The following is a 1029997-nucleotide window of genomic DNA, read 5'->3' on the forward strand; positions in this document are numbered from 1 at the left end:
GAGAACTGGATGTTCACAGGTGGTGTAAAGGACAGTGAAGAAATACTCAAAGATAATGGACTTACTCCATCTCGAGAGGTCCACGGAGAGAAGTCGTGCAGAATACCCTTAGGAGTTCGCGCTTGGGGTGGAGCTGTGGACATCTGTGCTGCATCCACGTGATTCTCTGCCTAGTGTGATGTTCTGACACACCCTTCCTGGCTAGAGAAGCTGCCCACCCGCTGGGGCTTCCCAGTCCTAAGAGATGGGTCCCCGGCCTGTGACATGCCATCCCACCCATCCAGAGCCACACCGACTAAAGTGGCTGAGATGCCCTCCAATAGTGGCCTGTCGGCTGGAGGCTGAGGTCACTAGGTGGTTTGATTCTGCCAAGTGGGAAGGCCTGAGAACCAGGGCAGCTGACCGTGTGGACCCCAGTCCACAGGCAGGAGATGATGAGATGGGGTGCCCCAGCCCTAACAGTGAGGCAGGAAAAGGGGAATAATTCCTCCCTGTCTGCTGTTCTGTTCAGGCCATCAAGGGACTGGGTGACACCCACCCACGAAGGGGAAGGCATCTGCTTTATGGAGTCCACTGAATCAAATGCTCACCTCACCCAGAAGCACCCTCAAACAAACCCATCCACACTGTAATCCGGGCACTAGGGACCCATGCTCCGTCGGTGACAGCCAAGCTCACTTGAGCAGGCCCTCCCATGAGAACAGGTGGAGCATACCGGCACACACACATGTACACATGTACCCATGTACACAGTTTCTTTTCTGAATCAGAAAAAGTAACAATTAGATTCTATTAAGTTTATACACAGTAGACATGACTTGAAATATTCTACTCTTAACAGAGCACAGGAGGAAAAATTAATACTCATTACACTAAATTTTTAACAGTTTCTGAGAAGAAATCATTAAAACAAGAACTTTAGCTCATTTTGCAAAACTGTCCGAGAAGCAGATGCACTAGATGGACAGCAGAGCTCCACCCCCATCTCTTAATGGTCAGTGTGACCTTTCAGTTCCCAGGGTGGTTCCCTCAGAGTCCCTGCAGCCACCAAGACTGGCACAGCCGGCTCAGTCCATCACAGGACCCTCAGGTGACCCTCCTGGGGCGGCCTCTGTGCCAAGGTGTCCAAATGCAGGGGGCCAGCAGGTGGGGACATGGGGTCACACTGGGGCCACCTGCACGGTAAGCCCCGATCCCCACCCCTGCAGGCGCAGCAAGGAGGAGACACAAGCCTCCGAACAGAGCCAGTGAACCTGAGGCCCTCAGGGTCTCTTCTGAGCTGGTGCACTTTAGAGGTCAGACTTTCCAAGGCCAGAGAAGGACAGCCATTTTGTTCCAAGTAAAGAACAAGGCGCACTATATTAAGGTAAAAAAAAACCTGATTTAATAGTCTTTTAAGTCACTGTAGCCACTTCCAAGCTATATGAACATCAAACCCTGGGACTAACCACTCCACGCAGCCCCCAAGGGGCACACAGGAGCCCCTCAAGTGGCCCATCCAGCGCAGACCCCCTGCCCGCCCGCCTGAGGCCCGCAGGGAGCTCTCCCTGATGGTCCAGCCGAGTCTGTGTCCCCAAACGGGAGCGCGGGTGTGGAGGAGGCGCTGGGAGTAGGAAGTGTGACGTGCACCATGGGGGTCTGTGGGCAGCCCCGCGCATCCCAGAACCTTCCAGCAATGTGCTGGAACCAGCCAGGGGTACACGCAGGCACACGGCCTCGCTAAGTCACTGCCATTTCCTCTACCGCACACTCCACAGACACCAGGGCACTCCTCGCGGACCCCTGGGTGCCGATTCTCAGGCTGCCTCGGCTTTGCTTTTGAACGACTCTCCGGGGTTGGACAGTAAGTATCTCCTGCGGGGGATCAACATGAGCAGCAGCCACTTCCCACCAATGATCCACGCGGAAGCAGCAGGAGGGAGAGAAACAAACCACCCACCGTTGAGAACAAGATTCCCCCACTGCAGCCACCGCTAAGCGGGGGCCCTCTCCTCCACCCACACAGATGAGGGCTCAGAGCCGTGGCTTTATTCTGATTCCTTCACACACGTGACACAGAAAAGCCCATGAAAGGTGGTGAGAGATGTTTACTGAAGATGATCCTTTCTGGCCGCTCACTAAATTCCGTAACCCTGGTTTCCCCACCCATGAACCAGATAAGGGCTGTCCTCCACATCCCAACAGCTCCATGGAGCCATCAGAGAAGGCGGATCTGCTGTACTGACCCACCCCAGGCGCGGGCAGCTTCTACCCGGGCAGAGCAAACCCAGCTCCGCAAGCTATTTGCAGACTCATTTCCTGCAGCAGCTGGGATATAAAATGGAAATTTTAATAGGAGTGACTGCCTGTGAGCAAGTGAAACCATCAGGATGCTGCCACGGACTGCCACGGACGCACTCGTTACTCCCACTCATAAGCTGGGCATCTGCACCAGACGCCCTCCGGCTCCGCACTGCCTGCCCTGCAGCCCACATGTACCCACCCCTCCCGGCCGGCCTGCCCCTGCCCCCCACTCCCTCTGAGCTCTGCCAAGCCAAGCATGACTTACTATCCCTCTTAAATCCTCACACCAGCAGGAGGTGAATCCCAAGCAGAAACGCCATAAATAATTACTGAACAGAAATACACTAAAATTTTAAGTCATGGGCTCGAAAAACAAGCGATTTGATGTGTCATGTTAAATCTTTCAAATATTTGATGCTTTGTTAACAGTGTACAGTGAAAACAGTGACTATAAATCTAACTGACCACTAAGCAACCTAGCTACATGAGAAATGAACTTTATGCTTTCAAAATTTTATGTGCCCATGATTTAACCAAATTCCATTTTCAATGCCTGTTTCTTAACCATAATAATTTAAATGTTGCCCTACTCATAATTTAAAGTTATCCTATCCTTATTAGGCACAAATATCTCAAAACTGGTCTCATGAAAATAATTCTTAATAAATTACAACTGAGTCTAAATTGTCAGACACCATTACAAGAGACAGTTCTTTAATACTTGGTTAAGTTTGACAGCAGCAAATCCTGGAACCTCACCATAAAACATGGGCATAGATTATAACCTGCTTTCAAATACACCAGCTTTCAAATACACCACTATTCTCCAGTTTCATTAAAATATTAGCCTATTTTCTCTGTTGCGAAGATTTTTCAGTCTGGTTAGAAGGATTTTCCTTACTGACAATGACACTGGCCGTGAATCGCGCATGTTATGACGGTGCCCCCTCCCCACGGATGCTGGAGTGATGAAGTCCGTTGAGCAGCAGAGCAGGGTAAGGCAACGGTTCAGGCACGACACCATAAAACACAATTCCTCATCATGTTTTGGGGATGAAAGCATGCCCTAAAACATTTACGTATCAAGAATAAAATCACTTTTATTTTACCTTGACTGAGCTCATCTGAGCAGCCCCAGCAACTGGGGTGGTTTAATGGTGTTTTGGCATAAAAATTATCTCCTAGTGGCACCAAATAGAGCAAATAGAAAAGGTCATCAGATATGAACACAAATGCCTTTTTAAAAGTCCTTAAGTCAGCAGAATTCTAGAGACAAGGAATCTGTGCCCACTTTGTGCCAAGGCCCTGTCTCCATTGCTGGCCACCCCCCCACAACATGCCTTATCGCAAGCCAGGGAGGAGGACATACACTGAGCTCGGATTCCTTACAATAAAGTTTGCTGCATTATCTTGAAAGGTAAGGTCAAGGGTCCTTTTCTTGACACTATCATAGTAATTATAGCTTTATTTTCAAGCTTTCACCGAGTGACATTTTAAAAAATTACTTCAGATGGCACTGGGAAAGTGCCTTTGCTGCTTATGACCTGACAGCTACAATCGATTTACTTGTTTCCCTACTCATAGCACAGAGCTATTTCTGGGGCTGAGGTGATCCCCAGATGCATATGCAGAAGACAGGAACTCTGTTGCAGCTGGGCTGGTCTTCTCTTTTAAAATTAGGTCTGATAGCTTAATCTTGAGTAAGAAAATCAAAACCCACTTTTAAAAAATGAAGATATAAAAACAATGACAAATGCTTCTCATGGAATAAAAATGACTAGTGGAAAATTAGCAGACCTGTCTTTTAACATATTACTTTAAATGCTAATTTCAGAATGAATTGGCTTCATGTCTCCGTAATTAAGATAATGTAAGTAAAGCATTTAGAAAGCTTCTGGCATGAAGTAGGGACCTCATAAGACTGTATATTACACATATATTTGTCTATATATCATGAATTTTACATTCAGCTACATTTATGGGAAGAATTAAGTAGCACTTTTATGCAGTATAAAAATTATTATGAAATATAATAAAACAGTATTATTTCAAATAAAATTTCTGAATTTAAAGTCCTAAATATGATTATTTGTATAATAAATGTGTATTCCTTGGTCACAGTAATTCGGTAAAGCTCCATAATGGAAATAAGGTGCACCTTGACTAGGTCCCTTCGACTGTTGGCTTTAGAAGAATGCCTTGTGTAAAGCAACACAGCTGAGTCTGTCCTGTGCAAAGCTTGTCTCGGGCAGAGCCCGTCTATGGGGCGCAGGGTTACAGGGACCCTTGCCATCACTGGCATGCTTCCTGCACCTGCTCACATAGATGGAGGTCTGGGGTAACCTCCGCTAAGTGGGCCTTGGAGGACTAGGCAGCAATATGAAATTCTCGTAAGAGAACATTAGCTAACAAATAGCAGCTGCTAAGTGGTATGTAAACTATAACTGTGATCATCACAAACTCTCTAAAGCTACAAGGAAAAGGCTGACGAGAAACAGGCAGAGAGCACCCAGTTACTGGATCAGGGGTCGGAAAGCCCAGTGAAGGGCCGGAGTTCTCGCCACACCCTCCTCCCGAGAAGCCCGTGCAGTCAAACGCGGACCTGGCAGCTCTGAGCCTCCACTCAGGTCCAGCCTAAGCTGGTTAGGGAATGAGCATCTGCCCGTAAAGTTCACTTCCTAGCAGCAGGGTCCTTAAAATAGGAGTAAACTAGACTTACTAGAGCAGAGTCCTGAGAATGTTGCTCCTTTGAAAGAGAGTGTCTGATAGGTGGCAATGAATATTTCCATTTCCGTAACAAAAATATATTTCCTAAATTGGCTAATCGCGGTCACTAAATAATCTGAAACTATGATTAAATGGTTAACATAGCTGGCCCATGAGCACAAACGAGGCATGGAAGGAAATGGGGGACATGTGGGCTCCAAGGTCATGTATGAGAGACTCAAGGTGACACACCCAACAGTCCGGCCCCACAAGTGAGGGTGCTGAGGCCACACAGTGCAACTGATTTCCCTGAATGACCTAGCTTAGTCATGGCAGTATGAGAGCTGGACTGGATCTTGGGATTTACAGTTCAGCGCTCTTTTTCATAAGCCAAACTCTTCTTTAAACCATCCATCAGTAGTTGAAAACAAAAGGATCAATCAATTCAGGCTGGAAAGCGATCATTTCTGGCATCTGTGGATTCAACATCAAAAAATGAAAAAACAGGCAGCTCTGTATGAGTCGGGGTTCTCCAGAGAAACGAATCAGTAGGATACAGATAGGAATACGGCAGAGGAGACAGGAGCTGGTTCACATGCTCAGAGAGCCCGGGGTTCACCACCATCTGCCGTCTGCAGCTACAGACCCAGGGAAGTGGGGTTGTAGCCAATTTGAGGTCAAAGGTTGAGAGCCAGGAGCATGGATGTGGGAAGGAGGAGATGGAGATCTCTGCTCAAGAAGAGATGGAATCCTCCCTTCCTCCACCTTTCTGTCCCATTTGGGGCCCCCAACAATCGGAGGAACCCCTCAAACTGGGGAGGCAGAGCTTTGCTCTGTCCAGTGATTCAGATGCTGATCCCGTCCAGAATCCCTTCACAGACGGCCCCAGAAATGACATCTTTCCCCCACTGCAGGCCTCCCTTATCCCTGTCAAGTTGACACTATCATACACTTGAAGAAAAAAGTTAATACGTGAAACAGCAGATGCATGACTCAACAGCACAGATGATGGATCAACGAGAAGACAAGCATAAAGTCCTGAACCTAAATCTTCAAACACACAGCATGGAGAATTCTGGACTTAAATGCAGTATACAGCAATTATGAAAAACGGCTTAGAAGTATATTTTAGGTCATTTCAAGTTCAACATGAATAAATCATGCAAATTCCCTTCTAAAATGCATTTCAGTCTCAGGCCAAGTCATCAGAAGCCTGAATATGCTGCTCTGCTTTAGAATACCGACTCCGGTTCGGCACATGGTCACGGGTAGTGCTGACTACAGGCCTCTTCCTCCAGGCGACACCAGCTGGCCAGGGCACTTCCCACTCATACCACCCCGGAGGTGGATGGAGTATCAAGGGTGGTCAGTTGTGACTCCGCTGGGCCAAAGCTCACACTCTGAGTCACACTGCTGGTCTCTCAATGCACACAACCCAAGGTTGGAGAAAATGTTACGACTTTACTATTGCTTTTAAAATACTAGCTCATTTAAAAATGTATCTTTCAAATGCATAGTATATTTATAGAGTAGTTTCAAGCATATTTATAGATAAAACTATACAGTTTGACTCCTCAGAATATTAACTGATAAACCAGATTTTCACCACATCCCCATAAACTTCACTGTGACCAGAAAAGGCCTTACATGATCCACTGAAATTTTTATGGCATTTTTAGAGGGTAAGCAGATACATGGAGAAGTTTCCACTGTGGAAATGAGCTCTAGTCAAGGTGCGTAAGTGCTGCACAGTACAGCTGCCGACGCCTGCAAAGGCCCTTAGAAAACACCTCTGCAGGCTCCCTGAGCTGCTGAGTCTAAAGAATGGGAAGCTGTCCGTGTCCCCCTTTCAGGCTTACACCATGTACAGCATGGTGTTGCTGAATATGAGCTACAGAATTCCAATAATGAAATCTGCCACTAGTTGACAGACAATGTGAGCATCATCCATCAACTTCCTTGTAACATCCATCAAATTCCATGTGACACATTCATGATGACATATAAAATCAACATATGATTTCAAATATGACCTCCACCCCATGTTCTGAATGATTCATGTGCTGACAGTTCAGCTTAGCTTCCCAGATTTTAGGACTCACATTTCAAACACCTCCAGCCCTCCCATAACGAAAATAAGGCAGAGCCCTGCAGGGAAGTATGTTCTATGCCAGTTCCTGGATCGACCCCAACCCCACCCCTCCTGGTACTCAGTGGCCCCACTTGTTGCAATTTGTCCTCGCTTTTCCCATTTTCCCATAGAATTGCTATACCTCCTTGTCCATCCTAGGCCCCTCAAGCCCTGAAGTAAGTTTCCTAAACTCATCTTGGACCCACTGCTGCCACAAGTTTCTATAACCTTAGTAGGTAACATCTGTTTTCCTGCAAAAGGATGACCATCTAATGCAAATCCAGAAGGACCTTGCAAAATCTCTGGAAGCTGTCCCCACTAGCACCTAGTACCACTGGTCACTCTTCAAAGACAGGTTCTCCTATCCATCAGTAGTTGCAGAAGGCACAGCTACTCATAGTGCATAAGTGGGCAGCTGGTGGCTGATAACAGGAGCAATTTCTTAAATGCCAAGTTGTAGGATTTTGCATGCAGAGCTTACAACCAAGTCTTCAAACATGACTAACCCAAATTTCACAGTGCTACTAACCCAGTAAAAACATATTGTGCAGGCAGAGGATTAAAGATGGTGGTGTGAGAGGTGAGACACAGGCCTCCTCCCAAAACCACATATAATACGAAAATATAATTAATACGATTAATCCTGAAAGAGCAGCCAGAAAGAAGGCTGCTCCAGACTGCACACACCTGGAGAATAGAAAAGACCTCAGGGAACAGGGTCACATACCAAACCCGTGATCTGGTGGGACCCAAGCCCTCCCCCCACCCCCAGCTCACCAGCAGGAGGAAGAGAAACACAGCTGGAGGGAGTGGAGGCCTGGGACTGCTGAACACCCAGCCCTGGAGGTCTGCTCTGGGAGCACAACCCTACAGTGCATTATGCTCTGGAGATTAGTGGGATTGGAAGGCTACAACAGGCAGAATACCTGGAAAAACTGAGATTCCAGCCACTTGTGGAAAGACAGATGAAAATCCTGCTGCTCTGGGAAAAAAGAAATGCGGGCAGTTTGAGAGACTTCCTAACAGCGACAGGGCTGCTAAAGGGGCAAGGACAGCACAGAGTTTACTGCTTAGGATAAAGGACAGGGGACAAAACTGTCCAGATGCACTCTGCCAGCAGGTTGGGAGCTTTGAGGAGCTTCGGGCGCTCCGTCCCCCTGGACGGCTATGCAGCTCCAAGGCCCTGTACCATGATACGCAGCCTTCCGCACCTTCCTCCCAGCTGGCCTGCACCTGGCTCACAAACAGGCATCCCCTGCCCTGGTGTCAGGCCAACCAGAGGGAAGCCCCACTGAAAGCAGCTATAAACACAAGCATAGAGGCTTAGACCTGTGTGCTCAGCCCACTGGTTCTGGCACTGGAGACAGGAATAGCGGCCGGGAAGCAGGAAACAGCTCTCTCCTGCCCCCAGGCACCAGTGCAGCTCCCCTGCGACCTCCGACATAGCTCCAGGGGCTGAGCAGCTCCAGAGAGCAGAGCTTTTGAGCACTAGAGGGCGCCACATACAAATAAGAAATGCCAAAGCAACTTGGTTCAAACCAAAACCCCACAAACACGAGAAAAAGGGCCAAGTGAAACTGAAAGTCATCAATCTTACTGAAAAAATTTTCAAAATAAAAATCACAAACATGCTCATGGAGGTACAGAAAAATATTCAACAACTCAGGGAAGAATTACAGAGACTCAATAAGTATGGAATACAGTATCAGAAATGAAACATATAAAGGATGTATTTAAAAGCAGATTAGATACAGTGGAGGAGCCAGTAAATGGAATAGAAATTAAAGAAGAGGAATACAAAGAAGCTGAGGCACAGAGAGAAAAAAGGATCTCTAGGAATGAAAGAATATTGAGAGAACTGTGTGACCAATCCAAATGGAACAATATTTGCATTATAGGGATACCAGAAGAAGAAGAGAGATAAAAAGGAATAGAAAGTCTCTTTGAGGAGGTTAAATACTGAAAACATCCCCAATCTGGGGAAGGTGATAGTCTCTCAGGCCATGGAGGTGCACAGATCTCCCAATACAAGGCACCCAAGGAAAACAACACCAAGACATATAATAATTAAAATGGCAAAGATCAAGGATAAGGGCAGACTTTAACAGCATCCAGAGAGAAATAAGATCACCTACAAAGGAAAACCCATTAGGCTATTATCAGACTTCTCAAGAGAAACCCTACGGGCCAGAAGGGAGTGGCATAATATATTTAATGCAATGAAGCAGAAGGGTCTCAAACCAAAAATGCTCTACCTGCCAAGATTATCATTTAAATTTGAAGGGGGGATTAAATAATTTCCAGATAAGCAAAAGCTGAGAGAATTTGCCTCCCACAAACCATCTCTACATTGTATTTTGGAGGGACTGCTATAGACGGAAGTGTTCCTAAGGCTAAATAGCTGTGACACAGGAAATAAAACCACAGTAAAGAAAGTAGAACAATTAATTACTGAGGAGATACAAAATTAAATCAACTACCCCCGAAGTCAGTCAAGAGATAGACAGAGTACAGAATATGATATGTAATATATAAAGAATGGAGGAGAAAGAAAAAGGAGGGAAAAAAAATCCTTTAGATTGTGTTGGTAATAGCATGCTAAGTGAGTTAAGTTAGACAATTAGAAAGTAAGGAAGTTATCCTTGAACCTTTGGTAACCATGAATCTAAAGCCTGCAATGGCAATAAATACATACCTACTGAAAATCTCCCTAAATGTAAACAGTCTGAAGGCACCAATCAAAACACAGAGAGTCACTGAATGGATATAAAAAACAAGACTATATGCTGCCTACAAGAGACTCACTTCAAACCCAATGACCTACACAGACTAAAAGTGAAGGGATGGAAAAAGATATTTCATGCAAATAACGGGGAGGAAAAAGCAGGAGTTGCAGTACTTTCATCATCAGACAAAAAAGATTTCAAAACAAAGAAAGTCACGAGAGACAAAGAAGGACATTGCATAATGATAAAGGGGTCAGTCCAACAAGAGGATGTAACACTTACAAATATCTATGCACCCAACACAGGAGGACATACATATATGAAACAAATACTAATAGAATTGAAGGGGGAAATAGAATACAATGCATTCATTTTAGGAGACTTCAACACTCCTCTAACTCCAAAAGACAGATCCACCAGACAGAAAATAAGTAAGGACACAGAGGCACTGAACAACACATTAGAACAGATGGACCTAACAGACATCTACAGAACTCTACACCCAAAAGCAGCAGAATACACATTCTTCTCAAGTGCACATGGAACATTTTCAAGAACAGATCATATACTAGGCCACAAAAAGAGTCTCAATAAATTCAAAGACTGAAATTGTACCAACCAGCTTCTCAGAACACAAAGATGTGAAACTAGAAATAAATAACGCAAAGAAAATGAAAAATCCACAAACACATGGAGGATTAACAACATGCTCCTAAATAACCAATGGATCAATGACCAAATAAAAACAGAGACCAAGCAATATATGGAGAAAAATGACAATAATTCAACACCACAAAATCTGTGGGATGCAGCAAAGGCAGTGCTAAGATGGAAGTATACTGCAATACTGGCTTACCTCAGGAAAGAAAAACAATCCCATATGAACAGTCTAAACTCACAATAAATGAAACTAGAAGAACAAATGAGACCCAAAGTCAGTAGAAGGAGGGACATAATAAAGATGAGAGCAGAAATAAATAAAATCAAGAATGAAATAACAGAAAGAATCAATGAAGCCAGGAGCTGGTTCTTCGAGAAAATAAAATAGATAACCCCCTAGCCAGACGTATCAAGAGAAAAAGAGAGTCTACACACACAAACAGAATCGGAAATGAGAAAGGAAAAATCATTACGGACACCACAGAAATACAAAAAATTATTAGAGAATACTATGAGAAATTATATGCTAACAAACTGGATAACCTAGAAGAAATGGACAACTTTCTAGAAAAATACAACCTTCCAAGGCTCAACCAGGAAGAAACAGAAAATCTGAACAGACCAATTACCAGCAACAAAATTGAATTGGTAATCAAAAAAACTCCCAAGAACAAAACCCATGGATCAGATGCTTTCACTGCTGAATTTTATCAAACATTTAGTGAAAACCTCATACCCATCCTCCTTAAAGTTTTCTAAAAAGTAGAAAGGAGGGAATACTCCCAAACTCATTCTACGAGGCCAGCATCACTATAATACCAAAACGAGGCAAAGACAACACACACAAAAAAAATTACAGACCAAATATATCTGATGAACATAGATGCAAAAATACTCAACAAAATAGTAGCAAACAAAATTCAAAAATACATCAAAAAGATCATCATGATCAAGTGGGACTTATTCCAGGGATGCAAGAATGGCACAATATTAGAAAATCCATCATCATCATCTATGAAGCCAACAATATATCAATTACCCAAATCCCCCTTTTTTTTTTAATAGAGAATTCCAGCAATTTCATTCAACATTTCACAATGATTTGACATAGATATCTTCAAGAAATCAGGTTCCTTCTAACTAAGGAGATAATGCCAGCTTTCATGTAAGACCCATTCTTCATGAGCAAACTAACCTAAAACGTCACTCAGCTCGTGAGTCCCTTTTCCAAGATAAAGGTAATCCCAGGACCCCTTTGTACCTGTCTGTCCGCGGCCATTCTTCTTTTTCCATTTGACAATGTATTTCCCATATGATTTAATATTAAGCATTGTTTAAGCTGGCAGGAATATTTAAAAAGAAATTTGATGGATTATCTTGCCTTCTCTGGTAAGGCAATTCGGTCATCTTAATTCAGTCCAAGAAAAATGCGAAAAAATTCCCCATCTTAGAATTGCTTTACTTACTTTTATGTTTCTCTTTTGTATGGAGCCCAGATAAAAGCTGTTCCTTCCTCAAGGCCATCTTGCAAACTTACATGGTACTAAACACTCAGCAAAAATGCACTGATTTGATTTTCTTTGTTTCCTATGTTCCCAGGAGGCCCAAGACTTCAGGGCACCTGCAGCACTGGCCAGAGGCCCGTCTCTGCCCCTGAGGCCTGGGTTTGGAAGTCGGGGTGATGAGCCCCCATGACCGCAAGAGGCCCCCTGGCCACCAGCCAAGGACGTGCCGCGGGAACATGAGGGGCCGGGGCCTGGAGGGCCTGCAGCCTGTTGGGCACCAGCGAGCCAGCGAGCCGTGGGGCCAGGCAGGAGGCAAGTGTGGCAGATACTAACTTTCTGAGATGTATTTCCCTTGCATATAAAATGGCTCCTACTTAATTGTCAAGGGTGAAATTTGAACACAGTTCTGCCAATTCTGACTCAAACACCTTTCCCACTACAGCTCACTACTGAACACCTTGTCGATGATATTATATATGTGTGTGACATACATATTTACAGATTACACATAAAAAAGAAATGCACATGTATATTTGTGTGTGTGTATATATATATAGACACAATATAAAACAAAAGCCTGGAAGAGGGTTTGCAAGGGGAGTACTACCCATGAAAAATCAGTCCATACTCCTTAATAGACTCATTTTCACCTTATCCTTAATAAATCTGTTATAATCTTAAAGGGTATTAGAATGTTGGCTAAGGGAAAAATAGAGATGAATGAACATCTTTCCCCCTTTCAAAATCTCTAATGCACAATGTAACTGATTAGTAATTATAAATATTTATGTTTTCTGAGATATGAAATAGCTGAATACAGTAAGTAATGAGTGAAAACAAGTATTAGGGTCCCTGAGTGCATGTGTTAATAAATTGTGGAATTTTTAGCTACTGTTAATTGAAAAAATGAACCTGAATCAACCATGCATACATTTATGTTACATGGGAAAACCAAAAGTCCTGACCACTCATCAGTCGATGCCTCCAAGCTATAATTACAATTCAGCGAAAAAAGACACAGTGTAATTTAAGCCATTTTCTTAATATATTGATCCACTTTGTTTTTAAAAGCCAAAAAACCATGACCTCCTCAGCATATGTATGAGGAGTGAAATAGAAAACATCTAGTGAACTTACCTCGCAAGCACCCCAAAAGTAATACAGAGAGAAATTTAAATAAAGTACTTAGGGTGTGGAGGAACCCAAGAAAGTCACATTTATTAATAAAGATGAAGAACAAGGGTCATTTGACAAGAAAAAGTCGTAGAACAAAATGGAACAAAACGTTTAGCTGTAAATAAGCAGCCAGGAGAAGAGAGAGGATCAGAGTCTATGAAATGAGAAAAGCCTGCAAACTAAAGTGTCTCTAAGCCCCTCCTACCAACAATAACAAAGTCAAGTTCAGGATTTTGAAAGGGACATTTTAGGACAGAAAAAATGATCACCTCACATAAATAATGCTTCAGTTGTGATTCTTGTATTAATTCATAGGTGTATAATTATTTCTTGTTTTCACAAATATTTGGTTCAAATTTTAAATTTTAGTTTACTGGAACTGTGGTGTTTAGAAGTCTTCAAAATATGAATATATTAATAATGCCACATTACACAGCCTTTCCATCAAAAAATTAATGACACAGGGATGTATTAAAATTTTGCTAATTAATATTCATGCTATAAATCGGCAGGTTCCCAATGGTGGGCCCAGATTTGGGACGTCCATGTACTTATTTCACCCAGCAGCATCACTGGGTGACTGTGAGGTGCCACAAACCAGCACAATACGGCGTGGAAAGGCTGGTCATGTGCGGCTGTGAAAACAATGGGACGAAGCCCGGCAGGTGGAGTGACAGGGGACACAGAGCACTTCAGCAGAGCCAGTGAGCCTGAGCATAGCGGGGCCCAGAGCCGCAGACCTGGGAAACGGGCGGCAAAGGTGAGCACGCCAGTTTACACTGAGGTGTCACACAGGTGAAGGGGTCCCCCCACGGAGGACAGAGGCACACCCCAATTCCTGCTGGAGCCTGTATGACTTGGGTTTTGTCTGTCTCTGCTTTTAAAACATAGTGTGACAGAAGAGATTTTGTTAGTCCATAAGCATGTATGTGTTTATGTGTGGTAGGATCACATACACGTACATGTAATTCTAATCTATACGAACAAGTACCAATCTCAGTGACTGACTGAAAGCACACGCCCTTTTATACTATTTCATCAAGCCTCTTCCAAAATTCACTGATGATATAATCAACCTACACGTATAATAAAAAAAGTAAAATCAATATAACTACCTAATGTAACAGGGAAAAAAAGAAAAAAGGACAATTTACCATGGACCTGATACATGTTTCCCTCGTGACACAGTAAACAATGAGATGGTCACGTGTGTGTAGCTACATGTGGGGTCCTCATGAACGCAACAGAAACGCAGCCTGACAGGAGTATGTTCACTGACAGAATACTACAGCACAGTTGAAATTGAGACATCATTTCCAAAAAATAGATTAGCAGCATGTGCTGAAGTTCTCACTGAGACAATGTGTAATATTTTCTCAGAGTACATGGCTGTTTATTGTTTTAGCCATTTAAAATTTATTTATTGTACATGGAAAAAACGAAGTGGAGTTCTGGGCTCAGGTGTCTGTGCGGCTTCCTGTGTCCCCACCTACGGAGGGAGTCAGGAGCTCGGGGACGCGGCTTGGCTGTGTGGTGGTTGTGAGACTTCCTATCAGGCAGCACACCCCGGAGAGGGCAGGCAGTGACTCTGAGAACAGGACCTCGCTACGCTAGAAGACAGCGACCGCCAGCAGGAGCGGACTTGGTGATGTGGGCAAATGTGGAACCCACAATGTTGTTCATGTAAAACCTTCATAAGATTGTACATCAATAACTTAAAAAAAAAAGGTGGCTTCCTATCTACGGAGGGAGTCAGGAGCTCGGGCACACGGCCTGTGTTTGCAGGTTCATCTCCTGTTCTGGGCAAGTGTGCTTCCTCCACCTTCCAAAGGTGGGAATGTGACTCGGCCCTAACACCCCGCAGGGTGCAGGCGAGCCTCCCTTAAGAGCCACTGCTCTGGGGAGGTCACGTCCCTTTTAATCACTATCTCCGCATGGGTAGGTGTCTGCACACTGGTAACCCTGGAAGTCCAACAGCATGGCAGGGACTCTTTCTCACACCCACGCTCCCACCCAACCTGGAAACCCTAACAGAGAGCCCGTCCTCTGGCTGTTACACATCAATCGGTCACACGCATCCCAGGAAGTCTGTCCCAGCCCGCTGGGGTCCCATGCGCTGTGGGGGTCTGCGCTTCACACCCCTGTCTAGACTTCAAGCTCTGCGTCTGCTCTGCTCGTCGTTTTAGTCTAGGCTCTTCAGGTGAACTGTTAGCTCCTGAAGACAAGGACAGAGTTGTGTGTCACCCACTGTGAGTACACGACATGAGAGGGGTTCTGGTGTTTGTCTCCACTGACAGCACCGTCTCGCCACTCACACCAGACCTGGTGTCACACTGGCCACCATCAGACAGAGCACGTGCCTCGCCAGTGCCCATGCCCAGCGGATTTGAAAAGAGGAAGTAAATGGCACTGATGAAGAGGTAGGAAAGTCATGGAAGCCTTCATTTTCAGATCAGAAATAATGTAGCTAAGAAGCAATGGACTCAAGAAGCAATTAGATTCAAGGGCTTCAGAATGATTCATACACTTAATTAAAGGCTTATAGGAACTCATTAAGAAGTTACATAAATTGTCTTTATTTCTTACTCTGGATTATTTACACATACAAACACATTTATGGAAGAAAATGGACATATTCTATCACATTTTCAAATACAATCAAATAGATGGTTGGAAGCTTGCTGATATGTAAATTATACTTTTATTTCTCAGTTAATTCTAGGAAATCAATCATTTGTTTTCCATTTATGCATTACTTTTTTACCAGAAATGTGTTATGATTCATAGTATGGTTCTCAAAGGATAGAAATTTTATTCACTGAAGGTGATTGCTATAGATAAAATGTTTGTGTCCCCTCAAACTTCATTTGCTAAATCCTAACGCCCAAGGTGATGGCACAGGACAGAGCCCTCGTGAAGGACCAGCACCCCCGTAAGAGACACAGACAGCTCCCTGCTCCTTCCATGTGGGAGGGCGCCACAAGAAGACACCACCTGTGAACCAAGCAGCAGGCCCTCTCCAGACACAGAAACTGCCGGCACCCTGATCGTGGCGTCCAGGTCCAGAGCTGTGGGTAGCGAGTCTCTTCTCAGGGGGTCTGCGGTGTTGGGCCACAGCAGCCCAAGCAGACAGAGACAGTGGTCAGTCATCACACTTGACGCCTGAGTGACACCCACCCACATCTGGCACTCTCAGCTCCCAGAAAGTCGCCCTTCCTTCTCACTTGGCAAACCACCCCATGGTGTGGGTCACCGACGCCCAAGCTCTGCGGCAGGACAAGCGCCCACAGCCAGCAGCATGACACTGCACGCTTACAGGCTGGTAGGAAGGTGGAGCTCACACTGGCACTGTCACACACCGACCCAGAGGGACACGACCACCTCTGGGGAGCAAGGGCTACATCTGTTACCCTGACTGAGGTGACAGCACCACAGGGTATGCCTGTATCCAAACTCATCAGAATGTGTACATTAACTGTGTGCAATACTTATATACTGAATATGCATCAGTAAAGCTGAGAGAAAAAAGAAAAACCAAATGAAAACTACAACTGGATCTCTTCTTTCTTTTCACACTTTGAATTATAGATCTCTTTTCCATTTAGAAACTAACACAAAGAAGAGCATCGTTCAAGCGGCACTTGTACATTCTGCACAACATCTCCAAGTTCCAAGTTAAGTCACTCACGGACATGTGCACAGAGCTCTTTCCATTCTGTAGGAAGCGCTCACCCACAAAATCGGCTAATTATTATATTCATTAATTTTCCTCCAGAAGCCAATTAACATTCTTGTGTTAATGGGAAATCGCATTAACATAAGCTTAATTTCTGCATATACGCAGGAGTCCCTCCTGTGTCAGACTGAACACAGCTCTAAAAAGTTCTCGGACGCAAAGCTATGGCACTGACTCACCTTCACTCTGGGCTTTGCATAAATGGATGTTTGCAAATTCCTGAGCTACAGGAATGCTCTGTGATGCTGAACTTCCTATCCAAATACATTTTCTATTTAATGCAGTCACATGAACCAGCATCAGATCTAAGGATCAAACCACTGAAGAAACTTAATATTGGTTTGAAATGGAGAAGAAAGCATCAACGCAGATCGCCACACCACGTGGCGCGCGTGTGCATGTGCACAAACCATAAAAGCAGTGTTTACATTTTTCCCTTAGTAAACACATATACACCTCCATGTAATTTTAATCTCTACTGAAAATACATGAACATGGGAAGCAATGAAATGAAAATTCAGTTACTTTTTATACATTCAGGAGAATTTATTTTTCAACCTTCAGAAGCTAAGACACACTGTCATGGAAGGCAAGGGACAAGCTTATCCCACAGGACTGAAGCCTCCACATGGAAAGCGAGGTGGAAGTTTTGCTGTCACTTAAATAATTGAGTAATTCGTAGTAAATTCAAGCCTCATAGTAAAATCTAGCATGAGTTAATAAAAGTAACCTCCTTTTCATTTTCATGGGTCTCCTACCAGTACTAGGGTTTATAGGCATGTGAGGATCATAACCCAGTAAGGATCCACCAAGTGCCTGGGCTTTCTGTTCATGGTGTGAAAGGAGCTGGGGTTACCCACCAGTGAAGCCATGTTGACTTTATCTGGACAATTCCATGGCCTGGCTCAGCTGTTAGTCACTAGTGTCACTTACGGGAAAAATAATGTAATGAAGTGTGTTGGTATCTCGAGCACAGCCATTCCCGTCAGGAGGGAAAGGAGGGAAACAGGAGTCTGACATGGTTTTGGATTCTGTTTCCAAAGGACGCATGTGACTATGGTAACAGGTGGCAGTCCTGTGAGAGCCTGAGGGAGGCTGGTGCCAGGGGTGGGGCGATGTCTGCACAGCAGAGCCGGAGCCAGGCTCCTGCTCCAGGACTGGAGGGTCACGGCTCCAGCTCCCCATGTGGAACCCCAGACACCTGGCGAGCCTCCCAGGGCCTCTGGCAGAAGCTCCTCACTCACCCAGGGGCCAGAGCCGATCTGTCAGCTCTGGCCCCTCCACCTTCAGCAGGGCAGTATCAGGAACAGAGCCTGCCTCCTGGTGGGAGCAGAAGCTCTGCCGGCAGGCCTGCTACTGAAGATGTGGAGTGAACACAAAATATGCGGACCCTGCTGCCGGCTGGCTGCTGTGCAGGCCCTGGAGTGGTGGGTAATCACAGTGCCAGCCACCAGAGTCAGAGGGGTTGCCCCCCGCCTCCACAGAACGGAGTGTCCTCGTGGTGGCTACAGGAAGGGCCGTTTCATGCTACTGCCTTAATGCTGACTTCAAGTACATGGGGAAGGCAAAATTCTCCATATATGCTAATGTTTCCAAGTGTGACCGTTTTTAACCATTGACAATTGAAAAACTGACCGTGTTCTAAAAGGAGGCTTTTAACTCACACACTAGGATACAGATATAGGTGTAGTTTTATATTTTAGCAATGGAACACGTCCTGGTACATCACATTTTAAAATACATGCCTACAACCAAAAGCTCTGTGCCGTGGGCAGGAGGAGGCCCGACACCACAGTGGTGCACATAGCCCCCTTCCCGAGGGGGCACAGTGCTCCACCTGGAGGCAAGCTCGGCCCAGCTGTGGGTCATGTTCCAGAGAAACCCTGAACCCACCACGACCGACCTTTGCAAGGATGTGCAGGAAGAACGGTCAAATGCAAAAAGGCCTTCTACACAGACCCCTCGGAACCACTCAGCCATTACTCTTCCTACAGATCGCCCATCTGTGAAGGCACCTCGTGCCATCAGCGCATCGGCTCCAGGCAAGCGTGCAGCTACCACACCGCACTCGGAGTCCCACGGGACAGCACTCTGTCACTGCACGGACGCAACGCCCACGGTGACATGTAAAAGCAAATGACAGTCAGCAGTAGGGCCAACTGCATTGCAAAAGGAGCATGTGCCCCCAGACGCAGCCAGGGACCACCCTGCTTCCTTGATTCCTTCACACCTGAGGCTGTTGAGACCCGCCCGCCCCCAGGCTGCCCTGTGCTCGGACGCAGGAAGGGGAGGGCGTGGGCCTCCTGTTGCCAGTGAGCCCCGTGAGCCACAGGACAGGGTGTGAAGAGTGCACCTGGGAGGCTTTGGGGTTCTGTCCCTATCATGTGTGGGATCCATGAGCGTGACATTTTACAAGGAAATAAAGCATCAAGATTGCCCTGGTGAGCAGAAATGTGGACTTCTGGGAAGTGAGGCGTGATGCTGTCTACAGAGGACAGACCGATTCACTTACCTATGAGCTTCTCTGTTCCTGAACTCCCAGAATGTCATCCAAAGGACGGCAGGCATATTAAAGGGCCGAAGTCGTGCAAGTTCCCAACCGAAGGGGATGAGAGAAGCCTCTGAAGCAATAACCACAGAGAATCCCCCAAGATTGAAGTCACACTCCAAACCGCAGACCCAGGAAGCCAAGTCAACATTGACAGGATAAAACCCCAGATCTACACGGACACACAGCATACAAATGACAGAAAACCAAAGACGGAGAGAACCCGTCACAAAATCAGAGGGAAAAGTATCTTTTCTACAGAGGAAAAAGGATAAACTTATTTTGGACTTCTCTTTAGAAACCATGCAAGTGAGGAGAGTACAGCAAAATATTTACAGTGGTGAAGGAAAAATCATCAACTAAGAAACTTTTACCTAGCACAATTATCACTTACATGAGAGAGAAATGAAAAGTTTCGCCCCAAAATGGGGAATTTGTCAACAGAAGACCTGCCTTGCAAGCAATGTTAAAAGAAATTCTCCAGAAATAAAGAAATGATACAGGTCAGAAACTAAAGAAGAGGGTGGGATGCTAATTGTAAGGGAAGCTGGGGAGGCAGTAAATGGGTTTATGGGAATTCTCTACTTTCTGCCTCATTTTTCTGTAAATCTAAAATTACTTAAAAAAAAGTCTATTAACTTTAAAAAATATGTAACCCTTTTATCTCTCTGGAAGATTTTTTTTCTCACATAAGATATTCTTGGTATATTTTATAAACTTGAAAGCTGTTCCATAAATACACTTCTATGACTGAATTTCTTTTTAAGTAGAAATAAAGATTTTCTGATGTACTCTTTTGTGAAACCACTGGATCTTAAATATATAAAGTTCAACTGATCTATAAGTCTACATTTATGAAACTGGGTAGAAAAATCACCCTTAGAAAGAGTAAATGGAGTCTGAGGGTTAATGTAAAAGCCTCAAGTTATCACTCACCCACATGTCACACATACAACATATGCACTCTGAGAAACAGATGTAAAGGGTCTATTATGTCACATCCATGCATCTTAAATATATTACAAAAGATAGTTATAATTGAGAATTGAAAAAGCATATTATCACCAAACTTAGAAATCAAATATCACATATTAAATGACAAAGTGATCTGTACAGCTACTAAGCCCACAAAGAGCGGCAGCGCCATACTGTTTCCCTTGGCGGTGACACACACACTGTGCTAAAAGCCACACACGGGCAAGGACAGCAGATGCTCGAGAGTTCCCGTTTCCATTCACACCTGAATCTTACAGGAGTCACATAATATAAATGCAAGGTAGAAGGCATGTTGGAATTCTGTGTACGAAGGATTCCTGATTGGGGGTCAGACTTGGCATTCGCTCACTAACCCCTTAGAAATATACCATCAGTGTCGTGGGGGAAATCCTCCTTTTGCTCTAAAAATGCTGAAGCCTGCTTATTCTGGAAATATGGCCAGCTTGACCCCTGGCCCACCCCTCCTGATGCAATCACCTACAAACCTCAGATGAGACCCAACCCACGTCTCCTCAACTGCACAGGCTGCTGGCAAGAGAGGAAGAGATTCTTGACACTCTGAGAGGGTGAGGCTATGACAAAGTTAAACAGACCACTGACACTGCCCTTCTTCTCAGGGGACAACTTGGGGGTGAGTGTTCACTGCCTCACCAGGCGTGACCCACCCACCCCCGCCCAACCCACTCAGTGTGGGAGTCTAACCGGAGATCTGGTACTGGGAATCAAAACACTGTTCCCACAGTCTAATACAGACCAGAAATCATCCCATTCACCCCAACACTGGAACCCTACTGCAAGGGCAACGCAATGTCTGAGACCAGTGTTGAGGGGGACATTGCCGCGGAGCATGTACGTGGACAGTCAGTCCACTTGCCAGCTTGAACCTGACTTCAAGTCGAGAATTCAGAGTGAGCCCGAACCACGGAGGCCCAGCCGCTGACAGAGGCAAAGCTTTACCTCTGCCAACTTCCCTGGGGAGCCTCGCCTTCTGCACGGGAGGAAGTAAGTTCCAGTGATACAAGCGGCCTGTCCATGGTGCTCCGGTGTGTTTAAGAGAGAAAATGCTGTAGCAGGTTCCGGTGGCCCCGAGAGAGAGTCTGTGTCAGCAGGTCATAAATACACTAAGGGAAGGTGCTGGTACCTTGGGTAAGATGTGTACGGTGTGGGATGGAGGCAGGGAGCATTGGCCGTTTACCACAAGTACCAGATCTCATTCCAGGGCTTCTCCAGGACGCACACAAAGGGGACCCATGCTGAGGATATGGTGACATGGGAAAGCTACGCGTTTCTAATACTTCCACTCACAGTTTGAGTCTTGTTCACCACTGAGGTCTTTCCCAAACTATATATCTGAACCGATTTCCATTCTAGCCTTGGTGGTGTAGTCATCTGTTTTTGTTCTATTTATTGCTCAATGGAAATTGCCACTGAACCATATTTTTTTTCATGTGAAAAAACACAATAATTACATGTTAAATGAGGTCTTTTAAATAATTACATGTTAAATGAGGTCTTTTAAATATCAAATACCATACTGACAGTATGATGGTATTTTAGAAAATTACATCCCCATTTTTCTCCTAAAATAGTATCGAGTGTCTCTAAGTATTTCGGAAGCAGATCTGATTTTTGCATATGATGCATAGGATACACTTTTGAAGGCAACCTCATTGTGATAGCCTACCATATCCATTCTAAGAATATATATATTCTATAGTTTTTGTCACTCTAACCAAAAAGGTATTTGCAACTGAACCAGAGCATTAAGTGACATATTAATAAGCAGGACCTGTCACGTTACCATCAAGATTAAACACACTGATGCAAGAGCTCAGCAGCCACGCCTGTGCTGTCAGAGCGAGTCAGGACACAGGAGCCACAACATCGAAGTCATTTTGAAAGACTTAGGAAAAAGGAAGAGAACCAAGAGAACCGTCTGACTCTGGGGAACGACTACTTAACACAGGTACGGAGCACGCAATGCAAGAAGCAAAGACTGGGCACCAGCTGGGTTTGGGCGCGCCCGGCGCTGGGCAAGCAGGGAACGAGACCCACAGGCCAAATCACATCTCTTGAAGACTTCAGTTGATCCTTCACTCCCACAACAACTGGCTTTAAAATTCAGTTTTGAATGTAGATGACCAAGGAAACATTGAATGGAGTAAGTTTATTAAGATTCCATTTCAGTGTCTTCCTCTAATAAATAATCGCGAGTTACTACCACCTCCTCCCTAGAAATGATCTGTTCCATCAGTTTGACGGGAATAACACCAGTCTCCCTGGTGTTGGCGTTGAAAGATGAGACGCCAGGCACGTCCCAAGCCTCTGACAGGCGCTCTGGGACAGGGCTGCACAGAGTGCTGGGGGCTGACACTGATGCGGGCTGGCTCAGCGTTCACGTGGCCGTTCGGCTCTGCCAGGGAAACCACACACTGGCTGGTCTCTCCCAACAGGGAATTAGTGACATGCTTTCTCCTAAAATTGTCCACAAATCTCTGTCTAGGCTTCTTTCCTAGCACCGTCGCTGTTATTTACTAAGTGTCTGAGCGGAGCTGAGCTTGAGAATATGTGAGGTCCTAGTAACCAGGTCACCACCCTAACATCTAACAAAACTTGGTGCATGTAGTGAAAGAAGAGTGACAGCTGATGCAAATAGAATCTGCTCTTGAAATAAATGAGCTTTAGTTAAAAAAAACTGAATAGGTTTCTTGGCAAACATCGACTTAGAAAATGCAGTAATACAAAGACAACTTGGATCAGATTGGATTTTTCTGCTTTATATGGAAATTTGTGTTCCTTTATGAATATGTCAATGCAGACTTCTTAAAATATTAAATTTTACTTCATAAAATAAGAAAATGGGGAAAGACCACAGGTCATTTAGCTTAGTCCTTTACTCTGGTTAAGAAATGAATCACATAAAACACCTTTTACAGAAAAAAATAAGTCTAATTCATTCTGATTACCCTGTCACAAAACCAGATCAGCCAGCTACTAAAATATCGTTTTTATACCCACTTTTACCCTCAGGCATCCCTGGGAAGGGGCAGGGAAGGAAGACAGAGGGCCAGCGGGGGACACACAGGCGGTGAGCTCATGGATCTTCACACGTCCCTCACGGCCACACGGGTTTCCCACTGGCTTGCTGGGACTCTCTCCTAATGTTTTCTCCACACTCACCGCGCTCTGAAAGACTGCATTCGTGCCGTGAGTCTGGGTGTTAGTCGTCCCCTACTACTCTGTTTCATTCCGTTGCTGTGACTGGTAAGATGTACAGTCTCATTATTTTGTTGTTGAAAGAATCAATGACAGATACTGTGTGGAACAGGAGATTCTGTAGTTCCACATTAGTGTTTTCACCATTTTTTTGAGCTACAGAATCACAGTGATCGTCAAGCTGATACGTGAGAAAACGGAGGGTTGCAGACATTGCACCTTTTCAAGATCAGAGAACAGACATGGGAGTGGCACCCAAAGCTCCAGACCCACACCCCACAGCTCTGTCCACTGTTCCCCTTGATTCTGCAGCTATTTGCTGGACCCACATAACGTGGCATTATACGCCAGTAAAGGTCACCTCATTCCTAACCTAGCTGACAAGTTCTTTTAGATCATTCAATGATCACTTGTCAAAATGTAAGTATTTATTTCAAGTCATATAACCTGAACCCAACACCTGCACTGAATTCCATGTGCTTTCTAAAATGTTTAGAGGATTTCTGTGTCATTTTCAAACTATCAGTAAATGACCATGGAAGACAGTGTGTGCACATGTGCATTTAGAAAATCTCCCTTTTATAGAACAATTCCCTTTGGTGTCTGGCACATAGCAATAAACTAAATAGATGTTTGTTAAATGAAAACATAAATCAAGGAATGAAAGGAGCCTTAGCCACGGAACTTTCAATATATGAATCAACTTTACCCATGAGAACCACCCCAGGGTGGGAGATGCAAGGCTTTTCATATAGGGTTTAAGTTCTGCCTATACGGCCTTGGGCAAATAACTAAAGCTCTTTGAAATTCAGATCCCTTATTCATAAGATTTGGTAAACCTATACATTTTGCAAGTCTGAAATTAAGATTAGTGATAGCTGGCCACATACTCTGCTGTCCTTGTTTAAAAACTTCTAACATCTACCCTAAGTTTTAAAAAAACTCATTTTGAAGTATTGTTAACAAAGGAAGTAAAGCAAAGTATTAAAAATGAAAAAGAGACGCGGGTTTAGAGTTTGGTGAATGGAGATCATGGCATTCACAGGAATGTGCAGACACAAAGTGTTCCTCCAGGACTGAGGCCTGGGCCATGGATGGACCCCAGAATAGCCAAAGGAAAGAAAATAGTTATTATTCTCTATACATATAGAGAATAACTAAAAATAACTATATATTTTGTAAATCTTGGAGGGTGTTAGGGGCTGAACTGTGTTCCATGTAAAAGTTTGTATGTTGAAGTCCTAACTCCCAGGATCTCAGAATGTGACTGTATTTGGACAGTCATGTTTAATGAGGTAACTAAGTTAAAATGGGGTCATTAGGGAGGGCCCCAGTGCGATCTAACTGGTGTCCCTATAAAAGAGATCAGGACACAGACACGCACAGAGGGACAACCATGTGAGGTCAGAGAGAGAAGACAGCGTCTACACACCTAGAAGAGGCTTGGAGGAACCAGTCAGCCCACACCTGGACCCCTGACTTCCAGCCCCCAGCCCCAGGAAGCATACATCTCTGTGGTTTCAGCCCTTGGCTCGTGTCAGCTGAAGCTGGCCAGCACAGAGGGCCTAGGATGACCTTGTATTCCACAGCCCTGAGGGGTCAGTCACTTCCTGAACAAGACCCTAGCTGCCATCCAGTCTCCTCCTTGACACTCGGATTTTAGCAGAGTCTGCTTCCACTATTTCATGTGAACCTTGCATAAATACAAAACAAACAGTGTCTGATTTTCCCAACCCTCCCCTACTTGCAGGATACACTGGCCTGTGACTAAGGGACAGGGCGTACACTGAATGCCATCAGCACATGCTCCCTTGACGGGTTCGGTTCTAAAGCAGACATTGTGCCCATGTCAAGTTTATGAAAACCATCCATCACTACGTCTCCCGGCACACACACTCCATAAAATGCCTATGGCAAAAGCCACCGATGTAACCACGATCCCGCGTAGCACTGTGCACACAGCAGACAGACTTGCTGGACACTGAAAGCTGACCCCCAACGGAGAAGGCAGCTAGAGCACACACCGCAGGAGCTTTTTCGGGGATACCTGGGGCGAGACACCGAGCGTGGGGAAGGAGCACTAATCCCAGCATCCTGTCCACCGTGCGAGACGGCAGCAGCTCCAGATGGGTCCCTCTCTTTCCCCAATGCTCGAGGGTACCTGTCGTCCTTCGCTCTGTGAGCTGTGCACCACCCCCCAGACAGGGGGAGGCTGGGAGAGAAGGTGGCAACCACACCCACCTCCCGCTGCACACACAGCCTTTGATTGTCCCCCTCCCTGGCTCTTCAATGTGCCCACATCCTTTCCACACTTTTCCATCTTCCAACTCTTGTCACTTCTTTCCTTATCTTCAGCCATGCTCATCAACACTAACTTAAAGCAAACCCACATTCCAGCAATGTATGTTTCATAGGCAAATAATCCCTGGGGGAAAATCTTTTTAAAAACCTCTAATCACTTAATAAAAAGGTGGAATAATTTCAAACCCCCACTGGAGACCCTGAGATGATGTCCATGGAACTAGTCTGGGAAGCCCTGCTCCAGAAGGCTTAAGAACATCCTGACAGACAACTACTTTTTCAACAAGTAAATGAGGACCCGAAAGCCTACAGCAGAGATAGTCACACCCCCAAGCACGTGGGAATAGCACATCTCAGAGATGAAAATTTAAGTCTGTGGGAAAGCAGAATTCCCCAGCTGCCTTCTCATAGCGTGCTTACGGGGACAGCCCGGGAAGGGCAGGGGGCAGCGCATATGGGCGTCACAGCCTGACCCCCAGGCCTGACCACCCCTTGGGCTCCCGGAGGGGGCGCTCCGCAGGCCTGGGCAGGTGCCAGGACCATACCTCACCGCCCTCCCAGTCCCTCCTCCTGGCCTTCCAGCAAGGATCTCGGCTGACCACCAGGGAGGGCAAACACTCAGGGGCCCAGGGGTTGTCCACACTGCCCTCGTTCCAGGGCCATAGCTTGTCAGGGCCTGGAAGGGAGGGCTGGGACCCACGCCCACCTCCCTGGACTTAGCACCATGGCCCACCCCACCATGTCTGCAGCCCTGCATGTGCAGATGGGACAGGTACTACCAGCAACTGGCAGAATGCCACGCCACCTGCTGACCTGTGAGGGCCACATGGTCCCTGTGAAACTCAGAACCAGAGCAGCAGACACAGGCGGGGCTGCAGCGGCCAGGCCACCAGGGGCTCTCAGTGGCAGGGACTGCAACTCCTGCTGGATGACAGCACACGGTCGCCCCTGAAGGAGACCCGTGCATCCTGGAGGGATTCGGGGGATTCCGCGATCCCTGACCTCAGCTGCTGCTGTACTTCCAGTCTCCTCTTTGCCAAAGCGATTCAGCATATCACGTGCCACATGCTGCCAAGCCACCGACGAGCAAGCACATTCTTCTACCCAATGAGCAGACAGAAGTGACACACACCACCTTTTCTCGCTTAGCGAGGACAGCCTGCTCCTCTAGGGCATGGGATTTTTCAGCATGAATTTTAGGGCCTTCAAAATCTGAGCTACTGTAAGCCTAGACTGAATATAACCAGACTAATTATATCATGGTCTCTAAAGGCCTGTAACATGTCTTATTATCTCATCACAACTGACAGCAACTTTTCAAATAAAGGTCAAAGCATAACAAGTGCCTAGAATTTATAGCAACGCCTACAACATGGAGTGTTTCTGTAAGGCCAGTGGTCTAATTACCTTAAAATTTCTGCTCGGATAGATGCAAATAGTGACAGCTTCTCTCTAGTTTCTGTCTAGCATACAAATTATGTGAGGAGTGTTTTCCATTAGTTCCAAAAAAGAGGAAAAATGTTGGATTTTCAACAGGGTAGGTTTCTAATTATGTTTTTGATCAGTAACATCATCATGCCTGAGATGAAAATATTATATCCAAACTGCTTATAATTTACCTAATAGCCTCTGAAAAAGCTATATTGGTAACATTTTTGGAACTAGATATATAGAATCATTTTTTTCTCCCTAAAGCAAAGCATTACTGTTACGGGCTTAATATTTTTTTTTGCAGAGTAATCAATTTCTGACCCTAAAACCTTTGTACCCTGAAGCCCCAAGGCTTGCAGAGGCTGCAAACCTGCCAAGTGGCTGTGGACGCCAGGCCCCATATTAAATCTAAGGAACACCCCACCGACCATGGGAAGTCTGTCTGCCGTGCACAGGAATGACAAATTCTCCATGGGTAATGATCTCAGCAGGTTTCAGTCACTTTGTTGTTGACAATCATTTCTCAAAGGGAAAGGAAATAGATTACTTTGGAGTAAGATCTGTCTTCTAAGAGAAGTACTGATTAACCCAGCAACCACAGCTGCTGTGTGTAAATCAAAAGCTCTCTAAAAACTAGAGACTCAGAGATTACATTCACCCAGTATTCATTACACTGAATGGACTCTCCACTTCATGGACCATAATCGATAATAAACCATATTACTTATTTATAAACTCACAGTTTGATATTTCAGACTTCATGTATGTTTTATGGAAGCACCTGAGAAATGGCCTGTTTGTAGATTATGAAAAGACTACTTTAATGGGTACAGTTCCATGTGAATATGGAATATTTGTCCAATAAAATTAAGATTTTTAAAAATCCTAGTAATAATATCCTAATATAGCCAAATCTGCTTTGAGGATAATACTGTTGGTTTGTTTGGCCAATGATTATTAAAACACCTACAACTGGCCAGACACTATATATTGGCTATCCAAAAAATTAGTAAGCCACGGTTCCTTAACTGTGGACTAATTAGGGAAGGAAAAAGTAAATGATGACAACTGTATTACAGGAGGTTTTTGGAAAAACATAGAAAAGAGACTGTAGGAACAGCCGGCAACTCAGAGATGACGAAGACGCAGCGCAGGAGCCAAAGGGCAGGTGTGACGTGGGTCGGCGGCTCTGAGGCAGGAGAGCCTCAGTGTAAGAACCGGAAGTTACCCACACTCGTACCTGCCTCTTCCCCACCTCTTCTCCTACACACCCCCCACTGAAAACTATTAGCTTCAGTTTTTTGCAACATTTATTTTTCCTGTGTGATTAATGGCATACTCCTTGAATTAAGCTCCATGGTTTACTCATCTGTGGTCCTCAGTAATTAACCACCGCATATTTTTTTCTCAAAATCCAAGTACTCCTGTATCAAGGAGGCTCTCCAAATACCAATTCAGAGACCCAGCTCTGTCCATCGCGTGGTTTTCTCTTTTTTGACATGTGGTTCCTGACATAATAATAATGGGGTCTGCTTTAACACCTGCCAATCAAGAGAAAAGAGCACGATGGTTGGTCCATCGGAGGTTGCTGATCACCAGGCTTGGCTTCGGCATGAGTCCGTTCCCCTGCATCGCGAGGCTATGGCATCACCCAGGGCACAGGGATGAGCAGCCAGTCCTGGACATAGCCCTGCATTTGGGGTGTGGAACACAACCCTACTGTAAACATCAGCCTCTCTGCCCTCATCTGGGTCTCTTTCCACGTGTTGTTTCATTTGTTTTGCTAATATTTTCATTCAGGTTTTCTTAAGGTTGTAGATTGGCCAAGAATTTTGTTCAGATTTCCCAATAATGTATATTATACAAAGGGACTACAGAAGTCAAAACAAATTTGAAAAAGAAGAATAAAATGGGAGAGGACCCAGCTCTCTGAGTCCCCGTCTCACTGCCTGGCTACAATGGCCCACGGTGGTGCTGGCGAAGGAAGAGGGCACACAGATCCGTGGGAGGGGCGCCTCACAGGCACACAGGGCCGACTCCGCCGCGGTGAGGCAGCTACCGAGTGGAGGGAAGACGCATTCTCAGTGAATGCTGCCAGAGCAGCAGGACTCCGAGTCTCACACTTTCAGTTAAAATTAACTCAGTATGGATCACAGGTTTAAATGCAAAATTCTATACTATAAAACTTTTAGAAAAAGAAAGAAATCTTCAGGATCTAAGATTAGGTAAATCAGTTTTTAGACTTGACACCAAAAGCCCAGTCCATAAAAGAGAAAAATGCTTCGCTGAACTTCATCAAATTTCTCTACGAAAGAGCCTGTTGCAAGGATGAAACAGGTGACAGAGTGGGAGGCATTGTCTGCAGGCCGCAGGCCGACCAGGAACCAGCACACAGAGGACAGCAGCTCGGACTCCAACCGCAGGAAAACCACCACTGTGGACACAGATGTTCCCAGACACAGTCATCATTTTCTACGATATGTAAAATCAATGTGTAAAAACAAGCTTTTTCACTAGAAATAAAAGCCCTGGCACTTAAGAGATGTATACTGTCAGCCTTAACCTTATAGTAAGACTGTTTTAAGGCATCTACTTTAGATCTGTGCTTTTATTCTGTGTACCACATGCCACAATAAAATACTGAATAAAAATCTGCTTCATTGTTTCTACTCTGGAAAATCTACTAAAACCTACCCTGCCTGCCACACAGGGACCCTCAGATGGCAGCACTGGACAGGTCCACCCTTGCACTCCTGAGCACCCAGGACAGCAGCTCTGTGACAAGTGGGGGTGTGGGTAAGACCCATGCAGGGATGAGGAGACACAAACTTCAAGTCATAGAACAGTCGTCACAGGGACGCAGTCTGGCCGGAGAGTGCGCATGGATATCTGGTAGGGTGGGAGGGCAGCCACACTGGCTGTGGTGAGCACTGGGTCAATGTGGTGTATTCCTGAAGCCTATACAATACTGTATATCCATTATATCCCAATAAAAAACAAGAAGTGGATTCAGGCACTGGAGAAAAAAAAAAAGTCTTCTGATTAGATGGAAGATTATTTTGTGGAAAGCACATGAAACAGCATATCCTAGTAACTCATAATATTCTTGTGCAACATTTTAGCCTGAGGGACATGTGAAAATAAATTTCTTAAGGATAACATTTCAAGACAAAACAGTGCAATCATATCACATTTCATACAAAAATGGGGAAAATAATGATTAACCCTTCCTAAGGGGAAAGCCCATGCACGATGACAAAAGGATGCTCGGTCAGGCTTCTGTTAGGACTCCTGCTCCGACACGATGGAATCAGGGGCCAAAGAGCAGCCTCGGTGAGTCCCTGTCCACACTAGGTCTAAAAGCCACATCCATCACTTCCAGAAGAAATCGGCACTGTGTTGCCATTTGCCCAGAGGGGACGGCTTGTGTGCAGTCCACAGGGCTCAGATTACATTATTGCTGGCCTTCTTTTATTCAGAAAGCACATGAGCTGTGTGGACAGCTCACACTTCAGGCTATCTGTACACAGAAGTAGGATGAAGTCACGGCAGCCCCCCTACCAGCCATTCTCTGGTCCACATGGTGCGGCCACCCACCCGGCAGTGGAGGGCCCAGGGTAAGCCCAGACACCACAGGGCCTTCTGCTCCTCAGTGGGGGACGCACGCCCACAGCCACCCACCCGCTCACCCCCGACCTGCACGACCAGCCCTCAGACATGCGCTTACCGCAGACACCTCGCCTGCCAAGGATTCTGTCCTCACCCTGAGCCTCCTCCAAGCAAAGCCTTCTGCAGACCGCCATTGCTGTCACATTCATTAAGTAAAAGACACACACTGAGGCACACAATATTTAACGCAATGTGACCCGTGCTTTCGGGGCAGACACTCCCAGAAGCATTAGATAAACTCAGTAAATTATTGTTGAAATAGTTGCATCAAAGATACACTGTCGATCCCATCATGAGAACTGATATAAAGATAATAAAGAATAGCATATGCAAACAATTTACACTTCTGTCCAACATTTCCTCACAATCCTGAATGGGGTTTTTTCATAAGTGCCTTCAACCCTTATGTTCTCATAAAATCAATATTGAAATATTTACATTTAAATTTGTAATAGAAATGTAGGTACTTTGAGTGCCTATATTAGTACTTTGAGCACTAGTAATAATGTAATTTCTCTAAAGAAAATATCATGTATTTTCCTATACATACACACATAACCATAAAACATTTCTGATAAACTCATGCAAATATCCATGTCTTGAGTGCATACATGAGCATGATGTATCCTATACTCTCACAGAGACAAAGACCATGGAATTTAATGGTACAAAACATTCTGGAGGCATGAGGTCTGGAGCTGAATCACAGTTCCACTGTTTACTAGTGATATAACCTTTCTGAGTATCATTTGCCATCTGAAAAAAAGTGGGCACATAATTTACTGTCTATCTAACAATACTGTGAAAATAATTTTAAAGATAACATAGGCAAGTGTTTTTGGTAAGTTATTCACCTGGCATCACATTATATTGTCACTATATTTATTGGTAAATGAAACTCCTTTTCAAACTTTATCCAATTGTTCACTTATACTTAATTCTAACTCAACTGCAGTGATTTTATGCTCCAGTCACATAAATGATTCAATCTTTCTTTGACTTTGAATAATCTTATGAGTCATTTAGCCAAACATTTGTAAAGCTGGTTACTAGCTCTTAAGTAACTTCTGGCTCCTGTTCCTTTTGTGCACTCACTATTTATAGACAATATGAAACATTACAGGCCAATTCAGCACTTATTAAATAACCCAGTGCCTCATCATCAACCCTGAATGAGCATGGTGCAACCTTCTCTATAGAAATGCTAGAAACATCTAGACCCATTGTTCTCATTACTGGCTTATTAGTAGGCTTGGGGAAACAGCTGCCTTAAAGAGTCTTATTACTGGACTGATTGTTCGTTAACATTAGGAGTGCACTGCGGATTTTACCAGCCATGACAAGCAAGATAAAGGAATGGAAAGAATATTTTTAAGGACTTGTAGTATTTAAAATTGGATTTTAGAAAAAGTACCTGTGGAAAGTCATGTTTCTACTTTTCCCTTAGGATGTGTCCTTACCCATGTGATGTCATAATTGCATATTTCAACAAAAAGACTATTTTGCTTAGGGCTGCACAGCTAAAATGTTTGGGAAAGTGCGGGATCAGTTGCCCACAGAACTGTCAACTAGGGTCAGCATGCAGAATCCGTGCCGCTAGTGTTGAAATCTGGGAGAAGAACACAGCTTGAGTTTTAGGGGAAGGAAATCCCTGAATTTATAAGCTAATCTTTGGAATCAAATTCAAGTTCAGTACATGAATGCATTTGCCGAGTGAATGCATATTGCACGTGAATACACTCAGCATGTAGTTACGTTTCCTGATCCTCTACCTGTTGAGGTAAGACAACCTCCATTTCAGTGTTGGGTAGTCAGTCAGCAACCACTTGACGTTGCTACTGGGACATCACAGGGCCATATCAAATACATGACCCAAACTTGATTAGTTTGCCTTTACGTCTGTCCAAAATTCCTCTCTGGTTTTCCCCCTTTTCAGTTTTGTGTCTCCATGTGCTCCAACATGCACAAGAAACGGGGGACTAGTCAGTGCATGTGCTCCTCAGGCACGCCTGATCCACCATCAGACACACACCGCTTGGTCCCTTCGCCCCCCACCCTGCCATCTCCCATCCAGGTTATTGCAATTTCCTGCTGGGCCTCATGAGAGCCTCTCCTCACTTTATGCCTCAACTCTGAGACTTCTCCTGGGGAGCCCCCTTCCCTAATGGCCTGATCATTTAAAGAAAGTAATCCTTGTAGCCTGACGTACTTCCTGCCCTTAATTTCGGTTCACTGACTCTCCAGTAAACATGGGACAACTCCAAGCCCCTGACCCAGTTCCAGCCCTCCCACTGACTCTGGAACTGACTCCCCTAAACCCAGTAACAGCCCAGACCCAGGTCAGTCACTGCCTCTATCCAGAATCCCATGTACTCGGCATGCTGACCCTCCCAGCACCACCAGCACCGCCTCGCCCTGCTTGTGTTCCTCCGGTGTGAAGATGTTTATTTTACCCTATTCTAGTATGATGTCAACAACACTCCAAACCCCACTTCCTTACCCTTCACTGACTTAGGGGCCGACTTAGGGAATATGTCGTCTGCTTATCCTCGAGGCACTGCGGCCGTCATGCTCACTGCCCGGTGCGTGAGCCTCTGGCCCCGGGCCCCTGGCGCAGCCCCCGCTCCCGAGGATATTAATTACGGTCGTGGTGTGCTCACTGCACCCTGAGAGCCCCGGCTGTGCTTCCCTGTTCACTTCTCTCTCTCTCTCTTTCTCTCTCTGGGTCACAACTGTGTGCTTGCCCTCTGTGCGGTGGAGGTGGGTGACTCACTGATAATGTCATCCAAAGCTCTGTGGGCTTCGGGCTGCTGGACTCACTTGTCGGGTAAGCTGGGTCCTGTTAGGGACTCTCTGTGTCAACACAGTAGGGCATTTTTCTCTCTCACCCACTTTTTCCCGGCAGCATCCTTCTGGCCCTGACCTGGGCGCCTGGGCTCACCATGGAAGGGCTGGCAGAAGCCTTGCTGATGCCATCCTACTGCGCGTGCAGCCCCCACCAGCAGCTGCCCAGCTCCCTCCCTCCACCGCGAGTGGCCTCAGGCTTGTTCTGCCTTCGGAAGACTAACCGCCGCCTCTCCCATGTCCCATCGATGGGGCAGGTGTTTGGAAAAGGTGCCTCATGGCCTGAGACGGGGGGCAGCTGGGCTCCCATCGCCCTGCCAGCTCCTTCCTGCAGGCTTGGGCCACCTGGTAACGCCCAAAGCAGGACTGGGAGTCACGGCTCAGCTCAATCAGCTCACAGGCCTCCATCCTTTTCTAATCTTTTGGAAACAGATTCTTTTTTTTTCTCTGCTGTAATGTTTTCTCCAAGTCAGGCAAGAATTGATGTACAGCCTGGAGTCTGAAACCTCCCGGGTAGCAGGCCTGAAGCTTAGGCGAGTTTTCCAGTTTGTGATCTGGAGGCAGAATTCCCTCTTCAGGAGACCTCTTGTCTTCGCTCTCAATGCCCTCAACTGATTGGATGAGGCCCACCACGGCTTAAATGTCAGTCACCTTCTTAGGAAAAAACCTTCACAGCAATATGTAGACTGGCATTTGGCCAAACCACCAGGCTGACGGGACCCACAGGATTCACCACCACACCTCTGAGGAGCCACGTCTGCTGCCGGCTGAGGTGGTTCTCAGGCTCCCACAAGGCACACGTCTGTCCTCCTCATGACCGCACGGGCCCCCGGATCACATGAGACTGCAGCTTCTTCCAGTCTCACACTTGATAAGTGAAACACACTCCAGATATTGTGTGGCAAGTTAGAGTTCTTATTTTAACTTGGCTCATGGGTCTACCTTAGAGTAGATGAACTTACTATTAAATTATCATTCCCCCAGGACACACAAAGAAAGAAAAATAGAAAAATAAATCAGAGATTAACAAGAGAACAGGATGGCTTCTGGTTTCAGGAGAACATTTCTGGCTTTAGGTCCCTGCAGACAACCAACCTCCTAGAAGGGTTTTGAAACTCACATTCTGCATGGTCAGGTCACATGATCTGCTCCTAGCTCAGATCCCTAAGCATAGAAAATAGCTTAATTTCTTTTCTTGCCAAACTCCCAAGTATGCATAGAGAAATCCTCTAACAACTTCAAAGATCCTGGAACAAGACGGAAAGGATAGGCAATGAGATGGTAAGCCCCTTCAGAAGTCCCCATCCATGATGTTGATTGGCACCATGCACACAGAGGAAAGAATCATGTCCTTAGTACAAAGCAGCGTATTTTATGGCTCCTTGTCCAGTGTAAAGGAATTAGATTTTGACTCGGCTATCAGAGAAATACACAAAAAAATGCTCCTTACTTAAGCATGTTCAGGAATGAATAGGATTTAGTTCCTTTGAAATCTATATTTGATTATTTTAAATTTATGTATCTTCGTTTCCACATTTTAATGGACTGCTTTTTCGGTTATATTTTTATAGGTTTGTTGCTTCATGGTGGGAACAGGATTACAGCTGTCAGCCCCAAAAGGGAAAGTGTCCATTTGTATCACTTTTGAAGAGAATGGTATAGAGTTGATATTTTCAGTTTATTCTATTAAAATATATTTTTATTTACCATCTAAGATTTCAAATTACATTAATAGTTGGTATTATTTAACAGTTCATATTATTTATGATATCTTGGGAAATCTGGAGTACAATTCAGTGCCACGTAAGGCATGCCTTTCATTCATTTATTGTTAATGGCTTCTTCCTTAAAAAGATATTTTTTAAAGTGATGTTTAATTTTTCATTTGGAAAATACTAAAAGGAAATAAAAAAGCAGAAATTTTGAAGTTATAACCATTTTCGTCTCATTTTATCTCAACAATGTTCTGTTATGAAAAGATTAACAAATTATTTTTACAAAGGTACTAACTAGAAAGATTTCAAACAAGGCATGTCAACAAAAAAGATAGCCATTTCATAATATTTTTATTTCATGATGAAAAGGTTGTTTTAAATTTCACAAAATTTTTCACCCAAGGTCACACAGCCAGGAAGGGATGGTTCGGGTTCCTGCCCTGAAGTTGCCCCCGAGGGTGCGCGCTGAACACAACACAACTCCGCTCCACCTGCTGTGTCTCTAGTTTCATAAATGAACAGCATAGGATCACTTCTACAGAAAGTGATTTTTAATAGACGTCCTGCCAAACCAGCTTAGTAGTAACTATACTTTTCTGGAAACAAGTCTGAACCTAATTTTGATAATTCGACAAACTTGGTATTTTCTCCTCTTATTGCTCATTCTGCATTCTTTAACTTGTCCTAGTTGCTCCCTAGAGATTGCCGCATGCATCCTTTGCTCACCAAGTCCTCCATGACACAAAGAAGCTGGAAACTCGGCGCATCTTCCTCCACTTACCCTCCCCCTGCACTTCCTTAGCCCTGCACTGCTATTCTACATATGGTCTAATAGCATAGGGAATTATTATTATTGTTTTCACAGCTGGTATTCATTTAAAATAAACCAACAAGTTTATTTTTCAATTGTCCATTATTTTCTGAATGTTTATGTTCCCATCTAGGACAATGTTCTTTCTTTTCTTTATTGAATATATTTGAGATATAATATTGTGTAAATCTAGGGCATATACACATTACTGCAACACGTCATGCACTGTAACGATGGCCCTCACGGCTCTATTTGCCACATCCCGTCACGAAGGGACAGGACTGTGGTCCGGACCCGTCACGCCGTGCCTGGGCTCACCAGGGCTGGTCTACTACTCACTGGAGGCCTGTCCCTCTAGGCGCCGTCTGCCCACTCTCCTTGTGCCGGAGGGGTGCTCCTCAGTGACCCGCAAGTGCAGTTCTGCCAATGAATGTGTTTACCTCCCTGTTTTCTTTACTGCCTGAAAGCCTTTTATTTTGCCCTTCTTGGGAGATCTCACTGGGTGTTTGGAAGCCCAAGCCAGCAGTTGCTTTCCTGTTACAGAAACCACCTCTGCAGCAGGGTGCACTGTTCCCCAGGGCCCACAAGGTCAACGACAATACGTCACAGTGAAAGCTACGTGAGATGGCTTCTGTAAACATATGATTCCATTTCTTGTCTGTCCTGTCTGTGGAGATGTCACGTCCCTTAGAAAGAACATGGATGAACTGTCAAGTGGGACTTAATTCTGGTATTGTCCTTCCTCTCTGCCCCAATAATGCTTTGGCTCACAAGTGTATTTTGTATAAAATTAATAAAAGTAGCCCCACTTTCTTTTGGTTAATCTGATCTCCACACTTTTTACTCTGTTTCTATTTCTAACATGCACTGTGCTTCTGTCTCATAGCTGATTAACTTTTAAAATTTTTCCAAGATAAAATGTAAGTATAAAATTAAAAAGATCAAATTCCCCACTCGTTAACAATAGAAGAATCTAAGAACACCTTAACTTGTCTATCTCCATACTTATATGCTTTGCTGTCAAATATATCATTTTATCACTTTTTCTAAACAATCCATAAATTATTCAGTGTTATTAGTATTATGTTTTTCAAAGGCTGGATTTCCACAGATGATAGCCACTCCCCTCGCTATTTTCCTTGAATCTCCCTTCTGGAGTCACTGTCCTTCTGTTAGATGAAGTAGATCCTCTAGAAATTCCTTCCAGACACCCCGAGGCCCGAGTCCGGACAGGCCACTGCTCCCGGCTTCCACCGTCACGATGCTCACCCCTCGCTTCCGGCTCCCGCTCAGACCCGCCTCACTCCAGCTCCCATGTTTTTAAGAGTGGGATCCTTTGATAGCTCTCCTAGTTCTCATGAAATTATCAGTGTCTCAGCATGTCGTGTCCAGGATCTAATTGTCCTGCCGTGGGAGCGTCCCCCAGAGCTCTGACAGCACTGACAGAGGAATACAAGTCAGATTTGTGGCTCTTGGCCGCATACTTCTTTATCATATTTCTGCTTTGTTATGCTTCTTTTTTACGCATCTGTTGCCTCCTTGAGGAGGTAGGGCCCTTGAAGTTGGGCACGGCACACTCCACCTCTGGCAGCCCCGCCTTTACCCGTGAATGGTAAGTGGCTGCTCGTGCACGGCCGCCTGCGGCAAAGCTTCAGGCCGGGCGGTTGGCATGCCCTTCCTCCTCACATAGACTTGAAAGACGAGAAACTGGAGAAAACATGGCAACTCTTTCAAATGGCTGAACTCCCATGACTGATGACCCTCTGGCTTGTCAGGTTAGGTGAACGCAGGGGGTGCAAACAGCGAGCTTTACTCACAGCACTTCCCCTCAGGTTTGCTGAATGGATTCAGGGCAAACTAACATCTAAATTCAGTCTTTCGTACCACTGAACACTTGTAACCTCACTCAAATCAGCCTGGCCCCAGTGCCCACCCTGCCTCTGCAGCAGCCTCCTGGCTGGAGGGCGCACGTCAAGGGGAGAGGAGCATGGGCAGAAGACAGTGTTGTCTATCCATGGTTGTCGGGGGAGGTCTCCTCCCATGGGGGGCTTGCACAGATCCTAGAGCGCACCTGGGGAGGTCGTGTGTGTGCGGACCATGCGGTCGGTTCTGCACGCTCACCTGCTGCACATGGGGCCCCTGTAGCCCTTAGCTCCATTTATCCTCAGCCCCAGTAGGAAGCTCTGTGGGGAAGACAGTATTTCAAGGCGGAGGACCGAGCCTTCAGGAGGCAGTAAACGGCCTTGCCCGAGCTCCACATACAGGAAATACAATACCAGCAGGCCAGAGACACGGATTTCATCCCTACTTCCTGTGTGACTCTGAATAAGCTATTGTCCCCCCCACCTCGTACGTAAGCAAGCAGGAATAAATTTCAACCCGAGAGATCCCAGAGATCATTCCTAGGTTCTGCTGACCACAGCCCTTACTTCTAAAGATCAAAAGGCCCTGGGCACCCTTAAGAATGTGTCTGTACTTCCCCAATATGTGCAGCAGACACAAGAGAGAATTTTCATTAATTCACTTACACTCTAACCCACTCACACACACAGTTATTCTTAGGAGAGCAAAAGCTATCCAGCAGTCCAACACAGTGAACTGGTCATCGCGTCACGGGACAATCAGAACTGGAAGGAAAATCAGAACCCGCCCAGTTTAAGGGGTTCACTACCCACACTCTCTGGCTCGTAACGCCCAGCTCTGATGTCTTCTTCCAAGTACAGTGTTCGCAGGGATGTGATGTGGCAGAACAAGGTAATGAAAATGTGACCATCACTAATTATACCTCTAAGTTCCCACTATACTTTTTACTTAACTGTTGCACAGAAAATTTAAGTTATATTTTAACTTAATTGGTTATAATTAAGTAGACATATTGGTTACGCTGGTCTACATATCTATCTCTAGAAAATGGAATGCTAACTTCTTAGGGACAGAATCACGTTTCTCAGAGACTGGTACTCATGGGTCTTAAGATTTGTATAGGAATTGTGTATTTCTATTGTGGCTCAGAGCAGGCACTCAAGTATTGGCAGACTCTGTATTTGTAATGAGTTTGCACAAACTCATGCAAGAGAAATCAGATTGATTTGTTTGGTTCTGGAGGCACAAAAATATATAAATACCACTTAGAAAATGGAGTTTTTTCATTTTATGTACTTTGGAATGATATACTCATTGCAGTGTGCACTAGGATGAATGAAAATCATACCAGCATTTAAATTCAAGCATCAAACCAGTCCTTCTTTCTGCAGAGCCCAAGTTCAGCACATAAGTCAAGCATCATAATATTATCAAGAGAAGTGAGGTGGACCTCCCCGGGGGTGTTGCTGAATTAGCTAACTGCTGACTGAAGGATTTGGCAGCGGAAGTTCTGCATTACTGGCAATCACTGAGACGATCGTAGGCCAGGGCAGCCCTCATGCTCTGTGAACAAAGGGCCAGAAGGGGAATCCGCTCTATGACGTAGCGAACAAAACAGGTGTGAAAGGATGGAATGATACAGCATCTGCAGTAGCTGAACACTGGTCAGGAAGTTGCTTCTGTTTAGTGTTGCGGCTAATGGCATCAGAGCAGCCAAAGCATGAGCACCTCTGTGGCCCAGAGACGCCTCCTCGCGCTGAAACTGTGGCTTCGCGCAGAGCACACTGCTCTCAGCATAGCACAGGATCAGCACGGGCTGCCAGAAGCTCGGACAATACAGGCACTCCGGAAAGATGAGTGTGACAAGATGACAAGGAAAAAGACCCTGCAGTCAGAAGTGCCATTCCCAAGGTGTTCTTTTTCCTGGCCCAAATTTTAAAAAAGAGAAAGAGGCACACAGATTGTCACTGTGAGTGAATCCGGGTCATCCTGTGTTACCTGCCACAGAGGGAGGTTTTCTCGTCTGCGGGTGCTCTGAGGCCTGATGTCTGAAGGGGATGCAGATGGGGACCAACATGGGGAGTCCAAGCACAACCTAAAACCGCCTGGGACCCCGCCAGACCCAAGGGGCAGAACTGGTGGTCAGAGCTGTGGCTGGAGCCGCAGGTGGATCTCCCTGTGGCCTGGTGTCAACAGGCTGAGCCCCACCCTGCCAAGCAGAGCTGCAGGCCGGAGGGACGCAGCCGGACGACACTCAGCTTCCTCTGCTCCCAGCGTTCTACCATCCGGCGGTTTTCAGGAGCCTCCCAGAAGATAGTAAAACACATCAATCCGAATACACCTCCTCCACCTTGTGGTCAGTTAAGGAGCCACAAGATGGGCAAAGGGCAGCAGACACGAGAACTCCAGGGAGAAGGCTTGTGGGGACGTGAGTCACAAGACTGACGGGCTGACTGATCCTTGAGCTGTGACAGGCAAGCCTCCTGTCGGCCACACTGCCTCCTGCCGCCCCACCGGCTGTCCCACCCTCACGGAGAGAGAGACAGAGGGCACTGCAATTCTGCAAGTGACATTCTACCGTTTCTTGTACAGACAATCGCCGTGCAATAACCAATTCCATGACGGTGCTTTTCAAACTGACCTGTGCAGGTGAAAACACACAGAGACTGCGGTTCTGCCTGCCTGCCTGGAGCGGGGTCAGATTCCAAGTTTTGTGCCCCTTCATGGCCACAGGAGCCAGAACGTAAGTGCCACGTGCTCCCAGCCCATCTGGGTTCCCTGCACTGTGCACACGTGTTCATGTGGCGGGCACATGGGGGAGCAGGCCCCTAGCAACGCGAGGGGCTCTCAGAGCTGCAGGCATTTCCATTTGTACAAACGGAGTCCTGGCTCAGCCCCAGACACAGAGCGGTTCGTGAGCAGACGGACTATTCCTGCCTGGGTACAGTTCACAGGAGACACCCTCGAGCCTTACCAGGGGCAGTGACTCATTCTGCCCCGACAGAACAGTCACAGCACATCTCCCAGCGACTGGATGAAGACAGGGCTTTTGGCATGATCACTCCTGTGTGCCACCACGTGCATACAGCCTCAGGGCATGTTCACCAGGATTTGGGGAACCCCACCACATATCCAACACAGCCTGAAAGGACAGGAACACTAGGTGGCCACGGGTGGTTCTCCAGCCCTCACCATTCTGTGGCATCCTGGTCCTGAGAGATGGGGCACTCACCTGCTCGCACTGTGCACAGCACGTGGGTGTAGCAGACACACGTGATCATGCTTGGTATTCTTATCTACAACAGACTACAACTGCATTCCTTTACATTTTCACACAGACCTCAGCACTGTATAACCACTTTAGTAAGTTTTCTGTTACAAGACATACATTTAACCAAAGAATAGATTATTTTTAAAAGTGCCCAAGAGATGTCTAGTTAAATCATTTCATATGCCAAAAATGGGAACCAATGTTAAAAATACATTTCAGTCACTTGAAGCTTTTATAAGTAGTATTTATAATGATCTGAAAGCCAAGTTCCTACCCCTAATTTGACTGTGTTTGTGAGTTTATAACTTAAGGAAAATAACGTTTTTTTCTATGCCTAAAATCATAGCTAATGGATGACATTCACCATGCTGTCACCAGTCATCCAAAGCATGACCAGCTGAAGCAGGTCCTCTGTTAGCTTATTTAATTTTTCTAGGTTTGGGGTGTAAGTGACAAAAAGGTGTGCATCTAGGCCACACATCATGATGGTCTGTTTCTGCAAACCGTGCAGCAGGAGGTGACTTCAAGCACACGTTCACTGTGACCCACTGCCATCATTGAGGTCACCTCACAGGGCTGCTTCCTGCAGGTGTGGAGAATGTCATGCTGTGTGTGAGTCCCTGCCATGAGCTCCCGGTCTGACCCCACCCCACCACGCTCTCTCTCATGGCCCGGCACAGAGCTCCTTAAGGGACACTCAGCCCCGGCTGAGGGGCCTGTCCACAGCCTGGCACGTGATGGGGTGCCTCTCTGCAAATGACCGTTGGCGCTGCTCTGGGCCATCCCACCTCGCAGGAGTTCCCTGTGACGTGCCCTGGCCAGCAGACCAGACTCTCAGTGGGGCCGCTAGGCAACCAGCTGGTGCACACACTCCAAACCAAAGCCATGCTTTCCACACGCCTCTGCAAAGGCTCTAAGAATGGCGATCGTCATTCTTCCAAAGCAGAGTCTGACTGTCTCACACTTTTGGGGCAACACATCCCATTGTTTCTATGATTCCTGGCCTTTGGATAGTGAGCCTAAGAATTAAGACTGATATCTACTTCTGTGGCACCCCAGCCTGTACAACTGAAATACCTTAAATGACAGGGCTTCAAAGACTAATGAAATAAGGCAGAATTACAAAGAAAAATTTTATTTGTTATGGAAGGCAGGCTTTGTTCTGTCCATCAACAGCCTCACAGTGCCACCTAGTGGAAACAAAACATATGTACATTCTTAAAAATTAAGATGGAGATTACTTTTTCTCCATTTTTATGCTTTTTTAAAGCAAATTATGATGCATATGTTTCAAATTATTCTAATTTGAATTGATTAAAGAATGTATGTGGAAGTCATCCACATATTATTTCAAATCACCAAGAAAATAAAGATGAAAAAGATTTTTCTTGCTGTTTTATAAAACAAATATACAACTTAACATTTTTCTTCAGATCTTAAAAAGACTAGAAATGTGACTTCTGGTATTTTAAAAGCTACTTTAGGGAATATCACAAGTTAGCATTAAGTGGCATAGTCACACACAGTTTTAAGTAACTTTTAAAGAACTGTATTTGCACAGACGTTGCCACAGCTTCAGAATGAGTCTGGGGAAGCCTTTCCTTGGGTTGCCATGCAGGTGACGATCGTCAGGTGGGTGCTGTGGGCCGTCAGCAGACAGATTCTTAGGAAGCCTGACACAATGCCTCTACATTGCTAACCCGTTCTGAACTTCCACGTGGCCCGTGTGACTGTGAATAAAATACTTTGGGTCATGTTATTTGTGATTTCACGCCATTTCCTTGTCACTTCAGCAGAAAGTTCCTGATTGCCTTTGATATTCAAGTAATTGTTAATGTAACTGTTCAAATGTCTCTCTTATTCTTCTGTCCCTGTTCTAGGACAAGGATTGTGTCACCTCTTTTTATATGCCTGGACGTTCTGCAGGTACAAGATGCTCTATAATCACCATGAGATGCTCTCTTCACCGAGACACGTCACGGGGCATCTTGGGTCCATAAGCAAGGCACCTTCAGGGGGTGCTAAACACTTACTCCCGACGTGGCTGAACCTTAGGATGCAGTCTCTGTTAGACTGCCGCTGCTCTCACTAAAGTGTCAACGCATTTACTCTTTCTATTGCTATATTTAAAAACCTCATATCCTACTCTAGTATCTAAACTCATTTATTCATTAGCTCACTCAACAAATTCACTTATCATTACAATGCAGAGATAAAATAACATGCATTCAAGTTCAAAACAGAATGGCAGAAACACTGAAATTGCAAAAGAAGTGTGATTATGTTAATTGTGTAACTATGAAAACTTTCTGTGACAGCAAACGTAAAGGTTTCCTAGACTGTGATAACGTGCCCAGCTGGTAGGAAGATAGTAGTAAATTGGGGCACTTTGTAATGACTTCTGGGGCAGGTTGAACTAATTAGTAAAGTTGGTCAAATCACGTCAGACGTAAGGATGAGATACTCACTGCCGATGAGCTTGTTGCCACGACTTTCAACAAGATGGTTTAAGTATACCTTTAGCCCTCTTTTGATGTTATTCCTTCCCATTTCATGAAAAATGACATTCCTTCGCTAAAGGATGTATGTAAAATGAGGTGCAAGACCATGAAGACAGTATCCAAAACTTATTTGTGTAACATCACAATGAACATCAGTGATAGAATGTTTCTGAAAAACATACTGTCCGTATGTTGAAAATGTGTGTGTGAATCTCAGTTAAACACACCTTTCTGAGAAGCAAAGACCACTGTAATAATCTCGAAGACACTGAGGAATTTGGGAAACCAAATAAAAATATAAGCAAAAGCACAGGAAGAGTTCCATGTCTGGAAAAAATGTACAATGTGCTTCTAGATGGTTTCTGCTAATAGAACAAAGATTTAAAATACACTCTGCTTTCAACATCTCAAGTACACGAGGGCCACCACACTGAATAAACTGACCACAAAGAGATCCTAAGGAGTATTTCACACAAAGAAAATTTAAATCACAAAATTGAAAGAGCCTCAAGAGAGAAGCGAACTTCTGGGGTAGGCTGGGTGGTTGGGAGACGTTTCCCACTGACCTAAGACCCTGGGCTTCAGAGTCTTTGAAGATGACTGGGTCAGGTGAACCCTTGCTGCACCGATGCAGTTATTTTTCAAAGAGCTGGAGACATGGTCTCTCAACTCACTCTCCATAGGCTCAGGGTCTGCATGGACGACCATGCTTGCAGGAGCCACGTCCAACATTTGCTTAAAACCAGCAGGCCTGATTTTCCAAGTGATGGTGTGGAGAAGGTAGTAACGGGCGCCTCTGTGCTCCTGCTGGGAACACCTACAGAAGGTGGTCTCTGAAGACAGCCAGAGCACCCAGCCACATGAAGGACCGATTCTGTATGCTACAGGTTTATGGAAAAATCTCTGGAAATAAATGTTTGGTTTTCAGAAATAGTTATAACAAAAATATCCCAATTCTATAATTTATTGCCACAAATATTTTGTGATCACTTAGTATGTCAATGCTTTTGACATCAGATCGTTCATTCTGAGTTTTGTTTAAAATAAAATACATGAAAGCAGACAGAAGGAATGTGTTGTATCTGCTGATACCTGCAAGCCTAGTTCTCCATTTGTTAAACCACACAAGAAATGTCTTGCTATTCAGTTTTTACCTTTCCTCTCAACACTAATTGATCGTTTTTGTCAGATTCCTCACAAACTCTCAGTTCCACTTTAATATCCTGAGCCCCATGAGCCACCCCACTGCTCTTGCAGCAAAGTGTGTTCTTTTCCATAGTTACAACGTCATTATTTACTTATGTTTTGAAAATAGCATTAACAATTGGATCTTTAAAAATATCAGCATTGTACTTCTAATTCAATTATGGTGGGTACTTCATGTTAAATGGGCAAATGTTTCAGATTCTCCAGAATTAGTGTTGGGCTTCAAAGCAGAGTTCAGAGATCAATCAGTAAAAAAACCTCCTGAGAACTGCCGCAGCCTTGGAAAAGGCAACACTGTGGCCACACCAGGACCCAAGTGCAGAGCGCCGTCACGTCTACGCTCACGTCCGCGAAGCCAGAGGCCCAAAGGCTCAAAGAAATGCCAGGGTCCCCTGTGTCCCACTGCAGTAATCACTGAGAAGACAACTCCATTAGGGCGATGCCCCTTGTGAAATTACCCAGAGACGGTAAATTAAAGCAGAAGAGGCCTTCAAAACTATGGTGACTCTCAGACAAGTAGCTGGGGTGTTGCCAAAGGCCTGAGGGAGCCAGGGAATTCCACTGGCCTTGACAGGACTGGTCCTCTCGGCCCCTCCGGTGGGAATATTCCTTGTGACCTGGTCACAGATCACTGTGCCAGGCGGACCTGGAAGTCTGCCAGTGAGGGTTTGTTTGTTTACTGTGGTAAAACATGCAGAGCACAAAACGTGCCACCGTCACCATTTTTAGGCGTCCAGAGTCCAGTGGCATTAGGCACATCCACACTGACATGCAGCCACCCAGCCACCCATCCATGTGACTCTTGGTCCTGCAATAGCCACGCTCTGCCCCCATGACACACGTGCTCCCCACCCTCTGCCAGCCCTTGGAGCCCCCATTCTGTTTCCTGCCTCTATGAACATGACAGTCTTGGGACCTCATGAGAGCAGAACCATAAAGAATCTGTCCTTCTGCGATGGGCTTCTCTCACTCAGCATCGTGTCCTCACGGTGCATCCCCACTACAGCCTGACTCCGAAAGCCCTTCCTTTTCAGGCGTGAATAACATTCCAGCGCACGCACACACTCGGTTTTGCCAGTCCGCTCACTCCTCTGTGGATGGACACTTCGATTGCTTTCACATTTTTAGCTGCTGTCAACAGTGCTGCCGTGAATAAGCTGGGGTTTATAAGCCAGCTGGGGTCTGTTCCACGCCTGCATGCCCAGTGATCACTGCACAGACACAGGAACAAGAAAGCATGAGCATACACGGATGTGCAAGGACATTTCTAATCAAACCCCCATGTCCTTGGGGTTCCACAAGGGGAAGAGGACAGGACACCCAGAAGACAGGCACAGAGCATGCGGGAGCAGCTGGCCTCATTCGGGGCCTGCATGAGCAGCACTGATGTCACGCCAGCAGGGTGTCAACGTGGAGCCTCCTATCGCCTTGAGGATAAGCCCCCTGCAGTGAGGGTACAGGATGACCTGTGCCTCTCACCTCAGAAAATTAACAATCTGATGAGACAAAGCAGGTGTGTGAGTCACGCTTGCTGTGGTAGTGGGCTGTGAGCTCCCGGGCGCCCACCGGCCCCAATAAGAACCACTTCCTGGAGGAAGTGCTGTTCTGAGGCTCAACTTGGATGAGCAGGAGCTGCCAGAAGAAAAGACAGCCGACTCATTTCACACAGAAGAGGAAGGCTCACGGCTCCGACCACAAAGCAGAGCGCAGCAAATTTAAGAAACTGCAAGGTAAGTATGGCCAGTGCAGAAGCGCAGAGTGGAGAAGGAGGGCGCTGAGAGAGAGCAAGCAGGGGGAGGCCGCCAGAGGGAGCTCAAGCCATTGGGGCGATGCCCCAGCCTGGGGGCAGGGGGTGCGGCTCAAGGGTTTTAAGCACAGAATGTTATAATGATTTAAAATTTAGAAATGACATTCTGTCTCCAGTGAAGAGAATTGCTTACAGTTTGCAGAACTGTGGGCAGGGCAGAGCAGAGACCAGGGATGGGACGGAGGCCAGCGATGAGAGGCTGGCCTGGCAGCGGGGGGAAGGCAGGCGTGTGGGGTCGTGCTCAGGGATCTCAGCACCGCGGTCGGGTTCATAAAGAGGGTGAAGAGGGGGGCTGCAAGGGCTCTGGTTTCTGGATGGAGGAAGCAGGCCTTCAGGAGCAAGTAATGATGTCGTTCGTTAGACAGAGAACACCAGGCGGTCAGCCAGAGGTGATGACATTTCCAGAATGCACTCAGGCAGGCAAAAAGTGCTGGGAGAGGGTGGATGAGATTAAATAGCTGCTAATTTATTGGACAATGATCGGTTATCTCCCAAGAAAACAGGGCATCAGCGTTAAAGAGAAAAGATTTCCTAGTTCCGCAGAGCGGCCCTCACAGCCACACCCCACCTCCAGGAGCCACGGTCCCGAAAGGACCTGAGCACCTTCTCGGCCCGCAGCACAGAGGTGAGATGCATTTGGCCATGTCTTCCAAAGTGACATGATTTCTGAAACTACAGGTTTTAAAGTCATTCTTTCTAAAAATGTTATAATGAAAAATCAAACCTTTTTTCCCTTTAGTAGTTTATGTTCAACGTCATTTTCAGTTACTCTAAGTTTTGCTGTAAAAAGTATTCTCATTAAATTAAGGGATATCTCCTTTGTCTCCCTCCAGTTTAATTAAGCAAACCACAGAGGTACAGGGCTTTTTTTCTCCAGAGAGGTTTTGGGGTTTGAGGACACCGATCATGAAATATGCATGCAAATGCAAAATCCCATGCTGAAAATTTTAACTAAATTGGATACAAAGTAATTGAGAAAAAAAAAACAGAACATTGCAAACCACAGAGGTTTCCAGGTGGGCTTCTGGGGCCCATAAATCAGTTCTAAAAATGCACTCTCTGCTACAGCTTGGCACTCAGGGTCAAAAATTCTAAGCAACCTCTTTACCAAATGTGAACAAATGCAGCCCAGTTTTAAGTTAGAGAAGGGAAGAAAAAGAACTTACCACTTCGATATGCTTTTTGGTTCAGTTATAATTTAAAACCAGCTCAACAATTAAACTCACTCTTTTCCTAGCATAGCTTGTAGCTCAGTCTTCAAATCTTCAGTTTTTTTGTACGAAAGCCACAAAAATGGTCATCTCTTACTGTAAATACTTACACTACTTTGTGTCCATATGAGTGATGTCTGCCTGCTTTAAAACTAAACCCTATAGCAAACCACTTTTCATGAAGGCTGACGCTGGCTAGCTCTGCAGAAGGGTTTTCACTGCCTGACGTGTGCAGTGTGTCAGGGTACTGTCGCCAAGGACCTCCTGGGGCACCTCTGCTGCAGGTGCCCTCAACCTCCAGAAACATGATGTCTACATGTGGCGGGTTCCACACCCAGCCAACTGAATCCAAATTCTGTGTGAGCAGCTGAAGAGCCACATGTTTCAAAAGCATCCATTTCTATCATGCAGTGAGATTTGCAAACCCCAGCTCGAGCAAGTAATTTTTTAAATCACGATTGGAGACAGAGCCAGTACTTCACTGAGAAGCGTAAAGCAAATGAATAAATGAAGCTGCAATAATACAGGGGGCCTTATGCTAAGTTTAATCCTTCAGACGTCTTAGCTCAATTCTTCTTGCTGGACGAGCCTGCCCAGAGCCCATCTGTGCCTGTGGCCCTCTGCTCCATAACCACACTGCCCGTCTCCCTCCTCCGCCGCACAGGCTGCAGACACGCACGTTCCCCGAACACCCCTGACGGCGCCCTCTCACCAGCACCGCTCCTCCTGCCGCACGGGGGCCTGTCCACACTTCCTCAGCTGCTCCTGGGCAGGTTTCTGCCCCCAGAAAGACACATCAAGTCCTCCCGCCTCCGCCAAGGCCTTGTGAACCCTCCCTATGAGCCGGGTCCTCCTCCGAGTTCTGAGTGTGTTCCCACAGATACAGCCAAGCCAGCTGCTGGCCCCATGTGACTCTTCTGTCCTGGGGGAGAGAGGCAGACAGACAGACAGACAGACAGACAGACAGAGGCAGACAGGCAGAGGGAGACACAGAGGGCAGAAGGGAGAGAGGCAGAGGGAGAGACAGATGAAGCAAAGGAGAGGCAACTCTAGCTGAAGGCCACTGAGGGGGGCCCTCCAAGCCCTGGGCGTGGGCACAGGAGCCTCTCTGCCCTGAAGGGACCCAGAACATGTCACCTCACAATGTGTATCTTTGACATAAAATTTGAGCTGAAGGCCTTTTAAAAAGCAGCAGGTACAAGATGGGCGCTCTGACCCTCTCCTCTTTCTCGCATGAGGGAGAGATCAGCCCCTCAAAGACATGCTCCCATTCCAGAAGGGAAGGGATGTTCTCACCATCCAGGATGGGAGCCAGGCCGTGAAGCTGCACAGAGGAACTGCCAGGCCTCCCCAGCCTCACGCTCCACCCGATACACAGCGTCTGGTGCTGCCGCTCTCTGGGCCTTCACTTCTTAAGGAGGGCTGCCTGTCACAGGGAACCTGGGCCACACACTCGGTGTGCTCTCCCTGCTGACTGCCCTGTGCCGACTGGATCCTCAGGCCAGCAGGGGCCCGATGACATGACGGGGACGTTTTGCCTCCCCTGCAGGGGGAGCGAAGCCACCGCCTCTCCTTGACCCCAGGCTCTCAGAGGGACCTGAGCATCCTGGGCCACAGACTGCAAAGAACAGACAGAAGCAGCCTGGTGAGCCTAGACCCTGAGCTCACAGCCGTGTGCACTTGTTTTCTCCTGTGCTCTGTTCTGCATGAAACCCCCTCTGGGCTTGCTCAGGACCCCACAAGAGGAAGGCGGCACGTTCTCTCCTGTTAGGCAACATATTCAACTTTGATATGTTGTTTGTATAATTAACTAAAATTATCAAAGTTGCTATTTATAAATTTTAAAAAAAGAAAGATGCTGAAAGAACAAAAAAAAATACCAAGAGGTGTTTACTGCAGCGGCAGGGACAGACTCCCAGAGGAAGCGCTGGGGGGAAGACCTGAGTGAGGAGCAGGGCACCGTGGGGAACTGTGTTCTAGGCCAAGGGAACAGCACAGGTGAAAAACAGAGGACAAATGCTCAGCACGGGCCTCAATTAGGACAGCTGGGTGCTAAGAAAGGCTTAGGGCTAAAGTGAACTTGGTGTCAGCCCTGAAAGCAGAAAGGGTAGGCTAGCTGAGCAGGCGCTGCTGCGAGGGCCCCCGTGAAGTCAGCAGGGCCGAGTCCTACCCTGTCTCCTAAGGGAGCTCTCTACCAGAGCCAGGCCTTCAGGGTAGCGCAGGGGCAAACAGAGCTGGCCTTGCATTCCCAAAGTTCCAGCCAATGGAAATCCCCCCTCCATCCCGGGAGCTCCCACAGAAGTCTCAGGGGGCGCTCCGGTGCGGGCGGCCGACTATCCCTCTGAGTCCATCAGGGTGTTCACTGTCTCGGGCCTGGGTCACAGTCTGGATTTGCCAAGCCAGGGACGGAGCCCTGTCCAGCCAGATGGAGCAGGGGTGGGCCCCCAAGTCCTAACAGGGCAAATGCTTGGAGAAAGGATTCTAGATGTTTCTGCAAGAAGGTCTGGCGTGCTGTGGCGTGAGCCAGTGGCCCCGCAGGCCTGCAGAGTCTGCAGGAGACGGGAGGCTGTGGTCGTGGCTGGCATGCATCCTAGAGCTCTCCAGGGCCAGTGGAACGTCCAGGTTTACTTTCTGCTCAATCCGCTGCAGTGATCACAGGCAAAGGTCAGGGACCAAAATGTACCAGTGACATTCATGCCGTCATGGCTCCGGTTACTAGGTAGATACTTCCTATGTTACAGATTCATAAGCTACTTTTTTTTACATAAATTAAGCAACTAATTTGCCCAATCTGTGTGGAAACTACATGTGTCCCCAGTTCTCCCCAGGTGCTGCACTCCAGGCAGAAAGGAAGGCATGAGAACAAAGCAGTTAAGCGTTAATAGTGGGGTAGCGGAATCTTCTTCCAAAGGCCCCAAAAGGCACTCTCGCAGCCAACGGGCTGACTCTTAAGTAATCTAATCTTTTCAAACCACCAAGCAGGCTTTTACAATATCATCGATTGTGTTAATACATTTCCACTATCCTAATAAATCCACCAGATATACAAATTTTAACTGAAGATAATTAAGTATACCTAGTTTTCCTAGACATGTTTGTTTTGCTTTACAAACCTCTGCAGTCTATTTCATATACCCTAAGAAAATATTTGAGCCATCCTCCAGTGGGTGCCAACAAAGGAAATCGCTCATGCTGTTCTTACTAAAGTATGGCAGAAATACCAGATTTTATATATTCATGTATGTGTGCAATTACATAAATACGTATTTTATATTACATTTAAAGTATGCATACATGTTTTCTTTTTTTCTTTCAGGGGACTCAGAGTTACTTTATCAAAATTTTGTATATTCTTGGGAAACAGGATTTCAGTCAAGTATATGGGTACAGATAAATCTACTGATACATAAAAATCTACAGAGCATATAAAGAATTAAACAATTTCCTCTAGTTAGTTTGAAAATATACCTAGATTCACATTTTTTTAAAGAAATGAGTTTATGTCCCCACATAGGTTAGGATTTCTTCTTTTGAATAAAGAGATGATTATGTATTTTAGCAACTATTACAAATCTGTGGAGTTTTGAGTTACAAAGTTCAAGTTGTGAGTTACTTAAGGATAATCTTATATCTTAAGCAATTCTATCAATGTACCTGCTAATACCTTATATATTAATATGCAATATACACCTTATATATATGTGATCTTATAAGATACATGTCATATCTTAAGCAACTCTATTAATATATATGATACATAAGATCTTACATAAGATATAACACCGTGATATCTTACATTTTAAGCAAAGCAATTAATAGCAACATATACAATGTGTATATCTGAAATCCATACTGGCTGTCCTGGTGCACGTCTCTGCTGGAGATTTTATCAATCTGTAGCCCTGGAGTAAACAGCTACAAAGCCTCTACTCTGCACCAGAGGCACTGTCTATGCCCGACTCCACTTGCCCACCCGTCACAATGCTGTGGGATGCTGTGCACACGTGAAGCGGCCTCCTGTGCCGCGGCGCAACCACCCTGTGCAGCCAACCAGCAGCAGGCACACGTGTCCTGCCTCCGCCTCTCAAAGGTGCTGCAGTGAGGGCTTTGACTGTCACCTCTTCTGTGACAGTTGGGCACACATACACACGTCCCAAGTGTGGCAGCTCTTCTGAGGAGGGGTCAGTGGCACACCGGCATCACATCGCTGTCACACTGCCCTCCAGAACCATGCCATCACTTGAGAGGAAACATTCATTCTCCTGGCTGCTCCCCTTTGGACACTGGAGCCCAAACTCTTAGTGTTTGTGAACAAGCAACACTCTCAGGTGGCCAATAGTGTAGTGCACAGACCTGGGTTCGAGGGCAGTGTGACCTTGCCTGCATTTTTCAACTTCTTTACTCAGCCTGTGGGCGCTAAAGCTATCTCCCACTAGAGAGGTGCCATGGATAAACGAGGCAATGCACGAAGTGCTGCTAACAGAGCAGCAGGCTATTTATAAGCATGACAAGGTGACTGCACTGTGCATAGTCACTGCATCGTCCACCTGCTGGCCAATAGCAAATGCCCTTGAGGTCCACATGAATATGTAGGGTCATCTAAATACTCTTGCCACATTGAAATAGTTGATAAATTTTCACATTCAGGGATTTTCCTGTTGGCTTGGGAGTTGGGAGGATCCACAAAATCCTAAATTCAAACAACTATTTCATAATTTACAATGAGAATTTTAACTATATTAGAAAGTTTCTGACTCACTTTTTGGAGAAACTTCAGGGAAGAAAAATACAACAAAATGAGCAATTACAAAGGGCAGCTAACTAACATCAAGGATAACAACTGTCTTTGTGGAAGTTAAATGGCTATTTCTAAGTAATGCACATTCACAGTGCCTACTTAGGCCCAGAGAACACAGGCATGGCCACCCGCTGCGAGCGCCCACATGCAGCCGCGCTTCCCATCAGATGACCAAGGGACTTGGCACATTTCTTCCTGGCTGCAGTGACGCCAGACACTGGGCCTTTTATGGCTCTGGAACCACTTTCATTGAAATGACAAGTTCAATTACCTTGTGATTTTAATTAGTGCAAAACTAACCTACTTTTTAACAAGAAGAAATCAATTTCACAACAAAATTGGTCAGGTACATTTGAAAACACAGCACAATGAGTAAACTGTAGAAAATATCGCCTTGCATGGTGCCAGGCCCATGAGGGGCTTAATGAACACTGTCTGAGCGGATGCTGATCGGAGGAGCTTTGTAAGGCACACAAAGAATGTAGAGGTAGTGTCGCCATCTGACTCTGATGGATACCCATTATCTCTCTGCTTTCCCAGAAACTCAGCACTGAGCTGAGGAACTTGCGGTACAAATGATAGTAAGAGATCCTAGAGACTGAGCTTGATAGGTTGTGTTAGTTTTTGTTGAATATGGCAAGAGAGACCTGGATTTCTTCCCTGAACTCATATTTAGAATCCCATGAGACTCCTGACAAAGGAGCCCTTGGCAGAGACAGCTCCAGAGAAGAGAATCCTGTGCACATCGCATCCTCTGGACCCCGTAGGCGCACATCGCCCACATTACCAAAGAAGCACCAGGACAGGGCGCCACCCTTTTGTCAGGGTCTGGTCTATGCATTGAGGTGGTCTTCGGGCTGCAATTACTAACACATGAAATTCAATCAAGCTCACTGTCAATTGTGTAGCAATATATTACCAAGCAAAAGTCACTCACATACGCAACTATGAAGTGCTTTTCCTATGAAGGTCAATCTGTGTGGTGTTTACCCACTCTGAATCTGAGGCCACATCCAGGAAGCCATTAGTAGCAGGTCTTTGTTGAGCTGCTGAGATGGAATTCCCCTTTAAGGATAAGCAAGTGTGATAAATGTCCCCAATTCCTACCCAGGCTATCACACCAGGCACAGGAAAAGAGCAGACAAAGGCTGGCCTCCGCCCGGCAGGATGTTCTCAACTCTTCATGCTCAGTGCGAGGCTGTGAACTATCCCAGACACACAGCTGAGTTCAAGGGCATCTTGTCCTCCCCGCAGTATTTTACAAAAGCACGAGGACACTTCTAAATAATTGGTTCTTTTCCAAAGGGTATTAAGGCCAGAGAATGCGAGGTCTCAAGAAAGCTCAGCCCGGTGGGGGCTGGCGGGCTGGGCCATTCTGCGAGCGTCTCAGAGGCTGGAGTGGTTTCCACATTAAGTGGAAAGGAAGTTCCAAGTACTAAGGGCTCTCTTGTCTGCTGTAATCAGGGCAGGCTGAAGCGCTTCATTATCAGACACTCACGCCTTCACTGTTTCATTTGGGAATTAGCCCAAAGGGAATCTGGCTTCTCAGAATCTCTTTTGGGAATTTCTTGACAAAGTTGTCTTAATAGGTAACAATGGATTGGAAACCACCATAAATTTCTCTTAAACATCCTGAACAAACGTGGCTTTGGGGAGGTCCTCCTGAAACTTAGGTGGCAGCCTATGTCCTTGATCCTGAAAGCCGGCGTGGGGGCCTGGTGGCCACAGAACCTCCGAGGCAGACAGGCAGAGAGGGTGGCCTTGGGACGCACCTGGCTCGTTTCCCAGGGACAGAGGAGTTGCACCAACTATCAGATAAGGAAATGCAGGCGAAGACATGGAGATGAGGGAGAGAAGAGGTGACTGGAGACCGAATGGGAGCATTTTTTGTCCCCCAGGATTCGGTTTAGTGAAAATATGTTTAGGACAGAGGTTCCCTGAGCATGTCTCTGTGTGAAGTACTTTCCTGTATCTTACCGCACTGAGCCCCGCCTCCCAGCCTTCTGAGGGTGAAGTCAGTGTGACCCTTTTACCGGGACCCGAGGAAGGTCAAGTCCAAGGTCCCGGAGCCTGTGAGTGACAGGTCTGTGGGTTCATTCCTGGTGTTTTACCTCAAACCTTAGGACACAATGATTTCAGCAGGATGTTTCTAGGTGGCAATTCGGCCATTTTCAGCCACAAGCACAACTCAGCCGGCCCTTTCATGCGCTTCCAACAGAGAGTCACCCCAGGGACCCCAGAGAAACGCTCGTGGTCACGGCAAAATCTAAGTGGGCACATTCATCAGAGCACTATTTTCCATAGCAAAAAGCTAGTTAAAACATTTAAGTAGCAAAACTGTGAAAAAGGCACAAGCATAATTAATGTGGAGCACTATGAATATACTCAGAGCAGGGAGGGAGCACACAGCAGCCTGCGCAGAGGCCATGCGGTCTTGGAGCTGTCTGTCCAGCAGGACTCTCGCTGTGGCAGCAGATCAGCTCTGCCAAGAGTAGCCATGACTGGAATCCTTTTGGATAGACCAGAATCTCACCACCTGAGTGTTGTGTGTTGGTCTCCTACTGGTGCAGTGAACACGTCACAAAGGTCTTTAAGTCATGTTCTAAGTGGCACCACGCAGTCTGGATGGCTGCAATGATTTTCCATGACAAAGAGTTCCATCGGTTAACCCAAGCTAAGGGGAAGGGCGCTACCACTGGCAAACTGCAAGCTCAGGTCTCCCGGCTGCCCACTGTGACCAGGGAGTCACCTGAGGGCTCCTCCAGCTAGAGCAGGCATGGCTGCTCCAACACCCCCGGAGATGGAGCCAGGAAGGGAACTCGGCCCCTGGCCCCTGCCCAGGATCCCACAGCTCCCTACTGGCCTGCCAGTCAGCAAAGAGACCCGCCCCAAGCAGCTCAGCCGCAGCGCCATCACGATGTGCTTCCTAAGTCCCTGGGCCCCACAGCCAGCCTTGTGTCTGATGCCGCGCCCGCTCCGGCACTCAGGCCACTTGATCGGGGGTGAGGCCAGTACACTGCGCAGCTCCTCATTCTGAACAAACTGTGGCTGCCACTTGTTTTTGTCTCTCCTCCCTCCCAGAAGCCCAGGGCAGGAGTTCTCATTAGGGCTGCACCCACTGGGCGGCCACACCACTGGCACGTTGTAGACTTCTGTGAGCGCCTTGATCACAGAGCAGGCCTGCTTCTCCCAGCAGACCCGAGTGACCATTCTTAAAACCCAACCAAACAAGTGATCTTTGAAAATTCATGCCTGAGGTGGGACAGTACACGCCTGCCTGGAGGCGCTCGGGCAGGATAGGAATGAAAATCGAGTTGCGTTGAGAGGATGGTTAACATCTATAGGAGCAGACTCCAGAGTTTCAACTTGGGAAAAGAGACACCTGATTTCTTACTCTGAGTGAGGGCAGTCGGGATGAAAATGACAATGTAAGTCCAGAGCAAAAGTGAGCATAATGAAGGGCTTAACTTTTGTAGATGTCCTCATCGTGTTTCATAAACTCTCCAAAGCTGGACAGGAGACCTCCAGTGAAGTCTCCTGGACACAAAGGGCATCCGCACAGACCCCCAGAGGTAGGTGGGAGGTGGGAGGCGGCAAGCCGCAGCAGCCCTGGGGAGGGCGCGGAGGGTCCTCGCCCCTCTGGGTCCCGGCCTCCTCCAGGCCTGGCCTCAGCTACACTGGAGGAGCCTGGCCACAGGAAGGTGCCCAGTTCAGTCAGGGCCTCGTTCCTGCAGAGGTTCCATCCCACCACTCCATGGCACAGCTCCAGTTGCACCTCCTTAGCCTGCAGCTTCTCTCCCATCTATGAAATGGGTATAAGGAGCCTTCACTGCTTCCCTTGTAAGGTTTTTGCTTTAGGCTTTTTTTTTTTTTTGCTTTTGGTTTGGTTTTGTTTTTATCAAATGAGGCAATGTGGGAGAGAAGTCTTTACATTTTCTAAAAATTTGAACCAATCTAAAGTATGAATGTAAGTACATTCTGAATACATTTCTGAATTGTGTTCTTAAAGTCTCAGTTGCAAAGGGAGAGCAAGAATGAAAAGGCCCCTGCGACTTTCTTCTCCATGAGGGCTCCTTCAGGGTGAGCTCTCAAGCACGGTGCTCAAGTGTGTCTTCAGGGGCTTCTGGGCTCACAGCTCGGGCTAGACGGGAATCCATCAGAACTCACTGAAAGAGTGCATTTTTTTTTTAGTAAAATAAAGACCTAGAGTATTTAATGCTTATGAGAAAGGAGGAACGTGGTACCTCTGAGTTTTGCCTCAGAGCAAAGCTGATGTACTAAATATTGGGAAAGACATGGAGCTGGCAGGTCATCATCTGAAAGAAAATCCTGGTGTTCTGCAGTTGTGCATCGGAAAGTTAAGAGCAAGCTCAACGAGAGGACCAGGCCAGCAGCATCATCCTTGTGCCAGGAAAGAGCAACTCCAAGCCCTGCTGTTTCAGCAACGTGCCATTTAAGGGCTGTGATGGGCAGCGCTGCGCCAGCCTTATGGAGCTGAGGACACCCGGAAAGCTGGGGAAACAGCACGTCTAGGTGTGTCTGAGAAGGTGTCTCTGGAAGAGGGGAACATCTGAATCAGAGGACTGAGCACATAAGCCCTCCCTGGTGTGGGGAGGGCAACACCCAGCCCCCAAGGGCCTGCACAGGACTAAGGGCCCAAGAAGGGAGGACTCTGCCCCCTCCAAGGACAAGAGGTGGAGGAGGGGAGGACCCCTCTCTTCCTGTGCCAGTACGTCCCTCTTCTCCTGCCCCTGGACATTGAGCTTCTGGCTCTCGGACCTTCAAACAGAACTATGCCACCAGCTCTCCTGGGTCCAAACTTGCCAGTCCCTGTAAGTAATCTCTTTCTATGTACCTATTTTCTATCTGTATCTATATACCTACCATATTGGTTCTGTTTCTCGGGAGAACTCTACAGGACCTCTGGAGAAAGACTACTGTCTGAAGATATTTTGTTGACACCTGTAAAATCAAGACTTCAGGATGGTGCCCACGCATTACAAAACGCTGCCGTTTCAGGACCCTGGACAGCACACAACCTCGCCGGTGGAAAATTGGGCGTTAATGAGTGACTTAGGGTTCAGTAAAGGCAGTTACTGTGAATGAATTTTAGGAATACCTTAACCAGTTTATCACATACATTTGTACACAGCTGATGCCTGAACAACATGGGTCTGAACTGTGCAGGGTCTGTGACAATTCAAAAACATATTTTCTTTTCTCTAGCTTACTTTATTATAAAAATACACTAGATAATACAGATATATAATATATGTGCTACTCAACAGTTTATTGGTAAGGCTTCTGGTCAACAGTAGCCTCTCAGCAGTTAAGATTTTGGGGAGTGAAACATTACACCTGGATTTTCAATTGCATAGGGGATTGGCACCCCAAGACCCTCATTTTTCAAGGGTCAGCTGCATTCACATATACATGTAAAGAGCTATGTAGATTAAAATCTATATCTAAGTAGGCCATAAGAACTCTTTAAAATGTATAAATTATAACTTCTAAAGATAAGGAAGCACTGGGTCATAATTTTATTAGCAGAATTTTGTTGCTTAGTAATGCATAAACTAGTGATATATTTCATTATCAATGGCATTTAGATAATGAAATGAAGTATGGCTTCTGGGGTTGAATCATTCCTACATTGAGAAAGTGTTACATTTAGGATAATCTTCATTAATTGTAGCCTAAATTACCTCTGTAGAATTTTAAGAAGGTTTCAGACTGTGTTTTCATCTCAATTAAAATAAATTGTATCTATCTTCAGTTTTCAAAGAATTGCTAGTCAAAATTAAATTTGCATTGTAGACAGATTCAGGGGGGGCATATTTTAAATGCCTTAAGGATAGTATGTTTTTTTACTATATTTTACAAATAGATAATATAGGGCTAAGAAGACAGTCTATACTCAATTAGTGTTTGTGATTGACCAAACCAGAAATTCATTACATATTTTTAATTAATTCTGTAAATATTAAATAATAAATTTGACAAACTTGGTAGAGATAAAGAAACCAAATTTTCTTTTTGTCTACTTTTCTACAAGTTCTGTTGGCAAATGTAACTTTGCATTTTCTCTAAGTTACCTTTGAGAAGGGGTGATTTTCATCCTGAGCCCCACCACGGGTGTCCCACGGGATGGGTCAACTCTTCCATCATAGAGGGGACATCACAGAGCACTGTGCAGAAGTGGCTGGGGCCAGGTATACTCTGTGCAACCTGTTCATGAATCCGAAGTGACCCACGTCAGATACCCACAGGGCCAAATCCAAAAGATGAATCAAGCAAACGGCAAGAGCATGCAACAAGGGTGACCCAGCGGCCTAGGCCACAACCGGCCATTTCTGGCCTGACCCTCAGCCTGCCCCGGAGCCCAGGCCATCAGGACCAACAGGCTGTGTGAGCCCCACCTCTTGCCACCTGCCCCCATGCAGGTCAGGGAGCGATCAGGCACATCCCCCCAGGAAAAAGCGGGAAAGCTTAGCCCTCTTAGGCTGAGTTGCAATGGCCCTGGGAGCTTCACCGCAGGGGCATCTCCCACAGGCCAGCCTGGGTAAGTCAAGTACCTCCCACCGGCTGGCTTGGATAAGTCAAGCATTAATTGGGGGCAAAAGCTGTAACATTTCAAGAATAAATTAATGCTTGTTTGCTGGGTTTATTGAGTCTCTGAAAAAATAAACCCTAAACAAATCCCACTTCAGAAAAAGTGGACACAACTCTTTTATGGATTGAGCTCTTCCACTTCTAATGTCAGTTTTTTCAAACACCATGGATGCCAACCTTTTGGGAAGATAAATATGTATAGTTTGTCTCCTACTTCACTCTGATAAAGTCCTAGTCATATCAGGGTGATTTGTGAAGATAAGTTTTAAATGCTCTTTGGGGTATTAGGACTATTGACTCAGAATTTCTGGTAAGACAGGAATCACCTTATAAATATATATATAAGAATTATCATATCCAGGAATTAAATGAACCCACTGATAAATAATAACTTATTGATATCCACCTACTAAAACAGAGTCATTCAGGAACCCTTCTTGTTGACGCAGATAGACAGAAATAGAGGCAGAAATTTTTTGAAGTTCCTATTAGCCAAAATATTGTGCTTTGTGAAAAAGGGGAAAACCTGCTTTTAAACTTAACATTTTATGATTTACAAATAAACGCTTGCCAAAATTCTCTCTCCTATTTCTTTAAATATCTGATTCATGCTTTAAGATTATAAATTAAATATCTGAGATTCTTCTTCAGATTATTTTGCATGTGGCATAATCCATGGGAAAAACTTTTTAATTACTGCTTCACATAAAATTTCAATAACTTAATCCAGCTCTGAACAAAACTGCCTAAATGAAAATATCTCTCTGGTATCATGACTCTGTCCCCTGTCCTTTAATAGGCAATGCTGGCTGCGTGAGACCCTCAACCCACTAACCCCCGACCCCACACAACCGCATGGTATCTTTGCACTGTGCCTTCCCACACATGCCGACTTGTGACCACTTGTCAGAAGCTGCTCTCTTGTGTTCCCCCGTCCCCACCTGCATTCCGGTAGTTACCAGTTGGCTGACCCAGGCCAGTGGCTTCACTTGTACTAACGCGTGCATTTCTCCTCCCATGTTGCGTGTATATATTTACATGAGCCTCCAAGATGTGTAGTGTATGTTTACATGCACCTTTGGAAAACACACATCTCACATGGCCTCTACATTTTCACAAATCTTCACATCAAACTACGTAGGGCTTAGCCTACCCTAAACTCTTTGGAAATGAATGAGAATTTTTCAATCATTCAAAATTCCAAGTCTAATTCGCTCTAGTATCAGGCTTTTCTGATTTCTAAGGTCACACTTTTCCTGAACATGCTGCACATCCACACACGCAGATGGCAAATGTTTTCTGCCTCTGAAACAGATCCACCAGAAATGCTAACCATCCCGGCCCACCGTGAGCTTGTGAGATGGAATAGTACATGACAATCTATACCACGTGTCAAAAATGGGCTCCTGTAACTTGGTGGGGATGCAAAATGGTGCAGCCATTATATAAAAGACGTTCCTTAAAAAACTAAAAACAGTACTAATGCCGTAAGATCCCGTGAGCTCGTTTCTGAGTATTCACTCACAAGTCAAGCAGGATCATGAAGCCAAGTTGGTACAACCACGTTCACAGCAGCAACACTCACAACAGCCAGGCATGGAAGCTACTCAGATGTCTGCTGACAGATGAATGGATAAAGAACAAGTGGAATATGCATGTGACAAAATATTATGCATCCTTAAAGAGAGAGGGAAGTCCTGTCACATGGTGAACCCCCAGGAAATCACACTCAGTGAAGTGAGCCAGAAACAACAGGGCAATCTCGTGTGATTCCACCTGCACGAGGTCCCCGGGGCAGGCAAATCCATAAAGATGGAAAGCAGGCCGCTGAGTACCAGGGGCTGGGCGAGAAGAAAGGAGAGCCTGTCCTTGGCGGGTGTGGAGTTTCAGTGCTTTGAGAAGAGAAAGTTCTGGGGGTCAGTTGCACAGTGTACATACTCAACATCACTGACCTCTACACTAAATACGGCCAAAATGGCAACATCATTGCATGTTTTCCACCACAATAAAAGAAGTGTGCTACTGTCATCTTACCTATGAATGCCAGCACTGAACCTTAGAGAGAAATGTAGGTGGTTGTGGTCAGTCTCTGATTTATTAAAGAGCTGGAAGTCTGAAATAGCTGAAGGCTTACCAGAGCCTCTATTTAAAAGTACGCCCATAAAGTGTCATTCTTTATAGGACCTTTTTTTTATTCCCCTTAAACATGGCCTTGAAATTTGGTGTGTGTGCGAATATATGAATATTGAATGAAAGATGCATTGCGGACATGTTTTATGAAGATTCCCTACAACCTAACTATTAAGTACCACCAGGAAAAAAAGGATTACTTTTATTCTGCTTGACACAAAATCATGCAACAGAGCACTCAGTTAAAACTGATGTTAAGAAACTTGACAATTTCAGGCCAATGTCTCCTCCTGCTTTCACAACTTACAAAGATATTGCTTTACAAGGCACAGTACAGGTGAATCTTTCAAATGATCAACTGAGCAACCCGTAATTTAAAATTATGAACATAGAATCATACTGTCATAGCCACTGGGCTTGGCAAAAGAGAGACTCAACACATGAACACTCATAAGCACAAAATATTTACAGAAATGCAAGAGATCAGAGCGCCCCTCGAGTCTTGATTGGCTCCAAATTGCTCAAAACTGCTTGGCAATTCTGATGGGTCATCCACACAAGTATGTGTATAAGCATGTGGGTACCCAGAAGCAGGGAGGAGTGGTCCCTGCCATCACCCGGCTCACAGAGGGCTGGTGCACACAGGCACTCAGCACATGGGCAATGACACTGAGAGGAGAACCCTGTGAAGACCATGCAGTGGGAGAAGCTGGTGTGCTAGCAGCAGAGAGCTGCCCTACTCACCTCTGCTCTCTTCCCACTAGACCCATAGGCACGTGTCTTCCCAAATGCACCCTAAACGTCCAGGCGTCTCTCTGTGGGCTTCGCGTCCAGGCTTGCTGCACCCACACCCACGCCCGGCCCCTCCAGTGATTCCTAACTTCCTACTGTGCGCCACCACATTCCCATGGAGGGAAAGGTGCTGCGTGTTAAAGGCACTGGAACTTACAAGCTTTGGTGTTAGCTACCCATGTACTGCATTGCTGGGGTGCAAAGAGCCGTGTGGTGGGCAACCCAGAGCCCATTCCTCACAGCCATTCAAGCCATCATTACAACCTTGCTTTTGTTCCAAGGGAACATGGGAGGCCAGTTCTCAGTTCTGTCTCCCGCTTGAGCGGATGGACCCCATCCCTGCCAGCAAGCGGGCTTTCTCAGCAGATGGACCCATCTGTAAATAACAGAGGTGGTGACTGCCTTCCTCACTCCAAATTCAATCACTGAGTCAAGGAAACACACAGCTCTACCTGCAGAGAATCTGGCAAAGTGCATTCCCTGAACGGTCATTAATCATCACTTTTTAAATTAACCCCAGCAGTTGTGAGCGGGCCCGTGACCCCAGAGCCCCAGAGCACTTGTGGTCCCAGCTGGAATGACCTGTCACCTCGCTCCTGTTCAGGAACACCGCAAACAGCTCACCCTGTTGATGAATGTCCTTGTGTCAAAAATAACTGCCAAGTGCAGAAGGAGCGCCTGGGAGGCAATGAGGCCCATGTTCCATTGTCAAGACCCCCACGGCCCACAGTCCCGGCATGCCAGGGAGAGTCTTCATGTGTGGAGACGATCCTGGCGTGACAAGGAAGCAGGGGCCCTAAGGCTTCCTCCTGCGGACACCCTCAACCTGGCTCTCAGAGACAGAGAAGGGCGGCTCCCTCCACCCGCCGTGATTTCTGAAGGCACGCATCACGTGGCCAAGGGTTCACAGGCAGTAGAGTCATTTGCTTTCCGAAGCAAATACTGGCTTGCTTAGGTGCAGTAATTGATCAGCCTTTCCAGCAGGCACAGCCCACGCCTTTCCCTCAAGGACATTACTCAGTCGCTGGCAGCTACCAGCTCAATGGGCAGCAGGGAGTTGCCAAACACCTACAGGCTTCCACAGGCCACGCCCCATGGAGCTACTCAGCTGTGCAAGGAATTCAGCTCTTCCTGCTGAACCATATTTCTTCACATCTTTCACACAGTTCTACTCCATTCAGGGTTGAAAGAGCAAATTAGGAAATTCCATGTCTCTCCAGTTGCATCCCTGAGTAAAGGCATGTATGTTCTCGCAAGCATTCATTGTTCCTTCCTGAGCCATCACACCAGCCATACTCCACGACACGTGTGTATCCTGCCCATGGCCCCCTGGCCAGCAGCCCCTCCAGGCCATGGGTGCTGGTCACCCTTCCTTCCTCCAGCACACTCCCTGAGGAAGCAGCTCTTTCATGTGCACACCAGGGTCTGGAGCACATGAGACACTTGCGTGTGGGTGTATGTGTGCTTGTACATGCATGTGAGCCTGTGTGTGGTGCATGCAGAAGCCTGTGTGTGTACGTGCACGTGTACTGAATGGTCGGCCGCCTTCCCATCTGTCCTACCTGGCCCCTGCCCACCTGTCCAAGGCCACCCAGTGACTGTTGTGAGTCACCCTTGAGGCCTGGCCGTGTGATGTGCACCTGCCATCCCAGCAATCTTGTGTAGTACACGTGTCACGGTGACAGCAGCCATCACAGAGTCCCTGTACATGGCTGCCTCCAGGAGCTGCAGACCTACCAGCTCACACAAGCTCACTCACCCAGAGAGGAAGCGCCCTCTCTGCCCTCCTTCACTTACAAGCAGCTCAGTTCACATGTCCAGGATCTCGCGGCAGAACTGGACCCTCCGGGGAATGGCCTGGCAGTCTCTCAATAGAGGGCAGGGCCGTCATGGCCACACTGTGCCACTCACGGATAAGGCAGGGCTGGAAGCCCACCTCTGCCTCTTCCTGGTGCCTCAGTTTCCCCATCGGCACAGTGGAGATAATGTGCTCACGCTCACAGGGCTGCCTGAGTTGTATGAGGAGTGGGATCTGAAACCTGTGCAGGGAAGTTATCACTGCACCGCACCTGGCAAAGACCCTTAGTTATCAGCAGCCAGTTCCCCAGATGCACGCATGATTCCCTTGAGAGTTAAAATGTCAGCAGCATTAAAGAACAAATAAGTCCCTTTATTCATCCAAAAGAAACAGAATCAGTGTATCAAAGAGAGACCTGCACCCCCAAGCTCACTGCAGCATTATCCGCCCAGCCGCTGCACGGAACCAGCCTCAGGTCCACCACAGATGAACGGATGAGGAAGGTGTGTATGTATGCAATGCATGTCACCCAACAGAGAAAGGAGGGAAGTCTCACTATCTGTGACTACACGGATGGGCCTGGACAGCACTGTGCTCAGTCAAGTGAGTCAGAGAAGGACAGATGCCCTGGATGCCACATCTGCGTAGAGTGGGAAGAAGCCAGATTCACAAAAGCAGAGGGTAGACTGGTGGAAACAGGATGGGAAATGCAGAGACAGTGGTCAAAGGCACAAACTCCCAGTTAGGCAGAACGAATTAGTGTGTGGCCCCCACTGTGCAGCCTAGTGACTAGTCACACTGCACCGTATGCATACAACCTGCTGAGAGAGCGGGCTCTAAGTGTGTGCAGTGGTGGATAAGCTGACTAGCCTGACTGAGGCTCATTTACAGGCACACTCACACGGAAGGAGTGCACTGCGCACTTTAAATACATGCAGTTTACTGTCAAGTGCACCCCAACAAAGCTGGAATAAATCCAAAATTTTTAAAAATTAAAAACAATATGGCTAAAAAATTTTTAAAAGCTTTATAAACGTTTGTGTATTAAAACATGGCAATAAAATGGATTATTTATAGAAATGTTAATAAACTGCTCTTTTCTGTAAAAAAGTAAGAGGTCCCTTTATCAGCTGACAAGAATTTCTATAGCTGAAATGGCTTAAAAGAGACAGAATATTCTAAGTGAGAGACGCATCCTGCTTGGGGACATCTCCCCAGAACTCCTGGACCCTGACTAAGGAGACACAAAGTTTATGCCACAGGGATCAGCCAACGTGGTTGGACCCCAGAAGATGGTCAGAAAGGTGGTGCCCAACGGCCTATTTCTATGCCAGGAGAACTACAACTCCTTGCGGAGGTGGAGGGGAAGAGGTTCAAGCCTTCAAATCACAGGCCTGGGGAAAGCAGATCAGCTGCCTGGTCTGACCTACAGGTGCTTTTTCCAAGAAAGCCGAAAACCGCACTGCATGGGTGTTTGGGGAAAGCATGTCACACGCTTTTCTGTGTAGATGAAGTGGGGTGGACAGCACCTCTGATCTCTCCCAAAACACACTCAGGACTCAGCAGCCCACGGGCTCCTGCTGCCAATCAGTCCCGCACCTCCCGCTGCAGGCCTCCCCCGGCCAGCCACCCCGAGCTTAGCCCCCCCACTTCCTCCAGCTCAGTGCCCTTGGTGGCTGCAGCCACTTTGTTTTCAGCTTGACGTCTGAGAAACACGACATCTCAAAAATCTATGTGATGAGTCTGACACAGGATCAACCACAAAGTACAAAACCGAGCACCTGAGTGATTCACTCAGTGCAGGAGGTAAACGGGGCTGAGAACTGACAGCACACTGGGTAGCCGGGAGTCCCACTCTGCCTCCTCCGGATGCAGCAGCAGCTTTCTAATGGGTTCCCAGGCAGCAGACGATGGGCAGGATGCTCTCAGGGCCACCCTTCCCACCAGAGAGGCTGACAGAGGGGCAGCAGAGCTCCTGGGCTGTGGGAGAGGACAGTCTGCCACCAGCTGCTTCTCCTCCACGTGCCTGCTTGAGGGGCGGGCCAGGGCCGTGCTGGGAGAGGACATGGACGTGGGCGAGGCCCCCCTGCTCCAGGAGGCTACAGCCTATGAGCTGAATGTTGATGTCATCCCCCAAGAGCCCGGCTTCATGTTCAACATTTTCTGGGCTAAGTAAGCTTATGACTGCAATTTGGACAATCAACTTGGTAAACAGCATGTGAATATAGTTTATAACACTGTCTCACTGTTCTTGAATTTCATGTTATTCATCTATTTATCTACTTATATTTGTAAGAGACCAAACCTTACAAATTCAATCCAGAAACACCTGCTAAACTCCATCTAGGAGACACATGCTCCTGCCCTGACCAGCTCCGTAACTAACTGTGTACCCTCAGCCCGAGCTACTTTGTTCACAGAGGACAGGGTGAACCGCCTTAATTTGTCCCAAAACCTAACAAAATCCATTCATTCAGACACCTGGCTGGGAGGGTGCAGCAGAGAAAGGTGGTATATTGTTCATCCACAGCCTTTCAGATGAAAATGCTTTAAAAAATCACTTCACAAGGCAAGTTGATGTTTTCAGAGTATTTCTTTGTAAAGTAATTTTAAACCTGTTAGAATTACTACACATGCACTGTTATTTCCATTTTGTTAAACAGAGAGGCAGTTGTGCACCGCAGCGATGAGCCATAACACCCACAATCAAGTGGAGACTCTGAAGCTTCTAGTACGCCTGGTCTCTGTCCCCTCAGGTAACATACTCAGCCAGCCAGGTGAACACAGTTAGTCTAGAGAAAGGTGGCAAGCGTGGATTTCTTGCAAGTGGGATGGGTGACCCCTCAGTGACCCTACATCTGCAGTAGGTCAGGGGCAACGACAAGAGGCAGGAGCCTGCTCCTGGTTGCAAGGCTGCTGGACAGAAGGCCCTGTTTCCAGGAATACACCAAGTATCAGCTTCCGTGTTGTTCTGAAGACACTCAGGTACTAAGCCACCCAAATTCACCTTGTTGGTGCGGGGACTGCTGTAAGCTGATTATCCTGAGACACAGAGACAGGAGAAGCTCCCAGGCAAGAGTAGAAGTTGCTCTTTTGTAGGGAAATCTACAGTTAAAAAGGCAAATCCATCAAAGGTGTGTGCACTGATCCAGGAAGGTAAGACGACTCTAAATCCTGGAAAACTTAGTGAGGAGGCCCGACGTAAATCTGCACAGCAAACCCTGCGCTCACCAGGCTCTGGCTGGTCACCCCAGCCCCACCTCCCCACACACCTTTCTTTCTCACCTTTAGCTAATATGGCATTTAAGCTGGCAGCTTAGGTTAACTCAGGGTGATTCTCATTTTCCCTGGTATCTCCCATGTACACATAAGGTATATGTGTTAATAAATTTGTTTTTCTCTTATAAATCCATCTTTTATTACAGGGGGGTTTCAGCCAAGAACTCAGAAGGGTGGAGGGAAAATGATTTCCCCCACACACACAGGTCTGTTTCCCAAAAAACCCTTCCCCTAGAATTGAGAAAATGGATGTTTTTAGAATGATTCCACAGGCATCTAATGCACTCCCATTTAGGAAAAGCAAATGGATAAGAGATAAATACAAACGGTTCTCTCTACCGATGAGCCAAAACCAAGTCCAATATAATTACTCCATCACAGCATCTTTCACAGTCAGACAAGTGTACACTCATCGGGACGCAGTGGGAATCACGCAGTACCAGACACATACACCCCACTCCGGCACGTCCAAACACACTGAAGCAGGAAATGGGTCCCTGCCAGGGCAGGACACAGAGGACGACTGTGTGGCTGGACACGTGAGCCTGAGTTTGATGTTTGCTATTCTTAGTTAATCTGGATGGAGATGATCCAGTCTTTTTAAGTCACCACATTAGTGGAACGGCGACCATCCAAACCCTCAATGGGAAAAGACTGCTCTCTGGTAATGTGAATCTTACAGCGTACTTGAATATGCGCCGTATTAAACGGTCCAGGAATCTGAATTCCACATGACCAGCTCTGCATTCATCTGTTCAGTCACCTTCCAATTCTGTGTCATCTGGAAATACTGGGTAAAAGCTAATGCATAAAAACACTTTGAAATGATACCATTCATAACTTATCAAGAACAATAAATCCGCAGTGGATTAGATATCATGTGTCTCAGGTTCCACACCAGCATCCTCACTAAGAGGTGGTAGAGGAAGTCTTTGAAGTCACTGGGGCCCCTGCTCCTCCCAGAGCCTTGCAGAGATGGGCACCATCAACTCCACTCTGCATGTCTGCATCTCCCGTTGGACGAGCACTAGATGCAGGCGGCTCTTCTTGCCTATTTCTTACAAAAAGGCCACGGTACCCCATGGAATGGGGCTTCGGAAGCGTGACTTAATGGAATACTGGCACGTATCTCGACATGACACAGCAAGGCAGCTGGTGAGACAGCTGATAGAAACGCAGCTGAACCCCTCCCAGCAGGGCCAGCTTCACAGGTATGAGACCTACAGCCTGCATCATAAACGCTACATAAATGGGCATTCACCACTATTATTATTACTATTATTATTATTATTATTATTATTATTATTTTAGAAATTCAGGAAGAAACACATAATCAACTTGGCAGCTACTGGTGAGGTGCATGGAAGGCCCTTCCCTGCTGTAACTCTGGGGTTTTGCACAGCACCCATAAAAAGCTCTTTATTTGCAGACTGGCAACAGCATTCAGACTTCCAGAGAAGGCTGCACCCCCACAAGCAGTGCTGAGCACCACTGAGCTGGAGCTGAGCAGGCTTTCTGCTGACCTTGAGCCACAGGGAGACGCACTCTTCCTACGGTGCCACAGCACAGGGCCCCGGGAAACAGCACCCATCTGCATGCAGCCTGCCACATGACAGCATCAAGACCAGCACCGCCTGCTCAACCAGCGCGCCATGTGCCAGTGCACTGCCTCTTGCAGCTTGAAAACCATGCTCCAGACAACTGCTTAGGTGGAAGGCACAGGGAGAATTCTGCAAGAGCCTAGGGACCCCCAGCTTCATTCCTGCGGTCCTGCCACCCTCGGCAGTGACCGGCTGAGGACGTTTTCTCTCTGAGGACTTAGTGGTGTGTCCAGGAAAAGGACCAAGAGGGTCCCTGTGGCTCACACATCTCAGGAGGAAGGCAGCTGCTGCCCCAGTACCAGGGCCTCAGTGTTGGCATGACTCACCAGCCTTTGGGGTTTGCTCCCTCAGGGGGCCTGGGGGACTGCATGTGCTCAACTCGGCCCTGCAATTGGCTATGTCAGTGACCTGTCAACGGAGCCCCGCGAATCAGTCCTTGAGAATGGCCTTCCCAGATCCCACCCAGCTGCAGGTGACACACACCATGTGTCAGGTAGGGGAGGCCCCAACACCAGGGTCCCTGAGTTGGCAGGTGTGGGCAGAGTCCTGCCAACCTCCACATGAGTGGGAGATCACGGGACCTGTGTGTGAGTATACGCTGCCACGCACAACCCGGTCTCTCTGGACGGGTACACACCACTGTCCCAAAGAGAAAAGCACGTCTGCTGGTGTGAACATGGGGGCACTGTGGGCAGGATGCTCCATCCTGCTCCAAAGGGTGGATCTTGACCAGGTGATCCCATAACTTAGGCAGAAAGAGTCTACTAACTTTATTAAAACTTACCCATAGGATGGTTTTTCGGTGAGCCAAGCAACTTAGAGTACATTTACTGAAGGAATGATGGAAAAATAACTTTGAGTAATAAAACAGTCACCATTCCATTTTATCTGCTGATAACTCTGGCAACCTTACATCTTCAGGAAATACTGAATTGACAGCCTTCTATCTGTTGCCTCACAAAAGTGAAAGAACTGTGGGTTAAGAGTTTAACCTTTCTGACTGAGGAGTTAATAGCAACAGAATAAAACCATGCTTTTCCCCAAGGCTCTAAAGTTGGTAACACATAATACTGTTTATAAGACAATGGACTCCTTTGAGATGAGCATGGAAATCTCTGAAGCATCTATTTGCACACACCTTAAAACCCTTAATTTCGCTTAAATCTTATCAAAGAAAGAGGGTTTTTTAAATCAAAGACCTAACTAAATAAATTAAGAGGAGAAAATTTTTATTACTTACTATGCAGGAAGCAAAAATGTACTACATTCCTCTCCTTCCCAAATACTGATCCTTCAGATTAAATAAACCCATTTGAGAGTGGGCACAGTCAGTGTCTCACTCGGCCTCCCTGGACCGAGCTGCATGTGTCAAAAATAATACACATGATTCAAGCATAAATCTCAAGAACACCCTTAGATCCTGCAGACAAAGCCCCCACACCCAATCAGCACCGCCACGAAATGCAGAGCGCGAGTACCACCTGGTGGCTGGATCAGCAGTGGCCGTGGCTGTGTACGGGGGGCAGGGGGTGGGTGGGTGGCTGCCTCCCCTGTCTCAGATTTTTCTCTTTCACAGGTCCTAAGGCCCAAGGCACAGCCAAGATGGTACCCTAGGCCACCCACGCACGCAGGGCACAGGCTCTGGAGCCCTGGCCCGGCTGAATGGTTTCCAGTCACGCTCTGTAAAATCATGTTCCTGATTCTTATGCTACAACTTATTATTTTAATACCCTTAATTCAAATGGCAAGAAACTATTTGCATTGCAGTAACTTCCCTTTGTTTACAGAAAATGGAATGCCTCATTAGAGAGCTTAGCATTGCTAAAAGACATCCCGTATCCACGAATCCTCCTCCAGTTACTTTCATGAGTTATTTTTTAGTCCCCACAGCGTACCCCAGAGAATGCAAACCCCAGGCCAGCAGGACTAATTATAAAATTCTACAGAAATACTTCAATATACTGTCTGATAATGTGAAGAATGGTGTTTTGTGTTATTTTTAAAACAAAGTAGAAAAATACCAATCTAATGTTGTTTTGTAAATTTTGTGTTAGAAAGTATGCATGATAATTGTATTTTCTGGCCTTTTATTACGGTGGCAGAGCCTCAGGAAATAAAATTTACTCTTCCACTTTACCGTATTTGTTGCGAACAAAAATACCTTGTTCCCCAGAATCATCAGTATGAGTGTGGAGCGGCAGCGCCACCGCCTGGTGGGTGTGGGCCGCACAGAGCAGGGCTCAGCTCAGTGACCTACGGGAGAGTGGCTTTCCCACGCTGCAGGCCATCTCCAGCCTTGTCTGGGAACCTGCCCAGAGATACGAGCCTTCTTAGAGGCCTGCTGACCCTGGCGCCTGGGGTTGGGCCGCTAGCGACTGGTGGAGTGCCAGACACCTCCTGCTCTTAGCCAGTCTCCACAGGACAGGCACCCCTCTGCACCCTGGCTTCTGCTCGCTGCTCAGACCTCTGCATGCAAACTCTGAAAACTTCTCTGCAGAATTCATGTCCTTGCTTCTGCAGTTTAGCCCCCCTCGCCCCCAGAGGTCTATCCCACCTAGCTGTTTTCAGGTAATGTAGGGACACAGTGCATCCACTCAGTTGCATCCTTTCTGTGCTTCAACAAATGCAGGTGTGTGCACACGTGCTCTCGTGTTTGTGCACACAGATGTACCTGTGTGCACACAAGTCTGAGTTAGAAAACACATGTGCTACATATAACATGACTAGTGGCCTAGCTGTACAGATAGTGGCAATACTATCCTGGGCGCTGTATACATGATTTTCTCTGTTTCTTCCCTCCAAGATCAGAGGATGACTGAAATGCAGAATCCAAGCTCCCCCGCAGTTGCCTACCCCTCCGACAACCGGCCCTCCTTCTGCTCTTCCGCAGAATGGAAACAACTATCCCGGCTCCGTTCTCTCAGTGGCTGTGAGGGTTGACAGACCCTGTGCACTGAAGCAGTCTGCATTGTGGAAGAAACCACAGCATAAGCCATTCTTAGAATCATCACATGCAGATCCTTTGCAGACGCCTCTCCCTCCCTTCCTGCTGATGAACTGAGCTCATGTTTTCCACTGACCAGGATACAACTTCTCTTCTGTCACTTGAACCTACAAAGCCAGCTCCTTAACGTCTCTCTATTGACTGCAAGATGCCCTCACCATTTCTTCTTCCTTTTCACAGCCCAAATCTATGGGGTGCCTCCTTTGTGCCACCTGCCCTTTACTGATAAATGCTGAGTGCCAAGCGCTACATGGAGCAGCCTGAGCTGAGCAAGAGAACCCAAAGCAGAGTCGCTGAAATACGCATAACTGATGAGGTAATGAAAGGGTGCCTCCACTCACCATTTGTAAGACTTGGATAATCTGTAACAAGCTGATTGTTCACACTTACAGACTGATCAGCAAAAACATTTCCTTACTTTAACTCAAGCAAGAACTTGTTAGAAAAATACAATTTTAATTATACAAAATTATTTTTAAAAGTAAAAATACAGTAACATTGAATTGTAATGACTTTAAGAAAGTTTTCTGGTTAATTCTCCACTTACCTTCTTTATAAGCTTATTTTTCTCACTAATGATCAGAAATTAACATTCCATTTTATGCTGATATTTCACTTCTTGACATTAGTTTGAATAAGATGAGACCTTTCTCTTTACATACTCACATTCATTTCAGACGTTAATACATAAACCCTGGTGCATCAATGTGTTCCCTGACTCAGAAAAATCACCAATTTCTCTTCAAATACTGTAACAGCTGTTTACTGTCATGTAACAAATCACTCCAAAACGTAGTGACATAAAACACAACTCACGTATCAGGAAGTCTGCGGGTCAGCCAGTCTGCCGGGTTCTGCTGATCTCAGCTGTGGTCGTTTATGTGTCGGCAGTCAGCTGGCAGGTCGCCCTGGGACTGCGTGTTCAGGACGACCTCATATGCCAGGCAGGTGGCTTATGCTCAGCAGGGGCAAGGGGATGACCTGCCGGGACTCATCCTCCAGCGAAGTGAACTACCTCGGCCTTGGTCACACGGCCACTGCAGCCTGAGAGAGAGATGACACAAAAGCCTTAAGGCCTCGACTTAGGGCACAGGCCCCCTCTACCTCACTCCACAGGCCTACGCAGGGCACAGGCCAGCCTTGCCTCAAGGACTGCAAAATCAGACTCCAGCCCTTGACAGCAAAACTGCAGGCTGAGGGTAAAAACATGGGGTATTTTTGCAGCTGGAACCTGTCCACATGCTGATCAACACTACCCGCATTTCTCCCCCTGCCAAGTCCACTTGCATCTCCGCTCACTCACAGAGCTCTTCCTGTTAAAACTTCTGACTCCAAGTCCAGGAAGTGATGACATACGTCAGGCCCACAAGGGCTCCTCCTGTTTTGGAGAATTTCGGATCAGAAAGAGAGGTGTCTGCTTCCACAGGAAAGCATAGAAGGGTATTCACTGGACCTTCATGACAGGCAAGTACTTTTGACATAATAAAAATCTCTAAGCAATAAAAAAATTATAAAAGGGACTTCATTAATAACTTCTGTTCATCAAAAGGCCCATTTAGAAAAAAATAAGGCAGCAAGCCACAGACTGGAAAAATGCCAACACATGCTACTGCACAAAGCCACATCTCCAGGACATAAAAGGCTCCCACCAATCGGTGGAAGCCGAGTCTTCTTGATGGACAGAATATTTTAACAGAAGCTTCAAAAATGGAAACATGTGAACAGAAAATAAGCACATGAAAGAGAATCAACCTCATTGTCATCGGGAAATGCAAATCCCAGGCACATGGACATCACGTCCTAGGACAACTAGACTCAGAGACTGACAACAGGACAGTGTTCCTCTGCCAGAGGAAGTGTGAATGGCACAGACACTTTGTTAAAGCATCTGATGGGCTCTCATGAAGTCAAAAACTCACCTTCCCAGTGAGTGGCAATTCCACTCCACCGTATTTACACAACAGAAAGAAAAACTTTTGTCTATACTGAGACTTGGAAAAAAATGTTTATAAGAGCCAAGCTTGGAAAAAACGTCCATTTCATATTTTAAAAAATTAGAAAACCAGGCACATAGCAAAGTCTAGTGCATATATACACACAGCAGAATATGCTCATCAAAAAAGAACAAAAACTATTAATATAAATTAACAACAGAGAGAAATCTCAGAAAGAAGATGAAAAGAGTAAATGATGTGTGAATCCATTACACAAAGTTAAGGACAGGGAAATCTAATCTTTGGTGATGCAAATCAAAACAATGACTATTAGGGGTGAGGGAGACAGAGTGTAAGGTGACAGGATAGATCTTTCTGGAACAAGGATAACTATTTTATTGTGGACACTCCAGAATGGACACTGTCCAAACTCATCCAATTTACACTTAATTCCTCTGCATTTCATTCTGCATGAAGTGTATCCCAATTAAAACTATAAGTCTCTGCAGGCTTTTTGTAGGAATTGAGAAGATGATTACAAAATTCGGAAATGAAAAGGATTTAGAATATTAACAACATTGAAGAGAAAAAATTGAAGATTTGTCTCTTTTCAAGGCTTGATACAAAACTACGGAAATCAAAACAATGTGGTATTGATAAAAGGACAAACAGATCACAAACTCATAGATTCATGGTTAACTAACTGACTTCTGTTAAGGTAAAAAGGCAATGTGAAGTGGAACGCAGCCTTACAAGTACACCATAACATTTCTAGAAGAAAACAAAGTGGAATATCTTCATAACCTTGGCACAGACAGATTTCATATATGGGACAAAAAGAAACAATAAAGCATTTAGAAAAAAAGGGAAAAAATGATAAAGGGGATTTCATCAAAATTAAATATTTCTTCCTGTCATAAAAACGCTCTTCATAAAATGAAGTGAGCCAAGGAATGGAGAAAATATTTACATGTATCAGCCAAAGACACTTACCCTGAATAGATTTAAAAAACGCAGATCAATCCAATAAAAAATTAGCTAAAGACCTAAATGGATGGCTCACAAAGAACATACAGATGGCAAACAAGTGTGTGAACAAGGCAGGCAGCACCAGTAGCCAAAAGGTGATGCAAGTTAGCAGCTCGATCATATCACTGCAAACCGTGGAACGGCTAAAATTAGCAGGACTGTTAGTACCAGACATTGCCGAACATTGCCAGGAACTGTCTGTCAAGCAGTGGAAACTCAATACATTGCTAGTGGGAATCTAAAATTACACACCTGTTTTGGAAAACACTTTTAAATTCCCTATAAAATTAAATGTATGTCCAGCCCCCTTGACCCAATAATTCTACTCCTATTTACCCAAAAGAAATGTAAATAAATATTTACAAAATGATCTGTTCAAAATCTTCGTAAGAACTTTTTGAAAAATAGCTCAGATTTTGAAACATCTCATAGGAAATAACTCAAATGCAGCAAAGTGGAAAAGCAAATAATGGTATGCCTATAAAGGAAACTGTTCCTTAGCAATGGAAAGGAATGAACATCTGATTCTTGCAGGAACCCAGCTAAATCTCAAAAATATTACGGTAAGTGCAAGCATCTAGACACAGAATAGTATCCACTTCTTTGAAGTTTAAGGACAAGCAAAACTGACAACAGAGACTCAACAAGAGCGGTTGCTTCAAAGGCAAGGAGAGTAATTATGGACAGGAAACCAGAGAAAATTCTGGACTATCAAAAATGTTATGTCTCTGGATTAGGGAGGTGATTTAAAATGCATAATATCTGTCAAAATGTATCAAGCTGCACATTTCTAACCTACACATTTTATTGTATAAAAATCATGCCTTAATTTTTTTAAAAAGGTGGTGGTGGCTGTCTTTATTTCCTTGGAATCCACTGGACAAAGACCACACCTACAAACATTTTCTTAAATGCCTTTAATTCTAGATTTTTCAGTTACTCCACACACTTCAGGTGGCTCTAGGATAGCACCTTATGATCTCCAGAAGCTCTTTGTCTGAGGGCTCCCCCGGCACTGGCTGACTCACTGTGAGTTCCTAAACCACGGACTTGCAGCCACATGCTGGATTTGATTCCCCCACCTACTTTCTCTTACAACCCAGCAAGTCGGCTGCCTCTGTGCCCGCCTCACTTGGGCTTGCCAGTGAAGCCCTTCTCTCTAGCTGTAGCTTGTCATACGCCTCTAAAAGTACTCACCGAAATGACAACATCTGTTTGGAGCTGGCCTTTGCCAGATAAAGTTCCCAGGTCCACATCTGCCCTCCCAGAACAGCAGGTAACACTCCCGTGTTTGGGGGCGTGCACACAACTACGCTTCCTCAGGCCCCTATGGTGGCTTTTCTAATGTTTGCCGACAGCTTGCTTACCGCCTTTTCTGCTGCCTCCTACTGCTGTCCCAAAGCCAATCAATGCCACCGTCCTCAGGCTTGGTTATGATGGTAACCTGCCTCAACATGCCCATTTCTCTACCAGATGTGTACTGCAGCTACTCTCACCACTGAGAGTACTTACTTCCATGCTGACTAACAGCTAAACAAGGACAGGAGACGTGACTGCTTTCCACCCGCCTGCAGCCCCACGACCTACCAAGATATGCAACATATGGTAATACCAATAAATACTCTATGAATGTTGTATCAGTGAACGATTTATGGTCAGAAACATTGAAATAAGCCTTGAGTAACATTTGCAGAATCAGCAGGTTCTACACTGTAATGCAGATTGGCAAATGTTTTGTGAAATGAAAGTCAGAAACAAATTCTTGTTCTGAAAGTCCAATTTTTTCCTCCGATATGCTGAGCTATTAGCATGTATTGTGACCAAAACAGGTGGACTTCTGATCAAGTGTTTCCTACTGATTTTTCTAACCTTAAAAAAAGGAACACACATCATTTACATGTTACCTCTGCCAGTCCTGTCTTAAAAAATAAAACTTCAAATAAATATTTGAGAAGGAGCAAAAATAAACTCTCTGAAAATAAAGTTATCCAGGAAAGTACTCAGAGAATTACGCACATGTGTTTACGTGTGTAGGGGGAGCTGAAGGCAGGAGATGTGACTTAGGAATCTGTCCTCTATACTAGGAAGCACTAATCAATGATTCAACCAACCAAATAGATCCTACTTTATGTAAGTTTATCTCAGCAAATGTTAAGCAAACTCCAATTTTAAGTTGGCACTAAAATTTTTGAATGTATTTTTTTTAAAAAACACATTCTACATTTAATCAGGCTCACAAATGTTCTACACCAGCCGGTATTAGAGAGAAAAGGGTCAGAGCAGGCACAGTGAGGCTGTGGGCTGTGCTGCCGCCCAGGGACCAGGTGAGAGTGTGGCTGGAACGACACGATCAGAGATAAACCGTTTCCAAATTCATGATTCTCTCTTCATAGCTTGATTTTGAAGGATAATTATTTAGTAACTATAACCATGGCATTCTTTAAGCTAGAAGTTATTACACTAGAAAATAATAAAAAACATTACTGAGACTCTTTATGCAGAAATATAAGAATTTCTAACTTTCTGCAAGTCTGCCATTGACATTCATAAACAACTGTAGAAATTGCTAACAATCTGTTTTTGTTTAAAAATACAGAACAGACAGTAGAAATATACACAAAGCACATTTCAAGAGTCTGCTCTGCTAACCCAGCATGCAGTCCAGCTGTCAGTGTGGACACAGACACGTCGCCCCTCCTGATGATGCAGTCTGCACTGTAAATTCATGGTCTCCTAAACATCCATCAGAAATAGAATGAAATACACCTGAAGACATATGTTTTTGTTAGTAAGTTATGCCATGACAACACATTATAAAATCAGAATATTTTCATTTAAATAATTTGAGAAATTCTGTCTCACAAATACTCTTCCTGTTTTAACAACTATACTGAGGCAAATGTTTTTATCCCCTTTTAATGAATAAATATACATTTAAAGATCTGTTAGAACAGTGCACCATATTTAAACTCCACATTTGCATATGCCTGTGCAGGGTCTGCAATGTTGATCAGAATGGTGAGTGACTATCAAGTGCCACAATGTTTGCCTGGGGTAAAATTTATTTTCATAAGAAATATAACATTTCTATTCAAATGGGCCATCTGTTCCAAACTTCTCACAAGATTAAAAGTTGAACATGGTGCCCTGTCATTTCCTCTCTGCCCTTCATATTCCCTCTCAGGCTAGACAGGAACACATGAAAAGTATTGACTTCATAGTCATAAATTAACTACACAGTTGCATTGATAATCAGAATTAAACTCAGGAAAATGGCACAGAAATACTTTTTTAAATGAATCTTGATCCTTCTGGATCTGACCCTTGGTGTAGCTGGTGATACCACCAATAAACCATATGTGAGAAATCTAAGAGAAGCATTAATCTTATCATATTGCAAAAGACTCCTGGGCCCCCAGACTTATTTTTAAGTCACTGAGACTAAGTCTGGGGGTCCAGGTATGCTTTGCAATATGATAAGACTAATGCTTCTCTTGGATCAAGACTGATGATAAAACTTGGTGATAAACACTTGGCTTCAGCTATCTTGGTCAAGGAAGGTACTCTTATTCCTGGACTAAAAGTACAGGATAAATACAGGTAAAGAGAAGCAAAGGTGGGGAGGACCCCATATCTCTGATGAGGAGGACTCCCAAAGGACCAGAGCTCATGCACTGTACCAAAGGGCACTTAGAGAAATCATAAAGACACCAAACAGCAGTGGGATAGTGGTGCAACGGCCACTCAGTCTCACCAATATGTAGGGCATTTCAATCCCCTATGACTACAACAGGGGCGCCTGCTGTTGCAGGGCAGATGCGCATCAGTGCAGGGACCCTGAGGTCTCACATGGATTATGCAGACAGGCGTGGGGAACAGGGAGGCATCACAGGGCAGCAGAGCACAGGATGCTCGAGACATCCTGAGCAGTTCTTTCAACCCCGTGAGCCCTTCCAAATGTTTCCTGATTCTACCCTGGGGAAACCCATGCAGGAGGCAGCACTGCGCCCACTATCCCTCCTCCCACGCCATCAAGATCCCACCCGGGGCCAGAGCCCATGCCGCACCCCTTCTGCCCAGGTGCCCCTGCACGTCCCATCCTAGAGGAAATGCCCCCCAAAATGTCCTATTGGGAAGTACTAAACAGTTGGCTTCCAGAAGTCCAGGACTTCTAAAGAAAATCATGACGGCATGGGTACTGCTGGGAAGGCTTCCCACCTTTAAGGAACAGCAGTGACCTCTCTGCTCACTGGAGACCCACGTAGTATGATCACCTGCCTCTCTAGTTCACACCCTGTATTAAGTCACACATGACTGCAGACAACACCTGCCTCAGATACGCCTTCTCATCACCACGCACACTTCAGTATTGACTCTTTAAGGACTGATCTCAAGTATTCTGTGAAGGTGTTCAAGATCTGCTTTTTTTGTTGTTGTTGCCCTTTGGTTTGAGGTAAACAGAGAACACACTGAGGGTACAATACAGTTCAGCTGGTAACAGGCTTTCAATGCTGGTTCTGCCACTGACTAGTTATTTTTCTTGGGCAAAATACTTAATCTGTTTATGGCTTAATTTCCCACTCAGAAAACTAGGGTGCTATTAGCACTACTTCATACAAGAAGTCCTTGTTCACAGAACAAAATCAGCTAATACAGTGAAATGTCTGACACAGACACGTACTAATTTAATGTCACACGTGATTTCACAGAGGATCAAGTGGACATCTTCATACTAAGGGCAAAAGTTGAAAAAGATTTTCTCCTTATCACTGTTTTGTGAGTCCACTTAGATTCTCCCGGGGCCTTCCTACTGTCTGTATGCACCTTTACAAGTTTTAAACAGGTTTTTAGAACATAGTAAAAACAAAATGGGATTATGATAAAATTCATTACAAAAATACATTATAAAACTGCATCAAATTGGTTTTTATTTAAAAATTTACAGAAACATGAAAAATGACTCCCAGACAGGGAGTAAATTCTGTCCGAATAAAATAAGATTTGAACAACAAATTATAAAACTTCCTATTGGGAAGATGGCAAATGGTTCCTAACATGGACGCAGGTGCACGCACACACACACACACACACACATGTGCCTGTGCACACTGCACACAGCCCTATAAAAGCTAACGTTTGTAAACACCTGCTCATGTAACCTTAGATGCAACAAAAGATGGCAATTCCCTAGGATTAGAGAAATATAGTCTGACACTGACTTATCATTTTCTCTCTTAAACCACTTAATAATGAATGCAACCTCCTTCATTTCTGAACTTTGGTATTTCCATAGGTTGGACATAAAGGTAAAGAGATTTTTTCAGGAGTGCTTTATATCCTTATTAACAGCCAGTTCAGAAGACTGAACCCATCTTTGATCTGCCAGAATATTTTGATATTTTTTGTCTGGTGAACCTCATTAAGCCTCTAAACAACCTAAATTTAAAGTGAAAAGATGAATTCATAAAGTAGTTCCTATTATTTAAAATTGGGTGCTGTGATCATCTTGCGCCATTTCATTCAGTGATGCTGAGACCATTCCTGAAGAATGCATCCCACTTCTCAGCAGGCTTACTGCTCAAAACACAGCGTGTGCACACACACACATGTACTTACACATGCACACAAACACACACAAGTACTGTCACACCACTGAGACCATGGGGCATGTCTCCCACCCCCCTGCCCTGCATTCATTTTAGTGGCAGATGCAATGAGCTTCCGCATTGTCACCTGGAAAATTCTGTCAGCTATTCTTACCTGCTCTACTCATATCAAAGCTGAGATGGTCTGGTATGACAACTTCGAGATAACTTCTTATTTAAAAATTTGAGATTTAAAAAAAATGTATAGAATATATTATATATTAACATGCCTTTTTTATGTAAATGTATAGAATATATTGTATTTTAACACATCTCACTTTGTGTATTCATTATTATAAGCCTGTGACACATGAACTCTATTTCAAAGATAAGGATTCTAACAGGTTAGGTGACAGAATTAAGATTTGATAATGAGTAAGAGCCACTGGAGTTATTTCCTGATTGTAAAGCCTCTTCTAAAAATCTGGTGATAAATGAGCTTTCTGGCTCAAGCACAACCATTATGATTTAGTTACACTGCCTTTTCACATGTTTGTAGACAGATACGGGAATAAATAATTTTCTTATTCAGAACATGGTCACACAGACATTAGCACAAATGCATTAGTATAATGAGTTAATTATACAAAGGACTACTCCAAAGCCTATTTATTATATTTATGATACAGTATATGTTAACCTGTCTTCAATTTTAACATCTTATCACACATGACATTTTTAATGGATGATAAAGGGATGTGATTGGATTTGTCCTCACACTGCAGTTTTTAAGCCATTCCCAATGTCTAAGCCTTGACATCTGTAATCTGCTCATACACGTCATATTCTCATGGGCCACTGTGGGGACCAGGTAGTTAATGCTCACCCCTTTCTGTACAGTCTACCTCCAGATTACATTCTGTCTTGGGGACTGGCTCCATTCAACCATTCTTTTAAAATCATGCTAATCAAACATCTCTTAGGTGCTGGGCACTTTACCAGGTGCTGCAGACATACAGATCTAACTGCCGGTACAAACAGAAACAATCACTCGCCCCCTGGGCCTGCGGTCTAAAAAGACACAAATGTATTTACCACAATGTCTGTAACAGATGTCACAAGCCCCCACCCGATCGACGGTCACACTCTAAGGGCACTGTAAGAAGTGGGCACAAACAGAGAAGAAATGAGCATCAAGGGGGTTGCAGGTCAGGGACAGATAGGAGGAGAAAAGGTGTTTATGCAGAAGCATTCATAATGTAATTATATGAGCACAAATCCCTACTGGCTCCGGGAAGGTGCGTCACGGAGAGCAGCTCAGGCCATGAATCACAGGGCAGCGTGGGCTGCAGGGGACAAGGCACAAAGGCTGACTTTGACTGGGTTCCCGCACGAGATGGGCAGTGCGGCTGCACACGGAAGGCTGGTGCACGGAACAGGCCGGTGAGGCCTCTCCCACTTGTGTAAATGGCAATCACGCTTGAGAAGTTGACACTCCACAGGAGTGTCACAGGCGCCGCCTAGAGATTTAAAAAACTGTCTCCAGAACTATTTTTCCTCTTGTCTGTGATATTTATTCTTGAAATACTGAGACTCCAGGTTTAAATAGTGTTAGCTAACTAATAAGTTTAGAATCAGAAAACATTACCCCCTCTCCAGGTATGAGCGGACCTCCATGTAAGGAACACTGTTGTCCCTTTGTCCCAGATGTGGGAACCACCATTCTCCTCCCTGCTTCCAGGGGTCTATTTTGTACACTGCATATGTCGGGAAGCATGCAACAGCTGTCCTATGGCTGGTTTCCTTGAGCATTGTGCCTTCAAGGTCATCCATATTGCATATTATGTGTCAGAATTTCCCTCCTTCTTTAAGGCTCAGAACATCCCAGTGTATGTACAGACCACATTTTGTTTATCCATCCATCCGCTGAAGCACCTTGTGCTGCTTCTGCCTCTTGGCTACTGAGGATAATGCTGCTGTGAAACATGAGTGTGCAAATCTGTCTTCAAGATGCTGACCTCCATGCTTTTAGATGATGACCCAGAAGCAGGACTGCTAGATTATATGGCAATTCTACTTTTAATTTTTTAAGGAAACCCCATATTGTTTTCTAGTGGTTACACCATATTACATTCATGCCTAATGCACAAGGGTTTTAATTTCTCCATATCCTTGCCAACAGTTGTCTTTTTATTTTGATAGTGACCACTCTAACAGGTTTGGGGGCGCCTCATTGTGGTTTTGATTTGCATTTCCCTGGCGATTATTGATGCTGAGTATCTTGCATATACCTGTCAGCTCCATGTAGGCCTTCCTTGGCATAAGCGTTTTAAGTCTGTTGCTCATTTTTAAACAGGTTATTGTTTCGCTACTGAGAGGCTTTGGGAGATGCTTTCGGTGTCCAAGGTGAAGGTGCAGATAAGTATCCACGTTTCCCTTCCAGGCCAGCTGGTGGAAGTTTCCTAGCCCTGTGGGTGGACATTTCCATCCGACAGTCACAGACTCCAGTTCTAGCCCTCAGGGTTCCATCTGGTATCAAACCCCAGTTTGGACCTCAAAGCCTTCAGCCCCTACTAACTGTCCCAACTGCCAATTCTCTCTTCACACCCAGCACTCTGGAATTTCCTTTCCTATGTCTTGGGTTGAGATCAGTATTTTTAAATTCTCATTGCATCCAGCATCTGTGTGCCTGTAGCAGGAAGCAGCCATTCTGCATACACTCACCTCAGATCACTTCACGTATATGCAAGTAACTGTTCACCTTGACAAAATCAGACTTGATGGGCAGAATGTGTGCTTCACTCCACATTTTTACAACACAGCCTGACAAAGCACACCGAGAAAACACCAGCTGGCCTCCTAGGTGCTTAGTGTAGGGCCTACATAACAAACCAGCTCAGGCTGGTAGGTCCTCAGTCAGAGTCTAAAGTGGATCACGTATCTAAAACCGCAGGAAGATACAGTGAGGGGGAACTGTAATCGAGGTTTTTAAGAAAGCATAACTTGCTTACACATTCCCATTTCAGAAGAGCACCAAAGATGAATTTTAAGTGGTAATCAGATATTCCTCATCAGGAATCCTGGAGGCCCTTGAGCCTATGATGACTTGTGATAATTTACATATGTGCTATTTTCCATTTTTTCTACAACCTGAAGGCTATTCTTATTACAACCCTGCTTGGCAAGGACTGCCATTTTGCTCAGTAACTGTCAACGCCTGGTGAGGGCAGCGTGAGTGTCCGTTTGCTTACTCCCCACTTAGTTGCCAGTGGTATGATGTTACTTCTTCCCCAACAGCCCCTGCGCTCTTACCACCCAGGCTGCCTTTCATGGTGATGCTTGATTGCTCATTTGGGATGAACAGATCCGAAATGCTGCAAATGTCCAACTGAGCACACATCTGCATAACCAGGGAGAAAGGAACCAGCTTTGGCTCGGCCCATTTCACAAATGTAGCCAGGCTACAGGGCAGTTCCTCACTCCTGAAGCCCCACCCCACGCTGTCAGAGGCTGTGCCGGGCCTGCAGTCCTCTCTGCACGCACTCCACCGTCTGGCCTCACCCCGCTCTGTTCGGCTCCCTAGAGCCATGTCAGGCTGTGATGACACCTCTCCTGCAGCCAGGCTCTCCACAGTAAGCCACTGTAAGGGGACATTCCCCCAAGTTTTCTTGTGGAAATGTCCCTGCACACAGAAATGTTAGAATGCAACACGTATATACCATCCCCTAGGTTCAACAATTAAACATTTACTGTATTTGTTATACATGACCATTCATGGACACACGCTCACACAGTACAGGTACACGTGTGTGTGTATGCGTGAGTACATATGTACACTGTATACACACACAGTACATATGCATGTGTGTGCATATGTGTATATGTACACACACACACACACCAAGTTTTGTTGTTACAGAACCTCTGAAAATAAGCTCTGCCACCATGATTGACCACCAACTATTCCAGCACATGGCTCCTAAGAGTAAGGACGCTTCCTACATGACCGCTTCTGGATCCAGTCAGGCCCTACTTGACACCAGTTTTCGTTAACACAGAGAGTGCTGGATGGATTCTGAGAGGCCCGGTGTGAACACGGGGGCATGCAGGTGCACAGAAGTAGGCACAGCTGCCCCCAGACTTGGGGGCAACGAGAGGAGCCTGGGTTCATGGCTGTGACTGTGGGCACGGAGGCCGGCAGAGCTGGGTCCAGCCTGTGAGGTGGTGGCGCTGGGCTGCTTGGGGCTGGGCCCTTACACACAGGATGGGTTCTGATGTGTCAAAGCTTCCGAGTGGAACCAGCCTCCTCGCAGAGGAAGGACCGCTACTGTGCAGCGCTGACAAGAACAGTCGGCCTCCTCCTTTTCCCTCCTGGTCTCCCCGTAGCCTTGCACACAGGGTGGGTGCACAAGCCTCCACAAGGAGTGAGTGCTCAGTTCCACACAGGCATAAACAAGGAAGCAACCGAGACGCAGCTGTGATGCCCTCCATGTCTTTCCTTGCCTGAGCGAGGTCACAGGGACAGCATCCCTCCACCTAGCAGGACACAGCCTTGTACAAAGTACAAAGCAGCTTTTACCCTCCACAAAGGACAGAGACACCAGGTCCCATCAGGCTGCAAAGGTGGCTGTGGTGCCCGTCCACAGCCCAGGTGAGTGAGCAGGCAGGATGCATCTGCATGGCTGCGGTGACCGTCCAGGGCCCAGATAAGTGACCAGTGAGGACCCATCTGCATATCTTTAGCTACAGAATAACTGGTAAAGTCAGCCAACATCAGTAACCATTTACAAAACAGCAAAGAGAAGGTAGAGAGAGAGGACGGCAGGCTCTGCACACGTGTAAACACATACAGACATGACAAGAGAGGAAGCAGGTTTATATTTATTTTTGAGTCTGTAAAAAATCTACATCTCACAATTCAAAACTACATAAAAAGTTATAAGCAGAGAGTCCTGTTCCCATTCCTGCCAACTTGAATTTCTTGTTTTATTTAACAGACCTAAGCAGGTATTATATGTATGTATATAGACAGATGCATACATACACTTACATATATATACAGTCTGTAAGTTGCTTTCTTCACTTCATAATTAAACCTAAAATCATATCAATCCATGCAAATGTTCTTCATTAGTTTTTATAAATCCACAGTGCTCTAATTTTAGGAAATATCATTATTTATTCAAACAGTACCTTGCTGATATAAATCTAGATTTGAGTCATTCAGAAAACCCATTTTTTATTACAAATAAATCCTCCAGTGTAGGATGTGTGCTTATTCTTTTCATATAGTTGGACTTATTTTTCAGACTGGATTCCTAGAGCTGAAATTCTTGGGCCCAACAGTAAATACACATGTCAATATTTTTGATATTGCATTTTACACTCCCACCAGCAATGTCCCAGAGACTGTAGCTAACTCTTTAAAAGGCTGTTTCACTGCTCGCTAACATGGACTTTCAAATGCCCACTGGTGAAGAGAAATAAATTGTCCCTGATTTCATTCACAGGTTAACAGGATAACCAATTCCAATTTCCCCTATTTTTTCTGACAATGGCACCTGCTCTCAATTCAATTTGCTTAGAGCGCTTGGTTGCTAGCAACATAAATTGAATCTAGCTGTATTAAGAAAGATAATTCTTGTTTGCAAACTGAACACCCAGCAGGGTCCACAGGAAATGCGGCAAGACCCACAGCACAGTCATGCTGCACCACGGTCAGTGTGAGACCCCACCACTGGGTCTCCTGCACAGCAATTTGAGTCTCCCAAGCTTTAGACTAGCCTTGTGACAGCGAATTACTCCAAAACTTTCATTTCCTGAGTGACGCCAACCAAAAGGCTGAGCAAAGCTCAAATACTCATGCAAAGGCTCATGGCAAAGTGCAAGACAGGGAGAAAATGATCTCTTAGACTTGTGCAGTAGGTGTGAGGCACCCTCAAGTTCCAACTAAATTAGATTACAAGGCAAGAAAAAAGTCCTTAAAACACATGACACTGAGAAGAACAAAGCTGACTTCAGACATTGCAGCAATCAAGACGGCATGTTTTGAGAAAGGAACACACACAGGCTGATGGAGCAGAATAGAGAGCCCCAAAGTAGATACACAGCCAGCTGATCTTTGACACAGGAACAAAGGCAATTCAATGGAAAAAAGACAGTCTCTGCAGTGAGTGGCGCCGGACATACTGGATGGTGACTCGCAAAAAAATGAACTGAAAAGCACAGACCTGACTCTTTACCCAGAAATTAACTCAGAGTGCATCACAGACCTCATTCAAAGAAAGGGCTGGCCCCCTGCCCAGCTCCAGGGAGGTCACCCCAGAGCCCCTGGAAGGCCCTGCCTCATACAAGTGGCTGCTTCCCTGAGGGCCCAGGGCCCTACCAGATGTTCCATACTGACCAGAGGTGTAGGTGGGGCCTGAGGCGGAGGGAGTGGAGGCTGAGGTCAGCCACGTGGGTGGTGAGACATGTTTTCAGGGCCACCCCAGTCAAGCTCTGGACACTAGGCTCAGGTGAGCATCCCTGGTCGGCAATGCCCACAGTCACACACAGTTGCCTGGAAGAGGCGGGTGCCATCCACATGGCTCCAGGGAGGGGACGGCTGGGCTCCCCTTTCCCACGGCTCGTACCTGCACCACAGCCCTGAGTGTGCCAGCCTCATGACCCAGTACACATCAAGTATACTCCTGAGCCTGAGGGTGGTCTTGGGGACCCCTGAACTGGCAGACAGAAAGGTGAATGGAACACAACAAAACTTCCAGAAGAAAACAGGAGAAAACCTAGGGTGCTTCGGGAGTGGTGACAAGTGTCAAATACAACGGCAAAAGCACATGAAAGGAAACGGGTGAGCCGGGTTTATCAGGATTAAAGCCTGCTGCTCTGCAAGAGACTCTGTGAAGAACAGGGCGAGCATGGGCTGCGAGGAAACATTCATGAAACAGATGGATGAGGGATTTGTATCCAAAAAGCACACAAACTCCTCCTAAAATTTAACTATAAGAAAATACACAACCTAGTTAAAAAATGGACAGAATACCTTAACAGACACCTCACCAAAGATAGATGACCACTAAGAACACGAAGATGCTCCGCATATCATCAAGGAAATGCAAACTATAACAAAAGAGACTCCACTACGCGCCTATTAGAACGGCCAACATCTGTGACAGGGCAACACCAACGGCTGCCAAGGGCATGGAAAACAGCAGCTCTTGCTCACTGCTGGTGGGAACAGAACAAGGGGTGGACTTTAGGTAATAGGACGCACTGGGTCCGTGGCTATGGCAAATGTACTGCATTAATTAAGATACTAATAATGGGAAACTAAGTTGGGGAATATGAGAATTCTCAATACCTGGGCAAATTTTCTATAAATCTACAATTAGTCCAAAATATGTCTACTTAAAAATGAATTGGTGTCAACAATCCTAGAACTCTTATGTATTTGTGAGAGGGAAAGAGCAGCAAGCCAGACCGTAGGGATGTGTCACCCCTGCCTGCTGTGGTGGGAAGTCCCTGCTGCATCCATCACAGGACTCACCGAATGCCTTATCCTTGGTTCCCTAACTGCTTCTCCACAGTCCAAGACCACACGGCTCAGCCATGAGCTGTAGCCCGCACATCCTTGGGGAGCCTTATATGAGTCCATCTCTCCTTCCACAAGAGGCTGGCAGACGTGCACAAAGGAATGACTGGCAGGTGACACCACAGGGCAGCAGGCAATACACTTGGGGAATGAGAGAAGATGCTGGTGCCTCCGGAATCTTCTCCAGCATGGCCCACATGACCCTCCCCAGGCCTGGTGTCCTGCTGGGCTGCTGAAGTTACTGCCTCGGTTGGTAACAACCAGCTCATGTTTTTCTAGAATAAAACTCAAGGCCTAGATTGCACAGGCAGGACACTTTCTACTGTTATGAACTAGAAAGTTCTTTTTGGGGGAAAAAAGAACTAAAGAACCTCATTCTCATCAAGATACGATTTGATACGATCTTTCTATAGCTGTTAGGTCTTTGTGACAGCTTATGACAAGGAGAAGTCCCAGCATACATGCTGCCAGTAGCCTGCTCTCCAAAGCTCTCTGGAGTCAGATGCGTTCAGCCATCCCTGTGCATGAGGCGACATCTATGGAGGCAGGTGCCTCTGTAGCGACCACTGCCCAAGCCCAGCCAAGCCGGTATACAGGGGACCAGGAGCCTTGCCTTGCATGCTGACGCTCTGAGACTGGGTGCCCACATTCCCAGCCTGGCACCTTAAGCGTATCATGTTTAAGCCCTGCAAAAGAACATCCCTGTCCAGAAGGTAAGAAGAATGACAGCGGTAGGGCCTTCCTCACAGAGGCTCCTGCTCTGGAGTCAAACAAAACGACTTAGGCCAGTACACCTGGAACCTGGAATGGGTGACTGCAACTCGGAATTACCATTTCACTGAGCTGAAATTTTTGACAAGTATTGTGATGAACTACTTTGGGAAAAAATCCCTGTAAATCTTCATTTTTATCTAGATTTTTAAACAATACTTTAGAACAAAAATGTACACCCAAGTTAAGGTGACATGAGAAATCTGTATGCAGATATCCACTCTGTGGATCTTAACACGATCACTCCCACGCAGGTCCCGACAGAAACTGGGTCACGGATAAGCACGGGCCTTGCTCAGGGAGGCACGTGCCTGCCTCACACAGGACTGCGGCAGAGCCTGGGGACCTGGGAGAGCCGCTCTCTTGAAGGCTTCCCTGGTTTCCTGAAGTCAGCAACTTCTCAGCCATGTGGCCTCTGAGAGCTAGTGGTTGGCCTCTGGCATAATCAAGGAAAAACAACAAGAGACAGAGCATGGAAAAGTGTATTATAAATTGGGAAGTGGTTATGAGATTTAAAGAGAAAAGATATGAGGTCTTAAATATATTAGGTACCCACTCTAGACCAGGAATCTCAAGAGTCATCAAACTCACAAACAATGATGTTCAGAGAATGTGCCACAAAACTGATCAAAATAAACACTTCACATGAAGAAGCTTTTTATGAAAACCCTTAAATCTATGTTCATTCTGTCGTCCATACATACATACATAAAAATTCAAAGCAGACTCTCTTGACCTATTCCATGATTAGATGATAATGATAGAAAAAGTCCCTCTGGCCTCTGTACTTTTCTGACAATTTAATATTTTACTATTTATTTCAGAGACAAGCTTTTTTAAACTGCAGCTTACCTAATGGGCATGCCTAGTTGTTAAGGTTTTATTTTTCTTTATTGCTTCAGAAGACAACTGGTTTGCATTTTCACTTGATGAATGAGGCTGAGTATATGTCTGTGTTTTTAAGTCTCACTTTTTTTGTTAATTGTTCCTATCTTAAACTAGCTTTTTTATATGATTTGTAAATATGTCACCCATTTGTTATTGTCCATGAAGAACTGTTGTTTTGGTGTTACATATTTTTGTTAGCATCATTATTTAGATGAATTTATCAGGCTTTATTTTACAGCTTCAAAATTCTGATAGAAAAACTTTCCCACCCCAATATTATAAATGACATTCCTCTGGTTTTTCATGGCACTTTTGTTTTTCCTGTGTTTTACACCAAAACCACAAATCTACTAGCAATTCTACTCCCCATGTGAAGGCAGGCTTCGGCTCCTTTCCCACGGCTGCCGAAGTCCTCCTACACGCCTCTGCTTCCCGTCCCACAGAGAAGCAAGGGCTGGGCCTCGGCCTGCTGCAAGCAGCAAACGGCAGAAGGGCCTTAGACAGCAGCACTGCCTATGTCGCTGTGCAAAGGTCATGGCACCTCCTCACAACTATTGCAGGAGGACTGTTTCACCAAATTCTCTCTCATGGACACACAGATACTATACAGCCAGAGAAGAACACTGGAAATCCTTTATGGAAATGTGGAAAAATATTTAAAATAAGTTGTTAGTAAGTCTTTGAAGTACAGTGCAGAACAGTGTGTTTATTATGGCACAAATTTTTATCATTTCCTTTAGAGACAAGCTTTTAAAAACTATAGATTATTATTTTTAAAAGGGGGATTTTTGTAAAAAATATACATATTACATTTAGATAGACACATAATAGTCTGAAATTAGCCTGGGTTCAAAGTCCAAGTTTGTCCCTGACTAGCGGTGTGACCTTAAGTGTGGCACATAAATTCTGTGTTCAATTTGCTTCTGTGTAGAATAAACTTTCACAAGCCCAAGATTGCTTACTCACAGTTCTGAAATTCAGAAAGTTCTAAAAGCGAAACATGACTTTTTTGACCAGCTGGTGACAAACCTGGCCTTTATGACATGAAGCAGTTTACATCTTTCTTTACTCTAGTGACTGATCATTGTCACTCATTTTGCTGCAAAAATATTCATGTACTGAACCATGAGCGCTACCTGCGGTCGCTGGCGTACTATCTGGCCAATTCTCCCCTAGGGTTTGCATAAGGGAAGATGGGACCCTGGGCATCAGCACAGGCTGAGCACGGCTTAAAAACACTGCACTTAGCGAATGAAATCCTGTGTGGGACGAGCATGCAGGACACGGCAGACTCATGGAGCCGGGCTCAGTGTAAACTCCGATACCCAGCTGATGCCAGGATCCCCACTAGGGAGGTGGGGTGACGTCCCTACATGGCACAGAGGCTGCATGGTGGAGCCGGAGCCAAGCACAGAGAGAGGAGCACAAACAGCATGTCTGAACACACACTGTGTCCTTTCCCCATCTGAATTTTAGTATTAGTAACTATAAAATAGTGGAACCAATAAATTATTAAGTTTGAATTACTGCACAGCATTAGCCTTCTGTTCTTGACAGCAGCTAAGCTGGTTGAAAGAAAAACTAGTGGATATAATCAATCAGTGTGGTGTTAATAGGGTTACCCATTTAATTAAATGATTTTCTACTCATGTCGACTTCCTGACTACTGTGAATAATTTTGTTTCAGAATGAACAGAGGGGATAGTATGCACAGACGTGGCAGAGCCAGGATTAGAGCAATTTACCAATTCATTATTAAACCCTCTGAAATTTGTAGTCCAAATAATGATCAACACAAAAACAATACCCCAAATTGTGCTCACTGATACTATAATAATCATAAAGGAAAACAGTGGTGCGTGTGTGTCTGGTTGTTTAATTTGGAAGCACGAGTACTGGCTCAAGAAACAATGCCTGTGGATATCAGATTTATGACACGGTTCAGCAGAGGAGCTAGAATGCACAAGGGGACACCTGACGTCCCTGAGGAATTTAATCTGGCTGCGTATCTCTGAATTTAATTTAAAAGAGGGGCTGGTTCTGTCTTTCCATCAATTTTGCTTTCCTTGTCTTCAAAACGCGAACTTTCTTCCTGCTTCTGCTGTTGGCTGTATCCCCAAGAATCCTCATGCCATGGAGTTCAGCGTGACATGTTATCCTGCTTCAGTCTGACCGTCCCGGGAGAAATAAGGGCTGCTTTCCCAGTGCTGTATCTAGCTTTGCTCTTCCCGTGTCGCTTCTGCCCATTTATTCATGTAATTCAAAGCTTACTTCCTGCCTCTCCAACTGCCACGGAGCAGGGAGGAACTTCATGCAGAAGGAGAGCAGACCATCCACACGGATAATTTACATAATTTTCTGTCTACATTCCATTCATAAAGCCCTACATTCAATTCATCATGAGGAAACTGCACAAGATCTAGAAAAAAAGGCATGCATTTTCATCTAAATGAAAATCACTTCAGAAAACTGAAGGTGAAGCAAAGATGCTTAAGTGCACATCCAGCTAATTCACAATCTACTATGCTCTCTCAGAAGTTGTCTCCTGAGCGCCTGCGCGGCTGAAAACATACTCCTCCCCTTCATCCCCCGACAGCCGTGCACACAACACATGCACCATATGCACAGAAGTACACATACACACACAGGCACGCACACCACCCAGAAGCACGGAGCAATTCCTACCCCCTCCCCTGTCCTGAGAACGTGCGCGCATGGTCTTGGGAACTGGAGTCGGGAAACAGACCGAATGCCTAGCTGCAAAAGACATGAAAATACCACCACAGTCGCCAAGGACGGCAAAACATCCCCATTAAGTGTCACCTTGGGGTAACTTTTATAAATGTGTATTAAACAGTTTACAATTAAAACGGATCTGAGGCAATTAACTGGTCTGGCAGTTTCACCGACTTCGCTTCTGCATCGAAATTATGCTTTAATTACGGTAGCCTGAGGAACCTATCAGGCTCTTCTCGAGCTAGGCTCCCATCTGCCCTGGGGAGGGAGCGAGGCGAGGCGGAAACCCAAGGGGACGCCTCCGCGGCTCTGCCTCCCCAGCTTTGGCGACGGCAGGCTGTCAGGGGTGCCCAACTCGCCCGGAAGACGGTACGAACCGGCGGGGCACGTCTCTGGACCAAACCGTCGGGCGCCGGGAACGCCCGAGGTGCCTGCGGGTCCCGGGGCCACGGGAGTTGGAGGAAGGAGCGGCGCGCGCGCCCGCCCAGGCTCCCCACCGCGACCTGGGGCTGGGATGCAGGGGGACGCCTGCGCGGGGACGGCGTGCGGAGGGGCGCCGGCTCGGGGCCGGGAAGCAGCCCCCGGGGGAGGCTGTGGCGCAGGCGTGGGCGCCGCGCCCCTCGGACACCGCCCTCGCGGGCCCGGGGCCCTTTGCCCTGCCCCCGACGGTCCTGGGGACGAGGCGCGCGCGTCCGGGCGCTGGTCCCCGGCCCGCGCCGCCCGCAGGCGCCCCACAGCCGCACCTGGGCCCCGGCCCCGGCCCCTCGGAGGCCCGGCCGCCCGCCCGGCGCAGGCCCCTCACCCCGGAGCGGCGCCGGGCTGCCGCGGCCGAGTGGGGCCCCAGGGCCTCGCTCCCCGCGGACGCCAGCCCGCGAGCCCCGGCCCCGGGCCCCTCAGGGCGCGGACTCACCGAACCCTCGCCACGCCGGACGACGAAGGCCGCGTGGAGACAGGACGTGAGATGACGCGGGCTGACGCAGCGCCGGGACGTCACGCCGCACTGCGTCAGGACCTGGCGTCTGGGCTTCCCGCGCGGTTATGGACGCGGAAGGCAAAGCCGCGGCCGCGCGGTTCCTGCGCTCGCGGACTCAGCTGCCTTCAGACTCGCGAGATCTCCCGAAACGCCCCGAGCGCCACGGGCCAGTCGGGCACGGGGCCTCTTCCAGGCCAGGCCGTCAAGCGGGCCCTGGTCCCTCGGAAGCGGGGGCTGGGGGCACGTTAAAGGAGTCGGGGTGAGCCGCCTCCCCATGGCGGAGGCTCCTCAGGGAGCTTGCAGCAGCGTTTTTTGGGACAAAAACCTAGGGATTTGGTCATAACCGCATTGGCGGTAGGAGTTGTGTCTCCTTTGTGCCTGTTTTAGAAAACTAGCCGAACTCCTCTTGGGCCCCACCAGAGTGCACACAGGCCTCTCTGCAAGGCACGTCTGCATATTCCAAAAGGAATTTGGATGTGAGTTTATATTGTGGAATAATTTTTTATTAAAAATAAAACCTGTCTCTTTCATGCCCTCAACATATTAAAGACATTGCCTGCTTTATCAACCAAAGGATTCAGTCATCACCAATTAATATGAAACCTAGAAAACAGGTTTTAGAAGACCAATAAGGAAAGGGAAATTAAAGAAAATGCATAAAAATAAACACTCAAAAATACTTAGCTCAAATATAACAGGTTAGTTTCCTTATATAATTGCCGGAGTAACTCCTTTTTTAATAAACACAGGAACTATGCCTTAGACATCATATAGCTAATTGTTGTAACTGAGTCATTCTTAAATAGCCAAATAATTAATGCAGTGCTTCTCTTTCAACTGTTCCCTATGCAGAAGATTTTTTTCAGACTGCACAGTGGAACAATAACAACTTGCTGCTAAAAGTCAAGGATTAAATGATGTGTAGATGGATAACATTTAACAGTCAGGCAATGCTCACCCAACTGAAAGGTAGAAGCCTCATTAAAATGTAATGTAAGCCTCAGTGATTGTCATTATCCTCTCCTTCCCATCAGAAATTGGTACTAAACTGCACATTTACAATATTTTAAGGGACCCAATATGTAGGGCTTTCCTACTAAAAATTACAGTAGAAATGCTAAGTGATGTAAGAGTCAAGAACCTAAATTTTTAGAGATAGTGTGGCCTAAAAAATAAAATGATTTTTCTAATTTATAATCCTGCCCAAACTGGAATCAGGAGCTCACAGTGTGGAACACTTGAAAGACAATTAGTGGACTTTGAAGATTTTTAATATGTAAAAAAGGATCATTTGGAAACTCAGTTAACAGAAATATAAGATGGCAGAAGCAACGATTAAACTTCCCATTCAAGAGAACAAACTATTTCCAAATACTTTCATTTTAAAGTTCTGGTTTGCATAAAAGCAATTAATAAGTGTATTATAAACAAATCCCACATATTTATTAACCTTATACACATTTAACCTACTTCAACTTTATGTGTGTAGCAAAATCTATAAAACTTCAGCTTTGTACTCCTCCATATCCTGACTAGTACTCCTAATGAGGCAAACAAGAGGGCTAGTCCTAACATTAGTTCAGGGCAGCCGGCTGGGCACCAGGCACTCTGTCAGGCACCCTATTAGAGCTTATGGGGTCTTTCATTCAATAAATTGTCATCCTGACTGTTCTAAGTACTGGTGACAAAACAGTGACCTGAACAGATGCTCTCCTGGGGCTAAAGCACCAGCAGGTCAGAAGGAAGATATGCACCCAAGTAAATATATAAAGGACGCAGAATAGTAAGTGTGTGAGGCGGGTATACCTTTATAAGCAACGTAGAGTAGCATGTCCAGTTTGTGAAGGAGGGACCAAGGATTCAAGTAACTTATTCCAGGATAGAGTTAACAATGCACAGATGCAGGATTGAATCCCCCGCCTGTCAACTACACAGCGCAAACTCTGAATCACTGCACTATATTGCTTACCCAGGGCTTGTGCAAGGTAAAAAATACTTATCTGGGTTTCCTCCCCACTGATCAGGATTGCCTACTAATCAACTCATTCTAAGACATGTATCGAGCACCTACCTACCTTGGGTCAGACACTGCAAATTCAGACAGAAATCGATCCATATGGGAGTGGCCTTTTAAGGACTCATATCCAGTAGACTTCAGAGTCAAAAAAAAAAAAGAAAGAAAGAAAACAAATTTTCCTACTGCGTGGTTATCTCCCTGAGAGGATATAAACCCAGACAAGAATGATGGTCCTGAAGCAATGCCCGGTACTGCTCTGCTTTTTACCAAAATTGTCTCATTCAATCACCACAATTATTTAAGCATCCCATCAGCACACTGGAGCAGTTTTTTTACAAGAATAAATAAAAGAAACATTGGCCAATTATAAAAGCACACTATAGGCACAGAACAAGCTCTGAATCATAACTTGACCCTTGAGTAAGAACATGACCCAGAAATACCACCTCCTCTCTTCATTTTGGCCAGACGCCTCTGGCTGTCCCATGTACAAAGTCAGCACTTAAAAATATGCATATATTCACTTTTGACATTTCAGTCATGTCCTCTTCCCATGGGAGCCCCCAAGAACATAGAGTTGTTTTCAAGTCTGTCTAAAGATTTTTATCAACTCTCCTTTGTCCTTTCAGCCTGATTGCCTGCTAATAAGTATCTTTAAAAAGAAAAGAGGAGAAAATAGTTTACGAACACACTTTAAATTCCCCATCATGCCTGTGAGTTTTAATCAATCCTCGCAGGCCTCTGCAGCTCAGTGCCACATGCTTAAAGCAGAGAACATCCTTCTTATTTTAATCTCCCTTCTTCCCAGTTCTTCACTTGCTGTTGGGATAAATAACTTCAACTTGGAGAGGATGATCAACATGGATCAAAACAACAAAGGAAGCAAATTACTTCCCACCTACATTGCCGCATAATAGAACTAATAATCTCCAAAGACAGCCACCTGATTTACAGGTGCAAAGAAATGCCTGCCTCAGGAGGTGTTTACTTCCTGAATGTGCACTGGGAACACTGAGCATAAAAGAAATTAACTAGGTGTCTAATTTTTCAATAATGTCATTTAAAATACAGCCTGCTCCAGGCAGGAGGGGTGGCAAAGTTGAGGGTGACCTGGGAGTGACAGATGAGATCTCAGAATCACACAGGCTTGGGTGGAGTCTGGACTGGGCAGTGTAGCAAGCAGACGCCACTGACAACCGAGCAACCGGCCAACCGGCCCAGACCATGGTCGGTTCTTAAGGAGATCCATTAGATGACGTGCCCACTTTTCTGTAACCTGGTTCTGGGCAATAATGTTTGAATATTAAAATGGCTTATGTCCTTTTCCCCAAGTGTCCCTACATCACCTTCCTTCTTGTCTTCAGAACAGCTGACACAAGCTTGGCAGCCCAGAGCCGACACGACAGTCTTGCACAGGGAGATCTCTGGGCCAGCCGGGCCTAGATCAGTGCGCCCTCCACCCCTGCCGACCAGACCCCTGCCAAACCCCCCTGCCAGCCTCCTCCCGCCCATGGCTGCAGCCTCCACCTCTTCCAGCTCCGCCCAGGAAGCTGCCTTATTTTGTCTCTTCCTCCCTTCAGACCACGGCCACTTCTATTACCTCAATTAATTCTGTTCCCTAAAGAAAGAGAAAGCATTACATGAAGAAGCTGTAAATAAACGCCAACTAAGAGATATTTTTAATGAAAAATGACATTGTAATTACTTGAGATACTCTGGCTCTGCCTCTGAAGAAAGCGTCATTTCAGAAGTCTCTGTGCGAGGAAAGTAAATGCCTTTCCTGATGGAATGGGAATTTTGTGGCAAACGCCTTTCTGAGGAGGGGGCACATGGATCTAGGCTCTGCTGCACTCCTGCCAGTCAGAACCCGAGGGGCTCACAGACCCTCCGAATTCAACGGCGCGGGAGTCTCAGACTCACTGGCGGGTACCGCACCCCCTGCGGCTTTTTCATGGCTGTCCCGAGTGCAGCCAGGAGGGTGCTCCACTCCAGGACAGAAGGGTTTCTACCACTGCTGGGGCCAAGAGACCTGAAAGGGTGCCCACCTTTAGAGGAATCACTAACCCTCGTGGACAAGGCGGGGCTGCCCTTTAAGAAGTTACTGAGGAGCGACAAAGGAAGCTCCCTTCACCCATGCTCAGTGACGGCAGCAGGAGCTCACTTGGGATGAACTCGTACACAGTGACCACCGGAAGGACCAATCCCGCAGCCCCACAAGGTGGGCGATGAGACCGTCTCTCCTTGATGTTTCTGCCTGTCGGTCTTGGAAAGCTGTCATCTGTGGTCTGTGGTCTGGACCAATTTCAGGGCTGGCCATAAGCCTGGCTCGTCGTGTGCTTAGAACGTCATCTGTCACCACAGTAACACAGCATCACAGACAGGGCTCAACGCACAGATGTTTCTTGTCGCCCAGTCATGGAGATTGGAGGTCCAGAGTCAGGCATGGGCAGGCTGTTACTCCTGAGGCCTCTGTCCTCGGCACGTATACAGTGTCCTTGCCCCGTATCCCCCGTGGCTGTCCTCCTGTGTGAGTGAGTCCCTGGTGTCTCTGCCTCTTCCTGTGAGGACACCAGTCCTGTTGGACTGGGCTCATCCTGATGACCTCATTTACCTTAATGACCCCCTCACAGTCTCTTTCTCGAAATGTGGTCACATTGAGGGGTCACACACATGTGAATTTTGGGGGCCACAATCCAGTCCGTAACAGGAGGGGAATGGAAAGAGGATGTATGCATTGCAAAGATGCCACACACTAACGCCATACAAAGTCATCAGTGTGTATGTTGATACATGTATATAATTTCAAAAGTCTGTGTATTTGACTATATAATTCTTTGAGTTAATGAAATCTTTTGCTTCTTAAAAACCAATTGCTTCTTAGACTGGAAATTATGTATCCAGTAAGAGGGATAATAGATCTTGTTACACAAGACTAATTAGTTAGAAAGTGAGATGCTGGGTTTTGTCTGAATTCTGTATTTCAAAAGAAACTGATATACCAAGAAAATTTGCAGAACACAGCAAAGTTGGGTAAAGTTCCAGAACCGGTGTCCACAGGCCCCAGTGAAATGCCGGGAGGCCACCAGCCTGCAGAAAATGTGATGGAGATGGCAGGGATGTGCAAAGGGCTCCCATGTGAAAAGTGGACTCCCTGTCAAAGAATTTCTTGACAAAATTGGAAGGTCCATTCTATTTGAATTCTGCTCTAAATTTTAGGAGTTTCACAACAGTAAATGCACAAGCTGGGGTCTGACATCTGGCTGGGAGGATGTGGGCACCACCGGTCATTTTCAGAGAGAATAAATGAACCTGATGTGCATTTCAGCACCAAGGACCCTGAGCTTATGGCCACATCCAAGCGCTGCCATGTCTGCACACCTCGGTTTGCACACCCATAACACGACCGTCCCTGGTCTACCTAAGGACCAACGCGTCTTCTGCTTGCAGACATACTCTGCAACACAGACGCTGCTCTGCGACAGAAGGCGCTGTTCCTGTGACTCATGTCAGGTGGGACAGTGAGAGAGTGAAGGAGAGAGGATGGGAGCGACAGCAAGGAGGAGCGGGCGTGGCCAGAGCTCAGCACACAGTCCCTGAGGCACAGGTTAAGACCCGAGGGCCTGTGCCAGACCCTTCCCACTGTCTGTTTCTCAAAATTGTTTCATTTTAGCCTCTAGGAAGCAGGGCAGATGTGGTATTGTACAGTCAGAATGTACCGAGGCTCGGCTGACAGCTGCCTCCCATATACAGACCTCCTAGAGCTCTGGCTTTGACCACATGGCCCAAGCACGGATGAGTTCTTTTTCAATAACGGGAACCTGTTACAAAAGCAGAAGCCTGTTATATATAACAGGAGGTGGCATGGTATGTATGCATAAATATACTGTCTGCTATGGTAACACATGCCCGTCTATAACTTATTTAATAGGATCGATCATATTATAGAATAGGACATAATAGGAACCTGTGATTTTCTGTCTTCACTGGATTGTAAGGAGTTGTGGTATTGCCTCAACATAATAATGAAACATTTACATACCACACAGAGTAAAGCTATTTTCATATAATTTGAAAGTAAAGGAGATGTCATGATAATGCCATTTGGTGCAGTTCTCAATTATTAAACTGCATTTCAAATATGGAAATGTCAGAGCTGGATAATGTGTCCCCATATACTCCTACCTGGCGAAGCTCCACTCTGAGAACCACCTTGAAGAACTCCAGAGGACTGCGAGGCGGCGGAAGGCCAGACGAGGCCAGCCTCTGCCCCGGCGCTGCTTCCTTGAGGCCCCAAGTCCAGAAGGAGGGCCAGGGACGCCTGCGCACTCAGGGCTTAAGGAGAGAGGCCTCAGGCTCAGAGATCCTCCAAATTTTATAACGGGCAGGAAGCCCGCCTGATCTTTACTCCTGGGGGAGGTGTAACCTTCCGTAAGGCAGATGGTGAGCGGCTCTGGCCCTTGCTCCAGGGGCGCCTCCGAGGCTGTTTGCCGTATAAACATCTTTCAAAAGATAGTTTAGAATAAAAGCTATCAATGCTCTCAATGCCTTGCCTGCAAAAAATGCATAAAAGCATGAGAACCATGAAGAACCGTCTCCCAGGAGTCACAAAAAAACACAACCCAGTTTCAATACCCGAGCATAAAAATACTCATTTATTGTTTCCTATGAGTCAGGAAAAGTAAGGAACACTTTTAAAAATTAAGTCACTTGCTCATTGTAACATCATGAGGTAGTAACTATTATGATCGCCTAGTTCCCAGTGACAAAAACAAGGCTCAAAAGCCATAAAATACCCTGTCCAGGGTGCGCCAGCAGGGCCAAGCCGAGATTTGAACATACACAGATTAAACTCCAAAGCCCATATGCTAGTGTCCCCAAACAAAAATAACACTTAAGCAAAAACCATGCTTTCTGTACAGCAGAAAGTCATTAAGAACCTATTTGTGTAAACATTCATTCCCACCATAGTTTGGGAGTGAATCAACTGGAAAAGCCAGAACGATACAAGCCAACTTAATTAAATGTGCTATTTTCAGAGAAAACAGCAGACATAGATAAGGAAATGATTTTCTGGAGACAAATAACAGTGACTCCTCATCTGTAAACCTCCAGACACATATTTTGGTTATAATTTATAACAAGTACTATTAAAGAAATCAGTTAAAGTCTATCCCCTTATCTTAAAAACAGTCTTTGAAATTCGGTGTGACAATGCATGATGCTCACGGAGCCAAACGAACCCCAGTGTCGACAGCTATCCTCGTGTGGAGCAATCATCCACTCACCCAATCAAGATTTATTGGTATTTACAGATCACCTACCATACAGCAGGCACTGTTCCGGAAACTGCCGGTAATTGTCCAGTTAATTAAATAGACTAACTTCTTGCCCTCCTAGAGTGTGTATCTGAGTGCAGGATAGGGGAATAAAAGAAACATAATAGACTTTATAAGATGCCACAAGATGCTGTGGGTTATAAACACTGAGCAGTCACCCAGGAAGGCCCCACTGGGACAGTCACTGGGGGCTGAGTCTGGGCTGAGCCATGTGGCTCTCTGGGAAAGGGCGGCCCTGAGGCAGGGCGGCGGGCTCGGGGGCAGGCCGAGGGCTGCGGAGATGAAAGGGGAGCAGCCAGAGGTGGACAGGTGAGCTCTGAAGGCCCACAACCAGAACTTGCTCCCCAGCCAGAATGGACGCGTAAAGGCCGTGAGGCCACGCAGGGGCTGGGGACATAAATCGGCCTTGTTGGGGATGAAGCACATGTGTATCCAGGGATTTTTACGTATGACCAAGTATTGACTTCAAGACAAAGCCTCTCATTTCTAGAGCTCCTGTTCAAGCATTTTGTTTTACTCCTAAATATACCTTCAAGGCATTAGGGCAGGAATTTGCTGGGTGATGGGAAACCAGCATACTGCCTGTTTCAGGGAGACTGGAGACTTGATTTGTGGAGATTTTACAAGGACGTTCTCCTAGCAGGCCCTGCAGGCACATGGTCAGATTTGATTAGCTCGAATCCCTATCAGGAGCATGAAAAGAAGATACAATTAATCTGTTTACAGAAGAAGAAACTGTTCTCCACATAGAGGAGGAGTGACTTCCCCCTGAGGGGACACAGGCACTGGTGCCCTGGAGATGGGGGAGCCCTGGAAATGGGGCCCTTCTTGCACCTAATGGACTGGTGGACGCAGCCCCTGGCTTAGAGGTTCTGCCCCGTGTGCACTCAGTGGCCACCTCACATGATCTGCCTGTGACTTGAAGCAGACGGTGTGGCCGGCGGGTCAGCATGGGAGGGAAAGGGCATGGGGTCTGTGGGGGGGGGGACAGGACGCCCACTGCCACACACCCGCATCCGCCCTCACGTCCAGGGCCCTTTATTATGAATCTGCGAATCCTTCTTTTCAAATTCGAAAAGTGCCTAATCAGAATCCATAAGGACAAGGGAAGCAGAGAGAAGTGCAGGATGACAAAGAAGGGCGCTGTGCAGAGGGAATGGGCTGACAAGCCGACGACAGCGGATTCATTTACCCCAATAAAAAGGGAAGTAAGCTGAACAACAGGGAAAAATACAGCGGCTTTGCACAGAAGCAACAATGTTAGAAAATGAACTGGAAGATGGGCTGTGCATGAATATTCAAGTACGCGTTACGGCCACATGGAAGCTTTGTGGGAGATAATGTCCGAAGGAAGGCATTCACATCAGTGAGACAGATCGCCTTACGCCGGCAAAGTCTTGGCAAATCCCTAGACATTGAAACGGGGCATTTTGGAATGAGCCTGGGGGTCTGAGCTGATGAATCAGAGGATGCCGAGGAATCAGAGCAAAGCCTAGCATTTGGGGGAGTGCGCAGTGCACCCCAGGAGCTCACAAGGGGACATGGGCCCAGGAGCTGTGGGAGTCTGGGTGGGACCAAGATGCCCGGCAGCTTACATGGCACGTCCTCTCAGAGAAGCTGCAATTCTCAGAGCGGCCTCACTGTCCCCAGTGATCAGCCCTGGGCAGCACACCAGGCCCCCCAATTCACCAGCGGCAGCCAGAAGCTCACCCTCTGCCCACACTCTGAGCCCATGCCCCAGGCCTGGTCAACAAGCCTTTCGTGTCCAGGGAAAGCGGAGCGCAGAGAGGCTGCACCCCGCCAGTGCAGGGGGGGCAACGTGCGAGCAAGCGCAATGCCTCCTTTTGGAAAACAGTTGAGGGGTGCCCCTTTGTGCAAATTATAACACTGAACTAATTTGTTTCTCTGCCGAAGTATTTGCCCTATCATTACGTCCTTATCATTACCCATATCCTTATCATGTAAAATGCACAGGGGACAGTTCCCTCCCAGAAGTTTCAGGGCTAGACAAGGAGCCGGAGTGGCAGCCACCTCTGACTCCTGGTGGGGGACATGGATCCCTGGGGAGGGCATGGCATCCACCTGTGGAAATGCCACGCAAATGTGCCCACTGTGCCCACTCAGCCCGCCCACCACACAGGCCAGCACGCGGCTCCTTCGTCCCTAACCGCCCCCTCCTCCGCCGGAGCCCAGCTCTCCCTTCTCCAGGGCCCCACCCAGCCTAGCCGCCTGGCCTCGCGGACAGCACAGGGGTCCCAGAGATTCTGACTTTCCTGATTTCCTGAACTCTGTAGTCTTTGCTTTTTTAAAAATTCTTTATCCACTTTTACTTGCATATATTCCTCCACCATGCATAGCAAGGTGCACTGAAGAATCAGAAAATCAGCATGAAAGTAAGTTTTGAGTTTGTGGAATACACACCTTAATATAAAACACACTCTCTAAGATATCTTGCAGGACCACATTACGGAAGTTAGTTATTTCTCTGTTCCTGTCAGAGCTAGGTTTTCACCTTACCAAGGTAATACTGTGATGCATTTTAAAGTCAAATGTGACTGTCTCATTAACAGTAACAAACACCACAAAAAAGCCCCTTCCCACTTAAAAAGATCCTCGGAAGCACACGTCCTCACCTCTCTGACCTGTAATAAGGCATAAAAACATCCATCCTCCTCACCCACCTGTGACTGTCTCCATATCTTGGAGCCTGACGGGCCGCCCCAGCCCACCTGCTCCCCTCACCTGCACTGGAATCTTCTTGGCCACCCATGTTTCTTCCTTTTTTAAAAAAATTTGTTAAAAATAACCTTTTTAGAGCAGTTTAGGCTCACACAAAAACTGAGAGGAAGGTACCGACAATTCCCTTATACACCCTTATATAGATGCCCCCCAACACTCTATCCTCCGTTATCCACGTCCCTCCAGATGGGACGCTTGTCACAGTGACGGGCCTGCCTGGACACGTCCCCGTCACCCAGAGCCCCCCCACCTATGTCAGGGTCCCTTGGTGGTGCACACCCTGGGGGCTCAGACAGATGTGTGATGACGTGTGTCCCCATCAGGGTCACACAGAGCAGCCTGACTGCCCCAAAACCCTCTGGGCCCTCCTGTGCCCCTGCTGACCCCTGACTTGCTGTCCCCATAGTTGGGCCTCTTCCAGGATGTCACAGAGCTGGCATCACACAGCGTGTGGCCCCTTCACGCTGGCTGCTGTCACTCAGTGATGTGCATTTAAGGCTCCCCCGCGTCCTTCATGGCCTGACAGCTCATTTCTTTTCAGCCCTGATACTGTTTCATTGAGTCCCGTCACCCACTGAAGGGCATCTGCATTTGATTCCAAATTTTGGCAGTTATGAATTTCAAGGTTATACCCATGTACAGGTTTGTGTGGACATGTTTCCAGCTCCCCTGAGTAAATGCCGAGGAGCATGACTGCGGGATGGTAGGTACAAGCGTGCCGAGTCCTATGGGAACCACCTCACTGTCCCCCAAAGAGGCGGTGCCGCCCGCATCCCCAGCAGCAGGAGGGACGGTCCCTGCTGCCCTCGGGCTCGCCGGCCCTGGGTGCTGTCCGGGCCTGGATGTGGGCCATCCTAATAGGTATGCGATGGCATCTGTACTTCTTTATAAGGAACTTCCTAAGAAAGTTCCTTCCTCACGGTCTCTTCCTTTCAATCCTCTTGACTGACTCATTAGGGGGTTTACCTACAGGCCTAATTCTCTTCCACCTGGAAAATGCATTTAAAGTCATCCTTAAACTCTGGTTTCACCCTCATGTTTCCTGTTTTTCTTATGACATTTGAATGTGAAGGAAAAAGGTAACGGTGGGTAAGAGCCTTTGTGAAGGTGGGCACACAGTGTTTACACCAGGCCGCACCAAAGGGCAAGGATGAAAATACAAAAATTTTAAGACAAAATCCATTTCGGGTTCAAATTTTAAAAGGAAGAAGAGTATACACAAATGTGTGTGGAAGCACAGGCATAAGAAATTATTAGAGGGGAGAGACATTAAAAGCCCAATGTCTGATGGAACAGGGAGTCAGTTGATGGAGACACTGGTGCTGAGACATGACCAGCTTTGGACAATGTGTTTGCCACGTATTTTCTGGTAAGAATAGTTATGAGCAGGTTCTCTCTTTATCCCAAACCACCCCCAATCCCAGCACCTTCCGGTGCAAAACTTCCTAATAGGTTTAAATCCATCTCGCACATGTGCTGTAGGATGGCAATTACGTACGGATGGACGCTCCGGCCGAGGATGGTCCGTACACCTTGCCTGTCTTCTTCCTTCAGTTCGTGACTCGGCTGCCCACTGACCAGGTCCCAGAGGGTGGAGAGAAGTTGGGATCTGAGCGGGCCGCCTGCGCTGCTGGTCAGTGGAGCTTGTTAAATGCTTGCTGGGTGGACACGTTGAAGTCTATGGGGAAAAGGCTTCTGAGGCACATGGATTTCGTTTTCTCACGTCATCCCTGCTGCCAACAGCATGGATAACTGAGGGTGGCTGTGTTTGTTCCCACGTAATCAATAATCTACAGGGAAATAAGAATTTGATCCCTGTGTGTCTCTCTATTTACACACTTAAGAAAGAATATCCTCAGAAGCATTACTTTGCTTGATTCTGAGCAAACTGGAGGGGGGTGTGCAGGACCGACGAAGGGGTGAGTTGGTTTGTCCTGGGGAAAGGCGCAGTTACCCAGAATTGAAAGCAGGCGGCTTTCCGGACCTCAGGGAGACCCCAGGAGAAAGCAGAGTATCTGCCCTCTAACTAAAGACACATTAAAAGTGTTAAGTATGAGATACCTGTACAACCCAATCAATAACATGTAGTATGTTAAGGACCCAATTCTCCCACCTACCAGGAACCGTGTGGAGACGGTCAGCACAGCGTGTCAGAGAGCGTGGCACCTGAGACGGTCTCTGTGAGTTCAGACTGTGCCTGAGGAAGCACCCTGAACCGCCCAGGGCAGGACCACTGCCCAGACTTGGAGCCGTGAAAGCCGCACTCCCGTCTCAGGGCTGGTGGTAACCAGCGTGGGGACCTTGAAGACACTGGCCTCCAGGGGTCAGGCCGCCTCTGAGGCATCAGGGAGACTCCTGACGTCCCTGTATGGCCAGTAACGCACCTGACCTCCAGAGGAGAAAACCTGCTTCCTTCCCAGAGCCCTATGCCAGAATAAAATGATGGACCGTCCTTCCCCTGGGGCACTCCCCAGGTCCGTCCCTGTGTGTGCAGGAGCGTGGCGCCCGGCTGGGCCGCCAGAACACAGACGGCGTACTTGGCCGCCCTGAAATCGGCGATCAGGGATGGGTATTTCCCGCCAACAGAAAAAGGAGAAACAGACAAAATGGCGAGACTCACACAACTCCTATTACAGCCCCTCAGAGCCCCATCACCCCAGATAAGTCTATGGGTTCATGAATAACACCATGTGAGACGGGCACACACACACACACATATGCAGAAATCATCTCTATTCAAATGCTTCACTACTCAAGATAATAAGAGTGGTTTTAAAACAGACCAATTGTGGCGATGCTATCTGGGGGGCCAGGAAAGGCTGGTGAGGTGATGCCTTCTCCTAGGCATCCTGGGCCTACTGCCCCCGGCCCCTGGCCAGGCTCTGCCCCCTGCCCTGCTAACCAGAACCTCTAACCAAGGCACCGCCGCCACGGGGCTGCCCACCTGCTCACGCTCAGCGGGCCCGGCTTTGTGCGCAGACCCCACAGCAGCCCTCTGGACCCCTGCTCCCAGCCTACAGGCAGAGGGGCCGCCCCAGGAGGGGATGAGGAAGCCTGGAGTTTGAGAACCCAGGTCCAAGCTCCGTCATGTAAACAAGCTACCTCTGCTCGTCACCCACAGATGGTGACAACAGGCTCTGCCTTGCACATGGTTGTGTGAGATTCTAAAGAGGGGGAAAAAGGGGCGGAAAAAACACAAATCGCACATTTAGCATTCATATTGTTGAACCGACTCATCCAGAAGCGTCTCCCCACATCCTTTCATTCTAACCATGCATCACAACGCGCTTCTCTGCATCAGGCCACAGAGACTTCGGGACCAGGCACGTCGATCTGTGTCTCCCCAGCTCAGCCCAGGCCACGGGGGGCATCAGATCCGTGGGCTGAATGAATGCAGGAGGCTCTCTGATGTGTGTGCACTTTGTCCACAGAACAAACTGTGCCTGAGCCTTGACTTCCCACTGTGTTCAGAAGGCTCCTGGGACATGCGACTCAGCCTGACTGGGGACGTGAGCCCAAATCCGGCAGAAACAGCTGTCTGGCCCCGAGTTCCTGCCCCTCCCGAAGGGGTGACAGACCGACCGTTTCATAGGAAGAGGGCTGACACACGTCCGGCCAGTCTGTGCCCCAGGCTCACCACCCTCCTGGGGCTGTGCCCCACGGGATGAAGGGAGAACACCCTGGAAACTGAGTTAATGGCATCCTGTTCTTCGGGTTTAAGGGGTGTGCTGGTCTGTGTTCACACTCTGAGCATTCTCCGCCTTCCTCTCTGCAGTATTGTAAGAAAAATGCTGCTTGGTCTTCCTCCCCAGCTCCCCACAAGCCCCACACCCCAGGAACCTGAGCCCTGTGCTCAGGGGCATCCATGTCATTCCTGACGAGCCTGTCAGGAATTCCTGGCCAAGGCTGCGCTGGGGGTGGGGGGCACTCCTGCTGGGCCCTACAGAGCCTCCGATGGGCTGCTGGCCGGGGAACCAGCCATGGGGCCCAGGGGGCCAGCCCCACCCTGACCTCTGAGAGGGGCAGAGGCTGGACAGCAAGTCCATCACCAAACAGCCAGTGATTTAATCATCATGCGTCCATGACACCCCCACCAAACCCCAATGGAACGGCACAGAAGCCCCCAGTGAGGGCTCTGAGGGCTTCCGGTGGGCAAGCACGGAGGTGCTGGGGTGTGACACCCCCTTGCTCCCCACGCCTCCCTCGCCGCACCCCTCCATCGGGCTGCTCCCAGGTTGTGTCCTTTATGACGCACTTGTAAACCTAAGTAAGGGGCTGTCCTGGTTCTGGGATCCAGTCTAGCAAATCAGCAAATTCCAGGAGGGGTTCGTGGGGGCTCCCAGGCAGAAACGGAGTCCTGGGCCAGCGATGGGCCCCTGAGGCACGGGGCAGTGTTGTGGGACCAGGCCCCTGACCTGGGAGTCTGCGCCGACCCCAGGCAATCAGTCAGAACTGGGCAAGGCCGCAGGACGCCTAGCCAGTGCCCCTGAGAATGGAGAAACACCCACACATCTGGTGTCAACAGCGTCATGAGTAGAGGAAACACATTTCCTCTTTCACCCCACTTCTCTGCAGATGGTATTGGGATGGGACTCACGCAGGCGCACATGGGTGAGGAACAGGCCCCTTGCCCCACCTCACCCCATCCCAGGTGCGTGATGGGGAAGGGGGGACGACAAAGTCCGCACAATTTATGCGGTGGTGGCAGATGGCCGCACCCTTCCTCTGCTGGGCCCACCTGTCCATGCGCCGTGTACGACTGAGTCCACAGCAAGACAGGACAGGGCCCGCGGGCTGCCCTGGGGCCTCGGCCCTTCCCCACAGTGTGAGCCCCTCCAGACACTCAGAGCCCCCCTGGACAAGGGCGAGGACAGTCAGGGCAAAGGAAGGCGGAGCTGTCCCCACAAGGACGAGATCGTCATCCACTTGTGCAAACCCGCAGAGCCAACGGCACCGAGCGAGACCCAATGGGAACTGTGCACGCTGGGTGAGGGTGGCACGTCAGTGCAGGCTCACCTGCTGTAGCCAGTGTCCTGCCTGGTGGGGACACTGACCGGGGTGGGCTCGGGCTTCGGCGGGGTCTACGGGAATCTCTGTATTCCTGCTTACCATCACCATGAACCTAAAACTGATCTAAAAAACAAAGTCTTTTTTAAAAAGAGGCTAAATTGCACATGTAGAATTTCACCCCACCACCTGCTGAGGCACCCCAGCTTTTATTTTAATCAGTGTGACAGACCACAGACGTGGCCACTTCAGCCACACAGCCCCTCGAGGCAGGTGGGAGCCGCCATCATCTCCTAGGAACCTGTGCGTCGGTTTATGCCACACTTTGCTTTCAAAGCAGAGCACAGGGGAGTGGAGATGAAGGGGCTTGCCTGACATCTGACATGATGACGGGGGAGAGGCGGCAGGCGCTGCCTGGGGAACGGCACCATTCTGAGGATGATTCTCTCTGTAGGATTTTTTTTAATCCTATGAATAGGCTCTAATGAGAAATGCATCGTTTTTAACTTCTGACTTCTTTAAACCTCATTTGAAAGGACTAACAGAAAAAGATCAAGTCCTTTCAAGTTGTCTGTGTCTGTCTGATTTTGCTGTGCCTTAATTACAACATGCAAGGGTGTCAGAACTGAAAAATGCAGATCAATGCTTTCTGTGCCTTAACTTTTTTTTATCTATGAATGTTTTAATTTCCATAATTAATCAATTTACTCATTAATCTCACATTAAATAATGCCTTCTTGTTGATTTGTTCAGAAAACTTTGAAAATCAAGCCTAAGCCGCGTGTGCAATGCCCACACCAGTAAAGTTCTCAAACAGTGCCTCATAGTCATACATTTTTATCCAGAAGGCACTCTGGGAATATTTCAATTTCCTTAACAGATTGGTTTATTGATTAATCTCAAATTAAATAAATGCTTCCTAATTGATTTGTAACAAATTCAGAAAAACCAACCAGCAAGAGTGACCTGGAATCAACCAAGTACTAAGATCATGCTTAGTATCCATAGAAACATCGCGTGGAGTCACAGAGCCTCTGAGCTCGGAGCCTTCGCATCCACTACACTTACCCAAGCGTTTAGTAAGAGCCCTGACCACGCGGGTTCTTGCCTGGGTGAGCTCGCTTAGTCGTCATGGCAACGCTGACGGGAAGGGCACGGCGAACAGGCACCCCAGTCCTGCCACCCACAGCTTTGGGGACTCGGGGCCTTCTTCCCACACCACGCAGAAAGTGACACCTACCTCACAAGGCTGCGTGGAGGATGACGTGAAATACAGCTGCCCCACCAGGCTCTAAACGTGCGGAAACAGCACAAACAAAATGAGTAGAAAACCAATGAGATGCACACATGCCTGAGTACGCAGGATTGCCTATGTGCATACATGACACATGACACTATTATGCTGGTAACACCACAAATATACAGAGTGAGCACAGGTCTGTACAAAAAGACTAAGGTTACAAAGTCATATGTAAAATATATGCCAAAGGACATTCGCTTCTGCATTTTTAGGATAAAAACACCAAGAATTTTCCTAATGCCCAAGAGGAGCGAGATGGTTAAGAATTATGCATATTTTATCCAAAGGAAGAAATAATATTATGCCACTCAAATTGGTACTCCTGAGGATCACCGATAACTTATAAAAACTATCACAACACGGAACAGTAAGAGAATAGAAAAGAAAGGACAGCGTCTCTCTGATTCTGGCCTGTATACACGCATCTCCACACAGGAAAGACTTCAAGTATGTCAACTCTTCTTATTTGCTTTCAAAATGTTAATAAACTAAACATCTGTTTTTTCTAAAAGGTGATTTAGGAGGACCAAGGATAACAGTGAACATATATAAATCTAGGTAATCATTTTTATGTTCACCAAAATAGACTAATCTTGGCTTCACACAAAACAAGGGAATATGCCACATGATGAATCATAACAAGGAATACTGGGCCCATAAAATTATGTTTCCTTTTTCATCTCCTGCACATTAAAAACATTTAAGGTTTTTCTCTCTTGGGGAATCAGCACAATGGTTTAAAATATGCTCTGCGATGGGCTGTGCGCTGAGGAAAACAGCGGCAAGGAGCCCACAGGCCTGCGGCAGGCCCAGTGAGGCAGCTCTGGGAAGGACGGAGGTCCAAGGGCCGCCGGCTGCCGGGAGGGCGCACGGTGCCTGACTGTGCCGACTTCCACTGTACCAGGCAGACAAATTCCAAACACACAGAGGTTTTACCTGAAGTTCTAGAAGGGGAGAGACTCACTTGCACAGCATCTCACAAGGGAGTTCAGCGATCAATCGTGGCGGGCGTCATCTCCACCCTACTTGATTCTCGAGATGACAGGACCATGTAGGGCCAAAGGCTCAACCATCCCACTTTATACAATGCTAGCAAAATCAACTGGGCATCTGTATTATTTAAAAATTATTATTTAAATTGGGAAAAGCTACCCCTAACTGTAACATCATAATATTTGTAACATATTCTCTGGGAGATCTCTTTTGTACTGTTAAGTATGCTCACTTCCAGCTGAATTTTAAAGGGATTCCAATGTTATTCTCTGATGCTTTCATTAAAAATGTTTAAACAGCTTGCTGCTTCTCTGGAATCTGGAGTCTCAATCATAAGGAACTAGATAGCAGAGATCCTCACAGATTCAGGACATGAAAGATAAAATCTGCCATCTTTTAAAAAAATGATGTGATCTCATTATCGAGTCAGCGTTTGGCCGCAGGGAGTCACGGCGGCCCCTTCTCCTCTGCACCCTGGCCCTGCAGGCGCAGTGGGGCCCCGAGGTGCGGGCCCGGTGCTTGGCACCTCTCGACTGAGTCCGACAGACGGTGACGTGGGATCACGCAGCCGGGTGGGCCGCTTGTCTGCCTGGCCAAGAGGCCTGTCTGCTCTGAAAGCTGTCCCCGCAATTAGTCCTCAGTTGCACCTTAACCAGATTTAGAACCTTTTCAAATCTATCAGTGTAGGGTTGGATATTTTCACCATGTGATTTTTTTCTTACTTAATATTGAGGTTACTTACTGGCTAAGCAAAAGAGTTATTATTGATGAAAGGCTCTTGTAGTGCATCAGCTTGAGTCTGTCAGCTCAATCAATAATTATGCCCAAGGGCCAAATGAAAAGAGAAATTTTCGAGTTTTTATGGACTATCAAGCTCCAAACTGTCAGCCACTCCTGATATAAATCTATTTTAATTTCAGTTTCTTCTGAGTCACTTAGCTTCCAAACTGCTGTACTTAAAGTAAAAAGGGGGCTGTAATAGTGCATATTGATGAAATACACTGTAAACAGCCCCAAAACTTGGGGGATTACAGTCACGCTCACTGGTATGGTAGATGCTCCCTCTACATTCTCAGCAGATGACCTCCTTCCCCACTGCCTGGGGTGCATTTCTGTTTCCTACAGTAAACTGTGCATTAAGTAATCATGATGCTGCCATGTGAAAACAGGTGTTTGTTGTATTTGGTCAGTTAGAGAGCAATGCGAGCTAGAAGCTGTAGGTTGGGTTCTGGGCAACAAGACCCATTTCCGCTGTTCCCGTGCAGAGACAGAGCTCACCTCTCCCGGCCAATCCCAGGATTGACACCCCTCCCGTCAGGGGAGGCCCCAGCGGCCCCAGCTCATCCTCTCCTCATGGGCGGCAACCTGACAGGCACGTCCTGGGCTCTCCCATTCCCGGTGGCTGTGCTCAAAGTCCACGCAAACGCTGCACTCGTGAATTCTGAGTCGCAGCTCCCAGGGGGCTACAGGGTTAGGTTTTGGGGAACATCTGGTCACATTTTCAATGACTGACCAAAACATACGTTGTTTGTCATGCTCTTGTTTAAAGCCACCTTATTTAATATATGCTGTTGACTTGTCAAACTGGACTCACAAGCAACAGCACTCGAAGGAGGCCCGAACGAAGGAGACTCATCTGACACAGGTATTCTCCCTACAGTCTGCTTGCCCTGGGAACACTCAGCACTGGGCTTGGGGCCATTTTAAACAGCGGAATCACCAGCAGAAAGCACAAAAATGCACAGAGCGTGGCACTAGGGAGACCAGGAAAAGGACAGGTATTTACAAGGTGAGCTCCGTGGGAAGGCAGAGCACGGAGTGAACAGCCTCACGCCTGCAGCCAAGGAGACACACTCACTCCTGCCGCCCTGGGCAGGTCGCTGAATGCCCGAGATGCACTGTGAGTACCAGTTTGGGGTTACAAATAAGTGTTAGCAAGTAGGCTGACATGGAAAAGAGGAAACTGCAAACAGTGAGCACCCACTGTACATAATAAGGAAGTCGAGACACGCTCTCAAAGATGCCACATGAGCCAAGATGAAACGCTGGCAAAGTCACGCTTCTCGATGGTCCTCCCGAATCAAAACCTATGTCTGACTCTAAAGCATATGGTGCATTTCATCATCATAAACAGAACATAGAATCAAACAGGCATTTTCTTTGAGTCAAATGCCTTGGGCCTCCTTCTAAATGGATCTGCGGCCTTTAAACAAAAGAGAATTCAAAGTAGACAGTTTAGATCCCCAACAGTGCAGAGCCCGTGTGAGAGACGCAGAGGACGTGGAAACCACGAGGAGCCCAGCCACAGACTGCCACGCACACCACAGCCCATCCCCACTGGTGCCTGGTGGGTGTTTCAGAAGGGAATTAGGTGGTGGTGATCTTCAAGCATCAGAGAGCTGTATGCTTATGGTAGCGGTGGAGATATGGGCTACATGTCCACGCACTGGGCAAGTTGGCCATCATCGCCACTCACACATGAACAGGTTGGCACGATTCCCTCCAGCACTGGCACATGTGTGGCTGGGGATCCCAGCAGGTGCAAAAGTCTGTTTCCCCACAAGGGTTCAGATACCATCAGGAACTTCCGAAATGCCTGGGAGAGACCCATGCCCTCCAAGCCCCCGGTGAGGCCGATGAAGCAGCCATGACATCCAGGGACAGGTACTCTGCTCCTTGGAGGAATAACCCTTTCCACTGCGTCCCCCCCGGAGGAAGAGACCCCAGTAGGTATGAAGAAGTCTGGTTCTCCTCAGGGTCGTCTTGGCCACCTGGGGACGCCGGGCTGCGCTGAGTAGGGCACGGAGGGAGCAGACCCTCAGGGGAGCTCACTGGGAGGCTCAGGAAAGGCAGCCCAGATGACAGGGATGCCGCCAATCACTGCCCAGGTGTGCCGCGGCGCTGCTCGCTCTGAGCCCTGCGACACTCCATCGCCGCCTGGGGCACCTGCATCCTCTGCCTGGGTCACCTAAGCAAACCCACTCAGACGCTCTACCTGAAGATTCCGTACCTCCACCCGTCACAGGGACGGAGACAGCTCTTCCCAGGCATGCAATGTAAATACCACCGCTGGTTCTTCTTTACTGTTTGGCACTGTACAATAATGAATCTAGGACACAGCGATGATCTTAAATAATAAACGTGTACCCATATACAACTCAAATATAAAAAGCTCTCAGCACATCCTGAAAGATATTTTCAATATAATTTTATACCCTCACAAGCAAGGAAGACATTATGCCAAATGTCTTCAGAGGAAGCATTACATCATCCCAGGAGGAAAGTCGGTTTGGTCCCTATGGATTCTGAATCTAAGAATGATTGCATGTTGTGGTAGAACAAAAAAGATCTCACCGTAAAAATCTAACCTCACATGACTGAAAAAATTGAGTTAAGAATGTGAGCAATGAACTTAGGAATCCTCTGGCCCATTCATGTCTCACAGCAGCAATTAGCGGGCCACGTGACTCTCAAGATTACCCAGGTAGACAGGCGAGGACACGCCCCCCCTTTCTCCTCAAACTTTACGCTGCATTCACTCCTTCTCCTTAAAATAACCACCCAAAGCTACAACTGTCATTTAAGAGCACTTTTAAAAATAAAAGTACAGCGTTGTACAGAAGAATGGCATTAATTAGCTCTCACTGTACCATTTATACCCGCGTGGTATTTTATATATCGCAATGCACGCTCATGTATTTTCTTGTTTGACTTCCACACAAATCCAGTGAGACTTGTAAGCTATACGTGATTATTTGCACCGTGCAGCAGACACAAGTCCCAAGAATGCCGTGGTAAGGTCGGACCCATACACGGAGTCAGTGATGAAGACCTGAGCAGGCGCCTGGACTCTGGCCCCACCATCTCCCAACTAGGCAGAGCTGGCTGAGGAACTCCCAAGCAGGTATTAAAAAAAGCCACCATTACAAGGATCATTAGGCACCAAGTGCCCACCCATGAGAAACACATATTCAGATTATGTGGACGCTGATTGTTCTAAGGTGATCTGATTACTATTTTCACTAGGAAGCAGCCGGCAACATGAAATAATAAATTCTCAAGGATCCTTTCCATTTTGACAAGCAGATTGTTCCCAGAAGGCCTAAGGGACGGAGCCAGAGAGAAAGGACAGACATTCAACTCTGTCCCCAGAACCAGCTGTGCCCCAGGCCTGCCAAGGCCAGGGTGGGGACAGGCACCTGCACAGGGACACTGCAGGAGGGGCAGGCAGGCAGGAGCCCCAGCTGGGCAGTGGTGCCTAAGTTCTGGGCCTCCCAGCGACAGCGCTGGCAGCTGGGACTAAGAGAACGTCCATCTCGGCATCCGGGCTTCCGGACCCTCAGTCCAGCTTCACCCAGGAGCTGCTGGCCGTGGCATCGTGCTTTCATCCCTGTGGGACCAAGGGCATCAGGCCACCTCTGGCCTTCCCAGCAAGACCTGCTCGCAGAAGCAAGGCACAGCACCAAAGGCAGGGACAGGAAGGCCCCATTTCTGTGACTCGCTGGGCCTGAGGGCCACACCCAGACCTGTCATACTCAGCTAGAACCAGCGTCCCCTCTCCACAAGCCCTGGCCCAGTGCAGCCACCAGCCCACAGGGCATGCAGCCTGCCTCCTCTCTGGCCCCCACACCTCCCTGCACCCCTCATCCTGGCCCACAGCTGTCGTCTGCCTCTCCTTTGAGGCCGAAGGTGTTTTCATATCATCAGAGTCAGGACACAAGGTCTTGAGCAGACAGGCGCCGGAAGTCTGATGTGGTCTCCTGGCTTTGATGCCGTCGCTGCCCTCTTGACTGACGTGTACCTACCTGGGAGTTTGTGCTGGAGTATGTGTGCACGGGGCTCGAGGCCCGGGCTCTGTGACTCCCACGTGGCCCTGACATCACCATGCTCAGCCCCAGGGGTGCCCGGGGAAGCACCCCTCCAGCTGCCTCTGGCCCTGCCCATCCTCCTGAACCGTGGGCTGTGATGATGCAGCCCCCATTCGACGAGGCAGCCGCATGTCCCTGTGGAAACAAACACAGGCTGTGGCCGTATTTCTAGGCCACAGGGGAACTGCATGGCCTGACGCCAAACTTGCTGTTCACATTGATGTGTATTAATTCAATGCTGGGATATATAATGATAGATGAAATTTGTGACTCCAGAGAGGCTCAGATCAAAATAACCTAATCTGCCAAATGTGGGCCTGGGGAGACCCCCAAATAATTGCCTATCTCAGTGAAGTTTTAAAAAATCTGCATAGCAAACCTCAGCCCACTGTCTCCCCGCCACATGTTTATCAGCATGAAGCAGACTTTCATCTTCCTTCACAGCCAGAAGCGATCCAAGCCCGTAGGTCACTAGAATGTCCACATTCTAAGCCTACTGAGGTCATTATCTTCCGCCGGTTTTGCATTCAGCTCCGGCCCCGTCAGGAAAAGGGTCCGTGTCAGATGGGCCACCAATATTTGCAACAAGGGAAAACCTCACATCAAGCTATGTGAACTGATGCCTTAGTTGGAAAGACACCCATGGATTTAAAACAGCACGTGTATTAACTAGATGCCTCCTACTCAGAAAGCCCAAGGGGCGGGCTAGTGAACCCAGCCCGCAGCTGAAGGGCCACATCCTTTTTCAGAGGCATCCTCTCCCTCCCTGTAAAAACCAGAAGGGCAGAGCTCCAAGGTGTTCCCAGTTGTCGGGCCCCGATTCTATAACTAGCCCCTGGCAGACCCCTAATCTGGGTCCAGATCCAATCCACGGAGCAGGGGACGCCCCTGCAGCAGAGAGGGTCCTTGGCTGACACGGAGTGTGGGCTGTGGCATTCGTACAAAAGCACCTTCATTTCATGAACACAAAGTTCTTCTTAAGAAATCACTCCACAGCCCTCCTCCCACGCCACACACTTTCCCCCAACTCTGCACGGCACCCCAGGGTCCTGCTGTGCAAGGCCACCCCACCAGGCACCATGTCAGTCATGGATTTGGGGGTTTTGAACAAGAGTGCCTGGCCACCGGTGGGACATGGAGAGTGAAGATTGGTGCTCTCAGGGGACAGACACCTGGCTGGACCAGGTGCAGGTCAGGGTGCAGAAAGCCAGCCTTCCACACCTGCGGCTGACCTCACCTGGAGTCAGCCCACAGTGACAGCCCGTTCGCATGCACTACGTGAGGGGCAAGTGGAAACAGACCATTTCCTGAGGTGCTGCTAGGCTTCAAAGCAAGCTCTACAAGTCCCTTCACTGTCACAGGGCACAGAACCTGTCAGCTTGGAGTTATTTTAATGGCTCAAAGGGCCATTTGAAAGGATCCACTAAATGTGCTGACCTTTCCTCACCATGTCAGGAATTCCTTCTGCTAACAAGAACTGTATCAGAGACCCAGATCCTAGGGTCTCTGTGGTTAGGGTCAGGGTTAAATTAGCTGAATAGCCACCTTTATCACTCAACATTGTTTCAGTTTAAACGTAGGAAGAAATACATCTGTTCATAGTAACATTACTGACCTAATATATGAGAAGAGAGTTTTCAGAAGATGCTGAGGACCAGGGAGTAAAGGCTTAACGTGAGTATTCAGTGCAGGGTCTGGCCAGCCCTCCTCACGGTGGATGCCTAAGACTGTTATTACAGGAATGACGGTCAGGCTGGTGAAACGCCCCTGCACACTCCCCGTCCAGCTTCCCTGGGAAAGGGGACCGTGCCACGGCCCTGTTCTGCTGGCTAAGGCAGCCTGACTGCCAAAGCAACGCCACATCTCCGTGAGGCAGGGAGACACAGCACTGGACCGCAGCCCCCAGCCCAGGTCGGCGTGCAGGAGCATTCCATGACAACGCCCACCTCTGAGTAGACATGATTACCTGGAAATTGGGGTCACACCTGCTGAAACTGCCAGTCGGTGTTCAGCCTGCGAGAACTGACATTACAGCAGCGAGACGACATGAAAGCTGGTAACACGATTTATGTTCCGGCTGGATGCGTGAGCAGAGCCAGGGAGCCCCCTCCTCCTGCCTCAGGGCAGAAAACTTGACGCTCATGCTGGAGCAAAGCCATGCCTCCTTTGAGATCTTTGTTTTTGAGAACAAGTGTTACAGGCCAATGCTGTCTCTTCTCTAGCTCATGGCACAGGCATTGCAGGGAGGTGGCAACCCTCCCCTCTCTCTCTGCAGTGCCTTCTGGAAACTTCCCTGATGAATTTAAAACCCCAGAGAGGCTCAACATAAACAGATCACCTCCCCACTTTGTGCAGTCACTTCACTGTGCATCATCACCCCGGGAGCTCAGGAGGCCTCTGTCCCTGTCATGCCCAGAAGCCCCATAGCAGCCCGGCCACAGATCCGCGTGAGCAGATCGTTCCGAGTGCGGCTCAGACCTGCTGCCCACTATTAGGCCACACGCAAGGTGCCACTGGTGGCCGGGTTCCGCCCCCGACACTGCCATCCCGCCCAGGACCCAGCTGCTCCCCCCACCCACAGGATGCTCGGTCTGGGGACCGCAGGTCCCATCGTGACCTCTGACCTGCAGAGTGCACCACCGCCCACTACAGGAGGAGGCCCGCACAGACTGGGTCATCAGTACACACGCCCCGTCCTTACCCCACGAAACCCCGTTCTATTAAGCACCTACTGTGTGCAAAGAATAACTATACCAAGCCCTTTGTGCTATAAAAATAAGCAGGCTCTCCACTGAGAAGCAAGAGACTGAAAGAGGAAGGGAGATTGGCAGCTGTGGGGTCAGGTATGTGTGGTCGGCCCTAAAACCCGAAGACTATTCAGATAACCAGGGGAGAGCAGAGAGGCCAGGACGGCTCAGAAGGCCAAAGAACAGACCACCCCGAGGGGAGACCAGGAAGGCTGTCTCTCCCCCGTGCTCAGGAGAAAGGGCGTCTGGGGCCAGGTGCAGGTGCCGCTGGCCGTGTCCGTGACAGACAGGCCCAGGCCCGGGGCAGGGGTGCTCCCTTCCTCCCGGGGCCACGCGCTGCTTCGGCTCTCGGAGGTCCTGAGGGGGCCCAGGCACTGGTGGGGCATCAGGGGACTCGAGGGCCATGTGCATGCGAACTCCTCATCATCTTGACACATTTTCCGTAAATCTAAAGCTATTCTAAAAAGTGAAGCTTTACTCATAGGAAAAACCACTAACATAAAAATAGAAAGACCCAAGTACAGATGAACTCCAGTATTGTGAGAAATTACTTTTGATGGGAAACTAATTGATAGTTAAAAATATGTCATGTGGTTATTATTTTGTAATTATGTATGAATTTATTTATCTACCTTAGATGTTCTAACTGTAAACATGTCATCAGGTAGCCGCAAGAAGATCTCTTTCTAAGTTTATAAAACGGTGGAGCACATGTCCCCTTCTGCCCCCGAAAGAGCCCAAGGTCCAGCCCACGTGCAGCTCTGGCCCGTGTGGCAGACACAGCAGGCAGGTACCTGGGATCACGGTGGGTGGAATACAAGTAACAGCCCAAACGTCTGGTCATCTGGAGGTAGGAGGCACGGGCACAGTGCTGAAGGCCCCTGGAGATTTCCGAATACTTTATCATGAACATCCACACTCACCCTTTCCTTCTATAATTATGAGCTGGATTTCCGAGGTCTTTGAATGCGACCAAGCCCAGAGGCAAAATTGCGAGAAACAGAAAACCCAAAGAGAGACTGAGATATGAAAGTGAAAGTTATAAATGAGGTACATTGAATTCAGTCAACAAAACCACTTTTAACTATTGAGAAAGTCGTATTTATGAAGCATTAGAAATAGGCAACATCATCACATACAAATGAATTCCTCTCCTTATATGTGCAGGTGGGTAGATGGGTATAGGCAGTGTCTATCACAGACCACTGCCAGTAAATTTTAAAATGGTATTTTTACAAAGAGCCATTTTATGGAGGTGTGATGAAATATATAAAGTCCTGCATAGTCAGTGTATACGGTTGAGCTTGGGGATGAGTATGGGCCGGAACACCGTCACCACCATCGAGATCACAGACACACCCACTGCCTCCCGAAGTTTCATCCTGTCCTCTGTTTCTGTTAAATCACATTATCATGTCATTTTATTCTGCAGACCAAACAAATAAGGGTAGATTCCCTTTGGCATTACATCCCAGAAGAACATCGAGCTTCCAGCTAGAGTCTGGTACCCGAACGTGTCTCCCCACGTGAATATGGTGAATCCACCATGCCCTGAAAAGCACATCACCAATTTCTATGAAAAACCAGACGAGTGGGGAGGTGGGGAGCCATACTCCTTAACGTCTCACTTCTGCCATTCAGAAAGTCCATCATTCTCACGTAAAGAGAATTCCCCTTTTCCCTCAGAGCCTGGTGAGGCCCCGTGGCAGATGGAAGGGCCAGGTCAGCAGAGACGGGGTGCCCACTGGGGGCCTCCCCTTCCGGGAGGTGGGCAGAGTGTCACCCCAGCACAGACGGCCGCTCCTGAGGCTGCAGGTGAAGGCCCACCGTGAAAAGCGGGGTGCTCTCGGGGGAAAGCCCATGACGTCAGGGACAGCAATCTCCCCAAGGCAGAGGTTGTGCCCCCTGAAAGGGGGTGGGGGCGGAGATGGCATTTTGGACAACATGTCGATACACTCCACGCCTAGAATGTGCCGGAAACCACAGCCCCACAGCTTGGCTTCAGAAACAGCATCAGCAGCGACTGTACGGGCAGATAGGGTGAGACATTACCTGCTTAGAGGCACAGCCCCAGCACTCGAGGACTGGGGTGCGGGACACCAGGACCCGGTCTCTGTGCCTGACCCCAATCCCCATGAGCAATGCCTCCCTCACAGAGGAGCAGGCGGAGCCGTCTGGACACCCACCTCCCCTGGAACCAAGGCTTCATGTAAAGAAGAGGCACCGTGAGCACAACGGGGCCAAGGTGTGTGGGGACCCCTGAGATCATGTCTGAGAGATGACGTCCCCCAGGCATGACGTGGCCATAGCTACTGCAGCAGAAGGGAGCTTCCGAGAGCCTGGCCTTCATCTTCCCTCCGCCCCCGACACAGAGAGATGGCCTTACCTTTCTGAATCTGAGCAGTGGAGACTGTGCAGTCACCTTAAGTCCCATCCCAAAGAACCTCACGATCTTAACTGGGAGAACAGTGTGCATCTTAAGCGCATTCCTGCAGCATGTGGCACGAAAGCTAACACACAGTAGGGACTCAATCCAATTTCATTCCATTGAATTCAGGAAAAAAATCTTTTCCTCCATCAACCTAGCTTCTCAGCACTACTACTTCAATATCTCATTGCAAAAATAGCCTATAAATATGAAGAGAAATGGGGCCATGGAGAATGTCAAAAAAATCTTGAGAGGTAATTCATGTTTTTTTCTGTAAATAACAGATGTGAGACTGTTCAAATCTGGCTGAAATTATGGCACTGGGATCGTGGGTGTGATTTGTGTGGCAATAATCTGTCCCACCTTTGAATCATGCAGCATGATTTCTCCTGCAGATTGTCCTCAGCTCTGGCTCAAAAAAATGAGCACAAATCTCAAAGGAGAAGCTACACGTAAGCAAACTCGGTGTGCTTGAGGAGAAACAGATGCATAATCATGAAAGAAATGGGTAAGCAGAAGAGGGCGGACAGATGAACACATGGATAAAAGACGCAGGGTGCACCGAGCTGATCTGGGCGTCAATGCAGTGGTGACTTTGCACAGAGGAGGCCCTTGAAGCAGCATTGTGCTTTTTACTTAATAATCTTCCTCTTCTCCTCTCCTTTGTTTGCACTCTGGAAAACTGTTATGCTAAATAATTCCTGCAGGATGGATCAGGGTGATGAGTCATAACTAATCCTTATGACATCAAACCTGAGATAGAAACAGATCACTTTTTCAAATGCAAGCAGGCATATGGGTTTTGTTCCTTTGTTTATTTTTAACAAAACCCACTCATATACATACGTTCTATAGCAAGTCTGTTTTCCTTTTAACAGGGTAACAGACAATCTTTGCATTCTATCCCCAAGTTCCTTGCACACCCACGTATGCACAAGCACAATTTTACATGGGTGGATTCCTAACACACGCTGTTTTCTTGGTGCACTTCCTCTGCTGGCCTGCTCTGCCCCCACCCCTGCATCCCAGGCATTCACCGTTAGAGCCCATTGTGTTCACACCAGCCCCTCCAGTAAAATCAGGTAACAGTCTGGCATGTGCCATGTTCATCCGAAAGCTTCTCCGCACTCCTACAGGTATGTCCACTCCTATCCCCCTATGTGCGTGCATATACCTTTGTGTGTAACATGTATGAAGTGTTACTGGAAAATGTTTTCTTGCAAAAATGGGATTATTCTGTCCCTACCTGTCTTCATCGTAGTCAGTCCACACCACTCTGTAATCACCCTCTACGTTAACTGGCAGAGATCACGGGCACGTGTTACGGCTGCGTGTTGTCACAAGATGTATGCCCGCCCGGTGTACTCCACGCCTGTGAAACTGCTCCTGTGAACATCCCGCTTCATGTGGCCTCTCCCAAAGCCTGTGTGTCTGTGGGATACAGTCTCAGATGTGGGTTGCTAGGTAACAGGGCATAGGTAGAGTTAATTAGGATAGAATATGGTAACTCAGTCTAAAAAAAGGTTGAGACGATTTACATTTCTGCAACAATGTATGTAGGGGCCCTTTTCCCTGTATTTCTGGCAGTAATAAGTATATTGCTGTTCAGAATCTTTGCCAGTTTGGTTCACCATGTAAAAACTTGTTCGTTATGCTTCAGAAGATTGGAGACTGTTGAGAATTAGGCTTGGGGTTGATTAATGATTGTGCATTGAGTCCCTTATACAGAATTTTATTGTTGTTAACAACCATATGATCAATAAATATGAGAGATGCCCTCTCAAAAAAAAAGCAAAATAGGATATTAACAGAAACTCCACCATGGGGTGGCCTGAGGACCAAGTGTATTAATATTTGCAAATGTTGAAAACAATGTTATATAAATGTCAGCCATTATTATTATCTTATCAGGTGTGAGGATTAAAGTAAATGAGATAACCCTTGTGAAGCTCTTGGTACAGTGCTTGGCACATAGAAAATACTGAATAAATGTTGATCATCATGATAAACAACAACAAAATCTTTGCCAGTTTGACGGGCATTAAATGATCGATGGTGTTCAAGCGGAGTTTTCCTGCCTCCTTGTGGTCTTGGACATGAGTGCTCGTGTTTGATGGGCATTTGCGTGTCTCCTCTGTGACCTGCTAATTCAGACCTTTTGTTTTTCTGTTTTGTGACTGTCATTTTCTTTGAATTTGTAAGAACTCCTTGAATGTAACATACATTCACCCTTTGCTTATCATCTTTGTGCAAATATCTTTCCATAGCTGCATTTCTTTTTTTTTTTTTACTTTACGGACCGGATTTTTGCCACACTTGCACATTACTTTCCATACCCCTGGGAGTCTGCTATTGTCTATGACGGTATCTCAAAACTGGATACTAATGTTGGGAATCTTTTTTCAATTTTAGGAGCACAAATCTGACTATAATCCTCAATTCATGAAAGATTCTGAGCTTTGCTCTACGAGCGATCCTCTTACCCTTATTTCCTTAGGTATTTAGTTAAGTGTTTCCATCCCTTTACCAAGCCAGTGTCCCCACAGAGGCAGCTCACCTTTGACAAGCAGCTACGTCTTGGCCCTGCCCTGCCCTCCTTACCTGAAGCAACCGCCATTCTGAAACCTGTTCCCTCACCGGCTTCCCTTTTTAAACTCTCAGTTGCTTCTTTTCCTGGTTGAACTCTGGCCCCCAAAATTCAGGTGCTGAAGCCCTAAGGCCATGTGACTGTAGGTGGAGCTGGGCCTCTAGGACGGTGGTAACGGTCGGTCGAAGGAGGTCCTCCGGTGGGACCCTAATCGCCCAGGGCCGTCCTTATGGGAGCCGAGAGAGCCCCCAGGAGCAGGAGCGCACACGTGCGGTCCTGGGGGAAGGGGGCCGACGGCAGGCTCGGGGGACACCGGCTCTCGGAAGAGGCACCGTATTGGATTACCTGTCCTTCAAAGCTACCAGTGCCGGAACATCCAACTCCGGAGATTTGACAGAGGCAACCACAGGTCACTTTTCCTAGCTCTGAAGTGATACACGGTCTGTTCAAGATTTCTTCAATTTTGATACTCTGTTCTGCAGAGGAATCATTTTCTTTAGGTTTTTAATGTGTTCCGGCAGAGCTACAAATACTGTCCATGTTTTCCGTTTCATACTTTACCCGATGCTATTTCTTCTCATTCCTAATCTTACATACATTTTTGTTCATTATCTTTCCTTAATAAGCCCTAAAAAAGCTTTTCTAATTCCATAATGTGCAATGATAGGAAATTACCATTTCTACTGTTTTCTTAATTTCATTAAGTTGAGCTTTTTCATTTGTAAGTCCCTCTTCCTAATTTTTCCATTACTTTGTTATTTTTTTTGATGTACAGAGATTAATATTAATTCTACCAATGCAGGCTTTTTCTTTACCACTGGTGCTATTGTAGGGGTGCATTTTCCTCTGAGTACAGTTTTTGCTGATCCACACCGGAATTGTTATGAAGTATGCTTCATAAATAGTATGAAATTTCAGTTTTGGTTTTTCTATGGTCCAGGCGTTGTCTAGCACCACACGCCTTAATGTACGATTCACAAAGCCTTCGTACACGATCATCTCAAGTGAGCCTCCGGGCAGCTCTGAGAGCTCCTATCAATCACCCACGGCTGCTTCTACAAAGAGTGGGGAGGCTGCTTCTCCCGGGAGCTCTTCTGGTGAAGAGCAGAATCGGGATTTGACACCCAAGTACACTCGCCGTGGCCAGCCCCTCGGTGGCACCAGGAAATATTCTCCTGAGACAGCAAGTCAGAGAACCCCTCACTGAACATGTGTGCATAACTGTGGCATCAACACTGTGGGGTATGTGAACCCCCAGGTATTTTATGACAGGAGAACAGATGTTCTCGCTAGGATGGCTACTTTCAAGAGAACAGAATCACAAGCGCTGGTGAGGACGCAGAGAAAAGGGAGCCACGTGCACTGCTGGTGGGAGTTTAACTGGTGCAGCTGCTACGCAAACAGCACACAGGTTCCTCAAGAAACCACAGGTAGGGAGACCATATGGTCCAGCAGTCCCACTTCTGGGTATACACCCCAAGGAAGTGAAATCAGGATCTCAAGAGGTGTTTGCGCCCCTAATCCCAGCATTACTCACAACAGCCAACCTCAGGAGCAGCCCAGATGCCCAGCAGAGGGGGAAGGCATGGAGAAAAGGTGCCATGTACATACCGTGCAATAGCTGCAGCTTTAAAGAAGAGGGAAACCCTACCATCCACACCCCTTGGGAACTGGATGAGCCTGGGGGACACGATGCTGGGGGAGGTCAGCCAGACACAGGACGGACCCTGCAAGCTGCCCCTACCCAGCCCGAAGTGGTTAGAGCTGCTGGAAGGTGGCTACCAAGGATGGGGGGCAGGGCGGAAGACAGGGTGCTCGGTGGGCACAGAGCTTCAGTGCTTTGAGATGCATGAGTTCTAGATAAAAACCTGTGGCACAACAATGCGAACACACGTAACACTGCTGAACTGCACCTTAAAACGGTGAAGATGGTAAATACCATGCTATGTATGTTCCACCACAGTGCAAATGAAATGTGCTACTGAGATCCAAAACACAGCCTCCATTATGAAGGGCAGGAGGTTTCATGTTAGAGGTATTTTATAAACACACGTAAGTACATGATAAAGCTAAGACAATTACACATATTAAAGAAATGTCCTGAACCAACAAATGTGGCTGTGCTGATTCCCTGGTGTCTCCACTCAAATCAGAAAGCTGTCAGAGTTAGAAAAACCGGGCCACGAAAATCCACGGCAGCTTCTCAACACACATTAGCATCAGCAGCCAGTACAATGTGCCAGGCCTCGTGCCAAGCGTCTCTGTGCTATTTTAATTTGGCACTAATTAAATTAAGTGGGGTTTTATGTGTGTTTCAATTGGTTTTATTTTTTAATTCCCCTCAGTGAAGACTTCATGTTGGCAAAAATCACACAAAAAAACCCATATTGTTTGAAAGGCATATGGGGTCTTTGTTTAGGTTAAGCCCAGAATAACAGGGCAACAATGTGTGCCCCAGGGAGGCAGAGAGCCGCTGATTCTAAGGCGAGCAAACGCACCCTCTGGGAAAATCGCTTGTCTTTAAGAAGTTACTTAGCATAGCTCAGCCAGCACACTAGGGTGACGTGTAGTGAGTGGCCTTTCAGGGCGACAGGTGACACCTGAGGTGAACTGGGCTGCCCCCCACCTGCTGACGGTCGTGGAAACGGGACAGTCAGGCAGCAGGGAAAACGCGCCAAGCCAGGTGGGCCAGGAGGGTGCCCCCAGGCCCCCTGGAGGATGTCGCCGGGGTGTCCTGCTGAGGCACGTGCCCGGGCCCTGGGCACACTGCACGCGCACACCCCACCATCTCACACTCCTCCTTTGCCCTCTGCGTGCTTCCTGGACACCTGCCCTCAGCACCCCCGGGCCCCAGTCACCGTGCCAGCGAGAGGGGTGCCCTCAGCCATAAGCTCACCGCGCTCTGCAGGGGGATGGCCCGGGCCAAGTGCAACAGGTGGAGAGTCGCCCGGGGCTGGTGCGGGGAGTCCCCAGGGGCCCAAAGAAGAAAACGGGCTTTCAGACCAGAGCCCTGAGGGCACCCCGTCACTCCAGGAAAGGCCCCCAGCCCCGAGAAGGGGCACATGTGAAGGTGAAGAACCCGCTCACTGCCGCTGGCCTCACCCGAGAATGGGGGCCAAGACATGGGGCGCCCAGGTTGGTGGGGCCCCCGAAGCCCTGGTCCGCGGGGCCCCAGTACGTTTGCCCCAGGCCACGTACTGCTCCTGGGGCCTGGTGACACCCCAGCTCTCCACCCCCACACCATCCCCACTGCACATCTGGAAGAGTAAGAGGCTGTACTATATGACCTATGGTTCTCCAGGAATCTGGGGTGCTCTGTCCTGCTTGGATACTGCTCAAAGGTCACCCCACTGTCATGAAAAGCATGAGGCCTGACCAATAAGACGCCCGTCCTTCGAGAGAATCCAGGCATCCCACCCTTGCTGCATGACTCTCTGGTGGCAATGAAAGGCCACACTACAAACCCTCGGGTGCGGTATAGTCCTCCGGGAACGCCGTGGGGGTGACGCCTTTCTGCTTGCGGTGACCTCGGAGCAGAGCCATGTTCTGCCCGAAGCTGCTCTTCCACTACGCTTCTTACCTTTCACGGTCTTTTTAAAATACCACGATGTGGAACGCATCTACCAGTGTACACATATAACTCAAGGTTTAATTGGAGTGAGACTAATTATTCCCACTTGGTGAAGACAATGTACTGTGTCTGCTGCCCTTTCTCAGAACCAAAGATTTATACATCATTTTAATGGTGTTTTAATCATTTCGTTCTGATTTTAATTCAGCGTATTAATGTGCAGAGACATACTGGCAGCATTAAAGTCTCCACAAACTTAGAGGGAAACATAAAGCAGGCACTTCAGTTATTCATCCGGTCGGGCAAGGGGCTGGGAAGCCGAGCTGGGTGTGGGGCAGCTCCTATGGAAGAGCCCACAGCTGCGACCGCCATCGCCAAACCAGCAGCTGGGTGGGGACACCGACCCCAAAGGAGGGGGGCCGGTGAGCCTCCTGCTTCTTGCTCCCGGTGCCCTAGCGCCCACGGGGCAGCTGTGCGGGTGTGCGGGGTGCGTGTGGATTTTGCAGGAATATGATCTGAGTGCTGAGAAATGACACACAAGCAAAGCCAATCACAACCGAGGAGGTGCCGGGGCCAGAAGATGACTCCTCAGGGTGCCTGTGGCCACGGTCAGCTCCCGGGCAGACCAGCCACCTGGGGCAGACGCTGGGTGATGCCCAGGAGGGAGCCCAGTGGGCAGTCACAGAGTGAAGCGTCTGAGCCTCCCCCCCGGGGGTGCTCATCTAGACATGAGGGTGCCTCCTCCCTGAGTACCTGAGGAGGTCCCAGGGAAGGAGGCGGAGGCGCAGGGAACCCACAGAGGTGCCCGGCCCACCGCACCACGAGGGTGCCACCAGGGGCCGGGGCAGGGGGCCAGAGGCAGGGAAGGGCTGCCCCATGGGATGGGCACCTGACAGGTATAGTCAGCTCCCCCCGCCTTCTAGCAAACAGATCCCAAATCCACGTGGGAACACAAGTCACCTCACCTTTCCTGTGTTGGAGTTTGATGAACAACACTTCGTATTCGTGCTCTGACAGGGTCAGCAGGGCCACCACGTGCCGCATGGGACAATACTACTGATGGAAACGCCCCTCTGGATGGAGGGAGGTCATTTCAATTCAAGACCAAAGTGCGTAAATAAACACTATTGGAGGGAAACCCTTATCAGCAAAATAAACGCACGACAATTCTTGAGACGGAGACAAGGAGGGTTGGACCCGGAGAAGCCCACCTGTCTGCAGGCCACCCGAGACACCGAGTGCGGGAGGGCCAACAGGTGCCAGCTTTGGTGGCAGTTCTGTCCTTCTTACAGATTCAAAAGCATTTCCTGGATGTTTTGGGTACAGATAATATAAAATCTATGAACTACCTTCTGCTTATGCTGTTTTATGTGGCATTCTATTATATCCCATTCCATATCTTAAAACACACCCTTAATTATGGAAAAAACACTCTATTTGATTTTGAGTTTCTAGTTTTCTTTTTTCTAAGATCACTTCCTTTTCTAAGATCACATGGGGAATCTTTATACCTTCCTCTCAATTTTGCTGTAAAATTGCAAAATCAATTTTGCCTAAAACCGCTCTAAAAAAATTAAGTCTTTTTTTAAAAATTATAATCTTGAGGTTTATGGAAGATGGGAGACAGCCCCTCCTCTCCCCTGATGCTAAACCCCTTTCACAGATCACTTGAAATAAGATATCAACCCGATATCTTATTTTCCATATGGAAGCTGCATGAGGTCAGAAAACTATATATATTCCACCTCTCTAAAAGGTTGAAAACTTAAAATATTTCATTACTTCACCCCAAAAGAAGGAAATGAGTGAAGCTAAAAGCATGCCCTAAGGACACAGCCTGTGCCAACACCTTTTTCCACCTCTCAGGCATCCCACATCCAGCCCTGCTGACCAGCTTCTCACCAACCACAACCACATCTGACGCAGATGCCCTGTCAGACCCCGGCCGCCTGCGCCACATGCCTCTGCCTCCGCCTCTTGGTAAGAGGCCTAAGGGCTTGAACTTCCTGCTAGAAATGCAGCAAAGAGACATAGACAGGAATACAGATCATATATGAGATACTCAGCGCTGATCCACATCACGTTTCCGTCACAGAATGCCAGCTCTCCATGCCGGAAGCTGTCTAAGCTGAAGGAAGAGAAGTCCCATTCAGGGATGGTGTTCATCGACACCGAAGTAAAATATTACGCGAAAAACTAGTAAGTGAAATCACCTAGTTAAACAGCATGAGGTTTGGTGAGATAAGAATAAGCTCTGGAGAAAAACACTGGTGTTAAAGAAAGCTCATGGCAGGCCTTCCTACAAGAAATCACGTTTGTAGCCTAGACGATGATCTAAAATTAACTGGACGGCCACAAACATGCAGCCCATGCTAGGGTATCCTTAGGTATAGCGAACAACCACTGATTTAGCCATGGTTAATTCAAAACACAGTTTTAAGCATCTTTCTTACATAAAGCTCCTACAGCTTCCCATTATATAAACATGGCAGGTGAGGGTAAGATACAAAAATTCCTCCTACAAACACCTAGAAATGCTGTTACTACACTTTTTATATATATTTTTATGGGACTGTGAGGTCCCTGGAGGCCGGAGCAGAGAAGCTGTCAGAGCAGGGCAGTAAAGGTCGGCTGGGCAGGCTCCCCAGGCCTGCAAAGGTGGCTGAGATGTGCAGACAGTAAACATGGGGTCTTAGGGCCCAAAGGGACAGGGTCAAAGCTGTAGGGCAGTACCACCAGCCCTTACAGAGTGGCCAGAATCCAGGCCCGGACACCACTGAGGGCCGGCGAGGCTGAGGGCAGCAGGGACTGTCCCTCCTGCTGCTGGGGACACAGATGGCACAGCCACTTCAGGGGACGGTGTGGTGGCTTCCACAGGACTCAGCACGCTCGTACCCACCATCCCACAATCATGCTCCTCAGTATTTACCCAGAGCAGCTGGAAACATGTCCCCACAAAACCTGCACATGGGTTTGATAATTTTCTTCACAATTGTCCATGCTTAGAAGCAGCCCACATGCCCCTCAGTGAGTGATGGATAAATAAGCTGTGGTCCATCCACACAAGGAATATTATTCAGGGCTGAAAAGAAATGAGCTGTTAGGCCACAAGGAGACATGGAGGAACCTTAAATGCCAATCACCAAGCGAAATAAGCCAGTGTGAAGAGGCCACACGCTGTGTGACGCCAGTTCTGTGATATCCTGTAAGAGGCCCAACAGTAAGAAAGGGGTCAGCAGGGGCCCGGGGGGGGCCCAGGGGGTGTCGGAGCAGTGAGCCTGCTCTGTGTGACACTGATGGGGACACACGTCATTACACATCTGTCCAAACCCCCAGGGTGTGCACCATCGAGTGACCCTGATGTAGGGGGTGGGCTCTGGGCGACGGGGACGTGCCCGGGCAGGTTCGTCACTGTGAACATCCCGTCTGGGGGGACGTGGATAATGGGGGAGGCTGAGCATGTGGACAATGGGGCACATGGGGAATCTTTATACCTTCCTCTCAATTTTGCTGTAAAATTGCAAAATCAATTTTGCCTAAAACCGCTCTAAAAAAATTAAGTCTTTTTTTAAAAATTATAATCTTGAGGTTTATGGAAGATGGGAGACAGCCCCTCCTCTCCCCTGATGCTAAACCCCTTTCACAGATCAGGAAACGGAAGCACAGGACGATGAATGAGACATGCCCCAGGCTGGGCAGCCGGCTGCTGACGGAGCCAGGACTGAAGCCTGATTCTGGCTTCTTCCCACCATGCTCTGCATTAATCACATTTTTATAGTGCAATATTCAAAGAAACAAAAGAAATGATGTTTGTGCCCCTGGAGCAGTAGGCAGACGTCTTTAATAAGGCCGAAGCAGGTACGATCCGCGGGAGAGGAGGCGGGCAGAAGAGGGAGACAGAAGGGCAAACGGGACGTGGCCACGAAGCCGAGCTGACTAGTTTAGTCTCATTTTTCATACACCCTTTTAATGTATGTGCCCCCCTGTGTAAAAAATAGCATCATGATTCCACAGGTAAAGTGATGTTTAAGTGGAATTTAATCCTCGTTTAAGCCAGTGAAAAATGAGACCATTCCACCTGCTCTTCCATTCCATCCATCATCTCATGGTACCGCCCAGGGGCAATTAAAATAAAAATACAGCGACTACAAAGTTAACCACATTTGCTCACCAGAAAACCAAGGGAGCTGGGACCCGGGACGCCTGCGCCACTCTGCTCCCAGATGCCTTTATATTTAAGATATTTAAGGAGAAGTCTTTTAAAAATCGAGAAGCAGAACCACTGAGAAAACACCCAAGGGCAAACAGGACACCTGGGTGAACACCAGCCCCCGAGGACGGGCAGCCCCTCCGGGCCGGTCCCAGCCCCGCACAGCACCCTCGGCATCCAGGGGTTACAGGGAAGAGCCCCAGAACTTGCCTTGAAGAATGAGGGAGGTTTGCCGCATCTGCTGTGCCTCTCTGAAGTGGGATACGGGAAATTCAAACCCCAATGTTACCGTATAGATAGATCACATATTTTTATGACTTCCCTGATGTAACAAGAGCCTTAATATCTCACAAGGTGTTCACTGCTTCCACTGGGTATCATGTGAAGATTAAGAGGCTGTATTACTGCCTTCAAAATGACCTGCTATTTCCTGGCAGCAGTAATTGCCGGGCCTGTCCTTCTCACTGGGTGTGCAGAACGCCCTGAACGACGCTCATTCACTAAGAGGAGCTTGCACGGCAGGACGGGCCGGGTTCGGATGCAGCAGAGGCTCAGTCCCTGTTCTCTGAGCGCCACCTAGAGGTTTCCCAGGGCGCTGACGAGCCAGGAAGCCCACAGGCCCACTGTTCTGCACTCCCCACCCGAGTGCCAAGAATTCTTCAACCGCTGAGACCCAAGGCCCCCAGGGGCCTGCTGACCACGTCCCCCCAGGCGGGATCCGGGATCTGGACTGGGCAGCAGTGCTCGGGAACGGGTGGAGCCTGGGTCTGGGGCTCACAGACACACAGCCACCCCCGGGCCCACGGTCAGAGCCCCTAGGCGGGCCGGCAGCCTGTGCTCTCACTGCGGAGAAGCCACGGGGACAGGGAGCACTGGTGGCTTCAGCTGAAGAGATGGCAGGCCGGGCACCGAACATGGTGCCTGCGCTGCGGCAGGCTAGCCCCAGGCGCCGGGCAATGCAACCCTGGGGTGGCTGCCTGCTCCACGCCGGAGTCACGGCTGCTCCCGGCAGTGTGGTGGAACACGCGGCGGAGATGCGGCGAGACTAGTCTTACTTTTCAACTGCTGCCCCTGGTGCATCTACGGTGCGACTTCCCACTGCCAGGGCGACGAAGCACGAGTCTGAAAGGAGCGAGGTGCCATCCCGCCTCCCCAGCAGCCTTATTTCTGAAAGGGACCGTCTAGAGTGACTGTAAGGCCAGGAAGAGGCTGCCCCTTGGCAGCTCTGAGCCTCCACACAGGTGGTGGCAAAGGAAGCGGACAGAGGCTCTGAGTCCACATGAAATAAGTGGGAAAGAATGGCCAGAAATGGTACATGAAATCACAGAAAAGATGGTTGGGAAGCAACCTTGTGGATGAGGCCAAGGAGGGGGCTACAGAGGAGAGGCATCTGGGTCAAACCCGACCTTGCGCTGGCACTAGGGTGGGGGCCACGAGCACGCAGACACCGGCTGGGCCCCAGCAGCTCACCTGCACCCTCCCCCCCAGGTCACGTGTGGGGCCCTGTGGGTGGGCCCTTCGGCCCCAGATGAGGAGGCACCCAGATGCGCGTGACCATCCCTGGTCCCCTTTCAACTGCAGAGCCAGCACCTGGGCCCTCGGCAGCCCTGCCCGGGTGTGGGGCTGGGGCAGGAGGCAGGGACAAGGCGTACCATGGGGGGGACAGAGGAACGGTGGGAGGAGGGGCGGCAGAAGAGGAGGGACCCTTATTACTGGAGGAATAAAGCAGCTCCCCTGGGCCACACGGACACTCTGTGCTCTGAGCCTCCCACAGACACGGCAGCCGGCGTCTGCTTTCCAGTGGGGACGCTGCAGAGGGACGGCGCCCGGGTTCCTGAGAACGACACGCCGGCTTCTACAACAGGCGGGAGGCCAGGAGAAGCTGCACACACACCCCGGGGTCGGCCAGAGGCTAGAGCCGGGAGGAAGCCCATCGAAAGCCTGATGGAGCCAAGGCCAACACTGACTCCTGGACAGTCTAGAAATCCCCCAACAGCTTGAAGACACTCCGAGCGGGCGGGACCCCTGCAGCCAGGAGCAGTGGTGCTGGAACAGAACGTGGCTGGTTTTGGAACCTTCCTCTGGACGCCGCCTGACAGTCCGCTCGGGACCGGCACCCCCGTCTCAAAGCTGAGCTGAGGTGGGCCCTGGACGGCCCCTGCAGCCCCGTACCCCCGGGAACAGGCAGGGAAGCCGCCCTGGCCAACGGGTCACGGATGACTCCATTTCCCTGAGGACCGAGAACACGGCAACAGCCACCCAGCCCCCCGGGGACGAGACTCCGGGGAGAGCCGTGACCGTCACATCGCACACGCTCCCCCTAAACCTGCTGGAAACCCACGCCTCCTGGGCCCCAGCTCGAACCCCAGACCTTCCGTGAAGGAGGAAGCAAGCATGAGCCCTTGGGCTGCGGGGCTCTCCACCAACAGGCACACAAACCAACCTTCAACAAGTTAAAAAACAATTTCAATCGATTCTTCAAAAAATCCTTTTATACCAAACATACATGTGCTGATGAAACATCCCCAATGCCTGATCATAAATACGCCTCTGCCTGTGTGCTAAATGCCATCATTGTGCGTGGGCTCTTTACGAATCTAATTTCTAAATCTATTTATGGTTTTTAATTTTTTAAGTCATTAGTGTCCACACGAGAAAAAACATACAGGTTTCACTGAAGCAGCACACTTCCCACCCGACGAGGCGGGTGTATCAGGTTCAGGCTCTGCAGCGGCCTGTTTACCCTCCCACCCCCCAGTGAGAGCCCAGAATGGGCCCCGTCCCCAAACACAGGTGCCGCTGGGAGGCAGCAGGAGGGGCACCACACTGACGAGTAACTGAAGAGGGCTTGTGCCACCCGAGTTCTTTCACAGAGTGGGTGGGTTCCCGTTCACCGCCAGGCATCACTGCTCAGGATCCATCGGCCATACGGTAAGGTGCTGACTACAGGGTCTGCGGGGCCTCCCGCTCTGGACAGCGTGCCTGTAGGACATCTTGCTTTCAGCACCCCAGCGTGGCAAAAAGACAGAGCCCCGACTCTGGCCAGGCTGGAGTGCACATTGTGGAAAATCCACACAGTGGAAAATCTACTTTTCCTTAGAAATAGGATATAGGCCATCTTTTCCACTTTTAGATGAGCAATCCTTGTATTTCCCACACATGCTGAACGTGATTCCCCCGGCTGGCTGAGGTATTCCTGACACATGACACTGTATGAGTAAGGCCGCAAGGTGTTGATGTGATGCAGCCATATGGCTGCCCGGTCACCACGGCGCCACACCCCCAGTCACCACTCACTAGTGGTGAGAACACTTAGGATCTACTCTTAGCAATGTGCAAGACTACTGTCCAATACCATGAGCTACAGTCACCGTTACACCCCTAGAACTCACTCATCTTCTAACGGAGTTTACGCCCTTTGACCAACATCTCCCCAGTCCCCCACACCCCCAGCCCCTGGGAACCCCTTTCTCCTCTGTGTTTGGCTTTTTCCGATTCCAAGTATAAGTGAGAGTATGCAGCATTTTTGTCCTTCTGTGCCTGGCTTATTTCACTTAGTGTAATACACACTCCAGGGTCATCTATGCTGTCACACCGGCAGGATTTCCTCCTTTATGGCTGAGCGATATTCCATGTCTCCTGAGGCACAGCACAGCCCCTTCATCCTTTCATCCACAAACAGACACTCACGTTGTTTCCATGTCTTGGCTATTGTAAATAATGCTGCAGTGACCATGTGACGCGGGTATCTCTTCAAGAGGGTGACATCTTCTCCTTTACATAAACACCCAGAAGCACTCTTTGAGAGATAAGCAGCTAGTAGGAATGTTTAAGTTGCAAAAACAAGTACTTAGTTCTTCTCAGCCTGCCTTCCAGGGAGTAACTGGAACTCTAAGGGCACCGCCTGTATCATGAGAGGGTGAGGGTGTGTGATGAAATAGCATCCGATGACCCCAGCACCCAGACGCTGGTGTCTAGGTCCCCTTCTGCGATGAAAGGAGCTGGGGTTCCTCAGAGAAACGGCGGCACAGGGGTGGGGTGGAGGAATGCAAGGCGAGCTGGGGGCCTGGGAGTGCCCGCAGGGGAGGCTGTGCTCAAACCAGACACCACAGGACAGAGCCCAAGAGGTGCAGTGGCTGAAGCTGGGGCGACCTGGGCAACAAATCAGGGCAGAACTGGATTACGGCCCGGAGTAGAATCAGGCCACACATTTATGCTGGTTACATCAGTGACTGAATAAAGAAGAAGGCGGGGAAGGGTCACACCTCTCCCAGAGGAATCCCGGACCATCTACAGGTGTGAAGCTGCTCTCCAAGAGCAGGGGCTCGACCCCACACCCTTGCTGCAGCGCGAGCGCACCACGGGGCCGGGATCCAGGGATCTGACCCCAAAGGGGAGAACCCACCCACGGGAGAACCCACCCACCCTTCACCAGAGGCTGAGGGGAACGCTGCCAGGGACACGAGGCTGCTGATAGCCCCTGACGGGACGGGACTAGAGGCCTCCCACAGGGTCTTCCTGAAGCCAGCCGCCCCAGGCTCCCCTCAGAGCTCTCTCCCCATCAGACAAACTCCAACTGGACTGGGGAACACTCTACGGGAGACCCAGCCCATCGCCCCGAAACCATCAAGCCTTGAAGAGCAAGGGACACAGAGCTGTGTCACATTCCAGACACCAGGGAGAAGGGACAGCAAAGGCGACCTGGGGTGCGGAGAAGTGCCGAGGGGAAGCTGAGGACATCCTAGGCCATCTGGAGCTCACCGTGAACACACTGTTGTACTTTGGACCAATATGCCATCGAAACGTAAAATGCAAACAACGGGAGGATGGCCTGAGCAGCACACGGGAAATCTGCACGGTCCTGCCACGCTCCAGTGCATGTAAGACCGCTGAAAATAAAAGGCTTAGTGAGAAAGTACTGTAAATCAAAGCTATGGGGACTGTAAGTCAGGGGTCGGCAGGGGCCCAGTGGGGGCCCAGAGGGTGTCGGGGCAGTGAGCCTGCTCTGTGTGACACTGATGGGGGACACACGTCATCACACATCTGTCCGAACCCCCACGATGTGCACCACCGAGGGACCCTGATGTAGGCAGTGGCTCTGGGCGACGGAGACGTGTCCGGGCAGGCCCGTCACTGTGACAGACGTCCCGTCTGGGGGGACGTGGAAAATGGGGGAGCTGGTGGCTGTGTGGAGGCAGGGGGTGTATGGCAACTCTCTGTAATTCCCCTCAATTTTGCTATGAACCTAAAATTGCTGTAAAAACAGAGTCTACTAAGAAAAATTATGTGCCTTTAAGAAATTCTCAACCATTTAATTCTTTCCCATAAACTGCAGTTGCTAAACAAAAATAACTATTTAAACTAAATAGCTGAGTTCTGTTTAACGAAATGAAATACAGAAAAATCTGCCTGCGCCTATGCTTGCCAAGTAAGACTTTGGAAATACTGCCCCACTCTGCAATAATAACAAATTTGGCTGAAGCTCACCTGTGTGACGGAGGCGGCAAAAATCATTCTCCAATTCTTGCTGACACTCACTACACCTGCTACAGACCCCGCTCAGCTGGCTGGTGTTATTAGGGACATATTTAAATTTCAGGATTTCTTTTACTGCCTTGGGAGACTATAAAAGTCTCATAGAGCTTGGCTTGGCCTTGATGATACAGAGAGAGAAAATATTCTGAACTATCAAAGCTTTTCCTGGTATAAAGCAACAGGTTTTCTATAAAACTAAAATACTGAGATAGGACTTCTGTGCTAGAGGAATTTCAGGCCCTTTTCCAAAAGACACTAAAAAAGTTCAAAGAAAGGATGTGTGCATCCTACACATTTTGTTTAACTTCATCAAGAGACCTGCAGTCGGTCAGAAGCTCCTTTTTGCTCCGTGGCGGCGACTGTGAGCCTTTCAAATGAGCGTCTTCTTTCTTTTGAAATCCCTTACTCGTTAATCAGCACACGAGAAAAGAACAGAGCCATCTACCCATTTTGTTCTTCCCTACAGAGACTTCTAGATCCACAATGTGATAACCAGTTAGCGTTTACAAGCCTGCAGGAGATGCCCACTTTGGACTTAGGACTGCGTAGGCGCTGCTCCTGGCCAGGCCCCAGAGCCCTGAAGGGAAGCTCTGCAGGAGCGAGTGTAAAGCCGCCCGGCTCTCCAGATGGCAGGCGCGCTGCTGGCATGCCGCCACAATCAAACAGGCCAGGGGAGTGCGCGGCGTCAGCACGATTTGGTACGGAGGCCACAACAAGTTGCTTTTAAAGTTTTATTCATGTCAAGCAAGAGAAGAGAGGGTAACCTGGCAACACATGATTTTAAGGCTCCACAACCAGGATTCCTGAGCTGCAGAATCTAAACAACGAGCAGGTGGCTGTGCACGGAACCACCTGGCACCACCGCCAACAAAACTGTGAGCTGTCACCTGCCGACCCAGCCTGTCGAGTATCTGCACACACACATTATTTTGGCCTTGTGGAAAACAGCAGCTTTTCCCCTTAAAGGGAAATAAAAGAATAAGAGCCAAATGCAAAATTAAAAGTGTAACGCAGGATCACTCTGGCCACGCTCAACACCACGCAGTCACTCATGGGGTGGGCACACCACACTCCTGTGGCCAGGCATCTCTCCAGCTCCCGGCGGCCACTCCTCAATTGGCCGGAGCAGAGGCGGAGGCTGGTAAGAGCTTCGGCTTGGCCTCCTGGGGCAGCACCGCCTCAGGAATCTTCTCCCCATGTTTGTACACGCTGACGGTGACGTCGATCTTCTCGCCTCCGTATTTGTTCTTGACGCTGATGCTGTACTTGCCCGAGTCCTCGGAGGTCACGCCCTTGATGGTCATGCTGACGTATTTGGCCTGCTCCACCTTGACGGAGAAGTGTTCGCTGATCTCGATGTTCTTGTCATTCTTGAACCACACCACTTCAGGGTCTGGGTTTCCAGACACCGTGCATGTCAGATTCAAGGTCTTCAGGAGGGCAGGGCGGGCAGAGAAGGGAGAGTTAGAATCAGAAGTCATACTGCCTCTCTGAACAGGGTCAACTCGCCGACATGCTCAGCTGTATTTACATCCTTCACGTCATTCAGTCAGCATGCTCTTTATATATGGAAGCACCATGCCAGACACAAGGGACCCAAAAAAGAGCAGGGTGCAAAGAAGCTTGCGGTTTCACGGGGCAACTCGCGGAAAAAAGTAATGGTAATTTTTCTATTTATTCCCAGTTTTAATCTGTGGCCTAAGTTGATTAAAGAATCTGAAGGTAATTAAGCTCTACATTTTACAATATATGTATTTAGCCGGTTTCTCAATCTCCTTTATATTCCGATACGGATCCATCTTACCAATGTCCCTGGCATATCCAGAGAATATACCATCTTATAACAAGGAAACAGGACCCAGCAAATGTGTTGTTGATGCTTAGTTATTAAAACAGCCTATGATGGTGCTTTCAGCCTACGCTGAGGTAAGGCTGCTGCTAATTCCTCAACACATGCGTGTTACGGGATCCACGATCATTCAGTCCAGGGATGCTCTGGGCTTTCTTCTGCTGCTAAAGAAAAGGCCTGTAAATATTTGTATTTAGTCTAATCAAATTCTCTCAAGCGTCTATGTCCCTGTGACACGGAGCTGGGATCACTGGAGCACCAAGAAAACGCCAGTGAGACATGAGAAACCGCGACAGGCCACAGATTAAAGCCCCAGAAATGGTGCTGCCACACAGTCCAAAATGGCCTTGAAGCTGCAGCAGAGCCTTTTTTTTTATTGACACTTGAAGAGGCCGGTTTCCACCTTCGCAGAGGCAGGCGGGCCGCGTAGTGTAGGTGTGGCTGCCTGCCCCTCGTCCAGGTGCCCCTGGATGGCCCGGGACCAGGGGCATCAGAGCCACAGGCAGGGAGGCGGGAGCGGAAGGTCTGGTCTCTGCAGGCCAAGCAGCACACAGCCCACCCCGCCCCTGCACCTGCCCCTGGTGGGGGCGCGCCCGCTGTCCTCGCGGCCAGCCGCCCGCTCTTACCTTGCCCTCCATTATGGTCACCACATCAGGCAGGCCGCCCATGAACTTGCCACGATCTGTAACAGGAAGGCGGCCCCGGTGAGACAGCCGTCAGCAGGGCTTCCCCTGCAGCGCAGGCCCCCGGCTGAGCCCCATGTCAGCACAGCATGAGCACAGGAAGCGGCCCCGGCACACACGCAGAGCACAGGCCAGACCACTCGCGGGCCGTGGGGGAGCAAGGCCGTCAGACGCAGGGAGGCTGGGGTGCGAGCAGGGCTTCGAGGATGAGGAATCCTTCAGCAGAGGGACCACACACACACACGTCTGCGATTCAGCCCCAAAGAGAAGGGCTCCCGTCTGTCTGGAGAGCGGGATTTGTCAAGGGGGTGTGCAGGACAGAAATTTCCATTTTCTGTAGATGGTGATGCTTCGATATCCTAAAACCCTTCCTGTCTGGGAGACCCTGCCCTCCTTGGGTGGCCAGTTCTCAGAAAGCAAAGGGCGCAGCAGACGTCCGGCCTGTGATGTGCCCAGAGCCCGCCGGGAGCCACACCTGCGCTCTCTGCCTGCGCCCTGGGGCTGTCCTCTGCCTGATCAGCCAGCGTCAGGAGCCGCAGGGCCACCCTGGGGCCCTGAAGCCCAGTGACACAGTTCCAACTAGGCAGCCCCAGCCAACCCAGCCCTCTGTGCCTTCCCCAGGAAACCCCCGTGAGGGTCGAGGCCTAAAATCCTCCCAGCTCCCGTCACCTGCCCCAACACGCTGGCACCCCTGCCCAGCACGCTCCTCTCTCTCTGGGACCCGTGAGAACAATGACCAGTTTCTCCCTGTCCCTCTGCCCGGCCTCCTCTGTGGCCGCGCTGACAGACCATCTCCTAAGGGAACCCGGAATCGAGCGGCAGGGGAGGGGAGGGGTCACGAGGTGCCAAAGTGAAACGGAGGCTGACGGGTTAGCAGGGTTAGGGGTCCAGGCGTTCAGAGTTATGGAGGGTTTCTGATCGGTGTGAGGTTTGCTGCTTATATTTAATACACAAAATTAGTACCCCGGCACGGGCCCTTTGCCCACCCCTAATAAGAAGCCGTGTTTGCTATGATCTGACAAGTACTCACTCTTCTCTGCAAAAGCAGCTGCCCTGAGAGGGAAAGGGGGCAGCAGGGAAAGAAGAGAGTCGTGAGAAGTTCTGTGAACCCAAACACCACACACCGCAGAGCTTCGCTACGGACGAAAGCAAAAGGCGGATGGAAATACATCCACTGTCCTCGGAAGAGCACATCCAGGTCACGAGAAACCCTGCGACTTTTCCTGGTGTCTCTGCTGCCTGTTCTGGAAGGGGGTGCCCTGTCTTCCAGCTGCTAAAACCTCCAGAAGCTTAGCATTCAAACTCACAGGTTGGAGGGGTTTCTTTCTCACCAAAACCACCAGATTGCACTGGTGATTTTTAGATATTTTTGAAAATGTTGGTTTCTGATCTTACTCACTCCTTCATCTGCTCAGCAGATATTTACTGAACCACCTAGTACGGACCAATGCAGTTCTCGGTTTGGGGTACTCGGAAACTCAGACACACACTTGAAAATCCCAAGGCATTCTTTAAAAAGTTGCGGTGAACAATGGAATATTATTCAGGGCTGAAAAGAAATGAGCTGACAGGCCAGGAAGGACGTGGAGGAGCCTTAAATGCACATCACTGAGTGACAGCAGCCAGGGTGAAGGGGCCACACGCTGTGTGACGCCAGCTCTGTGACATCCTGGAAGAGGCCCGACTATGGGGACAGTAAGTGAGGGGTCGGCAGGGGCCCAGGTGGAGCCCAGAGGGTGTTGGGGCAGTGAGCCCGCTCTGTGTGATGCTGATGGGGGACACATGTCATCACACATCTGTCTGAGCCCCCAGGGTGTGCAGCACCAAGGGACCCTGACATAGGCGGGGGGGCTCTGGGCGACAGGGACGTGTCCGGGCAGGCCCATCACTGTGACAACGCCTGTCTGGGGGAACGTGGATAATGGGGGAGGCTGCTCATGGGGTGGTGACAGGGCACATAGGGAATCTCTGTACCTGCCTCTCAGTTTTGCTATGAATGTAAAACTGCTCTAAAAATAACATCTTAGAAAAAAGCTAAATATATAACATTAAACAAATGGTTCTATATGATATAGTGCCATAATGACAAATATTTCAGAGATTCGTCATTTTGATCATTGAAAACAACCCGGGGTTATGATGAGTCTAGAAAGTTAACTATACATACTTTCACAGCTGACAAAAATGCTTGCCTTCTACATGCTGAATTGCTTACACTGACACTTTTATCTTGGCTCCTAGGATCACGACACGTCTGGGGTTCCCTAGGCACCCACAGACATCCCCCCTCAGCCGAAATGACTCCCAGCCCCCTGTGCCCCTGGACGACGGGGTGACAAATGAGAAAACATGCAAGTCTTACTTGAGTTGCTGGAAATCTGCAAGAGCTTCATCAAAGGCTGTGAGGAAACATTGGGCACGTGAGTAACGGCTCCAGTGTATTTAGCTTTTATTCAGTCGTCAGATGCTCTACTGGTAAACGTGCGTAATGAAAACTGACAGAACGCCCAGTGAATATTCTCCAAATGAAAATCGTGAAATCAGACTATTTGCCTTCCAGCATTCTAAATGCATCACAAAATCCCAAATTAGGAGATGCTAAATAACAGAGATCTTACCTTGCCCAGACAGGTCAAGTGAGCGCTGGTGTTTATCTTTGCCATCAAAAATCTCAAACGTGTATTTCCCTTTGTCCTTCTCTGTGGGTTCGCAGATCTGCAGCCAGGCCGTCTGTTCGCTCCCTCCGGTCCTCATGTGCTCACTAGAGGCAATCTTAGCATCTCTTTAAAAAACAAAAAGGTGACAGCAACACATTCCAGTTAGAACCTCATAGTATGTACAAGATACCTATGGGACAATACACGCATTTTGGTGTCTTAACTTGTTAGCATTAATGTCCCAAAAGATTTTTCTGGGTGTTATAAATTTATTGACAACATCAGTAGCTCAGGTCTGAAGACCTTCTAAAATTAAATCTGATGCTTCACTTGCAAAGATACATTCTTATTATATATATGCTTGTTGGCCACAACACACTGGACTTTAAAATCCTTTATATGGTACAGCGTATTTTTCCTCAAAAACTTTTTTTAATCGCCGTCTGATCCGGCAATTGTACATATGGATACACGGCCAACAGGATGGAAATCAGAGACTCAGACAGACCCCCACACACCCGAGCTCAGCAGCGGGATGACACCAGGCAGGAGGCGGAGCGGCCCAGGCGTCCACAGGGCTGAGTGGGTGCAGGCCACGTGGTGTCACATTCCATGGAATGTCATTCGGCCCTAAAACGGGAGGAGATCCGACCCAGGGGACACCAGTGGTGGACCCTGAGGACATGGCACTACAGTGGAATAAGCCAGTCACAAAAACACTGTGTGATTCCACCCGGGGCACCAAGCGCAGTTGGAGTCACTGAGACAGGGGCAAACGGCGGCGGCCGGGGGCCAGGGCTGGAGCGTTCGTGCCAAGTGGGGTCAGTGATCATTACAGCTGAAAAAGCTCCGGGTGGGGGTGGGGGTGGCTGCACATCAGTGGGGATGCTCTTCATGCCACCGACCTGTGTACTTAAAAATGGTTAAAATGGCAAATTTTATGTGTTGTATCTTTTACCACAACTTAGGAAATATGAAATTAAAGTAAAGCGTTCACTTCCTGCTTCTACTGCAACCTGAGCTCGACACCACAAGCGCAGCAGGGAACACGGGCAGGTCAGTGAGCAGCTTCCTAAGGCTCTCCTGAGGGGAGGGGGCTGCGAAAGCTTCGTGGAACTGCCGCCATGGGCGAACGGGGCGGCCAGAAGCCGGAACGTGGACCTGCATCTCGTGCACCGGCTCAGAGGGGTGAGTCTCAGTAGAGTGGGCTGAGCTGGCCTCCGACAGAAAACTGCCCTCACGGCTTCTATACTGCCTGACCTTGCCCGTAGCCACGTGTCCCTGGGTTACGCTGCGAAAAGGGAGTCCCCTACCCTCCTCACCAGAAGAGCCTTTTACTCTCATTCTTTCATTCACCAGAACGCTGTCAAGCCCATCGTGAAGGCACATTCCCATGGGCTGTGAGGGCTCCGCGTGGCCGGCACTTGTGGGCTCAGCACGGGCTGCCCCATGTGCTCAGAGAACGTCACTAGCGTTAAGGTGGCGGGCGGGCCAGTCTGGCACTCAGGTCTCCCCATTCCCATACACAGAGAAAACTCAACTTACATAGCGATCCTCAGCTCTGCAGAGAAAAGCACTCTTCCAAAGAAAATGTGCTCTGCTATGGACTAGCCAGAAATCCGAAACCCCGAAATGCTAACAGTGAGGAACCCAAGGTGCAAACACCCAAACAGGCATCCCCACAATGAAGAACTTGTAGCTTGGCGGGGGGCGCTGCCTTGTCCCCCGTGCACACGGACAAGGGGTACGCGGATAGACTGACCGGCAGACGGGGACTGCTGAGGCTGGAGAAAGAGATCCCGATCCTGCCATGCTCACGCTGAGGTCTCCGAGAGGTGGTGCCATGTACTGTGGTCCCTCTGGTGGCATCACGCCACACGCCCCAGGGGCGCTGGACACGCGGTGTCCATCATCTCCAGTATCCGGAAACCCACAGAGCAAAATTATGTGCCCAACCCACTGTGCTCTAGGCAGACATTCAAGCCTCTGCCATGTGTGCATGTGGCAGAGACAAGACAGACACGGAGCTGAGATGCCCCAGGGGGCACACCGAGGGCCCGAAACCCGAAGCCATCAGGCCGGGGAGAAAAGCCGAGCGTTTCCGCATCGCAGCCCCACGTGCACAGCTCTCCCAGCACACAAGGCTCACCCAGCCCCACGTCACCGCACACGCACTCCAGGAGGCGGGGACAATTTCAGCCTTTGAGGAGTCTATGTTCTACTGAAGTAAGTCCCATTCTGACATCGGGTCTCACAAAATTAGTGATTTGCTTGCAGGAAACAACGATGATATGGTTTTCTTTTATTCTGGACACACATGATGGGAAGAAGTGAGCATACCCTCCAGCGTTCCCAGGAGAGCCGTAAGCAGTGCCAGGTCCCCTGGCCTTGAGGTAGCTGCACACCACTTGCCCCTCAGGAAAGACGGACACCCTGCAGGACACCCTACAACCCCCCGCTGGCCCCACGTGGCCTGCTGCAACCCGCTGTGGCCCACAGAGCCATTCATCACTCAAGGTTGACCTGGAGCCTCATTCCACCGCCATGAGAGTATCTTTGCTGGAAACCATCTGTGTCCACGCAGCCCCCCACTCAGCCTCCACCCCTGCTTCGGACAAGGGGCCCCACAGAGCACCTACAGATGCACTCCTCGGGCCCACATGCTCAAGGCCAAGCTGCTGCACACCCAGCCCCAGGCTGAGCCGCTGCAGGCTCCTGGGGCCAGCAATGGATGCCCCAGCTCAGCAGCCGGAGGTCCTGCCCAACCCCGAGCTCCAGCCCAGAAAGAAGCCACTTGCCTTAGGATCGGGAACATGCTAATGCCAGGCTCAAGCTGGCCAGCACAGAGTGATGACCCAGCTCCCCCAGGGCCCTACCCTTCTCCTGGACTGGATACTATTCTGTTCCCAGACACAGGAAGCCACATGCACTCGGACAGCCAGAAGCAGAGGCTTGAGTGCCAACCCACCCCTGCCCCATACTGGCTCAGACCTCCCCGCTTCCTGGCCGCCCACCGGGCACCGAGTCCCGTCTCCAGGCTCCCTGCCCTGAGTCACCAGCCTCCCCCTGCTGCACCCCTCCAGGGTCCCCACAGAATTAGTCAGCTTATAAGACCAAACAGACGTAGCGATCAAACACAGCTGCTCGGTGCTCTGAGTGTCTCTCCACTGCATTTTTGCTTGTTACTCCTGCCCTGCAGACACAATGACGCCGGCTCACAGGGTTATCTGTTTACTACGGTTTGGGGACTGGAATGCGCCAACCCCGCAAAACCTCTTCCTTGGTTTTGTTTAATCAGCAAAAGTGACTGAATCCCTTCACCAGGCAGAATGTGAAATGCCCTATGTTAGTGTATGAAAGGAGAGGGTACGAGAAGGCGGGCGTGCACCTGCTCGCTCACGCAGAGGGAGCAGAAGAGGCGACGGCTGGCACTGCGGGCGGGAAAGGGGCGGACTCCGGGAGGCGGGACCAGGTGGCAGGCGCCGCTGCGGCTCCTCTACCCCAGCCACACTGTTGATAAACCCCAAAATACAGAACCACAACCTGGCAGAACGCGAGGGGAACCCAGAACAGAATACCCTCGAGTCACTTAACTCTGGTGTGAGAGAACTGCACACCACCTGGAGAGGCTAAGGAGGCCAAGAAATAACTCAAGCAACTTGGGGAAGGAAAGTTTTGCCCAAAGAATGTAAAGATAAAGCCAAAACGAACTGTACAAAACACCGAGAGTGCTGTCCAGAACACCAGGCTTTGGTGTGTGCCTCTGCTCCGCGTGGGGATTTGAGCCAGTGGTTCTGGAACTCCTGGGCACGAGCACTAGGACTGACAAGCACAAGCACTTCATGGGCCAGGGCCAGGTTCCTCCACGGGGAGGGACACAGACCACCCCATGCGCTGCTGGATCAAAGACCTCACCCTGGCCAGACAGTGACGCACAGGAGGGGGGCTGCATGTGCAGGCGCAACTTGGTGTGTGTGACCCACGCCCAGTCCCGCGTGCTCAGAGGCCGTTGAGAGCTGACAGCCCACAGGGACAGCTCAGCCAGGGCCCCGGGCCCGGCATCTCCCGCCAGCCCCCAACACGAGGGACAGGCTTCCCGGAGAAGGTGGCTACTCCAGGCCATTGCCGGAGTACAGGGGTCAGAACACCCTGCAGACACAGGAAGCAAGAAACTGCTCCCAGAAGGAGAAGGCCAGGGCTGCTGGACGGACCCCCGAGAGCCAAGCTGGGCCAACATGGGCAAAATGGCTGTGACAATATGGGATCAGAGCCCAAGGAATAAAGTAAGTATCCATGAGCCCACAGTGACGTGACTAAACCACCGCACAAATAAACACGAGGGCGGAAGCAGCACCTCCTCAACAGAGGGGCTCCAGAACACGGGGGACGCCGTGAGACCCAGGACACGGGGGGGTGCCGCAATTTGCAGGAGAGCTGGGGAAACGTGACACTGTCAGTGCCAACATGGCACGCTTCTGCCCACAAACATGTGCAGGTGGGGGTTGGGGGTGGGCATGTGTTCATGTGGGTGGTTGGGGGTGTGTTTAATCTGCGCCCCAGTGCCTGGCACAGAGTGGGCCACTCACTGGAGACAAAGCGAAGGAAGGAGCAGCCACTCCTGGGATGGGACACGGATCAGACACAACTCGTGCAAGACAGGGTCCCGTATGTGACAAAGAAGCATAGGGAAGGAAGTGATTAACTCTCCTTTCCCAGGGAGGTTTGGTTCAGCTGGAAGCACAGTTTCACTCATTTGTCTTAAAAAATAAACCTTTATAAACAATTATATCACAAAAACACACCAGCGTGTCTGTCTTTAAAGCTCTAATTCCTAGAATCCGGGCCCTGACCCCAACCCCTCTCTTCATGCACCCCTCCACAGGGCGTCTGCAATGACCCCGAATCCCACACTCCCCAAAACACAGAAACACAAGATGCCACACGCACACGCCCTGAGAGCCCACCTGCCTCCCGCTGTGTGGCTCTGACGGGACACCCACAGAAGCAGAGCAAGTAACGACCCCAAGGACACTCCTCTCAGCGCCTAGATTCACTCATGAACAGATTCGTCTGGACAAACTAATGCTTTTAAAAGTGTAACAGCTGCAACCACAGAGTTTGCGTTTTTAGCTGCAAGGGAAACACCGGGTCCAAATGCACATGCGGGGTACAGCTTACGAAGAGCAGGACGACTGATGTCCTCCCGTGAGAGCAGAGGGGACAGAGGCGTGGGCCCTGCCCCCCGCCTGAAGCCCCTCGCCGCCCTCATGCCCAAGGAGATGGAAACCACCGGGGACCTGTTTTCTCCGAGATGTGCAGCTTCAACCAGCTACTTAGACACAAGTTCAGTGCGTGCTCGACAGAGCCAGACACGAGCGCCCGGGGCACAGGGACTCAGCGTGCTGTGACTGCCACAGAAATCCCAGTGCTTCCACAGTGGACGTCACCCACCCGGAGACACGGCGGAGCAGCGAGCACGAGACACAGACACCCGCTGTTCCCGTGGGGCTTGAGCTCATTCTTTCTTCTTCGTTTTAACTCTCAGGCTTTGATCCCTCACTTTTTAATCAAGTTAGCAGGAACCAGCAGACTAGAAATGTGCAGGGTGACCTCTGAGTATTATTTTTCTGCCAGCCTGTCTGCTGGTGCCAGACACAATGTACATCGCAAAGAGAGCCCCCTTTGGCAAACCCAGACATGGGAGAATTTGTTTCGGGCACCTTCAGGGGTGACTTTCCTTTCTCCTTCCAGAAGGAACTCCCCGTGGCCACGACGGCCCTGTCCAAGCCTGAGGCACCATTATTTCTCCAAACCACAAACTGTCAAGAGGACAGGTGTGGCCCTCGCATGCAGCGTGGCCCCAGTTTGCTGCACTTACACTTACTTGTGATACCAGTTCGCTTTCATTTCCTCAGTAAAATATTTCATGAAGCACTGAAGTCTTATGCCCTCTGGGGTGCAGAGTATCTTTAGTGGAGATGCAGATGCTCCTGCAGAAGATAAAACATGCTCAGATCCAGGAAGAGCGGTATGTGCTGCGTCAGAGGCAAAGGCGCTGTTACTGGGACCTGCCACACCCAGCTGCAAACGTGTTCTCACGGTCCTGCATTCGCAGGACGGTCAGCCAGTGTCTCAGCATCTCTCCCCAGCCACATGCACTCATTCCACAAGCCCCGGCCGTGCCAGCTCTACTGGGGAATCTCTCTGCTGAATTCATTTTAAAAGAAGAATCAACATCTGCCCCTTGGCAGCTTAGTGTAAGAAGAGGAAGAAAAATTATGCAAATAACACTATAACACAGTAAATGCTGCCTTAATGGATCTGGAACTTGAGTATTATAGAAAATAAGCAAAAGAGAGCTGACAAGTTAGCAGGAATGGACCAGGAATGAGGCAGGGAGATGTAGGACAAGGCTTCATCCTCTGAGATGAGCAAAGACTGACCGAGAAGGAATGAGGCGGAGAGGCGAAAGGCGGAGGCCATCGGGAGCACCTAGGACATGGGGACCTCGGCAGCGCGTCTGGAACAGCAAGGCAGACTAATGGGGTTGGGGAGGTGCTCTGGGGAGGCCAGAGGTGGAGACGGGGATCAGGAAGCAGCCTGTTACGCCAGAGCTCTGGAACTCACGCGGGGGCCACTATCGGTACGTGACTTCAGAGAATCTAGAGAAACTCATGATACTAGAAGACAGTATTATATACTCAGCAAAATAAAAGAAAATGGTTATCCTCACGACGTGCTGATGACGGTGCTACGGAGAAGAGACCCAAGTACTCGTCCATTTTGGTAAGCAAACAGAAAACTGAACCTGTGACTCCTAAAATGCTCATAGTATTGTCCACAGTCACGGTGCCTCTGGAACCCACAGAAAATATTCCGGGACGCTGGAAAAACACCCTCTTTGCCCAAAGACATGCAATAGTTATTTATCATAATGAAACACGTTTGGTATCCCTACAGGGAAGAGTTTAAGCCACAGCATAGTAACTCCATGAAATACTGTGTAATTAGAAATGGCTGATATAAAATCTATATAAAACAAAATTATCACAAAATACATGGGGGGAGGGAAATAAACAGATTGTGTTTATGACTCTATATAAAGAAAAAGAGACCTAAATAAAATGGTCACCTCTGTGGTGGCCCTTATTTTTCAATTACTCTCGAATGTGTGTAGAGAACAAACATCTAACAAGAAAACAGTTATCATGAGAATTAATGATCCTGTCCAGGCACCTCTTACACCGGCACTGTGCCCCTGTCGCCGTGTGCATGCGGAGGCCTCTGCTCCCTCCTAAACCGACCAGACGGAGGGACAGTGATGTCCGATGGCCCATGGGTGAGGCTCCAGGAGGCAGAGAGCAGCGCGAGAGAGGCCCAGAGCGATGCAGAGAGCCAGGCAGAGTGGGAGCCAGACGGGAGCACCCTGGGGCACGGGGCTGCCACAGGGGCACGTGCACCCCCCTGAAGGTGTAGACACCCACCCCCTCCACCTCTCCCCAACCCGGAGACCAGAGGTGCAGCCCTGGGAGACAGCCAGCGGCCCCCGCCACTCCTGCTCGCCTCAGTGACACCCTCTCCGTTCGCCAGGAAACCCGGATGGGCCCTGGCAGAGGCAACCACACAGCCTGCCTGCTCCAGACGCGCAGCCCACAGCTCTGACCGCCTCTCTCACTGCCTGGGCTTAAACAGGGCTGCGCTCAGGAACAGCAGAAGCTGCGAAGTCACTGAGGTGACCGAGATGGCAAGCAGGAGCGAAGCTGGAAGAGGCGTGCTGGCCAAGCCACAGGGGCCTGGGAGGATGGGGACCCCGCGGCAGCAGGAAGGCACGAGGCGGCTACCAAGAGGGACCCCTGCGGGCTGGTGTGAAGGAGGGCGGCTGTGGAGGCGGACCAGGTCAGGAGCAGACAGAAGAGGGTCCAGGGCTCTGAAGGGCATCCAGCCAGTGGTCTCCAGCACATAGCCCAGGAGTGGGATTCTAGTCCACACACCATTTACACAGATTCACCAGGAAGCGCTTCGTAGGATCGAGCACCTGGGGTGCCATTCCATCCAGGAGGAAGTTATGTTCATGAATGCCAAGGAGGAGATGCGAGATGTCTGAGTGGCCCTGAGGACAGGGCGGTTGCGGGAAGGCCTTCAGTCCCAGAAGCTGGCAGCATCTCACTTATGGGCTGTCACATGCAATGATGAGCTGACAGAAATGGTCAATGACGTGAGGCGTCCCCTTAAGGAACATTTTCTTGGTACAATGTCCTTAACGACTGGTAATGACGTGAAAGTGAACAGGTGCATATTTTTTTAACAAATACACATTCCTTATTGTTCAAAACAATAAGGCGAAGGTAAGGTTGGACTCCAGGAAGTCAAGGGCTCGCTCAGCGTCAGCCCCAGTAGCCCAGGCACCTGAGGCCGGAATGCCCAGCTCGCAGGGCGTGGCAGAAGATGGATGGATTTCCAGGAGGTTTTCCAGAGAAAGAGCAATGCTCAAAAATTTCTCAGCTCGAACGTGAGGACCAGCCTGGCAGTTCCCCTGACACTGGAAATTGAGCCCTGCGTAGGGAATTCAGACACACCCTGCAGAGCCACAGGGGCCTCATTCCAGCTGGCAAACCAATGGATATTTACCTTTACCAACCACAGGGTGGAAAGGACCCCAGGATACATGTTCCAAGTAACCAGATCACGGGAGGCTGATTTCCAAGAACGACACCAAGAAGGGCAAACAACGACAAGGAGGCTGTTCCCCTATTTTCTAATTTTACATCAGCTGCATCATTATCAGGCCTTTGTTTTGATGTTTTAAGAAGCATTTATATTTATTACACACAATCTAACCAGATTTGTGCAATTCACCTCTGCCACTGGTATTTCTGTCTCACCAATTTATTTTTTAAGTTATCTGATGAGACATTTCAGTATTCTATAAATATTAAAAATAAGGCATACACAAGGTTGGTTCCCTTTAGATAGTTTATAAAAGTGAATGATCTTTAAGAATCATGAGGGTGATGTCTTAGAAATACGTATCCTTAACGCACAGACCCTCCAAAGTGTGTTGGAAGGAACTGAGGGCTCCCCATCCAGGAACCCGGGGATGGGCTCTTGCATCCGCTCCGCCGGCCCTCAGCCGAGTGGCCATCAGCCGAGTGACACAGCCCCTCAGTGACCGAGCTCCCATTGAACTGGTCTGGTCTCCTCTGGGATTCTGTGAAAATAAACAGCTCCCTCGGTGCCTTTTGTGAGAAACAGTGTTTCAGAAGATGCCAAACCTTAACTCGGGAGCCTGATGCTTCGATTCTGCCTTCCCCACCTCAAAGGCAGGCATGGAAAAGTGCAGGGGTGTTGAAGGTACCCCCACCCGTATATGGACACGTGTAAGAACAAGGGTGTGTGTGCATTGCATCACCACACAGACACCTGCACCTGGGCTTGCATTTGCATAATGGGTTTACTTGCAGCCATGGAGTCACAGACTTCAAATCTAGATGAGCACCTGGATGTCATTAATCCAGACTCCCCATCAGCAGGAGGGGAGGCTGAGGGACCCCAACCACGCCCACATCTGGATTCACGCACAGATTCGCTTTATGCCTAAGCACACCCTCTAGTCGTCAGAACGCGAAGAACATACTGCTTTGTTTTGGGGCTGCTAGCTGAGCAGCCGGGAAAGCAGGTGTGCTCCGTGCTTCCCTGGGAGCTGGGGGTTCTCTGGGCAGGGTCGTGAGTCCAGAGGGTGGAAGCCCACGAGGCTGACAGGGTCCAAGTGTTATCCAAGGCCTCTACGTGGCCCCGACATCCAAACAAAATCTGGGGGGCCCAGAACAGCAATCGATCGCTTCCAAAGATGCAAAACCCAAAAGGCTGTTTGGCTTAGAAGCTACCAGAACGCTATCTCCCACCCCCACCAAACTACAAAGGGAAATTTGGTTTAAAAGCCAATAATATAAAAAGGGATGTGCTCCTGGGCTCCCGAGTCACAGGAGTCCTGTTGACAGCCATCTCTGCACGTCCTCTCAGAGGTCATGTCGCGCACCCGGGGTCACACCTGCACCTGCTCCCTGCAGCTCCGCACAGCGGCCTTGCCCTCCCCTACAGCAGTCCTGAGCTCCTTGCGGGCCGCGGGTGACCCATCGGAACCTACAGGTCAGCACGGCCCCAGACCATACTCTGGGCATCGCAGGAAACAGTGCAGTTATGTCTGTTGCGGTCAGACCGAAACGGGAGTCCCTTTAGTCCTATAAAGCCGCTGAGCAGCGATGACAGGAGCCCGCCTAAAACCAAAACGGAGCCGACTGCAGTGCTGACGGCATGAGGACACTGCCAGGTAGACTCTGTTCACTATAATGAAGAGGCGGAAGGTGGCGGCCCTTCCCCAGCACGCCCCAGGGAGGGAGGGAACCGGCAAGCCTGTGACGAGGACAGCAGCACGTCCCCTGAAAAGGGACTCGAGGCGGCAAACGGGCGGGTGAGGGAGTGTGTGTCACTTTCCTGCAGACATTTACATTTCCCGGGTGCCATCAGGGCATTCCCAGGGTGTCCCTTTAGTGTGTGGTGTATTTTAATACAACGGGATTCCATGGGGCCGAAGAGTGAAGCCGCCTTTCAAACGGCCTGATGTGTGCTCGCAAAATGGCTCCCACATGCACCAAGGAGGACTCGGTCCATTAAGAATCACCAAGAGTGAGATTCACTTAAAATGTGGTCATGTATCTGACCAAACAAATGCAAGAAGGAGTAAGACCCACCTTGCAGAGCCGTCTTGAGAAAGCAATGGAAAAGGAATACAAGATTTTTAGGAGAATGCCCGAAAAAAACAGGTGAGACAGCAGTTAAGCTTGGGATGGAGAGGCCCATTCACTCCTAGTTAGCGCCCTGGTTAGCTGGCAGAATGCCTGGGGTTAAAGCTAGCGCACTGCCAGGCCTTGGTTACCGGTCTGAAGGTAGGAACGAGGTCATCTCTAGGCGGCCACGGCAGTAACACTCCTTAGCATAAAGCACTACACGAAGAGAAGCTATTGCTATGAATCAATAATCAATGTCTCCATTCTCACTGTTTCCACCACGGGAAATGGAGGGCAAGAGTTCATGTGCAAAGCTAAAGAAGGGGTTTAATACAGATGACACAAAGCCAGAGGTTTATCGTCACCATTGCTATTCGACCTTTGTAAGAGAGATGCTGACGGCAAAATGACGGGCAGGGACGTCACCCAGATGTGCCTAAGACAGAGAGTGGCCAATCAGGAAGGCCAAGCTGGTGGGCAGCGGGTGTTTTCACGGGATTGCTGACTGGTCGCCGAAGCGGTCAGGTAACTGCCCTGCCACCTAACACAGGTCCTCTGCAGCTGCCCCTCTGCTGTGGGGCCCACCCACCTCGGGGAATAGTGATTTTAGCACCCAAAGTAACTTATAAGAAATTAGAAGGCATTTACTCACCACAGACTCTACTCATTGCCAGGACCATGTCATCATACACTATAAGAGAGAAGGGAAATGTACCATTACAACATATAATTTTATCAAAATGCAGCATTTTCATGTTTAATTAAATTGGTACAGGAAATCGTGATGTTCATTTGAAAAATGGAACACTAAAACGGCAGTATTTATCCATAAAGGGCTTATGTGTGTAATAAATCCTTCTAACCTAGGCACTTCTTAAACAAGGAACAAGAACGCTTTACTCCACATAAATCCAACTACACATTTAATTGAATCACTTCATCACTGTTTCAATCATTTTAACTACATCAGCAATGGGATAGAACTTGGCTCACGGTGAGGAGCTAAAACGACATTTCACACAAACCCAAAGTAATATACGTTCTTCTAAAACATGGAACCAGCTGTGAGTGCAACCGCAGTGCCAGTCCACCTTCCCGTTTGGTGTTACCGTGTAGCGTGGACTCCGGCACCTGCGTCTGAGGGGACAGGTGAATGTGCCTCCGTAACACACCTCATCCCATGAGCCCCGTGGATTTCTTTTCCATAGAACAAAGCAGGTGTTATTTTACCTTTGCCAGCAACCTCCAGGACAGACACATCATGGCCTCGGTCGTCTTTCAGCGTCGCCTTATATTCGCCGCAGTCCTTCTTGGACAACTACAAGGGAAGCACACAACCATCTGCGTAAAACCAGAGCCGTGCCCAGGGCATTACCGGAGTGTCACAGATCGCAGGCAATGCTCATAGATCATTCTTTGCAAGCCGTGGAAGTTCAGGGTGCGATTGGGAGATGATGCAGGATGGGAAAGTCCGTTCAGATTCTAAAATCACAATTACCCACACAGCTGTGCTCTGGGCCTCTCTACCCACATAGCAGTCCTCTGTCCCTCTGTCCTCAGTGCTGCCACCACTCCAGCCTCTACTCTGCTCTCCTGCAGCCTTGCAGCAGGAGTTACCTGACACACCCGGCTTTGCTTCGCTACCGTGTGCGGTACCTTCGGTATGAGCAGCTCGCAGATCCCCCTCTCCAGGTCAGGCATCTTCTCAGTTTCATACAGAACATCATCCTTGAGCCATTTGAAAACTGTTTCCTTCTTGGTGTTTGCAACCTATGAGACAGAAACCTTAGGCTGAGTATGTGAATCGCTCAGGCTCCTAAGAAAAAAGTCCATTCAGATTCTAAAATCACAACTTTTTTTTTAAATATCAGTTTTTATTATAGACAGTATCAGACAGAGGCTCATGGAAAAGCTGTCAGTGGTAATCAAGGCAAATACATTTCTCAATCCCAGCTTCTAAAACCAAGAGGCCTTCCCAGTTGCCCACAAAGGGCAAATGGTCCCTCATTGTTCTAGCCCATGAAATTAGACAGCATAAGGATCTAATTCATATTGTGTGTATGAAGTGCCAGTAATAAAGACAAGTTGTAGGTGATGGGTTTTAAGTTTATAAATAATGTAAAATATTCTTAGAGGTCTACAGAAGTGTTTAGTGGCTGCCTTTCTGGCAGTTTGATGTTTCAAATGATATTATTATGTAAATTAAGGTAAAAACTATGTAGACCCAAGGTTCATGGAATCATAGGATTGACAGGGATACGAGCATGCAAATTAAATTGCAAAATACTCAAACCTCAAGTGATATATATTTAGTTTCTCCAATAACTGTGCTGAAAGATTTATGAATCACCTTGGTTGGGAACTTAAAATACTATCAAATATTTATAGAACGGTATATATTGCTAAGATGTTATCAGAGCATGTGGGGAAGCAGAATTCCTTCTTTTTCCCACCGCCGTTTTAAGTCTGTACTTAATACCGTATGGTCAGAAAAAGGAGGAAGCCCCCTATAAAAAGCCACATGGCATATCTGGTGTCCAGATTGCTGATTATCTGAAACAACTGATTTTTGCCAGGGCTCACATGTAAACATGTGAAGATACGTTCCTTTTTGCCCATGACAATCATTTGAGAAGATTCTGATACAGGTGCATGTTGTGAAGTGACCACAGTCAGGTGAGCCATCACCTCCGCCCCCTCATGGGAGCACCTGGCATGTGTGTGTACCTGGCGTGTGTGTGTGTGGCAGGAACACAATTTTGCTCTCTCAGCAGCTTCCGGCACACAGGGCAGCCGTGACCACAGTCACCACGCTGCATAAGCTTCCCTGGACTCGCATCTCCCGGAAGCTTGTGCCTTGACTGGTACCTCCCTGGGCCCTGCTGTCTGTTCAGGAAGCTGGGCTGCCACTCACGGCCCCGAGACACCGGGGCTGCTCCCGCCTCCAGGCGGTGTGTGTGTGCAGCTGCTATGAGCACAGGTGCACACCTGTTGGGGCCCCGCTTTCAGTCCCTGTGTTGACTCTGCTAACTTCCTAGCTGCTGCCCTGCTGTCTTCCAGCAACCAGCCTTGGAATTTGCACCCTAAAAACCCAGTCACTGCCGCCCACGGTGACGCCGCCGCTTAGCCTCCCTGCTGGTGCCTGTAGCCCTCCCAGTGCATCCTCCCAACCTCCAGGCCCCATGCCATCTGCATCGGCTCCAGCACGGCTCAGGACTCATCCCTGGTTGAAATTATGTTTACTTTTCTCCCCCTCACTAGCCCACAGGTAGCCTGGGGAAACATGCCTCTTCCCTGGGGCCCATCGCTAAGCTAACCTGTGTTCCCCAGATACAGATATTCCTGTCTAGTAGTAACTAAGGCTTTATTTTATTACTGAATTATTTAAAAAAAATCTAAGAAGCATCTTATTCCCCAGGCATACCTTATACTTCTCAGAAATCCTATGAAGAGCATGGAAATTACCAGATAAACAAATCACAGGACACTTGCTCATAACCTCCCTAGGAAGCTCTCACGTAAACCTCTTTAACCCCTGCCCGAGTCGCCCCGTGCGCCCCCACGCTGCCGTCTTTTCATGAAGAACGACACAAACACAGAAGTCCTGAACTGCACACGAGACCCCCGCAGTGCACTGCCTGCCTGCCCGTCACCGCATGGCTGACCCGCCTCCCCGGCGGGCCTGACGGGCACGGGCGCAGGCCTCCCGCTCTGACCTCTCACCTTACACATGAGCCGCACGTCACACTCCTCTGTGACGTCCCAGCGCAGGTACTCTGCAAAATGAGGGCCTGGGGGGGAAGACAGGGGAGGAAAGTTTAATAAGGAAAAAAGCAGCAGAAACACACACACTTACACACGTGTATATGTCTGTCTGTCTGTCTATCTGTGTATACTTGTATAAGTGGATGCATTTTTTAGTGGGAGAAAAAAGCAACGGCCTGGTATGAAGCCCAGATAACCCGTTTTCAGGGCTCTGAAACTCCGCGGAGACCTGTATGTCCGAGTGGGAACATTCTGCTGGCCTCTCCCTGCTGACACCTGATACCCGTTGCTCTTTAGGAAAAAGAATACGGAAACCATACTTCTTCCCCACACACGTGTCTAACTGAATAATACCCAAAGGCAAAGTGCACAAAACCTTTAAAATGGGAGAATAGAGGTAAGACCAGAAAAGACAGCCTGACCTAGCAGTTTTATAAATGCATATTTTATGTATTCAGCATCAGAAGTCAAAGATGGATTTCTATATTTTTCCATAAACGTCATTTCATTTAAAAATAAATGGAGAAGTAAATCATGTACTAATTACACATTAGCCCACCGATAGGAAAACACAGAGCAGATTTAGAAAGTATTTATTGATTTCTTTCACATAAATACATTCTATGAAGTTGGCTAAAAAAATTCATAATGTAGAAATGAGCAAAAAAAATTTTCTGACTACCAAAAAGAAAGAATATGTTGATTTTATATTTTATGACCCATATTCTCATTTTTTCCGAGGGACACAGAAATCCCATGTAAAATATATTCTTTAAATAAACCTTTGGGTTATGTTTCAGATTCTAAAATTTATCCATTTGCGTTTGTACCTAGTTAATATGCATTTTTTAAAACAACATATTTTAAGTATATGTTATTTGTACTTGAATACTTAAAACATTTGATAGTTAAAAAGTTCACACAATTTTAGGTAAAGCAACAAGTTCCTGGCATTCGGAGTCGCTTCTATGACCCTCCCTACATTTCAGAGCCCAAGGATGCCCTCAACTCACCCACCCCCATTCTCTTCTTTTTTTGTGTCAGAATCGCTGGACTCCATCAAAGCTGTAAAGGGCAAAGAACAGAAAAGTGCCCACATTGCTACAGATAAGTGGTCCAACTTCCTGATAACTTGGAATAGGCATCGAGTCATCTGGCCTTGTGCGGGAAGCACTGTGAACAGACACCCGAATCCTAAGTGTGTTCTACTCCACTGGTGGGGACTAAGTCAGTACCTACCTTGCTTTCTGAGAAACTCTTTTCTTTGAAATTCAGCCTTATCCAGGATAGCCTTGAACGCTAAATTCAATATTTAAGGAGAAAAAAGAAATGACATATGTTTGCTTCTGTCTGGCCACAAGGGTTTTCCTTGAATTTTGTTTTGTGAGCACGTGATGGCATTCGCGATCGCATACCATCGCCGATGAGCACCAGGGAAGACTGGTTTTTGGCTTTTCCGTCATTAATCTGCACCGTGTACGTGCCTTCGTTTTCAATAGTGAAACGATCCATCACCATCTCAATAAGGCCCGTTGATCTGTCGCATTTAATTCTGTGTTTCTGGGAGCAAGAAGGGGGAGAGAATTCCACAGTGAAACTCCATCTTCCAGTTTTATCTCTGACACTTGATAGTTGGATCAACCATTATATCCTAAGGGACTGTGACATGCGCAAAAAACACAGAATGGAATTTATCCACTAAGCCTCCCGGTGAAACTGAACACGGCCGTTCATTCGGGGACGGAGCCCTTGTTCTGCGTAGGAGCGACATACAGCAGAGGCTGAGCACGAACTGCAGGCCCAGAGGCCGAGCGCCTGATGCAAGATAGCTTGTCCCGGGAGGAGGGGCCGTGCGCCCTACGAACCCCGGTGGAGCTGGCACAACCACGCGCTCGCCAGCCCCGGAGATGCAGGGCCAGGGCCAACGGCTGCCACAGGTCGGCAAGGGGGCACTTCAGGCCCTCGCAGTCACAGCCCCTCCGCTCCCACTCATTCCCAAGCCCTCACCCCACGGGCACTTTAGGAACAACGGAAGCGGATCAGGCGCCAAATCAATCTGAGCTCAGCAGCAAGAAAGCCGAATTCCCACGAGGACTCCGTCAACCCTTTAAAAACCACACTCCTGTAAACCTCACCTTCAAATACGAGAAAGAATTTCTAGCTGTAGTAAAAACAGAAGGCCTGCAGGTGCAGCCAGAAAAGCAGTGTGCAGCCTGGCCCATCATGGCCACATTAGACACACTCTTCCCTCTGGAAGGCTGCTTATGTTTTCGTATTTCCAGCGCCAGCATCGCAAGGGAGTTGAGCAAAATACAAATTCCATCAGCCTCTAGCTTCACTCCCCTTGGCCTGGGGCATCGTTTCTAAGTTCTTCGGCCTGACAGTGAAGGCCTCTATCTCATGGCCGCTTCTGCTTCACCAGCCACGATTCCCAGACCACCAGAACTGCCCCCTGGCCTCCCGCCCACCCATGCCCGGGGCAGGCTGCCCTCCTGCCCATCCAGATTCTTCCTGCCTCAGGCTCAACTCTGCTGCTCTTAAGACCCCTGCTCCGCGCCCCGGCCTTGTGAATCTCTGCTCCCACCTAATTCAGACGTGCTGGCTGCGCGGCTCTGACGCCCCTCGTCTGAGCTCTTTTCCGTACCACTAACTGAAGTTTGTTCCTTCGCCTCCATGACCACCCCCAGGGAAAAGGTCACGTCTCACTCTCTGTCTGCTGTTGGTTAGCTGTGGAGACAACCGAAATGACTGGCAGAGTTTATGCCACCAGGCACTGGAAAAGAAGGTGGCTCTCCACATTCCCAGGATCAACCACCATGCTGGGGGCTCTGCTTAGTCTGATGTGGCCTTAAGGTTTTAAGTGAATGAAGCCCACCCCCACCCTCTACCCCACAAAGCCTTGACTTTTCCTCCTTCATAATGAGAAATTCCAGCATTACTTCAAACATGTAAAGCACACACTACGTACTTGTATAAGATCATTTAGATTTTTTCCTAAGTGGGAAATGGGAACAGGACATTGGTATATATAAAAAGATAGAAGTGAATGAGAAAGCATGACCTCAGGTCACTTTTTGAGAGCGAGGTCATTTTAAGAAATAGGATTGATGACAAGCATGGACGCTGTCTCCACCCCCGGAGACCCGAGTACTGGGTCATGGAGGGCGAGGAGCAGGGGCCAGTGCATGGCAGCTGCCCCGGACGGCCCCTCGCCACGCCCCTGGAGTCCCTCTGCGCGCTGAGTGTTTCCTTTTGAGCAGAGCAGGGACAGCAAATTCAAGATGACCAGACAGGTGCTCGGTCCTCACTCACATGCGCATCCGCTCACGCCCAGCACCTGCGGTAGGAAGCCGCAGGAAGCCACTCTAATTGGGCCCGAGAGGCAGGAAGGCAGCTCTCCCCAACCAGTTCCCAGCCGTGCAGCAGCCCTTTTCGGTTTCTCGGCCCTTGCACCGCAGGATCTGGGCAGGCTTTGGAAATTAATTAGGCTCATTCCCATTGCCATTATGCAGCCAGATGAAGTTCAATGATTTTATGCGGGTCACAAATACAGGCTTTTATGCGACTTCCACGAAACAGTGTCCATCCTCGGGTGGAGGTCACCTGGGGACTGCTAACTGAAGAAGCAAGATAGCACAGCCACATTCCACTAGAGGAGCCATGGGGCAGTGGCATCCGGCTTTAAAGCAGGCTCTAGACAGCAGGGAGGAAGCGTTAATCAAAAGATGTTCTGCAAATGAAGTGAAATTACACTAAATTGTGTTTCATTTCATAGCACGATCTCTGCTCAGAGAAAACTTCTCCATTTACCCTGCTCACACGGGGCGCGCCCACCACCAGTGACCACACTGTCGGTTTTTTCGCAGCCAGGAAGAAAACACATGCTTTCTACGTATTCGCCAACTCTCCCGCTTCTAGGATTCTTAGAGTATGTCATTATTCTCACGGCAAAGACTGACTGAATGAGAAAGATCATGTGAATCTTTGTCCATGTATGCTTTCTGCCCAGTCAATGTTCATCTAACCAGCTCAGCTTTGCTAAGTACCCGAGAGACGCAAAGGCTGGGCTCAGGATGAGAAGTCCAGCTCACAGGAATACCAAGTGGGCTGCCTGCAGGGCGTGAGGGATTCCTGCACCCCAGGCTGTGCGTTAGTACAGGGCTAATGCAGGAGGCATCGAGGACCACGGAGGAGAGCGGACTATACCAGGGGCACTGCACAGCAGGTACCGAGGGAAGGACAGCAGAGAGGGTACAAACAGCGGGATCTGCGAGACCCCCTGAACTCTCCACTGAACAATAACAGCCCCACCCAGTGCCCCGTGCTCCGCCTGGGTCTCCAGGTGTGCTACGATCAGACAAGAGGAAATACGTGGAGATGCAAGCCGTGTCCCACAAAGAGCACCTGTGGTGACTGTCAGATTCCCACAGTGAAAAGCAGGAGAGCAGGGTGTGTGTGTGGCACTCTGCATTTCTGACCGCTCTCCTGCTCTTTGCCCATGGGTGCCGCACCAAGAGAGCACCTGAATGGTCGGAGAAGGTGCAGAAACGCTGCCCAGGAGACACCTTCCATGGGGAGCTCTGTGGGCAACAGAGCAAAATCACACACCTTCAGGACTACTGCCAAAGGTAAACAAACTGATCCATCAGGATCCACCCCCCATGAAACCTGAACCTTTTCATAAAACCAAACTGAGCATCTCTGAAACACAGTGCGTCGTTTTTTAATTTCAACAGGTTTGGACTTAAAGGACTCCTGGTCTCTTATCTCACCCAGACCACATCTCTGAACACAGCAAGGATCAGCCAGCTCTTGTTCATCTTTTCAACCCCGGACACTCGATTCCTACAGCTCAGAAAGGATGAAAACAAACGCAAGACACCGACTCCACGTAGCTGACCCGCCTGACCCCCCAAAGCCAGCGGCTGCTCGCGCGCACACTCACCTCGCCATCCGAGACCTCCCGGTCATTAATGATAAACCGGTAGCTGGCGCTTGCTGACAATGGCTCAGCCTGGAGCCAGAAGCGCACCTGGCCCTTATCAAAGATCTCATAAGCTAATTCTGATTTCAGAGGAACCGCTATAGGAAGAAAGAAATCAAAAGTCAATAATGCACAAGTCTCTGTAAGAAAGAACAGCACGGATGCAGGAAAACATCAAGCCTACTTATTAAATGTTTTGAGAAAGTGAAACCCCAGAGTAGTAAATCAGACCATGAAAACCGAACACGGAAAATAAAGCCCTCGTCAGCCTGTGGCTGCACGTAAAGCCGCACATCAAGGGAGCCCTGGGCGGGTGCCCGGCCAGCCCAGCTCCCAGATGCATCCGGGGGCTGCCGGTGTAGATATTCCTTCTGCAGCCAGTTTTGCGATTCCAGGCTGCAGCTTCCATCTGGTGGGCATCTCACGTGGATTAGGAACAGCTATGCTAGACCCCAAACTCAAAACACCCTCTGTGCAAAGAAAACTCCCCATTACAATATAAGCTGATGTTTGTTTTGAACAAACAGGTGACGGTCCAGCAGGCTGGGAGCGTGAAATGAGGCCATTCTCCCCCAGGGCCCTTGGGGAGCCCCACACATTACGAACATGGCCCTAGCCGGCCAGCAATCGGGCTTTCAGGCTTCCAAGGTTACTTACTGGGATTTTTTATTTCGTTGCTCAGCGCCATCAAGCGTTCAAGCTCTACAATGAAAAAAAACATAATCACTGATTTTGACCTCTACATTCAGAAGTTTGTAAACAGCTGTAAAGCCAAACAAGAGCAGAGACCTGACATCACCAAGATCTAATGTGAGGATGTGAAGGAAAGCACCTACGGGACGGGCAGCCTCTGCACGCGGTCATCGCAGAGCAGTGCTCCCCGGACCTGAGACCCTCACCCCCTAAACCTCCCTGTCACTCAGCGGTCGGGGCGGGGCTGGGGTGGGCAGGTCAGCTCCCGGGATGCAGTGGGGGCCTCAGAGGCCCTGTGCTGGTCCTCTCACTCCACATGAGCTCCATGCAGAGCTGGTCTGGCCGAGACTGTGCCGGGGGGCTGTGATCTTCCTCCCGCTGCCCGGGGCTGCTCCGAGGGTTTTACCAGCGGTCAAAACCAAAAGCAAAAGACAGAGGAGCGACACATCCTGACCAGCCTCAACAGCAAGCTGAGAAGGTTCTAAGGCCCTTCTTCAGTTCTTCCCTCTTTCCTTCTCAGAATCAGAACCTACAAGTGAGACCGTGCTCAGGAAGGTACGTATGAAGTCAGACTTCTGGCCGGAGGTGAACAGGTCGGATGATGGGCTGGGCACTCCCGGCTCCACCTCACGGCAGGAATTTCTGTAAATCAGGGTAGCTGACCCTGTGGCGCCGTGCCAAGGTTTTGTCTAAGATACATTTAAAGTCCGTATACAATAAAAAATATGCTTGAAATTTCATCCTTTGCAACTATTTAAAATTAAGGTCAAGTGTCACCTGAAAAGTTTAAAATGGTGCCGAGGAGTACACGGCTTTCAGAACTCATGAGGAGAAGACTGCAGCCCCCAGGTGAGGGTCAGGAAGGGCAGCCGGAAGTGTCCGTGAGTGGCCTTGGAAGCGCCTCTTTCCGCCGCCAGCTCGCACACCGAGGACCCCGGAGAGGCCAGCGGGACCCAACACTGTCTGCTGCTGCATGGGGCCCCCCACGCTATCCCAGCCTCTGAGCCCGGCCTCCGATGCCAGAAGTTCCTAAAGCCGCCTGTCCCCCAGGCACGTGCCTCCTCCTGGCTGGGCCTCTCCAACCGGTCGCCCCAAACCACATGGCACTTCGTGAACAAAGGGGTGCATTTGCCAGGCTTACAGCGGCCAGGACCCTACATCCCAACAGCAGGCTCACACCCAGTGGCCCCCAAACCCCAATAAAGCAGCCCAGTGCCACGCGGGTCACTGCACACCATGGTGGACCCACTTTAAACCTAAGGCTGCCCCTGACGGGTGGGGGGATGAGGGTCGGACACAAGGAAAGGTGGTCCCAGGCAGCTGAGGAACTCGCCTCTTGAGACCCGCTCCCTACTCAGTGAATGCAGGCCGGGGACCCCAACACAGAGGAACCACCGCTGTCGCCCAGTCTGAAACACAGTCCTCCCCTCCCTCCTGCCTGCTGCCTTCCACTTGAAGAGAGCAAGAGGTCTGACTTCGGCAATTAAATATTATTTCACATACATAGAAAAAATATATATGTTTTCTTGCACCATCACAGTCATTAACTGCGGGAGACAAGAGAGGGGCCTTCCCTCCGGGTGTCCCTCTAGGCTTAGGGAGCATTTGCCGACACGCTGCTTCCTGCCTGCCACACGGAAATGGACGTAAAACCCGTCAGAAGCACAGGTGCAGGTTGCATAAGCAACATTCCCAGACCAGTGACTTCTGGGCGGATAAAGCACTAATCCTAGAGCTCAATTTCTTGAGTCATCTCTTTTTATACCAGGACCCCCCAACCCGGGCCTCCCCGAGCACACGCCCTTTCTCTAAGCAGCTAAGTCTTCTCTCCATTAGTGTCAATCCGTCAAAGTGCCCAAAGCCAGGAAAAGCAGGCCTGGGCCATGCAGACGTCACCTTCTGCATCCAGGACGAAGCTGGAAGACACGCCGTCCGTGTCGCTCACGGACACAGAGTAGGTGCCCACATCCTCCTTCCCCGGATTCTTGAGGACCAGCTTCGAGCTAGAAGGGGAGGGGGAGCATGTCACCGGCCAGCATCTGGGGGAGCCTCTAGGCCCGGCACCGGCCTCACCCTGACTTACTGGTCCCCCGCAGTTTCCACGCGGAACCTCCCGTCATCGGCAATGTCCTCGTAGGATTTGCACCAGGTGAAGTGAGAGGCATCCGTCATTTCCTGGCACTCGAAGCCCAGGTAGATGTTACCCTGTTCGTCCACCCCAGCGCTAACCTCCTTCGTGCCTGCGCAGCAAGGACACACATGAGCATCCCGGGAACATGCATGCTCTGGATTCTCTTTCTGGGGTGGGGGCGGTGGGGACAGGTGGCCTAGGCAGAGAGCTTGTTTTACATCAAATCATCATTTTTACCCGACGTCGATGTGGAGGAGGATCGGGACAGCCCCCCAGGGGCACAGAGAGCCTCGGGGTCTTGTCAACACATAACCAATGTTCCTTTCCTACTCCCAGTGCAGCGGCCCATGGGCCACAGAAACCCCCCACCCCACCCCACAATGGAACCCAGCTGCCCCCAGGGACCACCTAAGCACATGGCCCATCTATACCCCAGATCCTTTTCCCCATGTTTCCCTTTGGGGACAGAAGCTGGGGGCTTATTTATTTATTACTTTTGGCAAGTGGACACCTGCCCACCGCAGTCCAGCTAGCATCCACCCCAGAGGATCGGGGTGGGAGGAGACCAGCAGCCTCGCCAGAAAGCCAGGTGGCAGGACAGGCCACTCCCCAGAGCCCAGGAGACAGGTGGTGTGAGTCGTGGCCCCGGCCCTTGGTTTGGAGGAAGACACTCCTCCACGCACACTGGGGCTTCACCTCCTGCCCCTAGGACGTGCCAGTGTCCTCACCACAACAAGGCCTTCATTACTCACAACCAGGAAAGCCACCAACGGCTTCACCACTTCCTGAGCAGAGCTCAGCAGTGCCGTGGAGGCCACCATCACCCCCGGCTGCTGCCTCGCTGCCTCGCTGCCCCAGGGATGGTGCCCATCCGCGCCAGGTACTAGTGACACCCGCCTGCCCTGCGAAGTCAGCTGCTTTCAAAGCAGGACAGGGTGTCCATCCTCCCATCCACACACCACCTGGGCATGCACGCCCTCCAAATCCCAGTCGCTCTGAGTCCTGTGCTGTCTGACCATAAGCAGGCCCCTCTTACCTGGCCTGGCCTCCATGAGCACCGGCTGAGATGTGTCCGAGGGCTTCCCCACCCCGCTTGCGTTTACAGCGCGGACCCTGAAGACATAGGTGCCACCCTGGTGCAGGTCACAGACCTTGACGAGACGGAGAAAACATCACAGGGGAATAATAAATGGAAATGGCTGTATTAGCCATTGCGTGAATTAGGTAGCTGGACTGTGGGGCTTGAAGTGGAGAGACATTGCAGTAAGCATCGTGGGGAAAGCATGCAGCCTGTGAACGCACACTGACACATGCAGAGAAACCCAGACATGCCTAGACATCCCCACAGCCAGCACGGCAGCTTCCTGTAAGAGGAGGGCCTGCAGAGGTGGGGGCCTGCTCGGATGCCCCCTTCGCAGCCACAGCCGTGGTGCCCACATGCCTGGGCAGGTCCACAGGGGGCGTCAGGCTGGTCTGCCAGGGGACCAGAGCTATGTCCTCCCACAGAAAACAGAAACGAAGGAATGTGGTCACCTTTAAATAACGGTTTGCAGTCGGTGCCTCATTTATGGTGATCCATTCCCCAGAATCTTCTTCCCTGTAGTCCACAAAATACCCAGACACGGGGCTGCTGCCGGAATACATGGGGGCTTTCCACAGCATGACCAGCGACGTGTTCCTGACCTCGCAGAACGTCAGGTCATAGGCAGGACCTGAGAAGTCAAATGTGATGTGTGCACCTGCCCCCTTGCACCTGAGGGCGCACAGCCTCCCAGGGAGGGGCCCACCCCGTGGACACTGGACGGCTCCTCATTGCCTGTGGGCCGCCTCCCTGCTGGAGCACGTGGGGGCAGTGCGGCGCGTCACTGGGTGGCCTCAGCAGGAAGCACTGGGGACAGCTCAGTGACTGGACCAGTCCGGGAGCCCACGGCCTGCAGGAGTGCCTCCCAGAGAGAAAAGGTGGGCAGGAAATGGCACTTGTGTCGCCCACCCACACGCAGGGAGCCTGGCGGTCACGCAGCGCTCACTCAGAGCCTGACCGCCCCACTGACCGGCGCGCCTGGCGTGCAGCCTCGCCCCCTCCACCCTGCCTGCAGACCCGCGGCCGTTCCTCGGGCCCACGAGCTCTAAGCACCCAAGGGCAGGTGCAGGCCCGTCTCAGCCGAACTCCCTGCATCCCTCCAGAGCCACGGCACCGCTGCCTGGTGAGCCCCAGGAAGGTCTGGGACCTGTAACTGCTTCTGCTCCCTTTGGCTCTTGTAGGGGCGACAAATGATTTCATTAAATAGAAAAGGAGAGGCCACAAAAGGTGGGAAGTAGTCTGCATTTCCGGGCTCTGCGGCTTCACCTTCAGGTTTGCTGTTTGGGGTTGTATGTTTTGTTTCGTTCCCTGGATGCATTCATGCTCCCGATGGATTCAGTATGAGGGAAGGCTGAGGTCTTGAGAATTTGTGAAAACAGTTTTAAAATGTGGAAACCAAAATAGATGCAGATGCGTGACAACCCCACATTTTAGAACTAGGGGCCCCCAAGATCACCAAGCCACCTGGGGGTAGAGCTGAACCTAACATGTAATGGGGCCCCAACAGCCCGCTGTCTCGGCTGGGGGCCTGCATCTGTCCCCTGCCTGCTGGGGCCTGTCCTCCGTCCACCCCGTGGGGGACGTCAGCCTGCGCCACGTGCCCCCCCAGGTCTGGCTGCCCTGTCAGCTGTGGGAAGTGCACCCACACTGTGCAGCCCAGGAGGCATCCCTGCTACATGCTCCCCTCCTGCCTGACACTCAGCACGAGCTTCCCTACACCTGTCACCTGCTCACCTGCAGGCACACTGCCCAGGCGGCAGGGACTCGCCACTCTAACTGCAACCATGCCCAGTGCCTCGCACTGTGATATATGCCAAGTAACCAAACGCCTAGCTGTGCAGGCCAGCGGTGGCTGGGTATAGACCTCAGGCAGTGCCACGGGAAGCCACAGCTCAGGCCACCCCTTGCACCAGTACGTGGGAGGACAGAGACATCTTACCAGGCTCGGCCATGGTCCAGGCCTCACACTTGAAGAGCTGGCTGGGGTCCGAGGGCTGCCCGATTCCGGCCACGTTGGCGGCAGCAATTCTGAATTCGTATGATGAGCCTTCTGTCAAGCCGTCCACCTATTTAGAGTTTGTTCACATTAATCCACAAAACAAAGGCTGCATTCCAATCCAGCAGGAGGAGTGTTTGTGGGCACCCTGGGGATGGCACAGGGGCCTGACCTTGTTGGGGAAGCACCCATACCCCCTCCAGGCTGCAGCTACCACCTGAAACCATTGCTGCAGGGATGACGTGACAACCCCCTTTAGGCAGACAGGGAAACTGAGGCTGAGAAATGAAAGCCACAAGGAGGAGGCAGAGAAGAGACGAGGGCCCGCTGGCCAGGCCTGCCCCTCCCCTGCGAACGCCACACCATGGATGTTATGGGCCAGGCCAGCCATCGCCTGGCTGTGTGACGCCAGGCAGCTTGTCCCCCAGGTGTGGCAGCTGCATGGGGGCCCACACACCTGGTTTCCACCACACGTGCCATGGTGAGGCCTCTCACCTGACCTGCTAGCAACCTGGCAGCAGGGTTGAGGCACTAATGTGTATCCAGGGAATGTGCTGAAAATGCAGGTGCACTTGGAGTTGAGTGGCTTTATTCCCTGCGTGACGGAGTGCATGCACCTTCTCTGGGAAGGAGCTGGCATCCAGAACTAAGAGGGCGTCCTCTTGGGAGCCCTGAAACGCCTTGGGACTTGGAGACGATGTGAACGAGCAGGGAAGTGTCACAGCACACGCGAATGCTGGCCACACAGACTGCGGTGTGCGGGCAAAGAGCTCACGGACGCACCGTCACACAGCCTGCACCACACAGCCTGCACCACACAGCCTACACCACACAGCAGGGTCTGCTATCCAGACTAGACCTCAGCGACTCCCTCCAAAAACCCCTGTTTTTACCACCTGTGTGGCTTATGCAAAGTACACGTGTCCTGCCGCAGCAGCCCACGGGCTACAGAACCCTGTCCTCAGTGGCCCCTATCATGCACACCCTGGGGCAGGTCTCATCCTTGCGCTCCCGGAGGCACGAAGGCCCAGAGAGGCCAGGAGAGCCAGGCCGCTGAGGGTTTTCGCACACGGACTCGACTCCACCACAACTTCCTCACTCCAGCCCGTGTTCTGTCTACTCTCCCCGGGCATGATGGGTATTTCTGCAGGTGACTTACTCAGAGGCCAGATGTGCAGGCCTTCCTCCGGAAAACAGGCAGACAGGCCTTCTTTTGGGCTCTGCTCCGGCTCCACGCTCCACTCCAAGCGTGAGAACACCTGTCCCCAGGGGCTCACAGCTTCACAAAAAGGGGGCCTGGGTGCTTCACCACAGGGGCAGTGGCTGTCAGACCCCTACTTCCTTGGCTCTCTGCTGCCTCTTTGCCTCTCCAGAAAAACTGCTCCCTAGGATCCAGTTCTGGGATCCATGATCCAGGATGCTCCCTAAGATCTAGTTCTGGGGATCCTTGATCCCGGATGCTCCCTAGGATGCAGTTCTGGGGATCCTTGATCCCGGATGCTGTGAAATTTTCTAAATGCACTTGTTTTTGTGTCAGGCTATCTAACACACTTCAACCCTAAAGCGCTGAACGAGGGGCTCTGCCCCAAATGTGAAACCAAACCACCCAGCCAGATGGCTGCTCAGACCCACCGTCAGGACCCGCTCTTTGAAGGGTGAGGAACTGACTTCATGCCAGTTTTCGTGCTGAGCCTCACGCTTGTCTACATAATAGCCAAGGATGGCCGACCCGCCGCTGTACTTGGGCACCTTCCAGCCGAGCGTCATGGAGCGGCCGTCACAGTTCAGAAGCGTGATCCCGTAAGGGTGGGACGGGACGGCTGCAAGCAGACACAGCGAGCGGTTAGCAGGACCTTAGCTCAGGGCTCTGAGCCCGCACCCAGCCGGCAGCAGTACCGTGCAGAGGCACGGTGAGGGGCTCAGCCTGAGTCCCCATCCCCGCTCCCCTTTCCCATCACCTCTCACCGTCTTGCGTGGTCTTAGCTTTCCTTTTAAAGAGTTAAGTGGAAAAAATCCTCTCTCATTTCTGTTTACTGCTACCTCTAATACGCCTTCCAATAATACACACATACATCTCCCAGTATGTCGATAACACAAGCAGGATGAATTACCTGAATCTGGCTGGGACATCAAAGTAACGGATTCTCCCGCCTCATCTAAGGACAACCTTCAGGAGGAAGGGTCCCACCCAACCGCACCACCACCACCAGGGATGTGAGCGGCACTCAGGCCCGCGTCTCTGCCTCCTGCGTGGCCACAGAACCTTCACACTGCCAGCGAGCGTCAATCCCTACACGCCTCTGAGATCATATTCGGAAATGCACCACCCCTTCCAAACACTGAGAAGAACGCCTCTGCTTTTCAGTGACCTGCACCCAGCCATCCTCTGTCACCTGAGATCCAGGGAGCTGAGGACGAACTACTCTTATTGAAGAATAAAAATGCGAATGACTGCTGTCCATTTAGTAGGAATGGTTTGAACAGGCAGATGGTGCCTGACACTCTTTCCTGGCAAAAATCTCATAGATTAGAATAATGACCTTAAAACCAAAGATTTCTTTTTTTTGCTATATTACCCACATAAGTATTATCAGATTTGACATTCCCTGGAAATTCCAGTAACATGATTCTACTTGTTGTTAGGAAGAGAAATCTTAATTCCTGAAATATTTTAAAATCTAGTTGAAGATAAAAATAGAGAGCAAAACCTTTCTCTCAAAACTAAAAAGATAATACTATGCTTCAAGATGTGTAGTATGTGACATCCATGTTTCAGACTGACCCTGAAGATGTGTAAGCCTCGTGGTAACACAGCAATGATGACACACCACAGAGCTGTAGAGACCAAACTTTCCAGGGCCCATCACTGAAATTTAGGACCGAATTATTAAGTCTGATCAAAATAATAATTTTTCAAGATCACTATTTATGGACAAAGCCACAGAGTTACGTAGAATTTGACATTTGAAATTCTCTGGAATGACCTATTAAAGTTCATTGAACTGAGAACAGCTAAAAAGGCCATTGATGTTTTTCTGTTCTAGCATATATTTTGAAAAGAGAAATTCAGACCCTATAGCACAGAGTTTAGTGTGGGTACATGCGCCTGGAAACTAACGTGAACTCTAATGATATTGTCTATTTCCAATTTGCATCTCATTAGCATAGTGTCATTCCTCTCTCACACTGGCATTTGCAAGACGAGAAGCCAACCAATGAGAGGTCTCCCCAGAATTGCATGTTCTCTGTCCAACAATTTACATTCACTTTTTTCCTCCACTAATATTCCAAATGGCATCATAAATGTTTATTCATGCAGAAATTAAAAGGTACTGGAGAACCGGAAATTGGAGCAGAATGGCCCTGAATCACTTACTGAGGGCGGCCTGGACTTTTATGATGTCAGACTCCTGCGAATTTTCACTCGTCCCCACGGGGTTAACAGCTTTAACTCGGAAGACGTACTGCTCGCCGGTCGTTAAGCCGTGCACGACAAACCTGAGAAATAAAGAACTGGGGCCTGACCACGAGGCTCGGTCCTCTTTTTCTCCGACAGCAGAAGTGAAAATCATTTGGAACAGGCTGAAAGGTTTTTCTCTAGGACCAAAAGGAAGTCCACCCCTCTGAGTGCCTTCTAAGTGCCTAACACACATCCATTTCATCTTCAACCCCAGCTATTAATTCACATCAATAAGTTCAAAAGGAGGCATCGACCTCCACTTGTACCAGGAGCTGTGCAGACACAGGTCTGGGTTCTCGGGATGCGAGACCCTCACAAGTCCCTGACTCGGTACCAAAGTTTCTTGCTCTACTTTCATTCCCACGCTTCTGGGTGTTGTCTGTTGTTAAGACAGTATTCAATGGCTTACCTAAAACTACCCCATGTGGGGAAAGTTAGTGAGGAACAGTTACCCTACAGGGCTACAGGGTAAGACTTTGCAGGGACCCCAGGCAGACTCGGGGCCCTCAGTCAGGCCACTGCACCTCCATCAGCCGTTATCACGTCTGTAAAACGGGACGGCAGTGGCTACCTGTGCAGTTAAAAGCATTAAACAGGAAAACTGTGGAGAGCACAGCATGGTTGCCTTCCCCGTAGAAGTGCTCAGTAATTGTTCATTTGCTCAGTAAATTACTCTTTACCTTATAGGGTCCACATTTATTAACCATTTGCAAGATTCCTGCACTAGAATATTTTAAGTTTTGGGTCTGAGGGATCTCACTGCATTTGCTGGCCAAGGACTGTGAGTCACATCCAACCATCAGGCCAATCACATCCCTTCTTCTCCAGCCATGGCTTTTCCCAATTTATTTTTTAAAAATAAAGATGGCTCAGTCATACTGGACTGCCGCCTCTCTTTTCCTGCCAAGAAGTGCGTTCTGGAGAAAGCCGAATAAACTCAGACAACCCTGCACACTCAGCATGAAGCAGGAATGAATCAATGCGGGAGGAAAGGTGTGCACATTCCAGGGCAGAGGCCGACGTCTCCCCTGCCCGAGATGCCAGGCCCCCTGGCTCTATCTCACTGCATGGCTAGAGAAGACGGCTGTCAGTCACGTGAACAAAGCAATTTTAAAGTTCGCAAATCAATATGGGAAAATAAAACACTTCTCGCACTGTAGTTGCAATTTTAACTTTCCTACTCAGATTCGTCCTAAATGCTGATGATGTCAGCAGAGCCACGGTCTCAGCCAAGAGTGGCTTTAAACCCCGTACCCCCCGGCGTGTGAGGGTGCAACAGGCTTTGGTGTAGGAGACCTCCCGGCTGTGTTTCCACCATGGCAAGTGCCCCTCTGTGTGCTGGGGGGTTCCTATCTGGCTCTGCCTCTGGCACGTCGTTCCCTGGCAGTGCTCCCAGGACCAGGGTGGCACCTGTTGTAACCGATGGGCTTGTGGTTACACGGCTCCCAGACGTTGGACCCCGCCACAGCGCAGTCCACGTAGTAGCCCAGCAGGTCCTCCTCATGCTTCGGCGGGTCCCACTGCACCACCACCGACGTCTTGGTGTTCCTCGACGCGAGCACCCGGCCAGGGGCCGACGGCTTGGCTGTGCAGAGACACAGTGAGAACCACGGACGGCGTCAGAGCCTGGCTCGCCGCAGCCGGCAGCCCTCGGCCACAGGGAACGGCCACGGGTGTTGGGACTTTAGGCGAAATTTGGGCAAAGAGGACAGGGAAAGGACAGGCGGCCTAAGAACAGGAGGGGCCTGGGGGCCAAGTCTGCTTTGTCGTCCCGCAGAAAGGAATCGCCATCATGAAGCTTCCTTCACCTCCACCGAACTCTGAGCCGTGGTCCAGGGCACACCTGCGCGGGCTAGCTGGGTAGCGACCGCCTTAGGAATGCAGAACTGCTGATTGTAAGAAGTAAGACATTTCGGGGACTCGAAATCCAATCCCAGATGTTTGCACCCAGGGCAATTCGGAGTCTCCATCACTCATGTTAGACATCTTCGGAGAGGGAACTTCAAGCCATATGGGCAAGAAACTCCAGTGCATTTAGGGTCGGGATTTTTTTTTAAAGTGGCCATTGCCTAAAATTATTTCTAACCCATTTATCAGCTTCATGAAAAAGGGTGGAACTTTGGAGAAATGTTGACAACTGGCCAAAACATGGCGGGGAGAGCTTCTTCTCCTGTAAAGTGGAATTTTAAGACAACTTGAATTTCAGCTCACATGCAACATGAATGTCTTTCTCGGCGCAATAGAATGGCTATCTGACGACACCTGATTGGAGGCCTGTCCTAAGTTTTGGCCACTTGCTGTGACGACTCACCGATTGTATCCTGCGCCTGAATGGGGGGCGTGATTTCAGACGGGTCACTTATGCCATGCTTATTTGCTGACAAAACTCGGAATACATATGGCTTCCCCTCCGCAAGGTCGAAGACGGCGTACCGAGGGGACCTCACGGCCGTCTGGGCGTTGACCCGCTGCCAGGTCCCACTCCCCACTATGGACTATGGAGAGAAGCAGAAACACCCTGCATTAGCTCACCCTATTACACCTTCAGGAGGGCCACCACGCACTGCACGTACTGGTCCATCTATAAATTGTTTCTGAATTTTATTAAAATGGAAGCAAGCCAATTTAGAGAATTAAGTAAGGTATTACCCAAATTTGGAAATGCTTACCAATAAAAGTTTTTATACAAAAGAAAATACATCATAGAATAGTTAAGGGAATCAATACATAATTTGTAGTTTCAGTAAGCAGAATGAACTATAAATAATTAAAGATAACTAAGGGGTATATTCATAAAATTCCAACATAACCCAAGTGTTCACTTGTCAGTTTAAAACTTTGTTTTGCAGCTATTGTAACAGTAATAAAGTGATAGCAATCTAAATAACTCAGCAAGAAGGGAGATACATTATGATACATCTGTACATTTAAACATGTAGCCATTTAAGTTACTGTATAGAGCTTTAATCAGACTAGAGGAATCATATCATTTTGTTAAATGTAGCATGGGATACAAGTTGTATCTAGGATGTATCAAACATCTAAAAACCTATAAAGAAAAAGACTATAAATATACGTGCCATGTGTTAATGATGACTATTTCATATGATGGCTTTACTGGTGATTTCCATTTTATTCTATATAGTGTCTGCATTGTCTGCATTTTCTATATTGCATGTTTCACTTTTACCATTGATAATTACTTTTAAAACATCAGTTCAGGTTTGATTTTTCCCTATACTGATAAAACCCCTTTTGGAAGGGAAGAGGAGAGAGCAGAACTTGGGTGCAGAGTGGCCCTGCTAATAATGAGCACTGGGAAAACCCGCCAGTGACTGGGGCTTCGAGAAATTAGGCTTGCATGTAAAGAAGTGTTCTCTCACTTTGGGAAAAGTGAAGTCACTTTCTTGGCGCTACACAGGCATCTGAGGTAAGAGGCCCGTGAGCCCATCGTAGCCCACCTGGGGAGCCGGGCAGAGAGCAAAGGGCCTGCAAATCCTGCACAGGAGGAAGGCGCTGGGGAGGGAGAAGGGAGGGAGGAAGACCTGCCAGGGTCTTCTGCCAATTTTCTAGGAGCTTGAGGAGAGCTGGGAGCCCACTGGGGCAGGAGCTCCTGGGGTCTGCAGGGCTGGAGGGAGGCATGCAGGCCCGGTGCTCTGGGGGGCCATGCACACACCCCACGAGACTGCAGGAGGCACTGGACGCCAGCACCCTGCCTCCAGATCTAAGCAGTCTTCAAACCAGTGATTCTAATGTGGCTCCGTCTCGTGCGACGTCCTGTACAAGAGCGCCACCAAGCGGCCGTGCAGCGTGGACACCGGCACAGAGCAGAGGCAAACGGTCCCTCCGGGGCCAGCAGGGCATGGGGCCTCCACAGGGACAGGACCTTCGCTCACATGAAGGTGGCAGCGCCAGCCTGGGGCTCGATCCCCCGACACCCACCTCCCTGCTTGCCTGTATCCACAGCCCAGCCTGGCCGTCAGCTTCCCAGTGTGTGACAGTGTGAGGTCCGTGATGACTGACCGGATAGCTGCTCATCTCCAGAGCACACGAAATTCCACAAGGTGGAATCCTACAGAGATTTGCTATTTCAGGAAACAAGCGCACAGAGTACCTTCTCGATGAAATACGAGAGCGGCTCCTTGCCACGGGGAGCAGGTGGGTCCCAGCTGAGGACAACATGTGTTCTGCTGATCTCCGAGGCGTGTACATTGGTGGGAGGTGCTGGAATCTGAACCTCGCCTGCAGGAGTATAAACCCAGTGAGGCTGGACGGACCCCGGCCGGCCCGCTGTGCCCAGCTACGAGCAGCGGCCCATGTCCGTTACCGGCATTGAGAGCTGCATGCCGGTGTTGGCCTTCACGGCACCTCTATCTTCGGGAAGGATGCTAACCATGAGGACCCTTTTTCAGAGCCAAACAGTGGCGCATCAGCAAAGACCTTCCAGCTACTTCTGTTTCTGATATAAGCCAGTTCATTAAAAAATCTGATCCCAAAGTCTTCTGAGTTTCATCTTAAAGAGGGGAAGGATCTCCCCAGGAGAAACAGGGCATGTAAGCCGAAGTGGGGCTGTCCGGGGAATCTCTGCAGACCAGGCGTCAGCAGGCCGCCGGCCGTGGGGAGCCACTGTGGGTGCGACCGCACTTGGTCTGACGGCCTCTCTGGTTATTTTCCTCAAACGCCTGCCCGCAAAGCACTCAAACTATATGCCGACCTGAAAAAGCCCACTGCTTTTCCCTCCCTGGGCAGACCTGTGCCCACCAGGAGCTCTGGACTCTATACCGATGTATTTGAATTAAATCCCAGAGAGGCACCAACAAGACTTTTGGAGATCACTGTGACAGAGTGCGTGAGGTCAGAGATGCGCTCTGCGTGCCTCCCGACACACGTCCTTCTAGCGCGACATCAGGTCAGGCACTGTGTCTGGGCATGAGAGCTTTTCAGAAGGGTGGAACTTCTCCAGACCCGCGGCCTTGTAATTGCGATACAAAATATGAGCTTCCAGGTAGATTAGCACATAATTAAAATGGTTCAAAATGGCCCCAGGACATCTCTGACCCTTCTCAAGATCCAACTGCTCCCTCAGGCCTCTGTGGCCAGCAAGAAATTGAACAGCCATGTGGAAATGGCACAAACAAGACTGGGTTTCATTTCATGGGAGTCCAGTTACAGAGCTCATCACATTTTCCAGGCCACACGGGCACAGATGTGGGGCCACGGCCTCACTCAGGAGCATGCCAGCGGGTGGGTCGGGTTTCAAGCAAGGAGTCAGGGTGTCTCCAGGCAGGTGGCAGGTGCCAGGGAGACCAGGTGGAGCACCAGGGCTGAAGGACACCGAGCTGGGGCCCCACCTATGCGATCCGAAGAATGGCACCAAGAGCCAACACAGGGACCCACTCGGAGATTACGCCCTACCTCCAAGGCTGCTCGTGGCCACGGAGGTGCTGGGGGGACCGGGAGGCATGCCACGCACGAGATAAGAAGGAAAGCAGTGAGGTAGCAGGAAACACAGAGAACGTGGGCACGAGGAGGCAAAACCATCTTCTTCGCTGGCACGTCTCTGTGTTTAGACCTGGCCCGTAGCTTGTGGGCCCAGAGAAAACAGAATGAGAAGCATTTTACTGACGCCTCTGTCAGCAGGGACTCCCCAACAGGGGCGAGATACTAAGGCTGCCCTGACTTCAGGCTGCGTCCAGGGGGCCCTGCAGTAGGACAGGCAGAGAGTCTGACTGAGAAGACTCAGAACAGCCCCGGGGCTGAGGCGAGGGCCACCAAGGGCCCTGACCTCTGTCACCACTGCCCGCGGCTGAGCGCACGCTGAGGGCAGGTGAGCGAGGAAAACAGAGCAGCATGAGCAGAGCCAACAAATGCCCTCAGGGGGCCCAAGCCTCCAGGTCCAGAGCCGCTGGCCACAGGCTGTCCCGGGCCTCGGCCCCCACAGCGGCAGGCCTCCCGGGGCCTGTTCCAAGGAGTCTCAGCGATCCTGGGTGAAAATGGAAATGTGCAGTGACGCGGAGCTCAGATTAGGGCTCAGGCAAACGTGTGCTGCCCCAGACCACTCGCTCCGAGGGGCTGACCAGGGCCCGGCAGAGGTCTCCCTGCACAGCCCGCCTGCCGCGGTCAATGCCGGGAAATCACTGCCTCCACAGCCTCCCGGCAGATGCCCTGTGTCAACCAAGCACGACGTTTGCTTGGCATCTGCAGGCTCCCCAGGGTGACAGGGCCCAGAAGCACTACTCACAACGGCCAGCAAGGAGCACCACCTCCAGGGTACAGGAGCACGCCGACACCGGCTGCCAGGTTCCCCACCTGCCACATGGCACCCGGCGCGTGGGTGCACAACTCAACAAAAACAGCCTCCTCATATTCTGCAAGACGCTATCTGGCCTTTCCAAGAATAGAGCATCCCCTCAATGCAGCAACTCAAGAAAGACTAGAAAAGTTGGGTGATACCAGGGAAGGGCACTGACGGGATTAAAATGTTTGCAGAAAGACACCAACGAAGATCAAAGTGATTAGAAAAACTGCAGAAAAACCTAAAACAGCAGAGGAACAATTTTTTGAGCCAAAAATAGTAATGCTTCTTTTTCTTAAAACAAATGGCATTTTCTTTGCTCACCGAAACAACACTAAAAGAACAGGATCGGCTTAGCAGAAGAAAAGCGAGACAGGGAGAAAAGAGAACTGTCTAAGAGGCCTTTTTTTTTTTTGCTATCATTAATGTACAATTACATGAAGAACATTATGGTTACTAGACTCCCCCTATTATCAAGGCCCTCCCCCTGCACCCCATTGCAGTCACCGTCCATCAGCGTAGTAAGATGCTACAGAGTCACTACTTGTCTTCTCAGTGTTATACTGTGATACGCCTTTTTTTTTAACCCAGAAATGATCTGCTTGGAAACATCTTGGGGCCTGTTCCTCTCACAAGACTTTTTTAATTAGAAGACGTATTCGTTGTTTGTTTAAAATGAGTCAAGTACACACATGAACTTGCAAACCCGTCTGTCTGTGTACAGGAATTTTATGTCGTACAGGTTTGTGGGAGACCCTGGGCTTCCCGCTCGCGGTGCCCAAGCCTCACCCCAGAGGCCCTAGGCCCACACAGCTGAACCCCGGGGCCACATCAACGCCCCAAAGCGCACCGTGTCCCATCCGCCATCCTCCCCCTGCGTTCATGACGAGATGCAGGAACAGAGCCTCAGGACGGCTCCCCGAGTGTGGACGCAGCACGGCCACCTTCCTGGACACAGCAAATAAAATGAGGCCCAGGACCTGGGCACCTGGAAACCGCCTTCTCAGAAGAGGGGAACGAAAGAGGAAAACATCTTTTCTTCAAACGTCAACATTTTAATCAGTTACTTAGAAAGTCATAATAAGTCAACCTTTCCCAAATTTTGTTCTCGTTACTTATTTACTGGCCATCTTACCCAGTTTCTGGGTTTTTCTGGAAACAGAGGTTTAACTATGACTTAAACGTTACTGCGGGATTAACCAGAAATCTTAAAAGATGTTCCTCTGGGAAGCATGTGTTCTTTTTGAGATGCTACAGAAAAATCTTCATGGGGCAGAAGATAAGCTGTTTGGACACCATTTGGGGGACGATATGGAAATCAACCATGAACTTCTGAGCCTGCAGCTCTCGAGACAGAACGTGCGGGCCTCTGGCAACACTAGGCACTCAGGGCACAGCTGCCCTCGGCCCTCCTTGGGCTGGGGCTCCACGATAATCCTTTTTTTTTTTTTTAAGTTTTCAATCATTGTCCTCTATAAACTCTAAGTCCAGTTAAAATCTTTGGATTTCTGATTAATATTGCTAGATTCTCCTTCTTAGTAAATTGGTCTTCTCAGCTATCTCTAGGAAGAATATTCATAAAATAAAATACAAATAAGGGAAATGCAAACTTTCAAAGCAGGAACACTATTTGGTAGGAAAGACTCAATCCATTTCACTTAAAATGTGGAAATAAAATTCTCACCTAAGAAAATAATCGTAAAATACCCTCCCACGAATGGAGCTGGAGAGAAGGTCCCCAGCCCCAGCCAGTAACACAGACCCAGAAGCCATCTGGCCTCGTCTCCAGCCTCCAGTCCCCAAGTGAAGGCATCAGTGAGCCCCAGGGAAGGTGGGGAGGGGTCTGCCGCACACCCACCCCCTGCTCCTCCGCAGCCGCCTTACTCTCTTAAACCCCCGCAGGCTCCAGCCTGCAGGCTGGCCCGGCTCTCTTACCATGTCCCTCACCTCTGGTCACAACCCCAGCCCTGGGGCACGAGCAATTGAGAGCAGAGAGCCCCTTACCTTCCTGCTCATCCTGAGAGATCACGATGCCTTTATGTCCCTCCAGATGGGCATCTGCAGAGAGAAACATGGACGGCATTTCATATCCAAGGACTTCCTAAAGACAGACTGGCTTCCCTGTCTGGTTCCCATCACCAGTGCGTTAGGGGACAATGTGCTCAGTGCACTGACATCCGCAGAGTAGATGTTTGGGGAGTCCTCTTAACATGCAGTGCCTCTCAGCTCTTTGTGTTGGACTCAAAAGACCACGCGGGTCAGGAAAATTATTGCTTTGCTTAAAACCATAATTACGGGCTCAAACCCACTAACAATCTGTATCATGTGAAGTTAAACTTCGAAATAGCGGAGCTTGGTTTCAATGTGTCCTCTGTGTCATTATACGTTGCAATGGCACCATCAACAGACGAAGGACAGTCTAGTTCTGAACCAGTACAGCTGGATTTCAGTGAAGAGCATTAGGGAGATGAAGAACATTCCTGTCAAAGCACGAATGTCAGCCTGGCTGTGCGCTCTCCTCACGTGACCTCGAGGGGAACATGGGAGACCCTGAAATTGCCACACCAGGCTGGGCCTTAGAGCTGTTCCTGACGCTCGAAGACAGTAGCGGGTACGAGAGAGAGCAAACCACACACCCAGCCCCAAGTTCCCATCACAGCTGGAACCTGGCATGTTCACGACCTACCTTGTAACCTTTCAAGGTCAATGGGGTCAAGGGCAGCCACAGCTTCAGACACTCGAGAGGGCCTGCTGATGCCTGCGTTATTGACCGCCCTCACGCGGAACGTGTAAGACCTCCCTTCGTGGAGTCCGGTCACGGGGTACTGGCAGACCTTCACAGGGGCGTCATTGCACTGAACCCAACTGTTGGTTCCCACCTCACAGCTTCAAGGGGAGGGTAGAGGATACAAGTGCATCAGTCTAATAAGTACATACAGGTGTATGTGTGATTATACATATATCCTGTTATGATACACATAATCATGCATATACCATGAACAGGAAAATATCTCATATTGGTAAAAACCAATGCTCTTAAAATTACTTATACAAGTACTATAAATGAACTTTAAAAGACAGCTGTTCAGGAAATGTTCTGTACATACACACATTGCCCTAAGCCTTTATAATTTATAGCTTGAACATCAGTTCCTGCCTTCAACCACATTTTTAGGCAAAATCTCCTCCAGAAATCACTTCAGAGCCATTCTCGACGGTTCTGTTTCCCATCTACACCACAGCTGCCCCCGAGCTCCTCAGCACACCCAGTGCCGAGGCTCAGGAAATGCAATGGCCCCTCACTCCACACAGTGCTGGACTGTACGATGCTGGCTCGCCACCTACACCAGTAATGGTGACCTTCTTGTGAGCACGCTTCTCATGCGGGATTTGAAAGTCTTGTAAAAATATGATTAAATCCCAACCAGAAACCTGAAAATGTAGAAAAGATTAACCTCCATTTTTCATAGGTTGAGAAATTTTAGTACCCATGACTCATGTCAAATTCCCAGGAGAAAATAGCAAGTTCAGAAAATTCATCTTTAGGAGCCGTTCCGTGTCAGGTCAGGGTTGCGGATTTACTGAGAAAGAGTCGACTCTCTTTCCTCCTAACCTTTCGGGACTTTGAACCCAAGTCCTCTGACCATGTACCGACCTGCCTCACCAGAGTACGACATGTCCTCGCTGAGGGTCTGGCAGGAAAACTCAGCCGGCCAGCCCCTGGCAAGTCTCAGGACAGGAGGAGGGCAGGAAAGGCACACAGCCCAGCCCCCACGCCCACCCAGAAGGCTCTGCCGCCGTCATCTTTCCTGGTGATGGACTGGGAAAAGGGGCTTCCAGCTGAGAAGGTGCGTGAAACCGATTTTGACAAATGGTCGAAAAAAATTACCATATGTCACAGGAGAATAGACAATAGCTTTTGTTTTGTTTTGTTTTTCTGTTTTTTTAACTCAAGGTAAACCCTGAAAAATGCACTCTGCGTATCAAAACATTACCCTGTGAATATTCTACCTAAACAAGTAGCTTTTGGGGGCTGGAGAGGAGAATTCCGTCAACAGGACACCCACACCCTGAGCTGGCTGGCTGCTCTCTGAAATGACCGTCTCGTGTCACCATGTTCCGTGCATATGAAACCCCGAGCTGCTCCCCAGACCCGCCCGCTCGGGACCCCATGGCCCTGACCCTACCGTCCTTCTATATTCATTTTCTCCGACTACAGTATCTCTCGGTGATTGAAATGTGCCTTTGACGCATAAACTGCATATCCAAGAAATTGTCCGGCTCTGCTGGGTTTCCTTCCAGGCGCCACACTAAGGAGAGGGACGTGGGGGTTCACACCCCCAGGGGCTCGTGATGATGTGCGTTGTATCATTGACTTGAACATAAATTCCAGTAATTTCTACTTTGCACATCAGTATCCTTTGCTCAGAAATAAGAAGAAACCCTTGTTTAATAGGGAATAGGACTGGGCACGGACGAGCCGCATCCTTAGCCAGAGCTGACCATGCCCAGTCTTGCTCCGAGAGGGGCAGGGGGAGCCCTCCCGTAGAACTGCAACAGCAGGGCCACAGGCACCAGGAAAGCAGGCTGGGGCTCAATGCCGGGCACGGGGCGGGTAAGCAGAGCTCCGATTACAGCACGAGGCGATCGAACGTGGTCACGCCAGGCCTGCCTAGTTGGCACCATTTTTTAGTAACCCGCTCAGGAACATTAAGCAACCAAATAGCAAGGTACCTGGACCCCATGAGGAACGGGGCCACAAGCCTGAGTTTAGAGCAGGGCCCAGCTGCTGCCCACAGGAATATGCACAGTTCCATCCCTGGAAAACACAGTGGGCACTCACCGGTCGATGAAATAGCCGATGACGGGACTCTCGGTGGTGGTGTTGGGAGGCTTCCACGTCACAATGACATAATCACGGTTTGCATCGTGGCACCTCAGGTCCATGGGTGCACCAGGAGCCCCTGTGACCAGCGGGTCCGCATCTGTCAGGAGGAGAGGACGCGCGGTTGGGAGCAGCCAGAGGGGCCCTGGGAAGCCCACTGGCAGGGGCTCCGGTCTCAGAGTTCCCACTGCTTGGTGTGACCTACGGCTCAGTCCTCAGGTCCACGCGCCCAGCCATGCCGGGACGATGACGGAGCAGGGATGAGAGGTGGAAATGCAGTTAGGAGCTCACACTCACGGCTTCCTGTAACACACTCCAGGCTACGCGTTTCCACAACCAGACCCAACCTAGTTCACCTGACATTCGCCGTCTCTCGGTGGCTTCTTCGCACATAATTGTTGCCAGATCGATGAAACGGTAATAATAACGTGGCCTTTTTAACACTTGAGAAATGCTAGTTTAGACACTTCTATTTTCTAAAATGCTTAGATTGGAGGATTTAAACATTTTTTTCCTGCAGGTGGTGATCAAGTGCCTGGGTCCACACTTCACTCTACGATCACAGTGCAGCTAGGGCTTGTTTTCAGATTTTAACACAGGGGCACTGAAGGCCAACAGCCTATTTAGAAAGTTAATATGCTGAGCATTTCATTTCCTCACCTACAATGCCTATTCACTCAGCAGTGTGGCTGCCACACACCCATCCACAGGAGCATCATGGTTCCTTGCTCACATCTCCTCAGCATATTAAAAGCCAAGGATTTCTTGACACTGAGTCAAATATATCCCCTCACACTAGAAATCCTCAGAAAGTAATCAGAATTGTTAAACTCCCCCCACGTGCACTGTTTTTTTCTGCTGTCAGTGCTGAATAAGCACAGCAATTACAGCCACGTTGTATTTATTGCATTTTTACGGGGTGAAACATCTTGCCAGAAGGCAGACATAGAGAACAGGAGGTGTGCTTTGATGCCCACCTAGTAAAACTGGTCAGACTCTGCAGAAGTGTCTAAAAGCTCAGCCTTGCCAGTTCATGGCATCTTATGGGGTGGGGAGGGTGAGTGTGCTTCCAATCTGTTTGTGGTTTTCCTCTGTAAGCTGAAATGTTCCCTGGTGGTGTGACACTTCTTTCGTGCTGTGGCCTAACAGATCCAGGGGGAAAAGCTAATACGCTGATAAGAGTGTTCTGGGCACCCAAAACCTGGAGCTGGAGGTGGGAATGAAGGTGCAGAAACAGTGAGCGGGCAGCAGGTAAGGCTGGGCAGGTCGGAATGTAGGGCAGAGCGGCCAGCTGGGCGTCAGGACCAGGACGGCTGCCCCTGGCCAGCTGGCAATCAGTGTATGGATTCCACAGCGGTTCACAGGGGTCTGGTCAGGGTTAGCTGGGCAGGGTGTGGAGAAGAACTGAGGACCCAGCTCTGCAAGGGCCCCTGGGGCCCTGAGCCTCCACCCCAGGAACCCACCCTAGGCGAGCCTCTGGGGCCCTGAGCCTGCACCCCAGGAACCCACCCAAGGTGAGCCCCCGGGGCCCTGAGCTTGCACCCCAGGAACCCACCCTAGGTGATCCCCTCTAGAGCCTCCAACATCTGCCCTTGAACAAAACTGTTATGAGAATTTTAGATCATATACACAGTGTGTGTATACACACATATACTTATATGTACACGCACACATATACATGTATGTACATTATATACACGAATACATAACTTACCCACTTACCCTCTGACCCCTCGGGAATTAATAATGCAGGCATGTCCCTCTCGGTTTTATAAAGAGTGATGCTGATCTGCTCCCACCGTGTGTGCTTACGTCATAGGCCTGCTGTAGGATGTGGCCTCATGTGCGCCCAGGACACACCACCTCACCGCCAGGATGTTTCTGAGGAGTGGGGTCACTTCTGCCCAGCCCAGGCCCCCACTCCCTGAGCCCCACCTCTGAGCTGACACTTCCTCCCAGAGCCGCATACCCCTGACAAACAGGAAGGCGCTGTGCTCGCTGACGCCCCCTCGGGACAGGATCCTCAGCGTGTAGAGGCCCTCGTCGTCCTTGTTCAGGTGGCTGAAGGACAGGCAGGCCTGGCCCTCTCCGAAGAACATCTCGGTCCACTTAGACTCTTTGACCAGCACGCCTGCAAGAGCGTTCAAATGCAAGGTGGCTTCAGAAACATCAAAGAGATCAAGGAGAATGTAAGAGGACCGATGGCGGTCACATGGGGACACAGGGATCGAGGCCTCGCCTCACAGAAATCTGGGAGCCTCACACACAGAGCACGCACACCGGTGAAGGACAGAGAGTGAAAAAGATTTTGCAGGAGGACAACGGTCAGTGTCTGGACTGTGCGCAGACGTGTCCTGAGGTGCACGGCTCTGCCTTCGGGCAGGCCGACCGCAGCTCCAGCCTCCAGCTGAGGGTCCCTGCCTCGGCTGGCTCCCTCTGCACCGCCCCCTGCCGCCCACAGACCTCCTCACTGGCAAATGCTCTCGTGTGTGGGAGGCTGCACGGTGCACGTCCTCCGTCAGCATTACTCAGAAACAAACAAGAAAAGTACCAACAGAACACTGGTCAAGGGGCAGTGATAGGTGGCCACAAAATGCAGGTGATCAATAAGCACAACCGGAAGTCTAGGAAACTCAAATAAAAGTGGGGAAATTATTTCCCATGTCCTGACTCAGCAAGCGTGAGAAAGGGCGGCCTCACACCTGGGAAGAGGCAGGAGCCACCCAGCCAGCAGTGTCAGGGTGACACTGCCACAGGACGTAGGTTCGGCATTTGGTAAGTGAAAAAAAATTGATTTCAAATTGAATACATTTTTTCTGCTTAAAAAATTACCTACGATTCAGAGATAAAACATATGACAAAGTGGTAACTGTAAATTTTTGGTGGGAGAGATTATAACTCAGGAGATTCTTTGCAATCAACATACGCTGTACGTATGTTACAAGAAAAAGGAGCCATTTTTTTATTTTTATTTTTTAAAATCTGGTGCGTATCCAACTTGACCGTGCAGCTCAGGAGAGCCCAGCATGGCACACACAGTATGCATAGAAGGGCCAAGTTCCCCTTGGGCACCACCATGAATAGAAATGGCAAAAGGGTCATAAGAATAGATGTTCTAAGGTGTTTTATCCATTTTCCCCTCCTTCCCAGGGGAAGCAGCACAAAACCGCATACACAGTAAGTACAGTAAAAATACAATACAAGCAATGTATGCAAAGTGCAACTTAAAATGCAAAATTCGGCCAAGGACTGGGGAGGCGGGGCCATGAGGTGAACACGCAGACGGTAGGCTCCCTGGTCTGCAAGATGGGAATCGGCTCTCACCAGGCATAGAATCAGCCGGGCCTGACCTGGGACCCCCGCCTCCAGACCCTGACAGGTCGGCTGCAGTTCACGCCCAAGAGATGGAGGTATTTTTGTTACGGCAGCTGAACAGACTTTAAGACACCAGGTACTCAGAGATGACCACCTGGCACAGCTCCAGAGAACCTGTGTCCCTGGCAGAGCCCTTCACACACTGAAGGACAAACCCTACCCACAACTAAACATGCAGCAAATACAGACGCACAGACACTTGTGATCATCAGCTACCAGGCAGGCCCTCCAGGCAGCGTCCTGCTCTCTAAGCAGGTGCCCAGCTGGAGCCCGTCCCCAATGGGCCCTAAGTCACTGTGATTCACCAAACCGGTGCAAACTGCACCCCACAGGAGTCTCATTTCATGGTGAGTAGCCGGCAGCTCGTCTCTGAGGTGGAGAGTTCTAATCTATCTTTGGGGGCCCCCAGTTCCCCATTTCCTGTTTGCTCAGTACACCTCCCGGGTGTGAGCCAGGTAGTCACTCTATTGAGTGAGATCACCTGGGGGGCTCACAGCTCATAAATTTGAAAGAATGAAAAACTGTGTCCTTGCATTTTAACGTCTAAACCTAAGCCACCGAGAACCCTCTGCGGCTCTCCTTGGAATAATAAAGCCGGCCAAGATTGATGGCAGCTGTTCACACAGAGCAAGCTGTGCAGCTATTCCCGACCGCCCCGGGGTCTAAGGCCAGGAGGCTGCAGACAGGCTCTGAAGCTGCAGATCCTGGTCCCCAGCTGGTGTGGGTGGGTGAACGCAGGCACCTCCGGGTCACCAGAAGCGGCTCTAGAGTTGACCCTCCAGCCCCCCCCCGGAAAGCCTCCCCGGTCCCTTCCGAGCACTGTCCCTCCTCCAAACCCACTCCAGTGGCTCAACTTTGCACTTTGCCCGGTCAGGTCCATGTATTTGGTGAATCCTCACACCCAGATCTGGGACATTGCTTACACTTTGCAAGACAGCACTTCACGATTTTATGTATTCTCTCCAACTAGACCATCAATAGCTGTGGGCGGGTGGGGTCTGTCTCTCTGCAACGTCTGCAGCGTGTAGCTCCTGAGTGAGTGCAGGCAGGACACTGAATCCACAGAGAACGAGGTGCAGACACCTCCTTCCCCAGGGCAGACACAGCCCCCGACCAGGCCGTGCCGGCAGGTGGTCTGGGCCAAACGGCCGGAGCCACACCCCCGCTCTGCCACTTCCCCGGGGACGCGCCCCCTTCTGTAACGGAGTTATCAGCACCACCCATCTCAGAGACTGTGTGAAAATTAAGTGAATTATCACACTCAGAACAGAGGCCAACCACACAATGGGCTACAGCAAACGTCAGCTATTGTTTTAGCCAATAGAAAACACAGACACCTCACTTTTCTTTAGACTCAAATACAGACGCTCTTCAGGCAGTTCTGAAATCTCTGATGACTCCTCTAAATTCAGGCACTCCGTTAACCTCCCTGTCCCCAGTGAAGGTCAAGGTCACCGACAGCCCCCAGGGTCCAGGCAATGTCCAGCCTGCTTGGCCACCAGCTGCTGTCCAGTAGGGGAGAAGGACGCTAAGTCAACGTCCCAGCATCACATCTACCCTAATGAGGCCAGGTCAGCAGGCGGATGTGTGCGGGGAGACCCGGCTGGGTCACACTCACCATCGTGGTACCACTCGGCACGTGGCTGTACCCTCTTCAGGTCCGGCGTCACCAGGAGTGTGCACTTGAGGGTGACGGTCTCACCTTCTCTTCGGAAGGTGACCCCAAACTTCTCCAAAAACTGGACGTCAAAGTGCATGTACGGGATCACGGACGGTAAGGGCACTGCAGAGCAGAAGGGACACGTTACAGCGGGAGGCGCGGGCAAGCACCAACAAGGGGCACAGACCGCGTATTACAGGGCCCTGCAGAGCGCGAGGGACATGCCACCTTCAGGAGAGCCCCAGGGTGCTCAGAATGCACCCCAACTCACATGTCGAAGTTCATACCTGACCCCAGTGGAAGGTGTCAGGACGGGGCCCCTGGGAAGGCACAGAGCCAGAGGAGCTGGTGAGGGGGCCCCCTGGGAGGACCAGTGCCCCAGTGAGATGAGATGAGGGAGACACAGGAGCCCCTTCTCTCCTCCACGTGAGGAAGAAACCCTCTCCCCACCCTCCGTGACGAGTAAATGTCTGCAGCTGCAGCCGCCCAGGTGTTTGCCTGCAGCCCAAGCAGACACGGGCTTGGAGAACAAGAAAACAGCCCTGAGTCCTGTCCTGTCATCTGAGCCCTGGACGACACAAGGACGGGCGGGGAGGCGGCCTGGACCCTGAGCCACGTTTATAGGAAAGGGTGTGAACCACCATCAGCCCCAAGGTGTGTGGCACCAACTCTGAGTCACACAGCCCCCTCGTCTTCAAAACGAACTGTGGTGCGTCCCCCCAGAATGTCGCGTAGGTGGCAGGCTAACTGAATTAACTTGACCCAGAGGCGTCACCTCATTACTCTCAAAAGTATAATGTCTGGGGCAGGGGACTACATTTCAGAAGAATATCTACAGTGAATTTTTAAAACAAAAAGACCCCCAATGATTTGCAAATACAATCATGCAGGAAAACTTTTTAAATAGCCGCAAACTTCCCAACAATGGTTTGTTAGAAAGAAGGTCTAAAACAGGCAAGGGAAGGAATGGGGTATGGATTCTGTCATCTGTGATCCTTGTAGTTCCTAAAGGTAACTGAGTTTTGCCTTGTGTCAGTTTGACTTCAATTAAAAAAAGTAACTGAAGCTAAAGTGGCAGAATATTCACACTTCTTAAATACTGGTGATGGGTACATGGCCTCTGTTACATTGTGATCTATAGCTCTTGATACACTGTGAATACTTCAAAGTTTTTCCTTAGAAGGATCAAATGTTAGTAAACAGAAGAAACCACGGACGGTGGAGACACTGCCCTGCCGCTCCCAGTGGAACAAGCCTCGCCCCTGGAAGCCGGAGGCACCGTCACATGTGCCCCCACACGTGCCAGACCCACCTGCCCCCACACCTGTCCAGGCCTTGACCGTGTCCCGCTTGCCTGTGATGGTCCTGGATGCCCCCAAAGTGTGGGACATGAGCCCATCCACTGACACTCACACATCAGGGACCACAGGTGACCACACACATATCCCGTGGCCACACACAGGCTGACCACAGCCATTGTCCTGACAGTTCCTCACTCAGCGACACTAGATCTGTGACCTCAAGTTGTGATGAACCCAGGGCCGCCCAGGGAATGCGGCAGTGACTCCTTAGGGAGGTCAGACAAGTCCTAAATCTCATTCCCAAACCGTGAAAATGCCACAGTGCAGGTCCACCACGCCACAGTCCCTGGAAGACAGTGCAGCTGCCTCCTCCACCCTCACCAGCCTCAGGTCAACACGGCCCCTCAGGCCTCTGGCCGGGAGCCAGCGCTGGGACTCAGGCTCATTACGGGGCACGGAAGGGCACCCTGGACATGCAGTCTGGAAGGGGCGCCCACGGTCTGTCAGCACTGGCAGGAGCTGACAGCACGTACATTTCCGGAATGCGCAGGAGGGACCCGTCAGCCGCGGGCAACCAAGAGGGCAGGACACAGTCACACAGGCCAAGGGATGTGTGAGACACGTCAGGAGACCTGGGAGCCACCAACAGCAGGCCAGCAGCCAGTCCAAGTGAAGGCAGCCACTCGCCCTTATCTGGGTCCGAGGCTGCTGTTTGTCAAACATGAGCACAACTTTGGGGGGAAAAAAACTGTAGAAGTAGTCTGTGCTCTAGTGAAGCATTTGGGTTCATTTCCTACTACCCCCCAATTCAGAAATGTCAAGTCTCTCAAGGTGACAGTGTCTACAGGGTCTAAAAATCCCACCCAGCCACAGACTTGATGGGAACAGACGGCCAGTGCGCTAACGCCGGCCAGGAAAGCGTGGAGGAGTCTTTCGAAATATTACTTAAAAAAAAAAAAAGGTTTGACCGTTACAAAATATTTTTTTTAATTATATGTATGTCACTATACATTGTTGTGCACAAAACAGAAAGTGATTGACTTACGTCCGACTGGGAGTCCCACGGAACGGAAGGGCTCCTGGTCTCCCCGGAACCCTGCAAGGCAGAAGTGTGAGCGGGGCAGAGAGAGAGAGAGAGGGGCAGGAAGGGCGCCCAGGGAGGCACTCACTTCTCACCACCACCGCAGCGTTGGTCGACACCTGTCCGAGCCCGTTCGTGGCCACCGCTGAATAGGTCGCCGTGTCGTCAAAGTTTGCCCTTGGGGAGAAACAGCAAGAGGGTGTCCTAAACGTGCCATGGGCTGCTCCACGGAAGTCGTAACCCAAATCTGAATACAAACACTCCTCGAAAGCAACACACATGACCCAGATCCTTTGTCATGAATGATTTGTTCAAGAGCAGTGCCAGCTCTGTCCCTGGACAAGGGATTAATCACAGACACAACAAGGTCGGATCCAGCATACGGCTCAGCTCTGGCTTCAAGGGGGAAAAGAACATGCTGGTACCTCTAAAAACCCTTCATCTCATTCTCAAGAGTCTATGTTCTCTTCTGGTTGCATTTTTCTGCCTCGAAGGTTCTGTGGCCTTACCTCAGCAATGGGCGGCCCCAGTGGCCAGTTTCCAGGAGAACTGACTCCCCCTCAATGCCCCGCAGGGGTCCCCCTGTGGATGGGAGATCGTGCCCAGAGCCCCAAGGCAATGAGAGCTCCCAGAGACACCCACTCGGGGGTGTGCTGAAGGCGGCTGAGGCCCCATCCTGGGGCAGTTACAGGGGGTACAAGCTCACCAGAAAGAGCAAGGACCAGGGAGCCCCAGGCCCCAGTTCCCCAAGCACACAGACCTTCTCCCCACCCCATCCATCTTGCCAAAGCTCGAAGACTGTTTTCTTGGCTAGGAGGTGTCTTCCCCACCAGCTGCTGCGGAAAACTCTCCTGGGACAGAGAGTTGTAAGGAGGAAGAGATGCTATTTGTTAAGCTTATTCAAAATGCCAGGCACTCTGCCACTTTACAATGGCCACACGGCTCTAAAATCTGCACTTTCTGCAGGCTTCTGCCCCTCCCAAAGTGGGCATCAGGAGCATTATGTTAATCCATGAAGGAAAACCACACAAAAAACCCACTTGCACGAAAAAAAAAGAAGTTGACTCACACCTCTCTTCTAAAACGCAGTAAGGAACCACCTCCCCAGAGCCAGGCCCGTTCTTGGGAGGGCATGAGTCATCTGATTTTCTTCTCTATTCCACTTGGAGATGAAAATATTTTCTTTGACCAAAAAATGCAGTGTTGCCGTAAGTAAGGGGAAGTGTGTCAGAGGCCGGTGCTAGGAGGTCCATCCCTTCCTCCCTGGAGCTGCTCAAGGCCACAGGCAGCGCCAGGTTCGCGGAGATGGTCCCACGGGGGGTCTCATGTTCAGGCTCACCTTGGAGGCATATGAGCCAAACCCTCCACAAAGCTACAGTCCTAGCCGGAGCTTGGCAGCAGCTTCTTTGCTCTGCAAGTGCAAGTTCCACACACCACAGGTGCTGAGGATCCCGGGGCAGAGCACAAAACACCTAAGACCCCATGGTGGAGACGCCCCGGCATCGCCGAGCATCAACATTCCGTGCTGCTCTACCTGAATAATGCCTCGTGCACACGTCCACCCCACGCACAGGCTGCGTGGCTCCTCTCTGGCGCCCTGGGGCAGGGTTTTCTGATATACTTAGGCACTGCCTGAATTTGTTTTTACCTTGAACCTGTGTTATTTCCTCTGAACAATGCCACCATGGTATTTTCATAAAAGCATTCTGCACAGGACAGCGTCCTTTCCGGATCGGCCCACACCTTTCTCCGCAAGGCCGCGGCCCCACCAGCAGTGCACCACAGGTGACAGCCTAAGAGCCATGCATGCTGCGGGGCAGCTGGGGTGCCAGCGGGGCAGTGCAAGGAGCAACGCACTCTGAAGATGCTGCTTCATCACGTCTCCCGACTGGAGCACGGCCTGGAGACGGGGACTCGGAGGTGCAGGCGGAGCAAAGAGGCAGACACAGGCAGGCACATGAGGCCAGGCAAGCGGGCCGGCCATACAGGCAGCGGCCCTCCCGTTCCTGGGCAAGCAGCAGCGACACGCACATGCGGCGGGTCCCCACAGGAGAGTGCAGGCACCCTGGCAAGTTCAGTTGGCTCCCACGAATCTTTTTATTACCTTCTTGAACAGAGGCCTGTCAAAAACCATCCTGGATGTTACGCGGTATCAGTGGTTTTCAAACTGAAGCTGCCAAATGTGCTGCCAATTTATTCTTCAACATGCATTTTGGTTGTTTTTAAAACTGCAGCGGAAAGCGGCACAAAGCGTGCGTGCAATGGTCGCATGTGGAACCTGGCCACGCGCTTCGAGCAGGGCGTAACCTCTGTACCCTCACCAGAGCTACACTTACTTTCTCTGCTAATCGAATCACACTGTGAGACTGCAAAGGAAAATGCATGTGGAGCCACTATCTTTGTGTATCAGGGATTTTTCCAGTGTGGTGCCATCAGAATAAAAAGCGGGGACAAACAGTTCTGAGAGGGTTGGGAGGCTGCAGTCAGGCCCGAGTTCCGAGTCAGGCCTGTGCCCTCATCATGTGTACTTGGCTGGTCTCCTCTGCTAACTTTATAACAAATAAATAATAGACATTTTCAACTTCCCAAATACACACGTTGTGCACCTACACTTTGCTCCAGTCACTCTCACGACTAAATGAAACCATGTATCTGAAAACACTTTGTAATTGTATAGCACATATTCGCCCTGTGTGTTATGAACGAACATATATCAGCGGAATTCCCGGACCACAGTCCGAAGACGGCTGCCTTCCTCCCACTGACCCAGCTCTCTGCGCCACCTCCGTGTCCCAGCAGGGCGGCATGCACGTCCCGGTACTGTGAGGACCGCCATTAATTGCGCCTCACCGTCCCTCGGCTGGGCACAGCCGGAAGGGACATGAGAAGGGAACGCGGCTTGGGACCGAACAGCTGGAGACCATGGCGTGCACAGCTAGCAGCGGGAGGGTCCCGCCTGAGGCCCACCTGGGGAACTGCTCCTCCTGTGGGATTTCAAGCTGCCTCTCCATCCAAGCCCTGCACAAAGGTCCCGGCGAGAACCACCTGACACGTTAGCACCAGCGGGCTTGTCGAGAAACCAGTGAGCACTTAGGGCTCAGCACGAGGGCCGGGCCGGCCGTGATCCCTGCGCTTGGAACCTTCCGCAAGGATGCGCAGAATGTGTGTGTGATGCTCACACGCGTGTGTCCAGATAGAATATCCAGTGCTCATCTATTTGTGAAGCCACCCCCAAATAGGTGGAGCCCCTGACTCACGGCGCCAGCCCCCAAGGTTGGAGTGTGAGACACCCGCCCGCTGGACGTGAGGAAGGGGGGGCACTTCCAGTTCAGTTTAGGGCTATCCCGGCTTTCTGCGTTTCTCTTCTGTAAAGGTTTTCTATGTGTAAAATATGTGGGAACACACACAGCAGACAGACAGCCACTGGTGCCTGTGGGGCGAGCAGAGCACTGGCGGGCGCACGGCAGCGGGGTGGGCAGGCAGGCCTGGAGGAGACACGCCCGGCTTAGTCCCATCCACGGGCAGTCGCCACATGCCAGGGGACTCTGCTTCCCGAGGCTACACTGAGACACAGCATTTAGCCGGCCCTCTGTCTAATTCCAGCCTTTAATTCATGTGTGGAAAACTGCAAGCAAGCGATCAGGGGCAGAGCATTTTATTTTCTGTTTGGACAGGTTCCCAGAATAGACAGAATTGCCCCTGGTCTCAAGTTTTTACAAACTTCCATGGCACCCTGGCATCCTGACGTCCCTATATGAGGTGCCCCCCAAACCACACCATGGCAGAAATGCACGAACCCCATCTATGTGAAGGAGGGGCAGACATGTTCAGGGCCACACCGAGTTCTCCTGGGGCGTGAGGTCCCACGTCCTCAACTACAAGTGGTGTTGAAGCTGGACTTTGAGTTTAACTCCACTTAGAATTTGAATATCAAAGTCTAAAAATAAAGTACAAGAAGAGGTCGGGGCTAAAGTTATTCGGAAGGACTGGGCACTGGTGGCCCTGCAAACAAAATACAAGACAGATTGCTCTAAACACTTCTACACAACCATGAGAACATTAAAACTATTTGAAGAAATAGAACTCACATCAGAAGTCCCAAGAGAAAATCTTGTGAGTGTATAAAATTGTGTCAATTACAGTTTAGATTCAAACAGTACCAAAGGGTCATAAGCTTCCTTTTTGGCACTTCAAGAATTTGGAGACAGTGGCCAAAGAATATTCATAGGAGTAAATGTCACCCTGTAACAGAAGGAAACGCTCATTCCCGAGCCAGTGCGGGGCGGGGCCGGCACATTCCTCATCCCCGAACTGGACTCGGGTCACATGGCGGTAACTCAGCAGTTTGACATGAGCAGCTGGGAAGGGCTGTGACTCGTGGGCATCCCCACTGCCCTTTTTCTGAAGAATATTCACTTTGCATCTATGGAAAATGTCCTAATACAGATCAAAATGTTGAGAGAAAAGTCTCTTGAATTTCCTCTTCCCAAATGCCTTGAATATTTGCACATTTACACCAGACGTAAGCTTGTCCAAGGAGACCTGGGTCCGCGACCCAGGTCGTGTGCTCATGGTACCCCAGGCCTTTGCTATGTATGAGTCCCTGCGGTCCAGAGCCTATGTTATCCCCAACCCCATGTGACCACGACTTTTCTGTAACTTGAGAAAGGGAGACGGCTTTTCTTTTTCAGACAATTATTAAAGTACAGCCTGGAAACAAGGGAGTTGCTGACTCAAACTGTCCTAACCAGTCCCCAGGCACCCTGATCAGGAAACACGCCCCTGAAAATAAATGTTTTCTCCAAAATGAAAGTAGATGTCCTCCTCCTCCTGGAAACTATGGCTTACGGTCTATTAACATTTCCACAAACTTGGGAAACAAAGGAGAGAAAATTACTCTCTGCAAACTGCAATAAGGGGCCAGGAGACTCCACGCTCCGCACGCACTGGGCAGGCCCCGCCGGCCTCCCTCACCCCGCCTGGCACATGGGCCCAGGACTTGGGGACTGTGCTTGCCACCTAGTTCCCACCGACACTGAGTCGATCCATCAGCCAGTCCTACTGGTCTCTCTCCAGACTCGGCAGGACCCACGCCCCTCTCCGCACCCGACTGCTCCCACCCACGTCCAAGCCCGTCACATTCCTGGGTTTCAGCAAAGCTCCCAGCAGCTGCCCCACCTCCGCCCCTAATCAGAGTCACGCCTTGAAATGTCTCTCCTCTGAAGGCCCCTCTGCCTGAGTAAAAGCCAACGTCCTTGAGACACCTACAGGGTCTGACACGACCCAAACAGGCTTCAGACCCTCAGCCCGGAGCCTCCCACCAACGGGTCCAGCCCCAGGGCCGGAGGCTCCCTCCGGGGCCTCCGTGACAGCCGACCCCTCAGTTCCCCGCTCTTCATCCATCTCCTGCAAGTCTAAATCATCAGACATCTCAGCAGAGGCCCACCTGGCCCCCCAGTGGCACAGCACAGCACCCCAGCCCTGCACAGGCACCCCCCAGGCCCCGCACATCCTGCCTCCCGGTTACTCTACAATTCACGTGCTGTTCGCCAGAAAAGGTGCTATGATCTTTCTGTAAAAAATAAAACCCATGTATATAGAGAAAAAGAACAGCAAATCTCAGGTTTGTAAAAAAAAAAAAAAAAAGAAATTACCTATGTTTACGTGTGTGTGTTCTGCAGGACCAAGGGAGGCTCCACAGACTGACACACGGACGCCAGATGTCGGGACTGACCAGGTCTCCTCTTACTAGCCTGCATTCTGCCTTTTTCTCAACTCATGAGAAAAAACAAAGGCTACATTTCTGTGAAGAGGCTGCCTGCAGGGGCTGCCAGTCAAGCCTGGCATGGGGTGCGGCCCCTACACAGGCATGGACGCGATTCTCACAGCTGGACGCCCTCCCCCTTCCTTAGCCCATTTACCCCCCATTCCCAGCCGGGAGCCTGGACTGAGCTTCTGCACCTGCGCCCCTCTGCCCCACACAAAAAATAATCAAGGGCAGCTTCTATCACCAATTAAGTCACCACAGAAATACCATAAAGCCACATGCAGCGCACACAGGGACCTGCCCTGTCTAAGCTGGACTTCTGCGTCTGGGACGTGACTATGCACGGAGGCCCCGCCGTGCCCCCAGGGCCTCACCTGTTGATCTCCAGAGTGTGCACGCCGTACTTGCTCTCGATTCTGGACCTGCCCGGCTCGGCTGCTTGGCAGATCAAACTGCCATCTTTATACCTGCACGAGGGAAACACTCATTTTAGGGCAAAGAAGGACAGGTTCTGCATTTTGTCCCAGCTTTCTCTGCCCTCCCTGAGCTCCTGCAAGGGCCTCCTCCTGGCATCACGGGCTGGTGGGCGGCTGGGGAGAAGCTATGGAAAGGCCCAGGGCCCACACCTGCAGTGCAGGAGAGAAGCTCCCGCAGAAGTCAGACCACCCGGGCAACCCCCACCTGTGACAGTGTGTGCCCAAAGCCAGAACCTTTGTTAGGGGTTCAGGACATTTCATTCCATGAGGGAAAACACATTACCAGTGTTAGTCGGGTCCCCAACCATCCCATCTGGGCCACCATGTAGCTGGGGTGGTCAGGGCACGTCCTGCAGGGTCTGGTCGCACGGGAGCCTGCCCGGAGGAATCGTCCGATCCCCACCCCAGGTCCCCCCCGCCCCCACCCCGCAGTGCACAGCAGGTGGACCTCGGCCTCCCAGGTCAGCCTTGTGAACAGCCCCAGTGCAGGGCCACCGTTTTCTGACATGCTGCCGAGAGCCCCAGTCCAGGTCACAAGGAAAATGCTTACACCTTTTGTAGAAGCCACAAACCTAGGAGACTTTATGACAACTTCCAGCAAATAGGAAAACAAATGAACCTACGTATGCAACAGATGTCGAAACAGGTCCGTGGGGCTCGGTGACTTGATCCTGTGACACTACAAGGTTCAATTACCCACAGCACCAAGCCTAGTGCCTCGGTGCTCAGAGCTCCACGTGTAAGTCTTCACATAACTAGAAACAGAGCCGCTCACATAAACATGGGGTCATTTCAGGGAACTCTTAAGAAAAACCCTCTGGACAGTCAGCTGAGTTAATTTCACTGAAATACAAATGCCAGCATTGCATTTACGGTGGACAGTCTATGAGTTTTTGTAAGTGTATTCCCAAGCTCGGTGGCCTATGGAACAGGCCGGGTGCATGTGGGTCTGTCTTCCTGCGTGCACGGGGCCAGCTGTTGCCAGGTCCCAGAAGAATGTGCAGTACGGCCCCCCCCGGTCCCGGGGACAGACCCCACTCACCACTGCACCACAGGCGTGGGGAAGCCCTGCACCGTGAAGCAAAGCTTCACAGACATTTTCTCCCAGACGGTGTGGGACCTCAGGCGCACCAGGATCTCGGGGGCTCTGCTCATGCGCTCCTCCTTGAACGAGTACCTCTCCCAGGCCAGCCTGTCCGCCACCTGTCCCGGGAGCAAGGACGAGTCAGCGCGGGGCACAGGGCACGCTTCACGGGCAAGCAAGGCTCCCGCCCTCGGGCCACGTCGTGCTAACCCACACGCCCCGTGCCGCCTGTCATGGAGACAGGAGGCCCTCCTACCATGTGCTGGACAGCGTGCTTGTCCAGCTGGCCCTGGGCGTGGGAGCGCGCCAGGTGCACGTCCTCCTCCAGCTGCGCCAGCTCGCGGAGGAAACGCTGCCGCTTGGCTTCCCCGTACGAAGCCACCACGGACTGGTACCTGCAGTGGGGAGAGTGGCACCGTTCTTGAGGCAGACACGCTGGAGGGCTGAGGACGGGACGCGCTCCCCGGGAGCTCCTCACGGGCGAGGCAACAAGAACGAAGAAATGCCATTTCTGCTTATTTTTATCTTTCTTTCAAGACTACCTACAGGCGAGTGAGGTAACGCCCCACATGAAGCAGTGTGAAGAGCGCAGGTGTGTGGCTTACGAATAAAATACAGGCAGGCTCCGGCTTGGCCTCCCCCGGGGGCTGGCGGTGACACCTGCCCGGGCCTGGCCCAGTGCTGCTCAGAGGAGCCACACGCTGTCTTCACTTCTGCCCGGGAAACACCAGAAGTGCCCCTCATGTGCGGGCGCAGAGACAACAAACAGGGCCAGAGATCAGAGAGCCTGAGAGGCCCTAGAAACTGCGACGGGTCACCCAGTACACAGGGCGAGCCCCACGCAGCAGAGCCCTGCGAGAACCCTGCAGGGGCGAGCAAACTGCAGCCTTTCTAGGACACAGGCCCCGTTCGCACGTGAGTCCTGCTGCCTCCAGGGCCCCGAGACCCAGTGGCTGGGAGCCTCTGGGCGAAGGCCTGTTTGAAGCTGGCTCCAGTATTAAAAAGCGTGGGGAAGCCGAGCCCTGTGTGTGAGCCTTCTGCACAGCAGCACGGAAACAAGCCTCTTTTGGGGGTGTGGGGGGCTGCTTCTGAGTGTATTTAAGACCGAGTTGGAGCCTCTGAATTAGCAGATATAGATAAGAAAGAAGTCTGTGTTCCAGGGAAATGACAAGGCTCAAACCACAATGCAGTTTCCTCCCCCAGAGAGACAGAGGGGGCAGGCCCTGCCCCACCCACGGCCCGGAGGCCATGCTTTTGGGCCTTTCACAGACCCCTCCTGCCGGGATGCCCTCTCATCTGGGTGCCCTCTCCCCTGGGTGCTCTGTCCACCTAAGTGCCCTCACCTGGATGCCCCTTACCTAGGTGCCCTCTCATTTAGTACCCTCTCACCTAAATGCCTCTCACCTGCATGCCCTCTTACCTGGGTGCCCTCTCACCTGGATGCACTGTCCACTTGAGTGCCCTCTCACCTAGGTGTCCTGTCACTTGGGTGCCCTTTCCACTGGGGTGCCCTCTCATCTGGATGCCCTCTCACATGCATGCCCTCTCACCTGAGTGCCCTGCCCACCCAGCCCTCCCCAAGGCCCCCAGGCCAGGACACCTGCTGGCCCGTTCACCCACTGACTGCCTGATGCATACGGGTGAGTCCCCTACCCCATCTGCTTCTGTCCTTCTTTCAAGCCCATCCCAAAAGCCACCTCTCCCTGCTGCCATTCCTGATTCCCACTTCTGTCTGAACCCGAAACTCTCTGTAGGCCTCTCACAGCCTGGATCGTGATAATCTGTTCCTGTTTCAGGCTACCTGAGGCCCCACGGCCTGTGGGAACACAGGTTCCCTGAGACACAGGGTTGGCTACGTCTCTCTGGGTTCCTCAGATTACTGTACACAGCAAGCGCCTACTAAGTGTCCAGTACCCTAAACCAGGGAGAGGTGAGCTGGTGAGTAGGGGGACCAGGAAGCGCAAGCACTGCTGGGAAGGGACAGAGGCCTGCAGGAAAACAACCCGACCAACAGCCACAGGCAGCATCCCTGCCGCAAGGGCAGGCGTCAGACTAACCACGTGGCCACCAAGGTGCAGGCCCGGGCCAGTCCCCAGGCCCCTTCCCAGGACCCCACAACACCCGCGATGGGGCGGTAGTTCACACAGCAGATATCTAAGGCCTGGTGGTAGGCATTCAGGGCGTTTCAGTTTGATGCAGAATTCCAGAAAATTCTGCAGCCTCCTCCTACAGAAACATGGAGAGAGGTACACCTGAGGCAGGTGCTGGCTGGCCTTCCTCTGCACCCGCCCAAGGGTGCTCACACCTGAAGAGGAATGAATGAGCGCCTCCCAGGGACCAGATGGCACCAAAGTCATTTTGGCCGAGACCATGTGAATTAGGGTAACACACTCCCTGGCCGCTCGAATCAATACAAGGCGACTCTCCCCTCTCACCCCTGGGGAGCTTGAGGGACAGGAAGTTTATGCGACGTGTTCGAGGTCAGGCTAAGATATAGTTGATAAAAATAAATAAAAATAAAATGATAAAGCCCAGCTTTCTCAATTCCCAGCCCAAAACCTTAAACATAGGTGGAACCCTTTGTTAAATGATCCAATACATAAAAATCCAGATTTTTATAGCATATTCATTGTAAAGTGATTATTTTACGCGAGAAGTCTTCATTCTACAATATACCATCCATTCACCGGACAAAACTCCCGTAAGGCGCTTCCAACACAAGTTTTTGAAAGTAGTGCCTCATCTTTTTGACTGTTTTTAACTAAACAGATTCCTGAGCTTTCGTGCCCCTTTCAGAATGAGTCATGTTTACCCAGATCGCCTTATTCCTTAGCTTGTAAGTGTTTTAGAGCAAAAGAGAAAATTTTCCAGGAACCGCAGGAGGAGACGCGCGGGACACAGGTGCAAAGGAGGCGGCCACGGAGGATGCTCGTGCTGCCCCTGTAGCCCGGGGCCCCGGCCTAGGCGGCTGGGGGTCACGTGGGGCCGGCGCTGCTCCGCAGGGAGGGGGCAGGACTCGGGGGCAGGCGCCCGGGCCGGCGGCCGCGGGGACTCAGCCCCCCGCGCGCGTGCGCCGCGCCCCAGCCGCGTCCCCGCCACCCCGGCGCCCGCCTACCTTCGTTGGCGCTCTTGCTCCTCCTCCTCCTGCAACGCCGCGCCCACCCTCTTGGCGCAGAGCCTGCAGACGGTGCCCCCGACGGCCGGGCCGGACGCCGCGCGGGACGACTGCCTGACGGAAGCGCTCCCGGAAGACGCCTGCGTAGACGCGCGCCTGAGGCGGGGACCGGGCGGGGGAAGAGAGCACGCGGTTGCCGGGACAACCACGCTCCCTCCGCCCGCCGGCCTCCCTTGAACACGCGGCGCACACAAACCAGCCGCGCGTGCACGTGCGGTCCCGGGGCGGGGGGGGGGGGCGCCCTCGGGGGCGGTGGGGCTGCCCGGCCCTGCACCCGCGCCCCCGGCCCTGGGCGGACACCCCCATCGCACGTACGGGGACGGGCCTGACCGCCCCACAGCTGCTGGTAGGCCCCGTGGCTGTGTGGCTGTTTGTCACAGGAATGGCAACGAAATACAAGGACCCTGCGCTGGGGACAGGTGCGAGCCCCGGGGTCACCCGGGCCACGCCAGCACTCCCCTCCTCCCTGGTGGGCCCAGCACTGCTCCTGAGGCCGCTGAACCTCCCAAGGGCGCCGCGGAGACGGCTGACACCACGCACTGGGCACGAGGAAACCATTCTTGCCGCATTTATTACTACTGCGACAACAGCTTCCACCTGGTCTTCACCTTGCCACCCGACAACCTCCCTCCCACTGACACCCTGCCCACTGGCTTCCTCCTGATCGCCCGCCCTTCCCTTCTGGCCCTTTTGAGGCAAATTCTGGAAGATGTATGAAGAGTGCAGCTAATGAGCATTACACAAAAGTCCCTATCTTCATGACCTACGCCGGGGGCTCAGAGCCAGTCCAGCAGGACCTACTGGGACCTACCAGAACCCAGTGGGACCTACCAGGATTCACCGGGACCCACGGGGACCCACCAGGATGCCAGGCAGCTCCCGCATGCAGTTTGCCCCACAGCCAGGACAACCACCTCTCTCCTGTGGTGCTGGACACGGGCATCGGGGGCATTGCCATCCCTGACCCGCTCCAGGTCATCTCCAGGTTCCAGGGGACTCAATAAAGCTTCCTGCTTTTACACATCAGACACCCATAATCCAAGCTCTGTGTCCACTTACCTTTTCGCTGCATATTCGTCCAGAAGGTACCGGGTGTGAATGTTGCGGTAGGACTGGTCGAAGTGTTTGTGCTGCTTTTGGTAGTAGGGCACAGCGACAAGAGACATGTCTGTACACCTGCGAAGGGACAGCAACCAGGCACTGAGTCCAAGCAAAGCGGTCTCGCGCCTGCAGTGATGACCTGAACAGCGTACATTGTTCTCAAGAGGAAAATCAACCCCAATTAATAAAATGCCTGGGAGAAGGGCAGGTAGAGCAAAGGAAAGGTCAAAGGTGAAAACGATGTTGGGCTTGGAGTCAGGACGCCTACTAAGCTGATTTCATTTCTTCTTTGCTTCCATAAAAATGAGAAGACTGGGCCATATGTCCATTCAATGAGCTCAACATGTATTTACAGAAAACCTCACAGGGCGGTGGAGGCACAGTGAGCCATGAGGGCAGAAGCAGCCACAGCAGGCTAGGGAGGTCGGCAGACCCTGGAAGCCCAAGGGTGGGCAGAGGTGCAGCTCCGGGGGCACACCTAATGGGCACGCATGGAGGGGCACATGGGACAGGGGCCCAAGGGATGGACTCACGGAACAGGCCACATGGGCACACAGGATGGGGCATGCAGAATGCAGCACACACAGGATGGGCACACGGAACAGCCCCACATACAGAGAGCCACACAGAAGGGGACGCACGGGATAGGCCACGCACATGGAGGGGCACATGGAAGGGCACATGCACGGGTGGGATGGGCAGGGAGCCGAGGTGAACCCAGCATGAAGCCTGGCAATGTAGGGAAGTGGGCATATTTCGGTTGAATTCTCCCAAAACAAGGGAGTGTGGAGACGGTCCCACGGCCTGCCATCTGGAGTGTGATGCACGGCAGGCACTGGACATGGCCATTTGCTGCATAATTGCCCCAAAATAAATAAAATGCCAGCTTACTGGGCTACTCGAGTCCCTCTAAGAAGGGTAAACAGTATTCCTAAGTCTCTGATTAGTAACATCCCAAATAAAGGTGCAAAAGAACTCCAAATCTGAACTCCATTTCTGTTGTTTGTGTTTACATTAGAATAATCTGCCCCAATTTAAAGAAAGAACTCATAGGCAAGGCCTGGCACCAGGAGACAGCGGGATGGAGACCAGGGCGGAAGATGCCCAGGCCCTGCTCGGAGACGAGACAGCTGCCGCCCTCACTGCCCACCACTGTTCAGATCCTCGGGTAGATGTCAGAAGACCTACCAAATACATAATCTGCCCAAGCATAGTCTTCATGATCGATTCTCCTCACACTGTAATTTCCTAGAATCTCAGAATTAAAGAGTTTGGGGAGATCCTTAGGGATAGTCCAAACCCCTATTCTACAAAGGAGGGTGCGGGTCGCAGTGGCCAGAGAGGAGAATGATTCCCCCCAAAGCAAAGGGCTGACCCACCGAAGGTCATCAGACTTCCGTTTCTAGGCCTTTTGTACATAGTTACACTAACTTATCCCAATATTTCCTCTTAAAAATCCACTAGTCAAGTGGCCACTGCAGGTCCACTAGGGTCTGGCTTGTGTTCTGCAGCATGGCCGTTTATAAATTGATTATAAACACAAAATGAGATGGAACACGGTGAAAACATAGCTCCTCCACCCCACCGAGCCTTTGAAGGAGGGATTACGTGTATGTATATAATACAGGAGGCTCAGCACACAGATTCTGGCATCTGATAGACCTGGGGTCAAGTTCTGACTCCAGCACCTTGATGAGGCTAACTTTTCATCTCCCTGACTCTGGAATTTTCCATGAATCTGCACAATGATTGGCACTGCTTGGGATGGAGCAGCGACGGCCCAAACTGGCAGTGGCCCCGTCACACTACTGGGTGTTGTTGTCAGGCTGAATCCCATCTGCAGGAAAAGGGCCCTGGAAAAAATGCATTCATCACTTGAACACTGGAAATATCCCACCCTTCACCTCCATGGTCGACGGTATTTCCGATGAGTTAATCAAGGGCAGGGTGAAGACAAGCTCCCTGCCCAGAATTGCGTGCATTCTACTTGCTGGCTCTGGGGTCCACCCATGCACTGGGAGGCTCCCTGAAGTCAGACCCCACTGGGGTGCACACTCCACCTCTCAGCCAGTGTCCTCTCAAGACGTCCCTGATGCACCTGCACTCACATAGAAAGACTGTGCAGCACAAACCCAGAGCACGCCCCACAGGTGCTCCTGCGCCAGGTGGCCACGGCCCAAGCGGGCACACACTCCTGTCTAAGTGGAGTCACCTTCAGATCCGCTTGTATCTCTTGGCCAAGGGAAGAGTCCCAAAATGGCCTACTGATAAGAGGATGAGCTATCACGAGATGCTTATACTGGCAGCTGGCCCCCCAGAGGGGGCAGGCCGCGCCTGATGGGAGCGCTGGTTCTGAACGGGCCCGGCTGGGAGGGCGCGTGCCACGCAGAGCCTGGTGACCTGGCCCTCCAAAGGGTCTCTCGCGGGCCTGGCACCCAGTGTGTGAGCACCTGCTGTGGCGGTTCTGGGGTTCCATGCCCTGTCTCCTGAGCTTTCTGTAGCTACTCCCCCCAAGACACCCTCAGACTTCAGCAGGAATCCAGGAACCCATTACTGGCTGCTTTTGTACCCACAAGTGTCCTCTGTCTCGGGGCGCAACACAGAGCTGACAGCACTCAGAATGAGGTGGTTCCAAGCAAATGCCATCGACCAGGCTCTACCTGATTCTCACTCCAGACATCTGCAGCTGCTGATGCGTGCCAGCCGGGCCTGAATGGAGGACCACTGCCCAGAAGGAAGGAGCCTCTCAGGGCCTCTGCTCAGGCGATGGCAGCAAGCACCCACCCTCCTGCAGCCGACCCCCGCACTTCTGCCTCGCTGCTGCCCAGGGAAGATGGGCACCAGGGTCACCCCCAGCCCACACCACTCTGGCCATGTGAGCTGTGCACGGTTCTGGCCCTTCCCTCCCCACTGGTCTGGGATGTCAGAACTTCCCGTCCCAGGAGCCCCCAGCCCGGGACGTCCTGGAAGCATGTTCCCTGCAGGACCAGCACGTACTCTCAGCAAGGCATCTCCGAGAAGCCGTGGCGAGAAGGCAGCTGAGGCCGCCACGCTGCACAGGACACCGGGCCGAGGGGCGTCACGGCCGGGCAGCCTGGCTCCCCACCCCACTCCACAGAGTCACCCTCCCTTCCAGGAAGCCGCCTCTGCTGCGTGACCCATGTCCTGCCTGCTCCCCGCTCTGGGGAAACTGCTGTTCCCCCACACGGTTTTGATGCGAGCGCGCTGGTGGAAGGGGCGAGGGGACATTGGACTCGGGCAGCGAGCTTGAGCAGCCTGTCCACTACCCGGGGCCTCAATTTGCTTCACTGAAAATGAGGGGTGGGTGGCAACCCACATTCCCTCAAGTGCGTGACTGTGACTGTGTGAAGTATGGGAGGCTGTAGCAATGATGGGACGACACAGAGCAGGGGACACTCTATGCACACATTTGGGTTTTCTCAACAAATTAGGGCTGAATTTGCATACAACGTGACAGGTCTGATCTCACCTGTCCTGCTCACATCTTGCCCTTACCTCCTCAGAAACTGGGTTCAGGTGGCAAAATAGGGCACCCAGTTTGTCTGGGCAGAGCCAGCACTGTGCCCTGGGCTCGGCCTCTGCACGCAGCCCACTCCCCCCCACACCCCTGGCGTGCCCCTGACATGCTGGGCAATTGTGACGCCGAAGTGAAACTCGAGCCTGTCCCCAAGCACAGGAGACCGTGCGTCTGGGACACGCTCAGTCCTAATTGTTTCCTTAGAAGAATGTCTGTAAACCACCCTTTGTGTCACCAAGAAGGGTTTTCATTTGTGGGAACATTTGAACTACAGCACATTTGCCTCCATTTAATGAAAGAAATTGTCCCTGTGCAGCTAAAACTGTCAAAGCAATGGACATGCCAAATTAAAGCTTTTCCAGCAGGACGAAAAGGATTAGCGGGCACATCACGTTGCCTGTGCCCCTGAGGAACTAAGCCCTCGCTCCCAAGACAGGCGTCGCCCAAGCTCATTCACACTGGGAACTGGTTTCCCCAGAGCTGTGCAGAAACCCCTCGGCACCAAAAGTAAAGTTAATGATCACAGAGTAATTCGTAAAATCATCAGTGATCCAGCCTATAAGGTGCCACGTCTCATTTCCGGCATCTTGATTTCTCAGTCGTTCCTCCTGCTAACCCTTCACAGCCACGACGTGACCGGCAGGGGTTTCTCTGGCCGGCCCGCTGCCCTCGCAGCCCCAGAGCTCTCTGACCCCAGGGAGCCCGATTCGCTCCCCCCTGAGCTCCAGCAGGATCAAATTAGGCTGCAGAGCCAGATAATGCGCAGCCTCCTGGACAGGACAGCTCCCAGCAGGCCGGGCCGTTGCCATGGCTTTTCCAAACTGAGAGAACTGAAAAGAAATCAACAGTGATAAGAAGAGGCCATGTTATAAAACTGCAGCCGCTGATTCTTGCTTTTCTGAAGAATCAGGACGCAGGTGAGGGTGTCTGATTCGATATGAGTTTCCTGCAAATGCAGGCCAGACTCAGTCCAGGAGAAGCGCCTTTAAGTTACCACGTTTCCCTTGCTCTCCAGTGCGTGTTCGGCTCCTCCTCCGGGAGCCGGCTGGGGATGGTAAGGGTCCCTCAGGGCGCTCTGTACCTTCGGGATGCAGGGACCCAGCTGCTCTGCCCAGCTGGGCAGGCACGGCCTCCAGGGCGAGAGCTCAGAAAGCTCAGGCTCCCGGTGCAACTGGCTGCAGGGTCACAGTGCGCTTCGAGACACAAGGGTGAAAGCCGCTGCGAGAGGACCGTCCTTCCGAGGTGAGACCTTGCAAATGCTGACAAGAAGCCCTGTGTCCTTTCGCACCCCTCGGATGCTGGAGCCCGCAGCTGGGCTCCGTGACCCTCACGACTTTATTTTCCTTTGGAAAATACCCAGTTTTATTTTCCACCTTTCAAATCTGCATGCGCCCCTCAGACCCCTCCATTTATGAGACTTTTGTGAAAACTGCAGACATCAGTCAACGGCCTTGGGGATCTGACAGGACACGTCACCAAACTCAGGGCTGAGACGCAAGTGGTCTGGAGGAATTTAGGGCTTGATGACAGCAAAGCTCACGACGGTATTAAAATCCAGTCCAAGAAGTCCAGACCTCAGATCTAATATTTGCTGTTTCTTTCTGCATATAATGGGGACTAGGGGTTAACATCTCTTTCCCCTGAAATAAGTCCACTTAGGAAATCTGAGCGCAACCAGATTTTCTCCAAGTTATGTTTCCTTCCTCCAAAGCCTCCAATTGTAAAAGGAAAGAAGGGGAACTTACCAGAGAAAAGGGAAATGGCAAAGAGGAGAACACCGTTCCGTGCCCACTCACCAGCGTCCAGCTCTGGCTGAGGACAGCAAGGCTAATTTCTCCCTCCAAACGCCTGTCCTCCCTCCCATTTATGGCCTGAGGAGCTGCTATATATAGACGGGTGGCACTGCCTCGCCCAGACTGACAGCCTGTGCCATGAATCAACAGTCTGATCGCGGGAGGGAGAACGGTCTTCTTTGAGTTAGAAAAAAATCAGAATTGAAAAGTGGAAAGTGTCCATCCTGAGTCACAAAATGCCCAGGGATGGGAGCGTGACGGTCCAGGCACTGACCCAGTGGAAGAGGAGGACAGGGCACTGGCACTCGATCCCACTGGCCCCTCGGACTCCTCTTGACTGTTTGACACACCCTCACACTTGCATCTTCAGTACTTCTGGGCCTCGGGTTCCCTGGCCCATGAACGGACATTCCAGGGAGTCCTCAGTGACTTCCTGACTTCAGTAAGCGATTCACCATCTGTGAGCCAGGCCACCCAGCTTCGGAGCGCTGTCAGCCGCGCACGAAGGGAAGGTGGCCCCTGTGGTTTTATGGGTGTTTTGTTTTGTTCTTTGACTTCAGAAATGACTCGAGCTTTCACTTGGTTTCTTCTGGGGCTAATTTAGCAGGAACTGCCTACCTAAAAGGGGGACCATACCTAGTCAGCAAGTTATATCTTATTAATAGTCCTCACCACAGTCATACATGGCATCTAAATAAGCGGATAATTGCAGGGTGTCCACCTTTTTGTACCACATGTGTCCGAATATAAATGACATGAGAGGCGCGGCCGTGGGCTGTGACCTGGAGAGCTTCCCCACCAGGGGCCGTGGGATGGTCCTGCCCTCGGAATCCCGCTGGGGGGCCTCACCGGGTGGAGGGGGGGTGCTGTCTGGGGCTCTGTTTTCCCCACCTGTAACACGTGTGTAATGTAGGTCTTTGCAAAAAAAAATTAGAGAAAATAAGATATGGGAAATGTCCGGGAGCCTTGAAATCTCCACGCCCCACATCTGGTTTATCAGGAACGTGGCGACAGACCAGGAAGACAGGCTCTGAGCACGTGAATCAGAAACCACAAAGACAGGAGAAGCCATTCACAGTGCTCATCCGAGGACCCCGGACACAGTGAACTAGGGACAATGCACTCCAGCTCCGTGCCTCATATCCCTTCAGTCTTCCTGCACCCTAGCATCCCATTTCATAAATGTCTGTTGCAAGGACAGTAAATAAACACAGGCACGACCTGTTATTTCTGTTTATCTGCATCCCTTCCTCAAGGAGCCAACCTGCCCTCTCCCAGCCCGTCCAGGTACTCTGCTGCCCGCCCACGAGTGCACAGAGGCAACGATGACGGTGCCCCATCTCCTAGCAAATGGCATCTGCACCGTCCGAGTCCTGGCCTCCGTGAGCAGCGCCCTGGGGACCCGGAGGCCTGCCAGCCCCTCGCTCTTGTTTCAGTTTCCAAGTTGCTCCGTTGCCTCCTGCGTCACAGAGCGCTCGCTGCGTGGAGGGACCCTGACTGTCTCCACCAGGCTGCTGGGAAAGAGCAGGTCCCTGATGGGAAGAGAGGTGGCCCATGGTGAGGCCACCCCCGAGCTCTGTGTAGGGCCCTGCTCTCCCAGCCCAGCCATTCACCAGGCCCCCTATGATCATGCCGACGGTACTGCGAACGGGAGGTGAGCCTGCGTGTTCTGGACTCGGGCGCTGTGATCAGACACACGGCCTGGCCACTCTCCACCGGACCCCCTTCCTTCATTGCTGAAGCTACTTGGAGTTGGGTGTCTATCATGTGCAACCAGGAGTCCTCACTGATGCAAAGATAAGGACCAGGGATTTCATTTCCTGATCCACAGCTGGGATTTGCAACATGAAGGGAAAAAACATCAACACCAATGAGGAATGTCAGGTGACATGGACAAGGAGAAGGAAAGCTAAGCACTGCATCAGAAACTTCTTTAACCGTGGAACCCTCTGGGCATGGACAGTCTGTGGGACAGAGCAAAGCCCTAAGGACGTCGTGAAGCTACAGCACAGGACGGCCTGAATCGATGTTCAATGCAGGACACTCTACTTGCATACCTGGCAACAGCGAAATTATCCTTAAAACATGCTGCTAACTTCTATTTAGTCTGCCGCAGAAAACTACAAAGAGGTCTGAGGTGTCTCAGAAAATTGCTATCCAGCTGGCCAGATATTCACAACCATCTTACGTAAGAAAGAATGAAGACTCACTGAAGAGAAGCTTCAAGGTTTTGGGGAGAGCGGGGAGACAGAGAGTGCGTCACGGTGGGGACAGTGCCACAGGGGAGGTTCACGCCCTCGGCCAGGCTGAAGTAGGAAGGGAAATAGAGAGCCCTGCTCAGAAGCAGAGGGGGCAGCAGAGCCCAAGCAGGTCACGGGGTGGGAGATAAACATCGGCGTCTGCAGCAGACAGTGCCTCCAGGGTGCGGGCAGCCGGGACCCAGGAGAGATGGGCAGCCCAGAGACCTGAGCCCTTTCTCAGCACGGGGCTCCCCTCGAAGCGAACAGAAAGCAGGGGTGCTACTGAGGGGGTCTTGGGGTGCAGGGCCACAGGAACAGCCTCCTCCCTAAAGGAACCACCCGCCTGGCACAGGGCCTCCTAGCCCCCCACCCCCTCGGTACACATGCAGGTCCTATGGCTGGGAGGCCCCGCTGGTCACCTGTCCTGGGAGGCCAAATCCCTCACACAGCACGTCTGTGGTCCGGGCTACGGGTTCACCCATCCAAGCAAACGTGCTAATAAGCAGGACGGCTCACCTCCGGTGAGTGTTGTTCAGATCGTCACAAACACAGCAGCTTTAAACAGCCAGCATTCGGTCCCTCTGCGTTTCGGGGACCCGCAGTCAGAAATCAGAGCGCCAACCGCACTGTGCTCCCTCGGGGCTCCCAGTGGGTCCTGCCACTCAGCGGCTGTGGCTGCACCACTGCATGGCCGACTCCCATGCACCGGCTCTGCTGCATCCTCCTCCGTCCGCCATCGGGGCACTCCTGGGACTCGGGGCGATCTCAGCACAACCCTCCAGTGCTTGCGTCTGCAAAGACCCCTTTCCAAACAAGGCCACATCCTGAGGTCCTGGGGGCCGTGGCTGTGGGGAGGACCCTCCAACCCACAGGGAAGACCGACAGTATAAAAAGATGTCAGATTTCCAAGCTGTTGGGAGTTATCATATGCATTTTAAAATATCTGTGGTTATTATGTTCAAGGAAAAAGATTCCAAGATGGAGAATTTCATGAGAACTGGAAATTTTTTTAATAACATATATGTTTTTTGTAATTTATTCCTTATTCTTTTTAAGAAACACACTTTAGTTGTTTAAATCAGTTTTATTTTCACAAAAAAACTGAGTGGAAAGTACAGAGTTCTCATACACTTGCTCTCCCCCCACATGCACAGCTATTATCCACATCCCCCCAGATGGACGTTTGTCACAGTGACAGGCCTGCCCAGACACGTCCCCATCGCCCAGAGCCCACCGCCTATATCAGGGCCACTCGGTGGTGCACATTCTGTGGGTTCGGACAGATGTGTGATGACATGTGTCACCCCCCCTTCAGGGTCACACAGAGCAGGCTCACTGCCCCGACACCCTCTGGGTCCCCCCCGGGTCCCTGCCGACCCCTGACTTCCTGTCCCCACAGTTGGGCCTTTTCCAGGATGTCACAGAGTTGGTGTCACACAGTGTGTGGCCCCTTCACACTGGCTGCTGTCACTCACTGATGTGCATTTAAGGTTCCCCCGCGTCCTTCATGGCCTGACAGCTCATGTCTTTGTAGTGCTGACTAATATTCCCTTGTGTGGATGGACCACAGCTTATTTATCCATCATGTGGCATGTGGGCTGCTTCAAGTCCCGGCAGTTCCGAATAAGGCTGCTGTAAACATCGCGTGCAGGTTTTGTGTGGATGTGTTTCCAGCTCTTCTGGGTAAATACCCAGGAGCGTGACTGCAGAACGGCAGGTACGAGCGTGTTTAGTCCTGTGGAAGCCACCTCACTGTCCTCCACAGTGGCCATGCCATCCACGTCCCCAGCAGCAGGAGGGACAGTCCCTGCTGCCCACAGCCTCACCAGCCCTGGGTGGAGTTGAGCCTCTTTTCATAGGCTTATTTCCCATCTTTGGATTGTTTCTGGTGAAGTGTCTGTTCAAGTCTTTTGCTCATTTTTTTTACCAGGTTTCCATTTTCTTACTGTTGAATTTTAAGAGTTCTTTGTCTGTTTTGGATAGCAGTCCCTTCTCAGGTGCGTCGCCGACAAATGTTTCTCCCGGACTGTGACTTGTCTGCTCCTTCTCTTGACATTGTTCTCATGGAGCAGAGGTTTTTAATTTTCATGAAATCCAGATGATGAACTTTTTTTCATGGATCACGTCTATCAGAGCTGTGTCTAAAAAGTCATCACCATACTCAAAGTCATCTAGATTCTCTCTTAGAGTTTTTTTAAAAGAACAAAATGAAAATTCCATGACTGAAAAATACAACTAATGAAATGAGAAATTTATTAAAAAGCTGTGACCCCCTTCCCTTCTCTCCTCTCCACAGGCCCTTCTGTGCTGTGGGGCCCATTCTCTTGTGTGGGACGACCCCCAGAGTTCACACAGGGTCTGGAATATTTCGTGTGCCCAACGGCCAGGAAGGAAGCCCTCATAGTTCATGGGACATCTGACAATGACTCACAAGGGCAGTGACTCAGAGTGGGTCAAGGGCAGCCCTGAGGTCAGGCTGCTCTCACCTCTCCATGAGCTCAAGAAGGTGGAGTGGACCGAACACTCTAAATAAAGACACAGAACACAAAGAGATCCGAGTCAAACTTGAGACACAAAACTTCAGTCTGAGATTTATTTTTGTAATACACCAATGAGATTAACAGCATTATTTCAGAAGAAAAGATCAGTGACTTTATGGAAGATATAACCAGAGAAATATACAAAATAAAATACTAAGAGAAAAAAAAGATGGCAAAAAATGGAAAGCACATCAGAGCTGTAAGACGACGTGAAACAGACCAACATTTAGGTGATCAGCGGCCCCAAAGGAGGGGGTGGGCAGGAGAAAGCATCTGAAGAAACAATCGCCAAATTTTTTCTAAACGTGATGAAACTATAGGCCAACAGACTTAATTTCAACAAATGTGAATAGAACTACACCAAGTCACATCATAACCAAATTGCTTAAAGCCAGGATTCAGAGGAACGCTTAAAGAAAGAAGAGAAAAAAGACAAGATAGAGGAACAAAGGTAAGAATGACAGCAGACTCCTCACCAGAAACAATGCAAACCAGGAGACAGCATCCACACAGAAAACTATACCCAAAATGAAAGAAAAATCTTTCAAACTGAAGGTCCACAGCCAGGGTGATGTGCGTGCACTCTGGCAGGGAGCTAGCTCAGGAGGCACCTCCCACACACACCCCCAGCAGCCCCACCTGGCTGCGCCCCCTTTACATCTGCCAGCGTGGAGTCAGAGAAGGCCTGTCACACACACGCGGCAAATGAGACTCAGCCTCTTGGTGCCCAGGTGCCAATCTACGCCACAAACTTGTCTCCTGCCTCACCGAGACCCCTGCAGTCACAGCCCTGCTCAGCTCTCATAATCAGAGCCTGTGCCTGCTCCCCTGCGCCTTCTCCTCAGGGCTTGCCTTCCTGTCCTGAGGGTCCCATTCCTGCAAAGGCCTCAGCCCCCAACCCACGCACTACACTGCTGCCTCCCAGCCTCCCCACGGGGTCCTTGCCCACTGTTATCCCACATTCTTCAAATGTCCTAAACTTAGAACCAAACACAGAAACTCCTTTCCCTGCCCCATGTTCCACTCTAGCCACTGCACCTCCCTCCCCGCCAGACCTTGGAAAGTCATGCATAAGTCACATTTTTCCATTTATCCACTTTCCATTCACCCTCTGGCCCAGCCAACCTGCCTTCCACTCGGATCACATCGCTCACCAAAATAGCCCTACATCACCAATGACCTCCGTGTCATGGCATCCAAAGGACACGTCCTGCTCTCAGGTTACTCGACCTCCCACTGTCTCCTGACCCAGCTGACCTCCCATCCTCTGAGATGCACCCCTCAGCCCCGGTGCTCTGTTCCCCCTCTTTAGTCCCTGGCCCATCCTCGGCCCTCGGCCGGCTCGTCCCCACAGCCCACCCCCAGGCCCTGGTGCTCCTCACCAGCTCCACGCAGAGCCCTCCACCCTTCTCCTTCCACAGGCCCCACTCTGCGGAGGCCCCCAGCCAAGCAGATGGCTCCAGAAGGGGGCCGGGCTCTCACACGGAGCTGCTCCCACCTCCTCTCTGGGGCCGGACGCTCAACTCGACGTATCGGAGATCAGACCCGGCCTCTCTCCACCTGGTCTCTGCCCAGCGCTCCCCCCACCAGGGCACGGCCAGAAACGGCGGACGCCTGCCTCAGACCCCACACAGTTCCCAACACCCCTCCTCCTGGATCCCCGCATCTGCCCACTTCTGCCCCACTCCACACCCTCACTCCAGCCCCAGCCGGGGCAGGGACGGCGTGTCTCCTGCAGCAGCAGCCCCTCCCCACAAACTAGCTCCTCCGCGATGCATCCTCCAAACCGAGCCCCAGCGAGCTCCTGGGGCGCAGGTCTGAGTGCAGCCCGCAGCCCCGAACGCCACTGTGTCCTCAAAGACCCGCGGGCTGCATGCTGAAGTCCTGCCCTCCGCGCTCCAGCAGAAGCCCCGGGTGGGCGCGCCCCCTGCACCGGGGGTCTCTCATCTCACTCCGCGAGCCCCCTTTCCAGACACCTCTTCTGACCCCAGTTGAAGCCATCCCATGTGTGTTCCCCAGAGCCACATTCTCTCCTCCGGAGCCCTTGTGCCAACCTGTAGCCTCGTGTTCACACAGCGACTGTCTGGCTTGCCTGCTGCCAGCCGGACTGTGAGCCCTGGGCATTTCACTGACCTTGAAGTCCAGGGACACAGCTCAAACCCTAGCATACTCTCCACAAATATTTACTTACTAATGAATAAACCAAATAAATTAGCTAATGTGCCCCTCCTTTCATATTAGCGAGAAATGGGGTGGCAATAAAACTGGTATTCTTTGCAAACATCAAAGCTGCTAGATTGCTTCGTGTTCGGGCATTCGTTACTCAATGTCTCTGTGACGGAGCCCGAAGTTTTTCCATATTTTGTACATCAGAACATATCCTAGGAAACCTGGCAGCGGAGCTCAGCTATGGACCTGGCGGGTATCACACATACATGCTGTGTGGCATGGGCCCCACGGTATTCAGCAACACGACGGGGTCCTGGCAGCCACACACAGGGACACGGGCACGGGGGGCCTCGCTAGCACAGGAGTCATAAGTCTCCACTGTGATCAGCAAGGTTCGTCCAGACCGGGGAGAGAATACAAATTTTCATGGCAGATAGGAAACCAAAAGGGGATACAAAGACCCACATATGTTGGTGAAAGGCAGCAAATGGGTCATTTACAGTTTCTGTAGGTGCCCACAGATCTCTGTATCCCGATAAAGGTGAAGGTGAGAATGAAATGCAAGGTCCATGCCTATGCTGTGAGGCCATGAGAACTGCCATCCGACGGGGCTGCCCCGTACAGTCGCATGCCTTCCTCTGAACCCAGGGACTCAGGACCAGAGGCGTGTCCAGAGATGGCGCTGGCTGAACCTGCACCTTCACTTTGGTGGCACAGAGCCTGAACACCAAAGAAACTCAATAAATACCTTTCTTTCTGAATGCAGAGCATGGCTTTCATTCCCTAGATGCTATTTACAGCCTTCTATTTACAGATATGGCCTTCAATTAATGGGAAGTCTATCTCTACAATGTCATTAAATAATCACAAGCCAGGGCAGCTACAATCAGCCAAAGGGCCCTGAGCTGGTTGTCAAGGGCACTGGCTCCAGGCCTGGTTTGCCAGCTTGTTAATCTGCTGTTGAAGCTGCCAGGCAGTCTCTTCACCCGCCCTGGCCTTGGCGTCCCCATTTGTAAAGTGAGAGTTGGAGTGGACGATCCCTGTTTAAGCCCCAGTGCACTATGATTTCAATCCCGAACGCCCATGCCCCAGGAAGGGAGAGCCACCGCACAGACGGGGCGCCAGCTGCCCGGCTCAGGACAGGATCCAGGGAACAGGGGCCAGAGCACAGCCCGTGCCAGGAGGATTACATTCTGAAAGCCCCCTGTGCCTTAACTATGACTAACAGTGCAGCCCGGCTGTGCGCTTGTAAGAACAGATGGTTGCAATAAAATAAAAATGGACGGAGGGCATGTGAGTGCATTCAGCTGGCAGCGGTGGCCCGTCCTGTGCACAGCAGGAGACACCATGCACTGGGCCCAGGAGACGGTGGGGGTGGGGGGCATGGGGACCCAATGGGATGGAGACCGACAGCAGGACCCTCAGAACTGCACAGAGCACTGGCTGCCATCCACCCGGCCCCTCACGTCACCCCACAAATGCAGAAATGGAAGCCCAGAGAGGTAAAGAAGAGAAAAACTGGCCAGGGTCACCCAGCTATGCAGTGAGTTTGAACTAAAACTCGAGTCTTGATTTCTAGGATGCAGTGATATAGCCTCAGGGAGGGCTGGGGCCCACGGGGGGCAGGAAGGCAGATGGAGGCCAAGGGGAAGGGCGTGACCCCAGTCAGCACATGCCTCCAGCCAAGCGCCCCCGCGGGGCCAAGCCGGGGCGATCATGGGGGAGTTCACACGTAGAGCAGGTCTGGTGAGACGGGGGCCTGACGGGGTGCATCTGAAAGGGCCCGACGGATAGTCTTTTAAGTGCAGGGAAGTCAGCAGTGCTCACCGGAATCGAGCGTAGCTGGATTCACATCCCTGGTCACAGTCTGTCTTCGGCTCCTCACTCCCAAGAGCAGGGAAGCAGCAGGCACTGGGGGACGGGGACAGGCTTTGGGGCCTCTGAACAGGCCCAGAGGCAGTTCTGGGATGACGGGACACCAGGAGCGTCCCTGTGTCTGTCCTCCTCAGCTTCCTGGAAGCTCGAGTCACTGCTGGTCCTCGACAGCCTTGCAGCTGTGCCATCAGCAGGGGCCCCAAATCCTCCGGCCATAACAAGGACCTTGGCCTTCTCAGCCACCATGAAGTCGCACGCCGAGGGAGTCTTCTTCTCAGGGTGAACACAGCACTCCCCTGCCAGCCTCCCACAGCTAAGCTCTGAACCCCTCCGGCTTAGAACAGGCCAGCCCTGTGCCCTTCTGACTGGCTCAGAGCGGCGGGAACCTGCTACCCCGGGGACTTTCTCCCCCGAGGATGCCGTGGCGACTGGCATCAGCACCCAGCCAGCCATTACGGGCCACTGCATCGCTCCAAGTCACCTATTACTTGTGGGCAAACTGACTACAAAAGTCAGGTAATAATCCCAGGTCAATGGACATATGTTCAGTATAGGACTGGCATTTAAGGCTTGCACGCTGGAGACTGTCACTCATGGGCTCTGACATCGGCCAGGCCCAGACGCAGTTTCCTAATAAGTTACAGGGCGTGAAAACGAAGTAGTTGAACTAAGGGGTCCCTGAGCTCTACCTCACCAGCCGATGTCAGGGATTCTGTCATAACTGGGGGACCAAACACCTTATTCACCAAGCAGAAACCACGCGAAGAGTGGAATTCGAAACACAGCAACGAACCTTCACAGGCTGGCAATCGGCGCCGCCCTCTGCATGGACCTGTTCCCCAGGCGTGATTTCCTAACATCAGGTGCTGGACATTTGGAAAATGACAGTTCACTGAGCTAGGCGGTCTTCCAAATCCCATCCTCTAGCAGCAAAACCTCTCTTTGCTAAAAGAGCCACTGGCCTCAGTACCCTGAGAATGATGTCAAGCCCGAGACTCCCGGAGAGACGGCACAGATGGCCAAGTGCCTCCTCAGCATCTTTGAGGCTCCGCCCTCTGGCCAACTGAGCATTCAGCTCGCGTCCACTAGAGGGAGCACCGAGCCGCCCGAGCAGCCCTTGTCCTAAGGGGAAAACCTAAAATTCCTTTAAGAGGAAATTCAAAAGCGTTTTATAGGAGAGAGGAAAAACATAAACAGATTTCCATGATCTGTGTGCCAATAATCTTCAGCAATTTTGAAAAAAATATTCCTGACTAGGCTCCAACTGGTCATAGTAATAATAATGGTATCAAACGGAAAACATCCAAGTTGAATGATGACAGGATGTGACAACTCGTACACTGGTAAGTTCTAGAAATTGTCAAGCTGTGTGTGTGTGTGTGTGTGTGTGTGTACGTATGCGCAGTGTGAGGGTTAATTTTATGTCACCTCGGCTATTCCATGCCACCCACACGCTTGGCTGAATACCAGCTAGAAGCTGCTGTGAAACATTCTTTGGTGGGATCAACACTTAAATCAGCAGGCTGTGTAGGCAGATGGGCCTCGTGAGGTGGGTGGGCCACCGCAGCAGAGAAAGACCGACCTCCCAGCAGACCAGCCCAGACTCCAGCCTGCACCCCAGCCTGCAGATCGTGGTCCTGCCGAGAGCCAATTCCTTACAGTAAACCTCTCTAGGCCTGCCCTGTCTGCCTGGTTTTATGTTTCATACCCCTTTTGTTCTGTTTCTCTGGAGAACCCTGACCTTCACACACACCTGACAAGGAATTTCACAACGAATACCAGCCTGAAACAGAAGGGAATGGTGAAATCCTGCAGGGTGAATATGGACATAAACTATATTTTCCTTGACGGGCTTTGCTAAGCACGAAATACCTTTCACTGGCCAGCCTCACTCAGGACGGCAGAAGAGAAAATCCAAGGCTGAGCACAGGTGAGGAATCCAGAGGGCAGCCTCCCCAGGGGCGCTGGAGAGGGGCTCCCTCAGGGTGGGCACAGGGTGGGGGGCAGGACGGCCTGCACTGCCCAGGCCCATCAAGAGAACTGGAAGCCCTCAGCCAGTTTCAGAGGAGGCCCAGCCTTACAAGCCCCGCCCGCCCCCCCAATGCCTGGAAAAGGGACCTCATGGGCAGGGAGGAATCAGTCCCGCCAATAACTTCTCAAATACAATAAGTAAGTCATCGTCAAAGATAAGACTCCATACGTGAAGTCCGCTCAATGCACGAGAAACGACAGATGCAGCAGACAGCAAAGCAGATCCATGGAGACGTCTGTTCTTGCCGACATCAGGCAAGCGGTGGAACAGAGATGCTCATGACGAGCCACCAGGGAAACGCTGATCAAAACCACAGTGCGATACCTGGTCACACCACTGTGTGGCGACACTCAGATCAGCGGCTAATAACAGGCACTGGGGAGGGCCCCGGCCCCTCGCACACTGCTGGGGGACCTCAGACGCTGTGCCCACTCTGGAGAACGACCGGTCTGGCAGCTCGTTAACATTAAACATAGAATCATCTCGGGACCCGTGAATTCCCCTCCTGGGTAAACATCCAGGAGAAATGGAAACAGGTGTCCACAGGAATTCATGTCCGCAAACATCCGTAGAAGCCCTATGCATCCGAAAAGTGGAAACAATTAAATGTCCAACTGATCAGTGGACAAAACAAGACGTAGTTTATCTGGTCATGAAGAGCACGGTAGGACTCCACATACGAGATGCCCAGAATCGGCAAATCCATAGAGGGTGGGACCAACCCGGCCCGGAACCTGTTTCTGCAAACAGCCCTTAAGCCAAAATGGCTTTGAAATTTTTAAAGGATTGTAAAAATGACATCAAATAAAAACAAAGAATATGTGATGAAGACCAGCAGACGAAGCAAACCTAAACTGACAAAGCAGATACCCGACAAAGCAAATTCTGGCCCTTTACAGGAAAAGTCTGCTGACCACTGGTCTAGACTATCTGAATTATAAGTGGAGTTTTCTCCTCTTTTCTGTTGTAGATGCAAGTTTTTTTTTAATTAAAAGAACGGCTTATTTTCCTCGGGCAAAGAAAATGTGTAATGATGGGAATATGTGGTGGGAGTTGACTTACAAATTAAAACCCGAGGAGCAATGCTCGTTTGTCATGTGAAAAGTGACTGGACGGGACACTCCTTGCTTACAAAGCCGCCTCGGCTCTGGGAAGCTCCCAGCCCGTCAGCTCAGCAGCCCCCTAATGCCAGGCTGCTCTGCAAGCCCTCTAAGGCTTTCCTGAACTCCTGCTTATACACACACACACACACACACACACACACACACACACACACACATACATACATACACACATACATACATACACACATACATACATACTTTGTGAACAAATGCAGGAGCATCACTTTTCAAGTGACAGGCGAGCATGAGCTCTGGGAGTTTGCAGCCCCTACCACCCCTCCCATCATCACCCGTCCCCCCTGCCCGAGGAGAACCATACATACCAGGCCCGACAGGGAGAAGAACACCTGCTTGTCAGGCGACCCCGGCGCAAAGACGGTGCTTTGGTATAAATCCAACAGGCTCCCTTCCTCAGAGCTGGCTGAACCGAGAGCCGTCCTCCTCGCGGACTGCTGGCTTCTTATGCTCTGAGTACTGGAGATAATTTTCCTGGTCGGTCTGTAACTCTGGGATGATACCTGGGATTTTCCAAAAGGCTGTAAGCCCCCACTGATCAGAGGACCTCTTCCTGGTCCCTGGTTACAGTGGCTCAGGGTACACTGCAGCCAGCACATGTGAAAGGTGCGATGTGTGCTGTTATTAACACAGCGTGTGTCCCTGCGGGGCTTGGTTCCTCCCACAGCACACATAACCTCTGGAAGTGAGAGCTCCATTCTTTAGTTAGCAAGCATTGGTTACATGATGCTGATTAAGTAATATTAAATGTACATAAAAGTGTTTTCAAAATGCCTCATGTTCCCTGATTTATAGCAGCTACAATGTTGTTTGAAATACTTCGGAGTCCCCTGATTCAAGGTCCTGAGTATTTTCTCCACATGTGGCCCAAAAGCGCCATGTTTAGGCTCCCCAGCAGACGGCGGTATTGGCCGTCGCGCTGTATTCACCGGCCTCGCATGCGCGTCCCCGGGCCTGGCGGGAGCTGAGAGACCAGCAGGAGTCGTTTCAGAGGGGGGCCCGTTTCGGAGCAGGCATTCCGTCCGACCCCTGGATGCACAGAGTGGAACTGGGCTCGGGGCAGGCAAGCCAGGGCCAGATCAGAGGAAAACAGCAAGTAAGTCCTCTGTCAGCCACTCAGAATCAGGTGCCAGGGACGTGCAGGTTCACAGGGAGGCCTCACACGGGGTGTAAAAGGAAGAAGACGTGAAGTGCTCCTAGACCGGAATGGCGGCCCCGCGTGAAGCCCGGGTGTGGAGGGCTCACCACCACGCAGGCTCGCCGGGTCACCAGGCCACCTTGGGGGCGCTTGGACAGCTGAGAGCGTTTGCCCCAGTGAGGGTGCCTGTCACATGTCACTGTGACTGGGCCACAGGGTCTCTGACACCCACTCAAGCTTCACTTTGGGAGAACGGGTGGGGGGCTGTGGAGCTGGGGGTGAGGGTGTCTGGAGCCTCCCCCGGGCTGGTCTCTGCCAGGGGCCTGGAGCAGGAGGCAGACCGGCCTCTCAGCCTCTCCTGCAAACCTCTGTGGAAATGTGCCAGGGCCCAGCTGGGGACTGTGTCTCGGTGGGACCCTGGCACACACCTCTGTCCTCACTAACTAGAAAAACTGCCTCTGAGGTGCCCAGCGCAGCAGGAGCAGTAGACGGGAAGGCAGGGCATGCGAAGGGCAGAAGCCTTCGCCGCAGCAGATGTCCAGACTGCGTGGACAACCTCACATGTCCCTCCGCCCTTGCTCCAGACACAGCTGGTGGCCACGGTGCCAGCCGCTCCTCCCAGGGATGCTGGGTCCAGGGCACAGCGAGCCGAAAGGGAGTCCCCATAAGGGGGACGTCTGCGCCTTCCTCCACCCCCCTTGCAACTGACTCCAGAGACACATGGCTCACAGCCTGACTTTGCTGTGACAAGAATCCTCTGACCAATATCAAAGAAACTCCTTTAGTTGCTAATGAAACTCATGAGGAAGGACAAGGGAATGTCTCTGCATCTGCCCCGGTGGCCTCTGCAAGCAGCAGGGGCCACCGAGCTGCCCCTGTTCTCCCTGGACACCCTCGGGCTGGCGCCCGGAGCCGGGCACTGCGAGGAGACATGGAGGGGCCGGCGACAGAAGGCCTTTGTCTGCAGCGGCCCGGTTCCCACGCTCACTTTCACACACACACACAAAGGAGCACAATAGTCCCTTATCCGCTCTGCTTTTCTTTTCTCGGTATTTACAGAGGGTAGCTGAACACAAGATGGAGGGAAAAGCTTTTTGTGCCCAAAACACTGCCCGGGAATTCAGTGATGTCATTTATAAAAATCCTTCCAAGAAAAAGGAAGGGGGAGACAGAGCAGCAGACGTGCACACAAACCCAACGGGACGGCCAAGGCGAGTGTATGCATGCCCCCGAAGGGCCGCTGCTCTGGGCCAGTGCTGTGCCAGCTGCCTGCAAATGCCGGCACACACTCTCTCTGCTCCCATCCCGCACTGACGGCATGTCCGGGACATCGCTCGTGGCCTCTCGGGGACGGGCAGCCCTCCCTCCTGCCCCGCGAGGGGATGGCTGTGTAAACAATGACGCCACCTTACGGTTCGTTTCACAGGCAGGAAAGAAAGCTGATTTTAGGGCAGCAGATGTGGCCACGTCATCCCTAAATCCAACTAAGTCACCACTTGAATCACAAAATCACGTAACCTTTTTAAGAGTGAACACTTTCCGAGCAGCGATGGCTGTCGGGAAGCTCTTCAGCTAGGAACAGAGCCTGACTCTCGGCCTCATGATTCTCATAAAAGTGCTCTTTCATAGAAGGAAAAGAGCATCTTCAACTTAACAGACTTTACATCAAGTCACACATTCATCCAGAGGGGCCTGCTGTCTAAAATCTAAGAGAAGATGTGGCAGTCCGTTTGGGCATATGCCATATATTTAGATGATGATGTGATGCTGAAATTGTGGAAGGACATGATGCATATTTTTTGATGTATTAAATTTTTTCTTAGATTATATACTGTAAGCCCAAGTATACCATTACTGCTCAAACATTACGGTCTCCAAGTTATGCCGTGGATGCCAAAGATGAGGTTTTTAGACTGCATTGAAACAGACACCATCAAATTTGCAGGAAAACAAGTAGATTCAGGTTTTAATCTCCCTGGTCTTAGGGTATCTCCCACTCCATGTGCCTGAGACCTGCAGAAACCTCTGTGCAAACCCGGCCCCAGGACAACACACTCGAGCTGCTGGGGCAGCAGGTAGCCCCCGAGGGCTCTCCTGGGGGAGCCCCAGACCCCATCCAAACAACTGCCCGGGGAAGCTCTCTGCTGCCTGGAAACCACCAGTCCAGCCAACACCTGATGGAAATCCCTGTTCTTTCTCAGGACATCCCATTCCTTCTGAAGGACCGACAACCGTGAAGCTCCCTTGGGTGCCTCCTGCCGTCAAGGACCCGAGAGTCCTTCCTTTCAAAGGGAACTGTTGGGAAGGGCAGGGCCTGTCTCCCCGGCGTGGGAATGTGGGGTCCTAACTCAGATCGCTGCCAGCTGGGGACAAGCCCACCTCTGCCCATCTACACCGACGGATCCTTTGTGATTTCCCACCTGGGCCCCCATCCCTACTCCCTGACTCTCCCATTGAGTCCCCAGGCACCTCGGCACAAGTGGGGGTGGAGCTCTACCCTCTCCCTGCTGCCAGGGCTCACTATGAAATCTGTCATACCCCCTCCCCTGACGTCGGGCTGGCTGTTTGCTCTGACAGCTCAGGCCAGGGGACTCGGGTGCTCACACCCACGCCTTCAATGTGGTGGGAGGGACGGCAGCAGCGGTCGGTGTGTCTGAGTGCTTTTTACGCATGTGGCACCAGCTGCGCGGAGCTGATGTGAAACGTGAGCAGCTGCTGCACGTCTGGGAGCCGGGGGTCTCAGGCCGAGGCTTACCTGCGCAATGGGCCATGCCCCCTCTGCGACAGAACGTTTTTGTGCGTCATTAGGAATAACTGAAATATGAGAAAACATCACGAGTTACACACAAGCACAGAGAGGAGGGCAGGGAGGCGCCACAGGGCCGTCTGTACACTTCCCAGCGGACAGCACGAGACTGACTGTGAAGTTCCCAGCGACAGGTAGGGGGACACAGAGGGACGCCACCGGGTGTCGAGTCCAATCAGCTGGCTGGAGGAACGCAGGCACTCCGGGTGCAGGAAGCCGGCACGGTCCGAGGAGCTGTGTCGGCAGAGGCCTGTATCACAGAAGCGACAGGAGTTGAGGCTGCGTCCTGCCCCCAGAGAAGCCACCACCAATGACCAGTGTCCCCTACTGTGGCACAACACGTCAAACACTGCATCCATTTGAACAACCACCGTTCAGAACTAAATTGCCGGAACACCCCACAAACTCTCACACACAGCACAACACAGGCGGATCTCAAGGACAGTCTGCTGAGCCACAGAAGGGACACCCGAAAGCCAATTCAGTGGGTCAGACCAACCCACGGCGACACGGCCAGTCGGGGATTGCCAGGGCCAGGAGGGGGGCCTCAGGGCAAAGGAACTGAAGCGAAGTCTGGGGGTAAAATGTTGTTCTGTGTTTTGACTGTGGTGAGATTCCATGGACTTCTGTACCCATCGACGTGCGTATTTTGTCAGAAATCACTGAGCCATATACTGAAAATGAGCATGTTTTACTGTGAGTTTATCTTAATAAAGTTAATCTTAAAATAATACATAAATGGAAAACCTATGTCCATTCACAAAGAGAATTGAGCTGTCAGGCCGTGAAGGACGCGGGGGAGCCTTAAATGCACATCACTGAGTGACAGCAGCCAGGGTGAAGGGGCCACACGCTGTGTGATGCCAGCTCTGTGACATCCTGGAAGAGGCCCAACTATGGGGACAGCAAGTCAGGGGTCGGCAGGGGCACAGGGGGGCCCAGAGGGTTTTCGGGGCAGTGAGCCTGCTCTGTGTGACACTGATGGGGGATACACATCATCACATCTGTCTGAACCCACAGAATGTGCACCACCGAGTGGCCCTGATGTAGGCGGTGGGCTCTGGGTGGCAGGGACGTGTCCGGGCAGGTCCATCATTGTGACAAATGCCCCATCCGGTGGGGACCTTGACACTGGGAGAGGCCATGCATGTGTTGGGGGAGAGGGTAAGGATTACTCAGTTACCTGCTATCTCCTTGGCCAGAAGCGCCCCCACACCACACAGATGGGGACAGTTCACTGCTGCCCTCAGTTTGAGGTCCTGGTTTCTGAACCCATGTGACTGGGTGTGGACACTGCGAGTCTTGGGAGCTGTGCGGATCCCCTTACTGTGGGCTGTAATATCAGCTCTACCCAACTGCCTTCTTTCTCCTGCAGGGGACTTGTGACAAACACAGTCTCTTTGGGACAGTCCAAGTTAAGTGAGCACAGGTGACAGTGGCAGGACACGGGGTTGGCCAGTGGGCACGTCAGCAGCGAGAGCCGGCTGGCCCTCCACCACCTGTCGTCCCAGGTGCCATCCCAGGTGCCCTCCCAGGCGCAGGCTGTCCAGGGGTCTTCGCTGTGTGGCCATGTAAACTACCTGTGGTTGTTGCTAAAATGCAAATTCCTGGCTCCACCTTGGTCACAGTGAACGGGACTCTCTCAAGTTGACACCCAGGAATTCATAGTTACGTTTTAAGCAGTTTCCAAGTGATTCTCCCGGACTCCAAGGCAGGCGCCTGACCTCACAAACACTCTGAAGGGTGTTACAAGCCTTGTTTTACAAGTAAGGAAGCGTGACGGCGGATGAAGCCAAGCACTTTCTCCCGGGCTGTCCGGGCAGGCGGAGACAGGGCTGCAGTCCACAGGGGCCGCCCCACGGAGGGGCTTCCTCCCGCTGTGTCACCGCCCTCAGCAGAACAGCTCTGCAGAGCGGAAGTCACCAAGGACGATGATTAGGAGCGACTCCCACCGTCCCAAACACTCTGACAATGGGAGACACCATTGCTTCTTTGGGAAACGACTGTGGGTTCAACTGCTTCGTCTCTGTTGCTGGAATGTTTAGGGGTGTCTTCTAAGACCCCTAAGGCCTGCAGGGCAGTGGTCAGGCACCCACCCGCTAGTGGACAGGTCATTCTAGTGTCCGCACCACGGGGGCGGCAGGGTCTCCAGCCACCAGCAAAATGAGGAAGATGCTTACAGGGCTCCAGTTATGTTCCCTAAGGAGCCGAGCACAGCGAACTCCTCTCTGCAAAAACGGACATCATTCCATTTGTCTTAAGGGGTTACAGCCCTGTTCCCACTGGGTGAGAATATTAGGCTTGGGTGAATTTTCCCCACATCCTTCCTCGGACCCAGGTTCTAAGATTCATCACCTCAGCCTTAAAGTCCCCGTGTCTGTGGCATCACATCTCATTTTAAAGATGCTGAAGGCCAAGGAAAGCATTCTGACGTATGGTCAAAATCCACAACTCGGCAGGGAAAGAAGCTGAGGCTGGGGGAAGGTTCAGATTTAATTCTGTCTTTGCAGAAGGTAGTGCTGTGAAGGAGACTGCAGACAACAGGCTCAAGGCCATGGGCTTCCATCTCCACCCTTGCTTAAGAATATTCTTTGAGCAGCATTCCTGCCCCAGCCCAAGAAATAATAAAGATTTTTAAGAAGAAAATAAATACAATTTTAAGAACCCTTACAAATTAACAATAATGCCTGGGCTCATGCTCCTGTTGAGCGCAAACTATAAAAAGAAATGTCTGGGTATACATATTTTTTCTCCAACTTTTTATTCATAGGAGATGGAGCATGAAGACTCCAAAGGTGTACCGGTCTCAGAAACTATGAGGTGCCCCCACCTGCTGGCCAAGGGGACAGGTAAGGGAGGGTGGAGGCGGTGAACTATACCTTGCAAGTATTGAAAGACCCCCCCCTTAGAACTCGTGCTGAGAAAGACCCCCAGGAGTCATCAGACTCATTTACAGGTGGGGAGACTCAACCCTGGGCTGGCAGGTAGGGCTAGAATCTGCCAGCCCCAGGGGAGCACCTCTCTCTGGAGAGCACACCTCATCTGGAGCTCTGCTGTGCAGACAGAAAAAGGCGAGGAACCACCACACAGATTTCAGGAGCACTAGCATTTTCCAATGATTTATTTCATCCCAGCATAAATGGACATATATATACAAGCTTGTACAGTATCTGTGCCCAGAAGTCAAAAACCAAAGCATAAATAAATACGTGAACTGCACGTACATCAGTGGGCCTGACCTGTGCCTTGAACAGGTAGATGTGTCTGTAATAGATGCAACATTGCAATACTGTTGAGAGCTCTTTAAAAAGCTCTGGAGGAGCAGTAATCTCACAATAGAACACATCCAGCCTTTATTCCAACTCATTTCCAACCGATTCACCAAGCGCGTAGGAAGCACCTGCCATTGCCAGCTCTGGTGCCCTCCAGGTGTCAAGGTGTAGAGGACACAGCAGTGACACAAATCCAGATGCAGCTCGAACATTCACACATTTCCACTTTTAGCTCTTACTATCTTCTCATGAATAAAATTGCAGAGGAAAGGGGAATATAAGAACACCGATTTTTTTAACACCAAAATAAAACATTTTATAAGGTAGAAAAGCATCTAAAATAAGACAAAACACAAAATAGTACTTTTGTTTTCATTCACCCCAAGGAAGTGTTACAATAGATTATGTCCTGAAACTATCTTCACATTAAGAAAAGGCAAAAAAACTCAGAAATGTTCCATTTCAAAATCATTTACAGGAAGTTACCCAAGAGACCAGCAGATTAAATAGCTGCTGCCAGAAATTACTTAAGCAACACCAGAATTTAACAGAAGCACATAATTTGTCTTAAGTATCTATAACAAAACTGATATATCTAAGAGTTTTAACTAAGCAGCAAACGCATCTGCACGGCATTCACTCTCCTAGAGGAGAAGAGGGAGCCACCACAGACTCGGAAACCAAAACGCCAAGCTCGGAATCGAGCCCCACGAAGCTGCCAAGAGCCAGGGCTAGCGCTGGAGCCCATCCCCAGACCAGGAATGAAAACAGAAAGAGGAGCAAGATGTCTTAAGCCCATTTCTTTGGGTTCCAAATGACCCCTGATGGACAATAGCAAAGGCATTGCTTGCCAACTAAGAAGGCAAACATACACATTTTCCCCTGAAAATACCACGGGGAAACCTCTGTGTGCATGGGTGCCTTAACTGAGTGAGAATTATGGATGGACCTAAGAAATGCATTAGCGTCATTTGACTCTTACTAAGGAGATCAGCAATATTTCTGCAACAACTGTTTTTCTAAACTGTGTTGGACAGAGCTTTAGAATACCATGCCGAATATGCCTAGATACTTCCGTGGGACATGAGCCTTCCCCAGGCAAGTCCCAGCCCCACCACCGAACCCCCAGTCCTACAAATCAACCACCTCCAAGGCTGTGGCTTTTTTGTGTCATTGGTGCAAAACCTTGGGTCTCCACACCCAAGAACCAAAGGTTTTTGGCCTCCAAAAGCACAAGAACCTCCCAGCATGGCAGGTCCTCTGGGATGTGTTTTCATGCGGCTTTACATGGACCGTGGTCCTTAATATTCTATATCCTCTCACCCTCAGGTGTCCAGTGTACTGCATCATGACAGCCCCCTGGGACTCTAAGGCCAGTACCCAGAGGAAGTGGTGCTATGTCTAGGACAGGCATTCCTTTATTAAGTTACATGATAAAGTAATACACAAAATCTCCAGTTGGGTATCTCCTGTGGCTGCTCACATCCCCTTCTGGGAACAACTTTATTCTGGCAGCCCACCTTCAGCATTTGGTTTTAATCAGTAAACATCAAAGGAATGATTTCTCAAGTAAAATCACAGTGATAATATTTTATGAACTTGATATTTAAGGAATGAAAATATTAGCCCGGTTCCATTTCATATAAAAAGTTTAAGTGTAAGTAAGAAACTTCTAGAGAAAATGAACTACAGTATGAGATTACATTTCTTTAAAGAACACTATCTGTTTCTTTTTCTACCTGTTCTCCATTCTACTCCTACAAAAGGCTGATGAAGTCAAGTCAGGCAAGACAAAGTCTGTTTAGATTCCTTCCTAAGATAATTAACTAGGTTTCCAAAATACCCTCTCCATGCATGAGCAAACATACAAGTCACAAGAATATATAATCATAAATTCCATTCCTCTGGCACATGCATAGGTTCTGAGCTGATCATTTCTAAACATACTTAACTGGTAGCTTTCATAACCACAGACTCTTCACAGAGCACAGCCTATTTCCCAATACCCCACTGATTGCTACAGAGATGTGAACTCCCCTCACTGGGTCAACATGCAAGTAACAGCACAGTATGCATTTCACCTGACTGCCTACCAGTCAACTCTGTGTGTACTTGTCCTGTTACAATAGAAAATAAAAAATGGGAGTGGAATCAGAATACAAGTCAGTTTGCCTCTGCTGGTGAGCCTTTATTTTATCCTTAAGTTCTTAATAAGTAGGAAGCCCTATACATATTCGGAAAGTACAATGTTATAACAGATGAGGAGTAATCGATTGACTTGTTTTTAATCTTTGCATCCAGTCAGTACTGAGTTTCTTGTTGATTCTACTGGAGAGTTTTGTAATTTAAAATTAGAAAAATGTAGTTTACTTGCTAAGCTAGATTGTAAACACACGTTATTTGCCCCCACGAATATGCTCATTGTCCCTCTGCCATATTTTCTTAAAATGATGCTTGTAAAAGTTAGTCTCCCTCAGCAGAATTACATTATACATATTGAAAAGCATACGCAGTGATTTCAAGATGAGCCTGCATGTCTGTCTTTAGAACTGTCAGAAAGAAACGACTTTACCCCTGTCTCGGAGTGGGGGGCAGGAATAATGCCCTCTTTGAGGCCATTATAAAACAGGAAAGTGGCCGAGCACAGACAGCGGCTCCCAAAGGGCCCTTTTAAAACAGACAACCTTCCCTGTCAGCTGCTTTTTCCCAAGTCATGGTCATGCCCTTTGTCACCATTCAGTCACCAAAGAATTAAAACCCGAAGAGTAAATCATCGCTGTGTCGCTGGCCATATCACTAAGCATCCAGCCCACAGCTCAGTGGGGCAGTGCCAGGGCGCCGCCCTTGAGGGCTGTGTGCGCCCCGTGGCCCCGCCACCTGGACGGGGCCCGCACTGGTCGTGGTCGCTCACCCCGAGGCTCCTTCACGCGGCAGTGAAACGGACCAGCTTTGAACATACGTTGGCATGAGCTTTTACGTTAAATTAGGAAAGTCTCAAGAACTTTGCTCATCTGCAATCATTTCACACCTGAAGCCAAAGAGCGCGGCCTTCTCGTCCCCCCGACGCGGCGCGCAGAACCGGCCCGGCGCCGCGCCTCTCCGCCCGGGGCCGCACCACGGCGCCCCCGGCCCTCCGGGGCACGGCCCTCTCCCGCAGGTGTCCCGCGCCCTAGGCGAGGTTGGCACCGCACACAGCCTACACCTTACGCCAAAACCCGGAAAGCAAAGCGAAGCGGAAAGGAACGCAGAACGGGGCGCGGGCCTGAAAGCACCGCCGCAAGAAGTCCCAGGCCGCCAGGGCGCGCCCCGCCCCGGCGCCCCCCACCCTACGCGGCGCCCTCCTCGCCTCGCTCCGGCCTCTCCGGCAGGTTGAGCACGAACGGGAAGAGCAGGCCTCGGGCGTCCCAGGGGGCGCGCAGCGCCTGGGGCTCGAAGCTGCCGCCGGGGTCCGCGTCGCCGCCGCGCTCGGCGTCCGCGGGCGGCACGAAGCGCCACGTGCCCGCGCGGCTGACGCAGTAGATGGCGCCGTCCAGCGCGGCGCAGCGGAAGGGCGGCAGCGCCGCCGGCGCGCCCCCACCCGGGGGAGGCAGGGGCGCGGCGCAGCGGCCCCAGCGCTTGGCCAGGCAGTGGTAGCGCAGCACGCTGACCCCGCCGGCCGGCGCGTCGCCGCGCGCCGCGCACAGGTCGAAGCGGTAGATGAAGCCGTCCAGGGCCACCATGTCGGCCGAGCGCTCGCGGCTGCTGCTGCACGGGCACTCCTGCCACTCGTCGCGCCGCGGGTCGTACTTGAGCAGGCGGTAGAAGAGCGAGCCCCCGGACACGTAGATCTCGCCGTTGCAGGTGGTGGCCTCGTGCGCCACGGCGAAGGCGCCCCGGGGCAGCGGCGCCACGTCGGCCCAGCGGTCGGCGCGCGGGTCGTAGCGCTCCACGCTGAGCAGGCACTCGCCGCCCACGGCGTACAGGTGGCCGTCCAGGGCCAGCAGCTGCAGCTGCGAGCGCGCCTGGCGCAGCGGCCGCACGGGGCTCCAGCGGCCGGTGGCCGGGTTGTAGCAGAAGACCTGGTCCGAGGGGCGCGCGCGGCCGTCGGGCCCCGCGGGCGCCACGCCGCCCGCCACGAAGAGGTAGTTGTAGAGCACGCACAGGCCGCAGCCCCGCGCCGGCGCGCCCTCGGGCAGCCGCGTCAGCTCGCGCCACTCGCCGGCCGCCGCGTGCAGGCAGTAGACGGCCGCGTCCCCGCGCGCCTCCGCGTCCCCCGACGGGCTCTGCGGGCGGCTGCCCGCGCGCTCCCCGGCCGGCCCGAGCGCGGCGGCCAACAGGCGGGCCCGGCCGGCGCGCAGGCGGCGGCGCAGCAGCAGGTCGCGCTCGGCGCCCGTCAGGCGCCCGAAGACGGCAGGCTCCCGCAGCACCTCCAGGTAGTGGTCGCTCATGAAGCGGTAGGCGGCGTCGCGCAGCTCGGCCAGCCGCTGCCGCTTGGCCGCGCTCAGCACCTCGTAGCAGTTGGCCAGGCTCAGCTGCGGCCCGACGGCGTCGGTGGCGCGCTGCGCGGCGCACGGCAGCTGCAGGCGGCGCGCGCCGGCCACCACCTCGGCCACGTTGTCGGGGCGCACGCCCGCCATGCGCCCGCTGTACGCGTAGGCCAGCAGCAGCCGCAGGGCCGCCCAGCCCACGCCCTGCACCCGCAGCACGTCCCGCGACACGCGCGCGCGGAAGTAGTCGCTGCGCGCCGCCAGCACCGCCTTGTGCGCCCGCAGCCGGCGGCCCGACACCTCGATGACCAGGTCGGGCTCCCCGTGCGCGGGTCCGACGCCAGGGGGCACAGGCGTGGTGTCCCCGGGCTCTTCCGGGGACACGGGATCCTCAGGGGACAGAAGCTCCTCGGCGGACACGGGCTCTTCCGGGGACAGATCTTCGGAGGACGAGGGCTCCTGAGGGTCCCCGCGCTCCTGGGAGGACGCGGCGCCCGCGCTGCTGGCCCCCCACTGCTTCTGCACCACCCGCGGGCCGCTGCGGCGCGAGGGCGGGGAGGCCGCTGCGCCCTCCGCGGCGGAGACGCGAGACTGCGGCGGCGAGTCGTCCCCGGAGCTGAAGCACAGCGACGCGCTGAGACTGCAGGGTGTCTGCGCCGGGGACGCGGCGCCCGCCCCCCCGGCCGCATCCGGCGGCTGCAGGCTGCCCTCTCCCGGAGCCTCGGCGCCGGCCGCTCCGCGCGCAAAGACGCCGCCGGGCTGGGCCCCGCGGCCGCGGCCGGCCCCCGGGAAGGGGACGCAGGGGGGCACCGGGCTCTCCATGGAGCGTTTCCCCGCTCAGCAGCCCACCATGACTTCACGCGGCTCCGGCTGCCCAAGGTCGCCCTTCCTCCGGAGCGCTGGTTCCCGGGCTTTTGGTGGCAGAGATCAGATTTCACCAACGCGTCCGCTGTTTCTTTGCTCCCCGCCGCTCCCGTCTCCCGGGAAGGGGTGTGTGTCCACGGCAGACGTAGACCTTCTGACCCGTGGGGCCGTGCGCCCGGGGGTTGGTGGGGGGCCTTCCTGCCGGCGCGCAGCTGCTGGGACCAGCATACAGGGTGGCCCTGCAGCCACAGCGCCAGGCTCGGGGGCCCCTTCCCTGCAGAGTCTGGTCACATCACTGCCGCCCAGGCCTCCAGACCTGAGGCGTGCGGCATCAAAACCTCAGCACCCAGATCTAACTCCGTTTCTGTAGACAGCCTCCCCAGGGGCCTTTTTCCTGGACTCCCATCTGCGGTTCCAGTTTATGAACGGTCAGCCAGGGGGTGGGTGTCTGTCTTGCATCCTGGCATCTGCAGCTCTGTGTCCACACTGTTCACCTGGGGCCAGTGGGCAATTCACTTGCCAGGTGGGCGTCAGGAAAACACAGGACTTCCTCTGCTGGCAGTGTTTCCATAGCATCGTCCCACATACTCTTGTTCCTGTTGAAAGGAGACAGAAAGAGGATGTTTGCATGTGAATTTTTCAGGAGGGTTTTGTGTCGATGGGGCCTTCCACACTTCCCTCCACGACCTTCAGGTTACACAATCAGGTTTGGTGGGAAATGGGGTTACGTCCTTTCTGCTGGACAGTTTTTGAATAGGATGCACAAGACAATTTAGGGATTTTAAGTGCCCATTTGCTGTTTCTCCCCTGATTTTCAGGCCTAGAAAGGAAAATCAGATACAGGCAACCGGTCTTCAATTCATGGGGTTGAATTGTACAAAACTGCTTGTTTCGTGGGTCAAAAGCAATCATATAGCAACAATTTCCTATTTTCAACCTAATGAGACATGTATGTAAAATAAAGAGCTTTTTGTGACAAAGCATGGCTGGCCTGTGTAATCTTGTTTATATGTGTAATCTGTGTAATAAAATGTTAAACATTTTATTAAGGTGTGACAGTCCCTACAGTCCCTTCCAGGAGATGACTTCAAATTCAGTTACAACCAGTACAGGAGGAAGGTGCTGGGGACGTCCCTGGAGTTGGCCTCAGATGCTCCAGCTCTGCGGTCCGCTGGCACTGCTTGTTCTGGGATAACATCTCTGAAGGACCTGGCAGAAGCGATTCTCCCAACAGCTCAGTGCAACAAAAGAAAGGCCAGAGCAAAAAATAAATAAATAAATAAAAAGGAAATACTTAGAAGGCAGGTGTGAACACCTGCAGACAAATGATAAATAATAAAATATCTTTCCTGATAGTAAAGCCTTCATTGAGACTCCGTAGCCTGACAGGGTATTGCTGATCTCAGAGGAAACATAATGGGACAGAAAGGTTGTGTCCTAACTTTGTATAGAGGAGGATTTGGGCAAGTTAAATACGGCCCAGGCTTAGCGTTTTGCATATGGGAATGAGGTGGGGTTATTTACCTCTTCCCTGCACTGTCTTCTGATTTCCTACTTATCCTACTCAAAACTGTTACTGATCCCTGTAAACACTCAGGGTGAGCACATGTACCTGCTCTCCTGCTCTTCCTGTTACTATTACTAAAAAAGTGGTGCCATTATTCTCAGAAAGGCATCTTAGAGTTGGAGTTCAAGACATTCAGTGGTCTCTCTCCCCTTGTCCTCTTTTCCAGGTATCCTCAACCATAACTCACTCCCAGCAAGGCACTGTCCCAGGACACATGTGCCAGGACATGCGGAGTGAACAGAAACCCTGCCGCGCCACGGGGTCCTGGCCACGCAGCACGACGCGCCTGCGTGTTTACTCAGCTGTGCCCGGCCGGGAGAGGCCCCCCTCTGCCTCCCATCCGGCTCCCGAGTAGTGATCTGTCCAGTGAGATGGAAAAGTGCTCTGGCCCTCCAGAAACAGGAATGTGATGACAAACTGGAAACCTGCAAAGGCTGTCCCATCCGGGGTCGCTGGCCTCGTCCCAGGGACGCCAGCTGCTTTCTCAGTAGCTGAGTCATTCAAGGGAAAGTTCAACGAAAACCAAGGCACATGTACAGATCTTACTCAAATACACAAGGACTCAGAGAACAGACTTGGGGGGGGGGGCCAGAGGCAGTCAGTGGGAGGGAGAAACGGGTGAAGGCGGCCAGAAGGGGGAAAAAATCATATCCATACAAATACACACATGAACCTGATGTTTGAAATAAAGTCAGAGAACAGGCTCTTATTGGGCTCATTCTCTACATTGCAGAAGGCAGACACCAAGAAGCTCATAGAGTAGTTTTTCCCCCTTTTTTGGCCTAGAAAAGGGTCCCAGAAACTCCTGGTTCTTTCTCTGCTGGACCTCACTGGAACGTGCAGAGGTGGAGCCCTGAGGGTCCTCAGTGCGTCATCACAGCACCAAGGAAAGACATGGGGCAGGACACAGCCTAAAAAGGCTCCCGTTTGAACGGTGCGCTGGAAAAGCCCCACTGCATCCGTGGGGAGCCTGGAAGAATCGTGCTGGCGAGCGTGTATTTTGCTGCGCCTACAGTGGAGCGCGACAGCCAGCACCATCTAAAGGGCCAGTGACCCGGCCACCCAAGTGGTCCATGGCTGGGAGAGGCCGGCCTGGGTCTCACTGCAGCTGCTAGAAGAGCGAGACTCAATCCCTCCCAAAGTGGCGCCTCTAGAGTTCTAGTAACCATGTCACACAGTTATTCCCCAACCCAGGCACAGGGGAAGTTAGGAAACTGCATCCTTTCGAGGACGATTTCCAGCAGAGGCATGGTTTTACAGGACGTCGTGGGCACGGCCCTGGGCTCACTGGGGTCCCTGATGGGACTAAAGGGGTGGCCAGAGCCGGGATCGCGGCTGGGGGCAGGGAGAGCCCTTACCAAACACTCCCCACAGGCCGGCTCCATCCCCACCCACAGCCAGGACAGCAGGGACAGGGGGGTGTGGGGTCCAGATGGCCATCTAGTGACACGGATGCTGATTCCTGGTGCTCAGAGGCCAGCCCACCCAGCAGCCCCTCTGTGAGGAAGCCGCTGGGCAGAATCGGATCAGATTCCACAGAGAAAAGAGGAAATGCGCGGTAGGGCCATTTCCTTTTTCAAATGGTGTTAAATTAAAGAAACTCAACTGTAACACTGCATCTTTTCCTTTCCCCAGAATGAACCAGCACTATGATTCGCCTTGAAACAGATGGAGAAGTCGGCATTCTGCACCCCCCAGCCCGAGACATCGACTCTGCCAAGACTCACGTGTTTGGGATTGGAAGTCGGGTTTACACAGGGCTTGTTCCCGTTTTGTGGTCTGCTTTAAAATCAGAGGCCCACTCAGGAGGCTCCTCGGGGGTCCTGTGCACATGCCCAGCTGGGTCACCAGGCAGCAGCTGAAGTGCCCCCGCCACTGAGGCACCGGGAGGGTTTCTCTCCCGAGCCTCGTTTGCCTGAGCACCTCGTGGGGACTCTTACAACAGGTGATGAAGGGAATCTTCATATTAGTGGCCAGGGTGCGTCAGGGTGGACATATGTGGTGCACCAATTCCCTTCCTGACTGTAGTTAGAAATACATTAGTAGGAACACATTTTATTTCAGTATGATTTGTGTAGCATTTCCCCCTGTAGGGTATCAGTTTCTTGACTTGATAAATATCTAAACAATTTTTTAAATTTTTCTATTAATTCCTTCACTGTTAATATGAATTTAGAAAATAAGATTGTGTAGGAATGCCTCATGTGGGCTTTAATTATGTATTTAATGTGGATATTCATTTAAAATGAAATATGCTTCATTATAACACGGGTTGCTAAAAAGAATCTCCCTTACAAATAAGTATAGTCAGCTTAATTTTTTGAAATGTGTGTTAACAGAGTTGGAAGCTTATCTGAACTTCTGTGCTGTGCATCGCCTCTCACCAACCCCGCCAGTGTCTCCCAGGTGCGGTCCATCTCGGTTTTGCACATTCATCCCCAGCCCGGTGGATCGGAGGCCCTGGGAACCGCGCCTGGGCCATGCCACCATGTGCCTTCCCAACGCCGGACAGCTGCTGTTCATGCGGCATACAGCTAACACACCGCGAGGTTAATTAACAAAGAAAATCATAAGTATCAGAAAAATCAGAGTCTCAGAAGCATGTGGGGGACCTCAGGATTTCTGTTTGATTATGAAATGGGTTGATTTGCCTCAGCCATTCATGCCAGTATTTTTTCAAGATTATTACTTCTTTGGGCCCCAGTAAAAATGAGCTGGCAATTATGGGCACACGTGGCTGCTGGTGGGCAGAGGGGCCACGGAGAAGCAGCCCAGGCCACAGGCTGGTGACTGCAGGCATCCCACAAGCTGGTCTGCACTCTAACCCCAGCACCATTTTCTCAGTCCTCTTCACAGCACCAAACATGGTGTTAGGACCATCGAAATGGCATGCGCAGAAGCACATGGTCCAAAGCTGCCCACACGGAAGCATTGTTCACAAAAGCTTTTCATTTCAATGCGTCCCATGAGCTCTGCCTGGCTGCACAGAGCAGGTGTGGCATGGGGGCTGGAAGACCTGAGAAGTGGTGTGGCCTCGGTGTCTGTCTGCAAGAGGTCTGCAGCTGCTTCCTGCAGGGAGATGCCACATGACCAGTGTGACCTGAAATGTAGGCAGCATATTCGGTGTGGCTTAGAAATGGACAATGTACACGGCATGCTTTGTTGAATGATTAAATCAACAAGTAGACGCCCTCCTTCAATAGACCAACTGCATTAATTAGAGTCTATGTCACCAGACCACAAGCCATACTTTTTAACTTACTTTTTACAGAGGGTATCCCTAAGAGACTAGATGGGCTGTAACGTGACCTGAGCGGCACTAATGATAATGAAAGTATGACAGCAAGTGTCTGTTCTCCTGCGTGATGCTTCATGTGACCATGTGGAACCACTCTGTGAGGTCCTGGTTGTCACCAGCCCCTTTTACAGAAGAAATGAGAAGTGAGGCAATTTCACCAACAGCATAGTTAATCAGCCAGATGGTATGTGGTGGACAGAGATGGGGCCAGAGCCCAGCTCTGCGCCGTGCTGGGAAGTACCAGGTCCGGAGCTGTCCCTTACCAGTCCTGACCACAAAGAGTTGATTTCTGCTGCACCCATGTGTTGGGTCGACCACAGCCTCCAAGGTACCCTGATGTCTAGTCTGTTGCCCAATGCATCCTGTCAACAGGATCCTGTAACTGGATGCTCCCCCAGTTCTGGGACAACAGGTGGAGGTGGTGGGGAAATGCACCTGCTCAGCACACCCTTGTGGGAATTATTTAGGGGAATAGCAGTGGATTGAATCTCTGCAGGACTTAATTGGAAAGAAGGAAATTTATTGAGAATTTCCCACAGAAAAGCTTTATGTAATAAATAGCTGGTCTTAAAGTCCAATCTCAGGCTGTAAAGATGCCACCACACCACCTGTTCCTGTCACCTCCGCGCTCGGTCACTAACCTGTCGGAAATGCCTCTCCATCCTCCGCCAGAGCACTGGGGATGGCCTGGTGCCCCCGGTGAACAGATACACAGCTTGTGCGACTGCACCTCAGAGCCATTGCCAATGCCACACTGCCACTCTGGCATCCCCCCACCTCTGTCCCCTCAGGGCCGGAATCCCTGCCCACTCCCGCACTCCAGCTCCGGGGGCCCCTCTCTGACGGGCGTGCCTTCCGCATGTCCACACTGCTCAGTTCGCACAGAATGACCCATGTTAGGACCACATGATGTCATGTTCTAGGCCTGTGTGTCTTCCTTCCTGTGGGAACATGGGATTCACAACAGGAAGATCCCCCAGCCATTCCATCCTGAGCACAGTGAAGGTCAGACTGGTGACATGATTGAGTGAGTGAATGATGTTAAGCAGGGAAACTAGAAAAAACACCTCAGCAAACATCCAGATGAAAACATAGAAGAGCGAGTTCTTACACTGTACCCCAGGTGACGCGCACTAGGGTATCGTCAGTGAAATATGATCTCTCTCACCACAAAAGTTATTTAAAGGGGACTGGTGGTCACCTCTGGATGTTGAACTAGAGACAGGTTTTATCATCTTCAATGTAACTATGCCAAGTTTCTCGATTTTCTAAAATAAATATATACTGCCTTTACAATCATGAAAAGGTATAGATTTTGAATCATAGGGCTGCCCCAGCCCAGCGCAGCCAAACACCTGGATCTCCTGGCCTGGCCGTGCTACGGTGACACAGAGCCTCTGGGGTGATGTGGAGAAAGGGCCTCACCAGCTGGTGCTGCCAAATGTCAGGAGCCTCTCCTTTGGTAGGAAACAGAGCCCACACGCGGAGCAAGAGCCGAGGCAGTGGGCACGGCGCCCCAGCCAACTGCACTCCCGAGGGGTGGGAGCTGATAAACCCTGTTTCCAGCAAAAGCTGATGCGACTGGGATTCATGGCCCTGGAAACTGCAGTGATCCTGACTAGGGACACGAAGCTGCTCACGGGGTCCCAGTACAAAGGGATGGTTGCAAAGGCCCCGGCCAGAGGCACACCCAGCAGGAGCCCAACACGGGCGATGGTCCAGGAGTGGCACGGGGCAGGGAGCACGGGCCACCACCCGCCCCAGGCCCCCGTGAGGACAGGTGGAGGTCACTGCCGTCACGGTTCAGTGAGGGGGAAAATGCTCACTGCCTGGAAACGTCCAGCCCCCGTCTCGACAGACCAAACAAAACGAGCGGCAGACCCGCACCGAAGTGGTGTCCCCCCTTCCTGCCTCTGGAGCACCTAGCACGGGGCTCAGGAGGCAGGCCTGAGTCCCTTGGCACACAGAGCCAGCGCCCCTCGCCATTCTCGGGGGAAATCCTGCGGCCAGAATGCAAGGAGCCGCTGGAGCCTGGGATTCTGGCCCGAGGACAATTCCTCACACTTTGAGGATGTGTGGTGGCAATGAGGAGGGTCTCTGCACCTTAGCCCCCCAGTTACAAGCTGTTTGGAGGACACTCAGCTGCAGTGTAGAGACGTGCATAATTCCAGGGGGCCAGCCAGGTCATGGACACTTACTGTTCTGCTTTCTTCTCAGATCATGGATTTCCTTTTAACACAAGAGTTCTGAGATGCCGGCAGTGTTAGAGCTTCCTGACCCACAAGACGGTCCCTTGTTGGTGATGTGAGACTGCTCCTGAGCCGCCATGCTTGACGGAGAGAGGGCCCTCAGAGCCACTGCGGGGGGGCAGGGGCAAGCTGGGCACTGAGACTCCGCCCAGCAGACCAGACGGTGAGGACATGGGTTCACTGCAGTCAGACTTCAAGAACTGCAAGAAAAGCGGATGAGAACAAACCCGGGCATTCATTCAAAAGAGCATCTCCCAGTTAAATGGGTGCTTTGTGGAAGTGCCTTGGGGTACAAACCTAGAATATTCTGAAATATTCGCCTGTCCCTGCAGCTCAAGATTCAAGAATCATTGACTTGACCAAACATACAGTGTGAGCACAGAGTTCATAAGGAGAATCGCTGAGACTCTGGGAAGAGGTACATGAATTGTTGAAATCTCCTGAAATGTCTAGGAATAAGATCCAATTCTGAGCAGCATGTAAAATAAATCTGTTTCGTGCCTCCTCTGACATCAAAGCTGAGTGTCATAGCAGTGATAGAAAGCTGAAGTCAGAAATGAGGTCACCCGTGCTGAGTAAGTGCCCATTTTTCACAATTGCTCACCGATCCCTCCATGTTGATAAGTAACAGCATCTCTCATTTGCTCAGTTATCGAGCGGGTATCAGAAAGCCGCAAGGCCAGGCTGGGCCCACCCACGGGGCTCAGGGTCTCCGGAGGGGGGAGGAGGGCAGGCATTAGGGTGATGTACAGACCCTAATGGAATTACAAGCCACAGGGAGCGCCGTGGGGGAAACAAGAATCTGAGCTGATGATGGCGGGCCCGGCTCCCACTCTGGGACCAGGTAGGACTCCCCTGGGGACAGGAAGTGCCTGCGGGAACCTGGGAGGAAGCGTCAGTCGGCCAGGTAACAGGCAGGAGGAAGAGACAGCAGGGGGGTCCTTCCGAGGAATCGAGCTGGATCTGTTCTGGAAACCCAGAGGGGCTGCACCCTGGAGCCCCATGAGGCCAGCAGGACAGGGGCCACACCTGGGGTCCTGTCCTCCTAATCCCTCCGTGGCTGGAAGGAAGTGACAGGGCAGAAATGGGATCAGCTTGAGTTTTATAAAAACCGCTGTGTGCCCTTTTGTACAAAATAGAATTGATTATACTACTTGTAGACTGAGTGTCACTGGAAGAATTACGTGTATAAATGAATGGACCAGACCTACATGTGTCAATGTGGACACATTTCAAAAAGGCAATTTTGAATCTGTGAAGTCCTACAGTCTGCAGAAAGGATACACTGTAAACCACTTACATACATTTCACATATGAAAAGCATCCTATGCCTTGTTTAACGAAAGTGCGGGAAGGTTGGCGTGACCCCGGCACAGAGGAAGCTTCTGCAGGGAGTGGGGGGACCCTGGTCCACCAGCTCCGTGCCTCAGATTCTTAGATTTAAAGTGTAAACAAAGGGATGATATGTATTGAATCCTATGGGGAGACACGAATATTTCTTTTTGTTACATTGCTGATAGCATTTTAAGTATCTTACCATTAACAATTTAGAACGTTACTCTGCCTACTTAAATGGCTACTAGTACTTGGTTAATCTGGCCCACTACTGAAAACTAATGGAAGCCATACAATCTTAAACATAAACACATAATCACGAGCTGATAATTCCTAGGTTTCTTTACTCTTAGTGCTGTGTAGCTGAGGAGCTTAGAACGCTGAAAGTTCCAGTCAAATTGAAATGGGGGGTGATTAAACAGAAACTCACATTTGTCATTTTTAAAGTTCTAAGCTCTTGGTTTTACAAGAGAGCCTCTTCCGGGATCACACACCATCACGGATTTGAGGAGACGTCAGCCCCATCTTTCTTAGTAATCTCCCGCGTCGATTTACCGCTGCCGGTATAAACTGCACCCCGTAGAAGCCCTTCTCTCCAGCTTCCGTTCTGCTGTGGTTTGGCTGAGACGTAATGAACAGAGTCCCATCTTCCCCCTCCACACTGCACCTGTGTCGTCAAAACAGCAGCACAGCCCTCAAAAATGGGCTCGTATTCAACTCCTGCCCCCTCTCCAGGTTTAGCAGTGGCTGAGCCGTGACAATCCCTGGTCTGGTTCACATGAGTCGCAGCCGTGTCCAGACAGAAGGCGCCTGGCAGAGAGGAGAAGCTGGCAGAGATCACAGAGAAGGCAGTGGAATTTACCCAAGTCCAGCTCAGGACGGGCTGTTCTCAAAAACCAGTGAGGTGGCTGAGGAGGCGGCAAGAGGAGACAACGTGCTGACTGGCCTGTTAGAGTTCTTGATATTCAGCCTGTTTCTGAAGAGAACTCAAGACAGATGGTCTGACAATTGAGGCCCCATGTGTGACACACCATTTCATGCCAGGGTGGCACTGAAACAGCCAGGCCTGGGTATGGAGGCGGAAACTAAACGCGTACACTTCTACCTTGACGCGGACTCTGAGCAACTTTGTGTCATCCGCAGTCTCTATACTCTTTTACCATCTAAATATGGTTTACAGAGGAAGGTCACCAACATCTTGACTTTTACCACATTGTTTCCTAAAATGTGGGTGGAGGTTAATGGCTGTGGTGAGCGCAGGTGACAGGACGATAAAGCCTCAGGACGGTGATGAGTCTGGAGCACAACACGCTCCCGCCTGGGCACGAGCCCGGGAGTCACCCCCTCAGCCTCCGGGAGGCTGCGAGGCAGCAGACCGCATCTCCCCGCAGGCCGTCTGCTGCCGGAACGCCACACGGAGGTGGGGCTGCTGTGAGCGCACAGGCAGCTTCGGGGCCGTCCAACCAGGAGCAAGGGGCCTCTGCAGGGCCGGCCCCCACCTGCACAGAACCACAACCCAGCCCCTTCTGTCATCCGAGGGGCTGCTGAGAGCACCTTCTCACCTGGGTGCCCCACCCGGGGGGCAAGGCCACACCACGATGTGCATGCCGCAAATGCTCAGCCTTCGCATCACCCTGCAGTCTACGCTTAGCAGTCGGCCCTTCTCTTTGGGGGTCTCTGGTGAGTGGCCCAGCCCTGGGCAACAGGAGCCCCTTATAAAAGGGCTTTGTGCATTTACAGAAGTGTCCACAGACACCAGGCCATTCCTGGATGCCTCTCAGAGCAGGAGAACGCAGCACACTATCAAACCACCAGCCCAGCCGAATTCAAAGGCATGTAACCTCTAACAGCGGAGACAGGGCCGTGAACACGCCCGCCGGCCGGGAGCCGCACGCTCAGATGACATGCTGATTGGATGATCTGACCACCGTGCCCAAATCCAGTACCACCCAGCAGGTACAACAAGATCTCCACCACTCAGACAAAAACTCCACTTCTGGAGAACCAGAGATGCCCCAGGGATGTAGGCACAATGGTACTGTCAGAGCATTCTTATCTGCAAAATGTTGGAATGAGCAGCAAGGAATCTAATCAGTAAGTTACACTATATTCTTGGGCAGCAGTTGAAAACCCCATTCTCTCTGTTGCTAAAAATCTGTGAATATAAAGGTCAGGTCACAAAACAGCATGTGCCAATCAAGAAAAAGAATGTGCAGGTGTATGTCTGTGTGTGTGTGTACATGTGCACACGTGCATGCACATGGGAAAACACTGCACAAAAGGCAGTGAGGAAACAAAATGCTTTAAAGGCCTAATGATCATAGATCACGAGAGGCTTCTCTTTTCAGTTCTCAGCATCTTCAAATTGTCAACAATCAACATGTTGTCCTTTCAGAATCAAGTGAACTCGTGTATGTACACCCACACCTGTGTATATATGTGTACATACTCATGCACATGATGTGTGCTTACATGTGTGTCTGTGTGTAACATACGATTCACGTTTTAGTCAGGCTCCAGAGAAGAGGCCTGCCCGGTGGGAGACTGGGGAAGCCGAGGCAGGCCCTCAGCCCCAGGCCTTTGGACCTAGAGCCCCAGAATGAAGCATCAATTTGAAAAATCAAACTCTGCTAAATCCTGAGCCTGAGTTAGGGTGTAAGTTTGAAGGAAAAAGCCTAACACTGAAAACCCGCTGTATCAGAAACCCCCTTGGTCGACACTGGCCAGTCCTAGACTCCTTCGTGAACTCGGAGTGTCACAGGGAGAGACCCACACACGCCCACCTCCAGAAGCATTGAGACCAGAAGACGTTGAGACCTGGACCGGGGACTCGACCTGCTGCAGGTCACGTGGCTAGTTATTAGGTGCTAAATTTGAGTCGAGACCCTGGTGGCTCTTTGCACTACACTGTGCTGTCCACGAAGAGCCGGCCTAGGACCCAGAGGTATCTGAGTATTCCCAGAAAGCCCAGGAGGCTGGGAGGCCATGACACACTGGCAGACGCAGTGTCACGGTCAGCTGAGCAGGTGCCAACGTGGCACTGAAACCCCTCCAACGCTCACCCGCTGGTACCATGCCTCCGAACCCCCTCCCGGTACCCCTGAATGCCCACTCTGGTTGTTAGTGACAAGTGTCCATCACCTCACACAGACTGTGTGACAAGGCCCCAAGGCCACCACAGACCCACAGCCTGGGCCACGTCGGGCAGCGTGAGATGGCTGGACTGCCGTCTCCCCAAGAAGCCTCAGAGCAGCCTGTAATGCTGAGCGAGAGGCCATCAGTGCCTCTGCTTCATTTAAGAAGCTCCATGTTGGACTTTCACATCGTTTGCTTCAGGACATAGACCAGGCCAATCTCTGCTGTGTCTCCCCAAAACATCAAATCCTTAGACAAGGGTTTACACTAATACAATACACAGCAAGATCGTTTGTGGTAAGAGTCGCAGTGCTGTGTGACATAAAGATAATTGTTCTTTGTTTTCTATCTTGACTTCTCTATCAAAATGATTAAAACATGGCTACAAATAGTTCACCTTACTTCCTTCTCTACCCAGAGCGATACGCACCAGCTCTCGGAGGAGCAGCGGTGTGCACAGCCGAGTGACTTCGGCAAAGTGAAGGATTAACAAACAGCAAAGCCGTGATTTACCCTATGAGCAAAGCCACTATCTCATCCCGTCGCATGTTCCCCGGTCTCCCTGGGCCACGATTCTCCCCTGAGGTTCTGTCCTCCCGGCCGGCGCAGCAGGGAAGATGAGACCTCCCTATACCCCGACATCTGTCCCCACTTAGGGTGCAGCAGCACTGGGCCTCCTGGCAGACACACCCTTAGAGCTGGGCTGCCCGTGCTGTCGACAGCAGGAGGCATTTCCCTTCACTGATGTATTCACCCAACCAACCAACTTACAGGAAGAGCCTACCAATGCCAGGCACACTTGTAGGCCAAGGAGACTTGGTGTGTAGGACACGGTGGGTGGCAGTCCCGGCTCCCATTCAGTGTGGTCGCCTGTGTCGGTAGGAAGTTCTCCTAACACACTAGCCACCCAGCCCCACGAGGGCCACCAGGGCCCATGCCAGCCACGGAGACACCATGCGCATGAGTCAGGTGGAGGGCAGGTGGACAGACCTCAGCCGCTACCAGTGGTGAGTGACAATCCCAGACGTGCAATGTGCCAAGAGGCGATGGTGGGGGGACGGGGAGGCATCCCCTGCGAGTCACAGAAAGCTCCCCAAAGGGAGTGAGGTGTATGTGGGACGATGGGAGCGGCAGGGAGGAGGGCAGGGCAGCAGGAGGGCCAAGGTGCCCATGCTGGGAGGTGCACGCAGTGGTGCCTGGCGACAGACAGCAGGAGCAGAGGGGCCCAGACCCCCGCATGCTCTCCTCCCGAGGCGGGGCTGACCCCCGAGCCGCGGAGCACGTGGTCCTCCTGAGCTGGGGCAGCCATGGCTACGGGAAAGCAAGGCTGTGCTGAAAGCGGCATCACTTCCCCTTGGCTTCCCTCCTCCAGGCACCTCGGGTTCCCTGTGACAGCAGCTGGAGAGGCCACGGAGACCAGGAGCAGTGATGCCCTCAACTGCCAGCTCAGGTTTCAGGGGTGCGGCCCAGGCTGCAGATTTATGACCAAAATAACCTTTGTTGCATTAGGACAGTACATCTTGGAATGCTGGTATCCACCTGCAGCCCACAGAAGGGCTCTGGCTGGGCAGGGGACCTGCAGGAGTCAGAGAGCTGCTGAGTGGCTCTCCAGCTGCCGTCAGGAGGCGCAGTGGACAGCAAGGTTCCCAGACCCCGAGTGGGGTGGCAGAGCTCAGTCAGCTGCTGCAATTTCACTGAAACAGCAAATGCACTCGATGAATGGGATCTGGTGGTGACCTCCAGGCAGCGTCTGGCTCAGCTTGCCAGTGACTTGATAAAATGAGAAGAGGGAAGATGTGAAGAAGACATGGTTCAGTTGTCAAGTGAGATTTGGAGCAAATGTAAGAACCCTGCCTTGCTGGGTTCAAAAAAAAAGCCAGTATATCAACTATACTTCAATAAAAAAGTTTTAAAAGAACACAAACAACAGGGGACTAAACTATAGCATATCAAAGGAAAAAACTTTGAAAAATAAAACAAAACTGGTTCTTTCCTAGCCTCTTCAAGACTGTTAAATAGAGAAAGGGGTTCAGAGCAAAGATCTGAAACATCACATCGTTTCCAGATCTCATAAAAATACCTAAGGGGTGCCGCAGAGAACCACTAGACAACAGGCCCACCAAGGACTTTAGGGGTGCACCCCACAGATGCACTCAATGAACAATAGTGCTTTTAGGTATTTTAAGGACATTTTTCACAGCAGTGTGCAGGAAGTCTTGGCAGAGGAGGGAGTTAGGTCAATGAAATTTGTGGGTGTAGCTCTTGTCTGATGGCATAAATCCCAGCAGATCCACAGAAAACCCACACAGCTTTTAAGATAATTATACAGGAAGAAACACGGCCAGCTGGGACTAAGCTGACAGATAAAAAAAAAAAAGGAAAACAGGAAACAGGCTGAGAAAACCACTCAGTTGCGAGCACCAGGCCTTCCTTATGGAAAAGGAAAGATGACTCAGAGCGCAGAGCCAGGAACCCCAAAGGCCAAGCCAAGAGTGGTGAAGAACCGTTCCCAGGGATTAGAAGGGGGCCCTGCTGCACTGCCGGGGTGCCGCGGGCCAGAAGACTTCTCAGCAGGGACGACAGTGATGCGCAGAGCAGGACGGAGGCAAGCGATGCCGGCACACAGGCAAGGGAGCAGATTTGGAGTTCGGACACCGAAAGGTACCCAGGGTTCTTAGCATTGCTAATAAAATAGTAATAACAGCATCTAACGCTGGCACAGTTGTTATCAGCTTATGAAACACTTTGTCTACATCATTCATGCAGCAATTTCCATTATGATTCAGTAGATCACAGTTCTATAAAAGTAATCCATGTCCTACTCCATCAAGCCCTAACATGGAAAGTCCCATCAGTTTACATAAAGTTAATATCACTGTTAATTTAGTAATGAAGTTGTATTAAGTTACAAATTATGACACTCTGCTCTCAATGCTCCTCCCAGGCATTCTTCAGTTTTCCCTGCCCCCTATTCCTGGCCACAGGACCTTTGCACATCACTCCCCCTGGGACTTCCCCACCCTGTCCTCCTCTGCCACTCCTGAGCCTTTGAGTCTCAACTTAAGATTTGTTACATGAATTCATCATTTTTGCCCTTCCTTCAGAGCATGTGCCTTGGTTTGTTATTACACATGAACTAACATGCCTGTGCATTTAGTGCCTTTTACCTCATTAGAGCCTAGGCCGCACAGGGTAGGGGACTGAGACTACTTCACTCGCCATCCTATTCCCAGCACCTGGAACTATGCCTGACCCTCGGTAGACATTCACTAAGTATTTCTGAAAAAAGGAAATTAATTTTTAATCCACCAAACACAAGACGTGCAATGGCTTCAACTTCCAAGGCACTCCTTACGTTGTTTCAATATCCCCCCTAGCAGGAGCTGGGCTGCTGAGGAAAAGTAAACTCCTGGACATTCTTATTTTATTCCAAAAATGACGACTCATTGTTATGTATATACTTTACAAATATATGTTAGGTACCAATGCTATAATTTTAGCATAATTACTATAATTGCAAGAGAAAAAACAAAATCAAGGCCACAATGGAGACAATTACCCTTTGAACTCTAGAGAAGAGCAGACACCACCATGAGTCCCAGGGCAAGAGGTGCAAATTGGCACACTGGTTTCTGCTCTGCAGACCCATGGCCTCCCCAGACACCTCTGAAGCCCCCTCCAGCAGGGGACCTCTCAGCCACAGAGCCCTGGATGTAGGGAGACTGAGGGTATTACAGCTGCCTAAGTAATTCCAGAGCCCTGCAAAGCTGTTATTACTGACCGATTTATGCTGCTGGTATTTAGGAAACAACCGAAATACAATTCCAGATGGAGGCATTCGGCGCTTGAAGAGCCCTGTGCTTCAGCATAGGAAGAACAAAGACACCACAGAACTATGTTTTAAGCTAAAAAGAGACTTTCTGCTTTTCCCTGGCCAGCATTGCTTCCTATATTGGAACAAATGGCAATGAAATCAGAAGCCATGGTGGGGACTGTCTGCAGAGATGGTCAGAGATGAAGAGATGGCCTCCCTGCCTGCCCAGATTTGGTGACAGGCCAAGTGCTCTGAGGGTACAGTGGGTACAGTAGGGCCATCCCTGTGTGGATGCCCAACACTGGGAAGGCAGGATGAAGGTAGGCCATGCTGGACATCACAACCTGTAACTCATTTTTTTCTGTCCTTCCAAGATTGCCTTAAATACGGCAAGCAAAGCCTTGTAACTGCTTTAACTCTGTATATTCTAATTATATTTGCAGCAATGCCTGTGCAGTTCAGTTGACCCCAAACTCAAAAGACTATGGTAATTAAATTTTTGCCTAGTTGTCCCCAGAAGGGGGAGGTATGATGCCCGTCACCACACACGTGCAGCCCCTGGTTGTCCCTGGTGCAAATCTGATGGCAGTTGTCGGGGGTAGGGGGGAGCAGGCAGGACTGTTCTGATAATAGACTCCGATAAAGGGCCCAAGGGCAACGCTGACAGCCGACTGGGGCTCCCAATTAGCGTCGGAGTGACGGCTGTTTAGTAAGCGCGGAGGCCTGTGGACAGATGGGAACAGACTGAACGTGCCCTCTTGGGGCTTGAGCGGGTGCGCAGGGGGTACATCCGAGGGAAACGTGCCTTCAGATTTGAGTGGAAATGAGGCTTCTGATCACGTAATTCTGTTGTTTTTCTTTTCCTGCTACAACAACACATGTGGGGGTGGGGCGAATGGATTATATGGTTTTGCAAACCTAAGGATGGTGGAATTTTTTAAAAACCTTTCCTTATTTAATGTGTGGGCAACAGTCACTCCTTCGCGGAGGGACCCTGGGCACGAGGAGAGGGTGGGTTTAGACTGCGCTCCAGACGGCTTCAGGCCGACGGTGAGTCGCCGCGTGCGGCCCATCGAGATGCCAGGCACGTTCAGACGCGGCAACAGGCTGCCAGGGGGCCGAGGCTCCGGGGGAGAGAGGGCCCGGCGGTGGCAGCTCAGGCCCACCCCGAGCAAGGGCAACCCGGGCAGCGGGGCCCCTGGGGTCCGTGGGTGGAGGAGGAAGGCGGGGCGCCCGTGGACACGGAGCCCGGTTTTGCCCGACCTCCCGCAGGATACCCCGAGGCCCCACCCCGGGTCCCAGGTCCGGGAGGACCTCCAGCCCTCTGGGGGCCCTGCGCTGTCCATCTGCGAGGCGGCCGGGGCAGCTCCGAGCCGCGCAGGGCAGGCACAGGCCCCGCCTGCCCCTTGGAAGGAGGAGCCCGCGGCCCCAAACGCGGCCGGGACGCCCAGGCGCCTCCCCAGGGCACACTCGCCCGGGCGGCGACGAGGGGACAGGGGTCGGCGGGCGGCTGGTGGCCGCGGCGCCCAGGGCTGCCGGGGGCGGTCGTTTCGGAAGGGCCCCCAGGGCGCAGCGCAGCAGCCCGCCGCCCCCTCGCAGGCCCCGGGAGTCCCTGAAGGTCCGCCCGGCCCCCACGTGGGCGTCCGGTGCAGGACGGGGCCCCAGCCCACCGCCCGCAGGCTTCCCCCCGGGCCCCGCCCCGCCCCGAGGCTCGGCCCTACCTCGCCGCTCCGCGCCTCGCCTCCGCCCGGAGCCCGCCCGAGCCCGGGCCGCGCAGCCCGCCGGGGTGCCTCCAGCGCGCGTGCCTCTTCCCGCGCACCTGTGGGAGCGCGCGGGGCTGGGGGCGCCCTCCGCGCACCTGTGCGAGCCCGCGAGGCCCCGGCTGCTCCCGCGCGCCTGGAGCCCCCGCCCCGGGCCCGCACTCACCGCGTCCTGGCGGCCCCGCCGCCGCGAGGAGCGCGCCCCGGAGCGAGGGACCTGGAGCCGGAGCGCGCGGCCGGGTCCCCGGGGCAGCCAGGCCCCAGCGGCCCGCGGAGGGGTGCCCGGCGCAGCGCCTCAGAGCCCAGCCTGCTCGGCCCCGGATCCCCGCCGGTGGGGGCGCAGGCGCGGCGCGGGCACGCACGGCGGCCGCGGGAGGGGCGCCCCGGAGCCTGCGCCCGGGAGGGAGCGAGCCCCCGGCCGCGCCCCCCCGCTCCGGGGAAGGGCACCGCGGGGGACACAGTCCGTGGCGCACAGCCTGTGGCCGGGCTCCCGGTGGGCCGGAACGAGACCCGTTCAGAGCGCCAACTGGCCGGAGCCCTGAGACCTGCGGGTCCTGGAGCGGGGCCGGCGCGCAGGGAGACCCCGGCTAGGACCCTCCCCCGGCCGCAGCCGCTCGGGCCCCCGCGCCTGCTCCCTGCCGTCAGGTCTAGGGGACGCGCCCCGCGGTGAGTGCTAGAGGTTTTGTGCAAAACAATGGTGGTTAGATTCCACAGGCACAGGGATCCCGAGCCGTTCCTTTTTTCTGTTTCAAGTTTTGCTTTCACAGTCTTTGCCAGTAAATATGCTGTGAACCTTTCCGATTTCGGGACTCAAGCTAATACCCTGGGAACACGCTTAGGAAAACCTCGTTCGTTGCCAAGTAGGATACCTTACATCAGGATTGGAGGCAGATACTACGGGATATAATTTCCAAAAAAGTATCTGCCAACTCCAGCAGAAACTTGGGAGCTGAAATAATTCCCATCATGCTCCACTTTTATTGTGTTCAGTTGACTCCAGAAATATTCCTAGTCTACTGGGATCTTTTGTTTACCTTCACACAGAGACTGCTCTTACCTGGTTCACCCCACACCACCCGCTAAAAGACGCCCGGAGTGCAGCTCACACTCACCTCTCTGCAGTGCTTCCACTCAGCCCCCCATTCAAGAGAAGCTTTAGGCTGACCCAGGCTTCATAGCCTCATGGGGCCCCTGCCCACCTTTGTGGATAAGCCTCCCGTGGCCAGAAGCTTTCCCAAATTGGAACTGTTGACCTGGAAGCCCTGGCCTGTCTTCTTTACTGTTCTGCAAGCTTCCAGAGATTGAGGTCGTATTTCATACCAAACTTTTCTTCCCACTGGATTTTACAATGCTTGGCATACACCAGGTTCTCAGTGTTTGGTGAATGAATGAAAAAAATGAATTAACTTAGGGGATAAAGGGAATAAGGGGCCTTATGATTAGCACACATAATGTAGGGGAGGCATGGGGAAAGCAGTATAGCACAGAGAAGACAAGCAGTGACTCTATAGCATCTTACTACATTGATGGACAGTGACTGTAATGGGGTGTGTGGCGGGGACTTGATAATGGGGGGAATCTAGTAACCACATTGTTGCTCATGTGATTGTATATTAATGATAACAAAATGTTAAAAATGAATTAACTTAAAATATTCAAACCATACACCATCTAATAGATGAGAATGAAGAACCCATCTTTCCAGCCTTTAGATGTTTTATCTTAAAAAATGTACTATGGCCCCAATATGATCAGTGGATAATGCAGAGGAACATTCCACATGTTTGGTGAGTTTATTTGAACTAACGGAACCTCTAGAGTTCCTGAAATGGAGCCTGGGTTATAATAATGTTAAGGAGGACCTACCTTTAATATTAAATAACATCCATTTCAATAATAATACTTTGCTATTTAAGTGTGGCACCACTCAGAACCACCTAAATCACACATGGGGGACTTGAAGAGGTACACCAGTACATCACCGTGTAACACACCCGAAAGATATAAATGAAACTCACAGACTGTCCAGGGTGTGCTGATTTACGGCCTCCTGAAGGCTGAGTCCAGTGACCTGGTTCCGAGCTAGCGGGAGCTCCGAACTCCACCTGGAATCTGCATGGAGCGGTGGGGGTCCCCAGCTTTGCAGCTTGGATGGGATTTCCAACACCAGCTTCACCCTTTGCAAGTCTGGTAATTTTGGACAAGGCCCTCACGCTCTCTGGGCCGCATGGTCCTCTCCTGTGAAATGGGGATGTGTCTGTCCCTCCCTCATGGATTGGTGAGGGGATGTGCAGTAGGCAGGGCTGCTCACACCTGCCACTTGCAATGTGAGCACTGAGCCTCTGGGGGACTTGGGGTCTGGGGATATTTGTACCCCCCCCAGTTCTGTGTGCCCCGGGAGTATTGTCATTGTGCACAGCCACTACTTAGACAAGAACAGGTCAGTCACTTGTTAGGAGCCCTGCTAGGATGCGGGCTGCGTTCCTGCATGTGCTAATACCAGGTAACAGATCACTTCCCCGCAGCTTTTTCTAGCCCATCAGAGTTCATGCACTCCCCACCTTCCAAAAAAAAGCAGTTAAATTTCAGAAGCTGTCAGGAACTGTTCCAATCGCTACAAAGTACTTTGAGCCTCTTGGCATGCAAAATTAATTAGGGTATCTGTGTGTGGGTGTGGAAACAATATTCCATTTCATTTAAGAATTCTAGCCACATTGTAGACAGGAGAGCATTTTCCCCAGAGCACCCTCTCAAATGCACCGGCCCCAACCTGAACTCCTCAGCTCTGAGAACTCCGGGGCATTTGCATTCCTCTGTAAGCTGCTGCTTAGAATGGCGAAGCTGTGAAGCTCCTTTCCTGCAGTCTGTGTTTTCCCAAGTATCATATGAGCCAGAGCCTAAGAACGTTATGCCCAGAAAGGAGTATGTCCCTGCCACTCTGAATGGCCGCTGACTAGGGCCTCTTAGTCATGCACACATACTGGCCGCGGTCCTGACTCCCCTTTGCCCCTGCTGGGGCCAGCACTGTGTGGTGCAGGGCTCAGGACGTGCTTCTCGGACTGGACGTCGGTCTCCTCTGGTTCTCCAGAGGAGAGTGTGGGTGCTGTGTGTATTTTCCTCCAAGAGAATACAAGCTACCAGGAGGCAATAAATTCTTGCCAGGTGAGTAAATATTGCAATCACTAAATGGCCATTAAGTTTGTTAGTGTCGATTCTAGTAAAACCTTCTCTCTGGAAAAGGAATAAAAATTCATTTTTAAGTATTTTCAAGGTATGTGTTCATAATGTTGGGGCAGGTTATCAGCAATTAAATATGATTTCACATAAATTTGTCATGTATCTCTGTTAAGTGTGTGTATAGTTTTGTAAAAGATAAAGGCAGATACATGCCTAAGGGTGACTCTGGGGTATGGAGACTGTCCCCACTTTACAGTTGAGGATACCTAATCTCAGAGTTTAAGGTCACTTTCCTTTGGCCTGACGTGGAGCTGGAATCCTAAACACACAGCCCTTGTTCGTGTTCACAGCAAAACAGACTTCCCGAAGGAATGAATGACTCCGTGCTTCAGTGTGAGAGCAAGAGGCTCAGGAGCATAAAGCCCCTATTTCATATACAACTGGAGTCAGTGTGTTGAAAGTGAGATTGGAGTCCTCGTACCTCTTGACAGCTTCATCTCACTGACCCCACCGTGAAACTATTTTATGGTATGATTTAAAGACCTAAGTTCTGAGCTTAAGTTGCCCAGTGCGCCGTGCATCTCTTGACGGTTTGTGCCCCACTAAATCAGCGCGGGCGTCGCTGTGGGACGAGTCCTGTCCTGAAACATCACTGCTCAAGACCCCTGCTGCAGACGGTGGGCCCAGGCAAGCTTCCCTACAGGAACCTCATGGCCTCGCCGGGGGCTCCAGGACGCAGCAGGAGGGGCACGGCTGCTGCTGCTACATGGGGGGCCCCGGAGCCAGGCTCGCCTTGTCAACAAAGTCTGTTCTCAATCACATCGCTGCCACCAAGTAAAGAGTATCATCAATGGCTTTGATGACGCGCAAGGTGAAACAAGACAAAACTCCAAACCAAACTGTGCCTGGCGTTACCGACCTCACCGCTGATGTGTGTGGCGGCAAAAGGTTTTCAATCTTTCAAGTCATCTTTACATAGTAAAGGTCTAAATAGTAATTCCCAAAAGTATAAACCAAGTAAGAATGCTTTATCTGGTAGTATATTTTGGTTAACCCCAATGTAACGGTTCTGGTTGGTTGAAATGGGTCCCCCTACCTTCCCCCCAAAAAAAGATATGATGGAGTCCTAACCCCAGGACCTGAGAATGTGACCTTATGTGGAGATGGGTCCTTATGAAGGTCTCCAAGTTAAAGTGAGGCCACTGAGGGGGCCCTAACACAATACGACCAGTGTCCTTATAGGAAGAGGGGATTCAGGTACAGACACACATGCACGGAAACCACATGCAGTGCAGACAGACGGGAGGGGTGTGGCCACAAGCCCAGGACCGCCGTGGACGCAGGCACACCCCAGCAGCTGGAAGGGGCAGGCAGGACCCTCCCCGCCCCCAGCCTTCAAGGAGCATGGCCCTGACCCACCTGCATCTCCGGACTTCTGGCTGCCAGAGCTGGGAGAGCATAAATGTCTGTCATCAAAGCCCCAAGTGTGCATTCTGCCACGGCCACCCTGGGAACAGACACAGAGGTTTTGTGTGTTCTCTACAAGGAGCACTTTTCAAACTGTCTGTTGTCATCAATCAGTTCATTTTTTAAAAATTTCAATCCATTATGGACTGACCTTTTCAAGATACTGTAAAACTGAATTGCTAGAGAAAGAACATTTTTAAATGACATATAAAATTCAAAAGCCATCTCCTTAGTGGTAACCCGGCATAAACCAGTCTGTCAACCTGCTACGCGGTTTCGCATGCTGCTCAGTCAGGACTGGCTGGAGGTCTGTGGAGGGCAGTGGCCCACAGGCTCCTGGAGCTGACCGTGCGGCTGGCCTGTCCTCGAGAAGGCCACAGCGCCCGGTGGGTGCAGGCGGGCCCTCCCCGGCCCCTGCGTTTCCAGACCAGGTAGGACTGTGGAATTAGGCAATGCATTTGTGAAAAATTAGTCTGGGAGAGGGGGCGAAATGTCTGAAAACGCACTGAACTATTCCCAATAAATACACGGGGAGATGTCAGCTGCCAGGAGAACCTTTTTGTCTCTACCAGACGCATCTGTCCTGCTGCGCTCTGGGACTCGGGAGTGCCAGGAAGGCGCGTTTGGAGACACTACATCCCCCGTGATGGCCTCCGTATTGAGCCCAGCCATCGGGGAGGGGGTGGTGCTCCTGACCTCGTGTTTACAGCGGTGCTGGGCCACTCCCAGGGTGCGGGTGGGCAGTGCCCCTGGCTGGTATTTGCGCCGCACCCTGCCTTAGCTCAGGCTGCCCTGGGGAAGCTCCACAGATACCTTCCCTCTTCCTCAGGGTTCTGGAGGCCAGGAGGCCCGTGATCTGGGTGCCTGTCTGGCTGCGTCCCGGTTGGAGGGCTCTTCCTGGCCTGTGGTCGGCACCTGCCCACTGCACCCACACAGGCAGAGCAGCTCAAGCCTCTGCCCACCAGGCCTGGGGGCCATCTCGGGGGCCATCACTGCCCCAAGGCCCCACCCGCAAACACCACCCCCAGGGGCTGGGCTTCAACCCATGGATTCGGGCCATGCATGCCTGGGAAACGAGAGGCAGCCACCGCTACCTCATTGTTCTCTTTGTGGTGCCTTTTCTTTATTTCCCCTTGAAAGTAGATTGTCTTGCATTTGTAACTGGAAGGAAAAAGTACACATGATCGCTCTGGACAAGTGTGTGCGAAGCAACTGCGTGTGCCGCCTCCTGCGGTCGCCCCTGCCCACAGCTGCCTCTCCACCCACCTGGCCGCTCCTGGAGGTGGTCTGTCCCTGTGGGCGTAAGAGGTCGCTTTTCACTCCAGGTCTGTCGTTCTGTGCTGCTGGGACGAACCGCCCTAAATCAGAGCTTAAAGCAGCACAGACTCACTGCAGTTCTGTAGGTCAGAGTCCAGCACTGAGCTAAACTCTGGTGTCGGCAGGGCCGGTCCCTTCTGGAGGTTCCAGGGAGACCCCCTGGCCTTGCTTTCCCCGCTCCTGGGGGTGCTCCTGGCTTGCTGCTGTCCTCCATCACAGAGCCAGCAGTATGGCACCTTCAGCCCCCTCCCACCCTCCGTCTCCCTTTCTGACCTGTTTCTATCCTCACGTCTCCACCTCTGTCCCTGCTACTTCGTCTTACAAGGGCCCCTGTGGTGACACTGGCCGGCCCAGACAGTCCAGGGTCATCTTCCATCTCAAGACCCCTAACGAGTGACACCTGCAAAGTCCCTTTTCCGTCATAAGGTGACGTCTTCCCACACCCGGGAACTGGGGCGTGGACCACTTGGGGCCACCATTCAGTGCCCGCAGAGTCACTGAGGCCACTGCCTTCCTCCAGTCTGTGCCTCCACCACCCAGACAGACCTGGACCCGCAAGCACATGACACATGTTTGTCCAAAGAGCACAAATATCTGAGTAAGAACTGAGAAAATCACAGGATAGCAGAATAATCTTGGACGGCAGCCCACATGACAGGTCCAGAGGGAAGCTGTTAATAACCTGCTGAATGTGGACAGGACAGGCGGCCACCACCACCCGTGCTGGGCCTGTGTCCCCAGCCCCTCTCCCGGGTTTCCGAACGGAACTGTTCAGACTGCAGACTTGGACTCCCCACCCCAGGAGGGCAGCTGAGAACGGTGCTCTGGCCACCAACTTCCAGCAGCGAGATTTGTCCCGGGCTCAGCACCTCCTGGAGGCTCACAGACGGCCAGCCATGTCCCTGGGGTCCACGAAATCGAGCTAGCAGGCCTCTGTCCTTTGAGGAATTGACCCATGGAGTCCACTGTGCATCTTTGTGCAGAAGACCATTTGTGTGCGTCTGGATGTGCGTACATGGAACTTGCCTAAAATAAGGTGTTAGGATGTCCCTGGCCAGCAGGAGTTCCTCTCTCTGCTGAGATGAATCCAAATCCTCTCTAGGCTATAAATCAACCATTATATATTATCTTGCCCAAAGATAAATATAATGGTGTCTGAATATTGGCTGATTGCCACTGTGCAAACTTGTTGGTCCATACAAAAGGCTCCATTTCATGACCTGAACAAAGTATTTTTATATTCAAATTAGAATAGCAGTGCTAAACCAGACAGACGGACATCCGTGCAGGACACCTGAGAACAGAGCAGGAGAAACATGTGTTGACACCAAGAAAGAAGTCATGCAGCTGATTTTCAGTGGAGTAGAATGGAATGAAATGAACTGGTTCTCTAATAGGAACCTGGGTGTCCAGCTGTCGCTCCTGCGGGTGTCTAGCTGTCCTAGCTGCGTCCCTGGCCCCCACACCCTCCACACTCCCCACATGACAGTGTCTCCAGAGGTTGCCAAATATCCCTGGCAGGAGAGCAAATCACCCCTGGATGAGAACCACTGAACTAGGGACAGAACAGTAATCCCGTAAGTTAGGCACCAAAAAAGAGGCAAGCACTTATTTTTTGATGAGCAGAAAAAAATTAAAATGATTCCTCCGTTACTTACTTAGCCGGAGCCACACACGGTGCTGCCTCTGCAGCTCCTCGCCGTCCATGGCTGGGGGCGGCTCACACTGCTGCGTCCTCTTCCCCGGTTACCCTGAGCTCTGTGTTCAAATGTTGTATCCCAGGCGACTTACCCAAGCAGGGCTGGCGGGGACCCAGGTCACGCGACCGAAAGCACACGCCTTCCGCCCCTGCATCTCAGGTGGGCCGAGTCCCCGCTCCCCTCGGGCCCTGGGCTTTTGCCATCAGCCCGGGTGGCATTCTAGAACATGAAACACAGCGTCACCCACGGTCAGCAGCTCTACAGGGCTCAGCTGCAGACCCTCCAGACAGGGCGGTCTGTGTGAGCCAGGGCTTGTGGAAACTCTGCAGACCTTACGTGGTGGCAGCCCACAGGGCCCTGTCACTGGCAATGTGCCACCGTCACTGTGGAAAAGCTTGTGGACAGCACGAACTCACCGGCTCTGCGTGGTGTCCACGTCCAGGCCTCTGTTTGCTTGATGCCCTGGCCGGGTCCAGAGGCGCCGTTACACATGCCAGCCACGCCTCGCCTCCCTCCACCCCTGTGGTTCCCACCCATCACCCTGACTCTGGTGGCTCCTGGCTGTGGGCTGGCACCACATGAGGGCTCAGCGCACCTGACAGCCGGCCTCACTGCCCCCCACCCTGGCTGAGTCACCTGTGTCAAGGTCCCTTGACTCCGAGCCACAGCGTCCTCACCCGCAGAACGGGAGGCCAGCCACCACCATGGTTGTCTTAAAAGACCTCGCGGCTGGCACCCCAGCAGCCTTCAGGCCTGGACCCTGCAGTGTGGGTGAGGAGACCCCTCCAGCGGCCAGTGGCCCCCAGGGGTTGCCAGCTCCTGGGCTTTGGGGGCTTGGCAGTGGCAGGCTCTCAGCCCTCGGGGCAGAGGAAGGGACGCCAGTGCCAATTCCCGCCTCGGCTCTGCCATCGGCTGACTCAGCTGCAGACTCGGCACATCCTGGGCAGAAACAAGACAGTGAGGGGGAGCCGCGACCCCGTGGCAGGGACCGACGTGGTGTCTGGGCCCAGGGGGGCTGCAGGAGGTCCCTTCTCCCCCAGAGCTCTCAGACACCACAAATTCCCCAACTGCTCCCCAGAGGCAGTTCTTTCCCAGGCTCCTTGGAGAGCACAGGAGAGCAGAGGGTGGCCAGACCCAGGCCCAGGGGCTGCCAGCTGCCACCACATGGTGGACACAGAACGGACAGGCTGAACAGCCCCGCTGGCTAGTGTTGGGGGCAGTGTGTACGTGGGGCCAGATGCCCGATGGGAGAGGAGATGGTGGGGCACGCCTGGGTGGGGCTGATGGCAAGAGACACATGCACATTCACGCTCACACACATGTACATGCACCCTCCCCGCTCTGAGCCAATCACCTCCCAACACTGTCACTTCAGGAGTTAGGATTCCAATATGGATGGGCTCACGTGTCATCCACCGTGCTGGCCAAAACTCACCCAGCCTGTGGTTTGGTGTCTGTACCAGGAAGCTCCAGGATGCCCAGTGCCAACCCCAGGTCAAGGCACGTGGACCCGCCAGCTCAGGCCAGGGCCCTGGAACCGGGAGTGAGGGTGTGGAGCTTGGCCTCCCAGCCCGCCAGGCAGACCCTCAGCAGGGCCGGGCCCGGGAATTACTCCCCTACTAGGAGGGCCAGCGGCCACTGAACAGCTGGTTAGAGCCCAGCAGGGCCGCGCTCACTCCTGCAGGGCCTGGGAAGTCACCCCATGCAAGCACATCTGTGGCCTCTAAGTGCAGCTGCCTGCAGGGCCTTGACGATGCTGATGTCCCTCCTTCTGCTGCAGGTCTGTGTCCCAGGAACCTGGGGTGTGGATGAGTGGCTACTCCTGCCCCCAGCCTCCCCACCAAGAGTCCGTCCTGCTCCCACAGAGCCCAGGCCTCCCAGGGGCTGGACGTACTGGGTGGCTGCAGCAGCCCCAAGCAGCCCCTCAGCTCTCACCAGCTGCAGCCCGGCCACTGCCCTCAGGTCCCAGCAAACGAGGCATCCATCTGCTCTGACCACCCGACCCCTGCAGGTTTCTTAAATTCAAGGCCTTCTTTTCCTTACATCGCTACCACCTCCGGAATGAGGCCAACTCCCAAAGCAGACAGTGGAGCTGAACTTGACAGGCCCCATCAGACATCCCCCTACCCTCCGGAGCCACTGCCCCCTACTCGTAATACTGTGTTTAAATAAAAATACTTTATTTATGAAATATGAGGGCAGCTAACAGTTTAAGAAAGCATGGGGAGGTAGGACTCACCCGGGGCTGGGATATCTATGCAGCTTGGAAAACATTTGGCTAAATCATAAAATTAGCAGTTTTAGTCATTTATAAAGTGCTGAAAAATGTATTTCCGGTGAATGCCTGCATCAGGTTTTTGCTTTTATCCAGCCAGTGAGTAGAACATCGAAACATGAACACACTGGTCATGACAGGAGGCACGGATGACTCGCACAGCTGGCTCTATGCATCAGAGTACAAGCTTGCAAGTTTGCAGAAGACACGGCTGAGTGACAGGTTGTGCCGGTCCTGTGTCACCTCCCTTGGCCTGTGTCCCCCTACCAGCAATGGGGCACCCACACTGCGGAGCACCAGGAGTCGTTTGGAAGGCATGTCAAAAACAGTGCTCTGGTCAGACAGCGCTCCGGAAGATACTGATGGAAGAATCCACCAAGACACTTTCTGTGCCGTCCCTACAAAGCTGAAGCATACACATTCCTGACACAGACATTAAGGCTACTTACTCTGAGAAGGGAAGATATTTTGGCCTTGACACTTGAGTGTAAATATTCACAGGTATTGAGCATTTTGGTTCAAAGCAAACATTATTTGTGAAATGTTACAAGTAATATATTGACTAAAACATTAACTGTTAATGTTTTAATAGAAAAAGGCCATATAAAAATACTACCTTGTTAAAATATACACTACACACATTATACCACTTTGGAAAACCCAGATGCACTTCAGAAAGCAAATACCACCACCTGGACTGGTATGTTTACCTGGCTTTCTTCATTGTTACAATTTCTATCCTGGAATTAAAAGATATACAATATAAATAGAAGCAGTGAGTCTGAATCAAGTAAAATTGTTTTAAGAATCATTAATAAATTTCCTACACTACTGAATATGACCTATTTTTTCTCACAAATTCTTAGTCTGCAGATTCTCAGCAAGCGGTACAGGAGCGTGCCCACGGCACGCCCGTTCACGCAGATGGCAACGGAGGTCGCAGAGAGCTTCAAGCCCGGGGCTTCAGGCCCCGCCAACGTGCTTCCATATCACGCCCTCCCCGGAGCATGTGTCCCCTACTGTGCTCAGGACAGAAGGAGCCGAATGGTAGGAGCACGCACCGCTGCGACATTGCACGTTTCTTCCCCAAACACGGTTTTGGACTTTTCCCGAACTGTGTAGACGCGGCCTGAATCGCTCAGGTCGGCCGAGGGACTCATACGTTCAGCAGCGGGATCTGCCAGACCATGATGGAGGAGGCCAGCTCCTCCGGGCGCTGCGGCCTGGCCTTCCTGCTCACCCGCCGGTGGCCCTGGCCCCCGCACGCCACCAGCACAGAGCTGGCCTTCGCCCTGCGGGCTCGCCGGCCCCTGCCTGGCGGGACATCAGGGTGCCGCAGGAGGTCGTGGGTGGCGCTCCCCTCCGACCTGGGCTCCAGGGAGCTGGAGCCCTGCACTGGTATCAGGGACCCCGATGAGGACGAGCCCTGTGAGCCCCTGAGCTGGGTGGCGGGGCCCCCCTGACTCGCGCAGGGCCCGGCTCCCTCACGGGGGAGCGCCGCCTTATCGTCTCCATCCGGGGGGTCTGCGCCGGGCGCTGGGCTGTCCCTGGGCTTGTCCTGGTCGGTCCTGAGGATGGCTGTGGCTGTGACCAGGAACTTGACAGGCCCGTGGTGCGCGTGGTAGGAGACCATGCCTCTTCCTGGAAGGAACCGCCCGGAAGCCTGTCAGTGGACGTGCCCGGTGGGCACCCCGTGGTGCCCAGCGCCTCCCGCCTCCCACAGGACGGGACCGCAGACAAAGCTCCCACACGAGCGACAGGGAAGTGAGAACTGCTCCATGATCGCAGCCTCACGGGCTTTTAGTTAATTCCAAGAAAGCTTAGGAAACGACGGGCTGACATGTGACCCCAGGTCCTCATCGGCAGCACCTCGGCTCTAAGAGGCCCACCATACTTGTAAAGTATTAAAATGGCTCTTTTCCTGTTCTCTGCTTAAATGCATTCTCACGGGCTCTTAGGAAATATATTAATTTTCCTAAATCTTGATTCAAAAAGTTGAATGCCTGAAAGATGTTTAGTTTGGGAACAAGATGCCTAAACTGCCAGTGGCTTCCCACCATTTTTCATTACAAAGGAGCTCTGTGGTTTAGAATGAATTAGTTTGTGGTTTTAATTAACGTGGCAACTTACTTTTCAGTAAAGTGATGTGAATTGAGTTTTAAAATCATCCCCTGACCCATGAGCACATGGGAGAAACTACCTTTGGGTCTTTATAAAACCCAGGTGCCCCAGAATGCCCGGACCCCGATGTCGGGTCACAGGGAGCCCCAGAATGCCTGGACCCCGATGTCGGGTCACAGGGGTGTGGCGTGGCTGTGGGAAGCATGCGCCCTCCTCACAAACGCTCTGGGGCTGAACAAGGCCCTGCGCTCACCTTCCCACTTTGGCCAAAGCAAACTACATTACAGGATTCTCTGGCCACGGCGAGAGGCCCTGCTGCCAGAGGTGCTGCTGGTCAGGGGCAGGCGCGGCTGTGGAGGGGAGATCAGCCCCACAGTCCGGGAAGACACGGCAGCATCGCCGGGGAGGGCGGACCTGTGTGCCTCCCACACACCAGAGATGCGCCCCCTGGACACACCCCCAGAGGGGCTGGCGCCGCTGGGGAGGGAAGAGCGCCTGAAGATGTGGGCAGGTATTCTGTGCCGACATCAGGAAGCAGGTGCAGAGACAGAAGGTCTACAGACATTTCGGTGGGTTTCCCACAAATCCTTTCCTCTCAGAGTTCTTGCCCCATGTAGCTGGTATCATGGAATCAGTAAGATCTCAGTTCACTTAACTTACGGACGTAACAGTGCTCCGTACTAGTCAGAGTTCTCCATGAACATCACTGCTACTGGCTGCATTATATTCCAAAATGGCAATAAGACCATTTTCTCAAACATTTCCCTACCCTTAATTTTGAACATTTGTTTCCCGCTTTGTGCTACTGAAACCTGAATGCCACGAAAATATCATTCTGTACTGTGCTTTCTTCACAGGTGTGGCTGCCTCCCACAGCCAGATCCTGAAATGGAAATGCTGATTCCGGGCACATAAGCACGTTCAGGCTCAAGGTCCATAAGGCCAAACCTCTTTCTGAAAAGGCCACGCCACCTTAACTCGTGCCAACAGTGCAGAAAAGCCCAGGGGGGCCTTTTCAGGTGCCAGGCTTCCCACTTTGCTATATAAAGTATTAAAAACATCCACTTTCATTGAGCAAAATTATCTAAGGACAGAAACTAATAGGGAACAATAATGGTAACATAAAACACGTTTTGGGGTAAGACTCTCCCTGGGCCACTAACATAAGCAGCAAGAAAACAAAAGCATGAATGGGTGGTTCAAATTAGCAGGCACCGTCTGTGTGGTACACTAAGAAAAGAAAAACCCTCCACACAGTTCAAGCAGGTCCTGGGATGGTGATGCATGACAGAGCTCGGCGGGCTCACAGGACTGGCAGGGCCCAGGCACAGGCCCGCAGGGTGGGGGGTGGACTCACCAGTCACCTTGGGGACGCCCTGCAGGCGGGGCACAGGCAGGGCCACCACAACGCCCAGGCTGGTGCCAACCATCAGCAGGCCATGGCAGACGAGCAGGCTGGTCACACAGAGCCGCTGGTGCCCTGGGCAGAGAGAGAGAGGTGGCCTTGCACGGTGCCACGCTGGCTGGGCTCAGACCTGCCAGACTGCACAGCGGGTCCTGCCGTCACCTGTGACCCCGCATCTGCCCAGGTTGGGATATTCTGTGTGGGGCACCGGCCACATCTTCCAGGAGAACATGACTGGAGCCCCGCAGTCTCTGGGCTGCTGTGCCCATGCCAAGGGCCCTCCCCGCCATGTCCACGGGGGCAGGACAGACATGGGGACAAAGGGCACAGGTAGCTCCAGGCTTTAAATGGGGTAGGAACACTTAGAGGGACCATCCCCGCCTCGGCCGCTGCCCAGTGCTGCCCCCAGACCACAGGAAGGCCAGCTCTGGTCAGCAGTGCGGCCCCAGGGCTGAGACATATCAAGGAAAGGCCCCCAGCTTTACACAAGTATCTGCCAAAAACACAACAGAGGGAGTGGGTGAAGGGCACACCAGCCTTCAAAGTGTGGTGGGGACCCTACACAGGAGGCGCCTCTGCTTGCCCCAGAGCAGACGCGACCAAAGGAGGTGGGCAAGGCCGGTGCTGGGTGCCCCGGGACCCAGGATGGCGGCCGGAGCCGGGGGGCACGAGACCCACCCCCTGCTCTTGCTGCTTCCATGTAAGTGATCTCGGGTCCGGTGTCACTGGCCGAACTCCCTCCCCATGTGGTCAGTGGTATCTACAAGTGACACCGAGTTTTTAAAAACCCAAACTTCGCCTATTTGTTTTGGCTCCCGGGAGGTGATGCATTCACTCAGCGAGACACAGAAAGGCCACTTAGCCTCAAGTCTGAGCTGCTTCCTGTCAAAATCCCTGCCTGTGAAAGCTCGGCACCGAGCAGAGAACGGGACGCGCCCAGCGTGGGGCCAGAGGCCCGCCGGGAGAACGCGGCCTGGAGGGGCTCCTATGACCCTGCAGCCGAACATCAGCCCCGCGTGGCCGAGGCGCCCGACTGGCGGCTCTGCGGTGTGTGCCGGGGAAAGGCCTCCCGGGCCCGGCTGCGGGGGACAGTGTGCCAAGGGCTCAGAGAGGCGGACAGACTCAGGTTTCACTGACTCAACAATAAAGGTGTGAGTCACAGTATGATGGTTTTTTGTTCTGTTCTGTTCTTTCTGTTTTTGGAAGTCCCCATCCCTCGGCCCTGCTGGGATCCGATGTGCCAGTGACAGCACACGGGGGCGATCCACGCATTACTGCCACACCACACCACAAGACCCTCCTGGGAGCCGCCGCGAGCACATGCTGAATGGCGGTCCCGTCGCCAGCGAGCACGGTGCTGCGGCCTCCAGGGAGGTGCTGGCTGGCCCCGAGGGAAGTGTCCAGTGGGCGACCCCGGCCCACACCCTCCCATTCAGTGTGCCCACATGCAGTGTGAACATGCAGAAGACAGCGAAGTGACGCTGATCAACAAGCCTCCGGCCTGCGGATTCGGGAACAATGGGAAGAAAGGACTCTTTGGCCTTCCTGTCCTCTAAATCCCAAAATGCCAAGGAAGTCAAACTGATTTCAGATTTCACTTTTCCAGGGATGGTATTCGAGGACCACTGTCCGAGAGGACCTGAATTCTACTCTAAATTTCCCAGCCTTCTCCTAGCCCACCAAGCCATGGGGGCAAAGACCTGCAGGTAAGCACAGAATGCCCCCAAGTATTGGTGAACTTAGATGCATTTCAAATGTGATACCCATGTGCAAGAGGGCACAGGCCGACTGAAGGCACCCCGCCCACTCTGCATGGGACTCAGGGCTTGCTCTCCCTGGAAAAGAGGCCCAGTAATTTGCACAGGAATAAAGTCAAGACAGAGGCCTGTGGGGGAGGGGCAGAGGGAGTGAGGCCGGCAGAGATAGGCCCCGGCGGGTGCGGGCATCAGGCCCCTGTGCCAGGTGCCACAGCCCCCCTCTCTGCAGAGAGCCCACGTGGATCTGTGGTCACCAACCATGCACAAGGAACAAACAACGGGGTGCTAACTGGAGGCTGTCAAAGCAGCCAGGAAGGCCGCCACCAGCAATGTGGGGAGGGCCTCCCGCAAGGCCTTTAGAGGCAGGAAGAAGGGCGGCAGCATCGCCACTGGGGGCCGAGGGTCCCGGTCCCTTGGCACTGCTGGGGCTGGCCTGTGAGGACTCAGGAACCACCTTGGGGCGGGCGGCCTGGGGGCAGCAGGGCTGGGGCCCACCGCAGCTCCATCACCTCCCCTCCTGGATGGACTTGTGAGTGTGCAGCCACACACTGGCAGGAGGGGTGTGCACACTGGGCCTGGCCTCTTCCCAACCACCACGACAGATCACGGCTGCAAAGGTGTCCACCAGCACCAGCAACAGAGGACACAAGTCCCCCGAGGGCGTGGACACGGGAGGCCCAAACCACAGTGGTTTCCTGAAGGTAAGTGTCTACGTCAGGGAAGGCTCTGTGCTCCCGCAGACAGAACCACCGTACAGCGTTGCAGGCGTGCTCTGTGCCGTGAGCCCCAGAGTCCCCTCCACACACACACACACACACACACATGTGCGCTCACGGTGACCAGGAGGTGGTAGGGGTGTCATCCGGCCTGACCGTGGTGGACCCTTCACCATGTATGTGTTATCAAACTCTATATATGTATTAAATACAGACATTTACACATCAGTGATATCTCAGTAAAGATGTTAAAAAATAAAACAGAAGAACAGCTGTCACTCACCTTCCCAGATACAGGGGTCCTCAGTCACCCGGTGCCCCCGGGCTGGGCCTGGGCCGCTGGCCTCTGCTCCCCTCTCCCTCCCTCCCTGCCCACTTCACCCCCTCCCAGGACCAGTGTCTTCCCTGTCAAAGGCCAGCCCCTCTAGGACTCCCGAGCCTCAGCGTGCCATCAACGGTGAGCCTTCCTCCGGCACCTTCTGTGTGAGCTACAGACACCTGCACCAGTGCCGCCGGCCGCCAGCTAGCGCCCAGCCACCAGAACAAGCACCTCCCACCTGCCCCACCTGGGTCCCACGACCTTTGAAGAATGGTTAAAAATAAATAAACAAATGTATGCCAGGTCCCCATCCAAATGTAATTTGTGTTGAACTTGTAAAGGATTTTGATGAGCTCATCTCACTGCTACACTGGCCCGGCTACTTCCTAAGGTTCCCCGCCTCACTGACCCGCAGGACACAAGCACTGTCAAGCGTATGAAGTCAGCAAACGGGCATCAGCTCTGGGCGCCTGGTCTCGCTCAGCCTTCGCTACTAACTCTCCCTGAGTGAAGAGCTCGCCCTCCACTTCCCGGTGCCCCCTGGCCCCAAAATACTGTGGGCAGGCTGCGCCCTCCTTCGCCAGCCCTGTTACCTGGCAGCAGGTGGTGCACAAGGGTGGCGATGTTGATGTCCTGGAGATGCCTCAGTGTCTCCGTGTGAAACAGGCGGAGCATGGACCCTGAGGTGAAGGCGATCCACACGCCCACGCCAGCAATGGCCATGTGTGAGACCACCATGCCTTCCTCCTGGTGGGCCTCCAGCTGGTTCTGGGAAGAAGGAGAGTGCGGTGTGTGGAGCATGGCATGTGCCAGGCTGCAGTCGTCAGGAGCGGCTCCCCGCCCGCATGCTGGGACCAGGCTGTGTGATCGTCCTGCCTGCAGAGGGCCACCTGCAGCCCCCGGAGTCCCTCACGGCACCCTTGCTGGCCTCTACTCCAAACCACGACACGCCGGGTAGGGGAGAAACATCCTAGCGGGAGGTAGCTCTATCCCTGCCTACACGCCAGGTGCCCAGAGGAGGAGCATGCTATAGTGAGCATGGAGCAGGTGGGCTCTGGAGACACCCCAGTGCTGACAGGGAGGCTGGGACAGGGTCGGGCTCCGGGTCACGCTGGCCCTGGTCCATTTCCGGCCCCTCCCACTCCCCGGTCTCGGCTCCATGGGAAGGGGGGCCCAAGGGCATGCCTGCCACACTGCCCAGCACCCTTGGGCCTGCACCAGCATGTCCCCCCACTTTGGGGCCCTGCCCCATTCAGCCCCAGAACATGGACAAGCCTCCTCACCCAGAGCTAAAAGGAAAAGGTTGGCGGGAGGAGGGGCTCTCAGCCAAGCTCTCACCAGCCCCTCTCCCCAGTCTGCAGGCTGCCCGGGCCCTGGTCTCGAGGCCCTACCGGCTTCCCCACCGCCTCTCCTGCAGAGGCCCCAGGGATCCCCTGACTGCCAGACCCAAAGGACACCCGTTTTCTCTGGAAGGTCTAGCAGGGCAAAGAGCTGGGGCTGACAGAAGGTCTGTCCCCGAGACGGCAGCCAGGCCCCAGCGTCCTTCAACGCACAACCAGTGTGCCGTCCTGACTTGAAATGCCACCTCGAACACAGGCTGATTTTCCAAGTGTCTTTGAAGACTGGCTGTAATGCTCACAGAGAATTTATTTCTTGAAGTGATGTCTGTTATTAATGAGCAGGTAAACTGTGAATGATCATTCCATGAAAAAGCGTCCTGCCACCTAGGTGGTGAGCTGAATTTTCTAGTAAATCTCATCTCTCTAAACTGAATCCAGAAGGCAGGGCTCTGTCTGGGTTCCCGCTGTGGAAGGTCATGGGGACCGGCTCTGAAATGCGCCTTTACGCACTGTGTAGCCGCCCACAGCACCCACCTCTACAGCATGAGTCTCCACACTGATGGCGAACGCCTGGCCTCCGGAGGCTGCCCACAACGTTTCTTCCGTCATCAGGAGGCTTCTCACGGGCAGGACGCCTAATTTGATGACTTTATGAGGTTCAGAATTCCAGGATCCATCTTAAAATAAAGTATTTCTTTTTATTTCCTTCAAATTCAGTCATCTGAGCACAGGGACTGGGGAAAGGACCACATATCACTTTAAATAAGACAACCAGATGTCACCTGTAATTTCAATGGTTACACTTGAGCCTGGTCTCTTCCCAGAAGCAGCACCATTTCCACAAGGCAACCTAACACAGTGACCGAGCGTGGAGCACCTCGGCCAGCAGGCTCTGTGCTGACCCCAGCTCAGCCGCGGGCACCTGTCCTGCACGCACAACACACCCTCATAAGGATGCACGTAGGGCACGGCTCAGAGCCTGGCAGACAGGTGCTCACATAAAGTGACCCAGTCGTCAACCATAGGACCTGCACCCTGAAGAGCTGGGCAAATGCTTAAGTCTCCCCTTCATCTGCTTTTGCTTAGGAATAGCCCTTGATAACTCTGAGAAGACACTGTAAGTTCACTGAATTTACAAAAATAAACACAAATTGAGGTAAAAGGCTTCTCTCTCTTTTGATGAACTTGCCCCATTCCTGAAGCATAGAGAGGGATAAAATATTTCAGTTTGAAAATATTTTCAGTAATCCACTGTTGAGGTTTATCACACTGCATATAAAGTGTGAGTCAACAGACAACTCGGGTGGCAATAAAAAATTGTTTAACGCAATATTTAATGCACATTTTAAAGTGACTGTTGTAATTACCCAGTGAGTAATTCAATCCTTCAGTTTTCAAAGGCAGCATGAATTAGGCCATGCAGCCTCCAAGCATGAGTGTGTGGGTCCATCAAGGCCCCGAACGGCTGGGCCCCAGGAGGAGGCAGGCTCTGGGGTCTGCACGGCGCCCTGCTCCTCGGCTCTGGCTGCAGGCACTGGGCCTTCTGATCCAAAAGCCACTTACAAGTGGCTGTCTCCTGCCGAGGTGCTCGGTCACTAGGTGACCAGGCAAGTTCTGAGTTTTGTGGCATCCTTTTAAGTTATAACCCAGATTCAATGGAAACTTTCTGTTGCTAAGAGGCTAACAGACACTGCAGGACTACAGCCCAGGGGACAGTGACCCGCTCGTCACTGGTAAGACCTGCCCTGGAGCCAGTGCACCACAGTGTGGCTAAACACCCACGCACACACACACTCACAGAGGCACACGTGTGTACACATGCATGCACACATACACAGGCACACACACATGTGCACACACAAGCTCATGCTCACGTGTGCAGACGTTCTCATAGAAACTCACAACACCTGACCCTCGGATCTCCACTGTGATGGGAACAGGGGCTCAGCGTGGGTGCACGCCCACCACCCCAGGGTCCACACAGGATTGGGGGGGCAGGTTTCTGAGTCCTGGACCACCTGATGCCACCTGCCCAGGACTCGGGCCCTGGGCACCTATGATGCTGACGCTGCTGTTTCCTCTGAGAAGAACTCAAAGATCAAAGATGGACCCGCTTCAGACACTGACTTCGGTTAAGGATTAACTTCCAGTAGTTTGTTTTCTGAGCACCTAGGTCGCTCTTTCTACAGATCCTATGCCCCACACCCTCCCACAGAACCCTCCAGAAGGTGGGGGCCCCGGCCACTGGGACGTGTGCACCAGCTGAAGTCGATGAGCAGCCCCTCTCATGATAACTTCTTGGGGTTTCCACTCCCGGGCTGAGTTCTCAGGCTGCGTACACCAGAGCCACGCAACACATGCCAATTCACTTTGATATAACACTTAAAAATCTCGAAACTTCCCACAGAATTCCAGATTTCCGACTGCCTAAAAAGTCAAAGACTTGCTGTAGTGCGTGGCTGAGAAGCAGCATTTCTCTCTTTGGAAGGTCTGCAGCCAAGTCCTCCCACCTCCGAGGACAAAACAGCAGTGAAGGGACACCATTCCAAAGACACACAGGTGCCCAGAGGCACACGAAAAGGTGCTCCATGCCGCTGCTCATCAGGGGAACGCAAGTCAAAACCAGAGAGATACCACCTCACACCCGTCAGAATGGCCGCCACCCAAAAGATAAGAAATAACAAGTGCTGGCAAGGATGTGGAGAAAAGGGAGCCTCCCACACTGCTGGTGGGAATGTGAACTGGTGCAGCCACTGGGGAAGATGGTAGGCAAATTCCTCCAAAAACAAAAAACAGGAATACCATAGAACCCAGCAATTCCACTTCTGGGTTTTTATACAAAAATGAAAACACTAACTCAAAAAGATATATGCACCCCTATGTTCACTGCACCATCATTTACAATAACCAAGACATGGGGGAAAGCTGAGGCCCACTGACGGGTGAGTGGGTAGAGGAGATGTGGCACCTGAATGCTGTGGCTAATGTGCAGCCCTGGCAAAGGAAATGCTGCCACCTGAAGCAATGGGGAGGGACCAAGAGGGCAAGTCGCCACAGACACCGTGATCTCACCTCTCTATGGGACCCAGGAGGGCCAAAGCCACAGAAACGTGGTGGGACGGGTTCCCAGTGGCTGGGGACGAGGGCGGGGGGTGGCTTTGTGGGCACGGACTGCAACGAGAAGCCATGTCCTGGGACCTAATGCACAGCACAGTGGCATATATTTCTAAGTGGTAAGTACACCTTAACTGTTCTCACCCCAAGAAGTGAATGACTATGTGACTCATGGGAACACTAGCTGACAGCATGGCGAACACCCCACAATACACGCATTTACTGAATCAACACGGGCTACACTCTAAACTTACGCAGCGTGATATGTCAGTCCTATCTCCATGAAGCGGGGGGGAAAAAGGCTCAGCCACTCCAAATTAAATGAATAAAAATAAACCCTGAATAGGTTCATAGCACTGGAAGAAATGGACAAAATATTCCAAATCAACTCAGGAAATTTGCCAGACCAAACTGAAATTACTGTAGTTTTTCAAACTTCAAATTGCTAATAAATCCCATGATATTTCATGCTCCCGGAGCAGCAGGAAAACCACCGGAAGCGAGTGGATCTGGGCTGCCCAGGCTGGCCGAGGTGGCAGAGGAGGGGCACACGCCACACGGCATGACCGTCGGAACGCAAACTGACCGGCCTGGACCAGAGACCCAGACGCGCCACGGTGCCCGAGCCTGACCCGCGGCTGGCGCGCACGAGTGCCCTGTTTCGCACACTACACGTGCCTCGGGCCAGGGGACACATGCTGACCCGCCAGGACCGTTACCTTGCGCCTTGCTGTAGACGGCCACCGCCCCGCTGACGAGGCCGGCATACAGGCGGCGGGGCGTGCAGGCCAGGCTCATGACCGTGCGCCGCTCGGGGGTGAAGAAGTGCTGCAGCCGCGCCTTCTTGGAGCCGTGGCTGCTCTTGTAGACGGAGATGCTGCAAGAGGAAGGCAGCCTGCTAGGCTGGGGCGGGCGGGGCCGCTCCTCACGCCTGCCGCCGCCCTGCCTGCCACCCCCACCCCGCCGCGTGCTGCCCTGTGGATGGCGGCCACTTCCATCTGTCCTTCGCATTCAGAGAGAAATTCTGGGTCACAAGCGAGCTTCCGCACTTCCCGTGCACCCTGAGGTCCTGCGCACGGCGGCCTTCACTTTCCCTTGGGCTCAGTCAGCGCACAGGGTGGCCCTGCAGGTTCTGAAGCCAAGGGGCACAGGACTGCCACAGGCCCGGCAAGAGCCCAGCTTCCACTCGCCTCTGCCAGCTCCCGAACGGTTTCCCTGCTGTCCACCATAGCAACCCTAGGATCCCGTGTGGGCCTGAGGGGAGCACCCTTCCCTCGCTGCTGGCTCCCCGCCCCCAGTGACACCAGTGAAGTGTGGGGCCTCACCTGCCCTCCTCGGTCCCCAGGCAGATGGTGGGCACGCCCCGCGCCCTCATGGCTGCAGCTGTGGGCTCCGAGGGGGCGCCGGGCTCGCCGGGGCTCAGCTCCGACGGCACGTGCACCATGCACAGGATACGAGACTCCACGTTGAAGCACTCGATGACTTTGGGGTTGCCACTTTGAAATGAGACGATGGAGATCTGACCCATCTGACTGGTACAACTTCCGATCTGCATCAGAGTCACAGAGTTAGGGAAACGGACCCGCTGCTGCATGGGGTACATGGGAACCCGGCAGTCACGGGAAAGACAGATTCGACTCTCACGGGAGGACCCACACGCTTAAAGGGCCGAACAACGCGTTGACTAGCTGCCCACGTGGCCCCTCTCCCTTCCAGCCTGTGACTGGGTTATCTCTTCTTCTAATGCTAATAACAAGAACTTAGTTTTGGTTTTCTTAGGAATCATGTTTTTATCCTTTAAAAACCCCGAACCTGGCACTACTCAATGGGAAAGGCCTATTCATACACAGAATCTAAAAAAAGCAGACTAATACCCATTTTAAATGACCTAGCATCATGTCTAACAGGCTGCCCCTAAGACAGCAGAGAATGAGGCGGTACGGAAGCTGCGCATCCACTGTGTGACGTGGCAAGTGCTGGCTTTGTGCTGACAGTATCTGTGAGCCTCTATTAGCTGGTCACTCAGTGACGCTCAGCAAAGGTCACGTCCCAACTGACACTTGCATTAACTGAGTCCTGGGGAGGGCCTGACTGGCTGATATGAAGGGCATGCAGCCCCTGGGAAAGCTCGGCTTGGTTGGGGTGGCCATGGTCGCAGGTTCTTTCTCCTCCCACCAGTTCTGGAAATGCTGTGACGCTCCTTATCCTGACTGCTTTTTTCCACATTACAAATAAGCATCCTGCTCTGCCAGCCTTTCAGGGGAAGGACCCCAACTGCCCAGCTGGCGCTGGCCTCTGAAGAGGGGTGTGGCCGGGAGGGGCGGCCAGTCCGGCCGGCTGACGGGAACTCTCCCGGGCTGGGAAGCCCCGGGGAGCCGCCTGCCCCTCCGCAGCTCTTGGCCTGAGCAGACCGTCTGCCATGTCCCCCAGCTCGGGGGCAGCGGCCAGGGCTGGAGACGGCTGGGGCATGCCAGGAGGGTCCTGGGGTTCCCAGGACGGGGCGCAAGAAGCCCCATGGCTGCGTGACAGTGAGCTCCACTTGGCACGAACCAGAAATATCCACTGCAGTTGCAGCACAAATATTTCATTTGGAACTGATTCGTTTTAACTGCTAAGTTCCCCATGTAAAAAGCCAGCAATAGAAGGAAAAACAGCTCATGCAATTCAAGGGCCAAAATTGAAGAAATACTTAGATTCTCACATTAGTTGCTAGTTGTCTTGGGACTGGATTTGGTCTGGTATAGTTTTATATGAAAAAGAAAAGATGTGTTTTATTTCGTAGGACGGCACATCTTTTCCACAGTGCCCAGGGCCCTGACCCGTTTCATGACCTCCGTGTCTGCAAGCACGACCCCGGGCACGCCGGCAGCTAACAGCGACATTTACCCTGTAACTTCTCGTCACGTTAACTGTGGATATTGATTCTTCTTGAACTTGCATTGAAAACAAAGACGTCTTACCCACAGGAAACCGTGAGCCGTGGACAATGAATCTGGCTGAGTCTCATCATTCAGGTAAGGTTCAGGATTGTAAGCAGCACATTCAATCTAGTGGGAGAAAATCAAGCACCCACATTCAAATGGGGCAGGAGGTGTGCACACGTACCTCCTTCAATGGACAAGCTCTGGCATTCAGCTGCACAAACTCCAGGTTATTACTTATTAGAATGACAACAGGAAAAGGGGAAGGTCCAAGGACACCCTCTAGATCAGATGTTTGCAGGAAGCCCCTAAGCAAGCCGTTTCCACATCCAGTACTTTACCCCCAGACCCCGGCACTGGCCAGAAACAGGTGTCACAGAGCAGGGGTGCCGGATGCGGTGTGGCTCCCTGGGTGGAGGCAGGTGAGCCAGGGTGGTGCTGCCCACTTGGCCCCCTTGTCTGTCCACCCACCTCTCCCGGGGCTGGGTTCCCCCAGGGAAGCCTGGGCTGCAGGTCTGAGTGTTGGCCAGAGGCCAGCAATGAGGGGGAGGAGTCTTTCCTTGTTTCGCACACACCCACATGTCCCTGAAGCCCCAGGGGCCCTGCCAGAGACCCCGAGGTGACAGTTCAGGGACACGAACAGACCTTGGCCCTGCGATGGGTTTGCTGCAGCCACAGTGGGCACTTTACTCAAGTTCAGCCTCTGCCTGTGACCCACACAGACGCTGAAGGATGGAGGCGGCGGGTGCAAGGGGAGGCCTGCAGAGCACCCCCAAGACAACCCCTGGGGCGGCCTGACGCACTGGCCTGAGGCAGGCAGGGGCCCAGGGACAACCCGCCGCCTGCCGGGCAGCCTCCGACTGGACAGGATGCTGCCGTCCCACACAAGGTGGCCCCCTGTCACTGTCACCTTGAGCTCCTGCTGCTTGGCCACTGTCACTGGCACGTGTCCCACGAGAAGAGGGTGTCGCTCCCTTCGGATCTCGTTCCCGTCGTCCTCCACGCAGAACCAGCCCATGTGGTTCTCCTCCCCTGCGGCCACAGGCGAGGGGCAAGAGTGAGCGACTACATGGGAAGGGTGCCCACCACGGCGGTGGGCTGTGACCGGGCACTGCTCCGCTCTGCGGGCACCGGAGCTGCAGGCCCAGCTCCCGGGGAGCAGCACAGCCCTGCCCCTAGGCTCGGCTGCTGGCCCGCCCTCCCGGGGGAGGCACTCTGCCCGTGTCCCAGCGACTGCATCTCCCTCCCGCCCACACCCCCCTACAGGCTGACCGTCACTCGTAACCTACCCATGTCTATGCTTCATCTCCTAAAAATGTTTTCAAAGTAACAGATGTTTAGACTCAGCGGAGGTACAGGGAGAAGTTTAATACAATATAATGCCACGGGGTGCAGAAGCGCAGGGAGTGAAGAGAGACTTCATGGGCAAAGCCTACTGTCACTCAGCCCTGAGCATGTAACGCACCCAGAGGTGAAGGGGGCTCACAGGCTCAGCCTATCCGCTGCAAGGTGGGCCCCCTCCCCGTCTGCTGAGACACTCTGAACCTGCTGTGACGAAACCACCACAATGCCCAGGCAGGTGGGCGCTCCCCTCCCCGGGTGCAGGCTATTGGGAGGGCGTCCCCAAGGGGCTCGGGCCCTTCCAGTCACACGACATGACACCCCAGTGTGTTCTGAGTGACAGATCTGCGTGTGTGAGCTGCACACAGGCACGTATTTCCTACACAGGTCGCAAGACTGCAAGGCTAACGGGGCAGAGCCACAGTGACCCTAGCTTCACCCCCCTCCCCTGACAGAGCCACAGGACTCGTTTTCCACTCCAACCTTATTCTATTCCACAGGGAGGGGTGATGACATGGCCGAGGTGAGCCACACGGAGCCAGGCCCATGTGGGACCAGGGCTGGGGCCTCCACCTCCAGCCACAGACCCGGGGGCTTCCCCCACATGGGCGGACAGTCTCAGCTGATATGGAAGTTTTGTTAAAATAAAAGCAGGGCTTTTTTTCTCTACAACCCCTAAATTATAATATAAACAACTTAAAAACCAATGGGTGAATTTTTCCCATTTAAAACAGCCCTTTCATTTGAGTGGGTGAATCGGTCGGTATGACTTTATCCTCTGAGGTCCACCTGCCATCACAGCCCAGGAGACACTGGGGCTGTAGAAATGTGCACGGTCCCTCATCTGAGTGTGCCTCATGCAGCTCTTGGTGCCAGCTGGTGGCCGGTCTTACCGAGGGCGAGCTTGGCCATCTGCAGGGTGCTGATCCAGGACTCCTTGATGGCAGGGGTGAACGTACTGAACACAGCCGTGAAGAACGTGGGCCGCCCAGACCTGCCGGGAGAGGAGAGCGTCACTTTACCGCGCGGGCCCCGCCCTGTGAGTCCCCACATGCCCTCACGGTGACGAGCCATTTCCCTGGCGCTGTGCTGGGGTAAGGTCTCTACCTACTTGTCCTGTTTCCCCGGCAGCTGTAACTGAATTCGGCAGCAGTCGGCGGCTCTGATTTCCTCTTCTTTCTTCAAAATAAGTCTCTGCAAACCCGATGTCCAGTCGTGGGCTACTGCCTGGTTTAAATTCTACAAAGGAAATATGTAAGCACATCTTAAAGTGTCAATAAGCCAGGACCGTCCCAAGGACGGAAGAGCAGGAGACACAGCGATGCCCGTGTCCCATCACAAGGACGCGGCCCTGGGGGACAGGCTGCTGGGCTCGGCCAGGGCGCTTCTGATGCAGCAGCTCGGGTCTGCCCACAAGAGGGAAGTGACACTGAGGTGTCCCGCCTCACTCGACACCAGGGAGAACACACATCAGACCTAGTCTTAGCCGTGTCATTTCTCACTTGCAGTAGAACGTGGAAGCACCCACGTGCCCACAATGACTGGGGAATTCCACCCCGAGGGGCCTGGGCTGTTACCTGGTAGTTCCCTCTCAGGGTCCCGATCAGCTGTGCCATCTGGCCAACCACATTTAAGTCGTGCAGCAGGTTCTGTAAGTCCTGGTACAGCTGCCCGGGCCCCATGTAGGCTCTGCCTGCAAACGAGCAAATGGAGGCGCACTGGCCTGAAGTTGTGTTCGCTCCCAGCTGCTTATGGGTAGGAAACACTAAAATAAATTCTAGTTGACTGGTAATCTTTAAAAAGTAGATGTTTTCAAGCATTTAGTAGTTTTTGCTTTCCTAACCTCTAATTTGAAATGATCTTGGGCTTACAAAACTAGCACAGAGCTGCCTCCTGCATACCTCCTTTGGCCCGGGTTCGGGAAGCGGAAACCTGGGGAACCACGGCACTGTCCCTGCAGGGGCTGCCGGGCCTAGCTGTCCACGGAGATGCACAGGTGGGAGATGCAGTGGGAAAGGGAACAGGCTGGGGAGGGCAGGGGCTGCGCCCCGGGGGGGTGGCAGAGGAGCCCCACACTGGCTGGAGCGAGTTCCCGGCACCGGCACAGCCTGGGGTGAGGCCTTCTGCAGGCGCCTGCAGCGTCGGCCAGGGGATGGTGATGAGGACCAGGCCCAGCGCTCCGGCCCTACTGCTCCTGAGGGGAGCGGACAGTGGTGCAGCCCCTGGAAGCAGAGCGCTGGGTTTCCTGCTGGGCCTCTACCTCAGGAGGGTCAGCTGGGCCTTGCGCCTACTTGCTGGCACCTCTCGGCCAAGCGCCCGTTCCCCTAGAACCTCAGACACCCTCCTTCCACACAGATGCCTGCCTTGGGGTCATTCTTTGGGCTTTGTTTTGTGTTTAGCTGTGTCAATTCTGGCCCGAACCTCCCTCCACATCCTGCCCTTGGCCGAGGACCCGGACCTGCTGTCCCCGCCGACCCCGCCATCTCCCTCCTGGACCCTCCTCAGGACTTAAGGATATGCACATCTCATCCTGCTTATTACCTTTATCAGGACAACTACCATCTCCTGTGCCATGTCCCCAAGCCACTGCCACAGCCCTCCCCCCAGAGCCACACACAGGAGCAGCTCCAGACATTGTCACGAGACTTCAGCATGAGGGGCACCCGGCAAGCACCTGGGGACGGAGGGGACCAGGCCAGACCAGCTGACTGGCTGGCCTTCACGCTCTCTACACACCCCCGTTCTCTCCCCGCGTGTGCGCCCCCTGGGCCCATCGAGGGCGGCTGCTCTGGCGCCCACAGGCCGTGGTTGCTAGGCAGTGACACCCACACTCTGCCTTTAATGCTGAATAACAGGCCAATCTTACCAATACTGAATTTCAGAACAGTCATTCAAACAGCAGAAGAGTCATATGAGCATCGACTGAGCACAAGAATTCTAACGCTTCTCAAAATCATTCAAGGATGACAAATGCAGGAGACTCAGGAGGAAGGAAAGCACGTAGGCTGAATCTGGAGCCACTCATGAACAGCAAGACTGCTGGGCAGCCCAGCCAAACAGCGACCCACGGGAGGCACAGTCCCACTGCCTTGGCAGTAACAGACTCGCCAGCTGCAGCCCGGCGCTCATGAGAGCGATATTAAGGACACGACGCCACCGAGACCAGCTCAGCGCCTGTCCCTAACAGACGATCCACCATCCTGATGGACCGGACAGAGCAGGACAGCTCCTGGGCCCGTCCAACTGGGCCGTGAGGGTGTCCTGAGCGTCAGGACTCTGCATGCAGGACGGCACACTCCACCCCCAGGGAGACTCGCCCCAGGGCACTCGGACTGCATTCAGTCTTCCCACACACACAGAATTAGCAAATGTTAGTTTGCTCAAAGAAGTTACTTTAATCCAGAAGGCATTTTTCAGGCCACTGACTCCACATCCCTCTTCCCTCTGAGCTGAAATGTGGACCCACTCTGTGGACAGGGAAGCCAAGGAGCTGAGGTCCACACAGGTGCACCCCCAGGCCACCTGCTCCCACTGCCCTGTGTGCTCGGGACCCCAGGTCAGCCCTCAGCACTGTCCGCCCACTGGCATGCCCAAGGTAACACCACTGTCACGTAAAATGGGCAGGCTGCATTTCATGGGACTGCCATAGTAAAAACAAACACTTAAAAAATAACATGCCCATCACAGTACGGAGGTTACTGAATGATACTTCTAGGCACTTGACCACCAGGATGGGCAGAGACCCCGCAAAGTGCCCTTCAGGGGACACATGGCCTGAGAACACAACCCCATCCCCACCCGGAGCCCAGTCAGGACAGCGCCCACCCCTCCCTCCTGCCACCACAACCTGCTGATGGGATGACGAGGCAGGCGGCATGTCCCCTGGCGAGGCTGCACCACCCCCCAGGCACCTTCACTCTGCCCTCTTTATTCCCAGAGACAGAGGGCTCCCTGAGAGGACCAATGCCCGCCTCCTTCCCCTGGCCTCAGGCACCCACCTCCTGCGTTACCGACACCACAGGGTAAGGGGGTCACAGGAATGAGGCCCCACGGTCTCTGAAGCGCCTTCTCAGGTTCTCGAGTCTGCACGGCATGTCTCCCAGGCAGCCCGGTCTCTCCTCTGGACTCAGAAGTCCTGTCAGCCACACAGCCAGGGCAGAGCAGTTCACTTCTCACAGTGGTTACCCGGCAGCCTCTCCAGTCTCACATTCCTGGCGTGGAGCCGGTTCCCGTGGAGACACAGCCACGGGACCCCCAGACCTGGAGGCACAGCCACAGGCTGTGGAGGCTCCAGGTTCTGTACACTCACATGCTCGTCACCCCTGGACGCACACACTCCCTTCTGTGTCCCCAGCGAGGTGTCAGGTAAGTATCCCTGAATGAATGAGTGAATCAATTGACCTATCTATGTACCCCAACTCTACATCCAGTGAACTCCTCCTCCTTTAAACCCACTTCAAAGGCACCTGCTTTGCGGGAGTCACCCCCTGCTGGTCTCCCAAAGCGCCTGCCTTGTCCTACCAGGGTGCACTGACCCTGGTGCCCTACTGCCCTGGGCCTTGGGCACCTCAGGCCGCCTTCATCTGGGAATCCCAGGACACGGTGTTTGGCCTGGGACAGGCCTTCGACCAGCAGGAGGTAGGAAGACGTGGTTTAATTAGACATTTAACAGGGACTGGTGATTCCATTTTCCTTTCCTTTTCATTCACTCACAAACACTTCTTGAGCACCTGTGCATGCCCGGCTATAGAGCTGTACTGGAAACGACGAAGGTTACAAGATTCACAAAGCAGGAATGAACCCATTTCAGAAAGAGCTGATTTTAGATAAAGTTCCTCACATACTCATTAAGTTACCGGTATTTTAATATCTTAAAATAAAGTTATTATAATAATCACACTGAAAGGCACACACACCTCCGTCAAAGGCAGGGACAGGTGGAGAATGGATGGTCTGCCTAAGGTTTGAGCTCCATCCAGAAAAGGGAGAAGAAATTTCTATTGATGGCAGAACAAGTCTGTCACTTACACTCTCTGCCCACCACAACATGCAAAAGGCTGCTCCCCAAAACCCTGCCTCCACGGTGGCCATGGCCTTGCTGCTTACAGAGACGTGAGGCGAGGTCTTGGCCGGTCTGCAGAATACGATCATGTGTGTTTCGGCTATTATCCAATGTCTCTGGAACTTAGGAACCAACAACGAAGTTCTTAAAGTCAGCACGGAGAAAAAGTGAGTGTTACTCCCATAGCGATGCGCGTCCTGTCATTGGTGACCAGAGCTATGTACCCACCAGCCGAGGCTGGGGAGCCCACAGTGGCACGGAGAGCGCCAGGACACCCACCGGGCTCTGCCTTCCACGTGGCCGCTCAGGCCGGGCCATCCCCTTCACGCGTTTTGATATCGCCGACTGCTCTGCACCTCGTCCCAAGTCAGCTCAGCAGTAAGTCGTGAACAGAAAGGTGAGCAAGGCAGCGTGGTGCCGCCTATCGGACGTGGTGCCGCCACGCAGAGCCGGCTTTAGCAGGCTTGACCGCAAGGACGCAGTCTGGCCGCAGACACATTTTAAGATTGGCTACCGTTACAGAATGCACACAGGCATTTTTTTGGTTCACAAAACCAACACTTAGGTATGATCTGCAATAATTTCTGCTGGATAATTTAAGTTGCATCTTTAATAACTTCCAAGAAGCAAGTCATTCACATTGAGTAAAATCTATATGACCTGCATCAGAGACCACTGCACCCTGCTCTCCTCTCCACACCACACCTCCGGGGGACCCTCCTCAAAAATATGGACCCAGTGTGGTATTTTGATAATTAGTGGGGACTGTACATTACATTAACAAGGGGTGTGAGTCAGTCATCAACTCAAGGGTAAGATCGATAGTAACATGCTGGACGGACGAGTTTACTAGGCAGCGGGCCAAACGGGATGACCACAAACATTACACAAATGAGAATAAACGATCTTATGGCAGATTAGACCTAAGATTATGTCATGTTCTTGTATATCCAAATGTATTTATATATTCAGTTGGAAATGTAAAAGGCTTTAAAAGATGCCTTCTTCTGAATGTGTCAGAAACAAAATAATCTTAAGGGTTACTGAGTATATTTACATCATTATGAATATTTAATATACAGGCACATCATGTATAAAAAGATCTACTGACAGTTCCCACGCACTGTATTTACATGGTCCACAACTCAGGGGCACAGGCCAGAGAGCAAATGCACTCAGCCAGGCTTTATGTGGATTTAAAAAGAAGGAAAAGAAGAGAGAGGCTAATGATGATCACTCATTATAACCTGTAGTCTGAGGATGCTTAGTAATACCCGTAAACATCACGCAGCTGTTGATGCATTCCCAAAGCCCCTGACCCCTACTCTCTTTTTAGCTGTGGGGCCTGCAGCAGGAGGGCGCTGTGAGCTGGCTGGCGGCACAGAGGACCCTGTCCACATGCTCTGCAAAGAGGAGCGGTGCCCAGTGCTCTGGAAATGAGGGGCAGAAGTCAGAGCCGGGGCCCTGCATACGTGTGGGGGACTGGGAGCTGCCCACACTGCCACCATGGGGCCAGCTTGGAGATCGGCAACCAGTGTGGTGTGTCAGCCTCTGTCTGCCAGCCAGCGTGGGACAGACTCCGAGCCTGGCCATCCCACAGATGCACCATTTGGCTGGGATCCTTCTGGTGTTACAGGCAGAGGAATGAGCCAGGGGCCGGCGTGGACACATTAGTAGAACTGTCACTTACTTGGCTTGGCCAGGCTCTCAGCGAGGTGCACAGGGGGACACCTACTGCTCTCTCCCGCGCCCTCGTTGCTGCTGTATTCTATCACTTCTACGTGTCCAAGAGGAACACTCCACTTTAACAAATACCTCTGGCAGGTTGACGTCAGAGCACCGCTGTCATGTGTGGAGCTGAAACAAGCAAAAACTGTTACTTCAAGAACAATTACATGTCGTCTGCCCAGAGAGCAGGGGTGCCTGCCCCACAGGTCCTCCAGATGCCCAGGAAGCAGGGGTGCCCACCCCTCAGGTCCTCTGGGTGCCTGGGAAGCAGGGGTACCCGCACCCCGAAGCTTTTCCTCAATATTAACTTTTTAGAAACAAAGCGTGGACAGGAATAACATAAAGCTGGGTGCTGTGCCTAAAGCTGAAAACCTGACTTACAGAGCCAATTCACTCCCGAACCACCCAAGTCCCTCTGATACGGGTGTCACACTTGAGCTTCCAGAGCACGTGGGCAGGGATGGAGGCAGTGACAGGTGCATCTCGAGTGGCCTACACTTTGGGGTGTGCTTTCCGTCGGAAAGGGGGTGCCCAGGAACTCGCACCAAAAACCTCTGGCCCATTTGAACCCAAAGTCATCATTCCTACAGAGCGCTGGGACCCTGACGTCCTCAGAGGCCTCAAAGGCGTCCAAGGGGGCTGCTCGGACATTTCGGCCTGACCCCAGGGGCCCTCGCTGCGGCCCCAGAAGGGCCACTGACAGCGTGCACGCGGGACACAAAGTGTCTGTCATCATGCACGTCACGTGCTGGACGGGGATCCGGGGATCTGGGCCTCGCCAGGCCGTTACTCTAAGAACCACACGGGGGGTGAGCACAGCAATATCGGTCCAACTAATGCACACACGATTCATCCTGAAAGTACGTCATTTCTGCCAGTCTGAAAAACTGAACCCTAAGTAAAATTTCAAAAGAACCAAATCACAAGGCTGGGCCTCCACCGGGCCCCCTGGCGGAGTGCGTATCTGGGCCACCTGCCTGGATGCTGAGGCAACTTAAGCAGAGGCCATGTCCCGCTTCACTAGGATGAAGGCCCATCATGAACAAGAAAGCCCTGGACAAGGGATGCCCACGTGTGCGTGAGACCGAGCAGTCTACAGAGCTTCACACCCACAACCCTATCCTTCATGCCCACATGTCCACAGGGACAACTACAGGTGTCACCTGGAAAGGGGGCGCCTGGACACCACCTGGCTACCCACACCAGTCTGCACCCCACAGCACCTTCCTCATGACACGGGACGGCAGGCGCAGGAAGGCCTGGCAGCACTTGCCCTAAACCCTCTGTGGCCCGTCACACCCCTAACAGGACAACTAGGCTGGCCCAGCACCCACGTGACTGGCAAGGCCCCACCGCTCAGCGACCACCAGTGCACGGCTGCCCCGGGCTCAGAGGGCGACCGCACCCCGGGAGGAGGCCAGGCTACCGATGTGACCCACACACGGGGCTCTGCACAGGGGGTCGGCAAACTGGGTGCATTCTCCAGGCTTCATCACAGGCAGTGCATGACCCCCAGGCACTGGGCTGCAGGCCCCACCTTGCAGGGGGTCCTTGCGGAGCTGTCACAGTCCCATTGTGACCTGAGGCGGTGGGGCCTGAGGCCAGCGAGACTGGTTTCCCATGTCCCGGTAAGGGGAGCTGGCTCGGCTCCAACTACCCTGGCCCAGGTGAGCCCTGCCTCTCACCCCCACACCTGCGGGGGCCGCACCCCAGTACAGAGGCTGGTGAGCGGGGACGCTGGTGCAGACACAAGAGTTCCCCAAACGCCCGAGCTTTAGTGGTTGACACAGCCAGCCGGCAGCCCCTGGCACTACAGGACACAGCTCAACCTGCCACAGTGCCCCAGAGGCCTTCTGCTCCACAGGGTATCACCATGCTCACAGGGCCGCTCCAGGGAATCAATCGTGGGCTCACCGAGCGCTGACCGTGGCGCACACGAGCACGTCATTTAACATGAAGAGCCGGCGTTCTTTGGTCTTGACAATTTCTCCTCTGTCATTGTAAACGGTTTCTATCATGTCATCAGATCGCACGAGGTGTCGATTGCCGCTGCTGAGAAGCTGGACATTCAAAGTCACATTGACACAGTTGCCACAACCGAGTTGACCAAAAACAGAGAAAGTGTGAGGAGAGACTCTCGCAAATTATACACACAGAGCACCAAGGCTTTACAGACGTTCTCCCTTTAAAGAGAATCCATGTTCTCATACCCCTCTGCACGTGAGCACCGTACACAGTTCAGAAAGTGGCTTTTATGAAATGTTTTACAGACACTGTTTGCAGTTACTGTAAACAGTGAAGGAACCCTGCTTCCCCTTGTAAGCACATTGCCCATGGCCGAGGCTGATTCAGGGAGTGAGGGCTGCTCCGTGCGTGCCTGCTGCTTGACCTACAGCCTCTCTGAATAAATGCTCCCGACACTCATCACACAGCGGGCCACCAACCCACTTCATAAACCGTCCCAACCAGAATGTGTATTAAGTGAGAGTGATGAATTTCACTTTTCCCAAAGGATGGCATAATTAAGAAAACATCTTAACTTCTGTGGCCTGCCTTACTTTATTTCACAAGGTATACAAATACCTTGGTTCTTTGGAAAGATGCTTTGTGTTATCAGTAAAACAGTGTAAGTCATATAGAAGTCAGACTTGTAACAATTTAGCCCAAGAGAAAATCTGGAATCCTTAGCCCCGATGATCCCTGCCACCTTCTAGCCCCAAACCTACAGTGGCTAGCTCATTCCACTGCCCACTTTCCTGACGCCGCAGGAACGCAGGCTGCATGCAGTGACACTAACAGCAAGTGATGCGCGACCGCCTCTCGGTACGCCTCTGAGCTTGCTCTGCGCTGCCCGGGTTTTCAAAGATTCAAATGCCACAGGAAGCATGATTTTCAACATAAACTATCACTGAATAGAACTTTCTACTTATAAAATTATCTAAATAAAAATTTCTATATGAACCATGTGGGGAATCAGGGAAAACGTTGCTTAAAATGTGTTATAATGAAGTTCTTGTAGTTAAATTGCTGAATGTCACTGCGCAGTACAAAATGACCCCTACTGACAAAAACAAAAGGGAAGCCGAGCAAAAATGAGTTTATATGTAATCATTTAACACAGCTCAAGTCAATTAACCTCTTCCTGTGACCTGGGCCATAAACAAACATGGTAAAGTCTACACAAAAACAGGTTATTGCCGCAGGAAGATGGCTTTGTAAGTATAAAGCTGAAATACAGCTTTGCAAAGAGCTGCTTTCAAAATGCATTTTTCATCACTTTTTCCATAAGCACAGCTGATCCCCGCACACATGGGCACAGATAAACATGTAGATAGATACCTTATGTTTTCATCATGACTATCTAACGTGAAATGCTTCATTTTGAAAGTAAAATGAGCTGAAAGAGTTGCTCTTACCCTCTTTAGAGCCCCGGACCCACACGGAGGTCTAATGCACCTGTAACCCCTCTCCTGAGCAAATGCACACAGACCATGAAGCTTCTGTAGCCCCCGGGATCAGTGACCCTCCCGCGTAAGAACCCTGGGCCCAGGGAACCATTCCAAAGGTCCCAAAAGGTGAGGGTAAGCGGCAGAACGACGGAGGCAGACTGGCACAGAGAGCAAACACGGCTTCGGCCCGAGCAGGAAACACCCCCTCCACCTTGTTCAGGTATCTCTCGTTGGCGGCCTTTGCTATCTGCTTGACCTCGCAGCGCTGGTCAGCAGCTCGCTTCCTCTCATTAAGCTTCTCCGCTAAGGTCTCAAGCTCGGTCAGCGCCATCTGGAGAGGCAGCCGGTCAGGATGTCCTTTGGACGTGTTCCGCAACATGTCCTTTTGGGGAGACAAGGTACAATGGGAGACGCGTGACTTCCCGTGTCGGGAAAGGAGGCGGTTAGCACGTGCAGGCCTCCCTCCACACCTGCTGCTCATACGTGGGCAGCTGATGGATGGCGGTGCACTGCCACCTCCGGGGAGGACTAAAACCAGCCCGTGGGGAAGGATGACACTCTGAGTGAGTCACAATTTGGCTGAACATTTCAACAGCTCACTTGCAACACCAAAATTGAGCTATTAAACAGCCCTGCTATGGAAAAAATAGCATTTTCCGATAAAGGACACTGTAAATATGAACATGCCACAATCTTAGATGCATTCTGCTCTCTGTAAGTATGTTCAAAATAATGAGACTGTTTTTCTCTATTTGAATTGGACCAACAGACCCAAGATGGGTCCGGCGGATGGGTTCCAAATACGAGCTGTGCCATGTGGTGGCCCTGCCGGCCGCTATGCCCACGGCTCTGCATCACGCAGCAGGGTCTCTACGGTGACTGTGCCCCCACACTGAGAGGGACTGGACCCCTCTCTGCCCCCCACAATAGGTCAGAGGAGTGAGGAGCTGGGAGGGAGGCGGCATGGCATGTGGCTATGACATGGTCCCCAGTAAAACAGCATCGCATGTCAGACACAGAGGGAGCCTTTGAGGGTGGCACCCAAGTGATATCAGCACCTTTTGCCAGGGGCTTGTGCTGTTCTACCAGCTCACATGGACAGCAGACAGATGTTTGTTTAAGTTGCAAATGTGGCTGCTAAGACCCCACAGACCAGCGGGCCCACCTGCCTCACGCCTCCCATGCCTGCTGCACTAAGGCTGCTCAGCTTCGGTAACTGCCCTGGCATTTCTGACCTGCTGCTCTTGATCAGAGAAAGACACAGTACAAACTATGAAACAGTTTCAGTTTGTATAAGTAACACAGACTATTTTAAACACTTTTTCCCTATGGATCACAACAAATCCCATCAAGGCAAAACAAATCATCTTCAGATGAATTTTGGTGCTGACACCATGTCCTTAGTGCCATGCAGGGCACCACCACACACCCGGAAGCCAGGCAGGCAGGCAGAGCGCAGGAGGCACCACCAGCTGCCAGAACGGACCGTGGAAGGAACACAGGGAAGGACTTGTTCTGGTGCAACGCAGTGAGAAACAGTGGCTGGGATGCAGAAAGACCGGGTTTCCGGGGGACCACGTGTTAGACACGAGCAGGCCCAGGACAGCCAGGGGCACCTCGGCTTTACTTTAGGTTCTGGGATGGCTGTAGGGTCAAAGCAGCTACAGGTACCAGGACCCTGGGGCGGCTCAGGGGGACCAGGAGAGGCAGGGGTGGATGTGCACATGGGTCCTCTGCCCGCCCTCCCCACACACGGACGCAGCACAGCTCAGGGGTCAGGCCAGCGCCAGCCCTGCCCTCCAGCTTGTCCCTCCCCCTAGTGGCTCCAGGAGCATCTTCACGGGGCAGGCGGGCTCCTTGGGCACATCCACACAATTATCCCAGGCGCAGAAACTGCGGGTGTCTGACTCCAGCTGGGTGTTCCCTAGTGACCTGGACCTGTGCTGGCTGAGCCTCCCCAGTGGCTGCAGGCAGCCAAAGCATGCGGAGGTCCGAAGGCCCTGAGGGTGACACCCGCTCACACATCTGCTGGCAGCTCGGGTCCAGGGCTCCATTGCGGGCCAAGGTGAAGGCTGTTTTCTGCTGCAGGGGAACGATGCACCCGTGTGGAAATTCTCGGGAGTCTCGGGGGTCCCCAGCAGGTGGCAGGCAGTGGCCTGAACGGACCTCAGCGACCCCAAGAGAGGCAGTGTGGAGGGCACGCAGCAGCCATGTCTCCTTGGGCGGGAGTCTTCCACCATGGCTCGAGTCTAGTGTTTGACTGGAATCCTGAGTTTAAGAGTTTTTATCTATTCCTGCTCAGTGAATTTAAGTGTGAGAGCAGAAGTAAGAAAAAATAAATAAGTAAGTGTGAAGTTCTTACAAGAACCAAATATTATAAATCTGGGGTAATGCTGGGGCAGGCAGCCCTCGGCATCCTGTGCTCACTGTCCCCAGCAGCGGCTGCTCTGTCCCGGGGCCCCCTGCACCCTCTGTGTTGGGACAAGCCGGAGACCACGGGGCCGGTCAGAGCTGCTCTCTGGCTGCACCACCTCCAAGGACGGTGACCGGCTCCCAGAAGCCTGACACCCCCCTCATACTACAAGGAGTGACAAGCCCCGCATGGGCCGGCAGGGCCAGAATCGAGGAGACCCACGTGCCGTGAAGAGGGTGAGCCCATCTTCTGACCCTGGGGACGCACGGAGGGGCCTGAGGCTCTGCCCCCACCCAGCCTCCCTTAGCTCTGTTCCCAAAGGCCCTGACCATCCCTTCTATTTAACAATGTATTTTGGGGAAAACCTGGGCCATTGTAACATTTAACCAAACACTGCCATGCTGATTGGAAGTACATCCAGTTTTGATAAACTGGAAGTAAGGAACGATTCAGGTAAGTCACAGAAACCCAGCGTCAGCTGTGGTCTTACCCCCGGTTCCTGGAGGGGACACGGGACCAGGGACGGGCGAAGCATGCTGACCAGTCCCTGACGGCGCCAGCATTCGAGCCTGAGCCCACGCCGTGGCTCACGGGCAAATCGTGTCCCTCTTCCAAGGAAGAAGTGTCACAGCGCACAGCGGCCCCGGGGAGCCTGCCCTGCACGCCGACAGCAGGCTGCCTCCCGGCCCTTGCCTCTGCGGAACTACAGCCTCCGCGGCCCAGGAAGGCGTCCTTCCTGCCGGGGTGTGCCGGCAGGACCTGGGGGTGCCTCGCACACACTCAGCAGGGCAGATACTTGTCAACTGGAGGAATAAAGGGCATTTCCCGGATATTTTCATTTTCGGGAAAAAAGCAGCTTTTGTTATTAATACTCCCATACAAGTTAACTGGACGCACATCAGAACATATAAGTGAAAAAAGAGAAAACTGACCTCAAGGACTCACCATGGAAATGACAATATTACTATTTGAATGTGTGTACTTTTTCCTATTTTGAGACTATTTTTAACTAAAAGGTACACGTTTCTCACAGATGCGCTGCTTACTAAAGATACAAATCTCCAGGGAAGGGGACTCTGCAGTGTTTCCCACATGAAGGCGATTTCCAGGGACAACTTCACTACTGATGGTGAGGCAGGCGGGCAAGCCAAGCCCAGTCCTCTGATTTCTCTAGGAAAGGAAGCAGGTGGCACTGAGAGGCCAGTGTGGGCTCCCCCAAAACAAAGGGCAGGCGGTTCACTCAAGGAAGGTAAGTGCCAAATGTGCACAATGGAGGGGCCTTCCGGAGCGGACTTCACATCCGCCCTGAAAACCTGCTTTGCTGTTCAAAACAAATGTATCGAACTGAGAATTCTTCCCGCTGGGAAGTCCCTTCTTCATGCTCTGCCCCATCCCTGGGGCGGCCTGCTGACCGTGAACGACTGGTGCCATCTGTCTAAGCCTGAGCAGAGGGTCTCAGAGGGGTGGACACAGAGGGGGCACATGTGCCGCTGAGGTGGGACCTGCCCCTGGCCATGGGAGGAGGTGGCAGGCATCTGCCTGCCCTGGAGTCCGTGTCCAGGAGCCCCCCAGGCACCGCAGCACTGGTGCTGTAAGACAGGAACACACTTGGCCTTTGCCCCACTCTGGTTATAGGCACAGCTTCAAAACCTGGGAACCTGGGCATCCATATCACTGCTGACCAGTCCCTCTACCGGCCGAGGCTACGCTGGGGGGCGGATTCCTGCTGGGCCCTGCAGAGCCTCTGAGGGGCTGCTGCCCAGGGGGCCGGCCATGGGGTCCAGTGGGAGACCTTCAGCCCCACTCTGACCTCTCAGGGGGGCAGAGGCTGGACAGCAAGTCCATCACCAAACAGCCAGTGATTGAATCATTATGTCTCCACGACACCCCCACCAAACCCCAATGGAACAGCACAGAAGCCCCTAGTGAGGGCTCCGAGGGCTTCCCGCAGGTGGGCCAGGAGGTGCTGGGGTGGGGCCGCTCACCACACCTCCCCCTGCACCCCTCCATCAGGCTGCTCCTGGGCTGTGTCCTTTATACACACCCAGTGAAGGAAGTGACCGCCTTCCTGGGCTCTGTGTGCTGTTCCAGCAAATCACTGAACCCAGGAAGGGTTGGGGAACCACAACACGGTCTCCCGCTGGGCAGGAGTGGGGTGACCGAGGACCACCACTTGCGGGGCGTCAGAGGCGCCGGGCCGGCTGCAGGGCCTGCACAGGGAGGGGGTCGGGGCCGAGCTGCGGGGCTGCCTTCATGCCCCGCGGGAGGGCAGGACGGACGGGCTCACCTGGAGCAGCAGGATGAACTGCGGGAACCTCTGGATGGGCTTCATCATCAGGCCGTAGAGCGTGACACGGTCCGGGCTCGACTCCGCGCACTGCTGCGGGGAAGCGGGGCTCGCTCACATTTCGGGGCAGGGGACCCCCTCCAGGCGCTACTCACCCCGTAGACGTTCAGGAAGGGCCGACAGGCTGGCCAGCACGTCACCCCTGGCTCTACCCTCCACTGACGCCCACCGGATGCACTGCCACACCTCACACCTCAACGCCACGCCCTCCCCACTGACGTCCACGGCAGGCTGCGGCTGGTGTCTGATTCGAAGTCGTGAATTTCTTTTACTCGCTATTTTAAGAACCACCTCTGCCGGGCTGCACTTGTGCACTTATGAATTAAGTCTATTCCTCTAAGGATTGAGTTCCTTCTGAGAATCGAAACCATGTAACAAGTACAGCTGCAAAATGTCGGAGAAGCAGAGCGCACGAGGCCCTTCCAGGCGGCCGCCCGGCACAGCTGGGCTGAGTCCCTGCGGAGACTGCGCTCAATGGGGGGGTGGGGGGGGCGGGGACACCGGCGTTTCCGCTGCCTGTTCTGGCCGAGTCCCAGCAGAGGCCACGGCAGGACATCTGGGTGAGGGCTCCGTCCTGCAGGCAGACACCGCCTGGCCTCCCAGGCCGCCTTCCTGCGCCCCGTAGGAGCCGCGCCATCAGGCTGGGTCACTTACAGCCTGGGGTGGGGTCTCCAGCCTCCCGACACCGGGGTCCTGGGATAGGAGGGGGACGGCATGGCCTCCCCCAGCCCCCCAGGCAGGTGGTGACCTTGCTGGGGGCAGCCGTCACCTCTGCTGACGGCTCTGGTTTCTGCAGTGCCCGCAGGACCACAAAAAAACCGAGAAGTGAATTTTTAAATCATCCTGTGTCTTCTTTCCCCTGAGAGAAAGAAACATGGCGATGTGGAAAGGCCACAGAGTGTGACAGCTCCCAAAGACGGGGTGCACCTAAGCGGCCAGCACACTGGGCAGGAGAAGGGGGCAGTGTCTGGACCTAAGCGGCAGCGCCGCTGGGAAGATTCTCCCGGGCTCGCGCACACGGGCGGCAGGAGCTGCCCAGGCACAGATCGGGGCTTGGCTCAAAGTCTCACAAGGCCCGTGGGGGCCTCCTGCGATCGAGGCTCGGGTCCGAGGCGGCCACAGCGTCTGGGGGAAGCTCGTCGTGGTCCGGGGAGCAGTGCGTGCTCCTGCTTATCTACACCACACTCCGTGAGATGCCCTCCCTGGCTGGGCACCTGGGGGTCCCCTCCCCGCAGACAGAGGAGGAACAGAGCCGCTGCCCCCCACCGTGGGGAGGCACCTGCCACCTGCCACCCATCCTACCACCAGGACGCCAACCAGCTAGCTCTACACGCCCCGCCCTGTTCTCCCTAATGTCAGGCCGAAGGACAGGCAGCAAAAAGCACCAGCGTTGGGGGCCTGATCTCAGCTCTCCCGTCTGTCCCGCACACACTTAAGGATAAGTCAGGAAACAAAGGTTAGAATTAAACATTAAAAATTAAGGTTATTTTCAGAAAGCTGGAACCACTAAAAAACCACCTCTGTTTCTAGCATCAACCCAGCATGCAGGGCACTGTTGGTACTAAGATCTTCATAATAAATTACCACACAGTGAGAGGCAAGACTTGGTGAAATTTCAGTAGCAAGTATTCTGACCTGGGACCTATTAGCAGAGGGTGTTAAAATTCCAAATGAGGAGGAGAAAAAACTGCTTACCTTTAAAAATTCCAGGAAAGCAGGCTTCGTAGCACACGTTTTCTTGAGGATTGCCACAGCTGTGCTAAAATTATTCACATATTCACTGTAAGCATCCAGCACCATGGATTTAGAAAACTGAAACAGAGGAGAAAATTGAGAAACCTCAGTAATGCCTGAAGCCCAAATGCTCCCTTTCCCAGGAGACGGTCAAGGATAGAAACCCGCCCTACGATCTCTCAGTCCCTGTCATGCTTCCACAGCACAAACTTTGTTACAACCATGTGCGATTTCCTTTCCACAGGCAAACGTGAGGAACTGCACACGGGGCTGGCTGGGCTTATTCCTGATCCCTGCACCTTCAGGCGTCGCTGCTCAGCACCATGGCAGGTAGGCTTCAGTTAGGAAGACAGGGCGGCAGACACCTGCTTTAAACTGCCCATCCCCACCCTGCAGCCCGCCTCCAGGGAACAGTGTCCTGCAGCCCGACTGTGGAGGCTGCCCCACCCTGACCCCTGGGAGGGCTCACGGAGGAGGAAATTGGCCCATCCTGCCTCCCCAGACCTGGGGGTCACCGTCCTGTTTTCCCAAAAGCACAAAGGTTTCAAGAGGCAAACATGTGCCCCTCGGCTGGTGTCCAATCCCACGTATTCTCCAGGAGGGGCCACAAGACCCATAAGCACACATCTGGTGTGATGCCCACAGAGGAATGCTTTCATCTAAGCTATGTATTTGTTTAAAGAGGGTTTTTTCCATTTAAATTAATGTTCCCAAGTTAAATATTTAAGAGGAGGGATAGAGTAAATGTTGACAGTAACACATAAAATAGAAAATGCAGCTATAAAGTATATGTCCAAAATTTCTTGTTTGTTTTCCATAAAGATCCTTGAAGGGGATTGTGCAAATATCTTAGTAAGAACTTTGTTTCCATGTTATGTTCAAAGCACCCTATAATTTATATACTTCATCAAGGCACAGTGGGAATTACACAGAAAAAGGGAAAAGGTTTCCTCCATCATTACAACATTCACTTAAGCATATGAAACTTTCATGTTTGCATCCCCTTTGGTATCGCCTTAAATTACTGTCTTAAATCAACTAAAGAATTCATTCTGTTTTATCCATGATCTTCCACATCTAGATAGGAAATTAACGGATACAAAGATGTCGGATCAAAGATAAAAGGACTCAGAACTGCCCACGGGAAATGCAGCTGACAGTTTCCGAGGAGCGACCACCCTTCTGCCTGCATCCCCCACATCCCGTGTCACAGCGGGGCCGGCAGACGGCATGTGCACAAGGCCTCGGTCAGCGTACAAGTTTGAGGAACACACTGGAGATCTCCCACCAGGCGCCGCCTGCTGTCCCCAGGCAGGGACGGTGCAGTGCGGAGGTGGCGGCCCCGGGGCAGGAGGGCGAAGGGGGAAGGCCTGCAGTGCTGCCAGCAAAACGCCTCCCCAGACAGCCCGGCCTCCACGGCCCTGGAGGGCTTGAGGTTTGAAACGTGTCAGACACTCCCTGCGCCTCTGGGGGTTTCTCCAGGTCTTCCTGGCAACATCCCCCTGTGCTTTCCCTGTGGGCCCACAGTGTGGGCACCGGGTGCCAGGCATCCCAACCCCAGAGGGTGGGTCAGCAGCACGGCCTCCAGGAAGGCACCACTGCCCATGTGCCGTTACCGAGGCCACGAAGACGTCTCCGATCATCTCCACGGAGTCCCACTCGGCCACGCGGCTGGCCAGTGCCATCTGGAAGAGGCAGTGGCACTGCAGGACCTCCTTGATGCGGTAGAACACCAGCCTGAGCTTCCTCTTGCTCAGCACCCGCGGCTCCATCTCCCACAGCGGCCTCTCGTATTGCTGACAAAGAAACAGGGAGACGGCACAGGCTGTCCTCAGGGAAGACAGAAGAGCACGCACAAATCAGGAAACTTCTGATGACAATCTCACATAATACCTGGATCTTGCAAATGAGCATTTTATGGTTCATTCACACATGAACATATATATGTAACCAGAGAATATACAGAGAAAAGACTAATATAATATGTACATAGCCCATAACATGACACCAGGTACCTCCAAAATCCTCTGCAGGGCATCTACATAGCTTTTCTCACTGTCCACGATGGAACCCAGGATGTATCTTCTCACGACCTGTGGGGAGTTTGGAAATACACAGGTAGGAAACATAACATAAAGCTTACCTCATTGCTGGTAAATAACAGATAAACTTTACTTTGTTACTAAGTTGAAAAATAAATGTCTTTTATTTTGAAAATAGTAGGTAAATGATCCAAAGGCCTCTAAAACATTTTCAGTGGTGCTCTGAGCTAACTAGCATTAGGCACAAAACACACTCCCCCTGCTACAATGTTCTTATTTTTTAAACCTCAAACTATATAGTGTAACTACCGAGAACAAGTCAAACTATAACAAGTAACACACTTTTAACCGCTACCGCCAGGGTCTCATGCTGAGTTACATGAGATTTCACATAAGATTTAAGAAACAGTTCCAGTCTGTTTAAGACTATTTAAAACTGTTTAAGAAACAGTTTAAAGGAAGCTACTAGCAACACTTACGTGGTAACAGTATCATCCCAGAGTTTCAGAGAAAAGCTTTGGAAAGGAGGCAGAATAGTTTTAATTACTGTTTGGCTTGGGGGTGGGGACGGCTGGGGGGAGACAAACACACCCACAAGGCTGACAACAGTGCATTTACACACTGACATAATTTTCTGGGTTTTTCTTTACAACTGGAGTTCGTGCAATACAAACTTCTGGCCCTAAGATGCCTATTACAGGCCAATGACAATTCTCGGCACTCTCGTCAAGGCTAAACATATTTTGGCAAGTCATTTTTGTCAATAAATGGAAAATGAAGAATAAAATTTCAGCAAGGGTGCCTCTAACCCACTCACACCCCTCTTCCAGGAGACCCCAGCAGAGGGACCACTGGTCACAAAGGCCACGATGCCACCTAGTGGGAAAAGACGGCATCTCCCACAGAGGACTTTCCTCCCATTAAATTCAGGGCAGCCAGGATTCCCAAGACATTGACAAGCATGTTCTCTTTGCAAACAGGACGCCTCAGTTCACAGAACTAAGACAAAAGGCAGCACCTCCAGGACACTCAAAGTGATGCAGTTTTTTCCTTAAAAAAGGCACAGATGTGCCTGGGATGAAAATACAAGCACAGAGGCCAGCCGTGTGGAGGCCCTGGCACCCTTGCCCAGGCTGACTCCCCAGACACAGACCCTTCATCCCAGAAAGCGACTGAGACCCCGAGGACCAGCCACTCCCTACACTGGCTAATGGTCAAATCTAGGCCATCCTTCTTCCCAAGATTCAGATTCTCAGACACTTCTTCCTGGGTCAGAATGTTTGGGGTCAAACCTAGGAGTTATGCATGTATTTTAAAGCCCTGAGATGACTCACATATCATGTCAAATGACCTGGAACTGGTGTAAGACAATTTAAAAATACAAAAATTAACTAAACACATCTTTATAGCCTCCGCCTGTCAGTTACATTCAACAAAAGGGCCAGCCTGCCTGGTGCAGGCTGGGGGCAGGAGGTTCCCGGTGGTCACCCCTTGAGAACCCCGGGGTCCAAGTGGCAGAGGACAGTGCAACCCGAAACAGTCTTTCCTGGCAAAGCTGAGCAAGCAGCCAGAAGGGCCGCCGAGCCCAGCAGATTCCTCTGCGGCAGGACCAGGACAGCCTCCAGGGCAGAACAGTGCCCCAGGGCAGATGCCAGGTGTGGGGTGGGGCGCCCGGCCCTTCAGCACCACAGGCGCTTCTCAAGCAACACAAGGAATATGGGGCTGCCTGCTTCTTCCCCCAGATGGGGCGGGAGGGAAATGCCTGACAGGCAGCATCTCTGGCTACAGCTATGGGGCCTTATTTCAACTTTGTAAGAAAGAATTACGGAGCTTTGATACCCCGGTTTCACCTTTGACAAGAAACCCACGGAGAACACACAGCTGCCCGTGGGAAAGGTGAGCCTTGTCAATCGCAGTGCTAAGGAAGAGAGAGCCAGGCGGGGGACACAGAAACCCTAAGTATGATACCTGTCTGCAGTCAGGGCCCAGCAGCCCCTCTGGGCTCTGACCACACATTGCCACAGGACATGAGCGCACGCAGGACCCCCAGTGCCCTGGGAAGTAACGTGGTGCACAAAGACATTGCCGCTCACTCACCCAGAGCCCCCCGCTGGCCCCAGCTGAGGGCTGGGGTTTGGAACCAGGCTTGCTGATACCTTCCCGGGGCTCTTTCCACATTACAGACCATACCTCGTGGTCACCACCCAGTCCCCTGTGGCCACAACAGACTGGCAGGTGTGTGCCCCTTAAGGCCCTCCAGACTGAAAGCACCTGTCCACTCTTGTATCTTAATGGGCCCCCAAAACCCCCTCACTGCCAAGTCTTGGCCTGGACAGCAAAGCCCCTCAGCCACCCTGCTTCCAGCCTACCACCCCTGCACCCACGGCCTCTCTCCTGTGCTGGCCACTTGCCTCAGAGGCTCTGCTATCACACCTCACCACCAGGATGTCAGCTCTGCAGAGAAGAGGTGCCACACCTTGGTCACACTGCCTCCCCAGGGATAAGCTGAGCCCGAACAGCAAAGGAACGGGTCCCCTTTAACTGCTGGAGACGGCAGGGCAGGGTCCCAGGGGACGCAGCAGCCAGGACTGGGGGCACCAGCTCGTGAGCAGCCACGTGGCCATTCAAGGAGCTTTCTGCCCGCAGAGCTGCCCTGCGCAGCTGGCCTCAGCTTACCTGCTGCTGGGACAAACCTTCTGGCATCGGGGTCAGGACAGCTTCTGGGTGCCTGCAGTCAACGTCGATAAACAAACTCTGCTCTTCCTCAAGACAGGATCTGTGGTCTTAAAAACAGTCAGGATGCACTAGTCGGCGTGGAAACAACATGCCGGGCGTCACAGCACAGCAGAGCTGGTGCTCGGGGTCTGTGCTCTATTCCCCTTGTCTCTTTACTGCCCAGGAATGACTCAGTGGAAATGTCGACAGACCCAGGAGGGAATCCTATGCACAGGGGAGCACAGCGCTTCTCGTATTTGGAATTCTCAACACTAGGAAGTCTGGAAAGGCAGGTGTCCTTTGAAGCCTGGACGGCAAAGCAGCAACAGGGTCTATTCATTCCTCATCAGCAGAGGGTTCGTAAGATCCCTTCTTAGCTTAAGTCTGCGGTCCTTGGGGGTCCACAAACGCCTGGGAGACCTAATGCCCTGTGCCTGCAGCCCCTATCACTGCTCACTAAGAAGGCAGACCACGGGGCTTGGGGAGGGAGGACAGAGGAGGGGGCACCCAGGCTGGGGCGCCGAGCCACGTGCACAGGGGAGGGAAGCCATTAGCTGTAAGGGAGAAAACAATTCCTTTATTTTCTGCAGCTGCATGTGCGGCCCTGGAGAGCCCCACGGCCAGGTGTGAGCCTGCAGCAGGAAGGCAGGCTGTCCCGCTGCGGCAGGCCCAGGCCACCCGGACCCCCGTGAGTGGGTGACACCCACGGAGGGCCACCGCGCCCTGCCACCCCTGCCATGACAGACCCCACAGGGCACGGCCATCTGCGTGCACACCTGGGCACCGACCTGCAGACACAAAGGACTTGGTCCGAATGAAGGAGCGGCCCCTCTTCACAGCCGCCGAGGCCCGCTCGAGCCCGTCCTTGGTGCCCTCCTTTGCGGCCCTGACGAGCTTCTGCACCTGCCAAGACGGGGCAGGCATGAGGCACGGTCCCACACTGCGTGCCGCTCCCGCTCTAAAGGCCACTATCAGGTCACTGGGCCCCACAGGGTCCCGATGGGGGAGGCCGTCCTCAGCTGCTGTGCATGCGTGTGGTTACGGCTGTGGGGGATTCGGTTCTTAAAAGGGAAAAACACACTAAAACAGTCTTCCTGGGCCTGGGAAGGAGCCTCCAGTGGCACTTCATCAGTCCTTATTTCAGACCCAAGGAGCTTAGTACAGGGGGGGCAGACACTGCAGCCCACCTGCCTGGAAGCTGCCCCCAGCTTAGAGGGCAGGTCCCAGGAGGCAGTGCACCACCTCCCCCTCCCCACGCAGCCACTGACACTCCAGTGCAGGGCTGTGGGGGCCCCTCTGCCAGGCAGACCTCTGTCCTCCACAGAGGGTAAGGGTCAGAAACCCCTCTGTCCGCTGGCATGGAGCCAGTCTAGCCACTCACCCTGGCCTCTGGTGCTCGGAGCCCCCAGTGACCCTGTGATCCTTGACAATCCTTGTCCTCTGAGAAGCTGGTGCCTGAGAGGCTGACCACCAAGAACCAAGAGAAACCCAGATGGCCTCTCAGGGACAGACTGGTGTTCTTCCAGAGGGCCTCACCTCACCACCTGCTGGTGCCTCTCAGCGGCCTGGCCCTGGGAACACAGCCTGACTCAGACCCCCGGCGACTGCGAGCTTATCCCAGCCCTCGGGTGCTGCCCCAGGCTGCCCACCGGGACTGCCGCTCAGCAACGAGGACCAGTCTGCCCTGCCCCCCGCCAGGACGCGACACCGGTTCCCCAGGGCTGCAGTACCATTCCGCCTGGGCTGGCTCCACTGACTGCCGTCAGCCACCAGCACCCTGCCAGCATGGCCTCTGGCCCCACTCTGCGCTTGTTAAGCACGGCCTCCGGAGCCCAAGCCTTGCCCAGGCTGCACAGCTGCTCATGGGTCTTCAGCCCGGGCCCGTTCAGGACCCTCCAATGAGCTTGGAGGACTGTGACCACACAGACCCACAGGGAGCCGGCCTGGCTGCAAAGCCCATCTCCCGGGGAAGCCAGAGCACTGGGGCCCCAGACGGGCGGGCCGAGCTCCTGCAGCCAGGCACCTGGCCCTGGATCCCGGCCCAACTACGCCTGCTGCTTCCCAGCATGTGCCCTTCGCCCGCTGCTCCTGCTGTCTGGCTGATCACAGCATCCCTGAGCTGGCCTCCTCCACACATCCTCCCCGATGGCCAAGCTCTGGGTGGCCCCATGCAGCCTGCTGCCTCAGGCTGCCAGCACCATGCCCTGCAAGGGAACCAGCCGGATGCCGAGCTTGGAATAACGATGGGACTCTTAGGGCCTTGCTGCTGCTCTGGAAAACCCGGAGCCCAGAACCCTCAGGAATAAAGCAGGGGACCATCACGGAAGACATTTCTAAGTGAACACTTAAGTGCCTTCGACCCATAAGAACAGATCGGAAAACCTCAGACTGCAGCCGCGGTACTTGACAGCCCTTTTAAAACACACCCCAAAGAGCCAGCCACAACTGTGCTCAAATCCAGCAGTTCTCAAACACTGTCATCTCAGGGGCCCTTTTCGCTGGGAAACATCCTCGGAACCCCAGAAGCCGTCTGCCTGGGTTTTACTGACCTACATTTACTGTATGAGGAGTCAACACTGAGAAAAATTTTGAATATGTTTACCAGTATTCACTGAAGAAAATAATAAACCTACTATGTGTTATCTTAGATAACATATTTACAAAAAATTGCATTTTGCAAAACAAAACAAAAATAGGTGGCATCTTGTGTTTTTGGAAATCTCTTTTGCGCCTGGCTTAGATGCAGCCGGACCCCCACCCAGTCGGCTGTGCTGCCACACGTGATGGAGCCTCTGAAGATCCCTCTGCAGGCCTGAGAGGGCGGTAGGAGGTGGTGGGTGATGGCTCAGCATGAACGTGCCCGAGCCCCCCTGGACCTCATTTGAGAACCGCTGTTCTGGTAGAAAGGCCACTTAGTGGCCTTTACTGTTTCTTTTTAAAGTCTGGTCTGTTCTGAATGAGCGTTCTCCGCGTAGCTGGGCAAAGTGAGACACTACCTTCCGGTCGTGTCTCTGCTTTAGCTGCTGAATCTCTACAGCTCCGGCCGCGCTTGCCACCAAGCCCTTCATCTTTTTCTCGTAGCGCTCCTTGAAACGGGCTAGGTCACGCGAGAGCTACAGCATAAAGAGACACAATCTTCTCACAAAAGCACTCCTTTTTGTTCTCTGGGACAGTCTTACATCGGAACCGCTCAGTGTCTGCGGCCCACACGCTGGGGGACCCAGAAGCAGCCCGCCAGCTCCACAGCTGAGCACACAGGGTGATGGCCACCGAGGACAGATGTGACCTTAGAGGGGCCAGGCCGGACACTTGGGGCAAATAAACGCAAAAAGGAACCTGTGCACAATCACCGCTTTACATTGTGATGAAGTTGAAATGCCCAAATACATGAAGCATGTGTGAAATTATTCTCTGTGTTGGCAGCAGAGCAAAGGCCGCTGGAGCTCAAGGCTGAGTGGGGGGTGGCGCGGGCCGGAGGTGGGCAGCACGGGCTGTAAGTCTCACGTGGGCACAGCGGTCCCCCGCCTGTGTGGAGGGGGGGACCTGGTAAATCACTGTTTCCGTGGTCACAAGAGGCCCAGCTATGCACATGAAGACCAGAGACCCACTAGTGTTTCCCAGGTCACCTAAGATGGGGACACTTTTAGCAATTTTTGATAAAAATTTGAGACTTTTTTGAGGACTGTCCCACGACTTAAGGTGTTATTCTGGCGGCTTTTAAAGTACAACTTCTAAAACCAGAAACCGTGGGCCTTCCCACCCCGCAAACACCCAGGGTCCCATCCCCTCAGCACAGGGTGGTGCGGAGGGAGGCAGGCACGAGCTTGAGGCCTCGTGACTGCCCTGCACCCAGGAGCCGACTCCCGCCGGCCTTTCATCTGCTCCACGTCCCGGGAAAGGCCACTGCGCCAGCTGGCACGCTCACCGGGCTTTCCAGGCACTCTGTCTGGGAGTCTGCGTCCCCGGAGATGGAAGGGAGGCAGCCTCTGTTCAGGGACCAGGCTCACAGCTCACCGCGGACCACCGGAATGAGGCCGGCTCATGCTGTAACCGGACAGGCCCACAGAAACGCGACCAGGCAGCGCTCAGCCACCATCCCGGCACCCCTGGCACCCCTCCCACTGACTCGGGCCTCAGCACCCTCCTTTCACCACTGTAAGCCCAGCATCAGGCGCGGCCGTGGGGAGTCCCAGGACTGGGGCATGGCCCCTCAGCTTGGTCTCCGCTCCAACAGTCCTGGTGATGGCAGAGACCTGAGCTCCCGGGAAAAGCCTGTCATGACCCTGGCAGTCAGCCACCGACCACAAATGGGAAATTCTTCTTGATCTCATGAAGTGTACAGAATACAGGAACTCTAAGCAAGCCAGGAAAACTCACAGGCCACACATGCACGGAGGCCACAGCCCAAGACCAGCAGCGGGGCACTGGGTGCAGGTGGGGCGGGCTGAGCATTTCCGGGTCTGTCCTCATGCTGAGGTGTTAATGAGGTCACAGTCAGCATCAGTAAGGGTGTCGGGCTGGCAGGCTCCATCTGTGTGGCCTGCATCTTGGCCTCACACAGAAGGTGAATCACGTAGCCACAGCTGCAGACACAGGGCAAATCAACCCTTCTGCAAACAGCCAAGACCCAACAAGGGCGTGTGGCACAGCCAGCCGACACTGAGAACTGGAAACCTCATTGGCATGATTTGCCTCAACAAACAGCCCCTGGGTCCCACATCTGACAGCCACCTATGTGACAATCCATGCTTCTGGTCTCTGAGGTTTCTGCCTGGACCCTCATCTCAGGATGTCTCACACACTCCCCCGAGGATGGAAAGCCAAAGGCGGTGTAAAGCTGATGTCCTTCCACACCGTTCGGCAGCACATTCTACCTACAGATCTCCCTGTTCATGCAGAGAACGCTGAAGTTCAGAACACCCCTCAGAGGAAAGCAGGGTGTGCTGAGTGAGGTAGACCTCGTGCATAAGGCGCACAGTCACCATGCATAAACAAGCAATCAGGGAATAGTTGCTAACTCCCTTAGAACATTCAGGAGTGCGAGCTAGCTGAAGACTCAAGTGATTTCGTTCATAAAAGCACCCTTTCCCACCCCTCGCAGTCACGCCCACCATGAGCAGAAGGGTGCCTTCCCTTTGGCCAACATGTTATGCTTCCCTTGAACTATGTGCCAACATCTTAAGCCACAATTATATGAGTATTATATGAATGAAACTGTACTTTAGCACAAGATAGCCCCCCTTAACAGACCGACGGGACATACTTGCTTTTTATGGCTGCTGCGCAAGAAGGGCCTGGGGACCCCACCCCCGCACTCTGCGTCACTCTGTTCTTCATAGCTCTCGAACTCACTGGAGCTCCACCCGCACTCCAACGAGCTGTTTCCGCCCTCTTCTCCGTTCTCCACGTCGTCATAGATCATTTCATCTGAATGCACGAATGCCAATATGAAATTAAAACACAGGACTCACTAGCTGTGTGTCGTGCATGTTTGCCATTTGACCGTGTCATCGAGAGCTGGGGGCTGCGGGCACAAGGCATGCTGGGAGGAGCACCGGGTGCCCCGGCCGCCGGGCAAAGCCTCCGAGTTTGGGCAGAGCCATGCGAGGCCGAAGAGTTCTTACAAGCCCCCAGCCCCACCCACATCATGAGGACCACGGGTCTGTGAGATCCACCACAATCATACCAGACAATCCGTCGGCCACAGAGAACTTTGAGGAAGGAGAATTTCTCTTTAGATAAATGTGATATGAATAGATCAGACAGACGGATGAATAGGTGGACAGACAGATGAAACAGATATTCCAATACGAATACAAGTAAAGCTCAATGTAAACAACTGTGCATTTTGCTTTTGGGCTAAAAACAGCTTAATAAAAGTTATAATCAATTAGTGTATCTAAATGGCTTCATCACATTAGCCATTTCATAATTAGGGAAGAACACGTTTGTTTATGCCACTAAATACAGTGACAAAGGATCTGCAATTTCCGAGTCATTAGTTCCTGGTCCGTGTTCTCTAACAGGGAAGTAAATGGGGCTCACAGGCACTCCCCTGGCACGCAAAGGACAACGCTAAAACAGGTTAATGTTCTTTTTTCCAAATACATTCAAAGGCCTCCCATCCAGGAGGAGTAATCTGTGATATGCCCTGACTGATGTAAGAACATATGGTAAAGCAAGAAAATACAGATGGATTTTCTATTTTCAATGCTGAGTTGCCGGCAATAAGACTTTTAGAAAATGAAAATGTCATTCTTTAAGCTCCTAAAATATTAGTGTCAGATTTCTATTATTTATTGAACTTGTGAGCATAAGCTGTTCATCTTAGCTGGAGTTTCTCGGGGGTCAATGAGTTGCTAAGAATTTCTGCTTAAACGTTCACTGAAAGGGCTGTGTGGGTAAAGATGCACTTTGGTCCACAAATACATCTTGTTTCTCTGTTAAGTTCATTCCATACACAACCTCAGCTGCTCACTGTAACAACACTGAGCCTTAAACATCTTAAATAATTAAGAATTGATCAAATATATTGTTTAGGAAAAAGAGCGAGCTTTGTATGTTTAAGATGATTTAAGGCAAACATTTGCTTTTGCTGGAAATGAGAAATTAGATGAGAACCTGTTGCTTTTAAAATACCTAATATTTAAAATTACCCTTGTACATCTCCACTGAATTCAGATTAATCCTTATAAAACAAGTTCTCCAAACGTTTGGCTAAATGCTCTGAAAAGAAAATGCTGTCTGGGTAAAACCGTGAAATGCTGGGAAATGAGCTCCCTCCCAGAAGCTGTGGGGTCCCGTCCAGTGTGCCACCAGGAGCCCACCACCACCACCTTGGCCATGGGATCCGGCCTGGCTCGGTGAGCAGGGGGCAGACCCGGCAGCAGCCCAGGGGTCAGGGCCAAGCTCCGTCCTGCTGACTCGGCCTGGTGTCCCGGGAGACCCTGGTGGCTCCACGCGGCTTGTAGTTCAGAAGGGCACCCTACATGCTGCCACATGCCCCCGGCAGGCTTCACAGGCCCCACGGCTGGCTACCAGACCAACCACCTCCCCGCTCTGGGGACCCCTCTGTGCCCGGGCCCCTGCCGCTCCCACAGACCGAGGTGGTGCTCCACTCCCACGTCACTCAATCCCGGGCCAGCCCGCGGGCACCACACAGCAGGCTGCCAATGCTCAGCACGGCGGCCTGGCAGGTTCTCAGGAACACAGCAAGGGGACGGCAGGTGTGTGAACCCCAGTCTGGGGTGTGTCTGTTGGGGGAAGAAGGGCCAGAACCCCCTCCACACACCCACGTGCCTTTACCCAGAACATGTGACAACAGACCTTCTCATGTCTTGGGGGGCACTGCTGTTCAGGCCCCACAGGAAGCGTGACACGAGGACTGGGAGGCAGTGTGATAGCTGCTGCAGACGGCCAGTGACTGCCTGCACCGGTATCAGGTGCTGTCTCCCTCTGCTCGCGCCCCCACTCAGGTCCCCCCAAGGCCAGTGCGAGGGCACAAGGGACCCCCTCCTTCTAGGCCGCAGCCCTGCAGCCCACCCTCAGCCACGACAGACCCGAACGCAGCACCACATGGTGGAGCCCGCACAAAAGGCCATCCGACCACATGCTCTGAAATGGGCAGGATGGTCAATTTTACTCAACGTGCACCTTACCACAATAACAAAATGGGAAAAGGGACACAGGTGCACAGAGCAATATTCACCCCATGGTATCAATGAGACGCTGTGAGCCACGAATATACCCCAGGCCGTGCGTGCAGGGCCTTCTGACATGCAGAGGGAACGTGGCTGACAGCCTCCTAAACTCGACAGCAGGTGAAATCCAACCTGGTTCGGAGTCTGAATTTTCTTTTGGCACATCGTCATAAATGGCTTCCTCGGGATCTGGAATGAGAGGGGGGAACTTTAAGAACCGAGCAGGACCAGCAGAACGCCTTTCCGCCCACAGGCCCCAGCCCCCCAGGACTCGCAGGGGCAGCTGGTGAGGGTGGACCGTGGTGCCCCCCCAGAGCAGAGGCCTTATTTCTATCACAGGACATTTCCTCGGAAGTGAAGGTCAGCAGGCCACCTGTGAAATACGTCCGACAGGGCATCTCACTGTCCCCAGGCCCGTCAGTGCCTTAGTCTGTGTTCAGCTACGGAGCTCTGCACGGCTCTTCCAGAAAGGTTTTTAGGCATTTAAGTTAATATGTTCCGATATGAAAAAATTAGAGAGGTGCGTACAGAGTCTCAGAACTAAAGGGGCAGCTCCACTGGTGAGCTGGTAAAGTGAGCCGATGACTATGTGGTTTGTGCCACTGGACGTGCAAGTGGGTGCCCACAAGTGTAAAAATGCTGACTTTTCAGGACGACGTCTCCCAGACTATATAATGTGGAACCTGTGTCCTATGTACCTGTACCAAGTGTCCTTACAAACGAAGTGGGGGTCCTCCACGGGGAAAGACCCTGGGGAACATACACTGTACTAGGCGGGCATCAGGGGACCGGCAGGGAAACTCGACGTTCATTTAAGCATTTGGAAGAGCTGATGGCTCGTCTACGGAAGTACAGTGTCTTTCCATACTGAAAACCAGAGGCCACTGGTTACTCGGCGACACAGTGAGAGATGCGTGAACACAGCTGGACTCTTCCAACCCGGGCCACTGTGCCCGGTTCCCGTGTGCAGGGCAAGTGTGGGGAGAGCCCTCACGTTCCAGCTGCCATCCGGCCCCCACATCCCAGATGCTGGCTTTCTCGTAGTAACATTTGCAAGGACGACCACAGGAAGTGCTTCTGCTCCTGGTGGCATGAGGGGCTGCAGTGCACAGAGCCTACTTTCAAACACAGCTGCTCTGTTTCCTGCCACCCACGTAGCAAGTGAGCAATGGCAGAAACTCAGGCAACTTTTACTTTGGAATCAAAGTCCTGTCATGAACCTGACTTAACAGCCCCCTAGAGAACTGCACAGTCACACTGAGTTCTCTGCAGGGTCACAGTCAAACCAGAATGAACATTCCAGAAGGTGATGTAATGATGAGATAGCCAAGAAAGTCAATCCTAGAAAACCACACAGAACCGCCTGGGTAACATGGGGTGATCAGAGATGTCATCTTTACTTCCCCTTTAAAAATAAAGAAGAGATATGCATCTACCTACCACTTCAGCATTTTATTAAAGATGATAATAATAATAATAATAATAATAATAATAATAAGGGAGAAACGTGGGATTCACATATAAATCAAGTATAAAAATCAAACTAATATTCATATTTGACCTGATTGTTTATAGTTCATAATGCGTGATCAAAACCGAAAGTTTCTGTGATGACTGCCCTTGTACTGTTCACCATGTAAGAACTTATTCACTATGTAAGAATTCGTTCACCATGTAAGAACTTGTTCGTTATGCTTCAGAAGATTGGAGACTGTTGAGAGTTAGGCTTGGGGTTGATTAATGATTGTGCATTGAGTCCCCTATACAGAATTTTTTATTGTTGTTAACAACCATTTGATTAATAAATATGAGAGATGCCCTCTCAAAAATAAATAAATAAATAAATAAAGGAGATAGATGGACCTAAGACAGTCCAGCTTTCTGACTGTGTGGGTGCGTCTGCTTGGATGGTCAGCTTAACCCGCTGCCCAGACCCTTCACCGGGGTGCCCAGGAAGGCATCTCTGGGTGACGGAGCTGTGAGAAAGGACGCACTGTGGCCAACCCAGGGCACCCTGTTGACTGTGGGCTGGGGTCAAAGTATCAGCCCCCAGATCTGCAGTCACAGCAACAGCTGAAACTTGTCCTGGGAAGAAACCACCCGGGAGCAACCCCGGGCGGAGGCTGAGATGCGCCCGCAGGAAGTGGAGTCGGGGCTTCAGGAGCCAGAGAAATCGCCCTGGCGAGCACCTCAGGCCAGTGAACACACTTCACCAGTCCGAGACAGGACTTGGGGTCGGAGAGCTCAGGGCCAGTCTCTGGGGGGCAGCACGTGGCGTCAGCCCCCTGGGGCACATGTACTCACTCTCCATCCACGCGGTGTTGGCCGGATCCGCAACCCACCGGGCCAGGGCACTGTCCTCTTCATGGACTCCATCTTCACTTCAAGAAAACACACATGAAGTCAGACCCACAGGGCCCCCAAAACACAGGCTACAGTGCATGCGAACCTCTCCCAGGGGCTGCGGCCAGACAGCCTGCGACAAGAGCAGCTTCCGCTGTTTGGAGCTGCTCTGAGCATCCAAGCTGACACCTGGAAGAGGATGGGTTTAGGGTCCCTGCCATCCCTTCCCTCTTCGCTCCCCTGGGCACCTCTGGTGCCACCCCAACCAGCCTGCAGTGGGATGCTGCCTTGCATCCTGCCTGCTGGTTGGAACCCGGGGGTGCATGTGTCAGATCCACTGCTTTAGGCAGAGCGAGCCTGGGGGCCTCACATGCCCAGAGCAGAAGCCCCTGCTGACCCATGTGGGCAGCGGTTACCCTCCGCCAGAAGGCCTTGATCTGCACATTCTCGTCGATGCACCAGCTCCAACACGTAGCCAAGTTCAGTATTCACTCAGAGCTACATGCAACACAAACGTGAGGTGCAGCTCGCGCTCCAAAGGCCTGCACCACCTGCCATTCAAACCGGACCTCACTGCAGGTCCATAATGAGCACATGCACGGCCAGGTGCAGAGATGTCTGGGAGACCTGCCTTCACAGGCTCCAAACAGGCCAGCAGGAAAGAGACATGAGACACCCCCAACAGAGCACACAGAGCTCTCAGCGGCAAGGCCTCCATCTCGGCAGGACGGTCCTGGGGCCGGCAGTCTCCGCAGCAGCCAGATGCTGTCCCACACACAGGGGGCATCTGAATGCTCAGAGTGTGAGGTCAGATCAATACAATATCTGCAGTGTCACCTCTGAGAGGCACAGCCGTGACGAACCGCACATGGACGGGTGGGGGTCTCTTGTGGCAGGTGGGCTGGGGTGCATATGCAGGGGCAGAGGCTGGATCTAGGGGAAGCCCTAGCAGTAAACGAGATGCCCAGAAACGTCCCTGTGGAGGGTCACTGATTTGGGCTGCATGGTGATGCCACGCCACAGGCCAGAGCCAGCCACAGGTGCAGTGGGCGGCCTCTTTTACTGTCAGCATTATTTTTTGCCAAAAGTCCTAATGAGCTATGGTATCTGTGAGACTTCAGGGGTCAAGAGCAAAAGTCTTGAAAACCTCCAGATAAAGGGTCCACCACGGACACACTCCACACTTGTGCCTGTGCACAAAACCAGCTCAGTGGGTCCCCACCCTGAGCCCAGGTGCTCATCAGGCTAAAAAAGGAGTATTTTGCACTTTCTGGTTCTAAAAGTTAATCAAACTGAAAAGCCACCCACTTAGGAGGGATACCCTCCCTCTGCAAGGTGACAGGGCCACCACCTCTGCCTGCAGCTCACACACACGATCCCACTTGTGAGGCGGGATGAGGGGTGTGCTCTCAACTACCGACGGGTGGCAGGTGACAGGCGAGGGAGGGGACATCTGCACAGACAGAAGAGCCTCAGCAAAGAACGTTCCGGGCAGGGAGGCAAGCCAGGAGGGAGGGGGAGACCGAGGAGAGTGGCACAAAACAGGGTGACATGTCAGATCCGCCTTCTAGGGAAACACACTCACTCAGCGCTTATTCCTGAGCAACTGAAATGACTCCATCCTTCAGCCAAGGGCAGGTCTTGTCGCAGGCGCTCACGGAGCCCTGCTTCCCCCACTGGGTATCAATCTGTGTGCTTCTGGGCACAGGGCGACGCCCTCTGCCCCACACGCCTGCCATGCCAGGGGGCAGATAGTCTCACACTTGCTAAAACCTGGCCACAAAAAACAGGCTTTGACTCAAAAAAAGGAGACAAAGGACAAAGGAGGATATTATACAGTCACCAAAGGTTCAGGACAGTAGGAAGATGTGACAAATATACCTATACAGACAACTCGCACAGGGCCCAAAACATAGGAGGCGAGGCGGACAGACTGGGAGGACAGACGGGTTTTACGATGACAGGTGAGAATTCAGTACAGTGCTTTCCACACGGGTAAACAACCAGGCGGAAGATGGGGAGGAGACGGGGGTCGGGGCGCCAGACGCGCTCATGCCAGGACACCGCACCGCCCGGAGCTGAACCGTGGGGCTCTTAGAAGAAAACAGCAAGACAGCCTCGTGACGTGGGGGGTGCCCATGATTCACTGGGGAAACACAGGCAATAAAAGAAAAAAACATAAACTGGACTTCATCAGAATTAAAGGAATTGTACATCAGAGGTGACTGTCAAAAGAGCGAAAAGAAACTCTGGGAACGGGAGGAAATGCCGGAAAGTGGCCCCTGCCGAGGGACTGCCCCGCTCGCCACCCGAAAACCCCGTGCAGACCGGGTGGAGGCCTCGGGACCACCTCCGCAGAGACAGACACAGACCGCAGTCAGCAGGAGGCCACATGGCACGCTCACTCGGATAGGACTTTAAAAAGGGGGAAATGAGCGTGGTGAGCTTGTGGGGGCACCAGAACCCGTGCGCCGCAGTCCAAAGGCAACCGGAGGGGCCCGCATGCAAAACTGCCCCAAGGAGGGATGTTGAGCGCGGCCGCCACACCAGGGAGCAGGTCCCGTCTTGGTGCGCAGCCAAGGCGACAGGGCCGGGAGGGGGGCCCGCCTGCGAACGTCCCAGCGGCATCATTGGGGTGGCGAGCCCCATGCCGGGAACACACGCACAATGGACAAAATGCGGTGCAACATGCAAGGGAAGGCCTGGCACTACAGCATGAAGGGGACCTGGCAGCACAACTCAGGTGGCATAAGCCAGGCACAAAGGGACAGACGCTGTGCAGCTGCAGTTACACGGTGGCTGCTGCCGGCAACTCCCACACAGGACGTGGGCAAGGCTGCCGGGTAGCGGGAGGGACCCCCACACAAGGCAGAGCATCTGCTTGGGACGAGGAGATGCTCTCAAAGGGGACAGTGAGGTGGCTGCCTAACACTGTAAACATATTTAATGCCACTGGATTCTTCATTGAAGGATTCAAACAGCAAATTCTACATTATTTTTGTCACAATTTTAAAGTGAGTAACATGATATATACCAAAAGCCCTGGGCATAGGTGGAATGTGCGATATGTGAGCTGTATCTCAATAAGGCTATTTGAGAGCAAAAAATAAACACATCTGCCATGCTAGGCGGTATATGTTCCGAGACCTGGTCAAACCTGGCCTTTGCCTTTGAAGAATCCTCTTTCCGGCAGCAGAAAGGGACACAGGTAATTACAGTGAGAACACAGAGCAATGAATGATGGCACAGGTGTGCATACAGCTCTGCAAGCACAGAGGAAGGAACTTCATGAAATGGAGCATTTAAGTGGGGCTTTGAAGGATAAGTAGGAGTTGCCTGGTGGGGTGCGATGTTCTGGGCATTCCAAGCAGATGAAAAAGCACTATGAAGACAGGTGGCTGGAAAGAAAGGCCTTTCATCAAATCAGTTTGGGGGATTCTGAATGAAAGCTGGGTGAGACAAAATTAAAAATAACTTCTCCCCCAGCGAAGGACTTGAGAACCCTCTCTGTGCTGAGGGTCACTGAGGTCCCCAAGTAGGAGGTGGGGGGGGGGGGCCATGTCTGCTGCGCTGTCCTTGCAGGCTCACACAGAACAACACTGACACCCTGCTGTCCTGGAGTCAGAGGCCAATCGGGGGCGGCTGGAGGGCAGTGTGTGTGGAAGACGGAGAGGCCTGTGGGGACAGAGGCACTGGACAGGGGTGGGCAGGGGGCGCCTGGGCACCGCTGTGCCAGCAGAGGGAGGCTGTCACATAAAATCAGTAAAGGTACCTGTGTGCTGGAGCCTCAGAACCTACGGGGTCCCGCAGGCCATCCTCTGCCGCCTCCGGCATCTCTGTTAGGAGAAAGAGGCCCCACTGTTCCAAGCTGATGAACATGACCAGGATGCTGACCCTGCCCTCGAGCAGCCTGTTTCCTTCCTTATGAAGGACAGGCTTCCCTGAGATGATTCACGGATTGAGAGACCCCACAGGTGCACCACCCTCCCTGTGGCTCCCCAGAGAACTCAGATGCACCGCCGCGTGTCCGGAAGACCAGCCTTTGATGGGGAGAGGTCAGGAGGGAGGCCCCACCCCAGCCTCAGGAACGGCCGCACTGTCTGGGAGGAGCCGGAAGCTCTCTGGCCACCAGAGGACCATGGTGAGCACACTCAGACGTCACAGTCCTTTCCAGAACCATGAGTGCGGCTGCTCCTGGTCCAGGGTCGTGTTTCCGGCGGAGCCTGGGCCAGGGCGTGTGCTTTGGGGCGGCCTGCAGCCCTGGAGGAGACCCCAGCACAGCCCGGGCTCAGACCTCCTCAGCGAAGGGGCGGTGCACTGCTTCTCTTTAGAGGGTCCGAAGACAGACATGGACCCACTTGCTCCTGGGGTGTCTGAGGGCTTAGCATTTATCCCTACAGGGCTTACTGATGGCTCTAGGCAGCGCAAAACATCCTAATGGTCTTAAAAGAATTCTTACCGATTTTAAATTAAGAATGTTCAGTTATTTTAAAAAGCCAAATTATATGAATATAAGCTAATTGCTTTAAAATTAGTATGTTTTCCATAAGCACAAAATCTCCATAACCTACAAGCCCTTATTTTCAGATTGCTCTTCCTCTTTACGGTCACAAAATACAAACAGCATTGTTCACCAGGGCCCACTTCCAGATGACTGCAGATTACGGCAGGAAAACGCACGGGAAATCACAGGCCCTGAAAACCTTCCGTGCTTTCCAAACATAACTCGGGATTTTCCGTAAAGAGCTATCCTCACTTGTTACTAATGGGGAAGGAAAGAGCCATCACTGACATCTCGCTGACATCTACATTCGAGGGGCCCGTGAGCCTCTGACCGGGCCGTGCCCGTGGGGTGTCCCAGACGGCGGGCGGAGATGCGTCAGGTGGGAGAGGAAAGGAAGCACTCAGTCGGTGTCGGCCTGGGCCCGTCTGAGAGCTGCCTCCCCCGGCTCAGTTTTGGTCTCCTCCCCACCATGGACAGCTCAGTGCCCGCGCCCCAGCTGGGACCTTGAGAACTTGCCGTCTTGTCTCAGCCCTTCCAGTCCTCAGGCAAGGGCCCGGGCTGGGCTGGCAAACCACGACACCAAGTGCTCACAGCCAGGCCAGCGGCTGCAGGGTCACCACCTGGGGAGGCTGATGCTGTTTGTGGACGGCCCCCCGGCCACGCCCTCATGTGAGGGTAGGCAGGAGGCTCTGGGGTCTCTTGCAAGGCCCTCAGTCCCATTCACTCCCTCCCCAGGCCCCCAACACCACCACACTGGGGTTAGGCTTTACCGCATGAGTCTGGGGACGCACGCGACCAGGCCACAGCCCTCTCCTCTCCACCCAACACCCTACAGACCCCAGAAGCAGCAGAGGCCTGACCAACAGGCTCCGAGAGGCCGAGGCCACTACCTTCCTCGTCCAGGGATGCAGCACGGACGATGATCGGGCTGGAGTAGGCGGGCAGCAGGACTGGCAAGCTGGATGGCACGGCATAGCCGCAGGGCACGGGAATCGAGTACCCGCTGGGTATGTGCAGGCTCGTGCCCCCGTCCTCAGCCTCTGGGTCCGGGGACGGCGGCTGCTCCTCCCGGAAGGGGGTGATGTCAATGACAGAGTAGGGGTTGACCCTCGTGGGCACCAACACGGCGGCCGGATCCAGTGACACCATGCTGTCATCCCCCAACCCGTCCTCACCTCCTGGGAAAAACACAGCCATCAGGGGGCCCGGCCCACACGCTCCCTGGATGGAGGCGGAAGGACACGGTGAGCCACGAGCCACCCGACACCCCGGCGCCTGGGGCTCCCAGATGTGGTGGCTCTGAGGCAGCGTGCAGGGGGCTCCCGGCTCGGGGCAGCCCCGGGGACAGTGGCGCACACAGCCTGGCAGCTCCCAGGACAGCTTCTCCGACTACATGAGCACGTTAGAAAACAGCCATGCCTCTCCACCCAAAATATCAACAGGAAGGTTGATGGCCACACTGAAACGTGTGGAAAATAGTGAGTACAAGAATCCAGCCAAATTTAGGTTCAGCCACTTCAGGTCTCGCAGCATCACAGACACACGGCCAGTCTCTGATCATGGACATGCACCTGCCCCAGGTGTCCACCCCGCAGCAAGAAGGGCAGGAGGTGAGCCTCACCTGAGCTGCGGGCAGCACCTGCTGGCTGGGTGCCTGGCTGGGTGCTGGCCATGGGGGTGCCAGGGGCTGGTCTGTCTGCTTCTGGGGCGTCATCTCCACTGTCGAATTCGAACTGCTCCCCTTCCTCCTCCTCAGTGCCCGTGTGGCATTTTACTTCACTGTCTGAAGGTTAAGATATTGTAAATAATGGCATTAACATCCCTCACCCGCAAAATGGTGCTGCATTCCTGAACAAAGAGACCAAAACAGGGCGCAGCAAATGCAGCCAGGGATCCTGGCAGCAAGTCCTTTGCCTGGGAGACACACCAGTGTGGAGAGAAGGGAAGGAAGAGCGGGTGCTTCCATGTGTTAAGGGCTCAGAACATGGACTCGGATCCATACAGGATGAGTCAGCTGCCCGGAGAGGAGCGGGCAGGGCCCGGGGGTGCCCACACACCCTGTGATGGCCCTCCAGGCAGGCTGCACCCCAGTGGGGCTACGAGGCAGCCGGGTCACTGAGAATTATTCCCAGGACGGCTTTTTTTGGGGAGGAAGAGGATTCACAGATAGGCTGAGAAAAGGCTTTTACGTCACACACGAGATTTCTCATGGAGGCTTTTTAAGAAAAGTCAGGTGGATTCACTGTCCAAGGCCCAGAGTCCAAGGTCATTCCCTATGACCCCAAGTTGCCAGAGGGTGGCTTCCCTTAGCAAGTTTGTGCAGGAAAAAAACAATGCAGACACCAGAATGAAAATGCCATGAAATGGCATTAAAATCTTCGGTGTCTGCCTGTGGTGTGTGCGTGTTATGTATAAGAATATGACATCAATTATGAATGTCTTGTGGGTAAGAAACGAGACCAGGGCAGGGCAAAGGGTCAAATGGAGCAACGCCCAGCTGTGAGGTCGGGAGCCCCGGGATGTCATGGCAACAGGATGGCTAGTAAACGACGGTCCCGGTTTCCGCAGCCCGGTTCCCCTGCACGTGGGTAACGGCACAGATGTGACCACATCCCGTGACATCTGTGGGGCGTCCCCACCTGGGGACACGCCCTCTCAGGAGTCCCCATTAACCAAGACCTGGAACCCTTCCCTGGCTCACTTCTGGGGCCAGAGCATGGGGTGGCCACGACAGAACGAAAGGAGAGAAAAGGTAAAGCCCCTGGGGCCCCATCACGCGGTCCACCCACTCCCTCCCCTCAGCCTACAGCCCCCATGCCCTGCCCTGTATCCAAGGGCTCTGAGAGGTGGGCTTCCCAGGGGGCTCAGGCCTGCATCCCCAGGGCATTGGGACCTCCCATGAACTGTGGACCTGCAGGGCAACCTCCCTGAGAAGGAAGAGCAATTCCTGCTCGGTGTCCTCGGGGAGGCAGCGGGCAGCAAGGGGCAGGGTCTGTGCAGCGGGGGCCCTCTGGGGGCCGGCCAGAGCCCAGAGCTGAGCAGCACTGTGTGTGGGACACCCCCACCCCGGTCAACAGTCCCACACCTCCCACTAGTGCAACGGGACCAGGGCCCAATGGCATTGCTGCCAGGAGGCGCCAGGTGCCGAGCTTTGATACAGCACGTTTACTGGGCCCTCAATGCTGGGCCTGGGCCCCGGCCCCCGGCCGCTGGACGTCCCCGTAGGACCTTCCAGGCTACAGAGGCCGGGCAAGGCCTCAGGGAGAGCAACGTAGGGTCGTCTAGGGAACACTTCAATGTTGGGGCCTTGTGTTCAGCTCCCACCCCAGCTGTGAGGGCCCGAACTGTCCCCCCAGTTCCTATGTCCCCAGTACTGCAGTCTGGGATGCTGTGGGTGATTCTCCACTGCCGGTGTGACCAGGTGACATGGGGCCATGCGGGTGGCATGGCCCCTAGTCTGGCCTGACGTGTTCTGAAGAGAAGCAAAGGTCACACACAAAGGCCAGATGACGCTCCCAGGCCCACGTCAGCAGCACTAGGGGACACACCACACCGTCCGCAGCTCGGGAAGGCTGCTCCGGTCCCTCACTGCCTGTGGGTCAGGGGGTGGGGCCAGGGCTCAGGGACAGAGGGGAAGGGAAGGCGCCCACGTCCTCTATGAGCAGACAACTGCCCGATGGCCGAAAACCCACTGACGGCCTTTAAAGACAATGGGATTAACTAACTCATTGAAAAAAGTTAAGAACATTCATCTTGAAGTTCAGAGATAAAGGCAGCACATTTCGTTCCTGGGCTTGTAGGACCAGCGTTGATCACCACACGAAAGCTTAACTCAGGACGCCATGCTTCTTTTCTTTGTAATGGGGGGTGCCTGTCATTGTTAGAAAAGGGCTCCTGCTTCAGAAAAGCAGTGGGCCGGGGGGCCCCGGGACAGCGCCACCCTCTGCCCGCCCCACTCCCGCTCGCTGGGCCGCGTCCGAGCCCACTGCCGGTCACCGGGCTTCTGAATCCACACCAACGCGGCACCGCACGCAATTCCTTCTCCCCACCAGGACCCACGCTGGAGTCCGGCTGTTACTGCAGACAGTGCTTAGCCGGCGGTGTGCCTTTGAAGCATCAGCCTCCGGGGTGCATATTCTGAAATGTCCCAGAGCGAGTGTCTAGCCCTCACATAGGATGTAGCCTGGGACCCCAAAACCCATCCACCCACACAAGGGGGACACCTGTAGTGCGGATGTGCCCCAGAGCCTCCCTCAAACCCTGCACACTGCGGCCCGGGAGCCAAGGGCCTCCAGAAGGTGCCCGCACCGCAGAGCAGACCGGCGTGGAGCCAGCCTCCTGATTCCTGGGCTGAGCTCTGCAGCACGCCCTGGGTCTGACGGCACCAGAACGCGCCCCACGGTGGACGCTGGCACCCCATTCCACCTGCAGCCTACCCTCCCTTCTGATTCGCCTTCTGTAGGAAACGGCGTCTCCGTCCTGGACTTACCTGAGGAAGGGCCCCACCTGCAGGCCGCCCTCCTCCTGCTGCACATATAACCCCTGAGCCCAGAGCCCCACTGAGCGGGCAGAGCACGGCACGGCTGCAGGCGGAGGCCATGCGTGCCGAGAATGGGCCATCCACAGACCTGTGGCTTCCTCACTCTCGTGGCTCTGCCCTCCTGTGTGCAAGGGACGCGGGTGTGACTGCATAAGCGAGGCCCCGCACCGTCCTCGGGCTGTGTGCCCAGGCCGCTCTGTGCCCCCACCCGCCCTGGTCTCTCGAGCACAACTTATTTTAGCTCTAGTGACATGACAAGACAGGGAACCTTTAATTTGGGTGTGTCCCTGGGACCATTGTATCTGGAGAGCTGGCCAAAGGGCTGTGCTTCCCATCCAAGCCAGTGCGGAAGAAGGAGGCTGCCCTCCAGCCCAACCCGTAGCTGCCGGGGAGCCGCGGGGCCAGGGTGCCAGCCAGCTGGGGCCCCCAGCCCTGACCACCCCAGGCAGGTTTCTGGTGCACCGATCGGGTGGGGTTCCAGGGCTGGTGGGAGCACACGCAGAGCCACGCGCCTCAGCAACTGCAGTCAGACCCTCCTCCCAAGGGGCACCCCCAAGGCCCAGGTGGTCCCCAGCCCTGCTGGTCCAAGAGCACGGAGCCCTCGGAAGGAGCCCAGGCCATGGCTCTGGGGACCCGTTACCTCCTGCAGTGGAAGCGGACGGCTCCAGCTGGTCCATGCCGCCGCTGCAGAAGCTGTGCTCCCAGGGCCCCTGGGGGAGACAACCGCAGTCAGGTGGACGGGCCGCCCTCAGCCCCACAGGCTGCTCTCCGGGTGGCAGAGGCCAATCTTCGCACCAAGCTGCAATCAGAGGGCCGCACGTCAGTGCAGGATCTGCGTGCCCCCGAGACCATGCTCGGGAAAGCCGGGCTTCTGCAGCTGGGATTCACTTCCAGCCTGACACCCCCTCCATGCAGCTCTGCTTAATTTCACGTCACATTCTAAGGAGAAATGAGCATGTGTGTCTTCCTTCAACTGAAGCTTTGAGTTTCAGCGAAGCCTTGACAGCTCAGGAAGCTGCATTTTCTGAAGCCCTTGAGCGAGTGTGCACCAAACTCAGGTCTGAGCCTGATCTCTGCACACGGTGTCCTATTTTTCTCTCTTCAGCATTTGTTTCCCTATTGGTTGTTACAGGGTAAGTGTGGCCCCAGCCCTCAGGAGATGGTTCGGCCCGCTCCTGAGGAGGCCACCATGGGGTTCAGACCTGCCACGGCTTCTACCAGGATCAAACGTGCAGGCTCATCTGCGTGGAGGAAGAGCACGCACGTCAGTGGGCCGCTGACGGCAGCCTGGTGCTCACGTGCCACAAGCCTGCCTTCACCCGGAGCCCCGTGGCTCGGCACTCCACGCAGGATGAGGACACGGCTGAAAGGACCAGCACGTGCCGGCGGGCAGGGCTCCGGTTCTCCTGAGGTGTACCCCCTCTCGTTTCCCCGGGCCCCACATGTGCACAGCTCATAGGTCTCAGGCACAGCTGTAGGAGTGCCATGCTGCAGGCATGCTGGGCGCTGCCTCACCTGCCACCAAGGGGTGGTCTCTCTTATTTTCAAGTGAAGAAACAGAGACTGGGGTTTAAGAGACCCACCAGGGTGCACCCACCATTGTCTGTGGGAGCAGCTGAGGCCGGCACTAGGGCACCACTGCAGTGGAGTCTGCATCTCTGCACCGGGCTGTGCCTAATCCCCTCACCTGGGCCAGGCAATGGCGCCTGTGCCAGGGTGGCTGCAGGCAGTCCAACACAGGTGACTGGGGCCAAGCACCCAGCGAGGCTCAGTAAATGCCCTCCACCAGTGCAGGGAGTTCACACAAGACATTCGGCAGCATCAACAGAGGGAACAGATATCTGCCAGGTGGACAGAAAGCTGCAGCGTAGCTTCCAGGCCCTGTGGACATGCGTGTGGACTGCAGTGGTCACAGGAGGAAGCAAGGTGGGCGGGACAAGCCTACAGAGAAGGCGCCCAGCCCCAGGCAGGCAGCCTCAGCGCACTCGGCAATCTGCTAACGGGAGGGCTGCTAACAGGGGCACTCTGGGAAAGCCACCAGAACACACAGCCCAGGTCCCACTTCAGGTCTTGACATGGGCGGCCAGAGACTGCAGTCCTGCAGCCATAGAGGAGGGGCGCGGGAAGGCCACGTGGGACAGGACGTGGGGGCCAGGCCAGCAGGGGCCCCGGCGCCTGGGACGTGCATGGGGCTTTCTGCTGCCAGGTCACCTCCGCAGGAAGTAAGTCCAAAATGCCAGAACCATATCTGCCTAGCCCACATGCCCATGGAGCCACCTGTGATGAGACGTCACCAAGGACACCGGGCACATGGGCAACACCAGAGGGGCCAGGCACTGCCTGGTGGTGAGGTGGGGGTGGGGGGCGCCATCAGGGTGCGCAGGGCAGGGAGACCGGATGCGTCTGCAGGAAGAGGGGACAATGGGCCTCCACAGGCGGCACAGGAAGGACAAGAAAGGAAGCGGGCTTTCCGGCCATCTCGCTCCCCAAGGTGGGGGGCGGCATTCCTGCGGCCTGACTGCCCCCCACCACGCGCACAGTGACGCCGCAGAGAACACATGCATTCACTCCACTGGTGCGCAGATGGACGTCAAGGTGACCGGCTGGCAGGAACCCCAGAGGGACCCCTGGCTCCAGTGCCTGGTGCCTCCACAGGACCCACGCGTCTACCCTCCTGCGAGCAGGGCCAGCCTGGGGCTCGGCTGACACGCCTCCTGTGGGCAGGCTGGGCTCCTGCCCCCGTCCCCCGGGCCCTCAGATGCACCAGCTCTGTGTCCGAGCCACAGGGCCTCCTGGGTCCCAGAAGAATTCTGTTTTCTCCATTATACTGTTCACTTACTTGCAAGCCTTTTTTTAAACCCCACTGCACAAATCTCATTAATGCTCATCATGTCTGCTTATGATGCATGAAAACAGAGGAAAACTGACGCCTCTCTGGTGACACCGGGGGCGGGATAAGGGAGGAGCGCTTCGAGGTCTCCCCGCTCCAGTGTGCGTCTTACTGCAGCCCTCCCAGAGGACCTGCCATGCTGGGCCCACTGTTAACACCACCTAGTCCCCAGCTTGTCCCCACCTTCATGTGAGGAGGCCCACAGGGCTCCCGGCAGCTCGAGGCTTGGCCTGGGACCAGGGTCGGCAGCAGGGTCCATGTGTGGGACCTCATTTCATGGGCAGGTCACAATGCGCCAGGGCCGTGTGCTGGCCATATGTGAAGGCCAGGAGATCAGGATGCTCTGGGGCCGTGTTTTTCAAAGTCAGTGTCCATGGGACACCGCACGCCCGAGAAGCCCATGCCCTGGAAGGCTGACCCGCAAAATCGTGACTCTGCGTCTGGACTTGAGAGGCCGTTGTGTCCGGCTCCACGCTCTGCACCATACGAGCTCACCCTTTAACTGCCTGCTCACACCCCTGCTCCGAGGCCACAGGTTCAGAACCTGGCTCCTGCATGCCACCTTCCAGCAGGTGTGCAGACAGCAGCTTCCGGAGCGGGGCTGGGCTGGACTCGGGAACCAAGGGCAAGACTCGTCCTTGGGAAACAAGCAGCAGGAGGTGATCCCGGGCTGGGCCGGGGGTGTCTGCACCACTTGCCACTTGACAATTTCGGCATCCTGATTAAGTAAGAGGGCTCACCGTGCATTTACACTGCAGCTTTAAACAAAAGGTTGTCCAGCCGAAGCAGTGGCCGGGGCCGTATGGCTCCACTTCATAGCTGCCACAGGCACACAGTTTCCCATGGCACCACGGGCCAGGACCCAGCGTCCACTGCAGCAATGTGTCAGCATCTTACAGCACCTACGTGGGCTGCCAGGAGGCCCAGCAGGCATGCACAGCAGAGGGCACAGGCGGCGACCACAGGAGTGTGCTGAGCTCTGTGCCCACACCGGGAAGTAGCAGGAAGACAGCCGGCACCCGGAGAGGGCTCGGAGCAGACTGGGAGCCCTGCTCTGGCTGACCTCTCCCAGCCGGACGAGGCCCCGCCGCCATGACACCCAGGGCAGGAGAGCACCCCAGGCCTGATGGCAGGTGGAAGAGGCGGCATCTACGGCCAGGAGGGGACAGGCTCTTCTTCTTCCACAGCTCAGGTCTGCGGAGCCCACGACATCTCACGCACAGCGGGAGCTGGATTGGCCCCCAACTTCCAGCAGCGGCTCCACACTGTCTAGGTCTCACAAGGCGGGGAGGCAGCAGGCAGGGCACGATCTGGACCATCCAAGCCCAGCCCCAGAGACTGCGCCAGGACCACAGCCACAGACACAAGACTGGGTCCAGGGAGTCCGTGTGGATCGCCACTGAGCCCAGGGCCCTCGGGCCACTTCCCTTCAGGCTCCTGAGGGGGTGACCGGAGGGGAACAGAGCCAGATGCCAAGCAGTCGTGTGAGCTGGGGAACCCTGGGGGGTTAGGGCACCCAGGACGGGGCGCTCAGGACTGTCTCACGTCAGCAAGGGTCCCTGCCAACACGGACACGCGTGATGGGGTATGTACAATCTAGGGGCGAGGAAGCAACCTAATTTAACCAACCAGGCAAGCTCCAGGCAAACCAAACTCCTCAACCCTTTTTACCCAGCGTTTCCATAGGTTTGTAGGTAAATGTAATGCTCACAAAGGCCAGAAACCAAAAGGGGGAGGAAAGCGCAGGTCTCTGGAAGCTGGGGCTTGGCTGCCACGCATCCACTCTGCAAGCACTGGACTGTCCTGAGGACACAGGGTGGCCAGGGAGTCACCACGGCCATGTGACTCCAAGCACACAATCCGCTGTTCATGCCACACTGAGGCCATTTCCATAAGGCCGCCACCCCCAGAAGGGAGAAAGTCAGAACAGAAGCACACGTATCCCCTGGAACAAGGGCCACTATAAAACATGCAGGTGACAGCTGCAAACCAGCTCTTCCCACGGAGCCTGGGGCACCAGGGATCAGGCACTTACAACCCAGAGGCCTGGCGAGGCTGGGCTGGCAGCGGCTGCCCCAGCTGTGATGCCCCTGTGGCCGCCGCAAACCTGTGTGGGCCCCTTCCTCAGCCCCCTGCTCCGCAGCTGCTCCAAGTCCTCTGTCCGTTTGACTGTCTCTGCACCCCTCCCCCCGCATCCCTGCCTTCTGCTCCAGCCTTAAGGGCCACAGGAGCGGACACACCTCTCCCTCGGGAGCCTGTCCCTGCGGAGAACAGCCGTTCAGCCCTCGTGGGCAAAGCCCCACACCCCAAATAGAAACAAGCCTGATTCACAGCCCGACAAGGGGTGAGGAGGTGGCATGGAGGCACCCTGGGGTTGAGGGACACAGACGGGGTGGGGGCCATGGGCTGGAGTGGCAGAGGACAGCCAGCCCAGGGGGACTTTGCTGACTGGCAGTCTGAGGACGCAGAGCTGTGGCTGAGCAGGCAGGGAGCTGTGGACGGGACAGGCAGAGTGTCAGGCCCATGTCCAACCCGCCCCCTCAGCCTGGCCCTGCAGTTCACCCAGCTCGCCCCCCAGGGCCTCTGCACCCACCCCGAGATGACTTCATCTGTGCGCCTGCTTGTCCTGGCTCTGCCCCTCCTGGCACCCTCCCAAACTACTCCCCAGGAGGACAGGAGCCACGCCCAGCCTCCCACAGCCTGCCCTGCCCACCCCCAGGGAGGAAGGGCGGCCCAGGATGGGATGCACCCTGGGGGCCTCCCAGACATGCTCGCAGACGCTGCGTGCTGCTACAGGCCAGTCCACAGAACAGATGTGCGGAAGCCTGGGCTAATGCCCGAGCCAGGGGCTGCACATGCACAAAGTGAGAAGCGTGTTCAGTCATTTATTTAGGGCCAACTAATACGAAACATACCCCAGAAATATACCTGATATGTGGTCCACTTTCAAAAAACACCTGTGGGAGGGGGAGGAGGAGGGGGGTAGCAGGAGGCCCCCCCACCTACAGAACCAGGTGGGCTGCGGGCTAGTCTGCACCACTCCCCACACAGAGGTGGCACAGGGCAGGTCCACCTGTCCGGGTGTGGGGTCCATACCAGCCTGCATGCAGGCACCCTGAGCCTGGGCTCCGGGTCAGGGCACTACCCCAAGGCCCCGAGGACCAGTCTCCCAAGACTAGGCACAGGGGGCAAAGGCTTCGCCACCCAGCACCACACCCCGGGGCCCCCGGGAGGTCCCAGCACACATGCGCTCCCAATGCAGTCAAACACACAGGCGAACCTCCAGGGCCCGATGCCACACGGACGGAACTACACCTGCTTCAGGCTACCAAAACTTACCACGGAGTAAGTTAAGTCTGTATTCACGTGGCGTGTCTTGAGAACTGTTTCCGTGAAATGGGATAGCATATTCATTAAACAGAAGAGCAGAGGGTTACGGTGGGAGGCAGTAACCGCTAGCCCGGCCCGCACCCAGCGGGTGACGCGCTGGCCAGCACTGGCCTGCTGCAGGCACGTCTCTCCCTCGGGTCACTCCTGGGCTGGACCCTGTCCTTGCTCTGTGCCGTCTCCCTGTGCCTTCCCACTCCGAGGACAGGCACAGAGCACGCCGGGTGGGTCACCTCTCAGGGGACATACCAGAGCAATCAGCCCAGCCCCAGAAATCAAAGGGAGGAGGGAGATAGGATGGCTGGGATGGGGCGCACGGGCCCAGCCACCTCATGCAAAGGGAGCCCGATCTTGAGAGGTGGTCCTCACAGACCGGGTGTCAGCCTCAGGAACAAAGTGTGCTGGGAAAGCCCCAGGCCTGGCGCCTGTCCCTGCGGGGGAACCCGCTCTGCCCTGGGTCAAGGCATCCCAATCGGGGGTGGCCGTGAGGGCTGGTCTGGGACTCCCACTGCAGCAGGGGGACGAATGAGGGCTCTGATGGAGGAGGAGGGGCACGGAGTGACTGCACCCCCAGGACACCACCCCGACTCGCCTCCTCGCCTCTGCTGGCCTCTTCCTTCCTCCCACAGAACATCCTGGGGGTGAGGCCGCTCTCCAGCACCAGCAAAAGACATTCCCCAGGCCAAATCCTGGCTGCCCGCAGTCACTGCCCAGCTCACAGTCTCCTCGCCCCTGGGCTCCCAGCGTTCTCACCGCCCAGCGGGGGCCGCATGCTTCCCTCTGTCCTCTGAGATCACCTGGAGCGAAGCATGTCTGAATGCTTCTCCAGGCGTGCATGCCCGCAGCACCCAGCTGCCCAGGATCTGCCCAGGAGCTCCCACTCCAGACCCCGTCTGCACGGTGTCCGCAGAACCATGTCCGGGGCAGTCCATGCCAGCCGATGGCATGGTTCGGATTTCAGTTCCAGCCGGGAAGGGGCCGACTCTGCACACACAGGACAAGAAGGCACAGAGGGGGATTCCTCTGCAGGGAGGCACTGAAGGGGCTCCTACTGGCTCAACTCACAGCACCCACACACACGGCACCAGGCTGCCTGGTGCGGCGACAGGTTGTACCCAGTCAGTACTGCCTGAGGGCCGCTTCCTACTACCCTGCTGAGTCAAGCCCTGCGAACAAGAAGTGAATCAACTTTTTTATCACTTCTGCAGCAAAGGGCCAGCAGGGCTGGCGGTGAGCCCGGGAGGGGGGACAAGCTGGCCTGCCAGTGCAGAGCCGCAGCCCACAGGGCAGCCCCACAGCTGCTGCCCCGGCTGACCCGGCCAGGCTCACCCCAGCACACACACCGAGTCAGACCGTGGATTCTTTCCACCAGAGCTCAATGCTTGCACACATACATACTCCACCTTCCTTAACCCTGGCATTCCTGGGGCGTGTCTACACACAGGGATCCAATCCACCCTGCTCAGCAAAAGCCCCGCCATTTCAAACCACTTTCAAGCTGCTGTTGGAGAAGGCAGAGCCTGGCCAGAAGAGGGAGGCCAGCCAAGCAGCTCCATGCCCTCGAGACTCCAGCCACATCCTTCCCAAGACCGAGGGCCTTCCAGCCCCAGCCCACGACATTCAGCAGGCGCTGAGTCAGCATAGACACTGCTCTCCCAACCCACTTTCTCACCTTCCTTAAAATCAGAACCAAGCTAAAGTCACCACTCGGTTTTCCCTGCAGAGAAATAAGGCGAAGAATAAAAAGAAGCAGTGAGTGTCGACGGCACACTTTTGCCAAAATGTGATCCCTGGGCCTTTTTTGTATGGTCGCGTCTTAATTATCCACAGCAAAGAGAGAACAGACATTCAAAGATCATGCGAGGACTGGAGTCTGAATGTCCACATTGCTTTCTAGAAAACCTGACATCCAAGTAAGGGTGTGGTTCCCCCCCAGCAGACACCATGCCTGGGAACGAAGAGCACCCTCAGTCCCTGATGGGAAGCCCATCCCTGCCTTCCAGGAACCTGGCCTGCGGGCAAAGTGCCTCGGCTACATTGGTCATCGGCGTGCAGAATGCTCGGGTGGCCTCAGCCTTTCATCTCCTTCATAAAATCCCCAGTTTAAGAGTCCCACGTGACTCACTGAGTCAAAATTTAGGGCCGCCAGCTAACCACCCCCTTGTGCAAAGCTAACTCAGCCGGCTCACTTCCACAGGAGTGTGAGGTGTACCACGCCAGCTCGTAAACAACAATGTCACAGCAGCCCCCATCTGCAGGGCACACTGTCCCAGACCCAGAGAGGCCCAAAGCCATGGAGAGTACTGAACCCTATGCATATGGTGTTCTCCTGGACACACACACCTATGACAACATTTAATTCATGAAGTAGGCCAGCCAGAGATGAACAACAGTAACTAGTACCAGTGTAGATCAGCTGTAACCATGCATGGTACACAGTAACGATAACATGGTACATACATGGTAACTACGGGGCACACGGTAAGGAAGGTTTTGTGCATGTGCCGGCTCCCTCTCTGATACCTCACTGCACGGTCCCCGCCTGCCTGTGACCATGTGAGATGAAACACCTACGTGGAGATGAGGTGAGCGGGGTGACACAGGCATGTGACACAGGTCACATTACCATGGACTTTGACGGTACATCAGCGTCCGTTCGGGGCCCCTGCTCACCGCAGGGAACTGGCACCCAGGAAGCAGTGCGCCCCGCACGCCTTCTCTGTTTCTCGATTTCACAAAGGCCTCTGTGCAGCTCTTACAGCTTTGATGCTTCATTTTACTTTAAAAAACAATTTCTAGTATCAGAAAGTGACTCATGGAAAAGAAAAGCTTTAAGTTAATATTTAAATAAGTAAATAAACAATTTCAAATGACTAATATTTTCTCCACTCCTGAAAGAATCTTTTCAACATCACTGAATAAAAACATCAAACACCCACAACCCACAGCCATTTCCACCAGCAGGTACCAGTTACCTGGGCGATACAAAGAGTAGGAAATGCAAGGGGGGCCCTCGGCTCAGCAGTCCTGAGAGTTCCCAGGAGCCAGGCCTGCCCACTCTGCAGCCAGGAGCCTTGACCCCACGACCCCTATCCCCAGGGACGGGGCGCATCCCTGTTGTTGGGGGGCTGTTCTCCACGGTCCCTGCATTGCCTGTGCCCGCCGTGGGGACAGGGGGACAGGGGTGACCCCTGGAGTTGGAGGCGGCACCTGGCCCGTTCCCTGCACCGCCTGTGCCCGGGACGGGGGACAGCGGACACCCCGAGCCATCCGCAGCTCGCGGCCCTGTCGGGTCTGCCTGCCTCGGGGCAGCTGGGCAGAAGTACAACTTTCAAAGGTAAAAGAAACTCCTCGGAGTCTCCGCAGTGGACGCGCCGCTCCAGGACCCTCCCGCCGCGCCCAGCCGCCCACCGGGACCCCCGCCCGCCCCACACTCACCCAGAGCGGACCCGGGCCGCAGACCCTCCAGGCGCCCCTCTCCCCACCCCGCGTCCACCGCCCCGGGATGCTCCCTGACCCCGCCCCGGGAGGCCGCTCCACCCCCACGCCGTGATTGGTCTGCCCTGGCAGATCTAGCTGCTCACTGGCTACGGCGCCTGCCCGTAGTCGGCTGCTCTCCGCCCCCGCGCCCGAGCATTCCTATGAAGCCACGTGGCCCCCGGACCCTCCTCCCTCCGCCCAACGCCTGGCAGGGCTGCGCACGCGTAGGCAGGGGACCCGGGCCGACCATCCCCCGGCCCCCTGCCCTTCCCGGGGACCCCCGCGCTGCAGACCACCCCCAGGGCGCCCTGCCCTTCCCGGGGACCCACGCACTGCAGGCCGAACCCCGGGGCACCGCCCCCTCCCCTTGGGGAACTGGTCCTGTCAGCGGGCGGGGCCCTGGCTCCGCAGAAGGTCATCTGCCCTCAGACCCGCCAAGTCTGGGGCGTTCGGAAATGAGCGATTTCACATATTTCCTGGCTTTTTAAAAGCTTGCCTCTCACCGGGTAGCACTCGTTTTTCCCGGGTTCCTGACCAGTGAACACGGATTCTAGAATTCCATGCCTATGTTAACAGCCACGTAGTAACTCTGGGAGAAGCAAGAGCTTGGCCCTGAGACCCCTGCCGCGGAGAGCGCTGCGCGGGCCGCTTGGGGCGGAGAATCCCTGCACGTGCTGGGTTCGCTGGAAGCCCCCTAGGATGGGCAAGAATGTCGCCCTTCTTTGCCTTGGGGTTGTTTGCCAGCAGCGTTTATTTTACAGTTTAGGAGACAAACTATTCTTATAAGTACTACTCAAGGGAGAAACCCCGGAGAAAAAGCATCTTTAACAAGAATCCAAGACAGAAAAGTGACTCCGGAGCAGTGCTGCCTGGTACGAAGTCACGGCAGCAAACAGGTGTGTTGGCAGAGGCTAGACTCCTCCGGCCCCTCTGCCAGATCCCTGAGCCACAGAGGCGACTTAAAGGCGGAATTCAGGAACCGCTCTGCTTCCATTCACCGGGCTTACGGAAGAGATGCAGAGCAGCTAAATGTCACAAAATAATTTAAACATTACGTGCCTCTGAAGTTCACATGCTCTGCAAAAGTTCTTTGCCTGCAAATTTTGACTAGTGTAAATCATAGTTAACATGTAAAGACTACAATGGTTGGGAAATAAATGCTGGTAGGTAAGATAATATTTTTGCAGTGTTTATTGTCAGCACTTGCTAATCTTATGGAAAGAGCTGAGCTATTTCTAAATATAATTTCAGACCTATCTTGCAGGACACTGAAGATACTAGAGCATGTATCAGCTGAAAAGATATTTCTTCTCAGTGGCTTTAATACCAGAAAAATGTATAAGTCTCTATTCTCGGGTTCTTTGAGTGCCTTTCTCACGGGTCTTCCAGACAATTATCTTAATGCCACGGTGACAGAGGTGAACACCACTGAATTAGCTCTAGTTTGCCATGCAAAAAGTCCGGACACTGTGATGTTTCCTAGTCAGGCAGAGCAGGGGCGAGAGGAATAGGGCTGTGTGGGGCTTAAACAAGGGGTGTGGGGTCAGTCTGGGTCCTGCTGTGGTTTCTGACCCATATAAAATCGTGTGATTATATCAGTCTTTGAGCTTCAGTCTAACCACCTAGAAAGTGTGACTAATGATACCTACTTCATAGGTAAGAAGTTTGAGAGAGAAAACTAAGAACCCAGGGGGAAGTCTGGCCAGAGCAGGTACTCAGGAAGCTATATCAATTATTTTGGTCCATCTATTTTTTTTTCCTGGAAGGGATAAATAAACCACATTGAATCAATATTTCTAAAAGATGGCTCGCAAGTTTGTTTTCAAAATCTTAAGGAAGACAGAGAAGCTGCTATTGTGTCTTCATTTTCCACTCAGAAACTGTGTTTTTGGATCCAAGGAGATAATACAGCAACACCCTCACAACCAGAAGTACAGAGCAGACTGTCCGCATTCCCACAGCAGCTGAACTGACCCCCTGAGCTCAGGCCCCCAGAAAGGGCATCAGGGTGGGGCTCCCAGGGCTGCTGGGTGGGGCTGGGTGAGAAGGAAATCAGATGTGGGGCTCAAATTCTGTCTGTTTATCCCAGTGCCATTTTCTGTAAGCCCTGATGAGAAAAAGGCTGGGAACTTCCATTTTGATTCCCTCTTTGAACCATGGGATATTTAGAAGTTAGTTTTAATTTTCAAACATTTAGGGACTTTCTAGTTTTCATGATTACTGCTTAATTCTTCTGTAGCCTAAGAAGATAAATTTATATGATTTTAGTCCTTTAAAATTTGTGGAGACTTGTTTCAAGACCTCTTGTTTCATACACTCTCTTTTGGGTAAATGTTCTATGAACACTTGAATGTGTTCTGCACCTGTAGATGTAATGTTCTGTGTGTATCAAAGTGGATCGTATTTGTTGCCAATTTTTTTTGTCTGCTTGTTTTATCAATTCTGAGAAGGGTGTCTTCAAGTCTTCAAATATCACTTTTCTACCCAATGTTGTACTAGAGCATCTAACCAGTGTTATACAGCAAGAAAAGCAAAAACTGTTAAGGACTGAGGGAAAAAAATGGATTGTTCACAAGCAATATGATTGCATACACAGAAAATCCAAAGTAAACTACAAATTATTAGAATTTAAAGTGTAATTTAGTCATCATCAGTCTCAGGGTAGGACACAAAATGCACTGACCACTTAAAGTGATTAACCTGAACTTCATTAAAATGTACCATTTCTTATCTCACGACAACATTTAGGAAATGAAAAGGCGGGCCACAGCCTGGTAGTGAACACTAGCAATACCTGTATTTGACAAAAGACTTGTGAATATGTAACTCCTACAAATCAACCCTAAAAAGTCCACTTTTAGAACAAAGGACCTAAGCCAATACTTCATAAAGATGTTCTGACAATGACTAAGAACAAGAAAGGGGGCTCAACAGTACTATTTTCAGAAAAATCCAAATTAAAACTGCTATGAGTTTCCACTAGGCCCTCAAGTGTACAGGTGTTGGTAAGGGCGTGGTGCCCAGGGACCACTGCCGGGAGCCACGGGGCTCTCCGTGGGGGAACAACAGGAGGGAGACGGCCAGACGGCCAGAGACGTCTCAGGAGGAACTGGCTCCCACCGCCGGCCATGGGGCCCAGGACAGCCGGGCGGTACTGCGGCGCGAGGAGAGGCGGAGGTGCCCGGCTCAGGCGGAGGAAAGAAGGACTGAGTCCCCCCCCGCTCCCGCCCGGTTCAGGCCCTCTGTGTACTGCGTGGCGTCCGCCACCGTCCGGTTCCCCGGGTCCACCGACGCGGATGCTCAGGACGCGGGAGGAACGAGCGGCACAAAACCAGCCACGCGCCTGCCCGCCGTGCACGGAGCGCGAGCGCAGGGCGCCGCCGCCGCTCACCGACAGGCGAAGGCTGCCAGGCTGCCCGGCTGGCCCCGGGGCTGCGCCTGTGTCCTCGGGAACAGCGGCGGTCAGCGCCCCGGGAGGAAGGCGCTCCTGGGCGGGGGGGGGGGGGGGGGGGCCGGCCCTGCGCCCGGGGCTGGCCTGCAGCGCGGCTGGCGGCCGGCACCGGAACCGGCGCAGAGCGGGCGTGGAGGTGCGCCGGAGGCCCCGGGGTGCCGGTGGGCACACACGGGCCTGGCGCGCTGCCCGGAGCTCGGAACGTCTGTTCGCTGCGGGCGATGTCATGAGCCAAGTGACAGTCAACGTGGTGTGAGGAGAGCACAGCTGGCTAGGGGACCTCAGCGGGGCCGGGCGCAGGGGTCCCGAGTTAGGTCTGGGGCGCAGACCCCGCTGCAGGGGAGTCACGGGGGCGTTTGGGGCCGCAGGAGCGGGGCACACGCCCGGGCAGCCGCTCCTCTGGGCAACAGGCGGTAGCGCCCCTCGGACGCCCTTGGGTCACCCCTGTTCTGCGTGTCCGGCTCTTCCTTCGCCAGGCTCTCAGCCTGGGGTCCGCCAGCTCCACCCAGGCCTCCCTGGGGCTGAACACAGGGCCGACACCCCCACCGCGGCTTGTCTTCCTTGCCCTGCCCCTGCCCAGGCCCCTGTGCCCACAGCCAGCTGCTCGCCTCAGTCCCTCTCCTCCAGCAGGGTTTCCTGACAGCCTGCCCTGCCGGGTTGTGGTACCCCCAAGGTCTCCTGGAGCCACCAGTGCTTCCCACTGTGTGCCAGCTGCCCACACGTGCCCAGACCCTTGCTTCCCAAGCCTGGCCCGGTGAGCGTGCGGCACTTCCCAGGGGTTCGGCCTGGAGTGGGTCACCAGGGGACACACGTGGCCGAAGAGAAGGGGCTGCAGACGGATCTGGCACAGCCGCCCACGGTGAACATCCCTCTAAGGACAGAGCTGGGCTGCACTTCGCACACCACCCAACTCATCTTGATGAGTAGTACTTCACCCTTAGCTGATCTCACTTTACATTTCTAAAATAAAGAAACAAAATAAGGAGCTATGTTAAGGAACACTATCCAAGAGTCAGGTGGCTGGTCCTGGGCAGGGAGGGGTGGGGGGGCGCCCTCCGGACTGTGCATTTCCGGTGTGTGCAGACACCCAGGAGTGCCAGAATGCTCCTGTGAGGGGCGGTGCACGGTGTGGCGGTGACACCCCAGCAGAGCTGCTAAAACAAGCACAGGAGCTGGGGGCCCAAACCTTCGGTGAGCAGCCTGGGTGGGGTCCACACAGAACACAGGCCGCTTCTCTTCGTGCTCAGGCCTGCACACCCGGGAAGGCCGGTTCACAGGCAGACACGCGAGACAGCTGAGGTTTTAGAGCCAGGTGGTTCCAACAGCTTCCACCTGTGTGGCGTCTCCGGGGACGCCGGCCTGCAGTGCAGGGGGTGCCTGAATGCTTGCCTTGGGGCCTCCACTGAGAATCCCTGGATCGCACACCACCAAGCACCCTGAGCCCCCACTTGCTAGATACCCCATTCCCCGCCGAGCACCGAAGTCCTCGCCAGCGGGGCCTAGATTCCTTGTAGAGGAACTTTCTCCTGCCTTTGCAAAGGGAAGAGCCTCCTGGCCACTGTGATTTTTCCAGCCTTCTCGAGCTGACACTGCATTTCTGTGGCCTCTGGAACCCGTCTGCGAAAATCCCCACTGGAGAAAACAGTGGAAAGGTATCACCAGAAAAACAGATGCAAAGAAGCAGATAAGAGATGATGAGCCACGCCCCTGATGGAGCGTGGCCCTGCCACTCCTGGCTAGGGGATGGGCCAGGCCCTGTGAGGGGCCCGCAGTGCTGGTGACTACGGGCCTGCCATTGCCTTCCTACACAGACACCTTGTCCCCACACATGTGACCCATGGCCCAGGGGCCCGCTGCTGAGCTTGAAGCACTGTGCATGGCTGACGGTCGCTGGGAAAGATGGGAGAGAGTCAGGCCCCGCTCTCCTCGCGGGCGCTCCTGTTGCTACCCTGGAACATTCCCCCAGCCCCCTTTCACGGAGGGCAGGCCAGAGGCATGGGTGGGGGTGGGAGGGTGCAGACGGAGTCAGAGCGGAGGCTGCAGGGGCCTGGGAAGGCAAGGCATGCCACTGTGGCCCCCTGCGCGGCTGGCGGGGAGAAGGGGGCATTGTGCAGGCAGCAACAGGGACGTTTTTGTTCCCTGAGCACCAGGAACAATTCTGAGCTGTTCTCCCATTTGCTCCATCCCCACTGGGCGGGGAGGTGAAGGGGGAGGCGCGGAGAAAGCACCCCTGGAGGGTCAGTGCCAGGGCACAGGAGGTGGGATGGATCAGCCCCCCTCCACTGGAGTACAGGCGCTTGGCATGTGGGCCACTGAGGCTCAGAAGGTCGGGGGCTGTTGGGAGGTAGTGTCCCTTCCCACAGACATGGCTCCCACCTCCTTCTCTCTCCCTCCCTCTCCTCTCTGTACCAAATCTGTGGTAGAGCAGCTCAAAGTTTGGGTAGCTGGAGCTAGATGGAATGCTAAAGTGCCTTACAGATCTAGAAGGTTCTTTCCTGCTCCAAGGACCTGGTTCTGTCTCCAGAAGCTGTAGTTCTGAGGGCTGGTGTGCTAGGGGGTGCCAATGCCTACTAAGACACACGAGTCAGGGAGGCGCTGGGATTCAAGGACAACAGAGGATAAGGTAACTTCTCTCCATTAGCACTGGTTGGGCACCCAGACAACTGGGAGAGATGTAAGGGGCTGCACGGTGCACCAGTCAGCAGGTCCAGCCCATGTGCTGGTGCTCATCTGGGACCACCAGCAACAGCTCAAGGGCAGGGATTAGTGGGGAGGGCCAGGGAGGTCCAAGGAAGTCCAGGGAGGAGCAGGGAGGACCAGAGAAGTGGGGAGAGAGGGCTGCTTCCTGCTCAGACAGGACCACGCACCCCAGCTGCAGGATTCAGCCGTGCCTTTCCCCCACCCAGGCTCCCTCCTGCCCGCTGGAAGCCTTGGGACCCTGTGCCTGTGTTATCCTGTGTCTGTTTCCTTTTTCAATGTTAGCCTCAAGTCCGGCCCAGGCTGTCCACTCCCACTGACTTGCGGGTGAGTATGGGCGAAAATCCCTGCAGGGGCCGTCTGGGGCTCCCAGGGGGTTGGGGCAGGGACACGCTGTGTATCTTGGTTAGGGACCAGTTACGTGGCATTTTCTCAACTCCTGTGACTGTACACTTCAATCGGGCACATCCCTTTTAGAGATGTAAACTATGCCTCCATTTAATTTTTTTTATTAAGGTATCATTGACATACAATCTTACGAAGGTTCCACATGAGCAACATTGTGGTTCCAACATTCACCCATATTATTCAGTGTCCCCCTCCCCGCCATTGCAGCCACTGTCGGTCAGTGTAGTAAGATGCTAAACAATCATTACTTGTCTTCTCAGTGCTGGACTGCCTTCCCGGTGATCTACCTACATTGTGATTGTGAATTATAGTGCCCCCTAATCCCCTTCTCCCTCCCCACCTGCCCTCCGCCACCCCCTCCCCTTGGTAACCGCTAGTCTCTTCTTAGAGTCCATGTGTGCTGCTGCTTTGTTCCTTCTGTTTTGCTTTGTCCAAAGGTTAATTTTTAACATGACTTTGGACATCAGGTAAAGAGAAAGAGAGAGAATTTGAAGTGAGTTTCAATGTGATGAACACCCTGAATTTGGAGTTCCAATCGTCTCTGCTTCCCCTTTTCAAGCCTATCTCCTTCATGCTGATATAATGTATGTACTTCCTTTGGGGCATCAACATTTAATACACATTTTAAATAATTTCATGCTTAATTATATTATCTTCTTTCATTTTCCTCTCCAGTTTACTTACAAACACAGACACATCAATGTTTCATAGCCCTGACAATTCCAAATGCTTGCTGGTGGAGCTCCGTCCAGACTTGCACACTTGCCTGGGCAGAAACACCTTCTTGGACGCCGACTTCACACAAACGTGAAGCTGTGGCTGTGACACAGGACGTCCAGAACACCAGAAACCTTCTGAAGCTGCTGCCGTATCTAGCACGCTGGTGGTGTCCACATACCCAGCGTCCTGATCTATACTGCAGCAAACATTTTAACTTTTGACGGCACTAGACTTTGTTAGGTTTCGCCTGCTTGTCTCCAAGCTTACTTCTGATTGGACTAAAGTCTTTAACAAGCAGACGATGACCCAGAAGCCATTCTGAAAAACACGAAGCCCTGCCTCTCCTGTTTCTAAAACATCAGCCCTGCCTGGGTGGACCTAGCCAAGATCTGAGGTGTGTGTAGAAGCGCTGAATCAGTGGATGCTCACAGGCTTGCTTAAATCCCTTTTCCCATTTCCTTCCTAAGCTAGACTCAGACAGACTGTAACGTTGTGGAAGATGAATGTTAACACAGTAATTTGAGGTGGGAACGGCACTAGTTTCTAAAAATCTAGGCATTTCCTCTTCTGCAGACAGACTTGGGCACCTTACTTGAGTAATTAACTAGTATTCATCAGCAGCAGCGGTGGTACTAAGTGAGCATTTGGCTGGAAATAAAAAGATATGTGTCTCCACCTTCACTGTGCTTTAGCCGACTGGGTGACTGCACAAAGTATTTAACTTCTCAGGGTGCGAGCTGGGAGATGTCGGAGAGGCCATGTGCCCTTGGAAGGCGCATTACAGGGTATTCTTCTCACGAGGGTGTCCTTGTTTGATGCGGGGCCGTGCGGACCACCTCACCCAGGCTCTCCCCTACATCAGCACTTGACAAGCCTTATGACCTCTTCTACACATACAAGGTATCATACATAGCACATGGAAGGAAGTGAAGAATACAGTGGACACCCCTCACCTACCACCAGGTTTAAGACAGGATGGCAGTGGGGGTATCCACACGCGGCTAGGTGGACCCGGGGAGGACGTCTGGTCCCTTGTGTACAGTCCCCTCCCCATTTCTCATGGTCAGAACTGCATGCTCTCGGTGCTGTAGTAACTGGTGTCCTGCTGCGTGCATTTCTCTGACACTTTGCTGTGCCACATCAGGTTCACTCATTGTCACTCCTGTTCACCTCTGGACATACCAAGGTCATTTATACCGTCTCCAGGACATTTAGGTCACTTCTGGGCTGAGGCCATTATAAGCCACACTTATGTGAACATTCACATGTTTCATGAGGCACCTGAGCTTTGCTCCCTGGGTGTCTAGCCTGTCAGGCTATGCACATCTTCAGTGTCACTGCAGCACACCCCCTTCCCAACCGCTGGGACATTTAAACTTCAGTGTGTAGCATTCAGTTAACTTTCTGCTTGAGATGCGTGTAAATACATTTATCAGATGAAGGAAGTTCTCTTCCATTTCCAACCAGCTGCGAAGGAGGCTGTATTGTTAATGTGGTTTAAATTCTGCCAAAACTTTTGCCACAGCTATTGATGGATGTGTACTTTTCCTGCTTTAGATGATTATGTGGGGATTCAAAAGTAATAGATCTTCTGAATTAAATAATCCTAGCTTGCTAGGATGTATTACCCTTTTAAAGAATTGCTGAATTGGATCGTCTGATTTTTGAAGGTTTTTTTTTCACCTACGTTCATGAGATTGTTTGCAATTTCCTTTTCTCACGCTGTTCTTATCAAGTTTAAACTAACCTCATCAAATATGCTGAATGCTCTTTACTCTCTGGGAGAATTTGTTTAAAATTTAAATTCTCTCTTCCTTGAAGTTTTAGTGGAACCCAAAAAACCACCTGAATCTTCTATTTTCTTGCTGGAAATTTGCATTTACTTCAATTTTATTCCGGGTACTAGATGTTCAGGTCTCCCGTGTTTTCTTCAGTCAGTATTGGTAAGTTAGATTTTTCTATGAATTTATCTACTGATCCTAAGATTTCAAATGTATTCCCCTGGAGCTGCTCATGACATGATCACACTACAGCTTTAATCATGGCTGCACATGTAGATTAGACCCCCTCACGCCTGCATGATTTTTCAAGAGGTTCGGCAACAAATTGCCACACACTCAGCCTGAAAACAACACAATTTATTACCTTGTTCTGCGGGTCACAGTTCAGCACAGGTCTCACTGGGCCAAACCAAGGTGTTGGCAGCAGTGTCCCTTTCTGGAGACTCCGGCGAAAGTCTCCTCCCAGCGGTGCAGCTTCACAGGCGGTCCCGGGCTTGGGGGCCCTCCCTCCATTTTTAGAGCCCATGAGGGTGGACGGTGGGCAGAGTCCTTGTCACATCATCTGCCTCCCTCTCTCACTTTAATGACCACTTGAAAAACCCAGGATCATTCCTCCATCTCCATCCTCGCCTTGATCGTACCTACTAATCTGCCATTCGAGGTCATGGATTCCCAGGTTCTGGGGTTTAGGACGTGGATGCTTTGGGGGACCATTACTCTGCTGCTACAGTGGCTGTTATTTATGCCTTCTCTCTCTGTGTGTCTCTTTTCCTTTCAGTTTTGCCAGAGATTCTCAATTTTTTTCTTTGCAGAATCGTTCTTGTCTGTGTGGCATTACAATTTCCCACTTGATTAATTTCTGCCCTTACCATACATACTTTCTCCTTTTTACTTTTGGTTTGTCCTCTTATTCTATGTCTAATTTCTTAAGGTATAGACAAATTATTTTGGGACATTTCTATTTTAATTATAGCACTGAAAGCAATAAATATCCCTTTAAGTACTGTCTTAGCCACATTTCACAACTTTTTAAATTAGCTTTCACTGCTAAGTATAATCTAATTTCAAAGATTGGTATTCTTTGACTTTAATATATTTTAAATTTTTCTTTAAGTGCTTTTTAAATTACCTTTATTTCTAAGTTAATTGAGTCACACTTAGAGAATATGTTGTTATAAAACATTTTCTTTGATATTTGCTTTATGGTAATTATGTCAACAGTTGTTTAAGATGCTTTTAAAGTCTTGCATTTTCAGAAACAGAAATAAAGAAAGCAAATTTAGAACTGCATCAAAAAGAATACCTAGGAATAAATTTAACCAAGAAAGTCAAAAACCTGTACTCTGAAAACTATCTCATTGATGAAATAAGCTGAAAAAGATGCACATAAAAAAATATTCCATGCTCACAAATTGGAAGAACGCTGTTAAAATGTCCATAGTACTCAAAGCCATCTATAGATTCAAAGCAACCCCTGTCAAATCCCGATAATATACTCCACAGAAACAGAAAAACCACCCTAAAATTTATACAAAAGACTACTAACAGCCAAAGCAATCTTTTGAAAGAACAACAAAGCTGGAGCCATCATACTCCCTGATCTCAAATTATACTACAAATCTAGTCATCAAAATGGCACAGTATTGACATAAAAACAGACATATAGTTCCATGGAACTGAACAGTGCCCAGAAATAAGCCCATGAATGTATGATCAATTCATTTACAACAAAGGACCAAGAACCAAGAATATTCAGTGGGGAAAAGACAGCCTCTTCAGTAACTGGTGTTGGGAAAACTGGACAGCTACATGCAAGGGAGTGAAACCGGGCGACTTTCTTACACCATACACAAAGATCAACTCAAAATGGATTAAAAAAACTGAAGCCATAGCTATCCTAGAAGAAAACATATTGGTAAACTCCATGACATCACTCTTGGCAGTGATTTTTGAGTTTGACACCAAAAACAAAGGCAACAAAAGCCAAAGTAAGCAGGTGGGATGACATCAAACTAAGAAGCTTCTGCACAGCAGAGGCCACCACCACCATGAACAGGCAGCCTACGGAACGTGAAAACAGTGTTCACAAAGCATGCACGGGGTAAGGGACCAATCCCCAAACTATGTGAAGAACTCATACAACTCGAGAGAACAGAACAATACCACTAAAAATGGGCATTTTTCTAAGGAAGACATGCAGATGGCCAACAGTCAATAAAAAGATGCTCCCCTCACTGATCACCAGGGAAATGCCGATCAAAACCGCGAGGAGACACCACCACCCACCTTTCCAGCTACTGATAACTGTTGGTGAGGATGTGGAGAAAAGGGAACCCTCATATGCTGGTGGGAATGTCTGTGGAAGACAGTACGGAGGCTCCTCAGAACACTACAAATTATTTACAACCCAACAATTCCACTTCTGGAGATTTACCTGAAAGAAAGAAAATCTGGATCTTGAAGAGACACCCCTGTGTCCACTGCAGCGTTATTCACAAGAGCCAGGACAGTCGCACAGTGGAGTACTGCTCTGCCAGAGAAAAGGAGATCCTGCCATTCTCCACACCGTGGACACCCCCAGAGGGTGTCATGCTACACGACACGGGTCAGACAGAGATGATGTATGAGCTCACTGTGTGCGGAACCTAAAACCCCACAGATACAGAGGATAGACTGGCGGTTACCAGAGGAGGGAGAATTGGAGTATGGGGGTCAGAAGGTACAAACCTCAGTTATAAAATAAATAACTCCTGGGATGTTCTGTACAGTGTGGCAACTACAGGAAACAAGGCCGTGTGGCCACGCTGACACTGGCTAAGAGTACATCCTAAACATTCCCATCACAAGGGAAACATCTCTTTCTCACTGTCTGAGGGATGGATGCCCACGTCAGGTCACTGTGTAAACTCGCGGCATCGTGTGTCAACACAGCTCTGTAAAACTGGGAAACAATAAAGCCTTCCCTTTTCTCACTCCTATGTGGATGACTGGGTACGGGGGAGCCTCTGCTTGGCGGGCTCTCTCCAAGGGCTCCCCGAATCTTCTGACATTCAGTTCCGAGGCACGGCCGGGCTGACCGCTCAGGGCGGGCGGCTGCCTGTGGTGCTGGCTGGAAACACCGCTACCGGTTAATGAGCACTCGCTGGAGGTAGAGCACGAGGCCATTCCACGGTGAAGAGGGGGTTCGGGGCGGCTCTGTTTGCGGTGAGGCGAACCAGTTCCAGAGCGGCCAGGCCAGCTGCAAGTTCCAGCCCGGGGAGCATCACCCCCTCTGGGGGCCCCCCAGCCTGCTGCGCCCAGCCAGGCCCCCTGGGCAGCCGAGGCTGAGCCTGCGGATCCCGGGGATGCCTGGAGCAACCGCCAGCCCCGCAAGCCACACCCGCCGAGGGGTTCCACCCGCCCTCGGCCCCACAAGAGGCCCCGGGGAGCCAACACTGCCAGGTCCTGGGGCTGAGGTCCGGCGGGGCGTGGGCCGGGCCCTGGGATCAGGTGCGAGGTGGGCCTGGAGTCCAGCGGGGAGGAGGACGGGGCCTGGAGTCCAGCGGGAGGTGGGCTGGGGCCTGGGGTCAGGTGGGAGGTGGGCCTGGAGTCCAGCGGGGAGGAGGACGGGGCCTGGGGTCAGGTGGGAGGTGGGCCTGGAGTCCAGCGGGAGGTGGGCTGGGGCCTGGGGTCAGGTGGGAGGTGGGCCTGGAGTCCAGCGGGGAGGGGGACGGGGCCTGGAGTCCAGCGGGAGGTGGGCTGGGGCCTGGGGTCAGGTGGGAGGTGGGCCTGGAGTCCAGCGGGGAGGAGGACGGGGCCTGGGGTCAGGTGGGAGGTGGGCCTGGAGTCCAGCGGGAGGTGGGCTGGGGCCTGGAGTCCAGCGGGAGGTGGGCTGGGGCCTGGGGTCAGGTGGGAGGTGGGCCTGGAGTCCAGCGGGGAGGGGGACGGGGCCTGGAGTCCAGCGGGAGGTGGGCTGGGGCCTGGGGTCAGGTGGGAGGCGGGCCTGGGGCCAGGGCAGGTCTCCCCTCGCCGCCGGCTTCGCGCCGCCGCCCCGCCCGGCCTACCGTGCCTCCGCAGCGCCTCCACTCAGGCGCCGTGCCCCCCGCGGGGGTGATGGCAGCTCAGGGGCGCTTCCGGATCCGCCCCTAGGCCCGCCCACAGCGGCAGATGGGCCCAGTCGATCCGCTGCATGCCGATCAGCCGAGTCCCGGCTCAGGATTGGCTCTCTCGGGGACGTGGGCGTGGCGGACGGCGTGGCTGACGGAGCTAGGGCCCCAAGCTTGCTCAGTGGCGACCCTGGGCTGCGCAGAGCTTCGCGGAGACGGGGTCCTGGGACGGCGGGCGGGTGGGGGGCTCTCAGCAGTGTGGTCCTGGGAGGGGTCAGTGGGCGGGGCCAGCGGGAGGAGGCGGTGCAGCCGTGCGGCTCCGTGACCCCCGCGGTGTCACCGGGCCCCAGCACCGCCCCTCAGGGTGCCTGTTCTGCAGGGATGGGAGCAGTGCCCACCTGGGACCAGGTGTGCTAAGGTGCCCGGGGGTTGGGATGGAAAGCCGAAAGTGGAAGAAACGGAAGGAAATGGAGTGTGGGGTGTCAGGGAGGCCTCCGGGGGGTTCTGTCTGCTTCGCTCCCGTGCTGAAGACAAGGTGGGCACTCGGTACCTTTTGGCCTTCTGTGCATGAATTAACCAGGGCATCTCAAAGGAGGTGGAAGGATGGGGACAAATACGGAGAGGAGGGAAGCAAAGTTTAAAATAAAAATACTGATCTAGAGCCCGTTTTTATAAATTTCTGGGAATTTAGTTGTTATTCTATTTCCTGTTCCTTTAAAATTTTTGGATAGTAGTAAACTCAAGGCAAATGATAAGTCCTATCATCTGTTTTAATATTATTTCTAATCGTGGTAAAATACACGTAACAGAATGTACTGTCTGAGCCATTTCTCAGTGCCCAGCTCAGGGGCTCTGAGCACACTCTCGCTGCTGTGGGGCCATTCCCACCACCGTCACCTCATAATGCTGGCACTCCAGCCCCACTGACACCAGCTCCCTGTCCCCGGCAGCCGCAGGCACCCACCTTCCACCTCCTGTCTCTGTGACTGGGACAGCTCTTGGGACTTGCGTGGCTGGAGGCACACAGTGTTTGTCTCTTGGCAACTATTTATCTCGGCACAACATCCTCAAGTCTCATCCTTGCTGTAGCGCACATCAGGATCCCCTTTTGCAGGGCTGGAGAAGAGTCCGTTAAGCAAATGCACCACTTTATCCATTCGTCCACCGTGGGCACTTAGGGTGCCGTTACCCCTGACTACTGTGAATAGTTCTGTTGTGAGCACGGGGTGCAGACATCTCTTCCAGATCCTGGTTGTATTTTCTTTGGATAAATACCCAGAACGGGATTGCTGGATCCCATGGTGGCTCTATTTCTGATTTTCCTAAGTCCCCACACTGGTTCCCACAGTAGCTGCATCAGTTTGCTTTTCCAACAACGTGTGCAAAGGTTCCAGTTTCCACACAGATTTTCAATTTCTTTTTATATCAGCCCAGTTCACAGAGTTGCCTGTGCCAAGAACAATAGAGAAGCGACAGGTCACCCGGCACAGTGCCTGGCAAACCCAAGCCACACAGCTGGCTGTGCCTGGCAAGGGCAGCATGCAAGGGGGTGGGGCCTGGGAAGGGCCCAGAGGACTGAGGGTGCCAGTGGGCGCCGTCCTCCAGTCCACAGCCTGCCCTGCCACACTTGACTCAGCCTCCTTGGCCTGTTTTGTGTCCCACGGGTACAGAGAAGCAATTCTCTATCAGAAGGGAAAGCACAGTGCCGAGGGTGGCCAGCAACAGGTCAAGCTGACAGCCCATGTACTCGCTGAAGGCAGAGCTGATTTCCACCCCAAGTGGTCAGGAGGGTCAAGGCCAGTGTTGCTGACCTTCCTGTACTCGGGGCATCCTCCCCGCTGAGTGCCTGCTCTGTCTCAGCAGATAATGGGGCACACAGGCTGTGGGGCACACTCTGCTCTGTACCTTCACCCACTCCCGTGGGTGAAGAGCCTGGGAAGTGTCCTACGATCCAGGAGGCATTACCAGTCTCTAGATGATAAAGACCCATGGGTGCTGGATCACAGGGGCTCCAAAAGCCCTTTCTGCCTAGACATACCCGCCTGCGCCTTCCTCACTAGAGCCCCATGAGAACAGTGCTGGTGTGTGGTGCATTCTACACACTTATGGCTTTTTGCATTCAAAATACATCTTTACAGAGGGTGTAAGTGGTAAACCGGGAAGGTCAAAGTCCTAGTGAAGGGAAGATAAAAAAATTAAGCTAAATATTTCAAACTTTAAACTGAGGTTTGAACACATTAAGATTTATCATCACTTGCATCCTATAAAACATTCACAGTGACATGAACAGCACTGAGACAAGAACTGGCATTCTTCTGGATCTGTAAACATCAGTTACTTTATTAAATTTCTGCTCACCTGGAAAACCCCTGACCTCTGCTTCCACAAGGAAGGGTGTGTGGGCGCAGGCAGTCAGTGAGCAGTCTTCCTAGCAGGGACATGATTTGCTGGGTATCTTTAAGGTTTGCATCACTTCTTAAGAGGTATTATGTATCTTTACCTAAACATAGTGAAGTCAGAGCTCTGTTATCACAATACGCCACGGGCTCCTTGCTACATAAGCAGTCACGTGATTTTCACGACCAGTAAACTCCTGTTTTTCACAAAAACTTCCAAGGTGCTTTGGATAAGAACGAACTTCTAGTTTTAAGTGCACACTCATGTCAAGAATAAAATGCATATGCAGGTCCCCCTGCTATGCAAACTGGCCAAGTCGGGGTAAGGTGGGGTCCTCAGGGAGAACCTCCCAGGACTGCTCTCTGCTCATGGAGACAGGAACTGATGTAGGTCTTCTGTGAGAGGGAAGTGATATGCTGCAGGCTCCTGGGAGGTGGGTATTCCTGCACAGCTGCCAACAGACTGGCTGCTTGCCTACAGACTACCTGGGCCCAACTCAGGGCTGCCACCGGGCGGGGGAGGACGGGCAGCAGGCTGCAGGGGTGCCTCCGCGAACAACTGTGCATCTCCGAGGACAGCTCGTCGGGAAACTCGGTCATCACCTGGTCTTGGAATCTACTGAAAAACACCCATCAGGGAATGATGGTCTAGTTGTGGCAACTATAAGCAACTCAACTAAAAATGAATCCAAAATCCAGACAAGTCTGCTTACCCAATATCTACCTTATTTGTCAATTGAGCAATAAAATATGAACACAAATTCTTGTTCTAATATAGAGAGTCCTTGGCGGTAAAACAGTGCACAGGGTTCAGCCAGCACCGCTCGGCTCCACCGTGCCTTTTGGCCGCCTGGCCGCCGGCGGGGATGGGGGTGGGAAGGGGGGCACTGCACGCAGCCTTCCATCCGGCCCGAGATCCCCGCTGGCCCCGGCGCCCTGCGGCCCTCTCGCCGTGTCGGCGACACCTGGGCCGTGGGCAGATGGGGGTCTTGGAAACAGTGCGGCTGCGCACCTATTGCACCTTTTTGGGGAGCCGTGGGCCGCTGGCCCCGGTGTCCGGTGGCGCGAAGTTCCAGTCCACGGGGCTGAGCAGCTGCTGGGTCTTCTTGTGGGTCCAGTAGGGGTTGAGGACAAGTGTGAGCAGGCTCAGCCCCGCCAGGAAGAGCGCGAAGTGGGGCCGGTACAGGCTGCGTGCCAGGCCGTCCCAGTGCCAGAAGCACACCCACCACATGTGGTAGGTCAGGACCATGCGGCAGTGGAACATGTGGATCATCAGCCACTGGTTCAGCTTCCACAGCAGGGAGTCGGACCAGCCGGCCTGCGGGCGAGCGGAGGCAGGTGTCAGTGCCCCATAGCCACCCCCGCTCCCTGGGGCTGCCACAGCGGGCTCGAGGGCTCTGCCCCAGCCACTGGACGGCTGACCCCGGCCCCCCCTTCTCCGCTTCCTCCCGCTCTCCTAGATGCTCTGCTCCCTGGAGCAAAAGTCAATCTTGTTTTCAATGCCACTTCAGTCTTTCTGTTTAACCCTGAATCTGTACATTTGGGGTGAATTGGTAATGCTTGCTTAGCACCAGAAGATACCGTCTAGCCAGACCAGCTCCCACACCAGGCCTGGGAGAAAACTGCCTCCGAGAGGGAGTCCAGGATGAGATATCCCCGACCCGCTGGGCTGGTATCTGGCCACTCTCCACCCAGTGGCTCTTGGATTCAAACGTAAAGGGAGTCACCTTAAAATCATTCTCAATTTACATTAAACCCAGCTTCCAAGTGTTATAGCCAAAACTGAGCAGGGAACCTGGCGATGGTACACATCAGACTGGGCACAAAGGCTGGCCCCAGGGCAGCGGGCCCCAGGCCCTGGCATACAGAGTGGGCCAGGGGTCCAGAAGGCAAAGAAGCAGGAAAAGGCCTATTTCACTCCTTTGTTTAAAGTGGAGCACACATTTTACCCACACCTCTTTGCAGAGCCCATAATGTCTTGTGTTTCTGTCGTGAGATATAATTAGTTTCCAGCGCCCAACACAAAGATCCCACATTTGTGTACGTGGTGAGACGCAGTACGTCTAACTCCATCACCACAGTCACGCTTTTTCTTGCAATGAAACCTTGTACGTCATATCACTTAAATCATGTGAGTCATTACTTATTTTGTAGCTGAAGTTTGTGCCTTTTCGCCCTCCTTATGCCTCTGGCTCACCCCCAGCCCCCGGCTTCAGCCAACAACCCATCTGTTCCCTGCATCTGGTGGGTTTTGTTTTTGTTTTTGTTTTTTTAATTCTACATAACAAGTGAGATCATTCATGATTTGTCTTGGTCTGGAATCCTACGGTGCTCACACTTTTGTGTCTGACTTCGCTTATGTGAAGAGCAAGTGTGCCAACGACTGACGGGTCCATCCAGTGAATGGATTATGTACACGATAGAAAATGGTTGATGTGGAAAAGAGAAGCAAATTCTTCAATATGCAACAACTTGGACCAAGTGGACCCCCTGCAGACATGATGCTCATTGAAACAGTCCAGTAAGAGAGACACAAGTCTGCTCGCCTACCCTCGTACAACAGCTAAACTCACAGAAGCACACTGGACCAGTGCCGGGGGCTGCAAGGGGGGAAACAGCAGGTCACTACTCAACAGGCAAGCAAACGATATGCGCACGTTCTTGGGCTCTGCCGTGCAATGTTGTGCAGAGAGCCAATAACGTATTGCGCACTTAAAAATTTGTGAAGAGGTTAGATTTCATGTTACATGTAAAATAACATGAAATGAAGAAACGTTAAAGATATGTGTGTATACATATATATCACTTGAATTTTTTTTACAAGCATTTGGAAGAAAAATCATGTTTTCTAGGGCTTCTAAATACTCCCTCCCGAGTCATAGGTCCAGCGAGTCTCCTTTTGTTATGGAGCTGGGAGCCTAAAGGTTTCTTTAAAACTATACGTAATGAATAAATAAAACGGAATTCAATGGGAAGGAGTCTACTGCTGACTTTGTATGCTGCAGTTAGGCTGCTGCTAACTAGCATGGCCCCCTGCACACCCGCGGTACAGGCTCGGCATGGGCAGGTGCTCCGCTTAGCTCACCCGCTCTGCTGCTGGGCCCAGGACTGCCGGGGAGCCTGCACCTCCCAGGCGCCACTTACCTTCAGGAGCATCCAGGACACGCAGGTGAAGGGCGTGCTCATCTCCAGAAGCAGCGTGGCCATGGCGAGATAGTGGCCTGCTTGGAGGTTGACCGCTGAGCCGAGAAACCCGAGGAAGGCAAAGAGGTGGTGGGTCACTAAGAACAGGTCGAACGTCCAGAAGAGTGCATTGGACAGGTGGACCGCCACGTTCTCGAAGAAAAAGAAGCCAGTTGCTGTGGCCACTTGAAACCAGCACCAGTTCTGCTGGCCACGCACCTTATCAGCCTGAAGTACGGGGTCCGCCAGCAGAGCCCACAGGCCCGCCGCGGTGCTCTGCACACCAAACACGGCCCGGGTGGCCGCCAGGTTCCAGAACACTTTCTCCTTGGCCACCAGGGAGCGGTAAGTGGCGTTCAGGGAGGACGACAGCTGGTGGCAGATGACAAAGACGCCCAGGTAAAAGGCAAACCCTGTGGCCACCAGTGCCCAGCGAGTTTCCCATGAGGTGTAGTCCAGGTCGAAGACGCCCTCTGGTGTCCCGCCATCACTCACAAGACACATCGTCCTCAGTTTTATTTCAAAGGCACCCAAGAGCCAACATAGGGCTGTGAGGCCCCACACAGCGTCTCATCCGAGAGACTGAGTCAGCACACCTGTCCCCAGGTCTGCGTGCAGCTGTCCAGTCTGCAGAGGGAAAGAGGAGTTATTCCATGTTGACCGCACACAGCGAGGACCCAGTTCCCCAGAACATGGCAATAGAAAGTACTCTTTTCCGTCTAATGCGGGCGTGAAGATAGCACAGCAGAACTGGCAGCACAGGAGGGCGAGGGGAAAGCCAGCTAGAGCCGCGGTGCATGTGGCGCTGTCCCTGTGCGCCAGTCTGCAGCGTGGTTCATGGATCCCACAGGGCAGCTCGTGGCCATGGCCGTGCTGGCTGCCCCGTACTCAAAACAGCACTGCTGCGGCGCTGCTGAGCTCCCAGGGATGTCCTGGGCATCCCACCACATTTCAGCCAGTTCCCGGACCACAGGCTGGGTGTGCCAGGGTCAAATCCATGGGGTGACACGTGTTGGCCTCAGACGGCCCCTACGGCAAGCACCACTGTGAGCACAGGAGAGGTGACGACATACAGGGATGAGGACAGAGTGTGGCACAGAGCAGGCAGCCACCTGGCTCAGTATAAGCTGTCATCACTGACTGCCACCCAGGCGTCCCCATACAGCAGGAAGAAATCAGTCCTCTGTTCTAGTCTGTTACCTCGTAAATGGTGTGGACTCTGCCCTCGGTGCCCCGTCCGAAGTGGGTGCCCTGGACCATGACTGAGAATGGGTGTGCCCACCTCCAGGCAGTGAGGCAGGGCCCATGGGCCCCTCAGACCCACTGGGCACCTTCTGCCCATGTGGTTCCACACAGCTTGCCAGCTACCCTTAGTCCCTGCCAGAGGACACCCTTCTCCCACTCCTGGACCGGAGCATCCTGACGCCTCCTCCAGCCGGCCAAATCTAGGTGGTAATTCTCACTCTAACCATGAAAACCGCCCCCTAAACTAAGTACACAAATGATGATTTAACCTTGGGCCACAGGTATAGTTTATCAGTACCCTGCCTCAAAAGTTCATTTTTTCCAACTAACAGTGGCTGCCTACAGGCAGGCAGGGACAATACTGTGAACATATTTACCTATTCAGAAAAGTAAGTTCAATTGAAGTAGGTCCATAGCTTTTCTCTGTAATGATGTAAAAACAAAAGTTCATTCTTTCACTGCCTAGAAACATAAAATAGTTGTGCTCTTCACAACCAACCCATTTCTTATTCCAACTTTGATGCTGCCGAAACCTGGAGATCACATAAAACAGACTTCAAGTTATATTCCTGATAAATTTAAGAACTCTCCTGCCCCCACACTGAAGACTGCTGTCTGATCTCGCACCAGTCAGCACTAAGGGTGTCCTGTAGTTCCCACACAAGGTTTCACGTATTTTCTTGTTAAAATCTGAACTCCGAGCTCTCAGGATCCAACACTTCCCACCTTCTGGGGTTCAGCTGGCACCATCCCCTGCATGCCGCTCCGTGCTCCCGCCAGACTGCACCCTTAGTCCTGGGCCTCTGTCTCTGGGGCTCCACCAGCTGGGCCCTCACTCAGCCGCTGCCCACTCAGCCCCTTACTCTCAGATCCTGGTGACAGGGTCGTTTCCTCCAGGAGCGTCCCCGGGCGGGGCAGCGCCAGGGCCAGATCCTGGGCCTGTGCACCTGTGCTCAGGCTCCCACTGCGCCCACCTCCACAGCACAGCACGGGCACCATGTGGCTCCGGTCACCCTGGCCCCACGGGGCCACTCCCTCTGCCCAGTGCCTGGCACCCAGTGTTGCTAAAAGTAGGACGCATTTCAAACTATGCTCCAGCAGGCAGACTTACATACATTTGGACTTGCTTTCTTTGTGAAACTGCAAACACTTAAATTGCAGTTTCAAAACAGGAAGGAACCCACGGTGCAGGACGGGGACCCCAGAGTCAGCTACTGACAAAGAGCCCTCAGGAGCCTGGCCTCCAGCACCCCCATGCCTTCGACACACCACAGGGCCTCCCAGGGAGGGGATGGCCTCTCCCACCCACACCCCATGGTAGCACTGCCATCATGCAGCTACAACTCTCAGTCCTGGGGATGGTGCCCACTCTACCTCAACTCCTCCTGCGAGCCCAGGGCCCGGAGCAGCAGCGGTAAGCGAGCTGTCAATCTGGGGTGTCCCACGAACAGCAGTAAAATAACCAGGCAGCTGCTCTGAGACCACAGAACATACTGGCTGATGTAGCACAAGTTGGAGAGGAGTCACTCCTAACTGAACACTCGGATTTGAGAGTGGTCACAAAATCCAAGACACAAGCATCTGCTTTCCTCAGCTGCCCAGGACCAGTCTAGCTCTGTGAGTCTCATTCAGGGGAGAAATGCCCACATACATTCGTGCGTGCATTTTCCGCCTACCAGTCCGAGTCCTGTCCCACCGCACGCAGAGGGCTCCGTGTTCACAGCACTTGTGCTGTGGAGGGCTGCCCTGAGACCTGCCCACATTCCCTCTCCTGCTAGGCCACGACTCCAGTTTATTTACACACCTCAGAACACACTTAACTGTTACTCTGTACACATATCAAGTTTAACACTCCATTGAGGGCTGGCAAGGGCACTCAGCTCTGGGTATCTGTGTAGAGTGAGTATGTGTGTATTTTTTTCGTGTATTGCTTGGACATTGAAGCCCCTTCCTGCCTGGGGAGAGACCCCCCACCACCACCCAAAGCAGGCATGGGATGTGCCATCCAGTCCACCTGCAGCTACGCCACCTCTATGCAGCTACGCTATGCATGCTGGGATGGACATCTGCCTGAATCATCCCGGGCCAGGTGCCAGGACAACTAGGGGCCACCCTACTGCCCAAGGCCCAGCAACTTATCCCAGCCTGTTCACCCCACCCGGACCGCTCGTCCTGGGAACCCGAGCCTCCTCCCTCCTGACACCCTGAGCTCCCGCACATGCCTCCAGGACCCATGAGAATAAAGTTTCTCCCTGACCCTCTGCCCAGGCTCCTCTTGTGGTCACACTGACGGACCATCGCGTAAGAGTACCTGGAACTGCTGGGTTCTGCAGGAACGTCACCTTCTAAGCCCCCGGGGGTGGGAACGACGGAGCTGACCTACAGCCAATGAGATCCACATGCAGTGAGGTAGACGCCGGGAGGGCATACAGATTTTCAACACTGGCGAGTCACCAGGAGAGAACATGCCAGGCGGTGGGTGGTGGGGACCTGCAGGGGCCTAGTCAGGGAAAGCTCACGGGCACGGGTAACCATGACACCCTGCACAGAACTACTACTCTGTGAACACACGGACTTCTCATTTCTCCTCGTGATTTCCCCCAAGTCTACCACGAGGTTCGGCCCACAGTTCCCATTTTGCCATGACTGCATCAGTGAGCTCTCTGCCTTGACTTGACCTGGGAGGCTCCCTGTGGCTCTGGGGGGTGCTGACCTGGTGGAAGGGGTCAGGACCACAGCTGTCAGGAGGCATGCCAGGCACTCAGGCCAGAGGAACAAGAAGGGCCTCGCTCAGGGGCCCTGGTCATCTTGGTCCTGCCACTTAGGAACTAAGAAAACAAGTCTCTTAGCTCTGTTGTCACTCAGCGTCCGACTACAGGAATAAAGAGTATGAATAAAGGACAACAGGATATTGGTCACGCATATGAGGCACCTGTGATGCATCAGGCGTTCACTCCGTAGGAGGCAGGAAACGGCCTGCCTTCAACTTACAATGGAATTGACACAGGGAGCCAGGGAGCCGGGCACCAGTGCTGGCCTCAAACTGGCTAGTCCATGGGTGGTGCCACCCACCCCGGCCCCTGGCAGGCAGTGCTGTGGTCCCTGCGTTTCAGTACCAGCGGAGCATTGGCCCACCTCCGCAGCACTGCCCAGGCTCCCTGAGGCTGTAAACTCCCAGCTGAGCTGGTGGCTCGGCGTCTTCCTTCCCCACACCAGCCTAGGGTAACTAAAGACCGCACAATGGCCCTCCTGTGTGCTCCAGGTGGTACTCCACGGGAGCCCAACACCAAGAAAAACCAAACCTGATTATCCTGGAGAGAAGCCCTGAACACAGGCCAGCACCACAAGGAAGGTGGGTCCTGGGGTGGCGCACCGGCCTGGGAGGGGCGGCCGAAGGTGCTCCTGGGGGCCACCACACTTGGGGAAACACGAAGTGGGGCTGCAAGATGCGGAGCACACCCATCCTCGGCCCCCAGCACTCGGGCAGTGGCCGGGGCACAGACCCTCACTGGGTGTGCGTCTGTCTGAAGCCCAGGCCTGGCTACGTGAGGCGGGGCTGGGAAGCTCAGGGCAGCCAGACAACAAGCATGGTGCAAAGCACTCTAGGTGGGCAGCGAGGAGCTGGCTCCTGACTCCACGGAAAAACACTATCCTTTAAAATATATGCCCAGGAAAGGCTGAGACTGGCTTCCAGGTCTTCAAGCCTTCCAGACAGTCTTTTTGGAGACAGTATCATATGTACAGAAACAACAGTGGGCAAGTGAGGGTCAGACACTGGAGCCAATCAACAGCAGAGCCAGAGCCGAGACAGGGCAAGCTCTTGGTGCCAGGGCGAACTGTAAAAATGGGACGACTTGCTATAAACCCTGCTGCCCCTCCAAGTCCCACGTCCACTCTCCTGCTCCAAGCCTCCCTGAGAACCTGCAAACACGTTCCCCAGCAAGCTGTGCCGGCCTGGCCTGACCTGTCCCCGTGGGCCTCCCAGGCCTGTCCAGCACCAGTCTGCACCCCCAGCCAGATGTACAACCGAGGCAAGCCACCAGGAGGGAACATGCCACGCGGTGGGTGGTGGGGACCTGCAGGGGCCCAGTCAGGGTGGCCAGTCGGCCTTCCCCAAGCCCTTGGAGGCACTACTGCCCCTTCCCCGATGTCACGGATGCACAGGACATGGGCACAGCTGTGTCGGACTGGCCCTGCTCCGGGAGGGCCCCAGACAGGCTGGGGAGAGCTGGGCTCTCCTGCCCCTGACCACATCCCTCTCTCGATGGCACAGGGCACCAGGTTGCACAGCCTCACTGCTGCATCCAAGCCCCACTTAAGAGAACCGCGGATTTTGTTTGTTGATGTGGTGGCTGAAGCTGACTTACTGCACTGGACCAGACATAAAAAAAATCTAGTGAGCCTCAGTCCCATCGCCACAGTGCTGACCAGGCAGTGCCACCAGGGGGGCTTGCCAGCCAGGACCCTTTCAGCGGGCCCTCACTCACTGAGCTGCTGGATACCTGCATCTCTATGTGGCTAACTGACCCCAGCCTTGGAAATGGCGTCAAGAGCAGGAAAAGAGGTCACGTGCTCGTATTTCAGCCGGGATTACTGCTCGGTCAGCCCCCTGGGGATCACCTGACTTTCCAGGGCGATCGCTGAAAGCCAGTTTACAGGACTGCCGCAGGCACCTCACAGAGGTGAAGCTGAGGTGGAGCAGGTCCGGGGGGGCACACCGCGAGGGGGATCCCAGAGGCGGACCCCGCTCCGGGTGTCGGTGCCCGGCACTCCCCTCCAGCCCCTTGGTCACCCTGCTGCCCCTCATCAAGGAGGTGCATGCGGCCAACATGTGCTGTTTGCACAAGAATTCACGTTTCTAACATTTCCAGAATTATACTCTGACAGTGTGTAAAACGATTTCTTCCAGATAAGAAAAATGAAAACAAAATAAGAATGTTATTTCTTACCGACTTCTGCGCTGCGCCCTCGGTGAGCACCTCTAAGGGCCTAGGGGGGTCTCCCCTGGACTTCCAGACAAGGGGGCGCCGCGGGGGATGGGGGCGGCGGCGGCGGGGCGCTCCCTCCGTACGGCCGCTGCCCCGGCCTCCCCTGCTCCACCGCCCCTGCCGGGACTCTCCTGCCCGGAGTTCGCGGGGTGCCCCCGCCCATACGCCCCGACCCCCTGTCCTGCCCCCGCCGCGCCCCCAGTCCCGCGCACCTAAAGCCCGAAGCCCCCATCTCGCGCCTCCCCTCTCGCCCCCGCCCTCACCGGCTGCCGGCACCGTCACGACGCGTCGCAAACGCAGCTGCGCATGCGTACCTCGGAGGCGGCGGGGTTGCTCAGTGCGGCGGCCGGGCGAACCCACGGGCTGGGCGAGCGGGGCGGGGCGGAGCCTCGGTCGGAGGTGGGGGCAGTGGGCGGGGCAGTGGGCGGGGCACGAGGGGCAGAGGCTGTCTCGGTCGGAGGAGGGGGCGCTGGGCGGAGCCACGGGCAGGGCAAGCGGGGCGGGCCGGAGCCTCGGTCGGAGGTGGGGGCAATGGGCGGGGCAGTGGGCGGTGCACGAGGGGCAGAGGCTGTCTCGGTCGGAGGGGCGCTGGGCGGAGTCACGGGCGGGGCACGCGGGGCGGAGGCGGAGCCTCGGTCGGAGGAGGGGGCGCTGGGCGGAACCGCGGTCTCGGGTGGGGGGCCTCCCGCGCGGAGCTACAGTCCAGGAAGGCAGGGGCGGAGCCACGATCGCGGGGTTGGGGAGTGGGCCTGGCAGAGGCGCGGCTGTCGGAGACCGGGCGGAGCTGCGGTGGGACCCTCGGGCTGCAGCTGACTGGGGTCGTCGTCGGGCGGCGTCCTGCCGCGGGGAGGCCCGGGGCGGGCCCTTGCCCCCCGGGAACGCGGTGCCCTTGCCAACCCGACGCTGCGGCAGATGAAGGTCCGGGCCGCCCCTGCCTCTCAGCACTGGGCTGCCCCCGCCGCGCACTCCGAGCGGTGCTCCCGCCGGCTGCGGGGTTGGGGTCTGGGCCCTGGAAAGACGGGTGATCCTCCTCGGTCACATGGGCAGAAAAGTCCTCTTGATGTAAATACTCAGGATTCTCTTTCCCCTCTGGCGTCTCTACGGTGATAAAAGCAATTTTTTTTTAAATTACAGGTGACACACAGCCGGTGGAACTGGGAAGCTTCTGGACGAAATGCCGCCCGACGTGCTGCTGTTGGAGGGAGCCAGCCTCACCCTGAGACGGGGGCCGCAGGTGTAGTCAGCAGAGCGAGGGCCTCTGGAAAACGACCCCTACGAAAACTCCATATTAAACAATTCAGCAAAGTCGGAGTCACATTAATTCTCTAAAGTAAAATACCATACCAGGAGTATAAACATTCTTCCGTGAAGATTAGTTAAAACTAAAAAGCCAGGAGTCACTGGCCTGGAATGTTTGAACATCCCCCAGATAATAAAATACCTCAGCATGGCCCATGTCTTCATTGTGTCAATTAAATGAGGCTCTATTGTAAAATTTACTTTAGCCTGATGCTAAAAGGCCCAGCTTGTCTTTAACTTTGGCCAGATGCTGCTTCTCCTCCTCCAGCCCCTAATCAAGTCATATATAACCTGGGCAGTTAATAGAGCAGGCAGGCCCAGCCCTAGACAACATAGTGAAGGGCAGGAAGGATTCCACCTTAAAGATAAGATTGCATTTTAACACCCAGGAAGTTAAGAAGTAAGATTCCTAATTATTAAGTAAACACAGTAACCCAGCCCACCTTGGGGGCGGGACAGGCAGCCTTGATTGATGTGCTCCCAAACCAAGAAGCTGCTATCCTGGGAAAGAACCAGAGCAGTAAATTTCTTAGGTTAACTGCAAAATAATCCAGAAAACTGATAAGAAACTTAGTGTCACTTCAAAGATAAACCTTTAGAGACCATTTGGCGGGTCTGCATCCCTACCCTTTGTCTCTCAACCGCCTATAAATCCCCCAGACAACGGGTTAACCCCAGATGGTGGTCCTTTCCGTGGCCACGGGCCCCCACCCCCATAGCACGGTGACCAGCCTGCCGGTGAGGCGGCCTGTGCGCAGCGCTTCCCCAGCGCTTCATGCCAACTTCGCGCTGTCCGGCCCGTTTCGGGCACCATACCCTATTTTTCAGGGAAGAAAACCAAGGTTCAGTGTGGGTAAGGTCAAGTAACTTGTCCAGCTGCCCACAGCTGTAAAAGATGAAGCTGCATTTAGAAAAACCACACCCGGAGGCAGCTGACCGTCGAGATGGGCTTCCTAGAGGCTGCGGCCAGGGACATTTTGAACATAACCCTTTTTTCGTGATCTGCTAAGCAATACATGCTCAATGTTCAATGAAGAAAAATAAATTTCTAGAAGCCGTTAGCAGAGGGGCAGTGAGATTTCTTTTCTGCCTGTTTCTTTCTAAGAACTAAGGGGAACGACTGAGTTCTCGGAAGCAGAGGGAGGTGAGAATTTCCTGTTTTAAATCTGCACGTTAGCGGAGAGCATCTCTGGGGAAGTTCCACTGGCCATGCTTCCAAATGGTGTCTTAAAGCTTTGGACTGCACGTGATGGTCGGGAACAAAGTGAGACAGGGACTGTGGGTGCAGTCAGAGTGGGGTGAGGGCCTCCAGAGTAAAGCAGGGCAGGATACTTACAGTCAAAGCACTGTAACAAGGTAAAGTCCCTATCGAAACTCTGTGCTCAGCATTATGCAAAGTCAAGCTCACACTAATTCTCTAGGGTAAAGATACCAGACTAGGAATATCGACATCTTCAGTGAGATTCAGTTAAAGGTCAAAAGGTCAGGAGCTACTTGGCTTGGAATGTTTGAGTGTTCTGCAAGGGTATCTCAGCATAACCCGTGACTTCACTGTAAACAGCCCTGGCAAACAGACAACAAGCAGCCCACCTTGAGGGCAGGGCAGGTGGCACAAGTCCACACCTCAGTTCCCCCAAATCCTCAACTGGCTATAAATCCCCTAGACAATGCACCACCCCGGGCTCTCTTGTCCCCTCCTGGCATGAGCCAGGAGCTCTGTCCTCTCACTTTATTTCTAAATAAAAGCCTCTGCCCTGGCTCTTCTGCCTTGGGTGTTTGCTAAGTTCATTCTTCGACTCCGCAAACAAGAACCCCGGCATCGAAAGCATGGCTTTCTTCTGGATTTCTGTGATCCACAGGTCAGGCTCTCAGCCTGACTCGATCCCAGCCGGCGGACGGTGCCCTGGGACACTGGCCTTGGGCTCTGACCTCACACATGTAGTCCTGTTTTAGCAAAAACCCCGCCCTTGATGTCGCTACCTTGGCCCTCCTTCTGCAAGAATCCTCTCAGGCTGGTCTAGCAAGAACACCCCACCTTGGATGCTCCTCCTGGCAGTTCCCCATCCACAGCCCCCCAGCGCACACCTTGTCCTTGGCTATGAACCCCGCTTTTCCTTGTGGTGGTCAGGGTTGAGCCCAATCTCTCCCCTGTGCAAAACCTACCACAGTGGTGCTATATGCATTGCAACCATCCTCCAAATAAAGTTTGTGATTCTGTCCCTCACCCGGTTTAACAAATAGTATTTTCTACATATGGTTGTTAAAACTATGGCAAAATGAAAGCTTTTTAGAAAAAAAAATTGTCATAGGAAAATGTACCTGCTTATGAGTACACATTGTGTCCAATTCTTCTCCTGTAAAGTATGTTTTTGAACCGCAAACCATGTGTGTGTCTTGGATCTGGAGTCTCAGAATGCAGCAAAGGGCTCCGAACCTGGGTCCCGACCCGTTCTTTCCAGGGATTTTCTTCCACTGGCACCGTGACCTCAGGGGGGTTGATTAACCTCTGTGAGCCACATGTGTAACAAGATGAGATTGTTCTGAAGTCCACTCCGGAGCCAAGTCTTCTGCTGGAAGTGTCAGAAAGCCAGGGCAGGGTTCTGGGAGGGATGACCTTGAAGCTAAAGGCTGTAATTATCTTTGACACAAAGAATCCTTACATCTCAGCTGGCCTAACAGCGCTGTAACAACCCGTGTTTTAATGCCTTGATAAGATGATGCAAGCCCTCTGCTCCCTGGGGGTCATGTGGTCAGGTCTGGATGCTGGTGAGGGGGCGGACGTGCTCCTACTGCGCATGGGCTGGAGAAGCAGCTGCAGCCCTGCGCTGCCCGGAGCGGTGCTCACAGCAAAGAAAGGGCTAGAGTGCTGAGGCCCAGGAGCCGTCCAGCAGCAGTAAGTTCCTGGACGACACACTCAGACTATGCAGAGAAGCACCTGTGCCCGGCTGGGCCTTCCCCACCCAGAGCAGGCCTGACCGGCTCTGTGCCCTGCAATGTGCCCGCTGGAACTGGGTGGCCCCAAGGGTCCGAGCACTTATCTCATATTGTAAGTCCGGGCAGAGGAAATCCCAGCGCAAAATACCTCTAAAAACTGTGATCAGTCAAAGGGAGAAATAAAGTTTAAAACCCGTTTATTGCTTACAAAACTGCAGTCCGGGCCATCTCTCTCCAGCTCAGACAGCAGCAAAAGCGGCCCTCCCCCTCACCTCCCAGGTACAGCCAAGCCCTCCACTGCCCGGTAATGGCCCAGTGATATGGAGACACGCAAATCCACTACAGCCACACTTCTCTCCACCCTTGAGCTCCTGCTGATATGCACGTGTACTAAAGCCAAGCGAGGTACTCCGGAAATGTCACAATTTCACCCACGCGTATCCTCAGGGATATAGCCTCCCTTGGAGTTTTCACCTCAGGTACTATTTTAGGGGCAAATTTATAGGCTTGTAACCCGCTCCCCCAACACAAAGCGTAATGTGATGTATCAGGCAAATACATGGGCGTTTAAAAGAAAATGACAGTGTTTTTAAAATGTCAGGTAGGATGTTTGTCACATGGTAGGCAGATGACACATGACACTACATCGGTGAGATTGCCCAACGATGAAGCCTGACCTGAGGGTTCTCTTTCCGGTTTTCCTCCCTGGGACTGGGGTCTGGACAGGAAGACAGGGGAGCCTCGGGCTCAGCCGGCCACAGAGATGGGCCTCACGTAGGAAGCGCACCTCGTCCCCATTCTCTCCCCTTCAGGGCAGGGCAGTCAGGATGTGGCAGGGAGCTAGGCTCTCCCACCGCCCACGGATTGCAGGTCAGCAGGAACAAGACCATCACTCACCTCCTTGGGACACCAGAATCTCTGGAAGAGCCGGCAGAGTTTGGCAGAGTTACTCTGATGTCAATAATTACTTGGCAGGCATGGAGCACATTGCAAATGAGGTCACTGAATGTGACGGGAGGGTGTGGCAGCCGTGGGCTCCTCTGGGGAATCCTCATCACCAAGCCGCAGGCCTGTTCCTGTAGGGGCGGCCGGGGGAGCCCCAGGGCTGTGGGGAAGCCTGCCCCAGGTCTGACCCAGCAGGCCTGGCCGGGAGGTCGGCCACACGGCTGTGCGCGGCGTCTCACTGCTCAGTACTTCACACCCTGTTTCTCGGGCAGAAGTGCAGGCAGGGTAGCTTCTTCTCAGCACATCGACACGGCTTTCTGTTCTTTTCTACCAGTAAATATTAACCATGAAAATCAATTAGCTTCTACCTTCCAGGCATCTAGGAGTTCTAGTTAGTAGACAATTTACTTGAAGAAAACAGTTTGTGCTGTGTTTACAAATTCCAAGAGAAGAGACAGAGATTAGTCTCGGGGTAGTTATTACACTATGGAAAATAATATTACTCATGCATGTAATTCTTTAGTTTATAAAGGATGTTTCATAAATATCATTTCACTTGAGTGTGTGCTAACATTAAATTAATTAAATGAATAAACGTGGCTGGCTGAGTTAACCCCAACACACTCCAGAAGGAGCAGAGACATGGCACAATATTTATCAACAGCAGACGTAAGTCTAGGTTGAAAGCATTATGTGTATGTTACGTTTGTGTATGAACCCTGCTTTCTATTTTCTGTATTTTATGCCACTCTGATGAGTTGGGGCCTCACTGACCAGAGTGGGGCCTGCTGGCCTCCCCAGGGCTGGCAGATAAGGCCGACGACCCGAGCCCCCACCCCCCACAGCCCCTGCTTTACCTGCTCTCTCCTGGGAGACATGAGCCCCCCACCCGAACCCCCAGCCAGGCAGCAGACAGCTTGGGGCGCCTGACTCCAGAGCCCGACATCCGCACGGTCAGCCCGCCCCATCCTTTGAAAACCACAGAGGCCTCCCCACGCCCTCCTTCCAGCCGGTGGCCATTTGCACATTCACAGTGGGCTGCCTCTGTGTGCAACGTCCTGTGACTGTGAACTTCCTTCTCCAGGACATGTCCCACGTCAGCTTCCTAACCACACCAGCTTAAAACACACCCCAGAGGCATTTTAAAACCAGTTGCTCAAGTTCATACCTATGTTCTCAGGGCAGGGGCACAGAACAAGCATTCCGGTGACTTCCTGCCTGGGATGAAAGCACCGAGATGTAGTAGTAGGAACAGAAGGGCTCCACCTGGAGACTAAGATTCCATTTCAAAAATAAGGGACTTAGGAGGTAAGATTCCTAACATACTTTATGTGAATCAGCCAATAACTGACCGTACCTTAAGGCAGGGCAAACAGTCCTAACTGACATTTTCCCAGTGCCTGAGGGTCACCACTATCTTGGAGAAGAACAGGATCAATAAATTCCTTGTGTTAAGTTCATCTTACAGAATATCTAGAGGACAGGCTATGGATGGTGCCATCATGTCTCTCACCGGAGACAGATACCGTGCGAGCACATGGCAAACCTATGTGCCCCCTCTCCTGGCCCTTTGCCCCATTCTTGAAAGCCTTAAAAGACAGACTCCTAAGCCCTTAAGGGCACCTGCTCTCTGAGGCCGCCTGACTCTCCGTGCTTCCAATGTGTACTTTGCCTTAAAATAAAGACTTCTTGCTGTTCAACTTGCTGAGGTTTGTCTCTGTGCTCTTCCAGTGGTAAGCGTTTTTATAATTCAATTTTCCAGACTTAAGCACAGGTCTTCACTCTGTTCTCCTTGGGACAAGTAGGGAGGGGCTGCCGAGAGCTCTGATCTGGGCCTGAAAGTTCCCGTCGCCTGGGTCACCTGAGACAGGACTGCAGCGGCACCATCACGCTCCTTAGTAGGCTGCCCAAAAAATCTCCTTTCTTTGCTCTGGGAAGTTCTCAGAACACCGTCTCACTCCATCCAGGGCTCTGAGGGTCCCCTAGATCCTGGGGTGGGCGGGGGCTCAGCTCCCCCGCATTGCAGATCCCAGCAGACACTGGACACCAGGTGGCCCCGACTTTCGGAGTCGGCAGGAGTCCCGGGAGCCTCCCTTTCCCCCCTCTGCTCCCCCAGCGGCCTGCCGGCTGTGCGCATTTGCTGCCACTCTCGTTTTAATCAATTCCTTCCTTCCTTGCACTTGTGCAACCTGCTTGAGAATTCTATCTCATTCATAGTTATGGGTAAAATTGTAACATTTCCAGAATATCTCGCCTGGCTTTGGTACGTCTGCATATCAATAGGCGTTCAGAGGTGGAGAGAAGTACGGCTTCAGTTCATTTGCATCCTTCCTTAGGGGTGGAAGTTCATCTCCATATCAGTGGGTAATTACCTGGGCAAGGAGGGCTTATCTGTACCCGAGAGGGGAGGGGAGGGCTGGTTTTTGTTTCTGCTGGAGCAGGAAAGAGGAGAAAGACGTTCGGGGACTGCAGTTTGTGAGCAATGAATGGATTTTAAACTTTATTTCTCCCTTTGACTGATCTCAGTGTTTAGAGGTATTTTGCCCCGGGATTTCCTTTCCCCGGACTTACAATAGTCAAGAACCCTCCCCGTCCACACTGAGATTCCTCCTAGAGCCTCTTCACCTAGTGCGCCGGGAGAGACTCCCCAGACGCAGCTGGCCGGCAACAGAGGGACAAATGGTTCTTTCAACCCTGTTAAAATCTAACAAATCAAAAAACATAGACCACCAAGTCCCAAAAAACAAAGCCAAGCCAAGAGCAAGAACGAAGCACCCTCTGTGTCAGACCCTTGCACACAGGGGGATGCAGAGAAGGGCAGGTGCTGCTCGAGGCGCCCACGGCACGGTTTACAGGAGTCATTTTCTCCGATGAATGTATTTCTGAGGTCAGACATCTCCGCAGGAACCTGCTGACAAGCAAGACAACAGCCATCCACAGGGACAACCTCCCGCCTTGCCCCGGCTGCTGCACGGTGGGGGGAGAAGTGGAGGCCTGGGACCATGCCCTGCAAGTCCTGGGGGCCCCAGGCGAGGCGGTGCACAGGAAAATGGTGGCAGAGATGGGGTGCCCACGGTGTCTGCACCTTGCTCCCTGGCTGGCACCCCTGAGCACAAGCCACTTGTAGGCCCCCACAGCTGTCTCTGTCCACACAGACCCTGACATTCTGGGAGGTCTGCCTCACTCTGCAGAGTTCTGAGAGCAGCCCGCCTGGCGGCCTGGCAGCAGTGGGAAGGGCTCCTCGTGGGGCAGGCCTGGAAAAGGGGCCAACCCCATCCACCCACTCAGGTCGCTCCGCCAGAGGGTGGGCCGGGGGCCTGCCTGGCCATGCAGGTCGGCTCTGACCTTGTGGGGCAACTCCCAGCAGAAGCCACAACGCCCAAACCTCGGCATGGGCTCTTCCATTAGAAAGCGGGCTGAGTTCTGGGGCCAGAACCAGCACTTTTGGGGAAGTTTAACTTGCTTTCCCTGCCTGAGCCGACTCTGTCACCACCATCCCCTGACTTGATGCCCAGCTTCAGCTGGTGCAGCTGTGATTCTGGGAGGCTGCGTGGCTTCTGCGTTTCGGGTCCTCTTCTTCCAAACCGATTAGTACTGGCGGTGGGCGAGGAGCTAATTCCTGGCTCTGCCCCCGTGACCCAGTAATCAAAGCTGTCCTGGTGGCTATCTATTCGAGTATTTTCCATCTATGTAGTAGGGGTCTCACGGGAATCCATCAAGTCACCACAGTGATGAGGCGAGTCCCAGGACCCTGCTGCTGCCTGATAAGCCCTCCGCGGCGTTTGCTCCTGTTAGTCAGCCTTTTATTTTAGAGAAGATTGGGTGGCAATCTTCATTTGTTTATGGTAAAAGAGTAGGCTGAAGGTTAATGTTGAAGTGATTAAGTTCTCAACTGAAGTGCATAATTAAAATTAATCGGAAGGAAGACTAGATGAGGTCATGTCTTTCGAGCCTTGTGCTAACATGCAGTGTGTGGGTTCGGTCCTGCCAGCTTGTTAGTGCTGGAGAAGGTACACGGCCAGGCGGCAGCAGGGAGAGGGAGGGGCTCCACAGGTGCCCAATGACTCCCACACCCTCTGCAGGAGCTGTGGCCGGGGCACGGGGAGGGAGGCTGTAGGTAACAGGCCAGCCCAACTGGCTGGTTCCAACGTGCACCTCCACGTGAATTACACACTCAGCAACACAGTGAAATCCACGCCTTCCCCGGTGGGCACCAAACAGAGCCGAAACCTCCATGCCCAGTGTGAGGGTGGAGCAAGCGGACTGCAGGGAGACGCCCCCTGCTCCCTTTGGGGCCTGGCCGCGGTGAGGGGTCCTCTGCCGTCACTGAGGGGGACTCCGGTCATTCCCTCTGAGCGACTTCCTCTGGGTCACACCCAGCTCTCGGGCGGGTACCTGTCTTGCTCTAAAATCTCATTTTCCAAAATAAACTCTGAATGCTCACTGGCTTTTAGCCTCCGTTCTTGAATTCTTTCCCACAGCGAGATGCCTCAAAGCTGCTGATTCCCAACTTCAAACCAGGCACTTCACTTGGCTTCCTCACGATTCTGGCAGGAACCACAGCTGCCCTGGAACTGGGGTGCAGCTGGGTGAGATCACATGTCCAGTTTGTGTGTCTCGGGGACCCTGCGGTCAGGGAGGGGGGTGGCACGGTCCTGCGGCGAGGACTCCTCCTCTTCCGGGCTGGTCAGTGTGGACTCAGGCCTGTAGGAACCGCCGGAGAACTTAAACCTGAAGCCCCAAGTCCTCCTGCACATGAAACCTTGGGGCCGGGGACCCACCTCTGGGGGCTGCCACCCCTCTGCCCTGTGCTGGGCTTGCTCAGGCCGGAGGCCGGGAGCCCCGTGAGGGCTCAGGTGTGTGCACGGAGCTTGGCCTCATGCGTGCGGTGAACCCGTGCTCACGGGGTGTCCATGGGCGCTGGTGCCACAGCATCTCCGGGTGGAAACACGCTGAGACGCGCAGCTTCCTGCTGCCCCTGGGGCTCCATCCAGTAGGAAGAGAAGAGCGCTCCCTCCCTGTGCACTCCCAGGCTGTCTCCGATGTCCCCCCAAACTGCATGTGGAAGCCTACCCCCACAGTGGTGGCATCAAGCCTGGGCCCTTGGGGGGCGAGGAGGTCGTGCGGGTGGGGCCCCAGGATGGGCCTGGTGCCCTGAGGATGGCATGAGGGGATGTGGGGAGAAGATGCGTCTGCAAACCAGCAAGGGGCCTCTCCGGACAGTAGACTCCCAGCCTCAGAACCCAGAAAAGTCAAGTGCCTATTTAAGGACGTCTGTGGCCGTTTTTAGAGCAGCCCAGGGGGTGAGGGACTGAGTCACAGGCGCACAGCCATGGTGGACCTGTTCATTTCACATATAAGGAAATCTGTGCGCACATGGCTGAGTGTGGGACTGCGTGTGTGCTAAGCTGGACCGCGGCCGTTTGCAGGGTCAGGGGCAGTTCCTGGGGTCCCAGATGAGGTGGCCTGGGGCAGAAACCTGCCTGCTCATCGTCGGGGGGGCCACAGTCCTGGCTGGGGGCCCGGCAGGGCGGCGCGCCCACGCAGGCGCTGGCAAGGATCCGCTCCCCCTCGCTGACAGCCCTGGAGCCCGGACCCGCCTCCGGCCCTCCTGGCGTGGCCTTCCCGCCGGCTGTGACCAGAGCCCTCCCGTGAGGACCCCTGCTGGGACCCACCCTAATTGCCTTATTCAACTTGCTCAGCTCTGTGAGGACCCTATTTGTAAATACAGTCACTTCTGCGGTGTGGGGGTGAGGGCCCGACGGATGCACTCGCGGGCACAGTTCAAGGCAGAGCAGGGACCCCCAGAATCCGCAGCCGGCTCTCAAGGCCCAGTTCCACGCACTGGCCGCTGGAGGGCGCCAGAGCCGGGGTTTCTCGTCCGGACGCGCGCTTGCGCCGGAATTTTCCTCTGCACACGCTCAGGAAGCCTTAGCATCGCTGTTTCCACTTTATGATTTTACCTCTGAGGAACGGAAATTCTGCACCGTACCCCTGGGTAGGTAGAGTTCATGCAAATGTACGTAAATCCCAAGTGTCCTGGGAGCTTAGTTTACATAAAGTCATTTATAAATCAACGCGTGAGGTTTCTTTGTGGATGTACATTGAAACAACGAGGGTGCCCGGCCCCTGGCAGGTCTCGGCGGCGGCTCCCAGGAGGCCCAGTAAGCGGCTGTCCAGGACACCGAGGTCCGCAGACAGGCTGACTCCCAGGTCTCAAGCCGCGTGGGACCGAGGCATGGGCACTTGCTGCTGGCCAGGCTCCGGCAGGGCGCCCTTCCCCCAGGTCCGGGAGAGAAGAGACACAGACGGCCTCCCGGCCGCCTCGGGCGGGCGCTGGGGGCAGTGGGGTCCCCGCCCTCCTTTCCTTCACCTCCGTAGCCTTTGCTGACATTTGTCTTCATTTGGGTGGAGCAAGGGGTAAAAGGCTGGCGTGGAAGCAAAAGCAGGAACAGGGCTTCAGGGAGACGTGTGCCTCTGGGAGCTGGTGCCCGGACGCCCCCAAGGAAGCAAGTGGTCTGCTCAGGGCAGGGAGCCGCCGGCCGGGCCAGCAGGGAGCTCAGGGTGCCACGGCGCTGTGGTCAGGCCCGCCGCCTGCGGGCGGGACTCAGACTTCATCCTGCTGGGCCTCTGGTGCCGGACAATTCCGGGGCCCGGTGGAAACCTGGGGCGCTCTTAGGACAGGAAGCCCCACACACGTGGCGAGCGGTGAGTGGTCAGGCCCCAGGGTGGGGACAAGCCAGCACTGACAGTGCCCGTCGCCCTTGCACACTGGGATGCGGGGAGTCAGGCTGACCTCGTTTCTGTTTTGCAGGGGGCACCGGCTGGAGGGCGTTTGCAATGCTTCTCATTACAGAACGCAAACCATCGGGGACTCGGGATTTAAACGTCAGCACAACCCACAACCGAAGGAGAAGCAGCCGCCGGAGGCCGCACGTGTGGAGGGAAAACACCGGGATTCAGAATCGGGGCCCAGCCTCCAGTCATACAGCCTGTCGGCCCCAGGGGGGCGCTCACAGCACGCCAGGGAGCTGCAAGCCGAGTTGGAGCTGGCGGGTGAACAGGGAAGGACGTGCCCTCAGGGAAACAAAACCCAGGGCCTCGGAGGCCGACTTTCCATAAACGCATGAATTACAGAAAATGGGTGATACTGGAGTTTTCTTAAATGACCCAGGGTGGGTTGGCCTAAAAAAATAAGCTGGACTGAGCTTGGCTCCTGTGACTGGCCTGCTCTGGGAATTTTCAAGCCTGGTCTCTTTGTCCCTTATTTTAACAGACTCTACCTGTGCCCACCCCTCTGGACGCCCCCCTGCCCCTGCCCCTCGGGCCGCCTGGAACAGGTGTCCTGTTGCCCCAGTGAGCTCATCTTAGTGACCATGCTGAGCTGAGCATGAGGCTGTTTATTTCTTCATCAGGTGCACACTGACCATCGCTGACCAGACTCCGTCCTATTCTTGAAAGTTGCTAAGAGCACAAGAGAAAGCTCTCAGTTTAAGAGAAGAATTCAGGAGAATTCCTTCCACCACATGAATTCCTTAACAGCGGCGCATCCGTGGGGCTGAATCTCTACCTAAGCCGACTGAAGGATCAGGACCAGTGGCTGAACGAGCACCCATTGCCTCCTGCCCATCCCAGAATGGGTGTATACGTGGGAAACACTTCTGCATCCTGGGAGAGGGGGGTGGGCGGGCTCGCTTCCTGCCCTTCGGCTGGACGGTGTCACCGAGAGCCTGTGTGTGCCATGCTCAGTGCCACAGGAGCCGCCGGGCTTTCCCCGAGGTGTTCTCTCCTGACACGTCACAGGGTGCTTTTCAGGCTCACAGGTCACCCCCGCACACTGCTTCTTTTGTGCAGGGCTCTGCATCAGATGCTGAGGAGAGCAAGCAGTCATCCTTGGTGCACAATGGGATGCTCACAGTGTCTGTGTGGCCCTACACCGGGCTCTCCGCATGCCCATCCTGGTCCCAGAGCCTTTGATGGGTGAGCTTTGCAGGCCACGGTCAGGGTGGCGTTGGTGCAGAGCAGGAGAAGCCATGAAAACAGTGAGGAATAGGACAGGGCTGGGGCCACAGCAGGTGCATAGCCTGCATAGTAGTGTCCTGCCTGGCGGCACTTCTCCCACCACAGGATCCTCCACTTCTCTGCTGTGTAGGTGGGGCTGCTCGCCAGCCCGGGGTGGTTGGGGAGGCCACGGAGGCTTGGATCCCTGGTGGCCGCGCACGTCTCACCCTCTCCAGCCACCATCTCCATCGTCTGTACTTCTCAGGCAGGCACCCACCACCCAACCGTGTTCACCAGGGCCGTCTCCCAACACCACATCGCTTTCCTCTCTTCCAGCCAGCACCACGGTTGGTTCCAGAGTCCCGGGGTCTGGGATGCCTCTGGTCAGCAGTGACATGGCACGCATCAGCCTCGGTGTGTTCTTGCTGTGATAGAGCACACCACGTGTGACCCACCATCTTCACCGCTTTGAAGGGCACAGCTCCGGGGCACTGAGCACGTTCTCACTGGAGCAGCCGTCTCCACCATCCACCTCCTGAACTTCCTCATCTTCCCAGCTGGCACTGTCCCCACGGGACACCATCTCCCAGCCCCTCCCCAGCCCAGTAACCATGAAAGCTCAGCACGTTTCTGCTCCTTCTCCTGCAGGGAACCAACTGCCAGACAAGCCCCCTCCCCCACTCGCTCAGCCAGAAGCACCCTGAGAAACGGCCGGGCACTGCCCCCCCAGGGGGAAGGCAGTGGGAAGGGACACCCTGAAGACAGCCACTGCCCTGCAGGCCCACCTGCCTGCTCTCCTGGAGGCACCGTGCTGCCTCCCGACTCCAGACGGAGGGCTGGGAGGCTGCTCTGGGCCAGCCCCCCAGCCAGGCAGGACCAGCAGGAAGAGGGCCTGGGGGAGGGGGATGCACATAGGGGGAGTCCCCCAAGGTGCCCCACCTTCCAGGGATCCTGCTGAGACCGCTGTCCTTCCCACTGCCGTCCCCTGAAGGGACCTGCTGTCCATCCGCCCTCGTCTGCCCCCCACACACATGTCCCTTTGGCCTGCACGCAGGCTCCTGTCCCTGCAAACTCCCCTGCCCCACGTCCCCTCCTCACCCCCTCACCTGCTCCTGCCGCCTCCTCTGACGTTGCTAGGCTTCTCCTCTGCAGCCCTTACCCTTGATCTCAGGTATGTTTTCGTGGTGGTGACTGTCAGCCTCCGAGGCTCCACGGATCCGCCTCTATCACCCATCTTTATCTCTTAGGCTTGGTGATTTTTTTCCTGTATGGTCTTTGCCAGATGACTTCTGGTTGAATGTTGGTCATCGTGGGTGAGAAGCTGTGCCATCAGCTGCACGCGCAGGGGGAGGCAGCCTGTGGGTGGAGCAAACTGTCTTAAGCCACGGGAGGTGGTCGGGCTGCAGTCAGCTTGCTGCATTCCTTGGGAACCCACTACTGAAACAGACGGTGAACACGTTTTGCGTTTAGAATCATGAATTAGAAGTTACTTCGTGCAGCGTGGCTCAACCTGACCAGAGAAATGCAAGCCTAACACTCCCACTGTGTGGCAGCAGTGGGTTGGGTGCGCACGAACCCCCTCTGCCGTCGTGGGCCAGCGGTGGCCTTGGGGTGCAGGAGGACTGGGGCTGGGAGCAGGCTGAGCCTGCAGGGCGCTGCTTTGTCCCAGGCCCAGCCCCAGTCCGGAGTGCGTCTTCTCCATTTACAAGAAGGAAGTGACCGAGTCAGAATGGGGAATTCCTTTCTGAATCTGCTTAGCCTGGAGTGTGGTTTGTGGGGACAAGGGGGAACCGGTTCATTTTCTCACCTTGTACACAGCCCCTGCACAGAGGGGCCCACTCTGTTCCCCTGATGTGAATGATTAGAACCTTGGACTCATGAAAGTAGACTCAAAATAATGGAATACTTTATGAGTTAAAACCAGAATGAAGCCTGCAAATTATACAGCCCAGCAGCTCGTGTGGAAGGCCCCGGCTGGACCTGGTCAGCGTCGGGGCCACCTGCACTGTGGCCCAGTTCGACAAGTCTTGTCCCCAGCTGGGCGCTGGGCAGCAGCCTCGGTGGGGGCCCCACGGATGCAGACGTGTGTCTGTGGGGCTGTTGGCGAGTATCAGCACGTGAGAAATGGCTGGATGGAGGGCACAGCCCTTGGCTGATGCAGACTAAGGAGGGAAACAGAAGGCTTGTCACTCCCTACTCTTTGCTTCACCCTGATTTTCTTAGTCCCTCCGGAGTCACGTCCTGTGGGTCACAGAGCCACCCGCAGGGCGTGAGTGCCGCGCGGGACTCACTTGGCGGAGCTGCTATCAGACTGCTCATATTTTTATAATAAGTGTCGTTGTACCCATCGGTTTATTCCCTATCCTGGAACAAGAATCGGTATGTAAAAATGACATTGACTCCATGTGACTTTTAACCTAAAAAGCAGCACAATGAAGTATTTATGGAGGCGGGGCCTGGAAGCCGCTGGGGCCTCCGAGTGCTAAGACTGCTGTCCTTGGGCGGGAGGCCTCGGCACTGCGGCTCTGACGGAGCCCGATCAGCAGCATCTAACTCCATCTGCCCGGAAAAGAAACACCCTTGGCGACTGTAATAAGGTTTGCTTTACTTTACAAACCAAGTCTTTCTGACGCCTGCAAGCCAGATTAACCCATAAACCCCAGAGGCGGGTTTGCTGGGCTATGCTTACCTCGTTCCCAGGACGGCTCCCTGGCCTGGCTCCACACAGTCACGGCGGTGAAAGCTGGCTGGCAAGAGGGCAGGACGTGCCGGGGACAGCAGACGGGGCCGGGTCCACATCTCCCCTCTGACGGCTCCTCCTCTTCAAGCGGAGAGTGAGGGCACCGGTGGGGGAGCCGCTCACGCCCTCTTTGGGTCACAGCGTTGCCAGCCCACTACCCAGGACGCACACTGTTCAGCAAGTACTTAGCCGGTGAGAACGTGGAGGGACACGGCGGCACTGGGTCCATTCACGCGTCCGGCTGCCACCATCAGCCTAAGAATATCACGAGCGTCACGTGCTCTCTTGGGAGCCAGAGATGTTGACGAGGGATCCGATGTATTTCTTGGGCTCAAGAAGCTCACAGTCTCATTCCAAACCTGTCAGCAAATACGTTCTGCTTGCATGATGCGTGATGATAGATGTAAGGCTGAGCGTTGTTCTGGGGGGAGACTTGAGCATGGAAGGGGGTTCAGAGGAGGACGCGGCCTGTGGATGCTCTGAGGACCCACCAGTGTTTAATCAGGAGCAGCCACTTGGGGTCCAAGCCATGGACACAGCATTTTGGCAGTGACGGGGTCAGCGCAGTGGAAGTCTGTGTTTTGTGAGGGTGCTGGAGGGCTAAGTGGCTGGTGTGACAAGGGGAGAGGAAGGGGCCTGGTCACCCTGCCGGCAGGTCCTGGCCCAGGGGAGGCACAGCAGGCCAGGGCAGCGCCAGGTGGCCGCCGATGGAGGCTGTCCGGAGGCTGAGGAGCCCAGGACAGCCCAGGACACACAAACACGCCTGTTAGGAGCATGGTCTGTGTCGTCACAGAATCTTGGTTTTGTAATGTAACCGTTGAATTTTTCACACTCTAAATTGTAAAAGACTACAGTGGTGAAACGAGATCATTTGGTGAGATTTCACTGGCATCGGACTCTAATTATTCAGGGAAAACCCATCTCATTCAACCACAGAAAGGTGTGCGGCACCACCAGGAGCCGAAGCCGCACGTGTGTGCCCAGTGTTCACCTCGGGCAGAAAGCAAGTGGGTTTCTGAACCTGCTGATGCTGACTGAAGAGCTCACAAAATAAAATAAATGAAAATGAGGAGCAGAAATCTTCCCAGTGGCCTGATTTTCAAAAAGCTATTCATTTAAATTTTTAATAATGGGAAGCAAGCTGGAAGCATGGAGATTCTTAGCTCTGACTTTTCCTACTTGTTTTTAATTCAGGAGTATTTTGGGGGAGCATCTGACTACAGAAAGGCTGAGCGGAAAGTATCGCTCCCGAGTTCCTCTGAACCCCCCATCCCACTGCCTGGGTTGTCAGGATCCCATCGCTGTGGGACTTTGGTTGCAGGTGATGCACCTGGCTGGCACGTCTGAAACGAATGCCCTGTCACTCTCCTTGCACTGTCACTGACCTCAGGGAAAACCGTGTTGAACCAAACGTGGAGAAAAGTATAAAGTTTTCAATAAAATGCCAAGAAAATTAGAACTCTAACTGAAAGATTATGAATTAAAAAATATATATATAAAGCTTTTACTTCTAGTTGTTATAGAAAGAAATAGGGTATGTGGAAGACTAAAATATTAGATATGTGTTCTCAATTTATTTGGAAATGGTTTCTCTTAATGCAAACATTTACAAGTCATGATCAATTAAAGTGACATAAATGGAAAGAACTCGAAATGGATGCAGACTCCTGAGCGGCTGTTTTATCCCGAGACTCGTGAACCAGCTGCTTGGAACTCCCTGGGGGAAACCGAACCTTGGCCCACCCGTCCTGACACTCACCGTAGGCCCTTTCTTCACTGGCCACCTGCCTCCACTCACCTCAGGCCCCGTGACAGCCAGAGCAGGATGGAGACTGAGAGACACCAGCGTGCTGAGAACGTGGGCCAGCTGCTGGCGAGTCCGGAGACCTCTTTTCACGCTCCTTTGGGGCCTGGAAGGAGGGACTCAAAAAGGAGCCGCCTGTGATGACCTTGGGGAGAGCTTCTGGACCGGCAGGAAGCAGGCAGCAGAGGCCAGGAGAAACTCCCAGCAGGGGGCGAGGCTGGCTGGCCACAGGCCGGTGGAGGGACAGCAGTTGGTAGGAGGGGACACCGCCTGGCAAGGAGGGACAGCCAGGCCCAGCCAGGGGACCAGTGTCGTGCCACGGCCCTGGCTGGGGGGAGCCGCTCCTCCAGCTCAGACCACATGCAGCCGCCTCCCCCGAGCCAGGGACGACCATCTGGCACACAGCTCTTCTCACTGCAACTCAAGAGTCTAAAATGACCATTAGCTAAGTACTGCGGTATTTATTAACTTTAAACTCATTTTAATCTGTGCCATTTTTGCAAACATATGAAATCTGTAGCCTTAATAAAAGTCCATTTCTTCTTAGTAGATAGAGAAACTGAGGCTATGTCAACAACAAAACATGTCATGAGAAAGGGTGCAGTTTTCTGGATAAAACTCTTTGGTCTGTATAATTTTTCTGACCTTAAAATAACACAAGAATTCACTCCAATACAAAACTAAATGCTAGTTTTCTCAAAAAATTTAATTGCAGAACTATTTATAGGAGGTGAACATTAGCAATACAGAAATCAAATGAGGGAGGTGTCAGGAGAGTCATGAGGAAAGAACTCAGAGAACGCAATCTTTAAATGCCTTAAAGCGATGACCAGCATCCTGGTCGAAGTTATTGACAAGAAGCAAGAAACCATGGTGATGGATAGTTTCGTGCACACTCAGAGCAGGGATCCTGCATGCTACTAAATAGAATTTATCAAAAGAACCATAAAAGCATGAGAAAGAGAATTACATAAAATAGTTTAATTCCAGTGAAATATAACTTTGTACAGATTTTTGATATTTGGCACTCTGCTCACCCTCACTGTCCATATGATTTCATATGTATATATATTTATATATATATATATATATATATATATATATATATTTATGAACTCTTTTTTAAAACTTTAACTAACAGCTAGTTTCCTGGTTCTAACATTCCTTGACTTCTAGGAGGCATTTGATTCGGTCCTTAGGCCACACCTCGGTTTTGGCACGTACTGTGGGGGTGGGTGTACGAACTCGTCTCTCTGCAGGATACATCTATGCAAGGGGGAGGTGGCTTAGCATTTGGAAATAAAAGTTCAAAAGCAGCTGGGAGTCAGGACTCTGGGGGGAACCTTTTTGAATTTAGCAAACCAGTTACAAAGTGGGAGGAGAGACACACTCCTGCTGAGTCCTTTCAGAGTGACAGGGTCCTAGGGGGAAGGTGCGTCAGCTGGGGGGGAATTGGAGGCGGGGCGAGCAGCATTCAGGTGCAGCCACCAATGGCTACGGAGCGTCCTCGGGACCCTCAGCAGGGGAGCATGATACGCTCTCCCAGAAGATGACTGTCCGCTCAGCAGAGGTTCCTCTGAACGACACCTGCCGCGAGTCTCTCTTTCGTGCCTCTCCCCGTGAATATGCACAGCCTGGCCTCCCAAGACTGTCAGGTTTGGAATAAGCACCCGTGAGAAGGAGTCGCATAAAATCTAAGAAAGTAGGTGGTAAACCTTTGTTACCCTAGTTTGTGTATATAAAATCTTTTAAAAAGTAGTTTCATAGTAGGTAACTAACATTTCCTCTGCAAAGAACTTATCTGCCAAGTGTTCAGATTGAGACTTGAAATAATTCCATTTAACACTGGACAAAACACCACGGTTAGGACAGCAGTTCACAAAATTATGGAACTTTCACGGCGTTGCAAGGACGAGGAGGTGGTTGTCTCTGGAGCGTTCTCTGGAGGGTGCGCTGGGGTCTTGACCGAGAGCAGGCATCAGGGAAGACATCCCGGCCTCCGGCACTGGGTCTGGTTCCATCCCTGGTGCTCCCCACAGGCTCAGCTTCTCTGCTTGCAAATAATTTTTTCTTCATCACTTTCATGTTTAGTTTTGTCTAAGTTGCTGCTGGGCTCAAGTAATGATGAACACATCACTTAATTATGGTTCTTGCTCCTGGAAGAGCTAGAAACACTTCAAATCAAAGCCAGCGGTGGAGAGGGCCCCATGTTGGTCCTCGACTTCTAAAGCTTCCGGAAGCCCAGGGGCGGGCTCCTGCCTTGCCGGGACGGCCTCCAAAGGACCACTGCCCAGCAGTCCCGATTCTGTGGGCCGCAGATGATCGGACTTGGCTTTTGCAAGCATCCCACACATTTGAGGAGAGAGCCATGACCCCTCATGTTTAACCAGCCTATGCTTTGCCCCATTCCCAGGGAGCTCACAGGGTTTTAGAGGCAAGATGCCGTGTGTCTGTGAGGGAGTCAAGCCCGGGAGAAAACAGACCTGATGGAGAGCTGTCGGCCTGCGTGTGAACAGACGCCAGGCTGTGTAAGCAGCCAGCGAGGGACCTCTGGTTCCCATTCTTTCCGGAGCATTCTGCAGCCACTCTGTGCTAATGGGCCTTTAGCTTACTATGGAAAAGGCGCCTTTCCTCCTGCATTTTATTCACTGCCCACAATTTATTGCAACTGTCAGCATAGTACAGGTGACAAGATGGACTCCTCGTCGTGAAGGCACAGGCGCTGGTGTGACCTGCATGACATGGCTCAGGACAAAGGGTGCCGGGAGCTGAGGGAAGGCCCCTGAGCTCCAGTCTGCGTGGGCAAATAGGCCCTACGCATCAGCAGAACCTTCCGAGGGACAGAAGGCCTTGATCTCTTAGTCTGTGGCTTCCTATTTCAGTTTCAAGTATCCAGCCAAACTGTCAAGCAAGAATAAACAAATGAGCAGATGAAGACAGAACAGAGCCCTGGGAATTCTGGGGATGGGGACTGAAAACCACTATCTTCAGCCACTGATGAGAGTGGCGTGTCTGCAGTGGAATGTGAAAAACTGGGAGTTCAGGCTTGGAGAGAAAGGAGCTGTTGGGGAAATGAGACATGAAATATCACAAATAGAGAATTCAGCCATCCGGGCCCATTTCTGGGAGACGCGGTTCCATGCCTGTTGGCAGGACCGTTCCAGTTTCAGGCGTGCAGACCAAATGCAGTGTCTTGGTGACCTGGACTGACACCGTTTGGGGCGACAGCTTTGCCTGGGCAGCGGGATGAACCGTGATAGCCCATCTTCTGCTCTCCCGTCCCCAGATTCACGGGGGGGGCTCCACGGTCACACACACAGTGGCTCTGCGGCTCTGGCCCCTTGGGGATGCGCACCTCCCCAAGCTGATCCCAGACATGGTGCCTGGGGCCTTCTGTCCCTCGGAAGGTTCTGGGAACCTGTGGGAACTCTGGACAAGGCTGATTGCCCCTCTGAGCAAAGACCAGCTCAGGCACTGGCTGCATCTCCCTTCAATGCTCCACTGGCCTCTGAGTCCCTTGGGCCACGTGAGGTTCTGGCTGGCTTGATGGAGAGACTGCCAACAGAGACCTTCTGGTGTCACCCCTCCCCTGCCCCACTCACCACCAAAAGGCTTGGTCCAAACCAGGGAGCTACTCTGAAGCACACATGTGTGGCGCCCCAGGCATCTTGAACAGGTGTCCGCATGCCTGTACTTCTATGTGCTGGAGCAGGGTGGGCGGGGTGCCCACGGGCCTGGCAGGATGACACAGGGCAGCTCAATAATGCTACCAAGAAAGGCGGAACCAAGACAGGGCAAAGGGGGACAGGGACCCAAAACGACCTCCACCCAGCTGTTGTGCGCTGGGCAGCTGTGCTGTCTTCTAGCCATTGGCACAGGAGCCGGCTGGGACATGCCCTCCCCTGATTCTGTGGCTACATATTTTTAAAAGGAGGAACCTTGAATGTGATTTCCCCCCCAATGATACCCTTCCTATTTAACACTGGAAGTCTTGAGGTGAAAACATCAACATTACCTTTTAACAAAAATGTGATTTTTTTTGGTGTCATACAACAGTCTGATTTTTACACACCACCCAGCGATGGTCATATAAATTTGCCAGGAAAAGCATGGTAACACTTCCACTGACCACAGCTCCTTTCACGCTAAACACGGTACTGGAGCATGAAGATGTGCTGATGAACCACATTGACAGCGCTCTTGTGAACAGGTGGCATTCGCCTTTTGGCCTCTGTTAGACGCTAGCGCCCTGTTATACTTGTGTTGGATTCTGAAAGTCAACTAAAGCCCGGCAGTAGCGACCTGTTGGCCCTGAGGAGAATGATTTCTGAAGAAACACTTGGGTTTCAACAGTTGTTGGCCGTCTTGTCAGGGAACACGGACCAGCGAGAGCTCTGGCTGCAGGCACACACTGCACTTTCACGATGAACTTCATAGAATGTGGGCATTATTTTCAAATGCATTCTCAAATTTAATACTCTCTTATTAAAATTGTATCCGTAACCGGGAATGATGGATCCGTATTATGTATCTGGTAGAAAGGACTGAAATAAGTTAGCTTGATTGACAAGCACAAGTATCAGAAACAGTTTTATTTCTCTTTACATGTACACACGCAAACACAGCTTATTTTCTGCATTTCCTGGAGGACTGTCACCTGTCTGGGAACTGAACGTACGGCACTCAGTCACGTGGCACCAACAGCTGGCTTCTCGTCAGCGCCACCGTTACAGGACGCTCTTTGGAACTTGGTGGACTGCTCAGCAGTTCACATGTGTCCCCCACCTTGGCTGCTGTCAAATTTGGTTGCAGGTTGAACTGCTCCCCTAAGGATGGTTTAGGCCAAGACTTTTGGGGGCTTTAAGATAAAAACTAGTATTGAAAACAAAAAACGAATCAAATCCAGTGAACACTTTTGTTCAAGTCAGGAAAGGAGAATCTGGGATCTAGAATAAATAATCATTGTCTAATTTTATAATTTGTTGTTATATGTTTCATACAAGTTCAAGGAAGTGGGCTGAAATGCATCGGCTGCCAGTAGGTAAACCTGCAAGTGGGCAGGCGTGCACACGTGCATTTCACACTTCCTCTTCCAAGGTGGACACACCGACTTTGCTTCTCTCTGGTTATTTCTAAAGAGCAGCTCATTTGCAATAATGCATCGTTTTTTAAGTCTGAAATGCCAATACTTGCACATACATTTGTTTTTAACATAGTCTAGTGAATGTAGAAGCGTCATTGGTATACACTACTCAGGATTTAGGTAGAAAAAATGCTTTGAACACTCCGGGGAAATAGGATCATTTATAGAAGAATATTTCAGGGAAATTTTTTTTTTTTTGCATTTTTCAAGGTTATACATTCGTACTGATTTTTGCTTCCAAATATATTTTAAGGCTGTTTGGTAAAATATATACCAGTTATGAGGCTCAATTTACAGGGTTTTGTTTTTACAGGGAATTCTTAACTACTCAGCTTTAAAAAAGTAAAACTCTGAAGCTAAACATGCTTTATATCAACTGTGCTCCGATGAACCCATGCTCGGTGGGATGTAGACATGAAGAGAGGAGCTGCGGGTTTAATGAGCGTCCCGGCCGTGGGCCGCCTCGCTGAGGCTCCGGTCGGGCCATCAGGTTGCAGAGGGAGCCGGGCGCATTTTAAAGTGCGATTCAAGTTGAGAAAACAAAGTGCTGGAGAAGGGTGACGTGACGGGAAGGGGCCCTGCCCGCGTCTGAGTGCCTGGGACTCCCCGGAGTAGCGGGAGGGGAGGTGGGCATGGGTTGGTGTTGTCTGTCTTCATTTGCAAGCCTGCTTTTACCTTGAGTTACAGTGAGAACTCTGTGTATGGGACCAGCTGGGTGGATCTGAGCGGCTCTTCCTTTGAAGACGAGGCTCAACAGTGATGCGCCCCGGAATCGGACACGGTCGCCGCACCACATTGAACTCCACACATGGAGAGCCTTCTCACGCGAGTCTTTCCTGCTTTTCTCTGGTGCCAATCAGAATCCCGAAACAATTTACTTTTCTTAAAGTCCTTAGCTGGAAGCCACAATGTGTGACTTTTTTTTTCCCTTGGCATAAAACAGGCAAGAAATATATTCTTGACTTTAGCAACACTGCATAGGACAAAAGAATTCTGGAAAAATACAAATGTAAACTACATTTCTTCTTTACCATTTAAACTGAGATATGCTGACCCCTCATATTCATATTTCCTAAGCTTTTTACATCATCACAACTGTCATATTAAACAAGCAAACTTTTTAAGGATATCCTGGAAAGTTAACTGATAGAGCAGTTTGAGGACATATATATATACATCTTTTAAAAAATTCACATGTAGCATAAATGGTGAAACATAAAGACAGAACCAGGTGTGATATTTTAAGTTACAAAGGAATAAAAAATATGACTCCTTCACCGGAGTGAGGCCACACTTCTCTCTTTATGGTTCTGCCAGCCTTTCTTAGGACTCCCGATTTCTCGTCATCCGTCACTGCCTTGTGCGAATGAACATTCAGCTTATTTTTTGATTGTGTAGGTGCCTTGCTGGGTGTTTTTAGTGGGTTCAGACTTGTGATCCCCTGGGTCTGAGAAACACGCGGTCGGGCGTTTGGTGGCTGGAGAGACCTGGTCCCCACATGGATGTGGCATGAGGAGCCTTGGGGCAGAGGGACTCGGGGAAAAGCCGCCCAGGCTGGGGGCCGGGGGTCCTTCTTTCCTGCCCTTCCAGCTGTAGCACCTTCCGCTGGGGTATCTAATGCCTCGAGTGAGTGGTGAGATGCACCCATTTATAGTTATTTGTTATTCTTGCCTCTATTGTCACACGATTTATAAAAATATAAATAACAAAATTAAGCTGGGTTCCATCTCAAGAGGTGTTTCTTGTTATCTTCTGAGAACAGAGTGCGTAGCCGGGCGCCCCACTTATCCCTCAGAGCTGAGTGTCCGTCAGGCCATCCAGTAGAAAAGGTCTTGTCCCTGCCGTGAGCTCGGCAAACTGCGAGGCGACAGCCTCCCCGCGTGTCCACGGCACGAGGACCGCGACGGCGGGGCGTGTTCGGGGAGCGGCGACACGGAGGAGACCGGGCAGTGAGCATCTGTACAGGGGTCTGTCCCGACGGAGGGAGGGAGACGCGTGGCGCTGGGCGCCTAGAGCCGCGTCTGGGCCTCGGGGATGTAGATCTCGATGCTGTCCGCGCGCTCCGAGGCCGCGTTCTGCCGGAAGGAGGCCGCCCGCTTGGCCGCCAGGAGCCGCCGCCGGGCCTCCTGGCGCTGTCTGTCGGGCAGGTCCAGGGACTTCTCCCTCGTGATCGGGAACTTCCCTTTGGGGGGCTTCTTTGGTATTGGAGGGGGGACCTTTCTTTCATCCTGAAAAGCACCACAGGTCAGAATTGGGGAGAGTCAGAGGGCTCACCCCAGGCACAGACATGGTCAGAGCAGGGCCCTCGGCCGCACGCTGCACGCACGCCACTGAGCACCGTGGGCCCTGCTCGGCCACGATGGCCTGGCCTCCAGCGTGGGACGTACTTTCTGTAACTTTCCTCAGATTCTTCATATACTAAGGAAATAAATATAATTTACTCCCTCACACAATAAGGAAAAATAAGGAAACAAATCCTGCATGTAACGTTTAACACTTGCCTCGTCTGCAATTTATTTTGATGTTGCTGACAGATTAATGCTCACCTGTCTGAGCTCCCAACTCGAGCATCCCGGGCATTGGGATGCCACCTGCCGCCCTGTCACAGGCTGCCATCCTCCCGACAGACTATGACCCCCAGGGACGTTCCTGAAGGCTATGTGGGTGTCATTTTCCATTCTGGGCCTAAAATCCTTGGCATGAGTCATACACATGCATAGATATACAATATGATGTAAGATAGATACAGGAGATATATAAATATAGTAATATAAAATTTTATAAAATATAAATATATATATATGAAAGTATTAAATGTATATAAGAGATTTTTCCACTTACATGGTGAAAAGATGCAAATAACTATTTCTGAGCCCAGCTCACATGATCAAATGTCACACTAGAATGTGTGTGTGTGTGTGTGTGTGTGTGTGTGTGTGTGTGTGTCAGAAAGGTGAACAGCGAAGGCCCCCTGTGATGCACCGGTGTGTTTCACGTGGACCCTCACTATCAGAGTCGGGCCAGCTGCTGACCGTGTCCTAGGGGGTCGGGGCAGAAGCCCTGCATGGCCCGTTGTCTCCTTCCCGAAAGGGCTGCCTGAGGACAAACTGAGCCCCCTCTTTCTCCAGGCAGACGCCTCACTGTTGGGGGAGACCGCAGGCTGTGTCCAGGGGCCGGTGTGACTGGGCTCTGGGGACAGGCAGCAGCCGCTGCAAGCATGGGTGGAAAGTTCTGGTGGCTGAAAGTCTGTTCCCACACTTGTTCTAAATGATGTGGGCCAGAAACAGGGGCCTCTTCCTGACTCTTCAGCATGCTTCCACAATGATGAGGTGCTACTGCGCTAAATTTTTCAGCTATTTTGGAGTCTCATGACCATATTTATCTCTCCCCTTCCCTGTGCAGCCTCTGAGCTGTGGGACGTCAGAAACACATCAGCAGTTCTCTGAGCATCTCCCCGTGGAAGGGGCATCCTGGGTGGGCAGAGGGCGGGTCAGGGGGCCTTGCAGACCTCAGGCAGCCCCGGGAGCCTCGGTGTGACCAGAGCAGTGTGTTTCCCGCCCGTGGGCACTGCAGCCCAGGCCCGGGATGCGTTTGAGGACCACTCTCTCCTAGAGCTTAGGTCCAGGGCTTATCTTAGGCGTTAGTTACTGAAGAATGAAAACCAGGAAGGCCACTGCCCATCTTTGGGCTCGACTGTCTGAAGACTATCTTTACTAGTTTAGTAAGTTTTGTACTCAGTATTTTATTAGAATAACCTTCTTACTCGGAATCACTACACATGGCCTCCTTTGCTTCAAAATGGACCACAGGTTACCTGACCTGCTTATGTACCCCCACCGGCTCACACACGACTTGAGCACTTGCATGCCCTCTACCCATTACCCGTGGGCAAGAGGGGGTGCCCGCATCTGCCGGGACACAGCCTGAGACACGCTGTGATGACCCAGGGTCCCTCTGGGACCCAGTGTGTGGTGACAGCTCTGCTCCATCTAGATCTACATCCTACTCTATATACTGAGCACCACCATCCCTAAGTATGTTGGGATAATTTTTTTATCATTTTATTTCAATTGAAAATGTCTGTATAGAAAAATCAAATGATTACTCGGAACTTCTCTAAGGTGTGGTGGGAAATCAGGGCCCTCACTGCTGACTCAGGCCTGCCCGTGACCCTGAGCCGAGGGGCCTTTGGAAGTGACGTCACAGGGCTCGGATTCAGTGGGGTTTCCAGCCGCTAAGGGCCGAGGCTAACATATGTGCAGGAGGCTGTGGTCACACCGTCACGTGCGGACACGCGGCTGGGCAGCTGCCTCAAGCAGGGGTGGTCGTGGTCAGCAGGTCTGGGCTCTCCCCATGGGAAGCCTTCCCAGCACAGGGCAGATGGGGGCTCGGTGGGAGGCCGAGGACAGGCCCCGGGGGCAGCAAGACTAGGGTCGCCCGGGCCTTTGCTCGGCGTCGTCCTGACCTGCCCGGGCCAGAACAAAGCTACTATTTACTGCACATGGTGGACGACCCGCCTCCAGCCCAGTTATGCTCACGCGCAGATGCGTCTGTGGAAGTCTGCTCCTGCGTTTCTACCCAGAGGCGGGGAAGTGCGGCTCGCGGTGCATCTGCAGCAGACCGTGTTGGTGAGGCCGCGGGCACCGGGGGGGCCAGGGACGGCGGTGGCGGGGGGCGCCGCAGGGCGCACACGCTCACCTTTCTCTCAGGAGACTCCATGATCTTCCAGCCGTTGAGCTTCAGCTGGTGCAGCTCATCGAACTTCATGCCCACGTCCTCAACGGAGAGCTGCAGCATGTCCCAGTACCCCGCCAGGTCCTGCGAGGTCGGTCTGGGCATGGCGCCGGGGTCCTGCGGACACACGCACACACTGCAGCTGGGGTCTCCGGCCGGCCAAGGGCGGGCGGGGCTGCCTCTTCCCAGCTGCGCCCTTTAAGGCTCGGATCAGGGCGAAGCCCAGCCCACATCTAACCCGAACACTGGACAGGGCCCGTGATGACCCAAACGGGTCACACACCCATCTGCTGGCGGCTCACAGACATGAAGAGGCCACACACTGTGTGATGCCGGCTGTGCGACATCCTGGGGAGGGCACAACTGCGGGGAGGTTAAGTCAGGGAGGGGTCGGCAGGGGCCCACGTGGGGCCCAGAGGGTTTAGGGGCAGCGAGACTGGAGACCGGCTACGTCCTGGAGACCAGCTAGCTCCTGGAGACTACTTACCTCCTGGAGACTAGTTATCTAGATGAAGACTAGCAACCTCGTGGGGACTAGTTACCTCCTGGAGACTAGTTATCTAGCTGAGGACCAGCTACCTCCTGGAGACTAGTTACCTCCTGGAGACTAGTTATCTAGCTGAACACCAGCTACCTCCTGGAGACTAGTTACCTCCTGGAGACTAGTTATGTAGCTGAAGACCAGCTACCTCCTGGAGACTAGTTACCTCCTAGAGACTAGTTATCTAGCTGAGGACTAGCTACCTCCTGGAGACTAGTTATCTAGCTGAAGACCAGCTACCTCCTGGAGACTAGTTACCTCCTGGAGACTAGTTATCTAGCTGAGGACTAGCTACCTCCTGGAGACCAGCTACCTCCTGGAGACTAGTTATCTAGCTGAGGACCAGCTACCTCCTGGAGACTAGTTACCTACTGGAGACTAGTTATCTAGCTGAAGACCAGCTACCTCCTGGAGACTAGTTATCTAGCTGAAGACCAGCTACCTCCTGGAGACTAGTTACCTCCTGGAGACTAGTTATCTAGCTGAAGACCAGTTACCTCCTGGAGACTAGTTACCTCCTGGAGACTAGTTATGTAGCTGAAGACCAGCTACCTCCTGGAGACTAGTTATCTAGCTGAACACCAGCTACCTCCTGGAGACTAGTTACCTCCTGGAGACTAGTTATGTAGCTGAAGACCAGCTACCTCCTGGAGACTAGTTACCTCCTAGAGACTAGTTATCTAGCTGAGGACTAGCTACCTCCTGGAGACTAGTTATCTAGCTGAAGACCAGCTACCTCCTGGAGACTAGTTACCTCCTGGAGACTAGTTATCTAGCTGAAGACCAGCTACCTCCTGGAGACTAGTTACCTCCTAGAGACTAGTTATCTAGCTGAGGACTAGCTACCTCCTGGAGACTAGTTATCTAGCTGAAGACCAGCTACCTCCTGGAGACTAGTTACCTCCTAGAGACTAGTTATCTAGCTGAAGACCAGCTACCTCCTGGAGACTAGTTACCTCCTGGAGACTAGTTATCTAGCTGAAGACCAGTTACCTCCTGGAGACTAGTTACCTCCTGGAGACTAGTTATCTAGCTGAAGACCAGTTACCTCCTGGAGACTAGTTACCTCCTGGAGACTAGTTATCTAGCTGAGGACTAGCTACCTCCTGGAGACTAGTTATCTAGCTGAAGACCAGCTACGTCCTGGAGACTAGTTACCTCCTGGAGACTAGTTATCTAGCTGAGGACCAGCTACCTCCTAGAGACTAGTTATCTAGCTGAAGACCAGCTACCTCCTGGAAACTAGTTACCTCCTGGAGACTAGTTATCTAGCTGAAGACCAGTTACCTCCTGGAGACTAGTTATCTAACTGAGGACTAGCAACCTCCTGGAGACCAGCTACCTCCTGGAGACTAGTTATCTAGCTGAGGACTAGCTACCTCCTGGAGATTAGTTACCTCCTGGAGACTAGTTATCTAGCTGAAGACCAGTTACCTCCTGGAGATTAGTTACCTCCTGGAGACTAGTTATGTAGCTGAAGACCAGTTACCTCCTGGAGACTAGTTACCTCCTGGAGACTAGTCATCTAGCTGAAGACTAGCAACCTCCTGGAGACTAGTTATATAGCTGAGGACTGACTACCTCCTGGAGACCAGTGACCTCCTGGAGACTAGTTACCTCCTGGGCACTAGTTATCTAGCTGAGGACAAGCTACATCCTGGAGACCAGCTACCTCTTGGAGACTAGTTACCTCCTGGAGACTAGTTATCTAGCTGAAGACTAGAAACCTCCTGGAGACTAGTTACCTCCTAGAGACTAGTTATCTAGCTGAGGACTAGCTACCTCCTGGAGACCAGCTACCTCCTGGAGACTAGTTATCTAGCTGAAGACTAGCTACCACCTGAAGATTAGTTATCTGGCTGAAGACTAGTTACCTAGCTGAAGCAGCTAGCAATGCTGCTTTTCGCTCTGGTCAGTCTGGCTTTGACGAGTGAGGCGTCTGCTTGTATTCTCGGTGCCTCTCCTGCCAGGCCTGCCTTAGGAGCGCCCCCAACCCCCAGCGAAGGCCTCAAAGGCAGATAGAGGTCCACAGAGGAGGAAGCAGGCACACCAGAGAGTCGGACTCAAAAGGGTTTTTTTCAGGTGAACACAGAGGGTGACCTGAGTGTGTGAGACATGTCAGAGTATTAGGACGGGAGTCTGTAAGTCTGCTGCCAGCTGCTTCTGGTGGGGAGATGCAGGCACTTCCTAAGTGCTATGCTACACGTAGGGTGTTCCAGACAAGGAGTCCCTGAAGACAGCAACCGCCTGTGCTTTCCCGACTCGGGGCGATGCGGCACAGAACTCTTTCAACTCCTTTAAAGGCAGTCAGACAGGTATGGTGGAGACGGTAAGAGCCTGCCTGGTAGACATGAATGGGTGTCTCTACGGCCTTCGGTTTCTTTCAAGGACTCTAAACCTTCCTGCTCTCCTTTTTAAGTGTAGGTTGTGACTTCATGTCATAGACGGCATGGTAGTCACTGAATTTCATGATGAACTTTAATGAGTTTATTGAAAAATACTAGAGAGAATGTACTTTTAATGATCCTGATTACAAGGCATGAGTTGGGAACTCTGTCGTGCTATGTGCGTGCCCTTGGATGTGCAAGGACAGTCTATCAACTCCCATGTCTCCCTGCAAATTAAAAAACAAAACGAAACCAGATCACCTGGCACCACTGCTACAAGAGGCCTTGCGAAGGCCTATTTGCATTTTATGGAAACATTTGGTCTGAAAGAAATCAATGTATGGATTATATCATCTTATAAAGTAATGTGGATATGATTTAGCCATTTCTCCAAATAATATTAAGTGAATAATTTCTTAAGTCAGGTAAGGAAAAGTGTGTGTGTGCATGTAGACACACACACAGATATATTTACGTGCATATATACACACATATTCACTTGCATGTATACAGAGATCAGACATATTCACATGCATGCATACACACATGCAGATGTATTTACATGAATGTATAATATGTATTTACACACACAGAGGAAGTACACGTGTGTGCAAGTATATGTAAACATAGAGAGATGGTTTCTTTCCCTTTGGTCCTCAGGAAGCTTAGAATCAAGTTTAATGCCAAGCTTAAATATTAGCTAAACAGTTCATGGTATGTTTACTTCCCTCCTGACTATAAAATATAAAACCCAAAGTATTTCTAAAACCTCCCCTTAATCTCTCCAAATGTAGTTTACGTGTTTCCATCAAGTCGCACACGTTGTTGCCTTCTCTGTGACGTTCACCCTGGTGGTGCTTTGCTCTCCACCCTCTCTCCGGAGGCCCTCAGGCAGGACACCTGATGCATGGCCACCTTGCACCTGGGGCACATTTCTGCCTTCCTGCCCCCACCCGTTCCCGCCTGCAGCTGCTCTGCCTGGATTGCACGTTTACACGGCCCTCAAAGCTGGGAAGTGTCCTCCGGTCACTCACAGTCAGCCAGCTTAGGTGTCTTAAGGAACAGGGAAGCTGCGAGGGCACAGACAAGGCACAGTCAGCGCGACCACGAGGAGCCGCAGCGCTCTGAGTGTTTGCTCACCATATTCTGCTGGCAAAGCCAATAAAACTGCTGGAATTTCTGGGACATCAGAAGCTGGGCACTCCCAACGGCACTCCTGATTTTACCAAGAACTGTGGAAAAGAAAAACAGGTTTGAAATTGGGTCAATTAAAAAACAAAAGGAGAAGCATTATACCAAGGGCATAAATTTCAAAGTGAGTGGGCCATAGTCTCTTTTATTGAGATTAAAAGTTTGAATTTATTGTGCAGAACACGTCCGCTGACCGATCTTTTCCAATCTGCTCCATTTCTGATTCTCGAGGGAAATTCAACGAGGCGCAAACAGCGACTACTAGCACGGTCCTCCCGGGGGCCGGTCGGTCTGGGAAGGGGGTCTGTCTGCAGGGCCGCGTCCTGGTTTCGCGCATCCAGGCTCCTGTCATGCTGCTGTTCAGATGGGCTGGCAGACGGGAAGCAGGCATGAGGAAAAACACCTCACCTCACACTTTCTACTCCATAACCTGGGAGAGAACTCCGTGAAGAAGTAATTTCTTAACTTTAAGGAAATCACTTTGACGCCTATTATTTCATTTCATCCGACCAAATAGTTTTGAGTGAACCGCGGGCTCCTGTCTCAGGAAGGCCGCCAGGTACGCCTGCAGAGATGGGGTCGGCAGGTCGCCATGCTGAGGATGGCCTGGTCCTCGCCTCTGCCGCTCCATGCCCCTACTGAGTCCCTGAGGGCCTTGTCATGATACGTGTTCCGGTTCAGTGGGGTGGGGTGGGGCCTGAGGCTGCGCTGCATGCAGGGATGAGGCCCTGGCACGGCGCACACCCCACCGTGGAAGCCAGGACTGTCCACAGACGTGGTAGCTGGGCTCCAGAGGCGAGACACAGTCCTGCTAGCTTTCTCCCACAATTTCCCTGAACACCAGTAATTCCAACAGGCAGTCTCCAGACCCATACATTGTGAGGCCCACTCCCCCTGCACTGGGAACCTGTCACAGACCCTGACATCCTGACACAAGCCACCTGCTGTGGCTCCTTTTCCTGGCCGGGGTCCAGGGGAAAACACTCAGAGACAGCTGCGGGAAGGGTCTTAGTGCCTGCACAGCGAACACCAGGCTATCACACCAGTGTCTCAGACATATGCCCACTGTCAGGAAACAGTGCCTAGGACAAGCTGTAAGGTGAAAGAAGTCGATTACATGGTGATGCAGACAGCCCAGCACTCATTTTTAAGAACGAGGACCCAGCATCATACAACATATTCCCAAAAATGAGTTTGTCCTGGGTAAGATAATGGGCTTGGACACTTGTTAATTTGCCTGCCTCTTTTTATTTGTCTGTAATGAGCCTAGTTTCCCGTAGTCATGAAAATTTCACACACGTAGAACACGCCACAGGAAGTATAATGTGTGCCTCCATCTCCATCACCTAGAATCAGAATGCTGATTTTCTGAACCACCCCGCGAGCTATAGCCACACTTCACCTGCCATCACCCCGAACAGCCACAGGGCATTACCATTCCTAAGGAGTTAGTGTTTCCCCATCTCTTCTAACTCTAGTCTGCTTCTAGCTACTACTGGAGAGCTTAAAGAAGGTAGCTTTTAATAAAAGGGAATCATTTGGGTAACGCTGGGCCCCCTTTCGGACTCGAAGAGAAGAGAACGGCTCATCATCACCCATCCTGATGGGGTTCGGGGTCCACAGCAGGAGGGGCTTGTGCCCCCAGCCCACCAGGCCCAGCTCCTCCACCTGACTTGCCAGCAGCCTGGCTGAGGGGAGGGAGTGGGAGCCCCAGGGCAGGGCCTGGGGTGCAGGACTGGGAGTGTGGGGTTCAGTACCTCATACTCCTCGCACTTGGTGCCCCAAATGGTGCCCCGGCTGCTGCTCCTTGCAGAGGAGCTATTGTGGGTCCAGAAGTGCTGACTCCCCGCTCTGAGGCCCTGCAGCCTGCCAGGCCGATGGGAACACTGAAGACATCATTCATTCTAACCATTGCTGCTGAGGAATATACGGAGTGATAAGGCTAATTAAGAAGTCGATCCGTTTTATACAACTTGAAGTTTTAAACTCTGAAGTTTATATTCCTCTTAAAAGTAATTTAATGGAAGTATTAATGCAAAGTACTTCAATTATAATCTTTAGCACAATGTGGAGAGGCGGGCTATATCTTGGTGTTGCCCTCATGCAGTGATGGTTCCTGTAAAGGGCACAAATCAGTCATTGCCAGGGACAGGGAACGGCAGGACGGCTCTTGGCAGGAGAATCTTGCTGCTCAGTGAGTGGGGATGATTCTGACACCTATAATGGAAATGGCTTTTATAATTGCAGGGAATTTGACATGATAATTCAATTTATTTTTTCCCACTGTATTTCTCTAGTTCTGTCATAGTGTAGACACTTTTTCTTTCAAGGGCTGCAGATAAGGACCGATGCTCATCAGGCGCGAACTTACCAAGAGCCTGATACGCATGGGCCTTTGATGTACAAATAAATCTGATTGACCCACTTGCTCTTTTAATTTACTTTTCATGCACCTTCTGTAATTTCCAATTCTATCTAAATTTGCTGCCAAGTGCCAGGATAACATTTACACTATTCCTTTCTTTCAAAATTTGAAGTGCATTTTTGTAGAATTTGCCAATGGTTGGCAACAGTCATTTGAATGTTTAAGACCTCTCTGATCTCCTGGGACTCGCTCGTGACTGACCGCAGTGCTGGCGGGGGACCTCGCTGCCGTCGCCTGCTCAAGGCGTCCATACTCGAGGAGCACACCTGTTATGTTGCGGTGGCTGAGCTGTGCAGGGACATCACAGGGCGCTCACCTCGTGCTCGGCAAGCCCCTGGACATGGTCCCTGGGGTCTGCCCTGTCGCAGTCTGGGAGCGAGTCCGCTCCACCTGGAGGGCAGGTTAGATCCGAAGCGGCCACCGTGCAAACAGCACGTCTGAGCAGGACCATCACCCTCCTTTTCGATGCCTCGATTTGCTGCCTTCTCTGTTGATCTGAGACCTCCAGGACAAACTTCAGGCCCCTGTGCGTGTCCTCCCCATCCTCCTGCCTTTGGGACGTGGCCTTGCCTCCGTGGTGTCACTCTGAGACGTGTGCCGTCTGCCATTCAGCACAGCCTGCCCAGTGAGGTTTCTCCTCCAGATACCCTGGCATCTCAGCATGGAAGAAGGGGGGAGACCTGCTGCCATACACACACCCTAGGATCTGCATTAGCAGGACCTGTGGGCCTGCAGGTCCCTGCTAACACCCAGGAAGAGGAGACGTCACCAGAGCCCCTGCCCAGCTCTGCCGAGTCTGTGGATCTCTGCATACGCCCAGGGGATGTTCAGATTATTAGCTATTTTGGAAACACTTGCTTTGGGGCAATACAACTTCCCAACCCCTTTCAAGAGGTCCCTGCTGGTGAGTTCCCCATGTGATTCACATCCCTAGGGACCCATGAGTAAGGCTTTCCCAGCTTTGGAACAATTTCTTTTATGTTTCAGAAAACATCCTGTTGTTTGTTTCACTTTGTCCATTTACCCATTTGGTTTAACATAGTTAACACAAAAATCCCTAAACACTAGTCTAGCAATGGTTTACAATCCCTCCCGAATATATCTGTTCATGTATTAACAACAGGAAGACTGCATTAATATGACTTAACTTAAACCAGGATTTATCTAGGCTCCCCATAGCTTTTATTGACCACAAAGGACTGAATGAATCTAAATTCATTCAAACAGTTCAGTGAACTGTGAACATAAAACTACGGTTTGGAGAAAAATTTTCTCTTGTAATAGAAATTTCAATATTCAGAGCTCAAGTTTTGGTTTTACTTTTTAAAAGTGTTATAACCAATAACCCTGTATCTATTCTTAAAATTAGAGCTAGAATCAGAAGTTACCAACCTTTGAACATTTTTAGGGAAATACTACACTGGTTTAATATGATGCTAGTTTTATCTGCAAAGCATGCAGATGAGATATGCAATGACGCTCTTTCCACCTTTGCCCACAGGAAGATCAAGATATCTGGGCAACTGGAGAAAAGAAATTAATAAAATCACAAGTACCAAGTGGGTCTAGCCTCTGCTCGTGTCCAGGCTGATGGCAATGTGATTGTCCTCAGTTATTAAACAGTCGTGGGAAACCCCACACGGAATCAGAACTACTTCGAACCAGGAGCACATGGCACAGTCCGCAGCCCTGGACGGTGACGAGGCTTCGCCGGGACTGGGATGCTGCGCCTTCTTGGATGGGGAGGGAACGCGAATGCCCCTGTTTACTGAGGCCCTGCCTGTGCCTACTGTCTCTGTGTCTGCCAGGCAGCGCATCTGATGCCTGCCCTGGAAGAGCGGAGCTCTCCAGAGGCAGCGGGGAGGCTGCCCCATCCTCCTGAGACACTCTTGTCCCAGGGGTGTGGAGGGGGAGGAGCCAGGACTCCGAGGCCACCTGTGGCACCCAGGCAGGTCCGAGGAGGTCTCCAAGTGGTGTGAGGGGGGCTCTTGTCCTTTGACGCCCCTACCCCGAGGCAAACCTAGGTCCCTGCCAGGCCAGTGCAATGCCATCTTCCCCACGAAGCCCTCTCTGAGTGTCCCCATTGAGTGTCTCTCTCAGAACTCTGAGACCTACAGCACTTTTGCTGCACTTCTCTGATTCTCTCTCCTAATGTTTCCCACTCACTGCCCACGGGCCCACGCAGCTCTGACTCCTCTCGCCCAGGGTCGCCCTGTCGGCTCCTGTACAGTCTTGTTCATTCTGCACCAGCCTACAGTCTATTGGGCAGTGGCTGGCTCTTGGCACATATTCAATAAATACCTGCTGGGTGTTTACAGTAATGAAAGGGTCCAGAAGAAGATCCCCAAGGTTCAAAAAGGTTTTCAAAACTTCCTTAAGGAAATGCAGTGGGGCAGCAGAAATTCACTTTCCACACTTACTGATGGAAATGCGTTCTGCAGATGCTCCATGATAAGTCACCAGGACTTTGCATGCCGTGTATCCCGAGATGATGGAATCTGTTGTTGATGTGGGTCACTGTGACCATCAAGTTGAATTTCATACACAGTCCATTCAGGGCACGATTCCCAGAATGTTCCTGAATGCCCCCAGTGACGAGAAAATCATGACTTGTCACAACAGTGCTTCAGCACCGAAGCCGTTCAGCTGTAGATCTTTCACACCTGTTTGAGGGACTTGCCCCCTTCTGCACACAGAGAATGTGGGGCACATCTCTTGGGGTGTCCAACGGCTGAGGCGGGGACCTGCGTATGTCTCCCAGCTCAGGTGCCCTCCAGGCCACACGTAGGTGTCACAGCTCCAGTGGGTCAGGAGGAAGTGAATGTCTGGGAACAGCCGCCTGCCCTTTCTATAGTAGCAGAAGGTGGCGCATGAGGGTGCGGGGTGGAGGGAAGCAGGTCAGAGCAGGCACCCAAAGGCTGCGTTCTGCTTTAATAACTGTGGCAGCACAGTGGGGACCCCAGCCTCCCACAACAGGCAGCTATCGATTCCTAATCCCCTCAGTACAGTCTGTGAAATTTGGGGCAAGATATTAACCTCCTGAGCCTTAGTTTATTTTTATAATGGTGACAATGTGGCCTGTGGCCCACATGATGGTGAAGAGTTCAGGAGGTACGTAAAGCAGTCAGCACCTGACTCGGCAGCTGATAAGTGTTCAGTATGTGCTGGCTTAGAGATTTCTTTTTTCTTTTAAAAACTCTAAAAATCCTCTAAAAATAATGACTAGATCAAAAGTAAATATTACATGTGGGAATTATGATGAGCCAAGTACTGCTCTGTGTTATCCTACAAACTCAGGAATGTCTCCCTTTCTCCCACACACAAAGGTGGCCAGAACTTTTTGGATTTGTCCTAAATGGTGTAAATTCAAAGGATCACAGAATAACATTTTATAGATGTATTTTGGGGCTAAGACTCGACAGCTCTTACTTCTTGCTGAACTTCTTTCCAGCTGCTCCGATGTGAAGTGTGTTTCATTGAGGGGCCCAGGATGTAGAAGACGCACGTCCCAAGCCCCAGGAGAGTGTGTGTCAAGCCCGCCACACACAGCAGCACGCACGCACCTGTGGCTGGCAGTTCAGCTCTACTTTCAGGTCAACCTAGGCTATCTGGTTTTTCTGTGCTCTAGCTTTGTGACAAAGGTGATAAACCCCTGCTACAATGAAAACAACTCTGCCAAGCAGAAGTGTGGTCTGACAAGTAGGAAAACACTGCAGGCAGTGAGTCACTCTGACAGGTCAGGGCTGTGAGCAGCCACTCCGTGAGGTGCACCCTGACCAGCTGACGGATTCAGACAGAAGCACGTGAGCCACGGGAAGCTGCTCACTGACGTCGGTCAGCCACCGCACAGCACAGGTACCGCCTGCTGGGGGGACAGGCTGACGCTGCACCTGGCAACCCTTCCTCCCAGATGCCCAGTGTCCAATACCAAGTGAGGCCAAGCAGATGTGGACTTCGATGGCGAGGAGAAATGTGGGAGCACAGAACTAGAATTTGAGGCTCACTCTCCCTTCTTCATGAGGTCTGACAACCGAAGACCAACACACCATTTCCTCAAACTCTGAGATTCCGGGGCTTTGGGTCCTGTAAGCCACAGGCCATGCCACCTCACCCCAAGTGCTTCACCTCTAGGGTGACTGATGCCCTCTGTTACAGAGGCCCCATGTAAGAGCAGTGCCAGGGCACAGTCCTGGGGAATGAGCTGCCCTTGTGGTGACCTCGCAAATGTACACAGGAGTTCACGGAGGGAGAAAGAATAGAGCATGACATTCAAAGTGGCCTGTGAAGCCGTGTTTGGTAGACTCACTCAGCTTTACACGCCCCGCAGTCACCCTCATGGTGGTCTTGGTCTGTAAGTCAGGGCGGCAGGGTTTGTGGGGGTCACACCCAGCGGCTCATATGGGAGGGAAACTGCTTCTGGACAGCCCCGGAGGTAGTTCTTCAGGTGGGGGGTGCGGTGCTGTCCCCCCACACCCATCTGAGCCGCAGGGCCTGGAGCAGCTCTGCACTGCTGGCAGCCGCCTGGGAAGTCACGTTCCCCCTCGGCCGTGTCAGCGGGCCACCGGGCCTCCCCTCGGGGCTGGCCGGCTACATCCTCTGCTCACCTCCCACTTCTCTTTGTCATAAAGCCAGAGCAATTTCTTACAAAACAATAATGAGTCTAGAAAATGGTCAAAATGCTCCAAATCGAGTTCCTGCAGAGTGCGAGAACTGGCACGTGGAACGAGGTGCCCAGGCGGCACCCTCTACCTCATCGAGTAACAGGGCAAACGGAAGGATCCCTGCGGGAGCTCAGCTGTCGCTTCTGTTCTCCGACTTATTTCCTCCCTTGAGACTGAGTGGGACACATCTACCCTGATTTACCCACGTCAAAGGAACTTTCCCTGCGCATGCTGCCATGGGGGGTTGTACATGGAGGCCTGGGGGCCTGGCTCTTACTTTCTTCCAGGAGGTCGTTGTCTTCAGCTTCTCGCTCCATCTCTGCGCACCAGCCCTCCATCCTCTTGGTCTCCGTGTGCAGCAGCTTCAGGAACCAGGAGCCGTCCCTGCGGCACGGGGACATCCTGCCTGTCTCCACCGTCTCCGCGGCCGGCTCCAGCCAGGGCTCTGCCGGCGGCAGGCTCGCTGGGCCTGCTGGGGCCCTGTGGTCCTCCCGGTAACTGAACAGTCCCTGGGTCCGCACAGTCCTCAGCGCCCCGTACTGGGTGGGGGTGCTGGGCTCCGAGTGCCGCTGGAGGGAGGGGCCGAACTGCAGGCCTTTGTCCTCCATGGTGATGTGTGTCGGGAAGCCCTCCAGCTCCAGGTCTGCCTGCACAGCCGCCGTCACGCTGTTCGAGCGCTTGAAACGTCCGTGCCTGCGAAGGAGGGAAAGGTGACAAATGGGAGCCTTCTTGAGATTATGCAGTGACCGTAGGCCCTCAGCAACCCCTGCCCAACGAGAGCAGGAATGCTTGCATCTTTATTACCAACAGTTTGGAGTTCCCTCTGTGAAAGAACATTTGATTTAGCAAACAGTCACCCTCTAAATCCTCCTAAGTCCCAACGTCTAAACAGCACCCAGTTAAGGTTTAAGTTTAGTGCCAGAAACAGTGAGGTTCTGTGTCCCAGGAAACTACTCTCTTGGGACGGGTGCCTTCCTTTTGGGAATATGCCTCAAGTTTGCACAGCCCTCAGATGCTGCACAGACGTAAAACGAAGCTGAGAGTCGCTTCTTTTATGTAAGTAACATCTGCATCCTCCTGATTTTGGTAACACATGTCAAGGCATGAGTTTCTTCTGTCTGAATAACTTAGTATCACCCCCACTAAGGCTTTTATGCAAAAAATGAATCCAAAATCTGACTTGGTTGGTGTTTCAAAAACATCTCCATCTTATTTATGTATTTGAATGTCAACTCACTTCCACATGGCCAATTACTGAATGACAGGCAGGCACGAGCTTACCACTGGATCTAGACCCTGGTGAGGGCTCTGTGCGTGGGGCTGTGTGCACATGCGAACTTCACCTCCCTGCCTGCTGCACCTGCAGACGGCACGCAGCTGTGAGAGCTGCTTGGTGAGCCTGCCGCTTGTCTCCGCTGAAGGCAGAGGACAGGAGGACGGCCGGAAGGGGCGGAAGGCAGCAGGCCCAGATCCTCAGGGGTAGGACGGCCCGGTTCTGACCGGCTGCGGGGAGCAGAAGGGTCCTAAAACCCTCCACTGCGACCACTGTGAGCAAGGCCACCCAGGACTTAACCACCTAGATGCCAACTGAAGTTCAAGAGGTAATGGGCTCGTTAAAATTAGTTTTGATGAAACTTAACAAGATGCGCTATTCAAACATAAGATAAAATATTACCCTGCTCTTGTTACAAAAAGGCCGTCTGTATTTTATAGTTGGAGGTCAAGAGCAGCTACTCTCTCTGTCCTTTTCACTTTTAACATAAGGCGAGAGAACATGCCTCTGCTTTGCCCTCTGCCTGTTTCCTGCCTGTGGATCAGGGGCTCTGGGAGCTGCCAGCCACTCTGCTTCCGTAGGCGGTAAATCACTTTGGAAAGAATTGTTCCCCTGCCTCTTCAAAAACAAGACTCAGGCAGATGTTGATTCATAGTTGAGGGATATAAATTGAAAAGTGTAAATATATGGCAAGAATCACTGACAGTCAGCATGATGGAGGAGCTGCCGTCTGGTTTTTAACAAGCGGTTCTCCCTTGGGAAACGCATGCATCTTGGAGGGGCTGCCTCACCGTTTCTTGTCCTCCACCTGCACACCGACAGAGTGGTACTCCCGCAGGCCTCGGCTCTCCGTGTCAGAGTCCGTTCCTGTTTCCACCTAGTGCAACACAAAACATCTCATTTTAGAGCTGGGACATGGGACCTGGCCCAGGCACTATCTGTGTGTGTGTTAGCTTGTTGCAACTAATTATTTGTTTGTTGGACTGATGGCCTGGGGGGCATGGGAGGGGAGATGCGTGCATATCGCTGCAGTGGGTCGCTGCTGTGTCTCACACCTCTTACAAAACCACGTGAGCTCAGTGCTGGCTTAAATCTTTTACATGTATGCAAACAGATCTGCTTAGCTCAGCTCAGGCAAAAAAATTGGCCTTGTTGGCCTGCATGATTGTAAGACGCCCTGCTGTGAGGGGAGGACAGCACGAGCCAGGCGGAGCTGACAACACGTGAGCAACTTAATAGAATTATACTGACGGCTGCATACACACACAGAAAACACACGGGAAGAAATTCAAGCCTTTATCAGGAACACTGAGGCAGCCTCTCCATCTGTCCCTACATATGCCGCCTCACATTCATTAATAGGACTGTACTTAGCAGAGTGACATCAGGACAGAACAGTGATCACGCACTTGACACGGAATCCTCACTGTGGCCGTTATTTGTCAGAAAGTCTCCCCAAACCCATGAAGCATTTTAACGAACATCAACAGTGTAAAGGTAACAAAGTATGGTACATTTTCTAAAAGAAATACAGAAAACTCAAAACTCTCAGTAAGAAAAGTCTGTGAAACCAACGGTTAGTTTAGTCAAACATTATCCCAGCTGCTCCACTCGCCCTTTCCTTTCTCACAAAAAAATATTATTTATTGTATCAATAGGACTTTGGACCCCAATCCAGAATGTTGGAACTAAGTTGTAAAACACATCTTTTCTTGAAAATATTAGTGATTACTACAAAGGCAAGACACAAACCATTAAACCAATAGTTGTGACACTCTCTCCTGTGAGTCACGAGAGAAAAAGGTATACTTTACAATTGTGACTGTGATTTATGACGCTCCCACAGCTCTGCCTATGTCATCGAGGGCTGACTCGATTTGTGGTGGACAGAAGTAACGATGCTAAGAGATGATCTTCATTTCTCGCTTACCATGCACAAGGCACTACTCGGGGCATAACAAGCACAATCCCACGTAGTCCACAAATACCCCTGGTGTTGCTTCTGGCCATAGCCATGTTGAACAGTTGAGGAATCAGAGAAGGTGAGAAACTTGCCCAGGGGTGCACAGCTTGCTGGGGGCAGAGCCAAGATTCACGCCCCCATCTCTCTGACTGCAGAGCCATGCTCTGCACTGACCCTCGAGGCCAGAATAAACATGGCCACATGAAGACCTTGGAGATCCTGGCTGGTGACTGAGCCCCGGGGAATGGCTGGGTATGCCCTGTTTGGTTTTCTTTAGTGCATAGAAACAATGTCCCACTTTGCTCCCTGTTTTCACAGCCGGAGGACAGGCTGCCTTCAGGAGGGACACTCCTGAGTGGACACCCTAACCCTGCCCTTACCCCTTCTAGTTTCAGTGGGTCATGCCTTCAATATAGTTTGCCTTGCTGGACATGGAGACTATTATTGTTACTATTTTACACAGAAGGACTGCAATAAAAAATTAATGTACTTAAAATGTTATCACATGTCTGCAGATAGAGCTGCCTTGAGCATTAACTACATGCCATTCCATTTTCTGACTCCAACCTAATTTATTTAATCAGTCTTCAATGGAGGGATAATTTGTTTATTTCTAGCTTTCCACTGTTATAAATGATGTTATTCTAAATATATGTCCACACATGTATGTATGTGCAAATTTTGTGAATATATTCATAGCTTATGTGGCTGCAGGGTCAAAGGTATTTCATTTTACAATTTTGGAGATATTGTTAAAAAATTTGATAGATATGTGATATGGGTGAGATGAATTCATATGGGTACTTTTAGAGAGATTTTTGCAACAGAAAAGGCACTAATTCTTATCATCAAATGTTCACCATATTTGCCTCACTCCATTTTTAGGATTCTAGTCTAGAGCGATTACCTTAAATTCTGACTGATGTGTGAGATACCCATCCCAGCATTATTTATAAGGTGAAACATGGGGAAAATCGGGGGTTGGTAAGTCGGGAGACACATATGATTGACTCATGACACAGAGCACGATGCGGTTAGCTACTCAGCATGATTCCAAGAACTGACATGAAGGACGCATGTGTGACACTGTGGGCTGAGGAGCAGAAATGGCAGGTGGCATGAACAGTGAAGTCACAGAGCGCATGTACACACTTAAAACACACATGTGTTCAGATACAAAAACATACTCCACAAGGGACAAAAATAAATCCCATTTACAACAAAAGGATTTTTCCTTCCTTTTTCTAGTCTTCACACTTTCTTTAATACAATTCATATTTTTATAGTGAATGAAAAAAAACAGCTTTTGGAGCCAGTCAGATTCTGCTGCTTGCCAGCCAGGTGTGCAACCAGGGCCCTGGCAGGTGTGATCTCTAAAGCGGGCTCACCTGCACCCTGCCCGTGAGCCCGCCCGCAGCAGCGCAGGTGCGGTGCTTCAGGGGCACACGCTGCACTTCCCCCAGGGTCTGTCATAGTCCAGGCGGCCAGCACGGGCTGCCGGCCAGTGGCTGTGGAGGGCAGGGGCACAGAGTGCAGCTGCATGGTGGGCAGCCCAGGCTCCTCGGCTGCCACGTCAACGCCCATGCCTGCTGCCAAAACAGGGTGTCACCCCCGTTTTAAAGACAGGCTTCTGAGGCAGGAGGGCGGAGGGGCTCCTGAACATCGACCCGACCACAGGGTCTCGGGGCTGGCAATGCCCAGCAGGGTCACACACACAGCAAACTCTGCAACGACGGACACGTCACAGATAAAGACAGAAGGAGTCACAAAGGGGAGATCACCATTGCCCTGAGGAGGGGAGGCAGGGCCAGGCCAGGCTTCCATCCGATGACCGGCTGGCACACTGGCGGCAGCTTAGCCAGACCCTGAAGAGCCCACATGGATGTCATGGGACACACTGTGGCTCTGCCTGGTGGGGGCTCATCAGGCCTGACACCACAGAAGCTGCCTGCAGCCGTGTGAACTCTGACCCATGGGAAGAATAGGGTTTGTACATGAAAACCCTCTACCACCTGCCTTCAGACAGAACTCTGCCCATTTCCCTAGCCAGCTGTGCCTGTGGGGGATCAGCCAGCAGGAGGCCAAGATCAGGCCCCACTCAGCCAGCTGAACATGCAGGAGCCTGGCAGCTTCTCTTCACAAGCTGCAGGGCAGAGGGGCCCGACCCGCGCTCCACCACTGGGAAAGACTTCTGCCCTCCGACGGGCTCACAGACGGCACCGCACCACCCCTTCCTCTCTGGAAGCAGGTGGACAGTGCGCTTCCGATGCCGCCCTCGCGGCTCCACTTGGCTTTAGGACTCGTGGCTGTGGCCCCCTAGGCAAGTCACCTCCCCTGAGCCCCAGGCCCCCACTGGTAATTGGATGCGGTGACAGCTGGTGTGCAGTGTTGGCATTAGGGCTCCGTGAGCATGGCTGGAGGGCCAGGGCCAGAGTGGCCTGTCCATGTGGCTATTTTTTCATCATTATGACTTGCTGTGCCTCTCACTGGCCATTCTCCCGGCCTGTAGGTATCTGCATGTGGCCTTCCATCTGCTTAAATCTTACCTTGTCTGTCTTCATTCTCTGCTCTTTGAGCTGGGATCCTACACTCATCCACCTTTAGTTCTTTGATTCTTAGTCACCCAAACACTGAGTTTCTGTGACTTTCCTTAGCTTTCCAGCTCACTTTTATTTGACACTCGTGAGGTTACAAGCTCACAAGATTCTGTGTGTTTGTACTGCCACAAAAGACAGCTGAGTCTGTTGTACACGCACATTTTTGCATTCACACTATAGTCACCAGCCACTCACGCGGCCACTCACTCACCCCACATTTACTAAGCACTCGCTATGTGCCAGGCACGGTGCTAGGCGCTGGGTTATGAAGAGATAGAGGGTGCAGACTTCACAGAACATGCAGTTTTGGGGGACGGTCAGGAAAGGCTTCTAGGGAGGGTGGTGCATGGGCTAAGCAGTGGTGGAGAAACGAAACATATTCCCCAGGGGAGGAACGGTTGCTGGGGGCAGAGTGGGCTGTGGGGAAGAGGTGGCATCCCATAGCGTGGACAATCTAATTGTACGGGTTTCTGGAACTGTGTTCTCACGACCTGCACACAGTGGCTGCGCATGCTCAGAAGCTGATGCTCCCACTGTGGGGCTGGGCTGGCAGCAGGGAGAAAGCCGGTAGCAGTGGCCGTGGGACACCCAGAGGGCGCGTGAGTGCCCAGCAAAGTGGAGTTGGCAGCGTTAATCGGGGATCCGACAGGTCTCCTCTTGAGACGTGGCTGCAGGGCCAGGATGACCGGTGTGTGAACCCCGCTGCCATCACGCTGGCACCATGGCCTCAGTGAGTCCTCTGCTGTAGGAGGTCACCAGGGCTGGTTCCTGCCTCTGTCCTCACAGTGGGGCTGATTACATGTCACTGGGGGATCAAGTCTGTCCTGCAGCTCATGGGAGCACCTAGCATAGTGCCTGGCATATAGAATCAGGACAGAGAGGTGACAAGAGCAGTCGTATGAATAATCCAAAAAAGGGAGATAAAATGAAATTCATGCGTACTTGGCTTTGGGGCATGTTTCGGTACTTACATCTGACCTTGGGTATGGCTGAAGCTCTGGGAATTCAGAATCCTAAACAAAACATGAAGCCACAGTGTGGGGACCTGGTTCAAGGACTGGGACAAGCGGGCACGTCCCCCGCTGCTCCCGTGCCCGTGTACCCAGAGCTCCCCTCTCATGGGCACTGGGTGCGGCCTGGCCAGAGCTTGGTGCCCTCCTCCCTGGTGGGGAGCCCCCTGATTTCTATAACGTGTGCTGGACACAGGCTGAAGGGGTGACAGGAAACAGGAGGTGAACCATGTTTGCAAAGGGCTCAGTAAAACCGCTGACCCACCATGCCACAGGATCTCACAGAGCATCACCAAGACCAATGAGGGGATGCCCTGTTAGTGTGAGGGGTGCCCTGTGCCATCCCAGGCTGGGAAGTGGGCTGGCAGGGACTCCTGCTTCTCAGCACTGCACCTGACACCTCCCAGCCCTGCATGTGTGGAGTGGCACCAGAGCCCAGCCTGGCCGCCTGACCAGAGGCCGAGGGAGGGCTCCCCAGGTGTGTGCCCAGGGCAGACCAGGGGGCCTAGACAGACGTAGGTCAGCCTCAGGGGTCTGAGACCACGGCTGCAGCACTGTGGCCACGACTGAGCACCCTGCAGCGGGAGGGGAAGTGCCTTCCAGGGCCCACACCACATGGCTGTGAGTGCCGGGCGCTTTGAGCCAGACCCTTTGCTCCTCTTTTTACTTTATTCCCAAGTCTTTTCCCCTGACTCAACCGTTTGGCTGCGAGACTGAATAGCTCTTGAAAAATCAGGTTTCAACAAAAAGCATCCTTCTTAAGCATCAAAATCACCTGTTTCAACACTCCCTAAGCAGACAGCGGCCCCTAGAAAATGGCCTGGGTTGGGAGGGGACTGTCGGGTGGCAGGGGCAGGCCTGAGCCCAGGCCCTGGGCAGCCTGGGAGGTTGTGCAAGCTGGCTGGCACTGAGAAGACCGTCCTGCCACCCCCCGGCACACAAAGGCTGTGGCTGCTGCTAAGGACCAGGGGCCGGGTGTGGCTTGTCCCGGGCTCTGCTACTTACAGAGCCCGGTGGGGCGGGTGGCAGGGCACGTGGTGGAGGAGGCTACCTGGATCCCGATGGAGGGGCGCCGGCTCTTGAGGAAGTCCTCGGCCTTGGACACGAGGATGGCCTTGTCGCTGGTGCGCGCCGAACCGCCCAGGCCCTCGGAGGCATGGCGCTGGGCCACGGCTGTCTCCAGGGCAAGGCTCATGGCCTTGCTGCTGTCCAGGCTGTCCGTGGAGTTGTAGCGGCCCCGGCCATCCTGGGGCCACGGGGACACCCTCTGGGCTCGGCTGTCCTGGTAGGCATCCTGCGTGGACTCTGTGCTGCTCTGCGCTGTCACCGAAATCAGAGGCTTGGAGGTCGTCCGAGGGGGCACGGGGGGTGGTGTCCTTTTGTAGTTCGTGTAAGAGACAGCTGCACGGAAACAAAATCCCAGGTCAACAGGAGCCTATTTCCTCTCCTTCCACATGGAAGTAAGGCCCAAGGGTTCATTCCCTACGACCATTAAGCAAGCCTATTCCTTGCATATCTAGACTGAAAAATAATGCAAAATATGCACAGAGATCGTCCATCTTCACAGATATATTTATAATACTGAAAAGTGATAAGAACACCAAAAATCCAGCAATAGCAACAGGATTAAGCACCTTGTGACGCAGCAGGACAGAAAGCAGCCATGCCGTATTTTCCATGTGGTCACGGTGTCATGGGGGTGCTTCTTCGTGACGCTAAGTTAAAGAGCAGGACATGAACTTACATCCAGACTAGGGTGACATGTGCTTGTAAAGCAAACCCAGGTGTAAGGTGAGAAGCACATGAACCCATTCTCCGCGGTCGTCCCTGAGGGCACGTGGGCAGTTGTTTCCACGTTGCTTAGATTCTGAAAATGCTTATGACGAGTATTAATTTTGTGATGGATAAAATATATAATATCAGAAGACCGTTTGCTCCGCACAAGCGAGCACCTCCTGGGCCTCCCCTGTAGAAGCCGATTGGAAGGGACCAGGCTCTCCAGACATTTCCCGGCCATACCTCCTTCCCCTTTCAGTCACTTTACCTGCTCTCACCCTGCCCTGCACAGTAAACCCACCAAAGAAAAACATGCATCTGGACAAGACCTTATACTAACTGTCTCTTAGAAACTCATCAGACGTATTTGCAGGGCTCGGGGTGTTGTTTTACAGCAAGGACGAACTATGCCTCGCTTCTGTTCCCATGTGAATGGGCTTTCACTGCAGCAGACGATTCTCCTTCATGTGGCACAGATGAGCCGACCAGAGCTCGACAGACACTCCTTCATCACATTGCACCCGCAGTCCTGGGCTGTGTGGCCAGCTGCACACATGCATCTCCTGGAAGAGCACGGGGCCTCCGTGGGGGCTCAGCGGGTGTGCAGTGGCCAGCGCTGGGCAAGGGCAGCACTGCAGTGAGGTCCACCCTTGGTGATAGGAAGGCCAGTGCTGACGGCAGCCGTGAGCTGGGCACCATCCCTCACTTCTTTGGAGATTGTTACCATGTTAATATGTGTGTATTTATGAAATACAGGCACAGGATGGAAATGCCACCAGATGCACAGCTCCCAGGGGTGCACACCTGCACTCACACCTGGGGACCTGCCACGTGCCCGGCACCACGTGCAATACTGTACTCTGTTGCCCACAGAAGCTTCAGAACAGCCCTGCCCGGCAGATGGTGTTTGGGTTTCCATTTGCAGATGGGAAAATGCAGGTTCTCCTGAGGTTGGAGAGCAGACAGGTGGTGTGGAAGGGGCGTCCGGGTCCTCTCCAGCGGTTGGCCGCGTGGGTCCTCAGCTCTGCCGCTGCGCGCACCCAGGGCCCAGATGACTTCTCGTGGCCTCATCTCAGCTATTCTCTTTGAAGAGACAGGCTCCTCCTCAGCGCCCAGAAGCACACTGGAATCCTTGCCTGTTGCCCAGCTAAATGGGACCATCACTTATTGTTTTACCAAGAATTCCTCAGTTTTCTTTAAAAAAAAATCGAAATGCACTTGGTGGCAGAAGAAGTTTCGGATTGTGCTCTCTCTCTGTGACCCAGTGTTTGAGGGGACCATTAGCTAACGGGCTTAAGACTAATAGGAGGGAATCAACGGTGATCACCTTCCACTTCCTTACGTGCTCGAGAGCCGCGGGGGTCACTTTCGGGGAGGAGGCCACGTGATACCTGCTCGCCCCCCAGTGGCATGTTTCCCGGCCTTCAGGAAGCTCGTGGGGGCCGAACTTCTCAGGCACCCACCCTGCACAGCAGTGCCGTGAAGGCCCACAGACACGTGGCATTTTAGCCCAATAACGGTGGTGTTCCACCCCCGGCCCCTCTCAGCACCCTGACCGGCCACCCGATGCAGAGAAGGGATGGGGAGAGGCTGCCCCCGTCAGCACGCGGCCGCAGGTGCCAAGGCCGCCGAGCGCCCCAATCCCCGTGAGCTCAGACCAGCAGTGTTCCCTCGGCGCTCGGAGGTGAACAGGAAAAATCCCGAATGAGTATGAAAAGGATTTCTGTTTGTACAGTTTTCTTGGCAATAGCTAACATTTGAGAACAGGTGCGAGGGGCCGCCGTTATTTCCGGCTCGGCCCTGCAGGCTCCCCACTGCTGTGGAGCAGGGCTGCCAGCGGACGGCCTGGGGCCCTGGGGCCCATCCGAGGGCCTCCCACGGCGACAGCCTCCCACGGCGACAGCCTCCCAGGACAGGGGCGTGGGCTCTTGGAGGAGACATGTGGGGCGTCCAGCTAAGGGGCCCGGGCGGAGATCCCGCTGACCATCTGAGGATTGCCTGTGCACAGGACCCAAGCCACCAACATCTCCACCGAGGGAAACGTGTGCACGGGGGGATGTTTTTAAGCCCCTGAAAATAGATCTCCTGTCCACGTGATTCCCTTTGTAACAGCCCATGGGTTATCCGACACACAGACCTTAACAGAGGTTAAATAACTGATAGCCAACGTTCTGAGAAATAGTAAGTTTTACACAGGTTAAAGAAACATATTTGGAAATACGCATAAGAACTTTTAGGCACCCCAATACCAACCTTTTCCTACATGTTGTACGGAAGTCGAATGGGATTTGTATTTTAAGGTGGAAGAGAGGCATTTAATATGCCTCTTGAAGGTTCCTTTTGCCGCTCGCTGAGGTCCTATATACATATGATCTGATTTCTCTTGGTTTTTAAATGGGGATGTTTATAGTAGAACAATAAATCACTTTAATATTCTTGGTTAGTTGCATGTTTCTACATTTTATAATTTAAAATTGAAGCATTAGTTGTCACTCTTGGGTAATAGTTCATAAAATAGCTCAGATAAGTAAAATAACATTGAGATGGACATTTTAAAAAACCAAAGGATATCGATGTATCTGTTCCCTCATTAGCCCACTCCTTTGGACAAATATTTGTAGTTTCCTACGATCTTGTGGCATAGAACTGTGTATTCCTAAATGGCTCGTTAAAGTTAGAATTAGAAGCTGGTAAATACAGTAAAGAAAGAATTAAAAATAATAATTTGATCATGTTAATTGCTGCCATGGATTAAAATAAGCAGTTAAAGAAATGATTTTATACATTCAAGACAAACACTCAATTTTTTAGTGGGAAAGCTTGAGCAATAATGATTTTATTAATTCTGTGTTTGTGAATCCATAATTAGGATATATTGACAATAATTATTAGTCAATAATTATTAGTTAATAATTATTAGTTACAGGCTGGGTTATCTATCATTTTTTATATGTATGTCAGGCAAACATTAAATACAACCGAAAAATTTAAGTTTAATTTAGCCATATAATTCTATTGAGGTATGTACATCTTTAAAAGGCAGATAAACCAATACCTATTTCTAAATAACCACATAAGATTTATTTAAATATCAGTGATCAAATGTGAATTTTGAAGTAAAAAAATGAAATGATTACTCAATATCTTAAAGTATCTGAAAACCTATTTTTTTTTTTTTTAGTTGAGTCCAGGCATGACCATCCTTTTCATTTTAGAGGCCTGTCACCGATCTCCTTCACTATGTGTATAGTACTCTGAGCATCGCTGGAGATTTTTCAAGTCACTTCCTAATTAAAGGGAGAGAGATTAAAATATACCTATGGTTTCTAATCCAGTTACTGAATTAGCTTGGATTTTGCTTATGTCTCAGGGACAATTGGGTGACAGTCACCCGAAAGTCCTGGGAGCCAGGGAAAGGCGTGCTCGGTACAGGGCCTTCTCTTAAGTGTAAGATAAGCCTCTGTTCCATCAAGAGAAAGCCGATTTCACTACTTAAGTTGGAAGGAGTCATGCACATAACACAGTTTAGGAGGATCTCGGTAAAAATGGCATTAAACCAGAAGTAGTGATGTGCACAGGAAACCTGGCTCAGGTGGACTAGTTCTTGTGGTCAGAGTGAAGCAGAGGGCGCGTGGAAGGACAGTACTTTCCCAGATGTGTTTGGGATTGAGTTAATCTCATTTGGAAGTCCTCTCTGAGGAAACTGCTCCAAGCCCTGGGCCACGAGGTGGGAATGTGGGAAGAGTCTGCAGCTGCCCACATTGGCCGAGTGCGAGGGCCGCTTGGGGGTGGACCCCACAGAAACTGCCTGCAAACACGTGGATGTATGAGAAAGGCTTCATTCCTGACTGCTCACCCAGTGGCATAAAGATGAGCCAAATTCAAATGGCCAAAAGTTCTAAAATACCTAAATACCTAAACTACAATTAAAAGCCAGCTCCCCTGTGACACCAGCTGCCTGTAAGCCGCCTGACCGTGACACGGCTGGCGGGCAGAGCAACAGACAGCACGGGCCCAGAACAGTTCACCATGTGGCTCGACACCAGCCTGTGTCACCTGTCTGTTCAAGAAATAACAGAAGGCACATGATATTTGATCGTAAGGACTGTCCTCAGGTCTTCAAAGTGTTGGGTTAACAAATCTCCTGAAAGAGACCTTGGAGAAACACCTTTTATTTAAGATAAGCCACCTGAATGAGGTAAAATAAGCTTTGTTACTTTAAATGCATGCCTAATTATCCACCTACATCTGGAGTTCTGGACACCGTTTCTGAGTTCAAGCCTTGGAAGTCATTTGTAAGCCAAAAAGAAAAGTTGACAATTAGCATTTTATCGTGTGAGGCATGAATATGTAATCAAGATAAAATGTGTTTCTGTGGCAAGAATCGCTTTTCAGTCTGAATGTGGCAGCCACGCTTACACCCACAGCCCCTCCTAATTAGGACTCTAAAGTCAACAACACAGAAGCGGCTACAGTAATCAAGCCCATGAATGTCCAAATGAGAGTCTGGATATTGCAGAAGCCAAACGCTGAAGGCAAAGGATTCACTACAAAAGATTAAAGTTATTTTGACACTTTACTGAATATTAGTTTCAAAACATAAGTGTAAATCAAACAGGACACAGAAATGTGCACACATCCGTGCATAAAAGTCAACTCAAAATGGACCAAAGACATGGAGACCACAAAGACATAAAACTCGAAGAAGAAAACAGGCAAAAATCTCTTGAACATAAATATGAGCAGTTTTTTCCTGGACACGTCTCCTAGGGCAAGGGAAACAAAATAAAAAATGAACAAGTGGGACTACATCAAACTGAAAAGCTTCTGTACAGCAAAGGACACCATCAGCAGAACAAAGAAGGCATCCCACAGTGTGGGAGAGTATAGTCCTAAGTGACTCATCCAAAATACATAAAGAACTCACATGCCTCAACACCTAAAAAACAAATAACCTGATTAAGAAATGGCCAGAGGACCTGAACAGACACTTCCCCAGAGAAGACATACAATGACCAACAGGCACATGAAAAGATGCTCCACATCACTAATCATCAGGGAAATGCAAATCAATACCACAGTTAAATATTGCCTCACACCAGTTAGGAAGGCCACCATCCAAAAGACAAGAAACAACAAATGCTGGTGAGGATGTGGAGAAAGGTGAGCCCTCCTACACTGCTGGTGGGAATGTAAATTGGTGCAGCCACTGTGGAAAGCAGTATGGAGGTTCCTCAGAAAACTAAAAATAGAAATACCATGTGACCCAGTATTCCACTCCTAGGAATTTACCTAAAGAAAACAAGATCCCTGATTTGACAAGACCTATACACCCCTATGTTTATCGCAGCACTATTTACAATAGCCAAGATATGGAAGCAACCTAAGTGTCCGTCAATAGGTGAATGGATAAAGAAGAGGTGGTACATATACACAATGGAATACTATTCAGCCATAAGAAAAAAAATCCTTCCATTTACAACATGGATGGAGCTAGACAGTATTATGCTCAGTGAAATAAGCCAGGCGGAGAAAGACAAGTACCATATGACTTCACTTATTTGTGGATTCTAAAAACAAAACAATAAAATGAACAAAATAGCAGTAGATTCTTATAGACACTGAAAAGTGACTCGTGGTTACCATGGGGGGCCGGTTGGGGAGGGTGGGAGAAGGCGGGGGAGATAAAGGGGCATAAAAATTCTCAACCATAATGTAAGTTGGTCACAGGGATGGTAGTACATACAGCATGGAGAATATAACCAATGATCCTGTAACATCTTCCTATATTGACAGAAAGTAACTGCACTAGTGAGGGTGAGGATTTAATAAAATAAGTAACTGTCGGACCACTGTGCTATACACTTGAAACCAACATAAGATTATATATTAATGATACTTCAGTTAAAAAGAAATCATGTACACATAATGGTTTCCCTAAAGTCACAAAAAATTATGTGGATCACCCAAGTTCTGGGACAGCATGGATGGGTTAGCAACAAAGATACCTATTTCAAATGTGTTAATTAGCAAGACATTACAGTCTATGCAGCATTTAACATCTTGTAGACAGTGAAATAAAGTGATGGCAGCTGTTCCCACCACTCAAGACATTCCTATTCTCATTTTAAACACTTACAGATCACGTCACACAGCAAGATTGCGGAATGAGCCAGCTCTCAGGGACGGGAGGAGTCACATAGCTCCTAATTGCAGGATTCTGGACGTTCAAAGGGCCATGCAGTAAACAGGCAAGAACCCCAGGGGGGACCCGCAATACCCGACGACGAGATGGTAAAGCCTTCCCGCAGCCAGAATCGGCTGTCCAGTAGGACACAGTGATGTCCTGAGTCTTAGGAATGCCAAGCTTTAAACTTAGATGAAAAATATTGCTTTGCAAAGAATGGCTTTTCTCCGTGGAGCAGATGGCAGACCAACCACAATGACACAACGGCGACTGACTGGTCCGCTCTGGGAGGGTGCGAATGGCACAGCGGATGGCGCTTGTGTGCCTTCGCAATCCGGACGTGTGTACTGTTTCACTTGGGATGCTTAATCATGAATGAAGTCTGGTTGTGCCAGATTATATTTTCACTATTAAAACTTGGCGGGTATGTGTGTGTTATTCTTAGGTGGTATTTTGTTTGATGATGAAATAATTGATTTCCACATCCCCATATTACAAACAATAAGTGTATGGTTGTTGACTTACATAAGCTAATATATCTAGAGTCATTATCGTTTCTTTATTCAAGGCAAAGAAAAGGACCTTACGTGAAAGAATTACTAAAATGATAAAGCAAATGCTATCTGCAGGGGTGAAAACAGTATATAACTGCTGACTTACACTTACTGATGCTTAGAGTCACATGCATACATCCTAAATATTGTCCAGTTTCCTCACAAAGCTCAGTAAGAAAGCTGGAAGGCCCCCACACCTATAATATGGATGACACATGCATAATTTCAAGGTGACTAACAGAGGGAAATACAGTCATCGATCCCTGGGATGCAGGGCGAGCATTTAGAATTGCTGCCTGTGTCTCTTTGAGAGCGAGCAGTCAGATAGATGGCTGATCTCACTTGTGCCAATAAATCAGAGCTCCGACCAGCAGCTTCTCTGTGACCTTTCAGAGATGTGCATGGCCAAGTCACGTGGCCGGAGGGCCACTGCCGCCAGGGAGTGAGTGGCGGTGGCGGCGGCGGGCTCTGCGGAGCACAGAGAGGCCGGGTCCCATTCTGGCACCACCTCCAGGAGCCATGGGCTTCAGGCCCTCCTCGACCTGTGAAAGGGCAGGGTTCACTGCTTCCTAACAGACTCATGGACCCAGCAGAATGAACATAGGCTATGCAGACGTGATGTTATCTGTGAGCTCCCGCTTTGTGCTAGTCACTGAAATGCATCTGCGCCACGTTGCCCATCAGTCCTGGTGCCCTGGACACCAAGAGCCCCTGACAGATGGAAAGCTCCCAAGCCTCCAGGAAATCACATCCCTCACCGGCCCAGGGCAGAGGGCACATCGAGAGAAAAGGCTGGCATGGAAATTGCATCATGTATCTCCCCATAGCACGGCCTTGAGGTAAGAATGCAGAAGGGATGATATACGGACCCGAGTGGCAATTCACTGGGCCTCCCGGAAACTGCTCGGATGCCTCTTGTTTCCCATCTGACTCCCGTTACTGTGCCCCTCACATTGTTCTTTATTATGAAAAATGAACCCAATTTCTGGAGCTAGAGAAACAAGGATGCAGATTCTATAGTGAACTACAAAGACGTTCTACAGGAAGCCTGCAGAATGGACAGGTTCACAAATTCACGGGTCCCAAATGTTTATTGGTCACCCATGGCCTGCTGAGTGTCACCGGCATCACATAAAAGGTTTTATTCTCTGCTCTTCCCTGCTGTGCTTGAAACTCAGAAAAATCATTCAAGAATATGAGCTTTCTGCAAGCTGGCAACAGTAAGCACTAACGTCTATGGTGCTTCAGAGACAGAAAGAGAAAAATGCTTTTTATTAAGTAATTCACTCATTTTTTTATTGTTTTCATTAAGGAAAGTCACCAAGTATTTATTTAATGTCCACTGCACGCCAAGCACTAATCTAGACACTGACAGCAGTGAGAGGATCTCTGCCTTCCTGGTGCTTGTTCTCTGCAGGGGGGCAGAGGTGGGGGCTAAACCAATTGAATTATTAAAATATACGTCATGTTCTGAGGTGACAGAAGTGATAGAAGCAAGACAGACTGCATGTGCGGCTTCACTAAAATGTTTGGAAGCACAGCCCCCACACTTTCTGCTGGAACCTAACTCAATATTCAGTGAGCATGAGGTTAGTGAAATTGTATTTTTAAAAAAGAGAAACACAAACATCTCTGAATTCCACGTTAATGAATGTAGGACCAGAAAAAAAGCCAGCGTCACTGTCAAGGGAAAGAGGGAATTCCTAGGCTCAAAACATGGGCCTGTTTGGCCGTGCAAGGCGGGGCCCCTGCACACGGCCGGCGCAGCTCCTCCGCAGACAGCGCCTTAGCTGGGCCCGAGGCCGGCGGATGTCTGCCCGGGAGCACGCGCGGTGCCCTGCCGTCGGGTCTCACGTGTGTATGACAGCGTCCCATCTTTATGTTTCTAACTTTTCAACTTCACTTCTGATGGGCCCGGATCCAGAGAATAAAGAGAAGCTATTCCTCAGCCTGCGCTGCCTGGAAGTCAGACATCCTCCCACATCCTGCCCTTGCAGGAGAGGCGACCCTCTGCTAGCTGTGCAGGTGTGCGGTGGACGGGGACAGGGCGATAGGCCGGCGTGGTGGAGGCCAGGACCCGGACGGGAGACTGCTGCCCGTGTGCCCGCCCGTCTGGGGTCCTGTGGCTGCCCCTCTGGAGAGGCAGCCTGCTCAGGCCTCCCTCGCCTGCGCTCTGCTGGGCCTCCTGTCTCTCTTGACGGCCGGGGCACTGGTTCCCGGGCCAAGAGCCCGAGCTGGGCTGAAAGCTGCTGTGGGCAGGACGGAGCGTCCGAGCTGCCACTGATCCTCATGGCACCGGCTGGTGCAGCCACACCATCTCTGTGGGCTGACAGCTGCGTGGCGAGACTCACACGAGGAATCTAACGGTTCCGAGCTTTGGGCTCCTCTGGCTTCCCACCTGGCCCTTGTGCGGGAGCAGAATTGGGGAGAAAAAGATGGTATCCGAGTATTTGCAGAAAGCCTGCCACCACCGTTATCTCCAGGGCTTGGCCTCAGATGGGAGGTCTGAGAGAGGGAACACGTTGTTGGTACTCTCCCCCCGAATACTCTCCACGTGACCCCCAAACTACACCGCGTGGGACCTCCCTGGTCCTGGATGTTATAGATGAAATCTGAAGCGACAGTAATAGTTCTGGTATCTGCGCATTACCCGGTGTCTCTGCCGCAGGGATGCTGGCCACACCTCTGTCCTCTGAGGCAGATGCGGACTCTCTCAGCACCTTTGAAAAGCACATGATTTCTGACCGTGGAATAACCTGACATTCCAGAGTAATTCATTCGTCTCTTATACCATTTACCAGACAGCACGTCTCTCAGAACCCCCGTGGTGGCAAACCTCAGCCTGCAAGCTGGTAGGGTGGCAGGAGGCTCCTCTGCCCCTACAGGAAAGGCCCAAGACCTGAGCCCCTGCTGTAAATATTCAGGAGGGGGCAGAATTTTGAGCACCTTGTGAAGCACAGAACATTTTGTAATGACTCAATATTAATAATAAGAAGAGACTGTTAACTAGCAAGTGTTAGTACAGAAGTTCTGAACATGAGTATCTATTTTCATATATGTCTGGAGCTTCTGATTCTGTTTCAAATTGTTTCACTTTATGAAGCATCTCTCCAGCATTTTAAAGACACAAGGCACAAAACAAATACTTGTGGATTTGATTCAACTCATTTGTGACAAATCAAAATGGTAGTGATGACCTGCTCTAGGCCAATAAATCAGTAAAGAAAACTCCAAACTTCTATTACTGAAAGATCAAAGCACATACAATTTAAAGAATTGGAACTGTAATTGCCCTTTATTTACCACTTAGGAGTTTTCTCTGGGAAATTAAATGAATGTGGAATTGCCATGCCAACAGTGAGCTTTTAGTGGCCTTGGCTAATGAATCTTCTCTTTTTTATTTATTTTACTTATACTCATGGCAACACTTGATATGATTAATCACTTCCTTCTTATCTCTTTCCTCCTCAGCATCCAAAAAATAATAAAGGGCTAAGCAGAGGTATAAATATTCCCACGATTAAGCCACCAGATTCTCAGAGCTCTCTTGTTACCTGTATTCAAGAAGCACATATGGTCCTACATCTTAGTGGCTGTGTTAGCATGAAATAAATCCAACGTAATTAAGTATTTTAAAAAGGAATGCTTTACACATGGGTGTATGTCTCCCATTTCTATGTAACTATTTCCTTACTGTGCTTTCCCACCACTTAATCTGTCATTTGAAAGTATCAACAGATTTACACATTTCACACTCCAAGTCCCTGAAACCATAAACCAAATTCACCATGCATGTATTTAGCACTTTACATTTTTGGTGTTTAGAATATGGTTGAAACATTGATCTCAGAGTAATCAGTCTCATTCAATTTCCTCCCCCAAACTTGGGAACATTAAAATGGTTCAAATAACTTAAAACTCATAGAAGAAAACATAGACAATCTCTTGAATATAAACATGAGCAACTTTTTCCTGAACACATTTCAGGCAAGGGAAATAGAATAAAAAATGAACAAGTGGGACTTCATCAAACTAAAAAGCTTCTGTACAGCAAAGAACACCCTTAGCAGAAAAGAAGGCATCCTACAGTGTGGGAGAACATATCCATAAACTATCTATGCGATAGGGGTTAACATCCAAAATATATAAAGAACTCACATGCCTAAACACCCAAAAAACAAATAACCCAATTAAAAAATGGGCAGAGGATCTGAACAGACAGTTCTCCAGAGAAGAAATTCAGATGGCCAACATCCAAAAGACAAGGAGCAACAAATGCTGGCGAGGATGTAGAGAAAGGCGAACCCTCCTACACTGCTGGTGGGAATGTAAATTAGGTCAACCATTGTGGAAAGCAATATAGAGATTCCTCAAAAAACTAAAAATAGAAATACCATTTGACCCAGGAATTCCACTCCTAGAAATTTACCCAAAGAAAACAAGATCCCAGATTCAAAAAGACAGATGCACCCCTATGTTTATCGCAGCACTATTTACAATAGCCAAGATATGGAAGCAACCTAAGTGTCCATCAGTAGATGAATGGATAAAGAATGTGGTACATGTATACAATGGAATATTATTCAGCCATAAGAAGAAAACAAATCCTACCATTTGTAACAGCATGGATGGAGCTAGAGGGTATTATGCTCAGTGAAATAAGCCACATGGAGAAAGACAAGTGCTATATGATTTCACTTATTTGTGGAGTATAACGATGAAGCAAAACTGAAGGAACAAAACAGCAGCAGACTCACAAACCCCAGGAAGGGACCAGCGGCTTCCAAAGGGAAAGGGGATGGGGAGGAAGAAGGATATAAGGGGTATTATGATTAGTGCAAATACTGTAGGGGTGTCACAGGAAAGGTAGCCCAGCATGAAGACAAGTAGTGACCCTATAGCATCTTAGTACGCTGATGGGCAGTGACTTCAATGGGGTGGTGGGGGGGACTTGATAATATGGTGAATGTTGAAACCACAAGGTTCATGTGAAACCTTCATACGATTGTGTATCAATGATACATTAATTTAAAAAATGGTTCAAGTAAATTCTGTTTTACACTAATACCTCTACCGAAAATGAAAGATACCTGATAACTGAAAATGAAAGATAACAGCTAGCACCAACTAAAAGGTAAAAGTTTTGAATAGCTCTGGTATCTCTATAAAGACAGTTCAAAGAAATTTAGTGATGGAATTTTTTTCCTCACTTAAAAAAAATATTTTCAAGATATGAGTATTTAGCTTTTGGACATTTGAATTTTAGAGAAAGGCAGTTCCCTCAAATTCAGTTTATATGCCTGAATAATTCTCACCTTTGCAGAGAATCAAAATTAAATGCTGAAGGATCACAGCAATGATTTTGTGTGAGGCTAAGGGCCTCTTCGGATGTGCATGCAGACGTCGCCTGAGCAGCCACGAGCAGGCAGGCGGCTGACGTTCTGGGGGAACCTCTGCCCTCGGCCTATGTTGTGGAGCAAATCTCTGAGAGACTATTTGTATGTTTTTTCCCCATAGTCCTTCCTGTTGCAAGCCTGCCCTGGGGCCCCCTCCTCAGAGATTCTGCAGGGGAACCAACGTCAGGATATACTCGCCTTGACTTCTATGAAAGCCAACGCTCGACAGCGAGATTGCCCGGCCAGGGTGAGGAGGGGAGAGCAGAGCCGCAGAGATCGGCGGCAGTCGGGAGAGGGCCTGGGGGTCTCTGAGCAGCTGGGGTCCTGTGGAGCCCCAGCTGAGACCTGGAAATGGGAGGGGCCTTGCAGAACGGGACTCAGAGATCTCATGTCCAAGACCTGGAAGCTCCCAATGCCTTGATGCTGTGTGGCGTCCCGGCACTGGTAATGCCCTGGGTGTGCCCCAAATGGGAAAGGCTGGATTTCCTAGTATACCAGGCAACAAGGTGGAGCCCTCAGACTTGGACTTGAATTGGTTTATGGAAAGTAAATTGATTCACTATTTCTTGCACAGCTAAGTTGTAGATGATCATGTCACATTGAAGTCTGATACAGAATGCAGCACACACACATATGACTTGTACTGTGCAAAGCAATCTAAAAGGAAAAGCTCAACTAGATGTCTGGGATAATAGCTAAGCACAGGGGAGTTTAAATATTGAATTTTAAATATTAAGTCACTACAAACTGTTAAAGTAAACGGGTTAAATGTTTCATGAACTGTACATTCTCAAGTCACTCATTCCTACATCCAGCATATACTGAGTCCTGTAGAGTGTGGGTGTGTGATTCGGAGACCGGGTGAATCTGAACTCATTGTGTACGCCCTGGGCACAGCAGTGACCTTGGTATGATGAAATATGTGAGCTAAAGACAAATGATGTCCCACAGCTGGTTTGTGCACTTTTTGGCCAGGATGTGCCACCCAGTGAGCACCTACGTTGTTTGGTGTCAGTAATGGGATTTGTGATTTCCAACTGGTTTCATGGAGCCTGGTGGTCAAGGCTGGTGCCCATGTGACCAGCTCGTCACTGCAGACCCCACCACGAGCAAACTGTGGGCTTCCTGGGGCCACAGTGCTTTGCGCATCTGCCAGTGGCGATGTGAGACCTGCAGACAAGGCATGCTGTGTGCGACCAGCAGCAGGGGGACAAGGAAACCACCCCAGGGAAGCCAGGACACCCTGGACGCACACTGTCCCCTCGCTGCGGTACCCCGTGTCCTTGACGTGATGAAGCTCTTCCACGGGCATCATCTGTTTGAGTCCTGTGAACATGTGAGGCGATCCACGTGGAAGGGGATGCAGAGACCTGGGGCAGCCAGTGTCCATGACCAGGAGGCTCTGGATGCCTGAGGCCATGTGGGATCCTGGCACTGGTCACGTCTTACTTGTGCAGACACTGTTCTCAATGCTTCCAATAGAGCATTTAGCAGTTTCCAATAAACGCCTGCTCTCATGGTATTTATATCCCAGGGGAGGAAGACAATGAAAAAGTAAGAATTAAAATGGTCTCTGACATCAGTGATCTATGAGAAAACCTAACGCTGCAAACACTGGAAACTGAAACTACCCGGTCTTGCCGCTCCACGGAAGCCTTGTGCCTCGGAGGAGAGAGGCCTTGCCGCAGTGCCTGCCGGCTGGGACTGCGGCCCCAGAGCAGGGCTCCACGGCCCTCCCAAGCGCTCTGGCCCCTTCAGCCCTCTGCTGAAGCCTACCACCTCCTTCCCAAAATAGTGTTTTAAATCCAAGAAATAAAATGCAGAGGATGAAAAAAATCACACTGAAATACAGTTATCAAAATGTTGAAGTTTCTGTGATACACATGTGCACATTCATGCAGTAAATAATGAGATCTGGTACAGGACCAATGACTGCTGCCATTTCACAGCCTGAGGAACATAAAGGATGTTTTGAAATTGCAGAGTGATAATAAACTATCCAGTTCAGAACGATGAAGCCACAGATATGCTAATAGGAACATGCTTTGTTGACTACATTCATAACTGAAGGGAATGTTAAAGTTAGAAGTCAGTGAAAAAGATCTTCTTTTTATCTCTGAATCTTCAATACGTTAGGGATCCCTTGGGGGCCCTCACTCCTGGAGCAAGTGGCCTTTCCTGCAGGGTGTCACCCACACTCACCCTGGACAGGATGGAGCCTGTTCCCGGGGGCCACACGCCTCAATCCCGCAGATCCTCTCACTCCTGAAGCCAGCAGTCAGGATGGGCCCCAAGCCCCAAAGCCAGTCCTGCTGGTGCCCAGGTCCCCCCTCCACCAGCCAGCTGCCATCTGCTGTGTGTCCTCACTCGCTTCCCCATAGGGGCAGACCCCAGTTTTCCCAGTTCTCATGCTTGGTTGTCCTTCCTAGACCAGAATCTCCCCTGCCCTCTGGCTGCATTTCCTGGGATGGACATGGCCCGTGAGTCACCCATCAGTGCGTGGCAGGCGGGTCGCCCTCTCGGGGGCTGGCCTGAGCAGCCAGGCTGGATTCGCTTCTCCCATGAACTCAGCCCACAGGGGAGGTGTGGTTCCTGGAAAGTGAGAAGCGTTTGCGGCCTTGGGTCTGAGCCTCTGCCAGGACCCGCCTCCAGGGGGGCCCACTCTCCTGCAGGACCAGCTCCCTGAAGGCATAAATCCGCAACTGGATATTTGGCAACCACGGTCTTTCTGAAATGGTGCCCCTTATTCTTTAATACACCTGACAGATTACTTCCAGACATAGTTCACGAATCCATCACAATCTCTCGTTTCTATGCGCCCAGCCACAAGCACTGAATTCCCTGTCCTTTCCTTGGCCCCGGGGAGCTGGCTGACTCCTGCATGACCCAGTGCAGGTGTCTCCGTCCTGGTTCCCGCACTGTCCCCCTCAGGCATGGGGCTTCCTGCCTGCAGCCGGGTGAACGTGGTCTCCGTCCCCTGTGCTCAGCTGAACTGCCGTGTTGTCTCTCCCGGGACTGGGAGCTCAGACTGTCCTCTTGTGCATTTATCAGGAAGATCTAGAGCATAAGTGGGTAAAAGGTGGCTCGTGGCTACAGTCCCAAGAAAGCATGGGCACTAAGTTCACACAGACAGTTTCCCACGTTTCAGGAGTTCAGCTGCCGCCTTGACCCATGGCGGTGAGGCCTCTGCCCAGATCCACCCTGGCCTCTCAGGGCTCAGCGCTGTGGTCAGACTCCTGCCAGAGGCGATGCCCAGCCTTGCATACTTGTCTTGAGAGTTCAGATGCTGGGAGTGGGGGTGCCTTAAAGACTGGGCTCCGTTCCAGAACAAGTTCTGAGGGGTTTGTGGAAACCACCCCCCGGCTAAAGAGGACCAGGATAACCGTGGGGCACTGTGGATGCCCGGAGGAATTCGCTGGAGACACTCGCGGTGCATCACGCTCAGGATCCTCGGACCACAGCACAGGTTTATGTGGAATGCCGCAGACATACATGGCCTGGTAGTCAGTCTGGTTCCGAGAAGGAATGGACAAGTCCCTGCCTCCTCGCTGGGGTCTCTGGTCTTGCCCCAGGCCTGGGGCTTCTCACAAGACCCTGTGCGGCAGCCTGGGGTTTGGTTTCGCATTTGCAGGGGGACTTGAAGTTATTAGGAGGGTCAGCTTGATGCGCCCAGAGAACAATGGGTTGGCCACGCTCTGTGTGTTCTGGGGAGGTCAGTGTAACTCCTGGCCCAGTGTCAGGGGAGACTGCATTCTCTCACTCTTTCAGGAACTAATTTGTTGAAATCTTGATATGGCAGACAGAAAAATGCCTCCCCGAAATGCCCACATCCTAATCTTTGGAACCTGTGGTCATGTCACCTCCCAAAGCAAAAGGTAGTTTGCAGATGGGACTGGGCCACGTGGGGGCCGATGCCACCACCGGGCCTTACAGAAGGGCACGGGGGGCCAGTCACAGGAAGAGGTTATGGAAGAGCCTGGGCCTTGGGGCCAGGAGCCTAGTAAGGCACTCAGCCTCTAGGGGCCTGGCGCTGTCTCGGGGACTGAGATCATCGCGCACCTGCGAGGGACAGGCCACAGCAGAAGCGTGAGCAGTAAGGTGGGTCGCGGCTGTTTCCTCTGTCATGCTCTGTGCGGGTTTTCCCTTTGTGTTAATGACTTCTAGAATCAGTGATGACATATGTTGAGAAAACTTTTGACCCAGAGAAAAATCATTATAATCCAATTTTATAGGATTTTCATCCATGGTATCAATAACGTTTCCTCTCTAGAAAAATTGGGTGAAATGCATATTTAGATAAGTAAATCTATCTGATAAATCAATTCGCAGATGAGAAAGAAGCCATGTGTGAAATGAAAGTTAGATGTTTTCAAAACCACTTCACAGTTCAAGAGGATGCTAATCAATATGCTGTGTCTGTCATGATGAAGAACAGCGGGAAGGAGAGGCCCTCAGGGCCCTGGTGCTGTTGCCAGCGGTGTGTCCTGCCCAGGTTCCCTGGAGACTGGTTCAGCGGAGAAAAATGTGAACTCAAGTCCCCCAAACAGGCAAAACACACTCTCTGGCAACATCAACCTGTCCAGGTTTAAAATAGAATGCCCAATACATTAAAATTCTTAATAAACCATTCATGTATACATGTGGTGTTTATTACTAGATGAGTATTAAAATTACATTTTGCATTTATGCAAGGTGAGATAACCTAATAACACAGTTTATTTTTCAAGCAAAAAGGAACACGTCTAAATAAATCTTATCTTGCAAAAAATTACTCTGAAGGTTTTTAAAAATAACTTTTTTGGATTTACTTTCAAGAGGTAGTTTTGGAAACAAAAGAAAATTTGTTGTAACAACTTCTCACCACACACACACACACACACACACACACACACACACACGCACAACGACAAAGGATAGCTTCAAATGTTAGCACTGGCATATGACCTTCCAAGTATTTTAATCCATGATTATTGAAATCTGCTTTGCCTCACTGGCAGGAAGCTCTGAACTGAATGACAAGGTCAGTTCTAATAATAAGTGGGCATTTATATCCTATGTAATTGGATAGTTTTTCTCCATACTTTGGTTTTTCTGTTCTTCCACGTAGGGAAGTTTTATTTCTTTGGTATTTTCCGCAATCCTACTAAAAAGACTGTTGCTGTATGCTGTCTCAATTCTACGTAGGAAAGAAAGTTTATCAAAATTTAATGTACAAGTTTGGAGTGAAGCACGAAAGAGAATTAATGATACTTGTAGACTTACATTTCTTCAAGATGGAACCTGTAGTCTGACATTCCGAAGATTTCCGCTAGTGTTTTCCATTTTTCTCTTGTTTGAATCTCAGACCTTTTCCCAACTTGGCACCCCAGAGTCAAGGGGAAATTTTGATTCAGTAACTAAGCCAAGATCCACTAGAAACTTTGAAGAGGAGCATTCTTTGGTAATATATTTGGTGCATACATTTTGGGAATAAAACAATGTACTTGGTAAAAGGCCATGTACATAAATTAGGATTTTAGTCTGAATCCTGCACTGTATTATCCACATGAAATCTATTTTATTTTCTGTTCTGCCAATAATGACAGGCCTAAATGCACAAAAGTCCGTTGCCACCAGGTAATACTGTTTCAGAGCATTTCTGAAGACTGTGAGAGTACTTAACTCACTTGTTCATAGGAAACATTCAACAAATACTGATGAGCATGTCAGTCATGATCTCTGTAAGTGGTTTTCTAAAAAATGCAATAATTGTGAAGCTCATTACCTCCCCAAATTTCTATTTTGCTCTTTTTTCACATTTCTTTTTCACAACAGCAGAGCACGTGAGGTGGTACGTGGCTCCAGTGAGGGGAAGGAATAAGTGAAATGGGACACCTACGAGGGGACCAGCAGTTCAGCCCCACCACCCACATGCTCCACCGTGGTCGCAGCTGGACTCTACACACAGCCCTGCAGGTGCTGCAGGGCTCCCCACACACAGAGCCATGCTCAAGAAGGAAGCAAGCCACACTTTAGTGCACTTTCTCAAGGCATAGTGGTTAGAGTATCACAAAACCTCCACTTGGGTGCCACAAAGCCACATCAGAGGTCACCATGGACCCTCACGCTCCTTGAAAATGAATCATTGGGCTGATTTGATAAATCACTCCAGCTACTGCTCCGAAAACCTCAGAAAACCGAGAGTCAGAAGTTACCATGCCAAGGTCACAGAGTGACTGATGCCATGGAACCAGGTGTGGACCCGGCTTGTGCTCAGCTGTCCACAGGTGCGCCACATGCTTCCTCTCCAAGGACCATGACTGTTTGGGCTGTACATGACATTATGTGCTGCCCTGTGTCACCTCTCCCCATTCCGCTAACGCTTTAGCCTTCAGACAAATGGGCGCTGTGTGCGGTGCGGTGGCACGCTCTTTCCCCCTGTCCCTTGTCTCCCTGCCCGGTGCCCATGCAGCTAAGACAGCGTCCTCCCAGAACCGCCCCGTTCCTCTGATGCGCTGCGCATTCTGCATCTCACGGCATTGCTCATGTTGCACGCCGCTGCTCGGCCTGTGTATGCAGCCGGGCGACCCTTCCTCATGTGCTGTGTTTTATGGGCTCCTCCCGGCCATGCATATTCATTGTATCACATAAATGGGAATACTGCAGTGATATTTAGCTTACGTGGTAAATTTTCAAAGGTTTCCATCAGAACTGAAGGAAACTGACAGTGAACCTGCAGCGCCTAAGATGATTAGCGATTTACATCAATGATCCGTTTGCTTTGCAGCAGAAACTCATGTTTACGGGTCCACTTACTAAGCCACAGGGACTCTGGCAGGACACCTCTCTGGAGGCACCCAGGAGTCACTGCATGTCAGCTGAAGTTTTACCGCAACCTATTAACCTTTGACTGTTCAAACACAATCACCTTCCAAGTGTCCATACTTCCACTTTTTCCCAATAGAAAACTTTACAAAAGCTGTACTTGATTATTTTAAAGACCCTTGATAATGAATAGATCACATTGTAAGGAAAGCAAGGTTATCTAGGAAAGAAATGTTTCAAACACCACTGAAAATGTGACAACATGACAGTGAGATCAGGACAGCAAACGTCCCTGGGGACAAAGGCATGCCCGCTCCTACGAGGGCGGAGATCCACACATGCCTGCGTCTCTGCGAGAAAGGGCACGGGGGTAGCGTGCTGTTACCTGTGGTGGCCCTCACGGTCGAGGTCAGGTCGGAGGCCGTCATCACGGGAATACATTCATCGTCTTGGGAGTAGCCGGCCTGAATGGCCCTCAGGTAGCTGTGACTCCTGGTGCGGAAGCACCCAGGGAGGTCCAGGGCGTCCATAGCCTGAGACTCGACCTCACTGAAGACGGACTCACACACCGACTCGAACTGTCCGTTCATCTCCGCCTCGCTTATCTGGAACGACAGGCGCACAGCTGGTGGTGAGACCCAGCGATTGACCAGGTTGTGCACTGGGGCAGGGGGCCCGGCTCACCTGGTCTTGCCTCACAGCCTCACCTTTTCAGCACAGCTACTCTGAGATCAGCATTGGCAGATCTGAGGCAAAGAGCCAATCTCAGAGGCTGCTGACGGTTTACGGAGCCCCAGGCGTGCCTGGCAGTCACCTCTGAGCTGAGAGAGGCGGGTGCTTCAGGGGCTCCTGGGCACTGGGAGGTGTCAGGCAAGTGTCCTTGGTGCCTTCCTGGCCCAGACGCCTCTCACTCTCCCGTGACTGTGCAGCCCAGGGCATCTGATACATGGCAACGTTGGGGGGCGAGCGCTGCCTCTACTCGCTTCTAGTCACTGCCCCGGGTTCGGGCCCCACATTCAGCGGCAAGCACATGGCCCTTCCCCATGAGAGCCACAGGAGGCCAGAGGAGACAGGACTGGCTGGCCGGTGTCCCTGTGGACATGTGGCTGCGGCACCGCCTCGCCACCCACCCCATGGGGACCGGGTATGTGCCACCTCTAATTCTCCTCGGTGCTTTAGGTGCCAGAGCTGCAGCCCCTTCACCTGACCAATCTGAGCAAGTGTAACCCAGTCACTGGTTCTGGAGGTGGTGGAGGTGGGGCCGAGGGGTGGAAAGGCAGGCTGCCCACCCGCCTGAAGCCAGTGTGGACAGAGAACTGGGAGGCTGTGGGGGAGGGAAGACCAGGGAGGAATCAATGGGCTGCATCTCTGTGGATGGACAGAGCGTGTCTGACTCTGCACAGAGACTGGGGCGTAGACAAACTGTGCTGCCCCATCAAGCCACCTAGTGAGTGGGATGTGGAGAAACACTCATACTGGTTTAAAATGTGACATTTTCTGGACCGCAGATTTCTTTCAATCCGTTTTGCCTTCTGTGGAATTATACCAGAATGTCTCAGATCATTTTATGTCAAAGATCCACATTAGATACTTGAAAAGGCCAACATCTCAGTGATGTTGCTGCCACATGACAGCACCCGACACAGGGCTTCAGGGACACCCTTCCGCAGGCCTCCAGGGGACAGGCGCTCTCTCTTTTAAGGAGGGAGGCTACTGAATTTGCACATGTGTTCTACAAACAAAAGATTAAAATTTCACTAAGGTCCCCTGGGCTGGTGCTTCTAGCTGCAAAACTTACCTCTGAGGTTTTAGAAATGATGATAAAAATTCCCCCCTAAACAGTTAAAAAGTGGTTGACAAGGATCTCAAACTGGTCTAGAAGGGAACTGAAACTATGTGTTCTAGGAGAGCTTGAGGGAGACTTGGAAAAGTGAAGCTGCTTCTAGAGAATGTGGGTGTGGAGGGGCCAAGGCAGGGGACCATGAGATGATGGGGAGGGGACAGCAGGAGGGTGGCAGGAGCCCCCGAGGGAAGGTGGGCTCCTCAGAGGCCACGGCAGGTGGCGTTAACAGAGCAGGCATGGCACAGTGAGGCTGTGGGCACATGGGGACCACACGCACAGCTGGTGGGGTGTGAAGTGGGACGGCTGTTGTGGGCGCAGTTCAGTGGATCCTCAAAACATTATACCTGGCAGTGCCACCTCTGGGTATCTCTCTACAGGAATTGGACACGGGGACGCGAGCAGACACGGTACAGGACGTGCTCAGCAGTGTTACTCAAAGACCATTTGGGAAACAACCTGCATGTCCATCAGTGGTGGACGGATAGACAGAATGTGCCACTCATGCAGTGGCTGCTATCCAGCCTGACGAGGAGGGCCATTCCCACACCTGCTACAATGTGGATGGGCCCTGAGGACACGGTGCTCAGGGGAGTGAACCCGTCACAGAAGGACAGGCCCTCGTGGCTCCACCCATCTGCGCCCCGAGACTTGGGGCCGTGGCTGCTGTGTGTCCTGCATGGCGTCGCCGAGTCCCTGCAGCTGGGAAGGGGCCCCAGCACCTGGTGGGGCCGGCGATGGCACGGCTGGCTGGGTGGCTCCTGACGACAAGCACCAAGAGCAGCACCCAGCACAGCTGGGACTTGCAGCCCTCCACAAAGCTGAGCATCGTAGCACCCATGCCGATCCAACGAGGAGGACCGGAGGGGCTGAGGGGCTGCTGTTCCAGGTGTGTTTTGGGGATAGGAAAATGTGGGCATCACTGTGTACGATGCGGAGTAAGGACACATATGAACACCGAGCACTAGACTATGAGCGACGGGCAGCACAGCTCGAGTCCCAGCTGTGTGCCGGTACTTAGGGAACACCACTCTCAGAATGAGAACGACTGGGGTCCTGCTCAGTGAACTGACAAACTGGTGAGTCCTGGGCCCTGTGAGAAAGGCTGGCGATGAGTAAGTGGCCCAAGAGCTCTGGACAAGCGACCTCCCGAGGGGCCTGCATGCAGCCTGCGTCATCTGCTGATGGTTCTGGAACAGCGAGAGCTTTAATCTTCAGTGAGATTCCCAGCGAGGAATGTTACAGCACCTGACACACCCCATTCCTCAGCACCACTGCTGCCAGTTCCACCTGCTGACCAGGATGTTTGTTGCTGGAGACCAAGCCCCACTCATGAGTCTCGGAAAAGAAGCCGAGCAGCAAGCAGCCTCACAAGGCTGTCAGGGTTTTAATCTCACCTTTGGGGCAGGAGAAAATGCAGAGTTTAACAGCTTTAACCACAAATGCAAGCATCTCGAGCATGCTGAGGCCCCAGACATGGCCCCCACAAAGTCCTCCTCGTCCCTGCGGCCACCCCGCCCTGTGCTGGCGGGGACACTGTGGACACTGGCTGGGGCTTGATGCTGAGTTACTGGACTCGTGTTCCAGGTACGACTCCCTTCACCCAGGGCCAGGGTACCAGGGTTATAAGTAACTGTATTTTTCTCAGGATTGAATATTGAGCTTCGTTTAATGTTATATCATAGAACTCAGTCTTGGGAATGATTTAGAATTCCACATGTCAGAGTCATTAAAATAAAACCTCAAACACCTGACCTGTCTGCTTTGCTATTGTACAATGACGAGTGTCTTCGGATAGAAGGGATGGGAGGACATGCCGTTTTCACTCTCCCGCATCTAGAGATCCCAGCTGGGGTTGCCGTAGGCGTGGTGGTGGGGGCGCCTGTGTACAGCTCAGGTTTCTTCCAGATAAGGATGGTGGGTCCCAGAGACCTTCAGCAGGTTCCATGCAGCTTCTGCGGAGGCACCACAACCACAGGCTTTCAATGGGAACCGGCTTCCTGCAGGCAAATCAAAAGCCCAGAGCAGCCGTCCGCGTCTGTGCTGAAATCACTCGGTCCCTCTGCTGGGCACCTGGCTGGGGAACACCTGGTTTTAAAAGCTGCATTGTGGTAAACTAGGCAGTGCAGCTGGGCAGGAAGGCGGCATCTTCAAGGGGCGGCGATGGCCCTGAAGGCCCTTCCCTGGGTGTGAGGAGGAGTCAAGAGGCAGTGACGTGTCCAATTCATCTCTTTTCTTGATTCCTGTCTCCTGAAACCATCCTGGACCTTCTCTATGCCGAAACGGGTTTCCTCAGCTAATTAAATCATTACAGTGATCTGGTTGCTGGTCCCTGGGCTCCTATTCTTACTCTGGGGGACCTGTACTATTATTACACGGCAATAACAACGGCTACCATTCCTGAGGCTGCCATCAGCTGGGCTTTCCACGTAAGAACCCCAAATTCGTCAGGCACTGGGGCTGTCCCTCTGTGAACTGTGCCACACCTGTGACATCATTTATTCTTCCGAGACCACTGGGCAGGCACCAGGACCTCCACTGGTGGGAAGGCATGCTCAGGAGGCGAAGGGGCTCCCCAGGCTGATGCCCAGGGACGGGAGCTGCCGGCCCAGGGCTCTGACGAGAGCTCGGATCCTCCGGCCTCTCCACTGAAAGAGGAACGGAGCGGGACATGTAAGCCTGAACGGCTTAGCGTTGGCATAAGCAGTTTCAAAGGCAGTTAAAATCAGTAACCGTGTTGGCAACGTAAAGAATTCAGTTGTTGTTTCCCCCACAAAGCATGGCTGTTGTCTTGCTGAGCCATCTTCCTGGAGCTGTGCCCCTTTCTCCCGCGGAGCTGCACCTTCAGGCTGAGCGAGCGCTGGCACTCATGCGGGGCCACGGGTCCTGCCCGAGCGTGAGCGCTGTGAGCCGGACACGTGCAGCTCTCTGAGGGACCCCGGACTCCGCAGCTTGTGTCCGACTCTCCTTCCTGGACCTCAGAGTCTCAGTTTGGAGAGCACAGAGAAAGCCACCGTCGTCAGAGCCACCGGGTCCACATGGAGCCGCCCCCCACCCCATCGCTGGGCAGACGTTGAGGGGAAAGGGAGAGACCCTGAGCTAGATCACAAAGCGGCCGCTCAGCTGTCCCTTACTCAGAGGTCAGTAATGGAGAGAGCAACAATAAATGTGGCCATAAATGTGGGAAAACAATCCCGTAGAGTTGGCGGGTCTGTAATCACAGATAGTGCCAGGCAGGAACCTCACATCTGCTCGTGGCCTCGGCCTCAGACAGGCAGGCCACCGCCTCCCTGCAGGGGCTTCAGAGAGCAGACCCGGGGAGGGGCGGGGAGGCTGCCGACCTGGCTCACACAGCTGGCCTGGCTCAGGGTGCTGACGGCCCTCATGTAGCTCTGGTTCCGGGAGCGGAACTTCGGGGAGTCGTAGCTGGCGGACGGGTCCAGGCCACGGTCAGCAGGCAGGTCACTGGCCGCTTGCAGGCTGAAAGAGAGAGGGGATGGAGAGAGAGGGCTCCCGTGAACACCCAGCAGAGGGCAGGGCTGGTGAGACTGGGACAATGCCGAGAGGCCGCTGCCAGGCTTCGGTGCGCCACGGCCTTCGGCAACACATCTGCCCCACGACTGCCCTGGGGCACATGCCGCAGCTGCGAGCCGCACCACACGTAGCAGCGGAGGCTTTTTACCAAACCGCTCTGATGCCTGGTTTCTTAAGGCCAGGTAGTGAAGTCAGGATCATCCCCCTTAAAAGGAGGCTGAAAAGCCCTGGTAGTTCACGCAGTGTAATAGCATACTTGGCTCCTGAGTTTAGGCCCAAAACTTGTGAGTCTCATAAAAATCACGTTGGCTTTTGGCAACTTCACACACTCAGAAAAATAAAATAAACAGTAAAAGGGCTGCCCTGACCTTCAATTATGGGGAGTCTTCCAGACTAGGCTGTAGGGCAGAGACAGCGATGGGAACTCAAACCTGTTTTCTGATCTTATGATCACTTACTTCCAAATTCCCTTAAAAATCAATGTTCTCCGGTTTCCCTTCTGGCTATTTTGAGAAAGGCTGGAAGTGTGGGACAGCCTTGGGGACAGCCCTGGGGACAGCCCTCTGTCAGACCTCTGGCAGAAAGGAGAGGCGGTCGGCCACGTTTCCCACCCAGCTGAACTCCTTTCCTTTCAGGGTTTGTTGACAATCTTTCACAGTTTGGTGAAAATCCATTTTATGTGATCAAAAGCAGGATTAATGTGGACAAAAGTGATCAACTGCTCTTTCCCATCCTGGGTCACAACGGGAACACCACACAGGCCTGCAGATAAAACGTCCACAGACCCCAGGTGGCCGATTCTGACCCCAGTCAGCCAGGTGGAGTTTGTTCCTGGCTTTTCAAAGCAAACTCTGGGTGTAACTTTCTTCTCTGATTCACTTCTTTCTTTAAAGGTGGAACAGCAGAGAAAACTGGGCTCAGTTATGGGTTCTGATTAAGTGAAGCCCATGTGTTATAGATTGAAAGTCATCATTTTTGCTGAAATTAGTAACATTTTATATATTAATAGACTATAATTTAGTTACCTATTCTAATATGAATATTTATTTTCAAACCAGTATAACACATCCCAGCTCCTGCCACCTCCCTTATCTCCACCCAAAATAGACACAAAAAGATGGAAAGAAAATGGGGCAGAAATGAGCTCTAAGCCAATACCAGCTCTGACACATAAAGAAGCAGGATAAACCTCTGCCTGGGCCCCCACTGTCTGTGGGCTGCGCCAGGCCAGGGGCCTGCAGCTGTGGGCACCTCCCCTTTGCTTCCTGTGCACCCCGGGGCAGACTGCCAGCAGGGCAAGTTGGCACCAAGCACGGCCACCTGGGTGCCCACCCACGGAAATGGCCACAGTCAACAGGAGTGGCGAGATGCCCACAGCACCTGGGTGCTGTTGCATGTTGGGGCTTAGGGTGGCTTGCCCACGTGGAGCCCACACGAGTGTGTGTGTCTGTGTGTGTTTAGTGCAGCGCCACCTGCACAGGAGAGGGCGCCTCAGGGGACACCCTGACTCCTGGGCTCTCAGCCTCACTTCTGTCTTCGTAAAAATGTGAACATTCTGCATTTCCTTCTCCTGCTGTTTTCTGGAAATAGCTGATTTCTCACCCTGTATTGCCGCCACTTACACTGACCCTGCTGTTTTCTTCCACTATTATTGCCCTTTCTTCTGGTGAAAGAGTCTCATAGTAGAGGTCAGAGAGTCCTTAAAAGGAGGAATGTGTGCCCCCTCTGCAGCCACAGCGTCTAGCTGAGAGCAGAGACCCCCTCCACAAGAGGGCCGGGGCCCCATCGGTGCCCTTTGCATGGCACTCCCACAGGGTTTAGCATATTTTGTGATCCTGTGTTTCAAATACATTTTCTAACTCCTTCTGATCTCTTCATTCCAAAATTGGGTATGCCCCTTCAGGGAAGTTGCCATTACAGAAAACTAAGAACACTTCTTTCTTTCAAACACAGGTTCACCACGGTTATCATTGGCTCTGCACCCCATGCTGGATACCCTGTAAGCATTTACATTGTACCGACCCACTGGGCCTTCAAGGGAATCCCGTAAGGCAGGGCGTTCACGACCCTCGTGCAGTCATGGAGAACGAGGCGCGGCAGCACCGAGCCGCTCACGCAGGCTGCAGAGCACGCGGCAGAGCCACGCTCCGGGCCAGGCAGTCGGGCTCCAGAATTCCTGCTTTGAGCGATCCAAGGTCACAGCTGCTGAGTCACAAAGCAGAGCACCTGAAAGGTTCTGTCCTCTGTGACTGTCTATTTTGAGTTGTTAAAACAGTAAATAAACACTTCAGCCTTATTAGGATTCATAGATTTTTTTAAAAAAACCCTAACGGTTTAGCGTGTGTAATGTAGTGCCAGGAAGGCGGGCTATCCTTATAAATCACAGGGCTGGAAGCTGAGAATCAGGAGCTGAGATTGGGGGGTACACTCATGTTTGAGGGACCAGGGCTGCCTCCCGGTGCCCACCCCAGGACACCCCTTCTTGTCCTTGGAAGCCCACTCTGGGGAACCACAAATCATTCTGAAATCCCCGTTGAGCCTCTATGTCACTCTCTTGGAGTGGGCACTCCTTGGGCATCCTGCCTGAGGGATGGAAATACATTTCCACGTCTAGACCTGATGGGAGCTAGGAAATTTCGAAAAGGAAACCATACAAAATTTTCCAGAGCAACACAAAAAATGGTTTTTCTAGTGTTCTTCCTTTTGAACAATGCCCACATTAGACAGTCATGGGCATGAACGAGCCTGCTGACTGGGAAAGCTGAGCGTGAACACGTGACCGCGTGACAGGCGGCAGGATCCGCCGATTCTGTCTGCACATGGTTCCAGGGTTGTCTGCAGAGTCACAGGCTCACTGACTATCTGTGACTCCAGGTCACTGTGAAGACAAATGTACATGACAAACTATATGCTAACCAGGCCTCTGCATTCAGCCACTCAGATCCATGTAAATGTACTTGAAAACCTAGACAAAATAAACTGTCTCCTTTATCTTTGTCACTTAGAAAAGCAGTAAGGCCTTTGCAGCTCGTGTGAAGCAGAAATACAAGAAAACAATTTTCTTTATATAAATGTGCTCACTGTAGGCGGCACCTTTCCATCCTCCTAAGTGGAAGCTGACAGGAGGGTGAGCACGGATGAGCTGTCCTTCCCCTGCTGCCTGCTGGGAACGTTCTGCCCATTGGACAGCGGGGCGTGTGCGTGCGTGCACATGTGCGTGCATGTGTGTGTGTGCATGTGTGTGCGTGCATGCGTGCATACACGCATACTACTCTTACAAAAAGAAAACCATGCCAGTGGCTTTCATACACATTTCACATAATCTCACTATTGGTCACTTGATGTCAGAAAGTTTTTTTCCAGGTTATTTCCATATTTAGACTGAAAGTGTCTCTTGAGCTTTCAGTACACAGCAGTCGCACAAAGTGGAGTCCACGCTCTCAGTGGCAACCAGTGGCCACTGTGGCCAGTTCTCCAGGCTCCTGACACAGGATTTCCGGCCCTGTGGTATTTATTTCCTGCGAGGTCCTGGCAGCGACTGTTTCACCGAACGAACTATTTCTCCCAACCTGGTGCTCCCCCTGCTGGAGAGTCTGGAAGGGCCCGTGTCCTCACGAATTCCCTTTCCGTTAGGGTCTGTTTCCCAGTTTGCTTAGGAGTCGGAGGACTTGCGTCCATCGCTAAGGACTCTGCGTGACGATGGAACTGGACCTGTCACAGGTGCTGAGAGTGCCCGCTGGAGCCGCCATGAGCTTGGTGTGCCCGGCGTCCTGTGTCCAGGCGCTTTGCTGCAAGGTGGCCCTAGGTTCCTTCTTACTGGAAACACTGCTGATCAGAAGACCTTCGGAGCCCGATCACAAAAACCGGCCTCACTAGCAACGCTGTGCTGGGGATCGTGGGGCAGAACCAGAACAGATGTTACCGACTCGATCCTCCGGCGTCCAACATTCTGAGGCTGATTTCTAAGTTCAATTTGCAATCATCTTTCCCTACAATTGAGTTTTCCAAAGAGACACAAAATAGAGGCCAGTGTCAGTGAGCTTGTATGACACGTCAGCACAGACAGAGGGATTCCGAGACACGGACACCAACATCCAGAAAGACGATTCGGTGCCAAATGCTCTCCCCGCGCGTGCTGACCCAGCAAAGTGGGTCCCTCATCTCACATCACTGGGCACCTACGATGCAGGCAGGCCGACTGATTCTCTGCCCTTGTCCTTGAGGAGCTTGCTGGGCAGCACATACATTTTAACAGAACCTGATTTTCTGAAGGATATATTTTTAAAGAGACCAAATGTCATCCTAAAAATCTTTTTCTCCCATTCAAACTGCTTTACTGTTCAACTTCTGAATGTATTTTAAGCAAAAGATGGCAACACTGTGCAGAGGGGGATAACATACATTCCACTATAAGGGAAGCAGAGATTCAAAAATCAGAAAGAATGACGGGTAGGAAAGAAATGCCCCAAATATTTACATTCTGTGTTGTGATGTCAAGAGACCAAAGTCAGCAGGTACAAAGGAAAATCTGCTCTTTCTGTGAGATTATGTGTCTATGGGCCTTTGGAGATCAAATGAATGAATACAAATAAGAAAAGAAACATTTTAAATGGGATAAATTTCTGTAAATATACATATATTTACAGTATACATAGTATGTACATATAATATGTAGTGAACATATATGTGTAATATATACAGTACAGTGTAGTGTAGAATACATTGTACCTTTATATTGTTACATGATATAGAGGTTCAGCCACTTTAAAACCTGCCTTAGAGGTTCCTCCAAAGGCTACATGCAGTGTGTCAAACATTAGCAGCTCCACTCCCAGGTATGTATCTAAGATAACACGTCTACTCGAAAGCCTGGAGGGGAATGTTCAGCAGAATCATTCCTAACAGCCGCAGAGTGAAACAACCTAAATGTCCATCAGGTGGTGGTGGATGAATGAACAGTGGCAGATCCATTCTCGGAACATCACCCAGCCACAAAAAGGGATGAAGCCCGACACACGCCACAACACAGATGGGCCTTAGGAACACGGTGCTCGGCGAGAGAAGCAGACGCAGAAGGCCACACGCCGTGTGATCCCATTGATAAGAAACGCCCAGAACTGGCGAATCCAGACAGGAAGCAGGGCAGCGGCTAGGGGGGTGGGGAGGGTGTGGGGGAGTCCCTGCCTGCCAGTGCAGTTTCTCTTTGTTGAGAAGAAAATGTAAAATCCACCATCATGAAGGCTGCGCAAGTCTGGACACCCCTGAACGGCAGGCGTCTAATGGGTGAGCTGTGAGGCCTGTGAATCATTTCAAAGCTGGTACAAATCGGATGTGAAAAGGGCTGTTTCATGTTATTTGTGAATTGAAGCGAGGCACACGTCCAGGGGTAGATTTGGAAGGAATTCTCAAAAACACACTTGGCTCAGGGTCTTGGCACCACTGGGAGAAGATGCAGCAGGTCCATGTGATGTGGCTCCCACCGTGTGTGCTTGGGGCCGCCTGGCTCAGGGTTGGCCTGGTTTCTGAGGGACGTGCAGCCATCAGCCTGGCCCCCAAAGGGCAGGGGTGTCCTCGCTGAGGTCCATGTCACATGTCTGCAGGGTGTCGTGTGCTACCTCACGGCCACATATAGTTTAGGAGTCTGCAGTGACTGTCACAGCTGTGTGATAAATCAACAGTTCAGATGGATGCAAAACCACGTGGCAAGGTGTCCCCCACACAGAGAGCCACGGCCTCTGTTCTGGCGATACTGATGATGGTGGCCTGCACCCAGGTGGCACTGTAAGACAGAGCGGGCTATGTGCAGGGCACAGGCGAGCAAGGTGGGGGGGGTGCCCCGACACATCGGGGCACAGGGGCCCTCTGGAGCCTGGAAAAGCCTCACCTGCAGAGGCACGTTGGGCAAACAAGGACGGAGGAAGTTCTTGACCTAATGTGAGAGGTGTGGGCCTGTCTCAGGGGCTGGCCAGGTTCGGGCATGCAGGAATGGCTGTCACTGTCATCGGCTCCCAGCTGTGGACTGAGACTCAGACGTGGACATGCCCTTGGTCTCAGGCTGTTGTGAGCCTCATGCCTTGAGGGGAACGTCAGCTCTCCGCCCACAGAGGGGGCCAGGGTGCATATGCAACCCCAGGGAGGGGAGGTGTGGTCTGGCGTAGGGGCCCTGGTTTGGAGGCTGAGTGTGTCTGTCCGTCCTCGCAGCAGGAAGCTGAGCAGGTCACCAATGCCCGGATGCATACTTCCTTCCTTCTGACAATGAACACAACACTCAGGCGTTCCCCATGTACTTTGGGGGGGTTCCTTCCAGGGCTGAGTGAATTCGGGTGCAGGCAAGGCCTGACAGTGAAGGGTGGGGAGGCTGGCTGCGCGCCAGCTCTGTCCCCCTCTGTGACGAGAGGGACTGCCGTCCGCGTATCCTGTCCGTGTTGCCAGCACCTCTCCCTGCAGGGATGGGAAAGGAGGCCCAGGGGCTGCTCACGCTGGGCCTGTCACGGAGCGCTATTCTTTTGCCTAAGATCATTTCGTTATTATTTATGTGCATGCCTTCCTCCAAGTTTGAGATTTTTTCTTTTAACCAAATAAATAGCTTTTCTCTTGGAAAAAAAGTTCTGATGGTTGCCAGTTGATATTTAAAGGTTGGCACCAGGCAAGAAGAAAACCTCACTCCATGGTTTCCCAAATGCTGACCTGTATCGACACCTCCAGGTTCTTGCAAATGATGTAGATTCCCAGAGCTGGATTTAGATGGGAGCGGTTGGCCCCAAACCTGCATTTTAATAAATATCTGCAGCGTTTCTGCAGCAGGTTGTCTGTGGGCCAGGCTGTGCTTGAGAAGTACACATCTGTTTGGCCAGAGGGTGGGGGCGCTGTGTGGAGGGGTTCCTCAGAGAAACTGGGCCTTCACCCATCTCACCCACAAGTAACAACAAGCGCACTGGTGAGGCCTCCCTTCCAGGGCGGGGAGACGGGACTCCTATCTGCGCATCAGCAGCAATGGTACACGTGTCCCAGGGCTCCGGCCCGGACACAGCAGAGAGCTGTGCGTGGCCGGCCACCAGGCAATCCGGTTGGGCAGACAGCAGGGTCAGACACTTCCCGCTGAGGGGACAGGAGCTGACATTTGCACTGGACCCCATCCAGTATTAGATGGTCAGGCACTGAATAGCCCTTCCCGGCCCGGAGGAACCCGAGGGAAGACACGGCTGGCCCTGAGCACCCTAATCCCACGCAGGGCCAGTCCCACAGATAATCAGAGACAGGCAATGGTGAGTCTTTAGCTCTGGGGTGGGTGCTCGGCTCCAACCCAGGGAGTGGCAGGCAGGGTCTCTGCTTCCTCCTGGTGTGGGGCACATGACAACAGGTAATGACACGCTTCTCAGCACTGAGTGGTCACTGAGCACGAGGTGGTCATCAGCTTCTGCTCACCAACAGGCAGGGTGCCTGGGCGTGCTGAGTCAGAGACGCCCCCACCTCTGGGAAACGTGGCTCTCGCATCTGTCCAAAAGGGCTGTGCATTCCAGCAGCCAGTTTTCAAGTCCCCGCAAAATGACTCAAATATTCAGGGGAAGCCTGACCAACAGCACACCATGAATATTGCCGGCCAGGCCAAGCAGCTTGTGTGGCTTTTAAGTAATAATCATACACTAATGAGTTAATTTCATTGACTCACTAATTCATACTTTCAATGCACATTACCACTAATTAATTACCTTGCTACCCAACCACTTCACCACCACTCTCTGAGTGCCCAGCACATGTGAGTCGCTGCCCAGGCCCGGGAGAGGCACAGAACACGGCCCAGTGTTCACAGAGCTATGTCCTCCCGGGACAGATGTGCACCAAGACCACTAATAAGAGCTCACTAGGTAGTTTCAGACTGTGACCATCACAGAAAGTTAGAGTCCATAATCACTCCCTCAAATGCAGCTGGCATGGAGAAGAAACACAACAGAGCTGTGACGACAGGGCAAAACCCCACGGATTCTCCCAGGATGAGTGGGCTCGGCCAGCCACGGAGTCGCCCTGTGGCCCTGGGAGCTGTGTTACGTGTCTACCATCCCTCCTGCCTCTTCTGGGTCACCACAGGGGTGTCCACCCAGCCTGGCAAGGGGTGGTCCCGGGTGACAAGTTTCACACACAAGCCTGGGATGCCAGATGGAAGTGAGAGACCATCATGAAAAGTCGAGAGACATGAGCACAAAGGTGGTATTTACGGCCATGCACATGGGTGTCAAGCAGAAGGTGGGCAAGAGGTGGGGGCAGGGGCAGAGCCGCTGTTGAGAGGTAGAGCCAGGGAAACGGGTGGGAACACAGAGCCAGAGTCAGAATGTGCGTCAGCACATCCGGGGGGATTCTCCATGCCAGCCAAGAGGGAGGGTGACCGCTGAGATGAGGGTGGGGAGGCCGAGGCCAGTGGGGCAGCGGCCAGAGGGCCCAGCACAGGATTGCGAGGGCGGCCCTGATGCAGCCCAGGGCACCCTTATAGCGGACGTCACCTCGCATGTCACCGATGGGTGGCACCGTGGGGGCAAAACTCTCCGGAAGTGCATCAGTGGAGGCACCTCCCGGCGCCCCTTCCCCGGTTACACCATCCCCCCCAGAAGGCTGCCTGAACCTCCAGCCTCCCTGGAGCCCTGCGGGCACTGCTGCCCCAGCAGCATCACCAGACACCCCCCCTACCTGCACCCATGCATCCAATCTGTGCTGCTGGCACCTCCTGGCTGCCCAGATGCCGCCTGCTCCCATCTTTTCAGGCGCCCTGGTTCCCCGCTGGCTGCTTGCCCCAACCAGCTGCTCTCATGTGGTTCTTTTCCTGTAATTTCCCCAAGCAGGCCTCTGGTCATGTCCATAGGACAGACTGAACCTCCAAGTCAGGGCCACATGCCCATGTAAGGCCCCCAAGGTCTCTGAGCCACCCTTCCTCTAAGGATTTGGACGGTGTAGTAGCCACTACCCAGGAATCACTGGTCACCATGGCAGAAGGAAAGAAAGTTCTGGAGGGTCTCATGCTGGCAATTCAGTGTCCAGCCCGGATATGACACACTCCACCCACACCCACTGGCCATACGTGATCCCGTTCCCCGAGTCCGGGGGCAGACAGCAGGTTCCAGCCGCAGCCCGTCTCTAGGCTCGTCCCCGGGGGCCGAGGAGGTGACCTGCTCCTCAGGACCGTGGGAGCCACCCCTTCCCTACACCACCTTAACTGCTCTGCCCTCAAAGCTGGTGCATGCTCCCCCCTCCCCACAACCAGCCCAACTCCCAGCCACGGCCTTTGGGGGTCCTCTGCTCCTTGTGGCATCTGAGCTCATTCGCCATACTGTTCAGTTCTGTCCCTCACCATCTCCAGTACTGGCCTGTTTTCTCCACCCCACTGCCACGCGAAGCAGCCCCACTTCTCACCTGCGTTTCTTGACAGACACTTAATTGTATCTGTCTGGTCCAATCGATTTTTCTAAAAGGGATATCGGCTACTACTTGAAATTCTGCAGTGGTTCTGTATGACCTTGAAAAAAAGTTTTAGGAAAATTATTGGCCTAACAAACAGATTCCTGGACACAAAGAGGTAGTAAAAGAGCTCGTTAACAAGGCCGCTCTATTACCTTGACAGCCCACGGAGGTGGCCCGGTGAAAACGTCCTTCTGAGCAACTCAGTTCATCAGATTTTACTATATTCAGGACCTGCCGTGTGTGAGGAACACTGAGACACGGGTGAGGCCCGGTGGGGAGACGAAGGGAAGCCAGGTGCGTCCCGTATCACGGGGCTGGGCTGCGGAGCACGGGCCTCTTGCCCTGTAACGGGCACCTTCCCAGCCAGCACCTGAACTTAACCATCACTGCAGCAGGAAATGCACCTCCTTACTGCCTGTCTCCCTGTGATCTTACCCCTGTTGATTTTACAGATGAAACATTTGATTACCTATCGCTCCATAAAAATAAGAGGCACACGTTTTCTCCTTGCTGTGTCCCACCTGGCAGAGGGGCTGGGAGCCCTGGGGTCCCCTTGTCAGGGTCCCCATCCCACCACGGGGCTCCTCCCCGTGACCTCCTCATCCCCAGAGGCCCCACCTCCTGACACCATCGCACTGGGGGGGACACATTCAGTCTCCAGCAGGTAGCCCCTGACATACACACTGACCCCAGATGCAGACGGTGGTGCTGCGGGTGGAGGTGGTTTCCCAGAGCTGTGAGCTCCGTGGCGCTCCCACGATCCTCCCTTCACCCCACCCAGGAGGAGGGCTCCCTGGTGAGACAACAGGCCCCACCTGTCCTCGAGGACCCCACCTCTCTGCAGGCACGCTCTCACCAGACGCCTCTTTAAAATGCATCATGTAGACCCAAAATGTGGCAGCACCACCTAGAATGAATTTCAGATTTTACTGTATTCAGGACCTGCTGTGTGTGAGGAACACTGAGACACATGTGAGGTCTGGTGGGGGAGACGAAGGGAAGCCAGGTGCGTCCTGCACCTGAGCACAGGTTTTAAAACACACATGAAGTTCTATTTCTGCTCATAGCTGAAAAGTCTAATAAAGCTGCTGAACATAAATTTATTACTGTGCTAACTTTCAACACAAGGATTATTCATTTCCAAATGCAGTGTTATACTGGAAAAGCAGTACTTAAAGGTTACTAGGGGGCTTAGAAGACAACCAATTTTCAGTACCTTTTCTTACTTTAACACCAATACACACTTTTGGAAAAAATTTAGGAAATATCAAAGATAAAATTTCATCTGTAAACCAACCACCCAGAGATAACTGTTGTCACTATTTCAGTGCCTTCCTGTACTTGTTTTGTGTGGCTGTGTGCGACAGTTCATTTTACATGTCAACTTGGTACCCAGGTATCTGGCCAAACAGTAATCTAGATAGTGCTGCGAAGGGATTTTTTAGATGTGATTAACATTGAAATGAGCAGAATTTGAGCACAGCAGATTGCCCTCCATAACACAGGAGGGCTCCACCTAATCAGTTGAAGGTCTATGAGAAAAGACTGACCTTCTGGGGGAACAGAAATGTTGCCTGTGCACCACCTCTGGACCAGCTGCCCCATCATTCTTCCCCGGCGTCTAGCTTGCTGGGGTGCCCGCAGAATTTAGGCTTGCTCGCCCACAGATCTGTACAGGCCGGTCCTTACAACCCCTCTCTCTCATTACACACAGCATGCACACAGACACACGCGTGCACACACACCCCGCTTGCTGTGCTGCTCTGGGGAGCTCTGACTGACACACCGAGGCACAGCCCGACTCAACTCTCCCCCAGAGGCTCTGGGAGGAGCCCACTCACACGCTCATTCTAGTTGCTGGCAGAGCCCTGCTCCTTGCTGGCTGCTGGGCGGGCCCCGGCCCCAGGGGGGCCCCCGCGGGATCCCATGTGGACCGCCCATCTTGGAGCCAGCAGTGGCCCATCACATTCCTCTCCTGCACTGAATCTCAGCTTCCCCTCCTGCCACCAGCCGGAAGAATCTGCTCCTGAAGAGCTAGGGTGATGGCCCAGGCCCCAGGCGTGACGTCCGCTTTGCCACATGATGCAAAGCCAGGGGATGGGTCCCCTCACACCCACTGACCCCGCCCACACTCAAAGGGAAGGAGCAGCCTCGAGGGAGGGGCCGCCTCAGGAGCCCGCGCCCCACACCACCTTTCCGGCCAGGGCGGTGAGTATTCCAGTGGGAGAGCCCATGGGATGCAGAACCTATTTTATGATTATAACAATGCAACTAATTTTTATATTATGAAAAACTCTTTGTAAACATTTTTATTGTAAACAAATAAGTGAATATAACATTTATTGTATTAATGGCTATTAGTGTTTCTAATTCTTTACTACAAATAATACTGAAGAGTTGGAAATTCTCCTGGTACTTACTATTTTTTTTCTTCATTAAACTTTGTATTGAAATCTATTTCCTTAGGTTCCCACAGTGGAATTAATATAAATATTTTTGATATATATTGTCAAATTTCTCAATGAAAGAGTCTTTAAAAATATTTGTATCCTAATGAAATGGTTATTTCAAAAACAATTTAGTTAATCAAAACCGTACTTTTTAACTGTGTGAAAATGATTTCTGTAATTTTTAATTAGCTAGTTTTAGGTGCCTAGTTAATGTCCTGGCAATCTGTGCATTTATTTATCCATTTAGTTACTTGATAATTATTTATATACTCAGTCCTTCACACATACTAATTTACTGGATGAATAAATTAATGAATTCATATATTAAGTGTCATGTACCAAAGATGACCATGAATTCAATAGAATAAATTTTCTTTACCATACTAGGGAGAATCACAGATAATATGACTGGCCTAATGAAACTCACTGCTGCTTCAAATCTAGTATTAGATGTAATTTTATTTGATTTTGGCCCCAAATCTTACAGATTTGACTGTCTGCTCTGTTCTCTCTTCAGTGCGTTCTCTGGGAGCACAGCCCTGAAACAGTGGCTCGACTCCGGCCCATCCCAGGGAACCAGGTCTGACGCGACGGCGTTTTGCTGGCCCACCTGGGCTCCCGCTGAGATGCTCTGAAGTCCGCCAACATGACGGGAGTGGCCTGTGCTTGGGGAGCGGTCGCCCCACCAGTCTCCTCGCCCCGTGGGACACCCTCTCTGCGGGACGCCGTCTGAGCTCCGTCGAGAGCCCCAGCGTGAGCCTGCCCACAGCCCTGTTCCCTGGGCAGGAGAGCCCGCGTCAGGCAGCGGAGCAGCCGTGGGAATGCACAGGGTGGATCGCGGGGGCCTGGGGGGCAAGGGCACGCACTTTGCGGGTGTTACAGGGACCGACTTGGCTTTCTGGGGAATGGAGCGTGCCCATCATCAGAAACGGTGAAGACGGGAGAAAACGGCAGTCCTTTCTCCGGGTCTGGTTCCCTCACAGCAGGCTGACAAGTGTTAAGAACCTTGGGCATCACAAAAGTTTGAAAAAGTGATTAAAAAGAAGAAAGATAATGAAAAGTGGCTATCTTTACCCCAGTAAGCCTACCTTTCCTTCATTTCAACCCCTGATCAAAGTGGAAATCAAAAGAAAATTGCAGAATATCTAGAAAGCAGTGAAAACAGAAGCACCACAGATCAAGGTATGTAAGCAGCTGAAGATTCACTCTTACGAATACGCACGACCTTAACCACTTTCAGGAACTAGGCACCCAGCTGAAGAGTGAGAGAAATAATGCAATAGATCTAAGGGGATGAAAGGAAAAATTAACAATAAAAGCGTAAACTAATGAACTGGGGAGCAGGAAAACAATAGGAAATCGATAAATCCGTGGAGGCGCCGATTCCGCAAACTGGCCCTTACGCTCTGCCCCAGACACCCCAGGGTGGCCGGCTGGTGCCAGCCGAAGCCATTTCCCCAGCAAGCCAACCGTAAGAATATTCAAAGGACTCTGCTTCCGGAAGCTGGACGGACTGCAGTGGATTTCTGCATAGCAATCAGTGCGATCAAGGCAACAATGTCCAAAAAGAGGAGATTCTCACGTTGTTCTTCAGAAGTATGACCTTTCTAAGAGTGTCCTGTTGTGTTTTTAGGGAAATGGGCAAAGGATAGTCTCAGCAGAATGTCCTCTACGCCCCCGGAGCTTTAGAGTGGAAGGGTCGCACACTCACGGACGCAGGGCACAAGGAACGGCAAAGCCCCTGGATGACCTACTGCAGGCCCCCTCGTAGCCGCGCAGAGGAGGGGAAGGGGTCAGAGGCACCCCAGGGCAGCTCCTGATGGGGCTGCAGAGGGAGGGGTCCTGCCAACAAGTGGGGTTGGTAGTTGCGCATCTGCAGACAAATACTTTCTTTGCAACATCGTACTCAATAATGAAGACTTAGAGGCAGTTCCCTGACCGTAAAGTAGCAGCTGCCCACCGAGTCCAGGCAGGTACAAGGAGGTGCTCAGGGTCCCCAGGTGTGTATGGGAAGGAGGCATGTGACCGCCGTGCAGGCAGGATTCCACCCCCATCTCCAACCCGCAGTGCCACACCTGCGCAGTGGGACTCACGATCGCTCATCAGCCGACTGTAAGGCAGGGAGAGGGTCCTGGACTGCCTGGGAGGGCCCAGGGTCAGCATGTGCACCTTGAGAGCGGAGGGAGGCGGAGTGGGTCAGACACGCGGTGAGGGGCATGGGGTGGGGGTGGCTCTGAAAGGAGGAGGCACCCCGGCTGCCTCTGGACACGCCACGAGGGTCTGTCCCTCCCTGCGGGGGGCCCGCGGCACTGGTCGCCCCCTCGAGTTGGGGTTTTGTAGTTACCCTGCTTTACCCCTCATTGTTAGGGGGAAGGATGGACCTTCCAGCTTTCCACATCCTGGGCAAAGTGGAATTCCATTTACTGCCTCTAAACTGACTTTCAACTGTACAATTTGATGGACATCATTCAATTTGTAAAGGCACCTCTTTATACGTAATGGCTGCCCCTAATTCAACCATCTGGAGGGATCATAATTTATTTAGCACATTTTCTATTTCTATTTGAGTCACTTCTTTGCACTTCTGAGTAGTGGACACACAGGCATAAATGAAAGTGTGACACTAGTTGCACAAATGGCAGACGAGCCAGAGGCGCCCCGCTCCCCCTGCGGCATCTGCTTCCTCCCCACACTCCTTAGATTTTTTATTAGTTCCTTACTTGTGCATTGTTCCTTTATGTAATACAAATGATATTAATTTTATTCCTATTTCCTCATCTTTATTATATCAAAGTGGCATGCTATAAACTGTTCAATACTTTGCTTTGTAAAATTAATATAGTCTAGATCTCTCCTTATCAGTCCATAACAGTCTGACTCAATTTAACAGCTGCATGGTGTTCCATTATAGTCTACAAAAGTGTTCTAGTACTTTAATACTTGTGTATCTATATCGGATCTGTGTCGGGTCCCAGTGGTGGGCACTGGGTTATTTTGAACGTTTGCTGTTACTAACAGTGTTGTGATGAGTAACATTTAGTATGTTCACTACTTTCAGCTGCAAGTATATCCAGAGGATAAAGTCCCCAAAGTAGCCCAGGTCTTACTGGGCATTAGGTGACTTAGGATTTCTTGCAATAATCTACAATGAAATAGTGAACATCATTAGATGTTTCTAACGACGTTTCTAGAATGAAGTTTCTAGAATGAAGTTTCAGACTGAGTTTTCAATGGTACGTGAAAATGCTCTCCAGAAAGTTTTGACTGGTTATGAAGCCTGGGAACAGTCTTTTCCAGGGCTTTATCCATTCTTAGATCATGGTGGTGTTTTTCCCTTGCTAATTGGTGAGGTACCTCTGTGCATATTAGGGAGTGTGACTATGTGTCACTTACATTGTGAAACTCTTTCCTGGTTTTATTATCGTTCCACCTTTCAGCTTGTCGGTTTGTTTGCTTTTACCATGAACAGATTCGTAATTCTATGAATTTGAATCTGTCAGTATCTTATAGTTTCTCACATGTGTGGATTCGTATTCTCCATACCCAAAATTATAAAATACTTATGTATGTAAACATACACGCAGAGGCACACACACACACACATCAATACAAACTTACACTTTATCTTCACCCACCTGAGTTTCTTTGCATATAAAGTAGTTCTTGAAATAACTCCTCTCTTTATAAATTTAAAATGCTACCTTCCTAAGAGAATGACTCAGAGATGTTCAAAGTTGTTAGAACTTTCACTTCTCATTCAACTAAGCACAGAAAGCAGCCCCCAAAGACCCACATGAAATTTGTCAGTCTACTTTTCATAATTGAAATTTCACCCTCCAAATCCAGGACCTCAATTACTAATACATAAGCTCACTTAAAAATCCAGAGAATTAGATTCAGTAGTAACTTGAGATTTGCATTCCATTCACAACAATCTAAGTGTTGTCCGCATATGGGCAGGACTGACCCACAGGCAGGGTCTGCCCCAGGCCTGGAGTCCAACTTTCCCATCAGTCAGCACAACCGGGAGAACTTGGCCCAGTAAGGCCCAGGCCGCTGCACAAGTGTTAGCTTGTCGGCTTTGTGTTTCTTTTGAGACGGGGCGGCTTTCCGTTACCCTGCACTACGGCAGAGAGCCCCGCAGAGGGAGGTCGGTCCCTGTGTGCGTACTGGGGTGCAGGTCCAGTCATGAAGGAGAGCGCTGGGTTTTCCTCGATCTAACAGCAGGACGGCAAGACTGCGTCCAACAGAGTCACAGTTCCAAGGGGTGAAGTATCTTGAAGCAGAGCGTCTGCAGCCTTCACAGCAGGGCCTCTATATCATGAGGGTCCAAAGGGCCAGTAACAAGGAACGAAAGGCACACTTTTCTCCCAGGCCCCCAGCCAGGCCCACCGAGGGGCTGCTGGCACAGCCCACCTCACACGAGCGCTCACTGTGATGGTGGGTGAGGACTGAGTCCCTGAGGTCTGAGGTAACTCTTGCCGGCACAAGAATTCACGGTAAGATCACGCTCCGTGCCTATCCCATTACAAGCACAGGGATGAGGTTCATCTTGATCTTTCATTTGCATCCTTAAAGCTGCCACCACAACTTGTCTGCACGTGACCGAGGGGAGTGTGAGAACCGGACGCGGTCACGAGCCGCTGCTGCGTGTTGCGCCCACCAGGGGCATCACTCTGCCACCTTGAAGCGCCTTGTCGGACGGCCCCTGTGGTGAGGCGCTGGGGTCAAGGGGAACCTCAGGGGCTGTTAGATCCCTGGGCTTGCAACCACATTTTAGATACTACTTAAGAACTAGCAATTTTGCTGACACCTCCTTTGGATGTAAAGTAAACTCTAGAAAGACAATGGTCTGAAATTTAGGTAGTCTCCTGGCAAAACACCAGATTGGGCTAATTTAAGTGATTCACATGCTGTCCAGCCCTGTGGCAGCCACGGGCATTCCTATTAGCACCAAAGGCTTGCGGGACAGTGGCAGGGAGGCGAGGGGCACTGAGGGCAAGGGAGGCTGGCTGGAAGGTCAGCTCTGCCCACGCATACTTGGCCTTAGGGCGTGGGCTTGCTGGTCTGGAGCTCCTGGCCAGCTCCCTAGGGCCTCATATGCTGCTTTTATCCCAGGGTCATAATATCTTAAAATGCTATTTTCCTTCCCCCAAAATGTCCTGCTGGCCTCGGGAACTACTTTCACCGGGCACAGGACAAAGTGACTGTTTTCATCTCGGACCTTGGCCCACTCACGTGCCCTTGGTTCTCCAGAGCAGCGCCCACTCCTTTGGGCGGCACAGTCCTGACTGCCCTGAGCGAGTACTTGAGCTTTTGTGATGTCATTTAAAATGAAAACAAAATGAAATTGCATCGGCATCCGTGACACAAGTGAGAGCCGTGCTAAGGCGCCAAGAGGCAGTGACAACTCAGCTGGCGCACCGCCCGGGGCACACAGCTGCCCTCCACCGCAGACAGTTTCAGTGTGTTCACCCCACAGAGTGGTTGGATGTGGGGGGGTCACAGGCTTCCCACCCTGCACATTGCAGGGGGCCACCCTCCCCTCTAAGTCACCTCGATGGCCGGGTCAGATCTGGGGGAAGAGGATAATCTGCACACTTAGCAGAGCACCCCAGCATCGTGGATAGATGAATGGGGGTGCCATGTTAGGGAATGGAGACATGGATGTGCCCAGCTGCCAGCTGACCTCTGGGACAGAGCCGACAAGGTGTGGGGGCCGAAGGCAGAGCCAAGCATGAGTTCCTAACGGGAGCAGCTGTGGGGCAGCGTATTCTGTGGGTTTCCCCACATTTTACCAGGGCTAAAGAGGCTGTGCTCTGGCCAGGAATCCGGAGATATCTGCGGGAAAGCCCCCTTGATGGCCCACTTGGACGGGGTATGTCTAGGTGGAGCAGCCTTGGCCTGGTCACCCCAGGGTTTTGAGGGACTTTTTCCTGAAGTGGGGAGTGAGGTGGGCTTCCCATGCAAACTCCCAGCATGCCTCTGAACCTTGCTCATGTTGGCACTCGTGAGAGACCGACCCGACCTGAGATGCACGGGGGTGAGCCCGGTCCCTGCCCTGCAGCAGGGTCAAGTGGCCAGGACAGGGAGGGGATGCAGGCGGAGCCAGTGGGGGTCAGCAGAGGGGGAGGAGACGTGCTAGCACAGAGTTCTTGGTTCTCAAGACCACCCAATCCCATTCACAGCGAAGACACAGCGTGCTCCCCCCAGCACAGTTTGCTTTTAATGTGCACAATCACGGTATGAATCACAAATACTCAGAAGGAGAAGTTAGGTCAGTGGTTCAAACGCGAGACCACGGTGGGCACCAGGGGTTCAGGGGCTCAGGGGCTCCACCCTGCCAGGCCCAGCCCCCCAGAGAGAGGTTCCAGATGACTCCCCTTTCTCAGAGGCGTCTTTACACACCCCAAATGAAGGGTGGAGTCTGATGTCTAGTCTGTCCTCTGTGGCTGGGTCCCGGGGCCAGGAGCTCCTCTGGGGTCCCAGTGGTTCTCAGTGTGTGCACCTCCCTCCCTACTTCCCTCCTACAGGTCAACGCTCTGCTCCAGGGTGAGAAGTTGGCTCTGTCGCCGGCTAGCCCCCCACTACACTCTGTGACCACCCTCCCCGTAGGGCAGGGTGGAGACCAGGAAGGTGCCTGCCCCACCACTGCCTTCTGGCATTATGGGTGATCCTGTGGGATTAACTGACAGGAATGAGGATGGGTTCACGGTCAGCCTAAGATCAGCTGCGGCTCAAGATTTTTATTTTCCATCCTGCATGTGAATGTTAATGAGTAACTGGATTTAGTGGGAGAAGCCGCACGCTGGTCGACCGGTCGCCGTGTGCATGGGGCTGGCAGGAAGAACGCGAAGCTAACGTTCAGTCTGCGGAACTGGCCTCCCACACGGCATGGGGAACAGGTGGGTGACGTTGGCAAAGCATCGAGAAGCAAGCTGCCCACTGCTGAGCCTGGACGTGGGATGGGCGGCAGCGGCTGGAGACCATACCCCTGCATTCACACCCAGATTAGGCGGGGCCCTACAGACACAGCATGACCCTTAAGAGTGCATCCTATTTCCATACTGTATATGAACGGCCTTTCTCCCAAGTCACCTTCTGTTTGTATTTTGGAATTTAGCTAAATTTATCAATAATGCATCTTCAGACAAATATATAAAGCACATGCTATTGCATTTGTAAAACACACCCATTTCCTGCCCTTTTCCACAAAGACACTGTTGCCCACAAATTCACTTAGGAGGTCACAGCATCAACAAGTTTCTTACTACGATTTCCACCCCTGTGCACACACTCTCACACCAACACACTCCTGATGAAAATAACTGGGGTGCTCTGAAAAGATATCGATGGCCCACACTGGCTGTACAGGGGTTTTAAAATTAGTATTTGAAGTTGAAACCACCCAAGATTATTTCCTTAATTACCATGTAGTTGTAAATAATCAATGGTCTCATTGTTTTTTTAAAGGACTTCAAAATTGACGCCATAAAGTCTAATATTTTCATCTCTGGAGTTTTTCTAACTGGGGAAACTGGCCCATGGTTATGTAGTTTTGAGGACAGGCGAGTTCTGGCATCACAGAGACAAGCAGCGTGGACTTACGTGTGGAGCTCCCCCAGCGGCCTCTGTCCCGCGGACGCGAGCAGGGGCTCCGGCCGCAGGGCCATTGTGGGCGACATTTTGGGGCTGGAGTCCGACTCCCCGCTGTCCTCGTCGCCCATGGCTTTGATGTAGCTCCCGCTTCTCATCCTCCGGCAGGGTATCTCCTCCTCCTTGCCCCCTGTGGGGTACCCTCCCCACTCGTCCTGGGGCACCTAGAAGAGAACACGCACATGGCATCAGCCCCGCCACTCAGTGCCGCCCGTGGGCAGCTCTCCGGGGACCGATGCTCTCCAACTCCCTGAAGCATGGCTCTCCACAGCCACCCATGGTTTGAAGCTGGTGCATACGGAGGGTGCTCTTTAGGGCCCCATCATTCAGATCCTACAAGGACATCAATGCAGAGTTACGGGCTTTTTTGATGATAAAAGTGATAGAGAATATTGCGGAAAAGGTGACAAAAGATTAGGAATGTGGATGGATAAAAAGCCCACATGTAATCTGAGCACCTCGAAAAAACACCCCAACATTTAGGTCTGTTTCTTCTGGTATAAAAGGGAATGAAAGCTCACGAAATAGGGGGAAAAAGCAAATTCTCCAGAACCAGCAGAAGGACTGACAGAGGCGGAGGAGGGGCAGGGCTGCTGCTAGAGGTTCAGCCCGAGGCCTCGCCGGGCCCACCCACCCAGCAGAGGGCCCACGGGCTGCATCCCCTGCAGCCCTGAGACAGCAGAGAAGGGGCTGCTGTCGGGAGGCCCACTGCCCAGCGTCCGCAGGGATAGAGCTGGTCAGATGCCGGCGCCAGCCCTGCACATGGGACCCGAGCTCCTCACACTGCACCCACCCACTGGGAATCACGGAGCTCACCCCACACGGTGATGCTGCGTGCGCACCTGCTCTGTGCACCTCCCCAGCTCCGTGCAGCCACGGGGCCCGGATGACGCTGACCCCACAGGGCAGACAGCTGAGCTGAGCACCCCACCACTGTCGAATGTACCTGAACATCACACCCAGTTCTGAGTCAGGACTCAGCACAGCCTGTTCTTGCCGGAGAGTGCCTCCTGTGTGCTGTTCTTGGGAAAGGAATGAAATCCCACACCTGAAGTCTTCAGAGCCGTGCATTTCCTATTGTAACAAACTGGGGCACTCGTGTGTATTCCTGTGGCACCCTAGAAGAGCCCTGGCCTCCTTCCAGTTTGGACATAGGCAGTGGGCCAGCTGACAGCAGCTTTATTACTTTATTAAGGCAGTCACAGCTCCGGCAGCCCCCACACCGTGCACAAGACAGCCCAGGGCAGGGGCTCAGAAGGGGTCCTGCTCATCTGCGAGACGCCTTGCAGCTGCAGCCTCTGTGAGCAGGCTGGCTGTGAACCCTGCTAACTACAGCAGGGTGCAGGTGTCTGGGCAACAGGAAGCCCCTGAGGCACCAGTGGTGTGACGCAGATGGGTCCTATCTGCACATTTGTGTTTCTAAGCAGCTCTGGCTGAGCTGGCTCAGGTACACAGGGCACGCAGACATGCACAGCATTTCCGAGTGGGATGAACAGCACAGGACAGGAGGGAGAGTTCCAGGCTCCTGCTTGACTGTGAGCCTCAGGAACCTTGTGCGGGGCGAGCTCAGTCGGCCTGGCAGAGCACAGGGGGACGGCGCTGCCGGCCTCTCAGCAGGGCGTGCCCAGGCTCTTTGCGAGGAGGTGCTCGGCGTCAGGGCCCGTGCAGGTCTGCAGGGACTCGTGGCCGGGTCAGAGGGGCACTGTGAGTGCTTGAGAGCCGGCAGAGCAGGAGGAGACCAAGAATAAAGGGAAGGCCCCGGGACACACAGGAGGCTCACTCAGGAAGGGGTCAGCGGTTGAGAAAATAGGCGTAAATTTCCTCGCCTCGAGGGTTTTTGCGCGCTGGAGAGAAATGATTAATGAAGAATTATCTTCTTATCCATGTGACTTTGTACTAAAAGTTGCTTTTCAACAACTGACAAAAATCTTGCCAGGATGGAGGAAGGTTGGGAAATAGGCGCTTCTATATCCTTTCCTGCCCTGTGGGAAAGGGAGTCCTACCTTCATAGCAACGGGCCAGAAGACCAGCTCACAGCCTCAGGCCTGGCAGCATCCCGTCTACAGAGGCGTCCTGGACAGGACAGGGGGCTGCCGGGTTGTCCATTAGTGTAGAGGAGGAAACATGGATAACATCTTAGAGGAGATGGCTTAAGATATTTATTTCTACCATACAATGGGTTCTGTTCAGCCCTCAAAAATAATAGTGCAGAAGAATGTGTATTTAGCCATGGAAAAATGTTTGGGGACAATTTTAAAAGTATAGTACACAGTCAATGTTTTTTAAACTTCAGAAATAGCCTGCCTTATGCACAGAAACATAGCTGGAAGGTTGTGGCATGGGATCATTGCTGGGAGATGTGGTTATGAGCTTCTCAATTATTTTTCTTTATAAGTATGTTTTCTGCATTTTCTACATGGACATGTATTGCTATTAGAATAAAAAACAAACTTATTTTCAATTTAAGAAGACTCAGTCCTCAGTGAAGTGAATCATGGTTTAATCAGGGCAGAAGATGCCAGTGTAGGAGGAAACAGAGACAGGCTCTAGAAGCTGTCGACAGAGAGGCAATCTGGGAAGGCTTCCAGGAGGTGGGCTCTGGGTTCTAGCAAATTTGCATGTGACCAGCAGGAGAGGGTAAGGCTACAGTCCCTGAGATGGAAGGGGGCCCAGCTCAGCTGTGTGTGTGTTTCGGGTAGCAGCTCTCCCAGGGTGGCTGGCCAGGGACAAATGGAAAGGGGCCATATGCCATGGAAGGCACATTCCTGTTGGCAGCTTTATGGAATTTTTGTGAACTAAAAACATATTTCCATAAAAAGCAAAGTAAGGGGTTTTTTTTTCAGTAGCCTGTGAATTAGCTAATGAAAGAGGCCAGCTTGTATTTTTCTGTTTCTGTTTTAAGAAGCCAATTTTGCAGTCTTTGATGAAGAAATTTCAGTACAGGAGGAGTATAAATCCGTCAAGCACGGGGACGGACAAGAGCTCTGAGGCCTTTGTCTCCAGACTATTGGGAGAGCGGAGGAGGCGCTACGGCGCCACCAGGCCCCAGCAAGCTCACCTTCTCAGGCGGGCCACAGGGTCAGGAACCTGCACGGCATGTGCAGAGAGGCCAGAGATTCCAAAATATTAAGGGAATGAAATGCATTCTCTTCGCAATAGCCTCCAGCCTATGCAAACCCAATTTGTAGTCTTTGCTGCATTTAACGACAATTAATTACCCTGATTACCTACTTGTGTAGTGATAAGTGATATTTAATTTCTAAGTAGGCATTTTCCTAAGTTGACTTCAGCGCATATTGCAGTGCTGAATATTAAAATATCCTTTCTCTCAAGCAGCAAGGTGCAGAGAACAGGGCCAGAGCTCTGTGGTGGACTCTTCCAGGTGCTGAGACCAAGGAAGACGCTCCACCAGATGCTGCGCTTCCCTGCAGGGCATCTTCCCCATCTACCCAGCAAGTATTCTGGTTTAAGTGCATACCAGGCACACTGGTCACCAGGGATGTAGCTGAGAGCAGGACGGCTGGGCTTCTGAATTCCAGATTTCTACAAAGGACAGCAGTTCTGAGAAGGGGAGACCTCTGGGTCACACAGAAATCTGGGGCAGCCGTGGCTGTCCCACGCGTGGGGAGCGGTCCCGCCTCACAGAGGACTGGCTCATGTCCCATGTGCCTGCCAGCCTCTGTCTCCTGTCCGTGATTACCTGATCCTTGAGCCTAACTCTGCTTGTATGTAGGCCAAAGGTTTTTTGTTGTTTTTTGCACAGTTTTAGAGAATACTGATTTTTTTCAGGAATGGCACAAAACATGTACAAGAGAACACAGACCTTTGGTTTGGTGCTTTACCAAGAACTGTTCACCGTTTCCGAATCCCAGCCGGTGGGTGAAGCCACTGGCGTGGGAGTCGCCACAGCACCCCTCTGCCACCCTAACTGGTAGCTCTGGATCATGGACAGCCTTCATGCAGAAACAAGCTTCTGAAGACTTCACTCTGCCCTTATTAGTCATTGTGCCCAGACATTTATATATTAAAATTCATCTTTTTAGTTAGTTACCTTCCTTTTATTTCTCTGTTAGAGTTTGGGCACATTCTATATAAAAACATATATACACACATCCAGTGTGTGTGGGTCAGTGACACATGAGCTTCATTTAGAATAGTCAAGGAGACATTGTGAAATGCTCGTTGTGAATGGGATGCTCAGTTCACTAAGTGTATGGGCCGCTGTACGGACAGGAATGTCGTTTAGCCATCACATGGGTGTGTCGTGGGTGCAAGGAGTCTGCAGACCACATGGAAAGGTCATCATGCAAGTTGTGCAGGACCTGAGATCCGCACAGCCTTGTCTGCTGAGCTTGGGGCACCACTGAGTCACAGCTTCCCAAGATCATGTCACAGACAGCCGTTTCCCAGGTTACCATGTAAGGACCACATGTTCTCACTCTGGAAGGCATGTTTTGCGGGGGCAACAGCTCAGAGGCTGGCTGAGACATGTAGTGAGGGAATGTGGACTATTCAGAGACACACCAGCATCCACTGAAAAGCCACAAGCCAGCGGCCCGACTGCTGACGGATGGAAACACAAGGGCCATGGAGGCTGGGGCAGTGAGAGCAGGTGCAGGTGGAGCTCAGGCTGCAGGAAGTGCAGCCACACAGACTGCCTCCTGACCAAGACATTTCCCAGGAAGGACACAGAAAGCAGGGGAAGCCCTGTGGAAATAAGGGACAGCCACTTCTGCAGGGCCTCTCATCTGCATCTGGTGCCACCCTGGCACAAATGGACTGAAAGGACATGGCATCGCCAGGGAGACAGGCATGGGCGTGGCACTTGGAAGGTCACGGCATTACAGCTATTTCTTCGTGTCTGATGACGGCACTGCAGTTAGTCCTTAGTGTGCATCCTCCAGAGACAGGCAGGAAACACCCCCCTTGGCCATACGGGCTTCTGTCAGCAGAGCCTGGGCAGGAAGGTGGGTGGCATCTACTGGGACCGGAGGGCCGTGAACTGGTGATTTTTGGGGCTGGGTGGTAAGTATATGGGTTCATTATATGACATCTCACCTTACAGAGGACTAATCTTTTCCATTTTTAGAACAAACTTAAAAGAGCTTTGAGGGGAAGGGAAAGGCTAGTCTGGGAAGGAGGCTTCAGGGGGCGGGTGAGAGGAACGCCAGCAAGGTGGGCAGGTTCCGGGGTCAGGGACCCAGGGCCAAACACCACAGGGCACAGTGTCCGGGAGATCTCCCAGCTACAAGCATGGAAAAGCAAGGGAGTTTTGCTTCTCTGACGACGCCTGGAGGAAAGCCTGACTGTTCCTTCAAACGCGCACGGGTGAAGACTGTACGTTCTTATACGTTAGGATTTGCCCAAATCCAAAGAGCAAAAATAAGTCTCCCTTTACTGTAAGAATAATATTTCATCCCACTACCAACTTGTCTTTTTTAATAAATCTGCCTGTAAAAGCAGTTTGGGGAGCATTTCCTTTTAAAAAATAACTGCCAGGTTTTGGACAAAAGCCTACAATGGCACCCTGAGTTCTGGACGGGCCTGAACCCCAGACCTCTGAGAAGGCCGGCAGTGTGAGCTGCTTGCTGATGGCCGAGCTGTACTCGGCAGGACAGCCCGTGGTTCCGTGGCCCTTCTGGCCCGGCCCAGCCAGCAGCCCTGCCTGTGAACTGGAGCTGATTGGGGCTTCAGTGAAACCTGACTTCTGAGTCCCGCTACCAGCACCTGAGCCGCTAGCAGGGACCACAGAGGTGCCCCTATGGGCGGTGGGAGTCTCCCTGGGACACGGAGTGCAGCGTGATCCGGAGGCAGCGATGAGAGGAAATTATGTAATTCCACAGTGAGCTGCCTCCCACCCTGGTCTTCCATTTGCTTTCACCTTTGGTGAACTACTTTAACCCACACCCCAGAGGAGGGGGTGCATCTTCTTAACCTCACTCCCTGGCATATTGAAGGCTCAGGCGCTATTCTCACTATGGGCAGTGCATGCACCCAGCCTGCAGAGCAGTTCCCACTGGGCCAGACCAGCTGATTTCAAATGAGAAAGCATTACGTGGGTTAATAACACATTGTGTGGCTATGGCTGAATCCTCCAGCCTTAAAGGAAGGGCCTGTCGTATTTAGGGGTCCAGTTTAAGGAGTGTCAGGGTGTCCCAGAGGCTCCCTGGCAGGCCAGCCAGTGCCATCTGCCATCTGCTGGGTAGGCGGAAGGGTGCGGGTGTGATGCTCCCGAGACCCCTTACCTGGAGGAAGTGGCATGGCCTCAGGGATGGCTTGATCTCCGGGTGGACCAGGGGCTTGTCTAGGTTCAGGGAGCTTTTGCGATAGGCTTCCTTCGCCTGGCTCACGGTGAGCGTGGACCAGGAGCTCCGCTTCATGTACGTGGTGTCCGGCGTCAGGGCCAAGCCCTCACAGGCTGAGCACTGAGTGTCACTGCTGCTCTTGGAAGGCCTGAGGGAGAGACCCCCAAAGGGACCCTGCAGCGCTTCGGGGCAGCAGTGGGACATATGGTCCACATGGTGCCTGGGCACCACGCTGGGTGCCCGGTGAGTGCTGTCGCTGTCCAGGTTGTCGTCGGAGCCCCACCAGCTGCTCGTGCCCGGCCTGTGCTTGCTCTCGGGCTTCGGCTCCCTGCTCTTACTCCGTCTGCCGTGCTTGGGGTGGTGGCCGTGGTGGTGGCCATCTGCCCGACTGTCCCCCTTGGTCCCATTCACGTTACTCTTGGAAGAGCCTTCTAAGGAATGGGACTTGGTGAAGAGCTTCTGCACAGAGTGGACGAGGTGCCGAATCCTCCCTGGGCTCTCGCTGCGTGGCTCGGCGGCCGTGGGCGCCCGCTGGTACTGCAGCGTGTGGAAGCCGTCCCTGTGCAGCGGCAGCTGCTTCTCAAACTGGTCCAGCAAGTTGGCTGGGATCCGGTTGGTCTTGGTGCTGGCGTGGGTCCCGGCACAGCCGCCCCTGGTGTCATAGTGCGAGCTGTAGTGTGTCCTGGGGAAGGTGCTGCTGGACAGGTGGTCGCCCAGTGCCACAGGCATCACCAGGCCCTCTGAGTGCACCGAGCTCCGGGGGGAGCAGTGCCGGTGGTCCATGGGGCAGCTCTCCGCCGGGCTGAGTGGGTAGGCTTGCCTCGTGTCCTGCCCATGGTGAATGTGGTCATGGATGTGTGCACAGTCCTCGGGGGGCGTCAAGCCGCAGGTATGACCGGAACACAACTGTGGTTGATTCCGACCCCCAGATAGCCCTTTCATATTCCTAGGAGCGGGCGAGTATCTTTCCTCATTGAAGTGCGAAGTGGGCGACCACGGATACTGCTGGTCTGTTGAGAAAACACAGAAATGCCACATAAGACTTAGCGGGAATCTGGACAGCGGTCCTCCCGTGGTGGAGAAGTGAGCTGTCTGACGCCCAGAAGGGATGTACTTTCATCCAGCTGCCAAGGAGCAACCAGTGGGCTATCTTCCCTGATACCATGTCAACTGCCTCCAAATATGAGAATATTAAGAATAAAATTTGATGTTCCCCAATGTTTTACAACTACAAATACTTACTGTCTAATAGACTCATCAGGCCTCTTGGCAGCAAGATTTTGTGGTATTAAACAATTTGGGGGGAAAATGAGTTGTGTTGCATTTAGATTTGAGAACTGCAATTCAGTTTAAGGAGTTTAAAGAATAACATACTATTTAACTAGTGATATCACTTGGGAAGCGCATGGGCTACACACCCATGTGTTCGTTTTGAAATCACTTGTTTTGTGCCACGTCGTGCAGGTTAGGAGAGGCGGCCTCTCATGGCCATCAGCGTGAGTCAAAACACGGCCTGAATCGGCATGTCCTGACCTTTATTTCAGGTAGCTGGTTCTGAATTGCAAGACTCTACCCAGTGAAGAAGAAAGTGCTTTGACTGTGAGACACCACGTTGCACACAGATTATGAAGAGACTGGGAGCCCGCCTCTGCAAGGGTGTGGGTCTGCTGCTGCAGGGCAGCGGAGTGCAGTGGACAAGCCTGGCATCTGGAAATGGGCTGGACATGAGTCAGGGCCCTAGCGGTGCCACCAGCAGGTGTGTGGCTCCAAGGCCACGACAGGGCCTACTTAAGCTCCGCAGCATCTGCCTCCTTAGCGGTGCACCAGGGACACAAGACCGGCACAGCCACGAGCAGAGTTCCTGGAGGACACTCTCAACGCTTGTTTCTTACCAATACTATCATTCTCGTAGTGCCCATTCTAAACTCCCTTGGGCCAGCATTTACAAAGCAGAGGGATTCGGCCTCGTTCAGATGGAGCTGAGTGCGCCCGCCGGGTGCTCCCTCTGGGCTGAGGGTCCAGGCAGGACTGTGGGCAACCCTGACGTGCCAGCGCGCCGTCTTCTCGGGAAGGAAGCTGTCTGCCCCAGCCCCACTCCACAGGCAACACCACACACCTCGGCTCAGGTAGGTTGACGAGCCCCAGCCCACCTTTCTCTGCCTACCTACCTACCCCCTGCCCCCCTGCCCCCCGCCGCCACCGCACCTGTCCTCCAAGGAGTGCTCCTTACACTCGCCCTCACTGACATCCCCTCGCCTGAGTGATGCCACCTGTAATCCTGGGTCAGGGTTGCTGGGAACTCAGGAAGCCACCCACCCTGACCTCCCACAGCTGACCCCAAATGAACACCTGAAGTGACTGTGGGAATGAGGAGGAAAGGTAAGACTCCCCGGTTATTTCCAACCCAACTCTCTTGGTGATCAACCACTTGTCATGAACACCTGCCAATGACCAGTCCAGGGTATGCTACAACGCCCTTCCAGGCCCCAGGCTCCACCTGTGCAGGCCAGCTCAGACATGGACGTATCTTCAGGGAATGGACAGAATTTTAAGGACCCCTAAGAAGCTGGGGCAAGACTCATCACACCCGGGCACATGCCAGAAGCAGAGATCCCAGCAGACTCGGAGCAGGGGGGCATCCCTCTGACGAAGGGCAGCAAAGGGCTCTTGTTTGTATGGTCTCACAGTAAACAGCCTCTGGCTCCAGAAGCCAAGACTCCTTTACCTCCAAGAGCTTTCCTGTTGCTGCTCAAGGTGCTGGCCTGTCCATTGGCAGTGGCCATCCCATAGCTTCTCAGACCCTGCCTTTCTCAATAGCCAAATTATAACTAGAGCACTTTAATATGTGAGGATGGGCTATTTTAGATTACATTATTTTTAATATAATTAACAGCAAGTTTTCAAAGGAAATTCAATATTCAACTGATAAATAGCAAAACTGTGTGCTGTGATGTAGACTTTACAGCAGCATAAAGCTGTCATCCTATTATTGTTTGCTTTATTTTCCATTAGCATGTAATTTAATACAATTCTAATCTTCCTCCATATTAGAAGGCAAGCCCATTATTGCTCTACTCACGTTTCCTATTTCTGCCTAATGTTTAGCCTAGAAGCTATGTTATGAATGTGGCTACATAAAAGAACAGAAGACAAGATAACAGTTTAACTGAAATGAATTAAATTTGATTGTGCAGCACACTGATAACGTGTCCTCATTTTCACTGAACGCCCTGGTGTGTGCGCAGAAACTCGAGCACTACCTCTTGAACACAATACCATGGTAACAACACCCAGGACTGCGATGTTCGCAAATAGTGGCAATGCTGGCATGTATGGCAGGGACTTGCGCTGCTGTTTCCACATGTCCATGTAACATACAGTGAATACTGGGGGCTGGCAATGCCTCCTGTGGCAGTGGGGTGATGGACACAGAGCATGGGGGCACCCTTGCTTCCTCAATGCCAGCTACTCAAGACACCACTTTTTGTTGTGGGGCAAGCAAAAACAATTATTGTCATTATTCATTACCTGTCTCCTCACATTCACACTATGGTGGAAAGGCACGTTACTTTTGGATTTCAGGAGACGGCCGGCCTGCTCATTCTAAAAGTGCCTCTTTGAGTGTAGGATAAGCACTGGAAGCACACTGACACAGAGTGTCCTGTGCTGAGCCCCACGCTTACTCCTGCCCAGGGCTCAGGGGGTGCTCATCCCCAGGGGAGGCCAGGAGCGCCGGGCTGGGAGCGCAGGCACAGGGGCTCCTGGGGTCCTGCAGAGATGCACATGCACCTCGGCATCAGAGCTCCAGGTGGCTGTGGGCACAGGCTGCCAGGGATGCGAAGGGGTGTGTGGGGCCCCACGAGCCCTTTCCCCGTAAACCAGCTCTTGGCCCTGCACCAAGCACTGGCCTGGGCTGTCCAGACGGGCTGGGTCCCAGGTGCCTGGGAAGGCATGGACCCACCCCACCCCACAGACCGGAGGCAGGGCCATGCACCAGCAGCCCTCCCCGCCGGCCGGGACTCTGGGAGGCCCCCTGCCCTGGGGGAAACTCACTTGGTCTCCTCTGCCTGAGCTCACTTAGGCCAAGTTATCTGCCTGCGCTTTCTCCTGATCTTACCTGCAGTGCTGGTTGGGTGGACGAGGCGGGGGCTCCACTGTGCTCTCCCCTCCTGCATCCACCTTAAAGGGAAAGTCCCTGACAGACGTGGAAGCCCACAACAAACTCTCACAGGACAAAACAGAACCACAGAATCTATAAGCTGGGCCGTGGAGTTGCTTGCTAAGTACAAAAATGGTATATTCTGCTATAATGTATTTTTCCCAAACCAGTTAGACTTAGAATGTTTTTTCAGGAACTACAGTGGGGCCTTGTTCAAAACTGAGCTGGCGCTGGTCCCTGCCATGGCCGGGCTCCCCTCCTCTGCCGCCTTGTCCTCCCACCTACCCTCCGCCCCCGCCTCCCCCAAGTGGCACCATCTCCCTTGCTTCTCCTGAAACTCCTCCTGCCCTGCCACCCACCTTGCCATCTGTGGGAACCTTGCAGCACAAGTGTGGATCAGGGGACACAGCAGGAAGTGCCATGTGAGCCTCTTCCTGTTACCAGGTGAAGGTATGAGAGGTGTGGCCCACTGTATGTCCAAGGAACCCAAATAAAGCCCATTAAAAAAAAATTCCCTCAAAAATTTATCCAAAAAAATACAAGATTTTTATGCTGACAACTACAGAACATGGTTGAAAGAGATTAGTGATACTCTAAATAAATGGAAAGACATCCCTTATTCATGGGGAGAAGACTTAAAATGGTTACAATGGACATACTCCTCAGATTGTTCTACACATTCGGCACCATCTCTATCAGAATTGCAGCTGGCTTCTTTGTAGAAATTCAAAAGCTGATCTTAAAATTCATATGGACATAAAAAGAAAACTAAATCTAAAGCCAGCAGAAGGAAGGAAATAATAAAGCTCAGAGCAGAGATACATGAAATAGAGAAAAGATACAATAGAGAGAATCAATGAAATAAAAAGTTGGTTCTTTGAAATGACCAATAAAATGGACAAACTTCCAGCTAGACTGAAAAGAAGAAAAGATAACATTCAAATTACTAAAGCCAGACATAAAAGTGGGGACTTATTATTGACTTTATATAAATAAAAAGGATTATAATACTATGAATACTTGGACACTAATAAACAGTAACCTAGATGAGATGGACAATTAACAGAAACACTTCCAGAAGAAACAGAGAGTCCGAACAGATCTATCAGTGTAAGGAGACTGAATCAGTAACCAAAAGCCCCCTAACAAAGAAAATCCCAGGGCCAGGTGGTTTGAGGGAGAATTCTACACAACCGTTGCAGCAGGATTCATACCAACGTTCCTCACACTTCTTCCCAGGTCTGTGAGGAGCATCACCCTGGCATCAAGGCCAGATAAAGACACACAAGAAAGGACCATCACAGACCAATGTCCCTGCTGAAGATAGATACAAAAATCCTCAGCAAACATAGCAAAGGAAATCTGGTGGCATAGTGTGTGGTCCTACATCACGGCCAAGTGTGTGTCCCAGGAATGCAAAGGCGGTTCAACAGAAAAATCAATCAGTATATCACAGCGTATCAATAGGGTGATGGGAGGTGACTTTTGGCCTCATGAGTAATGGGATTAGGTTTACAACTGGCAACAACTTACTTTCATGCTTTGGGAACTATTGCTTTTGAGTGACAGACTAAACATCTGTTTAAAAGCTACTTCTTTGGCCCATAAAAAAGAAGTCATTGGTAATTAAGTCCATTAAGTTGCAAGTGGAATGAAATTCTGAAAAAGCACCAGGAGAGTTGAATCTCTTATTACATGAGGATGCTTATAAATTAGTATGACCATTTGGGAAATAAATTAGGCAGGATCTTAGAAGCCATGAAGATATTTATTCCCTCTAGCCAGGTAATTAGAGCTACAGTATTCTGTATAGAGAACAACTTAAATAAGAACTGATTTGGCCAAGGGCGTTCCTAGCAGCACTAGAAAACCAACCTCAAACTTCCTTGTTTTTCATGTGCTAACATGTCCCAATGAGGATTTAATTTGATTTATAAATATAAATGAGAAAGTAAGGTCCATTTTCAAAAGTAAAAGTAAATATGAAGCAAGAGAGAGAGAGCAGGGCTGATGCCAGAGCCGGGCTGAGGCTCCTGGGGGTGCACGAGACCGCCTGTGAGCCAAGGCCCATTCTCACGCCCCAGCAGAGAGGAGCCCAGACTTCAGCTCTCTGTGCGCTGAAGGTGCAGGAGCTGGCCAGAAAATGCAACTTCAAAATCAAGAGAGACTTTTCCCCTCCATGTCCTTAGAGAATTAATTTTTTCCAGGTTTACTGAGATATAATTGACATAGAACATTGTGCAAGTTCAAGGCATATACTGTCAAGGTCTATGTATACGTATGGATTGTGGAATCTTACCACAGTCAGGCTAGTGAACACCTCACCCAGTTCCCATTTGTGTCGTCACGGCGAGGACATTAAACCTCTGCCCTCAGAGTGACACTGAGCTCCGGTGCAATATCGTCAACCATGGGCACAGTGTTGTGCCTCGGATCCTGAACGTGTTCGCCTGCACAGCTGCTAACTGGTGTCTCCTTATCTCTCTCACCCCTTAAAGAATATTGAAATATAAGAAAGGGAAGAAACACCCTAAATACTAACATCCTTAATATTTAAAGAATTCACGAAGGTAAGGAAAACATTTCCTTGAAAGAAACCTAGCAGGTAAAATGAATATAATTTCAAAGGCACAAAAATACAAATTACTAACAAAAATTTTTACTTCACTGATGATCAAAACCCCAAACTACACAAATAAAATCTCCTTGAGGAATAGATCCATTTACCAATTGCTTCACCTTGAAATTTATCCTAGAAAATGATAGGACAAAGACAGTAAGATGGGTTCATCTCCTATCACCTTTCTGAAATCTGTCCCTGGACAAGAGTGTGAATGCTTGTGCACGCATGTGTGTGCGCACGCACGCACGCAGGCACGCACACACACACACACACACACACACACACACACCAGTTTCTCTAATCATCCAGGTATACTTAACCATCACTGAACCAATTTTAACCAATTGCCCATTCTTTATTTTGTGAAGGGAGGCAGGGTGAGGAATTTAAGTTGATTTCAAAAACAAACTTAAAAAAACAAAAAATAAAATTTCATTACATCAAGGGCAAAGCAGAGTTCTGGAACACATGTGGGGACTTCATGGTTTCTCAACATTTACTAAACAAAACATTGGAATAAACTTTCAAGGTGAACAGTGTTAGAAGACAAATGGAAATTTTGCCCCTGAGCAATTATGTTAGGAACCCAAAGATGTTCTTTAAAGTGTGAATTTTTCTACTGAGTTCCCAGCTGACCAGGGCATGCGGTTCCCTGTGCCTGTGCTGGGGCTGCTGCGCTGGGAGGGGTGTCCCACCCAGTGATGTCACGTTAGCCATGGTCCTAACGATTTTACACTGGACAGGAGGTTACTGGGCTTCTTTATTGTCTATTCAAGGCACAATGATTTGCCAACATTTCAAGCTGCATAGGCTCAACCATTATTATTATTTTTATTAAAGTATCATTGATATACAATCTTATGAAGGTTTCACATGAGCAACATTGTGGTTTCAACATTCACACATATTAACAAGTCCCCCACACCTCATTACAGTCACCGTCTATCAGTGTAATGATGCTATAGAGTCACTACTTGGCTTCTCCGTGCTGGACTGCCTTCCTCACCCCCCCAATACATTATGTGTGCTGATCATAATGCCTCTCAATCCCCTTCTCCCTCCCTCCCACTCACCCTCCCCAAACCCCTCCCTTTGGTAACCACTAGTCCATTCTTGGAGTCTCTCTGAGTCTGCTGCTATTTTTGTTCCTTCAGTTTTGCTTTGCTGCTATACCCCACAAATGAGGGAAATCATTTGGTACTTGTCTTTCTTTGCCTGGCTTATCACACTGAGCATAATACCCTCTAGCTCCATCCATGTTGTTGCAAATGGTAGGATTTGTATTCTTTTTAGGGCTGAATAATATTCCGTTGTGTGTATGTATCGCCTCTTCTTTACCCATTCATCTATTGATGGACACTTAGGTTCCATATGTCTTTTTGAATCAGGTATCTTGTTTTATTCAGGTAAATTCCTAGAAGTGGAATTCCTGGGTCAAATTGTATTTCTATTTTTAGTTTTTTTGAGGAACCTCCATATTGCTTTCCACAATGATTGAACTAATTTACATTCCCACCAGCAGTGTAGAAGGGTTCCCCTTTCTCTGCATCTTTGCCAGCATTTGTTGTTCCTTGTCTTTTGGATGTTGGCCATCCTAAGTGGGATGAGTTGATATCTCACTGTGGTTTTAATTTGCATTTCCTGATAATTAGTGATGTGGAACATCTTTTCATGTGCCTATTGGCCATTTGAATTTCTTTTTTGGAGAAGTGTTTGTTCAGATCCTCTACCCATTTTTTAATTGGGTTATTTGCTTTTTAGGTGTTGAGGCATGTGAGTTCTTTATGTATTTTGGATGTTAACCTCTTGATGGCTATGTCATTTACAAATATTTATTCTCCCATACTGTAAGATGTCTTTTTGTTCTACTTATGGTGTCCTTTGCTGTACAGAAGCTTTTTAGCTTGATATAGTCCCATTTGTTCATTTTTGCTTTTGTTTCCCTTGCCCAAGGAAATGTGTTCAGAAAAAACTTGCTCATGTTTATATTCAAGAGATTTTTGCCTATGTTTTCTTCTAAGAGTTTTATGGTTTCATGACTTACATTCAGGCCTTTGATCCATTTTGAGTTTACCTTTGTGGATGGAGTTAGACAGTAATCCACTTTCATTCTCATACATGTAGCTGTCCAGTTTTGCCAATAGCAGTTGTTGAAGAGGCTGACATTTCCCCATTGTATATCCATGGCTCCTTTATCGTACATTAATTAGCCATATCCTTGGGGAGTTATATCTGGGCTCTTGATTCTGTTCTGTTGATCTATGGGTCTGTTCTTATGCCAGTACCAAATTGTCTTGATTACCATGACCATTATTATTTTTAAATGTTCACCATGCCAGCACGGGTCTGCGATTGTCAGCAACCTGAGGCCCTGCCTTACTTTTGAGAACACCTGGTGTCTAGTTCACTCAGAGAAATAAACATTTTGGAATTCAGTGCTTTTTGTAAATGTAATTTTACCTCAGCATTAGATGAACAATCTGGCCTCTAAACTGTCATGTTCTTCCAAAGCCTGTGGTTCATTTCATGGGCCATCATTGGGAAAATGAGGAAATAACAAAAATTATATTTTCCACCATTGCAGTATTATGAAAATCAGGAAAGTAAAATCACATAAACATTTGAAGAAATACTGAAAAACAATAAGGAAGAAAGTGTGATTAAAAAGTGTGTTAAAGTTCTTATTTTTCTCTTAGCACCAATACTTATTTGCCTGGAAGCCACCAAGGAAATTCGAGCTCCTGTCTGCTTTCCTGAGTGTGACTAAGTCTTGCCTTCGTCCTGAGATGGCAGGATACCCCCTTCTGTTTTCTGCCTCCTTTTTTGGCTCTGTCTGTATCTGGGCAGGAAGCCAGAGATGTTCCCTGTCATCTCTCCAGAAGTTCACCTCACCTCACTCAGCTGCTCAGAGGGCAAGTGTCTGCCCAGGCCTCTCCTTAATCAATTAGTGTAACCAACATATCAACGAGCTAAAGAAGAAGAGCCATACGATCATATCAATAGATGCAGAGAAAGAATTTGACAAAATGCAACACCCGTTTATGATTAGAAAGGCTAAGCAGAGAAAGAGAAGATGGCGGTGTGAGTAGAGCAGCGGAAATCTCCTCCCAAAACCACATATATTTATGAAAATATAACAAAGACAACTCTTCCTAGAATAGAGACCAGAGGACCCAGGACAACATCCAGACCACATCCACACCTGCGAGAATCCAGCGCCTCCCGAAGGGGGTAAGTTACAAGCCCCGGCCTGGCGGGACCTGAGTGCCACTCACCCCAGCTCCTGGCAGGAGGAGAGGAGTTGGAGCCGGGAGGGAGAGGGAGCCCAGGACTGCTGAACACCCAGCCCCAGCCATCCGGACCAGAGCACAGACACAGTGCATGCGTGGGATCCTGGAGACTAGGGAAACCTGTGAGCAGGTCCCTGAGGCCGGCGCCCTGGGGACAAAGAAAAGCGAGTGGCTTTTTGTTTTTTTTTTGTGAGTGCTTTTTGGAAGTCTTAAAGGGACAGGGACCCCAAGACCGGACGGAAGCATCCTGGAACAGTTGGTCCAGCAGCAGGGAATCAGGGGAACCCTGGGCACTCTAACCCCCGGGGCAGCAGGGAGCACGGAGGCCCCTCACAGAGATAAATAGCCTCCTGGCCGCTCCCCCTTCAACGCGGCTCCACCATATCGGAGCAGCAGCCCGAGGCAGGCCACACTCACAGCAACAGCGGAGATAAACTCCACAGCAGCTGGGCAGGAAGCAGAAGCCCTGTCTGCACACAGCTGCCCAGCACAAGCCACTAGAGGTCGCTGCTCTCCCAGGAGAGGAAGGCCACAAACCAACAAGAAGGGAAGTTCTTCCAGCCGTCACTGGTACCAGCTCTGCAAACTATTCCTATCACTATGAAAAGACAAAATTACAGGCAAACCAAGATCACAGAGAGACCAGAGAAGGAGACAGACCTAACCAGCCTTGCTGACAAAGAATTCAAAATAAAAATCATAAACATGCTGACGGAGATGCAGAGAAATATACAAGAGCTAAGGGATGAAGTCCGGAGGGAGATTACAGAAGTAAAACAAACTCTGGAAGGATTTATGAGCAGAATGGATAAGATGCAAGAGGCCATTGATGGAATAGAAACCAGAGAACAGGAACGCATAGAAGCTGACATAGAGAGAGATAAAAGGATCTCCAGGAATGAAAAAATATTAAGAGAACTGTGTGACCAATCCAAAAGGAACAATATCCGTATTACAGGGGTACCAGAAGAAGAAGAGAGAAAAACGGATAGAAAGTGTCTTTGAAGAAATAATTGCTGAAAACTTCCCCAAACAGGGGGAGGAAATAATCAAACAGACCATGGAAATACACAGAACTCCCAACAGAAAGGACCCAAGGAGGACAATACCAAGACACATAAGAATTAAAATGGCAAAGATCAAGGACAAGGAAAGAGTTTTAAAGGCAGCTAGAGAGAAAAAGGTCACCTATAAAGGAAAACACATCAGGCTACCATCAGACTTCTCGACAGAAACCTTACAGGCCACAAGAGAATGGCATGATATATTTAATGCAATGAAACACAAGGGCCTTGAACCAAGGATACTGTATCCAGCACGACTATCATTTAAATATGAAGGAGGGAGTAAACAATTCCCAGACAAGCAAAAGCTGAGGGAACTTGCCTCCCACAAACCACCTCTACAGGGTATTTTAGAGGGACTGTTCTAGACGGGAGCACTCCTAAAACTAAACAGATGTCACCAGAGAAAATAAAATCACAGCAAAGAAAGCAGACCAACCAAATACTAACTAAAGGCAAAAAAATAAAATCAACTATCCACTAAAAGCAGTTAAAGGAAACATGTAAAAAGGCTAAGCAAACTAGGAATAGAAGAAAACTTCCTCAACTTAATAAAAAATATTGACCAAAAACCTGCAGTTAACATTGCACTTGATGATGAGGAACTAGATGTTTTCCAGCTGAGATCAGGAACAAGGCAAGGATGTTCCCTTATTTCTCCTATATTCAGTGTTGTACTGGAAGTTCTAGCTAATGCAATTAGACAAGAAAAGGAAAAGGTACACAGATTGGGAAGAGAGAAATAAAGCTCTGTTGTTCATCAATGACTTGAGTTTCTATGTAAAGAATCCCAAAGAATCAATAAAAAGTTTCCTGGACATGATAAGTGATTAGAATGCAAGGTTGCAGGATGCAAAGTCAATATGTAAAAGTTAACTGCTTTCTTAAAAGTGGAACAAGTGATTGGATTTTAAAATTAAAAGCATTTACACTGCACCAAAAAACTGAAATAGGTATATAGCTACTAAAATACATATGAGCTCTATATGAGAAGAGCTATAAAATTCTGATGAAAGGAATCAAAGAAGATCTAAAGAAGGGATATTCCATGTGTATGGAGAACAATATTGTTAAGATGCCAGTTCTTGCCTATTTAATCTATAGATTCAATGCAATCCTAATAGAAATCCTGCTATTTTGTGGATACTGACAAACCTATGCATTCTAAAGTTAATATGGGGAGGCCAAAGACTTGCGTATTGTAAGAGAAGAACCAACTGGCTGACATCAAGTCTTAGGACAAAGCCACAGTCACTGGGACTGTGCAGTGCTGGTGAGAGAACAGGTAACAAGACAGTGAAACAGGATGCAGAGACCAGGAGCAGATCTACGTAAATGCAGCCAGTCATTGTCTGACAAAACAGTGCACGAAGTTCAAGAGACAAAGGATAGTTTTTGGTGTTTTAAATGGTGCTGGAATAACTAGCTATCCTCCTGTGAAAGAAGCAGCAGTGGATTTGGAGATACACCTTACATCCTTCACCAAATTTAGCTGAGGCTGAGTGAAACAGCCTAAATGTAAAGTGCAAAACCATAAAGCTCTTGGAAGATGAGAGGAGATAATCTAGGTGACCTTGTGTGACAACGAGCTTTCAGACACGACACCAAATGGTCCGTGAAAGAAAAACTGGGTAAATTTAATTAAAAATAAAAACTTTTTCCTAATTCCCCAAACTTGGAAGGAACCAAGATGTCCTTTAGTAGGTGATGGATAAACAAGCCATGTACATCCATACAGGGGCATATTTCCAGTACATGAAAAAAGAAATGGGCTTTCAAGCCACAAATAGACATGGAAGAGCCTTAGATGCACATCGGTGATGTACTGGGGAGGCCCTGGACACCGCAGTGAGGGTCCACTTTGCTAAATAGCTGGGGATCACTCGGTTCTGTTAAGCATATGCACACATACACATACATGTATATGTGTGTGTATGCATGCACAGTTACATATGTACATATGTCTGTCTGATGCACACAGTTCGAAGCATTTTTCCGCAGTCAAAAAAAGATGACTAGAATGGAAATGTCCAGCATTGGCTTAATTAGGTTCTCAGAACCACTGTGAAATTTACATGTTATGACAATATGTGGAAACTGAGAAAACCAAGTCCCAAAGATTCATGGATTTACTTAAATCCATAGTAAATGGAGGGGAGAAATCAAGTTTCACTTTTCTGTCCCTACAGCCACTAGGAACACTAGAGCTGCAGGGAGATGAGGGCTCAAACCACAGCCGGCCAGCTCCTCAAAGGTTTGACAAGTAACTCGACTGAGGAAGAAAGTCAATTTTTTAATGGGAAAATAGGGTAGTAGCCACATCCGTTTTCTCATGAGCTCCGGTCTTGCAAAATGTCCATTAGCTGTATCCCCGAACCTTATGTCTGTGCTGCCCAAAAGCGTAGCATGTGATTTGCCTTTTCCCTTTAGAATGTGTATTTAAGGTCCATTTTTAACTTATACTTAGTTGGCCACAGCCAAAGAACAGATGATCTGAAGATATAGGCAGACAAAACCCCTCAGAAGAGCTGATACACTATGTCCTGTGAGGAGGAAGCAGACAGATCTCATTACAACCAGAATGCAATTTGGGAACAGCAGCTACTCCTGCTCAGGCTGAGTATCAACAAATCTGATTTTGCGTCCAAATGGAAGACTAAGTGGCACAGACATGTCACATAACTCAAGAACATTCCGGACACACCCAAGGACTGCTCTTACGAGCTCCGTCTCAGACACCCAGACTCCACCATCGGGCAGAGGCCACAGTTCTTATCATTCCTCCATTCTCCTACACACGCCACTTCAACAGAACAGTCTGCCCGTCTGCCCTGCGTGAGATTCAGTTAGTGTGTCCTTAGCAGTGACAGGAGTCCCTCTGGCTGTGTCCCAGGTACACACAGCACACTGCAGAGCAGCCATCCCAAACCACGTTCTCCGGCTCTCCACCCAGGGCCACATCATAATACCAAAGACTTATATTTGAAGAAGACACATATATGTAAGGCTCTAATGCCACAAGGAGATGGGCTTCGACTCCTGGCAGGTTCCACAGTCCGTGGAGCTGCAGTCCTGGGAGTGCTGCCTCTGCCACATGGGGCCATGTTGGAGACATGCAGTCCTGGTGCTGGTGCAGCCACATTTCATCAGGTGTGCGCCGAGGGGCCCTGTGGCCAGCAGGCACAGACTCAGAGCAGAGTGCCTTAACATTTCTGCAGAAGACAGGCCCCTTCACATTCCCATTCCTTGAATTGGCACAGGCTTGGTGTCAGAAGGCTGGTGTTTCTCGGGGCAGGGGGTGGACGTGCTGTGAGACACTGGGTGGACAGGTGGGGGTTCGGTGGGGGCAGGAGCCTCCATGCTCCCTTCCCCATCACCTGGCCCGGGGTCACCCAGGAGCCCTCACTGACCCTCTCCATCACTGCCCCTATGTGACCGCTCCAAACTGCCCTCCCTTCTAGTCCCCAGATGCTCAGATTCTCTTTCACTTACCGCCCTGCCTAGGATGCCTTGTGTCCCCCAGATTCATAGGCTGAATCCTAACCCCAGTGGGATGATGTCAGGAGGGGGATGATGAGGTCATGGGGCGGAGCCCTGAGTGGGATCAGTGCCCTTAAAATGGAGCCCACATTTCCTTTAATAAACCTGGACTTGGGCACAGGGAAATGATGCAAAGTGCCCAGTCCAAAAGCAGGCACGGGCACCCTCAGGGCCTGCTCCACACCCCTACACGCCTGGCCGCTGTTCCCAGATGCACCAAAGAGCCGGACGAGGTGTGCAGCTGGCCGTGCTCTGGAAGGCATCTTCCTGCAGGTGGCCTCCGAACATTTTGTTCATGCTCATAATGTGAAAGACATTTTACACTGGCACCCAACACACATACACACACACACCTGATGGCTCCCTAAACAGAACTGCCTCAGTCTGGGTGCTGCACTGTTCTGTTTCCTGTTCTGTACATTTTTTAATTTAACAAATTGTTGGTAATGATTCTGAATGAATGAAGGCTGCTCTAGACTGACTGCCTGTGTCCCCACATTCACATGTGGACACCCATCCCCATGGTGACGAGGTGATGACGGTGGAGATGCCACCTCCCCAGACACGGGGGCTGCCGGCTCCTCAGAGCCAGCAGTTGACATTGTCGTGGATAAGCTGCAACTGCGGCGCGGTTACGGCAGCCTGACTGAGGACGCAGACAGGCCTGCATGTGTCTGAAGCAGTCAGTGACGATTTACTGTGCAAGAAGGGACCTAACCTGGGAGAAGTCACTATGATTCATTTAGCAGCTCAGAAGCTGTGCAAGTTAAAAATTGGTATTTTAGGAGAAATGGAAGGAATGCATTTGGAAATTTAGGTGTCAAATTCCAGTATCCTAACCTCTGCTATTAATAGTTATTAAATATTAGTAACTTTAAAACTAATTTTTTTTGTTTGTACAGAAATAAAGTTCTGACATGAAACTGTCGAATGAAACACATGCTTGGGCGCCATCTCCCACTCGGCATTGGCCCTTCCCGCTGGGCCAGGCCTTCCTCACTTCTCCGCAGCAGGTGACAGCTTCTCGTCACAGGCTGGAGGGGTGCTGTCCCCACCGGCGTCTGGGGCCCACTGGGCAGTGAGGGGCAGCAGGGTTGTCTCCGGGTGGCCTGTGGGAGGACAGGGGCAAGAGTGGAGGAGCGCTGGCCGCCGAGGATGCTGTGACGCAGTCACCATCTGTGCCGAAACGGCATAGCACTGCCTTCTCCATGTCTGGAAACTTCTGGAAGTTTACCTTGCGGAAATAAGTTACAGTGTTCCATGCTTACAAGATGGCCAGGGGTCTTTGTGCAAGGACACAACAAATTTCTAAAAGGGGAGTTCTTTTAAAGTATGTTATACCTCGTGATCGCTGGGGGACAGAGATACAGCTACCTGGTGTGGAAGCCTCGAAATGATGCCGGGAACTGTCCCCCCAGACGAAAACGTGCCCACTCCACAGAAGGCTCCAGGCATCTGTGGAACCACTTTGACATGCGCGTGTTGTTCTGACTTGCACGTGTACCCACTGTCTTCGTATTGTGCCCCAGATCACATGGGCCTGATACTCTTTGACTGATCATTTAATCTGCCTCTGTTTTTTCCCATTTCAGTTTGCAATTGACTTACTAGTATAAAATTTGGGTCAATATGACAGTCCTTATAAATGCTTATAAAGTGCTAACTCTTCACAGTTGATTAAATATAACATTCAAGAGAATGAAGATAAGGCCTCTCTAATGAGCCACTGCCACAAAAATTTCTGGGAGAGCAATTCATACTAGTGAGTCTGAAGGTGCCCCTCAGTGCCTTTCTTCTGGAAAAAGGTTCTCCTCCTCCTTCGTGGCCGCTGTGAAGGTGCTGCATTAATTCGTTTCTATCACTGCCTTCAGATCAACTTTATGGAAACCTTCCCTGTCTTCCTGCCTTCCAGGGACATTTTCCTCGTCATAAATTGGTTTCAATACATTGTATAATATGAGCATCAGAGAATGCAAGTGCCCTTTAAATGTAGTGGGGTGAATGGGGTGTGGCACTCATTTCCAAAAAGGTGACTTTACTAATTTATCTGTCACTAGAGAAGGTTTTAGTTTGTCAGTGTCCCCCACCTGAGACTGAGGGCACTTTAAAATAGAAAAATGGGCATTTTGAATGGGACCCGAAGCGCATGCACCTTCCCTGAGGGTGGCGCTGGCCGTGGCTGCGTGGTGAGCAGGCCACGAGTGCTGGGCTGGAGTGCTGCCTCTGTGACTAAGCGTCTCTGACTTTAACTGGGTGCAGTAGCCTGGAGCTCCACAGGGCTGGGGCTGGGAAGCTCCCTGGCTTAACCCCTCCACTCAGAGACGACGGTCCCAGAAAACTCGATTTGGAGAAGTGAATGTCTGTGATTACAGAGACTCCCCCAGTGTGTTACCCCAAAGGGCTGGAAGCGTGACTTGGGCCTCTCCCTGTGGGCCCGCCTCCTCCTGTCCTCCTCTCCCACCTGAAGGTTAACTGCCCTTTCATACCCTCTGCACCCAGGTTCTCACGGCAGGTGCCCATGAGGATCCCAAAGGGAACTTTCAGAAGCCACACGTGCCAACCCTGCTTCAGAGGGGCCACATCAGCATGTCCAGGCATGGGGTCTAGCTGGCAGCATTTTTAACTGCTCCCCAAGTGACATGACCGGTGAGAACCGGGGTTGAGGCCTAACGTGTCCACGAACGAGCCGGGAAAGGCCACTGCAGCCGTGGTCGCAGTGTGCACGGCCCTGAGCCTACAACACGGGCTGCGTGCCTGTCCTGCCTCATGGGCGGCTGGCGTCCGGGCTCCCGCTTCCCGCCATTGTGCTCCCCCGCTGCCTTCACCCACCACTCCCAGTGGAAACCAGACGACGTGTGGGCGCCCTACAGCCACAGTCACCGACCCTCTGCTGCTTCCTGCCCAAGGGCTCTAACACCTGCCTCCTCCTTCTCCCTGGCATGACCACTGACTGGCATCTCATGCCCAGACTGTACAAACCACTCACTCAATACCTTCTACCCCTGGGGAGTATGGCAGTTCCTCAAAAAAGAATTCATGGAATTACCAAGTGGCCCAGCTGTTCCTCCCCTGGGTCTACACCCAGGGTGATTAAGGCAGGGTGCGTACGGATCCCACACAGCATGCCCAGAGCAGCCAGAGGCAGGCGCCACCCATGTGTCCGCGGTCGGGGGAAAACAAAGTGCAGCCCATCTGCGCACTTGAATACCGTTCCGTCTGGAAACGGAGGGCGTGCTGACACCTGCTGCGACATGGATGGACTGGAGGACACAAGCCAGACAGACGGACAGACCCCGCATCTAAAACAGGCCAACTCACAGACGCAGAGAGAACGATGGTGGGGTGAGGGGGGGGAGGAGGGAGCGCTCAGTGGGTGCAGAGTGTACGTCCGGGAAGACAGAGTGAGTTCTGGGGATGGTGGTGGGGATGGTTCACGACACCGAGACTGCATCTCATGCCACTGAATGTACACTTAATAGCTAAAACAGCAAATTTTATGTAATGTATATTTTACCACACACACAAAAACCCACTTCCCTCTGTACAATGCAGCCTATAAATCCAACTGTGAGATGCTGACCCCTTGGGCCTGACTCTACCACGTGCTATGGAAGGGACGTGACTCCGGCTGGGACTACAGGAAGCTCCTGGGCGACACTGGGCCTGTGCCAGGGTGACCCAGGACCTTGTCTGAGTTTTGTGCCCAGCCTTGGGGCTGCCCCAGCTGAGGCCACACCCAGGGTGCCCAAGGCTGGGAGAGCAGGCGTATCTCCCAGTGGGACCCCTGTTGGCCTGGCCCCACCCGGGCCCTTCCAGAGGGGCTGTGTCAGCAGCCGCCCTGCCACCAGTCGCAGGCCGAGAGCACACGATCCTAAGGCTGGTGGCACGTCTCCCTCGCTGTCACAAGGAAGAAGGGCCACTTACAGACATGGCTGTGGTACGAGACCTTTCAGGCCTGGAAGCAACACAGGCGAGCCATTCCCAAGTCTCGGTGAGACTCCAGTCCCATGGGTCATTCATGAGAAGCCTCTTCAGACCAGCTTCCTGCCATCACGAGTGACATAAAAGGTGGCACGTCACTTGCCCCAGAGACAGGCGCATGCCTTTCTAACAAGGAGAAATTATTTTGTTTGTGTATTTCCTAGTTAAGAAAGGCTAGCTTAGAATATCAAGTCAGAAATAAATTTCAAACTTTACCACAGTGGATAATATACTGTCATTCTTTCAGAACTATACCTGTTTTCGCAATTTTCAATTGCAAAGCAAACTTTTTTTGGGCTCTCATTTTCTGTAAAAGAAATCACAGCTTCATATAAATGGATCCCTTCAATTTTCAGTGGTATTCTTCAAGCCAATCAAGTGGGTAACAGATTCCCTGGCTAATGTAAATGAAAAAACTGCACTTGAAAAACTCAAATTTAAATGTAAATCAAACATAGGAGCCCTAATACAGCCCTCAGTGTTATAAAGCATTCAGCAACTTTAGACAGGGAGCCAGAATTCTTCCAGGTGCGTAACTGAGCAGGTGAGGTGGAGGGCAGAGACCCCAGAGCCTCACATGGGGTCTATTTGCCCAGTGACTGCTTGATTTGAATTTACCCCACACAGCACCTGCCCCTCAGTGATGGCGGCCAACTGTGCACTAGCTTTAAGGTCTGTGAAGGCATGAACACAGAACTCGCACATGATTTTAAGTAGCCCTGGGGAAATACCGCACGGCTGTAACCTGGAGCCCCCTCGGCAGAAAGCACATGGTTGGACAGCATCCAGGCCATAGTGGATGCTGGGCTTGCCCAGAGAAATCAGCATTTTATGCAAAATTGCAGAGCTACATGAAAAAAATGTAAATACAAGTGCCTTTCCATTCCTTAGATTGACTTAGAGTAAGTCAGTCTCAGTGGGGAAGGAGAACAGCAGTGAGGTGTCACGTGTCAGTCACGTCACTAGCTGCTGTACTAATTGATAGTAATGAACTGCCTTAATAGATAATAGTTAATAGATGATATTGCCTAAACTTCATAATGTTTATGAAACAAGTTTTTTTTTTTTTAATTTCACTGCATCTTATTTTGTTCTTTTTGGGCCACCATGAAGTCTGACGTGTGGGGAACACATTTCTGTGCAAGGTTCACTGGTTTCTGGGGTGCAGTATGACCCTGGCGGGGGCCCGCATATCTAGTCCTCCATGAGCAGGCAGAGTCTGTGCCCTACCGAGATCCTCCTCCGCCGGCCCCGGAAAGCTGATGCCAGGCTGGGCCAGGTCCCCGCCCTCTTCCTCTGCAAAGAGAGAAACAGAGTCACTCTTCAGTACCCTCTGGGGCAGACAGCGGTCACACTCTGCACATCTTCAGCACATCCCGGGCATCCACGCTCGAGATGCTTCCTGCTGCCCAGATGCCACACCCTCCATCTAGCACCCAGAGCCGACACCTGCCAGCCACCCACCGTGAGGCCAGCCTGCGGGGCAGGCATGCGCTCGCTGTGCCCGTGGGCCTCGCCCTTCTGACCCAGGCTAGCTAGCCTTTGTCTGCAGAGAAGAGACCTCAGAGAACTTCCCTTGCCTTTATTCCCGGCTCCTCCAGCTCGTGGAGCCCCACCTGAATGCTGACCAGCCCCGACGAGGACTCTCTGACTGCCGGAGCCTCTGCCTTCCAGAGGCTCCATTCAGCAATGCTCAAAGCCTGTGGTTACAGTCGTAATGCTTAATGTCAGTTCATCTTGGGTCAGTTTGTCCAGAATGGAGCTTCCTTTCCTCCTGCTGGGAGGACACTTCAGGTCACTGGCACTGACCATCGCTGTCCACCCCAGGTTTGCTGCCCTGTGTCTGCCAGGCATCACCGCATGCGTGTGAATGGTCTGGGGTCACCTAGCATGGTTTCTCCTTCCCCAGTGGGGCTACGGAGGCCAAGGACACACAGCCTGCAACCTGTGTCCCTCCAGCCCATGGGGAGCTAGACTGCAGATGTCTGGTGGCCTCTGTCCTGCACGGGCCCAGCAACGCCAGGCACCTTCCTCTGTTGCTCCAGCTCCACACGGGCTGCAGGGTGGTTCAGATGCACTGTCACGGCCAAGGGATTCTCCCCGGCACTGAGTCATAGTGAGGGGTGTAGACGGCTGGTCTCCCTGTGGAGACAGAAGCCCCAGAAGAGGATTCTGGGCAATTCATCATGTACATAACGTGTTTGTTATCATTTGGGTACATATTCCATACATACACGGATAACTACATATTTAGACTGTACACGTGCATTTAAGCAGGTTTGCAATATCAGGCATGGATTCTGGGGCAAATATTCTACATTTACTTCTTGCTAGTAATACCATCACAGCAAGCTAATGTCTGCAGATGGACCCCTTGAGCACTTTGTGATCTAACCCCTTTTATTGCAGCAAATTGGCCTCTGCCAGTTTCAGGGAGTTTATGGAAGGTTTGGGAAAAGGGGCAGTTTGGCTGTGGGAGGCGCTGAGGAGGCCAGGGACCATCTCATGCACATTTGCAGCAGAATTTCATTTTATGGGCAATCCCAGCTACTTCTTTCAAAAATATATACATTTCATACTTTTATGTATGTACAGTGAACATCTGCCTGAACCGGGTGAAGTATTTACGGGACATTTTACTCAAATCACACAACCTAAGCCAGCTGTACCCACTCTGCCTGGCGGAAGCATGCGGGCTTCATGTCCCATTCTCCAGCCAGTGAGCGGCTGCCCCGGAGCCGGTCGGTCAGAGGGGCCCCTCCAGGGTCCCGGGAAACCGGAGACGCTCTGTTTTCATTTGTTTGGGAACATAATGCACTATAAGGCACAGTGCAAATTAAGTGAGTTGCCATGGAGACTGTGGTCACGTGGTCACCGCTGGCATGTGGGCAGGAGGACGGACAGAAACAACGCACCTGCTATTTCAGATCTTGCTTGTTCTCCTCAAACAGAGACACACAGAACAGAAAGTGTGGGCATCGACAGGGTGAGCCCGAGGGGCAAGCGAGCGTCCCGGTGCTGGAGGACGGGCATGTGCCGTCGGCCACAGGACGCGGGGCACGCGGGGGTCGCAGGCTGCGCAGGGCAGGGCGGCCGCCCCCTCAGAACAGCCCCCAGGCGGGTGCCGAGTCTGTGGAAGGCCAGCCTGACTTTAAGGGTAGAAATGGTGAACCACACACTGCGCCTCTGCCCTGGCCCTTTATCAGATCCAGGTACAGGGGGCCCAGAGGCGGCGTCCCTGGCAAAGCGGAGAGAAAGCGCCCTCGAGGGCCCTGCTCTGGCCTCACCTCCCAGCTGCCAGAGCTTCGTTCACGTGTCCGGCCGTATCAGCGGCTCAGCTCCTCCTGGTCAACCACACCGCGTCCCTTCAGCGCTTCGCGTTTCCACCGTCCGCCCTCCCACACCCGGGGCGCAGGGCAAGTAAGTGATGGCAACGCTGCCAGCCGAGCGCAATTCGGCCCCACATGCCGCACTCACCACCTGGGCATGTCACGATGCCTCGCTGAGACCTGTCCTGGGGTCACTGTGCTCTTGGTCACCAAGGCCCCCTGGCTCCTCCCTCCCTGGCTCCCAGGACTGCAGGTGACGGAGGGTTTTCAAATCCATGATGCCCAGGCAGCAGGAGGGACAGAAGGAGAAGGAGCTGCTCTCTCACATGAGCCACGGGACGTGACAGCTTCCACCCCGAGCGCGGAGATGGTGCCTCCCGCAGAGGGCCACCCACCCAGCATGCTGCCCCGCGTTTGCCCCCCTGGGCCCAATCTGCAGCTGAGTTGAAGCCGGCTCCTTGTCCGCCTCGGAAGGCGGGGCTGGCACCAAGACCACGCTGCCTGCCTGGCCTACTTCCGGCGTGGATCCTTGTCATGCCTTATTTCGAGAAGCAGTAGTTATGTGGCCAGGGCAGCGGCCATTGCCCACCGCCCTGCAGCTGTGACAGTCAGTCTAGTGCAGAAGCTGAGTCCTTGGACTGGCTCAGGGCTTCTCTCGGGTCGCACGGGGACAGGCCAGCAGGGCAGCCTGCCTCTGAAGTCTGCAGGTGGAGGTGTCCGTGGTGAGGACCCCCTGGCTTCTGAGAGCACATTCACCTCCTTTTAGGTTTTGATCTGATGGGAGTGGGATCTGAAGCCTTTTCTACTAAGTCCAGGTTTCAAGCTGACTGACACCTGCCCCTGTGCCCCGCTGTGTGGCTGGTTCTCCCCTGGGGACAGTCCCATGGGTCTGCCCCATCCTCCTCTGAGCGGCACCCATTCTGGCCACCAAGTGGTCTCGGCACCTGGCTCTTCCCCTTCAGTACCCCCATCCGGCCCTCTGCGCGCTGCCCTCCACTACCCGTGGCCGCTCAGATCCTCCCCGACCACCTCATGCTGTGCTGGGCTGTGCCCCTGTGGGCCCACGATGGCCCTCCCCTGGGTGGTGCTGTGTCTCTCTCCAAAGGAGGCCCACCTACTGTGCATTTAAAGGGTGGAGGTCGGGGGTGGTCAAGTGAAAAATTCTGCCTGTGACCATGTCGCCTGACTGTGTGAGCAGAGCCAGGAAGCACATTCCTGCAGACAGACAGCGCAGGTGACGCCGGCAGAAGGGTGCCGCACGGCGCTGTGTGGCCTCAGCTGCAGCAGGACCAGAAGCAGCTTTTGGGGGCAAAGATGCTCCACGATTTGGTTTGCTGAAAGGGTGACCCAAATGTCGGGCGAACTGACAGCTCACCAGTTTCCAGATTCTGTAGCTCTTCACAAGTTTACTTAAAGAAAGCATACTCAAGGCCATGATTTTGCCGTTTTCCTAATGACAGGATTTGAAGGCTGCTGAAATTGAGGATTCATTTCTGCTTCGTAAGGACAAAGACATTGATTAGTTTTAATGTTCGCGCCCCACCATTTTGTTCACAGCTGTGTCTCAGCCTGCACCAGCCGTGGCTGTAATCATTACTAATGACTTTCCTTTGAAAGCCTTAGAAATGCTCGTGATTTTATTTTGGACCAAGGATCAAGTCTCAGCAGAAGCTGCCCCTAAAGTCTTCAGAATCTTTCATCAAGAGTTAAATGTCACTTAAGTCAGGCTAAGAGAAAAACTCAAAAACTCACTAACGAGGCAACCCCACTCAGCTCAGAATGACACTGGCTCTGGAGACAGGTGGCCCCTCCAGCCCATGCGAGCAGGGTCTTGGCAGTCAATCCACCCCCACATTTCTGTCCCAGCTTCGGGCCTTGCCAAGTCACCTTCACCACCACACTGCATTCAAATAAATTACAAAGCCATCCGCCAAAGGAATTTAGTTGTGACTAAGAGCAAGATACTCCCAATTTTGAATTTCTCTGGTCTTGGAAAGAGGTTTAAAAATGCTGGAATGAAAAGCAGACTGCTTCATACTTAAATATCAAAAGTCTTCAAGATGAAATTGTATCTGTCTGCTGTGAAACTTGATCATTATTCACTTCAAAAGTGACATTAATTATATTTTATGTTTTAAATCTAAATTCCAAATGAATGCAGTGTTAAATCCTTTGCACTACCATCTGTATTACATAAGGTTTTATATCAAAGTTTGCTTGAAGATATGTCCATCACATTTAAACTGGGAATGCTATTTTAAAGACAGAGTAGAGGGCATTTTATAAAGCTCAGAAAACCTGGCCTTCATACCTAAGCCATGGCTGCTCACAGTGGTGATGTCAGTGTCCCAGATCAGAGTGGACAGTGTGGAAGTAAACACGGTCTCGTCTCTGAGGGTGGTTCTGACTGCTGCATCTGAAGTCCCAGGGCAGGGCCGCCCGCAGAGGACACCCAGCTAGGTATGACTTTCAGACAAACGGAGAATAATGCCTTACGGCAGACCATGCACTATCTGTTGTTTCCCTGAATTAAAGTCCTGTATTTATGCTTGCTGACCCTCGCCTCTGTCCCCTGGGAAATGCTCAGAAGGATGCAGGCCTTGCCTGGCTCTGAGACGACGGCTCACTTGGTCTGGGCGGCCGGGCCGCTCGTGCGTGGCTCCAGAGGGAGCTCAGTGTGCAGCCGGGCTCGAGAACCTCCAACTTCCTGGGATGACCACAGTGGTCTGCTAAAGCCCCCACTCCGCCCTCTCTGCCAGCTGGGAACAGGAGACCCGGCCACCTGGCCGCCCGCCCCACCCGCGGGGGAGCTGTGGCCGTGTCCCTCCGACCCTGCTGCATGTGTCCAGAATCACCAACTTCATATGAAGTTCTCTGCGTATTTCTCCTCCCTCTCAATTTCTGTTAGAACGCTGCCTTCTGGAGAGTTGTTTTTCAGTCAATTTAATGTTTTAAAAAAGCTGTGATGTTAACTTTCAAACACTTTTAAGATCTGTATTTGACATACTGCCTTAATTTCCTGCACTTGATGCCATTTCTGGCATCGCGCTCTGCCGCCACCTCCTCCTCGGGGGCGGCCTCCACGCCAGGTGCCCAGTGCCCAGCAGGAGGAGTGCTGAGGGCCCAGTTGCTATTGTGCCTTCTCCTGGATTTGGTACAAATGACTTCAGAGTAAGTTCTGACACTTTTTTTTTCTTTTATAAAAAATTGGCAATCCTTGATTTTTCAAATATCCAATTAAAGTAGAATGGTTAAAATGAACTGTGGTACAGTCACTGCATGGAATATTGGAGACCCATCAGGCATTCCAGAGATGGCCAGTGGAGTGCTAAGTGACATCAGCTCCTTGCACTCCCGGCGTGCTCTATGGTCCTCGTTCTGTTCTGGAGGCCATCTGCCCAGACACCGGCAGTGTCCCGGGTTGGAGGAACTAATTGCAGTTCCGTTTTATTTGCTTCTTTAAGCTTCTTACGTTTTCCAGATCTTCTTCGAGCAGCAATGGAGAGGTTTTATAAGTAGCAAGGAAATAAGAGAAACACTTGGTGTTCAAGCATTCACAAGCCAAAACTTGAGTTTTCTTCTTTATTGCAAAGAAAATGGAGACGATAAAATGTAGTTTCACTGTTCCTCTATTTAACACCCTTTCACTCATGTCTGTCAGGGCAGAATGAAGATTCAGAAAGAAACTCAAACGGAGCAGGTCATTCACGCGCTCTGCCAGCTGGCCTCTGAGCGGGTCTCAGGGACGGGCTGTGCCTCCTGCCCTCGCCTTGCTGGCTGTGCTGCCTCTGGAACCACTGCGGGCACCGGAAGTGTGGCAGCCAGTGCAGGCGTTCAGCTTTGGAGAGGAAAGCTGTTTCCCAGAGCTTTTCCATGCATAGGTAACAAAAGGAAAGACAAATTGCTCTGGATTCTCCAGCCTGCTGTGTAACACACTGGCTTGTTGTGCATCTAAAAAGGCGACTTTTGGGGTAATTCTGAGAATGTAGTCCCTTCCAGGAACTGATGCATGTCACCCTAGTCTGTGGGGTTCCAGCAGCTTTTCCCTCAAACTCTTTCAGAAGAAAGGGCGAAATGGCAAATGTGGAGACAACAAGCCACTTCACTACCCAACCTAAATCCCAAATCCAGCTCCCTCTGCCCTGGGAACATTCCCTTCTGACATCGCCAAGAGTCAGCCTGTTGTTGTCTCTGGACATTAATTTACTGATTACAGTTACCTTACTTCAGAGAAGGGACTCACTATCTGAAGAAGTAAGATGAAATGTTATTATACCCATTTTGCACATGAGGAAAATAAGCTTCAGAGCTGTTAAGTAACCGGCCTAAAATCCTATGAGGTGTGATTGACATACAACATTATAGTATTCAGGTGCACAACATGGTTCGATATTTGTATAGATTGTGAAATGATCACCACGGTAAGTCTAATTAACATCCGTCACCACACAGTTGTAAAATTTTCCTGGTGGTGGTAACTTTTAAGGTCTTCTTTTAGTAACTTCCAAATATGCAAACAGAATCGTCAACTACAGTCAATATGCTGTGTCAATTAGACCTCAAAAACAAATCCTTTCACAACTCAGTGACGTACTAAGATGAGAACTGGGGCCCTAAATTCTCTCCAGCTCCAGAGGCCACGGTTTTCCTGTGCTGCATGTCAGCAGTAACTGCTCCTCTGTTTGCTGAGCTGCTGTGATCAGTCTTGGAAGAAGGAGATCTGCTGTGTCTTGGCTGTCAGTGTCTTCCTTAGGTGCTCACATGCCCACTCTCCTTTTCAATTTCTTCTTTAAAATACTTCTTTTCTAGAATCAAAATATGAGCTCAGAAAGGAGAGGTGCCAAACTCATTCATACTAAAGTGTAAATGGATGCCAATAAGCCGTCTGTGTCCAATTCTGTCCTTCAACTGCAGCCAATTCCAGGCACTGTGCCCATGCTCAGAGACATGAGCTCTGTGCACAAACCACTAGGAAGAGGGTTTGCAGTGGAGCATGAACGGAGCCGGGAGTCGCGCACACAGCTGTGCTGGGAGTGAGCTTTGGCGGGAGGTCCTGGACTTGCCTGAGGACCAATGAACTCTGACTGCATGACAGACTATTCCTAAATTATTAAAATTCCTTTTTAGAAATATCACTTATAGGGTATTTTCACACTTCCTATTATGGAACCCAGTACTTCTTAGGATGGACGCTGAAAGGTTACCTGCAGCGTGGCTGTGCTGTGGGCCTGCCCTCCTGTTGAGGGGATGCTGTGGTTGACACCCAGGACCTGCCTGTCTGCTACCCCGCACATTCCACAGACACGAAGCTCTGGGGCTGCGAGACACTAGGAGCCTACATGCTGGCAGGAAGATCCCCTACGGCAGGTGATGCTCTGCGAGCAGTGAGTCCAGCAGTGGACACGGGCGCCAGTGGCTGCCATTCATGCTGGGTATCAGGTTGACTTCAGGGCCTGATTTTAAAAAACATCTTTAACTCCAGTGACTCGATGTGGAATGCATGGTGCTCAGCTGTTAGGCAGACTTGCATACACTCAACTGTACATAAAATTCATTATGTAAATCTATACATTAAAATATTTCATAGCCAAAATACTATGTTTACTTTTATTTTGTAAAAGAAAGAACCTCAAAATTTTGATTTGTGGATATTTGTTCCAGACCATAGATCTTTGTAAATACCCACTTTCAGGGCTACTTAGCCATAAACCTGAATTTTGATCTATAGCCACAGGCCTTGGTTTATTCACTTAATTCACTTTGGATATTAATGAAAGTGAATAACATTTGTTAAAAAATGACAGGTGAAACTGGTTACCTATTATTCATTGACAAATCATGCCCCAGGAGTCATTCTTCTTGTTTTAAACACACCAGACTTCAAGTCTGGTGGCAGGAAAGTGAACAGGCACCAGGTTTTATGCAGCACCCAGACTGAGATTTGTCCTCAAAGCCCTCAATTCCAGATCAATTCTGGTTTAACAAATTGTGCGGCCCCTGACAGGAATGGAGCCAGTGTGTGGCTGTGCCGAGCGTAGCTGCTTGGCACCCAGATGCTAGCGAGACGGCGGGTCCCGTGGGCTGTGCAGCATTAGGAAGGTGGGGCAAACACAGAAAACAGAGAAGGCGCCAGTGTCCGTCTGTTGGCATGTCGCAAAATGAGCAGATGCACATGTGCACGCATGATAACAGCATGCTTGGAACACGTGAAGGTCACATACAAGGCTCACTGGCAGCACATCTGCCTCCAGCCATTCATGTTTTCTATAATGAAAAACCTGGTGTGCATCATCATCCCATGTGACATGAAGCCCTGAGCAATCATTCTGGGTGGGGGCACCTCTGAGTGGGCTGCTGCCATGTTCCCGGGAGGGCGCCGGCCTTCAGAGAGGCCCTGTGGCTCTGAGGAAACGGTTCCCATGACAGGCTCCAACGTGCCTCTGCACCATCCCTGAAACAGAGAGATGCCAAGATGATGCCTGCCGAGCAGCCTCAGGGCTGCACCCATCCTCCGAGAGGCCCCAAGCTGCAGCACAGCAGCCCAGCCATCTTCGCATCACCCGGGAGCACGTGGCTGCCTCCCATGTGCCCCAGTGGAGGCGCCGCATACATCCAGGCAGAAGCGCATCCTGGCTTGCATGATGTGAGGAGTAACCTAGGCCCTGGTCCCCCCACCTGCAAAACTGGAACAATAGCATGGACATCAGGTTCCTTTTAAAGGGGAGGTGAGGACGCCCTCCACCCAGCCCCCGGCCAAGCCCTCGGTACCAGCAGAGCCTCAGCACCAGCCTCACCCCACCCGACTTTTCGGAGAAAACCCCAGCAGCTCTCAGCATGCCGCTGCCTGTCGCCTGCCTGCCGCGAGTGAGGGCCGGGCAGCACAGGCCGGTCTGGGCCTGGCAGACGGCCTGGGAACGAGCACGTGTGAGGTCCACACACCCACGTGGCATCAGGCCCGGGGACAGAGGTGGCGTATCTGTCGGCTCCACACGGCCACTGCGCCCTTCGCCTGTGCAGTGGGCTCAGCACCTCAGCCACGCTGCCGTCAGTGGTTACATGACTTAGAGAAGGACCAGGGACCGACCAGCTGTGCTGGAGCATCTCAGTGGGCGCGTCCTGAACGTGAGACGCAGCCTCGTCCAAGGCTCACTGTCTCTACTTACAATGAAAATTAGTAGTAAAAACATATTCCCTGAAAACTCTCCTTAAATATGTGCACTTCCTCCTCTTCTCATGTGAAGCCTCATGGCTGCTGCATCTCTAAACTGATGTCCATGGACGTGACTGAGCCTGACTGCTTCTGAAACACAGACCATTCCTGCTCTGCATCTGAGTGACACACACAGCCTGCCTTTGCCCCGAGATGGAAAAGCCACAGAAAAGCCCTGCAGTTTGCTGGCTGCGCTTGTGGGGCAGAGCAGGTCTCACCCATCGACCCGACCTCAAGCTTACGGAGCCCGGAATAATCATCTGGAAAGATGAAAGGAAAGGAAAACAAAAATACATTTTTCACAGAAAATGAAAGGGCAGCTGCATTAAAATCGCACCAATTTCCATGCTCATTTCAGAATCTTCCTGTCTAGCTATATTCTCGAGTGTCAACATAATTCCCTACAGCTCTGTAAAGACACTGTGGACATGCCCAATGTCCTGTACAGTTTTCACCTACAACTTATACATTTGCATCAGAATTTAAGATAACGAATGTCCCTTGTTGACCTGGCAGCCAAGGTGGTGAATCAAAGTTCCAGGGAGGAAAATATAATGAATTGCTAAGGGAACAAATCAGGAAATATTCCAATACAGTCTAATGACTTGGTTTGAGAGTAATTCAGAGGATCTCAGGAACCTGTAATAATCTATTACTGTCCCCATTCCTCAAGTATTATGATCAGTTAGGGCTGGTGTAATTGTCCACAGACCTTTTGAGTGAATAATGTGAACATTTTTGTATCAAGTGCCACAGCCATTTTAAGCAGAAATTCCTGCCCAGCTTGTAACTTGGGTCTGGTACGAGTCTTACCAGCTGGAACAGGAAGTAAGCACATGAGGATTCCAAGCCAGCTTGAGTCTCCTTTGAGTTGTGGGTCTGAGCTCTGGACGTGCACTGAAGGGTCCATCAGTGATGATTAGAAAGCACACCACCGAGTGTGCGTGAGGTCAGCCAGTGTTCTTAGGGACAGCCCTTCCCCCTGGAGGCCTAAGCCACCTTGGTATTTCTTCCCGATTGTCTGGGCAGTGAGGGTATACAGAACTCATTTAAGTGTTAAAAAATAATCATCATGTACTTTCTTTTTAAAATCTGAAATGTTGAGTTCTGGAATTCCAGACCGTTCCCCCTGCTGGGCCAGGGCGATGATACAGATCTCGCTGCTGAAAAGGGATGGCCCAGAGCTGTGCCAGGCATTGCCACAAGCCAGGTTACTGGCTTTCTCAGAATTCATGCAGCTCATCGGAGCACTTGCCTGGCCTCCCTGCTACCCAGCAGCTCCGTGGAAGGTCAGCTTGACCCCAGTGGAAGTGCCAGGCTTAGTAAGAGGCCAGGGCTCAGGGCCGGGTCCCTGGACTCTCTTCCCAGCTGGTCATTCTCAACAATGGCGGTGACATGGCTCAGTGACTGTCGCCAGGTCAGTCCAGGATGATTGGAAGCTTGAGTCGAGAGATGCTCAAAAAATGGGGTTGCCCTAAGGTGAGTTTAATTTTCTAGCCAGCCCAAGAGCCAGAGACGTTTTTATTCATTTTCCAAAAGTTTAGCGACTTAGGAAATAAAATCCAATAGAATGTCATCTAACTAACTTTACTTTCTTACTTTTCTGGAAAAGCCTCCTCAAGCCTGGTGGGGGGACTGTTGCCCTGATCAGTGTTCGACTATTCTGTGTGCCATTGCTGCACATGGACTGGGAAGGAAGCACTTCAAAACTAGACCCCAAGAGACTCTTTAAACACACTGTTCAGCTTCCTTACATTTTATTTTGTTAACACTAACTCCCTTTTTTGGCAAATCTCTTATAAATGATGTAATGGGACAGACAAAGGAGCAGCTGGCCTGCATGTTTGCTTGGATTAACAGTCTCTCTTCTTGGTGTAAGGTGTGTTAATACAAAACGTGCATGTACACACCTTGTCCTTCCTGGCACAGAGCTGCTGCAATGTGGTGCTCAACACCCGGGAACAGGGCTGAATCAGCCCAGACCCCATCCCCACTCTGTTCCGAGACAATGCAGAGGCAGACGGGTTGGGGTCGCAGGGGCTCTGAAGAGCCACCAAGCACAGCAGTGCGTCTGGGGCCCTGAAACCCTCACCCAGCCACACAGTGTTTGCTGCGGGACGAGTGAGGAAGTGAGCGCAGCTTCTCTACATGAACAGACTCAAGCGTCTCCCAACCGGCCACACGGTGTCCCTGGGAAACTGCTCTCCTCTCTGGGCACCTGTTTCTCCCTGATGAGTGGAGCTAATAACCATGCCTGGTGTATGGGTTCTCATGAGGACTAAACAGATGATTGTATGGAAAACATTGAGAACAGAGCCCGAGGCTTTTATTTTTAAAAAGTCACACGGGCACAGCTGATGTGGGTATGCATCTGAGACACTTTCACAGTAAATCCCACCAGGAAAATAATTATAGCTTCCCAGTTGCATCCAAGCAAAAGATTCCACACGTGAGTTCTGCTTGCTGCTCACATCCCTTCACTGCGAAGCATGGGGGAGCACTCGTCCTGAACAGTCCGCAGCCAACCTGGCCCTCGGGGCTTCTGACAAGGCCCAAGGAAGAGCTGCCAAGCCAACTGTCTTCTCCAGCCCTGGGCTGGCTGAGCCCTCCGCACAGCGCATGCCATGGTGGACCCGGAAATCAGTGGCTCACCAACACCAGACAGAGAATGTGCCTCCTGATTCCAGAATCAGGGCGCCAGGGAAGTGCGGGTACAATCCTCTTTCGCCTCACAGATCAGGTCCTCATCGAGTGGCCTCCATCCCACCCCCTTGACAACGGGTCCACTCCCAGGTACTCGTCTGCATCATCAAGGGCTGGACGTGCCACAACGTTTCAGCTCAGGGCAGAAAATCCTGCCAGCTTCTCAGGGCAAAGCTTCCTCATGTGAAAATACATCTGCACCCTCAAACCAGCCAGGCATGAGTGCTCTGATGAAGACGTGAGTATCACTTTGATCGGCTTCTCACGCACAGACCCCTTCACAATCCTGCTGGTGGTATTCGGTGGCTGAGCAAAGCTTGGCCTGTCCCCTCAGTGTCTGAAACTGAACATCATTGTGGACTCACTGGCTCTGAGGCCTGCTGCCCCTGGATCGCCAGGGAAAAAGGCTCTGCTTCCCTGTGGTTGTGTCACTGTGAATATCGTGGGTCTGGCTGTACCTCCAAGATCTTGGTGCTGTCACTTGGTATTATGGGACCTGAAGAGGCTGCTAAATTTAATTGTTCCAGCATCATTTGTGGAATGTTAATAAATCAACATTTTTCCTAGAGATTACGCTCTGTGAGTCTGATTTGTCTAATACACCCTGATCTTCTATTTCTCTTTCAATTTCACTACCTGTCTGAAGCTGTCCCCCTTACATTTGCACATAGCTAATGACTAATTATTAGGAGTGAGACCAAATAAAAACTCCCTTGTGTCTGGCCTGAATTCTCAGAGAAAACAGCGCCCAGCTCTGACAATGAAGAGCTACCTGGCTGAGCAGGACCGTGCATAATGGAGAGATAAAGGTAACGATTATGGTCCTGAGGAGCAAGAAGGGGCAGGAATTATGGACAGCTATGGGCTCCCCGAGGAGACATGGGATCTAAAGCTGAAGTCTTAATATTTTGGGGACCTTATGAAAATCTTACAGAAACCACAGACAGACTCCCTGAGAAGATAAGCTGCGTGTGCCCACAGCACCTTTCATGTGAGTCGGGATGTTCTCATGACTCCCAAGCGCCCATGTGTGCCGTCCTGGGTCTGATTCCCAAGGCAAGGCGGGACAGCCCAAAGCCGGGGGGCAGCTTGCTGGAAGCCGCCCGATGTCTCAGGCTGAGGAAAAGTAAGTGACGACAACAAACAGAAGAGAAAAGTCGTCTGTAAGAAAAATGCAAGAGAATGGGCCGGCAGCAGGGTTGGAACAAGAGGGTATTTAGCAGCATTTTAGGTCATGTGAGCAATAGCTCAGGTACTGTCAGCAAAGTTGTCTGATGAAAGCTTAGTGCCGATTTCCCAACCACCGCCTCCGGCCAGGTTTGCGTCCCGACCCAGCGATGTCAGGGGAAACTGAGCTGGACAACGAGTCCGGTGCTCGCTGGCCTCCCGACAGCCGTCGGATGGTGATGGTCCCGTGACCGTGAACTCCAGTCACATTCCAATGGCCCCAGCAATTTAAATGGACAGGTTAAGACACAGTGATGACAGTAGAAAACCGCAGCTGGGGCAGGGGAAGGTGGCTGCTTCTGGAGGTCACATAGACCCTGTGGGCAGGACGGAGCGCGCCACAGCCGACCTGGAGGCTGGTCAGCCACCCACGGGCAGAGCCCACGGTGCCACCTGTGCACGGGAGCCTCCCAAGTGGCCTGTGGCCCTGAGCACTGTCGGGGCCTCCCTGCGCCCTCACACCCATCCGGGATGGAAACCAGAGAGGCCACAGGACAGCAGATGAAGGGTCGCCCTGGGAGCACGGAGGGACGAGGGGAATCATCGCCCTGTTCGAGGGGGTTTATCCCTCAGTGCAGCTTTAAATGTGCCAAAGGAATGTTACTAGGATCACACTGGGTTTTCACATATCTGTGTGTACATAAGGCTTAAGAAAGATTTTCAAAAAGCATCTGACTGCCTCTTCAAACTTACTAAATGGAACAAAAGCATTTGATGCCAAGAGATACAAAGGTATGCTCCACCTATCTGACGGCACCTGCACTCACGTCCTCCATCCCACCTAATGCCATCTTGTTCGGACACGACCCACTGTGCCCCATCCACCCGTGACCGGGCAGACTGTGCCGAAGCAAGCCTGGGCCCCGGCCCTCCCTGATTCTAGAGGAACACTGGCTATCCTCTCGCTGCTAGATCAAACTCTGGGGGAGCAGTGATAAAGAATATTTTTCTTCTTAATGTCAGAAAAATGCTGCTGAGATTTTCTCAAAGGAAAAAGAGGGGCCTGGAAATTAAACCTCCCCATTGGGTCAGCAGAAGGCCCATACACCACATGCCCGGAGCACCGTCGGGCAGCTGGTGCACAGTGACTGCCTGACAAGCATCTCCTTGATGCCACGGTGCCGGCAGGAGGCTCTTCACCTTGGCCCTCGGACAGCAGGCAGTGGGATGGTTAATCCCTGGCCTTCACCACCCTCCTGAATGTGCGGCATCCACGGGGCCCCCGAATCAGGGTGCCGGTGACAAGCTTTGCCTCACCCGACACAGGGCTACCCTGATAAGCTGTACCCCAGGACACTTATGGCAATAAAAAGGCACTAGGAGCCCATGTCACTTCTCAACAGATGCCAGCGGAATCAGAGCTGAAACCTACTTCGTCAGGTAAATGTCCTCAACACCACAGAGCGACCACTGACTAAAGACCACAGGACATAGGAAGGTGGGTCCTTGTGGGTGAACAGACCAACTGTGGTCTCAGAGCTGATAATCTAATAGAGGGGCCCACCCAGGTTGGGGACAGCTCTGATCTGGGACGAGGCACAGCAGCTCCATGAGAGGATCGTGTGTCACAGGGAAGAAGCCGCAGACAACAGGGCTTGTCACCAAGTAAGCAGCTTTGTCTGGCTCCATGCCACTGACAGAACCTGTGGCTCAGCTCAGAGAAATGACCAGCTTGTTTGGACTTTGCACAGATACAGGCCCAAGCTCACCTGCATAACAAAAGATCTCATGAGGACACACCTCCCCCCAACCCAGGCCAGGATCCGGAAATGGGATGTCAAAGCTGCAGTCAGTGACCTATTAGTGGGTTGCTCCATTCTGTGATCTGTGGCCAGATTCTTTCCCAAAGAACAGTGTGGAGCAGCACAGGGAAGGACATGGGAAAGGTGGACAGTGTCGCATGTGGTGAGGTGACTGTGACGTGTAGTGAGCATCTGCTTTGCCTTCAGTGGGCAGGTGACAGCTTTACGTGCATTTCTCCCCTAATCCATACATACCCCTGTGAGGGATGTGTTCTTAGCCCCAGGTCACCTTTGAGGAGTGGCTGGGGAGGCAGGCCAGGTGCCCAGGGAGGCACACCCAGGCTGGCACAGCCCCAAGGCCTGGGGTACAAATAGCCACCACCCGAAAGAGTCTAGGACCAAGTCGCTCTGCTCACGAGCGTGTAACAACTCTGGATGCAGCCACGGCCACTTAGCAGAGGGAGGGGCCTGGGGCCCAGAGGAGGCCAGGGGCGCAGGCCCCAGCGCATGTCTGGAGGGAGAGTCGGCCGCAGAACCAGATGCTGAGGGGTACGCGGCCTGAGGAAGGCGCCTTGTGGGACTGCGCCTGAGTGCCCGGGGAAGGGCCCCTGGTGGCAGGCAAAGCCTGCAGCCAGGCAGGCACAGTGGGAGGGAGGAGAGGATGCCTTTTATTACCAATTGGGAACTAAAGCCGTACGGTGCAGGACAGAGCTAGAAGTTAGTCCCTTTCCGTTCAATTCTGTGACACGATCAATTCCACCATTTAAGGGTTTAGTGAAACGTCAAAAATTTAAGAGAAAATGGAAGATGCCAATATGTGCTTCTGTTTGCTACTAGCGCTCTGGGTTGAACCTGAGCTGTTCTGTGAAGGTATGAAGAAGGGGGCATGTGGAAAACGGTACATTTCAGCAGCGGTGATATTACAAACATTCATCTCCTGTTGTGTCACAGTATCAGCCACTCAGAATGAGCTCCAGCCCCCGGGGAGGACGCTGGCTGTGGGAACAGCGGGGCTGTCTCGGGGCAGCCTGGCCAGAAGCCAGCCTGGGGACGGACTGCGTAACCACAGGCTCGGCAGGATGAGCGCACAGCCACTCTGAGGCCAAACAGCCGCCCGCGGGCTGACGCTGCCTGTGTCCCAGCTGTGCCCATGTGTGCAGGAGGCCCTGCGAGGCACAGCCCTGGGGAGTGACCACGGCTGGGTCTCCTTTCACAGCTCCTCTACAACAGGAACTCGCCCACGTGGCCTGTTTTAGGGTTACTTTCACTTAGGGCAACAAACAATACAGTTAGGACAACAAAGACTTCCTGGTAAGTGCAGAGGGGTGCTCTGACCTTGAAGATAACCTTGGGTAACTGGCATGAAGTAACCCTCAGCGACCCCAGGCTGCTGTAGGAATCCCAGTGAAGATAAGGCAGTGCCCTGAGGGGTAAACTGGCAACACCAGGATGGTTAAAACCTCAAAGTGGGCATTTCTGTCTAGGCTACCTCCCCTGCCTGGGGTGGGGGTCCTGGCACCTGATGCCTCCCCCAGGCTGCCCACCCGCCTGCCCTCCTCTGTGGGGCTGTACCTCCCGACTCTCCTGCCTTCTGCACCCGGGCCGTGTTTCCAGCACCCTGCAGAGTATGAAATCAGCCCCTAAGACTCCAAAATGTCAGCATTTCAGTCACCTTTAAAAAATGGCGGGGATGTAAATTGGTGTAGGAGCTCTGGAAAACAGTACGGAGTTTCTTAAAAAATTGGAAATAGGAACACCATGGGACCCAGCAATCCCACTTGTGGGTATTTACTTAAAGGAAATGAGTCGGTGTCTCACAGAGGAACCTGTGTTCCGCGTACACTGCGGCATTATTCACAACAGCCTGAGTGTCTGTCCATCAAGGGATCATGGGCATGTGTACACGTACAAGAAAATGCTACTCAGCCATGGCTGTGAAGGAAGTCCTGCCATTTGCACCAGTGTGGATGGACCCTGAGGCCATTATGTTAAGTGACATAAGCCAGGCAGAGAACAACAACTGTGTGATCTCTCTTAGATGTGGGACCTAAAGGAGCTGGACTCCAGAACAGAGGAGAATGGTGGCTTCCTGGGGCTGGGGTGGGAATGGGAGAGGCTGGCCATGGGCACAAACTTGTGGCTACAAACGAGTAAGTTCTGGGTCCAGCGTACAGCACGGTGGCTGCAGTTACAATACTGTATGGAGACCTGAGACTCGGCAGGGGAGCAGACTGAAGGGCTGTCAGCACACAGGGGAGGTGTGGATGAGTTAATTGGCTTCTTGGGACCATGTTTATCAAATATCCCCTGTACACATTGAATAAACACAATTTTTATTTGTCAGTTATATCTCAACAAAGCTGGAAAAAAATCTAAAATTCAGTTCCATAATTAGCTCTGTTTTAAACTAATTTATATAAAGTATGGTTAGATGATATGTTTTTTTAATAGAAATGACTTCTCCAGCCCCTGATACCACCAGTTTATGTGCTCTGTGCTCTAGTCTGGCCACTTTGTAGAAAATAGTTATTACCACAAACATCCACCTAACTAAGATACACCGTTTTCTGTGAGATGCTGGAGACCCCGTCTTTCAGGGTGTGTCTGCACTGCATGATTTCCGTGCCTGACCAAGAAACATGAGGGAGTGGGAGGTGCAGCAAGCGGTTCATGGATCCGACAAGCTATCACCCAATTGGGAGGGTGTCATTCAACAACAGGTCTCAAAACTGCTGGAATTAAATTTTATCACACCCGAGGCACACAGAACGCCACCGTCTTGAGATGCGCGGCAGTTCTCCCCGATCTGTGATAAGCTGTGCCGGGGAGAAGCAGGAAGCACCGTTCGAACCACTGCATCCGCAAACAGCACACGATTTCCACTGGCCGACTTCCGACCCCAACAAGGAAATCGGGGTGTGGAGGCGGCTCCTCGCCACCCTGGTCCTGCTGGCATTGCGTGGTGCCACATTGTGGATTTGAACTATCGACGCCAAAGTGATAAAACTTTTCTCTGGGAGGCCAGGACATTCTTTGAACTAGTAAGGATTCTACTGCGTTTCCCCACCATCTGGTTTGAAGCTGCTGATGGGCTCTCTATACAATCAGAAGTGGGCTGCAGCTTAAATGTACACATGCTGAAACATGCAGTGTTCTGCTGGAAATGCCTGGGGCTGGGGTGGGAATGGGAGAGGCTGGCCATGGGCACAAACTTGTGGCTACAAACGAGTAAGTTCTGGGTCCAGCGTACAGCACGGTGGCTGCAGTTACAATACTGTATGGAGACCTGAGACTCGGCAGGGGAGCAGACTGAAGGGCTGTCAGCACACAGGGGAGGTGCGAGGACACGACAGCTCTTTTAAAGGGCACTCCTCTGACCTCCCCGAGAGTCCTGTTCGAAGGGGACCAGCTCCTGATGCTTGATTTTCGCTTCTCTTACAGCTGCTCCTGCCCCACTGAGCCCTGATACCTCACCACAAAGCCAGGAAAGTGAGGCTCATGGCCTAGAGCGGTTTTCCGGAGGTGGGAGGCATGAACACCCCAGGGGAGGCAGGAGAGTCCCTGGGAAGCGCCTCCAACCAGCCCTGCCCGTCCCACCCGAGTCCCACATCTGCCAGGTCCTGGACCCGTCCCCTTCTCCTTCTGGCGGTGTGGTGCTCAGAGGCACCCCGTCGCATCTACCCCGACTGGCTTTTTCCGAGGTCACCAAACGAAGAAAATCATAAGACCTGAAATGCTTCACAGTGCATGACGGAGCCGTCCTGTGGGGTGGCTCTCGTGTACCTGCTGGCCCCAGACCGGTGCCAGGCCTGTCCACCGGAGGCCCCTCCCGGCCTGGCTGGGCTGGGCTGGGTTCTCACACTGCGCGCCCCCAGGGCCTGGTGGTCGGGTGCCACATGAGCCTGCTGGGGTCCTCAAGTCCTGGTTCATTAGGCCAAACTTTACTGTTGCTTGAAATTTCCCATGAAATGGGATGCGGAGCAAGATTTGTTTACATTACTTGCTGGGAAGAGCATTTTCTCCTTGAATCAATTCTTTGAAGATAAAGTAGATCCTGAAATCCTAGGCCTCTAGGCGTGAGGGGCTGGCTCCCTACTTCATGGAGACAGAGCTGCTGGAAGGGGCCACAGCCCACACTGCCCAGCGCCTGTTGCCAAGCAACCCCAGCTGTGTCAGCGGAGCCCTGGGGGCTGAATTAGTGCAGAGAAGCAGTAATCAGTTTATATCCGCACCACACAGCGGTGCCCAGGGCAGACATGTCCTCCTCCCAGCGCGGCTTCCTGGGAATCGGCTCTTCTCCCGAGCTCCCCGAAGTTCGCTTGCTTGTGTTTACGGAGGCAGGAAAGCCCGACCGGGGTCCAGCTTCCACTCTGCCAGACCCACCTTGCCGTTTGTTCTCTGGGTCTCCTGTGTCCCTACCGACCCAGACTTCTACGTGGAAATCACGCTGAACAAGAGAACACACTGCCAGACAGAAGCACGGGACCACTTTCTACATGGGACTTGCAGTCTTCACCATAAAGTATGTTCACTGGTTTAAAAAAAACATTCTTTACTCTTGATTCCATCTCAAGTTCTCCAACGGGACTGTACCACAAAAGACAGATTTTACCTGATCCGTGTAGGAAGAATGCACAAGAAATTATCCACAGAACCTGTAAAAGGGACTCCAATTCCCTCTTTCTATCACTTGACAACATCATGACAACCGTGAAGAGAGTGGCCCTCGAGTCACAGTGGTCCCAATGAGCCCCTGCATCCTGTGCAGGCCAGGTAGCCACGGGGGGCACGGCAGGGCCGAGCCCCAGGCCTGAGTCTGCAGGAGGGCAGGGATGCCACACGGCTTCCTGTCACATTTCAGGACCTTCATTGTGTCGCCAGTAAAACTCTGTCCTCTTAATCCTCAGGGGTTTTAAGAAGGATGTGAAATAAGGCGAAGAAAGTCCTAGCAAAGTGTCTGGATGAATGGTCGTTTAAACAATTTTCTTAATTAAAAAATTTTAAACTACAGTAATATTTGTTTAAAAAATCAGAATTAAAGGTTCAGTTTCTTCACACTAACCGAAGCAAGTAAGTACATGATGGAAGTCCAGCCCGAAGTCCCTGGGTAAGAGGGGGCAGCCATGGGGCATCCGGGCGACTCGCCTGGAGTATGAAATGATCTTAAATTGACAGCCTCAATTCTTGAGCAGATGTAACTCCATGTCTCAAAGAAAAAATGGGGACAGACACTCAGAACTTAGCAGCTGTTTTAGGTAATGTGTTAAAATCGCTCTCAGCTGGAGTGCAGACGCTGCCAACTGCCTAGTTACTGTCAGAGTCACTCTATCAATCCTGGGAAATAAAAGTGTTTATTAGCTCCATTCCATTAAATGCAAACAGGTCTCAAGGTACTAAACCTTTCTCAGCATTTTTTGCCCCCACTGAGAAAACAATAGAATTTAAAGAGCCAACGGAGAGGCACTAAATGAGACGGGCAGACTCTGTTGGTGGGACCGGCCGGCTCATGTTTCCTGCGTTCACACACTGATCAGTTTTACTAAATATTACAGGCTTGGTGTTGCAGCTAATTTGAGGAAGAAATGAGTCCAAGGACATTTAAAGTTTTCCTGACAGTGATAAACAAGGGGACTCAGAATAGAACATCTTTCAATGATTCTTCAGTTGCAATGTTAATTATGGATAATGAATATCATGATTTCAAAAAACGAGCAGGATAGACGCGACCACCAACCCTCTCTGCTCAAAATGGCCGGTGCTCAGGAGAGTTCCAGGGCCCCGTGTGTGTCTGAACTAGGGGTATTTCTCCAGGGCACGCTCTGATCTGGGAAGTGCGCAGAGGAGGTTGTCAGTGCACCAAGCTGGTGGCACAAAGCCCAAGCCCAAGAGCACTTCCTGCCGTGACGGGGCGCTGGCCCGCCTCTGGTCCTGGATTCCCTCTCCATGTCCTCTTGCTAAGCCTGCACTTTATCACCACATCCCTAAGGCTGAAAACTCTGCTTTCCCATGGAAATACACCTGTGAGCTCAAGGTGGCGTTCAGGTACATTCTGTCAGAGAGTCCGAGATTGCTTGCAAACTGATAAAAAGTTGCAGACACATTCACATTCCATTTCACAGAATTTTTTGGGTTTCATTAACTCCTGGAAGTCCCACCATTATCCACAATGCCAGCTAACAAGTCTTGTCTAAATAAATTAGGTGGAACCACAGGAAACTGCCATTCTGGAGGGTCGAAACAGTGAAATATCACCTGACGGCTCACCGCAGGGAAAGGTAAGTAAGGCATCGTGCACACTGGAATAACTTTCACCTGACATCATAAAACCCAGTAAGCCATTCTTCCTGCAGGAAAATGCTGTTACTCACTAACCTAGCCCAAATGAGTAAGGTGCTAGATTTCTAAAATGTGCATTTCCAAACACACTGCAGGAAGGAAATGCAGGTCTTGTTCAGAGCAGAGAACAAACATGTTTTGCAGGGGTGGCCGCTATGATCACTTGTCTGCATCCTACTTTACAGCAACTGCATGGCTGTGCGGAGGTACATGCCCTCCAATAGGGCCGAGGAAAATAACAGAGTGCAGAGCCCGCCGACTCTGCAGGGGTCAGCCAGCTGCGTGTCACCGCCAGGAAGCTGTGCCTGGGAGAGGAGGAAATCTTTCAGGATGAAGGGGCTCGGCTCCTCACTAAGGAAGCTAGGCTTTGCGTTAGGAGAGAAATATGCCAAGTACCTAAAATGGAGAGAAAGTAGCTGTGAGAAAGGTGCCGTTTTTAGTACTGATCAGACATCAGTTTATCTCCAAATGATGAATGATGAAACCATGTTTGCCAGGACCAGCCTGTCTCGTCCGAAGTGAGGCTCGGATGTGGTGCCATCGGCTTGTCCTATTAGTGTTCAAAACGCATCTTTAAGCCACTAATTGAGGCTATGAACATACGTTTCCAGGAGATGGCATGCAGACGCATGGGCTGAGTACGTTCTCCTCACACCTCCCCTTTCTAACGGCTCACAGCCCCTACGAGGACTCAAGTACCGCTTTAGAGTAAGAACAACAAAGAGCTGGAACCCCTGGTTTTCTCTCTCACCTGTTATTATGGTTGCTGAGCAATGACCATTTTTATGGACTATGATTATAACTTGAGAGCAACCCTTTGGACTTAGATCTTTTACAAAAATGTAAATAAGCAAAATGAATAAAATGGGATGGAAAAGAATACACAAAGATACCCAATCTAACCTATTTAATCTGCTGGTATATAGGATACCCTTAAAAATCTTGCAGCCCCCACTAAAAAAGAAGTCTTTTTCCAAGTCACCCCAGGCTCCTAGAGCAAAGTGGACAGTTTGCCCAGGTGGAGGTCTACAGGCTTGAGTGGACACTTGTCCAGAGTCCGAGGGTTTTATCACCTGGATGCCCGACCATCCTGAAGAACACCAGGCTCTTCAACTTCACACAGACAGCCTTTCAGAAATGATTCCATGAACGTACAGACTAGTGTAGGTCAATTACAGAGACAGCCAATGTTTGGCAATTATTAAGCACATAAGCATTATAGACAATTCATCAACAATCTGTCTCATTTCTCTTTTTTAATGAATGTGGTTTGCTGTTTTTTTAAATTAAAAAGCTTAGTTTTCTGCAAAGAGGTAACACTTCTGACCATAATTTTTAACAATCAGTTTTACTGTTAAATTGGCCATTTCTGGGACCTTGCTGTAATGATCCCAAGTCCCTTATTTGCAAGGAACAAAATAGACACCAAAGTCAATTCTGAACAGTTATGTGATTGCCTTGAAAACACTTTGCTGTAACACCCACGTTATGTTATTCATTTAACAAGACTGACACAACTCTAGTCATATTTAAAAGGGCGAAATGAACATTAGCAGCTTGGCAGCTTGGAGGAAGCATGCATATGGAAGTGTTTCTTTACAACCTGCAACATGTCTATGATTAAAAGACATCCTTCAGGATAAGCGCCCTGCACATGGTGTTTCTACAAAGAGATGAGAAAGCTTTCTGTTTGCAAAATACTGCAGAATCTACAGCTTTCTTAGGAAAGAGGTTATTCCAAAGCCATCAGAAGGTTGCTTCTGAATGAAATGCAAAATGGTAGCAGGAACTTTATCAATAGAAAACTGCTAGAAAAAAATGACAAGTCAGTCAACAACCAGCTCCCCGTGGTAAAAACTGCGAGTTAACGCTTGAGTTAATTGTCAGCCCAGTGAGTTGGCTCCCTTTAAAGTGGGAGGACCTTAAACAGGTCTGACCATGCCTGGAAGTCTCTAAGTGAGCTCCCAGCAGGTAGATCTGCCTCAGGCCACAGTGAGGCTGCCCTGGCAAGTCAGACACACTGGTACCTGCCTTCGTGGCACTTACAGTCGACCTGAGACACCAACATGGAACAGGCAATCACGAGGACAAGTTCTGCTAGGGGAGAATGCAGTGTGTTTTGCACACTCATGGAGCAATGTGATCTGGTTTGGGCTAGCTGATAGGGCTCTTTCCTGAGGAATGACATTTAATCCAGGGGACATGGGTTTCTGTGCCCCAAGGTGTGGCAAGGCCCAGGGAAGGAGAGGTTGGAGCATCTCCGTTGGGTTGCCCTAGCACCCCTAAATCAGGTATAAGTGGGACAAGGACAGAGGGCATCTTGGCTCATTCTGTCCACAGGCTCACATTTTGTTTCCAGTTTTTGTCTCCAAATCTGGAGTCTCAAGAAAGCTGGATGGGGCCGGAGGGGTAATGGGGTACCTCTGCTTCCCGCCTGCAGTGCCTGTCACTGGCGGGGCTGACCTTGGCCCCGGCTGTTGGAATCCAGCCCTCAGAGCACCAGGTTCACTGCCAGGCAGCTTTTCCAGCACCCTTACCCAGCCACTCTGCCGTCAGCTCACTAAAATGAATCCCACCCGGACACAAAATGACCCATCTGCTTGCGACCAGGGCTGGCTGCCAGGAGGCGAGCAGAGTGCTCCCCCAGAGTTGCTGCCCCCTTCTCAGCTCAAAATCTGAGGTTACTGGAGGGATGGGTGCCCACTCACACCATTCTGGCTGCATCTCAGGGCACAGCTCTGACTGTCCGGTTCAGAACCTGCCTTACACACGCTGTCCCCAGAGGCACATTGGACTGAAGTACCCACAATGGCTATGCGTCCAGGGCGGCAAAGCTGTGAGTGATCAGGGGCCCCAAGGTGCAGAAGTGTGCAGCTGGCACATGCCTGGTGTCCTGGCTGTGGCTCTGGCTGAAGGGGCAAACATGGCGCCCCTGGGGTTGTGGTTCCCAGGGCCAGGAAGGGTCAGTTTACAGCCCTGTGTGCATCGTGCACGGCAGCAGAGCAGGTACCAGCCCCTGTTTGCCATGTGCCTGTTCCAGGCACGACCAGACTGCCCTACGGCATGTGCTCAGCAGCCACTGGGGGTACACATGGGAGTGAAAGCACACTTAATATATTTGGACATTTCATTGTTTCCTTTTCAGCCGCTGCAAGGGGGCTCAAAATGTGTAGGCCTTTTATCTGAGAAGATGTTTCCCTTGAGACAAACCCTCACCTCAGCAAACCTCTGCCCACCCTCCATGGAGCAGAGGCTCTGAAGGCTGTTCCTCATGCCCGTGGGGTAATGTCTGGTTCCTTTCACAACTAGTGCCACTGGGCCAGCAAGATCACCCTCTGCCTGGCATCAGCTCAGTTACACGGAGGCCAGGAAGACCCTTCAGACCCTTAGAGGAGGTTCATCATCGCCTAAAATCCCAGACTGCACACAGGAGGCAAAGCCCCTCACGTCCCAGCTGCGGAGGGCAAGCAGATCAGGAGATGGTGGCCGAGTATGATGTCCCGTGCCCAGGGCAGATGTGCTGTTGAACCTGACGGGGTATCCTGGCGCCCACCTCTCTGGGGACATGCGGTCACATATGCACTCATGTGCACATGCCGACTCTCAGTTTGTGAAGATGGCCATGTCCCCTCCCAGGCCAGCACATACTCGAGACATCTGTTTTTATGAAGTTTCCATGCTTTTCTCATTCCTCAGATGCAACTTCCGAATGTGTTGTTCAGCAGCGGCAGCTTCTGGCTGTGGGTTTTGGGTGACTTTCACCACTGGCGTGCGGCTCCGCCAGTCCACGCCTCAGATCCTGTCTGCTGCATCTGGCTTTTTGTCTATGCACATGTTCAAATTCCAAGACACACAAAATCTCCAAAGACAAAAATATCTTAAGGCATCTGAATACCCAGTTTCCATGGAGACGGAAATCAAAGTGAACTGCCTAATGACAGGGTGGTTTTAAAAAAAATAATTCCAGCCTGATTCCTTACAGTTTTGGGGAATGTGGAAATGCCCACGAGGCGGTTATGACTCCAAACACAGTTGGCCAATCTGTAATCGCAAATTCCGGTGAGAATGCTGAAGACAGCTCATTTGCATCGCTGTGTTCCTCACCGGCCCTCGTAGATGCTCTGATTGCACAGTCAGGTAGTGGCTTCAAAACTTTCGGGCTCCGAGAACGCCCTCTCTGTCCCACCTCAGGCCTGGGCAGAGTGTTACACTAGGTCGATGTGGGGCCACATTATGCTCACGCCTTCCAAGGGCCCCCAAGAGATGTTTTCTAAGATGTCACCAAATTCATTTTGCAAATGACTATACTCTGGAATAATCCACTTAATGCTGGTCTTCCATTCAGAATATGTAATGATTTTCAAAGCACCCTCAGTTTTGTCACTCATGTTGTAGGGACACTCACAATAACTCAGTTGGAAAAGTGAATTACATTTTGGCTGCGTTGCTCAAGGATATTAGTAGGAAACACACTGGAAGACCATCTTTCATACCCAAGGGTAAAGGCCATGAAAGGGAGGCTGGCTCATGGGCCATGCTCACCTGGGTTGCCTCCACTGCCCCGTTCTCGCTGCCCTGAGCCACCCCGTGCAGTCCCCATCCCCGTCCAAACTCCAGCCTCACATGGCCAAGGACGCCCTCAGGTCAACGGGTTAGCGGGCAGACCCCACCCACCCCTGAGTGTCCTCACTGCCAATGCCGGAAACACCAACCATCCCTAGAGACTCAGCTCAGGGTCACGGCCCATTCGTTTCCTTTTCTGCCTCCCACGCATGTCTGGCACACCACAGGTGTTGCTGCGGTCCTTCTCGGTGTCCTAAATGGTGGATTCCCTGCGCCTCCCTCCCCTCAGGGAACTGTGTCCAAGCACATACCTGGCAGACCCAGGTCTACACTATGGTGCATGATGCCTGTGCCCGCTGGCAATGCCCAGCCATCCCGCCTGTACTGAGACACTGGTTCTCAACCTGGACAGGCCTGTCCCAGGGGGTCCGACTGAGCAGGCTAGGGTGCCCAGGAAGCGGTACTTGCAAGGAGACCACAGGTGATACCAGAGATCCTGGTCCAAGGGCCACACTCAGAACCAGTGACCCAACCCGACCTGGCCAGCCGCTGTCAGGAAGGAGCTCTGCCTCTAGCCTTGCTGCGCCGGACGCGCTCAGCCGAGGGTGCCCCCTCCTACCTCCAGGCCTGCTGCCTCCCGATTCTCCATCCTCCTTCCTGCTTCCTGCCTCAGCCCCTTTGATGCGGGGCTCGAGACCAGCAGCCTAGCCTCGTCCCCTCCTTCACGTGCTGCTCGCCACCCAGGCGTGTGTGTCATTTCATGTCCACCAGGACCTAGAGGACAGATGACCCCCTTTCATCTCCTTTCTCATCCCAGGCTAATGACCTTCTCACTTAGCAGCTCTACTCAGAGTGCTGGCTTGTCCTGCTCCTGATAAACAGCCTTGTCTGGTGGACGCCGCCTCCTACCTGGGGGACATGTGGCCCCCGGGCCTTTGTTCGGGCCTCCTGACAAGACAGCAGGAACATGGCCCTGGTGAGCCCCATGCTGCCTTCTGCCCATGCACATCCCACAGGTGGGGCGGCTCCGGGGACCTGACCGCAGGGCCCAGATGCCGACAGGAAGCAGGGTGGCAGGAGAGGCTGGGACTTCAGTCTGGATGATGAGCCGCGCTCACCTGGCAGAAAGGACGCCTGTGGAAGGTGGTGCCTTGGGAAGAGGGGGCACCACGGACATGGCGACCCTGGGCAGGACACACAGGCTCAGTGTGCAGGGGTAGCCATGCAGCCGACATCTGGGTGCCTGGCAGGAGGTCAGAGGGGCTCCGGAGGGTCACTCTGGTGGGCTCTGCGTGCTGCAGGTGAGCCACGAGAGGCCTTGGCCCTCTGCAAGGTGACTCACTTGGAGCAGCAGCCAGCCGGCGTCTGGGGAGCTAGGAGGGGCATGGAGGGTTTTAGCCCTGTGGCTGGCTGGCCTTCGGGGACGTAGCCATGCTTAGCATGCATTTTGCGACCAGCAAGGAAGTCTCAGTATTACTAATCCACAAAAACCTAATCTAGGTAAGGGCTCAAACTTTTAAATAAAATCACGGTTCAATATCTTTGCCTCGGACAATGATCCAGGCCTCAAATAACTGTGATATGCTGAACTTTCATCATTTTCCAGATGCTCTACTAAGTACATACATTCTACCCCATTTAATCCTCAGTGTTATGGGAGTGGCTCCTTCCCTTATGCCTGTCTCACTGAATTCAGGGTGGAGAACTCTATGAAATGTCCTTCAAGGCGCCCAGCTCATAAGTGACAGAACTTGGCCAGGCTTGAGTCCGTCGAGAGGCCAAGGACAGCTTGCAGAGGGCAGGCGGTGAGCAGACTCGGAGCAGTGCGCATGGGCACATAGGCCCATCAGTGCCTCCTGGACACGCCCAGACCCTTTGATCACTAAGGCGACGAGATCCCTGCTTCCTCAGTTATTTCCGATGTCAGATTGCAAAAAAAACCACGGACTACTTGTTCCCAATTCTGTTGAAGTCAAGTCTTTATTTGAGTGCAATTGATTAACTAAAGGGTCCAACAACACTTAGTCTAAGAATAAGGGGACATACTGGCTTTGCTTCCCTAAAGCTGAAAAAACAACACTCTTAAAATAATGAACGCGGTGGTGAGCCCCTATCTTACAATCCTCTGTGTCAAAGACACATCCTGCAGCCCCAAAATGATTCAGCACTTCAAAGCATATGTGAGAAAGCCCACCCCCCTGCCCTGCTGACGTAACGCGGACGGTGAGGCTGGGGCAGGAGGAGCGAGCAGCGGCCGGGGTGGGGCTGCTTGTCACTGTGACCCGGCGACACAGCGGGACAATGTCGAGGCCTGGTTAAAAACACCACGGCTGCTGACACCAGACGCCAGGTGTGCCGAGTCTGCCCATCTGGGCACTGTCCCCTCCCCAGCCTTAGCTGGGGGTGTGGGGGATGGTGGTGACGGCAGGGGAACCGGCGGGCCAGGCACTGGCGTAAGGAGAGCCTTGGCTGTGCACACACCATTTTGGCACACTTCCCTCTCTGTGTTTACACTCGACCTTCTCTTTCATTGCTTCTCTTGTGTTTTGCTCTCAAGACCTACAGCCTATTATCTCTCAATCCTGCCTGAAAACCTAATACTTAGTAACAGTCCACAATGATACAGTCACCCTAAGTAGAGTGACAGCTGAGACCTGGGCCGGCAGACATGCTGGAGCCCAACCACGGCCCTCAGCTGCATGGACTGCGCCTATGTGCCCTCCACGGGTGACGGCTGCAAGGTGTTCACAGCACCCTGCAGACCACAGCCTGCGATACCTGAATGTCTGTGTCCCCCCAGGGTCATGTGTTGAATCCTAACCCCTGCAGTGATGTGTTTGTAGGGGGGCCCTTGGGGGGCAGTGACATTGTGAGGATGGAACCCTCATGAATGGGATTAGTGCCCTTAGCAAATGACCCCAGAGGCCTCCCAGCCTGCTACCGTGTGAGCACACAGCGAGAAGGCCCAGAGGAGCTGCCCCAGGACCCGTCTGCGCCAGCACCCTGATCTCGGATTCCCAGCCTCGAGAGAGGGGAGGAATGAACTTCTGCTGCTCTAAGGCCCCACGCCCCATGGCACCTGTTGTGGCAGCCCAGACTAACACAGGCAGCCGAAGCCAGACGGAGCAGGACCACCCCGGACTGCGCACAAACCTCGGTTTCGGAAATATGGCTGCATTTACTGCATTCCAGGTGCAGTCCCTCCTCCCCAGTATGTCTGGCCACCCAAAGAACACAACTGAAAGGAGAACCTCGTACCAGTGTGCCTGCTCCCACACTCGACCTCTGGCAGCTGGGGGTGGCAGTGGGGGCTGGTGGGCATCCCCGCTTCTGGTCGGCATATGCACCCGCACACACGGCATGTCCCAGTGCAGAGCCTGCCAAGCGCCAAGGGAAATGGGAGATGTTGTCCACGGGCCGTTTTCTCCTGGATGACCTGAGTGGTGGGAGAAGGGGAGAAGGAGGCGCGAGGCTCGCTGTGCACGAAGGAGGAGGGCCCCAGACTCGGCTCTCCAGCGGGAACTCAGAAGCACCGGCTCCTACGCACTGGTCCTCAGAGGTCAGCACAACCGAAGCCACACAGTCCTCACTGTCAGCCAGCTTCCCACCTGACAGTCCTGGGATAAAACAGCCGGTGGGGTGGAAAAGGTCTGGGTGGTGGCCCCGAGTCAGATGTGAACTGAAACCACAGCTTCTCTATTCCTTAGCTGTTTAACCTTGACCAGCTAGTTACCTCTCTGAGCTCGAGTTCCTTTGCATTAAAAAATGGTGACCATCATTATGCCTGCCTTCCCGGGTGACTGGAAACATAAATGAAATAATGCAACTAAGTGCTGTGTGCGCGAAAGGCCCCGTGAACGCTGGGCTTCAGGATCACCGGTGATGTAGAGGATACAAGGCAACACGCATTTCCTGACTTATGGGCTGAGTAGTACGAATGCATGTAGTACCATGTGCACAGAGGCTGGGACGGGGATTCAGCAAGGCACTCCCAGTGGCCGTCTCTCTCTCTGGTGCGACTCTGTGCGTTTTTCTTTTTTCCTACTGACTTGCTTTACTCATGTGCTTTTAAAAACTGCCATGGAGACCAGTGAGAAGAGAATGGTCTGGAGTTCACAGACACCGGCCCTTCCACTTCAAGTTGACATTCATAGGTGGAGGAGCTTTCAAACAGAGAAAGTAATTATAGAAATATAAACCGGTGCTTTAACTTAAAAGTCACAACAACCTGCTTTACTAAGCGATTTTAAAGGACTGCTTATCAGAGTATCTCTTTTAAAATAAAAACTATTTTTGCACTTATTGTTCTCTGTCTCTCACTCTTCTGTCTTCTAAATATTGGCCCAGATAGTGTTTTTCTCTCAGGCTCCTGGTCACGGGAGCAGAGAGGACACACGCGTCAGACAAGGGGAGATCTCCCTTCGCCATGCAGTTGCGACGGCAGCCGGTGTCTGCACCCCGCTGTGCACTGCGGCACACCCCCATGTCCGAGCACGGGACTGGTGCCACTCAGACCTGCGGCGTCGGACGACCGCGGTGAGGACTGCCAGGAGGCCCGGGGCTCGGGAAGGGAGATGCTGTGGCAAGGACGAGGGGCTGCGAGTGAACCGCCAGAACGTTCCGAACCTGCCCCCTTCTGCTGGGGAAAACTGGTGATATGACAAGACATTCTTCAAATACTGAGTGGTAATAGTAGAGATGAGAATGGTATTTGAGACTCTAACCAACGTATGTGTGGGAGGAAGGGGCAACTGGAATAAAAATACCCTGATGTTTCCATAGTTATCTCGGGGTGGTGGGATTCTGTTTGAGCATCTTTTCGTGTCCACCTATGTTTCCTGTTTTCTATAATGATTACAAATTACTTTTGTGACACGAAAAAATTCTAAGTTATTTTTTAAAGTATGCATTAGAGCTACCCTTCTATTTGTAGTACTAAAATAATTATCATACATCATAAATAAAATATACTTAATGGTTGTCTAGCAAAGAGAAATACACTAAATATTTAATGAATGATAAATGAAATTAATTGAAATCACAATTTAGAAGTGCAACTTACACCAACATATAGGCTTATTCCCAAAATTCTTATCTATGGAAAGACTTCACTACATTTGTATAACCAAATAAGTTGATGCAGGATAATCTGGGTCACTGGCATGGTCGTAACGGCTTGACCAGTCAATAGATGCAGGGTCCATGTCTGACACGTCACCCCTTTGGGTAGGCTGAGAAGATGCCACAGGTCCATTCATCAAATCCAGAATTTAAGGAAGTTTGGCTCAAGGGCAGATACCCAGAAACTGGCCAGATTAGGGAAAGCCCACTCTTCAACAACTTTTGATTTTGGAAAATGAATTACATTTAAAACAGTCATCCAAAGATGAGTTTTGTTTTACATGCGGCCTAAAGCTAACAAATCTTTGAAATACCAGACACCTGACAGAACTGGAGGCCTGAAGATATTTGTATTATTTAACAAGTACACACATTGGAAAGGTGGTAATTTCATGCAATTTATAATAAAATGATAAATAGTATATTCCTAATTAAATCTCTAGAATTTATGAAAATTCAGAATGCATTTTACTGAAGAGATACGCACTAAATAAATACTGCACATGCATTATATTAACACATCTTTTCCTTCAAACATTATTTCCTCAAAACTGCATTTCTTTGAGCTCAATTTTTATTCTCAGACTACATTCTAATACAGAATTTTCTGCTCAGTGGCTTTTACATACTTAAACTGTAACCACTGAATATTTCACTTTTCTACATAAGTCCTAACCATGTGGCCATAAAATCATACTGGGAAGGTTATTATGGGGACTCAGAGGCCTACATTCTGTTCATTTTATAAAAGGTGTTTCAGAATGTACTCTCCCAACCTGGGAGCAAAAGTAGGCATTTAAAATGTATGGCTACATGAATGGTTATTAAAATCTGTACTATTAAATAGTGCTGAGCAGGCCTATGAATTCCTCAGTGATCAACATAAAAAGAGCTATTCATCCCTGTAAATGTCAAAACACGTACTATCTGATCTACAGAAACGGGTGCCCTCCCCTTGCACATGGACACGGGGACCCTTTCCTGCACGAACGGGTCTGAAGAGGCTGCGGGCCCCATGTCAGGACACAGAGGCAAAGCCTCTTCCAGGCCGCACGGGTTCAGCCCCTGCACTGTTCAGGGGGCCCGTCTCTTTATTCCTGCCACTTTCCCCCTTTTCATATCAAATTGGTCCTATAGAAAAAGCACACAGCGTCACATTTGTCCAGCCAGTGGGCTTCTTTTCCTGTCTGCTGGATGGAAAGCTTCTAGCACTTTCTGTACTGGATAAGGGGGCAGGCCTCACAGTTACATGTGACTATGGGCCATCTGGGTAGCTTTTGCTTATGTTTTAGAAAAGTTAGCTTTAATGCAAAGTTCAGAGTTTAAAATATTTTCTCCTGGAACTCAGAACAGGCACCGGGTCTTTGGCACCATTTTGGCCTGCATTTACAATTCACACGTTCGGTGGAATTGTACCACGGTCTTTCCCCCTTCAGTAAACTGCTTTCCTCCTTTCTTAAATTAAGGGAGGTACAGTCCACAGTGTCACTGCCTAAAACACAGGATGTGAGGCAGCTTCACTCTGGGGCTGAGAGCAGAGCCCTTTAGCCAGATGCCTGTCTCGGTACCAGCAGGCAGGGTGCCCTGGTGACGGGACTAGCCTCAGTTGCCCCACCTGGATGAGAACAGCTTCCACAGGCATTACAGTTGTTGCATGAGTTAAAGCCTGTAAATCTATAAAGCACATGAAGAAGAGGCTCAAACACCAAAATATTCTGTCACCTTAATAGAAACCAGATTCAAGTTCGTAGTGCCCAGTGGCAGACACACGGACCAGATTCACAGGCCAGACATCTTCAGGCCTCTCCTAACATGCCTCTCCTAACATCCTGGAGCAGCTGCCATGTTGCTGAGTGTGTCTCTACCTGCAAACATGTGCCGGGTGTGAGCCCCCGCATGTTGCCCCACCTGCACCCTGAGAAAGCGAGTTTGAAGTGAGGAACGTGGGTGCTTACGCCTGTGTGTGGTGCAGGGACCCTGCTGCTTGTCCAGGGTAAGAGGGCAGGCAGCACCCCCACGTGCAGGCCTCCCTGGGAACCCTGCTCAGCAACGGATGACCAAGTGATGCCGAGAACTGGTTGAACTCCTCCCAGCCCAGTCCCTCCTCAGTGAGTGAGGGGACGTCATGCCCACCACCTAGCTGTTGTGAGGAGTGAAACCAGAACAGAAGCACTTCCTGGGGTCTGCAATGGGTGCACAGCACCTGCCATCAAGGGGGACTGTCCCCCCTGGGCCCCCATGACAGCTCAGCATGCGCTCCTGAGCTCTGCCATGTACACTGGCTGTGGCCACCCACATAGGGACCGTGATCAGGGCTGGACTCCCCAGTGTGCCCAACTCAACAGCAGTCTCTGGGGCTTATTATTTATTTACGTGAAAAAGCTCGTCGCAGCTCACATGTGCTACCTCGTCTCCATGAATCGTTATTGATGGTGAGGCTGCCCAGTGTCCCGACCAGTGCAGGTAACCCCTCCTTTTGTGCTCGTCCAAGTCTAAGCTAAAGTGCCATTTCTTTATAACTAAGAACTATTTTTAAATGGTCAGCTGCATTTCAAGGAAATGCTCCTATTTTCATGTTTCATTTCACAATTGTGAAAATGATGTTATTCTTAATAAAGAATACCAATTATACTAGGATATCCGTATTAGAGCCCATTTAAATTCCAGCTGGATTCCAATCAGGAAACACAGCGAAATACCGTTTCCATGGCAACAAGCAACATATTTTTAGTGAAAGCTGCTGTTTCCCATCCTATGACCCTCATTGTCTTCAGAATCTACACAGGCAGAAGTGATTTTCTGAAGAAGCTCAAATTATGGGAGGTCAAATACCACCCTTGGAAAAAATCTCTGGATAGTATTGCCCTCTTTCTGCTCCCCTACATGAAATAATTCTCATTTCCTCCTTCAGTGCTAGTTTCACTTAAATATTTTTGACATAATTAGTTCTTTTTAAAAAGAAAAGTTACCTGGTTGAAAGCAAGCAGTCAGTCACTACTTACACATGCGCGCTGAGTTTTCTTAACGGTTCACAGTTCTTTGGGTCTTGATATGGTTAAGTTAGATTAACAGTTTCATTCTTTAGAAGAACTGCCTCGGCACTCCATGAAAGTGGACGAATTTAAACAGGCATCTTGTGAGACGGCACACAGCCAATTGTAATTGGTCTTGTGATTTTAGTTCCCAGTGATAGAAAGACATCCTCATGCCCATGAAAGGGCTGGGCAGCCAGGCCCAAGGCGGAAGAGAGAGAAGGCAACGTGCCAGTGCCGCCCACCCCACAACCACACCTGCTCCCTGCCCGGGCGGCCGCTCTGTCCCTGCACAGTGCCAGGAGGAAAACAGGAACAGTGACCTTTGTGGACAAAACAAGTACTTTAAAAGTGCAAGCACATGGCTCATAATCTGGCAAACCCTTTGCACAAGTAATTTTAATTTAAGCCTCTTTCTCCATGTTCGGCAAAAATATTCATTTTAATATATAACCAGGTGCATTTTTACAAGAAAGGCTGGCAGAGGTGACATAATCCTTCCTCACAAGTTCAGGAGGTGGGAGGGAGAAACCCCTCCCTGGGGCGGAGTCCATGGGCCAGCACAAGGGTCTCGCGACAGAGGGGAGCACAGAGTGGACTCCCTGCATCCCAGCATCACTGCAAGATCGGGTCTGTCTCAGAACCTGCTCAGAAATGTGGCAAAACTGTGCTTCTCTTAAGCCACAAGCCAGTGGGGATTGTATTCATTATGAGAAGTAATCAGTATTAATGCCAGGTTCAGAGATCACTCATTAGCTCAGCTATTTTCTGGGGAGGTGGGCACCGTCAACCCCTCTCACCATGGAGTTCAAATAGATGCACTGTCCCCAGATTCAAGTAACTTGACTATGTCACACGGCCAAGGTGGAAAACATAGAGCCTAAACTCGAATAACCAGACTCTAAATCATGCCTGTTTACTAAATAATAGACTAGGTTTGAAGAACACCGTCAGAGAGAGCTGAAGTCATGACAGTCATGACAGTCAGGGAGACAGATGTGTCTGTCTCTGGATAGTATTGCCCTCTTTCTGCTCCCAGGGAGACAGGAGGCGTGGCTGTTAAAATGTTTGCAGAACTGAAGTTATGGGAAGAACAGGGCATACTTGCAAGTGCGTGGCCATACAAGTTCACCCCGCTCCCCGCGGCAAGCCCAGGGCTCACCGGGCACCCCCGTTGGCCTGTCAGAACCCACCTGTCGATGACGGTGATGACATCCATACAGCTCGTGTTTACAGAGCATTTGCTATTTTTCAGAATGCCTTCACTGTCACTCAGGCAGAGCTTTCCACAGCCCTGTGACTGGTGTGGGGGGGGCGGGTGGCGACCTCCCCTTTCAGGTGGACGGAAGAGCTGCTGCCTGATTGGGAAGCAACGTTCCTATGAATTTCCTGCAACTCAAAGCCCATCTCCACAGACCCGCCATTTGCTAGGGAAGCTAAGGGCTTCCTCAAGGCCATGGAGGGAAGGCACCACACTGACCCAGAGAACCTGCCCGGAGCTCTGGCTGCACTAACCCTCTTAGGGCCGAGATCAGACCTGGCATGGGGCCCTGTCCACACATGCCCAGCAACCTACCTGTTCCCATAGATGGGACTCGCCAGGTGCTGGTGCTTGACGGGTCCACATAAATGCTTATTTGGGGGCCATGGGTGGGCTTGGTAACATCCCATGTCCTTTTCCTCTCTAGCAACATGTACATAAAGGATCCTGGCTGCTGGTCTTCCGAGAGGTGATACTGGTCCACTTGATGCCACCTCCTGCAGGGCTGTGAGAGGTCAGTGGGAAGGCTGGACTAGGGCCATGGCCCTTGGAAATCTCAGATGCTCCTGTGCAAGGGCTCACTGGTCCCACATCTAAAACGTCTGTCCCTTCGCCTGGTCTCCCCATGCTGCCGCACCCCAGCCTGGTGAGCTCGCGTGTCAGCACCCCAGAGACCAAGGCCCAACACCCAACATCAAATTGGACCAGTCGACCCCAGTGAACCCTTAACCCAAACACAGCCTGAGGGGAGCAGACGTGCACTCTGGGCCAAGAGACCTCGCACGGGCCACTGCCGCCCTGGCATGCTATTTCTAAAAATCCACAGCACGCCAAACGTAACAGGCGTAGAAAAGACAGCTTCACATGAGCGTTCCAATGTGAACATTTCAATGTGTTTTTATTATTGATTAAAAAATGGCCCTGACTTTCTAGAAACCAAATAAAGAGGTGATGTTTCATAAACTCAAGGCCCATCACTCTCCACACTCACCCACTTTATTTTGCACTTTCTCCCTCCAATCAACAATTTCACCAGCAAGAGTATGTCCATGAATCTCCAAGGGACAATTAAAAATAAACATTTAGACAAAACTGTGGTTTTCCTGATCGGGCTCATGTCCTGACTCAGATTCCTTCAAATTAAGCAACTATCTCATCCTCTCTACCTCTCTTTGAAGGCGCACAGCATTTCTTGAACATCAAAGCAGTTCCTCGGGTTGAATTTGGCAGCTGCTTTTGTAGGGAAAGTGGAAAGTGGAGCAGATCAATGAGGAATGTTAAACACTGTAATCTCGATCTTGGCAACTGGCCTTTGCAAATCGTCTGCGCCAGCAGAACATGAAGGAGAAGCGCTGAAAGCGGGCACCTGTTCCCTTACTGAGTGTGGGGGCAGCGCCAGCCTCCAAGCTCGGACGGCTCTGAACTGGTGACCAGTCAGCCAGTGTGGAGTGCTGAGTACAGCCTCTGTCTCAAGACAGTGCCCGAAACACCAAAAAATAAGAACACCAAAACTAAGAAGGTCAAGTGAGGGACCCAATATCCCTGAGAGAGTCCAAACTCACAGGCCGCGGCCACACCTGCAGCTCTCAGCAGCCCCGCACAGGGGTCCCCAGATTCCTCTGCGTTCTGGCCAAGCAGAATGCAGAAACCTTCTTCCAGCCACACCCTGGCCCTGAGTGGGCACCAGGAAGGGTCCAAAGACCCGGAGGGGGCTGGACTCTCCCATTCTCATGTGTTTCTGCCAGTCCTGATTTTACTGCCATCCAGAACCTGCTCGAGTGGCAGCTGGGACTGAGATTAGCATAGTGCTTGGCACCCACTGGGTGGTTTATACCTATTAGGCACACAAGCAGTGAGTAAATAAATAACACTGTTACTCCACTAATTGTGAAGAAGTCAAATTTAGTTATTTTCAGCCTTCAAAAAAAAACCCATAAAATTTTGAATCAGGGCTTAAACATGATTCTAATCAGATTGACAGATGTAATTTTTATTATGGCCAGTAACATGCACAAAAGATAGTTCGATTTAGTGATTTACGCATGAATAGCAAGTATTTATATTCCCAAGTATGGGAAACTGCACTTTAACAACTATGAATGGTGATGGCTGTCTTTGCTGAGCTTCTAAAACGAACAGGTTCACTTCTACTTACGGACAAATAATTCTTATCTACTGTGGTAAGAGGGGGTGCTGGCTCAGGTTTACAGAGGAACCCGCAGGGCACAGAGGCAGAGGGGCCTACCCGCAGCCCCACCTCGCACAGGGTCAGTGAGGCTGGAGGAACGTCGGCTCTTCAGGCCTCACTCACTTCTGAGGCCTGAGATTTAAGAACTTGCCGTTCCAGTGTTGGTTGAATGTTGCTTTTATTTTAAAGATTAGTAAGTAACTTTTTAACAAGTTTTTTGGGGGATGCTTCAGTTTAAAGTTATTTCTGGGTGGAAAAAGACTGACTGAGAAACCTTCTTCTGATAATTAACTCTGACTTTTCTTCAACGAAGTGTGGGAGCAAGTCACATAGTTTCTTGATCTTCTAGAAGAGCAGCCATATACTTGAGAAACACATCTAAGGCTCATATTGAACATCAAGAAGCCGAGGCCTGGGGTCTGGTTTGCTGGGAGCCCTGCAGCCACCGGGCACAGAGACCCAGGGTTTCTCAACACAGACTGTCCCAGGTCCTTTCCACTGGGCGCAAGTTCTTGGTCTCAGTGGTTCGACCAGACGGGCCATGAAAAAAACATCAGCAGAACTTCCTTGTATTCGGGAAAGTGCACACACATCCACACATGTGACATGAACATGCCTCAGTTCTTCTGTTAAATGTAACGGAGTCTGATACTCAAACTGTACTATTTTCTTTTTATTTATAGCAAGGAAATTCCAAATGCTTTTTAACATCGAAAATAAAATCTGTCTAAAGGGAATCACAGATCATTGATAACATAGAGGAATTAAAATCTTTTTGCAGAGAATTTTACCTTTAAAGTATGTACTGAAGCCAATTAATGAGACATAAAGTCATTGTAGAAGACAAATTCCATCGGAGTGGTTTATTTTACCACATTGTAACATAACCATTCTCATCAAAAATGAATTATATTTCCTATATGCAGTGTCTTTATGCGTCCTGTTTTCTTTCTCATTCTGTAGTACAATATGATCTGGTGCACATCAAACAGTTACCTAGCAGGGCACATCTAATGAACCTAAAATGTGTTCTGATGCAATGAGTAATGACTTAGCCCTAGAGATCTAACGTGTAGCACAGTGAACACAGACGACAACATTGTATTATAGTCATCAAACTTGCTAAGAGACTAGAACTTAATGATTCATTTAGTGTTAATTACAGAAGCTCATTCATTCACTCCGTGTCTCCAAACCCCCACGGGCCAAGCCCAGTGCTCGGCCTTATGCACGTGCTGGTGAACGAGAACACCATTGCCGGGTAAGGGTACAGGAGGGAGAGGAATGTTACATGAATATATCACAGTTCAATTACAGAAAAACTGTTTCTTATCATCATAATTGTCATGCAGCCGTGAGGGCCATCGTGAGAGCCTGAGGGAGGACCCAGGGGCAAGGCTCTGAGGGCGGCTGGAATCCGCCACAGGCAGTGTCCAGGCCTGGGCACGTGAGCGGAGGGCCCCGGCCCAGGCCTCGCTGGCGTGCACGCGCGACCTAGGCCTCCCCAGGCTCGGTCGCGCTGTGTGGTGTGCTTCTGCCCATTTCCCACTTCCTGTGGTTGGTGTGTCCCACCCTGTCCAGCTCCACGAAGCCTCAGCCCGCCACCCATAAAACAATTTGTAGGGGTGTCCTGAGGGTTCCGTGGCATCCGAGCACCATGTACACAAGGCCTGGCCCATGTCTCGTGGCACCAAGTCTTGGCTGTTATGATCGCTAAGTTTTCACATGCCACTTGTGCTGTAGGACTGAACGTACACATTTGCTTCTTGAGTGGCCTTAATTTCTGTTCTAACATTTTGCAATAATTTTTATAATATTCCCAACTTTCACAAGATGACTGAAGTTTTACAGTCCCCAGGGGCACACTATGGCAGCCGAGTAGGGCTGAGCACGCAGCACAGACTGATTCTCTCTTCGAGCTTTCCAGCCTGTGTTGGTGCTGTGAGGACTAGTGAGGTGTGCTCTTCCCAGGAGCCTCAGGCTTCGTAGATCAAACAGCTGCAGTGAAAACGTTATTTAAGACATATCCGGCATGTTCTGATGCAAGCACGACATAGAACACATGCGTTTCTATTCAAGAGCGTGGGACGTGGAAAGCAAAGGAAAGCAAATGGTGGGCTGTGTTCTCAGATCGTCACCGCTCATATCACGATAGGAAGGAGGTCAGCGGCAAAGCCATCCTCCATGGGAAAACCAGGTTTCCTGTTTATGAACCACAGAATTCAAAGGAATGCAACGCATGCTTTGGGTAAGTTATTTCACTGTTTTCTGTTTGTCACTTTTCGGAGCAGCTTAAATTTTCTCTAGTGAATCACTCTGGTTGGAAAGATTGTAAGACAGCTCACATCCTCCCAGGGGTCTCACATCATAAGGGAAGGATTTTTCCCGTAGGGGAGCTTTCAGTGTGGCCTTAAAGCATCCACTCAAGCAGCTGAAATCCAAGACATAAAAGTTCTCTGCAGGCATTGAGGGTGTCCAGGCAACAAAGCGACCAAACAGGATGGAGCCGACCGGGGTGCCGAGGACACGGCGTCAGCAGGGTTGACGGCTGGATGTGGACAGGGTTTCAGTCTAGGCAGACATGGGGGGATGTCGTTAACCCAGACCCAAAGCACGTGAGTACAGGGTATTTGGAAAACAGCAAGTGCTTGAATATGGTCAGGATAAAGGGCCTTTGGGTGAGAAATATGCAGCAGGTTGGCAGATCGGGCCCAGGAAGCGTGAGGTCATGGCTCCAGGCAAGGCACGTAGCTAAACACGGAATATAACCCTTTCTATATATTCAAGACACAGTACAGATCCCTGACATGTCTCTGAGTAGGGTAGGGATGGGCATGAACTTAAAGCTTGGGAAATTTGTATAGTAATAGAGGGAGAAATATTTCTAAAACTGTTAAGATAAATAGGCTTTTTCCAAGTTCATTTACCTAAAATACTGTGGAGGTAGACTTAACTCACTGGATTTGGGGCTTAAGAGAGAGAAAGATGTCAATAGGGCCCTGAGTCAGGCTGAGTGACTGGAAAAATAATTACTTCTCCGAAACAAGCCATAATTAAATCCATTTACTAGAGATTTTTTTTTTAATGACATGAGGATATGATCTAAAATTTAACAGTTTTCAAGTTTCAGGCCACTTAAAGTGAGGTTGGTCATTTTTTGGGCACCTACTTGCGACTCAGTGACAGCACAGCGTAGCCATTCCTTCAGCGTTCACGGGTCAGACCATTGCGCGGTGACCCCTGGCCAGCCCTGGGGCTCTGAAGAGGAATTTCAGGAAGGATACTTGGGCAGCCCGACCCGAGGTGCTCTGCTTGCCGGTGGAGAAGGGCTCATGTTTCACTGCCAATGAGGTCACAGTATCCTCAAGGGCCTCTGGTCCCCCAGTCCTGGGCTGCGAACCCAGCTGAGGACAAGGACTCCTGGGGCTGATTTCAGGCATTTCCCTCGTGTCTTCGTGGCCAGTGTGAGTGTTGGCTGCATTACTTCCTGAGAGCAAAGGGCTCCCGTACCTCAGCTTATGTGCTGTGACCCTCTGAACTCCTGCCAGGAAACATGAGGCCATAATTAAAGTCTTCAAATACATTAGCTACATGTGGGGAGACGCTGATCAATTCCCCGGGAATCATTCCAGGCCCTCCCGGCTTCCCCACACAGACCTGTGCCAGGCGGTGTCGGGAGAGGCTGCTCCCCGCAAGGGCCTGAGCAGCCCTGCTGTGTCACCCATGTGCCCCTCCTCGTCTCCTCCTGCCCCCATCTCTTCCTTCCCTCCTTCTTGAGGCTCTGTTTCCGCAGAGCATCTGCTCCTGCACTGGCCGTGGTAAACGGACCATGCACTAGCCTGGCTAAGACCACGTTTGAGGCACTAAACCTTCAGAGCAGAAAGACAAAGGGACTTGGGGTCACAGAAACACATCTTGTTTAAACTTCCCAGGGCTGTTTCCTTATCAGCATAAAGCAGTGATAATAAAGTACGCTTCGGGGTTTCTGTAGGAATGCAGGGAACCGAGGCCTCTACAGCATTTGCACCTAGCAAATGACAGGGCGACAGAACACCCATCTCGCCCTGCCTCACCCTGGATTTCTCCCTGAGTGCATGCAGAGGGTGGGGCGCCCCGGTGTGGATGCGAGTCCCTGCCCCAGCGCTCACAGCCGCCCTCCCGTCCCTGGGGTCCATGGCATCACTGACTTGGGGCTTTCTAGCCAAGTGAAGCTCTCACTTGGAACAGAGGTACATTCTTTATAACTTCAAAGAGCATTTACACTCAGGTTTTATGCGGAGATGGCTTTACATACTTTGGAACAAACGCCTGCAGGGGGAGGCGTGTGGAGAGGAAGGCTGGCGGGGCACGTCCATGGAGCCGGACTCGACTGCCAGACGCTCTGGGTCACCCAGACGACTGACCAGGAGGCTGCTATGCTTTAGCTCCTTGTAATGTTCTCCCGTTTCACTCACGAAGCTGCTTAGCAGATGCCCGGCCTAACTGCGGGGCCACCTGCTCTCCGCTGGCCAGGCCCCCGTGTCTCCCCTCCACCAGCCTGTTGACCTTGGGTGGGCTGCTCAGTGCTGAACTCCACCTGCTCACCCGTAGAACACGAGCATCAGAATTGTATTGCACTGCCTTGCATGGAGACCAGCCACATTTATGAAAAGATCGTAATATACCGAAAAGACGTAAATGACAGATCACTGCACTGGAGAGTTCTGAAACTTCGCTGACATAAAAAGCATGTGTTATGTAAAAACTTCAAATGCTCCAGAAATCACTGGAGATCAGTTTCCATGGGCTCATGACGAGAGCCTAGGAGGGTCATGCCAGGTCAAGGGAATAACCATCGTGCATTTAACACAGGCCTCAAAGAATAATTTGGGCACAATATGTTTGATGGTCAAGTGAGCATTTAAAATAATTTGGAAGTGGTCCTTGTACTGACACTGGGAACTGCTTCGTGCTTATTCCACTTACAGACACCGCAGGCTCGCCAGAAGCTTCTCATTTCCAGCCATGTCACCTCCGCAGTGGCCCTCTCAGTCCACTGCAGGTCCACACAGCGGCCCCACACCCTCCTCCCTAAGACCCCCTCTCTCCTCAGATAAGTCCACTTCTCAACAACTTTCTCCACCCCTGGAAATCTTGGCTTTTTCCTCTTGATTGGCTCTAACTCTGACTTCATAAACCTTAAAAGAAGACCTTTTCCCAACAAGAGGCTATGACAATGTTTTCCTATGTGACAACTTTTCATGTGATAATGTCTGTATTGAGCTGAGCTTTTCAATTCTCTGCTTTAAAGCACAGCATCCTCTTGGTTAGAGTCTTCTGGGAACAGCTCATGCCTTCAAGGTTCACTTTGGAAAAACTGATAAGTGAGATCTATTCTTTGTGGGTACACGGCTGGTGTTGCACACGAGGCATGAGAGGCACACCCGACACACTCAGGCAGTCAGGGACCACGCGCATCTCCATCGCCGTCACAGCTGCTGCTGTGCTGCCCCAGCTGACGCAGAGCTGGGCCCTGAGGGGCCTGCTGACTGCAGGTCGGTTCATACAAGACAGTGAACCTGGTCCCTGGCTGCTGATGAAGCGACTCCCTTTCCTGTCAGCTCTCCACCCGGCGAGGGGCCTTCAAACATTCTGGATTTCCTCACTCCAAGATAACATTTTTGTGTAAGCACTCTTTTCATTTCCATTATAACTGTGCTTGACAGATTTAGCATGAGAGTCACAGCTTTTTGGGAATCTAAATACAATATGCATAATGATTTTTGCTTGTCCTCAAATTTGACTCATCTTGGGAACATTGTTTTATGCGTTTCAGCATTGAAGTTGTATCTCCCCCGCAATGGCTCTGCTTGTCGTGTCACGACAAACAGCTGCTCACCGCTTCACCTGTTCTTATCTGTACCATCCCTCTGTCCCTGCATGTCTCCTGACTGGGAGGACGTGTCTCCTGTCCACTCTGTGCCAGGGTCTGAATCGCCCTGGAAAGAACGATGCGTGGCTTACAGACGGGACAGGTTTCCTCGTGTTCCGAGCATCCAGCACCTGCAGTGCCACATGTGGGACGGAGAAGCATCTGGCTGCCCCATCTCCTCTCCTGGACTTCCCGCGCAGTTTCTGGAGTCGACCTCTGCTGAGTCCCCTTCTGGTTTTCAGAGCGTCCCAGACAAACGCGTGCTCCTGATGGCGATCCACCCAGATGAGGCAGAGGCCAGGACGACGAGGAAGGGGCGGGTGCTCCAGAGGCAGATTGGACTCTGGGACCGAGACCGGGGCCCCTATTTCATAAGTGGAGTCACCTTTCAGGGAACTAGCCGATGCTTTGCCAACAGACACAGGTAAAATGTCCACCTTCTTCAGCACCTCAGCAGAGCCCACAAGCCCCACACTGTGACCATGGCTGCCTGTGTCCCACTCTTCATGCCTTGGTGTAAAAATGGTCATCAAGTCACCTAATTAACACACTGACAGTGACAGGTGGCCTTCCGTGTTAGAGGTGTGATGAGTCCATGGGCGCTTCCTGAATCACAGACCTCCACACTGTCACATGCAGCAAGGTCATCAAATGTCTGAGATGTGTTTTCAAAGTTATAAGTGATAAATGTTGGCTCCCGGAGATAATAGGCTTAAGAATTCAAATTGCTGAACAGCCAAAATTGTACACACCTGCCTGATGACAGTGGTCCACAGTGGAAAGCAGATCTCAGTCATGTGCAAGATCACTACAAATCCCCGGGAGCAGCCTCCAGGGCCCCACGCCAGTACCCGCCCACCGCTGTTTATTCTACCAGCTCCCCCACCAGCTGAGGGGATGTGGGGAAATGGCCTTCCTGGAGAACAGGGGCGGTGAGGTCTGGGCTTGTCACCAGAGAGCGTCGTGTCCATGTTCCAGGAGGCAAAGGGAAGCCGTCGGCAGCTCTTAAGAAGGAGGAAACATTTCCTGATTACCAGGAGGAAGAGACAACGGCGAAACTGAAAATGTGTTGCATGAATGACGCAGACTCCATAAGAACACAGAGATTCCCGGATGGGCTTGATTTCCTGGCTCTGGGCAAAGAGGATGAGCTGGGAAAGGACTGGCTTGATGACGTAATGACCAGCCACTCTCCTGGGGTGACTTCATCCCCCAGTGGGCATCTGGCAATGTTGGAGACAGCTTTGATCGCCACCGGTAGCATCCAGCAGGCGGGTTCCAGGGACGCTGTCAGACACCTGACCGTGGCCAGGACCGCACTTCCCCCAACAAGGAACCGTCAGGTCCCAATGTGAACAGTGCCCCCGCTGAGAAACCTGTGTAGACCACCCCATCCTTAGCTGGCACCTGGGCGTAATGCGGGTAACAAGAGCACCACAGATTGTGATTTGTCCAGATGCCTTCCTGAAGCCACTGATTTAGATTCATAACAGAACTAGTCTGTCTGCATTTTAGGGGAAGAGTGGTGGGAAAGAGGAGTTGCCTTTAATGAAGACACCAGCCCCGTCCATACTGAGCACATGCATGCCTTGGCAAAGTCCTACCGCATCATGGGTGCCTGCTAGCACTGGCCATCCAAAACCTGGAGCAGGGTGCAGGCAACGCCGTCCAGTCACCAAGCCCGAGCCCAGCACATCTGCTCGGGGAAGTGCTGACGAGGGGATGGCTGAGCGGCACCCTTGGTGAGCAGCCCTGGGGCTCTCAGGTGGACTCTCCACACCATGTATGGTCACAGTTAGAACACAAAGTTAATACAAAAATAACCGGTTATTTTTGGCAGTTCTGGACAAGGACTTCTTGCTGTCACTGCACTGGACCCTCTCACATGGCGGGAAGGCTAGCAGGACCCTGACACCCGCAGAAGCAGCCCTGCGGGCTTGAGTCTGCAGGGAGCTGGGCGCACTGCTCGGGGGCTGAGGACTGCATGCTCCTGGGGACGGCGGGTCCTCCTGGTGGTGGGCAGGCAGCCCCACAGACCTGCATCCCTGCAGGTGCCACGCGGTCTCATGGATGACAGACGCTCATTCAGGCACCGTCAGCAAGCCGGGGAGCCCATGGCTGCCTGTCAGTGTCTCCCTCGGAAAATTCAGAGGCTGGCTGGGATTGTCTGCATAGCTCTTCATGCTCTCAGTGCTATGACCTCAGTGTTTCTGGAGAACTGAGTGGGACTGGAGCTGTCTGTTCACCTGTTCTCACAAATACCTGGCTATGCCAACCCCGTGCGCCTTCACAGTGGACTCACAGCCACGGGGAGGACGGACGTGGACAGCTTGCAGATGCAGCATCGTGGCCATGGCCTCATGGCACAAGGTGGCGTCAAGAGATCAGGAAGCGTGTGGAAGCATTTTCATCTAAACTAGACGAGACTCCTGGCCGTGACGCTAGCTCCTGAGCACCAGTGACAGGAGCCGAGGACACACCAGCAGGCCCACTGCATACCTCCCACCACTCCGTGGCCTCTCATCCTGCCAGCTTGGCTGGCTGACCCATGGTGGCTCCCGGCAGGCCACACGGGCAGGCTGTGACCACGGGGTGCCAGTGCACCTGCCCCTTGGGCTCCAGCCGGGGCATGCTGGCCGCCCCTCCTTTACTGAGGCCCTGTTCCTAAACGCCAACGTCTTTGCTTGTGTCCCCAACCCAGGACTTCTACACCAAGCACAGCACTGCCCCTGTGGAAGCGGGCCCCCTGCTGCTGGATGCCCATGCCTCCACTGCGCTCTGCCGAAAAGCCCTTTTGCCAAACCGCTCGCTCCAAAGCCCCATCTGGCCCCACCGCCTAACATCAAGGCTCAGCGCGTAGAGCTCTGGACTACAGACAGCTGGGTCCCGCAGGCAGGACCGACTGCCTTGCCCAACGGGAGCATCCAACCTAGTCATTGCCCCAGACGCTGCCCTGAAGGGCCCCCTACTCTTGGAATGTCTAACCCTTTACCCTTTTTCCTGATGATGCTCGAATCAACTGTAGTTATTTTTTGAGGTCCAGTTTATGCTGATCTGTGGCCTCTGCCCCACATAATCCCAGCTTGGCGCGCCTGGCCCCCTCTGTTCTCTCTCACACCATCCTGCTGGTCCGCCTCCCCTGGACCCTACTGTTTGAACCTGCCCTCTCAGGTTTGTTTAAATGTGCTCTGGGCACAATTCAGTGCCTGGCTCCATGCGCTCCTGGGTCTGTCTGCCTGGAAAGTGGGTCAGCTGCTCCTCTGGGGACTACGTAGGCCTCCTGGTTGTCATGAGGTACAGTTCGGTGGATCTGCCTTGCAGCCCCCACAGGGCACTCACTGGGATCTTTGCCTGCATGTAGCTACAGATCCCCTGGCTACCTGGCTATTACCTACAGGGAGGTTCGGAGAACAGGTTTGGGCGGGGTAAGTGTGGGGTTTCTCTGTTGCATCCGTTCTGCAAACTCTTAGGCTGGAAATGTGGCCATTCAACTTTTTTGTCCAGGCTGCACAGTGTGGCAAGGCTGAGGCCAGGGACCCATGCCAACTGGGGCCACACCAGGTGTGGGGTCTCTGCCCTCGGCGCCCGCCTACCTGTCTCTTGGCCACTTTCCTCTCCCACTGCTGTCTCTCTGAACAGACAAGTTTTTCCTGACAGGCACCCGGCAGCACCTTCCTCCCCACTCCTGGCCACAGGCCCCCCTGGCCCCTCTCCTCCTCTTCTGCCTCGTCCAGTACAAATGTTCACGTGTTCTGTCGTGGGGAGACCACCCCTTCGCAGGGCCTCACTCTGTTACAGGACTTAACACCCAGCACCCACCTCGCCTTCTGCACAGCCCAGCACCCGAGACCAGGGGCCAGGCCCTTCCTGGGAGCTGCCGAAGGCATCTCGCTGAGCCCCGACTCATGCTGTGTGAGTGGCCTCTGCTCCACCATCCCAACCACTTCTCTCCCAACCTGCTGGGCCTCAGGCAGGACGGTGCATGGCTCAGCTCCACCTGGACTTCCTGAGGCTGGGGCCTTACACCTGCTGGGCAGCTTCCGCAACAGGCCTGCTGCGTCTGGTTCTCATGGCTCTGCAGGGTCAGACCCTCCACCACGTGCCCAAACTGGAGCTTTGCCCTCACCCCACCTCCCTCCGTCTCCTCCCCATTTCCAGCCAGTCACTAAATACCCTTGCCAAGATCCGTGCAGGACCCAGCTCCCCTGTCTTCCTTCCAACATTCAACCAGACAGATGATCTTTAAAAAGCATCTGGTAAAACTGGCCATTTTCCCATCTCCCAGGGCTCGGCTGTGGGACATGGCGCCCGTTCCCAGGGTCGTGCAGCCGTCCCCACCGTCCGCCTCCTTCTCTACACTCACAGCATCTGGCACGAAGCACAACAGCACCAGTTTCAGATTCTTCCCTGCATTCGAGACTATAAATGCTTTACCCCTTGAACAACTCAGAAAGCACTTAACTATTTTTTTAAAAATAAAAATAGCCTATTTTTCTGGTTACAAAATAAATGAATACACAGAATGAAATAATTTGAGGTATGCTAAGACATTTAAAGGAAAATATCACCACAATCTTGCAATATAAATATGTTCACATTTTAACTGGTACATGTCTAAGTATCTTCTGTGTATACATAGATGGTCAGATTCATGTTTCATAAAAATGACACCACAGACACTATTTTTATCAAATTAATTAAGATAATATCATAACATGATATATAACATACTTCCGCAATGACGGCGGTCTATCTCTAGGCACACGTGCATGCACACATGCACGCACGCACGCACTGGCTACTCACACAGCTCCACTGATTTGGATGTATCACTTATTTATTGCTCTCTGATGGAGCACTAGGACTTCCAATTTCTTGTTATTATAGAAATACACTCTAAATATTTCTGCATGTACAAATATGCATATTTCTTTTTCCCCCCGAAGATTCCATAAATATTTAAGGCTTTTTGTGTTTCTTCCTAAGTGCTGGGGTTCATAGGTGAACAAGAAATTTACATTTTACATTTTCTTAACATAATTTGCAGAAATGGAATTCTTATCTTAAAGGTTTTGCTCATCTTAAATTGCCAAACTGACCTATGGGTTTAAATAATATAGGGCATATTAATAATGTTAATATAATATATTAATATATTGTATATATTAATGACATGACTAATATACAATTATATATTAAAATATCAAAAATAGAAATACAGCTATTAACATTCTCTCTATATATATGCATATGTTGCTATTAAACATAAATGAAAGCCCATTTTCCCATACCTTTGTGAACATTGGCCATTATTAATCTTTACCAGCTGGATAGGCAAACAACGGGATCTCATTTTAAGTGCATAAATGTAATTAGCAGTGATGCTGAATGCCTTTTGACTGTACGTGCATATTTTCTGAATGTTTTCATGAACTACCTGCTCTTACATTTTAAGTGCATAAATGTACTTACCTTTTATGTTATGTACCGTACCTTTTAAGGCTTTTTAATTTGTTAGGAATATTAGCTCTTTCTCAATATTTGCTAGTGGCTGATCTATTTTTAATTTACCCTTTAAATCTAATTTTGCTGAAGAAGAATTTCCTTAGTGTTGTTCCATGAAATCAGGTATAATAGTTCTTTTTGTTTATATTGTCCTTGTTTTCAAAATCCATGTTCAAACATCCTCACCCATTCCAAGATGACACAAAAAGCCACCAAAATTACCTCCCATAATTCTTACGGTTTTCTTTTGTTGTGTTTAAACTTTTAGTCCCCTGGAATATGAGTGGAGATGTTAGGTGGGAATCCAATATTGCTGTTTTATTTCAAATGCTGTTTTATCCCATTTAATAGTCTGTAGCGACCACTTCAGTGGGCCAGATAACCAAAGAATTTAGAAAGTTGCTCAAGGACGCAGAGGCTAGAGGCACTACCCCAAGTCCTACTGAACACAACCACCTCAGCGGCCTGTTAGCTTCAGAGCGAACCCAATGGCTTCCTCACGTGGGTCTTACACATGGCACTTTAATTCATGTCTGTGTGTGATTAGGCACAATGTAAAAGGTCTCGGAGGGAAGTCTTGCTCATACATGTATTTTGCGACACATAGATGAGTCACATGCACTGCGATGTTTTCTGAGCACGATGCTTAGATAAGCTCATGACAGTGACTGAGATGTTTCTGAGCTAACCTGCTTTCCCAGGTCCGATTTCTGAAGAGTGACTGTTCCCATTGCCTGGCTGTAGCTGATTCGCTAGACAGTAAGTGGAAAGTTTCTGGCTGTGTGCGGCCTTTGCACGCATTCTGCAGTTGAAAATCTTAGAGTTGGAAACGTCAGGACGTAGCCTCATAGGTTTTTTACAGAAACCTTCTTACAGATTTCTGTACATGTTCACTTAAAAGTGTTTGTTGAGTCATCACTGCGATGAGTCAGCTGCTTGGCAAGGCCAGGGGCACGAGGGAGAGAAGACCCCGCGCCTGCCACCCAGGTGATCGCTCGCTGTGGGATGCGGAGGTGGGAACTGCACACGTGCGGGCGAGTGCAGGAGAATGTGGAGGTGGCCACCACAACATCCTGCTGTAGTCATGAGCAGTGCGGGGGCACCACACCCCCATGCACACCTCTCATGGTGCTGAGCACCCCACTAGAAGGTGACTCTGTCCTCCACGTCCACGTGGCAAGGACCTGGTTTGATCAGTGTGGCAGAAGAGAAGACAAAAGAGAAGCAATGCACCCCATGGGCAGACGGATGAATGACGACGGTGGGAGGGAACCACGGGAGGCAAAGGCCTCTGCAGACAGAGAGGCCTCGGCCTGAAAGCCGGCGCTTCTCCGCTTGTTTCCCCAGGACCCAGACCAGGGCCTACACAGGAAATGGGTGTGTTGATGAGGACGAAGCCTCACCCTGTGCCGGCAACTTGGCGAGCTTCAGATTCAGGCTGAAGGGGTGGGAGGAACCCAGGCCACACAAAAAAGGGACCCATCTCATACCAATGATACCTTAATTTTTAAAAAAAGGGGGGAAGCCATCTCCTACACACGTGTCATGTTTCACGGTTGGGCAGCCGCAAAAACCCAGTAAGCCTTTTTGGTAAATAAGTTGATTTTAAAAATGTTTAATTCCACCAGAGGAGTTGAGTTAGGCTCAGTGTCCGTCCCAGAGAAATAAAGGCTTTGGTGGGTCCTGCAGGGTGACCTGAGCTGGACGTTCGTGACCTTGATGCTGCAGGCTGGAGCTGGCGGCAGCATGAAGAGGGGGCAGCAACTCCTCAGACATGAGCATCAGAACCAGCATGGCTGAGGAAGGGGGCGTCAGGTCAGCCCAGAGTGTGAGGCCTGGCACGGGGGGGACAGCCCAGAGTGTGAGGCATGGCACGGCCAGGCATGCAGGGGGCACGGAAGCCCCTCCTGTGACCCATGTTGGCATTTTGCTGGACACAGAAGTTTAATTCCATGTTATGACTAGAAGTCAAATGAAGCCCCATTCTCCCAAAACCGTGTCCCCAAAAGGGGCCACTGTCCACATGCCTTCCTGCACTGGGATGCATGCGCGCCAACTGCAGCCCGTCCCGCAGTGCCAAAGGCTTCACCTGCATGTCCACTGACATCTCTCCAGCTAGGTCTCAGCAGCACGGACCGTCCTGCCCACTGGTTCCCTGGCCCCTCGGCGGTCCGCAGTGGCTTGCTGGTTGGCAGCGTGAGAGCAGGTTACCATGGAAGCTCCCCAGGAAGGGACCTTGCTGAAGCCAGCCATGCTGGTATGTAGCCAGAGCCAAGTTTCGAAGCTCCATTTACTCATGCCAGGGAACAGACTCCATGGGGGAGCCACACCTGGGGGGGGCCTCTCCCCACAATGCACAGGAGGATGTATGCAGCAGGTCTGGTCACAGAAGCCTGGGCTTCCTGCACCGTCTCAACCCCCTTTGTGGAGATGTCTGTCTTTGAAAATCACTGGCCTCGAGTTTAGGAGGTCTGGGCCCCATTCTCTATCCAGCAGGTAACTCTGAGAGCCCCATTTTCTGGAGTGCCGTGAGATTCACAGAAGAGAGGGCTCGACCCTGGTGGCCACCGTGGGCTCAGACCCCCGTTGGTGCAATAAAATATCATCCGAGAATAATGCATCCGATGTAGGCCTGGCACAAGGAGGCGGTCAGAGAGTGTCTTTACTAAGAGGTACCAGTCCTTAAACTGATTCAGACTGCTGGGCTTTTAAATTAGATTGCTGGGTATTTTGCCATGATCTCGACAATCTAATCATTACTTTATACCACAGTGTTTTGATAACACGAACTGAAATGAATGAAGTTAAACAAGACAGATAATTACAGAATCATAACAACTCAGAGATGAGCTTAGTGTTCAAACCTACAATGCCCAAATGGGTGCGAATACCTGCTCCTGCAGTTATACGATAGGAAAATGTTGTTTTCCAGCGAAAAGGTTAAATGCAGCAGGAACTAATCCTTCCCAGATGTTCACTGATAAGTAAATTGGAGCAAATGGAAATAATCAGAATTCCCAGTGTCTTCAAAATGACTCTTGTCACTTTGTGTCCCACTGTCCTAAAACAGGGACAAAGCAGGCATCAGCCCAGGAACACTGGCCAACCTCCCACAGGCAACGCTGTAGCCCTGCTGAGCTCAGTAGATGCCTGAATAAATGTGTACTTCGAGAGTCAAACGGGACATGTCCTGGGGTCAGGGGAAGAGCCAGTGGCTGTGAAGTGACCGCACAGCAACATGTCTCGGCCAGGTCGCGTCAGCCCCTGGACACATGCCCTTCACCCAGAATCACAGCTGCATTTTGTGATCTTCTGGACTGTGAAGAAATAACTGACCTTCCAACCAGGAAGACTTTTTCCAGACAGAATGCCCTTTATGCCGACCTTCTGTGCAGTGGCTTACGGTGTCTAGGAAGGTCTTTGTGGGTCTGTCGTACAAGTATGACCGTCCTGTCGAGCATGTGGGAAACCCCACATGCTGGTGCCAACGCCCATAGAAGGAGCCACGTTCTGTGCAGTCACGTGGTGAGCTGGAGAGGCCTTGGGGTGTATTTGCTGTTCCCACACAGCAGACCCCTGTGGATCCAGAGGGACTTTATTTAGGACGATCAGCCAGGGGAAGCGAGCTTTGCAGAGGGGGTAGCCCTCTTGCTTGTGAAATGGTCTCAGTGTATTTGGTGGCTTTGACAGAACATGGATAGGGCAGCTGTAAACAGTAGGTATTTACCTCTCCTTTGGAGGCTGGGGGTTGAGATCCGGGTGCCACAGTGTCGGGTTCTGAAAGCAGCCAACCTCTCCTTGCGTCCTTCCCAACGTGGAGAGGGAAGGTCAGTGAGCAAGACTTCTGTGACCCTTCCATGGGCCCAATCCCATCATGAGGATGCATTCCCATGACCTCGTTACCTCCCAGGCCCCAGACACAGTCTCCACCACGTGGGGTGAGGGCTGCGGCATGCTGATCTAGGGGGCACAAATGTTTATTCTACAGCAAGCAACATCATGGAATATTCACAAAACCCACCTCCTGGTAAGAGGAATCTCCCCCTGCTGCCTTCAGGGCCAGACATGTCGCCAGGCAGATTCCCCGGGGGCACCTGATCCCACTGGGGTCTCTCGCACACGCCTTGCCAGCCCTCAGTCAGCAGAGGCACGTCCATGCCCATACACAGGCCCAGAGGCATGAACTGCAGGGGCTCTGAGCTACCACCGCCAGCTGGTGGACACGTCCATATGTGGACCTGTCCAGGAGCGCCAGCCGTCTGTCCGAAGTCCTGCTGCCCGCCCACACACCCCCGGGAGACGCCCAGACCTCTTAACTGTTCACCACAGGGAAGTGCGTGCACACATTCCAACGATCAAGCCAACGACTGCTCTCAAGGCTGAGTCCCGCGCTCCAGCACCGACCATGCTCAACTGGACATGGCCGTGGCCATGGCATGGCTCCGTGCTGACTCCCCAATCTACATTAGAATCAGTGATACAAATTTGTCCTGATGTACAATGAAATGTGGACCACTGGTTATCTTGCATACATTTGGGTCATGTGACCCCATGATTCGTTCCCTGGAACATTTAACAGCAAATTCAGAACATCTGGGTGAACATCTAAGTTAATCTCCTATGGTTCCATTGCAGAGAAGGAACCCACCTTAAGGATCCCAGGAGGACTGACTCCTGGCTTGGTCAGCCTGAGCCCTGCTTCCTGGGGACCATGTTCTGTCTCGGCTGCATCGGGAAGGTAAGAAATAGAAGGCTTGCCCTCTGCTGCTCCCTGTCTGCCCCCACCCGCCCATCCGTCTGATGGTGAGAGCATGTGGACAACGGGCTTTGAAGGTGGTGAGGTCTGGGCTGGAGCACTGGCTCTGCGAGCAGCTCTGCGACGTCGGAGGCCGCGCTGACCTCTCTGTACTTTCACAGAGTGCTTCTGGTGTGCTGGGGCCGAGGCCAGGACGGCGCCTAGACATCCTACAGCCCAGGACCTCACACAGCGGGGACGCGCAGCCCCCCATCACCACACCGAGCCAGCCTGGAGCGGCTCCCCAGCGCCCGGAGGGATGGGCACCAGGGCGGGTGCTGCTCCCTCCCCTGCTGCGCTGGCACCCCATGAGTGTCTGTGGTGATGAAGGGCTTTTCAGGATCTTTTAAAAATCCTTTACATGGGAAATAGGTTTTTGTCAAGTGTAAAGCTGCCCCACCCTGATTCTGAACGCTCAGCTCCTTGACGCTTCGGATGCTGCTTTGCCGAGTGTGGTCCCCGGGCCAGCGGCATCAGGAACAGCTGGGAACCTGCCGGAGCCGCCGACTCTTGGGTAGTCCTATCAGCTGGTCATGGTAGAGGGTTTTGTTACAGAGACAATGGCCTGCAGGACACGGCTTGCTCGGGGGAGGAGCAGGCATGGCTGTGGTGCCGGGCGGGCCTGGAGCTCTGGGCCCCTGCGGCCACACCACCTGGGCAGGTGCCCAGGTCACAGCACCTGCACTGCAGCCAATGGGGCTCTGCCAGGAGTACGTGGAGCTCTGGGTGCCCGTCTAGATCTTCAAACTCTTCTCAGTCCCCCCAGTTCCTTTCTCAGAGCCAACTACATCCAAAGAACACTCCCCGCAGAGCTGGGTGATTCTCTGGGCTCAGTTTCCTCATCCAGAAGGCACAACAGATGAAGTTCATCTTACAGAGCCAGGGAGGGGCCCGTGACCCAAGCCGGGGCACTTACAAGCAGGGATCGCGCACAGACACCCACTTCCCCGGCCTCAACTGTCTGTGACGTGGGTGCCGACCGCGGCTAACAGCTCCGTTCTTTTGGCAGAGAACCCTGGGAGAGCCTGTTAGCAACAATTAATTCCCCTCAAATTTCTACATCCAATGTCATCACCATCAGGTTTAGGATAACATGAAAGATGTTTAAATTCTTTCTTCCCCAGTCAAGAATAATAGAGTTCAGAGGAAACAGTTTCCCTTTACGGGGACAAATAATCCTGCATGTAAGCCCAGCGGTGGACAAGCGTCAAACGTCTGGGGCAGAACGCCAGCCGTCCCCGTTTTGCCTGTGCTTTCCGTTTCTCTAGCTACAGGTCCAGCAAGTGCACCTGACTTCCATCAGGCTGACAGCCACACCACGGCTCCCCTCTGCCATGCAAGCTGGGCAGCAGGACCCACTAGCATTTAGGGTCCAGAACAGGCAGTTAGGGAGTGGCCACACACTGGCTACATTTAAGGCTCACTGCAAAGGACAGTGTTACTTAGTTCCACTGAATGCATAGCTAACGATTCCTAGTAGGTGCTGGCACCACTGCTGGGAACAGGACACAACAGGAGAAAAACACAACTTCTCTCCCTCAAGGAGCTGACACGTGTATTAGGGGACAAGAAATGCATGTGAAAAAACTGGAGAGATAAAGTGAGATGACCTAAACCACCTTGCTTCGGATGCCATATTGCTATAGCAACAGCCACAGAAGTAAGCTAATAAGGAATGCATGTTATTAACTGTCAATAAGCACCTAAACATACAGATCGATTTACTTAATCCTTGTAACAATCCTATGTCCTGGGAGGGCATGAGGTCACCAGGGTGGGCCCTGATCTCACAGGTCTGGGGCCCTTATAAGAAGAGGAAATGAGGACACAGACATACAGAGGGAAGGCCATGTGAGAACAGGGGAGACGCAGTCTGCACGCCTAGGGGGCGCTCAGGAGGACCTGCCCTGCTCATGCCTGACCCTGGGCCTGAGCCTGCAGCCTGGGAGGGTGGGTGTCTGTGGTTTCTGCAGCCCTGTGCTTGCCTGAGCAGACCTGCACACCCACCCTGCACATGCTTCAGAGAAGCTCCTATGGACAGGATGCTGGTAGGCGGTGAGGCCTGGCACCTGTGTGGCCCTGCTTTCGCTGGACAGCAGCTGTGCAGCAGGAGAGATGGTAAGGCTACAGGTAATAAGATACAGGCTAATGGGCATCCCAGGCATCCTGAAGGACTTACACTTGCCCATTTTCAATAATTAATCCCCAAGTAGCCCCCCATGTAACGTATGGAGGGCCAGAGTGGATGGCAGCATACATATCTTTCTTGACTGTTCACGGAGAATTCCCCAGGGGAGAGTGCGGGCTTCCAGAGCTCGCATGTGAGCTGGTCTTCAGGCCGGCACGTGGCCGCCCAGTGCTTTGTAGGAGCGCAGTACCAGCCCCACTCAAATCCACCCAGCTAAGAACCCACAATCTAACTGCAGTCTGAGCGAACTGTCTGCATGTTAGAATGTGAGGAAAGCCAGCACCCATGTAAACCAGCTCCCGCCCACCCCAGTGGGGCCACTGGGCGGAGCGGGCCGATTCTGCAGGGCTCCCGCCGGCTCACGATCTTGGAGAGCCTGAAGGCCGTCCTCTCACTGCATCTTCTTGGCCCCCTCTTACCTCTCTTAACAGTTTATGTGTAACTCGTTCTTGAATCAGGCCAAGTAACTGGGTATTTCTGATGAAACTTGACATTTAATCCAGAGACTGTAAGTGCTTGCACAAACAGCAGTTTTCTGAATCGCGGTGCAGAATGCATACATAATACCACAGTATTTAAAAAGCAAACGGTGTTCAATGAGACACACATCAAATCCTCTGTTACTAGAATAAGATGCATCACAGTTTCCAAGCACAGCAACCAAAATTACCTTCCCAAATGCTTTTTATTGGCAAAGTGTGAGTCATACCTTTCTGGATTCTGGGATTGCAAAGATGACGCTGGGAAGGGCAGGTGAATGGGTTCCACTTCCCTCTGTGGTCCCGTAGGTGAGCCTGAACCTCATGGGCAGCTCACAGGGAGACACATGAGCTCGAGTCACGAGGTCAGAACGTGTGTACTCGGTTCTGGGTGACTGCTGAGCTGTGAGCTCCCCAGAGGGACAGTCACATGTGTTCAGCAGATGCTTAAAGAGGTCTGGAATCTAGAAGAGACTCCAAAAGAAGAGCCTTTAGGCCTCAATTCCCGGGGGGAAATTTTCGAGTTTATACGTTGTGCTCCATGTTACCTGGTGATTCTCACAGACGAGGCCCAGGCAGCGGCGACATCCCCTTGCTGCGGCTCCGCGAAACCCTCGCTCCTGCGGGAAGGGGCTTCCCAGAACACGACTGACAGTTAATCAGCCCCACTGGAGACGGGGTCGGTGGCCGAGTGGGGCCCAGCAGGGGATGTCAGCAGTGCTTGCCAGAGAGCGCCTCATCTCCCAGGGGCCCTCCCGCACCCCCTCCTCGGGTCCCTGCTCTGAGACGCGCCCCCCGCTGCAGGTTGCTGGTGAGCATCCCTCCTCCGCCCATGGCCTCAGCCCTTCCTGCCCCACTGTCCCCACCCTCCCCTCTGCACCTGCAGTGCCAGCTTCTGGCTCACCACCCCGAGGTGCCCGCCAGTCACTATGTATCTCCCTCCACCGGGAGGGCCTCTGTCTCCCACCCAGCTACCCTTTTGCCAGCCACCCCTCCCTCCCTGGAGCCTTAGCTCAGGCCCCACCTCCTCCAGAAAGCCTGCCCCGACCCCCACTCCAGGCTAGCCCATGTGTTCCTTCTACCCCGTGAACACTATGGTGCGGTTCTATGCGACGGTACGACATGACCTTGCAGAAATCTGATGGCCAGACATGGGTGGGTGGTCCTCTGCACTGTGAGGTCCTTGAGGGCAGGACCTGCATTTTATTTATCTGGATCTCTAGCCCTCAGCTCTGAATCTGCTACAGGTTAGGTGATGAATATGTATTTTATGAAGAAATAAGATGAGAATATTGACAATTTCAGAAATAATGCATTGGAATTCATTTTAGAAAAAGGGAAAAAGGGGGAAGAGAGAAGAGAATGGGAAACTCTTAAAATACTGTGAGGATCTCGCGAATTCCCCAAGCAAGCTGCCAGTCCGGGCTCACCACAGGGTGAGTCAGATCAGCCCAGCCAGCTTAGATTTATGGGGCCAGCATGGTTCCTTCAAGGACAGACTGCCTTTCAGCGATTCCTCTGACGCATCACGCGGGAGCCCTCATTCCTCAGCTTCAGCTTGTGGGGCTCCTGTGTCACCCATTTTCTCCTCCTGGGCAATCATTTATTCTGGACAGAGAAAACAATGGACAGCACATTTAATCTGAGTTCCCCATGCCCACTCTCAGCCTTCTGGACACCAAAGTGTTGTTCACCTTGAAAGGCTTTCCTCCTGTCTGCTCCCAGGTCCTGGGGAAATTTTGGAACACTGCCCACGTAGCCGTGTCCACGGGGACCGGAGATTGATTTTGCCCGACTTGGCATGCTCATATCCTCTGCGCTGCAGACAGCCAAGGTCATCAGTGGCCTGAGGACATTCAGGTGGCTGCTTTCACTTCAGCAGGAATGATCTTACCTGCTGAGCGCTTCCTGACGGCCATGCCTGCTCAACGATGCACTTTCTCATCAGTGACTGGAGAAGCTTTGGGCTCAAAATGAGCTTGGCTCACCCCTTCCTGACCCACAGCAGGTAGTGCCCAGCAACTTGCAGATGCAGGGCCTCTAAGGTTTGTCTTCAGGCTCCCTGTGCGGTGTGTGTGCCCCACCATCTCGGGACCCCTGGGCTCAGGCACATGGTCACTCAGCTGGTGCCCCTCCCACGGCTGTCCCCGCTCAATGCCTGGGCCTGCAGGGGGCCTTGCTCTGTGCATGGAGCTCCATGCCTGGTACGGACAGGAAAGGATTTTCCTCCAGTCTCTGGTTGGGAGCCAGATACTCCTCAGTGTGACCGACCTTCAGACAGGCCTCCTCCTGACCTGAGCCTGTGATGACTTTTTCTCAGAGTATTTGCTTTAGAAAATGTGTTTTGTGGACCCTTTCTCTGTCCCTTTGCAAGGTCAAAAGCGTCCGGCCAGCTTTGTCCCAGGACGGTCTCTCCAGGATCTGGAAGCCATCCTTCTGCCTGCGACTGTCCGGGGGTGTGGAGTCCCACCTGTCTCAGATGGCAGCTCCCGCTGGAGTGGGCACACACCATGCCAGGTTTTCTCTGTGAAAAGAGGCATCACTGGGAGGTAGTGGGAAGGACACAGGGCTCGTTCCCCGGGCATTGTCTCAGCCTTTCCTGCAGCCTCAGTGTCCCATGGTGCATGGAGGGATCTGTCACGAAGAGGCGTGGGTCTCCCTGCTGGTTTCCATGCCCGCTGGCCTTTCTATGAATGTCACGCCCCTTCTGATAAAGGACGGTTGAAATCATGCAGGCTGGAAGGCAACTCTACCTGCACGTGGACTTTGTTTGGTCCATCCAGTAGCTTTTTAATGAATTACTGCCAACATCTAAAATGAAAAGGTTGCAGACAGCAGCCAGATTTGGGGCTCTCTTTGACACGCAAGGTCCTGACAGTTCTGGTCCATGTCCCAGGGGCGCAGTGGGTGGAGGGCTGTGGCCTATCGCTCCCAGGTGGGGTACCGCTCTGCGTCTCCACGGCCTTCCTGGCCTGGCAGCAGGCGAGGCTGCCACACTCAAATGTGAAAAAGTACCACAATGAGGAAAGATCTGAAAAATGACCAGGAAAGGGAAAAGGCAGGGAGCCTGGCATGTGCAAACTCTGACCTTGCAAAATGGACATTTCACACTGAATTACCTGAGTGGTTCAGAAAATCGTGAGGTCATGTTGCTGAGCCTAAAATAAAGTCAAAAGAAGCCAGTGCTGTTGCTCAAAACTAAGGTTTTTTAGGTCCTGACAATAAATCACCAGAAAATAGATTTGAATTACTCCAGTGTTGGGCGGTGCCACTGAACACGTGTGACAGCCCACAGGTTAGGGCAAGCCCCCCACTGGGTGGCCAGGTCGAGGGGCTGTTGCCGGTGTGGACAGGGATGCAGAGGGCACCCTGCGGCATGGGGGGTAAGCTGCTCTGGCTGACACACGCACAGACGCATGTTGGGTGCCCTACTCCCCACAGAATCCACACGAGGGCACCTGTGGCCAGTCACTGTCTGCATCTGTGATTTAAGAAAACTGGCATGCAGAGGTGGGCATGACCAGTTTGAGGGCACAGGGCAAAAAGGTGAAGTGGGCACAGGTCATCTCTATAGATGCAGCCCTTCTCCCATTTGTCACAGGCACACTTCGGGTGTATGTGGGTTTAACTGCCAAATCCCAGCTGCTCCTTTCTCCCAAGCTCCCTAAATCTTCCCAAATTCGATGCTGGGGAATTTGCGCCATAAGCAGAGAACTTAGCTGCCCCTTTGCACGGGAGCGGGTCCGTCCGGCCCTGGCCAGGTGGAGTGGCCAAGCCGGCATGAGCTAGGTGAGACGACAGGACACTTCTAAGAAGCTGAAGTGCTGGTCACCTACTTCCAGACCCACGTGTTTAGAAAGAAATTACTCCTTGAAATGATAGTGCAGTTTTCATTCAAGAATTTCATTCAGCAGGAAACGCTGGGAGAACTTGTCTTGCATTAATTTCTTTTGTACAAATTTGGTCACCAACCAATTCAGTTCCTACTTAACATCTTTCACAGAGAAAATGCTTGACCCATATTGACTAAACTGAGAAACCTGATAAGCAGACACAGGTGGGCCTGCTGACTCATTTCTGGTTCTATCTACACTGTGTTCTGAGCCAAGAACATCCCGCCCAAAACACAGCCCATTTGATCCTGTTCACTTCAAGCAATGTGACCAAAAAGAAGCTGGAGAAATGCTTACGGGTCTCACAGCCCCAGACAGGTGCCTATAGAGCCTGCATTAAGTTAATCCTCAAGATGAGAACAGGAGAGAAGATCTGTAGAGATAAAAATAAAATTTTGAAAGGCAACACACAGATTTGCTTCCATTTTCATTTTTGTAGTCTCTCAGGAAGAAACATGTGCCCCTTAAATATAAAAACTATGAATCAAGGTCACGTCTCAATACTCCAAAGTCGTTTGCTGGGGAGAATCTGATCCATGAAACATTGCCTGGAGGAGCCGGCCACACGGTCCTTTGAAAGTCACCCCGTTTCAGGACGTCACTCGGGACGCTGGCAGCCCCGTGTCTGGGTCAGGGCTTGTCCCCAGCAGGAGCACTGTCAGCGCGTCCCCTAGGGCCGTACCGGCCGCACGCACTGCGACTCTCCCATCCCGTTGCTCCTGCTGACCTAATAGTGGGACTAACAGTGTTAATTCTGGCTGCAGACGCATGTGGCCACCCAGAGTTAAAGGGAAAGACCACAGGAGAAGGGGTTCCTTCCCACTGTCAGGGTGAAAATTCGAAACCTGGCCCCTTTTTGGTGATGACCCGCCTCCCTTCAGACGCTGTAAGTGTGTCTGGAGCACACGTGAGTAGTAAGGAGTGAGAGCAGAATCTCACACCTGCACGCAGGCTGCACAGGCACCTGCTGCCCACGCCACCCACGGTTGGCATGCATGTGGAGCCCCGTGGTCCTGCAGAAGGTGTGTTTCTGAGTCCGGCATTCTGCTCCCTGCGGACCTCATGTGCGCTGCGTCTGAGCAAACGTATCCGGGGCAGCGGAGTGCCGGCTGTGACTGCCGGTGTGGATCCCAATGCCCGGCACACAGCGGGCCCTCAGAGGCTGCCCGTGAGCAAATGCACATGGCATCGCCACCTCAGGCCCTGGGGTGCAGCTTGACCTTTCTGAGAATCATCAGAGAGGTAAGCTTCTTGGCTCTGAGCATGGGCAGCAGTCAAAGGCATGAGCTTGTCTTCTAGCTGCTTTGGGAGTGAGAGCTGGCCTCATGCTCCCAGGGACAGGACCGTTTCTCCACTGGGGCGGTGGGCACCTGCGGGTGGAGCCATGGGCAGCCACGGGACGAGGGTCACTGTGACCACCAACAGTGGGGGTGGCATGTAGCCATGCACTGAAGGGCTAACATGATTACGGGGCAGCAGGGACCTCAGGAAGCTGAATAAGGGCTAACGCCAGTGGATCCACCGGACGGGGGCTGAATGTGGTGCTGAGGATGAACACAGATTTCGAACTTAATACAGTCTCGAAATCTAGACCAAGATGTTTGTTTTACTGCCTGTGAGCCTCCAACCCTCTGAGGCAAGTGGACATAGACACACAGCAGGCGGACTCCGAGCCGCAGCCCCCAGGTCCTGTCCCGCGGGGCATCTGAAGGGAGCCCTCAGGGGATGGCCACAGGGAGCTGCCAAGTGGCGGTCAGGACACGCTCACAGGTAAATGTCCAGGGGGGCTGGCCTGCCTCAGGGGTGGGTCACAGGAAGCCAGGAGCCCCAGAGCCCCATGGGGACCCCCACACCACATGGGGAGAAGCTGGGGGCCCACCATCAGGCAGGCATTATCTAAAATAACATATTTTTTCATTTAAAAATATGCATGCATGGTGGACAGACAAGCAAAAAGACTCTGCATCTCACCACCTGGACACAAGCCCTGCTGGCCCTGCTGGAAACACAGGCCTTTGCCTGGAACACAAGAGCTTCTGTGCAAATGTGGTCCTCTTGCCACACTCGGGCTCCTTTGCTTTATCCACCAAAAACACTTTCCTCCATGGCACCATCATCCCTGGCTGCATAGGACGCCATGATGGGCAGCTTCTCATCCACACAACTACCACTGCTGAACATCCACATGGTTTTCAATTTTTCATGCTGTGAGAACATCTTTTTGCTAAGTTCCTAGAACTGGAATTTTTGGTCAAAGCAAATTAACATTTCTAACTTTCCCAGAAGCCATCATCTATTTGCACGCTTATAAAGAGTGATGGCCATATTCATTAAAAATATAATAATGTCATAAGTACAAAAAGACTTCAGATAGTTTCATTTTTCCCAATTTCCATTTATTCCATTGCAGTAATATCGGGACTTTTTCATGGCTGTCACTGTCTGTGTCACAAGCACACAAAGCTGCTGGTTCACTGATTTCCTGCTGTGCTTTGATGATCAGCTGATCTTACACATTCAAAGAAATTATTGCTGCTTACAAGGGAACCTGTTTCTGTATGAAACCCCTTATAATAGTTTTAAGGCTATATTTGTTTCAATTGCTGGAAAAAGAATGAAACATCTATAAATACAGGACATTCCTAAGAATTTGCCTGGAGGTACAGGCAAATGTGTTTGTCTTGAATGTTAAACAAACATGTACAGAATATACTATTGAACTAGTTGACAGGATTTATAACACAGCCATATGAAATTTTTTGATAAATCAAGGTGTGTCATGAGTTTACATTTCTCTTCAAACCACCGGTGACATGAGTGCCATGACCCTTTTGTGACTGGACGGGGGCAAGGGGCTGAGCACGTGGTCCTGCAGCAGCCCCTTCTCTAACACCTCATGCCTACAAGGCACATGCTAGTGTCTATGTCTGGTGTACGGCGTCTCCGCACTACAGTGCGGCCTCTGTGCAGAACGGGAGGAGAGCCTTGGACCCGCTGGTCCCTAAAAACGGGACTGCAGCAGGCGCGCTTGGGCCTCAGGCGCCGCGCCGAGGTGCCACTCCCTGATCGCCTCTCTGTAGGTTCCACACAAGGCGAACGAGCACCAAGAGCAGTCAGCAACTCTTTATGCTCCCTAAGCAAGGTGGCGAACCTCAGCACTCAGTTCCGCAAAACTCAAGACGCATCCGCAAGCCCGGAGGTGCCTCCACAGAGCGTGAGAGCTCAGGCCGGCCCGGGTGGGTGGCCAGTGGACACACGTGGGAGGTGGGCTCAGCAGGCGAACGCGAGGCGGATTAGCAAGAACTCGGGTCACACTCGGCAGGCTGAGCCTCCTGCTCAGCTCCTGATCGTGCCGCAGCCAAGGAGTCTGGCTGGGCAGCCCTGGAAGGCACCAGAGGGAGTGCGCATGCCAGCGTGAGGTCCGCACCAGCCCCGACTTCCCGGCCTTGTTGAGCCAACTGATCTCGGACTCTCAGTTCCCTTTGTGCTTAGAGGACACCATGAACACGCCCACCGAATCGTACAGCTGAGGTGGGTATTACAAGCATCATACACCAACAGCCACACAAAGGTCCAGAAGAGTCGGTGGTGTGACTTGGGGCGTCAGTCCTCTTCCAAAGCCTGTGCGCCTAACCACTGCCGAGCTGCTGGCTCCTTGGGAAATGGAGATCATTGCCCGTCCATTCTGCTCCCCAGGAGTATTGCTGCACAGGTCAACTAAGTTAATACACACAAAGAACTGTGAAAACCACAGAATTATATAAAGGAGAAGTTATATTTTATCTACAATTCTATTGCTAAAGGAAAACGTGCATTTTTAGCCCAATTATTTTGCAGTTTATAACCTATTTGCTTACAGTAATCAAGATGGCTTATCACATTAAAATGTAAAAACAGGACAGTTTGTGTAAAGAAAAGGAAAGAGAAACTTTTGCCTTTGCTATTTAGCTGTCACCTTCTGTGGTGACAGGCGATCGCGAGGGCAGCAGTTGCCGAGCCCTTCCAGTGGGTCACCTGGCCTGAGGTGGCCGTGGCACACACTCGTAAATCTGCCAGGAGCTGGTCAATGTGCATGACTCAATTCAAGGATGTATGAAGAAAAAGTAGAAAACGAAGGTGGCAAGAACAGTTTTCTCAATGATCTTGTGCTTCCTCGTGTGGGTGTGTGCCAAAAACCAACATTTAAAGAGAAGAATAAACAGCTGGGCCCTGGCACCTGTTTGACTATTTCTGTTTCATAACCAAGGCGACACTTGGGAAGCAGCTTAGGATAAATGCAAAGGGAGGGAGTGAACTGGGTGGTGTCTGAAATAGGCGATGGGAAGGCAATGCCGGGTGCAGAGCAGTGCATGCTGTCTGGCATTCTGACAAATACCCGTGTTTGACAAGCCTGTGAATTTTCATTTCAAAGTTCTTTTAGTCACTTCCAATTAATGTTCAGAAAGGGATGTGAAGTTGCAGACGAGAACTTGCATTGGAAACTCTACACTCCTCAGTGGTGAAGGGCCTGCTGGAGTCCAGTGCAGCCTGGAGGTCACCTTTTGAACTTTCACATATCAGGAATTGAGACCTAACCCTGATGCCCCCATCACACCAAGCCTATTGAAAACACAAAAGAAAAACCAACAAACACCATAAACTCAATTCCTTAGAGCCACAGACTCCACTCACTAGTGCCCCAAAGATCACTGCCAGGCAGTGTGGTCGCCCGGCTGTGGTCTCCACTCACAAAGAGGACGAGCCCTTGGAGATGAGGACGCCATGCAACATGCACTCTCCCCTCACGCGGGTCCCACCCGAGTGTGACGGGCGCTTCCCCCTCAGTCGGGTTCCAGGGTCTATACGGCACTGCCACCCACGGTCACCGGGCCATGCGCCAGTCCCTGGACTCTCGGGCGTAAGGGAGGCTCTGCGCCTCCGACTGCACGCCTACCCCCGCTGTGACTGCCGCTCTTTCCTCTGCTCCCACGTACTCTGTGTACGCACAACACACGTAGGTGAGGTCGTGTGGTTCACGTCTTCCTGTGTCGGGTTTATCTCACTGAGCACAAGGCCCTCCAGGTCCACCATGTTGTCACACACGCAGGACCCCCTCTGGTCACGTGACATCCCCCCCTGTGGGCACATCTCCTCTGTCCATCTACCTGTCGACGGACACTCGGGCTACTCCTATGTCATGGTCGTTGTGACTGATGCTTATGCAGGACTGTTCTCAAGCCACACAGACATTTTCCCCCTTTTCTCTGCTGGTCCCCTCATCCAGCAAACATGTACTGGGCACCTTCTGAATGCACCGTGCTCTTCTGCCAGGTCCATGCCAGGCAGTGTGGATGCACAGAGGGACCGCCTCCAGGGCACCCTTTGCCAGGAAGGGGCACTGAGCGGGCCAGGACACTTGGGTGTCCTGCAGCATGGGGAGGCAGCACCCCCACCCTCGCGGCCAAGCACAGCAGAGCACAGCCTCCCGCCTCCCGCCCACGCCATCTCCCTCACCTTGGCTTACCTGTCCTCTCCCCTACCCCACCCAGCAGCGCTCAGGAGAGACCTCTGCCTGCTGCACTTTGCAAGGACTAGCGTCATGACCAAGTGGAGGAAGTACCGCTCTCTTTTCTGTCCAGCACAAAGCCGAACTAACACGTAGTTGCCTAATAAGAACTTGTTGGATGCATGAAGAGGGCTTGAGTGGAGCTGATGCCCAGGAATGTGGTCAACCCCTGTGAATTTAGGAAACACTTGTGGCAGTGAGAGATGTCGCTGGACACGGGAAAGTGTCTGATTTTGTGGATGGTGCTTACAGGGTCTTCCCAACTGAGCGCAAGCTCTGACGCACATATTTGCATTTTAGAAAGATCACATTCATTACCTGAAAAGGAGTTTGAAGGAATAATTAAGGGGAAAATATATTCCTGACCTTAGAGTCTCACTATAACCTTGGAGACTAAAACCCACCACCTTGCACTTCTGAGGTTGCAGACGTCCTCAGACAGAAGAGGGGTCTGTGATGTGTTGCCCTCCAGAAGGAAGTTCCCCTAGCGGGGATGTGGCAGCACGGGGTCCACGGCAGTCACCCCTGCTGCCACTGTCAGCAGGTATGCTGACCATCAGGTCAGACGCAGTGAACTCCTGAAGGGCAGGCGTCTCCGTCAACTCAGTCAGAGGCTGGCACGTTGGGTCTGCGGAGGGACCAAATGGCTGCACAACAGATGCATGTGGGGAGCCCCTCCAGGGTGCTGGGTGCTGTCCTGGCTCCAGGGACACAGGGAAGACACCCCCCCCCTCAGTGTGTACTCTGTTGCCTGTCGATGTGGAAGGCTGGGCCCTGGTGGGTGCGCAGCAAGGTTGGGGCAGATGGTGTTTGAAATTTGTGTTGGGAGAGGAGAAAATTGCTGCAGGTGGAGCTGAACTGTATCTACCATCGACCCCACTGGCTTCCTGGCTGCCCCAAAACAACCGGGGATGAGGTCTGCTCACCCCCCTCAGCTCCACAGGCTTCTCCAGACCCTGGGGTGTCCCCAACCTGGGCCTCCCTGGGCTGGTGATTCTGTCTGTCAGCCTTAACCCCGGATCGCACCTCCATCCCAATGATCTTCATTAACACAATCCCTTCCGGGGTCTTGCTTGAGGAGTGAGTGCCCCAGTTTGCTTTTGGCTAAATGGGCAAAAGGTATTATTTCTGACTGAACATTTGGGGAAAAGATACTGGATGTTAACAAAATGATCTTGCAGCTGTCTCCTCCGGATATTAATTGCCAAAAGAGCCTATAATGATCTCCTCTCCTCTGCTCTGGTGGCTAATTAATGCTGGCGGCCAGGTGGGACGAGCACATGTGGGGAGAGCAGGCTTCCTTCCTCCACAGGGTCTCAGGACATTGTGGGTGAGCAGCCAGGCCTGACACCAGTGTTTCCCCCCTGCCCGTTGCCTGATTCGTCCTGAGGCCCACAAAGGTGAGGTTCCTTACTGCCCGTGAGTGGGCGTGTCTGTGTGTCTGTGAGCAGGTGTGTCTGAGTGTGCACTGGCCCTGGGTGGTCTGGGTGTTTGGCTGTGGTTTGCTTTAAACAAGTTGGATTTAAGATGCTGTTAGACATCAAGGTGGCAGGAGAGGACAATGCCTGCTGGCTCAGGAGAGCAGGTGGGGGACAGGGTCCTAGGGGGATAGGGCCAGTGTTTCGGGGTTAGAGCCAGAATCCTGGGGGAAGGTGCTGCTCCCAGGGGCACAGCACATAAGAAACCACAGCAAAGATGTAAGTTTTGCATCCTGTGGGAAGTCTTCACTCAAAAGTACCAAGCCAGAAGCTATTAGGCTGGTCAGAAATAAATCTTAAAATTATTCTGCTAACTAAAATGATACAAATTTATTACTAGTTCTCACTCACGCTCAAAAGCAGCAGATACATGGCTTTCCAATCATGTTCCATTGTTGGGGACACACCTGCCTCTGGTTCGCACAGGAGCAGGACAGGCCCTCCAGCGTCTGGATTAGTTTCCCACATGCATGATACACATGGTTTACACTGAAATAGCTCGTTTTCTACAATCATGTATTATAGCTACCTGGTAAACATGTTCATTCAAATCCACTGTATTTTGTCTTCTTATTTTCTGTGTCTACTGATAAATTTGCTTTGCTTAAAGCTATCATACGGGAGCACTCAATTACCACGTCTGGTCTGCTCTTTCGTTACGGCACTCACTGAACCACACTCCGAGATTCTACTGCCTCGGTGCTGTTTTTATGTCTCGGAACATCGATTACCATTGTGGCCGACTACTTCCTAGTTGCTGTACACTGAATGTTTTGTGCCCTCCCAAAATTCATGTTGAAGCCTAATCCCCAAGGTGATGGAGGGGGCCTAGGGAGGTGATGAGGCCTTGAGGGTGGGGCCCCGAGGTGAGATCAGGGCCCTGTTAAAGGAGACCCCAGGGCCCCCCTCCTCCAAAGAGGACATGGCAAGGAGATGCCGTCTGTGAACCAGGCAGCGGCCTTGGTCCTGGGCTCCCAGCATCAGAACCAGGAGAAGTGAGGGCTGTGGTTTATGCGCCTCCATGTGGGTTTTATAAGGCCCTAGTTTATAGGCCCCCATGTGTGCACTCTGCTGCAGCAGCCAAATGGACTAATACCATTTTGCTACATGCATGATACACATGGTTTAATGCCATGATGCCATAACTAAAGAGCAAACAAAACATGGTGTTTGGAGATCTTAATGTTTCTCCCCAGGCAGTAGACAATCACTGCCTACCTAAGGTCTCGGCTGCCCTACTGACCTTGCAAACACCTTGTAGACCACTTACATGAAGACCTGTCTACCCGCAAAAGCCCTCCTGAACCATATTCCATATGTATGGTGGAAACTAAACAATCAGGGCTGTGTCCCAGGTGGCACTCACAGGCTGCTGGCCTGAGCACTGGCATCAGATGCCCTGTGCTGTCACTGAGATGGCACGCCAATGCCAGCTGCCACAGACAGCTCGGCTTGCTGAGTCTGCGTCATGTGTGTGCACACTGCCTTAGGAACGGTGTCCCCTGACCACTCCCCTTGCATTCCGCTCTGCTGTGTCCATTTACCCCTGAGAAGGGTTAGCTTTTTCAAGAAGTTCAAGTTCAGCTTCTCTGGATCAATTTTTCATGGACTATAAGCAAGTAATAACCAAGTCAGTCGGTGTCACTGACCTATTAAGACCAGGGAGTGAACTAGGACTGGGGACACAGGGATCTCGTGTGGACATAGCAAGTCATGGCAGGAAGAGGAGTGGCCAGGTGGGCTTCGTGCAGTGTTCAAGATAAACTGCACATGTCCGTGAGGGACGAAACACAAGTGGAACACTTCAGAATCTGCACACGAGTCAAATGCATTCTCAGTTTCATTTAAAACTGGGGCTTCGTTGTATGAAGATGGATGGTAAAATTCATGCTGATGATTAAAATTTTAAGTTGTTCTTAGGATGACATTAAAGAGAAAACAATACTAAGACAAGCCAGGAGGCCCAGAAGAGAGGAAAAGCCAGCTATTTTCTGCTCTTCAGGGCATGTTCTTCCTGCTACTTGAACAACGGGGCCCTGGCAAGTAGGGAGGAGTCCCGGGACGGAGCGCTCGGTCTCAGGCCGTCCAGTTTTTACCGGGAGGCCGGGAGGGTAGCTCCCGTGAATACCCTGCTGCATGGCAACGCAGTGGGAGGGGGCCTCTCTGGGGGAGCACGTCTGGTCAGCTGAGTCTGTGGGGGAAAACTCCACAAGCTGACAGGGGTAAGCAGATACAGTAATTTAACACTTTATCTTCCTCAAGAAAACAGATCTGCCTTCGGCCATTTTTGTCAGCAAGGTGCACCCACCACAGCCGCTGTGACCCTCCTGCCCACGGGGGTCCAGGCACCATGTACCAGCCCCGCATGGGGCTCTTCAGTGTGGGCTCTTTGTAATACACACTCCTCTCAATCCATTCAGGGGACATCCCCAGTGCCCAAATAAAGAAAAGAAAATGTTATTAATGTTTAATTTGGGCTGTGCTAGCAATTTATGTATATGAAAGTGGTAAAAAAAATTTCGTTGAACATCCCAAATCTTGAAACCATGGAAGAGAACAGGAGCTCATTTGAACTTCAGGCAGTCCCAACCCTGCCTGGAGAACAGCAGGGCCGGCCCCAAGGCCCTCGGTGCCGCGTGAATGCCCCGGCGACTCAGTGACGCTCTGAGACCCTTTGTGTTCCGGCTCTTCAGGGACAGGAAGCAAGTCAGCTCCTGACCTCATCGGGCTGTCAAGGTCAGTGAGGAATTCCAGTCCCTCCTTCTGTTCCACTGGTATCGTGGGAGAAAGACAGGACAAGGAAATCTACCCGAGTATCTCGCATGTATTAGTTCTCAATAATTAAGGGATTGATAAATGGTTAAAAATGATGCAGCTTAAGGAAGCAGGAATTAATCCTGGTCCAAGGAATTTTTGAGAGGATAATACTTTTTTTCCTCCATATCATAAAATTTGGGAAAAAAACTTTTATTGAGAGTGGATATAAAATTGTGCCATAGATAATTTTACATTTAGAACAGCGTGTTAACACCTCACAATTCCCTTGGAAGAATGTGCCTGTGACACTTAGCAACATGTGCTGGATGAGCAGCAGGGAATAATCAACGGTGGAGAAATAAAGTGAAAAGGGCCACTGTCCCCTGCACCCAATTCTCTCACAGTTTTGCAACATCAAAGCAGAGGTGTACAGTCAGTACAGACGGGACAGGCTGAGAATATTTCACAAGCCACCGCACTGGAACACCCTGGTCACTGAATTACAGACATCGTCTGCTGTTACTCGGCTGAAGAGCGGTCTGCCCTGATTTAGGAAAGGTTAAACAGCAGGAGGACACGGTGTAGCTGCAATGGGAAATATTCAACACACAGGTGGTAGGGTGGGAGGGTAGCACCCACCTCCCCAGTTAACACCATCTGACAAAGCCCCAGGGTCCCAAAGGCCAGACATCATTTCTGGTCTTTCTTGCTGGATATTATGGCAGAAATTCACAAAACAGAATTCATCCGATGTAAGCATGCAGCAGTTCTTCACTCTGCTAAAGCTTCCACTCACATTAATCCTATAAAATGACTGGGCTCTCTGGAAAGCGGCAGGGCATAAATAACAAATAATTTAGAAACCCTTAATTCATGCAAAGCTGTCTGTTAAAGACAGGCCTGATTAGGGAATAAACAGCCTGTGAAGTTTTTTCCCCCCAAAGTGCTCAATGAAAAGCTGTCTTAGGTTTCAAAGACAACAACGTGATCATCTGAGCAGAGGCAGGGTGCCAGGCTTCGTGAACAAGTTTGTGAGTGTTCTAGAAAATGGCACCGGGAAGACAATTTTGGCCAATGACACCAGAGTGACAGGGCCGCAGCAGCACCCCCACACCCACCCGACATCTGGCACCTCTGTCCTGTAGGACAGGCCTGCCTGGAAGGGAGTGACAAGGCAGAGCAATCTCCCTCTCTCCCTGCAGAGGTCCCAGGACCCCAGACAGAAGATCAAGGGCTGGCTTCACTGTCTCAGCCCACAGGGCTGCAGCTGTGTGTCACGGCTGTTTACAAAGAGTCTAAAAGATTTTTAGTTCAGTTTAACACAACCAACATTCGTTACATATCCATTCTGTTTGGCATGAAGGAGACAACAGTGAATTTTCAAAAAAATAAAAGAACCCTACCTTCCAGGAGTTCATCGTCTACAAAGTGAGGCAGACATGTAAAATAATAATAAACAATTATTATTATTATATGTTGCAATGAATGAAACAACATACACATCTAGACATACATGAAAGTCAAAGGAGTAACACCTCAGCTCAGGCCCTAGGCCAGCAGGCGGCCCCTGATCGCCCTGTCAGTGAAGGAGACGAGTTTCCCAGGACAGGAAACGTGGGGAAACCATTTCAGGCTGAAGAAACAGCAGTGTGCGGAGCCGCAGGGGCACAAAGCAACACATCGATCGCTGATGCATTTCCCGGGCATATTTCCTTATTATTAGCTTTCCTGATTTGCCTCAGTTGCATTTATAGTGGCAAGGAATGAGTATTTTGAGTTTGACAATATTTCAATACTCGTGGCTTCTTGCTGATACTATGTTTATAAAATACGAAATATTCTAAACTTCGGTTGAATTATGTACGCCTGAAACATTTAACGGCTATCCAACTGATTTAAAACTAAATGTTCACCTAATATCAAGTCAGGTCTTTTCATACTAGTTCAGTGTTATCTAGGGTATTTGCTAACCTGGAGACGGAACCAGTAGATGAAACCCGTCAGAGATTAGAGCTGTTGTGTCCTGATTCATGGAATCAGAATGTGCTTCTGGGTTTATGTAGGTTCTATACCGTGAGGTAAAAGTAAGATGCTTGTACTTATGTCACTTCGCTTAGTTACTTAGCAAACTGAAGCACAGTTCTCAGAACATCTCAATTCTATACATCAAAAATAAAAAAACTCCTATTTACCAGGAATCTGACTGACTACCAAACAAATAACTATGCTTTTTCTTTCTCTCAGAATTCTAAAGTAAGAGATTCACTAAATTTTAGATTTTACAGACAAGAAAATTGAGTCCCAGAGAAACCCCATGAGGTTTCTATGTATTTTTAAGCATTCTGAAAAGGGCTTGCAATCCCTTTTTAATACAAGAAGTGAATATGCAAAGAGAAATGCTCTGATGTAAAAGCCAAGGTCTGCGGGCCTCTCGCTGGCCAGGGGAGGTCAGCAGGACACGAGTGGGGAGGTCCCTTCCGTGTAGTCGCTGGGCCCCACACCCTACCACTGGCACACCACAGCTGCGACCCACACCTCTGCACAGGGAAAGGACACAGAAGGGGCGGACGTGGCTTTGCCAGCACGGGGGTGGTGACATAGCAGAGAAGGCAGAGAACGTCATCCCTTTGGACAACTGCCAGGAATCTGCATGGTGAGAACCTGGGAGAAGCCACAGAAATGCTCTACCAACTTCCATCTTACAGGTGATACCTCTGTGCTGAGGTTTGACCTCATCCTAAAATCTGTGGGGAACCACTGAACCTGTAAGGTGGCGAAAGGACATAATTAACTTTGCATTTTAGAATGCTGCTGTTAGAAACACACTGGAGACACAACGGGCTGGAGAGTAAGGAGGGTGATTGCTCACAACAGAAATTAGACATTCAAACCTGGATGTACACACTTGATGTGACATACGCACTTACTCACTAAAGGAGTAAGGTTTACATTCTGTCAACCTAACAGTGAGCTATTTCACAAGGAAAGCAAACCATAATTAAATAAATTAAATTAAATGGTATATGCTAACTCCTCAGTGTTCAGTTATGTATACCCACGGGAAGATTTTGCCAAAAGCAGGGACCAAAACTGGCCAGCTAACAGCATCTCTGTGGTGCAAAAGAGCCTTGAAACAGTCTTAGTTGTGAGAGCCTGCAAAGCTGAGCCTAGTGTAAACTCATTCACACACTGGGTTTTTGCTGAAAGCATAATGTTTGCTCACATTTTGGGGTAGCCCCCTGACTACACCACACCCATGTTAACAGTTCAGGCCCTGATACTGGAAGAACCATTGGTGCTGGGTGACATGCTCGGTGTTGGTCATTCACGGTGCGTATTTATTTTAGTGATGCTGATTGAGGAAACAACATCCCTATGCAGGTTATTAAAATGAGAGACTCCAAATCATTTTCATATGCACAAGTGAGTCACTCGACCAGGTGGTCATGCTGAGCGGCTCCCACACCTTCAGGTGCCCCAAGCCAGGTGCCTCCTGGTGTCTCCCCGGCTGGCAGGTCAGTCGCTTGCCTGTGTTAGTTCGCTTACCGCTTCATCTCTCATGCAAGAGGGAAGTGGACTGCCTTGGCTTTAGTTAAGTGGGATCAAATGATTAGGAAAATCTTATCCTGCTTCACAGACCAGAAAAGCCTACCAGTTAAAACAATAAAATTGATTACAACTTTAAGAGGCTTAGAGTAATTGTAAAAAATGATTTTTAAAAAGCACTTGTGTTATGGTACTGGCCTTACTTCATCTGCTGGCAGGTGCCATGATGGAGTACCCCAAGGCTGGCGGGCTTGAACAGGGAACACGTACTTTCTGCCAGTCTGCAGGCCCAAGGCCCAACCAAGGCTTCAGGCAGGGCTGGTGCCTCCAAGCTGTGAGGGGGGTTCTGGTCCGGGCCCCTGGCTTCTGGGGTATGCTGGCAATCCTGAGTGTGACCATTTTCTTTCAGCACTTGCATGTCATCCTGTTATCTTCTGCCCACCATGGTTTCTGATGAGAAACCAGTAATGAGCTTCCAAGATCCCTTTGCATGAGTCACCTCTCCCCTGTTCCTTTCAATATTTCAATTTTGGGGGAGGCCTTCAATGGTTTAATTATGATGTGCCTTTGTGTTTAGCCTACTTGGAGTTCATTAAGCTTCTTAAATTTGTAGATTCATGTCTTTCTTAAAATCATTGCCTATAATTTCTTAAAATATTGTATCTGCTCCTTCCTCCTTCGCCTTCGGGGACTTCCGTAATGCATATGTTGAGCCCTTTGTCGATGGCCCACTGTGGGCTCTCTTCACCCTTCTTCATTCATTTTTCTTTGTGTTCCTCAAACTCTAATTTTGGTTTTCCTGAATTGAAGTTTGTGGGTTCTTTCTTCTGTATGCTCCCATCTGCTGCTGAATCTCTGTTGTGAACTTTTCATTTCAGTTATTCCACTTTTCCAGAATTTCTGTTTGGCTCTTATAATTTCTATCTATTCTATTCTTATTTTGTTCAAACATTGTTTTGTCCATTTCCTTTAGTTCTTTGAGCATATTTAAGGCAACTGTTTTAAAAATCTTTGCCTAGTAATTCTGATATCTAGACTTTCTCAAGGAGGGTTTCTTTCAATTTACTCTGTTGTCTTGAAAGCGTCATACTTTCCTATTTCTTTATCTGTCTTTTGATTTTTGTTGTTGTTGAAAAATGGACATTTGAAGACTATACTGCAGTAACCCTGGAAATTCTTCTCCAGGGTTGGTTGCTTTTTATTGTTGACTACAGTAGTACTACAGTAGTCTGTTTAATTACTTTGAAAACTCCATTTTACAAAGATGGTATTCTTTGGGGATGTGGTCACTAAAGTCTGCTCTTTACCCTTACATCCATTCAGTGTTTTGACAAGTTTCCTTGAGTGCCAGGAGCCAAAAATGCAAGACCAAGGAGCAAACAGAACCACTCTTCCCAGTCTCTGCTGATTTTCCTTGTGCTGAGCGTCCCTCAGGACTTAGGCAGGCCTGCGATAGCCTAGACTGCTTAGGGTTGCTGAATGTTTTTGCCGAACATGCCTATTGACATGGGTATACCTGTGGCATTCTAAATTCCCCTGTACAAACAGATGTTTTTTTAAAAAGTTGTGGCAAAATATATGTAGCCAAAAAAAATTGGCAAATTGGTGGGGCCAGGACAAATAAAAGTTCTACAAAGATTTCTTACCATTTTTAAGTTGTCTTTTTCTTGATTAAGCATTTGCTTAGTTGTAAAGTTCTATTTTCTAGTATTTTGATAAAACTGGCCTTTCTGCTTGTTTCTGATGTTTCTATGGGTGGGCTGGTGCTCACTCCTGCCCAGGCCACCATTTTGCTGATACCACAACCTGTGCATCTTAAATCTCCCTTCAGAGAAGCTGTATCGGTCACGGGGTCAGGGGTGTGACTAAGGCCTTTGCCAGTACAATGAGTTAAGAAATGTTTTGATCCCTGCCAATCTGAAGAGAAACAAAAACCACTTCATAAAATGCTTTTCTTCCATAATTAAAAAGGTTAATCATCTTTTCATATATTTAGAAATCCTTATTACATATTTATACAGTGAAATATGCACCATTCAGCAACCTAGCTAAATGTAGTAAATATACAAAGAAGAATTAGGGTGCCTACCTCAGTCAGCGATATAAGACATGGTCACTTGTTACTTTAATGCAAAATACAAAACATCAATGATTAAGGGAGACACAGAGGGGATGAAGGGAGTCACACAGACCAGGGGACATTTCCCAGAGGTGCCTGCATTAAAATCAGAAGGATTTGGGCATATGAAGAGCTAAGAGTAATTTCAACTCACTGGTTTGCTACAAGTTCATTCTGCTCTCTTTTATCTGACTTTTACTCACTTCTTCCACTAGAGATTTTAGAAGATATATACAGGCAGATATAACTTACTGAGGCCAATTTTCAACTGCCCTACCATTCTAGTTAAGAATCATGGTGAAGAAAAGCAGAAGACATTCATAAAACAAGGTAAGGAGAATGTCCTTATTTTAGAGACTAGTGGCTTTCAGATAAGGAAAGGAAGGTCTTCATGTGTTTCAACACAGCAGGGGACACATACTTGGAACATAGCCTATTGTGTTCTGCAGCAAACTGAATTTCTAGTTTTTGGCCATCAATATCAATTGATATCTTTAGACTCCTTCCTGCAGCAAAGTGTCCTGGTAGTATCTGCATGTGACTGCTCTCATTAAGGGCACTAAGCCAATTAAATGAGTGTGGTATAATTGCAATTATCCTTGGGGAGAAAACAGCAAATCCTGAGTGAAATGTTCACTTTGTAAGGTCCAAACAAACATTTTGATCTAATGACTGTCCCTAGTGAATTAGCAGCTATTGGCTACATAAACAATTAAACACATAAAATAATGTCTGAGCTAGGAAAAAAAGACTACATTCAGGGATAATTTGCTAATTTGCTGACTATAATCCAAAAAACTCACTTTAGAATTTTTTTAAATCTATTTTGACCACCAGTTAATTGCGTATTGCTTTGTTAGGATCTGTAAAGAATAGTGAAGGAAAAAAAAGCACATTTAAAGACATGAAAACATTGGAGACACTCACATAGAAAGCCCTGTGTGGTGATGACGGCACACACCGCCAGTTATTATGGTCATGCCATGGGCCGGACATCGCATGGCATTCTTTCATATGAAACTTGTATGGATCCCCACTTTCTGAAGGGAAAGCTGAGGCCTGGGAGGGTGAGCACCAGCAGAACTTGTCAAGGCAGAGCAGAATCTTAACCAGTTCTTCCTAAGGCCTACACCACTGTATAAACAGTTGTACTATTAAATAAAAGGCTTACACATCATGAAAACTGTGAGGAGTTATTATTTTAAGCAAAATGTAAAATAAGATGTGATTTATAGAAATAAATGGGGCAACACTGGTGACCCCTGAGAAGTCACAGAAGTAACAGCCACTGTGTATCTAGACTTGCCAAGGTTTTCACAGCTCCCCAAGACAGAGTCTGGTTTCATTATTTAACAAAGGAAATTAAACTCAGGCTCAGAAGTCACGTGTCCTGACCACAGGCAGGAAGGTGGAGCAAGCCTCAAACCCAAGCACCATCTGGCATCAAAGTCACAGCAATTCGACCCCATGGCGTTAGCCTGGACGGAACCTGGAAGGACTGTCACCCTTTGCTCACCTCTAGGGCATCTGCCACCATTTACCCTGTTTATCCTCTTGAATGGAAGAAGCCACTCAGGGCTCCTCATACGTAACTGGTTCCTAGTTAGGACTGGCTGGGTGGGTATATGGTTAGTGCCCCATATGCTCAGCAGTGACGGCTGCTTAGCTTCTGGTAAACTATTTCCCTAGCATTAACCCATCTGCTGCATTATTTCTCCTGAAGACCTAATACTGTACTAGAAGTACTCAAAGTATTTTAAGAGTATAGTTGTACAAATTTAACTTACTTTATTGGATTAAGAACAACTGCTACTCAACCTTTGACTTGTATTTTCTTCTTTTAAACAAAAGTAGATTGATATTCTCAGTTGCTAACCATCACCGTAGTCATTTTTCTGGACATACCACCTTTGTTATAAGCTTTTACTGTTTGTCTTTGGTGCAGGTTGATTGCCATTATTTAGAAATCTTGTTTAGTACTTTGTTCCTAAGGGAAAGCCTGGGAGCCTCAAACCCGGCCCCCTCCCGTCAGTACAAAGGCATCTCTGCCCAGGTGTCCTTGCCCCTGTTGTGACCGCCCAGCCACCCCACCAGCCATGCGCCATCTTCACGCCCACCTGCCACACTGGGTCAGGGCTGAGGTGAGCAGCCCTCCCGCTCCTTCAGGCAGAAGCTGGGTGCCAACACAGGGGTTCCAAGGTGCATTTTAGTTCCCTTTCAAGGATACACTGACCAGCTATTGATGTAACCTTTCTTTTGGCTTAAGTTGCAATGTCGTTAATATGAAAGTGGCCTCTGCATTGGAAAACACAAAAAAAATCTCTCTTTGCCATTCAATGTCTGACGTTTGCAATCTGAGAAGTAAGTTACTAGGGAAGTCTGATTGGTTCAGCCATTTTCTAGAAGTCCAGTTTCTCCTCCCAAAGGACAAAACCACTTTTCCCTTTTTTTGGGAGTGGATTAAAGACACCTTGAAACCCCATTTCTGTCCACAATACATGTGGTTCCAGTAAAGGAGAAGCCTCTTGGACACGTCACGAGAGGGTGCTTATGGGACAATCAACGCGGACTGTGGAGGTCCAGGTGGGAACCAGACAGAGGACTCACACAGCCGGCGTCAGAACAAGACCCGTGCCAGAGGTCAGAGCAGAGTGGGCTGGTGGGGACCACCTGCCTTCCAGCGCTCAGACTCTCCCTGTCTTGGGGTTTCTTGCTGGCCCTGCTCACCTGTTACCACTATGTGCTGCAGGGGCTGTCTGGTTGTTTGTGTTTACAAACAGACAGAAGAACTCTACTGATTTGCCCCAAGGAAAAAGTGAAACTTTAAAAAGGAAAAAATAAGTTACTGGAGCTAATGGCTAAGACAAGGGTCAGAGGGCCAAGCAGGTGCTTATAGGGAGCTCAGTTGCTCTGGTTCCCTAGATCTCATCAGCCAAAATATTAGCTCCCAGTGAACATGAGATCACATGTGGGAAACTAAATCCGGGCCATATGTCACCCAGAGCTGTGGGGCCACTCCACCTGTTTACTTGTTTCCCTGGGTTCGAGGGCCCGTTCTGTCCAGCACACAGTCCCAGAACAATCAGACCAGCCAGTATCTGGTCAGCACTGGGAATTTGTTCTGTAATACGCGACGGCCCCTGTTCTTGCCTCTCAAGGTTGGGCCCAACAAAGTGGGCTTCTGGACACCAGGCAGAGCCGTGCAGTTGGACTCTTGTGTTCCCACAAAATGCCCTGCCTCTGAGCTCCAACTCTGAGTCATCAGACAAACGTTTGTGTACACCACCTGAGCAAGACATCGTAGTCAGCATCGGACAGGCGAAACCTGGCTCCTCAATTTTCCAGACATCCTGGCAGGATGTAGTTAAACCCTGCCCATCCGATAGAAGTGGAGCCTCGTTCCAGGAACTGCCAGAGGATGGGGAGGCTTGGGGGGCAGGGCTCGAGTGTGGAGTCGCTTTTCATGCCTCGGCGCCCAGCTCCCCCTGCTGTAAACCCTGCCCCGCCAGGGCAGCTCACCTGTGCCACATGGGCACTGCGACCCCGTTCACACCCTGTCTCCCATCCCAGTAAGACCATATTTGGGGAAGGAGGTGGTTAGGTGCTCACAAAGCAGGGGGTCCTATTGGACAGCAGACAGGATCAGCTCCCCACACCCAGACCATGAGCTGCTGCAAACCCGGGGGCAGCCTCGCCAGCAGCCGGACCCGCCGGTGCAGGGCCCCGGCCCAGAGCTGGGGGAGGCGAGCTGGGCGGCCAAGCCCCCTCTGCAGTGTCTCCACGGAGCCGGAGCGAGGAGAGCCGGTTGAATCGATTTACATCTTTACTTACTCAAGACCAATTCTGACCTACTTTACCAGGGCGGCCCTGTGGGAATTGCAGATGATAATGATTATGATGCCATTTTAGTTCATACAGCACTTTTCTTCCGGGGAGCTTACAGCATTTTTAAAGAAATAATTTAAAAATACTAAACATCAGGTGGGAGTAGCATCATTACTCCTAACTTGTAACTGGCATCAGAGGGCAGGCCCTTCGAGGGAACACGCTCACACAGGCCCGTCTGCAGGTTACTGAGCAGGAAGGAAAGTCTGGGTCTTAAACCTGTGCTTTGCCATTATGGAACGCTTTCTTCCTGTGCAGCTTGTGCTCCTGAGATTATCAGAGGAACTGCAGCCGAACAGCATCATAAGCTTACAGGAGCACCAGACAAGGCCAAGGATGAGAAAGCGCAATGCGAGTCTTTCCAGATTTCACACCCGTTCATTCATTTACTAGGTAGCACAGGGGAAGATGGCGCTGGCCCCACCAACCCCCGAGACCCCAGGACTGCTGGCCGGGACCGGGGCCTCTGTGTGCGGTCTGGGAGCATGGCCTGCGGCAGCCGCTGCAAAAGCAAAGAGCTCGCCACCCTCTGTGGCCACTGGCCATGCTGAGCTTGCAGAGGATGGGCCCTGACTGAACACCACTGCCAGTCCTGTTTTCAGTGTGGCTACAGGAAGATTCAAGTTGCTCATGGGGCTCACACTCTATGGACAACACTGGTCCAGACAGCCATCTCTGTTACTGTGAACTACCTCCTCTCTCCTTGGACCATTTTCGGCCTGTGAGGGACTCCACGTTCCACAGCTCGACCTCCAGCCCTGTGCAGGGGAGCCCCTCAGTCCTTGTGCTTCAGGCTTCCAGAAAGTGCCCATTCCACGATCCAGCTACTGTGCCGAAGCTATAAGCAATGCGTCTGAGCTGGACACAGTCAGGAGTGCCCTGCCTCTTAGGGTTATCTCTGCAAATGAAAGGTTTTATTTTTAAAAACTCTTATGAAGAGGATGGCCAGCATTGAAAAGACTAAGCACAACAAATGCTGGTGAGGATGCGGAGAAAGGGGAACCCTCCTACGCTGCTGGTGGGAATGTAAGCTAGTTCAGCCATTGTGGAAAGCTATATGGTGGTTCTTCAAAAAACTAAAAATAGAAATACCATTTGACCCTGGCATCCCACTCCTTGGAATTTACCCAAAGAATAAAAGTTCTCAGATTCAAAAAAATATATGCACCCCTATATTTATTGCATCAGTTTTTACAATAGCCAAGATATGGAAGCAACCTAAGTGCCCATCAGTAGATGAATGGATAAAGAAGATGTGGTACATATACACAATGGAATACTATTTAGTCATAAGAAAGAAACAAATCCTACCATTTGCAACAACATGGATGGACCTGGAGGACATTATGCTCAGTGAAATAAGCGAGGCGGAAAAAGACAAATGCCAAATGATTTTCATCATTTGTGGAGTATAACAATGAAGCAAAACTGAAGGAACTAGTGGTTACCAAAGGGGAGGGGTGTGGGAGGGAGGGTGGGGAGGGAGGGAGAAGGGGATTGAGGGGTATTGTGTTTAGTACAGATGGTGTGGGGGTCACAGGGAGAACAGTGTAGCACAGAGAAGGCACAGAGTGCATCCGGGGCATCTTGCTGCACTGATGGGCAGTGACTGCATTGGGGTGTGGGTGGGGACTTGATAATATGGGTAAATGTAGTAACCACATTGATTTTTCATGTGAGACCTTCTTAAGAGTATATATCAATCATACCTTAATAAAAAAAAAGATTTATAAAGTGCTTGGAAGAGAGCCTAGCACATAGTAATCACTCAATCAGTGTTAATCAAAGTAAGTAAAAAAAAAATTCTTATGAAGAAACCCATTTGCCCTTAAAATCATCTCATCACTGGCCTCTGGCAGGAGAGGCCACTTGTCTCGATGTGGTGCACCGTGTGGCTTCCGCGACCAAGGAAGCGGCTTGTGGCAGGGTCTTTGCCTGAGTGGCTCTCTCAGGTGCCCCCCTCGCTGAGGCTCACCTTGCGTGCCGGGAAGATGGGGTCGGGGCCACAGGATCACACCTCACTTAGTGCCCTCCTGTGTCCCAGAAAGCCATGTTTATGCCTCACCTACAGAGCTTTCTACAGTAGGAATCATGGCCTCCTGGGTCATGGCTGGACTGTGACAGCATCTAGGACAGTATTTAGCACATAGTGTTATGGAGGGAAGGAAGGAATGATGAGAAAATGAAGGATCTTGGTAAATTTATAAATTTAGTTTCATTGCTTCTACCTGATTTATCTCCAGGGATCCTCATTGCCAATTATTTTTTGTTTGTGCCAATATCAATTCACGTACACCGAATCTCCTACCGGTGAGATGTGTGACTTAGAGTCCCTAGCTGAAGCTCTGGCTCCTGCAGAGAGCATCCTCATCCTGAATGCAGGGACAATGTTTCTTCTAACACACATTTATATACATAAATATCAAAATTTATTGACAGATATAGATCCTTCGCTGGAAACTGGTAAGAGGCCCTCATTATTTGAATTTCTGTGTCACTAAGGTTGCCCTGAGCTCTGACTGATGGGATCCTAGGAAGCCATCTTTCTCCTGGATTATGTGGAAACCGTGCAGCAGGAAGAATGACATTTGTGAGGGACCCACTCTGCTCCTGGCACAGTCCGAGGTTTTCATAGACCTCCTTTCATTTCATCCCCATCAGTCACTCAAGGTCACTATGCCCTACAATCATACAGAGAACTCAGCTGTGGCTCAGGGACTAAGCCGCTCACCCAGCGCCACGGGGCCAACAGCACATTCCTCCTTGAGCCCGGTGCTCATGAGCGCCCGACACCCTGCGCTGTCTGCAGGTGGCACAGGTGTCCCACATTGCCCTCGGCCCCCAGACTTCTCCCCAACGGCTGCTCTTTGGACTCGCTGGACACAGCCCTTTGAGTGCGTCTCGATCCCTTAAGTGCTCCCTTTGTAAAGGAGGGAGTGAGAAGGCTGCATTCCTTGCTCATAGGATTTGTCAGAATCAAAAATTCAGTGAAACTTCACATGGATTATGAAACCAGCTTTTATGCTGCTCCAGGCATATATTTATTCATGTAGAACCTCAGAAAGAATTTAATGGAATGCACACTCTGAGAGGTAGGTCTGACAAAGGCTGGCTTCCACCCTGCCATCCTCCTTCCTAAACAGGAGAGCGGCGACATTAAATGACAGTGCCCACATCAGATCATACATCATTAGTAACATTTTGGAAGTTGCAAAGCATGTGCAACCAGAATTCCACATGAGATTAAAGGCACTGGGAAGTCTCTTAAAGCACACACTGGAATTTATTTGTAAAGTTACAGCTGAGTTTTTGTGAAAGAACTCAAGGTAGTGCAAGACCTCAGGGATGTCAGATACCCAAGAAGCGTTAGCTTTCATGTGGATTTGTCCTCAGGCTCTTGGCCACCAGGCATGGCTGCCTGGTGCAGAGGACGGCAAGCAGAGTCAGTGGCCAGCATTTTAGGAGCACCTTTGGAAAGCGATACTAAGGCAAAGGGTTAAAGCCACTGGGCTAAAACAAGTGGGATGTGGGCAGGTATTTCCAGGGATCTCACTGAGTCACTGGTAGCCTCCAGATACTTGCTCACACTGCTGTGCAAAACTGGGACCGAGTTTCTCACTGGGACACAGGAGTCACGGTGCTTCACTAAAACGATTTCTAGGCAGGCATGGGGAAGGTGTACCAGGTTGGGGGCCACAGTTACTCAGGAACCTCAGCCGATGGAGGCTCTGCCGTCTCTGGCACATGCCTTCCAAGGTTGCCAGGGAGCCAACGCCTTGCTGGTGGGCAGGAAAAGGCCGACCGAGGGAGTGTGGGAGTCTGTCGTCACTGGCATGTCTACTACAGGGGAGCCCATGCGGCTGGGGACCAACTGGCCAATCTCTGCTCCAGCATAAGACCTGGTTGTAGCTAACGTTCCACCTTTTCCAATTATTTTCTTCACTCTGCTTACTAGTCTCTACCTACAATTAACATGGGTAGTTGGCGTCTTTATTCTCAAGTGAGTTGTTGACCATCCAACGGCAAAATCGCCATTTGCATCGTGGCCGGTGCACAGTCAGTGTGCACTAAAGGCCGCTGCGCAGCAGCCCCCCACATCTTAGAGAGAAAGCAAAACAAACTCCTGTTGCCACACACACACACACACACACACACACACACATGACTTTGAGTAGTGCCTTTGTATTTTAAAAGTCTGGGAATGGGTAGTAAACAACTTGCTTACTCTCTTGATTTTAAAAATTCACATCAGCATTGATCCAGCAGTGTCCACGTCCCAGTTGTGCTTGGCCCTGGGCACCATGGGCCAATGCGACACGTGTCTCGTTGGAAGGGTGCTCAGGAGACCAAGGGGAGAAACGTGCTTTCATCAGAAACTACACCAAAGTTGGGATGTGACAAGTGAGAGTTTATGTAACACATGGTGTCAGTTAACTCATCAGAAAAATGGGGAAAATAGTTCCTAAAAAGGACACTCACAGCGACATCACTGGCAACGTCAGACAAGGAAGGGTGTGAAGCTCAGTCCAGCTTCTGTGGCATCCTGATGTGAACCTGATGTGTCCTCATAAGACAATGTTTACTAACCCAGGTGTGAGCTGACCAAGAAGATTCAATTCTTGTGAAAGACGCTTATGCCACGCTGCCCGCAGTGGGAGATGGGAGGAGGGGACATCACCCAACAGGTGACTGACATGTTCATATTCTGCGTGGACTCTGTGAGCAAGGCTGTGTGCGTGAGCCCAGGGCAGACCGGCCATGCTGCCCTCCTGCGCGGAGGGACCACGGCCTTTCTCTCCGGCAGGGGCAATGCCCCTCAGCCTGGCACTTGGTTTGCATCAAAGCCATCCTGATGTAGGTCCTCAGTGTCCCCATTTCTGGAGATAATAAACTATTAGAAAATATGCCAGTCAATACCAACAGCAGAGAGAAAAAGCAGCAGTATCTAATACAGCAAAAGTTGTCCACAAGTAGAGAAAGAGGCTCTAGGATCCTCTCCCGTCTGGTCCAAAGTGCGGGTGTTTGTTTGTTTACTAAGGGTGGAGGCAGGCGCCATCCCCAGTCTCTGGCTCCCGAGAGGTTCTGGAGGTGGCAGGCGTGAGGAAGGCCTTCTGTTCCAGTCAGGGGCCAGCAAATGGGGTGTGACTCGATTTCAGCACAAAGTGGATGGAGAAATAAGCAGTTATTTAAGGAAACTTCCTGACCCAAAGAGATAATGGGAGTATTCCCAGTCCCATCAACCCTGATGAGATGGGCCGCACCCAGGCGCAGAAGGTAAAGGAAGTGCAGGGGCCCCTGTCCCAAACGGGCCGAGTGTGGAGCTGGTGAGAGGGGCCGAGCCCCTTCACGGCCTGGGGAGGAGGGAAGGGGGGCGGTGTGCATCTAAGGGGCAGACGGAGATGCTGAGGGAGGAGCATCGAGTGTGGGGGCTGCTCATGTGGGTCCCTTTTATCCCATGATTTGGATAAAGCTGGTTTGTTCTACTCTTAGTCCACTGGTTTGGTGGACACAGCAACACAGGCTGAGCGCCTCCTGGCAGAAGCAGCTGGACGGAACCCGAGGCACGTGGCTGAGGCCACGCAGGGGACGCAGTGCACCCGAGCTCCACGTATAGCTTTGTCAGATGGTATGAGGCTAAAGCTGATGGCTCTGCGGAGAGACAGACGCATCCACCGTTACTGCGGGGGGACTTCACGTCCCTCTGTCTGCACTGCAGACACCGCAGAAAACCTTAAGGACACAGCGGCCTCAACAACACCGTGTGTCAGTGGGGTCGGGTGGCACCGACGGACAGCTCCATCCCACAGCAGCGGAACAGCCTTCTCGGGCTGTACAGAGTGCATGCAGAGCACCTCGGGGCCACAGGCACGTCCCAACAGTTTAAATGAGAATTAAGTGAGGCTGAACTCCCTGCTCACCACATGTGAGTGCGGTGCTGTCTTCCTGTCCTCATTCCACCAGACTTTAGCTAATCAGGTCTGCACCAGGAAGATATGGGACAACTTCTGTTATAGGACGGGGTCCGTGTCCCCCGTCACCCGCAACACCTGCAGTCCAGGTAGGAATGCTTTCCTAACACAACCCTGTCATGGAAATATTAGGATGCAAACCCTAAAAACACATTAGTTTTATGCTTGGCCCAAAGAACCCCTTCCAACTGGCCACCCCGACTCAGTAATGGCTCAATCCCTTATATATGTCACACTTCTCACCCCAGAATCTACCATTTAATCTTTCTTGAGTGCCATAGGTGGTTGAGAAATACTGGATCAAATAAAACCACATTAAGACCATCTTTCGTATGTCAGTAGATATTCTCTCAAATTACATTTGCTACTGAAATTGGAGTCCTGACTCAGAGGCCTTGGGAGGCTCCCCTCTGTGCCTTAGGGTTCCTGCACATCCGAGTTCGCCAGGGAGGCTGCACTCTGCTGGGGTTGCATGAACCTGTGAAATTTCAGCTCAGGTGAGCTCTTCTGCAAGAACACTGCACGGTGGAGGGTCACCTCAGAGGCAGCAGGAAAAACCACATAAACAGGTCCAAGCAAACCCCACAGGGGCAGGTATTCCCCGGGGTGCACCAGGAGCTTCATGGCATGACAAAGGCTGATACTGGACACTCCCTCTGACTTCAAGTCCACAGAAATAAATTCAACAAGGTATGAACTGTTTAACACTACAAAAAGGAATTCATATTTAATGCCAACCAGTGTGCAGAGGGGTGTAAAGGATGCAGAGAGGATATTAAGCAATGAGTCTCAACCACTCAGAGAGGTGACAGAATTAAAATGGCAGCTCTGAGACTCAATGAAAAAATCATGTGTTAAAATACGACTTTTACATATCGTGATATACTAATGATTTTTTTTTCTCTAATTCATTCAAGCATAGATGCTCCCATTTATTAGCAATTATGTAACAAACCCAGTCCTTAAATGCTTTCCGACAAATCCTTGGCTCTCAATACCAGTTACCAAGACATAAACACACTTAACCCCGGAGACCAGTTTCCTTCAGCCTAGGAGCTGTCCGGGACCTCACCTCACAGCCCTGAAAGGCATTCGCATCACCTGCACCAGAGAAACAAGAGCAGCTTTGCATCAGGGCCGAGGAGGGAACAGAAGCCAAGGATTCTGGCTTCCTAAGTGGCTTTCTAATTCTGCAGCTCTGATGCACAGATGCCTAGAATTTTCTAAGTCCTACTCTTCTTGTTGGAAATGTCACACGTTTTCTACAAAGGAAACAATAAGCAACCAAATTCATTTTAAAGTGAAGGAAGAGAGAACTGCTAGCACGATTAACCCTTCCTAAACTGAGAGTCATGTGCACGCACACATGCACCCTGGACCCAAACTGAGCCAGACACACACTGGGCCAGGCGGTTAGTTTACGAAACTGTCTGAAATAACTTGCTGTGGGTGATCCAAACACAAGCTCCCAACCTAGAGTAGTTAATATGGTGGCAGGCTCGACACTGGGCTTCTTCCGGAGCACGTTTGTACATATGAAGGCACTGGACCAGGTTGTGGAAAGCATGCTAACTCCACTCTGAGGATGGCCTCAGTGCAGAGCCTGGAGCCTGCATGCACTGTGCATGGAGGACACGGCCTGAAGGTCAGCATGGATACAATGCAACCTTTCCATGTCATGCCTCTGACAGGGATTGCGGTTCCTGTAGGACTGATGGAGCCACTGTGGCTTCTGCACACACAGGAGCAGGCTGATGTACGCATGGCACTCTGTTACCAGGCAGCAGGAGGAGTGTGTGCTGAGCCAAGGAGGCTGGTCCTTCGTGCAGTATTGAAAATGGGAATCTTTAAGGGCATTGACGGTGTGTCATTACAAGAAGTCCCTGCTAACAGGCCATTTTTCCCTGCTTAAAAAAGTGATGCTTTTGTGGGAATCAGAGAATTGTTTGCTCAGAAAGACACGTCTCACTCTCTGCGTAACTGGACGGCAGGCTGTTATTACCCAAATCCTGAAATGCCAGATTGCCACGCAGCAAACTGTCTCCAGGGCAATCTCCGCTCATAAGCACGTTCTGTTCAAATTTCTCCAAATGCTAATCTAAATGCACAGCCTGACAGTCATTTGTCAATGTCATTTTTGAATTATAAGTGAACCTACTGAGAAGTGAATCAGAAGACCTTTTTTTAAAAAAAGAAATGTATAAACTATTTTGCCAACAATGAACCCTGAGACAAACTGCTCTGATGGTGGATTTCAAGATGCTTAACTAAAAACAGTTGTTTCATCTCCTCACATTCTTATTCCACTAAGGAAACCATTGAGAAGGTGACTAATGAAAGAGAAAATCTATGACGCAAGTGCAAATTTTCGTATTACATTTCACAAGGCAACTACCTTATCTGGTAGAATTTGTACTATGATAACTGTTAAATTTTGGCAAAACACCAAAAACCAATGGGAATATGGCAATTTGCCAGTCATCGAGTCCAGGAATTTGGTGCAGAGAGATTGGTCGGCAAAAAGAGACCCACGGGAGCGTGGAAGGCCAGAAACAAAGAGGGACAGGAAGAGGCCTTCGGACGAGCAGAACAAAGAACAGAGGTGAGCAGACCCCAAGGGGCGGGCGGGAGCGAGTCCGGGCGGTACCAGGCCTGTCCTTCCGTCTTGGAAGCCCCACTGAGAAGGGTGACCTGTGTCCGTCCGCTCGCTGCCTTCTTCTCGTGCTGAGCCTCCGTCACGCTGGCGGGATGGCTGTAGGGGCTTCTCTGGAGCAAGCGAGAGACTCTCTGCTGGGAACACAAGACAGCAGCGGCCTGCTCAAGTGCGCACTAGTGACCGTAAACCCCTTGCCCTGGAAATGGGGCACTTGGCCGCTTGAATGAAAGCCATGTAATTCGGAATGCGTGTTGAATTGCTTTCCTGCAGGTCTGAAGACTAGGCAATGGTCTTCCTAAACAATTTTTCCCATTATGATAAAAGCCACAAACTTGTTATAGAACACGTAGAACATGAAAAAGAAGGTAGAAGATGACAAGACCCTTTCTTCTTTGAAAGACAATTGCTTTTTATATCTGTGGAAACCTGGAGGATGCTACTTAAAGACAGATGCACATGACAGCTTTTCCTTTGGTTTTACAAATGTTACAAAGCCTCATGTAGAAAGGCTATGTATGATTTCATTGCATGGAAGATACATAGTTTAACAACACCCCCTTTGCTTATATAAATAAAATTGCAATAAAGTTTTTATGAATATTTACTTATTCTCATGGATGAGGCCTCAGAATCAGACTTTCATGGCCACAGTGTGTGGACACTTTCAATACTTGTTAGATGGCAAGGAGAATTTTTACTAAATGGAATTGGAATATTCAGTAAGTTTTATTAGTATCATCACTGTTACCTTCCAGTTTAAAAAAAAAAATGCCAAGCAGAAGACTAGAAATCACAGCAAAGCAAAGCTGAGCTTCAGGGCTGAAATAGACTGTCTTTTGCAACCATTAAAGTAATTCATCTTTTCAGTAGAACAAAGGAAGATACATTTATATTCTACAGTAATATAACTTGTATTCAGTAAGTTGAAACAAATATGTTATACCTAAAGAATACGCTCTTTCTTTTGTAAGATGAAAGTTCTGGGACTCTGGGCTGAAATGGGACAGTGACAAGCCCAGGGCCACAGGCTCAGGTCATGTGCATGTGGACATGTCTGACCTGGCACTTACTCATGCAGGGCAGGCAACATCAGATCAGCAGACATGCTTGCTGCCCGCCTGAGGCTTCTTCACAGCAGATCAGGGGGTGCAGATGGAAGGGGCTCTCCTATACCTCTGTAGGCCCAGAGGGCCCTGAGACAAGGGGGACTTCTGCCCCAGGTCAGCTCCTCCAAGGGCCTAGGGGGTGGATTTTATGACAAACGCATGGTGCTGTGGGCTTGTCCGTGTGTGAGAATGAGTGCTCAGAACTGGACGTGCCCGTGTTCTCTGATGTGGCTCAGCCCTGCGGTCAGCAGGCTGCCTCTGGGCTGAGGCACGACAGCTGGCCCAGGGGACGAGGCCAGGAGGCGGGACTGGACAGTCATGGAGCACTGAGTCTCCAGCCACCTAAGGATTCTGAAGGACAAGGACTCCTGTCAAGGTCATGAGGACAGGAAAGCCCATGTACAAACTGCCTTTGCCTGAAACTAGGGGCAGAAGCACTGAGCTCAAAACCCAAATCTAGAACTTGGCAAGTAGGAGCTTTCTTTGGTTGCTAAGTCAACGTTGCTTAGGATGTGGGTTAATTATAAAAACCATGATACACATAAATACATATTTTAATTGAACTATTTGTATGGGCCAGGTGCCATGGCAAGAGTTCATTTAAATCTAACAATGCCCTCAGAGCTGGGCACTATTTTTGTCCCAATGCTACAAAGAAGGACCAGTAAGGCCGGTTCTTGCCGAAGGGCATGGAGCTCAGGTTCCCTGCCATGTCCAGTTGGCTCCAGTCCCGAGCTCCCCAGGCAGCTTCTGGCATAGAAGCAATGGAGTTGCTCCCCAGACAATGGCACACAAGATCCTGGAATCTCAGGGGCATGCAGAGGACCCTAAGCCCTGGAGATGTGCCCTCTGTTCCCAGCAAAGACCCTCTGGCCAAAGGTGCACCACAGATGGGGAGATGGCATGGCCTTGACCCTGAGCTCCCTTTACAGCCTGTCCCTGGTACCCTCACATCTGGCTGGAGGGTGGCACTGCTGTCCTGTTCCCCAGCCCTGTGTCCCCAACTCAGGACCTAACTGATGGATCCCTTCCCATCTCTGCTGAACAAAACCTTCTCATCCTGCAGCGCATCAGAAGTCACATCTCCCATGAACGTGTTTTCATCTTTGTGCCATAACCCCTCCTCCCTTTATATACCCATCTCTAAATATCATGTGTCCCTAATTCCTCCACCAAATCCCATCCTGTCTCAACACCTCGAGTGGGGTCTGCTTCTCCGATCTGGGGAAAACAGGCATGTCAATCAGCGAAGTGCACATAAATGAATACCGCTGTGACACAGGCAGGGCTTCTGATCTTACGCAGTTAAATATTCATGGGTTATTCTTAATCTTGAGGATACTGGTGGAAGGGGTTGGGAGTGTGGCCAGACCGCAGCCTCAGTCCACTGCTGGCTCAAATCGTTAGCAACAGGCCACACTGAGATCTGACCCTTGAGACTGGCCCATGGAGGGAACCCACTCCCCAACCCCCAGCACTGAAGCCAACTAGCAGACCTCTGCCGTAGCTGAATGTGAGCGACGTGCAGCCACGGGCCAGTTGGAGGGTCAGAATCAAGTGGGAGGAGGCACGTCCTGGAGAAGTCGGGAGCTGCCAGCCCCGGTCAGTGTCTGCCAGTGTCACTAGAATCTCAGCTTCTCAAAGTGCAGCGGGCTGCAGCCTGTCCTCACCCTGGGCAGTGGGTGGACTCCACGTGGCCCTGAGGGCCCCCCTCCAGTGTCCCTGCCTCTGTGGGACCCCTCCCCTTGTGTGTGGGCAGCACTTGCACTTGGCTCTAACCCAGGTTGTGGGTGACACCTGGGACTGGTACCCCTCTCATCATGACGACAGACTCCATCCTGCTGGCAGGTGCCTGGTTCTGTGGCACCAGTGCGGCTTGGAGAAGCAAGCTGCTGTGGACCCATCAGCCACAGGACACGTGGCTGCCTGCCAGCAGAGTGAACATGGCCAGGCACCACCTCACACAGGCTGGCAGGTGGGGACGCGGCCTGGCCAACACCTTCATCATTGTGTAGCGGGAGATCCGGCCGTTCCGTGCCCAGGCTCCAGACTCACAGAAGCCGATGTAAGCCTGCTGTGTGTGCTCACTTGTCACGCAGCAATAAAAGCTAACCAGCTAGAATTCCAATTTCCCTCCAAAGCATGCTCTCTGAACCTTGGTTAGGCCACTAACTCTTGAGTTATAGTTTTCCACCTAACTTTCATACTTCTTGACAAATCCAGTTAGGACAGGCCTCGAGTTTACATGCCTTCCTGTTCACATGTCTAAGTGCAAGACAGAGCCTCATGCACAGCAGGCATTATACATGCTACTGACTTGAAATGGAAATGAAGAACAGTCTAGAGTGTAGAATCAATGAGCTGACGAAGTCACACTAAACCAAAATAATCAAAGTACTTGAAAGGTGTTTTTAAAAACAGTTTTTGAGATTGAGAGCTTCTAATTTAAAATTACTATAGTATTACTGTCAAACCACAGAAATGTCAGGCATCTCTTATCTGCAATTTCTGCAATTCCCACTTAGAAAACACAGTTCTTTCAGCCTTATTGAGATAGAACTGACATATACCATTGTGTAAGGTTAAGTGTGGGACAGGATGATTTGATACATTTGTATATTGTGAAATGATTCCCACAATCTCCATTAGTTACATTCATAAGCTCACATGGTTTTCTATTTTTGTTGTGAAAATATTTAGGATCTATTCTTAGCAATTTTTAAGTAGATGAGGCAGTATTAGTTTCCATGCTGCACACCAGACCCCCAGGATTGATTCCCCTTGTAACTGGGAGTCTCTCTGTTGACCAGCCTCTCCATGCCCCCCACCCTGCCCTAGGAACCACTGTGTGCCCTCTGCTTCTGGGTGCTCAGCTTTTTTAGGTTCTGCATCTTTTTTAAGATTCTAGTGTTTGTCCTTCCCTGTCTGACTTATGTCACTCAGCGTAACACCCTCTGGTCCCTCCTCATTGTCACAGCAGCAGGATCCCCTTCTACAGCTGAGTAACTGCTGTGTGTGTGCACCACATCTTCTTTACCCATCATTGTCAATGCACTCATAAGGTGTGTCCGTATCTTGGCTGTTGTAAATAATGCTGCAGGGAACACAGGGGTACAGAGATCTTTTCAGATTAGTGTTTTTGTTTTCTTCAGGTAAATCACCAGAAGTGGAATTGTGGGTCATATCCTATTTCTTTCTTAGATTTTTTTGAGGACCCTCCATACTGTTTTCCACAGAAGCTGTTCCCAATTCCCTTCCCACCAGTGGTGCACAAGGGTTCCCTTTTCTCCACGTTCTCGCCAACACGTGCTATTTCTTTCTTGTTGATATTAGCCGTTCTGACGGGGGTGAGGTGATAGCTCACTGTGTTCCTGATGGGCATTTCCCTGGTGATTACCTGCGTGGAGCATCTCTTCGTGTGTCTGTACATCTTTGGAAAATGTCTTTTCAGGTCCTCTGCCTTTTTTAGTCAGATTATTTGTTTTTTTGCTATTGAGTTGTATGAGTTCTTTATACGTTTTGGATATTGGCCCCTTATCAGATAGATGGTTTATAAATATCTTCCTCATTCTGCAGTTTGCCTTTATCATTTTGTACATAAGGTCCTTTGCTGTGCAGAAGCTTTTTAGTTTGATATAGTCCTACTTGCTTATTTTTTATTTTGTTGATAGTTTTGTTTTGCAAATTTCTGCAGTTAAAATTGACTTCCTAGGCAAACAAAGATCACTTCCTCCCAACTATTGTTAATTTTCTGTATGTTCTTTCTCCCTGTGTGAACCAGAAGAAATCACTTCTGTATAATAGTCATAGGTTTATCAATGTGAAGGCTGTTTTTGCACTAATGTATCTCCTGTGTCTGAAATAGGTTAAGGGGATTTAAAGGTCTACATCTGTATCTATACCTCCTGTAATCTCCTATGAGAAGACTGAGAAATGCAAGTGTCTTAATCGAGTGAGAGACAGAAGTGTTTTTATGACTTCAAGCCTCTCATTGTCAAAGGGTCCCCACCACATGAGTCATTCACCAAATGTCCCAGCTGCAGGGGCTCAAATAGGGAGAGAGGATGGCTGCACCTCTGATTAGGCAGGCAGCACAGATGAAGCATTTCTCCTGAATACAGTCAGCTGCACAGGGATCTCTTCCTTAGTAAACCCATGATTTGACTAAAAAAAAAAAAGTAATTTTAAAACTGTAATGTCATTGAAACCTGAGTTTTCAAGACTCTTTAAGTTGCTGATAGCACTGGTAAATAAAATGGCTGAAATTTTCCTTTTTTCAAGTTAGCATGGGGATCTACTTGGGATTCATCCATCCTTCCCAGCATTAATTCCTTCAGTCAACACCAAGAAGGTAATTAAATATTGACCATGTTCAGGATTATGCAAATTGCATGGAGGGCAGAGTCTCCAAACAGTACAGGCTCACTGGAGTCAAGGATCACGCCTCGTAATTCTGTCCTCGTAACCCCTGGACTGTAGGACTGGGAGAGACCTTAGGAGGCAGACAGCCTTTCCTTTTTAATTTCATATCTAAATAAACTGAGAACCTTGGGAATAAGTGGCTCGTCCAAGGTTGTCCAGCTCTTTGGGGGCAGAGGAAAGAACGGGAAGCCAGTCTTCTCCTCTGGTGGCTGGTCTGCCTGAGCACAGCCCTGCCTCCCATCTGGTGTGTTTTTATCTGAATAATCCCAAGACAGAAGGGCCATGTCTCCTGAGTTGCTGGAATGGAAGGAGACAGTAAAGAATTACTGTTGACTTGGGTCAATTAAGAATCGTCGTCGGTGGGTTCTGTGAGCAGCTGACGAGCCCTCATCCCTACTAGCCTTCTTCCTGGTACCCACTCCAGAACCACACTAGCGCCCTTATGGTTGGTTCTAGAAAACTTTTCTATCACATGATTTTACAACTTACAGGGCACATCTACTTAAACTTCCTAGGATGTTATTTGCCCAGTGGATCGGAGGACAATCAAGGGTGGGCACCTGACGGTTTAGCTCTGCCGGCTGCCGTCCCCAAGCTTTGCCCTGCACCCACCTGGAAGGTCCCACAGTCCTTACCTGCCTGGCTGACAGCAGACACACCCCACTACTAAGCTCGGGAATCAGCCTTTTATAACCATTTCTTATAACCCACCTGCTGCCTGGTAAAACTGGCCATTCCCTTTGGCCACTGCCCATCTGTAACAGTAAATGCCTGTTATCTTATATATGTGATATATGCGTTTCTCCCTACAAAAGCATCCTGTGCTTGTTAGGATAGCCTAGTAGAAAGAGGTTGTCTAGACATTTCAGACAACACAATAACAATAACAGTACTCCTGCACGTTGGCAGACTGGGCACCCTGAGTGGGCGTTGACCCCTCGGGGGAAGAGAGGAAGCATGTGCTATAAATCACTCCTGTGTTCTGCAAACCTATTAGGAAAGTATCCACACTCTGAATTAACTGGATTTCTAGAACTTACCCTAAGGAAATAATCATGAATGAGTATACAAAGTTATAAATATATTTATGAGGGTATAATTTATATTAGTAAAAAGATTAGAAACAGCTTAAATTTCCATTAAAGGGTATTAATCCAATAAATCACAGGACCAACACAATGGAATGATACATAACCACTAAAAATGATATGTAGAAGCATGCTTAATGCTGTGGAATAGAGCTCACAGCTCAGACAAGGGAGAGTCAGATAATATGAAAGATGTGGTACCATTCAGCTGTTCCTCGCTGAGGACATGCCTGGAAACTCTGCTATGAATTGAGAAGCCATAAAACGAAGACTTCATTTTATTCACCTTAATGAGAAAATCTTACATAATGTCTCTTTCCAATAGAAAATACACAGATAATTTTCACTGATATAAAATATATCAATTTAACAATACAGTTAAGAAAACCAACAGAACTGGTCCATAAAATGTCAGTTCTGATGGTTTACTGTATTCTAAAGTAGGCTTGCTGAGGGTGGAGAAGGCTTCTTCAGAAGGTGAGGAGCCAGAGGGCGGTCTGCCACACACAGCCTCTGGTGTCCCGGCCACCCAGCACCCGAGCCACGGCAAGAGCAACATGTTCAGGGGGACACAAAGCGTGAACACGTGTCTGTGACACAGCCGCCCAGCAGGACGAAGGGTCCCAGGAGGTGAGGTGTGGGCACCACCTCCCATGGGGGCCCTTTGGGACGCTCCCTATGGGGACAGCCGCTCAGGCCACCCTCCTCTCTGGACGACCCCACCAGCTCCCTAAAATGCCACGGGGTTCAGATTCGCTCCATGTGACACTGTCTGGTCAGTTGTTCCAATGAGTTGATGAGTCAGCCTGAAACTTGTGGCGAAGTATGCTTCTCAACGGGGTTTGGTGGGGGGAAAAGTCATTAGAGAGATTTCTTTTAGAAGAAGAAAAGAAGTCATAGCGATGTTTTTGTTGTTGAAAAGAGATACAGCATTTCAGGAGCCACGTTGGTGAGTTTTGGAGGAAGGAGCCTGCAGGCCCAGAGCAGAAGCCACATGGCCTGGATCCTGGGGGCAGAGGGCACGATGGTGATTCTGTGTGCATTTTCCTTCATTATGTTTATGGTCACTGTCTGTTGTAGTAAGGCCAAAATATAAAGGTTAGAAAACGAAAAACAGCATTTATGTAAGTTTTAAATGGATGTTTCTAAAAAGACTAGTACTTTTTTACAAAAAAAAACTAAATAATTTTACTCCTTGTAGAATGCTCCAAACATGCTTTGTAATGTGGAATTTCAGACATTTCTCTCTTTTGGATTGGGGACGAAGTTCCAGAAGCCCTAGAATGACAATTATTTATTTCCACCTTTTTCTTATAAGTGTATTAAAAGCAGAGGCTTTGCATGATCTTTTTGCCTGTGTGTCTGCATAAAGATGAGAGGAAGGGAAGCATGATGCTCTGATCCGTCCACAGCACACGGAATTGGGTGTCTGACGAGGACCTGAAATCACCAGCCCTTGCTTCCGCTCTGTGTCCAGAACCCTTTAGCACACATGATTTATGGGATGTTCCCTTCGGCTCCGGCACTCACCTGCCCTGGTGTTTCCTGTTTCTTATTAATTCTGTGCCACAAGCTAAAGGGTGTGTTTGGTCACATCTGCTCCATGACCTACTTCACAGACATTGGGTTGTTACCTGCCTTCCCAAGCCTTCACTTACTTAACTGGAAACCGAGAGATTTGGACCACGTGGTCTCTAAGGGTTTTCCCCCCTTCTTAGTATTATGATCAAACCTACATGTAACACACCTGGCGGCTGCATGAACCCAGGACGACCCCAGAGCCAGTGCTGGGGTCAGACACTCCCAGTTCTGATCCTGGCTCCCGGGGGTTGTGTGTGGTGTGCGCTGCCACTTCACTGTCCACTTACCACAGCAGATAAACAACAAGCAGAGGGTAGCAGTCAGAGAACAATACTGAGCAGGGCCCCACACAGCAGACATGGCCATGGACACTCCAGTTACCCCTGCCGTGTGGAAGCGCCCACAAGGCCGTTTGCTAAAACCTCCCCGTTGGGGAAAGTAAAGAGATACAGCGCATTGCTCAGTCGGTAATTAGGAGCAGGGAACCCCACAGTGGGCCGGCACAAACGTCTCCTGCCGCCGACTGCATGCGGGCGCTCACACGGCCGCTGGAGGTGGGGGCGCACCCAGCAGCCGTGGTCTCTAACTTTCTGTTGAGGAGCAGAAGCTCTTCCGGCGGCAGGGGTGGAAGGCGTCTTTGACACTTCTTACAGGAGTCCTAAAATGTGCAAGCTAAAGGGCCCCTCTCTCTATTTTCTGTTCTCTCCTGACCCCAAAGCGCCTCCTCTCCTTAGAAGCTGAAGCCAGCCCATCTAGAAATCACACAAACACCAAATTTCACTAAACTCAGGAGCCAGTTTTTATGAGACAACAGACCCATCACCATCACTACGATTCACCTCTTGGTCTACGTGTAGCTGTTCATCACAGCCATCACTTTGATTTTCAGATTTTCTATACATGCAGAACCATCTCATTCAACCTCATTTCCCTGACACCTAGAATAATGACTGACAGAGAGACATGGAATGAAAATACAGAAGCAGAATGATCAAACAGCAAAATAAAGCACGCATGTCACCACGGACCCGTATATGCCAGACACCAGACTCAACTGACATTTTTAAAACGGCCTTGAGATGAGGCACTATTCTGGCCATTTTTTACAGAAAGACCTCAGATTCAGTGAATTCACACAACTTATGCCAAAGGGACAAAGAGATTTGTACAAGAATCTGTTTGGTTCTAGACTGTTTTCCTATTGTTAGTTCTCTTTTTATCTTTTCACACATTTCTTTCATTTGTGTATTCATAATTAGCTTGTTTAATGAATCATTTATCATTCAGCCTGGCAACAGTTAATCTGCCAAAATTAACTACCACTGATTTCAGAAGATGTGAAGGAGAATTACGAATCTGAATAACAGGAAATGGGTCATCTCTCAGTACAACTTTGAAAAATTAGTTCCAATCTGCCTTTTTCACCACACATCCCATAATAAGACACAGAGCTTCACTAAAATAGCAGGTCAATGATGCATAACGTTATGGAAACCAAATTTATGCCAATGCAGAATATCTGGAAAATAAAACCCAGACACTTAATCACATCATTCTATAGACATATACATGTATAGACACACAATTTTAAGGCATAGAAAATTTTAGGATGAGGACATTGGAGCACAGAAAGCCCACCTTTCTAATTAGTACCAAACCCAGGATACTGCCTCCTGAGTCCCTCCTCCCACTAGTCTCAGAGCTTTATTTCTTGAAACCCAGGACAAAGGAAGGTGTCAACACAGAAGACATGCATTTCAAAAACAATTTCTGAAAGCAAAACTGATGATGTTGTATCAGTTGGTCAATAAAGCTGCGGCGATCCGTTGTCACCCGACTGAAGTGCGCTGGCCCGCCCACACAGCCTAGCGCTCTGTCCCAGAGAAACCCCTCCCAGCTTCTCCCGACTCGGTTACTCCATCTGCACGTTTTAACAGCTCCTCCATTCCACCACTTGTGCGGCGTCGCACAGGCCTGTGTGTTCCTTCCCGTCTTGGTGGCACACAACTTAAAAAACCAGTGCATGGTCGCCTGGGGAAACCTTAGGTCTGTGGTGGACTGTGAGCTGAGCTCAGAAGTAAGGGGCATTTCCAAAGGGCAATGTTAGAAGAAGGCTGCCTACAGCACGCTGTCAGTCATGCTCCCTGAAAACTCTCCCCAGTCCAGGAAATTATGGGTTGTAGGGCCCATGATTTCCTCGACTCACGTCACCTCACGTGAGCCTCTCAGCAATGGTTCTGGGAAGAAAGAATATCACTAGTTCATTTTTAGGAAAAGGAAACCTCCACCTAGTTTGCTTTTTGGGTTCCAAGGACACGGGCCAGTCTGTCACACCACGGCGACATGTCCTTGAACAGCACGGTGTCCACGTCTAAAATCCTCACGAGCACTTTTGCTCATTCCAGGGTTACAGGCTGGGTTGTGTGTCATTTGATCACTAGACTGGCTGGGGACAGGACACAGAGTAGCTCTATGTGGGGATATTTTCTTTCCAAGGTCATTCTACAAAGCTGCATGCTGTAAAAACTCAATAGCTTCTTATTCATAACACTGTTAATGAGATGTAACAATCAGAGAAGAAAGCAACATTATGAATACATATCATTAATAATAACAAGGAATTTCTCATGCCTGTCAGTCACTTAAAAAGATGAATACTATCTAAAACCTAGTCAAATTTGTAAACTAGAACACTGGAGCCAGTGTTAGAGAAAGGTCAGTGGTTTGACCTTGGGTAGCTGAAAGGCTATGACAGAGGCCCTGCCCCAGGATGGATGGTCTTTCTAGCGCATCCTCTGTGCACTGTGGAGCCCCCAGGGGCTGCAGCTCCTCCCAGGGTGGGCCACCTTCCAGCTCTTGTTCCAGGAGCCAGGACAGTGTCTTGGGCCTCACTGATGCTTGTAAAGTACAGGCAGAAATATGAAGAAAACCACGGAGAAAGGCCGGAATGAAGTGGCAACAAACATCACGAGAAGGCAGGGCAGAGAGAAGGAGGGACAGGACGTGCACTTGCTCCAAAGCCCAAACACTCAGCCTTGGGTACATTCAAACCCAACGAGCCCTACTGTTTGATCAGGGCTTTACTCCTCGGTCTGCCTCTGAGATCTGTGTCTGACGGTGAGGAGGGTGCCCTGCGTCTCTGCAGAGCCCGGCTGAGAAGGAGTAGAGCGTGCAGGCTGCTGGCATGAGTGTGTGTACAACGGTCCCAGGCAGACACGTGCTTCTCTGTCTTCAGTGATGTTTTGGTAGCTGCCATGTCAGAAGGAGACTCCCAAAAGATTTCTTACAACATTTATCAGTGTACAGCATAAAACACAGGATGAGGAAAAGTCTATTCATTTTGACTTGTGTGTAGACATGTCATTCCCAGGAAGTAGAAGCACTCAACTCCTCTGTATTTCTGGAGCTTCAGAAGAGCATAAGAATTCACTTAAGGATACTTAACTCTCAGCAGATCAAAGAAAAGACACTAAATTGGGGGCATTTTATTCATATATCAGGAGATGGCATAGATGATATTCAAATTTTAAAACAAAGTACTTGTTTTCAAAGTGGTAACACTATAACATGGAAGACGAGTGTCAGATGCTGTCCCTGTGTTAAATTTCTCTCTTTAGAATATTTTTCAGCATTAAAAAGGAGCCAATTATGACTTACTAGGGATAACTCTTAGTTTTTCAAATATGCTTCAAAATGCAACAAACGGGCATAAACTTAGTGACAAGGAAACAGATAGTACTTGACCTAAACATACTAAACCTGAAACCTGATATTTAAATTACTTGGTGACCAAAAATATATTTATTTATTCCTTGAGAAAATTAATGAGGTAAAATTATTTCAGTGCCAGCTAAATGTCTGAATTGAAGATATTGGATAATCTTAAAAACAGAAACTTGCAAATTAGGGTTCATTTGTGCATTTTATGTCATTCTGCATAAATGTATAATTGTGACAGCTCAGATACTAGATGGTATATGCAATTCATCCCCATTCCACTCTACCATATCATATTTAATAGCTCCACCTCTGAGTGTAAGTGTAGCTAACAAAACTGCCTTATTCGTAGTAAGACCAACTTTCCAAATGGTCAGCTTATGCATCTGACTCAACAATACACAACTACAAATTACAGAGGGCTCTGCGGGGTCCAGGGGTGTGTGAACATGAGGATCCTATGGCTCCTGTGCTCAACATGCTCAGCTACATGTCTGACACACATTATGCTCCAACAGATATGCACAGAGGAAGAAAAGTTGAAGGAATATCAAACAGTGCACAAAGAGCTCTAGGATGCACGCGTGGTGGACAAACATTCAACAGAGAGGGGACAGAAGTTTCATCAGGGCCATGGGGTTTGAACTTCAAGTTCTTTAGGCTTTCCATTTGCAGTATAACACTATTACAAGCTGCCTGCCCCTGTCTGTGCAAGCCTAAACTCTGCTGAGATAATGAACACAAACAAGTCCTTCTGTACCCCTGGGTCCCTTTATCTTTGCTGATGAGACACACACACACACACACACACACACACACACACACACACACACACACACACACACACGCTCCCCATTCACATGCCTCCTTCCTATGTCCACTCATCCAAGATGGGGCCTTAAGTTAGTAGGTGGTGACTAGAACACGCAGGCTGCATGCCTTACTTGTGGCTAAATGGGGTTTGGGCAAGTTTATGGAACACTTTGAATGTGGAATTCATCCTGTAGACAGTGGGGAACCTTCAGAGCCTTGCAGGATGGAATGATGTGCTCTGACCTATGCTTTGGAAATAGACATTTACAGCTGGTCACAAAGACCCAGCAACAGGGAGCTGGATTCCCTGAGCCTCTGGAGGCAAAGGAAGGGCTCTGCTTCCTGCTTCACATGCTGCCCAACTAGGAAAAGGTGGACCAGGACATCTGTGTCAATCTTGACACCAAAAGGGGCCTGAATTTCAACAAATATTTCCAAGGAACGCATGGCTCACTGGGGTAAGCACTTGCTGACAGGCCACAGAAGCCACAAGTCTGAAAGGGCTGGTGTCCAGAAAAAATTAAAGTTCCTTTCTTTAAAACTAAAACTGTAGACCTTAGCAGACATTGGGCAGGATTCCCATCAGTACCAGCGCTGAGAATGTGCCTTGGGGGGCCCATCTGCCCTTACATGGAGGCATCAGCTCCACCAGCAAGATTCTGTGGCTGAGATACAGGAGTCTCCTATCAGAATGTTGACTGGCCAGTTTCTCCTCAAAAAACCTCTTTTTTTTTTTTTTTTTTTTTTTTTGCTTAGCATGTTTTGATATTTTGAGTCTATTCTAAGTAGAAGATTGTTCTGCTTGTTGGAGCAGTATCTTTTTATCATTAAACAATGATGTATCTATAAAAACACTTGAGTCTACTCTCACATGTATTTTTTGTTATCTGGGCCTTCTTCTCTCTCCCCCCACCTGTCCTTTATTCCACTTCACATTTAAGGTGTGGTATTTTCCTTCCTCCCTTTAGTTTTTCAAAAGTTTTTGGATCTTGTTCCAAAGCTATCTGCCACCTGAGATGCCTCCCAGAAGTCACTGCACTGATGCAAGCTGTATATTCCATTTGGCTATATTTAGGATTATTCTTATATTCTTCAGTTTCACTTTGTTAGATGTAGATGTGTCTCATTTATTTGATTTCAGTATTGGGAGTCTTTAGATTGAGGAAGCACAACCAATTTCCTAGGTTCAGGAAAAATCTCAAGTCTTCATTTCTTTGAGTAAATGCCTGTTCTCTGCTCTCTTCTCCCCTTTATTTCTCATTTAGATCCAGATACGTGTGGAAAAGCCATGTGTCCCACATCTTTACTGCTGCCTCACGTTTATTTCATGTTCCCGCGAATGTCCCTGCACGTGCCTCCGGTCTGCCCATCCCCCTCCAGCTCTGTCTCAGCCGCTTCACAGCATGGCGCAGCCAGGAATTTAAAAGACATTTCTTGTTTTTAGACATCTTCTGTTTTTTATTCTTTTTTTCATACGAGATATTTCTTTTACTATGGCTCCTTTGAAAATCTACTTAATAATTTTGTAGATGTCTCTTCTGTCCAGCACCTTGGGTGCTCATTCTTCTGTCATGTATTCTTGTCCCCTTGAAGTTTCTTTCTGTGGCTTGTGTTTATACAAAGTGGGGCAGTTTTTCCTAGCGGAAGAGGAGCCCCATGAGTTATATACCATCAAAGATCCTGTAGATAATTTGTGCTTTGGTTCTGTCACAGCACTCAGGTTCTGGAGCAATTTTCACATTAATTTCACCTTGAGGTCCTACAATGCACAGGTTGTGGAAATTCAGGCTTTCATCCAGGCCTGGGGTGTGTCTTTCTTGTTGGTAACTTCATATCCCACTCATGACCCTGGAATGGGAAAAGCTTCCTTTATACTAATCTTGGGCCCATGTTTTTCTTATCTTCTCACAAATGGGGAAATTTGTTGATATTCCAGGTTTTATTCCAAGGACTCGGTGCTAGCACCTCCAACACCCCACTGCAGGTGTGGCTGGCACCCCTCCTCTGCCCGCGTGTTAGGCCTCCAGCCACCCCAAGCCCCCTTCTGGGTCTTGTTTCTCAGGGGCTGCCATGGCTTTGAAGCATGTATAACCTCTGGTTTAAAGTTCTTTATTACTTCTTGGGACCTAGGGGATTTCCTTTCCTTCTTTCATTCAAGCTCAGTTGTGCACTGGAAGCAAGTGTTTGTTGACATTGTGCAGAAGGCAGGTCCTGCCCCGACTCCGACGCCACAGTCCTCACGTCCTTCACCGTCAGCAGTCATGGCAAAGAGAGCTCCTGCTCCTGTCCTAGACAGCACTTCCTGGTTTTCATTCAAATACTGACCATGCGAAGGTCCCAGAAGACAGACTGGCCGGAGAGGAGCTCTGCCTTGTCTTAGAGACTAGCTGGACTCTTGAGTTCCTAGGCAGCACTGATTTTTTCTGGAATGCCTGGCACATGTTGAGAACTTAAAATGCTGGTTATCTTCCACTAACCATCCAAGAATAGCAATCAGAACATACTATTTTTATCTAAGGCATATGATTAAAAAGGTATGCTCTCAAAACAAGAGGGGCACCAGCTGTGGGTGAATGGTGACACCCTGCAGCCCTGCAAGCAGGGATGAGAGCTGGTGGGAGGGAGATGAGTCTTTCTAAACCCTTTGACGCCCAGTTTTCAAAAAGCAACCTTATTTATTTTCCCCAATTGTTGAGAGGTCTTAAAATCTCAGGATGACACATGTTCAATATAGTACAAAAACTGTGGAAATTTTCTGTTGTTTAGAGTCATTCATGGGGAAAATCTTGAACATTTGGATTTAAAAAATCAGACATAATGCTTATAAATACAGGAAAAATTCCTCCACTTTTTCTCACTCATAAAGATGAAGAGAAAGGGTAGCTTTGGTTTCTTCTACTAGTAGTAAAATATAAGGGTCTGTATGTTGATCCAAAAGTCCAAGAGCAGTATGCAGTTTGTGTTTTTAAATGATCAAAGTAAAAAGAAATACCAGATTTATAAAGAAAATCTCTTACATTAAATTTGTTGTGATATTTTTTAAACTTGAATTTGCTTGTGGACTAGAATTTCTACAAAAGACACTTTCAAATAATCTAATGTGTATTTATGACACCACAAATGGTCCACAACTTTTGAAGGCCTCTATCACTGAAAAATCTTTCATGCTAAAATCCATCTTGACATTTTTGTAGCATATTCCTTAATGCCAAGTTTGCAGCATAATCACTTATTTTATCTCTGAGTTTTGACTGGGCTAAACAACATAAATGTAAGACATTGTTATTACATTATAGTGGATTTCAAATAAGTTCTCCTAAGCCTGCCAGGCATCATTATCCATCTTCCAACACTGGAAAATCTATCTGGAAGGAGGGCAAATCAAACCATAAAAATGTAAACAAAATAGACAAATCTATGGACTGACGTCTATGATCCCACCCATCCATAATTTCCCTTGGGATCTTGTTAAAAAGCAAGAGGTGTCATGTATCTATCAAAGTTTGAGAAGGATCATGCTTGTAAATTATTTCCCTATATTAAATTAATAGTTCATATCATATGAAAGCTTCACAGCTACTTGTAGTATCTGAAAGATAACAGGAACCACTAGGAAAGTGATACAAATTGAGAGTCTTACTAGTAAGGTTTTATGCAAAAACTGTAACAGATGAAATTGCTCTTAATAAATTTTTAACCATTTTGTTTTTGGGGAATAGGTCTCTAGCAAAGCCAAGCACCAGTTCCTTGCACCCCTGCAAACAGCACAATGAGTCTGCTAACTGGCATGTTCCTCCACCCCTACCCTTCCTCTCAAGCATTCAGAGTTGAATTGTCTATTTATTTTTGGTAGGAAGAAAGATACTGATAAATAACAACAAATTCCACTGAATGTTTTCATCTCACGCAGGCACTGTGGTCCAAATGTCAGAGACCTAGTAATGTAGGAAGTGTAAGCGATGTGCTTATTGAAACTGTGATCTTCAGTTTATACACAATTAAAAATTTAAGTTCTCTGAAAAACAGACCGTGCCATTGCAGAGATCCACAAGTGTACAGTTCTGAGGTCCACTGTCCTGTAAGCTTTGTTCCTCGTCTCATTGGCCTGATGGATATTACACCTGAGACAATGCTAATTCTTCAGTCTGTATCCAGAGAATCAGCACCACCCACCACAAGAAAGCAAATCATTAAAACGCAAATAGATGTTCCCCATTTCACCAACTTTGCCCTGAAAGACTGTCAACAGCTCCCTGACAAGAAGGAGAGGGCCTAACAGGCTGCTGCTTTAAATCTGTGGGTGAGGCGAGCTCTGCATGCCCAGATCTAACTTGTGTTTCTACTGCCAGCCTCTGGCTCTGAGCCTTTCTGTGCATCGGCGTTTATGAGTTAACTGATAGAAGCTGCAGAAGAAATTACTGAACAAAAAAGCTGATTTCAGATTCCATGCACTGCACCCTGCCAGCTCTCACTTAAACCAATTACTTAAATGATTTAAAAACGTTATGAATATTCATGATAGTGCTTTTCATAAAATACAGTGCAGCTGAGACCGTGCCATCAGCCTCCCCTCCCCATGCCTGGTCTGGAGCAACCCCACATTCACGTTTGAGATGCTGCAGTGCCTTCAGAGGACAGATCTCAGGACAGGCTTGGCCTTGCCCTGAGGCGGAACCCAGCCCTCAGCTGCCTGGCAGCCAGGCCTCCACTGGAGGGCCCTCCTAGCCCTCGGGGTCCCTCTGGCTGGGATCACTCTGACAATGACTCAAGTCGGTCTCACTTTGAGTGTTAAATTGATCTGGGATGTAAAGGGGACACATTTCTCTCCTCTCCTCCTGAGAGTTTTGCACCGTTGAGTGTGGGCTGGCAACGTCTGAGATATGGAAGTTGAACCACAGCCGGCTCCTGTCCAGGGATGAGGCTGGATGTGCTGGGGCTAAGGGGGTCTGGCCCTCGGACAGGAGGATCCCACTGTTTCTGGCAGTGCTGAAGGCTGCTGTGCCCCTGAGGTCAGCCTGGGGCCTCTCAGGCCCACCTGAGGTGGTCCCACCTCCGTGAATGTCCACAGAAATGGAAAGATGGCCCCCGAGGCAGATGCCCTGGCAACTCGCCCCGACTCACCCCCAACCCCCACCCCGCCACACAAGCCCTGCTCCTTTGCGGGCGCCGCGGTCTGCTCAGCCACGGCGGCAGGAGGCAGCAAACAGCGAGAAACCGAACTCCACACAGTCCACACAGCCTTGGCAGAAAGCAGACATTTGTTCATCGAAACGAGTAGACAAGGAAACCACAACGCGGTTCGGCTAAGCAATGATGCGCAGGGCTTGTGTATATGATTCCCCAGTGTCCACTGCACGTGGAAAACGTTCAACAGCGAGGCCAGGGACAGGGAGGCTTAAGCAGGAAGCAGAAGCATGGTGCGCATGCTCCTGGGGCAGAAAGGACAACGAGGAGACAGAAGACAGGCCGGGGGATGTCGTCAGCCCCACAATGCCGCGGCGCAGAGGACAGAGGTCCCGAGGCTTCTAAGCCCTGGGGCAGCGAGTGCAGCTGAGCCACCTCCCCGAGGCCCTTCTGGCACCGTCATCCCCAGTGAGTAAAACAACACATGCCTGGACCCTGGAAACATAGGGCTGCAAAGCCTCATGTTTTACTTAGTAACAAAGCTAAAGACTTTAAAATATAAGTTAATGGGCCTCTTCATGGCTACATCTATGCATTATATAATCCTTAAACAACATACCAAGAATTTCAGAAACATGATCATAATATCCCAATTAACCACAAATTTGGGGAAATAAACAGTGTTTGATGGAATTTCCAGGTTAACCCTATATTCACTTTTTTTTTCAATTTGGGACTGAAAGCCTTGTCAGCAGAAATAATTAGGCACTGAGCCTCCTCTCTAAGGAGCCCCCTGGGATTGCTGGACACAGGGCAGATGCCAGCAGGCCGCACTGCGCTGAGACGACACCCTGGGTCGGCCTATCTCACGGCACCTTGAGGCTGATCACTTTCCTGGCCAATGTGCCTCTTTCCTATAAAATCAAACCTGAGATTCCGTCCCCATTGACAGGGGCTCCGTGTCCATCACGTTTTCCCCATTCTCCCTTACTAGGACACTGGAACGTATTTCACAGGTCTCCGCTTTCACTACTTTGGACCCAGGTAACAATGACACCCTCAGGAGTTCCCCTTGTAAAGCTCCCCCCAAAATGCTGCTGCATGTGCGTCCAGCCACGTTCAGCCTTTATGACTGTGGGGGTTCCCCGGATCCAGCCTCTGCCACTTGCCGTGAAGGGCAGCCCTGTGAGGTCGACCTCACATGAGTCTCAGCCCATCAACACTGCTGGCTAATGTATTTAAAGTCAAGAAATTCGAATTTCGGAGAGTGACATTTATCATCTGGAGAAAACTGACTGAAATTTCTAAATCCAGAACAAAACAGCATGCAGTCTGGCTGTGATGGGAGTCTCCCTTTAGAGGTTAACTCCGCCTGCCTCGGGCCATCCCGGGCACTGTTCTGATTGTGTTGCCTACTTTTCCATCAAACACCACAGAGATGCTTTTGATTTTCACTGTGCTCTCTGATAGGCCCGGCCGTTTGTCACCACCTGAGGCAGGTGTACAACATCTCCTGTGGGGTGCCTCCCGGCCGTGCCCACCTGAAGCAGGTATAGGAGGGGACACACTCACCTTCCGGCTCCCCGCAGAGGGTGCACTGCGACTCTGCAGACAGAAGAGACAAAGAAACATCAGCAGAGGCTCGGGTTACAGGCACAAACGCAACAGCAGAACGAAAGGCAGGCTGCGTGTGCAGCTGCACGGACCACTGTCTCAGTAAACAAAGCCATATCTGACTTGGTACCTAGCAACGCTTGTTTAGAAACAGCTTCCTTATCAAATCATTCATATGTTGCACCTTATTATGACAAAGATCTCCTTGTCATATGCACACACTAAGTATATTTTCATAACCGTATACAACTCAATATATACAGATTACTCAGCTGAAATAAATGGTATATTTTACCACTTAATTTTAATATCTGAACCTTTACTTTGATGACAACTCTGTCATATCTTCTTTCAGGCACAAATAATTATGAGCAAAAGTATAACATGTTTCAGTAAAAACACTGAAACCTACAAACATTGACAGAGGCCTCAGTGTACAGGCGCGTGACCACAGCACTGGTGGCCACATAGGGCATCAGGGGGAACACAGTACATGTAGATGCAAATGGTCCTAAGGTTTGTGCTCTTCGTGGGAAAGAACTCAGACTTTGGGACCAGGTGGACAAAGTTAGCCACTGCCCACTTTCCTGAGTGACTTCTGGCGAGTGGCTTAACCCCTCAGCTCTAAAATGGGGATGATGACATCCCCACAGAGGGACAGCCAGTGAGCAATGACATAACCAGGATGGGCGGGCCTACATGGGTGCTCAGAGAGACACTGGCCCCCCCTATATACCAGCTCCAAGGAGGCAGGTGCATACCTCTGCTGCTGGTAGCAGCAAAGGTTCCCAGAGATGCCGTCTGGGCTGAACCTCGCAGGTGGAGTAGGATTTTCAAGACAGAAATATGGGATGGCATTCCCTAAGGAAGGCAGAGGTGAGAAGTGCCAGGTCTACGGACATGCTGGTGAAGGGGGATAATGTGACCAAAGGCGGGGACAGCTGAGGCAGGAGCATCTACAGGGGTGAGATCCCCTTGATTAGGGTGAGGGGCTGACGGTGGTTTCTGAGATGTGTATGTTACTCATTCTTCAGGGACCAGCAGGTGGCCCAGGAGGGCCCAGGCAGGACCCAGGCAGAGGGAGGGCTGGTGCCCACGCTCACCCTGACTAGCGGCATGTGTGGAAGGAGCAGCAGAAGGCCGGGATCGGGGCTCTGACAGAGAGAAAGAGTAATATGATCGTTCTCCACGACTGAACTGTCTGAAGCCCTCTGCGTACAGGAGGCAGATGGCATCCGGGTGCCAAGCTCTCACCACAGCCCTTCAGGGAGCAGGCACAAGGAGACACAGTCGTCACCCCCAGGGCTTTAGTGCCCCTGTCCAACTGCAGTGGGGCCAGAGCACAGTGGCATCTGATGTGAAGGGGCTGAGCTGGACTCAAGTGCTCTGACGGAATGGGGACCTGGCAAATGGGCCCCCAGCCCTGAAAGGGAGATGGTGGACAGGCACCTGGGGGCTCGCCCTTCCTGACGCCATGCACGAGCAAAGCCTGGCAAGCACACGGACGGGCTGGCATGAGTGAGGCCCCACAGGGCCCCCACCCGGCAAACACCTGTCCTCAAATATGTGCTGCGCCCTCGCCAAGCATCGGCGGAATGCAGAAGTGACCTCACTAGGTGTGCAGTGATGGCCCAATCAGCTTCACTCGGACTTCAAAGGCCAGGCTCCCTGAGCTGGCATCTGGACAGGTGGCAGAAGGCCCCCCAGACATGCCCACGGGAGCAGGGCAGGGTGAGCTCGTGCGGCTGTGTACCAGTCCAGGGAGGGCAGACCCCCGGGACACACCAGGGACACTCCATGGGGGACCGTGGGGGTAGCAGCACCTGCGTGGAGGCGGAGCGGCAGTCCAAAGCAGCAGAGTGAGGCCCACGTGGCACAGGCCTTTCTCCTAGAAACCCAAGACTCTTCTTCAGAAAAGCAGCTGGCTGGAGGCCCCAGGAAAGAAGCCATGGGATCATGGAAACAAAGCTGGCTTTCCAGAGGAATGCTAAGCCTTGGAACGTGTCTCTGGGGATCAGGATGCCGGAAGGTCAAGGGCACCAGATGGGCTTTATTTATCTCCCCCAAACAAAGGGCCTACAATCTATCACAACCACTCCCAAATCAGAGGCCAAGGGGTCCCACTGTACAGGAGCCCACCCAGCTTTGTCCAACCCAGAGTCACTGTGCTGCACGACAGGCTTCTCACAACCACCGCAACCCCCCAGGGCACACTAGACCTGGCCTCTGCTGTGGATTAGGATGAGGCAGGAGCTGAGTGCTCGTGGACCCATCCAAGGCCACACACCGGGACAGGAGCCTGCTGTACCGACAAGACGTGTTCCATGGTGACAGGGCCGGGCAGAGACTGAAATCCTTCTGGTGTCTCTGGGAGACACACATGTGTGCAGGGACCAGAGAGGGGACCCCTGGCATCTCCACCATGCAGACCAACGAGCTGAGTGGGGGAATCGGCTGGGGGCAGCCTGGGGACTGGGAAACCAGGGTGGCACACAGGAGAATTGGACTCAGCCCCTCCCACCCTTGGCATGACCACCTCCCACCTGGTAAAAGACAAAAACTCAATACCAGGTTGTGCTTCTGGAACTGGCTTTTTTCTACTCTGTAATGCTAGCCCGAATTTGCATGAAAACTGGCCCACAAATATGGGATTTTCTCAGATTTAATCTGCATCAGGCGCTAGAAAGCTCAACGTTATCCAGGGTGTTCAAAGCAGTAAGAATGGTAGCAATGGCGGTCTGCAGTGATGCCCTCACTGAGCTCAAACCCTATGCCTTGAGGCCACTCAGAAGCCAGGGGAAGGCCAGGCAGCCAGGGGCATATTAACTGCTCTGGAATTCAAGTTTTAGGCAAATGGCATTTAAAAGTTAATTATCAATGCACCCAGGCCTTGTCCTTAAGAGCATCATTTCCAGCAAGACCATCAATAAGACACTGTCGTATGTGCTCCAGCCCGTCTGCACTCCCCACACCCTCCCCTCCGAGGGGTCATAGAAGGCATGGGAGCCGCCCTGGGTCCTTCCCACAAGCTCATGCTCGGGGAGGTCAGCTCTGAAGGGAGTTCTGCACCCCGGGGAGCCCTCGAGCTCCGTGTGCACAGAGCTCAGGAGCCAAGGAAGTCAGCGCTCCAAAGCCAGCATGGGAAGGGTGTGCTGGCCAGGGGCCTGCTCCCTGGCTTGATGGGTCACCATCTGCAGGCATTGTCTTCCTCCAGTCAGAGATATTCCAAAGTGCCATCTCAGCCCGGAGCATAGGAACTGCATGCCTCCTGAAGGCGCAGACTCTGCATTCCTGCCCACGGGGCTTCTCACCCTGTGGCCTCTCCTGGCTCTCTCTCTGCCAGCATCCAGGACCCCCGACCTGAAGGCAGCGGCCCTCCCAGCAGCCGGGGCTTCACCGGCAGTGAAATGCCCTGAGCACTGTGGCAGGAATCATGCACAGCACTGCGAACATATGTGTTGCGGCTGTTCCTTCTGCCTGGGATGCCCTGAAGGGGTTTCATAGAAAAGCACCTTGTTTGATGGGCCTAAACATTTACTGAATGGTGGTGGGAAGGCTCCCAGGTGTGAATGTGCAGGCTCAGCCCACCTCCCCAGGGAGGGTGGCTCTGCTACCCCCCAGGGCCCCTGGGTTGCACTACAATGAGCACAGGGCTTGCATGTAATGAGCGTCCATGCTTAAAATCATCCCCGAGCTAGCGCCTCACATGCAACCCTCTGATTCGATAAGAAGGCTTTGAGCCCTGTCCTGCCCCGTTTGCCCTAGGTCATGTGAATGGGAACATGTGAAGACACCATTCCTTGGCTTAGGAGACTTATAAAGAGGAAGGCAGCCAAGACAGGGTGAAATGGTTAGAAATTATCACTAGGTAACATGCAGAATGCGGGTGCTTTACATGAAGAAGGCAGACAAGGAAGAAACCAACAGCAGCCAGCCTGGAAAATGCGCATGGGCACGGGTTTGAATGGGCCCAGGGAACATGGAGTTTTTGAGGGGAGGCATCTTGAATGGGGAGACAGATGTGAAGGCCCCCCACAGCGCGCAGGCACCAGGAAGCAGCGGGAGAGATGGACACCACGGGGCCGAGCAGCGGTAGGGGTGGACAGGGCAAGGGTCTCGGGAGCCCTTGGGGATCATTTCTCTGAGAGGCAGGTGGCAGGCGGTGTGCTTGTTACCCGGGGTTCCTTGGAGTTAGCTTGCAGCAGGAGGCGCTCGTGGAAGGGTCTTGGCCCCAGCACAGGGCATCTCGGTCGGATGGCAGCTGTGGAGATGGGGGTGGAGGTGGGACAGCTGCCAAGCTCCGTGACGGAGGAAAGGCATGGCCGTGAGGCCTGGGGGCAGAGAGGCCTGGTGCAGCCACCCGGTGCAGCCTGCTGGGCTCTTCCCACTACTTCACTCACATGTGTGACACCAACACTGGGGGAGAAATCGGGCGGCTGGCGGAGCCCGGCCCACAGAGGAGTCACCACAAGAAGAGGCCACCCGGGCGTGGGCTCCCTGCCCACAGGGCAACATGGGCTGCTCAGACAGGTGCCTCCTGGCGGCGTGCCTGCAGACTCGGGGCTCATACGGTCTCACACCCTCCCCAACCAGAGCTCCAATCCAGGGCATCCAGGGTATGGTCAACACAGACGTAGGCCCGTCCACCCAAAGGAGCCTGTCACATGGCAGGGATGTGCGAGCGCTTCCGAGGGGCCCACGGAGGAACATGCTTCCACGCCTGCCTGCTCGCCAGCCCCTCACGTCCTCTGACGGGAAGCACAGGGTGTGGCTGTTTGGGTGTCTGTCAGGAAGCACTCTCTCGCCTGTGCACTGTGACTCTGGGAATCAGGCTGGCAATTTTTTCCAGAGTTCTGCCAAGTGATATTTGAGAGCCAGCCTGGGGAGGCCAGCTGAGAGTGAACATTAGGTGTAGGGCAGGTGCATGTCCATGGCAATCTCCCCAGGGCAGAGGACAGCCCACAGCAACACCTCATAAGTGTGCAGTGCAGGGACGCCTCCACCCGAGACGAGGTACTGATGAACACATGGAGACCCAGCCACCACGAGCATCCGTGCGTCTCAGCTCAGGCTCTACCCCCAATGTGCGCATACACATGTACAGACACCTGTTCACATGTGCACACACCCATATCTGCATCTGTGAGCACCAGCTCGTGCTGGAGGGACCTAAGGTAGTTAGAGAAACTCCTGGCATTTCCAGTCACTTGAGCTGCAGGTATGGGGATCTGCAGGGTCTGGGCCACATCACTGCAATGTGATAAAAAGTTGCTAAACAACAGTTCAACTCACTTACATCCTTATATATAACATGTGTTAGTTTTTATCACCATCAGAACAAATTAATACAATCTTAGTGACTGAAAACAGCACAAATTCACAAATTCATTATTTTTTAGTTCTGAAGGTGAGAAGTCCACAGTGGACTTGCTGGGCTGACGTTAGCTGTCACTGGGACTGTTTCCTTCTGGAGGAAGGGAGAGTCGCTTCCTGATTCTCCCTTCTTCTAGGGAGGGGCCCTTCCTGCGCCTTCAAAGCCGTCTGGTCTGCGCTAGGCAGTCCTGGCGCTGCCACTCAGGCCTCTCCTCCTGCCCCTTCCTCCCCCTACAAGGAGCCCTGAGATTGTGCCGAGCCTGGACACTCTCCATGTCAGGTCAGCTGATCGGCACCCTCAGTTCACCTGGAACCTTAGTTCCGTCGTGCTGTGTAACAACACACACACAGGTCCCGGGATGTGCTCGTCTTTGGGGGCTGTGATTCTGCTCAACGCCTGAAGCAGCCTGCCATATAATGACACTCACTGTCACCTGGTTTAGGGTGCTGTCAAGTGCTGTCTGCCCCCTCTCACCATACTCCCCCTTCATCCGCCCCTGCCCCACACTTTCAAGCAAGTAGCCAGGCCTTGTTGTCCTGTGTCAGTGATTCCCCTGCACCCACAGGCAGAGCAAGTGAAAACCAGTGGGTGTTGTTGGGCTGCTGCTCAGGCCTCATCCCGGAAGAGCTCAGCTTGCTCCTGAGGGACAATGCAGAGCGCGGCTGTGGTTGGCACCAGAAGGACAATGGGGCAGGGGAGCCCGGAGACTGGAGGTGGGGGTCTGTGTCCTGCAGGCTGTGGGGGTGGGCTCTCCTGATTGGCCACCCCAGGAAGGTGCATGGCTTTGGAGAACCATGTACACAGAGGCTCAGTTTCTCCCTCCCTGGAGGGAAGTGCCACACTTTCTCAGAGGCAGCACGGCACCTGGCCAAGGGATCGACGATAGTTAAGACAATGGCCATCCCACTGATGAGAAGAGCATGCTGGCTGCTGAGAACCTAGCACGACCCCAGTGCCCCCATCCAGCAAGGGGAGCTGTGCCCAAAGCAGGGCTGCAGGACCAGGAGAGCCCACAGGTTTCCATGAGTCCTGGATGAGGTTTGGAGCTAGTTGATGGAATAATATGGAGAAACGCGGAAGTTACACACACTTGAGTGTGTGGACAAGGTTGTGTTTATTTTAGGAATCACTTATTTCCCCACAGCCACTTGCACATGAGCCACATGTGTGCACATGGGAGTTAATGCCCACATTTCTTACAGAGCTTACCCCGTTCAGAATCAGAGGCTGCCACAGATTCTACAAAATAACCAACACCTCAGCAAAGCAGGCTGCCCCCTGCACAGCTGGGCTGAATATGACCCTTCGAACAAACCCCAGGTCCTCCTCCATCCTAGAGAGGGCTTCGCCCACATTTTTGCTGCGTTTGTGTCTCAGTGAATTTGGTACCAGTGTCCCCACCTTCCACCTGCTTGTCCTCCCAAAGCAGCTCTGGTGTCCTGTGTGGGCACACGAACCCCCTCGCCAAAGCCTGCAGGTACCGGCAAACCCTCATAATCCATGGATTCCATGTTTGGGGCCTTGCCTCCTCACTGAAACGCATTTGTGAGCCCCAAATCAATGCTCACAGCACCCTCAAGTGCATTTGTGGACATGGGGCGAGCTGCAAAACCTTCATGTTCCCACCATGCTGGCTCCCACCATGCCCGCAGCTACAGGGGCTGAAGGAGGCCATGCTCTGCCTCCTAGTCCCGCTCTCCCGCTGTACATAAACAAGAGTCCTTTTGGTGGTCTATTCAGTGCCTCGTTTCTTGCATTTTTGTGCTTTTTTGGTGTTTTGCTATTTAAAATGGCCACAGGTGTGTGCTGAAGTGCTGTCTAGTGCTATTAGCTCAACAGGCCATGATATGCCTCCCAGAGAAAAAACATGTCCAGTGAGCCTTGTTCCTGCATGAGTGACAGCACCTCTGGCCATGGTTTCAAAGTGAATGAATCAGCTCTACATTAAATAAGGTGTCTTTAAGCAGAAATACACATAAAACAAGGCTACTCAGTGGCTGGTTGACAAAATGCGACCAGAGGCTCACAGAGACCTGACCTTGACCTCCCCTGAGAGCAGCAGTCGGGCGCCTCCTACCGAGGCGCTTACATGGTGTTTACGCGTAGCTGCCCCCAGCACCGAGGACAGGCACACCGCGGCCATGCTGACATGTGGCTTCTCCTCCCTCTGATCCATGCTGCACCCTCCCCCATCCTTTCCCGCCAACTGAAACAGACTGGGATGGGCCGACAGAGGCTGCAGCTGTTCCCACTCTCTCCATTCTCAGGGATGGGGCCCCGCCCTGCTTGAGTATCTCCATGATGATGGCTCTGTTGGGGGTGGGGGTGCTGATGGTTAACTCTATGCATCAACATGCTTGGGCCATGGGGAACTCAGACATTTGGCCCAGCATTATTCTGGGTGAGTCTGTGAGGCTCTTTTTGTGTGTGATTGGCATTTACATTGGTGGGCTCTGCGAAAAGCAGAGTGCCCCCCATGTGGATGGGCCTTGTCCAATAAGCTGAAGGCCTGAAGAGGCCCGACCCTCGCCCACGTCCGAGAGATGCCTCGCCTGATGGCCCTGGAGCTGGGACCTCAGCTCTTCCTGGTTCCGCAGCAGGCTGCCGGCCTGCAGACGCGACCCGGGACAGGTGCTCGGCAGGTTTCACTTGCTGGCCTTCATCGTCTGTAAGCCATTCCTTATTTTACATGTAAAACTTCCTGTTGGTTCTATTTCTCGGGGAACCCTGACCTATTCAGGCGGTGCCTCCCAAACCCTGTTCTTCCCTCCCAGGGCTCTCGAGCCCTGTCTCTGTGCTCAGCATCCCTTTCCTACCGCCTGCTCCACATCTGCTCTGCCCAGTGACTTCCCTGGGGTGGGTTCCATGTCCTCATGGGACTTGGCAGGTAATATCGCCTCGTGTCCCTGATGTTCAGTGTGGTGCCACGGTGCTCAGAACGACACACAGAGGAACTGTGAGCTTGCGTGGAAGTAGAGTGGAAGGTCCTAGCGCCATTGCTCAATGGCTGACAGCCGATGCAGCCATCGTTCCATGGCAGAAGCATATGACCAGAAAAATAAAGTGAGGAGCACCGCTTCGTCTTCCCTGGGCCTCAGCAGGAACATGTTGTGGAAATAAGTGTCGTACACCTGGCTCCCTGAACCCTGTGTGTGTGTGATTACGATTCACTGTTTGAAGGTCAGAGGTGGTGCGTGTCCGAGGCCTCCAACCCAACACCTGCCATTTACTGGCTCCCTGGGGAGAAGGGTCTGGAGGCCCCGGCAGATGTGGGGGCGGGGAAACACCGCAGGCAGCTCCTGAAGAGCCTGAGCCGGCTTGCGGGGGGGGGACCCATGCTGGACCACAGAGCAAGTGCCACACTGTCCCCTGAGGAACAAGGACCCAAAAGGAAGCTCGGTGATGAATAAGCACCCTGGTAAGAATGGAAACACAATTAATCATTTGGAACAACTGCTGTTGGCTGTCCTTGAGGAAAAACATGAAACGCACCATCCTAACAAGCCGCAGAGATAAAAGAAGAGGGAAAGCAAGGGGCTGTGCTCCGTGATAAAAGGACAAAATCAAGTCTGGAGCCAGGGAGCAGGGACATGAAGAAGCATCCTGGCTGGAGACGCAGCGGGCATCAAGGACACGGAGGAAAGAAGATCCGGGCGGGTCTGAGGGCCAGCCCAGGCCAGTGACAGTCTCCCCCCAGCACACCTGACACCCCGCCCCACCGTGCTGCCTGCTGCCCGGACCCCACACTCCGGCCTTCCTTGCAGGGCCAGCCTCCCAGGTCTGCTCCCAAGGTCCTGCACCCCGATCATCCACAGCGTTCCATGCCATTCTGATGCCGTGACCATGTGTGAACGCATGCCAACGAGAAAAAGCATGTCCCGGCATCACCCAGCAGTACAGACCCTGTGGCCAAGGGGCATCAGACATGGGGCAGATGCCTCGATCTTCCGAGACTCACGTCTCTCTTCACCAACCCGAACCTAATGTACTCACTTCACGCCACTTCTGCCCATACCCTCACCAGGGCGCCTGTCCTTAAGCACCCCGACGCAAGCGCCTGGCGAGAGCGAGCATGCACACCCGGGAAATCTCCCCAGGAGCTGCACTAACCTGACTGCGGGGAGTCTGAGTCACCGGGACCACTTCCCCAGGATCCCATCACTATCTGACACCAACCGTTGAGGTCTGGCTCAGGACCGGCCGAAGACCACCAGGCCTCATTACCTTTCCTCGGCTGCCAAGTTTCATAGTCTATGTTTTATCCCAAATTTTAACATAATGGCTGTTCATTTCTGATGTGTGCTTAGTTGTACAGTCCTGAAATCCACTTTTTCTGCCAAATAGGAGAAAAGGAAATTCCTACACAAATGGGTACCAGAATCGGTCACAAAGGGAAGTTCGACCAGCTCAGTGCCGCACCGACCGACTGACTCATCAAGCAGGCTCCTCAGCGGCGCCCATTCAGCCATGCATTTAATTATTCCCACTTAGGGAGAAGACATTAAAATTTCATTTCTATAAAATCACTCAATAGTCAAGAGTTCTTTTCTGTAAATCACACTACCATTTGTGTGTATTTAATTATCAGATAAGAGTCCTACTATTTCAGATGGTTTATAAACTTTCAAAACTGAACCTTCTGAAAATGGGAACATCACCTTTTTTCTATCATCTAGGCTGTTGATTAAAGTGTAAGGAGCATATCTGACATCCTATGCTGGCGATAAGTCCGTATAGACAGAAGCCCTCTACAATGACCCCATGCGTATCCGAAGCCCCTAAACCCCAGTGCCTCTTCCTCCATCAGAGACGCTGGACTGCTGAGCACCCCCGGCATACCTGTACCCCAACTTCCAGAGAAAGGGAGGCAGGCCAGCAATTGCTCGGTGCCAGTTACTCGCTTAACTGGCCCAGCAACCCCGTGAGGCAGACCGTATCGCCCGGTGATATCACAGCAAGGTAGCGATGGCGAGTGGGCCGCCCAGGGGCACAAAGCTGAGCACGGCCTGTGTGCACCCAAATCCCCTGAGTTCTCCATGTCTCCAATAAGCTGATCACATCAGCTGAGTCTTGCCTACTCAGCAGCAGCGGGAGGTCCCAGTGTCTACCGGGCGAGCTCAGAGGGAATGAGGGGCCTCACGAGGTCCTGCTTAGTGTCTGAGCCCAGAGCACTGGCACCCGCACAACTAGGGCCCTAAGAGGAAGGTAACTGCTAACAAGCACTCCTGGGTCAAAAACAACAAAACAGAAATAAAACAAAAGCAAAAACCACCTGGAACATGGGTTGCACCCTTGACCAGCATTGATTTATCGCTGCTCTTGGGTGAACTCTGACAGCAGAGAGGCAGCCTGAGGGCTTCGATAGAGGCTCGTCTGTGCTCCAAGTTCAAAGGCCATGAGCTCCTGTCGCCGCCCTAGCTTGTGGTCAGTGCCTAACTACACCAGAGCCTTGGTGGCCTCTACGGGGTCCAGCAAAAGCAATTTTCATATAAACTTGAATCCACTATTGATTGATTGATTGATTGGCTTTATCAGATAGAAAAGGCAGGCCTCCATCTGAGATATTTTGTACATTTGATGGTAAAACTGGCTGTATGTGCTTTACCTAGGTGAGCACACCTGTGGGCAGTGTGGCCCACAATGATCCTGCTTATAAATGAGGTGGTTGGTTTGAGAGCTTGCAGGGGACCTTGATGGAAGTGACAGGTTTAACCACATTCCTGGTGGGGGACAAACACGAAGTGACATTCCTCCCACCACACCTCCCAATATGTTGTGCAATCCTTTGCTCCATTCCTTCGGAGAAAACTAGTTGTTTTCAGGTATGAAAAAGGCACCTTACATACCCTTTACATGATGTCCTTGAATCCAGTACCATGCCCCCTCCCACCTGGCCCCAGCCAGGTCTTGGCCTCAGGATTAGAGGGAAAGATGGGGCTCCTCTTCCTACCACAATGCCCCCCTTCTGCACATCTCTGCCCTGGTCTGTTCCCCAGATTCACATGTTAACTCCCAATCCCAAAGAGGTGGTGTCAGCAGGCAGGTCCCTGGAGCTGATGAGATTGTGAGGGTCAAACCCATGGTGGGCTCAGGGCCCTAATAAAGCAGGGAGCCCCAGAACCCAAAGTCCCCTGCTCCCCCACATGAGGACACAGCAAAGAGACGCCATCTATGAACCAGAAAGCTGCCTCGCCAGACACAGGGCCTGCTGGTGCCTGGCACCAAACTTCCAGCCTCCAGACCCCTGAGAATTCAATGTCTGCCTTTTGTACACGCCCATCTGTGGCATTCTGCCTTGGCGCCCAGGCCGGTCAGGACAGTCTCTTCTAAGGGACAGAGTGGAGGAGGAATCCCCAGCATTCAGGTCCTGGACTGACGGGCAGCTCACTGATGGCTCTCTGAAGCCTGCGTGCCCTCGTGTCTCATTTGGGACCCCCCTCCTCCAGGCAGTGGCCCTTGGTGGGAGTGGGGTGTCACTGCCCTGTGTGAGAACACACTCCCCGGGCTGTCTCCCACCAGCACCTCTCCATTTCCTCCCCTCCTGCTCCAGGGGGCAGATCACCAAGCCCTGCCCAGAGACTGACCCCAGAGAACAAGGGGCCAAGCCCTCCAGGGGTCTCAGCTGTGAGGGGGCTTCCTTCTGCAGCTGTGTGTCCTGCCAGGTAACACTGAGCCACCTGCTGTGCTCTCCTCTCTGGGATGGGCAGACCTGCTGGGCAGGTGGATATGGGGAGGACCCACCTGAGCACCCAGCCACGTCTCTTGCTTCCCTGTGGGTGGCCCATCTGCACAGCACATGGCCCCTGCCCACTGCTCCACGTCAGGCAACCAACCAGTGTCATGCCTGCTGACTGCTGCCTCTGCCTCCAGAAGCCATGGCCTTGCAGATCCTGCCCTGGAGCTGGGGGTGGAGTGCAGAGCTCAGTCTTACAGACCCTGCCCCCAGAGGTACTGGCAGGCTGGTCATGCCCCCTCTGGGTGCCCTGGGGCAGGCCTAGGTCATTGTCTCCAGGATGTGCTGGAACAAAATGCACAAGCCCTTGGCACTGAGGCTGAAGATGTCACTTCAAATCACTGGCTGCATGAGGGGCAGGGCTGTACAGATGGGCTCTGTGGCCAGGAAGAGCAGGGGTCTGTGGACAGCCGGTGGTCCCCCACTCCACTGCAACGGGTCAGGGGCCTGGACGTGGAAGGGGGCCTCCAGTCAGGTCAGAGCAGCTAGACGAATCCGGCACAGGATTCCCCTGGAGTTTCCCACCTGCCCCAGTGACTTTTCCTAACCCACTCTGGAGAAGATGGCAACGCAAATGCGTGAGTGGATATGCCCAGCACTACCACCTGCTTCAGACTCCAGTGAATTTCAGAGGGAAATGCTCAGGCTATTTCCATGCCAGTGCACAGGGTGGGGCAGCCCCGCCTGGGTTCAGGAGGCCCAGAGCAGTGCAGAAGTTGTTACTCTTCTTCACCCAGCTGGGCCTGCTGACAAGCAGAGCTCATCAAGGGCACGATAAATGAGAGCAAATCCACCCGCCAGGCCACCTCACAATCCTGGAGGTTCTTCTCCAACTGATGAAACAAAGAATCCCAGAGGTTTCAACCTCGCCCTAACTTGGGCTAGGCTGCTGGGCCATGTAAAACCAGATGCCCTCCGGAGGGTTCTGCCTGCTCCCATGGCTGAACACCAGCTTCTGGCCCCCTGTACTGGAGGGCTGGCTGTGCCCTCTGATGGGCGTCCACGGGCCATGTGCCCCACCTCAGCATGCACTGGCTGCCGAGACCCCGAAGGACACGAGGTTGTCTATGTGTGCGTCTTCCACACTCAGGAGCAGGGAAGGTGTGGGCGACAGAGCCACAGGGTCCCCACAGCTTCCTTCAGATGTCACTGCACCCCCTCGGCATGAAACCATCTCTGAGGTTCTGAGATGACACTGTGCATGCACAGTGGGGGCCCTGCCTGTGGGTCTGCTCCCAATGTATGTGACCTTCACAGGCCGAGTGGCCTTCCCTTGGATGGGGCACCTCCATCTGCACAGGTGGCCTGTGGCCCCGGATTGCCTCTTCTCTGAATGACACACAAGGCTCGTGAACCGTGAGGGGCCTCCCAGCTCTACATGCACGTGGATCTCCACGCAACCCCAGTAAACCATGTCTCCCCAACAGTGTCAGCCACCACCCCAGGTCTGCTCTTCCACGCTCACCACCCCACCCCCAACACATGCTCAGCATTCTTTCCCTGAACCACAGGAAAGGAGCCAGTAGATTGATGGTGGTTCCACCCATCCAGTAACAAAAGATGTCAGCTTGAGGGCATCCTGGGACCGCGGAGGCCACAAGGCATGTATACCTGAGTACAGGGAACAGGGAATTCTGTTTCTGCAAAGGAAAATGGAGTCAACTCAGTTTCTGAGCATCACTGCACTGGTTCAGAGGACACTCGCTGCCTTAAAGAACAGAAAACGGATCAGCCCGCCATCTCTCAAGAATGAACGTGGCCTTCCCAGCCGTGGCCAGGGACGGCCTCTGCCCTGGGCCACCTTGACCACCTGCAGGAAGCCCTAGGCTTTCCAACCCCTTTCCAGCACCTGGAGCCTGAACTCTCCGACCACCATCACACTGGTGCCGCCGCCACGTGGCTTACATCCTGGTGCAGACTCGCCTTTCCTCTACCGCCCTGACTCTGCCCAACCTGCTCCGGCTTCTCCTTCCAGCTGCCGGGAATGTCACCGAGAATGCCCCTTGGCCTCCCGGAAGAGTCCGGGGAGGATGTGCCACCCCATGAACACGAGTGCCAACTGGAGGCCTTGCCAAAGACATTCACGTGCCACACCAAAGGTGACTGCCATTGCCAAACCTCTGGGGGAATGGCCTGGTCCTGTCGTTGTATGTCCCACACTCCCAACCTGGGGCTGTCCCACACCAGCTGCTAAATGTGTTTGAATGATTCAAACTATGGTTTCTTCATTATCAAAAGTAAAGCTTAAGGCAGGCTTTCCCCAAGTGCCACAAATTCATAATCAAGAGAGGATAAGTGCATTTTACTTTACTATGTATCATTCATGTGGCTAAAGGAACATCAGAAACTATCAAATTCCCATTTTGTTTTTGCAATGAAGACTCCTCTTCCAAAAATTTTGGATATGCAAACCACCCCTTGTAAGAAGTTCAATGTCTTAAATTTTAGCTAAGGACCAATTTTACTCTTCTTCACATCAGACGTCTGAGTCTCCACTGTGGGCCCTCGGGTCTCTCAACATTCGTCCTGTATATCCTTCTTCAACACCGATCGAGATTCCTGCCCAGGTTTGAACTCCATGTAAAATTGATTCAAACAGTTGAAATGTTCTGAAATGTGACGCAAGCAAGGCTATCTGTACGACCAAGAATATTTAGTGCTGTCTGCATCTGGTGTCGTCTGCATTCGGAGGCGTTTTTGTTGTTGCTGAACAGTTTGGAGTGACAAGTCAGGCTCCTAAGAAAGTCACATCCTGGTGATGTGGCAGGGGACACCCCCAAAGCCTTTCTCCAGGGTGTAATGGGGACACATCTTTCCAGACGCTGGCAGCTCAGGCTGTGCCCCAATGAATTACAGCCCCACTGCTGCCAGAAAGGGAAGTAACGTGTACTTAATTCCCATGGGGTCGAGTGGAGGGCGAGTCACTGTGCAGTGGGGAGCTGCTCTGAACCACCACAAGGAAAATCACAGGAGTCCCACGTGTTGTTATTACTGTCTCTGCTTTTACACTACAGTTCCTATGTGGCCTGTGCTATTTTGGTGACCCAGAGTCATCCTCAAAGGTCCTGGTGCTGCTGCTCAGAATAACCCCAACCCCATGAGGCCAGGGCCCAGGGAAGCCACACCATGGATGACGCCAGCCCACCACGTGGTATTCAGGACAAACTGTGCAGGTGTAGGTGTGGGTAGGCGTTGCGAGGCAGGCGTGGAGGTATTTGAGGATGAGCAGTGCTGGTGGTAAGAAGACACAAGCAGAAGGCAGCCCAGGAGCTCCTCCAGGCCGCTGCAGAGAATCCCTCAGACAGGTCCAACCCCAAGGGCTAAAGACCAAAGACAGTCACAAAACCATCCCCTGTCTGCTGTCTCCTTGGGCTCAGCCTTTCCTCCCCCCCTCCAAGAAGGGAGTAACACTAACACTTCCTCACAGGTCCTCCTGCAGCTCGGATTAGAGGGTGCATGGAAGCCGCCGTCCTGCACGGGCCCTACATATCCTCTGGTGTGGGTACTGGTGCCACCGAGCACAGTTATCTGAGCCCCGAGAGTTGGCCTCTGGGTCTCTACCCCGCCTGCTTCTCCAGGCTGTTTCACCACCACAGATTTGAGGCCAACCCCATGGGTGGAACAGATGCATCTGTAAGTCACCGGCTCATACCGTGTGCACAGGCTCTTTGCTCCCCAAAAGCTCCCACGTTCTCAGACATGGAGACCCGTGTTTACAATCATCAGGCACTTCCCCCATGCCAGGCACTGCCCTTGGTCCACTTTGGTCTCCACGCCAGCCCTGTGAAGTTGCCCTCACAAACCCTCCACATGACAAATCTGGAAACTAAGGCAGAGAGGCGAGGTCACCTAGCAGGATGCCAGCCTGTGAGACGGCCTCAGTGTTCCAAACCTTCAGCACCCTGGTCAGCTGGCGCTTACATGCCGGGGGTGGAAGAAGGGGAGGCAGAGTCGTGGGCTCAGAACCCGTCCAGGGCCCGAGTGCAGGATGGAATCAGCCTGCCCACTAGTCCTGGAGCCTCACAGGTGGGCTCGGCTGAGGTCTGTCTGAATATTTAAGGTCATCTTCTGATCTCCTGATATTTCCTTAAAAACGAGTTTGTGCTTCTCTTCCACCACCCTCGGACTCTGCTTTTTTGTTTGGTTCGGTCCCTTTCCTCTGCCGCCATTGGCACTATTGAGGCTGGACTCATAGTAACCAACTGGACATCGGGCCGTTTCCAGAAGGAGGAGTCACAGACCTCTGACCAAACATCCCTTCACACAGAAGATTCTCACAGCGAGCTGAAGCCCCTGCCAGCTTCCACTTAAAGGGACCAGTTAACCAACTGGGTGGTGACGTCCTGTGTGCCAGCGGGAGGCCCTAGCATCATCATCCACCTAAGACGGAAGCTGTGAAAGAATCTGAGCATCACGCAGCCTGATTCCCACCTGCTGGCCACAGCTGGAGTGGGCAGGCAGGGCCCGTGCACTGGCCATCATGCACAGAGCCACCTGTCACAGAGGAAGACAGAATGGGCAGGGCGGAACACACGGCAGCATTGCGCACGGGAGGAATCAGGCAGGTCCCACCGTCATGATGCCATCGACACTGGTGCTCTGCCACACCTGCTGCCTGGTCCCCTGGGAAAGGCCCCTCCACAGTCCAGTGTTCCCTGGCACTCCACCGGGGGCTCCAAAGTCCACATGCTTCCCTTGGCCTGTGTGGGTGCAGAGAATCTGAGGGGAAGCAGAAAACCCCTACAGCAGAGTCCAAGGTGCCATGAAGAGCTCCGTGGCTCCGAATGCAGAGGGACAGCCTGGTCTGAAGTCTCTCTGCACACTGGGCTCATGACTGGGGGCAAAGCAGTTCACTGGTTCCACCCAGTGAGCACCTCCCTAACACAGAGGGGCCTCCCTCAGAATAGGGCTGGGTCTGACAGCACCCTGACCGTGGATGTCTGCAGTGTCATGGGCCCCCCTGCCTCCCTTGCCGTCTATGGGACACCTGTCCTGTCCTGTCCTGCCCCCGATACTGATCCCTGCCATTCCACCACGTGCTCAAATTCATTGGCTGCATAGTGGGTGGCAGGTGCCCCCCAGCTTGGAGCCGGCTCTGAGTGGCCCATGCATGACCCTCTGGCTACCCAGGAATCACGCTCCTCCCTGGATGTCCCTGCAGGCTCCGGTGGGCGAGCGATCTCCCCTGCATGAGCTCGTGACCCTCACCCCGCATACGTACGTGTCTGACCCACGATAGACCTGTCCTGACCATCACTCCTAGAGGACAGGGGGAGGGCACTTTTGGGCTAATTCCCAGTCACCCTGGGCTCTGATCCACATCATCATGTCCTCCCCACCACTTTGCTGTCATCATATTTCACCATGTGTCACAACTTAAATAATAACCCTCAAGTGCGTCACATCCTAATACACAAGGTTCTCTTCAGTTCACCTTGAATTTCAAGACTTCAGATAGCAAGTTCTAGCGCAGTTTTAGAATGGTGAGGGATGGATGCGTCATGAAGATTCTGAGCCGCCGGGGAGAGCACATGGGCTTGACCCAACTGCAGACACACCTGCCTGCCCGGTTTCCACTTGTGTGTCCTGTGCCCTTCTAGAATGTTGACATGAGTGAAAAACTCTACAAGAACCTCCTTATCTGCCAACCATTTATTCTTGACTTAAGTATTTCGCTTGATTTCACAAAATTACATAAATTAGTTGTTCTTATTCCTATTTTACAAATAAATAAATTAAGGGGCAGAGACAGTCCCACACCTGGTAAGTGGCAGGGACAGGATGCTGGTCTGAGCCTGACAGCTTGCAGCACTTCTGTTTGAGGTTGCTCGCTTTAGAATTGTAATTCAGAAAGAGGGAGTCTCACTAAAGACGATGCTGTGACCCTGGAGACAGGGCTGGGGTACAGCCCAGGGTTCTCCCCTTGCAGGAGTCACTGCACCCTCATCGGGAAGGCAGCCTCCCCACATCTCAGAGGTCCACCTGCAATACGAGGGTACAAGAACCTGTCTCCAAGGCTGCTATGACAATTAAATAGGTAAATGTTTTCAAGAGCTTGGAACCCTTCTTGGCAAGTGTATTATTTGTAGCTGTGTGCCCTATTCAAGGAATGTCAGCTAATCAGACCAAGCGTCACACCAGGAAACACGATCACACACACCAAGTGCCGTCAAGTCTATGACCTGAAACCAAGTAACTACAGGCCGATCACAAACTGGCCCTCGTTCCCATCACAGAGGTTTCCCTGACTCTGAATCCAGAGAGCTCTGGAGTCCTGAGTGACCTCCTGCCCTGGCTGCCACTTCCCTGGCTGTCTGCAGGCACGTGCGGGCCCCCACGGCCCCACTGCCGCTGCCTTCAGGTCCCCTCCCCCAATCCGCAAATGTGGCTGCTCTCTCCCGTCGCAGCCTTGGTTTCCAACACTGCCATCCGGTCACACGTTACAGAAGGCGAGTCTACGGAGGTGTGTTCAGATGAGGTAACGTTTGCACAGGTGGACTGAGTGAAGCCGATCACTCTCCCTAGTGGGTGGGCCTCATCCAATCAGCTGAAGGCTTGCACAGAGCGAACAGGCTGACCCGCTCTCCAAGACAGAGTCCTTCCTGCCTTCAAACTGGGACTTCAATTTTCTCTTGCCCAGAGACTCAGAATGAAACCTGGGCCTCTGGCCTGCCAGGCTTCAGTCTGGACCTACACCATCCACTCTTCTGGGCATCCAGCTTGCTCGCTAGCCCTGCAGATCCTGGGACTTGCCTGCCTCCATAACCATGCGAGCCAACTCCTTATACCAGATGTCTGTCCACATACATATGCTCGTGCACCCTGTGGTTCCATTTCCCTGGGGAGTCCTGAGCACTACGCCTCCTAGAAGACCCGGGAACACAGCAGGTGTTGACACTCTTGGACACGTTCCTCTCCACCACGACTGTTTGGTGCTCCTTCCTGTTGCGCAGCCTCAGATGCAGGGTCAAGACCATGTCTTCACCTCTTCTGCCAAGCACAGCTGGTGGCCAGTCCACAGAGGAGTGCGATAGACAGCTGCCTAAGGAGCCTCTGAGGCAAGGGTGGGTGTGCAGACGATAGCCCCTCACTCTCACCAGCGGCTAATAAACACCTGCCGCCTTTGGTGACATATTTGGCCACCCCTCCTCTTCTTGCCGCAGGGTTAATCTGGTGGGATGGATGTTTCAGGAAGACCAGGAGGGAGCTGGGAACGAGCCAGCCACCCATCAAGGACCCCCACCCCTACAGGTAGGACGCAGTCAGGACTCTGCATGCGTACCCATTGGAGGAGGCCAGGCCTGGGGTGGAGGCCACTCCGGTGATGCTGTGGCATGGACCCCACAGCTCATCCTCCCAGTGGGGGGCTGATTCAACAACCCAGGGGGAAGACACCCACTGTGCCATGCAATACCCCCAGAGTAGCAGGAGAACGCCTGTTTCCTAGAGATACGATTCTGTTCGGGCCACGAGCACTGACCCAGCCGTCTAACACAGATACCACACGTGTAGGATGGAGACTCAGTCTATTTAGCCATAAACAATCCGGGGACCTTGAGTGACTGATGTTGTGTGTCCCTGTCTCACATCAGTATCCAGAGAGGGAGGGGCAGTCGCCCTGCAGCCCCCCCACTGTGAACTTGCAGAGGTTCGCACAGGGCTTAGAACACTCCCAGGGATTACTGATGTGAGCAAGCAGGATAATTAAAACTCAGCATTTCACATACAGTGTCCTAAACAGAAACACTTTTGAACTGAAGGTCAACTCCTCGGCCAAAACAAAACAACTCAGGAGAAGGAGGCTTCCTCCCGGCAGCCTGAAGACTGCCACCCCCTGGATGGGTTTCCTGCAGCTACTCCCACAAAACCCTTCTTCACGTTCGACCTTCATCATTCTGCTAACGTGTGAGCTTCTGACACTGATCATGTGCAAGGAACAAGGGGGCATGTCCTGGATCTGCCAGGAAGACACTGAAGCCATTTGCCATGAGTGTTGAGGAGGTAGAACATAAATGCAGAGTGATTCACAGCCTCCCTCACTCCGGCCACCTCTCTCCTGCTAGAAATTCCATCAGGGCCTCTCACAACTGCGGCCCATCCTTGGGGAAGCAATGGGCTTCTTTTCTTCCACACTGTCTACACTGCCTTCCATTCCTAAGGATCAGAAATGTGATATTTCACATTTGTTTCTCTGCAGAGAATAAAAGACACAGTCCACACACAGACACACCTGAAGATCCCACAGGTTTAGTTCCGGACCACTGCAATAGAGCAGATGTCGCAATAGAGCAAGTACCACGATAAAGTCAGTCAAATGAACCTTTTGGCTTCCCCATGCACATAAAAGCTTTGTTTGCACTGTACTGCAGACTTTAGGTGTGTAGTGGAATTATGCCTAATAAAAAATTGTACACACCTTAATTAAAAAATGGTTTACTGTTAAAAAATGCTAACCACTGCCTAAGCTTCCGGTGAGTTGTAACCTCTTTGCTGGGGAGGGACCTGCCTCCATGGGATATGCTGATGGATCAGCAGGGTGGGTGCTGAAGGCTGGTGGGCTGTGGCCATTTCTTAAAACCGCAGCCCTGACTCCTCCTCTCATGCCTGCTTTCTCTGTAGCATGCGATGCCATCTGACAGCATTTCACCCCTAGTAGGACCTCTTTCAAACTTGGAGTCACTCCTCTTGAACCCTGCCACTGCTTTACCAACTAACTTAACGGCATATTCTAAATGCTTGGTGGCCATTTCAACAACTCCACCCCGTCTTCATCAGGAGCAGATTCCATCTCAAGAGACCACTTCTGTGCTCCTCCATGGCCAGCAGCTCCTCATCCATTCACGTTCGATCTTGAGATGCAGCAATTCAAATACAATAATAACAAAAAAAATTTGAAGCATTGTGAGAAGTACCAAACCATGATGCAAAGGCACAAAATGAGCAAATGCTGTTGGGAACATGGTGCTGGTAGCCTTGCTCAGCACAGGACCACATGCCTTCAATGTGAGAACAACACAGTATCTACGAAACGCAGCAAGGCCTTACTCACGACACGGTAAGAGCCAGTCTACATCAAACCCCAGCTAGTTAATCTGTGGGGACAGAAATGAGGGGGGGGGGTGTTCTGGAAGCCAAGGCCTCACTAGGAAGGGCCACAAAGGAGCTGTCTGCACTGTGCACGAGGTCTGCATCCTGACTGGTGTGAGGGCTGTGGGCATGCACACCCAATAACTGGGCATTTCACTCATGCAAGTTATACATCACTAAAAGAACAAATCTGGCTTCATGAGAGACATAAATTATCAGTTGTATCCTCATTAGTTTGGAAATAAAGGAGGACATAGATGTCACTGGGAAGGCACGTCTGGATTTATTTATTCGACTTTATGGAATTGATAGAAACACAATATAAATACTCAATAACCCTTTGCAAGTGTTTCTCCACTCAAATAAAAACAAATGAGATCATGTGTTCACTTTAATTGGCTTACATCTAATACCCAATATTTCAATTGCATTTACTCAAAAAAGAATCCAACTTTTATTTCTATGGGAACACTTTAATTTTCCACCTACTGGACACTTTGTTTTCACAGAATCATCCATGCACTGCAGCTAGTGTTCTACGTTGAGTAACTTGCAGTCTTTTTTTGGCCGTTATCAGGTAATCTTAAAGGGTGTGCTATGAACACTAAAGCATGTTCACTGTTTGGTTTGAAAGCTTTATACTTTATACTCACATAAAAATATGACAACTGCATGAGTGTATGTTAATGTAGTATTGATAATCTGGTATCATTTAATGTGTCTTAGTAAAATAAATCATGACTGAAGTAAACTTAAAAGAAGAGATTTATTTAAAACTACAATACATAGCAATGTGGAGAATTAATTTACCTGTGTGGTATTATATTTATTTTACCCCCCTGGATTAAAGAGGAAGTATATCAGTTTTTGGTACTAATAATACTAAATAAATACAAATAAGAGTAACAGTCTGGAACTCCTCCCACCAGGCCCCAGAGCGCTGTGTGCTCGCAGGACTTGGAGTCTTGGTCTGGATCCAGCTAGAGGTGTGAAAAGCACGGTGCTGAGTCTTCCTGGAAAGCTGGCAGCACAGCCAGGCGGCGGTTCCAAACCACCGTGTCTCCTCTTCCCCCGAAAGCTACGGACTCGTTTCCTCTGTGGCCACGGCGTCCTGCTGGTCCCAGGCCAGCCTGCCAGCCTGAGTCAGAGGAGTCTTTGGAAAGCCATGCTCCCATGAGACCCTGCATCCCCTTCTCTGAAATATCAGACCCTCATTTGTCCCCAGGTGCACAAAGGGAATGGCATGTGTCGCCATTCCCAGTCTCTGGACACTGACAGGATACAGACACAAAGTCCATGAAACACCAGGTGTTTCCAAAGGTGTAAAGAAGTCACTTTGTATGTCTTTTTAAAACCAGTTTAAGTCTGTGTGTGTCTTATTTTCAAACTTAACTCCTGACAGAAGCTGGGAGTTTTCAGGAGAGGCAGTAGGAGAAGCCACAGGGCACTCAGGCAGATGTAGGGAGACCCGAGTGAGGTGGGTGCATCTACGGGGGCAGAGCAGGCAAAGGCTGGGGACTGGCATCAAGGGAGGTGCGTGCAGACCGCCCCTCCCTGCCCAGGGGCAGCAGGGGGCACCAGCAGGCCAGCAGCAAAGAGCACTCTTCTGTTCTACATCCGCAGAAACTGCCCCGAGCAGGGGCCATGCAGGGTGCACTGGGGGCGTGCCCTTCACAGAATTAACCGGGCAGAGTCACACACAGGATTCTTGGCCAAAGTGGGGAGGAAAACCCAGCCCTGGAATTCCTAAAATGTCCACATTTTCTCTTCTCCCAGAAACAGTTCATGGTGGGTTTGAAAACTGGGCTACATTCAGATTTTGGAGTTAGGGCAGGATTAAGCTGAAGTTTAAGTTTCCTGGAAAAATAGCTAGGGAAATGTCCCATATTACAGAAACATTTGTGTTTCTTTAAATCTCACATGAAACTGAATGCTATGCTGGGCAGTTAGCTGTCCTTCGGTCTAAATTACTGGCCTGCAAACCTTAGGAGCACATGCCATAAAGCAGCAACTCTGTACACCACCCCTGAGAGTTCCTGAAGTTGGGCTTGAACTAACGCCTCCCTAGAATTCGCTTCCGGCGCCTCTAGGCCATCCCCTGGGGGCCAGTGATCCTCCCAGAGAAGCCTCAGATCCGGCACCGGTCCCCTGGGAGTGAGGTGCCTGCCACTCGAGCCCCCATCACAGCCTTTGTGCACCAACATGTCTCTTCAAAGATGTACATCACTGAAGTATTGACTTGGCTCCTGAACGCCCGGCTTTCTCTGTTTGAGATGGCAATGCAGTGGGAATTAACGTCTGCTGAGAGTAAGACCTAAAGGAAGCCCACAGGAGGGACCCAAGGAACTCTGCTGATAGCAGCACTGACACCCCGTGAGCAGAGCTGAGTGCTGCCCTCTGCAGCGTGCACGGCACTCTGGCCAGAGTGCAGGTGCCTGAGCACAACGGGTGGAGGGCCGGGAGGCCACATATATTTCTGACTGCAGAATTTGATGAGACACTTAGGCTTACTGATGTAATTCCTCCCCTGAGCAGAAAATACTCCAGGAACATAGGGAGAAAAGATCAGTGAATATGTGACCTTGGCAAAGGATCCAAAACTAAGTGCAACTGTGGGACAAAAGGCACCCAGAGAGCTGAGCTGCGGGAGAGGCTGAGGGCAGCCACTCAAGTTCTTAACACGCTGACAGCTGATCATTCCTGGTGCCGGGGCGGAATGTGCACACGTATAGCTCACATACACACCCCTTACGTAATTTCATACAAAACTACAAAGTTAACACATACATGCGTAACGATCTGTAACTACGTATATTATGAGAAACTGTCATAGGAGAGAATATATTTAATATAGGCTTAAGTTAAATATTAAATAAACATGTAATACACAATTATATATATGATTCTATGTCTACTTATACAAACAGATGAATTTACTATGTTCACCGCCTTTACATATACCAAGGAAAGGATAGCTTTTAAACATGTTAATAGGCACCAGTGTGATCTCCAGGGCTTAAAGGTCATCTGCGTCCCAGGCCACCACATCACACAGGTAGAGTGACTGCTACCTGCACCCTGAGGACTCACTTTCAGCTGTTCTGCATGGCTTTGCGGGGCACGGTCCCCATTTGGAGCAGCATCTGCTGTCTCAGGAGGGTGTGGAAGGCATGTGGCACCTCACCAGACCAGGTGGCTGTCATGCACCCGTTCTCTGTGCTGCCCAGGAGTGGGCATCAGAGGGGCCCCAGGGTGGCCAGCCTCCTTGGCCCTGGCTACTGACCTCACAAAGAAATGGCACAGGACAACCTGCAGAGATCTAGGGTCTGAGTTCAGCTGTCATGAGCCAGCTACGTTCATGCAGAGTCAAGAGGCAGCATCCGTGAAAAGCAACCCTTCTGGCAGAATGCTCTGTGCCTTATCCATCCTCCCACATCTTCCTTAAACAGTCGGAGCAAACATCCAGAGTATAGACCCAGCAGTGCAGAAGCTCTGGAAGGTGAGCTAACACTGACATCTGTGGGGTGACACAGGAGGGCCTGTTCTGGCCACCCCACATGTCCCACTACCTGGCCCTGCCTCCAATGGAAGCTGAGACACTGGGCCATTCTATACAGGCCTTTGGTCCCTCAGCTACATTACGGCCCTAATAGCATGGAATTCAATAGAAGTACATTCCCTGAAGTCGTAGTAAACTCTCCAAATGCTAACACAGAATTGGAATGCCTCCATGTTGATATCCAGATTCTTTATACTCGATACCACATATGAGTCCTAGATTACTTTAGTGTTTCTATACTGTAATTTAAAAACCCACTTAATCTTTCCTGTACTTAGGATTTCCATTCCTAGGAATACAACTGAGTGAGCTGCGTATTTTTCTTCATAAGAGGAAACAGATTGTTGTAATGGTTTGCTTTCCTTCATTGAAAACAAGGACCCTTTCCCTGAATGTAAGATGTCTCTGCTCTCATACGTGTTGTGTTGTATTTCAGCCACTGCTCAATTTACCTGGAAGAAACACACATGTACTGGGCTTGGACTCCCCCACAAACGCTTGCTCACATGCATGCTGCACAAATACTTACTAAAGGAGTAACAACCCTGCTCATTCCAGCGGGTGAACTGTACCCTCCTTGTCTCCAGTCTCCTTTGCCACACATGCCACCCTTCTGCTCGGGCTATCTCCCCATGTCCTACCCTCAGAATTCTCTACCCTGGTTTTCAAACCTGAACATAAATAGGAACTCATGGGGGAGCTGCCAGGAATGCAGTCAGGCGCTGTGTGCTGGCTCGGGGCATCTGGGGAGGACCCAGGAGTCTGCCCATGAAGAGCAGGCCCCAAGGGCCACTTCATGCAGACTTGGCCCTCGTGTTCATTCCCCCTCTGCATCACAAGCCCTGTGGGGAAGGAACTATGTCCATCCACATGTGTGTGTCCTGTGACATCCACACGTGCTGTGTTCATGGGAAACACTGTGAGAAACTGGACCCCCTCAGGAGTCCCGGGAACGGCCACCGCCCCAGCAAGGGTGTCTGCCTAAGGACTTTCCCCACTCACAGGGGGTGTACGGGCCTGCAGTGACTTCTCCTCCCTGCCCCCAGAGCCCAACATGCTCACGATGTGCATGTGGGCCAACACGTAGATGTCCCCAGAGTGGTACTGTGTCCAGCGTGATGTGGCCAGTGGCTTTCTGACATGGAACTTGAATGGTTACAAGGGCCACCCCTCCGTGCCTGGACCCCCCCACCCCAATGAGATCAAGTGGTCACTTCTGCAGATTTGGCAGGCTTTTTGGCTTTGCAGTCCTGAGAGACAGAACCTTTGCTCCATATGCCAAGAAGCCTTTCACTACAGTAAAGCCTTCCACTACACCTGCGAACATTTACACCCACCTCTCCGACTATCATCTACTCTCCAGCAATATTTGGTACACAAGCCCTGGGCTATAACAGCCAATTTACATTTCTATAAATCAGCTAATGGTCCTCCTCACGAGCAGATCGCTGCACAGTGGTTGATACAGGTGTGTTTAAAAACAGCCATAATGCATGCTGCTTGTAAGACCTTCTTTTATTTTTATTTATTTATTTATTTTTAATTTCTAATTTTGCTATCATTAATCTACAATTACATGAAGAACACTATGTTTACCAGGCTCCACACCTTGCCAAGACCCCCACACACACCCCACTACAGTCACTGTCCATCAGCGTAGCAAGATGCTGTATAATGACCACCTGTCCTCTCTGTGTTGTACAGCCCTTCCCGTACCCCCCCCACAACACTATACATGCTAATCGTAATGCCCCCTTTCTTTTAACCCGCCCTTATCCCTCCCTTCCCACCCATCCTCCCCAGTCCCTTTACCTTTGGTAACTGTTAGACCCTTCCTGGGTTCTGTGATTCTGCTGCTGTTTTGTTCCTTCAGTTGTTCTTTGCTCTTATACTCCACATATGAGTGAAATCATTTGGTACTTGTCTTTCTCTGCCTGGCTTATTTCACTGAGCATAATACCCTCTAGCTGCATACATGTTGTTGCAAATGGTAGGATTTGTTTTATTCTTATGGCTGAATAATATTCCATTGTGTATATGTACCACATCTTCTTTATCCATTCATCTACTGATGGACATTTAGGTTGCTTCCATTTTTTGGCTATTGTAAATAGTGCTGCAATAAACATAGGGGTGCATCTGTCTTTTTCAAACTGGGCTGCTGCATTCTTAGGGTAAATTCCTAGGAGTGGAATTCCTGTGTCAAATGGTATTTCTATTTTGAGCTTTTTGAGGAACCTCCATACTGCTTTCCACAATGGTTGAACTAGTTTACATTCCCACCAGCAGTGTAGGAGGGTTCTCCTTTCTCCACATCCTTGCCAATATTTGTTGTTGTTTGTTTTCTGGATGGTAGCCATCCTTACTGGTATGAGGTGATATCTCATTGTGGTTTTAATTTGCATTTCTCTGATGACAAATGTTGTCGAGCATCTTTTCATGTGTCTGTTGGCCATCTGGATTTCTTCTTTGGAGAACTGTCTATTCAGCTCCTCTGCCCATTTTCTAATTGGATTATTTGCTTTTTCTTTGTGGAGGTGTGTGAGCTCTTGATATATTTTGGATGTCAACCCTTTATCGGATCTGTCATTTATGAATATATTCTCCCATACTGTAGGATACCTTTTTGTTCTATTGCTGGTGTCCTTTGCTGTACAGAAGCTTTTCAGCTTGATATAGACCCATTTGTTCATTTCTGCTTTAGTTTCCCTTGCCTGGGGAGATATGTTCAAGAAGAGGTCACTCATGTTTATGTCTAAGAGATTTTTGACTATGTTTTTTTCTAAGAGTTTTATGGTTTCATGACTTATGTTCAAGTCTTTGATCCATTTCGAATTTACTTTTGTGTATGGGGTTAGACAGTGATCCAGTTTCATTCTCTTACATGTAGCTGTCCAGCTTTGCCAGCACCATCTGTTGAAGAGACTGTCATTTCGCCATTGTATGTCCATGGCTCCTTTATCAAATATTAATTGACCATATATGTTTGGGTTAATGTTTGGAGTCTCTATTCTGTTCCATTGGTCTGTGGCTCTGTTCTTGTGCCAGTACCAAATTATCTTGATTACTGTGGCTTTGTAGTAGAGCTTGAAGTTGGGGAGTGAGATCCCCCCGACTTTATTCTTCCTTCTCAGGATTGCTTTAGCTATTCGGGGTCTTTGGTGTTTCCATATGAATTTTTGAACTATTTGTTCCAGTTCATTGAAGAATGCTATTGGTAATTTGATAGGGATTGCATCGAATCTGTATATTGTTTTGGGCAGGATGGTCCTTTTGACAATATTAATTCTCGCTAGCCAGGAGCATGGGATGAGTCTCCATTTATTAGTGACCTCTTTAATTTCTCTTAAGAGTGTCTTCTACTTTTCAGGGTATAGGTCTTTCACTTCCTTGGTTAGGTTTATTCCTAGGTATTTTATTCTTTTCGATGCTATTGTGAATGGAATTGTTTTTCCTGATTTCTCTTTCTATTAGTTCATTGTTAGTGTATAGGAAAGCCACAGATTTCTGTGTGCTAATTTTGTATCCTGCAACTTTGCTGAATTCCAACATTAGTTTTAGTAGTTTTGGAGTGGAGTCTTTAGGGTTTTTTATGTACAATATCATGTCATCTGCAAATAGTGACAATTTAACTTCTTCTTTGCCAATCTGGATTCCTTGTATTTCTTTGTTTTGTCTGATTGCCGTGGCTAGGACCTCCAGTACTATGTTGAATAACAGTGGGGAGAGTGGGCATCCCTGTCTGGTTCCCGATCTCAGAGGAAAAGCTTTCAGCTCCTTGCTGTTCAGTATGATGTTAGCTGTGGGTTCATCATATATGGCCTTTATTATGTTGAGGTACTTGCCCTCTATTCCCATTTTGGTGAGAGTTTTTATCATGAATGGATGTTGAATTTTGTCGAATGCTTTTTCAGCATCTATGGAGATGATCATGTGGTTTTTGTCCTTCTTTTTGTTGATGTGGTGGATGATGTTGATGGATTTTCAAATGTTGTACCATCCTTGCATCCCTGGGATGAATCCCACTTGGTCATGGTGTATGATCCTTTTGATATATTTTTAATTCGGTTTGCTAATATTTTGTTGAGTATTTTTGCATCTACGTTCATCAGGGATATTGGTCTGTAGTTTTCTTTTTTGGTGGGGTCTTTGCCTGGTTTTGGTATTAGGGTGATGTTGGCTTCATAGAATGAGTTTGGGAGTATTCCCTCCTCTTCTATTTTTTGGAAAACTTTAAGGAGAATGAGTATTATGTCTTCTTTGAATGTCTGATAAAATTCCAAGGTGAATCCATCTGGACCGGGGATTTTTTTCTTGGGTAGTTTTTTTGATTACCAATTCAATTTCATTGCTGGTAATTGGTCTGTTTAGATTTTCTGTTTCTATCTGGGTCAGTCTTGGAAGGTTGTATTTTTCTAGGAAGTTGTCCATTTCTCCTAGGTTTTCCAGCTTGTTAGCATATACGTTTTCATAGTACTCTCTAATAATTCTTTGTATTCCTGTGGGGTCAGTCATGATTTTTCCTTTCTCATTTCTGATTCTGCTGATGTGTGTTGATTCTCTTTTTCTCTTAATAAGTCTGGCTAGAGGCTTGTCTATTTTGTTTATTCTCTCGAAGAACCAGCTCTTGGTTTCATTGATTTTTTTCTATTGTTTTATTATTCTCAATTTTATTTATTTCTTCTCTGATATTTATTATGTCCCTCCTTCTGCTGACCTGAGGCCTCATTTGTTCTTCTTTTTCCAATTTCGATAATTGTAACATTAGACTATTCATTTGGGATTGTTCTTCCTTCTTTAAATATGCCTGGATTGCTATATACTTTCCTCTTAAGACTGCTTTCGCTGCGCCCCACAGAAGTTGGGGCTTTGTGTTGTTGTTGTCATTTGTTTCCATATATTGCTGAATCTCCATTTTAATTTGGTTGTTGATCCATTGATTATTTAGGAGCATGTTGTTAAGCCTCCATGTGTTTGTGAGCCTTTTTGCTTTCTTTGTACAATTTATTTCTAGTTTTATACCTTTGTGGTCTGAAAAGTTGGTTGGTAGGATTTCAATTTTTTGGAATTTATTGAGGCTCTTTTTGTGGCCTAGTATGTGGTCTATTCTGGAGAATGTTCCATGTGCACTTGAGAAGAATGTGTATGCTGTTTCTTCTGGATGTAGAGTTCTGTAGATGTCTGTTAGGTCCATCTGTTCTAGTGTGTTGTTCAGTGCCTCTGTGTCCTTACTTATTTTCTGTCTGGTGGATCTGTTCTTTGGAGTGAGTGGTGTGTTGAAGTCTCCCAAAATGAATGCATTGCATTCTATTTCCTCTTTTAATTCTGTTAGTATTTGTTTTACATATGTTGATGCTCCTGTATTGGGTGCATATATATTTATAATGGCTATATCCTCTTGTTGGACTGAGCCCTTTATCATTATGTAATGTCCCTCTTTATCTCTTGTTACTTTCTTTGTTTTGAAGTCTATTTTGTCTGATACTAGTATTGCAACCCCTGCTTTTTTCTCCCTGTTGTTTGCATGAAATATCTTTTTCCATCCCTTGACTTTTAATCTGTGCATGTCTTTGGGTTTGAGGTGAGTCTCTTGTAAGCAGCATATAGATGGGTCCTGCTTTTTTATCCATTCTATTACTCTGTGTTTTTTGATTGGTGCATTCAGTCCATTTACATTTAGGGTGATTACTGAAAGATATGTACTTATTGCCATTGCAGGCTTTAAGTTTGTGGTTACCAAAGGTTCAAGGTTAGCTTCTTTACTATCTTACTGTCTAACTTAACTCGCTTATTGAGCTATTATAAACACTGTCTGATGATTCTTTATTTATCCCCCTTCTTATTCCTCCTCCTTCATTATTCATATGTTGGGTGTTTTGTTCTGTGCTCTTTTTAGGAGTGCTCCCATCTAGAGCAGTCCCTCTAAGATACCCTCTAGAGGTGGTTTGTGGGAGGCAAATTCCCTCAACTTTTGCTTGTCTGGGAATTGTTTAATTCCTCCTTCATATTTAAATGATAATCATGCTGGATACAGTATTCTTGGTTCAAGGCCCTTCTGTTTCATTGCATTAAGTATATCATGCCATTCTCTTCTGGCCTGTAGGGTTTCTGTTGAGAAGTCTGATGAGAGCCTGATGGGTTTTCCTTTGTAGGTGACCTTTTTTTTCTCTCTGGCTGCCTTTAATACTTTGTCCTTGTCTTTGATCTTTGCCATTTTAATTATTTTGTGTCTTGGTGTTGCCCTCCTTGGATCCCTTGTCATGGGAGTTCTGTGTGCTTCTGTGGTCTGAGAGGCCATTTCCTCCCCTAGTTTGGGGAAGTTTTCAGCAATTATTTCTTCAAAGACACTTTCTATCCCTTTTTCTCTCTTCTTCTTCTTCTGGTACCCCTATAATGCAGATATTGTTCTGTTCCAATTGGTCACACAGTTCTCTTAATATTCTTTCATTCCTGGAGATCCTTTTATCTCTCTGTGCATCAGCTTCTCTGCATTCCTGTTCTCTGATTTCTAGTCCATTAATGGTCTCTTGCATCTCATCCATTCTGCTTTGAAGTCCTTCCAGAGATTGTTTTATTTCTGTATTCTCCCTCCTTAGTTCTTGCATATTTCTCTGCAAGTCCATCAGCATGGTTATGACTTTTGTTTTGAATTCTTTTTCGGAAGATTGGTTAAATCTATCTCCCCAGATTCCTTCTCAGGGGAGGATGTGGAGGATGTCTGGGTTAGTCTGGTCTGGATCAAATTTTTCTGCCTTTTCATGTTGATAGATGCAGTGGTAAGGTCAGCTGGGAGAACCGAGACCCTTTCCACTTGCTCCTGGCCCTTCTTTACTGGGACAAGGGCGACCCCTAGCAGCCTGTGTTGGGCAGTTGCGCGTAGACTGGGTCTCTGTTTCTTGCCAGGCCACTATGGAGGAAGCTCCCTTGCTGTGGGCGTGCACAGCCTCAGGCTGCTGCTTTGCTATGGCGGGGCCGCGCAAGAGGGGGAAAGGGCGGGGGGCTGTTTATCACTGTCAGGGGTCTCAGAGCTGCTGCCTAGGGGATTAGGGCGCCCGGAGTTCCCCGGGATTCCCAGTTGCTGGGCTAAGTGTCCCGGGATGCTTCCGACCAGCGGTGGGGTCCCTGTCCCTTTAAGACTTTCAAAAAAGCACTCACTTTTCTTTGTCCCCGGGGCACCAGCTGCAGGGACCCGCTCACAGGTTTTACTGTCCCATTTCGCTAGTTTCCCGCACTCCTCGCAGTGTGTGTCTGTGCTCCGGTGTGGATGGCTAGGGCTGGGTGTTTAGCAGTCCTGGGCTTCCTCCCCCTCCCCACTCTGAGTCCTCTCCTCCCACTGGGAGCTGGGGGGGAGGGGTGCTCGGGTCCCGCTGGGCCAGGGCTTGAATCTTCCCCCCTTCACAAAGCACTGGGTTCTCGTGGGTGTGGACGTAGTCTGGCTGTTGTCCTGTATCTTCTGGTTTCTCTTTTAGGGATAGTTGTATTTGTTGTATTTTCAAAAATATGTATGTTTTTGGGAGGAGATTCCCACTGTCCTACTCACGCCGCCATCTTGGCTCTGCCCCAAGACCTTCTTTTATTTATTATTACTGATAATTTATAATAGCAACCTTATAACTAAACCTCCCCTCAGAGGCCAAGTGTGATGCCCTATCTTCTTTAAATTCATCAGGAACACACTGGAGATAAACAAATCCATTATGATATGGTACAATATAGAACACGTTCGCCAAGGATTTGATACCATTTGTTTCACTCCGACTCTGGGAAAAAACTGATAATCCATTAAGTGAAATCCCGACTATGACCTGTCTTCATTTACTTACCTGGTTGCCCATATTAGGTTCAGAAGCAAACAGAACCAGAATGAAAGCAAAATCTGTGCTAGTCTTCAGGATGGCAGGTAATGTCTGCCATGCCTCCTGCACAGTTCTGTTATAAAAATGTGCAGGGCCCTGTGTGGCTTTGTGCTTTTGAATTTGTACCACGCTGACTTTACACTCTCACGGCCCTTGAGTGGGCTTTTTCCAGAACAAATTTAAGCAAAGACTAGCGACACCAGATGGAAAGCCACCCTCCCTCCTAGAACCTAAGAACTAAGTTGTTACCTCGAAACTGGTAAACTGATGGGCTTATCATCCAAAGCAAAACCATATGGACTGTATCTTTCTCAGTTCACAGCAAAATCCATCACGATCCCTCAGTGCTTCACTAGAAATTTTCAGTACATGACTGAAATGCATGAACGCAGTCGGTAGAACTATACTGACCAGGAGTAGAATGAAGACGCCCTTCACATAGCTGAGTATCTGCCTGGGCCCGTGCTTAGCTGCTACAGATGGATGCAGGTGGCTCGCTTCTTTCATACAAATCTTGATAGAAAGTCAGACACACACTGAGTATTCTGCATGAGTTGTTTAATTCCCACACATCTTACCAAAAACTCAAATACCTGAACCTGCTGAGTCACGTAAGCTAGGCACAATACTCCACACATATTAAACTCCTGACAGCAACGTGATTACTGATTCGTTGGTAAGTGATACATCTCAGGGACCCGAGACACATTTTTGATCCCCCAGAACAAACCAATTCTGGAAATAGACAATTTTCTAAAAAATCACATTCATGATTCCTGATATCTTTTCTTCATAATGTTTAACTATAACACTTTCTTTGAAGGATAAAAGAATAGGAGACAGTTGAGAAACATTAAGTGGGCATTTGATTTCACAGATGCAATAAGGACCAAAAAAAGGAGAAAGCCTCAAATTTATAGTAGTTCCAGAGGTAAATTTAGGGACCACAACACTTTCTGTATTTTTTTCATATCAGATATTTTTTTTAAACCATACAAATCCCTTGTTTGAAACAAATCATTCATAGCAGTGTTTAAGGTTCTGCATCCTTATTTTCACAGAAACAAAAGAGAAGGCAACTGGAATTCGTAGAAAGTTTTGTACCTTTGAATGGGGTCAGTCCATGCAAGTTCCCTTTAATTCAGTCAGTTCCACTTCCCTGCATGAGGCAGGACCTACTCATGTCCTTTGGAAAATGGAAAGTAAGGGTCCCACTAAAGTGTTCCCCAAAATGATCAATACACAAGAAAATAGACTTTGCAATTGTCAGTTTGGATGGGGTCCCAAACGTCGTGAACAGAAACTTTAAGGGGTTCGTGACTCTGAGCCACTGGCAGCAACAAGCCTCCTTACCCTGTGAGCTCACAGAGGGCAGGGCTGTCCCACAGCCCCACGCACACCTTGTGGCTGAAACAGCTTGGCAAGGATGGAGTAACTTCTCCATAAAGTCAATCATTCATTGGTATTGTGCAAAGTCATTAAAAGTGCAATTTCTATATAAGCAAATACATTTATAAATGTGTTTATAATCATTCACATCACCTGGAATGTATAATCACATATCAAATCAATGAATAACCTATAATTATTTAGGGTACAGGGGTATTAATTATAAATCAAATATAAATTAAAAGTTGTCACTCTTACACATAAATAAACATTTTGGCACACGTCTCTTAAGGGAGACAGTAGATTACACATACACGCACACATACACATGAGATGCACATAATGCGTCCGTGTGCACACACACACACGGCCTGATATTCGCTTATTCTCAGTGTGCACTGCACAGCATGGCAATGTTTTTATGTTGCCTCACTTTTTAAATTTCAAATTTTAAAAAGTTATTTGGTAGCCAAGAAATAATTCGTTTACATTAACTGACCAAATACAGTTTCCATTAGCTTTATGTCTGTAGCTGTAAGCACAGGGCAGCCGGCCTTTCAGCAGAAGTGACCTCAGGCTGAGCCTGTGTGTCTGACTCAGCTCTGCCATGTCCTCGCTGCGTGAACCCGACAGTAATGTAATTTCTTTGGCACCAGTGACCTCATCTGAAAAACTAGCATCTGTCTCCTGTGTGGTTCAGATGTTCCCGACAGCAAAAAAAGAAAGGTGGAGAAAAATGTTTCAGTTCCTGCGGGGCCCAGAAAACTAAATGAGACAGAAGCTGGAAGCCCCAGCACAGAGCTGGGACACACTACTTCCTAAGGGGCATGAGGTCCTGCCTGACCCCTGACACATGAGGGTGTTTTGGAAGTTAATTACATCACACAGTGCGCATGTGTGTGTGTGTGGACAGCTGTGACCTCTGTGACTCTGCCTTGTGCTACCCTAGGAGCCTGTCACTTGAAACATTTCCCAAAGAGGAACCACAGTCGGAACAACTGAGACCAGAGTGGGCAGCCTGGCCCCCAGCCAAGACACAGGGTGGGCCATGAACGGCTCTCACTGTTTCCACAGGACTCAGTCCAGAACCAAGCCTGGTCACTGCATGGCAGGAGCTGGAAACAAGCGTCCAACCGCAGAGGGAATGGACAACGAGGACACTCTACCGTGCTTCCCGCCTTCCTTGCCCCTGTCCTCAGAGGAGACACCAGGGTCTCCAGGTAACTTCTTTAAGGTGGGGCCCTGGCAGTCGTGTGGGGCTCTCTGGTCAACAGAGCCCCCGTTGAATCCCCGACCAGCCTGTGAGCTCCATCTTTGTCCCCGTCAGATGACATCCCATCTAACTCACATGATATGCCTACACCTGGGGCACCAGCTTCCCCTACCTCCCAGCACCCACCCTCCTTGCTCCCATTCTGGGATGGGGTCCCTCTGCCACGTTCTGCCCATGGGTCCACCAGTTCATCCACAGCTGCCCACTGAGTCCCCGCTCTGGACCCAGCGAGGTCCCAGATGACTCTAGTCCAGGGTGGAGAGCAGCTGGGAGGCCACGCTCGGGCCCCTAGGGAGATGGGAGGCTCTGGGCAGAAGAAGGGCTGTTCAGAGAGGGGGCACCACGCATGCTGACGGGGGCAGACGGCGAGGCAAGGAGGGCCCTCCAAGCTGCGAGTGAGAGCCATGCCACCTTGGAGGCGATGTCGCAGACGCCACTGGTACGGCAGTTTCGAGACACAGAGGACCCAACGTGGTGCCTGCATCCTCTAGGTGGGAGCCAGTCAGCGAGCACAGATGTGAGAAGAGGGGCCAGGTGTGTCCAGACATGGCGCTGTGACCACAGAGGCCAGGTCGGGGCGTACCCCATCCCACACAAGGGCCACACAGGCTTTGCTCTCCCCACCCCAGAGAGCTAACAGACCCTGCATGTCCCCCCAAATCCATTGTTAAACCCTAACCCCAAGGTGATGGTGTCAGGACTGGGGCCTCTGGGGAGCCCCGAGTGGGACCTGAGGCGCTCCCGGAGCCTCCACCCTCCTCCATGCAAGGACACGGCAAGGAGACCCAGTGAGGATCCAGGGAGAGGCCCCCCCAGAGCTCCCCAGGCAGAGAGGCCTGCCAGCACCCAGTCCTGGGCCTCCAGCCCCAGAACTGTGAGAAGCAAAGGCTGCTCTTGATGAGGGAGGGTCACCGCCGGGTGTTGCACAGCGGCCCTGGAGGCCGTGAGGGCTGCAGGGCCAGGCCACGTCACAGCTGACCAGGCAGGAGTGTCAGAGGCTGGTGGCAACAGCCTTGAAAGGGAGCAGGTAGCCAGTGAACAGGGACCATTGAGCAGAAGGAGAGGCGGGCACGGAGACCTGGGGCCTGACCCTCCGAGGCACTGGCTCTGGCTCTGCTGCCACCTGGGTCAAGGCTGAGAGCAGAGACAGGACGGGGCCAGGGCGAGGTGGGGACGGAGCCATGAGAGCAGGTGACATGGACCCTGGGACACTCTGGTGAGGAGGCAGGTGGGGAGAGAAATGGGAATTAGCCACAAATGCTGTATCCTAGCAGGCGGGGACAGTCAGGGGGCTCAAGGGCACGAAGATGGAGGAAAAGCCCTCGGCTGGCTGAACACCCCAGACAGCACAGAGTCAGCGGCAGTGCTGATGAACGGATGGTAGGCCGGATTCGGGACCGCTGGGCGGGCGGCGGGGGGGCCCCCATTCCTGGCCCATGGCCCTGCAAGTCCCTTGGTGCAGCCACCCTTCCTCCCTCTGCCCATGGGCCGCCCTCATGCTGGGAAGGGCAGAGGCCACACAGTGGGCCTGGTGCCCATTCCTGGGGCCCCTCCTCGGTGACGACGGGCAGTGTCACTGACTGAGCACCCTCGCAGTGTGCGGCCAGCCCACTGCTGCACGGAGGGCCGAATGCTCAATTTTATAAATGTGTAACCAAACAACTGCTATCCTGAACGAGGTAATGGCCATTCGAATCCACCACTCCCTGAGCATTTTCTGGCTTCATCACCACGTGCCCTCCTGGGGTTCCTGACCATCTTACCCACAGTGGAGCTTTACAGTGTGGGCCCACAGGCTGTTCCAACCGTGCCGTGTGGCGCCAGCCAGAGCTCAGCTATATGGGGGCTCTGCCCTCCAGCCGGCTCGGCTTTCACACGGATCAGATGTCTTCGAAAACTGGGCTCGGAGGTTCTCAGAGATTCCGAGGTCTAAACAGACTCACAGCCTGTGGTCTTCATGGCCAAGGGGACCTCTGCCTGTCCCTGCACGGACCCCTCCCTCCTCAGCTCAGAGGCCAGATTTGGCAAGGCTGGTGGTTACCTAGCAACCTGCCTACACCGCAGTGCAAATCTGCTCCCAAACAGCCTCCTGCAGCAGCTTTTCGGAAGGTTCCACTGAGCATGTTTAGAACAGCTTTCCTCAGGTGGCTATGCACTGGGAGGGGCAGGCCGCGGTCCCCCAAGTCCCGTGAAGAGTCTGGGGCCACTGCCCTGTCCTCTAGCCACATGGAGGCCTGGGGCTGGGCCTGCTCGCTTCGCTCCCCATTGAGAAGCTACCATCCGCTGAAGGAAGTGGAGACCTCGACCGTCCACGTGGCTGACAGGGCACTGAAGGACAGTGAGCAGGTGACGTGAGGGGCACACAGGTGCATGGGGGCAGCTGCTGAAGAACACGGTGGAAACCAAGGCAGCATACAGGGAGTGGGCATTCAAGGGTCATCAGGCCTTGCTCAAGATCCAAAAGCTGCCTGAGTCTGGAGGGGCTGAGGTGGGCTGCAAGGGACCCTTCCCCACAAAGGCCCTTTGGGGGCAACTGTGGCTTGGCCTTCTGGCCTGTACCAAACAAGCCATTGGGTCCAGTTCAGCAGATCTCCCCAAATGCAGGGAAAAACCTCCTCACTCCCCACCATCAGCACAGATGTGTAGAAGCCTCAGAATCAGCACCTAAGGCATCAGAACAGAAGCCAGCCCACTGGACGGACAGCAGCCCTGCCTGGATGCTCGGGAACCCTCCTGAGTCCGTTACACAGGTGTTTGAAGACAGGTTGCCAAAGGTCTTAACCACTCTTACTACAAGGTTCCTGGCACATGGGAAGGAAAACTTGGGATGGACTGGGGAGACCCGTCCCTCCAGGACAGCAACACCCAGAAGAGATGCACCATTTATAGGAGGGCAGCTCCAAAAGAGGGTCAGGAGCCTGGGAGTGGTGGAGACCAGCTCTGGTGCTGCCAGGAAGAGGAGCTGAACCTAACTTCCTAATAGAAGATGCAACTAGTCAGAAACAGCAAGGAGAGGAAAGCAACATTGGATTCTTGTCTACCAAGGACCTTCTGAGGTCAGAACAAAAGTACCATCAAAGCAGAGCAGACAGTGCTGAAATCCAAACTCCAAGGCCGACTGGACAGGGCCCTACTCTGAGCACCCACAAGGGCTGGCAGCCTCATCACCGGCTCACTGACAGGTAGTGGCCCTGTCTCTGTCCCCGGGGGCAGTGTGATCACCGGGCTGAGTTCCTCCAGGGTCGGTCAGTGATCCCAGAAACCTGGTCTGAGCTCTGGATCCACTGCCACACTTTCCCAGGTCAACACAGCTTTCCACTAGTCTCCTACCCAGTTAGTGATTTTCTTATGCAAAACAGCATGTACTCAAAACTTAAATACCAAAGCATCAGGATTTAAGGCAAGGCTGCCTTTCAAACAGGGTGTCTCCAAATAATCATAACAATGGAAAAGATTGAATCACTCTAGGTCCCCTGACTCCAAAAGACTGTGTTCTTATGCATTAAAAAAGAAAGTTTGCAGTCACAGAAGGGACAGAAACAAACACTCGCAGTCCATGAAAATCCCCACAGCACCTGATTCATAGGCTTGGGGTGACATCCACCAGCGGGTGCTGCGAACTGCACCTGGGAACCAGATGGCTGTGCTGGTTGAGGAGTGAAGACACCAGGTAACTAAGGGGTGATTTTAAGCCATCACAAAGTCACTCAAGCAAAACAAAATGCACAGCAAAGCAAACGATAGTAACATCAGGTTCAAAGACACTTTGTCTGCTGGGGGCCTAGTTCATCAAGTCCCTATTTGTTCGTAGTCATACAGTGACCACAGCCTCCCTGAGAGAAACAGGCATCTTTGCCCCAAAACAAACCCACCAAAACGTTCTCTTGCAGGTTCCTCGGTCCACAGATCAAAGCAGGTGGACTCACCCCTAATGTGGGTCACCTGCACAAGAAAAATGGCTGTCCTTCCAAAACAAGGCAAAAAGACTTGGAAGAAAACTGATTAAATACTCAATTAAGCACTTTTTCTCTTATTTCTCTTTTCTGCTTATTTCTTTCCACCCTCCTTTTCTTTTCTTCTCTGCTTTCTTTCTTTTTTTAAAAGGTATTTTTTGAAAGCACAAAATAAGAAAAGTTCTAGAAAACGGTATGTGGCTGATGTGAGGTAGCCATGGGTGAGAGCAGGTAGCAATCTATGCATAGCCTGCCACCAGCTGAGTGTATGTCCATGTCACTAATACTTTCCCAAGGAAAGTCCTAAATGTGTTTTCCAGAATTCTCAAGCAGAATTTTATCATTGAAAGGGTCTGAAAAACATTATGCTGTGTTTCCTAATTATGGTTGCAAATGTACACTACTAAGCAGAGCTAATGGCATTAAAATAATGTCAATGGTCTGGCAGAACAAGAAAAGCCTTATGTTAATGAATCGGTTCTCATTAGATTCACATTCCAATATGCCTATGAAAAGTGAAAACCAAAGGTATTGGCTTGTGACTATCACTTAATGTTTAGTTTGATAATTTCACTCTAAAGCAAAAACGGATGAATTCTCTATACAAATATAAGTAATACTATGTATATCCACTTTCATGGAATATCCTTTTGGTTCCGTTGGTGGCAGGAGAGGTTTGTGTGATATTCCACAGCAATGGCCTCCTGCTCTGGGACCCCGTAGGGCCAACTGCAAGACGCTGCGTGCTGATTAAATGAGTGGCTACAAAGAAGCACGTGGCGCAACGGCCTGACTCCGCTGTTGCTGTAGCTCTTGAGGGAGACAACTGTGATTTAGACAGTCAGTGCTTTAGACTGTCAGTGCCAAAAGCTTAATTTTCCTTCCAAAGAACATCACAACTCCCTGGACATGCTCTGAATTAGGACAGATGACTGCCTGACGTCACCAGGAGTCTGAACCCAGAGGGACCCCTCCCTGCAGAAACAAGACGGAGTCACGTGCAGACAGCTTCAGAGGAGAAAAAGGAAGGGTGGTCTCAATGGCAGTACTCTTGAAATCAAACTTTCCCTTCTTTTAAAAGCAGTTTAAGAATGGGTAAGGAGTAAACTTCATGTTTACCTCTCTTTAGAATGGCTCTTCAGAACTTCTGAGGACTGCCAGATACACTGCCGGCTAACATGGAGTGGGCAGGCTCCACACTTTAGAGACAAACTGGTTCCCTTAAGGTGTTGCTCCAAGCAGAGGGACAGCGAGATGAACGGCTGCTCTATAACGTACAAAGAGAGCAGCAGCATCTGGTCCCACAGACCCACAGAGACAGGCTACGGATATGCTTCACTCCTTGGATTTTCAGAAAGCCACCAGAGGTTAACTGGAAGGGTGGACAACCACCAAGCCTCACCTCTGTCCCAAGGAGAACTTTCCACTATAGATGACAAATCCCGCACAGCCCTGCATTGTACATGCTGCACGTCCTTATTAAAAATAAGGAATATATGTCTAAAAATTTGTTATCAAATGGAAATTAGAAAATAATTTGAACTGAGAGTCATGAAAGTATTACATATCAGAACTTACTATGGGATGCAGCTCAGACTGAACATGAGACAAATTTGCAGCCTTAGACACTAGCTTTAGAAAAGATAAAAGACTGAACATGAAAACCAAATAAAAAATAATGAAGATAAAGGCAGAAATCAATTAAACAGAAAGAGTCAACAAAGCCAAAAATCATTTTCCTTTAAAAACTAGTAAATTTCAGAAGCCCCTATTAAATTTAATAAGGAAATGAAACAAAAGAAAGCTTAAAGTAAAAATAATAAGAAACAGAAAAGGAAAAATCATTACAGATTCTACAGTATAAACATTTTATATCACTAATTTATAGATTAATCGAAATGGAAAAATTCCTGGAAAAATACAACTTTTTCAAGAACTTTAAAATAAGAAGAGATTTAAAAATCTCTACCCCCCTATGTCTAGTAAGGAAATGGAAATTAAATTTGGAATTACAAGACAGCACATAAATGAATAACCAGAAGCAGATGGCTTCCCAGAAATATTTGCAGTGTTTTAGAGAATGAATAGCACTAATTATACAAACACTTTGCTTTGTTTTGTTTTGAGGCCAGATTAACCTTAATTCCAAACCAAAAGGACATAAAAAAAAAAGTTAGGTGATCTGTTATAAACATACACACGGAAGTACTAAACAGAGTTTTAGCAACCATTATACAATATTTTAAAGAATTTTTAAGAAAATCACAAAAATATGGTGCTTATTTCAGGAATGTAAATTTGATTTATCATTCAAAAGGCAATCAATACAACATGATATTAAAGAATAAAGGATAAGATTTATATAATCATCTTGCTAAGGAAAAGTATTAAATAAAATTCAATTTATGATACAAACTTTAAGCATATCAGACTAGAAAGAAATTTTCTTAAATTGATAAGGGGTATCTACTCATCCTCTAGTAAATATCATATTTAGTGCAGAAATTTTGGAAGTTGCCCATGCCTCACTGAATTTAGGAATACAACTTTGATGCCCAGTACCATCACTTCTTTTTAACATGATCCAAGAGGTCCTGGCCAGTGCAGTAAAGCTAGAAAAATGAATAAAACAATTGGAAAAAGAAAAGAAAACTGACATTTACTGCCAATTTATTATGAATGTAGAAAACCTAACATATCTACAGAAAATATAAATTAGAATAAACTAATACAGCAATATGACTAGAAACAAGGTTAATAAAGCTTTATATTATCAGCAATAAATAATTAGAAAATTATGTTTAATCTAGATCTTCAGTAAATTGACAATCAAACCTCAGTCTGATTACTCTTTGTAAAAGAATTACCTCAGAATTACTCTTTGTAAAAACTGAGACATGGGTTCTAAATTTCACATGGAAATGCAAAACGGCAGGAATATAAAGCCAATCCTGAGTAGCAGGAATCCCGCTGGCGCATTTGAAAACCAAGATACAATAACAACAGTCTCAGCAGTGTGGACTTGGCACAGGGTCTGACAAACAGACCACCAGGCGGCCCAGAAACAGGCCCACAAAGCCTGGCAGGCTGGACTGTGACAGCGCCGCCCACAGAGCAGTGGGGGTGCTCTCCGAGTGCTGCTGGACGAGGGTGAGCAGAGGTGCCCCCAGAACAGGCCACGATGGCATAATGCTTATGTGGAGCTGAAGACACTCGAGGAGCAGCAGATACCAGAAGAGCTCCCTGCCCTTCCTGCTTGCCTAGAAGCTGGACATACATTCACAAAGGTGTCCCCCTGCTCTCTCCACGAGAAAGGACAGAAGCCAGTCACCAGAGACACTGAGTCTGTCATCAGCCAGAAAGACCTACACAGCAAGCCCTGCGGGAACCAGCCGGTCACACCACCAGCGTCTATACATTTTCCTCCCCATAAGAGGCCACGATGGAAACTCAAAAGTCCTTTCCAAACTTACTGTTCTTTTGTGAACATGCTGTCTGAGCTCTATTTCTGTGCATCCCCAAGTGTAGGCAAGATGCACATGCTGATTAACTTCTGTTTGTGTTTCTCTTGTTAACCGGTCTTTTGTCAGGCTGATTTTGCAAGCTCCAGCCAGAGAACCGAAGGTGGGTAACTGAAACACATTTTTTCCTTTCTTGTGTGTATCAACTGGGTATCTATCTGGAAAAGGAATAAATCCAGATCCCTACCTCACTCCACACAGAGAGTTTCATTTATATTTACAGATCTAAATATAAATTTAAACAATAAAGTAAGTTTTCAGAAAACAACACAAATTCTAACCCTAGAGAACATCAATATATTGGGCTATATTACATTTAAGGACCTCTGGCCATCAAAGCTGCTATTAAAAGAACAAAAGACAGCCCCAGAGTGGGAGGATGCATTTGCAAACCTGCACTTTGGTCTCATATCCAGACCCCATCAAACAGACAACATGTTAGAAAAATGGGCCTGAGATGTACACAGGTACTTCTGAAAAGAGGCTGATATGACAGAAAAGGGGACTCAATACTGACTCTAATACTTTAAAGTCACAATGAGGTACCACTAAATGCCACCTAGAGTGGCTCCTACTAAAAGATTAACATCATCAAGTGTGTAGGAAGGTGCAGGGTGGGAACTCTACTCGTTTGTTAGTAGGAGTGTGGTTTGACCTGGTAACTTGAGAAAACGATTTGGTATTAGAGCCGGATTCACGGATGTTCCATGAGCCAGCATGGCAGCCGCAGCTGTACACACAGCAGATGCATCCACAGTCTGGCCAAAAGTACACATACGTTTACAGCAGTGCTGTCTGGGAAAGTTCCAGACTGGAGAAAGAAGAGGAGGAGGAGAAGCATCCATTAGCATTTCCCTGGGTAAACACACTGTGGTGTAGCCACACGGCACAAGACAAGCTACACAGCATCACAACACAAAGCTGGCACAGCAGCACTGAGCCAAGGGGCGACTGCCTACATGGGCACACTCACAATCCCACTGTGCCAGATGCAATGAACTGATGGGAGAGAGACTACAGCAGGGGTCACTCCTGGGGACCGTGACTGGGGTGTGCTGATAGAATTCTATCTCTTGATTTGGGTGGTGGTTACATGACTGAGCTACTTTGTCAAAATTCCCATTTTCATAATCTGGATGTGTGTGCATTTTATTGGGAAGTTTGAGAGACAAATAAAAATATACTACAGTAAAAGCTGCGCCTCTTCAGAACAGGCTGCCTGTGAATTGTCAGAGTGTATGCTTTCCTAACACACCTGCCTACCCTTGAACCAAGGCTCCCCACGTCTCCAGCAGCCACAGGAACACCAGAGAATCCCTGACTGGACACTGAACCAAATTCCAAATCTTGCTTTGACAATAAAGCCCTTCAGATGGCGTCTGTATTCACAACAGAAAGGAAAGAAAAATGGAAGCAGAACAGATTAAATCTGTTTAGATTTAGTTTTTCTGTGTTTGTTGGGAAAAGAGGTACACAAAATAAGAAAAGGTCTATTTTCTACAACATTTGGAGTTGACCATTAGAGCAGAGACAGACAAGGCAAGACTCCCTTTATTTTGAAGGATAAAGAAATGCAACATCTACACAAAGTAACTCACAGGTCGGGAGAAACACTGAGAGGCCAAGAAAAGAACCAATGAAGGCCACCATGTTCCTCACTTGGCTTCACATCTTAATGCTTCCAAGCTGTCCTCACAGCATTGTCCCTAAAACTCAGTTCCACAAAGCTCTACTAGAACGGCCTTGCTGGCCCTATAAACAATAATTTTACCTCCTGATTTGTTTTTCTCTTTGATCATCCACTCTCATGCTCTGCTGCATTTCTATGTTTTCAGAGTGTAAGTTTATATTCACTGTCTTCATAAATGCCTTTCCAGCACATGGCCATAAAAATACAGTGCTTTGGAAATACCATCTCCTCTGTGGCCTCATCTTTGCTTTCCCATGGCTTCCCTCGTTAATTTACCTGATACAGTTGCTCTTGTTCAGGGTGTCCGCGAATACTGGTGATCATGATAACAGCGCTAAGAAAGGCTTGGAGTGTAGTACTGACCTGAATTCTACATGTTACAAAATTCTGCCTATTATCTTCCCTTTCTTCATCTGTTAGGGTGTTCATACAAACGCCTGAACTGCACCAGAAGACACCACCACAGAATAGGGGCACAATGGCATAAGGCTTATGTGGAGTTCAAGACCACTGAGAAGCAGCAGATAACAGAAAAGCTCTCTGGCCTGTCCCCTAATTTCCCATCCCTGGAAATCCCCCAATTTCAGCTGTACTGACGCTGGGCTTTGAGACCCTTCCTGCTCTGGTTAAAACAAGTCCAGTGGTCAACAAAGCAGCAACCACATGTCAACTCCCATGGCTGTGCCCCCCAAACCTTCCTACACAAGGGCTCTAAGGAAAAGGCAGTTTCAGTGTTCACTCGTTTCCGTTCTTAGAGGTAGAAATGCTAGGCTCTATCTTCTTACAAACTCCTACAAAAAGTGATCTTCTACACCAGCCCAGAGGGACTCACAACCATCTGTCAGAGCACAAACGCAAGGCTTCCCCTTGGCCGCCCGTTACACTTGGAAACCTGCTCGCTTTCTCTTCAATCTCTAGACCAAGGGATTGCTCAGTCAGCCTACTGACTCATTTCTTATTACATTTTAAATTATGAAGCATATACTGCTCAGATCCCACAGCCTATTTATTGTATTTTTCATATTCTGAAAGGAAAGAAAACTTTGTAGAACCCTCTGGTTTACTGGTGAACCACCTTACAATTCTTAAATTTATTTCCCAATTAATGCACGCAACAATCTCTGTAGAAACCTTTCAGAACTTTGAAGATCTTCAGGTCCTTAAATTTAAAAAAGCAAAACTACTATTCCAAGTTTTTGAAAAGACCTTATGCAGAAGACTATCATCTAAATGGTGATCCAAGCCAAAGGTACATATGTAGGCAGAAAATGGGATTTTCTGCATACCCTAGAATATGGCAAAATACTTGAGATGTATCTTTTCAAATCTTTTAAAAATAATGAGAATAAGCTAATTGCTTATAAATTTTTCCATATAATATTTTTACAGTATGCCTAATAATTACAAATTTAATCTGAATTTGTTTTGACAATTTGGGGAAGTATTTTTTAAAGCATACAGAAACAAAGATCCAAACACAAATATCAGCCTTTTGAAATATTTATATTCAGCCTTGAATGTATTTTGCAGTTAACCTTAACCTTAGGCATGTTATTCATGCTATTAAGTATCATTCAAAAACAGGGTCTTAGTTGCCAGGCTCTAGTACATAATTCATTTTATTATGTCCTTTTTAGATTTTAAGGGTTTTTCCATACATATCCACGTCTGATTATATCCACAGAAAAAATGTTCTGGAACTGGTACAGCCTCTTACAAAGGCTCAGCTGACTGGATTCTCACCAGTCAGGTAAGAAAGAGCCCATGTGGCCACATCACTGATGATTGGACTTCTTTCTCTTTCTATGAACACAGACTTTCTCCTAAATACGGCATGCATTGAATCTGTGTGCTCAGAGTCACGTGCCTGTGTGGTGATCTTCAGAACTGTAAAAGTAAGCAGTTGCTGACTGAACATTGGATTTCCTGAGCCGAAATTCAGGCTTGCTGGGAGGCTGGTGGTGGGATTTGAAAATAATTTAATAAAAAATGTACCCCATTTTTCAAGGCCCAGTTAGAATCTACACACCTGTGATATTCACAGTGAACGGCTCCCTCCTTTTCATCTCTGTTCCACACGGGGAAAGTCTCAGCCTGCCCACATCATCAGATGGGCCCACAGGGGGCCACCTCCTCGAGGCCCAGCTGCTCCCACTGCCTCTCCCCCACACACACAGCAGAGGCCTTGGATGGGCAGCACAGAGGCCGAGTGCAGCCGAGGAACATTTAAGACATGGAACTTAAAAAGAGAGACGTGGCCTCTGACTAATGATGAATTGGTGCCAGGGACCAAGCAAGGTGCCCGGCATTTCAGGTGGGCTCTAACACAGCACACAAGCAATAGGAGACTCAGGAAGCCAGCTCCACCCTCGGGCTGGGAGGATGAAGGAGGAGATGGGGGAGGAAGGGCTGCAAGCCCCATGGAGGGGCCCAGCTGGCCTGGGAGTGTGGCAGGGGCACCAGGAAGGGAACGTCCCTGGCGTACCCCTGGGAGCCTGTGCTCACTGCCTGCTGCCTCCACACCCACAGCATCCAGGACCCACAAACCCCATAGGAGGGCTGACAAAGGGACATCCCAGAGAAGAGCTTGGCTGTGGGCTTGGGGCCGAGGGATGAAGCCTCATGGTGCAGAAAGGCTACCATCAGTCCGGGAAACGCTGCAGTCCACGTATCTCAGAGCAGTGGCAACAGGTACATGGAAATTTTAAAAGTTCAAAAATAAAAGTGCATAATTACCAAGGTGGTTAAGGTAGAGTGAACTCTCCTCAGCAATACATTATAAAAGAACTAATAAATATATTTAAAAAGGCAAAGTATGCCATCGAAGACCTTGAACTTGGTTTCAGGAAAGATTTTTTCCCAAAACATGGAAAGCAGACCAGATATCCCATAGAGACAGAATTGCTCAGAGGTTTTTCAGCTCCTTATTCAAAGATGACCTTGCCAGTGGCACGCTTCATGCTGGACATGCCCTTAAACATTGTCACCTCTCCCTGGCTTCTCTTCTTTTCACTTTTTGGCCGATCAGCCTCCTGAGCCTTTGGGGAGCACCCCAGGGGAGCCCACCCATCCCCAGTCCTACACAGGGGCCCCTACAAACCCTCCTCCCCTTCCCTGCCAGTCCTGACCTCCCTGTGCCCAGGGTCCCCACAGGGCCTGGCTGCTCTCGGGTGAGTAGGCTCAGCCCCGAAGTCTCTCCACAGGCTGCAGTGGAAAGTGGGGTCGGCAGCAGGGCACGGCTACCCATCTTCCACCAGACTTCACTAGGAAGCGCACCCCAGGGGTGCCCAGGGGCAGCCCGGGCCTGCAGAGCTCTGCCTCTAGCCTGGGTCCACCCACAGTCCACACTGACACATGGTTCCTGGGGCAGGCACCCTGGTGTGACAGGGCCTCCTGCTACCCTCATAAAGGACACAGAGATTTGGAGAAAGCTGCACTTTCCAAAGTTAGTGAGTTGGGAGATGCCAGTGGGTACTATACACGTGACCTCTCACCTTAAATACGTTTCCTGAATTGCGTTGAACTCGTGGCTTTTAAGGGTTTGGAAGCCATCCACCCCAATGTCAGTGGACTGCTGGCCTGGCCAGGCAGTGCCCTCACATGGGCTGGGTCCTAACCCTCACTCCAAAAACACACTGATGACTTTTTTTTTTTTTTTTTTTTTATGAAAAAGCCTTTCACTAGGGAGGGAAGCTCCTACAGGAGAAACAGCACTTTGCTGGCAGTTGAAGCCAATGTTTTTATTTCAGATGTCTGTCTCTGCAGAAAGGCAGGTTATCTCGGATTCTAAACACCAGAAGCATTCAAACAAGGGACATTAACAAAGCATTTACTTAATCAAAAAGGACTTTAGAGGTCTCCTGTTGTGAGAATGTGAGGTTTTTGCTCTAGGGCATGGTACGTGATAAAGGTGTACACCAGCCAGCTTGGCGGGGGTGCTTGGCAGAGACCCCAGGACTCTCACAGGGATGGGACAGCATGAGCCCTCCCAGAAGGAGACCCTGGGCCTCACCTGTAACAAGACGCTCTGCACTCTGGTCTGGCAGGTGCTACAGGCTGCAGTGGGTCCCCACCAATGCACACATTGAACCCCAGCCCCAGGACAGCAGTGTGTGGAGTGGGTGCCTTCAGGGAGGTGATGAAGGCTGAAGGTGAAGTGAGGTCCTAAGTGTAGGCCTGATCAGCAAGCCTGGTGTCTTATAGGTTTTACAGTAAGAGACCTTGATAATAGTGTTTTAAAAAAGAACCATGAAAACATATCATTTTAATTTTGACTTCAAATAAATAGCTTCTGGCACAGAAGGCTCTCTGCTCCAGGTTCTGCATTTCTGATGTGGAAACTGTGCTGCACACTGATCTGAGGAGAGACTGAACGGCTCGGGTGCTGGCCGCCTTCCCGTGCTGACCCCGGAAGACAGCCCCAGGGAAGGACGAGCCCCTCATTCCGCACAGCTGCCTGCTGCTGAAGGCTCTTCACGACTCTCCCGTGTACGTTCCCACACACAACAGGACCAACTACGGTGGGAGTGGGAGTGGGCATGACCATGGGGAGACTCGGCGTTTCAACCAAAGGCTCACTAACAAGCAGCTCAGGGGGAAACCCCGTCCCCCAAGCTTCCCTGTGCCTCCCATGAGGTCCCCTCCTGGGGGGAAAAACAGCTTCAGAAAGCCACTCAGGGACATCGGTGCCCCTGCATTCCTGAAACATCCTCATGTTCTTTATTAGAGTCTCACGGTTCTTAAGAAATGGGGAAAATTCCCTTCCTACTCCATGGGAGGAGTTTGCAAGTAATCATCTCTACCCAGCTCATAAACACCCCCTCAGACTTCATGTACTCACCCTAAAGGCTCGTTGCAGAGGGCACCAAGGCTGCTCCAGATGCACTTTTTCTTCAGATACCAAGTTCTGAAGCTGCTTTTTAATTCTTGAAATTGGTTTGGGGCTAAAGGTTTTTGCTCAGGTAACTCAGAAAATACTTACATCTACTAGTTTGAAAACAGAACCAAAACCCACTCTTTCATCGAGAAGGACCTATGCTCTTAATTTTTGCCAGCTTTACTGAGGTATATTTGAAAAATAAAACTGTGTACATCACAGTTGAGCAATGACCACCACGGTCAAGCCAGTGAACACATCCATCCCCTGGCAGAGGCACCCTTGGGGGTGTGGTGCTTACACAGGAGATCTGCTGCTCGGGAAACCAAGTGCATGATGCAGCATGTCAACGCCATCCCCACGCTGCACCCTGCACCCCCAGGACTTACTCCTTGTACAGTTGGAAGTCTGCACCTCGACCAACACCCCCCATCCCTGCCCACAGCCCCTGGGGACCCCCATTCTGATCCGTTTCCACATACAAATGTTTGTCTTCCTCTGACTTAGCCTAACACTCCTGAGGTCACTCCACGTCACAAACGGCAGGACATCCTTTTTTATGACCAAGTAATATTCCATCACATCTACACTACATGCCTGTGCTTTTAATTTTATGTGAAAATATCAGGGATAAAACTGTAAAAGAAATGAAAGAGAGCTATAGATGTCAAAGTGCTAAAATCACTAGGGAAGGGGATTTTTCAAAGGCCAGCTTAGAGCAAAAGGATGGTTTCCATCAAATGGAAACGGACAGTCACAGAATCATCTCACCGGAAGGCTCTTTGGTCTGAAAGACCTTAATCAGAGTTCTCTCCTCCCATTTGATTTTAAATCCTGTTTCACTCTAAATTACCTTGTTCATTTTAATATGATCGATACTAATACAAATCCCAGACATTTGTTATGCCAGCTGGACTAGGGTGTGTTGCTACGATGAAGTCTGAATAATATGTAAATCACATACACACCACACGACTTGGTGGTCAGAATGACTGGTTTGTAATTTGGGAAATTAGCATTATGATTTGGAAACATAGTCACAGTCCTAGAAATCTATTTTGATAAAATTGGACTTAATTTTTTCAGAAAATAAAATTATACTGTGTGTCACTCTACATCTCCTTTAAAAGTTAGAAGAATGGTTTTTTAAAAATTTATAAATGAATTTGTATTTCTCATGATGATTTTTTCTATCAATAACTTTTAGAATATTGTGTTCACCTAGTTCAGCTTCATGGTTTTACAGAAAGATGAATTTTTAAATAAACATCTATGCACAGTATTCCACAGAGAGCTATACACATACATATTACAGTAAATAAATGTGTTGCCAAAAATCCACCAAGTTGATACTGACTACTGAAGTCCAGAGTTGTTCACCTGTTTGGATGTTAACAACCCTGTGCCCCTCTTTCAACCACCAGGAAGGCCGAGTACATCATTAAAGCATAACAGGAGTGAGTATTCCTCATGTGGTCCTGCTAGTTTTCGCCCACCCATCCAACTCTCCACACAGTGGTTCCCAAGGTCTAGTTTTTGGCATAGGCTACAAAATAAGCTGATCATATAAGAGATTTTGCAATAAAAACTGCCAACAAGAAAATAAAGACTCTATGGAATTTATAAGCCAATTGTAAAAAACATTGCTTTCTATTTCTACAATGTATCTCTCTTTTAGATACCATGGCAGTTTTCTACTCTAGGCAAATTGTATTTATTTATTGTTCTGCAATGGGCACATATAATAGAAAGCGTCATTCCTTAAGAGATCTCTGTACTTCCTTCCCAACATTACCAAGGGACAGCCATCCTGCTCTCGTTTCAGTCTATGTTGACAGCTATATGCAACTAATATTCTTTAATAGTTGGCCAAGCTGAGATAAACTGATATTCTCTGATTCATAACAACCTGGCTTTTTAACAAACATGCAAAAATCTAAATAAAATATTCATCAATCAAATCCAGTAGAGCATTAAAAGAACATTATAATCAAGTAGGGTATTTCCCAGAAGTAGAGGAGTGACTCGGCATTAAAAAATGTCACAGCATGATTGATAAATCAAGGAGAAAGAAACATGGTTCTTAATAGACACCAAGAAGCATTAAATTCAAGACATATTCTTGATAACCCTTTAGAACTAGAACTCAGAAGAAATGTCTTTAGCATAAGGAGATCTTACCAGGGCTCTGCAGCAGACATGGTATTTAATGTGAAATCTGGCCAACAATCATCATCAAGTCACTCACTTTCCTAGAGATACAGGTGCACACACACGTATGTGTTCACACAGATGCACAATGCATGCATGCACACACATGCACACACAGGTGTGCACACACACCCTTACTCATGGTAGCTGCTGCCAACGGAGCCTCTGGGATCCAGGGGAAGCAGCTGAGAGAGCCTAATTCTCCCCTCGAAGGTTGGGTTACTGCTTTTATTCTTTTACATGAATGCATTTTATGTTCCTATGTAATTAAAATATACGCTTTTTCTCAAAATCAAGGAAAAGATTGCACTTTCTCAATGAAATCAAGTGCTCGAGCAAACAGGGGCACACCAAGGACAGAATCCACCACAAAAGCCTGCTGGCACCACCTGTTGGGGGCCCTGAGCGTGGGGGCCGAGGCTCCCAGACCCCGACACTCGTCTCTGTCTGGTCACTGCAGAGCCCGGAGGGGTCCCACCCCCTCCCTGCCTTCTCCCCCAAGAAGGCGGCGCCGAGTGTGAGCCCTTCATGATGACGCCTCCCTATGCCACGGCTGGGAGGAGCCTCCGCACTGGTTGCCAAGGTTACGGCATCGCGGAGGCCGGTCTGGCCCCTGCAGCACTTCCCAGCTCCTGTGAAAACCCGGCAAGGACGATCCTTGTGTCTCAGGACCACGTGCAGCTGCTGCTCGGGAGACGTGGGCTCTGTTCTGGCGCGATGGACGCGCAAGCTCGTGGAACTGACGGGCCCCAGTGCCCGGGCCGCGCTCGGTCTAGGCGCTCGGCCCTTCTCAAGCCCGGCAGCGTTCTGAATGTTTAGGCCACTTCTGCTCCTCGGTATTTTACACTTGGCTTCCCTCTGAATGTGAACTCCCAGCTCTGAGCTGCCTTTTATGTTTCTGAATAAGGGGACAAGTAAGAAGTCAGGAAACTGCAAGGCCATACATACAAGAGATGAAACAGAACATTGACGCTCCCGTCATCTGCTTCTCCAGGCAGCCCCTTAAGCCAAGGGGGAGTGGGGCACATCTGTTGCACAAATATTAACCACAGCTAACGGACTCAAGCTTCAGCCGTGCTGTCTATGCCAGCTCACGGATGTCACGTGACGCACCCCACGCGGCACCTGAGCTCACTGGCGAGGATCATAATTAGCGACCCCGTGGGTGGCTACCCTTACTTCATTTTACAAACGTGGGCCTGAGGGTCAGAAAGCCGGCAGTCTGCTGACTCCAGATCAGCACTTTAGACCATAAATCTAGACTGCTCTGGTGGGGGGTGCGGGGGGGTGCCCCTGCCACAGAGAATGCTCCTTTCCCATCACAGCAGCATTACTATCACCACATAAAAAAACACACATTTACAGGAAAGGCAAAACATGCCAAAGATCACATCTAACTGTCATCTCAGTTGCAAACAACAGTTTAGCTGATTTGAGAAAATGGGATAAAATTGAAATCAACAGAGCAGGTGTCTCACCGCCTAGGAGCTCTGAGGATGCATTCATGCCGTACGCAGGTGGCTTGGAGAAAGCGACTCTCCATGGTGACAATGAGATACTTCCCCCAGTGTTCTATGAAACCTCGTTAGAATTAGAGCTTTGTGCGGGTACTTTCCTGAGTACTGAGCATAAAATTGCCTTTAATTTTTTTATCAGTTTACTTTTCTAAGAGTGTCTTAAGCACATGGCTCCAATTTTCATGTCTGTACACAAAGGTAAGACATGTCCACCAAGTGGGGTTCAGGTTTGTTCTGGCATGTGGGTACTAAAAACACAACTCTGCCACTTTGCTAGAGTGAGTCAGCATGGCCGGAGGAGCAGCCTTGAGGCCCACACACACAGGCCAGTCTGACTGGGTGTTTCTGATATTTTCGCCCATGTGTAAACTGCCTTATGCTCTCAGGGTTCACTCCAGTTTAGATGGACCCAGAACAACTTGTAAAGACGAGATTCTGAACTCTTTGAAAACAATTCGCTCCTAACACTTTCCTATCAGGGATGATTCGGGCTTGTTGAGTTATTTCCAGACTCTGGAAAAAGTTAAAATTCTGGTGTTTCAAGATTTTAACACATGCTCCTAAGTATACAGAACACAAATAGCTAACCATAAAGATCTCCAGCTACTCCTATTTAAAAATGCAAAAATATAAAGAAACTTTTTTAATGACAGAAAAATGGTATTTTAAAGTGCATATGGTTTATTCATTACTGAAGAACTGGACAAGGAATTCACACCCTTGGTCTCTTAGATCAGACCCCATACTAAGCCTCCATGGCTCATGGGCCCACCTCCCCTTCTGGAGTCATGCTCAGCACCCCTCGGCGCACCACCTGGTGGGTGCATCAGAGCAGGTCTCAGGTGGGCTCCACCCATGTCTGAAAACTGCTGTTCTGGGTTTCATGGTACACCAGCCCTTTCATCCTTGCCTCCTTGGGACCTGTCACCATCGGTTCCTGTACAGAAAGGAAAGAGAAGGCCCTGGGGCACCTGTGCCTCTGAGTCGGCCCCTAAATGAGTGCCCCTGAAGGTCAGAGCCATGTCCCTCTCATCCAGGACAGCAGAGCAGGTGGCCACCAGATGGGTGTGCAAAGGCCAGGACAGGCGGCTTACAGGTGAGCAGGTAGCTGTGTCTTCTGGGACAGCTGGCCTGAGGAGGATGCCCACTTCTCGGGGCCACCTGACCTCTTCTCTGGACATGGCAGTGATCTCCCTGCAGGTCACCCCTCAAACGTCCCCCAACCCTCTCTGGGTGCAGACGCAGGGCATCGCCCCATGATGACAGCCACGAAAGCAGGATTCACATGGGTGGCCCAGCCTGTCTGTGAGGCCTTCCCGCGGCTGCTCTGGCTTGAGCCCTACTTCCCAGAAGTGCCCTGGTCTGACCTCAAGTCCCTCACCCCACCCAAGGGGCACAATCAGCTGGACACGCTCTGACACCATTTGCAGGGTAAAGCCCAGGCCTGGCCTCCGCCCTTCTGTCCCCGGTGCAGGCCTGCCTCCTCCCGTGTCTCTTCTGTCCTTTTCCCCTCCTCCACCAGCTCCTGCTCTGACCTAAGCACCCCCTGACCCTGGGCCAGGCTCCTCGCTGTCACAGACTCTGTCTTTCTCCCAGCTGCTCACTGGGCCCCAGCATTGGCTGCCCTGTACCTGGCTGTCTCCTCCGCAGAGCAGCCTCCCGGGAACATGCATCCTTGCCTCCTGGCTTCCATCCCCACATGGGGAGCTCCTGAACTGCCCAGGGTAGTGAGGCACCCTGGGTACCCTGCCCCAAGACACCAGAATGCCCCCCAGGACACTGTCCAGCTCACAAGGAGATGCCCCTCAGCAGGATCACTGATCTGTGACTAGCCCTCCCTCAGTGAGCTTGGGAGCTAGAAGCAGGTGGCTCTGCACAAAACTGCCTCCCAGCCAAGAGCACGCGACTCAGGTGCTTAAGGCAGTCATGTTGGAGTTCACAGGGTGATGAGGTGGCTCGGGCACAGGCAGTTCCATTTGTCCAGGACACACGCCTCAGCAACGCTCACAGCCCCTCATGCACTTGTGCGAGCAAATGAATGAGCAAACCATGAGGGTCAGTGACGCCCACGGGGGCACAGCTGGAAGGTGGCTCTGAATCTCCCAGTTGCCCATGAATGTCTAGATGCAGGGCAGAGCGGGGCTGCCACATGCCATGGGATTCCTTTCCTTAATGTAGGGGCAGGTGTCAGAACAATGCCGTAATGACACAAATCATGAATGTGTGACAATGTCAGGACACAGATGGCGCGTGGACCGGGAACCAGAAGGAAAGACAGGCAAGATCCGGGCAGGCCACTACGAACGGGAACCATCACCATGGTCTTCACGGGTGCTGTTTAGGAGAAAAAACAGCAACATACTTGTACATGGGGAAGGCCTCCAAAGTCTTCGTGTTAAAATCTTTTGAGAGAAAGAGTGCATAGTCGGGGCATTCAGAGCCCATCTGCTGCCACACGTCTGAGGGGCCCCACACATGTCTAAGTGCAAGGTCTATGGCACCACATGGTCCAGGAACTCACCAGCTTGGCATGAATATCCAGCTCTGGTGCTGAATTCATTACACAATAAAACCACAGGCTGCCAGAGCTGGGTGGGCCTGGCTGAGAGCGGGGAGGGGCAGGATGCTGGCACCTGTCTCACTTCAGAACTGGGATCCTCTGTGTACATCCTGCCCCCAGCCTCAGGCCCTGGAGCCCAGTGGGCAGCCAAGTCACAGGGTGGCCTCTGCTCTGCTTCAAATTCCCAGACACTTTCTATTGTACTAAGTTACACCTGAGCGTACCAGGCCATACTTTGCGTTTCAAAGACACACAAATGAATCAAAGTGCATTCCTAATACATAGCCATTCTTTTAATCTAGTAAAACATGAAAATATAAATCACCTTGCATTTACATTACATTTGATTGAGACTATGGGACAAGAAGAAATGGCCCAGGTTTTCAAGAGCCAGGCTAGTTTCATTTGCTGGACGAAACGGAAGTAAGTGTTGCCCCGAATTCAAACAAAATGTGGAGCTATCTATTAGTGCACAGCTCACAGTATAAGGAGACACATAAATGTAGTGCCCACAACAGCTGGAAAGCAAGTATAATGCTATTGTAGGAAATTCCATTTTAGGTAATAGAAGAAATTCATTTTTCCATGAGAAAACATTTGATCGAGAGGCAGTATTCATCAGGGATGTAGTGGGATTTCGATTCTGAGGCTCTGACCATGACATCCTGGAGCCTGGCCAACCCAGGAGATGTACTCACACATCTCTCAGGGGATTTTATGAACTGCAGTGGTGGTGACAGGTGACGTCCACAGGAAGCTGCGGAGTAGCTCCACATGGTCACATCTGAGGCCACAGGCAGGAGTAGGATAATGAGTGGATCTCGGAGAGTGTGCCCATGTGTCAGAGGGCAAAGAACTCCCACACAGAGTGACCAGAACCCGGGATGTGGCTTAGAACCAGGGCGTGCTGAAAGTCAGCGAGGCTAAGAACCCACCTGGTAGGGCTGTCAGAGGACAAGGACGTGGCAGCTGGGAGTGGGATTAAGACTGGGAGCCACGCATTCTGCTCTCACTCTGTAGGACCGCCTGCCCATGAACGAGATGCCAAAAGAGAGAAGACACAAGTGCGTGGAAGCTTCAGACGGCGAGAGCCCGCCCAGGCTTCAGAAAGAACAGAATCACACCTTCATACACAGTGTCTCTGAAGGCTTTGGTATCAACTTCGAGGTAACACAGATAACATGGCCAGTGAATCCAATCCGGGACTATGCACAGTGAGTGATGGGACACAGGAAAATGTGCTGACAATTGCTGAATAATGCAGCTGGCACTACAGGCCTAACTTTTTAAACACAGAGCAGACATCCTGCCTCCCAGAGTTGGGAGGATTCCTGGGTACACATGCGCGGGGCCAGGCCTAGGCTGCTATCAGCGGGCCAGCCAGATCCCGAGCCTGCCTGGCTCCCCAGCACAGCTCGCCTGGGGCTCATGTCTCCTTTCTGTGGGGGGCTCCTCCTCTAGGACCAAGGGGTTGGCCCCCCCATGGCCCTGGGATGAACCTCACTGACACACACCTTCAGGGCCTTAAACTCCAATAACCAGGAAGGTGGCACTTAGAGCCACTCGCAGCTCAGGGTAGTGCTGACTGATCTCTAAGCACTGAGAGGAAATTAAGCACCAATTTCTCTTTAAATGCATGGTCCCTCCATCAAAAAGTGGCAGGAAAAACAGTACCTTTCCCTGTTCATAGGAGCAACCTGGAAATATATGGTTAGTCATCTCCTGTCTATTTCAGAGGAAAGAACTCTCTTATGAAAAAAATTAATTCTACACAAACGAGAGAGAATGGAGCTGGTATGCAGAGGAAATGGTGACCTTAGTCCCTCACATTGTTATTGGTGAATGTAATGATTTACAGTCTCAAAGAGAAACTCTCTTAGGTTATATTGCAAGGGTTGGGGAGAGGGAGGGAGAGAGAGGAGTTGAGAGAGAGATTGGCCGACGGCGGGGAGGACAGACAAAGATGAATGTGGTACCACTTCTACTATTTTTGACTTTAGGAACAAACCAAAGGTAATTTGTAAATTATCTGAAAGTCCCGTTGGGTTTATGATGTAGCATTTCTCCAGGTTTTAGCCCAAATATATGACACTTTAATATTTACCTTTTAGAATTGCCAAAGGTCACAGGCGTGTGGTCCAAGAAAACAGCATGAGCCACATTCTGTACTGGGACACGTCGGGCTTGACGCATTGTGTCCTGGTCCCCAGGCTGACTGACGATGCTTCCCTAGTGTCCTGAAGGGGAAGGACCCTCCCCCCATGGGGATTGATAAGCAAAGCCTAAAGGTACCACTGTATGAGATTTATAGCAATGGAAAACATTGTCCTTATGTTTTTCTTACACTTTGGGATTCAAGTCACTTTTAATTGAAATTGCCACAGAACTAGATTAATGGGGATGCCTTTGGTTCCTAAGTCATGAGTGCTCATTCAAAGATTCCAATCTGACACCTTGTCCCTAAACTATCAGATAGTTTAGACAGAAAGTTTTCAGTTACTCAAGTGCATCTGAAAACTTACTGGCTCCAATTTGTATAAGAGTCTGAGGCTACCACCGAGTGGAGTCCAACCTTCCTGGCCGAGGACACTCCACCTGCCATACTAGAAAACAGCTCCCAGGGCACGGCACTCTCAGACGGGCCATCGCTCCCCTCCCCAGGCTTGTCTGGTGCAATTTAGAGCCCAGCAAACCTCTGCTATGACGTGAGGTACAGGACGGGTCAGGGGGAGTAGGAGAGCAGACAGCCACATGGCCACAGTGCGCACCGACGCTCCACCTTTTGAGCCCAGCACACAAGGCTGTCTGCATGTCCCCTGCCACCGCCCCTCCCCACCCAATGTGTGATGAGCATGGGTTTGGGGTGACTTAAGAACTGATGAGCATAAACACTGAGAAATGTACTTGACATCATGAGATAAAGTGTCCCATGTCCAACAGGGATGCCAGCAGGACGGGGAGATGTGTGAAGATTTTCTAGGTAAACACTCTGGGTATGAAAATGTTTTGCTGATGTTAAGAACCTTATGTCATGTCAACAACTGTGGCCTGAAATAAAACTATTTCTACCAAAGATCGGGAACCTGCTACAGTGTGTGTCATTCTGCAAATTGAAAGCCTCCAACCAGGAAGGACATAGCATTTAGATAGAGTGTGAAATACGAGGCCAAACTTGTTTTTAATTTGCTAATCAGTTCTTAAATGTAAAACCACACATTTTTAAAAAGTGGAACTAATTATCAAATGTTAGGAGAAAAGCCCATCACACAGCTTTCTATGAAATAGCTACACACCCACGTGGTTCTCCATGTGCATGCTTGCAAAAATGATTATTTAATGCCACTCAAACACTTGTTGTACATAAACATAGCTCTGTTCCTCACAAAATAAAACTTACCGGAGATGTCTGTGTCATCTCAAAGAAACAAATTCTTTGGGAAGATGTGGATACTGTGAGGAGCAGTACCGTGAGGGGCTCACCCGGGCACTGCTTTCCTGCCTTAGCTGAGGTCCAGAAAGGGTCTCGTTGTACAGTGCATGTGCACACCCTCCAAATGTTCTCAGTCCCAGGGTGAGTGACCTGCGCTGGAGAAGGCCCTGGGTGGTAAGCTGCAGCTCCTGGCTGCTGTCTGCAGCTCCTGACTTCTGTTTAGGATTCAGAATCCCATTTACTGATCAAAAAGTAAGAAGGCACTCTAGTACCATTGCCATTTGCACAATTAAGTCTCTTTCCCTGACACTGTTTCTGGATTATAATGAAGCCATTTGTCCCAGGCAGGAGCTCTGCCTGAAAATGAAAGAGGCTTTTTTGGGCAGCTGCATGGACACTGAGCCAGTAGGGCTCCTCACACTGTACTCAGACCATCACGGAAAGAGCCAGAAAGGAAGTTCAGGGAGGCAGCTTCAGAGGTCTCCAGCCCACCCCCAGCCTTGTGCTCAGACCTGCAGATCTGATGCCAGGGTAGAGCTCATGACACAAACCCAAGCCCCCTTCGATGACTGCCTGTCTGCTGACCAGGGCTCTCTTTCAGAATGCAGTCATGTTGCAGCCACAGTTCTGCAAGCACGCTTTAGAGAAAGGCCCACGGCCCCAGGCCCTCCTCACCTGGCTGAAGCTTAAGGCTTTGAGTCGCCAAGATGCAACTCTTGGGTCAAAACCACTGCAGGTCAGATTAATCCAAAGTGTATCAAGATTGAGGGAATCTGCTTCATAATTTCAATGGGCTATTCCACCTGGAAAAAGAGTATGTACTCATTAACCATTAGTTTAAAATGTCTTCTCCATGTTGGAAATATCAACGTTTATGCCTGCTTTCCTAAAAAATGATTTGAAAAATCTAACTGTGAACCAACACTGCATACTGGGAACCTGGAGGTCATGATCCCAGTGGGTGCTGAAAATGCTCAGGTAATGATCACCTGCAGCTGCCTGGCAGGAGCTATGCGCAGACACGTCTTACACGTGCACCCCACCTGCAGCGAACCTGGCCTCACTCATTCTTGGCAATGCCCCCCGCGACTCCAGAAACCACACCAGGGAATCAAAAAGTCACCTGAGTTCAAGTTCATGAGATGTGGCCTCCGTCCAGAACACCAATTCGCCCCATCCATGCTCTGTGCCCAGCTCTCACCCATCATCTATGCACGTGCCTGCCTTGCCCCCTCTGCGTCTTCTGCATGGTAATGCATCATTTATGACATGCATCCAACCTCTGACTTCAGTCTCTTGACACAGAAAAGAACATGCATCACAAGAGAGCCAGTAGTGGTCTCTCCAAATTTCAAGATGCCTTCACAAGCTGCTCAAGAGGAGTGTGGATAGCTTCAGAAATGGGAATATTCGTGAAGTACCATTTGGGGACTATATTCTGCTCACAGGCTTACTTCAAGAAAACAGTCAAAGAGATGATGCTGGGTTTTCCAAAATCTCTTCTCAATGATGGACATCAAAGAGGTACAATGGTTGTGGTGAATTTTTAAAACCTCATAAAGCCTTCTAGATTCAGAAGACACCCTGATTTGTCAGAGGAAGGTCTATCTTAGGTCTATCTTCCATCTTTCTCCTGGCAAAGAAACCCTGGGGTTTCCTTTTTGCATATTAAGCCAATAGCTGTTGGCTGTTGCTGAGCTTCTGCTTCGGTTTTGGTGTCTATCAGCTGTGCTCAGATGCATATCCAACTTTATTTTCATAATTTTTATTCAGTTATTGGGTCTCTTCAAATATGTCATCTGCTCTCTTCTCACCATGAGGTGGGTATATCTCATCACTCTGTTTTACATACAAGAAAACTGAAGAAATAGGAAATGTTCAGTGCCTTCTGCAAGGCTGTATGGTTAAATTCCCCAAATTGTGAGATTTAAATTGAAACACACGCTTTCCTATCCCCAAACTACAGCTGAAGCTATTAGGATGACACCATCAACTTTTCTCAGAAAAAAGCTGTGGAGATCCCAGGTGAGGCTGCAGGAGGAGCATTCGCCCCACAAATGATCCCTGACTGTCCCAGAAACCAAGGAATGCACACCCACAGCGCACACACCCCATGCACACCCTGCCTTCACACAGCCATACCATGCTTGGTCGGTGGCCCCAGAAGAGTGGCACTGCTCATGGTATCCACTCTGCCCAGAGGCCACAGTGAGGAGACAGAGGTGTGACAAACAGCCTGTGGCTGGTTGTTTAGTCATTCAACAAACGGTACCAACTGGCCGCAGATGAACCAGGATATTTCCTCATTTCTCACAAGGGCAAATGTGTCCATTAACTGGCACATCCATGAGTGACAGGCACCTGTGTGAGGCCTTCCCCCAGACACCCCCCACACCCCATGAGCCACCTGGAATCCTCCCATGTGACCAGCAGGGATGCATCTGTCCCTGAAGAAAATATCCAGTGGCACCGCCCATAGTGATGGCTCCCTGGGCATAGATGCCAGCGAGTGAAGCCCGCAGGACACCCGTGGATTCAGACTTGTCCCATTGCATCACCGAATGTGTGGAGATGAGTAGACATGCAGGTGATGTGGCTAAACAATCAGTTAGAAGGAGGGTGGTTGGGTGCCCTGAATAAAGCAGTGAGGGCGTGTGTTCCAATTTGCCATGTTTGTATCTTAGATATATGCCCACCCATTAGCACCCCATTCCCACCCCATTCCTGCCCCACAGCCGCCTCATACTCACAATGCAGAGGCTCAAGCCCACAGCCACCCCAGCACTGAAACAGCCTCACGGCACAAACACCCATGAGCTGCAGCCCCATTTTCTTAGTTACTTGGATGTCACACTGCACAGCAGATGCCCAAAAATTCCACTGTACTCATACCATTTAGCACATATTTGTACGGCCTCTACGATGTGCTAGGTGCTGTTTTAAGCACATTACATATAGAAACTCAGCAATCCCCAGAATAGCCTAGAAGGTAGCACTTGTTCCGTTCAGGCTGCTGTGACAAATCCACACACAGGCTGCCTGGCGCCCGCAGAGATTTCTTTCTCACTGCTCTGCAGGCTGCAGCCTGAGGTCAGGCAGCCAGCAGGGCGTGACTCTGCTGACCTGCGTCCAGGTCCCAGAGGCGTATCCTCACTGTGTCCTCACCCTGGGGGAGGGCAGGGGGCCCTGAGCCCAGAGCTGGGGGCTCATCCCCTCCACAGGCCCTTCCGGAAGCTGCACGTTGGGGGCCAGGCCTCACCATGAGTTTGGAGGGATGCACACATTCCATCCTCAGCCAATAACTACTTTTATCCCCCACTTATCATGAGAAACCACACAGGTGAAGACACTGGCCCCTTGGTCAGCCACCTCAGTACGGGGGTTGCCGGCTCGGGGCCAGCCTTGTGTGGACACAGGAATGCACCATCAGAGGGCCCCCGCCCAAGCCCCTGGGCCATCCGCGCCACACACGGGAAGTCTCCAGGTGAAGCCGCATATAAGCGCCTCTCGTTGCTGTGCACTAGTTTGGTGTGATGTGTGTGACTGCTCCCCAAGCACAGTTACAGTTATCAGGAAGGAAAGTCATCGTTAGGGCATTTAGCTCTGCCTTCCGGATGCGGTAAAAGGTTGGGCGGGTAGGCTGTCTGCCTCGTCCTGCGCCTTGGCCAGGACTCTCCCCAGGTGAGTGTGTCTGAGATGCCGGAGGAGACCAGCTTCCAGGACATGGAGAACCATACCCACCATGGAGCCCAAATGGCTGGTTCTCCCTGTAGGTTCTTCTGCATGCAGCCCCTAACAGGTGCTCACAGCTGCCCACCCAGGACTTTGTTTGCAGGACAGTGTTTGTCTTAGCACTCCCATGCCTCCCCTTCCCCAAACCCAGCATAAACATGCTGACCAAACCACCCCTTGGCAACTTCATGGTCTGCTAAAGAAACAAATGACAGTAAAATGTCCATTTGCCAGTGGACAAGATTGTTTTCTAAACAAATCACTTTGAAGACTCCGGGGCTGGGAGGCAGTGCACACCGAGGCATCTGTTCCGGCCTCACTCAGCACTGGGGAGACCCTTGTTAGGGGGCAGCACAGCTCATCTGTAAGGCTGTCAATTCACTGATGAACTTGAAATGCCCTGGGCTTTAGGATATTGTTTAATGATGTATAATTGGAAATGTGATTTTATATATTGTTTTATAACATGAATTTTTCTCTTAATGTATCTGAGCACCTTTCATGGATTAAATGTTTCTCTGAGATACGATATATGCTGGCTATTGTTTTCTTTCTGTGCATGAACTTTGTTTTTGTGGTAACATAGAATTCACCATCCTAACCGTTTCTCAGTACCCAGCTCAGGGGCACTGAGCACTCACACTGCTGTGGCTCCATCCCCACCACCATCCCCGGAACCTCCCATCCTCCCAGACAGACCCTGTCCCACGAAAGGCTCACTGCCCCTGCCCTGGCCCCTGGCCCACTGTCCCCATGTCTGTGTCTGTGGACTTGACATCTGAGGCCTCGTGTAAGTGGGATCTCGCGGATGCGACCCCCTGCCCTGGCTCTCACCGGCAGAGTCCTTAGGGTCCATCCACATGGCAGGGGTGCTGGGACCTCCTGCCTTTCTAGGGCTGGATGATATTCCAGCATGTGTCAGACTGGCTTTTTAACACCCATCTGATAGTCATGGCTATGTCATTTTGTTTCCCAATAAAAGAGAGACCACTTTTTAAAGTCACTGACACTGAATGTTCAGTAAAAGCACTTTAAAGGAGCTGTGAGAGGGGGCAATCTTGACTATTCACCTGGAGGGATTCTTGGTCACTGGAGATCTACCCACTCATCTCCTGAGCAGGAACATGGCGTCTGTTGTGCTGAGCCCAAGCAGGGTGGTCTGGGCCCTTCGGTTGGCACCGATGCCCTTCTGGAGGCTCCAGACCTGGAGGCGAGGCACGTGTTCACTGACACCCAGGGGAGGGGGTGACCCCCATACACAGGGCCAGCACAGAAAACTTACCACTGGGGGCATTGCTGGAAATGACCCGGTAAGCTCAACAGGATGTGCACTATTTGATTTTAAAGAAGTTCCCCACGGACAGCTATTTAGAGACGGGAGTACTCTGGTTAAAACACACGGCTTTAAGAAACTGGTTTTGACCACCACCGCCTATGAGAGATATAAATCCATTTTCCAGTGTGGTTTGTCTGCAGAGCTCATGATCCCTAGGTTACACCTCCAGCTGCCCTGCTCTATTCACTTACCCGATCACATGCGCAGGGGAGGCCAAAAGGGGCAGAGATCCGGGGTGTCTCCTGGCAGGGAAGCCTGACAGGGTGTTTCCATCCTTGTCAATCATGATATTTGAGAATCAGCCTCTGAAATACATCCTCTCCACTGGCAATACACCTTTATTTCCTCATATAAGCCTTCTGATTTAGTATAAGCAATGTATTTTTTACTGAAATAAGGATCTTAAATGCGTATCTGCACTGAGAAGGAATTATCTAAGTTTAAGTGAATTTATCTTCAAGATGTCAAAGACCGGCGAAATATAAAAGACCAGCACTATTTCCAAACACAGCCCATGCCATCTATGTCTGAACGTCAGGCCACTCCGGCAATGAGCCGGTCAATCTCAAACGAGCCGCATGCTCTGCTCCTGCTCCGGCCAGCAGCAGAGCAGAGAGCACCCCGCGCCCCTTGAGCCTGCCTCTGAATCCTTGTGGGGACGTTCCCATGGGCTGCTCTCTCTCGCCCTCTGCTGCGGGGATAGGTCCCTCCTGGAATCACAGGTGTCACGCCGAGGGTGTGGCGCGTTTGCTGCATGAGGACCATGGTGGGACAGACTCCATCACCTAGACACTACCCAGCACACATCGGGCACCAGAAGTACACAGATGGTTTCAGAAATGGGCACACACTCAACTTTGCACATTGGGGTCCCTGCACAATACAAGCTACTCCTTTGTCTTCTCTGTATTATTATAAGTTCTTCAAGCTGCTAACAGAAAATATTAATTCCCAGAAGCTCTAGCAGAATTCACAGCAGTTACTACAAGTTTTAAAAAGAAAGAGCAAATCCAATGAAGACTTCAAGCCTCAGAAAGCTAGATGCCAGGATATTAGCAGTACTGGGAACTTAAAGGTCTTTTTTTTTTTTACTTTTTGCCTTCAAAGACCCTCCTAAAAATGTCATAATAATAGTATTTTCTAAAATGCACACTAGCCCCAGAGGAGATAGCCATGAAAACATTTCCCATCCCAAATGAACAAGCTGTTGAGTGCACGCCTTTCCCACCCAGAAGGTACCACATCGCCACACATTTCAGTGAATGGTGACATAAAACTGTGTCTATGATTTCTGTAATGCCCGAAGCACAGGGAAGAGGGCGGAGAGCCCATCCCTGCACAAGAGGCAGCTCAGGGCCTTTGTCAGTGACATCCCAGCACTGGGCCAGCTCCCCCTGGGGACCAGCAAACACTGGGGCTGAGCCTGGGTTCTTCCTGTGCCTGGGCAGACATTCCCAGCTTTGCCCAAGGCTGTGAAGGGGCTTCCTGAGACAAGATGCCCCTTGAGAAGGAAGGCGGCCCAGCCACGCGCCTGATGTGCCGCCAAGCTCCACACGCATTCCGGAATCCAAGGCTAAGGAACACTGCCAGCACCTTAGTTACTATTTCACATCTTAAGTGATTACTTCCAATTTGTTATTCAGATTTTAAAAATGGTTTTGGGAACCCCTGGTGTGGGCAAGTTTCCATGAAGCAGACACAGAGAGCTCTGGCCCCTGCCGCATGGCCCCCGGGGCAGAGGTGCATCTGGAATGCTCCACGAAGGCCTGCGCTCTGAAGTGAGCGGAACCCTCAGCGGAGCTCTCTTCCCATCAGAGCTGCGGAGCTGGTGAGAGCAGAGGCGGGCATGAGCAAGGCCCAGGCTGGGTCACCACCATGAGCACTTTCCTACAACGGTAGAAACAAATGGCGCAGGACTCACTCAGGGATGCTCACATCCGTGTGACCTGCAGCATCCTGGCTGACAGGGGTCCCCCACGCCGTCACTGCTGGGTGTTCCCTCCTCACTGTTTGCCTGTCTAACCTGGTGTTCCCGCAAGTTCCCAATGATGAGCATGACCCACGTGCACCTCAAATGCTGGCATTTGAGGCCACCCCCAAACCTGCTAAATCCGAGTGTCCATGGGGAAGCCTGAGGCAGGGCTGGGTAATCTTTCAATCGTTAGCGTCCCAGGTGTCCTTATGCTGTGAGTTTGGGAGATAATCGATGTATCTGGTTTGGCAGCAACCAAGAAAAGTCAGCCATAATGCAGAGTGCAAAGGCAGACCAATGATCCTAATGTGCCTACAGCACTTTCTGCATATTTGCAATCTTACAATTAGAAAAAAGATTCAGGGTGACATTATTTCTAAGGAAACCTATGTTCTAAAAAATGTTACATTAAGTAGTTTCTTCATTTAATACCTAGTTCTTGATTGCTGAGAAATAAACTTTTTTCCCCAAAAAAATGCAAAGTTTTCTAAAATTGTTAGGTATTCACGGTATTGAATTCAGCTGGAACATCATCTCTGGGGAAAGGCAAGCAGACATTCATTCAACAGACATTTCTAGGCATCTCGTGCTTAAGAGCCACGTTGAGATGAATGAACTCTTAGGAATTTATGTAACTGCTTCACTGCTGTTTCACTCTGGGTTCTAGAATTATAATGGCTCCTTTCTAATGTTGGAAGAGGAAAAGAACACTTAAGAGTGTAAATTTGTGGGCATTTTTTTCCTTATCACAGGGTGGTGTGGCCCTGAGACCCATAAGGGTGGTACTGTCAGTAACAATGTTCCCTCAGCCCTGGTGCTGCACTAAACGGCTTTACTGTGATGGACCTTAACTGCTACCCCGAAGGTGGCATTCAGACCCCTTATTAAAATTACAACACAGGCAACTCCAGAAGTACTCAAGAAAGAAGCTCCAAATAGCTTTTTATTCAATGGCCCCTATGCTGGCAGAAGGATCCAGGAACGGTCCCCACCCCAAACTAGCAGCCCTGATGGAGGAGCCTGGTGGACCACCATGGTAGGAGGGGTGGGCGGCAATGGGGCAGGGAGTCCACAGGTTAGAGGCAGGCATGTGTCTGAAGCCACAGACAGGCAAATGGATATACACGGCTCCCTAACCAGACACTGGTCCTTCCTAAACGTGGTCTGAAATCATCACAACCTGCATTCCTGTGCTTTCCAGCTGTTACTTTAAATGCCAAGAGAAGAGGATCCCATCTCTGTCCTGAGTGAATCCAGGATTAATGCTCTGGACTGAACGTGTGTCCCCATATCCACAAGTTGACTCCCAAACCCAGGGTGGTGGTGTTGGGTGGGGTAGGGGGGGCGGTCTGCTAGGGAATTGATGAGGCATTGAGGGTGCGGTCCTGAGGTGGAATCAGGGCCCTGATAAAGGAGATCCCAGAGCCTGCTTTCCTCCATGTGAGGACATGGCAAGGAGATGCCATCTGTGAACCAGGCAGGGTCCTCAACAGCCAGGGGCCCTGCCAGCAGCTGATCCTGGGCCCCCAGCCTCAGAGCCGGGAGAAGTGAGTGCTGTGCTTTACAGGCTCCTGTGTGTGTTTTGTGTGCCCCCATCTGCAGCTCTGTTTCAGCACCTGGATGGGCCGAGCTGCAGATATACTCCCAGGGCCAACAGGACATCATGTCTGAGAGAGACTCTCCGCCTGGAGGCAGCTTGTCCAGCTCAAAACAAAAACAAAGCCCACACTCAGCAGCGCACAGACAGACACAGGAGAACCCCTCGCTGGCAGGTCAGAAGGCTGGTGGGATGGGGAGGGCATTTCTCATGTCCCACCTAAAGCGGGCTCCTGAGTCAGCACTACGCCCACCTACGAGGAGACCCGGCAGCAGCCGTGGGCGGTCAATGCCCCGTGTGCTCACCCGACACTCCACAAACACAGGAGCACATCAGAGCATGTGGGACAAGCCCAGGAGGAGCCTCATGCCATGAGGAGCCAAAGAACTCGAGCTGCAGCATGTTGGTATTGCCATAGAAACAAGACATACTGGGGCTCTGATGCTTTGGAGGGCTGAAAAATTTAAGCCTTAGCAGAAAACAGAGAAAAGCACTTGAAGGATGTTTCTTTTTTTTAATTCAAAAAAACCCAAATGAATTATTCAGTCTCTATCCTGGAAGAGTTTGGTTTCCACATAAATGCCAGGCCCTACCCCCATGATCCTTGAGGACCCACCTTTCAGTGGCTGGTGCACTGGAAGAAGCTGGTTTCAGGCCATGATTAAAGGTAAAATGCCTGAAATCATTTGGGTCAGCTGTGGGAAGCTTTGATCGTGTTGAAATGCTGGTCCACCCAACACACACTGGGTTTCCATCACGCAGGACCCTGCCCCCAGCAGGACCAGCTGTGCAGACCAGCCACCTGCCTGGGACACCAAGCTGTCCCTAGCTCACCCAGCTCACGCACCGGAGTCCATCCACCTGCAGATAAAGGGGAACAGACGTGGACCCCCTTCCCTGATGGGGAGGGGCCTTCAGCTAACATTCCAGCAGCCAATGCAGACACCCTTAGGTACTGCTGGGCCCCAAGTCATGTTTTACATATGGATATGCCAAGAACCAGAGCAAGTGCCTACCTGGGATGCCTAATTTTAGGTGTCAACCTGTCTCAGTAATGGTACCCAGATGTTTGGTCAACAGCAGTCTACATGTTGTTGTGGAAGCATTTTTAGGCGAGACGAACACTTACGTGGGTGGATCCTGAGTAAGCAAATGGCCCCCCATAGTGTGGGTGGGCTTCCCCTCTCAGCTGAGGCCTGGAAAGAAGAAGGCTGAGCCCCCAATGAAGGATGGCTCTGCCTCCCAATGGCCTCCGTGGCAGGGTGCCCAGCAAAGTCCCGGTCACTCTGCAGATGTGTCCACCTGTGCATAGTGAAGCCAGCACCTGTGGCCAGCCAGCCCCCTCCTTTTTGCAGGGCACCTACCTCACCTAAGCCACAGCTCTCAGGCCCTGGCACCTGCACCTCTCATCTTTGCAAGAACACACCTGAGCCAGAGGAGGGGGAGGCCTGGCTTTTTGCCAGGCAAGCTGACCTCAAAGTTACAGACAGGCCTCAGAGGCCACGACACACTCCTGTCCATAGATCCCAAAAGAAAACGTCCATAGGACAGGCTGAAGGATTGGTGACCCCAGAGCAACATGACAGAGCAGGGACTCCTTGTTGGAAACTGCTCACAATTTCAAGACAGTGACAGCAGAGTCCCCAAGCCATGTGTGACCTTTCTGAGCACCCGGCCCTGGGCAAGTGTCCAGCACAGGTGATCTGAGGGAGGCGGAGCAGACACAGAGGCATAGTGTGTACGGGGCAGGTCCCAGACCCCTTGATGCAGCTCACCTTTGCCAAGGCTCCCGTGTGTGTCTCCAAGGACAGAGAGGATGCACAGGACATGCTGGACCACTGCAGCAGGCATGCACTCTGCTCCTTGGGACCATTTATCACCACAGTTTAACAATTAGAACACAAAACATAAGAAGGAAGTGGTGGATGGCATGGAGCGCCTGTGTGCCCAGGCAGCCCACGGTCCTGGGTGTCAGAGAAGCAAGGAGAGCAGGTGGGGGTGGGGGTGGCTGGAACAGATGGGGGCTCAGAGCTCAGGCGGCTTGGCTGGGGCAGCAGCCAGCATAGCCTGCCGGCCAGTGCGAGAGTAGACTCCACAAATCAGGATGGCCGTGGCCTTCCATGTCATGGCACAGGTTTGCTGCATAAGGGGACATGGAAACCCCATAAAGTGGTGTGGCATAGCTCAAAGGTTCAGTCAGAAATAGGCGCATGCACACATGAGGGCAACCTCAGGAGTGCTGGCAGCCTGCAGGAGGCCACAGCACATCCCTTCTCTTCCTTACGGTTGTCCTTACAGCTCGACTTTTCATCATTAGCTTGTGGCTATGACCAAGGAAAGGGCAGGCAGCCCCAGCAAAGACAGCTTCCCAGGCCCCCCACAACGGGCCTCAGCAGCTTCTGAAACTTGGGAGCCTCTTACAGACGGAGCCCACGACTCAGCCTGCTGGCCTCGCCCTGAGCGTCTCCCCTGGCCCTGACGATCCCTGTGGGCTGCCCAAGCAATGCTTTGGTGAGAGCTGGGGCACAGCATCCGAGGGGACATCTGTCCCTCCCTGCTGCCGCTCCCAGGGGCTCCGGACCCTCCATGCCCACCCAGCCCCAGGCACACAGCTGCTTGAGAGCAGAGGGAAGTAGACGAATATCCAGTCATTGAAGCTGAAACCAACGTTCTGTTCATGCAGCTTGGTTTTCCAAAGAAGAAAAATATTCTTTCACAGCAAAAGGTTTATTAGGTAAGCTGCTGGAGTGACTAATTTATACTGAAATTAAGACATGAGAGAAGATGAATCCAAGAGGAGGACGAACTGACTTTCACACAAAATCTCCATTAATAAGAGCCCCTAATAAGAGAATTATTTCCCCCTACATTCAGCTTTTTTACAAAAAATAAATAAACAAACCTACATCAGGGCAGAAAACTAGAAACACAAATGAAGCCCCCAGCGTCCAGGGCGGCTGGGACCGACACACAGCCGGCTGCGGCTGCGCCTGCCTTTGCAGTCCTGTCCCCGCCTGCAGACGCCCCGCAGCCCTGGAGGCGGAAGGCTGGCCGCAGTGCTCAGAGCTTGCTCTCTGGTCCTAAAGTTCCAAACTGCCACTGGGCGCCTGTTAGGCACTGGGCAGTGGGGACAGAGGAAGCAGGCCCGAGAAAAAGCAAAGACAGTGGGGGTGGGAGGGATGCAGACCCTGCCCAGCCCCAGGAGGACCAGGAGGTACCAGAGCACCCCTACCTCTTGTACCCCCCAGTCACCTCCTTTAGCACTGAGACCACCCCCAGTATGGCTCAGAGCCTCTCTGGGAGGGGGCGGAGGCCCGGTGGAACCACACCTCTGGGGGGACTCCATCACCTGCCACCACCATGTCTGCAGACAGGACACAGGGTGGAAAAGCTGGTGGGGATGAGTGGGGGGTGGCAGTCCAGGGTAAAACCTGAACACAGCACCGTCTTCCCTCCGACTCCTCTCTCCTCTCCTCTTAGATTAATTCAGTGCTCATAAGAACAGCATTGCTTGGCCTGGAAACTTGCATAAACCCATACTTTTCAGCGCATTTGCCAAATCCTAACTTTGAGCCCAAATAGCACAGGCCTGGGTGCAGCCACTGAGTCCAGAGGCAGGGTGTACAGATGCTGTAGGAACAGATTAGACTGGGCCAAGGCTCTGGGAGGTGATGTTACCCCGCTGCTGGTAGCAGTGGGCCCCGGGGAGACTGTGTGCAAGCTGGCATCAGCACAGGGGTAGAGCCATTTGTTCTCGGAATGAGATGCTACACTTCTGGCCAACCCGCACAGGGCCCTGGACAGTTCCAGAGGCCATGACTGGTCTCGGGGATTTGGGTTTTATTTCTCACCTCCTAGGACAGCCATGACCACTGAGCCCCTGTGGGTGGAGGGCTGGGGGGCCAAGCAGGTGGCGTTGCTTGTGTGCCCCCATCCCCACCCAAGCCCCAGCAACAGGCTGGGACTGGATCTTTACAATGCACCCCTGCACCAGGCTGAGGTCCCACTGCCTGGCCCATCTCTCAGGCACAGAGAGCGAGACACAGGGTGACCCCACATCCACTCCTGTCATAGCCCCACCGGCCGGCTGCCGCAGACGGCAGACACCCAGAGGAGGAGGAAACAACCTCTGAAGTCTGGCTCCAAAGGTTTTCCATGTCTGGCCCCTGCTGTCCCTGTATGCTGTCCGAAACTTCCCCACCAGACAGGCACACAGACATAGCAAGACCTAAGCTCCAGGTGTAAAGCATGTTCATTCTATGCACTGGCGTTGGGGACTCACACAGCAAGTACTGGCTCCTGGGAAGACACAGAGCATCATGGGAGGACACTGGAAGGCAGGCCGCTCGGACCACACCCATTCCACTGTGGCCCCCAGCCCTGTTGGTGACATGCAGCTGGGGAAGGTGGCACCCCTAATGGGGTGCAGTCCTCAATTCTCAGGGGGAGAAGGCACCATGGGGGACCAGGACAGTGCCTCCAGTCGGCAAGCACACAGCTCTGTTCAGGCCAGGGGACAAGGCTGTGGGCAGAGCAGACCAGGGGCATCTGCAGAGCGGGACTCATGACATGGACGACAGGTCCCAGAGAGAGGCAGAGGTGCTAGGGCTCTGAGCCTAGTGTATACAGATGGCGGGCCACACAGAGAAGGATCGGGAGCCAGCAACCGAGCAGGTGGAGCTGGTTCTGGGTGCTGTGTAAGCGAGCCTGGGTTGCCAGGGTGAGGGTCCTGTGGGTTCAGGTGCAGGACTGGCCCTCTGGAGATAAGCCAGGGCCAGTGTTGAGGCAGCAGCAGGCGAGATGCCATCAGACGCAGAGAAAAAGGAGCAGGCGAGAACACCGAGGACCACCCACATCCTGACGAGGGGGGGCACGCTCTGGCCCCCCGCCTGGGGCAGCCAGAGGACACGCCCAGGATGGTACCCGACGGCGATTGCTGCCTGGCGTCCCAGCCAGAGTGTGCTCAGACTGGAGCAAGGGCCTCAGCTGGACATGCGCACCCCCCTCGGGGAAGGAGGGAGGGCGCTGGGTGGGGAAGGGGGCCTGAAGACTCAAGAGAGCTAGAGGACACGGCAGACCACAGAGACCAGCAAGCTGCCCAGACGCCAGAGCAGTGGGCCACGAGCGGGCACGGAGAAGGAAGGACAGCACACGGACCGCCCGGATCCGAGCCGCCAGGTGGGGTCGCGAGGAACACAGCCGCTGCTCCAAAGCACTCTGTGTGACGTGGCCAGCACCCCCGCATACTACCTGCAGGAAACCACAGAGTCTACAGAGACCATCACAGAACAGAAGTTATTTTACAACTCAGTACAGGCCCTTCACCATATCCGAAAGCCAGGCCAGACTGAGAGACACCGCAGAGGGCTATGATTTTGCGTTTTACCTGGAGCACACTCCTTTATTAGCGCTGCTTAGATACATGAGTCACTCTTATATAAGGAAAAAATCCATTGTGGTGCAAAGTAAGACTTCTTTTTCATTAAGGTACATTCATAGCTCTGATTTCTAACTTTTGGAATTAAGTATAATTGCCAAGTCGTGCTTGCATGTGAAATTACTGCTCTTAAATTAACTTTTTAATGACCTATTTTTGAAATGTGTGCCTTAACAAAAGACTGATAAATATCCCATAAATTACCCCAACTCAGTCAACCATTAAAATCTGATTCGGAACAATTGATGATGTCGGTTAGTGTGCTTAGGAGGGAAATGGCCATTTCTAAATTCATATTTAAAATATTCATAAAACATTAATATACATACACTTTATGGAATGAATGAGCTTGATTCAAACTATTCAGAGTACACACCCGGGTGATGAGGTCAACACTAACGCAAACCTCACAAGAGCCCGAATGACTTCAAAATCCCCGATAATATTTGGTATTTCCTAAAATCAAGGAAGAGTCAGAAATAAAGCCAGATGGCACTCTACCCTCCTCGGCACAAGGCAGGGGCTCTGGACGCTATGAAGAGCCACGAAGAGGAAGCGCTGAGTGCCCCGCACTGGCCATCCCTGCAGGGTGGGCAGGAGGCTCCGGGAATCTGGCTGGAGGCTTGGTGTTCATGTCACCCCAGCCCCTACACAAGACCCTGTGTGGAAAATTTCTTTTAAATTTTTGCATGCTCCTCCCCTAAAGTGACTTCTGGAAGAAGAGAGAAATTGTAACTGATGACACTTTTTGCTGCCTTGACGGATAGTGAACCTGGAGTCAAATTTCAAAACTAAGTAACTAACTTTAATCGATACATTTCTTCTTTCTTTTTCATGAGTTCTCACATATATTTTGGCATTTCCATATAATGTATTATAAGACCACAACAGATACTTTAGAAAAGTTCTATTTTTTAAAAAATACATGTAAGTAAGACTAGGAAATAATGCTTAAGTTCTACCCTCCCCTCATTTTACATGGTTTCAGGAATAGCCTGTCTTGAATTCTACATTTCCTAATGCAATTAGTCACCACTGATTATCTCCCCAAAGTGGCATTTTGTTTCTATCAGGTTTTCTAATCTAGGTAAAATCTTGCAAAAAGGAAAGAGCGCCTTTGCACGCCTCTTGCATGATGAATACCTCTGGTTACTCAGCAATCCTTAAATGAGCCATTTTAATCTTTCTCTGGGAGACGACCAACCCATGGATGGAGACAGATCACCCAGCTGGGAGCCTTCACTGTGCCGAGCCCCGCGTGCACCAAGTGCCGACCCTTTGGCCCATGTGCTGGGGGGTCATGTGCCTCTCCTGGTCCACAAGTGTGGCACAGTCCTCAGTCAGAGCACCCACAGTGCGGTTACAGTACTTCTCCCATTGGTACCCCAGATTTCCTGCTCTCATCCCTAACTAGTGCCATATAAGACTTTTTACCTCCCCAAAGGCATTTTTTTTAATTAAGGAGAATGTAGAAATATGAATACCAGAAAGAGTCAAAGGGAAAGAACAAAATAATTTAGAAAAAATGCTTTTCTTGTTTTCAAAAAAATTTCATGGAATTGTTTTTGAATTATGAACACAATGCACTTCAAGTATGCTTTTCAACCTACTACTTGAGTTCTATGTCCAAAGGGTGAAATGAAGAAAGACAAGATGTTTATGTAAACTGCACATACCCTGCGTTGTGGAGGAGGTGCATTTCCACCTGCAGGGCGCCTGCAACAGGAGAGAGGAGGTCCTCGCCTTCCTCTCTCTCTTGGCACTTCCTCTTCTGACCCTGGATAGAGGTTGGTGGGTGCCTCCGGGCAGCCTGACTGGGGCTGAGAGGACCAGGGAAGCCCCACAGTGGCCTTGGGACCCACTCACTGCAGCAGAGACCACAGCATGTTTGTTGGGAATTCTCTGTCTCTGACACTGTGCATGACATTAAGTTCAGAACACAGGACAGTGTTTTCTGTTTCAAAGGTTCCTAGCGCAGTGTGCAACCAGCACATAGGAAGGCTCAGTGAACCGTGAATGAACATAATGGAGCCAGTAAGAAAAGAAACACACTGTTGACAGTTCTCTCCTAAAATATGTCTTCCTTCCTCTGTTCACAATTAGAAACTAAGTGATACAAGTAGCAATGGCTGAGAACGGTCACTGAGCTTTCACTGTGGGAGGGGACCTGAAAGGAGGACATGGGAGCTAACATTTTTCATGTTACCTGTGGCCCTCTGAGGTGGGTGCTACTGTTACTACCACCAGCATGCTCGTGGATGATGCTGCTGTTTCAGGAGCTAGCAAAATGCTTCAGGATCAAACCTTAATGTTCCAATTGTTAAAAAGGGGGAGAGAATAACATATTAATGTAAATTTAATTAGATTTTGTAATCATCTCCTGAAGAAAACCTTCTTTTAAGTTTTAATATACCAAACATGACTATGTATGCAAATGAAGTAATGCACATACAATTTTACATTGTTAAACCATCAAGATATCCATAGCTCCTCTACTTTCAAAAACATTCTAGATTGAGGCATTTAGAATTTCAGGCAGTATATAACCCAGTAAATTCCCAGTACAGTAAAATAACCCAGACAGTTCCTCAGAGTGCCACACAAGTGGCCGTGACCTAGTATAAATTTGCCACTTAGGAGTTATTTTTTTTAACTGGATAATATTAGCATCTATGATTCATAACTGAAACCAAGGGGCTGCATCCCAGCGGCAAGTGGTGAAGCGTGTGGTGGGCCTTTGTGAGCAAGGGTGTGCTCAGCACCGTGGACAGACTTCAGGGTACACTCTCCTCTCGGGATCCCTTTGCAGTAAAATCCAGGAGCCCTGACCCCCCAGCACAGGTGTCTCGCTCTGCCTCAGACTCCCAGCAGGGCTGCACAGGCTGGCTCCGGCTTCCAGGCATGGCAGGTACACTTTCACAGCACACAGAACACAGAACCTCACAAGCCCACAGAACGTGGCCATCGCACCCCACAGAGTGCCAAGGACATGCCACATGCCACGGCAAGCCCGATGGAACTCTGGTGTGGACGGCTGCATATGCTGCACCAATGCCACCCCCCGCAACCTGCTCAAGGTGTGGCAGTGAGGTGCAGGAGCGGGCAGTGCCCAGGCCAGCATCACATGCCCACGTCCAAAGTGCACACGCTCAGCCAGCCTCTCTCCTCAGGCCATGTGTGCCCATGTAAAGCATCAGGATTTTAACAGCCTTACGTTAAGAAGCAAAAGACAGTCACACTGCCCATGGGGACATGAGGTGGGATGACATGCCCTCACACTTTGCTAGAGGCCCCCTAACGTCCTGAGGCCTCAACAATCTAGGCAGCAGAACCTCCCCATCCCTTGGCCTGAAGTGAGGGCTTCCAGTGGAGTGCCAACATGTCCAGCAGCACTCAAACCCCAGTTAAACTGGCTTCAGCCCCACATCCTGTGGCCCCTGCTCATAGCTGCCTTGCAAAAGCATTCTGCTCCCACGTACTGCTGCCATTTACACGTATGACCATCCTCCCAGCTGGATTATAACTCCATTCAATATGTGAGTCATATTCTAATTGTCTCTGTATCTCCCACCCTGGGAGAGTTCCTAGTCATAGTCCACAGTCAATGAACGTTCATAGAATCCATGCCTGATGACTAGGACTTTTACCTTTGTGGGGGAGCTGAGATGTGTGAACAGAAACCCAAATAACAAGATGAGGTTGTATACAAAGGCCAAATGAGTGCTTAAGAAGCCATCTGTTACTCGGTAGACAAGCAGTAACTGCTGCTAACCTGATTTTAAATTTTTCTGAAAGAGTTTCAACAAAATAATCCAGAAGAAATTAAAGCATTACTACTTCTTAAAAAGATTATATGTATTAAACTTTTATATATTTATCTTTACATATATTTAAATAAAAATGGTGCTTCAGAGAATGGAAAGACAAGAAAAATATCTGCAAATTACATATCTGATAAGGGGCTTAGAACTCAAGAAATAAACAACCCAGTTTAAAAATGTGCAGAAGATCTGAACAGAAACACCCCCAAAGAGCAAAAACAGATGGTAAACAGGCACACAGAGAGAGGCAACATGGTGCACAGCCTCTGGAAGACAGCCTCGCGGCTTCTCACAGAGCTGACGTGCTCTTCCTGAAGGACCAAGTAATCACACACATTGGTATTCACCCAAATGAGCTGAAGACATTTCCACACAAAACCTGCACACGGATGTTTACAGCAGCTTTATTCATAATTGCCAGGACCTGAAGCAGCCCACACACCCCTCAGTAGGTGATGGATAAATGAGCTGTGGTCCAACCACACAATGGAATATTATTCAGTGCTGAAAAGAAATGAGCTGACAGGCCATGAAGGACGTGGAGGAGCCTTAAATGCACATCACTGAGTGACAGCAGCCAGGGTGAAGGGACCACACGCTGTGTGATGCCAACTCTGTGACATCCTGGAAGAGGCCCAACTGTGGGGACAGTAAGTCAGGGGTCAGCAGGGGCACAGGGGGGCCCAGAGGGTTTCAGGGCAGTGAGACCGCTCTGTGTGACACTGATGGGGGACACACGTCATCACACATCTGTCCGAACCCACAGCATGTGTACCACCAAGTGACCCTGATGTAGACGGTGGGTTCTGGGCAATGGAGACGTGTCCAGGCAGGTTCATGGACAGATGACCCAGGCCAGTGCAAGATACTGAAATAAGGGGAGCTGCTTGTGGACAGGCACAGGTTGCACTCATCTTCCTGAAGCTGAAACTGCTCTTAAAGACAGTCTATTAAACAACGTGCTAGCTGCTGCTCCTTCTATCACTAATGCTGCTCCACAGGCACAGACATTCTGACCAGGGGGAAACGCCCAGCACACGGAGGGAGCCCGCTGGAAATCCAGCGTCACCTCCTTCACAGTTCAGAGAAGACAGACAGAGGGTCCCTGCCCAAGGGCCCACGTAGTCAGGCTTGTCTCACCTGATGCTCAGGTGCGCGTCCACGTCAGCAGCTGGCAGCACCTGAGAGGGATGAGGAAGGGAGAAACAGAGCCCTGCTTCACTTCCCAGAGGAACTGCCTGGAAGGACGCACAGAGCACCTGCCTTGTGGACGAAGGCAGTTCTGACCTATGAAATCACAGCAAGTTCTACGGAGGGCCAGCCTCTCCGCAGGGCAGGTGGCAGAAGAGATGCCTCGAGGCTTTCCCCAGATGCTTTAGTACAGAGCTCGCACGAGGGATTTCCGGTTTCCAATAAACGCTGTGGCGATCGTCAGTCTCACCTCCCGCAAGCGTATGTACCTATGTCCTACTGGTGGCTATTCCAGGGAGGGGTAAGTGGCCGCCGGTGAGAGCAGCCCTGATCCAGGGCCGCAAGCCCGGTGCACAGTGGGGCCGGGCACTCCGGACACGGTACTTGCTGCTGAGAGCACCATACCCCATGGAATCAAAACCAAGGAGTGATTCACTTACAGCCAAGGCCCAAACACCACGGCCACCCGGCTCCCAACACCAGCTCTTAGTGTTACAGTTTGAACTGTGCCCCAAATTCATGCCCCAGCATCCTGAACATGACCTTACTCAGAAACAGGTCACCACAGCTGTAAGGAGTTAGGATGGGGTCTCACTGAAGGCGGGGGCCCTACTCCAACATGACAGGTGTCCTTATAGAAGGGGACTTGGACACATATGCATACAGAGAAAGCCACGTGCCCAGGACCACTGGCAAACCCCAAAGCTGACCCTCAGGAGGAGACCACCCTGCGCCCGACTAGACTGGGCCTCCCAGGCTCCGGAGCGCTGATGATACGCACCCTGGGCTCAGGCCGCCATGTGGGGCCCTGTTAGGGCAGCTCTGGGAAGCGCCCCTGGTGAGCAGGGGGAGGCCCTTTATTCCCCAAACCTACTAACTATGAGGAAGGAGCAGGGGGCTCAGCAGGTTTCTAATGTGCCTCCATGGGGACACTGGAGAAGGGCAGGGCCAGGCCCGTGGCTTCACGCCTCCACCCCGGGATGCAGGCATCTCCTCAGCCTCCCATGGCCGGCTGCACAAGGCCCCTGCCCGCCTCTTCTACCCCGGGTACAGCTCCTAGAGACACTCCTGTTAAACCTCCCCATTATGTTTTGCTATTTGTACAGATCACCTTTTCTGTTCTGAAGCACACTCCAGACACCCTCTCTTTGGACAATTTCCCCTGTGATTGCAGTGAAGGGCCGAGCCCAGACCCGTCCCAGCGTCTGTTCCCAGTATAAATGCACACGCAGGTGCTGGGGCCCAGCTGGCCTCGCTCCTGGTGCTGGGCTCCACCTCCAATCAGCACTGAGAAGAGAGCAGCTGACCTCAGTCCGTCTCACTGAAACACCCTGGGCACAAGCTCCAGGGCATCAAAGGAAGCTGCCCTTGGACTCCATTCGAATTTAAACAACCCCCGTTCCTCCCCACATAGGAGGTGAAAAGGGGAGGAAGACGGGGTTGCAGGTGCAGGGGATCCACAGCCGCTCCCAGGGACGGCCCCTGGGGCTCCAGTGTGCAGACACCCTGCCAGCCCCCCACTCCCAGCTCCCGTGGACCAGCACCTGAGCCTTCCCTCCTGCAAACACTGAGCTACACATGCACACTTTATATGGGGCAGCCCAAAGGCAAGGGGGGCAGAAAACTCCCCAAGGCCTCATGGCCACAAATTTGAAGAGGAAGAGCTCTCCACCTGGCCCAAAGGAGTCAGGCTCTCACTCTAAAAACATCAAGAGAGAGACAGAGGGAGGGAGGAAGAGACAGAGGGAGCGAGAGACAGAAGGAGAGGGAGGGAGGCCATCAGGTTGATGCTGGGGCATTTCGAGGCTGTCTGTGCTGCCCTGCCTGGCGAGGATGCTCAGCCCCTGCAGGAACCAGCTCTTGTTGACCCCTGGACTTTGCCCTGAGGGGACAGCTGGTTCAGGTCTGAAGGGGCATAGAGGGATCTGGAGGAAGGAAAGGTGTGCACTGGGCCGGGCCAGTGAGGATGCGTTTGGCCTGTGGTCACAATCAGTGTAGGATGTGGGACCCTCGACATGCAGTGACACAGTCTCACATGCGACATGACTGAGCAGTGTCACTGTCTGGCATCCATGGGGTCCTGCCAGTGGTGGCCCAACATTTCCTGGGGGCTGGTGTCCTTCTGCCAAGTGGTGTTGGGCTCCTTGAGTAGAACTACATCAGGGCATATAATCCCCCAAAAAGCCAGGTGACATCTCAGAGCCCCAGGACTTCCTTCCTCATCTGATTACAGGGACAACAAGGGGTGGGACCATCCTTCCCTTCCTGAAGTTCAGCACCCCAGTCCATTTCCACCAGTGGATCAAACTCGGCAGCTCCACACAGGGACCCATCCACACAGGACATCTCAGGAGCTGCCCACCCAGATCCCAAGGGGTAACGGGGGGACAGCACAGGCTCTCTCCACCAGACAGGGCTCGCTCACTGCTGTTCCCACACGGCCATCTTGCCCATTAGACACTGTTCCTGGGACTCTGAAGGCACACCTTCTGTTATAGCAGATCCTAAATACACAGCCAGGTGTGAACGGTTTCAGTCTGAAGAGTAAATGAGTGAAAAAAAATTAGAGCTTAATCCCTTGGACGCGGCCATGCTGTGGCAGAATAAAAACAGTCTCCACGTGGGGAAAAGACAGTCTGGGTAAGAAGGGCACGTCTCAGCATCGCTGACTCCAGCCTAGAGCCCATGTGTGACAAGTGTCTGTAGGAGCCATTCATACACACTAGCTTGGCCAGTCCTGTGTGGCTGGCGTGCTAGCCCATACCCTCCTCACACATCTGTGCCTTGCTCCCGCCTTCCTCCCAAGGAGCTGAGACACTAACAGGTTTTCTGGGGAAACAAAAGCCTCTTTTGAAAGGCGAGGGGAAGAATATATACTATTTATTTGGGGTCAGCTGTGCCATTCTTTTAAATTGTGAGTGCATTTTTTCTAAATTAGATATACCTGTCCATATTTTTGCAGTAGAAATTCCCATACACAAGCCTCAAGGCCCCCATGGTCACTGAGGAAAAAGACACCGTAAAGTGACAGTTTCTTGGCCGTGTTCGCTACAAAGCTGCATCGCTCCATGCTATTTAACAAAGCAAATGCTTCAGCTACTTGGGTCACACCCATTTCAGTCTATTAAAACTTTAGTATTCGTGGCAAATTTAAAAAGGGACTGTGAATCGACAGACCCCAAAGGCAGGGGGAAATGACTTCAGATATTTTTCCAGTTTCTATTCAAAAATTGTTTTGGAGGGTCGAAAACCCACCTTGAAACTGGATATAGCCTCAGTTCAGCATCAACAGTGCGTGATCGGCCACAGTTGTGCGTGTCTCCTCCTTCAGTAGAGCAAGTGCCTCTGTGCTGATCCTGACAACATGCATGAGAGGCAGGGGTGGGGGGTGATGATCAGTGGGCTGAATTACACACCTGCGTCGCACAAGACCCTCATTACTAATGCCACCGCAGCATGTCCCGGAAAGTCACCTCTGCTTCAATTGGAAGTCACCCTGCGCTTGGCCCCAGCTCTGCCCACCGATGGACACTCAGTACCTTCACTTCATTTTGGCACATGACTAACAAAGGTCAGTGGCCCTAAGCATGTGGAACCAGAAATCCTAATGCACAGAACCCTCAGGTGTGTCCTGGGGCATGTCTAATGAGTCACATCTCCTCCAGGGCAGCACGAGCGGTTGCTGGTCTGCCTGACCTGACGTGTTATGAAAGGAGAGCAAGGTCAACAAACACAAATGCATCTGACAACCACCTGAGCACCCGGCCGTGTGGTGCAGAGGGGCACAGGACCACCCCCCACCCCAGCAGCCCAGGGGCATAGCTCCAAGGGGAATGTGAGTAAGTGTCACGCTCCACCAACTGCATTAGTGAGGGCTCTGGAGCCCAAGTTCTCAAGAACATCCCTGCACCTGAGGACAGATGGAGGCATGAGTAAACCCAGGGGCACTCGCAGACCACAGGGGGTGCTCCTGGCCACAAGGATGTGGGAGCGTGTGGATGAAACACAAAGGCAGGGGAAGCTGTCCTCTTTCCAAGACGATGCCACGGCCTCCAGAGTGCAGAGGAAACGGCGAGGAGGCAGTGCGTAGAGCACACATGTGATGGAGCGTCTCCTGAGCACTGGTTTCTAGCCACCAGCTCGCTTGGTGCCAAGCTCCTGTCACCTACTGCTCTAGCCTCACTGGACTTCTAGAAACGTGTCAGGGCAGTATTGCTCCCATGAAGAATTCCCGCTTTGATTGTTCAGTGGGTGACCAGCAAATTCATCCACTGTGTGTGCACATGTGTGGGCACAGACATACAAGCACATGGAAAATAAGTGCAAAAACTTAGGAAAATAAACCCAAACCACACATGCACCTGGGGCCCATGTGCTCACAGTGTCCCAGTAAGTTGGACAATATTCCCAAATGCTTTAAAGAAAAGTGAACTTAAGAACTGGCAGAAAGCCATGTGGGATGACTGAAAGCAGAAACGCCAGTCAGGAGGGACAAAGGGGCACCACGGCTGCTTGAGGAGGGAAGAAGACATGGAGGCTGCTGGGCACTGGGGCAAAGTCTGCTGGCCATGTCCTAGGACAGCGGCCTCAGTCCAGTGATGGTTCAGCCTGGGCTGCCCCCAGGGGAGCCCACAGAGGCACATGCCTTGCTTTGAGAAAAACGGCAGCTCTCATTCTGCAAACAACACTTAGACACTGGGTTTCATCTGAGATTCACTGTTTGCTAAAATGCTAATTCTGGTTTGAAATGATACCCATTCAAAAGGGCCTTCTGTGTGCCTCTGGGTTCCAGAACCATGCAGCCCCAAGTCCATCGGCAGATTCTGGTCCTTGGGAGATGCACGTGGGTCCCATCAGACCCACGCAGCCCACCTCAGAGTTGGCAGGAAATGCCTGCAGGCCTCTCCAGGGGCACAAATTCATCCATTCAACCAGATATTAAGTGACAGGGAGAAAGTTTTAAAGGCTGACTTTTCCCCCATTTTTTTTTTCTGTGAATGGAGGGACATTAAGGAAGCCTCCCATTTCAAATATGCATTCTCTTCAGAGCATGGTTAAGTGCCGGGCAGACGGGACTCCAGACTGTCACTGGCACATTTCATGGCATCTCAGGGGCATGGATTTGACGGCCAGGCAGATATCTCGGCCACATGCCGGTGGGCTGGATGGCAGAGGACAGACCACTCAGGAAGCTATGAAGAGGGCCACAGGGCCGGCGGAGCAGCAGCCCAGCCTGTCGGAGCCTCCTCTGCCTGCGGCTCTCCCAGCAGCATGCCTGCCCAGGCCCCAGTGAAGGAGGCTCTCCCCCAGCCCCGGAACCACTCTGTCAGGGCAGAACACAAACTGAGCTGGGCTCACGGGCGGCTCTGCCTCTATTTACAAAGCAGTCCGAGCTCAGGCTGCAGCAGCGGACAGCCAGCACGAGACCTGCAGCCCCCTGTGCTCTCCTGCAGTGGACAGGGGTTCAGGAAGCCCTGGCAGGCTCTGGGAAGAGCACTAGAATGTGCACAGTGTCAGAGGGACGTACAGTCAGGCCCCAGAAGAAAATGCTCTCCAAAGCTAAATGTGTTCCTAAGGCACTTGGATTGGAAACCCCACTTCCCTTCATGGCCCACACTGTGGGGAGGGGCTCGGTGGGGCCAAGGGTGTCCCCTGGAGCGACTGCCCCAAGACTCCTCCAAAAACACACATCACGTGGTTTCACTTCATGTTATCATGACAACCAAAGGTGAAATCGCACCCACACCCCTCTGCCGGCACCAACAGTCAGAGAGCTGTTCACCTTCTGTTTGTTACAGCATCACAACAGATTAGCTTGAACGACCACGGGCAGTGGAGACACAGGAAGATGGCAGGCTGTGTGGCCAGTCTGAGAACCACGTGGTCTGCGTGGCTACTCCAGTTCTCAACACAAGACGGATTCTGGACAAAGGAGCAATAGGCCCATGGTGAAAGGAGGATACAGCTAAGGTGTATTTAGGTGCTGTCACTCTCCCTGGAAACCACTGAGTCAAATCATGAAATTCAGGCCAGGCCCCTGCGCCTCACATTCTCCCGTGTGCTGGATCAGGGCCACCTCAAGGCGGAGGGTGTAGTGAGTGAGGTCAGCCCAGCTGCAGAGAGCTCAGCGGCCGAGAACCCCAGCCCTGCTCTTCCTGCAGCTCATGGCTGCTGAGGTGGGAGAAGGCCACCCCAGCAAGTATGACCAGGGCCGAGCACCCCCCACAGATGTGTCCAGCCTACGTCCCTCCTCCCAGCCAGGGAATCGACGCAGCATTGGTGGGAACAATGTGCATGTTTCTGGGGACCAGTGGGGTTGGCCACTGTGCAGCAGGGTACCTGTGCTGTTTGTTTTGCTGCCAGGGTTCCGTCTCGTGGGGTCAGCCTGGATCCCGTCCCAGGTCACCCTGGAGCTGGGGCACAGGCAGCCAGGCACACACCCACTCCACGCATGCCTGCTCCCTATACGCCTGCTCCATGCTCACCGGCCCCAGGCAGCCGGGGAGGCTCCTTTGCTTCCTGGGCAAAGACCCCTCCTCAGAGAGCAATCTCAAAAAGCAAGCTCAGGGGCTGGAGAGGGTGCAGCAAGCTCCTGGCGACTCTAGGTATATGCAGGGCCCAGTGCACAGGGTATGTGTGTGGACACGCCTCTGCAGTCCCCACGTGCCCTTCCCGTTCCACACTCCTCTGCTCGCCTGCCTGTCCTGCATGCTCCCCCTTACCTCTGCCGCCAATTCCTTCTCCGGCTTCAGGGACACATGGCCCCAGACCCCAGGGCAGAACTGCCACCGACCCACAACGACACTCAGAGTGCCCATAAGTCTCAGCTTTGTGTCTGCATGTGGGCGTGGAGAGCACCTGACAACCACGGCCCCTGAAAAGCAGTTGCCACCACACCATCTTGGTGAGTCCACCTCTGATGGAACCCAGCCCTGAGGAGGAGTCCTTCCTGGCAGCAGCTCCTGCCCTGACCTGTCACCCCAGTTCACAGAGCTAACTGGACCTGCTACTGAAGGCTCACCTGGGCGTCAACCCTCAGCTTCCCCACCCGGCTGTGCCAGCACCTGAAGGAGGTGCCAGCAGGCTGGGCCTGGGCCCACACACAGAGGACACAGACAACAGGTGGCTATGCACACCTGGATGTGGCCTGCAGGGGTGCAGCCCAGAGCTGCCCACCCATGGGGCAGCAAGCTCCCTCACAGAGGGAGACAGGCAAGCCCACAGGGCAGACAGATCAACCCAAGGGCCGGCACAACCAGGGTGTGATGCAGAAGGGATGGCACACAGCACTCGCCGCCAAAAGCTGGGGCAGTGGAGACACAGGAAGACGGCAGGCTGTGTGGCCAGTCTGAGAACAAAGGGGACATCACCTGAGGCATGGTCAGCTCACTAAGGTCCAGTGGGACCCGCCAAGCAATGCACCCTCCTGCCTCAGAGAGCAGCCCTGATCGGCGAGCTCCAGCCCACAGCAGCAGGGACCCAATGGCGGCCTCAGGACACAGGGCCAGTGCACAGAACCGTGTTTCTGAGCAGCAGTGGTTTCGTGACACTGCCTCACCTGTGTGAAAAGCCACACCAAGAGCCACACGTGAGGGTGGATTTGCAAGGTGGCCATCTGAGGGCCTGCAGGATTGAAGTTGGGAGGGCACCTGCTGCATACTTGCTTACAGGGGGACAAGGGACAACCTGCAGACCTGGGATGGTGCTCCCAGAGCCCTTGGAGGCCGAGCTCTGAGTGGACCATCCCCTGAACCCTCTGGAGACTTTGGCAACTAAACTCTGCCTCTGTACTGCCGGGAGGAACAGTCACACCTTACAGAAGAGTCAGAAAAACAGGTCTGGAAGCGGGACCCAAGAGCAGCCCTGAGTGTCTGGGAGCAGGGAATGAAGAGGACACAGACACAAAAGCCCCTGGCCCCGTGCGAGCAGAAGAACATATGCCTCTGCTAGGTGTTTCATGATTAACACAGAGAGCCTTCTTAGGGTACAGAAATGCATTTTCAGAAACTCTGCTCCCCAACCACCAAGCTCACAGGCAAAACTCTCTGTGCTGTGTGATACATCACAGAAACGGAGGCTGCCTCCTAGACACATCACTCCCATTGCACTGAACGCAGTGCATTCTCAGCACCCCGTGGACAGGAAGGGCAGAAGCTCCTCCCTAAGTGGACATGGTACACCCCTTCCCTTCCTTGTGACTGGCCACATCACGATGCTAACGTTACTACTACCAGCCACTATCTTGAAACCATCATGAATAAAATGACGACCCGATGATCAAATTTCTGGCAACTGCTGTGTCTTTGGAAATGACTCCCCGAGTCAGTTATAGACACAAGTCTCAGCAAACCTTGGTCTATGTGCACAGATGCTTGGAGATGAATAACTTCGTGTTTTAATGGAGAGAGTGAATAGAGGAAGTCACAATTAGGGTGTGGAGGTGTATTTATTCAGCAATCCCCGCGCATGTTGTACGCTAGGTTAGAAACACACACTGTGTGGAGGTGTCTGGCTTTATCCCCAGGCCCACACACCAAAGGGCTGTAAGTGCACAGCACAGACACTTCCTCCTGTTCCTGTGGTCCCAGCATGCTCCTGGGGCGCCCTCCCTGCTATACAAAGGGGTGACCTGCGCCGGGGGTGGAGGGTGCTCACTCCAGTCCTCCTGAACGTGGGTGCCACTGCAGCACACTGTAGACTGAAAGGAGGCGGGAGGCACTCCCCGAAAACCTCTGTGATGGGCAGAGGTCAGCTCCACATGTGATCATGCGAGTTCCCAGGCAACCTGCACTGACCCTGTGGTTTTTAAGAGGATATCAGTCAAATCCACTCATGTAAAGGCTTGCTTATTTATGAAAAAGAATGCTATCAAGTTAAATAATATTTCAATAAAAGTGATACTGCCTTAGAAAACAAAGAGCACTCTGGGGTTCCTAAGGCTGATTCAGTAAAATTAGAGCTAAAGTTTATCTGCCAGATGCACAATCCCTCAGATGGCATTCTAGTCTGATTGAGAAAGACCTGCTCCTGTCATGTTTAAAGAGCCGTGTGTGCATCCTGCAGTGTTATTTTTCCAATTTGAACACTGTTACATCACCTATTTCCAGGGTATTCACTTTTGTTTTAGCCATAATTAAATTGAAGAGAATTGTAAAAATTAATCTGACACATGACTTACAAATACGTCCTATTGAATAGGTGTTGTGGACAGAGACAGGACAGAGGCTAGGTAATCACCTGCCCGGGCAAGTGCCCTCTGACAAGACCTCCTCCCCATAAGCCACTCCAGATGAGGCTGGGCGCAGGGCCCTGCTCCCATCTGAGGCCCCACTCCCTGACTGATCCGAGGAAATCATGCCACCCTGAGTACAGAGCAGCCCCCTGGATGGGTGACACAGTGACAAGTGGTCCTGGGGCACTTGTTGCTAAGTGAGAAGGAAACATTCCACTGACCTGTTCTCTTTCCTGAACAAATGAAAGGCCACAAAAGATTCCATTCCAACACAAGCCTCTACGGAGAACCACATGAGCTTCAGGGACCAAATTATGAATGAAATAGTCGGTATTCACCTAAATATGGGCAAACCAATAGCGTCTTCTTACTGGACATGCTCAGTCTTGCACAGAGTAGCGCAGCTACACATGAGGCTCTGGTCCTTTAAACAGGAACTTTTAAAGCCAGCAATTGACTCCATGCCCGAGTCAACCATAAATCCCCTGGTGATGTCCTCTTTCACTAGAGAGGGGCTAGCCACAACTACTTAGGGGACTGCATATTTCTGTAAAAGGAAAAGTGAAAAAAAAAAAAAAAACATTGTCAGCAAAGAGAGGCCAGGAGCCTGAGAAGGGCCACCCTCAGGAATGCCTCACCCTCGCCATTTAATGCACACTGTCGTTACAAGCTCCCCGCTGACAAAGTCCCTGTGAATGTTGTGACTGGGGGTCTCAGGGACCCTCATCACGACGTATGCACTCTGAGGCATGATTCCTCTCCCCCGTCACCTGGAATTCCCAGTTATTCCAAATGCTGTCACCTCTGACAACACAGAGGACAGCCGTGTGGTCGGCACTAAATACCAGTATCTCCTGCCTCTGAAGAGGTTTTGTTTCCACAGCACAAACCTGGCAGCATCTCCCAGCCCCTCAGACATCTTCTCCCTTTTCTTCCCTCCTATTAACGCAGCTGATAAGAGGCACTGAGCCTCCACTGCACTAGACTTCCACAGGAGCGGTCTTCAGAGGCCCCTCTCTGCATTGCTTGCATATAAAAACATAGACCTTAATAATCACAGGTCCCTGGATTTACTCAACCCAAAGGAATGCTGAAACCAGCAGCCCAGCTGCTGCATCTCCACTACAATAAACGGAAAGCAAGCAGAACAGTTCTTGCATTACAACTGCTCTGATATTCAGCAATTATTGGAAACCGGTTAATTGAAGACTGAACTTGTCTTCCTAGAATTATAGCCTAGTCTGGTGTGCGAGACCTTCCCCCAAATCCTCCAGGCAGCTAGGGTGCTCCCTGGATCGTGGCAATTCCATGCCCCAGCTGCTGTCCCAGTGCCTGTGGAGAGATGGGCATTTCACCAAGAAGGCATGCAACCAACGGCTTGGAGGCAGGACAGGGAAAACCATGGTGCAAAGTGCAGAGGGCAGAGCCAGGCAGAGACCAGCTGGCCAGGTGCTAGTTGCTGCCTTTCTCTACCTGCTGCCACCGCTTGGGTGCAAGTATCCATCCAAGGCAGGAAAGTGAGAAATGAGTCATCCTGACTTACCCAGGCAGACTGCTTGCTGTACTGCCTGCAGCTCCCAAATGTGAAGGGCTGGCGGCTTCTCAGCAAGCGGGCAGACGTGCACACGGAGGGGCGTCTGGCACCATCACAGCAGCAGGAGGCCACAGACAACGGAGTGTGCATCCGAGGACCCAGTGGGTCACAGCCCAGGCTGGCTGGCCCTAGGGCTCTGCCAGACAAGTGCTGCAGCTGCAGCGGGTGCCGAATCGCGATGCATGCCCCATATAGTCAAGCATAATGGAAAACACGGATCTGGAGTAGATTCTGAGTGGAAGAGGGGGCCGCCTGGCTTGGAGCGGGAGAGGGAGGTGCTTGCCTCCTAATAGAATTAGCCATAGGCATGGACATCTGAATTTTCGTGCAGTGTCTCCCCAGGGTATCAATCACAGAAAGCAGGTGCCTCTATCTCCTGTGTTTTCAGATAAATGTCTGTAATCTCATTTAACAAATGATCCCTATTTAGTCGGGAGCCACCTATTGTGATGACATCATTTGCTCTAGCAGCCTTAAATGGGCAACTTCCTAGCCAGCATCACTGTGCTGACGAAACAGTCTTTATAAAGGCAAGTGGGCATGGGGCTCAGAGGCCCAGCCGCCTGGCGGCCCGTGACACAAACAAGTCACAAACAGGAAAGCCCTCCCCACAGCGGCTCTGGACACCCTCCCAGGGAGCCAGCCCCTGGCAGGGAGGCAGGGGTGGCTCAGGCACACATGCTGGTGCAGCCCAGGACCCCTTGCGTGCCCCCAACAGCCCCACAGAAGACAATGGGGAGGTGCCCTCTGCTGACAGCAGAAGTTTGGGGCCTGGCTGTCTACGTCTCTGAGGCCCCAATCCTGCCTCCCCACCCTGCACAGGCCCACTAACAGCTCCCAGGGAGGGGTCAGCACCCAGACAGGCGGTACAAGGGAGGCCAAGCCTGTGGGGTCCACACTGGCCGTGGGTTATCAGCCGAGACTGACCCTCAGCAATGTGTCTCCACTGGAAGGGCCAGTGTGCAGACGTCTGCACACACGTCAGCTCTGTCACCTCTGTGCACAGCAACAGTTCAGAAGATAACCAGTGTAGACGGAGGTGCTCAAAGTCGAGCCACCACATGGACACACTAAGGGGCAGCCAGGCAGGTTTTCACCATAAACTCCCCTCAAGTCTCCACTCCTCTTGGGATCAGGTCTCCATGGAACAACTTGCTGTCAGTAGGACCAGCTGGCAAAAGTAGACACCAGGCACGTTACTGAGAAATGTACTGAGGATGGAGCGTGTATGTCTGATTCTACTGGCTCATTTTCATCTGACCAATTCACCAGCAATGCTCCTGAAGACAGAGATGGGGCTGTTCTGCCCCAGGTTTGCATGTACCCTCAGGAGGAAGGGCAGAGGGGAGCACCACCTGCCCACATTGGTGACATGGAGGCACAGTCATACAGACTGGGCCTCTGAGACTTCCCCCAAGTGACCGATACACTGTGCATGGACCCATCTGAGTCTGCTTCAGCCACAGGGCAGGGCACACTGGGACGGCCCTAGGCCTGACCTCAGAGGGTCATGGAGACGCTCTCAGGGAGGACATGCCTGCCACACCCCACCACAACATTAGGGTGTTTCACTCCAGGGACATCACTACAGTGGGTCACCAGCTCAGAAGGTGACCTTACTGGAAATAGGGTCTTTGTAGATGAAATTAATTAAGGATCTTGAGATGCAATCACTGTGGATGCAGGTGGCCCTAAATCCAATGGCAGGCATCTGTCCAAGAGAAGGCAGCTGTGTGGTGACATCACAGGCTGCAGTGATGTGTCCATAAGCCCAGGAGCAACAAGGACGGCTGGCCACACCTGATGCTGGGCATGGCCTGGGACCAACCACCCTCAGAGCCTCCACGGGGCATCAACCCTGCCCACACCACACCTTGCTTCTGGCCGTCGGGCCTCCAGCATGGGAGAGCAAAGATTTCCACTGTTCTGACCCCTGTGCCTGGTGCTTTGTCAAGGAAGCCCCAGGAGCTCAGCAACCACTGCAGGACACAGCTTAAGGCTCCTGGGCACCGGGGAGGCACACGAGCACCTCCTGACCTCGAGGAGAGCCTTGAGCCAGACCACATCCCGAGCTCCTCTCCCCGGCTGTTCCTCGTCTGTCTGCTGTTTGATGTCCTGTTCAGCACTGCTGGCATCCAGAGCCTGTAAGCACCTCGAAATCTCCAGCTTTGTGTGGTTTGCACCACTGATGCCAAGCAGATGGTAATGGTGTGCTTCTCATCTCCTGGCCTCCCTGTGCCAGCCACTGCCGAAATGTCGTCCAGGAGGTGTGCCACCTGACTGGTGTTATCTCTGATTGCCAGTCCCTACATCCGCCATGGGAAAGCACACAGCATGCTAGGTGGGGTGCAGGTGTGGTCTGTCCACTCACAGCATTTATGAGGACCTGCCATGTGCTGGAGAACTGGGGGACAGGGCAGGAACAAACAAGGCCATGCCTCCACCTCCAAGAGCCGACAGCCCACAGTTGAGACAGCTGCTTGCAGTATCCCTGGCCCCACAGCTGTGAGGCTGGTGCTTTTCCATTTCACAGGTGGAGAAGCTGAGCCGTGTGCTCACACAGCAGCTCTGGAGTCCATGCTCCTGACAGATACGCTGCTGTGCCTCCCTCTGCAGGGCCAGAGAGGGTGGGGGGGGGGCCTCAGGGCCCCACGTGGAGTGTGTGTGGGGAATGGGCATGGCCAGGAAGGCGTCCCTCAGGGATGAATGTGAGCAGGGATTTGTTCATGGGACAGAGGATGGGCTGGGGCTGCTCGGGGCTTGGTCGGGTTCAGGGGTTTGCTGGCCCCTCTGCACTCTCACTCATGGCCATGGGGGGCCCTGGCCACCCCAGATGTCTCCAGGGATGAGTGCTTTGTGTCTTCTGAGGAGCAACTGCTTTGTGGGCTGCTCACAGATGTCAAGTAGAGGTTCACTGAACTGGACCAATCCTTACTTTGATTTCTGATTACTGACTGAATCTATCACAACTTTCCAAGCTTCTGTACACACTGGTATTCCTGGGTGTAGACACAGGAGGACACTCTCCTCAGGGAAGCTGATGCTTGGGAGAGTCAGTGACTGTCCCTGGACCACATGGGGCAGGCTGAACACCGCCCCCAGGGTGACTGTCCCCGGACTTTAGCTCTGATCTGCCAGTCTACCCCCTACTGGCTCTCTCACCAGCACGACTCATTGCTGCTGAACAACACCCAACCACGTGGGCTGCCACAATGCCACCCATGCTGTGAGAGCTGCTGCACAAGAACACTTCAGAAACTGCTCTCCAGAGCCCATCTGTGGACTTAACTGGTCAGTGCAGGCCCAGCGCTTCATGTCTGAGAACATTCATAACTGACTGGGCAACTGCCACCACAATGCTCGTGTCTGGCCTGTGTTGCATGGTGGGGCCTGTATGAGTCCACGTTCTCCAAAGAAATGGGACCCCCAGTAGACAGATATAGATAAGAGGAGACGTATCATGAGGACCGGCCCACGTGGTCATGGAAGTCAAGTAGTACCAGGCTTCTGCCGCCTACGAGCCAAGAGCCAGGAAGATCTGAGTCCATAGGCCCGAGAACAGCACTGCTGGACTGCAGGAGAAGGGGACAGCCTTCCCTTGTCTGCCCATGTTAATCAGGCCTCAGGGCTCAGATGACGTCTGTGTCAGGGAGGAGACCAGTACTCATCCGCACGTGCCCCCATCTCTCCCAGTACCCCCAGGCAGACACCCGCAGTGTCATTTCACCAGCTGCCTGGACCTCCCAAACTGACATGGAACTGACCATGCCAGGCACTGATGGAAGTTCAGGATCTGAGGCACAGCACAGAATAAGGACCAGCCCACTCATGAGCCACTCACGAAGTTCCAAAAGGAGGGAGTCCCACAGAATGGCACAAATGAGACTCGCTGTTAGTAAACTAGGCCGAATGCCCAACGGAAGTCCACCCTGAGGCTGAAGACCCCCCACACACACAGCAGAGTTATGTGACATCTGTCCTCACAAACCACACTTTCACCAGAAGCATGTCATCACTGTTGTCTTCATAATCATAGATTCATGCAGAGCCACAAAGAAAACAAGTTTCAGTGTCTTATTCAGCTTTCTGCCTGCACTCTAACGCAGAAGCAGCATTCAGGAGTCAGTAACAAGCAAGCCAGCACTCCAACACCTCTCTTCTTTCTCCCATCTTAATCACCAGAGCTTCAACAAGTACTTTGTTTTGCTCCATTAAATGAAAGATTATCTTCCCTTTTGTTTCCTTGGTAGTGCGTTTTAACCTCTAGCACTGGTATCAATAAACAAAGTTACAATTCTCTAAGATGAAAGGCCACAAGCTGTTTGCAAATAAATCTCATTCAGAGAAAATTACACCAGAGGCTCCCCTGGTGTAGTGGCTTGGTCCTTGTTCAGATCTGTTAGACGGATTTTGCTGGTGTTTAGAATAGAGATTCCTAATCTTCTTTCAAAGGTAGATGGAAGAAATCAAGACAGCCCAGCTAGTTAAGTTACAGTTAGTGAACCACAGAATGCTTAGGGAAATGCGTTTCCATCCACAGAGGAAAGAACAGTCAATTAATGACTCTTGCACTTGTTTACAAACTTAGCACAATGGATAATGGAGCAAAATTAAAAATACCACATCATTTGAATTTGGGTTAAGGTAAACTGTGTGTTATCCAAACTTGCCTGTGAATGTCAGCATGTATTTTAATTTACTTGTGTTGCCTAATAACCTACAGTAACACAAACTGCTAACTTCATTTGTCATAAGTGTATGTACATGTATCGGGGACTGTGTGTGTCCTGGGTCAAAGTTACTCTAGGACTGAACACATGCACCAACTCTAAGGAAAAACTGCAGTCATGTCCCCATGCAGCCATCTGTGGCGGATGACGTAGATCTCACAGCAGTGCTTGTCAACCCCTGAGGGGCCAGGCCACTCTCATTGGTCCCTGAGTTTTGGCTTTAGCAAAACAGTCTTTAGTTTCTTCAAGAAGATTTCTCTCCATGCTATTTTACCTCCATATTTTGGTCGTATGCACCAGAAAGTGGGGATTACTACTCACTGAGCAGCCAGAGCTTCACTGGCATGATGCTGTTTACTCCCTAAGCCGGTCTGACATCCGTGGTATTTCCAACCTACAACCACGCAGACTGAGAGCTGTGAGGAGTAAGTGACTTCAGGAGCTACTGTCTGCTTGGTCAGGATTCACATCCAGCTCTGACATTTTTAAGCTCAGGTTAACTCCAGCACATGATACCTGACTCGACTGCTAGGTAGGACTTCTGGCACGAGCTAGTCAGTGCTGGACCTCCCCCTGTGGCCACATCTCCCACGCGCAGGTTGAGTTCATGAGCAGGGCCCTGCCACCTTAGGGGGAAAATGCAATCCTCCTTTACTAGTTCTACAGCAAACAGAACAAAGAAAAACTCCTTGAAATACACACCCAAAACACAGCCAAGTCCTAAAAGTAAACCAGAAAGATAAATACACCAGGGAAAAGAAGAAATAATAACGGGGCAAGCCAAGGTAAGCAAGAACAAAGAAATCTAGTGCTTCACATGCACAGGAAAGTCACGTCAGTCAGAACTCTGGGACCTGCAGCCTTAAAGGAGCCACATGCACATGATGGAAATGCCATGGTGTCCGGAGTAGGGTGGACCCGGTGGCCAGGCCTCTTGTAAAGAGATTTCCTCATACATTCGACAGAGACACACTATGGGTGGGTTCCTGAAGCATGGATGGTAATCTTTTAAACCCTCTGATGTTGTGTCAGGAAGCAGACTGATGGAGAGGCGGCCTTGAGATGCTGACATGATGCTGAAACAAGCTCCCTGGGGACCCTGAGCTCACCTGCCTTCGGCACCTGTTGCCCACCACAGTGGGCCATCCGTGCATCTCAGCACCATTGTACTGCACAAGATTCTCCCACATGCAGTCTTTCTAATGATTCCTCTGTAATCAGAAAGGTATTGCAGCCCCTTCCTTTTGACTCCAAGAAGCTGAATCTCCATAGAGATTCAGTATCTTGCTCAAAACCTTCAAGTAAGAATCGGGGCTCAAACCCAGTCCTATCACACACTGGTGTCCTGTTCTCCTGGTGACACATCCTTGGTGGAGCTGCACATGGCAGACATGGGGAAATACAGACTTGTGGTGCAGCCAGATGATGGCCAATCCAAGGGCTGTTGCCCATGTTGCAAGGAATGTTTGACACTGAGAAAGAAGAGACACTGGCTTCAGATTTTTCCTGAGAAATGGTTGCCAACAGAACTATTAAATAATGCATTATGGAATCTAAGTAGTAAGTATAGAGCTTAGGAGAAAAGTGTATGTATTATCTGACTCAGACATTAAAGCAGATAAAGCCCTAACATATCCATGGATAGAGATCCTGGGGCACTTATCACATTAATACTTAGAGCAGGAGGAGGAGACTTAAAAAGGTCGGATGATTTTAAATCACTGTCCTCACAGTTTAAAATGAAAAATAAAAATCAATTTTCCAGGTTTGTGAGTTGAAGCCAAAGTCCCCCATGAACTCATCTTCCCTTGTCTCCCCTAAAATAGACCTTGCCAGTCCTAAACCACTAGCAAAACCACGTTGTGTTTTGAAATTGTCATAGTTTCATCACATAATTCATAACAACTCCTAGTAATAACCCCCACTACCAAAATACCTGCTCTATAGATTTCATTTTTGGTGAAATGTTTTGGAAAGCTGATCCTTATAAATGTCCCAAATGCATGTTTATTTCATACACATTTCTTACATGTGTGACTTTTCTGAGCATGTGATACTTCAACATTTGTATGTGCAATTTAATGCTTAGTGAACAAAAAACTATTTTTATGTGTCATGGGCTAAAAAGGCTGTTACAATTTTGTTCTAGAGCTTTTTATAAAAACACAAAGAGCATTAATGAAAATACTTGATAATGAAAATTTTTCTAGCTAAGTTATAGTTTTTCATTTGGAGTTTGCTTTCAGTCCTAAAACGACTTTTAAAATCTTAACCCATTTAATAGCCTCAAACTAATATGCAAAGCTGTAAGTTGAAATACTATAAAGAATTTTAGTTGCTGTTGAGAAATTAGTTCTGCTGTTTTGTGTTTTATTCAAACAGCCACTCATTAGTGGATTCCTGGGCATGCAATCCAAGAGGGGCTGCAAATCCGTGCGGGTGTTCAGCGTTTACACCATTACAGAATTCGTGGAAATATAAGTATTTGCAGAAATATAAGGTATTCTTACATGCAGTAAGCTACATTCCCACAAGGATAACTTTGATCCAAAAATGTATGTTTATAGGATGGTAAAACAAATTAATGTCTGTATTCAATGACCAAGCCTCATAGTGACAGCTGACTACAAACCTAAGATTTCTAAGAACAAAGTTTGGTCACTGAACACAGACACTTAATTTTAAAATCCTGTGTTGAGTGCATACACAACTGTGGGGGATTTTATGCCTGGGTTTCTGTATGTCTCTCTGCACATGTATGTGCTCAAAGTGGGGAAGAAAGAATAAAGGCATCTTCCAAGAAACCCTTTGTAGGAAAGCATGAGCCTCCGTTTCAGCACTTTTGATGGTGAATAGCTCCCCACGGTGAAGCAACCAGGTAAGCAGGTGTAACACCAGAATTTGGTGGCTCTAACCACAGACTGCTTTACACAGAAAGACCCAAGTAAGAGCTATGTTCCTCATAAAGACTCTTTCCATCTTTGGGAAAACATGGACCCAATAGCACTTGCTCTGAAAAGCATCGTGGAATAAGTTCTATTAATAGAGCAGGAATCCATTCTGCTAAAAAGGCAAAGCTATGCAGATGATAGTGAAAAATAAAATATTAAAGTTTTGGTCCTGAAATATTATAATGAGTTTTTGCTGCCTGCCAACCTGCTACAGTTACTCACTGGGTTGCCATGGTGACATTCTGCTAGTTCCCAACTGTCAGGCAAAGAAACAGTGGCCCTACAATCCACCCAGAACCATCTTTTTCCTGATGAGGACACAGCAACCAAATCCTCCCGGTCATCAGGCCCCTTGATGACAGCTTTTCTGAGACAGTCATCATCACTCACATGAGTTACGTCAAAGCCTCATGCTGCCTAATGCTTACATGCTGGCCGAGGGCCACGGGGTGGCGGGCACAGGGTCGAGCTCAGGCCTCCCGCCCTCCTGGGCTCCTCCTCTCTGTAGTCGGCCCTCCCCAAGCTCCCTCTTCTGGGCAATGCTCTTGCTCATACTGAGTACACAAGAGGCATGTGTGGTGTTGCCTCAAGCCCTACAAGAGTCATAGATTTTATAGATTAGGAACCTGAGGTCAGAAAACACTAAATAATTTGCCAAAAGAGATTACTGGCTTGTCAACAGGAAAGAGAAGATGCCACATCTAGGCACTGTGCTTCCATGTCATCCACCCCTCAGATTTGATTCTTTTGAACAACCCAGAATTACAGAATAAAGCAAAAAGCATCACTTATATACACATACAATACATACACAGATGAAGTACAGCTCAGGCCTGACCACGCAATAACTCTACAATGAGAAGAACATCGGTTATGTCCTATGTGCATTTCTCTCGACAAGTCCACATACTCACTTAACCTGGCAACGTATGGTTTGCCGAATAGACGGGCCTGTGGGAACGACAGGCAGAGTCTGAATATTGAAACTATGAGTGAGCCACCTGGTGGAATCTGTCACTCCTCAGTGTTTTTACATCTCTCAGAAATGCTAACTGCCTCTCTGAAACTAGTACTATAACTGTGTAAATAAGTTGATTGCATGTAATCAAGCCCCTAGGAAACCCCACCCTATAACTAACCAGGCGAATTACTCAAGTTACTAGATCAGTCAGAAAAGGCACAGGTCCCAAATCAGGCCAGTTACACATCTAGGCAGTTGTTCCTACATGAGCATTTACTAATTTCTAGCTCTGCCTCATGACCCCCAAACTTCCTTCAGTCAGATCAGATGTCACTGCCTCCAAGGGCCCTGTCCATGAATCCCAGCCACAATTGTTCCTTGTACACAATGCCTGACATGTTGTAATCTCTCAAAACATTAATCTCCTCTCTCTCCATTCCCTCCTCTAAACCTTAGCGCCAACTTTTCCCATTAATGTTACATGTTGCATTGCCTTACAGTAAGACCACCTGGACACATGAATTCCCTCTCCTGTTACCCTGGAGGTCAGGGGCACAGGTTGTTTATTTGAGGATCCCACAGTACCTCATTTATCTCTGTGCATGTATGTGTGTGTCTACATATCTATGTCCATGTGTGTGTCTATGTTTCTGTACCCATGCATATGTGTCTCCATGCCTGTGTGCACAGTGGAAGTAACTGCAGCAAACCATACATGGTGGTTATTTCCGAGTGGCAATAACAAGAGTATTTTTGTTTTCCATACATCCTATGTGTTCAAAAGTAAACATTTATACAACCAGGGAGAAACACACAATAAATTTAGCTTCAGCAAATTAAGGAGAAAAGAGTAAGTTTCTCCATCTTGTGGTATTAAGGAAGGGGTGTAGGAGGAGACATTGGAACGGCTCTTGCTGACTGAATTCTTATAACTGGATAGTGCTGGTGGGGGTGCCCTTTGGAGCCACGGGGAATATATGCCTGGGTCTCGGGAGACACTGGGGTTACAGAGGCAGGACGGTCCTTACCCTCAGCATTAAAATTTTTAATACCACCCACCATGGCACCACACATTTCAAGAGATAATGAAATAAAATCTTTATGGTGTAAAATCTCAGAGAGATAACAGTCCTTTAACAAATTGTTCTTGACATCCTCCACAAAATCTTTCCCCCAGGATACATTTATGGGAAATCATCCTAAAATGGGAAGTAACTTCTCAATGACAGACATGTAACTTTGTCATCCTCTTATCAGTCTTGTTCTGAAAGCCCTGCAATTTACTGTAGTTCCCAGCAGCCAAGTCCCGTCATGGCTCAAACAGTAATGTCACTGCTGTGTCTCCCCTTCTGTCTGTTCATGCACTCTAACAGATCATGACAATCACTTCACATTTCCAGGACACTGGACTTTAAAGTCAGAGAGCACCTGCACAAGAGAAAATCTGATTCAAACGACTCACTTCACAAAGAAGAGGAGAGACCACAAGGGCAGGAGTTCATCCCAGGACGGTGGGCTGCAAAGACAGACCTGTGCTCTGAGCTGGTGCTCAGATGCTGGTGAGTCCAGATACTAGCTCTCCCTCCTCCTGCCCCAGTGGCCATGTGGGACACCAAGCCAGACCCCCAGTGCACCCACACTACGTGGCCCACATAACACACCAAGTGTCTGTCATTGTGCTTCACTGGTTAAAAATTCCTTCAAGTAGAAAACATGTGCTGCCTGGGTGCCTCATGGGGAGAATTAGAGCAGACACGCCCACTCACATGAGGCAGTCTCAGCGAGCAGCTGCCACGACCAGCAGCGGCCCAGCCCAAAGCAGAAGCGACTGAGGCTCGGTGCCTGGTCAGAGGGGCTCAGGTTCCACCTTCTTCAGTTACTTCCTGCGTGATCCGGGGCAGTTATGCGACCCGTGAGCCCCCACGTCCCCCTTTGTAAAATGGAGCAGGTACCTCCCATGATGGGATTCTGTGAGCACTCGTACAGGCAGGCTCTGGGTGATCTGCACACAACCCTGCACCTTCATGTAAACGTCGCACTGTGGGGGGGTTAAGAACCTGAGGTTGTGGCAGTGGAACAGCTTCCCAGTTTCCCACTGCAACTCCAGGCTGGGCAGGCAGCTCCAACCTTGGACTGTTCACCACACACCAACTATGTACAGTTCACCCCCACATGCCTTAAGGGGTTAGGATTTTTGTGCACAGAGAGATTAAATTACATCTACTTACATAGGAGAGACACATAGATCCACAGAATAAAAGTGAGAGCCCAAAACTAAACCATTCTATGGGAAATAACAGACTTTTCAACAAAGGGTACCGGGACAGCTGAATGTGTGCAGGCCAAAGGATGAGGCTGGACCCCACCTCATACCACATGTGAAAGTGAACTCAGAGTGGATCATGGACATAGACCAGAGCCACGGTCACAGGAGTCTGAGAGCAAAGCACAGGAGCAGCTCCTTGAGACCACAGACTCACGTTTTCTTGGATATGACACAACAGGCATGCGAACAAGGACAAAAATAGGCAGACTGGGCCTCATCAATACTCAAGGCTCTTGTGCTGTAAGAACACCATCAAGAAAGCTGAAAGACAACCCACAAATGGGAGAAAATATTTGCAAAAATAATAAACTGATAAGAAACTTGTGTCCAGAATATATCAACAATTCTTACAACCCAATATAAGACAAATAACCTTATTTTTAAAGGGCTCTGAGGAGACATTTCTCCAAAGAACACACACGAATGGCCAGTTGGCACATGATGAAATGACTGCCGTCGGGAATGCCAGTTAGAACTACCTTAAGGTGCCTCTTCACACCCACAGGACGCCTACAGCAAGAAAGCAAGTGTGATGGCAGTGTGTTGCTGTGGGGACGACGCATGGCCGCTGCGGGAGGCAGTGTGCTCCTTGGTAAAAGGGGCCCTTATACGGAGCCAAGATGGCGGCGTGAGTAGAGCAGCGGAAATCTCCTCCCAAAACCACACATATTTTTGAAAATACAACAAAGACAACTCTTCCTAAAAGGGGCCCTTATACAAGCCAGCGACCCCACTCCTGGCTTTATCCTCAAAGAGCTGAAACCATACATCTATGTACATACTGCTCTCAGCAGCATTCTCCAAAAGAGCAGACCCGAACTGTACTAGTGCCCACCCATCAACGGATAAAGCAGGGGCACCCATACAATGGAATACAATTTGGCAACAGAAACATACTAACACATCCTAAGACACAGACAGGCCCTGAAGCCATGCTAAATGAAACAAGCCATACCGAGACACATTCCTTTTACATGAAAGGTCTGTCATAGGCTGACTACAGGCAGAGTAGTGGTTGCCAGGGGTAGGGATGGAGAGGGGCAGTGACCTTGGGCTAATGGGTTGGGTTTCTTGCGCAGATGATGAAAAACGTTCTGAAACTGGACAGCCATGGTGCTTGCCAGCTCTGTGGATGTGCTAAGATCCATGGGATGGCATCTGAAATGAGTAGATTTTAAGGTGGGAGAATTATACTTAATATAGCTATTTTCAGATCATTCCACATTGCTCCAATAAAGTCCAAAAGCACAGGCACACCAGGCCTTCCCCACCTGGTGCACTCTGGCCAGGTGCTCACTCTGGACAGGGCACTGATGTGAACAGTCCAGGGTAGGTGCTCCAGGTGACCACCAGAGTCAGCAGGGAATTTAATAAAGTGCACATTCCACAGCATCTCCATTAACCAGGACCTGAATGGAGCGTGTGCTGCACTTACATTTGTGAAACTGCTTGTGGCCACTAGACAAGGTGTCAACACGCAGAGCTGATCACCTGCACACGTGCAGCATATGGCACAGGGCACGGGCTCCAGTGTTGCCTTGATGGGAGACAGAGGGCACACCGCATGCTGAGGCACCACGTGGCCCACCCAGGGGGTTGGGCCCTCCCCCACGACTTGTTCTAGGAGGATGTCTCCACCACGTGTGCACCCACGCCTGCAGAGTCACAGGTGCAGGGGCTGGGAACCGGGTAGGGGAGTCGGATCATACATTCAGATCAGAAGGAGAAGCGACTATGGCATGAAGGTGAAGCACACTGTGTACCTGGGAAGACACAGGTTTTGACATTTTTGTGAAAGAGTAAAGCAAGTGTGTCCACAGAGCACAGACTCCATCCTGCTGACTCAGAGGCTGCGCTGAGGGTAGGCCAAGCGTGCGAGTAGCAAGGAGGCGAAGTAATTAAACCCCACAAGGTTTCCACAGAGCCGCCGGGCTCTACGCTCTCCACCACTAACGTCCTGGGAGCTGGCCAGCTCACGCAGTGGGCTACCTTCTCTGCTCCTAACAGAAAATCTTCAGGACAGTTGGCAGCATATCTCTGTCCACGCCCCCTTCACCATTACAGCCAATAAGGTTTGCCCCCTGCACCGCTCATACTGAACAGGACCCGAGCACCACAGAGCCAGGAGCACAGAGCGCAGGCTGGAGCATGAATCCTTGTGGAAAACACAGTCCAGGCCTGCTGCTTTCCTCTGAGGGTCACTTCACAGGGTCATAGGCATTGAAGGGGACTCCAGGTCAGAGGCAAGCCCCGTCCAGTCAGAGTGTGAAGAGTCAGTCCCATAGCCTCTGAGGACTCCAGCTCATGACCCCCTTGGCAGGAGTTGCTCTTTCCGTCCCTGTGAGTCAGGACGCTGAGTTCTCCTGATTCGAATCCAAGGGTGCCCAACACACCCCTGCTCTGGGGAAACTCAGATGAACAGCCGGGGGGCAGATACGGCCACGCACTTCACAAGGCAGGAGGATGGCTCCACCTAGGGGACACGCAGACTTCTCACGGTCAGCTCGCTGAGCATCTCTGGGGCCCCAGACAGACAGGCAGCGAGGTCATCGCTATTATGAAGTGAGGATCCCCCCACTTTCCAGAGTCTGCAGCTCCTACAGATGCCCGATTCCAGCCAGTATCCCCATCTGTTTGTTCAGAGCACCTCTGGACATGCAGGTGCCTCTACCATGTAAGCCAATGGTCCCAACTCAAAAGAAAAAGGCTGAAGTGTTGGAAGGGTCCATCTCCCTCCATCCATGATCCCAGCCGGTGCGATCCCTTTCTGTTAATTTTATGATCATCAGCACCCTCCAGTCTGCCACACAGATAAAATGTGGCTGATGCTCTAAAAGAAGGGTCCCTCAGCACACTGACAGCAACAGATGTGATGTGAAAATGGAACGGGGAAGCCTGTGATAGAATGGACACACAAGCCATCAAGCGTGGCAATCAGAGGGCAGCCGAGCCATGCTGTTCAAACTCTCTGTGACCCAGTGCCCTTACTCAAGTGAGGAGAAAAGAAGGGCTTCACTACATCGAATTAAAGAGCAAACTGCATGTTGGGCAGGTGTCAATTCAGCCTCCCTTCTGAGCCAGCCCCCCGCCAGTGGCTTTGGTAGAGCCGGGTGGACATGAAGAGACACGAGCAAGGGAGGCAGGGTTCTAGCTGACACTTCTTCTCTAGCATGTGCTGAGTGCCTACTGCACAGGCCCGAGCCATGCACTACAGACCCAGAAATTAATGAAATGTGATATCGGCCTAATACTGATCCTATTTTATTTCCCAAGATGTAAATGACCATGCAGTTATATTTTGCATTTAGAGTTTATTTAAAATTAACTAATTCAAGGTTCAAGGACAGATACTGCCCCTAAAGAAAAGAGGACACCAGCTCTGCACCATTCCGCATATTCAGTGAAAATTCAAAACCCTATGTCAGTAACATGAAGGCCCTGAAGGACAGGCTTCGTCATGCACCCATGTTTTATTTAGGGAAACATCCTGCCTCCTGGCAGATCGGAAGGGCACAAGTCCTGGGCACAGAGGGGGCATGAGGATTCATCCCGAGAGGAAAGGTGGGAGGACATCTCTCTTTAGGAAAGGCTGGGACTCAGCTGCCTACTGGGTTTACACTTCACAGCCCCACAGGGACGTCCCTGATCTCGGACGCCTCCAGACCAAGCTGGTCCTGCATCGCCGCGTGGATTATCATACAGCCCCACCCAAAGAGGGCACAAATCTGAGTTTGCTAACTGGGTGCTACTGTTTCCGCTTTATAAGTGAGGAAATTGAGCTGAAATGATATCTGAAAAATCACAGAGGAGTACTCCATCTTTAAGCTCCTTCTACCAGGCATGGCCCCTAAAAGGCGTAAGAGCTGTAGGTACTGTGGCAGACAAGAGGGGCCCATTCCCTGGAAGCATATGGAGTCTGTCAAAGTTCTAATAACAGTTTGACTTTCTGAGAAAGTGCTGAAGTTTTCACGAACAAATGCAGGATTTTACCACATCCACAGCCCTCCTTCCCAACCACACATTAATTTGGACCCCCGTCTACTACTCTATTTTGTTTGAGTTCCAGGACTCCCGCCAAGGCCCACATTCCAGACACTCTCATAGAAATAGAAGCCATGAGGAAGAAAGTAGCAAAATTAAACCACCAGCAAGAGAGGCTTTTAATTTATCCAAACCAGCAAACTCATAGCGGGGCTACGTCTCGAGAACTACCACTACTGATATCGACTTCCTGCCCATAAATGCGATGTGAGAATTGTCTCATTCTGCCACTTCACTTCCCACTTGGTGTCTCCCAGCAGCTCCCAGAGTAGACATGTCACAATGCTGCCAGAAGCTCAGGCACCTTGGCTTCCTCCCTCAGAGTCAGGGAGCGGTCATCAGCTATGGTGATGCTCCCCAGCACAGAGAACAGCCCCCAGGCTCCCATGGTCACTCTTGACTAGGACTTCTCAGAATCCCGCCTATAGAAGAAGCCATCTGGCAAACCCACCCACCGGGACTGGGTACCTAAGACCTGACAAAGGACCCCCATCACCAGTGCTCTAATGTGCACACAGCCAGCCTGCATCTTCAAAGGAAACCCACAGGAGCCACTCGGGAAGCACCTAGGATGTGCATGTGACACAACACGATACACCTCCCGTGATGCACTTACAGCGCAGGCATGTGAGCAGCCCAGAGAGCCATGCCACCCTCCTGACTCCTGCCTCTGTTCAACACACTGGTTGCAGTAGAAACAGACCACCTTCCATCTGTGGTGCCTCAGTCGTGCCAGTGGTTCCCTGGACCAGAAATGTGGGCCTTGCAGGGAACTCATCAGACCTGGAGGATCAGGAGTCGGGGCACCTCGCGATCTGGGGCCAGAGTGCCTCCTGGAGGTTCTGGTGCACCTTGGTGTTCGTCAGACCCACAGGAATGTGCAGCTGCTCCAATAACTTCAGGGCCTCCAGTGGCTACAAGGGGCAGGTTCGTGTGTTTCCCTTTGGTTGAACTTGTAGGATAACAGCTGTCCAAGGGAACAGCAGCTCCTCACTCAGCAGCACATGCAGCTTCCAGTAATTGCAGACATTTAAAAACACTATTTTTCTGTAGTGTGCAAAAGAACACCAAATAATGAACGCTTTGGGATTAATGTGCACTTGGCCTCCAAAACCAGCAGCAGAGTGACAGCTGGAGTCCTCTCCCTGAGATGTGCCAACAAGCATTGCCTCTCCTTCGGTGCACATGAGCCAGGCCTCCGCTGGGCTCTGAGGGCGCACAAGTCACGGGGCACCCCCCTGACAGTCTGGCCATCAGGCAGGAGTGGGAGACGTTGGATGAGAGGGGACTGTTCACTTCCACTGATGATCCGAATAAGAGCTGTAGCTTGAAGGCAGGCCCAGGAAAGGCGTAAGTAAGAAGGGAGTAGCATGAGGGGAGGAAGATGGGCATGGGGTGGGGGCTCAGGGGTGGGAGAAGACGGCTGCTCGAGATGCCACCAGGGATCCCGCACACACAACACGCCTTCCAGGCCCACCAGCCACAGCCTGAGGGTCACAGGTACACAGTACACAGCTGTCAGAGCAGAAGGCACGCAGACAAAGGCATAGCCCCATCTTAATGGCCTTAAGGTACATGCTGTGACCCGCACTTCTCTCACGTTTTGGTGCCCCTGCTGTGGCTCAGCTGCTCCTTAGACCCGTGGCACTGCGGTGGCAGGAGGTGACACAGACTAAGGGAACATCTCATTTCCACAAAGATGGGTTCCTCTCAGTTTCAGGGTGACTGTGGGTGCGTCAGAAGTCAAATGGTTCAGTGTGAGAAGTAGCCAACCCAAATGTTCACAAACTGTTCCTCAGGTCTGCTCCCAACACCTTACTTTTAGGGCAGGTAAGTTCCCAACAAGCAACAGACCCAGAATGAAAACCAGACTGGAAAACGCAAACCAAAGCAGCAGGAGGGCAACGCTCCATCCTGCGCTGTACATGAGGCTGGCACACTGGGCTGGCCCCACCATGCTCGGGGCTGTGCATGGGCATCCTGCATGTGTGCCCTGGCTTGGGGCAGCAAGACGTCCATGCAGAGCATGGTGACTGTAGTCGATGATACTCTACCGTGTAATTCTAATTTGCTAAGAGTAAACTCAAGTGTTCTCACCAACAATAAAACATCCATAGGTGAGCTAAAGGGTATGTGAATTCACTGGTGGGTCCCTCCACAACGTCTCCATGCCTCAAAACACCATGACACACCCCAAAACATCTTACAGTTGCACACTCACTATCCCTTAAAGCTGAAGTTAAAAAAGAAATCTGGGTCACGCCAAGTATTTTATATATGTTTAATTTCAGTGTTCAGTATTTTTGACTCAAAATGACACAATAAATATCTAAACAGTATTAGAATGTCCTGTGATCTTCTGTTGTGAGTTTTTCAATTTCCAGATATGGAGACAAACACAGTGACAAATTACGAAAGTTGTCTTAATAAAATATGTGACCTGCAAAGAAAAGGAAGAAAACCGTCCAAAGAACTAGGGGTACAGTGGGTCATTTAGTGCACAGGAAAGTGGGTTGAGGGTATCCTCACCACTGGGGTTCGGTCAGCCACATCCTCACAGATGCGCCAAGGAAGCGACATAGCCGCATAGCCAAACCATGCGTGAACTGCAAGCCAGTGCTCAGGCCTCAGCACTCTGAAACCACCAGCTGGCGGACGAGGAGCGTGGTGGGCAAGCGCAGGACGTCAGGAGGGCGGGTGCAAAAAGGGACAGAGGTGACGTCTGTGGGGAACGCGCCTACACTCTTGTACTCCTCTGCATGGCAGCATGTGGTGTCACACTTTCATGGCACCAATTTATCATGAAACGTGGGCAACCAGGAGTAACAGAGCATTTAAACAGCAAAATCTTCACAAAATTGTACTTAAAGTCAGAGCACCTGCAGGTAGAGAGACCAAGGCCTACATTAAAACAGAATAAAGACTGACTTAAAACAGGAACGCTACATTCCACGTCACCACACAGACAGCAGAGCCCATTCACCCCTGGGACAGCTGTTGTCCAGAGCAGGATGGAGTGGCCCAGCACCCTCTGCAGAGGCCTCACCAGGCCCTCAGGTGGGAGGGACATGACTCTGTCAATGCCACAAGAAAGTCATCCTTATCAGAGAGTCTGGGTTCAGCCACTTCCAACAAACCACCGAGTTGGGTCTAAACATGACTCCAGAGGGGAGGGCACCCACCTGAGTCGATCCATCACCAGTGCACAGTCCCAGCAAGGGAAAGGTGCCTGCTACTGAAGGAGATTCAGCTGTGTATCTTAGAGTGCATCCATCTTTCTGGAGGTGAATCAAGACAAATTTTTTGGAAAGAATCATCCAGAATTTAAAAGAACTCTTTACCTGACACTTTGTAAAAGTTAAATGTCCACAATTGAATCATCCCATTCAGATACTCTGATAACAACCAGAAATTCGTCCCTTTGTCCCCAAGCATCCAGACAAAATAGGAAAATTCTATGGCAATATTGTGTCCTGTGAAAATCTGAAAAGCAGCGTCATACTGATGCCTGGGCAGCAGAAGCTGCTACCTGGAGCACGGTCAGCTCAACATGGGCACTGCTGCGACTTCACAGAGCAGCCGTGTTCTGTTCTCTCTCCACATGCAAACGTGTGCACACTGATCATCCTCCATGTGTTCCACATGAGCATGTTCACAATGACAGCCTCTGAAGCCATCATCAAGGCTGTTTGAACAGCCACTGTTTCCCAGATTTGCCAGTTTCAATGGAATAGGCAACACTCCTTGGCTGCAGTAGAACTGAGGAGCGTGGACCTTTGAGGGGCTCTTTGTTCCTGTGAAGGGGCTGAAAGCACAGATCACGTGGCCTCCATGCACGGGCCTGGTTCTTCTCTGCACCTCCTGGCCTGGTGCAGCCAGCTCGTGCTGACCAGCGCTTGGCACAGTCGCCTGCAAGGCTCCCACCCAGCCTGCCTGCCCAGCTGGCACCAGGGGGCTGGGTTAGGTGGAAGACATGTCAAGCACAGAGAGATGCACCTATGCTGTCTTCAAAAAGGGGAGAAGCAGTACCCCTGGCTCTACGCCAGCTGGGCTTTACAGACAACAGACTGACCTGTCCTTAGACCCGACTTTGCCCCAAGGAATAAACACTCAGTGGAAGTAGTTTAAGTCAAGTCTTGCGCAGTTTTTAGCTGAGTTCTTATCAGTTTAGCAAGTCATTTTGGCTCAACTCTTTTTATCATATCAGTAGACAGTTTTTCCAGGCCTCTCTGACTGCCTGAGATCAAAACAGCCAGGACAGGCTTCTGCCTGCCCACAATTTGCTGGCCTGTAATTAGGGGAAAGTCACTCCAGTAACTGGTCTGGAGATGGTAGCTGAGCTCAGCATGGCTAAGCCACCCCTGCAAATAACAGAATGTCTTTGCTCAAAGTCAAACAAAAAAAATACCACAGGCCACCCTAATCATTTCTGTATATCTCACAGAGCATTTCCTCATCAGGAAATGAAAAGGGTCATTTGAATTGTTCTCCCTTGAACATATAAAAGATACAGAATGTACTGTATTTCATGGCTGGCATCTTATGATCCTTACATTCAGGAAAAATCAGCATATCAACATATTGGAATCCTTCTTATGCTTCTAATGTCAAGGGCGGCCACTTAGTATTTAACACATTTCACCTTTACTGGTACTATTTATTTCAGGGATATACTGAAACTTTATTGATTACTCTATAAATACATGGACCAAATAGGAGCACACTTCTGGGGTAAGTCACCATGGTTTTCTCATACGATGACTTTGGGTCAACTTCTCATCTCTTCCTTCCAGTCTCTTCATCTATGAAATGTGTGCACTAAGCCTTGCCCTACTGCAGTGGGGTATCAATACTCTGCCTGCAGTCGGGGACTATGATGAGAGGTCCTGTGGGTGAGGGTGGTATAGAATGGCCCCTGCTCATGCTGAGCCCACCAGACCCTCTGTCATGGGAAACTCAACTCTGCAAACAGACTGCTCAGTCCAAGGCACAGACCCTTGCATCATGCGAATTCATAGCAGGAATGCTGGCTGTTGCTCAGCCTTGGTCTCTGAGGTTTCCCCCCGAAATCTGGATTATCAGTCTCTCCTTTCTGCTTCAGAGAGTCTGAGTGGGCTTTGCTTTCTTTGCATTCAAGGAGTCCTAAGGTCAGGGTGATTGCATCATCAGTACAACCCCAGTTACCGCCTACAGTCCGGATGACATGGTGGACAGTGCTGTGTTCACCCTCAAACAAGCCCCGATTTAGTTAACAGATATACAGCTGTGATTCCTGAGACCTCACCCCTTCCTTGATTCAGCATAACATTGCATGGGATAATTCATGTGAGAGATTGCAGACACTGTCAGGCTGTGATGTGCAAGCGCTTTCTATTGAGAGCAAGCGCCGGAGAGCTTCACTCAGAGTAGGAAATACACAAGTATTTGCTGAGTGAAAGAAGTCTGTTTCATGCCAGCAAGGGCTTCAGGGCTGTCCAAGCTCTGCAGCACCTCTTCTGAGGCCGCTGACAATTAATCGTCCCTCACTAATACACCCCCATTATCTCATGTCAAAATTGGTTACTCTGGAGCTCCAAGGTCTTTTAGTAGCAGGATGGCCTCTTTGTATTTCAAAGACAAATAAATAATCAAATTAACTTTACTTGCAAGATAATCAGTAAAAGTTGCTCCACTGTGCAAATGCTTAAATTGTGTAATTTAATTTTTACTTGAAAATGATGCATTTGCTTTATAGAATAGTGTCATAGCCATCGAATATTTGTGCCTGCTTCCTGGTGTAGTTCTTGTTCGTTGACTATTAAAATACCGAACTGAAGCTCACAAAGTAATTTTATTTCCTTGCTGGGGAAATGGTGCTTGTCTCTCCCTTCCTCCTGCATTCACACAAATGCGCTGTCCTGGAGGAGGGATGCCACGACTGCTTTCTTTCTGACTCTGTGGCCTGCAAAGAATTGGTGGCTGCGTCCCCACCCAACATGCCACCAGTTACTTCACCCTGAGCCACAGACTGGAGCCCTAGCTCCACAGCTGTCCCAGCCGGGCAGACAGCGCAGAATAAATGCAGCATCAGTGTGAAAGTATACGACAAAGCAAGTTCCACTCGCCTCCATAAATACAGCCACACCGAACGCTCAACTACTCACAGGAGTCAAAGACCCACGACACTGGAATTCCTAAAATCCGGGTGAGTGACTCATACTCAAACCCAGAGACGCTTCCCCCGCCGGGGAGGACTGCAGCCCCTCCTCGTCCTGTCCACAGGGAAGAACCTCACACTCAGGACACAGAAAGAGACTGTCATTTTCCTAAGACTCTGGGTGAAAATCTTGCTTTGTGGGGTTATCCCATGGCAGTGACTCTACACAGTGGAGAATCTGGTCCTGGTGGTTCTGTGCCAGACAATGTCTCTAGAGGCCATGGTGGAGAAGGGTTTCTCAGCTCCAAACACTGAGATGTGCCACCTGTGCATGTGTGGAAAGGCAGCATGTGGCAGGGCACATGCCCGGTGTGAAAGGCGGTTCATCTATGTAGACTAACACTTACGTGGCAACAGGCACTATGGCAACAGTGGTGGTGGCCACATGCACTAAGTGAACTCCCAAAGAGGGAGGCAGCGGGCATGCCTGGGGCACTGACCTGCTCAGGCTGCACCACCTGGCAAGCGGCCACCACCACGAACACATCTGTCTGCACTCCAGAGGTCCATGTCTCCTCTCCCAACTGAAACAGCTACTTCAGCGGCTTCCACCTGCTGAGTGTGTCGGATTTCGGGGTTTGGAAAGTGAACCACACAAAATAAGGTACCAAACAGTCTTTAGCAGACAATGGAAAAAATCCTGAGCACCATGACATGTTAGTTGAGGTGACAGTCGAAATGTGTCAACAAAAAATTTCCAAGAAAGAACAAGACCCAGAGTAAAGTGGCCTATTACTGTGAAAATTACCAACTCTGCTGGACTATCCCAAGTTACTTCATTAAGCATCTTCAGCTTGACTCTAAGGTGAGCAGCCTTTAAGCCCTGTCACGAGGATGGCGCTCGCCGAGCAGGGGGCCGGGGTCGCTGGGACTACTGGCTGGCCCGGTGGGTGACCTGGCTGCTGAGATGGCAGATGCCACTCCTGGGGGTCCCAGAGTGAGGGGGCCCAACTAAGGAGACACCACTCACGACCTCTTTGCTGGAGGACTTCCTGCGGGAGAGGAACAGATTCCCAAGGAGAGACCCTTTGGTCACCTTAGTTACCATGCTTCCCCCTTTACTTGAACATCAGCCCAAATCAGCAAGAGGCAAAGCTGGGCCAAGTCTGGGCCAGAGACTGTTCTGTGGCATCTGGGGAGAAGGAGTTCTCACCACAGCATCACGGTAGCTGGAAAGCAAACGCAGGCACCGTAGAGCAGGGCCCAGCTATACCCAAAAACACATTCTTTACAGGTTCAGATTAGGACACAGGCCATAGTTCGCAGCCCTGCTGTGGTGATGCAGGCTGAGGCTTGGGCATGCCTGCTGGTGTGTGAAGGGCCAAGGAAACACACCCGCCACCTTCAGGGGGTCCCTCCAGACCCCAGTTAGACATCTGGGATGCTCTCAGCAGCATGGAGTGAGGGAACCCTGCAGAATGCAGTGAGGCAGGTCACTGCTGGCGCCCGGTCATGACACCGAGGGACAGCACTGCCTGTCCATTCTCTGGGCAAGCATGTACTAGCCCCCAACTCAGGGCCACGTCATGCTACGCTCCGTGGACCCTGGACACCCCTTCTCATGTTCCTGCCCTTCTTGTCCCCTTTACAAGTGCTGATGGTTAGGGTTTAAGGGCACACTACCACTAGCCACTAGATTCAAACTCCTTGTCCCAGGCCATGCTCCCCACCCCTGGGGTGCACGGCCAGATGGCATGGCTGCCAGGGTCCAGGAAAGGAACCAGATGCACCCCCATGGCCAGCCTCACTGCTATTCCAGGCACCTTCCTCGGTGCCATGTGGACAGCAGCACCTACAGGAACTGTGGAAAAAACCTTTTATGGAGTATTTGTCCTACTAAATTTTGGTCTTCTTTTAAAAAACTTGACTCTTGTTAGTAGGAAATAATTCATTTCTTGTAGATCATTTTCTCAGCATGGGTTTGGTTAAACATGCTAACTATGACTGTTTCAATAAGACCTCTTTCCCCTTAATTACAGCATGAGGTCCCAGGACCACAAAGGTTTTGAGAATGCCCTTGGAACCCCAGCTAGCAAATTGTACTTGTGTGGCCCTGTCTTCAGGTGCACCAGCAAGCGAAAGGGCCCTGGGGTCTGACTGCTGGCAAAGAACCCCAGCCCTGCCTCTTGTCCGCCTGCAGCCTTGGCAGTGAGCTGCTTATCCCTGCAGGCTCCTCACCTGTAAAGGGGTGACAGCCACCAGCTCAGACGGATAGGAGCTGAGGGACTCTGCATGAGGACTGCATCGTCCTGGGGGCCATGCTAAATGCTTCATGGGGAATAAACACCTTTCAGAGTGAGGTCAGTTGGCTGGGTTCTTATGATCACTTTTTAAGCTCAAACAAGTTGTGACACCTGTCACTCCCCAAACCAAGCTCATTGAGACAAAGAGCTTCTGCAGTGGGAAGTTCTGAATCACTGGACTTCTTCCTGGCTTCTTAGTGTTGACATAGTGACAGAAATTGGGGGTGGGGGCAGAATTTACTTTGTAGACAGTCTACAGAAATACAGAAAAGATAAATTGCTTACCACCAAATCATGAACCTTGGTAACTTTTAGAGCTTCAACATTATTTTTTTTAATGCTATCACTAAAACCAAAGAGTGATTTGCTTAAATTAATTCTTAAATATTACTTCTACTCTAAGAAAAGCTCAGGGTTTTTTCTCTATAACTTTAGAGAGATCAATACCCATACCCCATAGCTTAGGTATCAGAATGCCTTAAAACAAAAGTGTTCTGATCAACAATGATACCTTGTCATAAAAGTATTTTTATAGATGAAAAGTTTGAAAATTATAAGTACTAATATTTTATTGCCAAAGATTGGCCTAAAAAGGCAAATATTAGAAATGAACACATGTAAATGATATGAAATTATGATTTGTTCAAAAACTGCTCATTAACAGTTGAACTAATGTCAAGGTATCAGGCTTCTGGATACAGGCAGTGGAAAAAAGCTGCATCTAGTATATTCCCCTTTCCCACTGCCTGTATCCAGAAGCCTTCAGCAAAAACCCCTCTGCACTTAAAGGCTGATAAGAAAATGTGTCTTTCCATCACTAAGGAACTTACTGAGAAAAGAAAGACTTGCTCACAAAAGGCCTTCCATCCATGTGGACACATCCAGCCCACGGGGGACCTGCACCTTGACACTCAGATCCTTACAGAATGTGCCCTGGTTTGGAGCCAGCACCCAGACAGGAAGGTGTGTGGTCGATACCCTCGGGTCCGGCTGCACAGGCGTAGCTGGCAGTGGGCCTGTCTCTGCTCCCTTAGGTCTGCCGCAGAGCGTCGCGGCAGAGGGGCCCGCACCGTTGGAGCACACGCCTGCCCGCACCCGAGCTTTGACAGACTCTCCAGAGGATGCCACATGCCCAAGGCGCCCGAGAATACTTCTATTTGAACCCTTCCCATCCCGAGAAGCAAGGGACTTGGGGCTCCTTTTCGCAGCATCATCCAACCAGGGACAGCCTAGTTTATAGCAAATGAAAGCAACCCAAGGGATTTCAATGTTTTCTAATGGAAGCACTTTCTGTTTGTAAACAGCTGCACCGAGTCCTTTCCAGTGCTGGCTTCTGGTATCAGCCACCTTAGCACTTCAACAGCAATCAGTGTGAGCCGCCTCCTTCAGGGCTAAAAGCAGCGCATGGCTAGCACTGGTGTGACAGATTTAGTGGGGAGAGCTATGTGCATGCATAGCAGAAATACTAAAATACACCATGGCAAACTACAAAAGAAACACTGATTATTAAACCATAACAAGACTTGGTGTTCCATGGTGGAACAGAAATCATTACTCATTTGAAACAACTTTTAAGAGATAAAAATATTTAATTACAATATTACTATAAAATTTATTAGATATGCAAAAAAAATGTTTCAATCAAACAACTGCAGATGGATCTTAATGCCTTAAAATCAAAAACCTACTGTGTCACAAAAATAACAGGACTTGATGGGAGTGAATGCACTGCTCAATCCACCCACTTATTTCCACCAGTCATCTTGAGCAGTTAATCTGTTTTTTCATGTTAACCAAATAAAAGCACATCTAAGGTAATAAAAATATTTTATGTATTCTTTTCATTTATGCATTTACAGACATGTTTATTACTTTTAGATTATTACACTGAACAAAACAGAACTGGAATCTATTCCAGGCCCTTCATAGATAAACACATCTATTCCTCATACTAAATATATGGCACAATCGTGTAGAAACAGCTATGCCATCGTCTGATTGCCCTTAGACGTCCCATTTCCTAAGGCATTAAAGCCGAATGTGCTTCAATGTAGAATGGACTGGTAGTCTATCAACTCAAGAGAATGGCTTTTTCAGTCTGAAATGGAATGGGTTTCTAGCCTGTTGTCATCTATAATTTGAACCACACCTCTGGCATTGCTCCATCCTGCAAACTGACATCGTCTGAGCACTTCCCATTCCAGCTCCCCAAGGTTGCCTTGTGCCTCATGGGCCCAGTGTGTAAATGCATCTTAAAAGGCTCAGGCCCATCCACCCAAAGTGCACGCACACCCACCCCGTACCGGTAGGTTGCATAGCGTTCAGTAGGATCGCATACTTGAGGGACTCAGAGTCTTTTAGAAAACTTCCCAAAATGCACTATTATTAAAAACCACTATAAGGGGGCTTAGCTCAAAATAATTTCTGTTGACTTCCCAAAAGTCGCCAATAATTACCACTAAGGGCATCATAGCTCAGTGGTGGTTTCCAAATAAAAGCACACGTTTCATCCTAAAAGCATCTATGCAGTGCCTACTGAGTCCCCAGGTGCTGCAGGACAAGCCTCTAAGGTCCCAGCACACAGGCCCAGCCGCCAGCCCAGGACCCAGGGGCAGTGGGCAGGCACGTGACCCTTAAAGCCTTCAGGGCAGAGCAAGTCCCAGAGGAGCCAAGGGTCAACACCAGCATGAAGGTATCTCAGGGTCCAAAAGGGCAGAGACAGGAGGGGACGAGAGAAGGAAACGCATTGTGACATCAAACTCACGTAGAGGCCAAGCCAATCAGGCTGGGAAAGGAGATGTGTGAGGGGCTTCTCGATGATGTACTGTGTTGCCAAAGAAACTTTAAGTTAAGAAGAAAAATAATTACATTAACTATCCTTTATGGGAAATGGACTGCCAAGGGAACCAAGTCAGGCAGGCAATGAACAACTTTTAGGCTGAGCGTTAACTGAAGCTTTGGAGAAAATAAAAATGCCACATTTCCAAAAGACTTCAGAGTTTCAGAGTGAAGACACTGATATTTCCAGGTTTCACAGTGACCCTGAAGCCAAAACCCATATTCTTTTTTAAATACAAATATTTATAAAATTCTACTATGTGTGTAGAGGTGACTTGGTCCCTGCTTTTGGTTGGAACACCAAGGCCACCAGGAAGATAAGGATATTTGGGCAGAGAAAGCATGCCCACTGACAGCCGTGCGGTTAGGCACCGACATGCATAACCGCGAGGACCCACAGCGTGACCTGCATGGGAGGCTGCAAGACCGAGACCTCAGAAGGCTTTCTTCCACACAGAAGTTGTGCAGTCACTGCTGAAATGCATGAAAATCCGTGATTCCAGAGTATCTCCAGGACGTCTCATGATGCCACTTGCTCACAGCCACAGACAAGCACAGGCCCTTCAATGTGCACTGAGCACCTTGTTCTGCGATGACCACATGTAAAAAGGAGTCACATGTGAGCTGGAAATGAGCAGCTAAAAATTAAAAGGGTCTACTTAGCATTTCTTTATCAGACATTAGAAATACAAGCCAGCTATAGGAATCACTTTCAAGTGAAACTGAGATCCATTTAAATAGCAGCTCTTTGCAAATGGAAACAGGGCTTGTCCTCTGCTGGACTAAATCCCAACTCCCAGCAGAAAAGCTAAGGGAGACATTAAAGGGAAGGGAACATGACTCCCAGAGCCCCAAGGATCCCAGGGAGCCGCACATCCTGACAAGCAGGCGCTTGTCCTGGGTGTCTGCTGACTGAACCTAGAGCTTAGCGGGAGGTGCCAGGTGTCTGGCAGGTGTCCAGGCAGTAGGCTTGCTTCTTCCTTGTGTGGCCACTGATGACTTCAAGGGAGTAGGCAGGGAGATGGCCAGTCTTCAGAGAAATTAACCAAATTCTGCCCCTGTACGATGTTTTGTTCTCAGATATACATTGGACTTTGATTTGAATTTCATTTCACAAAACATTATAGAAAATCCTATGTGAATTTGGTCTACTCTCCTTTGAAACATGATTTCTCTCTGCAAAATTTTCTCTGCATTAATCACCTTGACTTGGGGACAACTGGGGACAGGCAGGTAAAGCAGCATTTCTGAGAGCCCCTGTGCACTAACTGCACACGCTGCTTGATTCCTTTCTCACAACACCGTGAAAGAGTTGCTGTGTTTTGACTGTTACCCTGAGGTTATGAGGGATCAAATAACTGTCTACATAGCATTAGATCTGAGATGAGAACCCTGCCTGATTCTGAACTCAGGTGTCCATGACAATGAACTCCACACACGCAGGCACCAAGCACACAGCTTCCACATATGGAGGGGTTACTCAAACCAGCCTTGTCACTTGAGCCGGTTCCAGAAACCCCCTCCCCGCTAATCAGACAGAACCTGCCCAACGTCACGCTTAGCCAAAGGACCGTCAGGACAGAGGCCAGCTTCAGCCAGGTCCCGTCCCAGCAGGAATGCATGGGGGCATGCAGACTGTAGGGCACTATAAATACTTGTTTTCACTTTCCTCTTAAGATGTAGTTGAACACATGAGATCGGTGTCTGCGCCATTCGGGTTAGCATTCAGATAAACAGCCAGAGGCAGCAATTTTGCAATGTGGTCTAGTCACTTGGCTCTTTCTCATGAAAATCCCTCAGGCTGTAGGACTGGTAGCATTTACTAGACATGGTGTTTTTTTGTGTTGACAGAGAAAATGAAATTCGGTGCATGCTGAGGTTTCAAGGTCAGGGTACACCAGGGTCAGGAAGGCCTCAGCATCTTGTCCACACACCTGTCTACATGTATAGGTGTCATCACAGCCACGCATCCTGGGCCCAAGGTGGGATGCACAAAGCCCCACTGTCCTGGGCCCACAATGGGAGCCACAAAGCTGTGCTGTCCTGGGCCCACGGCAGGACCTGCACAAGAACCCTGTGCTTTCAGGCATCAATCCAGGGCTCTCTCCACACTGATTTTACAGTACATGCTTTTGAGAGTGCCTGTGAGTGATTCACATTAGGGCACTGTGTGAAGCCACTGCTCAAAGTCCCAGCGGGTCATCACTGCCACGTCCTGAGGTTTGGCCAGGCCCTGCAGGAACAATGGAACACCAAGAAGAAAGGCCAGCGCACCCGGCCCTGGGATGGGCACCTCCCGTGTGGCCATCCTGACCATCCTGACCATTAACAAATGAGGAAGGAGAGCCTGGAGGAGCCAGCGAACGTTGCGGGGTACATCCACAGAAGGTGCTGGGAGAGACATGTCCGGCTCCCATGCCCACGCCTCCCTCCAGTGCTCTGCTTCTGGGCGTTTCCAGGCCCATGACGTCCGTTTAAGGGGACTACCCCCCACTGCTGACCTCGGGCTGTGTGCACCCAGGCCAGGTGGTCAGACATGCACGCCCAGCCTGCCCAGCCCCGGGCCGCATGAAAAGCAGGGAGAGCTCCTGCCTCCCACAGAAAGCACCACCATGCGGCTGAGAGAGATGAGACGCCAGCAGGTCGTGCTCTCTGGCAGACATTTCCTAGGGAGAAGCTCTGTGCGAAGCCCTCTGGGGATCAGAGCCATGGAGAAAATGCCTGCTGCTCTGCAGACCCCTGGGCATGGTGGACACAAACAGGCCACCCCTCCTGCCCACAGCGTGTGAAGGGCTGCCACGCCAGAGGCTGGGGCAGAGGTGGGGTGCGGCCCTAGTCTTCCTGATAGCTGGGGGCCCAGCATTCACACAACACGGGTGGAGAGACTCAGAAGTCCTCCAATTGGCAAAACCCCCATGGCATTTACTTCTCTTGGGAGGACTCCTCTTGTAGCAAAGGGTCCTCAGCTTCCAATCCTCCTTAGCACCGCCTCCTCTGTGCATCTGGCATTCTTCACAGAGTATCTTTCCCCACAAAGAAACGATCTCTATCACTTAACCAACTCTTACCCGAAGAGAGCCCCTTGTGCTATGATGCATGGAGCTGGCATTCACACTGGGCCTGGCTTTGACACCTCTGACCCAGTAAGAGAACCTAGTAAAAGTAAGGAGATAGTAAAAACATCACCGTCCCTCAGTCCAGGGGTCCTCACAGGCTGGTGCAGTAAGTCACTGATTTGTACACTTGCCTACCAGCCAGTCCTGTTATACCATGCCTTCTGCAGATGGCAGGAGCATGGCAGGCTCAGCACGCCCACACCCACCCCGCTGGTTGGTGTCAGAGCTGGACCCGACTTGGCAACTGTGACCACCTTTCACACACACTGCGCTGAGCAGACACGGCTGGAGAGAGTGGGGCAGACTGAGGGCAGACTGTGCTTCCACCCAGCGCAGAAGGCCAGAGAGCCCTGCAGTAGGAACACTCATGTCTAATCAGCCTGAATACAGCAAGAAACAGAGAAGCTGGGACAGCAGAAGTCACCATATTCCTACTCAGCATTAAAGTTCACACACCCTTGAAAAGACAACCCACAGAATGGAAGGCAATGCCTCAAACCCAACAGCTGAGAAGAGGTAACATCCATAATATACAAGGAATTCCTACAAGTCAACAAAAACAAGGCAACTCAAACACCAACAATGGACCTGAAGAGAATCTCTCCAAAGATGTACAAACAGCCAATAGCAAGCAGAAATGTCAGCCTCACTTGACTTTAGGGAAATGCAAATCAAAGCACCATGATGTCACTTTACATCCACAGGATTGCCATGATCAAAAACCAGGAAGTAGCAAGTGATGTAGAGAAACTGGGGACATCACCACTACTGGTGGAATGCAAACTGGTGCAGCGTCCGGGGAGAAGAGTCCCTCCAAAGTCAATCACAGAGGTACCACAGGGTGGAGCGAGTCCTCTCCCAGGTGTACAGCCGGAAGGGTGAGGGCCAGGAGGCAGACCTGCCTGCCACTGTCACAGCAGCCCAGAGGTGGGGACAACCCTTGCACCCAGAACACACGGATGCAGTGCATCCATAGGTGACGTGTGTCACCTTGAAAAGAATGGTGTTCTGACCCTGCCATGAGAGGCTGAGCCAAGGGCTCATTCAAAGGAAGACCAGCCACTCAGTACAGTCCCTCCAGCTGTCCTTGCCCACCCCCCTTCTCTGGCAACCCCCCCACTGCAGGAAGCTCTCCTCCTTCAGCGCTGCTGGGAGCTCACCTGTGCACCTTGTGGGCCAGATACTCCAAACCCACCTGTGTCCACAGAGTTTAGCCTAAAGGCTGGCACATGGCACAGACATAGTAACTCGGACCAAAGGCATCTGGGGAGGAAATGAAAAAAGCACTTCAAACCATAGTTCCCAGGGGTGCACACGGTGATTCAAAATTCCAGAGGAAACAGTGAGCAGTCCTAATAAAGGGAACTGGAGGTTGTGATGTTGGCAAGGAGCCCAGGCGAGACGTCAGCAAGACACCAAGGGCAGCTCTGGCTGAAAGAGAATCCGGGAAGGGTGGGCTCAGTGTTCCTGGTGATGAAAGAGTGAGTGAAGCAAGAACAGGAGAACTAGTCAGTGTGTATGTCCATCAGCGTTTACTGGACCAAAATCCCTTACTCCTCTTTAGAAGGTTTTCTGTCTAAATGTTGGGCTAATTATGCTCCTTGCCAGCATGCGTCTGTAGGTGGTATTCGACAGAGCTGGTGGCATCAGTGCAGCTAAAAGACCCATGGGCTGGCTCTGTGGCAAGAGGCCTGCCATATGTGGGCCCCCCACATGGCAGTTACCACGGATCATGGGAGAAAAACCAGAATGTTTGGGGTGACTGACTATTTGACGGAACAACGCGTACCAGAGCAGTGGGTGAGACGGGAAACAACAAGGCGAACACCAGCCTGTCTTCATGGCCACCCCCTGAACTGCCACCCACCCCACTGCCCAGCATGGTGACGGGCGACACCAACACATTCGTGGTCTGTGCGCAGACTCCATAAGAGACCATAACTCTCCATGACCAGCACCCACGGACAAAGCGCGTTTACTAGAAAACAAACACACTTCCAATACATACAGGGTTTTTCAGAGAGGACAACCAAAGTATTTGACTTTTTATCATTTTCACTGGATTCTTAAATCTCTTGAAACTATTTTTGAATTTAGTTAATGAGAAAAGAGGTCTTCAGATTCGACTACTGAGAAAATCTAGCTCACAAAATAACCATCATAAATTAGAAATCTGTATTCAAAATCATCGCTATTTCATGTGCCCGCTTTCCCAAATGTTCCTCTAAGTGGAGTGCTGTCCCAACTCTGCATGGACTGTTTGGCATTATTAATAGCTAATAATGCTTTAAGAAAGGACCCACCCAGGATATTCTGTGGCACTGCAAGAAAGGACACCATTCGAGCAGAGGACCTGAAGCAAACTCCTTATGAGACAAGTCCAGTAACAAAGGCATCGCAAAAACACTGTTCATGAAGTAACGCCACTATGGCCATTTCCTTCAGGATTTGTTTCCTCCTTGGGGGCTGAAACACTGAATTTCTTCCTAAAGCAGAATAAACACTCTGCTGCATACACCTCCAAGGAGGAACCAAGCCAGGGAGCAGCGTGAGTAATCAGGGTTCGATCCTGCCCCTACCATCACATGGGGAGGTCCTCTCAGACAATAGAACTCAGCTGTCTCTGGGTCACTGAAGTCCATCAACTCACCTGTCTCTTTGTCTCTTCCTCAATCTTGCTTGAACCTTATTTTCAGGCTTCCCTTTCTGTTTCTTACAGGCCTGATTTAATACCAGCTCTCAAAGGCTGTCTCTTTTTTGTTCCTGGTAGATTCCAAGCACTGGTTCAATGATTTTTTTACCCAGACTTGATGGCCCTGCAGGAATTTGGGGGAAGGGCTAGCCTAATGAAGGCCTGAGCACCTGACGAGAGGCAGAGCATGTGGCCTCACATCAGTGCAGCTCAGTGGGTGCAGGTCCCTGGGCCTCTGGCAAGGGCTGAGGGGAGTGAGTTTGCTGGGGGAGGCATCATCACCTGCTCAGTTACCCTTCTCTGTTGTGCAGAGAGTTACAACCAACCACCCCAATTCTGAACTTTGACCTACTGTCAATTAATTGTTAAATAGAATTGCCCCCAAAATATGCAGTGATTCTCATGGGGACTGTTTCCCACCTTCATTTTTAAGTAACTCAAGAACAGACCCTTAACAGGATTTGTCCAGTGGTGCCCTGGTGTAGACCTTGACTGTTAAAACCAACTTTGCATTTTGGGAACATCTACATTCACTTTCTGCTGGCCCTTTGTAATCTGCACTCCCCAGTCACCAAAGAACCCTTCCCAGGTCATAACCAAAGCATGGGGACAGCCCACGGCCTCTGCCTGTGGCCCAGCCTCCAGCCACCAGCCAGAACTCCTGGGGGGAGACTCAGAAGGGTGTCCACATGGGCCTGACCTGTGTCCGCCTGGGCGGTCCTCTTTCCCGCCTCCCCACCCATGCGCCCAGCTCCGGCATTTCTGTGCTTGGCACTTTCACTGTCTAGCCAGCAGGCCAGGGTCCCCACAAGTCCACCGCTGAACCCTGTGAACCCTGCCGATGGCAGTGCAAAGACTGCATCTCCCCCACACTGCTGCTCTGCCTCCTGCTCAGAGCCCCTCACGGCCCCCATTCCATCCCTCCCCACCACCTTCCCTCCCCTCCCCTCCCCTCCCTCCTGAGCTCCGTCTGGTCTCACCGCCATCCTCCCCTGGGGCCTCAGTCACATCCATGCTGGTTCTCAAGTCTGCTTTGTTTCAGAACAGCCCTGCCCTCCAGCTTGCAGATGATCTAACGCAGTGACGCATGCAGCTCAGGTGCCAAGTGCAGGGCCTTTACGTGAGCCTTGGGCTGACCTGCCCAGACCGTTGGCCACAGCTGCGGGTCAAGAGGCTGAAACCTCCTCTGGTGCCCCAGGCCTCCCTGCCCCCTCGGGGCCTCCCCTAGCTTGCTGCCCTGCTGTGCCGGAACCTGCCACGTGGGGTGGGTGGGGCCAGAGCAGCTCTCTGGTGCTGAGACCAGGCCTCAGTCTTGTGACGATGGGTGGCGGGGGGTGTGACCCCGGCAGGGTGTCTCAGTCTTCCCTGACACCCTAAAGGCAGGCCAGAACTTTTCTAGTATTTCCCACTGTCGGCTCAGGCACTGGTACAACCCAAGTCTGTCAGGCACCTAAAATGGTCTGCCGTTGAGGGCAGGCATACTGAGATCAGGGAATTCTTCAAAATAATGATTTTTCTTTCCCTCCTACAGAAGCACAAGGGTATTTTTCTAGGCTCCTCACATCCTGAGCAACCTGGGGGACTCCCGGAGGTACAACTCATGCATGTAGGAGGTCCCGAGAGCTCAGCCCACCCCTTTAGTCCAGAGAGCGACTATGGCTGACATATCCCCAGCCAGGGCCTCCAGCTCCTGGCCAGTGGAGGCCCTGCACCCACCTGTCTGTCCAGTTTTTGGACAGGCATTTGCCCCCTGAACAGCTGCCAGAGCAATTAACATATTCCTCTGGAAAAAGAGTGACACCTTCCCGTATGGCTGGCTGGAAGCCTTGTCCCACTTAACCTGAGCCACTGTCCCCCTGTTGAGCTGTAAGAGTCTAATGAGTTCTGAAAATATACCCTTATCAAACACAGAATGTGCAAAGGTGTCCCCCACAATTTGGCTGTCCATTCAGTTCCAAGGCGGTGCTTGGAAGAGCAGTTTTTAAATTGCTATAAACTCCAGTTGTCTATGTAAATCCTGCAACTTGGCTAATGGCCCAGGTGCTGAGTTCATTATTTAAGACCCTGATCCTAAAGGGAAGACCACACTCCTAATGGGTACACTTTGAAGGTTACGGCTAAACTTGCTTAATGTGGGCTAAAAAAAAAAATGTTTAACTTGGATTCTAGCCTAAAAGAATATTACAAACTGTTCAGGCACTGAAATTTTGTATTTGCTTAGAAGGCTTTAATTATGTTAAATTCAAGATGCTCTGGGGTCTGATACGCATCATGGCAAATGCATCCCACAGGTGTGGTATTAGCCTGAAATCAAGGCCATAGAACACACTGGGAACTTTGCACAGCTCAAGTCTCTATCACCATTTAATGAAATAATTAAGGGATTTTTCACACCCTAAATTTTTAAGAGCATTTTATTAAAGTAATTATACATTTCTAAGGACATAAAATTCATATTCCCACTTCTTATACAAAGAGAAAGCTCTTTTTGGTTTGAAAAACAAGCAATAATATACTTTTCCTTGAAAAGATTTTCTGGTAAATATCCTTACAAAATGTAATCCAATTACACATGTTTACATTAATCCATAAAGTAGTCATGCTCTCTTTCCATCACAGAAGAAATTTATTCACGATCAAATAGATGGTGACACTCACAAAGAGAAATATGTCCTCTGTCCCTAAGCAGTGACATGCTGGTGTTTCATAGCTGCTCCATTGAGGAAAAATGTGTGTGTCCTTGTAGATTTACCATGTAAGAATGAATAAACACAGTTTTTAGAGGTAAGTATATAATATTCTTCATTGTAAATTCAATGCACCTATAAATTCAACACAACCTGCTGTCTTTGCAAACCACTGAGTTTATCGATCTGTGACCAACAGTGTCACCACACGGGACTATGAAGAAATGCGTGACGATGACCCAACTCAGCAAAGGCACCGCCAGCATCAGTGGCGGCACCGCAGGCCCAGCCTGCTCCGGCAGCACACAGCGCCGCTCAGGCCAACGAGCAGGATCAAAGTGAACGCGATGAAGTCACCTGTCAGAATGCACTCATCTGGCAGAGAGGTGAGCCATTTTTTTGCTGAACCAGGTGAAAGTTTTTGAATAATAAAAGCACATTTCCTCAATGTTCGTGTTGCTTTTCACTATATGATGCTCACAGATCCAGCACACTTTTACATTAACTCTGTGCTGACGACATACTCTTCTCAATTAAACTGTCATTGGGCCCTGATTTCTGTGGGATGAACCCTCCACTACGGCTGGTTTCAACACCACATAACGTCACAGAGCAGGGAACTGAGGAGGCATGAGGGATGCAGTGCTTGGCAGGATGTACCCAGGGATGCAAGGAGGGTGCAGTGCTGACACTAAAACAGTGACCTCAATTAGGGCCTGACATGCTTTGAATATTTATCATCTTTGCTTGTGATAGATACAACTCATAATCTAAGCCTATATCATTTAATTTTTAGTAGACTTTATATTTTAGAGCAGTTTTAGGTTCATAACAAAGTTGAGCAGAAGGTACAGAGATTCCCCCATATGCCTCCTCCCCACAAAGTGCCTTCCGTGTTATCCACATCCCCACCAAAAGGGACATTCGTTACAGGACTGTCACATGAGCCTGCATGGACACGTCATCAGCATCCAGAGTCCACCATCCACATCAGGGTCACTCTCAGTGTTGCACATTCTGTGGGTTTGGACAAATGTGTAATGACATGTGTCCCCCATTACAGTGTCGTACGGGGCACTCTCACTGCCCTAAAATCCCACGGGCCCACCTGTTCATCCCTCCTTCTCCCTGGCCCCTGTGTCATTTGATCTTTAAACTGAAGCTCTCCCGACTCCCCTCGCAGCTCCTGAGGGTCTGCCCCAGCAGCAGGTGGTGCTGCCCCACCACCCTGCCACGCAGCACCACAGTGATTCCACTTCAAGTTTATGAGCCCTTTCTGATGTTCTCAAAGGGCTGTGCTCTCTTTCCCCCTGCACTTTACAGAAATGTAGAGCAGTCACAAAGACAGAGGGCTTAGCTGCTCATCCTGCCGCCTGGCTGTGGATCGGCTCTCTCACGCAGTCGGCAGCCGGGTCTTTCAGAGGCCCGTGTGTGCCAGAGCCCGGCGGGGACCCAGCACAGCTGGTCTAGTGCATGTGTGGACTCAGGGGACCTGAGAGCAGCAAGCGAAGGCGTGAGCTGGGGCAGCCGCGGGGTCTGGGGCTTGGGGGCCTACCATGAGCTACCCCACTTCTGAGGCTCGCAGGCCCCTATGTGGGCTCCCCTTCCATGCCCAGAGGGACGATGATGCCACCGACCGCAGAGCCTCCCTGTGGGCCTGGGTGAGCCAGCGCACGGCAGCCACTGGCAGAGCACCTGGCAGGAGGCGAGTACTCAGTAGCTGACCGCAACATCACTCTATTTTCACTGCTTATCCTGGGGCTGCATTCAATAAAAGGCCAGTTCTGAGTTAGGATATGAAAGACAGGTGCAGTTCAGATTCTGCCTGAAGTCACCAAAGTAAGATGAGAAGCTCGGGGATGATCAAAAGGAAAAGAAGGCTAGCCGACAAATGAACATCAACACATGTGCATGCGGCCAGATGCACATCCACACACATGTTCAGCATAGAGACTAAATCAGACTAACTTGGATGAAGGAAGCCCAAGTAAAGGAAATTTATTTTCATAATCAGCATTAAACCACCTCTGTGCTAAATGTACCTTCTTGGATCCCTCAAGATTTTATATAAGTAACAAAGCAAATGTCTTCAGTTATGTTGTGAAGTAAACCCACCGAGGCATTTATATTCCTCCTCAAAAACACATAAGCCATGCAAGGAAAAAAATCCACAATTTATTTGAGATAATTGTGCATTTAAATGTAGCTGTGCATCACCAGATTTTGAAACTTTCCTCTTATTTCAAATTGAATTATAGGCCATCTGTCCTCACCTTTCCTAGCAACTATTTAATACATTAAGCCCTGAAATCACAAAAGTGTCTCAACAATTAAGGTTGTTCTCCAAGCTTTAGCAACCAGTTACTCTTTCTTAGATTAAATGAGTAGGAATGATCCACCTACTCCCCAGATCGCGGACTCAGAACACAACTGGCGCAGATCTCCCAAGCCCACGCATCCTCTGAACCTTCACTGCGGAAACAGAATGGACCTGGAGCAGCCTCGTCCGTCGCTTCAGGGAGGGTGAGCTTTGCAAAAGAGTGACATCAGAAGAACCTGACTGCCCTCAGTGCCTGCATGGCTGATCCACCTGGCAGCTGGGCAACCACAAGCCAACACAACGCAGGCGGTGACAGTGGAGGGAGCTACGACCGGCTCCAGGGCCCATCCCATGAGCACCTGCTTATGGGGAAGGATGAACATACAGTTGTTCAGTCAGATTCGCTGAAACGGAGCAGTCTCAGTGTTGGGAATAAACTGTCATGGTGCATCCACTCTCCGCACCACACAGCTACTGGCAGGTTGCGACAGTTGGACACCTGGGAAGTTTGTCCACAGTGCAAATCACAAAGATATGCAGACTGAACATGGGAAGTACAACGTGATGTCACATGTTTTACATAAAGATACATTTACTTTATAAGCACAGAAAGAAGGCTGAGAATGTACACCGTGTGGTTAACACACATTCCCAAAGCAGGATGGGGCTGGTGAGGTCAGAGGGCTACTCTCACTGCAGGTATTTGCTTCTACATTGTTTAAATGAGATCAGATCTAAAACTCTCCCAGTAGCAAAAATGCAGAAAGAATAAAAAATGAACTCCATAATATATTGGTGGTGAAAAAGAAATGTTTCACAACAGGATATATATTGTGAGTTTGCAATTATCCAAAATATTTACTCACCCATTTTCATTTTTCAAAGTTTGCAAGATCTTAAAATGAAATCTTAAATGAAAATTGCCATAGATCATTTTCTTCCATATTCTTTCCACTATTTACCAAATAGCCTACAATGAGCATGTATTTCTTGCACAACTGAGATGTAAATATAATTTTTACATGTTTAATTTTTAAAAACTGATGTAAAAGCATCCTCCATAGAGGAAATGAATATATTTGGAATTGTTAATTTGGCTACAAAAGATTTACCCAAAAATTTACCTCAGAGGTTGGTTTAAAATGCAAGCTTCCTCAGTACTTGAAATACTTTAAAAAATTATGTGAGCCAGGATTTCTCAGAACCCTACAAAGTGTTTCTCCTCCTTGCCAAGTGACAAGGGCTCTGCCCAGAGTCCTTCGCTGAACCCCAACTCATGATGAGTGGGCTCCTCTGGGGACACCCTGGACAGCAAGCTGCCATCCCGCAGACCGGAGTGCGGCAGGGCTCCCGCACTCCAAGGACATCAAGGCCAGCACGGAGAGGCCAGACGACAGCAGCAGTCAGGTCTCTGTCCCCCCACAGCGCCTCTGCACCCTTAGTACCCCCCAAGACTCCCAGGGTGGGGGACAGTGCCATGTGTCCCATGGGAGAGGTCAGCGAGGACAGCAGACAGCTGCTTCCCTGAGCAGGGTCCCTGGGGCACCACCGCTCCCAGCTTCTCTGAGTCCACTCAGAATCCGAGGTGCATTCATGACGAATCACACAGCATTCGTCTCTATGTCTGACACATTCCAGTGAGCGTGACCTCTGCTCTCTGCTGGCCACTAGAGGAAGCCCCCTGCCTTCTCCATCCATTTCTCACCCTCCACTGGCTGCAGTTTTGCTGACATGTAACACTTTCACGGGTATCTCATTCCAACTAACCCCTCAGAGTTCAGTTAAAAAAAAATCCTATGGAAAAATCTTAATACAAGCTTCAAAATGATGAGCCTTCAGGGAACATAAGTGCGTGGTGGCTGATAATTACATGTTACAGTCCTGCTCTCCCAAGTCCTAACCTTAGACACCGCATCAGGTCCTATTTAGGTCTCAGTCCTTCCAACTGCCACATATCAGATCTTTGTGCATATAGCAACCCTGCTGGAACACGTGCTGATTCTGGGGAAACTAATGCAATGGTGGCCTCACCATAGCCACTGTCACGATTACCAAATAGCACACCCAGCTTCTTTACTGAATCCCAGCAGTTTTCATGACAATTTAGTTATTTTATAGTTCCAATAAGAATCTGCCCTTCTCTCTACTAGGATAAACAAAAATGTTTGTAAACAAATACTTGTAACCATAACAATGCCAGTATCTTGAGATAAATTTCTTCCAAATTCTCCATAATTTTGAGAATCTAAACTGAGAACCTTTAAGAGAACATAGGAACACTGTGTGCACATGACCACAGGCTGCACCTCGGACAGCTCCTGGCACAGCTTGTCCCTCAGGAGCATCTGCTGGATCACGGAGAATAATTAGTGTCAGTGGCGAAAAAAATTCATGAATGCAACAAATGTGAAAAGTGCTGTAAGTGTGCTCCCCATCTGAAACAGAAATGCACTATCTGCCTATCTACCAACTTATGCTTTTATGTAAAATGAAAGATGTTCCTTGCATATTTTTTTAAAGTAGCAAAGTATCAGAAACAAGGCAGAAACCCTATGATTTAGTTAAATTATACTTTAGGCACATAATGGAATTATATAAATAATAAATTAAAAGAAACAAGGGAATATATTTACCATACAATGGGAAGTGGAAAAAAAGCTACAAAACAGTATGTGTATTTATCTATTTACATAATCTATGTAGAGAAACATGAATAAAATAAGAACCCAAATAGTAGCAGCATCGCTCTCTGGGGAGAAGATGTAGATGAGTTTTTCTCCGGCTAATTTAATCTGTTAATTTTTCTACAAGGAATGTAGAGAGTAATATACGCACAGAATAGTTTAGATTTGCTTCTTGCTCTGCAACTTACCAACTGTGTTTTTTCTCTTCAAACATGTTTTATGAACTATGCAACAGAGAAAATGCTCCCATATTAAAAAGGTGTGAAAATTAGAAGGAACAAACCAAATAAAGTGCTTATAAATAGCATTGTTTTTATATATTGTCAAATAATTGAAAGGTTGAGAAATGTTATTGAATATTTTCCTCTGTAAAGTGCTCCATTGTAAATCTATGTCCCTATCAAATCCTATCATTTCACACCAAATCAAAATTGGTATTTTCTTGTATTTCTTCATTTTTGCTAACATGGTCTCAAAAAGGCCCATCTTCAGACCACAGAACTCCTTCAGCCAGGCTGAGGCCGAGAACCAGTGCCAAGTCACTGCTTCTTGAAGGACCCTCCCCGCCTTCCCTGCAGCCCTGGTGTGGGTGTTGAGTGCCCACAGCACAGTACATGCGGACACACTGTGGGAACGGTGGCACCTGGACAGGCCAGTCGGGAAGGACTGGTGGCTGGTCCATCTGCCTTATTTTTGGTGCTTTGTTTTAACAACATTGTTAGATGCTGTAGTGCCCAGATAACTATCTCGTGTACCTCTTATTTTCTCATTGGCAGAAGAGCCACACCACTTAGCATCTGCAGCTGCATGGAGCGCCAGGCAGTCTGCAGGCTGCAGGTCCCAAGGAGACAACAACCTGACCCATGGCCCGTGTTCACTGCAGAGCCCAGGGTTGAGGGGACACTGCCAGCAACCTCCCCCCTCCCTTTGGAAAGCTCTGCAGCCCTGATCTATAGCAGACCCTCTGCCCATGTCCCCCAGGTGACCTGAAGATGATTCCGGACATGGAAGATTTTTCTTTTGGGAGGTGGAGGTGGGAGTCAGACATGAGGGCCACTGGAGGAGAGAGAACCAGAAAGAAAAGAGTGAACAGAAGGCGGGCTCCAATGACTGAGAAAGTCAGAATCAGAAGACTTGTTCTGTGTGCACACATGTGCACGTGTGTATATGTATGTGCATGCACATGCATGCCTATGAGAGGCACGCATTCATGCTTTTCTCCAGCCTGGGGCAGACCCTGACTGAGGCCCTCTGTGGGATTTTCTCCACCTCCTGATTTTAGCCCAGTCCCCTCTCCATGCGCAGAGCTGCTCCAGATGCCATTTCCATGCCAACAGCTCTCCGTCCATCCAAGCACAGCCTCTGTCCTGAGTTTCAGACTCCAGTGTAGTGGCCGGTCTGACACACACTGACAGCTAAAGACTGTTCAAACACAGCGCAGTCCGACACTGAGTCCTGACCCCCTCAGTGAATGGGCTCTAGGCTTTCTGTTCCCCAGGCCCAAATCCTGGCTAATCCCTGACATCCATCTTTCCCTCGGACACAAAGGCTGTGCCTTTCTGGACATGCTGTCAGAGAGGGCATGTGAGTACAGGCCTCACTGTGGCCGAGCACCGTCTCCTTCGATCACTGGAAGCAGGGCCCAGCGCTGCGCCTGGCACACGGTGGTGAGTGAGTGACAGAGCTGTATGCGGGAGGACCTTGAGCAGCATTCACTAGAGCTCATTACCTGGTCCTTGTGTCTGGAGCGCCACCCCTTACTTCCTTCTTGACCTCTGCTCTGCTCGATCATTTCCCTGGATCCACGACACGTGAGTCAGCAAAGACTTGCCATCACACCCTGAGGAGTGGGACACTCCTACATGTGGTTCAGTGGCTTGAAAAATGTCCCTAGCTTGCCAGGTCAGACCTGCCCTGCAGAGGCTGAGGCATGTAGAGGGAAGGAACGCCCCTTTCTCACCGGTTCCCTCTGGCCCTGTGTCCTGTGCACAAGACTGCCGCCTAGCACCTGGCCCCTTACAAGGAGCAGGCATCTCAGGGCATCCCTTTGGGATGCTCCCCAGCCCACGGGCGTTCTCACCAAACAGTGTGCCACCCCCAGCCGCGGTCCTCTGGGAAGAAGCGTGGAGCTCCTGCCAGTAGGCAGTACCAGTGAAGGTGTCTCCCTCCAGGACAGGGCGGTGCGGGGGTACAGACCCTGCTCTGCATGGCTCTATGCCACACCCACCAGGAGGCATCACAGCCCAGGCCATCCAGACGGGGGCTGGCCCGAGCACTCACCCACCCCCTGGGCTGCACACGGGACAGGCGAGCCCTCAGAGCTGGGGCGCAAAGCAGCTTGCACCCATGTCTGGCGCCCACCTCAGGGCCATGGCTGCCAGCAGGGGACAGGATGCTGGCCAGGCTGGCCATGGGACAATCATTCATCTTTGGTTCATTAGCTCCCGAATGTGACTGAAGGAACAGGAATCCGGGTGACATAAAGGGCCCCAAACCGCCGCTGCGCAGGGAACAGCAGACCAGTGGTTTCCTCACCCACCATGCCCTCAGCCCCTCCAGGTGCCCTTCCCCTGCCCACCTGCACCTTCAGTTGCTAGTCCCATTCAGGGCTGAGCCCCTCCCCATGCACAGGGGACACCTGACAGGCCCTGCAGACACCCTTGGCTGCTGCCAGGAGAGGGCAGAGGTCACAGGTCACAATGCACAACCTCCCCCCCAGGGAATCATCCAGCCAGAGAGGTCTAAGTGCAGAGCTGACTAACCCCATAGCAGACCCACCCCTCCCCAGTTCTCTCTTGCTTTTTTGATGGTTAAGGAATGTGTGGACACCATGTAGGAAACTGGGTGCCAAAGCAAATCTTGAACACATCCCATATAATGTGCTCTAACGCCGTGTGACATCCACAGCTGTGCCTGTCCTCTGGTCTCGCTGAGTGTGGGCTCCTCTGTGGTGGGAATCGGCCCCAGAGTCTGCAGAGTGGACACTGGGCCTCAAGACTGCCATGGGGCTCGGCTCCTGTTCTTAGGGTAACACAGCTTCGAACGCTGCAGCCACTTAAGCCACATGTCCTTCTGCTCTCACCTAAGTTCTCACTGACCCGAGGAATAAAGCCAGGGAGCAGTCCCACCTAGCCATTCACTGTTGTGCACACCGTGGGCATGACAAGCAGCAGCATTACTGCCAGAGAGGCGTTCAGCTATTCAGGGGAAGCCCAAAAGAAGTCTCAGGAGGTCAGACACTTTGTACACATCAAACTGCTGCAGGCTCCACCAGGAGCAGGCAGGCGTCCCACTGGCCTCTCCTGGGGGGCATGTGGCTCTAACCCCAGGTCAAGAATGGTCATCCTAGGGAGAAAAAGGCACAGGACACGTGCTTGCGAGGCTGTGGCAGCGCTGTGAGCATTTCCACTCTGCCTTGCCGCTACCTACCTGGCTGACTTATCCTATTCAAGATGAAAGACTTGAGGCTCTCCAGAGACTAAAGAGCACTATGGGGCTGCTGGCTGACTAATTTCCAGAGGGGGCGTGAGCTGGACCAGCCCCACTACTTGCGTGCCCTCGACTAGAACACGGGGTCCTCCGCACGCACAGCGGACACACATCACGCATGAGGACTGATCACAGGCACTCGAGGGGGGACCTGGGTGAACTGGACCTGACCTGTGAATTCCCTGTAAAGACAGTGCAAGAGAAATCCCTTCTAACCTTAAATCTGCAGCCACAGCACACTGCCAGTAGGCTTTTTGTTGGGGGGAGTCCTACAGAGAAATGAGTGCACTTTAAATGCTGAGATGTTTCGTTCTCTGGAGGGCTGAGTCAGAAGATAGAGACGAAGAGTGGAGAAGAGCGCCACGCTCACACCTTATCCTCTCCCGAGTCCACTATTTCACACTGCTGGAAACCAGGAAAATGTGAAGTATAACAGGAAACACGGATTCAAGGTCAGACAATACCTGCTTCCACAGAGGGTTAGAAACCTTCTCTTTCTCTGTAGGTCGAAGACCAAAAATTGAGGAATGTTTCCTGCTGACAGATTCAGAGAAAAAAATCAGCGCTCCAGGCACCTGAGGGAGGGATCAGAACACAAGCACATGGGGAAGGCAGAAACAAGCGGGATGTGGAGGAAGGGCAGTTTGTGAAGGGTGGGAGTGGCAGCAGTGACATCTTGGCTGTGAAATACTGTTCATGCTTTTTATAAATATGTCAGAAAAAGGAAAAACAGAAACCAGAAGTCATGCTGTGAGGGGGCATTTACGCACTAAATCCTAATTCTCCCTGATACAGGCTTCTGTGAATGAAACCCCCCTTAAGAAACTGTGCAAATGAAAAATGGGGGTGGGTGGAAAAAGAGCTCTGCCCTTGACCTGTCACACCCAGGTATGCAGAATGCATCACATAAATATACCCAGGTACATACATCAGATAAATACACAGGAAGGATCGGTTACCATCCAGCAGATAAGAAACTGTCATCGGCATTCACACGTTACCTTCCTGATTAGGGCAAACTATGTAATATAGTTTGGTGCCAAATGCTATCTATGCCCAAGCAAATCACAGATGTGTAAAAGAGAGTTGTGTTTATATGTGTAATCTCAAGATTAGTCATTTGCAGGGAGATTTCAATGTTTTCACCACTGGTACTCAACACAGAAAAATAGAGACTAAGGTTGACTTCCCAGAGTTCCAGATGACAGTTCAAATGTTCAATTTTTGAAAAACCACCTTATGGGCATTTTAAATCTCATCAAATGATTTTTCACTAAATGATATCTTAATTCAAACTGCATTGCTAGTTCTTGCACACATTGTATGTGAAAAGTGGCTCTTGTTGTGCACAAGGTAATATAGTCCATATGCACTGCCCTGTATGGCTGTGATGCCCAGCATGGAGCCACAAGTGGCGACTGCACACTCGAAATGTGGCCAGCCCAAACCAAGATGCTCTGTAAGAAAATGCACATGGCATTTCAAAGACTTAGCATGCGCGGGCACACACACACAGGCACACACATACACACAGTAATGTCTCCTTACACATTTCTCTGTGGATTACATGTTGTGAAGAACAGAGTTAACATAGCGGGCTGAGACTGCTCTCTTTAGAATAGACTTCTTGCAAAGTTGACCCTTCTGGCATCTGGGAACATAACTGGTAAACAGTTCCCCCCTCTGTTCCTGGATGTAAACTGCTCCCTAAATGATTAGAGGGAAGCATTCTGGCTCAGCTCTTTGCACAGACAATGTGGTATGTACTGAACACTTGTTTTCCTTCGATTGCATTGACTGTGGTTAGTCATGCAGGCGCTGTATGGCCAACCCAATAAAACCCTGGGCTCCTTGGTAAGCATCTCTGATGGACATCGCTCCACATCCCACACACTGCTGGAGAATTACATCTGTCCTGGGAGAAGACTCCTGGAAAATCACACCTGGTTTCTCCTGGACTGGCCACCACGCCCTTTTCCCTTTACTGACCTGACTTAAATCCTTTTACTATAATAAGTCTTATCTGTGAGCAAGACTACATGCTGAGTCCCATGAGTCCTTCTAGGAAATCCCAAACCTGGGGTTGGTCTGGGGACCCTGACGTAGTTGGTGTCAGGAGTGGGATTCACTAGCCTAACACTGACTCTCTAAGATGTGGTGGGAGCTAGCCCAGAAAAGGAGGATGACAGGGTCAGGATGACAACCTCTGGTGCCAGTCAGCTCCAGAGTTATCCTTGTCAGCACAGTTGTTGTATGTAAGAGGAAAGGTTACCTAGAAATCCTACAATGATAGGTCCAACCCCTGAAGAGCTGGCATGCTGGATCTTGGGACTGTTCTGGCTAACATGCATGAAAAAGTACAGCCCGGGCCATGCCTTTGGGTTTTGTTCTGTCCTCCAAGTGGGAGGAGCAAGACCACCAATACCCTTAAGATGCCAAATATTATTAAAAGTTTGAGTTACTCTCTCCTTCAAGTGGGAGAAATAAAGACTAAATCAGGTCACTGAGGCTGAAGCAAAGCTATAGATAAACTACCTCATTTCCAGCCAGAATCCCAAGGCAGCTATGTTAACCCCATAAATGGTGGATTTAATGCCAGGAATTTAGGTAAAAGTCAATGAGAAGGGGGGAGGGTAATAAAAATGTATTTTGTGACTATTGCATCACAATGTATGACAAAAGCTGCTGTCAGATGTTATGTGCTCGCAAGTTCATAAACACTGAGGGGATTAACCCAATCCAAGAAAGCTGCAAAAAGAAAAACACATCAACAGGCCATACCTTCCTGTTTCAGCCACTGGAGGCAGGCTGTAATTCATACCCTTTGAATATATTAGAAATAGACCGAATCTCCATTGTTGTAGACACACTTTTAGAGTTTTCTAAAGCAGTTTTTAGTCTGGAATGAGCTCACATGAAACAGATATCTGCCCCTGTGACACTGATGATTTTCCAGCTGGCTGTATGTATTTCTGACTGGTAATTTAGGCCCTAAGACCAAGGAAATAAAAGGGCTTAGGGAAGCCTCACCACAGCACAGGGGGTGTTCTACATGCACAATACACTATCACTCAGCCTTCTCCTGATGCTGCAGTTATTATTATCCCAAATGTAAAGGTGAAAAGGAGACTCAGAGAACTTAAGTAAATGTCAAAAGAGCCATAAAATAAGTAGCACAACACAGACATTAAGCCAGGGCTTTAGGCTCCAAGCCCCATGGTCTTTCTGCAGCTCTGAGGCCTTCATTTAAATTCTGGGCGTTCTTATTGCTTTACCAGCCAAGGGCATTTTTAATTTCAAAAATGAACATCACAATTCCCTTGCATCCCTGAATTTCTTCTCATGGTGGTTGTGGAGCCTGGCCTGTGTGTACTGCTCCTCCGTTAGCACAGGTCAGAGGTCATGATGGTCCCAGACATTCCCATCACTCTGTGAGCAAAGCTCTCTGCATCTGGGCTGCCAATGTGCTCCCAGCAGCAGGTCCAGGGGCTTGCTGCCTCTTCACAGGCTAACAGTGGAGGTGTCTGAACCTAAAGAGTATATTTTCCAGGGCAAACATCCTTCGCCTCTCTTCCTCGGCCCCATTTCATGCTTTTCCTTGGCATCTAAGGTAAAGGGCTGTGAGCTTCCACTGCGTTTTCCTTCCCACTTTCCAAACCCTCTCCTACAGGAGGAGGGCAGGGCGCTGGCACTTCTTCTGACCTCTGTTTCATCAGGTGCTGACAGACACCCACCAGGCCTCCCCCTCTGCAAGACCCAAGGGCATGAGGCCAATGGGATAAAGGACGAAGGCCACCCAGGGAAGTTCCTACTGTCTGCATTTCATGGGGGTCTGCCTGTGACGTGCTTTGTACCTTCTTATGGAATAGAATGAACCATATCTGTTTATTCAACTTCACAACATTATTTGAGAAGAAATGCAGAGAAATGGGTCTGCTACACTCGAAGTAGATGCCACTGCTGCTCAGATAAAATGCAATTCTACACGTCACTGAGCTGCCTTGTACACATGGCTTGTGCTGGACCAGTTGCAGAGTATGCTTTTGTGCCTCTTCCAATTCAGGGCACATGCAGGCATGCAGCAGGTAATCAAGTGGGGTGCAAAGGGCAGGGGTCAAATGGTGTGAAGTACACAAACATGCCTGAACAAGCATTGCACAAAAGCAGGAACCCATACCACCTGTCACCCAATCACGGTCACAGAAGCACAGTACTGATGTGGAAGAACCCTGCCAGCTGTCTGCCTAGCCCCCACCTTGAAGGAGGGAAAACCGGGGCTGACAAAGTGCATCTCATAGTGCAAGGGTTGGCCGGCAACAGTGGTCCCCTCATGGAGGGGCACGGAGGGAAGAGATGTCCCATCCCCGGGTCCAGATTCCATCAGGAACATGTGCATGAACAAGAGGAGACCATCTTCAGGGTCACCCTCCTCGGGCCCAGGCCTCCAGAGACACCATGGGCTTCCTGTACAGCACACACAGCAGAGCACGACATGACACGCGGCTCTTACATGCTTCTTTATCCACATGTGGACAGCCACCTGGCAGACCAGGAAACCTTTCTAAGAGTAACATGTTTTACAAAAACAGAAACAACACAATAGTAACATTGATCTCAGGCTCATCCCTGGAGGCCTGAAGGACATTCAAGAAGGTGTTAAAAAGCACACAGCCTCAAGGTGCTACGAAGTCCACATGTGCGCTGACATTCAGAAACACTCTTGCGGAGGCCACACACAAAGGTCACACACACTCAGGCTGCCAGCCTGCAGCCTGCAGAAAACCTAAAAATAAGTCCAGGCATTTGCAAAAGCAGTACTGGGGGCTCTTTGACACACGTGGGGAAGTTAAGTGGCTCTGTTACAATGGCCAGAGAAGGTGACAAGGACTGATCAGGATCCTCTCTGATGTGCTGGGAACACTGCCCTGGTCAGAGCTTTATTCTGTGAGACACGCACTGAATGTCCTCACTCACCCTGCCCCCAGGAACCAACACCCTCCTTACAGGGCAGCTCCCCATGTCCTGACACCTCCAGGGCTTCTAATGATACTGCTCATGGCCTCCAGCCAGGCAGACACTCGGGAGAAGCTAACGGCGGGGGCCCATCTTCCTGCTCAGCTGACAAGCTCTTAGCTCCTATGACAAATGCATGTCACTGGGTAGGTACCCACAGTGAGCCCATGGTGGGTGGACAAAGCATTTGCCTTTGCACGTTTGACACCTGTGTGCCTACCTCAAGAAGATCTCACCGGGGGTCCCTGTTTCCTGATAAAAGCCAGTCACATTGGCCAAATCCTGGCCCCCATTCTCTGCTGACTGAGTGTTCAGAGCCTGGCACACGAGGGCTTGCTCCCCTGCAACGTGGGGGGTGTCCCTCCATGGGATCAAACTGGCAAGTCCCCACGTACCTGCTGCAGCCTTGGCAAAGCCCACCAGCTGATTCCACAGGCTGGGGGCCGGATCTGCCCAGCTGGGTTCTCCATGCTCCTTACTTAGGAACTTCCAGCTCCTATTCTTAAAATGCTCGTTGTTTACTAGAAATAATTTAAAATGCTCCCCATGCTATGGAGCCCCCTACTTTCATAAGGCAAATACAGACAGTAATTTACAGACATGTTTCCAGTATCCACAGAAAAACATGCAGATGCTTAGAAGAAAACTGAACCAGAACAGTGGCCAAAAAGCAAAGACCAGTCTGCTTTGCAGGGAAGCACAGGAGTGGGAGAGAATGTGTGCTTCCTGACATCCTGGAGAACAAAATTCTACTGAAGATGCACATTTAGAAATGGTCAGCTACAGAGCAGAACAGAATCCCAGAAAATACTGAAATTTGTAACTTGGAGAGACTACGTAATCCCAGAGAACCAGCTGCTTGAGAGAAAGGCAACATAAGCCACGTGTATAATTTTAATTTTTATTAGCCCCTGTGCTTGCATGCCACACACCATGAACGGTGGCACCCAAGACATGCACACCCTTCTGAGCACACACTTGCTCCCACCCCTTCTGGTTGGCTGCAGAGGTGAGGCAGAGCAATCCGTGCGGCAGGTGCACAGAAGCCAAGGCAAATAGCGACTGGGTGGTTGGCAGCAGGCAGGTCCCAGTGCACGGAGCTCAAAAAGGTCTGTACACACAGGCCACTGCTCCTGCAAGAGGGTGAGGGCATGAATAGCCCGGTGATGTGTCAAGGACAGCACTCCTGCCCCTGCACACGTGTCACGGCCAGTGCAGCACCCACTCATGACTGAGGACTGTGATGTGCAGGGCTCACAGGATGCTACAAGGATGCAGAGCTCAGGGCCATGGAGACCCCGAGGCACGGGGGCCTCTGACCCCAGCAGATACCAATGGCCTGTACTACTCACCAGCACATAGGAACTCAGCAGAAGCATTGATTCCTCCCCCACGCCCTGCAGGACGGGAAACAACCCATACCCATTGAGTGTTCAGAGCCTGGCACACGAGGGCTTGCTCCCCTGCGACGTGGGGGGTGTCCCTCCATGGGATCAAACTGGCAAGTCCCCACCCAGGATGGCGTGAGTTCAGGCAGAGACACCAGAATAGAGCTGGGTTTTGAACAGAGAACAAAAATGCTGACTTTCTTTGAAACTATTGGTTACTAACATTTTCTTCATCTTAAGAAACGTGTTTTAACCTTTAATTTTGAAGAAATTTCAGACATGGAGAGAAGCTGAAGAAACAGTACAGGGCTTCCTCCTGCACCGCACCCAGGCCTCCCGCACAATGACATTTCACAACGTTTGCCATTCTTTCTCCTTCATCTGTTTTCTTCTGAACCACTTGAGCCCATATAAAGGGCAGGGACAGCCCCCTTTATGATTCACCATGTTTCCTGAAACCAAGGGCATTTTTCTGAAAATTACAGAACAATTACCAAAATCAGGAAACAGGCCCAATGCAGGACACCATTTCACTCACTGACCTTATTCTGGCTTAGTCCACCGCCACCCTGTGTTTCCAGGAAAAAGCCTAGTAAGGATCATCTGTGGCATGTATTGTCTCCTTCTCCATAAGTTGAGCCATTGAATGGCGTTCTCTGAGAAAGTTTCCCTTAAAAATCATAAGAAAGAAATCGAGCTGGGAAAGCCCTTCCAGAGAGTGTATGAAAATTTGAGAAAAACCAAGACTATGAGCCTCAGGAATGCTCACCAGCCCCCTCTGTCTAGTATGCGTTGGGACTATTGCGTGCTGGGTGCTGGGTCCACCAAATCTGATTCACAGAGTGGCTGAGAAGCCACAGGCAGAGTGGGTCCACCAAAGGACACTCTGGAGGACCTGCCCGCCTCACACGTCTCACGCCCCTGTGAGTGGCATGTCGCATCCCCATGCAAATTTGCTGCGGTGGCCTCACCATGAACTGAATATTCAGTAAACCATGATGCAAACACATGCCAATCCATCCCTCTTGGGACAGACATGGAAAACCAGAATTTTAATAGGAGGAAAAAAGTACCAAGTTTCTGAGATGAGAAAAATAAAACCACAGTCACAAAACTGATCTCTAGGGCGTTCAATGCATGTCAACTATGTGTACACTGACCTGTCCTTTCCTGGTCATCAAATGAGGGTGGAAATGGCTTGCAGTTGTCAGGTATCCCAGCAAATCAAGGCAGATGTTCAAGCAATTCTTATGGGTCTGACACATGGAAAGGGGCCTCCCTCCCATCAGGCCCCTCCAGGAGCAGCTGAAGGCAGAGCTGTCCCCAGGCTGCACCCAACGCTGGCCCTGGCAGCACCTGCTGGGGTGTCACTAAGGATGGCGGAATCTGGTGCCAGGTCTGCTCATGAGCCGTCACAGCAGAGATGCACCCAGTGCCCAGCTCCCCACATCACCCCCACAGTGAGCCGTAAACCTAAGCAATGCTCTCGCCCACTTGGCACAGAAGCAATGCGCTCAGGTGACAGGGCTGAAGCCAGACTTCACTCAGTGGTCTCACTTTGTCAAAGGGGTGACACTTCACTGCTTGGCACAAAGATGCCATCTACTCTGGAAGGAGGCCCCATGGGTAAGAAGTTGTGTAGAATAAAGCAGCTTTAGAGCTATTGGTCCATAACCTTCCATTCTGGCCAGAAAATAATTAAAGAGCCTGACTAGATTTCTGGTTTTTGAAATGATTTTCAGTTTATGAAATAAACCTTTTAAGCATGTGAGGCTTTGTCTCTCTCTCTTCAGCTGGCGCACAGGGAGAGGGCAACGAGAAAACGCACATCGCTAGGCCACCAGACCCAAGAGGGAGATGTCTGCTTGGCGCCCCTCCTGCTGGCTTTGTGATTCTTGGCTGTGAACCATGTCATCTGGCATGCTACTTGCACGCCCCAAGTCTTTTTGGAAAGAAAAAAGGTTTTATAAATAATGTCTGTATCTGGGTAAAAGAAACTTATTTGAAGTATTTGGTCTTTCAAATAAGTGACGTCTTTAGCCAAACATGTTAAAGTGCCGATTCACCTGACATTCTGAGAACAGAGAAGCATACTGTGTGTGAATTTCCCATCTAATCAAATGTCTTTTTAGCAAAAATCCCATCTGACATGCTTGCCTGCCCCCTGCCCTGAGGTCCGGAGCTGTGCTGGGTGCCCCTACAACCTCTGCCCTAGCATAGGGATGCTGGGCCACCTGTATTGCGTTTCGATCCATGTTTATAGGGACATCACATATGGATAACTAAGGACTTATATGGGTCATTATGGGATCATGGACTGACTTAGACCCAAAACCTGTATTTGTCACAGCAAAATATGTAGCCGCTGTGTGACAGTGCAAAGTCATGTGAACGTCCCCATCTGCAAAACAGAGCCATGTGTCCTGTCTCACAGGAATGCTGCAGGACCAGCCAAAACTAACATGCTCACATACGAGGAACACTGTGGCAACATAGCGCATGACATCCACACTTAGACATCACTGACGCTGCCATGAACCTAAACATGAACCTAAACACCAGGCAACGTTTCTTCAGGAACCCCACAGAAGTTAGGTGCAAAACCAATGAAATAGTGTTTGGCTTCCACACATATACTCCCTGCCAAGCCTTTTCTGCAGGCAGTTACTGGAAAACACGTCTCCTTTAGAAAGGTATATGGCAAATTTATTACTCATTGATTTTCCCTTATTTGTCCATCATGAAATTAAAAGTTTTTTCAAACTTTCAGCTTAAAGGAAACTCAGGGGATTCAGAACAACTGAAAGCAACCTTTGCTACTACTTCAGCGGGCATGCCCCCTTGGCCTGCTTGAAGTCAATATGCAAACGGCAGGGTGCCAGTCATATAGTTCAACTGCGCCCAAAACAGCTGACCATCCTCAGGGCTTGTGAGAACTGACGTAATGGTGCATACACACTCAACATGCAAACATAAATAACAAAAGTGTTTGCTCCTTTTGAATTTGAAGACCCTGTAACAAGCATGAAATTTTAACCCAAGGTTTTATTTAGCTAATGAACAACTGAATGGCCCACCACCACAGAACACCTTGACCACAGCCCCTAATCAAATGCCTCAGGAGGGACATGCAAAAGGTGACCGTGGGCCTTGGGCCTGGTGGTGCAGGGCAGCTCTCGCTTATGAGATGGGACGGTGGGAGAGCCCTCCCACATCTACACTGGGTGATCCACGATGGGGCGTCTCTACCATGCACATCGGCAAATGCCACATCTGGCTCCCACCTCCCTCTCACCAGCACAGGAAATGTCAAATCCTGACCAGTGAATCACTGAGGAACCACTACAGTCCAAGACACTAGACCTCAGTAAATAACACACCATGTATTTGCAAATACACAAAATTAGCCCCACAAAATGCAGGAAATACTTAGAGTTTTTTCACACCAATTGTTATATACAAATTATTTCACAATCATTGTGCATTCGCTGGCAAGTATAGATGTAATGCGGCTCAAAAATGAAATGCCACACATGCTTCATCTGTTTGAGGTTCCATCATTTAGTTGTGGCTATCAAAGCCTGCCCAGGTGAGCACCTCTGCCGACCGCAAACCAATTCATCCTTGAAACTCCTGATTATTCTCAGCAGGCAAACAGGCTGTCTTCCAACAGGGGACAGCCACCTGTCACAGCCATCACCTAAGCTCAGGTCAGAACCCCAGCCTGCATGTGGCCTACATAAAAGAGAACTGATCGTGCCCACTGCTGCCCAAGCTGGGTCTCCCCAAATGACACAGCAGCTCTGAAGCAATGCTGCTGACAATCAAGACAGAGGAGCCGGACACATCTTCACTGCTCATTGCTCATTGTTAGCAAACTATATATTCATATCCTACATTTCCTTTATGGAAGGTTCCTGCTGAGTGCTGCCTAATATTGGTTTTATGTAAATCATATACAATCATCTGCAACATGGACCAGCAGAAGATTACTTACTTATGCTCTGGGCTACATTTTATACCAAGCAATCAAACTTCTGCTCCCACCAACTGGACAGTACAATGCATTAAAGCAGCTACAAGAAATCTCTTGCTTAGCGGGGGGTAAAACTGCCAAGAAAAACTTAAAGATAGGTTAACTTCGATGTGGAAAACAGCCAATCATAATAAAATGATGTCTGTGAAGAGGTCAAGGCTCAGAAAAGCCTCCTAACCATGCAGAAGTAAGCCCCTTCCGGACTAATTTAACGGCACAGCCCCTGAGTCTCACCTGACCAGCCAGAAGCCAGGATCCAGTCTCAGGGCCGGCCATCTGTTGAGTGGGCAGCCTCAAGGAAGCCCATCCAATGAAGGCTGGCACGGGACATGAACCAAGACCAGCGAAGCCCACACGCCCACCTCCGCTGGCCATCACTCCCAGGCCATCTCCGGGTGGGCAGTGGCCCACGCACGGCTCCAGGGCAGGGCTCCCTGGAGGCGAGAACCAAAGGCATGCAAGGCGTCAGCCCGTCACCAAAGTGAGAAAGGTGAGTGCTCGGAAGCCAAGAGTGTGGAAATGTTTTCCAGAAGCCCAAAGCCTCCGCGCACATTTACAGCTGTACTTGCATTTCTCCCTCAGGCCATAAACAGTTTCCCCCAACTCTTGTTTGCCAAGAACATGAAAAAAAGTAGTATACAGAGGCAGTCGATGGGATTCACTCTAGTTCTTCCTATTATTAGCCAAAATTATCACAAGTAATCAAGAGAGCAAGAAAAAATGTTTGCTTTCAAAAGCAGCCGTGTGGGATTCAAAGAAGGGCAACTTCAAATGCATCATCTGCTGTCACCCACACATGTCACAGACAGTCCTGTTAAGTTTACTAGTTGTATAAGAATGAAAAGAACCTGAACACAGGTTTATCTTTCTCCAGGTATTCAGCTACCACATATAAAGTTAATAGTGTACACAGCATTTCTAAAATAAATAAAAAGCAAACAAAATGAAAGCTGTGATTTACCCCAAAGTTTATCTTTTTTTAAATTATGGTAAAATAAGCATAACATAAATTTACCATCTTAATCATTTTTAAGTGTGCAGTTCAGTGGTATTAAGTACATTCACACTGTTATGCAACCATCATCATCATCCATCGACAGAATATTTTTCATTTGCCAAAATTAAAACTCTCTACCCATTCCAAAGTTGATCTTAATCAAAAATTTGAAAAGTCTTCTATAAAACCACAAAGGTAAAAACAAACTACATTCAAGTTCATAAGCACCCTATATGCCATTAAAATGCAAAAGCTATAACCACTCTGAGTTTGAGAATTTCTAAACACTTCCTAAATAATAAAGCAGTTTTGGATATAGTAGATCAAATTACATGGTAAAAACTAGAATTCCCTAATTTTTCAATTCTGAACCTATACTTTTAAGTGTTACAATTTCAGCTAACTCTTCTTTCTTCACATCTGATACAATTCCTTCACTTTTCCACACCTAGTATCATTGCCTCAGGTCTTCTAGAACTGACTTCCAAGTGAGACACTATAATATGAAAGTATTTTAAGGAAATTGCCTAGCAAATATCCTCAAGATTCAAGTCTTAATGGTAGGCAACTTTCTTGGTTCTAGTGGCTGATTACTTCAATTCTGATGAAAAACAAAAAAGAAATCTGTTTGGCAGTATTTCCCATATTAACTTGTAACTTTTTATATAACTGTCTAAAACTATAGAAAACTCATTTCAATATTTGAAACCCACTTAGATTCCCATAGTAGCATTTAATTTTAATTAATTTTACAATTTTTTATGCTTCCCAGAATCAGAGTAATGACTCGCCTGAAAGATAAATTGATCTGGAAAATTCATTCCTTCTTTAAATTGTGTTATACTTACTGTTGTTGATGGGTAGTTTGTAAAAATCTTTGTTCCTTTACACATAACATGTTCATATAGTTTTCTTACTAAGACTTTCAGAATACAGAGAGGCTCAAAGAACATTTAACCATGTTCTAAGCAAACTTCCCTATAACCAGAGTAAATATGCTCAAAGCCACAGCTATAGACCTGAATAGGCGATGACAAACCAAACAGACAGATGTATGGACTTCTCTGAAAAACAACAGGGCCAGTGATATAATCTGCCCTTGTTCATGAGTAAAAAAAATTAAGATCCTATTTTCCCAAAATACTGTGTTTTTCATTAGAATTCATGATACAAACCTACCTTACTGACCACTTAAGAATGGCACCCCAATAACCATACTAACTGGTTAACATGCTATCTATAATACAAGTAGAGTAAATCCCAACAGATAAATTCTAATTATCACAGAGTCCATTATGATTCATTTTTTTTATGGCTAGAAATACACAGGAAATGTCAGCAAGCCTCTCTTCCAAACCCAGCAGAAATATCCTGGGATGCAAACAGACATGTCTGATGGGACACAGGTGACAGTGGGAATAAATAAATCTTAAGCCTGTGCAGACAAGATGCAGCAGTTTGTATATCTTCCTCAGGACTGGCTAGGTCTTGATGAAAGTGCCTTAAATTAAAAACCTTGCATGGGAAAAACTAAGACACGGATCCAGAGGATAACACACTCCATTTTGCTTCATTTTGTCTGTTTGTTTTTTAACTTTAACACAACGAAGTTCCAAAGTTCTTTTCAGACATTTTTTTTCCTCCATCACGTTTCCTTCAAAGTAACACAAACCACCTTAATTACATCTTCCAGCCACATACACCTATGAGAAACTACATGGTCTTAACCATGTCCAGCTCTAAGACACCCATTTTACTGTTTTGTTCATTAAGATGCTGAAGGTTGTAAGGATGTAACAACTGGCCAGCTCTGCTCTTACTCTGACTACAAGTGAAGCCTGGACTACGGACTCCAGGTACATCCCATGCTAGCCAATACTCATGTTTTTCCTTAATAAACAAGCACAACCAACAAAAGAAAACAACTTTGAAACTAAAATATTTAACTTTCTAAGACAACCAGTTTCCCTTAAAAATCCAAAACAACTGTCATCTAAATCTATCTCTTTTCCAAATAAAAACAGATCTCTGAGCTCAGGTTATAATTCATTGTAGTTAATAATCCTTTTTTTTTTTTTGCTTGTTTCAGTCAATATGTAATCCTGCAATAAAGCAACAGCAAAGAAAATGAGATCTAAATTAAGCAATATTTCTCAATTTTTCCACTGATACAAAACTTCAGAAGAATAAAATGCATTTACCTGTATTCCTGTCTGGTAAGATACAGCAATGCTTCTGCAGAATGCCAGGCAAAACCTGTTTCAAAACAAATAAATAAAATACTTGGGGTTATCATTCAGGTAGAAGAAGGCATCTCATTAGTTGCTGCAAGGGTTTCTCTAATAAGGTCATTCAATGTTGCACAAAGTCATCATGCCCAGAATGATCTAACAAATTAAACAGTACAGAGAAAGTTTGATGACATACATTTTTCATCAAAAAGGTTAATCAGGTAGGTGTGCTGATTACATATGCTGTTCCCACCATTCCCACAATGGTAATGCAGTTCTGCGTAATGTATGCCCCTAATGGATCCTGAGAGTATCTTGAAAGCTGCACTCAAGGGACTCCTACAATAAGGCAAATGGGCCCACCAATTTTTGTGATGGCTTTTAAAATATTAGATGCAATTAGAGCATGAGAATGGAGGGTGGCTAGGGCAGAATGCTGGATCTGTCTTCTAGCATCTGAGCAGGAGCTTTTATCAAGGATGAGTCACAAAGAAAAATGTGAAAGAAAAGCCTATGTTTTCATTCACTTTTTGGTAGTAAAGATGAAGAAATTATCTTATTCGATAAATGAAGGTAAAGTGAAAATAAGAGAAAATGCCTTCCACAAGAAAATCCAGCCATGTAAGGTCACTGCAAAGCACAGCCTTGAAGAATTTGCTACTGAAGCCACCTCTGTGTGAAATTTATGATCACGCTTCCTAAACTCAATTAGGGTAAAAGCTGAACTTCGTCTTCCCTCCTCAACACTCCAGGATGAAGCTGCACCATGCCTCACCCCTCTGGGACCAGCACCATCGAAATCCCGGGCCAAGCATTACTTATGCTGCAATGGTTTGCTCTGTGGACAGGGAGAAAAGAGCCGTGTTCTCAAGGAACACCGCTCATGACCTTGATCAGCCTGCAGTCTACTAAGTGCCCAGCAGGTGCTAATAAATGTGATGAATATTCACAGAAGTTTTTCTCTGGAATAAGGATTCCCTTCTCTTCTGAGCCCTTTATCCCTGTGCGTGGAGGAAAAAACCAGTTCTCTCCCAATAATAATCGCAAACAAGACAACATCACCAATTTTCGACTGAACAAATCTTAAAGGGCAGAAAGTAAAGCAAGAATCAAGTCAGTGCCTAGGAAATACTGTACAAAATGTAGAATTTGGAAGTTCAAATAAGTGCTTCTTACTTGTGTGAAGCTGCCTGTTTAACTGGGACACAGAGAAATGGCTGTGGAACAATCAGGGATCAATTAAACACTGAACTTTGTGAAACAAGAAGTGTCAACCCCTGACCCTGCCATGTAGGTGGCATCAACCTCCTGTCAGTGAGCCACGTCTGAGACTGTGGGTCCCTCTTGGCACGACGCACACACACACGCACACGCGCACACACGCACGCAAACACGCACGCACACGCACGCACACACACGTACTCACGCACACGCACGCACACACGTGCACACGCACGCACACATACGCACACGCACGCACGCACACGCACGCACGCACACACACGTACTCACGCACACGCACGCACACACGTGCACACGCACGCACACATACGCACACGCACGCACGCACACGCACGCAAACATGCACGCACACGCACGCACACACGTACTCACGCACACGCACGCACACACGTGCGCACGCACACGCACGCACGCACACGCACGCAAACACGCACGCACACGCACGCACACACACGTACTCACGCACACGCACGCACACACGTGCGCACGCACACATACGCACGCGCACGCACGCACACACGTGCGCACGCACGCACACGCACGCAAACACACGCACGCACACATACGCACACGCACGCACACACGTACACGCACGCACATGCACACGCACACGCAGGCACGCACGCACACGCACGCAAACACGCACGCACACACGTACTCACGCGCACACACGTGCACACGCACGCACGTGAGCACGAGCACGCACACGCACGCAAACACACGCACGCACACATACGCACACGCACGCACGCAAACATGCACGCGCACACGCACGCACGCACGCGCACACGCACGCAAACACGCACTCACACGCACACACACGCACGCGCACACGCACGCACACGTACGCGCGCGCGCACACACGCACGCGCACGCGCGCGCACACACGCACGCGCCCACGCGCGCACGCTGGGCTCCCTGCCAACCCGCCTCGGTTCTCTCCCCGTGGCCAACACACCTGCTCACTGACCTTTCCCAGGGCTTCCCAACGGGCCCCACAGGTCAGTGCCAGGCCTGAGGACAGCCTCCCTCAAGAGAAACACACCATCTTGAACCCTGTAAAACGCTGCCCGCGACGGGATCCGCCTGAGGATGCAGACCGTCCCCGGGGCCAGGCCCCAGGCGCCCGCAGGCCCTGCGAGGCGGGATCCCGTGTCCCACCCCGCCCCCCGCCTGCGGCTCCTCCCGAGGGGCTCTGCGAGGCGGCGACCCCCGGGCGACACCCCAGATGCTCGGGAGGCCCCCAGTGCCCCCCACGTCAACCCTCCGCTCCGAACCAGTGCGGCGGACATACTGCCCGCAGGGGCTTCACGGAGAGGCCGGGCGTCGGGGGCACCGCCAGACCGCGGCCGGGGACCCGACACCCCAGCACCGACCCGGGGGCACTGCCCCGGGGCAGACAGGCCGCGGGTGCGGAGAGAACCTGCTGAAGAGGGTCACCCAGGGGCCGGGCAGGACCTTTCCAGGCGCGAGGTGGGGGTCGCGCAGGACGACCGGCTGTGTGAGGAGACGGTTGTGTGAGGTGAGGGTCCGGGCGGGTGAGGGGAGGGCTGCGGGGTGACGGGCGTGTGAGGCGAGGACACGGGGACCGGCTGCGTGAGGTGAGGGTCACAGACCTGACCGGCGTGTGAGGCGCGGGCCGCGGGCCGACGGCGTGTGAGGGGGGCGGAACCCGGCCACGCGCTGACCAGCCCGGCCCACGCGGTCCTTCTGTCGCCCCGGGGCCGCTCCGCCCCCGCAGCCGCTCGCGCCGGGTGTCGGCCGAGGAGCCGCCTGGCCGCCCGGGGGCGGCAGCGCGCGCGGCCCCTCCCCCGCCGCCGACGCGCCCCGGGCGGCAGCGAACGCGCGGAGCTGCCCCGCGCCCGCCTGGCGGCCGGGGAACAGCGAGCGTGCGGCGGCTCCCCGGGGGCCCCCTCGGCGCCACTCCCGCGCGCTCCAGAAGCTGCCGGGCGGCCGCCCGTCCGGCGTGCCGACCCCGGGCCGCTCTCCCCGCTCCCGGGGCCCCCCTGAGGGGCGCGCCAGGCCCGAGCCCGGCCCCGGAGGGAAGCGCGGGCCTGGGGCAGAGAACACGGGCGTTCCCTGGGGCCGTCCGCCCGGCCGGGGGTTGTCACCCATGCGGGGCCCCCGGGACCTCCTGGCCGGAGCCGCGACCCGGGCGGCCCAGCACAGCGCGTGGCCCCGCGGACCGGGGGCCAGACCCCCGCCCCGGACCCTCCGCGGGCCGCCCCCCACCCCGGCCCTGCTCCGCCTCCACGTGGCCTCCCCGGGTCGTCGGGCCCAGATTTTCCCTTCTTATCAGACGCTCACTGGTCACGGTGGGTTAGAGCCCCCCGGGGGCCTTATCTGAGCCGCTTGAATCCGCGTAGCCCTCGTTTCCACAGTCACATTCTGAGGGTGGGACTCCCGACGTGTCTGTTCAGGACACAATTCAACCCGTGACACACAGTGAGACCGCAGGCCGAGAATTCAAGCCAGGGGCTCCGTGTGGTTCTGACCACCCGCCCGCTAGCGAGTCCCTCATATCAGCAGTGATATACCAGGCGGGGAAAACAGTTTGTCCACGACTCGAGTAGAACGTTATAAAAAGAAAGCTCACAGGACAAGAAACAGCTTTTGGAAATTAAAAACAGGAAAATCAAATTAAAAAAAACAAAAAGTTGAAACATAAATCCAAGGAAATACCCCAGAAAGTAGAGAAAAAAGTATGTGAAGAGTCAAAATGAAAATAAGAAAGAAGGCGAGTTGTTCGGTCGCCGTGGGAGGGCGCCACCCGCCCAGTGGGTCCGGAGAAGAGGCCAGGGGCAGAGGGGGCGGAGCAGCAGCCCACGTGTCCACGCCCACCTGCCCAGTGGGTCCGGGGAAGAAACCGAGGGCAGAGGGGGCGGAGCAGCAGCCCACGTGTCCACGCCCACCTGCCCAGTGGGTCCGGGGAAGAGGCAGGGGCGGAGCCAGAAGCCCACGTGTCCACGCCCACCTGCCCAGTGGGTCCGGGGAAGAAACCGAGGGCAGAGGGGGCGGAGCAGCAGCCCACATGTCCACGCCCACCTGCCCAGTGGGTCCGGGGAAGAGGCGGGGACAGAGGGGGCGGAACCGGCAGTCCACGTGACCGCGCCCTGGATTCAGAATCGGCTTGAACAGGTCCCTGAGCGCCCAGTGCAGTCAGTACCCGCGGGCAGCCCAGCGTGCCTCAGGTGAAAGTTAAGAATAAAAGGAGAGTTCCAGAGCGACCAAAGTACAGAATCCTGGAAGCTGGGAAGTGCAGGAATAGTGCTTTGGAAGGTCTGAGGGGAAATTACTGCCAACATAAGCAATCAGTGAAGGAAGACCATCTGACGAGCAAGGGGCACCACCCGTTACTTTGTACAATCACCCACCACACATTTCACAGGACACTGCCAGAGGGCACACCCGCCACCACCTGGAGGAAACCAAGGGCTCGAAGGGCGCAGTCCCCGCACTGCACCAGGGCCGGGCCAGCTTGGGGAGGGGGCGTCACCCCAGAGTAGAAGGCAGACGGAGGCTGGACACATGGAAAAGGGAGAGGAACGCGGTGAGGACAGGGACAGGTGCGGTTATGGTTGGTAAGGCAGTGAACAACGAATGAAAGATGCTACAAAAAGGAGGCACAGTCCTGCAAATCTGATGTGATGCAAATACAAACTACTGATTTATTCAAACATCAGGATGTGACCATGTTGAGCATGTGGGGCAGGGAACAGGGGTGGAGGGGTGCCAGCCCCTCGGAGAGGACAGAAAGAGGTCAGACAAAGCAGGGTCTTTGGCAGGATGGGGTGGGAGCTCTTTATCATGGGCCTCTTTAAAGAACTTCACTTTGTATGGTACATTTACATTAAGTTAAATGAAATTCAAGTGGATGCACATAAAGTAATGTATGGCAGGACTGCCCAAACAGTTTTACAGCTATGCAAAAGCAGTGCTAAAAGTCCTTAAGGAAATTTAAAATAACCAAGATGCCTATTTGGACTTCAAATACTTCTAGACACTTTATGGCTTCTCTGTACAATTTTGATACATCTGAACTCAGAGTCTTTACCTCCTTTTCCAAAATGTATGTACAGTAAACACTAGGCTAAGAGCTAGAACAAAATCTAAGCAAAATCTGGCTTGATCCAGAGTCACTTCGTGAAAAAATGTTTTTAAAGAGCTATGAAATGAGAAGTTAGGTGAAAGGCTTATATTTAAGCAACAGTAATTAAGACAATGTGGTATTGGGGAAAGAACAGGAAAAGATATCAGTGGACAGAATAGAAGGCCCAGAAATGGATACATATAAATATGGTCGACTCATCTTTGACAAAGAAGCAAAGATAATACATTGAAGCAAAGACAGTGTTTTCTACAAATGGTGCTGGAGCAACTAGACATCCACACACACAAAAAAAGTGAGTCTACATACAGATTTTACACCCTTCACAAAAACTTAATGCTAATTAGATCACAGATTAATGTAAAAGACAAAACCAGAAAAATCCTAGAAGATAACAGAGGAGAAAGCCTAGCTGACCGTGGGTATGGAGATGGTTTTTTAGATACAACACCAGACACAAAGCCCATGCAATAATTGATGAGGTAGACTTCATTAAAATTAAAAACATGTGCTCTGCAAAAGACACTGTCAAGGGAATGAGAAGACAGGCCACAGACTGGGAGGAAATACTTGCAAAAGACACACCTGATAAAGGACTGCTACCCACAATATACAAAGAACTTTTAGAACTCAATAATAAAACCAATAACCTAATTGAAAAATGGGCCAAAGACCCTAACAGACACCTCATCAAAGATGCACAGATGGCAGATGAGCATATGGGAAGATGCTCCACATCCTGTGTCTGATGCAAACTGAAAACAATGAGATATTGTCTAATAGAACAGCCCAAATCCAGACATGGATACCACCCAGGGCCAGGGAGGCCGTGGGAAGCAGGGACTGTCCCTCCTGCTGCTGGGGACGTGGACGGCACAGCCACTTTGGAGGACAGTGTGGTGATTTCCTCAGGACTCATACCTACCATCCCACAATCATGCTCCTCAGCATTTACACAGAGCAGCCGGAAACACGTCCACACAAACCCTGCACACAGATGTTTACAGCAGACTTATTCATAATTGCCCAGACTTGGAAGCAGCCCACATGCCTCTCAATGAGTGATGGATAAATAAGCTGCGGCCTGTCCATACAAGGAATATTATTCAGGGCTGAAAAGAAATGAGCTGTTATGCCATGAGGAGACATGGAGGAACCTTAAATGCCAATCACCAAGTGAAAAAAGCCAGTGTGAAGAGGCCACATGCTGTGTGACGCCAACTCTGTAACATCCTGGAAAAGGCCCAACTATGGGGACAGTAAGAAGTCAGGGGTCAGCCGGGGCACAGGTGGGGCCCAGGGGGTTTCAGGGAAGTGAGCCTGCTCTATGTGACACTGATGGGGACACACATCATTACACATCTGTCCGAACCCACAGAATGTGCACCACTGAGTGACCCTGATGTAGGTGGTGGGCTCTGGGTGACGGGGACATGTCCAGGCAGATTCATCATCATAACAAATGTCTCACTGGTGGGGGTGTGGATAATGGGGGAGGCTGAGCATGGCAGGGGTGGGGGCCACATGGGTAATCTCTGTACCTTTCTCTCAATTTGCCTGTGAACCTAAAACTGCTGTGATAAACAGTCTTTAAGAAATGCTTATATTTTACATGAAATTCGAGTGTTCCTGGTGGGAGAGCAAAGACTTCATCACATGGTAAACAGAAACACTGCAGCTACGTCCCCACGGCACCCAGTCAAAGCACAGGAGGCAGGGCTCTGACCCCAGGCAGCACGCTAACCATTCTCAGACCCTTCTTCCCTGGCACCGCTGGGCTTGATCTGGTCTGGGGGCAAGAAGGTGGCAAACGGTAGGTCATCATCTATCACAAATTTAAGACTTAGGACAACTCACTGTCCAAATCTCTTGCAAGATTTATGCATGTCCCTCAGGTTGAAATGCTACCTATGAAATGCTCTACAAAACAAACAAAAATTCAGAGAGACATGCCACTTAAGAGGTTATGATTTAATATGTTGTGTAATAAAAAGACATATATCAAAACAAAAATCTTACATCAGCTCACCACACACAATCAATAGGCCCTCAGCATCAAGAACAACAAAACCTGCCTAGAATGTTCCTTTCAAACCACAAAAGCACAACTTTCACTGAGAGACTCCACACTTCAGAAGCGGGCGCAGGCCATGCAGCCCCGGCCACCACCCACCACGCGGCTCAGGGAGCAGGCCATGCGCAGCTCTGGTCTCCCTCAGCTGGCAGCAGCTTCTGCCAGAGCTCGCAAGCAGGTGCCTCTGTTTACCACTCCCAACCATTCCTCTTTCTGGCAGTGAGAACGTGAAGACAACACCCTCAGGAGATGCCACCCCCTCGATGCCGACTTGTGGTATGCCAAAACTGGCTCCAGGATTTAGAAAAACAAACCCACAGAACAGCCTGACTCACGGAACTGTCAGGTCTCATGGACTCAAACTGTCCACTTCCAAAGTGGCAATCATAGTGGAGGGCCGAAGATGGAGGGCCACATGCGAGGCACACCAGCCCCTTTAACAAAGTCCACAGAACAGCCCTCAGGCCAAAGGAGTGACGGGCCTGCTGTGTCCAGGGGTAGGGTTCAGAGCCCAGGCCTGCACGCTCCTTGCCCCCAGGCAATGCTGGGGTCCCCACAGACCCTCATACAGCTGCGCCCGCAGGAAGGATCAGGGAAGGTCTGTGCAAACAGCTTGGGTGACCAAGAGGACCCAGCACAACAGCTCCCATTGCCAGGCGCGAATCATGCCAGCACTCACCCTCACCATCTGGTCTGATCTTTACTACCATGTCACAAGGCGTGCCAGTATTTCCCCCATGTTAACGGTGAAGAAGCCAAGGCCTCTGGAGGCTCAGTGACCTGCAGAGCATCACCCAGTCCTGTGGCCATGCCCGTGATGGGGAAGTGAGGTGCCACCAGACACAGGAGGAGGAGGAGGAAGTCACTGCTCTGACCACGTGAGCTGCCACCACCAACCAAAGGCTGGGGGTCAAAGTGCAACACTCAGGCTGACTGTTGGAACCATGCTGGTGGGTGGAGCCTTCCCCTGACTTACAGCTGCCATGGAAACCCAGAGGTGCCCAGGTGACAAGGGAGCAGGGGAGGTGTGCAGTGGGGCTGGCCGTGCCCTGGAATGAGATCCGAGGGGGGCGGGCCATGCCTGATTCCCAGTAGGTCCCAGAGCTGGAACAGCACATGGCACAGAGCTGGGCTCCGCAAATACTCTCCGAGAGGACAGACAGTGAATCAAGTCCCAGACACAGACAGGGGATGCTGGGCTGTGCCGAGGGCCAAGAGTCTGCTCAAGCGGGAATTCCACAGGAAGACGCTGCCTGCTGCCCCGAGCCGGGGGTACAGCCTGGAGTAATGCCAGATGGGACATCTTCTCCAAGACCATGAGCCCAGCCCCTTTGCCAGCATCCACCTTTTGACACACATTTTTCCTACTTTTCTGTTGTAGACAAGGGTACATATTGGTTCCATCTATTTAATTAAATTTAATTAAATTTATTTGCAGTGTAAGAAAATTTGAGTGCACAGACCATATGTAACCGAGATAAATCACAAGTCCGTGTTCATTTCATTGATCATCCTGGCACAGTTAAAATGTGTGAAACAATTCTTATTCAGGGCTGTTTGACACTCTTTTTCTTCCTTTCTTTGAATGAAGAAAGAATACTGTATTTCTCCAGAGAAACAGAACTGACTGGATAATAGGATATAGTGTGCATGTGTTTGTGTGCGTGTGCATGTGTGTGTACATATATATAGAAAGAGGCTTCTCTGCCTCTGTAACCACATGAGCCAGTTCCTCATAATAATAAACCTTTTGGCTGCTGTAAACAACCGGTGAACACGGGTATATAAGCACGTTTGAGTCCCTGCTTTCAATTCTTTTGGGTAAATTCCCAGAAGTGGAATTGCTAGGTTTGCCTTTCATCTGTGAGGTGCCTCCACACTGGTCCCCATGGTGGCTGCACGTCCCCACCGCCAGTGCACACGGCTCGCTTTGCTCCATGCCCTTGCCAGCACACGCTATTTCCTGGTGGGGACAGCCGCTGTCCTTGTGGGCATAAGATGGCCCTCGGCACTCTCACTCAAACACACACTCATGTGCCATCAGGGAGCTCATGATGCCTCCCCCACCAAGGAGACCCTGTGCCCCATCAGCTGAGAGCCCCAGCCACTACTCCCTGCCCCCAGCATGCCCTGGGCCTTGGGGGTGTCTCCATGTCCCTCTGGCTGACAGTGGAAGCAACGCTTTCCTTCCCAGGGGCACATCGGCATTCCCTCTGCAGCGTGACCCTAGCTCACACCTCCTTACTTACCATTCACGTCCGATGTTCCCACCCCGGGCTCCCGGTGCCAGCACGCACAGACAAAAGCCCTGTGCCCCCCAGGCCTCCACCACAAAGGCCTTCACTCTACACGGTAGCAGCTGCCTGCTTCTGGGGGACAGACAGATCAGGTTCTCAAGCTTCCACCTTGCAGTACCTCCTGCTGCCCTGACATCCAGGACGTCCTGGACCAGGAGGGAGGCCCCCGGGTCTGCTGCCCTGTGTGTACCAGGCCAGCAGCTGCACCGCTTCTTTCTTTTCACAGCCTGGCCTTTTGGACAGTCGCTGTTTGTCAGCTCCCACCCAATGACATTTCTTCCCTGTCCTTCCATTGAAATCTTTTCCAAAATCACGCCCGAATAGAACAGCCTCCCTGGCTTTTTCAAGGCGCATGGGTCTGGGTCACCTTTAGCTCTTGAAAGCTCTCACCTGCCAGCAGGGCCCCGAACTGAGCCCCTCACCAGAATGCAGCCCCTTTCCCACACGTGCTTACGAGGTACAGAGTCCTCACTGGGCCTTAGAGCACCTACCAGTGGGAGGGAGAGCAGACCTGTCCCCAGGGGTGCACAGTGGGGAAGGAGGTGGCACCAGGGGTGAGGGCCCAGACCCACAGACCCAGGTGCTCACAGAGAGAGGCAGGGGGAGGGAGGAGTGGGGAGGAGGGAGGAGGAAACACTAGCAAGAGAGTGCGTGCCTGCTGGTGGGGAAGCCACACTGGGGCCCCTGGAGCAGCACAAGTGAGTTCCTCAGGGAGAAATGAGGGGCACACAGCAGGTGGAAGAGCACCGCGCTAGAGCCCACGGTGAGGAAGGACACGTGGCGGAGACAGGCTCATCGGGCGTGGTGTGCCACACTCACGGGGGATACGCGGTCAGCAGGTTTGGAGGCTGTGTGTTCCTGAAGAGTCCGCATCCCATCCTGAGCCGTGGGGACCTCTGAAGCCTGTGGGGATCTGACTCAGACTGACTCTCAGGGTGGCACAGGGCGTGGACCACAGTTAGGAGTGCAGGCTCCCCAGGTGTGACTGACTCTGCTGCGAGAGGGGATCACACACGACATGGGGCAGTGACAGTGCCCAGGGATGAGGACAGGCACCCCAGAGCCCAGGGAAAAAGTGACCCCAACAGGGGAAAAACAAGGAGACACGTACTGGCAGTGTTCCGTTGGGCTAGAACTGCTTTCCAAGCTGCATTCCCACAGGGGAACGAGAGCTTCCCAATCAGACAAGCAGAGGACGCCCTGAATATCACGGGCTCTGGTCACTGACAACAGCTAGCACACTGGAGACTCCACAAGTCCTGCAGGGAGCTCTGCCCTGACAGAGGCGGTGTCGGCGGCGGTTAACCACACAGGGTTCAACTGCTTCCGTCAGACGCCTCCAGATGCTTGTGCTGCACTGCTGTGCAGCTGCACGGCCAGCAGCAGACAACCTTCACCATCATCCCCAGGCAGCTCGGGAAGATGACCCGGCACCAGGATGACTCACCAGCGGCGCGTCCAGGGAGGTAAAATCACTGCCCGAGAGCAGGTGCCGTGTGTGAGCCACATTGCGACGAAGGGCTGCCCGACACTGTCGCAGGATTTCTGGCTCGGACCATGGTCAGAAAGCTATTCACCCACAAGGAGGAGCAGCATTCAGTCCACAAGGGGCATCTGCAAGTTTCTGGTAAGAAGCCACGGAATCAAATAAATGCCCCAGGCCTCATTCAGGGTCCATCCCAGAGAGTTACACTTGGGTCAACTGCATGATGAAAGTGTACAGGTATATGTGTATGTGTGTATGTGTGTATGTGTATGGACACATATGTAGATGAGGAGGTATGTCTCATTCAAGTACCTTTGACCCCTTTATCATGAAGAAACCCTTTCAAGTGTTTCAGGGAAAGGTTTCCAGTGCAGACATGACAGCCGACGTGAAGACCCTGTGCCCACAGTGGGCAAACACAGCAGTGTGGCATCGAGCCTCACGCGTTCCGTACATCCTGCGAGTTCACACTCAGGCGTCTGTGAACGAACAGCCGCGTTGGGTGGTGAAGCTGGGGCTCCCCTGTCATGCCTCAGTTTGTTCTGGAAGGAGGGCAGCCTGCACACCACCAGGACAGGGAAGCTTCTGTTCTTTTAAGTGTATTTCTTCCGATGGGTTAAACTGTTCCAACAGCAACTGCACTTTGAAATATAATCTGAGAAGAACGGAACATACGAGGACCCAGACTCTCTGGCAAAAGGTCCTACAAGCAGCCAGACCACAGGGCAAATGCCGCACACAAGCCAAGGGATGAAGGATCTCAGGTCGGGCTGAGTCCACACAAGCCCGCCCCCACCGAGAGAGTTTCACAGCTCAAATAAAGATCATTAGTTTTCTGAGAAATAAAAATCCCTTGTGTAGGTTATATAACTTTGCTGAATTGTTCTAAAAAGATACATTCTACTTAAAATACATTAATTTGGATTTATTACTGGTCACATCACATATTATTCTTGTAAGCTCCTGTGAACATCATTCTCTCTCTGCAAAATGGAGACAGCTTGTGTTCATTCATCAATCCACCTATACAGCCCTCCTGAGCCACAGCAGCTGGCAGGTCCTGAGACAACAGCCGGCTGTCCAGTGAGAGCAGGGATGGGTCTAGCCCAGAACTGTCCCAGCAGACGGGGGAGGGTCTCTGCTGTCAGCAGACTCTGTGTGCAGAGCCCAGCATGGTGGTCACAAGGCCCAGGGGCACGCAGATGGGACGGCCACCTGTGTGTGAGTCTGGGCCCTCTCCTGGGAACACTGAGGGGTCTTAACACCATCAGATCTGCATTTGAGGAAGAGAAATGAGGAGGGGAATGCTCAAGGAGCTTACGCAGGAGGAATGTCAGACACACTGACAGTGGCTAAGAGGACATGGCAGCATTCCAGGTTCAGGAGTGAAAAGGGGACAAATCTGACAGAATGGGGTCACAGGACAGAGGGGGAGGAGAAGGGACCGAGAACCAGGTGAGCAGAGAACCAGGGACAGAGGACACTGCCTTCACCTCTGCCAAAGAAGAGTCAGGGAGGGAAAGAAAAAGCAGAATCAGATAAATTTGGGAGGAATGGGGAAGAAAGAGAGGTAGGTATTCCTGATGACCTGTGTTTTTATGTGAAGTGACACGGCTTGTTACCTGCTAGAGTGATAAGTAGAGAAGCAGGTGGGGAGAAATGAAACCTGCTGGAGGGACAGACAGAGGGCAATGGAGTGCATGTGGATGGAGAGAAGAAAGTGCCAGAAACAACAGGGCTCTGAATGGAAACTGTTGGGGGAGGGGAGTTTTCTGATCAGTGTCTCCTGCGTGGATATGTGGTGCTGCCAGTAGCAATCAACCCTTTTGGGTATTTAGTGGAGAGACTCGGTTTTGGAATCTGCTGATTAGAAAGGGTAAGGGTGGGAAGCAGGGAACAGTGAAAGTAATTGAACAACAGATTCAAGAGAGTCTGGCTTCTTAGAAGGGGGCCACCCAGCACACGATGGGACAGGGACAGAGCTGCCCAAGAACAGGAAGCATCTCTACACCAAGCCAGTGGGGCAGGTGGCCCTGCGGGAGCCTGCTGACTAGCACCACTGGATGCTTAGATCTCCGTCCTCGAGGGTGCCCGTGCAGAACGCTCCTTGAGCACAGCCCGTCATTCTGGTGAATGTCCCAGTGGAACCGTGGCTTCCTCAAAGGCTGGCAGTCACATAACTTGTCTTTGCTGATTACTTCTAGGAGACCAGAGAATGCCCTTCCTCCCAGTGGCCGAGGTGGAAATGGCTTATGTTCCTCTGCACCTGTCCTTGTCCATCAGGGACTAAGCTGGTCAGACCCAAACTGAGATGTACCCAAATCCCCTCTAGGGTCCTACACCAAATTTATCCACAGAGCAACTATGTTAATGTAAACCGTATTTAAAATTACATTAATAAATATAATCAAGTTTTTTTAACATATAACCTAGCCAGCTTTCATCAGTAAGGACACTGGAAGTCCTTTCAATCTATCTTTTTTAGCTTTGTTGAGGAGTACTTGACAAGTACAACTGCATATAAAGAGCACCATGTGGTGACTTGGTATATGTGCATACACCGCGAAATGATTACCACAATCAAGCTAATGAGCTCATCTGTCACCTCACATAGTTAACTCTTGTGTGTGTATTTGTAGTGAGAATGTCAAAGATTCTACTCTCAGCAAAGTAACTCTCGGAACTAATGGAAACTACGTTTAAAGAAGTGAAGTAGTCCTGCCGTTTGCAACAACATGGATGGACCAGAGAGTATGATGCTAAGTGAAATAAGTCACACAGAGAAAAATACTTATGGTTTCACTTGTATGTGGAATCTAAAAAAACAAAACAAATAAACAAACAGGCAAAAATAAGAAACAGACTTACAGAGAAGAGACTGGTAGTTGCCAGAGGGGATGGGGGAGGCAGAGGATGGTAACACAGGTAAAGGGAATAAAGAGGTAATACTTCCAGTTATGAAATAAGTTAGTCATGGGAATGAACATACAGCCTAGTGAATTTTAAAAAGGGGAGGAAGTGAGGGAAGGTATAATGACAGAACAAATAGATAGCGCTAATAAAGAGCACTGGTTTTTAATAATGGAAGTCCTGGTGTTGAAAAGTACATGAAAAATTCACTTGAAGGGCACAGGATAGATCTGAGCAGACCAAATAAAGAATAAATGTGAATATAAATAAATTACACAAGCTGGATAAAAGAAAGAAAACAGAATGAAGAAAAAGGAGCCTCAGAAAAGTGGAACACTGTCGAGCACATAAAAATACGCACAATGGAAGTACCAGGAAGAGATGGGACATGGGAGCAGGACAGATATTTGAAGAAGTAACAGCTGAAAACTTCCCAAATTTATTGAAAATCAATAACCTACATGCCCAGGAAGCTTCACAAACTCCAAACAGGTTAAATACAAAGAGATCCATGGATGCATCACAATAAAGATGCTGACAGTCAAAGACAGATAAAATCTTGAAAGCAGCCAGAAAAAATGGAACAGAAACACAGTAAGACTAACCTGGCTTCTCCACAGAAATAACGGGTCAGAAGGTGAAGAGTAACATACTGAAAGTGCTCAGAAAGAGTGTCAGCCAAGAATCCTATATCCAGCAAGCTATCCTTCAGAAATTAAGGCAAAATAAGGACTTTCCCAGAAAGAAATGGAGAGAATTTATTGCTAGAAGACCCACCTTACAAGAAATACTATAGGAAGTTCTTCAGGTTGAAAACAAGTGACCTCAGATGGTAATTCAAATGTACATGAAAAAAATGAAGAACAGTGGTAATGGTAATCATGCAATTATAAAAGACAATATAAATGCATAGTTTTTTCCTTCCTTCTCTTAACTGATTTAAAATAAATCATGTAAAAATATGTAAATATAAAGCATTGCCTAACCTATAACATACAGTAATATAGATGTAAATATTTGGCAATAAAAACATAAACCGGGTCAGTGGGAGCAAAGCTGTATTGTGTTGAGGAAATAACTTCAACACAGTAAAGCAATAATTATAACAATATACCATTGAGTTTGTAACACTAAGAGAAGCGATAGTGACAGCGATAGCACCGCAGATCATGGTGGCGGTGCTGTAACAGAGCCACACAGGAGTGATGCTTCAACACGCCATTGGAATTTGGTTAGATCCAAAGCCGATTCTAATATGGTGAGGTGTATATGGTAAACCCGAGAGCAACAAAAAAAGAAATAACTAAAAAATATATAGCAAAGAAACCCCTTAGAGAAATTAAAACACAACATCAGAAAACATTCACTTAATGCAAGGTAGTAAGGAGGAGTAGGGAAATGAAAAAGGCTGGGATTGAAAGGAAAATAAAAAGTGAAATGTCAGATGTAAATCCAACTCTATCAATGATGACATTAAATGTGAATGGATTAAACAATCCAATCAAAGGCAGAGATTCTCAGAGTGGATTAAAAACGAGACATGATCCAATTCTATGCTGCCTAGAGGAGACACACTGCAGATTCAAAGACACAAATTAACCATAACTAAAAGGAAAAAGATATCATGAAAATAGCTACCACAGGAAAGCTAAAGTGGTTATACTGATATTAGACAAAATTAATTTATAGATATTACTAGAGATAAAGGGGAATGTTTTATAATGATAAAAGGGTTAATCCATCAGAAATGTCAAAATTATAAATATATATTCACCTAATAACAAGGTACCAAGCACATGAAACAAAGAATGACAAAAATGAAGAGAAATATTCAACAATAACAGTTGAAGACTTCAATATCTCACTTTCAATAATGGGAAAATCAACTAGACAGAAGATCAACAAGGAGACAGAAGACCTGAACAGCACTATGAACCTACTGGACCTAGCAGACCACCATAGAACATTCTACCCAATATAGCAACAATCCTTTCAAGGACATATGAAAACTTTTACCAAAATAGACCATATGCTATACCATAAAATAAAGCTCAACACACTTAAAAGGACAGGAATAACACAATTTATGTTCTCTAATAAAAATGGAATGAAATTTGAAGTCAATCATACAGAAAAAACTGAGAAACTCACAAATATGTGGAAAATAAATGATACACTCCTAAATAACCAATGAGACAACAAATCAAAAAGAAATTCAGAAAACACTTTGGGATTAGTGAAAATGAAGACATACATATAAAAATTTACTGGATGCAGTTAAAGTAGTGGCTAGAGGGAAATTTATCTGTAAATGTATATATTTAACCTGTAACATTAAGAAAGAAGAAAGATCTCAAATCAGTAAGCTAACTTTCTACCTTAAGACTCTGGAAAAAGAAGAGCAAACTAAACCTAAAGCAAGCAGAGGGAAGGAAAAAATAAAGATTAAAGCAGAAATTTATGAGACAGAGAAAATAAAAACAAAATAGAAAAATGAAACAAAAAGCTGGTGTGTAAAGATCAATAAAATTGACAAATCTCTAGCTAGACTGATCAAGAATAAAAGGGAAGACCCAAATTACTAGAATCAGAAATGAAACGGGAAATTACCACAGGCTTTACAGAAATAAAAAAGATTATAAAGGAATTTGATGAACAACTACATGCCACCAAATTATGTAATTTATATGAAATGGACACATTCCTAAAAAAATACGAACTACCAAAACTGACTCAAGAAAAAACAGACAATCTGAATAGGCCTATAACAAGACAGAGGATTAGTCATCAAAAAGTATCCACAAAGAATAGCTCGGTCAGGTGGCTTCTCTGCTGAATTCTGCCAAGAATTAAGGAAGAATTAAAACCAATTCTTCACATATTCAGGAAGCTCAACAAACTCTAAACAGGATAAATATAAAGAGATTCATAGATTCATCATAATAAAGATGCTGAAAGTCAAAGACAAGGAGAAAATCTTCCAAAAAATCGGGAAAGGAACACTTCCCAACTCATTTTATGAGGCCAGTACTACCCTGTTACTGAAACACATCATGAGACATCATAAGAAAAGAAGGCTAAGAATCAAAATCTCCTATGAATATGGATGCAAATGTTCTTGATAAAATACTGGCAAAACTAATCTAGCAACATATAAAAATAATTATAAATTATTGATAAAAACACTCAACAAACTAGGAATAGAAGGGAACTTGCTTAGCCTAAAAAAGGATACCCACAAAACACTAACAGCTAACATCATACTTACTGGTGAAAGACTGACTGCTGTCTCTCTACGACCTGGAACAAGACAGGGGTGTGGGCTCTCACCCCTTCTATTCAGCACTGTCCTGGAGGTTCTACCAGGGTAGTTAGGTGATGGAAAGAAATAAAAAGCATCCAGCTTGGAAAGAAAGTAGTAAAACTATCTGTATTTGCTGATGACATGATCTTGTATATAAAAAATTCTAATAAATCCATTGAAAACAATTAGAACTACTAAATGAGCTCAGCAAAGTTGAGGGATACAAGATCAATATAAAAAATCAATTGTAATTCAATATACTTGAATAGTCTGAAAGTAAAACTAAGGAAACAATTCCATTCATAATTACATAAAAAAGAATAAAATACTTAGGAATATACTTAACAAAAGAAGTGAAAAACCTATACTGTAAAAACTACAAAACATTGTTGAAAAAGTTAGAGACCTAAATAATGAAAAGACATCCCATGTTCATGGATCAGAAGATTTAACATTGTTAAGGTGACAGTATTCCTCAACTGAAATACAGATTCAATGTAATCCCATCAGAAATCTGACTTCTTCATATAAATTAACTAGGTTATTCTAAAATGCAGATGAAATTGCAAGGGACCCAGAATAACCAAAACAATCATGAAAAAGGATAACAAAGTGGAAGGGCTCACATCTGGATTTCAAAACTTATTACAGAGGCAGTAATAACCAAGACAGAATGGTACCAGCACAAGAATAGATCAATGCAACAGAATTGAGAATCCAGAAGTTAATCCATATATTTTATGGTCAACTTATTTCCCATATGAATGCCAAGACCACCAGTGGGGAAAGGAGAAGGCTCTCAACAAATGGAACAGACAGCCAGCCACATGCAAATACTGACCTATGTTTATGAGCTAAGAGTATGAAACACTCAGAAGAAAACGTAGTGGTAAAATGTTATGACTTGGGATTTGGCAATGAATTGATGTGATGAAAAAGGTCTGGAGATGGTCGCACAGTAACGTAAATGTACTGCATGCCACTGAGCTAGCTGTACACTTACACATGGTTAAAATGGTAAATTTTACGTTATGCATATTTTGCCACCATTTTAATAAAGTTGTTAAAATTTTTAAAAATTAGAAGACAAACTTTAAAAAGGAATGAAATTCCGTTACATGCTACATTATGAATGAATTCAACCTTTAAAACATTATGTAAGTGAAAAAGTCCAGTCAGCACAGACCACATGTGTATGATTCCATTCATAAGAGATGTCCAGACAGGGAAATCTACACGGGTGAGGTAGAGAGGGTGCCCCAGCCAGATACGGGGTGGGAGCACAAGGGGTATTCTTTTTTCCTATGAAACATTCTAAAACTGACTGTGCTAGTGACTGACATACTAAAAATCATTGGGTTATATGCTTTAAATGGGTGCATTGTCTGAATTATATCTCAATAAATCTATGTTGATTTTAATAAGAGAAAACCTTTCCTTGGGTAGAAGGAAAGTTTGGTTATAGTGAAAAGCATGAGTGTAATGTTTATTCATCTTTCCTAGTAGTTCTTGTTTTGATATTAGATAATAAAAAGCAAGGATTTCAATTCATTATCCAAAATAAAATTTAAACAATAAAATAAATTCCTTGTAAATATCTAGGGAAGAATGAGAAGAAAGCACACAACATAATGCACAGCGCAAATCACATTAAATGTTTTAAAGTTTCTAAGCAATAAAAATAAGGATATAAACTTAAATAATAGCACAAAATATATGCCATATTACATAGGATAAAATCACCCAGAAAGGGAAAGACTCAGAGAGTGTCAAAAAATAAAGTCCAACTCTAAGTTGTCCAAAATAAACAGACACAGACAAGAGTTGAAATACCCATACAGACATGGTAGAGTTCAGGGCAAAGCTTTGAAAACTAGGAAGGAGGGTTCATAACAGATGCACAGTAAAAGTCACAATCGTCATGAATCCATATGGCCTGAAATGGCTAACGCCAAAACTGTAAAATACACATGATGAAAACCAACAGAACACAGCAGCCCAGAGCAGAGGGAGACACCCACAGCCTGTCTTATGTCATAGCAAGTAGGCAAAAAGTAAGTGAGGGAATGAAGACGCTGAATAAACTAGTAGTGAAGATTATTTAATATGTATTCAAATAAGTGTAGAAGTCTGTACTGCTCTGTGCAGACAGACTCAACAGTGAGGCGCAGGGCGGCACATGTACCAGATCACCAGGACAGGTCCATGACCTGGGCACATGTACCAGATCACCAGGGCAGGTTCATGACCTGGGGCCAAGGAAGAAAAGCTTGAGGTGGAGCTCTCGCGGTTGCCAAAATGTTGGATAATGGCCTAAATTAGGGCAATGACAACAGAACAGAAAAATAATAAGAGAACGCAGTGCTCAGGGAGGGGCGGCCAGGCTGGGTCAGGGGAGGGATGGTGCCCACGGCCAGGAGGCGGCCCCACAACTCGAGGGCAGACAGGAGGGCACAGGCTGCATCTAAGCAGAAGTAATGACTGATGGGGAAAGCGTGTGGCAGCCTCAGGCACAGATCTTGGGAGAAATACCTGTCATAGAACAGATGAAGAACAGATTTGAGGGAAATTAACAAAAAAATAGCCATAGAAGAAGGAAAATCAGGGTAATATCTGTTCGAGACACCAGAGTGAAATTTTAAGAATGCAACAGTTCTGTACATACAAAATGGTCAAGTGTATAACAAAAAATGAAAAAAGAATTTAGAATTTGGCTTTTAACCCAGTGACATCTTTCCCAGCTCCTCTCCAAGCCTCCTGCCAACACCACCTGGCCTGTCTGCCGGCCTCCTGAGCTCCCTCTCTGAGAGCCGCCGGGGACTGGGGCATGTCCTGCAGGGCATGTGGGGGGCCTGCTCGGCTGTCACTATAACTGCTGTCCCTGGAGAGGATGACCCGGGTCCCAGGAACAACCCTCAGACTATGCTGGGTTTTCCAAGCAGTACCTGCTCCCTGAATGTTCTGACTACGATTCCAGGCATGTGCACATTCATTATGAAGACAAGGAGCCTTTTATTTCCTTATTACATTTATTAAGTCCCACTCCATCCAGCCACCAGCCCGGGAGGACACAGAGGTCCTGGGCTAATTAAACAGCCTGTGCTTGAGATGCGGTTTCCTTTCCATTGATTCATGGTGACTGGCTTTAATTTCCACAGAGCAAAATCAAGAAACATCTATTTTAATTACTGCACCCTCCAGTTCTCAGTGTCAAATGCAAATGGAATTTTCTTTTGCTACAGAAGAAAAGGGGCAGCTTTGGCTCAGCTTCAGAAAAGAACCAGAAAGGCTGCGCAGGGCCCCAGCCGCGGCTGCAGGCCCCACCTCCCTGGCGGACGGAGGCGGGCGGTCTAGGGCACCACTATTCAGCCCACCACGTGGCTGCTCCAAGGGCAGAGAAGAGACAACGGTCAGCAAGGAGAGGAGGTTCAACCGTGGCCCCAAGCCCACAGAGCCCTGGGGCGGCCAACTGGTACCAAAAGGGAAAAGACAATAAACTGCTCACAATCAAGCAAAGCTGTGCATCTAAGTGAAGTGAACCTCAGAGGAGCTGAGTCCCTAGCCGGGAGGGAGGCCCCACACCTCCCTGGTGCCTGCTCCCAGGTCTGCATCCGAGGGCTGACAGGGAGTCTGCGGAGAGGCCACCATCCTCGCCTTGGTCACATTTGGACCAGACGGCCATCGAAGCTTTCCGAAGAGGCCGGTGTCACCCACGCTCTCCCACGTCACCTTACCCGTGGAGCACCAGAAATACTGGAGATGTCATGCCAGGAATGTACCACCCAACTTCAGTGGCATCTTCAAATCTCTGGCCACCTGCTCTCCAGAACTTCTCGGGGGAGCGTGTGCTCCCCGAAGGGGCATGGCCGGACGGCGGGGGTGGGGGTGCCAGACAGCCCCACCTGCAAGGCCGGGTCCGCAGGGTCCCGCCACAGCCTGCCCCTTAGCGTGCCCTCGGAGCAAACATCTGGAGGTGCTGGCACGACCTCGCCTGCGGAGCCATCTTCAGAAACCACAGCGTGTTTGGATTACCCACCTGTGACACAACTTCATTCTCTGCAGGCGATGGACTTGCACTGACTGAACAGCGGGCTCCGGCGTGGCAGAGAGCAAGCGCCCACCCCTCGGCCCCCACACCATGAGAACGCTCACGTGTGTCACACAAACCAGCAAAGGTAGCTCATTGTTCTGTAGATAAACTTCTTATGGATTCACAGTTAGTAGATTTTCTGAATCACAAGTTAGAGCCGGAATAGATGTTCTCCTAGATATAAGCACACTCATGCAGACAAGCAAGCCGGGAGCCTGAGGGTGTTCCAGTGATGAGGCAGCGTCTGTACCTACCACGCAGGGACCCAGGAGGCGCAGTCACACGCGGTCCCTTCAGACAGACAAAAACAAGGGTCTCAGGAATAAAGACAATTTTCTTTGTCTTATTTGCCCTTTTCTCATCATAGCCTTAAGGTTTATTATATTCCTTAAATATAAAATAAAGGAAAATATGTGAAAACATTTTTATATTAGCTGAAAATAAAGCATATACTCATTTTGAAAATGGACACTTTAAAATAATTTATAAGTATTTGCATTTGAAGTAATGGATGCATGGTCAATGGGGCTGATAAGAAATTTTAAAAATAAAATTTTAAATGTTGAACTATCTTCTATGTTAACAAACTTCTTCAAAATGAGTATTTAAACCGATATAATTGTCACAAGAGAGTTGAGAAAATATGTTTGCAATAAATGCTTGAGTGGAATACAAAATATACCACTTACTTAAATAATGCTGGGCTCATATCCTGGAATTTTGAGCTCACATCTTAAAAGTTTATTCAAAGCAGAACTATACAAAGCTTCAACTCCCCCATTAGAAACCAGTATGAGCAAGGATTGCATACTGAAGGCTGACTCAGGGAACCCAGCACTGAGCATAGATGAGAAGGGCCAAGCATGTCTTACATGCAACTATAGCACTGAAACACAGCCCAGAGCAGTGTGACTTATTCATAATCATTAAAGCCCAAATCTTAAACTCTGCAGAGATCTGCATTTATCACTAAGGATTACTGTCCAGGCACAGTTTGAATACAGAACAAAAAAACCCTATGACGTAATGTAAGAATATCACGTTCTTTTGCTCTCAAATAGTATATTTGAGACACCAAAAAGAAGCGACACTGTAATAAGGACTCAGCACCTGGTAGAAGTTCATCTATGACCTCATACCTCCTTCCTCCTCCCACCAAATCCATTCTCTGTCTCCACCAAATCAGGAACATCCCAGCTTGAATGGTTTATGCTCGCTAATTAAACTACAAAGGGCATAAGGGTTTGACAATTAAACATACTTGAATTCAACACATTCCAACATAAAACTGTAAAAATAAACTGAAAAAGCAGCAGGAGCTGCGTAAACCCAGGAAAGACACAGAAGAAACGCAGCGTCCCTCCTGCACAGCTGAGCCGCGCCCTGACAACAAGGACAGAGTTGGCTGTGGGTACTGCCTTTGAACCCTTCCCACACTGCTTTCCTTGTGGCACCAGCAGGTATAGCGCACAAATCATTGTTATTAAGTCAGACAATTCACAGGTGAACAAAGGACAGGATGGCAGAAATTCCCAGCTCCAGCTCTGTGCCCACCTGCTCAGGTAAGCAGAATGGCCTTGACCTCAGCGAGGAGACGGAACGTGTGTAGACATGGAACTGCAGCGCCAGACTGCTGAGATCACGGAAGCTACACGGACCTGATGTGCCTTCAGACCCAGGAACGGCCCCTCAGTGCGCTGAGGCACCAGGAGAATCACCTCGGAGCACCTTCTCCGAGGCATGGGGACAGGAGACCCCAAAGACTCAGGAATGTTAATCTGAGGCTGATTCCAGAAGGGAAGAAATGGGAGATTCTAGAAGTGAGTGGAATTTATTCCTTTGATGTTCATCATTAACAATGTCTGGGAAGAACATTCAGCAGCGGCTGCCACAACCGTCAGAGCCTGCGAGCTGCTGCACTGTTGGGACAGGCTGTCAGTAAAAGTCCACTTTCCCTGTGCCAGCGCTGTGTCTTGTCCAGACGTGCCCTGTCAGAACGACCAAATCGGTCCTTGAGAAGTGGGTTTACCAAGCGAGGGCATGGGCATCAACTTCGTGTGGCTGGAACTGAAGACTGAAGTATTTGACCAGAAGACACAGACTGTGGAGGCACCGCTCCGACATCTGGACCACTCCTGAGCCCGAGTGCCCTCCAGTCAGTGCCATCTACTCAGCACCCACACACAGTCGGTGTCACAGATGCTCCCCAGACCACGCAACGAGAGGAGGAAGTGGAGTCGGCACGTAGCACAGAGGGCACATCAGTACCACTGGGTGGGAGAGACCGGTGAGGGTATCGCCACCACCCAGAAGACATGTGGGTGGCGTGGAGCGAGAAGCCTCACCAGGCACTTGGCTTCTAGCGCTGGAAGTATGAAGGAGGGACTGGCTGCCATGTGCTAGGATGCTGAACACCTGATGGACGCCATCCTAGCAGCACCCTTGACCGAAGTAAAGCCATTAAATACACAGGTCCTGCCCCGAATACTGTCCTAACAGCCTATTTCTATTCTACATAAAAATTAGGAGGAAGTAGATTAGCAATTGTTTCTTACTGCACAATCCCCTTAACCTGTTTTAATGTGGATTGGACAGGGCGAGTCAGAATACAAAGAATGCTCTTGCTCAAAGGGAACACATCGGACAGCTCCCCTCCACAAGCTGCCCCTCGGTCCTGGGCACGTGGAACACCCCTGAAAGGCCCTCCCTCCCGGGCGACAGTGGCTCAGACCGTCTCAGTGGACTGGCAGCCACCTTTATAGAAAGAAGGGAATACTTAAGGCAGGCAAGCTGTTACCACGGTCTTAAAGCCATCATCAGCTATAAGCTTTATCTTTCCCTACAAGCAAATACCACACAGAAATGCGCAGCAGAGAGGGGTGAGCAGACTGGGAAGTAAGGGGCAACAGGGGGAGAATTTCCTATTGTGGCTCTGGCACAATGGCTCCCACACTAAACCTGGCCTGGGGTCTGTCGTGCTGGATCAATACAGAAAAGCAGGAAGCTTAAGGGAGTCTGAGAGAACAGACAGCACACAGCAAGATGGGTCCCAGAAAGTCAGCCTTTAAAGTACAGTCGTAACATTGATCTTGACAGCCAGAAGCCAACATAACAACATTGGGCTGGGAGTGTGAGCTCAGCACTTCGAAGCAATAATAACCTGCCTGTGCCATTCTGTCAGCTGGAGTCCCAGGGGTACAGCCAAAGACCCGTCGACAGAGATTCCTGGACACCCATCAGCTGAAGCCAGAGACCAGATGCACCACACAAGCTGAGGGAGGACGCCACGCGGGGCACCAGGTCCAGCCAGCCCTGCCCACAGGCCCCTCTATCTCCCGAGATCATACCCAGAGAGGGCCTCCCCGTCACTGAACCCTGAAAACCAACCACTCCCAGTTTTGAGAATGGAAACAAGTCTACCCCATCTGGAAAAGTTCTGACTTTCTAAGTTCGTATTTGAGATTTTTAAAGCCACTTTCCGAAATTCAAAAAAGAAAAGAGATGTTAAACGATGCAGCTGTATAATTTTTATCACCATAAACGACAAGAACATTGATGAGTATCAGTTTTTACTTTAAGATGTATATTTTTTAAATGTTCCCTTTTTAAAAACTGACCCACCAAAGTTCACGCAGGACCTGGCTGTTTGTCAGTGAGTGACACTGACTTCCAAAACAGAGGACACTGGCCATTTCATGATGGTGAAATGCTTATGGAAAAGAATCTCTCCTGACTACCACTCTTGAATCCTACATTTTACAGCTCCTAACTCCCATGAGGGGAAATACATTCATTTTAATGGAAAGTCAGTCAAAATATCATATTAAAGCATCCTGACAAATGACTGAAGAGTGCCCATCTCCTCCAACCAGTAGGTCACCCCTCGTGTGTTTTTCGGGCCAAGAGGAGCATGCACACCGGCTGAACGCCGAAACACAAGGAGACGCTGTATGTGTCTACACTGGGATGAGGACTAAGAGATGGCTCTTTGCAGTGAGCCTCAGGTCATCAAATCCTGAACAGAGGGGATTTAATCATTGTTTGGTGTGTCTGTCAGCATCTTGGTCACTGACAGGGGATTAGCTTGGACCTGGGCCCCAAGCCAGAGACAGACCTGTGCTGGTGGCATTAATCCATGCTTGGATAGCCCGGTCCGCCAGGGAAGTGAGGGGCCCCACCGTGAGGCCCCCTCCAATCCCCACACCGTCCTGCTCAGTGGGCTGTGTGGGCCCCACCTGTTCTGTGAGCAACAGAAATAACCACAGCAAATGAGCCATGGGGCGCCATCCAACATGACAGTGCACCACAAGTCCTAAGAGCCAACCAAGCACGTGGTCCAGAACATGTCCCTGAAGTTAGCCGCATCTTCACACCTGTGCATCTGAGGAATCCACACGCTGACTCACACTCACAGCCTCTGGGGCAAAGGGTAACACTAACCTCCCCTATGTTGTCAATTAACTATACACACTAACACGAAACACATAAAAAGACATGAGGACCAGGAACCACTCAGGCGTATGTCAGTGCATGTCAACACCAGACCTCTGGGAACTTGGAAAGAGATCAATTTACAGTTGACCTTCCGGGGTTGCTTCTGAATGCACATTTTGAGCCAAACATGGGAATGATTTAACACAAAGCTTCAGCTTTTGAAATGCTGTTCCCAGAGCCACACAGCCATTTTCAGGAACAAAACTGGAGCCTGTGCCCCAGGGTGCAGCTCTCTGCAGGACACCTGGCAGACATCCTCACCATGGAGGACGCATGCTCCCCACCCTGATCAGAGCAGTACAGGGGCTGTGCTTCAGCCCTGGATTATTTCTCCTTCCAGATTAGGTGCAGATCTGCTGCTACCAGACACATCTTGGTCCCGAGTCGTCTGCTCTGACTACACATGGAAATGAGCTGACTTCCCAAGCCTCCTCACTTGGCATCCACTATCATACATTCCACAGTTCAAGCAGTACTCAAAAGATAGGTTTTAATTTATTTCATATTCAATTATTTTGGATCTACTAGAAGAGCCACAATCATAAGTTTATGAAACCGTGAAATTATTTTCTACATATATTTCAGGACTGCAGAGAAGTGTTTTGAAAACATTGATGCACAAGGTTAGAATTTATTTTAAAGGTCTGCTAATATAAATAGTTAGGGGGATGAAAATTTGCACAATACTGGCTTTTAAAATAATTTCCTAATGATTTCAAAGACAATTTGCATTTATTAACACTGAGCCACACAGTATAATCTGAGGAACAAAATGGCATGTGAATTACCAGCAGAGAATGACCTAGCCAAAGACAGGAAGCATCCCCAGCAAACACATTTGCACTTGGAGGGTAGCTAGGGTCTATGTCCTACTTACTACTCCAGTGACACAAATGAACAAAACGCTGCTCTGTCCGAGAGCCAGTGTCAATGGAATACTTACAATAAACAATGGCTGTGGCTAAGACTGTCAATATACTCAATATACTTCCTGCAAGTTTCTGAATAATCCCTCACCTTTTTGGAATTCTATGTTCAATTTCATATTGAATAGCACCTGGTTTGCAAAGAGCCTGTTTAGAGTAAAAGCTGATTAACTGTCTCTGGAACTATGTATTAATTTATTCTTCCATTCAACAGTATCTACCATGCTGGTGCTCTGGATACAAAAAAATTTGTGCTTTAAAAATATGTCCAAAGCAGATTTAGAGTTAAGGCTTCAAGTTTCTTACACGAGTGTTTAGAAATTCTAGTGCAAGTGTGAGAGAGAAGTCTTAAGTCTACAGTCCTAACTGTAAGAGTAAGAAAAATGAATTAAATGCCAGTATTGGATTTTTTCTTTCCTTTTCAGTTCCTGTATAAAATAACTCTGAGCATAAAGATTACTTTGGTTACTGAAGTTGCACCCAGGGGAGCAAGCTGGCTTCAGTGCCCTGGGAAACCTGGTCCACCTCTGCACAGGTAAGAGCAGATGGCCAAGGTCTGCCTCTCAACTGTGTCAACTAAAAACATGAAAGAAAACCTAGTCACAAGAAATTAATAGACTACAAAACAATATAAAAATACAGAAACGAAGAGATAAAATTTATTTTCCAGATAATACAGCAAGCTGTATAGAATATCCAAGAAAATCTACTGACAAACAGAGGTAATTGCCAAGTTGCTGGGCATTAAATCCCTAACAAATAAAACCAATGAGGTGTGTGTACACAAGGGTTGAGCCAACCACAACAGGCAAGAGATTTCTTTTTTAAATCTCATTCACAATGGAAGATAAAAAGAGTATAAGAATACACTTCTCTAAGTATCAGTCTAACAAACGACGTCCAAGTGGAAAAATAACAAATATTACTTAGAACATAAAAGAAATCCTAAATAACATGAGACATATTTGGTACTTATAATGCAGAACACTAAACATTGTAAAGCTATTATCAATTCTCCATTAATTAATCCATAAATTCAAACGGATTTGAATCAAGATCCCAATAGTGCTTCAGGAAATGTGATATGCAGTTTTCATGTAGAAAAGTAAAAGGCCTAGAATAATAAAAATAATTAAATAAATAAAACCTGCAAAACCTGGAAAGTCATCCCAGAACCCCATTCTAATTCCTAACCAGTGGATTAAAAAATTTACATAACAAAGGTCGCACTGGAAATGTTGTGGTTCTTGGTATAAAAACAATGAAAAGCTCCTCAGAGCCACTATGGAATCTGCAGCAAAAGTACAAAAGACCCAAATTCAAGAAATATTTATCCTTCCTGGTTAATTTCTTTAATTGGGAAACAATGATCTAAAAAAAAAAAAAAACTTAGGATGTAAAGAAATCTTGGCCAACAGTAACTTTTTTCTGTTTTTTCAATCACCATTAACCCAGAAGCTAGAAAAAAAGAAGCTTCAATATTGGAAATACTGTGAAGACCTACTTCAGGCCCCGTCTTCCTCAGGCTTGTGCTGGTAGCGTAGCCAAGTCTCCCGGCTCGGCTACGAGAGGGCGGCCCTGAGGTCACTCCCGCTCCCTGAACAAGGACCCGGACAAGACTCCCAGGCCAGCGTGGACGCCGGGGAACCACCTGCAGGCCAGCCCTTCCCGAGGCGGCGCGTTCCTGCTGCCAGCTCAGCAGGACTCACCTCCATGAAGCTTCTGGAAGAAGTCATGAGACAAACCCTTGCGGCTCTGGCACAGAGAACCAGGCCTTGGACCCCAGTCCAAAAGCTCAGTCCGTGAAGCAAGACAAACTGGACATCGTTAGAATTAAAATATTCTGCGGAGTGAAAGACACTGTGGGGGGGAAAAAGACCACTCACAACTGGGAGAATATATTTGCAGATCATGTTATTTGAGAAAAGAACTGTCCCCAGAACACATAAGGAAATCTCAAAATTAAACACTGAAATACGAACAACACATTTTTTTAAGTGGGCAAAATATTTGAACAGACTCTACATCAAAGGATAAAGACAGAAAGGAAGCACATGAAACGAAGCTCATGTTGTCAGTCATCAGAGAATCTCAGTAAAAATCTCAAAAGGACACAGCCGTGCGGCTCCAGAGGGGCTGGGAAACAGCGAGGTTGGCAGAGCGTGCAGGCGCTGGGGCACCAGGCACGCCGTCTGTGCTGCCCCGTCCTGGGAGGAGGACCTGTTTTCACACGAGAACCTGCGTGTAAACATCTGTAGCGGCTTCCCCATAATCACCAGAAGCCAGGGACAGCCCAGGTGTCCTCCCCCAGGGGGACTGATGAAGAGACCAGTCCATCCACAGGGTGGAACAGTACTCAGCTGTCTTTAAAAATGGGCAACTGGTATGCACAGCCACGGTGAATCCCAGACACACTGGCCCGAGCGGCAGAAGCCGGATCACGATGCAGCACCCCATGGACTGCAAAACCAAGCCCACGGGGCCGGGGAGCGGATCGGCAGGTGCCTGAGGCTGGGGGCAGGCGGTCGTGGAATCTCGGGGGCTGCGGGGCGCAGCCACGAGGAGCCCTCTGAGGAGTGCGGGCCCCTCGATTACAGTGAAGTGGCAGGAGCAGCGTAAACAAACAAACAAGCCAAGTGTCTGACCTTTAACGACCAGAAAAGAGCCACAGACCGTAACAGAGCAGGGGACGAGAACGACACAGTGACGTCCCAGAAGCCACACAGGAAACGGTGCCCGCAGAGACGCTGCGATCACCACAGCACACGCCGCTCGCCCAGGAGTCCCGTCCAGGGTCGCGCACAGGAAGACACAGCATATAAATTACGTCTCGATTAATCTGCTACTGGAGTTGCTTTTAATTTTAATTAAACATTAAAAAATTAAAAGAGGCTGTACAAGCCAGTATCGATGAAAAGGAGAATATAACTAAAATCAACGCAAAAATCAAACAGATCATAAGACTATTAACTTTTACCAACAATATGAAAATTAGGATGACATGGAAAAGTTTAGGTAAACAGAACTTCCCTGAACTGCCTCAAGAAGAAACAGAAAACCTGAATATTCCTATAGATCACTACAGTTGTACAGTCAGTGGTTTTAAATCTTCCAGCAAAGAAAACACCAGGCCCATTAAAACCCCTTGTAGTTCTAATGGCAAGTTCTACCAAATATTTAAGGTTAAGAAAGAATTCCAAATGTACAAGTAAAAAGTACCGAGCTACAACTCATTATACGAAGCTATCAGGGACATGATAGAAAATGCTAACAAGGAAGACTGGCACGCTAGTACCCCACATAAACATGGATGAAAAAGTCCTGAACAAAATAAAAGTGAGCTAAATATGGAAAAACAAAACAAAAAAGGTACAAATCGAGCCCTACTCCGAAAGTGCAAATCTGAGGTTAGAAAATGTATAGCATTGGCCACAGATTAAAGGAGAACACTTTATTATAACCCCAACAGAAATATAAACCGTTTGTGAAAATTGAACATTCATTCATGATTTTCAAAGGTATTGAGCAAAGTAGGAACAGAGGGGACTTTGTATCCTGATAAACCTCAAGTACCATGTTTTATGGTGATGAGAAAACATACAAACGAGTCATTGACACTAATAAAGAAAAGAAATAAAAACCTGAGGACTGAGATAGCAGACAGATTGAAGGCAGAAAGGCAGAGGACATGACTCTCAACCTCCAGAGACACCCGGGAGGGCGGGGTGCCCCGGGTGCCTCCAGGCCCCTCCCTCTCCCCTGCCCCCAAGGGCTGAGCTGAGGGGCTGCCCAGGCACCCTGTTCCCTTGGCTTCCAGTGGAACCCGTCCAGTTAACAAGGATCAAACGTGGGATGGGAAGGCTGGGCTGCAGTTCCCAAATGCCCACTCGGATGCTCAGTGGGTTGTCCATGTCTAGGTTCCAAACAAATTTTGAATTATTCAAAATTATTACCAGCTGCCACCTTCAGCTGCTTTCTCATGCCTGTCCATGCTCCTCAGCGATGGCTTCCTTCAACCTGCTGCAAAAGGATCTTACAGTCCCTTCACAACACGCCACCCACTCACCTCACGTCAGGTCCACTTGTCTGCCTGCAGGACTCACTGAGACAGACACCAGCCATAAGGAGGACTAATGAGTGGACTTCCTAAAATTAAGAACTTCTGCTCGTTCAAATAAATTATAAAGAATACAGAACAACAAGCACAAATTGGGAAAATAAATGAGTACCGCATACAAGTTACATTAAGATTTGTATCGAAACATTAAGGATTCCTAAACATCAGCAATAAAAAGATGAGCAAGCAGGAAAACAGACAAAATTTTTCAATAGGCGCATAGCACAACAGGAAGGATGTGTGACCAACAAACAATAAATACCCAATCTCAGCAATATGGAGGTTCCTCAAGAAACTGAAAATCGAAATACCATTTGACCTGGGAATTCCACTAATAGGAATTTACCTAAAGAAATCAACTTCTCAGATTCAAAAAGACACATGCACCCCTATGTTTATCACAGTACTATTTACAATAGCCAAGATATGGAAGCAACCTAAGTGTCCATCAGTAGATGCATGGATAAAGAAGAGGTGGTACATAATCACAGTGGAATACTATTCAGCCATAAGAAAGAAACAAATCCTACCATTTGCAACAACATGGGTGGAGCTAGAGGGTATTATTATGCTCAGTGAAATAAGCCAGGCAGAGAAAAACAGATACCAAATGATTTCCCTCATTTGTGGAGTGTAACAACAAAGCAAAACTGAAGGAACAAAATAGCAGCAGACTCACAGACTCCAAGAAGGGACTAGCAGTTACCAAAGGGGAGGAGTGGGGGAGGGCAGGTGGGGAGGGAGGGAGAAGGGGCATTGTGGGGTATCATGATTGGTGCACATGGTGTGTGTGGGGTCACAGGGAAGAGAGAGTAGCTCAGAGAAGACAAACAGGGACTCTGGCATCTTACTACACTGATGGACAGTGACTCCAATGGGGTACCTGGGGGAACTCAATAATAAGGGTGAATGGAATAACCACATTGTTATTCTTGTGAAACCTTCAGAAGAGTGTATATCAATGGTACCTTAATTTTAAAAATACCCAATCTCATCAGTCATCAGAAAAAATTGAATTAAATGAAACTTCACATCCAAAAGACTGGCAAAAAATTTTTACATCTAACCATGTTACATGTTGTCAAGGACTGAGACAAACTGAGGCGCCTGCTCTGTGCCGGTGGGAATGTGACACGGCAGGGTGACAGCAACCAGTCAGCTGATAAAAATGAAGCAGATCTCGCCTTCAACAGGGCGAACACAAGTCCACACTCGGGACACAGAGAAATGGACGAGAACGCTCCTAAGGCCCCCGTGTAACCACACAACTGGAAACCGTGCAAATGCTCACGGAGACGACAGAGAAACAAATGGCAAAGTAGTCACACAGGTGAAATCTATGTCTGCAGTCACACAGCAGCTACAGGCCAAGTGCAGAAGAATCTCAGATGCTGAACCACAGGAGTAAGTCAGAGAAGAAAATACACACTCTCATTCGAGGAGTATCAAACACTTGTAAAACTAATGAGTATTTTGTTTAGGAAAGAGAAATCTTGTTAGTTAAACTGCTTAAAAAAATTTTTTTAAAGGCAAGAGATTTCCTCCATGAGGCTCAAAGGATCAAAGAGGAGCCCAGAGGGAACTTCAAACAGAACCGTGAAGCCTCTATTTTTTGTTAAATGGAGTTTTTAATATATCATTACTTTTCAAACTTCATACATAGCTTAGAAATATTTTTGTATCTGCACAGTAGTTAATAAAACAATTTGAAAGAAAAATCTACTGCACAAAAAGGTCTAAGAACCCAAAAACCTTACATTAGGTGCCAGATGACATCCTGCCTCCAATCTGAGGATAAATCAGGTCTCCACCATCGCAGTGATTCAGTATTTATCACCAGCAGGAATCGTCACGAACACTGCGCAGGGGACCCTGTAAGATCTGCCTGCATTCAAAGCACGAGTCTGGCCACTTGCTCCAAGTCCACATGCAGTCCAGCTATTCCTGACGCCAAGCTCACCCTGAGAAGCGGGCGCCGCGTCCGGCAGTTTCACTGGGAAGGTGAATCCCTCAGACGCGACACGCTCCCTCAGGAGGCCGGCCCGCGGCCTCTGGTGCTTACAGGAGCCGGCTGTGCCTCTGCAGCAGGATGGGTGACCAGGGACCCACCAGAAATTAACCAGTATTTGAAGATGCAGCCACTTGTTTGAGAGAGAGACAGAGAGTAAGGAGAGAAGGGCAAGGGGGGGGGGGGGCCGCATGAAAAAATGGGCAGGCCGAGGAGTCAGGGCTCAGCACCTACCGATACGTTGGCAACATTTTCTTTGCAACCATTTTCCCAGAGTATCTCTAAGAATGACATTTCAACCCCAGGTGTTGGCTCGCCAGACTGGAGAAGTAGGCCATACATAAACAGAAGCAGGTAACACTTCAAGAATTTAAAGAAAAATTTGTTTATTTAAATTTAAATATTTTAAACAGTAGCTAATATTTAAATATACTCTTATGTCACATAACTACTCAATAGTGGTATGAACTCAATTCAGTGTTTGGTATCAGTGGAGAAATAATGCCATCCAGATCAGAGAGCCACCCCTCCTGACACATATGTATGCATGCACTCACACACACACACACACGCAGACACACACCTATGCACAATACATGCGCACAGACACATGTGTGCACATGCACATATATGCACACATGCACAGACACACACATAGCACTGAATGTAACAGCCGTGTTGACTTAATGATGCCTCAGTTGTGAAAGTCTCTCTAGATCAGTAATCTTCTGAGAAGCAGCATGGAGCGCATTTGTGAGAATACCCCAGCAGAGTGGCAGGGCAAAGGTTTCTCTGCCATGCGGTGGAGAACAGACAGCAGCCAGGATGGGACCTGAAAGCTCTATTTCTGAGACACTGTGCATCTTTACACTGATTTGGTAGCAAAATACAGGATTATTTTTAAGACAAAAATATCCAACCACTCCAAATAAACACTTGTGAAAACCTAGATAAGTGGCACATAGCAAGAAAATTTACAACTATTGTTTTAAACTAAACATCGTTTGTTCCATTCAGCAAAATACAGAATCACGTGTTCATGGCACCAGAAAAAGGCATGAAAATCACTCCTCAGCTGTGTCTACTCAGAATCTATTATAGGCTTCCAAAGACGACGCTGGTTCGTGACGTTGCACTTTGTTTCTCCATTGCTCATAATTCTGCACTTCACAGCCCACAGGTAACAATGGCGTGTCCCGCACACAGTGGGCCTTTGTCTGTGAGCCCAAAGCAACAGGCACAGTCTGCCTGGCTCTTGAGGTGCTGAACACACTGTTCAAAACACACGTTCCTTCAACAGGGCTCCTCAGCCTGTTCCTGTGTGCAGTTCAAGATTTCCTCCCTCCACGGGCAGAGCACAAAACGATTAAACATAATTGCATCCTGAGATGGATCTTAGAGTACTCGCCAACCTGGATTTATGAAGGCAAGTCATTCGACCTAGTGTTCCTTTTCACTCGAGTGAATCCTATCCTTTGGTTATTTCATTTTTAATCAGTGCCACATCTTAATCCTGCTTAATGCATGTCACAGAGAGGTAAGCCCACTGCACGGATAACAAGATTACAGATCCAGGTCCTACCAAGGAAACAGCACCTCAATAAACAGTATTTTTCCACTGCTTTAAAAATAGTACAGAAGCTAATGTTACCTGTCATATTCTGAAATATAGATAAAAGATGAAAAACTCACTTTGCAGCTGTCTTTCCAGGAAATGTAGGAATTTTATTCAAATTTATGGTTACAAAAAATCTCTGAAGGCAAAAGCTAAACATGAGTTTAAATTAAAAATAAATATTGTGGCAGCAGAATGATGACCCCAAGGACATCCATGCCCTAAACCCTTAAACTGGTGACTATAGCAGCTTGCATGGATTAGGGTACAGAGATAACCCTGAAACCCTGAAATAATGTGTCCCTAAATGCAGAGAAAGTGTCCTAGCTGCAGCAGACAGGGAGGGGTGCATCAGAGGCTCCTGGCTATTGCTCACTTTGAAGGTGGAGCAAAGGGCACGCAAGTGGGCAGCCTCCAGAAGCTGGAGAAGGCAGGCTTCTGCACTAGGGCCTCCAAAAGGAGCAGCCTGCAGACATCATGTCAGCCCAGTGACTGGTGGGGTTTCTGGTCTACTAGACTCAAAGTCTATAAATTCATAGTGCCCAAGCCTACAGGTCCATGGTGACTAGTTACAGAAGAAAATGTGAATTCTCAGAATAAGGATATCCTTACTCTACCACTACTCTGCCTACCCCCAAAATTCTACGAATAATTTATCCATGCCACTCTCCCACATATCTCCCTCAATCATCTGCATTAATTAAATATGTGCCATTAGAAAAACAAAACACACCATAAACACAGTAAGAAGCCCACAAACAGGCCCATCTGATCCCATCCCACGCATTGCATGGTGAGATGCCTACAGAGGATGCTGACTGGCTTTGTAACTGTCTACCCAAACCTACCAGCAGAGGGGACAGGTGCCCTGAGGAGGCGCCCCATTTCAAAGGGGTGGCCCGCCGTGGGGAGCCCTGTCGCCACCATCTCCACCCAGGCCGCTGGCTCACTGGGCGCAGTTTCCCTCTACCTTCTAACCAGGCTGACATCCTCCATAAACACAGTCATTGTTATCACCTCAACAGGCACTTCGAAAAGAAGAGGAAAAAAGCTTCAACATGAGTATTTGCCACAAGAAACCAGTGGGAAGCAGGAGTGATAAAGGGTCAGTATGACCCCAACTGCATTTTCCAGAAATAGAAAGAGATTCCAGTATCAGAAAATGGACGGCGTCATGGACATGATGCTACATAACTGGAGGGGCAAGAGGTAGAAGACGCACAGCCTTTACACATTAACCAGAATAATCCAGATGAATTAAAGATATGGATGTAAAATGAAATAAAAATGTCAGAGTAAAATACAGCTGGATGTTTATGCAAATTTGGGTGCATTTCTGACCAAGGTCAGCACTCATAAAGGATTACATCCATAGATTCATTCATAAAGAGTTATATACATGACTATGTGAGAAGTGACTTCTTACATGGAAAAATTGTAAAGTTGAAACTCAAATGGCAATCTGAGAAGCAAAGAGTATTTGGATCAGAAATACATAAAAAGAGTTAATACCTTTTGTTTTTAATTTCAAAACTCTAAAATTAAAAAATAAATGACAATACTGAAATTAATAAAAGACCCTACCATGAAATTCACATGCAAAAGAGGGGGAAAAGAAGGGAAAAAGTCAACAGAACAGCTAACTTAAGTAAACCAAATTGTCAACTACTTATCATCTGTCAAACCAGTAACTATAGAGTTTAAAGGACAACATTAAGGTGTGCAGACTTGGTGGGAGGGCAAATAGGTGCTTTTTCTGGAAACCATACCGAAATACACTGAAAATCTTTAAAACCTGCACATCTTTTGAAACATTTTAAGTCAGAAAATGTATTCTATGGTAATAATTAAGGAACTGAACAGAGGTAATTCATCCAAGCATTATTTATATTACCAGAGAACTGGACATCATTGCTGGCATGAGAGATCAGCATTGGCTAAGGTATGCCCATATAATGGTATACTTCATAGCTATTAAAATATTTTTAAATGTTTTTATTGACAAGGAGAGTTGTCATAATATACTGTATTAATTCATTAACACATCTATTATTGAAAAAATGGTAAAACCACTTTATTAATATAAATTATATATATATAGACATAGGACACTATGAAAAGTAAACCAAAATGTCACCAATGAGCATATCTCTGAATCTTGTGTTTTGTTAATGCTAATTATTCCATGGTAAGATATAATACTTGCATAGTTTTTAAAAAGAGAAGAGACAAATAAAACAATTTACAATTACAGCGCTTATGATTTCTACAAGTCAATCTGAATTAGCTAGATAGAAGGTACTTTCACAATTTGTATTATTTATTTTTAATATAAATTTACTTGCTGAACTAAATAAGTTAAAATCATCTACTTATAAAAGTGATAGATACTCCTCACCCCATGCCCGGAAGTTACTGTCGTGGTCAAATAAGAGTTACTGATGAACGTGAATCAGACCTGGGCCTCCGCCTGTCCGGAAGATACCGGAGACGGCCACACAGCCTGCCCGTCTTCGCCTTTGCACCATTAGAGACCAGATTCTTTCCCACATGCCCTGTGCGAACGAGGGAGGCCCAGAGGAAAGTGCTACTAGGGTTAGCCTCGTAAAAATGAAACAAAATTGGATATATGCAATTAATAGAGAAAAAGAACTTAGGTTTGTCAGTTAAACAAACATTAGGAAATCAGAGGGCATTCCAAAACCTGATTCTCAACCCGATGAAAACAAATCATGTTTTAATAGATGGTTGTTTTCTGAAGCATAAATCTATCATACATAGACAGTTACAATCACTAATGGGACTATTTTGTTGTTCTTTCTATATAACCTTTGTCCCACGCTACATAGCCCTATTCATAATTACCTAAGGAAAGTGAATTTTCTTTTGCAAAATAAATTAGATTTCTACATTCAAAATTATTGCGGCTTGACCTGGAACCAGTGCTAAGAACCATTTCTACAATTTTTCTTACTGTGAATGAGACAAAATAACAAAATACAACAATTCGGAGCACAACAGAAACATACATACTGTTCTAGATTCTGAGTGAGGGTTGCAGTCACAGTGAGTGCACTGAGGTTTATGCATGCAGTTACTAACTGGGCCATAAACCAATGAAATGACCATTTGAGTAATTCCTACGGGTTGTTTCAAAGACATTTTACTGTTGTCCCAAAAAGTCCAAGTGTGCATTTTAGATACAATCCATCTAAATTAATTTGCATGCAAACCTGTTGGCCTTTAATGCCCTCAGTGTCCCCTTGCAAAATTCTTACAGTGAAGAGAAATGCTTCTATATCGAGATTATATTGTCTCCTTATCTTTCTTATTCGGACTCGTGAAGAAGCATTGCAGGTGAGAGCATGAAAACATAGCAAGTTTTCCCAGCCTTTACTCTTCTGACCTTTGGACGAGACTGTCCCCTGCACTGGGCATGTTCAGTAGTATCGTGGCCTCGCCCTGAGGGCACCAGCACTGCCTCCCCCAGCTGTGAAAAGCAAACTGTCCCGGGCATTGCCGATGTCCCTGGGGGCACGGCTGCCCCACCGGAGAATGGCCGGTATAGACCCGGGCGTGGGATGGGCGCTGCCCGCGGGATCTGACACCTGTCCAAGCAGAACAGGGAGGGCCCAGCACAGCGGCCCCGGCGGAGAGGAGGACAATCTGTCTTTCCCCCAGATGCACACGAATGACAGCGGTGGGGACAAAGGCGCAAACCCCAAACGAGCAGGGGAGCAGCGTGAACACCCGTCCCCGAGGGAGGCCAACAGCCTGGGACGCGGCGCGGGCGGGCCGGGCGCAAGGGCTCCGACGCGCCCTCCCGGCAGCGCCCGAGGCCGGGGCTGTGCCGTCACCCAACGCCGCTCTCCGCGCCCCACACGGTAAAACTCGCGAGGGGACTACATGCCGGCTCCGCGACGAAAGGGAGGAGCAGGCGGGGCCCCCAGCAGGGCATCCACGGGCAGACGCGCAGCTGCCCCCCGGGGGGGGCCGGGACAGGAGGCCAGCCCGCCGGGCCCACGGCACAGGGACAACGCGGGGCGCCCGGGCACCTGCCGAGTGCGCGCAGCCTGGGGTCCCCTGCGTGGGAGCGACGGCGCTGCCGGCCCGGCGGCCCCACCCCGGAGCGGGCTTCGGGCGTCGGCTGTGCGCGGGGCCCGCCGTCTCCCGCCACTTGACCGAAGGCGGACCCTGACCGACGCCCCTCCACGCGGCAGGCGAGCAGCCACACGGAAGCCCTCGCTGCGGCCCGGGGTCCGAGCCCCCGGCCCCCGCCCGGGATCCCGGTACCTGCGCGGCCCCCATCCCGGGGTCGAGCCCCCCGCCCCCGCCCGGGATCCCGGTACCTGCGCGGCCCCCATCCTGGAGCCGAGCCCCCCGCCGGGGTCCCGGTAACTGCGAGGCCCCATCCCGGAGCCCCCGCCCCCGCCCGGGGCTCCCGGTGCCTGCGCGGCCCCATCCAGGGGTCGAACCCCCCGCCCCCCGCCGGAGTCCCGGTACCTGCGAGGCCCCATCCCGGAGCCCCCCGCCCCCCGCCCGGGGCTCCAGCACCTGCGCGGTCCCCATCCCGGAGCCGGGCCCCCCCCCCCCCCCCCCCGCGCCCGGCACCTGCGCGGCCCCCATCCCGGAACCCCCGCCCCCCGCCCGGGGCTCCAGCACCTGCGCGGTCCCCATCCCGGAGCCGAGCCCCCGCCCCCCGCCCGGGGCTCCCGGTACCTGCGCGGTCCCCATCCCGGGCCAGAGCCGAGCGCCGTCGCCGCCGCCGAACCGCAGTCACGGCCGCGCCTCCCGCGGTGGGCAAGCCTAAGGCGGGGAAGGGACAGAAATGGGGAAAATATGATAAAAAAGGGTAAATGACCTTCCCCCAAGGAAAACAAAGCATATGGAATGTACATAAAAAACTTGACACTAAGCACTGATTAAATCAATTAAGAACAGCAATATGGCAAGAATCTAGGCGGAGAAACTGTACATAAAAAATAACACCAGGTATTTTTAAATAAGACCGTGAAATCGCGCGCTGCCGAAGAGCACACGGACACACGCGAGGAAAGGAGCCGCTGGATTCTCAAGCGCGGTCTGGAATTACAATAAATATGCTTCACGACTTAACACTCAACGAAAGAGAAATAGTAAAACCACACTTTGGACGGGGTGTGAGTCCTCGTCTCACCTGATGATAGGAACAGGGTTTGTAACTCAGACTAGCTCTGCAGAGGGACAGGCGGGGTCCAAGCAGCAAAGGAGCCCAACAGGGGGTATTAATGACTAATTTTCTTTCCAGGAAAAAAAAAAAAAGAAGTGCTACACCTACATAAAATTGACAGTGGCATTTTAAAAAATTTAAAAAAACAGGTACTAGCACATAGATTTTGATAAATTATAAGATTCTCTGCTCCTGTTTTCGTTGCACACAATACACGAAATTACTGCCGCCTACCCAAACGAACCATATGAAATAGAAACATGAGTTTTTTTTAAGAGATGTGTTCTTAGTGCTGTAAAAATATGCAGTGCTTCCTCCTTACTGAGCTGGCGCAGTGACCAAATGCTCACCTCCACGCCCTTCTTGGGGCCCTTAAAAGTGCTGGTCAGGTCATACTAACTTCTACAAAGGCCAGACATGGTGCACATTGTACCACCATCTTCTGAAAATTTTGTCATCAAAGTCTCTGACCAAGCTTCAGTGTGAACACAAGTTACTAATGCCATGACTCACTTTCAAATGTACAATCCTAATAGAGCAAAGAAATCAGCTGATTTTGCTCTTAGCAAGCACACTTGGTAAATATTGATTATAAAATAATACACACACTTAAAATCAACCCATAGTTTCTGGAGACCAGTTAATATCCCTAAGTGGTGTATTTATTTCAAGGCATTTACTCGTCAGGACTCTGCTTTCCAGAGCTGGCACCGTGCTATGCTCCTTGCATTTTTCACTTACTTTCTCCATAAAGCACAGACAGAACTTCATGAATGTTTTTCCTGCCTTGAAGACCCCCAGCTCCCCACCCCACCCCCACCCCCAATCCCTTCCTGTTGGGCATGTGGCTTGTTTCTGCTTTGTTCCCCTTGTTAAGAATTCTGCGCACATCCTGGTATGCTTCCTGGAAAGTTTACACGGAACACATTTCTAGGAGAATTATGGGGCACAGGACATGCTCAGTCCTAGTCCAAAGTGCTGCTAGTAATTTACAAGTCACCTGCTAGCAGTCATTTGATTTTGCCCTGGTAGGAAAAAATCGTTTCTCAGTTTTCATGGAGTTTGCAGACTTGGGTGTGATGTGCATCAAACGTGTTCCTGTGTAAATCACCTGTTCCGTAGACGGGTCTCCTCCTTTGGGAGATGAACTTTTAACTACTGCCTATTATCCCTGTAGACGTTCCAGACCGTCTGTCTGCTCTACAGGCTGCAGTGTCTTCCTTCTTAGGCATTCATGCGTCAACTTCGTCAGTGCCCTTTCACCAATTCAGATGGTTTAATATCTCACTTATGTGTCCACATCCATCAGTCTTTTCCTTCATGGCTTCTGTGATTAGAAATATCTTCCCAATCCCCCCATCTTAAAAATATGCTCTATTATTTTCTTTCAGAACTTTTTTATAACTCTTTCTAATGATTAAATCCTTCATGTGGTTTGAAGCTTTTTTGAGTTGTGAAGTGTAAGTTCATGTTATTTTCTGTTCAGTGTCTAACCAATTACCCCAACAAATTTGCCAAATAATCCATTACCCCATCACTTTGGAAATGCCACTCAGGTAGAAAAGGTTGTTCTACAGATCAACAGACCTCTGCAACATCCGGGTGAGTGTTTCTGGTAGACCCCATTTCCCACATTTCAGACTTTCTTCAAAACTCTTTATGGGACAGCCTTGTGAACTGAGTCTCCGAGGTTAACGTTATTATTCCTTAATTAGCTCCCATGTCCCCACATCACTGCCCTCCCAAAAAGGATCTAACCACAGTTACAGCTCGCTCTCTCACATACATACACACACACACACACACGCATGCACGCACACGCACGTGCGCATTCCCCTCCGAAGGAAAGTGACATGTTTTAGTACCAAGTTTGCCGTTAAAGTCTATCTCCATACCAAGCTCTTGGTAATGATTTAGGTCCTTCCCAAGTAGTTTGCAGACCTCATGCATTCCTGCTTTATCCCAGGGTACTCTGCAAGGCATGCTGTTTCTGAGAATGGGCCCTCGTTTGCCATTACTCAATGCCATTACTCGATCACATGCAGCACCATTAGTGATTCTTACTCACTGATCTTGTGTTCGTTCTGCATACTCAATGGTCATACTCATCTGACAATTTTATATACTTGTTCTTTTCCATTAAAAGCAAGTTTCGGTTTCTAACATTTTACCTCTTTTATTTTCCCATTTGCTCTTAACTGGAGACCCCAGAACCATATGGACTAATGGGGAAATTCTGGCATGATTAGCATCTCCTCAAGTTACCACTGGACCTCCTACGGACTTCTGATCGTGTTCTTATCTAGGATAAGGTTTCCCACCATTGCTGCCCACTGAGCATTTCATCACAAATGGCTGCTGGATTGTTTCACGGTCTTTCTGTGCCTTGAACAGAACCAAATTTATTGTTTCCCTTTGAACATACTCATCTAATACATTACTACGATAGAGGGCCTATTATTGGAATAATATTGCATTTATGGAACAGACCCTACTTGGTCATATTAAATATACAGCTGGATCAATTTGCTAATATTTTGTTTAGGAAATTTCCATTTATATTCTTACGAGAAATTAGCCTTTTTTCAGGTATATTATCAAGTTTTGGAATCATGTTTATTAGTCTGATATAGTTTAGATTACAAAGAACTATCAATTCCTAAAAGTTTGTATAGAATTTACCTGTAAAGCAACTGATCTGGTGCTTGTCAAAAAGTACATCTAGAGGAAATTTTAATTTTCCCATTGTTACTGGTCCATTTCTGTTTCCTTACTTTTTGTTGAATTAGTTCATATCACTTACATTCACCCATAATCCAACTGTTTCATCTTTATTTTTCAAATTTTCCAGGAAATTTTTCTACAGATTATCTTAGGCTCTTTTAACTTTATTATCTGTTTGTATCACATTTCTCATTCTTAATGCTCTACATCCATGAATTTTCTCTTTATTTTTCTGGCAAAAATTTATTTATTCTCACTACATAGTTGCATGTTCATTTAATATCACAAAACTCAAGTTGTCTTTATTCCAATCTGAGAGTCTATGCTTTTCATGTTTGAGTTTTGCCCATTCATATTTATTGTGATTACTGATAAAATGGGACTTATTTTGTCCTGATAGTTCATGTTTAATATAAAATGCTTTTCTTTGTACTTTCTCTTTCTCCTTTATTATCCTATGTAGGATATTCTCTACTTTTTTGGTGCCTATGTATTTTATATCTCCCTTAAAACTTTTAAAATATGCAATTATATTTTCAAGGAAAGCCATTAATTAATCAATATCTCTAACATCTCTTAACACTCCCACTTTGTCCAAGTTTACACCCTCCTCCCCCATAGCACATGTTCTCTGATATTATTGTGTGGACACCAGATATGGTTGCTCATTAAATATGTGAAAAATGTACTGCTTACTCTAAAATCTATACTTGTAAAGGAGTCTTTGGTCCCTTTGCTAGCATCCTTTTGGGTTCATTTATACTCAAAATTATCCTCTCAACATCATCTGTGTAGTAAACTTTTCAAGTCCTTGTATGTCTGGAATTGTCTTTGTTTTGCCCTCAACACTGAATGACTGACAAGGTATAGGATTCAAGGCACTCAGTAGATGTGTTCAGGCATTGTTGCTGTTGAGAACTTTATTACCATAAGCAATTTCTATTTTCTTGATTACATCTTTCAGGACTTTATCTACCCTGGTTACTGTGGTGTTTTACAAGGATAGTCAGGGTGTGGTTTTGTCTTTATTTCAACCTAACAGATGGCACAATTTTTCAATCTGAAAACAATTTTCTTTGATTTGGGTGAATTATCAGCCATTGTGTCTCAAATATTGATTCACCACCTTTTTCCCTATTATCTCCTTTTCAGCTCCTATAAGATGCACTTCTTGCCTTGGGGATCTGCCCACCACATCATTTTAGGGGCTTCCGCACGTTCTCTTTATTTTTGTGCTTAAACTCCAGGAAATTTCTTCAGCCTCAGCTTCTAGTTCACTAATTTTTTTTTTTTCAGTTCAGTCTGATCTGTGAATATCTACTGTGTTTTAATTTCAAGGGCTACATTTTTATGTCATTTCTAATTGGTGTTTTCACACAATTACCTGTTCTTGCTTCATAGCTGTTCCACTTAGTATACTGGCAAAAACATAGGATCTGAGGCAGAGGTTTGAATCCAGGATCCAGTCTTTACTGTAAGCATCCTTGAAAAGTAAGCTACTCAGCTGTTCCATGCCTGTTTCCTAATGTGTAAAATGGAGATAATACGACCCTGCTTCATGAGGTAGGTGTAAGGATTAAGTGAATTATTCATGTAAAGTGCTCCAAACACAGATGGAAATATTTTAAGAGCTTAGCAAATGTTCCAGACATGGCATCTGGGGCCAAATGCCTGCATTCAGACCCCACAGCCTGCACATCTCTGGGCCAGTCACTTACTGAATCACAGTAACCAGGCATCGGCAATTCCTGTTCTGTTCTTCATGCCCTGCTGATGTTAGGGGGAAACAGAACCATATTCTCACCGTGAAACCCCCCTCTGCCATGGCATCGTGCTTTTACTTTATAGATGACAGGCTAGGTCTTTTCCTACGTTCTCTCCTAGTTTCTCCTTTTAATTTACTTAAACAGGTCACCTTTTAAAATTCAGTGTGTTTTCAAGTAATGACAGCCTTTAGGGGTGAGGAAGGGTCTGTCCCACCCACAACTGGCCCCCAGGGCATGTTCAGTCCACAGAGCAGCCCTGGGGGAGGTCCAATCGGAAGCACTGACAGCTTTTTAGGCCCTCAGCTTCCTTTGAAATTACACTGTGTAATTTTAATATAAATTTAACTTCCCATTTTTATTCCTCAGAGCTGAAAAGAAAACAACAGGTTTTTAGAAACCACACACACACATGCTCAAGAATGCAAAGCAGAGCAAGGTTCATATTTGTATTTTCCCTAAAAAAAAGAAGCACACTGAAATTATAGAAATCTACTTTCCAAATAACAAAAAATCTTTTTCCAATTACATCATATATACATGAATATAAATATTACGCCAAATGTTCCTTACCTAATTTACAATAGCCACAAATATTTTAACTGACCATCCCAAAATATCTCAGCCTTTTTTTTTCTTACCTTTTAAAAAGGACTATAAACCATTATGATATGTAGTTGATAACAGGAGCTGTAGGTCACAGTGTTTGCTATACTGGTCCTTTAATAAATGAGAAAATGTAGAAATTTCAAGTTCTATTCAGCTGATTGAGAGGTAATCCTGACTCCAAATAACCAAGAAATAGGAAGATCACAGGTGCGCTGTGTCCACCTCCCTTTGCCCCTCACATGATACCCAGAGATGAGCCCCTCCTTGCTTGACCCCTGCAGCTATTTCCCCCAAACCTGAATGTGACTCTTCCAAATGCCCACGCTGAGGCTGAAGTCAGAAAAATGAGCGATTTGAAAATAATTCACTCGACGCGCCGTGGGCGCAGGTAAGCGCTCTGAGGCTCTTGCTCTCCCTCCAGGCAGCCGGCCGGGGGTGCTTGTTTAATAGCGAGCCCCTAATTCAGGGAACAAGACGGTCCGCTAAAGTTTTTAAGCACATAAACATGCACTTAAAAGTCCTTCTTAAGTTCAATCAATGTATCTTAATTAGGAATGTCACACCACCCTGCTGGCCTGACCACTATTGTACCTTAGGTTCAGTTTTTCCTGTTCTCCGAGCAGGATGTCACAATGTCAGTCCGATTTCTCAACCAGGTTTAGAGATGTGCCTCATGTATTCATGTACATCTCCTCATTGGTAATCTGTTGTCCTCATCCTCATCAACACTGGTGAAATCTCCTTAGCACCAAAAGCGAGGGCATGCAGTCGATGTAACTCCATCTGTTTCAATCTGATTCCTTTATACCATATTACTGTATAATTATAGATGTAGGTGAAATGTCTTAGGCGTCTCATTCCAAATCCAGCTCTAAACTGCCTTCTCTCACACACAACCTCTTCTCTGCCGCACACTGACTGTGCCCGTCCCTCACTGATGCCCCCAGTGCCATCAGCTCACCCCCCCTCTCATCCCTATGTGGGAAGACAGCCGTGGATCACTGGCAGGCAGGAGGCAGGACAGAGGGCACTGGTGACTCACCTCCCGCCGTCCTTCACGCACAGCCGCCAGGAGCTAGTGGGACAAGAATACGCACCCCCATTTGGACAAAGTCATGAGGCAGAGCTGGGCGCATTTAAAATTGTCCCTAAGTAACACACCTGCTTTACCCAACACCAGAAGTGCTCTGCATGGAAACCAATTGAGAGACTGGCACACGGAGCCTCAACTGCACGGAAGGCTGAGAACGTGACACAAATCACCAGGATTTCTTTTTCATCTTCCTCTCCCCTCAGTTTAAAAGATCGTTAATAAATGAAGTGGGCTAGAAAACTCAGTTATACCTTTTCAGAGCTGTTTATCATGTTGAAAATCATAATAAATGTGCTTAATAAACAACGTTTATGGAAAATTGTGATGTGGTATATGTGATAACAAGGATTACAGACGAAGGATTTTAATCTAGTTTCATTTACAGAACGTACTTGGAAAACAGTAAGTGGCTAAGAGCTGTGTGTGAAGCCCAATTATCAGGGCATTGGGCATTCGGAGCTTCATACCTGCAATGGTTTTATAATCACTGTCTTGCCATTAGCATAAGATGTGTAATGGTGTGTACCAGATAAATTACTCAGTATTTTGCTTAATATTTTAATTAATGACCAAAAAGATAATGAACAGCATCTCAGGGTGAAATGCATTTTGAACAATATTGAGTTATCAAGTGTGTAAGAATCAGTTAAGCTGGAGGGATTGAAAGACACAAGTCTGGAACGGAGGTCGTGGGCAGCACGGAGCTCATGCGGAAAGTCCGCACACCCTGCAGGGAGCTGCCCTCCCACTCAGACACCTCACAGACCGTGTAGACTTGTCAGGAGGTCTGACAGTGAGTCAGGCTAAAGTCCACGTTTACGGAAGGACTCATCCCGTGCGACGAAGGTTTTAGAAAACTGTCAGCTTCAGATCAAGTTCCAGCCGGAGGCCTCCTGACCACAGTGCGCGGCTGCTCCAGGACGTCACAAACCGGGGTCACATGGGAGTAGGGCCACACCACGCGGCTGGCAAGTCAGAAGGACAATACACCTGTGACAAATTCTACTACAGAGAACAAAATGCAGTGTCCAGGGAGCCCAGGCCACCACCCAACATGCCCGAACAACCCAGGTCCTGGCCAATCTGACACTGGCGTCAGGCAAGCCAGGCAGCTGGCTGGTCATTTCTCATCAAGCAGATAAGCTCATGTGAAAACTAACCCCATTTTCTACTGATCTCAGTCAAGTTAACTCATATTGTAGGAAGTTCTCACAACAAAAGGAAGAAATTTTATAATTTTATCATGATTCTGTTTTTTCCCAATGCTGAGCAGCCAGTAACCACTTCGCCTGGACAGGACCACGCGGAGACAGACTGAGAGTGCCTCAAATGTCCAAGCCACGTGAAACTGGCCATGTGTGACCATGTAAGCACACAGCCTCGTGGCTAGCACGTCTCTGGTGCAGCCACTTCCTGAACAGCAATAATGTAAGAGGACTGTGCCCCCTTATAGCACGGGAAGCACACGTCTTCTTTAAGCTCTGCACCAGCTGCCAGAAGGAATTGTATCTGCCCCTGGACACTGCGATGGGCTGGAGCTGGACAAGGAGAGACCTGGGAGGCTGGCCAGGACTCCACTCGGATCTCTGACCTCAGGGTGCAGGCAGTCACCCAACACTCCAGGTTGCCCAAAAAGGCACCCACCTGCTCTTCCATTTATAGCAAACCCAGTTTTGAGAGTCCCTCGTGGGGCTCACCCAGCCCACCTGCTTTGTGCCCGCCTGCTGTCTCCTCACCTTCCCAGCCCCACTTCCCATCCTCGGTGTCCCGTTAGCCACTGTATTCCTCATTTCAAAAGTGGCTTCAGGCTCAAAAGGAAAAGCAGCAACATGAAGACAGGAAGAAATTGCCTTTTTTGAATTTGGGGAAAAGGCCATCAGAAACACATACGAGGGGTGTAATCCCATTCCTTGGGCTTCGAACAAGCACAGAACAAGAGACTGAGAATATCCTCCTTCACATCAGGCCAGAGCAGAGCTCAGGTGTTGTCAGAGAACAGGAATATTCTGAGCTGCCCATCCACTGGGGGGCCCATGGCAACCACAGACCCATGGGAAGGAAAACTCCCCAACAAGAAGCTTATCAAGAGCTGCGTCTGAGGAAGCTGCTGAAATCCCGGGTCTGGGTCTCTCTGGGGCTCTGCCCAAGGTGGGCGGTTCACGGTGCCGGCAGATGCACGCACTATACCCAGACATCTCCCTGCTGGGGGAACCCGAGCGTTGTGTGTCCCACATCACACAGCAATTGCTCACAGGCATCTCTGCTTGCCTCCCTCCCGCCTTGCTCTCACATGTTACATGTCCTGGTCATTTCCTAGCATGAATAATTTGAGATTAGCTTTTTCATGTATTGTCCATAATTTCTATAACCTCTTTAATCAGAAGAGTAAAACATGGTAATTGAAGAGGATAGTTCACTGTGCCACTAGTGGCTACAGAAATCAAAGCCATTTAATCTCATGATTTCTCCAAACTACATAAAAAGTGCATAAGAGAAGGAAAATGGAACTCTGGCTTCCCAGTCAAGCCTCTGAAATCTTAGTGAATCAAAGAGACCGAACCTGTTCTCAGTTTACCTGCTGCCTCTGCCTGGGGGCGACTTGCTCCTTCCCCCTTGGAGACTACCTGCCTCTTGGCCCCTAAGGGAACATGCCCTCCTCCAGGGCTGGGCTCCCGCCCCTGACCTGCCTGGTCCATGCAGCCCCCCAGCGTGGTGCTACTCCAGGGATGTCTCACTGCTCGTGCACCAAGGGTCCTGGGGCGGCTGCTGCCGAACGACAGGATGGAGGTAAGGATGCAAAGGCTGCCGTGCAGAGAAGGCCACGGGGGGAGGAGCCAAGGGCCTCTCAGGGGAGGCAGACCCCACGCCGAATGCCGTCCCTCGGGCCCTCAGATCAGCCTTCACCCCTGATCCTAAAAGTTCCGGTGTATTTGTAAATGGTATGCTGAGCGTCTGTCACCTGTCACCAGATAAAGCCTAATTAACCAAGTGAGTTATGAGCCTAGCATGTAAAACGCTGCCTGGCATCTCCTGGTTCTAAGATATTACCACACGCCCAGTTTCCACAGGGTTTCCAAACGGTGTTAGCAAAGATCACGTGCAAAGGAAATTAGCGAAATACACCGATCTATATTTTTCTTCCTCAAAATGAAGAACTACAAGGAAAGCCCAGCAGGACCTACCCATCCAGCCTGAAATCTGAATGTAGCTACCACAGAAATATGATTACAAGCATTGGTTGGGTTCCCAGCCTGGGTCATGTCCAAACAAACAAGAAAAGGTTAATCCACAGTGTGTATAGGACATTGGAAACTAGCTTAAAAATCACAGCACAGACACTTCTAGAACCTAAAGGTGTTTGGGGACCAACACAACAAAAGTGTGAGCACAGGGAAGTCAGCGGGAAAGGTGGGGGGATCCCTCCACAAACCCACAAACCCCCACGGCACAGCGTCACAGATCTGGCATTTTAACGGGAAAAAGTGACTTAAGGCAGCGGCAGCGCAGGGAAGTCGCTCCCACTGCAGACACTCGAGCCTCGGGAAGGGGAAGATGGGTTGATGTACATCAGCGCAAGTCAAGCAGGGCCCGGTCTGGATGACTTACACTGGATCGGAGTGAATACATCCTAAGAACGTTTCAAATATCTTTGGGGATAAGGAAGGAAATAATTAACTTGCACCTTCAAATATTCTTATTTTAGAATTTTCCAGGCAAAAAGTACAGGCTGCTGAGCCAGGATTAATTTCCTCAAATGGCCACAGATTGGCAATTTGGAGCAGGGAACAAGCTGTCCCCTGCCTGCCCTTTGTGTTGTTGGCACAGTCGTGATAAGACTTGGGGCTCGGCCGCACTGGAACTTGCTGTGAGCAGACGTTATGGCTCAGGAGCAGCTTCCCCTGTGGGACAGAGACCAGAGCTCACGGCTGAGTAAGCCAAGGCTGGACGTCACACGGCTCTGACCAGAGTCCATGATGCTTGACTTTCTCTGAACATGCGTGAGGGTCTGAGAACTGGATGCACACCTAGAACATAAAGAGAAACACTATTTCCTTCAAAGTCCTGGAATCACAGGGCTACAGCAGACCAAGGAAACATCTAGAATAGCTCTTACCTCAGGGAATTCAATCGCCTGTCATTAAACACACATGTGCTTCTCCCTCATTTCTAAACTTTCCTACAGTAAAAATGGTAGAGTCACGTGGAGCGTATTCTGCTGTCCTGTTGCCTGTGACACAGACGCCTGTTTCTCACTCTGAATCAGCACATTGCTGCCTTTGAATTCACAAATGCACCCCCAACATGATGAGAAAAGGCAGCTTAGAACTCACGCTATATGTGCGCTTGAACTTAACAGATAAACCTTTTTATTGATAATTTGACTTCAAATTTCTCCCAAAAGCCAGTGCATTGTATTTCCTGCCCAGTTTTAGTCTCCAATCAATGGAGCTGTACAGACGTGACATGTCCCTCCTTAGCTCCTCATTCCCCTCTGCAGGACTGTGACGTGGGATGAAGACTGAAGGGAAAGCAAGCTTCTCTGACCAAAGCAGGAACAAGTCCTTCTGGTCCAAGTATTTCTGTTTGCCAGGGAAGCCTAATATACTGAAACAGCCTCTTGATACCAACTGTATCTTGTGATTTGAGTTTTATAAAAGAAAGAGGTGAAAGTGAACTTAAAAGCCAAGTTCTGAATGAATATCACACAGTCCATCTCACAGCCACCCTGCTGCATCCATGCCGGCTCTGCGGCTCCGGGTGGGCCCTAGGCTCGTCTGGATGTCCATCTCACAGCCCAGAGACCCTTTGCTTTTCAAGCAAAAGTATTAGTCACAGGTTGTATGTGCAGAAATTGTAAAGACAAATCATATATAAATGTGGATGTTATTTTTTGTAGTTTATAGTCTATACAGCAAGGGGTAAACCATGAATTTAAAAAACTATAATAAAAGGAGAATGTTATCATTCAACCAAGAGAAGGAGAGATAAAATATGATGTGAATTTCATCTTGGGAGAAATTATTCTGCTGGGGAAACACTGAAAGTTCTACATGGAGGAGGTGGCATTTGGGCCAAACCCTTTGGGACCAGGAGGACCGTGCCTTCCCCAGAGGCGGGCACTGTGAGCCGCCTGGACAGCCCGCCATGCACAGGGGCTCCAGACAGGCAGGGCCCTGGTCGGCAGGCGTCTTGCAGCTGGCACCACACACGCTCCTCAGCAATGGCACCATGTGCTTCCAAAGCACAGATTCCCCCTCTAAGGCGAGGGTGCAGCCTGCGGGTCACTGCCCAAGACTAGGACCCAGGGTGCCACATAAAACCCCCAAACTCCTCAGTTTCTCCTTAACAGAGATGATATATGTCTAGAAATCAAGATGATGAGACCGTCATTAAATTCTTCAGATTTCCTTTTGGAGATGCTTTTTGCTGAATTATTTTCCTAAATGGCACCATTAATTAAATAAAGATGTACAACTAATTTTGGGGTGCAGTCTGTGGACAGGCAAGAACTTAACAGAATGGTCTGGGGAGATTAAAATCAGGACTCAGGGCTGTTATGAGTTGTGACATAGCCCAGGAAGGGATATGAGGCTTCAGGTGGGTGGAGGGGCCACCCAGAAAAAGGGTGCAGGAGAGCAAAGCAAGGGACAGACAGTGTGCAAGAGGGGGCAGAACCATTCCTTTCTGGCTTCCCAGCAAATGTCACCACACACCTGCACAGCCCCCACAGAGGAAACACACATGTGTGCATGTACACTGGGGTGGGTGTACACACATGCATGCATGCACACACCAGCACTGGTGAATGCCACAAACATGTGTATGCACACCTGCACTCACACACATGCCTGCACTGGTGCATGCCCACATACGTGCATATGCATACCTGCATTCACACACATGCACTGGTACACACCTACATACATGCATATGCACACCTGCACTCACACACATGCACATACAGACCTGCTGTCATGTGCACACACAGTTTGTCCAGTGTGGACACCAAGCGGGGCATCTTGTCACATCAATCTCACTCTCCCAGGATAGCAGGATGATGGACCCCACCTGGCTTGGAGGCCATGGGCTCTGTGACCCGGGGATGAGGCTGCTGCGCTGGGCCAGCAGGACGTGGACCCTGGTGGCAGCTGCCTGTTTGTCCAGTCAGAGCTCAGTGCACAACGGTCCCCATGTCTGGCTGGTTCCCCTGCAGCGCCAACCCTAAACTGACATTTTGGAGCCTCCCCAGCAGACTGCCTTCTTGTTTTTAAAGAAACCCCACCTCTGGACATCTGTACCACACACTCCAATGACTCAGTAGCTTTAAATACTGCCATGCGGCTGTCCTCATGAGGTTTGGTAGCCTCTGCGGCATCTGGAGCCGGAGAACAACTTAATGAGATCCTCAGGAGGTCAACGGGCCGTGCTGGGTGATGAGAGTAGAGCAGACGCAGACCAGCGCAAGGTGTTCCCTTTGAAAGGGGACCTGTTTTAGAAGTTTAAAATTGTCATCCAAAAATGCATATTTCTCAGTGTGCTGATTCTGTGTAAGCATCGCAGTAGCCTTAATTTAGTAGAAATGCTTACCCATTTACTGTAATTATAACATTAATTCACAATACTTAGGCCATTTTAATAATCCAAAGTGAGTTCACAATTAGCATCAACTATTTGACATCCATCATTAGCAAAATGCATTTTTGCAAAATATGCTTTGTCATTGTGTTGACTTGGCCCAAACAAAATGGGAAGTGAGCAGAATTTGCCATTTTCCTACCCATTTTCCAACCAACTCCTAGCCCGGCCAGCGTCAGGCACACCTAACCCCTCTATGCTCCCAGTGTCTCCCCGCTGCTCACTGACCTTGCAGACCCTCCCTTCCTAGAAATGGGTGCAAAGGAGGTTTTGGGTGATGGGATCCCCGCCGTCTTGTTTTGGGGGTGGCTACATGATGAAGTTCAGAGCTCACTGAATGGAGTCTTTAATCTGTCCATTTTACCGCATGTAAACAATTCCTCAGAAAAAAATTTGCAAAAGAAGAAAGTAACATTGGGTGTTTGGTGGGGGTGAATTTAAAGTTCAAGACAATACCTGCCGAGTACTGGGCATTTAGGCTCCACAAAGGGGAGCCTGACCTGTGCTGGAAAGACAGCTGAGTGTTTGCCAACACAAGCAATGAGGTTCAGAGGGAAACAGGTTTTGGGGAAAGGAAAGTTGTCCCAGGAGGCCAGAGAGAGATGTGATGGGTCTGGCAGGAGCTGGCGACGGGGGCCGCTGGGCGGGCGGTTGAGCCAGGGAGACGTGGTGCGGAGCTGGGAGGGGCCGGATGCGGGCATCTTACCTGCCATGCCATGGAGTCTCCACTCACCTGCTGGAGACCAGGAGCCGGTAAAGGGTTGATTGATTTATCATTGATTTATGGATCCTTTATTGATTGATTAGTTTGTTTATTTAAAGTCTAGTTGAAGGTGGAGGATTTCAAACAGAAGAACAGCGCTCTCAGCCTCTTCTGAAAGAGCATCTGGCAGGGATGGGAAGGGTGGATCTGGGAGCCCTGCGCCTCAGGAGAGCGATCCTCTCAGAGGAACACTGGTCAGAGGCAACTGTGGGGTCTGCGCACAGGCGGCAGCCCTGGGATGAAGAGCGGGCAGGGGACAGGGCCCTCCCCCCCTCCCCAAGCCCCTGGAGATCACGCTTAAGATTTCTTAAAGAAGACCACCGAACATCAAGAAAGAATGCAAGCAGCTGTGGAGAGCTTGAGGGCTTCCTGGAACGCAGAGGTCAGATGGGACAGAGGAGAGGGTCAGGAGGGCAGTGAGGGAGGGCCGGTACGCAGGGTGCAGAGGCCAGGAGGGTCCCTGCAAACACAGCGCCTCCTCTAGGGGTCCTGGGTGTAATTCACCCACTGCTACAATTATCTGAGCCCTGAAATCAATACTCACATCGCAGCCACAGTGCCAATAATCGCGTTGCCCGTGCACGTGTTCCCAGCAGAGGCCACGCAGGCCTGCTTCACCTCTGCTTCAGCTCCAGGCACTGTCACCACGTGCCCTTATCACAGCCTGTCTGCAGCATTTCCTGCATGTCCATATTTTTTAATAGTGATTCCACTGTTTAAAGAGCCCAGTGTGGAAGGGCTGTCTGGTGCCCAAAGCTGTTGGCAGGAGGCTGCCATGCACCTTCCGCAGCAAACACGTGTCAGCGAGCTTTGCTTAGACTGCCTTATAGCACTGCCGGCTGCGAGCTGAGTGGGAAGGAATCGATAATATATACAAAATGAGGCATCTCTAAACAGACACATGCATAAAATGAGGCTGTGGGTGGACTGACTGGTGCAAATGCTGTGACTGGGACTCACAGGAACCTGGCCCATGTTTGTTCGGACGTGGTCTTGGGTCACAGATTCAGGGCCCACGGAGGCTTTACAGAAAACTGCTACTGCAAATGACAGACCTGCTGCAGCCCATGGCTGATGGAGACCCCAAGCCCCCAACAGTGGGCCCCTCCCTGTGCTGCTGTGCTGGGCGTGGGTTGGGCCCCCAGACGGAGTGAGGAGCCCACGGCAGGGAGCCAGCAGGTGGCCCCCCAGCTAACGTCCCCCAGACCGGGAGAGAGCCAGTCTTCCCGGGCACTGCGGCAGCTGACCAGCCTGCTTACATCACCAGGAACGGACTTTGGAGTTAGACACGGCCTCTGCCGCAGGCCGGCGGGATTTCAGAAACCAAGGTGAGCCGGCCGCCACGGGGCATCCCACAGCTGAGGGCATTGCAGGGTGGAGAAGGACACCCAGCTCAGACACCCAGGATGGCACGGGGTGGCATGTGTGCACAGAAGTGGCTAAGAAGGGTAGTGAGACCCTGTGAAAAAGGACTGAATGGGGGACGGACGTCAGGAACATAGTTATCATGATAAAAGAGGAGATGAGGCTGGGGGACTCAGTCGAGGATTCTGTCAGCAAACTGCATGAAATGCAAAGACATGGTCAGTGTGAACAGGACATGAACAACAGCTCCAGGGTATTCCGACACCTCCTAACAGGACATCCAGGAGGAAAACCAGAGGGAATGGAGAGGGGACAAGCAAGGAAAACTGGAAAACTTCCCCCAAATAAAGGGAAAGATGCGTCGTAAGCTGGAAGGAGCCGCTGCATCCAGTGTGAAGCAAGGCGGGCCAGCCAACCCCTGTAGAGACCCCTGTACAGAGGGCTCCGGGGCCTGGTGATGAGGGCGGGAGGGCAGGCAGCAGGTCGGGCTGGAACCGGCTTTCCCTCCCCCACACTGGGCTGCAAAGCCGTGGTTTGCAGGAAAGTGCTTGTGAGCTTAGATTCCAACGCTCAGTAAAATTAGATTTTATGTGGGAATAAACATATTTTTAGTCCCCCAGTGACTCTAAAAGTTTTCCTACTCACAGATGTTAACAGACACACTGTAGAAGACAGACCCAGGGAGGAGCCAGGGACTAAATGTGGGGCGGAGGACAGCAGGCCACAGCCAAGTCCTGCCCCCGACCCACAGGGCGATCTGCACACCCAGCACTCCGAGCACCTCACATGGGCATGCTGAGGACAGGAGGCAGCGAGGCCGTGCCCAAGTTCCTACTGTTCAATTCGGGTATTTGCAGAAAATGTGATGCAAGTGTGGTAAGCGCTCACACTCACTCCACCCCAGGAAAGGGAATGCAAAAGCCCCCTGTAAAATACCAGCAAACTGAATCCAGCAGGTGTTAAAACACTACACCATGACCACAGGATGAAAGACTGGTTCAGTACTGTTTCACCCAAAAGGCATTAAAGAAGGGGGAGAAATCTATTTATACGACTGAATAAGCATTCAAAGTTCCAACACCATTTCGGATGTTTTAAATAATTTGTAAATTAAGAGTAAAGGGAAATGTGTTTCATGTGCAAAAGGTTATTTACACCTTAGCTCTGATGGAAGGGACATGCCGTGATGAAACGTTAGGATCATCTTTGTTAGAATCAAGTAAAAGGACACCCATGGAAATTTGGTATTCAGCACCATACTGTCTTCCTAAACCATGCAATAAGGAAAAAAGAAAAGAATAAAAATACTAGAAAGGGAAAAATAAAAGTCAGCTACTTAGAGAATCAAGGGTATCAACTGACACCCAATTAGTAACCCTTCAATAAGAAAAGGGATACAACAGCACGCGGTTAAAAATGTGAAGAATACAAAAAGGTGACTTATGCAGTAATACCTCTTCATCATGAAACACTAATGTCTCATCATTCTGTGTCCAGCCTCCCTAGTAATCTCGAAACTGTAGCGAGAGCAATGGTATGACCGTCTTCATCAGAGAGAGAAAGACAAGAGGCTGATGAACTCAGATTGGTAAGCACAGGCCCATCAGAGCCACACGTGGACACTCACCGACTCAGCAATTCCACAGGGTGAGCCACTGCACACTGGCTAAGAGGTGAGTCTGCAGGAATGGACTTTAAGCATCACTTCTCGAGAACCACCACCCCTGTGCCTACCCCAAGGGACGGTGGCACAGATGCAGTGTGTCCACACTAACAGGAGACTCATAAGGCACAGTAAGGGGCCAAGAGAGAGGGCGCCCAGAGGCAATGACCAATAAATGGTCAGTAAGTGCAGTCATGGCAGAGGGAAAATGCCACAGGAGACACCACGGGTCAGCAGGCAACTGGAACATGGGCGTAGATGAGACAGACTCATCGGGCCGGGGCCATGCCTTCTGGCAACACCTGGACTCCGGTATGCCCTCCCACACATGACCTCATCTATGGTGGAGATCTGCACAGGGACAGAGACATAGTCACAACAGTAAGTACATTACTCACGTGAATGCAGAGAGGCACATGCCTTACATATAGTTACATTGAGGGAGGACAGGAATTCAAAGGGTTTAAAATATTTGCACACCACTATGAATTACCTGGAATGTTCTAAATCTTTTAAAAACACCCTTGTTTACACTGTTTTCACTTGGTAACATGGGGTGGGGGGGGCGGAGAGATGCCAACTCGGATCGCAAACGCTCTGAGCTTCCCTGTGCAGGGAACCACCTGGGGTCACACGGTGCACAGCATCCTCCCCTCAGAAAACACGAGAGAACACCAGAGTGATGTCCAGGTGGTGGGGTCACACCTGATCACCGGCTTCCTCCTCCTTTCCCACGCTCTCTGAATCTAACTGTGCCTGTACTTTATTTAATAAGTGGGAAACTTATATAAAGCAAATAATTCTTACTTTATAGAGTAAAAATTCAACACCATGAACAACAAAGAATGATCAGATATGAGTCAAGTGGAGATGGCAAGTGGCTCTTCCCCAGAAGGAAACAGAGAAGAGGAAACAGAATACTGGTCTCCGGGCAGCACAAGCCGATGCACTTTGCTGCCAGAGGAAGGCGGCTCAGCTTCCACCCCGGGCCTCAGACACCTCTGCCTTCTAAGCTGCACCCTACCTGGGTCCGGGGTGACCACCCACACAGGTGCCAATGTGGCTGTTCTGTGCCTCGGGCATCGCTCACACACCAAAGCCAGGAATGAGTGAGCAGTGGGTCTCCAGCACTGGAGGCTGGACAGCGCAACAAACCCAGGCCATGGAGACCCACCTGCCTTCTCTCCATCTTGCCCACCCTGACCCCACCCCGCCTTTGCCCTCAATGTTCCTCCCAGTCAGGACACCTTCCACCTCCTGCCTCGGGAAGACCCTCAAGCTCCGGCCTGTGACCCCCTGTCCGCAAGCCCCCTCTCTCTCCACCGCCTGGCTGTCCTGTGCCACCCCCATCCCCTCCAGCAGACCTCTGATTGCCACCTTGGGAGGGAGCTGCACTCCCGGCTGCCAGGTCAGAGACAGAAGCGACCCTCTGGGGAGGGCTTGTCTGCACCCCATGACCACTCCCACAGGACTGTGTGCATTCCAGAGAAACGACGGCCTCTCCTCAACACAGCACCTCACAGAGGGTGACATTTTGCACTGGGGACACCAGTATCTGACAGTATGTTCCCAAGGAATGGATGAGAGTCGTCCGACCAGAGACTTAAACACCCACAGCTGGAAGCAGGTCTGCAGGAGGGATGGTCGGCAGGGCGAACAAGCCTCCAGTGCGGAGCACCTGCAGCCACTCGCCCCACAAGCTCTCATGCATCCAGAAACATGAGGAACTAGCTTGCAAACTCCACAGGAATAGGGCAGGTGACCCGAGATTTAAACGTGGGCTGAAACCTGTACAGACACCACAGAGGAGACAAACGGCAGAGACGCCAGCCCACCTGGCCTCTCGGGCAGAGAACCAAGTGGCCCACACGGCCCTTCTAAGGAGCCGATGCCCTTCTAAGGAGCCGATGACTCACTCGTCACCTGAGGCCAGAGGCCTTTCACAAGGAAAACCCTACCTCAAAACCGCACTGAAATCATAAAAGTCAGGGAAAGTCACAGAGATTAAAGCTTTGATCAAGTAGAGCGCAGCCAGCCATTGCCAGAGGACAGCAGGTGGGTTCTGGCACAGGTCTTTATTACCTGTACCATTCAGCTAAGTAAAAAAAAGGTTTCTGATTGAAGTGTGGCCAGGGGAAGGCAGGCCTGCCACGTGGCCTGGGGACGCCCGGGCTCCTTGCACAGCTCGTGGCATCGGATCCTCCCCCCTCGTCTGCCCACAAGCTCAGGCTGAGCTGCTTCTCTCGACAAGAGGAAATTCACTTCACCGAAGACACAGGGGAGCTGAGAAGGACTCTCATCTCCTCTCCAAGGAAGGGACGTGCTTGTCAGGTGCCTCACAACATCCAAACGGGGACAAAGCCCCAGGCAAGACGGCGCGGCCCGGAGAGCACCGACCCGCCTCCCCATGAACAAAAGGGCTGCCGTGGGAAAACACAGGTGGGCTCAAGAGTGCGGGACGTAAACACTGCAGAATCCACCCAGGGGCGACCGACCGCATTTCACCACCACCAAGCACACTCCTGGCCAAACATCCCACCAATGAAGGGGACATGGCGCACTGTAAGTGCTGCTGTGAGGCTGTGCAGATCTCAAGGACACAGGCCCAGACACCGTCTCCCCAGGTGGGCGTCCCTCGGCTGCCGCCGTCTGAAACTCAGCCACCGGGTTTCCTGGAGAGGGGGTGCAGGGTTACCCGCGCTGTGCGGACAGCCGGCTGGGGCAGTGGGCAGATTTCTCACTGCCGAGAGTTAATCCTCATGAATTAGATGCTGTGTAAGTAGCACAAGACAGAAGCTGTCAACTGACAGGAATAGTTGATCAAATTCATGCTCAAGGATGAGGAGGAAGGAGCCCCACGTGCCCTGCCGCTGACCACAGGGCTTTGACCTGTTCATTTGAATTTTCCACAACAATAATTTAACCCAAATTTGTTTCTCAACTCTTTTTATCAAGGATTAAAATGTTTTATTGAGCAGTAAGATTAAGTGATGCTTGGAGAATGACTGACTGAGGATGGTTAATCTTAAAATACATGGAATAATAGTGTCTCAATATTACAATATTTAGATATCTATAAATAATTGATAGTCCAGTGAGATGGACTATTTATTATCCTCCATCACTTCCAAAAACAATCCGGAGCTTTACATAGTTTAAAAGAATTCAAGCTGAAGTCCATCCGGACACTACGAGCTACTGGGAGTCTGTGTGGTGCCCCGATGAGCAGACTCAGGTACGTGCACACACACACACACGCGTGCACATGCACATACATGCACACACACATCTATCTTTTTAATGTTAATGACAGTATCTCCTAAATGTGTTGACTTTTTCTTTTTAACAAAAGAAACAAAAATTGTAGCACAAAAACTAGGCTAAATAATTGTTGCTGCAGGAAACCCTAAAACACCTCAAGAGTAACACAGGAACAACACACATGTGCAGCTTGAACTTAATTCCTTAACATGCCACTTAAGTGCTCAACCAAAACACGTACCGTGTGAGGTCCTGTTTCCCCTTGAGGGGTGGTCTGGAGCCCTTAATATCTCCACATGTCCTTCAGTCACAGATTTGCCACCGTGCGTGGGCAGCACTGGCTTCTAGGGGGGCTGTGAGCACCAGGAAGTTGATTCCAGCGCGGTCACAGCAGGGGAGTCCCAGCGCCCTCTTATCTTCACTCACTGCTGGCACTTTTAAGCCGTTTAGCACGAAAAAAACCAAACCTGAGGAACATCAGTCATTTTCTCTGATGTTCTTCACCTTCCATGAGTATCATTATGAATCAAACCTTGTTATTAACAAGACTCAAATAATATAAAAATGCTAATGGTATTTAGACAACAGAGAAAATAGAGTTAAAAATTTGCAACACAAAAATGTAATATCTAATTATTAAATGCATTTATAAATTTGACAATATTAAGTATACTTTGTCAAGCAATATAGCACTTACTAACAACAAAGATGAAGAGTTAATACGACAAAATGCTAGTAGAAATCCTTAACAGATAAATGACTTATTCTTACATATATAAAACCTAAAACCTAAAAAAAGTAAAACAAATGGTTACATGTACCTATTTTCGTACCTGGGCTGAAACAAAGTTGGAAGTGCTTTAAAAATCACAAATCACAGACAGGTGAAATGGGAGAAGGGAGTCAAACAGTACAAACTTCCAGTCATAAGGTGCATCAGTCCTGGGGACATAGCATGGAGTACAGTGACTCTAGTTAATAACCCTGCAATAATAATACTGAACTGTCAGTTCATATGAAAGCTGCTGAGAGATCTTAAAAACCCTCATCACAAGAAAAATAATTGTAACCATATATGGTGACAGACATTAACTAGGCTTACTGTGGTGGTCATTTCGCAATACACACACACACAGAATCATTTCGTGGTGACCTGGAACCAGTAGGTTACGTGTCAATAAATAAGCAACCAAGCAATCACAGTGTGTGGAGATTACTAATTCCTCCCAAGATCCTAGGTCCCCTTACATAAGATTCTAACACATCCCATCTTTATCTTGGTATCCTTTTTTGATTTCTTCAATCATCTCCCCTCTGGAGCAGGGGAGACCCCTTCCGACCCTTGGAAAGGGCTGTGGCCTGTGGTCCATGATAAGCACCTGCTCTTCTCCAGCCCCGAGCTGGGCGTAAGGCCCACTGCGGCCCCAGCTGCACCTGAGTGGATGCTGGTGCTCCTGGGGGCCGGCTGGTTGCCAGGGGAACCCCCCATCCTTGAAGGGCAGTATTTCCAGCCACCCTCGCCTGGGGGGTCACTGAGCCTTGGGACCCCACTTGGTGTCCAGACGGTGGGGGACTGCTGGTGTGGGAAACCCCATGTGTGGGGTGGAGTGCTGTGGGGAAGCCCTGACGGATGTGAGCCTGGAGGCAGAGGCAACCGCGGCTGCACGACCACCTTCTGAAGGCCGAGGAGCAGCACCCGGTGCCGACCCCACTGTCTGTGAACAAGCCAGAGGGGAAGCAGGCAGGGGCCGGACGGCTCAAGATGGCAGCAAGAATGTTCCAGAAACCAGAGAACACAGTCACTACCACCTCCTTAGCATGACTCAGCAGACCTATCTAGGTGCATACTGCGCATTCCCTTCCGGAGAGTGAACCCGAGGGTTTTCACGGCCACACTGCCGTACAGCCAGCACCGGAAAGGAGATGTGTACGTACTTAGGAAGAACCCCTTGAGTGCTGATAAGGGAGAGAACTTGTTTGCAGAATACATCCGCTGCTTATGTAGGCCACCTGCGGGCAAAGGCCCAGGCCTAGAGCCACACTGCCAAGCACAGTACCTACCGACCCCACGTGCCTCCTGCCCAGCCAGGCACGGCAAGTCCCACCGAGAGGCGCTGTGGCCCACACGCATCCGATTTTGAAGACTTAGTACAAAAAAAAGAATTGGTACTTTAATGATTTGTATAAGGATTATAAAATGAGATGATAATATCTTAAATATATCTGCTTCAATAAAATATTATTAAACATAATTTCACCTGTTTATGTTTTGATTTTTAAAGTGTGGCTACTAATGACTTTAGAATCCCATACGGCCTCACGTCCCACTTGTGCTGGATGCTGCCAGGCTGAAGGTCCCCCACCCTGGGCTGGACTGGGTCGGCTTGGCTGTGCTGGACAGAGGGACTTCATTCTTCACATGCTTACATGCCGTTCCGATCTTTATGGTCAGTATGAAGTGCTTCCATGATTTTTAAAACAAACTGATTTTTAAAAGAAAAAGGCTTCTGAAGACACGTCCGTTCTGCCTCTTTGCAACGTCTGCCCACTGTTCTCACACCACCGTCCTAGGCCATTCAGTCTCCTGAGGACGCAGATGAAACAGCTCATAAACAAGCAGTTCCCGACGCTTCCGCACGCCTGCGGGAGGAACACGCGTCTGTTCCAGGCTGCGCTGTTGAACTGCCAGAAAGCTGGCGGTTCTTGGGATGACAGTTCATCGGAGCTTGGCTTCGGGACAGCAGTTTGGTTTCTCAGAGAAAGAATATCGTCCTCGTGGAACTGCAAGGTCTCCACCAAACAGCGCAACTGCTGCTCCAAACTCACACGGCTCTCCTCACCCAGAGGGAACAGGCGCCTGAATGAGCTTCTCTGCACATCCCCAGGGCCACACCTGCGCTTCTGCAGGCAGAGACCAAGGGGCAGGCGGAGATGCACCATAAAACCAGACCTGCCGTGCTAAGTCAGGTCACCCCAGGCCCGAGCCCATGGGTCATGGAGGGGTCTACGAGACTGACTCAGTGAGGCTGATGCAGCTGGAGAAGGTCTCCAACTAATTCTGTTCCACACACACAGTGCTCACAAACGAAGCCCACCCAACCAGCTGACTGAATGTGCATGTGTGCATGTGTGTGTGTCGTGAAGAGCATACCTTGTGTGTGTCTGTGCTTGCATGTGTGTGGGCACACATGCACATGTGTACATGTACCAAATGGGGAAGGATGGGAAGGAAAGACACCTGGGTGTGTTTCTCCCATACAAGCAGCCCTCCTTTCTCAGCCACCTCAGCCTTCACAAACACACTGAAAGTGCACCAGCCTTAAAGCAAAATCCAAAGGCTCTGAAAATCACAAGTGTGCTGGCAACTCGCTTGGCAGCAAAGCCTGACTCTTCCCCTCCTCCTAGGGAGGTGATAACTGACCTGCACGGATGAGAACCAGTCCATAGGTCCCAACGCGGCCGGTGTGGACGTTAACAGCTTCCAGGAGACACGAGTGTGTCTAATAACAGGCGCTGCCCAGCATGGGAGATACAGCGTGTGCATGGCATGCCAGGTGACAGGCCAGCCTCCCCAGAGTTTCAGGGCTTCCCGAGCCCTCCTCTTAGAACAGAGCCCCACGCTCTCCTGATTCTCTCTTCCCAACCCCTGGTTCTTTACAGCATCCCCTACCTGGTTGTATATGTTCGCCTGCTTGCTTTCTGGCCCATATAGTCCAGCAGAATACAAACTCCAGAACAGGACTGCTCGGCTCAGGCTGTATTCCTAGGATCTAGCACCCAGCAAACACTCCACCTCACAAACATCCGGTGACTAAACCATATTTAACGCAGAGATTGAACATCATAAAACCCTGCAAATGGCTTTTAGTAGTGCCACAAGAGAAAGGACCCAAATTATAGGAAGAATCTGACACAGGAATAGGATTCTGCCCAGGAGACAGTCCCAGCGATGTCACCCATGAATCCTTGGAAATGTCACATGAACCACTTGATCCTTAGTTCATTGATTTGTAAACTAGAGACAGACATTCACTCACAGATGTGAGTGATGTTCGAGGCAGAGTAGCAGAGGGCATTTCAGGCCTTCAGGCATCTCAGGGGTGTCACCCGTGGGGTGTCATTTCCGTGGCCCGGAGGACGGAACAACAACCTTCTGCAGCCCCAGGGGCTTAATTTTAGAAGAGAACTGAGTCATCTCTCATATTGTCTCTGAGTCTATCGTCCATGACTGACAGGACAGTGCCAATGGCATTTCCTAAATTAAAGATAAGCACAAATGGAGGAGAAGCTGGAGACAGAGCTGCAAGCCCGGGAGAAGGCAGGTCAGAGCGGCCCGGCGGCCTCAGGGCCCGGGCAGGGCTGGTGCCATCGGCCGACACCCAGCACCCAGACTCACAGCTCTGCTGATTTCCCCACCCAGGCTCCAGGGTCACCACTGGGATATCAGCGCCTAACCAAGTCAGGGAGGACAGTGACCGACTTAGAGATTCTGCTTGAAGTCTTATAAAAGTGCCACGTCACTAAGGCAAAGATCCTCTCCAACACCCCCAGGCCCTGGACAGCCCGTGTAGGACACTGGGCTCCCCTCTTGCGGAGGAGTCTGAACTCAAGGTTCGTATGAACCACTGCCTAAGATGATTCACTGCTGTCTGATCGAGACCATGAAGAATCCCAGTGAGAGACTAAGGAAACTTAGACTCTGGGGGAGAAATTCACTCACTGTTTCTTCATGTCAAGTCCTGATTGCGAATCAACACTCTGACCTGTGGCTAAGCTCTGCGATGCAGGCTCACGAGTGGGAATCGCTAACACAGAAAGAGGACAAGTGGCCAGATGGCATCGGGGGCAGGAGCGGCCTGCTGCATGGCACTGGGAGCTCGGCCCTCAGGCAGATGTGCAGGACGGAAGCTGGTTTGTCGCCACAGCAACCCGAGCAAGCCCCAGGAAAGCAGGACAAGCCTGTGCTGTGACACGAGGGACCAGGGTGTGCTCAGAGAGGAAGGGCAGAAGGGCGCTCACCGAGGGGTCTGGACACCTCAGGATTCACATTAGAAACTCGAGACTGCCCCCTGAGCTGTGGCCAGGGACACACCCACACAGGAAAAGCATCTTCAGACACAGACCAGCCGTCTTCCTGAGGACACACCCCTGGTCCTGTGACCCCTCGGTGCAGGCTGGGCAGGGAGCTGCAGAGAAACCCAAGCTCACTCGTCTGCGCCAGCACCCCAGCACCCCAGCACCCTGCCTGGGGCAGAATCTGCAAGGAAAAACAGCAGGATGCTTTTTCTTTAAAGGGTCTATTTTGTCTATTTTAAGTACTCATACAAATTTTGCCTTTGACTCCAAAACATTTTAATGTTTTCCTTAATTAAGAACATTATTTTTTGTGTGTTTATTTTGAATTTGGGGTTTCTAATGCGAGACAGAACAGAGGATAATGCAGCAAGTCTATAGCCATCACCTATTTTCTTAAGAAATAAAGTTAATTATAGAAGCCCATCACGCTGCCTGCCCCTACACTGTCGTCTTCCAGAGACCACCAGGCCCCTGTGGTTAAGCAACTTCTGATCTTGGTCCATATACAGACATAATGTCGGTATGCTTTAATGTACCTTAGTGACACCTGATAATACAAGTCTTACTATGCTTGTCATTTTTTGCTCCAGAAGATTTTCAAGGCTACATGTACTGATAATACGGAGGTAAACATCCCAGGTCCTTGAGTACTTATATAAGAATTTCTCTACTATATAAACAAGAAGGTGAATTTTCCAGGTTACAGGATAAAGCATTTTCAACTTTACCAGGCCCTGCTAGATGGCTCCTACAAGTGGCTGCCCTTACATAAAACCCTTAGGAAAAAAACATAGGATCAAATATAAAACTTTTGTGTATCAAAGTACAATATCAAGGGCATGAAAAGATATCAACAGAAAGGGAGAAAATATTTGCAAATCATATATCTGATAAGGGATTAATATCCAGAATATATAAGGAACCCCTAAACTCAATAAAAAGAAAAAAAACAATTCAAAAAAATGGTCTAAGACTCTGAATAGATATTTCTCCAGAGATGTACAAATGGGTTATAGGCACATGAAAACATGCTCAGCACCACAAGTCGTTAGGGGAACACAGATCAAGGACAATGAGATGCCACTGCACACCGACAAAGACGGCCTCTCCCTCCTCATTGCATGGATGTGACTTCCTGTCCTGGGAACCTACCTGAAGAGATGGGAAGCAGGGGCTCAGACGCTTGTACGCACATGTTCACTGAAGCGTTATGCACAAGTCTCAAGTACCCATCAACAAATGAATGGATAAAAAAATGTGGTGTGTATACACAATTCAATGTTACTCAGCCTCAAAAAGGAATGCAGTTCTGATACATGCTACAACAGGGATGAACCTTGAAACATGTTAAGTGAGAGGAGGCAGACACAAAAGGACACGTGGGGTGATTCCCTTTATATGACATACCCAGGACACGTGAATTCATGGGGACAGAATGCAGGGTGATGGTCACCACACTGGGGGCAGGGAACTGGGCAGTCAGGGTTTAAGGTCTCACAAGTTTCTGTTTGGGCTGATAAGCTCCAAAAATGAATAGCATAATATTGTGAATATACTTCATGCCCCTGTCAGTGGCGAATGCGTGTCATGCACGTTTTACCAGTTAAAAAGGAACACGGGGTTGATGCGTTCTACAAGGGTGAAGCCTGAAGGCAGCATGCTAGGTAAAAGCAGCAGACGCAGAGGCCGCACAGTACGAGATTCCCTTACGGCAACGTGTCCAGGGGGTGGTGGGGCTGCAGCGACTGCTCACGGGTACAGAGCTTCCTTTGGGAGTGCTGAAAATGGCCCTGTGCACTGTGGTGGTGGTCGCACAACTGCAGATGACATACTAGCAACCATGTGGCCAGCACGTCAGGTGCCCAGAAGCCTAGAAAGCTGCCAATGGGGAGGGCCAGGCATCAACACGAGGGTGCACCTGAGTGCTGTCCTCTCCAGGCAGCATGACAAGGCCCCCCCTTCCAACTCAGCACAGCCCTGGAGTTAGTGGGCAAGCATCCCTTTCCAGGTGGGGGGCCTCCTTAAGGATGAAGTGACTCTCCCTACCCCCACTCCCTGAGCTGTGAGGATACATGTAGCTGCCCACCTCTGAGGACTCTACCACAGATGTGCACTCATCTGCCAACAGCAAGAAAGACGGGCCCCCCAGCACCCCAGGCCCATGAGCAGGTCCCCCAGCACCGCAAGACCATGAGCAGGTCCCCCAGTCCTACCCCAGGCCCACAAGCTGGCTCCCCAGAACCCCAGACGCACAGAACACTGTGTAAGTTATGGTGTATGACATGGTCATTTGACATATGTATGTGTGGTGAGACACTACCCCAATAATGTCAGTTAACTCCTCATGCAATCGCCATGTGTGCTGAGGACACTAACATTCTGAACTCAGCACTTTCGAGGATACAACACAGAACTGTCGCCTAGCATCACCATGCTGCACCTTGAACCCTCAGAGCTTGTTTACCCTATAATTGAGAATTCGTGCCTTCAACCAACGTGTTCCTATTTCTCCAGCCCCTGGGAACCACCGCTCTACTCTCTAGGACTTAAAAGGTTTTAGATCCCATGCATAAGATCATACAGTATCTTTGACGGAATTCGCATGATGCCCTCAAGATCCATTCGTGTTGTCACTAATGGCAGGGTGTCCTTCTGTGGCCGCATAATATTCCACCAGATGTACCCCATTTTCTTTATCCATTCATTTGCTGATGGATGCTGGACTGTGTCTGCCCTTCAGGTAAGGCTGCTGTAACGTCAGCTGCAGTGCCTGGTCAGGCTCAAACCCACAAGGGGCCCTAAGATATAAGCCCTGCAGACAGCTGACTTACCAGCGGTCCCCAGCGGTGTACAGCAGGGCCCTGGTTATACGAATGACAGGTTACTATGCATATGGCCAGAAAATTAACCTGGGTGAGTGTCACTACCTACGACAACACAGGGAAGCCTGAACTCAGGCATAGCACCAGGCCCTGGACACTGAAGGCTCTGAGACCGCCAAGGACTCCCATCAGAAGTCAGGTCGATGGGTGTTAGGAGAAACTGGCTGTTCTTCCTTGAACAGAGAAGGTATAAAAGTATCTAAGTGTCAATGTAAGTTTTGATCCCATTTCTGCACCTGGGTGGAGTAATTCATGGGAAGTAAAGAAGCTACTAAGGGTGTAAACCGCATTGTGCAGAGGAAATTCTCTAAACGGAAACTAAAATAAAAATGTTGCACCACACACTCTTCTTTCTGAAGAGAGAAGCCTTTCAACTCTATCATCTGAACCCACAGCTGTGATGACTGTCAAAACGAAGCAAATGAGGGGCCGCACAATGAACTGGACGCTGGAGGCAGAAGGCCACGCTTCCTGGAGGAAGGAATCATGACTCGGAATCTCACCACTATATCCGGGGTGGTAAGAGCTGTCCCTAGGCATAGATTAGGAAGCTATAAGGCATAGATATTCCATGGGATGAACAAGCCTCTAGAAGGCAAGCTTCCCAGTTAAAAGCTGGAAGCATGGCCAAACACAGCAAAACTCCCAGCATTCCAAAAGTCACTTCATTTACTTTACGATGCTGTCATTTTTTGGTTTACTTTTCAATTTTGTTTTAAATAAGGAAATTATCAGCTACGGTTCAACACTGCAATTAGAAAGATTTTTTTATTCCATTTTCCCTAACCCTTCTTGCTCTCTTTAAATTCCACTGACACGCAGTGTGTCCTCTGCACCTTACACGTGACGCAGCACTGCCCATAGGTAAGTGTCTGCCAGACACGCGTACATTTACAGTCTGCAAAGAGTGCACTGAGCGCCTTCCACGTGCTTAACCAGCGTCACACCTTTGCCTGCTGCTGACCAGCCACCCCCTGCCCATCAGCCATCTCCTCTGACACCACCGAGCATTCCCTGAATGGTGAACTGCCCTCCCTAGCGTGCTCCTCAAATACCCTTCCGGGCAAATTCCACCAGGAACGGCCTTGTGAGTGGGAATCACTTAGGAAGAATCTCCCCCGCTGAGGCAGTTATGAATTTCTGCTCTGCTGTCCTCTCCCTCAGTAACAGCTAAACGGACAATGCACAGCCCACACAATGAACTGCAGCACCGCAGGGCCGCTCAGTGGGTACCCTGCTCTTCTCTTAAATCAGACACGACTCTGAACAGCCACATGTGTCAGGTGAGTGAGAACAGCACACGGAGATGGCCGGTGTTCACCGCAGCCCATCCGGTACTGGGCTGACTCGGCACAGGTTTCCGCCCGGGGGCCTCCCTCCCAGTGCAACCAGCCTGAGCTGACTTCCTAATGTCCCCTCAGCCTCCATCCCACGCTCCCTGAACCACCAGGCTTCCCCATTCCTGATGCCCTAAACTAGTGGTCTTCAATATTTTGTACCCACATACTACTTAGGAAGATTTCCAATCACTCGTAAAGCACTGGGATTCAATTCCTCATACATTATGACAACTGCCATTTTAAATAAAACCATTCCCTTGTTCTTTGAAACATGTCCAATGGACTCAAACGACCGTGCCCACCGGGTACCCGTGATCCTCGGGGCTTCCCCATGGTGGCGGGTTCAGCCCCGCACAGTGGACGGTGCCCCTGGCAGTTGGCCCAGTAGCAACTCCAAATCGACTCTTTAAAATACACAAACGCGGCAGTCAGCAATTGGACAGTTACTTCCACGCCTCCAACCATTGATGCACTCCACCTACTTCAAAGAGCTTCATCCTAAAGTAATATATTTAATGCTTGAAAATTGTTATTGATCATCATTCCATAGTTCTCTGCCACAAAGGTATGTATGTGAATTAGAATTTACATCTTAAGACATCCTGTGACACTGAGGTTCCAAGTGTCTTACACAGACACTGCAGATTTTTAATAATAATTTTACACATACAAATAAACTTTTACTACTTTGTGGTAAGGACAGCATTCTTTTTAAAACCTGTCCTTTGGTGAGTATTCCTTCCCCTGGGCTGAAGTGAGCTCAGCCCTGCATCTGCAGCGTTTCATCCCACACACGCGGCACAAGGAGCCTCTCCACAGACTCAAGCCCAGGTCTGTCGTGGCGATCGCGCTGCAGCCTTTGACCCCACCAAGCAATGGGCCGGCATGCCCGGTGACCTGTCATGTTCTCAGTGGCCCACCTGGCGGCAATCAGAGCAGGTGCCCTCTAGTCCTGCCAAGGACAGAGCCTCAGGCCCCTATGCGTCCACACTGGTGATTCAGGCCCCACAGGGATGGGCGCCCTGTCCTCCCCGGGACAAAGACCAGGCAGGCACAGAGGCCCAAGGACAGCAGGCATGTGGGAGGCTGTGCAAGGGGCCGCTGCCCCCAGGCGCCCCGAGCACTGTCCTCAGGGCAGTGGGAGCCAGCAGACCCCGTGCACTTCTCTGCGCTTCGCCTTCTGGAACAGGGGCCACGCCTGTACCCAACGGTGGCTCACACTGAGGACGTTTCGCCACAGCCCCTTCCAACACCACAGGAGCAGACATGCACAGGACTCACCGCCATGCAGGTCCTCGCCATGCCTAAGGGTTTTCCAGTGTCCCCACGTCTGCCTGTGAAACGCTAAAATCCACAGATGCTGTGAAGCAATGCCGTCACCATAGAAAAAATGACAATCTTACCAAATGTCCACCCAATGTCATTTAAATACAATAGAAAATTTTTATTATGTTTCAAACTGAAAAGTCATAATCCAATGAAGCAGTATGGCTGGTTTGAGGGCGTCAAGTGCCCACTTTTATCTATCTGCCCTTCCTTCAGAGACCCCTTTAAGTGACAGCAAAGGGGCCTAAAGAGAAAGTGATGTACAAAGATGCCAGGAGTGGGGGCCTCAGTAAGTTGGAGCGATCATGGGACCTGGGAAGTGGGGGGAAGAGGCGGCTGGTGTGCAGAGCCGAGAGGGGAACCAGTCCCTGGGCAGAGACTGGTTCTTCCCGCTGAGGCCGACACCCCGGCTAGCAGGCACAGGCAGGCAGGGGCGCACAGGGAGGGCGTGGGACGCCACACGAGTGGCTCCCAACACACCACTTTCATTTCTGATTCCGTCTATCGAGCCTCCGCCCCTTTCTCCTGTCGTTCTGGCTAAGGGTCTGTGGACAGCAGGCGCATTCTGGTGCAGTTACTGAACCCAGTGAGATGCCAGCGCTCCGTGCTCAGAGGCGTCTGCTGTCTATACCGCGATCACAGTACAAGTGAACTACATACCATCTTGCTGAACAATTAAACCCAAAGAAATACAGAAGAGAGATTGATGTTTGGGACTGAGAAAAACCTAGAAATTATCTAATCCAATTCCATCCCCTTGACAGATGGGAGGAAGGGCAGAAATAGGACTGAATGCCCATCACCACAGCTGTGTAAGGGGAGGGGCAGTTGGCAGGTGTGTGAAGGTCAGCCGCCAGCAAGGTGACCACGGATACTCACCGGGAAGTTACCTCCACTCAGAACTCAGGCCACACGACCACCAGGAAGAGAAGCCGGGAGGTGCCCGGCTGGACGAGTGTGAGGGCCTGGCCCAGAGACTGAAAGGTGCTAGCCTGGGACACGACGCAGCGGAGAGTGGCCAGGAAAGGAAAGACCCACAGTGGTTTTCAGGGAGCAGGCAGAGTGGCCCCATCTCCCTGCACACGGACAGTGATGCTGTGCAGATCCGCACATATTTGGGGGAGTTATTTTAAGGAAAAGCCATGGAGATCAAAGACTTGAGTCATGGGAGCATAGATTTGTTGAGAGTTCCCAGGAAAACCTGTGTAGTGATTCTTCAGATGTGTCAGATGACAAGTTGTTTGGCTATTTCTAGTTTAATAACAATGTGCACAGATAGGCTTCTTTTTAATCAATAAAAATAAAAGACCCTGTCTCACATAGGGATTGCTGGATTTAAACAAAGAACAACTGGAAAGTGACTTGAAAATTGCTTTGCCATAAATAACAGGATATGCAATATTACCTTATAAATATAGTTCTTTCTGTAGTAAAAGTGTTTTAATCTGTGTATGCAAATAAAACTCACAAAGAAGCCATGTGCTACAGAACAGAACCGGTGCTACTCAAGAGCACACCACAGGCAGGTTGCCTGGTGTTCTGGCCTGACTGCTGCCCACCTGAAACTCCATCAGGTCAGTCAGTCCATTCAGGCCTCAGCCACCTGTTTCTGTTTGATCTCCACAGCTGTGTGATAGGTGATGAAGTTATTGTCACAGATAAGATACTGAAGATCAGAGAGATTGAGTGTCAGTCAGAAACACTAGGCCAGAAGGGGCAGGGCCAGCCCCCAACCTCCCATACCCACCATCATGCCCTGTGATCCCCCAACCAATGTGGAAACTAGAGACCGGAGGGGAAGCCACGCCTAGGGAAGCCTGGTGTGTGTGTGCTTGGATGGCTTTTAATACACATAAAGAATAGACTCGGCTTTGATGACACAGGAAATTCTACACAGAGCACTAGGGGGATTTCATACGGCCTCCTACCAACTTCAACACCACCTAGGTTCTGCTAAAACATGACTCTGAATGGAAAAATTAAAGACGGCCTTTAAATCAAAGACATCTGATTTTAGATGCTGTAGTGTGATTCTGAATTGCATCCTGGACTGTGGACCCCTTAACCCAGTGAGTCAGCACCATTCCCAGCCGCCACACATGGCACCAGATGCCGAAGGAGCCTGCCGATGCTTCCAAACCAGTCACCGCGTCATTCTTTGGAGACTCAGCCAGTAAAACATGGGTGTGACACAACCTCCCTTAAAACCTGGTGGAAATAAATCAAATCTCATGGAACTGCATCATTGCCAATACGTAATGGAAATTATTTTTTTCAAGAAGTCTCATGGCAGGGTATTTCCTAGTGTATTTTTGTAAATCTAACTAACCACTCTATGATGACTAGTTTGTTGGGTTCAGTCTCTTATGTAAGACATCTTCTGAATGTTATAACCTGAATAACTAATTGCTACTAGAAGCCATAAAGTAAAGGAACAGCCAGAGCTGGGGAGAGGGAAAACCTTTGTAATGGTTAGTCCAGGAAGAAAAGGGTTTCTGGGTTAGACAGGAAAAAGAAATGAATAGATCAAGGAAGAAAAAATACAGAAAAAACAAGCTGGCGAGGAGTATGGCAGGGGGTGGTCACATGCAAAGGCCCCGTGGCAGGCGGCTGGTGAGGAGTACTGTGGGGAGGTAGTCATGTGCAAAGGCCCCGTGGCAGGTGGCTGGTGCAGAATACTGCGGGAGGCAGTATGGCTTGCACACAGGCCGTGTGGCAGGCAAGTGGGTGCTGTGGGGGATGGTCACGCGCAAAGGCCCCGTGGCAGGCAGTGGTAACACAGGAGCAGCTCTGGGCAAACGTTACATAGAGACTCCTGCTGGGAACCCTAGCAGAGAGGACATTTTGCAGCAGGCGCTGAGAGCCAGAAAGGAGAAATCTGGATTTGACAAAAGGCACAGAAAACAGCCTGCAGAGAAGTGACGTGACAAAAACGGCTTCTGAAAGATTATCCCAGCAGCTGTGTGTAGGATGGTTTCAAGCCGAGAGAGACGGGAGGCAGGGAGACCTGTGAAAAGAATGTTCCACTAATTCCGGCAGCGCGGAGGGTGTGGCCGACAAGCGTGGGGGGCAGAGCTCTGAGGGGCCCTGAGGCCAGTCCTCGGCTCCCCCCACCAGATGAGAGGCGTGGCCAAGCGACATGTCTATGTGAGCACTTTCTGACGCGACAGATCCCACTTCCGGGTGACATGGACTGTGGGTTAGGTCTCCCCGTGGCTGGGGCTGGATTCTAATGTGGATCTGGGAGCAGGAAAAACACAAACCCGAATATCATGCCTAAACAGCCAGTCCTGGGCTGGCAAATTAAAGGCCATGCAGTTTTTATTTAGCCCTAAGTTTCTCTCAAACATATGAAGTTGCATACATGCTGACTAAACACAGGTCGGAGAACTCGGCCAGTAGGATGGTCAGGGCTTCCAACCTCCCAGGCCTGGACACTGCCTGTGGCGGATTCCAGCCACCCTCGGAGCCTTGCCCCCGGGTCCTCCCTCACACTCTCACAATGGCCCTCACGGCTGCATGACAATCATGATGATAAGAAACAGTTTTTCCGTAACTGAATTGTGATTCATTCATTTAACATTCCTCTCCCTCCCAAACCCTCACCCGGAATGGTGTTATTGTTCACCAGCACGTGCATAAGGCCAAGCACTGGGCTTGGCCCATGGGGGTTTGGAGACACGGAGTGAATGAATGAGCTTCCGTAATAAACACTAAATGAACGTTCTCTTCCGTACCCACCAGACATGCACTGAAAAGTATCTGCCAAAGGACCATATGATCAGCAAGTTTCTAGAAATTCAACCCAAGTTGTGTAGATCATTACAAATTACAGAATGATTTGCCAGATGGATTGAAAATACAGATTCTGGTGACAATGACATGTGCCTGCTTAACCCTGCCTAATCTCTCATCTTTCCCGTCTAAGGGAATGGGGGCAGTCAATCTGCAGTCCTGCTTCACCCAAGCCCATTCCAGCTCCCAGGGAGGCCAGGCCCGAGGGCACAGAGCAGGCAGAGTCCACACTTACAGCTTCTTCAGTTCATGGGGTACCACCCACTGAACGGCAACTCCTGGACTGTTCAGGGAGGCCTGTCCTGTGTGTGAGGGACGGGGAGCCTATCAGGGCAGCTTCACCGGACAGCAAACTGCAGAAGTGGTCAGGGGGTGCGGCTGGCAGCTAGGTACGGAGGCAAAGCCAACATCCCCATGGGTCCCCACCAAGCCTGGGAGGGCTGGAGTCTTGCCCGGACACCTCCAGAGGCCACAGGGGGCCTCAGCAGCTCCTAAGAGTCAGACCACCTCTGGAGGCCCCCCAAACTCCCTCTGACTTCCCCTGGCAGCCAGCTCCTTGCTGGGCATGGAGCTCTGCTCAGGAAGAGACAGCGGCAAGGTGGGCAGGTGCTGGGCATCATGTGAGCAGGGCCCTCGAGATGCCGCCACTGTGCAGTCGCAAAGGGCCTTAGCCGAACCCGTGGTGGACTACGAGGCACCTTTCTCTTATATGTATCTTAAATATCCCAAGGAAAGTGGTGATTATTTATCTCATTTTATTTTCTTGGATCATCTTAGACAGGGGCACACATTGTGTTTAAAATGCAGATAAAGCTCCGTCTGGCAGCTGACAAAGGCTTTATGCTGACAGCACGTACAGATGAACGCAGGGCTCACGGGAGCCTCTGGGCAGGACGGAGGTCCCGCTGGTCAGTTCCCCTCCTCATCCTCTTCCTCGCCTCCCCCCACAGCTTCTGGGTCCCACAGCTCTGCCCATCACTTCCAGAGACCTTTGGCGACCCTCTCGTTCTACAGAAACACTTTCTATCTCTTTCCTGGGAGGACGTGTTTGCCGAGCCTACCGTGGATTCGAACAGCCTTGGTTCCTCCTGGTGACCAAAGGCCCCCGTTTCCCTGTAGACAAGCCTGAGTATAAATAAACCACGGCTGTGCTAGCCCAGAACTAGAAAACAGACTTCCTCACTTGCCGGGGCGTGGACACCCATCTGAAGGCACGTTTGTAAAGATCACGTTCTGATATACGGAGGAGGATTCAGCTCAGAGTACGTGCCGTCCTCTACCTCGGGAATAAGGGGTTCACAGCCGCACCATCCCTCCCATGCCCACACTTTCAGGAGCAGGCCCCCTCTGCAAAGGCTTCCTAACATCCCGTGGCTTCTGTTCTCAGGTCTGCAAGGGACAAGTCATGTTAGCCTGTGGTCTGTGTGCTTGTAAGGTGGAGGCTTAGGAGAAACAGTAATGGTAGTGACCACAGTGTAGCCACTGGGAATCGGGGAAAGCAGGGGTCTAGCAGATGGACAAAGGAAAAAATGCTTGAGGAGACAGCCTGAGAAACCAGAAGGCACACCTGCTGTGGGGCCGTGGCACATGGCTCTGGGCTATGCACAGGGACCCGCCAGCCTGCACCCTTACTCCCCAGAGGCTGGCCATGAGGGACCCTGTGCACCCCTGTGAGTGGTCCCTTAGAGCCCATACTTCCTGGCCACCACATGCAGCCTCCATTTACAACCTTCAAAGAGGAACCAAGCCCCACTCCAACGGTACCCACTGGGCACCACACTGAGCAAACGGCCAAGCACAAGGCCAAGCAAACAGGCAGGACCCAGCCATCTGAGCCACCCCACAGGGCTCACTCCATGCTCTGGAACCACCCACCAGGTGCCAACCCCAGGCATGCACGCCCCCTATCAGGGGGCCCTCTCTGCCATCCTGCGTGTCCTGCATCCACTGTTACATCTGTGCTTCCCACAGACAATGAACCTCTGAAGGGCCAGGGCTGCACTGTACTGTCTCTGTGACCAGCAGCTGTGGCCCGACCCGGACAAGCCCAACCAGAGGCAGCCCCAGCAAAGGGGCTGCAGGGCTACTCACCCCGCCAGCAGCCCCCACTGCAAGCAGTGCTGGGAATCACCAGACTTCCCTCTGTTCCACCCTGGGGCAGCCAGAAGATGTTTGGAGCACACTGACCTCAAGCATGAGTGTGACATAAGAACAAAGTCACAGAGTGACAGAGCCAGCCCAACAGCAGGTGCCCTGCCACCCCCAGCCGCAGGGCAGCAGAGATGAAAGCTGGGGGCACCCCCCTGGGGCTTCCCCAGGCACCATCACAAAAATCAAGAGGACAGCCCTCTCCTCAGCTGGCAGTAATGCCACTTCTTTAAGAAAAAATAACATCGATAAGCTTGGAAAATGTCAGACGAAGCAGAATTTAAGATGTGCTCTAAGAATTGGGAACCAGGCAGGAAATCCAGAAAAAGGTTTATGGTTTTTGAACTTTATGATTCATTTTGTTAACGTCTTCAAAAGAGAAAGTAACAAAGAGCAGTGGGGAGAAGCTGGAGGTGGCTGAGCAGAGAACGACAGGGCACGACATTCATGAACAGCCACCAGAGTCACTGGACATCACGTGTGCACCTCAGCAGGAGCAGGGAGGGCACGAGGCAGGCAGATCCTCCCAGGGACAGGTGGTGGCTGGCGCAGGCATCCGTCTGCTGACAGCACCCAGAGGCTCCGGCGACCTGCACACTTGGGCAGCTCACCTTAAATGAAAACAGCAAGGCCTGGGGACAGACACTGGAATAGATCTATTCTCAGACTGGACACATTCTTCAGATGCTAAATTTAGCCAGCCAGAATTCTTTTTTAAAAATGCTATCCCATTAAACCTTTTCAAACAGGAAATCTACATTTCATTATAAAGTCAGAACACAATGTTCTCTGATCAGCTGTGAGACAGGCAGTGGGGACTGGGCACTCGGCAGAGCCACCGCGGGTGTGTTTCCGGAAGACCAAAAGCATGCAGATAAGGGGGCTCATGCTCCAGATGCCCTGAAGATCAAATACTGAAAATGCGTGAGTGTTAATTATTGTTAAAATAGTAACCCATTTGGTAGGTTAAAAAAAGTGATTTTTAATTTCTTTCGTGTTAACTTTTACTATGATTCTCACCATGCTCAAATGTTTATTGACCAAAATACTGATTCATGAAAAACCTTTATATGTAAAGGATTTTAGCCCATTTTTAAGGGTAAAACAAACATGCTTCCATGCTCACATGCTCAGCAAAGAGGGCAGTTCTGTCACACTAGTTGGTAATCTGCTTTCTTCACGCAACAGAATGTGAACACCTTTTGGTAGTATTAAATATTTAACTTCCATCTTTTTAATGGATAATTATTTTTTAATAATGTAGCTATATCATAATTAATTTATCCATTTCCTAGTATTGCTATTTTCCAATAATTTATTATGAAACAAAGCTGGAGTGAACATCTGTTTAGTTAATTTTCTGTAAATTCATTATTATTTCCTTAGGAAACATTCCCAGAAGTGAAATTGGTGGGATTAATTGTATGCAAAAGAAAGTAGGGTTTTTTTTTTAATGAACGCCTTGACTCTTAATAAAATATCTTTGGAGAAACAAACACATGGGTAAACTGAAGACTAAGAAATACTCTTCAGTTTCTTTAAAGAGTGAAGGAACCTGTCTTTCACCCGCAAAATAAACCTTTGACCCTAACTACAGCAAAATCTAGAACATTACATTGCAGACTCAGAAGTGTTATACCAAATGGCCACAATGGAAGTCTGAAGACACAACATTCAAATTTTCTAAATTATCTGTAGTGTAGGTCCTATACTTAGTTGTTAATAGAGTCAGAAAACAGATGTTCAGAAAGTTGTTCAGAAACTGTCAAAATATTACAAAAAATGTCAGAAAAATGAAAGTTACTTTTAAAGGCCAAAAGCTTCATATTATAGGCAAATTTAAAAGATACACAAATCCACCGTTGTGCTTGTAAGGTTTATATCTGAATCCAGTCACACAACTTAGAGAAGCAAGGGGTAAAAACATGTAAATGGGAGCCCTTTCTCATAATGAGCTAAGTCGCTAATGGCTGTGGACCTAGTCGCTCAAATGTTTACGGAGTAACATGGCTTAAAACACCACGCTGGCGAGTGGGAACTGCTGATCTATCCCCATCACTGCTTCTCCACGCTGACCTTTCACGGTGTGTGCCTACGAGGGCGCAGAGCACAGGGACTGGGAAACGTGCCACAGACGGAGGAGGGATGAGGAAAATGCAGACAATTTAAAACAGCTGAGCATGGGCAGGAGCACCAAGAAAGGCTGCCACGGCCAGATCGGGAAACAGGATACAACAGCGAGGGTCCCAGAGCAGAGTCCCGACCACTGTACAGGGCGCCTGCCTGAGAGAAGGAACAGCTCAGGTCAGGTGGGATCCTGCACACAGGGTGCTCACATGTGGGGCAGGTCACTGGATGGACGGCACCCTTGCAGCCGCTGAGAACAAGCAGGATCGGTGCCTCTGGCAGAGTTGCCCTAGGAGAGGCAAGCACTGGACGGCTGACCAGCGCCAGGGGCCCAGCTGGCCATGGGGCCAGGAGGAGTCACTGAGTTCTCACTGGGAGAGCGAGTGTGGATCCCAAGTGTGGGTAGGGACAAAGGAATCAGTAGGGGTGGGAGACGGCAGCCATGAAAACTCCATCCACCCTTCAGAGGGCACAGGCCCCCTCGGCCAAGACAGGCCCCTGGGCACCTACAGGAACGCATGTGGGAAATATGAGGATGCCCAAGAAATTAGGGTTTCCACCAGGCATAAACACGCCGCTACACCAGAGCTAGCACGATGCAGGCATGCAGGCCTGCTCCTGTTCTGGTCACGGAGACAGCGTGGAAATGCCGGGAAAAGGCAATTACAGCCCCTTGTTGCTTTTAGTTTCTTTCAAAATTGAATACGAGACACAGTCATGAAAAGCACTTCTGTGTTTGTCCAGCAGTTCTGTGTTACCCACCCCAAAGCCTTCACGTACAGCCTCCCATGAAAACATCTTTTATGATTTAGCCCCAGGGAAAATGTTTTCTTCACTGAAAAGTGAGGATACAATGTCCACTGCATAAGGGGATCTTGGGAGGGCTTGTGTTTTCTGTTTGTTTGTTTGTTTGTTTGACTTGGCTACCAGGAAACTTGAAGTCAAATTTAATGCTCAAAGAATTATATTGACCCACATGGTTATCACGTTTGCTTGCTCTATTTCTATTTCATTAACATTTCTGCCCTTGCCCTTTTATAGTTAAGGTGGATCAAAACTTTTTGGAAAGAGGTAGAAAACATATACAAATAAGTAAAATAAGACTAGAAATAACAACTACCTAAGTTTTATGGGAATTCAGAGAAGGGCTTGATTACTTGCAATGCAGGATGGCTGAAGCTGGCAACCACTTTCATTTCTTCATGATAAAAATAGTCAACACTTATACACATTTACTTCATACACTGTTCTATGCTTTACAGACATCCATTTAGTCCTGCGACAGCCCTATGGAGGCAATATTGCATCTGTCCCTCTCTTAGTGAAGAGGGACTAAGGTACAGTCAGGCTAAAAAACCTGCCAGACCCACTTGCCACCCAAAGTCTGACTGCAGAATACTCACTCTTACCCACAACCTGTGAGGCCAGAATATAAAGCTGCTGGGCAATGTCATGCCAAAATAGTGGGATAAATTTTTCAGTAAACATGAGAGAATATGTTATATTACCGGGCTTTAAATATCCACTCTCTGGGGATCATTTCAATGTTTTTCTTCTGTGCAGAGTATGGCTTGTCATTTTGAAGACAATGGCCAATTAGATGTGCAGTTACTTTGGCAAGTTCATGCTACAATTTTATGGATGGGTGGGTTTATTCCTTTTTAACAATGACTGATTTAAATTTTTCTCTTTTCTACAGATACACAAAAAAAGGTTTACAGGACAAAATTATCACCTGAAGATGGGCCAATCTTGCCCCACAACAGACAGCTTTAATGTGGTAATTTTCAGAGAAACTAAAAGCCCATCCATCCCATTTTGATCACAGAAACAGAAAATCCAGTTCAAAGTGGGGTGAGTGATTCTGTGTTTACATAACTGAAAGCAATGACAGCTTCCGGCACAAGTTGACCCAGGGCTTCAATCACGTGGCAGGATGAAGTGGTCTCCATCCCCAGCCAGGTGCTGCCCTCCAAAGAGACCCACCTGCCAGGTTGTGAGTCGACAGTGAAGCCTCCAGGACCTACATCCTTTCAGCTTCACTTCCTAAAGCTTTCCTTTCCCCAGAGGCACATACGATTATGGGCTGAAATTAAATGTCACAATTTTTCCAAACCCAGAATGTGTGCAGGGTGACCCACCGAAGGAGACCAACATAGTCATCGAGAAGGATGACCTCAGACTGGATGGTGCTAGTAAAATTGGTCCAGTAAGTTTACCCCAGGAAGGTCCACCCAGACAGACAGTCGGTTCAAGCACAATCATGGTGGCCACCCAGCTTGAAAATCTGTTGGAACAATTCTGACAGGCACGTTCTCCTAATAGTGAGATGTTCTTTGTGGGACTGTCAGAACAGCCAAAAACAGGCAGTCACCCCCATGGGCTGCAAGTAAGGGACAAGATGAGCACCCCCCTCACCCCCGCTGGCTGCTGAATAAGAAAAGCTTTTACACGTGAAGCCCAGCTGCCTCCGCCAAGCAGATCAACACTGACTCAAGTTCTGTCACCAGCACTGCTGTGAAGCTGGGTGGGGACAAGCAACTGCAGAGGTGAGCTCGGAGGAGAGCAGGTGCAGGGTTTCAGCTGGAACCTGTACGTCCTACAGCCCATCCTGCTGCTGCCAAAGTTCCCAAAAAAGGAGAGAACACATGAACTGTTGTGCTCACTCCCTGTACACACAGAACCTAGGAACAACAAATCTTATTTTTAAAGTTGGCGATCAGCTACGAATACGGTTATATTATGAAGATGAAAATGACTTGTACGTATAACTGTGGTTGATTAAGAATGATTTTTAACGGCATAAAATGCTTTGCCCACTGACTTCCTGTATGGTAGCCTAAGATTCTTTTATAGCCAACATGCTGGCAATGCTCTAAATAAGACTCCCATCTGTCCAAAATGATGAATCACAGTTATTTTTATTTTATCCAGTGAATGACCATGGCATATCCATTCCAAGGGTCAATAAATAATACATTTAACTAATTTCCCTTTAAAATCTGTAATCGAAGTGTACATCATCATTCCTTGGGTAATCAGGAAGTGTTCCTCAAACATAGTTACAAAAGAATTACAGCATTTCTTTAATTTCATCGTGTATACATTCTATGGAAGATGCTCTGTTAAAAACAGGTAACAAATCCTCTAAGAATTTTAAAATATTAGAATCCCTTAGTTTAGATTCTTAGTTTCAGAATCGGTCAGATTCTGGGTGTCCAGAATTCAATGTGACTCAGATTTTGCAAAGCACTTTTTTGCTCGGAATATTTAATTTGGGATTTCCACCAATTCTAAAATTGAAGTGGCCAAAACTAGGAGATGCAATGAATGGATTCTCATAGGAGGACATATTTATGACACAGGAGAAATAATGCAAAGTTGTCTGAATTCTTTACAAATAAAAACATTTTTATTAACTCATCTACATCACAAGTAGCCTAAAGCATACAAAACACTGGCAAATAATACGTTTGTTTTTGTTTCAACCAGCACCACTGGGATAATTATCCTGTAAGTGCAAAGCTCTCCAGAAGGAAAGGAGATATAAATAATTAGAGTGAAACGCTGACTTAGAAGGCTCATCTGAGAAAACACCTCTGTGGTGAGAACACTTGGACTGTAATGACTTGGTTCGGCCCTCTGGGTTACGGGACGCAGCGTCTCTTGTGTTCACTACTCTTTGACTCAAACGCAATGCGCGGATTTGACGCGACGGATCCAGGATGCCTGCCGTCGAGCGCTTGCTGACTTCTTCACGGAGAACAGAGGACATTCCCAGAGGGTTAAAAAGGAGTCGGGCGGCTCACAGACACAAAAAACGGCTCCCCTGACAGATTACCCACATTTTCGGAATGCCTGCCCTTGGACAGGATGTCTGAAGTGGTGAGAGAAGGGGGCAGGGTGCCTGAAACGGGCCTATTTCTTCACCATTCTGACCAGTACGTCCATAACTCACAGCCAGATGTGTACGAGCACAGCGCTCCCCGCCGCCTGCTACTCATGTTGCCAGATGTGGGGTAGAAAATATTCTAATTTGTCCTCTTCCAGTGATGAAAAAGTCACACCGTCTAAAAGAAAACGGTACACACTCTACAATTACTCTTAGAGCCAAATCTGTGAGTCACCCAGCCGCCTGCATAAGACAATTTGGCTACCGGAAAATCCTGATTAATGGCATTTTTAAACACCGGAGTATCAGCTTGACCTGCCAAAAATTACCATTTCTTCATCATTTCACCCTTTCTTGTCTGAGTACGTGTTTTATTACTTTTCACCGAGAACATGAAGTAAAATGCGCGCTGCAGGGCACGTCAGCCCCAGATCTCATGTCCCTCCACGGCATGGGGTAACGGGAGGATGCTCTGGTGTCAGCCCTGAGGCCGGGGGCCGGGTCCCTGTGGACGCGTGCACGGGTGCCTAGGGCTCTGCGGAGAATCCAGTTGGCTTCCTGTAACTACTGTAGCTAATTTACCATGTGCAATTGAGAGCCCCCTCAGCCGGGCATTACCAGGTCCCCATCCATTCACCGCCCACGGGGCGCCTCGCGCGCGGGTCCAGGCACAGAAGTCCAGGAGCCCAGGATGCAGCGCTCCGGAGCCCTGTCCCGCTCCGCGGCCCGAGGCCCGAAAGGCAGCGCGCCGCGCGCACGGAGCCCTAAGCCCGCTCTCAGCCCGCGCAGGACCTGGCCTCGATTGCTTTGTTTCCGTCCACATCCAGCCTAGATCCGAATCCCAAGCACCGACCCGAATCGCCCCCTGTAGGAGAAGCGGCTGGAGTCGCATCCACTCAGAAGTGTGGACCAGCCCAGGAGAGGCTGCTTGGAGTTCCCAACGCACACCGCCGGCGCGTCCCTCCGCCCCCAGCGGGCCCCGCTGGCCTCCCAGAACCCCGCTGGCGCCCCGTCCGGTTTGCTCCACGGCACGGCTGGGGCGCAGCCTGCGCGCGAGAAAGCGGAGCGCAGGCGCCTCCCCAGCCCGGCCCGCCCGGCCCGCCGGCAGAGCGCGCGCCGCCGCCCCCAGCCCCGGGCGCGCAGGCTGTAATAATTACATCCTCGCTATTCCCCGATCGTCAGGAGCGAGCCGAGAACAGCAACAGCCGCTGCCGGGGGAGGCTTGGTTACAAAACCCTGCGCCCGCCACCTCGCTTAGCAACCGCCCCTAAAAAAGCCCGAGCGCGCTCGCACTTGGAGAGCGGGGCGGCGGCCACCCCCTCCCCGCGCGGCAGCCGCTGCGCCCCGGCAGAAGCACCCGCGCCCCGCGCCCCCGCCCCCGCGCTCAGCCCGGGCTACCGGCACCTCCATTCCGGCCAGGCCGGGGCGCGCCCCACCTGAGCCTGGCAGGGGAGGGGGCGCAGTGCGCCGCCGGTCACCGCCGTCCCCTCACGGCTGCCCGGCGGAGCCCGCGTGCACCCCTCGCCGGCCGGAGCCCCTCCCCGGTCCCTGCCGGCTCCCCCAGGCGCCGGGCCGGGCGGAGACCGTCACACCTCCGCGGCGCCCCTCCGCGCCCAACCCGCACCCCCGGCGCACAGGGTCCGGGCCCCTGGCCACAGGCAGCGAGGAGTGCCTCCCGGCGAGGGCAGGGCCGCCGCGCCCCAGCCTGGCACCCCGTGCAAAGGCCGCCCTGGCGAGGTCCCGGCGCCCCCACGCCGAGCCTGACCCCGCGCCCCGTCCCCGCGCACTCCGCGGCCCGGCGGCTCGCACCTTCCTCAGCGCGGACATCCTGGGCGCTCCGCGTTCAGCAGGTGCAGGGCGACATGGTGAGCGGGCCTCAGGCCGGGCAGCCGCACGGGCCCCGCGCCCCGTCCGCCATCCTCTGTGCCTCGGTCCTCCGCGCCCCGCGCCCCAGCCGGTCCGGCGCCGCCGCGCGCTCCGTCCGCGCTCGAGCCCGGCGCTCGGTCGGGGCCCGGGCCGGCGCCTGCGCAGTGGGCGCCCGGGAGGCCCGCGCACCGGGGGGCGGCCGGCGCGCGCGGCGGCTGGGGAGGGGCCCGGCCGCGCCTCGGGGAGCGCCAGCCGGCGCGCGGCCACTCGGCCCGCCTCTTCCCGCCCCGCCCCGCCCGGCCCCACCTGTTGAGCCCTGAGCCGCGGGTGGGCGAGAAACGCTAGGCGAGAGGAGCAGAGCCCGGCGAGGTCGCGGTCCGCACCGCCTCTCGCGCAGGTGCTCAAAGCGCAGGAAAGTTACAGCGGGGATGCCACGGACACCTACACACCTGGGCAGGTGCGGTCGGCCCTGGGCCGGGGACAGAGACGCGGGCTTATCGGTACGCGGTCCGTGGGCAGGGCCCGGGAAGCTCCACACGCAAGTGCTCCTGTGGCTGGGCTCGTGTGCTGGCAAGACACGTTCCCCGCCAAGGTGCCCTGGGCTACCCATCCTCCCGCTGTGGGCGCGCTGAACCCAGCCTCCCACGAGGAAGGGTCCCCCCACCACGGAGGCCCGGGGCACAGCCCTCTGTCGGCAGCCCGGGCGGAGAGGCGGGAGCACCATCAGCGGCAGGGCGCCTTCGTGTGCTTGCCGCCAGCGGCAAGGAAATGGCACACACCGCACACCGAGGGAACCGGAGTCGTCGTGCGGAAGCCAGAGCGGTCCGGAAAACCCGCGATGGAAGGCGTGGGAGGCCGTTCCGGCGGGACTGCCCCAGGGAAGGAGCTCCTCCGGCCGGAGAAGCCTCGTCCGCGCTGTCCCGGTGCGGTTTCCTGACCGTGGCTTGGGAGCCCCGCCCGGTGAGCCTCTGCTGGGCGGACTGCTTGCCCCCGACTGGGTTACCGGAAGGTTTAAATGGGATAAAGCACTTGGAAGCTGCTAGAAAAAGGAGGAACACCAGGGTAAGAGGTGTAGAGAAATGAGTAGGACTAGCACAGGAAAAGAGAATCGGGTGGTCAAAAATTTTTGGAGTGGGATAAGCTAGTGTTTTCCAGAAATTCCAAGATCTTTAAACAAAACCACCGTCTCCATAAGTTTTCTTCATATAATCACCCCATAAGTTTTCTTCATATAATCACCCATGTTAATCAATTGTAGTTTCTTTTCACAGCAAAGTGGATCCAAGATGAATCGAAGCGACCAGCCCACACCGCGTTTCTCCTTAGCATGTCCAGCACCTTCCGATTTGTCTCCACTGTCAAAACCAATGAATTGTGTATGCCAAACCTCAACCAAAAATCTGGACCCTGGATCAACATTTTTATTTTAAAATTTGCTTTCCTCCTCTCCATAGTTGTCCCCATCCTTCCACCTCTTTGAAATCCACTAATTCACTCATTCACAGATTGCCAAAACATACTGAGTGCCAATTCTGTCCTCAGAATGTGAGTGAAGCGGACAGAACCTGCCATGAAACGTTCTGTCTAAAGTCACTTTTTAAAGTAAATTAGTAACATGTAGTTACAAACTATGTTGCTTCTCTGAAGAAAAGATACAGGGTGTTGTGGAGAATGTTAAAAGGGCAGCTAATGTAGCTTGGGGTTCAGGAAGGAACTCTGTAAGGACATCATGAATAAGCCACCAGCCATCTTCTTCCTGGTTCTCCATCAGCAGGACCTGAGACATGGATCTGGGTGCAGGCAGTGTATTTGGGAAACCGCACAGAGGGAGAGCAAGACAGGAGGGAGGGAGAGTTGATAGGCTGCATCACCAAGCTGGCCACCCCTGGGGACAGCAGAGGCTCAGTCTGGCTGGGGAGCCCCAAAGGTACTGTATGGAATGCACCTCAGAATCACCTCACTGCTTGAGGGTTGGAAGGCTGGACATTTTTTGTCTGACTTCCATCACCAGTGATTGACAGTTGCTTCCCCACCCTCGGGTCCTCTGGCTGACTGAGTCCCAGTGCTTCAAAAAAAGCCACAAGGTTGACTGGCAGGGTTTGAGGTGCCAGCAGGAGAGTGCAAGGGGACTCAGTGGGTTCAGAGGTGGCCTCTGCCTGAACCCTGGGTAAGGAATGTGATTCAGTCATGGGGAGAAAGGTTCTAGGCAGAAAGGCAGGCCTGAAGACCCAGAGAGGTGCAGGGCCTTGTACTGTGAACAGAGTAACTGGAACAAAGGGGGACAGTAGCACGAACACGTCTGGAGGGTGAACCTGTGGTTTAAAGACATTTCAAGACTTGAACTGTATCCTATATACAATGAAATTTTAGGTAGGATCTTGAGCAGGGAAATAAATGTTCTACATAGACAATCATGCCATTTGTGGACAAAGACAGTTTTATTTCTCTCTTTCCAATCAGTATACCTTTTATTTCCTTGTCTTGTCTTATTGCATTAGCTAGAACTTCCAGTGCAATGTTGAAAAGGCATGGTGAGAGGGACATCCTTGCCTTGTTCCTGATGGCAAAGCATCTAGTTTTTCACCATTAATTGTAGGGTTAACATGATGTTAACTGTAGGGTTTTTGCAGATGTTCTTTATCAAGTTGAAGATATTCCCCTCCCTTCCTAGTTTGGTAAGTTTTTATCACAAACTTTGGATTTTTTTTTTATCTTGTCAAATGCTTTCTCCACATCTATTGATATGATCATATGATTCTTCTTTAACTTGTAAATGTGATGGATTACAGGCCTACCTCTTTTACTGTACTTCATTTTATTGTGCTTACAGATAGTCAGTTTTTTGCAAAATGAACATTTCTGGTGGCCTTTTGTCAAGCAAGTCTACCAGCACCATTTTCCCAGCAGCATTTGTTTACTTCATGTCTCTGTGTCACATTTTGGTAATTCTCACATTTCAAATGTTTTCATTATTTCATATTTGTTATGGTGATGTGCGATGAGTGACCTTTGATGTTACCAGTGTCATTGTTTTTGGGCACCACAACATATGTGCATATGAGATGGTGAACCCAAGGGATACATGTTCCTTGTGTCCTGGGTGCAGACATGGTGGCAACAGTGAAAGAGCTAGAATTAGAAGTGGAGCCCGAAGATGTGACTGAATTGCTGCCTCACAGGATCAGATGTTAGCAGAAGAGAAGTTGCTTCCTATGGGTGAGCAAAAAAAAGTGGTTTCTTGAGATGGAATCTACTCCTGATGAAGATGCTGTGAAGATGTTGAAATGACAAGAAAGGATTTAGGATGTTACATAAAGTTAAGTGGTAAAGTAGTGGCAGGGTTTGAGAGGACTCTTTTTTTTGAAAGAAGGTCTTCTGTGGGTAAATTTCTATCAAACAGCATCGCATAGTACAAAAAAAATCATTCATACAAGAGAGAGCTGGTGAATGCAGCAAACTTTATTGTTGTCTTATTTTAAGGAATTGCCACAGCCCAGCCAGACTTCAGCGATCACCACCCTAATCAGTCAGCACATCCCCACGGAGGCAACACCTTCCCCAGCAAAAACTCAGGGAAACTCAGATATCTTTATAATTAAGGAGTGGGAATGTTTTTTTTAGACATAACACCAGTGCACACAGGAGACACTACTGGGTGGTGTAATCATAAACTTATTTGCACTGGGAGGTGGGGTGGCACGTGGATGCTGGTAAGGGTGCCCTGGGACTGCTGACACCGAGGTCCCCCCGTGCCCTGGGACTGGTCACCACAAGGTGGGTGTGGAAGAGACTAGGCCCCAGCCCACTGAAGATGACAAAGGGGAGTGGACTTTGGCATTGAGAAGTTTAGGGTGAAAGAGGCTAAAGAAACAAGGCTGGAGGAAAATACATGCTCTCTGGGAACATTGTGGTGTAAGGTCAGAAAGGCCAGGGTAGGCTCGTATGCTAGCAGGAATGTGGAGGGAGAGGACTGTTAGAAAAAGCATAAAACCTAAATGTGATTTATTCCTCCCAGGAGGTTTAAATATTTTGACAGTAAGGTAGTAACAAAGGGCCACATGGTGGAAAATATGCCAGGAACCTGCTCAGGCTGAGAGTGGGGGTGGGGTGGGGGGATTGCTAAGGGCCTGGCTATACCTGTTTGAGTTTTTTAAACATACCAATGAAATTAAGACAAATGTAAGAGAAGGCCCAATGTGGATATAATTGGCTTAGGCGACATCCGGGGAAAAAAATGTGAACCCTGTAGTACTCAGCCAATTAGGAACCAGGGGAGGGACTCACGTACTAGGGAATAAATTATTACTTAGCACCAAGCCTCAGGTGTGCCTGCCCACCAGACACCTGATCGTGCAAGACTGTCATTAAAGCCTCGCTCTGCTGTTCTCTGTCTCTGTGTCCACTTATTGAGTTGGACCAGTGAGTGTGTTTCTCACACAGACTACGAGTGCAAGACACAGCCTAATCAAGGATATTATTTCAGCATGAATTTCCTCCTCCTCCTGCACCATTCATTTTTTAAGTAGATTTTTTTAGAGCAGTTTTATGTTCTCTGCAAAAAAGAGCAGAAAGTACAGAAATTTCCCATATGTGCTCTGTCCCCCACACATGCACAGCCTCCCCCATTGTCAAGGTCCGCACTGGATGGGACATTTGTTACAACTGATGGACACATTACCATCACCCAGAGTCCACAGTCTACATTAGGGTCACTCTTTGTGTTGTACATTTCTATGGGTTTGGATAAATGTGTAATGAGTGTCCCCCATTATAGTGTCATACAGGCAGTCTCACTGCCCCGAAACCCTCTGGGCCCCACCTGTGCATCCCTCCCCCGGCTCCTGCCAACCCAACTTACTGTCGTGTCTCCATAGCTGTGCCTTTTCCAGGATGTCACAGAATTGGCATCACACAGCATGTGGTCTCTTCACACTGGCTGCTGTCACTCTGTGTTGTGCATTTAAGGCTCCTCCATGCCTTTTCCTGTCTTGACACCTTTTCTTTTTATTACTGAATATTTATTACTGAATATCCCACTGTCTGATGTATCAGAGTTTACTTATCCATCACTTACTGAGGGTATCTTGGTTGCTTCCAGGCTTTGTAAATGAGTAAAGTCATGAGTAAAGTCATGAACACCCATGTGTAGTTTTTGTGTGGACGTGTGTTCAGCTCCTTTGGATGAACACCGAGATGAGTCTAGACGGTATTGTGGGAGTGCTTACTACCCCGCATCGGTACCAGCAGTGAGAGCTCCTGCCGCCCCATGTTCTGGCCAGCACTGGGTGCTGTCGGTGTTCTGGATTTGGGCCATTCACGAGGTGTGTAGAAGTGTCAGTGTTTCAGTTTGCATCTCTCTAATGACATAGGCTGTGGAGCATCTTTTCATGTGCTTATTTGCCATCTTGCATCTTCTGTGGTGAGGTGTCTGTTAAGGCCTTTGGCCCATTTTTAGTTATGTTTTTGTGTTCTATTACTCACTTTTCAATCTCAAACTGTCCAGGTTCTTCAGCACACAAGTCTGCTGTGTAGGATGTGTTGTATCTTTTAACATCCTGCAGCTACTGCCTCACTTCCCAGTCCCAGAAGAGGGTCTGCACTCAACGTCCTCAGTTTCTTCTACTGAATTCCCATCAGGCTTTCCCTCTGCCCAGTCAACAAAATCACCATGATCAGGCCACTAATAGCCGGCATGGGATCCATGCATCCACAAGCAATCTCTTCAACCTGCCAACATTTAAGACACTTGCTGGGTTACAGTGACACTGGGTTCGTGCTGCTCTGCAGTCACCCAGGGGTCTCAGGAGCACATGCCTCCCCTGGGCCAGAGCCCCTCTACCTGCACCTCACCAGGCCTGGCTCCCCAGAGGCCTTCCTGACACCCCACTCTGAAACCACTCCCCTGCTCTATTTTCCCCCCAGCACTCATGTCCAAGTGGCATGCTATCTGTCACACCACACTTTCTGTCCTCAGTAGACCACTCATGGAGGTATCTGCAGCATCTGGAACATGCCTGACACAGAGCCAAGAGAGATGCTTTCCAGAAGTGAGGTCAAGGAAGGGGTGTGCTCTGGACAGGACAAGGGAGAAAAAGCCCTGGTGGAGAAGGGCCCTTGCAGTGGGAGGACGCAGTTCCTGATGGCAGCCTGCAGTCTCCCTTCCTCCTGTTTTCTTTGTGCCCTAGGTTTCTCAGCCTTAGCACACCGGGGCCCCAGGTGGGTACTGAGCAGGCCCCGCCCACTGCTACCATCCCTGCAGACCAGGCACCCTGAGGGGCGGTGCTGGGACCCAGGTGACACCGCGGGGGATCATGGAGTGACACCACTGCAATGCCCCCTCAGACCCCTTTCCCCACCACCCCTCAATGACCCCTCCTGCTGACCTCTCGCATTAACGCCCCCCACTGATGCGCTTCTGCTGCCCCCTCCCACTGAGAACCTCACTCTAACCCCTCAACTGAACCCCTCCTACTGACAGACCCTCGCTCACCATCCTGCTGGCCCCTTCCGCTGACCCCCGCACGGACCCCTCCCCATGAACCCCTTCCACTGACCATCATCCTGCTGACCCCCTTCCGTTAAGCCCTTCCACTGACTACCCTCGCTGACCCCCTCCTGCTGACTGCTCTCCATGACTCCCCGCGGCAGCCGAGGGTCAGAGCTCCAGCGGGACTCAGTCACTTCGTTCTGAGCATGCTCGGAGCACTAGCTCCCACTGGTCACGCCCACGCCACCTTAAGAGCCAATCGTGAGTTGGAAGCCTGCTGATTGGCATCTAGCGGCAGAGACCGTGTATCCGGATTGGGCCCGCCTACCTTTGTGGGCGGGCCCAAGTGCGGCGAATCAGGAAGCTCCGCAGCCCTTCTGGGTCAGAGCTGGGGTCGAGCAGGGGTCGCGAGACGTGCATGGCGGCGTTGCGGAGGCACGGTAGGCCGGGAGGGGCGGCGGCGCGGACTGGGCGGCGATAGGAGACCCTGCCCTGGCCCCAGGCCCACCTACCACCTGACCCCAGGCCCCAGCCCACCTCCCGCTGGACTCCAGGCCCCGTCCTCCTCCCCGCTGGACTCCAGGCCCCACGCTCCCCCGGACCTCAGCCCCTGGACCTGCCAGTGTTGGCTCCCCGGGGCCTCTTGTGGGGCCGAGGGCGGGTGGAACCCCTCGGCGGGTGTGGCTTGCGGGGCTGGCGGTTGCTCCAGGCATCCCCGGGATCCGCAGGCTCAGCCCCGGCTGCCCAGGGGGCCTGGCTGGGCGCAGCAGGCTGGGGGGCCCCCAGAGGGGGTGATGCTCCCCGGGCTGGAACTTGCAGCTGGCCTGGCCGCTCTGGAACTGGTTTGCCTCACCGCAAACAGAGCCGCCCCGAACCCCCTCTTCACCGTGGAATGGCCTCGTGCTCTACCTCCAGCGAGTGCTCATTAACCCGTAGCGGTGTTTCCAGCCAGCACCACAGGCAGCCGTCCGCCCTGAGCGGTCAGCCCGGCCGTGCCTCGGAACTGAATGTCAGAAGATCGGGGAGCCCTTGGAGAGAGCCCGCCAAGCAGAGGCTCCCCCGTACCCAGTCATCCACATAGGAATGAGAAAAGGGAAGGCTTTATTGTTTCCCAGTTTTACAGAGCTGTGTTGACACACGATGCCGCGAGTTTACACAGTGACCTGACGTGGGCATCCATCCCTCAGAGAGTGAGAAAGAGATGTTTCCCTTGTGATGGGAATGTTTAGGATGTACTCTTAGCCAGTGTCAGCGTGGCCACACGGCCTTGTTTCCTGTAGTTGCCACACTGTACAGAACATCCCAAGAGTTACTTATTTTATAACTGAAGTTTGTACCTTCTGACCCCCATACTCCAATTCTCCCTCCTCTGGTAACCGCCAGTCTATCCTCTGTATCTGGGGGGTTTTAGGTTCCGCACACAGTGAGCTCATACATCATCTCTGACCCGTGTCGTGTAGCATGACACCCTCTGGGTGTGTCCACGGTGTGGAGAATGGCAGGATCTCCTTTTCTCTGGCTGAGCAGTACTCCACTGTGCGACTGTCCTGGCTCTTGTGAATAACGCTGCAGTGGACACAGGGGTGTCTCTTCGAGATCTAGATTTTATTTCTTTCAGGTAAAACCCAAAAGTGGAATTGTTGGGTTGTAAATAATTTGTAGTGTTCTGAGGAGCCTCCGTACCGTCTTCCACAGACATTCCCACCAGCATATGAGGGTTCCCTTTTCTCCACATCCTCACCAACAGTTATCAGTAGCTGGAAAGGTGGGTGGTGGTGTCTCCTCGTGGTTTTGATCGGCATTTCCCTGGTGATCAGTGAGGGGAGCATCTTTTTATTGACTGTTGGCCATCTGCATGTCTTCCTTAGAAAAAGACCCATTTACTGCCTCTGCCCATTTTTAGTGGTATTGTTCTGTTCTCTCGAGTTGTATGAGTTCTCCACATAGTTTGGGGATTGGTCCCTTACCCCGTGCATGCTTTGTGAACACTGTTTTCACGTTCCGTAGGCTGCCTGTTCATGGTGGTGGTGGCCTCTGCTGTGCAGAAGCTTCTTAGTTTGATGTCGTCCCACTTGTTTATTTTTTGTTGTTGTTGGTTACTCTTTAGGTGTCAGGTCCAAAATATCTTCACCCAGACCCATGCCAAGGAGGTTTTGCCCTGTTTTCTTCTAAGAGTTTTATGGATCTAAAAAGCAAAGGTTTCATTATGTTTCTCATGTTGTGGAACTGAGCTCTGATTTTTTTTTTCTCTAGGTTTAGAAGGATGACTGTGTTTTGGCCTTTGAAGTGAAAAGCCCAGGGGCAGCTATAGTTTATAAGCATTTCCTCAAAGTAAGAAAAGGAAACTAATTTCTCAGAAGGCAGAATATAGAGAAAAGTAAATATAGCCCCCAACTCTGTGGCTCTCTTTTTAGGAAAACAATGAAGATGCTTCCCCTATTGCCTGAGACCCCCTGAATGCTGGCTTCCTCTTGGTCAGCTTTAAAAACAGGTCATCTCAGAGACTATAATGACTTAATTTCTGAGCAATCAGGTGTCAGGCTCCAAAGTAGACAGTAAAATTTCTTCGTGGGCAGCACACTGCTTTCTCACAAGCCCCTGCGGGGAGGATCTGCAGGCTGTGTGGTTCGCTGCCAGGTCCTTGGGAGCAGGCCAGCCCAGTGGCTGTCTCCAGGGTCTTCAAGGCTGAGTGCCCAGCTGTGTGCTCCCCGGCACCTGGCTGGAGGTCTTCCGTGCACATCAGGTGTTCTAGTTTACACCCTCTCTCTTCACACCTTCCTCTGATCCTTCATGTGTCTCTGATCCTTCTGAGCCTGGCATTAAACACTTTTCCCTATGCAATAAGTTAATAGGTCTCCTGTAATACAGTCAACTTTAAGGACTCTTCTCAGCTCATTGAATTAAGGTGAATGAAACCTTCTTATTGTTTCTTTCAGTCAGGAAACATCTCTGAAGCAGGTCTCCTTTTCCTATTGGATATGTGACAAAACTGCCAAATAAAGTTGGGTGATTCAGGACATTGCTGGAATGGCTGGGAACATAATTAGTAAGTCTCAGGAGGATAAAACCTAAGTGGGAAACAAATGATTAGTTTTATGTGTCTTCTCAAGATCACTGAGGAGCCCTCCGGCTGGGATCCCACTTAACCTCTGAGAAACACCTAAGGGAGTTTTAGTTGGATGAAATTATAAGCACTTTGAATTTCGCTGAAGCAAGAAGCCAGGGCCGTTCTCTTATGAGATTGTCCATCAATGTGGCCACAAGAGGAGGCTGGGCAGAGGGTCAGGGAGAAACTTTATTCTTACGGGTCCTAGAGGCACGTGCTGGGTCTTAGGGTGTCAGGAGGGAGGAGGCTCAGGGGTTAGGGTGGGGTGAATGGGCTGAGATAAGTTGCTGGGCCTTGGGCAGTAGGGTGGCCCCTAGTTGGTCTGGCACGTGGCCCAGGATGATTCAGGCAGAAGACCGTCCCAGCATGTAGGCAGATAGAGGAGGTGTGGCTGCAGGTGGATCGGATGGCACATCCCAGGCCCGCTTTGTGTGGGAGGGTCTCTCCCCAACCAGGAAGGGGCTTCGATGCCCAAACATCATCATATACAGAAAATAAAAATTGCATACAGTCCGGATCTATACTGTTGGAACTCAACCAAGAATTAGGAGAAGTACAAATTGTAGCACTCCAAAATCTTACGACTAAAGACTATCTACTGTTAAAAGAACATATGGGATGTGAACAGTCCCCAGGAATGGGTTGTTTTAATTTGTCTGATTTCTCTCAGACTGTTCAAGTTCAGTTGGACAATATCCACCAAATCATAGATAAGTTTTCACAAATGCCTAGGGTGCCTAACTGGTTTTCTTGGTTTCACTGGAGATGGCTGGTAATTATAGGTCTGCTTTGGTTATGTAACTGTACTCCTATTATGTTAATGTGTGTACGCAATTTAATTAGTAGTTTAAAACCTATACATGCTTAAGTTACTCTACAAGAAGATATGTCAAAGAAATAATCAATCTTCCCATGTTATCTTCCGTCTGCTACTCCTATAGCTTTTCTTCTTCCTAATCACAACCCTTAAATAGAATTCGTGCCTCATATCGAATTTACCAAGTATCATAATTCCTCCAAGTGGTAAAGATACCTCAAGACAAATACTGGGCATAAAAGCCACAGGGCATAAATCTGCAAAGAAGTAAAAAGCTAACCTTTTCAAACAATATTGCCTCTCTCTCACTTACCAACCTTACATTTCCCTGTATGGCCCCAGAAGATGACTGGTTAGCCAGAGACGGGTAAGACTCCTCAAGGGAGGAGCAACCTAAGACAGGCACAGTTGCAGGGGGGCCATCAGGTGAGAAATTGGGGATCAACAGAGGTGAGGCTTAGAACCTTACCCCCCCTGTTTTGAGAGAAATCTTCTGCATCCGTGGATGTTTTATTGCCCTTGTCTAGCTAGGATTAACACTTAGTCTACAGGCACACACCTGATCATCTAAATTTGCTCTCTTACAGCACTAAACTATGTTTTCTACCTTTATCTTGCATCTACCTACCACTTCAGCATTTTATTAAAAAATAATAATAATAATAATAATAAGGGAGAAATGTGGGATTCACATATAAATCAAGTATAAAAATGAAACGAATATTCATATTTGACCTGATTGTTTATAGTTCATAATGAGTGATCAAAACCGAAAGTTTCTGTGATGACTGCCCTTGTACTGTTCACCATGTAAGAACTTGTTCACCATGTAAGAACTGGTTTGTTATGCTTCAGAAGATTGGAGACTGACGAGAATTAGGCAAGGGGTGGATTAATGATTGTACATTGAGCATTGAGTCCCCTATACAGAATTTTATTGTTGTTAACAGCCATTTGATCAATAAATATGAGAGATGCCCTCTCAAAAAAAAAAAAATAGATCTCAACCAGCAAGCTAGGAAGGAAAAGAGATTTTTAGGAATTGGGAACAGAAATGGGTAAAGGCACAGAGAAAAGACAGAATTAAAAAGACAATGTTAGAAGGAACAAAATATCAGTAGACTCATAGACACTGGGAAGGGAATACCCTTACCAAGGGGGAGGGGTTGGGACAGGCATGGGGGAGAGGGGGAAGGCGATAAAGGGACACATGATTTACAATCACAATGTAAGTTGGTCACTAGGAAGGTAGTACAGCATGGAGAATATAGTCATTGATTCTGTAACATCTTACTACTTTGGTAGATAGTAACTGCACTAGAGGGGGTAAGGATTTAATAATGTGGGTAACTTTTGGACCACTGTACTGTATATTTGAAACCAACATAAGATTGTACATCAATGATACTTTTTTAAAAAAAGACAATGTTAGAGGACTTTGTGACCTATAAAATGTTACAAAAAAAAATTGCATACAGTCCATGGTGAGACAGTGGGGTTATTGAGAGGATTAGATGAGGTAATAGACAAAAAATGCAGTGAGCTCTCTGCCATCCCCTCTGGGTGTGAAGGGGACATTGTGTGCAGGACGGGGCCAGGCACTAGGCTTCTGGTGAGACTCCGCACAGATGACGGGGGACACCTGGTTCAGGGTGAGCAGATGTGTGCATGGCTTAGTGGCTGGAGAAACGGCCCATACTGCTCTGGCCGGAGACCCCAGCACTGGGCGTGAAGCCTCATGGGACAGTGGTTCCTGCTGCGGAGCTGGACAGGGATGGGGTGACATCAGGGACAGGGGACCTCCTGCTCAGGGTGAGGGGCACTGGCAGAGTCACATAGAGGAATCGGAGTTTCTCGTCTGGTTCCTTCCCAAGTGAAAGATGGCCCTCTCATGCCACGGACCTGGCTCTGCCATCACGTCTCCTGTTCTTTGCATTGAATTCAAGATCTGTTGGATGAAAAGGCCAATATTAATGAAACTGGAATGAATAACAGTATGGGGAGTGCTGCCCTGGCCAGGCAGCACACCCCGCCGTCTCCTGGCTTAGCCTGTTACCATTCCTTACCATGAGCCATTACAGCCCTACGTGTGCTCAAATTGTTTCTGAATGGAAAATTGTACAGCAAATGCTGCTTAAAAAATCTACAAGGGAATTTTTTGACAAATTTTGGAATATTTTTATTTTTGTTTTAACTGTTAAAGTTTTGGGAGACAATGAATGTTCAGTGTGTTTCTACTTAGGGTGATCACATCAAATTGTCATGGTATAAGATTCCAACTATGTCCCATTTGAGTACTATTTCTGGTCTTATTTTGAGTGCTATTTTCCTTTTAATTAATATTTCAGAAAGCTTGCTAACTGTTGCTTAAATCTTAGCTAATTATCTCTCACTTATAATTGTGTTATGAAACTCATTAAGAAACTGTCATTCATTGAATTAGCTCACTATACCGAACTTTCCTTCCCTGTGATGGAGTGCTATTATCAGTTTATTCCTTTGTTACTAGATTCTAGGCAGTGGTAAATACTTGCCTCATTATAAGGATAAAATGGGAAAAAAACATAGATTATCATTGTGGAGAAAGCTGTAGATAGGCTGCAGACACCTAGCTAGCACTGAAATGCAGTCTTCACTGAAAAGAGAGAATTGACAGTATCAGATTCAAGGCAGTAGAGTAACCCTAAGAAAATTCAAATTTAAAGTGTTAAAGTGCACAGGTGTCAGGATGGGATAGCTCTACCTAGCGTTTACTGAAATTGGGGAATTTCTGTTTTCTTTAAAACTGATTGGTTGGTGTGTTTTGCTTTTTCCAGTGCTGTGTTTTAGAGTATTTCCTCTAAGGATGCCAGGCTGAGGGCAGGAGGGGCCCCCAGCAAGTTGGCCACAGGGAAAATTTCTATTAATGTCCATTTCTTGTCTTATTTTCAGTAGCATTTTTTCTTTTAAATATAATTTCAGAAAGTCTCCTTTCAAATTCTAGATAATCATTTTTTTCCATTCATAAGTCTGTCAATTGGAATCTCTATAAATGTGTGTCATAAACCTATTTGTTCTATATGTTTTTCTCTCAAAATATCAAGAAGTCACATTTTAAAATTATATGTTATATACACAATGGAATATTATTCAGCCATGAGAAGAAAACAAATCCTACCATTTACAACAACATGGATGGAGCTAGAGGGTATTATGCTCAGTGAAATAAGCCAGGTGGAGAAAGACAAGTACCAAATGACTTCACTCATCTGTGGAGTATAAGAACAAAACAAAAACTGAAGAACAAAACAGCAGCAGACTCACAGAACCCAAGAATGGACTGACAGTTACCAAAGGGAAAGGAACTGGGGAGGATGGGTGGGAAGGGAGGGAGAAGGGGAATAAGGGGCATTAGGATTAGAACACATGTGTGTGTGGTGGTGGGGGGGCACAGGGAAGGCAGTACAGCACAGAGAAGACAAGCAGTGACTCTATAGCATCTTACTGTGCTGTTGGACAGTGACTGTAATGGGGTAGGTGTGGGGACTTGATAATGGGGGGAATCTAGTAACCACAATGTTGCTCATGTGATTGTATATTAATGATACAAAAAAAAAGCCAGGAAAAATAAATAAATAAAATTATTTGTTAATATTTTAGTATCTTATTTTCCTACAATTCTTCTGAGCATATGGTTCTCAGTTTTACTGTTCCCTACAACAGCCACCCTTTCAAATACGGTTATTGAACTAATTTCATTCCCCATGCCTCTGAGTTAGCTCTACACATGTTTTTGTCCTCTGGAGTCTTGCCTTTCCGTGAGCTAATGGTTCATAGGGATGATAAAAGTTTTGAAATACTTGACTAGAGAATCACGAGAATAAAGATCCATTTCTGCTCTTATCCAGTATCAGAAAGCTCTGTAGATGTACAGGATGCATATACAGTTTTACCCCAATTTTAAATAAAGTATGTTGTGTACACAGATGTTGAGGAGAGTGTTTGTTACTTTAGGGTCAGAGAGAACTTTCTATGCAAAAGACAGTCCTGAAATGGATGGGGTAACTTACTCAGCAGCCTTCAACATCATGGGGTGCTTTTTTCCTACCACATATTTTTCATTTTCCTTTGCTTTTCTCAGACTGAATATTATAGAAGAAAGCATTCCCATTTCCATTTTTGTCTGCAAGAGCCTCTTCCAGTGGAATGCCCGGGCAGCTCCTGGGTGGGTGCCCAGCTCCACCGCAGGAGGCCCGGCCCGCCTCATCCCCGAGTCTTCAGCACCACAGCAGGTAGAGGAGTGACTTCCTGAAATGCTGCCATTAACACCGTTGTTAAAAATGGAACAAACACCTCATTTTTTATACCCAGCTATTAGATTTTAAAACAAATAACTGCCCTGAGGGAGAGTGTAGAACTGAAGTTGACCACCAGCGACTGAGCATTCCCTCTGAGGTGTGCATAGGGTTCCTCAGTTTCTCCTATGTGTCTAGTTTCCAAAAACACCTCACTGAAAAATAGTATTTGGCTTGTGCCTTTAAATTGAAATAGCAAGAGGCACAGTCCTCCCTGAAAATTACATCAGAAAAACCGGACTCCTCCAGGCCGAGTCCCCTGCTCCCTGCTATCGCCGGATGGGTGGTCTACCAGAGGTACAGTCCTTGCTTCCTGTAGCTCAGCTTTTCTGGCTGCCAAGAACCGCACCCTCCTCTGCTGTTTTATCTTCTGGTGATTGGTTTTTGATGGACACCAGAGTTGCAAGTCACAACTTGCTTTCCTGCTGAAGAGGAGCATGTCAGTTAGTGTGTGCTCTGACAGCCGCAGCCTGCCTCCAACCGCAGAGCGCTGTCACACGGTTCACATGGTGACACAGGGCTCCTGAGAGTCCCTGTGTGGCAGCGAGCCACCTCCTGGCACCAGAGCACCCAAGTCTGCGTGCTGTGGTGGTGTGCGGGCTCGGGAGGGCCAGGCACCCAGGTGGTACCACATTCCACAAAGTCTGACCTCTGATTTTAATATCTGCTGTGTTTATGGGTGATGCTCAGTCAGGCAGAAGTGAACATTTGAGTGTTCAAGCCTCCTTGCGAGCCCACGTCAGGTACAAGCCGTAAGCAGTGGCAGATGCCCGAAGGAGTCACTTTCACTGCCCGACACCCCAAAGTGGTGACCAAGGGCCCTTGGCTGTCGGGAACCCTTCTTGGAGTGTGTGCCTGGGACCTGGCCTGCGGGCAGGCAACCTGTCACCCTTGGGAGAGTGCTGGCGTCTTTTGTCTGTAGCCTGAGGAGGGAACCCCAAAATCAGTGAGCTGAGAACCTGAGGCCTGGGCTTGCCAACCCCGGGCTACAGGCCCTGCTACTCTGTGGCAGCCCCAGCGGGCATCTTCTGAGACGCAGGTCGGGATGGCAGGAGTCAGGCCTGCAGGCCCATCTGGGACTGAAGACACCTGCCAGTGGTCAGTCACTTGTGGGCATAAGCTGGCTAATGTCATGACGGTTTCTGACGTTTTCTAGCAGTTTAATGTTCTTGTGATAGAAGTGGCTGGGCTTGACAGGGACTCGGCTGGTGGAGTATGTTCATCTGAGGCACCGAATGCCATGTTGGTCAGGCTGTAAATCCATTGGTCAGGACAGTAGGTACTTCAGTGAAGTGCTCCCGGCCTTCGCATTACGCAGTCTGGCACTCTGGCCACATCTGCTCAGCCGTGGGAGTGAGTTACGGCCACAGGCGCTTTGTGCTCCATCCTTACCCCATGTGCTCAGGGCCTCAAGGACTAGCCTTGTGGTTAAGCAAACCTGTCAGATGACCAGTCCACTCCAGTGTCGAGGGGGGTCCTCTTGGGGGCTGGGTCCATGCTGGGGTCTCCATGGTGCAGTTCCGCATTTTTATATGAGGAGCTCTGGGTCTGTGGGGTCACCAGCCAGAAGTGATCTCACCGATGTGTGTCACTGCTGCCAGCCCCGGCAGGTCTCCCTCCAGGCCTGTTTTCACTGTAAAGTAGGGTGGCTGCTTGTGGCTTTACCTAAAATCAGTTACAGTTTGTGACAATTCTGATTTGTTGATAGTTTGTAGATCAAGTCCATTTTATCTGCTTTTGTATTCCCTAGAAATTGCTTCCCTGTCGTCTGGAATAGAACATTTTCCTCTCTGCTCTTAAAGAAAATGTGCATGATAGCCTGACTTTTCAAAGACACTCTGGACTTCCCGTGAATGTGTTCTTGAGTGCAACGGAACATTTTCTTTAGACGTTCCCCCAAACAGCCTGTCTCTGCATGACAATCCAGGCTGGGGGATGCTCCGAGGTAGCTCCCCGTGAGTCCACTCACGGAAGACTGGACCATCTCAGAGAGGGTGGTGTACAGGGTCCCGAGCTAACGAAGATCTTGCAGAATATCGACAAAGTCAAAGCATGTGGGGATCTTCTATTGACAGGGCCCGTGTACGTTCCCTGTTCAGCCACAGGGCTCCCCGCCCTCTAGAACAAGCTACCGCCACAGCACTGCACTCAGCGGACACTGCTCCTTGCCCACCGAGCCCTGGGGTCAGTCTGGGCAGCTTGACAGCTTGTTTTAGGAGGCCATTGGTGTGGGGAGGCCTTTTGTGTTTTTAAACCCAGATTATGTTTTACAGGTAGAACCACTGGCGTATTTCTAGTAACGCTCTCGGGGAATACATTCTGAGGGCCGTGTTCCTGCGTGGGGCCTGAGGAGCCTCCCCACGGAGCCTCCCGGCCACTCTTCTCTGCTCAGCCTCCACCTGTCTTCCAGTGTGCTGACCTTACGTCTTCCACACGTCACCTAAGTGCCCCAGAGGTCTTGCTTCAGGCCTCCTGCTTCTGGCTGCAGAACTGCTGGTCACTCTGGGGCCCCCTTTTGATTTGTCCCTACATTTAACACGGTTACATTCATTTCACTAACCTCACCCTCACCTTTAGGAATGCTCTTCATACCTGTTTGTTGTCCACACTTATATGGTAGATATATTTATTCATTTTGACAGCTTTTTCCCTCCAGTTATAGCAGAATGTGAACTAAAATAAAGGGAAAAATCTCTGTGTACTTGGCAGAGCCAGGCCAGCCACGTCAGCAGGGTTTCCTCATTGTGTGTTACAGTGTCCAGGGCACGGGCAGAGGCCCCTCCCCTCCTCAGCCGCCCCACACACCCAGCTGGGCCCCCGGGCCCCACATGTGGGCTGATCTTGTCCAGGGGGCACTTGGAACCCAGGACCTCTGACCCCAGATCTGGAAACTGGTCATGTCTGTACTTTACACAGATGCCAAATGATGTAAGAACATGAGCGGGTAGGACAGACATGAGCACCCAGTCATGGCCACTGTGACCAGGCCGACCCCTTCCCAGCTCTCCCATCCCCCAAGGGCAGCTGGGGGCCGCCCCACTGCTGATCCTCTGGGGAGGGGTCCTCTGATGGGCACGCTGGGGTCCTGTGGGGACTGTCTCTTTGCTCCCAAGTGATAACATCAGAGTGTCTTCATTCTTTGTCGAATCCCCACACGATTTAAATAAAGCTGTCCTGACTAATTCTTGTATCTTTCCTTTTGTCAATTGTTTGCCTTTGTAGTGTTTGTTGAAAAAGTGCTGAAGAGACTTTTTCCTAATGTTCCACGTGGCCAAGAAAAGAAGGCACCAGTGACTTTAGCCTCCCAAAATCCTCTGGAGAAAGTAGAGTCTAAGGAGGTGACAGGCAGAATCACACCTCCCCAGACAGGTGAGTGGCTTGCAGGTGGCGGTGGGGGCGTCCAGGTGTTTGCCCTAGAGAGTGTGGCTCTGAACCTCTGCTGCTGCTCGGGATGGAGTCCTGTGGGTCTTGTACTGGGGGACCATGCAGCCTGTGTGACCTTTTGTGACTGGCTTCTGTCGTGGAGCATAATGTTTTTGAGGTTCATCTACATTGGAACGTGTTATCAGTACCTCCTTCCTTTTGATTGGTGAATAATATTCCACTGTATATGAATAGACCACGTTTTGGATGGGTGGATATTTGGGTTGTTTGTACCTTTTGGCTATTGTCTGTAATGCTGTTGTAAACACATGTTTGTGTGGCTATGTGTTTTCACTTCTCCTAGGAGTAGAATTGCTGGATCGTATGATCCTAAAAACTCTTTTCATTGTGATACGCAAGGGTTCCTGTTTCTGAACATCCTGCCAACACCTATTGTTTCCTGTTTTCTTGGTTCTAGCCATCCTAGTGGATGTGACGCTGTATCTCACAGTACTTCTGACTTGCATTTCCCTGATGGCTAACGATGTGGGGCATCTTACCATGCACATGTTGGCCATTTGTGTATCGTCTTCAGAGAAATGTCTATTTAAGTCCTCCCATTTTTAAATTGGATTGTCTGTCTTTTCATTGCTGAGTTGTAAGAGTTGGTTATAATCTGGATACTAGACCCTTACCAGGTATATGATTTGCAGATATTTTCTCCAATACCAGTGGTTTTTTCACTTCTGCAAGGGTGTGCTTTGAAGCACAGAAGATTTTGATTTTAAGTCCATTCTGTTTCTTTACTTTGTTGCCTGTGTTTTTGGTGTCAGATTTAAGAAAACACTGCCAAATCCAAGGTCACAAAATTTACATGTAGGTTTTCTTCTATGAGTTTTATAGTTTTAGCTCTTATATTTAAGTTACTGATCCTTGTTGAGTTACTGCTTGTATGTGGTGTGAGGTAGGGGTCCAGATCATTCCTCTGCTGTTGATGTCCGGTTGTCCTAGCTGTACTTGTCGAAGAGACTGTACTCTTCACATGGAATGGGTTTGGCACCCTTGTCAAAAACGAGTTGGTCGTAGATGAATGAGCTTATTTCTGGAGTCTCAGTCATGTTCATTGGTCTATATGTCTGTCCTTATGTCAGTACCATACTGTAGCTTTACTTGATTACTGTAGTTTTGCAGTAAGTTTTAAAATCAGGAAGAGTCATCCAAGTCTGTTCTTTTTCAAGATTGTTTTAGCTATTGGGGTCCCTTGCCATTTCATATGAATTTTAGGATCCACTTACCCACTTCTTGGAAAAAAAGAAATCCAAATTACATTGCATCTACAGAACACTTTAGAGATTATTGCCACCCTAAAAATACCAAGTTTCCAATCCATTTAGGAAATCTTTCTATTTAAGTCATTTTTACTTTAATTCAACAATATTTTATAGTTTTCACTATAAACTTTACACCTAAAAAAAAAATAATTCCAAAGTATTTTACTCTTTTCGATACTATTGTAAATGGAATTTTTTTCCTTTTGAAATGTCCATTTCTAGTGTATAGAAATACAAATAAATCGTATGACCTTGGATTAGGCAGTGGTTTCTTAAATAAGAAAATACAGATTTTAGTATATCCGCCTTGTATCCTAACAACTTTGCTGAACTTATTAACTCTGCTTTTTTGTGGATCCTTTGGCGTTTTCTATGTATAAGATCGTGTGATCTGCAGGTAGAGGTGTTTCGCTTCTCCCTGCCCTCTCTCTCTCTCTCTCTTTCCCTGGCTGATTGCCCCGGCTAGCACTTCCAGTGCAATGTTGAAGCGAATAGCAAGAGTGGGGATTCTGCCCCATTCCTGATCTTGGGGAAACCCTCCAGGCTCTCTCCGCTGAGTGTGATGTTAGCTGGGTTTTTCATACATGCCCTTTGTTGTGTTGAAGTTTACTTCTATTCCCAGTTTGTTGAGTGTTTTTTTATCATGGAGGAGCAACAACTGTTTTGAAGCAACATATGCCATGGAAATTTTGAAGGCAATATATTTATTTGTAGTGGAAAAGAAGAAATCTTGGCTAAAGCTAAACATGAAATCACAATCAAATAGACAAATAGACAAATACAAATTGTGTGATGCTCTGTAACAAATTCTCATTTTGAGAATTCCCTTGAAGGCATGATGCTCATGGAAGGGACAGTTGGCTGATAATGAGAGCTGTAGATCTGCCTGAATCTTTTTGGATTGGAGGAAGGCAGCCAAAATGAGGAAGATGCCTGTCAGTCAGTCCTTGGGTATGAGACAGAGAAAATATTCTTTCTGCTTAGCATATGGTAACCACCTAACCAATGCATTGATATTTGTTCACTTTATAGAAACACTTTTACCTTTTTTTTTGGTTTTAAAAGAGTGTCTCTAATTCCATTTGTTCTTACAGACAGGGCATTATGTGTCAGTAGCCAGAACAACCAATATGTATGCATTGTGGTAAATTTTTTGTTACAGCTTTTATTGTTTTTAATTTACCATTATACCACCACCACACACACACACACACACACACACACACATTTTTTAATTTATCATTATACCAACACACACACACACACACACACACACACACACACACACACATTTTTTAATTTATCATTATACCAACACACACACACACACACACACACCACCCCCCTCCATTCCCAGATCTCCAGGCGTTTTGGGGGGAGTCACATCCAGTCTCCCAGAGACCTACCTGTGCAGGCCCTCCTGGACTCAGTGGAGCTGGCCGAGTTAATACTTGCGTTTTCATATGTTTGCTTAGCTTTTTAAGTGCCTCTGGTTTCTTCCCAGTCTTCCCTCCCTACTGCCGTCTAACCTACCTGTGAGCAGCCGCGGTACATGGGCTCCTGGCCTTTCCTCCCAGAGCTGGACCTGCCCCCCATGCCTGCCTCAGGGCTTCTGTCCTGGAGGCCCTGGGGACGAGGCCCCTCCTCTGCCAGCCGGGCCTTCTCACTTCTTTTCTTGAGTTTTGCTCATTTGTTGAAACACATTCCCTAGGGCCTCCTAAGAAATGGTGTTTGGCAGACAAATGTTTTGAGGACTCTGAATTTTGAAAGTTATCTTTATTCTCATATTGGAAGTCTCACCAGGTGTAGAATTCTGAGTTAGAGTTGCTTTCTCTCATTCTTCACCTGTGACCTTAGGGGTCATTGGGATGTTGGTCCCACGGACACAGGCAGGGTTCAGCCCTCTGGAATGTGTTGGGCCTTCCTTTCCGGCCCCGCGAGATGAGGCAGGAGACTATCATTTTTCTAGGGAGGGGCTGTGGGCCGCTGGACTGTCTCCTCGGAACCCCCCTGCTTCACTCTCTGCTCTTTGTGGGATTCCTGTTGTCCAGATTTTGGGGCTCACGACAGATCACTTTTTCTTGTCTCTTCTTATTTTTTGTCTCAGTCGTCTTGTTCTGGGAGATTTTCTTGGCTTTCTCTCCCACACTTGCTGTCGTATTTTCCACCCCAGCTCTCGGGGTGAGTTGGAGGAGAGGGTGGCCTCCCAGCACTGGCTCATACACAGACCGTACTGGCCAGCGCCCCTCGAGGCTGTGTCCTCTGCTGCCCTGGGGTACTGTTGGCCAGGCACGTGGACCACCTGCCAGGCTCTCAGCCCCCCCAGGGGCTTCAGCTCCAAGAGTCCTGTCGTGTTTGCCTGTCCTAATATGCATTCGCCTTGCTTTAGTGGGTGGGGCATGCATTTGCCCGGTGCTGCTTCTCGGCTTTACTGGCACCAGGATGGTGGGTGGGTTTGCATCCTGCCTGGGCCCCGCAGAGCCTGCCCACGTGTCCCTTTCACCGCATCTGTGGTCTCCTCTCCCACAAAAGCAGGGCCTCCTAGGTGTGGAAGCCACCCTGGGATCCCCAACAAAGGGAGAATTAGGAATACTGGTCTCAGGAAGAGAGTGAGTTCTTCTAGTCACCGGTGAAAAAACCCTTTGGAATCAGATGTCTTATATTTCTTTGCTTTCAGCAAAATTGAAGGAAATAATTGAGTTATCAGCTCATTTAAATGATGGATCAGTTAAAATTACTTGTTTTCATGATAGATTTTGCTGTGGTTTTTGGCATATAACTCAGAAAAACCTCAGTGCATCAGGAGTCATTGCTATTTTTAAAAAAAAAACCCAGACTGTCATCTGCTTACTTATGTGCTCAAGGTTTCTTAGCAGTTATGCATGTAAAATGAAAAACAGGGATAGAATTCATGTAGAAACCTGTATAACAATAACAGTAGATAAAGCTTCCACATTCCTCTACTCCCAGTAAGAGAGGTGTTTCCCACAGGATTTAACTCTGAATTAAATAGTTATCAAAAGTGATCATTGTTATGTTGATCAACTGTATTCTACTAATTGTAATAATTTGGGAAAAATTTACACTTAGCATCATGGGAATTTTTTAAAGGTTAAACATGAGACTATGGGGTAGGATAAAATCATTATCATAATGATTTGGGGGAGTGAGAGTTCCTTAAGAAAAAGGAGCGCGAGTTTCCAGTGAGCTGCTGGAGGGCCAAGGGCCGGTTCGTGCTTAACGTGGTTGGAGGGCCAGTGCACGTGCTGTGGCGTCCAGGCTCGCTGGGTGCACATGACAGCACGCAGCAACAAGCGTGCTCTCACTGCCTACCTGCAGGACACTGCGGGTGGGTCCTCACATGGCAGCTCTAAAATGTGGACAGGAGCATGCAGCTTAACGCATTCCTTTAGGGAACAGATGCGCAAAGATAAGTCAGCCCCTCTCTGCTCACAGACAGAGCAGCCGTGGGATGCCTGTGTGGCACTGGCTTGTGCTTTTTCAGCCTGTGAAGAGGGGTACACAGACATCTACAGATGTCTGGAGTCGTCCATGAAAATGTCGCCAAGCTTTTTTTGTAAAAGCTGCTGCCAGTTTTCCATTAAGATGTGAATATTTTCTTACAAAGGAAATGCGGTGGTACAGGTGTCTCTGACCGCCCACTCTGGTCCCCTAGATCTTAGCCTCTGCCAAGCTTCCCGGAAAGCTGCCTCTCGTTCAGGACGTACCATGTATGGGCCTCAGGTCTAGGCTGATGACCCAGCCATCCTCCGGCCACTGGGGAGCACATCCAGGGTGCAGCAGCAACTGAGGTCCCCACACTCGTGCTGGGGGTGCAGACCTAACATTCTCACCACAGGAGTGGTAACTGGGAGGTGACCCTGCACAGTACGTGCATCAAATCCCCTTTAATCCCCTCGTCATCCACCTTAAAGTTGCAATCATATGTCAGTCATACCTCAGAAAGGTTGGGAAAACTGATGCTGTGTGGGCCCTGTCCGCGCCTTCTGCAGCCCATTTCCCCTCCTGCCTGGGAGTGTGATGATCAGCATGGCTGTGTGCTGCTATTCGGTTACATGTCATAAATGCTTCACTTTACATACCGTGTAGTATCTGAAGGTTTATAAAACTTTGTATCAATCACAGTATTGCCGCTTACTTTAGTCGGGGTCATATGCACGCGTGTGGCCGTGTCAAGATGTGCATCCCTTCAGTTTTCAAACGTCTGATGTCGCTGCGCCCCCTGCAGTCCTCCCGTGATTCTTGTCCTTGGAGTCTGTTGAGCTGCTTGGCTCTCTTGAGTTTATGGTTTTCATCACACGTGAGAAATGCTCAGCACCTCTTTCTCCAAACACTTTCTCCGCCCCAGGTCGGGGGCCGCCTCGCATGGAGCCTCACAGATGCCCCGTTGGCCCCTGCCTTTTCCTTTCCTTGGTTTATTTGCCATTTGTTAGGCTGTCTGCACGTCCTTACGAGGGGCAGCTGATGGCGCAGGTAGCCAGGCTGCTGAGGCCACTAGGGTGACTGGGAAGCTGCTCTCCATCACCACGCAGTGTCCCTCTGGCTCTGGGTTGGTGGCAGGATGTGGGTGTATCGCCAGGAGCAGGGTCTGGCCTCAGCCAGTGTGTGGTATTGGGGCCGGTGGTATGCTGACTGTTCTGAAGAGAAGCTGGGGGCGGGAGAGGGCAGAGGGGGCATGAAGGGTCATGAGGAGAGACAGTGGGGCTGGGGCCAGGCGGGATGGTGGCCTGGGCACAGCTGCGGGACCACGGTGGGGGAGCACACCAGGCATGGCACGGAATGTGGGGCGGGCAGGGCTGGGACTGGCTCCCGGGAGGCCACCAGATGAGCTGCAGTCTGAGGATGGCACCTCCCAGACAAGCAGGTTCATGAACTGAACCCCTGGGGCCACAGCTGAGCCAGGGAGCTGAGTTCCTCCACTCTCCTCTTGGGCCTCACCAGCAGCACATGACTGCCGTCAGCAGGCTGGCTGTGTTCGGTGTGACCCTCACCCTGGGAGAAGGGACCGGGGTGGGGCAGGCAACGTGTGCCTGTGCCCTGGCTGCCGGCTGCTCAGGGAGGCTAACTGGTCTTCTCGCTTGCCACCTGTGCAGTGGGTGTAACATCTAACTTGTCAATGGGTAGATGCCATCACAGCAAACCGTTTTTCTCCTAGAAGAAATTAGGACCGGAAGCCGTTATGGATTAGCAGTCACTTTAATTTACAGATGGCAAGCCGAGGCCCGAGGGGATAATCTAATGCCTGTCATGATGACAGTCCTGTCATTTATAGCGGAAAGGCTCTGCCTGGGAAGTCGGCATGTGGTCTCTTAACAGACGAGAGCCTTCCCGAGCATCTGACATCCGTCCCTTAGGCGCGTCTTTCTCTCTTATCACATGAGTGGTCATCTCAACTTCACTTCCATGGTGGTGTTCATCCTAATAATTGAGTGAACAATGACATTTCTAAGTTCTGTTTAACGTTCATATTAGGAAGATTTAGTTGACTAAAAACTCCCAAAAATACTCTGTGAAAAATGATCAAATGTTGATGTTAAATGATAGGGGACAGTCCACATAGGAGCAGGTCTGCATTGACTCCAGCAGGTGTGACGTGGCAATCAATCAAATTAACTTCAGAACTAATTCTTGCATTTTAGCTTCAAGAAAGCAAAAATACTGATGGCAGAACAATCAGAAAATCTTTCAGGGTTTTACATGTAAATGTCTTGAAACCGTACATTCTGGCCATGCGTAGTGATTCTCCTCAGTCCTTGTTGCTGTGGCTAAATAAAATCCTCGCTTTCTATGAAGGACCAACTGGGATCCCGCTTGTGCTTGTCCCATGCAAGAGGGTGACTTTGCCATATTCTAGGTCAAAATATGAAGACAAAAATGGTTAACACTGCCCAGTGTTGGAAAGAATGGAGAGAAAGCAGTGTATCTGAAAAGCCAGCAAAAGGTGCCCACCCTCAGACCAGCTGTTCCACTTCCAGGAATATGTCTGAGGGAGCGAAATGGTCCGTTGTGCAAAGTCATATACCATAAGGGTGGTCCTGGCAGCTAACTGGGCTCATGAAAATTCAGAATCCACCTCATGCAAAATTTTGAAGTGGGTACATTATAATTAAGTTATAATTTGCCAACAGCACGGAGTATTGTATAGCCCATTGAAAGACTTTGTAGACTTAAATATGTCTTATAAAGTATATTATTTTGTACTTTATTCACTTTGGAATGTTATTCATGTAAGATATACAAATGTGTGGTTTATCAACATGATGAAGTATGTGTAGCGTGAACCCATTAGGATGTGGGTGTGCATGTGCACATGTGTGTCTGTATTCCCACACGCTACACACCTGGGTTGTTAGTACATGCAGAGAAAAAGCACCAAAATGTAGAGAGACTCGTGACATGATGGTCATGTTACATGGAGTGTTCTCTGCTTCCTGCTCATGAGGTGGTTGTTTTCATATCATGCTATAAAAGCCCGAAGTTCACATAGTAAGTAACTTAGCGTGGACTTAAGTGCACATGAGTCACTCAGTGTCTTTGTCCTGGTGTGGTGGGGAGCCAACTGCTCCTGGCTGACCATCTGCCTTGTCAGGGTCAGCGTGTGTTCCAGCGCCTGGTTTACGGGGCTTTGGGGAGGTGTGGAGACAGGGTGCGGGGCGGGTGGGCGCCTGACTGACTGTGTGGCGCTGTGCACACCAGAGCCTGTCTCCTCCCCTTGCAGTCGGCAACACCAGGACCCGGCCCGAGAAGCGGCGCCGTACTGCGAGTTTGCCTCCTGAAGGCCACCTTCCCACTCCGAGCCTGCCAGGGCCCCGCAGCCGCACCAGCTCCCGGAGCTCCTCCAGCAGTGACGGCCCCGCAGGTAAACGGTCCACCCTCGGCGGGAGGAGGGGACAGCCTGCAGGTGGGCGTGAGTCTCGGTCTCTCCTGTGTCCTAGTCAGCGTTACTAACTTTATCATTGGAGGGCGTGCTGCGCAGCCCCAGAGGTGGCTGTGAGCGACCTGGGCGACAGGAGCCAGGGGGCTGGAGTGCCATCCTGGCTGCGTGGCCAGTGCACCGGAGGCTACTGTGAATGCCCCACCTGTCGGTACTGTATCTTGGCTTAGTATTTTTCTTGATTTTTCCAATCTTTCCAAAATTTCTGAGACTGTGTATCAATTTCATGAACATAGAAATAACTTATTTTGCATCTCTTCCGTGGAAAAATTGGACTATTTGCTTTTGTTGTTAAATGTCATGAATGAAGGAAAATAAAGTGGTCCCCACATTTGGTGGGAGAGCTGTCATGGCACGTTAAATTACCTTGGAAAGTGAAATGGTACCTTTCCCCTGTTGATTCACCATTTCAAAACTACCTTAAGAGGAATTTGAAATTTTCAAATAAAAGTTTCCCCAGATGATTTTTCACAAATATAAACTAAGAAATCTATACTACAAACCTTAATTAATTTGAATAACAAGAAAATGTGGTTTTCTAGTTCACTGATATTTCTAACTTATTAATTAAAAGGTCAAAAACCATAAAACAAAAATATGGGTTAGCTAAGGAATAATATATTTATCTTTTCAAACCCTGTTGAAAATCTTTGGAATAGATAGATAATTTAATTAGAACTTTCAACTATGTTCCTATGAAGATAAATTACCTTCGTGAACATACTTCACCATATAACTCGTATAATTCAATAAAAATATGTAGGACTAATTCACACGCAGTGGTCATTGCTCGCTCACGGGCAACCGTATCCAGTTAGCACTCGCTCACGGGCAAGGGCAAGCAGCCAGTGGATGGCACCTGTGAGGGCCGGCCTGCAGAGGGCCCCTGGGTCTGGGGAAGCCGAGTGAGTCAGTGACCAGCCCCACCTCCCACACCTGCGTGACGTCCACGGCACCACCAGGACAAATGCTTACGGGAAGTTGCCCCAAACCTCTCCTCCAGGAAGGCACCTGGGGTGGGCCTGGTGTGCTTGGGTTAGAGCAAAAAAGTGAAGAAAAGGGGGATGAAACAGTTAGGATTCATTCCATTTGAATTGCATGGTAACCTGGCAAATTTGGTGGTAACTTCAATTCTCACAACTATATCACTACAAGTTCCCTTTTACAAGCTGTTTGCTGAGCGGTCTTCCTGTTAATGTGTCTCCCTGATCCCTGGTCGGGGGGCATCCGACATCCCATCCCCCGTGGTCGGGGAAGGGGGCCATGTACCTATGGGGCTGGGGTGCTGGTGGACCCAGCCGTTCCCCTCAAAGGGCAGGGAACAGGTCAGCACGGAATTTGGGGGCTTGTGGCAGTTATGCCCTGAGGTCCTCCTCGTTGTGTCCACTCAGCCTCGCCACCCAGCCCTAACCCTGTAGCTGAACCCGCTACCGCCCACTGCCTGCGGCTCTGCCCCTGTGCATGTCTGTCCCTGTCCCTGTCCCAGCCTGCACATCTTCCCGTAGCAGGCAGCCTGGGGCTCCCCACAGGCCACCTCACCTGGGCTCCGCAGCTGGCTGCCTGCCTGGCCTCCCTGTGGCTGACCTCCGCCCCCCAGGACAGCCGGAGCATAAGGGGGCAGCTTTCTCAGGAAGCTGTGTCAGTCCCCTTTCGTAAGCCAGCACCGGGACCCAGCTTTTTAGAAAAACATGAACCCAGTTTCTCAGAGCTTTGATTAACTTATTAATCAAATTCCTGCTGGGAAGTCGGTGTTTTTGAATCTTGACCCCTTGCAACTCACCGCCATGTGTTTCGGTTTGCTTTTCCCTCTCTGTCCATCTGAAGTTCTTCCCATTGTGCCGCAGGAACTGGACCATCTCGGGAGAGGCGGAATGACAGGGCTGGGGAAAGAATGACTGGCCGGCCCCTCAGGTTCCCTGTTCTGTCCTGGGGCGAGAGAAGGGCTGTGCTGGAGCAGGAGGCGGGGGCCTCAGGATCGAGACTGGGGACTCCCAGGGCCTCCTGACTCTTTCCGGCTGTGACTTGAAGCAAAGAGAACACGAGACATGAGTCAGAAAGGAAAAGGGTCAGATGGTTACTTTTATCCAAAGATCGACTCCCAGCCATGGGCCGCCCCGATGGTATAGGTGCCCTGGACCTGCCCATCAGCTGAGTGGCGACTTCTCTGGGCTGCACGAGAACGGCTTGGCCAGCCGGTCAGAGGCCCTGGGCCCATGCGCCCTGGGAGCTGGCAGGTCTGCACAGGGCTCCGGAGGACTGTGCCGCGGGACTGGTCCGTGGCCAGGTGTGGTTGTCACGAAGGTGAGAATGTTCCAGAAATAGGGACAAATGGACCCGAGCACCATCACTCACTAGGTGCCTTTGTTCCATCCTGGCGGTGATCTTGACCACAACAAATGCACTTTGAACTCTTTCAGGGCTTCGAATTTGTTAGGAATGGAGTGGGGTGGGGGGGGTGTTGTAGGAGAAGGAAGCAGCGTTGTTAAACCTAAGTGGATAACATGGGACCTTGTCCTAGGGCCTCCCCACCTGCATTTGATTCATTTAAATGCCTTGGTGCAATTCAGGTGAAAAGAAATATGCTCCTTCCTCCTCAGACAGGCAAGCGCCACTTTCTTATGAAAGCTGCTGTGTGTGTTCCAAAGACTGTACACCTTCGGCCTGTGACACGGGCAGGCCCACCGTAGGTCACGGAAACGAGAAGGCGGCCTCCTTGGCAGCCGGCCCGTGGGAAGTGCTGAGCAGCCTGATGCAGCCCGAGAGCTCATTTCTCTGGCAGGAGCCCAGCTCCTCCTGCCACTTGGCACGTCTGCAGGGATGCCGCACTCTGTGAGGCTTCGTGACCCAGTACAGTGAGGCCAGAGTCCCGCTGGGCCGCTGGGATGATAAGTGCGTGGTCCTCCACTTACACCAATCACAGTCATTTCCTGAGCAGATCGCATCGCAGGATCCTGGAGGTTCAGGCACCGCTAGTGGAAATACAAGATGGGAGGATGCCCCGCCCTTCTCACAGCACCACGAACTCGTCCAAGCAGCTGGCGGGAAACAAGTGCCCCTTAACTTTAAGAAGAAAATGTCCACTATGTCCCCCACACACCTTTTCTCTGGGTGCTCGTGAGTACACACTGGCCACCAACTTACACGTGGGTGAGCTCTCCAGCTCCTGTCAGAAGTGCACATGGGTGGTGATGAGGGGTGTGGTGGAGGGCACCCCAGCCGTCCGGTCCACGAGGTTGTGTGAGGGCTTACTTGTGCCAGGACCTCACGGGAGAGCTCTGGATTGAGCATCTCAGGACTTCATTTTGTGTGTTCATTTTTAGTGTCGATTAATTAAAGGCATGGAGAATGTTTTTTCTTTTTAGTTTGTTTGGCATCACACAGGTTGAGTGGACTGTCAGTAGAGGGGAATGGTGGGGACCAGCAAGGGGGAGCAGTGGGGGTTGGGTGGGGGCGGGGGCGGGACCAGCGGACCAGCATCTGCAGCACTTGGGCAGCAGAGCCACACGATGCCAGTCCTAGCAGCATCCAGGAGCAGAAGGCCTTTTTGGGGCCTAGATTTGCCAACTGGGGGCCAGCAAAGGAGGGAGGGTGCCAGCCGGGGCACTAACTCAGGGAGGAAGGCACTCGTCAAGTCTGGTGACATTTCGCAAGTGCGAGGCAGGAGCCCAGCCATCAGAAAAGGCTCAGGGCCGACCCTGGTGGGTAGGGCCGGCGCCCTTGGGGCAGCCTCAGTGCCACCCAGAGGCGAAGGTGCCCCGGGACCCACTGGTCCAGCTCGTTGAGGAGGGCACGGCCAGCTGGTGCTGCCGGGAGAGGCAACAGCCCCCATCAGCCGCGCTGCCCGGGGTCCGGGGGACTGTAAGGAGCCCCAGTCACAGAAGGCGGCTCTGGGGTCGCCCGATGCACCCCAGGGGTTGGGGATTCCGCCATCTGGAAGCGTCTCTTCTGAGCTTGATCACGACGCATCGTCTGCGGGGTCCGTCGGGATCTGAGCCTCCTCCTCGGCTGTCTGCACGGGGTCCTGAGGCTCTTCTCCCTCCAGGGTCACAGGCGTCAGTGGCACCATAGCCAGGTTGGCAGAAGAGCAGCGCCTGGCCCTGTGCGGGGTGGAGCACTCATGGGGTCCCTGCGGGCCACGGCTGCCCCCAGAACCCCAGGCGGGGTGGAGCACTCATGGGGTCCCTGCGGGCCACGGCTGCCCCCGGAACCCCAGGCGGGGTGGAGCACTCATGGGGTCCCTGTGGGCCACGGCTGCCCCCGCAACCCCAGGCAGGGTGGAGCACTCACGGGACCCCTGCGGGCCATGGCTGCCCCCGGATCCCCAGGCGGGGTGGAGCACTCATGGGGCCCCTGCAGGCCATGGCTGCCCCCAGAACCCCAGGCGGGGTGGAGCACTCATGGGGCCCCTGCGGGCCATGGCTGCCCCCGGAACCCCAGGCGGGGTGGAGCTCTCACAGGGCCCCTGCGGGCCCCTGCTGACCAGGACCCTGTGCCGGGTGGAGCTATCACGGGGTCCCTGCCGACCACGGCTGCCCCCAGAACCCCAGGCGGGGTGGAGCACTCACGGGGTCCCCTGCAGGCTGCCGCTGACCAGGACCGTGCTGATGCGAGCTTGCTGGTTGAGCAGCCATCCCCACAAACCACTTCCTGAGGTGCCTCTCAAGACTGACAGAATTTGTATTTTTTCATACTTAAAAAAGGAGCTCAACACCAGAAACTGAATTTGATACCGCATTTCCACTTAAGAGTTCTGTATCATAAAAACTGCTTTGTTTTGGTGTGAAACTCTTCTGTTCCAGTCCTGATATATCTTAAACTGACTGAAATTGCTCTCTTCGTATCTTCTGTAAATTTCTCTCTCCAGCAAGTTCTGACCTGAAGCTCTGTGGACCGTCGCCTCCTCCCACCCAGTGGGACCATTCTGTGTTCATCAGTCTCATGGTGGATTAATTTTATATCAAATTTTATAAAATTCATCTTTCACATTATATCTTTTATGGCTCAGTGACCGTTTTTTGCGCTGCTTCCTTTTGCCCCACATTTGTTAAAAGCCTTTGAGCCGCTGAACCAAGAATTCATCTCTTCACCCAACAGCAGCAAGCCGCAGGAACCTGCCTCCGTCTCCGTAGAAACAGAACTATAACCATGGCCTCGGAATTTCATTTCAGGACATGAGCCCCGAGGGTGAGCACTGCACTCTGCCCTGCCACTGCCTCCCTGGGCGTTGGTGGCGTGTGGCACTTTCTCGCCCTTGGAAGCCCACCCTCCCCTAATTATCGGGAGCCTCTCCATCCCCTCCCCAGTGGCCAGGCTGGGGCAGCCCAAACGGAACCCCCTTTATAACCGAAGAGCCCAGACTGCAGCTGGCTTCCCGCAGCGATTATGTCCTGAGTCTCTGCACAGAAACTGCCCATCGGCACGTTTTACACATAAATAGGAACCTCGTTTTTTGTTAGCTGAGAAATTGGTTTTTAGGAAGGAGGCTTTTCCTTGTCTGTACAGTCCAACCTCTAGTGGCTCTTTTTTCTGAGATGAAAGCACTTTTTTAGAAATACCTTAGAAAAGTGGAGCCTTATAGATGAAGCAAAGGCAGGTCGCACCCGACCAGGCCCTGGCCAGACACTTGATAGGAGGTGGCTTTTAGAGCTTCTCGCGTGCAGGTCGTACACACACACACGCAGATTTAGGTGGATTGTGCCCATCACAGGCACTGTTCTAAACTGTCTGTCCTCAGTATAGCACGGAGGGCTCAGGCTGTGGGCTCTGGGGCTGCCTGGACTGTACAGGACCGCAGAGCAAGACCCTGGACAGCAGCGCTCGTTCAGAGGATCGGTGAAGCCGTGTAAGCTGCTCCCAGCTTCTTTATGCTCCTTGCAAGAATGTTACAGGAGCCTCGGTCAGACCCCTCCAGGCCACCGAGCTGCCCGCGGCGTCCCCTGGTTCCTGGGTCCTTGTTGCCTTTCCCCTGCCCTGGGTTCCGGCCGATCCTGCTGCCAGCCTAGTTCATGGATTGTTTTTACAACAGTGAAGTATGTTTAACACCTAAATAATTCAACAGTAGCAGGTATCCGTACTCTGTTACAGCTCCTTGTAACTTTTACCAGAACTCCTTTCTGTGTCGATGGTGCCTGTGTCTTTTAGGTTATTAAAATATTTATGTAATAATATGTTATGGTATATATTGTCTTAGTTATTGTAGTTTTAGTTATTATAAGAGTTGTAATGATTTTTTGCTGAGCACCGACAATCTGGAATTTTCATTTTCCAGCCTGTCATCTTGGTGATGAAAAATGCTCCCCGAAGCGACCCCAGGCTCTTCCCACACCTTCCCCACCGCGTGTCTCGCAGAGGGATCCCAGGGATCTCATCAGGGTTTTGCCCTGAGGGTTCCCCGAGGAGCTGCCCCCTCCCCCCCGCGCCCTGGGCTCAGGCCCCCCTGAGGTCTGCGACCTCGGCCCGCGGCATCGGTGGCTCCTGCGGTGCCCCCTCTCCGTGCCCTTCCTCCTCGCGGCCAGAAGGGGGTGCAGTGCGCGCATCTCGGTGCCGTTCGTAAGGAGGGAAGCAGGACCCGCAGGTCTGCCAGGTTTTCAACAGAGGGAGCGCAGGGGGCGCGGGGAGGGACCCGGGACCCGAGCAGCCGCCTCTCCTGTGAGCCTCCCCAGCCCACCCAGTGCCTCTGTCAGGCCTCCTTCCCAGCCTTTCCCGTCTCTCCGGACCTCTTCCTCCTCCTCCTGCAAAATCATGGCTCCTCTGTCACTGCTGTCCCACCGGCTGAGGTGCCCCACCCCCACGTCCCTGGGTCTCTGGCCTCCCAGGCCCCTCCCGCTGTTCACAATGGGGCCAAATTAGCTCTTCTGTGACGGCCTGGGTGGCTCCTCACCGTTTTGCATTTGCTGGCCTCCTGAGAGTCATCTTGCCCCGCTGAGACCTGCTGCAGGAGGCTGCAGCCTCTACTGCCTACCTGCCCTCTTCCGCCAGCCGGCTGCCCTGGTCCAGACCTCCCCTCCCCTCTCTGCCCTCTGCCTAGCCGTGTGGGGACCTCTCTGTGCACCCGACATCCTTCCCTTTCCCAAGTGGCCTCTTGGCCTCCTCCACCCAACCTCACCCCAAACTCACAAACTCATGTGTGCCCTTTCCTGTATCTAGGTCATTTGTATAACATTCCTCATTGTGACTTCCAGAGAGTAGAGTGTTAGGGTAAAGGGCCCTGGCTGCACGTGGTCTTTCTTAATCCTCTGATCGTCAGTTTCCCTGTCTGCCTTATGGAGTTGGTAATCCCCGCCTGGCAAACCGACATTTCCTGCGCTGATCGAACTGGGTTTATTGCAAAGCTTGTACAAACATAAGCATGGCCAACTCTTTATCCCCTGAGGCATAGTGCCTGCTAGAGTTACGTCTTTAGTCAGCATTTGGTGAGTCAAGCCAAGTAATTCTTATAAAAACAGCCTGTAAGGCAGGCCTCAGTCATCTTTCCTGGTTGATAATCATAGGTGCTTTTGACTGTATTGACATGATGGTTGTGTTCAGATCAAGCTGCAAAGTTATTAAAATTGAGTCATTTTTGTGGAAAGCTATGATTATTATTATAGCAGCAAGCACCAACTGTGATAGTCATTAACTTTGTGGCTTTTGGAAGCATGAGCTAAATGCGCAGTTCACTGTGAGGTAACCATCCACCCTTTTGCTTCGACAGACCTAGCCCTTAGTTCCAAGACAGACAGTTCTCAGCTCTTCCTGTCATCATCTGGGCTGGGGACATCCTTGTCCCTGACCTCTTGTGCTTTCTGAGGTGGTCATGCAGTGCATAGCTCTGCATTCCAGCCCACTTGACTAATAACATACAATTCTCACCAAACATAACCTGAGTCGAAGTAGAGCCCAGGTGGGCACTTGGCTCCACTGACTAGGTGCCACATTTCACACATGTCACTGTCAAGACACAAAGGCAGGGTCATGGCCAGCTGTTCTTTATTCCTATCCTGCTGATTTTCTGAAATGAGACTTGAAGCATTTAATTATCTGAAAGCCTTTCCTTCCTCCTGCATTAAATGAGGGTGGCTATGAGAAATGGTGGAGGTGGGGTCATTCTGAACCACTCTTCTGTCTAATAGACCCTCTCCTCAGCTGCCATGCACCTGTCAACCAGGTGAAATTAAAGGCTGGATGCAGAACAACTTCTGCTCATTCTTAGCATGCCTAGAAAGCCCCAGGTTGTTTCTAAAAAACTAGCATTGTTTTGTATTCCCCCTTTTTTTTCTTTCTTTGGCATCTTCTTGGCACATGCCTGACACTCTGGATCCTTCCTAGGCTCTGTGAAGAAAGTTAGCTCAACTTTACATGAATGTTTGATAAGGACTCTGTGCACAGGATGTCAGAATATTAATTTTGAAATAATTTACCATTGGAATCTGCAGAACTCTTTAGCCTGTCTTTAAGGAAAAATATAGTTACTTAATCTCCAAAGCATTAAATGGCACATAAGAGATTTGGATTAGAGAGCTCTTTAGATTTTGGTAAACCTTTATACTACTTTAGCTTTAAGTGAATACATTACAGTAATAGAATGGATTCTAAATACTTTTATTGGATATTGATTCATATATATTCAGTAACTGGAAGTTAGATGTTGATTAATATTTATTCAGTGGATAGATATTCCAGAAGGAGACCCAGAAAAAAGTGGCAGGAAATTATTTAAGACAAAGATGCCCACTCTTGCCACTTTTAATCAGCATATGACTGGAAGTACTAGCCATAGCAAGTAGGCAAGAAAAATAATTTAAGGCATTAAAAATGGGAAGGAAGAAGTCAAATTGTCACTATTTGCAGACAACATGATATAAAAAAGAAAACCGTGAAGATTCCACCAAACTGTTATAATTCAGTAAGGTCCCAGAATACAAAGTCAGTGTACAGAAAGCAGTTGCATTTGCATACACTGGTTATGAACTATCAGGAGGGGAGAATAAGAAAACAGTTTTACTTATTATCTCCTCAAAAATTAAAATATCTTGTAATAAATTTAACCACAGAGGTAAAAGACCTGTGCCTGAAAACTCTAAGACACTGATGAAAGAAACTGAAGATGATACAAATCAATGGAAAGATAATTTCATGTTCATGGATTAGAAAAGTTAATATTATCAAAATGTCCACACTACTCAAAGCATTCTGCACATTAAGTGCAATCTCTATTAAAATACCAATGGCACTTCTCATGGAAATAGAACAGACAATCCTAAAATTTGTAACCACAGAAGACCCCAGATAGCCAAATCAACCATGAGAATAATAAGGCTGGAAGCATCATACTTCTTGATCTCAAACTATGTTGCAAAGTCATAATCATCAAAACAGTAAGGTATTGGCACAGAAATAGACAAGTAGACCAATGGAACAGAATAGACACCCCAGAAATAAACCCACACATGTATCACCAATCAATTAACAGCACCAGAACCAAAAATATATAATCGGGAAAGGACAGTCTCTTCGAATAATGTTGTGTTGGGAAAACAATAGCCACATGGAAAAAAAGTGAAATTGAACCATTATCTTACACCATAAACACAAATTAACTAAAAATATATTAAAGACTTGAACATAAGACCTGAAACCAAAAAACTTCTAGAAGAAAGCATGGGAATTAAGCTCCTTGACAACAGTTTTAGCAGTGATTTTTTGCATTTGACACCAAAAGCAAAAAGAACAAATGGGCCTACAACAGACTAAAAAAGCTTCTGCGCAGCAAAGGAACTGCGAGCAAAATGAAAAGGCCGACTACTGAACGGGGGAAAATATTTGCATGTCATGTATCTGGTAAGGGTTAATGTCCAGAATACATCAAGAACTCATAAAACTCTACAGCAAAAAAACCAATCTGATTTAAAAGTGGGCAGACGACCTGACTAGATATTTTTCTATAGATTACATACAAATGGCCAAGAGGCACATGAAAAGATGATCCACATCACTAATCATCAGGGAAATGCCAATCAAAACCACAGTGAGATACCACCTCACGCCAGTCAGAATGGCCACTCTCCAGAAGACAAAAAAGTAACACGTATTACCCAAGATGTGGAGAAAAGGGTATCCTCATGCAACATTGGTGGGAGCAGTGGTTCAGCTACTGTGGAAAACATTATGGAGGGTCCTTACAAAATTAAAAATAGAAACACTGTATGATCCAGCAATTCCACTTATGGAAATGAAAACAGGATCTTGAAGACATACCTGCATCCTGTGTTCACCACAGCATTATTCACAACAGCCAAGACATGGAAACAACCTAAGTGTCGCCCACAGATGAGTGGATAAAGAAAATGTGGTGCATTTATACACAGCGGAGTATTGTTCAGGCATGAGAAAGGAGGAATCCTGCCATTTGGGACCACATAGATAAACCTGGAGGGCATCACACTAAACAGAAAGGCAAAACTGCGTGGTATCACATAGATGAAATCTAAAAAAAAAAAAAGAAGGCATAGAAACAGAGTAGAAAAGTGGTTGCCAGGGGATGGGGGTGAGAGAAATAGGGAGAGGTTGGTAAATGGGTACAAATCTTCTGCTATAAGGCGAATAAGGTCTGAGGAGCTAATGTTAAAAAAAAGATGCCCAGTAATAATGAAAAAGCCCCACACCCAGGTGTATTCCCATGAAATGTCGGAGTACCGAGCGTGAGAGAAGTTGCTGGAAATGTCTTGACCAAAGAATGCTGAGCTGGGGGCCTGGAGCCTGCAGTCTTCACCGCGGCCCGTGGGACCCTGTGGGCTAAGTGAGCTCTAAGGTGCTGCTGCACCGGAAACCTGAGGCCAGTCGGGTGTGGAGGAGAATTCATACAGCGCTCACAGAGTCAAGCCTTCCATGTTATCTCACGGGATTCTATAATGATGCCTGTCTGCACACAACTTGTAGTAATGTGATTAAGTGACTGCCGTCAGGCAGCAAGAACAGGAGGCTTGTTCCGGCCTTGTGTGTGTGACCCACAGTGCCTGGCCTGGCAGGTCACAGTTTCCTCACCTGTATTGGGAGGAGAGTGAGCGGGATCGTTCCTAGATTCTCTTCTGATTCTAAGAGCCCATGAATTTACATGTCCTAGAATAATAGTGGGTAAAGAGGGTTAGCTGATGTAACTTTACTTCTGAAACAGCGTCTTGATCTCTTCTTCATGGGACAGACGGCGAATCGCGATGTTGAGCCTGAACAGACCAGGGATGTGCGCTCCACGCTGATGGAAACCAACACCGGCTCACAGGCAGACTGTCCAGCAGGGGCTTATTCCCAGGGAGGCCTGTGTGAGGGAAGAGTCAGAAGGGCGCCACGAGCAGAGGTAGATGGGCCACTGGAGCAGGGTGGGCAGCGGGGCCGGGGCGTCCAGAACAGCCGGCAGTGCAGAGCCCGTCTCCACCGTCAGGCTGTCTGGGCATGGACGAGCTTGCTGCAGGTGGTGGAGCTGAGGACTTGGAGGCACAGGTGGTACAGGCCACGCACTCGGGGGTGTCTGCTGAGCCGTGGCGCCTTTCCCTCACGGTGGCCAGCTTCTGCCAGAGAGGCGCATTTTGTGAAGCAGAGGGACTTGCATTCCTCCCCGTGCCTGCCCCTTCACTCCTGCTACACGGACACAGATTTGGGTCCTGGTTACACCTGGTTTGTCTCGAGGGCTGTCTACACCATCTTAAAAGTTATCCATGAAATATGGAGTGAAAAACACTTTCAGACGCGGGACAAGTTGGTATGATTATTGTAATCAGCTACATACACAGCATAAAAATGGTGTAGGGATTAAGGGTTTTCTTAAGCCTCTGCTGTGCCCTGAACTAACGGAGCAGCGTGAGTGAATTCGGGATGTAAATTCTGTTGCATTCTAACGTTCAGTTCAGGCCCTATTCTCAGTGTGATCTGAGCCTCACCAGAAACACTGCTTAGCCTAAAGCAGCCCATGTGAAGCGGCAGGAGGCTTGGGATGAGCCCACGGCCACCATTCTGAATGGGGCGTGGAAGCAGGGGTGCCTGAGACTGACTCATGGCCAGCCGGGGGACCCCTGCTGGTGAAGCCAGATCCCCTACCTCACTTCACCCTGATCATTCTGTCTAGGAGCGAGAGCCCCCTAGTGAGATGTGCCTTTCTGGCTGGATGAGCGCCAGGGGGTCCCTGACGATCAGCAGGTGTAATTGGGCCCATGGAGCTCTCCTTCGGACCCCAAAAGACAGTCGATTCATATTTGTGGAGAAGATAAATAAGCAGCTTTTGCAGTGTCTTTCAAAGTATGGGACTTGTGTCCTCACTCCCCCAATTTCTGAGCATGGCTGGATCTGAGATGGGCTGCTCATTGAGAACCTGGTGTGTCAGACGTTGGGGAAGCGAGTGGCCGTCGCATGACTCTTATTCCTGTAGGGGGCAGGCCAGCACATGGGGTAAAGCCAGTACGGAGTCCATCTGGAAGTGCCGAGTGCCATGCACTCTCGGAGGGAGACACTGACTTCGCAGAAGTCTTCCAAAGGCCTTAAAATTTGAGAGAATACGTGACTGTCAGAAAAGTCTGGCTCATCAGTAAGAACAGTTATGTTTCAGGCAGACAGAATGAAGAATCATAAAGAGGTCTAGTGACTCAGGTTGTAAAGGGGCAAATGTATCATTTCTCCATATTTTTGTAAATTATTTTACATTACCAGGAGTTCTGTGCATAACCTAGACCAACAGCTACATTCTTTTCTTCTTGTAAAAATAATTGTGCTCATTTATGTGTAGCCATTGCCTAAGAGGCCTGGTCTACAGGTTATGCAGGAGATGTTCATACTTAAAACAAGAAAGTTAAGTGGTTCTTCATGTTAGTTATGGTCTCTACCAATCATACTTAATTACTAACGTACACTTCTATTTTACAAAAGCATGTTAAGCCATGTTTGTGCCTAAACTAACTGGAAATTCTTCAAGCTAGGTGACATCAAGATGTTACCCTTAGAAGGCAGACACGGAAATGTGTCCTTTGGGAAGATAAGCTCTAAGCCCCTGGCTGCCGTGGTACATGTAAGAGGTCAGCTAGCAAGTTCAGGACAGTAGTGTCACCTGCCAGAAAGGCAGGGGTGGAACATGAGGCTCAAGGAACAGATACATAGCCTCAAAAGAACAAATAACAGAGCCTCCAGAGAACACGTTGGGAAGTGAAAATCCAGATTGACTGTTCCCATCAGTTACCGTGGACAGGGCAGGAGTGCAGTGTGGTGCTGACCGCATCCTGGGCATGGGTCCTGCACCCTCACACCTTGTTACTGGGCTGAGCAAGCAGGCTTGGGGTCCCCTGTGAAGCTGAGGCCACAGCCCTGAGTGGCTCTGGGAGGCACATTGGAGGCCGTCCCTGTGTGTCAGGGCTGGGGACTGGGCTCAGCCCTGGGCGTCCCTGTGCACTCTGCCCCCTGCTCCCGTCATCCTTGCCCAGACACATGGACGCGCCCTGCTGGCAGCGGCTCTGCCTGAGCCCCGCGCCCCTCCGCTCCCCTGAGATCGCACCTCTGCTTGGGGTAAGGGGCCAGGCGACCAGGAGGGAGGCAGGTGCTGAAGGCCCCCCAGCCGCCTGCCCTGCCTCATGCTGCTGCTCCTCCTTTTTTTAGGTCTTTGTTTTGTTTTTAGGGGATATATTTACTCTGTTTCAGCCACTTACAGCTTTTTATTAACGGAATAATTTCAGTATGCCATTTCCTCATTTATGCTGTGTAATGACTCTAACATTCACATTCTTTTAAAAAATCCCCCTTCATCTAATTTTAACTTAATGACTTTCTTCATGGTTTTCACATTTTATTTAAGGGATTTAGCATTTTATCGTTCTATTTTAAGCTGTTTATTTTACCACTTACAAAATGGTCACCATTTTATTGAAAGTTAGCATAGAAAATTAATGAATGTAAATGTGAATTGTTTTGGAAACTATGTATCAATGTGTTTTTGTGGGTGAGATGTAAAACCTAATAACCTTTCCAGCATTTCTCAGTTTCAAGACCCAAATATATAAACATGAAAAGAAACAAAAACATTCTCTTAATACATATAATTTAAGCCTATTCAAAAACAAATCTAGGAAATTTGGAGATTATTTCAGTATCACAGCCTGTTTCAGAAAAGAATGCAGGCAGTGGTGGCTGAGGTCACGGTGATGTGTGTTGGCACATGTTTACTACATGCTCATCACAGGTGCCCACGTCTGTGCTTATCAGAGCAGATCTGGTCTGATAGCCGTCAGTACCCACGCCGGTCACAGAAACGCAGTGTCCAGCCCACTGTGTGTTCACCAGCCCCTTGCGTCATGAAGGTGTCGTGGGCTCTCTCCGTGTCACCTGGGCTGAAAGTGGCCTGCCTCGGGTCAGCCCCCTGGGACTCTGGCCATCAGAGCCGTGCCCCCCTTGCACTCCTGGCAAGGCACTGCTCTGATGTTCAGAACCAAGGGCATCACCATTCTGCAGTGACGGGGAGCTCATAAAGTCCCCCGGCCCCAGCTGCAGTGTGGGTCGCTGGGAAGTCCCAGCCCCAAAGGCGCCATGGCCAGAGCCCTTGGGTGACAAAGCTGTGCCAAGAGCTGGCCCAGCCAAACCCTGCTCCCTGTTCCTCTTGGCCCGGGCTTCACCATCAAGGCCAAACAAACAGTAGCTCCTCTGCCCTGCGTCTTCCATGCTGCCCATGCACACGTGCGCCGTTTGGAAGCCAGTCTTCCTGGACTGTGACCCAGACTCGTCTCCCTCTACAGGCCTGTTTCGGCCTCGCTGACTGTGTTGTACCTGTTATGACAGCGTGTCCTAGATTTCATGCAGGCAGTAGACCAAGAGTATCTGGAAGCATCTCACATCATCATATTGTAACAACCACTTCATGTGTATGGCCTAGATCACCATTAAATGTAAGCTTAGACTTTGACTTGGCAGCCAGAGGACATTGGTGGCTGGAGAGCAGTGGTCACGTGCATTGGTGGCCTTAACTACAAATCTATAATAAAACTCACTTTTCCTTTAGAACACTTAGCTCATTTCAACGTGTCGTGGTATCACCGTGAGGGTGGGGTAATCTGAAGACTGGCTTATTTTGGTGCTTATTTCTACTGCAGCAGTTCATCAGAATGTGGGTGCCAAACGGCAGCTCATAGAGTTTTGATGAGTCATGACTACTTGTAAAACTGAACGGCATGTTGTGGCCAGTGGGGCTCTCAAAATCAGTGCGCCTCCCGGACTACACAGTCAGTCCCCGGCTTCCAAGTGACAGTTCCCTACCGCCTTCACTACGCGGAAGGGCCTGGAGCTCAGCTCGTGGGCTGGCCAGTGTGCTGTGCTCCAGGTGGCCGTGCCGGACTCTAGGCCGTGCGTGCCCAGAGGAAAGGGAGGCAACTGAGGCAGTTAAATTGATCAAGCTGGCCGTGCAGGTGGGGCCATGAAGCTGGCCAGGTGCTGAGAGCCCATGGTATCGGCGTCACTGTCAACGGCGTCTTCTTCCAGGGGCCACGTCGTGTGCTGTCTGCCGGGAGATGGGCATCCCTGGCCCCTGCCACCCACGGGGTGCGGGGCCCCAGTCACTCCTGGTGTAGAGAAACCTCATCCCACATGGGATCAAGCCCGAGACGCTGCCCCCTCGGGCCAGTCACAGGTTGTCATGAAATGTTTACAACATACAAGATTATGAGAAAGTCAAAACAGGTAACATGTAAAAAAATTTTCATTTTCAACTGACCAGGAAATAAAGAGAAAGAACCAGATCCACCCTTTCATGGTTAGTCGGTTTCTTTTCCCAGAAAGAAACACTTTATATGTAGATACCTGCATCAGAAATAGAAGTCCCAAGCAGGTGGCTACTGGGATTCAGTGTGCAGTTCATACTCTACCACAGGCTAAGTGTACCTGTACCTCCAGCCCCAGTGTCCTACTGACGGCTACTGCCTGGCCGTCTTTGCACCTCTAAGGAGGCCAGGCTGGAAAGCAGGGCATGTGGCCAGGTTTCGGGTCAGGGGCACCCTTCCCCAAGCTGGAGACGCAGCGTTCATTTGACGCACGCTTCATGTCCTTAAGAGACCAAAGAAACTGAGGAAAGACGTTGTCACAAAGAAATGGTTTATCCAAACAGGTGGCCGATGAGGTGTGTGCCATGGCTTCCAGCAGCTGCCGCTGAGACCATACACCCTGGAAATTAACTTGCAACAGCTTTGCAGGGGCACCTCAGGGTCCTTCTTCCCGGTCATTATGCTCGTGTTCATCCAGTGGCTTGTTTCACTCCAGTCCCCAAGGAAACTTTCCCCTTCGTCTTGTATGTGAAAATTGTTCATAAACATCGTTTCTTCTGAGGTGCTCAATGTGTATGACTGCAGTAGCCACCCTCGGGACCCTTGTAGGCACGTACATTTTAAGTAAGATAGCGTCAGGTGACCACCTCCTGCATCAGCTCCTGGGGAGATGCTTTGTCCAGTACTTCATTTCCCAGAATCATCGGGGGCTCTCCTCCTGGTAACTGTGAGATCCAGGGGTTGGGGGGACCTCGTATGCAGAGTGGAGGGGCCACCGCCCAGCCCCCAACCCCACCACAGGGAGGTGGCTCCTCCCTGTGCAGGTCAGCTTGCAGGTTCTGCAATACCTGGCAGCAGGGCTGTGGGCACTGTCTGCATTTGCACGCCCCCCTGGTTTCTGCGTCCTCGGCCACCACAGCACCACCATACACACTGCAGGCACCCCCATCACCAAGTCAACTGCCAGGCCAGCCCAGGCCACTGCTGAGGCTCCTGCTTCTCATGGGCTTGCCTGGCAGACTCCCAAATCCAGGAAAGCCAGTGTCCCTGCTTGGTGTCCTGACCTTGAGACACGCGGTAACTGGGCCTTCGTTTTTTGCTTAAATGTTTAGCAGAACTCCCAGCTGACTCCTTGCAGGCCTGAAGTCCTTTGGTGGGGTTACTTTTAAGTAGATTCAACTTTTCAAATATGCACCACACACCGGACTGTTAAGATTGTCATCTCTTTGAGTGTCTGCTTGGACATCTGTGCTGTCAGAATGCTCCACTTCGTGTAGACCATCTGGTCTGCTTGTGCCAAACTGCTTGCGGTGTCCTCCTGGTGGCCGGCCGTTTGCAGGGTGTTCATGCTTGCCCCTGATTCAGTCCCCCCTGCCTTCGCCCTGTCCTCACACAGTCTTGCCATTGTCCATTTTCTTTCTTTAAAGTTTCGAAGCTGGTCAGTTTCTCTATTTCTCATTTTCTGTCTTAAATTTGTTGTTCTTTCTTCCCTTCTACTTTCATTGGGTTTGATTGGCTATTGTTTTTCCAGCTTGAAATGAATGCTTGCATCATTGATGTGTCACTTTCTTTCCTGGTACATGTAAGATGATCAGTTTCCCTTTAAGTAGAATTTAGTAGCATCCCATATATTTCAAGATGTCATAATTTCGTCAAGTTTAAAATTAAGTTTTCCTTATTACAAAAGCAGTGTCTGCTTGATGCCCTGTGGTTGGAAATCAGAAAAGTGCAGTGGGTGAAAAAATCCCAGAGAACTCACACCAGCCAAAGAAAACAGGGTACACCCCATATAGTAACAAATATTAAAGTTTCCCTTTAAAAATTACACACACTTGGACATGTTTGTATGACAGAGTGTGATATACTTACCATTTTATGGCCTTTTTGCCACCTCCCCTTCTTATGATACTATTTTTCAGCCTTTTCCTTTTCCAATGGCAGGTCAGTAGTGTGATCATTCTCAGTGGGCAGTCGTTCATAATGTAGTCTCACCACTTACAAAGAGAAATGACCCACCGAGCATGAGACGCACTTCACTGGCCCCGCAGAGCCTGAGGGAGGCTGGCCACTCTCTTGATGGATAGTCAGGATGCCAGTCTGCCGCCCAGTAGCCTGCCACGTGGGTCCCACTGCGTTTACATCCATGATAGGACACCCTGTACATTACTTTCCTCTGAACTAATAAAGGCAAGCTATGTTTTTTTTAATAGAAAACAACAAGAAATGAAGTGTTTTGTTTTTTTTAACTGAACCTGGGAAATAAACTGATTCATAAGGAATGGTCATTTTTGAAACGTTTGTATTTCATAATACCCGCTCCTTGGTCAGCCCTGCAGTGCTCCACCTGGATCTGCTTTGTCTGCTAAGCTTTGGTCCCTATCACTGATCAACACTTAAATGGAAATTGCTGATTCAGGAACCCATTGTGGTGGTGGAGGGACATAAAAGACACTAATCAGGAGTCGTCAGGCCTCATGTCGCGGTTTTATGAGGAGTGGTCTGGCTTCGTGCTAAGTTGAGGGTCAGCACCAGGACTCAGAGGCGTGGTCAGCAAGCCTGTCAGAGAAAATGGGGGCTCTCACTTGAAAACTAGCAGTGAGATTTTTAAGGAAGAAATGGCCTTCATTGTTCAGAGCACCTGTGTGTTGGGACGCAGTGGTCCCAACCACACGGGAACTCGCCGGCCCTGGGCCAGAGGTGAGCAGGGTCATCAGGTGCCGAGGCAGCTCCAGGCGTTTGACGCCACCCGCCAGGCAAGGACGAGCTGGGCACTTTCCAGTTTCTGGCAGCAGCGGGTCCCCTGAGTAGTTCCTGCGGTGCCTCTCGGAGGGCCGCCGTGTGATGCCACATGGCAGCCTGTGGCAGGCAGGTGACAGCTCGGAAAGCACCGAGAACTTCTGACATGAGAATTGTGCTCAGGTCCAGCTTAGCCCTGGTCCACTCTGGCAGGTGCAGGCCGGGTCTGTGCGTTGCCCCTCTGCATCTGCCCCCCATGAGCCTGCCTGATGCCGCGGAGTCACCCGCACGCAGGCAGCTGGCTGTTCAGGTCCCCAGCACGCCACCAGCCCAGCACAGGTCTGCCAGCTGTGACCGAGGGCCCAGGCCTCATCTGCATCCCGGTGTGCCTGTGGTTTCAGGTGGGCAAGTCGGTGCTACTTACTTATGATTCTTACACACGAGTAACTTAGAAGGCACCAAAGTAAAATTTTTAAACATAAGAATTCCCGTTTTTTCCCCAAGGCCACAGGAATGAAATTTTACTCCTAAAGAAATTGCAATAACTCTGACGTCATTAGACCCACCATTTGTCATGGCTATGACTGTGGGGAACGGTGTGAAACATGCCGTTTTTAGGAGAACAGGTAGGCTGTTAATTTAGTTCATGGGAGGCCAGGATCCTTGATAGTATAAACTAGCTGAGGCAAAGCTGAGAATCACTGACAGAAAAGTTTAAATGCCTTTTCTACTAAATTTACAAAATGGTAATGGAAAACTTAATAAGCCTAATGTTTGTTATGGTTCCATTATATAGAAAATGGTTTTCTGTGAATTTTTGTCTTTATAGATCAGGATCCTGATGATCAACCAACGAGAAGAAGAATTAGAAAGCATAAGTCAAAGAAAACATTTAAAAATCCCAGTAATGCTCATGAAGCGCGAGCAGAACCAGAGATCCAGCGGACTCTCCCACAGGACACACTGCGGCCACGGCCCCCGGACGGCCCCACAGTCAGCAGAAACCGAAAAAGGAAACTGAAAAAGAAGCAGCAAATCAAAAGGAAGAAAGCAGCTGGCTTCCTAACAAGAGCCTCCGGAGTCGACTTCATGTACCAGCCTGAGGAGAGCGGCAGAGGGCAGGAGGCTGTGCCCGGGGGAGAGGGTCAGCCAGGCCCGGGGGCCACCGACAGGGACGCCAGCGCCCACGAGAAGGCCAGCGGGTCCTAGGCTTTCTGAAGTCAATACAAGAAATCTGTGTTTACAGTGGTATGTTTTTTCCTTTTGTTCTTTTTGACTAACAGTGTCCACTTATTTGGGAAAGAAAAGCAAATATAGTAAAATATTTCATTGTTTAAAATACATATTAAAGTACTCAACATTCAAAATAAATCATTGGTTTTGAGTTTTAAAAATCAGAATATTTAAGTTTTTCCCACCAAAGATCTAGACAGGTGCTCTGCTTGCAATCTAGAGAAGCAGCCCGAGGCGGCCACCTCCTCTGAGGTCGGTTGGGACTCTAGGACCTTAGTGACATTCCTAAAGGAAGGACACACCAGGACGGAGGTGCCGTGAGCTCGCCCTCACCCCTCAGCCGGCAGGGAAGCATAGTGCTGTGTCCCCCAGGAATAAAAGCAGATTTATTCTAAAGGATGATGATTTCTTAGCGTGGAGGCTGCTCACAGCTGACCTGGGGACCAGGAGATGCAGGTGCTCAGAGGCAGGTACACACAGGGCAGAGGCGTCAGCCGGACCTGTTTTCCATCCTGATGGCATTCCTGTAGTGGGAATGTCATGGTTCTGGCATATCCACATTCCAGGAGACATCTGACTGCCCCCACGGCAGGGTGAGGACCTGGCTGTGCAGTACCTTGGGAGCTCAGGAATGACCAAAGGGGCCGTGCGCCCTGAACGGTACCCCACTAGTACACGGACTTCAACGAGAGGATGGTCCCCGGCTCTCCTCTTCTACGTGTTGTCACACAGTGTGTCGACAGATTAAAAACACCCTTAACAAATATCTAGACAACACTAACAGGTGTCCTAGCTGATTCGCAGCAGGGCAGAGCTGGTTCACAAAGGCCTCTGTAGATGACCCGATCCCGGTGGGGTGCACACCTCCTCCTGCCCAGAAACTAGAAAAGCCAGTTTCTTTCATAAGATATGTAAGTATCTGTGGAAGGAATCTAAGGTTTGCTGAGGAGAATCCCCTGAGAGGACAGATCCCAGGGGAGATAAAGCCACGTGAGGAGCAGGCCTCAAGCCCACGACCCTTTTCCTCAAGGTACTGGCCAGTCGGGCACTGGGTGAGTGTCCAGTGAAAGGGTCTGTGGAGCCCAGAGCAGCCGGCAGAGCACGGCTGTGGCAGCCTCCGGGTCTAGAGAGGAAGTGGGAGAGCCTGGCAGCTGGCCCATCTGGGTGACAGGAGAGCCAACCCCCCTGTGGGTCTGAGCGTGGGATGGAAGGGAAGAAGCCGCATGGAGCTGCTGAGTGACGTGGCGCACCGGCGGCAGTCTTGGAGTCTTGAGGTGCTGAGCAGAGCAAGGGCGATAACTGCCGAGCACAGCACGAGGCTGCGCACCCAGAGCAGGGGGCAGGGCAGTTGGCCCTTTGCATACCCAGCCCGCCCCGTAGCCTGCTCAGTGCCCAGAGGGTCTCTCTGCTGAGCAGAGGCAAGGGGGGCCATCTCTGGAAGAAGATGTCGTTAGCTAAGACTGCTGGCATTTGTCACATTCATTCGATAAAACCTTACCAGGCTAGGCGTGCCAGGAAACGGGGCAGAGGTGCACCTCAGGCGAGAAAGGCACTCATGTTACACAAGGAATTACAACCAGCTGTGAATAAGGCATTCAAGAAATAGGGAGGAATGGAGAAAAAAGGTGAAAAACTAGAGAATTTCACCAGATCATATAAATCTATTAAGATAATCAAATGAAAATTCTAGTCCTGAGAAATACAATAACTAAAATTAAGAACTCAAAGATGAGTTTAAACAGCAGATTAGATTCAGCATAAAAGAAAATTAATAGCTGGAAGCAGGCCAAGAAGTCCAGAGTGAAGGAAGGAAGGAAGAAGATGGAAGGTGCAGAACTGAGCAGGCAGGCCTACCACGCTGGGGGCCGGGAGCAGGGAGACGGGCGCTTCCAGAGACAGCAGTCAGCAAAGGCTGTGAGGTCGCAGATGCAGCAAGGTCTGGGGGATCCAGGCAGGGTCCATGCAGAAACACCACACAAAGCACATCGCAGTCAAACTGCTAAAAACAAGTGATAAGGAACAGACGTCACGTTCAATGAGAACAGAAGTTTGCAGCCTGAGCGTCAGAGCCCCTGGAAGCCGGTGGCTGGTTTCTTGGACCCCTTGAGGCTCCCCAAACAGCCAGCAACTCTGTTCTCGGTTCCTGGAGACACAGGGGAAGCTTAGTCCCTCGTCCCTGTTTATTGTGACTCGCACGACGTGTGTTACATGGAAGGTGTTTTACAAGGTCAGACACGTTTCCGCTGTGCCGCTGAGCAGTTTTGCTGTTGGTTTTTCCTCTGATTCTCTCTCCTGGTGGCTTTTTTATCCCAGCATCTCATTCTAAGCAGTTGGAGGGTTGAGGCGAGAAATGAAAGCTCACCTTCAGTTTACAAGAATGCAAATAAACAAGCATTTCTGCATTGTCCTGTCTGTGGGGGTGTCCCTGAGGACCCTAACCACTAGAGAGCTGTCACGTCTGGAGACTCGCCCCTCAGACATGTGCCTTCTGGACCACATGAAAACACTGCTGTCTCTGTAGGACACGGAGGGACTGAGGCACACCCTGCACGCCTTCCCGGAGCGCGGCACAATGCCCCCCGGGTACATATCGCGCGGTGGTTCCGTCAGACTCTCTGGTCCTGCTTTGCCTGGGAAGCCCTACCTGCACCACACCAGCCAGGGGCCCGAGCACCTGAGGGCCACATGGCTGAGGAGAATGGTGTCCCACTGAGGCATGTCTGTGCTGTGAGTGTAGCCACGGTGCATGTGAAGAAGAGCACGTACAGTCTGACTTCCAGATGGTGAGCTACGAGCTCGTGGAGCAAACAATTGGTCTAAACAGAAGTGAAAGAATCTGCTTCCTGCCCTTTCCGTCTGCTCTGCTCAGTGTGGAGAATCCCTTCTGTCCTCCTGACGTGTCGGCACGCCTTTCCGAGCCCCGCACCTGGAATTGACATGGCTTCTCTTTCATTACTGGCTCTACCTTTACTGGGTTCCATTCTGCCAAACTGGCTGCCTTTGTGCTCAGAGCTGGAAACGGGCTGCGGTGGGAACGCCAGGCCTCACGAGTCTGTGAACCCTGAGAAACAGAAAAAGGGCTTTTCAGGCTGGCGGCTGCCGGAGTGAAGGGGGCACGGGGGCAGGGTGAGAAGGGGGGCTCCAGTGATCGGGCAAGTCACGGGGTGTGTGGCACACGCAAGCCGCCTGCAGCGTGACCACTGGGGACACCTCCGGGGCAGGCGTTCCATGAGGCCCGTGACTGTGCATCACGACACTGTGGGCCAAAACCAGGGTCACCCTAGAGGTCCACTGCACACAGTGGGGAGGAGAAGGCAGACGAGAAAACAAGTAACAGGTAAGGTAAGGTGAACTTCATTCTCTGAATTAACATGTAAGTCGCTGAGCTAGCACAGAAGCCAGGAAGAGGAGACGAGGACCACTTCATGGCCGTCCCCGCTGACCCAGAGCAGGCACTTGACAGGCCGCCAGGCACACAGTGGGTGCGATGCTGGGTGTTCCCAGGGGTTCCATCAGAAAGCTCACAGCGCGGGTGAACAGTTAAGGCTGACATATTTAAAGGGCAGGTAACATGTCAGGCCAAGTAAGAGTAAGGCATTACGTAGACACCGGTATAAGTAACAGGGCCCTAAGGACTTGGTCCTTCAGAGAAGAGGCCGAGGCAGGTGCGGTGACCGGGAGCCCCCCACGTCTTGTTGGTGAGCTTCTTAAGGCCCCTCTCCAGCCCCCTGGGCCCAGCCAGCAGCGGGCTTCTCAGTGAGGAAAGCAGGTGGAGACACTGTCCTTCACTGCTTGCATCCCGGTGGGGAGAGAGAAGATAAGCCAGAAAAATAAGAAAAGCATGTAATGTTTCCTGGAGTTAAGCCTTCAGGAGAGAAAATAAGGCAGCGAAGGGGAGGTGCTTGTGGCCACAACAGGGTGCTCGCTGGAGCGCCCATGTGTTCAGGAGCAGCAGGTGCGGCGTGGAGGCAGCCTGTGGGCCCCGACAGGGAGGGCCTGGGCTGGTGGGCTCTCCTCCCAGGGGAGGGAGTTCTGGGAGCCCTCTGTGGCCCGGGCACCTAGGCATCTCTGTGGCCCTGTTCAGGCCACAGGAGGGTGGTCAGGTCTGGGGCTCTCCGTGAGCTGGAGACCGGGAAGTGGGACTGGGGCCCCAGGAACAAGGCGGCCCCAGGGCGAGTTTCAGCTGCCAATTGGGTGCCAGTCAGGAACTTGGAGGGGCTGGGTCATGGTTGGCCACCTTCCGGGGCAGGGGGACGTGGGCAGAGGCTTCAGGAGAGAGGCCCGGAGAGGTGGAGAGTCACGGCAGCAACAGGCTCCCGGGGGTGGGATGGGGGCACTGGAGGAGGAGCGGTGTGGTGTGGAGGCCCCCTTTCTGCCCCAGGAGAGCCCGGCATGGGCGGCAGCCGCTGGGGCGGGGCAGCGGTCGGCGCCCACTCTGCCCACCGGAGACTTGAATCTCGTGTTTCTTAGCCATCGTTGCTGGTCAGGAGTTCTGTATTGTTACTTAGAAATTTAAATTTCCATGATAAAGTTTCATCTCAAACTGCAGAAAGCCAATTTTATTCAGTTAAATAGGAAGTTTTTGTGACACATGAAGATAAATCACTTCAATTTAAATTTTGTGATCCTCTCACTGAAGACTTCTTATACTTTGAAGTTTTTCTTCAAGCAATTGGTAAAACAAACAGATTTGAGGCACTTTTCTATAAAAATGGGTTTCCTTGTAGTGAATGTAGGGTATGCATTCAAAGTTTTTCTGTCAAGCTGCTTTACAAAGTAAAGTGTTATTTATTGATGGTGAAGTCTGCTGTCAAAGATTGGCTTTGTCTATAGAGGTTCCACTGATACAGCTTTTTGAAGGGTCAAGTATTGTTTTCTGAAACCAGCTCGTGTTCAGCCAGCAACCGCTGTGCTCGCCTGAGGGGTGGGCGGGGAGGCGGCAGGTTTACAAGGAGGTGTAGATGCTTCTCCCTGCTTCGTGCTTGGCCTCCTCATGGCAGGTGTTTCTGGGCTCCGTGCGCTGTCTCTGCAGCCTGGGCCGCTCGCTTACCTGTGTCTGCCTCTCTGGGAGCGTCCTTTGTCCCCTGCAGGGGAGCCCGATCCTGATGAGTCGGGCCTGGGGCGTCAGGCGGCGGCCTGCAGAAGGAGCGCCCACCACCTCTGTCTGAGCCGAGAGGCTCCCACCTCTGGCCACGCCTGACCCCCGGGGCCCTGCGCGCCCAGCCAGGCAGGAGGCCGGGTGTGCCGCCTGGTTCCTGGCGGGAGCGGAGGCAGGGCCCTGGAGAGTGCGGGTATGAGCTCTGAAGCCTGACTTGAGGGCAATGTCCCCTTGAGGCTGTAATTCTCCTGAGCTGGCCAAGGGGGCAGGTGACTCGGGGGCAGTATCCCCCAGGGATTCTGCCCCAGCTCCCAGTTTGTTCACCTTGGACATAGGCTGTTTCCACATCGTTTCAGCTGGCGTGTGGCTCCCCTTGAGCCCAGAGGCTGAGCATGTGGTGCTTGTGGCCCTGTGGTACTGCGTGTTCCCGTCTGACGGGACTCGCACCATGTTTGTCATGTGGCGCATGGCTCACCAGCATGGGGTGTCAGCATCACCACCCTTACGCCAGCCTGTGCTCCCTCAGACCGTTGGAAGGTTTTCTCCAGCCCTGAGGGCTGGTACTCGCAGAACAGTCACCTGGTCTTGGTTCCAGTTTTGCTGTTTTCCTCTCCAGACCCTGACCAGAGGGGTCCTGGCTCTGCTGTCACTGGACCACACCCGTCCTTCCAGAGAGACGCCGCCCACAAAATCAGGGTAGCTACTTAAGAAGAACTAATGTTTAACAACAAGGAAAGATAAATATGGTCTGAGACCTGATTCCTATATACAAAGATCATGAAATTCTCTAACCTTTCTTTGTAACCCAAGCCCTGGGAACTACAAAGACATTTCTGCCATGTTATTTATTCATGTGTTTGGACATAATGGGTAAGATGTTATCCAAGATTTTAAATAACAGAGAAGTTGGGATAAAATGGAACGTTTTCACTTATTTGAAATTGCATGTCTTAATTTCCTACATTGTGACTCTGTTTTTCTGGTTCCTGTAAAAATCAGAGAGTGGACAATATGTTAAGTTGAATGAACTGCATAGTTTGAAGCTGTTACATATTTTTGTAAAGTTCTGCATCACCTAGTATATGAAAGTCTGTTTTAAGAAGGTCTTATGTGTATTAAAATGATCTGGTTTGACTAGTTTGCTTCTAGCTGAATTTATTAATTTCTTTTTTCCTCTTCTCCACTTTGAAAGTCATATCAAGAATGTTGTTTTCCTGTTTGATCTTCCTTTTGCGGCAGAAACAACCAGTCTTCTGTTACTGAGTCTCAAAAACACTAGTCAGCTGGCATATTTTTGGAGAGAATTGGCTCTGTCCATGAAAAAATATTTTTTATCGTGGTAAAATATACATAACAAAATTCACCATTTTAGCCATTTTTAAGCATGCAGTTCAGTGGCATTAGGGACATTCACATTGTTGTGCGACTGTCACCACCCTAATTCCTCTTTAAGGCTGAGTAGTATTCCATCGCATGTATTTGCCCCATCTTGTTTATCCGCTCATTGGCTGATGGACGTCTGGACAGTTTCCTCACTTTCCTACCATGAGTATCACTGCCTTTAAATAATGTACAGAGTTGTGTGTGGACATTTGTTTTCTTTTCTCTCAGGAGTGGAATTGCTGGGTTAGACGGTGACTCTGAGTCTTGGGGGACCTGCCAGCCCACTGTCCACATTGCTGCACCAGCAGGAATGAGGGGACCAAGCCCTCCACATCCTCACCACCACCTGTTATCTTCCATTTCCTAATGGTGGTGACGCACGCTCCAGAGATGGTTGTGGTTTTCGCTTCCCTAATGAGGAACGATGTTGAGCATCTTCCCATGTGTTTACTGACCATTCTCATGCTTGGATAAACACGCGCTGAAGTCATTGCTCATTGTGAACTGGGTTATTTCCTTTTTGTCATTGAATTACAACATTTCTCTATATAGTCTGGATATTAGCCTCAGTCAGATGATTTGAAAATACTTTCTCCTGTTCAGTGTCCTGCCTTTTCACTTCTTCGCAGTGTCCTCTGATACACAAAGTCTTGATTGTAATGAAATCCAATTTATCTGTTTTTTCCTTTGTTGTCTGTGTTTCTGGCGTCATCTCAGGAAATAATTGCCAACCCAATATCATAAAGATTCTTCCCTGTTTTCTTCTGAGACTTTCTATAATTTTTAAAAACTCTCATATTTAAGTCTTTAATCCATTTTGAGTTAATTTTTACGTACCGTGTAAGAGTCCATTTCATTATTTTGCACCTACCATCCAGTTTTCCCAGCGTTGTATATTCCAGAAACGGTCCTTTACCCATTGAATATTCATGACAGCCTTGTCAAAAATCAGTTGACCGTATGTATGAGGGCTTGTTTCTGGAGTCGAGTCTGTCCTTATGGAGTTCTTTCTGGAGTCTGTATGTCCTTATGCTAGGACCACCTGTTTGATCATTACATCTTTATTGTAAGTTTTGAGGTCAAGAAGAGTAAATGCTTCCAACTTTGTCCTTCTGTTTTCAAGATTTGGCTGTTTGATATCCCTAGAGATTGTATGTGAATTTTAGGCTGGGTTCTTCCATTTCTGGAAAAAAATACCATTGGGATTTTGATGGGGGTTGCATTGAATCTGCAGATCACTGTGACACGCGGACATCTTGTCAACAATATGTTCTTCCAGTTCTTGAGCACAGGATGTCTTTCCAGTTATTTTTGTCTTTGTAAGTTTCCTTCAGCAGTCTTTGGTAGTATTCATTAATCCTGCTCCCATGTATGTTATTCTTTCTGATGCTATTGTAAATGGAATTTTTTCTTAATTGCCTCTCCAGGTCATTTGTTGCTCCAGTGTAGAAGTGCCACTGATTTTTGTATATTTATTTTGTATCCTGCATCTTTGCTGACTTCATGTATTAGCTCTAACAGAGTTGTGTGTGTGTGTGTTGATTGTGAGGGCTTTCTGCATACAAGGTCATACCACCTCTGGAGGAGATCATTTTCTTTCCTTCCTCCCAATTTGGATTCCCCATTCTCCAAAGGTCCTCTCTCCTCATCATCTTTCCAGGTCCTTAAGAGATGTCTGTTCCACTAAGTAGAACCTCCTGGAGGCAGATTGAAACAGCAAGGATTCACTTCTGGTTCTTGAGATCCGTCAGCTTGTGCCTAGTTGCCACAAAGCACCCAAGCTTAATAAAGGCTGACGAGTGGAGCTGCTGCCGGGCCTGACAGCAGGATGGCCCGCCAACCAGGGCCGCCTCCTGGAGCAAGCAGTTGCAGGCAGAGCAGGTGCGCGCTGTAAATAAGTGCACTGTGTTCATGGAGCTGCTACCCATGGGTGTTCTGAGGAAGCCACGCCCTGAAGGGGGAGTTGAGCACAGCCTCATTGCTCACTTTCTTGATGAAGATGTCATCTGCCACCCACAGTGTCCTGCTGTCCACAGCCTGTCCCTCCTCCCTGATGTGGGAGGCAGCACAGAAGGCCGAGGGTGTGCCCCGTCACTGCAGGGATGGGGGTAATGCCAGCCTGCTGCTCCCAGCGCCTCCTGCCAGCCCCAGGAAACTTGGCTTCTGACACACCAGGTTGCAACCCTCCTATTGTAGACCTGCTTAATTACATGTTTGCTGATAGGAAAATAAATACTGACAAATTCATAATTCTCCTGTCATTTCTCAATACTAGCATTGTGTCTTTCAATCACGAACACTTCACATCTTTCCATGCCCGGCAAGCTGATACACTGTTGGTGGAAGGGGGAACATCTTGATTTGCAGACCAGACTCAGCCTTTTACTTGACTTCTTCCTTCTGAGCACAGAATCCCGGGACACTCACCTCCTCCTCCTGTCAGCTCATTGGGTTTTACTTTGTGACACTGTCCACATCCACTTCTGTGCCCACACCTAAAAACACTGAGGAATGGGGATACAGCTGAGCAGGTGAGATGATGAGAGTTAATCAGCTTGGTGTATTACTCTGGTTCCAAAAAGAAAGATGCCTCTTCAGAAAATAAAGGCAAATAAATCTTGTCTCTAAAATGTCAGGATAAATGTGATCATCTGTTTATCCCACAGTGATTGAAGTTGAATAATAATTAGATCAATTTATCTTTTAAGATACTGCAAAATGTTCATTCAGCCCATGTAATTTGTTTTCTGTAAAGCATACCAATTATGACAAAAAGAGGAGGACACTGTCAAGAAACATTGGGTATTTGTTAGCATGCTGCCATCAGGACAGTCGTGCCTGGGAGGGACGCCCACCAGCTTTCCTGCAGCCCCAAGGCCTCAGCTACCCAGGGGCTGAAGAGGTGAACAGGACACCATTCAGCGATCCTTACAGTCCAAATTCCTAAGCCCTTCATAAATCAGTGTCTCTTCCACACATCAATTTCAGCTTCCTTTTAGTTATTTAAATATATATTTCCAGAAAATAATACTATCTTTAAGGTGGACTCCAAATAGTAAACTCTTTTCTCTTTTTTCCTTTAAAAGATTTTTCAGGAGCTCTGTTCCTCGAGAAAAACACACAGTGTGAAAGCGCACCCTGAAGGCCCTCCAGGGAAGCCTGCATGGCCGTACCACATGGTCCAGCTCTCGCTTCTCCTGGTGGTAATGTTCAAGCCGCTGGCTTCCTTTCCTCCAGCCCCTGTGCCCAGGCGCTCAGCCTCCGTCAGTGCTGGCACCACCATGAGTTCACGGTGACTGTGTATGTGGTACTCGGGCTGGAACTCGCCACCTTGGCACTTTGATGATGGGCTGAAGGCACCTGCGCAGCAGCAGGCGCAGGCCAGGGGCTCCCTGACTCCCACTTCTACCTGAAAGCAGGTCATAAAAGGACCCTGGAAGGCGGTGACCTCCACGAAGGGCAGAACCTTCTCATCTGCTGAGACAGGGGTCAATGCTTAGTGACCTGGACAGATACTTGGTCGCCCAGCCCCGATCACACACTAGTTACCTGTCCTAGGTCACTGCCCACAGTTCCCTGTCCCTGCCCCCTTGTCACATCCCCATAATTTACCATCTTTGTGTAAAAAGGTACAGGAGCCTCTGGGCCCAGTGCCTCTCTGGGTTGTCATTTTTCTTATGAAGACTCCCGTGGGCACATAAAAATATTAAATGTGTATGCTTTTCTTCTGTGAATCTGCCTTATGTCAGCCTAATTCTCAGGCCCAGTCACAGAACATAAGCGGATAGAGGGAAGATTTTCCTCCCCTACAGTACCTCCAAACTGACATGTCAGTGGAAAATATGACTGTCTTAGTTTGGGTCAGTTATCCACTGAGCAGAACGAGCTGTGAGCGGGATCCTGTGGTGCCAGGCACACCATCAGTGGTGGAGGGCCATGGAGAACTCTCCCAGAAGGGTCTGACCCTGAGGCAGCCTAGGAGGGGCCTGCATGGCCCTTATTGAGGGCCTTGCTGTGCCAGGACCATGGGGGAGACATGGAATATGAGCTGGCCTGTGGGTTCCAGGAGTCATTACTAGGAGGAAGGATGGACCAAAGAGGGCAGGCTCGGCCACTGTTCACCTGCAGACTGCGGGGGGATGGAGGATGAAGGGTGGGGAAGAAGGCAGATATTTGACAGGTGACAGGGTTCTTAAAGCCCACAAGGGGCTGTCACTCAGGTATCTGGCAGCCCCACAGCACCACACGGTAACCTGGGCATCTGGAGCAGGGGAGGGTCCGCAGAGCAGGCCAGGCCTCAGGTCACATTATAGCTTTAAACACAAACTCTGCAGATCCGTTTCCCCTGAATTTAGTAAAGTGCCAAGTTGCTTGGCTTGATTACTAAGTTATTGCAAATTGGATAATTTCTAGTTACTTTGTGATTTTCATTATTTACCAAGTTGCCTATGGTAAGTCTTCATTATTCTTGTAAACAAGAAAAAAAGCAATATTTTTAAAAAGCAAATATTTTAACACCAGTACAGCAAATATGTTGCCATTAAACTTAGTGAAAAAGAACAAGCAGACTGTATCAGAAAAAAACTTTAAAAATACAATTATTTTAAAAAAGGAAGGAAGGAAGAGGACAGACCGTTGCATCTGGCAGCGCCAATCCGGGAAGTGCGAACGGAGCAGGTCCTCAGTGGGGACTGCGGGCGGGAGCCCCTGCGAGCTGCCCAGCGCCTGGCTTCCTGGCGTCGTCTGGCCCCTGTGTGTGCGCCTGGTGCCCTGAGCTGCTGGCCTGACTTCCTGCGGGCCCAGGGGGCCGCTTTGCTCTGCAGGGCTCGGGACCTGCACAGAGGGTAGGTCGGTTAGTGGCCCTCTACCAAAGGCTGTAATCATTGTCCTGCTTTTTTTTTCATTTTTTTTTACATTTGACAACTTAAATGACCAATTTGATGGTGAAATAGGATTTATTCATGGGTCACTGGAAGCTCCTTGCTCTCCAAATCCTGTCGCTGCCTGCCTTCAGGTCTGCCCGAGTTGTTCCACACATCACCTCATGAATGCGTTGGAGAGGAGTATGAGTGTGCGTGCCTCTGTGTGTGTGCATGTGTGTGTGTATGTATGTAGTAGGCATGTGTGTCATGTGCGTGTATGTAAGTCAACATAGGCAGAGGCCATGGATGCACGGCGTTCTGCAAATGACCTGATGCCCGGAAGCCCAGAGTTTGCCCACTCACTCACACCTGCCATGCGAGTCCTTGCCAAAAGTTACCTGCCTCGTCCCCGCCTTACCCTGAAATTCAAGATACGCCATCCCAAAACATGCTGCTTCGGCAGGTGACAGTTTGGGCTGAAGGCACTGGAAGCCTGGAGGGGCTTTCTGTGCACCCCTCAGCTGCACCAGGTTGCAGCATAGGTGCCCTGCTGACTTTCAGGGAGACTGCATGTCTTCTGATATCCATCTAGTAGCTCTGGTTCATTGTGTGCCTGCTGTGTCCCAACCAGCCCCTATTGCAGGTTCTCCAGCACCCCCAGGAGGTAGGAACTACCACTGCTTACATACGAGGAAACCGTGGCCTGGAGAGATGATGTGATTCACGCAGTCATAGAGCCAACAGCTGGCCGAGCCTGCGTCCCAGCCTGCTTTCAGGTCAGGTCTGAACCTCTGCTCTTTCGTCTGTGATTACAAGTAATGGGCCTTAAAAATGTATGTGTTTATGAGTTTCATTTTCCACATCTTAAAAATGTATGAATGCAATTATTTAACTACAGAATAACCTTTTAAAACAGTTATAATTTACAAAGGGAATAAATATTTCAGTTGTTAATTAAGATATTGGGAGTAAGTCAAGTGAGACACCAGATACAAATATGCTTTAAAAATAAAGCTGTGGAAGGCACGTGAAGTGATCCACTTAGTATCTATTATATTATTACACCCCATCATTTCCTTGGGAGTTACGAGGCACTGGCCTTTGGTCTGGTGACAAAGAAGATGCTAACTGGAGGAGGAAGCTACCAGGAGAGGCAGCCCTCAGTGAAGTGAGTATCCTGGGTGCAGGTGGCCGAGGGGAGGCCCTCGTGGAAGAGGAGACGAGGGATGGGGGTTTCAGTTTTTCTGGGCTTCATACTTAGTTTTGGAATTCAATGGGCGAATGCTGCTAGAACAAGGAACAAAGGCTGTGCCCTGGTCCTCAGCACCTCTGTTTAGCAACACAGGTGGAGGGGACAGAGGCACAAATCCCACTTATAAAATAACTTAGTTATGGGATGAAAGTAACAGCATAGGAAACATAGTCAACAACACTGTAATTACTTTGTGTGGTAACAGATGGTGACTACACCTACCGTATGAGCATTAAGTAATGTGTGTAATTGCTGAATCACTATGTCCTATACCTGAACCTAATGTAATATTGTATATCAGCTGTGTGTCCAAAAAGTTTTCTGGGGCTGCAGTGGGGGAAGTGGGGCTCAGCTCAGAAAGCTGGGAAGGCGGACACAGCCCAGGAGCAGTGGGCCAGAGATAGGAGCACCAAGAGGGAACATCCGGGGCGGGCTGACCTAACAGGTTTCTTGCTGGAGGCTGGCCAGGTGATCAGATTCACTTCGGGGAGGAGGACTCAGCTACCAAGGGTAGGGATTCTGGCTAAGCTGACTTAGCAGGCTTCTTGCTGAGACTGGGTGCCCCCTGCCCCACAGGCCCCACAGCAAAGCTCAGACACTGAAGGTTGAGGCCCTGGAGGGCCTGAGGGAGTTTGGGTAGGGAGTGAGCTGTTGTTGACTCACCTGGGCCTTGCTTATTAGATGAGTGAGTTCTGCCTTAGGTCACAAGAAACAAGTGCTTTACACACTGTATTTGTCCAGAACTTGCAGCCTCTGAGGTACAGGCAGTGCTTGTGGGAGCTTACACATGGAGAGGAATAACCCTTGTTAAGGAGGGGCGGCTGAGGCTCAGAGAAGGCACATAACTCTCCCAAAGCCTCACGGGGCATGCCCATCATGTCTTCAGCTAAAGGCAAGCCCTCCCACCCTTCCGTAACCATGCAAGGCATTCCTACTCCTGACAGGCTAATAGCTCAGAATGCTGAAATGACTTGCACAAAGCCAGAGTTAGTCATTCAAGGGGCAAAATTATTTATATTTGCCAAGGAGCTATTTAATTTGAAAAATATAGAAAAAGTACAAGCACACAAAACAAGTTTCACATAAATATGTGATTGCTAGCAACATTTATGGTGTAATGTTTAATTGAGAAATGCAAGCTTTCATATATTTACCATCATTATGTATATATTAGATATATTCACTGAGGTTATTATAGGGTTTTTAACATGAAAAATAAAATTAGAACAAAACAAAACCATTTAAGTTTGTTGTAAATTCCCTGTCTGTTGTGATGCACAAATTATTTGTATTTTATAGATTTCTTAAAATTCAAAACAGCAAGTACTTCATGAACACTTTGCATACATGATGTCATGACTGGTGTGGACACAGCTACGGGACTTCTTGCTTTTCCTGCGTGTTGTGTAGGCCAGCAAATGACCAAAAGAGGCCTGGAGCATCTCTTTGCAGCCTATGGCCTACCGCAGGTGACTGAGAGTGATCAAGGCACCCACTTTACTGGACATGCCCTACATTAATGGGTGGAACAATTAGGGATAAAGTGCAGGTTTCATGGACCATGTAATCCTGCCAGGGCAGTCATGATAGAGAGGTCCAATGGTTTGTTAAAATCTGGCCTGAAGTTGGACACCAATAGTCTATGGGTCTGGTCAGTCCACTTATGGACAGTGCTTCAGCATTTGAATGAAAAGCCCAGGAAGGGGCATTGAGCCCTGTAGACATGGTAACACACATCGCTGCCTCCCCTACACAACTGCACATACAAGCCAAGGAGGAATCGTTGAAGCCAGGTTTTGGCCACAAGAATAATGTCATGCTACCAGCACTGACTGAAATAAACCCCAGAGACTCTGTTCAGTGGACATGGCCTTTGACATTTCGACACATGGACCAGCAATGGCTGGCCCTCCTGGCACCTTGGGGACAAGGCCTGCAGACTGGCCTTCTATGTATTCCTGGAAAACAGCAGAATGGCCATCAAAGATCACAGTAGTATACCCTAAATGGCTGGAAGGTAAAAGCATCTTACCAGGGAGTTTTGTTTTATCTTTATGGCCAGTGCATGCATCTCTAGTAGCACTATACACAGACCCCCTCAGCAACCTCCATAGGGAGACAGGTAAAGGTATGGTATACTAGACCTGGACAGGACCCTCTCCCTGCCACAGTCTTATCACAGGACCCTTGCATGCATTCTACTTGATGGACAAGATTTGCCTATGTTAGTATCATCAAAACGTGTGTCTTATCATTATTGAGGTTAATCTCCTCTAATGTCTTTGTGGATTGGGCACACACCCTTGCAAAAACTGCGACTTGCTGGTGTGCATGGAGCTTCCTATCAGTACCTCTACTGGCCTCCCATGGAAGGTGAATTGTAAACTGAGACTGGTTTGAATATAGCTGGGATGACCACTTGGTGGCAATCAATCTCCTTGGGCTTGAGGACAACTATTATTATTATTATATTTGTTGTTAAAGGTTCCAGCTTTCTCACACAGGGAGCATCATAGAAGATTTGATTTCTCCTGTGGAAAGTGCAAGTCATGAACTTATCTGATTCGAACTGTTTTGAATACAGCTGAAATAACCTCTTGGTGGGAGTTGATCTCCTCAGGCTTGAGGATTGTAATTTTTATTGTTTTCTGTATCATAATTTTTGTTGTTACCCAAACCCTAACCCTCTGTTGCTGTTGAGAAATCTGGTTACAGTGCCCCAACTTTCTTGCACAGAGACCATTGTGGAAGATTTAGGGCACATAGATGGTGAGGCAAGAATCCTGGAGGGGTGGAGTGTAGGGAAAACAAAGTTCCTATGGTCACGATCCTCACCTGACCCTAAACTACTTGATGATGTAATTGACCTAATGAGTACTAATGCTTACACACCCATTGGCACTGGGCCATTATTGTCAGTGTTACTTTATAAAGAGCTCTGTCCAATGCTCTGGCTGGAGGCAGAGATGGAGCTGGACTGCGAATACCCCAGAGGCAGGTGTGATTCCAGCACTCTACTCGCCACCATGAGAGTAAAGTTTGGAATAAACCCTTTTACCACTAATGTTCTGTTGTTGTTACTCGGTCTCACTGGGTCCAGAGTGAACTTTCCTGGGAGCAATTCCCCTCAGGCTATACATGCTATATATATCATGACATGATCTATAATATATACCTTTAATATTTCATGTATGTAACTACATAAACAGAAGTTGAATGTTCTCACTCTGTCCCCCAAGCTTACTTCCCACAGGTCACTGGTATTAAAGTTTGGTGCAAATCCTTTCAGTCTTTTTTTTTCCTAAGTAGAGCTAAAATTGTAATCCAGGTCAATGTGCTTAAAATTCTGTGTTCTTTCTGTTAAATGAGATACTGTTTATAAAATACTAGTGAATGCCTGGTATCTTGTAAGCACTCAGTATTAGGTGAGGTCTTCAGGTTTAATTGAGAGAATTAGTTGATCAATTTGTGAATATTTATTTGGCATGTTTTGTTAGCACTGTGCTGGATATAGAATGTATATGAGAGGGATTAGAGAAGGTCTAGAAAACGTAAGGGCTCAGGATGTTGCTTTAACATACACCTGCACTAAGGGGTACAAATACACGAGTGGGAGGATATTAGGTATAAATCTCAATATATCAGGATATGAAGGTTGATTTTCAAGGCCATATTGCTTTTAAAGCTTACAGATACTTCAGTTCTCCAGATGTTATCAATGGTGGTCTCAACATCAATCTAAAGTAATCACAGGAAAGGCAATGACTTCTGCATGGTCTTTGACATGGTTAGCGTGATCACCAGGATGTGGGAGGTCACACAGTGGTTGGATACACCTGCCTCCCTGGCTCATAGACATTTGAGGAATGAGAGAGGAGACATGTCAGTCTCACTGGAATAACATGATTCCAAAGTTGGAGAAGACTGGCAGTCCAAATGCCTCCTTCCCGTCAGCCTCTGCTCTACCCCTTCTAGATGAGGAACTCCCTGTCTGGTGAGGCAGTTCACTTCATTTTTAAATAGCTTTGGTTGCTAAAAAGTTCTGTGTGATACCCCAGACCATACTCTCATTTAAAGTTAATGTTGCCAGAGTAAAATCTCGCTGAGTTTTCAGACAGGGATGGCATACCTGGTATTTGTTAAGTGTCTCCACCAGCAAATTTTCAAGGGCTCTGTTAACCAATAAGGAAATTCAGGCTAAAATTAGTAGCTTCCTCCCACGAAGGGCTCAATAAGTGGAAGGTTCTTTAACCATGCCTTTTTGGATACAGAAATTAATTCTTAGGTGTAAAAAATTGTACTTTGAGACACTGGAGTGTGTAAAGTGCAGCTTTTACAAACTTTAGCAGAACATAATTTTGTTAAGACTCGTATGTGGTGAATGAATGAAGACAGCAGCCAGTCGTAGAAATCAAGAGAACTGCTTCTCAGATTCCAGAGTGCCTGCTGCTCCCAGAGGAGGATACCACCTGCTTCTCCCCGCTGCCCAGCTGTCTGTCCTACCTGCGTCAGCTACTGTGCTTTGGGTTGCTGGCCTCCTATCTCCTACAATCCTACATAGCTTTCCCTGTCCAGCTCTCCTAGAAATAATGTGAAATGTTGTTTAACATATTCTGCAATTCAGCTTTCTTATTTAGTGAGCACTGCCTCCTTCCAGCTCATCCTGGATTTGCTGGGGGTTACAAGTTTAAACGTACAAGGAATTTCAAAGCACAGAAATGTGGATATCCCAGCTTGCCTAGTCTGGGCACAGACATGGCCTCTCTCCTCAAGAATAAAGGGATCCTTTATTTGTTGAACTGTTCTGAGTTGGTTTTCCACGTTTTGTTTATAGTGTCCTTGAAGGGGCTGTGCTTGGATCCTGGCTTTGTTTTGTAACCTCTGTTTTATGGGTTTTGACTTTTATCAATGTTTGTGCTTGCAGTGTTTATTTTGACAGTCCCTAGTGGGACCCCGTACTAAGGCGTGTGTTGTAGGGCATAGGCTGAGCATTGTTCATTATCTGCATGCTAATTCCCTAAGCCTTTCCAGACCAGAAAGCCAAGTTTATCTGATGTGGCTTGCAAAGGTGTGAATACGTAAGACTTTAACATTCTTATTCCTATGAAGAGGAGTTCTTTAATTCCTGCTTTGGGTATTCTTCAGTAAGTGCTCAGTGGTTTTATGCCATTTTGTAGTATCTGTGCCTGGTGGGCCCAGAGGTACCTGGGGGTCCGGAGGAGGAGTAAGTCTGTGTGGTGACTTCATCTCATGATCCTCTGACTCCCTGAGAATGTAAGGTGGGGTTTCCTGGGTTTCTTGCCCCACGGTCTTGCTTTCCAGGCGGCCGGCTGATGCAATTTGGCCCACGGGCATGCGCTGGGATGGGGGTGACCAATGGGTACCGCCGATTCTTGGGCGGGCGAGTGGGGGAATGGGCCCAAGGAGGGCCGTCCGAGTAGGGCTGGGTCCGGGGTGCGGGTCTGCCCTGGCAAGGTCGGGTCCAGCTGCCCTAAATACGTGAGATATTGAGAAATGCCCTGGATATTGAGAAAGCCCCCCTTGCTTCCCTCTGCGACGTCTGAGCAAGTCCTCGCAGCGATGTGGGCCGAGCCCAGGTTCCAGACAGCGGTTAATCGGGAACATAGCCGGCCAGCCTCCATTCGCAGGTCCCCGTACTGCCGCCTTCCCAAACCTGTCTGTGCAGTGAGCCCTCGGGACCCACCCGGGAACCGCGCGGCGGAGGCGCGACGACCTCTAGGTTCTACGCACGGGCCCCGCGCCTGCTACCTGACCCAGCCGGGCGCCTCGGTACAGCGGTGTGAGCATGCGCACTGCGACCACCCCGCGTCTGGCCGCGGTAGCCATGGCGACTGAAGCCAACCGCCCAGGTTCCAGCCCCGCCCCCGCGCCACCGCCCGGCGCACTGGCCGCGCCCCACCGCCGGGGTGAGGGGTCAAGCCGGCTGGCGGGGGGGCTCGGCCTGCGGTGACGGGGGTTAAGGGCCTGGGGGGCCCGGAGTGAGTGGGTAAGGGATGGGCGACCCGGGGCGAGGGGTCTGCGGTGGGGTATCCCGGGGTGACGGGGGTCCCGGGGTGAGGGGTGCCTAGGTTGAGGGGCCCAGAGTGAAGGAGCCGGCGGGGGCTAGAGAATGCGGGACGGGTTAGGGGAACGGAGGTGAGGCGGATGCGGAGTGCGGGGTCGGCCCGGAGTTGGGAGGTCTCGGGCTGAAGCGGGAGCCTAGGATGAGGGGTGCTGGGGTGAGCGGCCGGGGCGAGGAGGCCGGGTAAGGGGTCGACCCGGGATGGAGCAGGGAGTCCCAGCGGGAGAGGCGGGGTGAACGGTGGTGCGCCTGGGATTAGTAGCTCGAGTTATGGTGGTGGGGAGGTCAGCGCATGGTTGGGGACGGGTGGGGTGAAGCGGGGTGCGGGGCTTGCTGCGGAGGCCGTACGGGAGAGGACTTGGGTGGCAAGAGGGGAGCCTCTCTCTTGGGGTCCTGGTCGGGGGCGGGTCCGCGGCCGAGAGAGCTGCGACCTTGGGTGGAGGTGGGTGGAGATCAGCGGGGTGGGGTGGTGGAGGCCTGCGTGGAGGTGCGCCTGGTGGCCTGGGGTCTGAACCCGGTGGGTGGGGGCGGGGTGGGCTGGCCGGGAGGGGCGGGGCTGGCCCGGCGGGCGGGCGGGGAGGGCGGCCCGCCCCGCCCCGCCCCGCCCCCCCGGCCCTCCCGGCCCCACTCCGGCGCGCCCGTCCGCAGGAGTCGCCGCCGAGCGTCCGCGCGCCGAAGGCCGGCAGAGGAGGGGCGCCGCTCTCGGACGCACGGACGCGGGAGCCCGCCGCGGAGCATGTGGAAGCTGGGCCGGAGCCGGGTGCTCTTGGACGAGCCCCCAGAGGAGGAGGACGGCTTGCCCGGGGAGCCCCCGCCCGCAGCCGCGGCGGCGGCCGGCGCCCAGGTGAGGGGGGCGCAGGTGGGGGGCGCGCAGGTGAGGGCCGGGCGGCGCCGACTGGGAGGCGCGCCGCTGGGAGTTGTGCGCGGGCGGCTCGCTGGAGTGGGGTCGCCGAGGTGGGGTGAGTCGTTGAGGACCGGGCCGCGGGGCCCCGCCGTGGTGGGTGTTGACCTCCCCGCGTTAATAGGCGCTGAACCCCGCGTCCTCGCCCTTCCCTGCCGGTTCCGGACGCCGGGACAGCACCCGGGAGCCTTCCTGCGGAGGTGGACCTGCCCCGGGGCAGATAACGGGCAGGTCCCGGGCGGTTGGGAGCTGTGGCGGCCGGGCCGTACAGATAAAAGCTCTCGGTGACCATAGCAGCATGCCAAGTGGGCTGAGTGCTTGTTTGGATAACAAATATTTCCTTTTCTTAAACCTTTGATAGTTTGGAGGAAGGAGGCAGATGTCCTGTCCTTTATACTGAAAATCAAAAGACCGTGGCCCTGCAAATTCAGAGATATGCTTGGAATGTTTAGAATTTTTTAATTTGAAAGGATCCCAGGTGGATCCTGTATGCATTACCCAGGCTTCACCCCTCCCCCTCTGTTGGACTGCGGTATTTCAGTGTGCAATGAAATTTAGGTCAGAAATTCGACTCTTTTACAGCTTAGGGAATAGAGTCAACAATATTGTAATAACTTTCTGGTGACAGTGGTAACTACACTGAACCGTCGTGAGCATTTCATATGCACCTCATTATCCAATCACTATGCCTGAAACTAGTAAGTCAACTGTCCTTCAATTAAAAAAATTTTTATGACCGTGTTCATAAAATTTATTTTTTTTGTTAAATGCTTGGAATCTCTTGCTGCTGTTAAAGCTGTATGGAAGTTTATGAAGATCTGCATCTTTCTTCCCAGGACTTAGAAAGATTGGATGAGATTGTTTCTTGCCCATTGGGGCAAAATCACTTTCCCTAGGACTCAAGTAGTTTCATCTTGATATTTCTTACAAGAGTTAAATGCCCTTTTCACCTCAGGGAAATGGATTTGGTGCGTTTAAAGTGCTTACCCTGCTTTTTATTTTGTAAATCTCAAAATTCTATGGTTAACTCTAAACAGCAGCTCTCTTACATATAATGAGAATTTATACGTGGTTACAGAATTATTTAAAGCTTTGTTAGTCCAGGGAGAGGAAATCCCGGGGCAAAATACCTCTAAAAACCGAAATCAGTCAAAGGGAGAAATAAACCTTAAAACCCACTTACTGCTCACAAACTGCAGTCCGGCCCATCTCCTGCCCAAGCAGCCGCAAAACCAGCCCTCCCCTCCCTTACCCTCCCTTACCCTCCCCTCTCAGGTGCAGATAAGCCCTCTGTTGCCCAGGTAATTACCCATTGATATGGAGATAAACGTCTCTCCACCCCTGGAGATGCAAATGCCCTAAAGCCACACTTCTTTCCACCACTGAACGCCTATTGGTATGCAGATGTACTAAAGCCCGGCAAGATATTCTGGAAATGTTAACAATTTTACCCACAGGCCACCCCTCCAGAAATCTCTCCTTACAATTTACTCATTCCCCCTCTTCGGACCTATCTAATAACATACAATAGCAACAGCAATAAAATCTTGATAATCCTCCAGCCAGAGGATTCAGCCTATTCACATTAAGTAAATGTACTTTACAGCACAATCTCTCACTAAGCACAAAATACGGTTCTACACTTGTTTACTCATTCCTAACAACCATGCTAGATTGCTCACAAAACTTTTACTAAACATCCAACAAAGTCAGGCCTCTCTTTAAGCACTTTTTTCTTGACAGCAGCAAGTTATAATTCTTAAGCCAGAGGATTCAGCTAGGTTCAAAGTCCCATGCAGATTAAGTCCAAAGTTCCTGCATTCCAGCCATCACGCAGCGGCTGCAGCCAGGGGGCGCATCCAGGACACAGGACTGTAGAAGCAAATAACTATGATTGTGGGGGGGCCACTTTGCTGTTACTCCAGGAGTACACAGGAGGCCAGCTTCCAGACCTTTTCCCCAAGGTGCCAGAAGAGCCAGCCATCACCAGTCCATGTGTTGAAATGTCCAGGGCCACATCCATTTTATTCCTAATTGCTGCATCCATCCTTGCAATGCATGACCAATAAAGTTGGTACCTTGATTGCTCTCAATCACCAGCGACTGACCATAGGCTGCAAAGAAATGCTCTAGGCCCCTCTTGGTGATTTGCTGATCTGTACAATGTGCAGGGCACTCCTTCCACGTGTGGATGACTTCTTCAAAGGTCAATGGCAAGCCCCACCGATGGGCTACAGCTCACATTGTCTTTTGCCCCACGTGCAACAAACAGTGATGTAGCCATTGGGCCACGTCAGAGGCAGACTTTCCTTCTAGCCAGCGCACCTGGGCCAGTGCGTCTGCTGCATCACTCCCTGGGGATGCCAAAGGCAAGTGGCCAGTCACATGGTATACGGTAGGTGTCTGTGCCACACCACTCCATGGCCTTTGGGTCCAGTCTTGCACCCACCCTATGATGGGATAGGTGGTTATTACCTTGGTCGGTGCTGTTGTGCAATGAGCCCCGTAGCCAGCAAGGCATGGTACACAGCAGCCAGTTGCTTCTCTGTCAAGGTGACCCGGACCTCTGCTCCTTTCCATACTTGTGCCCAGGCTCTGTCTGGCAGCAGGAGCAGAAGCAGTGGCAGAAGCAGTAGCCTTAGGCTCGGGCCATGGGCTGGGGTTGGTGCGGCCAGCAGCGGTGGTGGTGCCTCCACAACACACGAGTGTAGACACATGTCCCTCGGCACGAGCGCCACTTCTCCCTATCATTTCTTGGGGTGGCCCTTCCAAAGGTCACACCCGTTATAACAGATTTTGGGTTCAGAGGAACCCTGACCACTGCGCCAAGTGTCAGTCCAGGGAGAGGAAATCCTGGGGCAAAATAACTAACCTCTAAAAATCGAAATCAGTCACAGGGAGAAATAAAGTTTAAAACCCATTTGTTGCTTACAAACTGCAGTCTGGCCCATCAAGCAGCAGCAAAACCGGCCCTCCCCCTCACCTCTCAGGTACAGATAAGCCCTCCCTTGCCCAGGTAAACCCCTGAGGAATGATGCAAATGCAGTAAAGCCATACTTCTTTCCACCACTGTATGCCTATTGTTAGCAGACGTATTAAAGCCAGGCGAGATATTCTGGAAATGTTACAATTTTAACCACAAGCTGTAAATAACTATTGGTTGAAGATGAGCAATATTATTGTTTCTGGATGAACTCTTTAAACCTATGTTCTGCTTCCATTTCTTGTAATGAATCCTAAAACCTATTTTCTTTTCCTCGTCTTAATTTTAAATATTTCTAACATAAGGAACAGTTGGAAGACTAAGAAATTGAACACCCACATATACACCACCTAGATTAAACCATTTAGTAACACATTTACCAAAGTTCTTTTTGTTTCCTGATCTTTTGGTTTACAGAATTGTCATCTTTTTCTAGGTGTGTGTGGGAGAGGTGGTGGTTTTGTATTTCCTTGGACGTTGTTTTTTAGGTACCCAGAACAGTTGAGTGGAAAGTAGATTTCCCGAATACCCTCCAGACCCCACTATAAGCATCTCATTTGTTGTGATCATTGAACCTCCCTTAACATATCAAGTTCACCCAGTCTATAGTTTACATTAGTATTCACTTCTGGTGGTGTACATTCTGTAGAATTTGACAAATGTAACGTGACATATACCCACCATTATAGTGTCACAGACTATTTTCACTGCAGTAAACCCTCTTTGTTCTACTCGTTCATTTCTCCTGCACCAACACTAGCCAACACCAGATCTTCTTACTGTCCCCATGTTTCGTCTTTTCCATAATGTCACATAGTTGGAATCACACAGTATGTAGCCTTTCCAGATTAGCTTCTTTCATGTAGTCTGTCTGTATTTAAGGTTCCCCCACATCTTTCAATAGCATGATGTCATTTCTTTTTAGCTCTGAATACTAAATCTGTTGTCTGCATGTACCAACTTGTCCGTTCACCTGTTGAAGGGCATCTTGGTCATTTCCAAGTTTTGGCAGTTGTGAATTGCTAGTATAAACATCTGTGTGCAGGTTTTTATGGAAATTTTTAACTTGGATCAATACTTAGGAGTGTGATTGCTGTATTGTATGATAATATGTTTATTTTGGTAAGAAACCAGTCTTTCAGGTGGCTGCACCATTCCCCATTCCCACCAGCAGTGAATGAGAACTGTTGCTCCGCATCCTCACTACATTTTGGCCATTCTGACGGGTGTTCGCATAGTGGTCTCATCGTCTTGATCGTGCTCTCCTGATAACATGCTGTGCGGCAGCCTCTCACCTGCTTATTTGCCATCTGCATGTTTTTGGTGAAGTGTCTGTTGGATTGTTTGCCACATTTTTTTTTAATTGGGTTGCTTGTTTTTTTGTTGAGTTTTGAAGAGGTTTTTGAGTATTATGGATAAGAATCCTTTCTGACATAGATTTTTCCCAAATATTCTCTCCCAGTCTGTGCCTTGTCTTCTCTTTGCCAGTGTTTGCAGAGCAGCAGTCTTTAATCTTAGTGAAGCCCAGGTCATCAGTGATTCTCTCATGTCAGTGGTGGTGTATCTCGAAAGTCAGTGCCAAACCCAAAGTCATCTGGATTTTCCCATGTTATCTTCCAGGAGTGAGATTTCACTGTGGTTTTTATGTTATCTGATTAAGGATATCTGTGGTTTAATGTGTTTAAAAACCTTTGGCATAGGAAAATAGACATTTTTTATTGTGACAAGTTAGTCATGATCTAAATTTAGGTAAAGTTCCTTCAGGAGGATTGATCTTCACCCCAAAGTCAGCTTCTCTTAGAATTAAATTTTGAAATTCATGACAAGGCTACCATAAAACTTCTGCCTACAAATTTCTATTTTAAAGTTGAAAGAAGTAGGAATTAGTATGCAAGAAGGATTTCCTGGGTCTGTTAGCTCTTGGTTCTGTTTCATTTTCTGTCTTTCAGTCCCCGCACTTCCCCAAAAAATCAGTCAGCTGGTTCTGTGATAAAGGCGCAGGCTGAGAATATACTCTGCCTTATTCTAGAAAGGTACTCAGTTTGCATTCATATCATACTTAGTTTGCATTTCAGCTTTCTTGAAAATCAGGTCATGCAGCTGTAATCTGTTGTTTTTTTAAAGAAAAAAATGGCGTAACACTAAATTTTAATAAGTTTGAAATGTGAGGCATTCAAAATCATTACTTGGATTTAAGAAACACTTAACTGTTGTAAAATAATTTTAACACTAAAAAATTGTTTCTTTGAGCTCATGGTCTTTTCTGTCATGAATATCCATTTTGTATAAAAATATAACAGGTTTATAAGGCAAATCATTCATTGCCATCATTTAACAAGGAGAGACAAGTTTTAATGAGTAATGTTTATTTAAGAAAACTGCTTTGCATATGGTAGAAGTTTTCTGGATATTAAATGTTAGATCTTAAGTTCTTTCCACTTTCTAATGGGAAGTATTGTTACTTTTTTTGTATAGCAATCCAGTGAAACACTTATGCTTATTCATAAATGTATGTTTTAATTATAAAGTTGCTTTCCCACTATAAACATTTTTCTGCACCTTGGCTTGTATCATGGAACACTTCTGTTTCAGCATTGCAGCTGAAATATTCATTTTTAAGGCTGGATAATACTAATTGCTGCATTTACCTAATTGGGCCTCTTCTGATGGGTATTGAGGATCTGAGCCTTTTTTTAAACTTATGCCCCTCAGAGTTTTATGTGGTAGCAGAGAAGGAAATGTAGAGATACACTCCACGCTGAGGTGGTCTAGACTGGTTCTTTTTAGGAGCCTCAAGCCGGACTGCATAGGGATTCAGCTACCTTTAAATTAATGCCCAAAAACAAACCTCAGAGAACTTTTGGCATATTTTCATGTTAAAACATTTAAAAGGCTTAGACATTATGTAAGCTTCCCCCCACCCCCAATTGGAACATTTCAGGTGTTTTTTTTTTAATTTGCTTTGAAGGCAGAAGCCAAGGGACAGGAAACCTAGTTTAGGCCCCATGGAATCATTCTGGCCCAGCACTCTGCTGGAGGTTGCTTTAGTGGTGTTGGGGGGACGGGGGAATAAACTAGATGCTGGTTTGTGTGAACTCTAAGTTCAGAAGAGAGATGCTCTAAGGCCTAGTGCTCTTGCGGGGGACGGCTCATCGGGAATAGTGTGGGCTTCAGTTAACGGCTCTTAAACACTTGTGGCTTGCTCTTTTCACTGAGCAATATGTTTTGAATCTTACTGATACTTGAAGAGCTTCTTCATTCTTCTGTTTGTGCATGTGCTTCATAGTTGTATTTCCTGGTATAGATAGACTTGAAAAACCTGTTCCCTATTGATGACCTTTAGGAGGAGGTTCTAGTCTCTGTGACAAACATGGTGCTGAAGTCATTACACATCTCGGAGGATAAAATTCTAGAAGTGGAGCCACTGAGGTCAAGGCCACATGCATGTGTAATTTTGATAGAAAGTTCTAAATTGGTGTCCTACAGAGGTTGTGGAATGTTCATTTCAACTGGCAGTATATGAGCCTTGTCAATATGGCACGATGCAACATGTGCGCAAAACTTTAGAACTGATGGGTGAAAAGCCATAATCTGGATGTGGTTTTAATTTGTATTTCTCTCATTAAATATCTTTTCATATGTTTATAAGCCTAAATGATTAGATGCACTAACTTGTAGTCAGAATAACTGCGTTTCCATGAAGATACAGTCTGGTAGCTTGCAGGTAGATGTTGGTTTCTGGTGTACAATGAGTTTCACCTCTGCCACGTAGTACCCAGAGGACCTGTTGCAAGCCACTTGACCTAGAGAAGCTGAGTTTTTATTTATCATCTGTGTAACTGGGATAAGGGTAAACTCCCACGTTTATTGTCTGCTGGACTTAGGCACTCTTGTAGCCCTTGACATTGATTATTGCCACCATTTGCCAGATGTGGGAACCATTCACAAGGCAGGAGGGTGACTTGGAAAGTCCATACAGCTACTAGGTGGTGGTGAAGACTCTCTCCTTAGCCAAACTTTAGTGAGGCTCCTCTGAGCCCTCTTCCCAACTAGTCTCAACCTGGGAATCTTTGTTAGCACCCTAGAATGTACTTGATGGCCATGTTCATTCAGCCAGTGGGATGCAAATTGGCAAGAGGTGTGAGAGGGTGGCAGTGATGGTGAATCCAAACATCATCACAGCTGGATTTGTAGTGACGCTGACCTCTTGCATTTTACTCATTTGATAGACAGTAGAAAACACTTGTTACCTCTCTTCTTAAGAATCATCCAGATTTTAGGTTGAAAACCCCACAGAGAAAGGCCTTTATGTCCTCTGCTGTGTACATTGGTCCAGTATTATGAAGTGAAGGGACTAGGCACATGATTTTCCAGCAGTGCCACCACCTGATAACCAGTGCTGTCATACAGTCATGGTTAGAGTGTTGAGGGATTAAAGCAGGAAGTCAGGGCAGGAATTGTAGCAGTTTCATTTTTACTGGAAGGAAGAATAAGAGTTCTCCAGGTTTAGAAGATCTGATTCCCTTCTGGATGCAGATTCATTTTGGGGTCAGTAAATACTTCTTTGTAGGGTTAGTCTTATTGGACATGCACATGAGCAAAACCAGAAATTAAATCAGAACTACTTTTGTCAGCTAAAGACAAATGGGAATTATTTGAGGGAAGGGGAAAAAGAAGAGCCAGAGTTAGATGAGAAGGAAAATGATGATAGGTAAATCACTCACACTTCAGATCCAGTTAACTCATCTTAAAAGGAGGCTTGAGTGTACTACTTGCCGGATACAGTAGTGATGCCCAGTAGAAATATAATGCAGACATTTTCTAGTAGCTACATGAGAACAATTTTTTAAAAGGTGAAATTAAAATTTATACAGTATTCTAAACTCAGTATACCATAATATTAATTATATTAATTTGTAATCAGTATAAAAATTTTTAATGAGAATTTTACCTTTTTTCTTTTTCCCCATACTGTGTCTTTGAAATCTGGTATTTTCCATTTACCAGCACTTCTCAATTTGGATGCCAACTTTTCATCAGAAATACTTAGTGTTTAGATTTTATAAAATTTGCAGCTGAAAAAGTAGGTTGTTTTATCCAAGTTGTTCCAAACATACTTAAAAATTTTCCAATAACTGCATTGAGAATATCTTTTTAAATTTGACATATAAGTAATTTAAAATGCAGCTTCTCCAGTGTAGTGGGCCTGTTTCAGCTCCCCAGTAGCTGTGCTTAGCTAATGGTTAACTGAATTGGACGGCAGGTCCAGGTCGGCACATTCATCCAGAAGGGCTGTGGGCTCTTCAGCTTGCCTGGGCCTTGAAACCTCCAGAAACCAGCTGGACAGATTCCAAGGCCCTCTGCTGTGCCTTTTGGCACAGTGAGCCATTTGAGGACAGAAATGACCGAGGCTTAGTATCTGTCTCCTAGGCCCAGCGCGCTGCTCTGTACACTGCTCTGTAAATGCTGTTGTTGAGCATTTGGACTGAAGTTGTTGTTTGTTAAGAGTTTAAAATCCCAATTTGTAAGATTGACTTTCACTGTTCTTCACTAGAGCTCAAGGTAGCATGGCTTAGAATATTCTTTAGAAATTGCTACTCCATACTCCCTTTGAATTGGATCGTGTGGGTTTCAACATGTGAATGAAGCTGAAGGTTGGTGAACACAGCGTCTAACTCACCTGCCCTGTCCTCAGGCTGTGGTGGACTGAAGGCTGCCTTGCCCTGCTCAGACCTCCCGTGGGTAGGTACTTTGTCCCCATGAGGTGAGATCCCCGGGGCATTCATTCTGCCTTTATTAGATATTCTGTTCAGAAGAATGGCTGTCTTGGCCTTAATTCTGGGTTGGGGAGTGAAGTATATGCAAAGGGGCTATTAAGAATCAGATTGAGGATTAGAAGCCAAAGATTGAAGCTCACAAGGGCTTTCATCTGTCACTTATGAATGAGTCAAGATCCAGACCAGCAGCAGCCACAAGGGTTTCCTAGACTGTTGTTTTCCTGTGTGCTCCTGCCAGGCGGTTCATCGCGCCTGCTCCCTCCCACACACTGATCGAGTCTTCCCAGGTTTACTGTGCTGTGGACTGTCAGAGAAACCAGTTTTCTGCCATCAAAGTCCAATGGGGGTGCTTTGAGGGATGACTCACTGTTCTCACCTTTGCTTATTCCGGAAATGGAGGTGAGGAGGGACCCCAGAAAGCAGGGTGGAGAATAGGTCTCTTAAAGAGAGGTCTTGGGGCCAAGTCAGAGGGAGGGGTCCCTGTGAGCTCCTAAAGTGGGTTTCTCACTTTCCAAGATAGTAGAAAATATTTGTTAAAGAAAGAGAACAGCGGTTTAGCTTCATAGTCTTGTAAATGGGAGTGCACTATGCTATACAACATCTTCATCGAAACTAAGTGGTATGTGTACATTCACATATAAGTCGCCTGCCTTGACCCTCATATGAGTGCTTGCTCTAATGCACGGTGAATGGAACACTTGGCTCAGCAGAGCTGTTTAAAATAGATGTGTCTTGGTTTGGAGGATATTATTACAGGTTCCTGCCATGTGCCAGGCCCTGTGGTGTGTTCTTTACCTGTGTTACTGCAAATCTTCCTAAGAACTCTGAAGGGTAGGTACGGTTGATCCTCGTCATTTGTGGATTCTGTATTTGCAGATTCACTGCCTCACTGAAATGCCTTAGGAAACCCAAATCAGTAGATGTGGGGTTTCCACAGTCATTAGCAGACAGGTACCAAATGTCCTGAGTGTGAGAGCCTGGCACGCAGGTTTCTCACGGGGGTGGAACACGGGTGTGCTCTGCCTTTTTGTCCAGCTCTCATATTGTAAACAGGTGTTCTTCCTCAGTTTATTTTGTGCCAGGTTTTTTCATATTTTTCATGGTTTTGTACTTTTGTTGGTGATTTTGCTGTTTTGATAGTGCCAAAGCACTCGTTCGTGTTCTTAGGGCAGGATGGCCGTGATGCGCCTTATGGAGAAGATGTGTGTTGTGCCAGGTAAGTTTTCTTCAGGCATGAGTTATACAGTCTGTTTGGCCATGAGTTCAGTGTGTGAAAGAATCAGTTGTATATTTAAAAAGGTTTCTTTATACAGAAACGCATAAAACAAGGTTATAAGTTGATTGACAAAGATGTGAGCAAAGGAACCTGATTCTGGTTCCTAAGAGCAGTGATTGAGATTTTCCCATTTTAGTGTTCATGGAGACTTAAAATGTAGCTGCCTTCAATGACAATCAACTGTATTTTACATTGGGGAACTCAGAGAAGTTTAAAAAACTTGTATAAGGTTATGTAGCCACTAGGGGGAATTTGAATCTAGGTTTCTCTGAGTACATTTTTTGCTACCCTGTTTTCTTATACCTTATAGGTTATCATAAATTCATGGTATAATTTTCCTCACTTTCCAAATATTCATATTTTATATTAAAAAATACTGTTGCTTCAATAACCAGTGCCTTAGAAAAGCATTGGTATGTTTTGGCTTAGATTCCAATATAACAAGCATCATGGTATACTTTTAGTTTTTGCTTTGGTTTTGTAAGAATGAGAATACTGAGAGAAGTCTTATGTGGGAGGTAAACAGTTCTCTGATGAATTGGGAAGTGAAAAGTTCTAGAACATGGTGAGAGAAGAACACCTGTCATACATACACCTACCCTTTTATTTATATACCTCCTTTTTTTATTAAACTATTTGAGGAGGAGCATGTAGAATTTTAGGTGATTCTTCAGGAAAGATACTGAAAAAGGGAGGAAGTGGCACAGCAATTCTTTGGAAGCAGGAAGACCCGCATTAGGTTGGAGGATGGAAAACGGACCATTTTTAACTGCCACAGGAGGTCTGTATAGGGGAGATTTGATAAAGCCCACTAAGGACATTAGACTTAATTTGAAGACTTTGACACAGGGCTTTGTATTTTACAAGGAATACTTGTCTAAGGAGGAAGGATTAGAGGCAAGATGCAGATAAAACAGGTAGGATTCTAGTTTGGGGGTTCAGGTGTGAACTAAGAGCCTGAATTCTTTATCTAACAGTCAGAAAGTGTGAGAAGAAATGGGCTTGCCACAGGCACTCAGTGAGAGTTGGTGCCTTTGGAGGTGGGTATCAGGGACTGGATGGATCAGGACAAAGATGTCCATCCCTCCTGAGAGCAACAGGGACTCTTGAGGGTGATGAGGATGTGGCTTTGAGAGCACTAGAAGGAGTTCGTAGACACATTGCCTTTCATACAATCCAAATGGAGGAGCTTAGCAGGTGATACGCGGGAGAGTCTGGAGTGCTCACTTATGGTACTATAAAAATTTTGCAAGAACCTGGCTTTCCATTTCAAATTCATAATTCAGTTGATAAGTAAAGTGGGACCAGGGAAAAGGAATCAGGTACCATTGTGTTGATGAGTAAGTTTCTGTATGGGAGTTGGCAAGCAGATCTGGGTCCCAATTGTGTCACTGATTTTGTGACTTGAGGCAAATAACTTAATTTTTCTCTTTCCACAACCCCTGTATTAAGTGAGGGATGTAGAGCAGTTGTTGTAGAGAGATGTAGAGAGATGTTGGCAAACTTACAGTAAAGGGCCATATAGTATTTTAGGGTTTGCAGGCCATGTGATCTCTGTCAGAACTACTCAACTTTACAGTTGAAGTGCAAACAGCCACAGACAGTATACAAATGATTGAGTGCAGCTGTGTTCCAATAAAACTTGATTTCTGAAAATGGGTTGGGCCAATCTGTAAGCCATTATTTGCTGATCCCAGCTTAAAAATTTTTTAATTATATTGAATATATATATATTCAGTATAACATATTATGACAAATAATATATTAGTTCCAGGTGTTACACTGTAGTGATTCACCATTTATATATATTGCCCAAGTAATTGCCAGGATAAGTCTGTCACCATAAAAAGCTGTTGCACATTAGTAAGTATATTACCTGTGCTGTATATTGTATGCCCATGTCTCCTTTATTTTAAACTAAAAGTTTGTGCCTGTTGATCCCCTTTCCCTATTTTGCCAATTCCCCCCGCCCTCCCCTCTCCTCTGTCAACCGCCAAATTGTTCTCTGTATCTATGAGTCTGTTTCTGTTTTGTTGTTTCTTTGTTTTATTTTTTAGATTCCACATATAAGTGAAATCATAAGGTAGTGGTCTTTTTTTGATCTGACTTATTTCACTTAGTGTAATACCCTCTATGTCCAACCATATTGTTGTAAATGGCAAAATTTTATTCTTTTTTTTATGGCTGAGTGATTTCCCGTTGTATAATATATATCTACACATCTCTTTATTCATGTGTTGATGGAACCTTTTGGTTGCTTCCATTTTTGGCTTTTGTAGATGATGGTGAACAAGGGGGTGCATATGTCTCTTTGAATTAGTGTTTTCATTTTCTTTGGATAAATATTCAGAAGTGGAATTACTGGTTTGTGTGGTATTTTCAGTTTTTTTAGGAACCTTAATATTGTTTTCCATAGCAGCTGCACCATTTTGCATTCCTGCTGCAGTGCATAGGGGTTCCCTTTTCTCCACATTCTTGCCAACACTTGGTATTTCTTGTCTTTTTGATAAAAGCCATACTGACATGTGTGAGGTGGTATCTCATTGTGGTTTTGATTTCATTTCCCTGATTATTAGTGATGTAGAGCATCTTTTCATGTGCGTATTGGCATCTGTACATCTTACATAGAGAAATAACTATTCACATCCTTTAACCATTTTTCGGGGGTGTTGGGAGGGGTGCTGCTGGCATCTAGGGATGTTGCTGAGCTGCTACGGGGCACAGAACATGTTTAACCATTTTTTAATAGGGTTGTTTGTTTTTTGATATTGAATTAGGTGTTTTATTTATATATATATTTAACAGTATTTCTTTTTTATTAAAATATGGACATACAATATTCTATTGGTTTCATGTGTGATTCGATGTTTTTATACATTATGAAATGATTCCCACAGTAAGTGACCATCTGTCACCATACAAAGTAATCATAATATTATTGGCTATATTCCTAATGCTATAAAGTACATCCCCATGAATTATTTATTGTATAACTCTTATGCTCTGTCACCTATTTCACCCACTCCCAGCCCTTTCACCTCCTGGTAACCAACTGTTTAATTTCCTGTATGTATGAGTCTGTCTTGTTTGTTCATTTGTTTTGTTTTTTTGGATTCCATATATATATATATATATATATATATATATATATATATGAAATAATACATTATATATCTTTGACTCATTTCACTTAGCATAATACTCTCTAGGTCCATTCATGTCATAAATGGCCATTTGTATGGCTTCTTTGGAAAAATGTCTCTTTGAGTCCTCTGCTCATTTTATAATCAGATTATTTGTGTGTGTTGTTTTTTTAAATATGTTGTGTGAGTTCTTTCTGTATTTTGGATATAACCCTTTATCAGATGTATAATTTGTAAATATCCCATTCAGTAGGTTGCATTTTCATTTTATGGTTTCCTTTGCTATGCAAAAAAGCCTTTAGTTTGATGATTCCATTTGTTTATTTTAGCTTTTGTTGCCCCTGCCGAGGAGACAGATCCCAAGCAATACTGCTCAGACTGATGTCCAAGACTGTACTACCTATGTTTTTTTCTAGAATTTTACGGTTTCCTGTCTTATATTTGTTTTTAATTAATTCATTCATTAAAGACTTATATTTAAGTCTTTAATCTATTTTGAGTTCATTTTTGTATGTGGCACATGAAAGCGGTCCAGTTGCATTCTTCTGCGTTCAGCTGTCCAGTTTTCCCATGACCATTTATGGAAGAGACTCTTGTATAATCTTGCCTCCTTTGTCATCAATAAATTGACCATATATGTGTGGGTTTTTTCTAGGCTTTCTTTTCTATTCCGCCGATCAATGTCTGTTTTTTTGCTTGTACCATACTGTTTTGATTACTGTGGCTTTGTAGCATAGTTTGAAATCAACTATATGCCTCCAGGTTTGTTGTTTTTTCTCAAGATAACTTTGGCTATTTGGGATCCTTTGTGGTTCATACATAATTTAAGATTATTTGTTGAAGTTCTGTGGAAAGTGCCACTGCTATTTTGGAGGATTGCATTGAATCTGTAGGTGGCTTTTGATTAATTCTTCCAGTCCACAAATGTGATATCTTTCCATCTATTTATGTCACCCTCGGTTCCTTTCACCAGTGCTTCACAGTTTTCTGAGAACGGGTCTTTTCCCCTCTTGGTTAAATTTATGCCAAGGTATTTTATTCTCTCTTATAAAACTGTGAATATTATTGTTAATTTCTCTTTCTGATAGTTCATCTTTAGTAAAAAGAAATGCCACAGGTTTTTGTTTATTAGTTTGCCTCCTACTGTACTACATTCATTTATTATTCCAAATATTTTTTTGGTGGAGTCTAGGGTTTTCTGTATCTAATCTAATGTCATCTTCAAATAGTGGCAGCTTTACTTTTCCTATTTGGATGCCTTTTATTTCCTGTCTGATTGCTGTGGCTAGGACTTTCATTATTACATTAAACAAAAGTGGCAAGAGTGGGTTTCCTTGTCTTGTGCTTGATCTTAGAGGGAAAGCTTTTCATCTTTCCCCACTGAGTATGATGCTAACTGTGAATTTGTCATATGTGGCCTTTATTGTACCCACTTTGTTGAGAGTTTTTATCGTAAATGGATGTTTAAGTTTCATCTCATGCTTTCTTTGCATCTATTGAGATGATATGATTTTTTTTCCTTTTTGTTAATGTAGCCTATCACTTTGACAATTTGCAGATATTGAACCATCCTTGCATCCCTTGAATAAGCTCACTTGATAGTGGTATATGTTTCTTTTAATGAATTGTTGAATTAGATTTGCTAATATCTTGTTGAGGAATTTTTATCAATGTTCCTGAGGGATGTTGGCTTGTAAAGTATTTTGTAGCCTGTTTGTAATGATGGCTTCATAGAATGAGGTTGGAAGCATTCCTTACTCTTCAGTTTTTTTTGGAATAGCTTGAGGATAGATACTAACTCATCTTATAAATGTTTGGTAGAATTCACCTATGAAGCCATCTAGTATGGATTTTTATTTGTAGGAAGTTTTTGATTACTGATTCAATTTCATTAATAGTAATCAGTCTGTCCAGATTCAGTGTATCTTCCTGATTCAGTCTTGGAAGATTGTTTTTTGTTTTTGTTTTTTAATTCATCCATTTCTTCTAGGTTGTTCCATCTGTTCTTGTAAAATTGTTCATCATAGTCTCTTATGGTTGTTGTCTTTCTCTGGCATCAGTTGTAATTTCTCCTTTATCTCTGATTCTGTATATTTGGGCCCTCATTTTTTTGTTGTTGATGAGTCTACTTAAAGGTTTATTAATTTTGCCTGTCTTGTCAAGGAACCAGCTTTAAGTTTTTTTCTTTTTTTCCTATTGTATTTTTTGTCTCTATTTGGTTTATTTCTGCTTTGATCTTCATTTCCTCCCTGCAACTAACTTTGAGTTTTCTGTTATTCTTCTTTTTCTAGTTCTTATATTTCTAGTAAAGGTAAACTGAGATTTTTCTTGTTCCTTGCTGTTAGGCTGTATCACTGTCAACTTCCCTTTTAGTACTACTTTTGCTGCATCCCATACTGTTGTGTTTCCATTTTCATTGTCTCAAGGTATTTTTAGATTTCCTCTCTTTGTTAACCCATTGGATAGTATTAGTTGTTTAGCTGCCACATGTTTTTGTTTGTGGAGGTTTTTTTGTAATTAATTTATAGTTTATATCACTGGTCAGATCAGATTCTTGGTATGATTTCAGTCTCCTAAAATTTATTGAAACTTGTTTTCTAGCCTAACATGAACTATCATGAAGAATGTTCCATGAATACCTGAAGCAAATGTGTGTTCTGCTGTTTTTGGATGGAATGTTACTGGATGTATCTATTAAGTGCATCTGGTCTTAAGTGTCAGTTAAAACCACTGTTACCCTATTGATTTTCTGTTTTGATGAACTGTCCATTGATTTGAATGTTGTTTTAAATTTCCCTACTATTATTGCATTTCTGTCTGTTAATAGTTGCCTTATGCATTTAGCTGGTTCCATGTTGGGTGCTTTTATATTTACAAGTGTTACATCTTGTGATTGCACTGATCCTTTTATTATTATGTAATGCCCTTCTCTGTTTCTTGTTAAGGTCTTTAATTTGCTGACCCCTGACTTGAGACTAAATGATCTTTGATGTCCCGTTCAATTCTAAGATATCTTACTTCTTCAGAGGAGAAAGTCTGTATCACTTTTGTGATAAAGACTTTGTTTTGATTTACGGTACAGATAGGAAGTTTTAATTGCTAAGTTTGGAAATAAATGGCAATGTCATAGAGCTCATCTATATTCTTTCTGAGCTTACATTTTATTGATTAAAAACACTACATTTGTGTAACTTTAAGGGCTGTCACATAAGTTGACTTGTTTGGTTCTTTGTCTCATCCATGAAGCAATCAGTAATGATTTACAGAGAAGACATTAAGAACAGCATTTCATCATACTGATCATCTCAATCCTAACAGCACAGGGGCTGAAAGGAAATGAATGATATTTTTCGTGGACAGTGAGATTTACGTGTGGTGGTGCTGCTTATCCTAGTTCTGTGAAACCTGGGGGCTAACAGGTACCTCTTTAAGACAGACTGCTGATTTTACCCCAAAATGAAGTATTAGCTGGATGCACCAACTAAATGAAAGACTAGAATTTCCAGCAGCCTTTGTACCAGCAGTAGCTCTGTAACCAAATTCTGGCCAGTTACATGTGAGAGGAAGCACTGTGCCCCATCCTGGATGTATCCCTGCTTCCTCTTTTCCCATTAATGTAAGAGAGTGGACATGGAAGGCCATCTCCCATCCCCTGGTGGTGCATCACATAGGGGTGGCAGGAAAAGAAAATGCAAAAGATAAGACTGCTGACATTGTTCTGCACTGGACTGCTTTCCTGTACTTAGGTGAAAGAAATAGATACTCTGTCTTGTTTAACTTTGTTTTGTTGTATTATAGCAGCAGACTTTGTTGTAACCAAGAGCATCACCAGTGGCCTACACAATCATGATGCAACTTGAAATCTCCCCTCTCTTGTATCAGTTACTTAAGCTTTAAAGTAATACCTGGTGTGGTTTAGGGTTTCCTTTTAACTACTTATATGTCTTTCTAGATTTTCTTTGTCAGATATTTGGCTATAGCTAATACTAAGCTTGTTGACTGAAGGGGAATAATATTCATTTTCATTTTGTCTTCTTTTCCTTTTTAATTGAAGAATAGTTGCATATAGCATTGTATTAGTCCTAGGTGTACAACATAGAGATTCCATATTTGTACATTTTATGAGGTGGTCAACAAAATAAGTCTAGTTACTGTGTGTCACCATACAAAGTTGTTATAATATTCTTTATTGTATTCCCTTTGCTGTATCTTACATTGCCACATCTTACTCCTTCTATAATTGGAAGGCAGTACCTCTTAATCTCCTTCACCTATTTTATTCATCTCCCCACCCTTCTCCCCTCTGGCAAACATCAGTTTATTCTCTGTTAGCTATGAATCTGTTTCTGTTTTTTGTTCATTGGTTTTTAGATTCTGCATGTAAGTGAAATCATATAGTATTTTTCTTTGTCTGATTTATTTCACTTAGTATAGTACTGGCTGGGTCCATCCATGTTGTTGCAAATGTCCAGATTTCAGTCTTCTTTATGGCTGTGAAATACGTGTGTGTGTGCGCGCGCGCGCCCTGGAAGTGGGGCTGGTGAACTAAGGGCAGTCTTGAGGAGGACTAAGAGCTTCTGCCTTGTGCAGTCTGAGACCGTCCCCGGGCGGTCAGTGTCGGGACCTTTCCATGTATCGATTTGTGGTTTTAAATGAATTTGGGGTTTCCTGTTCATTTCTTAGATTTTAAAAAAAATTTCTCCTTGTATTTCTTTCTTTTTTTTATATGCAGTTCTGAGGCTTTTCATTTTTCTTCATTCTTTTTTCACTGTGGGTTGGCTTGCATAATCTCTAAAGATCCATTTTCAAGTTCATTAATTCTTTATGCTCCAAATTAAGACTTATCGTTTAGCCTCTAGTGAATTTTCATTTTCAACTTCTGATTTCCCAGTTGATTGATTTTGACCATTTTCACCTGTAATGGTGTTTCGTATTAGGTGCAACATTGCCATCATACCTTCCTTTACTTCCTTGATGGTGTTGTCCATCAGTTCTGTGAACATATTTATAGTGGCCATTTTGTAGTGTTTTCCTGTTAAATTCAACATCTGGTTACTCTCACAGGAAGTTTTTGTTGCTTGCTTTTTTTCTAGTGTATGGGCCATACTTTCTCTTTCTTGGGCTGCTCCAAAAATTTTTCGTAGAAATGGGTATTTTATATTATAAATTGAGGTATAATTAACATGTAACGTTATATTAGCTTAGGTGTATGGTATAATGATTTGATATTTGTATATATAGCAAATGATCACCACAGTAAGTCTAGTTAATATCTGTTACCATACATGGTAATAAAGTTTTCTTTCTTGTGCTGAAACTTTTAAGATCTACTCTGTCTTAGAAACTTTAAATACATAGTACAGCATAATGTAGTCACCATGCTGTACATTACTTTCACATGAGTTATTTTATAACTGGAGATTTGTACCTTTTTTCACCCATTTTGCTCCTGCACCATTGCCTCTGGCAACAACTGATGTGTTCTTTGTATCTATGAGCATTTTTTTTTTTTTAAGATTCCACATATAAGTGAGATCATACAGTATTTGTCTTTCTCTGTATGACTTCTCTGGCTTATTTCACTTAGCATAAAGCTGTTGACGTCCATCCATGTTGTTGTATAAATGGCAAGATTCCAGTCATTTTCATGGCATAGTAATATTACACACACACACATTTTCTTTATTCATTCACCTATCAGTGGACACTTAGGTTGTTTCCAGTCTTTGCTACTGTAAATAATGTTGCAGTGAACATGGGGCTGTAGCTGTCTTTTCAAGTTGGTCTGGTGTTTTCTTTTAGATATACCCAGAACTGGAATCATATGGTAGTTACGTTTTAAATATTTTAGGACTCACCATACTGCTTTCCATAGTGGCTGCACCAGTTTACATTCCCACCAACAGTGCACAGGGTTCCCCTTTCTCCACATCCTCACCAACAACTAATTTCTTGTGTTGATTGTAGCTTTCTAGCAGGTGTGAGGTGGTACCTCCTTGTGAATTTTGATTTTTGTTTTTCTGATGATTAATGGATCTATGTGCCTGTTGGCCATCTGCTTGTCTTTGTAAAAATGTCTATTTAAGTTCCTTGCCTGTTTTTTAAAATTGAGTTGTTTGTTGGCTCTTGAGAGTTGTATGAGGTTTTTATATTTGGATATTAGCCCCTTATCAGATGTATGATTTGAAAATACTTTCTCCCATTAGGTTGGTTGCATTTTAATTTTGTTGATAGTTTTCTTTGCTGTGCAGAAACTTTTTAGTTTGATGTCATCCCACTTGTTTATTTTTGCTTCTGTTGCCCTTTTTTTGGTGTCAAGTCCAAAATATTATCACCAAGACCTGTGTCGAGCTTACTGTTTTCTTCTAGGAGTTTTATGATTTCAGGTCTTAACATTCAAGTGTTTAATCCATTTTGAGTTGATTTTTGTGTAAGATTCTGGTCTGGTTTCATTCTTCTCCATGTAGCTGTCCAGTTTTCCCAGCATCCTTATTGAAGAGGCTGTCCTTTCCCCATAGTATATTTTGTTTTTTTGGTCATAAACTAATCGATCTTATATCTGTGGCTTTAGTTCTGGGCTCTCTCCTCTATTCCATTGATCTATGTGTCTGTCATGATACCATATTGCCCTGATGACTGTAGCTTTGTAGTATAGTGTGAAATCAAGGAGCCTGGTGCCTCCAGCTTTGTTCTTTCCCTCTCTTGCTTTGGCTTTTCAGGGTCTTGTCTGGTTCCAACAAATTTTAAGATTGTTCTATTTCTCTGAATCAACTAGACATTTTAGATACTGTGTTGTAGCAAAACTACTTGCCAGCTGGTCACTCTATTATTTTCAGTGATACTCTGGGCATGAATTTCTCTACAGACAAAGCCAGTCAAACTGGCTCCTTTGAAGGAATGACTTCTGAGGACCACGTTGTTTGTCGCTGTGACCCTGAGAGCCTTCTGGCTTCTATTCCCACTTCTCTCTTGCAAGGTTCAGTTCAGCTTGTTTTGAATGTTCTCCTGCCTGCCTTTCACCACAACCTGTCTGCTCTTCCGAGTGATTTTGGGAAGTGCATCTTTCTTCCATAGCTCCAAATGCTACTGCTGAGTCAGAGCTGTGTGTTTTATGCCCGGCATCTCTCTCCCAGGAAAAACCTCTGAGCCTCGGCTCGAGCTGGGCCTGGAGGACATGGGAAGCTTTTTGCTGGTGGCACCCCCTACTTTAGGAGCAGAGTGCTTGGTGTGGGGTGCACAGCAGCATGGGGCCCTCTCAGTTTGCTTTTCCTGGTGTGTAACTGACACCACATGAGTGGGCCAAGGTGGTCAGGGCCCCAGGATGCCCAGCATTCCATACCCAGGTAAGCGTCGTGTCCCCACTCACTAGGGAGTTTGCCTCGGATGAGAAAGGCTGAAGCCCTGCCTGCTGGGAGGACAGCCCTGGGCCCAGGCCCGCGAAGGGAGCACTGTGCTGCGGCTGCAGCGCCCAGGGGCAAATGCCACAGGTGCTCGCCTCTTGCAGTGTTTAAAAACTTAGCAGTTTTCAAGTATTTGTGTATTTTCTTTAGTATATGTTTCTTTGTTTACTGTTACCTTAAGGTGCATTTCCAGAAGTTTTAAATGGCTGTTTTTGGTTTGGTTTTTACAGTTTCAGCAGTTTCATTGGGGAACAGGTCCTTAGAGCCCCTTGTTTTCGTGGTGCCAGTTGATTCTTCATTTACTTCTTCACACCCTGTGTGCACAGCTTTGCCCACTTAGGGCGGTGCACATGTGCATGTGGGTGTGCCTGCGAGGCGGAGTAACCAGCCCCGATACTTTCTCCATTGCTCATTTTGCTCATTTTCTGGCGTAAGGCAAATTGTCCTCCTTCTAATAGGAAATATTTCATTCCAAAGTACTTTTATCAAGAGGAATGGTAAATGGAGAGGGTGTAAGGTGTGGCAGTGGGCCTTCAAAATCTGAGTTTGTGTTAATTTTTCCTTAATGGTGTTCTAGCAAGTGGTGGAAAGGGTGTAGAGGAAAAGGGCAGGGTTTGTTGGTGGGGGGGCACTGAGGGCCCTGGTGGTTCCGCCAAGGAGACACAGCAGCAGCCACTCTTTATAGTAATGGGAGATTGCCACTGTGATCTGAGGCTGGTACCCCCTCATTCACTATCAGGTCTGAAGCCATTTGTTTAAAATCAGTGTTTAAGATTAATGCCTTTGAGTGTTTATATGTCTAATAGCTTTCAAAAAGAATGATGGACTGAGTTAAGGAACAAGGTCTGTTTCTTTATTGATTCTTGTTTATTTCTGCCTCTTAAGTATGTGCATCTACCTTTTACGCTCATCTTCACAGTTGTCACCTACCGTGCTGCGACTTCTAAGCACCAGCTCCCTTTGGTCTGAATTTCTCATGTGCTCGGCATCTTTGTACAATGACGGCTAGCTTCTCTTCTCGCTGTGGGAGTGGAGAACAGACTCTAACAGTCGTTGCAAGATTATGGCTTTGTCACTTCAATCCTGGAAACCAGCCTGTGCGATGGGTAGGAAAGCCTGTAGTGTGCGTTTGTTTTCGCATTTTACCTTTCTTGGCCTTCAGCCTTCTTCTGAGGGGCTCCATGTGCTGATGCCAGCTGGGCTGCCTGTCCGGGAACAGAGAAGCCTTGGGGGTTGCTCCTCATGCTTTGCATGATCCAGAGGCAGGACGAGCGTGGCTTTGGTGCCGTCAGAGGCAGGAAGGTGGAAACAGCCCATTGCCCACGTGTAGGAGCTGATGGGCAGTGGTACAGTCACACAGCTACATGCCACAAAGAGGAACGTCGAGAGAAAAGCGTAAGTCCTGTCCCACAAGGGACACAACAGTGGTCATCTGACGTGCTCCTCCTGCTTCATGGGACATGGCAGAAGGCCTTGAGGGTGATGTCTGTGTTGGGAGGGGAGCAGGAGGAAGATGTCCCGCGGGGAGCTGGCCTGGCTGGCAACAGGAGCGGGCTTGGCTGCGGGCCCTGTGCAGAGGTGTCCAGGCAGCCTCCAGCAGTCACGAGCCCACGCCAGGCCCCATGCGCTCCCTTGACAGGGACGATCCTATTCACCAGAGGGTGTTCGCACTCACTCCATGTTTCTGTACTGTTGTACACAAGTCCGGACCTTGAGAATAAACATCTTTTCTTTTGTTGTCGACCTAAGCCTCCTTGAAGTATTGATTATCTGACCACATTGGTCTCTGTCCGCTTTTATGCCCCCATTGCTGTGATTGGATCACAGACTATATAGGAAGCGGGCAGGAGGAGATAGAACTGTCCATTGGCTTCTGGCAACAGGCTAACTTCATCTGTCTGAAATATTTCTAGCAAAAAAAAAAATCATATTCTGGATTTGGGTTGGCAGAGTAATGAATTATGCTTCTTTACTGGGATTGCCTTGTCCACTTTCTTAGAAACAGAATATAAATTTTAATTAAGCATGTTTGTCTTTGTCTGGCTGCTGTAAGAAAATAAGTACCCGAGACTGGATGGCTAAAACCAAAGAAACGAGTTGTGATGAGTGCCCTGTTCTGGGCAGAAGACTTCTTCCTGTGGCAGAGGGCACAGGGGGCTCTGTGGGGCCCCTTTTGTGAGAGTACTAACTCCACCATGGCAGCTGGAGTTCATGTCAGCTTCGCAGACACAGACATCCGGACAAGGGCAGCCGTCAGCACTGTGAAGAGCAATGTTCCTCCTTTCAAAGACCACCCCATCCCTGAGTGTTACAGGGGCCCTGGCCTAATGAACCTGTTATTAAGTCCAGTTGGTGTACCTCCTGGGTTAGTCCTGTCAGTACTTTCTAAAGCTGTTGAAAGAATATTTGTATCAAGGAAGGCTACAGCCAGGCTGTTTTCTTACTGCCTGTAGATTCATTTGCTAAGGGCCAGTGTTTATGGTTTTTTATTTTAATTGCCTAAGCATGCAACTTATATTAATTAATATGATTGTTTCCATTGCTTTGCCTGATGGAATATATAAGATTATATGAAAATTATGATTTATTATACATTAACTGAATATTAACTAATTGCTTAAAAAGGGTAATTTTTATTCCAACAAAATACTTTGTTAAAAATTTTTGTGTGGGAAGTAAAAATTCTCTTTTCCCCATTCTCCAAATCCTACTTTAAATGGGTAATTACCACTGTTAATGTACAATTAGCCACTTAGTTTTCAAACAGATTTGTTAAAAGGAGGTAAGGTAGATGTTTTTCAGAATGGGAAATGATGAAGAATGCAGCTTGATAGTTCAGGATGCATTTGCTGAGTTGGGTTCCACAATGCGCACAATCCAAGGACGCCGGCTCGTTCGCCTCAGCAATTGTCTTGTCACTGTCTGACTCACATTTTGGTGTGTGCGAATTTAAGTGGTACCAGGATCTTCATGCTGACTGTTATGAAATAAATGGTAAAGTACACCAAAACAGGGTAACTCAGACTGGGGACTGCTGCTGCTTACAGCTACTTAGATCATGTGTGACTAAAGGGATGACTTTTTATTCCTGAAATTACACAGGTATTAAACACAGGTTGCTTTAAGGTGGTGGACTGTTCCGGGGGACTCAGCACACGTGGCAGGGCCCCGGGCCACTTCCCTGAGCTCCTGTAAACTAGAGCCCTCATGGTGACCAAAGAGATCTCAGCTCTCGTCTTGTTTGTTGAATACATTTATACACTTTTTTCCAGATTCAGTACTCTTAATAAATACTTCGTTATTGTATCCCATGATTAAGCAAGAGAAAGAAAGGTACAGAAAAAAAGGAACGTGTTACCCAAAGCAGTGTCCGGAGCACAGCAGATGGAACCCTTCTGCCGGCCAGTGTTGGGTGTTTTGCAGAAATGATGGGAGAACAGCTCCTGGGGCCCTGCAGCCAGGCCGCTGGCAGGAGAGGGGATCAGGCAACTAGGTGGTGACAGAGCCTCCGCGAGACGCAGGGCAGACAGCAGAAGAGTCAGCAAGGGTCCCTTTGTGCCCTGCGCGGGGTGCTGGCAGGCCCTGCCTGGTGGAAAACTTCCTGCCTGCTGCTCTGCCGCTGCCCCACGCTGCAGAGACAGCCTGAGCGGCCGGGAGCCGAGCGAGGGCCTGAGTGGCCAGGAGCCGTTCTCTCCGTGGGACAGGAGGTCCTTCCACACTCAAGATGCTGTGTTCCCTTGGTTCTGCCCACTTTTCTACTTGGCTGGTTTTTCTTTTTTTGTTTCATAAAACTTTATATTGATGTCATTGGATATTTATGTATATTGCAATTTTTTCCCAGAATTTTGCTTGTGCTTTGTTTTTCAAATTCAAAAAGAAACCGTAAAGTTCACGATGAAAAGAAACAGCTTGATGGACAGTGACTGTAATGGGGTGTGTGGTGGGGACCTGATAATGGGGGAATCTAGTAACCACAATGTTGCTCATGTGATTCTCTATTAATGATACAAAAACCCCCCCAAAATGGCTCCCCCTCCCTCTGCAAATGAGTTCTTGCTCTCCAGAAGTTACAACTTCTAATATTTCAAGCTATTTTTCAAGGTTTTTGATGTTTCCAAGTTCAGTGCTTGTTTTATGTTGTACAGAGCAGGAATTCTGTAGAATCAGTGTGTGCAGAGGCTGCCATACTGTCCCCCTCTGCCCTGGACTCAGAGCTGAGCGTCCGCAAGACGCAGGACGACTTCTCCTTCCCTGGACATGCTCGCCATAGGGGTGGCAGCGATTGGTCACAGAAGTGGCTCTGGTGGCTCGTTGTGGTTTTGGTTTTACACGTTCGCTGTGGCGTAGAGTTCTAGATAAATATTTTCCCTCAACACTTTGAAGGCATAGCTCATTGTTACCTAGCTTGTTGGCATGTTTGTTGAAGATCTAAGTTCTTGTATTGCTGGAAAGGTGTTTTTCTCTAGTAGCTTTTAGCACCTGCACTTTTCTGAGTGTCCTGTCGTTTCCTCTGTGTAGGTGTGCGCCTGAGAGGGAGTTTGTGCCCTCTTTTAGGCGTCCTAGTTCCGGTCAGCATTCCATGTCTGTCTTTAATTTTGGAAAATTCTCAACCATTCTTTTGCTTTTCCTGGTGAAACTTGTATTTATGTCAGTGTCTTAACTAGAAATCTGTCTCCCGATTACACTTCCATTGTTTTCATCTCGTAACGTTTTACTTAGTTCTTCTCCCAATTTACTTCTTGAGTGTTGAGTAGTCTCTCTTCTTCTGGTGTCTATTCATCTGCGTTTTAATGTCCCTGCACCTCTTCCCCCTGCTGACAGCTGCCCCCGTGGGGACTCTCTCCCCTTGTAGGGAAGCCCAGAGGGCGGCCTGGCCGTTGCAGCCTCTGGGCCTTCTGTGTGTTCTGTGCACTCTACCCTTCCCTTTCGCTGGCCGCTGGCCCCATCCCAGATCGCTGGGCCCGGGACGGCCTGCTCAGGTCTCCTTGCTGGGCCAGTTCTTCTGCACACAGTTGCTTCTGAAATGTAGACATGATACCAAGGGAATTAACGTCTGTGTATCTGGAATGGTGCCAGCTTGTATCTTCATGAGAGAACTGAGGAAATAGTCATTCAAGTCATTTTCTGCCTTTGTAGCTCAGATGAGGAACACAAGTTGAGAAAGGTGTGATCATTACCATGTTTTAATGTGACAGCTAAAGGCATACATTTCCAATAGATGACACCCTGTGCTGTAGAATTAATGTGTGGCCCAACATCCACATCTTGAACCCTAAACCCCAGATAGCAAGGTTAGGAGGTGGGGCCCTTTGCAGAGGAATTAGGTCCTGAGGCGGAGCCCCCACGTGGGATCAGTGATCTTGGAAGAAGAGCCCGCAGAGCCCCCGCTCCGTGGTCTCGTGTGGGGACGTGGGGAACCTGCCCTCACCGACGCCAGGCCTGCACCTCGGTCCTGGACGTCCAGCTCTGAGATGTGTTGGAGGGTCTGCTGCTGAAGACACTGGGTCTGTGGCCTGTTTATTGTGACGGCCCAAACTGAGGGAGACACGTGGTGTGACATTGGAAATGTGCAAGAAGGATGAACATCCAGTGTCTGTTTCTGTCTGCTGGCCACCTAGTCATTCTGCTCAGTTAGGGGTTTCTTGGTCGATCCCTTTGCTTAGTTTTTTCATTGAAGCATAGCTGACATACAGTATTGCATTGTTTTCAGGTGTGCGCATCGTGATTCAACAGTTACCTAATCACTGAATGCTAGACCATGGGAAGTCTGGTCCTCAGCTGTCTGCACGTAAAGTTACTGCAATACTGTTCACTGTGTTCCCTGGACGGTACTTCAGTCCCATGACTAATTTTTTTTATAACTGGAAACTTGTGCCTCTTAACCCCCGCCACCTATTTTGCCCACCTCCCCCAACACACACACACACACACACTCTGACACACTGACACACTGACAACTCCAGTCTATTTTCTGTGTTCATGAGTCTCTTTCTGCTTTGTTCATTTGTTTCCTTTTGTAGATATCACACATACATGGAATCACACGGTGTTTGTCTTCCTCTGACTCATGTAACATAGTGCCCACATAGTGCCCTCCGGGTACATCCCTGTTGGCAGAGTGGCAGGATTGATTTTTTTCTTTCTTTGTGGCTGAGTGACATCACACTCTGTATTCTGTAGCACATCTTTAGCCATTCATCTATTGATGGGCACATAGGTTGCATCCATATCTTGACTCGTAAATAATGCTGTCATAAACAGGAATAATGCTGTCATAAACAGGGGTGTAGATATTCTTTTCAAAATAGTGATTTAGTTTTCTTTGGATGAATACCCAGAGGTGGAATTGCTGTGTCCTGTGTTATTTCTATTTTTAGTTTTTTGAGGAACTACCACACTGTTTTTCACAGTAGCTGCACCAATGTACATTTCCACCAACAGAGCACAAGGGGTCCCTTTCTTCTCTGTCTTGCTGATATTATCTATTCTGACTGGTGTGAGGTGATGTGGTTTTGATGTGTATTTCACCGGTGATGGCTGAGTGATGTGGAGCATCTTTTCATGTATCTTTTGGGCAGCTGTACATCTTCTTTAGAAAAGTGTCTATTCAGGTCCTCTGCCCATTTCTTAATCAGATTGTTTGGCTTTTTTTGGTGTTTACTTATTTGTCTGCTTTATGTATTTTAGATATTAACTGCTTTTGTTGGATAAATCATTTGCAGGTATTTTCTCCCCTTCACTAGTAGCCTTTTCATTTTGTTGATGGTGATTCAATCTTCTAGAGATACTGTATGCATATAAAGCATATTGGTATAGAAGATATACGTGAACATGTAAAAATACCAATATATGAAACACCTATGTGTGCCTATCTCCGTGTGTGTAGGTGGCAGCAGATCAGATGGAGACCGTCGGCGCCTCCTCTCCTGGTCTGCTTGCACGTCTTGGGGCCTTGTGAGGTCAGGCCCTTGGTGGCTGCACCGTGTTCTGCTGGCGCCGTCTGCTGACAGTGTCGGGTGTTGCTGCCCTTTGGCCCTTCAGGGTGTCCTTGCAGATGCACTTTGCTTTGAATCGTGGACCTGTGTCTGCCCTTGTACTGCCATGGATGATTTGGACCTGACTGTCAAATGCTTAGGATGCTTAAAAGCAAAGATGTAAATATTGCTGAAAAAGTAATGAGAAGTTTAATTGGCGGTTGATCACAAACCTTTTTTCACACTTGAGGAATGTGCTTGTGAGGATCACAGAGGCAGGACACTGCTGTGCACCTCAGAATGAGCAGCCCGCCGGGCACCGCTCCCCTGTGTACTTCGATGTGTAGGTGTCCCACTGAGGAGCATTTCCACAGGAGACGGTTGTACAGAATGTCATTTTAAGAGTAAACAGTGTGAAGTATTAGTTGTTTCTCTGATCTATCTATGCAGTTTTTGTAGAGTTTATTGCTAAGTGCCAACCTGACAAACTGAAACTGTCAACCAGATACAAACCCCACTCAGGCTGGAGTGGCCTCTACCTTGGATTTCGTCAGGAGTGGTGGAGGCCCTCTGTGCTGTCTTCGCGTGGCTTTATTCTCCAGGAGAGTGATTATGTCCCCATGCCGGACGGAGGCAAAGCCACAGGAACGCAGTTGAGCTGGTGTTGTCTGCCCCACCCGCAACCAGCCCCAGCGTCATGGTGCTCAGTGGGGCACGCGGCCCCCCGCCTTGTGTCTGTGTGCTCCAGAGGCCGGTCTGTGTTGCTGCGTGGCCTCAGGGTCAGACAGGACCCCGGGCAGGGCCAGAGTTGCGCACCCGTTTTGGCTTTGCATTGGCCCAGTGCACCCTCATTCTGGGAAGGCCGCCATGCCCGTCCCTCTCCCCAGCCCTCATGGGAGTCTCTTTGTGTGCCTCTGTGAGGCCAGGAGTCCGGCCATCTTCCTTGAAGGCCTTTTCAGCTCAAGCAGTTTGTGAGCTGGTGAGGTCCCCATCAGCCCTTTGGCCTGATAAAAAGGCCTAGGATTTGGTTATGAAATCAGGTCTCCCCAGGATTGCCAGTTTCTCCATAACTCAGCATGTTTAAACATAAGGTTTATTGTGCATTCTAAGATTTGGGGAGGTTAGAAAAAAAGAAAATTGAAGCCTGGCATGGCTCTACAGCTTTCCCTTGGGACAGCGCACCCTGAGCCCATTCCCACGCAGGTGTGAATGCCCAGATCCCCTCCCTGGGGCTTAGAAGTAAGGCCCTTCGGCAGTTCCTCCCCATCGCTGAGGCAGAGTGAGGCGGGGGCACTGCAGAGGCCCTCCCAGTGCCGCACCAGCCCCACAGCCTGAGTGCTTTTCACATGAAGAAGCTTTAAGACACATATTTTGACACTTCTTTTGGGCCGAGTGCCAGCCCTAAGAGCCGTGTCCAGAAAATCCAGAGCTAGGATCTGCCGGGACAGAGAATGGGCCTCGCGTCTTGGAACACTGACTCTGTGATGCACACGGTGTGGGCGTGGGCGTGTAAGTGCAGTGACCGCAGGGGTGGTGGTGCTCCTTAGTTCATGAAGTCAGTCACCTCCACCCAATCACACCTGATGGAGATAGACTGTGACATGGAATAATGGTGTTTTCCTAATAAAATACTGGGATATGTGGCCTAACAAAGGTTTTTTAATTATTTCCTGGTGAGTGAACTTGAACACCATTAAAACATATAAACATCACATTGCTTTTTTAAAGCACTAACATTATGTGGGATCCTGACATGGGCCTGCAGGTTTGTGCTGCCCACAAAACTGCTCAGAGCATCATACTGTGTCCTCACTAGTCATTCCATATGTCATGTTCTGTTTTTCAAAGACATCTTGGAATGTAGGCTCTGTCCCCAGCATGGAAGTGGTGTGTCTCACCTGTCACCATTCAGTTTTGATCATTTATCACCATTCGGTTTTGATGTAGTTTTTCTTGTTCAGGTAAAATTTGTATTTTGATCATCTTTTGGACCAAGAGCTGCACTGGGCAGCTTCGGGGCAGGCAGCTGCTGCTCTCTCACAGCATGGGAACACTATCGACAGACATATGTGGGGTGGGGGGGATGCCAGGAAATTTGCAGATGAGAAATTCACATCTGTTGCATCTTGGATACTTAAAACACTTAAAGCTAGAGTTTTATACCGGAGGGAAACATAAGACGAAATGCAAAGGAGCTGCGTTTTTGTTTTTAAGTAACTTAGGACATTTTGTTTAAAATTTTAGGTTTACATATTGAGAGACTAAGTTTGAAGGATGGCACTGAGAGAGTGCGGCTTGGTTAGATGAGAGTCCATTTCCTGATCCAAAGAGATGAAGCCTGCAGGTTCAACTCTGTTTTTTTCCCCAGTTTCATTGAGATACAAGTGACTGGCAGCACTGTGTGCGGCACAGTGACCTGACTCTCAGACTGTGAGATAACGATGACAACAAGTTAACATCCATCATCTCATACAGTTATTGAAAAAGAGAAAAATGTTTTTTCCATGAAATGAGAGCTCATAGGATTTACTTGCTTAACAGCTTCCCTGCATATCCTACAGCCGTGTTCACTGCAATCACCCCAGGACTTACTCATCTTAGAACTGGAAGTTTGTGCCTTTGACCACCTTCTTCCAATTCCCCTCCTGCCACCCCAGCCTGTGATAACTACAAACCTTACCTCTTTTTCTGAGTTTGTGTTTTGATTTTTGATTGCACCTGTGGGACCATACGTTATTTGTCTCGGACTTCTCTCCCTTAGCGTAAAGCCTTCAGAGTCTGACCACTTTGTCAAAATGGCAGGATTCCCTGCTTTTCTATGGTGAATAATATTCCATCATGTGTATATATCACAGTCTCTTTATCCATTCATCCATCAATGGACGCTTAGGTTGGTTCCACATCTTGGCTGTTAGGATTAGTGCAGTAGTATTTTCTTAACTTTTAGTAACCTCTTGTCTGATACGGTAGATTACATTTATTGATCAAACAAATATGTGGGAATCTCCCTGGGGGTCGGATAAGCCAAGGACAGGGCCCTCTGCTAACACCTAACTAGGATGTGCAGCACCCTCTCTCCCCAGGAGGCAGCCTTGATGCTTCTCAGCTCATGGAACCTAAAAGAGGCTGGACTAGCCATGACCAATCTCAGCAGCATGCAGAGGATCACGTGGCTTAGTCTCAGAGTCAGCTGCTCTCCTGAAACACTGTACATGGCCCACGTTAACACCGTCTGTGATTCTTACTGTGGCTGTTGTCTTCATGTTGTCAGGCAGCCCCTCCAGGGAGGTCTCTCCCCACAAAGGAGGTGAAGTGCTAGCCTGGATAGGGAAGGGAGGAAGGAAGGGCTCTGGTCGGACAGAAATTGCAGTCAGGCCCTGTCGGTGCAGGCGAGAAAGGAGCTCTGTGTCAGCACTGCATGGTGCGGGAAGAGTGGCCCTTTTATTTGTGCAGCCATACAGGCGGTGGAGAGCAAGGGAGGGCAGAGGGGGAAAAGGAGAGGAGACATTCAGGCGGGCTGCTGAAGGACGTGATCGTATGGCCGCAGTCCCGTCCAGGTCCCTCGCGTGACAGGAACATAAAAGCCCCCACTACTCAGAGGTTCCTTCCTGCAGCCACTTCCCTGCTGGTCTGAAATGAACCAGGGAGAGAGAAAAGCATTGCATTAGGAACCAGAAAGCTAAGTGAAGCAGCAAAGGGACAAAGACACTTCACCACCAGTGCTGGAGGTTGGAGGCCTCCCTTGAACCTGTTTAAGGTCCAGGTTCTTGTCTTTGTCTTGAGAAGGAATTCAGAGACAGTGCAATATGCTTAAGCAGCAAGAAAGTCTTATTTAAAGCAAAGTATGCACTCAAAGGCGGCAGGGTGGGCAACCTCAGTGAAGAGGCACACCTGGGGCCTGTAGCGTCCGGATTAGTATGGGCATGATGTATACAGGTGGTTGGTAAGGTTATTTAGGTGACTGGTGACCTAGCTTATTAGCATTCTTTATCCATATAGGTTTGTTGACAGGTGGAGGTCTGTCTGCTCTCCTGGTCACAGTGTTACTTAACTGATGAAGGGGCGGAGAGAAGGGGGAACAGCATGTAGGTTAAGTTCCACAGTAGGCTGGGCCTTTGTTTGCAGTGGCGTGACGGACACCCTGCTCCGCCTCGGTCACAGTGGTCCTGAGTTTACTCTGTGCCGAGGAGTGCCTGCCTGGAGGGTGGCACCAATGGCGTCCCTGAGGGCTGGGAGCAGAACATAACTCAGGAAAGTATTGGGCCTGTCAGGGAACCCACTCTTCCTTGCCACCTCTGCTGGCAAAATGTGTGAAGTTAGAGATCTTTGATAAATCTTACAGCTTAAAAACTTTGAACTTAATGTCGTGCAGAATGAATGAGTCAGTGAGCTCTGAGCTTCTTGGTGAGAGCATTCAGCTTAATGGCAGGAAGCTTTCTTCACTGAGGAGTGATCCAGGAAACAGTCGGTTTTGGGAACATGGGAACGTTCTGTGAGAAAGACTGAGAAATTGAGAGGAAGTTTTCTTAATATCCAGGAAGTTGAGATGAGTAGAAAAGGAGGTTGAGGGAAAAGGGGGTCTGGGCACTGGAGCTGCCCTTGTTCCAGGAACGCCCGGTAAGTGGAGCTGAGCACGTCTGATGCCTGGTAGGGCAGGTCCTGAAGCAGCGACATGGGTTTAAAGGCATAAATCTTGGGGATTAAGCAAGATACACCATTTACTTTTAAAAGGCCTTGGATCTGAGGGGTGGATAGGAGTGTTCGCGACTGGAGCCTCTGGAGGCAGGTGGTCAACCCTTTCTGGAAAGTGCTGGGTGCATGCTTTCCTCTGCCTGCTGACTGGAAATCTGTAGCCCAGCATCTGTCGATCAGTCTGAGTGTCTTTGCTGTAAAGGAGGAAGGGGCGTCCACTCTGATCCCTCCTGTGACTTTGCCTTGAGGCCTGACACCTTGGCTGCTTCCTCATGGAAATCCCCGTCTTTAGGAGCCTGTCTTCACTTGCATGTGGAGCAGTTCGTAGGCGTCCGGCTCCTATGCAGCACACCTGTGTGTCCGCTGAGAGGGGGAGGCACACAGGCTTCCCTCCCCCAGCAGGGATCTGCCCCCTGCCTGCTTCCTTTCTCAGCTCGCAGAGGTTTGCCTGTCAGCCCTAAGATCTGTACCCACTCTGTAGGGACAAAGGTGGCTTGAGGAGCAAGCCGTGTGGCTGTTCATGCAGCCTGTTGCCATTCATGTGCACTGTGCTTCCAGAAATACTGAGAGCAGTCCTGCCCCCCAGAAAATTATGTTAACAGTTTAACCTACACAGCCACCAAATGCACATGTGTGTGTATTTGTATAATGTCATGTAATAAAAATGTGTTGTCCCAAATACATAATACACAGCTTTTAATTCTCTAAACAGCAGCTCCCCATATCCACACACAACGTGGTCTCAGATCAGACCCTGGGGAGCTCGAAAGCAGGGATTGTACCAAACCCTATATATACAGTGTTTCCTACATGCACACTTATGGCATTTAATTTATAGAGGAGGCATGGCCAGAGATGAACATGAACACTAATAATGTAGAGCTGCTGTAAGGATACATGGTGATGAGAAGTTATGGATGAGCGCCTCTTAAGTACGTCCCTGCACTATCTTCACCATCTTGTGACTACGTGAGATCGTGAGGTGATGTGTGTGGGCTACACAGGCATGTGGCACGGCACACTGCCATCGACCTTCTGACCTGCAGCAGTATCCACTTGGCAGTAGTGGCTGACTTAGCCCGCGGGCCGGGGGCTGCTGTGTGACTGCAACATGAAAAGGCGCCAAGTGGCCTTCAGTGGGCTGTCCACTCAGTGAGCTGTGGCCTGTTGATTACAGTTCATCTGTTGGTAATAATGCTACACTGCAAACCTAGACCCCTTGTATTGTGACTTTACCTGTGAATTTCTGTATCTAAGAGAAGACCATTTACCTGTTTGGTGTACACCCTCACAGTTCACTTCATTTCTAGCAAGTTTTTCTCCGTTTTTCCTCTTCTGGGACGTGTATTTAAAACTACTTTTTTATCTTCTTCCTGGCAATTTCCATGCAAATACTGGGTAATGACTTAATATCAGTTCCCCTTTCTTGTTAATTTCCATGATGACATCAGAAATGGATCCTGGGGGCATTGCCTTTGGAGCATTGAGGAGGAGTGTGGCTGAGACCACAGTGCTGACCCAGAAGGGTGATGGGCAGAGGGGGGAGGATCTGGTGGGTCAGGGGACCCGGTGTAGAAGAGGCTGTCCCAGAAGTGTGGAGAGGGAGGGGCTTGTTCCAGTGTGCGGCTCGCCCTGGCACCTTCCAGGGGAGACGTGAGTTCAGGCTTGCCTTTGGTCCCACTGCTCACGGCCTCCATGCTGTCTCCTACTCATGATAGCTTAGCACCCAGCAACTTCCAGTTCGTGGCCTTTGTTTGTCCTGATTGAGTGTGAGCTTCCTGAGGGCTCTTGGTCCTCCCAGAGAGGCGTGCAGGGTCCAGTCTAGACTGTTGTGATGAGCCTTGGCATCCCAACAGGCTCTCTTGGAGGCTGACCATTGCTTCTTGGAGAAGTGCCTCCCAGAACCCCTGGGAGGACAAAGCGCAGAACTTTCCCTGGCATGCATGCAATTCCGCACAGCCATTGCAGTGACTGGGACTGGGAGGAGTGTGTGCAGCACACAACGTGGCAGACTGAGGCCTCACGTCCTTCCTGATGTGACAGCTCCCACTGAGGGCACAAGCGGCTGCACTTGTTCAGCCTCTGCCATGTGCATGCACACCTCTCAACGTGGGAGCTGTCAGCCTTCCTGTGCCATCTAAGGACATGGACCTCTGCCCAAAGGGGCTCAGGGAGCCTGCCTGATGAAGACAAAGGTGGGACTCCTGAGTGGTGGGACCTCACTTGTGAAGACTGCCCACCCTGGCACCAGGTGGCACACAGCTGCGGATCCTCGGCAGGCCACTGGGCTGGGTTCAGGTTCCATTCCATCGATTGTCTCCTACTGCTGCCGGGCAGCTGCATCTGGGGAGGTCTCTCCCTGTGCACTAGGTGAAGCACTAGGAGAAACCTCAGCCTGGATGGGAGAGGGGTCTTGACTGAATAAGATTCTCGAGCGGGTTGGACAAGTGCAGGTAAGGAAGGAATTCATTAAAGTGAGAGTATCAGGGAATGATGGCAGCTGCCTTGCAGGCAGCAGAGAACAAGAAAGAGCAGAGAAAAAGGAAGCCACTGAACTCCTGCTCAGCACAGGGCAGCTCCCTTGCCAACTCCTGAAACCAGGGTCACCTTGCATTGAGTGTCTCCTTGAATCTGCACAGCGTGGGAACTAAGCCCCCACCCACCCCAGGATTTGGGAGAGGCACTGGGTGGAGTGAGATGAAGTTCTGAGAACTTCTACAGGCAAAGACAGAGGAGATTTTCAGGCAGCGTGCTAAGGAGCATGATTGTACAGCTGCAGTCCTTTCCGGGTGTGATTCCCACTCATCCAATACCAAATGCAATGGTGTCTTCTTTCCCTACACATATGTATAACAATAACATTATTATACCCAGCAGTAATACCAGTTTAACTCCATTCAGGTTCCCGGACCTGATTCCAATGTGTGTGACTGTGGGAGGGGGTTTCCCCACACATTCTAACACCAAGCAATTCTTGAACACCAGCAGGGTGTCTGAGAAAACTCAATCCAGATTCCCCAGGTTAAAGGGATCCATCCTACAAGACTGCCTTCCACCCCCCATTCCAGACACTGGTTGCAAGGCCCAGGGGCTCCCTGTGCCCCTGACCTACTGACTACAGACTGTGGAGGTTCCCACAACCTTCCCCTTAGGGTCACTTACTTTGCTAGATTGGCTCACAGTACTCAGGAAAACGCTTATGTTTACCAGTGTAATAAAGGACCTTCTGTCCCCGTGGAGTTTGGGGCCTGGCTCCTTGGCACCTGGAGGCATTCTGGTCTCCTAAGCATGGAAGCTCTCTCCAACCAAGCGGGGCACGCAGAGCAGAGCAGAGAGTGATAAGCTCTTCTCGTGGGTTTTGTGAGGGCTTCACTGCACAGTCATGATCGACTCAATTATTGACCACTGGCTGATAAAGCCTCCAGCCCCTGCCCTTGGGTACGAGTCCAAAAGTCTCTCATTAACATGGCACAACACCCGTCTCACCTGTAAGACTCTACAGTGTTTTCAGGAACTGTGAAGACCAGATATACCTGGGAAACATGTATTTGGTCATGAGTGACCAAATGTGTATTTCTTATTACATCCCCCCCCCGGGTCACCCAGGTGATGGGAATTCGCAAGCCAAAATAAGAGAACTCAGTAGCTCTTCCCTACTTGTCTGAAGTAGAGTAGAACAGAGAGAGAGAAGACTAGTGCCAATTCTAGAAAATTGAGTGAAATAGTAAGTAACGAAGACACCACTGGAAGAGCACAGAGACAAAACGTAGTAAGTTGAGCAGTGAGAAGGTTTTATGGAAGGCAGAGAGCGCACACGCGAAGAGAGGAGTGAGGGCAGCCTCGGAGAGGAGGCGCACTTAAGGCCTTGCATTCCGTCTCCTATGGCTCTCAACAGGGCAAAGGGCTGGTTGTGGGCTGGGGGGCATAGGCTTGACATGCAGTCTCATGACTGTCTCGTGAGAGACACCATGTCACCATCCATAGTCCGTCCTCTAGATATTCTGCAAGATGAACCCAAGGAATGCAGTGATCCTGTTCTTCTCCAAGACGGCGGTGACCCTCAGGCACTGGGAACCTCAGTCAGGACTGCTTGCTCTGCCTTAGGATAGGGTGTTGAACCTGTGTTAGGAATCTGACCTTTTAACTCCCCCGTTTTTGAAATGGAATCTTAGCCTTCAGATGGAGTCCTTCCTTTTCTTACTACACTGTTTACATCTTGGCATTTTCATCACAGGCAAGAAAAGTTACCGTGATGCTCCTGTCCCATGTCCCTGCCCCACTACCCATGCCGCCTCTTGGTTCAGCTTTCCGGTTTGCTTTATTTTTATATGTTGCATTTTTAACATTTCACAGTATTTTAAAGCTAGGCCTGCACTGTGGGAGACACCTTCTCCCAATGCCCTTCCCTCCCCTCCAAAAAAGCAAAGGAAAACCCTAGCGCTGGGCTCCTGGGGAGGGGCACTTGGCACAGGCCTCCAGGAAAGGTCAGCCCCCCTTTTCCATTCCTTCTTATTAATGTATGCCTTTGAGTCTAAGGGGTCAGGCACTATTAAGATGCATTCTGATCTCAGAAATGAAAAGTTGTACAAATCATTTGTCTTAGAATCAAACAAAATTATTTCTTCTCCAAAATCTAACTGTGGAGGGGAGTGCACATCCTTGCTTGGTGAACTCTGTGATCAGTACTGTTACCAAATGGGGAGACTCCTCAGCAGCATGGACAAGCTGATGGGGTCTGTGGGACATGACATCTGAGATTACCTGCAGCTAATGGGAGAACTAAATGTGTGTGGATACAGCAGGGTAAGGAAATCTGTGCCAATTTCTTTTCTAAATCCAACTCCACAGTTACTGGATTACAAAACTGTCATCTATTTACTACTTCAGATTTGATCTTTTCCTTAACCTTTTATTAGGTTCAGGGAGCAAGCTTCCGAGGTTGGAAAGAAGTGACTTCTCTGTTTAATAAAGACGACGAACAACATCTGCTCGAAAGATGTAGATCTCCCAAGTCTAAAGGGTAAGTCCCAGTTGTCGAGGCCAGTGGTCCCTCAGAAGGGCAAGGTGACTCTCAGTGCCTGTGTGAAGTTCACCTGAAACTCACAGGCTACTGGCTGGCTCACATGCTCTGTTCCTTCCTGTGTCCCTCCCTTTTGTGGGGCAGATAGCAGGGCAAAGGGATGTGACAATTAGAGTTTCCTTCCCCCTTGTCAGTAAAGGGAAATGAGTTCTGGAAACAAAAGGAAGTAAAATGTACTTTTGGCAGAAAAGTTTCTCAGACTGGCCTTTGAACTTCGAATTATAAACTGGACTTACTAGCCTGAAAGCAGCCTGCAGCCATGCTTAAGATGTTTACTAGTTTCAGAAAATCAAGGGAAAAAAACACAGGTAAACGTAAGCCTTGATCAGTAAACTCTTTAAGATTCTAGAAAATTGAGTGTATTTAAACTGACATATTGCTGGTAGTTCATTATAAATGTTTTGAAATATTAAGGTGTGTTTAAAGATGAAAAGGTATTTAGTCAGAACCTAATGGTGTTGCCAACAGCATGATGTTTGCTTAGAAAGCGAATCTTGGTGAGCCTGAAAGTGAGAAGGTGCTTGTGTGAGGCTCTGGGGTAGCTCTGCCACGCCCCCCACTGGCTGCAGGTGTGGCCCTGCCCTGACTTTGCCATGTTCTGTTCTGGGAGGATAGCGCGAGTCCTCTTGGCCGTCAGGTGGTGGCAAATATGTGTCTCCCCCCGGGGGGGCCTTGAAGGAATACCTTGTGTCCTGGCCCCTGGTCAGATCACATGAGAGTCGATGGGGTGAGGCCTGAACACTGCCCTGGGGGTGCTCCCAGCAGCCAGGCTGCAGGACCAGCAGCCAACACGGAGCACCCTGCACTAATGCATGAGCATGTTCACCACCACCAGTTGGCTGGCCTTTCCATTTCATGGTAGATGTTCTGAATTCTTATTTCTTTCTCTTAAGCAAATTACCTATAGATGCTCGAGACTAGTGTGCTGCGTGAATAACCCTGGTGAAAACCAATTTGATAAATGGAACAGTCTTTCCATATTCCTTAATCTGGACCCTGGGTTTTCTCAGCGTTGAGCATCCTTTTCATAGCGCCTAGAGCGACTTCTCTTTTGTGTCTCATCTGAGAACTAGTTCTTTGCTTGTGTACCGCCAAGTGAGGTATCTCAAGGTGTGGGCTTTGCAAGTTTCATTCGTAACGTACAGTAACTAGCTTTTCCTTAATAACATTAATTGACACCTTGAGTGACCGTCCTCTTCGGCCAGGCTGGGAGGAGGACGCCAAGGGTTCCGGCAAGTACAGCAGCCTGGCCAGCTCTGCAAACAGCTCCTGCTGGAGCCTCAAGGCAGCCGGGAAGCTGGTCAGTATTAGACGGCAGAGCAAAGGTCACCTGACAGACAACTGGGAGGAGCTCGAGTGAGAGCTTTTTTTTAAAACTTTACGTATGTACTTGTTAGCTTTCTGAACAATTTAAACTTTAGAAAGAAAGAAAATCTTCTAATAATAAAATGGACACAATTTGGGGCCCTAAGATCAGTGGATCACCAACACTTAACTCTTTCATCTCCTATAGAACTAACTTACGATTAAAAGAAGAGTTGAAGACAGAGAAGAAATCTGGATTTTGGGACAATTTGGTTTTAAAACAGAGTATACAGTCTAAGAAACCAGATGAGATTGAAGGTTGGGAGCCTCCAAAATTTGCTGTTGAAGATGTGGCAGCTGATTCAGGTGACACCTTGAGTGACCGTCCTCCTCGGCCAGGCTGGGAGGAGGACGCCAAGGGCTCCGGCAAGTACAGCAGCCTGGCCAGCTCTGCAAACAGCTCCCGCTGGAGCCTCAAGGCAGCCGGGAAGCTGGTCAGTATTAGACGGCAGAGCAAAGGCCACCTGACGGATAACTGGGAGGAGCTCGAGTGAGAGTCAGAGGACACACCTGGGACAGAGGAGAACCCGCTTCCCAAGTACTTTGAAACCAAAATTTGCCTAGTATCATGCCTGTGTATCTTGTTCCGATTCTCATTTATTGTGCCACGTGTTTCCTGTTAGTGCGTCGTAGCCTCCCTGTGCTGGAGGCGGAGGGTCACCGTGTGCCTGGTTCTCGGCTGGCTTTCATGTCTCTGTGTCGAGTGGATGTGCCCGGCCCGCTGTGACCCCCTCACTGATTGATTGCCTTACTATGGGGATGCCCACCTCTCAGTCCACTTGTTGCTGAGACCTGGTGTGTGAACCTCTGATGCTGTCCATTAAGAGGCCAGTCACGATCCACACTTTTCCACAAAACTGTTCTCAGGCCTTCCCCTCGTGTTTCTTGGCTTTTCTCCTGCATGTAGTCTCTGTGGGCCATCTGACACACAAGAGCGCGGTGGCTGTGCGGCTCTCTTCTGTTGCCAGACTCACAGTCCAGGTGTAAAATGAAACCGCCACAGGAGATGGTAGATTGTGGTGACCTGGCAAGTGAAACTGTTTTCCATATTAAGTTAAAAAATACGTAAACATGAGAGATGCCCTCTCAAAAAAAAAAATACGTAAACAAATTGAGCAGTGGAAAAGCAAAGGCTGTATGTGATCTGCAAGCACGTCTGCAGCCTCGCCAGGGGAGGAAGGAGCCACCTGCTCACAGGGTGGCGATGGTGGTTCTTTCTTCGAGGTTTTCCTTTTAAATACTGGTATTCGCTTCCTTCTAAAAATTTGTTCTCCTTCTTCCTCTGCAGATTAAAGTACGGATCTTAGAGTTGAAACTACAGAAAATACTGAAAGTGCCTCTTTCCCATAATACCCAGGCTTATGCTGTGAGAGTGGCTTGGTACCTGGGAAGTGGTGTTGCGGCTGATAAGAGCACTGCTGAGGCGTCTGTCTAGTGTTCTCAGACTTGCTCTGTGTCCTTGGAAAGTGATCCTGAGTCAGGCACGACCAGCACATGTCTCTTGTCGACAGGCAATGCATGTATGCGTCTTAGGTAGTGGTGGATTGAAAGAAAGGGTACAGGTTTTTTGTACATTCCTCTTGTGAGGAAACTGTCCTCAAGCAGCTCAGTGTGCACTTCTAGTCCATTCCACGTAGCGTTCCGTTGGGACACTGGACGATTGCAGGACTCATGACTTGACAGAACATCTGTCATCTCTGTCCTCTCTCCCTACCTGTCTATCCATCTCTGTCATCCAACTGTGTGTCTACCTATCTCTTTTTAGCAGAACAAGAGGTTTACTTGACCAAGCCTTGAAAGGGTCTGTGTTTTAAGTGATGTTAAAAGTCCGACTTGTGCTGGAACCTTGAAATGGGGAAGGCTTTCTTTGTTTTATAACCAGGAGGAAAGATTATAATTTCTAGTGTAATAGCTAGCTGAGTTGAAATAATCTCACTTCCTCAGGTAAATAGTCGCCGGGATTGTTCGCACTGTGTGCATGCCACGGATTATGCAGGTATTTTAAAGCAGGAGCCAGGCTGAAGGTTTGTCTTTGGCCAGTCCTGTCTCGAGGCACAGGAAAGTGAACACCAAGACTCGGAAAGTCTGTTGCACTTGGGGAGTTCTGAGTTTGCTGCGCCCAGATCTGTATGCTGTAATGCTAAGTGCCTGTAACTCACCTCGGTAACAAGAGTTATTCATAATGTTTCTCAAAATCTGAAGACAAAGCCAGATTGGACTGGAATGTGCACTGTAAATCACATTTTTCTTATCTACAAAGATTAATGTAAAAATAAATGTTTTCTTCTGTTGTTTCTGATTAAATAACTACATTCGTGGTTTTTAATATAAATATTTATCAGTGTGCTTTGGGAGAAGATTATTTTTCCTTGACAGAATTTACCAAAGCAACTTTGCTGTTTTGTTCACAAGTTCATGGGAGAATGTGGTTAATGTGGTTTTAGTTCTGGGATTTTTGTTTGAATTCTGTTGAACTCTGTGAAAAGTGAATTGTCTGCACCCCTGCTGTTTTATTATGTTTTAATAGGAAAGTGATTTGCTTCATAGAAGGTAGAATGTGTCGTTAATGCTGAGGTTTTGTAAGGAAAATACCATCTATGTCTTCTTCCATTGTAAGTTTGCATGACTATCATTGGCACCTACTTAAAGGTGAATGCTTACGATGACTTTAATCTTAGAGCTAATGGCACTTTTCTTGACACTTTAGCCTCATTTTAAAAGCAAACAATACATGTAGAGTTTTTCATAAATAAATAAGCAATTTCAACCTATGTATCTTTTGCGTATTTGAGTTGCATTCTTACGCTGCTTGTATGTCCATGAGGAGGTCCCAGCCCTGGCTCTGGGCTGATGTGCGCTCTGGAGCGCCCCCCCCTGGGTGCCCTGTGACCTGGTGACGGTGTTGCATTTTACTGTCTGTTAATTTAATGAGTTAGAGCCTTAAGCAAGCTTTGCCCTCAGTACCCAGTGGTAGGAGTGCTTTTTACTTAATCATCTTTGTCTCTTAAAAAGATTACCGTTTCTTAGAGAAACGTCTTTTTCAGAAACAGTGGCCTGTCACAGAGAAGAACATTACCTCCTGTAAGACCAGACAAACCCGCCCCTGGCCTGGGTGGAGAGCCTGTTGCTTTCCCATCCGGTCTGTGTGCTGAACAGCTGTGCTTCTGCTGCTAGCTTCTGTGTGGGACTCCTGCTGCCCTCGCCTCCTGCTCCAGCCTGCCTCGTTGTGCGGACTTCCGCATGAGGGTTTCAGACCTGTCGCAGATCGTCACTTGTGACTTGCATTCCTGACGTCCTCATTATTTGCTGGCTGCTGTCACAGGCATGGGGATTTTCCCTTCTCTCCCTCTGCCGGTTTGATTTTAGCCATCTATCTACTTTCCAGTTTTTATTTCCTCAGTTGGCATTTGATTGAACAGAAGGCCAGCGGGCAGCCACCATTTAGTAAGCTTTAAAGGGAGAAGTTGCTCAGATAGCTTCCTAACTTTGTGGTAAACTTTTTAACGTTAAGAATAGCCCAGAGGAGGTTTTAACAGTGCCAAACAACTAACCGAGTGCTGCTGTTCATGTTTTGGTAGAAAAACAGGATTTTCATCAAGGCGGTGATGCGGCCCCACCTTTGGCACTGGTTCGGGCATGTGGTGCCAGGCCGCAGCCCCGTTCCTTCCTAGCAAGAGCAGCTGCTGCTCGCTCCACGCTTCAGTCGGCGGGCATGGCCAAGGCCAGCATTCTGTAGTCCCCAGATTCATGACCCCAGTGCACAAGCAGTCTGGGTGAGAGCTGAATCCGGGTAAATCCGGCTTGGGTTAGTTGAAGTGACTGACTGACTGCGTTCCAGTTCTTCAGAAACCACCACCACCACTCTGGGGCTTCTCCAAGCTGCTCACCCAGTGACTGTGCAGCTTGGTCCTAGAGTTGGCATGGCTGCTCACGTCTGCGCCCTCTCATGGGCAGTGCTACTCACATGGGGAGGTGCTGGCGTGAAGGGGGAGCAGTCACCTCCTTCCACAGCTTCTGTCTTGTTTTAGTGCCTGTGAGCCATTGAGAGAAGCCGCAAGCTCAGCCTAGTGAATGCACCTCTTTTAATAAAGAAAAAGCACTAGATTGTGATGTATATGCTTCTATAGAATCATGATGGAAGGAAAAATGACAGGTTTACCATTAAGCAGAAGAGCAATGAACTAGCTTTGCCAGTTGTTCCTAAATAAGAGTTCTATTACAACAAGACAGCTCAGTGTTTTGAAAATACTTGAGCTGAGCTGTTAGTAAACTGGGTGGGGAGAGCAGATGGATGGCAAGGTGCCTGGAGGATGGGGGGGTGTCCTTTTAAGGTCCCCAGTGGAAGCTGGGGGCAGAGGGGGCAGGTGACCTCCCTGAGCCTGTTTCCCTGTTTCTGACGTGGCATGTGTCAGAGGGGACTGAGGAGGGAGCAGGCTGGGGGTCCTGAGCACTTGTGGTCTTTCCTTGTCTCATGTTACTGCAGAGATCCAAAGGCAGCCGGCGCTGGGCCGGGTCGGTGGACTCGGCGCTGAGGGTGACCCTGCCAAGTGATGTTTAGGGACCGCTGCCCACCCAAGCCCAGGTGTGGCGGTGTAGTGCCCGCTCCCTTGCTGAGCAGCCAGCTAACATCTGTGGTTGGGGTCAGCAGGAAATGTGTTGTGTGGGGTCAGAGTTTCCCTCCTGGCTCACAACTGGCCACATTCTGTGCATACATGTGGAGGACTGGGAAGCTATGCTCTTTTCCCCCAGACCCTGCCCCTAGTTCCCCAGCCACCCTCAGGGGGGCTCAGGACATGCAGCTGCAGGGGTCATGGGTTGGGGAGTCATAGGCTGTAGGGTTGGTCCCCAGGTTTAAGGCCCAACTCCCCAGCTCACCCTCCTGCCCTACGGCTGCTGGTGCCCCATTAGCCCAGCCCTGAGGCTATGCGTTACCTGGTGGTGGGGCTGAGCCAGCTGAACGCCCGTTTTGGTTTCCATGCAGCCCCACGCGCCAGTCCGGCTCGACTGCTCAGGCCTCACAGAGTGGGGGGGGGGGGAGCATCAGGGCACTGGCCCAGCACTCTCACTTTGCTCTTTTTAAAGCACAACAGATCCAGCTCTTTCTCTAGGGAATGCTCGAATTCCACAGAAGTTGCTTTTTGTCCTCATTTTTTTCCTGATTTCACTCTTCTTCTGGGAAGTGGAGCACCAAATGGGGAGGGTCTGCTTGGCCCACCCTCTGGTCAGTGTGTGAGGCTGGCCACTCGTGTCCACAGCTCTGTTCACCTGCCAGCACTTGTTCTTGGTGGGCAGGCCGCTTGGCATCCAGAGACGTGCCTATGGGTCTTTCCCACTGGGAAGAAGTAATGGGGATGTGGAAGCAGGAGGGTCCAGATGCTGAAAGGCTGTTTCCGGGTCATAGTCCCTGTCAGTTGGCCCCAAAGCGTCTCCCCAGCTCCCTCTGTGCTGTCACTGCTGTAGAGCTGTTTCCTCAGGTTTCATTCGGAGGTTTGCAGCTTTGATGACATGAGTGTCTGTGTTTATTTTCAGGTTTATGAGCATCCTTATGCCCCTTTTTACCTCTTATGACAGTAAAGGGTATGTTACTGTGCACACACTCAGAGCGATGCTGACCCGAGATTTCATCTGGGTTGTGCAAGAGGCGCCCCCCATGGCGTGTGCCACGTGTCAGGACAGTAATGCTGGCTTCTGTGGAAGATGGGCCCTGTAGAGTGTGGAGCACACAGCGGGCCCTTCCCCACAGGGCCAGGTCGGCAGCCCCTCGCACACATTTGCTGGGTAAAATGTAGACAATGACCTGGCATGGCAAAGTAGGTGGGGAGGGAGAGAAACACAGCCGGTCACTTCCCCTGAGGGAAGTATAGACTATTTTCTGAGTCGATAGGTTTCAGTTCCCTGTACTGGAAACTCTAGCTGACAGCTGGCTGAGGTGAGGATTCAGACTTTCAGGGGTGAAATCTGAGCAAAACCAGAAATGAGTCCCAACAAAAACTTAACAATGACAGTTGAAATAGTGCCTCTGCCTCCACTAGAGGGGACCTGGCCACTATAGTGCAGGCCGCCTCCACACATCTGGGCCTTCCACCTGCCAGGGTGGGTCTCCGGGTGCTCCTGGAAGGCAGGGTTGCTGCTGTTCTATGACCAAAGTGAGGTCAGAGTTCAGCTGCCAGGCTAGTCTGTGCTGTGGAGGATGAGCCGATTCAAGGTGTGCTCAGGTGGGAAGGCAGAGGAGCTGTCTGGCCCTGAGTCCTGTAGATCTGGGCCCTGCGTGCTGGTTGGCCCCCAAGCCGTCATCCGCCATGACCCAGACTGGGCCTTACAGAGGCTCACTGTAACTAAGAATGATTTGGAGGCATGTCCCCAGCCCAGTGGGAAGGCCACAGGAAGGCTGTCAAGTGCAGGCAGTGGGTCTGTGGTGTATTTTTGCTGGTCCAGGGGTTACACGTCTGCTTTCCGTGAGTTACCTTGATCCAGATCAAGTCTGCTTCCTAAAAGCTTCCTACTTTCTCAGGACTTTAGCCTGGGTGATAGCAGGCAGGATTGCATCCTTCAGGGGATCCCTTACCCCTTCCTCTGCAGATGTAGCCCCACCCAGGTGCTACTAAATGAGTGTCAGCAACCTGCAGGGTCTGTGTGGTGGGGGTGTTGTGCCCTGCCTCCCTGCATGGTCCCCATCTAGCCACCCACACGAGTGGATTGATGTGGCTTCATAGGACTGAGCAGTCTGCCCCAGAGGTGAGTGAGTAGGAGGCTCTAGAACCAGAAAGGGTGGTTTTGCCCTGGTAGCATCTGCCCATGAACCTTTCCAAACTGTGGGAGTGTCATTATGTACCATTCATACTACAGCGTATAGCGCCCCCCCCCCCCCCCCCCCCGTATTGGCAGGGAACATCGTCCAGACCCCTAGGGGACAGTCAGGACTGTGCTGTTCCCGATCTTGTCTGACAGCATTTAATTTATGACTTCTGTGGATGTGCTTGCTCTCTGCCTCACTGCACTGTCCTCACCTCAGGAACCAGCAAGATGGGGATGTGGGTCAGCAGGACCATCCTCTTCAGGTTACTTGGAGTCATTGAGCCCTGATGTGGCTGGTGATCTGTGATGGTTGAAAGATTTCTGCTGAAACCTTTTAAAAGAACCTTGATATCAGAAGTCGTCATCTCTTTCATTAACTCATTCCGACGATCATGGCTGGCTAATAACGCCCTTCCCCGGTTTTGTCCATACACCTGTGCAGTCTGGAGTACTTAGGTTGTGGCAGGGTCCACCTGCCCCTGTAGGTGACACCTCAAGAGCCTTCAGCGCACCCCCCACCTCTCAGGCAAGTACTATACCTGGTGTGTGAATGGCTTTCCTCACATCTCTTTATTCCATGAGTTCTGCCAGCGGACATCGGCGCTGCAGTTTTAATTCCCTGTTGCAGCTTTGGGGAACATTATTGTTCTGCCAGTAGTGAATGTCTCCCAGAATGGATGTGTCCAGGGAGGGTCTGCATCAGCTGCTATCAAGTGTGTTCAAGGCGCTGAAGCCATGAAGCTGTAGCTGGAGGTAGAAACAGCCTGAGCTGCTCCACTTTTGTAGTGGCCAGGGCATTGTGTCCCATTCCCAGGATGTGGAATCCTAGCCCTTCCACACCCAGGGGAGTCACTCGTGCCATGTAGTCGCAGAATTAACTGTCCCCAACAACAGAGCACTTGGGGTAGTGGCACTTCTCTATGCACACCCATCCCCTCTGCCGGAGTGTCCCGCTCATGTCTCACCCATCTGTGTACTCCTGGTGAACCAATGACTGTATAACAGTGTCACACAGTTGCTTTGTCCTCCACGGATCTCAGCAACCTCAGCATTCAATTTGTTTCCCTTTTTGAGAACTCACCTTTTCAACTGAAGGAAGCACATTACATCTTGTCAACTAGCCAGCACAACCACTGTTAAGGGTTCTGTGAGCACAGGCTCTGTGAGACCAATAGTGGCTAATGGAGTGAGATTTCATCATACAGAACAGCACTTGGTTTAAAGTTTCTGGATTGTTTATTTCTGGAATTTTCCATTTGTATTTTTGGAGTGCAGTAGACAGTAGCAGGGCTGGACAGGCCCACCATGGGCCACGCTCGGGTCCAAAACCAGCCCTGGAAGGCTCTGCTCACTTCGGAACAGCCCCCTTAGCGTAGAGGTGGTACTGTGTGCTTGAGCTGAGCATTCTGACAGAGGCAGAGTATGGAATAGATGAGGGGGCCACAAGCCCCTGGCCCATGACTGGATAGGTTCTGAGTACTGGTTTGCAAGCCCAGAGAGAGTGAAGGCCCTGCAGGAGTCCCTATGGGGGTAGCTCCCAAGTAGCCGGCCATCCCTCCAGTAGAAGGGGGAGGCCCTAGCCCACCGATGCGCACTTACTGTACTGGGCTGTTCACATGGAACAAGCGATTCCAGGGAAGGGGACAAGGAAGAAGAAGGTGGTGTAACAGGCGGAGGCAGGAGCTAGATTTGTGCCTGAGTGGATTGTGGAGGTCTGGAGACATTTCTGTGGTAAAACAGTGGTATCTTTATGGCCATGTGCAATGTCAAGAAAATTACAGGCAAATGTTAATCAGATGATGCCCTAAGTTAGCCAGTCTTACTGCCAGTGGTTAAAAGAACGCCTCTTTACCTGGAATGTTTCGCACATCTGTCTGGGGTCACATATGCACCATCCTCAGAAAGGCAGAGGGCGCCTTGATGAAAGAGGCCCGAGGTCCGTCTGAGTGAATGAGATGGCGTCCCTCTTGTTTTTCCCCAAGAACCTGGGAAAGCAGTGCAGCAGCTTCCTCTGGCCCCAGAACTTGACAGCAGTGTCACCTAGGGGAGGAACACATCCTGAGTAAAGCAGTTACTGCAATTCTAACAACAGGAAGTACAAGCTCTCTTGTGAGCAAGGTCCCTGCATCTGGGGCACTTAACAATAAGCAGCCACTTCTGTCCTTGGTGGCTGAAGCAGATGGAGCCCCTGAGGCTCAGAGCAGCAGAGGAGGCACGAGTTAGGGTTTTACCCCTTCTCTCATTCATGAGCAAAGCACCAGGTTAGGTGACTTGAAAAAGAGAAAAAGGTCAGGTTCAGAGAGAGAAAAGTCAGGTTGGGGTTCTGGAGACAGAGAGTAGAGATCTCTGCAGAAGAAGGTGAATGCACTTAATGCCCCTTAACAATGGTTAAGATAGTAAATTTTAGATATATTTCAGCATAATTAAAAATTTTCAATGAATGACATTAGAATTTTCCGTGCAGATTAAACAAAAAAGTACTTGTGTTCATCTGTGCCGAACACATCAAAAAGTGGAGTTTTTATCCAAAATACAAAACAACAGTTGTAAGCATCTCATGGGGGGGCAACAGGATTTCTTTGGAGACCCACTGTCCTAAGTGACTGTGCCCCCAAGTCATGGTGCAGGAACTCTTCCCTGGTCCTTCTCTGTCTGTGCTCCAGGCCTCTCCATCTTACCTGGGATCTGAGTTGGCAACGGCGCGAATTGAGGATGCCTGCTGAGTGAGGGTCCTAGTTCGCCTGATGGGTGCTGGGGTCTTGGGAGGCATGAGCACGTCCATGAGCAGCTGCTCAGCTCAGTCAGGTGGCTCTGGCGTTTGGCACTGGGCTCAGGGGGACACCACTTTCCAAAAGGTTAGGAGTCTGCTCTCTCCGTGTAAAGAGGAGGAAATGGAAAAGTAAGTTGAGAAGAGAAGGGAAATGAGGGCTTTCAGCCCGGAGGGCACAGCGGTTGGAGGGCACCCAGCTCTGATGCTGGCAGCCAGGGTGGACGGGCAGGTCCTACAGAGACTCTGTCCACACTTGGTGCAGTTCACCGGCTGCTGCATTTGGTGGGGGGAACAAAGGGCGGTGAACTGCAGAGCTGAGTCCTACAGCCCCCTCATCTGCTAGGCTGGGTGTCAACCATGAGAAGGAAGAGCTTAACTAGTTAAGACATGCTGAGACAAAGTTGCCCTGTCCTGCTAGGGGGCAGGAGGCGGGGCTCTTCTATGAAGGAGCTGTGTGTGCTATGAAGAGAAGCCCTGAGTCTCCTGAGACATCCCACCAAACACTCACAGAATTGACACCAATCCTTTACACACTAGCAGAAGGGGAAACTCACTTACCCTGAAGCCAAAATCAAAGAGAGGGACACACCAGGATCTCTCAGGACACACTCTTGGGGAAATACCAATGAACTTATTCCAGCCATTAATAAAAAGGATCACACACCACAACCACTAATGATCTGAATCCAGAATGCAGGATGGTTCAGCATAAAAAAATCAACTAACTCAGCATACCCCACGACCACTGAGACAGAAAAGGCACATGACAAAATCCAGCACTCTTTCCTGATTAAAAAAAGCAACAGCCTCAGCCTGATCAGGGCACCTGCAAAGAGCACACAGCTACCATCACACCTGTGGGGGAAAGACTGAACACTCCCTGACAGTGGAGCACTGCTGTGCAACACCGCATGGATTCTGGCCGGACAGAAAGGGCCTCCAGACCAATGATGGTAACTAGCGACACCTGAGCAGGGTCGTACCCGCCAAATGACTGGGTCAGCAAGGCTGTAGAGTACGATTCTGCATTCAAACATCTTAGCATTCAAACACCTATGCAAGTGTTGCGTGTATGATTCTAAAAGCACTTACAGCAAAAGTTGTACATGGTCAAAACCTTTACTGTCTTAAGTACACAGTTCTCTGCATGCAGCCCCATCTGGTAAATATGTATAACAGGCAGATACGGCTTCATTTGGTGACCTACTGTAGAAACTCTACAGTTGGCTTTTTCTGACTCCTATACATTTGTAGACTGAGGTACAAAACAATATATTTCTCACCTGAAGTAGGCAAAGGGGAGCTGAGATGATGTCCACACATCAGCTTTCCCTGGTGGGCAACTCCTGTGGGGCAGCTCTGGTCACCCTGACTGTGGTGTCACCTATTAGGGAACAAAGGGTGTGAGACTTACCGCCTGCTCTGCGGCTAAGGGTGTCCTAAAATCTCCACTTCAACAGAGAAAGTGTGGTTGGGTCCAGTGGAGAGTGCAGGCCCACGGCCTGGAATTGTGTTGAGAAACACTGCTGAGGGGTGTGAACCACGACACTTCCACTTACTCTTGTCTCCTGACTTGGTCTTCGCCTCACACAGCCGAGTGAGTCCCTGTTAGTGCTCCCAGGACCACCGTGCCTCATACACGGTGTAGGTTTGCCAACGTGCACTCGCAGTTTGGGGTTTGAGCGCGTCTGTTGCCTGCAAAATGTGCCAATAAAGGAACAGCAGGACTCTTTTCCCTACACGATGAAAACTGTTTCTGGGAAAAGAACTGCAGGTTTAAGAAGGGAATAATACCCTTTCAGGAAGAAGCTGACACAGAAAAGACCCATATATGAAAGTACAATAATATGACCCATTAGCTAATTTACCAGAAATGAACAAACAAAAGAAATGCTCAGCCACATACTAGATTGCACTGACCCTCAACTGTCTAAGTAGCACCAGTCTTCAGAGAGTGTGGGCACTCGGCTCCCCATCTCTTAGGAAGACATGACAAGGTGTATTCTCACCAGCAGTCTGGAAACATCCTTAAAAAAGTTTCACTCTTGCTTTGTGTTTATCTTGAGATAATCAGATGCACAGAAGTTTAAGTACAATGACTCTTATCACAGTTATGTTAATAGCAAAAATCAAAATCTGAATGTCATGACAACAGATTTTTCCAACTGTGTGACACTCTATAGCCAGAAAAAATATCATGTTTGCAAAAATGCTTTTGAAAAAACGGCTGGTTATAAAATCAACATTGTATATAGAATTGCTATGGTTTTATGAATACACAGGTGCTGGATCTCCACACCATACCTGGAGGGAAACCGTCTATCATTTGACATTTAAGAAGCATATTCCTCACTTGTAGTGTCAGTTCAGCACAGAATGTGGTGAAAATCCAGAATCTTTATTTATAAATATGCAGAATTGCAAATCTTGCTATGCTTAGAAGAAAAAAAAACTGAAGTAAGAATTATTTTGCTTGAGTCCCCAACTCTATTCAAAGGTGAAAATACATAGCACTACATATTCCCCCCTGTGGCTGCTGGGGGGCTATTGTTCACATTCTTTCTGACAAGCACAGTTACCTTTGGGTGGCAGGATTATGGCGACTTATTTTTTTGCACACCTTTATTTTCAATGTTTTCTAAAGTGGACATGCATTTCTTTAAGATAAAACAATCTTTTTAAGGTTTAAATAACTAGTATCTAAATTGTTAACACTACTTTTTTTAGTAAGATGATAAACATGACTCATTACTTTATGAAGTCTCAGCCAAGGTGAGGTAACATGGGCCGGCCCTGACTCAGTTGGCAGGTGCCCAGCAGTGAGGCCCCTCACGGTGCAGTGAGAGCCCCTCCTGCTGGCAGATCAGCGTCTGTCCTCGAGTGCCACCCATACGTTTGCTGGTCAAACACCAGATGGGTTTGCAGATGGTTCCGTGGACTCACATGCATTCAAAGGGTTCATTTGGACACAGCCATTGCAGTCAAAATGCATCTTAAGAAAAATAAATATTCTGCACAATATATGAACAAGGACCAATTGAACTGTTCTGCCCCTTGCCCCCAAACAGTACAACACTGGGAAATTGTCATTTGACGACAAGGTTATTCTTGGCTGATTGTTATCAGTTCAGCACACAGACTGTGGTGCTGAAAACGCGAATCTCTTTTGCACCATGTTTGCCAAGTTTAATATGCTTAAAACAACTTGTTAAAGAAGGACGTAGGAATGATTTTGCTTGGGCTCCCTGCCCCCCAAAAGATGGAAATACACAACAGTGCATTCCTGCCTGTGCACATGGGCCAGTTCTCTGCAGCTCTTGACTCCCGTGAACAACAGCGGCAGCCGCAGGGCAAGGGCGCCTTCAGAACTTGAAGAGATCAATGAAGTGCTGCGGGGACACGGGCACGAAGCAGCTGTCGGGGTCGGAGGCAGTGCAGGGGTGACCCGAGTCCTGTGGACAGAGGAGAGAGAGGCGTGATCACGGAACAGCGCTAGCCTGACACAGAGACAGTGGGGGAACTGGTGAGGGCCCCACAGGCACTGCCATGGTTGTCAGCTAAGGTGGGTGAGATTGGGGCCTGAGAGAAGGGGTAGCACCCCAGGGTTTCTGTCCCCCCAGTCACGGCTAACACCGTGCTCCTCATCCCCGCTGTGACCTGGTACCTCCCCTTTCCTGTGGCCACCCAGCACTAGCCCAACGCTTGGGGCCCATGCAGTTAGAAGTCTGGGGTGGCACCCCGACAACCAGCCCCGCAGCAGGGAGCTCACACTCTACCGGAGACTCAGGAGTGTGTTTAAGGGAAAACTATAGCAAAAAGAAAACAGGGTTTTTGTGTATAGCGACTGACACACTCTTTAGAGATCTAGGAACCTGCATGTCCTGTCTGGAGTTGCTGGGCGTGCCCTGTACCTAGAGGAGCTCTCCTGGCCCAATTCCCCTTAGGGCTGAGCCTTGCCCAGGGCTGCCTACAAGGTGCTTCATGAAAATTCCTTGGTGGTGGTTGAAAGAAGCAAGAGTCACGTTTGGGTGATGGTCAAACACACGTGCCATGATGCTGGATCAGTGAGGGCTGTGGTCTAACATGTTGGTCTGCATTATGGCAGGCTGGCATGTCACGACACCTTGGTTTATGTATGGCACACATGGTAAAGCAGGGAGGTACCTTGAATAATAAAGCAAGGCGGCAGTCCTTTAAGATCGTGAAGAAAGAATCAGGAAGGAATGCAGGGTGGGAAGAAAAAAGGAAAATATAAGATTAGGAGGAGGCGGCACATATAAGACATTTAGGTTTGATGCATATTATGTGTTTTACATAAGTAAGCAAAATCATCATTAAGCTTGCATGGTAATGGCGTCAGATTAGGCACAAAAGGCACCATGGACAATGGGAAGAGTCTCTGACAGTGACAAGTATTTCCCTGTCCTGTAAGTCTCAGGCTGACAGCTGAGGAGGTTGCTGTGCTCACTGGGAAGTATGCAGAGCAGTTCAGGTATTTTCACATACAGTTTACAGTCATTCCTTCCTTCCTTAATGACTGAACACTGTGTGTTAACTAGAGTCTGCGTGTGAGCGGGGCACAGGCCAGCCCCCCTTAGAAATGCGCCTTTCTGCTAATTCATGGTTTCCCAGCCCAAGCTCGGCAATAACCTGCTGTCTGGACAACACACCATCCCAGCTAGTCCAGCAGCACCTCCTCACTGCCGCCCTGCTTCATCCTCCATCAGAGACCCACAGGCCGCACAGGGTGGTCACATGGGATGTTATCCCGGCAGCTAACGCAGCAGATGGTGCATCTCGGAGCTACCACCTGGTCTTAGGTTCTAACTACCAGTCTGTTCCCAACTGCCACCTCAGCCTGCAGTGTGAGCACTGGACACGTACCCATGTCCTGGGCAGTGGACACACCCAGGCAGCAAGTGAGAGTCCTGTTTCCTACCTGGTGGCGCTGGACCCCCACCCCAACATGTCCAGTTCACTGAAGACTCATGCAGTTGGGAGGGCAGGGCTCCAGCTGGAAAAGCCATAGGAGCAAGAAATAGCCCCTCACCAAGGTCAGGCCCCATGCTGGGCAGTCCTGTTTCACAGACTACCAGGGCACCAGAGACCCTACTGTGTATTTATGATGCATTGTTTCTCCTCCTAACCCCTTCGGAGGCTTTGCAAAGGCAGGTAGACATTAAACCCTGACACCAGCTGTGCACCCAGTGCACATAAGACGCCAGCTTGGAAGCAGATGAGGCCGTGTGCCAGGGAGCTCCAAACTTAAACTATATGGCAGGTTGTGTCATCAAAACAAGGCCCTGGGACCCGTGACCTGCCGGTGGCCGCACAGCAGCTGAGCTGAGGACCAGGTCCAGTCAGCCCCACATCAGTCTGCAGGCTGTGCAGGGAGATCTGCCTGCCTTTGGTGCAACCCTAGGAACTGGGTTTCACCAGATAGCCCAGAGATTGGCCTTTTTCTTAGACTCCCACACACGTACTCAGAAATACAAAGCTGACTGCAAGCATTGTGTCACAAGGCCAGCCCCTGCAGCTGTGAAAGTGTGGGTGCACATGGCCTCGGTGAGCTAGGCTGTGAGCAGCCATCTTACTAGGAAAGACTTGCTGTGAGTGTCCATCACAGGATGAAGGGTGACAGAAGGCTTGCTAGGAAGCATCCGCAAGCCAATCTTCTGGAAAGCTAGACAAAAAGCAGAAACCCTGTACTGTGTAAGTACAGGGAGGGCCCAGTACCCCTAAATGTCTGCTGCCTGCAAAATGGGACAACTTCTACCCCAGAAAAACATTACTGCTTCTAATACTTTTTAAGAATAAAACAGTCAGTTCAGGAGAAAAGCAGGCTGCTGGAGAGTATCACTTCAGAGTGGAATTGAGAGTACCCAGCCTGCTCCTGCAGGTGCGCCCATGGCCATCAGCATGTACTTGTGACAGAGAACTGGCCCGCAGGAAAGGCTAGTGTAACCCCCAGGTGCCCCACCCTGCCAGCACGTGACTGTGGGCTCCTCGCTACCTCTAATCCCACTGACACGTTCAGACATTTACTAAGTGCCTCTCAGTAAATGCCAAGCAACAGGCCAGAAAAAGTTTGAACCCAGGATGTCCCCATTGTTGAGGAAGTGTCCACGGAGCGACTGCTCTGGCCAGGCGCCCTTTGTCCTCCAGTCTCACGACACCCCTCACCTCTGATGATGTTGAAGTGTTTATTGTGTCATTCTAATGGAGTTTATACACCTCTTTACATTCACTCCTCAAACATGGATTATAAATTTAAAAGTGAAGCTATGCTGCTGAAATGAAAAGATTTATTAAAGTACTTATGTCTTTGCCAACAATGTCGAGTTTGTCAAAATAACACAAAGACGGGCGTAGTGTTCACCAGGCAGAAGTCAGTCACCCCAAAGAAGGCGTGAGGCCCCACAGCCACGCTCTGAGCAAGGGGCCTGTACCAGGCCACCACAGCATTGCCCCTTTTCCTGTTGAAATTCCACAGGATTCAAACTCAAGTCAGACCCTGGCAGCACATTCCATGATGAAATGTTAATATGTTAAAAAAAATCAAATTTTACTGGAGAGGAACCTACCAAAATTTACCTCTGAGTGTAGGAAAGTTAATCAGAGATATGGTCCAGGTAGGGGAAAAAGTGACAGGATGAAGGACCCTAATTTACTGGACTCTTAAGCTGCTGAAGATGATGTTTTCAGAGTTGACGCTTTTCACTGAAGGGTCAGACTTGCAGATTCAAGAAAAGTCTGACTTCTTAGAACTTTGAGAAGGGACCATTTGGGGGCCATCCCTGAGAACTGGTCGGGCTGGTCACAGCACCCTTGGCTGAGGGCTGTGTCTTGGACAGCAAGATAGAGAGTGCTTCCCTAGGGATACAAGGGGGGTGTGCGGGGCACTGGCCCAGAATGGTGGCCACAAGCGCCAGACACATGCTGCAAAGGGAGAAACTGAGTCATCCAAAGGAGAAGAGAACCACAGGCTGCAGCTCTCAGCACCTGAGACTCAGACCACAAGCTGTACATCTTTGATGCACCTATTCCCCACCCTGGTATCTGGTGAAATACATTGTATCACAAATGGAATTTCTCTTTTTAAACTTTTTTACAATTACCATTAAAATACACAGATTAATAATTTGTTTCACCAAAGGTTAATCCTCCAATTCCAACAGTGCACTTAAAATTGTTACCTTCCAGAAGAGAATGCTGCAGTGCCGGCAAAAATGTAAAGTGTCTCCGTACTGCTCCTTAGTTGGGTAATATTTCTGAAGTGCAAAATACATCAACTTCCATTCGATATGGCCTTTTTCTGAGAGTATCAAATGTCTACAAAACTAGACATAAACAAAATTCTGTTCAGAATCAGATGATTTTCATAGCATAGCATTAAGTGCAGAACAATTTTTAAAAGACAGTTCAGTGCATGAAACATTGAATTATTTCAAACTAAACTTAGATGGATTAAACCAGTAAGGGGCTAATCAAATAAATCATGGTGTCTGTACACTGGAACACCAGGGATTAAAGAGATTGAAATGTTCCATTCTGGAGTGACGTCTGTGACTCATCAGTAGGTTAAAGATAAACGTCACGTAACATATACCTGATAAGGGATTTGTATCTACTGTATTATATAAAGAACACTTAAAACTCACTAAAAATAAAGTGGGCGAAGGACTTAAACATTTCTCCAAAGGTGCATAAATGGCCAACAAGCCCATGAGAAGATGCTTAACATGTCAATCATCAAGGAAATGGAATGAGACACTGCTTCACACCCATGGTGGGGGAGGCAGGGGCTAAATTTAGAGTCAGGTGGTAAGGAGCAAGGAGAGCGGTGATGTGGAGAAGTAGAGACCCTTGTCCCGGCTGTGGGAATGCATACCAGCCTCACAGGCCTTCAGGAATTTGAACCCAGTCGCCAAGATCCCAGATTTTTCACTCTGAGGTGTGTGGCTAGGAGAGATGGAAACACATCCACAGACGTGGAACAAGAGCTTAGTGGGCTCGCGGGGCGATAGCCCAGGTGCCATCAGCTGGTGAGTGGGGTTCAGCCATAGAGTCCAGAAAATGCCATGTTTCCGGTGTACTGGGCAATGGATTAGGGGCTGCTGAGGGCTGGGGGAGCACAGGGTTCTCTGAGGTGAAGTGTCCTAAAATTTGCTGTGGTAATGGCTGCAGTGGGAATACACCTTAGTTAAAGGTGTGAAGACACTGCAGGGCAGCCTGACCTGTGCTGGCTCGGGGGGTGGTCAGGGTTCCCTCAGAAGGGGGTCTCTCATGTTGTGCACTGGGCACATCTTTCTGTTGGTAACTGCAAATCACCTGCACAGCAATGCTTCAGTAGTGGCTTTTGAGGCCTTTCTTTGCAAACTATTAGGGAGTCAATGAGAAAACTCTTGTTTCTAATAGAATTTGCAAAGAGAACAGCTTGGATGATGAAGAAAAATAGTTACAGGCCCAGCTGAGTTGATGTCTGCACCCCCTGAGCTCTTTCCTGGAGTAAACCCACTGGGCCAGTCCTTTCCAAGCTTACACGGAGCTGATGCCCAGCTGCCCGTTTCTGGACTGGGGCCCCATCTGTAATGTGCTCCAGCCGAGGGTGCTTGCCTCACTTGCCTCCCAACATGGCCTCCTGCTGACGGTATGTCTTCATGAGCAGCTGTCATGGCTGTTTCCAGCATGGCAGTCTTTTTCCAGTCTTACCATTACTCAGCCCTGAATGACAGATCACTTTTCTGAAGGCTGTGCTTTTATGTGTGCAAATTGCTGAGTATTAACATCTGACATTGAACATGGGAGGTAACGCTTCCTTGAAGTGTCTTTTAAGGAAATTCAAGGACCTCACAAATGGTTGAGGATATTCTGTGAAATGGCCACCAGGCACTCTGATCAGCACGCTGGGGCCTGACACGGGGAGAAGGTGAAGGCACCTGCCCCACACCCTCCGGACCGTCTGCAGAGTGCCATCCTCTGTTCAGACACACCTTCGGTCTGCATTTCCCTGGGTTCCAAATAAATCCTCCAAGGAATTCTCCACCCGCACTTGCTATGCTGACTCTGGAGTTCGGTCTGCTTTCCTCTTTTCCTAACCCACACAGACTTGCTCTCTTCTCCCCTGACAAGTCCACCAGAACAGCTTTCCCATGGGTCCCCCTTAACCCGTCACTAATCCAGCCATTCTGCTGCATGGCTGTCAGGGATGCCCTGTCCATCCTCTCCAGAGGGCCCATGGCCTGAAGACCTTTCTCTGCTGGCCACTCCACTTTTGACTGCTCAGATCGTACCTCAGCTTTCCTCGGGACTGTCACTTGGGTATTAGAAAGGCCCCTGAGCCTGCCTGACTCCAACCTAATGCCTGGTCTCTCCCTCGGGTGCACTCACAGAACCCCAGACTGTGCCCAGGTCAGTGGTCGCATCTCTGGGCCACCACTTCCTTAGCACAACCTCAGTGGATCTCCTTGCTGCCCTCTCAAGTCAGTTCCTCAAACAAGAATGACCTTTCCTAAGCCCAGTGTGTGAAGACTAGGTCTGATGTGGCCTGGGTAGGCGACCGCACCACCCACCCTGCCTTTCCTCTTTGGCACATGACACTCCTCCCTGCCAGGGCCTTTCCTCACAGAATCCTCTCTGTCTAGAATCTGCTCATCGCCTAGGAAGCCTAAAATTTTCTCCAGAAACTCCGTTGCCCCTGCCCAGCCTCCGAGAGCGGGCAGCGTTGGCCTGTGTGCTGTGCATGAAATCCTGTGCCACATCACAGTGTCAGTTATGACACCAACCAAACCTGTAGCTAATGCTGTGGGCCAGCTGCCTCCCCTCAATAGAACTTCTGGTGCATGGGACATGTCTGCTTGCCCCTGACCACCCCCTTGTCTCATGCACAGCAGACGCCCTAAAACATCCATGCAACGCACAAGGGCAGACCTGGCTGAGCAGGGCTCAGTCTGGATGTTGAGCAGGATACACCCCCTGCTGCCCACATGCTTTGTGCTGTCCCACAGTGGGCTCGACGCACAGGAGTGCATAGACTGCGTTTCTGCGTGGGCAGCGCCAGGGGTGGACACCCTACTCAAGAGGCCCTCACTCCCTGCATGATGCACCGCATGGGCAGAGGTACAGCTGGCATTCAAGTCAGTCCAGGAGAGGCAGGAAAGTGGAGTGGCACCCTTGTATGGACTGTTGAGAAGTCGCTCTTGTTTGTCTGGGCTGCTTTAAGGTTATGAAAAATAAACTTTACAAGCTACAGGCGCAAAGCTGTATGTGACTCTTACATTTGATGATTCCCAGTTCCTTAAAAATACGCCTGGACATGAACACACCTGACCCCCAGGGGAGTGCACGCACCTGCTGCTCCGTGAAGTGATGCTGGCAGAGCCTCCTCCACAGTTGCCTGTCCTCACTGAGTGCACGCAGTGCTGGTGTCACCTGGCCCAAGGTGACGATATCCCAGCCATCTGAGAATCGGGACAAGATGTCACTCAGCATGTGCAAAGGGAGGTCGCTGAGAGTAAGGCCATCGTTTGCCTGTTGGTGAGACAGTGCACGCGCTCAGTCAGCCAGGCCCTGGTGGGCAGCTGAGTGAGCACCTCAGAGCACGGAGGCCCCAGTGACGAGTGGCAGTGCCCACTATAGGGTCACGTGTTCCCTCGGAGCTGCCAGAGGCCACAGACCAGCTGTGCCTGGAGCCAGAGAACTGAGGCTGTGGCTGCTGGCGGCCCCTCTCCACCCCTGCACGTGTGCCAGGGGACAGCATGTGGCCATGGCTCATGGTGCTCTGGGAAAGAGCATTCACAGGCCCCATTCGCTCAGCTCAGTGACTGATCTGAGAGTTGCCAGTGGTTCTGGCTGTGAATCCTCGTTGTCTGATCTATAAGCTCCATCCTCCTGCACACAAGTCATGGGTGATACCACACATGTGCCTCTGAGCACAGCCCAGGACTGCTGTGCCAGGAGGGGTAGAGGCTGCAGCTAGGCTCACTCCTCGCCCTGATTGTCAAAGCAGCTTGCTCCCTCAGCAGGGGCAGTGGACTGCCTGGACTGCAGGCCGCACTGCACACTTCTGGAGCAGCAGGCACTCTCTTGACTTGAGGACACGCTGCCTCCAGTTGTTTGCGTGCTTCAGCGGCCTTAGGTCCCAGCACAGAAAGCAGGGCACTGGCCCCCAGCCTGGTGTCTGAGGTGTCGGGTGCAGATGTGCTGGTGGGCACTGTGCTGGTTTTGGAAATACACCCTCAGCACTTGAGGGCACAAATGCCTTCTCATGCATCCACATGGTGCAAACCTCACAGCCCTAGTCTCATCCCCACCTCACTGGACGCAGCTTATAAAGCTGATGTCTTGGTTGCATGTGGTGTGTGTCACACATGTTGCTTCGCTTCACGCAGAACAGAGGTGCACCTGCCTCCTCCGGGATGGGTTCTCATGTAGGCTTTGTGCAAGGACTGTGCAGGCACCTGCTGACAGTGATGTGCGAACAAGCACTCGCCTGTGACTGAGCCCCTTGGTTCTCGGGCCGCCTGCCCTGCCCATCACTGGCAGGGTGTACCCATGCAGACTGTCCCCAACAGCAGCCTCAGTGCTGAGGCTGAGACATGTAGGTCTTTTCTATCAGAAGCTTCATTCTTCCCCTTACCATGACAAACGCCTGTATGGGACAGGAGCTCAGTATCCTGCTGAAGTCACAGGCTTAGGGAAGCATGATGGCAGGGGGGGATGCAGGTGGGGAAGGTATGGATCTTGGCATGACCACTCAGCCCCTGGCAGGGACAGAGAGGCAGCCCTGTCATAATTCAAATCAGGAGAGGGGATACTCTCAGTGGCAATTCCTCCCTGCGGAAGCACCTGCCAACAGGAACTGTCTTCTCTGCATCTCAAGCCCACTTGCTGAGTGAGGTAATACATGGACGTTTCAGTGTGACGGTGCTTTGTGAGCATCGTACTTTAAGAACAGCTTAAGCAGCACAGTCCCTTTGTTTTAGGAGCAAGAGGAGCAAGGCCTGTGGCTTCACACGCACACTGCTCACAAAGCTCACAAACACTGCCTCACGGACAAACAGCAGACACCAAGCCAGGGCCGCTCCTGGGCCATGGCTGCACCATGCTGAGGCCCCTTGCCTGCTAACCTGGGGAGCTGGGTGAGCTCGCTTCCCAGCTGCCTGGCCCCACACACCTGGGCCGCCTCTATTCAGTGAGGCACCAGCACTTATTCAGGAGGACTAAAAACTAGCCTTTTTATAAGATTAAGTCACAAAGTTGAATCTACTCAATTCAGCATGAAGACTACCCAGATCCTTGGAGGCATGGTCTCTTCCTGGAGTAGAGGGCTCCCTTGACCACAGTGCACACTAGGGCTCGCCAGGCCACCGGGGCGACTATGGACAGTCCAAGAGACACCACAGGCCTCGTGGCAAAGGACAGTAAGACAAGGGTCATCCTCATTTGCAGTTTAGAGGGGTTTTATACCCCATAGTCTTACGTCTCACAGTAAGTCTTAATTAAATAAAGGGAAGCTCTCATTGTTCAGCAGATGTTTTTTAAGACAAGCTGGTAGCTTAATGATGACGAGCTTTGGATTCCTATGTTCACATCTGAGCTCTTATTGACACCCATGTTTGGTTAATAAGTTCAGATCCATAACTAGGGAACCACTACTCTTTCTGTAAATACCAAATTTAGGTGGCAAGGAAATGGCCATAGGTTAAGGTCCTCCAAGGTCACTTCTGACAACTGCCTTCCCAGGGAGCCTCAGGTGAGTACAGTGGCCACAGGGAATTTAGCCCCGAGAGAAGGCAGTTTGGACAGTAATTCATGCTTTCAGGTCACTAAGGTACATATTCCACCTGTTCTCTGTCTTACAGAGCAATAGGCATGCTTACTACAATGCTTCCTGTTAGACAATGCTGTTACAACTTTTCTTGCTGAAAGTAGTTACCAGGAAAAAAAGAAAAATCAAAAGTGACTTGACGTGATTTGCACCTTCTTTTCCAAAAGTGCAGTTTGCCAAAGAAAAACAAATACACAGGGACACAAGACACAATGTACAACGAGAGAAAATGCCAGCCTGCGGAAGGGACCAGGGATGCGCCTGGAGTCACTCGTAAGCAGCTCGGCCTGCTTTATGGGTTGCTCTCTCAGCCTCAGACCCTGTATTTCCTTGGAAGGTAAGTCAGTTTACCACCTCATCACTCAGGATGGGCTCTTATAACAATTTCCATCCCCATTTTGCGAAAACAACTCTGAGCCATTTCAGGGTCTTTTTGTCCTGGATCCACCTTAAAACAACATAAGTAACATTTAGGAAAAGGTAAAGAAAAAAATCTTACAAAGAGCTGGAATAGTCTTTCCCATATGCTTAAAAGAAGTAATGCCTTGCAATATAAAAACCAAGCGTCATCGATGGACACAGACTGTATGAGGTATGTGGGGGGGACTTGGTGATGGGGGGAGTCTAGTAAAAATAATGTTCCTCATGTAATTGTAGATTAATGATACCAAAAGAAAACAAGAAAAAAAAACAGCGTCATCGTTATGAGGCCAGGAATTTGTACCTTAGTCATCTGAAGATCCTGTAGCTGTCGTTGCCAGGTGAGAACAGTTTCTAATCGGCAAATCCAAATATTGATATTCCCCACCAATACCGACTTCCCGACTCCTCTAATGAGAATGCAAAGTGTGGAGCTCAGGTCCTGGAGAAGACCTTTGATTAGGCGAGGATTTTGATGGTCATCAAGAACTGGAATAAACAAAAGCACACTATGGACTGATACAGTTCACCACCTTTGTTAAAAATGGTCTAATTTCACAACCCACTGTCTGTTGACAGATAACACAGGTCAGCAAGAAGTGGAACAAAGGAACACTGTCCAGCCCTAGAAAGGCAGGAGGTCCCGGCACCACTGCCACGTGGATGGACCCTGAGGACTCTGCTGGTGAGAGCCAGGGCAGGGGGTTCGCATCCGCGGGATCCCACTTACACGAGGCCCCAGATGTCAAGTCCACAGACACAGACATGGGGACAGTGGGCCAGGGGCCAGGGCAGGGGCAGTGAGCCTTTTGTGGGACAGGGTCTGTCTGGGTGGATGGGAGGTTCCAGGGATGGTGGTGAGGATGGTGCCACAGCAGTGTGAGTGCTCAGTGCCCCTGAGCTGGGCACTGAGAAACGTTAAGATGGTGAATGTATGTATTTTTTATTGTGGTATAATACACTGATCTAATTTCAGTACAACCCCAAAGTGGCATCATTTCTGAGATACTACAGTATGATGTTTTTAAAAATTTAAAATACTGACTGGTAGTGTATTTTTGATGGAATATACAATTTTGCATTGAAAATTGTGAGTCTCTCTTTTCTTTCATACTTATCATAAAGGGAATGATATTTTTTAATACCTTATATTTGCACTCATAAATTCATACATATACATAAACTCATGGTCTGAAATGTAATATTTCACTTGTGAGTGGCAACTAATTAATCAAGACAAGCATTAAATTAAAAAAAATTACAGGCTTATTTAATGCTTAAGCAACTAAGTCACAACCTTGCCTATTACAGAAATATTTTATAACTGAAGTGTAGTGTGACTGGCTTACCTAAAAAGGTAAAATATCTTTTTTAAATTCTGGGATTAATTATCTTTCTTGATACATTCCTTTGTTTGGAAAAACAACTTTTAAAAAAGTAAACAATAGTAACAAAACATTAAGAACTGAAGGGACAAACCTTTATTCTTGTCTACTTCACAATATACATACTGGGGAAAACGAAAAGAAAAATCCCATCTTCTTGAACTAAATTTCTATTTAAGATTTAGGCCATTAAAAATATCAGTCATCACCTTACCCTTTTGAACGATTTTATCCAAAATGTTGAAGTAATTCTTTTGTGCCACACCACTCAATGACGTTAACTGAGATTTTGCAATTAGCTGCAATAGCTTAAAAGAAAGAGGAAAAAGGCTAAGCATAAATCTGTTAAAATGGAAATATAAACCATAGTGATCGTAACCAACATGACATGAAGAGGCTGACATTAGGTGAGGCATGTGGCCTCCTCTGGAAGACTAGTTCTCTGGGATCGGACCCTGTGTCACCAGTTCAGCTCCCTAGAGTGAAGTCTGTCTTTTCAAATGAGGACCAAGTCTATCAGCACCTCAGGAGGTTCTCCTGGGGACCAGGGTCCCTTTCTAGGCTTCTTTCCCCAAGTGCTGGCCCTTCCCTCCCCCACTGCTCCTGGGAAAGCTGGTTTTCATGACTGAGGCTCCTCCATGTGACTTCGGGAGATGGACTTCCTGTCTCTCTCACACCCTCACCCGCTGGAAGCAGGGACTCGGCACCAGAACCTGGGCCCTTACCGGGCCTGGGGTGTCTCACAGGTCAGCTGCTGAGTCTTCCAAGTGGAACACACCTGTTCAGGTCTTCTAGCCTCCTCCCCAATCTGAGCTGCTCCAGGGAAGCCGTACACGTACTTCAGAATATGTGAACAGCGTCTACCTCCAATTTCTCTGAAAATGGGAGTTATTGTCCCCGCCTCTGACACCCCTTTACTGCCTCTATTTCCAGAGGGAAAAAAGAAAATGCTGACTCATCCTTCCAGCCCTGATGACTGGAAAGCCTAGAAATAACACTGTAAGTATGACAACTACACAATAACCTTTGTGAGAAAAGCCACTCTGTGACTTTGTTATGTTTGCATAAAGAGCATCCTCAAAGCGATCACAGAAACGGGGGCTGGTTGCACCAAGCTCACCTGAGAAGCCCGTGGCTGGCATGCCTGTCCTAGTTCTCAGTCTCCCACATTAGTGTCACTACTGATCGCCAGCCTTGCTTGACCACCACCATGACCAGCACACTCGAGTGCTGAGTAACACCCCTTACTCCCACCTGAGTTTAGGCCAAATTAAGACAAAAAATTCAGGCCAACTGAGATTAGGAGATGAGCTTTATTGCAATACCAGCTGTCCTGGGGTGTGACCTGGGAGCCAGCCCCCATGGTCTTTCCTGCCCTGACCTGCCCAGCTGTGGGCATCATTTAATATTCAGAGATATGGGAGTGTCTTCATCTAATCTCAGGCAGAAACAGAGGTTTCCTGACTGCAGTTCTTTTACTGTCCCAGAGGTCTGCAGTCATGTCTGGGGTCCACTGTGATCATGGATTCATTTTCCACACATTTGTAGGGAGACAGTAAAAAGACCTTAAGGTCAAACACCACATATTGGAAAGCTTTTACTGAAGAGCTAAGCTGTGTAAAGAATTAGCTCAGTCCTTTAGGGAAGACAAAATAAAAGGAAACGCAACTGGGCTTCTCAAGGGTGAAAATCCTCGGGCCATGTGGTGCACCACACGCTGGGTGCGTGAAACAGCAGCATTTACCCTCACTGTCCTGCAGGTCCCGTGAAGTCTCCCAACGCTCAGGCCCTGCCCTGCTCCTGGCAGCACAGCAGCCTTGGCACCCCGTGGCTCACAGAAACATGACCTCCATCTCTGCCTCTGCCTCACAGGCCTTCTCCCTGGATGTCATCTCTTGTATGGACACCAGTCATGGATTAGGGCCCTCCATGCACCAGTCTGACCTAACCGTATACATGTGCAAAGACACCACCCCCCACCAAACAGGTCATGCTCTGAGGCTCCAGGTGGACTTGAATTTTTTCAGGGGACACTATTCAACCCCAAAGACTCACTCCTTAGAAGTATCTATTAGAAAGACATGGTAGTCCTTCTGTACAGTAACGTGGAGTAGTGGGAAGGACATTCTCACCACTAAATTCCTTCTCCATGGCTCAGTCCCCACCTCTGCTGTGCACAGGGCCAGCACTGCAGCACCAAGGAATCACAGGTGGGGGGACACGGAGAGGGACTGCACATGCATTCAGGCAGGGCACAGAAGGCATGGGTGTGTCCTCCAGGGTGAGCTGTTACGAGCCAGCCTTGCCCTCCAGGCACCGTGGCCCCTCCCACCCACCTCAGGAGCCTGGCCTTCCATCACACCCCATCTAGATGGGTTGTCCTGTGGCCACGGGCTCAGGCCACTGGGCCCTTCTCAACAGCTCTACCCAAGTTACACCACAGCTGCAAGTCTGGTCAAGTTTCTCTCCACAACCAGACTGACCCACAGGGGGAGGCTGTTTCACTCTGTCCTCACTGTCCCCAGCACATTTACACCTGGCACAAAGACAAGTGGGTCAAAGTCATGGAAAAGTGTGCCATTTAGGACAGCCAGGAACTTAGGCACTGTCCATTGTGAGGCTGCTACCTCTTGGATTTTATCTTCTAGCACTTTCCTTATACCCCTCGAATTTGGCTGAGCTTCCAGATCTCCTGTGAGCAGTGGGGGCCCCACCCTATGTGGCCAAGACAGAGAGGGAACACCAGGCAGACAGGCCTCAGGGGTATCATGTGAAGAGGGGCCTTTGGAGCATGCCGGTATCCCTGTGGCCTTGGTTCTGGCCACCAGTCTCTGCTGCATTCACACCCGTACCTTGGGAACACAGCTCATTGGCCACAAAAATCCCAGCTTGCTGAAACCTCCCAGTCAAATTTCTCAGTGACCCCATTTAGAAATCCACCTTCTACCCTAAACTTGGTTGTAAGTCATAAAGTTGCTGAAGTTCCCTTTCAGAGTATTTCATGTATCTATGGAGAATCCTAGCCCTGTGGTGAAAGGACCATGAACAGAGAATTTTGTTCTGTGAGAGATCAACCTTGTCCCAAACATAAATTTTCCACAACTCACTTCTCACTAAACAGCCCAATAAATGCATTTATTAACCACATCTAAGCATATCCATTTGGTTACTAACATTTCCTAATCCCTTACTGTGGCTAAGGGATTAATAAACCCCTTTTATACAACCCCAAGTATGAGTAGGAACTTAAATATACTAGAGCTGGTAAGTTTATTACTAAAGCTGCTAGGAAGGCCTGGTGTGTTATTAAAACGTTACAGATCCTATCTTGCTGGACAGCATCTGTTCTCTATTTTATGAATGCCGACAGTGAATATTTTACATACATTAAATATCTCTAATTTTGTAATTAAATTATAGTGGGTGCATTCAACTGTCATAAAACTGTGAAAATAATTATACTGTATATACAGCCTATAGTAAGCATCATAAAATTGCTCCACAGATAACTTAGAAGTTTCTAATCATGCCAAAAATTAGAGGCTAAAGCAAGCAGAAATAACCAAAACATTAGACTGCCTTTGAGTAAAACCTGATGTTCTAGGAGTAGTTTTAAATAAACTAAACTGTCCATAAAGGAAACATTTTCTGATTACAAGGAAGTTAAAATGAAGAATTAGCAATTATTGCATTAGAAAATAAATAGGATGCCTCCTAATACAAGCGGCAGCAAATGCACTTATCTGGAAAGAAATAAAAAATGTGTTTTCAGTAGTACAGAGCCATAATTATAGAACAAAGGTAAAGCATAGTATAATGTATGATCCTACTAGGGATTTAAGAATTCTTTATGTACCCACGTAAATATACGGCTATCTTTATATAGAGAAAATTTCCCTGAAGATGGCCAACAGGCACATGAAAAGATGCTCCACATTGCTAATTATCAGGGTAATGCAAAGTAAAACCACAATGAGCTATCACCTCACACCAGTCAGGATGACCAACATCAAAAACATAAGAAACAAATGCTGGCGAGGATGCAGAGAAATAGGAACCCTCCTACACTGTTGGTAGAAATATAAATTGATGCAAGTGTTGTGGAAAGCAATATGCAGGTTCCTAAAAAAACTAAAAATAGAAATACCATTTGACCCAGGAATTCCACTCCTAGGAATTCACCTGAAGAAAACAAGGTCCTTGATTAAAAAAGACATAAGCAGCCCTATGTTTATCACAGCAGGATTTACAATAGCTAAGACATGAAAGCAACCAAAGTGTCCATCAGTAGATGAATGGATAAAGAAGATGTGGTACATATACACAATGGAATACTATTCAGGCACAAGAAAGAAACGAAATCCTGCCATTTGCAATAACATGGATGGAGCTAGAGGGTATTATGCTCAGTGAAATAAGCCAGGCGGAGAAAGACAAGTATCAAATGATTTCACTCATCTGTGGAGTATAAGAACAAAGAAAAAACTGAAGGAGCAAAACAGCAGCAGACTCACAGACTCCAAGAAGGGACTAGCAGTTACCAAAGGGAAAGGGGACACGGAGATCAGGTGGGGAGGGAGAAGGGGATTAAGGGGTATTATGATTAGCACACATAATGTAGGGGTGTGCCTGGGGAAGGCAGTACAGCACAGAGAAGAAGTGGTGACTATATCATCTTACTATGCTGATGGACAGTGACTACAATGGGGTTGTGGAGGAACTTGGTAATATGGGTGATGTTGAAACTAAATGTTTATGTGAAACCATCATAAGATTATATTTCAATGACACTTTAATAAAAAGAAAAAAGTAAATAGAAAAAAAGAAAATTGCCCTAAGGCACCCAAGAAAGTGGGAATAACATGGAGGAGGGGCCAAATCCAGGAATTTGGAGAATGCACAGTATACAATTGTAAGTTTCATTTCTTCATGAGCATCTAGTATTGTTCTCTAATTAAAAAGCCTATTCAATAAAAAAAGATATAATACAAAACACTGTAAGTGAGAGAAAGCAAACAGCGTATTGCCAATGGCAGCAGTCTCATTGATCCTCTGCGGACAGAGCATGAAGTCCTGCAGATAAGCTCATTTTCCAAGTAACCAGAGCCAGGGTATGAAAACTACAAATTTGGAGGTCATTCCCCAAGATGTCCCTGCTGTAGGAAACATGGCCTATGTCACTGTGTTAGTAAATGTCAGTGGCTGTGCTGCTTTCAGAAAGGCCCCTGATCGTGCACACAGGCTCTTCAGTCAACTGTGCCTGGTGCCAGTCCCTCCTGCTGGTGCACAGCTGCTCCATGGAGCCGCCGTCTCTCTCAGGATAAGGGAGGACATGAGCTACTCCATGGGAAGTGTAACATGGATGATGAGGAAAACCGAGTAAAATGTGACCCATGTGCCTGCCAGGGAAGGTCCAGTGCTCCCCCTGAGGACAGCCAGCTTTGGCCTGGATGTCCCACTCCTGCATCTACAGCTTCCCCAGGTTTACCACTCATCTGACTGCTCAGGAAATGGAGAGCCAGTGTTAGTGAGCAGCCCTTCTGCTATAATGAAGGGCTGTTGATTTGGTGTGGGCACCACCGTGAACAAAGCAGACCAAGCCCCCCTCCTCAGCCCTGACACTCCATGGGGGTGTCAGACTGACCACGTCAGGACCCACACAGCAGCAGCCGTGGGCTCGGGAGGACTGGGAGAAGGTGCAGCTTCATGCAGCTGGACGTGGGCCCCTCTCTGCAGCAGCCACTGGGCCCCAGGGGAGCTCAGGCCTCACCAGGGTGCTGTGAGCCTGCCCACCACACCCCGCATCCATCCTTCCAAAATCACTGCCCTCCTGCACTGAAATTCCAACGCAGCCTCACCACCAAGTATGACAAGTTTTACCGTGGAGGTGTGGCTGGAATTTGATTTAGAAGATTGTCTCAAACTGTTAGGTTGGAAAGACAGGATGAGTAATGCTGCAGAGGATCTGAGGTCTTAACCACGGGGTGGTACAAACAGTGACCCCACACCCCTGTGCCACTTCAAGCAGAAGCAGCCAAGTTCTGGACCAGAAGGAAAAGACCCCAACCATGTAACTCGTCTCCAAACATGATGTCTAGCTAAGTGTCCATATATAAGCCTTTTTTCTTTATTATTTTGTTATCATTAATCTACAATTACATGAGGAACATTATGTTTACTAGACGCTCCCCATCAAGAAGACCCCCCACCTCACATACCCCATCACAGTCACTGTCCATCAGCGTAGTAAGATGCTGTAGAATCACTACTTGCCTTCTCTGTGTTGCACAGCCCTCCCTGTAGCTCCCACTACACATTATACACGTTATTCGTAATGTCCTCTTTCTCCCCCACCCCATATCCCTGCCTTCCCACCCATCCTCCCCAGTTCCTTTCCCATTGGTAACTGTTAGTCCTTCTTGGGTTCTAGGTGTCTGCTGTTATTTTGTTCCTTCAGTATTTTCTTTGTTCTTATAAGCCACATATGAGTGAAATCATTTGGTTCATGTCTGAGCATTTGGTTTCACTGAGCATAATACCCTCTAGCTCCATCCATGCTGTTGCAAATAGTAGGATTTGTTTTCCACTTATGGCTGAATAATATTCCATTGTGTATATGTACCACATCATCTTTATCCATTCATCTACTGATGGACTCTTAGGTTGCTTCCATTTCTTAGCTATTGTAAATACTGCTGCGATAAACATAGGGGGGCATATGTCTTTTTCAAACTGGGCTGCTGCATTCTTAGGGTACATTCCTAAAAGTGGATTTCCTGGGTGAAATAGTATTTCTATTTTTAGGTTTTTGAGGAACCTCCATACTGCTTTCCACAATGGTTGAACTAGTTTACATTCCCACCAGCAGTGTAGGAGGGTTCCCCTTTCTCCACATCCTCACCAACATTTGTTGTTCTTTGTCTTTTGGATGGTAGCCATCCTTACTGGTGTGAGGTGATATCTCATTGTGGTTTCAATTTGCATTTCTCTGATGACTAGCGATGTGGAGCATCTTTTCATGTGTCTGTTGGCCATCTGAATTTCTTTCTTGGATAACTGTTCAGTTCCTCTGCCCATTTTTTACTTGGATTATTTGCTTTTTCTTTGTGGAGGTGTGTGAGCTCTTTATATATTTTGGATGTCAAGCCTTTATCGGATCTGTCATTCATGAAAATATTCTCCCGTACTGTAGGATGCCTTTTTGTTCTATTGATGGTGTCCTTTGCTGTACAGAAGCTTTTCAGCTTGATATAGTCCCACTTGTTCATTTTTGCTTTTGTTTCCCTTGCCTGGGGAGATATGTTCATGAAGAAGTCACTCATGTTTATGTCCAAGAGATTTTTGCCTATGTATTTTTCTAAGAGTTTTATGGTTTCATGACTTACATTCAGGTCTTTGATCCATTTCGAATTTACTTTTGTGTATGGGGTTAGACAGCGATCCAGTTTTTCATTCTCTTACATGTAGCTGTCCAGTTTTGCCAGCACCATCTGTTGAAGAGACTGTCATTTCCCCATTGTATGTCCATGGCTCTTTTATCGAATATTAATTGACCATATATGTTTGGGTTAATGTCTGGAGTCTCTAATCTGTTCCACTGGTCTGTGGCTCTGTTCTTGTGCCAGTACCAAATTGTCTTGATTACTATGGCTTTGTAATAGAGCTTGAAGTTGGGGAGCGAGATCCCCCCCACTTTATTCTTCTTTCTCAGATTGCTTTTGCTATTCGGGGTCTTTGTTGTTTCCATATGAATTTTTGAACTATTTGTTCCAGTTCGTTGAAGAATGTTATTGGTAATTTGATAGGGATTGCATCGAATCTGTATATTGCTTTGGGCAGGATGGCCATTTTGACAATGTTAATTCTTCCTAGCCAAGAGCATGGGAGGAGTTTCCGTTTGTTAGTGTCCTCTTTATTTTCTCTTAAGAGTGTCTTGTAGTTTTCAGAGTATAGGTCTTTCACTTCCTTGGTTAGGTTTATTCCTAGGTATTTTATTCTTTTTGATGCGATTGTGAATGGAATTATTTTCCTGATTTCTATTTGTTAGTTCATTGTTAGTGTATAGTAAGGCAACAGATTTCTGTGTATTAATTTTGTGTCCTGAAACTTTGCTGAATTCAGATATTAGTTCTAGTAGTTTTAGAATGGAGTCTTTAGGATTTTTATGTACAATATCATGTCATCTGCAAATAGTGACAGTTTGACTTCTTCTTTACCAGTCTGGATGCCTTGTATTTCTTTGTTTTGCCTGATTGCCGTGGCTATTACCTCCAGTACTATGTTGAATGACAGTGGGGAGAGTGGGCATACCTGTCTTGTTCCCGATCTCACAGGAAAAGCTTTCAGCTTCTCACTGTTAAGTATTGTCTTGGCTTTGGGTTTGTCATATATGGCCTTTGTTATGTTGAGGTACTTGCCCTCGATACCCATTTTGTTGTGAGTTTTTGTCATGAATGGATGTTGAATTATGTCGAATGGTTTTTCAGTGTCTATGGAAATGATCATGTGGTTTCTGTCATTCTTTCTTTTGATGTGGTGGATGATGTTGATGGATTTTCGAATGATGTACTATCCTTGCATCCCTGAGATGAATCCCACTTGATCATGGTGTATGATCCTCTTGATGTATTTTGGAATTCGGTTTGCTAATATTTTGTTGAGTATTTTTGCATCTATATTAATCAGGGATATTTGTCTGTAATTTTCTTTTTTGGTGGGGTCTTTGCTTGGTTTTGGTATTAGAGTGAAGCTAGCTTCACAGAATAAGTTTGGAAGTATTCCCTCCTCTTGTATTTTTTGGAAAACTTTAAGGAGAATGGGTATTATGTCTTCTCTATATGTCTGATAAAATTCAGTGGTGAATCCATCTGGCACAGGTGTTTTTTTCCTTGGGTAGTTTTTTGATTACGGATTCAATTTCTTTACCGGTGATTGGTCTATTTAGATTTTCTGTTTCTTATTTGGTAAGTCTTGGAAGGTTGTATTTTTCAAGGAAGTTGTCCATTTCTTCTAGGTTTTACAGCTTGTTAGCATATAGATTTTCATAGTGTTCTCTAATAATTTTTTGTATTTCTGTGGTGTCCGTCGTGATTTTTCCTTTCTCATTTCTGATTCTGTTTATGTGTATACATTCTCTTTTTCTCTTAGTAAGTTTGGCTAGGGGCTTATCTATTTTGTTTATTTTTTCAAAGAACCAGCTCTTGGTTTCTTTGCTTTTTTCTACTGTTCTATTCTTCTCAATTTTATTTATTTCTTCTCTGATCTTTGCTATGTCCCTCCTTTGGCTGACTTTGGGCCTCATTTGTTCTTTTTATCCAGGTTAAATAATTGCGACTTTAGACTATTCATTTGGGAATGTTCTTCCTTCTTTAGATAGGCCTGGATTGCTATATACTTTCCTCTTAGAACTGCCTGTGCTGCATCCCACAGAAGTTGGTGCTTTATTCAGTTGGTGTCATTTGTCTCCATATATTGCTTGATCTGTTTTAATTTGGTCATTGTTCCATTGATTATTTAGAAGCATGTCAAGCCTCCATGTGTTTGTGAACCTTTTTGTTTTCTTTGTACAATTTATTTCTAGTTTTATGTCTTTGTGGTCTGAGAAGGTGGTTGGTAGAATTTCAATCTTTTTGAATTTACTGAGGCTATTTCTGTGGCCTAGTACGTGGTCTATTCTGGAGAATGTTCCATGTGCATTTGAGAAGAATGTGTATGCTGTTGCTTTTAGATGTAGAGTTCTATAGAAGTCTATTAGGTCCATCTGTTCTAGTGTGTTGTTCAGTGCCTCTGTGTCCTTACTTATTTTCTGTCTGGTGGATCTGTCCTTTGCAGTGAGTGGTGTATTGAAGTCTCCCAAAAATGAATGCATTGCATTCTATTTCCTCCTTTAATTCTGTTAGTATTTGTTTCACATATGTTGGTGCTCCTGTATTGGGTGCATATATATTCATGATGGTTAAATCCTCTTGTTGGGCTGACCCACTTATCATTATGTAATGTCCTTCTTTATCTTGTTACTTTCTTTGTTTTGAAGTCTATTTTGTCTGATACCAGTACTACACCTGCTTTTTTCTCCCTACAATTTGCATGAAACATCTTTTTCCATCCCTTGACTTTTAGTCTGTGTATGTCTTTGGGTTTGAGGTGAGTCTCTTGTAAGCAACATATAGATGTGTCTTGCTTTTTTTATCTATTCTTTTACTCTGTGTCTTTTGATTGGTGCATTCAGTCCATTTGCATTTAGGGTGATTATTGAAACATATGTGCTTATTGCTATTACAGACTTTAGATTTGTGGTTACCAAAGGTTCAATGTTAGCTTCTTTACTATCTAACTGTCTAGCTTAACTCTCTTATTAAGCTACTATAAGCAGTCTGATGATTATTTCTCTCCCTTCTTATTCCTCCTCCTCCATTCTTTATACGTTAGGTGTTTTATTCTGTTTTCTTTTGTGTTTCCTTTGACTGCTTTTGTGAGGAGTTGATTTTCTTTTTTGCCTTTAGTTAGTATTTGGTTGGTCTGCTTTCTTTGCTGTGATTTTATTTTCTCTGGTGACATCTATTTAGCCTTAGGAGTGCTTCCATCTACAGCAGTCTCTAAAATACCCTGTAGAGGTGGTTTGTGGGAGGCAAATTCCCTCAACTTTTGCTTGTCTGGGAATTGTTTCATCCCTCCTTCATATTTAAATGGTAATCATGCTGGATACAGTATTCCTGGTTCAAGGCCCTCGTGTTTCATTGCATTAAATATATCATGCCATTCTCTTCTGGCCTGTAATGTTTCTGTTGAGAAGTCTGATGATAGCCTGATGGGTTTTCCTTTGTAGGTGGCCTTTTTCCTCTCTCTGGCTGCCTTTAATACTCTGTCCTCGCCCTTGATCTTTGCCATTTTAATTATGATAGGTCTTGGTGTTGTCCTTCTTAGATCTCTTGTGTTGGGAGATCTGTGGGCCTCCACGGTCTGGCAGACTATTTCCTCCCGCAGTTTGGGGAAGTTTTCAGGAATTATTTCTTCAAAGACACTTTCTATCCTTTTTTCTCTCTCTTCTTTTTCTGGTGCCCCTGTAATGCGAATATTGTTCCATTTGGATTGGTCACACAGTTCTCTTAATATTCTTTCAGTCCTGGAAATCCTTTTATCTCTCTCTGCCTCAGCTTCTCTGTGTTCCTGTTCTCTGATTTCTATTCCATTAATGGCCACTTGCACCTTATCCAGTCTGCTCTTAAGTCCTTCCAGAGATTGTTTTATTTCTGCGCACCTCATCCAGTCTGCTCTTAAGTCCTTCCAGAGATTGTTTTATTTCTGCATTCTCCCACCCAACTTTATCCTTTAACTCTTGCATATTTCTCTGCAGATCCATCAGCATGTTTATGACCTTTATTTTGAGTTCTTTTTCGTGGAGATTGATGAAGTTTATCTCCCCAGGCCCTCTCTCCGGGGTTGTCTGAGTAATTCTGGACTGGACCAAATTCTTCTGCCTTTTCATGGTGATAGAGGTAGCTGTATGCAGGTAGTGCGTGTGTCAGCTGGGAGAATAAAGTCCTTTTCTGCTTGCTGGTCACCTTGCCCCTTCTCTGTTGCCTGTGTCAGTTACCCACACTCCTGGAGCAGCCTCCGGGTTAATCCCCTAAGCTCCTGTGGGCAAGGTCGCCGTCATGGTAGCACAGAGCCCTGTAGGGAGTGGCAGGCACTCGGGGTGTGCTCTCCTGTGAGAGCCACGCCCCCACCGGGCAGCTGCGTGCTGGCGGCAGCCTTCGGGTCTGGCCTGGGTAGCTGCTGGGGGCGCAGCTGCTCCTGGGCTGCTCGGCCGCCATTGCCACAGGCTTGCGCGTCCTGCTCCTGGACCGCTTGGCCGCTGCTGCCACCTGTTCACACGGCCACTCTCCTGCTACTGGGCCAGTGTGTCGGGGTCCGCACCAGCCAGAGGAATGACTGGCAGGTTGCTTATCGCTGTGCGGGGCTTCAGAGCTGCGCTGCCACCCAGAGGCTTAGGTCACCTAGAGTTCCCCAGGATTCCCAGCTGCTAGGCTGAGTGTGCCAGGGCAATTTCGTCCAGCTGTGAGGTCCCTGTCCCTTTAAGACTTTCAAAACGCACTTGCTTTTCTTTTGTCCCAGGGGAGCCGGTTGCGGGGGTCCGCTCACAGGTTTTGCTTTTCCGTTTCTCTAATATCCAGCACACCATGCAGTGTGTGTCTGTGCCTCCGGTGCGGATTACTAGACCTGGTTGTTTCGCAGTCCTGGACTTTCACTCCCTCCCTGTTCTGACTCCTTTCCTCCTGCCAAGGAACGGGGTTGCGTGGGGCACTGGGTTCCTGCTGGGCTGTGGCTTGTATCTTATGCCCTTTGTGAGATGCTGAGTTCTCTCAGATGTAGATGTAGCCTGGCTGTTGTACTGTATCCACTGGTCTCTCTTTTAGGAATAGTTGTATTTGTTGTATTTTCAAAAATATATAAGGTTTTGGGAGGAGATTTCCTCTGAAGTACTCACCCCGCCATCTTGGCTCCTCCCCCCAAAGCCTTTTTAAAATGCCCAATCTGGGTGCTGTGAATCTCCTGTTTGGTAAAATAACTATTATGTCCTAATAATTCCAAGTGTTTGGTTAGTTTTGTTAGTTAAAAATTTCAAAATTCCACAAACCTAAGCCTTTATCTTAATGAATGGTAGGCCGTAAAACTGGCCAAAGATGCATTCATTTGCTTGCACATTACATTTAAATGGGGTGAGTGAGGGATGAGCTGCCTTGTGGACCAACCAGATATTAGAACTATTCACTCACTAGGGTCAAATGTAAACTCCATCTTGACTTTTTTTTTCAATAAGGAACTTTCTCAGGGCATATAATGAAATAATAATAACAAATAACCAGTTAATCAGAGAAAAGATAATACTGAGTGAAAAGATTTCAGTTGTGACTGATTTTCAGGACGTAAGTAAAGTTAATAGCTAAATAAATTATGCTAAAGTTCTTCCATAACTGGCCAGTACAATTTTCACCAAGTATTAAAACAACAAGACATCTCTAAATTAGAGATGGGTTTAGTAACAGTTTAGTAACAGTTTAGTAACTGCCATAATGGCAGTGTCATGGACAGCCCAGCATTCTGAAAGTAAACATACAGCATTATATTTATAAAGGGAAGTCAGAGCTCTGGCCAGGTCTGCTGCATACCACTTTGAAGAAAACCAAGTCTTTACAGGTGGAAGGCTCAGCAGTGCAGGTGGTGTGCTGTGTGTTAGTCTGTTCACCAGAACAGGTGGTATTTGCACCAATGCTGCGCACACCCACTGGCAGGACCAGGACAAAGTGCCCATGCGAAAGGATTCAAGAACTTGTCAGCTGCACAGGAAGAGTAAAACAGATTATTTATTAATCCAAGTGCAGCTCCAAGTAGTACAGCTCATTAACCCCAGTCTACAGGCTTCTCTGAAATTTCTCCAGCATCAGCAGACAGCTGTGTATAGTTATTCTAGTTAGAGATGTTCTGAAGACTGGGGCACTCAAAATTAGTTTTCTACTCTCCTTTAAAAAGCTGAGTAAACACAGCTTGGAAAAACAACATTTTATTCCTCAAAATCAGACTGAAGTTTTGAAAAATTATGAAAATGTTTGAAATATTTTTTAACAGATACTACTAGAAGTGTCTTATAATTTTAGACACAGGACTGTGGAACCAGCATTGTAATTTGGATTATTCCTGCCAAGGTACCTGGGAATAAAGACTGAACTTCCAAACTGCTTATTTTTATTTTGAAAACCAAAACAATTTATACTTAAACACTGAAGTCTAGCACTAATTTTTATTCACAAACCATGTAGTAATTTTTGATTAGCCTGTTTAAAATTGCTAATTTTAGGTGCAGAAAATGATTTTATATAAATGTTAATTGAAAAATGCATACTATTAATTTCTGTCATATAAATTCTTTGAGAAATTACTGACACTGATGGACAGTGACTGTAATGGGGTATGTGGTGGGGACTTGATAATGGGGGAAATCTAGTAACCACAATGTTGCTCATGTGATTATACATTAATGATACCAAAATAAAAAAAAAATCACTACTGAAAGTCATTAGAGACATAAGAAAACCCTATCAGGCATTTCAAAAATAATGCTTCTACATTTCTTGTTAACTGCTATTTCTAATAATATTAATGAGTGACTTTATAGACAGCTCAGCATTAATTATGGAAATCATGTTACTGAGAACTCCAAAAGAACCCTCTCCATCGACACAGAAAGTGTTGCTGTAAGTATGGCAAAGCCAACCATAGTTCCATCCAAATACTTAATGTCTGAAGCTGCCTCTGCTAGCAGATCCTGCCGCTGGGACACCAGCCCAGCCACTGTGGCTCATGACCTCCTGAGAAGGGTGGCTCAGGGCCGAGGAGCAGCAGCAGGTGTGCACGCTGGCCCTGCACAGGACTCTGGCATGTCCAGAGCGAGTGGCTGTGAGTGGATGGGAGGTGTGTCCCAAGCACACCAGGTGTTACAAAATGGAAGCCAGCTCAAAGGCAGCAAATGCCGGAGCAGCCTGTGAGGGCAGGAGGGGGCAGGAGGGACAGGAGCTGAGTGCATCTCAGCCAGAAGGTGCGGGTGACCCATCAGCCTGCGAAGGCCACTGTGCTGCTGTGAACAGGGATTGGAAGGAGGCGGCGGGTCAGGAGGTGAGGAGGAGAGGCTCTCTGCCAGGGAAGGACTGAGAGCAACCATGTAGGGGACCTCAGGAAAGCAGGCCTGGTACAAAGGTCTCGCAGTGGAAGCCCTGAGCACAAGCTGGGTGCTTTGAGCAAGGCTTCCTCACACATCCTCCGTGGGAGGTGCTTCCACAGGGCTGCCAGGTCTTTTCAGCTGGTATGTGAACACACAGAACACTAATGTTATGATTAGTACTCTTTATGTATCAGAAAACAATGAACATAGAAAAGTTGTAATTTCACAGCTGTGGATAAAATGGGAATTTCTGGCCACGATTCCTACCTGTACTTAAGAGCACCCACTGTACATATAAAGAGCCTACTTGCACATCTATGGGATGTTTACAAGAGACAGAGCAGCTGCTCAGTCACGTGAGTACTGGCCCAGAAGAGGGGTGGAGAGGAAGCACCCATTCTCTCTGGCCCTCAGTTCCTGGTATGTTTGATCATGTGTCTGCCAGTCACCAGAGACCCACCCACAGAGTTCCTCCCTGTGCTGAAGAAGGAATTGGAGCACCTCCAGAGAGAGAAGGGAGTGAGCCACATGAGCGTGAGAACAGAGCTTGGAAAGCAGAGAAGGGAAGCCTGGTGGGAGAACGAGGAAAGCACAAGAGGCTGGCAGAGGGAAGTTGGAGAGACGGATACCTACTGCCATGAGAATAAGCCCCCTTCAGACCCCTAACTTCTTACCCTTGGAGTTCTTCGGTTCGGTCAAAATTGAAGGTAACTTGGCCCAGGCAGGGGACCCCCTCCTCCCAGAACAACAGGTATTGTTCTTCAGGAGGTTAATGAAGGATTTCCATTTTCAAAAAAAAAACAAGGCATCTGAACAAAGGCTGTTCAGCAAGTAATACTGTGGCTTGCAGACAAAACAAATACCACCGGCTGGTCTACAGATTCTCCCTCAACCAGCACAGAGCGCAGAGGCCACAGATAAGAGTCAGGAGCAGCAAGGTGCACAGGTCCAACACCAAAACCCAGAGCAGCTTCTCCCCGCAGGCCCCTGTCAACTTCTACCCACCCATGAGTGAAATCCGTGCATGTGGGGTGGAGAGGGCAGCAAGGAATTGCTAGTATAAAACAAATAAGTATGATCTGAACTCAAAAAAAAGTGTGGGAAAGTACTGACTGTCAAACAGACCTCTTTGCTGACATACTTTTGCCTGGTCTTCTTTTCTGACCATTTTGACAAGGCTGAGGCACATCTCAATTCTGTGGTCTAGTGGAGAGATACTTGATGGCGACACCCGTGGATGCACATCCATTCAACCAGAAAACAAATGCCAGAAATGGCCAGAACTGACCTTAATACAGCCCTAGTACAGCAAGACTCCTGGGAGGTGTTGGTGACTATGGTGCCCCATAAACTGACTGTGGCTGAACCAAGCAGGTGAAGTTACTTAATGCCTGCTTATTTAACCCCTAGTTTTTCTGTCCATCCAGTAGCACATTACTTTTTACAAGGAAATTCTTTTTGAAGTCTCCAATGCCACATCATTTACACTTTTCCTATAGCAGAAGGCAAGCAAATAAACCAGAGTAATTAATCTTTAGCCTAATAAAAGCAACAATAAAAGGTATATATGGCTAAGACCCTTTACTTTTTAATATAAGCCAAGATCAAAATTGTTTCTAAAAATATATTAACACTATACAGCTCCTGTGGAGTTTCATTTTATATAAATTTCCTTTTTTCCCTGTGAAACAAGGCCTTGTAAAAATCATAAAGTAGAAGACACATGTGAAATGCCCAGGTAAAAAAATGTCATGACCAAATATTTGCTCTTCTGTCTCTGGCAGATGCCAAGCCCCTGGCAGATGCCGTGCTCACAGAATGCGTGGGGTGCTGCGGCCAGTTCCTACATGAGCCTGCAGAGACCCTTCAGCTGAGAGATGCCTGTATGTGGGAAACCCTTCATGATTACTGTTTCCTCATGAATGTACCCTTGTCTTGTTTCCTACAGAAAAAGCAAGCTCAACTTTCTGCCACTGGCAGAAGCATGTTAAATATTTAATGCTTAAAAACCCAGTCAATCCAAGTGTCATCAAAGTAGCTTCTGAACTACAATACTTACTCTGACCACATAGTTGAACCTGCGGATATCCTGAACTGCGCTTGAGAAGTCCAAGCGATTAAAGGCCTCTCCCAAAGTACAATAGCCATGCCTCTGGAAAAAACAGACCCAAAACAGTTACAATCCATCGAATTAGCCCACTAGTCAAAATGAACTGACATTTAATATGAGTTAGTCTGTGCAAAAACCTTTTTTAATTCTGGCAAATGACATTGTTTTTATTATGTTTATTCCATGTTTAGATGAGAGCAGAGTAAAATTACAGCGATGCTAAATTTAAGTCATTGATGTATCATAAGACGCTGCACTGACATTTTTATAGCACTGTTGACATGACAATCATTTACTAAGCATCTTGTTAATTTCTTTTGTTGGGATACACTAGGCAGAGGACAAAATAAGGCCAAAAATCATAAAATAATGATGTAGTCTAGGCTAGGCAGCCACACAGAATCATCTGCTGGCCTGTTACAAAGATTTATCTGCTATAGATAAAGATGTTGAAACACTGGATTCCTCCGCACTGTCCCATGTCCCATACAGGTCTGGATCCATGACCAGCCACACAGAATCAAGACCAAGAGGAACCTGGGGGTCAGGAAGGACTCTGAAAAACAATGTTTACGGGGAGAGGGCTAGAGGTGGTGGGAAGAGACTGCCGGTTTTAGGCTGTGGGCAGAGGATGCCTGGTACCCAAAACCTCAAGCAGCTGTTGATCAGACCCACAGGTCTAAGACTCAGAGAAAACAAATAAAACATGGGTAATTGTTTTCCAGTCCTGATAACACTACTATTCCATTTTTTGTCCTTAATGATATACCCTATCTATCTGTATTACTTTGTACAGATTTATACATTAGGTGTCAGTAGTCACTTGAAACTCCATCATCTCTATTTGAAATATTAGAATGTAGAAAGAGATTTTCCTTTTGGAGTTCTGGGGAATATCACTGAAAACATAAGGTGACAGATAATTCTTCACATTTCAGACATGGCAGGAGAGGGTCTGGAGAGGGCTGGTGGAATAAACACCTCAGTTTCAGAGGATGCACTGTAAAGGATAGTTTGGTTTTCTGCCAAATCTAAAGAGCAGTCCTAAGGCTCAAAGTAAAAAAATACATTTATCTAAAACATCCAATACACAGTTTCACTGAATAGCTACTATGTGCAAAATGTTTCCTGTGAGCTGTGGATGAAGCAAAGGTTAGATTTCCATTGCAATCTGAAATAAAACTACTTAAATTCCTTCTCTTCCTAATGAAGAGAATTGTAAATGTTCTCTCAGCAGACACCTTTCCAGGTAACCACCCACATCATAATGGCCTTTTCTTTTTTGGGGACTTAAATCTGACTTTCAGAGTAGACTGCAAAGAGCATGTTTGAACCATGTGACTGCACCCACCTTTGTTGAGGCCTAGAACAACATGTGGAACCTCAGAGCCTGTGGGGTAGCCAGGGGCAGCCACGTAGACAAGCAGCAGAGAGGCCTGGTCTGCACCAGGAGAGACCAGAGATGCAGAGAAGGGCCGGATAGAGATGTGCCAGCTCTCAGTCCCGAGTCCTGCTCCCTTCCTGAGCCTGGCTATATCTCTGCTCCAAGGGTCTATGTAACAGCCCTTAGAGACTCACAACAAATACCCCTTTTATTTCTCATGCTAGCCTCAACTGGATCTCTGTTCTGAGATCAGTATGGTAACAGAGCAAATGAAATATTTAGTAGTGTTTTGTAAGCTCAATCTAGGTTAGATTCTGCCAAATGTTCTTCTAATGGCATGTCAGAGTGTAGGCCAAGCATCAGCTTCTTGCCATTTAATATTAATATCAACAAATAGGTCAAATAAATCTTCTGTGTCAGAATCTAATCCTTAAGCTTCTAGGAAGCTGTGCTAGTTTCAGAATATGCATTATTAACACTTCTAACTTAAATTTAACATCTAACTGAAATATATGCCAAACAATTGCTCCCTCAATTACCTTCCGCAGTGGCTGCACAAGGCAGATTCAAGTCCATCAGACTGCTAAACCGAGGAAAAGAACACTTGTAGCATCGGAGCTGACTGTTTCATGGCTCCTAGCAGAGCTCAGCCGACTTGGCAAAAGGCAGGAGGGAAAGGGTTCAAACTCGTCTTTGCAGTTTCAAATTTAATGACTGATGTCACATTAGCTGCCCCACAAAGTAAACGAGGGGCTCCCTAATGTGCTCCTGTCCCAGAACACAGCGGAGCTATGATGTCCCTAGTTGCACCAGAGGCTTACTGTAGACAGGTTTTGGGAAGAAATGTAGAGAATATATCAGACTATAAGGGGTTCCATGCTTGCTCTGAAATAGCCATTCTGCCGATTCAGATGTGCACCAGGGGTGGGGTGGGAGGTACAGCCATACCCTCGGTGTGCGTGCGCGCATGAGAGCTGCCATTTCTGACACCCTCATATGCTTTCATCTGTTAGAATGTGAAACACACTTCATATTGTAGAAGAAATAATTTGTGACAATCAGTCAACAAATTTTACAAAATATACCCTGAATTATAATATAGTACTTACTTCTCTTGTGCTTTCTTTGTGGACATAGATCCATTTCTCACGATAAAAACCTAGAAAGAAATTAACTTTGTTTTCAAAATCTTGTAAATCATTTCAAAATGAAGATGTTGATGAACTTCAGCAGTTGCACATGCTATCAGAATTATCTGACTTATCATATACATGACAGATGCTCTTCCTTGGTTAAATGGGAACAGATTGCTTTGTTTTCAAACATCAGTTTAAGAGGTACTGAAACATCTTAATTGAAAAATGATTCATGACATTACCAAGTCTTAGTAACTTAGAAGAAATCAGTGTTATTAACCCTGCAGAAATACCAAACATAAATGGTTTCAAATGCAATTATTCCTAAGTTCTTACGTCACAAGAAGTGCTAGTCTTCTTTCACTACCATGATACGGTATTTCACTTAAACAAATTTTTCAGGTAACTCGAATCCCAAACTTTCAGGCTTATGATTATAGCCCCACTGGCCCTATCTTTGTCAGCAGAGTGAGCACACAAAGACACTGCACAGTGCTGTGTGGTTGTGCGTAATGCAGAGCTCGGCCTTGGTGTTTCGACATACTCAACAAGTAGAATACCATAAAGTTATTAATGAAAATGATCTTACATTGAGTACTTGTGTCATTCCTAAAATGGTCATCTTTCCTTTTTTTTGATGCATATTTATGCTCTTCACTATTGAATATTTCTTCTTCATTACTTAAGATGCTGAAATAAAGATACATTTTATTAAAGTACTTTCACAGGGAAATCTTTGTTTTTTCTTTTGTAAAATTAGAGTATTTGTTTTGCACTTCAGGAGACCAAAATAAAAATTATGATAAATTCTGAAATAACGAGGCTAATGCCTAAGATATATTGTTTTGTTTTGTTTTCTGAAAAATCTGAGATTTACCCTGGATCTTCTGAGCATTTTATACTAAGTAGTGAACATGTTCTAGAATCTCCCAAGGATTTTGATATACTCAACTAAGGTAGTTTCAGCCTTCAAAATGCTTTATAAACACAGAGATTATAAACAAAACTATGAACACTCTGGAACAAAGTTCATGTGACATGACACTGATACCGATGATTTGCTCTGTTTCTGATCCAATGCATTTCTGTTTATCTTCCAAAATCTCAGACCTAACCAGAGCTATCACTACACTACAGCATTTTCTTTTTAAACACTGACTGAATAACCCAGAACCTGACAGTCGCTCCAGGTGTCCGGTTTTCCCTGTGCAGCCTGTTGCCTACCCTCTTGCTGATTCTGCCTCCTGTGCCCCCACCCACCTGCACAGACAGTGCAGTGGACAAATACTCGTCTTCCTGCAGTGTCCTACTGGTCTACTAGACCCTGAACTCACTAATCTCTCATCTGTAACCCAGCCATTCTGTCTTCTATTTGCATCTACAGCTTATTAAGTAAACTTCTTTAAAAGGGGCACAAGATGAATTCTCTGTATATCAAACTGTGTTATGTAGTAAATATTTTGTAAGATCTAAACATCTTTTAAGTGAAGAACTAAGCATTCAAAATAGGGGCTTATATTTGCTCCATCACCATTAACTTCCATAAAATCATTAATCCTTTTTGAAAGAACAGCTTAATCAGGATTCAAAGTATGAACTGGTTGGCTGCCCCTAAACTCACCAAGTTGAACTGCATCATTTTTTACCTATTCCGTCTGAACTTTAAATCCTGAAAAGAGGGAAAAATTAAGGGTGGAGTATTTAAAGGTCTTCTATTTTCATGCCCATTTACAAAAAAGGAAACATAACAATGTCAGAACCTTGATCAATTATATGATTTTTACTACAATAATTTATCTAATTTTAGAAATCCCACTCAAAAAATCAGAATTGGGAGAGTGCTCTGTTGCTCAGAGACATCTGAAGAAGATAAGGTCATTTATACAGTGATTTAAAAGGGTGATTACATATGGTTTTACCATCTTTATCAGACTTTGGCTTCAAAGTTAAATTGCCTTTTTAGTCTAAGGAAATAGTAACAGATGTTTGCTGTAATTACAGGTTATCCATGGCCTCTCCCCACAGGTTTGGATATGCATTTTTGTAGGAGTGGCCAAAAAGAGGAGAAGGACACACCAAGAAAGGTAGAGTGGGACAGAGAGTATACCTAGATTTGCATGGCAGCTGGATGGAGTAAAGGAAGAGTGCTAGCTGTCGCTTCGCTCTGCCCAGCGGCAGAGGGCCCATGGTTGTCATAACGCAGCCTGTTGTCTTAGTAAAGACATTGTGACTATTCACTGTATGCAGAGGAAGTTCTGTTAGGAATGGTTACTATTTCAAAGGCTTTTTTAAGTAAGTTTGAATGGGAGTGGGTGAGGGGAGTGCTTGTGGATTAAGGGGGTAAAGGAGGTAGAGGCACATGGAGTTTATCATGCAAAGGAAACACGTCTTGACTGTGTTCTCTAATTCTTTTTGTAAGTAAAAAAAATTAATTTCTAGATATTTCAAGTGTGGGATGAGGAGAGAAAATGACACATGAACAAAAAAAACAGAAATTCGTGCAAATTCTTAGTGCAGAAGCAGCAGTATTATATTTCATGCATAACAACTTTTTGGGAACTGACATTTTATAACCTATTTCCCCATCCTAAATTGGTGACTTTAGGAATCTCCACATCCAATTTTAGATAATGACAGTCAATGTAGTCATATCACATTTCTAGATATATTCAGCTAACTTTAAATTATCTGCTATAAAAATGAAAGACAAAAAGTAACCTTGAGAATTCACAACTGTGTAACACTAATAACTTAATATTAATAACATGTAATTACCAACTTTAGTAAGCTTTACAACCATCAATATTAAATAAAATTCAGAATAGCAGATGTCACACGTTCAACAAATATCACATGTCATCTTTCCTATAATCCAAAATATAAAATTATATCTGCTTCTAATACTAAATTGTAAAACCAGTGCCTAGTCTAATGGGACTGAATTTCTGTCAGAAAGAGATGGCCTGCCAGGTCAAAATACAGTTGGTAATTATGCAAATGTCAAAGAAAAACACTATACGGTAAGATCAATGAGTAGACCCGTGACACTCTAGAGGAAGAGGACTTGAGACATTCCGACTCCTCCTAATACTGAAATACCTTTTGTGATAGTTTGCTAGTTATCACACCATGGCCATTATACCCTGTTTTTTGTGTTCATGCAATCTCTGACTTTCATATGGATGCATGGCTATACAGGAGAAAGACTACAACCCCAGCCTCCCTTGCAACTAGTGCTCTAGCCAGTGAGGTATGAGTGGACGTGACCTCTTCTACCCTACCGACCAGAGAGCAGATGTGGCGAGCAATACTCGACCTTGAGCCATTCAAATGATGCTTGGCACTCTGGGAATGCCAAGGTCGTTCCATCCCTGAGCAAAGTCACTATGACAACTGAGGCTTTTAAGAAAGAAAAATATATTTCTGTCCTTCATTAGACATTATTACTATGGGTCTCTGACATATGCTACCAAATCCCTATCTTTTGTCATGTTTTTCAGCTACAGTGTGGGGTTAATAATAGTAACACCTATCTCTCAGATTACTAAATGTTTTAAATAAAAAGAAGAAAGCAGCACTTATGGGTTCTAGGCAATCAACTATGCTCAGACTTTAGCTAAATAACTTGTTTCCTCACACCAGGCTTGTGTGAGGGCAATTCTCAGCCAAATCAAATGTTATGTAGCTCTTCAGTGATTTGAAAAATAGATAAAAACAAAATGTTAAGCAGGCAGATGACACAGCTCTGCTTAGCTAAAACTTACATGCTGTGATTGATGTCACGTTGGTTATTCTCTTTCTTAAGTTCCTGACTCCATGATTCACATCTTTTCCAGCCATCTTCTGTTTTAATCCAACTCCATCCAGGAGATCTCCAGTCCTGACCCAAAAACGGCATAGTTGTCCTATAAAAAACCACTAATTTACATTAAAAATGTAAGTATGATCAACAAAAATTTCATTTACATTATTAATTAAAAAAATAAAGTTTTTACTTAATATTTAAACATCTGCATATGCCTTAAATTCTGGCTAATTATCAGTGATAGAACAGTGAAGATAAAATAGTATCTCAGTTGTACTGAAGTGCTAAGAATTGGTGGATATTAGCCCAATACTGCCTATATCATGAAAGATTTACCAGAGGTGACATTTCAGCTCATACCTGGGGAACAAATAAGAGTCAGGGAGTAACGAAGAATAGGGAGTATTATACCAAACAGAAAAAACTCTCTTCACCAGAATTAAAAGAAACAATGTAAAATATGCTCAGCACTGTATTTATTAAATGTAGCTGAAGCTTATGATAGAAGAGAGAAAGTGGCAAGTGGCTAGAAGAATGGAGAAGTGATTAGGAATTAGATCAAGTCAAAGGAGCTGGACTTACTTGAGGGTGGTGCAGAGTCAAGAAAGGGACTTCAGCAGGTAAATAGTTCAATCAGATTTGAGCTCCACAAAGAAATCAGGGTTACACTATGGATAATGGATGTGGATGGGGGGGAATCTAGAGGAAAGAAGACTTAGGACTGGAGGCTACTGAATATTGGCCTTTAAAAGGTGAGATAATTAATACACAAAAAAGGAGCCATGGATATACAGTGGGGGAAATGACAGCCTCATCGACAACTGGTGTTGGCAAAACTGGACATCTACGTGCAACAGAATGAAACTGGATTATTGTATTACTATATACACACAAATAAACTCGAAGTGGATCAAAGACCTCAATGTAAGTCATGAAACCATGAAATTCTTAGAGGAAAACATAAGCAAAAATCTCCTGAATATAAACATGAGCAACTTTTTACTGAACACATCTCCTTGGGCAAGGGAAACAAAGGCAAAAATGAACAAATGGGACTACATCAAATTAAAAAGCTCCTGTACAGCAACAGACACCATCAGTAGAACAAAAAGGCAACCTACAGTATGGGAGAATATATTCTTAAATGACATATCTGATAAAGGATTAACATCCAAAATATATAAAGAACTCACATGCTTCAACACCCAAAAAGCAAGTAACCTGCTTAAAAAATGGGCAGAGGATCTTAACAGACACTTCTCCAAAGAAGAAACTCAGATGACCAACAGGCACATGAAAAGATGCTCCACATAGCTAATTATCAGGGAAATGCAAAGTAAAACCACAATGAGATATCACCTCACACTGGTTAGGATGGCCAACATCCAAAAGACAAGGAACAACAAATGCTGGCAAGGATGCGGAGAAAGGGGAACCCTCCTCCACTGCTGGTGGGAATGTAAAGCAGTTCAACCGTTGTAGAAGGCAATATGGAGGTTCCTCAAAAAACTAAAAATAGAAATAGATTAAAAAAGACATATGCACCCCTATGTTTATCGCAGCACTATTTACAATAACCAAGATATGGAAGCAACCTAAGTATCCATCAGTAGATGAATGGATAAAGAGGATGTGGTACATATACACCATGGAATACTATTCAGCCATAAGAAAGAAAAGAAATCCTGCCATTTGCAACAACATGGATGGAGCTAGAGGGTATTATTCTCAGTGAAATAAGCCAGGCGGAGAAAGACAGGTACCAAATGATTTCACTCATATGTGGAGTCTTAAAAACAAAGCAAAACTGAAGGAACTACACAGTAGCAGACTCAGAGACTCCAAGAAGGGACTAGCGGTTACCAACGAGAAGGGGTTGGGGATGGTGAGTGGGGACGGAGGGAGAAGGAGATTAAAGGGCATTATGATTAGCATGCAGACTGTATGTCAACACCTCAGTGAACAGGATATTTTAAGTCATGATGACACATTAACATTGTACCTATTTATGTAGACATCATTCACCCACCACTTAACAAACTTATATTCAGGCCTCACAAGGAATTTCTCTAATATTTACACAAAGTTTCTACTGTAAAGTCAAGTCAGCTTGGTGTTTCCAGTAAGATCATCAATTCTTTTACAACTACCAAAATTCTATGGCTAATTCCTTTTAACAACTCTGTGAGAAATGAACATAGTCGGACTGGAATTTTCAAAAGCTGCTAAGTGTTTGTATTTCCATGGGTTCGAAGGAGCAAAATGCAGCTAAATGGATCACAGAAATAAAAAATAATACACTACCAAAGTTTTCATTTTCAACACAGAGGAAAAGACTTGTTTTGCTGTAGATTTGTGTTCCATAAGATTTGTCATGTTATGCTCTTTGAATTACAGTGAAATTTTATTTCGAAGTATAATCTTATACAGTCCACAAACTAAAGCACAGACTCTGGAAGCAGAGTTTTTACTAACAATAACAAAAAAGCCATTGGGGAAAAGAAAAAAAAAAGGACGAGTTGCAATTTGAAAGTTCTGGCTCTCAAATTTTCTAAAATATCTCCAATCTGAGGCATCTAACTTTGCAAAATCAGAAGACAACATTATTAAACTTCTGTAATGATGACATCACTGCAATGGAATTTAGTTATCTGTTCTGCTGAGACACCTGAATTGCTAGGGTTTTTAAATTTTAATTAAAATTACCTTTAAGAATTTCTACATACAAAAGTAAAAACTAGAAATTATTCCTTAAAATAATTAAATGTGTTAGAGCAACTTTACTCACAGGGGGCTACTCTGTTGTGAAATAGTTGGTACAATTTACAACTTTGTGCTCATTTTATGCCAACTCATGGCTAGGGCATTTGGGTCAAACTATTATAAATCCTCCCTTATCTCTATTTTATATGGAAGGACAAAAGGGTGGAGCTCTGCAGGACAACAGGACTCCATGAACTTCATTTGCCAGTGTAAACTCCTGTCACAAAGAGTCAGAACTAACGAAGAAATGTCTTTACTCCAACAAGCACACTTTAATAACAACAGTAAAGAGTTATTAGATCTTCATATGGGTTAAGCATTATGGTAAACAATTTACCTGTATTATTTTATCTAGTCTTCACACTACCCTACAAAGTAGGAAATGTTTTCATCCCCACTTTACAAGCTAAACTCTCAACTTTACAGATGAAGAAACTGATGCAAAAGTTTGGTGGAGCTGGGATTTACACTCATGGAATGTCACTTCAGGGTCCATGCTCTACCACTTCATTTTTAGAATAGCAATTACCTAACACCCTATGAAAATAGATCTGATAAAATTGCAGGCTTTGTTTTCACATTTTTATATTATACATATTACCATATATGATATAAAGCAATGATTTATCTAAATGTAAAAGCATAAGACAAGGAAAACATGAAAGGAAACACAACTCCAAGCATTTTTAAAGGCTACATGTATTTTGCTATTTGTTTTTAAGTTAGATAAAAAGGAAGCAGAATAACTACTACAGCAATTACTAAGTTGATCTTCAAAACAATAAAAATTTTAAGTGTAAAGCAAGAGCTAACCATTATACATATGATAAACAAAAAACTAATAAGTTACAATGAAAAAAATAGTAAGGCAGTTGCATTATTGGAGAAAAAGCTGGCCAACAAGTTTCTTTCACCTTTATTTCTTACGAAAAATTTCAAGAAAATACTCTTCATTGCTCTGAGATAAAAATTACTGGTCCTCAATTTGATAAGGACTTTACCTTTTTTATTGCTTTTTTTCTTGTAAGATTTCAAAATAATGAATGGCCAAATAATTTGAGGTAAAATGTGAACATGGCTTAGTGTAGAAGAATGTGATCCACAAAGAACATTAAGAAATGTTAAATTGAGGGCTTTGAATCATAAATGGGATTTACCGTAAGGGGGCCTGAGATATACCACAGATGTTTCATGGTAATGGAGAACATGTAGGAAAAGGCGGGTAGGGGAAAGAGGGAAAAACAGAATGTGAAAGAGTAAGAGAAAGTGTGATTTTCTAATTAGACCTGGACGGAAAGGATTTGGAGGCAGCAAGACAAGACAGCTTCAATGGGAAAGAAACGGTTGTCTATAGATCACTGAGTCTTCAAAATGAGTTTGGGTAGGCTCAAGGAGAGTGACGGAACCAGCTGGAAGCAGGGCCAAAACTGGGCTTACTGTAAAGGGAAGGATGCAAAATTCAGATGTGTCAGTTCCAAGAAAAAGAAGGCTGGAAGGCAACTGAAGAGGGGACAGCTGCAGACAAGAACTAGAGAGGGAGGGAGGTGAGGCTAGGTGAGGCAGAGGGCGGCCTCAGGAGAACAAGATAGTCCAGGCAGGTGTCCCCGGGGAGAAGGGGGTCCAGGTCTGACGGAGGGCAGACGCCGGAGAGAGGTCGCGGGTGGAGGGAAGAGAGAAGTCCCGAAGGCGGTGAGGAGCCCGCCCGTCAGGTGGGTGTCGGCTGAGGGGAGGCTGCGCCGTGGCCAGCGGGCCGCCTCGGCCCCCTCCCGGCCTGCAGACTATCCCTGTCTTCAACTGGCGCGCGGACGGCCCCAGTCCCCACCCGGAGCACGGACGCTCTCGAGCCCCGCCTGGCGCAAAAACAGGTCCCCATCCCCCCAAGCGCGCGGACGCCCCTCGATCCCCACCTGACGCGACAACGGGTTACCCCTTCCCCACCTGGCGCGCGCGGGGTCTCCTGGTCCTCACCCGGTGCGACAACGGGTTCAGGCCCCCCAAAGACGCGCGGACACCCCTAGTTATCCCCCCTGCGGCGTGCGTCAGGGTTAACTGCCGGAAGCGCCCGAGGTAGACCTAAGAGGTAGGCGGAGAAGCCCCGCCCAATCGTTCTGATTGGCATGCGCGGCTCCGATTGGCCGGGTTCACGAAGCCCGCGGCGGTGCATGCGCAGTAGTTGCCGTCGCCACCCAGCCCGAGCGTGCTCGGTGCGCGCTGCCTGAAGAGGTCCAAACCAGCGCACACTGGAGAAGGCTGGGGTCGCGCGTGGGAAGAGAGCGAGGGGGGACCACGCGTGGTTTTCCAGTGGGGGAGGCACGTAGGAGAATCGGGTGAGAGTCAAGCTCTCACCCGAACGGCAGCGGATGAAGTGTGACTCACTGAGGCCTCGTTTTATCCAGAAGTAAAATAGGGATAGTTGTGGTACTTACCTAGTGAAAGCTGGGTGAAGAAGCGGTTCCCTGAAGGCGATGCCGCTCACCCAAGATCCTGCAAGCATCCAATTAATGTAACAAGTCTCTCTACTTCGGTGAAGGAAAATAACAGGTTTATTTTCTTTAAAATAATCCAATTCTGATAATATCCACGGATTTGGAGGCATTTAAACTCATTGCAGCCCCTCTCCAAAGTTGGGATCTCTAATGGCAACGAGCTGGGTAGTTCCTGGTCACAGGTTGCACGATGCCTCCATGCCTTGCTGGGGGATTGGGATGATTGCCAGGCGGTGACTCCCCTGCTTCTTGAAGTAGATACACAGCCCCGACGTTTCCAAATGCTGCAGTAAACAGGGTGAGTGTCCCCGACCGTCTTGGACAATCTCAACACTGCCCCTCTGGGCTTGGGGAATTGTCTGGAACATTCATCTTTAATGAAGTCTTTATGGAACATGAAGACTAATTCAGCTTTCTATGCAATGATAATACTGAAAAAATAAAAACCAGACCAAACCACCAAAACAGGACCCTATGACCTCGCTACAGAATCGCTACAGTAACATACTAATTCGCATCGTAAGTGAATGCACTGATGACTGCCAGGGAGGGATACTGTGGAAAAAAAGTACAAGTCAAGATTTTCAGGAGCTCACTATTCAACACAGAAACAGGGTGACAAATGTACAGTGAGAACTGGGCGGGGGGATGAAGGCTAAAAGGACACAAAAATGTGGAGACCACTCAGGGCAAAAGCGATCCCCTCCTTTTCAGAGATCCCACCAGGAAGGCACTGGAAGATCACGTGTGCTGTGATCATCTGCTGCCAGCAGGCAGCAATGGTGAGGCCGGGAGCAAGAGCCGGGTCGTGCAGGCTTCCTTGTTTGCTTATTTGTTGCAAATATTTTAAGTCTGGGGAAAGGAAATCCTGGGGCAAAATACCTCTAAAAACCGAAATCAGTCAAAGGGAGAAATAAAGTTTAAAACCCGTTTATTGCTTACAAACAGCAGTCCAGCGCCGAGGAAGCACCGTCTCTCCCCTGCTCCAGAAGGAAGCAAGCCAGCAAGTAAGCCAGCCCCTCTCCTTAACCTCTCAGGATCAGACACGCCCTCGGTTGCCCAGGTAATTACTGACATGGAGATGAACTTCTCTCCACCCCTGAGGATATGCAAATACACTAAAGCCAGGCCAGATACTCTGGAAATGTTACAATTTTACCCACAGGCCACCCCTCCAGAAATCTCTTCTTACAATCTATCCGTTCCCCTTCTTCCACAATGGTCCCTGGGTGAGAAAACTGGAGCATTGTGACCAGACTAATGACATAACAATAGCAACAGCAATCAAATCATGATAATCCTCAAGTCAGAGGATTCAGCTAGGTTCAAAGTTCCATGCAGATTCAGTCCATAGCCTGTCTATTCCATAGGCAGGCAGTAGCTGAAGGTTCAGAGCAATCATCACGCAGCAGCTGCAGCCAGGGGGCACATTCAGGCCACAGGACTGTAGGATAAAACCTTAAGGATGATAAGATACATGCTTTAATGTCACCAGCATAGGCAAATCTTGTCCAACAGGTAGGATACATGCAAGAGGGTGGTCTTGTGATAAAACAGTGGCAGGAATGGGATCTCATCCTGGTCTACTATACCAGACTTTCACCCCCTCCCTGTGGGAGTTACAAATGGGTCATATAGGGCTACATGCACTGGCCATAAAGATAAAACAAAACTCACCCGCAAGATGCTCTTACCTCCTGGACGTTTTAGGTTCACTACTGTGACCTTTAGGGGCCATTCAGCTGTTATTCCAGGAATACACAGGAGGCCAGCTTCCAGGCCTTTCTCCCAAGGTGCCATAAGGGCCAGCCATCACTGGCCCATGTGTCGAAATGTCCAGGGCCAGGTCCACACAACAGTGTCTCCAGGGCTTAATGCAGTAGGGGCTGGCAATAGGATATTGCTCTGCTGGCTGTACCCTGGCTTCAATAGCTCTTCTTTGCTTTGGATGTACAATTGTATAGGAGAGGCAGCAAGGCGGGTGAGCATATGCAGTGGGTTCAAAGTTCCTTTACATGACTTCTCATTCAAATGCCACAGCACTGTCCATAGGCGAACTGACCAACCTCGTAGACTGTTGCAGTTTGGGACCGCGAAAATGAGAAAACAAGTCAGAATGATGTTTAATGCAAAGGGCTTAGACTTCCTTTGGAGACTAAGCACTGAGTCAGCTTGCCCCTGCATCTTTATTAGGTTACAGCAAGCAGTAAAATAATCATTGGTTAATTATTGAATATACTTTCTCAACGAATCAACCAGCCGCAAACTAGATATGTTTTTTTATGTTCCTGTTGTGTTAAGTCAAGTCATCTGGTTACATGAGTTTTACAGCATGTTCCTTGTCTTGAGTTTGCCTCAGAAGTATCACAAGAACTGTTTGCATCCCCTGTTGCACACTGTTTATAACTCACACCAGATTCCAGGAATTATCACATATTGTTCTTTTTATTAGATTGGTTTCGGCTATAAATCAAACTTAAGTAGGAACTATATTGTTCTTTATTTTAGATTAGTTTTGGTTATAAATCAAGTTTAAGCAGAAACTAAACTACAGCAAAGTTAATGGCTGGGACGTCTACAATGAACTTCAGAACTTCCAAAAGAAATATATATAAATTTACAGATTCTTTGCATGACCAAACTTAAGTCATCAAACTTATCCTAGACCCATCGATGCACTTCCTTGTAAAATCCAGCTTAGGCTAGACACGGGCTACATCAGTTTAACCTGAATCCCCACCCTTGATATCCGATCACCACCGTTGTATCTCATCATGCTCCACATCCCATAGGTGATGTCTGGTCAGTAAGGACTGCCTTCAGCAAGACATCTGTTAGATCATTTTTCAGAATCTCCCTATCCCTGATAATTCCCCTGACTAATTTTCTATCCGTAGAAATTCACACTTCCCGTGCTGTGTCAGAGCTGAGCCAAAACTGTCTCACTGCTAAAATCCCACTGTAGTGGTCCCTGCGCTGAGTTCAGATAGCCCCAACCTTGATTAAGTCCTCCTTACTGTGTGTGATTTCAGATGGCTTTGGGGATACATGTAACAACAAATGTGAAAAGAAAATATATTTAGAAATTAATGAAAACTTATGGGATCCCTTCCACGCTTGTCCCCAGGATGCCGCTATCCCGAGCCCAGGAGCGTCCCTGAAACGGCTCTCCGAGTCCCCACTGAGCGCTCCCGTAAGCGACACCCCGCTGAGCGCTCGACCTGACCGGTCGGAGACTGCAGTGCCAGGACGGAGGGAGCGGCGCTGCCGCCCCGACACGGAGGGATTCGAGAACGTGCCAAAGCCCAGGATGGAGGTACGGCGGGCCGAAGACGGGACACCGGGAGCAACCTCCCTCCACCCGCCCCAAGACGCTCAGGCCCCGCCCACGACGCCCCGCCCCCTCAGAGGCGCCCCTGCGTTAGTACCGCCTCTGCGGACCACGTCCCCGTCTGCCTCCGCCACTCCCTAAGGCCCCGACCGCGTGCGTAATTTCCTGCTGAGCCGGAAGCGGGCTTCCAGGAACGAGGGTTCCCCTGTGGTGAGTACGCTCCTGGCCTTTGATGTTCAGTCCCGCTCTCCGCGGTCCCCTCCCGGCCCGGTCCGCTACCTCGGGCCCCCGGCCGCCCTGCGAACGTCCTGGGCCCCCCACCTTCCCATTCTGCCCGCGAGGAGCTCAGCGTCCCCCTGAGACGGTCAGGCTGGCGATCGCTGAGCCTCACTGTCCGAACCCGCCTGTTTCCGGGCAAAACCGTTCCGAGGCCTCTCCCGACCTCTCTGCCTTTCCTCTCTTCGCCGTGTCTAGCTCGGCTGCCCCGCGTCAGGTCCCCAGCAGGACGTCGCACCCTCCCCGGCCCTGGGATTCTGCAGACCCCAGTCCAGAGACCCCCTCGTTTTCCTCGTCCTGCAGTTCCTAGGACCTGCCCTTCGGGCCCCGCGTCAGGGCAGCCCCGGAGAGCCGGCGGGTAGGGGACCGGGCCTGGCCCGGGACACCCTGTGTTCGTCTGTTCCAAATCCTACTCCCTGGCTGCACCTGCCAGAGTGAGTGCGTTGCGTTCCCGACATCCCGCTGGAAGCCGTGCTTATGCAAGGCAGAGGGCAGTTTTACTTCCTTCCCTGTGGATGTCGCGTTGTGCCAGGGGAGAAAGCTAAAAGGGACAGAATAGGAGACCGAAGGAGTACGGGAGAGTGAGGGCTTTAAAAAGGGCAAAATAGAGGATGGGAAGTAGGTGTGTACAAAGGACTGGGAAACGCAGTGCGAGTGAAAAAGACAGTGACCCTGCAAGAAACAGTGGGCCAGAAGAAAATTGATGAGAGGTTGAACAGGGAGATGCACAAGGACAGAATAAGTGAGGTGACACTGACCAATAGTAGCAGTTGGGGCAATAGAAGTGTAGATTGTAAATTTATTAGATTCTCTTTTAAATATCCAAGTTACTTTCCTTTTTAAATGAACTGACTCACATTCAGTTATGAGGCCTCGGTGCTATTCCTGTCTTTATTATATACTGAAACCTCTTTGGTGCTTAGTAAATAATTTTACACTGTTTTATTGTTCACTTGGTAGGGTTATTGGTGATTTTTGTCTTCACAATCTATATCAAGTTCAAATAGGTAATCTGATACTCAGCAGCTTCCTTTCTTATGTGAGCTTTTATTCTAATGATCTGTGATGTAGTTTCCAACTAAATACTATGGTAATTTCAAATTCCTTTTGTCGTTTTTAAAAATAATATATTGAAGGAATACTCCTGGAACTTTGTTCTAACAATTCATTTGTTCGTGATGAATATATTACTCAGAACTACTTCCATAGCTGACCTTTTCTGGTTTTCATTCCCAGTACTTAGGTCTTCTTAATGTTACAGTTTCTGATGTATATGGGTAGGGCTTTGGAAAAAAGAAGTTAAATGCTTTTAGTCAGTATGAGTAAAAACTACAAAGAGAAGTTGCTCTTGCAGAAAATGAAGTATGGTCTGGAATCTTGGGTGGCATGGATGAGAAGTACAAGCCTTGCCACTGTCCAGTCCAAGCCAATCCATTCCTGTGAGGCCAGTGATGAATAATCTCTACTGGCCTGGCTTGTTCACAATTCTGCCTCCCCCAAAACAAACACGCAGAGTCACAAGAGAGCTGGATAGGGAAAGGCCAAGACCGAGAATTTTTAAACTATGAAACAACAAAGGTATCTCTCCTTGAAGAGGTGGCACTTGGCTCTGAGATGAGAGCTTAGAGTAAAAACAATGTGGTTTGTGTGTTAAGGAATGGGAGAGAGTTAGGGAAGTTCAGGAACAGGAGAAAAAGAAGAGCTCTGCATGGTGTTCCTGTGCTCAGCAGGTAGTAGAAGACACTTTGAGTATTGTCACTGGAAGGGGAGGGTCACACCAACTCTTTCCCATAACTCACTTGTGGCATGTGGGCTTAAACAGGATAGAAGGGTGGTAGGAAGGAAATGGCAGACAGACCCACCTTTTCATCTCCATGTAGAAGCTAATGGTCCCTTTTTTCCAATAGTTCAGGAGGACCATCTTTTTCATGTATTGAATTACTCTCCTGTGTGTTTTGAGGCAAAGGAAGTGGTTAAGCTATTCAGAGACATGAAAGGCACATTCTCAACACTGATGAGTGACTTCTCAAGACTGATCTTGCTGAGAAAGATGCTCATAGAGAAGGAAGATAAGTCAGGAATGGCTCATTCTCTGGAAGAAGTCATATGTTAATAGTTCTGTCCTATCCTTCCTGAAATGCTATTTTTAGGACATGCCAATTTCTGACTCTGAAGTATGCTGCCTAACACATTTTCTCATTCACCCACAGCCTTCCCTCAGTACTCCCCCATCTTCATACCAAGTCCATTTTACTGTAAGCCAGGAACATGGGACTTGTGAGGTGGCCCCATTTGGAGGATAATGATGAGAAATGCCTCATTCCCATACATGAGACATAGAGGAGAATTGGGCAACGTGGTGGCTATGAGGTTTGCCCATAGGGAGTATGTAGGGACCAGATCTGGATGTACTGTGAGCTCTTTCTATACCAACATTAAAGAAACTACACACATTAGTGAATTGATGTCAGGAATACCTTAAAAATCCTGGGGAAAAAAAATCAATAAAGGGAAATTTGTTCTACTTGATTGTACAATGCATTTGAGGCTTAAAGTGAAACTGTAATTGGCCTAAAAATATTAATGATTTGCAATAGAATGGAGAGATTATAAACTGGTAACCATAACAAAGTAAGGCAGCATTCTATCCACATGATTAGTGTATTTTTTATTCTGTAATTGGTTAAAAATGGGATCAACCTACATGTCTAACAGAAAGGTTTTTAAATTGTTCACAGCACATCAGTCCGAAGGAAACCTTGGTGTTCATGGATTCGTAAAGAATCACCTTCTCTGCAGAGTTGCTCAACTTTGGGTAAGTTGGCGTTTGAATACTGGGACAGGAGATGATGCATTTCATATTGTAATAAACTCTGGCAAAATCCCCCCTGATCTGCAGAGAAATCCTCCTCTACCATCAGCACATGAGATTTCCCCCCTACATTAACCAGCACTCAAGTGTGTGTGTGTGTGTGTATTTGTTGGTTTGCATTACAGGAAAACTCCTTGTTTTTATTTCCATTTCACTAATAACTTAAGAGACTGAATAAATTTTATTCTTCAAAAACATGCCTATGTAAAATTAATATTACTACTTGACTCCTTTTTGATATGTATTTAGATGCTATTTTATATTTTATGGTTTGATAACATACACTTTGGTCTTAGGATGTTTATGTTCTGAAACCAAAATCCTTTCTTCATGCCCTTTGCTTTTTTCCTTTTGAAGGTGTCACCTATTTTATATTTTAAAGTATTATGTTCCATTCAGTACTAATATGTTTTAATACTGTTTGAACTATTTTATTTAATTAGAAAGTTTCAGATGTGTTCAGATGTAATTGGCCTTCTTCAATTTCTTTTCACAAATATTTCAGCTATATCCTCACCCCAAATCTAAACTAAACTGAGAAAAAATTGTCTTTTAGGATAATTCTCATTTTTTTCTATGTGGAATACTCCACATGACTTTTTAATTTGGGTTGCACCAAATCTCTGCTGTCACTGAGAGTTTTATATCACCATGTCCTCTAATATAAATATTTGATTCAACAGGCTTTATTTGTGTCATTGTTATGTTATCAGAAAGTTTTAGAATTTCTCTACATGGCTCTGAAATTTATTTCAAACAGGAGTCATAATATTTTTCTGTTTTAGGTCAAGACTTTTTTGTGTGTGTTTGCTTAATTTATAAATTATTGTTACCAAACAGAAAATACTGATTTCAGTTTATCAGGAATATTAATGAAATATCAAGATTTCAGTTTATTGAACACTTTTAAAGTATTCTTATTAGGTATTATAGTTAAAATGGACTGTCCTATTTTCTGCAGTTGGAATACTATCTTCTGTGAATAGCTGCAGTTCTAATTCTCTGACTCCACTTCTTTATTTCATCTCCTTTCCTCTCTTTTCTTGCTATTCTATGGATACCTCTCTTTTCAGGCATTCTTTGCATTGGTGAATGGCATCAGTCCTGGCCAGCCCCCTCTTCTCAGCCTTACTTGTAATGGAACTGCTTTGTTTACTGCTAAATACATTCACTGAGATTTTCTTGAATAACAGCAATTATTCCCCCATTTCTCATGAATTTTAAAGGTTTTCAATTATTTTTAAAGATGAACTATTTTTCCAAGGGTCTCCTGAGGTGATCTAATTTTTTTGTATATCAAAAATTAATATATGATCATTCAGCCATAAGAAGAAAAGAAATCCTACCATTTGCAACAACATGGATGGAGCGAGAGGGTCTCATGGTCAGTGAAATATGCCAGGTGGAGAAAGACAAGTACCAGATGATTTCACTCATCTGTGGAGCATAAGAACAAAACAAAAACTGAAGGAACAAAACAGCAGAAGACTCACAGAACCCAAGAATAGACTAACGGTTGCCAAAGGGAAAGGGACTGGAGGTTGGGGTGGGTGGGAAGGGAGGGAGAGAGAAATAAGGGGCATTATGATTAGCACACATAACATAGGGAGGTGCATGGGGAAGGCAGTATAGCAAGAGAAGACAAGCAGTGACTCTATAGCATCTTACTACACTGATGGACGGCGACTGTAATGGGGTATGGGGTGGGGACTTGATAATGAGGGGAATCTAGTAACCACAATGTTGCTCATGTAATTTTATATTAATGATACCAAAGAAAAAAACACATGGCCCCAAGTATCCACTCATTTGAAGTTAGGAAGTGTGTAGAAAAAAAAAAATCAATATATGAAAGGAATATGCTCTCTAGTATCCAATTATCCCTTTCATTATTGCAAAAAATTCCTGTGCACAGTGTTGTATGAGTGCCTTAACATATTAACAGAACTGTAACGAATCCATTTTAGAGATACACCGTAATATACCATTTCTATATTAAAAATTGCTAATCAGATTATTCTTATTTGTGAGTGAATATTTTAAACATTTTCTTGGAATTTAATCAATTCATCCTACACATAAAAATTAATGAGAATAGATAGACTTTTTCCAATTTTTTCTTATAAATGATTGCTTTTAATGAATAGGTGGTCTGTTTTAATTATCAGTGTTATTTTCTTACAAGTCCTTTTTAATTCCTTAATTTCACTCAAAAATTTTTTTCTGTCAAATCTTCAATCACTTATTTAATCTTTTCTTCTTTTAACTTGTATTAATACTGGTTTTACTCATGAAAATTTGAAATGTCAAAACACCTTGACCCTAACTTTCAAGCAGAGGCTTTAAATTTGGAGCAATTCTTGGTACAAACCTCTTCCTCTCCCTCAGTACAGTTGATTGCAATTAATCATCAGTGTATTTGATTTATCAGAAAGTGCTCTTTCCACCACATGGAACTTTCTTACCTTTTCTCTCTCTCAACCTCTAATTATCCAGCACTGATTTCCAGGATACTTCCTAGTTCAATTTCCTTCTGAAATTTTTTAAGTAAATTGAACAGACATCAAGAAGACCTTCTTTTCATTGTGCCCAAACCAAATATAAAATTTCTTTGCTAACTTGTCTGTAGGTTTATATAGTAACACAGCATTGCACTTGATATTTATTTCCTTCTAGATTAGATTTCAAATGCACTAAGAGAAGGAAATGAAGTCTTAGTGACATACCCAGCCTTTAGCACTAAGTCTGACTGTGTATGCTTGACAATACCTGAGATATTACAATGATAATTATTTTGATTGTACTTCCTTTTCTTTTTCTCTCATATCCCTCCACCTCCCACACCAGTTTCACTAACTACACCCTATGCCATACAACCAATTCTCAAAATTAATCAACCTTCTTCATCACTTCACTCCATTCTTCATCAAAAGGCTCATTTGCAAACACGAATTTATTCACGAATTTATTCCTGTCACTCTCTTGCTTTCAATTCTCCAGTGGATTCCACCAGCTTTAGAAGATAACCAGCCCAGTTCCAGTGATCTTAATGCCCTGAGATCTCTGGGCCATCAACCCTCTCCAGTTCACCCTTTCATTCGGCTGCCTTCCAGTGTATTTGCTTCCTGTGGCAGAGCAGGTTCTGCAGTGTATCTGGGACGCTACATTGGTTCATTTAGTTGGATAATTCCAACTATGCAAAACTTTCTAAGGTTTTTTTCCAGCTTAAATTTTAAGGTCTCAGATAAATTACAGGGGTATTTCAAGAGTGCTTTCCCTCCACATACTTCAGTACATGTATCCTAGTTGTTTCTTTAGTATCCTCTAAACTAGACTTTTAACTCCACAACAGCAGCTGATCTTCCTGTTTTATTCATTGTTATAATTTGACCCCCTGGTATAATTTTGCCTCATATATTCCTTTATGACAAAAGGAGAATTTTACTTCCCTCAAGAATGTTGCAGGAGATAGGTTGTGTAGACATAAGACAACATCAGAGATACATGAAAACAAGAATTGATAATGAAAACAATTTTTTTACTTTCAGAAGAGTATAAATTTTAAAAATATATCAAATATTCTTATGGAATCAAATGCATATACCCAAAATGAAAATGTATTGCTTGATTTTTCTTCAGAAATAACATATCTTTCTATAAAGAAACATCTTGATACTTTAAAATTTTAAATTTCTTTTTTAACATTTTAAAAATGCCTATTTGACACAGAAATTACAATTATGGTTGTCAGGGGCAGAGGGGAAGGAGGAATGGGGAGTTAGTGTTTAATGGGTACAAAGTTTAAGTTTTATAAGATGAAAAGAGTTCCAGAGATGGATGGTAGAGATGGATGCACAACATTGTGAGTGTATTTAACACCAGTGAACTGTAGACTTAGAAATGGTTTTGGGTCTGGGAACCTGAAAGGAGTTGTATTATTACAAAGAGATAATGCCCTTAATTTCATCTACTTTATTAGCCTAATGAGAAGGAAAATATTTCCTTGAAGAGGCATATCTTTATAGGTTTATCTGGCTTGGAAACAGAGTTAACCAGATTCATCGTTTGAAGCATGACATTGATGAAGTTATCAACTACTTTAAAAGAGAGTTCAACATCAAAATGATGTGTTTTCTGAGAGAGAAAGAAGCTCTGAATTCTGGAATGCTGTGCCAGCATCCTCAAATATTTGGCTCCATTGGATTTGCCATCTATGTTCTGATGAATACTAGAGATCATTTTCACCAGGAGGGTTAGACCTTCAGTTTGTAAATGGGTTTTTGTGAAGGGAAGCATTCATTGTGGTAGGAGTTCAGTGATGGAATCTGAGAAATTGACATTTAAACTGAAATTGAAGGACGTAAGTATGTGCTAAATAAGCAATGCTAAATTGTGTTTCAGTGTTGAGAGACCTTACAGAATGCCAAACCTTAGATGTCTGGTGAAGACATTAAGAAAGTTAAAGGCTAGGTACAGAATGACATTTGGGGGAGTGAGAGGCAATGTCCTGAGATACATTTCAAGTCTGAAAACAGATGAGAGCTCAGAAATGGAATTCACACAGGACTTTTGTCACTTTCAATTTGGAAAATGTAATGGAAGAATTTAAAGCAACTAAATAAATGTGTGAGCATACCAGGGCAGTGTACTTTCATGAAGAAAGTTGAAGTCATAGGGTGGAGTCCTAAAATCTTCCCACAGTATTGTTTCAGGAGTTCTTGGCAAGTGATAATGAATTGGAATGAGGAGATAAGTTGGCATTCCATTAGTAGACTGAGATATCAGAGAAACCTAGGAAAAAGTATGTCCCCTAGGAACATAAGGAAAAGTTTCCCTAGGAAAAAGCATGTAACAATTATTTAGTCCCAAATAAAAGCCTGAGGCACAAACATTAAACTTACTCATGCAGATATCACTGGTGATGTTAGTAAGTCAAATGGCGAGTGGGATGTGAGCTCCAGCTTACAAGTGGATTATAAAGGCAGGAACAGGAGAGAAAGAGCTTGTGTCTCTTTCCTACATACAGCAATAGTATTACACAGCAGTATAACTCCTTTTTGGTTCTCAGAACCAATTCCAAGGTGTGTGTGTATGGAAGTGGGTCTCCCCATGCATGATGCCAAGCAATTCTCACTCAGTTCTGATGCTGTCTGCCAGGAGACAGCAACAGATTCCCCAGGTTAAGGGCTCCATCCTGCAAGACTGCCCTCCACCCCCAACTCCAGATGCTAGTCACAAGCCCCAGGCAGATTAGAGGTTCGATTAATGTGCTAGAGGGTCTTACAGAACTCAAAAACAGCATTTACCAGTTTAAAGAAAGATACTGTAAAAGATACAAGTTAACAGCCATTTAAAGAGAGACATAGGGAAAGCTTACTACCTTATGAGGATTGTTGGACATGATAGCAGTACTGTAACACACATACTCATGCTCTTTCTTTATGCATGAGAAAATAAGGGATAAATTAGCAAGATGGGTGCCATTGTTGCCTCCTTTTGGGTTCCTGAACTACCCAGTTCCTGAGTGTGTGTGTGTGTGTGTGTGTGTGTGTAAGGGAGTCTTCCCATGCACAGCACCAAGCGATTCTTGAACACCAAGGTGTCTGAGAACTCAATTCTGATCCCAAATAGAGGAGCTTCCATCATCCTGGAGCTTTGGGTCTGGCTCAATGGCACATGGAAGATTCCTTGTTCCCTAAGCTTGTAAGCTCTTTCTGATAGAAAATGGGGTCTGAGGGAGGGAGACAGGCAGAGGGAGTTCAAGTTCAGAGGATGTTTAACTTTCAGCTTGGAGGAGATGTGTTTAAATGAGAGGATGCATTTTGACGAGAGGGAGAGGCTGCTGGTAGGAGATAACACATTTTAATCATGGAACAGGCAGGTATGGAGTCACCTTCTTTTGAGTTCTTGATCAGATGTGATAAATACTCTGAAGGACATAAATAATGTTAGTGTTGGTAAGTATCTATTGAAATGAGTAAGGGAATTAAACGGAGCAATAAAAATGATAGTCGAAGATTGATGTCTAGGAACTCAAGGCAGTGGTACCTGTGTGGTAGAAACCATGGGCAAAAGATTACATTTTTTGAAAATACAAAGAGAATATATTCCAAAAACAGTGTGGGGCCTCTGATTATTAATGTTAGAGGTACTGTTACCAGTAAAAATGTAAGTATGAAGTGTAACTCTTAAAAGACTTTGACATTAGGAGGCAGGAAGAAGAAAATTCAAATTTTAGCTGTGTCACTTTATGCTGTGTGCTTCAATGCATTGTTATGCTTGTGTAAACTTCTGATCATGTCATTTATTAAGTTAATATGTGAACCGTAGTCAACAGAATTACTTTCAGAAATGAGTAAGCAAACACATGTAAATTTCCAAGTACAGAGTTAGATTTAATACAAGTATTTCTTTTGTTAACATCAGGTACAAATGGGTGAGTTAAACCTTGTATTTATTACTCACTGTCATCATTTCTCCATGAAATACATTTAACTATTAATGATTTGGGGGGAAGGAATTGCAGTTTATAAATGCTCTCACAGAGACACACACATAATGCATTCATGAAAGTTGCAGCTAATGATAAAAGACAGGATTTCAGCTACCACTTTTCTAAAATATATGGAACAACTAAATTTGCTCCTAAGTCATTTTATTCTGTAATTTCCGAGCTTACTACCTTATGAGGATTGTTGGACATGATAGCAGTACTGTAACACACATACTCATGCTCTTGCTTTATGCATGAGAAAATAAGGGATAAATTAGCAAGATGGGTGCCATTGTTGCCTCCAAATGAAATGTCACTGAATATAAAATTTATTCTTAATTATCTAGGTTCATGTCTATATTAATGCAGAAAAAAACCTAAAAGTCAGTGCTGTGGGGATGTTATTGCTGGAAACCCTATGTAGATGTGGCAAATTGACTTAAGGTTTTTCCAGAGGGCCAAATGCAGGGGAGAGTAGGAATGGATAGACACACCACAAACAGATTGGATTGGAAAAACTATGCACAACCTAATACTTAAACCTGTGAAATTCCATGTTGATTTCTGGAGGTGGAGACACATGGCATGAGTCAGGGAGCCCTGTGGTTTGGGATCAGAAGGGAACTGGATACTTCTGAACTCCATGGGTTATTTTGCATACTAAAATGAATGTTTTTCACATTCTTCTCTCTAAATTGAGGGTATTTGTATCTTCTTTTCAAGCAACAAGTCATACTTCTTAACTTTTGACACTGGTAGAGGGGAGCTCTCTCCCCTGTTTCTCTTAGAGCATATAGGATATATCTGTTGGTTGGATATTTGGGGCTACTTTCAAGTTAAGGATTGGGTGTTCTGGAGATTGTGGGCAACTGGAGTCTCATAGCATCTTTCTCCTTCCTCAGCCTCTCTCCTGTGGCTTGGATCATGTGTGAGTGAAAACCTAGGAGACAGTTGCCAGCTGAGCTAGTCACAATGGAATTGCATGTGAGTAGGGAATTACTCTTTCTACTGAAATTGCATTGCCTGTGTATGCAAATATCTCTGCAATAGACATTCATGTTCTAAGTGCAGTCAGGATCTTTTCAAGGATCTGAGCTTCACCTAAGTATTCCCAGAACTCTGGAATGGTCATGTTGAGTCAGTGATTCATCAAGTGATCTCCTCAGCATCATACTAAGATATTCCAGCATCCTTTAGTGCTAGTATAGACAGAAGAGATGAGAAAGTTTTTCTTTTTCACATCCATTCCATAGTTGGCATAGTTTGCCAAAAAAAACCCCTACTGATTTACCATTTTATTGACTGTAATGGGTTTAGGACTGCAGTGAGAGGTGGTGATAAAGATGAGTAAGGAGCAAAACATAATAGCCCAGTAGGGAGACAGATGTCTCTTCCCATGAGCTCAGTTACTCTGCCATTAGAGGTGCTGGGAGAACTGCTGTTTAGTGCTCATGGGAAATGATTGATGCTTATGCCAGACAAGGCCATGGGGATTCATCCATTTTTTTCTGATTTTAACCCTCTAAAGTTCTGATAGAATATATTTCTACTTTTTGAAAACTTCTACAGAACTAAAGTAAAATTCTCATTATTTTCTGATTCCCAAATGATAAACTTTCTGTCTTTGTAATTTCCCCTTTTGTTCAAATTTTATAAGAGTAAACAATGTATAGGGAGTATTGTTTCCTTAACTTGGGCTGCAAATCAGAGCATAGGACGTAGAGTTAAACAAGGCTCTGGGGAAATGTCTGATGATCTAACGAGGCCAGACCAGCCAGGTAGCTTTAGGTGTACTTGAACAGAGATGAGACGAAGAAACAAAAGAGTCAGTGATGACTGATATTTGGAGGCTCCAGAAAATTGGGAAAAGGAGGCCTCAGACCAGAGGAAGGGTCAGAATTATTCTGCCCTTTAGTAAGGAAGTCCTTGGGTACCTCGCTTGTCTGCTGAACAATTTGTCCTGTGCTTTATAATGAACACCTCAGCTGTGTAAAGATGAAAGGCCACACTGTGGATCATATTCCTGTATGAATTCTGTTCAGTTTGCAGAATTCTGAACATTGCTTCAATATTCTATGCCATTTAATGCATAATAAACCTTTAAGCAGTGTTTAAGAAATTTTTTTATCATGGTACAGTAACTCCTTTTGGGTTCCTGAACTACCCAGTTACAGAGTGTGTGTGTGTGTGTGTGTGTGTAAGGGAGTCTTCCCATGCACAACACCAAGCGATTCTTGAACACCAAGGTGTCTGAGAACTCAATTCTGATGCTACCTGCCCAGAGACCAGATTACCCAGGTTAAGGGTTCTAGGAGTCCTACAAGACTGCCCTCTGTACCCTACTCCAGATGCTGGTCAGAAGCCCCAGGCAGTTCCCTGTGCTACAGATCGGAGGTTCCAACAACTTCCCCCTTAGGTTCGATTAATGTGCCATAGTAGCTAGCAGAACCCAGGAAAAGCACTTTTACCAGTTAAATGAAACATAGTGTAAAGGATAGAAGTTAACAGTCAGATGAAGAGAGACATAGGGCAAGGTTACCAATAAAGGAGCTTCTTTCCTCACAGACATTGGGGCCTGGCCTGGTTGCACGGCTTTCTGGTTCCCCAAGCATGGAGGCTCCAACAGAGAAGAAGGATCCAAGAGAGAGAGAGCATCTTCTCATGGGGGTTTTGTGAGGGCTTCACTGCATAGTCATGATTGACTAAATCACTGGCTATTGGCTGATTCAACCTCTAGCCCTGCCCTTGGGTGGGGTTTAGAAGTCTCATTAACTTGACAAGACACCCATTTCACCTGAAGGCTCTGAAGTGTTTGCTAGAACTGTGCGTGAAGACTGAATATGCCTGGGAAATATATATTTGGTCATCGGAATAATCAAAAATATATTTCTTATAACTCATATCACAGAAATGTTTGCCAAATAGGTAATACTTTACACATTTCCTCATTGGATCTTTCAGAACTCATAACAGGTTATTAAACCATTTCATTGATGAGGGGACTGAGGTCATAAAGGAAAAAAATCTAACCATAGTTTGGTTACAGAGTGGCAGATCAAGGATACTGCATCCTTGTGATGAGTCCATGGACTTCAAATTGGTGGGAAAAAGTTTTACTACAAGCTTTCTGTACACTCAGCCACCTCTTAGTTAGTGCTGTTGCCTGTACCATCATGTTTTAGGAATCAGTGACCTTTGAGGATGTGGCTGTAGACTTCAGCCAAGAAGAGTGGACCCTGCTGGACATGTCCCAGAGAAAACTATTTAGAGATGTGATGCTGGAGAACATCAGTCATCTGGTTTCAATTGGTGAGTCTCCTTTTTATTACATATGTATATATTCATTCATTCACTCAGCAACTATGTAGGAAAGCTTTCCCATTTCTCACTCCAATTTGTGTCGATTCTATCATAAATCTCCCAAATGCCTTATGGCAGTTCTATTTTTTTCTTATATTTCATTTGTCATCCCACTAGACTGTAATCTTCCTGACACAATTTCATGTCTGTCTTGCTACTTAATCTCCTATGCTCAAACAGTGATGGAAACTTATGTTTTTGACTTGGTAATTTTTTTTAAGTAATTTTTTTGCTTCAGGTATTGTGGTTAGATCACACTACACTATTAAAAACAACACACACAGTTTTCCATATGGAACCTAGAATTTTCTGGTGAAAGTTATATTTATTAGATTCTTTCTGGATATAATTTTTAAACAGTATGAAAATTTATATTATCACTAGAGTCCCACTCCTCTGACACCAAATGCAATGGTGTTTTCCCTACACACACACACACACACATATAAAAAATATTATACACAGCATTAATAGTAGTATAACTCCATTCAAGTTCCTGGACCTGATTCCAACGTGTTTAGGAATGTGGGAGGGGGTCTTCCCACATATACTAACACCAAGCAATTCTCAAAGTCCAGCAGGGTGTCGGAGAACTCAAATCAGTTCTGATTTTATCTGCCCAGAAACAGCACCAGATTCCCCAGGTTAAGAACTCCATCCTACAAGACTACCCTCTACTTCCCCACTCCAGATGCTGGTCTCAAGCTCCAGGAAGTTAGAACCTATGCTGCTGACCTACTGGCTACCCAAGACCTCCATTTTAGGTTCAATTAGTTTGCTAGAATGGCTCACAGAACTCAGGAAAACACTTAGGTTTACCAGTTTAATAAAGTATACCTTAAAGGATACAAGTTAAGAGCCAGATGAAGAGAGACATAGGGCAAGGTCCCAAATAAAGGAGCTTCTATCCTCATAGAGCTTGGAGCCTGGTTTGGTGGCATGTGGAGGCACTCTAGTTCCTCAAGCATAGAAGCTCTCTCTGACCAAGAAGTAGGATCCAACTGAGTAGAGCAGAGAGAGAGCAAAAAGCTCCTCTCAGGTATTTTTGTGGGGGCCTCATTGCATAGTCATAAGTGACTAAATTATTGGCCATTGGCTGATTTGGCATTCAGCCCCTGTGCTTGGGTGGGGTCCAAAAGTCTCTCATTAACGTTACAGAATACCCATTTCACCTTTAAGACTGCAGTGTTTTCAGAAGCTGTGGAAGCAGACCATACCTGGGAAATACATATTTGATCACATGAATGACCAAGTACCATATTTCTTACGACTCATTATATTGCACTCATTAAATCAAAGTGTCGAAGATTCTGTAGTCTGTCCCTTAACTTGGACATGGGCATCATCATTGACAGGTCCTTAATGTCTTTGGGAACAAATTCAGGAGCTGTCCTTTTGCTGGTGAAGGAACATCCATGTTTTCTATGTCCTCTTCCCTGTGCTGACCTTTAGAGGTTATCTTACTCTTCCTCATTAGTCAGCCCTACGTTGATAATTGTGTACTGTTAGAGGCACAGAACTCAAAATGCATTTATCTTTTTCTGTAAACAGGCAAACAACTCTATAGATCAGATGTGAGTTCCCATTTGGATCAAGAAGAGCAACTTTCAAGAGAAGGGATTGGTTTTCTACAAAGCCACAGCCAAGGTGAGCTTCAAGCAGAGCCTAGTCAGTGAGTAGGCCCTAAGAAGGATCAAAAGCAGATACCTAAGTTCTAATGTAGACAGTGTCATAGGCAAAAGTACTTCAGATGCTGTCATTTATCTTTGAAGGTATCAATTTCTATTCACGTGTTTTTCTGTCATTGTCTTTGGCTTTAGAGAAGATAATAGTCATGTATTTATTAGAGTTAAAATTTCACAAAATGTCCCTTGGTCCTATTCTATAAAAAATTTTCCCTCTTTATCTCCTCAGTTAGCAACCTCATTTTATTTTTCTCATATTTCATCCTGAAAATGTCAATTGTTGATGTCCTTTAATGTGTTTCTTCTACTTTCTATAATATTCTTTAGTCCTATGTCAATATTTGATACATACTCAAATGGGCATTAGATCTCTTCAACATTTTAATTCCCCAAATGCCATTCTATAGCTATTTATTTTTTTCCATTCATTTCAGATAGGGAAGATGATCTTAAAAAACTAGAAATTATATCCATGCAAGACATCTGCAGGAAGGACACATCCTTATTCAGCGTAATGGTAAGCTTCATGGATGTGAACCTGTTTTACCAAGTGAAGGCCTGGGGACTGAATAAGTTAGGTATTTGGCATGATTACCTGACTGTAATTAAAGTTGGGGGGAAAGGCTCTCATTGTGGAAAGTTTCAGTTAATTTGGTTTTAGGGAACCTGAAGTCAAAACCACAACCTGTGGTATTATAAACATCCAGTTGCATGATTATGGCAATGTGCCTAATCTTTGTAACATAATCATGTCTTAAAAGTGAATCACTTATCTCTGCAGTTGGGATTCTACAAAAGGAAACTCTATGCTGCTAGAGAGTAATATTTCATGTAACTAACATATGAATCCTTTAGCTGGAGTCTATCACTGAATGATTACTCTAGAATTTATATGTAGAGAAATAAATGAAGGAATGAGTAAATGTGAGCAAACTTGTAAGTCTCTCATTTTCTTTCAAAACAGAAATCTCACAATCAAGAGGATCTTTTTGAATATAATGATTTGGGAGAAAATTTTACTAAAATCTTAACATTGACTCAATATGTAATACCTCCAATGAGAAGGAAACCCTATATCAGCCAAGAATTTAGAAAAGACACCAGTTACTTGTCATCCTTTAGTCTACATAAGCACATTCATGCTAGAAGTAAATCACATGAATATCATCGTGGGAATGCCTATATTCAGAACTCTGCCCTTAGACAAACCAATGATACTCTAACTGAAGAAAAAACATTAGAATGCCATGTATGTGGGAAACCGTTCAGTAAAAACTCTAACCTTAGACGACATGAGATGATTCACACTGGAGTGAAACCACATGAGTGTTGTCTATGTGGGAAGGCTTTCACTCACTGTTCTGATCTTAGAAAACATGAGAGGATTCACACTGGAGAGAAATCATATACGTGTCATCTGTGTGGGAAAGCCTTCAGTAAAAGTTACAACCTTAGGCGACATGAGATGATTCACACTAGAGAAAAGCCACATGGATGTCTTCTGTGTGGAAAAGTCTTCATTCATTGTTCGGACCTTAGAAAACATGAAAGAACTCACTTTGGAGAGAAACCATATGTATGCCATGTATGTGGTAAGACATTCAGTAAAACTTCTTACCTTAGACAACATGAGAGAACTCACAATGGAGAGAAACCTTATGAATGTCATGTATGTGGGAAGGCCTTCACTCACTGTTCTCACCTTAGAAAACATGAGAGAACCCACACTGGAGAAAAACCATATGGATGTCATCTATGTGGAAAAGCCTTTACTGAATCTTCTGTTCTTCGACGACATGAGAGAACTCACACTGGAGAGAAGCCATATGAATGTCACCTGTGTTGGAAAGCATTCACTGATTCTTCTGTCCTTAAACGACATGAAAGAACTCACACTGGGGAGAAACCATATGAATGCCATCTATGTGGGAAGGCCTTCAACCATTCTTCTGTCCTTAGGCGCCATGAGAGAACTCACACTGGAGAAAAACCATATGAATGCAATATATGTGGTAAAGCCTTCAATAGGAATTATAACTTTAGACTCCATAAGAGAATTCACACTGGAGAGAAGCCTTATAAATGTTATGTATGTGGGAAAGCCTTCAGTAAGTATTTTAACCTCAGACAACATGGGAAAACACATGGTATAAAGATAATAAATGTGGAAGATTCACCACATGTAGCCTCAAACTATAAACACTCTTGAGGACTCGCACACTGAAGAAAAACTATATAGTTAATGTAGAAGAATCTTTATTTATCCTTGTTACTTAAACCAAACTCGAAGTGCAGACAATCTATATAGGTCATCTATATGACAAAACCTTTATAGAGTGGACTGATATAGTATATGACCTGGGAGGACTCAAACTTTAAAGGGAATGAATGTGGCAGACACAGCTCTGTTAAACAAAATGGAGAAACCATGTGTCAGGAAAAATACATGTCTATGATCAGTGTAATCAACTGACTTTATCCTCTAAATAAGTGAACTGCAGAAGAGAAATCGAAGATCTATAAACTGCAGTGTCGTTCAACTTAGCACCATGCTTGGTATGCAGAAGGGAATTCACTGTTGAGTTATTGCCATAACAAGACATAAGTGGAAAATAATCATTCCTAGGAGGAAAACAATGAATTTGTCAAAGGGCTTTGTTCAACAAGAACTAGGACATAAAGACTGAGGATATTTGGAGTATCCCCACTCCCAGAGTGCCTCATCTGCTAAGATTAATATATGTAATGACAGAGCACTGGCCCTCCTAGGGACAGGCAGAAAACACTTGACAATGAGAGAGCAGAAAAAAATCCAAGAAAATCTGATCTTGCCTATATTCTCTGATTACAACAGTCATGAATCCACAAATCACCAACTGGGAATGAGACAAGTCCCAGCCCCTGCCATATGCAAATGCAGAAGGCTAGGAGAGGAAAAGTTTGAGCTTCTTATCTGCTGGGATAAGAAGAGAAGGCCTTGTTCTTGGTGTTCACTAGAACATAACTAATATCCCTGTTTCACAAGTAGCAAAACTGAGAAAAGAGATGCTTATAATCTTTTTAGTTCATGTTTTCATAAGGGAGTATGGAATGCCCTTCTCAATCGCCCACTTTATTCCTGTGCTTTTGTTCGAAAAATTTGTATTGTTGCTGTAATTTCAAACTCATTTTGTTTTCTCTGCTTAAAATGTTAAACTCATCCACTAATGTCATGTACAGACCATACTTCCCCAACCCAGCACTATTGAAGTTCCCATTTTCTTCATGTTTCTTATAACTTTGTGTATGATATATAATAATTATTGTTACAAAGTTCTTTCCAACTCCAATATAAAGATATGTGTATGTTCATGTCTTTATTTTCCTATCAACTTTAGTGCTTTGACAAGATAACTCTCTTTTTATGTCAGACATTGTCTATAAATACGGTAGAGTCGGAGGTTGATGTTTTTTTTACCCAGAGAGGTTGACTGTTCTCTCAGGCAGATGGAGTGTAGACATAGCACTTTCTCCATTCAGGAACAGCCTGGGTTGCAGCTGTGATGTCAGTTACTCTGACTTTCATGCCTTTCAGGTCAGTATAAATTTATTGCAGGCATCTTTCAAAGTACCACAAACAGAATATAGTACACTGACATTGTTGCCTTGTCCTCAACTAATAACATATAGGGAAAAGCAGCCTAGTATTGGAGATTCTACATTTCAATCAGCCCATACCAGACCATGTATCCTGATATCCATCTGCTTGTTTTTATTCCCTGTTGTATCTTTTTTAAGTGGTTTTCACTGTTTCCCCAGATGTGGAAATAAGATCTCAACTTTCCTGATGAGGACTCATCCTTTTTTGTAATGTTAGTTCTTACAGTCTCTAGTTCCACAATTCTTTTAATTAAAAAAAAAAACAAAAAAATTTTTTTGATGAATCTTCTATTTTCTGTTTCTGTCTTGTCTCTACTAACACCTGGAAGCAGAAACACCAATGCTTTGCCTGGACAAATTTCCAGCTTACTTCTCCTCAGTCCAGAAGGCTATTTATTTCTTCTGTGACTAACCTCCCATGGAGTTAATTTTCAAAGGCTTCAGAAAAAAAATGCAGTGTGGAGGTAATAATCATATAATTGGGCTTCCCCTCTGTGACAGACTATGTCAACAAGTCCTGTGTAAATAGGCTCCACCCCAGGGCCTTTAACCAATTGCTTTGTGAATTTTCTTAAGGCTTATTGCTGTTAACCGATTGGTCCAACAAAAGCTAATCAGTCATAGCAGAAATGGAAGTGTTTTACCCTGTGTGATATAATGAATCGCAAGAAATACATACTTGGTCACTCATATGACCAAATAAATATGTTTCCAAGGTATAATTGGTCTTCATCTACAGTTCCTTAAAACACTGCAGTCTTAATGGTGAAACTGGTCTTTTGTCATGTTAAAGAGATGCTTTTGGACACCCCCCACCCAAGGGCAGGGGGTGGATGTTTAATCAACTAATGGCCAATAATTTAGTCACTCAGGACCAGGCAATGAAGCCCTTACAAAAACCCCTGGAAGAGCTTTTTGCTCTCTCAGCTCTGCTTGGTTGGGTCCCGCTTCTTTGTCAGAGCTTCTATGCTTGGGGAACAAGAATGCCTCCACATGCTGAAAGGGCAAGCTCCCAGATTCTATTTAAGCCAATTGGGACCTGGATCCTATTTCACCCAATCGGAGCTTCGTCTCTCCTCTCCAGTCAGCAAAGCGCTCACCCACCACCCTTAGACCCTGCCAGTTGACCAGAGCCACAACCTATCACCCCACCAACTGCCCCTAGATCCAGCCAATCAGCCAGAGCCATGACCATCACCCCACCAACTGCCCTAGAACCCCATAAAACCTTTGTTGTATTGAAACTTGCTTTCTTTCTCTGGCATCTTGCCACTGCATTGGTGTAGATGAGAGATTGAGCTCGAGCTAGCTTGAATAAAGGCTTTTTGCTTTTGCATCGGTGTTGGCTCCTTGGTGGTCTTCTGGGATTCGTGACTTTGGGCACAACATTTGGGGGCTCATCCGGGATCCCAGAGACCCCCAGGACTCCTGACCCGGAGGGCCCTGTGCTGCCTGGTGAATGCACTCAGTTATCTGTCTGTCCTTGTCTACCTGTGTCTCACTCTGTCTTTATCTGTGTCTCACTGTTTTTGTTCGTGAACAAGCCTGTATAAGCCTGCAGGAGCTCCAATCTGTATCTGGGTTGGCATTGACTTAGGCGGACGCGCTGGTGGGTCACCGACCAGGGGTCTTGGGAGACGTCCCTTGCTCCCGTCTGGAGGACGAGGTCCTCATCTGTGAGTAAAGTCGGCTGCCGCTGCAGTACAACAGGCCCTCAGCTTTCAGTTTTGCCTCCGCAGCTGCGGCAGATTCTTTTCTGTAGGTGCCTATTTGTTGTTTGTCGTGTTTGTCTTAGTCTTGTTGACAGAAGAAATGGGACAGATGCAGACGACCCCCTTGTCTCTCATGACAGACCATTTTTCTCAGACATTAGGGAGAGAGCTCACAATTTGAGCATGGACATCAGGAAGGGAAAATTTCATGTTTTCTGCACCTCCGAGAGGCCGTCCTTTAACGTTGGCTGGCTGCCGGAGGGAACATATAATCCAACCACTCTCTTACAGGTTAAAGATACCAGGGGAAGAGCTAACAACCTCAGTGTGGAAGTCCAGAAGGGTCGGTGGCAGACTTTTTGTTCTAGTGAGTAGCCAGTTTTCAATGTCGGATGGCTACCAGAGGGAACCTTATCATTATGTCTCAGTCTGTATGTTTGTGTGTCTAAGTGTGTAAATGAAAATATCTTTCTAACTCTGGATGGTATTAATGAAATTGATTTAAAGACAAGCGCTTGTGAAAATTGGGCATTCTAAAACTTCCAGAAAATTTGATAAAAAAATGTTAAGCATTAATGCTAATTTTGGTTTGCCTGAGGCGGGCATGTCATTGTAGTTATCAGCTGCCTAAGTTTACCTAAGGTCATTTAAGTCGATGTTATCTGCTAAATCTTTTAAGAATAAAATGCTTAAAGGCGTGGCTTTGTCTAATATTCAGTAAAGGTCTTGTAAGTAATCTAGCATAGTTGTTACGAATGAGTGAACTAAATGAGTGTGGCAAGTGAACACCTCTTAAATTGTGTGTTAGAGTGTGTATACCTACCTGCAGCCTGAGAATCTTTGTAGTAACCTAAAATCTTAAAGTTTTGCTAAGTTGATATACTTTATGTTTAGTGAGAGATTGTGCTACAAAGCTCATAGTTACAGAAATTATAAAATGTTCATAAATTTGTCAATCTAAAGAATGCTAGTGTAACAGTTTACAATAGTCTGCCTCTCAGTGTTCACTAGAAAGTAAGGTACCTAATGGTTTTAAGTTCTAATTAAAACTACTTAAAATAATACAGAAAACATTTCTGCATGCTAAAGAATGTGTCTTTTGATAATAGAAAGTAACTTTGTTCTAAAGTACAGCTGTTTATTTAGAGGGAGAACTCTAAATATAAGAAGAAGAAGGTTGTAGAAAGTTTTGGAAGAATTTAATATGGTCATGCTATATAAAATTAAAGCAAATGAGTCTCAGTATCAAGTACACAGCAAAATTAGAATTTTGTTTTCAGTTAAAAAGAGTTTTCTTAAACTGTTAGTCTGCCCTTAATGATGAAAGATTGCAAAAGGCTTTCTAATTGTTTTATCAAAGAAGTTTCCCATGCTTAAAGTCTCAATGAGTTGTCTCAGTATTTAAGAAAATGACATCTTAATATTAAAAAGACTAAAAGGTAAAGTTTGCTAACAACTGTGTAAACTTCTTCATTTGCCTTTGAGGTATTTTGTCATTCTGGTTAAATAGATAAGTATTGCTTCATAGCAACCTATAATACTATTTAAGCAAGTGCCAAATAAACTTTCTTCTGACAACTTCCCAAAATCAAATTCAAAAAGGTACTTTTACCTCTAGTTAACTCTGATATTTTCCAGAGGGCCCCTGGAACATGTCAGAGGAATTTTTTTTTTTCATTGGAGAAAGTATTTGACTAATTTGTCTTATTTATCTGATATATACTTACCTGCTTAATTACGTGGAAAGCACTGTCAAAGGGAATGATGCTAAACTTTGATACTGAATGTTTCTTTGTTACAGAAATATCCGAATTTCCTTATGTCTACTGTCTTGCAGTAAGCTCTCATCAGATCTTTAACCATTGTCATTTGTAAGTCTTTTGCCATGTATAGTCACTGTTTCATTACTCCTACACTAGTAAAGAACTAGATTTCAGCAGAACAGGTATTGGCTACATAGGATTAAGTGAACTAAGGAAGATGGTTTTGTGACTTTTTGTTTCAGATGTTGCTGATAAAGTGTTTCAAGCTTTTTTTCTTAAGCTGACAACAGTTTCATGAATGACAATACCTTTAGAAGCAGAATTGAAACATTTATCTTTCTCTCTACCTGACCCCTCAAGAATTTAAAAGCTTTCAGTATTTTTATGTTTCATGGCAGTATGTTTATTTGCATAAGTTCAATAAGAACCTGCTTTCCTTGTAAGAGGACCAATTAAAAACATATGTTATACTACCAAGGCTTTGACTGGAATGTCATACCTGAGAGACACGTGCATAAACTCAGATATGAACAGCTTTAAGGAACTAAGGTTGACTTTATAAAGCCAACAAAGCCCCTTGGAAGAACTGGCCTGGTACCTTGCTTACAGAGTTCCCAGCAGCCTTACCAGGTGAGTAAGGAAGGTCACTTCCTGGCAGGCACAGGAACCTCAAGAAGGGAGGAATTCACCCAAATCTACAGGTACTGCAGGCAAAACCTGATGGCAAGTCTGGCTTGGCTGTCTGGCCTCAAGAAGCCTTTAAAAGTTCAATCTGAAATTCCTTACAAAAAGTTCCAGCAAGGCACGTTTAAAAGATCCCATGTTATCAATTGCTCTTCTTGCTGCAGTTAGGCAAATAACCAAGCCAACTCTTAATTGTTTTCTTAATCCGGCTAATTCTAATAAAAATAAGGGTGATTTTAGAGAAAAGTGTTGTTTCAATAATGCTGTCTTATCTATACTAAATCCTAATATCCAGAATTCTAGTTTCCCCATAATACCTGACTATGATTCTCAGTTAGAGTCTTCATATTTCTAGTTCTCATATTCAGCCATGCATTCTTAATCTCATCAAGTTTGTCCTTCTAGAATAGAAAATCCAACTCCAGATGTTGCTACTTAACCTAATAACACAATTTGTTTTATCTTGCCTAGAATCCGTAAAACTGCAAATAGTAATAGAAATGAAACCCAGAATAGAAGTGCCAACCTTCTGAGGCCATCTCAACTGACCAGTGATGGAGACATAGCTGCACCCTTTACTTCACCGCCTCTCAGCACGAAGCAGCCAGAGTGGTCATCGCCCCTTTTCCCTAGCAGCAGCTAGGGTCTCCATCTGTAGAGGGGAGAATGAGACAGGGACCAGTGTTAGACAGAATAAGGTGAGAGCCTCTGGAGAAAGCAAGGCAGGATATTTGCAATCAGAGCAACGTAACTACATGCTGGAACCCCTCCCCCCCTCTACTAAAACTATGTTGAACATTAAGCTCTAGAATCATTCTTCAGTGAGATCAGTTAATGTTTCCCAGGTAAAGAAGAGTAGCACATGTTTTATTATGCTAATCATTTGTAATTGTGTATAAGATTCACTTTAGCATACTGAAAGGCCTATGTGCTGTCTTCCCTCCTCCAGATCTGACTAGGTAATTTTGCAAGCTGAGCAACTGACTTCGCATGCAGACCCAGATGTAGATGGCATAGTAAAAGGCAGGTTTCTTTAGCAAATAGACAATATCTCAGCCCACCTTAGAAGCTGGGCACACAGTCTTTTGATGTGCGCCTGAACCAAGGCGCCAGTGTCCCAGAGAGAAATCAAGGCAGGAAATTATCTTTAATATTCAAGGACCCCTTGCCATCCTACTCCTTTTACTAACCCTTGGGCCCTGTATCATCAACAGGCTGGTCCAGATTCTCAGAGACCACGTGGGGGCCGTCCAACTGATAGTCCTCCGTGCTCAATACAAGCCCCTAGTAATCTTGTTACCTTTAGACCATGTATCCTCAATAAACTGATAACTGTTATTAAAGATAGAATTAATACAGTTCAGCTAAATGTGCTAAGACAACAGTATCAGCCTTTATCTCCTTACAACTGCAAAACCTTATTAGACCCATGATTGGGTCCCTTCTTAGGATCCAGAGAAAGGGGGGAAATGAAAGGGCAAGCTCCCAGGTTCTATTTCAGCCAATTGGAACCCGGATCCTATTTCACCCAATTGGAGCTTGGTATTTCCTCTCCAGTCAGCAAAGAGCTCACCCACCACCCTTAGACCCTGCCAATTGACCAGAGCCATGACCTATCACCCCACCAACTACCCCTAGATCCAGTCAATCAGTCAGAGCCATGACCATCACCCCACCAACTGCCCTAGAACCCCAGAAAACCTTTGTAGTATTGAAACTCGCTCTCTTTCTCTGGCATCTTGCCACTGTGTTGGTGTAGATGAGAAATTGAGCTTGAGCTAGCTTGAATAAAGGCTCATTGCTTTTGCATTGGTGTTGGCTCCTTGGTGGTCTTCTGGGATTCGCGACGTTGGGCACAACAGTGCCACCAAACCACATCCCAAGCTCCACAAGGATAGAAGCTCCTTTATTTGGGACCTTGTCCTATGTCTCTTCATCTGGCCATTAACTTGTATCCTTCATTGTATTATTAAACTGGTAAACAGATGTTGTCCTGAGTTCTGTGAGCTGCTCTAGCAAATTAATCGAACCTAAAGGGGAGGTCGTGAGAACCCTCCATTCTGTAGCTGGTAGGACACAGGGAACTGCCTTGGGCTTGTGACCAGCATCTGGAGTGGGGCATGGAGGACAGTCTTGAAGGTTGGAGTCCTTAACCTGGGGAATCTGGTGCTGTCTCGGGCAAATAGCATCAGAACTGTGTTCTCCAACACTCAGGTGCTGTTTGAGAATTGCTTGGTATAAGTATGTGTGGGAAGACACCTTCCCACATATTTATACACACTGGTATCGGGTCCAGGTAACCGAATGGAGTTATACTACTATTACTGCTATGTATAATTTTAGTGTTATACATATATGTAGGGGAAAAGGACATCATTGAATTTAGTGTTGGATGAGTGGGAATGACACCCCGAAATATTCCAAACCAAAGAGTTATTTATCTCTACTTTGAACTTATAAAATACTTAAATTAGAATTTTGAAAACATCACTGTTCAAACAAAATTCTCAACTGACAATTTTAAATCACATTAAAATCTTAATGCTTTCTCATGGGAACCTGGCTTTATTATTTATACCTTCCTAATTAAAGTTTTCATAGAGTTTTTATCAGACACCTACATGCAGATCCTTTGTCTTCACCTGTCTCTTTTACCATGCTGCATTGTAAGGATGAACTCTGCTGGGTCCTGATGGAAACCACACATTTTGTTCCTATGACATGTGCCTAACTCTTCTTCTCAGCCCTGGGTTTCCATGTTGATGCCAAAGTGAGATAGCAAATTATCAAAGCATATGCAGGCACAGCCAAGTTTCCCTTGAATGACTGTCAGCAATTTTGTGAGGTCAGAGGGCATACGGTGATTATATATGTGTATGCATACAGGTGTGTTTCTTTGGTTTTTGTGTGACTTAGGTCATTAGGACATCTGACAGGATATGGTCAGTGTGGAAGGTCCATGTGTGACTGTCAGAACATATACATGTATTACAGGTTTTGTGTGTATTCATTTGGAGTGTATGTCTTTAATGGTTTGCATGTGATAAAAGGGCATTGGAACTGGAAGACAAGTGTGTGTGATCATTGTGTTTCAGAGGGTGTATGAGGTGAAAGCAGTGTTTACCTGGCACCAGTTCAATAGCCATCACACCTGGAGAACAAATAAGTCCAGCAAAGGCCCACAGGGTACTGCTTGCTCCATCCTCCACACATGGGTCCAGGGATCTTTAGAGATACTACAGTCCACATAGCCACCCATTATGCCAGCAGGGAGACCCACCCACATCACCCTGAGACATTCAGGATACTGGGTGTTGTGCTGCTGGGTTCCGCTTAATTCTGTTTCTAGCTAAAATTAATGGGAGACTGTCCCTGCCTGGCTTTTCTGCCTTTGGGCTCTGCACTCTCTCCTGTCCCAACTCTGTCAAATACCCATTCTGAAAGTGGACTACTCCCCTTCATCCCATCATCACTGTCAGCCCTTAAGGGCAGCCCACAGATTCCATGCCCTCCTCTGGTCCTAGTATTCTACTGTCTTCAGTGTGCTGAACAGACTGGCCTAGCTGAAACATGATTACAGGTACAATGCATCCCATCCCTGAACATTTGCAGAGAGAATAAAGGGAGCATATGCTTAGTTGGAAACTTTTGTTCATAGCTCACTTAAGTTAAAGAGCAAATACAGAGTAAAGAAAATCTTCATTAGACAAACTGGCCAAACAAGATTCTGAGTGTAATACAAAATGAATTGTCAATATCCTTGCCAAGTGCACACTGAAATAATGTAAAACTATTTACTAAACTCCAAAGAACAATCTCAATATAAAGAGTGGAAAATTATTGACACCTCATAATTTACACAGTAAATTTAAAAAAGAAATTAAGGCAACACTAATGAATTCTTCCAATCTATTCCTGTTGTAATTAACCCCCACCCACACCTCACCCCTGCTTCCTATTCTGTATACTCTGACCATCTGCTGCTAATCTTATTTTGTCTATTTTCCCTGAACTCACTACTTCTCACCTAAGTTACTCTCTCTTCTTGTCTTTACAGGTCCCTGGGACCAAGGCACTCCTCCACCTTCTCCATTAGCCCTCATTTCTCAAGGACCCTTCCTGTCTCAGTCGGCCACCCCAGCTCTCCCTCTGCCTCTTTCCGCTCAATGACTCCCCACCTCCACACTTGTTGCAGTCGTGGCCCTCGAAAATGAGAAACAAAGTCAGAATGAAGTTTAGTGCAGAGGGCTTAGACTTCCTTTGGAGACTAAGCACTGAGTCAGTGTGCCCCTGCATCTTTATTAGGTTACAACGAGCAGTGAAACGATCATTGGTTAATAGTTATTGAATGTACTTTCTCAATGAATCAACCAACTGTGAACTAGATATGTTTTTTATGTCCTTATTGTGTCATGTCAAGTCATCCGGTTATGTGAGTTTCACAGCATGTTCTTTGTCTGGGTTTGCCACAGAAGGATCACAAGAACTGTTTGCATCTCCTGTTGCACACTGTTCATAACTCACACCAGATCCCAGGAATTAACACTTTGTTCTTTCTATTAGGTTCGTTTTAGCTAATAATCAAACTTAAGCAGTAAACATATCAGTCTTTTCTCTTAGATTAGTTTTGGTTATAAATCAAGGTTAAGCAGAAACTAAATTACAGCAAAAATAATTGCTGTGGTGTCTACATTTTTCTCTTTTTGTTTAGCTTGCATCTTTTGTAACAGAGAAGACTGCTGATTGCTGTTGAGCACGTTGGCGTTTTTGGGTAGCTCTTCTCCAGACTATACAAAACGCAAATAATGAACACAGTTATTGTAAGTGTAGCAGTGGAACCACTGAAAGTGTTTTAGTTTTTTATCAACTGCAGATTACTTATTCCATCTGCAATGCTTTCCAATAGATTAAAATCACTTAGTACTTGTAATTGTTTCTGGAAAGTATCAGTAATGTGCTGTTGAAGTTCCAATATTTCTTGAGGCATATTACCATGATTTAACATGATTTAGTAAATAGTTTCCAAGGGAAATAAGTATGATTATAAGGTATAGGAGTAATACAAAATCCAGTTGTATTTCAATCACATTTCATAGAAATTTGACGTTGCAAAGTAACAATTTGATCTCCTAGCATAATAACTGCTTGTTGCAAATCAATTAAATGTGCGTTAATTTCACTGTCTATCCATCTTCAGGTGGTCCACAATTTTGATGAATTAGAATGCCATTAACAAAGTCAATCATCTGAATGCTTTGCTGAAGCGCCACCCCAGCGGTTGCAGCACTTACAGTTATGGCTATGATACCCAGGGCAGCTGCAATGATTAATCCAATCATTCTTTCAGTTCTCTTCAGAAGATTATCAGTAGTGTATTGGAGAAGCGTCATGCTTGGAGAATCTTGCCACTTTCGGTGTAGTCGAACTGGAAGCCAGAGACCTGTTCTAGCCTTAAGAATGTAAAAACTATCTTCTGTGGAAAAAGGAACAGAGTTATAAATACAAGTATGGAATGAGCAATTTGCACAGGAGACAGAATATCCGGACGAATTCCATGCTGTGTGACAAATCATATTTAAAAAACACAATCTGACACAGGCTGTAATATAATGACTCTTGCTTCTTGTAAAACTCAATTGACTACTTTCTGTAACACTATCATTCCAAATATGGCTTTTCCAAGCTATCAGACCCCATAAAGCTGAGGGAATTTTCCATAAGTGATATTGCAGGGGCCCAAAAGGTGAATGTGGGGCAGGAGGAGACATGCCACCTCCATGCCAATAAATGGTCTCATTAGAAGATGTGACAATGGTGTGATTAATGCCATTAATATATCATATGCCATCTCAGGTCATGCCCCTGTCCTTTGGTCTGGGCAGAACCTTGAGGGTGCGAATCAGTGATGCTTCCATAGGAAAGTTAAGTAAAACCCGACTTATTTCTCCTTGACAATTCATCCAATGCATCCATTCACTGATGTTTGTAGCTATTGGCTGGGTGCGGATGGGCAAATCAGAAGGATGATCTGTTGTGTCTTTTCTATTATCTTTTATGTGGAATCTGAATGCTTGAAGAAGAACACTTTTTTATTGGCATCATTTTTGACAATGGAGAGCCATGCAGCTGGTTGCATTTTCAAGCAATGGTTTTCATGTCCAAAACAAATGGGTATTCCCTCTACTCCAACTGTATAATTTTCAATTTTTCATGCTCTCCTCTCCTGGTCTTAAGGGGCCATGAGTATCATAAGGACTAGGAGTCTATTTGGAATCATTAACATATATTGGGACAGTTTTGGAGAGACAATGGATAACTTGATTGATCGGGCAGTTAGGAAGGTAAGCCCAATATGAATGATAATGTCATCAGCAGACCTTACTCCTATGGTGACTGCAGCAATCATATCCAGGAACAAATTTGAAGTGTTGCTCACTTGTCCGGTCTGTTGTATAATTTTTCCATCTTGTTGTGTCATCTTTTCTAGTTGTCCCCATGTTGTGGGATTCACTTTTTGAGTTCTTGGTAATGGAACTTAAACTCTAGATCTTCCAATAATCATGGCTTGCATCTCATCAACTGGAGATTCAACTTCAAATCAAGGCCTTTTGTTCATTTTCTCTGTGTAATCTATTTAGCCGGGATCCACACAGTTTCTCCTGTTTCTGTAATGACACAAGCATATCCTTGGCCCTACCTCTGAACCATCACTGATTCCCATTCTCCCATGTCATTTTTATTTTTTTCTGGTTTCATTAATCTACAATTACATGAAGAACATTATGTTTACTAGGCTCCCCCCTTCACCAAGTCCCCCCCACATACCCCCTCACAGTCACTGTTCATCAGCATAGTAAGATGCTATAAAATCACTACTTGTCTTCTCTGTTGTAGAGCCCCCACACCGCCCCCCACATTATACAATCCAATTGTAATGCCCCCTTTCTTTTTCCCAGCCCATATCCCTCCCTTCCCACCCATTCTCCCCAGTCCCTTTCCCTTTAGTAACTGTTAGTCCATTCATGGGTTCTGTGATTCTGCTGCTGTTTTTTTCCTTCAGTTTTTCTTTTCTTTTTTTTAGATAATTATTTTTTATTGAAGGGTAGTTGACACAGCATTACATTAGTTTCAGGTGTACAACACAGTGATTGAACATTTATATACATGATAATTCTAGGTACCAGCTATCACCATACCAAGATGTTACAATATTTTGACTATATTCCTTATGCTATACATTACATCCCGGTTACTTATTTATTTTATAATTGGAAGTGTGTGTGTGTGTGTGTGTATATATATATATATATTTTTTTTGGTGAGGGCATCTCTCATAGTTATTGATCAAATGGTTGTTAACAACAGTAAAAATCTGTATAGGGGGTTCCATGCTCAATGTATAATCATTAATCCACCCGAAGCCTAATTTTCGTCAGTCTCCAGTCTTCTGAAGCATAACGAACAAGTTCTTACATGAAGTACAAATTCTTACACAGTGAATAAGTTACATGGTGAACATTACAAGGGCAGTCATCACAGAAGCTTTCGGTTTTGCTCATGCATTATGAACTATAAACAGTTCAAGTATGAATATTCATTTGATCTTTATACTTGATTTATATGTGGATACCACATTTCTCTCTTTATTATTATTATTTTTAATAAAATGCTGAAGTGGTAGGTAGATACAAGATAAAGGTAGAAAACATAGTTTAGTGTTGTAAGACAGCAAATGTAGATGATCAGGTGTGTGCCTGTAGACTATGTGCTAATCCAAGCTAGACAAGGGCAATAAAACATCCACATATGCAGAAGATTTCTCTCAGAACAGAGGGGGGGGGAGGTTCTAAGCCTCACCTCTGTTGATCCCCAATTTCTCACCTGATGGCCCCCTGTGACTGTGCCTGTCTTAGGTTGTTTCTCCCTTGAGGAATCTTACCCGTCTCTGGCTTACCAGTCATCTTCCGGGGCCATACAGGGAAATGTAAAGTTGGTAAGTGAGAGAGAAGCCTTATTGTTTGAAAAGGTTAGCTTTTTACTTCTTTGCATATTTATGCCCTGTGGCTTCTATGCCCAGCATTTGTCTTGAGGTGTCTTTACCACTTGGAAGAATTATGATACTCGGTAAATTCGATATGTGGCACGAATTCTATTTAAGGGTTGTAATTAGGAAGGAAGAGGAAAAGCTATAGAAGTAGCAGGCGGAAGAAAACCTGAGAAGATTGATTATTTCTTTGACATATCTTCTTGTAGAGTAACTTCAGCATGTATAGGTTTTAAACTACTAATTAAATTGCACACACACATTAACATAATATGAGTACAGTTACATAACCAAAGCATACCTGTAATTACCAGCCATCTCCAGTGGAACCAAGAAAACCAGTTAGGCACCTTAGGCATTTGTGAAAACTTATCTATGATATGGTGGATATTGTCCAACTGAACTTGAACAGTCTGAGAGAAATAAGACAAATTAAAACAACCCATTCCTGGGGACTGTTCACATCCCATATGTTCTTTTAACAGTAAATAGTCTATAGTTGTAAGATTTTGGAGTGCTACAATTTGCACTTCTCCTAATTCTTGGTTGAGTTCCAACAGTATAGATCCAGTCAAATTTGTTGTTTTACTGTATGCACAGGCCTGCGTAGATATCTCCTTCTTCATTCCCATGGCAAGTCCAGGAACCGGTGGGATGAATGCATCTACACCTGTAGCAGCGCGTGGATCTTTGTTGGGTTTTTTTGATGACCATCTTCTGGCATGAGTCTTCCAGAGAGTGCTGATGTTGGAGGTTCTTTTTCATATCGTATCTTACTTCATTTTCAGGGTAGCCAAATTAGGCTTTGATCCTCTGTATAAACACAAGCAGACCCTTTGCCTACACTTTTGTATGCCCTTTATATCATTGTGTAGAACTCATTTGAGGTCACCACACAGGAACTGCTTTTTTTTTTTATCATCAATCTACACTTACATGATGAATATTTTGTTTAGTAGGCTCTCCCCTATACCAGGTCCCCCCTATATACCCCTTTACAGTCACTGTCCATCAGCATAGCAAAATGTTGTAGAATCACTACTTGTCTTCTCTGTGTTGTACAGCCCTCCCGTTTCTCCCACCCCCATGCATGCTAATTTTAATACCCCTCTTTTCCCCCCCCATCCCTCCCTACCCACCTATCCTCCCCAGTCCCTTTCCCTTTGGTACCTGTTAGTCCATTCTGAGTTCTGTGATTCTGCTGCTATTTTGTTCCTTCAGTTTTTCCTTTGTTCTTATACTCCACAGATGAGTGAAATCATGTGGTATTTCTCTTTCTCCGCTTGGCTTGTTTCACTGAGCATAATACCCTCCAGCTCCATCCATGTTGTTGCAAATGGTAGGATTTGTTTTTTTCTTATGGCTGAATAATATTCCATTGTGTATATGTACCACATCTTTATCCATTCATCTACTGATGGACATTTAGGTTGCTTCCATTTCTTGGCTACTGCAAATAGTGCTGCAATAAACATAGGGGTGCATCTGTCTTTTTCAAACTGGGCTGCTGCATTCTTAGGGTAAATTCCTAGGAGTGGAATTCCTGTGTCAAATGGTATTTATATTTTTAGCATTTTGAGGAACCTCTATACTGCTTTCCACAATGGTTGAAATAATTTATATTCCCACCAACAGTGTAGGAGTGTTCCCCTTTCTCCACAACCTCACCAACATTTGTTGTTGTTTGTCTTCTGGATGGTGGCAATCCTTACTGGTGTGAGGTGATATCTCATTGTGGTTTTAATTTGCATTTCTCTGATGACAAGTGATGTGGAGCATCTTTTCATGTGTCTGTTGGCCATCTGGATTTCTTCTTTAGAGAACTGTTTATTCAGCTCCTCTGCCCATTTTTAATTGGATTATTTGCTTTTTGTTTGTTGAGGTGTGTGAGCTCTTTATATATTTTGGATGTCAACCCTTTATTGGATCTGTCATTAATGAATATATTCTCCCATACTGTAGGATACCTATTTGTTCTATTGATGTTGTCCTTGGCTGTACAGAAGCTTATTAGCTTGATATAGTCCCACTTGTTCACTTTTGCTTTTGTTTTCCTTTCCCGGGGAGATATGTTCATGAAGAAGTCACTCATGTTTATGTCTATGAGATTTTTGTCTATGATCTTTTCTAAGAGTTTTATGGTTTCATGACTTACATTCAGGTCTTTGATCCATTTCGAATTTACTTTTGTGTATGGGGTTAGACAGTGATCCGGTTTCATTCTCTTACATGTAGCTGTCCAGTTTTGCCAGCACCATGTGTTGAAGAGACTGTCATTTCCCCATTGTATGTCCATGGCTCCTTTATCAAATATTAATTGACCATATATGTTTGGGTTAATGTTTGGAGTCTATTCTGTTCCACTGGTCTGTGGCTCTGTTCTTGTGCCAGTACCAAATTGTCTTGATTACTATGTCTTTGTAGCAGAGCTTGAAGTTGGGGAGCGAGATACTCCCCACTTTATTCTTCCTTCTCATGATTATTTTGGCTATTCATGGTCTTTGGTGTTTCCGTATGAATTTTTGAACTATTTGTTCCAGTTCATTGAAGAATGCTGTTGGTCATTTGATAGGGATTGCATCGAATCTGTATATTGCTTTGGGCAGGATGGCCATTTTGATGATATTAATTCTTCCTAGCCAAGAGCATGGGATGACTTTCCATTTGTTAGTGTCCTGTTTAATTTCTCTTAAGAGTGTCTTGTAGTTTTCAGGGTATAGGTCTTTCACTTCCTTGGTTAGGTTTATTCCTAGGTACTTTATTCTTTTTGATGCTATTATGAATGGAATTGTTTTCCTGATTTCTCTTTCTATTAGTTAATTGTTAGTGTATAGGAAAGCCACAGATTTCTGTGTGTTAATTTTGTATCCTGCAACTTTGCTGAATTCCAATATCAGTTATAGTAGTTTTGGAGTGGAGTCTTTAGGGTTTTTAATGTACAATATCATGTCATCTGCAAATAGTGACAGTTTTACTTCCTTACCAATCTGGATTCCTTGTATTTCTTTGTTTTGCCTGATTGCCGTGGCTAGGACCTCCAGTACTATGTTGAATAACAGTGGGGAGAGTGGGCATCCCTGTCTTGTTCCTGATCTCAGAGGAAACGCTTTCAGCATCTCGCTGTTCAGTATGATGTTAGCTGTGGGTTCATCATATATGGCCTTTATTATGTTGAGGTACTTGCCCTCTATGCCCATTTTGTTGAGAGTTTTTATCATGAATGAATGTGGAATTTTGTCCAATGTTTTTCAGCATCTATGGAGATGATCGTGTGGTTTTTGTCCTTCTTTTTGTTGATGTGGTGGATGATGTTGATGGATTTTCGAATGTTGTACCATCCTTGCATCCCTGGAATGAATCCCACTTGGTCATGGTGTATGATCCTTTTGATGTATTATTGAATTTGGTTTGCTAATATTTTGTTGAGTATTTTTGCATGTACGTTCATCAGGGATATTGGTCTGTAGTTTTCTTTTTTAATGGGGTCTTTGCCTGGTTTTGATATTAGGGTGATGTTGGTTTCATAGAATGAGTTTGGTAGTATTCCCTCCTCTTCTATTTTTTGGAAAACTTTAAGGAGAATGGGTATTATGTCTTCTCTGTATGTATGATAAAATTCCAAGGTGAATCCATCTGGACTGGGGATTTTTTTCTTGGGTAATTTTTTTGATTACCAATTCAATTTCATTGCTGGTAATTGGTCTGTTTAAATTTTCTGTTTCTTTCTGGGTCAGTCTTGGAAGGTTGTATTTTTCTAGGAAGTTGTCCATTTCTCCTAGATTTTCCAGCTTGTTAGCATGTAGGTTTTCATAGTATTCCCTAGTAATTCTTTGTATTTCTGTGGGCTCCGTCGTGATTTTTTCCTTTCTCATTTCTGATCCTGTTGATGTGTGTTTACTCTTTTTCCCATAATAAGTCTAGCTAGAAGCTTATCTATTTTGTTTATTTTCTTGAAGAACCAGCTCTTGGTTTCATTGATTTTTTCTATTGTTTTATTCTTATCAATTGTATTTATTTCTTCTCTGATCTTTATTATGTCTCTCCGTCTGCTGACCGTAGGCCTCATTTGTTCTTCTTTTTCTAATTTTGATAATTGTGACATTAGACTATTCATCTGGGATTGTTCTTCCTTCTTTAAATATGCCTGGATTGCTATGTACTTTCCTCTTAAGACTGCTTTCACTGCATCCCACAGAAGTTGGGGCTTTGTGTTGTTGTCATCATTTGTTTCCATATATTGCTGGATCTCCATTTTAATTTGGTTGTTGATCCATTGATTATTTAGGAGCATGTTGTTAAGCCTCCATGTGTTTGTGAGCCTTTTTGCTTTCTTTGTACAATTTTTTTATAGTTTTATACCTTTGTGGTCTGCAAAGTTTGTTGGTGGGATTTCAATCTTTTGGAATTTACTGAGGCTCTTTTTGTGGCCTGGTATGTGGTCTATTCTGGAAAATGTTCCATGTGCATTTGAGAAGAATGTGTATCCTGTTGCTTTTGGATGTAGAGTTCTATAGATGTCTATTAGGTCCATCTGTTCTAGTGTGTTGTTCAGTGCCTCTGTGTCCTTACTTATTTTCTGTCTGGTGGATCTGTCCTTTGGAGTGAGTGGTGTATTGAAGTCTCCCAAAAATGAATGCATTGCATTCTATTTCCTCCTTTAGTTCTGTTAGTATTTGTTTCACATATGTTGGTGCTCCTGTGTTGGGTGCATATATATTTAGAATGGTTATATCCTCTTGTTGGACTGAGCCCTTTATCATTATGTAATGTCCTTCTTTATCTCTTGTTACTTTCTTTGTTTTGAAGTCTATTTTGTCTGATACTAGTACTGCAACACCTGCTTTTTTATCCCTGTTGTTTGCATGAAATATCTTTTTCCATACCTTGACTTTTAATCTGTGCATGTCTTTGGGTTTGAGGTGAGTCTCTTGTAAGCAGCATTTAGATGGGTCTTGCTTTTTTATCCATCCTTTTACTCTGTGTCTTTTGATTGGTGCATTCAGTCCATTTACATTTAGGGTGATTACTGAAAGATATGTACTTATTTTCATTGCAGGCTGTAAGTCTGTGGTTACCAAAGGTTCATGGTTAGCTTCTTTACTACCCTACTGTCTAACTTAACTCACTTATTGAGCTATTATAAACACAGTCTGATGATTATTTATCTCCCTTCTTATTCCTCCTCCTCCATTCTTTGTATGTTTGGTGTTTTGTTCTGTGCTCTTTTTAGGAGTGCTCCCATCTGGAGCAGTCTCTCTAAAATACCCTGTATAGGTGGTTTGTGTGAGGAAATTCCCTTGACTTTTGTTCATCTGGGAATTGTTTAATCCCTCCCTCCTTCATATTTAAATGATAATTGTGCTGGATACAGTATCCTTAGTTCAAGGCCCTTGTGTTTTATTGCATTAAATATATCATTCCATTCTCTTCTGGCCTGTAAGGTTTCTGTTGAGAAGTCTGACGATAGCCTGATGGGTTTTCCTTTGTAGGTGACCTTTTTTCTCTCTCTGGCTGCCTTTAATACTCTGTCCTTGTCCTTGATCGTTGCCATCTTAATTATTATGTGTCTTGGTGTTGTCGTCTTTGGGTCACTTCTGTTAGGAGTTCTGTGTGCTTCCCTGGTCTGAGGAACTATTTCCACCTCCAGTTTGGGGAAGTTCTCAGCAATTATTTCTTCAAAGACACTTTCTTTTCCTTTTTCTCTCTCTTCCCTTTCTGGTACCCCTATAATGCAGATATTGTTCCTTTTGGATTGGTCACACAGTTCTCTTATTATTGTTTCATTTCTGGAGATCCTTTTATCTCTCTCTGCATCAGCTTCTATGCGTTCCTGTTCTCTGGTTTCTATTCCATTAATGACCTCTTGCATCCTGTCCATTCTTCTTTTAAGTCCTTCCAGAGATTGTTTTATTTCTTTAGTCTCCCTCTAAACTTGCTCCTTTAGCTCTTGCATAGTTCTCTGCAGATCCATCAACATGTTTATGATTTTTATTTTGAATTCTTTTTCAGGGAGACTAGTCAGGTCTATCTCCGCAGGTCCTCTCTCAGGGGTTGTTTGGACTATGTTGGACTGGACTAAATTCTTCTTCCTTTTCATGATGGTAGCCATGGCTGTAGGCAGGTAGTGGGTGTGTCAGCTGGCAGAAGAAAGTCTTTTCCTACTTGCTGGACACCTTGCCCTTCTCTGCTGCCTGTGTCAGTTACCCGCACTCGTGGAGCAGCCACCGGGTTTATCCCCTAAGCTGCTGTGGGCGGGGTCTCCATCAGAGCAGTGTGGAGCCCTGTGGGGAGTGGCAGGCATGCCAGGTGCACTCCTCTGTGAAAGCGGCACCCTGGAGAATGTTCCATGTGCATTTGAGAAGAATGTGTATCCTGTTGCTTTTGGATGTAGAGTTCTATAGATGTCTATTAGGTCCATCTGTTCTAGTATGTTGTTCAGTGCCTCTGTGTCCCTCCCTCCCTTTTGGGCAGCTGTGTGCTGGCGGCAGCCTTGGGTCTTGCCCGGGTGGCTGTGCATTGGGCTGGGATTCTGTGCGGCTGCTGGGGTTGCGGCTGCTCCTGGGCCACTCCTCTGCCACTGCCAGCTCCCGTGGGCCACTCCCCGGCCCTTCTGGGGCCACTGCCGCCGGTGCGTGTGGGCTGCACTCAGGGCCCTGTGCCACTGCCACAGGTGCATGCAGGCCTTTCCTGGGCCCCTCTGGTGCCGCGGCTGCTGGTGCTTGCAGGCTACTCCTGGGCCACTCGGTTGCTGCTGCAGTGGGCTCACATAGGCTCCTTCTGGTCCCCTTTGGTGCCGCCAGTGTGCGCAGGCTGCTCCTGTTCCCCTCTGGTGTCACCAGCCCCGGCGCACACTGCCACTCTCCCACTACTGGGCCAGTGTGTCAGGGTCCTCGCCAGCTGGGAGAGTGACTGGCAGGCTGCTTATTGCCATGAGGGGCTTCAGAGTTGTGCTGCTGCCCATGGGGTTAGGGCACCTAAAGTTCCCCAGGATTCCCAGCTGCTGGCTAAGTGTGCCAGGATGACTTCGTCCAGCTGTGGGGTCCCTGTCTCTTTAATATTTGCAAAAAGCACTCGCTTTTCTTTTGTCTTAGGGGTGCTAGTTGCTGGGACCTGCCTGCATATTTTGCTTTTCCATTTCTCTAATATCCAGCACCCTGTGCACTGTGTGTCTGCACTCTGGGTGCTGATTTCTAGAGATGGTTATTTAGCAGTCCTGGGCTTTCAATCCCTCCCCGTTCTGACTCCTTTCTTCCTGCTGGGTTCTGGGGTGGGGGGGTGTTCGGGTCCCGCTGGGCCGGAGCTTGTATCTTACCCCCTTCGTGTGATGTTGAGTTCTGGTAGATGTAGATATAGCCTGGCTGTTGTACTGTATCCACTGGTGTCTCTTTTAGGAATAGTTGTATTTATTGTATTTTCATACACATATATGTTTTGGGGAGGAGACTTGCACTGAACTACTCATGCCGCAATCTTGGCTCTGCCCCCAATCCCATGTCATTTTTATAAAACAACAGGCTGATTTATTTCAGGGGACTTTTCTTGCACCCAATGTCTGTCAGCTGCTTATGAACTTGTATCATTTAAATTCAAAAAATTCAGGGTAAATAATGCCCTACGTATTCTCATATGTGGAGTTCCTATGCCACCATATCCCCCCTTTTGTTTAAACAACATCTCTTTTAATGTACAATAATGTCTTTCAATAATTGCCTGTTCTTGAGGATTATATGGAATCCCAGTAACATGTTTAATATCTCATTGGAAAAGAAAGTTTTGTAATTTTGCGGAAAGATTACTAGGGGTATTATCTGTTTTAATTATAGCTGGTAATCCCATAACATTAAAAGTTCCTAGTAAATGTTGAATTACATTATCAGCCTTTTCTCATGATAGTGTAGAAGCCCATCTGAAACCAGAATATGTATCCATTGAGCAATGAACAAAATATTATTTTCCAAACTCTGGAATATGGGTGACATCTATTTGCTACAGCTCATTAGGGTGCATTTCTCTTGGATTGACTTCTGGGGTGTAAGGTTTACTTTGAATGTGAGTACACTGAGTACATTGATAAATAATATTTTGAGTTTGTCCTTTAGTGAGGTGGAATTTAACTTGTAAACCTTTTCTGTTAACATGAGTTTGTTCATGCCATGCCTTGGCAGTCAATAGAGATCCAATAAGTAACTAATCAATATGTCCATTAGCTTTAGTCATTGGTCCAGGGAGGGAGGTATGTGCTCAGATATGAGTAATATAAATATCATGTTGTCTATCATACAGTAATTGTTGTAAAATACAAAATAATTGATTCAATTCAGTGCTATCATCAAATAGAGTAAGAGTCAATATGTTTTACTGTGTATTCAACATATTAAGAGTCAGTAACAATATTAAGGGGATTTTTAACATCTTGCAATAACATAATAACAGCATATAATTCAGCTTTTCCTACTGAGCAATGTCTGAACAATTTTTGTAGTTTTTACAGTATATCCTGCCTTGCCTTCCTTATTAGCATCTGTATAATAAGCATCAGCTTTTGGGATATGATGAGTTTTAATAATGTCAGTACAAATCCATTGAGTTTTTTTAAAGAAATAGAATACATCTGTCATTTGGAAAATGATTATTAATATTTCCTATATAGTTGGCAAAGGCTATTTTCCAGCTATAATTCAATGTCTAGCTATCAGCTATTTTGATGTCAGTAAGAGGAACAACAATTTGGGAAGGGTCTTGTGCAATTAAGGTATGCAATTGTAAGGGCCCATGAATAGTTAACTGACAAATTTTATCTATATATATAAGTAATTTCTTTGATGCCTTATGTGGTAAAAATATCCACTCTAAAATTTTTCCTTTTTGCCATAAAATACCAGTAGGAGAATGTGCAGACGGGAAGACTAATAACATCATATTGTGGATCAATACAATCCAAATAACTATTTTTCATATGTTCTTCTATATTCTAATTCTTTTCAGCTTGAGGCAATAATTGTCTAGGACTATTTAATTTAGAATCCCCATTAAATTCATTAAATCAATGCCTGAGTGAATAGGCTGGAATTCCTAATGAAGGGCAAAGCCAGTTAATATCACTTAAGAGGTTTTGAAAGTCATTTAGCATCCTGAGACTATCTCTCCTAATTTGAATTTTTTATTGTGAAAGAATTTTTCTTCCAATTGTACTTTTTAGATAGTTAGATGGAGTACTATCCTTACCTTGTCAGAAGCAATAATAAGACTGTAAGCAGTTAATTCTATAACAGCTTGCTCAAAGAGGGTTCCCAAGGTGGGCAAATTTTTATGGGCAATTAAAATACCATCCATATAATGAATAATTAAGGAATCAGGAACTTTTATCCTTAATTTTTCTAAAGGTTGATTAACAAAGCATTGGCATAATGTAAGATTATTTAACATTCCTTGAGGTAAAACTTTCCATTAATATCAAGCAGTAGGTTTATAATTATTGGGAGATGGAATAGTAAAAGCAAATATTTCACAATCAGAAGGTTGTAATGGAATGGTGAAAAAGCAATCTTTTAAATCAATTATTTTAATATTCCAATCTAGGAGAATCGTACTGGGTTGTGGCAGTCCAGGTTGTATAGGACCGTAGGTTGAATAACAGCATAGATTTTTCTAAAATCTGTCAGCATTCTCCATTTTCCTGATTTTTTTCTTAATAAGAAAAACAGGAGAATTCCATGGACTAACAAATTCTTCTATATGTCTAAAAGGGCTAGAAAGTGTTACTGAGGAGGTAATTGCTGAAAACTTCCCCAATCTGGGGAAGGAGATGGTCTGTGAAGCCATGGAGGTGCACAGATCTCCCAACACAAGGGACCCAAGGAAGACAACATCAAGACATATAATAATTAAAATATCAAAGATCAAGGACAAAGACAGACTTTTAAAAGCAGCTAGAGGGAGAAAAAAGTTCACATACAAAGGAAAACCCATCAGGCCATCATCAGATTTCTCAATAGAAACCTCACAGGCCAGAAGGGAGTGGAATGATATATTTAAAGCAATGAAGCAGAAGGGCCTCAAACCAAGAATACTCTACCCAGCAGGGTTATCATTTTAATTTGAAGGAGGGATTAAACAATTTTCAGATAAGCAGAAGTTGAGAGAATTTACCTCCCACAAACCACCTCTACAGTGCATTTTGGAGGGACTGCTATAGATGGAAGTATTCCTAAGGCAAAATAGATGTCACCACGGAAAATAAAACCACAGCGAAGTAGAACAGCTAATTACTGAGCAGATGCCAAATCAAATCCACTACTCTCAAAGTCAATCAAGGGATAGACAAAGAGTACATAATATGATACCTAATGTAAAAAGAATAGATGAGGAAGAAAAAGGAGGGGAAAAAAGAACCTTTAGGTTCTGTTTGTAATAGCATACAAAGTGAGTTAAATAAGACTGTTAGATAGTAAGGGAATTACCCTTGAACCTTAGATAACCATAAATGTAAAGCCTGCAATGGCAATAAGTGCATACCTATTGATAATCACCCTAAATGTAAACAGTCTGAATGCACCAATCAAAAGACATAGAGTTGCTGAATGGATTTAAAAAAAAGAATACCCATCTATATGCTGCCAACAAGAGACTTCAAAACCAAATACATACAGAGACTGAAAGTGAAGGGATGGAAAAAGATATTTCATGCAACTAATAGGGAGAAAAAAGCAGGAGTTGCAGTACTTGTATCAGACAAAATAGATTTGAAAACAAAGAAAGTAACAAAAGACAAAGAAGGCATTACACAATGCTAAAGAGGTCAGTCCAGCAAGAGGATATAACTATTATAAATATCTATGCACCCAACACAGGATCACGTACATATGTGAAACATATACTAACAGAATTAAAGGGAGAAATACAATGCAATGCATTCATTTTAGGACACTTCAACACACCACTCACTCCAAAGGACAGATCAACCAGACAGAGGCACTAAACAACGTATTAGAACAGATGGACCTAACAGACATCTACAGAGCACGTCATCCAAAAGCAACAGGATGCACATGGAACATTTTCTAGAATAGATAATATAGTAGGTCACAAAAAGAGCCTCAGTAAATTAAAAATGATCGAAATTATACCAAACAGCTTCTCAGATCAGAAAGGTATGAAACCGGAAATAAATTACACAAAGAAAATGAAAAAGCCCCCCAAAACACATGGAGGCTTAATAACATGCTCCTAAATAATCAATGGATCAATGACCAAATAAAAACAGAGATCCAGCAATATATGGAGACAAATGACAACAATAATTAAACAGCACAATATCTGTGGGACACAGTGAAGGCCATGCTAAGAGGGAAGTATATTGCAATACAGGCCTACCTCAGGAAAGAAGAACAATCCCAAATGAACAGTCCAAACTCACGAATGAAACTAGAAAAGGAAGAACAAATGAGGCCCAAAGTCAGAAGAAGGAGGAACATAATAAAGATTAGAGCATACATAAATAAAATTGAGAAGAATAAAACATTAGAAAGAATCAATGAAAGCAAGAGCTGGTTCTTTGAGAAAATAAACAAAGTAGATAAACCCCTAGCCAGACTTATCAAGGAAAAAAGAGAATCTACACACATAAAGAGATTCAGAAATGAGAAAGGAAAAATCACTACAGACACAACAGAAATACAAATAATTATGAGAGAATACTATGAAAAATTGTATGGAAATAACCTGGATAACCTAGAAGAAATGGACAACTTTGTAGAAAAATACAACCTTCCAAGGCTGACCCAGGAAAAAAGAGAAAATCTGAATAGACCAATTACCATGAAAGAAATTGAATTGGCAATAAAAAAACTACCTAAGAACAAAACCTCTGGACCAGATGGTTTTACTGATGAATTTTATCAAACATTTGGTGATGACCTAATACCCATCCTCCTTGAAGTTTTCCAAAAAGTAGAAGAGTAGGGAATACTCCCAAACTCATTCTACAAGGCCAACATCACTCTAATACCAAAACCAGGCAAAGACACCACAAGAAAAGAAAATTACAGACCAATATCCCTGATGAACATAGATGCAAAAATACTCAACAAAATATTAACAAACCTAATTCAAAAATACATCAAAAAGATCATCCATCATGATCAAGTGGGATTCATCCATGGGATGCAAGGATGGTACAGCATTCGAAAATCCATCAACATCATCCACCACATCAACAAAAAGAAGGACAAAAACCACAAGATCATCTCCACATATGCTGAAAAAGTATTTGACAAAATTCAACATCCATTCATGATAAAAACTCTCAAAAAATGGGTATAAAGGGCAAGTACCTCAACATAATAAAGGCCATATATGACAAACCCTCAGCCAATATTATACTTAACAGTGAGAAGCTGAAAGCCTTTCATTTAAGATTGGGAACAAGACTAGGATGCCCACTGTCCCCACTGTTATTCAACTGAGGTCCTAGCCATGGCAATCAGACAACACAAAGAGGGAAAAGGCATCCAGACTGGTAAAGAAGAGGTCAAACTGTCACTATATGCAGATGACATGATATTGTATGTAGAAAACCCTAAAGAATCCACCCCAAAAATACTGGATCTCATATCTGAATTCAGCAAGGTTGTGGGATCCAAAATTAATACACAGAAATCTGTTGCATTCCTATACACTAACAATGAAGTAGCAGAAAGAGAAATCTGGAAAACATTTCCAATAACAATTGCCTCAAAAATAATAAAATACCTAAGAATAGAACTAACCAAAGAAGTGAAAGATCTATACTCTGAAAAGTACAAGACACTCATGAGAGAAATTAAAGAAGATACCAATAAATGGGAACACATCCTTTGCTCATGGATAGGAAGAATTAATATTGTCAAAATGGCCACCCTGCCTAAAGCAATCCACAGATTCAATGCAATCCCTATCAAAATACCAACAGCATTCTTCAGTGAACTAGAGCAAATCATTCTAAAATTCATATGGAACCACAAAAGACCCCGAATAGCCAAAATAATCCTGAGAAGGAAGAATAAAGTGTGTGTGGGGGAGGCTCCCTGACTTCAAGCTGTACTACAAAGCCACAGTAATGAAGACAATTTTGGTACTGGCACAAGAACAGACCCATAGACCAGTGGAACAGACTAGAGAGCCCAGATATAAAGACAAGCACATATAGTCAATTAATATATGATAAAGGAGCCATGAATATACAATGGGGAAACGACAGCCTCTTCAACAGCTGGTGTTGGCAAAACCAGACAGCTACCTGTAACAGAATGAAACTGGATTATTATCTAACCCCATACACAAAAGTAAATTTGAAATGGATCAAAGACCTGAATGTAAGTCATGAAACCATAAACCTCTTAGAAAAGAACAGGTAAAAATCTGTTGGACATAAACATGAGCAACTTCTTAATGAACATATCTCCCCAGGCAAGGGAAACAAAAGCAAAAATGAACAAGTGGAACTATATCAAACTAAAAAGCTTCTGAACAGCAAAGCACACCATCAGTAGAACCAAAAGACATCCTACAGTATGGGAGAAAATATTCATAAATGACATATCTGATAAGGGGTTGACATCCAAATTATATAAAGAGCTCATGCACCTCAACAAACAAAAAGCAAATAAACCAATTAAAAAATGGTCAGAGGAGCTGAACAGACACTTCTCCAAAGAAGAAATTCAGATGGTCAACAGGCACATGAAAAGATGCTGCACTTCCCTAATCATCAGAGAAATGCAAATCAAAACCACAATGAGATATCAACTCATACTGGTTAGGGTGGCCAAAATCCGAAAGACAGGGAATAACACATGCTGGCAAGGATGCAGAGAAAGAGGGACCCTCCTACACTGCTGGTAGGAATGTAAACTAGTTCAACCATTGTGGAAAGGTGTGTGGAGGTTCCTCAAAAACCTAAAAATAGAAATACTGTTTGATGCAGGAATTCCACTTATAGGAATTTACCCTAAGAATGCATCAGCCCAGTTTGAAAAAGACATGTGCACCCCTATGGTTATCACAGCAGTATTTACAATAGCCAAGAAATGGAAGCAACCGAAGTGTCCATCAGTAGATGAATGGATAAAGAAGATGTGGTACATATACACAATGGAATGCTATTCTGCCATAAGAAGAAAACAAATCCTACCATTTTCAATAACATGAATGAAGCCAGGCAGAGAAAGACAAGTATCAAATGATTTCACTCTGCTGTGGAGTATAAGAGCGAAGCAAAAACTGAAGGAACAAAACAGCAGCAGAATCACAGAACCCAAGAATAGACTAACAGTTACCAAAGGGAAAGGGACTGGGGAGGATGGGTGGGAAGGGAGGAATAAGGGGGAAAACGAGGCATTATGATTAGCACACATAATGTAGTGGAGGGGGGACACGGGAAAGGCTGTATATACAGAGAAGACAAGTAGTGATTCTATAGCATCTTACTATGCTGATGGACAGTGACTGTAGTGGGGTATGTGGAGGGACTTGATAATAGGGGGAGTCTAGTAGCCATAATGTTGTTCAAGTAATTGTAGATTCATGATACCAAAAAAGGAGCCATACTGAATCTGAAAAAAAAACAAATAAACCCCTCCATTCTGTCCTTTAATGATTGCATCTCCATCCCAAATTCGTTCCTGAGTTCTTGAGTATTTTTCTGTATCTCCAGGAGCATGTTTAATATTTTTATTTTGAAATCTCTTTCAGGAAGATTGATTAGTTCACTCTCACTTAACCCGTTTTCTGTTTTTTTTGTGTGGGATTTTGGGTTGAACCAGGTTCCTTTGATGTTTCATATTTGCATGTGGCGCCCTCTTGTGGCCAGAAGCTCTACTGTCTGGAGTTGCTCAGCCCCTGGAGCAATGTCGGGGGTCTCAGGGGAGGGGTGCTGGTGCCTGGGGGGTAGGATAGGAAAGAGCTCTTTCCTGCCTCCTGACTGCTATGCCTGTCTCCACTGCCAGAACCAGTGGGCTGAACACACAGTTGTAAGCCTCTATGTTTTGAGTTTGTAGCTGCTGTAGGTGGGGCTTTGCTCTGGCTGGGTTGATGCCAGGGCAGGGTTTGACAGTTTGCGAGTCAGGTGCGAGCTGGCCGGGAGGAAGGTGCAGCAGGCCACGTATCATGGTGGGGGGCTTGGGAGCTGTGTAGGCAGCCAGGGGGATGGAGCGCCTGAAGATCCTGAAAGTTCCCAACCTGGTGTGCAGAGTGCACCCAGACAGTTTTGTCTACCTGTCCTTTCTCTTGAGCTGTGAGATCTGTGCAATCCTTGCCCCTTTAGCAGCCCTCTCGCTGTTACGAAGTCTCTCAGACTGCCCGCCCAGAGCAGCCAGATATGGATCCTTGTTTTCCACAAGCAGCTGGAATCTCAGTCTCTCCATGTATTCCACCTGTCTTAGCTTTCCAATCCCAGTATTCACCAAAGCACCATGTAATGTAGGTTCGTGCTTCCATAGCAGATCTCCAGGACTAGGTGTTCAATAGTCCCAGACCTCCCCTCACTCCCCACTCTGTTTCTCTTCCTCCCACTGGTGAGCTGCAGTGGGGGAAGGGCTTGGGTCTCACTGGGTCAGGGCTTTGGTATGTTTCCCTGTTCTGTGAGACCTGTTCTTTTCTCCAGGTGTATGCAGTCTGGCACAGCCTTCTTTCCTGTTGCTCTTTCAGGATTAGTTATATTAATTATATATACTTAGTATAAGAGGTTTTAGGAGGAGGTCTCGTCTCACCTCTCATGTTGCCACCTTTAATCTCTTCCCTTTGTTTTCCCTTTAATAGGCATCTGAATGCAAGTTGTTTAGCTTTTAACTTAAATAAGAGGGCTTTAAAAAAGTTTTTCATGGGTGGTCATTGTGAGGCTCCCAGAGTTAACAAAACTTTGTATACCTAGACCTTAGAAGTGTTTTTGTTGGTTCCCCAGTACAGTGGTCATATTTTCTCTATTTTATATTGTTAACTTCAGTCACTGGCTGAGGCAGTGTGTCTCAGGTTTGTCCACTGTGTAGTTGCTTTTTCCCATGCTCATTCTGTTTATTTTTTAAGAGGAAAACAGTATGTGGAGCCCACACCAGGACAGGGGAGTCAGACTTCATGATGCTGATGGTCTACATCATGTACTTGGAAATCTGCACAAGATACTTCTTTTCAACTGCATGTATAAGCAATCAATGTAATTATTTATTTTTACCAGTGTGGATACCAGATAGTTGTGGAAGGCTGCCTGGCTGTGGTAAGCTCCTTTCATAGGTTCCTGTTCCCTTCTGACATTATATATATATTGTCTAATTTTTTTGTATCAGTCATTTGTACAAACATCCCTGGTTTGTTTTATTTGAGAATGGTATTCAAAATTTACATGTGGTAGCTACATATATTTAGAGGACACTGCAAGGAAATATATTCAAGTCTCCAATTTATGCGTACACTCTTAATTATAAAGATTTCTATGTGGGGCTTTCTGTATACCCAGTAAGCTAAAGAAGAGTTTATCCTGATGTCTCCAACCAGATCTATTATCAGATGGATATCATCACGTACTCTCCTTGCTTATCTGTAACCTCCCACTGCAATACTGAGAAATCAAGCTCCCGCCATAAGACCCAGACCTGAATACCTCTTGAATAAGCCCACCCACCATCTCAGAGAGACCTAGGTGTCATGTTACTTAGGCTACAAGCATCCTCCAGAGGACACGTCAGCAAGCCACAAGCCCCCCTTTCCTCTGACCCCTCCCCTCAAAGAGTCCACCAAAAACTCTGGCCATAAAAAGCCTGTCTCTTGACTTATTAGAGACCCTCTTTTTCCTTTGTTCTGCTGGCCAGGACAGAGGGGTCCCTCTCAGGTTCAGTAATAAACCTGCCTGGACTGTTGAGTTCGCATCCCTTCTCTTCTTTCACGTCATTTATTTAATTCATTGATTGCTCCGTTTTAGATAACAGATATAGCCATTCCAGCACAAAAGTTTCTCATGAACATGACAAAACACCCATTTCACCTTTAACATTGTAGTTTTTCAGTGTCTGTAGATGAAGACCAAATATACCTGGGAAATATATATTAGGTCATCTGAATGACTAAATGTGTATTTTTTCATGACTCGTTGACTCGTTATATCGCCCCTATACCCCTCTATGTAAGTGGCTGAAACCAAGTAATAAAAGACAGATAAACAGAGAAAACAAGTTTAGTATTATGTATCTCTCTGGTTTATATGGGAGATTCCCAGCAAAACGTATTAAATTCCCCAAATGACCCGAACCATCACTGTAAATACCATCTTCATCTAAAAACAAAAGAAAGATGTTGGGTGAGGGGGGCGGGGATGCCGGTTAAGGAAGGTTTTCAGGCAAAGCAGTGTAAAGAGGGTTCGGTTGTTATTCAGAGTTAAATGTTTGCCTTTGCCTGTGCCAAGAGTTTCTAGATTTAGTCATTCCCCTCTTCATGGTTCAGAGTAGGAAACACACTTACAAATGGAGATTTCCCTTGTACATGTAAATTCATGCGAAGGTGAACTTCTGGTGGGTTTTCAGAGCTTCTCTTGTGTTTGCCGTTTCTCAAAAATAACCAGCTTACAAAGAGGCATATCCTGGGGTGGCAAAATATGTGGCTCTTCAGATCTCTAAATTCGCAGGACGTTTGGCTCCATTATAGCTTGAATTGCCGAAATTCAGTGGTTCAGCCTGACCGCCGCGAGGTAGCGCCACCTTCCCTGAGCAGAGAGCACGTCCCCCAGTGGCAGTGCGAGGAGCCCTCGGCGGACGCTCACCTGCGCTGGGCGGGCGCATCCCCTGCGTCCGCCTGGTTTCCCGCGGGCGGATGGGAGCACATCTTTCTCATTGTCCAGGGAGGCAATGAGAAAGATGGCCAACGGAAAGGTGAGTGGATGCTGGGAGAAGCCGCCTGGGCACTGGCTGCAGAGGGCTCAGCCTTGGGATGTCCTGGGATGAAGGGCTTGCTGTGGAGACCGGGGTTTTTTGATTTCTGTGCGCGGTGTGCATGGACAAGGTTTTCCCAGCTGGTTCGTTGGGGAGACTGTGCTTTCCCCACCGTGTGTCCCTGGCTCCTTGGTCCTAGACCAGCTGCCATCTGTTCTGTGACAGGGCCACTTCTCTGGTCCTCGCAGCTTCAGGACCCAGGTTCCAGCTGGGAGTGAGGCGTGCAATCCGTGCTCTTTCGGGTTGGTCCGCTGTGCGGGGTCCCCTGTGGTTTCACACAAAAGTGGGGGGTTCTGTTTCAGTGAAAAATGCCTTTGAAATTTTGATACCGAATGCATGGAATCTACAGATAGCATTCAGTAGTACGGTCGTTATAATGACATTAAGTCTTGTAATCTGTGAGCACTGTCTAGATTTGCGTCGTCTTCAGTTTCTTTTGTCAGTGTTGAGAGCACAGGTGTGGGGACAAGCACTGCGCGCTTGTAACCTGTTGTCCCAGAGCAACCCTGTGTCCACAGGCCCCTCCTTCTGGCACTATGCTATGTATATGGTACATACTTATGCCTGGGTCTAGCCAAATGTTGGCCCGCCTTATTGCAGGAAACATGCTGGCGGGAGGCAGACCCCTCTGGTGAAGGTTTGTATAATGAGGTGCTGGTGCATATGAATAATCCCTTCCAGCAAAACGCATAGTGTAGTCCTAAATCACAGTCCCTCTTTGGCTCTCACATAGTCTCTGCCTCCTCATCGCATATAAGCAGTTCCCTCCATCACCATGGTGTGGCACCCAGCCTTGTCCAGCCGGCCGCTCCTGGACTCCCTGACTCCCTGACTGTGAGTCCCAATGACCTCCCATGTCGTCCACAACATCTCTTGGTATTTTTCGATCTCTTGAACGCTTTCCAATCACAACTAGCCCAGTTGTGTTTGCAATGGGTTTATGTTACCACACCACAAGTCCTTCCTCTCCTTGTTTAAGTGGATTCCTAGGTATTTTGTTGTTTTGGATGCAGTTGTAAATAGGATTACTTTCTTAACCTCTCTTTGTGATGGTTGGTTATTAGTGTATTGAAACTCACCATATATTTACATATATATATATATATATTATCTTACAGCTTTATGGATGTTGTATACCAATTCTATCAGTTTTCTTGCTGGGTGATGTGAAAAATTGTAATTCAAATGTGCAGTGTTTGTACCACAAGCCGGTTCATCCACAATGTCTGACATAATGGCCGCTACATCATCTTGCCACAGTGCCTCTTAACTCCACATGCCCTCTGAAGGGCAATTGCTTTAGCGCTTTGGGAGAACAGGATCTGCTGTGCTTTTCCGGTGCGGTATGGATGTAGTTTTGAAAAGGAACCCATTGTTCAGCAAGTTCAACAGCAGAAAATACAGAATCAGTGCAAGTACTCTTTATGTGTCCAGTCATTGTCCCCCACCTTTGTCACCTCACCACATTGGCCACTTCACATGAAATGCTCCAGTGTGTTTTACCCAAAGCAGGCACACTTTTCCAGGGAATTGCCACCTAACCCCATAATGAGGAAATCATTATAGCCTCCACTTTGGAATTCAATCCAAAGGCCTAGTTCAAGTTTCACCACCTGCCCCAAGTTTGTGAAAATGGCTGTGTCCATTGTGATCCAATTAAATGTTCAGAAACTGTTTCTGTGAGCACCTCGGTTTGACTTCGTGGATACCTCATAAATGCAGAATCATAGAATACCTGTTCCTTCCGTGACTGGCCTAAATTAATCAGCATAATGAAATTAAGGTTCACTCATGATGTAGAGTGTCAGTATGTCCTTATTTTTTAAGGCTGAGTAATAGTCCACTGTGTATGCACCGCATTTTGTTTATCCAGTCATCTGTCGATGGGCACTTGGGTGGTTTCCATCTTGTAGCTACTGTGTATAAAGCACGGTAAGAACATGGGTGTGCAAACCTCTGTTCCAGTCTCTGCTTTTAAGTGTTTTGGGAATGTACCTTGAAGGGGAATTGCCAGAGCACTTACTCATGCAACGTTTAAGGTTTTTGAGGAAATGTCATCCTGTTTTTCATAATGGATGCACTATCTTATTTGATGCATTTCTACAGCAGAACAATTTTGCTGTGTATATGAATGTACCTCATATTGTGAAAGTATTTATCTATTTTTGGAGATTTGCTTAACTTTTACATTATTCAAATATTGAGCAGCACTGCTATGAACCTTTGTGTTGCTGTAAAGTTATGGTTCATGGTTGTGGTGACTGGTGTATGGTGTATAGATTTTGGTAAGTCAGATATGGTTTATGATTTTGGAGCATGGTTATTATATAGTGTTTGTGCTCATGGCCTACGATTTTAGGATTATAGTGTATGGTTTGTGGCTGTGGGTTGTGGTTAGTATGTTTGGAATATGGTTTATAGGTTAGGGTTAGGGTTTTTGGGTTTGATTTTTAGTTGACATTATGGATTGTGGTTACAATGTATGTAGCATAATGGTTATGGATTAAGATTATGGATTTTGGTTAGGATTTATGGTTATTCTGTGTGGGTTAGGATTTTTGATGAGGTTTTGGTTTTTGTTACAGATTTTTGTTAAGGATGGTTATGTGTGGAGCATGGCATAAAGGTTAAGGCTTAAGGTGTGTGCATTATGTTAGTGTATTATGGTTATGAATCATGCGTTAAATTTTAGAGCTTTTGTTTTAAAGGTTTTATTGTATGTAGTTATATGATTCTATGGTTTATAGCTTTATTGATTTTCTGGTATGGTATATGTTAGAGTTAGGGTTAAGGATTTAGGGAACCCCTTAAGTTTCCAGTGGTTAGGGGTTAGGGTTCAGGTTAGGATTAGGGCTGGTGATGGGGCTGGGGCTAGGGGCTAGGAGCTAGGGGGTTAGGGTTAGGGTTGGTGTTGGCATTGGGTGAGGGTGAGGGTTTGGTATCAGGGGTAAAGGGCAAGGTTTGTGTTGAGGGTTATGTTGAGGGCTAGGGTAGGGTGAGGGTTTGGGTTGGGGTTTTTGGTTGGGTTTACAGTCAAGTGTCAAGATCAGGGTTTAAGTTTTGTGTTGTAGTGGGGAGGGATTGTGGTCGGGTTGTGTTTAGGGTTTAGAATTTAAGGTTGGGCTTTGGGTTAGCGGTTAATGGTTAGGGGTTAGGGTCATGGATTGGGCTCATATTGGGTTTGGGTTCAGGTTTGGGGTTTCTGAGTCCAGTCTAGCAATCTTTCTTGCAATGAAATCAAGGACCTGTGTCTGGTAACCAATATACCTGCTACCTGATTCATGAATCATTAAAGAAATCTATGTAGATCTTCAAATTTACTTGTTTGAGTTTTGTTTTTTAACACATAAGATTTATCTCTGTCTGCATGTGCTCATGGTTCATTCTTTCTTTGGCTGAATCGTATTGCACCTAATTTGTAGGGGAGGAAAATAAATTTCCCTTTACTCTTTTAGGTTCTTGGCTGAGACCATGCTGATAAGAGAGATTAACAAGAGAGAAAAAAACAGAATTTTAATAATATGTATACCTGCTATATACATGGGCGATGCCCAGGAAAACTGAAACACTACAGGGAATGGCCCAAGCCATCACGTTTAATACCTCTTCAGCTGAAAAGGAAAGGAGGATGTTGGGGTGGGGAGCTAGTTAAGGGAAGTTATCAGGCAAAGCACAGTGAACCAAGGGCATGGGCGTCATGCATGTTTACATCCATTCCTCCTCCATTGATAAGTTTCCAGAAATTTAGACATCCTTGTATTCCTGGTACAGAGAGGAAGATACCCTTACATGTGGAGATTTCCCTTATATGTGTACAATCCCCTCACAGCAGGGTCACGTCACTCAGTTTTCAGTGATTCTTCTGTGTCTGTTTCTTAAAAGTAATCAACTCATAAAATCTTATGTCCAAGAGGCTATTTTGTAGTGGCCTATTCTGGTTCCCATTCCATGGAGGTACCCTAGTTTTCTATACATTCATCTACTGAGGCACATCCTGATTTCTTTAAGTTTTTAGCTATTATTATAGAGCTATGGTGTAAAATTACATGGTGGGTTTTGTTGGTCCATAGTTTTTCAAAGCAGTTGTCTAAATAATGGACGCACAATTCTTGGATGCTAATGTGAGACTTTTTTTAATGGCAAAATATTTTTTAACGGTTCCTTTTTTTAAATGGATTTTTTATAAATTGAGTATAAATAAAATATGTCATTAGCAAATATTTTGTCCCAGTTTGTTTCTTGTGTTTGGTCTCTCTGACCAAGATCTTTTAGAGTAGAATTTTTAATTCTATACAGCCCACGCGATTGATTACTTTTCCTTTGAAGATAGGCTTTTGGTGTTGGTTGTTAAAAGTCATAAACAAGATTGTGTAGATTTTATTTTACCTAGAATTTTTATAATTTTGCATCTATATTTTGTCTATGGAGAATTTTGAGTGAATTTTGGTGTAAGCTGCAAAGCTTGTGTCTACCTTCATTTCATTCTGTCTGGTCTCCCAACAAATTGGAGAAGACACGACAAAATCTTTCCCACTGTGGCTTGAATTTCCAAAGTTTTGTTGTTTATCAGTGTAGCCACGAGGGGGCGCCACCTTCCCTGGGCTGTGAACGCACTTCCTGCACCGCCCACCGTGGTCCTCTTTGTGAACCCTCGGAGCGCATGCGCGGCCAGGCCCCGGGATTTGCTCGCGCTGATCAGACCCTGGATCGGAACCCTGGGAAACCGCCCCTGGCGTTCGCAGTGACGGCTCGGTTTCCTGAGGAGCTGCGGGACAGAAAGGTTAGGGAAGGCTCCCTGTGCTCCCGGAGCGCTCCTTTTTAGGGGCCGAGGGAGGAAGGCCTGGGGCGTGCAATGTCGTCTTCGCGGAGTTTGAGGGTGAGGTGGGCGCGGGTGAGTTCGGGCTGCGAGTGCAGCGGGCGGTGCTCGGGGTGAGTTCGGGGCGCGGCCGAGTCTGGGTTGGGGGCTAGGCGCGCAGCGCCCAGCGCGTCCCCCGGAGCCTGTGTCTCCGCGCCGCGTGCTCCGTGCCCCGTGCGGCGGCTGAATTGGCTGCACCTGCGGGACGCCCTCTGGGCTCAGGCCTCCTTCGTTAACAAGGCTCTGAAAGGGAATGGGGTGGAGGGAACTTCGTTGCTCATTGGCCAGGGAAACAGGGCCCTTGCTGTGCGCCGAGCAAACGGGGATGTTTCCTGGGAGGGGTCCCTGGGGTGGGGGCCGCCTGGGAGGCCCCCTGGGCGCAGCGCTGAGCCAGCTTGGCTTCTCGAGGGCGGTCCCCACCCGCGGTCTGGGCCCCGGGGCTCTGTGAACCTTTCCCATAGCGGTGCAGGAAGTGCGTTCACAGCCCAGGGAAGGTGGCGCCCCCTCGTGGCTACACTGATAAATCACAAAACTTTGGAAATTCAAGCCGCAGTGGGAAAGATTTTGTGGGCTCTCCAGGACCCGGGGCCCCTCGGGCAGAGCGGGTTTGGGGGGCGGCGGGCGTCCGGTGACCTCTTTCCACACCCGTGTCTGCTTAGGCGCCACGCGAGGTCTCAGTTGCTGCAGCAGGTTAGTGGGAGGTCTGGGGGCGACGCCCCGGCTCTGCTTTCGCAGGATGGCTGTGGGGATGGGGTCCCGTGTAGCTCCATCCAAGCTGTAGGGTGTTTACCTCTGTGAGTGTGCAGTGAGCTAGTCAACCAGGGCCAGGTGAGAATCCTGGCCCCGAGGAAGTCTCATTTTATCCACAGTTGGTTTGGTATCTTACAAGTTTATTGAATTCATTTTTAATTCTAACAGGTCTTTGGTGGAGTGGGGTGGGAAACTGAAATTCTGAAATCCCACTTGTTTGTACCCCAGGTTGTACCAGTGTCCAAGAACAAGTGGCTACATGTGATCCTCCGACATGCCTTCTAATGAGCCCTGGACCCCTGCAAGGTGAGTAGCGCCCCCTTTGTGTGAACTGGATGGGGAGGACTTCACCTCTTGACAGGGTGTTATGTCTGCTCTGCTTTTCTTATGGTTGTTTTGGAAAGTAATTTGCTTTCTAGCACCTTCAAACATACAGAAATGTTGTAGTGTCAGTACAAATTCTCTTTATACTGAATTTCCTAGTATCTCACTGTACCGCAGTTGCAACTTCACACAAAATTCTGAAGTGTCTACCCCAAATAGGGACATGCTTCCAGGGAACCACTACCTGACTACAAATGAGGGAAGCATTAGGTTCTCCACATGATAATCCAATGCACAGACCCACCGCAGCTGTTACCACCCACCTCAGCTGTGTGCACACGTCTTTCCGTCCTGATGCAGTTTCCTTTTTCTGGAACTGTTCCTGAGACTTTACCTCAGTTGGGCTCTCCAGGACCTCGCATAAGTGGGATCACATAATATTTGTCCTTCTTTGAGGGGCGAATTTCAACCAGCATTATGGTTTTAGGGTCCATCTGTGTAGCAGGTTCTAGGACTCCTTGTTTACTTTGCTGTGTAGAGACCAAATTTTTTGCATGTGTCTCTGGACACCCAGGTCATCTCCACCTTTTGGCTGTTGTGAATCATGCAGCTGTGAACATGGGTGTGCAAATATCTAAGTCTCTGCTTTCATGTCATTTGGGCAAATGCCCAGAAATGGAATTGCTAATCATATGTTAATTCTGTGCTCGATTTTCTGGGGATGCCCCCCACACGCTGTTTTTTAAAATTAATTAATTAATTTTTATTAAGGCATGATTGATATACAGTCTTATGAAGGCATGAAAAACCAATGTGGTTACTACATTTACCCATATTATCAAGTCCCCACCCACACCCCAATGCAGTCACTGTCCATCAGTGTAGTAAGATGCCACAGATCCACTATGTGCCTTCTCTGTGCTACACTGTTCTCCCCATGATCCCCCGCACCATGTGTACTAAACATAATACTACTCAATCCCCCTCTCCCTCCCTCCCACACTCCTCCCCTTTGGTAACCACTAGTTCATTCTTGGAGTCTCCGAGTCTGCTGCTATTTTGTTTCTTCAGTTTTGCTTCATTGTTATACTCTACAAATGAGGGAAATCATTTGGCATTTGTATTTCTCTGCCTGGCTTATTTCACTCAGCATAATGTCCTCCAGCTCCATCCATGTTGTTGCAAATGGTATCCACACACTGGTTTCAAAGCAGCCTTGGACCATTTTTCTTTATTTCTATATTTGGCAGAATAATGCAGTTTATGGGTCAACCCTGTTTTGTTCATCCGTTCACCCCTTGAAGGGCATTTGAGGTGTTTCTCCCTTTTTGCTGTGGTGAGCAGTGCTGCCAAGAACTCATGGGCCAGCTTTTGTTTGAACAGCTTTTTCATTTCTTTGGGATATTTATTGGGAGTGGGTGTTTACCCACAATTAGGTAATTGTTGTATATATAATGAGGAAATGCCAAGCTGTTGTACACAGGCTGCATATTTTGTATTTCCTCAAGCAAAGGTTAGGGGCTCCAATTCCTCTACATCCTTGGCAACATGTGATTTTGAATTTTCCTGAGTATGGCCATTGCTGTGTTCTTGCAGGGGGTGGTCACTGTGGTTTAATTTGCATTTCTATAGCAACTAATGCTGTGTTCATGTACTTGTTGAATGTTTGTATGTTTTCCTTGGAATCTTTCATCTTTAAACATTCGGGTGTTGTCTTGTTGCCTTGTACAAGTTTGTGGTGTTTTCTGGGTTCCAGGCTTTTGTCAGATGTACAATGTGGAGATATTTTCTTCAATTCTGTAGCTGTTTTTCACTTTCTGGTTGGTGACTTTTGATGCAGAAAAGTTTTTAATTAGGGGAACTCTAATTTATGCCTTCTTCTGGTGCTTGTCCTTTGGTGTCAGATCTGAGAAACCAAGGCAAAATCCAAGGTCACGAACGTTTCTCCTCATGTTTTCTTCTAGAGTCTATAATTTTACCTATTATGGAAGCCCTGTGTCTGTTTTGAGTTAATTTTTGTATATGATATGAGTTAAGGGTTCAGTTTCATTCCTCTGTACATGGACAGCCATTTGCCCAGCTCCATTTGCTGAAAAGACCATTCTTTCCCTAATTTAATGTTGTCCACCCTTGTTAGAAAGCAACTGACTGTAGATGGTTGGGGTCACTTCTGGGCTTTCCACTCAGTTTTGTTGATCTATACATACAGTTGACCTTTGAACAACATGGGGGTTTGTGTAGCTGACATCCCACAGAGTCAAAATTCACATAAAATATCACACACCCCCAAACTTAAGTATTTTCCTAAATCTGATTGCCTATTTTGACTGAAAGACTTACTAATAATATAAACAGTCAATTAACACATTTTGTACATTATATGTGTTTTGGGCTGTATTCTAACAGTAAGGTAAGCGAGAAAAAAGCAAATGTTTCAAATTGTCTTAAGTCTTTAAACTTTTTTTCTATATATTTGTGGTAAAAAAATCCACTCAAGTGGATCTGGGAAGTCCACGCCCCTGCTGTCCAAGGGCCAACTGTATATGTTTATGCCAGTGTCACAGTGTTTTATTTACTGTTACTTTGTACTTTGATTTGATCTTGGGGGCTATGAGCCTTCAGCTTCGATTTTCGTTGTCAACGTTGTTTTCAAGGGCTCTTTGGGTTCCCTTGAAATTCCACGTGTCAGGATCAGCTGGTACATTAAAGCCTGTGAATTTTCAAAGAAATCATGTTGACTCTGTAGGTTGCATTTGTGTCATTGCCACCTTAACAGTATTTAAGTCTTTCCATCAACATGAGTAGACTTTACATGTATTCAATCTTTCTTAGTTTTTAAATTATCAATGTTTTATAATTTTCAATATACAACATTTGCACCTTAAGTCTGTTCTTAGTATTTTATTAATGTTCACATTATTTAATGTGGAATTTAAAAAAAGACAGGCTTCTCCTCTGAGCACAAGGCTCTTTCCATCACCCTGGGGGAGGGGCCTTTACTCCCCACCCAGAGCTGCAAATGGACAGTTAGAGACACAGCCTGTCAGACCCTCAAGTAGCCATGGAAGCTGATACTTGTCACTGTAGCTAAATCGGCCTTTTATTTGGAATCTCAGTCTGTACATCTTGGGGTCACATGTTATACGTTATATTTTTTGTATAACTCAACTTAGTTTCTGTTTTAAATCCTCCTTCTCCTGGGATAGTGGAAACACGACTTCCCAACCCTCTCCCTGGGATTAGCCACCATGAACATGGAAGTACAGTAGAAAAAATGTATGTTGGTCTGTGCCTCAATCCTGACACTGGGCTCCTAAAGCTCTGGGGATTTCCTGAGTAAATGTGGCATCTTTTTTTCTAAGTAGGTGGTTCTGGGTGGGTTCTTCTGGGTGTCTGACTGGCAGAAAGCCCAAGCCATGATTAGAAGCTTGAGATTTTCAGCCTCACCCCTCCATTCTCCAGATAAAGGGGAGGGGATCAAAATGGAGTTAATAATACATTATACCAGTGTCTCAAAATATGGATTTTGGAGAGCTTCCAGGTTGGTGAACGCATCCATGTCATGTACTGGGAGGGCGATGCATTCCAACCCCACAGGGAAGAATGAAGCGTTCTGCTGTCCCAAGGCCGATGCCTTCATAATCCCAAAGAAGCTGTTGGAAACCATTTCTCACGTGGGGTAGACCTGTAACCTCCGGTGATCAAGGCACCAGCTTCACTGGGCAAATCACTGTACATTTCACTGTACATGTTGTAGTGAAATGTAATGGATGTACCCCAATTTGCCAAAGCATTCATCTGCTGAAACACATCCTGATTTCTTTAAGTTTTTAGCCTTTATGAACAGAGCTATTGTGTAAAATTGCATGGTGGCTTTTGTTGGGGCATGGTTTTTCAAAGCAGTTGACTGAATACTGGCAGTGTAGTTCTTGGATGTTAAGGTGAGACTTTTTTAAAATTGTAAAATATTTTTAATGGCTCATTTTTGTTTTTTGGATTTTTGTATATCTTGAGTACACATCCTTTATCAAATCTGTATTTTGAAAATATTTTCTTTCAGTTTGTGTCTTGTGTTTGGGTTCTCTGAGCCAGGTCTTTTAGAGTAGAAATTATAGTTCTATAAAGCCCATCGGATTATTTTTCTTTTGTGGATAGACCTTTGGTTTTGGGTGTTGAAAGTCTTCAAGGTTGTGTAGCAAAAATTTGCCTTTGGAGAACTTTTTTAATGAGTGTCCCATTAAAGAATTTTCTTAAAGTTAAGTTATTATTGATATACACTCTTATGAAGGTTTCACATGAAAAATCACTGTGGTTACTACATTCACCTGTATTATCAGGTCCCCTCTGTACCCCATTGCAGTCACTCTCCATCAATGTAGTAAGATGCCACAGAGGCACTGCTTGTCTTCTCTGTTCTACACTGTCTTCCCTGTGATCCCCCACATCATGTGTGCCAATCATAATACCCCTCAATCCCCTTCTCCCTCCCTCCTCACCTGCCCTCCCCCACCCTCTCCTTTGGTTAACTGCTAGTCCCTTCTTGGAGACTGTGAGTGTGCTGCTGTTTAGGTCCTTCAGTTTTACTTTGGTGTTATACTCCGCAAATGAGGGAAATCATTTGGTATTTGGCTTTCTCCACCTGGCTTATTTCACTGAGCATATCTTCCAGCTCCATCCATGTTGTTGCAAATGGTAGGATTTGTTTTTTCTTACAGCTGAGTAGTACTCTATTTTTGATGGGAGCCATGCTACTCAAGCTGTGTAGCAAAGCTCAGGCTGGAGAAAGACCCCCCACAAATCAAGGGCCTTCACAGCTGGCTCCCTCTATTACCCACCTTGATTTTGTTATTCTCCATTATACTATTGGCTTTGTGTTTTCTTGCATTGTTGCCAAGGGCTAAGCTAACCTTTGCTAAGCAGCACGGAATGGAGGAGAACATAAACTTTCCAGAAGCTTTTCAGGACAGTGGTCCTGAAAAATAGAACACGCAGAGGCCAGATGGCAATCTTGGCATAGAATACCAAAACCTGCAGGTAGCTAGTCAAACACTGACTACCCCATCTCCACCTAAGTGGGAATGCCCCTCTTTTTTGTAATGCTAGTGAAATTAGTGATGAAGAGTTTTATAGGAAAATTAGAGAAATAGAGTTATAGGGGAATACTGAATGGAATAACCCTGTCTGACGCTTAATCAATCTTCTCATGTTTTCTTCCATCTGCTACTTCTATAGTTTTTCTTCTTCCTTCCTAATTACAGCCCTTTACTATAATTTGTGCCTCATACATGAAATTACCAAGTACCATGATTATTCCAAGTGATAAGAATACCTCAAGACAAGTGCTGGGCATAGAAGCCACGGGGCATAAATCTGCAAAGAAGTGAAAAGCTAACATTTTCAAAGAACATTACTTCTCTCTCACCAGCTTTACATCTCCCTGTATGGCCCCGGGAGATGGCTGGTTAGCCAGAGATGGGTAAGATTCCTCAAGGGAGGAACAACCTAAGACAGGCACAGTCACATGGGGGCCATCAGGTGAGAAAATGGGGGCCAACAGAGGAGAGGCTTAGAAACTCACCCCCCAGTTTTGAGAGAAATTGTCTACACCTGTGGATGTTTTGTTGCTCTTGTTTGGCTTGGACTAATACCTGGTCTATAGGCACAGACCTGATCATCTACACTTGCCTTTTTACAGTTCTAAATCATGCTTTCTATCTTTATCTTGGATCTACCTATGATAGAATAAATATTCTGAGAAGATAAAGTGTATCCATTGCATTAAAAATATAGATGATGATTCCTGCCTAGCTAACTGTGGTAGTGAGTGACCTGTATTTCACCCCGAGCTGATAGACTCCATAGTCACTGCTACATACTGCATGCTCCTGTGGTCACATGCAATGCCTAGAAACTGCGTAGCATAGAAACATAAAACAATAGAGTGCATGTTGCCAGGAAAAGTTTCGGTCAAGGAACAGAAAACGATCACCTAACACTTGACCAACCATGAATAGATTAGAAAGAAGAGGAAAGAGTAAAGCTTGCCTATACCTATTAATCAATTGCCTATACCAATTAATCAACAGAACAATAAAAAGTAATCATATCCTTGTGCAAAATGGTATAAATAAAGCTGTCATCAGCACTTTGTCGAGAGACCACCTCCATCTGACTGTGTGTCCTGTCTCTCCATACACTGACTTTGTCTCATCCTTTTTAGCTTCACACCCCACTGCTGGAGCTGGATTCTGGCACATTGTGTTTATGTACCACACCTTCTTTATCCATTCATCTACTGATGGACACTTAGGTTGCTTCCATATCTTGGCTATTGTAAATAGTGCTGCAACAAATATAGGGGTGCATATGTCTTTTTGAATCTGAGAAATTATATTCTTTGGGTAAATTCCTAAGAGTGGAATTCCTGGGTCAATCGGTATTTCTATTTTTAGTTTTCTAAGGAACATGCCTATAGGGAATTTTGAGTTAATTTTGGTGTAGTTCTAAATCCTGTGTCTACTTCATTTCATATCTTTTATTCTCAAAGTGTAGAAGACACAGGAAATTTGCGCTGATTGAGGCTTGAATTTCCAAAGATTTGTGGTTCATCAGTTTAGCCACAAGGGGGCACCACCTTCCCTGAGCTGTGAGTGCTGTCCTGCCCCACTCACTGTGACCCACAAGTGGTGCCTCTGCCCTCTTTGTGGACCAGTGGGGCGCATGTGTGGTCAGGACGCAGGCCTTTTCTCCCGGCTCTGACCAGTGCTGGAATTGCTCTGTGGCTCCGTGACACCGTGGGCCATGTCCACAGTGACAGCTCGGTTTCCTGAGGATGTGCAGTAGGGAAAGGTAAGGAGAAGCTTTCCGTGCATCGCCTGCTGAGCGCTCCTCTTCAGGGGCCAGGGGAGGAAGGCCTGCGATGGGGAACGGGGTCTTTGTGGAGCCTGGTCCGAGACGGGTGCGGCTGAGTTCAGGGTGCGGCAGGCGGCATTCAGGGCGAGTTTGGGCCCGGGCTGAGACCGGGCCGGGGCGGGTGTGTGGCGTCCAGCGCTTCCCCGGGAGCCCGTGTCTCCGTGCTGCGCACTTCGGGCTCCAGGCTGCAGGTGTCCTTCCTAACAATGCTCTGAGATGGGAATGGGGATGGAGGGGACTTGGCTGCTTAAGCAGCCCACTTACCTGGGCTGCAGCCCTTGCTGTGTGCCCAGCACATGAGGCAGTTTCCTGGGAAGGGTCCCTGAGGTGGGATCTGCCTGGGAGGCCCCCCAGGCACAGCATGGCACTGACCCAGTCCAGCTCCCTGAGGGCAGCCCCCACCTGTGGGCTGTGCTGGGGGCCTCGTTGAGCCGGTTCTTCGGGCTGAGCAGGTTGGGGGATGAAGGGTGCCTTGTGTCCTGTTTCCACACCTGCTTCTGCTTGGGTGCCACATGGGGTCTCGGTTGCTACAGGTCCACAGTGTAGTGGGAGGTCAGGGCATGATTCTTGGGCTGTGCTTTCTCAGGATGGCTGTGGGGATGGGGTCCTGTGCAGTTCCATTCAGCCTGTTGGGTGTTTGGTTCTGTGTGAAGTGTGGTGGAATTTCAGTGGGGGGTCCCATGGAGTCTGCAGGTTGCTGTGGGTGGACGGGACTTGTATAACCTAACTCCTCCTGTCCAGGTCTGCAGTGTCCACAGTGTTTAGAGCTCAGGCCTTAAGCCTCCCGCCTCATTGGTTAGGCTTGTTGTTAGGTAGTTTATTCTTTATGATGCTGTTGTAAAGGGCATTGTTTTGTTAATCTCTTTCTGATGGTTATTGGTGAACAGAAGCAAACAACTTCTATATATTGATTTTGTATCCTGTAAGGTTATTGATTTTATTTTTAGCTGTAACAGGTTTTTGGTGGAGTGGTGTAGATATTGGAATTAAAAAATCCCACTGTTCCACTCCAGGTCGTCCGAACAACCAAGCCCAGTGTCTGCAAGGGAATTTTACCACGTGCCTTGTAGTGACTCCCACAGGCTGAGTAGCGGTCCACTTTGGGTGAACTGAATGGGGAGGGCTTGGCCTCTGTGACCAGGTGTGATGTCTGCTCTGCTTTTCTGGTGCAGGACTGACATGGTTGTTCTGCAAAGTCATTTACTTTCCAGCCATTTCAAGCACACAGAAAACTTGCAGTGTCTGTACAAACACTCTTTACACTAAGTGCTCCATGGTCCCACTTTACCACACCCACCACTTCACACAAAATGCTCTTGGCTTCTACCCCAAATAGGGAGCCACCACCTGACCCTAAATGAGGGAAGTATTTGGGTCTCCACATGATAATGCAGTGTGTAGACCTCACACAGCTGTTTCCACCTACCCCAGCTGTGTGCAAATGTCTTTCCATTCTGATCCCATTTCCTTTTTCTGGAACTGTTCCAGAGATTTTAGCTCAGATGGGCTCCACCAGATCTCACATAAGTGGGATCACATAGTATTCATCCTTCTGTGACTGGTGCATTTCCCTGAGTAAAATGGCTTTAGGGTCCATCCATGCAGCAGGTGCCAGGACTCCCTTGTTCACTATGTGGAGACCACACTTTGTTCATCCATTTGTCTGTGGACACGTGGGTCTTTTCCACCTTTTAACCGTTGTGAGTCATGCAGTTGTGAACATGGGTGTCCAAATATCCAAGTCCCTGCTTTCATGTGGTTTGGGCAGATGCCCTGAAATGGAATTGCTGCTCATACATTAACTGTATCTTCAAGTTTCTGGGGACCCCCTCCCCCCTCCCCATACTGTTTTCAAGAAGGCTGTGGACCATTTTCCTTTGTTTCTTTATATGGCAGAAAAATGCAGTTTGTGGATCCACCCAGTTTTATCCATCCATTCATTCCTTGATGGGCATTTGAGTTGTTCCTGACTTTTTGCTGTCGTGAACAATGCTTCCAAGAACTTGTGGGCCAGTTTCTGTTTGAACATCATTGTCATTTCTTTGGGGGTAATATATAGGAGTGTGTGTTTACTCGCGATTAAGTAATTGTATTAAATATTATGAGGAAAAGCCAAGCTGTTGTACACAGACTGCACATTTTACATTTCCACAAGCAAAGGTTAGGGGCTCCAATTCCTCTGCATCCTTGGCAACATGTGATTTTCAGTTTTTCCTGATTATAGCCATTCCCATGTATGCGCAGGGAATTCTATGTGACACCTTTCCATGTGCTTGTTGAGCATTTGTATGTCTTGGAGTCTCTCATCCATTTAAAAAATTGGGATGTTGTCTTGTTGCACTGTACAAGTTTGTGGTGTATTCTGGATAACAGGCTCTTGTCAGATGTACAATGTGCAGATATTTTCTGTGACTGACTTTTCACTTCTTGGCTGGTGTCTTTTGATCCAGAAAAGATTTTAATTTGGAGGAAATTAATTTATTCTTTTTCTGGTTGCTCGTACTTTTGTTTCACCTCTGAGAAACCATAGCTAAATCCAAGGTCATGAACATTTATCCCCATGTTTTACATATTACACATATGTCCTTATGTATTTTGAGTTAATTTTTGTATGTGATATGAGTTAGGGTTCATTTTCATTCTTCGGCATGTGGACAGCTGGTTGCCAAGCACCGTTTACTGGAAAGACACTTTTTCTCCATAATTTAATGTTGTCCACCCTTGTCAGATATCAACTGGCCATTGGTGGTTAGGGCCATTTCTGGCCTTTCCATTCAGGTACGTTGATCTGTATATACAGTTGACCCTTGAACAACATGGTGGCTAGTGTTGACACCCCACAGAGTCCCAATATACATAAAACATTTGACTCTGTCAAAAGTTTGTTGTCCTAAAACTGATTGCCTATTTTGACTGGAAGACTTACCAATAATGTAAATACTCGATTAACAATATTTTGTACATTATACATATTATTTGCTGTATTCTTACAGAAAAGTAAACTAGAGAAAAGGAAATGTTTCAAATTGTTGACTTAACATTTTTCCAATATATTTGTGGGGAAAAATCTGTTTAAGTGGACCTGTGGAGTTAACATGCCTACTACCAAGGGTCAACTGTGTATCTATGACAGTGTCATGGTGTTTCATTTACTGTTAACTTTGTACTAAGATTTGATTTTGGGAAACCTGTGCCTCCAGCTTTGATTTTCTTTTTCAAGATTCCTTACAAGGGCTCATTGGGGTCCCTTGCAATTTCATATGTGACATGATCAGCTGGCACATTTCTTACCAAAACGCTTTGGGAATTTTCATAGGAACCACATTTAGTCTGTAGGTTGCATTTGTGCCATTGCCATCTTAGAGATACTAAGTCTGCCATCACCACAGCAGGACCTTACATTTATTTAGCTCTTCTTTATTTTTCCTAATATCACTGTTTTATAATTTTCAGTGTATAATACTTGCACTTTAATTATTTTTCCAAGTATTTTATTAATGTTGATATTATTTAGTAGAGAATTAAAAAATTCCTTTTGTGAGTGTTCATTGCTAATGTATACAAAGAAAACATGTTTGTGTACTCTTCTTTTTTCTTGTAACGTCGCTTAGTTAACTTAGAAGCTTACATTTGGAATTTAAGTGTTCAGAGCTTTGGGATTTTATAATGTAGATATTTAGGATTCAAATAATGCCTAATGTTTAAGAGTTGGAGGATTAGAACACAGTGAAGAGTAGGTTCAATCATAGGGGTTTTGTTTGAAATCAGACAATAGGAAGAGAAGGGGTTAGAACTATGGATAGGGTATGGGAACCGGGTAGGGAAAGGGGTGGGGAATGGGTTGGGGAATAGTTTAGGGATCGGGTTAGGGAACGGGTTGGGGAACGGGTTAGGGTTAGGGAACGGGTTAGGAAATGGGTTAGGATTAGGGTTGGGGTTGGGGTTGGGCCTGGGGTTAGGGTTAGAGAAAGGGTTAGGGTTAGGGTTAGGGAACGGGTTACTGTTAAGGTTAGGGAACGTGTTAGGGTTAGGGAACGGGTTAGGGAACGGGTTAGGGTTAGGGAACGGATTAGGGAACGGGTTATGGTTAGGGAACGGGTTAGGGTTAGGAAACGGGTTATGGTTAGGGAATGGGTTATGGTTATGGTTATGGTTAAGGGTTAAGGGTTAGGGTTCGGGTTCGGGTTCGGGTTCGGGTACGGGTTCGGGTACGGGTTTGGGTACGGGTTCGGGGTACGGGTTTGGGGTACGGGTTAGGGTTAGGGTACGGGTTCGGGTACGGGTACGGGTACAGGTTTAGGGTTAGGGTACGGGTACGGGTACGGGTATGGGTACGGGTACGGGTAAGGGTAAGGGTTAGGGAACGGGTTAGT

The 1029997-nt window shown here is 49.4% G+C and overlaps 9 protein-coding genes and 2 long non-coding RNA genes across 62 annotated transcripts; 5 read left to right on the forward strand and 6 right to left on the reverse strand.

Annotated features, from left to right (window-relative positions):
* Positions 1–137886: 137886 nt before the first annotated feature.
* Positions 137887–206871, reverse strand: MYOM2 (myomesin 2). 8 transcript variants are annotated; one of them, XM_036995879.2, is made up of 37 exons: positions 206736–206871; positions 201411–201527; positions 200292–200447; positions 197433–197571; positions 197135–197295; positions 195991–196083; positions 189938–190026; positions 189814–189864; positions 187426–187590; positions 184402–184563; positions 182391–182532; positions 180234–180433; positions 179552–179605; positions 175367–175494; positions 173564–173747; positions 172663–172837; positions 171169–171290; positions 169425–169612; positions 167736–167862; positions 166249–166427; positions 165752–165866; positions 164668–164824; positions 164481–164587; positions 162549–162593; positions 161853–161989; positions 158323–158467; positions 158147–158206; positions 156866–156933; positions 154799–154912; positions 154373–154460; positions 153795–153833; positions 148243–148348; positions 142320–142483; positions 142064–142100; positions 140732–140754; positions 139645–139700; positions 137887–138599 (listed from the first exon to the last, which is right to left on the reverse strand). In XM_036995879.2, exons 2-37 carry the CDS (start codon positions 201515–201517, stop codon positions 138282–138284), a joined length of 4401 nt encoding a protein of 1466 aa, XP_036851774.2. In that variant the 5' UTR covers positions 201518–201527; positions 206736–206871; the 3' UTR covers positions 137887–138281. The 8 variants fall into 8 exon arrangements, with proteins under 8 accessions (XP_036851774.2, XP_036851779.2, XP_073075333.1 ...); XM_036995884.2 differs by having other exon boundaries at positions 206787–206864; XM_073219234.1 differs by lacking the exon at positions 137887–138599 and adding an exon at positions 138614–139179 and having other exon boundaries at positions 206787–206864.
* Positions 206872–229177: 22306 nt separating this feature from the next.
* Positions 229178–231422, reverse strand: KBTBD11 (kelch repeat and BTB domain containing 11). Its single transcript, XM_036995877.2, has one exon. The coding sequence runs from the start codon at positions 231280–231282 to the stop codon at positions 229321–229323; it is 1962 nt and encodes a 653-aa protein (XP_036851772.2). The 5' UTR covers positions 231283–231422; the 3' UTR covers positions 229178–229320.
* Positions 231423–258302: 26880 nt separating this feature from the next.
* Positions 258303–339103, reverse strand: ARHGEF10 (Rho guanine nucleotide exchange factor 10). Of its 5 annotated transcripts, none has more exons than XM_073219240.1 (29): positions 336887–339103; positions 314670–314828; positions 311111–311272; positions 310380–310667; positions 308758–308821; positions 304947–305023; positions 302775–302831; positions 300206–300369; positions 297939–298055; positions 295731–295845; positions 294904–295010; positions 292201–292278; positions 291802–291981; positions 290147–290263; positions 288392–288481; positions 283903–284073; positions 282157–282302; positions 280205–280371; positions 275030–275145; positions 274564–274691; positions 274346–274446; positions 273022–273143; positions 272151–272237; positions 270516–270739; positions 269910–270067; positions 266611–266753; positions 265330–265504; positions 261897–262019; positions 258303–260059 (listed from the first exon to the last, which is right to left on the reverse strand). In XM_073219240.1, exons 2-29 carry the CDS (start codon positions 314704–314706, stop codon positions 259575–259577), a joined length of 3999 nt encoding a protein of 1332 aa, XP_073075341.1. In that variant the 5' UTR covers positions 314707–314828; positions 336887–339103; the 3' UTR covers positions 258303–259574. The 5 variants fall into 5 exon arrangements, with proteins under 5 accessions (XP_073075341.1, XP_073075339.1, XP_017529617.3 ...); XM_073219238.1 differs by having other exon boundaries at positions 288392–288484; XM_017674128.3 differs by lacking the exon at positions 336887–339103 and adding an exon at positions 323745–323836 and having other exon boundaries at positions 288392–288484.
* On the forward strand, positions 328752–331140 carry LOC108405806 (uncharacterized). The gene is made up of 3 exons (XR_001855301.3): positions 328752–330261; positions 330810–330926; positions 331018–331140. It is a non-coding gene; the product is annotated as an uncharacterized lncRNA (long non-coding RNA).
* A 144-nt stretch (positions 339104–339247) lies between the features above and the next one.
* CLN8 (CLN8 transmembrane ER and ERGIC protein) lies at positions 339248–349210 on the reverse strand. 5 transcript variants are annotated; one of them, XM_073219242.1, is made up of 4 exons: positions 348702–348960; positions 342469–343134; positions 340337–340642; positions 339248–339940 (listed from the first exon to the last, which is right to left on the reverse strand). In XM_073219242.1, exons 2-3 carry the CDS (start codon positions 343009–343011, stop codon positions 340337–340339), a joined length of 849 nt encoding a protein of 282 aa, XP_073075343.1. In that variant the 5' UTR covers positions 343012–343134; positions 348702–348960; the 3' UTR covers positions 339248–339940. The 5 variants fall into 5 exon arrangements, with proteins under 5 accessions (XP_073075343.1, XP_017529623.3, XP_017529621.3 ...); XM_017674134.3 differs by lacking the exon at positions 348702–348960 and adding an exon at positions 349055–349210 and having other exon boundaries at positions 339248–340642; XM_017674132.3 differs by lacking the exon at positions 348702–348960 and adding an exon at positions 349004–349150 and having other exon boundaries at positions 339248–340642.
* An 18374-nt stretch (positions 349211–367584) lies between these two features.
* On the reverse strand, positions 367585–804129 carry DLGAP2 (DLG associated protein 2). 13 transcript variants are annotated; one of them, XM_073219243.1, is made up of 17 exons: positions 803930–804129; positions 759168–759254; positions 719748–719802; positions 573856–573888; positions 537661–537678; positions 466225–466290; positions 446278–447347; positions 439985–440196; positions 420287–420425; positions 415491–415710; positions 395440–395789; positions 394350–394391; positions 389610–389695; positions 387823–388238; positions 380409–380500; positions 376305–376457; positions 367585–373834 (listed from the first exon to the last, which is right to left on the reverse strand). In XM_073219243.1, exons 2-17 carry the CDS (start codon positions 759180–759182, stop codon positions 373616–373618), a joined length of 3186 nt encoding a protein of 1061 aa, XP_073075344.1. In that variant the 5' UTR covers positions 759183–759254; positions 803930–804129; the 3' UTR covers positions 367585–373615. The 13 variants fall into 13 exon arrangements, with proteins under 13 accessions (XP_073075344.1, XP_036851710.1, XP_073075347.1 ...); XM_036995815.2 differs by lacking the exon at positions 759168–759254; XM_073219246.1 differs by lacking the exon at positions 466225–466290.
* Positions 804130–810815: 6686 nt separating this feature from the next.
* On the forward strand, positions 810816–850267 carry ERICH1 (glutamate rich 1). Of its 6 annotated transcripts, XR_012124077.1 has the most exons (5): positions 810816–810913; positions 821953–822099; positions 830164–830304; positions 841559–841711; positions 849703–849841. XR_012124077.1 is itself a non-coding variant. In XM_073219251.1 (4 exons), the coding sequence occupies exons 1-4, from the start codon at positions 810892–810894 to the stop codon at positions 850080–850082; spliced, it is 690 nt and encodes a 229-aa protein (XP_073075352.1). In that variant the 5' UTR covers positions 810816–810891; the 3' UTR covers positions 850083–850267. The 6 variants fall into 6 exon arrangements, 5 of the variants coding, with proteins under 5 accessions (XP_073075352.1, XP_073075356.1, XP_073075353.1 ...); XM_073219251.1 differs by lacking the exon at positions 841559–841711 and having other exon boundaries at positions 849703–850267; XM_073219255.1 differs by lacking the exons at positions 841559–841711; positions 849703–849841 and adding an exon at positions 833315–833729.
* Positions 850268–868590: 18323 nt separating this feature from the next.
* TDRP (testis development related protein) lies at positions 868591–908951 on the forward strand. 2 transcript variants are annotated; one of them, XM_073219263.1, is made up of 4 exons: positions 868591–868708; positions 869432–869627; positions 906846–906949; positions 908523–908951. In XM_073219263.1, the coding sequence occupies exons 2-4, from the start codon at positions 869520–869522 to the stop codon at positions 908866–908868; spliced, it is 558 nt and encodes a 185-aa protein (XP_073075364.1). In that variant the 5' UTR covers positions 868591–868708; positions 869432–869519; the 3' UTR covers positions 908869–908951. The 2 variants fall into 2 exon arrangements, with proteins under 2 accessions (XP_073075364.1, XP_073075365.1); XM_073219264.1 differs by lacking the exon at positions 868591–868708 and having other exon boundaries at positions 869395–869627.
* A 7033-nt stretch (positions 908952–915984) lies between these two features.
* On the reverse strand, positions 915985–962010 carry FBXO25 (F-box protein 25). 13 transcript variants are annotated; one of them, XR_001854106.3, is made up of 15 exons: positions 960426–960577; positions 955684–955824; positions 952509–952609; positions 951893–951942; positions 949349–949441; positions 932788–932881; positions 931493–931677; positions 928290–928469; positions 925136–925279; positions 922104–922130; positions 920692–921391; positions 919499–919634; positions 919223–919323; positions 917848–918033; positions 915985–917209 (listed from the first exon to the last, which is right to left on the reverse strand). XR_001854106.3 is itself a non-coding variant. In XM_073219260.1 (12 exons), the coding sequence occupies exons 2-12, from the start codon at positions 961081–961083 to the stop codon at positions 921302–921304; spliced, it is 1275 nt and encodes a 424-aa protein (XP_073075361.1). In that variant the 5' UTR covers positions 961084–961257; positions 961916–962007; the 3' UTR covers positions 920025–921301. The 13 variants fall into 13 exon arrangements, 12 of the variants coding, with proteins under 12 accessions (XP_073075361.1, XP_073075363.1, XP_036851651.1 ...); XM_073219260.1 differs by lacking the exons at positions 915985–917209; positions 917848–918033; positions 919223–919323; positions 919499–919634; positions 960426–960577 and adding exons at positions 960914–961257; positions 961916–962007 and having other exon boundaries at positions 920025–921391; XM_073219262.1 differs by lacking the exons at positions 915985–917209; positions 917848–918033; positions 919223–919323; ... (1 more) ...; positions 952509–952609; positions 960426–960577 and adding exons at positions 960914–961257; positions 961916–962010 and having other exon boundaries at positions 920025–921391.
* LOC108401245 (uncharacterized) lies at positions 930231–936085 on the forward strand. Its single transcript, XR_012124083.1, has 4 exons — positions 930231–931529; positions 931768–931873; positions 933507–933572; positions 934334–936085. It is a non-coding gene; the product is annotated as an uncharacterized lncRNA (long non-coding RNA).
* A 2374-nt stretch (positions 962011–964384) lies between the features above and the next one.
* ZNF596 (zinc finger protein 596) lies at positions 964385–991254 on the forward strand. 7 transcript variants are annotated; one of them, XR_012124080.1, is made up of 9 exons: positions 964390–964514; positions 967319–967395; positions 974848–974929; positions 977128–977254; positions 978857–978952; positions 979425–979507; positions 979955–984708; positions 986143–986212; positions 987260–988595. XR_012124080.1 is itself a non-coding variant. In XM_073219259.1 (7 exons), exons 3-7 carry the CDS (start codon positions 974918–974920, stop codon positions 990882–990884), a joined length of 357 nt encoding a protein of 118 aa, XP_073075360.1. In that variant the 5' UTR covers positions 964385–964514; positions 967319–967395; positions 974848–974917; the 3' UTR covers positions 990885–991254. The 7 variants fall into 7 exon arrangements, 3 of the variants coding, with proteins under 3 accessions (XP_073075360.1, XP_073075357.1, XP_073075358.1); XR_012124078.1 differs by having other exon boundaries at positions 979955–986212; XR_012124081.1 differs by lacking the exon at positions 986143–986212.
* The last annotated feature ends 38743 nt before the right edge of the window (positions 991255–1029997 follow it).

The sequence above is a fragment of the Manis javanica genome, chromosome 12 (genome assembly GCF_040802235.1).
Source record: "Manis javanica isolate MJ-LG chromosome 12, MJ_LKY, whole genome shotgun sequence".
NCBI lineage: Eukaryota > Metazoa > Chordata > Mammalia > Pholidota > Manidae > Manis > Manis javanica.

Bases quoted from the DNA above. Each gene is read 5' to 3' on its own strand.
- TDRP (XM_073219263.1), top strand. From the start codon at position 869,520: ATGTGGAAGCTGGGCCGGAGCCGGGTGCTCTTGGACGAGCCCCCAGAG. The intron at 869,628-906,845 runs GTGAGGGGGGCG...ACCTTTTATTAG, and splicing joins CGGCGGCGGCCGGCGCCCAG to GTTCAGGGAGCAAGCTTCCG. The intron at 906,950-908,522 runs GTAAGTCCCAGT...CATCTCCTATAG, and splicing joins AGATCTCCCAAGTCTAAAGG to AACTAACTTACGATTAAAAG.
- DLGAP2 (XM_036995815.2), bottom strand. The intron at 447,348-466,224 runs GTAGGGCACAGA...TTTTCTCAACAG, and splicing joins GCCGGCGGAGGAGGATCTCG to ACCAGCAGTATCCGTGGTCG. The intron at 440,197-446,277 runs GTAAGGGGTCTC...GTTCTCTTCTAG, and splicing joins GGCCATGCCACTTCCTCCAG to GTGCCCCAGGACGAGTGGGG.
- ERICH1 (XM_073219251.1), top strand. From the start codon at position 810,892: ATGGCGGCGTTGCGGAGGCACG. The intron at 810,914-821,952 runs GTAGGCCGGGAG...TTGCCTTTGTAG, and splicing joins GGCGGCGTTGCGGAGGCACG to TGTTTGTTGAAAAAGTGCTG. The intron at 830,305-849,702 runs GTAAACGGTCCA...TTGTCTTTATAG, and splicing joins CAGCAGTGACGGCCCCGCAG to ATCAGGATCCTGATGATCAA.
- ZNF596 (XM_073219256.1), top strand. The intron at 978,953-979,424 runs GTGAGCTTCAAG...CATTCATTTCAG, and splicing joins TCTACAAAGCCACAGCCAAG to ATAGGGAAGATGATCTTAAA. The intron at 979,508-979,954 runs GTAAGCTTCATG...CTTTCAAAACAG, and splicing joins CATCCTTATTCAGCGTAATG to AAATCTCACAATCAAGAGGA.
- ARHGEF10 (XM_073219238.1), bottom strand. From the start codon at position 314,706: ATGGACCAGCTGGAGCCGTCCGCTTCCACTGCAGGAG. The intron at 280,372-282,156 runs GTGAGCCCACGA...TGCTTGTTTCAG, and splicing joins TGCGCCACGGTCAGCGCTCG to CTCCACACATGACAGCGGTG. The intron at 270,068-270,515 runs GTGAGGCCCCAC...TTCCTCTTGCAG, and splicing joins CTGGGGACCGAGGAGGGCAG to CATCTCCGTCTACAAGAGCA.
- MYOM2 (XM_036995884.2), bottom strand. From the start codon at position 206,854: ATGGGAGGGAGGACAGGCGTTTGGAGGGAGAAATTAGCCTTGCTGTCC. The intron at 154,461-154,798 runs GTACCGCACACG...CTTCCCTTGTAG, and splicing joins GCGAGCTGCTCATACCGAAG to TTGTCCAAGAAGGACTGCGG. The intron at 148,349-153,794 runs GTGAGTAAATGC...TATCTTCTGCAG, and splicing joins GGCAATGAGTAGAGTCTGTG to GAGCATCTGCATCTCCACTA.
- FBXO25 (XM_073219260.1), bottom strand. From the start codon at position 961,083: ATGCCTCCAAATCCGTGGATATTATCAGAATTGGATTATTTTAAAGAA. The intron at 955,825-960,913 runs GTAAGTACCACA...GGTTTTTTATAG, and splicing joins CTTCACCCAGCTTTCACTAG to GACAACTATGCCGTTTTTGG. The intron at 922,131-925,135 runs GTAACAATTTTA...ACGATCTTAAAG, and splicing joins GCAGCATTCTCTTCTGGAAG to GACTGCCGCCTTGCTTTATT.
- KBTBD11 (XM_036995877.2), bottom strand. From the start codon at position 231,282: ATGGAGAGCCCGGTGCCCCCCTGCGTCCCCTTCCCGGGGGCCGGCCGC.
- CLN8 (XM_017674134.3), bottom strand. From the start codon at position 343,011: ATGTGTCTTGTGAGTGATGGCGGGACACCAGAGGGCGTCTTCGACCTG. The intron at 340,643-342,468 runs GTAAGTGGCGCC...GCTCGCCCGCAG, and splicing joins TGTCCTGGATGCTCCTGAAG to GCCGGCTGGTCCGACTCCCT.